Here is a 1,153,433-nt window from a genome sequence, read left to right on the forward strand (position 1 = left end):
ATGGGGAAAGTGAAAAAAATGCTAAAAACTAAGCTAAATAAACAAGAATGTGCAAGGCTATTTATAGAGAGTTATAAAGTTGTTTTTGCTTTTCTTTTACAAAGTCTTCTTTATTTATCACTTGCAGGCTTCTCTGAGTCATAGCTTAAAAAAATCACGAGTCAGGATTCGTGGTTTACTCTCAAGGATTGATTTGCTGTATTGATGTGTAACAAACAAACAACAAAATGTTTCTCTGTAAATGTATAGGTAATTCACTGGAGTTATTTTATTAAAGCACTTATGAAATGCCTTCTTATATATGCCAATTCAAGTGTTCTAAGACCAGTTCTTTGAAATGATTTTTGAAGTGTCTGCTCTTTCACATCCCTGAAGTCACTTTTTACTGGCCTTGGTGATAGCCTCGTAAAAGCCCACAGTTGTGAGAGGATGTGACTGTCGGCCTTGCTCACATACAGAAACTTGAAGACATTAAAATTGAATTTATAAATTAATCAGGTTTATTAGAAAAGCATGTTTATAACCAGCTTAAACATTTAAGATTTAGGCTTCAGTAAGAAGTGGTATTTACATTATTAACTTCTTATAAGAGATTTTTCTAGTACATTTTTGATCTCTCAAGATATATTAGGGAAAAAAAGTCATGTTAAAGATAAATAGGAATAAGAATTGAACTCTATATTTTTGTAAGGATTTGAAGTAAAAAAATACTATAGGGAAGATACATACAGTCAACAAAACTAAATGCCAGTTGATTTATCTTATCCATCAACAAGAATAATACCAAGAACAAAGTTTAAGAGATGGTGCCAGCAATTTCTTAGCTTATTGCTGGAAGATGACAAAGGAAGGGAAGGGTGGGGTTTAGTGGCCACCTGCTGCAGGAGGTTGGGGCACCTATTCACCAGGTCTTGCCCTCTATTCCTTGAGGGGGGGGTACATGGAAGAATTAACTCTTCTTTCTATTATTAGAAATGTTTTTTCCCTAATTCCCTTCTTCTTTCATGTAAAGTTAACAATGTGAATGGAGCAACTAGTCTTTTTTCCTTTAAGTGTATGCATTGTTAGATTTCTACTTCCCTAAATACTGACTAGCCTTAGTCTTTTGTATCTTTTACATCTATTTGAAAAGCCTTTTCTTGCTTCAAAATCAGTATTACATTTTAGAAGAATTTTTTCAAAGTATATCTTTTTACAATACCATTTAACAAAAATGACTATGCTATAGAGACAAAAACCAAAGAAAAACAAGAAGGAAAACAGAAGAGACACTCGGAGGATGAAAAACGAGTAGTGGAAATCACTAAGCCACTCACCTATCCTTCAAAGTTGATGTGGCAGCCGGAGAAGTTGCAACACAGGCTGACTCACTTCGCTGAAAAGAGAACGCATCTACCCGTTATCAAGGACAGAACTTTAATTTCCTTAGTTTCAATAATTCACCATTGTGAAAACTAAATATATTCCTTAGTATTACATTAAAAAATAATGAAGAAAAATGAGTATAGTTTTAAAAGCTTTTTTAATCTGGTTTCCATGCTTATTCCATTACTGCGTTCCAGTAAGTAGGCTTGAATATCTCATCTTCTATGACTATTTTTTTAATATAGAAACAGAAAAATAGATTTTATTAGATCATCCTCCAGAGAATGTTGCTTTTGATTGAGTTTTCTCTTTTTGGTATTGCTAGACAAAAGGATGATAGCAGTTAGAGGAATGTGGGCTAATCTAACTAAAATATATATATATTTTTTTAATTATATCATTTCTTTATGTTTTACTTTTATCTATGATAGAAAATCTTAGCATAATAGCCAAAGTGCCAAAGCATTGGTACTTTGTGTCAACTGACTATATCATTCCTGAGTTGAACTATAAGTTTGATTGAAAAGCCCAATTTTTAAAACATACAAGATGACATTAGGCCATATTATCCAGAAACTGCCAGAAATCATATCATCTGTTTCTGAATATCTTATTAAATTGTTATATGAAGTTGTACAATGTTAAGAAATAACGTATTTTTGTCTTGCTCTACTAATTCTGAAAAGAAATCTGAGGGTACTGGGAAGACTATAGAAAGAAGATTATTGGCCCAAATGCATGCACTGTCTTACTGGGGCCCCTGAAAACCCCGCATAACTACTCTATCAAATAGGAACAGACCACAAGATCAACATAGTTAATTCATCAAAGAAAAAATTTGGGAAGTGTGCTCTTTGTTATTAAAAACAAACAAAAGCAAGAGTTATAGCAAGAAACTGAGATGAGTAAAACTATAGGACTGATATCTACTTCTGTAGAATGTTTTGGGGAGATTGGAACAGGGAGACAAATGAAAAAAGTTCCTGTAGTATCATTTTACCTTAAATTCACAATCAGACACAACTGGTTACTGCTACCTATGTGTTATTTGTAAATATGAATTGCAAAATAGGTATGCTTCCTCTGAATGACAGTTTTTACATCCTATTTGTGGACATTTAAATAATCTACTAGTTCCCAGATAAGTAAAAAATTAACTTCTTGAAGGAAGAATAATTAAGGAATGTGAAATAGTAGTGATGGTAAAATAAAAATTATAGCAATTTAAATTGATCCTACACACTGTACTACCTAATATCAATTGTGACAGTCTTCATATTGGCATTGAGTTTCAGGGCTGGGGAGCTCAATAAATTTGGGCCAGAAACTAGGTTAGTTATCTAAGATATAGCAGAGTGCAAGTCCAAGATACAACGTTGTGCTGTTAAGAAACAACTAAGAGTGTCATCTGAGATGATAATTCTGTTCTCAGGGAATTAGAATCTATTGGAACAGAAAACTATTAACCTAATAAGATCATAGTAATAAATGTATACTTTTAACCTTAGAACAGTAATCAAATGTAATTCTTTAGAAATTGTAGTATGCACACAAATCTCCATGAAACTTATTAACACATAAATTCTGTCAGTAAGGCCTAAGTAAGGCACCAAATTCTTCATTTTTATCCAGGTCTTTGATAGTGCTGATGCTGGCAGTCCATTGACCACATTTTCAAAGTTCTCCAGAGAAACAAAACTAATAGAATAGATAGATAGATAGATTAGAATTTATGGAAATGGTTCATGCAGTTGTAGGGGCTGTCAAGTCTGAAATTAATAGGGTAGGCTGAAAACTCCAGCAGGAGTTAATGTTGCAATCTGGAGTCCAAAGGCAGTTTGGAGGCAGAATTTCTTCCTCTGTGGGGGACCTCGATCTTTCTTTTATGGCTTTCAACTGACTGAATGAGACCCACTCACACTATGGAGGGTTATTGACTAGACACAAAGTCTATTGATTTAAATATTAGTCACATCAAAAAAAAAACAAAACCTTCACAGCAGCATCTACATTTGTGCTTGACCAAACGAATGGGTGCCATGGCTTGACCAAGTAGACACATGAAACTGACCTTCCCAAATATCAAGATTTTAAAGCAGAGATGGGCAAACCTATGGTCTCTGGGCCAAATCTGGCCAGCCTCTTGTCTCTTTCTATATCTCCCACAAGTTAAGCACAATTTTTACATTTTAAAAGTGGCTGTGAAACCCAAAGAAGAATAGTATTTCATGTCACTTGAAATAATGTGAAGTTCAAATGTTGGTGTTACTAAATAAAGTTACATTGGAACACAGCCAAATGCATTCATTTACATATTGTGGACACAGTAGAGCAGTTGTGACAGAGATGGTATGATCCACAAAGCACAAAGGGTATCTCATCCTTTACAGAAAAAAATTGGTAGACTCCTGCTTTAAAGGAAAGAATATGGTTTTATGTGAGTAGCTTAGAGATGAGAATACAGAGGTGAGGAGAGATGATAATGGAGAGCAGTGTCTCTCAAGCTGTAGTGTGCATCAGGATAATTTGGATCACTTGTTAAAATACAGATTTCTGCCTTCCACTCTGAGTTTACAACTCAGCACGTCTGGGGTGGGACACCAGAATTTGTTTATCTAACAAGTTCCAAGTTGATGCCGATGCTGCAGTTCTGGAGAGCATACTTTGAGATCACAAAGATCTAGAATTGATTTGAGTAATGTCAACAATTCTTAACTGGATAGAAAAGAATGATCCTGTAAAGGAGTCAGGAAATAACTGAAAGAAGTAGGAGAAAAACCAGCATCACGTGAAAGACACACTTTCAAAAGAGAGGGAATATTCCAAGGTGTTACTAGTGTTAAACAATCATAAACTGGTGATTAAAAATATGATAGCCTTTGGATTTAAGGAAAGGAAGTCTCCATTTATCTCTTTTAGTGAGGCCTGTCCTTGGTATATCATAAGGATTCAATGTCTCTATGTCTAATTACTTGAAGTTGAATGCAAGAAAGATGAAGTTAATAAGTGATACATGCAAAATAAAGATTTTTTTCCATTAGGTTACTTGGTTATATTTGAGATGGATATATATTATCTCATTACATGACAAAATAAACGTATACTATTATAAGAGGTGAAACAACTTATTTGTTAGAGTTACTATTGCACATAGCAAGAGCTTTGTAAAATTGAGCCAAAATAAACATAACTTATGTTAAATCTGACCCAAACTTTCGCTGTTTCCTACCATTAGTGTATGGTATTTTAATTATCTTTGAAAATAAATAAATAAATAAGCAATAAAAAAAGAAATAAAAAATTAAAAGACAGAGCTGTATTTAAAGCTTAAATAAAAGTGATGTGCTTCTGAGATCCTCATAAATGCATTACTCCCAAGAACATGCCTTACTGAGTTGTTTGCTTTTCTTTTCTAATGGTGTGTTTGAATGAAAAAAAATATATAAATATTTCAACAATCCAAGAGAAAAGATAGCCTTCCCTTTTGCATCTTGATTCTTTTGTTTTTTAGCCATGTAAAATAAACATCCCATTATAGAAATAAATGGTCAACTTCCCTTTGTGAATACATTTTAGTTATAAAATATGAAAGAGACAAGCAGTCTTTACTGAAAAATAAAATCATCATAATTTTACTGGAATATTTTACCAAGTTTTCCCTCTTTCATCATTATCTCAAAGTGACAAAATTCCCTAAATCACAACCAAAACTTTATGCCTCAAATACACTAGAAGTCATATCCAAAAGTACATCTTATAATGCATTTTTATTTTCCTTCTACTTGAAAGTTTTCCATGAGTTTAGAGATTGAAGGGCCAGACAAACATGCAAGTCCACTGGTAAGGCATGACAGTGAAGAAGTCCACTGAAGTGAAAGACCCTGAAGAATTTTCATTTTCTTATTTTTTAATATATTTTTTTTCTTCTATGTGGTTGTTTGAACAGATAGCTGTGTGTACCAAGAATTATTAAATTCTTACAAACTATGCCTGGAGTCTATTGGAATTTTTTGCTATTTTGTCAATTTTAAAACAAAATTGGGCTCTGAATCATTGAAGATAAGGCAATGGACTAAATTTTACTCTTCAAATTTTTAATGAGTTTTCCATCTTCCAATTTAATCACCTTAAAGGTCTTAAAAATGAGAATAATATTAACTTCTTAGGTATGAATGTAATTACGGCCTATGAGTAATAGACCAACAGACTGAACTTTGCCATTTGGGGAAGTTTTCTTTTTCCTTTTCTTTCTTTTTTTACCATCAAGATAATATATTGAATTGAGTAATTATTTCATAATAACTTTATAGCAGTTGTGAAGATTTTGAAGAAATATTTATTCCATGTGATATAATTAAAATGCCCAAAATTGTTTTCTTAAAAAAAAAGGAAAATAAATGGGAAGATACCAGAGACAGCAGCTGTAAGTGTGACACTCACTCCTGCGCCAGCTATTTTGTATAGTTATTTGGTCCTTTTCAGAAGCTGAACCAAGTAAAGGGAAAGGTTATAGGAAGAGAAAACAAGTCTCCATCTAAACAGACAAAATAAGCTGTGGGAAAAAAAAAATAAACTAAGAGCAAGCAGGATTGGGTTTCATAAGGAGTGAGTAAAAAGATTGGTTTGGGAACCAGACCAAAGAGATCCAAATACTGGCTCCACCACTATGTGATTTGGGGCAAGTTGTTCAAGTTCTCTGTGCTTTTCTTCATACACGAAAAGTAACTGATTCAAAAGGTTGTCATGAATTCTAACATGAGGGCTTAATATAAGCACCTAATAATCACCACAATATATTTTATTTTTACTATTACTCTCTAAGGATTTAAAAAGCAGAATTAATGATAGAAAATGACTATCATACGTCCAGCTTAAGCATCTCTTACTTTGGATCGGTAACGTTAAAATTTACAATAATAATGGTATTTCCTTAGAAAGCTTTATAATTAGAATATCAACATTTAAGACTGTCTGGAAGAAACCTCTCCAAACACCCCTACTTAAACTAATTTCTGTTTCCAGTTGAAACAAAAAAAGTATAAATACATGTCATTACAAGCTATAGTAACCAACTATAGTGTAAATGTCCAAAGTCCTATAAAATGTACTCAGTTTTACTCACAAAAGATGAGCTTCATGTGCTACAAGGAAGAGAGAATGCATTTGTCATCAAGCCATGCAGACAACTCTCCTAGCGCTTAGTTCTTTGTCTTTCCTCTGCTCTTTGCAGCTCATCCTAGTTTAATTTCTCTGACTTGCATTTCTTGTTATTTATCACCCAACATCTGGATTTCTTCCCTGTGTAACAGGCAGAGACTAGAACTGTCTATGTTGCAAACATAATTATGAGGAAGCTCTTCATTATAGCAACATTTCCATTTCAGATTCCTTTTATAACATTTGTTATATTATCATCTCTGTGTGTGGGGAGAGGTAGATATAACGAATTCACAAGTTTTTCTTTTCACAAGTTTAGGCCCTTGGTATGGTATGGCAATATAGAATTGACTAGAATCATATTTTTTTCTAATGTAAAACTTAGATTACTTTTATTTTTTTAAATATGTAGGAATCATTGAAAAAGTTATTCACATTTTACTACAAATAACATTTCTTTCCAAAAATATTTCTTTATAAAAGCACAGAATGATGAAAAACACTATGCTCTTTGGTTTGTATTATTAAGGTCAAGTAGCTTATCAGTAAAGGAATAGTTCTAGTCTAGCAAAGTCAGGTTTGACAAACTTCATATAAGCAATTATTCTCCACTGACTTTTACTCTAAAAGCCAAAGGATATTTTATTATTAAAAAGTGTTTCCTAGATGAAATACACTTACAGGGCAGCAAATTTTCCAAAATAATATAAAAAAGACAATAACTTTCAAATAATAAAACAATTTCAAGGCAAAGGCAATAACTGTCTGATAAAATATTAACCATGTAATACTGAACACATTCAAACTATTAACAGCTTTGAACTATTATAAAAAATGATCAGATAAAACAATATATATATATAGTATGGTACACAAACTTTCGTTTTTGCTCCATGCATGATAGTTTTAATATGTAAGCAACTGCAATTTGAACAATGCTTTTTTTCCCCAGTTTTACAAAATACTGTTTTAAAATTAGCCAGAGTATTTTTATGGTTACTTGTTTTTAACAACACAAATAAAAAACACCAAACATGAGACAATTTAATATTACCTTTTCCAGTTAACATTACATGCTAATAATTACGTACAGGAGAGAAAGGAGACAAGAGAGGGAGGGGGAGTGAGAAAGAGACAGAGGATGCAGAGCAGAGAGGCGAAGGGAAGAGAATGGAAAGAAGCTACAAACAGCTAACGCTACAGAGAAAAAGAACATGAAGAAATGATGTGAATATTAAGCATCCTGTTGCAAACCCAGGGAGCTACAGAATAAATGATTAAAAGGTGTTGCTTTATTTGACTATGCACTGATTGCCCAGGTAGCAGATTTTGCTGGATTTTAGTCAGATCTGGAGGAGCATTATAGAGTTAGGGACATGATTATTCTGGTAGAGGGAGGCCAGAAAAACAAAGCTGTTTCAGATCTTTATATTCTATAAATATCTTTTCTCTCTCTTTTCTCCACCCCCCCCCCCCAATTCTCTTTCTTCCTATAATGGGCATGTAACTGCATTCTTAACTTCTGACTGAATTTCTGGAAACCGTTGATTCTAATAGAAAAGTCTGTTTCGTTTGCTCACAGACATGAATATCCAAAACAACACAGATCAATTTTTATCACTGCGCTAATCATGTACTTGAAGTATTGAGTAATGGAAAGAGCATTTATCTCAGTACATCAGTGGATGATGATGAAACAGATTTTAGCCTTGTGTCCATTATCATTTTTGTTGCAATAAAAGCATTTAAAAGTATGTTGATAGCATTTATCAGATCAGATTAATTCAAAATTCCTTACACCTCCCACGTTATTCAGTTTTTTCTTAGTTCTAGGTTGGACTTGCAAATAATTTCATCACCATTATTCTAACAGTTTATGGGAAATAATTTTCCCCAACCAAGTTTATTTCTCCAGAATCATTTATTTTCCTCAGACAAAATAAATGTTCTAAAGGAGACTTCTATGTAGTTAAACTACACTGACTTATTTCCCTGGGTTTACCCTAATGATGACACTCACCTCTTAAAATGGTTGAGTCCCAGAGCCATTTTTATAGAGCAGCTGGGTTTTCCTTTGGCACAGCAACTGAGATGCAATGTTAAGATCGAATATCATTTGGGGCCCTCTGGACATTACGATTCAGTCATATTGGTGGATAAATAAGTACAGGATTACAGTAAAGTCTGGCAAATGTAGTAAATACTGTCATTCCTCTTACCTAATTGCCTCCTCATACATTAATAAAGATTTGGTGTCTCATTTTTGTGTGTTATTCAACACCATCTAAATCATCTTTCTCCTTCCCAAATGATGTCTTATTAATCAAGTTGTTCTCTCATTGAACACTTGTGAGTCAGGTATTTACCTAGATATTGAGATAATAGCAATAAGCAAAGCAGATACAATCTTTGTTTGTTTGGGACTTTACATCCTAGTAGTTGAAACAGACAATAGACACACAAAAAAACCACATACATGAATTCAAGTAGTAATGAACTCTGTGTTGGTAAATAAAGTAGGGTAATACTATAGTCATGTGGAGAGAGGGGAGAAGATGTTTGAGCAGAAACCTGATGAAGGAGAACTATGGAATATCTGTGGGGAAAAGTAGTCCAAGAAGAGGGAATAGAGAGCAGTGAGGGGAACTTGGCACCCTTGAGCTACTGCAGGAGGACCAGGCTGATATGACGAGAATCATGTGAAGGAGATAAAAAACGAAACACACACACAAAGGTAGGAGATAGAATCAGAGAACTAGGACATACTCTAATTAGAGTTCTGTCAGACATATTTAAAAGTGGATTTTGGAACAGGAAGCTAGAGTTTGAACAGTAGGCTAACGGGATGCAATTTAACCTTGTAAAAAACAGTTCAGATCACTTTATGAAGAATTTACTTAGGGGAGTAAGAATAGAAGCAAGAAGGTCAGTTAGGTGGTATCTTGTGCAATAGAAATGGACGTGATGAGAAATGGTCAAATTTGGAATATATTTTGGATGTGGAGCAAGAAGAGAGAAGCAGGCTTTGGTGCACAAAGGTTCAAAGTTCTGTTTTAGAATTTAGAACTTAGTCAAAATTATGATGCTTTTTTAGTCATCTAAATAGAGCTGTCAGGAAGACAGTTGAATATATCTGTAACTGAAAGAGTGTAGGCAAATGCTTTGGAGCTGGTGGCATAGGTGATGCAGAAATTATTTACAGTTAGGAAACTGGGTGTGGATTGAGTTTAGATTGGGCATGGATAAAAAGTACAAAAGGAACCCTGGATACTTTAAGAACTATGAGTCTGTTCTGGAGGCTAAGGGAACAAGTGTTTCAGGAAAAAGATTTTAATATTTCAGAAGTTGAGTAAGAGGACGACTAAAAGTGACTATTGCATTTGTCAATATGGACGTCAATACTATTCATGAACTTGACAGAATAAACATGATTGGAGTGGGTGAAGGAAAGCTTGTCAATTGGTAAAATGCAACACTTATTGTAGAAAATCATTGTAAAAATTTTTGCTACGTAATGAAGAATAAGAATTGGAGCAGTAACTGGAGAGAGCTGAAAGATCGAAGGTCATTTATGGAGAATGTTACTGTATGTTTGTATCCTTATGAAAATGACATAATAGAGTGATAGCATTGTTGTAGAGACAGGAGTTTATCTTTGGGGAAAAAGATCCTTAACTGGGTGAGGGAATGAGAGTGAATCAACTGGACGAAGGCAATAAGATTGCGAGGCAATTCTATGAACCCACTTGAACTTTGTGATACTAAATATGAAGTGATTCCATTGACAGTGGCCCAATTTTCCTCACTCAGTTTCTACAGGCAATTAGAAGACACAGAGTAAAATTAAATGGGTTGCAGTTTTGCCAAATGGGTAAGATAGAGGGAGTTGGGGCAAATAATTTCAGGGTGTTTATAAGTGTGATTATATGATTATAGTGATGGATTATTGCATCTAAGTTGGAAGAGAAAATTTTGAGATGTTAATTGGAATTGAAAATGGGACCGTTAAAGAATGATGAATTAAAAATTTCTAATGATGACAGTGGGTAGGGAGACTGAGCTGGAAATAATAGAGACGGTGGCCAGAGAAGAGACTGATCTGATAACAGGTTGGTGGATATACCATTATACATGGTAGAAGTCGTGATATTAGTCTGGGAGTTGGTGGGAGAGGTAAGTTAGAGGTAAAGTCATTGACAATGATGAAAATTTTAAAAATTAGGGGAATCGTTTGCTTGGGACAGTCTGGTACCTCAGGAGGGCAGGCTGAACTCTAGTCTGTTCTGCCTCCAACTCTGGGCTCTGGACAGAGGCTGATCTCAATCTGAGAAAAAGACTCCTTTTTAAATTTATGTGCCCAAAGGGAGTGCCTCTGTTGAAATTCATACACACAAAAAAGCCTTTTAAAATAACTTGAACAAAAGTACTCTGTGTTACTGGGCCCTGGTTTGAAATCACCAAAGGTATAGTAAGCAGTAAGGTCTTAAAATTGTCAAGGAATAAGAAGAACTGATAGGAAGCCTTGCACATGACCACAACCAAACGGGAGTGGACAGTGTGCTCTGTTGGCATCGGCTTCAGACAGATTGGGATTTTAGCTTAAAGAGGAGAGAAAAGAAGTGGTCTGGAAGAGCTGTAAGATGCAAGGAAGACATCTCTCTGCCTACAGGCCCTGCAGGTGTAAAATCATCTACCATATGATAGGGCTGCCAGGAAAGCCATGTCTTGAGGTGAGAGCAGATTTCAATTAGATCAAGAAGACAAAGATTTGTTTCAGAGAACAGTTTGTACTGTGGCTTTACCATTAACGTGTGTCATTTCCTAGTAACTTAAATTCTTTGTGCCTCAGTTTTTCACCTGTAATATAAGAATGATATAAATTGTCAGATTGCTGTGAGGGTTTAAAAAGAGAATATGCACAAAGCACATAAAAGGTTTCCCAACACACAGCACACACTTAGACAGGGCTTGTTGTTATTCTTTAGTAAACAGTTCTGAGACCGTTGTTGTTGGTATGTGTACGTGAGAGAGATGACGGCGTTGTGATGTGTGGGAGGGCGTGGGTACTGACAGTCTCACCGTGAGAACACTCAGCTGGGAAGGTTCCTTCCTGGGTGGGATATTGATCGTTATTCTGCCCTTCGCTTGTAAAATGCCTCCTGTTTTATGAATGCATGGTTCAAATATAATAGTCATGATCCACCAAGCTTTTTCAACCTACTCTGCGATTTTTGAAGAAATTTTGCAGATTTTTTTTACCCCATCTCATTTTCTTCTTACTCAAGCTTGTTTATCATCCAGATATTAATAGTGTATCATGGTGGCCCAGCCAAAACCTGACTTCTTAATTCTTTTGTCTTTCATCCTTGAAATTATCCACTTTCAAAATCACAAAATCAAACATGTCCACTTATAATAATATTTATGCAGGTGGCTTGAGGGCACAGATGGAGATTAGAGGGGAAGTTACCCCACATCACTACCATATCACTACCACTTGGGAATAAAGTCTGGGAGACTGGGAAGTACAGCAGATTATTTTAACTCCCTGACCGATCTCTTATTTCAGCCACATGTGTTGGACAATTCCAACTGATTCTGATGGTCTCCCATCTCAAGGATTTAGCATATTTCTCTTCACTTTTCTGCAATGAGGGGCTAGTAGCTGTTCAACAAGCATTTGGCACTACATGGGGCAGGAATCAAGCCCTGATTTGTAGCATTTGCTCATTTCCCTGGTGTAAATATTCCCACCATGGACAGTTTCAAGCTACAGCCTGATGTACCGAATGCATTTCTGGGAAGAGAGATGCAGTAGCACTCCATTATATTAGTATTCCACCGTACAGATAAAAGACAAATAATCACAAGAGTGTTGGTAATAGAAAATAATTAGGACAAAATGGATTTTGAGTATTAATTACCTTCATTTTCCATATAATTTAATTATAAATTTATGGAATTTAATTTTTAATGATGGCTGAGTTTCCTGGAAGATTTCTGTCACAGGGCTATCAGAAGGCCATGGCCTTCTTCAGAGTCGTAATGGACTGCCCCACGTGCACACCCGTGCAGTGACACCCCCAGGGGCGAGCCTCAATGAATATGGACTCGACTCACTAAAGAGGTGCCCCAACATCCCATGCCTCATCCCCAGGCAATTTTTCACACTTCTCGGTGATTGCAGCTGAAACCTCAGTAATGCACCCACCTTGACGTTTGTCTTCTTTTCCTGTCTCACTTTCCTGGCTCATCCGCCTTTGATTTCTAGGAATCTTATAAATAAGTGAGCTGCAACCATGACTTTGACCCAAGCTATGTTTTGGAGAAAACCAAAAAAACGAAGAAGCTAAAACCGGAGATGTTCTTAGTCAGCAACCATTCAGAATGAGCTTTGGGAACTAGGTCACTGCCGTAAAATACAGTTGTCTGAAAGCTGAACTGCTTCTCTGTCTTATCTATAAGGATGCCTGGAAGTCTGATACTGACTCTAGGCCAAGATAAGGAGGAGATGGGCTAGCTAGTCATTGATAGTGACCTATTTAATGTTAGAAACTCCCCAGCAGACAAAGACACCTTTTTTATGTTATTTAGGGACATGTAGATGGACAGCTCATACCTGGTGAAGCCGGTTAGCAGCTAGCTTGAATATATGTCCAGTGGGGCAAAAAAGACCCTACTGGAAACATTTGCCCTAGCTCTCCTGAAGCCAAGTCTCCTCAAATATGTCTTGGCAATCCAGAGTTAAAGAGCACTCTGTGTGATTGAAAAGGACTTTGGAGAGCTGTGCCTGGAAGTTTCTTGGGTCCCATATACTTACCTGCATTTTATTTCTACTGGTCTGTTCACAATCTGTCAGCTTCATTAAAGCCTTTTGTTTAGTGAGTCATTACAGTTATCTGACCCAAGTTATTATGGCAGTCTCCAGTCATTGGAACATGACACGGATCCCTTTGCTGGTGGTACATGGCGTGCTGCATCATCACAATTACTCAGATTCTCCTCTGAGCTGATTTAAGGTAAGGTACAGACAAAATGGCAACACTGGACTACGCAGGCGTTCTGGCATCTGATTGGTGTGATGCACTACTGGGCAGTGATAGAGACTGATGACGGGTGACTTCATGACTTAACAGAGCTTCCTGGTGTTATCAGTTCTGTTAACTCATAAAGCCCAGTGGGTATAGCAGCAATCCATCATGCAACAGTAAAAGTACATTTTGGATCAAGTACCAGCATATCCAGTGGACCTTCATCAGTTTCATGAAGTGGTGGCATGGCCCCCCATGTTTATCCATGTGGTAGAATGAATGATATCTCTATCTCAGCTCACACTTATGATTCAAAGGGGTATGATTCCCATGACCAACTGGGGACTGAGGGAGACTAGGGGGTCTGTTTCACAAATTGTGTCACTGGTTGTGTTAGTGTTAGCTAAAACTGGAGCATTGCTGCTTCCACTATAGGTGCACTATACTACTAACGCACTGTGAGAGGTGCACTTGCCCGTAACCTTGGAAAAATGGAGAAAGCACCTGGAACCAATATACACAGGGTCTGGATAGTGGTGAAAGCTTGGTAGATCAGCTTAAGGGTGTGGACAGGCAAATTGGAGAGTTAGAGCCAGGGACATCTATAGAAGTGACATGCCGATTTTTTGGCTATATGAGAATGAGCACATGGTAAGAGAATTTTTGTATTTCACACTAATACCCACCACAGAGCATCCAATGCAGAAAAGACGCACAAAAGCCAGGTGTGCATGATGACCTACCAGGTAGAGGTCAGCTAACACTCTCTGGGGCTTCTCCAGTGCTTGTGCCGCGAGTTTATGAGCGGGGTAGTCATGGTGATGGGGATTTCAGTTACGCAGGGCCCAGCAGCATTGCCCCCTTTACAAGGCCAGTTGAGCCGCTGCTTTTCTGGCAGTTAGTGCTTGATGTCAGACTGACCACTTGATACCAAATTCATCCCTTCAGACACCTTTTCCGCTTTGACACCTATGTCAGATATGGGTTCACCTACCCTGATTATGGTGTCTCTGCCAGAACCATTAAGGGAGTGTCAATAGTACGTACGCCTGACTTACTGACATTGAATGCCACGTCACAGAATCTCAAGCCAAGGATGCATTTTGTAGTGAAGAATTTGTGACTGTGAGGGGACAGCCACAGACCCACTGATCCCACCATATGCTCATCACACTGAAGTAGTCAGTCAAATAGAACCTTGGAATGCCCTCATCTAAGGCAACAGTTGGGAAATGAAATGCTGCAAAGTTATGGTGCTGTCTTCTATTTGGTGCTGCAGTATTTGTGATAATTCAGGAACTAACCCATGCTGCTTTATAAACAATAGCTAGAATATCTGGGTCCAGGTTTAAAGTAAGGTTTGTCATCAGACTCAGTGACTGTTAAGGACTGAGCTGTTCCAGCCCCAAATTCATATGTCAAAGTCCTGACCCTGAGTATCTTAGAATGTGACTGTATTTGGAGACAGTGTCTTTAAAGAGGTAATTAAGTTAAAATGAGGTCTTAAAGTGGGCCTAATCCACTTATAATGAACTGATGTCCTTATAAGAAGAGAAGATTTGAGGACACACCCAGAGGGATGACCATGTGAAGACAAAGGGAGGAGAAGATGGCCATCTACAAGCTGAGGAGAGTGGCCTCGGAAGAAACCACCCCTGCAGACACCTTGATCTTGGACCTCTAGCCTCCAGAATCATGAAAACACAAATTCCTACTGCTTAAGCCACCCCGTCTGTGGTACTTTGTCATGGCAGTCCTCGCAAACCAATACAGTGACCAACTTACAGAATTTACATTTTCCATGTTTGCTTCTTGGTTTCTGCTGCATTGCACGTGCTGGTTTGGGAGTGGAAGGAAATGCATCCTCTACTGAATCTGAGTTTTGATTATTGAATCAACAGACAAATGAATTATTACGTTGACAGGCATAACAGACCCTCATTATCATAAGGAGCTAGGATTGTCCTTACATAATGGGAACAAAGGGAAATGTGTCAAACTTAAAGAAGTCACGAGGGATTTTCCCCAGGCTTCCGTCTTTTGAATAGGCAATTGCAGCAACCAGAGTGTGAAAAGACCAAGGCAATCAAGGGCTCAGAGCACTCAGAGTTGACAGTTGGCCCCCTAATCAGACAAGCAAACTTGACTGGCTGCAGTGCTTACAGAGAGTGAAGGAAATCTAGAATGGGTGGTGGAGGGTGAAAATGAGTGTCATTGATGTTTTCAGGTGTAGTTGCAGCAGCTTGTTTCTTCTGTGTTATATCTTGTTTTAGAGATTATTCCAGAAATTGACACAACACTAAACTGACTATACTTCAGTTAAAAAACATATATATATATATATATATATATATGAGAGATTAGAGTTTGCTGCTTCCCTCTAACAGAGCTGGTTACATGATATGTGGGGCCCATTGCAAAATGAAAATGCAAAACTCCTTGTTCGAAAAGCAGAAAGAAAATGCTGTTAAATATACTAAAATGTAGTTCAAAATTTTTTTCTTTCTTCCTTTTAATCTCCTTGACCAGTCAGGCTATTTTAAATTTGCTACTTAATGTCATGTTCCCTCCAGTAAGGAGGTACTCTAGGGAGAGTGCAGATCTTCACAGATGCCCAGGATATCCCCTCAACTCAGCATTTGCATGAGTGGCTGTTAGGTTGTCAGGCTGGCCCTTCTGCCAGCTGCATGACAGACGCATTATGCAGATCAGGTGGAGAATGTGAGTGGGGAGTCAATGTCCCTTTTCCAGGGGCTCACAGCTCCAACCCGTGATGACTGGGTGACTCCCACAGGATTGCAACCTCCATGTTGGGAAGCACTAGGTGTCTGGATTACTGATCGGCTTGAGGCTTGTCCTTGCCTAGTTGCCTGCCATGATGCTGGTGGCCAGGACCAGGACTGCAGTTGTCACAGTCCACTACAAGACCCTGTGGGGGATGTGGCCCATTGCCAACCCTTCCTCCCCAGGCTGCTGTGGGGGTCAAATGGGGATGGTGGAACGAGGACCCCTCGCCATGATGTGACCTGGTTGCTAAGGGAAAGGGAGGTCTGGTAGCCATAGTCTATGGCCAGGGTGGGTCTGGGAATTTAGGCACTTGTGGTGCTAATGGGAGGGAAGCAGGCAGTCTAGCGCCGCTCCCGGGGAGGTGCTGAGAGGTGGGGCAGTTCAGAAGCCAGGATCCAAGTACTCTCCTTCCCCATTGCCCCACCCTCACACACACACACACATGCTTCGTTGTTCCGTCAGATTTCACTTATAAAACACAGGATCCTGGGAAGAAATAAAGTCCTCGGTGTCTACAGGATTATCATTTTGGCTTTTCCTCCTTTTTCTTTCCTCACTCTGGCTTTGTGGAATCATCTCCCAAATGACTCATGTACCCAAGGCTTTGCCTCAGCCACTGCTTTCAGAGAATGCATATTAAAATGTTGTGGGGGGTGGGGGACAGAATGAGCAGCTAGTTCCTCTACGTCCTTTCCCATTGTACCTTCAATCATCCTCCAGTGCTTTAGCAATAATTCCCAGGAATTTGATTGTGTGAGTTGCAGAGCTTTGAATGAAACTCCCAAAACATTGGTGGGACTTTGAGAAACTGGGGAAATGAAAGTGTAATGTCACAGCTGCAATTTCCTGTCTTCCAAAAAGTGGAGCACATAAACCTTTATCCCCCACCTCCAACCTTCTTTGAATTTCCTTTTTATTCTTTATTCTGGTATTCTAGGAGAGTCTCACGAATGATCCCTTTAATTCCAGAGGTACACAGTAAATAAACAAACCATATTTGGGATGAAATCTTTGAGGTAATTGTGGAATTTTCACCTTTGAAGCCCAGTGTTCTCTTGATAATGTAGATTGATGGCCATGCCTTTTTGAGTCAGCGTTTTGTCAATAAAAATTGTGTTGATATTTTTCAGAGAAATGGTTCTTTTCCAGATATAGATTGGAACTGCGCTGTGTGGCAGGCTGTTGCTTATTTGTGTAGACATGAATGTTTTCATATTTGAACAGTCACTGAGACCAGAGCTGAGATCCAGGGTCCTGCAGATAAGCAGTGAAAGCTTGGTCTCTGTTTTGGGGCAGAGATATAACCAGGGAAAGAACTAGGCTAGATTTGTTGAAGCTCACTCTCATCCACAGGATAGAACATTTTATATTCATTTTAATCATGGGAAGCAGCCACTTAGCCACTCAAGTCAGGTATGGACTCATCCTTCTCTTTTCCTAAACAGATGGCATCAATCCATCCATGTGTCCTGTGGATTCTACCTCTTTAAGTTCTTTCTTATTAATTCCTTCCTTTCTATTAGCACCCCTCCCCCCAGAGTATGTCCTGGTTTAAGCATTTCTCATTTACCTCACTTACTGCATCTCTATGCTAATTGGTTCTCTTGACTTGATTTTTGCCATCTCTAAGACATCCTCCCACAGAATGACCTATAAGACTGTCAGTTCTCCAGATCAGTGTTGAATAGAATTTCTGCAATGATAGGCCTGTTGCATATCTGCAGTGTCTCTTAGGATGACGACTAGCCACATGTGAGCACTTGAAATATGGCTAATGAGATGGAAGAATTAAATTTTTAATTTTAATTAATTCAAATCTAAAATTAAATAGCCACATTTGGCTAGGGGCCACCATATTGGACAGTATACCTGTAGAATGTAAACTCCATGAAGAAGCCTTTCCTTAGCCATCTGAGATTGACTCTTCCTTCTTTCTTCTACCTAAAACCCCGTGTGCACATGATGCTTTAGTGTACTTAATTTCTTTATTGATCTGTCTCACTTGATAACTTACAGCTTCTTGAAGTCATGAGTCTTTTCCTGGAAATCACAATAAATCAACAGTAACCTCAATAGCAATAATTGGAAACAACACCACTTACCTCCTGTCTGATGTTCCTGCTTTAGTCTCCAAAAAGATTCTGGGGAAAGGTTATACAACCTATTGCAGAAAACCTAACATTCACTGGATCACATCATGTGTACTAATATGAGGGCTTACTTTGCCTCAAGAATTGGTGACAAAGAAACACATCTTGACCAGGCTTTGGGGCAGCCTTCTAGAAAAAGGATTGATGACTGTGCCTGTGCTGATCCAAGAATGGGGCTGGCTGATAGGGACACAGCACTTGGCAAAAGAGACCTGATTTCTGCTTTTATTGAGCTTATATTCCAGAGGGAAAGAAAAGAATAAACAAACAATGACATAGACAACCGAAACAACTATATATTTAGAAGTTTCTTTGAAGAAAGATGGGGCATGGTGTGATAATTTTAGACAAGCTGAGTGAGTAACCAGGCAGACATTTAATCAGAGACCTTAAGAATAATGAGCCCTATTGTAAAATGATTATAAATCAATAAAAAATGTTTGAAAAAAAAGAATAATGAGCCCTACAAAATGCAGGGGAAGGAGTGTTCCTGGTGTAGGAAAGAGCACATACAATGATCCTGAGGTAGACAGTAGCTTGCAGATCTATGTGACAAGAGCAAAAAGAGTACGAGGTGAGGGAAGTACTTATAGCAAATGTATTCTCGTCCATATTTATTACAGATGAAGAGGCTGAGGCTGGAGGTGTGCACCAGCTTTCCCAAAGTCACACACTAGTAAGTGACAGAGCCAGGTTTTGTGCTACGTCTATAGCCCAGGGGTCTGAATGTCTAACATGAAAAGTGCTTAAATGAATGAGAAGATGAATAAGTGAATGTTGGAAAAGGGATCTATATGAACTGTTAAAACTCATCTGATCAGCCAAAATATCAAAACTAGTTCTAGTAATAGGAACATTCCTTAAGGTAATAGTCATGTGAATGTGTGAATGCTAGCCACTAAAGTGATACAGGCATGTATTGCCACCAGCTGGGGATAAACTTTGAGTTTAGGTTTAAGAAATAAATTTGTGCTAAAAATCCTGTTGTGAAAGCAAACACATTAGATTTCACATCCATGTAATTTAGTAGTTAGATGACTCCTTACTATTTTTTAAAGCTGTCGTCTATGATAACACCATTGTTTTGGTTACGTAGTGGAATTTGTTTAGTGTTAGAATAGTTTTCCATTTAGGTCATGATAAATAGAAATCAGATTATGTTATCTCTAGATTCGACTATATTATGAAGCTATTACCATCAATATATTTTATCCACTGGCCAAAAGATACAAAAAAGTTAATCTTCTGAAAGTAATCTCTCAGAACTACTCCCTAGGACTTAACCTTTGGAAAAGTAAGTGAAAATATTAGGAAAGTCCTATTACAAATTGCTTGCTTACAAATACAAGATGTCACTGACTAAAGGATATTCAACAATTACTTTAAGTCATGATTTTTAATATTTTGTGGTCAGGTAACCCTTTGAGAATTTAATGATGCTGGTGAGTACTCTCTCCAGAATTCCAGGTTTTGCACTGTTCCCCAATTCTCCAAGGCTGTCATCCAGATGCATTAAATAATGTTCACAAGGTTAATAATGCCTGTTTTTGACTGTTGGTTCTAGGTCATTTCTTCAGAAATATCTATGTAAAATTGTTATATGTATTTCTTTTATTTCATTTATTCTCCAATTTTCTGAGTCCTACATATATGTACTTCTATTTTTATACCTCTTTTTTTCACACATTACACATAACATCCTTAATCTAAAGTTTAGCAGAATGTGTCTGTGTGTGTGTGTGCACAATGCTTTCTCGATTTTCAGTCTTATTTCCAGGACCCGGCGGACTCTTTTCCCTCAGTTCCTCAGGGGGATGCATTGTGCTGATGCACTCGTTTCTACTAAGATGCTCTCTCCATCAAAAGCTGCTTGTTACACACTTTGTTTTTTTCTCAGAAAAGCTCCATTTCCCCAGTCTGCTGCCTTCTTTGACTTAGAATATTCAAAGAGTAATTCTGTAACTTTTAATAGCAAATGACACATTCACCACGGTAATAATTTTTGTTTTACTGTTTTATTCAGTGAACCCTTATTTTAAGGCCATATCCTAAGCATCAGAAAATCATGAAATATAATGTGCAGTTCCAAGAGAGTGAATTTGAGTAATTTGTTTTTATTTGTCTTAGGGACCACTCAGCTCCGTCCAGCTGCATCGTAATTGTGCTAGTGCACTGGTCTCCAGGCAAAGCAGGCGTGAGTATGGATGAATCATTATTCAGATATAATACCACTGATACGACCCAGAGGGGATATATTCTTGTCACTGCTTTCCCACAGCAACACTGGTTGAGAAAATACAGCATTCTTATAGTTAACTTGAGGAGTGCTCACACAAATGACAATTCACTCTCAGAATTACCACGTGGTAGTAGTAATAACGCCTACCAGGTAAGAGAGTTCCATGGTCACACGTCTGGAGACTCATTGAACTAAACTTATTAGTTGAGGCTTCGTATTTCTAAAATGTTTTGTGATGCTCCAATAGAGAATAATATAAGCAGAGTTTTCAAAACCTATTTGAAATCGACCTTCGGACCACTTTTTTTTTTTTTTTCATCTAGAACAAGGAGCATTTATTTGTTGGAAACTTTCTTTTTGTGTTATGGACAATCAGGACCATGTGCTTTGATGGAACTGAAGGGACAGTTCATGAATAAACATGAGGGACATTCATCAAATCTTGAGAAAGATCTGTGCTTCCCCACAGACATTAGATCCTAATTTCTTGTCCCTTCTTCAGCATTAACAAAGCAAAGGACTGAGAAATCTGCCACATATCTGCCCTGAAAACACACTGAGGCTGCACATTTCTGAAATATTTTCTTTGATATTAATACTCATTATAACTGTATTTCACATATTTGTAGAGAAAAAAACAGATGATTGAAAAACATTTGTTCTTTGGTCTGACCGCCATACCTGATATGGTTAGAGCTGTTACCACTCCAGGGAGCACGCAGTAAATCAGTTTACTTTATCCTTATATCAGAGTGAAAACCCTTCAAGGTTTTATCCTTTCAAATGACTGTGACTAAATTTTTTATTATCTTGAAAAAATATTTTCAGTATAATCCAAATCAATTTGTTTGCTGACATGGTTTCAGAGCACCGTGGGGTATGTCTATTTATTGGGACAAAAGATCAGTTAATCTGATGCCTTCTAAGTTTTTCTTTCATGATTCAAATTATACTATGTTACAAAATTTTGGATAAAAATATGCTGTATGTTTATAATTGATTGCTCAACGGTGTAAGAGTCCTATTAAATCCCCACCATAAAAATCTATACAATAAAGTATCAAGCAAGAGTGTCTTTTTGGTTCTGGGTGATATATTTAATTTTCTAGGCTATGTTTCCTACTCAGTATGATCTTTGAATTTTTCTTATTTTTTCTACATTTGCTGATAATATATCCTGAGAAATATTCAATCTGAAACTAATAACATTTTACAAGTTTTAGATGGAGCTGAGGGCAAACAAAATTTAAAATATAAATTTTGGATATCTACTTTGTCAACTACATATAAGGTAGTATCTTCTATTGGGAGTATGGAATGAAATATAAATTGTGTTGCAGGTAAGGAAGTCAGTTTGGGATATGCTGATTTTAAAATGTATACATTATAGCCATTTGGAGAGTTTTAGTAAAAATGTATACACATGGAGCTATATTTTGGGAGAAAGATAGGCATTGAAGATTCAGTATGGAATTCCATTCCCACACATGTTAAAACTGAAGATTTGTGAGTTGATGCAACTTCCAAGGGAAAGTATACAGCATGGGATGGAAAGGGTAGTAAAGACACAATCCTGCAATTTCACTATTTAAAAGGAAGGCAGAATAATAAAAGATAGTGGAAATGACTGAAGATAAATGAGCAGAAATGTAGGCAAAGCAAGAAAGACTGAGTTCTTGGATGCCAAGAAAGGGGGGATATATGAGGTAGACATAAAATCAAAAGGAACTTTTTAATGTTATTAAGATGCTAGTCAAGATGAGAATAGAGGAACTGAGGAAAGAAAGTCAGTAAAATATGCCATCAGGTCCAAGGGCCACAGGAGGCACATTTAAACGCTTGTGTACTTTTAAATAATGACAGAAAAAAATAACACCAACACACTGTTCTGCTTTATCTATGTAAACTCTGTCTCAGAGTAACTAAATAGTTGATCAAGGGAAATTAATTTTTATAAAAGTAGTATAGCAATTAAATGGAGAAAGAATGATGAAAATCACCACTTGAAATTATTAAATGGATAACAATTTGGCCATGATCATCAGTTGCTGTTAACATCATAGAAAGATAGCTTGACTTTAAGTGTGTACTAATGCAAGTACCTATGATTTTTTAAAAAATCAAACCTGAATCTGACTCACCTAAATCTATAAGCCAAATTGTCAATTTACAGGAAATAAAAGGAATATTTGGATACTGATTCAAGGGAATTGTAAAATAATAATAATAATAATAATAATAATAATAATAATAATAATAAACAGGGAAATACTGGTTGGATATTTGAAAATATTTTAAAAGATTGTGAAATTTTAGGTAGTGCAGTAGTACTATGCTTATATTTTTAAAAATCTGTTTTGGAGATACACACTGAAATATTTATTTATGAAATGATACAGTAACTGGCATTTTTTTTTAAATCTGAGAGAGGAAGGAGTCTGTGGAATTACATACAAAGCAAGTTGGCATTGGTTTGATAATTTTCGAAGCTGGCTTATATGTACAAGGGAATTTATTAACATTTTATCAAATTTTATACGTTTGAAAGTTTGATAACATTAACTTAAAACGAATATAGAGTGAGAGGAATGAGTGTAGTGAAATTAATAAAAGGAAGAAATAAGAATGTTAAGGTAACTCATGTTTCAACAGTGAGGAAATGGTAGAGTAGGATGAATAAAGATACACAACATTTACTGAAGTTATTATGTGGTGGGTACTTTCACTCTCTAGTTCCATATTCTTACAGTCTTATAACAGTCGTATTATTTCCTCATTTAATAGATAAGGAACTGGAAGCAGGGATGTTAAATGGCTTGCCTGGGATCACACAAAAATTAAGTGACAGCAGGATAGGACACAGTGGCTCCAGGCAGCCACAGTGCTACGTGCTCCCTCACATAGATGTGCAGGGTAAGGTAAAGGGAGCCACGGAGACTGAAGCTGAGGATATTCAAGGGCAGATTCCACAACATGTGGGGAAAAGAGCATCACCTGGAACTCCGAGGCAAGAGTTAACGTTAAAAGAGAGAAGGGATAATGAGTTAGGGGATATGATGCAAATCACTTAACTTGCATGGGTTCCATTTCCTCCTTTGTTCAAAAGAAAAAGAGAATAAAAGTCTTACTCAAAGAACTCTTGTGAGGACTGAATGAAAATTTTTACTTTCTGGAAACTAAAGATCACTAAGAAACTTCAAGTTGACATTAATCCCAACATACTAGTATTTTTCACAGTCAACTATTAAGAAAACTAGAGGGATGATTTAAGAACTAATAACTCTTGCTGTGAAAAAAAATTTCATCCATATTTCAGTATTTCTGCCAACTTCATTCCAATTCATTATTTTTATCTGCTAAATTCAAGTAAAAATACATTTAGTATTTTATATAAAACTCTGCTTAATTTGAATGACTACTGTGGATTTTCATAAACATCAACTTATTTTACTTTGAATAATAATATTTGGCAGTGAATCACCTGTAGACTTCAAAGTTTCATAATTGAAGTTCAAAAATCACAGCTTGAATTAAGTAATACATATTTATGACAATTTTCTAACTCTGACATATACTAGAAAAATATACTGCATTAGATTGTGCTGTGACTCAGTGGTAGATCACAAATAAGAAAAAATATTTTCAACTCCCAAAGTCTGGCTTATTCTGAAAACTGAATATGTTAGGAATGTATCAGTCAGACCCTGGTTCCCACCCAAGGTTTACATTTTTTCTCATTAACCTTCAGTTCTTACATCAATTAAATTAGAAGATTGGCTGAAATAAATCCATTATCTAGATAGCATGGTGTGGAATCAGAATAGTGTGGTAAAAATGTCATGCTTTTGGTCTCAGATAACTGTGGATTTAATCCTACCTTTAATGAGAAGTCGGGCCTTGGGCAATTTCTTAACAGTTTTGAGTCATGGTTTCCTCCTCAGTAAAGCAGAGACAATAAAGTGTATCTCAAAAAATAAGTGTGAAAAATTCTAACACAAAATAGTGTGTTTTTGTTAAATGTGAACTTTTTACCACTACCTCATCCCTCCTACCTGGTCAAGAGCGCCTATCGGATTGGGCGACAGTCCTGTTTATCACAGTCTTTACTCTGTGGCAAAGCAAGAGCAAGAACAGTCTACTTGCTGAAAGAATTCCATCTTTACATGAGTAAAAAGCAAATACCCTTGTAATAGTGATTTTATACACAAAGGAGTTATAGATAATTTCCGTAGGCATAGTGATGTCACTTTTTATGAATATAAATACAAACAAAATACAAATACGATTCATTTCTGTGAATACAGCAGATTATTGATTGGCTATTCTCTTTACAAAAGGAGACCAATATGGCACCATACACAAAGGAGAGGGAGCGTTTGTGCTTAACGACACCCCTTCCTGTAAGAATGAAACTCTTCACCCCAGGCCACCAGCAGAGGCTTGTTGATGAGAAAGTCATAGGAAAGTCTTTTTGTAGACAGTAAAGTTTCTTGGTTATTTTTTTTCAAGTAATGTTGTATAACACTGTCACAAATAAACTTCTAATTAGGTTTCACATAATTATGCTAGTGTCCTACAATCTCAGTATAGAACTCCAGTTGCAAAACCATATATGAATGCAAAGATTCATGAATATGTTTTTGGGGAAACTGGATGTTAATTGCAGTTTAAATATTTTGCAAATTCCAATATTTTTATCAGAAGGAACCAAAATCATTATACAAAGATTCTAAGTTTAAAATCTTTAGGGAAGGGTCAAGTATGACAATTGGAATTAACTGTATTCAAAGTCTTTTTTTTATTTTCTGAAAAAATATAAAATTTCGTATCTTACACTACAAAAACATGTACACAAACCAAATGCACATAGCTTCAAATGGGGAAAAAATACAGAAACGCTGATTCTTCCTTGAATTAACACTGAGGCGGGGACTTGAGATGTCCCCATGCCTAACAGAGAATAAGATTCGTTATACAGCTGCTTCTGACCTGCCTGAAACTAAAACATTTCAATAAACAGATTAACAAATGACTGAGTCTAGCTTTTAATACTTTATAAATGAAATTTACACACTTTAGAATAAGTAATTGTAAAACTATAGCAGTCTAAAGATGCACAAACATTTTGACCACTGAAACTTCTACTGATAATATAGCCCAGCTTGAATAAACATGACATATTTTGCCACCTTCAATTTTTTTCATTTACATTTAGAAGAGACAAATGACGTTTGATTCTGATTATTATAAACGGACTCTTTTTTTTTTTTAAAGAATTGGTGTCTTCTCCTAAGCAATAATTATGTGGTCATTTTGAACAAGAACATTCAATCATTTATGTGTAAAAAGACTTTTTCATAAATGAACAAGAAATAAAAAGAAACTTCTTATCTATTTCTGCTTTGATACATTACTATATAATTAACAGCATAATAGAGAAAAATATTCAATGTAACCAGCTGTGCTACAGAGTTGAAAAAATGATGACTAGTTATTAATTTCAAATAAAACTAGCACTTTGTTTATTCATTATCATCATCATCATCTTATTGTACCTACTTTTTAATTTATTTTGAGGTTAAACATCTGGCAGGACATAAGCAAAGACAATTTACTATCATATTTAGCTTTCTTTTTTCTTATTTTTAGAAGGAACAAAATGAGAAAAGGATCTTATTCTACTATGCAACATCATACATCTAGTAAATTTCTAACATCTGACTCAAATGGCATTTGCCATTCAATGCACAATTACAGCCCAAAATTTCTTCCACAGGTAAATATCTCTGCTTGTGCTTCTGAAAACCCACTTTAAATGGGAGAAAGAATGGTGTTAAAAAAAATCTTTAACTTTCACGTGGAGGTTAGATAGCAGACATGCAAACACACTAAGTGCTCAACTGATATTAATTTTCCATTTTAAACTTGAGATAGGAAACTATTTCTTCATCATTGCACACTGGTTAAAACTCTTTTACATACTGAGTTAAGGACGTTCTGCATTGTTTTGGCAACTCTGAAACTACTAATGCTGGCCACATTTAAGTTTAGATAGAATATTGGAATATAATTTTTACAGTTATCCTACAACTTTGGAACACTGACTTAGTAAATCAACTACAAGAAATAAAAGACCATGCACATTCATCTTTTTAAATGGGAAAAATCAAAGTTTCTACATTTTTACATACAATTCATACATTTCAATGGCCAAGAAGAATAACTATACGTCATGAGCAAATGGCGAGATTAGGAAACAAATTACAATTGATAGAAGTAGTAATTGAGTGACTTCAACAGATGTCAGTAAGTTGAAAATTACTCCTTGCTTGTGCCTATTTTTCTAAGTTAAATGCCGAGAAAGACTTATGCCCTAAAGGTATTGCTACTAATAGTTAAAATAACATTGTTTAATTTGACAAATCCATCTTTTGTACTAAAATTACTGAATCTATATTTTATTTTTAGTTGTCTGGTAGGTGACAATATGAAGCAAGAGGATAAGAAATCACACAATCAAGATTTGTCAAACCTTGCCCCGGATCACTGACTCACTGCATGTCGTAAAAGCTGCCTGTCTCTTTGTTCCACTTCTCACATTCATAGATGAGATTGGCACTTCCCAATTGGTGACATATCCAGTGGTGAACACATGTTTTTGAAAGGAAATCTTTCCTCTTTTGGGGCGGAGGAATACCTCTTCTCAAATCATATGGACATTCCTTAGAAAATTCTCAACCAAAGTGAGATATGGATGAAAGCTATGTGTCTGTTTAACTTTCATCTCAATTTACTGTCCAAAATATACACCAAAGCTGCAAAGGAAGCAAATAAATTGAATCCAAATTAATTTATAATGTTCTTTTGTGAAAAAGAGGAAATCTATACTGTAACTTCAAATTTTAATCACTTCAACATACTCCATCCATCCTGACCTCCCAATCATCTTTGAACATGTAAGTCTGGAAAACAACTTAAATATATTTATGATGTATAAGTATTGTGGCCAGTCTGTCAGCTCTAAAATTTACGATAGCTTCTCTTAAATCAATAAATCTATTCTTAATTTGAAGTTTCTCAATTGTTACTTTATCATTTAGGTTTGATTGGTTTTTACAAAATTCAATAAATGCAACACAATCTCCAACTATTTTGTGCAAAAGAAATTAGTTTAGTTACTTTTATGCTTCCTGAAATGATCAAATGCATCTTTAATCATGGTGATGCCTGCTTACTTGTGATTTTATCAAGGCAAAGTTAAATCCATCTCTCTCTGTTTTCTCTGGAGATGTCAGTTAACAAGAGTATACTAGCATTTAGTTTGTGTGGATTCCTTGGTACACTATAGACCCAACAAGGAATTATACCCCTAACTGGACAAGACTGAATATAGCATTTGAAAATTGTTTTAAACATTTTCTTTTCCTTTTCCCCCCCATTCTTTAGTAAAGAGCTACTTAAGTAAAAAGTGGACAGAGTAGAAAGAAGTTATGTCCTCAAAGTTTCTTCTTGTATATGCTAACATTCAACTGAAACAGGTGCTTGGGAAAGAGAGAGGGAGTACCAACAATATAGTGCAGGCATATTCCCTATGGATGTCCCTGATGCAGGCTACTCCAATACACTACTGCCATTGGTAATCGTATGTAGGCTGTGTTTTGTTTACATGCTGTGCTCCTTGAATAATCATGTCAGTCATAATTTATACAGTGTAATAATACAAAAGACTTGGTTATTTCACCAAGGAGCTCAGTTTTGTTCAAGTTCTAATAAACTGTTTAATTTGTACCACAAATGTCAGTCTTCACCAAGGGTGGTATATAGAATGTTTGTAGGACATATATTTCTTAATAAGGCCAATTAAATAATACTTTGGATTGGCTCATCAAAACAGAGTCAATTTGATATAGCTGAACACAAGATGAAATTATCAAATGAATAAACAACAAATAAAAATTGTCAAGTCTTGATATAGAGACAATTCTAAAAGGAAAAAATATAATACATATTTGTCATCATTCCATTGCTGCTTTAGTATCAAAATTTCTAGAGCTGAGCAACAAGGGGAATGGTTACAAAGGATTAACACTTGGTGCCATGCGCTGGATTTAACAACATTAACAGAAGTCTGCACAGTTAAATCCTTCTACATCCTGCTGAAAATGTGCCCTTCGGTGTCAACTTTGCTTGACAAGATATTTTCTGGGACTCAGAAAGGTGAAATTTCTTACAGGGGTGCAAGATTAATGGCTAAAAGAACCGCATTGTCACAGATATCAGAAAGTGTTTTTAAAATGCTAAAAGGGATTTAGTCTTATAGAAATTTCCTGTTAGTGAATAAGGAGATTTAGTAGCTTTTGGACACATGAGAGAAAAAAAAGACATGAGCCTGTGTTGAATTTTGTTTGACCGCTTCCTTATTTCTCCTATTCCTATTATACTCGGGAACACTTGTTCCAGATGTTGCTAAATGAAAACACTATTAACGCTGCAAGCAGAATGGTAATACGCATATGTGCGCGCGTGCACTCACACACACAAAACTACAACTTAAATTGATTCCTGGGTATATAGCAAATTATACAGTATATATACATTGATTACCTAGTAGTTTCTAGAAGAGCAACTAAACGTAAATTTTATAACACAGAAAAATAAATATACACCCTGTATTGAACTTGTCCTTGATCAAGCAATGTTTATACACTGGTTTCTATAACTTAACGCTGTGTAACAGCATTTAAAATTACAAAAGAAGATCTCTATTTAGAAATTATCTAACCATATTGCTCTTCAATACACTTACATAGACAATTAAGACTTGAAGTAAACGTCAGTAAATTGCAGCTTGTGTTAGGCCACAAATGGCTATAAAATTTTCCTTTCAAGTAGATTCTTGGAAGTTTTGAAAGGGGCTGCCTTAATTCAGTCTATAAAGGTGCTATATATACTTATATATTTCCTGTATAAAATTTGTAGTAGTGAGAAGGACTTTGCTGTTGTAATATAAGATAAGATTTAACCTCATGTTCATATCTCACGCAGGTTACACTTGCTTCATGAAAAAATGAAGACACTGAGAGGAAGATAAAGAGATTTTAGTAAAACACTGATTACAAATTCTGTAGCTGAAACAAATGCTCTTTTAAGGTTTAGAAATCACTGAGTTTTCCCTTTTTCCCCCCTTTTTTGTTAAAATAAATCTCAGGGCTTGTTTACAAAGTGCAGAATCATTCACTTAACGAAGTGACAATAAAAGAAAGTTATAACGGCACCATCCCGTTGACCAGCTGCACCTTCATTTCTTGAAGGCTGTTCATAATCTTCTTCTGGTGACCGACAAGAGTCACTCCAAGTCGTCTCAAATCCCTGCATGAAGAAAGCACACATTGGATGTATGTATTGATTCAATTTGTAGCATACCTCAACATTTCACGCTGTCAAAGAAGCAAACATTTTGCAGAAACCAATTAGATTACAGTCCCAATTTAGACATACAGGGTCCAATTTTCAAAAGCAGGCTCTAAAATTGTACCTGAAAATCTGTTTGCAGTCACAGAAATATTTATCACAAGAGTGATATTTATTTGCCCCCCTTTCTGGACATGATGATTTTGCTGGTAGAGAGTGGTGAAAAACAAATTTGCATATGCTCACTGATAAATGTTTAAATTAAAGGGTACAATTTCATTGAACGGTTCTGAAAATGTGGACCTACAATATGAACAAGCACTTTTTCTTTTTGCTTAAAGAAGTAAGCATAAAATACACTTAAAAAAATTTCATATCTAAGCAGTTAGTTGAAGACCAAACTTTTCAAATGACTCAGTCAGCACAATCATTTTATATAACAGATATCTTTAGGGGATAATAACACTCCATTGCTCTTGTAACACTTACAAATATTTAGTTTTTACTTGGAATCCAAAGTAGCAGCGCTTTCTTCCTTTACCAAATACATCTAGGCTCCATCAGCATTTAGAGCATTCTGAAGATTACACACTATCAAGAAGTCTTTTTAACCAAGATGCTTTAATATTGCTTCTTTTAAACAATCCTATTATTCAAAAGGAAGTTACAAATGTTTAGTTTCCTCAACTCAAGGAGCTCAAGACCAGTGCTCATGGTTTTTAAATGTTATTTCACAGGATGCTCAGGAATCCTATTTTCCCAAAATATGCACTTGGCAAATATAATGATGCAGGAATGTTTGACAAATAATAACATTAATTATAAAAAAAGAGCAGGAGAAATTCAAGATTTTTAAATGACAAGGATGTTTACTATGTTAGATTTCTTTAGATAATTACTCTATTGAACACATTATGTGAAAAGTAGAATATCTTTGCACTTAGTAAATGTATTTATTTCAGGTAGTTTTGGAATTCTTTAGAATTGGATACAATGACACTAGGATCATAACATGTAAAATTGAATAGCTTTGGAAGTTCAAAGAAATCTTAATTATCAGAGTGTAAAAATTAAATAAATGGGTATTTAAGCTCCATATGTATTAGTATTGGAAATAATTGTCTATTTAAATAATATCTTAGGTGTCCTTTTCTTTTCATGCTCTCAATTTCTTATGAGAGTTTTAGCAAATGGCAAATCACTAAAAAAAAAAGCAATGGATACCAATGGTGGAAGCATATTTCTTTCTTAAAATGTAAATATTAAACATTAAATTTAGAAGTTATTAAACACCAGAGTACCAAATAAAAAATAATAATGGTAGGTTCAGAAGACAATCATCAGCAAAACTTAAAAACCACTAAAATTTCAGTTTGAAAACAAAATCAACATTGTTAGTTACGAATAGACTATAAAATAACTAATTACAAACTAACACAGGAATAAAAAAAGCTTGGGTTCAATCTTGTGTCTTTTCAATGAAATCAGGGCCTTGCCCTGTTAACATCACTGGCCGGATAATTTTTTGTTGTAGGGGCGACCCTGTGCATTGTAGGACATCTAGCAGCATCCCTGACCTCTTCCCACTAAATACCAAAAGTGCTGTGCAGCCCCTGGCCCTTTGTTGTGACAAGATGTCTCCAGACATTGCCAAATGTCCCGAGTGGAAAATTTTCCACTCATTGAGAACCACTGCAATAAATACAAAAATAGGTGATAAGATGTCTTCTTGGTATATGCTAGGAAAACCTTATGATACAGATATTTGTTAATCTCCTTTTATGGATGAGGACACAAGGTTTTAGAGAACTTAAATCCCTTGGCTAAATACCACAGCTAGTCTTAGCAAAGCCGGGACTAAAACCAGGAACCTGAGACAAAAGTCCATACTCTTAATTTCTCATTTCTCTGAGATACAATTTTGAGCAAAGAACTTTAAATTGCATACAATTATCTATTCATCTGCAAAATGAGAACTCTGTAGATAAAACATCAAATATCCAAAATTCTAAAAGAAAGAAGGTATCTAATGAAGGAAACCCAACACATACATCTTTGACTGAAGCTATGGTAACCTAATCTATACTTCAGGGCAATTTCAGTTATGGGCCAGCTAATACTCTCATGTTTCCACATGTAACTTTTGCATCATGAAGAACTATGAAGATATGGGCATTCATGGATGCTCACTACCAGACTTTGAACCTAAGTCAGGAGAAGAGAGACTAAAATTTCTTATCCTGAGAGAAATCTACTAGAGAATGTAAATAATTAGTACTTGAAATGAAGGTTAAAACTTACGCTTTATCGTATGCCTTATAAACCCACAAGTGACCCTGACAAATTCAAGTTTGAAAGTACTGATTTAACATATACGTACTTAAACTGCACAATTCAAATGGCTAATCCAATTATTAGGAATGAGTTTTTGGAAATAGCTATTATAGTTTATCCTGAAAGATCTGAAGAAATTTTATAGGTTTTTCTCGCTCACACAGCAATGATTCTGCATATACAATACAAAAACATGAAGTGTGTGCGTGTGTATGTGTGTGTGTGTCCCATATTCCAACTCTTGGTTGTTTTGTCCAACTCCTATTAGATCACTAGTTTGATTTATTTTTGTTTCCACTGTCTTGTTATTATATTACATGTAAACATAACTTCATTCTTTGAAAATAACTTGACCATAAGAGTCTGGTTCAGAGCTTTGAGAATTTAATTTTTTTGCGACATCTATATCATGCTAAAGAATGAATGTTTTAGATAAACAACAGGGTTCTCCTGGATAGCACAGGGAACTATATTCAATATCTTGTAATGGCCTATGAGAAAGAATATGAAAAGAAATATATATGCATATATATAACTGAATCACTATGCTGTGTACCAGAAATTAACAGAACATTGTAAATTGACTGAACTTTAATAAAACTTTTTTTTTAAAAAGAAGGAATGTTTTGAGGAATTGTATTTGATTAACAAACACAGTTATAGAGTTTGCATTTACAGACAAATAAAACCTGTCCTTCAGAACATTTCATATTTCTAGATTTTAAGTTAAATTTATTTAAATTTTCCCAAACGTAAAATTTTATTTCAGGGTCAGCTTATGATCTGATTGTCCTAAGATTCATATGGAAGGTCAGGTCTCTGGACTTCTCTGTCTTTCCAACCCCCTCTTCCTCCACCTCACTTCCCACCTCTACCTCTCTTTCTATGGGATAAACAGAATTATGAACATACAGCATTGAGTTTTACATACTGCCATAAATTATGTGTCTTTAATGGAATGCTGCTGTTTTTTAATTCTGACCTGTCATTTCAAAAGCTGTCAATTTAATATGAAGAGATTTAGAAAACAGCATGACCATAATGCATGAAATGTACATATACCTTTATACAATGTGATTATCAGTGAAGAAGTGGGAGAGAAATAAGATCATTTATGCAAGTTAAACTTGTTCTCAGCAGCAAAGTAGTTTCTTTAAGAATCCCATTTATATTTTTTTAATGAAATTATGAATGAGAATTAAAATGGTATTAGAAAAATGTTTCTAGTAAAGGTTAAATAACTTTATTCCAATATTGATAAATGCATTAAAGTATTTTCTTTTATGTTGTTGTCTAACTCTTTAGTGATTTCCAACAATGTCCACTTTATTCCTTAAAGTACATATCAAATGGTCAATTTAGCAGTAATAGTGTGAGAGAAATTTGATAAAAATTAAATATTTTACATTTCATGCTGAAGGTGCTGCTCTATTTACAATAATTTTTGAAAAGAAAACTGAAAATGTCTTAAGATGTGCTATTTTACTCATTTCATTTTTCTATATAGGAATTTTTATAGCTAGGCAAAATTTGAGGTGTGTCCCCTTTCCAAATATACTAATTTTACCATGACCACGTGTAATCTTAAGTAATACCCAAAGCCAATTCTAATGGTGATAAACTATTTTTCAGCATAGGCTTATGAATCTAAACATGATAAGAATCATATTGTTACATAAAAAGTAGTTTGAGTTTTGTCAACAAAGCACACTTTGTTTTAGAAAAGCTGCCAATATAATGAATTGCCATTGTTGTGATGACATTTCAGCATTTTTTCAAGTGCTATTCCATAATATTAAATAATGAAAAACACTGCTTTATGGTGTTAAAATGGCAGAATGAAAAGTAGGGTATAACAAGAGGTGTTTAATTGATGTTGCAGCCAACTCTTGATTATTCAGGATGCCATACATCCATTTGGAGGGGAACCGCTCCCTTACTCATCCTTCTCCCTTCTGCTTTACATGCTGTTTAGCCAGATCACTGGTATTTAGCTCCACCGACACTGGCTGGATAGAAGAAGGGAGAGTAGAGATTAATGAATATTCATTAAATTGCAGTGTTTATTCTTTTTGTCAGAGTTTTATCACGTAGTTATATGTTTAGAATTTTGGGGTTCACTTAGAAGAATCCTGATAATCATTATACATGTACTGTACAAGATAAATATATATACATACATTTATATACATCTACATTTGGCCAAAGAAGATTTAACTGTGACCTGGTCATGATTTTCAATGGATGAGAACTTGTGGGAATTAGACTACAAGCTTTAGCTTAACTATGCAGAACACAGAGTATACTAAGTTCTCCTGTGCGTATTTTAAGTGTACAATCAATTATGCATAATGACTTTATTAGTAATTTAGACTTTATTTAAATTAGTGGGCACAAAGTTTGGCTCTAGATATGTGACACTTTCCTTTTCATATTTTAAGACCCCATTTTAGTAAATGATTACTATTAGGAAACTCTTCAGCTTACACACAATTGGTATAACATTTAAATTCACTGGATTTGGCTCCCTTTGTGAATAATCAAAAGTTGACAGTACTAGTGTGACACAAGGTTTAAAAAGCAGCTGTAATACTGTTCTTTATTCAGATCTTTGGATTAAATTCACAACTCACCTCAAACTCACAGTTTCCCCTGTCCATAACTCACTGCACTTAAACCCCGTAGTACAGGTTGAGCCATTACTGCTACAATAATTGTTCTAATATGAGTACCGGACACAGAATAGCAATGCTTAGGCATAGAGAACGCAGACGGAAACATCTAAGACTGGAAGCCACTTTCACTGAACACATTTTTAACTCTAAGATCTCGAAATTCTTCATTTCTATTCCACATCAAGCCATATATATATGTGCTGGCAAAAAACCAGAAATAAAATTAAACTTTTCTGATGGAAATTTTTAACCAAGTATGGGGTTCTGAAAAATTTTAATTTTTTACTCTTCCTTATTTTAAACACACCACAAGAACAAATTTGATGGCACAAGTTATAACATGTTTTACGTATATAAGTATATAACAGTTTGATCTTTTGCTTTATATTAATTAATTTCAGTTTTTCTAAGCATTTATAAATATATTCTTCTGGTTCTCAGTTTCTGTTATACTCTGGCAATAACATTGGCACTAATATTTTATTTTATTATAGTATCACACATAAAATTAATAGATATGGGCAAAGACCATGTGTAAAGAAGTCATTATCTAAGTATTTAAGCATTTGTATTTCTTTACTGATATCTTAGTTCCTTTGCCATAATCTTTAATAATGACTGACTTTTTTCGTGAAGGGCAGGCAAAGTGCTCAGATAATTTTTTTCTTATATTCCTGACCAAACAAGTAACTGATTACCCACCATTTTGTGAGTTATTTAACATAAAATATTTTGATAAATATCTTCTTACTAACAGGGAAAAAATGTGGTCAGAAACCCAATGAACAAGAGGACATATACTTAAAAGGTGTTGGATTCTTCAAGAAATCAGCTTCACTGGAGTTAAGGTTGGCTGGCTCCATTCCTAGTAAGGAATATATGGTCCCAGGAAACTGAAGCAATTGACACATGGAGACCAACATTCTCTGAACAGGAAGATGTTGGGAAGTCTTTTAATTTTACCTTACTCTTTTGGTCAGAGTAAATAAATTAAAACAAAATATTTGAAAGGAGGCAATATAGCAGGAGACAGCAAGCTACCAAAGTAACAGAGACAGACAGAAGAAATTGAACCAAGTAGAGAAGAACTGACTGGACAAAAATTACTGGAGAATAGAGATAAGGTGCAGACCATCACGCAAAGATAGAAGAAGCTTTAAGGGCTTGAAAGAAAATACACAAGATGGGAGAGTTTGGAGGTAGAAGAGTAAATAGGAAAGTAAAGAGAAAAGAATTAAAAGAAATTAGGAAAACTGAAACCATAATTCTAAAATATTCAACATATTTATAGTATTTTGGGCCCCCAAAGAAAGTAAGACAGGTAGTTAATGCAAAACCATTATTGGTGATTATAACTATTCTGTGTAGGGAGAAGCAAAAAAGTAATGATACAAACATATATATGTATATGTGCTATTTTAATAAAAAAAGAGACATAGTTTAATGCAAATAATTTTATTATATATTTACAAGTAATCTGACATCGGGTAGAAGAAATACCTACAGTATCATTTTAATATAAAATGACAAATGACTTTAATAAATTAAAATGACCATTTTTTACTGAAAAATTAAATAGCAATCATGTAAAAATAGTTTTAAATTATCAGTAAAATTTTCTGTTTACTATTTTAAATAGAGCGCTAACGAGTTTTTGAGTGTCCAGAGAAATAATGGGCAAAGTATATGTGTCACCAAATAGATATGATTTAGTGATGATGGTGAAAATGATATTCAATAAATTAAGACAGCAAGCTGAGTGGTGATTTTAGATCTTTTTAGTTATAGAAAGAAAGAAGAGAAATGCTGAGAATGTGACATTATTTGGTGATAAATGATGGTACCCTGTTACCTTTTGTGTGGATGGACAGTGAATTCAAAGAACCAGAGAATGCCATGATGGAAATGGTGAGACCCACACATTCAAGTGTACATATGATGCGAAGTAATGGAAGAGGACTGTGGTTTAGTGCTTTAGAATGTTCTACCATGTTTTAAACCTTACAACAATATTTTAACCTTTGAATTGGTAGGTAATTTGAAGTAAGTTATCATTATAGTCACAGGTTAAAACATCATTCGTGTTAATGTAATCTAGATGTAACCACCATAATGACAGTTAATTTTCACAAATAACAAATATTAGTCTGAAATAATTACACATACAGATTATATAATAAAATACAAACAACTTACAACCTTAAAGAATTCATTTTTAACTCTAGTGATTTTTATTTAATAAGATTTAATAAATTTTATCTTAAGCGTGCAAACAGAAAAGGGCACAATTGGTTCCACTGAGATTGTACCAAATAAGAAATTAGAGGCAGGATTTAATATATCCTTGGACTGCAAGAATATAAGTTGCACCATTTAGAGAGTAAACAAGATTCCTGCCTGGGAAGCTTTATTTAAGCTGCTGTTGCCTGGGTATCCATCATTGCCACTATTTGAGAACGTGTTTTGTTGTAGGGCTAGCCACACCAATTGTGCTTACAGTTTTATTTTGTATTTACATTCATATAACATAGGTTCCAGTATAAAGACTTTGTCAAGAAAACATCTTTTCCACAACACAAAGTACCAGTATTTTGCCAAGGAGATGTTATTCCAATTATTTGAATACTCAAATGTGATTTGTTTGAAGCAAAGCAGCAAAGATACTGGCCACAAGTAGCATTAAACCATGCAGTTGTTAACAATACAGGCTAAAAATAAAGAGGCTTCTTTGAAAGCTGCCACAAGGTTAACCGATTTCCCTTGACCTCATCCAGATTGGTTTCTGAACAAGTTTTCTTGCCCCAGCAATTATGTAAAAATTATCAGAAAAAATTACTCACTCCAAGGTCACCTGAGCCACAGCGTCCATTGAACTGTATCCATTTTCCATGAAAATCTCTGTATATCGGCCCATTTTGATTGCTTCTAGCCATTCACCCACTGATCTGTAGGCCCCAGATCCCAGTGGGCCATGTTCTGCCAATAAAGTAGATACTCTAAAATACATAAAACACAAATATTAAAAGTAACATTTTAAATTTTTCCTAAAAGATTATATTGTAATATTACCTCATAACCAATAGATCTTTGAGCCTTTAAGCACAATTTTAGAAGAAAAATATACAAATGCTAACAGGGAAAAAATAATTCAAAATACAGAACACAAAATAAGTCTATTCAGATTTTTTTCTATCTATAGTTAATGAAGACATATAATAGGTCTTAATAAGTAAATTTCTGGTCATACAAAATATTAGCTAAAAACTCCATCTAGTGACTTAGATATATTTACATCCTCCTATTGTTTTCTTTATAAAAATAATATAGAAAATGCTACCAAATAGAGATATGTAGGATAATTTGTATAAAGTCAATCGTTTCTAGACTTCACTAGAGAAACTCATGCTCATTTAAGCTAATTTCCTAGGAGACCAGAAGTTAGTTATCCTTTATTTTGTGCTCTTACACAGAGGGGTGCTTGTTAATTCACCTAGGAGTAGTAGAACTGGAAAATAAAATGTAACTCCAAATATATAAGAAAATGGAATGGAATTTACCAAATCATGCAATGCTTTTAACTATACTAAATTTATACTCTTTGGTCAATTATATATGATATGATTGATGATGATGATTTCTGGAAATGTATCCTAAGGAAATAATCAGGAAAAATGGCAAAAAAGCACATGCACACTTTTTCATTAATGAAAGTAAACATCAAAAGTAATTTAAATGGCCATCGCTGCGAGTTTACCTAAGTACATTTCAACCACAAGATACAGGACAAAATACCTTTCTCTGCACTCATGTTCTCTGTACTTTCTCACATCCCACTTACACTTCAACCTACTCCAAGTGTATTGTCTTCCAAACCAATTCTATAAAAATTGCTCTGGTTAAGGTGAGCAATGACCTCTATTTTGTCAAAATCTGTGAAGAATTTTCCAATATGTAAGTTCACTGACCTCCCAGAGACATTGCACAACCACCCCTACCACCTCCCTCTTGACATCTTACCTTATCTCAGTCTTTTTTGAATCACTGTTCTCTCTTTCTTGGCCACCATAATATTGTATGCTTCTCTTCAATCTCCTTTGCTTGCTTCTTGGCCTGACTTTCAAATCTGGAGGTGGCCAGGATTTGGTCCTGCATCTTTTCTACTCAGGCTATAACTCCACTCTACTTTAGGCAGTTTTACACACTTTCATGTTTCAAATAGCATCTCTTTTTCTCCAGTTTCATCTTCTGCTTCGTTCTCTTGTATATTCATATGCTTACTTCATATTTCTCACAGGATTGGCATCACAACATGTCCAAAGTCAGAATACTCATTTCCTCCACATCCAGTTTCTCCTAAACTGCTCCTCTTCCTAGTCTATGATACAACAGTCAGCTCCTTCCTTGTCTTCAATCCCCTCACAATCCATCATTGTGAGTACTACCCATTCTGCCTCCAATATATTGCAAATCTGAGCACTTTTCTCCATTTAGTTTGTCATCACCTTAGTTCGAGACATCATCATGTCTTACCTGCACAACTACCCTAGCCCACAGTTATCCTCCTAAATTCTACTCTTACTCTCTACTCCAAAACTAAAGTTTGTTTTGTATTGCTTTTAGTTTGCTTCATCTCTCTCACCCCCAATTATGTGTTGCTCAATGCTATATACTCATCACCTAGCCCACAGCATGACACAGAGTAGACACATGAATATTTATTGGATGTATAAGTAGATATTGTGTGGTAATTTGTAGTCATTAAATAGTGGAGTTAAAGATTGGTTGAAGACAGAAATACAGGAGGAAATAGTGAATAGGATCTTGAAGTAGAGATTATAGAAGAGTTGCAGTTTCTTGGGTAATAGCCAAATCTAGAAAATGCTATGAAGAGGAGTCTAACTAAGGTAGGTTAGAGACCAAAATCATTGAAAGAAGAAAATTCAAGGTATTGAGAGATTTATGAATGTCATCTACATGGTTACTTAAAAAATCTAGTTTTGTGACATGGGTAGGGATAGGAAGAAAGAGACAATGAATCAGGAACTAATACCTAGAACCAGGATTTAGATGACTGAATAAAGATGGGTCAGTGAGTGGTACAGCCCTCCCTCAGTATCTGCAGAGGACTGGTTCCAGGAGCCCGCTCCCCTACCCCGTGGATACCAAAATCCATGGATGCTCAAGTCCATTATATAAAATGGTGTATGCAGTACAGTTGCTTTCCATCTCTGCAGATACAGAGGGGTGACTGTGGAGTCTTAAGCTAAATCTGTTTAAATGAATCCTAGCAAGCTGAATTCTATATAATGCAAACAAGGAAACATAAAAATTCTTTGGAGATTTTAAACTGCTTTCAAGCTATAATGATGATGCTGAGATAAATTAATATAATTTAGAACATAAAAGTATCTTTTTATGATTTCCCTTCCTTATGTCCATTTGTGACAACTTAACATAATTCAAACAAGTAGATGAGAGAAAAACAATATTTTACATGACAATAAACAATTTAAAAGCAGTTATTTCAGGAACAACATAAGGAATGATCTCTAAGATGCATTTGCCAGTTGCTACCACAGAAAGTTAATGACGCTTGAACAGAAATTGAAGATTCATTCCTCATTTGTATTTAAAAATGACTTTTTGCCTAGTGAACAAATGTTATACCAGAATCCTAGAACTTATGTAACTTTATAAACAGACTGTTTCTTATTTAGTTCATACTATGGGCAGCCAATTCAGTTACCAGCAGAATACCTTTTCTTGTAAAGATAGACAATTGCCTTGAATATAGTGAAAATAAAAATCGGTACAGAATCAAACTGATCTATTTTTTTGAGAGGATAGTTTTGTAATTTTTCAGGTAAAAAAAGGTAAGAATGCTTTACATAAAGCAAGATTATTTAAACACATTCATAAGCATTCAGAAAATTTTAAAAAATGCTCATTTGCTCATATAAATTTTTTCAACAAGATTACTCATTTATCAGTTTTAAGTATTGTTCAAACTACACGGTAAATGATTATCCAAATATCTGGACTCAGCTGAATAAGAAAAACGGATCCCTAAAGGAGTTGTCAGTGTTCACAAAATATGACAGGCAGTGAAATCTACTCTAAGAAAATCAGAGTAATTGTTGTTATATACCTCTGGTTTAAAATTGGATCAGTGCTTAATTGGCTTTCTCCCATGATCTTATAATCTTATTTTCCCCTAACCAAACTTACGTGGGGTCCAAAGCACTTGAAACTACACACATTTGAGGATATTTTTTTAGTGCTACCTGAATTTGTCTATAGTTAACTCGTCGGTTATACTATTAGATCAGGTATAGGTGCTTTTAAGTATTATTTAATCATTTCTATTTCACTCATTATAAAAGAATAATAGTATTATGCAAAAACTATTTTCATATAAATTAGTGTCATATAAGTTCCTAGGCTCACATGTATGTAAAAATAATTTCACTAATTTGATATTTGTGTCATCAATCTGAATTAGCAATATCCAGAAAAAATCTCTCAGGTCTGGCCTTGTACCTGCTCGATGCATTAACCAGTGTCTTCAAGCTACTTGGGTTACGAATCAGCTTGTCCAACATGTTGACGATTTCATCAAACTTGGGCCTGCTATTTCGGTCTTTCTGCCAGCAATCCAGCATTAATTGGTAGAGAGCAGCAGGACAGTCCATGGGGCTTGGCAGACGGTAGCCTTCCTCTACCGCTTTAATCACCTGCATAGAGTGAAACAGAACCAGTCCCCCAAACCACAAATTTAGTACAGAATTGCTGGAGAAATTTCCCAGTGTTCAACTTTCATTCTTTCTGATCCTTACTCTTGGAATAACAACCAGCATCACTATTTCTAACATCTTCAATTACTCCACTTGCTGTAAAATAAAATAGCATAGAGAAATAAATATGCTATCACACAATATAAAAAGATAGACTTTCCTCACATATTATAAAGAAAAATAAATGGTAATAATTTTTAACCTAAATTCTTGATGAAGGGTGATTTGGAAAATTAACTGACATCCAAATAAACAGTTCATGCTTTATTTATCCTTGCAATCTGGAATCAAATAGAGATGAACTTTTCTAGTGATTTCTCTGAAAAGGTAATGTCTTTTTAATGAAAAATTATGTGTAGAATCACATTTTTTAAAGTAAGACAATTATAATTTTACTTCAAAAGAGACTTCTGGATGGAAAATGATGGATAAGTCAAAGGCTAGATTAGCATGTCTGTCTCATGTATCATTTAATAATGTCAAGGTCTGGCTGTTTATAATCATCTACTGTTTTCTGTCAGGAATTTGGAATGACTGTTTAGTAGCACAGGCTTTACAAACGTCATTGATTTTAAACGTAACCACACATGTGAGTATCAGTCTAATTGTGAGATTGTTTTATCAAAAACATTTGTAATGTTGCTGCTGCCATAAAAATGCCTAACTCCAGAAGAGATTTGTTTATGCTACTGAACATAATCATACAGGGTTTATTCAACTATTAAAATTCAGATAGTTAAGTGATAACCAAAAACCAATAATAATGAGCACATTTCTCAAAATCCGATTGGAATTATTTTCTTAACGGTTAAATTTAATTATATTTTTCAACAAACACTTTAGATTTGATTTGAGAAATGGAAAAAAATATGATGATTAGAATAGAAATTTTATAAAGATAACTTTGAAAGACTGTAGGGAAACCAGTCTTTCAATGATAACGGAAATGGCATCTGAACAAAAGCTCTGGCAGATGGAGAGAAGACGAAATGGCAGATTTAAGAGACATTTATAACATCTGGGTAGAGGAGGGTATAGAGAAAGTATCTGAGATAAAACAAGTTCAAGCCTTTCACACTGGATGGCAATTGCTGTTAATTTTAGGTAAGCACATTTATGGGGGTAGGAAATGTTGACAGCTATAATTTGGGGCTTGTTTTATTTGAGGTGAATAAAGGGACTACAGATGGCCATTTGCAGGAATCTGGCTAGAGTACAGGAGGTTTTTGGGCTGATATTATAAATGTGAGGGTCATCAGCACTTGGTCACAGCTTGAAGTTGGGTGTAGTTTATATCTCCCCAGGAAGGGCATAAAATAAAGATTCCTGAGAAACACTAATAGTTAAATTTAGGCAGAGAAATACAAGATACTCAAGGACTCTAAAAATAAATAGTCAGGTTAAAAATCGAATAACTATGAGCAAAACACCTAAGAGTCATCTACCACCTTAGTTAACTCAAAAACATACAAAAAGTTAAAAGACAAACCCTAGTAGAAAATATTACAAAAACTGTAACTTATGGTTCACATGTCTAATATATTAAAATCTCATGCATATTGAGAAATAAAATAAGACAACAAATAAATAAGAAATAGATAGAAATAAAAATTTACCAAAAATGCTGAATCAATTTTGAGAAATTATTTATTATCACTGGTGCTCAAATAAATAAATGGTAAAAATAAAAAGTACCATTTGCACTCATATATAATTTGAAGTTCATTTATTTATTAATTTGCTTATTATAAGACTGTTCACTGTTGATAAAGGCAGTGGTTATTCTCTTTAGCAACATATATGTACCAAAATTAAATGTCTTAGTTTCTATCATCAAATATTTCCCTATGCAGTGAAAACAGTCATTCTTATTTACGTAAAGTCATTCTTATTTACTTATTATATTTCATACCGTGCTTTTCCTCAAAGCTGAAACCAATTAGTTCTACCTTTTTTCTTTAGCACCTAATTTTTAAAATATTATCTTTCTTTCCCTGAGCAGCTAGTCTTCATATGTGACTATGAAATGAATAAAGTAAACCAATTTCTTAGTTTTGAAGGAATTAATAAATTATTTGGTCTGAGAAATTATTTCCAGACTATATTACTTAACAGCTTTATTTTCAGCTAAATTTTTATATGTAAACATAATACTCGGTTTCTAAGTTAATTACAAACTTGGCCCAGTAATTAGGTCAATGAGTTTAATTCTAAATTCATCTTTAGAATTTATATTTAAAATAGATTCAGAGCTATCACTTCAAATTTTCTATTTAGACATTTTGAAGTGATTTTTTTTTTTTTCATTTTTACCTATTGTTCCTTTCATAGCTCTGGGGAGAAATGAATGGTGTTAGCACCCTGGTGGTTTGTGAAATACTGGAATTTTACTAAAGTGCAATTTAAACTGTTCATTTTACCATATAATTTTTAATATATGACCAAATGATTCATAATCTCAATTTACCTTACTATTACTATTACATTTATTAATCTAAGTGGTTGAGATGAACAAAGAGAAAAAAATAAAACCAGAATTCTTACAATCTGGCATTATTTCAGATTTCTACACCTGAAAGATCATAAGCTATGCATTTTCTTGGCATCGCATGTAAATCAATAGTCTGAACATAATTTAAAGGATGTTGCCTCTCCTTTCAACACCTGAAACCCAACACTGAGCACCTACTATGGCACTATTCACTGAGTAGTGACTCTGTTGGGTCCCTTCCATCATGTAAGGGTCGGTGAATTTTATCTTTCAGGTACATATACCTATTCTGGGTGTGGTTTGCTTTTGCCACCCAGGGAGCCCAGCCAGCATTACAAGGTTAGAATGTGTGAGACACGAACACATAATCCCACCTAGTTTATCACCCAACTAGAACATCCACTTCACAGTGAAGGATGGATGTATCACATACGTAGTGATGTGATGGTAAATATTTAACAATTGGCTCTTCTTGTGGGGAAAACAGATTTATAATATTTTCTCATTTATCTGATATAAATACTCCCTCCAGGTCAGCTCAATTTAGACATTATTACACTGAGATTAAGAATAATTTGCTCAATGTCAAATCGTGGAAATTGATAGTATTTGGATGAGAACTAAATTCCTCATACTTTAATTACAACATGTTATATGTTACCATATTTTTTTGTTTTACTATTAAAAATTCCAGCAATATTATATACACACACACACACACACACACACACACATTATCATTCTATCCCATCAGAAACTGAAACAAAGAATAGAAAGAGGAAGAAAGCACACCCAGTACAAAGTGGTCTGACATCCTTTTGGAGTCAAATATTTTTGCTGCTTTAAAGGTAAGATCAAGGCCAACATAAATGGTAATAGAAAACTGACTTCCTAAAAAAAAATTAAAAACGGATTACTTAGATAAGTTTTTAAAACGTTTTGCAATTTATGTGCTTAGTATACACTATGTATTCATACATTTCTGAATAAATACATGAGAAAGACTCACTAAATATAAAAATGTAATGCAATGAAAATCTCTTATTTTGTTTTTTAAGTTCTGAAAAATGTTGACATTTAAAATGTTTGCTGTCAACAAAGAAGTTTCTACTGACTATAGGATATTATCTTAGTTTTCCCAAGCCTGAATCAGAGTTCATGGTCTGATATTTACCTAAAATCATCTTAAGTCATTTTAGTTTATTTTCATTATGTGTTGTTATGGTTTTTCTCTGTGATGACAGAGGCAATTCTAAATCAAAAGAAACCTACTGCAGCATTCTGTCCCCTTTACACAGCGGAAGGTCTCCTCTGAGGGACTTTGATTATTCTGCATGTCTTAGCAATGTAACATTCTTTGTGGTGGCCAAGCCCTTTTAGATTCAGACAGTATCTGGCATGTAGAGATGATGCAATACGTCATTCAAAACTTCCAAATCAGTATTTCTGCTTTGCTGTCCGGGAATCTTTTTTCCAAAAGAGATATTCAGTAATCACGATTTTCAAATGCAGTAGATCTGTTATATTGTTGGATACGTATGTAGATAGAAATTGAGGCATATCAAACTTAACGGCGTATCTAGAAACTAAATGCCACAAGTGATAGTGAACTTGCTGAGAAAATGTAAAGCATGTATTAGACACTAATAAAAGCTGACATTTTAGAAAGACCTTTAATTGTATAATCATTTTCTGTAAACCTCATTTACATTTTTGGAAAACCCAGCCAAAGCCAAAATATTAGTTTTTATTTTTATAAGGTCTTGAAAATATTATATCAGCACTCCCTTGTATGTTTCTAAATAGCCTGAAATAAATTTATCTGAAAGAGTATCAAGACTCAAATGGCTGAAATCAGAAAAAAAAAAATTGTCCCCAAACAATTTTTTTTTTTCACACCTTGTTTCGCTGTCCTTTTCCCTGCAGCTTTATATTGTCTATTCATAACAAGCAGCGTGATTGGACTGCTTCTCTGATTAATGGATTGGACAGTGGAAAGCTGCCGGCTGAAGTGCAATTGGACTCATTCTCACCCTTCAGCCACGGGGTAAATGAGCTCATAGCTTGGCTAGCCTGCTGGTCTCTGAACAAAGATACGGGCCACTTGGAGCAGAGCCAAGGTGTACTGGCAAAGATCAGCCAATCCCCAGAAGCATGAGCAAGCGCAGTCAAGATAGCAGAGATACTTATGAGCATTCATTTACCTGGCATCATGTTCTACTTTGATCTGTTATTTTATTTGTGACAGATACAGCTGTATCAGGCAAAACTGTCAATAATGTGGATAACAACGCTATACGCATAGTTGGGAAGGACTAAGAATTCTGAGTGACAGAATCAGAATTCAAAATATCTCAAGTGTGAGAAGGAGTTATAACACCAGGCAAATAAGGGACAAATGCTATCCTTGAGTGAAGGGAGGAGGCTTGCTGGCATGACGGAATACAATACTTCTACAAACACTAGAGGAAAATATGACATTGGAAAGTGAGAAGCCAAACCATGTATCTCAAGTTAGCATTTGTCGTTTATCTGGAGCGCAGAAAGTAGCAAATAAGTCTGGTCTGTGTCTAGACTAGATCAATCCAGAGTAATCGTTATATATTGAATTGAATATTTTATATTCACTTAGAAGGCTGATCTAGGATCGCTGGTTGGAAATGAAAGGGAGGACAGAGACATTGATTCAACTGGAGACTGTGTCGTGGTTAGGTGTAAAAATTTTGGAGAACCAGTGTGAAATTCCTGGTATAACTTTGATTATTTTTTGGCCTTAAGAAAGTCACTTAACCTCTTAGGGCTCAGTTTCTTAACTGCAAAATGGGAATAACAGTATCTCTCTGACGGGTTGTTAAATCTATAACAAGAGTTCAATACTATAGCTATAGTCCTGTCCCTAAACTTGTAAAGTTGAAGACAATAGATCCTATATTCTCTCAAATTTAGAGAAACACAAGTCAGCATCCCTTCACTAAGCCAAGCGAGTGGGGCACAGGGAAAACCCATTTTCAATTTTAGGTAACTAAAAGAAGGGGAGGTTCACTGCCTTGCTGTATGCTTGTTGAGAGGCAGGAGTCCATCAGCCTACCTTGACTATCGCTATCCGAGAAGAAGGCTATGGAATATTTCTTGGGAAAGCCAGAGTGTGACCCTGGCTTCTCAACTGGGAAAATTTGAAGAAGGCGGGCTGGCTAAGGCACCCGCAACAGTCTCTAAGAGTGGGAACACTGGGAGAACGTCCAGCGGGACTGTGCTTTCCTTGAGGGGAAGCAGACACGTGTAAGGCACTGTGAGGTGGGGAGCAGGTGGCCAGTGAGAGGAGCTCTGAGACTTGGAGTACCTCCTCCTTTTTAACTTACAGAGAGGAGAGCAAAAATCTGACAATTCTTCCTTCCTGATCTTGCTACCTAGTGTCAGGCTGGCCCTGCAGTTGTGGAAACACTTTGAAGTGGATATAGGATTGAACCTTATTTAGACTGGATTTGAATCTTTATATCTGAAAGTGAGTCTTAATTAGTGGCATGGTACTGGTGATTCAACAAAGTGCAGTCAGAGAGCTGTATACCTGTCTAATAATCCCTGAAGGCATGGGAGAGGGAAATTTTACAGAGCATGGGTGAAAGAAGTAATTGGAGAAAAAAAGAAATGTTTTAAATCAGCATGATATTGAGATAAGACTGTTCAATATACTGGTCTTATAAAGAATTAATGAGCTACTAGGAGGTAAATCACTTAAAAGAGTGTATGGCATATAGTAAGGGATCAATAAATGTTAGCTTTCATAATTGTTTTTTTTTTGAAGAAAAAACATCAAATTTCAGTGTGATCCAAAATGAAAAGGGCTGTACTGAATAGTAACAATGGAAAAATTACAAAAGCAAAGCCCAAAGAGCCATGTAGTCAGGCATCATTCTGAACTTGAATAGAGGTTTCTTTCATGGTTCTTTTAATTCCAGGATTCTATTATTCTAGGCTTGAATTATTTATCCATGTGGGAAAAAAATCTGTTTTTTCCCTAAATGAAATAGGCAATGCAACTCTTCCTACATTTTTTAATGTAAAGAAACAGAGATTTTTTTTTATCCCCTAAGAGCATCCACTATTAAATCAATATCATTCATCCTTTTGGTTTGGAGGATTAGCTCCCTTTATCAAATGCATGTCATAAAAACTGGCCTGTCAGTATTCATTCTTTGAAGGCTCTTTCTTCATTTTTGAAAATGATACTGACATACAATGAGTGAAACATTACCGCAGTACAGCTAGATCTGTCTGGCAAGGGACAAAGCTTTTATATAACAGTAACTTGCTTTCCTTTGTACTAACTCATTTTGAGCTTCTGCGTGAAGGGTATTTTAACAACAACAAAATGGATCAGAGGGTAAGCAAAGAGTATTTCATCTTTTTAAGCAACTATCACTTTCAGAAATACATATATATATATATATATAAAATGTCTCCTGACTCAGAGAGCAAAGTATTTCATTTCAAACTTGAGGGGGAGTTGTTGCATACTTACATCTTGATTGGTCATCTCCCAGTAGGGTCTCTCTCCGTAAGACACAACCTCCCACATGACGATTCCATAGCTCCAGACATCACTAGCAGAGGTAAACTTTCGGAAAGCTATAGCTTCTGGGGCAGTCCATCTGATTGGAATTTTGCCTCCCTAAAATTGAAAAGAGAATAAAAAAAATTCTCACCCACACACTTCAAATGTATCTGGGGATACTGCTGCCTCGCTGAAAAGATCTAGAAAGAGATGTAGCATTTTTAAGTGAATCTGTGTGACAGCGTGCAGTCTCTTTTCACATATCTCAGCCCATAAGCACTTGTAGACTGACTACTAATTGGCTGTCTGGAAGGTTTCTGGTTTAAATTCTGTTTGACTACTGGAACACATACAAGACCCACATCTCAATTACAGTATCAGGATGGCAGCTCTAAGTGGGGAAAGCAGGCAGTCAAGCAAATCAAGAAGGTAAACTTTCATGACTTTCTTCAAAAGTAAAGGACTCAAATTCCCAGGGTGCTTTCTTTCCCCTTTAATATAAGGATTGTAAAGAGAAAGCTTTGATTGCTGGATGCAACCCTGAGAAGTTTAAAAGTTAATAAGATAAGCATGAAAACCAGATATATTGAATATTTAGTAATTTCTCCTGACATCGCACAATTTCTTTTAGACTTGATTTCCCTAATTTGCCATTGTTGTATCTTTGTGTTTGTTTGGTCAAACTGTTTTTTTTTTTTTAACCTAAGAGGTAGGTATCTCATTTATTTCAACCACATTGAAAATTATTAAAATTAAATTATGGGGAAAATTTACAACATTACCAAGTTTGGGGTTTTTACATGGTTAAAAAAAAAAGATTTGGTAAGTTTTTTCTTAGTTCACAAATTAAACACTTTTCTATCCTGGCCATTTCAGGGTTAACTTCTTTTTCCTAATTTTTAAAAGCAGGCAAATCCAGGCAACCAAACATTTCATTTATAAGTAAAATTCATTAAAGGAGAGAGAGACAGAAAGAGAGAGGGAGAGAGAAATGTGGGTTTTGAATATTTTTTATAAAAAGACTAACATATGCCTTCCTACTTTGTGGGAAGAGAACAATTTAATTCACGCATTAGAAAAAAATGGGACTTAAACTGCTCTATATAAGCCAAAGTTTCAAGACTTATGAAGAAACAGCAGTTTCATGTAATGCTTGAAATTGTTCTGTGACTTGAAGTTAATTTGAAATATTTATACTAAGTTTGAATTATTTGCTTCTTAGAAATATGGTAACATCACTTTAAGAAAACTTTTCTGAAACATACTTTTGTTAATTAAATATTCATAGGCAAGATCACATCATTAGGTTCAGCTATGTAGCAACATGATAGTCTATGACATATTATTACTATTCTGCTTGAAATGGTAATTTGTTGATTACTTTAAATTTCAGCCTAGAATTTTTCTCTTGGTCCTCTGACCATCATGTTGTGCATCAATATTACCTGAAGCTCCCTTATCATTTCATCTCTCAATAGAGAGATTTTCCACAAAGTGCCACCATGCCCCATTTCAAGGGAGTAAATCTTGAGGGTCTCAGGATCTCTGACTCCCCTCCACCTTTCTCTCCACTAGCAATGACACACTGACACAGACCCTGACAAATTTACTTTATGCATTTAACTAAGACACCAACCAATCATACTGGGAATGGCTTTTTCAGTAACCTCAGCCTTGCTTAGGCCAAGTTTATTAAGCATGACTCTATTACGAGGAGAATTCCTAATTGAGGTTTCATTTAATGCAAATAATGACAATAATTAGGTCCAGAAGAAGAGGGGCATCCCAACAATTAATTTATTGATTTATTAAGCTGACCCTTTGAAAGATTTGTTTGCTTAGGTAAGTCACTCTTGATCTTTAGCATAGTATAATCTTTAACTCTTCATGTGTCACACTGCAATAATGACAAAAAGACAGCCTTATAATCTATGAATAGAGTTTACTATTACAGTATGAGTAGGAGTAATTTTAAAATGTTGGATTAAATAAGAAAATATATACCATCTATCATAAGAATAAAAGAGGACTAAAGTATTCTGTATTGAAATAAAGTTAACCACATTGTACACTGAAAAGATACAATGACAAATTCTTGTCTTCACAGGGAGTTTAAGCATTGAGGATATCTTGAGGATATTGAAAAGATTTAGAATTAAACAAATCTAGTTTATAAAAAAGATTAAAACTCAAGAAGTACAATGCATAAACTTCCCAGAGAAATTCTGTTGCACCAATACCACAGTTTTCCACAGGAAAAAAAAAAACCCCAAAACTGTTGATTATATAACATCAATTACTTCGCTGGAAAAGGATGCTGATTTATGCCAATTATGACAGTATGGATTAGTGACCAAGTTTTCATAGATATGGGCTTAACAGTTTACATGGTATAAAAGAGAAGTAATTAGGCATTAAAATACCTCTAGTAAATCAAAACTTTTTGAAGGAATAGCTCTTTTATTCCCTACTGTGTGAATAGTTAAAAAAAAGGTAGATTTAGATATTTCCATATTTGTTTTACAAGTAAAGAAACTGTGGTGCCGAGTTTAAGCTATTCAAAAATGCTACACATGTTAATATATTCATATATAGTATGATTATATATTATATAGTCACATATAATATGAATAAATATATACTTATATACATTAATATATGTATATATTTGTTGCTTTTTTCCTACAAATACTTTTTATTTAAAAAATTTTTTTTATTGAAGTATAGTCAGTTTACAATATTGTGTCAATTTCTGGTGTACAGCATATTTCAGTCATACATAGACATACAAAATTCCTTTTCATACTCGTTTTCATTATAGTTGTACAAGATATTGAATATAGTTGCCTGTGCTCTACAGAAGAAAATTTTTATTTATCTATTTTATATATAGTAGTTAGTACCTGCAAATTTTGAACTCCCATTTTATCCCTTCCCACCCCGTTTAAGGTAGGAGAGTCTCGCTTTAATTTTTCCTTTTACATTTAATTCTTTATATGATTTTTACATGTTGTATCCATTCTAAACTCAGACCTTTTATTTTCAGTATCTGTAGGAAAAATATGAACTATTAAAACTCATAATGTGATTACTTGGCTTATCTGAGTTTAATATTTGAATTTTCTGATAAGGAAAGGAGAATTGGCTGGATTTTTTAATCCACCCTCCCCCTTCTCTCTTTCTTCCTATGTTGGAGGAATTTTGCTTTTTTTTTTTTTTTCGCTCTTTCCTTTAAAATCTTTAAATATTAAACGCCCCTAGTCTAGTAGTCTAGTATTTCAGAAATGCATTCTGTTAGATCTTACCCTTGTGGTGTAGGCTGCCTCGGGATCATCTTCCAGCACCCTGGAAAGCCCAAAGTCAGACACTTTACACACAAGGTTACTGTTGATTAAGATGTTTCTGGCAGCAAGGTCTCTATGCACGTAGCCCATGTCGGAGAGGTACTTCATTCCCGCAGCGATGCCTCTCAGCATGCCGACCAGCTGGATCACAGTGAACTGCCCATCGTTTTTCTGTGAAGATGACACAGAAATACTAGTTCTGCAACAGCAATCACTGGGGAAAAATACTTAAGGATCTTCCTTCAACCCCAAATTAATGCCCACTCTCACCAAATTCACATGCAATTTCTATCTGAAGGGAATGGGAAAAGTTCGGCAATATCTAGTTAACCTGGTAATGTGTATCAGTACCCTGCTTGGTCAAAGCAGATAACGGCTTTGAAAGCCCCATCCAAAATATTATTCAGTTGCTCTTTTCCACATTGCAATTCTTTTCTTCTCAGTCATCAGCATAGTGTGTTCATCACTCCAGCCTTATGCCTGCCTTGGGTTAACACTGTGCATTTTTGAAGTCATTTAAAAGAAGCTAGCTGGATAGGCATACTGGTGACAGACAAAGTCGCCGGATGAAAGGACGGAGATTCTGCAGCAGCAGGTGGAAGGTCAGGGGGAGGGGGACCAAGCAATGACCAGGACAATGTTAGCATTTCTTGGAAACCTGCTGTCTTTGTCAAGGGCACTGGACTTACTGCAGACACACAGAATTAGGCCCAAATGATGCTTATTTTGAAATAAAAGAATGATACGACGATAAGAGACTGAAGAATTTATCTGTAAGAAATTTGGCAGTAGAATCTGGTAGAGGATAGAGATTGGAAGGGAAGCTTGCCTTGCCAGTGGACACCTGTCATAGTCAACGCACAGGCCCCTCTTACAATCACCATTAAGCTGCCAACCATCACTTTTCTCATCCAGAGCAATAGATGCTACATTGAAGGAGAAAAGCCACCTGACTACAGTTTAATCAGGCCCAGGTTACATTGTCTAACACATGCTATTTACTAATAAAATGAGTTACCAACATTTAAAATTTGGAGACCTGCATATTAAAAACAAACTCTTCTAAAATCTGGAAGATCTGACATTGACTATTGTCTACTATCATATAATACCTAGTACAAGGCGTGGCTGGCCCTCAGGTGAGGTATGAATCTATTTGACACTTTCATGAATACAGATGATTTTCATGGACTCTCTAGACATTTTTCCTTGCTCTGCCTGATATTATATACTTTGAGAGAGTTAAGTACTTGTAAAATCTTCTCTTTTTTTCCTTTCCTTCCTCCTTTCCTTCTTTTATTTACTTTGGGCAAATTAACATACATGTAAATAAAATTGTAGAAACACGTAATTTGGATTTGTACAAGGTTTTTCAAGTGGACAACTTTCAAACCAAAGTTAATTTTTGCAGTATAATTATCCTGACTCTAGATATTTCTACTTAAAACTCTGTCTTTAAGGTAGCTGGATTTTAATTTCAATGTTATTGCCAATATATGAATAGCACTTTGAATACTTACATCTATTTCAAATCTTACCTTTAAAAATGTATCTAAAGAGCCATTTTCCATATACTCTGTCACTATCATCACCGGTTTACCTGAAAAGAAAACAGTAGTATAAACTGCTGCTTTTTGATAGAGCATTCTTGTCCAGGAAAAGTTTACCTGGAAGTTTTTATTATTGTCCAAATTACATATAGTCATTTAAAAAAATGTCCTCTTTGAGTTGCAAGTAAATTCCTGACATGATGATGTCTTAGTATCTTAGTATATACTGAGTGGAGTCAGTGAGAGGAAAGTATCATGAAAATGATAAAGATTGACACTTAAGATACAAAAAATACAGAATTTTCAACATCAAAATCAATTTATGTAGAAAATGAGTTTAGGATGAATTTTATTTTTATAGAGATAATGATATAAAGTGCCAAATAATATTTAGCAAAGCACTGCAAACATGCAAACACATTCCTCTTTCTCACAGTTCTAAATAAAAACTATCTAGTCTAAGTGCTCTGTTTAAGATCCTTTGAACAGATGTTGTATTTTCTCAACTTTACTTCTATGTTCTTATAACTCCTTTACTTACGGCTACCTCTCTTTTCCCTCTCTGCCACACACAGTCTCTATCAATCCAATTGTTTTCATTCTTCAAAATCCTGTTCTATTTTCTCTTGCTGTCTGGAAATTTCTCTTGCAATCATCATTTCTGATGGACGAGGCCCTATTCTTTTCACGTCTGAGACAGAAGTACAGCTGGACAAACTGGAGCCACACGGCTTGGCTTTGTATCCTAGATCAATCATTTACTATCATGTGATCATGGGCAAATCAATTCTTATCTCTGTATACTAATTTGTTGTGAGTATCTGCCAAGTCATAGAGTTACCCAGGTCACTTAGAATAATGCCTACCACTTAGAATTTGCTATGTATTATTATTCTATAAACCTTATTGACTTTGTATCTGTGGGTTAACTTCCTTGCTAGCTGTAAGAGGACCAAGAAAACAGATCATATTTTATCCCTTATGAAAAATATGAGACCAAAAATCTTTGTTATATGAGGAAATACTTAAAACATGATTGTTAGTTTTATCACTCCACATTAACTTCACTATATTTTAAAATGTGCCTTTTTATTCTAAAATAAAAGTATAGACTTCATAAAATTTTAGTGTCCATTTAAACTATTTTGAAGTAAAAAAAGACCTTATGATAGCAAAATTCTATGTTTTATATCTAGTAATTTTTTTATATTATAGAGGGAAAGAAGGCCTATACAATTATGAAATGTGCTGTAATTAACTTAATGGCATCCTCCAGAAGGGCATCTGTATTTCACTTGAAAAGTGATTCATTCAGGTCACAGAATTAGAACGTGCGTATTTATTCATACACCATTATCCCAAAATGTAAACAAAGATATAGAAAATTAGACAGTTACATGTTAAAAAGAAATAATAGGAAGAAAAAGGATTTTTCAACCCAAAAATCACTTAAAACTCACTATTTAGTATAATAAGGTAGGTCAGTCTAATTTCTCACTCAGATCATTATCTTCTTTTAAAATACTTTAGAACCATTATTCTTTTAATGGAATGTCACAAGTAATATTCCAAAGGCAGGTAACATTTCTCTCCTCTTTAAATTTTGTAAAAGTTAGAAAAAAAGTTTGTCTCAAATAATTCATTTGTCATCTATTTGCTACGCCTCCATTAGGTAAAACATCACATATGTAGGGAATATGTATTGGAGATGTCATTTGATTTGAACCTTGAAAGGGTCACTGGTATAATAAAAGGTGACAGATATTCCAGGAAGAAGAGGCAGCATGTGCCAAGGCATCTTGTCATGAAAGAGCTCATCAAGTTCAAACATGGCCAGAGGCCTGGATTTTGCTTTGTAATTCAGGGAGTGACAGGAGATGAGTTGAGGAATACTGATTTTGAAACTGACTGGAAATATAATACCTTAGTTTAAAAAAAAAAAAGAATGACTTATGGTTGTATTTGTATTTGTAAATGGCCATGACAGCACAAGAGAAAAAAAAAGATTATGAATGTTTTTTTTTCTCCTTTGTATGATTGTAATCTAAGTTCAAGAATTAAGATAGGTTTCTAATTTTATTTCATTTTAATGATATTGCTGCACTCCTTTCAATGAACCTCAGACAAATGCTAAATAGACAAAATTCTGCTTTGGGCCCATTTGGTTCCAGTCTCATATCTTGAAGCCTATTTCAGGGTTTTCTTACTGTTGAAGCCTATTTCAAGCTTTTCTTTTAAAAGTTTAGAACTAATATGCTTCCCCAAGGGTGACAGCCAAAATATTTGATACCTGCTTTGGACAGGGACCTACATGTCTAAAGTTACAGCACCATATTGCTGGAATACTGGACAATCCTGCTGTACCAGACATCACCTCTTTATCTGCCTGATTTCAGGAATTCAGAAATACTTCAGAGACAAAGCTGAGTTAGGCATATAAAAAGGCTATGTGGATAACCCTGGCTTCAGCTTTTTATCAAATAGGATAGAAGCATTTCATTAAATGTACATATAATAGAGCCAAAAAAGTACACACTTGCTGAACACCAGTCCTGATCAAACCAGGAAAAGGCCTATGCTTTCTGGAATCAGCCTGTGATTTCAGGAATCCTTCCTATAAAAGCTCTTTGTCTCTGATTTTCACTTACAGAAATCCACTGGGGAAGCTGTCACAGTGTCACTAGAAACAGAAGAACTGAATTCCAGCATATATACAGGGAATATGGTCTTAGCTTTCCCCCACTGGCACCTCTCAGCTCCTACCACATGAACAGAAGCCTTGTCCATCAAGGCGAAGGCCTAATCTCCCTCCATCATTATCTGCTCTACCCCAAGCCCATTATGATTACAGCACCTTCCCTACATTACTACTTACAAAGCCTTCAATTTCCTTCCACTCTTTTTTTCTAAAATTTCTTCTTTCTGTCTGTTTTCTAATTGTTTAGATCCTCTTCTTACAGTTATGGTGAGTGTTAACTATTTACTACTGTTCACCTAAGGTCTACTGAACAGGAGTTGGATAAAATTTCTCTGTTAAAATATTTCTTCCTTGGTTAAATTTGTTCTTAAATTCAACCTAAATTTACTAAACTTAGACAAAAAAGATTTATACTTTAAAAACAATGAATGGACCAGAAAACTTATTGACTTTGAATAACATATGTTTGGAAAGAAAAAAAAATGATGGCTTTTCAGGGCTATGGGCACCTGGTATTCGTCCTGTAAGATATTGTAGCTTTCATTGCCTACTTTTAAAAGTCAGATTCATTATTCATGACAGTGTAGGCTGTAATGTCAATAACAAAAAACATTTAAGAAATATGATAGGGACATAAACACCTCTCATATTTCAGAAAATGGGGGAAAAGCAATGAAAATGAATGTTTGCAAACAAGCATTATCTTCTTTTGTTTATAAAAATAAGACAATTCGTGACCCATTAGATGATTTCTCATACTTGAGCCATTTTAATGATAATTACATTTAGTTTGGCTTATGTTTTGTCTCAGTTCCTGCTAGTCTGCAAAAATGACATAGCAATAATTAACGTGGCTTACTCTAACCATTGTAAATTCAATAAAATGGTATAAATCATTTCCATTATCCAGCTTGAAGTACAAAGAGTAGATCTGCCAATAATTTTGAAAGCATATTATCAAAAATCAATACAAAAAGAGCTCATAAAGCATGTCAAAACATGATTTTAATCACAGAGTAGAGTTTTTCATATTACTTTATATTATGTTATGTTATGTTATGTTACTAGGTAGTAATAGAAACACATTATTTATGGCATTCACCAACCTCATATTTCATCATTTGGTATAGATAATCATAAAAGAGCAACAGTTTATTGATTTACTGACTGCCCACTTTTTACAGGGCATGGTGTTATTTTTAATTGTCATCAAAATTCTATAGTAGTGATGATACTACAAAAGTCTCTTTTCAGAGAAAGAAAAGTGAGGCTTAAAAAGATTCAATACATTACTTGAGTTGATTAGCTCAAGTTGTATAACAAATAAAGTCGGGAATCAAACTCATGTCCACCTGACTACAAAACTTCCCTCCAAACTATGATGCTTGTAATTTTGAAGTATTTACTTTAAATTATAAATTTTAGTTTAAAATATCACAAATATTTTATCTTTTTTGTGTTCATATAAGCTTGAAAAACATGACTATGCCATACCAAACCATTCAAGTATTAATAGCCAATCTGATAGGGATTTAGCTGCTTTCAATAAATAATATATTCTTACTTATGATGAGTACTTATATATCTGCCAAGCATTCTGAAGTGTTCTATAGTGAAGCAATCTTGTATTCTACTTATATGAGGCATCTAAAGTATTCAAACCCACAGAAACAGAAGTTGATGGTGGCTGCCAGCATTTAGGGGAGGGACAAAGGAGGAATTGCTATTCACTGGGTATAACATTTCAGTTATGCAAGACAAAAGTTCTAGAGATCAGCTACACAACACTGTGCTTACAGTGAACAAAACTGTACTGTGTATTTTACACTTAAAAATTTAAGAGGGCAGATTTAATGATGTGGATTTTTCTTATCACAATAAAACAAAATTGCGTTTGCTTCCTTACTAAGTGATTTTTTTTGGTGCTCATGTCCATCAAAATCTAAGAAAGGAGAGAACATGCCACTCCTGGTAAAGCTGTTCCTTCTCATAAGGTATCTCAAAGTTAGGTGAAACAAACTTTGGGGAATGTCAATCTAAGCCTTGCTTTTCAGAGCATAGCCCCTGACAAGTGGCCTCGCTATCATCTGGGAGCTTGTTAGAAATGCAAAATCTCAGTGCCCAGTCCAATCTATTGAAACAGATTCTGCATTTTAGCAATATCCTCAGAGGCACATTATATTTTGAGAAACACTGAGCTAGGCCACACCACAAGAGCTGCAGCTAAATCTGGCCTTATTATTTTATTTGCATGCATACCACCTGCTTTTCTGAAACTGTTTAGCACATCAATAAATACGTGGTACCACTTAAGGGTAAAAGGGAGCTTTTGATTTAGAAGCATCATAATTCACTGGGAAATAACTGTCTCTGGGTTTCTCTTAGAAACATTTTACAAAATTTGTAAATAATTAAAAGTAAGTCTGTGCTTATATTTATATATCCATAGTGTTATTTCACTCTGCCATTCTATCTGGGTTGTATTCCATTTAGTACATTAACACTTGCAGCTGTTTGAAATTACTTTCATTTCACTCCAAGGGAAACCTGGGATAACAAATATCATGAGTCAATTATTAATGGTTAATGGTCAACCAGAAAATGGGATCTTGTGCTTGTAATAGAAATAGATAATGCTTATTAAGATGGGGAGTGGGAAGGGTGGACCAAGTATGGGTCAGTTAGAACTCAGAAGGGTACTCAGATATTTTAATTCCATTATGGTCCTTATTTATTGGTTAACACTTTAAGGAAAACCAGTTATAAAATTATGTAATCTTAATTTCAGAAAAGACTATAAACAAAAGCCTCTATACCTTACCTTAGATGGGAGCATGGAAATGTTTCTATTAAGTAGAAATTCCAAACTTTCCGTATTCCTCTTTTATTTCACACTGTTTACACTGATATAAACTTTTTCATTAGATGTTCATTTCTCAAATTAAAAAAGAATTAGAATTGCTCTGACATTACCGAAGGTGGGTAATTACTTATGGAGTAAGAGACTGTTGACTTTGCAGAGGAACAGAGGAAACTAAGAATTACCAATGTGACAGCTTTGTTTTATTAATAATGAAAATGACTTTCAAAACGTAACGTTTAATTTACCAACAGTCCATCTTTGAGCCAGTAAATCTTTTTCAGATGCGTAGAATTTAGATTTTATCAGAATAAGCACTTGTAAATATCTAATAAATATTTTATGTTTATTTATTAAAGCTTGCTCTCTGCCCTAATAATGAAAAACAAGTATCAGATTAATGAGCTGGCTTCCATTTCTACTTCAGTTTTAAATTTGTTTATTTCCATCATGGTTTATCACTGATAATGGTTGATAGAATTGTTGCCTTTGTGAAAGGGCAGATGTAAAATTTAAGCATGCCCATAGTACAAACTTTTTCATTCATACTTCTCAGAATCCAATTTTATAGATAGCGTCTACAGTTGGATGCTTACAGGCTTACAGATGTAACTTGTCCCCAGCGGAACTACTGCTTACCAACTTGTCCCCAGAGGAACTACTGATTACCAACCAGTCTTGCTCCTCCTAATCTTTCCCCATAAATGGCAATTCCTTTCTTCAAGGTACTCAGGACAAATAATTTATAATTATCATTGACTCTTCTCTCTTTCTCACACTCCACAGCTAATCCACAAGAAGCCGTACTGTGATTGCCTCCAAAATATCTACAGAATTTAACTACTACTCTCCATCTTGTTAGATTACTACCCTGATCTAATCCACAATGAGGTGTGAACAGTGACAGTAGTCTTCTCACTGTCTTCCCATTTAAACACTGGCTCCTACCATCTGTACTCAACACAGAGGCCTTACTGATCCTGTTAACGCAGAAACAAGATGCTGTCACATCTTGGCTCCAAACCTCAGATTAAGAGGGGGACTTCACAGGGACCAGAGAGTTCACACTGTACCTAACCTTGTGCTACAGTTTCAAGTTAAACTCTCACCAGACTCCTCTCATTCATTCCATTGAAGCAACAATGATCTTCTTGCTGTTTCTTGAACGTTCTATGTAAGTTCTATTCGCGCCTTGCAGGTCTTTCTACAACACACTGCCCCCAGATGTCTGTAAGGCCCACACCTTCACTTTATTCAAGCCTTATCAGAGAGGTCTTTCTCTAAATAAAACAGAAACCACCAACCCTCAATGGAAGCAATCCCTAATCTCCTAACTTGACTTTACTTTTTTCATTTAATATATTGTAAATATATTTGTTCAACTAGTTTCTGCCTCTCCAACACAAAGGTAAGCTCCATAAAGGCACAAACTCAGTTTGTTTAACCTCTACTGTATCCCATTGATTAATAGGGATAGACATGTACTAGGTGATCAATTAATACCTTTTTAATAAATAAATGTTTCTTGTCAAGTATATACTGAATAGTGCAATATGAGGTTGGTAATGTATACTGCTTAAGAGACTTGGTTTTGGAATCATACAGAACTTTGTAAATCTGGCATTATTCTGTGCTAGTTTTATGATATTGGATAAGGTATTCAACCTCTTTAAGGTTCATTTTTCCCACCGGTAAAATAAGAACAAATACTAGTGTCTACAGGATTGCATTATTGTGCAGATTAAAGGAGAAAATATATAAAGTGCATTGACTTAGTATATCCTTAAAGTAATCTTAATGAGTAGTAGTAGTTATAACTGTTATATTTATATGCGAGATCCTGTGAAAAGATCCTCATGCAATTTCTTTCATATGAATTTTATTTTTTTTCTAATTCACCCATGGTTTTATAGAATAAAGTTGTTTAAATTAAAATATAAGCTATATATCACTCTAACTCTGTTTAAATGTTTACCTTCCCTGCAATTTAGTCATTGACCCATTTAATATCATTCATATCTTTTAACTGCAAAGTTGAGAATTGTTTTATTTTTCTTGAACCAAATTGCTATTTTTTGTTTTTATTTATTTATTTATTTAATTGAAGTGTAGTCAGTCCACAATGTTTTGTCAATTTCTGGTATACAGCATAATGGTTCAGTCATACATATACATACATATATTTGTTTCCATAGTCTTTTTCATTATAGGTTACTACAAGATACTGAATACAGTTCCCTGTGTTATACAGTATAAACTTGTTGTTTATCTATTTTATATATATTGTTAAGTTTTTGCAAATCTTGAACTCCCAATTTATCCCTTCCCACCTCCTTTCCCCCCTGGTAACTATAAGTTTGTTTTCTATGTCTGAGTCTGTTTCTGTTTTGTAAATAAGTTCATTTGTCTTTTTATTTTTAAGATTCCACATGGAATACTACTCAGCCATAAAAAAGTAAAATAATGCCATTTGCAGCAATACAGATGGACCTGGAGATTGTCATTCTAAGTGAAGTAAGCCAGAAAGAGAAAAAAAGTATCATTCATATCTTAAAAAAAAAATCTTTTTTAATTACCTAATGTGTCTGGCGCTGTGATAGACACTAGGGGCGCTATGAACAAATATCCATTTTAAGAAGCTCATCATGTAGTTAGGATGCTAAACCATGTAGAGAGATAACTGTGATACAATGGACCACATGACAAAGTGCAGAGAAATGCCACTAGAGTTTATAACGTTGTCTCTGGCTGAGAATTCATTCATTCAACAAATAATGAAACGCTACACATGCCGAGTACTGAACTAGAAACACACAGGTGGGCAGAACAAAACAGAAACCTCTGCTCTTTGAAGTTTGTATTCTAATGTATAATTAGGACCCTTTCTCTGACTCAGCTATTCAACACTACTGAGCAGTCTACTCTATGCCAGGCAGACACTGAGGACAGAAGGAAAAATGCAGATAAATGACACTGATCTCATGGACGAGGTCACATGTGAATTAAACTTGAAGGTCAAATGGAGCTGAGGAAAGTGGGGAGGACATTCTAGGGCTGAATGAAGTATCTCCAAGGGACAGCATAAGAACTAGGTAGAGCTTTCTGGAAAGGAAATAGTATAATATGGAGATATGGCCAAATTATATCAGGTAAAGTATCCAAGTGTATGTATTTTGCTTGATTTGTTTGTTTGTTTGATGATGAGGCAGGAGAGAAGAGTGACTGAGTAAAATATATGGAATGGACTAATGTGGGAAAATACCAAAACGCGTGGACTGGTTTGAAAATTGTTGGATTAGCCCTGGGTAATATATAATAAGAGCCTGTAAAATAAAATTTGACTTTGTAAGATAGGATGAAATACAATAGTTGAAAGATAATCACAAGTTTATATAAGAACTCAGAATTGTCTGACAATTTAAATAATCAGTTATCATTGAATGTGTTATCTCCTCAGACATAGAAAAATAGGGAGATATTCTTTTAATTTTTCTCTAATATTTTGTTTAAATTTATTAATTTTACAGGAGAACTAAGTTTCTTTATACATGATCCTAGATTAAGCAATATAACTACAAATAATTGTAAGACTCCATAGAAATATTCCTTCAGTCAATTTTGATAATATTTCCATGGGTGGGAAAAAAATAAATCTTAAAGAACTAAGGATGCTGCAATGGGAAAATAATAATTTTCCCCCCTTTTAAATTTTATTCCTGAATCTATTTAAATAGTTAAAGCTGGCACTGTGTATGTGACATTAAAGCATCTCGCATGGCGAATGAGTCAATGAAGCCAGGACCTGTGGGTCTTTTACATCATTTGTCACAAGGCCTCTCTAGAATATATACCTATTTATGATGTGTCCTGTTTAACAGCAAATCACAGAAGGAATCTGAATGAGGGCCCATGTTTTGGGCATGTAGGACGAGTGACACAGGAAAGAGAACGGTTCATCATGACACTGCCCATAGGAGTGCTACTTCAAACTCCCCACCTTAGCTTCAATCAGAAAAAAATCACAAGATTTAGTTGCACTTATGTCTCATTATCTGTGTGCTGCAGGTTGAGAATAATTGCTGAATAAATTAGCATCAGATCAGAGAGCATGAAATTAAGGACACAAATAAAGTGAGTTGCAACATGGTAAATTAAAAACAAGTTGAAGACTTCGTAGGTTGAACAGCAAGCGCTTCATTTATTAAGGGGAAATATAGTTTCAAGTCACATGGAACAAAAAAATAAGACAAAGAAATATTTTAAATATTTACATTTTGCTTTACATGTATGGGTAGCTTCATGGAGCAACATCAAACAGCATATGTGATTAGGAGATTGGAAATTTTAAATCTGTATTTCCAATCACAGGACTGGTTTTTCGACTATACTTTACAGAATTTAAATATGATCATTTGTTGCTAATGCATTTGCTTCTAAAAATAAAGATTTCAAGTGCATATAACATGGTATATGCCAAATTTAGTTGTCTTACGATGAGAAGTTCAGTTGTCTTATGCTGTCTCAGTCAGAACCCATGCACATAAAACAAGTTTTGTAATAAATTAGGGGCCTTAGGGGCCTATAAAAGTAGGTGAATAGTAGTTCTAATAATTTGGCAGTCTTGTCTACTAATATCTGATGCATTCACTTAAACAGATTAAAATAAATACTTATTCACCGCTCTAATTACCTGCAGTTTTGTTCACAAATACATCTTTATTTAGTCTGCATAAAAATTTTATAAGATACTTATGATTTTTTTTCTTTTTGTGTGACACTGAGCCTCAAAGTGTTTAACTAAAGTGACCATGGATTGGTTTAGGTTTAGGTGTAATGGGTTTGCATAAATATTTAGGACATTATCTGTTTCTTCAGGAGTAGACTATTTTGGCTAGGGAGCTAAAAAATACATTCAAAGGAGACAAAATTAAATGAAAGAGTTGAATAAAAATTTTGGACAAATGAAGGAACATTACAGGCAGTTGCAAAAATCCTTATACAGCCACAGTGTTCACAAGAAGCAGTGATTATTTCAGGGTTAAGTGATGGTGGATTGTTTCGTGGAGGTGATGAAATTTGAATAGGGTTCCGAAGGAAATGAAAAAGTAGTGAGTACAAAGATTTAAATTTCAAAGAAAGAGGCAACGTAGGCAGGGCACAATATCAATTAAAATAGATTAGGAATGAAATGGCTATGGAGGAGTTCAGAGCACAGGAAGAGAGAGACATGGAAAAGCAATAATCATGCATTTATTAAGTAGCTACTCTGTGTCATGCTCATCCTAAACTCGACCTGTGTTAATTCATATCACCTTCACATCACTATGAAGTATTCTTACCCCACGTCATTGATGAGCAAAGTAAGGGTTTGAATGTATAACTAACTTACACAGTCACATAGTAGTGTATTGCAGAAGCAAAATAAAAATCGGTGGCTAGATCCATAGCTCACTTATCTGACTATTCTGTAGGGACTGTCTTCTGTGATAGTAACAGTGATCTGGCGCTGTTCTACACATTACAGCTTAACTCATTACAGGGTAGACTGGCTGCATACGGGGTTTTACATATACTCTGGGTCATAGGAAGTCATGGTCAGAGTTTATTTGAAGAAGTTAAATTTAGCAGTCATATTAAGGATTAAATGAAGACATGAAATTTATCAAAATATTTTACATACTTCTATTACTATGACTATCGTGAAGAACTATGCTTTCTAGTAGATACTACCCTGCCCACATAGGAAATCATTTCACTCCATCGCTGTTGTTGTAACTCTTGTTCCTACAGTATCCAGCCCCGTGTACTACCACTGATGTCCTTTCAAGGTCCTTCCCCTCAGATGGACTATAGTCATGTTCAAATTTTGATTTCTTTTTTTAAATTCTTTAAAAAAAATTCTGATTTCATTTTATTTTACCTGTAATAATCCCCCTCACATCATCTTATTTAGAATATTCCACCTCATTCATCATAGGGCATGATTTTTGTAAAATATTTTAATTTATTTTATTCCTTCAAAAATACATATTTTTTCTTTGTCCCTCATCTGCCTTATGTCCCTGGCTTCCATCATTTTTTAGGAACTTATTTGTTCTGATTAGACCTCAGAATGCCCTTTTTGCTCCAACAATCCTGTCTTCAGGTAGCCTTCAAGGAGGAAATAATGCGTGGGCATGTACTCAGCTGAGGGAAAGAAGCACATTTAAGTTTTAAAGAAACCCACATGTCTGCAAGTAATTTTATTCCTATGTTACCTTCCTCTATGGGCATTCTTGCTGGAGACGTGTATCTCTTTGAGACATCGAGAAAAACAATCTCCCAGCAATAGAGGCTGATTCAAAAGTTCTGCCAATCATCAACATGGTATGTTTAGCCACTATCTTCTCTAGGACTTGTGAGAGGCTCTGTGTTCTCATCTGTGACCTACTGCGAATGAATCATGATTTTGGAATTGAGTGGTAATAAACCAGGTGAATTTTTTTGTTTGTTTCTTTTGCTCCTTTTTATTGTAGAAAAGGTTGTGTTTTTATTGTTGCTGTTGTTTGTGTTTAGTTTTCCACATTTAAAATCAGAAGGGCATAAATGGATAGCCAATGAACTGAAATTACTTGGTAGGTTGAGAACAGTTATTGAATATTACATTGCTCCTACACATATTTGGCATATATAATTTAAAACTTGATTAATAGCAAATGGAATCTGAACCAATGCTTGGAAGAAAGTCTAAACAGTGTTCCTTGCCAAATGTTTCAGATGGTTTTACAAAGTAGTGTGTAAGATATGAGGGATAAAGGAAGGGACCAGAACACATAGGAACGGCCAAGGTAAAAACGGATTAAAAGAAAATAAAAGCCTCAGTTATGTGTTGCATAAATACCTTACAGGATGACTGAAAAATTATTTGAAATCCTTATACTGGGAAGCTCAACACATAACCGCATTTACAAGACACTAACAAGAATTTAAAAGAGGCGTGAAATTCTAGATATTTCTGAGTAAAAATAGGATTTGCTTAACAAAATAACTAGTCTCAAGGAACTTTTCCCATCTTCTGAGGCTGTCACTTTCCCTAGAACTATTGAAATATCTCAATGAAAAAGGTGAATAAAAGAAATACATCTGGCTATAAAGAATGGCTTAAAAGGTGGCGGGCACCTACGGTGGCAGTAATCCTATTAAACGTTAAACTTCAATGCCTCAATCACAACTTTGAAGTTAATATTTCATTAGGGTAAAAAATGAAAGAGCCAGTACACTTTTACTGTTTCTTTTATCTGGGTACACTTTCTCTGGTGCTGAATTCATAGTAAGTGATTTAACACAAAGATTTAAAAAAAATAAATAGAAATTCAGGTTCATTGAAGATCAGCTTTGACAAGAGTCTGCTAAAACACGGGAAAATTATTATTAATATTAGAGAAATCATTAATGGAATTATTATGGCCAGTTTTCTCTATCTATATTCATTATGAAATTAATAATAACCTAATAGAAGAAATTCAGGTATTTATGATCACACACACATGCATAATTAGCCATTGTACTTACTTTTGGTCACAACACCTTCTAAGTGAATGATGTTAGGATGGTCAAACTGCCCCATGATACTTGCTTCACCCAGGAAATCTCTGCGTTGCTTTTCAGTATAGCCTACTTTAAGAGTTTTAATCGCCACAGGTAATTCTCTTTTTCCTGGAAGTTTCAAACGTCCACTGCAAACTTCACCAAATTCACCTTGTGATAAAGATGTTAAAAACACATAAACTCATCACGAACCTTTATTCTAATAACACTCTGAAGTTCTCTTAGAACACTAAGGTTTAGACAAAACAGAGTTAAAGGGGGGTCCAAACTTTCTTATCAGTGTTAGTAGAAATTAATGGTGCATTGGGAAAAATCATCTACAGGTGATCATAAAACACGTTGAGGGTTATTAGTTTCATCCATGTCACCTATGGAAATCTTAACGGAAACATCAGAAAGAAATTAAAAGCAACTGAAAACCACTTACTACCTTTTCTTTCTACTCTAGCAGTGACATTGAGAAGAGAAAAAAAAAAGTACAGAAAGAAAACAGTCTTAAGGGGAAGAGATGATTCATAAATAGAACTGGGAGCTTGAATTTCGTAAATACTTTTGGGCAATACAAATTATAAATGTATATATGAAATATAATAAACAATAGATGTGAAACACTATGTTTGAATATACATTTTTTTGGGTTTATTACTTCATAAACCAGACATTTGCTGGTTTAAGTATGAGCTACACAGAAGGTAGCATTAAAATATGATCAATTATATAACGCTTTGAAAGCAAGTCAGTTACAAAAGATTAAAAATATTCTGCATTAGGTTAGGACACTGACACATTATGTTCTATAATCTAAACTCAGGTTAAAAGTTGGAGTTAAACACACTGTCCTACCTGCTCCAATGACTCTTTCAATGGTGATGCATGAAGCTTCTATCTCCTTGGCAAATTCATGAACAGCTTGGTTGGGATCCTCATAGGTATGTGGATCAATATAAGTTCTTACTCCTGGCAGTTTAACTGTAAAAGTAAGTGGGCATTAAAATAGAAGTGCTTGTGATGGATGAGTGAAATTATAAACGTTTATTAATGCGCAACTGTGGCCTAAATCCCTAATTCCTAGAAGTGGTAGAGCTGCAAGGACAGACCCTCTTCTGAGTTACAGGAGTCATTTGTCCAGCTATCTCACTTTTATAATGTTAGAAATCTGGATTGTTGGCATGCACAAGAAGTGCATATGGGCCGACATATTTGAGTAAATACATCTTTCAACAATTATGTTCAAGGAGTCAGTCTCTGAGACAAACTAAGACAATTTTGTTTATTAAACTGGGCAATGAAATGATATTCATTCATATAGTTACTGGTTTGTTTCCCATGTTTTACTTAAAATATCACAGATGATTAATTTAGGTTTTACAAAAAATAGTCTTTTTAATCTTTGTTTGGTTTTTTTGGAAGGGTAGGTAATTACGTTTATTTATTTATTTAATGGACATACGGGGGATTGAACCCAGGACTTCATGCATGCTAAGCATGCATTCCACCACTGAGCTATATCCTACAACCCTTACAAAAAATAATTTGAAGTAACTTTTCTAGTGCTTTGTTCCTGTAAGACTGACATAGAACTCGAAAGGAAAGGAAAAGTTCTCTCTTCCTGTTGCTTCAGGGCCTTATACAAGACTCTTAGGTTCTATGAGCTTCAGTTTCATCACATTTTAAAGGCAACCGGTATTACCCTCACAGCATTTTTTGAGGATAAATAACATTAAATAAGATAGGGCTATGAAAATGAACTAAAAAATTCACTGCCACATGAATTATGGCTTTAATGATTTTGACTTTCATGGTCATGGCAAAGTGACAAAAAAAAAAACCTCTTTCTGTCATTTACTTGGCAAATCAACTCACACCATACTATTTATGAAAAAATGAACATGTTGAAATACCATTAATTAGAACCCATTTAAGCTAGTTTTTAAAGCTCATTATTAAAATTGATATTCTGCATTTCTTAAAAGTGTAGGTTTTTTTCAAGTCATTTGAACCAAGGTTGCTGCTACAGGATCTGCTCAGGGAAATTTCTGCCAAATGCTAGAAAAAGAAGAAACAATTGATTCACTTAATCTGGTGGTATTATTTAATGATATATTTCTACTGACTGTTGCTAAGAATTAGAACTGGTCTGGAAATTTGGTTTGAAATATTATAGCTTTTTATATTAAGCAAAAAGGTTTTATTTTAATGATTATAATGAAAGTATGCTTTTAAGAAGTGAACAAACCATCCAATCGTTGCCTAGGGTCAGTCGGCAATGCCCCAAGCCCATGTGCTTTAGAGAAATATAACAAAACATATTTTTGAACACAATATTTTCGGTCAGTTATTATAAATTTCTTGTCTGAAAAGAAGCCAAAACAACAATAAAGTCTCCCCTACTTGGTTTTAGTTTGATTTTTTACAGTTTGCTTACTGTGCCCATTATGAAAATGCATCTTTTCCTCTTCTGGATCTTGTTTTGCTTTGCTGTAACCACACCGCCTGGAACAGAGTAAGCTACAATTAGCCACAGCTCCAAGCGGTGAAGCACATGGAGCCCAGAAGCACGTAACACAACTGAAATGATGGCAGCCTTAAGTGATTTTCACACCAGTTGGATGAAATAACACCAGTACTCTTTTGGATGAATCCTATTTCCTCAGCCAGTATCCCTTACTCTTGCCCAGATTTCACTGAGAAGTCTGCAGCTATCCAACCCTATTTTTAAACTTTTCTTCCCCATAGACCACACAGACATTACTCTGTTCCCTTCCTCTTGGTCTTTTTTTTTTGTCACCTCAGAGGCCTCTGCCTTTTTTCAGGATGAACTGCCCCAATTAGGTCCCTGATTCAATAGTCTACTCCTTTCAGCCTGTCACGCTATCATTTCATTTTATTTTTCTTCTCTTGTTTTGGAGTCTTTAGTTTCTCCACTGGCTGTTTCCCACTCACATCCGCTCGGAGATCACTATCAAGTTCACCAAGACCTGCCACCCTCTTGCTCCACTCTCCAAATCTTCATCTCTCCTGTCTTCTTCAACTACTTCCTAATGTGCAAGTCCTTTTTACCTGCTCTTAATGATTTATAAACATCTGCCCCTCTAATATTCACTGATGACATACTCATTGCTAAATCCAATGACTTCCTGATTTTTAATCATTCACGAGGGACTGAAGTCCGTAACTACTTTCTGATGCTTCTTACTCCTCTTTTCATTTCTGTGAATGTTTTCATAGGTCCTCTGTACAAACTTCTCTGGTTCTCTCCTGTCAATCTATCCATTTCTATCAATTTAATTAATACCTCTGTCCTCTTGGTTTAATTCTTTTGAGAGTTATATTCTTATTCTTAATAGATTTACTTTATAGGGATATTCACTGGCATTCAGACTCAATAGATCTGAAAAAGAAAACAGTATCTTCCTTTTTACTTTCAATCTTGATCTGCTGCCTTCTTTTCCGTTAATAACACTTCCGTGGCTTTGGTACCTTAAGATCAAAGCCTACTCTTGTGTATCTCACAACAAATTAGTTGCCAAAGCACAAGCATTATATAACATAAATGTCTTTTGATCCATCTCTTTCATTTCATTGGCTCTACTTTTTCAATTAAGACTTCGCTATTTTTCATTTGGATTACTATCAGTGCCTCAAACGATGCCTCTGCATTCTGTAACTGCTTTCCTAAACTCTACTAGATGTGGCTGTTGCCAAATTACCATAAATTAGGTATTTTTATTGTGTTAGCACTTTCCTGCAAAATCTTCAATAAAATTAGAAGGTAAAGTTTCCTAAATGTGGCCCTAATGCACATTTTCTACATCATCTCTAAGGCAGTTCTCTGTGCTTCCATACCTTCGCATACACTGGTTCCTGACCTAGGATGCTCTTCCTAATAATTTCCAATGATCAAAGTCCAGCTCAATTTTTGCTTTCTTCACTTTTTTTTCCCCTAATACCCCAGCTTAATGCAATCTTCCCCTCTTTGGACCCAGTAGCTTTCTGTATCCCTCTCATGGAGTGATTCTCATCCTACAAAGCAACATAGTCATTTGAGAATGCCTTTTGGCTCTCTTACTATTATTGCCAGTTTCCTGAATGGCAGCAATTAGCATTCATCTATAAATGTCTGAAGTGACCTAGCGCCTGCCTCAGGGTTGGCACCAAAAATATTTGTCACATTGATGAATGAATAAATGAATGAGTGAATGATATTTTGATTGAGTCTACACAATGACAAGTGTTTCGAGGGGGAATACACTGATGAATACTAAAGCTCATGATTAACTGTATAACATTAACACAACACTAAAATAAAAATATTTAAATTTATAGTGAAACTCTAAGGAAGTGAATTTATTCTTCACAAACTCTTATAACAAAATTGAGTTTATTAAAAACAAAATTCCATTTATTTCTGCATAAAGAAAATACAGCCAAAATGTCAGAGGACTGCTCCTTGGTTTAATATTGTAGAATGTTTCTTAACTATGTGTATATTTTGATATAAAAATGAAGCTTATTTTATTCTCTATCTTTCCTACTGTATAATTACATATATAATACAAAACAGATAACATAACTTTTCCTTGTGCAATTAAAAAAATATATCATTATCTTAATTGCATCATGTTAAAGAACTGACAATTTATTAGTAAAGTACAACTAGTAAAACTTGAGTAAACTTGAAGTAATATACTTAATACATACAGCGTTTTGTGGTGAGGAAATTACACAATGGGGATCTGGTGGCTTTTCAAATTTTATCCATAACACATACATGCCTTTGTCATTTATGAGCCCTTAAGACATCTTGAATCACCTCACCACAGTGAAATGGAAAGAAAAAACAAATTCATAAAATGATACTGAAATAATAGTTGGTCTATTCAAGCTGACACTTCAGTTATTTTAATATATTGCTCATATTTTTTCAGGTGTTACATTATTCTTTCAATCTTTAATGTATGTGCCTCTAGAGAAAAGTTATTGATATTTTTTAAACCAATGTTCTAAATACAATTGTGTGAAATCATCCTGAGACTGATGTTATTTAAATAATACTGTCGAAAAATTTTGTTAGAGGAATTCTAAAGAGACATAAAAAGTATACACGTTCTTGCAGTTTACATTAGAAAACAAACATCCATTCCGCCTTCAACTCTCCTACCTTCAAAAAAAAAATTAAGCTTTCCAACTTTTATCCTCAGTCTTTATCATTAAATAAGCCTCATGGATATTTAAATTGCATGCAAATTCCTCATATGAAAATGGAAATAAACTTTGGTTCTCATCTAAAAAATGATTTGGGAACACCTTGGTGAGGAGCGATTAACATTTTAATACCCACGGTGAGAGTCAGGAGGGCAATAGAAAGGAGTTACTTTTGACTACGGGCATCTCTAGAGTTCTATAACATATACGGCTGCATGTCATATTAACATCTAAAATTAAGTTCTGGAAGCCCCCCAAGCATCATTAAAACAAGCCTTAACAAGATACAGCAGGTAAAAGTGCAGCTGGCAGAGACTGGCTCTCAAGCGGTGGTTCAGCCTCGCTAACAAAGCATTGTAGGAAGCCTGTTCATTCAGTACCATCTTCTGTACCTTGTCCAGTTGCATAATTTTAACCCATCAGACACAGTCATTAAATAAGCCATTTTGTACAGAAATTAAGACTCCCATCTTCTGGAACTGATTTCTTTCTGAACAAAAAGAACCCAGCTTCTTCATTTTGCTTCATATCATAATTTTAATGAGTTTTGATGTCATTGTACTAAAAATATCTGTACTGTAATTAGAGGAATCATCTTCTAGTCATTCCAGAAAACAGTGTTATTTTATTTTTTAGTAGTCGAGGTAGGTATGAGAAGTCATATTAAATGTAGGCATAATTCATATTCATGAATGATAGTTATTAAAAGGTACAATAGTGATGCTTCCTATATAATATATAAGCGATTTCATGGGAAATTTAGAAATCAATCTATTTTCTCTCATTTCCAGCCTAAGGATTTGTGTAACATAACCTTGCTAATATTAATGCTGATTTTAAAAACTTGGTCCAAGCCATAACATCTAAATTTGGATATTTAAAATTTCCATAATACATGAAATAGTAAACAGTAATCTTTATGAGTGGATGGATGTGCAATGAGTAATTTAGTTCTCAGATATAAATTAAGTATTTGATAATAAGTTAGAGGTATGAGTGTCAAACCCTCCACAGTACCAAGTGAAGCACAGAATCAGAAATTTACTAAATGGCACCGTTATGACCAATGAGGAAAGACGAGTAAATGGAAGCCAGAGGAGATTGTAGATCCTTGATCTGCAATAGTCTCCACAGAATCTGGTTTTTCTATTGCTTTAGCCTACAGAAATAAACACTGAATCAACACTTTCCCCTCTTAATTCTAAATAAGGTGGGCAGAGGTGCAATGGTCAAAGAAGGAAAGAATTTGCATTGTGATATTTTTGAAAGAGTGAGCATATGCAATACGTGGCTCAGAAATGGACACACCCTATACAGCTCCTATGTTTTCCAGATGAATTAAGAAATGCTTTACCTATATTTTAAAGCAAAAATATTCAAAAGGAAACGCTGCAGCAAACATGAGAGTCGATGTGTTTTGCTTATGGAAAAGAAAGGCTCCTTGTAATTTTAGCCTCTTTTAAAAACACATTTCTCCACCCATGCACTCCCTTGTTCTGACATAATAATGACCTCTACTACCGCATAATGCTGTATTTAGCAATTTTATTGCTGGAATCTTGAAAAGAATGTTACAATTTTGGGGGGAAATAGTTTGACTTTTTCACTTCAAGGTTCTCTCAAACTGAACAAAAGTAGTTTTAATAAAAGCTCAGCTAACTCAGCCTCATAAAAATAGGGAAGCATAAGAACATTAGCTTATTAATATAGCTAATAAATACTGGAAAATATTACATTTTATTTTACAGGACCACATTCTTCAATAACAATGTGGGTGCAAATGCAGTAAAATAGGACTTTGGATATATAGGCTGTCTTGCTAGCATCTGTATACTGGGGTACTGAATTTTGATTCCTTATTGATAGATGTAAGTTACACAGAACAATGTGACTGATTTATTATTGTTTACTGAAAATTCTCAAGTATACTTCTTGAAGAAAATGTACTCAGTTAGAAAACATGCTTGCCTTGGATCTGGGAATGGAGTGATGGTAACACCACATAAAGTGAGGGCAGAGCTTGCTATGGTCCCGTCTCACATTCTGCCAAGGATACTAACCACCCTATGATTAATGGCAATGTGAGAAGCTAACATTTCTTATTTTATGCCTTATATATCATTTTTATTTCCATATTCTGAAAGACAAAGAAAGAATAGAAAAGAACACTTCCAACACAGTGTAGTGCAAATGAATTTGTAGATTTTTCATAGATAAACTCTTCAAATCCTTTTAGACTTAACCATAACGGGAAGACACAAATAATTGGAAATACTTCAAAAAACTCAAAGATGAATTACAGATTTTTCATTATTGAGCTAAATTTTAATTACCTTAGAATTTTGATATAAAAATGCGTTTCATCAGATATGATATGTAAGAATCGTTATCTCCCTGTTTTCAACAAGTTTTGTTCTAATGCTAGAGTAGGAAATTTCTTACTCATTTTTAAACTGTTTCATGGATGTGACCATTAGATTTCTCAATTACAGTAGTCCCACTTAGTATCTCCTGTGGTCTGAGGTTCTACAGGTATTACTAAATGAGATTTTAGAGTAGTTCATAGTTATATTTTACATAACAAGCTTTAAATTGGAATTTAATATATTCTCACTCTATATTGCAGGCAAACCTCACATCTGCCTGCCACAAGCACTTTAAATGGGGGTCTAGAATTATAAGGGATGATTTTATTCTGTCTTTTCCCTAAATTTATAAAATGGAATAGTACTTCCATACACCTCCCTGGCAGAAACCTGCTGAAGATAGATGAAATAATCTGTTAAATGTATGTAAAAATAAAACTTTGCTTACTTCAAATTTCAAGAAGTTTTCAGCTAATTAAGATAAAGAAAAATAGTTCATTGAAAAATTGAGGTAATAGTTAATGTTTCAATGTAATTCATAATCCTTTTGGTCAGAGAAATATGTTTTGCTTTGTTTTTATTCTATTTTCTGAATTATGAGAGAAGTTAGCTTATCCTTTATGTTTCTGATTAAAAATATTTTTAAGAATAAAATATAATAATTTCTAAAAAAAGAGGTTGACTTCCTAAAAATCATAGAGTAGATAAATGACCAAAGTAAGAATTTAATAATATCTCTATTTCATAAAAGTAAACTCCATTTCCATGGCTGCTTGAACCCCTAAGAAGAAGTAGTAAGTGATATGAAAACACTGGAAAGCTTGAAAACTAATGAACAAAGAAAACAGTCTGACATATGTTTGTAAGAAATGCAAGAAAAAGCTACTTTGGAACTATGGGATGTTTCGGAAGAACATGTAATAAACATTATGTTGTAAATATATATTGATTTCTCTAGGCATAAACATAAATGAATATCAAGGGGTAAATAATAATGTTGTTTAAGAAGTTGCACACATTAAAATCTTATTTACATTGAAGACAGTCAATTCAACACTGGATGCTTGTGAAAATAGATTGCGGGAGGGTGGAAGGAATGAAACAATGATTAGAGTTCCAAGCCATTTGAAATGGTATAAAGTCAAAAATCACTGATAAAAAAAATATATATCTGCTAAAAATGTAGGCAGTCTTGGGGATAGGGTGCCCAAAATCTAGGCATCGAGTTTCATTCCAAAATGTTACAGAAATATCTTCCATCAATGGGGAAATTTCAGTCAAAGGAGGAAGAAAATTTTAAAAATTAATATTATGCATATGTGCACAGATTTCACAACGAAGTAGGCAACTAGAGTGATAAAAAATAATATGAAATCAAAGATGGCAACATGTAATTACCAAATTCATCTTATAAAAGGCACACCAGGCATTTGAAAAACAATGGAGCATGGCTTCCTGGTGGGAATCACAAGGGTAAAGCTCAGAGCTGCACTGTCTTGCAGAAGATTTAATATAGTTGAATTGCAGAGCCGATGATCTAGATAAATGGTTTTGCAATTATGTTTTTCAGACCCTGAGACTTCTACAAGGTATATTAAGATACTTCTAAAAGCCAGTATATTTACAATGGTCAGTTTTAATGTATCTGCATCGCATTGTATTAAGGTCAATACTATTCACACATATTCACAAGTGGTCTTTCAAGGAATGAAAAACCATGAGATTCCAAAATCTCAAAATGTCTAACCTCTGCTGTGTAACTGTAAATATGTCTGTTCACAAATGATGACAGAATGCTCCTCCGAAGTTATTTATGTGGTAGTTGACAAATGCTGATATGATTACACACACAAAATCAGGTGACAAGATTTTTCGTATTTTACCGATTCTACTGGGAAGCTTCTTCTTAGCCCTTAATTTCCATTATGTGAGGTTGTTTTCTCCCAATGCTTTCATCTAAGCAAACAGTATCTTTAACTGAAACCTCATAGTGACTAGAAATTATGACATGGAATTTGAGAAAGCAGTGCAATAAAAACATACTTAGCTTCCATTCTTCCCAACTAATAATTCTGAACAACTTTATTACTGTCTAATTTATGTAAGATCAATTAAAGTTTTTTTTTTGTTATATTTCGTTTTGTTTTACCAAGAATGCATTAAAAAATTCTAGCTCTCCCATAAATCTTTGCACACAAACTGTTAGCATTTTATTGGGCACTGAAGCACATTTGTAGCTAAATCATTTCTGTTTTTTGTGTACACATACACACACACACATACATGCACATACACAAGCACACTCACTGAATCCATGATTACTAACATTATTTGAAGAAAGATACTAGGCAAAAATTGTTATCTTAGGTTTCCTGGTGTGTTTTTTTAAAAGAAAGTGTTCCACCTTCCCACTTTTCTCGTTTCTTTTATTTGTTCATTTTATAAACCCCCTGAAGTCAACTACTCAGTAGAAAAATACACTATTTTTTAAAAATCAAGCAATTTAAATCCAGCTACAGTTAGTTTTTGCCAATATTTTCTAAGTCATGGCTTCATAAATTTTCATACTCCCATTAAGGTATCTTTGAGTGATCATTTTTTGGTTTTTCATGAAGCAGTAAAAAATACAAAGTCACAGTTTCAAGCCATTTATGTTATACTTCAGGCATTGCCAGATTTCAGAGTTTTTTTTTTTTTGTCTGTTTTTGATCTGTCACTGAAGCCCCAGGCTAATATAAGAATCCTGAGTCAGTTAAATAATTAGGAACAAATTTGTACCTTCATATTAACTTCAAATTTTTTTCAAATATAAGAATTTCAAAGGATTGAGAAAAAGACCTCTGAATTTATCAATCTACTTGTTTACTCTTGTTTTCAGAAGATCATTGGTACCCATTCCATCACTTTTCCCATCTATGCATGCATCACACTCATTCACACCACAGATTTTTGAATCAACAAAAATTAATTTACACCTAGAGATTACAAATTACAATTTTAAATGCCCCAAGGTAACCCTATAATTCTCCAAAATGCATTTCAGAATATCTTTCCTTGGCAAATTTTGACAACAAATAAGAGAGCTATAACATAGTAGTGAAGGGATTTAGACTCTTTAATCAAGAAAGAAATTATCTGGAGAATTTCATTTTTTACAAGCTCGCTATTGGGTAAGAGTTCCCCTAAATCTGTGAAGAGAGTTCTCTGGTCTTATGGTCTAGCCTACAGTTTTACAGCTATAACCCAAATGTGTACTTAGGATTTGCATTTGTTAATAATTAAAACTATCCCATTTGGACACTGATCCCAAAAATATACATACGTTTTACTTTACTGGTATTAAATTAGGAATATCACTTCTAGTATCTGAAATACTTCAAACTTCAAACTATGAAGAAAACCACTTAAAATTATATGTCTGTTCTCCAATGCCACATATGTCCACAATGGTTATGAAAATAGAAGATCCCATTATGTTATGGTCATTCCATGGTTCTGGGAGACAGGAAAGGTGATTTCACCTTGACAGAAGTAGCATTCTACTTGTAAGTATGATATGGTTTTAAATTTAATGGAACAACAAACCAGTGACATGTTAAATGTAAAACAGATGCCACAATCTTACAAATTCCTGGTTTAAATCAGGACCACAGTAAAAGCTTTGGAAGAGAAGTATGAATGCTTGGCATGGGGTGATACGCTCTATGTATATTTTATTTGAAAGTACCCATTGTGAAATCACTTGTTAAGATTCTTTTTGGGGACTCGGTTTCATTCTACTCATCTTTTAAGGCATAACTGGCGTGCTCGTAAAATGTACACAAATGGAAAAAAAAAAGGAATGCTGACAATAATACATATAGGTGGCACAGCACATAGGAGTGAAAGCAGGAGGGGAACACTAACCATATTAGGCTTGGATGGGCAACAGCGCACAGGGAAGAAGCCCTTCCACAGCCACAATCGCAGCAACTGAAAAGCAAACAAGAGAGCCCAAGATAAGGAAGAGATCCCACTCCCCTGATACAGCATAAAGACACTATGAATTTAGACAGGTGTCTGCTTTGCTTTTCAAAAATCAAAATTCCCTAAATGCATACAATTAATTTTTCCACAATGCCTTTTAAGTTAAGAAGCATTTTATGGAGTTAAATACAGAGCTGTAGTAGATAATTATTTTCATTTTACTTAAAATGCTTATTCAGTAGGAAATATAATGAGCCAATATATTTGATTATCCAATTAATACAGACATATGAATAAAGACATAAGCCCATTTAAATATATCTTTCCTCAGAAATTCCTGAAAAATTTATATTCCAAAGACATTCTAAATAGCCCTGTAAACAAATGTTTTGCAGAGAGCCTACAAATTCAGGCTGGAGAATAATACTGCGTTCATTTGACCCACTGATTTCTTACACCAGTGGCATTATTTATCACAGCCTACTGAAAACGTTATGCTTACATGACTTCTCCAATCACTTATGGAAAGCTACCAATTTAAATTTACATTTTCAGATTTAAAAAATGCATCTCCATAATATATTTGCAGAGCTATTGCTGTATTAAAAAAAAAACCCAAACTACGCAAAATACATGCACTTTTCTGGATATTGCAACATTCTAGATTCTTTTAATTTTCTACATAGTCATAGAAAAAGAAATCCAGAAAATACCAAGTAAACTGTTTAATAAAATGTACTTTGTTGTTATAAACCACATAAACTAATGGCAGAATATAACACAGAAGATATTTAGTGTTTCAATGCATTCACTTTCCAGTATAGTTATTAATTGCACTGATAGTGATTTCAAGAGAACTGTGGAGTGAGCTCAGTAGTGATACCACACACCAGCAGGCTGAGAGTTTTACTAAACTCTGTCTCTCTTGAACTCAGGTACTTCAATTCTATCTACTCTATTTTATATCAAATGAGAAGAAGAAAATACAATGCAAACATTCAATATATTTGGAAATGCTAACAAAGGTAGACAAATATTCCCAAATCAAATTCCAATGGACCTTTCTCAAAGGAATAGAAGGCAACATTCCCTATAGTTTCTCTGGAGCACTGATAATGCTTAGATTTTTCATATTACTAAGCATCTGAGAATTTGGCTGTCACTAAAATGGCAACTGTGACATTTATTTCCAGTTTGACTACATATATTTTAAAGAATATGCCAAATAATTATTTTCATTGTAGAGCTACTGAAAGTCTGAAAGTCAAAGCTACAGTATAACAAAATGTTAAAGTACTTAAAGAGTAGGTAAAGCAATCTGTAAAATACTTTGGCAAATCTTGATACATATTTAATAATTATATTTATTTCATTCATGTCATAATTACTGATATCTTAGGTATGTTAACTTTCCTGTTGCTTCTATTTGTATTGGCACTAAGATTTGAGGTTAACAACTATGGCCCATGGGCCAAATCTAGTCTCCCACTTATTTTTGTAAGTCCGGTGCTATGAAACAGAGCCACGCTCATTATGGTTATGGCTTCTTTCATGCTGTCATGGCGAATTTAAGTAGTTGTGACAGAGGATGTGTGGCCTGCAAAGCTGAAAACATTTACTATCTGGCACTTTAAAGAAAATCTGCCTTCCTCTTTTTTTAGACTATTAGTTTCGTGAGATGAGGATGATTTCTTGATCTTTCTTTCTTCACAATTTAAACAGGATGAATGACACAACAAGTAGCTTTACTGTAATTGGTATTACCTATTGGCACAATTATCTCAATTTACTGGTAGTTATTAATATGGAAAGTTTGCATATATGTGTAGATTTCAAACAGCACAGTTCCAACTCAATAAATAATAAATAATAACAGATTGCTGACAAATGTATACATTTGTTTTTCAGCAGTTAAAAAAAGATGACATCATCTCCTAACAAAGCACAAACATCCTAGTTGAATGTGCACAGTTTACAAACTCATGCAGAACTGCCTAGGAAAGTAAGAACTGCACTGTGATTGGCCATCACCTACAAAGATTTGTTTAATACTTGATCAGTGTTCTAAGACCCAAAAAAGTACACTACAGATTCTAAAAATGTTAACATTTTATGTAGTCCTTTTCATTTGAAAAATTATAATGCTTTTGTCTTACAAATTAGTACATACTCACACACATACACACATACACACAATTCACTGTAACACCAAATCTACAAATTTAAGTCCTCGAAAATTTGTCACCTTATATATCATTAGATTCCGAATTTATAATTCTGAAAAAAGTTCAATCAAAAATCTGAAATCATGTAAAATCAAACGCTTGTTCTTCTATTTTTTTCTAAGTCATTGTTTTAGATTTTGTACTGATACTTTGACTTGTTTCAAGATGGCATAAATTAATACCTTGGGTACTTAGTTAACTTTTCTGTGTTTTGGTTGACTGCTATAAAATATGGATAATAATGAATCCTATCTCGTAGTTTTTGTGAAAATAAAGTGAGAGGATACTTTTCCCTTAAATCAGATATCATATGCTTTGGGAGAAAAGTGGTAGCTACTACTCTTGGTATTATCATAATCAAAATGATAGAATGGACTCTCATTATCTCAGAGAAATTCATTTTTTCATGATCTATATAATATTACTACATAAGTATTTCTATTTATAATATAACTAAACTAATTACATTCAGACCAATTCACATAAATACAGATGGCTAATGTAATTAAAGAAAATCGTTTCCACAAAATACATTTTTTAAGGGTTTAGTGATCAGAGCATACTGTGCATTAATATGTCATTAAGAAAATTAAAACTGAAGCTCCTTCTCTATGAATATCTGAAGTGGAATAGTAATCCCCCAAATTACTCATTTTAAATAAACTCTGAGGATGCTCCCACAGTAACACCTCAGCACCAGATGGTATAAAAAACATGTTCTTTCCTTAATCAATAAATACTTGAAGTGTAGATTGAAAATGCTTACAAGCCTCAGAGATAATTTAGAAATAGAAACCAAAATGTGCTAGAAATAGCAGCCAATCTAATTTATGTGAGCTATGGTTCAACACAGAGTCCATTTGCATTCCCATCAGATTTTAGCACCTGGATGTCTGGAAGTAACTGTATGCAGTTATACCAAGATCATTATTATCCAAGTTTAAAACAGTTTAGCCCTTCTAGGCTTAAATAGCAAAACTGTTGATCCTTGTTTTAACAAGATATTTTGACTTGTCCTTTGGAAGGTTAAAACATGATAACAGAAGCTTTCTAGACCCCCAAAAGATTCGAATGAAATTACTTTGGCCAAGCTTTACACAGAGTTGATCAATAAATGTACCAAGTGTGTCAGTGTAAGTAAGATAACCTCCTTCCTACTGAAGCAAGGTGATTATAAGTCTTGGGAAGAAATTCTCAAAGATACTAGATCAGAGAAGCAAGACTACAGGCTGTGGATAAACGATGACTCAAATTTCAAAGCAAGAGATTGTACAAGTGGATAAGAAAAGCACTAAGATCCTAAAAGATAAATGAGAGAGGCAGGGAGAGTAATTTCACAAAAGAAGTATTTTAATTAGGTAGATAGTATTTTCAGTTTACTGGTTAAAAAAAGAAAGACAATGTAAAGGTTGTGTTATTGATCCATTTTAAATAAAACGACAGCAACAATAACAAAATGATGGTACTGAGTGCTGGAGAAAAGAGTGTAGTTTGAGCCCTCAAAGGTGGCAGGGCATACTAAGAAGTATCACCAGTGCTTTGGAGAATAATCCTCTAAAAGTTATTAAAGGGTGATAAAAATGTCCTTACCTTTTGACATCACTTGGGAGCAAAACAGATAAGATCATGGGTTTTGTAGTCAAATTAGGAGCAGTCCTGGATGTACCCACTACGAAATGTATAGTTTTTGGTAAACTAGTCATTAATGTAAATGAGATAAATAATAGAAACTATACCATGTAGGGCTACTCTGAAGAGCAAGTTTGATTATACATGTAAAGCTCTCTGAAATGTCCTGGGCTCATAGACAGCACTTAAAAATATTTTAACTGATATTATTATAATAACATGGTCTTACAGCAAAAAGTAAGGTAGAGATAATATGCATGAGACTGGCTAGAGATTTTAGAGGAACTAATGACCAACACATATTTTGCAGTTAACAAAACCTATTTGTGGAGTCTATGATGCAATGAAATTAATATGGTATAATATTACATTTTTTAAACATTAGGTAAAAATTAGTGTGCAGAGATATAAAATGATGGCAAAAAATACGTAAGGCCTTTAATATCTACTGTGTTGGCCTAGGGACAATTCTATGGAACATTTGCATTTCTATGGGACAATTTCAGTCTTCTCTGATTTCAAATTTTTTTGTGGTTATTTTACTTTATAATTGTAAGAAAATTAAACAAAGAATTCAAATAATTCCAATTATGATGCTTATCACAATATACTGTCATTTACACCCTATCAGTTTTGAAATGCTAAGAGTAATTTAAACAGGTAACAGATATTTACAACAAAAGAAGGTGAGGATATTGTTCAGTGGTAATTAACACTGACAATGTTATATTATACATTTCTTAAAATATCTCATAATGAAACACCTTTTGCATCTGTGTCTTAATTTACTGCCACTCTTCTTAGATTTAGTACTGATTTCCTGATGAAGCTAGGCAAAAACTGAAAAAAATTTTTTGCAAAAACTGAGAAAGGGATGAAATGCATAATGATAACCCAGGTGGTTCCCAAACTCTACTCCTCAGTCCCCATACTTCTGACAGAAAGGCATAAAATGATTCCACCCTCCAAGAGGTGGTAATGCAGAATGGCTGGAAAGAGTGTTTTTTTAAGTGCATTTTTGAGTAATTCTGAGGGGAATCCCATGTCTACAACACATGCTTTGATTGTATGTGCAAAATCCAATGACTGTTTCCAAGTTGTGGTCTCAACAAACTGGAATAGGATATAGTTATACACAGTAATTTTAAAGAACTTTTCCAATTGGCTGCTTCCTTCTTACTCAAGAGCTCCTTATCCCTCAACAATGATTGTAGGTATCTCTTTATAACTTCCTAGGACCCCTTATCAATATTGTCCTTTCTGAGCATTAGTCCCTGGCAGGTGAGTTTTGAACCATCAGTGGATCTCTTAGTCTTACTTAATCAAGTTCCAAAACTGATACTCTTGTATCTTGCTGTGAAATAGTAAGAAATACATACATTGGTCTCTGTCCCATTCCTGACACAGAACTCCTAAAACCCTTGTTAAATAGGGGTACTAGGAGAATCTTTTATTCTAACATTTAGTCTTTGATCCCAGTTTCTGACACGGAGCTCCTAAAATGATGTAATTTCCAAAGTGATAAGAGCACTAGGAGCATCTCTTATTCTAATATTTAGTCTTTGACTATGATTCCTGACACAAAGCTCCTAAATCTCTTGGAATTTCCTGGGTGATAGGAGTGTTTTTTGTTTTAATTTGGTGACCCTTGGTGGATTGGTCACCAGAAAAACCAAGTCATGATTAGAAGCTTGGAATTTTCAGTCTTATCTCTCATTCTCCAGAGAAGGGAGAGGGGCTGGAAATGGAGTTAATGATTCATTATGCCTACAAGATGAAGCCTCCATAAAAATCCTAAAAGTACATCCATGTACTGGAAGGGGGCGCACCTCAGCTCCGCAGAAATGAAGATCCTGCACTTGGGACCCATATGGACCTAGCCCTGTGTATCTCTTCATTTGTCTATCTGCATCCTTTATCAAATCCTTTCTTATATAATCAACTGATAAATGTACAGACTATTTCCCAAGGTTCTGTGAGCTGTTTTAGCAAATAATCAAATCCAAGGAGGGGGATCATGGGATGGGAAGGCCTCCTATTTGTGGCCAAGTCAGACAGAAGCTGTGGGGAACTTGGGGACCTACTTATTGTGATTGGTGTCTGAAGTAAGGGGCAGTCTGAGACTGAGCCCTTAACCTGTGAGGTCTGTGCCAACTCTGTTTAGTGTCAAGTTGAACCAAACTACAGGACACCAGGCTGATGTCAGAGTATATGGGACCCCAGAAAAATGCCCTGTTTGTTGTTGCCTTTCTGTTCTGCCCACCTTTTCGGTAAAACCTCAGGACCATAACCCCAAGAGGGGCTCCTGTCTCTAAGCACTAGCCTGCTGTGACTTCCCTTTGCCGGGCAAAGCAATAAATCAGTTCTTTTCTAATTCTCCCAAACTCTGTCCCCCCAAGTCTCAGTTTGGCTATCAGGGCCCAGAGGCCATCTTTTTGGCAACAGAAGCACAATTTCTTCTTCCATATCTTCCAGCTCTTTTCATTTCTACCCTCTCCCCTATTCCCATCTCCCCCTCCTCTGTTGAAAAATTTAAAACATTTGTATGGGGAGCCCTGTTACGAACCTTTCTTCCTTCATTAATAGCTTATTACCAGGGTAAAAAAAAATCTCATAAATTAACTCACAAAAAATCACATACAACAACTAAATTGCATTTATCTAAGTCTAGTCCTTATCATAGCAAAATCTATTACATTTTGCTTTAAAGTATTAAAAGATGAGTGTCATAAAAATACTGAATGATCAGATTATGCTATATTATTCAAACACATGTATAAAATAGATTAAGTCGTGTACGTGACTAAGCCAAACCTTAAATAAATTATACACATTCAAAGACTTCTAAAATAAAAATGAACCTCCAAATTCTGCAAACCTAAATGTTCCATGTATAGCCATCCTTTTGTCTTAAGGATAAAGTCACAAAAACAAACAAACGAACAAATTCACTTTAACTTTGGAATCAGGGACTCTCCTCCTTTCTTTCTCTGAAGACAGCTACTTCGATCCTGGCATATCAAACCACATGAAAGCAGAAAGAAAACTTGAGGTGAGTTATCTTTAAACTACACTTCAGTTGGTTTATTTCACAAGCTATACTTTAATGATGATTCATTGTACTTCTTTTAATCATTCTGATGGGCCAGAGGTCATTAAAAAACAAGTTATTCTTCCATAAATGCCACAGGTGAAAACAAAGATGCAACTCCCAAACGTTACTGAATATGTTAGATTCAGTTTCCTTATTCCGGTACATATGGCGGACTCAAAATGAATTTCACCAAATATTAACCACCTTTTGTAAACTTTTTGCTACAGCAGACAAAATCATTCTTGTTATCAGCAAATATTCATGAGGATCTATGTGCTGTGCTTTAAGAATAAGAAAGTACACGTAAAAAAGCTTTCTACTCACGTTATAGAATGATTCTAAACCAGGCTACTGATTAGAGTCAACCAGGAAGTTTTGGAAAAAAAGCAAAACAAAACAAACCACAGTGCCCAAGCCTCATCCCAGGACAATCAAATCGGAACACTTTGACCGTGGGACCCAAGCATTATTATTTTTCAAAAGCTGTTAGTTGATTTCTTTCAGGTTGACAACCACTGATCCAACAGGTACTCAACAAATACTTGTCCTGAATTATGTGTCTTATAATAGTCTTAGGGGAATTTACTTAATGAATACAAAGGAAAAGGTTTGTAATTAGCATAGTAATGGTCTGCATGCTAATAAAAACTTCTAAAGTGCCTGAAGGTGCTTAAATACAATTTGTTCTCTGGTAAGTACTTAAAATAATTCTCGTGCAATTTGTTTACAGTGTTAATTTATATGACCTACAAATGAAAACTGGTTTGTTAAGTAACTTTAAATTTCATCTTCTCCTCCATCTTTTTAAACCATAAGCTTTTTCCCCCCTAACATTTAACTTTACAGGTTTCTTTCAGTTAATGATTAATAACAGACTTTTTTGTACTTCTGCACTTCAATGCTAGGTACTTGCATTCTTTAGGAGTCACAATACCTCAAACAAAATAACAAATCTGTAAGGCTATCTTTATTCACTCTCCTCATTTTGCCCTTCTGACCAAGGACTAACATAAAGTTATGCAAAAAGCAAAGCTCAGTTTTCTCCAGGCTTGTCAGGAAAGCCTTCAAGAAGTGGTGGATATTGTGATGTATAAGATTTTCTTTTCAACTGTTACAGAGCTAGAGTAAACCAGAGCTACATATACATACCTTTAGTTATATATATACGTACTATGTGTATATTTATTTATTGCATTTATGTATGAAAATTCATGCCATTAATGAGGCAGGCAGGAATGAAGATGAGGCTGGCTGGGGAGGGTCTCAGGCAGAGGTTGTGGAAGGCCTTGTAGACAGGTCTAAAGAGACAATAAACTGGACACACCACGTGCATTCTTGTTGTCGTGCCTTCTCTATCACGCACTCTCTCTCGACAAACTCGCAAAATTTCTCTTTATCCTCTGCGTTCTGCTCAAATTTACAATTTCTGTAACAGTATTTCTGTACCCCTAAAGGTAAAGATAATTATACCCTCCATTCTATAATTGCACCAATTTTTTAAAAATACAACACTAACTGTAGAAATTATCTGATTGCATGTTTGTCTCCATATTAGACTGTTCATGTTATGAAAGCAAGAAGCATATCAAAGAATCAAATTTTATCAAAAAAGCAAGTTCTACAGGTCACCAAGGTCAGAAAAATCAAGTGAGCCCACAACAAGAGGTTACATGAACCAAGTACTTTTGCTAAAAGCTGCCCAGTGTGATATTTAGAAAAAGAAAATCCAATTGTTTCACCTTTTCATACATTTCATCATTTAATTTTTTATGTTATTCAAATTTAAATAATTGAACGTCAGTACTATATTATTATACACGTGTCTATATGTCTATTCGTACATATATAAATATAAATATATTTAAGTATACTTTAGATATGGCCAATAAAACACTAATTTAAAAAAATATTTGATCTATATGTTCTCATCAAGTATATATGATTTTTTGGATTAAACTTTCTAAAAACTCAACTTTCTCTTCAAGTAACAAATAGGAAACAGGACATCGTAAGCATTATATGGGTAGGGCAGACTACACATTTTCAAACTGATATCTAACTCAAAAACTGGCAAACAGTCTGGTAAAAGAATAAGTTTAAGAACCACTAAAAATGAATAAAAATATATTTTTTTCAAGTTTATCTCAATTTCACTTCCCCCTCCTTTTCTTTTTCCTCATCTCCCACTTTCCTTCTCTGGCATTGTAAGACATATAGTTTCTTTAGTTCTTTGTTAAATCAAAATCCTTCTTAAACAATTTCAACCCTCTACCTTCAAAATTACATGGTTTCTTTTATAAACTGATTAAGATTCAAGGTGATGCTGATTTGATCTAGTTATTTATCTGATCACCTAGAAGTAAAAGGAATTTACAGTATATTCATGGCTACAATCCTTCTAATTTTCTCTCCTCTTTAATTAAAAAAAAACTGAACATTAAGCTTATAAAAGGACTTGTAACACTATTTAGTGAAATTCATGAAGTGAGAGACTAAATATACAAATGGACAATGATCAGACTAAATAGAAAAAAAGAACTCTGATCCAAAATCTGCAGCAACCAGCTTAGGAAGCCAAATTGTAACCTCTGTAATAACTGACCCAAGTGATCAGAACTTTATCAGTAAATGCCAGCTTCCCGAATTTTTTGTCGCTAGTTAGGACTAGTGGAAGCCTAAGCAGTCACACAGGAGGCCCACCTCCAGCTTCCTCAGGCCAACAGCCTCCCAGCAGGGCGGGCCTGAAGCTTTCCCTTTCTTCGTAATAAAGTTTTTACACCACTGCCTGCCTTTGAGTCTCTGCCAAACTCAGGTGATGGTGGCTGATTCTCTTGCTATAGCAAGCTCTTAATAAATCGCCTTTGCTTGTTCTCATTTGGGTATTGTTTGTTTACTTCCACAGAAGAGATCATCTTTACCAGTCCAATAAAGAGAAATTACACAGATACAGCTTTGGAACCATCCACTATCTTGGTTCTGTTCTGGAACAATAATAGTGTTGATATACAAAATACTAAATCATGTGTTTCTCCTGCAGGATGACACCTCCACCGAGCAAACATCAATTACCTCCATTTCTAGAAGCCTAAACTTACAACAGGCTCCTTTCACTGAACTTTCCCTTCCCAGTCGTTTCCCAGCTGAATCAGGTCTGTCTGTAAGGTTTCTTTAAGAGGAATGTACGACTGTCATGACTAACTCGACAGTGCTTATCTACTTTAGGTTTTAATTTATTTCGAGAAAAGTAGACAGGAAAAAACAGGGGGAAATAAAGTTGCAAAAAATGATGCTAATTTTGCCAGCTTAAAAACATTAGAATATTCTAAGCACAGTTCTGATAGTAACATATGTTTTAAACACTACTTTTTCTTAATGAAAGTGTACTACTAATTAAACATATGAGTGGGTCAAAGAGGGAAGAGATTAGTCAAAGAAGTAAGCCAAATATTTAAGATCTGATTTATTTATCTCCCTTCATTGTGGCTCTTAAATATTTTTCCAAAGTTGAATCACATTTATTATACACACAACTTATAAAGTAGAAAAACCAGGACTAAAGTTTCAATTTAATTATATCACTCTCAAATAATTAAAGTAATTGTGGAAGTACACTAAAATGATCAAAACACAAGGAATGTGTGTGTTTTGTGATAAATAAATTATGAGAATTGAATTAATTATGAGAATAATTTAAAAGGAAGCTAGAGGTCCATTTTCATATTAAGCTATTCAAATTCTGTAAATACATTTTGTTTTCTATTAGTCAGTAGTATCAAAGTCATATATATGACAGTTGTAAGTGTTTAAAATTAAATATAATGGTGATAAATGTTAACTATTCTTATACATTATCACATATATAACACAACAGTGGTTAATTATGATTGCAATTGCTTTACATACATGGAAAAGTACTTATGTCAAAATTTGTAATTGTGAGCATATGTAATTCCCCAATAGAAATTTGCCTGGACAAAGACTGAAAAAATATTTTTAAATTATAATACTTAAACTAATATGATCCTGGTACACATTAGAAGAAGAGGTTTGATGGCCCAGAGGCAGTATAGACAAAGGAACAGCTATGTAGACACTTATTTACAATATGCTACTTGTAGAGACCTGTAACAGCATCATGAGAGGGTGATAAACAGTGTTGGCACTTACACAAATCTATAGAAAATATTAATTTAGATCCTCAACCATGTAAAACTAACATTTTTTGTATCCCATGAAAAATAAATATTACTAAAAAGCAAACAAATCTTGCCACTTCTAAAGATGTATCTCTACTATATGAAAAGCTAAGATCCTACTAGCCTAAATGGGTAAAGAGCATGTACACATAATTTACAAAATAGGTAATAAAATAGCTAATGACTATACTCATTACATATATATTAATGAGCCTATTAAATCTCAAAAATAAAAAGAAACACAATTAAAAACACAGAACTATTTTTCACCTATCAAATTAGGAGAGACTGACTAGTTTGTGTACCACCAAGCAATTTCATGCACTGTAGGGGGGAATTGTAATTGGTACAATGATTTAAAAGGGTCATTTGTCAACATGTATCAACAATCTTCAAAATATTCATATTCATTGACCCTTACTTTGAATTATACGAATGTATTCTAAGAACATTAGAGATAAAAATAGTAATCCCCCTCCCTTAAAAAAACGTAACAAAAGAAAACAAGCAAAACAAAAGGGAAAGCATATGGAAAAGGTTAGACCTTAGAATATCAAAGAGGTAATAAATGTTTGCTTTTAAAATATTTTCAATTACACAAGAAATTTTTACATTATAATGCTAATCAAAGGAAAACAGAAAACAACTATAAATTTTGAACTCAAATATGTATATAAAATATCTTAAATATATATGACTAAATATTAATACTGACTGCCTCTGGTGAATATACATGATTGATTTTCTGTCTATATTTTGTCTTGAATGTTCTAAATACTTTTTAATCAGAAATTTTAAAAATGCATAAATAAAATAGCAGCTAGTCAGAAATTAGGACAATGATTATAACTATGCCAACTATATAATAAGCAATGTAAAAAAATTGACTGAAATGTATAGGAAAGGTGGGCAGCAAGAGGTCTTGGTAATGTCATGGATTAAAATCAGGATTTTCATCTAAGGAAATGGCTATTAATCTAACCTCTGAAAATATTTTAGGATACAGCTGAAGCATTTCAGCAGACTGAATATTTGAGGTCTAAGGAGACAAAACGCAATGGGTGGGAAGATGGAAGCAGAATTTATAGTGAGTTTCACTTCATGACATATTAATGCACTGAGATGACTCCCTACTAGACTTCCAAGCTGGGCTATTTAAAAGTCCTCTTAGCGTGAGGGGCTTTTCAAAGAGCTGGAGAGACAAGAGCAGGAGCCCATCACCCTGACTTTGGGGAGCTGATAGGAACCAATGGGCCAAACTGCCCAAGCCCCAACCAGATATGTGATATGTACAGAAGGACTTCCCATTTCAGTTTCTTGGATGGGGATTTAGAAGCCTCAGGGCCTGGGTAGAAAAATACTGGGTGGGAAAATAGACATCTACTTGGAATTCAAAGTAGCTATTTCCCTCCTGGGGCCGGTGAGTGACAGTACACACTAGCACAGGTTTGGAATGATTAATTTTAAGCCTTTAAGACTCCTGGCCCTTTGCATTCCAAATGACTAGAGAAAGGTAAGTCTAGTTGACCATCATACGTACATTTGAAACAGGTGGAATAGAAGGAGGTCAGAAAAATTCAGATATGAATATCAAAATAAATCAAGAGGTCCTTATGTATTAGAAAACACACAAAGTCATGCAAATATAGAATTCTGGTTTAGCATATATCTTTCTCATCAAACTGTATATATAAACAATGCTCAATATCACTTATCACGTAAATGCTGTTTTGATGATAACTTAGGTTTTACATCATCTTTGGCATAATCAGATAGAGGTTAGTCATTTGGGTGACTAAATTCTTCTTAAAAATTTTCTGAGGAAGATTGGGCCTATAGATTGGCATTTTCCTGATAATCTTACCTGCAGTAAATTAAGAATAATTCTATAAATTTAATACCTATTGGTTAAATACTTATGCTAAACTTAGCATCCTTAAAAATGTAGCAATATTTTGCTGACACATATGAAAATCTCACAAACAACTTTAGCAGTGAGGGTTTGTGGTAAATTCCAGTATATCTAGGAAATAGTAATATTAACATGGAAAATATTTCAATTAATCTTATATACTTACATTTTTTAAAAGTAGCTTTTTAGGTTTTATTTATTATTATATTATTTAATTATTTTATTTTGGTGGTGGGAGGTAACTAGGTTTATTTATTTTTAGAGGAGGTACTGGGGATTGAACCCAGGACCTCATGCATGCTAAGCAAGTGCTCTACCACTTGAGCTATACCCTCCCCTGTATACTTACATATTTTCAAGATGTTTGTTCAACTCGTTGCTTTGTGACTATATGTTATGATTATCTTTTACATTTTTATGGGTACTATGTTCTCATATTTTAAAAAAGACATATCTCTTGGTATTAAACAGGGAAAGTGGAATTAAACAAAGTATTAACAAATTAAAGTATTAAACAATCAAAGCTATATGACCTCAAATGAACTCCATATGGATAGATTTTTTTTTTTAAATGTTGGCAAGATGTGTACATCATCAAGAATAGAATTAGTTCAAACCAATGTCTATTAAACTTGCTTCAGGAAAACCAAACAAAATAGACATAGGAGTGTGAAAGCTAGGATTTCCCACTGTCAATGTGTGGAGGGCCCTTGGAGGTGGAGAAGAGGTGTCTGTGAGATACCTGAGAATATTTGAATGCCATGGACTATCCAGTCTGGAGGGACACTGAAGAGGAATTACGTAGTTGGTCTAAGAACAGCCTACGAAAACCCAAGAAACAGAGAAGTTTTCCTCTACTAATCACCACATGGAGGTCTCAGTCTGTCAACCTGATGATATCTTCCCATTCAGGATGAAAATGGTGTGTGGAGAGGAAGCAAAAACAAAGAAATGAAAACCTACAATAGGCGCCCCAAAACCTTCTGTCTTGCCTTTCAATCAACCCTGACTCAAGAGAACTCATGACCATTACGGAGATGTACAACCAAGCACCAGACCATAAGATTAGGAAGAAAAAAATGAGTCTTCATAAATAATAATTAAAAAGATACAATTAAAACTAAAAGAACAATAAAAACTGACACTGCTTTCTGCAACACTGATGGCTCCAAGAGAGAGGACAACACCCACAGACTATTGACAGCAAGTGTATGTCAAAGATCTGATACAGAAAAGTATGTCGTTCTTATGTGAGGTTACAAACTCAGGGGAGTAAGAAATGAGAAAGAAGCAAGGAGTGAGAGATAGTAAAAGAATTTGGTAAGCAAGACAATTGGGCTATATTATGGTTTGTAGCATTATAACTATCTCAGCCATCAGCTAGATCTGAAGTCAACCCTTCTACACGGCATGATAAAGAATTCAGCTGTTTGAGACTGAGTTGCTAATCCATTAGAAACATTTATTTCTTTCCAGGTTCATGCCAGTTTTAAAAAAGAGCACAGGTCTTGAATAAATGGGGCTGCTATTATTTGGAACATTGTTCATTTGCTTCATTGCTCAGCAATAAGTTTATTCCTAGACATGGCTCAGGAAATTAACTGATTTTTTATTGTTGTTGACTAGATGGCCAACCCTTTGGCATAGGACCATGTTATTGATTTCCTCTGTAGAGCTGGCCATCAGGTTCCTATGAAAGCCTGTGCTATTGTGGTTCTGAGAGACGTGGTGAGATTCCCAGAAACCTAGCAGAGTTTTCTGCCAGAGCCCAGCATCTTCTGGTATGTCACACTATTGTCTCTTTCAGATGGGGATCATATTCAAACAGAAATGGAGCTTCAGACAAGAAGCAAATTTTGCTCTTGTGGTTAGCCTTCTGCCCTGCCCTGTGTTTCACAGTACTTGAAATCTGAAATGCTCTCGATTCTTTGCTAAAATAATTTTCATCTCTGTAAATCAATGACATTAAATTGCCTCCAGTACCATAAATAGAATTTTTCCTTCTAAACGTTTGCCTCCATATAACTTCCTGAGAGTTGCAATGATGTTTACGTGTTTGATCTGTGAGAAGTCGCAGGTGGGATATTCAATAATGTTGAGCAATTGAGCCAGTAGCCCTCATGGGTTCAGTTTCTTAGGACGATTTACTTCCCACAGTGGGCAATTAGTTGTTGCTATGCTCCTAGTCTTTCTGGCACTGCTCTGCCCTGATCCCCATTTGTCAGTTATTAATAAATTATGATCTGCTCTCTAATTATCTGTGATTCAGAGCCTTTGAAGGAAAAAGCATGTAATCATGAGAAAACAGAAGGCATAACAACTCTCAGATATTAAATCAATACACATGCCTGTATTTATTACAGTTTTATGAAGTCACGTCTATTGCTAATTCATAAACTACTGAGACTTCCTTTTAATGAGCTATTTTCTAAAATCAGTGATTGCATGTGTTCAGGACAAATATTTGCCTATTTAGCATTATTTTAAAATAAAATAGTATTTGATTAAGATATTTTATACAAAACTTACACTTATCAAGTTCCAACACTACATAATTTAGTTGTTAAAGATGTCAAATATAGCAACATATCCATGATGCCCCGAACTTGAAGAGAATCAAGAGAGAAATACAATTATGTTGATGTACATTATCATTTATAAAAAGCTAGTACTGCTTAATATTACCAGGTGGATCTTCCTGGCATTAGGATGTGCAGATGTCAAATAAACAACATAAACTGGTAAAGATTTCTTAACTCCTATGTAACAGTTCTTTGATATCACTGCATTTATTTTATTGATGGCACTAAAAGTTTCACTATTCAGTAAGAAAGTACATTTACAGGTTAGGTATTTTATTGTGCTCATGTCAGAGTTACTAACATTTTTCACTTTCCAAACTATCAACACCAATAGGGAAAAATGAGACAAAGCACTTCAAATAGAGATTGATGCCCAGTTTATCTTTAATTCAATAATTTATGAGGCATTCATTCAATCACGTTATGTGGGAGAGCCACAGAAGTCTTTATCCTCTAAATACTTACTGGCGGGCGGAAGAGAGCAGATATTTACTCAATGGACTATAATTTGTGGTTGAAAGTGTTAAATTCCTTGATAAATACTGATATATTGTTCTGAGACTTAAGTGGAAGGAGAGAATGCTTCGGCTAAAGGAATTGAGGAAGGTTTTGTGATAGAAAGAATGGCTGATGTGAGTCTTGATGTGTGGGTGAGGTATAAATATTGAGAAGAAATGGAAGATATGGAAAAAAGGCACAGGGTGAGACCCTCTTTCTTCACTCCCACCTCATGTGCTTTGTCTGAGCCGGACCCCACGTCGTGTTCAGGCCTGAGCTCTAACTGTACTGCTATGCAGCACACCTTCCTGGTCCTCTTTTTAGTTAAGGCCCCAGTGCTACTGACTGATTTACTCTGTGGGGCTGTGTATCAGATTCCTGTCAGAGCCTGTGCCATACGAGCTCTGACAGCAAAGGTCAAGAGCTCTGAAGTAGGGGCTGGACTCAGGATGGTGACCAATCCCACTTCAGTCATCCAACAATTGTCTGGTCTCCTGCTACCTCACTGACACTCCTCCTCAGTCTCCTTTGGCTGGATCTTCCTCCTTCACTCGACCTCTCAACACGACTCAGAGTGCCCCACTCTCCCCTCGGGCTCTACCCAAATAGCCTCATTTTGATCAGTGGCTTTAAATACCATATTTGTGCCAGAGCATTCTTGAATCAAGTGTCTCCAACTGCATAGTAGATAATATTTTAGCATTTGGATCTAAAAGGGCTTGTACTTTGGATTTTTAAAAAAAATCTCTGGAACTTTTCATCTGCATGATCTATAATTATCTTTTGAATTAAGCTGCTTTAAATTTGGCTTCTGTTATGTGCAACCAAAGGAATCCAGCTCAAAAACACATAGTGATAATGCTGGAAAGGTAGTCTGAAGCATATTTTCAAGAGAGCTGAACCCAGTTTCACTCCTCCAGTAATATGGTCACTGGACATTTCCTGAGAATGTACAGTAGAATCTGAGATGAACACATATCTATTAGGGGAGATACATAAAATGATGAACTAAAATTAGTCCAATTGGGAAAAAAAGTTTTGAGGGAAAACAAGAGTGAAATTAGCTAGCTTTCACAATATTAGGAAATGGTCATGGGGTAGGTGACATCTGATACATGTCATTCTAAAACAGATAACAGTTTACCAGGTGTAATTTTCAAGTGTAGAATGGAGGGAAAATTCACTTAATCCAGTGTATTTTTTATACTTTATTGCCAAGAAATCACTGACATAAACTTCTATTCATATTACCAATCCATTTAGAAAGTTTTTCAATGTTAATACCATTATTTTCAGTAGTAGAAAATCAATGACTTTACATACAAGAGTTCAGAGTTTCACCAAAACCATATAGTTGAATGACTGTATGTCATGGGAAAGTTATATAGTGAAGAGCAAGGGTATTAAGTTTAGAGCTGTATTCAAGACCCAGGCCCTCACTAACTAAATGTGTAATATAACTTATGTTCTAGATGTTGACCTAGGGGCAGGGGCCAGGGAGCCCAGAGATAGAAATCCCTGTCATTTTGGATCTTATATTCTAGTATGGGAGACAGACACAGAAATCAACCGAAGAAATATATGTGTGTGTGTGTGTGTATGTATTTGTAATGCATAATAAATATATATGTGTTTAATGACAAAGAGTGTTATGAAGAGACAGATTAGCGTTAGGGAGATCTGATGAGCAGAGAAAGGACTCATAGGACATCATTTCAGTAAGTGCAACTGAGAGAATGAGATTGAGCAAAGACAGAAGGAGGAAGCCATGCTGTTCTCTGGGGCAGGGGAGTTTCAGGCAGCAAGAAGAGCCAGTGCAAAAGCCTTAAGACTGGACTATTTTTGTAACAGTCAAGAAACAGAAAGAAGATACATTTTGTGAAGTATAAATTGGAAACAGAGCTAATAGTGAGACATAGTGTTGTGAGATATTACGTAACAGTGCCTAACAGTAGGTGGCATGTAATTCATGATAGACGCTGTTATATTTATTATTATCGGTAATTCTATTGTGTTTCTCCATTAGGCAAAGAGGATTCCTTGAAGGTTTTCGAATACCTCCAAGCCTTTAAAAATCATTCACTGAATAGGCTCTTATTCTTTGATATCAAAGTGGGCAGGGCTTGGGCACTTGTTTGAGTTAAATAATTGCATTCAAAATGCCTGTATAAATATTTTACTGGACTCCAAATGAGCCTGAAGAAAAGTTTCTAAATCCAGTGGATTTTACCACCAAACTATTGTTTTTCATAACATAAGAATTGTGGCAGGCATTTAATAAGAAGTCAAATGTTTCTTGAATTAATGAATCAGACAACTATTTTGGTCCAAAGGAAAAAGAGTTAACATGAAGGAAATGATTCTAATTTAAGTTCTTCTCTTTATCCCTAACTCTTAATTCTGTTTATGAAATTCTATCCATTTATCAGACTACTAATTTAAAATGGAACACTCTGAAAAAAGGACACTGCCTTTTTATTTCACATGCCTGGGGCTTTTCTTGGTGTTTGATGTGCAATAGACACTCAATATATGTCTGTAATGGTGTCATTTACAACCTGTTAGACTTTAAGAGATTTGAAAAAAATTACAAAAGCTAAATTTTAATATCATTTTTAAGTAACAAAAAATCTAAAGCAGTGTTTTCATAATCTACTTTTTTCTCTAAATTTCTGACATGATCTGAGTAACTTAAATTTGTTCCTGGCCTTCAAGTAGAATGGCCACTGACTCCTGAAAAATTTTTTGCCTCAGGAAATTATGAGATATTTCAAATGGATTGAGTTTCAATTGTTTAATGAAAGACAAAAGGAAATAGGATTTAGCATGTCCAGCCACAGGATTTGAACATGACCAGGACAAACAAGGGAAGTTTTTTGTTTTATTTTTTTGGCCAGGAAAATAGTTAATCCTTTTTACAGGAATTAAGCCACCCCTTAGACTAAATTTATCATCCCAGGACCATCAGAGCATTGAAGTGACACATGAATAGCTTTAGAATCATATCCAAAGCTAAGCAGCTTGAAGGATTCCTTCTGCCTCTTCAAGAGCTATAAGTTCTTGGTTTTGTTTTCCAATTTTAAAATTGGCAAACAGCTTTACCTTTTCTTGTGTTTATATACAAGAACACATGCACATAAGTGTGGGCATGCATGTGTGCAATGTGTGTGTCTTTAACCTCTGAGGGTACATGTGGAATTAATTGAATTAAAAAAGTAAGCTCTGAAATTTTCTTAAGATTTCATTAAATCCATAAACAACTAATAAAAGAAACAAAGTATTAAAATATATTCTTTAATCCCAGGGTGTCTATATGGAGTAAGGTTCAAAGAAGAAACAGTTTCTGTACACTGATGGAAAGATGTTTTTCTTTGTATTTTTTATACCTCTAAATCCTGTTAGTTTAAGCTTTATATCAGACAAAGAAGTGTCTAGTACTCAATTTTTAGAATTAGGCCCCACGTTTGAAACAGGGACACAGGAAAAAAAATCCAGTTTAATAGTATCAATGATTGTCTTCAAAGGAAGGAAAAAGAGGGGAAGGTCACAGTAGAAGCCTTTCTCAAATATGTAATTAGAAGAGTCTGGAGATGATAATCATTGGTTGAAAGATTGATCAGTTAAACAATTTATATCTATATCTATAAATTATATGTATATATCTATAAAGTCACATATAAAATAGAAAAGTCCACACAATTAGGGTATAATAAGAAAGTTATCAATGTGCAATGTCATTACCAATAAAAGAGAAAGATTAAAAAACAATTACAACATGCTGTGCATATCAGGGGGTTTAATTTATTTTCAGCCCAGGGTAATTAGCTCATAGTTTGCATAGTACAAGTCAATTGTTTTGTAGTCCCATGAAAACACTATTTAAAAGTAATTGGAAAGAAAGTAAAAAATAAAGTCTGAATTCTGCAGAAAATGCTCTATGGAAAATTTAGCACCTTTAAACAAGATGATCACATGAATTCTAGAACTGATAGACTCCTAAGATATTAGAATTCTTTGCCATTTTAAAAATAGAACTTTTTTCTTTCAGGATTGATACTTATCTATATTATTTTAACTGTATCTAGGTAAGAGACTCCAAGAGGTCTCTTTGTAATCAATTTTAGCCTAAAAAGATTAGAAAATCTCTATATTTGATTTATTTTTCATTTCCAAAATATTTTAGAATAAAATAGTTTTTTTTTCTTTGAAATAGATTATTCTCACAGTAGTCAATGTGTTGTATTCCTGATTTTTCCCTATAATCTGAATAAAAACTTAAATTGTCAGTGAATATGTGCCTTCAAGATATATTCTCTCCTGGCCCACATGATGTTATAAATTGTCAACAAATATTACATACAAATGATATTAATATTTTGGCAATACATCAAAATTAATTTTTTTATATCACCACTAAGCAGTCAAATTATTTTCAATTAAAAGACATGTTATCTAGGAACAAATATCTGGTTTACAATATATTCAGGAGGTTAAAAAGTGATAAAACAAAGTAAGTTCAAAGTGAGAGAAGAGTCTAAATATTATAATTTTGTGTTTATCAATCACGTTTTAGCACAGTGAAGAAGGAGAAATATACATAATTCTATGTCTTTAGACCATTCCTAAGACAGAATTGTTTCAATAATTTTCTAATGCTTAAAGATAACTCCCCAAATTTATGTTAGGTTTCATCCACATCTCTTCATTTAGTTTTTCTTTTATTTGCAAGACTTTACTGAGTTAATTCAGTATAGTCTAGGTACTATGAGGTAGATAAGATTTTCTTAGTCTCAACAAAAATTGTAAAGTTCATTGCCTTGAATGAGATAGGAAAAACCCTTCGAAAATTCCATCGTTTAGTTTTTGATAAGTATATTTATATAATAGAAACATAAAATAACCTGTCCATGAAAAGTAAAATAAAATGACATTTTATTTTAAACATTTCTATCATAAGACAAATGTCCCCTGAAATTCAAGAATGTGCTTTCAATAAAATGAAGTAACAAAAGTTGCATGCAAAAAATTTGCTGGTAAAAAAATATAAATCTCAGTGTAATGAAATTAAATTAAGAAAAAATTTAATATGAATGAAAAACACACACATTTATCAATATTGCTATTTTTAAAAAGTAATATACTTCTGGAAGACAGTATATCCAAAACTTATTTGACGAAGCCTTGGATTTAGTCATGCTGAAAATTAAGCTTTTTCTCTTGGGTATAGATTTTTTTTTGTATAACCGAGAAATACACTAAATATTTCTATTTACTAAAAACTAACATACTAAAATTTAGTTATTCTCATACAGTAGTTTCAGATACATATGGAATTCATGTGTATGCGTGTGTATGTGTGTGTACGTGTGTGCTAAAGCTGTACTATCCTTCAGGTCTCAAACAGTAGACAGATCGAACCTTCTCTGAAACACTTTGTCTAATGCTGCATATGTAACAAGTGCATTGCTTTTAAGTCAATTTTGTATATATATATTTTAGGGAAAAAATTGGGGGAGTAATTTCAGAGGTTGATTCGTATGCAGGTAAATGAGAATCCCTAGCTGAATATCATCAGTAAATTCACATTAACAATACTTTGGTTAACTAGATATAGTGTGCTAATTCTACAATAAAACACTTCCTGTATTTTACTTGTCCTTTAATAAACCCTCAAACACACTAATTTATTCGACTCTATACCTTGGCTCTTTCTTCCATTTTTATTCAGTGGATCCAACAAATAAAATATCTTCTTACGATCCCCATGTCCTATAAACTAACACTTCTGGATTTATTGGGAAGGAAGAAGCCAACCCATATCTCAGTCAGAAGTAAATAAATGATATTACAAACCAGCTCTGCAAATGTATCCTAGTTATTCACCCTGTTGAGGTAGAAAAGACACATTATCTCATGGTAGTTTTCTGAGTAGTTACAGTCCACTCAATTATCTTACTTGATCAAAATCTGAGCAAAGTTTTTATGACAAGACTGGTGGAATTAGCTTATCTTCCAGAAAGCATCTACTGTACAGAGGGAGAGCACTCTCCCCAGGTGACTTCAGAGAGAAGAGGTCAGTGTGGCACTAGACAGCCAGGCTTCTGGCTGGGGAGGGCCAATAAATACCAACTGCTTCCCAGCTAGAAATTCTGAGAATGTGTCACTGCTATTCTAACGCTAAAAGTACGCAATGGATTTCTATGTACATTCTTAAGAAAACTTTGAATACTTGTCAATGAACAAGAACTAGAAGAAAGGGAATTTTCAGAAAAGAGGAAGGATCTTCAAGGAAGTAACAGTGTTTTATGAAAATAAAATATCACTACTGTAATTTAAGGATGTAGTAATAAATCTTTCAGAACACAATATGCAACCTATTGAAAATGCCTAATTCTATGTATTTATGAGTTGAATAGGTGCTAAAGAATCAAAAGTAAATAAGTAAAACAGTAATAAAATCGATATGGATATTAATTTTCTGACTTTTCTTGGATCTTATAGTATATTTTCTGCATATTTGCATATTTGTGCAGGTTTAAATATTTCCATGAAGATTTTCATCAGGTTTTTGATAACAATCTAACACCAAAACATTTTCAAATGAACAGCTCTCATTACTAAGTAGCCATTCTAACAATGGCCTGGATGAAAAATGAAAATATGTTTGTTGTAGGAATAGAGCACACTCATGCTTTTATTTGTTTCTCTATTTTTTTTTAGGAAAGTTACTATGCTCAGCTCAATGTCAGTAAATATCTTTACACAACCTCTTGTCGGGGCGCTACCTCTTTTATTTTTGTTCAAAATGAAAAATGTAAATATGTAATACACATATTAATGTATCTACTGATAAAACATTGAATAAAATTCACTTCAAGTCAGTATATACTATGATTGATGCATTCAGGTTGACATTACTAAGAAGCTGAAAATAAATGCCGTCATAATAAAGGGTTGGTTATTTCTCAAAATGCTTGTTTGCCAGAGTTTCCACTTTGTATCCATCATCCTATTAGGATAGAATGCTGGGTAACTAGAATTATTATCCTATTCCTCTAAAATGCCAAGCACAGACACAGGCCCTCCAAAACACTAGAACTGAAGCTTTTGAGAGAATATTTCAATAAATAGTTTTGAGAGGAAAATGAAATTCAGATTAAAGTGAAAAAACTATATCAAAAAAATATACGGTTATATTAATGACATAATAAATACTAACAGTACTATTCTTGTGAAGCTAGCATAGCTGGAAAAGAGAAATCAGGTGCTTAGAAGTTAGTACTCGCATGGACAAGTAAAGCTTAAGAAATACATCAGACATTGAGGTTATCTACTGATATATGCTTGTCTGATTTGTTATGGGATGTGCTTAACAGCCAAATGGTCAGATCAAGGTAAGGAAGAGATCAGCTGCAAAAGTTCGGAATCACAGCTTTCTGTCTTACCTTCCACTGAGGAGGAAGCCGATAACCACCGCCAACAAAATGACTCCCACTGTCACAGACACAGCAATTATAGGAATCTGGCTTTGATCGCTGGATGCTGCAACTGCTGATAGGAGACACAGAAAATGGAGCTTGTGGTTAAAGTGATCATATGCATTCAAATAAGAGCTGCTTAATAGCCGGTAATCAATGCATGGTTTAAGCCATTCACCCACACTTGGCTGAGATTTCCCACTAATAATCTCTTCTCAGTGGTGTGTAATTGAAAAGACATCTTTAGGAGAAAATATTTATTCTCCAAATGGAAATTTGGAAGAACTGCTAAGTCACTGATCATTTCCTTGTCATCATAAACAATTAATGTAATTGTTTGCATGGTACTCATTTAGGGATCTTACATTTGCAAGATAAAATGAAGCTTAGTCCTTGATTTCAAACACCTCTTAAATAGGAGGTGCTAAGTATATGAGATTTGACATTTTTAGAGTTTGCATGAGGCTGTTCTCTAGGAAAAAAACAATCTCATTTTCTCTGATAGGGTTTTTTCTCATAGACAAGGTTGAAATGCCCAAAATGTCCAAAACAATGTAGCTACGACTTCACTAAAGTTAAATACGATATCACTATTCTGAATATAATTTTAAAAATCATAATTTCCAACAGAATATAATCACTAAATATACTTTATAAGAAGGACCACTTTTTCAAAACTATCAAGGCATACATACATTTAGAACTTTAAACCTGCAGTAAAATTAGATTTGTTTACATGATCTTTTTTAATACACGAATTTAGATGAAATATTTTATATTTTAATAACACCATTGCCATAATAAGAGGAATATAGACATAATTAGATAGTTGTACCTAAAAAAAAGCAAATGAATTTTTCTTTTGTCAAGATAACTAAGCCTGATTAAAATAAGAAACCTATAGAGAAAAATAAATTTTATTAATGTTCTTGCAAAATCTTCAATAGGATACCTAACATGCTTATTGTTTAATGACATTATCATTTTGATAAATTCAGAGTAGCATTAGTTCATTTCCATGACAACAAATTTTAAGTCATCCCAGCTAACAACAACAACCATACTTCTCGTGTTTTGTTTCTTATAATCTTCTTACAATCTGATCTTGGCCCTATCAATAGTTTGGGCATTCAAATGGTTCCCTTCCTAGTCTTATCACGTCTTCATTGATTTTTTCAATCAAAATTGACTGACTCTCTGACAACCTGTTTACACTGATCTACACTTTTAACCCTTTCAGATCAATCTTCAAGAACCCGATATCATCAACAACTGCTTTATGTACAAGAAAAACTATTATTTGCAATCCAAATCTATGCCCTCCCTCTTCTTGGATAATAATAGTTGCAATACAATGTCTCTTTACCCTGCTTTTTCCTATTCTCTGATGCTGAGGTGTGTGGTAGAGAATTTGTTACCGGTGAGCAGTATAATGGAGTAAGGCAAAGCTACCCCACTACCACTAGCAGCCTTTCCCAGGATTTGCCTTATTAAATTCTAAATTCAGGTTACTTATTTTCTCAGTTTTTAACTTTCTTTTTGGCAGGTGGCATTGTTTCTAGAGAAATCCATGAAGACTTGGCCCAAATAAGTTCAATGTTATTTTGTTTGGGCTCCAAAGCTTTTGATTCTCTCTTTTGATTTCCTAACAAAATCATCCCCATAATGAGTCTTCCTTGTTTTCTCAGTACACTAATCCATTCCCACTTCCCAAATTGTAGAAATGTTAAGCTTCATGGGGAAAGGTATAGCTCAAGTGGTAGAGTGCATGCTTAGCATGCATGAGCTCCTTAGGTTAAATCCCCAGCACCTCCTTTAAGAATAAACTACCTCCCCCCACCAAAAAACCCCCAAAACCTATAAATGTTAAACTTTATAGATAAAAGAGAGGGATCGAGTCTGAACTCCATGGTTAAAAATAACTCCATACCTTTCTTTGGCTTTACCTAACTCCACTGTTAAAATCCTTCTTGTCTCTTCCACGACCTTGATTCTTAAAAATCTCAACCTGGGAGAGATTTTCATTTTCTTAGAGGCAGCTTAGCTTCTCTGCTACTTACCAGCCCAAATAGATAAGTCTTCTTGAGGGGAACAGATCCTTATACCTAAACTTACTGATATTATTAGTGCTATTTTAATCATCAGTATGTATCTTCTTTAACTCCCTATTAGATTATAATCCTTGAGAAGAGAGGGATTGGGCTTTGAAGTCATTTGAGTCACTCATTGTACCTACAGTACCCAGTACCTAGAGTGAAAACTCTTGATGCGTAGGAAGTTAATAAGATAAATTTTAAAATAGTGAACAAAACTATTATCCCCAAAGAGTTCTTGACACAAATATTCCATTATTCAGAATTAAACAGACTGTATTCTTAGTCTCTGGAGGTAAGTTTCCATGTATTACTCATCTTAGTTTCTGCAGAGTCTAGCAAAGCCAAGCACATAATAGCACATTCTTGCTGAATTATATCCAGAAGGTTTCTACATGAAGATCAAAGGGAATGGGTATGTAATAGATACTTAGTGCAAAGAAAAAGTCATTCTTAAAATGCTTGGAAATACATGTACACCAACTCAAGTAAAAATAAAATTCCACACTAAATGTAGGAGGAAATACATCCCTAAGATGTTTAATTATCTATTAATCAAAAACCTGCTTTTGTACTAAAATATTCGTGTGATACTTCTTTCCCTCTAGAAATTATGTAGGAAAAAATTTAAAAGTAGACAATTCTCAGGTGAGATTTTGTAAAATATACAGAAAATGACTTCACAGTCATTTTCTTTGAGATCAGGCTGATGGATATTGGCATACTTAGAAATTACTATTTGATAAAAAAAAAGTAAGGGAAGGAATATCAAATAGTCTGAAAAAAAACTAGTCACTGAACATGCCAACATTCTAAAACTATGTGGAATTTTACTATCTTTTAAAATGAGATTTTTCATTTGTATAGTTATCCAAGCACTCAAGCATATTGTGAGATACTACTCTATGGCTTTTTTCCCAGAATTGGTGAACCACATAAGCATTATACATTACTAATGGTACATAAATAGCAGCAAAACCTATTACGGTGATCAATTTATATCATATGTGTTTTGTCATAAATCCAAATCAGGATTCAAGGTATGAAAGTAAATAATCCACTACCAATATTACATAACTTTTCTGACTAATTACATCTATTCTTATCAAATCTATTAAGAAACTCTTCTAAATAGCATTTAATGTTCAAATTACAATACTGTCAATCAAACATGGGACTTTCCTTGGAAAGAATTTATTATTTTTCAAAATGGCACCCTAATCTGTATAAAATCAAGTGAAGGTATACTTAGACAGCTATTTTTAAAGTAATAAAAATTATTTTCTACATAATTCAGTTAAACATGCTTTAAAAAGAAGTATAGCTTCATCTTCTAAAGACCTATATTATATAGGTTTATGGAAATTTTAATTTAATAATTCTTCTGTTCATTACAAAGTAAATCTACTAAGTTCTCATTTTTTATTGAGTTTCAAAGGGAGAAAATACATATTTTATTTTCATTTTAAAATCACTAATTCTTACATAACTTGAATATAAAAAGTACATATTATGTGTATATATGTATTGTATGTGTATAAACATATACATTTACACATATTTGACAGTTCACAGTACTTTTGTGTGTTATTTTCTTCATAACAAGACTTTAATAGTGTCAGTTCTTTCATCTATAAACAAGGCAAGTTATTGCCTTCTTCTAATCCTGCTTTCAATATATGCTTTAGGGCAAGTAAATAATCTAAATATTTTCTTTGACATTTAAGAAGAAAAAGTTTTAATGCCATTTTTACTATTTTATGAAAAAAAAGAAGGTACAAGAAGGGTCTTCCAGAAATATTTCCAGACCCTCCACTCAGAGATGCTGCTAGAGATTTAGATTTTTTAGAACAATCACACTGGTTCCTGAAAACACCATTTTCTTGCCAAGCTCAATATTAATGAAAGTCCCCTGTGGAGTTTTCATGGAAAGACTAAGCCTTGTAGCCTAGTTCAAGTAAAAATTAAATGGCAATAATTCAATGAAGTATGGCAGCAGTAGAAAGAAAGTCTTTAAAAGCAAGGTTTAAACATTTCTTAAGGGTCTCCTGATGCTTCATCTCCCAGTAGACTAAAAGCAATGAGGAGTGGGGACTGATGTATTGCCCGCTAACCCACCATAATAGCATGACAGATGCTTCCTACCTGAAGGGGTCATTCCTGGGAGAGAGTGAAGAAGCGGGAGACTGACAGAATGCCCAGGGAGAGTATTGATCCACTGACTCTTTTCTGGTAACCATTACAGAGACATGAGTTGACAGTAATTAAAATGACTTACACACTGGGATGGTTTCAAACTCAAATCTTCGACTGAAGACACCATATCCTGCTGCTGTGCGTGCTCGAATTTGGAAGACATATACTGAAGCTGGTTTCAAGCCCTCTGCAGTTATAGTTGTCTCTTTAGATTTGATAATTGTATAGCTGGTCTCTTGGTCCTTGGATTACACATGCACATAGAATAAAAAAGAAGTTAATATATGCATTACTAATGACAGCAAAACTTAGAATCAAAGATCAGAAAAAGAATGAGAAACTGATAGAACTGCTATTAGTACAAATAAGATGTTCTAGGAAACAAAAGAAACCTACACATCCTAGATGTATTATTTATATAGAACCTTAAAGTATTTTCTAGAACTCGAAGAGGGTGGATATCTTCTCCACTCATTCACCACACTTACTTTGGGCAGAAATAGATACGTACAATTTTTAAATTCAACTTCCAGGAGATAAGTTATTTTACAGACTTTATTTTAGCACTGCTAATTGTGTGTGCATTTTTCTAATAAACGTTTTATTGAAGCACATCTAATGTGTTACTGGTTCACAGACAAAGGTGAAAGTATATCACATACTTCCAGGTAAGACCTATGCCTTTTATCTTTAGTGAATTTGATTTCTAGTTATATTTAGGGCTTGGGAGAAGGAATGAGTATGTTACTAAAGAACTTTAATTTCACATCACTAAGTCTAAACAAGGAGCTGTAAAGAAAAAATACAAATAAGCAACAATATATTTTTCCTTTTTAAAATCTTTCTATTTTTTCATATTTATGTGTTTGGGTTGAGTTAGCAGTGAATGGAAATGAAGTGGGGGAAAATGCCACTGGAAAGATAATTTTGGAAAGTGAAATAAAGAGGAACTGTTCCTATTTTGACTGTTAACAAAAGTCTAGGCAAACCACCTATAATTCATCATTACCTCTGAAGTTACCATGCTGAACATAAAATCTTGGGTTAATAAAGATTTAAAACACACAAAGTCCTTGTTTTGAATTTTTTCTCTCCTTATATTTTTCTGTGTGAATTCTTGGTTAAACTTGTTTCTTCCTTAAGGTCTTTCTACATTTATTAAATTTCTGATAGATACTATAGGATGAATTAAAAATAGGTATGCTTAGAGATTTTTTCCCCCTTGTAAAGAATTGGTCTTATAATAACTTAATTGATCACTGTAAACCGTTGTTTTCAGGGAATTTTGCCTTGACAGGCAGAAAAATGTATTGATTTTTAAAAAAGATCTAAGGGGAATAACATGTAAAGTATTTCTTTTTCCTATATGAGAAGAAAATTGAAAGCAAGAATATAGTTTTTTTTTCAAGCACTCTAATAGGCAATAAGGTTATTATTTAATCTCCCTAATGCCATTAAAATGTAAAACAAATGCAAATCACATCCCTTGTCCCTTGAAATTTACAGCACACCATGCTGTGCCTTTAGTGTGGACACTGAAATCATGTGCTAAACTACAGCAAGCCCATTTGTACGTTTATCCTCAGTTTTTTTATCTGTACAATTAGGGTAGAAATTGGTGCCTGGATTTCCTCATAGAAATGTTATAAGAATGAAACAAGGCAATGTATGTGAAGATATTACCCTAAAAGGTAAAGACCCTGGTTCTTGTCATACCTTAAAGACAACTGTGCAGTTGGCAGACAGTGTGTTGTGTAGCAAAAGATTTTAAAAGATTTATTCCAAAAGAAAAGAAAAGTACATCCCCAAGAGCAGGAGGCAGGCTGACCCAAGGGAGGAAAAGCGGAGGGTTTTGTCTCCCCTTTCTCTTATAGCCTCACTCAGAGGTGGTCTCTTGATTGATTGACGGCTGTTGTCCCTGGAATGCTTAGTCACGTTTGGCCCCTTTGCCCATGTCCTTACCCATAGTGTCCACAGAAAATCCCACGTGGGTGAGAGCTAAACTGCAATGTTATTTATAAAACAATGAACATTGGGTCGTGTCAGGTTAAGTCCTTTCTGCTACCACACAGTCGTGGCTGTCATGTTTTAACCAGTTTCTTGCTGACACTCATTCAGAAGAAGTAATGTCCTTTTATGCTGGAGGCGGGCATAATGCCATCTTCTGAACCATCCTCCCTCTCCTCCAACTATCTGCCTGATGCTTCCCCTTATCTATCTAACAAAATACTTATTAAACTATAGAGTATGTTTTAATTGTCATAACTATTATTTTTTGTCTAATTTGACACATCAAAGTCAACATCTAACCACATTCTATGCAACCACCAATACAATCTAAAATAGACAATGCATAAATATGCTTCTTTTAAAGTGGTTTTCCCATTCCTCATTTAATATGTTCAAGCATATAAAATTTTCTTAGGGTTGAGTATATCCAAATTTCTCTCTAGAGAGGTATAGTTTAAATTTTAATCCAAATAGGTTTTTCTGATTCACTCTACGTAAACAACTGATCTTTGTTTTCTTTTATAGGTTATGTGCCTAATCTTTAAGATGTTGAGGAAATTTTATTAGAGTTTTGCAAAGAATTTAAAGTAGGTAATTAATTCTATAAAATTTTACCTAGTAACGTCAGTCATTTTCTTCACTCACAAATATTTATTGATCCTCTCTTATCTACTCTATTACCCCTTCTATGTGGTAGGGGTAGAACAGTGAAAAAGCAGATAATTTCTTGATGTGTTCCTTTTAAAAGGGGTAAGTAGCTTCCATAAACCACTGTAGTTATTGATGGTCTGAGTACACTCAACTTTATGACTGAATGTGCAAGAATTTTTCCATAATATTATACCTTCCAGTACAGCTGTGATTGAATCAGTAATTTTCAGTAAGAAATGTTAAAATATATGTTCACTATTATTTGCATTTTGTTTAAAGGGAATTTGAGTTGGTGAAAAAATCTAATCAAAATGAAAGATTTTGGTGTATTTGGTATTATTAGAATTTTTACATAAAATATTAATTAACATTTATATGTAAAGTAAGAATTTTTTTTTTTTTACCAAAAAAGCATAAGAATATCAGGGTTAGAATTCCAGCCATGTTATTAACCAAGTACATGTGTAAATGCAGGTATGTAGCTCAACTTCAGTTTTTTTTCTTCTTTAAAATGGGATGAAATTATTTATCAAGGGTTTTGTTAGGACACACAGATGGAAACTTAGACAATATACCTAGCACTCAGAATAATCTTCTGAGCAGTTCTAGGTAAATTTGATTTGACCCTACAGCATGGTGGCAAATTCTTCTACTGAAAAGAAAAAAAGAATTAAAAAGCTTACATGATTATAACTCCTAACTACTGACAAAAAAAAAAGAAATTGATAATTTGGCCAAAAAGGAAAAAAATATTGCAAGGAAACTGGATTGCTGCTCCTTGAAATAATGTATAATCTAATATCATTTGAACAAAATTATAAAACATTCTGTCCGATTTATCTACTAACATTATGTAGGTCTCAGTGGTTCCTTATGGCAGGTCTAATTGTACATTGTCTCTCTGAGTTTGCTGAATACAGCATTTTTGAAGGGACTTAGCATAGCTTATATCAAAAGGATCAAAACCCATACAGACACATTTTGAATTATCTAAGTATATTCTAAAATTTCCTTCTGATCCACTCCTTTACATCATCTCCATACTATAATTTCCTTATATTACAAGACTATCTACACATCTTCAACACCCACAACCAAACGCTGCCAAGTCCTTGGTCAGGGTAGTGGCTTTTGCTGCCTTCATGCCCCAGCTGAGCAAATGAGCTACATTCCCCAGCTGCTTAGCAAACACTGTTCACATGCAGCGAGGGGAGGGCCTGAGCAGAAGGAGCCAGCTGGCAAACACCCTGCCAAAGGGCAGCTTCCCTTTGCCTCTGTCTTTAATTAAGAGATGGCAATGGGCCCATCACCATGCAGGAGCAGAGAGGCCCAATGACCTCTATTAGAGCAGGGCAATCACAGGCAGAGATGCCAGCTGGCAAATGTGTGAGTCCTGGAAAGCTCTGCCACCTGTGTCTGGCCAAGAGCCATCCAATAAAATGGTAGTGTCATTCTGAAGATTCAAAATGAGCTCTGGAAACCTATCAGGACACCCACCTCAATACATGGTATAAAAGCTCATTATCCTTTATTTCTTCCCTTCTGAAAGTGTAAAAAGAAAAAAAAACCTTTTGTGTATTTCATCGGTATGCTCAATAATTTTGCTTGTCAAAAAAGTCTGGGAATTAGTATCTTCACTGTGAAAAGGAAAACACTGACCAAAAGAAGGTAATAACTTCCTCAAAATTATATCTAAGAGTTTTTCTGTTTTTATAGCATGTAAGTAGGCAACTTGTTATTCATTTATTGAGGTTATGGATAGAAATCTTTTTTCCCAAATCATTTATTCTTATTTCAAATTATGTAGGTAACAGAATGTATTAATGTAGCATGAACTATAAAATATTAAACATAAACCAAATCTTACTGAATAAATATAACTTATACAATGAACTATAAAGAAAATATTTCAACATGGATAAAATTAATTTGAAGGAATATTAATAGAAAAGGACTCTGCCCCATCACTTATGGAGTAACTGTTTTAACAGAAGTAGTAGCTCAAAGGAAAAAAAAAAGATAAATCCTTGATTCTAATGAATATTTTGTATATGAGACTCAAGCATATGCTGGGAAGTAAAAGTAAAAACAATTGAAGGTTACTCGTAAGAGGAAAAAATTAGAACAATTTCCTTACAGATCACAAAATAAAACAAAACAAAACAAAAAACACCTCAGACATTGGTCCACTTAGTTGCTTCAGGTAAAGAAAAACGATGCAGGGAAATAAGGACTTGTCAAACTTTTAGTCTTCCTGTAGTTGAGCTTTATTTCATCTAAGATATGTATGTTTCATCTAAGATATGTTTATGTATATATTCAAATATATAGTTTTTGGTGTATAGTTACTTTAAGATGCCATTATGAATTCCAATTTCTTTTAAAGTCAACTTTAATTACAATAAAATTCTGAGACTTAAAAGTGTTTATAAAAGAACTCATGTCTAGTTTTGCATTAGTATACAGTAATAAGGTTTACCAAAACTTGAAAAAGGAATGTAAACCTTGATTTAACAAATTTTTTTTTGGATACAGCATTTATTTAAATTGTAGACTTCCAGAACTTGCAATTCAGTTTGGACCACTACTCCCAGAGAAACAGGGATTGGCGGGGGAGGTGGATATTAATATCATAACATTTTACTTGATTTACTCTATTTTTGTACTCTATTTATGTAAACTTTATCCCAACATAACTTTGTCTCAGAGATATTTTCTTAGAACAATCTTGGTGAATAATCTATTTGATAATATATTTTTTGAAATACCTTATAAGTATCTTCATTTATGTTTCCTAATAATCCAGTGGTTACATATAATGCTACCAGCAAGTCATTCCTAGAAAGACAACTATTTCAAAAATAACTGCTTTTCTATTCATCTATTTATAAAACCAATATATGAGCATTGTACAGATACCCAAAACCTAGAAAGAATATGTAGACAGCCCCACCCTCCCTGACATAAACTCTACTGTTTTATTCTCTGTTGGGTCTTTACACTGGTAATTGTTGACTCAGTGAGGAAAGAAGCAATTTTTTAAAATGCTATGAATTACTTCAGTGTGTTTCACTGTATTTACATACACTCTTTTATCTATGCATATATACAGAATGTTGAATTTTTAAGTAATTTTCATCAATGGGATATCGGTATTTCTCATGATACGTTTGCATTAGTATAAGGGGAGCCATTTATTCCCTCTTTCATTTCCAATGTCCTAGCTTGGACAATTTCTTGGGTATTGCAAAGTAAGCTTTTGAACTTCCTCCACCCATCTTCACTTTTTCTTAAAAGAAAAGGAGGATGTCTCTGGGAGTTTGGGAGAAGCAACTGGATAAGTGTGGCTGAGCCCTTCCTTCCCTTCTCTTTTGGGATTTGCTTCTCTGCATTATGTCAGCAATCTTTACTACCCTTGCTTCCACAGGAAAACACTTCTGGGTCAAGGTCTTCTACTCACCTCTTAGAGACTGGTTTGGGCACTCCTCTGTCTTTACCTGGTCAATTAAAACTCAAGTTGTTCTAAGTAGTGTATGTCACTCAGATCTAGACTGTACAAAAATCACAGTAAAATGGGGGTGGGAGTTGGAGCAAGACTCATGGTGTCTATATATCTAAGCCAAATACTACAGTCCAGCTTTAGAAATTATAAATTCATCCTTAGCTTCCATCTGTGTTATTCCTTTACCGATAGCTCATCTGGTTGTGGATTCAGAAAAGAGGGAGAGGGATGATTTCTGCCTTTAGATTGCAACAACTGTTACGGCAAAACATGTTACAGTGGACCCGGGTGCCAACTCAGGGAAGACGACGAAATCAAGAAAGTAAAGACAATGTGAAGCACGCATTTCCAGGTTTATGCCCTCAAATTTTAAAATAAACTGTATGCTACAGTGTTAGATTTTGATTACAGACTTTTTAAACTTACACAGTATATGTATATACCTCATCTGCTTATACTTCCTTAACAGTATAGGTATTATGCAGGTACTGGCCATGAGAATGTGTTTTCCTTGTATTACACTGCAGTCACTACTGAACATTAACAACTTCAGTGTTTGGGACACACTGAAGATGTCCTATGATGTCATCTTTTAAGCTGTGAACCCTGGTTAAGCTGATGCTAGACTACAGGCAGTATTCTGGCAGTGTAAACTATCTGGCAGGAGCAGAACACAAATAAAGTGCTCCCTGTACATTTCTAGCTTCCATAATCATGACTGCAGATCAATTGTCATTGATCTACACAGAAAATTGCAACACGCTTTTATTCAAATTGGATAACTGTAGTTGCTAAAATTAAAAAAGAAAAAAGAAAGAGAGAAACGATATTCTTTATTCTGTTAGTCCCACCTTTTCAAAGTATTTGATTTCATACTCCAGGATGATTCCATTGGGGCGATCTGGCTCTTGCCAAGACAAAGAGATGCTGTTTTTTGCAATCTTCCCCTTTTTCACATTGGTGACTGGAGAGGGGGCTGCAAAATAGTAATGCACAGTAGCATGATTAACAGGGCCTTGAAACAACAACTGTGTGTAGCGTATATTAGCATTCTTGAAAAGTGGCATAATAAAAATCTCAAATAATTAAATTTTGTTTAAAATTGATAGCAATTTAATTTTATATAAGTTTTTACAGATTGCAAAAACTTTAAAATATGTCGACTAATATTCTGAGAATTTTCCATAATAAAATTGTAGTCACATAGACTCTTAAGCCCACATTTTCTCTATAAAGTTTTGCAACATAAACTATCTTACTTTTTATAGAATAAAGATGTTCTTGATGACCTTATATATCTTCTATGTTTCTAAAATTTGTGGACTCTGTATAATATGTCACATTATGCTTATACATACATAATTATCTATATTGCCACTTTTTTTCAACATTAAGGCTTTTGCTTATCATTTCTTAATTTTGAAATCATATGGGTCCTATAATCATTAACACATTCATATTTTAAATATAGTGAAGGTTTTCCTTCAAAAATATGCTACTAAATATGTGGCATATATTGAAAACCATAGTAAATAAAATAAACATTTCCCTTCATTTCCATTCCCCCAAATATTTCATTAGAAATCACAATCACTTGTAGTGTTCATTGCTGTTTGCCAGTATCTATTAAATGACTACTTTTATGATGAAAAAAGAAAAAATAGTCTATTTTGGATATTTCTGAATATTTTGAATTCCTACACATATGACTATTTGATTCAACATTCAGTTTTATCAATCTGCTGATTATTTGTATAGGCTCTGGGTTTGATACCATAAAGAGGCCTTGACTAATATTTTTCTTGATGTAGATGGCCTTCATTTTTGTAGTGTTCAGCTTTTATAGAAGACACAGGGGAAAAAACCATCATAGACTAATAAATGGTGTATATATATGTATGTACGTATATATGTGTGTATTTGTAGGAAATAGAGAAGTAATATATAATATATATGTATATTATATATAATGTACATATAATAAGATAGAAAAGATGTGAGCAACAGTGAGTGGTGTATAACCAGAGGCTGAGACCTACATGAACGGATGAGATATCTGGTGAGATTAAAATTTATATCTGTGTTATACATATGAACATATATATATAGTTTCTAACTATTTTAACTTTCAGCATTGTTCAGACAAAATAACACACTGTAATTTGTCATGTTTAATTGTTTTTCCACTCCTCAGAAAATCAAATCAGAGGCTACAGACAGTAGAAACAAAGTTCAGAACTGTTTGGTGGGTACAACACGAGTGTGAAAAGCAGGCTGGGGAAGAGGCTCATCGTTTAAAAACAGAAACGAGGTCATGTCACGTCTCTGCTTAAAACCCTCTGTGCCTCTGTCTCACTGCAGAGTGTAACCTACGTGTGGACTGCAGACCAGCATCTACACTCCAACTCCCCGCATCCTCTCTGACCTCACCGCCTCCTGCAACTGTTCCCCAGCAGCTCTGCCCAGATGTCTGTCCTTAGGCACTTCAGACGAACTCGTACTCGTACTCGTGCCTAAGGATCTTTGTATTTGCATCCTACTGTTTAGAGGGGCTTCTCACCCTGACTTCCCCAGGGCTGTCTTCACCTCTGGGTTTCTCCCTGAGAGCTTTCCTGCCTACTCTGTCCCTCAGCCCCCCTCACCTCGCCATGTCCTCGGTTCCTTTAGTATTCTATTTTTCTCTTTATCTCTTGCACTTGTACCATCTGATATGCATCTTAATTCTATATTTGCTTTTTTCAGTCCTTTCAAGTAGAATGTAGTTTTTATGAAGATAGGGATATTATTTATTTCATTCACTGCTGAATCCCTAGATCTAGAACAGCACCATAGCAGAGGAGGGTCCAATAAATATGTATAGAGTAAATGACGGGTGGTAAAAAATCAAATATAGAGAAAACTTTTATTTTTAATTATTTATTCTGTCAACAAACTCATCTATGAAACTCAAGGATGAAGTATCTTTTAATAAAATTAAAATAGAGATAGATATAATCTATTAAAGCAAAATTAGTTAACTGTCTATTATTTTATGTACCCATAATAGAGTGATAATGACTTTCATACTGTAATTTGTAGTTATATTCTTCTAATCATAGAGCTTTGAGGTATTCAGATTCAGAGGTTGTATAATTTCAGCTTTATCCTCTTTTCTTAAACATGTGCAGTTCCACAAGTTTTCTGGAATACTATAGAACAATATGTGTAATGTGAAGGCAAAATTGTCTGAAGGTAGTTTTATTTTTTTTTTTACTGAAGTGTTGTTGATTTACCATGTTAGTTTCAGGTGTACAGCAGAGCAAATTTTATACATACATACATACATATATATATATGTATATATACACACACACACATACACACACACACATTTCCAGATTCTTTTGGATTATAGCTTATTAGAAGAAACTGAATATAGTTCCCTGTGCTACACAGTAGGTCTCTGTTGTTTGTTTTATATATAGTATAAACATAGATCAACACAGTGTATATGTTGATCCCAAACTCCTAATTTATCCCTCCCCTTCCTTTCCCTTTGGTAACTGTAGTTTGTTTTCTATGTCTGTGAGACTATTTCTGGTTTGTAAATAAAATTGTATCCTTTTTAAAGTGATTTCATATGCTATTTATCTTTCTCTGTCTGACTTACTTCACTTAATATCATAATCTCTAGGTTCATCCATGTTGCTGCAAATGGCATTATTTCATTCTTTTTATGGCCAAGTAATATTCCAGTGTGTGTATGTGTATACATATGTATAAACAAACATATATTCCAATATATATATATATTCCATTGTGTGTGTGTGTGTGTGTGTGTACATACCATAACCATTGTGTGTACACACACACACACACACACACACACACACACACACACACACATACCATAACTTATTTATTCATTCATCTGTCAATGAACATTTAGGTTGTCTCCATGTCTTGGCTATAGTAACCAGTGCTGTTAAGAACACTGGGGTGCCGGTGTCTTTTCAAATTAGAGTTTTCTCTGGATATATGCCCGGGAGTAGGATAGCTGGATCATATGTTAAGTCTATTTTTAGTTTTTTAAGGACCCTCCATAGTGTCCTCCATAGTGGTTGCACCAATTTACATTTCCACCAACAGTGTAGGAGGGTTCTAAAGGTAGTTTTGAAATTGCAGTTTATTTACTTTCATGGAAATTGTACTTGACTGGTAGTTATTACAGTCACGCTTCGGCATAGGTTCAAAGTCCCTACTGATGTCCTTGGGAGGGAAAAGTCATGCCATATTCAGTATTGTGGACAAAGTATCCAGAAGGCATGGAAACAGGAAAGAGGAAGCTATGGGTCCCCCAGTTCACCACAGTGTTTGTAGCAAGATATCAAATTTACTGAATTAGAAACAGTACCAGAGAATTAAGGAAGACAGTGGAATTTTTAAATGTATTTTGTTCAATAGTGAAAATCTTTACGAATTATCTTAAATGATAAATTACAGTCGTTTTCCCATTACCACTATATATTTATTGTATGATTCTTTAGTAAAAGATCCAGACAAAGACTACCTTTAAAGTTCTTCACTCATTTGCTATATTGCAGACATCCTCATTTTGATTGATATATTTCTTATAGATAGCTGTCAGTTTTCACTTAATAAATTGATGGTGTTGTCAATTTTCTATTTATAATTGCATTTAACATATATGCTCCATGAAGGCAGAAGTTAATTTGGTTTAGTTCACTGCTATATCTCCAGTACTAGAAAATTACTTGGCACACAGTTATTTCATAAATATTTGTCAAATGGATGCATGCATGAATGAAGGAGTGGGAAATACACACATCATCAGGTATCATTCAAAACTGAGTTTGTCTCACCTTACATGCATTTACTAGGATCTTATTAGTTGGGGATTTATGCTTTATTTAAGAACAATTCTATAATAAAATAATCAAGCATTTCAGTGTGAAGCTATCAAATAAATATCAACTTAGACACAACCAACTTGAAGGAAAATTCTTTGCAATTTACGTACATTCATCAAAGTTAAACATAAATTGTGTAGTTTTCAAAGACTGTTCAATTTAATAAACACTAATGTTTTCCAAACTTAGTTTCTCAGAAAAGAAAATAGAACCCTTTAAAACATGGTTCAGAATGGAAGGAGACCACTTCTCAGCTCAGAGTAGGTCAAGGATTATTTGCTCTACAATGAGACCATCTCTGCATCATCTGATCAAAGTGGGGACACTGACAGCTCCTGGGGACAAAACTATGATGCCCAAATTATGACTGGCAACACTATTTTCTCACTGTAAAGTATTTTACAGATCACATTTTACAGCATCAGGACATGTTTAATTTATCTCATTTATCTCCCTCACTTATACCTTTTACTCATTCTTTATCTGCTCGACCTCTTACGAAGTAAGCCTGGAACAAAATGAGAATGATGACTTAGAGCTGCCTGTAAAATTGTGCTAGATGATGGTAAATCATAAAACTACTACTGTCCTCAGGTAAGAAGAACAGAAATACTAGAGAAATCAAGTTGTGAACAGAACAAAATAATTCACAGAACTTCTAAGTTTCACCTTCTGTATATGTGGAAACATTTCAAAATGTTTCTGTATTGTAGCTTCTATGTTGGAGGTGAACTTTGGGTACTTATATAAGAAGCAAGATATTTATCTTTTAGTAACATTTCCCATTATGGACTAATTTGTCTGATTGAATTAAAAAATCTTAAATTGAGAATAGTTTTATATTTATAGCAAGATTAGGAAGATAGTACAGAGAGACCCCATATATCCCACACCTAATGTTCTCTATTAGAAACATCTTACAACAGTACAGCACATTTTATTAGTTGGAGATTTCACAGTTAATGAAACAATACTGATACATTATTACTTAAGTAGATATTTTATTGAGATTTCCTTAGTCTTTACGTATTATCATCTTCCTAGCACAGGCATGTCATATTACATTTAGTTACCACATATCCTTAGGCTTCTCTTGGCTATTTCTCAAACTTCGCTTGGTTTGATGACTTTGACAGTTTTGAGGCACACTTATCAGGTATTTTGTAAACTGCATCTCAGTTGGGATTGACTGGATGTTTTTCTCATGATGAGACTTGAGTTATGAGTTTTTTGGAGGAAGACTCCAGAGGAAGACTGCCATTTTCATTCCATCATATCAAGGCTATATCAGATCAATATAACTCATCACTGTTGGGTTCACCTTGATCGTTTGACTGAGGCAGCCTGATCAGGTTTCTCCACTCTCAAGTTATTCTTATTCCAGTTTTCAATAGTGTACTCTTGGGAATAAAGTGACTATGTGTGGCCCACACTCAAGGAAGGAAGTGTTATGCTCTACCTCCATAAGGTCAGAGTATCTGCACAAATTAATGTTTATTCAACCTTATTTATTTATTTAATCACTTCTTTATATCCATATGGAATATGGACACATGGATTTTTTTATACTTTGGCTTACAATCTAATACATTAATTTTTACCCAAGTTGTTAGAACTTTGGCCATTGGTTACTCTTTCAGTTAGCTACTGGGGTATGGCTTCTAGACCCTCTCAGTTGACAAAGCCAGGAAGTAAGTATGTGCATGTTAACTTGTGTATATCTATAAACATTCCTACACACAGCTATAGTTATATGTGTGTATACATATGTGTATATTAAGCTAAACATGAGTATACACTGATATCACCAGTTATCACATGGATCATTCTAGCCTCTTCACTCTAACTGATCTGCAACCTCCCATTTCAACAGTGACTCCCACGATTTGCCATCTACTTACTTAATTGGCTAATTCCAGTATATATGTCTAGTGACTAAAGAATTGCCAATCTGTGTCTATTTGACTTATGGATAATTACATAACATAGAAATCTCTAACATTTCAATGGTACAAGCAATGATATACAAAAGTCTGCTATCTGTTATGTGAAACAGTATGTTGTCCAACTTTTCAAATATCGAACCTAGTTTAGGGCACAGTGTCACCAGATGGGAAGGCATGCATGCCATGGCACAGACAGCTTTGATGTTGAGTAGAAATGGCTTCAAGTCCTTTGGCAAAGAGCCATTTCCTAGCTGAGTGACCCTGTTTAGAATACTTAACCTCTATGAATGCACGCTTTATCTTTAAAACAGGAACAATGATGCAAACTTTTTGTAAGATTGAATTCTGATTCTGTACTGCAATACCAAGTATAGAGTAGGTACCAATTAAATGCTGTTTATAGTAATATTAGTTGTAAATATTGACAATTGTTTTAGAAGACTTCAATAATAGATTCTCCATAACTCATTAATCCTTTCAAATTTTCATCAATCAAAATTAACTTCTGAATGCTGGATGAGATCAAACGGCAAAGCACCTATATGGTAAGAATTTTTACTTTTCCATGTCCAGTGAATTTCACAACTCTACATAAATAAATAGTTATAGGTAAATTTCCTTGATTATCACAGATTTTTTTAAAAAGCTAAAGTGTTTAATTCTAAGTGTTAAGTAAATGACAATAATTCACTTAATATAGACTGATGTCTGCCTCATTATTCAAAAGAAAGCTATCATAATGAAAACATGAAACTTAATCATGTTAAATGGAATATGAAAGTACCATTCATCAGTCCCTGTACCCAATGCTATTTGTGTAGACAAAAATAAACTATAGACTCAAGTATTGGTTACTTGTATTAAAAAAAACAAATAATACACCTTTATGCTTTTGACTTAGCTATGTAAAATTTGAATCTTAAATAAAGCACTGAGAAAGATAAGATAATTTTGAAATCTTTTCAGTGTGTGAGTCCACGAATGTGTTAAAACTTCTCCCACGGGCACTTCTTTTACTTTCCTCCAAAAAGTCCCTCCACGTGAGTAATATATTACCTTATTTATATATAAGTTTTCAAAAATACATGCATCTTATATTTAATTCCAAAGGTCAAAATCTGGCCAAGTGGATGGTCGATATCTTCCAGCTGGAAGCTAACACTCATCTGTGCCACATCCAGTTCATCATATTTAGGTGTTTCTTGTTATCCAGACGGGTCTGGGCCAGTTTTTCTTAGAAGTAAAGATTAGTAGACTTCTCTCCAGGAAATTCTGACTCAGGAGGTCAGACTGTGGACAAGGATTCTGTGATCTTTAAAGACTCCACTTGAATCACTTTATCAGTCAGTCATTTTAGGAAGCACTGAAGGCAAATCATACTAGAATCAGTACTTCTTTTAACAAAGTCATATAAACTTAGAAACCTGAGGCTGGAAACTGGATCGGTGTGGTTTTGCGAACTGCTGCTGTCTTAAACTTCTGGCTCACTCTTATTGCCTGTTATCTTTATCTCTGATACCAAATTTTCCTTTCTTCATTTGGAGATTATTTTTCTTACAGTTCACATTTTCCTGATCCTTTAGTATTTTTTCTGTAAATTAATTTGTTTGTTCATTTATACCTAATTTGCTTTAGTTCAACCAGACTATAATCTCCATAAAATTAGAAAACTCATGTGCCTTTTTCACTATTGCATGCTGAGGTTTTAGAACAGTTTCTGGATGATACTAGACACATAAAAATTTTGATAAGTAAAGAAGTGAATAAACAATTATCTGCATTCTGCTACAATAGGTTTGTTTGCTTTTTCTAGCGTTTTACATAAATGAAGTCATATAGTATATCCTCCTTTTGATTGGGTTAATAAGGGACATGAGTAACTGTTGGGACAAATAGATATGATCATTATCTTATTTGTGGTGATATCTCACAGGTGTGTAGATATGTTAAAAACCTATCAAATTGCACTCTTAATATGCAGTTTACTGTATGTCAACAATAAAGACACTAAAGTATATGTGCACTTGTGTGTGTTTGAGATGATAACTTCTAAGAACTTATAACTGCTTGTACGTTTGTTGAAGACAACATGATCTTTCTCCTAATCGGACTACCTTTAGTAAATCTCCCATGCCTTTAGTGATTTCTCTAAAAATGGCCATAATTAAAAACCACAAGTAAAAATATATGTGCCCAATGCCCGCTTTGACTACTTATCAATATGTAAATTAGTTAGAAAAGTGTAATAAAACAATATTAAGTTTTAATTTTAGGAAAGACTTGAATTTATTCTTATAGGCTAGCCATGATCCAAATTTAGTGGCTTTAATAAAAATTCTGTATAGATAATTAGTTCTTTGTTGCTTATGTAGACTGAAACATTTATTATCAAAATTAATGACTATAATCTCTTGCTAGAGATGTTACCTTTGTCTTTGGGCAGGGACATGGAGAGAATATGTCTGTAGGACATATGTACAACTAGGGGATTTCCAGAGTTTTGGTAAACGTAGAATACCCTTTAGTTTTCCCTTGTTGCCTACTCTAATCATTGCTCAGCCAAAGGAGAGGAAGTTCTGGATGATGATACTTTGATGATACAATATAAATGAAAGTTGTAAAAGTAAGCAAGCTGTAACACATTCTTAACTTAAAATCAATTTTAAAGCAAATAAATGGTAAATGTTTAAATCAATCCATGAGAAGTAGCATGAAGGTAAAATAAAATAGACGTGTGATCAAAATTATGTAGCCAGTGTGTCTGAGACAGACACTATATTGTCATCTATCCTCATATTATGAGCAAGCATTGGGAATATTGTGTCTATTCAAGTTTTCCTTATAAGTGTATTTTCACTTATTTGTTGTAGCAGAAAACATCTTTTATTAATCTACTAGCAAAACTTCCAAACTTTTAAAAGGCAGAATCATCTGATTTTACATTATCGTAACACCTCTGCTTCTTTATATAATTTTAGACCACCTTTTGAAAAATTTCTACCCCAGGGTAAAAAGCAAAAAATGATAGATCTCATATTTTATTTATATGGTAGTGTGCTTAGTGGGAGCAGGGACAACTCCTTAATTGCATGGTCTCCTTCAGAGTGCTGACTGAAATGGACTGAACTGATGTGGAAGCAATCAATCACCAAAGGAATGGTTAAAAATGTTTATATATAAAAGAGCTATCTGTTGAGCTCAGTTCATCCTGGAAGATTTTTTAAAGATTGTGTCTTTTTAAAATCCAAGTTATTTAAAAATTGGATTCCAATCATGCATTGGTACCATATGTTGGACAGTGATTTCCTCATGGTTGGTCACTTTGTGCCATTTCTGTTTTTATAATTAGGTGGGGAAACCATAAACATATTTAGAGCTCTTCCCAAAAGTTCAGTTTTAGCTAATGTTACTATTATTATTATTAAAAATATGATCCATGGAAAGTAATTTTTCTACAGCTGCCTCATATTAAGCCAAAGTTTAGACAGAATTTTACCTGTGTGGACATATATATGTGTGTATGTGTGTGGGTTTTAAAGAAATGTAGTTGGAGATAAGCCCTTATTTTATTATATTTTAATATATGTATATATAAATATACATATACACATACCTATTTCTATATATATGTATATGTATACACATAGAGAAAGTCATGTGCATCTTTTACAGCTAGTTTAATGAATCTACATATAATGATTACTCTGCCATATTTGCTTTAGAGTACCTATCTATCATTTGAAGACAAGAAAATAAGTAACTAGAATTCCTAAGGTAAATGAGAAATGTAGTTACTGATTTAAATTATAAACATATCTGAAATTGTCAAAATGGAAAAGTGGGGCAGATATTTTAAAATATAGACATGTCTATTGAATAGTATATCATATTTTACATTTCATATATGTAGTATATAAATTATACATATATATACTTATTCTATACTTAATATGTATTTATCACTAGGTTTTCACTTGATATCATCAGACTAAGAGAAATAACTACAGTGCATTCCTGCCACACCTGGTATCCATGGTCTCTTCTAAAAGAAAAAGGCATTTTTAGAGGTTTCTTTCTCATATAAAAACTCAATCTGCTCATTCAGACAAAACCTACAATCACTCCATCTTAAAAGCCTGCAACTGGATGTTTTGATATATGATCTCAGTGAAGTTTTGAAAAGACCATTCCAAAAAAACATGGCTTTAAATGTCAGTAGCTCTAGAGAGATGATATTGTCTTTAATAAAAAGAACCTATGAACTGAAATGTCCCATTATGTACAGTTTGTTTTTTTCAAAGACTTGAAAGTCATAGAGATATTGAAAATTAATTGTTTTCAGTAGAAAATAAAAGAAACTTAATTGCAATGAAGTAATTTTTGATGTGATTAGACTTAATGGTATTAATCATGTGCTTCAAATATTGTCTTGAAGTCATATTGACTTTGATGCTAATTAGAAAGGAAAAATGGCAATAATAAAAATAGAAAACTATATCAGCAGCATTTATAGTCAACATTTTTCTGAAATAATCATGCAAACTATAAAACAAGTATTAAATGTAACAATGTGTAAAATGACACATGCCTCTTTTTGGATTAACCTCATACCAAATAAACTACCACAGAATTTTTTTCCATTTATACTTCTTATTACCTATAACAGAATTTTTGGTACACAAAGTGGCCTTACTATCAATGACTATTTAACCTTAATCACAGTATCCCTCCTATGAGAAATAGAATTTAAACAATTTTTACAGTATCCTTTTAGAATAAAATGAAGTTTCATATAGGAAATAACATGGCACAGTTGGAAAACTTTAATCAACACAATATTCTTCATATACATTATATCCAAGGGAATATAGTCCCATATATAATTTTCAATATTATTTATCAATATTAAACCTCAATTCTAGGGTATGGCAATTAATTTTATAGGTGGATAAATAGTAATTAGGTCAATAAACACACTCTCATAACTCATGAATCTCATAACTCATGATTCTCGTAAGAAGAAATTAATCTCTTACAAATTCACATTATGTAAAGTCTTGTTAACCACAGAATAAGCCACTAACAATAATAAAGCCATTAAGTGGAAATTTTAATTCAGTTCTTAATTACTTCAAGATTTTCACAATATAAACTAATTTGATCCAGCATTTTAAAAAGCAAAATAAACACATTATAAATATAAACAACCTTTTTTCCCCTTTCTCACTTCCTAGTAATCTTATATAGCTATATAGCTATATAAGCAATAGGAATTATTTAATTCAACAAAAATCATGTTAATAAGTTATTTATCTATTGACTCTTCAAAGAACCAGATTAGATTTCTATTATACCATTAAAGTTCAATGTCATCATATCTCCATTCCCTAAATATACTCTCTCTCAGGTCACCTGACAAGATTCTTTTAAAACGTGAAGTTGTGCCAGTAGAAACAAGAAATTAAACTTCATGGCTACAAAACAACTAAGGAGACCTGAGCAGTACTTACCAACTGATCTCATAAACACCCGAATTACAATATTTTTAAATAGTAGGATCCCAGCAGCAACATGACAAGCAGTAACTGGAGAAAATACAAGATTGCTGATTACATCTAGTCAATCTTCTAAAGCCCAGAAGAAAGCCAAATCAAGATATTCTGTTCCAAATTAGTAATGTTATCAGATATTTAATTCTTCACCTTTTACCATGGGACTGATTTTAGTAAATCCAACTTTAGCAAATCCAGTTCTCCAAGTGATGGGAAATCTCAGTCAATGCCCAAGTTGCATGTGAGGCCTTTTTTTTGTTAGAGTGATCACACAGAGAAATTTCTAAAGCTAACAAAATATAGCACTATGTATCTGTCATCAGAAGCTCAAATCGGATGAGGTTTGTATATTTTGTTCCACTGGAGCAGTAGTCTGTCTTCACATTTGCCAGAAAAGAAAAATAAAAGTACAAAATTCAAAAATAAAAGTACAAAATGCGGAAGATGATGCATTTTGTAAAATTTCAGTTATTACTCAGGAAAAACTAAGTTCAAATTTTTACTTTGAGAAATGTTTAACAAATGTTGGCTTAAAACAAGAGGACAAATACATTCATGGACGAATAGATGGATAAAGGAGCTACTGTAATTACCCGACAATACACTGCATTTATAGTAAACACTATGTGCTAGATACTTTGTAGTCTAAGTACTTTATACACATTAACTCATTAAATATTTCTAACATCCCTAGAAAGTCTCGACAATTATCCTCTTCTGAAGCACAGAAAAGTTAAGTAACTCGTCCAATCAACCCACCAGGGATTGGTATACCTAACCAGTCTTGCTTCAAAGTTTGTATTATTAAGCATTACACCCTAGAATAATAAAAGAATCCCTCAATAAGAGAGATGTTACACTTGAACATCAGATTATGTTTACGATTACTCAGATTACCTAATTTTTACTTTACATAAAAGATTAGGCAACTCTTTGCTGTCATATATACTGTATACATTCTGTGATGCATAATTGTGTCTACTCTGAGTTGTATTACTTAAAGCAATGGTTTTACAATCATTTAATCTACCATAACACACCTAAAACATAGTATTCGAAAGTATGAGAGCTCCCGACATACACTCCTGTACTGATGAAACCTCAAAATGGTCTTCTGGAAATAAAGCCTAAAGATAAATCACACTTTTCACAACCATTTAGTGTACAAGTAGTGACTGCTCTCCATGTGTTGCACCATAGATAAGATGAACTACAGATTTTGAACAATTCTGTACCACTCAGATAAGCATATGTAAATTATTTGAGGCAAATATACAGATAGCCATGAATATCTTCTATTTACGTAGATTGAAAAACACAAATTTCACAAACTGTGATACTTTATAGCTAATAAATAATAACCTGCAAGGAGCTTTAGACAATAGAACGTGCAGCATCTGCACTGCAGAGATGTGAAGGACTCCCGTAAATCTCCCCTTCAATTGTCCCCTCACATCCTTTTCCCTCAAACTCAAACCCTCTCTCCATATCTCAAAACTTTTCAAGAGGCTCCCAGAGCAACAGAAGAGTGGTATCAGAAACCCTCTTCATCCCTTCCCTCATTCCCTCCTTTCCTAGTATCATTGAAAAACTACTATGTCAGAGACTAGTGACTTAGCTGTGGCATAAAACAATTCCACATGTCCTGGCAAGTGATCATGAAACTGAAACTATTAAAAATATATTGTTTGGGAAAATATTAGATACCACAGATATAGAATATTAGACCATTTCTCTCAGACTCTATTTACATGCCTCCAGCCTATGTAACTGTTGAGTATAGGGAGTGGCCTCTTTTATTTTAGTATTCTCTGTAACTAGACAAAGAACCAACAAAAATGATCCAATCAATCAAGAAGCCAACAAAATCAGAAACTGCTACAAGATTATTTCTGACAAGAAGTGAAGATGCAATATCATCATGAAAAGCATAATGGAATCTTGGTTTTTCAAATCTATGAGTAAAAACTGACGAATGCCATTTTACTATATGGGAGTTTTTATTTAAAAGTCATAAGGGAGTAAACTTGAAATGAAACTTCATGACATTATATTAGAAATTTGACTCTCTCATAAAAATGAAACAAGGGATGGGAGGGAAGAGGGTGGGAAGGGATAGACTAGGATTTCAAAATTGTAGAATAGATAAACAAGATTACACTGTATAGCACAGGGAAATACACACAAAATGTTATGATAAATCACAGAGAAAAAAATGTGACAATGAGTGTGTATATGTCCATGAATGACTGAAAAATTGTGCTGAACACTGGAATTTGACACAACACTGTAAAATGAGTATGAATCAACAAAAAATGTAAAGAAAAAAAAAGAATAACCAATTCTTGTGAATACAAGGAGAAATTGGGGCAGGTGAAAATTACTAAATATTGTGATAAATATAATTTTAATGCACTTTTCAAAGACATGGTTCTACCTAATTGACCATTATAACATCATGTTTATAAATGTAGAAAATTATCAGAGATATAGAAGTAAAACATGTTTGTGATCCAACAAAACCATTCAAAAGTACAGGAAGCAAGGTTTATTTGTACCTCTTTATAATGAATGGCTATAGTTAATTAGTGGAAGCAAAGTCTGCATATTTTGCATACCCTAGTGGAGAATGATCTTAACTATCCCCAGTTTGCTGTGTTGAGTACTTGTTTCAATTAAACTCTTCATCATTTTCTTTTATTCATTTGCCATTAGTCCATTATTTATTACTTCCTACAACTGCTGTTGTACCTGCCTGGAACAGATCATATCTTATTTTTTGAGAAAGTAGGTAAAAATACTAAATAAATTCATGAACTTATATATGAGAAATATATTTATAATATATAAATACATATGTAAATATATTTAGTGCCTCTATGTTTCAAGTACAAATAGCTCATAAGTAATGGAGTTAGAATTTAAACCCAGAAGTAGTTGAGTTTAAAGATATGTCATCAGCTGCTTCTACATATAATGAAGTGTTTAGTAAAATTAATTTTAATAAGATGCAATATGTGTATATATATATATACATATATCAGTATATAATGATTTTTACCTTCTGATTTCAAAGCATCATATAAAATTAATTCAGTATTTAACCTACAGCAAAACAAAGAAATATTAGGTAAAATTTGTGACTGAAATAGTTTCTTCTTTGTTCACTAAAAAACTCCATGGTATTATTTATTTTTAACATTGTTTTCTATATTCGGGGGACTTTAAAAATGTCTTTAATAATATAAATATGCCCCTCAATCTGCAAAAATAAAATTCAAACGCTTAAAAAGCTTAACGTACTTCCATTTGTTTATTTTTGCTTTTGTTACTCTTGGTGGAAGAGATAGATCCAAGAAAATATTGCTGAGATCAATGTCCAAGAGTATACTGATTATGTTTTCTTCTATGAGTTTAATGGTTTCAGTTCTTACATTTAAGACTTTAACCCATTTTGAGTTTATTTTTCCATATTATGTGAGAAAGTGATTTAGTTTCATTCTTTTGCATGTAGCTGTCCAGTCTTCCCAACATCATTTATTGAAGAGACTACCTTTTATCCATTGCACATTCTTGCCTCCTTTGTTGTAGATTAATTGAACATATAAGGATGAGTTTATTTGTAGGGTCTCTATTCTGTTACATTGATTATGTGTTTGCCTGTATATCAGTACCATACTGTTTTGATTACTGTAGCTTTGTAGTATAGTATAAAACCAGCTTTGTTCTTTCTCAAGATTGTTTTGGCTATGAAGGGTTTTTTGGTGGCCAACAGGCATATGAAAAAATGTTCAACATCATGAATCAGGAAAATGCAAATTAAAACCACAATGAGATTTCACCTCACATCTGTTAGAATGGCTATTATCAAAAAGATAAGAAATAGGTGTTGGTGAGGATATGGAGAAAAGGGAACCCTCATGCACTCTGGATAGGGATGTAAACTGGTAGAATCAGTATAGAAAACAGTATGAAGTTTCCTCAAAAAATTAAGAGTAGAACTACCACATGATCCAGCAATTCTTCTACTGGGTATTTACCTGAAGAGAATGAAAACACTAATTAAAAAAGATATATGAACTCCAATGTTCACTACAGCATTATTTATAATAGCCAAGATATAGAAACAATGTAAGTGCACATCAATAAATCAAGGATAAAGACACTGTGATATATATATATATATCTCACAATCACAAAATTGTACCCCCGCATAATGTTGCAACCCCTCTCACTAAGTGCAAAGCTGAAACCAAAATCTTGACTACTTTTTATATGACCACAAAGTACTCAATCCAGGACATGCTCTCCAGGAAGAATCTATGTGATTTTCCCAACTTGTTTCAGAAAATGCTCCAACCAAACATAATGTTTTGTTAAGACACAGTGATTAAAATAAAGCATATAAATAAGATAACACAAAAAATATAGATTCCTATATTTTCTCCATTGCTCTCCTTGTGTGCAAACTGTGGTATATGCAGGGAAAGGAATTTACCATTAACAACCAATATTATATATAATAACCACATAAAAGATAGAGGAAATCACTTGCAATATCTAAATTGTGACTGACATTTGATCATAAACTAAGTGTACACTCCGGGTCAAATTCATGAATGTTTTATTACCACACATTAAAACACACTTACTGTCACTGACTATTTAAGATATGTATAATAGGTGTTTGGGATTAGTACACAATTTGTATCTACTCTTACAGGTTTCTTGGCACAGAATGGAAGCAGATGCATTGATGAGACTATATTGATATTGGCTAGGGATAATATTTGCAGCATTGAGATGAAGAAGTATCCTTAAAGGAATAATAAACACTCATAATAACAAGTTTCCTCTGTATATCACAGGGAACTATACTCAATATCTTGTAATAACCTATAAGGAAAAAGAATATGAAAACAAATATACGTGTGTATTTGTATGACTAAAACATTATGCTGTACGCCAGAAATTGATGCAACTTTGTAAACTGACTATACTTCAATTTAAAAAATAGTCATAGTAGCGCTTATGTGGCCTTCTCATTTTCAAAAGATTATTTTTTAAAGTTTCTTAGAAGAAACTAAGAAATCAAAATATTACAGAACTTGATGCTGACTCACAGCACCATAAGGAGAGATCTAGAGTGTCTAATTAGACTGACGTATTCTAAAAATATTCTCAAGGAATTAAATGTTTATAAACAAATAATTTATCTAGATGTGGGCTGATGTGCTACTTGTTCCCTGAAAAGTTCTTGTGGTTGCTGGAAACCTCAGATCTGGGTCTAAGAAGAGCTTCTGTTCTAACTCAGCCACTATCTTTATAGCATTAGGGGCAAATCATGGAGCCTTTCTGTGTATAAAATGAGGGTGCTAGAGAAGACTATTTCTATTATTACCTCTGACACTTAAAAAATATTCTATAAGCACAGAAATGAAGTACCATAAGGAAAAAAGTCCATCCTGAGTTAAGCAGAGAAGCCCTGACATGGTCAATTGTTTGAGCATCAGTCCAATTAAATGCCTGCATTAATAAAAACTACCTATTCTGTAAAACTTTAAGTATGATTCTTTTTCAATTTTGTGATTCTAAAAATTCATTATAAAGTTATAATTGAATTAAAACCTTTCCCTTTCCTGATGGTAGACATTATTAAATTATCAATGGACAAAGATAACAAGATTTACTGATGAAACAACTAGATATAAGATCAAATTATGTTTGGTGAGGTAAAATAAGGTGTTTTAGGTGAGAATTGCTTAACTCAACTGTTATTTATAGGAGGTGGGTTATTTTGGGCAGTTTCATCTTTTGAGACAGAATTGTTCTGATGAAGTAGAATATGGAAATTCTAAACCTCTATATAAATAACTTTAGCTAAATGATCTGTGTTCTTCAGACAGCATTTAATTGCTTTGGAAAAATGTTTCTGTTTTCTGACCAACTACTTCAAGGTCTATTAAAGTTGTGTTACAAACAAGCACCAAAAAGTATAATTAATTATTAGTGATACACAGCTCCTTGGGGTCACTTTCATGTTACATCTTGATCCTTTCCCTCATATTTTAAAACTCCTCTTTACTTAGAGGATCCAATGATTATATCTCATGATTAAATCATCGTCAGATAAGATAATGGAGGTACTGATGGAACAATCCAAAGAGGCTGATGGAACAAAGACAATCTGGCATTACATGTGTATTAAAAGTTGACTAATTTGAGACAACTGTTTTTCACTTCTAAATATGGACATAACTCAATGAGAAATTCTTAGATTCAGATGCACAGTACATATTTTGAAATGTACATATTTTAAGCAGCAAAATCAGCATGAGATCATACTAACACAAGAATTACTACAACCATAATTACCTGGCTATTTAGACATGAAATTATCTATCCATAAGTAGCTCACACCTACTGGGACTTGGAAAGTTTAATGACTTTGATATCAATTACATAATGCCAAAGGTTGTTTTTCCCCATAATTTAGTACTCATTTATTTTCTTTTTATCTGCTCATGAATAAACGGTACCAGGCTTTTGATCTGTATATTTCCATCACAATAACATGGTAGGGGAGGAAAGGAATCTCTTTTTTACAGTGTTCACTGCCAGGAATTTATGAATGATGTGCTAATTTCTGTCAGAGTGCCTAAATATAGTGACAGGGGCATTTCATGGGTATGTAAACAAGAACATAGTATGCAATATTTTATAATAATAAAAACTAAATACTACTACTGCCATAATTAATTTTGCTTTCACTTTCCCTCTTCACCCAGGCATTTTAAAGGCATTTTTTTCAACTTATCCCACAATCTCAGCACACAATACTGTTGCAAAGGAGGCAAGCAGAGCTGTCATACTGGGCTTAGAAGTCCTCAAAAAGAACCTCTGGCTTCCTTCCAATCAGAGCCTGTTTCTTATTATACTCAGGGGCCATCCTTCTTAACAAGTTAGGAGAAAACCTTTCCAAGTGAGCCTTAAGAATGTCTATCATCAAACATTAAGATTAGGTATTTGTTCTTTCAATCAAAAGATACATCAAATTTTGGATAATCCATAAATAATAATGGAAGTTCTTTCACTTTTATTAAAGACTAGAATAAAATTGATCATATTTTATTAGAAGAACCAAGAAAGAATACAATTTTTTGAAATCCATAGTAATTAGGGACTGGCCCAAATTTCTGATATAGAAGCAAAATTACCAATCCCACTAACTACAAAATCATTCATAGTATTTCAAACTGGTTATTTTCAATTATAAAATTTGATTTCATCTTGAATTCTAGAGTGAATCTGGAATCCAGCTCAAATTCTTACAAAATGTAGTAAAGTCAGAAATCCAACCAGTGCCTCAGTACACTCATTTGTAAAATTGGGATTGTAGGTCTCTCACCTGACTCACAAAGTCACAGGGAGTGGATGCCATGTTCAGTACAATCATAAAATCATAAAATCTCAATATCAAAAAAAATCATGAATTTACAGAGTTAAAATATAAGTATCCATTTCCTTTTTCCCTTCTGTGATGTCTTATCAAATCTCGAAGGCTTTACATGGAGTCTTTTAAAAATGTGTCAGAAATGAAGTTCTCTGGTTTCAGAATTGAAAACAGTATTTATCTGTTCAAAAAAAATCTTAGTAGGATCATTCTTTCATTTAATTAAATACTTGCAGAGAGACTACCATGAGGCAGGCACTAGTTTAATTGCCAGGAAAACCATAATGAACAATATAAGCAAGTCCATTCTTTTTTGAAGCTGACATTAAAAATGCTATCAATTTATCTCTAAATCTATTTATTTAATGAACAAGAGGCCATGAAGAATAATCATCCCAATACCTCAGAATGTTCCACTGAACTCAGGTTATTGCAAAAGTCTGACATTCATCTTTTTAATTTATTTTTCCCTATGTGAATTCCCCGAATCAATTAAATTAATCTGTCTAATCAAGCCCATTTACTGCCTGGAATTATATAGATAAACATGAATAGTAATGTAAATGTAAATGTGAATATATATATACACATATTGCATACATTCATATTTCCATCTTGTTTGGAATGCCCTCCCAAATCTGTCTCCTAAAACAGGAGCTGAAGTCTACAGAAACAGAAAGAAGACAGTGACTAACCACGTAGAGTTGAGGAGCATTATGAGAGGATTCAAATAAATACATGGGCTAAATCTTGAAATGGAAAAATTTCTATTGGCCAAAAACAGCAGGGACCATTTGGACTGAAGGAATATAAGCATAAAGACTAGGAGTTAAGAAAAAGTTCTATCATTCATAGTGATGTTTGATGTTATAAAGGATATGTGTGGTGGGTGAGAGCTGAAAAAGAAATTGGAGTAAGTGTTGAAAATCAGATTAATGCTGTATCACTGATTTTATAATTAGGATAGTTTGTATCATTGTTGTGATTATTATTAATATTTTATCTTAAGTATAAATTAAGTGCTTTTAAATAGATTCTGAGCTCTTCAAGACAGTGACCAGTCTTCTATAACTTCTCACCCCCAATCTCAATGCAAGCAATTGTACACAAGAATCACTCCAAAAACGTTTGTGATTGCTATTGCTAACACTGCTATGGTGGGTGCTGGTGCTGTTGGTGCTGGCAGTGCATGGTATGTGTGACAGTGTTTAATATTAATGAGAAAAGCTATAGGAATCACAGAAATAAAGATCATAATGGGCTGGTGGAGATTAGATTTTAGCTGGGACTTGAATGATAGGCTATGAATAGGTAGAAACTAAGAAAAAAGGAAATTTTACCAAAGAAAATGTCCAAAGGCTCAAATGTGCAAAAGAGCAAAGGCACTTTGTCATATGGGGACACTAAAGAGACTGTTCTCTTTGGATTAAAGTTTTTGGGTAGTAAACTTAAATAGTTATGCTAGGACTAAAGTACTAAGGACTTTGTAAGTCACACTGATATTCAATTGTATTGCAGGCAAGAAGACACACACACGCACATACACACTCATGCACACAGTCTATTTATTTATATATATAAAGGAGACACAGGAAATACCATCATGAAAGTGACATAGTAGGACAATGTCTCTGCCAAAGTGTATAGAAGGCCCGGGATGGGGAGAACACAGGGGGAGCATATGAGATGCTAAGAAATCATAAAATCATGGATTTTCAAAGGAAAAAAGGAAAGCAAAAATGATTGAATGATTCTTTTGCCATTTCCTAAATAACTTGTTTTCTTTTTCCAAGAGAACTATAATGCTGTAACTGCTTAAAGTCAAACCTGATAACTACTGCCTCATGATATCCCTCAAATGATGTCAGGAAAGTGAACACCTATCTTGTTGAAAATCTCAAGGATATCATGCCCCCTATATGGACATATTACATTGATTACAAACTAAATTAGTTAAAAATTAAATTAATCACAAATGTCCACTGATTCATTTCTAATAATTAAAAAAAAATCTTTCCTTATATCTATTTCAATGCTACCATGGATTAGGGTCTTGCCATCTTAGTGCACAATTTCACCAGCCTCCAAATGGCAAAGTGCTGCCACCACCTGAAAAGTACAAGCCCGTTAATCTGCACACAAAGATCTCGGCCCTTCCCCCGCCTGTGGTTCTACCATCATGCTCTTTCGCTATCCTATCAGATGCATTTCATGCCAGCCATCCACATTCTCCTGTGCAACACTGACTGGGAGCAACATTTAAAAAGTCTGGAGGTCTAACCTAAACAAGCAATTCTCCAATGAAGATACACAAATAGCACATGAAAAAATGCTCAATATTGCTAATCATCAGAGAAATGCAAATCAAAACTACAATGAGGCATCACCTCACATCAGTCAGAATGGCCATCATTTAAAAGTCCACAGGCAATAAATGCTGGAGAGGCTGAAGAGAAAAGGGAATCCTCTTACACTGTTGGTAGGAAAGTAGTTTGGTGCAGCCTGTTAAGGAAAATAGTATAGAGACTCCTTTAAAAACTAAAAATAGACTTACCATATGATTCAACAATCCCACTCCTGGACATATATCTGGAGGGAACTCTAATTCAAAAAGATATATGCACCTCAATGTTCATAGCAGCACTATGTACAATAGCCAAGACATGGAAGCAACCTAAATGTCCATTGACAGATGACTGGATAAAGAAGCTGCGGTATATTTATACAATAGAATACTACTCAGCCATAAAAAGAATAGAATAATGCCATTTGCAGCAACATGAATGGACTTGGGGATTATAATTCTAACTGAAGTACACCAGAAAGAGAAAGAAAAATACTGTATGATATTACTTACATATGGAATCTAAAAAAAAAAAAAAAGACACAAATGAACGTACTTACAAAACAGACTCACAGACACAGAAAACAAACTTATGGTTACCGGGGGGAAAAGGGGTGGGAAGGGATAAATTGAGAGTTCAAGATTTGCAGATACTAACTACTATATAAAAAACAGATAAACAACAAGTTTCTACTGTATAGTCTAAAGAACTATATTCAATATCTTGTAGTAACCTATAGTGAAAAAGAATATGAAAAGGAATATATGTATGTACATGTATGACTGAAACATTATGCTGTACACCAAACATTGACATAACATTGTAAACTGACTATACTTCAATTTAAAAAAAAGGTCTGGAGGCCAATGGCAGAGATGTATTCCACAGAGATATCGAGCAAGCAAGCAGGATGGGAACTGAAAACTAATTTTTGGAGTTAGCTACAAGATGGCTAGCAGTTTTACCAAAAAGAAAAAATAAATCAAAAATAAGAATAGCAGCAAAATGAGTAAAGAATAAAAAGGAAGAAAATTAAAGGTAAGTTATAACTACAAGAGTTTATATAATAACATGTAACTATGAAAACAGTGAAACTCAAAATTCTAGTTGAGGAGAAAAAGGGAAATAAAAGAGAAGAGTTGAGAAGGCTTCTATCTAAATATGGCTATAACAGCTAATGTTCATATACAGTTGTCCCCAGGTATCCGTAGAGGATTGATTCCAAGGAACCCCCTATGGATACCAAAATCCATGGATGCTCAAGTCTCTTATATAAAATGGTGTAGTATTTGTATATAACCTACAGACATCATCCCGTAAACTTTAAATCATCTCTAGAGTACTTGTAATACTTAATACAACGTAATGCTAAGTAAGTGGTTGTTAATACAATGCAAACACTAGTAAATATTTGTCAGCACAAGTTCTGCTCTTTGGAACTTTCTGGATCTTTTTCCAAATATTTTTTCATCTGCAGTTGATTGAATCCATGGCTGCGGAACCCACGGATATGGAGGGCCAACTGTACAGCTTGTATAACTCTGTATATTGAACTCATCAAAATATACTAAACCCTGACATATACTAATTTTTATAAATCTCACAACGACATGATGAGATAGACCCTGTCACCATCTGCTTTACAGACAGGAATACTAAGGCAGAGAGAGGTGACAAATAGTGCTGGCGTAGGTCAAACCCAGGTAATCTGGGTTCAGAGACCGCATGCTTAACCACTGGCAGTACTTATTACACCAGCTGTGTCCTAAGAAGAGGCAGGGACACTTCCAATACCTTAATACATTCGGCTATGTAAAAACTGCTTTACATTTTTAAGGGAGATCTAGATATTTAGCATTGTTTTATTGCTTAGATTTCTTGTACAAGAATTTAGGTTAGTCAATGAATGTTGTATTTGTGCCTAATTTCTAAGATAAATGGTACACAATCTTTGTTCAACATAGAAAAGTTTTTTTTTTTCCTAAAGGACATAATCGCTGTTTAAAGTTCTTGATAGTCGGAGAGTTCTTATCTTGCAAGGGCTGGTTGAAAATTCCTTCCTAAATCTAGGCAGAATTACAAGATGCTGACATTAAGTGACATAAAAGCATTTTAGATAGGAAGAAAATGTATACGAATCAATGATTAAGTAACCATAAAGTCAGGTAACAGGGTGTTTTAACTTGTCTTCTTAGCAGTTTGAACTGGTGATTCATGATCTTTTTCAAAAACGATCCTGATTTATTTTAGTACTTTCAGTAGCGTCGTTTATCCTGTATACAATATGGCTATACTCAGTCTATTTTCTTTTATGTTTGCATTTACCAAAGGGACAGCCAAATGTTTAGGATTAACTTTATTTAACTGATTCAGATAAAATAAATGCCCTTGATGTTTATAAAAAGAAAATATGCTTACATTATGAGAGTTTGTCATGTGTATAGCCATAGTATTAATTATACTTTATCTTTTTGCAATGCTAATAGGTTGTGCTAGTTGCTTATTTCCTAGATATCAAAAAGAATATTTCTTTTTGGAAATATCACTAATACCATGAGATGTTCTCTCATGAAGTCTTTGTGAGTGTTACTGTAATATTTATTTACACAGATATTTAAAACCAAAGAGTTCTTTGTTTCTTAGTAATTCTTTAAATAATTATCCAAAAATAATTATTTCTGATTTCTGAAACGTTACCATTAACATCATGAAGTGTTTGTACATAATCAATACAAATATTACTAAAATTTTGCAAAATGTTATCAAACAAAGATATTCTCTGGCTCTCATTAATTCATTAAAAAGTCTGTTTAATAAATATGAGTAATACACTAAGAGGGGATCCTTGTGATAAAAGAGGAGTTTCCAGAGGAGAGCCTGATATCTGGATAAATATTGAACTTTAGTACTATGTCTACAGAATATTAGTAATAATTATGCAGGAAAAATAATATTATGAAAATATATGAATTTACTGTTTTTATACAATTTATTAAAATTTTCCTAAATCTAAAAACAAACACAGGGTAGAATTCTCTATTCTTGTCAAAAGACATACAAATTTATTTTCCATTAATTTATAATATAAAAATGTACTTCAATTAAATGGACTCTTCTGTGGTAATTCAATATATATATATGTCCAATATTATTTTTTTGAGATTCATTAATGTTAAGGTCCAACTCTGACCAATGCTACGTCTGCAGAGCCCTCCCTTTTAAAGCTATTGGATGTCAAAACACATCACACCAAATCTAGTAATTACAATTCAAAGGCTTATTACTCACTCACACATGTGCAAAACAGGGGATGTCTTTGGGGGAGGGATGGGTATCACCTTGGGGAGGATTTTCATGTCTAGAGGGAAAGAGAGAGGGAGAGGAAGAGGAAGAGGTAAAGTCTGGTCTCAGGAGCCATTTCTGGTGGCCCATCTCTGTGGGTGTGTTTGGTGGGGCGGTAGTTTGGAAAGGAAGCTCAGAGGAATCAGGGGGGTGGCCTTGTGTATGAGTAGAAGCAGAGTAGAAATATGTAGGGCTGGTGCTTCTACCTTTGTCTGCCCAAGCCTGTATGAACTATTCAACCAAATGTCATTTTGCTGTGAGTGACTTATTGCTTCCAAACTTATTTCTCCACAATTTAACTATCAGAAATATATTCACTGTATGATTCACAGAAAGTTAATAACTTGGAAATTGATAATGCTTGTTAGTATGCCTGTTTATTGATTTTCTAATAATTCTAAGTTACCATATTATTTATAGTATCAGCACATTTAATACTCTATTATAAAAACAAGTGATATAGAATAATTCATTGAAGAAAAATGCAAGTGACCAATAAACATGAAGGAAGTGGTTAGCTTCATATTAAGCTAAAGCAACATTCATCTAACTGGCAAGACTAAAAATAATTTAAATACATCTTATCTTAGTAAAAGTGTGAAAAAAATCAATGATTCCATGACTTACTTATAAAGTCACAAGCTTTTGAAAAGTCAGCTTATGGCATAGCTTGAATTTCAAATGTACATACCTAGAGAAATCTATCTTTACCATCAGGTAAACATATGTATAAAGTAATGCTTACTCTAACATTATTTATGAGTGAAAAATAAACAGGAGAGAAGAAGGGAAAAAAGCAAGGGATGGAGGAAGGAAAGGAAAAAGGGAGGGACAGAGGAGGAGAAAAATATCTATTTGCAATTTGCATGACGTAGAAGAGTAACTATGGTATATCTATTTTGTGGAACACACTACAACTGTTAAAAAGAACAATGTAGATTGCTTATAAAGACTGACTTAGAAGGTTTTGCAAAAGATATTAAGAAAAAAAAGAAGTTTGGAACATCTGGAATAATCAAGCTACCATGGTAAAAAACTGTCTCCAATTCAGAAATATTGTCTAGGCTAAATAAAGTAATAATCAAGAAAACCTACTGGTTAGCCAACTCAGTTAAACTTATTGGTTACATCTCTTTGCAGTGTTAACTGCAGACATATGATCTTTTTGTTTTAACATTTATAGAGCTTTTGCTGGTGTGTCATTACTCTGGTAGGCATTTTACATGGATTATCTCATTTAATCTCCTGTATAACTGCATGAGTTAGAACACTATTATGATCCCATGTAATATATAGGTAAATAGATTAAGTAAAAATTCCCGAGTAAAATGTCTAATGTCATTCATCTCGTAAACATTTCCATGTAGCTTGACTACAGAGATGACTATACAAATCTTTAAATTAGCATTGCCCTGTGTACCAGTCAGCCTATCTGTGTGTAGGAACTGGGCATATCTTACGTATATATTCACACATACTCATCCATTCAAATAATAATAGTTATTATATACTACATATATAATATGTTGCATTTTTAAAAATTCTGAATTTCTAGAAGCAATAAAGCAGGTTAAAATTAAATTTGACTACTGCGATCATGTTTTTACTTAGAGATGGCAACAAGAAATGTTACATTCATCTTGTATTGCCTAGGAAATCATTGTTATTCGGCAATGCCCTGTAAGGTGAGAAGAACTGAGATGCAGAGGAGGGTAAGTGACTTGTCTGTAGTCACACAGTCACTGCCTAACACTAGGGTGACAACTCTCAAGTCTCAGATCTCTACTGAGTTCACCAGATCACGAACATTTATACAGTGAAGTTCAGAAGTTAGAAATGCTTTAAAGTCCCTATTGAACAAACTATATTTTCCAACAGTTCTTTTCAAAGAACAATGCTAGAAACTTCAAACACCTCAGTGACTTGCTTTTTAGAAGAGTAAATCCGAAATGTCAGGTATAGTGGATGAGAAGATTCTGCTGCAGTACCCTGGGGTCTGCCCTAGTTATTTTCAACTTGTCTAGACTGAGACGTTGTACTTCATAGTTGTGTCTGCCTTTCATTAGTTTTTAAAAGTGTATCCATGTATAGATCTTTTTATCTGAATTCTACAAATCTGATTAGGTTTTTCTAAAATGTAAGTGAATTTTATCTGCACAAATTATTGTAACTGTATTCACTGGGGTCCAATTAGAAAAACAGAAACCATACTAGATATTTCAACAGAGGGAATTTAACAAAGGGAGTTGTTTATATGGGTGTTGGGTGTTGTAATGCTGAAATAGATGAAAAGAAATATTAAGGTATTGCACTGGTAGGTGCTACCAAAGCAGCTATCATCCCTACATCAAAGAGACAGAAAATTGGGGGATATCAGAACGAAGAAGCCTGGCTGCTGCTCTCTCAGTGGTTTGGAGGAGGGTCTCTGAAAGGGTGTGATGAGGCTGGTCCGAAAATGCCTACAGAAGTTAGAGGTTGAGACCAACTGCTGCTGTGGAGACAAAGAACAAGTACTAGGGGAGCGATGCCTGGAACAGCAAGCAAATAGGAAGGCTAATTTCCCTTCTTCCAGTCTCTCTCTATTGCCTCTAGTTGGTATACTCTGTTAGGAAGCCATCTGGCAAAAGCAAAATATTCTGCTGGGTCTCAGCCCTAGCATGACAAATCTAACTATAACATAGTGGAATTCCATTTGAGAGACTAACATTTAATAGCCTATTTCCCTTAACAAAAGTTTATGTTTCTTGGGTTTTGGTGTGTGTGGGGGTGAGGTGGGTGATGAGGAGGACACGTGCATGCATGCAGGTTTTCTGAAGCTTTGGTTTATACTTGAACAGTACACAATACTTAGTAACTGTGTTGCTGACTCTTACTTGAAGCCTTTCATGGCTCACCGGAACGCTTAAATAATGATTTACTAATGTTGCTACCAAGTGATGGGGATGTATAACATAGTGAAAAGTGTTTTAGCTTTGGAAGAGCACCCCCAAGCCTAAATTTCAGTTCTGCCACTCAAGTGTGAACTGAGTAATTTAGGGAAAATTAGTTACCCAGTCGGAACCTCTTTTCATCTCTTTAAGATCAAGATAATATCTGTCTTTAAGTTGTTACAAAGACTAAGGATATCATATCATCTAATCTAGCCAATGCTTATTATATAGTAGTGCTAAATATAATATTATTACTGTAGATACTGGGAACTTCTGTTTGAATAATCTTATTTTGTTCCCATAAAATCTCAGTAGAAAAGAGGAAATCAAAGCTCTACTGAATGCTTACTGTGCACAGCACACTGACTAAAGACTTAGAGAGACAATCACTTTTATAGCCATATATATAGCTATACATATATATTGTCTTAGTTTTCCAAATGAGAGGAATTAATTTTAGACTGATGAAGTGATGGGTCAATTCTGCAGAGTTAGCATTCAAAGCCACTGTGTTTTTGTTGTTATTGTTGTCATTGCGTTTTTGCTTGTTTTCTGGTTATTTTTACCATAGGTCTAGAAATACTACACACACAGGTTTAATTCTTAAGAGTTTAGCTAAAATACTTAGTGCACAATAATCATATTTACTTTCTTATTCTGAATCAGGAACATACATTATTTGGTTTGTTTTTCTTGCCACTGTAGCCAGTATTTACCTTCTTTCTTGGTAGTTCTGCTATATTACTTCATTGGCCACCTCCTCATTATTTACTGAAAAAGAAAATAGCCACTCCAATTACTGATAACGTTTTGCTTGAGTACTTTTAGGAGTATTTGTATTGTTCCTCCCAAAGGCTTAAAATACAGAAAAACAAGCATCAAATAGCAATGGGTTTCAGAGAAGTTGTATACAGCTCTCAATCTTATTACGTTCTAGCATTTATTCTATACTTCTAATAAATAAAATACTTCCCTTGGATTCTCTTCCTACTTCACAAATGGTTTTATTTTCCTTGTCCATATCTTGGATATATATTTTTATAGACTATCGATAAATCAAAGATGTGGTAACTTTAAATCAATATTCTTAAACACTTCAGAGTTTAGTGTTTGGATTTATGATTTTAGTTGTGGTAAATATACATTTTAAATGTATATACACATTGTTCAGAATAGATTTTCTTCTTTTAATGCAGTATGTGGCTATAGAGTTTATAACTGAATAAGAAAATATATTAGATAACAGGAAATGTTATCTAATCAATTTACTTATCAATGTGGAAGAGTGTAGATAATCACAGATAGAAGTCAGCTTAAGACAAATAATGAATAGCAAGAGGCCTTCAAATATTGCTGCTTTATGAAGAAATTTAAATGATCATACAGCTTCCTGAGTAGTGATGATGCCAAAAAGACTGTGAACATTCTCAAGTAAATTTATTATCGAGAAAGTTAACTGTATCTGAAATTGCTGTTTTGCAGACCAAAATTTTGCTATTCCATAGAGAATTAGCCATAAAAATGAAACATTAATATATGGTAAGTAGAGGTTCATCATTTTTTATTACAAGCAGTTTTCACTTCACCACACTAAAAAGATCATCTGTGTAGTCTAGTCTTAACTTACAAGTTTAAAAGAAAGTTAGTTGTGCCATCTAAAATTTTAGCATTTTTTTCTCCATTGATTGGTGGGCTTTTCATGTACTCAGTGACCTTCTCCTTGCCAGACTACACTCACTGCATTCATCATTCAAACAAAAGGATTAATGTTCTTGGACAAAAATATTAATCTTAGTTCAAATAATTGTGCTTCAAACCCACTACCTTCAAATCCACATAGGGTAACAGCCACAGGAGCAAGACTGGCAATTTCTTCCATCAATTCAATTCCTCTAGTAGCTCAAAGAATGAAAATGTCTCAATCTTATATTGAATACTGACTCCATTTTAAAATTTAACATTCAAAACATGCCACCTTCTTTGCTACCACTGTCATCCAGCCCAGCAAAATCTCTTCCTGGATCCTATAATAACATCCTAACTGGTGTCTCCCTTCTTCCATGCTGGCCACAGAACTATTAGCTACCAAGCTGTCAAAGTGATCTTAATATCTTAGCATGAATTACTTTCTATAGCTTTTAGAAGCATAAGGCAAAAAAATATCTAATTGGAAAGAATTGACTTTGGTGATTATCGTGTGTCATTGTAGGTTCATCACTTGTAACAAAAGGATCACTATGGCGAGGGATGTTATAAGAGGGGCAGGTGCACATGCATGGGAGCAGGGGGCATATGAGCCATGGCTGTACATTCCTCTCAATTTTGCTGTGAATTTAAGACTGTTCTGAAATTTTTTACACCTTTTCTTGACAGAATGAAGTTATCTACATATTGATTTCCCCATTAAATTCTCAAATAATTTGTTCACTTTGTAATCTCAGAAAAGAGTGTAATATTCCTTAAGAACCTAAGACTAACTGTGGCAAAGAATTCATCAGTATAAATCCTGCATTGCATTTTCCTCTTCTGTCCTCTCTTAAAATTGAAATAAGAGCGGTGCTTTGCTTCTTTAAGTATAACTTTATACAATCTCAAAGGGTATTCATGCAAGAGAGAAAATTCCTCTCCCATTTTGACTAATGCCTGGAGCATGAACAGTGAAACCTCATTCCTCACCACATACCTTCTAATGATACTTCAAAGACTTACAAAGCACCCCAGAGGCTGTTCAGAAGTGCCCATCCTTCCCTGATGAAGTCTGGCTAACAGAACGGTGGCGTCAATCACTTTGGAATAAGAAATAGCTTCTTTCTTTGAGATATTTTGCATCATATACTTTGATTATCCAAAAGCAAATAGTAGCTTAAAAATTTTTTTAAGTATAATTGAAAATAAAAGGGAAAACTATATTTGTTTTTGCAATATAATCCCAAATATCTTAAAATCACCATCCTTTTCTTTCCATAAAGGAAAACAAAAAATTTTGGACAAAGTTCTGAAAAAATACCATTCTATTACATTTCAATCACAGTTACCACATGTTATAATCCCAAATATCTATCAAAGTAAGCATTTTCATTTTTGCTAGCCATCAATTATAACATATTCTAGGTACATTAACTCAAAGTTATGCAAAATGCATATTTAAGGACATCAATTGGCTCAAGATGGTGGAATAGAAGGAAGTGGAGCCTACCTCCTCCTACAAGTGCATCAAAAATATATCTACATAAATCATGAAATGTTTATACCAGACTCCAGCTTCTAGGGGCTATAATGCAAATTGCTTTTAGAAAATAAAATGTTTTCAATGATCAAAAAAAAAAAAAGCTACATGTGAAACACTTTTCACAGAATACCTGCTGAATGCTGACAGAGTATCTTGTAAAACCAAAATAGCAAGAAAAATCAACATGTAACCAGGTAGTACAAATTGGGAGGGGGGGGACTGGGATGGGACCTGTGCCCCTAGGAGGGAGATGTGGAAAAGGAAATATTCCCTCACCCTGGGAAGTTCTCCACCTGTAGGGAGATCAGCCGGGACAGAAAGGGAGACTCAGGCTCAGAGGAGAGTGCAGGAGCTGGCCTGCAGCAGGCAGAACAGAGAGAGACCAGCACAGGGGGTTTGTGCCACCTTCCTAAACTCCCCAGCCCCAGACGCATGTCTGCAGGAGCACGCAGCGGCGGGGTGCTGGGACTCTGGCTTCAGAGGATAGATCTACTAGGAGGACTGGGGTTGGTTGTGCGGAGACACCCCGAAGGAGCCCAGGTCTGCCACTGAAGCCCCGTTGTTAACCTATCCAGAAGAAAGTGGCAGGCCCGCTGCAGCGGACTTGTTCTCCGTGCGCTCACAGCGGGCGTGGCTCCACCTCTATAGCTCTGGGAGAGTGCAAGCACCTGTGGGCTGCCCACACGCAGAGATGGGGCTAAAATCTGAACCATTCCAGTGACTGCGATCCACGAATTTATTCAACTTTGTAAACTCGGTGCCTCTGGGACATCTGAGTGGATTATTAGTGCTCCCATAGCTGGGGCAGGTCCAGCAATAGCTCATGTGGAGGCTTGGTTGGGGTCTGGGCTGATTCAGTAGCTTCTATGACAGGTCCGGGTGCCTGACCTCAACAGTTCTGCACCAACAAATATGCAAAGCACCTGAGGGAAATCTGGGCCAGTTGCCTGCATTCCCATGGGTGAGGTGGGTCTGAGGGTGGTGCCAACAAGAGCATACTTTGTGTGCCACCACAGAGAGCACTTTCTGGTGGACAGTTCCTGCGGCGGTATACCTAGTGTCTCCTCTCCTGGCAGAAGCACTCCAATCCAGCATACCTGACACTACAGTTGAGAAATGGATCTAGGGGCTTCTATGCCAAGAACTGGGGAGCAGACCCTGCCCTCAACAAGTCCGTAACAACCATGGAGCAAAAAGGAGACCCTGTTCAACTTCCAGCGCACGCACCCAAACTCGTTCTATGAAGCTACCATCACCCTGACATGAAAACCAGAAAAATACAATACCAAAAAAGAAAATTACAGGTCAATATCTTTCATGAATATAAATGCAAAAATTCTCAACAAAATATTACCAAACTGAATCCGACAACACATAAAAAAGTTCGCACACCGCAATCAAGCTGCATTGATCCCAGCATCACGAGGATGGTTTAACATATGTAAATCAATCAATATGATACACCACATGAAAAGACAAGACAAAAACCACATAATCATCTCAATAAATGCAGAAAAAGCATTTGATAAAATTCAACATCCATTTATGATAAAAACTCTGATTACCAAAGTGGGTACAGAGAGAACATACCACAACATAATAAGAGTTATTTATGACAAACCCACAGCCAACATAATACTCAATGATGAAAAGCTGAAAGCTTTCTTGCTAAAATCTGGAACAAGACAAGGATGCCCACTCTCACCACTTATATTAAACATAGTATTAGGAGTCCTAGTCAAAGAGATTTACAAAAAGAAAAATAAATAAAAGGTGTGCAAAAGAAAAATAAATAAAAGGCATCCTAATACACCAGGAAAGGAAGAAGAAAAGTGTCACTATTTGCAGATGACATGATACTACATACAGAAAACCTTAAGCACTCCACACAAAAACTTCCAGAGCTGATAAACAAATTCAGCAAGGTAGCAGGATACAAGATTAACTTACAGAACTCTGTTGCATTTCTTCACACTAACAATGAAATGTCAGAAAAAGAAAGTCAAAAAAAACAAAGAAAAAAGTCCCTTTTAAATCACATAAAAAATACTTAGGAATAAACCTGACCAAGCTGATGAAAGACTTATATGCTGAGAACTATAAAACATTGATGCATTTATGATGGTGTGTGGAGAAAGCCTGAAGGAGCCCAGGTCTGCCATTGAAGCCCCATTGTTAACCTACCCAGAAGAAAGGGGCAGGCCCGCCATAGCAGCCTCATTCTCCATGGACTGGAAGAATTGGATCGGAAGAAATAATACTGTTAAAATGGCCATAGTATCCAAAGCAATCCACAGATTTAATGTGATCCCTATCAAGTCATTGATGGTATTTTTCACAGAACTAGAACAAATATTCTTAAATTTATATGGAATCACAAAAGACCCAAAACTGCCAAAGCAATACTGAAGAAAAAGAACAAAACTGGAGGCATAATCCTCCCAGATCTTAGACAATACTATAAAGCTACAGTAATCAAAAGAGCATGGCACAAAAACAGACATATGGATCAATGGAATAGACTAGAGAGCCCAGAGGTAAACCCACACCCCTATGGTCAATTAATATTCAACAAAGGAGGCAAGAATATGCAATGGAAAAGACAGTCTCTTCAGCAAGTGGTGTTGGGAAAGCTGGACAGCAGAATGTAAATCAGTGAAATTAGAACACTCCCTCACATCATACACAAAAATAGACTCAAAATGACTTAAAAACCTAAATATAAGACATGACACCATAAAACTCCTAGAAGTGAACAGAGGCAAAACATTTTCTGATATAAACTTGGCAATGTTTTCTTATGTCAGTCTCCCAAGGCGAAAGAAATGAGAGCAAAAATAAATGGGACCTAATCAAACTTATAACCTTTTGCACCGAACAATAAACAAAATGAAAAGACAACCTACAGAAAGGGAGAAAATATTTGCAAACAATGAGACCTACAAGGGATTAATTTCAAAAATATATAAACAGTTCATACAACTCAATAACAAAACAAACAAACCCAACCAAAAAAAATGGGCAGAAGACCTAAATAAACATTTCTCCAATGAAGACATACAGATGGCCAACAGGGACATGAAAAGATTCTCAACATCACTAAATTATTAGAGAAATGTAAATCAAATCTACAGTGAGCTACCACCTCACACAGGTCAGAATAGCCATCATTAAAATGCTACAAATAACAAATGCTGGAGAGGGTGTGGAGTAAAGGAAACCCTCCTACACTGTCATTGAGAATGTAAATTGATGCAGCCAACATGGAGAACAGTATAGAGGCTTCTTAAAACACTAAAAACAGATTTAACATATGATCCAGCAATCCCACTCCTGGCATATATCTGGAGGAAACTTTAATTCGAAAAGATGCATGCACACCTTTGTTCATAGCAGCACTATTTACAATAGTCAAGACATGGAAGCAACTTAAATGTCCATTGACAGATGACTCGATAAAGAAGCTGTGTTATATATATATATATATATATATGATGGAATATTACTCAGTCATAAAAAGAATCTAATAATGCCATTTGCAGATGGACCTAGAGATTATCATACTAAGTGAGGTAAGTCAGAAGGAGAAAGACAAATATCATATGATATCACTTACATGTGGAACCTCAAATATGATACAAATGAACTTTTTTATTAAACAAAGACAGACTCATAGACACAGAAATCAAACTTACTGTTACCAAAGGGAAAAAGGGTTGGGGAGGGATGCATTAGGAGTTTGGGATTAGCAGGCATAATCTACTATACACAAAACAGATAAAACAACAAGGTCCTGCTGTACAGTACTGGGAACTACTTTCAATATCCTGTAATAAACCATACTAGAAAAGAATCTTTAAAAGAATATATATATATATAATATACATATTACACATATATATATAGCTTTATAATGTAATCACTTTTCTGTACACCTGAAACTGACACAACATTGTAAATCAACTATACTTCAATTAAAAAAAAAGAAAAAATGAAACATAATTATGACACCTAAACATGACATTCAAAGGACAGAATGGCACTTTTATAACAACTGAATTCATAGTTAAGAAACAATTGAACAACAACATAGAATAAGAATCAAATAGAATATATCCCTGAGCATGGCAAAACTTTTTTATCAAAAGTATTATTAAAATTGTGTCAACTTTTCATAACTACATTCAAGAGCTCTTAACGTTAAATTTCTTTCCCCCTTATCTAATACCATCGATCTAGTAAGTTTCCTGGAATAATCAAAGGAGGCCTGACACTGTGGTCAGGTACATGTAAATCAGCTATGTTAGATGTTTATGACTGATTGTGTTTCGATGTGACCAGGAATGGGAGGAGTCTGCAGGAGAAAGCAGAAACAACATATTCAGCAGGCTGTCTGCCACAAGGAGGATTTTTTTTTTCCTTCTAGTTTAATTATTATCATTTTCTCTTGTAGATTTCCAACTTTTTTAAAATTTAATAGTATTTTCCCAGCTTTACAGAGGTATGACTGACAGATGAAAATTGTACATATTAAAAGTTTACAATGTGATAGTTTGATATATGTATTCTTTCTGAGACGATCACCACAATCAAGCTAAGTAACATATCTGTCACAAAGTTACACTCTTTTGATAGTTAAAGCTCATGTTTCATTCCTTCACAATTATTTTACAGGTAAAGGTGAAGTCTCAGTAGGTGGAGAAATCTATCCAGTGAAATATTTTGGAATCATTAGGAGAACGGGCTAGAGAGAAAAACTAAATTGCATTGAAAAGTTTAATTTACTTTCAGCTTTTATTCAAAATGCTGTTGATCCTATCTATGTATTTTATTGGTAGTTTTTTTTTTTAACCAATTCAGTTGTTGCTACTTAGTGTGGCAGGTGTTAACATTTATAATCTATTTCTATATAATTCTTCAAACAAAGAAAGACTAATACATATTTCTTTCCACATGAAATATTTAACTTTTGTTATCAATAGCAAATAAATTAACATGCCTATTCTTAAAGTTAGTAAGAATGTAAATCATATAAAAAATTTTAAGTGCCAAAGTATGTCAGAAAACTTATTCTGCAGTATTCCTCATTAATTTACACACACACACACACACAAACACACACACACTTACACAAAGGAGGGAAAGGGGTAGCTTGTCCAAGTAAACTTGTGATAGAGACAGATCACTGCTTAAAAAAAAGTACATTACCTTGCTCAGCTGAAATACAAAATAAAACAAAAGAGATAAGTACTCCATGACTGTGGGCACCTATAAACTAAAAATTAGACAGTGAAGTTTTAATGTTTACAAATTTACTTAAAACAAGTGTCGTTTTCCTTGAATGTAAGCAAAGAAACAAAAATGAGTGATGCTTGTCTTTGAATTTGAAAGCAGTAGAGCAGAAATGAAGAGGAAATACAGTGTTCAAATGATTCATAATTAAAAACAGCTGTTGAATTAATTCTGTATTCTATTTAGCATCTATATATTTTTGGTAAAATAATAAACATTTTTAAATAAGAAGGAAGAAAAATTCTCTCCAAAAAAGAGGCAAGTTTTGCTGAGCTGGTCATCAATATTTTTCATTTCTATGGTTTCCATTTTCACTGAGTAACAGTTTTTAGGAACTTTTCCCCTCAATCTTTGTGCATATAAACAATGGTTCTAGTAATTTAGAAAAATTTAAAAGAGAAAGTTTGTGGTAGTAAATAAGCATAATCTTTTGAACTGTAATGGGAAAAATAGTTTTTACTTTCAAATGCCTTTGCCTTCCATGCAACTGTTGTAAGTTAAATGAATACAGACTTGCAAAATTGTGTTTCATGGTTAATAATTTCTTAATACTCATAATGCAAGCTATTTTCTAATTTTACTACATCAGCACACATGAAAAATTACACTTATTTAAAAATCCTAATTTAGTGGAGAAAGATTCTTAAGTGGTTTATGTATAAAAATATGCATAATTAACAGACTGAAATTCTGTACAAATCACTAAATATCCCACTAAGTATGAGATTTTTAAACATATTTGTACAATCTGTCATCTACCTTTCTCTCCAAAATATGTGAAAATGAATTATTGTTAAGATTTTTTAATTCTCTATCAACTCTTTAGATCAATAAAACTGTTCTGGAAAAGTATAGAATTCTTTAAAAAAACAATAACCAATTACTTGAGAAGAATTTGTTATAGAATAAAACCTAAATTCAGATTACTGTGAACAGCATGCTTGCATCACAAAAACAGCATGGCTTTTCCTGGTTCCATTAAATCCTAAAACACTCTAGTCTACATTTTTAAAACAAATGAGTGTAAAGATGTATTTTTACAGCAAAACTTAGCCAAAGGGACTTGAATATTTTTCATAATTGAGAAACATTTTAACTAAAGCTTACATGTAGGAAAAGTGAGAGAGGCAGGTAGAATATAATGAGTTGATCAGCTATTAGGTAATCAAACATTGCTTTTCCTATCAAGCTAATTTTGGTCCTGTAACTGTGACTTAAGAACTTGATGTGAACAAAAAAGCTAAGTTTTCATAGTGACAGCAGTTGTGGGCAATCATTTAAGCTAAGTCATTGCGTTGCTAATTATTGCTCATGTTTTCTGGGTATTTGCTTAATTATGAAATATGTCAAGAACATTTGAAATCTCATGTATTTCATTGCAAAAGAAATGGCAGCAATGGGAAGTGTTGCAAAAAAAAAATTCATAATCTTATGGAAGGAGAAGAGATTTAAAAAATAAAGATGACCAAAAAGGAAAATATCATATATTCATATGAATTGAAATATTTGGATATTGGACAGTAACAAAAATTCTGAAAGACAAAGAACAGAATCTGCATCATGAAAAGTGCTGGTCCAATGCAATATTAAGCAGACCCTCTGCAAACATGGAAGAAAAGTAATTAATCAAATGTAAAATCTTTCCAGTGTGTGTTTAGAAGCTCAGATCAATGTAGTTACCCATCAGACAAATGTTAATGCAGGAAAAGGCTAGGATTTGTTCTATTTAAGGGCCAAGTATGTTAAAAGTCTACACATCTTTATTTACATGAACTGAAATTGGAAAGATTTCTTTCCCTCCTCGAAGATCAGATTTCAGGGCCATTCACAAGGACATTATTTTTCCTACTTAACTGGATAGTAAAGGCTGCCAAAAGGAAAGTTGGGAGGAGAAAAAAACTTGTTAAAAGGAAAACCATGAATCAGTATGAATAACTACTATGCAAATTTGCTTGAAAAATAGGGACAATCAAGAGTGAATGCCTGAACAGTGTTCTGCCAGTCTGGCACTGAAAGAAAGGAGACTCTCAGAAGACAGCAAAGGGGGTTTCTATCCCAGAGGCAGATCTCTACTGCCTGTGCTGGCTCTGGCAGATTTCAGAGCATTAATTTCTGTGGTTCTATTTCTGAACCCTGCGTTCCCCTGCTCTTCAATTTTGTTCTCCTTCATGGGAATGGAAAATGAGGGAATAGTATCACAAAATTCCCGAAGACTCTAAACGTGCTGTGGTAGCTGTTCTGTTTTCTCCAATTTGTTAAAGACAAATAAAAGGAAAAACACCTACTTTGTTTTAGAATTGTTGATGAAATGTTAATGCTGACTAGTGTGTCACAAGAAGACTGTAATTTTAACTAATCACGTGTGCTGCTTAATTTCTGACGGGAGAACTTGAAGGGAGCCAAGTAATTAATGGGTCTTGGGAAGGTTTAATTAAAATTTTAATCAACATAAAAGGTGTATAAAAACACAATTATTTTAGTCAAATATGATTCCACTGAAGTATATCAGCTATGAGAGGAAAAAACATGTAAAATAAACACACACACATTTTAGTTGATTTATAATATGTCACCTTCCCACATTCTCAAACTTGATTAGTAATAAATGAAAATTTTCTTTCCATTTCAAGCTATGAAAGCACACTGATATACATGAAGTATTACCTTCTTCCTTTCAATCTGATTAAACTGTTCAGTACATGAAAATGCATAATCCAAGAGTTTATTTGCTATCTCACTATAGCAATAAATATCATACACATTATAAATTTCATTGTTTTATTAGGGTATAATGTAAATCAGTATAACCAACAAAGAATAGATAGAAAGAAATGATAACCTGAGAACCCACCTTCAGAATACACCAACATTATTCTTCTTCTTAGAGGTAGGAAAATAGACATTTTGATAAGCTACATGTACTTTCATTTATGAACTGAAATAAACATACCACATTTGTTTCTCTATTGAGCGTGGGAGAGGGAGGAGCACACTGGATTTTACGTGAAGAAGCAGAATCTTGTTTTGGTTAATGGAATAGTGTCTGGTATCAGCCTGCCTGGCTTGTGTACTGGATTTAGCACTGTGACTTTAAGACAAGTTATCTAAACTCAGTGTTCTCATCTGTTAAATGAAGAAAATATTATGCTTACATCACAGGGTCATTATTAGGACAGAATGGTTTAATTTATGAAAACAATATAGTAAGCATTCTGTAATTTACATAATAAATAATGACATTTCCCTCCTATTTCTTCTTCTGTTGAAATAGATTTCTATTTGATTTGAGAATTATTCTATTTATGTGAACTAATATTTGCTAATAATCATTTTTAAATATATATCCCAGCCAGATGAGGAGTTAAGAACTCATAATTTCAAATGTATGTTTTTTTCTACAATGCATTATTCAGTTTTTCTGTACAATGAAGAGCCTCATGGCCTAAAACAGTGGTTTTCTAAGTATAGGTCAGCCCCTACCACATCAGAATTAGTAGGTATAATTATTAAAAATGTAGGTACTTTGACCTACACTATATCTACTACATCAGGGTCCTGGATGTTTTTGAAATGCCACTGTAACATACAAATGTATGCTTTTAAAATTCATTGTTAAGGAGAGTTGCTTAAGAACGAACTTCTTGAAGAAGGTTCCCATAGTATGATAAAGGACTCTATGTACTTCCACTGTAATAAATTTTTTCACATTAAAATTTTTTATTTTCTGTTACTTTATCTTTAAAATTTTGAAGCAATAAAGTTAATTTCATACAAGAAACTTTAATGGCTCTTCAATGAACAAAAAGTTAACTACTTTTATTTTGGTTTTAGAGACCTCCAAAATCTTGCACCAATATCCCTTTCCAAACTACCAGTCCCACTGTTTCACATGCAGCACAATCAAACTGGACCATCTGAAGTTCTTCCTTTGCATCCTTGACGATATTACTTCTATGCTTTTACTCAATATATTCCACAGCCCAGCGTGTTCTTGTTGGTCTCAACATGTCTGAATTCTACCTACATTTCATGGCCTTATTCAAACAGTATTTCCTTCATGAAATAAAGGAGATTTTTTATTCTCTTATCTGGAAATAATTACTATTTCTTTTGAATGTCCACATTGATTCATTAATCTCCTTAATAGATCTACTTTTAATTTTGTCATAGTTACTTGTGTACATACATAATTTTTCACATTATACTCACTGAAGGCAGGAATTATGATTTATTTTTGTATGTTGAATATTGCCTGGAATAGTGGCTTTCTAATAGAAGATGTGAAAATTATTATAGACTAAATGTATTAATAGAAATAAGGTTAACGTAAATATTTATACGTGAATGTGTTCAATCACGTATTTAATTAGCCATTCATTGATAAGATATATTTATGCCCATCTTACTCCATTTAGGATATGAGATTAATATCACCATCAAATAATTATATATTATTTAATATATATTAATATATTCATTAATATAAATTTGAATATGAATTTATTCTTCTAAACATCCCCCAAATTTTTTTCTTTCATTAATTTTAAGTGCCTAAGCCATACAATGAAAACGCATGTGAATGTTGACATCTCATTTTTCAAGATACCAGGAATCAGTTACATTTTTACATTTTAAAGCCTGCAAACAAGGTAGGCAAGGAGCATAATCAGAAATATGAATTATCGTAGTTCTTAACCTCTGGAGATTAAACAGGGGCCAACTATGTCCCATGAACATCCAAGGAATAAAATAATCATATTCAACACTTGGTTTAACTGCTAATTCAAATAGGCTCTAGAAACAAATTAAGAGAAATAAAACATTTTACCAGTGGCCTTCAATTCAAATTTTCTGCTCTAACCTTTGCAAATTACCATATCACATCATTACAATTAAAGCTAAAGGAAAAGCAAAACAGCAACTTAAAAAATTAAGCCTGATTTTATGGAAAACTACTTTTCCAACCTTCCTTGACTGTGATAGATCACAAATCACTGCTCTCTGGTGATCTGCATATTTCTTATAATATTTATAAATATTTCCATTTCACCAGTTGCACAATGGAAATATGAAAGATTACCTCTAGATAAGGTTTGCCCTTCTAATATGGTATCAAGTCACTGGTCTTAACTAGTCATGTACAGGAGATTTACTTACAACGCATGATTACCTACAAATCCTTTTGTAACTTCTCACATGCAGGATATTACAAAAGGAAAATATATAGCATAGTAATGTATATAGTTTATTAAGGTTATTTACCACTAAAAAATTTTCCCAACATAGGAAAAATAAAATAACCCCCCAAATTTATCGGCTTATGCATTTTCAGTCTGTCTTTTGTTAGAACAGGGATGAAACAAACACTAAAGACACTACAACCAATACTGAGGACTCTGTCATTTTTATGAAGGAAATCTAAGGAAGAAGTATTTCAAAACCAGCAAAATCAAAGAATAATCAATTAAAAATGTATTTACTGATTCTAAAATATTCTGTTACCCAATCCAACATAACCCCCTTGGTTGGCTAAAAAAAAGGGCTTTGTATCCAGAGCTAATGTTTTGAATAGAAAACCTTACCCAAATCATATTTTGAAATAATCTACCCTCTGTACAGAATTATATTTGAAATTCAGCCTGGGAAGTTTAAAAACAATCTATTTTTGATCTTTTCAGTTCTATTGTTTGCTGTAATGTTAATGCCTTGAAAATAAATAAATATACTATAATTTTTAAAATAACATATACACAAATATGTATAATGATTCTTATGATAAAACATACTTAGGAAAATTAAAAATATATGGGTACAGAATTATGTTCATCTATGTAGAATTTAGTCTTAAATTTCAAATGCATATTTTATAATACACTTACATTTCCAAATATGAACTTAACTATCTTACTGGAGATAGCCAGACATAATCTGAATCTCAGTTCCATCAATAACCACAATATTGTATAATCCTTAGTTTCCGTGTGCCTCAGTTTTCTTAGCTTCAGGTGAAGATTCCGTTTGGGAGAATTAAATGAATATTGAATGTTAATTACTTAGCCTTGTGCCTGGAATATACTAAATAGCTGTTAGTTATAAATAATGACTTTTCAAGGTCAACAGACATATAGATTAAATACACAATAAAAGTATATATATATACTTTATACAATATGCAGGCATTTGAAATACAATATTACTTGCCAGCTTCAAAGATAGGTAGATATAAAGACTGGGAATATTCTTCTAAGTAGTTACAGTAACTTTTTCAAACATTTTGTATTAATTTGCTATCCACTAGTTAGTTACTTAGTTACACTAAATGGAAGTTTCTCTCATCCTCTGTAATAATAATGGTGGATGTAGTTGTTCGTGTGTGAATTGTGCATGCAAGAGTGTGTGTGTGTTTGAGGTGAAAGAGGAGATGGAAAATTAGGTTATATCACAGAGCTTTTTATTATAAATAGTATTTTTCATGATTTTGTTCTCAGATTTCATATGTAATCATGTCACAAAAATTGTAATGTGAGAAATCATCAATTTGCTATCAGATGTCATATATTCTGTGTGTGATAAAATAGCCATAAACACTCAAAATAAACATAAACATTTACTATAAGTTTCTACATAATCACTATAATTTCATTTAAATTATAAATATTTCACAATGCTATACCACATTATTGAATTTCAACATTTTGAGAGTTATGTTCACCTATCAACACAGCAACAATTATGTGCAAATCCACGCCAAGCCACCAGGACTAAATAAAGAAGCCCAAAACTAGGATTGTTTGAGATGATGATTTTAAGTGGGGAATAAATTCAGTCACTATTTAACATTATATTTCTACTTTGCTATACAATTTTGTTGTTTTTGTCAGTATGTTTGTTAAATGTTTCTTTATGTTTGTTTTTACATAGTTTATTCATAGGTATGCAAACTGTGTCCTGTAAATCACAGATATTTACACAGAAAATATCACTGTGTTTATATCACTGTAAACCTAAATATGTAATACGGCCATTCGTTTAAAGGACTTCCAATTTGCACTCAGTACCAGATTTTTGATATTCAGGTTTACAGAACATATAGCAGATAAATTAATAGTGCTTCCTTGGCATTTTTTTTTTTTGCTGTTTTTAACAAGTATTGATTTTACTATATCCTTCAAACAAAAATTCAATTAAAATATATCACAAAATAGCAGGTTAATAGAGGAAACAGAAAAAAAATTTATCAAATGAGCTAGTCTATAAAGCTATAAGTCATGACTTTCATAAAAGATACATGAACTTTGCAACCTCAGACACAAAATGACACATTTAATGAGTACAACAGAACTTCACTGACAGCTAATAAAATGGAGCATATTTAAAAACATGATGTATCCAGACAGCCAAGTTTCTTAAGCTTTTAAATATGGATATAAAATATTATGAAACATAAGAGGAACAAAATGAGAACAAAAGCGAATAAGGATATGTTACCACAAGTCAGGTCTATAGAGATTCAGTGACAGAATATAATTGATACTGAATAATTATGCAGTTAACCATGTAGAACATGCCAGGAGGAAAGAAGTATATGCACACTTAAGATGATGGACGGATTGTTAGACAGACCAATAGACAGATAAACAGCACAATCCATACGTTTCTAGGCATTTGTAAGTGCACCACAGATGTTGGCTATTTTATGAATCTCCAGTTGCTGTAAGGAAGGAGCCCCCCAGATTTGGTGACATAGATCAACAATGATTTACTATTTCTCACAATTCTAAGCATTGGCTGGGTGATTCTTCAGCTAGTCTTGACTGAATTTACTCATAGGGCTGCGTTCACCTCACGGAATGGCTGGGCACTAGGCTTGTCTCAGACAGCTCATTCCCAAGTCTAGGGCTTCGTATGGGAGCTCTCCTCTCCAGGTGCTCTCTCATTCTTTCAAAGGCTACACCAGGCTTCCTGACAGTATGATGATCTCAGGGTTCCAAGAGGTAGGAGAGGAAGCTACAGGTCTTTAGAGGCCTTGGATAAAGATTTTATGCCTCACTTTAATACTCAGCGAAAGTCACAAGCCAGCCCAGATTGAAGAGTTGGAAAAATAGATTCCATCTCTTGATGGAAGGAGCTTTAATACCCTATCATAGCTATCATTTTTATTCCAGGATCTGGAAACTTTAACAGAAATCTTTATGTCTGCATATAGAAAGAATGAAACAAACTCTTTAGCCAGGTCTCCAAAAATGTATGCTAATATATGCAGTCTTGAGAATATAAGATTATACTGAATAGTTGTGATCTATAAGAAAATAATACTTTTAATATTTTCCCAGGAGGTCAGTGTATAGCACACAGAGGTATCAGTCTATATTTTTATTGTTGAGGTTGTAACTAATGTTTAATCTAGTACATGACACAAGCAGTCATATTATGACTGCAAACATACTCATATGATTTATATTTGCAGCTAAACTAAACAGTATTGGTAACAGTTTTTCTTTTTCAATGAGGCCAAGATCTCTCTGCCACTTACAATGTATGTGCTCTCCTGGCATGCACATTGGTTCATTCTGTATCCCAGGAGGCTTTCTATTTGGAAAGTCACTCAGCACAGTGGACTCTTTTCTTGGGCATTTAGTAGTAACACTCATAAGATGAAACCTTATGAAATCTATCTCTTATAATCTTATATTAGACATGAAATTCATGGTTTCAGTGATATCAGTGAAGTAAATCCTTTTATTTAAACAGGACTTTAGTTATTTAATATGTCACAGTCATGAGTTTGAAACAACTTTACCAAAGTTATGAGAAATATCACTGCTGCTAATAAAGGATCTTTGAAGTATGCTTAGCGTGCGTGAGGTCCTGGTACCTCCATCAAAATAAACAAACAAACAAACAAACAAACAAACCTAATTATCTCCCCACCACCCCCACAAAAAATAATCTTTGAAATAATAGGAAGCTCTTTACATCAGTATTTGTACTATGAGAAAGGAAGAACACTAAAGAATCAACAAGGTTAAACGTGAAAAGCACTGGATAAGGATTCCAGACATCTATATTGCAGAATCAGACTGTCCAATGCTAAGCAGCCCTTGACAATTACTTCACATTCTACTGTCCTCATTTAAATATAAATCCATTCAGATGTTGTCAAAAGTCATCGTCCACATTGTAAATCATATACAAGTCTTTGTAAAATTTTTCTTTTGGCATTTAGTTATTTAGTTTGTACAAATACATTTCTCTTGGCAGGGGGAGGAATGTATTTGGGATTAATATTGATGCTTATGTGTACAGAGATCCTAAGAAAGAATAAAAAAGCCATGGTCACAACTCTTAAATGTAGACATCAAAGATGATTCAGCGAATTAGTGAAAAACGTTTCCTGACTCTTAAATTTAAAAATTTATCCATAAATTTATTTCTCACTAATTAAGGTTAAGCAAACGATTCATTACTCTATTTGTTTTCTTATACTAAAAATACCCAGATCCACTAAGACTATAACAATATGAAATACAATTTTATTTAGAGACTCCATAAGCTTTGCCTTTCACTTATTCTAAGAAAAACAAAATTGCAATTGCAGAGTATCATGGAACATATGAAAGAAACTCCAGATATATGCTAAATAAAGTAATAACTTCTTATAAATGTACAGTGTAGGAGTCCCAAAAATGTGCACTGGTTGGGACTCAATTTTGTTCATTTTAAATAATTAAGTTTCAAAACTCATCAGTCTTACCATATGTAGATTATTTTCTACATTTTTTTTTCCTACTCCGAACCAATTTAAAATGACTGACACGCCTAGAAATTTTTTTAAAAAAAGGGTGGGGGGAAGATATGTGAAATCTGCCTCCAGGAACTGATAAAGCAACACAAAGGACAAGCTGGCACGCAATTAACCTAACCTAAATAGATAATAATTTACACAATCTTACAAAGAACTGAGAAACCAAAAACTGTGATAGTTTTACCTAACAATAATTTTGATGTAACAACTTATGAAATAATTAAATTGTATCAATGAATAATCTACAGATGATGAAGTACAACAATATTTTTAGTATTTTAAGAAGAAATCAGGCAAGACTACTTAAAACATAGAAATTACAACCAAATGGGCATGTTGACAAAATTAGGATAATTCCATCTGGAAAGCAAAATTGCTTTTGGGCTCTTGAGGAGTCAAGAACTGGTATCAGTATTTAGAGGAGATCAGTTTTTCTATTAATAAAATTACATTTTAAAAACTTCCTGATTTTGAAAATTAATAACATTTAAATTAATTATATTATTTATTTAATCATTTGCAAGCACTTATTATAAGTTAGAATCATCCAAGTCATTGAGAATTTAGTCACGAATAAAACATGCATAATCTCTGCCCTCAAGGAGCTTATAGCATGGTAGGGAAATAAATAAGAAAGCAAAAACATACTTGTATGAGTCTGATAAATGTTCCAGAGTACTGAAGTGAAGTACCTATCTCAGATTTGATGATTCAAAGAGAGCTTCTTGAAAGAAGTCACCTTAGCCAGGAAATAAAGATTGAGTAGGTGCTAACCAAACAAAAAGTGGAGGTAATGGGGGTCTGGGGGTGTCTCCCATGTGGGGCCCCATGCTAACAAACACTGTATGACATCTTTTAGTGTGAGATCTAAAAATGACTTGAGAATTAGGAATAGAAATAGTAACTACTTTGCTTGATAAAACAATAAAGTATGGAGTAAGACAAGTATCTATTTGTAAAAAGATACCTTTCAAGAATTTTGGTCATTTGTTCACTCACTCATTCTTCCAACAAATAATTATCAAGTTCTTTCTACTTGCAAGTGCATTTCTTGGCAAGAAATTGTAGTAAAGTTCCCGCATTTAATGGAACTTGTATTCTCAGGGTGAGACAAAAATACATACAAACTAAGTGAGTTACACAGTGTTAGAAAGTGCTCTGTTTTGTGAGGGGGTGGGGAACCCGATAAATGAGATACAAAAGGCCAGGATGAGGGACATGTGTACATAGGCCGGTGCATGTGCACAAGCATAAACACAATTATAAACAGGAGGGTCAGAAAACACTTCTGAAAATATATTTAAGCAAAAGACATTTATTATGTCAAGGCAGGGAGACAATGGAAATCTGGGGGAAGATGGTTTTAGGAAGAAGTAACAGCAAGTAGAAAAGACCTGAGACTGAAAAGTTCAATTATCAAGGAGGCAAGTGTACCTAGTAAAGTAAATGAGAAAGCATTGAGAGATGAGTTTAGCCAAAGAAGTGGAAAAGGTTCAGATCTTGTAGGTCAATGTTGTTTACTCTGAGTGAGATGAGGAGCAATGAGAACGTATTGAGCAGAGAAGTGATATCATTTAACGTATTTTAAAGCGATTCCTGTGGCCACTACGTGGAAAGTAAATTGTGGAAGTCCAAAGGGTAAATAAAGGGATTCATTAGACTATTATAATAATTTAATTATGAAACAACAGTGGTTTGGATCAAAGTGTTAGCAAGGGAATGGGTGGGAAATAACTGAATTATAGATTCATTTAGGTATAGAAGAGTTAGGATTTAGTGATGGTTGGATGTCGGATGTGAGGAGGGCAAAGCATCATAAAGTTGACATTATGTCAACTCTCAAACATTACTTGGTAATATCTGATTGTAAACACACTCTTCATCTGGGTTGCTTCTTTTCCTTAAAATTTTATGAGCCAGCAGTCCTGTTATTAAAGTCAGATGCTTAAGATGAAGGCATCTTTACTTGAAGCCACCTCAGTGCATTTGAGCCTACTGCTGTCCACATGGATTTCCCACATCCTTCCTGCATCTGGGAAGAGAAGGAAGAAACGATACACACAAAATCGATAGCTCCTTTATCACCAATGGGACAAGCAAGTTATTTAAAAAATACATAAAAGAGATGGCAATAAAGCTGAGTGAAATATGACACCCCCCATTTGTTTCCAATAGATCACACCCATGACAAACCAAAGTACGAAGAAATTATTACTTTGTCTTCTACTCAGTGGGATAAGCAAGAGAAAGATGGTAGAAAGGCAGCCAATCAGAACAACATATATGAAGATCAGGAAGCGAGACTTTGCATGCTTAGAGAATAAATTATGGTGATTACAGAGTCTTTTTGACTGGGCTGATCTTTTGCCTTGTTTCAGCCTGTAGAAATCAATGAATGTGATGATGTGTAATTTTTCTTGGAAACCTAACTTCAACAAAGAGATAAGCTGCAGCTTGAAAAATCACATGGAGAAAAGCCCAGTTATCCCAACCAAGGCCTTTCAAAATAAGCCAGTCTGCTGATCTTCAGATGTATGAGAGAGATCAGCAGAGTCACTGTGGTATGCAGAATAATGGTCCTCCAAAGACAGCCATGTCCTAATCCCCAGAACCTCTGAATATGTCACATTACAAGGCAAAGGGAAATTAAAGTTGCAAAGGGAATTAAGGTTGCTCATCAGCAGATAAGGAGATTACCCTGGGTTATCTGGGAGTGTCTAATATAATCAGAAGGGTATATATACGTGAGGAGGGATGCAGAAGAGGAAGTCAGGGTAAGGTAGTGCAAGAGGGACCTGAACTACCATTGCTGGGTTTGAAGTTGGAGGGAGGGGCTCACAAGCAGAAGAATGCAGGCATCCTCTAAAAGCTGGGAAGGCAAGGAGATTAGTTCTTTCCTAGAGCCCCCTAAAGACAATATAGCCTTGCAGACATCTTGATTTTAGCCTAATGAGACCCTTGTTGGACTCTGATATGAATGATAATTATCAGAGATAACTGTATTAAATAATAAAAAATCCATGTTGTTTAAGCCACTAACTTTGCTTTATTTGCTACAACAGGCATAGGAAACTAATACAGTCACTTATGCAATCTCCAGCTGACTATGGATGAGTAAAGCAAGCTGGGGCAAGATGAAATGCTTAGTAGATAGAGACAATTGAGCAAAAATAAATGGCTATTGTTTAGAATACTGAGTTTTGGGGGTGGTTTGTTACATAGCACATAGCCAAGCATGCTTGTGTAATAAAATGTCATAACTTTATTTTTTTTAAGTGAGAAGAGAAAAGGCTCTTGGGCAGAACTCTGAGGAATAAAAATGTACAAACTGATGGGAAGAATACAAAAATTTACAAAATAAATGGCAACCATAGCCAAAGATTTTTTTTAAAGGAGGGTTGAGTGTTCCAACAGCAAAAAGGTTTACTCATGCAGGTGCTTGAAATAGTAACAACCTTTCACAAAACATTTATGAATCAGAAAAAAGAACAGTGCACAAGGGCAACAAAATAAGCTGAGTCCTACTCTTCAATCATCTATCCACCCTCTATTGTGCCACAGCTGCTGAGTTTTGATGGGACTGACTCTGCTTGTGAGTCCTTGCAGAGGACCATGGGGAAGTCCCTGGGAAAACCCAGGGAGAATGAGCCAGCTGGTCTATTTCCAACCCCTCATCACAGTGATGGGCTCAGCAGTGTGCCTTCTCTCAATGTGGCCCTTGTGCTTGAGGCCTAGGACTTTCAATTAATAAACGGAGGAAGAGAAGTTTTCTTTCCTTCTGATATGATGAGCTATCCATATATAAGGTCTGGAATTGCTGTAGCTATTTTGCTAACATGGGAGAATTCCATCTTGTGTCAAAGCAGACCCAACGGAGGGTCCAGCTCTGAAAATCTCAGAGAAATAAAGCCAGATCCATGATCAAACTATTCCTGAAACTTGTAACTTGCAGTGATAAAATATGTTCCCTGCATTGCGAAAAGCACATTCAAGTTAAATGTGTGTTATGTGCAGCAGTTTGGCTGTTGCAGAGTCAAACAATTATGAATTTAAATCAGTAGACTATTCAAATAAGTAATACTGTGTAAAATAGGGATACAACTTAACATACTTCAATGAGTTGGTGTGAGGAGTAAATAAGACAATGGATGATACCTTTGGTTGTTTATATTTTAGAAAATATTATGTAAAAAAATAACTCATGAATAGGAGAACTAAAACACCAAAGTCATGGCTAGATTAGATGAAATCTGAGATACCCTGAGTTTCTCAGAACAAAAGGCCAGGGTTGGATGAAAGTGAGGACCTTAAAGGCTATTTAATAGCTATTTGGTAAAGAGGATCAGATTCAGGGACAAAATTCAAACTCTGTCTCTATTTCCAATTTCACCAAAAATATTTTAGATATTTTACTAAGAAACTTAGTTAACATATCATACAAAACTAGAACAACATGGAACATGGTGATATTTGCTATAATTATCATTGTCATTATTGTCAGCATCTTTAAAATTAGTTTAAGAAATATTAAAATCAGAATTTAAAATGAATTCTGATTAAATATGAGATTACTATACATATTACTAAGACAAAAACAAATTAAAAAATTAAGAGAGGGTGGATTGCTGTTAAACTAGAATCTAGCTGCACCATCCATGTGACTTTCTAACAAAATAATAGTTGTTTTTCAAGACAGGATCCTTTTAAAAGTTCAAACAATTTTGAGCCCAAGAACCTCATCTCACGTGAAAGTAACAGAAGCCTGTGAGGGATGTTCTAAACACAATTGTACAATATGTATTTTCTCTGCTGACTTGTAATAACCAAGTTTGTGAATACTATCTCTACTAAATGCCTCACAGTGACAGACAGTGTTATATTTTTTTTCTGTAAAGATAAAGTAATGGTAAGGCTAGAAATAACAGTAGTGGGTTTAAGAAAATAGAGGGAAAAAGTCAAGCTACGTGACATTCAGATCCCCTACCAATTACATAAGAGTGTGATTTCACAGTTTTAGGAGGCAAGCCACTATGTTTCCAGTCCTAATCCATAGAAAAATAGATGCAAATCCCATGAACACCTGAATGCTTAACCCCCTCTGAGAGTACGAATATTAGTATCATATTGGACAATGTTTAGAATTATTCCTTTATTCCTTGAATCCTTTGATCCTTACACATAAATTTTAATTGTCTAAACTGGACCAAAACAAAAACAGCCTTATCTACAGCTTCATTTCCACAGTTTCAGGTACCCCCAGTCAACTGTGGTTCAAAAATATTAATGGAAAATTCCAAAAATAAACAATTCATAAGCTTAAAATTGCCTGCTGTCCTGAGTAGTGTGATAAAAATCTTGCACCAACAAGTTCCATCCTGCCTGGAATTCCCAACCATCGACATCCTCTGCTCCTTACACTGCAAAATCCACATCGTCATGGCTCAGTGATCCAGGATCACCAGCAGCAGATGATCCTTCTTCTGACCAATCATCAGAAGGTCAACAGCAGCCTAACACTATGTCACAATTCCAAGGTCATTCATTTTAGCTCATAAAGTAGGCATTTTCCATCTCACATCATCATCGTCACAAGAAGAAGGGTGAGTATGGTATGGTAAGATATTATGAGAGAGAGAAAGAGAGAGACCACATTCACATAACTTTTATTACAGTGTATTCTTATAATTGTTCTATTTTATTACTAGTTACTATTGTTAATCTTTTACCATGCTTAATTTATAAATTAAAATTTATTAGAGGTATGTAAGTATAGGAAAAAAAACATCGTATATACATGTAGGGTTCCATACTATCCAAGGTTTCAGGCATCCATTGGGGGTCTTGGGATGTATCCCCTGCAGATAAGGAAGAAACTACTTCCTTAACCACTAACTACTACTACCACGCCCATCACTACCAATAATAACTTAAAAACACTACTAATTTACTCTTTAGAAACAAAGTTTTTTCCTGAAATAGAATTACTTCCTTCTATCTCTATAGCATATCAAGGGTTAATTAAGTTTAAGTAACAACAAATGAAGCCTTATGAATATGAGTAGACTGTTAATGGTAGAAATCATTATCTGAAAGGTTAATAATTTATAGAAGACTGGAAGTTTTCACCTTCAAATGGCTTTTACTGTTTCATTAGAAAAAAATAAAAATTGTTTCAAAAATAGACAGACACCATCTAAATTCACATACTTTAAATACATGGATATACCAAAGCAGAGAAACTTCACTGTTTGTAATAATACTGTATTTATATTTCGTTCAGACCACAAGTCTAAGAAGAATCATTGTTTGAGTTGTAGTTCAAGCACTGGTTTGCAATACAGGTCATATCCTCAGGCCTTCTAGACTTGAAGATTCAATAAACTAGCCTCTCTTTTCTTACTAATGGAAGAAAATTTGTAAAAAGTGAGATCAAAAAGCCAGCACTTAAAGTATATTTTGTTTAGTGGAAAACATTTCACATCTTCAAAGAAACTCCTCAAGTTAAATGCTTGTTTTGACAAAGGAGATACTGGTGTCTTTGCACCAAGCCACAAAATATGCAATTTGCTCTGATGGTATTCCAATAATGTATTAAATGGATTGTCAAATATTAACAAAATTAGGTATAACAGAATAAATTAAAATGCTCCCAATAGTCAAACAGTAGTAGGATATTTTTTCTCACTTTATTTTGTGTTAATATGTCATTCTATAATAGGTCATTATCAGTAAAGATTGATTATGCTGGTATTGATGCTCACCAGACAAAGCATGACTATTTAAATACATGTGAGGGCAGTTACAAAATGGTTAATCATCTATTTTTAATAAATGCAACTGTATATTCTGACTAAGTGGATCTGGATGAATGCCTCTACAGACATGTACATGTGATAAAGGAAGCAAAACAGAGAAAAATAATGTGAAGTTAACAAGTCAATCCAAGTTGGGAGGGGATAGCTCAGTGGTAGAGATGCATGCGTGAGATCCTGGGTTCAATCCAGTACCTCCATTAAAAAATAAAACAGATAAACCTAATTACTCCCCAACACACAACAAAATTTAAATAAAATAAAAATAAATAATTTTTTAAAAAGAAGTTAATCCAGATCATCTTTCAAAGCAGCTATTGCTGCTGAGTTTAATACCCAAACTGTCACTAATTCTTTTCTGTTTTACTTTATTAGGCTTTATTCTTCTATTCTTTAATTTTTTAGTAGGAAAATAAAATCTTCTACAGCTGCAGTAGGATGGAGTATGCCTTCAATCACTTTTGAATCTCTCAGAAGCTCAGTTACGTATAATGAATGCAGGAGGTGCTCAGTAAATACTTGGTGTTTGAATGAATGGCAGTCAATTTCAGGAAAATCACATGAAGAAGTCCTTTCAAAACACTGTGCAAAAAAAGTTGCAGTAGTCTAAGTAAACTTGGTTTAGAACCTAATAGTGGACTCATGGGTAAGCTTGATTTAAATATGATTTTGCATCTGTGGTTTCACTATTATGCTACATCTAAAGAGCACACCAGGAAGATTTACATGATGCCAGGTCATCGGGAATCCTTACAGAAGCTTGTTCTCAAGGACTAGTAATAAAGAGCAACAGCACTTCAGAGTGAGGTTTCAAACAAATTGATGTTCTATGCATATCAGTTTACAATATGCATCTTTATACAAACAAGTTCAAAGCATACATGCCAAAGGGACAAATGATTGAATAGTTCAAAATGCTGAGATGCTCTGATTCTGAACTGAACCACCAGAATGTTTGATGGTTCATATTGGAAATGGATTTCTGACCATGTTTCTGTTAAACAGGGAATGAGTTTGAAACCAGAATTACACAAAAAAGCTGAGTTTAAAACTAGCTTCCAGGTGAGCAGTAGGCAGAATCGAGTACCCACAGTGGAGAGAAAGAAAACAGTATTAACAGAATCATTGCTGGTGTAAAAACAGGATGTCAGCAGGTATATTGTAAAAGAGCTTTTGAGAAAAGCAACATCAGGTAAACCTGATTAAGGGTTGTCACCATTTTCCTAGAGATGAGGGACAAGAAACAAGTATCATAACCTCCTGCAAGTGTAATTTTTCTCAAAAATGTGGGTCAAACACACCCTGCAGCAGAATTACTGCCTGTGTTTGTGCATGTTAAAATATGCAGATTCTTGGGCCCTCCCTTGGGATCATAAATTCAGAATGTGCAGTCCACGAGGAAGTAATTCATAAACACACTATAGATTGAAAATACCATGCATTGCTCTCAAATAGCACAGTATTCATTACACAAAATTCTTCTGTGGAGCGAGTGCAGTTCTCAGTGAATCCTTCTGTCAACATTAAAGTGTCTAAAGAAAGACAGATTAAGAAAGTAGGCAGGCTAGTAGGCAGCAGCATTAAAGAATAATGTGTTATTTAAGGGTTCTGGAAAGTCTAAACCTAGGAATTACAGTTAGGGCTCTGTGTCTAGATCCTTAGTTTAAAAGAGAGGGGGCACCAAGCACAAACAAAAAACCACATCTTTGGCATGTAACTATTTGAAGAATTTCAAAAAACTTTAAAACACATTGCACATCACACCAGCAATTGAAGTTATAACACTAATTTGAAAAATAGAGAAACCATAGAACTCATTCTTTTATGAAATATTTTAAGAAGCATAGATTCTAGGCATTATTGTGATCCCCAGGGAGAAATTTCAGAAAAAACAGGTAAGAAAGCAAACAGACATAGTGCCTGTGCTCCAGGTTGTGTGCTTTCTCAAGGAAGCAGCAATTTAAGTGGATGGGAAGACTGAGCTACCTACAGCAACGTAAGAAATACAGCAATATTCACTAGTGATTCAGAGCATAATAGCTCTAGGGTAAGAATTTCTTGGTTCAGATTCCTATTCCCTCACTTACTAGATTTGTGACCATGGGCAAATCACTTCACATCTTTAAACTTCAGCTTCTTCACCCTAAAAATGGGAATAATGATAATATTATGTCATGAAGATATTGCCAGGATCAAATAAGAAAATCCAAATCAAGTTCTTCATGTAGCAATGTGTGCATAGTAAGTGCTGAAACATGCTACCATCATCACCTCTGTCACTGGTACCACAATAGGTAGAAGGGAGAAAGGGAAGGAACAGAAGTCCCAGAAGTGTCTCTTTAGAAACCAGAGAAGTCTCTAGAAAGATTCTAGTCAGGGAACCAAACAAGGACATTGATGGTTTCTAAAAATATTCCACCCTCTCTGCTAATCCTTATTAGATAAACCAGAGATGAACTATGGACACATTCATTAGAGTCTCATCTTGGAACTAATGACTGTTTAGAAAACAGTAAACAGGCATAGGAAAAGCAGAGAACTTACGCCTCACTTAAGCCAAGCTTCAATGTGGATGGGCAGCTTCAGTTGGCAAACCTAAAAGATTTTTGTAGGGAGCCGTAAATAGAACACTAATCTGGTCACAGAAGCATGAGTGTAAGGCCAATGTAGAGCTATTCATGATATGTCATTAAACAAAATAGTTGTCTCTAGGTACTTTCCCTTGGAAATTTTGACAACTGATTAATTAATAATTGACAATATTCATCCACAAACAGAAATAATAGAGTTAACAAAATCTGTATCTTTTCCAAATATATATTGATGAAAGTGAAAATTACTTGACTATTTTTTTATATACAAGTGTTTCCCCCCTTTTTTGCCCTTACTTTGATGCTGTTTTTCACTTGTCATTTCTTTATGATATTGCTCCGGATATTTTTATAAATTGAAAAACTTCAATGCTAATATAAAGCTTAGTGTCTTAAGAAATTATCAAAATAGAGACACCATTGGAAAATGGACTTTTGTGATTTACTCCCTCAAGAGTGAACTAGTTGCTTTTGTTACCTGTAGCATCACTGATTCTATACACTATCTTTTACTTTGGAATATTTTTCTTCTTTTCCATTTTACTTCACCAATGAGTTTGTTTATATAATACTCATAAAGTCTAAAGCCTATTTATCTCATAGTATCTTCTATGAACTCACACTACATAGAATATTATTGAAAAGTTCCCTAAATACTACTAAAGTAACATTTATTAGTATCTTTTCTGTGCCAGGCACTACTTTAATTGTTTTATAGATATTAACTCATTTAATCCTCACAAACATCCTATGTCATAGATACTATTATTCTTTCCATTTTACAAGTGGAAAACTGAAGTTCTGGGAGATCTGAGTAACTTTCCCATATCACACAGGTAGTCAGTGGCAGAGACAGTATAAAAACCAGAATGTCTGGCTCCACAGTTGAGATTTTTAACCAATTTAACACTAATTTGCTGCTTGGTGTAACAGATTAAACACACACACACACACACACACAGATTCTACTCTGTGCATTTTATTTTGAAGACAACAAAACTATATTAGGTACCTCATGTAGGGAAAGGGGAAAAGAACTGAAAATGTGATATACTAGCTTAATTATTTTTATCTTTTCCTTTTTTTGTAAAATAAAATTTGTGAATACTAAGTGAAAATAACATATTAGGGCTTTAAATTGAATAGAGATGCCCACAAATTGGGCAGAGGATCTGTGTCTCTGTTACTGGGTGAGTTGCTGTGTACAGTGCAGCAGATGTATGATGTTTATAAGCAGCACACTAGATGGCCAAAAGCAACATGAGTGGATCTATGAAATATTTTGATTATGGTGAAAAAGATTAGGAGTCCGAACGAGACATTTAATATAACCATTACATTAAACTTAAAGCATATGCATAAAATGCTAAATAAACATTTAATAAGAATACTTAGGAATAAAAATAAGCAATTAATCTATGAAAAGGCTGCTGTTTAGGAAAATGCAAATGGATTTGGGATAAACGCAGTACATAAGAAAATACATAAACCAGGAGAGGACCTTGCTTAGTTCAAAGATGTAATGTGCAATGAGTTGAGACATATTATTAACTCAACCCTCATTACCTGAAATAGAAAAAAATACAGAATGAAGGAAGGAAAGAACACAGGGAGGAAAGAAGGAAGGAGGAGGGGGAGAGAGAAAGATACAATGGACAAATCTTAATTTCTTGAAAAAACATATTTTTTTTCAAAATAATGAAGATAATTTGTTTAACAATTATATGTAGAAATTTTCATTCAAGTTTGACCAAATTCCCTGGATATCGTAGTTTAAATCCACTTTATATATTTATAAAACCCAAGTAATGAACTTTAGCTCTCCAACATAGAAATCAGAACTCAAAAACATCCAGATCCTTTTCCTGTTAGAACAAAGACATACACGGCTTGAGATTCATCAAACAGACTTGCCCGGGCAAGATACTGATTCAAATAGGCAACTTAAGAAATTAGGCTCTTCATGAAGTTTTCAGTTTTTTACCTTCTGCTGGTGAAGATGGCAGCAAAATATGAATATTTTGTTGGTGGCAATACTGAAGAGTTTTCAGCAGCCTCGAGTTTGAGATTCTGAAGTAGCAATGCTACTAGTGGCAGCAGCAATTGCAATAAAGTCAAGTGCTTGCTATTTATTGCTTGACAACTGGCTTCATCAGGCCAGATCTGTGGTACAGTACTGGGCATTTCTCCTGAAAACATAGCCTCTAATCTTTGAATTGATTCTTCTCAATGATTGTATAAGCCACTTAATATCCTTTATCAAAAGCCTCTTGTGTTTAAACTAGCCAGAGTAAATGTTGTTTGCAAATAAGAGAATAGACATTAAAACCAAAAAATGTTCCCAAAAGAGAAGTGCTGCAGGAAACAGTCTTTTGAAGGAATGGGAATTTGGACCAGTCATTTGACTGCCTGCATTTCAGTGCAGCAAGGACCTATGTAGTTTTAATCTGATGACACCTGGCAGATAGTGGCTTATGTCTCATCACCTCTGGTCATCTCAATAAAGTGATTCTTGATGGTAGTATTTTTGGTGACCAAATTCCATCTGTTTTGATACTATAAAAGCATGAGAAATACAAGAAATATAAAAGGACAGGCTGTGTCTAACTGCACAGCAGAATTTAAAGAAACAAAATAAGCTTTTTAAAGTTCAAATTCTCTGCTCAAGTCATATTGAGATAATCAGAGAGTCTTCATGTCAGAAGTATCTCATGTCCTCTGACAGTGGAAAGGATAACAGAACCGCACATCAAAAAGCAAGTCTCATCCCACAGAATTCCTAAACTGTGAAGATGATTGACTTTATTGCCTTGCCATATGAGAAAATGAGGCCATTGACTGAAAAACAAGTGAAATCCTGAGCACTGGAAAGCGAATATGTGGGAGAATTCAGGTGATTCAAAATACTCTCAACGTCAAAAACTTACCGAGTCTCTCTTGCTACCATTAAGTTGTTCCACAGCTGACTAAGGAAGCTGTTCCTTCATGTTTTCAATATCAAGTCCACATCTTATCTAAGATCATTAACTAAGAAAAGGAAGTAATTGTCTTCCTGCCCAAACCTATTACTTCATCTGAACTCAAGATCCCAACATCCTCTTGGGAGCCAATTATCTAGTCAACCCTGGGGACAAGAAGCTTCCTGAATATGAGTCTCACAAGATTCTATAACTTAAACTGAAGCACAGGGAGCATGTGTGAAAATAGGTTTTATGTGTTCCTTATGGAGGAGCGAGAAACAGTTTAATTTAAGCTGGTACGAATGCATGATTAGAGATTCTGGATTCAGTGTGCTTCTCCAAGTAGCTAGCACAAGTGCTAAGTGCTTCTTCAACCTATTTACCAAAATCTGGACTAAAAGGTGGACAAAGTATAAAGTTCAGATATTAGGAATTCCTTGTTTTAATGTAGAAGAAGAAACTGGGACCTACTGAAATGGGAATGTTAAAGTGGATTTATTTGCCAAGACTTATGAAACTATGCAATAATTGCATCTTCACAAAGGACCCAGAAGACACTTTATTTACAATAATGATGAGAAATAAATTGATGAGGACAGTGCCATCCTTATAAACAAAATCTCTATAATTTCTGTTCTCCAGACTTGAGAATACAGAGATTAGACCTACAGTGAAATGATTTCTTGATTTCTTTAGGGTTTAGGTGAGGCAAAGGCCAAGTAGTGGCACTTTACCACTAGAAGGAAAGTGAGCACAGACTTCATAATGGGTAGCAAATGTGACTGGAAAAAGTCAAGTACAACAGCATTTAGCGACTGAAGTAATGGGCCTTTTGATCTGTATCACCAATGATAGCAAAGTCTAAGAAATCCAAATCAAAATTTAGTGACCCAGTTAGTCACGGTCGCTTACCAATTCCCAGACCTAAGGGAGCTTACTTACCCCAGCCCCTTAAATGAAGAGGAAGGTGACTGTCCTTAAGAAGGACTGTGTAAAGCAGCATATGTCAATTCTATCCATCTTCCCTTTTAGCCATTCTGAGAGATGTTTCTGGCCATTTCTAAATAAGCAGGAGGGGAGTGTCACTGCCCAGATTATAAAATTTAGATTTCTAGATCTAAATTTAGATCTAGAAACTAGGATATAGAACACAGACCTCTCTGATTATTAAAATAACTGCCTCTGAGCCAACACTAATCCCCGTGGGTCCAGAATACCACTAAGAAACACTGATCTGAGGGGAGGCTATCGGGGTAATGTGATGACTGAGATTTTGTCCTGACCCCATATTACAATTGGTGCAGTGATGCCTCCATTCAATCCTTTGATTATTTCACCAGGTCATTGGTATATATTTGGAAGTTTTACTCTTCAACTGAAAGAAATCTCTGTCTCTGAAACCCATGTGGTAAGAAGCTGTAAAACTGTAGTAACGACCAAACTAAAGCATCTCCAGCCTACCAAAAGAGCAAGCACACATCTTTAGTGGATCCATAGAGAAATGCAGCAATTAGTGACATGATAAGAAAATGGAAGAGTCAAGAGTGGGGATTCCAAACACGCAGATTTAAATTTCCTGTTCAGTCTATATAAAAGACAAACTAATCTTGTCAAATAACAATACATTTAATCAAGTGGTGATTGCAAATACAACCTATAGGTTCTCTCCACTGAAGAAAATGAACAAGGACCCTCAGAATTATCACAGTAATAATGAATGGTCTAGCAAGCGACAATGAATTTTTTTTTTTTTTACATCTTGATAAACAGAGACCAACAGAAAATATCTGTTGCCCCCTTCTCAGGGACAACTGTATAATTTTACTTTACTGTTTCAGCATTCTCCTTAATTTCCAACTCTACAGTGTAATTTGGTCTCAGGAACCCTGGTCATCTCGACATCCTATGAGACATCATGCTGGACAACTACATGAATGACACCAAACTGAAAGTACTCCATTAAATGGAATTATCACATCCCCCAGAGACCTTTGCAAGATCCAAGAAATAAAACCCTTCAAAATATAGGAACCACATTTCTTAGTGATATTTCTAATAGCCTGGGACAGATTGGGACATCCCCTCCAAAACATTTGTTGTACTTTGCAACTCATATCATGTGAATCTAGCAATTAATGAAAAAGAATATGAAAATGAATATATGTATATATATGCATGACTGGAATATTATGCTGTACACCAGAAATTGACACATAATAACTAACTATACTTCTATTAAAAAGAAAAAAAAAACTTGGTCTATTTCAGCTCAGAATTAGGATTCTGTATCTTTGCATATTGAAGTACTAATACTTTTGTTTCTTCAGTTAGAATAAGCTAAATCTTTCTTAAGATAAGTTGTACATTTATACATATTAAAAGAGCTTTAAGATGTAACTCTGGATAAAGTATGTCTAGTGCAAAATTATTTTAAAATAAAAACTTTAAAAATCTCTTTATAGAAGAATATGATAAATGCACACTCATTTGTGAGCAAATAATGAAACATTTAAAGTAACTGCTTTCAATGGGATTTTTAATTTTCACACTATGTCGATATATCACTCTTCATCTACCTATCTATCCATCTATCTAGCAGGTACATATTTTAGATGCCCTAAAATAATAAAACAGAAGAACAATAGGAGTGAACAATAGAAGTGTTGTCATGTAAATAATCTAAATAATTCTTTTGTCATGTAAATAATCTAAATACTTCTTTGCAAAATAATTAGGTCAATTTTTTTTTAAAGAATGAATTGCATAAGAAAGACAAACTCACTAGAAAACTGGAGAAACTCAATGAATTTTATGCCTTTTCTAAGTTTGAGTTTGATAAAGGATGGTTTATATATCCATCATTTTATCCAATTTGCAATTTGACTATTTGTTGAGTTCCTTACATAATTAACGTATTCACATTTTATTTTCCTGTCGGTTTCCCCTTCTCACACACAGCATTCCTTTATCTTTTTGTAGGTAATTTCGTTTCTTGATCCTCCCCTTCATATGTGTTTGTTTGCTGACCACATCATGATAATTTCCACAACAATTTTCCCGTTCTTTCCTGTCAACCTCAGTACAATTTGCTGCACTTTAGAAGGACCATAAATTCCAACTAATTGTAGTATTTAGCTTTTCCTAAGACTTCACGTTTTACTAGACTATTAAATTATATGCAAAAAAGTATCATTTGAATTCAGACAACTTCTCACAAAAGCAAAATGCTAGACTCCATAATGATACAGTGGTTGGAAAACGTCTTAAATGCTGTATAGACATCCATAAATAAATCATTTAATCACTATCCTCGGCATGAAATCATCATTTTCTTTTAGAGACTGAGATCAGCCAGGGTTACCTAATCAATCTCAGTTTCTAGCTTAATACAAGATTCTCATCTTGAAAAAATTACTATTTTCTTCTTGTACTTTCTGGCTATAATTTTGAATCTGGACAGTTCATACATCACATTGATTTCACAAACATCAATCAATCAGAAAATGACAGAAAAAATATAAATTTGAAACAAATCAATTAAGAAAAATGCATTTCTCAAAAAAACACTCCTTAGAGGAGATGGAAATGGAAGTGAAAATGTACTGAAAGAAGTTTTATATAAAATCCAGTACAGATAACTTTCTTCAGTTTAATGCTGAAAAAATATTCAAACATTAAAACCAACTATTACACTTTCTACAATGTTGGTACTTGATAAATGTCCAGCACAGTGGAATTAAATATAAGATTTTTTAGGAGCTACTTAAAATGAACAGTTTGTGGAAACTGAGATTTGGTTAGTCTGGAATGTAAGATACTGATATTTTTATTTTTTAATTTTTATTTTTTTGGTAGATTTGCAAGAATTTTACAGTATGTGTATTCTGAGAAAGTAGGGAAAAAAGCTGCAACTAAAAGTCAACAAAATGTCTGCTCTGAATACAAATGTTTGCTTTACATGATAGACGTGCCTTGAACAGCTGGATGAAAATTATTCTTTCTTGGTATTTAAAGTATTTATAATTCAAAAAACACGCTTTGCATCCTAACAGGTCAGCAAGTCAAAGATAACTACAGCAAATACTTATTAATCTCATTATTTTAAATATAAACAGTCATTTCCTACATCTAGTTCATGAGAGAAATATCTTTCAAAGAAGTTAAGGTTATGCAAGCTAAACAATATTATCCCAAAGGAATACAACTCTTAATGCCTGCTCAATATGCTTTCAGTATGTTGATGGAAGATTCACATGCAGAAGCAAGTAAGCTTGAAAAATGTTGCATATGAAACCTGAAATTGTATGTTTAATGCTGATACTTTTCTGATGTGGGAAGATAGTTCACATTCACAGAATGCTTGTGGCATCTAGAAACTGTGATGGAAAAATGATATACACTAGTATTGCCAGCAGCTGAGTCTATAACTGAAGGAAAACTTATTTTTCACTATTTTTGTCTAGTTCTTAAGCACTTTTATTAGTTTGACCTTAGGTTAGGGAGTAAACAGAGAAAAATATACAGGACTCACTGAGGAAAGTGATAGATGTGTGTACAGTGTTTTTCTCATAGAATAAAAACAGTGCTGTGAACACATACTCAACATGGATGAGAACATCTAGAGTGCGTAGAATGACTCAGTGAATTACTCAAATATCTTTATATCATCTGGGCTATTTCTGAATGTTTCCCTCAGGTATAGCAATCAAAAATAACTATGAACTCAATGGCATGTGTTTTTCTTCTTTTCAAAAGATAATCACTTCATTTACCTGACACACCCAATAATTCACATTATTTCAGTGAAGACTTGATTACAACAGCATACTCTTGTCAACCAGATCATCTACCACCTACAAACTTAGACTAACATTATATGAATTAAGTCTAATTTGATTTGGTCAAACACATCCTATTCCACTGTGAGCTCTACTGGCAAGGATGTCCTCACTGACCAAAGTCCATCTGAGGCACTGTTAAGGTAACAAGCTTATGCCCCTGCACTGAGAGCTGTGGACAAGAAATAGAGGGTAAATTACATTTAATTCAGCCATAGTTTACCTTTGGCTTTTATTTTAGCAGAAGAGAAGCCCTCTATATTGATTTACTTAAAATGGAGTATTTGAGGGGAACCTTTAGGGGAATTAGCAGTTCAAGCAGAAATGTTTTCTTTGCTCCCTAATAATTACTCCCGAGTATTTCCAAGATCTGCCTATGGAGTAGAGATGTACTTTCACATCTATGGTAGTTGCACAATAGTTCATAGTTATTTTAATTTTGCTAAACAGATTTATCAAAGAAAAATTACTTCATGCATTTTTATAACAAGAGTGACAGAAATAATAAGAAAACCCTATTGCAATCTGCAAAAGAAATTCAGCTGTGGTGCCAAACAAACAAGCAAATAAAACCTGCTTGATTACAGCCAAATTAATGAATAAAACAAAAAAACTTAAAGTAAACAAAGCACCAAAAATGTAGATTTGAGCTACAATAATTGCCTTGTGTGAAATTTTGGGATAAAAAATAATTGCTAGCCAATGGATTTGAGCCAAAGATGTATTTTCTAATGAAAAAATTCAATTAAAATCTCTCTCTTTTTTTCTGTCCATGGCTGTCTCTGCTAAGAAAGCTTTAGCTTTTATTTGTTTAAAACTGAAAAAAAAAAAAAGCATTTCAAGATGTTTCGAATTTAAATCCTAACCCTCTGGATAACGGGAGTTCTCTAACAGGTCTCAGGCAACTTGGCCCTCAGCTGTGGAGATACAGCCTAAGGTACATGATTTGGTTGGACATCACACTTACCTGCTTGATTTGTGGTTACATTTACAGACACATACTGCCGGGCTCCAGGGCTCAAGTCGGACACTCCATTCACTGCCTCAATCTCAAAGGTATAGTTTGTGTGAGCGAGCAGATCCACCATCATGACAGAGGTGTTTTTCAGGCCGGTTTGCTGGGGGAGGTACCTGACATGACCGCCACACTCGTCACACACACCTGCATGGGAGTTGCACTTCTTGCATGCAATATAATATGACACATCTTTCCTTCCACCAGTGTCAGCAGGAGGAATCCATTCCAGAAAGACACTAGTTTCATTAACATTTGAGATGGCATTCCGAGGAGCTGAGGGGGGTCCTGGTTTGCAAAGTAAAGTGAAAAAAACAAATTTTGAGATGATAAAATTAGGCATTTGTTTACTACACAAATCTCTGGTCTGAGGGAAAAAACAGATTTGCAATCAATCTTTTAAGCAGGGAGAATGCAAGAGTCATCAATTCGTAATAATCTTTGAAAAATCTTGTTATAGTTTTGTAGGGACAATAGTGGGGTTTATATCCTATAGAAATGACTTATCTTGGCAATCTTATGAGTTAAATTAAAGAAGATGTTTTGTTTAGTGTATATGTAAAGAAATATGGAGTAAAAACAAAAAGTAATGTGAGATAAAATTATGTATTCAAATAGTGGCAAGTTCTTCAGCAAGTCCAAGGAAAAATTTTCCTTGGGGACTGAACTGATTACTTCCCTCACAGATACTTGTCCCTGAAACCTAGGAAGTAAATCTGAAGTATTTACTAAGCAAGGAGCACAGGTAGAAATAGGAATTTTCACTGTGGCTCTTGACTACAAATTCTGCAGGAAGTTAAAAAAAATAGCCTTAGTTTATTCAAAATACATTGCATATCTACTGATCAATCATTAACAAAATTTAGAACCTTCCTCATATACCAAGATAGAACTAGAATTTAAGTAGTTGATCAACACTACAATCTGCAATAAAATTTTGCTTACATTGATATCGTTTTAATATTACGGTTCTGCAAAATTGTGAATTTTACTTAACTGGAAATGTAAAACTGATTTTAAAAATAACTCTCAAAAATACAATGAAAGGAAGAATGAACATGCTCAGACCTTGAAAAGATCAGCAGGATAAATTTATATGTAAATAAGAAATAATATCCATGTGCACATTGCTTTATTTCTGAAACCAATACTTAGCAGACTAAAGAGAACTAACATCGGTTACAAATCAATTGTAGCAAATGTGTAACTCTGGTGGGGGATGTGGATAATGGGGAGGCTATACATGTGTGCCGGCAGGGGACGTATGGGAAATCTCTCTACTTTCCTCTCAGTTTTTTTATGAGCTTAAAACAGCTCTAAAAAAATAAAGTCTAAAATAATTGCATAATGTCTGGCTCTGTAGTAGATTTTCAGATATTTAGAGTTATAACCTCAGTCAGCTGTTAATATTATATGATCTGATGTACTCAAAGAGAAAATACACCTAAATTTGTTTCAAACTTAGTAAAGATTTCCCAACAGGGAATAAAATCGACTGTGATGGTAGCTGAATGGTTCATAAGCATAAATTAAGCTACTTAGGATGACATATCTTAGTTATCTTAATATACGCTGTCTGCTCTAGATACAGAAATTAGTATAAATTTCTACCTAACATTTATTAAGCCATGACTGCTGAGGACTAACTGTAAATGTAAAAAGAAAGCTACCTCGTATTTGTAAAATTTCACTTAAAGAACTCCATTAACCTAAGAGTTGCCATTTTTGACAAAACAGTCCCCACCTTGGCTATATTTGTGGTTGAGTCCTGTAAATTTCCCATACAACCTCACACACTTCAATATAAAACAGTCACTTTTAAGTGAAACAAATATTTAAGATGGAAATACAAGTATCATTTTTTATTATTACATTTAGCTTATTTAACAGTGGAACGTTACAGAAAAAATGCAATTTGAGATTAAAATGTTATAGGTCTATTTCTGTAAAAAGGTAAAATCTACTTGAAATATGTCTATTTCAGAAAGATATCAAACTTCTTGACTTTTTTCCCTGCCAATGGAAATATAACCACAGTTAACACCTTTCCTCTATCTAAATCTGTAATCCTGCATCAGAGTCTGCCCCTTCCTTTTCTTCAGACTCTGCTACTAACAACCCCTCAGCATGTGGGTGGGGACACATATGCCTCTCAAACTCAAAGTGAAACTCACATTCAAGGGAAGCTCCAAGACATAACCAGTAGAGGCTCAGACTGACATATACCTAAAAATAATGTAATGAAATTCCACTGTCCTATTAATAGATGCGATGTATGAACCAAAGCTGGGCTGTGAGGAATACCCTTAATGTAAGCAGATTTATTAGAATCTTAATTTTGTTTGATTTTCTTTCCCTAGAAGTTTACAACATTTTGTTTTCCAGAGTACTAGAAAAAATATTAGAAGGAGTTGAAATCATAAATTTAATTCCAGAGAGCCAAAGAGACATCAATCAAGCCATCTCCTCTGTTCAAGGGGCTCATCATATGCAGTACTTGTGGTACAATGAATGCAACTAGAAACAGAACACACACACTCACAGATTATATATTAGAAAGACCTCCTACAGGAGTCCCAATAGTTGTTTTTGAGAAATGCATACAAATTAGTGTTCTTTTGAGACACAGTATTGGAAATTCACACACCTGGAGACAGAGGAAAACATGAAGCCTCAGGTCCTAACAGAGAGCTAAGCAGTCCCTGCCACCAGACCACGGGCTCTCCCCCATTCCCAAACCTTGTAAATTTACAGAGAGGGAGGCTCACATTTATGCTGAGAAAGAGAAAGATCATGGCTGGACCACTTAAAATAAAATACTTAAAAACTTAACGAAATGCCAGTAATTCAAAACATGGTTTTCTCTTCCTAAATTACCACTCTATGGTCTAGCTAACTTTTCACCCCCACTATCTGGGCTTTCTTTGGCTCTGAATAATTGAAGCAATCTCCGCTGCAACCAAGATGCATTACATTCAATCAGAGTTTATACCTCCATTCAAATGTATTCTTTCAAAAAATGTATATAATAATGCTGCTTATTCATTTGAAGATGAATTGTTTGTAATTAGTGATCATCTAACCCATAAAATTATCAGAATGTGATAAAAGAATGATAGTTAGAAATGTAAACTCAGTATCAATGATTTGAGAAATAATGAAAATATGTTTCACTGAAACTATGAAATTCAGACACTGAAATTCAGATGAAATTTCAGTTTGTGATTAATTGATTAAAGAAGTTGTATGTCTTTATACATAATACTAGTGAATATTAAATTTCAAAAATTTTTGTTCATCTTTGAAAGCAACTACAACTTACTGGGATCTAAAATAGTAGAACATGGGATATCATGGAAATTTAATGTTATGGGGAAAGGGGATTCACTGTTCTTCCCTTTCATTTTCTGTTTTTGTTTGATCTGTTATGGAGACTATGATTGTGGAGAAAATAAAGAAATATTGTCATTAAGAAAACTAACATATAGATTTGTTTACTTCCCCAAAATAATCTGGAACATAAGAAAAACAAAGCACCAAAACATTGATAGATATGGATGCATCCACTACAAATGTTGGAATTAAATGTTTAATATTCATCTCTTCTAATTTTAAGATTACCTGATCTTATAATTAATAATAGTTAAAAGCACTCACTATTCATAAACACAACAAATACTTGAAAATTCTAGCTGACACCTGGTTTTGTATTTGACTCGTCTGATTTGCTAACCCCCAGTTCTCCATGTTCTTGTAGTGTTTCCTGTCTTCTTTTAAAAATGACCTTCTCATTGGCCTCTGAAGCTTAGTGGGGCAGGTTAGAACAAGGAGGTGGAAGTGCTATTTACTGCATATTTTTGTGATTAGAAAGCTGGCTTGGAAGAAGAAGAAGAGGAAGAAAAATAAAATAGGTTTACCAGGAACAAGGAAATGAATTTATCAAAGTCATGTGTAGCTATCATGAACACTAAAACAAATCATAAAACAAAAGGAAAAATGCTGTATTTGTGGCTCAGATGTTGAATTTGAAATTAGGGGAAAGGGATGCTTCTAATCGTAAGTGATAAAAGAGACTCAAATTTCTCAATGCTCATTCAAGAAGACTGAAATCTGGTGACATACTCTATTGGTAGATTAACCATTATGCCTGTTGCGGGGAAATGGGAATGGAATGTTAACAGGCTCCATCATGCTCTTTCTTCAAACTGGTGAAAGTCAGCATCACCAAATATCCGTGGGTTTCCTTACTTGTGCATGCCATTGTGGGTGGATCAGACTCCCTCCTGAAATAATCCTTTTCACAGACACAAGAGGTTGAAGCTTCCTCATGGGTGTAACTGTGAGGTGGACATTTGCTGCAGCTCTGGTTGTGAGGTGAGGCTTTGAAGAACCCAGGTCTGCACACTGTCAAAAGAAATAAGAGACTAAGCTTTTCCCCAGAACAGATGCAGTGTTTGCTTTGTGAATAATGTCATTATTTTGACTAGCATACATAGATTACATATAACACCATCTTTTCATAAGTTCAAAATTTTTTCATAGGCTTCTGAATCATAAATAACAAGCTATTCATTCAGATAATCAAATATTTATTTTAAGTATTTAAATGAAACATGTTGGGAATATATATATTTTTAATGATTTTTATGCCATAGGAGCTTCTATCAAATTATATTCTAAATAAATACTGAATATGTATTTAACACTGAAGTAGTGCTTTGAGTATAATTTTCATTTTCGCTTTTATTAATACAGCTTATGTTGAAGAAATGCAAAATTTTCCACTATGCTCAGAGAATGGCAGGGTACACAGTTGGGGCTAAAATTCTGTGGTTTAATTAATAAACTAATTAATAGGTGCCAATAGCTTCACAAATTCTGTTACAATGAAGAGAATTCATGATTGAGCTGGTATATCAATCACATTATATTGATTTCAGGAGTCGTCAGAGTTTAGGCATTTATTTATATTTTGCTCCATTTTAGAACTTTCCTTTTGAGGTTCTCACTGATTCAACATCTGTCTATTCTAGTATCAGCCAGGTTTGCACTATAAAAACAATAGTGCTCTACAAAGGGTAAAAAGTGTGCCTTATTCAATTCTGCACTGACAATGCTTATCACGGTGTTTGACCACAGAAAGTGTTCATATGGTGTTCTGCAGCTCATGCTTGAGTGGCATGGCATGAAGAATGTAACTGAACTGTTCAGACTCACTTGAAGAAAAGGTTCTTTGATATCTTTGTTAAGTTGATGGTAAGGTAAGTAAACGCTAACAAAGTAAATCTTTTTCTTCTGTAGATTCTCTGGACTCTTGTATTTTACTTTCTTCTTGATTGATAATAAAGTCAACCCTCAATATTCCAATTGCCTCCTATGGGCCGATTGAAGACCACTGAACTGATGATTTGATGACTTTTTAGAGCTTAGCTAAAATAAAGCAAATCAACCACCTATATTTTTTCCTTTTTTAAAAATTCACTATATAGATTTAAAAGCATTTATTTAAGCATCAATGAACATTTGCTAAAGCTTAAAGATAAACTTGTATTTCCATAGAATTTTTTGATAGACATAATGCAGTGGGGCTAATTTTCATGTGCTATAAATGATCTTGGGTTTTAGTAACCCATGCTAAGGCTTCCTGCCATCACCATGAATAATCAGGAATTGACAAAAATGAGAAGGTACTTTTTTCAGTAGATCTAATTATAGCGATAGTAAAGCCTTAATGCTCTTATAAATTCAGAGAGAATGTGAAGGTATTTGAAAGATAAGAAGAGCTTTTTTGATAGTATTAGGGACATTCTTGTAGTTAAATGATTAGGAGAAGATTTAAAATATTCTTTTTCTTATAATAGGATTGCTGTAGCAGCCAGTACCATTCTTAGCTAAGTTATCCAATTTTTCTTCTTTTATCCTTTTCAGTAAAACCATTCTCACTTTAAACACAATTTGCTTTCAAAGAAATGAACTGTCAATCCACACGTTCTGCATATTAGGAACTCATTTATCTTTCATGAAACAAAAGTCATTTCTTTTTAACGAGTGCCTTTTAGTTTAAAGACTTCATACGATAGTATATATAACACTGTTGATCAACTCCATGGGAACATTGGAAATAGGAAATAATAGAAATGTAAGTAAAAAGTAGATAAATGTATCTTTCTCTTCAGTTGCTTTCTGCAGGTGGTGGGCCATAAATTTTGCTTGGTACTGGGTTACAAAGGTGAAAAAGCCAGACACGGTCCAGCCTTTATGAGTCTTAAAGGTGCTGCACAAATAATTATAAATCTGATTATGCCAGGAAAGAGAAAGAGCATGGGAGTGAATACAGACACCAAATTTAGCCTGGCATGCCAAAGAAGACTTCCCTTAGGAAGCTGAGTCTCTGTTGAGGTGTCAAGATCAGGAAAATTATCCCATCTGAGGAGGAGTATTGCAGAGTCTTAGAGGGTGAAATCTTTTCAGAGAACCAAAAGAGGAGGAGAGCAAATCAGGAGATGGAGAAAACTAAAAAACGAAACAAAATAAAACCAATCAGGGAGAGTGTAGGAATAAAGAGACAGAGATGATGTGGGGGAAGATGATATCAAATCAGAAACACCTAACGTTTCTATTATTTGGCACTTTAAATTTATGGGTAAAAATAAGTCATTACAAAGTTTTAAGTAGGGAAATAATATGATCAAAGTGGTGTTTAAGAGATCATTTCACAGAAGCATGGGCAATGGACTGGAGAGGAACATGGATGGAGGCATTTGGCCCTTTTGTTTCTGTTGCACTGGTCTGGAAATGGGCAAGAGTGGTTCCAGCAGTGATAGATAAGAGTAGGTGAATTCAAGAGATAAGTGTGAAGTACAATCAGCAAGATTTCATGACACATTTAATAAATCAGACGCATGAGTGAGAAATCCTCAGAATGACTCTAAGGTGCCTGGCTTAAACTGCAATACTGGTGCCATTTTCTCAGATAGAGAACACTAGTTATGAAATGTGTTGGGGGAAGATAACGATTTCGTTTAAAGTATTATTTAATTTGAGGCGGCTAAAGAAATTCAAATAGAGGTATAGAAGGAAAACTGTAGGGTTAATGTTGTCCAAGAAAAATATCATAAAATCATAATCATCCACTGCCTTCAAACCACGGCCCTAAATCCAAGTGGGACATGCACTGCTGCTAGACAATCTTAGTATTATTTCCTTAGTTAATTCCAGTTCACAGCATCAAGGTGATTATTTTGTAGCATTTCCTATTTCTTCTAATTCCTTACAAGCTCTATTCCTTTGTGACTCTCCTGGTACATTTGTGTATGTGCTGAGAAAACAAGTCATCAGAAAGGAAATTTCTTATTTCCTTACCACCAAATCTCCAAGCCTATGTGCACTTGTACCTTTCTTCCTGTTAAAATGGAAACATATCTTTGCTCTTTATATAAAAAAAAAAATCTATTTGAATTAGGAATCCCATCTGTAACTCTGAGAGTCATCTTCCAAGTGTCTAAGATCCCTCTTACATGCTCAGGTTCTCTCTCTTTCTCTTCCTCCCTCATCTAGTCATTCACAGAAGTCTGATACAATTTTCCAGAACTTTTCAATGGAAATAACATGAAACAAACCAAAACAAACAACACAACTATCAATCTTGCTTGATTCCAATTCTCCCTATGGTTACCAGTTTTGTTTCCATGCAGAACAACAGTTTCTTAAATTATTTTCTTAAAATATTTTCTTAAAATATATTAAATGCATGTATCTTCAGTTCCTCATTTTAAATCACACGTTGACACGCTCCACCCCATTGCAACTGCTTTGGTTCAGAATGTAGTCGTCTTGTTAAAAAGCATTTAACAAGCATTTGACCATCTCTTCTTTCTGTAAACTCCAGTTAATTTTACTACAGAATGCCAGCATAGCCTATGAGTTTCCACATAATATTTAAGAAACCCTTTAAATATGGTCTCCTACCACACTCACTATCTCCATCCCTACTAATCTTGTAATTCCCAGCACTTGAGCAACTCCTTTGAATACTGCAGGAAAAGCATTCCAGGAAAAGACAAGAAGTGTAAATTAGGAAAAACAAAAAAGCTTATAATCAATGATAAGGGATTTGGATTTAATCTGAATGCATTTTGTGGGGGGAGAGGTAATCACGTTTTTATATATATATATATGTATATATATATATTTTAAATGGAGGTACTGAGGATTAAACCCATCAATGGATGTACTGGGGACATCGTGCATGCTAAGCACACAGTCTACCACTGAACTACACCCTCTGCCCAAATGCATTTAGAAGACACTGCATGTATTATTTTTTGAAGGCGCTCTTTCTGTTAAGCACTGTGGCAAGGAATATTTGTACTGTGGTGAGAAAGTAAAAATTCTACTCTATACCCTGAAGCCACAACATATTTGAGAAACAGAAAATAAATAATAGTAAAAAAAAAAAGGCAAAATTGACTTTTTACATTTTAATCAGGGCAATATTCAACAAATAATTATTTAGGTAAGCAGTAAAATTTCTGTAAATCCCAACTTGATAAGTTTGATTCAAAAATAAAGGAAGCTCTGGAGCAAAGTTGTTTCATATGACACTTGTACATTACCTAAATATTATTTGAAAATATTATGCAAATCCCTGTAAGCTGGACAAGGAATAGGAGACCAAACACTGCATCCTATGTTAACAGGTTTCAGGAGGCTATTTTAGCAGTCCTCTGGAGGGAAGGAAACTATTTTTAGTAATCCTATTCTGTTCATGCTTCAAGACTCATTTTATAAGCACTACCTTTTCCATGATGCTTGTGCTGAATTCCATGATTACATATTCTTCCTTTACACATCCTTTAGATCTTTGAACTATTTACTTAGCACCTCTTTTATGGAAGACAGAAAGTATTTTGTCATAGTTTCATGTGTATGAGTTCTCAACTACTCCCAGTTTGTATAAACATCTTGGACAATGGAAACTGCTCATTGATTTTCATTCTATGGAACATAGTTTTTTGTACTGAGTACATATTCATCAGTACTTATTGGTATGAATAATATATCTGTGTCTGTCTCAGGGTTTAAATGATATAACAGGAACTTAATAAAAGCTGGTTAACTGTAATTGTTTAAATATTAAGTTCTACAAGTGAAAAATAACCTTACATCTTCACACACTGCTTTACAAGTTTTGCACAAACTATCAACACTAGCTCTCATAATGATCGCTTTAAAAACAAGGATGTTATAGATGTCAATTAAAATACAGTTTTAAAAATCTAAACAGAAAAAAGCATGTCATCAATATTCAAATGAATAAAGGCTGTCATTTGTTAAAACTGCGAAAAGGTGCTGCCCACTCTGATTAGGATTTTTTAAAAAGTCCTCAAAGTTACGAAAAATGGTTAAGGTGACAAGTTAGAATTTTTTCAACTATTTATGGACAATTAAATTATTTTTAATGTTTCCAAAATATTTTAGCCTTAAAGGTCCATCACTCTTGGGATACCCAAGTGAATTCATTTTACAATTCAAAGTCAGTACTTCAGAAGCATGGTCACCAAGAAAAAAAATTTAGAAGTAATATAAAATATACTGTTTTTCATTCTTTACCTGTTTTATTTTTTACTGTTTATTTGTTACTATTTACCATTTACTTTTTAGTTGTTTACTGCTTTTTAATATATAATACCTAATTACCCCCACTAGAATTAAAATATACAGATCATTTAAAAACATATATAAAAGGAAATGGGAATAAAACTGCACACAGACTATTGTCAATAGAGTTCAAGACATAATTAACCTTCAAAAATGTTATTGGATTTATCTAATTATGCTTTATTAAGAATGACAGAAAATCACTATGAACAAGATTTTTACCATAGTTCTATCATATGTGAATTGTCAGAGGATATCAGCTGTGTTAAATTTGCTTTTTAAAGAGATTTTTCAAAATGAAGTGCCCACAAGACAGGCTAGTCGAAATTTAGAAGATGTGTTAATTGAGAAAAACTGCATAACACAACATGCAATCAGAAAATCACAACTCAAAAAATATGGAATAATATGTATACCAAAATTTAACAATAACAGCAGATTTCTCCTTATATTTAAAATATATGCTAAGTAGGAAAAATAGGCATTGTGTTAAAGCACTGATATATTAAAGTAGATTTTAAACTAGGTTAAGTTTTTAAAGCTTACAAACAGAAACAAGAGAAAGATTCTATTTTAGAATTTAGAATAAGCTAATTAGAATATAAGTTTACATAATTGAAAGCAATAAGGCTACTCTGAATATTAGAAAACAATATCAAAGAAGAACAAGAATACAATTGATAAATACATTAAATCTCTCTCCATGTCTCTATATAATTTAGGCTCAGCAAGTATTTATAGAAGCTCAAAGAATTATATAATGTTTATAAATAGAGAGTAAAATTAATTGCTACATATCCTTTATATATTCATTCACTCAATATCTGTGATGAACCAAACTTATGCGTCATGAACTGTACTGGACACTGGACATTAAAACATATTCATTGTCATTAAGCCATTAAATAACTCAGTCATGTGTGGCAATTGCTTGCATGTTGTCTGGCACATATTTAGACATTCATTAACTGTTTAATTTTGTTCAGTATTAACACAAACAATTTTAAAGACACTCAAAATGACGATTTAAAAATAGCATCCTGTGTGTGTGTGTGTGTGTGTGTGTGTGTAGAGACAAAAACTGTGGTCTTTCAGTAAAAGACATTATATATATATATATATATGTTATAAATTATAATTACAAATAAAATTATGAATTTTATACATTTATAAAATACATTTTATATTATAAATTATAAACAAACTATAGATGTATGACTTTAAAAATTGTTTAGAATTGTATTACTTTCACATTTTTTGTTTCTAAATCTGTCTTTTATAGAAGTGCTGTATTCTGTAGTGTCAATGATCAATTCTAATACTGAATTGAATTGAACTCCCTCTCATAGTCTAGGGTAAGACAGCTCCTGTAAGAGTTCATCAAACAGTAGAATATCCTTAAATTTATTAAAAAATATATTATGCACCAATATCACCTCCTACTTAAATTAGAACTTATATACTTCATAACTAATAGCTAGCAAAGTTAGAAGATACTTAAAATGTAAAATATACTGAAGAAAATATGTATAGGTAAAACCAGTTTACCAAATGAGCGAGGATGGAATGTCTTTCATGCTCAAGTAAAGCATGTTGATTGAATTATTACTTTGTTAACAATGGTATGTTTTCCCAAGATAAAACAGTTAAGCTAAACTAATTTCAATTTCACAAGTTTAAATACCAAGAGTTCTGCAGAGTACTCATGAAAAGACATTCTGCAGTGATATGATATGTTCCTCCACTTTGACAACACGGACATGCTTGAGATACAGTAACAAACACATAAAGCACTCTGTGGTTTGGAATGGACTGATACATGGCCTTTAAACTGTGTACAGCTGTAAATCACAATACTACCATTTTATATTTATCTAATTGAACCTCCATTAAAATAAAAACTACAAAATTTCAATAACTCTTCAAAGACTTCTATAATCAACCTATACAAGGATGAACATTTACTGAAAATAATAGAATTCATGGTCTCTCTCAAAGAAGAGGCTATAATTTTCCTTTAATTGTTGATTGACTGGATTCCTCTACAATAATAAATTGCTACAGATAATTTTAAAGTTGTATTTTAATTATTAATTTCCTGGATACTTTTTTATCCCTATAATTACAAAGATGCTGAGCAGTTTTCCTCCCCCAAACAAGTATCAGCATGCTTCAGTAATAATGTGTACAGGATGTGTATGAGAATGTGTGTGAGTGCACAAAACGCTTCAGATATTTGGTTACATACCTTCCACTTCACTAAAAAATTAATTAGGTAAAATTAATTTAAAATTTCAATTAAATATTCAAGAGTTTAAAAGAAGTATTTATGTTGTTATAATGCACAGACTTGAAAGGCATACTTTAAAAGGTTAGAAAAAGTTAATAGAAAATATGTTTGAATTACTCATCCTACCTTTTCTACTCTCAGACATTATCTTTACTTTTTCATAGACACACACAGCAGGTATCCATCTGAATAAGAATTAATCTTGACATCAGCAAATACTGTGTAGTTATGTTATGTCCCTTTTCTTATGAACAAGTGGTACTTTTGAACAGTCTTTCATAATTTAAATTCTTTTTAAGTAAGGAAGTATCAGCTATCAGATATGTTTGGTGAATCCATTTCTCAGTGAATATGGGCTACTTTCGAAAAACAAAATGGAAATTAAGTTTAATCAAATTAAATGACTTTTTAATTTTAAATGGTAAACCTTTATTTTATTATGCCTTCAACTGGTAAAAGCCCTAATTAGAGCCAAAAAATCCAGGGGATGGCTGAACTACAAAACATTGAGAAAACAGATTTTTACACATTCCTTTCAGAGTACCCAAAATTTAGCACTAAGCCCTGCAAGTATGTTCAACATATTTTCGTGGGTTAATTGGCTATCCAGAATGTATAATTCTTTTGTATCTTCACAAGCAAAATTAATGTCTATAATTATTTTATAAGCTTAGAGAAAAGTCAGAAACCTTTTTGAGAATGAATTTTAATGTGTATGAAAGGGGAATTCTATGGGTGAATGCTATTTCACTAAAGACGAAGACACAAAGTTTAGCATTTGTTTATTGATAATAAAACATACATTATCTTTCCTAAATTAAAAGGTATAAAAGAACCCCACTCTCTCACCATAGGCAAGGACAGCTGTTCTGTACAAATTAATTAAATCTGACAATATCGAGGCCTTTTCACTTCATTTCATATCGAAAATTAAACATTGATAAAATATCATGAAATAATCTTGTGTCAGCTTATAGTGTTTTTCTTCATTATTGAATGGTTTAATCCATGTGCTTTTCTGAACATTATTCGTGATAATATGAATGTGTATTGTCTTGCTAAGAGGGATGTACCATTTAAATATTAAGCTGGATGATGTCTTGTAATTGAAAGAAAAGTGTATATGGCTTATGTATTAGATTTGAAGTATCCATTATTATTAGAATCAGGTAATGAAAGCCAGTTTGTTTAACTCATGTCTGTATGGTCATAAAATAAGTCTAGTTATGAATCATGAAGTAAGTATGTTCCAGGTAATGCAATAAACCTTACATGAAGGGACAAAAGAATCCAACACAATATTTGTTATGCAAATGTAGGCAAGGTTAGGCTCAGGGTCTTGACCTAGACTGCTATGGTAAAAACAGTGCTTTGTTATGAACATTTCTCCTTGGACCACTCGGCATTACCTCTTACTTCACAAATTCAGAAGATGATACCACCTATGAAACAAAATTACATCTACTTTGATGTAATGAAAACATACAGATTAAGTATGTGCTGTTTTGGAATAAAGAATAAGCCATTATATGTAGTTTAAATGCATTAGTGATAATTTTCTCCTTAAAAATCAAACAATAACTACAACACAGGAAAACTTACTCCTCAGTCCAGAGAATTACTCCCTAGATTGATTATAATTTGAGTTTAACTAAAATGTTAACAATGCAGTTCTTTAAAAAGCATAGAAATAGAGAGATTAACTGTAATAAGCATTTAAAATCTATAATTTGCATTAAAACAAAAGAGATATTTAAAAATTGCCTTGATTATTTGTAAGAAAGTATACTTGAATATAGGTTATAGTTGGTTTATATGGATATAAATATAAATACAATGAAGGCAGTGTAGAGAACACATAAGACATGCAATTGTTCTAAACCAGTTTTCTCCAAATTGTACACTAAGAATTAAACTGAATCAAGCCATTTTGCAAATGTTCAATCCATATCTATGAAATGTTGTTGTTTTAAATTGAAAGTCTGCAAGTTAGCAAAAGCAAGTTGCTAGTGCAGTTAATTTGGCAAAAGCAGTCATCTATTTGCCCCTAATTTTCAGTGTGCAAGTGCCCTACTGGGCCTGAAATTAAACAATTTCAGATGTCAACATTAGGGGCAAAATTCTTTATTCACAGAATGGGAGATTCATCTCCAAAAAAACCTGGTAAAGACTGTCTTTTAATACTGTACCTTATTTCTAGAAATTTTGAGTCGGCAAAAAGCTCAAATATAGTTCATAGCATTATATAGTACATTATCTTTATTTGTCGAGGTTTAGCTCACATAATTTTTTCTTCTTAGTTTAATGTGATCAGTACTATGGAATTACTCAGTCATTCCCAGAGTTTATTTTTATGTCCTACCTATCGGGTGATCTCAATTTCAAAATCAGAATGGGGCTTGGCCTTTTTCAAAAGTCAGAGCAGGAAGAAAAAGGAAGCCAGAAAAACAACTCTATATGGCTGATCTCAGAGATGATTAGAAAGCAGGTTCTTTATTTTGTGAAATGGAAGATTAGACCTTAAAGTTATAATCTTAATCCAAATTAGATTATGTTTCAAAGTATATTCCTTTTCCACTGTCACTTTATGATTACCATTCTGCCATCATCTCACCAAAAATTCTCTTTTATAATTACATGACATAGAGATCACAATTACAGTAGCCATACTAAAAAACAAACTGACATATATTTAGCATGTCCACTAGTGCCAGTGAGTGACTGAAACTCTACACAGATCCAGAGCATTTAATTAGGACAATAATAATAATAAGTCAGTGCTATTAACAATTCCATTTTATAGGTACAAGGCTAAGCAATGTGCCTAAGTTTTTAAAACCAGCCAGTAAGTAAAGAAGCCGGCAGTTCAGCACAGGTGTGTCTGGTAAGCTTTCTCACCATTGCTCTGCTGAGAGAAGGCCTTGAGGCACTAGCTTTCTGGTTCCTGGATAATAGACATTCTCTGTTTAACCATCCTCAGCTTTGAGGATTGTGGAGAACATTTCAAGTGTATTCTATGCAATCTCAGGTAATGGAGACTGCTATTAGCAGAACCTTATTCACTACTTTTTTCTCCTTACTGTGTTCTCCACGGTGCCTGTTTTTAACTCTTTCAGTCTATGACCACATAATAGCTCCTCTTTGATTAGATAAGCATAGACTTATGATGTCACATAGACTTGAGTTCAAATCACAGCAATTTCACATTGTATCCATAAGACCCTTGAGTTGATACTTTACAACCCTGAGACTAAATTTCCTCATCTATAAAATAGTAGCTCCTTTATGGCTATTTGCAAGGGTTTAATTGGAATACGTAGATATAAATATAAATATCGATATGTATGGTGTATAACACACACACCCATCTATGTGTAGTGTGTGCTTGGCAGAGAACACACACTTAACAAATGACAGCTCTTTAAAACTAATATGATGAATACTGTAATTAATATGCCAATGGTCATCAAGGTTAGAGTTACCTCTGTCTATCCATTTCAATTCAGAATAGATTTATATCTCACAAGACTGTAGAATTGGAAATGACCTTACAAGTGACAGTCACATGCCAGACATAATCCATGCACATACTAGGTTTGTATAATCAGCAGTCATTCTTCTTACCTCTTTTTGTTTTTCCACTGAAGGATGAATGTCTTTCTTAATTTAGATTTTAGGTTAGTTTTAATGAAGCTTTGTCTTTTACTCTTACTCAAGTGTTAATATGAAGGAACCATATTCAGGACTTTTAACTATTTAACAAAGACAGAAAGATTAAATAACCTGCCTAAAATCACATAGAAATTTTGGACTCAAGTTTTGGCCCCTGATTCCAATGTTATACTTTTTCAAATATATTATTAAATTATTCTCAGAAGGATAAGAACTCACTTTTAAACAAAAATCAATCTCATAGAACCATATGCCACAGAAAGTGTTTTGTTGTGATGGTTGCTGTTAGACTTCACCTCTTTCACTTATGTTAGCTTGAATATCTCCCAATTATCTTGATTAATTTCACACACTCCATATTTAGGGCAAGTCTGAACTGAGATAAACAAATTCAAAATTTTCACTCCATTAGAACGCAAAACGTTAAGAGACTGTCAGTATTTATAAGGTTTATCCCTTTAGTACAATCAGGAATAAACTTTTATAAGGCTAAAATTTGGCCCATGATAATTTTTCCATCCTTAAATATATATAAAAAAATCTCAAAAGTTAGATAATCTTTGTATCTGTGAGATTCTAGACATGTAGGATATAATAATTTTCTTACAATTTTGTAGCATAACATCACAATTTAAGGGAAATTTCTTTAAGAAACTACAGTTTGAATAATATGAATGACTAATCTAAAAGTTACAGGTGATAAAGGCCTATGAAAGCATGTGGAGTATGTTATAGAACCTCACATTTTATGTTTCTTTTTTCTTTTCTAACATCATGAACCTACCAAATTGACATATTTTTCAGCATGAAATTTACAACACTGATATTGAAAGGAGAGCATTTGTTATGGATGATATGTTTGGGTCCCCTCAAAATTTCTATGCTTAAGTCCCAACTTTCAATGTGATAGTATGAGGGGGTGGGACCTATGGGAGGTAACTAAATGGGTAAGGTCATGAGGGTGGGGCCATCATGATGAGACTAGTGGCCTTATAAGAAAAGCCACAGTGGCTGGAGCAGAGTTAGTGAAAGTAAGTGCATTAGGGCATGTGATCAGATGGGTAGTGGGCAACAGATCACAGAGGGCTTTGAAAGCTGTTGCAAAAACTTTCACTTTTACTCAGAGAAATGACAATACAATTTTAATGGATCACTGTCGCTTCTGTCTTGAGAACTAACTAATGGATAAAGAGGGAAAACAAGGAGAACAGTTAAGAGATTAAATCATCCACCAGAAGGATGATGCTGGTTTGGTTCAGGGTGGTAGTAGTGGAAGTGGTGTGAAACCACTGGATGCTACATGTAACTGCAGGTAGATAAAACAGCATTTGCTGACTTATCTGATGTGGGATATCAGATGAAGACAGGAGTAAAGCATGATTTGAGGAACTAAAAGGGTGAAATTGTCCTTATCAGATATAGAGAAGTTTGCAGATGGTGCAGGTTTTCAGGGGAAGATGGAGAATTCAGTTTGGGACATATTACGTTTGAGAAGTATGAGACATTCAAGTGGAGATGTCAACCATACAGCTGGATAGATGAGTCCGGAGTTCGAGAGAGAAGTCTGGGCTGAAATTAAGGGTATTTAAGGCCATGGGACTTAAAATCTCCATGGGAAAGAGTGTGCATGGAGAAGAGAAGACTGTCCTCCACACTCAGCATCCAACACACAAGATTCCAGACATCTTTGTCGACTGACTTTGGCTGGGTTCTTAGGGTACCAAGATACTACCAAGAGACTCAAAGCATAACTTTCAGTTATTTATTTACTAATTATTGTGTCTTCAAAGTTCTGGGCAATTTAAGATACACTTTAATTAAATTTCATCAGTTAAAACTCTCAAGAAACCCATGAGGTTAAATAATATCATCTTCATTTTATACTTAAGTAAACTGTACTCCTGAAATATACCCAAGAACAAAGCTGAGATTCACACCCAGTTCTGCTCACTGACAAGTCTGTCTCCCAGCCTCCTATTATCTTTATCCTTGAAGGGATTCTGCCTCTTTATTCCTGAAAGGATTCTGGGTCTGCCAGCCTTCTTTCCCAAGAAGAAATTTGGCTCCACTCTCTCTCCAACCTTCCTTTTGGTTTCTCAAGGAAAACCCATACTGGGCTGAACTAAGTGCCACCTGGCTTTGTACCATCCCACTTTTTAATCAAAGATGGACAAAACTAAATAATAAATTGTCCATGGGAACATTTTCACTTTTTCCTCTGGGTGTGGAGAAATGGGAACCCTCCTACACTGTTGGTGGGAATGCAGTTTGGTGCAGCCATTATGGAAAACTGTATGAAGATTCTTCAAATAATGAAAGACAGAATCATTATATGATCCAGCAATCTCACTCCTGGGCATATATACAGAGGGAACTCAAATTTGAAAACACACAGGCATCCCAATGTTCATAGCAGCCCTATATACAATAATCAAGCCATGGAACCAACTTAAATGTCCATCGACAGATGACTGGATAAAGAACCTCTGGCATATTTCTACAATGGAATACTACTCAACCATAAAAAGAATAGAATAATGCCATTTGCAGCAACATGGATGATCTGGAGATTGTCATTCTAAGTGAATTAAGTCAGAAAGGGAAAGAAAAATACCATAAGATATCACTCATGTGGAATTAAAAAAAGAAGAAGAAAAAAGAAGACACTAATGAACTTATCTACAAAACAGAAACAGACTCACAGACATAGTAAACAAACTTACCATAACTGGGGGAAAGGAGGCGGGAAGCGATAAATTGGGCATTTGAGATTTGCAAATACTAACTACTATATATAAAACAGATAAAAAACAAATTTCTTCTGTATAGCACAGGGGACTATATTCAATATCTTGTAATGTATAATGAAAAAGAATATGAAAACAAATATATGTATTTATATGTATGACTGAAACATTATGCTGTACACCAGAAATTGACATATTATAACTGACCATACTTCCATTAAAATGAATAAATAAATCATTTTTTTCCTCTGTAAAATTCCTTCCAGCTCACGATGGCATTTTCATCAAAAATGACGGTAAAAATCAACAGGAGCAAAATTAAAAATCATCTTTGGGAAAGTAGTCATTATGTCCCTATACTTGAAGCTTCTTATTAAAAATACACCAAATCCATCATTAACAGTAGTTGCTATTAAGACTACTTACCATATCAGTAAGCATGGTATTGCCAGTGATAGGTGAACATACAGAGAAAATAAGTATAAGAAACAAATATGTCATGAACTATATCAATTTCAATAAACATTTTAAAAGACATCTTAAATATAAAGGCTATAGTTTTTTTATATAGATTTTATAATGAATCATTTAAACATCAACAGATACATCATAAACATGAGACATAAATGAATACACCTAACTTTTTCAGTATGTATCCTGTATGCAAAACTTCAAAATTAATCTACTGGTGAAATCTGGGGGGGAAAAAAATCTGACTTCTGAAAAGCCGGATGTGTGATGGTCTATTAGAACTAAGTCTTGAGTCCTGTGAGCAAGACTGCCATGCAGATTTGGCACTAAGCCTGCAGAGAAAGAGGGATTCTTAAATTATGATGAGGTTGAAACAATGGCAGTCATTTGTGGTGAGGAAATACGACGTTTGGGAGAGCTTATTCTGATGATTTATGTCATATGTGTTTGCCCTACCCACATTTTAGGGCTCTAGTCTAAAGCAATAAGAAGTTACAAATGCTGTTCTTAAGAAGCAACTAAATATTCTTGATAGGCTTTCATTTCTGTAAGCCCACAAACGGAAGGGAAATCTCTTTCTTTATAAACTATTCCCCAGACATATTAAGTATATAAATTGAAGTTGAAATGGAATCATTCCTAGTTCTGATAAATCATATTTTTAGTGGAGTCCTTTACATGAAGATTTTGAAGCATTTTTGAATCTTTCACATATCTTGCGTTTGTTTTCTTTAAGGTAACTGAAACTCTGCCTAGAAGCAAGCATCAACTGAATCAACTGTTACACCGTTTAAAATTTTTGGAAAGGAATCTCAATAATTAATCGTAGTCTCGTCTTTCAAATCATTTTGACATGTATTATAATTCTGTCATGAGAATCAAAAACTCAGTGGGAAATCACTTTTTTAATCTTATCAATATAATAAAAGTCAATCCTTTTATTGAGTGCCTACTACATGCCAGGTCCTGTCCTAAGTGTTTTACATATATTATCACACCTTACCTACATTTTATCCCTTACCTCATGAATTATCTTCTCTGTGTAAGTCTCTTCATCCCCTCTTTTATTGATCTCAAAACTTCGGTATCACCTGAAAACTTACTATTGTGATTCTTAGCCTACCTCAAGTTACCAGTAAAATCTCCAGCATCCTCAATCTTTTTTCATATTTCCCTTACCTTTTAGCTCTAGCAGACACACAGTTCTCTCCTGCAGATACTATCTGCCCAGGGGTCATGGTTATCTCCCAGGCCCTGCTACCAGTGAGCTTCTAAATGGGCTATGTGCCCCTCATGCTCTTCACTACGCTTTCCAGACCATTCTCCCTATGCTAGATTTTATTTTGCACAGTGGCTGCTGCAAGATCTCCAGTGATATCTTTTAAAATTTATTTTTGGTGAGAACGTTTAAGTTCTACTCTCTTAGCAAATTTCAATCACACAGTATCATGTTATCCACTAGAGTCAGCACATTATCTTTGAGAGTAAAAGCAAAAGATGAAACCTGAAATTCTAAGCTTTTGTTTCATATCCTACGGCCCACTATGTTTTCTTCCAACATTTATATTTACCTTTTTTTTAAGTGGCTAAGTTTCTACCATAATTAAAGAAAGCTGAGCTTGTGAAGTAAACTTTATGGAAATGCCAAACCTAAACTATTCTGGTCCTAATCATCTGAGAGTCACTGTTGCTTAGGTCTGCCCAAAAGGGAAGCATAAGTAAACATTTTCCTTCCGCTTCTTTATGTAACCTGGCTACCATTCCCACCCTGACGAATCCATTTCCCACTGCCTGTCGTCAGTATGTTATAAAGGACTAGCCTGCAGCAAGTTCAGGGGCAGCTCTTACCCCACTGTCTGTGCTTCTCAGATTTAGAGCTGCCAGAGCTCGATTTGTGAAGTTCTGATTCTGAAAACCATCATGTAACTTAACTTTTCCCTTCATTTTAAATTTCACAGTCCATCTGAAAATTCTTTGAACAAGTAGCTGTAACTCTCACATCACCCATCTTTGGAAATCAAACCAGCAGAGAAAGGCCAAAGATCTCACTAAATGATTTCCATTTGCTAGGGGTGCTGAAACTTCTGGGGTCTGTCCCGGCACTGTCGTTAATGTGTTCTCTATCTTCCAAGGAGCTCTGGTTCTTCTGTGTCCCCATCCTTGGAGAGTACTGCAGCATAGGGATTTTCTGCTTCGTCCCTGGTCTGCTGGGTTCTTCTAAGTAACTGATGATCATAGATGAACTAGATAAATATACAAATTTTCCATAACTGCACTTAACTTACTCAAAGTCAACACCCTCTTGTGCTTTCCTCATCATTTTCATCTATCTTTCATACCAGTAAGTGAAAGTATTTCTCTATCTTTAAATACAATTAAAAGAACAATCATGACCCTTCTCCATATCTACTTTGCCTTCAAAATTAGTTTCCAGAGTATTAAGACTTGCAAGCTGATTTTTAAATAACATACGATCTGAGCTCTATGGTTAGTAGAGAACAGATTTAAAGTGTCATCCAGTTTATACAATATGTACATTACAGAAACCTCTCAGCTTCCTTAATGTAAATGTATGAATGACATAAGAATTTGAGGTGTTGTAATGGAACCAGCAGAGGCCCTATTTAGCTCACTATTTCCTTATAACTGTTCATATCACACCACTGTCTTCTACCATCAATTTTTTTTGGTGGGGATGGTGGTAATTAGATTTATTTATTTATTTAAATGGAGGTACTGGGGTTTGAACCCAAGACCTCGTGCATGCTAAGCACAAACTCTACTACTAAGCTACACCCTCCCTTCATCAATGTTTTCTTTACACAGTGTGCGATCAGTCCTTCTTTAATTCTTCATTTCTATTTTCTATTCTTAGTATTCACTGCAATTGAAATGATTCAATATAACTCATACAACAGTCTGAATAAGGTGGTCTCACGTCACACATTTTATTTTAAATCTCTTACTATAAGCGATACCCTGGGAATTGAAAGTATATTAAGGGAGTGTAAAAAGCATGATTAACAGAAAGAGGCAAAGGATATAAAAGAAAAGCATTATCAGGTGGCTGCTATTTTAGGATCAGTGAGCGGATTTAATTTTTTTCATATTCTATCTTCTCCATTCTTAATATTTAATCACAGAATATCAGTACTTACACTAACACGATATATATTATTGAAATGTATATTTAATATGATATAAGATATAGTATAATATTTAATGTAACAGAACATCATAATATAACAGGCATTATATAATATGTATTATCTATTGCCAGGAGCCCACCAAAGTAATAAACATTACAGAAAACAACTATGAATATTTTTCTTTTGTCTCACAGTTCTTCATGGAAAATAAGTCGTAATCATACCTTGTCACAGTGACCTGGTGCTTGAGCTTTGAAGCAGCAAAGTATGAAAACAAAGGTTTGCAGTACATTTTCACTTGGCCTGATACATCATTTCTCTTTGCTCTTGTAATGATGGGGACTGGCTAATTTTCCTACAGTTCTTTGGCTGTCAGCCTTTGTACATAGTATGTGACAAGATGTCCAAGTAGCTGGGATAAAAAACTTTTTGAGAGAAAAAAGGTCGTTTTGCCATGTGATGAAAACCATGTTTTATAACCAAATGTGCAAATGGAAGAACAGTTTTAAACTGAGCTTACAAATCTGCTGCTGTACAATATTTTCCCTTATGAAATAGTTTAGATATTAGAGACCAGGAGCTATCACTGTGGAGCTGAGGCTTTACAAAGATAATAAAAAGGACGTTCCAAATAGCTTTGGTGAAATTTCAGATTCCTCTTGATTTTTTTCAGTTGCTTCCAGCTCCTCCTGAGAAAAAGAAGACTACCGAGTAAGAGGTTTAATGCACACGATGACTAGAGGCAAGTTTTCAAGTTCAAAGTCGTCTTTTTCCTAACCTAGAACAAAAGTGAGAGAAGGTGGATGCTCTGCTTCCCTATCACAAGAACGAAGGCGATTAAGCCGACACCACAAAACCTCTTTTGAAAGCTTCAGTGTTAATATCAAACTATGAAAAGCACAGAAATAATTAAAAATGACTGACTAGAGAAACAACTTTGTTTCATCTTCCGAGCAAAGTTATAAACATATGTAAAAAATTCTCCTGCTATCCACATTGTTTTCTCTGTATTTTTTTCTTTCATTATATATTTTTTTAATTGAAGTATAGCTGATATACAACGTTGTGTCTTTCACTGCGTTTGGCCACTGTACTCAAGGAAGTATATCAAACAATTGGAGTGGAATTGTCACAGAGAATTTAGAGTACTGCAATTGAAATAAGTATGGCTAAAATTTTTTAAAAGATAAAATATTTTTAAGTGACTGAGTCAAAGGAGAAAGAAGCCTGGAAACAAACTCTAGAGAGCAAAATACATATTGTGCTACACTTTGTCTACTGAGCCAAAGATGACCAGGTAGACCAAGATGTGATTCTTTCAAATGTTAACACATAATATCCTTTATTGTGGCCTTATCTTGTATTTCTATGCTATTTGTAGTGTGTGTATTTACATAAATTTAATTATCACCTTGCTCAACTTGGTAATTATAGCTATATCTATATTTTCTCTCCAAACTATAAGTTCCTAGAGGTCAAGGTTGTGTGTATTTCTGTATACCTGTTTGGAGCGTCAAACTTCGCTTGGATTAGCCAAACGGAGTATTGGAAAATGACCTCTAGGTAAAGGAAGTTAAATATTTGCAGATACCTATATAGCAAACTTTATGAAGCTGTGCAATTTCAATGTGTTTAATTTTGAATACCATCCTGGTAATTTTTCATATCAATAAAGTTTTTTGAGTACTCACACCAATATTTCCCCAAGAAAAAGAACAGATTGTATGGCAGCTGAAACATGGAGGATATAAGTAAATATAACAGATATATTAGCTGCTTCTACAAAGCAAAGGAGGGGCACCTGAATTTTGTGCTTAAAACTATTTAATCCTTCAAGGAAAGATCTATTTTGTTCCATAAGGATATACATCATACATATGTCACATATTTTTATAAGGCATTGTCTGCTACATTTTCCTTTCTTAAAAACATCTGCCACATCATGCTATCTCCTAAGTTCCATGTAGAGTCCTATAGTATGTATTCTATGCCTTAAGAAAAGTCCATATTTGAATGTAGAAGATTACTTTTAAAGCTTGTAACTATGCAATTTTCCATCTACTGAAAGACTATTAACTAGCTATCTCTTGGAACTGTTGTATTAATGGAGTGGCATTTGGCAAGCAATGCTATGATTTATTTTAAAATTCACCTTTATGACTGTGTCTCAAAAAGAGAAATAATTTAATATAATTTCATTCATTCATTCATTCACTCACAAGTTTTTGATTACTTTGTCCCAGGGATACGAAGTGATAATATAATTTAAAAAGACAGATGTAAAATTTATCATGAATCTAATACATAGCTTTTCATATTTTAAGCTTGGACATTTTTATGCAATGTATTCTTTCTCTTGTCTACCGCAGTTATCAATCTGTTTGCTACAAGTCTCTTCTTGCTCTTAAACTGTACAGATACACATTTGCAGCCCATTTAAGTAACCTACTACACCCTTTGGAACCACTGAAAAGCTATTTACTATACTCTAAAGAGCAGTGATCTGCCTTAAAGTGTTCACATTTAAAAGTACAGACTTCCTCAAAAGAAAAACATAAAGAAATAAAAACGCAATGGCCTTACTAAAACACACAGACTCATCATTTTCTCAAAGAGAAGCCCCCTGGCATGAATAAACCATGAATGTACCATTGAAGGAATAGTATAAGTATAATCAAAGTTATAGCATATCAAGTTTCTTTCTTTGCTTCAAACAAGCACCATGGGAGTTTTCTGAATCTGTTCTTCTATATCTTTCTCTCAGGCGCTGAGAGATGTTTGGAAAATTTCTCGGTAGCTGTCTGTATCTTAAGCACTGAGGTTATAGAGATGAGTAACACTTCCTTTAATTTGATGGCCAGTTACCGGACAAACTACCCTCTGAATTTCAGTTTCCTTATATAAAATAATGTATAATACCACTATCTAGATTATTGTATTGTTGTGATACATTGTCAATATTTAGCCCAACACTTGCCATATAGTATTTGATTGATGATTGGTATTGTAATTGTTCATTTATCAAAAGTTATTGGTGATCTGATAAACTGTCAGAATTGGGACAAGTTTGAGAGTGAAAAAGGACACTATTAATGTTACACAAAGGAGAGAACTGTAACTGTCTCAGACATAGTAGGACCCATGGTGACACTGTTCCACAGGCCAGGAACACAAAGAACAAGATGAAGCATCTATGCTCAAGTAGTTTAAGGTTTAGTGTCCCATTATACTGGCTATAATAAAGTGGCTAGAAGGGAAAGAATGTTAAAGCAACCTGGTTATTGTAATTCTAATTTAATTTCACAGCATTATAATGCTTTCAAAATAATTTTATTTTCTGTTTTATTAGAGATATATACCTTATAGATTTATGTCTTATAAAGATTAAAGAAGATAAGTTAATTGCAAAGTGAAATTCCATTGCTTGTTAGAAAAACATATCTACAATAGTTCAAAATCAGTTAGGAAAGTAAATCGACTACATTTCAAAAAAAAAAAAAGAATTAATAAAAGAAGAAAAAAATCAGGAAAAAAATTAGAGTGATCTCTGATATAAGTTTAATGAAACCAAAATGCCAAGAAAGCCACCTCGTGCATATTTGTAGATTGTATTACCTAAATGTCAACCTCATCATATGACAAAGTTCTACTACTTCACTTTCACCTTCTTAGAAAAATGCAGGAGCCCCCTCAATTTCTTTCTTTTTATCTTATTATTTATATTCAATAAGAAAAACGCAATTGATCCAGATGATAAATTTCCAAAATATATTTATAGAATTTTCAGAGGACAAAATCCTTGACTGCTACCAAACATAAAAAAAAAAAAGAAAATGCTCATTCTTACCCATACTTGGGAAAGTATACACTTTAGCTATCAACTCAACAGACATCAGACTGCAAACCATTTAAAATATTGATATTACTGACATCTGATGAGCAAGTAGTAAAAACAAAATTTGTATATATTATTAAGGACAAATGTTGGAAAGTAATTTGGCAGTATCTGCCTAAATTCCACCTCTATGTTTATCTCTGAGAGAAATACTCACATATGTGCCAAGAGCCATGTATTAAGACATTTATTGTGCTATTATTTGCAATAGTGAAAAAATGAGACACAACCTACAGTGAAATAATGAAATGAAATTCAATAAATTATACCTTTATTCATCTAAGGTATAGAATATAAAAAATTATGTTGGTAGGAAAAAATAGTTATAAAAGCATGCATAAAATATTTTTCAATTACCTAAATTTTGTGAAACTAAGAAAACATTATATGCTGGATTGGAGACACACACACACAAAAGACACCTATGCACAACATACACATGAAGAACAGAAAGACATAAATTCAGGATAGTGTTTAACTTTAGAGAGGTTCAAGACTCAGGAGAAGGAGCGAGGGCCTCAACTTTATTTTTTTAATGAAAGAATAATAAAAAAGAAACAATTTCTTTTAAAATCAGACTTATATTTTTAATCAATAACCTCATAGGGTTTGGTATGGAAATTGAGGGTGGTAACTCTCTGCTAGGACTAGAATGTGCTGGGAATTAAAGTTCTGGGCATCCTTATTTTTAAACATTTTAGTTAATTAAATAAATGTTCAAGGGTTTAGTATTACCACTCATTTATTTTATTATGCTTATGCAAATTTAAACTATGGTCAGCTTAAAGCCAATCATTTGACCAGTAAACGGCGGGACCAAAGTGTTTCCTAAGCCATTTCTCACATAATGAGAGAGAATCTTGCTATGGATGTTTGCGAATAGAATTATAAAAGAAGGACACAGTTAAGCTCTGCACATTGATAAAATATTAGGTGCTGTGAGCCAAAACACCACGGAATAAATGAACAGCTTCCAGATTTAGCCTAATTAATCCAAAACTGGATAAAGAAAAAAACGTAATGTGCTTTAATTTTGGCACTAATTTTTGCTAAGATAGAAAAATCATTATTTCTTACTTTCAAGAGTCTAATTATTCTCCGCAAGTGTGTTTAACGCAATCTTAAGAAATGTGGTTAAGCCACCTCCTCCTCTATCCTCCTTTTATTCTTAGGAGGAAGTAGAAAGTCTTCTGTTTCCCCTGTTGCTTAAAAAATCTGTAGAAAATTCCATCTGTACAGGCATTCATTCATTAAAATCCATCTTTTAATGTTTACTTCAAGAATTCCCAAGAGGAAAAGAACTAGTTCAGGATATCCAGCGATTTACATACTACATCCTTGTCAACAAATGTGCAGGGCAAGAATTACTTCCCTTTTGTTTCATGCTATTTTTTCCATCTTTGGTTGCATTCGAATTTTAATTCTGTTCACATTCTGCAGTTCATAGGAAAGTGGCCTGAAGCGGACAGCAAGAGGAGCACTAAATCGAGCACGTAAATCACTTCTTCCCCAGCTCCAGAGCCGATTTAAAGAGCATCCTGGCACTAATGCTTGGAAATAATATACTGTCAAGCCCGACACAGCAGAGAGACTCTACTTCAAATTACAGGATAGTCCAGGTGACCGTGCAATTACAATTAACCTCTTACCCACAATGTCAGTGATAAAAAGTCAAGCGAGTGATGGGTACTAAGAAAGTACTCAAGTAACAGTAAAAGCTATTTCTGAAGTTTTAGTGTTTAAAAAATATTTTAAATTACAACATCTCACAACTTCAAAAGTGGTTTCCTGGTGAGTGTAATAGTTTTTTTCCCCATTAAAGCAGCTATATCATATGATATAATAAAAGCAACTAGAAGAATATCTGGCTCATAATAGGCGCTCACAAAATGCTCATGAAAAGAAGGAAAGACTATAGATGCACATGTGCGGAAATTCAGTCTTTCTAATCCTCAAGCACTGGTCCAATGTTTGAAATAGTTTTCAAAGCATACTCTTCCCGATCAGGTTTACAGGAAATAATAACTATACTGGTATACTAACATCAATGTCAACAAATTGCTTCCTTTGAAGTTCATAAATATACACATTATGTATTCAGAGCATGCATACGCTCAGATACAGAATATCAGGTTATGTATACCCTTCAGGTAGAAAGCCAGAGAACAAGAGAGAAAGATTGTGTATAAGTATACCTGGTCTTTTCACTATAGATATTAATAATTTTCATTGTGTACATGAAACATACACACATAATGAATATATGTAACAGCTAACTGATAGATATTATGGCTTAACAGATCTCTGTTGAGGCAAGAATTTTCCAACCTTTGAATCACACAAGTGTGCTTGTCTGTGTAAAACTGGAACTATGACATGGACATATATTAGCCTTACTCATTAAAATATACTAGTTCAAATTCAGGAAATTAAATTAATATAATAATGATAATTATAATAACAATTTTCCAAGGAATTCAGTGACCCATTCTTACAAAGTTCTGGTAGGTGTTATTAATGAACTGAAGTCTACCATGAGAAAGCAATTTTTTCTATTTCAAAACTATAATCATACAAATTTAGAAGCATTGATACCCAAGGTTAACACAAATATATATAAATAAGGGAATTAAGAAAGCAATTTAAAGATCAACAATTAAAGACAATACTACGTATTCTTTATTGTGACAGGTGCCAGGTGAAAAAGAAATAGTAGAATAAAATGATTCTGTTTTCAAAGTTCTTACATTCTAGCTAGAGAAAAAAGTCGATCACAGAATTTTTAAAAGAGAATTAATACAATTAGTACAAACTGTTGCAAGGATGAAACCCAAGAATAATTGATCCAGTTAGAGAAAATAATGGAGCTGTTAGGATTAGAGCTATGCCTAGTAACAGAAAAAAAGCACAATGTTAAACAGGTAAAAGAAACAGACAAACAGATCAGAGATTTAGTGGTTGTTACTGTAAGGAGTTGATTCTAAACATGATGATGAAGGGCTCTGAAAACAAGACATAGTTAAAATTCAGTTGTAGGAAAATATGGAGCCATTGTGTGTGTGTAAACAGATGTGCATTTGTATTTGTGTATGTGTGTGTGTATTTGTGTAGGTGAGCAAAGGAATGATGTGGTCAACATAGAATTAAGGATTCCTTTAATGGATGGCCAGATGCAAATCCAGCATACATTGTAAAAATTGTTGAATATATTGTAGAAATCCAGCATAAATTGAGAGACTGTATTAGGATAATAGCTCATCTCAATGATGTGTTAAAATGGGTAGAAGGCAATTTCTAAATGACAGATACACAGTGATTTTCTTAAGTATTTGACTTTATATAAATAACTTAACCTCTAAGCTTCAGCCTCTTAAAGCATATGATTACCTGCAATGCACAATAATAGTATAGTGAAGGCAGCCAGCTCACTAAGCATTCCCTCCTTATATCTTAGCAACAGAATCTGTGTGTTGAGTGTGACAGTGTGCCCAGCTATAAAGCCACATGTATCAGGTCTTCTCATAGAATCAAGGTGGAGAGAATTCAATGAGATAAAAGCAGAACTTGTGTGTTGCTTCCACGAAAGTGCTTTAAAGAGTGCTGACTTAACTAGAAGACATGCCTTCTTTCCTTTCTGCCCTTTCCCTCTTCCTGCCTTAAATGTAGGTCTGATGGTTGGTAATCCAGAGGGCTTGGAATTCTAGGTCAGGAAATTCTTTAAGAATGAAAGCTATACATGCAGGATGGTTTTGCAGAATGACAAGGATCTGGGTACCCGATGATAAAGATATCACATCAGTCCTGGGCTAAGTACCCCCAGGATTCTTTTGCATGAGAGAAAAACAATTTCACTTGCTTAGGCAATAAAATACCTTTAGGCCTTTGCACTTTCACGTATATTCAGCAAAAGCTAATTCTAATGGATACTTAAGCCTGTTCTATACCACACTGCCTTAAATGAGGCTAAGTCTATAAAGAGCTCTGTATAAGGCAAATCAATCTCTGTTTCATATTTGAGGTCTGACCATAATTATCATGTCTTCCAAGAGGACTTCTTTGGTGGCTCAATGTGAAAGAATTCTTCCTGTTTTCCTTTTCCTTCATAGCACTTATCATAACTCACAGGCGCATATGTATAGATTTACTTTTCTAGTTTTTCTTCTCATTTTACTACTTGAAACAGGAGAAAAGTAAATAAAACTTGAATAATTGACAGAAAGTAGTGGTTAATAAAGATATGCTGGATAAACAAAAGAGTAGCTCTTTAAAACAAAGCTCCTGGTTTCTCTTAAAAATCCTACATAAATTAAATAACATTTTCTACAATGACTACATTTTTAAAAGTCGAAAAGCTTTCACTTATTTTCAATTGATTAATTAGCAATGAAGCTTAACGTGACTTTTTAAATCTCCCATGAAGTGATGAAAGCTCCGCAAAGACACTTAAACTATCATCATTCTCTATTGAAAGAACCTTATTTAAATATTTTCTTAAGTTAATGATATTTTAGTAATATTATCATCTCTAATTCAGTTAGGTAAAATTCAGTTACCATCTTTTCTTAAAAGTGAAAATTTCAATATTCTAGTCCAATCCTAGGTAGCTTTACACTATTTTAAAGTTTTATACTTTCAATGAACTCCATCATTTTGAAATTTCTTTCTCTTTTCTGTCTCCCGGATTTTGGGTTACTTCTTCGAGATTATCAATGAATTCTCCTAGTACCTCTTTTTCCTTTATACCTCCTATTTTTCTTTGAATCTGTCATTGGCCTTATTTCTTTCTCTCTTATACTCCCTACCTAGTTCATAAAACAAGTGTAACCTCTACCTACATGCTTTCCAAATTCATACTTTCAGATCTGAGCTCTTTTCCAGCTATGGGACTTCTGTAATGGACTCTTTAAGAATCACATTTATTTCCCTCACTGCCATCATCTAAATAGCCATTTGTCAGATATAGCTCATTTTTTTCGAAATCTCAGGTGCCCTGTCCTACCTTATTTTGGTCAATACTACAACCATGCCACCATTCCCCGAAGCTAAAAAAAAAAAGTGCATTTGGACTTTTCCTTATTTTGCTTCATACACTTAGCCAAGTTTCCCTTTAATACTTCTTGTGTTAGTAACATTGTCCTCTTCCCACTTCAATTTCAATTATTCTCATTCAGGTCCTCATTCTAAATACCAAATCAATACTGAGACAAAGGATTCTGTAAAAGTAACTAAGATCAGACAGTTCTTGAGCTCTCTATGCTTGGTAAATCTGCTGCCTGAGCCTTAACAAATGTTAGAAGTCAACTTATTTATGCTATTGCTTTTCCCATTTGAAAGAGTCTTTGCATTAGTTTTACGTATACATAGAATTTTACCATTTGTAAGACTGTTTCATTTTATCATAACTAAATAAGCTAGGTAGGATGAATATTCTTATTCTTATTTTAATTTTTGGAAACTCTGGGTTGCCAAGATTAAATGCACTGCTCCAAGCGACACACAAGAGGTAGAAGTGCATGATTTAGGACTCAGGTTTTTGTCATTTCTATACTATTGTCTGATAAGACAGCAGTATAATATCTAGTATTTATTATTATTCAATGAGTGGTGGAGTGTTATACTTAAAACTATGAATATCAACTCTGTAATTGAACTATCTGAGAGGTTTTCCATCAAGCAACAGAGTTTAGCTAAGAAAGAATGAGTGCTTCTCATCTGACACTCTGCTTTACTGTGTTTTAAAGGTGTCTCCAGAAGGATCAATGATGAAATTAAGACAACTTACACAAAGTTTATGTTAGCCACAAAGCAAATCATTCATGTTTTTAGTTATTCAGCAAAAAAAAAACTTTTTAACGTTGAACATGTTTCTGAAATCTGTAATACACTGCAAGCTATGTCCTAAGATTAGCCATGTAGTTTTAAACAGATAATGTTTATAATCTCATTCTTATGCTCACATTATTTTATTCTAATTTCACTGCTTTCATCATCAATTAGCTACAAAAACAAAAGCTTCTTAAAAATCAAAAGACAACCTTTGAATTAGTTTTTGCAATGTGTGTAATCAACCAGTAGATCTTGTGAACTGGAAGGGGAGACCTAACTTTTGCAGGTGATTTCACATGGATACAATTTATTTAGTAACAATTGTAACTAATATTATTATTTATCTGGTGGTTAAAGGAACCTATTTAGCTATTATGATTTTATAATAAAACATTTTTAAAGCGAAATCTCTTTTGTCTTGGTAAATTTTTAAAAAGTATACTGAAGGTTCGTTAAGAAACATGCTTTATGAGAACTTTTAAAAATATTAATCAGTATTATTTGTAATAGCAAAAATATCAAATCACTTCAGGGCTTCAACATACTTTATAGCTGAACAATGAATTAATATGTGAATTATTATTATTATCTTAATGGAAGTATTGTGGATGGAACCCCGGACCTCATGCATGCTAAGCATATACTCTACCACTGAGTTGTACCCTCCCCCTAATATATGAATTATTATTTGCACTTCTTGCCCCTATTGAGTAACATAGAACTTCCCATTACTCAGACAGGGTGAATGTATATATGTCCCACAATGTTTTGGGGCAAAAACTGCCCTCTCCTAATCTCTGTTGAAGCTAAAAGATAACAGTTTATCACTGTTATCTGACTTCTTCCAGTTCATTTAACTTTCCTGATGTGTGACAGGCATCAAAATCTCTTATAATTGACTCCTTGCTGACTGGCAAGGAAATCGCTGGGTCTGCCAAAGCCTTCAAGGAAAACAAATTCCCAATTCCATAATACAGAGACTCCATTCCTACTGAGCTACTATATGAGTGAAATCCTATATATTTTCCTAAGTGTCTGAAATTAAATGTAACTTGCTCACACTCACTGGAGAGATGAATCCAGCAGCCATTTGAGTAGTCAATTTCACTGTACTTTCTGAGACAGAAACATTACTTAAAATTTTGCAAGGTTGTTCAATTCCAGCTCCATGTTTTAACAATATTGTTGAAATAAATTAAATTTGGTTTTGAATCAAATTACAAGCAATTCCAAAAGGTACAAGCTTAATGCAACAATTTCATCCACGTGAGATGAGACACTTGTATCTTTCAATCTGAATAAAAGGAAATCTAAAATACAAAATATTTAAATTCTTTGTTCATACAGAAGAAGTTTTGGAAGGAGAAATCTATAAAAATCTTTACATTTACATCCTAGTTTAACAGCAATACATGGCACCCAAAGGAAAGTGAAAACTGAAATTAATGAAGTTTGGTTTCAACTATTCTATACTTGATTTATCATGATATGTAAAATTGGTGCATATCTTAGAATGGTGCTTCTGTGATGACAACCCAGTTTTACATCCTTTAAATGGTAAGTGAATTAATCATTTTCATATTTTAATTGGGTCAGACTATGACTTAAAGGGACACATTTTCCATAAAGCCCTTGGGATTCAAAAATTAGAGCATATTTCTCACATGAGAGAGAGAGAGTATGAAGAACTGTATTTTCCCTGTGGTGGAAATAAAGGAAGGTAGTGAACCAAAATTTATTTTCAGTTATAAGAAACTGGGATATGGACCACTTATTTTCCAATTGATTCTTTGTAACTCAACTGAGCATGTGCTTATATCTAAATTGGGACATTATCCTCTTAAATTTAAGGGATGAAATTAATGTGCATCATTAAGTCTTGTGGTTACTACTAAAGTATATGCTAAATAGGCTATATTTCGTGAAAATACACGACAGAGAAAAATCCAAGTTTTTCAGCTAGCAAAATTAAGTTGTACCTTGCTGTTGTGACATTAGCTCCCTGAATCTATACTAATGACAGGTGGAGAAAGTTTACCTACCCTATAGAACACGATCTCAAATTTTAAAAATGCCCAGAAATAAATACCTATAAAACAGGTTCAGGCTCACAGTCTTCATATGGGCTCAATTCTCCTTTTAGTTTAGAACCATTTCTTACTTGTATGTTATGAAACATGGGCTTTTCTACATATTTGGTATACTTCAGAACTCAAAGCGATTTCAGGCTCAAATCAGCAAGAGACAAGTTTGCATCCTAATGAAAGTGATGGGAATTTCTATATTGAGAGTTCTGAATTTAGTAAATTGATTTCTTCCTTAATAATTTATTTTTAATTTTTCATTAAATAGTTAAATTTCTGAGAGTTTACAGGTGGAGTTCAGGTGTTAAGAGAGGGAACAAACATGAAATACCCCAGAAAAACTGAAAATAAGTAGTCTAGCACAACTTCTGCTGCTAAATATACACACTGGGAATGGAAGATTCAGAGATTTCAAGATAACTTTCCCCACCCACCCTTTTATACCTGCAATAATACACATTTGGAAAATAAAAGTAATCCCAGTAAAAGAACCTTAAAAACAAGAGAGTCAATGCAGAGACAGACAAATATTATATGATATCACTTATATACAGAATCTAAAAAATAATACAAATGAATCTATTTACTAAACAGAAACAGACTCACAGACATAGAAAATGAACTTATGGTTATCAAAAGAGAAAAGGGCAGGGATAAGTTAGGAATATGGGATTAACAGATACACACCACTATATATATAATAGATAAGCAACAAGAATTTACTGTATAACACAGGGAACGATATTCAATATCCTATAATAACCCATAGTCAAAAATAATCTGAAAAAAATATTTATAACTGAATCACTTTGCTGTATGCCTGAAACTTGACACAATATTGTAGATCTATTATACTTCTATAAAAAAAGAAAATGAAACAGAGCGTCACACACAAAAAGAGCCCTGTACTCAAACACATACATTCAGCTATATTGAGATGGCTTATCGTGAACTGACTATATATATATATATATACACACACACACACACACACACGCACAAATGAAAAAAATACTGTTCTCATCTTATACTTTGCTCATTTTAAGAAAATAAAATAACATCTCCCAAAGAAGAGTTTTATTTGCCAGTACAACTTGAATTACTTGTTGCTCAACTGGCCATTAAGTTTCCTCACTTCTAAATGAACAAAAGTCTGTAAGGCACGAAGTGGAACAAAGAAGTAAATTACAAGGGAAGACTAGAGTGTATGTATCTAATGACAAGTAACTTAATTCTACTACTTCAAAAGTTTCAAAACTTCAGTCCAACCTTATAATGTTAAAAAAAAAGGGGGGATTTAAATATAAACCAACAAAAGTAGCTTTGGTAGCCCCAACTTAAGAGAAAAAATTTAGAGTGCTAATTGAGAATATCACTCTGCTTTGAGTCATTTCCATTTCAACTGTAGAAACTTAACTCATTAACAAAAGATTGATCATGTTAACAGAAAAGTTTGATCATAGGTGTATACTTAATAAGCAATCTCCCTATCTTACATTCTTTTCTTAATCCAACCCATAGTCCTGGACATGGAAATATTACTCATGACTGATTCCAACAACCTTCTGACCTGTCCCTTATCCCTTAGTCTATTACCAGAATATCTAGGAAAAGTTACTGATGTGGGGAAGCTCATCCAATGGTTAGTATGTAGAAACACTCTCTTGAATTTTAATGAAAAAAAAAAAAAAGGTGATTCATAGTTCGATTCAAGAGCAAAGATGAACAACTGACCCATGGATATAGACTCTTATCCATTCATCATGGGACTGCCAGAGTTTTAGCTGGGCATACAGCTACCCAGCTAGAGACAATATTTCTCAGTATGACTACCAGGTCGATGTGATCAAATGACCATATTCAGGCAGATTAGATCTGAAAGGAAATTATTGTTATAACTTCCTAGAATCTTCACAAAGTTGAAGACATTGCTCTAGACTTCTGCTTGTTTCCTTGTCTGTGACTGAAAGGACAGTGAGGAATGTTGCAACTACTTTACACCCAGCGATTAGCATCCTGTGTTAAGGATTGTAGAGACTTTCCTCCAGCCAAAATCCCTTTGTGATCTCATAAATTGTAGGCTGCCTCCCCACTCTGGACTGCTAACTGGGAGAGAAGCTTCTCTCTCATTTGAGCTGTTATGCATGTTTTTTTTTTGGTTTTAATCTTTTATTTTATTCTTTGTGTATATATATATATTTTATTGAAGTACAGTCAGTTTACAATGTTGTGTCAATTTCTGGTGTACAGCATAATGCTTCAGTCATGCATGAACATACATATATTTGTTTTAATATTCTTTTTCACAAGTTACTGCAAGATATTGACTATATTTCCATATGCTATACAGTATGAATTTGTTGTTTATCTATTTTATGTATAGTAGTTAGTATCTGCAAATCTCGAACACCCAATTTATCCCTTTCCACCCACTTTCCCCTGGTAACCATAAGATTGTTTTCTGTCTGTGAGTCTGTTTCTGTTTTGTAAATAAGTTCATTTGTCTTTTTTTAAATTCCACATATAAGTGATATCACATGGTATTTTTCTTTCTCTTTTGTATTTTATGTCTCTTTGTTATAAACGGTAACCTGTACCCTATGTCTAATACAGAGGCTCAATGGCATTAACTTAGTATTAGGATTAAAAAGTAAATCAACTAGAGGTAGAGAGGCATTATAATGTAGTGAGGAAAAAAGAAGTTCCAGTTTTAACACAAACTGACTAGATTGGAACTTGGTTGTCCAATTTACCAACTGGGAGAACTTGGACAAATTAATCTCTGCTTCTTGCAAATTCTCTAGCTCTAAATAAGGATAATAGTATTTTTCTCCCAAGAGTTGATAAGATTAAAAACTTGATGCAGAGGAAAACAGGTATGACCTGCAAGCAGTAGGCACTCAAAAGATGTTGGCAGTTGCTATGACTGGCAGGGAAAAATGAAGTTTCCTGAACACCTGCTGCTGGGGCCCACTCTCTCCCACTCTCCCTAAGGCCAGGTCCCTCCATTTTGGCTTGAATTCTAGTGGTTCAGATCCACATCCTCATTCCTCTTTGACTCTAGTAAACACAAGGCATTCTGTTCCTTGCAAATGTAAACCAGAAAAACCGACAGGCAAATTCTGCTTCTGGAATGATTTACTTTTTAAAATATTCAGACCTCAAAGAGATCTTTATCCCAAGAGAGAATATGGACTGAGCATACAGATAGTAATTTTTTTAAAGTTTAATTTAGTGTATTAATGACAGACAGTTTTATTAAGGGCAACCATAGGAACATGGAATAAAAATAATCTACCTTATACTGCTGAACAAATGGCATGAAGTGTGTAAATGGTTTCACCAAAAAGCATTTCCTGCCACTCCTACTAGAGGCTCAGGGTGTGCCTGAAGTGTCTGTGGATCTAGAGAAAGATGACAAACTTATTGTTTTTTCTTAGGAGAATAAATAAGACTCTAGCTTTGATAGGTATTAATTATGCATGATCTTACATAGTTCCTTTCACTCTATCATTAGTCTGTCCAGGAATGGGTCAAAGATGTTATGCTAAAAGAACTTCCTTAAAAATATAATTAAAATTCTTAAAAGATGAACAGAAAAATAGAAAAAGAAGAGGTAGGAGGAGCAGGAGGAAGAGAAACTAGAAGAAAGATGGAGAAAAGCATTTGTTCAAAAATAATTAATTAAGGGAATGAAGATAGGTCTTTTATGTGTCAGTTAGCATAAAAGAAGACAGAAATAAGCCTGGATATGACAAAAATGATCCTTCTTTAATTATTCTTAGGTGGATGTGAAACAGAAATATACTCATAATTCCATTTGCTTCTATAATCATGTACTGCAAGCAGGGGAAGGGAATGGTATGTTCTGATAGCTGTTCCAAGAGGTTAAAAACAGCTGCAATCCGATCAGTAGAGATGTTACAATCTCACAATATCACAGAGGAAGAATTTTGGAAGAAAGCAGGAGGCTTTAAATTAGGCTTTTCAACTTTTCAAGAAACTTTCTTGAAAACACACTGTTTTCAAAACCTGACTCATTCTGCTAATGCTTCACTCTGTCATTGTTCTTCTTGTTACTGTAAATCATGTTAGTGATGATTGCATCTTTTATTCCATGTTATAATCATATAATAAGCTAAATAATAAGCTAAGTATCTTTGCATCTATTGTACAAATAAAATTTGCACATGACTACTGTATTTTTTCCCAATAAGTGCCTTTGAAAAACCATTCTATTCTGAGACCATTTCTACAATGTAAAATTTACCAAAAAAAAAAAAAGCATTTACATAATGTGTTTGTTCTATAAGGATGTTCTACTGAAAGGAAGAAGATACTGACAAAGTTAGCACCATTCATGAAATTAATCACACTGAAACAAATGTCAGGAACACACAGACACTTACCGAATGTCATAAACAGGTGAGCAGCAACGAGGCATGTGTTAATACTATAGTTCATTGCATAGACCAAAGGGTATATTCTCAAAGCCTGAAATGTATTCTTAAAAGTTCTATTTTCCAAATGGAAGAAATATGATCATGAAAACTTATTTCTTCTCAAAAGAATCAAGTTGTCTCTTGTCTTGCACACCTCATGTGAATAATGGGATCTGACACCAGCCTAACTTTGTCACTGACAATTCTATAGTTCAATAAGCAATCATTTTTTTCCCCTCTCTGAATGGCTAGTCTCCCCTGAGTTTGGTGCCTAGAGGATGTCTTTTCACTGAGTGTTTAAAAAATAATTTATATGTTGACATTCTGAAAAATTACAGTAAAATAAAAAACACAGGACAACAGATTAATTTTTTTACAGATGAGAAACATTTCAAAAGACTCCTGCAAACATGAATTTCCATTCCCAGGTCACTCTTACACCACTAATAATGCAATAATTAGAATATAGCAGGAATTTATTTGACACCTGGTTGGTTTCACCTAGGCTCTTAGAATGCCACATTGCAGGACAGAAAGTCATGAGTACTTAACCCAGTTATTCCTCTTGAATGCCTTTTCTCTCCCTATTCTTTTTCTCTTTGTAATGGTATGACTTTCTAAGCTCCACCCCCATCCCATCCCCACCCCAGAATCAGACAGCAGTCACTTTTTAATGAAAAATCCTTTTAAAGTGTTAGTCACTAAACACATTGAAGTGTTAGGTCTGGTTGCTGACTTCTGTTCAATGGAAGGAAAGAAACACTTTCCAACAAAGGAAAGACTTTGATGATGACTTGATCCTGAGACAACTAAAGTACAACTCTATGCCTCTCTCTCTCTCTTTCTTTCTAATCCCCATCCCTCCCTCTCTCTCGCTCCTTTTTCTCCTTGTCCTTTTTCTTTCCCTTCCTCTCTCTCTCTCTTCCCTCTTTTTCTTTATCTTTTTTCTCTATTTTTAAGAAAAAATTCCATTCAGTTTTTTTTCCTAAGTCTCCAATCTGTGTTTTTCCTCTAAACTATGTTTAAATAGACAAGAAAAGAAAGTTCAATCATGATGGAAAAACTACTTTGTGCTCATAAAACTACTGCAGATACTATTATTATCATTAATATATTTATTATCAAAGAAGTACAGTTTTAACCAGGATCATTTTTTCCTGCCCTAGTAATGTTGGTATTGCTAATTGAAAGAAATATGATGTCAAAGAACCAGGCATCTGTGATTCTTTAGTAAGTGTATTCTTGCTACTTTCTTTTCATTTAATTGGTCTCTTTCTCTTCTCACTGTTTATACAGTTTAGATGGGATTTCACTTACTGAAGGCAGTACCCCAGGGATCTGGTAACCCCTAACAGATGGAATCTCCATTTTTCAAAGTTACCCATTACTTTTGGTCAGGTAACTACAAAGATTGTTGTCTCGACTAATATATCTCAAAGTAGAAAGATGGGATCAATACGTGATGCCAAGGCTTGAATAATGCTTATCCAAAATAAGACAAATTGTTATCAGTCACTACTTGCACCTACAAGTCTAGGAGGGAGACAAGATTTATAAAATTTAACTAGCAGCACAAAATTTTCATATAATGGGATATGAAAAAACTAGAAAACACAAAACAAAGAATTCGGAAGTTCAGAATGAGTGACTGCTGAGAGAGAATAAGGTGAAAATGGAAAGAGCAAACTATTTTCAACCCTAGGTGATTTTCCATGTGACAAAAGACATTATGTTGCAGCATACAAAAGCTACCGCTCTTTATAGATCCAACAGAAGCATTCATGTGAGGCCAATGATTTCATTTGCTAGGATCAACTCACATGGTCTGGAACAAAAACCTGCTGGCAACCGTAGACCAGTGGTCTAATGACAGGAGGTACAATTTGACACATCTGCTGCTGGAGTCAACTGTAGAGCAGGATTGGAAAGGTAGAGGGCTACTTAACACCACACTCAGTGGTACCCTAAAGCATGGGTCTGAAAGGGCCACATAGTAAATATTTACAGCTTCACAAGCCATAAGGTTTCTGTCCCAACCACTCAACTCTGAGTTGTACCTTGAAATTAGGAACTGACAATAGGTAAATAATATATCAGTGAGCTCAGGGTGGGATTTGGCCCATGTACCTGCATTTGAATGACCCCTGTCCCAAAGAATCACACTTCAGTGAACATTTTAAATTGTTTTACTATTTTTTAATGTGTATTTTATGAGTAAATGAAGATGCAGTGAGAATTTAGAAGTGCCGGGATGCTCACTTCTGACTGCCATACATTATACACAGCATTCATGATAGAGGCACGTAGAGAATTTAATAATTAATCAAGCTGCAGCTATATGGGACACTAAACAAATATGTATGTGTCCCATCATTAATATTTCCTTCTATTCTACACTAAGAAAAGGCGTCAAGAAAAGCTGTGCTGAAAATTGAGAATTATGGTTAAAGAGGAATGTGCTTGGTATTGCTTTTAAAGGAATACAGCTCTGCATATTTGCATACAATTTTTTTTCCTGAATTTAAATAAACATCTATTTTTCTAATGGTTCTTATTTGTTTTTGAACAAATATATTGCACTTACTCATTTTCTCTGTAGCACAGTATCTCCTGACTGAAACTTCCTTTCAGATACTTTAGCAATTATCCACTGATTTGCAAAAGTGATTTATAATGACAGGTTTCTGATTCTGTTCAAAGTTAGCAAGTGAGACTCTAATTCTATGACACTAAAGTACCCCCAAAGCATAGACTGTCTTAATCTCATTCGGATAGTAAGAAGAAATGATAATATCTATGAACTTCAAGATCCCTAAAGTCTAATTCTACAAAAAACAAATATCAGTATTATTGTAAGCAATTATTGTTTCTAGCAATCACCAAAAGGCATGTTATTTTTAGGAGGTAACACTTTGAAAAAACTTTACTAATTCAAGTCAACATTGCCCAACTTGCAAAGTAACTTGTCTGCGTAACACATTTATTGAAAAATTTCAACCTCTTCTCTAACAGAATAATCATTCATAAGCCCCCATGTGACTGGAAGCAAGAGTTCTGTAATGGAAATGTCACTGCAACCTTAAATATAGCATTCGCCACCGTGAAAACTGTAATAACAGATGCTCAAGAATGCCTGGTGTGATGAATCAATGCAGGGAAAGAAGGAGAGAACGAAGTCTGTGTAGGTGTTTGTGTGGAGTCGGTGGGGAGAGTGCCTTACAAACACAGGCATAAACAGATGGCAGTGGCAGAGGCATTCTGGGATAAATTTGACTTTTTACACCCTGGGACTTCTCTGCTACCTGCAGTTACCTATACATCAATTGGACAAAATAATGAAGATTCAAAGGCAAGTGGGGAAAAAAGAAAGAAACAAGAGTGACTTTACTGCTATCACTTTGGTGATGAGAACAAAAGAAAGCAGGTAATAAAAAAGGGCAAATGAGACAGGGAAGCTGTTTTGAAAAAGGTCAGTCAATATACATTGGCTGGGCTCCCTGACATATTTCATGGTCTAAAATAGTTCATAATCCATTAATTTTTATTTCTCCTACTGTTGTATTATACACAACGTTCTGGGTACAAGAAAAACAGATTTTAAAAACAGTCGTGGACTTACTTCCTCATTTTACATGATGAAATAGGTAATTTAGGCTAACTTTGCCTCTTAGAAAAAGTTTAAAAAGCAGAACAAAATACTTAAGAATATCTTTTTGATGTTTGGAGACACTTTCTGTAGCAGCATTTTGGATCCCCAAACTGAAAGGTTAAGTGGCCCTTTTGACAGTCACATAGGGTTAGGGAAAGAGAGACTGGAATCTAGGGCCCCCGGAAGACAGGGGCCGAGGGACCCCAGGTAAACTGTATTGCATTGAAACGTGATCCTGAAAGGCTGTAGTCTAGGCAAAACCAGAGGCAGTCTCCCACAGAATTCTGCCCAGCTCTAGGTTATCTCCTTCCCTGAAAACAGACCGAGAAGATCTCAGATTACGAGTACCACAAATCCTAGGTCAAAAACAGATATTCTCTGTAGAAGGAACTACTATCATCCTTCAAATCAAATAATCACACAGTTTTGCAAATAAAGTACACAACATATAATCAAAAATAAGAAGGACCACAAGATAGGGCAAAATGAATAAACGCCAGCCAGCCCAAAACAATCAGCAATATCAACAAATTTACAGGGACTATAGTTATTGATATCAGTAGACATGGATATGAAATAACTATAACTATTTTAAAACAGCTATATAATTATACATTTAATACAAAAAATACAAGAATAAGATTCTTTGTAGAAATTTGAAAATTTTATTTTAAAATGGTAGAGCGTAATAAAATTAGGAACTTAATGAATGGGGTAAGAGCAAATTAGAGAAAGTAGAAGAAAGAGTTAGTGGACTGGAACATAAGTAAGAGGGAAAAATTTCCAGATTGAAATTAAGAGAAAAGAATTGGAAAATGCAGAAGACAAGATATGAGACAAAGATAATATCCTGGGAAGTATGAACATATTTCTAACTGGAGTCAGAGAAAGGGGGAAGAAATAAGATGAGTCAGAAGTAATGTTTAATAGAGTAAGGGCTAATAAATTTGCAAACATGATGAAAAATGTGAAACCAACAACTTCAAGAAACTTTATAAATTCTAAGCAAGAAAATGTAAAGTAATACATTTGGGGAGATTATTGTCTACGTTTCATGGTTCTCCATGCCTTATAAGCAGAAGCACTGACTGGATAACAGAGTAAGTGCCTCACTCTAGAGCAAAGAAAGGTTATGTATGCTCCAGTGTAACAGAAGAACAGCTATGAAGTCTCATGTTTCCTCAACACAATACCTCTCACCTAAAATGCAACCCATGGAGTGTGCAGGTGTCACCTGGCACTCTGCTTCTCTATCTGGGAATTGAGGCTCAGGGAATTGGCACAATGAGCAGCATTTAGCCATTGGTAATGAGGTGAATGATAAAGTCCTTTTTCTCTGACCTAGGAGTATCCTGTCCTCTATCAGTATCCATGAGACTCTGGCAAGATAATTGTATTAGCTTGAAAATGAATTAAAAATAGCAGATCCTTCACAATTCTTGACAAATATGCCCAGTAAAAATGCAAAAACACAAGACAAAAATAAACCTGATTATCAGTCAAATAAAATGGCAGATTATTTTCAAATGAGAAAAAGTACACTAACAACTGAATTTTCAATAGAAATCATGAAAGCAAGAAGATAATGGAATGATGTCATCAAGTCTGGAGGAAAATTCTGACAACCTGGAATTCTATAATCAGCAAAAACTTCCTCAATATTCAAGATAATTTTCAGACAAACAAATTAAGAAAATTTATTACCGGTAGAACTAAGTCTTAAGGAATCCTAAAAGGTATTCTTCTGGCAGCAGGAATATGATTATATATGGAAGGACTTACATGCAAGAATGATGATAAATAGCAAAGTATGTAAGTATATGGCAAATTTTAAATTAATATTGATACAGCAATTATAGTGTGTGTTGTTTGAAGTAGAGACCCAATTAAAGTAAAAGATAGCAATGGCTTCAGTTTGGAAAAGAGTGGTGGTATTAAGTGTTCTAAGGTGCTCTTTTTTCTGGAAAGAAGGTTAAAGTAACAAATACTCTTCTTTAATATGAAAGGGATGCATGCTGTAATCTCCGGGACAGCCCTTATATTTTTATTTACTAATAAGAAAATAGAAAAGACAAAAAACTGAATTAAATTTCCTACATAAAATGTCTTGCTAATGAAGAGATTAATAGGCCAACTAGATCAAGGTTATAGTATATTTTTTATTTGTACATAAAAAGATTAATGTTAAAGTTTAAAAATATCTTGTATATGCCCAAACTAACTTTGATATACAGGAGTATTTCTTTTAGACAAATAAAAATTAAAATAAGTCCCTGTCATGTAAGGATTACTAATAATTCCCTAAGGTGTCTTTGAACTACACTGCCCAGAAGTCCCAAAAGCACACTTTACATTTATTTATAAAACTAAGTATATTACAGCATTAAAGACTGTATGTATGACTACATGATGGTATTATTACATAAGTATCATAAGCTTAAAACATTTGGCATTCAAAACATACATAAAAATTCTTAGATATTTTTCTCAAAGCACACCAAAGAATATTTCATATTTATTAATAATCATCACTATTAAAGTATTATTTTTACTTGCTTTACCAAACTGAATAAAATATAACATAAGGAAAGAAAAATAATTTTTAAAAAGTGAGATTATTTTAGAGACAAGTTGCCATTTCTTCAAGCCTTTTGTTTCGTGGGTGGTGAGTGGTGGGTGGTGGGTGGTGGGGGAGAGGTGTTCATTTTCCTCTTCACTCCAGTCATTAAATCAACATGAAAATAGGCTAAAGCATAAGAAATTGCTGATATTCATCTATTTTGACATGTGAAAAATGAATATTTCACTTGATTAATATATTAATAACATTTCAACATGTTTGAGGCCCTGAGTTCTGTGAACTATCATGATTGAAATAGATATTATTTTCTGACACTGGCAACCCAGTAGTTTTTAATTTCCTATTAAAAGGAATGACTAACTAAAAACTCTCCTGAGTTCAGCATTAACGAATCAATGCCACAAGTATCAGTTATTAAAAAAAAGCGAAGATTTGAAGATTCCTATTAAGTTACAGAACACATTATATTTACTCTCAGAAAAGGTAACTGCTATTTATGCATGAATGCATATATATATAGGTGTAGAGACAACATATAATTTATTATCCAAACCAATTCCATTTTAAAAGGAAAAAGAATCACTTTTCAACAAGTACCCAGAGGCAACAGTGTAATTCAGAACACTTTTGGGAAAATGGGATGTATGTTTACCCTATACAAATAGCAATTGGTTTTCCTTAATCAAAGGAGAATATGGTAGGAAAAAGAGCAAGGTTAGCCACATATTTCTTTTCTTCATGATTTACTGTTTATGAGAGTCTATACTGAATTAGCACCACTTTTCTTAACCACTAAACATGTGCATGTTCTATATAGCACTTAACATTTTTATTTTAGTTATGTCAAGGATGTGTCATGGCATATTTTGTAAATAGCAGCCTAAGATAAGTTCAAAAATTTTGTGACATATTGATTGCACAAACATTGTCAATAGTCAATGCTAAATAACCAAAGTAGACCTTCTCATTTTTACTCATATTGGTTATACCACTCAGTAATGTGTATAATGAGTAATGTTGATTGATACTGATCGTAATTTCAGAGTCTCAAGAATGTAGCTTTTCCCGTGCAGATAGTACAATATTTCTGAACATTAGAAGCTAGTGGTTAATAAATTAGATGTTAATAATTTTAGTAAAATATTTATCGTCTGTACTTGCAAGTATATTTTGGCAATTTCCTTCTCCTCCTACCAACTGGTGGAACTGCACCACAAAACACTGTAAATAATGCTCATCTTAAACAAGCTGAGCAATGATTTAGACCTCAGTACATTTCTACCTGTCTCCTTAGTGATGCTATGTTTTCATTCGGAGCAGGGGGCATAAAAACAGCAACATCACTAATGAAGCTGTTGGGCCCTGTGGCCTGATGTCGGAACAGCAGCCGCTGACTTCATCAGTATTTAAATTACAGGAGCAAAGAATGTTTTCTAGTTGAGCATTGTTCCACTTCTTTGAACTGACTGCCATGGATTCCTGGAGCTTGACCACATTACAATTTTCACACTTAGCAACTGTAAAATTGTTAAAGCGATATCTTTCCACATCGTTTATCCGTTATTATTGCTAAGTTTGGCATACCACCTTAGTTACGGACTTTAAATGCCACTTTCATCACTTCCCAGGGTAACCTTGGCCATGAAATCGGAAAATCAGATCATTTTCTGGTCCGTTTTCTTCTTTTTCTTTGGATGAGATTAGATTTTGCTACGCTTGACTGACAAATCCCATTTAGGATTCAAGGAGAGGCTGGGGCCCCGACCTCTTTAAGAAGTGGGAGGTGAGATGTCTTAGGACTGATGAGGAAGAAAAGACCAATTTCAACTCATCGCACAAAGGCAATTAGTGAGTCATTCATACTGTGAGACAAAAATAATCGTAAAAGTATAAAGAATCTTTTAAGTGTCAGATCACAACATTATTTAAGATTCTTTAAAAATATCAATTATGTTCAAGGGTTTTCCTCTGCATGTTTTGTTTTTCTTTCACATTATTTTTCTAGGCCTGTTATACCATAAAGCACAAGCCAAAATTATTTCTACCTGATTGAATATCTTCCACAATTAATAGGAAGAATCATATTTTATTTTAAGAAATAACCAATACAAATCTAAAACAGATATATTCTCCATGGCATATTAACATAAAGTCAATTGCTTTATTATTCAGGGATGTAATGCTTAGTTGCTTAGTTATTTAGGTTCCAGATGCTACCTCCTTTGAGGACATTTATCCATTGTTGATGTGGTGAAGAAGTGTGGTTGTAGAAAAGGTGAAAATAATATTTGGTTAAATGCCTCAAATTAATATTATATATTCTAGATTTTGTTTTTTGAGTATATGTAGTAAGTTTAAAATCTCAATGATGAGTATAGGGATGAGCTGGCATTTTAAAATCTTTGTCCTACCACACCACAAATTTACATTAAACTGATTGAAACATGAAAATCAACTGGATACACTGTCATGAGAATCTGAAAGAGTAAATGGATCAGTGGGACATCTGAGCCATCTTCTTGCCTTTAGAGACCTGTTCAATATTGAAACACCATTTGATTTAAACAAGCAAACTTCGAAGGGTGGTATCTTCAAAGATCAACTGGCTAAAAATGATTGTTACTTTACTTTGATTTTTACATCTACTCTTCTGTTTCTTTCTAAACTTCTTTTTCTCAGTAGCTGCATTTCCAGGAATTATTATTGCATTGTTACATCACTGAGATTCTAGTTGCTTCAAAAAGAACCTACTTGTCCTCAATTTTCTTTTCTTTTTTTCCTCAACTTTCTTTATTAGATGCATTTAGTTTCTAATTTGTTTCCAGTCGGTTTTGGGCTCTAGCCAAATACCTGGGAAAAGAATAAGCTGAAATTCATTTCTAAATGTTACATGGGAAGAAATGTGGATCACAATACCTTGCATAAAGTGCTAAATAAATATTTGTAAAAGTCTGGGCCATCTCCCTTAATCTCTCTAGCTGTATAAATATTGCAGTGCACGAATCAAATGTTCAGATGTAGGACCTCAAATGTTTTGAAATCATTTATAAGAGGAGATTTATAGCTGCCTAGAAATTTAAATAACTAATTTTTCCCCAAGTGGAAAATCTTTCAGTAATATGACAACATGCACTATTCTAATAAAAAACTCCAGGGAATTTTATTTTATATACTAGGTGCATTTCTGACAGGCTGTGCAAAGCAAGCATATATATAAAAAAGAAAATAATTCTCAGTGAATTTCATTACATTTTCAGTAAGAATATCTCTTAGCAAAAGATCATGAGAAAAATTATTATGTACCTAGGAATTTCAATGTTCATTTCAAAAGTATTCCTCTTTTATCCCTGTGCTTCTTCTAATATCATATACCCTTTGAGGATGCCAGGCAAAAAAGGGAAAAAAAATCTCTAAAATTTGCACTTTCGCAAATCTCAAAGATATACTCTCTCACTTGAAATCCCATTTGTGTACATATATCAAAATATAACATCCATATGATTTCTGTTTTATTATTTTCATTAATTTCATTAGATTTTACTACATAGTTGGCTGTCATTTTGATTATACTTTGATAGTAACAACATTCAGCTCTATTTCATTCGCCAAATAATGATTATTTATTAAGAATGTGAAAATTAATTTTAGTTAAAAGTTAATAACTTGCTTTAGGAAATACAGGTGAGAAGTAAGAGTCTTTGAACAAAATCGGATAGTCGGGCAAGGAAAAAGTGGGAAGACAAATTGTAGATAATTACAATAAAAATATGCAAAGGATTTCATCTCTTTTGAAGATCTATTCTAGTTTTTTTTCAGGTAATGCTAGTGCTTAGTCTGCATTTTATTAATAAATGATTCCTCTATGTGTGGTCAGTGTATTTCTCAGCCATTAAATATATATCCATGATGAATTTTGTTTTTACTTGATAAAAAATTCTGTCCTTCAAAAGACAACTCTATGAAGTATCTGATTATTTTTCACGTAGTCAATATTTAGTGAGAATTTTCCTTATGTCAACAATTGCTCTAAAGCTTGGTTATTAATTGAAGGGTAGGTATCCTGGGTCTCTGGACTCTCAGTATTAATGAATTGTAATGAAATTTATTTTAATTTAATAAATGTACCTGTGCTTCCACAGAGTGGTAACATTTCAGAAACGGGGAGAATTCACCTTTAGGTAATAAATGTCAGCACTTTCCCTTTATACCACAAATAGTGGTTTTTCACACCTCTTTTGTCCATTTCAAGGAAGTTATATTTTCTGTAAGTTTGTTTTTCTGCTTTGCCTATTTATATTTCAACATGAATTCACTCCCATTAACACAAAGGTGTCTATTTTTCTCAGTGTCCTTCTGTGTCCTCAAATGCTGAACACACTCTGACTCCACCGTTTAACCCCTGGGCACATCTGACATAGTAGTGGATGCATGTGTTGAGGTTTTGCAGACTTGGAATGAATAAGGAAAGGCTACGCAGCCTGAAATCCACTGGAAAGAAATGTCGAAAGGCTGCATTTGAATACATCACCATGATTAAAAACATTAATATGAAAATAGTGTTTTAAATATATATCTCTATTCCTAGATCCTAAATTCACTCTAAAAAAAAGTGCCCACTTATCTGTCTGTGGCTATCGGCTCAAAACAAAAAATTAAGTGAAACTTTATCACCTGTTTTTTAAAGCAAACAAAATTTGCTCTTTTGAAAAAGTTTCACATATTACAGTACTCTGACAGACTGTTCAAAGCTGGGCTACTTCATCAAGCTCTTAAGAAATCATTCAAATAGTCTGACAACTGACAGTAATTGATTATTTAGCGTAGATATTTTTACTCAAAACCATGAAATCAGACTAACACTACAGCGATACATGTTTTATTCAGACTACCAAATAGGAATACTACGTTAACATCCAGGAGATAATGGTTTTAATTTGGCATTTTTCAAATTGTATTTATTAGAATCTCTTTATTTTCACAAACTGTTATCAAATAATCTTAAAAAAAACACAGAAAATATAAAACAGCTTTCCAAATTTTCAGGATTGTATCTTTCAAATCACTACCGTTCTTAACCCAATTCCAACTACAGTTTTTTAGAAATGGACTTGAAAGAATACTCTGATGCTGATGAATGTGTGCAGATTTCACCAAATCCTATTGACATTTTATAATGTCAGAGAGACCTGTACCCTAGATAAGGTATCAGGAGCCATTTCTCGTACAGAAAACACATCTTTCTACTGACATATCAGTTTTGAAAAGGCATAAAGCCAATTTGATGGCAAGTGTGGATATGTGTTATTTCACCACCAGTCAGATTAAATGGAAAGGCCTCAAGAGATCCTGCAAGAACTATTATGATGTCAATAAAATGCTCAGTGAATGGCAGGGCTAAGCCAGGGACAATTCACCCTCTCACTAGTGGAAGTCCAGTTGCACGCTGAGAACACTTGGAGGAGTACTTGGCAGGATTAGAAATACCCTCAGCATGATATAATTTCTCCTCTCCACAAAAATAAACATGTAACAAGTGTGGGCCAAAGGGAAATACTGAATTAGAAGAATTAAGCTCTGTTTTTACCATTAACAATATATTTTTGTTTGGTAAAAATAATTTATCGAACTATATTTCATGCATGACTATCCAAGTCACAAGGGGAACAATTTTCTATAATTTAGAAGATTCTAAGGACTCCCAGTATTAATACAATAATATTAATTGATATCGCTTTTATCTCTAATTCTATTTTCAGAATATGGGTAAAATTTAGCAAATAAACCTTTAGCTTCAACACTTAGCTCAATTTCAACAATTGCCCTATGGTATGTTATAGCCAGGGAAGGAACTAGATCCATTTTCATTCCTTTGCATTTGGCTAAAACCTTAATAGATATTTACTAACAACTACTGCAGCTACTAAGGTTAGTAATAATAGAGCATTCTGTCATTTGAAAAACATTCAATTCTGTGTTCCAATTCCACATGGAATTTTCCTTCCTTTTCTCTGCCAAAAAACATGCACGAATAGAAATTCTATTTGTTTCCTTTATTTGGACAACTGTAGGTCTCATCTTCCTCTGGTTTCTTCTTTGGTGAGGCGTGATAAACCTTAGTAATAGATTTTGAAAATACAGCTAATATACAAATACATTAAAATTTACATAGGGTAATCTAGGCTTGACTACTGGGGGTAAAAATGAAAACACGTGGGGAAGGCTCACAGTAAAAGTGATTGTGGCAGACCATATCTCACATATCATTTATACTGGGGTATATATGTTTTCTCTCATTTTGCAATTATACACCTCAGTCTTACAAATTTTCTTATGAATATTTGAAGACAGATACATGGAATCACTATGAAGTACAAATGATGATTTATAACTAGTATCACAGAAAAATTAAAGTTGACTAAATACTTTTATCAACTCTGACCCATAATTATTGAATAAATATTACATTTACAATTATTATCACTATTTGTTCAGCAATTATTTTTGCATATTTATAATGTGCTAGCCTTTGATCCAGGCACTCAGATCACAACAGTAAAAAGAATTAAAAAAACAAAATCACAAAACTAAGTTCACAAAGATATGAAGATCATCAACCCAAGAGATGAGACAGAGCGACAGAGAAATGTGTATGTAGGTACAGGCCCAAAGCTAGGGTAACTGTAATAAACAAGAAGTCTGATGAGCAGGTGAAGGGCAGAGACAGCCAAGCACATTTCAAGGAGGAAGAAGTTATAGATGCAGCAACATTCTAACAACCATCTAGGGCTTCAGAAAGGGAAAAAGAGGGAAGGAGCTGTAAAGGGTTGGGTAACGTTGAGTTAAAAAAAAGAAAAAAAAAACTGTAGCAATGTTCTCATATCATTGACTGATTACTGAAATGATTCTAAAAATCCCAAGCCAAAATTCTTCTAAAACTGCACTACTCAGAAAATCTGTTTCTTTCTCCATTAGCTGTGTGTAAGTGCAGTTATACATGCATTTATTAATAATTCTAACAGATCACACCTGCATCAAGTTACTTTTGACATATATTTAAATTTCCCATGATTGATTGATAAAAATGGAACCTAATATACACACTGGAGTAGTTTAGGAAAAATGAAACACAGCATCATTAGAATATTTCATTTATGTCATATGTCCCAATTGATTTTTATTGGTCTTCATTTTAGATATGTATGTGTCTGTCTATGTATGTGCAGTATTTATTGAACATCTTTATATGCTGAGCACAGGAGAGCAGAATCCACTGCAAATGCTTTTAATCATTTTGGGAATCTATCCTTATATCCTTGTTACAAGAAAAGAAATAATTGTAGAGTGTCTATTGCTGGGATTTAAACCCAGGTTTTCTGCCCAGAGATATCACATTTTATTCAAGATGCCATAGCTTACCCAGAGCAAATTTCTCTTTTGAAAATTCTAAAAAACAAAAGATAAGGGTAGTGCTCCGTTGTCCCTCCACTGGGATGCATCATTCACAAGCACGAGCAGGCAGGGGCTAGACTGAGTGCAACGTGCTGAGGCAAGGCACGGCTTAGCTAGCAGGTGTGTTTCTGAATTCAGGCTGTTCGCAGTGGTCCATTGATCAAAAATGGTCAATTCCTAATTCCTCACAAGTATGTACATACATGCGCTGGGTAAAGCAGAAAGTGAGAGCAATGGGAGCATTAGACCACTGAAATTAAGACACATTGTATTGATTTAAACTCTTTCAATGCCTCAACTCATCATCAAGTCCATGCCATTATGTTAAAAGCCAAATACATGTATTGATCTGTGGAATATTTCTTGGAAACCATAGAGTAGAATGAACCACACAAAGGTTCTGGGGCTGGGGAGGGACCATTCTAGGAAACAGTTTTTAAGCAAGATTGATATACTAGCAAAGTGAAGATAAACAGAAGGGCCTAGGAAGAATTGCTTTGCTGCTCTCAATACAGTAGAATTTTCTCCTGACTCCCCCCTGGAGTGTAGTATCGTAAGATATTTCTGGTGACCATCTAGTTTGACAATACTCGAATTAACCAGATCAATATTTGTAATCTAGTTAACTGTGGCTATCACAAAGTCAGCACCTTCGATTGAATACAACAGAACTCTTGATTCTTTTGATTATTTAGAATTTTGATTCAAGTTTGAAGGTCACTGGCCATCATTTCTTGAAAGAATCAAACATGTTAGACATGGAAATTATGCTATAGACACAGTAGGACGGCATTTCTCAGCTGTGATCCAAGCAAGCTTGGAGGCTCACAACTTCAACTGAAAATTTTTGGTGGTTTTATTTCAATGATAATTTAGGAAAATTAATGTAATTCTTCTAAATTTCCTACTACCACTGAGGAGCACCACCTTTGTATTTGTGTTTCTGATTTTACTGGCACTAAATGACCAGAGTTTATATTTTAACTTTCAAGGCCATGTTTCTCAACTGTTTTTCTTGCACACTTTGGAGACCTTCCAGGTTCTCCAACATAACCTTGAATGTTTGTAAATGTTTGTAGACCTTTAGGATATACTTGAATTTCCTCAAGTGTAAGGGAAAAAATGCAATTAGCTCTTCTTGAAACTTGATTTCATATTAACATAAGGGGGAAAAAAACTAGATATTTTGGGTTGTTTTCACAGGCAGTTCATATCAAAAATTCATAAGGCAATTCTGTAGCTGCATATACATGCATGGGTAAGACATATGGTTCATTATGCATGAGAACCATAGAGAATATGCATACCAAACACTCTTGACCTACTGAAAGTAGTGATTTTTTTCCCCCACTATGTTACAACTGTCAAAAGCCAAGCTTATCATATAAAGTTCTTTCACACTTTTAAGGTATTTTTCTAAGAAAATGTCAAAAGTCTTCAAGACATTAACGATGCTGATTAATTACATATACTATACATAAAACTTTTGTTTTAGTTAGAACACTGTGATCATGGTCAAATATACTTTCAAGATGACTTAGTTTATATTCATTTCCTTTACTTTTTTCTCCCTTCCTCCTGTCCTCATTTACATGATTTGCATGAAGCTTTTTTGGCTGATCTTACTTTAAGTCTTCATTTGGCAGAGCTCTCCCTTGTACAGCACTCAGAGTTTTATTTCGTTGGTATCGCTAATGTGTTGATGGTTGATGAAAAGGAAACTGATTACTCTTATCAGATAATATTTACAACAGTGGTCTTTAAGGGTTGTCTTCAGTTCCTCCATCAAAGAAGTGAGAAATAGAGCATTTTGGAATTATTTGCAAGCACAAAAGTATTTCAGCATTTCTCAATCACAAAATAAAAGTAGCTTCTTTTTCTGACAGGGAGGAATATGGTTATTTTTCTAAAGAGCAGTTAACAATAAATTACATTATGGTTAAGTTTTTGAAAATAGAGCTACATTAAAAAATTTGCAGTTTTATTAGCAAATTTCTCAAGATATCACTTATGGGAAGATAAGAATTAGCCTAAAACCTCCAATATGTATTGCAGAAAATACCAAAATCAAATGTCCTGTTATTGATCAGGGTGAAAACTAAAGACTTAAGGTGAGTATTTTTTTTTTTGATGGAAATACTTAGAAATTAGTACACGAAGTCAGAGTTAGTTTGCAATTGGAAGAAAGTAAAGTGGTCTCCCCATTCCTGTCCTACTGAAAACTCTTATGTGACTAATAAGAGATTTTTTGTATACAAAGTTGTAGGAACTAAGTGATTTCAACAGCATGTCTTCAGAACTTATTCAACTGTTTAGAAAAATCTAAGTCTATTTAGCCAAAGCAAGTACTATAACATACTCCACAGTTATAGAAATTTTCCTCTCCAGCTATTTTTTGTCCTAGATCCCTTCTAAACCACCCAGCGCTAAGTGTTGAGCTAATTTGTCACCTGTTATTCTCCCCATCTACTATTTGCTATGCTTTGAAGTTTTAAATGAAAAGTAAAAGACTTCTTTAGGTCTTAACTTTACCTTTGCATACATACTTCAGCTTGTGATTTCATCATCTCAATAACTCAGGAGAAATGCTTTTCTTATGTATTAATTGAAGGTGCTATTAGAAGCATACCATAGACACCAAACAGCCTCAAAAATCAAAGTACCCAGGAGGGGAGGGTATAGCAAAGTGGTAGAGCACATGCTTAGCATTCACAAGGTTCTGGGTTTAATCCCCGGTAGCTCCATTAAGAAATAATAATAAATAAATCTAATTATCTCCTCCCCGCCAAACAAAAATCAAAATACCCAAAGTTCTTCAACCTAAGAGAGAAACTGTTTAAAATGTTACAACCACTTCAACTGACTTTTCTAAGACACCTCCTAATCAGCTGTGGGTAATTGTTGGAGTCCCAGTTGTTGGAAATTTAAATGTTACACCAAGAGATTATCAACAGTACTCATTCCTTCTCTCTCTCATTCTGATGTGATCCTGGACTTTGTGTGAATTCCACAAATAGCTCCTACACATTTTGCTTTCACTTTCTACAGACCTCTCTCTGTATACCAATAATAATCCATAATCATATCCTTTTAGAAGCATGTAGGAATAGCAGCTTACTTCACAGTTACTGTACTGCTGTGCACTTTCATCCTGAAACAAATCTTATGTTTTCTACAATTTCCTCTCATTCTTTACATAGAATCTACCATCAAATATTGTATAAGTGGTTTTTTATATTAGATGGAGGCCTGGCTGAAGTATACAGATATTTTGTAAAGGGCCACTTAACATTCTTCATATCCATTGCAATATACAAATTGACATCTCACGGGATTCCTTTAAAATTCACTCAAGAAACTAAGGTCTTTCCAAAGCACCTTTCCATAACAAACTTTTTCAGGAAGTAAACTGCCATGTCAGTGGTGACCCATTTCCCAAATGGATCAGAGTTAACAGAACTTTAGCCAGCCAAATTTTCTATCATTAAGCAATCTTGGGAAAAGAGCACTTTATATTTGGTGCCTAAGTACATTCAATGCAATTTCACAATAACTCTCTTTACAAAGTATTTAACTTCTAAATTCGCATTATTGTGTAAGAAAGAGACTCATGAACATACAATTATGTGTTCCAGAAAAATTTAATAGGGGATTTCTAATATGACCTTAAGTAATTTTCACTTTGCTCAGACTCCAATTTACTTCAATCTCAATGTATTTTGGTCAATGTTTATTTCTGAACATGTTGTGACCTATTAAGCTATGTTATTTTCATAACGAATACTTTAAATAATACTCTACTTTCAGCAAATTTAGAAAGCTTGCATATGTGTAGGCAAAAGAAATAGGCAGAAAACAATTACTTTTAAAATAACAAGATAATCTTTAAAGTTAAGAGAATTCTAAACTGTAGTTAATACACGTATATAGTAAATGTATATTTGATAGTAAAAAACAACCAAAGAATTCTAAGAGGACTCATTTATAATAGAAATAAAAATTGAACAGAATGTAAGTGAAATATTAATTGAAATTAAGAACAGTCTGTGAGTTTATAATTTCAAATAAATTACGAAAAAATTTTATTTCCTACTCTACTTTGGAGACAATAACCAGAAGGCTGTTTCCATCTCTCTCTTTTTTTTTTTTTCCTTAATGATCTTTACTTCAAATTTGGTATGTCAGAAGTGCTGTGATGTTCAATTTAGCCAATTCTTGGGTTATAACCTTGATTTCTCCACTTCCTTTAAAAATATCCTTTCAAACTTGTCTTTCATAATTTTACCACCCTATGCATTACAAAGAGACCTCTGTGGGGGCCCTACTTTTACAACGTGGAAATATGGTAATTAAGAGCTTTCTGCCCCTATTTTCTCATGACTGTGTAACATGGAAAACAATGGGGTGTCTTCTTTCTGTTTAGCAATGCCATTCATGCAACAAAGATGTTCAATGTAATAAGAATATAGAAACAGACTAAATGGATTAAATTGCAGTGTGTATTAAACACACAATTCTCCCTGACAGATGTATACAGATATTATGCAGGGCATCACTTAACACTTTTCATACCCTGTTGCAATACACAAAGTAACACACCTCACAGGGTTCTACAAAAACCTGCTCCAAGAAACTAAGACTCCTCTGAAACACCTTTCCATAACAAACTTTTTTAGGAATTAAGTCTGCCCTGTCAATGCTGTACCATTTGCTAAATCAATTTCATGCCCTTTCTTCAACTCCACCCTCCCACCTTCTTTTTTTTTTTTTTTTTTCCTGTCATTCCTTATTTTTTTGATGGAAATCCAGAGAGGCAGCAGAGTGCTACTCCAATTTAATTCACGGTAGCAGTGCTGAGTATATGGGCCCTAAAGCTCCGAAGTGGCTGGAAGTATCTGCCAGTTAGCAAGGCCTGTTCCTGTCATTTGCAGGGCTTGTCTCTACTGCACTGTTCACAGCTTTAACAGGAGTAAAATGCAACTGACAGCACACTAATTATTATGAATTGTTTTTCCTACCAAAAGAGTAACATACCTAGAGACCAGTTAAGATATACAGTAGTGGTTTTGGGAAATAGACTGTTTAAACATTTATTATATTTTATAATACAAGTTCATTTTTAATGGGAATTTCAGGAATGCATATTTATGCATGGTCATCCTCTTATAGGTCTCACACCCTTAAATATAAAATAATCACACACTGGTCACACCCACCCACTCACACTCACTCCACATTTCTATTCGTGCATTCATCAAACTCTGGCCAGTAACAAAAGCTTAGAAATACTTACTTCTAATGTGCTATGAAAGCATAAGAAGAACAGAATTTTGCTTTTTGTAGATAATTACAATAGAAGATTTTTGTGTTTCTTAAAAAGTTTTGGTTGTTAAAGTATTTTATTGTATGAGGCATAAATGGATGTACTTGGTATTTACTACCAAAACTGAAGTTCTTAGTAACCCCCTACTTCCATCAGTCAATAAGGTTGCAACAGAACACTGATGTTATTTTCTAAGTTTTAATACTTGGTCTTGAAATGGCCATATGTCAAACTGACACTTCTCGCCATAGCAAAACATGTATTTTAAACAGCTGACATATTGCCACATGTAGCTAATATCAATAACACCAGAGTTTAGGTTCTTTGAGTATCATATTTATTAAGGGGAAAAGACTAAAAGAACAGCTCTGACAAGAAGTAGATGTTCAAGTACAAATTGATGACAGTCAAACTTTCGTCAGCGTACAACAATTGCAACTGAAAACTGAACGAATTAAAATGCAACATTCTTTAAAATGATTCATACAAAACTGCAACATGTAATAGCTGAATGAATGCACATGTCTACAAGCATGTTTTGCAAGAAGCAGTAAATACAGACTATGGCTGTGCCTATTGTGCAAACAGTTGAGCACTCCACTTAACCTTAGTAAAACTCAATATATGGATTAGTGTAAGTTTCTACGTTGGAGTGGGTGGGACTCTTATAATTTCTGTTCTCATCATTGATGTACTATTCTTTCAGATTCACATTTGGACTTTGACCCTCTTTTTTTTAGATTCTGCCGACTGATAAACTAATTATCCTCTCTGATTATTTTTCACAAGTATATTGAGGTATTGACCAGTTTTCATACTCAAAGTCTTAGTATAGAAACAAAGGAAATTTACTTATAATTACAAATAATCAACATTGAAAATATATTTCTATTTTTATTCAAAACAAGTTTTACTTAGTGTAAAGACTCTCTCTTTTGTCATGGCAGAAATATGTGGTCCTGATTCTGTATCTTTTTATCTGCTCTACAGAAAATGTGACTTTTTATCAAGTGGCAAGTGTCTTTTCCAAATAACATTCAAATGTTGCTAGAGGTAGATCTTACTGGGGAAAATAGACTTATTTTGCTTGAATAATAAGTATGAGCATTAAACATACAGCATTTTTGATACACCTAATATAATTACTCTACCAAAATATTGTTACATTTGTTTAACAATCCCCAAAGCTGGAAAATTCTGTCTTGTGCTATGAAAAATTAGATTTACTCATAATTTGTCATAAAATATCAAATAATCACATATTATATTTGGACCACAATTCTATTTTGAATGCCAGCTAAATACCAAATGTGCAACAGAAAATTAAATATTTTTACTAATCATTAACAATAAATCTGCTTTTTTAATTTAATATCCAATCTTTATGCTTCAATATTGTGTTTTATTTCACCTTAAAAAAAAATACCAACAGAAGTTTTGAAATGACTATCATTCAACTTACAGAAGCACTTGTCTTGAAAAGCAGAAATATTATATCAAGAGGAATAACATACTCAAGACATTTATTTTTAAAAGAAATCAGGTCCTTATAAATAATGAAAGAATATGAATCTATCATCAGTGAATTTTTCAATTTTATGAATATTATATTACATTTATGATCATGAGAAGTGTTTCTCTGGTGACCTTCAGCTTTAATCTATTTTAATCATTAAGAATCAGCATATAGTCTCACACTAAATATGACTAATTTTTTCCCTTTATCATAATATACATTTAAAAATAACTTTGCTTAATTTTTCTAAGCATAAAAAAGAGCAAAAATGTTTAAATGTTTGGAAAGCAACATTCAACTCACCAATTTAATTTCAGAGAATGATGTACTTATCTATGTAAACATGAAACTATCAAAATGCATATCGTAAACATATACTTTGAAAAAGATTAATAGCAGTGAAGCCATTGCAAATATTATCACAATATTAAAGAAACTGAAACAAAAGTATTCAGATTAGGCTCATTATATTCAATTAAGTAATTTCTAAAAATTTTTAGCCCCTCCCAAAGTATTTATAAAGCTAAATGCATAAATATTTTGTAAAGGTAAAATTATTTGGTTTTCTATCTTGAATTTAAATGCCCACTTTTGTTTTATAGCAATTAGCCCAACTATTTTCCAAGTGTCCTTTTGAAAGAATGATTTAAAATGAAGAGGGGAAAATGTACCTTTGCAAGGTATGTAGTAAAATTAAGGATCATAAAAGAAAAAAATCAATGTGCTAATAGAATAAAACTTACTGAAATTTCTTCTCCTCTTAAGTTATTAAAACAATGTGGATGTTTCAAATTAAATTCCTTAGAGAATATGAGTATTTCTGGGAGAACTTTGCGATCTGGTAAATTCAGGTAAATAAAAAGTAAATAAAACAGGATGGTTTTGCCAGTTAAAGATATATACTATACTCTTATTCCAATATGCATGAAAAATGGGAATATAGTTCACACATGAAAGAGAAAAAAAAAACAAATGTGACCTTAAATAACTCACTTGTTATAGGAATGTGCAAGTAAATTTTTTAAAAGGTCTCTATATTTAATACACATAGAAGTTTCACTATTTCACCACAAAACTATCTGGAAGTTAATTGCATAGATAGTACTTAATACAATAATTTCCAATCCTGGTTTGGTACACCCTCACCTTCTAATCCCACAGATAAAATAATGAAGGGTTTAATTTTTAAAATTAATTTTTCTAATTAGAGTTTAATCAAATATTTCACAAAATTTCAAAATACTCAGCAAAATTTCAAAATATTCCTTGGTATAGAAAATGCCCTTTCTAACAAACACAAATATATACAGCCCAAAATTTCCAAGGCATCAAGAAAATATTTACTAAATGAATCTGTGTGTGTGCATGTGCGTGTGCGTGTGTGTGTGTGTGTGTGTGATCTCCATTCAGTATGAGGGTGGGTCTACGGAAAGGAAGGAAGCTAGACCATTGGGTGACAGTGTAAGCTTAAATGCTCCATGAGCTCAGAGTTCTTCCCCACATCAAGACGTGCTTCCTTCCCTAACAGAAGATGGTAAGACTGAAACTTTACCTGTATCCTTTATTTCAAACTGCATCAGGGTCAGTGCCTTAGGCAATTCATACAGTATTAAGATCCAAAAAACTTTAAAATCAGAAATATCTAACTATTTTATTCAACCTCAGTGTAGCACTAATGAAGTCACAGACTTATTGCAAGTCAAGAGGTAGCACCCAGCTTTCTGAATTTAGCCGTACAGTCAGATTTGCTATGTTTGGTTGCAGCTCTCCAGGGTGATGGCTGTGGGCTTTTTCAGAACTTCTCCCTCCAGTCTACATCTCATACACATACACAGATGAATATTCTTTTGATCCTACTTTCCTGAGCCTTGAAATAAACTGTATCTTAGCTCTCCTTTCCAGAGTAACTCTTATCAAACATCTAAGTTTCAGTGCTCTAAGATAAAAAGGTCATTGTTTAAACATGAAGATCAGTTAAAGAACAGATATCCTATCACCTTCTCAGGTGAAAGATACAGCTAATTATGCGTATTCCACAATATTCTATCTCTGAAATAAAATCATAATATTCCTAGACAACTTTTAATTGTCTGTGTATATTTTAAACCACCGTATGCTTTTTACTTTCAATCTGACACTGTACCATAGTTTTTTCAGTGAAAACCAATGAAAAGAAAATATCTTAGCATTCAGTTAATTGGTCTTATTTTAATACTAAATTTAAGTTATGATGCACATTTAGGAGACAGCAGTGGAGGTGAAAGGAATAAGCAGTGGCAGAATGTCATGGTTTCTGGAAAGTCTGTGTTTGGTACAACCAGGAGAGACAAGAAAGACGGTAACATTCCCTGGTTTCATCCTCTCCTCCCCTCCCCATTCTCCTGCCCACCCCTCCCTCCTCCTTCCTCCTTTACTCCACCTTTCTTCTTCCCTTCCTCCTCCACTCTTCCTCCTAACTTAGTAAAGAGAAAATATCTTTCTATAAACATTTCTTCATGAGAGAAAGTGATAAGGTAGAAACAGAATGAAATAGGAAGACTCACTGGAGTAGCTGAATGCGAAAAAAAAATGCATATAAGGAACTTTATCTTAAAGTACCTTGAAAATGATTCCTTAATGATTAAAATGCACAATGTAGCCCACTTGCAGGTAATACGTCCCATTTAACAAGTAAAATGCACAGTACGGCTCACTTACAAGTAAAATAATTCAAGACATTTATAGTCCCTAAATGCTCTAAATCAATAGGTTTAAAGTAGTTTCAATGGAGTATCATACAATTTAAAAGTCTATTATAGTATTGTTTTGGAGATTTCTCATGAAACTAACTGCTTGAGAAGGTAAATGAAACTGTCAATACATCAGTTCTTTAACTGTTTCTTATTAAGCACCAAGGTTTAAACAGGACTAAAAAATTTACAATTTCACGAGATTTGAAGGAGAGAAGTTTGTTTCTCAGAACAGCATTTGTTACTATTTGTATTCATGCTTTCCAATCTTTGCTTCCCTGTTTTTACCTATCACACTCACAAGAACTTACTTTTTAACTTCAGTTGATTTTTGAAGTTTTAAGTATATTTTACTTTTTAATACAAATGTGTATTTTACTTACAAGGGGTTTGTCTTAGTGTTTCGTTTGTTTCTTTTTTGTTTTTAGTTTACTTTTTTCTTTGAGTTTTGTTTCCCTATGCAGTCAGAATTCTGGTTTTACAGTTTCATAATACTACTTCAATATTTGTGTCCAAAGTCAGATTACATTTCCAAATATTATTTCTATTTTATAAAATCAACAAATTAGAACAGGCCTTTTAAAATCATGTTATATATATTCCATGTTAGAAATACAACTCTCCAAAATGATGAATATAATTTCTGCTTTTTATTTCAACTTCCTTCCTAACTCTGTTAAAGTAATTTTTGAATTAATAAAATCATTGCAATCGAAGCACATAGTGATATGAAAGGATCTGAATATGCTTATTTCTCTGTCCTTTTTTCTGGTACTGTAGCTGAACATATCTTTAGAAATAACCTGTGATTCCAGTGAAGATTTTAATGAATTCTATATTGCAAAACAACTATAAAGTGTGAATCATTTTTCATGAGTCAGATATGATCCCTTTATAGAGCTCTGAAGAAAATGATTTTAAGGAGTGAAGGAAGAAGATAACTTAATTATGCAATAAGGGTAACTATGAAGCTTAGTTCTATACCTTGAAATATGTTTTCTGTTTGATTTTACTGACTGGTGGTGAATTTCTCATGTTCCTCTTTAAATCTCATCCCTAAATAATGATGTTGCTTTCAGGGTCAAGTCAAGAGTACAAAGGATGGCTTTCATCTTCAGAAGGTTTTCTCCCAAAACCATTCTGCAATTAGTTTTCAAGAATATACTTACAGATACAATAATTTATTTATTTACAACAATGTCATTATATTTACTTGAGTTATTTCATCACTTTAATATATCACTCAACTTTCATTGCAGGCATTTTAGAGATAAACATACTCACTAGAAACAAAATTAAGTCTCAACATTTAAACCACATCAAATAGCTTCCAAGCACGAATCATCCCTGGCATATGTGAAATAAAGGGAAAAAATTTAGACAGTGCAAAAGTCATGCTTATCAATTTCTTTCACCTTTAATAATATAATGAAATATATACTAACTAAAAACCTAGTGGCTATAAACCTAGTTTTCTGACAGAGTTTCTCTCAGCTTATATACATGGAGGATGGCAAGCATGTGTGTGTAAGGAAATAGAAAGTAAAATAAAAAGAGTGTCTCTTTTATTCTCACTTATTATTTGAATACTAATAGTTATCACAACAATTCTGTAAAGTGGATTTAAATATATTTCAAAACCTTTGAAAATACCAAGACACACTCATACTCTTAAAGTTTTATAGTAAGAAAATAATTAGAAATACAGTTAAATATTTGTTCAAATGAAAATTTATCAAAACATTATTCCACAGAGAAGAGGTAGTAGTCTAAATGCCCAGGAATAGGTAAGTTGTTAAATATATTACTAACATATACAGACCCAGGAATATCATGTAGCCACTAAAAATCATTTTCTCAGAGCGTACTGAGAGCCACGGCAGGATGCTCCAGTAATGCTCCAGAGATACCAACTGTTTCTGGGAAAATCCATCACCAACTGCCATTTCCTATAAAGCCCTCGAAACTTCACATGGATTCCTTGGCATCTCACCTTCAGTTTAAGATCAGAGTTAGGAAAATTCTAATACTTACAATCCCAGGTTTTACTGAACAGTGTTTCCCTTCCAGAGACGAGGTGAAGAGGCTGATACAGGAGTGTAACTCGGGTAAACACTATCCCACAAAAAAGGAAGATCTAAATTGGGAAGCCATCATTGCTAGCTGTAGAATAGGATACATCCAGGAAAACAATATACAGAACTGGGCAACTTTAGGAGAGAAAAAACAACATAAAGCACATACAAACTGCAGCAAGTGAGATCAGAGCGAGAAGCTCAGCAGGAACCACCATAAAATGAATTCTTTCCCAGTGAAATTTAGCAGGCCCTATTTTACAGCATCTTTACTGTTCAACACCTTGGATGGTCAGAAATGTAAATGTCTGGACTCCTCCCAAACTGAGTATCCCTTCATGTGCCTCTTCCTCTTGCTGACCATACCCTAGCCCTCGGCAACTTTATGACACAGAAATCATCTAGTCTCTCCACGTATTACCTCCATAGCATGGAGAGCTTAGCTTATCTGAGTACCCTACAATGCAGCCAAACTATCTATTAGAAAGTATCTATTCAGGGTCTCAGAGTTCTTCCCCTAACACGCTCCGCAAAGGGATGGAATAATTATATCTAGCATGATAATGGTTTATTTTCTCACATAAATTATGCCACTTCTCCTTCCCTTCACCCTATAAAAGAAAACAATCAGTCTATCAGCAGACATAGTTCAAAATATCTGACACTATCAATAACCAGACAGCAACCTCACCACCACTATCCTCAGATAATGAGTACTCTATTAGAAATTATTATATAAAATTAATCAAGGGCATGACATTTTCCAATTTTGGTCTAAACTTCTGCTTTCTAGAAACACCCCCATGGCAGAGCTCTCCATCCAAGAGGAGAAAATGGTGAAGTATAAGAAGAAGACAAGCACAAAGTGTGTGGAATGTGGGATGTGTGATTATCATTCACCCGAAGAGATACAGTCTTTATCATCATCTCTCTCAATTCTGATCCACTCACTAGGCTAAGTGCCGTCCCTAAATTATGCACGCACTGAGTGTAAACCATAAAAATGAGTAATTAAAATGTCTTGTTACTTACCATAGACTTTGACATAATTCCTTTATTTTCTACTATCAATTGTCACTTATTCAGTAACTGTATTCACTTGGGAGATCTCTCACCCTGGACACTTAGGAAAAGTTCATGAAGTTAGGACAGGCAGGCATTTGGAGTAGCACCATTGGGAGTTCAGGCTTTGACTTCATACTTGATGCAAATGTTCAGTCCCTTGCCACCTCGCTCCAAGTCCATCAGTTTGAATGACATTCTTTCTCCACACTGAGACAGAGAAATTTATACACCACAGAAACAGGAAAAGAAATCCTGTTTTTCTTAAACACTTGTAAATCCTTCTACCACTGCTGCTAATAAAATGTTTGCATGTGCATTTTATTTCCAATCAAAGAAATATTTGCTAAAATCATATCTGAAGGTAAGGTTTATTTTTATAATTATTATTTTATTCACTGAACATAAACTTAGGTTTAATTTGCTATCACTATAGTTTTAATCTATTTCCTTAAGAGTAAATTTTATATTAACTGAATATATATGGCTTTTCAAAATTTATATGCGAATTCCTATTTTAAAAATACCATGCTTATCTATTGAACCTCAGTATTTGCAAGGTGTCTTTTTAAATTAATACATTTAGCTATGCTCATTCATGTGATAATTAGGCAGTTCACTTCAAAGGCTTTTATAAATCAGTGACAATTATGTCATTTTCATGAGATTAAAAAATCTGCTAGATCATGGGTATATGACAGTAGCATATGTAGTAAGGGAGTACGCATCTTGCGGCTCATAAGGGATTGATGTGGTGTTTAGAGACTACGTCAGAAAAAGTCTTTCCATGATCAGTTAACTTACATTATTATAATTTAAGCCTGGTTTATTTGTTACTCTTCTACTTGAAAGCTTTAAGCACATTCTGCATATATACCATTATTTATATTTTACTTTGAAATAGACCAGATTATTTACAAAGTAGGCTTCATTTTAGACAAACACATTATATTACACATGAAGAAATACAATTAACTACTGAGACTCTAAAGTATTAGTAGAAATTCAGCCACGACTTCTGAAAATCAGTTTGAAGAAAAAAGGTCAAAGGGAAAGTACGTACTTAGCATCAAAACTGAAGTTCCTTTACAAAATCCTGTCACATTTCTCTCACAGTAGATTGAAATGTTACCAATGACACTAAAAATGATCTCCAGGAACTCAGGAATCTTTCGTTCTTTGTTCACCTTGTATCTCTTGTAGTAGAATATCTAGTACTTAATTGCCCTCAGTTAATATTTATTGAATAATTAAATACATGTTAATTATAAATAATTCTATTATACAAAAATGGGTTATTTCTTGAGATATGGCTATATATCAGTCAACCTATATATATATTTAATTTCTAACTGTAAATCATCTCTTTATCTCTGTCTAACTCTACACCCTTCCCAAATGTGTAAATTTGGGGGGATTAACTAAGAGTTTCTCCTATAACACTCTTCTTAACATAACTCCACCCCCACATCCAGCTACTTTTTGTAATACAGACATACCTCATGTAACAAGCAGACTTCTTACTTTCAAACCTTTACACTCAGAAAAATGATGGCTGTGGTTATTTTCTCCTCCCTGTCTCCCATAGAAGGGTCAGTAACAGACACTACTGGTGGAGAAGACTGGAAAGGCACAGGTAAATCAGGTGACTCAGAGCTCAGCCTCTCACTGCTATCATCAGGGGCAGGAGCCGGGGTCAGGGGCAGTTCATCTTTGAAAAACCAGTAGGGTGGATCTAGATAGTCCCAGTTGGCAGAGAGAGACAGAAATGCAGGTCAGATGACTGTGCTACCCACACATGCTCTGCATGACTTGAGCCACTCATATATGGTCGGTGCAGAATGTTGACAGCAATTACGTAGCGCAAACTTGTAAAGACTTCCCTTATGTAAAGAATGTACATAAATTAAAGTTTTATTTAAATAAAGATTTTACTGTTTTCAATGACAAGTTTGTTATGTTGCTTGATTTTTTTTTTTTCAAAAAGAGAGACAGAAAGGACACATTAGAAAACAGGTCTTTGAGGTTTACCAAGAAATAAATACATGGCTAATATTTAGTGTCAAGACTCAGGCAATAATTTGGCAACAAAATAAAGAAAATATGAGAGAAGAAGTATAAAAGTGCCCTTAATGCTGGTTTTTACTCATTCTAGCATGTTTCCTGAGCCTATAATTATGGCTTTCTTATGTGGAGAATTCAATTGGTTTAAAACCAGTAAGAGTTTATTTTTGGAAATAATCAAATACTATACTAACTTGATCCTCCATCAGACCTTAAACTAGAAAATGCAGCTGAATGTAGGAAACTATTATTTTATTTGGTGTTTTGAAATGTTAACTTAAGATAGAAATTTCTATATAAAGCATACTTTCATCACTGGCAGGTACAGTATTTTCCTTAGACTTTAAAAAATTTTTCAAAGATCATTCAAAAATTCTTATGGGGATTCTTTAACTACAAAATAATTAAATAAGCAGTTTAGCATGGGAATGTAGAATTTCTACTGTTTCATCTCATTAGTTATGTTCTTAGTGTTCTTCCTAGGTATGACTGAATAATTAGAAGACAGAAAGGAAGTATTTGTATATAGAACTGTAGGTAATGGGGTGGACGACAGATACACAAGCCATTTCACGGCTGTGGCAGTGTATGTAGCTTAAGTAAAGTATCAATGTGAGATATATGAATGTTGGAACAAATGAGTTGGAATTACATTTAGAACTGTTTTGCTATATATTACTGATGCTTCATTATATTTTCAAAATATTTCCTAATTATAAAATTAGGAACATAGGTCCTCTTATTGTTCATTGACTTTGTTTTCCCCATATTTGATAAAAAGAATCTTCAGCTCTGTTGGATCAATATATCAGTGCCTAATAATTCCAGTCAGTGTGATTCAAATTCGACCATTTCCATTTTGTCAAGAGTTGATTTTCAGCCAACTTGTGTCAATTAAGAAAAGTAAAATGATAAATTCTGCTTTTTCTGAGCATATCAATTTCAAACTAATATGAGCAGTACTTACTATTATTGAGTTAGCCTATCAGTGCAGACACATACAGACCTCAAAGTGCTAAAAACAATTCTTCAGTGATTCTCATTTAAAGAGCAAGTAACTTAGGCAAGTGCCAAATACTGTTTGTACAACAAAGATTAGAAAATTCCTTTGCTCATTTAAACACTTAACCCCCCTCTATTAATATCTGAAAAAACATCCTGAAGAATATATAGTTGATGGTAAATGTGTATAAAGTACTAAGCCTGAAAATAATTCAATGATTTCATTTTCAAGAAGAGACAGAGATCATTTTAACAGTCCTAAAACTTGAATAAAGTTCAAAAGAAAAAAAACTAAGCCTCTTAGTATTTATTATTTTTTAAAATTTCTATTACCTTTATTTATACAAATATAAAGCTAAAAATAAAATTATCAGCTTATAATTGCTATACTGATAAAACTAAACACTTCCACAAAGTCAATATAAACAAAACTATAGAACCAATAAAATTGCTAATACTAATTAATGTGAGATTATGATATTTAGCTGCAAGTAAAATGCTGTTTGACTACACTTTGTCATTACAGGGGGAACTTACTGAGTTCAACACAAAGTGATGATTCAATCCTCTTGAAACTATCCTACATTTAAACTGCTATGAAACTTTTATTCATACAATGAGCATTATTTTCATTTGGATTTTGCTTGGACATGTTAACAAATTACCTGTTACTGAATAATTAATATTTAAGTAAATTAAATTGGAATGAAAGGTTACTTGGAAAAAAGGGCATGAGTAGAACTAAAGAAAATGAATATTCTGACAGTACTCAGATTTAGAACATACTTATATTACTTTTGGCTATGGTCTGAATATTTGTGCCCCTTCCCCCAATTCCTGTGTTGAAATCCTAATCCCTAAAGACGATAGTATTTGTAAGTGGAGCCTTTGGGAGGTACTTAAACCATGACAATGGAGCCCTCATTAATGGAATTAATGTCTTATAAAAAGAGAATCCTGAGGAATCCCTAGTCCTTTCAACCATGTGAGCACAGAGAGAAATCGGTAGTCTGCATCTGGAAGACTGCCAGTGTCATCATCCTGGACATCCCAGCTTCCAGAACTGTGAGAACTGTGTTGCTTATAAGCCACACACAGTCTCTGCTGTTTTCTTACAGCAGCCCAAAAGGACTAAGAGGCTTTAAAAAAAATTTTGCAGTAATCAAAAAATATATATAAACATCCTAAAAAAGATCTTTAGGGAGCAGAAGAATATTTCCAGGAAACCCATTCTGCAAAGTATCGTACTAAGCCAATCTGTCACATCAAAAAATTAACTATGGAGGCTGTAGCAAGTACAGTGACTTACCCACGGTCATCTATTCTTGTCAGAGAACATCTCTGAATACCATGAACTATCTTTGTCTTCACTGATCAATCTGGGATCTTTGAAACTTAAACTGGTAGCTTTCTTTTGATAGGTTCATAGAGATTATATAGACTAAAGGTTTAAAAATGTATCAGCCATAGGAATATCTTTAATTCTTTCCTAGCAGTAGGCTAAAAGTTTATACAGGATTTTGAGTTAGAAATCTCTTCAATGCATTTTGCTGCTTTAAATGAAATATATGCTAGAAATAGTTAATTTATTGACAGACTATTTCACAGCAATTAGTGTAAGGTTTCTAAATGTCAAAGTCATAAGATAAATGTTCATAAGATAAATGTTTCAGTTTTAACAAAGTATTTTTTGTAATTCCTTACACTTAGACATTTAATGTAGGCGTGTATATGGGTGTGAGTAGATGACAGTATTTTAAAACCAGGGCTTGGGCTGCACTAAACATCTCCAAATTCATTTAGGAAAAATAAATATAAAAAAAAAATCCTAGATGTGTTCTGAAAGACAGAATAGGTTAACAGATTGAAGCCAACATTGTTAATGTGGTAACTTAGGTATGTGTAGAAATTTCCATGAGACAAACAATCTATAATGAAGTTTCCGGACGCCACAATTCTATTGTTAGAGTAAGGCAGGGGAGTAGGTATTTTTAACTATACTTTGTATAACTTTCCATTGTAAATTTTAGACTCAAACTAAATTAGATGGAAGACTATGCATTAGATAAGCAAAACTGGACATTTCATATTCATAAAATATTTTCTCTTATTTTTCTCTTCGTCTGGAGGACAAAGACTAAATTATTATTGTTTGAATATCAGAAATGACTGGCAATTGGGAAAAAAAGAGAGGAAAACAGTCTCAAAGATTTTCCTAAGCATACCCTATGGGAGGAGAAAAGAGAATTTGTTTATGGATAAATTATCAAAAAGCAATAAACTGAGGTGTCTTACTGCAGCTGAAATTTTCTGATAACTAGTCTCCAGATCAGTGAAGTTTACAGAGATATCTTTGAAAGTAACTTGTGTAGTCCCTGGGGGAAGAGGAAAAGTTAAAACTGCATTCCAACATCTCTTGCAACTGGCCTGCAGCTGTGCTGTTTGTGGGTAATCTTAATAATCTGATTTCTGAAAAAAATAAGAAATGGAGAAATTTAACAATTTGCCTATATTTACTGAAAATTTAGTCTGAAATGGTGTCGAACGAGGGAAAACGATGACTGAGGCTTGTGCTAGATGACTTTATTTTGATTCTACAACTTTGAGTTACATAATAAATTATCATTTTTATGTCACCTTCACCACTACCTCCACTCCTTCCTTCTATCTTTATCTCCTTCATGTAAGAGGAGGGGAAATACAGGAACTAAAATTGAGACAAGATGTTCTTTTCCTTGTTTTTCATTCTACAATGAATGTTCTACGAAACTGTTAATCAACAGACATATATTCTTATATGTAAATGTTCACACACGTTCATTAAATTCATTTAAAAAATATGTTTCAGGTATAAGCCAGTTATTGTTCTATGTGCTGCTGATATACAAAGTTCCTGGTCTCAGGGAGTTTATATTCCACTGAGAGAGAGAAAATGAATTAATTTTACAAATATAAGGGAAAATATATTTTAAAGATCAATATTTAAGGAGAAACTATTGCCTCTAAATATATTATTAAAGCTTTCTCTATAAGATACAGAGAAAATGAATTAAAAGGAAAAAAAATCCTACAATAAGAAACAATAATTATGTTCCTTGTCTTGAAAGTTTATGTCCTCCTACAGAAGAGGACATTAATCTTTAATCTTACTGTTTTTCTAGATCAGAATGATATCTTCAGAATATTTAAAGTACATGAACTAATGTATGTATCACCAATATAATTCAGTGAAATTAAACATGACAATAGTTTATCAAGGTTTTGTTATAAGAACAACAATTTGCAGTCAATAAAGACCCAGCAGAATAAAAGCCTGATTACAGTGATGAATAATGCATATTGCCTATGGTACTAATTAACCTTGTACTCCAGCAAGATATTATAGAACAATAGGCTAATTTGAATGTGGTCCAGCACTTTTCCCTATGGCCTGTGGTTATCACCCTTCAGAACACATAAAATTTTATTTTGTAAAATGAGAAAGATATATGTTATTGTTTTTACATAAAATAATAAAAAATGAAATTATATTTTAATATCATGTATTTTCTAAAAAGGTTGGTTAAATATATATAACATATAATGTATATCATATATAAAATGCCAAGTAAAAATAAAATGTTCTATGTATAAATAACATAATGTTTACTTATGCAGTAAGTTACATACATAGTAATAATACATATTAATTTGGCAAAATATTCAGCTAAAATGTCAATATATGTTCAAGCCAACTGGATTCAGTAAGTCCCTATAGTTTATACCTGATCCTTCAATTAGTGTAGCTAGGAATTTTCCTCTTCCTCTTAAAATGATAAAATGAATTAAATGGACAAGGTATAACTAAAATCTGTAATGGGAATATTTTCTTCAAAAATATTTATTCAAAATATAACACTTCATTGTTTTGTGATTAAGTCACTGTTGAATGGGCAGTCATAATGATGCCTGAGAAGAGATAAATTATCTTCAACTGAAAATGACAATCTTTAATGTTTTAATCATATTATTTATATTATTATTTAGGTGTATTTTAAAATTAAAAGATAATATTTCAAATCCGTATTTCAAAAAATCTCTTGCAAAAGCATGATGATAGAGAAAAGATCTTTAGATTTTTGAGTGGCATGATACAGCTCCCCTACTCCCTCCAAAAATGCTCGAAAGTGGCATAGCAAACCTTAACACATACCTCTTCTCTGCTGCGCGTTTAAAAGGAGGGGAAACAAGAGAAACTAAGGGTGGGCAAAACCTGAATATCTAGTAGAAGAGAGTTTCTTCTTCCTTTTGTATCAATGTACTTTTGAATGAAAATACTGCTATCTTAGTTCATAACAATGTATGTTTATTTTTAGGCAGAGTTTGCATATATGCAAATGTTATTCTTGATGGAAATCCTTTGTATTTGAACTATTCTCTTTTTAGAAAAAGGTATCAAGTGTTGATGTGTTCTTGAGATTTTTAATCAAAAGAACATCCTATGAGAATATTGTTAGGAAGTCTATTCAAATATTTATGTATCATTCATACAATGATTACATATATGATCTTTTCTTTTTTTTAACTGGTATCCCTCGATGGAAAAAAATCAAGGAGAATTTCGAAGAGAGGATAAAATCAACGCTTGTGAAGCACACACAGTGTGCTGGTCTCTCCACCACCGGTGTGGTAAATGAAGGCAGGAGCAGAGACTCTAAAGCAAGCGGCCTGGGCTTTCGTCCAACTCTGCCCTAAATTGGCCGTTGTCCTCATTATGTAAACTCTCTGTGTTGGCTTGTTTTTCTGTAAAACTCAAAAATCACATATGATTCATAGGGTTTGTGTGTGTGTGTGTCTGCCTTTGAGGATCAAATTATTTAACAAATATACAGTGTTTAGCAGAGTGTGTGGCACACAGAACCTGCTACAGAAGTGCTGGCCACGGTATCATTATTATTACTTTAATATCATCATCAACATGCTTATCATCATCTCTAGTGACAGAACAAACAGGATGGATTTATTAGACAGAAAAATTCCCACACACACTTAACAAAATTTATGTCAGGCTATGTCTTTACATATCACAGTAATACCCTTCTCTGACCTTTGGTTCTAAGTTAACAGAACAAAGTGTCTTCTTTTGGAAGAGCATAAATTTTGGATAACAAAGCCAAAACAGCTTTCTCTTGAGGAGTTAACTGGAGGTTTTCTCAACAAGTAAAGGCATTTAAATGAAGAAAATAAATTCATAATAGAAAAATTTATAATAGAAGGAGTAAAAAAGGAAATTAAGAAAGGACATAAGTAGGAGTAATCAAAACAATACAAGACTGAAGCAGCTTGTATTAGAAAAAGAAACAATTAAGAATTAGAGGGAAAAAAACAATCTAGTTTTAGATCTTGTTTGGGAGCTGGGCTTCAGAGTTTTTCAAAGTCAGATAACACTTCAGTGAGGAAAAATATGTGCCAAGTGCATTTTAATTAACGGTAAGAGCTAAAGTAGTTAGTATTTTCCTTTCCTTTAAACAGGATATGTTCACTTTAGTAGTAGAGAGCTGAAATGACAGAATACAAATAAAGAGACAAATTCTTTTGTCTTTAGGACCAAAGAAAGTAAGACTCCTTCAGAAAGAACAGCGGTATGCGAGGATGACTGGAGATCAGAGTTACATTTAGTTGTTCATCTGATCTTTCTATGCGGAAAACCAGAAACATTTGTTGTGATTAGCAGTTGTAAATCAAAAGCTCTAAGAAGCCTTTACAAACTATGTTATAAATTAGCAACTAATCGGACAAAATAGGGAAAAGGAACATGTATTTTTCTCCAGTAGCCAGGGACATATATCTCCTCCTTTTTTCACCTTATTATGTAAAACTAGTAATATTTATAATACTAAAGCTGAAAAAAGGGCTTCCAGTGTTATATTTTTCATCTGAGATACACTGAAAACTCTGAAAATTATCATCTTTGGAATGATGAAAATACTGCCTGCCAAATAAAGAGGAAAATAAAGGAGAGAAGAAGGGAGACAAGGAGTAAGAATGAAGGAGAGAGACAAGACAGAGAGAAAGAGTACTCTTAGGGAATCTGAGTTTATAGTTATATTTTCATCAATATCTAGGTTATTTTCATGGCATAAGAAATGAGGAAGTATCACTGAATATAAATAGAGTTTGACTGCACATGTATCACTTTAGATCATATAGAACTACCATCTTTTGTATTTACAAAGTCATCACATATTAGCAATTTCTTATAATTGTTCCCAATTTAATATAACTTCTTCCTATTAAGTCAAATATTTAAGTTATATAATAATTATACAATCTTGATTTTAGTTATCATTCCTTTAGCATTACTGACTACATATAAATCTAAATAGAATTAGTTCTTTTTATACCTTCCCCTACAATTGTCATATGTTGATCTTTGAATCTGGTTTTTAAAAGCAAGTAGCAGTTATTATTTTTCTTTACATCAGGGCTGAAGTCTTCTCCATGCTTGTCCTTTGGCTATACATTTCTATCCCATATAACTCTAACAACTGAGCTTTATTGATTCTTTAAATTACAAAATAAAATGAGGTGCCTTCTGGGAACTTAGAAAGTCAGTATTTTTTTTCTTAAAGTTTATATATATTGAAGCCAAACAAAAGTGTATTTGAAGCTAACTATACACTCAGAGTTCTTGGAAATCATATCTAATCTACTTCAGCTTCAATTTCCTCAATTATAAAATAGAAACAACAGTATATTTCTGGCAGAGTTACTGTCAGAGTTAAATTGTTTCTATACACCTGGCATAGAGCTGGGTCTAAAAATGTATGAATATGTGCTGCTTTTTTTCCTGTTAACAGTTCTGTTTCACCCATTAGAACATAAGGACAATTGCCTTTATTACAAGGCTGATTGTTTAATTTAGATGAGCCAACAGAGAAGTGACAACTATTTTAATTGTCCTATTTTATTATGAAATGTTTCCTCATTTTTCATACTGTATTTGGTTTTTTTTTTTTGGAACCCATTTCTTTTGAACTTCTCACAATCAAGAATTACATGAAAATACTTTGAAATAGAAGTCTCTTCCAGTTAAAAAAAAGTTCTACCTGAAATCTGTGTAATCTCAGAATTGGTGGGGAGGTGAAGAATCATTTAATCATTTAATTTACTGTAGAGAGGAAATTTCAAAGGTCGCACCAGGTTCATGAGGTGCAGAGGCTGTTTCCAAGTCAGAATCCTTACACAATCTCTTCACTCACATTATACAGTCCAGTTTTGATTTTTTGCTTGCCTACCCCATCCCCAAATGAAACAAAAGCGACAAAACAAACAAAACTTGAATAAAATGGCACTTCAATACTCCAACAGCCAAACATTAAAAAAAAAAAAGTTTTCACGTACAGGAGTGGAGAAGTAAGGTAAAATAATTTATGTGCACAAGAGTGCAAAAAGCGAAAAAGTCAGAAATGAGAGTTCTTAATCTACAACCCAATCAATCTCTCTCACTCAAGCACAGCATGTATATTGGGTTTATTTCAAAAGTTTTTTTCTTCCCCCAATTTGAACATTCAGATAGAAAACATGCTGTAAATTCTTGATTTTTTTGTGTAGCCTAGTCATAGGGCCTCTATTGTCCAGGGTCAGAGCTTCATGCTCTTACAAGCTCCTCTCACTCACACTTTGCTTTGCTCACTGAGTCTTGCTTTGCTTTATTTGTTCCATTCCCCTGTCCCTGCACAATCCTTCTACCTTAAAATGCCTTTCCACTTCCTCAGTTTGGGATCTGAATATCAGCACAAAGATCTCCTCCAGAAGACCCTGGTGGCTCCTAGGTCATTCCGGGATGCCTCTGCCTCGGATGGACAGTGTAGTGCCGCTCACACAGATGTTAGATTCAGCCCACTAGGGATTTCAGTCAGGGTGACAAAATTAAGTGGAGCTCAAATGCATTTTAATGGAGAACGTATAATATAGTGGAAAGACACAGATTTGAAACAAACACACCTGGGTGAAAATGTCAGTTTGCCACTTTCGAGTTTTAGTTTGAGTGATTTTCACAAAATTAACCTCACTGAGCTTCAGTTACCCCAGAAACGATGGCTCACAGGATGCTGTCAAGCTTAAAAGAGAGAATGTGAATAAAACATTTAACAGTACCGGCACACGGCAGGTCTTCACACACGTGTCAACCCTTCTTCTTCCTTATCGTCCCATTTAAGATACCGTGACAAGTTCGGTGTTCAGAATTGTCATTTATTGTCAGTTTTTGTCATTTGCTGTCATTTATTGGCCTTATTTCTTGGGATCTCTATTATTTTTAGTATATTATTGCTTTTTACACTGACTTGAAAGTCAAACTATTCCCTTTGGCCCACTTTCGTATTTTCTAGGAACAAGACTTTTATTCTCTGCAGCTTTTATTCCATTCTCTACTAACTTCAGATGAAAATAATTTAAGTTCTCCTGAGATCTGATCATGGGAACACTCTGGCCAGTCTCTCCCTTGATGAGGCAGGTCGCCCTTGGTTAAGACTTCCACCATCATCAGATTTTTTCAAATCTCAGACTTTTTTTCCCCCAACACTGTGCCTCCTGAATGATTAATTTATTCTTCCTTCAGTCCTTGATCGAAGTTTGTTATTAATGGCATCTCCAGTCCTGTAACATATATTTAATTCCTTGCAGCATGCCTGGTTGGCTCAGTTTATTTCCCTCTTAAATTGAAATTAAAATTTTCACGCTTACTCTCATACACACTCACACTCAGAAACGTCCTTAGTTGTTAAAGACCCCGACATGAGGAGCTGAGCGGTTGCAGACTGGACTGGACAGAGAGGGCCCCACCTCCCAGGGTTCCACATGTCCCAGGAGGCTAGGTTACCACCCCAGGGTGGTGGCAGCAACACCAACAAACGTTGTTCACAAAACAAAAGCAAACCAACAAACTCCAGCACTTCACCTAGGGTTATTTTTTATTAAAATTGCTTTCAACTTTTAAAGCTAACTGGCATGTAGTGAGGATTTTCTCTGTGCCAAGTACTACACTTCATGAGCCTCCAATCTTTAAAATCTAATCCAGGTTTCAAAATCATCAACAATGCTTTTACTGTGGGAGGCAGTGGAAAATGTTTTTCCTATGGATTAGTTTCTAACGTTATGTGCTGAGAGCACTCACATCTCGGGGCCTGGCAATAAAGCATGGAAGAAATCAGACCATGTAAAGGTAAAGCGCTATCCTTGAGTATGATTCCGAGGCAACTGCTAACAGATGTTTTCCTCTCGTCCTCAGTGGGAAAAAAGTTCCTGCTTTGGGTTTACCTTCATTTTCACCTGAATGAAGAGTGAAGTTCCCCCAAGTTTAAGTGCATTATCTGTTGCTGCTTGCCTATGGGCCTGAAGAGGAGACCTGACTTTGTTGGCTTTATTATTACTGTGTAAATGCCCTCACCACCCACTCTTTCCAACCTCTGACTGTCTCAAAAAAAAAAAAGCTACTGCTGTCACAAAACAAGGAGTCCTCACTGTTGTGACATTTCATTTATCTGGGCAGCAACATGCTTGAAAAGAGACTGCCTAGTTCTAAGTAAAGGATGGAAGACAATCAAACCCAGTTAGGCAAACCAGTGTTGACATATTAAATCATGCTTGAACTGAGAGAGCAAAAACAGACACACACAAAACCTCCTGAAGAGAGTTTTAAATAAATAAATAATACAGGTCAGTCTGGTTCTAAAAAAAGAAGCTTTTAGCATTGGAAAATATTGGGACTAGATGGATATGGGGAAATCATTCACAGGGGCCTGTGATTATGTTGCTTTCTGACTATGAGGTGCAAAACCAGAGACAGTGTGGTAGAGGGAGCAGGAGGGACACTGGAAAACCTTGGCAAAATCATGTCACATTACTGTCCAATCCATAAAATGGAAAATAAAATTTTGATTGTCCCATCCTTTATGTAAAAAATGTCCTAATGGATTCCCTTCCAAGCGCTTTGAATTCATCAGAAGAAAAGCCTTTATGCATATGGAGGAGTGTATTATTAGTCTCCTGCACAATCACACAGCAGGAACTTTGGAGCGTTCATTCTCTAAGTCGGATTCCTGCTAACAATTCCATCAAAGAAATGGAGTTATCCATCAGTCAAATTATCATTTGCTCTAATTGTTACTTCCCTCAGACTGTGGCTCTTCTTTCTCTCCTTTCCTTTTCTTTTTTTAAACTATACCTTAACAGCACTCAAATGAGCAGGATATCTTCAAGCTCAGAAAAGATCAAAGCATATCAACAAATCACTTGAGTTCTTGTGGATGAATCCCTACTGATCAGCCTTAAATGCAGACAAAACACTTGAACATGGAAGAGAATCAAATAATAAAAGCTAAGATATGAACCACATCCATGACCAGAAATAATAAAGAATACAGAAGCATTTTCATGTAATGAAACCAGTTATGAGACCATGAATAGCTTAGAACTCATCTTTGTATTGTTACAGCTAATGAATGATACATTTTCTAGAAAAAACTATGCTGGGGCTAATGGCTCCATGCCTTCCTGCTTTATAATAATTGGCATGTCCTTCTGGAATAATGTACAAACTAAATTTAAAGGCAATAAATTATACTATTTAAGTAAACAGCATACTTAACCTTTTTTTCCTGTGAGTAGTATAAACTCAAGGTATAAATAAGTCAATTAGATAGATTGATACCTACAAATTCAGCTAAGCTTCTTATTAGTTGCTTAGATAGTTACTGTACTGTGCAACCCTCCGAAGTGGTTGAGTAGATTTTTCAAGGTGTGTGGGAGATAGACTACATAAATTGAAGCAGGTAGAGCACAAAACATTAACATATTAATTGTAATAGAAATATGGCCCTAAGAAGAATCAGAGTTTTTTATTCAGGATTATCATGGATGCTATATGTGATTATAAACACAAATCAATTTGTGATTAAGTGTGTTTGTATACTATTCAAAGAATAATAGTAGAACGAAGAATCAAGTTAAATATATGATTCTAATCCCAAGTCTAAAATGTGGTGGTGTGATACTGGGCAGGTGAATGCTCTCCCTACCTCCAAATCCTGTACCCCAATTTCTCTGTCAGTTTACTGCTCATCATAAAATTTACAAGTAATATGTTAAGTCCTGATTAGCTAAGGTAAGTCACAGAGTATGCTAAAACTGAAATATCTTACCCCCCCATTAAAGTTCTGTTTCTTCTGCAAAAAGGGATCATGTGTTTCACTTATTTTGCTGTAATGGAGAGCTGATGAAAGATTTCTGTCTGAATTACATCTCCATTTTTGGTACTATGAAAAATATGATTATTCTTATTGCAATAAATAGAATTGATACAGCACCTCTAAACTCGTGTCTTTTGTTCTCACTTTATTCAGGATGAAATTATTTATTATACTTACTAAGTTGGCTGATGACATAAAATGAAATTTTGTGGTATCATTTAGTATCCTTTATGTTAAAATTATTTTAAACAAAACAGTTTGCCTACTACTTTATATTTCCAAGGTTTATAAATGTTTCTTTTATAATTCTTTCTCAAAACTAAGTTGCCCTTTTCCCTAAATTAATTATTAGAAATATTATTGTTGGAGAAGTTTTAGAGATTTTGATAAAAGAATATGGAAAAAATGTAAGGAAATGGAGGAATTTTTTCCATATGTTCTGCAAATCATTTTAATTCTAACACTACCTGCAGAAGAAGAAAAGTAAAAGTTAACTTTTTCTATATTCATTACAATGTTAAGATGTCAATTGTCATTAAAAGAAAAAATTTACTTTATTTGACAAATATTTCACTTCAACTTTTTTTAGCTATTATCTTTAGTAAAATAACATGTTGACTAAAACATAAATGAAATGTACTTTGGAAAAATAAACTACTTTTTATTTATGATACAATGAATAACAATGAATTTTGCATTTGGTGAGTGGGGAGTGTTTCAGACAGGGATGTATATACCTTTCACTAATTCTACCTTCCCGTTGGCCAGCAACAGTTTTTCAAAATTAAAAAGTTTTATATTTGGACACCGTATACTTATCGACTCCTCACTAAAGTTTAAAGTTTACTAGTTCACCAAAGGCTTTTGATTCCAATAACATGAAGGCCTAATAAAACCTGAAAATGCTCCAGGTATGAACAGCTAGAAATGCTAAATTAAATAGAACAAAGTCTGGGCTGATAAAGTTAATTCATACATCGGGACTCACAAAATGGAGACCACCCCAGTGGCCCAGCACATGTCACAAATCTAAACCTAAATCAGCCTTCACTATGAGAAACGCCTGCCAAAGAGACCTAACATACACCATGACAATTCTCCAACTCAGTATTAGTTAGCGTACCTTACTCTAGAAAGTAGGAGGAAACCCCACTTGTAAGGAAACCCCACTTCCTAGCCAATCATGCCTGTTTCCGAGTTGCCTCTTCTAAAGCACTAAAAAGCTCACTCTTGCTCAAAATCCCTCAGGAAGAGGGTCCCAGCTGCTAGTGAGGCACTGTACTCCCCCAATCCACGAATTATTGTGTCTTGAATAAAGGACATCAAACTCGTTACTAAATTGTTTTAGTTTTGTCATTTGACCAGGCTCATTTGCTGTGTTTGGTCTTAATGCAGGAAAATTTTAAGAAAGTAATATATTGTGTAAGTCTGGGAAGAGAAATCCACAAGGGGCAGAAACAAAGAGGGAGCCAAAGCGTGGTGTGCTACCTGTTAGAGCTGGTTCCATCCTGCTGCTCTGCAGGCCTGGAGGGCTGAGGGCAGATGTGGGAGACTGGAAGACTTGGACTTCTATGCCCCAGGGTCCAGGAGAAAAGGCCAGAGCCTTAGGTCCTAATTGTGGAGCCCTTCAGAGAGTCTGAAACCTTGAAGAACTGGCTGTACCCTCAAGAATGCACTGCTAATCCCAAACTCCCTTACTACATGCAAAATAGATAAACATCTAGGTCCTCCTGTATAGCACACTATAAGGAACCATATTCAATAGCTTGTAATAACCTATAGTAAAAAACAATATGTGGAAGAATATGAATATATATGTTATATATATATATGTATATATATATATCTGAATCACTATACTGTACACCAGAAACTAGCACAACATTGTAACTGGGTAAAATGTGGCCCTTGTGCAAAAGGACAGCCAAAGAGACTCGAGTAAGGGCCTCTTCATGAGGGTAAGAAGTCACAGTCTTCAAGAATCAAAATATGTGGCCTTCCCTGGATAATTGGGGTGGAAATTTACAATAGACACCAAAAGCCACCAAACCTTAATCCTAACTACTATAATACTCCTTAATCTGAGCTACACATTACAGTCACCTAAGGAGCTTCAAAAAAATACCGATGACCCAGCCAGCACCACACAATGGATTCAGAATCTCTTATACTTGTGTCCAGCAATTTAAATTATTAAAATTACTGCATTGCACTAAAAAATATTGAGAAGAGCAGAATGAGATAAAAGTTGGTCTCAATAATGCCTCTTTAGTAAGAAGGAATGTTAACTCATGTGAGGAGCTCCTACAAGTCAATGATAAAAGACAAGAATTCCAAAAATGAATAGGTAATTCATAAATTTGTGATTAGGACATGAGTGTCATTTGTACTTTTTTCTCTACTTTGTTGTAGTGCAATCTTCCCCCTAATTTTCCAGTACTGTTTATTAATAACAGTAGAAAGAATTGACAGTAAATATGGGATTCCAAAGTCATGAAGCAATTAGTAAAAATAAAACATTTTCATTAGGTCCAATACTGTCAAAAGTTACATGATTATAATCTATATCAAAAACTGTATTAAGGAACATCTGGAGAGGAAGATAAATATGTAATTAACGCATAATAGTCATGAAATAACGTGGATAGTGCAATATTTCAACACATATTCAAAGGAATTAGGATAAATACATGTCTGTTCTTGCTCTTAGGTCTATATGGTCCTAAAATTTATCTGTATCTCAGTTTCCTCATCTGTAAAACAAAGAAGGAAAGAACATTCACTCCAAGAGTCCTTTATATTAGTGCTTCTCAAACTTAGATGCACGTAAATAACCCCAGGGATCTTGCTAAAATGCACATTCAGATTCAGCTTTTCTAATGGAGATGCTTGAGAGTCTGCATTTCAAAAGTTCTCAGGTCGTGCTGATGTTGCAGGTCTATGCACTACTCCTGAAGTAGGCCGACTTTAGATGCCTTAACAGGCTATCTCTGCAGGTGTATGTTGTATTATTTAACATTTCACACAGGAGGTAAGTTGGGCTCCGTCTGATTTTGTATTTGGCTACAGTCACACAGCTACCAAACGAAGAGTAAGAAACTAAGAGCTGCGTCACCTTAAAGCCCAAAGCCCTCCATTTACTGCATACAAAAATCTCCTGGTGATTCTACAGATCGATTTTGAGGTTTTAAGTCTACTTAATGATTTTATGCCAGTGTTGGCTACTTTGATTCTTATCATTTGCATTCTTTTTTTTTTTTAACTTTTTGCCCTTAAGAATCTGAGAACAGACATAGAGATGTATGCTGAATCACACTCAGTGAGTTTTCAACATTAAATGTTTTTGTATACACGACTTTTCCCTTGAGAGCTATGCTGATTTATTATCAGACTTTGTGAAAATCTTTCTGCTGCTAGCTGAAGCAAATGATAAAAGAAGCAAACAATAAAACAGAAGGACTACATTTTGATTTCCCAGCACATTTAAGTATCATGGATTTTACAACAGTTCTGAATATATCAATTCAGATATACGATGATATATAATGGCCTTTATCATTAAAAATTTTTTTCTGATAATTATTTTTCTATATTATTTCTAGGTTTCTATATTCTATATCAATGTATATGTTATATTTCTATATAAATTTACTATAATAAAAGTAGCTTATCCAGTGCATCACATTTTAATAAATATTTATTATTAAGAAGTGTTTTGTACAGTACGAACCACCTGAACATGAATATAATCATAAATTTTCCACCCATTTGATCATAATGGAGCTCAAGTTCATTAATGCTACAATTCCTTTGCATGGTAACAATATGCAATGTGCCATCATCATAATAAAACATCCTAGCGGGGGAAGGGTTAGCTCAGTGGTAGAGCGTGTGCTTAGCATGCATTGAGGTCCTGGGTTCAATCCCCAGTACCTCCCTTAAAGTATGTAAATAAGTAAATAAATAACCTTATTACCGCCTCCCCCCAAAATTTTTGAAATTAATTAATTAATTAATTAAAAAATAGTAATAAAACATCCTAGAGACCTACCCGAAGTAAAATGTACACAGTAGTCATTATGTGTTAAATATTGTTAATTAAATATTGTTAATATGAGGTACAATACTTATTTGTACAAACATATATGTATACATATAAGGGCAGGAAGGGGAGACTCAAGATTTTCACAAGTATACTTTCACGAATGAGAAAGTAGGAGTAAAAAATCAAGATCATAAACTTGTCCAGGAGGGATTATAGAGTGTTTGCTATTTCTATTTCCTTTCCTTTATTGCAAAATCTACTTTTTTCTTTTTTTTCACTATACATTTACAGCAGAAGATTTACAAGTTTCTAACAATTGCTGGACCGATGAAATGTTAAGTTCTTAAAAAAGAAAAGGCTTTTATTCTTTCAACGGGTATGATAACTTACAAGTCGCCATCCACCAATACTACTCATAAATAGAGTTGTTTCATGTTTGATATGCACGTATTTGACCCTAGGTATTATTAGGAATTCTCAATCCTTAAGATAGTATAACATGCATGTGAATAGCCTCTCTTAGCAGGTAATTTGAGAAGTAGCAGCTCTTTTATTTCTCAGATTTTAACATGCACATACATCTTTAAATACAATTTTAGAAAGAAAGTAATATACACAAATTGATTACTGTAATATAGATCCCTGCACTGAAAGCTCCCTCTGCTTGTTAAGCATACATATTCTGCATACTCTTGACATGACTTTTTTCCCACATCTATGTGAAACATCACCTTTTCAGAGAAATGTTTCCTTACCACCCTAACTAAATCTGTACACTCATACTGCCAATAACAACTCTCATAAATTGTAACTGTAGATATGTGTCCACTCATATGTTTGTATGCCTAGCTCTCTGCATTCTTAGGATACAGAAACTGTACAGACAGAATACGGTGCTTAGTACAATAAGAAATTAAAGAATGAGTGATAACACTGAACAAGAGAGCAAATCTTCTTTATAAAGAGGGTTCTAATACATTTACATAGCTTTGATCACTTGATAAATAAAAAGGGAAGATTATTCTTGGATAAATGATACTACTCAAGAATATACTCTCTAGTTTGAGCAAACTAGAGAATTTTCTAAGCTGAAGCTAACCTTTGTTTTCCAAAAGACAGACACAGACTCCTATAAATTTACTTTGAATGAGAGATACAAGATAGCTAATGTTTACTGAATAAGTACAGTTTGCTAGGCACTATTCCAAATAATTTTCATATAATGTGTCACTGGATTGCTGTGAGGTAGGTGGAGATGAGGAAAACAAGGAATAGAGAGATTCAATCACTTGGACAGGGAGGTAGAGCTGATAAATGCAGGGGGAGGATCTGACACCAGGCATTCTGGCTCAGAATCTATGTGCTTAAACCCCTAGAGTAAGCTACTTCTCACCAGCAGCATGTTTCCCTATATCCTGTATCTCTACATTGTTATATCCAAGTTAAATTAGTCACATTTCAAAACATACACTTCTTCGTTCTGCAGAATTTTAAGAAAAGTACACTTCCTTCGTTCTGCAGAAATCTAAGAAAAATGTTCACTTTTGCAAAAGGAATCAGTCTATAAACACATTTAGTTTTAGCAGTATACCTGCTCACGTAGGCAGATGAAATATAGATTAGTGGTCCCCAACTAAGAGAGATTTGGCCCCCAGGGGACATTTGGCAATGTACAGGGGCAATTTTTACTATCAAAATCAGGAGTGCAGTAGCCTATTGAATCCAGTGGGGTAGAGACCAAGGAAGTTGTTGAATATCCTACAGTGAATAGGACCAGACTTCCTACAACAAACAAGTGTCTGACCCAAAATACCAATAGCATTAGTGTTGAGAAACCTTGACTTAGAAAAAAAGAAAAGCAAAAAATTAACAAACAAACAAAAAAAGCAGAGCATGCTCTAACATTTTAATAGAATTAATCCAAAATTATTCAACGGAGAAGTTAAAAGGCAAAAAAAAAAATCTATTTCATTATTCTTATGTGTAATACCTGCATATGGATAAAATGACAAATACTTAATTGTCTAGTGGTGGTTTGCAGCAGTAGGACACACAAACACAAGAACACTCACACATCACTGATACACTGTGCTTCCATAATTTCTGTGTTTTGTTAAAATTTTGAAATTAAAATTAGTTTCCTTTTGTTGCATAAAAGAGCAGACCAAATAGGACCAAAAGTTCAACCCCTTTGATGTTTTTTGGTAATATGCCTAATTAAAAATAACTAGACTCTCCAATGTATAATCACATGAACATGTAATAAACAAAATTTCCAGCCAATTTTGTTTCAAACAGAAATATGCACCAGAAATTTGAATGATCAACGTACTGCTTCCTGCAGTATCTGTACTGTTTCTGAGTCAAGGCTCTTTCTTGAGCTCAGTATTTTCACTACATTTTCCTTGCTGGGCAATCATCTCCCAGTTGGATAATTAATAAGTGCTTTTTCTCCACAGTCCTTGGCATGTAACCCCCCTTACCCTGTATTTGAATATGCACTATATACCTTCTTTACTCTGACTGGTTTTGGCAGTGACCCACAATCTAAATCTCTTTCCTCCATTTGATATAAGTGAAACTATAATCATCTAGGGGTAATTTCAAATTACTACTTCATTCCACTAGCAACTGATGAAGATTAGTGGTCTTGCCTTGCATCTGAGTAAGTCAGCAACATAATCACAAGAGAACTCAGCAGGCAACATTTGATTCATGTGAACTCAATTACCTCTGTCAAACACATTCACTTCAATAAAAAGCAGAAACTTCCAAAGTGGTTTTATGCTAACAATTTTGTACTCAAAAAAAAAATTTCATATGACTCTGAAGGGGAAAAAATAGCATGAATTTCATCAGAAATAATAATAAATAGCAAGTATGGAAATATACTTCTATAAATGGATTCAATACATTATTAGTTCCTAAAAATAAAGAACATTTCAAGGAAATAAATTTGTATACTTAAAGCAGTTTATCATAGAAAATTCAGGCTTATATATAAGTAAGCCTTAGAAAAACAAAGGCACTCTATATTTTAAGTTAATACAATAGAAACCAGAGTATTTTGTTACCATATTAAAATCAGATTATTATGGAAAAGGTAGTCAAATTCCCTTAAAGGAAGTTTAAAAAGGGGGCATGAATGATAGATCATAAATTGCTAAACGGACAGGAACTCCTTAATCGCTTCTTAATTGTCTTCTGGGTTGAAGCTATATGTTAATGAGCTGCCTAGCATTCTGATTCCTGACGGTTTAGTTGCTAAAAGCCCTTGGATCAATTCTGTCATGCCCTGCATGTATATCAGGTCACATAGACATGATCTGACAGCAACTACCTGGTCACCTCCTAGAACAGACTCTGTAAATATTAACATAAGATAGTCATTACAACAGGTTTACTCAACCTTCAGCTGCTTCATATAGTTACAGCCTTAATTAAATCCCAACATATTTTGGCTATCAAAGACACTGAATAATCAAATGTAAATATGTAATAAGGCTATGTTATAAACACATTTCAGGATGTGATGTTTTGAGGTCTACAAAAATCACCAAGATGACCTCTGTCATAGTTAATATATCATATGACAATCACATATAATTTAATACCTAGAACTTGAAAATTTAGCCTGAAAATCTTAGGACTAAGTAAACATTAATTTAAAAGACGTATTTGTCAATTCTGTGACCAAAGATATTTTCTACACATAAATACAAAGGTAAAGATCAACCAATAATTTTAAAACACAGTACTCTTTTGTGTCTTTGCCCATTCTATTACCTCTTTTGATTCATTTTCCTTACCTCTTGCCTTTTGATTTCTCATTCCTTAACACAACATATACCACTACTGTCAAGGAGTATGTGGTCCAATGAGGGTGGGGAGTGAGTTATTAATCAAATAATAAATGAACAAACATGTACAAAATCATAACTCTACATAATTCTATGAAGGAAAAATATATGAATAAATAACAGAGGCCTGACCCAGTCTTCAAGGGTCAGGAACAGCTTTTTTGAGGAAGGCGTGTCAGAGCACAGATCTGAAGGATTAGTGTGAGTTAATCGGGCATAATGGAGATAAAAGAATGTTCCTGTGGAAAGGAACAGAATCATAGGTGGACGAGTAATGAAAGTGAGCAAATTGCCTTTGAGAAACTAAAAGAGAGCCAGGGTGGCTCATGCAGATGGGAGGAAAGGAAGCCTAGTTTAAGATGTGTCTAGAGAGAGAACAGGAGCAAAGCCATGCAGGATCTTAGGCTACTTTAAAATCTTTATTTAAAGGAAATCATTAAAGTGTTCAAAGTAAGTGTGTTGGGAATAGGTGGGGACTAAAGAGGACGGGTGTGTGGAACGACCAGATTTGCATGTTTGCAGAGGTGATATACTCACGTGGTTCAAAAAGTGAAACTATATACAAAGTCATTCATTATATTTAAAAATAAAGTTCCAATAAGATACACTTACAGACTGGAGGGAAAAGGAAACAGAGATATGGGTGGTTTTTATGAGATAGCTGGGTGGTCATTTCTATAAATACTTTGTGATGGATGAGAACTGAGTAGTGAGTAGGAAGGAGATGTCAAGAATGATTCCTATATTTTTGGCCTATCACAAATTCTCAGAACATCAAGATCCCTACTTAAAGTTTTGGGGACAGTAGGTTAAAATCAAAGAATGAGTCAGAGCTATGGTAGAATTTTATGTAATACACACACACATACATTTACATTTGCATGAACACATTATGTATGGGTTTAAACATTGTGGGGATATCTGTGATGCTTTAATTCTCCATAAAAAACCTTCTGCATTTATTTATTCATTCAATAAGTTAAGTTATTTATAGGCATTTGAAATTCCTCCTAGAACAGCCACATATCATCTGTACAGGGGACAACGCCAAGAGGCACTATTCACATAGACGACACTGTGCAGAATGCCCTCTGGAGCTCTGTAGTCTATATCCTTCATGACCCACAGCCTTTGTTTCTCCTACCAGAGCGGGTGACGGACGCATCAAGACAGAATCCAGTTACGTAAGTTTCCTACAAGGCAGCCTTTCCAGCTCACCTCTTCTGCTCGCAGGCCTCTACTTCTCAAGTAGTAAGGGTATGAGAAGAGAAAGATATGCAGAAAATGCTTGCACTAAAAAAACATTCTGTCAGAACACTACTTCCCCAAAATACTTTCATGATAAGCACCTGCAGAATATTTTAATCCCAGCAACAATCATAAAATATCCTCTAAATGCAGAGGTCCTCTATGCCATGAATCAATCTGGATGAAGATAAAGGTCATTGTATTCTGAGCTAAGTTACCACATATCATTCTCTAAAATGATGTAAACAAATACTCAAATAGAGCATGCTGTTTTACAATACTAGTAAGCAAATTCTTAGAAATACTAAGATTTATATAGTAAATATTTTAGAAAAACGAATGAAATATATTCAAGGGATTATATTTAATTTCTGCTTCTGATTCTATGATAACATATATCTTCACCTTACAGCAAGAAGACTGCTCAAAAAGAAGAGTTAAGGTAAAGTTAGTTAGAACTTTGCTTTAAATCCAATCCTAAATAAAATATGATTTATTTCCCTGACAAACTTAAAAGCATATCCAAAACACAATTTTGATTTAATAAAATGTTATGTATACATATAAAGGAATAGAGAGTTGTAGATTACAGGGAAAAACAACCATGTGCTTAATTGTAGATGGCAATCAAATATTAGGTGATGCTGAAAAGGAAATTTAAATATGGTACAATATGCTTCCAGAGAGAAATAACTAGGCAAAGTCAATGTGATTTGCAGGTAATTTCCCTAGTTTTGTTTCCCTGGATCTACAGTCAATCTACAGTTAAGCCTGAACAAACTTGAGCAAGTTTGATTCACATTATATACTGGATTTAGAAAAAAAAATGCACATAAAGCTACCAGTGGGATCAGGGGACTTCTTAGTATTTGGTTTTCTCCTCAGTTAATACACATTAACTCTTATTACCTATTTGGCACGTGCACATTATGCTGAAAACAAATTCAGGTTCATAAGGATGGTTTTCTTTTAAGGAAAACATTTTCTCTTCTTCATAAGCTGTTTCTCACTTTGTCATAAAGTATTATCCTGTTCCAAAAATCTATCAATAAATATCCAAGTTTAAAAGGGCAACTCACCACACTGGGGGCAAGATGAGGATATTTTCAAACGAAGAAGAAGCATGCATGATCAAATTTCAATTTAAAAGAAAAATTAAAAGAGAAAAAGAATCTCCAAAGTGCAAATTGCTTTAAAATGACCTTTCTGTATTGGCTTTATCTCTAAATGGTCATGTTCTTGGGCACTACTTATTATGCGTTTAAAATTGGCCTGTAAATTCTTAAAAGCAAGCATGTAATAGCAATTATATGTAAACAACATAGTAAACTAAGTTCTGTCAGCTTACAAACATTTTCCTATGAAGTTCATAAGGCTGAACTTACATCTGAAGAATTTTTAAAAAGCAGTTAAAAGCATGCCAAAACAAGTCTCATCTAAGGTTTGCATCTGAATTTCATATAGCAAGTAAAGGGTGCTGATTTTTCTTCATGGAGAGAAAATGGCAGCAGTGGACAATAATCACACAAAGAAAAGTGATACACAAGGAAATAATCCTTTGGCTTGAGTTGTTTGAAAATAAAACTTTCTGAAAGCCAAATGAATATGAAATATTACACTGCAAGTAAGACACTGAGTATTAATTATGTAAACCCACTAAAATATTACATTAAATCTTTCATCATTGCCAGAAGCTTTAAAATTCTGAGAAGAGAGAAATCAAACTTGAAGAGAAATAATCTCCATAAATTAGCAATGTAAAAGGTCATTTGCTCATAATCATTGGAAGAAATACGTATACATGATCCAACTGAAGCAGACCGCCCCTGCAGATGCACAGGCATACTCTTACCTTGACAGGTGCCGTTTTTCTCTTCATATCCTGCCTTGCACATACATTTCCCGATGGGCACCAGCCACTCCCCTTCTGCGCTGCAGTGCATTTTGGGTGGTTCATCAGTCACCGAATGGTTGACACAGGAGCCCGACACTTCAAGCAACTGAGAAGAATCAGCTCCAGTGATTGTGTCCGGGAAGACAGCCAAGTGTCGTACCACCGAAGGGCATTTTTTATAGTACACACGTACGGAAACCAGAGCAATGCAAGCACCCACATCTTGAAAAGCAAGGTAAAATCCCTTTTTGCTTAGAGGTCCTACATCTCTGACCTCTGTATTCAGTTTCATGACACGGTCACCAAGATCAAGTTCTGTAAAGCTTTCGTCGGCAGCAATGGTATCAATTTTGATGTACTGGTTTTCCTTGATGTTTCTCCCATTCTCCTCATCTGACTCAAAGTAATACATGTTGAAAGTTTCCTTACAGGTTCCCAGTCCTCCAGGAAGGCTATTGCAGTCCCGCAGAGTAAACTTGAGTTCTATGAAGATTCTGGAAGCACCTTCATTGGAGATCCAACTGGTCAAAAGCCAGTTATTCTGATTCTGTTCCATAACTTTGCATACTTGGTATGTGTGGATAGGGGCATAATTTTCATCAACTTCACCAATCTCTTCCCACTGTATAATACAAAATAGACAATTTTTTTTTTAAATTAGAAGATAACCGGTAAAAATTGTCAAAGAAAACTAATTCATGTGTAGAAATTTCTGTAGCCTCAATATACAGTATTAATAGAAGGAGCTATACAGTGAGAATAAAAAGTTATTTTCATTTTTAAAGTAAGTACATTAACAATGCATTAGCCATTGTTTCCAATGTAACTCAAAGGTGAAAACATATGAATGATATTCTCCAGAAAAAATCATGTATCTCAGAGTAAAAATAAAAGAAAATTGAATGCCAATGTAATTAACAAGGAGCAGTGAAAGAAAAGTATGTATATTTGGAATAAATTTAAGTACATAAACTAACAGGGTAGATAAAGTTTGAGAGAAAAAAGGAAGTGCATTTTTTAGAAGATACTGAGAAAAAAAACAGTAAATATTGAAAAGAAAGGAGAAAATTGTAACATGCGAATCCACATTTATTTAATTCTGTCATATCATAAATAACACATCAATGTAATAAAATGTGGAAGAAAACACATTAGCTTAAAACTAATAATAGATGTTTATTCCATTGAACCAATCTGTTTAGACTGGATAACAAAGTATTTTTATAAATTGGATAACACAGTATATTTATCCATGAATCTAGAGACAGAAAGAAAATAAAGATAAAAATTATAGATGAGCAATATAGAGAGGCTTGTCATTTCAAATATTAATTGATTTTTGTTACATATCCTGGGAATGCATCCATTCTTTGTTACTAATGCATTATTTTATGTACAATGACTGTAGAAGGTCTGAATATATATGGGGTGTAGAAAAATTAGTATGATTTATATAGCTTCTAAAGTATTATTCAGCCAAAGAATAGATCTAAACTTCTCTCTTTCCAAGTAAAATACTACAGTTTTGAGAATGTCAATGTCCCATAACCACTTCCTAAACAATGTAAAACCAGATTTTTATTCTTCATAAAGATGTTATTATAACTTAGGACTTTTTTTAAAATCTGTCTAGAATCTGTGTGTACAAAACTATGTAAAATTTTGTTTTAAATCTTTAAAAATTGTCCTGAAACACATAGAGCAATGAAACCACACATACTGACTTGCAGTAAATCCAGAATGTGATTTCAAACATTAACTATCAAAGACAATAAACTTCATAGAACCTCATTTCTTTAGACATGAAATTAAATGGAGCATTATTTCTTGATTCTGTTCAACTGACAAAGATGTGAAAAATATGGAGGCACGAGGGATGCACATAAATCGTACATCTCAGATGGCCCCTCTCAGAATTCCAGCTGCCATCAGACAGACAAAAGTAAAAGGTGCTAATGAAGGAAAACTGCTGAGCCCCCTAAAATCACGAGAGAGACATCAAGATTTTATCTTCCCTAACAACTCCCACATTAGGGTGCTATGTAAAGCCTTAGTTCACTCATTTAATCTCACTTTTGCTCTCTCAAAAAATGTATATAAACTGTACTTAGTCTCTGATTTTTTAAATCAGCTTTCAATGTCAGCACTCTCTCATTAAACGACTTACAGTTTCTTCCTAAAGCCATTCAGGTATCAATCTCTTTATTATAAATGGTTAATGAATGTCATGATTAATATTTCATGCAAAAAAAACAAATGAAAACAACAAAAATGATCAACTTACTGCAATAAGATTAATTAAATGTATTTTCTTTAAGTTAGTAAAATGGAAAAGAGCATTAAAAAAAAAGCTCTTCTCTGAAAAACAAAAACCAAAATGCTATGTTAGCTCTGATTTAGATTCTCTTATTTTATAATAGTCTTCCAATACAAAACACAAACATATTTCAAATCTTTGGCCTTAAATCATTTATAGAAGACCGATTTCTGCATCATATATTCCAATAGACATTCCAACAGGACCCTGCTAGCAAGTCAAAGGAATTGGACAAGTAAAAGAAATTGGAAATAGCAGCATCTTCCAAGATTATAAGGCAGGCAAATCACAGTCTTTGTACAAAGTCCAAGGTATCACAGATATTATTAAAAATGCAAGCCAAGCAGCACTTGACAAGACAACTTTATAGTTACTGCTTCGGGTGATAATTTCAAAGTCTGTGCATAAGCATCTTACTTCTCTGAATATTCTCAATTAAGAAAAGAAAAACTGTAATTTTCTTTGATGTTAGAATCTATCGTGGTGGGATTTTATTTATTTCTCTTTTCAAGTGTCCAAAATATAAATGAAGACTCACATTTTCTACCTCTAATGAATGAACAGAAAGACCTTAATTTAAATAATTATGGCCATAAGCCATTCAGAAAAATCGAATAGGCAATATATACATAGTTTTCATAAGTATCTGCTCCTATTTAGACAAATATGCTACTAAACAAACAAAAATATTTCATTTATTTCACATTGACTAGCCGAAATGAAACTTTGAATTCTTCCAACTTTTTCTTCCCTGTTAATACAAAGGAGCAAGGGAAACATCTTGCTGTCCTCAGCAAATGTCTTACCTACGAAGAAGAAACAAGGGAATAAAGAAAAACTAATACTCATCAAAACTTAAGATCATAGCAGGTATACTCCTAGGTACTTGTGCAAATGTCAAGATTAATGAAGGGTGCAGGCAGAAACCACAATATTTTCAGTTCAGTTTTGTTGGATTTCCTATGATCCTGTGGTTTGATAAAAGTATTAGCTGATCCTTTGATTACTGCAAGTGTGGTGCCTGGCCGTTCTGGAAATGTGGCCACTGAATGCAGTATGATGGGTGTAGCTCTGTTCTTAGGTCCAGCGCTTCCTCAAGAGCCACCCTCTGAGTCTAGGCTTTTTTCTAGTTTTGATTCCTCATTATTCCTATTTCTTTGCCTTGATATGCAAATATGAAAGAATTGGATACCCACTCAGCTTGGAGTGATTTGATTTCTCTCCCAAATACTTGGTCTTGCTCATTTTCCCACTGGGCACTGAAAATTCCAAGTCAACTGCATTCTAATCCCATGCCTGGCCAGGCTTTGCAAGTGGAAAAGAAAAAAGACTTATTTTCACATCCACGTATGTGCCATGGAGTTACCAACTTGTCCTAACTCAAGCCATTACGAACTATTTTCTCCCAGCCTGCTTCTCACTGCACTATTAGGTTCCTTGTCCCAAGCTCCTATTGTCTCTTACCTTGTCAGTATTGATCTCATTTCCAATCCCCTACCCTATACGGCACTTCATTTGCCTTCACAACTTGAAAACACTGATTCAGGGCACATAGCCTAGAGTAAAATCTCCCCTTATATCATGTCCCTCAATACACATAAGGAATCATCAAGTGAACAAAGTTGACTTTGACTTTTCAAGTTACGGGGGTGCCTATTATCTAGTTCTTTTTTCACTACTGTGTCTGTGTATGTTTCTACACAAAGATTGAACTACTGAGGCTAAAGTACAGAGGGAAGGAACTTTCTAGTAGAGGCCTGGGTAGAAATACTCAACTGGTCTTGTACAGAGGAAAGATTATCAGCCTGAAGCCCTAGAATTAGTCCCAGTTCTTACAGTATATAGATGTATAAGCTGAGATTTAACCCCTGGCACACTGGTTACCTGATCTAGAGTAAGAACTGGAGCTCTCTCTCCACCTCAGCCATCTCATATGCAATATAAAACATCAGAAGGGGACTTAAAAGACCTGGTTCTACTATTCATTTTAGAAATGAGAAAACTGAAGACCAGCCAAAAAAACGGATTTTCTCAAGCTCACAAAATACCACCCTGACCATATGAACATCCCCTCTGCCTGTGTGTACCTCTGCCTTCTTATTAGCATGACGCTGTCAGTGATGCGTGGATCTGTGGGTAGGACTCCTTGATTCACTGCATTGATTGCTATGTCACTCTGTCAAAACTAAATTCATGTTTTTTTTCAGATATGATCTAACCATGAATAATTAATTCACTCTTTCTTACTTCCCTCTTTCTCTCTCTCTTTCTCTATATACGTCTTAACACTCCAAAACACAGATATGAAGGTAAAGACACTACTGTCTTTTTCTCTTCTATATCTGAGTCTGACACCACAGGACACAGAGTAGGGCACTCAGTAAACATTTTATAATGAATTAACTAATATCAAGCTTATACATTTCCCTCTTTAGTCCAGATATCTGTTAACATGAAATTTAAAATAATTCAAACATGGTAAATAAATGATTATTTGATTTGCCTTTTGTTTTTGTTTAAACAAAAGTAAATTTTGTTCTCTGTAAATTGTCAAAATTTTATAAATTCAACTAAAAGGAAAGTTTATGAATTCATATTTTTGAAAATTAGTCTTCAGTAAAAAGCTCTAGGCATTTATTTTAAGACATTTTCTTTTCCAAACATATAATTATTTTTAGTTTAGTTTTGCATATAAACCTTAGAACTATTTTCCATTAGCATTACATTTCCCAATTAAAACTTACAGCTTGGTTTAAGGTACATAATTTTTAGCATAATATGTTTTAACATATTCAGCTTTTATTTTTCACTCACTAGCCTTCTTCACAATTCTATACAGATTAAAAGCCCAGGATACAGCATAGCAGTTAGTGGCAACATTTCTTTCCTATTTCAGTCAAACAATATTAGGACCGTCTTAATGACTTTCTTTGGCAGAATGATGTTAAAATATAGCTAGGAATCAATTGCCTTTAGCTTTACTTTGAAGTGTCCCAAGCGTAACTTCGCAAGAAGACCTTGTTTACTACATAAATGCTTCCTTGAATATAGAGATAATTGTCCATTACACTTTATTATCATAATATTTTGTATAATGCATTTTGAAATGCTCTAAGAAGAAATTAATTCTAGGCTTCTCATTTTATTCAAAATATTGCTATATATCATTTATTTTTTAATTTTCTATGTGTATACATAGTAAGTTTGCTAACTTTACTGAAGATATCCTCATCTCAAATTACTAATTAACTGTCATTTTTCAAAGACTAGTACCTCTCCACTATTGCAGAAAGTTCCTAGGAAATAATTTGACTATGTGCTCAAATCTGAAAGTCAGGCACTTTACCCATTTTAACCAGTGAGCAACACATAATATGTTTACCTAAGTCTAGAATTTCTGACTTTGCTTTTGCAAAAATCAGATGGAATACAATACAAAAAATCAGAAATTTAAACCCATCAAAGATCTTTCGTTTTTTTATCACAGCCTAGTTTTTTATAATAACATATTTTTTAATATCAGATTTTTTTGTTTCATTATTTTATGCTTTTTTTTCTGTCAATTTTGCTATACTGGTTAAAATTAGGTCAAATATACTCAAGTAAGAACCTAAATGAACTGCCTACTTTCTTGTTTTCCCAGGTGCATAATAAACAGTTACTAATATTCTTCTCCACATTTTATAAGAGTTGATATGTTTTTCATATCATTATGAAAAATCATTATGTTTTTCCTCCCTGTTGGATGTACAATTGAGCTCATTTATCTGTGTGTGCATGCAGAACTCTGCTGTTACTGAATACACTCAAACCAGGGCATTTCCCCTGAGAGAAAATGGGTCAGAAAATCCTCAGAGAATAAGTGATTTAGGAACATGATTAATGGCAAAAAGGTGAGGAATCCTACAATTGTTGGGATCGACTTTTTTGTCTGTTTGTTCTTACTACCTTTGATGTGCTACTGTCCACTAGAAGCCATGCCTCATTAGGAAGAAACATTGTATTATTAAGACCAATGCATGCTGGACAGAAATATGAGTCCCTGGTCTGCCTGCCTGTCCAGTGGCTGCCTAAATGCTTGAACAGTGAGAGTCAAATAGAGGACCAGACTTTAGCTTGGGTCATAATGCTTTGAAAGACCTTTTGTTATAATTCAAAAGTAATCCTGGAATGTGTGAAAACCTCAAAGCTATAATACAATAAAGAATTGCTTTGAGCTACAGCTAGTCAACCGACATTTGAGAAGATTAATTTTCTCATTTCACACTACATGCATGCCATAATCATACAGAGCACAACCACATCATCTTGCAGATGAGCAAACTGAGACCCAGAGAAACTGATGCACTAATTCATGCCAAATTAATGTTTCAGATCAGAACTCCCTGATATTAATGTTTTCTCATATTGAAGGGTTAAAATTCTAAAGCATAAAATATAGTGGCATATAAGTTCATTTTAACCAACAAAAGAGAAAATTTTTTTTTACCTAATAAACTAGGTATTTATGTTTTGTGTCAAAACATAAAAGTGTGCAGCTTTGTTGCAGAATTCTAGCACTCACCTTTCCCTGATCAGTTTACTGTCTTTTGGGTCAGGTCCACACAAGTCCATTGAGCAACTGAAGTATCTCAGTTTTTATGCAAAACCACAAGGACAAAATGGTTTAAAGGGGGAAAAATATGTAGCATTAGTTTCTGTTTGAGAAATTCAATCTCTCTAATAGCTATAGTTCTTTAGTAAAATAAATATGACAAAATATATCAACTTTCAGCAAAAATCAATGGAATCAATAATTCTGTTACATTTCCTCAATAATGTTAGGGGGGAAAAGATGGCATCAAATAGATGTCTGGGTTGTTTAAAACATCTTTAAAATTCATGACTCCAATGTAGCAATATTGCTAGAAATGACTCAATTTTCTGTGTGTGAAATAAAGCTGAAGTCAATTACTTTATTGCTCATGGAACAGTACAAACATTTACGGGCTCAAATCCGATTTGTGAAACAAATAAAATCACTTGAGAAAGATAGAGATTAAAACTTTCAAGTTTATATAAATATTTTCACAGGGAAATTTATAGACAATTGAGCATCTGTCTACAACACTAAATATGAATGGCAAAGAGGAGATTTCTTTTTAACCTGGAAAAACAATTCATAGTTGCTTTAAAGTGGGAAAAAAAAGCAACGATTCTTTCTCCATTTTTTCTTTTTTTTTCAGTGTTTCCTCAAATTCTTGTTTCTTTTTAAATTTTTTAAATCGAAGTATAGTTAATTTACAATGTTGTGTTAGTTTCAGGTGTATAGCAAAGTGACTCAGTTACACATATATGCATATATTTACATATATATACCTTTTCAGATTCTTTTCCATTGTATTTTAATAACTTGCAATAACCTACAATGGAAAATAATCTTCATTTATTCTCAAAAAGTTAGCCAGATGTATGAGAAATGACTTAGAGATTGGAAAAATCAAAAGCATCACATTAGATAAAATATGCACTGAGAAGTTTATGATTTAAACAAAGATATATCTTAGTAAAATAATGTAATTAAAATAATTTAAAAACAAAAATGTACATATCATGATTACTTATATATTTGTTGTTATTCCACTTTTAAGAAGGTAAACAATGTTATATTATATAAAAGGATGAACTATGTCACGAACAGTTCAAGTATTTTAATCAGCTTTTTTTCTTGAAAAATTTACTTAGGACAACAAATTCAAATGTATCAACTGGTCAATAATTTTAAAAGGTAGAATGAGCTAAGTGAGTTGGTATGCTTGAAATTAAGTTAATAAATTGAATTAAAATCTTAAATGATCTCATTAGTGTTTTATCAAAAAGCTTTCCCATTAAGTATGGTACATTATATCTAGTTTGTCAGTGATTTTGTTCCACAAGTTACACTTTTAAAAGCAGCTAAAAATAGATTTATAAACCACTGATCTATTTTAGTTCCACTTTACAATAAATAGGACATCTCCATACTTAAGTTGTAATAGCTGTATATTTTCTATTGTTTTATACCAAGAAAAGGTCCAACAAGTTTTAAACTGTGGTAACATAAATAATCTTTTGTGTATTATTACAAAAGTTTACATATTCTGTGAGTTTTTATGTTTCTAAAGAGATAACTGTGATCTCAGTTACTTTGCTTAAAAAGGAGTACACATTTAAGATCTAAGGAGTCGTATGTTTCTGCTGTTTCAGGATTTCACAGTAGAAACACACACAGATGTGCACGAACACACACACAACAATGAAGAATTCCCTCATGACAATCATGAGATGTTAGAGATGGTCCTATTAGCGTTATTTCAATGTACATGTTCTGAGTAACACTTAAAATTTTAGAGTAACGTTACCACTCTCTTTAATGTAAATACTGTCCTCTCATAAATAAGTATCAATTCTGTGGGGAAGCTTTCTTTTCAAAGCAATATGAAGTTTCAGTAAATGAGGGAAAAAAAACTATTTCACTTGGGATTCAATTTAATGAAAATAAAGTAGATTAACCTCTGGTGTGCTTAATGTTTCAGGCAAAATAGATACAATTATACCCTTACTATTCTACAAAGAAAAAAAAATGCAGGCAACCATTTGCAACTCTGGATTATTTATCCAGCCTATAAAATAGACCAGGAAATATAATATTGTTTGTGATCTGTGGTCATCATGCTACCCTCATTTGCAGTAGATACTATGCTTCTGGTGTAGGCCTTCACAACAGCACCCAGAAACCAATTCCATAGCTCACGTTAATCATATTCTTGTAATCAGTGGCTATTCAACATAAATCTCCATTTCATTTTTTTGTTGGGAAACAGCTACGTCAGGGCTTTGAGCTTATTCAAGTTTAAGTGATTATGTTGCCATAATATAGACTGAAGTCCATCGCACCCATTTGCCACAACCATACCAATGACACTGCAGAAATGGAGGCAGTCCACAGTTACTGTGTCGTCCCGGCAGGAGCTGGAGCTTCCACAGGGAAGAGCTTTATTCTTCAGAACCACAATGCTCCTCACTTTGAGGTCAAAGAAAAGGAAGGAACAGCCATGGATCCATTGCAGATTCCTCCTTCTGCATTTGTTGAGCGTTTTCTAACTGCTCTCAGCAAAAAATAGCTCCTTAAGTAAAAGTACACGTCTTTCCCAAAACTTGATATGAAAATTTCAAATGTTTAGTGATAGTTTTAAAATGACAATTCTCATTTTTTTGTGTTCATTTTCATATGTTGTTGATCATTAGTTTAATGCAAATTCAATTTTGACCTATGAATTTTTGTTATGAAACTGTAGAATTTTATAACAGGGCATGCTATCTGAAGATAGAGATTGAGTAATATTTATAGAAATTTTCTATCAACTCAATCCAAATATTTTATTGCATTTTATTAATGAATTTTTATTTGAGAATTACTGTGAAAATGGATTTTTCTAAGAATGCTATGAATTCTAGGCAAATATAAAATCTTTAGCATTCGTGGAGTTATAGCAGTAGGGAAGAGAACTCTTACATTTGTTCTTCCTACTTGGGTCTTCTGCCTGTATTTTTTCCTTATCTTCCTATGTTGTTCCTTAATTATTCTGAGGGCTTTTTTTCCTTAAGTTAGTAACCACAAGAGGGAATAGTGAAATTTATTTTGCGTGTGATTTTAATCTTAAAATTAAAACAAGTTATTAACTGCTCTTTTCTCTGCTTATCAACACAATCCGTTTCACCAATATGTTCTACTAATGGAAAACATAAATAAAGCAAACACAGATAACAGATAAGTCTAGTTATATTATAGAAATGTAGAATTTTTAGTCTAAAGCAGAATTTTCACTTGTGACTAGGAATACATATGCCAAGATGATACCTCCAACATTATAATGGCCAAATATTAGAAACCACTTCCATGACCATCAACAGGAACATATAAAATATGTTATATTCATAATATACATCATTATACAAGAGTTAACATTAATTCTTTTATATAAAAATTCCAAATACTTAAAGATGAGGGGAAATGCAAATTTCAAATACAGTCAAACATTTACCTATAGTTTAAAAATAAATAAAACTACTATAAATTATGTTTTATTGCATCCATAGAATCAAATAGTGATAAAAGTATAAATAAACGGGAAATATATACTAAATGCATGAGACTAGATCAACAAAAGGGATCCAATCTGAAGAATTTAGAGAAAGATGAAACAAAAAGTGGACAGAGCCTAAGAGACCTCTAGAACTAAATAAAGCATATCCACATATGTGTAATAAGAATTCAAAAGGAGAAGAAAAGAGAAAAAATGATAGGCACAATATTTGAATAAATATGAAAAATTTCCCAAATTTGATGAAAAGCATTGATGTACAAATCTGAAATGCCCACTGAATCCAATTAGTGTACACACCATAATCTAAGCCTAGACACATCACAGTAGCACTGCTGAATGCCAAGACACCAAAAATTGTTTTTGAAAGCAGTAAAAGGAAAAGCACTCAACAAGCAGAAAAGAACAAGAATTAATAATTAGCTGACTCCTCAGCAAAAGCAATGCAGGCCAGAAAAGAGTGATATATTCAACATGCTGAAAGAAAAAATGTCAACTGAGGATTCTATGTCTAGCAAAACTAACTTTCAAAAGTGAAGATGAGTCAAAATTCACCAGTAAAAGATGAATAATTCAATTTGGAAATGGGCAAAAGACACGAACAGACATACCACTGAAGAGGACATACAGATGTCAAGTAAACATGTGAAAAGATACTGAATGTCATTAGTCACTAGGGAAATTCAAATGAAAACCACAATGAGATATCCCTACAAACCCATCTGAGATTATTTAATTTTTTATAGTGACTACACCAAATGCTGATGAGTATGTGGAGAAACTGAATTGCTCGTATATTGTTGGTGGAAATGCGAAATGGTACAGTACTCAGGGAAAATTGGCTGTTTCTTACAAAACTCAACGTGCAATTATTATACAATGCAGCAACTTTACTCTTTGACATGAATCCCAAATATCTATATATGTCAGCGCCGCTGGTGTAGTGGTATCATGCAAGATTCCCAAATATCTATATATGCATATTCACAGCAGTTTTATTTTTAATAGCCTTGAAACTAAAATCAGCCCAGACGACCTTCAAGGGGTGAATGATTAAACAAACTGGTACAAATGTACCAGGGAACAGTACTCAGCAGTGCAAAGCAACACGCTACAAAGATACAAGCAACAATTCTAATCAACCCCAAGAAATTATGTTGAGGGAGAAAAATCATTCTCAGAATGTTAAATATTGCATTAGTCCATTTATATAATATTTGTAAAATGACAAAATTTTAGAAGTGGGGTAAAACTTAGTGGTTGCCAAAGGTTGGAGACAGGGAGATGGGGAAGCAGGAGAGATCTGAATGTGGCCATAAAAGGGCAATATGAGAGATCTTCATGCTGTTGTCTCTGGTCTTGCAGAGTGGATGAATACACAAACCTGCACAGGTGATGTACAGAACTTAATATATACATGTACACACACACACACACACACACACACACACACACACACACACAGGAGAGAAAAGGAGAGGAGAAAACTGAGAAAGACAGCGATGGAAGACCAGGAGAAGCTGTCACACAATTAACGAACAACATCAACAAAAACTGGAATTCAGATATATCTGACTTCAAAGCTCATATTTTAATTCACCACACCATGATTCCTCTTAAAGTAAGACAAAGAGTTCATGGAAAACTAGGCATTTGTAGGCAATCTAATGAATGAAGTAATGGAATTCAGTCTTTGACATTCTTTCCAAAAGCACAGCTTCATTTTTATCTCCTAAATTTTACCCTGTACTTTATTTTTGTTTTTCTTTAACTTTGAATTAAAGCTTAAGAAGTTATTAAAGTAATGGCACTCAAAGTACTTCCTATGCAACTAGAATCCCACTAAATATTTCATGGAAAACAAGTGATCTTTAGCAAGACAACTATGAAGCTCTTCCTAGTGTATCTCTTTTAAAGATATGAATATTGAAAACTTTGAAGACTGTGTAAATTTATATGGTAAACACATATGTATAGTAAAGCTATGTAGTAAATTATCCTATTTAGTTTTATATATTATAATATTTTCCATGCTTGTATTGCCAGAGAACTCTTATTCACAGCACATATGAGCATTCTGCTGAACATTCCATAGAACATATTTTGGGAAATTCCAGTCATAGTGTTGACTGATAACTTAAGAGTAGGTACTTACTGGGCTACCATATGATGATGGCTTCAATTCTGACTACTCCCTTGTGACACATTTTTCATAGTATCTAATTTATACTCCGTTGTCAGCTTACATATCTGTATTGTCCAATGGATTCATTCTATGACAAAGAAACCTGGTTTCAATTGTTTGTGTATCTCCAATGTTTAGGATTATTCCTGGAAAAGCGTACAAACTCAGTATATATTGATTATCTGTATTTAAGAATGAAAGAATAAAAAAAATGAACAAAAGAATGAATGAATGAGTGAAAGAAAATACTAAAAGCCATGTGATTGACTCTCACTGTTTTACTCAGTGGTGTGCTGGGATCTATAGCAATGGAACAGAAAGAACTTTTGAGTGAGTTATTTCTCCTTTTTTCTTCCAGAAGCAATTTAGTCAAGGAACATTTGGCATGTCAGCCCTGAAATGTTGCCAGCCTATTGCTCTGGCCACTATTTTTTTTCCTCTCAATAATAACTCCCACCAGAAGAATAGCAAGGAAAGAAAGAAAAGGTTAAGCTCAATTCTGTCAAATGTTGTTAAGACTTGGCAGGTCCAGGAAAGGTTTTATAGTGAAGAGAATTGAATCGAGCGACATAGGGGGCTACCTGAATCACTGTGAATTTCATTTATCTGTGTATCTCTGTTCCTAATTATCACAGATAAGTGACAGTTGGCAAGCCCATGGAGGCCTTAGAAGATTGTAAAATTGTATTTAATGGTCAAAACATAACATTTAAAAACTTTAGTGAGTCACATAAATAAAAGCACAATTTATTTCAGGTGATGTTGAGGTTTGCTCTAACCAGTTTCTTTTCACATAAAATAGGATGTTAAAGTTTTATAATGGTATCTGAAATTTCTGTCTTGACAAGATCTAATTAGTTGGGCTAACTGTAAAGTTCAAACACTGGACACAGAGTATCTTTCACTTATCCCCGAAAAAGAAGTATAACAGCCATAACGACTCCAGTTCACTTGGCACAAATGAGCGAGGTAAGTTACAAGACTAAATGGAAAAGTTTCCTTAATATATATCTGATAAGCAGAGTCTCAATAATTTTTGATCATACCGAGTTACATTCCTCATAAAAAGTACACCATAGCAAAAGAAAAATACTAGAAATGTAATTATTCCAAAATGTCACACAGCAAATACACACTGGAAATTTTTTAAAAAGCAAAGAGAAAAGCTTTATAGATCTCGATACTCATAATTAAATTTCTTGCTTTAATTGGAAATCTCAGTGTACTTTTAATTTATTAATTTTCAGAAAAATTTAGAGCCATATTTTAGAGCTGATCACCTTGTAGCATCATTAAGACAAAAACTTTCTTGATGATCTCTCTCTATTATTTATTTTATGGTTTCATATAGTCTTACTGCTGATACAGTTCATTTCTGCAGTGATATTTAGAGAGCAACTGATATGCCCTCAATTTGATAGCTTATGTTTTTCTCATATTCAGTGGTAAAGTATACACTTACATTCATGAGAAGATACATATGTTTATAATTCTGATACGTTCCCATATTGACATTCCATTCATAATGAGGTAGAGCTAATAAATTACCAAAATATATACTTGTCCTAGTCACAGAAGTTTGCCGCAAAGCGGCTCTGAAAAAAATAAACTGTTTACGCTGACAACCTGCCAGCTGCTTGCATAAGTACACCCACTGACAGCACCTAACTTCAGAGGCATTTTCACTAATTTATCATAAAAAGTTTAATGTTTTCTATATAACTGAAAAATGATGTGTACAGTGACTACAGATTATTTTGAGAGATTGATTCTTCTGACTTTTATAGATTAATACTAGATAAACACTCATACGTATATATAAGCATTTAAAAAAATCTGGGCTACCATTGTTAGAGAAAAGACATGAAAAGAAAAGTCTTGGTATTTATAATACAATATAAAATTCTGTCTAATTAGAAATAGTAACCATAAAATATAAAACTAGAAAAACTTATATTGACATTAAATAATTGAATTTGATTTATGCAACCTGGTTTTGAAAATGTACATCTAAATGAAAACTAAATAATGACTGAGGTAATTTTTTTTCTATTTAAACCATCTTAACTAATTTTTTTCTCAGAGAAAATACCTTAAAGCTGACAGAATTCAACATTCAGCAAGAGATGTACTGAGTGAGTCTCATATATATATGTATGTATATATATATATATACATATATATATGCATGCCAGGTTTTCCTAGGTAAGTATCTGTGTGCACAGAATTTTCATTCAACTTAATGGGGATCATGCTTACTTAAATATATATACCTTAGCTTATTATTTCTATATGTAAAACCTCTTCAATCTTTCTTTGTTCTTTTTATTTCCTTCTCAACTATTTACTTATACAATATCTCTTCATTTTTCCTGTTTTAATTGAAAATATTCTAAGCTTCCTACCTTCTTTTATTCTTTGACTCAATTTGAATGACCTACAAACAGAGATCTCCAAACACTGGTTTAATCATCAACAGCATCACTACCACCTCTGCTGGTTTATTAAAAATGCCAGTTCTTGCATAGTACACACAACGTACAGAGTCAAGGGACCCAGGGATATGTATTTTAATTAATATATAATAGTAATTGTTTACAATTTATTTAGAACTAAAAATGTGCCTAGATCTTTCCTAAATATTTTACATATTTTAACACAATTTATACTCCCCACAGTCCGACAATGAGTTTATTATTATTTAGATGGAAAAACTAGTAAAGTTAATGAATTATGGATCTTGGATTCTAGCAACATCAATTCAGAGTCCTTGCTTTTAACCTCTTACCACACACATGGCCTTTCCTGGGTGAGTCTAACTTCTCACCAGATTTCCATAAAAATGTCCAATAAATGTAGATGCATGTAGTACACTGAATTATAGATATTTATAGTGTGCCTGTTTCTCAAACTAAACCGAAAGTTCCTTGAGAAAAAGAACACTATGTATATTCATATTTTGGATCCTTCAGCAAAATACTTGGGCTCTCAGTACATATTTGTTGAATTGATTCTTCTTTTCAAATCTCCCAAGTAGAAATTCACCAAAACCATCTGCACTAAGGAAACAGACAGAAAACCTTCCTTTCATGATACAGCCTATTTTTCAATCATCTGACCTAAATACTTTCTCCCACATCCCAAGCCCATTTCTTAAGACTCTTAACTCAGTTTTTATGAGGAATAACTCTTACTACAATTAGCTACACTATTTTTTTTAACTTCAGGATTTTGAACACATTTTAGATCCTAAATTTCCTATCTGAGATTGCTTCTGGCTGACATCCTAGAAAGCTAAATAAAATGGCCAAAATTATACCTTGTCTTTGTATGAGGCTCAGGTGGTGCCCAGATTTCAGGTTTGACAGTACAGAGAAAAAACTGAGTTGGATTAAAAAGAATTTGTTCTTTTTCCCTCAATCTAAATGCACACCATCCTATTAAATACATTAAAAATCAAATTAATGTGATGTTCCTTCATGATACTTAAATCTCATTCAGTTTTTTTTTCTGTGAGCAAACTATCATTTTAGCAGAGATCTAAATAGCACTTTAAGTTTTTAAAAATATCTTCTTTACATTTTTTCCTATGACATTTACATAGAATGCACAATCATCCAAAATCTCTTATCTGCTGGTTTATGTAACCCTTTCTTTTTACAAAAATGAAAGTCAAAATGATATTTCAGTTCTTGAATGGTTATAAATATACTGCTGTGAAGTGAAAGCAGCCCATGATGTTGGCTGAAGTTTTGTTTGGCTAAAGATATGCTAAAACAGAAAGAATTTCTACAAATAAAATTTTAAAGAAATGCACTCACAAAATTATCCAGGAAACTTGAGGAATCAGGTAGCGGACCTGTATAAACTTACAAAGACCTCGATGCCTTCATCATATGTAGAAATGAAGTAGAAAAACACAAGATGATATGTTCTTTCCTCCTGGCACACAGGCAGGAGGAAGAGCAGTAAGTGAGGAATGAATATTCAGGATGTAGCATGCTTCAGTCCTTACACGGGTATCACTATGAACCGAGTCTCCATTTTTTCCATGATATACTGAAACTCATTAGGACAAACAATAGGGTAATTGCTAAACTCAGACACTGGCCTTAGAAAAAAGATTCTCCCCTTAATTAGGATATAGTCCACTTTGAATAATGAACACTGTCATTATGTTTAATGAGGTTAAACATGAAAAGATGAAATAAAACCAATGGGGAACATCCCTTGTTTACGCAAACTGCTTCCTTCTTCACTCGTGCTGGCTATGACAATATACCGCAATCTGAAAGACACCGAGACCCAGGAGTGGCAGATTCTACTGTGATCAGAAGTGGGAATGGAGCAAACGAACGTACTGAAATCTAGATTTTAAACCTCCTGAAAATGGAGATAAGATACCCATATTTGATTCTCTAATGCCATATACAGTCACGGGCACACAGTAAGTATGCTAATGCTTGTGAGTTAATGTTTACAGCCTGTTTCCTCCATTAAACTATGAGCCGCATGGAGTTTGTTTCTTATATCTCCATTTGTGATGTACACAGCACTAGTACAAAGTACACTTACAATAGATGGTATTTTGTTGAATAAATGAAGGAAGCCCTAAAATAGTGAGAAAAGTTCAGAAGTCACGATCCAGGAGAAAAATTAAAATCCAGAACCAGAAATAAAGTCAAGTGTCTAGGGATAAGAACGAGTTCAAATATCGGGTTAATTCCAGAAAACGCATCCACAGGATTCTAGCATGTGACGTTTTTATTAGGACTTCCAGCACACTGACATATTCAATCCTGGGCCTCTTCTGAGTGTTTTTCTGTATCTATTACTAGGTTGTGTGTATCTGAGTGTCTGTGGGTGGAAGTGTTTCTGAGCATGTTAGAGATTTGGGAAACCAAAGGGAGAGTGCATCGGGCATGAAAACTACCATCAGTCCTCTGAGATCAAAGGAGAGGTTACAGTCCATTAAGCTTTCAGATTAAAGTTTCACTTAGATTCTATTTTGCTGAAGCCTAAGGAGTATGGTTAAACTTTAGATGGGAGTCTTAACGTTAAAAATATTCAGTCAGGCCCAGCTTGCTCTAGGCATCCTCGTATTAGTCCTGTGTAATTGTATTGTGTTCAGATTGCTTTATTCTACAGAAAAGCAACTTTTTTGCTTAGAATCAACTCTGAACAGTATCTGGGATACTCTTCAAAGATGAATTGTAAACTTAGCACAGTTTCTGATTAAATTCCCAACTGGGGTCTGGGTGTATACACTGAGTTAGAAATAATGGTAAACAACACCGCGACATAAAGGTTTTTTAGAAACACTTACACTTTAATTTGTTTATTTGGTCACATGTGGACCTTGAATTTACATTCAAGTCAGAGGGAACACAGCTGAGTTTTAAAAAAAACCCTGCACAAGAAGTTAAGTGTTCCAGTCTGTAAATGAAGATACAAAGTTTACATCATTTCCAAATATTAGCCAATGGACCATAACAAAGTTTTCACTAATTCTTAAAGAAATAAGAAACAAGTAGGTATTTCATAAAACCCAATACATTCAATTTAATGGATTATTCTTTATTTTGGGATCATATGTTTTTTATTGTTTTAGTATTAGAATTCTCCCTTTTAATGAAAGAATAATGGTAATAGAGGGTAGTTTATGAGTTTTGATTTAGGGAGGGTTTTGAATTTAATTTTCACATCACTGGTTGATGACCAGCATAGTTACTCTATAATTCTAGGAGATGTTTGTTGGGTTTTGTGTATGAAAAAGAAGGAATGAATGATGCTTCCCAGAATGGACTTGGTCTGGCTGCTGAGGTAAACTGTGCACAGTTATTTGAACTTCAAGTTCATGTAACTTCAATTATTAATTAGAGCAGAATGGCCAGTGTGTCATATAGAGACGCAGCAAGGTGGAGAACTGTCAAGTAGTGTCTTAATATTTAATTTTAAGGGCATACATTCATTATATGGCAACTTATTATCAACTGATTTGGATAACATGGGTTTAGGCAGTTTAGCTTATGAAAAGGTAGCACTCCTATATCACTCGTAACTAACGTATCCAAATATTGGAAATCATATCCCAAAATAAAATGCATTTATGAAAAGAAGTTGGGTTCCTAGGTCGTAAGTTTCACAAAAGGCTATCCACACATATAATATATAATTAATACATATGATACTGTTTCCATGAGAAGCACATTTAAAGTTATAACTATGGAGGGCTTGTGTTCATTGCTCTTTTATAACAATCTCGAGGATCTGAATCCATATTCTTTTAAATCAGGAAATGTTTCTCTTCCAACCACAGATTTATTTATTTATTTATTCATTCATTCAACAATTATACTCATCACCTACATGCTCCAGAGACTCAACAGTGAGCAATTATATATTTCTTAAAGTATACCTATACTTAACATACTACCATAGAAGGCATACAATCATAAAAATTAAAATGATGTAATATAAAAATTTCATTAAAATGAAAATAACAATCATAAAAGTTAAAATGATATAATATAATAAATAAAATGTTATCATATAATAATTATCTTTCTTATAGCTTTCCAAGATAGCTATATGAGGCAGGAAGCTCCAGGATTTTGGAATTCTAGGTATATTCAGAATAGCCACTCCTTACAGACTGAGACATAAAAATTCTGAGGTCAGTAAAATAAAAAAAAAAAAGGGCCCTAATGAAACTTAAAAGCTTTTGCACAGCAAAGGAAACTATCAACAAAACAAAAAGACAACTTACAGAATGGGAGGAAATATTTGCAAGATATGTGACCTACAAGAGCTTAATTTCCAAAATATACAAACAGCTCACACAACTTAATAACAACAACAACAAAAACCCAATCAAAAAAAAATGGGCAGAAGACCTAAGCAGACATTTCTCTAAAGAAGACATCCAGATGGCCAACAGGCACATGAAAAGATGCTCACTATCACTAATTATTAGAGAAATGCAAATCAAAACCACAATGAGGTATCATCTCATACCAGTCAGAATGGCCATCATTAAAAACTCTACAAATAAATGCCAAAGAGGGAGTGGAGAAAAGGGAACCCTCCTATATCGTTGGTGGGAATGTAAAACTGGTACAGCAACCAGGGAAAATAGTTCCTCAAAATTTAAACAGAACTACCATATGATCCAGCAATCCCACTCCTGTGTATACATCCAGAATAAAATGAAAACTACTATTTGAAAAGACACATGCACCCCAGTGTTCATGGCACCACTATTTATAATAGCTGAGACATGGAAACAACCTGAGTGCCCATGAACAGACAATTGGATTACACACACACACACAAACACACACACACACACACAATGGAATATTATTCAGCTATAAAAAAAGAATGAAATATTGCCATGTGTAAGCAACATGGAGGGACCTAGGGAATATTATACTGAGTAAAGTAAGTCAGACACAGAAAGGCAAACAGTGTATGATATCCCTTATATGTGGAATCTAAAAATAATATAAATAAATCTATACAACAAAACAGAAACAGACTCAAAGACACAAAAACAAACTTATGGTTACCAAAGTGGAGGAGGAGAGAGGAAAAATTAGGAGTCTGGGGTTAACAGATACACACTACTATACATAAAACAGATAAGCAACCAGAATTTACTATATGGCGTAGGGAATTATGTTCAATATCTTATAAGAACCTGTAAGGGAATATAGTCTGAAAAAAATAACAATCACTTTGTTGTACACCTGAAACTAATACAATATTGTAAATCAACTATACTTCAATAAAAAGAAACACTTTGAGATCAATTTCTTCATAATGACTGCCTCATAGGTCTATGTCTGCCTTATCATAAAATGGATCATGTCTACAATCATGAATGTCATAGAACAATATAACAAAAGTTCTTAATGAAATCACTTTAAAGATTGTCATGAAGAGTGTCTTCCTCTTAGCAACAAATGAACTATGTGTTTTAACAACCATGTGCTTTGGCAGCACAATGGCAACAATTATATTATGAAATTTATGGTTTTATTTGACAAAATTGCTAACTTCCAAGTAAAGCTTTAGAAAGTGCTAACAATGCATATATTTACATCATCAGTAACTAATGACTAACGGACAAAAAATTGAAGTAAAAATCTATGATCTAACAGCTAACCTCACATTTCACTATTACCAATTATGACATAGATCAGAAACTAGGAAAACAGAATTTGGCAGAATAACCTGTAGAGATGTATTTCAAATAAAATGGAAATAATTGTGATGCTTCAGGAGAAGTTAAATAGAAAGAGAGAAAATAATTATAAGATAGTTAATTTTTATTGAATTATTTTAAATACAAAAACAATTTTGGTGACATTCCAAAACCAAAACTTGAACGTTTTTAGGTTTACATGTCATTATTCAATGCCTTTGAGATTAGCAATTAACAGATTCACTGCAGAGTGTAGTTGTCACCCACTGACAGATGCATGACTCGTTAACTGTAGATGGGGGCAAGAACTTTCATTTATTGCTACCACACAGTGCTTTTCTTTTTAAAATCATAACAACATAAAACCCACTGTTATCTCCCTCATAATATTCTAATAAATTTGAAGGTAGATGTCTTTAAGGACACAAACTACTGAAAATAATTTCATCTGTAAAGTAACAAGTTTAACAGACAAATATTTAAAAATTGCAAAAAAAACCAAAAACAAAAACAAACGTGTGGTTATCAAATGGGAAAGGGGAGTAGGGATAAACTGGAAATGTGGGAATAACAGATACATGCTGCTATATATAAAATAGACAAGCAATAAGGATCTACTGTATAGCATGGAGAACTGTATTCAGTATCTTGAAATAACCTATAATGGAAAAGAATATGAAAAAAGAACATATATATATATAACTACTTGAATCACTTTGCTGTAACACCTGAAACACTGTAAATCAGCTACCATAAAAGCAAATGATAATTGAAAAAAACAACTGTTGTGAAAAAGAGTCATCGGTATACATGAAATGACCACCTTGGAGTTCAGTGTTTATTGCACATGATTGTTTTTATCAACTACAGAACTAAAGATATTTAAGATTTAGATAACTAAGAAAGCAGGGTTTTCTGTTATGATATTAAGCTTTATACTATGCGATCGCCTACATAAATTATTGAATGTAAAAAAAAGACACAGAGATGTTCTGTAAAGAAAACTCTACTAAATGCAATAGGCTGAGATAATAGAAGAAAAAGCCATGTAAAGAGAAGTATTGAGCCTGTGGATCTATTTTTTTCTGATACTGCTAATTTATTGTATACAATATATAAGATGATTACTTGCCTTTTTATATGAATGTATAGAAAACACATCTATGAAGGATTGTCGTATGTTCCACATGCTCCTCTTATCAAGTGCAGAGGCAATCACACAGTATGTAATACAGGAGGTTAACTAACCTTCTCCAGTCATCAGATGATGCCAGCTATGACACTCAGAAATATTAGGATATCAAGCATTTAAACAGTGCGTATATTTCTCTCGCAGTTCTCCTATGAAGTAAGTCAACATTCTCATCTCTAGAAAGATTCAGTAATTGACCTACTTGACCTAATTCACAAAAGGAGGCCACTGCAAAATGAGCTAAATTTAAAAATCTGCTTACCTCTGTGGTTGTAGCTCCATGATAAGGAATGATCCACAGTATAATAACTGATTCAATTTATAGTTAAAAATAAGTCAATCTGATTTTGGTATCACCAACTGACCCAGACAACATCCAGATCCTAGTATGTGGGTTTGTTAGCAGTTATTTTAATTTTTATATAAGAAAGTGTTTCAATACATGTTAGCTGAGTATCACATACATCTAAGTCACACTTTGAGTAACAGTTTACATTCTGAACAGAGGCATTATGTAAAATATGGCTTGATATTTAAATCCGTCACTGGCAATGGAGAAAGGAGAAATAAAACATGAATTTATTGCAATAATGAAAAATACTTCTGAACTCCTGAGGTTTTATAAGGATTGCACTAGAAGCCTAACATATTGAATATACAGATTGCTTCTCAGGGTCCACTTAAAACATAATTATTAACTACTTCATTATTTTTATAGACTATTTAAATGTTGTGCATCTGAATTTGGAGTTCAAATTTCATTGTTAAAAACCTTTACAAGACTTGAACTTCTTAAAATATCAGTGAATGGTTATTGCATCTTTATATCTTGAGTGTCTAGCATAATTCTAGCACATAGTTTGATGGATAAATACTTGTTGGACAAAATGATGAACATATAAACTATTCAAGAAATTAAGTTCAAAAGCATGACTTCTAAGTTACATGCAAACTCATATAATTTCAAATCAAAGTGTTATTTAGAAAATCCACTTGTGCATGTGTGATCCATAGATATAGGGAAAAGTTACACCATTTTTTTTTAGAAAACATTCATTCAGTATAACTTTCTGGGATTTTAGATGGCTTCATTCTCTGTCCTACCATGTAGCAACAGATGATATTATACAGATGTGTAGTTAAAGCGTGAGCTAAGTAGATTATTTTGTGTCTCATTTATGTAAATGAAAAGGGATTTCTTTCATTGACCCCTGAGAAAGGTAGATCTGAAATCTTCTCCAACCATAGCTTGCATGTCTAGGTCACCTAGTCTCTTCAATAAGAGCTTGGAATAATCCTAATGTGGCCCATCCAACATATGAGAAACTATGTATAGGCTGTAATTTCCAGTGACAGACTAGCTAGTTTTTATTACGGTGCTTTAGACAAAATTTCCAGGCATGTGTAAGAAAACAATTCCTAGGCACTGTTCCTTATGTCATCATGATAAAGGGAAAAATATAGTCCTTTATTGTTATTTCTCTGTACCACTGCATCCAGACACATTTTAAAAGGAGAATAAGTTCTTTGAATAAAATGTTTCCTAAACTGTGTTCTACTCAATATTCTTCATGAAGGGGTTTATACATACAGTGGGTAAAATGTTTCTTGATCAAATAATTTGAGAGACCTCCATGGTCATTAATCTATACAGGCTGAGTATAATACAACAGGTAGAGAAATACATTGAATTCCATTTCATTTAATATTTTCGAAACTACTTCAGAATAGAACCCTTTGACTCAATACATTTCTTTTCTGTTTCAGACAATCTACTAAATCTACTGATCTACTAAAGTAAAACATCACTTTGGGAAATACTGGGCATCAATTCAGAAGTCTTAGCCCTCAAGTTATTTGCTAAAAGACTGTCTTGTTTACTAAATACATATTCATTTTATGGAATGTGTTGTTTGATCAGGAAAGAGACATCTTTCATATTCTTGTTCCCTTTTCTCTGCTGATCACATTATACTTTATTACTCTTTTACAAAAAATAGAAATTGGCACTTGTCTTCATTCAATCTGCTATAGACAAGGTGGCTGAAACAACAAATATTTATTTCTCACAGTTCTGGAGGGTGGGCAGGACAAGTTTAAGGCACCAGCAGATCTACTGTCTGGCGAGATCCTAATTCCTGGCTTGTAGGAAGATACTTTGCTGTATCCTCACATGGCAACAGAGAAAGAGAGGACGTGGACCTCCCCTGCCTCTTAGAAGGGCACTAACCCCATTCTGAGGGGTCTACTCCTTGACTTAATTACCTCCTGAAAGCACTTCCTAGTACCATTGCACCAGGTTTTTGACACATGAATTTGAGGACACAAACATTCAGTCCATAGCCAGCCATGCTCAATTCATACCTCAGTTCTCAGATTTGACCACCCTACCCAGAACCATAGAACTGATTTCTTCATAGATTTATACAAGTTCCAACAACCAGTGTTAACACTCCTGAACATATTACAGTCACTTATTCTGTCAGATTTCAAATCAAAGTCAGAACTATAAAAGCAGAAAATGGTCGGTATTACAAGAATCTTAATAATTACCAGCAATTCTTTTTCAATGGATGAGTAAACTGAGGTAATTAAGGTTTGGAACCAGCAAATTTAACTCAGCATGAACTCATGTTGTTATCATTATTGTTTGGTTTTTATTGTTACTGCTGTTGTTTTTGTGGTGATGGTTTTAATAGTTTTATAATATATGAATTCATTAAAAAAAAACTCTTTAAAGTACGTTGGAAATATAGACCATGTTTGTCTAATAATATGAAGAACTCCAACTATAAAATCCTGTGGTTTGTGTATTATTTCTCACTGTTTATGTCCTAAATTTTCCATCTGAAGATGCAAAGAGGGTGCATAAGAGAATCTTATAATATTTTACTGACTGCATATATGACATTGGAACTTCAGTCTCATTACCACTTTCAAAGAAGAACACAATATATATGTGCATGTCAGGAATGAGCTTCAGGATACTAATGAATAATGCTACCATGAAAATTACTGATGATTGGCAAGCTAGAAATCACTATCAACATCTGATGACATGACAGCTACCTTTCACCTACAAGATTAATGACATTCTAATATCACTTTTTGGAACTATTTAAATTTTCCTGATTTTAGCATTGAAATGATATGCTATTTTTATCATAATAAGCTTAATCTATATATTTTACAAATGTAAGAGAATTCCGAAATTATAAGATAATATAAACACAATATATGATCACTGTTAATTACCTTTAAAAATACCATTATTCAATCTGGCATCAAAAAAAAAAAGCAAACAGTGAAGCAGAGAAGCTTGTTTAATGAAATTACTTTATCTCTCAGGATTATACTCATCGTTATGCCTTTAATCATGCAGACTAGAAGAATTTGTGACACAAACTGAATAATCCTTCATTATTTAAATAATTCGTAATCACAGCACAGCCTGTGATTCTTTGGCTTATTACATATTTGCATGTTATAATCGACTAAAAGTTCATGCATGCCCAACTATACAAAATTCTGTTTAAAATGAAATTTCTCCAACAGCTTCGGCAGCTGTCCTGTCCGGACGTATACAGTGTGGAGTGGAATACATGAAGAATTAAGCCAGACGTTCATGAAGCATATGCACACTATTCACATTATCTATATTCTAGATCAAATGTTAAGAAATAAAGCTGAATTGGAATGTATTTTCTGAATAAATTTAGATTCATAACCTATGCCATTAAATACTCACAATAACATTCCGGAAGCATTGAAATCATGTAAGGAAATCTCAAATAATGAAAGCATTAATCGATATTAAAGACTGTAAAGACTATTAATCAATAGTAAAGACTGCCTTTCTCTTTTATTTCTATATCTTTGTATCTATAATTTGCTTCTAAGCAAGAGACGGCTTACAGTGCAGCGTAGGGACTTTCAGAACCAGGTCAGCAATCACAAGGGTGATTTTCTTGGCCTCTAAGGAAACAATGAGCTAACAGAATGCTATTAGTTTTCTGCTTACTCATGATAACTAAATGTACACAGGAACATGCAGTCAAAGTAGCACAGAGGTAAAGAAATACCTGTGTTACAGAACAGAAGGATAATAACCAAAGGATGTAGATCACTGACTATAAAGAAGTCTAAAATATAAGAATAGCTGGACATGTATGTAATACAGAATTTAAATAAATTTAAATAGAATTTGAATAAATCAAATAGATCACTCAAATAAAATTATTGAATGCTGAGTAAACTTCATATGCATTGGTAGAAATCAGGCTTCAGAGACAGGATAGAAATTATGCACTGAAACAACTCATTTCACTGCACATTTTTGGAATAAAACATTTCACATTAGTTACGCTAGTAATTATTTTTATATAACTAAGCCAATTTTATATGAGAAGGAAGACAACTTTATGTTTAGGGAAATGCTTCCTCATCAGAATCTCTAGAGACACTGATTGAAATGACGCCAGGCCATTTTTAAAAGGCTGCTCTCATAGCAGAAATGGCCACCAACAGCTACAGCTACACTTACACTGCACGGTTGTACCCTCCTTCCTCAGCCCAGCTAGAGATATGGAATCAGTGACAGACAGCAGAGCCAAGTGGAATTCATTAGACTCTGTGTGGTCTTTTAAGTACAGGCAATCAGATTTGGAGTTGTATGAAAGTGAAGGAAAGGAATAACATTTGCAGAGAGAAGAATGAAGAAATGACTAGTCAAGAGCAGGGTGACCACTGCCTAGCTCATGAAAGCTTGCCCAATTCTTTGGTTTCATTATTTTAAGAATTAAATTGATCTTGGGTTTTTTGAGTTAACCAGGCATTGCACTAAACATTGCATCATTATCTCATTCGAATGTTTATAAGAATGTTGTGCAGTAGGTGGTATTATACAAAACTTACGTATGAATGAGAAAATAGAGATACAGAGTGAATAACTTGCTACACATTAGGTAGTAAGGGGAAGAGCCAGATTCAGAGAGGGGGCCCCAGAGTTGTGCATATGTTTGTGCAGGTTGTATATTTCACAACTCTAGGGGACATTGTTCAAACTTAGAATCTACTTGAATAGTTGAGGCGAGGAATCGAGTCCTGCCTAGCAATGTAATCTCACTATTTGGCACATAATAGTCTTTTGGTGAAATAACTTGTATAATTAAAGTATTCTTGGTTCAAGTTTGCATGACACCAAGTAAGTAAGAACCCTTACATCCAAACTTTGATGTCTTTTTCTACTATTCTATTTTTTAGCCAAAAATGTACAGCCTTTTGGGTCCAAACAACCACCACTTCCTACAGACTCAGATGCCTAGTTATGTATCAAACAGTAGCAGATGTGGTTACTGTGAATTTATATTTGAGGCACAGGGCAACATGCTAGAGGTAAAAACAGAAAGATCTTTACACTAGAGAAGCTTACAGTAGTCAAACACTGGTAACACTATGGAATATCTAATTTTTAGTGTGTTCAATCCATAGGAAGTGCTATATTGATTTCAGCCTAGGAAGTGGTTATCCTTCTGGGTGGTAATAAGAAGTTTCATGCTATATAACGTAAGCTGGGCCTTGGAAAAGATAATTAGCTTACGATTAATAACATGGAGGGTGGAATATTTCAAGTAATCTATGCAAAACACTAGAGATAGAAATATTTATGAATCCTTTGGGGAGTTAAAAAGAGAGAAATCAGTTCATTTGAGGGGAAGTGTGGTGGAATGTAAGATCACAAAGATAAAAGCATGAGGCTCCAGAGGACAGAAATTCCAGGCTGAGCAGTTTGGACCATCATTTTCTGCATTAGTGCAAGCAGTGAACGGCACAAAAAAAAAAAAAAAAGAGAGAGAGAGAGAGAGAGAATAAGGCAATGAATAGGAAAAGCCTTAAAAAACTTCAAACGCGAGAGGAGTCTTGAGCATTCTCTCTCTCCCTGCTGCCTTTAATGGAAATAATCAACAGGAATGCTGGATGATTACAGTATATTTTTTCTCTGTGGGAGAGGGAGATTATGTACTCAGGACCATAAAGCATTTTGCCTGCAAAATTAATTCAAATTGACTTGCATGGGAGCACTGTCATATGAATTGAAAACAGCTGAAGAATGGTTTGGGAAAAAAAAAAAAAGATCGTGATAAACAGCAATCAAACCACTCAGAAAATACCTGGTGTTTGGGCCCTGGGGACCCCTGCAAAGCCCTGTTTTATTTAACATCTTCATTAATGAATGGGAAGATGGAAGTAAAAAAAAATCACTATAGTCACATACGGAAACTGGTGCAAGTATCAATAAGAGTAGAATGTTTTTCAGAAGGAAAAGGATTTTAGGCCCAGATTTTACATGGACTAAGTCTTTCACAGAGAAACCTCTAGACAGACACCCAGAAATCTCCATTTACATAATGGAGTAAAGGAAAATATGGGGACCCAATACGAAACAGGTGGGAATTATACTGGGAAATGACTGTTTGATGCACGTGTGTGCACAGGTGTCTCACATCACAGGCAAGGTGATAGTAGCTTGTATATGACTCTTTAGAAATGACCTGAAAGTCTGTTCACATTTAAGCTCCCTCCTTGTTATACAGACCAACGGAAAATGTCATCCAAAAGGAATCGGTCAGAAGAATTAAGCATCTGGGTAGAAAGCTAGACAAGGTGATGAGTCTGGATAACATAGCTGTACACACTGCGATGGAGAGAAAAAATAGATAGGGGTTGGGGTGGAGGGAAAAAGGATTTCACAGCATGATCTGCTAATGGGGGAACAGTCAGTCTTTGAAGCATACTTTCCTGAGGAAGTAGGGCTTAAAGTGCAGTCTGAAAGATGAAGCCTTTAGCTAGCTTATCACAGTTAGGTTAAGAAAAAAAGACTAACAAGAGGATATCATGGATATAGGCCATTTTCCACTTTATATTTGTGTTTCCCTGTAATGTGGGAGTGTTTTAAGAGCCTGTAAAGAAGAAAATATTGGCACTGTTTTACAGTGACTTTAAATATACAGAGAGTTACTTAGTAAACAAATAATACATGCATGTCTCAACCCTACTTTGCAGGAATACACTATGACTATTGCTAATTCATTCAATATAACTGCATATGTCAAAGACAAAATACAACATTTGCCTTGTATGCCAAAGAGGAGCTATACATTTTAAAGAACTTTCTTCATAATTGTTAAGTTTCCATGTGGGAACTCTAAATGCGAAACTGGGCTTCATCTAAACTTCAGTGTATGCTTAATGACTATCTTGAATTTCTTAAATTATTTATCTTAATTACCTTAGGGTTGGGTGTGCTTTCTGTTTTTCTAAAAAATAATGAATACAAAGCTACTTTGGAACAGGATTGTTCTTCACTATACAGGCATTTGTATTATATAGTATAATATCTATTCCCTTTGGAATTCTTTTCTATCACTGTCCAAATAAAGAGCTTTTCTATATCCAACAATGTGCTTGTTTTTACCCACTTCAGCATCACTTTATCCTTTATTTGCCTCTCCACGCTCAGTGCAGGCCTCGATGCTCATCATTATCTCTCCTCTCCTTTGGTAGAAAGCAAAGCCACAATAAGGTTCTGGCAAAACTCACCCTGATCATAACCAAAATATAAGAGATTAACAGTGTTCAATTAGTTCTCCTCATTTTTTGCCCTTAAGTTTGGGGAGAGGGAATCACATGCAAAACCCTCACATACAATTTTGCCGAAGTCTGTGTAAGAGAAAAGAAAATTCACTTTCAGTTTCTCTTGAATCAAGAGTATTCACATAAAACACTAACGATGTGTTCACAGTCCATCTTGGATAATCTAAACCTGTGTTATTTTCAACTTCAAAAGTAAATATGTAGGTTCTCTGTCTCAAAGAAATCAGAAAATAGAACAAAGTGACACCATAACAAGAAAAGCCATAAACTCCTGTTTTGAAGTGATGTCTGTGTAGGACTACGCTCATTCTTTCTCCCCCAGGCAGAGAGCAGGTTACTTGGTCTCCATTTTAGTACAAATACCATTTAAGTCAACATTCTGAAATCTCTCTCAAACGAATAAATTATTCTGGATGATCCTAATAGACCCTAAGATCAGCATAAGAAAATATTTCAAAAATAATGTTTATCCTCTTTGAATGGAAGAAGAAAAGAGAACAAAAATAAGAGCCTGCGATGCAATTCAGAAGTGACACCCAGGGGAACGTGATAGGCTTGCCCAGTGTGTGTTACAGGAAGTACACAGAACTCAGTGGGGAAAAGGCAGTTTCCACCAAAGCAAAGGAGGCAGGTGTATCTTGTGATCTTTCGTAACAACCACCTTCGGAAAGAGCAACAGTGGAATTTCTAAGATGTAAGAGCGTGATCTGCTCTAAACAAACATAACCATTCATTTTATTCTCATAAGAATAAGTTTTGAAAACACTTGCTAAAAAATTTCCAGGAAACAATGCTTTTACATGTATGCTTAGACTATATAGATTAATCAATATTAAATGTTCCAGAAGGTGACTGAAGTAACTCTAGTGTAATTAGAAGGAAGCAAAGTACATCTTCAGGGTGTGTACAGATAGGGCAATGAATGTTCTGTATGATTCTGTAATGGTAGACATACATCACTACGTATTTGTTAAAACCCACAGAATGGGGGGGGAGGGTATAGCTCAAGTGGTAAAGCACATGCCTAGAATGCCTGAGGTACTGGGTTCAATCCCTTGTACCACCACTGAAAAATCAAATAAATAAATAAACCTAATTACCTGCCCTCTGCAAAAAAAAAAAAAAAAAAAAGAAAGAAAAGGAAAGAAAGGAAAAGGGGAAAAAAAAGAAAAGAAAGCCCACAGAATGTACAATAGAAAGAGTGAACTCTAATATACTCCACAGCCTTTAGCTAATACGGTATCAATATCGGCTGATGGATTGCAGCAAATGTACCAGACTCTGCAATGTGCTAATAACAGTGGAAACAGGGTGAGGAGAATACTGAGGTTGTGTATAGGAACTTTCCATGCCTCCTGCTCATTTTTCTATATATCTAAAACTTCTCTAAAAATTAAAGTATATTAATTTAAAAATAAAACAAATGGTTAAAAAATTATTTTAAGACAAAATTTTATGAAAACATAAAAAATAGGGGAATGGCAATAGAGTCAATCATGAACTCAATTAATTCTCTAGGCCTCTTTATTATTCCTTAGTCCCATTCTTAAGAACTATTATTACTGTTAGAATTATGCCCTAATGTATTGAGGCTGAAAAATTTTGAGACTCTCAGTATAAAATATTAACAAAAGGTGCTCTGGGGGAAAAATATTTACTCAAATAAGCAGTGAAATTTAGAACTGAGGGTAACTATGCATATTTTACATCAATTAAACCAGAAGTTAGTCTTTGTTTTGCTTGTTTTTGTTTCTGTCCACAATTAAAGACCAGTTCTGGAGGGAAAGAAAGTTTAGAAAACCTCTTCTTAATTTTATTCAAAGTGAAATTAGAGTATTAAGTCCTTCATTTGGGAGTTGAGGTATAAAAATTCTTAAAAGTTTACTTATTTCTTTGACTATTCAAATGCCAAAGAGACAGCTGAGTGGTTGTTACTTTAAACTACCAAACTGTTGTTTTCTGGGTATGTTTGAAAATAGCAATATAGAAACATCTTTTTAATCAACTATCATCGTTTCTATTTCTTAAGTGGTTGACGGATGACATGATGCATTCAAATGCATTATCTTATTTTATCATAAAGCAATACTACAAGATGGATGATATAATAGCTACCCATCACCACTTAGCAAATAGGAAAGCTGAGAGTCATAGTGGTACCCAAAATAACAGAGTGAATTACAGATATGGCTGAGACTCAAGTTAATTCATCCTTTTCATTATCTATTGTTTCTTTATCTATTTAATTATCTAATTATATATAATATAGACACACAATATAACAAATGCAACTTATATATGTGAGCACTTCATGTGCTATATATTTTTTTCAAATATGTATTACAGTCTAGCTATTAAGTGTATGTGACTCATTCTTGCTCATTTCAAACTTTCTTTGAGGTGAATTTTCTCTTCAGTACCAACTCCTCTTCTGTATGAACTAGAAGCATGGGAACCATCAAGAACCTAGTCATGTCTCTGGAACTGTTTGGAGGAGTTCACCTCTGGTTTAAAATAATCAGTATCCTGGAAGGCCTGGGGTTGAAATAGATCCAGTCTCTTATCAACTGCATAACCTTGAGCAAGTCACTTACCCTTGCTGAACTTCATTTTCTTCATCTAAAAAAAAAAATACTAAGTGTCTTTTTTTCACCCTGTCATTGTTAGTATTAAATGAACTTATATACCTGAGAGAGTATATTTTTTTCATGGCAAGACAAAGATGGCACCACGTGTGCCAAATTTAATACACGTGTTCCTCCCCATTGCGTCATAAACTACTGGAATGACCTTCAGCAAACACTGTCACCTTTCTGCTACTTCTGTACATGCAGAGAAAGAAAAGATAGGAATAGAAAGCATTTCATTTATCACATCACTCCAACACTCTGATGACCGATTCTCAAAATAATAATGCCTCAGGCTCCAGGGTGTCAGAGACTTCTGCTTATTTTCTGCACTATTATAACTCTGATGCTGAGAAGAGTGACTGGCACAGACTATTGCCCAATACGTATGTGTTGAATGAATGAATGCAGCAAATTTGCTTAAAAGCAGACCTCACTGTAACATGGTACTTCTAGATGTGTACAGAAAAAAAAGAGTTAAAAGTTACTGTGAGGCAGACATACACAGTCTGTCTCATACACTGTGTCTAAAAAGCACATGCTGAAGCCCAAATTCAAATGATACCTCCCAATTAAGGAGAAGTACTCAAGCAAAATCTAGGAAGAAAGCATCTCAGCATGTAACAATCAAAGAAGTTTCTTGTTGCTTTTTTTTTTTTTAATAAAGTCCCTCCTGGAACAAAAGAAAACCCCAATGCTTGTGTAACATTGAAAAAAATGACCCCACGATAATGCCAACGTTGCAGACTGGCAGCTTCAGCTTCAATGAGTGAAGAGAATCAGGCAGAAACTGAGTCAAACGGGGCGATTGGCTTACTTTCTTCCAATAGCGGCCTTCACTCAGCGCTGGGCTGTCGGGATCATAGAAAGCGGCTAGCTCTGGCTTTCTGGAACTTCCAACTAAACAGAGAAGCTGGAAATTCAGATTTTATGTGAAATCTCCTCATCTTTAAGTGCTGACAATAAATTCATACAGATATAATTATGTTCAAAAACAAAGAAATAAACAAAAAACCCATGATGAACTGGTGAATCTCTTAGTATGAGGAGAATAGAAATGCAATAGAGGGTCAAGGAAAGGATGTTTACTGAGTACCAACCCTGTGCCCAGCTCTACTCTCAGTCCCACTTACTTAATCTTTATGCAGAATGATACCTCAGTAATGTATGCCCTATTTCATAAATTAAAAAAAAAGAAGTTATCCTTCTAATAAATATGTATTGAAGTTCAATTATACGCCAGGAACTGAGCCAAGTTTTAGAAACACTGGACAGTGGTAACTATGAGATAGCTTTAAGAAATCTAAAAGCTTACAAGCATAGAAAAAGTATTCCATGTGCCATGACTGCTTCTAAGAAGCGTATGGAACATGTATGTGCATGACGACAAGGGATGAACAAGTGTTTCTTTCTCCTAACTACGTGCCCAATTCTTAGGCCTAGACTTAAGGCAGTATTTTTTATCCAGTCTAAGAAATAAAATAAAATATTCATTCTTTAGGCCTGAAGTTCAGGAAAATGTTATGAAAACAGAATATTCTTTATTTATGGGAGAGCTCAGAGTCAGATCAAGTCAAGACAGCCTTACAAGAGCATTCTATCACAGAGTTATCAGGTTATATATAATAATAATTCTCTGAGGTCAAGTCTTGGAAGTATCTCCTACCCAACTCTGCCCACTCTAGTGCCTGCTGGTTTTCACCCTGATAACAGATTGCTATTTTTTTCAAGGCTACTTTAAAGAGCTGGAGAGGCAAGAAAGGACATAGAGCACCTTAAAATGCCACCAACTTGCTGTTCTAACAAGATCTGGTCATTTTTTTCTTGAATAAATGCTCCCTGGATTGCTCTAAGATTTTGATTATTTCTAAAGTTCTGAAAAGTTGATTCTTACAATATTTTCCAGTGTTTTCATGGCTTCTATGGAGAAGAAAATTTTCAGATGCCCTTCCTCCAAAATTTTTGCTGGCATCACTCTGCAGATCTGTATTTCACCTATGAGTTAGATTGCTAATCCAATCATAAATGACACAGCCTAATAATAACCTGTAAAAATATATATATATTTCTTATTGGAACTACTTGTACTTTGTATGCTTATTTTCTTTAAAATATAATTTTAAAAGTTTCTTCATTTTGTGTTTAGGGGACATAACACAAAATAGAACACCTGGACTCTGCACATATTCCTCATACTTGGGTAAGTGCACATTTACTAAATTTCTCTAATTTAACTTCTTTTTCTTCAACATTAACATCAGCCATTAGCTATGTCAAAAGGAACATGACTCAAAAAATTATAAGAATTTTGAAAAATTCTCATTGAAAAATCTGAACAAAATTAAGACTACACTAACAATTATAACAGAAAGAAAAACAAACCAGGAAATTGTTAAAATGACTGGAAATAGTCCATCCCTGATACAAAAGATTATGTTTCTATAAAGGACTTAATTGTGCTTCATACAGAAATCACATACAAAATTGAGTAACTTCCCCCAAAATGTCTAGTTGCAAGAACAAGTGCAACATCAGATTTACTCTCACAGTTACACTCAGTAAAACCCTTTCTAAATAACTTCTGAATAAAAACAGGAGAAACATAGAACTAAATGCAAAGAGATTTGCAGAGAATGACATATCTTCTCAGACTTTTAAAAAATTAATTTCAACCCAACATGTCAGCCATCTTCTCAGAAAGGGCAATTTAAAATATTTATGTAATAAATCATTTTGATATATGAAAAAATGCAGAGTACAAAACATTTTTACAGGTTCTCATAGGTGGATGGTAGTCAGTATTACCTGTGTAGGGGCAGTGAAAGATGAAATAAAAAAAGAAACTTAGGTAGCAAGTGAAGGGAAGGAGAAAGAAAGAATAGAGCAAGGAAGCTCATAAGAAAGATAAAAGAGAGACAGAATAAGAACATTTACCATTATGTCAGCATAAGCTATACCTGAGTAGGACAACTTTTTCTCATTTGGCCTTTCTTTATGTTCCAATAGCTTAAGAATCTACTTTTAATATTTTATTTATATCTCTAAATGGAACCATAAAAGTTAACAACCAAAAAGAAATACCAGCTTAATGAAAAAAAGAGGAAGCACACTGAGATAAGAATGTTAACATATAAATTATTATGAATTAGAACAAATAATACTACTCATTTTATTTCTATAAAAATAATAATATCATAAGTAAAGAGCTGATTAGTACATTTGGTTTACTCATCAACTGGAAAAAAAATTACATTTTTGCTATTTGGGTTGTTTTAACCACTTGTTAGAATATTCGATTACTTAATTAAATTGAAATTAACCTTCAAAGTCATATGAAATACTATTAGTCTGCATAGTTTTCTAAATTAATTGCACATATACACTATATTATCAAGTTTTAAGTATTCAAATTGTCTGACAATATTTTCTTAAGATGGAGGATTGAAAATATCATTTGCCTTTGCCATAAGGTGGTTCAAAAACGATGTTGGGTAGTTTTAACTTGAAAATTAAAAAAGATAAAAATTAAAGTTACTAAATAACAGAAATCTCTCAAAGTCTAGATTGTTTTTTAATATAATAGTCATGCATTATAGTTAATGTTTTCTGCGTAATACAGTGATTTTACATCACAATATTTTACTTATGCTTTCATTTTCATCTAATAATATGGATGTATTTTTAAGTAAGCAAAAAATAATAGAATACTTTGTGTATAATCTATGCATTAAGATTGGTAGTATTATAAAGACTTTAATATGCATATTGTTTAAAATGTCTTACCTAATTTTCACCCCAAAGGTCTTATTTTTAATGTATATCAGTAAAATAATTTACTAACAAAAACAATGGTTGATTATAAAAATCTTCCAATGATGCATATTTTTTGAAAGTTTTCAACAGAGAAAAATTCAAGAATTAAAAGAATACCTTTGCATGATGACTGAACTAATAAGGTGAGAAATTTTAATCTTAATGGAATTTAAAGGAACTTCTTATATTTTCATTCCCTAATGTAGTGAATGAAACATATAATAAATTGGTCCCAGTGTCGATTCAACACTGGTCATTGACATGTTAACTTTTATTTCCTATTCAGTATAAACAGGATAAGGGCAAATCAGCAGCAAATGTTTTTTTCTTTTAAGCTCTTTTTTTAAAGATAGACCAATTCCAAAAATGTGTTGGCTGCTTCAACTTGAATGCTAAAGGAAACTTCCCATTTCTTCACAGGGAAATATCCAGCAAGGAAAATAATACATTTGTTATTCAGTCATTAAAATCTCTTCCCTATTTGCCTGCTTTTCCTAGCCAGAGCTAATCTGAGGTCTCCTCTGGCCCTTCACACACACAGCCCTCATATCTTAACAACAAATATGTCCAGAGAGTTTTCAATTATGTGACATTTAAGATGATGTTTATTCATGAAGTTTCAGTTGCAGGGAAAATTACATAAGGCTTACCCCATTTTTTGGAAAAGCAATCCATCCCAGGTCCCCCATGACAGTCCGCGAATCCAACAAATTCACTAAAAGAGAAAGAACACAAAGCTTAGTCAAATATATAAATATACATCATTGTTTTCATAGTGTTATTAAAAGTACAAATTGCTCACATGACTGAAAGTAGATTAAGCACTCATATGATGAATGCAAGAGTTATAATTCAAAGAAAACATTATTAGGATGCAAGAGAACAAGTGATTTTTGAATAACCATTTGGAGAACAATTACAGCAAAAATATGTAAACAAGTCATTACCCTAAGTGCTTTTTTCTGTCAAACGAGAATAAAAGAAAATAATTAATAAGAAAAAGAAAAAAATGAAAGGTCCACAGATAACCATGAGGGCCATGCCATTGTTTTAAAAGGCTCTAGGTCTTAGGATTAAACTTCAGCCATAAAACTGTGGCTCAATAAAGTCCATTTTCTTTTGGAAAGCTGTTATGAAGCAGTTAACAAATAATTTACATTAAGCAGCAATAAACTATTCCCAAGCTTGTAACATTTTTTGTGACATTAACCAAAATCTGTAATCCAAATTGCAAATTTAATTAAGAAATAAGTCTACAGACCCTTAATAACCAAGCCTAGAAAACTGCAGCAGCTCTAAGGTTGTTGCTATAGTTAAGTGCCCACTGCACTCCCAAAGATATTTTCTACTTATTATGTAACTATAGTCCAAAATGAGATTCTTATAGGACTATTAGCTAAATTTCTGAAAGGCAGACCTCAATTATGGTTGGATATCCTAAAATATTTGTAATTCCCAGAATGTAAATCTACATCATCATTGCAAAAGGAAGCCATGGAAAAGTAGGTACATATACATACACCCACACTCACACACACATACACACACAAATACACACACACACACACACACTCATGGAATACGGAATTTACATTTCAACAGGTTCACCTACTGTCCCTGTGAAATTAAAGTAGTTTAAAGGGTGCTGTGTAGTCAAAATGCTTTACATATAGATCACAGATCATTATCTTTTAATGTATTATACCTAAACCAAATGGATCTACCTGGCATGCTGTAGAGCTGAGGCACTCTGAGCATTTGGACCCAAAAGGGAAACAACTGGATTAACTCTAGTCAGACCTACTGAAACTTCCTCTAACTGCATTCAAGAGCCAGTATCTTGAAATGTCAGCAGCTCTAAAAAAGATGGTTCTATCTGCAAGGGTATGCCTGGTGTACTAAAGGTTTAACAGTTGATAGGCTGAGAAATGTGTTATAAAACTTCAACAAGAGAACATAAAATTATTATGACCAAGGAAATCAAGATCACCACTGGAACAAATTTTCTACATGCTATGGAAATTATATGCATTTAACCCTATTTCATATCACATATGCAAACATACATATTTTATACACTAAGGTAACAGTCTGTATTAAAATTATTACTGTAAGAATAAATCAAAAACTTAAAAGTTAAAAAAAGATACATACTCAATACTATAACATATACACATACTTGTTTCTTTTCCTCATTAAGTTCTGAGCTCTTAATAAAAATGCATGCCAATAAAACATGTATCAACTTTAGCTTACACACACCATACTGGCTTTAGGGAACAAAATAATAAATAATTTGTGGAATTATTATTTTTTAGAGGAAACATATAAATGAGAAAGCTATCATTTAAAACAGCAAAAACCAAAAGCAAACAAACCCAAACTGTTTCACTACCCACTAACCTTGCAAATCTGCCAATCACGCTACTAAATCTAATTTTTCAGATAGATCTGTACTCTCATCTTTTTACTCTACTGTTGGCTTTTCTGGTTTCTATGGGAATAAGGCTACATTAAACTTAAATGTCCTTGTCCTCATTTTAGTTTTTTCTGGGGCACTAGGGCTGTGTCTAGACATGACTAAATATCAGGGGAATGCAGAACCTAAATCGTTCTGTTTATTCGTCTTTATGACTCATTTGACTCACCTTTGATATTGAGCGGCAGCCTCTCTGCGTAGACTAGATAAAGTAGCACAAATGAGCAAACTAAAGGTCTTCTACCGTGATGGCAGTCATACTGAACTGAATCCTGTGGTGGCGAACTGATGTGCATAGGAATTCTAGGAATTCATAACTAGCCTGCCATAAGAAACACAGCATTCCTAGGAGATCTCTTAATAATATGTGCATCTTGAAATATTCATTATTACCAACAGAATTCTAGAAGTCTTTCGAAAATTTAGTGACCCTCATTTGAATTAACTTTAAATGACCATTTTTACTCTTTTGGTTTAGAAAATATATATGTGTGAAAGTAAATGAATGACCTCAAAATACTAGCTTGGCTGTTAACACAATTTATTGGCAGTTTTCAATACTGGAATACATTACTAAACACATGAAAATAACAGTAGGAATGTATTATTATCTTCCTTTTGATGAACTTGTCAAAAGGTTTTCTTCAGATAAACGGATTAGGAGGTTTACAGGAAATACATGAATGTCACATTTCACTACTGTCTAAAATTGCTTTCCTCCTAAAATCAAATGATTTAAAAAAAATTCACAATGCAAAGCAGATATTTACATATACCATTACTGAGTTGGAAACTGAGAAAAAAGAGAAAAGTTAGGTGTTGTAGGTAATTACCGACAGAGTGCTATATTATAATTTTGTTCATATAATGCAGAGAAAATTGAGATTTGATGCCTCTGGGAAAACAACTATCTAAAATTAGAACCATCTAAAATTAAATAGGTAGATAGACAGATACAGATAGAGTGTTCTTTTACCTCCAAGCTTTGCATGTGCTGCTTTGGCTATCTCAAATACCCTTCTCCTGTTGTGAATGCTAACTCTTCATTTGTCCTTCAAAATGTATTTCAGGAATTGCCTTCTCCAGGAAGCTGTCTCTGATTCTCCTTTTCCTAAATCTAGGTAAGGTAGTATTATTGAACATTTTATTAACATCTGAGTTTAATCTCCAAAACAGGGAATACATAGAGTTGTACTGTTCCTTAAAAGAACACCATGTTTGACTCATGCCTATGAACGTAGCCTGCACTCAGAACAGCAGAATAGCCATTTGTCTTATGAATGAATCATTTGGTCAGTGGGCAGATCAGGAGGGTGTGGCTGAATCAACACACATCAGTGGTTCTCAACATGGGCATCTGATAATGTCTGGAGACATTTTTGATTGTCAAAACTGGAAGGTAGAGGGAGTATTTGCTACCGGTATCTCATGGGAGGAAACCAGGCTTGCAACTGACTAAACCTCCTTCATGCACAGCAAAAGTTCTCCCACTCCCCAGGAAAGAATTATTTGGCCCAAATTCCACTAGTGCCAAAGCTGAGAAAGCCTGGTATACATCCATGATGCTGCTAGAAAATCTCTACCTTCCTTGTAAAATGCACCTGTAGCACAATCTTCATTAATAGAAGTTCACATATTCAGAAGCATTCCTTATGAATCAAAATACTACTCCTATTTAAGGAAATGAAAGTAATAAAAATTGAAGTCTTATTTAGAGACAAAATAGAGTATTCTGATTACCTAACATCCCTAAATTATTTTTAGTAATTAATGTAACTATTATTACAAGTGTTCTTATTTATACTCTAATAATTTCTCAATATTCATGATGGTATGTATGAAAAAAAACACTATGCCACTGATGTTATTAATGCCTCCATTCCCTCCATTACTTAAGCTACTAACATCAAAACCAGTTTAGACATAGCTTATATATAAATGTGAATTTTCAGAATTTCCTTTTCCAATTTCATTACTGAATTTATTAAAAGGGGGTTTGGCAGTAATGAAGCACAGTCACTAAGTATCTTCTGTGCCACAATTACAGTAATTAAATTGTTCTGAACTGTATATGCTTGTTGTAAACTGCAATGAATACAAAATGAGTATTGATCATCGTTGTACAACTTAATTAAAACTTGTCCAGGAGAAGCCACTAATGAATATAATTAGAGGAAATGTTTGATACCACAGTTACTCTGAAAGACATTAATTAGATATCAGAAATTTTATGGAAAATATTTTTATTCTATTATTTATATTTTAAAATGAAACCACACCATTAAACTGAGAGACAGTCTTCAAGGTCATTTTCCTTTAGCCATTGTATAATTACAATGAAGATGGGCATATTGGTTTGTGTTCTAATCAGTAATTAAGAAGACTGATTCTCTGAGAGAAATAACTCTACAGAGGTCAATGAGTACTTAGTCTATTGCAAATTCCTAAAGTTAATGCAGGAAAAAGAAAGACTCCAGAATACAGGAACTTTTTAATAAGTAAAAATCAGTTAACTGCCCAACCAAATAACAGATTATAATAGGAAACAATCCAAACTAATGTTAAGTATGTTTTATTTTTATTACTATGCACTAATAATTTTAATGCTTTCTTAAAAAAACATAGAAAAGCTTTTAAAGAATTTACTTTCAGAAAAGCCAGAGGGTTGCTAACTACACTTTTTGCTGGGATTCAAGAGCACAAGGGGAAGGCAGAATGAGTAAGATGGAATATGCACCAAAAGACTTCTAAGGCCTCAACTTCACACATTCTAACAATTAAAGATTAATTGGAGTTAAGTATTCAAATATGCTCTTTAATGGTTATAATATTCAAATATTCATAACTTGCTGTGAATCACTCTGACTCCATTGCTTCCTCCTTAATATCTTGCCAACATTAGTCACAAAAAGCAAAAAAAAGGACAATGATGCACTGGGATGAATGTGTCTTGATGACAGCTCAAGGTTACTCAGTCCCATTGCCATCAGCGGGCAACGCCTTGAAAGAAAAGTGCGATCCTCGATGACATGAGGTGAAGAAGAGTCACAGGACATGGTCTTCATCTTATATTGCTTCTCTTCCCCTATGATCTTCATATCAACAAACAAACACAATTATAATGGTAGTCGGACCTCCACCACAGTGTAGAGAGAATAATCTGGATTCGCAGCAGATAGGATGGTACTCTTCTCCAAAGGCACTGAATACAGGAGAGTTTTGATGGATGCTTGCTTGTTGATTCCCATTTAACGATATCAGAAAAGCTATCGGATTCAATTATAGCACACATTTAACTAATCTGTGGGAATAAACCCCAGATATACAGCTGTCCAGCCTCTCTCCATGGTACCATTCAGCACAGATGTGATTTCTTGCTTCTAGGCTGAATTTTATAATTTGACAACTGCTGCAGGGAACAAAGAACAGTTGGCAAAAGGAGTGCAGAGAAAGAAGCCATGTGTTTCCCATTGGAAAAGTAAATTTGTAAATTTGGTAAAAACTATGTTTTAGGTTTAGGGTGTTACACAGATTTCTGGCATCTTTACTTGAAAACAAGAATCTATAACCAACTGTATTTCCACAGACAATGAATGGGAGAGTATTCATTTCTTTTGCAAATCTGAGCAACCTAATTGTATAACCTTTCTTAGAAAAAGAAGAAAGAATATGAGGAAAGGAATGTATTCAGTGTTTACTATGTGTCAAGTGCTCTACCAGGCAACCTATATATGTTCCTTCATTTAATAATCTCAAAAACCTAGAGGATCAACAGAATCCTGACAGTCTGCAGTCTCACTTGTAGCCCCAGCAGGGAAATCAAGGAAGGAAGAAAATATGAGGCAACAACCAGGGCCTTCATGACAGATCATGAGCCTTGCTTATAGCTTCCTGCAACCAAGTCCCTCACTTACAGCCTAGACACAGACTACCTTGATTACAGCCACCTATCTCCCCAGCACATCCAAAGGTCATGAAGTAAACCCTAATCATGAATGAACCTACTTTACTTATTTGTACATGAATCATGGCTGTCAAACACTGCTTGAGAAAAATCTAGAAGACTGGTTCTGAAAACTTGTGATAATCATGGAGCTCTGATTTGCTGGTTTTCCTTACGTTTTGCTAGCATATGGTCATGACCTCCACGAACACTCTCTCTCACCTTTCACCTTCAGTGGCAACATATTTCTATGGTTTTCTTTTATCTCTCTGGCTATATGTTTTCATTATAAGCTACTCTTCCTCTAACAACCATTCAAACCCTGGCTTCGATCAATACTCTATCTTTGTGGACTGTCTTTGCTTATCATTCTACACCAATGATTCTTGACTAGGACTTAAAACAGGAATAAAAAAAAAGAACCTTTTGGAAAGAACAAATGTCTTGGCACCAGTCCATACATAACTGAATAAGACTATTCAGGTTGGAGAATGACTAGGATATTTATTTTTTTGTTTGTTGGCTGCTGGGTTTTAAAGGTGAAATTACCATCTCTCTCATGTATCTTCTATGTAAGGACCCCTGTAGAGGAGCTCACAAACTTCCAAGTCTTCAGTTGTAATGTAAATGTTAATAACCCCTCAAATACATATATCTTATCCATTTCTCTCTCCTGAAATTCCTATCCACTTATAAAAGTGTCTGCTAGTTATTAACACATTCATGACATGCAGCCATTCCAAATTCAACTTGTCTCAAAATGAACAAATTATCTTCCCTGTTAAAAAAAAAAATCTTCCTCCTATGTTCCCTATTTCAGTGAATGCAATGCCATAGAACGAGTTGTTCCATCCAGAAATCTGAGTCACCTTTGTCTTCCTTCACCTTTATCTCCACATTGAATCAGTAACCAAATCCCAATTCTCACTCTATTCTGTATATAACTCTCTGAACTGCCTGCTGTTTCATTTCACAGCATAACCAATCCAGTCGTATCCTTGCCATAAATTTTCACTTGAAAAAAATCTCCTAACTGGTTTCTCAGTAGAGAGGCATAATTCCTGAAAATATCCACAAAATACTGCATCCAGAAAGACCTTTTGAAGCCACCAATGTGGTCATGTCACTTCCCTACTTCAAACCTTGTAGTTGTGTCTTACTGTTTTTAATATAAATTCTTCCAGAATACTGGTCTCTATTTTCTTCTCCAGTTTCATTCAGGTTTTTCCCTCTTTCTCTTTCCACAGTTTAGCAATGCTGAACTTATTATTTCAGTTTCAATTATGTGGCCTTACCACTGATTCAGTTCTGTCCAATGAGCTGTGAAGGTGATCCGCAAGGGAAAGGAGTTTTTGAGAAGAAAACATTAGAAAAGGAAACTCCTGGCTGCCTTGAAAGTTGCTGGGCACGAGTGTGTTTCCTGGAACTGATGCAGCCATCTAGAGCGAATAAGGAGAGTCAGCGGGCGAGCAAAGCCTACAGATCAGCGTTGGCAGGGTGAAGGGATGAAACGTATCCGGTTCCAAATTATATCACAGAGTCGCTAATCCATCTAAATTTGAAACTTGCCTCTCTTAGGACTTCCTGCTATACGGGAAATAATCACTTTTGTTGCTTAATCCAGTGGGGAAGTGACTTGCTGCTATTTGCAGAGGAAGACATCCTAACTGATACAACTGTGAAGTGGCAGAATCTGAAGGCAAACTCCAGTCTCTCTTATTCCCGAAGTCTATTCTCCTTCTATCGTGTCTTGATACTTCCCATATTCTACTTACAGAATTCCAATGACAATTCAAACTGAGTCACTTAAACTATCAGATTGTTTATCTTCAAAGTGATATCAAAGATAGATGATCGTTGTTTTCCCTTTCAATCTTAATATATTATACTCATTGTTGCCTCAGAGGAATAACCATTGCTTTTAATTATCTGTTTAAAAATAAATTCACCTCTGCTCATTTTTTTTTGCCTCTTTTTGTTCATTTTGTTTCAAAATAGTTTTCATCATCATAAACAAAGAAGTTTTAGCCACTTTCTTTGAAAACTGAGGAGTAGACTATTCATATTATGAAGCATACAACTTTAAGGGAAGCAAAAATCAATTAGAAATGCATACTAAAGATTTTGAATGGTCAATATACTCTAAAAGTAAAAACTCAGGGAAGTGGCAAAGGGGAACTGAGAATTAGTATCCACTGGTTAGTCCATACAAAGTGTTTAGGCAAAGGTAACACTGAAATCCACTGACAGCTAAATTGTGACTAATGAGCAGTCTGCTCCACTCACAGGACACATGGCATGAAAAGAGCGAAACCATATGGTTTTCAGTGGCTACTTTGTCAGGTATGGTAACCAAACTTGTTAAATCTTACATATTGTTTTTTATTTTAAAGAGAAAAGTCAACATTAGATGACATAATAGGCTTGAAAATCATCCTATCACAGAATACACTCACTCAACCCCCGCTCAGTTCCACGCCACAATGTATGTGGATAACATATGAAGCTATTCCTTACAAAGGAGTATAAATCCTAAATCTTGAAATAAATGTGCTTATTCACAACTCTCTGTGAGAATGGTTTGTTGCATCGAGAATATTCATTAGTCCTACGGTTCTGCTTTGCTACTGTGTCAGCTCGTGGAAGTGATTTTACTTTGAGGGTCCCAATTTTCATCTTTGTAATATCAGTGATGAAAACTAATAAAATTGTATGTATCTGTATTCAATAAACATTATACCCACTTAATCCTAACAACGATCCTTTAGTATGTTATTCTCCCCATTTTACAGATGAGGAAATTGAACTTGAGAAAAGTTAAATGGGACAGTCATCCAAGGTTACAGAGGTAATAAGCTCATAACTGGAATCCAAAACCATCTAACTCTAAAACTCTTTCTCTTGCTTCTATATCACACTTGCCCCAATATTGAACTGAATCCAAATGTTCTCTCCTTTGAAACTCTTAATTTCTACGTAGAAATGAGTTTTACTAAATCAATGAATTTTGAAAAACATGTTACAGAAGCCAGTATCTCCCTAATGCACTAATGTTACTGTATATAAGATGGAAATCTTCAGATCTTTTAATCTAAACATAGCAAATATTAGTTTTTCTGGGGAAATCACAATTTAGAGTCAAATTTCCAACAGTAAGTTACAAGATTTCAGAAAGCAAAACAGTAACAATGAACCTTTTTTCTTAATTTTTTATTTTGTTTTTCATTATGCTTTAAGCCATGCTATTTGGGGCAAAACAGGGTATATGTTTGTCTGAATATATTTTGTCCTTAGATGTCAAAAAGTACATAAAAACAGAATGGAAAAAGTATGCAAAGCTGATTCTTCATCTGGCGTGAATCCTTACCTCAGTCCCTGATTGCCCCTAACATTTGACTGAAATAGATCAAACTGCAAAACAATCTATATAATAATTAGTTTTCTAGCCTTCAGGGTCGGATAAATGATGATTAGATCTGAACATGCACTGAAACAGTGAAAAACTTGCACAAATTTAGTCTGAATTTAAGGTGATGGCATTTCCAAAAACAAGCAAACAACCAGGTGGTCCAGTAGCCCTTTTGTGAAATGAGAAATGACCCAAATTTTGCTGGCAAGTTGAATCATTATCCCCATGTCAGTCAGTCTTGTGGCTTAGTCAAAATTGAATTCTGATGTAAACACTACAGAAAGATTCTTTTACCTAAAATTTAAAAAAATTATATTATAAGAAATCTTTGGATAATGATTTATCATCAAGAATTAGTCAAAATACAAAGCAATATAGACAGAAGTACAAACAAATACTGTGCCCACTAATTTAAGGTGACTGAACATAAACACTTTAGTACCCAGCTCTAACTATCCATTTCAAAGTAGCTAGCAGGGAAGTAATTTTTAAGTCAGCCTTTTAAAATACAATAAATTATGTATCTTTACAGGGTACAAGACTGATGATCTAGTAGCAATCGTTTTTGCCTAGTTAACTTGGTGCCTAAAATCTGGTTTTGGTCAAAATATAACCTCAGTGGTTGACTATTTATCCTTTTACAACATGTGTAAAGGAAAAGAAAAAAAGGAAATAAAGTAAAATAAAATAAAAGTATTTTCACTTTTCAATGTTATTGTAGCAGGTGCTATCTTATGCCCATTAGTTACTCACATCCTTTCTCCCTCCTTAATATCAGAAACTCACTTGTGTTTGGAGTGGCAATGTGCCTAGCACCAGACAATGGGTCATGACTGGCCTTAGCAAATAATGATCATCATCTTTCTATAATCTTAGCCTCCACTGAATTGAAGGGCCTTGTTACATAGGTCTGGCCAGTGAGCTATAAAAAACAGAAATCTGCTTGTCAGTTTCTGGGAAAATCTTGTTGTCTTAGGAAGGAATAGTCTAGCTGACATAATTCTTGGCTCTTCTTTTTCCCTTCTTCTTCTTGTTCTGAACTGAATGTGATGCTTAAAGATGCATCAGCCTTCTTGCAACCAGGAGGCAATAAGATTGAGAGTGAGGCCAAAAAAGTCACAAGGACACCTGTCCTGACATCATTAAGCCACTGAACCCAAACCACCAGATATCTACCCTGAAACTTCTTTCTCAAAACTTTTTTAAGTCCTCTACTTTTTAAGTCAATGTAGGACAGTTTTTTATATTATCTTCAATGTAATATAATCCAGTGTAATACAAACAATATATAAATAACTGAGGAAAAACTCCAGCTCACTGTTTCAACTTCTATTCAAGTTCTATGGGCACCTGCAATGAATGAGGGTTCTTTCATTCAACAAGCATTTATTAAGCATCTACTTAAGTACCAAGAACTGTTCTAGGCCTTAGGGATACATCAATGAATAAAACAGGAAGTATCCGGCTGATTGTTCAAACTTCCAAATGGTTAGCCGTGAGAATAGACATTTGCTTGAATTTACATTACCTGTGAAATAATCCTTCTATATCTATAGAGTTTTGACAATTCTCTAAGATTTTGTATGTCCTTATTGTGCATAGTGTTGTCTAATAAAAATACAAGCCACCTTTAGCATTAGCACGTTTTCATATTCTCTTTTTTGAGATTAATAATAGAGAATATTTATATAGCATTTTCTGAGTGACATATAATGTATAATATACACACATACACTCAGTGTTTTTTTTAAAGTGTGGTGTTTCAATCACCTGTATCAGAATTATGCAGTGTTTTTAAAAAACATAAATCCATTGGTTCCTCCTAAAACTACAAAATTAGGATATTAGGTGGAGCCTAGGAGACTGCATCTTAGAAAGTCCCCACCACCAAGGGATTCTTATACTCACTTAATTTGAGTCAGACAGCATCAGAGCTGGGCCATGCCCTGTTCAATGAGGTGAATCTACCTATCACACAGCTGGATTATTGCAATGTCAAATTGCAGTAAGAGTCTGGAAAGGCTAACTCTTAATCTTTATATTAATACTGCTGCAGACTGGCACCAATCCCAGACCACAGATCCCATTTTGAGTAGCTCTGTTCTGAATAAGGGTTCTTTAACAAGGCCTGAAATCCGAATCATTTATAAATGTTCTAAAAGTACAGATTTGCAAGTTCTAAACTTACATATTTCCACAGGGCTTGCATTAATGAATTTCAATTCCATGAGAGTCCAGACATTGTATACTTAACAATGTTTTGAGGTTGGCTCTGACGAGCACCTCTGGATTAGGAACTCTTGGTTCAAAGTAAAGTTTACCAGATAGCATAATTTGTTTCTTAGCTAGATTGTTAGAAAGCCACAAGTCAGCATCATAGCACACTGATCTTCTATACACCATTCTTTTTATATTTCAACACAGTGGTTTTCACACTGAGCCCACAATGGCCTCTGTGGTTCCAAAAAGCTGTCTCAGAGGCATTAGCAGATGAAGGGAGTAAGGAGGTAAAAACACAGCCAGGAAACCCAATTATTCTGTTGTTATCTGCTTCACGTATTGGGCTTCCACAGTGATTTCTTTTGAATGAGAGTTTCTGCTGCTTAAAAAAAAAGAAATTTGAAAACCACTTCTAATATGTTGTCCTTGGCTTTCAACAATGACTCATATAAGAACCTATTAGATGAAAATCAGCTCTGCTTTTTTTGAAATTGTTAATCAAATTGTAAATCACGGCATTGTACAATACCCCAAACACAAACAACACTGTGGCCAGCTTTTCTCAAACCCCAGAGTAAGGACAAAAATGCTTTTTCCTGATGAACTGACAGGTTTTCTGCCAGGAAATGAGAACTGTGTAACTCAAAGCTCATACTTAAGTTTTCTATTCAATTGCTTTAGCATTGATGATAGTGATACTGTCTTGCTGGTATGTTTTTCATGTCCCAATATACTTTACTTATATTATTCTTATACTAATTGAGTTTCTTATAAAACATGTGATTTTTGTAGTAAAACACGATTCCTTCCTTGAAGGATGGTATGCATAAACAAAATACAAAGCACGATACTTAAATATACTTAAATAAATGTAATCTCTAGACAGTGGGTGTAGCCAAGTACTTCAAGCATCAAACACCTCTGTTCCTTTCCTGTCAGTCTTATTTGTGTACCCCAATGCAATTTACTTAATTCTCCCAAACCCAATCTCCCACCAGTATCTGAAATAATAATATCTAGCTCACAGGGTTGTTGTGAGGCTTAAAGATTATGTGGTAACAGTCTTCAGAGCTGTTATCATGATTATTATTCCTATCTAGAAGAAAGACTCAGTTCAAAGAATTCTCAGCTCAGTAGAATACAGTATTAACTCACTGGTACTTCTGATGTATTTATTAGAATTTTTAGAGTAAGTAAAAAACATGTTCAAGAGGGATAGTTGCTTAAATATACTTACCAGACACTGGTTAGAATTAAATACACTAATCAGACATTAACCAAACTATACTTAAAAAGCCATTCATCATTACATTATAAACTTTATCCTTTATAAATCTATTTTTAATGTTATTCTAGTCACACGGTTAATGGTATCCATTTTCCTGCTACTTTCCCTGAAATATTAAGAATTCCTACCAAGTTATAAATCTAAAGTGCTTCATAAAGTAAGTGACAGTCTACATAATCCAGGAAGTCTAGAACAAATGAAAGAGTAAATCCATCCCCTCCCAAGAAATTTAAACCATTAAGAAACAGATGTTTTATATTAATTGCTTTTCTAGAGGTAAAATTAAGTCATGCTTAAAGCAGAAAAAATTATTTTACATTGGCTGACAGTGCCTCAAGTCATATGAATTTTGAGAACTTATCATAAGAAAGAGGGGGAATAAATAGCAGTTGATAAAATCACAAAGAGATAGTAACTACAGGATATATACTATTTATTTCCTAGTAGTTTGCAAATCTCAGTAGAACTTTATTCTCATTGATATTTTTGGTAAATCTAAAATATTCTACTGCCAAACTTCTTGGTATTAATTTCTTTTGGTTGGAAAATCATACACTCTTTTAGTTGGCAACATCTCAGTTTAGAAGAGACTCCCTACTACCAGAGATTCTAAACTCTATTATAGTTATGAATTTAGGAAAAAAGCTACATTGGCTCTATCAGGAAAAAATAATGTGGTGAGGCTGGGCGTGTTTAAAGATAGAGTCTTTAAAGAAACAAAGAAGTTGCTTAATACCATTTATTCCTTAAGCATAAATTTATAGAGTAAAACATACTTCACTGGTACATACAGATTGTCAGGCATTGGGGTTGGCTCTCACTGCGTCTACAGACAGGCAAAACTTTCTTCATATTGATGCATTTAGTAAATGCAAAAAAAACCCCAAAAAAACCAAAACAAAAACCAACCTTGCCAGTTTTCTTGGAATTAATTTGCTTTGGTTTCCAAATCATACTATCTCTGTTAGTAGGGATGTCTCAGTTCAAAAGAGTGCCTTTTCTCTGGTTAAAGTTTACTTTTTACAGCGATTTCTATTCTCATCAAATAACATAAATGTACAAACAAGGGAAAACTCAATTCTAGCTCAGCATGAAATGCTAACACATGGAAAAAGAATGGGCACAGAATACTGTGGACATTGGGGAGGAGTCTTACCATGTATAAGGAGGCATAAAGATCAAGTTTACCAAGGTGCAGGAAAGAGCTGAGTATTTCCTACTGAGCACCTAGAATCCAGCTTCACTGAGAGCAGGGCTCCCCGCCCCACAGGAGCCTCGACTGCAGAGACTGTAGGGAAGGGGCAGGAGAGGTGGGCCAGAAGCATACAGAGCTTTGTACCTGGGCTCAAGGAGCTAAGATTTTACCCTGAGGGCACTGGGGAGTCACTGAAGTGTTTACCTAGGGAGTAAACAAGGGCTGCTTGAGCAACGGAAGTCAAGTGCTGTCTTGTGGTATTTCTATGTACAATAAATATTAGACAGCACTCACTAACTAATGTAGCAAATTAGACCCTGCTAAATGTCAGAGTGCCAACTCACACCACTTTTTAGCATATGTAATATTTAACACTTATAAAATGCTTACTGTGTACCAGAACCTTTACAAAACATTTTTTTGATGGGAACCTAATCTTTACACCTCTAAAATGTATTAATATTTCCATTTTACAGGAAAGAACGCATAGACACAGAGAGGTTTTCTGGCTTTTTAGGTTTTCAAGGTTACACAGCTCTAAGTGGTTCAGGCAGACTCCAGAGCCTGGAGTCTTATCACTCTGCCCACTGCCTCCTAAAGTGGCAAGCTATTCTGCAGTCATGAGACTTTGGCTTTGAAACTTCTTCTGATTTTTCACTAGATCAAATTTTCTTGTTTCAGTTTCTTTGTTCATAGTAATGATTTGTCTAATCTATCCTAGTTTTTTTTAATGAGATTCTCATGGAATAAGGTAAGTTAGCACATTTCATAAACTATAAAGCATTTTAATAGTATAAACTACATAAAAGTGATTATAAAATATTCAATATAACCATGTATGTAAAGGAAAAAGCACTCAAGAGGTTGCCTTGGATAGGAGACCAAGGGTGAATACATTTTCCACTGAATCCATGGAACATTTCAGTGTCCTCACTTTTTACAATAAAATAGTGTTGCCTAAAAAATACAATGTCATGATTTAAGGCAAAACTTTATTTTCAAAACTGTCCTCTAATCCCAACAGAGCAAGGGGTAGTAATGAGCAATGCATAGCACTTTATGGGGGAGAGTTTCTGAATGTGATTTTGGGTGTATACAGCTAGGCCTAGAGTGTAGCCTGGGTTAGGGATTGAGATCTGGGTTGCTTATATACTAGAACAACAGAAAACAATTTACAAACTAAAGAAAATATGGCCTGAAATAGAAGAGAGGTAATGTGTAGAAAGAAATCTTGCCTTGTGCTAGTGGAGTTCTGGGCAATGAAAAGGGGAGATGTCAACATGAGGGGTCCATCAATGTGTAAGAGCTGGATGACAAGCTGATCAAGTATTTAGTGAGAGGGAAAAAAATCAGAGATAAAGAGTGAACGTGAACATGAGAATATCCTCAGGACTCACTATGAATTTCTATATGCACTTTGTTCTTCTACTGTCTGTGGAATGAGCCATTATTTGGACGGGGAGGGCAGAGTGCCTGCGGAGATGTGAAGGCCTTTGGTCAACAGTCTTCCCCTGTGGACAGGAGCTGATAAGAGCAGTGCTGGAGTCAGACTGCCTCGGTTTGAGTACAGATTTCTACCACTCTCAGATCTGTAAACTTGGGCGAGTTATTTAATTGTTCCCTGCCTGTCTCCTCATGTGTAAAATAGGAATAATAATAATACTTATCTCCTAGGCTTGTTTTGAGGAAAATAAATCCATGTATATGTAGACCACTTAAAACACTGTATGGCACATAGTGTATCAATACTGAATGTTAGCTATGATTATTGCATCCAGGTGGGTGCACGCATGTGTGCAAATGCACACATACATTTCATAAGCAGATCTAAACACAGTACATTCTAAATTTCCTCATACCTGTTTATGTTACTTACATAAGAAAAGGTAAGCCTCACAGAATTGTATTAAGACCTTTTCAAAAATATAAAAGCTCAATTATATTTCCAAGTAATATTTTCAACTCTGAATATAACAGAACAGATCAGAAAATTTTATATTTCAAACTAAAATAGAGGTGTAAAATAAGTGTCAGACATGTTTCAGGAAACTTCTAAGAATTTAATTCTCCCAATTAATCGACTTTCAGTAGCATCGCATAGGTCATTTAAAGAATATATATTATATATTATGTTAAATATATATGTAAAACATACTATGTTAGTACTAAATAGCCAAAACATTTGACAATACCTCTCGATATGATTTGTGGCTAAGAAACACCTGACCTTTACTTGGGGAACGATGAGGTAAAAGGCAACATTTACAACCCATGATCCTTGCACTGATGATCTCCCCTTTGTTTCCTAATCAAATCCCAGTATTCACTATTAAATAATTAGGAAACCAGCTGAAAATTAGGACAACATTATGTGGTTGATTTTTCTCTTTGATAGCTCTATGGAAAATTTGCATATGCAATTCTTTTTGTTAGACTCTTTTTCTGTCCCAGATTCCCCTTAATCACCATCCAATGCAAAGAAGACAATAACCTGTGATTGTGAAAGCTTATCTCAAATACTCCATATTTAGTAGTGAGGGAATCACAGGGACTAACATTTGTTATACATTTGTTTTGCTCTAGGAATTTTACTAACCAACGTACACACTATATATTATTATTATTTTATCTTCACAATATCCCTCTGAGTGTGTGTTAACACTTTAACTATGAAGAATCCGAGGTGGATGGTTCAAGAACACATCTCTAATACCTGGCAGAGCTCGGTTCATGGCCTTTACAGGTCCCCAGTCTGCACTACCCAGTGAGAGGCAGTTATAGTGAAGTTAATTAAAATTAAGCCACAGAGTCCTCAAAGACCTAGGCCATTGCCATGCCACTGTGGCACTGGTAATGTGTGCACTAAGTCTGTATTTCTGCTACACTTGCAAAACTAAAATATTTTTGTATTCTTCTTCTTAAGGACGATTCCTCACACAACAAACTTAAATGCACAAAATGGCTGCACCTGATGCTTTGTTATAGCCAAGTCCTTACCGGCAAGTGAGGTGTTTACATACGTGGACTCTGCAGAACTTTAACCAGCTACACTGCCACAACTCACATTATAAGCAGTGCTCACCAATCAGAAAACTATCTCATTTTGTTAATTCTCCACAACAATTATATGAGGTAAGTAGTACCATACTACAGACAAATAAACTGAGGTTAAAAAAAAGTGACTGTCCACAGAATTCAGATGTAGTAAATAATGGAGATTAGCAAAACCCCTCACAAAACATGGAAAACAAAAACTTAAAATGAAACAAGACTAGTTCCTTTTTGAATTTCAAAGCCAGAGGTTTGATTTGGTTTTCTCTTGTTTCTTTTTCTGTAATTCCTTACCATTTAATCCTTTCCTTTCTGGCTTTTGTGGGCTTAAATCAAAAAGACAGTAATTCCAAATCTGAAAGGTTAAATGGTTCTGTTGTTGTTGCCCCCACCCCCACTTCCAGATAAATCAAATATGATGGTTTGAAACTAGACATGGTTAAAATCCTTCAGTTCCCAAGTATTTTTCTGCTTTCTTCAGAAGGTTGGTTGTGCCCCTTAGACAAGACACCTTGTAACAGCATCACGACACTGCCTAGGGTGTAGGAAGAAGAGAGTCCGTATCGGCAGGTCGGTCTCACCTGCCCGGGGAGCACACCAGGCCGGTCTGGGTGTGGACCACACGCGGCTCATAGGGCGCCTGCTGCCGCCGACCCGGGCTGAACCTCGCCAGCCCGGTCTACCTGCTGAGTTGTCTTTCCGGGGGTCGGGGGGTGGGGAGCCATTACCTAGCATCCTGAAACCGGAAAAGACAGCCAGTGCGAAGTACATAAGACAGCTATCTTTTAAGAAACGCAAAACTGACAGAGATACCTTAAACTTTTGTACTTCTGACTGAAGAATTAAGTAAAAAAAACTGACTTTGTTTGATACAAACTACTCTTTAACTTAAGGGTGTTGGAACTAACAGGCCTGGGTGCGCTTTTAACCTCTTATCTTGCTTGGACTTTGCATAAATGGAGTACCTGACCAGGAGGAGGGAGGAAGGAAAGAGGGGGGGAGAGAAAGGAAGGAGAAAAGGAAGGACGTAGGGAGAGAAGGAGGGGGAGAGGGGAAAAGGGAGACGGGACAAATGAAAATAAGAATGTGAAATTATTATAAAAGAAAAAAGACACTACCTATCTCTGAATAAAAGAACAGGCTGTATTTTCTCTAAATCTTCCAATACTTAGCCAGAACCAGGTTTCCAAATAGGAACATTTTCTCACAAAGCATATGCAAACTATTTCAACCCTTCAGTTTTGGCTCTTTGATTTTTTTTTTTAACCCGGATCATTTACTTAACAGAGTTATGGGCCCAGTTTAGTTAGAACCGAAGATGTGTGTGATGGATGGAGACAAGAGCCTGGGCAATAGTCCAGCAACTATAACAGAATTAGAATCATCACAGACACTTTAATCCTAATTATTTAATCTGTGGGGTGTCTAACACCACAAGCATTTGACATGACTCAACGAAACTGCAGAATTTACAGGGAAATAGAAGAAAAGAAGAACTAGATGGATGAAATAAAATGAACTAAAGAGTTATTTTCTTCCATTAGACTGGGATTTATATTTTCAGAGTCAGTAAAACAAATGTAAAATTAGAATGTGTGTGTGTGTGTGTGTGTGTGCATGCGCACGCATGCACAGTTATGGTATTTTTGTTAAATATAAAAAAACAAAACCCAAGCACTTTTATTAATATCAAGTTCATAGTGATATCATTTTGACATAACCCCCCTCCATTCTCTCTTCCAGCTTCACCACAACCTTTCCACACACTTCAAAACGTGTCTACATGCACACACACAGTCCTCAGTCCTGCATTCTGCTTATTAAATGCACAACAATTAAAGCCATGAATACTGAGTCACTGAGAGATACAGATACAGACTTTTGCATGACCTAGGGTTGACTTTTGATCCACAAAGTTTTGTATGTTCTTCAATAGTTTAAGAAATACCTTAAATGATATTAATAAAGTAACACATAGACTGATCAGCGATTGTAGCTGCGAAACCCACAGAAAACTACAGAAAAAAAAAAGAACTAGAATAAAGCTTTATGAACAGAGCTTACTAGGTTTTCTTTAACTGAATACACTGTTAATGGGATTCTAAAGACAAAACTCACATTTTTTTTAGAGGGTTTTCAAGCATTTTTTAAATGATAGAAATGACTCCTTATGGTTTCTTTAAATTGCTAAAAATAAAAAAAGTCATTAAGAGTATACTGGCATGAAATGGCAGCTAATAAATGTTATAATGCTAAACCACAGAGTTTTTAGAAACTCCAAGTGGTGTACCTACTAAATTACAGTTTTATTTTACGACTTTGTTAACACCTGAGATTCTCATTAGAGGTACTAGATGACAATTTTGAGCATTTAGAAGACAAAAAAAGAGCAGGACCATAATTTTCCACACATTTCACCAAACACAATTCAAATTCTCATATACTTTACAGCGTTCTTTCTTTTTATTTATTTATTTTTAGCTTTACACTAACACATTATATTGGCTAAGAATTGTTTAAGATGGTAATGAAAGAAGTTAAATGGGAATTTAAAAATCTCTACCTCTCATGAAGTTCATTGATTAGAATTACATTTTAAATCAATTAAGTGTTTTCTTCTGTTATTTTCATATAAAATTTTTAAATTGCAGCCATCTCTCATTTTATGTGATCAGAATAAATGAAATGAATAAATCCTACACATGTGAAATCTATAGTGTCAGAAGATGCAAATTTCAATTGTTTTAATTCTCAAGAATACTTGCACCACTATCTATTTGCAATCTGATTTATAAATAGCTATTTCATAGTACAATTTATGGCATCAGTAATCCTTATTTTTATGGAAAGTTCTTTAACACAATACCTTGCATATGTTACCAAATGTATTATAAAAAGTGAGCTGTTGTCCAAAATTTGGACATTCTTAAACATTTTTTTCTTGTTCAAAAGTAAATTTTTGTCTTGTTCAAACACTTTAAAATCTATTTTATTAACTCTGAATAAACAAATGTCTAGAAAGTCAGAAACTAAAAAGGGAAAAGTAAATATATGATAAAGGGAGACTTCCTAAGTACTGATGTTAATTGTTTTGAAAATTAAAAACCAAATACTTAAGAATGGATCATTTACATTTTCAATGAAACTGACAATTCAGATAAAATCTTCATAGTAAATAACGGTCAAATCTTCCAGTTTTCTAATTGTTATATAGTGCTTTGAAAAATGTTATGAATAGATCATGTTATTCATTTCCTAAATCAAATACACCTTACTGAATATACCTATTTTGTTTGCTATTTTAAAGTTATGTATTATTAAACTTTTTGTTTAAAATATGACTATTTTAATCTGCGTTTACAAAGCCTTTAGAATTCATTTTATATTTTAACTTCCTTTGTATACATTCATAGAAATAAGTACACCATTTACTCTGCAATAGAATATATGATACATTTTTAAATGTCATTTAAAAATATCACTAGGTGTGTTTATGTATACAACAGACTAGGATAACTTCTTTGAGGAAATCACTACCTAACTAACTGATTATATAAATTTTGATAAAATAACTAAACATGTATTTACCCAGCAGAGCACACCAGTAGGAACTATTCTGTTTTATAGATAAATAAATACTCATCAGAGATATGAGAACAGCAAGAATCATTCAGTCTCTAAGGTTTTAAGAACTTTATTTTCAGCTCTCTTATTGTTTTTATAGTTAAAAGTCACCCCTTCTGAAAATAAAACAAAAGGATGAATACTGCAATCAATTTTTAACGATTTATAAGCAAGGCTGAATGTTCAAACTTCAGTTAATTTTGATGTTTTATGAAAACTAATATGCCATAATCATCTTTGAACTATTAGATACCTCTGCTAACTGAAGTTCAAGCTATTCATTAGTAAAATGAAAAGTATTTGCTAATTTAAATTGAAAAAATTAAGTATAAAGTGTTATCAATACTTTTTCACAGTAGTTTTTCTTCAGGATATTAACAGCACATTTCTCTTTTTAAAAAAGAACATTAAGCTTGACTCAAAAGGAAAAAATGACTATAGTTAGTTAATATAATCATGCATATTATACTCTATTTTTACAGTCAAAGGTAGAAAGGTTTCTTCCAAATGAAAGAGAAGTTAATTGGCCACTGAAGCAAACAACAAAGGAGATTCAAGTGCTCAAGTCAAAAACAAAAATGCAGTGAAAATAACTAAAGCATAGTCATTTTCTCAACAGTAGCAATACTGAATAATGTTTAATATTTAGTTAAATAGTTTGGGGATGTTTGTCTATAAATAGCATGTCATCTCATTTTGATATTTCTTGTATAAATACTCTAAATGGTCACATTTTGTAGAGCAGAGTAGTAGTAATACAAATAGTGGCAAATAATACATTTCTTAAGCATAAAAAAATGAATCCATTTCCCATACCGGTTATTCCCTTTGTGGGCTTAAATAAAGAATTAACAATATTTAAAGTGACAATATTACAATAATGTTTTCAACTGATGGAGAAATACCCATTAGAAATGCAGGAATTGCCCAACCTCTTCTCTGCCTAATATGAGGAAATGAAATCCTCTTACAAGTTGCCCTGACACCCAAGAAGATCTTTGTCTACCTCAAAAAAGGCTTAAAATTTCAAGACCCAAGCCTCTGCTCTCCATTCATGGTTTATAAAGTAAAAAGCCAAAACTCTTCATGGTGCCTTCCTAGTTCCAACAATCTATGATTCAAATAGGGGTAATGGCTCTCTTTTTTTGCTCAGTAGCATCCTGGTGAGGGAATAATTTTACTGTCCTTTTTCTATAGGGTCCTGCTTCTTTATCTAAAAGGAAATGAATTACAACCGGATGACAAGACCACAAAACAAAGCCATTTAGTTTTACAAATCTATTATGTTGTCCAATCGTTTTATGGGCCTGGTTCTATTACAAACCATGAAAAACCCTTAAACAAACTTTCTTCCTTTTCTTTCTTCCCACTGAAAACAGTTACATTTTATGAATGTTTTTCAAACAGTTAAGCCCCTCACATTTTCCCCTTACGTGTGTGCTTCTTTCCCCCTAGAGCCCCATCCATCCCACTTTCTCAAACATACAAAACATTCAGAGACAAGGAACTGGACTTTTCAAATACAAACTGCTGACAACTGTCAGAAGCACTTTACTGGGACATTACTGACTGTAGCTTCAATGAATTAAGCTTGATTCACTGCGGGTGAATCATTTTCAATGCAGAGCTGTTCAGCAGTAATTGGCCAAGAATCCCTGCTGCGAAAAGCACTTGTCAAATAATGCTTGTTTACAAATATATCTCCAGACAGAAAAAGTGGCAGTTACTGAATAAGTCCAGGGCCACCTCCAATATTCATAACAGTGGACATGCTCCTCTTATTAAATCTATTAAAATTTTTACTTGTTGATACACTTGCTAATATTTGTCCTGCTTGATCATAGATAAGTTTTTTGTCTTATATATGCCTTGGATTATTTTACAGCGAAAGTCTTGTGTATTACACTGTAGTTCAAAGGTTTCTTCCACACGTTATTTTATGCCTAATGTGTGTAATAAGACAAAGATATATTTAGCTTATCTTAGAATTCAGTCTAAAGAGTAAGTTTTCCTCTTATTGTTTATTATCCAGTGTATTCCAACATTCATTTCATATCAGTCCAATATTCTAGATATATATTTTATTTCTTCTGTTCAATTCTGTTTATTTATGTCTACCAAACTTAAATTTTTAAAATGACTGGAATACCAATTATATATGTAAACTGATATTTATTTCTATCTGCCTCAAATTTTTTTCTCACATAATGGAAACATTCATTTCATACACATATATGATGTGTATATACACTACAGTCTGAGAAATATCTATAGGTATCAATAGGTTGCAGAAAGCAAAGTGTATGAGAGCAAGTTATTAATGGAGTCAGTGCACCCACCAAACCTTTCTGCCCCTGATCTTTCAAAGTCCCTCCAGAAACAGTCAAAAACAAACTTAAAAACTCGAGGCTGAATCTTTAAATAAACAAATCGATTACTGTTATAAATATCTTATTTTTTGTTCTTTGATTCAGAATAGCAGTATCATGAGGAAAAACAAAAAGGAGAAGAACATAAATATTGAAGGTCTGGGATGATACTAATGGAAAGATGGGAAACTGCATTGGGCAGAGGTGGGATGCGTGAGATGAAATATGTACACAGTAAAATTTTTTTCTAATTAGGTAAAATAAAGACTTACAAAATGTGCCTCAGATAGACATGCTTTTATATTTAGTGTCTTCAGAACACTGGGTGGTAAAGTACTGCTCAGCTCATTGTTGGTTAGAGCCCATCTCACTAAAGCCCAAGTTTTGCTGCGTGTTCCACTCACTGGGGAAGGAAAACACAAGTTGTGGTTGTTAAGTCTGTAATATCATCCAGTCTGCCTTCCACAAGACTCCAGCTTCGCTTACAACACCTTAGGAGACCAGTGCTATTTCCTTGCTTCCATTTCCTTTAGCCTCTTCCTCCCGGAATAGCCTCTACTTCTGCTCCCATTTAGCGCCACCCACCCAAAGACTTCATTTCTTCCCATTCTCTAACCAAGAGCTACTTACTCCCTTATACCTCTAGATAAGCCCCTTCCCCATCACACCTGGGGGCGGGGGGAAGGTGGGGAAACTGAAACCTAATGGGAACACGAAAGGATAAATTATATTACTATTACTATTACTCTTTAAATCCAAACCAGTACGCCCCTTTCAGTGGAGTAAATTGATAAAAGGACGCCTAACCGTCATAATCCTTCAGACTTCTAGCATAATTAATCTAACACGAGATGTTAATAAAAGGACTACGGCTTCAGAAAATACTTTTTTAACTTTATCGGGAAGGTAAAAAACGCAGATTGCTTGGGTTAAGCATGGGAGATGGTAGGTAGGTAGGTAGGTAGGTAGTAGGTAGATAGATGGATCTACGTATAATTCTTAAATCAGGTTTTTAAAAATAAATTTAAAGGTTAAACAGAGAAGTTCATGGGGTGGGGTGAGTTGTCTCGATCTGCCCTGCTTTTCACACGGTTGCTGGGGAGCTGGCAGCGTTCCGAAACCAGCTCAGCGCCTTCTCCTATAGCCAAGACACAACCCGTGCAAGTCACGAGGACACACACGACTCCGCCGCGGCTGCTTCATCTTTCCCGTCCAGTGTTCCCTGCCCCACGAGTGGAAGGAATTTTCGAAGTTGCTGTGCCTCACGCGGGGGATGTGGAGCCCCAAATCGAAACCCCAGTCTTCCAGCCGAGGGGGTAGGGTTTCCGATGTTTTCGTGGTGGAGCTGAGGGCTCCTCGCAGCCCTGACCCGGATCTGAGGTGCTGCCCCCCACCCTAGAGAGATGCGCCTTTGAGCGCTGTCCGGCCGTGTGAGAGGAGGGAGAGGGAACCCGCAGGCCGAGGGGCTGAGCGCAGCTCCGAGAGTCGAGAGCGCCGCGCAGGTGCTGCTCCCGCGCCGGCCCTACTCTCCCGGTGCAAGGCGGGGACAGTCATCTGGGTCCAGAGCGCAGGATTGGGGGTGGGGAGGAGAGCTGGGGACTCCAGGATCCGTAGCGGGGCTTTTCCCTCACGGAAACATGGGGAGACGTGACCAGAGGGTTTCCGCAGCACCCTCCTGGCGGCGACACCCCCCCACCCTCCTCCCCCTCCCGCGGCATCCCACCTTCTGCTTTCTTCCACTTTCGCCTCAGTGTGATTATGAACCCCCAAAGTGAAGGGCACCCCACAGTGTGGGGCGCCTTTCGTCCTACGCCATTCCCCTCCCTCGAGAAATAACGGCTCTCACCAGCCACCCCGGAATAGCAGCTGGTGATGCCCTAAATAACACCTCCCAGAAGGCACTTTCTCTCAAAATAAAAGCATTCAGCCACCTCCACAACGTTTCCCATCCCTGGCCTCAAATAACGGTTTCTAAAAGCCCCACCGCTCCCGAGATCCCTGTCACTGCGCTCCAAACAGTTCCCAATCCTTCAAGCCCCGAATATCACTTCCACACGCGCTCCAAGTGAGGCACAGCCGCACCCAACCACCCAGCGAGGGTCTCGGAGCCCTTTCACCCCCTGGCTTCCAACTTCCCAGCCCCCCAGCCAGCTTCGGTCCACTGGCAGGTTCGTCGCCGAGCACTCCGCAGCTAATGTCAAACAATGCAACCAGAGAAGGCGGAGAGCGAGGGGAAAAGCTAGCGAAAGCGGAAAACAAATGTTAGTTCGAGACGAAGGGTGCGATTTCATCCGCGGCAGCCGCGTCCAGAGCGCTCAGACCCGCGCTTCCAGGCCCCGCCTCGCCCCTCCGCCCGGGGTCACCGCGCTCCCCACCCCCACCGCTCTACCTTCGTTGCTGGGGCTGGCCAGGAGGGTCCGGAGTGCGGCGCACAGGAGAAGGCACGTCCAGAGGGGGGCCCTGCGAGGTGCGGAGGAGCAGCCGGCCAGAGACGCAGGGGTGCTGGGGGCGTCGCCGCCACCGCCCGGGGGCCGCCGGCGTCCCGCACCCCGGGGCCCCGAGCCCCGCATCTTCTCCTCGCCGCCTCCGCCGCCGCTGTCCCGCGCCGCTCAGTCCACGGCTCACGGCTCCCGCCTCGCGGAGGGGGCAACAGAGGCTCGCGGCTCCTCCTCGTTCCCCGTGAGCTCCTTCACCTTCTGGCACGCGGCTCGTACAAATGTGGGAACCACGGATCCTCCGAGAGGGCTGAAGTTTGCTCCCTGCTCCTCTCCCGTGGGGTTCAATGAAATACTAGTTACGGTTGATAGTGCAATTCGGGACTGGACTCAAGGGTGCCGAGAAGGTCCCGCGTCCTGTTCCTTGCCTCTTTAGACTTTTAAGGACTGGGGGCTTTGAAATGTCACTGGGAGGAAGATAAAGGCTCCTTTTCAGTCTTCAGGGCTTAAGTGGACGAAGGTGAGGAAGACAGGTCATCTGAAGTCAAGCAGAATTCCTCAATAAAAAAGAGGAGAAAAAAGCAGGGCGGCTAAGGAGAAGAGGAGAGGAGTTGGGAAAATACAGGGTGGGGAAAACACGGGAGAGGCGAGCAAAGGAAAAGATCCAGAGAGTTCAAAGAGGCAGGAGGAAATAGCTGCGGGCTGAGCGACGACGAGGGGAGGGACTGACGGCGGCGAGCGGACAGGAGCGCGGAGCCCGGCGGCGGCGGCCCGGAGCTGCTGCGGTTCCCGCTGCTCGGGGAGGAGGCGACGTGTGAGCGGCTGGGCCGGCGAGCTTGAAACTGCACCGCCACGACGCGCTCCTGCTGAGTCTGGAGCTCCGTCGTCTCCTCGGCCTCCCGGCTCTGCGCCTCCCACCCTCCTCCCTCCTCCTCTTCCCAGCTCCCCCGCCCTCTGCTGCTCGCAGCCTCGCCAGTGAGAATCTACTGTAAGTATGAGTTGCTTAGACGAAGTCACACACCCACGGGGGGAAGTAATGTGGAGGCTGCCGTGGTGAGTGTTGCCTAGCGGTCTCCGGGAAAGGCGCGTCTTCCTCCACGGATAATTAGGGCGAAGAATTCTCCTGACAACGCCTGCGAAGACCGGGGCTCCTGGGAGGCTAAAGGGAAATCGGCCCGAGTTAAGCAGCCAGCCCGTAGAGAAGCGGGTCCCTTGGTTTGGCATGTTGCCTGCTGCCCATCACAGGCTTGTGGCATCAACAACCTTGTCGTCACACAGCCAAGCATTCGCAGGCTGTTTTGGTCCGTGGCTAGTTTCTTAAACTATCCCTCACTGCTACTGACCCTTTCTATTCTTGCAATACTTTGGTAGCTGGAATGGGATAATTAGTCAATATTTTCTTCAAAGTAAATGGTAGAATTTCTAAATATAGAGACGGTAGCTATGATTGAGATTGCAGGAATCAATGAATTTGGCTATTGAGTATTGTGCTGTCCCAGATACTTTAGGATGTGATGATATAATTCATTAATTTCATTGATAGAATGTTTTATGTTTTAGAAATAATATGATATGCAGATATATGAGATTAATTCTGGTGAAATTAGCACGGGTCAATTAATTTCAAGATTTTTTAATTAATTACTTTAATTTCTTGTCTTCTGCTACATTGAGAGACTTATAAACAATTAAGAAAAAACGGTTTAAAACAATTAACTTTCCATGTTTCACCTCTATTATGTCTTCTCTTGCTTTATTATTTTTTCTTCAATTTTCTCATTCTTTTTTTTTTTTTTCCAAAGAGATACTGCCGAAGGGCAGTTTTAGTATACTGGCATTAAAAAACAGACTGCAAGCATCTACAAAAAAAGTGTGATTTTAGAAGAAAGGTATCTCGTTTAATTTGGTGTATAGTAATTACAGTGAAGATTAGGTTTGCACTCACATCTAATAAAGGCGAGTCTGCTCACCAACTTTGATATCTAGAGCCCTGTTTATCTTCACAATAAATTTATCATAATCTTTAGCTGATGACATTTGTTTTTTGTTTAAATATTTGCAATAAAGATGAAAGAATAAAACAGCAGTGATGCAATTTTGTAAAGAGGTGGAAGCTCATCTTTGATTTTTTTTCCCTGAAATGTTTTGGCACCAGAAATCTAAAAGCAGCTTCTTTTTATTATAATGTGCTCCAAATGCAAGAAGCGAATTTAGAGGAATGGCAGTGAATCAGTCTTGCAGTTTGGCAAAAAGCCTCACAGTGAGAGGCAAAGCTAAAATTTATGTTTCTATTTGAAGACCATTCAGAACGTTAGCCCCTCCTCCCAAATTTACAGTTGAGTTACTTAAAAATATCTAAACAGAATTATCTAGGAAGTTATCTAAAGCCAATGAATACATAATAATGCTATGTATGAAACAGGTCATTAAATGGGGTTTTGAGCTTGTTTTACTTCTATCAGCCTCAGTATTCTCATCAGTAAAATGAGGGATGTGGAGAAGAAGATGATCTTCAAGTCCCCTTTTCTTCCATATCCTTTGCATTTCTGTTACTACTCTGTTCATCTAACTCCAATTATTTACTATTGACTGCAAAATTACCAAATTTCTTCAGCCTATCATTGAAAGCCTTCTACTATAAAGCGCTCAAATTTTCAACTTTATTTTACACTAAAATTTTGAATTCCCTGTTTCCTAAATCATTTCATAGCTCTCTGCTTTTACATCTGGCACTCCACTCTACAGAAGTTCCACCCTCTAAACATGTTTAACATTCCCCTCATCCCATCCTGTTACACACATCTCTCATCTAAAACCCTACTCAGTGTCCAAGGAGAGTCAAGCATTCAAGACTGATGTTGTCTCTTCTAAGAAAGAAGTGATTTGTTGGTTCTCCTTCTCCAGGTACCCATAGCTTTTTGCTTTATGTCAGTCAACACACTGACACTATCTCCTGCATGAAAATCTGGAACAAATTATCTAACTGTATCTATGGAGATAAAGAGCCAAAATTTAAACTAGGTATGTCTAAGAAAACCTGGGACACTGTTCCCTATAGTGGGGAATTACACTATCTCTCCTTGTCATGGAACTGAGAATACAGAATGCAAAGTACTTTGTATTCTCCACCTTGAATAGCAGCCATCTTTCTCATGGTTGTTTAATAATATTTATTACATATCTTTGGAAGAATGAACAGCTGTCAAATGAAGCCCCAGGGATGTCAATGAAAGTCATATTTTGGTCTAATGGAGGTTAATCAGAGAAGACAGTGAGGGTGGTTTGGCTTGGGCCTCAATCTCAAAGGAAATCTTATATTTGGCCATGTGTTGATTTCTTGGCATAGAAGTATCCTTAGCATACTTACATTAGATGGTGGCCTTGCATGAAAACTAGGTTTGTCTTTTTACTTCATACTACTGGTTTGCACAAAGGCTACAATGTTTGCATTTCTCATTGTTTGGGATAACTACTATAGCTTCAGAGTGGAGAAAGTGGCTGGTATCTCTCTAAATCTCTGCTTGGATCTAGCCTTTTGTACTAAGCTTTCATGAAGAAAAGATATTCAGAATACCTTGATAAGACACCTTGAATGGTTACTATACTATAAAAGGTATTATAGTTAAATTCTGTATATTAATAGATCTAAATATATCTTCACGGCATTCAAGTAGAACAAAAGCAATTTTATAAACAGACTTGCTAGTATTTACTGAAGATTTGCTGTGTGTGAAGCATTATGTGATGTTTGACATTAATTATTTTGCTTAACGCTGACGTTTCAGCCATCATGTCTGTGTAATTATTAGCCCCGTGTTAATGATGAGAAGACTGAGGAAATGAGATTAGGCAACCTGAGTAGTCCAACAGCTGGTAAGATGTGGAAATCTTAACCCATGGCACTAACTCCATGTGGGAAAATTCGAATATAACAAAAGTAAAGAATAAATTTGATAACCAGTTGTTCAAGAAAAAAGAGGACTATCCAAAAGTTCTGCATAAATGGGAACAGTTAATAGATAAAAATATTACAATTTTCAGGTTTATTTAAATCTAAAAGGAATTAGCCAAATAACATAGTATGGGTCAGATAAATGAATAGAAGAAAACAAGAAAAGAAGGCTCCTAAATGAGCATTACATAGAGAAAAAGACTGTCTCATGTACACAAAACCATATACATGATATGTTTGTATACAAAGGAGACAATGGACCAAATCAAGAAAATAACAAGACTGAGGTATGTGGACAGATAATATTAGCACAAGCAGACGGCAGGAAGCTCACGTAAACCATGGTAGAAAACACAAGCAACAATCTTTATAAAAATAATCTAAGTAAAACTCCATAAACCAAAGAACATGTTTCCTAAAATATTTAATCTTAGCAGTTTTTTACATAATTGTTTTAAATGTCTTTGTCACTTTGCTACCTTCTTTCCTTGGGAGAATTTGGAGAAAAAAAACAAAAGCCAAGCAAAATTTAACCCATGGTAGATTTTAGATATGAAATGATAGGATCTCCTAATGAAACTATAAGATACTCTGATGAAGTTACTTCTTCAGATCCATGATTTCCTGAAATGGATACATATATGATGATGTTAATTATTTTGATCCCAAAGGTAAAGATTGATTAAAATATATTTAAGTAATCAACAGTAGCTCTTGAAGTTCACAACCAGGTTAATGCTGACACATTCATTATTTTATATGCTGCATTTTAATTTAATTAAGATTAAAAAAGTTTCATTATTATTTTGTTTTTTAAGAAAAGTTTTTAAAGTTCTAGAATCCCTTCTCTCTATTAATGGCCCATGTTTTTTACCTAACAAAGTTAGATTTAATATTATTTAAATTTAATTATCAGTTGGGTATTTAATTTTTAAAATAATGAATTAATAGCATTTTAATAAATTAATGAGGGTTTAAATATATAAATTCTTTCATTACTTAACAATACATTAAATCATTACTCATCAGAAACTTCACTTATTAAACAGGTTCATCATCATATTCTGGCACTCATTTTTTTCTCTTTTCTATGAATATTGAGAATAAGATAAAATCCTCCACTGTCTCTGAGTATTAGTAGAGAGTTCTGTAGTGAAGAATAAGAAACAAGATATTCAAATAAATTACAGTGATCTGAGAGCTACTGATTCTTATCATTGGTGGTGGCGGTTGGTTTATTCTCTACTCACCCCTACAGCACAGTGCTATGATCGCCCACGTCGTGCGGGACTAGGAGGCCAAGGCTGCTGACGTCGATGAGGAGCCACACTGACTTGCCAGGTAGTTCGTTGGTTACTCTTTGCCTCCAGCGTCTTGGACAACTGGCATCATATGAAGATGCAGATGCGGAAATAATAAGGACTCTCAGGGCTGAAGAAGGAGGAAAAGTATGCTCAGAAAAGTCACAAGACTGAAGTGATACATTGTGAAAGTGACTCACTTCACTTAAATCTCCAATTTTCTAACTGTCTTCTGAACTCCAGAAGTCTTTGCTGATATGTGAAAAACTAGCTGTATGATTTTTCATATTCAGAGAAAGGTTTTTTATTAAATTCAGCTCAAATACTGACTTGAAATTCATAAATAATCCACTCATATAAGAACATATTTTATAATGTAACTAGCTATAGTTTGCTAGAGGGGAAACTAATATATTTGCCCAATAACATAAACAAATAAGGGTTACATTTGCAACCCAGCTTTTGATAACACTGTTGATTGTCCATGGATCAGGCTTCTAGGCAAAAATTGGCAGTGATAATCTCAGGTACTCTCATACTTGGTGTGTGAGAAGTAAGTCCAGAACATTTTTTGTAGGGTGGTTTTACAGTATCATTGTGCCTTTAATATGTGGGTAGCTTTACATCCAATAATTACAATTATTAAATTTAAGCAAGTTAATTAAAATGGACTAAAAGATTAAACATAATATATTTTTAATGGCTTAAAATCACCAATACTCTAATATTCAAAAGAAGTGATAAATACATCTGTATAATAAAACATCATGGAGCCATTTAAATGCTTGGAAGAATGTGTACATAAAAAGGTAATTCTAAAATATCAAATTATAAAGGCATATACAAAGTGGTTTTTTTAATGTGTAAAGTTATGTGCCATTAATGACATTCGTATATGGTGAGATAATTTCTACTTTTTATTTTTGTGTTTTCTATTATTAACATTTATTATTTATTTAACAGTAGAAAATTATAAGTAAACAAATTTCAGAAGAAAATGTGCATGCACTTATGCACACACACAAAGAAAATAAAAGAAAGAAGGAGAAACAGAGGAATAGAAGAGAGTTGAGATGGTGATAATGAGTAACCTTATAATACCCTAAATTTCTAAAATAAAAAATTTTAAGTTAGCCCCTGCCCCTATTCTAAAAAGATCATGTGTTTGATTTAATCACTTTTGTGGCATGTCAACAATATTTCCAAGTATTCTGACAATTCTGGGAGGCATACTTTCTGTTATATACATCATGTTTCGATGCATTTCCTCCTGGAATCTCCATTGCCCCCAGTTGGTTGATGGCCGTTCTGCTCCTGTCTTTTTTCCACACTGGCTTCATAACTGGCAACATCCCTCTTCCTTTGCTACAAAATGTGTAGGCTTTGAACAGCAATTTTCTTAAAATACATGAAAAGAGAGGAGGATTTTATCACAGAATCAGTAAAAATTATTATTTGACTTGTGAAAATGTGAAAATGTGAAAATGTTAGCAGTGGTTTGTAGTAAAAGTAGATTCCATTAAAGATACTATCAGGTCTTTTGGGCTATAATTGAAAATAGATTTAACTGTCAGTGCTGATTGCCTCTGAGAAAGAACATGACCCACTAAAAGGGCTAAGCATGAACATACGTTACAAATCAAAACCTTGGTTTAGGTCCACCAATAATTGTTATTGTTAAGACTGAATTTGTTTATCAAGTAGAAATTAATAAAAATATGAAAATGGGTGTATATTTCATAAATACATATTTTAAATATTAAACACAATTCTTCTAGAGAGCACAATATCTAGGTTGAAATCAAAACTTCCTTTTCTTTACCTTTACAAAATATCTTCCCAGTATTACTGTGTCTTAGAATCAAATTCCATTCCATGTTTAGAAAAATTTAAAAAAAGAATGAAGACTGGATAAAGAAGATGTGGTATATTTATACAATGGAATACTACTCAGCCATAAAAACCGAAAACATAACGCCATTTGCAGCAACATGGATGCTCCTAGAGAATGTCATTCTAAGTGAAGTAAGCCAGAAAGAGAAAGAAAAATACCATATGAGATCGCTCATATGTGGAATCTAAAAAACAAAAACAAAAACAAGCAAACAAACAAAAACAAAGCATAAATACAGGACAGAAATAGACTCATGGACAGAGAATACAGACTTGTGGTTACCAGGTGGGTAGAGGGTGGGAAGGGATAGACTGGGATTTCAAAATTGTAGAATAGATAAACAAGATTACGCTGTATAGCACAGGGAAATATACACAAAATGTTATGATAAATCACAGAGAAAAAAATGTGACAATGAGTGTGTATATGTCCATGAATGACTGAAAAATTGTGCTGAACACTGGAATTTGACACAACATTGTAAAATGATTATAAATCAATAAAAAATGTTAAAAAAAAAAAGAATGATAAAAAATGCCCCCAAAGACAGAATAGTAATTTCCCCTTGGTACTTTAAAAAATCACTTTCAAGCTCTGGCTCATGTCTTGTGTGTGAAGCCTTCCTGCAGACTGACACGGTGGACGAGTCTAAGGACAGAGGTTTTTGTAAGCCCCCAATGGGAGGTGAATAGTAGTGAACACTAGTACCTTCAAAATGTGACAGAGTCCTAGAATGCAAATTTCTAAAACATTGCATTTTCTCTTAAGGTTTTGCCTGTCAAAACTATTTTACTAAAAGTGAGTTTTTGTAGAAATTTCATTTTGAAATAATTATAGATTCACAAGATATTGCAAAGGAAGGTATAAAAAAGTCATGTGGACCCTTTCCTATATCCCTAAATCTCCCCCAGTGCTAACGTGATAAACCTATAATACAAAATTAAAACCAAGAAATTGACATTGGTACAATTTATAGAGCTTATTCATGTTTCAACAGTCATACATACACTTTTGCACGCGTGTGTGTATGAGTGTATATGTCTATGAAACTTTATTACATGTGAATGTAGCCTTGTATGACCTCCAGGAAAATTAGGATACTCGTACCATCACTGAACTATTGCCTGATGTTATCTCTTTCTATCCACACATATCCTCTACCCTATCCCCTGGAAACCACTAATAAATTCTCCATTTACATTATGCTATTTCACAATGTTACATAAGTGGAATTGTGTCATATGTACTCTTTTGAGACTGGCTTTATTCATTCAGCATAATTTTCTTGGATTTAGCCAATTTGTTGGTATATCAATAGCTCATTCCCTTTGACTGCTGAGTACTATCCCATGGTATGGAGGTACCAGTTTGTTTAACCATTCACTCATCAAAGGACAGTTGAGTGGTTTCCAGCTTTGGGCTACTACAAATAAAGCTGCTATTTGTGTACAAATTCCTGTGTGAAAATAAGTTTCACATCTTTGGAGTAAATGCCCAAGAGTACAATCATTGAGCCCTGTGTTACGCCAATTTTCATTGTTAATTTTTTAATGATATGTAATTTATAGCCCCTCTCATTGTACCTCGAACTTATTTGACAAAAACAGGATGAATCAGATCCAATTATATAGTAAAGCTCTGTAAAAAGAAAATACTAGGACACAGAAAAATGTTCAACATGTACACAAAACAGCAAATGAAATAGCCAACAGAACATTAAATTAATAGAAAAGAATATTTGAAGGAAAAATTTCAGAAAATTAAATTCATATCTTGATATACAAATTCTATAACATTTCTATATTTAAACTTTAAGTATCATAATAATAGATAATTATCTTGATGAAATAAGTCATACACATTTTACTTCCTTGATTTATTCAAAATATATTCTTCAACATCATTCTTTCTCCCTAAAAAACTTGTTTTAGACTCTCAGCACATATTTCAGTACTGAATGAGTAACTCATATCACTTTGTCCCAAACTGACATTTCAAAGAATGAGTCCAAATACACTTGCAGAGATATTTTTGAGTTCATTCAAGCTGAGCAGTACTTCTTATCTTTTGAAATGTCAGGTGGCTGGTTTCAGGAAAATAGAAATACATCTCTTTTTAAATATCATCATACATGTGGGCATAGAATTATGGCTTGATTTCTCCAAGCACACTGTGGGAAAATTTTTTATTTGTGTGTAAAGGTTTTCTTTTCCAGAAAAAAAATATAAAAGCACTAGATAAGTAAACATCAGCTATCTTAATTATGTTCCATTAGCAGTTTTACTTGAAGTCAATTTTTATATCTTCCCATTTTGGATTTTCTAATTGCTTTTAGTGGATTAAAATTTTTATTATCATGTAGTAATGCAGTAATACAAAAATTCAAGAACTCAATGATGTAGACCAAGTATTTTTAATAGAATATTTGAAACCTAAATTTGACATTAAAATATTTTATAAAATTGCAAACAACTACATAAAATATTTTTGTACCTTTAACCACACATGAATACATTTTTATGGCTCCTATATTTGCTTAAAAGTATTAAAAAATACTGATGAATTTGTGCATTGTATAAAGATAGCAGATAGAACTCATGCATCTGCTGTAGATTACCTCTAAAACTCTACTAAAATTATTGACAAAAGGATTTAAAAAACAAACTAATTTATAATGAGCAAGAAAACAGAAGACAACACAAAAATATGTTGGGAGATAGACTGCAAATGGCTCAGTGATAATCAACGAGGCCCAAGAATGCTGAATCCTAAATTACCAGTTGGAAAAACTAATTTGTTACCTGATTTTTACCACAAGTTCCAAAAAGGCTCTTCAATTCACAGCATTAGATAATTCTGATAGTGGAATAATGGGATAAAAATATGAGTTTTGGTTGAAGGATATTTCAAAAAGAATATGGATTCCATGTCTGTGAGTCTGTTTCTGTTTTGAAAATAAGTTCTTTTGTCTTATTTTTAGATTCCACATTTAAGTGATATCATATGGTATTTTTCTTTCTCTTCCTGGCTTACTTCACTTAGAATGACAATCTTCAGGTCCATCCATATTGCTGCAAATGCCATTATTTTATTCTTTTTTATGGCTAAGTAGTATTCTATTGCATAAATATACCACAACTTCTTTATCCAGTCATCTGTCGATGGACATTTAGGTTGTTTCCATGTCTTGGCTACTGTAAATAGTGCTGCTATGAACACTGGGGTGCATGTGTCTTTTTGAATTAAGATTCCCTCTGGATATATGACCAGGAGTAGGGTTGCTGGATCATATAGTAAGTCTATTTTTAGTCTTTTAAACAATCTCCATATTGTTTTCCATAATGACTGCACCAAACTACATTCCCACCAAGAGTGTAGGAAGGTGCCCTTTTTTCTACACCCTCTCCAACATTTATCATTTGTGGACTTTTTAATGATGGCCATTCTGACTGGTGTGAGGTGATACCCCATTGTAGTTTGGATTTGCATTTCTCTGATAATTAACAATATTGAACATCTTTTCATGTGCCTTTTGGCCATCTGTATGTCTTCATTGGAGAATTGCTTATTTAGGTCAAACTTATGGTTACCAGGGTGGGGGAATGGGTGGAAAGGGATAAATTGGGAATTTGAGATTTGCAGATACTAATATACATATAATCGATAAACAATGGGGGCATACTGTATAGCACATGGAGCTATATTCAATATTTTGTGGCAACTTATGGTGGGGGGAATAAAAAATGAATATATGTATGATCATGTATGACTGAAGCATTATGTACACCAGAAATTGACACAACATTGTAAACTGACTATACTTCAATAAAAATATATACACACACACATACAAAAAAAACAAAAACTAAAAAAAAAAAAAAGAATTGGATTCCAAGATGCTCTTCCTAAACTATGCAGTTAGGTAAATTGCCCGCTTCCTTACACCACTCATACCAGGAATCTTATTCTCTGATTAAAAAGGTAAACAGAAGGCCTCTGATCTAGTTTATATCAGGTAGAATGAGATAAGAATAGTGTCCTGCATATTATGTTATATTAGTTGCCTATTGCTCTGAAATAAACTACACCAACATTCAGTTGTCTCAAACAACATTGATTACCTCACAGTTTCTATAGATCTGGGAACTGGGTAGCTGGATTTGGTGCTTCATGGTTCCTCAGAGGCTGAAATCAAACAGTTGAATGGAACTGTAGTCATTTCACTGCTTAACTGGCAAAAGATTTACTTCCGAGCTCACTCACTTTGTTGTTGGCAGGATTTGGTTATGTGCAGCCTCTTAGTCAGAGGCTATCCTCAGTTTCCCTCCATATGAGTCATTTCAACATTACATCTTGCTTCATAAAAGGAAGCAAGTCCAGAAGGTGAAAGTGTGCAAGCAACACAAGGGTTATAATCTTTTACAACCTAATTTCCAAAATTATATTCTATAGCTTTTGCCTATGCAATTCATTAGAAACAAGTCACTAGGTCAGCTCACACTCAAAGAGGAGAGGATTACACAAGGATGTGAATATCAGGAGGTGAGGTTATGGGAACATCTTGGGAAGTGTGATCACCACTCATGACTTGTGTTTATGGAACTCCAGGACTGCCAACCTTCCTTTCTCACTCAGCTAAGAATCCATGAAACAGGAACAAGACATAAAAATGAAACAGTATAATAAAAGAGCTTTTGAAAATTAAATATATATTATTGAAATTAAAAACTCAATAAAAGGGATGATTATACAGTGAAGAAAATGAAGCAACAAGACAAAAACCTGAGATACAGTGGAGTGAATATAAGAACTTTCAGAGGACTTGTCAGAAGGTCAAACATTCTAAAAGAATAATTCCAGAATAGAAAAGAGAATGAAAGAAAGAAAACTATCAATGAAATATTTAAAGTAAAAACACCTGAAAATGAGGGATTCAAGTTCGCATATTGAAAACCTATACCCCATACCAAGTGATTAGTAAAATGGATAAAAATAGAGTCATGCAAAGGTGCTTTGACATGACACTTCAGAACAACAATGAAAAAGAAGAGTCTGTTAGCTCCTAGAGAGAGAGAAAAATGTTACCAAAAATACACATAGAAAGAATCAGAAATCAATCATTTAAGTATGTGAAGAGCAACTCTGGATAATAGAACAGAATGGAATAACATCTTCAAATTTCAGAAAAAAAAATTTCCAACCTTAAATTTTATATCCAGCTGAATTATCAGTATGTGTGAAGACTGAATAAATTTATATTCCTTTGTACCTCTAATTCAGCTTTTCTTAGGAAGATACTGGATGATGTCCTCTACCAAAACAAGGGTATAAATCAAGATGTGTAGATTTAGAACATGTGTCTCCAGCACTAAGATAAAGTAAAATAAAATTCTCAGAATATGATCAAGGATGATCCCAAGATGAGATGTGTATTACAGCCATGGAGGCCAAACATTTCTGACTGGAGAAATCAGACTGTTCTTGGAAAGATTTCTTTCAGAGGATAAAACTGATAGAATGCCAGATGCATATTAATACAAGGAGAAGAGTAATATAATAAGCAGATTATCTGGAGTTATTTTATTGATAGATAGGAAAAACAGGACAGTTATTCAGGGAAAATATAGTTTTAAGGAAAAAAACAAGTAATCATATGATACTTCTTGATCTGTTGATAGCATTCACACAGTGGTAACAACATAAATAGTAAATGTAGATCTAATATTTCGATAAATAGGAGTGATGTAATGGTTATAGAGGGTGATGATGAAAGAGAATAAAATCCTTACTTTTATTATTGCAAAATCAATAGATAACATATAAACCTTAAAAAGTGAGATGCTGAAGTATGTATATGTTACTTAGAGATACAGTGTTACATACGAAAATAATCAGCTAAAAGTGTCAAAATTGTTGATTTTGGAGATAAAGATGTTAGGGACAGAGACATTGAACCACTGTTTCATCAATAAGCCTTATAGAACTGTGAGTCTTTAAATTATACCCATGTATAACATTCATTAAAATACAACTGAAAATATCATTTATGTGGTTTTAAATATTTCACAAATATTTAACATAAGTAGTATTCTTCAATTTGTATTTTTAATGTCAGCATTATATTTACAACTCTTATACATATCAATAAATATGCATCTCTTTCAGTTAGTCATATAGTTTCACAGTATTCTGATTATAGATTAATGCACAATTTGGTTATCCATTTTCTACCACTTTTGGTAATGAAATAGAAGCTCTTGCATGTGCTTTGTGTGAGTTTATTTAAATTTACATATTTAGAAATGGAATTGAAGGATTGTAATATTAAGATATTGCCAACTTGTTTTCTATAATGTCTGTAAAATTTTTCAATTGAAATATTGCAAATTTGGCAAGGGATGAATATTGTTACTTCTTCTCCAAAGACTGTTAAGTCATTCTCCTTTGACAACTGATTTCTGAGAAAACTGTTTATTGCTAAATTCTATAGTGACTTTATTATTATATTTCTATATTTCTTTATTATTATATTTTCTCTAAGGAGTTCATGGAGTTTTCTTCTTTTTTTCTATGCAACAATAAAGACACAATTTGAGGCAAACCACTTTAAATCTTTTTAGCTTAACCTTAATGAAATCACAAGAACGACTGCTATGAAGGATTAAATATCAATCAGTACTAGGACCTGGGTTTATGTTTGTTTGTTTGCTTGTTTGTTTGTTTTGAGTGGGACACGTTTTTCCTTTAGCTGAATGAAAAAATTTTTGATGGTATCCTGAGTATCAATTTAAATTAAAAGCAAAGAAACAATAAACTTTGTTTTAGTTATGAATAATTGAAATTATCTCACTATTTTATTTAAGCAAAAAGCAGTTAACTTTTAGTTAACAACATATTTTAGAAAGACCTGCATTGAAGTAAGCCACAAAAAGAAAGAAAAATACCATATGACATCACTTACATGTGGAGCCTAAACAAACAAAAAAAAGACAAATGAACTTATTTACAAAACAGAAACAGACTCACATAGAAAACAATCTTATGGTTACTAAGGGATAGAGTGTGGGAAGGGATAAATTAGGAGTTCGAGATTTGCAGATACTAATATATATAAAATAGGTAATAAGTTCATACTGTATAGCACAGGGAACTATATTCAATATCTTATAGTAACTTATGGTGAAAAAGAATAAGAAAATTAATATATGTATGTTCATCTATGACTGAAGCATTATGCGGTACACCAGAAATTGACACAACATTGTAAACTGACTATATACATCAATAAAATTATATATACAAAAATATTCTAATGAAATTGTGCATGTGTATAATTACTATTCACATCTGCATACAACTACTGGTAAAATTGTAATTGTGTTCGCAAGTGTGGGCTGAAAAAGCTCAATGCCTAATGAAGATCCATTTTCAAAATTTTTACAGTTCTTTCTTATAGCCATTTCTACTGAATTTTTCATTGCTTTTAAGTCAGTTTCAGCCTCAACCTTATAGTCCAGTCTGTTCACATATGCCCAAGATTGGGAATTGCTAATTAGTGCAGACAAGTTTGTTTATTCATTCTGGTTCTTCATCAGGTGTTTAGGTGTTCTAAGTTGTCAGAATTTTACTTGGAGTTGTAAAGCACTTTCTTTGCATTCCTTATGTCTGAATTCCAGTTTTCAGATCTGAAAGAAGGAATTCAATTAAAAGACATTTTAAGGTACCCAAAGCACAGTGGTATTTCAGGTCATGCGTCTTCCAGAAATGAAGTATCTGTAATTTGGGCAGCAGTGAAATGAAACTATTAACTGTTCCATGTTTGTTAACCTGAAGCATATAAATTAATGGTAACATTATCACCGAATGAAATACCTGCCCAGAGCTATAGGACACAGGCATAACAAATCTTAAATACAAACTGTGTATCTGTGAAAGAATTGATGATAGCTAAGTCCAACTTGTAAAGCTGGCAAAGATTTGTTTGTTTGTTTATGCAAAGTGCCCTGCCTGTCCGTGGAATGCCAGCTGGAGAAGAAGATGCATTCAGCTCATGACTCAAATATTTTGGAAGTTCTGTTGGAATTTACATTGACTAAGAATGTTGTGGGGAAATGACTCAGCCTAAAGGAAAATTGTGTCTAATTATGTACCTTCTCCCAATCTTTCCATTCTATTGTTCAAAACATCACTGTCTTTAATTATTTACATATGGATTACTTGAAAATCATAAAATTATTTACACTATTTGTAAATGTAAGGCAGCAGAATTATGTTATTATAAGCATTATTGGTAATAGATGGTCCCAAACCTCACTGCTTCTCCTATATTTGCTATTTAGTGCAAAATATACAGAGGAAATAATGCTGACAAAATTTCTAAATAGGCAGGTGCTGAGCACTGTTCTTTCCATCATATAGGAAAGTTAACCCTAGAGCTTTATCTAGACAAGTGGTCCCCAAAGTTTTCTGATAATACATCCCACCATTAAAATATTTTTGGACAAATATCCCCAAACATGTTTATTTATTTATAAACTGTTTATACCTACTTCTTTACTAATGCATTATCCTACATTGTAAACCATCACAAAACCCAGAGGTGTTATAAATGATTAAATTTATTTTAAAGATTTTTATTAATTACAGATGTACATTTATACTTCAAATTGTCTTTTTGATGATTTAGAAGTTTTCTGCAGATCTCTTCTTATGTCATTTAGACCATCATTGTTTTTGTCTTGCAGGGTAGCCTACCAGAAAGTTGAACTTGATTGATAAGCATCAATTTTGCCATTTTTGAATATTTGCTCTTGTTTGGATTATTAATCATATATTATCTTTAATATACATATACTTGGCAGAAATCTTTGTAGGCTACTTGTCCCTTTTAAGAGTATTGTATTCATTAAAACTATAAAACATATAGTGTGTAAGGCCACTTGCATAGCTGTGCACATGCAAACTTCAGTAAGTCAGAAAATGCTAAGCAACTAGTATGTGACTCTGTCAATCTCTCCAGGATGTGGAACTTCTACTCTTTACATAGGACACAATGCATGCCACCTGTGACAAGTGATCCCCTAAGGACTAAGCAAGGAATCAATGTCAGTTTATATATTCAAACTCTCCAAGGGACTGCCCTCAGTTTGTAGATAACCTCCTCAGACCAGTTGTTTTCAATCGTGGTGTACATAGCCTGGGGTTATACGATACAAGCACAGATGGTTTTAAAGAAATTAATTTCTCACTTCCCTATGGATTCCTTCCTAAGGCTGATAAGGTTCCCGAGTCAAGCAACTTCTTTTCTACATCTCCTTTCTCTAGTATATTTATCTCCGCCATATATAAAAAGGAACATTTCTCACCCATCCCAAGGCTAATTACAGTATATTGCTCCATAATGTAAAACTCCCCAGGGTTTTACACACACACACACACACACACACACAGACACACTCACACATACACAATTCACACTCACACATACATACACAGAGGATAAACTATATATATATATTGGTGTCCCAGCTAAGAAAAATGATTGACTAATGACTAGAAAACAAATACTTTTTCAGGTGTTTTCCAACTCAGATTTTTCAACAGAACTGACGGAGAACCAACTTTAGTTGTCAGATGACAGATTATTAAATAGTTTTAAATGAGAAATCAGCTTGGTGATTTTTGGTGCAAATCTCAGAAGGGGTTCAAAAAATTGAGTAATATGCTTATAACAAGTCTGTCTGAATCTATTTACTTATATGAACTTAATTTCTTTATACTCAAAACTATTTTTAATAAAAAATTAAAGAATGGAATGGATGTTGAACTCTGTATTATTCTCAAAATAAATAATATTCATCCACGGATATATGATAGGAGATCTTTGATCAATCTGTGTTACATTTAAATGTAGTAAAGATATGCCAATCTAAAATAATTTTTAACATTTATTGCCTTATCGTCATAGGAAATTATAAAATGATTTTCAATTTAAGCACACATATTATTTTAGAGAAATAATAAAAGACTTTCAACCAAAGACTTAAGTGTATTATATACTTTCTAATAAAATTCTGTGGAGGAATTGGGAGTGAACATTATCTAAAGAAGTAAAGACTACACAGTATTATGCTTGTCCATGTATTTCTTTTAAATTAGTAATATTGTGTTTCAAATCATTCTTACATTTAGATCTCACTGGATGTAATTAAAAGACTGACATAACCTGTCCATTTTAAAATGGCAATATAGTGAGGCAAATTTTCAAAATTTTAGCTATTTAACTGTCAAACTGAAACTTTCTTGAAAATACTTCTTTTAGTCTAAATTATTATAGGGGATATATGAGGAAAAAATACTTCTGAGAGACACTGCTTTAACCAAGCACTATCATTATACCATCAGCCTATATCAGAAGTTAATATTTTTGAATGGTAAGATTCAGTCAGATTTTAGCCGGTAGGTAACAATGTCCTGGTAGGAGAGAGGAGGAGCGATGGAGAGAAAGAGAAAGAGAGAGCGAGACAGGCAGAGACAGAGAGAGAGAGAGAGAATAAATATGAGAGAAATGACAAGAGGGTTTTTAGATTTGATGTTAAAACAATAGTTATTTATAGGCTTAATTACTCATATGCCCGAATGCAATCAAAAATAGTTCTGTATAGTGTCTACCTAATAGATTATGTGTTTGAGGATAGTCTTCTATGTCAAAGTGAACTTTTTAGGAACATAATTACTTCATTATAATTATTATTATTACTAATACTACTTTAAATGTTACTACATAGATGTTTAGGGCATAAGAAAACTGACCAATTTTTTATGGGTCATTATAGGCCGCAGACTATAGGTCAAATTTGTAAGGCTGTGTGTGATTTTCTTATCCCTTCTGGATATGCTGACAATGATTACACTATCTTTAAAAATCATTATTTTTTATTCATAAAATCTTGCTTTCATTGATGCTTCCAAATAGTCCTAGGTAGCAAATTGCTATTTTCATAACATATTTTCTCCACCTTAAATTAAGAGGAAAACTTCATTTTAAGCTCTCATTGTTTCTAATTAGTAAGAAAAAAAGTTTTTCAATAAATAAAATCACAGATGCATAACATATATTGCATTTTAGAATAAGGACATAATGAGCCAGCATTATTCACTTAGAGAATATGGAAAAAATGATTAAAAATAATTCCATTATCCAAATGCCATGATCTACATTGCTGTACTCTATGACTGGGTAGGAAATCAGAAAATAAGGAATTTAATTCAAAAGGTATTCTTTTAATAAAAGATAGAACATTTTGTTATGAAGACTTTGCCCCAATGATGTTTACTGAAAAACATTTTGATGAGACAATTTTTATATTTACTTTAATAGAAATATTAAAATAAGAACAATAGCATAGATGATATTGGATGTTTCATGTTTTCTTTGTGCTATCTACTTTATATATGCTATTATTTCTTCTAATATGTATATTCTTTTGACATTTCCTTTGTGCTTCCTACTTTTATCTAATATGCATGCATCTCTATGTTTTCTCTATTTTGTTTTTCTTCCTGGTCACACAACTTGACTGTATATTTCAGGCTGCTTTTAGGTGATGTGTGGCCACTTGACTTAGGTCTGAAAAGTGAATAGGAAATAATCAGCTCCCCTTTCTGTAATAGACAATAAACACATTTCCCTTCTCAAGATGCCCAGGCTAAGCTCTTGCCATCAGTTGGCTGAAAGGAGAGGAATTCAAGGACTTAGAGGCTATCAAGACCATGGTCTGGAAGGATCCTGGGAGTCCAGATGACTGTGGAGAGCAGGACCCCCATGATGGTCTGTCCCCTCTATGATGTAAGTGAGAAATAAACCAATTGTGTAAAACCAGTAAGATTTAGCAGTTTGCTTATGAAATCAGTTAGCCTACTCTGGCTGATATATCATGTTGTGGATGCCTCTGAGCCACTGGTTAAGTAATACAACCTTACCTTAGGTGCTCATCATATCAAACCATCCTTCTTCTCATTGCCAGGATAAATTTTATATCAAAGAGCTATGCTATTATAGTTCCCATTATGACCTTAACTCCCTCAATATTTTAATGTTTGTTTTCTTCACTTCCTTTTTCATGATTCCCTCATTTTGGAGTCCCTGCCTTTTCCTCTCTCTACACAAATCTCAACTTCTAGATTCTGGTCAAGTTCTGCACCCTCTCTAATTCTTTCTTGACTATCCCCATCCTTTTTTCGTGGTAGGCCCTCCTCCAAAAAAACCCCAGTCCCATCTCCTATCATAAGACCCCTACTCACATTGTTTTCCTCCCTGCTCTTTTTCTGATACACCAAGCTCATTTATCCTAGTGCTTCTACATTTATTTACCCTATTCCTGAAATTCTCTTAACCCTCAAAACCTTCATAGTTTTCACCCTTATTCCACTCAGATCCCTTACTTTGTGACATCTCTTAGAATGGATTTCCCTGATTGTCCGTTTAAAATAGTTCTCCCAAAGGCTGTCACTCTGCATCCTCCTTATTTTGCTATATTTTTCCTCATATTTGCAATGTTATCTGATATTTGATGTATGTGTTTATTTGTTCATTTTTTTGTTCCCATCCCTAGAATGTAAGCTTGCCTGGAGTAGGGGATTGGTCTATCCTACAATCTGTGTCTAGCACCTAGAACAGTGCCTGACATATAATTGGGGCTCAGTAAGTATCTGTTCAGTGAAGAGATGAATGAATCAATGAAGCACTCTTCTGAAATTTTTTATTAATGCTAGTTAAAACCTAAACCACTTTTGTATCTTTCATAAGCATTGCCTCATTTGAGCCTCTCTCTCCTTCGCTCATGATTTCTCTTTCACATATTTGATTATTTAGAGATGAACACAATGAAATTCAAAAGTACACTGTTATAAAACTGCAGTAGTAGAAGCAGAATCCATGTCTTTTTACTCTGGACCCGGAATGATTACCACAATGATATATATATACCATCAGATAGTATGGGGGTTGAATCTTAAATATAATATGTAATCATTACCTCTTTAGTATTTGCCCATTATGTTAATATGTACTTCCTATAACTACATTGTAACTTTGTTGAAAGAAAAGATCATATCTTAATATTATAGTAAGAGTTTGCATTTGCTCTTATATTTCCATTGATTTACTCATTTGTTTGTTCAGAGAATAAATTCCTTGTAGCTTAACATAGTATTATTTAAAATTTTTACTTTAAATATAACATGATTCCTTGATTACATGCCACATATGTTCTACATATTAAGAACTATTTCCTAGCCTTTGTTTAATTAAAATATACACATAATGAAACAATGGCAGTGTTTTAATGTTCAGTGGACAGCAATAAAAACTCAAAGCTCTTACTTGTTCTTTGGCATATTTACTTAGTCTGAAGTGAATACTGTTTAAATAAATTCATTGAATAAATACATGACTAAACAGAATTTTGTCATGTCTTTTCTTTTTTTGAGCGACACACCATGTGCCACAAAATGCTGCTACCTTTCACACATTGGGTGGCTTTCATTTATATTTAGACGTATTTTTTTCGTATGCAAAATGTTCTCAGATAGTTGTAAAGCAGTAAGAAGAATAATTTAACATCATGGTAACAATTTACGCTGCACTTCTTAAACAAAGAATATACAGTTTTTCCTCCATTAAGTCATGCAAGTTATGTATTAGGGTTTGCATCAAAATATGCTTGCATTGAAACATAATAAAAAGCTCTCCTAGGGATTGGCCTGTTTGAGATTTCTTACATATTTTTACACTCTGCTTTTGGATTGCAGAGTTACGTGCTTTTTGATTCTTAGGGATAGTTTCTCCAGCTTTTGCCAGGAGAGTGCTAAAACTTTTAACCATTCAAGATGTTTTCTAATCACCTTTTATAAAAGAAAAGGTGACTATACATTTCCTTAATCTTTGATTTCCATCATTAATTGCACTTGAGATATTTTCCACTGAATCAGAAACTTATTCTTAGATCAGTTTTTCTGAAGTAACACCCTCTGCTGCCACTTTTATACCTACATTCTCCTTTACTTCTCTTCATAGCACTTATGCCACCTGATCTATATTAACTGTTTTATTTTCTTTTTCTCTGCCTTCCTTTCCTAGGACAATAAACTGCATGTTACCAGGCACTTCTGTCACTGCTTTTTAAAAAAATTATTTCATGCTTGTGTCCCAGCACATGGTATGATCTATCAACATTTTTTGGAATGAATAGATGAATACATGACTGAATTCATGTTTCATTTCTAATTCATTGTGTTTCAGTAGAAGTATCTGGCACAAAATATTAACTATGTTGAATCTACTGAGTTTCAAAAAGATTCATCACACTTTTATGCTATTTCAATCCAAAATGAAAGCTAAGTTATACATATTTTTTTAAATGATACAAAGTATACCATAAACTTGTCCTCCAATTATTCAATTGTATAATCTTGAAATTTAACTATAAGTGAATCAATTAACTCATTTTTACTATTCTTTAAAGTCACATGTCATAGTTTATTCCTGTTTTATCACATACATTTCTGGCAAAGATGACTTGAATTCTCATTTAGAAACACTGGCAACTTATTTTAACATAGTCTATTAGTTCTTCTCTAGTTAGATGTGTGAGACACAGAAATAGAACATTGTGTGATGGAACAGATGCTGTGAGTTTATATGAGGATGCTGATGACAGATGCCACCTTACAGCATTAGCCAATAAATTTAATAGTGACTATTACACTACTTACAATTACTCAAATGAGCTAGGCTATGGGCAATCCCAACTGCACAATCTCACTCTTGTATTATGGATATAATAAATACTCAAAATTGATTTATAAGGAAATAATAAAAAATTATTTTAAGGCAGGTACCATGAATCATCTCAGGTTTTTATTTAGGGAAGTGCTTTATACTCTATAAATGAACTAAAAACTAAAAGAGAAACTAAGAACAAAATTTACTCAGTTCAGAATTCACTGGAGATAGTTAAGTAACTTTGAAGATTAAACCAAGGACACATTTTCCAATAGAGGAGATATTAGTTATAATAGAAGTACAGTCACTAGGATTATTGTCCCCCTTTTTTTGAACAACTAACAAATATGAATAGTTAAAATCCTATTACAATTAATTGGATGGAATGTTCAATTATTTCGTCAGTGAGGAATTATGTTTTATCTTACATCACTGAAAATAAATGTCTGTTTCACTTCAAGTAGTTTTGTTTATATAGTTTGAGTATAGTGGTATTTATCATAGGACACTTTTGAATCTGTGTATGTGAAATAATTAAAATGAAAATCAGTCAATATATTTTAGTCATCTTACAGTCCTGCCAGAATGTAATTTCACTAGGTTTTCTGTCTCCATCATTGATTATTTCAGCAACAGAGGTAACAGAAATGCACAAATTATATTTGCTTTGTTCCAGTATGTCAGGATTAAGTGGCTCTAAACATGATTCAGAGAGAAGAACCTGGATACAGAGAATGTATGTGAGAAGTGACCCCAGGAAGTGCAAACAAGAAAGTGTGAAGCAGGGAAAAGAAGCTTGGGTTAATGATATTACTGCTGTAGGCTATGGCCACTTAGCCTTCTAAGGACCCTCTAGGAAAACTATATGGAACAGGCTTCAGGACAATCCCTTGAGAAATGGGAAATCTTGCTATTATTCATTGACCATCCTGTTCCCCTTTGTTTCAATGTTAACCTTAACCAAGGGACATTAACTCCTTAAAACTTACAAGTTGCTCGTAATTGCGTCCAAGCAAGATCTTAGGTACAAATAAAACTCTTCAACAGTACTATATTGTATTCTTAAAATTTACCTAAAGGGTAGATCTTATGTTAAATGCTCTTATGATTATGCATATACAGAATCACCATCATCATCATCATCATCATCATCAAGGGGATGGGAGGAAACTTTGGGAAGTAAGGGATCCATCTATGGCATTAATAGTGGTCAGTAATGATTTCATAGGTATATACTTATCTTTAGACTCAAGGTGTTGTATACATTAAATACATACAGCATCTTATGTGACAACCATACCTCAATCAAGTGATTTAAAAAAAAATATATCCTCAGAAGACAAAAGGAAAGAAAGTCCTTAATGCAAAATGAAAGGCCAAAGGTAGGCTGGAAACTAAACTGCTGGTAAACTCAGTTGGGGCGAGAATATATGGGCATCTACTACAGAGATTTTTGTCTTTTGTGTCATGCATCAAAATTAATGACTGCATGTGTATGTGAATGTGTGTGTTGTGTAACCTGTGTGTTTGTGTATAATTTAATTTTGCTTTAATGCAAACACTTATTGAAGACTTAAAAATTATTGCTAGTAAGTTTCCAGAAATTAACGAGTTCAACACAAATGGTAGCATATAAGACTAGCTCTTGATATGCTGATTTTACTACTACTAATTTAACATTTTATTTTCATTATAGAAGTGCAATACTTGTATATAAAGGTCTCTTAAAAATTAAGTTATTGGAAACGTCATCACTGAATATAAAGGTAGTTTTTAACCATTTTGTGTTCCCTAAATTTTTCTCCCCAAAATTCCTCATGAAGAATTTCTTCTTTTAAAATAAGCAGGATTAAAATCAAATTAATTTAATAGCCTTGTATCTTAATATCCAAAACTAGATTTTTATCTACTAGTATAGAGTTTAGAATATATTTTTAGTTTCCTATATTTACCTCGAGACAGATCTCTTTTTCTCATCTTTTCATTTCTTTATTTTTTATTTTTTTGGTTATGTCAGGGGTCAGGGAGAAAAGAAAAAAAATAACTTGCTACATTTCTTTGGAGCAAAAAAGAATCAGTATAGCTTGAACTGTGTCCAGATCAGCTTTCTGCCATCTCTAGAATACTTGCAGTCTAAGCTCATATAAATGCCACTGAATGAAGGGAAAAGGTCAGGAGTAAGCTTGGGGCTGCCCCTTTGTTCAACTTTCAGTCATGCTAATCTGTATACAGGCCTATCCCTTGAGGCCTCAAGCTCTTCCTTGAAATTCTCTGCTTCTGTTTCATTCATTTTTAGTGAAAGAATATTCTCTGAAACTCTAGGATATATTGAAGGTCAGAGGCAAAGCTAAACAGGTAATGCCACAGGGTCCTTTCCAGTAATAGACACAAATTAACTTATGAGCCATAGGACTTTCCTCGTATCTCTTTCTTTTAAATCAAAAATACAAAGAAAAAAGTATCTATATTCTTTCTAGTTCCTCACAATCAACAGGATAATCACTTTCTCTAAACAATACCAAAGCTTCCAATCAAATGACCAAAACTTAATAGAATTTTTGAAAAATTATCAGTAGGGCCTAAAAACACACTAGAGATCTGAGTTTCTGTTATAGATGTGTACATGTCCAGATGATCCCTTTCTTATTGCTGTCAGTCCACATTGAGTGTTATATTATTTTTAAAACAAATCTTGTGTCCAAAGCGTATATGAAAAGGACTGAAAGAGATTCAAATATGATGTCAGCCAAGTAATCTGCAACTTGAAATTAAGTCTTCAAGAGCTAGACGTTCTGCCTAAAACAAGTAACAGTAAAAGCATGAGTCTGAGCCATAGTCTTTAGGGTCAGAGTTACAGAATTAAAGAACAAATACAAAATTGTCCAAGAAGTAGGAGGTGTGAAACAAGGATAAAATTAGCAAACAATTGGATAGGTAAAGATTAAATGAAGTGATACCTGGACTATAGGCAAGAAAGGACACACAGGGTTTACCACCTGCTTTTTTCAGTTATTGAACATTACTGATGCATCACCTTAAAATGGCAGCAAAATTGAGGTGGAAAATTTGGGAGATTCTGAATAATTCATGAAAGAATGTGGGGATTTTAGGAGTTTGAGATTATTTGGAATGAACTGAAATAACAGTTTGATTTATAACCAGGGAATCTTTATCTCAGGAAGATTATACTTTTCCTACTTTTCTGGATGCCAACATTGACTTTCCTAAAAACACATCTCTTTAAAGTATTAATTGGAAATGAAGACTGAGTGGGGTTCTGTGCCTTTCTGGTATTCAAAATTATAAGACCCGCTGTCTTTCCTTGAAGAATTGGGTTCAGTCAAGAATTTTTCTGCAGTACTGTGTTACTTTTACTCTCTTGGAAGAATACAATCCCTGCTCATAGCTTTTACTGCAAAATTGTTTTTAAACTCTTAACAGTGGGTGCATAAGATGAGCAAGAAGGACAGTCAATAAGGTCCTCTTTGGGTTAAAATTTGAAGCCATTAACCTGTGGCCATTTGAGTTGTCATAGCTTCTAGCTAAAAACTAACATATCATACTTCTTAATAAAGATTAAACATATCATTTGGAATGAGTAAATAGAAATAGTTTAACAAATTAATAAGCAACACAACCAATAAAGAACAAAAAAATTAATGAACTTAAATGTGAAGATATATTTCAATGAGAAAAAAAGTTAGACTTAGTGGGGATGCCAAATGTGTGAAGCACAGCACTATTACATGAACAAATAGTATCATAATAGTAAAATAAAGGTTACTAGAACTTCAGAGAGGCACTGTGATGTAGGGAAAGAACCAGTAGACCTGAGTTTAAATTCTACTCATCTTTTACTCATTAAGTAGTTTTAAGCAGTTTAATTAGCCTTTCAGAGTACAGATTTCCTGATCTGTAAAATGAGATTGTAGGTAAGGGGTGAGGAACAAGTTCTACAAGGGATAGTAATAATATGTTTTGAAGATTGACTGGAAAAAATATATGAAAATTCCTTGGAACAGTGATTTTATACAGTAGGTGATTAGATGTTATTCCTTTTTTCTATGCTAGAGAAGAATCGTAATACTTATACACTTTGGTTAAATTATTAATTTCAGTAAATCTCATGAGATCAAAACATCTTAGAATTGTAAAGGTGTTCTTAAATTACTGATAACAGTGACTTAAGTGACAAACTGTGTTAACTAGTGTCAGCAGTAAATTAATGTATTATCTTGATTGTAGCAAACTAAATTAAAAAATACATGAATTAATAGTAAAGGTAAAGATAAATATAATGAAAGTTCTTTGCAGAAGAATGAAAACTAATAAATGACAGAAAATGATAATCACCATTTTTACAACTTTCCATGTTATAATTCATTCAATCAGTATAATCAGTGGATGCTAAAACTACTGCATGAAACTATATTAGAAAACAAGATACGGACAGGGTGTCCATTATCACTCCACATATTAATTACAAATTGGAAATTTTAAAAATACATCTTCTAAAGTGAACAAACTCAAGATAATTCATAGAATTGCATCCTCATACCATGATATTCCTGGTTAGTGCAATATTAAGTACTCAATATGTCCTACAAAATATTCATCCCCAAAATGTTTCATCTGAATCCTTTCTGGCCTCAAAGTCTAATGTTCACTCATAGGGAATAAAAGAATAAGGCTAACACCACTACAGGAAACATATTCAGAATGTGGGATATTCTCTAAAGTAACTGGCCTGAAATAGTTAATGTCATTAAAAAATGAGAAGATTGTTTCATATTGGGACAAGACTGTAAAGGTAAGGGAGTATATGTATCTTTCCCAATATATAAAATTTTATACTATTAATAATAGAATCTTTAACAATTCTGGAGCAGAGAATTGACATAGTTGTGCTTTTTCAGAAATATCACTCTTACAGCTATATGGAAAAATGATAGATTCTATTGTAGTAGTGCTGTGAGAGAAGAGGCTTAGTTAAGTCTAAGTCACAAATAATTAAGATAATGAGATTCTAGATTTAGTCCTTGATTAAATGTGATTTGCAAAGAAATGGTGAGTCAAACATCCTGAAATTGTGCCAGTCACCAAGACATTAATGTAGAGGTTGGCACAGTCATAGTGAGAGATGACTTCCATTTGGGCATGGGATACCTCATGCCCAAGCGGAATTTGAGCATCGACAGCTTACAGATAATGGCTACAATTTCAGGTGGGAATTGAATCTTCTAGGGGTATATAGAGCTAGAAGAGGGCTAAAAATAAACCTTTTAGCATATTGTGTTAAATTTTACTTGTTGCTTCTATAACAAATTGTCATAAATCTAGTGGCTTGAAACAGCACAAGTTTATTCTCAGAGTTCTGGAAGTCAGATGTCTGCAGTGAGTTTTACAGGATTAAAATCAAGTTGCATGCAGGGCTGGTTCCTTCTGGAGGTTCCAAGGAAGAATCTCCTTGCCTCTTCCAGCTTCTAGGTGCCACATACATTCCTTGGCTTGTGGCTGCATCACTCCAATTTCTGCTTCCCTCATCACATTTTCTTTCTTTCTCTGACACTCTTCTTCTGTAGTCAAATTTCCCTCTCCCTCCTTCTTATGCAGACACTTGTGATTACATTTAGCCCACCCAGATAATCCAAAATAACATCTGCATCTCAAAGTCTTGAACTTTAATCATATCTGCAAAGTTCCTTTTACCCTGGAAGGTAACATTCACAGGTTCTGTGAATTCAGATGTTGACATCTTGGGGAGACCTTTAGCCTACAACACACATCAACACAAATTCATAGGCTAAGATATTTTCTTTTTGAAGACTGATAACGGGGAGCCAGAGAAGTAAAGAAAAAGGAAGAAGGGGATAAAAGGAGACATTTTGGCTATATTAACCAAAGGAGGTAACTATAACAGAGCACTTTCCACACAGCTGCTGTAAGTCATTGCATATATGCTTCCTGACAATACTGATCACATTTTTTTTTGCAAAATTCTTGGCAGATCTAAATTTAGTTAACTGAAAGTTTCTCTCATTTTTCACTAGCATTTCTAAGTAGAATTTATAGGCTGACCTTAATTTCCTCTGCTCATACTCAGCCTATACTCTTGAGATGCAGATCTTGGAACATGTTCCAGGATTTACTAGACTATTCAAGTATAGGCACTGACACTCCAATGAGACCACATGCATCCGCATATGTTAATCATTTTGCTAATGACTACTGAATGGTTAGTAAGTGCCAAGTATATTAGAGAGATAGTGTTCACTCTCATTAAAAAGTTTACATTCTACAGAGCTTGACCAAAAACCATGGGACACACATACACAGGTATTCAATTCTAAGATGCCATTGATTGTAAAATACACAATTATTTTATGTAACACTAGGAAATTAAATATTATATTATTGGACTATGCCACAACACCAAAATCATATTCCATTTATATTAAGATAAATCTCCAATTCCAGAGATATTATATGGTAGGAATTAATGTGTCCTGAAATTGATAAAATGTTGCAGTTTAATATCTTTTGTATTGCTGTGCCCATATTAATTGAAGAAAGGGGATTAATGAAGTTTAACAGTACAGGAGATTTTTTTGAGTTCTACTCAAAGGGAAAGAAGTTATTAGGCCATGACAAAAAAGGTTGTTTTTGTTTGTTTGATTACTTATCTGTTTTGTACTCTTGGCTATTGATTCAACGAGATATCAAACCAAAGAGAAGAGAGATTAAAAACTTAGATCTATACTTGATTTAGATCTAATCTCTAGAATTTAGACCTAGAGAATGAGAGAGTTGTAGCAATATACAACTGGACAAATGAGGACACTGAAGAATCAATATTACTTTTTATACTTGGCTTGGTTAGTTTCTTTGAGCTTTGAGTTGACTCTCATATAGGATGAGTTGGCTAGACAACATTATTTGAACACTGGCTTGAAGGGTGAGAAAGTAGAAGACAAAACTCAGAGAAAACCATTGACAAATACATGGAAGCATGAAAGAAAAGCCCTCTCTAGAAAATTTAAAGTATTTGATATTGTTGATACATACACTGTGTCAGGCCCTGTGGGGGTGCTCAATATTAATGACATTACTCATCATGGCAAGTGCATACTGATGATTCACAGCCTTTGAAATGTCATATATTTGAAATCTATATATGTATGTATACAAAATATAAAATCATGCTTTTCAAATAAGCTTTAGAAAATGTAAAATAAAAGTTGAATAGCCCCACTGCAGTCAGTGATGTTTAGCACATAGGAAACACCAAATTTACTTATTTATTTTGAAATTATCTTAGTAATTTACAATTTCAGAATGCAATATGATAATATATTTACAGGTAGCAGCAGGAGAGCTGGGAGCAAAACTTAGTCTGACTGGTTTCCAACATCTTAGCCCTTAAACTATGACTTCTCAGGTCCAAATCCTAGAATCATCAATTTCAAGTCAACTCTGTTTAGGTAAAATAGCAAAAAAGAAACCCAACTAAACAGAGTAATAAAAGACACAAGATTATTTCTGTTAGAGGATTTATTAACCTAACACAATAAATTAATTAGATTTGATAGTCTCTGTTTCACAGGAAAGAAATGAAAGAGACAGGGTTAGTTTCTATGAAAGAAGAATTTTCTCTTATGGATCTCACTATCATTATCATCAGCATGCTTGTGAGTACCTACCAAAAACAGTTACACAGCGAACAATCAGGAAATAATTTAATGTTATATGTCAGGTAAGCTTCTCTGGGAGATATACTGAAACTACAGGAAGACATTAGGCAGGAAAAACAAAGAAAATGTTTAGATTGGTAGTACAAATGCTAATCCATTGTCAGAAAGGTCATGTTCACAGTCAACAACTGTTCAAACAGAAGCTTTAAAGCAAGACTCAGCTAACTTTTCTGTAAAGAGCCAGACAAAAATATTTCCAGCTTTGTGGTCCATATGGTCTGCAATGAAACTACTCAAGTCCTCCATTGTAGCATGAAAACAGCCATAGACCATGTATGAATGGATGGGTGTGGCTTTGCTACAAAAAACTTCATTTATAAAAACAAGGAAGAATTCATACCTCAGTCTGACAATTTTTGCTTTCAATGATTAAGATGAAATGTGAGCCAAATCCAAAATAGAACTGAGAATCATAAAATTGAGCAAGCCATTTCAGTAAGTGGTCCAACTGCCTAGGCAGTAGTGATTCTCAGAATCAGATCGATTATGATTTTTGGTGAACTATCAGGTTTGGCCTGGAAGGTTTTCTGAATCCGGGATGACAAGAATAGGCTAAAATTAGGGTTAAACTCTAACCTCAGTTGGGGACAAAATCATCTAAATAAAAAATCCACATCAAGGATAAAGAAGACAATGAGCTCGCTAGAATACATTGACCACCATGGCTCATAGTGAGAAGAAAGGTACGCTGTACTAATTGCAGCCGTTTATTTCATATCCCATCTCCTGCTGGCACCATATACTAAGCAAACCTGCTTGCTTAGGAATTGTTTCAAGAAATAGGTGGAACTAAGCCCTAGTAATTTAAAGACAGCATATCATTGTTTGCTATTGAATCCTGAGACTATAACAGTGTGTGGCACACAATAGGCATTTAATCACTATTTGTTGAGTGTTTAGCACCTGGCAGCTATTAAAGGTCTTTCCAGTGGAAGATGGTAAATTAATACCATATTTTTCTTAGGATTTACTTTCTTTATAATATCAGACATGAAATTTTGCTGAAGAAGATATTCTGTAGTTACTATTGTATCCTTTGTCACTTTAATTCCAAAGCATATTACATTTCATATTTTTATATTTAAAATTTTAATTCTGAGTAAAGGACTACAGTAATAAATGTATTCTAGATGGAGGATATGGAGCAATTGGTCTACTGACTCACAATATAGAACAGTGATGAGCAATGGAATTTAATTTTTCATCTCATTGTCTCTTCCCTCTTAAGACAGTCTAGTGTCACCCTCATGAAGTAGCAGATTGATTCAGTTCTACTTTAAATAAGCCTTGACTCAGAGTGAAAATCAGCCTTGTTGAAGGAACTCCTGAGCAGGGAAAAAAAAAATCCCAGGACATTTGAGAGCAATTGAGTATTTAAAGAATCATTCAAAGGAGAACCCTCAGTAAGTATCAGAGTAAGCAATTTTATCCATATTAAAAAAAATGAAGAGCTGGGTCTACTCAGGCAAGAACTGAATATGTCATTTTATAGAATCTTAATATAACAAAAATGAAACATGTGTCACTAATCCACCTTGTCAGCTTATACAGCTTTTGAGAGTGAAAGGTTCTCAGTAATAACATTAATTATTATTAAATATTACTAGCTTAGTGTTGTAGAGAATATAAACACCAATGCTTACACAGCCTCTTAGTAAAATGTACTTTAATTTTTTTAGGACATTTTAGAGTTGGCTATCAATTTCAAACATAACATATTGTAGAACTGCCATTTAATAATTTTCAGAACTAGCAATTGCAAGCCATTTCTTCTTAAGTGGCACATGTTCCACTTTTTGTCTTCTCCTCATCTTTACCACCTGCTAGCAGTGTTTTAGGCAACAAAACAGCAGTGTTCTCAGCAGCCTCCTCCAAAATGGTAACTATTCAGATGTTCACAATAAGCCAAAACCTTTAAGACTATGACAAATGCTTTTTATTTTTAAATTTATTTTCATTGTCCCTTCACTCTTTAATTGTAATTAAAAATTGTAAAAGTGTTTTAAAACTCTACTTAGGGTGTATATGTGAACATATAGGTATATAGATTAAAAAAAATCAGAGTTGAATTAAATATCTGCATTTGTCTATCTATAATTATATATATTTGTTGAATCAGTTCTCTGACATCCAGAAATTAACTATCCTTCTTTGGCATTATTTTATAGTTCCTGGCTTTCTAATTATTTTTCCTCCTGTGAACAAATGTTTGGCTTTTTTTTCCCAGGTGGAAAGTGTCTTAGTCTGTTCAGTCTGCTCTCACAAAATACGACAGACTGGGTGGCTTACAGAAACCAGATACTTATCTCTCACAGTTCTGGAGGCTGTGAAGTCCAAGATCAAGATGCCAGCAGATTCAGTCTCTAGTAAGAACCCTCTTCCTGGTTCATAAACAGCTATCTTTTCACTGTGTCCTCACATGATATGAGGGGCAGCGATCCCTCTGGGGCCTCCTGTACAAAGGCACTGATACCATCCATGAGGGATCTGCTCTCATGATCTAATCAATTCTCAAAGGTTGTACCTCCTACTACCATCTTTTCGGGGGTTAAGATTTCAACATTTGACATTTTGGGGAGACAAACTTCCAGTCTCTAGAGAAAAGTGATGCTCAATATTCATCATGTTCTTTTTTAAATGAAAACTTTTTATTAGTCAAAAGAAAATTTGATAATATATAAGCAGTTTGAAAGGTGTAAAACCAACAAATATTGAACAATGACTCAATTTAACAATAATTTTGAATATTGAATAAGTCTGTTTAAACAGTGTATCTAGAATTAACTATTGGTAGAAAAATCCGTTTATGATATTGTAAATTATTGATGTCTTCTATGTACTGTTTATTTGGCATTTCAAACGAAGTTAAAACTTCTGATTAATTTTAAGAAAGAGCAAAAGGCAATGTTTTAATCAAAATATAAAATAAGATTGAATATTTTAAATTGATCCCTATACTAGTAAGAGAACAAATGAAACTAATGGTCACACAGTTTTAGAGATCTAAACAGTTATAAATGCCCAATTTTCTTCAAGGAAATAAACGTGACTATAGATTGGTCTGAGTAGGATGATACTCACAACTTTAAAAATAAAACTGTGTGGGTAGGTTTCATTATTTTATCCACATTTTACTAGAATGAAGTAAAGACTTGAATGAGCTAAGAATGTAAAAAATTACATTACAGTGCTTTTGTATTTGGGATGAAGAATAGTCAAAAGACAGACATTTACAAGGGCAACCTTGAAAGCATACAAATACTCATTTTTTCCCACTGAACTACAAAGTGCAAGGAGAAATTATAAAACAGATGATATTATTCTGCATACTAAAAGTTTAATTTAATTAAATAAATTTATTTAAGCACCTACTTTTGAAAAATAATATGCTAAGTGATCAGATTTAGACACAAATGACTCAATGCTTGACCTCAAGGAATTCAGTCTATTAGAAGGACAGACAAGTTAAACCAACCAAACAATACAGTGTGATAAATTCCTTAAAAAAGGGGAGGAAAGAGCCTAAAATTTGATAAAAAGAGGTGGCCTAAACTCAGCTTATGGTAGAAGTGGGACAGTCTGGGAAAACATTCCTAGAAAAAGTTAACTGAAAAAAGTGTTCAAGGGTAAACAGTCATTCAAGCAGACAGGTGGAGCAAAATTTTCCATTTCATGTTGCAAAATGTTTCACAACTAAATGAAAATATATTTACTCGGACCAAAAAATTGTATACATAGCATGTAAATTTTTTTAGGGAAAAAAGTTGACAGACATGTACATTTTCTTTCAATTGATTTTGGACATATTTTATGATAAATAGCACTGATTTGGGTCCTCACAAAATGACAGGTACTCAACAGATTTGGGAGGAAATGAAATGATAGAGATTAGTGACAAATTAGGATAGTTACTTATTTCTTATTTTTGCTTGGTTTACTTAAGAAAATTACATGAAGTAGTTTATATGCAAATAAATATTTTTAAAGCTTAAAGCTTTTTAACTTTAAAGTTCAAGCTTTTGCAGTTTAGTTCTACTAACCCTCTTGCAGATAGATATATGAGATAGAAAAACATCTAATTGAAGGCAATGTAGAATGATCAAATCTAGCAGCACCTGGAGAGAACTCTGTCCTTAAGTAGAAACTGAGACAAATGAGATTTACAAATTTTCAGATTTTACCTGAAGGCACCTTTCAATTGAATACCACTCATGCAGTAGATAATCATGACTTTACTAGATTAAGGTGTCAGAGGACAGAGTTTGGGGCAAGGAAAGCATTTGGTAATTTAAGGAGAAAACTCTGGAAAGAGTAAGTTTGTTAGGAGATGGAAAAAAGTGTTTCAAAACTGCACAAATCCTGATTAAACACTAGATTTTTTATGCATGGAAGAAAATGCTGAGCACTCCCCCACCAGCAGTAGCAGCTCAAATCTGAAAGATCTGAATGGCTATTTCAGTTGCTACCCATGCAAGGGAGACACAATTTGAGTTCAGCCAAGTAAATTTCATGCTTGAATAAAAATCAACCCTCTGAGGAGAATTATAACAGTATGTAGAGTCTCTACAATGTCTCATATTTAATAAATTTAATAAAATGACCAGTCAGAAATCATGAGAATGCAAATAAGCATTAAAATATAACATTTATACAGAAAAAAATGTCAATAGAAAACCTTCCTGAAATTATCAAGATACTGCAATTAACAATCTAGGAGTCTAAAGTAGCTATTAAAATATGCTCAATTAGTTAAAGAAAAATATAGTCACAATGAATAATCACATGAGAAATCATCAAAGAAAAAGAACTATATTAAAAAAAGAACTGAATCAATGCAGTGAAGGTAAGACGTACAATAACTGAAATGAAGATTTTACTGCATGAATTGATAAGAAGTAGGATGTAGCAAAAGAAAACATTGGTGAACTTTAAGATCAGTTGAAAATATCCAATCTGAATAATTGAGAGAGATATTAATCACTCTAAAATATAAGTAATTGATGTCTTAGAGGAGAAAACAGAGGAAATAGGGAAGAAAATTACTTGAATAAATATTATGGCACCAAATTCACAAATTTGGGAAAAAAGCATCAAACTACAGACACAGGTACTTCAAAAAATCACGTCATTGTCAAACTGTGGATATCAAAAGATAAAGACATATAAAGACAAAAGATAAATGATGCATTACAAACACAAGAACAGGAATTAAAATAACTGCTGATTTAACAGTATAAAAAATGGAGTTTAGATTACAACAGAATAACATGTTTAATGTGCTGAAAAAAGATACTGTCAATGCTGTTATTTAGAGAAACACCCCTTCAAAAATGAAGGGAAAAAGAGACATTTTATGTAACCAAAATAGAGAATTCTTTATATTCAAACTTGCATACAAAAAATGCTAAGGAAGTAATTCAGGCTGAAGGAAAAGAACACCAGATGATAACTTGAATATATATGAAGAAGTACAGATGCTAAATGTGCGTAAATTAAAAAAAAATTGTTTCCAGCCAAAATGGAGTAAATGGGACCAGATTTACTTTCCCACCCAAAACAACTAAAAATCTAGACAAAATAAATGAAACAATGAATCACAGCAGCAATGTAAAAGTGATCCTAAGAGACTGGAAAGAAATGAGATGTGCCATATAACTGCTTCAGCTTACTGTCTGGAAAGCTTAACTCAGGCAGAACTCAGCTGTCTCTCTGAGTAGAGATGGATCTGAGAGTTCAGGAATGTAAGGCAGTCAAAGTTCACAGTGCAGAGTACAAGAGAGGAGAAAGGAAGAGAGAGAATGAGAGAGAGGGATCCAGATTTCTCTAGTGTCAGCATAATAATGTTGATGAGTTCATATATGGAAAATACCTGACTTCAGAAAAAGAATCATCAAAAATGATTAGAAATAACAATCTGCAAAGTTCAAACAGAGTGAAGAATATTCCTTGTTCTCAAAAGCCAGAGTGGAAAATCTCATAATTCAAAAAGTAACAGATGGAATACAAAAGAGATTTTACTTAATGGTTTATAAAATTAACACTAGACTAAACACTGATCTGCTTCCATCTAGTGAAGTTCAAAGACAATATTCACAAAGATCAAATAATTTCTGTGTAAGTTAACTGTGTCCTGAAAGATAGCTCAATATCTACAGGAATAGAAAAAATACCCATCATCCAACAAGAACAAACTCACAATGTCTATCATCTTATCAAATATTATCATGCACCCCACAAGCAGAATAAACTGCCCATAAGAAAAAGAAAAAAAAAACCACTATCAAAATAATCTGAGATATGACACAGATGACAGAGTTAGTAGGTAGGGATATTGAATATATAGTGACAAAAAATATCCAAAAATGAAATACAGAATAAATAAAGCATCATTATTTGCAATGGCCAAAAACTTGGAACAACTCTAACTCCCATCAAAAATGGAATGGTTAAACAGTCAGTGAGATATTGATGCAACAAAATGTTACTCAGTATCACATAAGAATGGTAATACAGAACTCATATATAGAACTATGTGGATGAATAGTAAAATAATCTTTCAATGAGAAGCCAAAGAATATAGTAAATTCTGTATGAATCTATACAATTTTTCTTAAATGCACATTAATATTAATATAGTGTCAGCTGATCCTAGGTTCAATTCCCAGTACCTCCATTAAAAAAAAATGTGTGATATTATCTTAACAATACATTGTAAATACATGTAACAATACATAGTGATTTGAAAAACCTGAAATATACCCACACTTACATGAGTCTTTTTAACAACTGGTGCTGGTCTCACTGGATATACCTATATGGAAACAAAATCAATTATAACCCTTATCTTACACAATACACAGAAATTAATTCAAGGTGAATAACAGGTCTAACTGTAAAGACTAAAACAGTAAAACTTTTAGAATAAAAACCACAAGAATATCTTCATGACCTTGTATCATTAGTCATCAGAGAAATACTCCAAATTAAAACTACAATAAGATATTGCTAGACACTCACAAGAGAAGCTAAATTGATAATGGCTGATAACAGTCAAATGTCAGTGAAGTTTTGGAGCTATCAGAACTCTTATTCACTGCTGATGGGAATGTAAGTGGCATAATCACTTTAGAAATAAAGGTTTGGAAACTCTTACAAAATAAACATTTAATCCAGGTATCTAAACAAAAAAAATTTTGTCCAAATGTTTATAGAAGCTTCATTTATAACAGCCAAAAACTATGCATAACTCTAATGCCAATCATCAGATGGGTAAATATGTGGTAAATTCATATCATGCATCAATATTATACCAAAAACAAACAACAACAACCCAAACTATTGATACACACAACAACATGGATGACACTCACTGACATTATGGTGAGACAGAGAGTCTGGACAGAAAAGAGTACATACATATGATTCCACAAATATGAAGTTCTAGAAAGGGCAAAACTAATACATGGTTAAAAATCAGAACCGTGTTTATCTCTGGAGTTGAGAGCAACTGACTGGCAGGAACATGAGGAAACATCCGGACTGATGGGAATATTCTATATCATTTTAGGAAATGTGGACTATATGGGTATTCATTTATCAAAATTATATATTTAACATTTGTGCATCTTAATTTTTGCAAATTGTACCTGAAAAAAATGAGAGAGTGAGGAGTGGTAGGAAGCATAGATTAAACAAGAATGCTGATCACAAATACTGATGCTTTCTGGAACTAGGTGATGAATGTATCAGGATTCACTGTACTATATTTGAAATTCTCCACGTCAAAATGTTTAAAAGATAAAAGTGCATGAGCTCCACTATGAAGAGCATGTGTGTTTTTGTGGGGAATTGGGTGCCTGAAATAATTATTGCAAAAAATCAAGGCTAAAAAGGAACTTTATGGAGAATAAAACTGGAAACCGTAGAAAGAAGATCATGTAAATTACTGCCTCTTTTTTAACATAACACTCTAATCAGGAGGAGCATCAAGGTGTAAGAAGGCAGAGAGTTTATGTATTAGAGAGACTCAGGTTTACATTTTTGTTCTTCTTTATTAGCTTTGTTAATTTATGCAAAGCAATTAACCTTTCTGAGCTTCAGCTTATTCAACTCAAAAATGAGATTAATTATCCCTAACTCAAAAGTTGGTAATGAAGATTTGGCAACCTTACTATATTGTAAGCATTTACCACATTGCATGAAATTTACTATGTATTAAATGAAATTTTGTTTTTCTTATTCCACAGCCCACCCTTCATTATCACCTCAGCCTTCTTAAAGAAGCTGTAAGAAATTAGGGTTCATATTATTTGAATTAATTCATGTATGCTTCTTGTCTTGGAAAACAAAGGTCAAGGGTAGGAAGGAATAATATGGTAGAAAGAAAATCAGATTTACACTCAGACTAGAACTGTCTTAGTTACTATCAGCTGTGTAGCTTTAGGTAACACTTCTATTGTGAAATGGATATGCTAAATTACAGGATTAAATAAAATACAATAAACTTCCATGAACAGTGTTGTTTGTATATATTTAGCACTATACAAATTGAAGCTACTTTTATTATTAGCATCAAATAGCATCGAATAAGTATTACAGAAAGGCTTATTTTGTGATCTATCCAAAGTCTAGAGTAGAGGTGAAGTTTCAAAGACTAACTAGTTTGTGTGAAGAATTTTCAATCAAGAAACTGAGTCCTAGCGTTTTGTGAAAATGAAGGGTATATATTTGTGATTTTGAATAGAAGGAGGTTCCCTCACTGATACAAAGGACAAAATATCCTTTATATCCTTTCTTAATGCATTGAATCTGTGGACTTAGAATAATTTTGCATGTATAGTGGCTCACATAATTTAACTAGAGCATAAGCAGCAAAGCTATCTGTCATTTAAGAAGATTTATATGATAGTGCATATTTAGCAAAACTGGAGTCCAAGAGTGAATAAATTTGTTCTGATGCTGAAAGCTGTAATTCTGAAGAGTTGAGCAATGTTACAAAGGCAGCACATAAAAAAAGATGGCTTCTGAGCTATCATTTAGGATTAAGTTGGGAAGAAGTCTTAAATTTGTGAGAAAAATATTATTATAGCACATGTGTCACTTGTTGATATACCTTGCAACAGCTTAAATAATAAAGTTCATTTTCATCTTTTGTAGTAAGTATATAGAAGTACCAGATTTTTGATTTAGCCATAACTTTTAGGACCAAACAGAAACTCTAATGTCTAAAACATTTTTGCCTTATCCACCCCTAAAAATATATTACAGTGCTTACTTTTCATAACCTAACAAATAAGTATCATAGTATAAGGTTATGATGAATCAAGTGACCTATACTAAATTTCTTTGGGGATGTGTGTCATATATCTAGTGAAAATGGGACTCCATAAATAATAAATGAATAATTTAAAGAATTACCAAATATAAGAACACCATGATTGAGAAACAGAAGGCTTACATGAAGTATCTTGTAATATGGAAGAGAATCTCTGGGTTTTATATCTCTTCATGGTCATAAGGAAAAGAGACCATATAACTTGTATATAAAGCTTACATTTAGAAGCACATAAAAGTACCACATACAACACAATATGAGCAACAATACACAAACATTAAAAATGCATTTTTATTATTTCTATGTTGCACATTATCAGAACTAGAAGTGAATAGGGGTGATGTAATAGTTATTTTCTGTAAGTTTTAATTCAATTAAAATGAGCTTCTTAATAATTGCCTTCAATGTCACTGTAGATATTTACTTGTTAACTTATTCTTGGCTCTATGTAACTGGTTTATTCACTGTCCTAAAAATACCATGATCTTTTTTTTTAAAGGCCTTGATTCTTTTTGACAATGCTTCTGTTAATAATATAAGATATTAGGCAGTACGGAAAATTTAAATATAAAAATATATAGTCTCTGTAAGCTCAAACTGTTTGCAATTTATGGCAACTAATTAAAAACATCCCCACAAGGATAAAACCCCAGGCCCAGGTGGCTTGACTGGTGAATCCTACCAACCATTTAAGGAAGAAATAAAACTAATCCTTCACAACTATTGAGGAAGAGGGAATACTTTCTAATTTATTTGTGAGGCAGTTATATCCTAGTAAGAAAAAAAATGAAGGAAGGAAGGAAGGAAGGAAAGAAGGAAGGAAGGAAGGAAGGAAGGAAATCAGGCCAATATTTTCCTTGAATATAAATGTAAAAATTCTTAACAAAATAATATAAAATCAAAGCTAGTGATATGTACAAAATTATTATTAATCACTACTAAGTGGGATTTATTTTCAGAATTCAGTTGTTTTAATTCTGAATGTTATTTAACATAATACACCATGTTATTTCCTCAACAAACTTCAGGAAAAGCATTTGACAAAAATCCAATGTCCGTTCATAATGACCCTACAAATTAGGAATAGAAAGGAATTTCATCAACATCAAAAAGAGTATCTCTGTAAAACTTATAGCTAATGTCATAACTGAAAGTGAAACATTACTTTCCTTATAAGACCAGGAAAAAGAGTAAAATGTCTGCTTTTGATACTTTTCAACACTGTACAGGAATTTCCTATACTCACTGAGCTGTAGACATATCCAGTCAAATTTATGGCATATAACTTACATCTCAGAAAAACTCAAAATGTTTAAGAAGAGGAATGAAATTAATTACCTTTTCTCTTTTACTTTATGTTAATCTCCTGAAGAGTTACAGAGATACAGAGAATAATTTTTTTTCAATATTTGCTATGTTGGATCATGAGATCAATAAAAATGCAGGAATTTTAACTTCACGTAGAATTAAAACAGAAGTTCAAATTGTCTTACTCAGATGCAATAGATTTCAGGGTGTTAATTGGTCACCATTGTGAATATTCATTAAAATTTACCCTATTTTTTTGATCAAAAATTTTCATCTCTTTTAACAGCAGTAAGCTTACATCAGTAAGTCAATCCATTCAAACTGCAAACTAAGTTAATTTCTTAAATATAATTAAAGAATTTTCATTTTTAAATGCCATATTAAGTATTTAGATAAGTACACATAATCTTATATTCTGATAAAATCTATTTTAAACTGATGGTATACATTTCAGCATCATCCATTGTAGACATTTGTATGTAGCTAACTGTATCTATTTCTCATATCTTATTAGAATATCTGTAAGCTATTATTTAAAAAGGAGGGCATAAAAATGATATTTACAAACAAGAAATACAACATATGCACACAAATAGTTCACTCTCCAATATCCTTTAAAATGTAACTGTAATTTACATATATCAGTATTATTTGCAATATCTAGGCTTTGGGTGGGGAAAGATAAAGGGAAGAGTTTTTTATTGATGGTGGTGTTTTATTTCCATTGATAATCTTTCAGTATCAAATCAACAAGGAATACAAACAATTACTCCAACAAGGGAGTAAAAACAAAAAGGGCAGTGAATATAGTAATGAGTGCTATCAAATGCATTCAGGATGTTCTTTTATCCAACTGAAAAAGTCTAATTAATTTGTATCTCTTGCAAATCCCACCTAAAAACATATCTCAAAAATCAAAACTCTAAATTCACTGATAATTAATGTAATCTACTTGAAGGCAGGCTGTGATTCTTATACTATTTTCTACTAATAACTTATATCCTGGATTATTGAAGGATTTCAATGGATATTATTAGTGGAAAGGTATATGTTCAACATGTACATTGAAGGGATGAATGTAATTCAATTCTTAAAAGTATATCATTTGAAACTATACTTATTTTTAGCAAATCTTTTCTATGCCAAAAATTTTCTGTGAAACCATCTCTGAAACCTCTTTGTTAACCGTGGCTTCCAATAGAGAACATCAGCTCATTAACAAGCTATTCAGAAATGCAGCTGTAAGTGTAATTCTGAAAAGAAACACAGACATACACATACAGTGATTTTGTGTATATATGGTGGCATACTATTAAGTACTGTTGCCATGCAAATTATCCTTTCAACAGTGTAAGTATTAATAGAGACGTTGGAAAGTTTGTCTGTTGGTTAATGAGTGTCAGCAATTTTAGTACAAACTATGGCCAAAAAAACAATGTGAAACTTTGGTAAAGTGATTTAATTTCTCTGGATCATATGCAAGCTGACAGTAAAATAATGGAAAATAATATTAGCCACATGTTTTCAGAATGTGACTGGAAAGATGAGGATTTCAAGATATTTTAAAATCTTTGGGAAAAATGATGCAATAAAATCATGTATTTCTATTGTAATAAAATGAAAATTAAAGGCATAGATTATAATCTCATTCAAAAGAGATATTTTTAAGTTTGCTGTTATCTAACAAGAGTTGATATAGTTAAGCTATATCAAGAAATAATGTGGCAAGAATGCAAAGGATTAGGCTAGGAGTTTAATCTAAGAATTAATTAAATCCTATATCCAGTATAGACTCAGTATAACATGGAGTAAAACATTTCATTTTGGATCTGTTTCAGCAGTGCCTCCTGTAGCTCTACAACTTATGACTTCAAAACTGAATGCTAAAGGATTTTTTAAAAAGGATTTTTAGAGGTTTTTAAAAAAAATTTTAACACTTTTTACTGATTTATAATTATTTTACAATGTTGTGTCAAATTCCAGTGTAGAGTACAATTTTTCAGTCATACATGAACATATATATATATTCATTTACATTTTTTTCTCTGTGAGCTACCATAAGATCTTGTGTATATTTCCCTGTGCTGTACACTATAATCTTGTTTATCTATTCTACAATTTTGAAATCCCATCTATCCCTTCCCACCCTTTGCCCCCTTGGCAACCACAAGTTTGTATTCTATGTCTATGAGTCTATTTCTGTTTTGTATTTATGCTTTTTTTTTGTTTTTTTTTTAGATTCCACATATGAGCGATCTCATATGGTACTGTTCTTTCTCTTTCTGGCTTACTTCACTTAGAATGACATTCTCCAGGAGCATCCATGTTGCTGCAAATGGCGTTTATATTGTCGGGTTTTATGGCTGAGTAGTATTCCATTGTATAAATATACCACTTCTTCTTTATCCAGTCATTTGTTAATGGACATTTAGGCTGTCCCATGTCTTGGCTATTGTAAATAGTGCTGCTATGAACACTGGGGTGAAGGTGTCATCCTGAAGTAGGGTTCCTTCTGGATATATGCCCAGGAGTGGGATTCCTGGGTCATATGGTAAGTCTATTCCTAGTCTTATGAAGAATCTCCATACTGCTTTCCATAGTGGCTGCACCAAACTGCATTCCCCTCAGCAGTGTAGGAGGGTTCCCCTTTCTTCACAGCCTCTCCAGCATTTGTCATTTGTGGATTTTTGAATGATGGCCATTCTGACTGGTGTAAGGTGATACCTCATTGTAGTTTTGATTTGCATTTCTCTGATAATTAGTGATATTGAGCATTTTTTCATTTGCCTATTGATCATTTGTATGTCTTCTTTGGAGAATTGCTTTTTTAGGTCTTCTGCCCATTTTTAGATTGGGTTGTTTGGTTATTCTTATTAAGTCATATGAGCTGCTTATATATTCTGGAGATCAAGCCTTTGTTGGTTTCATTTGCAAAAATGTTCACCTGTTCCATAGGTTGTCTTTTTGTTTTACTTATGGTTTCCTTTGCTGTGCAGAAGCTTGTAAGTTTCATTAGGTCCCATTTGTTTATTCTTGCTTTTATTTCTATTGCTTGAGTAGACTGTTCTAGGAGAACATTTTTGAGATGTATGTCACATAATTTTTGCCTATATTTTCTTCTAGGAGGTTTATTGTATCTTGTCTTATGTTTAAGTCTTTGATCCATTTTGAGTTGATTTTTGTGTGTGGTGTAAGGGAGTGTTCTAGCTTCGTTGCTTTACATGCTGCTATCCAGTTTTCCCAACACCATTTGCTGAAAAGACTGTCTTTATTCCATTGTATACTCTTGCCTCCTTTGTCGAAGATTAGTTGACCAAAAGTTTGTGGGTTCATTTCTGGGCTCTCTATTCTGTTCCATTGGTCTGTATGCCTATTTTTGTACTAATGCCATGCTGTCTTGATGACTGTAGCTCTATAGTATTGTCTGAAGTCTGGGATTGTTATTCCTCCAGCCTCTTTCTTTCTCTTCAGTAATGCTTTGGTAATTCTAGGTCTTTGATGGTTCCATATAAATTTTACTATGATTTGTTCTAGTTCTGTGAAATACGTCCTGGGTAATTTCATAGGGATTGCATTAAATCTGTAGATTGCCTTGGGCAGCGTGACCATTTTAACAATATTGATTCTTCCAATCCAGGAGCATAGGATATCTTTCCATTTTTTAAAGTCGTCTTTAATTTCCTTCATCAGTGGTTTATAGTTTTCTGTGTATAATTCTTTCATCTCCTTGGTTAGATTTATTCCTAGGTATTTTATTACTTTGGGTGTTATTTTAAAGGGGATTGTTTCTTTACTTTCTTTTTCTGTTGATTCATCGTTAGTGTAAAGAAATGCAACTGATTTTTGAACGTTAATCTTGTAACCTGCTACCTTGCTGAATTCTTCGATCAGCTCTAGTAGTTTTTGTGTGGACCTTTTAGGGTTTCCTATATATAGTAACATGTCGTCAGCATATAGTGACTCTTTTGACTCTTCTTTTCCAATTTGGATCCCTTTTATTTCTTTCTCTTGCCTGACCGCTGTGGCTAGGACTTCCAGGACTATGTTGAATAGGAGTGGTGATAGTGGGCATCCTTGTCTTGTCCCAGATTTTAGTGGGAAGCTTTTGAGTTTTTCACCATTGAGTACTATGCTGGCTGTAGGTTTGTCATATATAGCTTTTATTATTTTGAGATACGTTCCCTCTATACCCACTTTGGTGAGAGTTTTTATCATAAATGGGTGTTGAATTTTATCAAATGCTTTTTCTGCATCTATTGAGATGATCATGTGGTTTTTGTCCTTTCTCTTGTTGATGTGATGTGTTACATTGATTGATTTACGTATGTAGACTTTTTAAGGCATAAAAAAATCAGGCTAGAAAATTGGATTACTACTAGAATGTGAAGGTTTTGGATAAAGCTACTAGGCTGTGATAAACAATTTTGGTTGTTTATGTCATTCATTAGGAACCTGCTATCTTGGGAAACTCATCCCCTTTCTGTGGGGTTACATGTGTCTGCCCAGCAATTGCTTTGTTAAACGACACAAATGACTCTATGCTCTGATCAAGAAGAACTGGATTTAGAATATCTACCTGGATTGAGTCAACAGATTTTCTTCTTGTGGATTTACTGGGCCTGAGAAACCTCTTTTGTGCAGATGAAGCTATAACATGTAAACCAGGGGAAATCCTGGACCATTGTATGCTACTACGTTGTCTAGACAGCAGAGCAGAGAGACGAACAGAAAGAGAGACAGCAGTGAGAGAGTAAGCGAGAGAGAAAGAGAAGGAGGAAGAGAAGAGGAAGAAGGGAGTAGGAGACAGTGAAGAATGTGGTAAACAAACAGGACATAAGAGGAAGAGGCAAGAGAAAAGGTATTGCGTGGTATCTCTTAGCTCTACAGTTTCTTTCTTTTTTTTTTTTTTTACATTTTTTTATTGAGTTATGGTCATTTTACAATTTTGTGTCAAATTCCAGTGCAGAGCACAATTTTTCAGTTATACATGAACATACATATATTCATTGTCACATTTATTTTTTGCTGTGAGCTACCACAAGATCTTGTATATATTAGCTTTACATTTTCACTTCCTGTTCCCAAGGACTGGCAGCATCCTTTTCTTTGTATTCAATGTTATATCCTTATGCCCTTAATAATAAATTCACTGCTTTTTTTGGCTTGATTTTTGTTTGTTGATTTGTTTGCTGTTGATGTTATTGTTATTGTTTTGATAAATTATATGGAAGAAAAGCAGGCAATGACAGACTATGACTAGGGAGTAAGGTGACTCATTTGAGAAATATTTTAAGGTAGAACTGACAAAATTAAACCTACTGAGGATATGTAAATGTTTCTAAATATTTGAGTAGAAAGAGACTACAAAGAAGTATGCAGCTTATCTCTCTGGCTAGTGCTACAACCTAGGTAACAAATATGAATTTTTTAACCTGAGTTTTGAAGTTTCCCAGTGTTAGAAATGAAAAAAAAAAAAACAGCCTTAATGGATACATTTAAAACTTAAGAAAAATTATATTGTTACAAATAAATTATATTATTTTATTATTATATATTTTTATATTATTATAAAATGATAGTCTTTACACTTGGGAAGGAACTTTGAGACTGTATATTTTGAAATGTTCACCTTAATTTTTAAGAATCCAGATTAATGTATGTCTTCTTTGTATCTTATTATATAGTTCTATGATTGAATTTCTTTTGAGAACTGAAGAAATTAATATGGTAAAAATTTCAAGTAGCATCACATTATTATGATAATAGAAAAAATATAAATATTAATATTTGAATTTTGTTATTTATTTCTGTATATATAATGATTGGTCTGGGGAAATACTGCAAGTATAAATTTTACTTTCTCTTTGAAAATGAGGAATGGTAGACAAGTACATAATGTTTCAAAAATCTGAATATCATTTTATTTTATAATTAAAATTGCATTTAGGACAAATACACATAATCTTCTTTGAAGTTATTCAATAACATGATTTTCTTTCTGAACTTTAATTTTTTCAAGCATGTCTAATGGATTTGATTTCAGAAAGCCACTGGGGCATTTCTGTGTGGTGACATTGTTTCCATTTCCATTTATTCCACAACTATTATGTGTCTATTATTTGTCAATAGTACCATATCATCTACCAAATATATACCAAATATATATAAATAGACATTTCACCTTGTTATATTTTTACTTTGTCTATCATTAAAACATTGCCAATAAATTAATACAAGCACTACTAATCTCAATGAACATTATCAAACACTTACAATGTTCTAGGTCCTCTATTAGAAGACTTTACATGTACTTTCACATTTGATGCTTGCAAGAACTCCCTGAGATAGTACTTGCCTCAGTTTTTTAAGAGAAGTAGAGACTAAGAGCTTTCAATAATTTGCTCAGGGTTGCACAGGTAGCAAATGACCAAAGTATCACCAAAATGCATGATTCTATTGTTACTGTAAGATCCTTCAGAGCAAATTAAATGTGAATATATAATACATTTCTCAATTTTTATATGAGAAATATCAGAAATTAACCTTATAGATCACAAAAGATATAGTATCCTGAAAAATCTACATTTTTCTAGGAAGCAAGTTTTCAAAAGCAAGGTCTGGAGTTGCCTGTCTGCCCATTAGACTGCTTTTCTATCTGTTTTTTTTTTTTTTTCCTGATCTGTACTGGTTTTGTGAGGGAGAAGTAAGCATAATTTAGTTAATACCAATAGCATGTTTGCCACAAATTTCACATGAAATTTTTATCCATTGACCTATAAAGAGTAATTATTAACTTGAAGTAGCAAGTTCTCTCAGTTCAAGTAATTGAAATGCATTCAATGAGATGATTAATAAATGCTTAATACATGTTATGCATTATCCTAAGGACTTTATAAATATCAGTTTATATAATCTTTACAACAGTCCTGTGAGATAGGTACCATCTTCTGTCTTATTTTTCCAATGAGGAAACTGAGTCACAGTCAGAGTAGGGAACTAACTTGCCCACAACCACCCAGAACTGAGCAGTGATATTTTCACAATGGCTATCTGATTCCAGAGTCTTTGATCTTAACTGTTATTCTACAATTAATCTCAAATGAAAGAATAACATCCCTCAATGACTACTTAGCCCAACCCCATTGCCTACAAGCTTTCTCAGGCACTATACAATATTCATTAACCCCTTGGTTTTCTTTGTCTGCCATTTTCCGCAGTTTACTGGATCCTTCCTCATGGCACTTAGATATGTTCAAGTTTCCCAAGTCTTAAAAATATATAGTTGCCTCCATCTCACTCATAACTAAGCAACTGCCACATTCTTTTCATTCTATTTAAAGCCAATTTCTTAAGAGAATTGTCTATACTAATTAACCTTACTCACTTAGAATTATTTATATACCACACACATTCCAATCTGTATGTGTTCAATCCAAAATGTAGCTACAACTCCTCTAGAAGATTTTGCTTCCAAGTTCATTAGTGCCCTTTTGTCACTGAACATGATGAGATTTTACAAAGTCCTTTCTATCTTAACATCTTAGTAGTTTTTAACACAGTAAAGCCTTTTGTTCTCTTGGCTTAAGTGGTTTACTTGTCTACTTCTTAACAACTACTTTTCTGTCACCTTTGCTGGCTTATCACTCTAAAATGAGCTTGTAAATTGTAAAGTTATGTGCATTTTTGGCATTACATTTGTGATGTTTAATTGCTATTTAGTTTTTTTAAATGGCACTTGTTTGGCAGTAAAGCAAACTGGACTTTGTGAGTGCAGAAATGCATGGGAATAGCAACGTGGCATGAATTTGATAGAGCAGCGAAGGTAAGTCAATGGGACAATCTCTGCATCTCCACATTTACTTGCAAAGCAGCAATGAATTTTTTATGGTACCTGAAAAAGAGATACCTATAGTAGATGAAGATGGGTTATATTTTGTTACTGAATTCTATGCACAAAGATTGCTTTTCACATGCTAAACTAGAAATTACTGGCACCAAAATTGCAGAATGGGGTTCAGTGGCTTAAAAGAAAATTTTAGAAGCAAAAATGGAGTTCATTTGTAAGAAATCCTATAGCGTTAACATTTCTGATAACACAGAGAATGATTGTGTGTGTGTGTGTGTGGTGACATTAATACTACTAAGGACTAAGGGGAGCTTGATTGTGAATAGAAAACATTTTTAAGAAAACATTATTCAGTTGATTTCACTTTTATGCACTTTCCTACATGACCAAGAGTAATATATGATGAAATATGGCCAAAAAACTTAAAAATATGAAATATAAAAATCTAACAGATTAAAAGTATTGCACCATATTTTAATTATCAGTTGTTGTTGTCTGCTTTCTTAGTAAAAATAGCACATCTTATAACTGATGGCATTTCAGATTTGATAAAATACAGTATCATACTACACATACAATATCATACTATATACACATACTATATATAATATGTGTAATTACTTGAGCACTCTTCATCTTTTCCTCTAGATTATAGACTCCATGAGGAGGACGTAGACTCTTGTTTATCATTCTATTCCAGAGTCTGCAACAATGTTTGACACATAAAATGAATGAACTTTCTATCATTCACAAACATAAACAAAGATGAGTTTCACTTATTTAATTATTTTAATGCTTAACTCTAAATTTCTTCAGGATTAAAAAACTCTTCTTCACCATGGAAGTGATTCCACCTTCTATAGCCAGTTGGTGTCTTGAGGTTCCAATTAATCAGAGGCCCACGTCTTGGGCATGGTATGGAGCTTTTGCTATTGTTATCTATGGACATTTCAAGTCTTACGCATAGTGACGTCAAAGGAGACTTCTAAATTTAAGAATTGGATTTAAATCACATCATCAGCCAATTCTTCTGATACTATTTATTCTCACAATCTTTCAAGCACATCTAAGTTTGCATATAACTGTTTTCATTACTCAGTTGGGTTTTACATTATTTCTGGCTTTACTGGGATATTTAAAATGTCTTCCCACCTACCTCTAGAGAACCATTAATGCCATTTTATTAGACTCTTTATATCCCTATTAATTCTGTTCTACCTCTTTGATCTCTTTGGCAGAACTCGGTCCTCTATTCATATGTATATATATTTTCTTTTCATTGTGCCATTTTCACAAGTATTATATACATAAAAATGGCATCTGATTGGATCTTGGATAGCTTTTATTAGATGGTTTTGTCTGGCTTTATAATTATAACCTTGAAATCTTGCTAATGATATAACACAAGCATAAACTTGTTAAGGTTAAAATCAGAAGTTGTGACCATCACATGCATAAGAATCAGTTAACCCTCAAATATCACAGAACTATTATATAGAAACCAGCAATGTTACCCTAGATCTACCTTTACGTTATCTCCCTAAGTTTCACCAGCCTGTGAGCCGATAAGGAATTCCACTGGCAACTTACCTCTGGTACAGATGGAAGAATGTTTGTGCTCAACAAAGACCCCTGCTTGCTATTTCAGAAAGTATCTCACGTTTTCTTGCAAACAAGTCTGCTCCCACCACCTGCCACCACCACTGCTGCTCTCTCCCTCTGAGCATTGGCACCAACCTACTCAACTTTACATTCTCCAAGTGGGCCTCTATGAAATGTACTGCTGCTTTACTGGGGACTGCAATCTCTTGCCATGAAGCTTTGCCAGTCTGCTAAATGACTTTGCTCATGTATAAAGTCTTGGTGCCAAATGAACAAGGTGGTTTGGAGGGAACTGGGAGAGAACAATGTGAGATCCTCTGAGCTACACTGTGTCAGAATGGAGAGAAAACCCTGCTATAAATCTTTTACTCAAATATCTTTGTCCTTTTAACTCATTATCCCTGTCTTCATAGAACTCTTAGCACCGGAATGGAGGACAGAGCAGAGGGTTAATATTCTAGATCACCAACCCCTTAATGACAAAGTTGGCTGTGTGTAAGTGAGTCTATCTCCCTGTGTCTGGCTCCTTTTTTGCTAAGGATTCCCAGGAGATTCCTCAGCCACTTCTCTAGACCTGCCCCCAACTGTTCCTATAATAGCTCTACTGCTTAGGCTTAAGCTTGACTCTTGTTCAGAACTTAAAATTATAACATGGAAAAAGCACAATGCTGGCTGATTGGGTCATACAAAAGAGTTTATCTCTTTTTTGTGACTTAATTCTAATTGGACCAAATTCTCTTAAAATCAATTCTGAAGGAATTTTTAAATGTCATCTTTGTACAGTATTTATACCTTCCTTTTTACTAGGAAACGTGGTTTTCCTTTGACTTGGATGTTGATATTAGGCTAGAAATCCCTTTAGTTAAAAGTGCTTTTTGTAGTTTATAGTGTTACTTCTTAGTGATTAAGACTGACACAGGGACTGACACAGACTCCTGTTTTGGGCGCAGGCTTGTCTGAAAGTGCTTTCAAGTTCTAATGACAGTCTGGTGCAGATTCTTAATATGGCCTTAGACCATTCAGTCTCCCTTTCTGTACTGAACTCTACCTATAAAACTCAGTTCAGAAGCAATACAGAAGAATGGATGTACACAATGCTATAATCTCCTTGTTCTATAAAATGGTAAGATTTTAGAGTTAAAACAATCAAGGCCAAGCTTGATCAGGAAAAAAAATGTCCCTTACCTATTTTGCCTGCAACAGCTTTGGCACTTATGTGCTAAGCAAATTCATGTAGCTAGGCAGTCAGACAGCTAGACCCAGAGGGGAAATAAGTCTTCATTTCTATATGGAAGAGATTCTTTATCATCATTTCCAGATAAATCATTCTCAGTAAGTGGACAAATTGTCTCTTCAGAACAATGTATTATTATTTTTTTTCTACTATTGCTTGACATAAAACAATGTTAAGGGTGTTATCTCTTCTGTGAGAAGTAGTACCTGAATGAAGTTAACAACTATTGTCAATTAACTCTATGTGCCTAAATACAGTACAAAGCAGCTTTGGTACATAAGAATGTTTAATACAAAATTTTCCAAGTTTGGCCCAGAAAAAACAATACTGAAGGACAGGAACAAAGTTGGAATACTGATACCACCTGAATTCAAGACTCACTATAAAGCTACAGTAATCAAAACGGTGTGCTATTATTGGTGAAAGAATAGACAAGTAAACCACAGGAACGAATAGAAAGCTCAAAAATAGACCCAGATAAACATAGTCAAATGATCTTTGACAAAGGAGCAAAGGTACTACAATGAAGCAAAGAGTCTTTTCAACAAATGGTGCTGGAACAACTGGGCATCCACAAGAAAAAAAAAAATCTAGACACAGAACTTCCACCCTTCACCAAAATTACTCCAAATGGATCATGGACCTAAATGTAAAATGCAAAATTATAAAATTCCTAGAAGATACCATAGGAGAAAACCTAGATAGGACTTAGGAATGGCAATGACTTTTTAGATAAGACACCAAAGTCCCAATCCGTAACAAAAATACCAAACTGAACTTCCTCAAAATTAAAAATTTCGGGTCTGTGAAAGACAATGCTAAGAGAGTGAGAAGAAAAGCCATAGGCTGGGAACAAATATTTGCAAAAGACACGTCTAATAAAGGACTGTTATTCAAAATATACCAAAAACTGTTAAAACTCAATAGTAATTAAACAAACAATCTGATTTAAAAATGGGCCAAAAATCTTAATAGATACCTTTCCAAAGAAGATATACACATGGCAAGTAAGAATATAAAAAGACATATCATAGGTCATCAAGGAAATAAATATTAAAACAACAATGGGATACTACCACATACCTATTGGAATGGCCAAAATCCAGAACACTGACATCATGGGAAGATGTGAAGCAACAGGAACTCTCATACATTGCTGGTGGGAATGGAAAAAATGGTACAGCCACTTTGGAAAACATTTTGGTGGCCTCTTTAACAATTAAACATACTCATACCATATGATCCAGCAGTAATAGCACTCTTTGCTGTTTACTCAAAGGAGTTAAAAACATGTCCACACAAAAAACTGGACACAAATGTTTATAGCAGCTTTATTCACAATTACCAAAACCTGGAAACCACAAAGATGTCCTTTAGTGGGTAAATGGATAAATAAACTTTGGTACATTTAGACAATGCAATATTTTTCAATGCTACAAAGAAATGAGCTATCAAGCCCTGAAAATATACATGGAGGAAACTTACATGAGTATGACTAAGTGAAAGAAGCCAATCAGAGAAGACTGCATACTGTATGATTCTAACTATATAATATTCTAGAAAAAGTAAAACTATGGAGATAGTAAATAGATCAGTGGTTGCCAGAGGTTGGGGGCAGGGGAGAATAGGTGAAGCACAGAGGATTTTTGAGACAATGAAAATAGTCTGTATGATCCTACAATGATGGATACATGTCATTACACATTTATCCAAACCCATAGAATGTGCGACACCAATAGTGTACCCTAATGGGAAGTATGGATTTGGGGTGATTATGATGTATCAATGTAAGTTCATCAGTTGTAACAAATTTACCACTCTGGTGGGAGATATTGATAATGGAGAAAGCCATGTATGTGTTGGTGCAGGGGCTAGATGGGGAATCTCTGTACCTTCTTCTCAATTTTGCTGTGACCTAAAACTTTTCCAAAAAATAAAGTCTTTTAAAAAGTTTAAAAAAATCCAGATTTTAAAAATAGATCTCCAGAAGTTCTTAAACTACATATAATAAATAATAATATCTCATCCTTCTTTTAAGTGGTTTATCATTTAGGAGAGAGAAGAGATATATAACACAAGTAGAAAACAATATAAAATCATATAATATGTAGTCATACATATAAATTTATGTTTACACATACATATATAAGATTCAAAGCTAAAAAACCAAAATATTACTTCTGCCAGATAATTCAGAAGGGGTGATTTTTAAATGAATTTTAAAACCTGGGATGACTGATCAGATTTTAAGAGGTGGTAGGATCAGCTTTCAAATACTGAAAATGGTTTTTGGTAAAGACAGGTAAAAGTGAAAATTATGTCTGGAGGATAGTTAAAGAATTTGAATAGAGTGGAGTGGCTCATGGAAAGGCTGGCTGTCTCAAAGCCTTGAAGAGGGCTGTTTCCTTGGGGAATTGACTTGGGTTCCTAATACGGATCTTAATATTGCAGATCCTGATACCTTGATGCATGTGAGAATCAAAATGTCTTTCCAGGTAGATTTACACTATCAGAGACTGATAAAAGACAGACTGATAACTGAATAATGAAAAATGAGAAATAAAAAAATCACATGAATGATAAAGTCACGTTAAGATGACCAGTATATTTGCTCCTTATAAGCCAACCCTATATCATAGTTCAAATTATGGTAAGAGAACAACTTAATTAGCATGGGGCCATTGGGGTAAGTAGGCACATTCATAACTGTTATTGGCAGCAACCAAAGGGAGTGATGGTCTTACCAGTGGACTCTAATACTGAAGTCTTTGGACAAAATTTCAGTCCCTTGGACAGTGGTTGACAGAGAATATGACAGATTACGGCATTTACTCCCTTGATTTTTTTTCCTATCTTTTATTCTGAAAGACATGTTCTTTATTTAGTTATGTTTATTAATTCTGTCAAAATGTGTATAGCCCTTGATCCCCTCTACTCCTTCTCACTGAGTTTGCCATTATCCATTTTACACTGCTTTTATAGCTTGCCTTTTGGGACAAAATTATTTCCTTTTCTCTCCCCCGACCCCCACCTACCTCAGGTGTTAGGAGTCACTTTGTACATTTAAGTATTTAACATACATCTTTTTAACTCAGGTAAACTTATTAATGCTCTATTTTGTAGGTACTAGAATTCCTTCAATCAATTTAACTTCATATTTTCTAATTTTTTTTGTTACTTCCTAATAGCTGCTAAGATTCTTTGTTCTAGAATAAATGCTTTAAAATATGACAAAAGAGAATCATGCAAGTATAGATAAAATGTTTATCTATTTAAACCTGTATAAAGTATTAACTCTACTTGCATTTTTAACATGCTTTACATACGCAAGATTTTCTTGAGAGGCTGGTCTAACAGAGTGGCGGAAACTGACTTAGGGAAGACATGATGGACTTAATTCTAAAATCCTCAAGGAAGCTGGACATTTTTACTCTTTTCATTTGGCAAAATAGTAAAATGACTAATTTTTATATTTGGACTTTCCTTGTTTTCTTTTTTAATAGCTTCTTCTTTCCTCCTGGTGCTTTTTTAAATTTCAAGGGTCTTTAGTGGTTTATTTACCAGAGAATTTCTCTCCCCAGATATTTCTAGTCCTCCCAAATAAATAGCTATATAGCCCATACTTAATCCATCATTTCATAATAGTAACTACCCGATGCTGAGTGTCTACTATGTGCCAGGTGTTACATGACAGCTTTTAGCCAAGTTGCTAGGTTAGTATTGTGAACAAACATGCCAAACATGATCGATCCATGGTCAGTTATCGCCCTGCCTTGTCTCCCTCATAGTCTCATGGCTTACTCTCTAATTTCATTTGGGTTGGAAGTCCTCTGACCACGCTATTTAAACTAATTTCTTTCCTCACTTTCCGACACTCTCCATATCCTTGTCCAGTTATATTTTCTGCATTATAACACTTATCACTGTCTAACATTATATATATGCATATGATATATAAAATATAATAAGCATTATATATATGTATATATACACATATATGTGTATATTTATAAAATATTTTTGTCTATCCACTCTTGCTTTCCAATAATAAAAGCTCTACCATGGCAGGCATTTAAACTGTTCTGGTCTCCACTGTATCTACAGGATCAGGCCAGGACTTAGCATTTAATAAATTTCAATAAGTATTTGCTGAGTGACCAAATGAATGACTAAATCCTACCTATAGCACTAAGAAGTTAGTTAGCCCAGGTTACAGAAAAATTACTGTTGTTTATTAATGTGTTTTTCCTATGAAAAATAAATGGATTTAAATTGGGCTTTCTGTATATAAAAAGGTGTTACTTTACAATGCTGGATCTGAAAGTCCATAAATTTTATCACATAACAATAATACAAACAACACCACCACCACCAATCACTGGGAGAAAAATAACAAAGATACTTGAGTGATTTCTTTGGACCAGGAATTAGAAGACATGATCTCTCTCTATCTCTATCCGTCTCTTTTGTCCTCTATCAATATTTCTTTCAATTGAATGTACCCAACATTCCTGTGAGTACCATTATATAGACAAGAAAACTGAGGGCAAAGGTGAAATTTCCCAAGGTCTGTGAGTGGTAACAGTGATTGAATGATGACAACCTGACCCAAGAGTCAGAGCTATGACAGTAATCCAAGGCAATTACTTATTTTGTCTGTACTTGAAGTGGTTCCTAGTTTTATGCAAATTTGTACTGTTTATATCTTAAGGGAGGAGAACTCTTTAATTTTCTAGTTACATGAAGCAATGAGAGAAAGAGAGTGAGAGGGAATGAATTTGATAGATTTTTCTCTACGTTAAAAAAATACTCTACTTATTATAGTCCAAATAGTATAATGTTTAATTATTTTCTTTAAAGAAGATATATCATTGTTTTTGACCTGTGGAGCCCAACCAATAGCTGTTTTGTATTAAAATCAAGTTTAATAATTTTGTGATTTAACTCCCTTTGATTGGGCCTAAAATGAACCCTGCTTATTTCAAAATTCCAGATTTCCAATATGATACAATTTTTGTCAAAACTTCTGTGAAATTTGTGTTATAATTTCTCTAAAATTATTCTGATGAAAAAATGCCTTTGATTTTATTTTTCTATATTTATGTCAGAGGATCCAGTTAGTCTTTAGATGGATAGATTTCCTGTAAAGCACTTCAGCATAGATCTTATTACTCTGTTGCAAACCTGACTGTATACTGATGCATTTTCTATAGGCAGGCATAAAATATTTTAATGATATATCTCCCTTATTTTATGGCAGATGTTCTATGAAGACTCAAACTGTAGAGATGGCATCCTTTATTTGGAGCCTGGTTAGCAACAGTGTAATTTCCTCCTAATAGCCTGTATTATTCTACTATAGGGCAAATGTAACAGACGGTTCATTTTTGGATATTGTTTTGCACATAGATTAACATTTAAAACTGTTTTTATAATTAATGTACTTAGAATTAACCTGCTCCTTTAGGAAGTTTATTTTTCCCTTAATAAAAGCTTATCATTTTGTTATTAGAAAGAAGCAGATAATGGCTTTCTTGGGAAACAAATATTTGCATGAGGGCTTGGAAGAACAAGATCACTGTATCTAAAAAATAACTTTGACGCTTTTCTGTAAGTATATTTTTCCTATTTTCTCTCCTTGTGTGAGAGAAAAACCAGATTAAAAATATTGTAGAATTTGGACTTTTAAAAACTTATTTATTTGAATATTATTTAGTTGATACAATTTGCAACATAAATCATGGGTTCTTGTGACTTTAGTTTCATGGTATTAATTTCTTTTGTATTCAGACTGAAAGATGTTTGGTTGCTAACTGATCAATTTAATTGAGAAAAAATACATTTTTGGTATCTAAATGTGGAAGACAGACAGAAAAATATAATTGGAGAAGACTGTTCTTTTTATAAGAAGGCATTAATGGGACTCCAGCACAACCAAGCATAAAGTGGCCCCCACAAAACGGTGATACAACACAAGGCCTGTGTACTCCCATGAAATTAATAACTGCTGTGGATGAGCTCATTAGTAAAAATTACAAAACAATAGAAGAAAAAAAATCACCATGTCATAAAGAGTTTATAGATACAATAAAACAGAGAAGAGACATTACAAAAAGCCTATTAAAATTAAAAAAATCAATTAAACAAAAATAAGATAGTCTCAGGGAAAAAACAAGTAGATTTGAAAGAAAAACATATCAAACTGAAATTCTAGAAATGAACAACATAGCTATTAAAAATTAGACAGATGAAAGAGTGAACTAGCTTTAAAAAAAACTTATTATTCAAAAAGATTTTTCTCAGGCAAATTACCAGAATATAACATAAGAAGATAAGAGATCTATTAAGAAAAGCTCCAACTTGCACATTATAGGAGTTCCAAAAAGGAAAAATAATGGGAAAGAGGCACATTTGAAAAAAAAAAAAAGTGGCTGAAATCATTTTAGAACAGAGAAAGACATAAATTGACTGAAAAATCCCCTCTTATCCTAATCAGGGGAAGTGATACCAAACACATGGCTGAATACACAGTAGTACATCTTCAGCATGCCCAAGCTAAATGTAATTTTTTCAGTTATATGGAGGAAACAGAATCCCTGAAACGGAAAGTTTCTGACTGGCTGCAGGCTTATCATGAGCGACAGGGGCCAGAAGTGTCTGAAGATAAGAGTCAACCCAGAATTCTTTAATGAATTAAGCTTTTATTGGAAGAAGGGTGAATTTTCAGATTTACAAAGACTAATAGAATTTATTACTCTTACATCTTCTCTGAATAAACCACTAGAGGATATCTGTCAAAAAGAAGAGAATCAAAGACAAAAAGAAGGACTGGTGTGCAAAAAACAAGAGTTAAAAAAAAAAAAGTAAAATATTTAGTAAATCTAACTTTCACTATATTTTTAGTAATGGTATTATTATTCAAATATTTTAGAACAAAAATTAGTAGATCTAAATTAATAATCAATAATGTCTGGGGAATATAGGAATGTCTGCAATATTCTTATTGTTCAGGGGAAGAGTAGAAAGGTTAGTTAATTTGGAATATTATACAGTTAAGTATGCATGCTAAAATTTTTATATTCAATAAAGTAATTAGAATAAAAGGCATGCAACTTTTTGAAACCAATGAAGGACACACACAAACATACACACCCCTACACACAGAAAAGAAAACAGAAATAAATAGAAGTTAAGAATTCTGTAAATAAATGCAAAAGAAAATTTTGCTAAGTAGAAGCTACAAAGTAAAATTGAAGTGTATCTTTAATAGAAATTTATTTAAATGGATTAATATACCTCCTTATATTAGAATCCACATTGACAAAAGAATGTGATATATGCCACATGTGATTTATATGCAGCATGCCAAGGACTAAGGAAGTCAATATGGCATAACTTCTTCTAGGAGATGGGAGTTTACCTTAGCTTTGAAAGAAAGGGCAGAATTTATTTGTCATATTTGGGATGTGTATGTGAAATGGACATCCTAGCCAGTATAAAAAAGTGTAGCAAAATCCTAGAGGGGAAAAGAGCAAAACTTATTTGCTTCATTGTAGGAGAGGTAATAAGCACATTAGTGTATTTGAAGCAAAACTGGATATGATGGAGAGATAAACAGGATTCTCTTACTGGAAGAATCTGCTCTTTCGAAGACTAGAATTGGTTGTGGCAACAAGCTGGAACCTGTAATAAAGTCGACGTAAGTTTGTGCACCGAATACATGTAGAACGTTGTATAAGTTACTGAAATAATTTAACCTACAGCCCATTCATATAGAAAATGAAGAAAATAATATAGATTTAATGTATGTATTTTGGTAATAATTTAGATAATTTTTGTTAAGCATTTTGTTTATTATCTGGTAAATGTTAAAATCATAGAAAATGCTAACACATTTTTATAATGTACTTTCTTCTGTGATGTAGTGGTTGAAACTCTCCATGTTTTTTTCTTTGGAAAGGAGTGGAATGATGTTTTCTCATGGTAGATAGAAAGGCTGGTTGAGAATGTGATCAACAGATCTGTGTGTTTGGTATGAACCCTAGACACTTCACAATAGATTGAACCACTATTCTGAGTGCACCGTAAGGAAACCTAGTTCACTTCTGTCTGCTGTTCACTATAATGCTATCTTATAGTAAGTGACTAATGAATAGTTTTTACTATAAACAAACATATATAAGGGTCGAAAGAGAGGATAGCCTCTAAGATGCAACAGTTGCCCTCAAAATGTTTAATACTAAACTACAGCATTATGATAGTGAATACATCATATTAAATGAATGTTACTACAAAGAGTTCACCAGTGGTAAGCACATAAACACATTCATGTATTGAAAAACCATAAATCCTTTCTAAGACTGTTATATAAAATGGAAAAACCTGTATCATGTTAATTTGTAACTATTCAGACTCCCAGAACCTCTAATTTTGGAAGCAGAGAAAGTAAAGAAAGATGGGCTATTACAGTAGTGGTCTTCAAACTGACACAAACCTCTGGTTTTCCAGGAAGTACATGGGCATAAATAATTTAAAGAGAATAATTGTCCAGATCCTCAATTGTTACATGTACCCTTTCCTAATATTAACTTATTTCTGGTCCTCATTTTCCTTTTCAAACTCTTCTTTTACAATAAACAATCAACTTTTTTGTGATAAAAAGAAATACCTTTCATCCGTCAATGAGGAATTGCCATAGAGGAGAAAAAGAGAAAAATTTCTGAAGACACAAACATAGAGATGACTGGGAAAAGTCTCAGCCACTGAAGAGAGCCCTGTGGTCATAAAGTACATGTAAGATATATTAAAGCGAGTATATTATAACAATATACTCCATGGTTTCAAATCTATGCATTATGTATACATACATATATTTATGCATCTATTTATCTTTATCATCTATTGTCTATCTTAATACTCCAAAATTAGAGAGTGTAATAAATAAGTAATATATATACTGGAATTGAATAGGGAAGAGAGATTTTTCTGACAGAAATTAAGTCTGACTTGCTGATCATTTTAATAACGAAAGCTTGCTTTCTCATTAAGTCAAATTGTGCATGTTTTCATGTGTTGGAAGACCTGGACTTGCAGCTCAAAATACTTTCATGAAAATACATGTAAAGTACATTCACAATAACAATATATATTAAGGCACAAATACATATTTGGAAAATATTAAATTTAGACATTTCAAGTATAGAATACATTTCATCAGGAAAACAGAAAACACTCCATATATTTTAAGCAGGAATGAAATTAAATAGCAAATTAAGTACTTAGAAAACCATAGAAAGGGATGATGAAATGCTCAGGAAAATCTCCATTAGCTTTCAGATTCACTCACAGCTTTCGGAGAATCAAAAAATTGCAAGAATCTGAGAAAAACTACACCAATGACTACAGCTGCCTAGAGAATTAAGGCTGTTGATTTGCCAGGAAATGTCTTGAGCTGATCACAAAGCCTGCGGCTACACAGCCTCAACCTCTGCCAGGGAAACAATAATACAACTCTGCCCTTCTTATGCTTTCTAACACTCTTTCAAATGAATCTCATTGATAGAATGTACCTCAGGATTCTGCTGCCAAGCACTTTTTAGAAAAGTGTAGTTTAAGGTTTCTAGCATCTTTGACAGAACAAAAAGGATAAAAGGGTGTTTACCTGCCAACAGGCAGTGTGGCACAAGTGTCAAATTAAAAAATGTATTTCTTTTCCAAAAACACTTTAAGGATTAAGCAAACAAGAATTTTGAAGGCTAGGGTTCTAGGGTGCCTTAATCAGCTCTGGCTATCATAATAAAGTCCCATAGACTGGGCGGCTTAAACAGTTCTGGAGGCTGGGAAGTTCAAGGTTAAGGTGCGAATTTGGTTTCTGATTAGAACTTTCTTCATGCCTTGCAGATGGCCACCTTCTCACTGTGTGTTCACCTGGAGGACGGAGACAGCTCTGGTCTCTCTTTCTCTTCCTGTAAAGACACTATTACATCATGGGGACCCTACCTCATGACTTCATCTAAACCTAATTACCAGCTTCCAATACTGTCACATTAGGAGTCAGGGCTTCATCATGAGTTCTGGAGGAACACAGATATTCAGTTCATAACATAAGAAAGAGTATTCTCTGTTTCCATCCTCTATCACATTTCCGGTTTCTGCTATGTCCTCTCAGTCACTATTTCAAGTTGACCATTTTCTGTTTAATACTTTTATTTCTGGCTCCCTGTTAATGACCTCCTGCTAAGACTTTTAACATCTAAAAAGTTGTCTCAGAATTCACACCTATCAAAGTTACATGTTTGACCCTGAGTTTGTTGAGTTGCTACTGTTTGTCAAGGCACACTTTCTTGCTATTTATGTCCAATGATTTCTGCCCAAAGAATTACCAATCATACTTTCTGATTTTTAAAAAAAATTTAGTTTTTTCATAACTAGTTAAAATTGACTTGTATATGTTCTAAGATTTTTTATTAAGGTGAAATATACATAACATAAAATTTTAAATTTTAGTGTACAATTCATGGGTATTCAGTACATGCAAAATATTGTGTAGCTATTTCCTCTCTCTACTTTCAAATCATGTCATCACCCCAAAAGGAAACCCCATACTCATTAAGCAGTCACCCCAATTCTCTTTTTCTCCAGCCCCTGGCAACCACTATCTGTGTTCTGTCTCTATGGATTTATCTATTCTGGATATTTACTGCAAATGGAATTACATATTATGTGACATTTTAGGTCTAGCTTCTTTCACTTAGCATCATATTTTCAACTTTTATTCACATTGATGCACAATATATCGATACTTCATTCCTTTTTATGTCTGAATATTTCCTTGCATGGCTATACACATTTTGTTAATTCATTCTGTTGATGGACACTGGGGTTGTTCCAACCTTTTGGCTAGGGGAATAGTGCTGCTATGAACATTCATGCATCTGTCATGTTATCATATTGAGAGAACTGTCTGCTGTGTCTGAACTCTTTATAATTCTTCACTGGATGCAGAAGCTGCTGAGAGGGCCCTGTTTTATAGGTTTTAAAACTAAATTTTTATTGGTGTGAATAAAGCTACAGATCAGAGTCAAATCTAATAGATAACATCAGCTATTGCTTTATATCTGATCACCTTGAAGTTATGACTAAATTGTCTTAAAATAGTATTTTGTAACAAAACTTTTAGTAAGTTAGTAAATAAGTAGTAACAGTGGTAACAAATAACATTAATGGAATGCTTAGTATATACTTAGCATAACATTAGATATTTTGAGTCATTTATTCTTCACAATAAATTATAGATGATGTCACTGAGATAGAATAACCTACCCCAATGTCACAGCTAATGAATAGTGAATTCAGAATACGAATCCAGAAAAGATGATCCTAGAGACCCATTTCTTACACATTACATTATTTTCCATTAAAGGCTTCAATCTCTCTCCCCTCATTTGATTAGGGATCAGACTCAGGGGTGCTGAGTAACCTGCTGTTTTCCTTTTGCCTTATCCTGTTGTGTAGTGGGGGCCAGAGGAAACATAGCTAGGTCTTAACTATGGCATCTTCGGGGTGTACTGGCATCAAGGTAAAGATCATGCTGCTTTGGGATCCAACTGGTAAGACTGGCCCTAAGAAGCCCCTGCCTGACCATGTGAGCATTGTGGAGCCCAAAGATGAAATACTGCCCACTACCCCCATCTCTGAACAAAAGGGAGGGAAGACAGAGCCACCAGCCATGCCCTAGCCAGTACTCATAGCAGAATAGGGTCTTCTTGGCAGCTGAATCTAGAGTCTGGATGTTGCTCTATAAAGACCTTTAAAAAATTTTTAAAAGGCATGTGGCCTGACTAGACTCTATATCCAGAATCCAGACTGAGGGTCTTGTCACCCATGGAAGCACTGCATTATGGAGTCCTAAAGCTATCTTGTTTGTAATGTTTCTCTGCTTCCCCTGGAATCCTCTTGGTTTTAACTGTACTTGGGAGAGGAGGGCCAGAACAGGAAGACCCAAGCAGAAGTAACCAGAGAAATATCCTGAGGGTGGGTAAATCTGGTGAAGGTAAAGGCTGATTGCTAACAGGACAGCACCTTGATTGATTCACTTGGAGTTCGGGGTTATAGGTTTAGAAGAGGGACATTTATGATGGTTTTCTGTATTACACAGAAAAATAAACACAATGGCTATTTAAAAAATAGTTTTTGTAGGAAAACTTTTAGTAAGTTAGTAAATAAGTAGTAAACAGTGGTAACAAATAATATTAATGGAATGCTTAATATATACTCAGCACAACACTAGATATTTTGAGTTACTTATTCTTTACAATAAACTATTATTATCCTAAAATTATAGATGAGGTCATTGAGGTAGAATAACCTACCCCAATGTCACAGCTAATGAATGGTGAATTCAGAATATGAACCCAGAAAAAATGGTCCTAGAGACCAATTTCTTAAACATTGCACTTTTTATTTTCCACTAACGGCCTCAATATTTCTACCCTCATTTAACCACATGTTTTAAAGCAGTACTGATTTGATATCACTTGGTCATTAGTTTTTGTCTTTTTCCACAGATTTTTGTCTCCTTATCTCACTAATATCAAACTCCAAATTGTCTGCAATGGCCTAAGAGCTCCTTTACGATCAGGCCCTTGGCTCCATCATTCACTCTTCTCCTTACACATTTTACTCCTTAAACCTTTGCATTTTCTGTTTTCTCTGCCTTGAGGAAATCAATTTAATTTAAGCCCTGTTAAATGGTCACTTCTTCACAAAGGCATTCCAGGTCAACCTTACCCTAATCACCAATCGCTAATCTATCCTCTCACCTTGATTTCTGTGTCTTTTATAGAAATTATTAGTACACACACACACACACACACGTACGTTTGTAATTGTATATGCCCCCCCATACTACCCACCCATGTAAGCTTATTCAAAGTAGGGATTTTTTTGTTTTCTGGTGCATTTCTAGTGTCTACTATGGTGTCTGGCAAACATATGATATGCAGTAAAGATATGGTGAATAGAGAGCTTCATTGAATGAATTCCATGGGTGCTCCCCTGAATATTGTCTGCCTCCACAATATGCTGAATGCACTTAGTAATTTAATGTATCTTCTCCAGCATTAAACTATTGTCTTGGTTCAAACTTCTAAGCCTTGACTGTCTCTTATCTTTGGATGAGTTTTTTCCATGGAAGACATAACATAAAGCAGCGGGGACGTGATTCACACTCCCTCTACTCATACTTAGACGTGTCTATTTACAGGATGAGCTGAGTTTATGCTCAAGTTAAGATTCCGAATTGGTCAAGCTGAGGTAGACCCAGAAAAGTTGATTCTGACGTTTTTACACCTTTTGAAAATTTTCTTCTGAAGTTGCTTCAGAGGATTTGTACCTTGCTAATTTGGTTCGCTGAGAACTGGCTTCAAGGAAAGTATGTTATCTGCTGCCTGGCTTTGAACTGGGAGCAGTGGTAATATTGATCAGGTGCATACAATCGTTCCTCCTTGCCACTAGTTCGTTTCTGGTCTTAATCACAAAAAAATTAAATTAATTTTTGTTGTTTTATTTTATTTTGATTATTTTTCCTATGTCTTTATTTGTATATATTCTGGTTTGTTTGTGGAAAGGAGGCACAAATGGCCATTTTCCTCTGTGTTACTTCTCTGTGTAACTTTTCTCCTTATCCTTTACGGTGATCATAGCTACTTGGTAGAGTAAGATGATAATCTTACTGAGTTTAACCTGAAAAGACCTTGAAAAGACCTAACAAAGACCTAACGAAGACTATATTGCTATTTCTCTGAAACAATAGAAGGAAAATGTAGGTTGAATATTAATAGCTAAGTTTATTTTTACTTACTCAAATAAATATTTTCCATGTAGATACATTATCAGTGACAGATTTTTTTCCAAAAGTTTGTTCTGGGATTTCTTGCATCAGAATAACTAGTGGTTCTTGTTGCTGAGTTTCATTACAGACTGAGCAAATCACTAACTCTGGATAATAGATCCAGAAATTTAACAAACATCCTAGGTATTTCCATATCACACTAAACTTGGGAATTGCTGCTAATCCATGGACATGCTACTATGACAGAAATTTTAACATATTTTTTGGCATCTTACAAATTTGCAACATGGTTTGCAAACACTCCATTACGTTCACTTGACATTATTTAAAACATGTATTAAGTTGGTATTTGAAGAAATCTACATACCAAAATGCAAGTTTAAAAAATTTTTGCTTTTTTAGTTTGAACTCAAAATGGTCTATTTATTTAGTTGGTATATTGGATTGAAGCTGCATAGAAATTTCATGGTATTTAACATTACTTATTAAACTGTTGCTATTTTCATCTTTACTATGTGGGAATGTGGAATATATTTATGGCATCATGTTGTTTTGTTTTAAGCTACCAAACACTCTTCTTGTGGAAAAGTAAATTGGCAGGCATCAATCATTATTCATTGTAGAAAATTCAATATCAATCAAGAAGGTGATGTTTTTGTTTGGATAGTACAGATTCCAAGAATAACCCTCCCTCATTCATCATCATCTTGAGAAAAATATTACAAACCTGTATCTCTTATTCCATCCATAATATGTAGCAGCATGTAAAAATCTATCTTCAGTTTCTTTGGATGCCTATATATGTCAAATGTTTTGATATATTGAATTAATATCCTCTTTTTTATTCATAAATCTATGGCTTGGGCCATTTTGGAAATATATTTGATTGTTCTAGTGAATGAATTTCATTCAGCCTTTCTTATTATGAGGGTAGCATTCTTTTTTTTTTAACATTCACTGATACCAATATTAAAATTAGCAAATGATGGACATAAAATTATAACAACAAAAGCCACTTCCTGTGATTGTATTGCCGATACAGACATAGCCAGCATTTTTAATATTAGTGGTCACGGGGTTATGGTTTACTGTAGAATTAGGAATATACTTACTAATATGGCTTCAGACAACTTCTGACTTGACAGTCTAATTCACTTAGAACTAATGTAGTATTACAGGGGCTCAGTTACCCAGGAGAGTATTGGGTATATCATGGTCTGGGAATGCCATATAGATAAAAACTGTAGAAATATAATTTACCTACCTGTGAGCTATAACAGAAACTAGTTTTTCTACCTAAAAATAAAGAAATTCTTGTTTTTTCTTTTTTAGCAGTTATTAAAATTGAGCACAAGCTGCCCCAAACTATCCAGCTGTTATTCTCCCTTCCTCTCACTGAGGCAGAGGAGTTATTCAGCAATCTGAGCTCTCAGGGAGAAATTTAAGGGCTTCATCGTGTACTCTGTGACATCCCCAACATCCCTACTTTCTGTGTAGTGAAAAGCTTTTCTTTCCCAGCTGTAGGAATACTATTCATCAAATAGTTTGAATTATTACATACTATTACTAAATTATATTATATTGCAATTGTTATATATTATTTATAAATTAACACTGTATCATACCAGATTTTAATAGAAATTTGATGTCTGAAAGAGAGCTCTATTGTAAAAGTCAGGAGTCTCTGATACTAATTCCATTTCTTTGGGAAAATATTTTAGCATCTCTGAATACCTGCCCTGTCTATCTATCATGATTTTTGTGAGTTACAAAATAGAGCATGCATTCTATAGAGCTACAGAGAATTAAAAAATAGATGCTTTATAATAATATTATGCTATATTTTATTAATTAAAATTTTGTATTTTATATTTTAAGTTATTCTGTAGTGTTGAAACATATTGAATTTTCTGGAAAACAAGCTTGAATTGCATTTGGTTACCAAGGACAGACCTAGTTAGCACAGATATGGGTTAGAGTTTTAATCCTTATAGATTTAACAGTCCACTGATGTTTTATGAACTGAGTTTCCACATATATTTATGATTCAATCAATCTCAAGGATTCTAAAAGTGCTTTTGTAATTTTACACGAAGCATTTCATACTGACCCTTGAGTAAGACACACAATTTAAGAGCCCTAGCTCACATGAATAAAATGTAGTCTATAAAGAACCATCTCTGAAATAAATTTCCTGTCTTCTTTATGCTAATTAGCCTATATAGGAAAAAAAGATGCATCCACATCATAGTAAAATATTGAAGAAACATCGAAAAATATTGAACTGAAATACTTAACTTAAATAGTAGTGGTATGATAACTATTTAAAAATGAGTCTTTAGGCTGTGATGATATAGGCAATGTTTACTTATGTCAATTGTAACCATGTTTGAAATTATGTGAAAAAAAGGATGTTTCTAAGGCTTTTTTTCTGTTATGGTACATGAAATAAAATGGTTAATTCACAACTGTGATTTTGAAATCCAAAGAAAAGAGAGAAGTTTTAACATAAGACATCAAAGTTAGATAGTCTGGTGTCAAGGCAAGTAGAAGTAGATATAGAAATCCCTGGAGAACACAAACAAATAAGCTAATTAGAGAGAAATTCTTACCTCTGTGATCAGAGTCGGGAAGGAAGGATGGAAAAATCCTCATTCAGTGAAACATAGCTCCAGATTAAAGCACCTGCTCAGCTGCTCTCATGAACCCTGTCTTGGACACTTTCCTCTTTTGTCTTTCCAGGAAAGCTACTGTAGGGAGCTCAGGACAGCCAGTTAACTCTAGGGGAAAAACAAAAAGTTTCAAAATATGTCTCGGGAAAATGAAGTCTTTGGCATTATTTAGTCAGACAAGCAGCAAGAACTCAAGAGCATGTCTCAAGAATATTTCTATTATGCATAAAACAAATAACTCTGTGCATCAAAGTAAAGAAAATTTTTAAATATTATAATTAACACTAGGAAGTTGTTGGTTCAGAACCTCTGGAATTCCCTGGGTGAAATTCAAAACCGGTCCCCATAAATGGAGGACAAAGAAAGACCAAAGAAAGAGGCAGAACATTCCAGATTGGCATAGTGACAAGTTTAATAAGCAAGGGCTCTTGCATAGGAATCTTGTCCTGGGCACCTGCAAGATGACAAGATCTCTGCACACACTCAAAAGGATTTATGTAGAGGCTTTAACAAGGTTCAGTATGTGTACAGTTCAGAAGGTTAATAACACATTACTCTCCCAAGGTGATGCCCTTGAAGCCATTCTTAGTACAGGAATGGTGGGCAGCATATACATTCCAAGGACAGGGATGGGGAGGAAGGAGCCTCCATTTGCCTGGGTTCAGTTCATGGGTCAACAGGCAGTTATGTCCTCTCAATGACTTCCTCCAATACTTCATCCCTTTGACTAGCTCTTAAATCATAGTCTCTTCTGTAATGTGTCCTGAGTGGTCATTGAGGGGTTTTATAAGTGTGGAAGTGGCTCATTTCCAGCTATCTGGCTGCTCTTAAGGTAGATACCACAGTAACAACATAGGCATATGCAAGGGAAAACACAGCTTAAGATAATGATTCGCAAAATAAGTAACAAATTTTTCCAAGAGTCCCATGATCCAAACCATTGATTTATTAAATCCCCTAAGCTGGGAATAGGACCACTCACCATGTTCACTTGTGTCCTCATGTGATTTAATAAAGATGATACATTCGCAGACTCATCAAGTATGAACACACAAGATTCTGCTTGGATTAACAGTATAGGTACCTACTTGCTAGGCAGGAATAATGACTAAGGCCATCTTATTTTGGAGGGTGATTTTTCTCATTAGAGACATTTCAGTGTTCAGTAAAGACAGACTTTGTTGGCATCATTTAAGCCGTGTTATGTGAATGTAGTAAGGGATTCTCTGTGTCCTATAATGTCCTCCAGGTCAGTGGAGGGAACAAATATGGTGGCCAAGTGATTGCACCAGAGAAAACAAAACATGTTCATCTGGCCTTGAGGAGAGGGAAGTTGGCAACTTTTTTTTTTTTTTAACCATGGGATGGATTCTCCCCTGTGCTCAGGAAAACCCAGGGTGCAGCGGTCCAGTCACCCAGATGGAAGCCACGGCCAAAGATAGTTATTTGATTCCATTTGGGGCTACCCAATAAATACATGCATGGCATGAGCAGCCAGTGCCAAACCAGCCTCTGTCAGAAAGACTGCACAGTTTTGGTGATATTCATCCCATATCCCTGGTATAATTCTGTTGGTTCCATTCTTCTGTGATTCTTCTGTTCCCAACATAGAAGTGCATGAGTGCACAAATTGTCCACAGGGGCTAAGGCATATGAACCTATCCCAGACCTGAGTATAGCCTCCAATGGCTCTGATGGTGGTATTTTTAGGACCCTTCAGGATAGCACTTTGATGGGTTGCTTGTATAGTTTGAGTGACAGATAAAGAATCCCATGCCCCATGTTACTGATGGTGTGTGCCATAGATCAGGTTTCCGGATCAGTGTTGGTAATGTAGGAGGATTTAAGAGTACTAATCCTAGATGTTCTTCCTTAATGTACTGCTCTAGTGTCTTCTAAGCCCCTCCCTGGAGTGGGGATACCCACCGTGGCAATCCTGATAATCTTGAGAGGGGCAGCTGCCCACATAACCTCAGCTCTTGAATTGATTCCTTGTCTGGCATATGAATGGGCCCACTGTAGAAAGATGTTTCCATCAGGTGCCCATCCCCTGACTAGACACCATGGGAGTAGCAGAAGTCCAAGGTCAAAAAGACAGAAATTTAGTAGAAACTCTTATGAGAAGCTCTTCCCCTTCTAAAAAAATTATACTTGTAGCCTGATCCTTAGACGTTAATGTGGCTGAGGCTTTAGGAATCTGACTAGGTTGTGGAAACCATACATGTTGGTCAGGGGAGGCAGCACTGTCAGGCATGAGAAGATGGAATAGGGGAAGAATATGGTAGACCAGGGCCCCCACCTTCTCTGTCTCAGATATTTCCCATGGCCTGTACCTGTTCCTGGGATTGGTCACTTTCCCCAGGTCAGCAGTGGATTTCCCAACAGCAAAAATATTTTGTCCTAAGACTAGGCTCAGCATGGATATCAGTGTCCCATATTATGCACAGAGGGGTAGGCTGGAGTATCTTGGCTTTCATGTCTTCAGTAAATGTGACCCGATCAGGGCCTTCAAAGATGGGTGAGGACTGCCTGTCTCACTCCCAGCTTCCTAAGAATTTGTTATACTTCCTCTATTGATTTCCAGGGTCTCGTATGCCCAGGGACAGCCTCCTCATTGAGCCAAGCCTCCCTGTAGGATACAGTAATCCAATCTGTAAGGGAGTGAAGTTTGTGAATCACTCGAGAACCATGCAGGAACTGCTGGAGGGAAGGGTATATGGTGATACTGCCCATTTTCTCTGCCTCCTGTCCAGTCAGAGAAATGGTGTTTCCTGTATCCCATAGCTGCACTAACCACGCCTGGATAACTTCCCTGGCCTTTTGTTAGAACTTGGCAGCTGCATCAATAAGCTCAGCAGGCACAGATTCTTTCACTATGAACGTTTCTTGAATTGGGAGCTGCCCTGCTGGCTGGGGTTGTCGTTGCTGTGCTTTTGCTTTTCTATTTACTAGGGGTCAAATGACAAAGGGCATTTCATGTTCCACTGTCAATCACAGCATCCTCCCCCTTTTTCTCTTTACTTTCCCAGGGATTCCTCCTGTTAGTGCCCCAATCAGGCTCTGTAATAAGTATTCAGATCTTAATCCCTGTCAGCTTGTGCCCTCTTAGCTTTGCAAAATGGCAAGCTAAGTTCTCCAACTTATTATCCTGCTGTCCTACCTTGTCTGCCAGCCCTGAAGCCAGCAGAGTAGTGGACAACTTCACATCCTTCTCTAACTTCAGCTCTTCTTCCAACTTCCTAACTCGAGCTTCAGCCTCTAGTTCAACATTGGTGGCCAGCTGAACTGCCTACAGTAGAGGCCAGCCTCCTGGGCACTCATTTATTTCCCTTCTTTGTTGCAGTACATTATGCACAGTTCCTCAAACAAATACATTAAATCTCTTATAATCACATGGATGTCTATAAGCATCTGACACATGGGTTACTTCTGCTTACACAGAGGTCGATGTCCAACTCATTATTTCCCCAGAAGATGCCTCTTTGCCAAGACCCATTTCTTTGGTGGTTTCCTGGCTGGCTCACTAATTGTTTGAAACCTCAGGAGTTCTCAGGTGAAATTCAAAACTGGCCCCTAAACAGGGAGGACAAAGAGAGATAAGAAAGACAGACCCCTCCAGATTGGTAGGTGGTAGGCTTAATAAACAGAGAACTCACATAAGAGGCTTGTCTTGGGTGGCTGCAAGATGGGTACATCTCTGTACCCACCAGCTACAATCTTGAGTTTATATAGAGGTCTAAATGGGGGTTTAGTCATATATACAGTCTAGATATTCTCCATAACACAATACTCTCAAGGCTGCATCCCTGAAGCAGTTCCCAGTAAGGGAATGGTGGGTAGAATGAACGTTCCAAAGACAGTGGAGTGGATAGAATGCATGCTTAGCATGCATAAGGTCCTGGGTTCAATCCCCAGTACCTCCATTTAAAAAAAAAGAGAGAAGAAAAGAAGACTTCAGTTGCCTCTATTCAGCTCATGAGTCAACCCAGTGGTCAAGTCCTCTCAAAGACCTCTTCCAACAAAAGTATAACTGTATCAATGCAAACAAAGTTGGATTAAGAGGTATAGACTGTTTCATTAAATTCTCTTTTTTGTTCCTGATTGTGTACTGCATAGCTGATTCTCCCCTTTTGTTCTTGATTTTGCACTGTGCTTATACAGTGTCTAGCTATTTGCTAAACAGTTAATAAATATTAGCTAAAAGGGTGAATCTATAAATATAACAGGTAAAATACATAGAACACCTCAAAAAACCACTATTTTCAATGTGATAATTATGAGTTGCCGATCACAGCACAAACTCAACACTTCCCAAGTACTTGCCCATAATAACTTCCCATCAAGCATTCTCTACCTCACTAGGGATGACCTCATACGTCACAGACAATAAAGATTCATTCATTTAATTATTCATTGTAGAAGGAATCACTCTGATCCCTTTTGAACTCCTTAGAGGTGATATTAGTGACAGTCTGAAATATCTTTTACTTATTTTCTTTTCCAGTTTGAAAATGTGACTTATTCCCTTGAATAAATGTGCAAACATATAAAGGATATGTGTTGTTTTAAGGATCATGACCTTGTTGAAAATGGTGAATTCAGACTATTAGTAATTACTTTCTGTTAACTTTGCTCCTAATTTTTCTACTTAACAGTAAGATATAAAGAGTTTTTTTTGCATAAATACACTCAAATTAATTAACAAAATTATTACAAAATTGGTACCTAATAAGAACTACTTTTAATGGAGGAACAATATATGGAACTAGTAGCATTTTTCAGTATTTGTAGACTGAATATTCCAAATACCTTCTGAGGGTTTTTGCCAATTTAAAATCAAAACAAAATATAATTTAATCATTTTGATCCCTTCAGAAATTCCCTAAGATCAATTTGCCTGTTTCCCATGGACAATGAGGGCCTTTATTTAAAAAAGTGAAATGTGTTAAATATTCTTATTTTCCATTATAATTATTACATATAGTTAAAAGCTACAGCATAGATTAGAAAACGTTTTCTATAAAGAGCAAAGTAGTAAATATTTTAGTTTTTTCGGGTCATTTGGCCTCTGTTAAAACTACTAAATTTTGTCACTGTAGCACAAGAGCAGTCATAGACAAAGTGTAAATAATTGAGAATGACTGTGTTCCCATGAAACTTTATTTACAAAAACAAGTGGAGAGCTGGATTTGGCTTGTAGGCATTGGTTTATTGATCTCAGATATGTAAAACTGAAAGACAGCTGTTTTTCTACCTATAAATTTTAAATTTATAAAAGAGTTCTTTGAGCCTTAGAATTACTGTCTGTTGTTAGACTGTTTTCTCCACTAGACTATGAATTCCTTGAGGGTAAGGACTCTGTCATATTCATTTCAACTCTCTCCATATATATATATATATATATATGACTTGAATGAAAATCTCTATTTCATTGACAAAACATTACCCATTTTAGAAGTTTTGTATCTATTTCCTCTTTTCAAATGGTATCTCAAAGATCAAAGACTCTTAACAATTTGAATAATGAAGCATAGGCTATATAAGTGGAGAAGTTATAATCTTATCTCATCATATAAAATAAATATTTTTACCAAACTTCTCTAGAAGATGTATTAAGCTTTGTCTAGCCTATCTTTCAACTCACCACTCTCAGTGTAGTTGGGGTCTTCTTCCCCTATAGACTCAAGACTTCTCGCCCCTGCCACGCAACATACAAACTTTAGGCTCCACAAGTTGCTTTGCTGTTGGCCACTCCTGTGATGTTGGAAATATCATTTCTAATATTAAGAATTGGGGAGCTATCTCTATGGGCTCTGATACTTACTAATTCTTATATTTAAATTTTGTTTTTTGGAGAACTGCCATCCTCAACCTGAACAACGACACCTTCCATTTATGAGTTATTCTCCAAAAGTATTAAGAATATATTTTACCTTTATCCATACTGTTAAATGGGACCTTACTATCCTTTTATGGGATGCCTAGTTTCTGAAATTTGAGTTGCCTTTTCAAGATGACTTAATGCTGAATTGTATGCTTATGTTGGAATTTGTGATATTTTATGTGGACTTTCTTATTACTAATTTATTTGCTCCTGTATTACCTGAAAATCCTTTTTATTGATTACATCTTCTCCCACTTCAAACACTAGCAGCCAATTCAGCTCTGGAGTATTTGTTTGATTCCACTGGATCAATCTAGTGATATGTTTTGATCTCTTGCTAAAATCTTTATTCAGTTATAATTCAGTAGTATTTCTCTGTGTGTCTCAAGGTATATCTAACATTTTTGATATTATAAGAGATAGAATTCTATGTTATTTTAATGTCCTACAACTTTATGGTTCAAATATTTTTTTCCTAGCTATGGAAAAGCTTGAATTATTGATATATTTGAAATAAATAAACTAGATTTTTCTTAACTTTTTTTCACAAATTCTAGTTGTTTTTCTACCACTTAATACCAATGAACAACATTTCACCACGTATAAAGGGCATGGATATATGTTCAAACTAAAGATGAAAGGATAAATGCATTATTATGTGGGAAGAAACAACACCAATATTCATCCTCACTTCCTATTCCCTTGTTCAAAAGAATATTTTTATTTGTTGCTATAAATCTAAAACAACTCACATTTTCTAATCTATTTCTGGTAATATTAATCTTATTCATATACACATTTATTTAACAGGGAATATTTAGACTTAATTGAGATCAAGTACAAAATATCAGTATGCTGAAACACACTGAATTAAAAGTATCAGAAGTGTAGCTAAAAGGGAACCCAGAATACAAAAATCTTGTTATCAGTAACCTAGGATGAATTAGCAGTATAGTCATCTTGGGATTGGAACAATGATTTGTGGGACAAGAGCCAATTAAATATATCTAGTCTTGAGTGGGAATTAGTCCTGGGTAATGTGGAAGTTTTGCATCTGCTGTTAGATTTAGAATATATTCTAATTTGAACATATTCTAAATATGTCAAATTTGGGGAAGTTTTGTTTTTTCTTTAATCTCCTCTATGCCTCGGTGCTTTCTACATAAGCGGGAAAAAATGACAGAACATATATTTTAGTCTCTGAAAGTTTACTGGACTCAGTATTGTCCTATGAAGATTTTGGTTGTTGGGTTATATACATGTGCTGAAATTTTTGCTATTTTATCTGAAATTACTTATTGGTAACATGAGATGTTAAGATTCCATAAGATGAGGAATGTATAGACTTTAGTAAAGTAACTGGATCACTATAAGTGTTACATAGTTTTAATTACTAAATATTATTACCAATCATTGCTCCTGTTGGGCTAGTTGACTAAGTAGAAAGATACATTTTTGTAATGAATATTTTGATGTTCCTTGCAAAAATCCTCTTTAAAGTTTTTTTCCCAGTTGTAAAAGTAATCTTGCATAAAGTTTTACTAAGATAATTAGTTACTTAATAAAATATTTATATTTTTAAGAAATGGCTTTAAGGTATGAATGTATGCCCAGACTTTGGAAAAGAAAATGTTTGATTGGTTTAGCCATCTATAGAAAAAATTCACTCTAATAAAGAGGATATTAATAGAATTAGGGGATTTCCCAAGTGATCATTAAGAATCCTAAAGTATCATAGTACTTCATCATCAAGAAGTACACTTTGTAATGTTATTCTTTTAAGCATTTATTTTCTAATTTGTTTTAATAGGTATAAAAGAACATGTCATAGCAGAAGGTTCATGCTCTACTTACTAAATTGAAAAAGAGAAGGAGGAGGAGGAGAAGAAGAGGAGCAAGAGAAGGAGAAGGAGGAAGAGAAGGCAAAGAGAAGGAGAACGAAGAGGAATGTAACACTACTGTCAATAAGGACAAGAAAGGAAAAGAACCTTGCCAGTGAGACTTCAGTATTGTTTTAAAGAGTCTCTCCTGAACTGTTATTATGAGTGGCCTTGTTCTTTCCAACAACATCCCTATGATTTTTTAACAAACTTTGAAACTGTCTTAATAGTGGAAATAACCTCCTGATATTTATTTATTTCCCCAATTATCCTACAGAGAAATTTCCTACAGAGAAAATATTGTCTTAAACAGTTAAAAATAATCTGACCTGCTGTGTTGGTCTTCTGATGTGTCAACTTGGCTGAACTACCATCCCTAGTTGTTGAATCAAAAATTAATCTATGGCATTGTCATGAAGGTATTTTGTATACATGATTAATGTCCATAAGAAGTACACTTTAAATAGGGAGAATATCCTAAATAATCTGGGCTAGCCTGATTCAGCTAGTTAAAAGGCCTTAAAAGCAGAGTTGAGGCTTCTCTCATGAAGGAGAAATTCTCCTGCCAGTCCTAGGAGTTTGCCTGCCTTTCCTCATGTATTGACCTATGGAGATTGGAGTTGCCTGGACAATTGTCACAATTGTATAAGACAATTCCTTGCAATAAATCTCTCAATCTGTATTTCCTACTGCTTTTCTTTCTCTGGTTGGACCCTAATTGATAACACATAAGTAGCATTTATGTTTTGATATTTAATAAATTAGTTGTGTGAATTAGAGCTCAGTTAGTTAAAAAAATGTATCTCAGAGAAACTGTTTGAACGCACAATCCTTGGAGCCAACATAAAACAGTGGCTCAAACTTAATATTTGTCTTCATTCCCTTTCTCTACTTCCTTATGTCTCGTTTGTCTAATTACTGAACAGTAATAAGGCAAAAGCAAATTACAACTCAAATATGCCCAAATGCATACAATTTGCAAACTTAGTATGTATTTCAAGTTCACTTCATGTAGTAAATCACTTAAAACCACAATATGTACACATGTGTGTGTCCCTCTCTCTATATAGAGGGAGAAAGAGGGAGAGAGAGATTTGACTCCACTCTTCTCCATATACTATCTTATTTATTTCTTTGTTCTTCTTTAGAGCAAAAGATCTTGAATTCTTGATTTTTCTATAATTATTCTCTTTCAGATTTTTTGGATAATTTCCATCACATTTTTGTTGATAGTATTCTACCAAAATCACTGTTAATTAAGCACATGAATAGCCTCCATTTTGATAAATATGACAGTTAATTCCCAGTCCTCATTTTACCTCAATAGTCAATGAAAAATATAATGTCTCAAAATAGAAGTAGCAAAGACTTAAAAAGTATGAAAACAAATAGCTGTCATGTATTTGAATAAATATTTTGATACACAAAGAATAAAAATAGCAATTATATACCCCAATAAGAATTTTTAATTTCTTATATTAGCAAAATTTTTATTATTTTCAATGATAACTCCCATTTTTCACAGAGGTACATAATGCGTGTGCAATAAATATCATAGTCTGATAAGATAAATGAATGAATTAACTTAATAGCAATGTATACTACAGGTGAGCATATACATGTTAAAGTCTTTATTAAAAGTAATTAAAATGCAGACATGAAACTTAAAGTTATTTAGAATTTGGAATTTGAACTTAAGAAAACTGCAGAAATGTAGAAATAACTATATACAAAATAACATTCATTGAAACATTTTAAGAAACAAAAAATAATAAAATCAAATTTCTAACATTCTCAGTTAAGGGTGCTATTAGATAAAAATTATGCCAATAAAAAGAACAGCAGTTCCAGGTAGAAATAAACCTGCTATGTTTCAGAAATTAAATGAAGGACAGAGTAGCTGGGAAACAGTATTCAATGGGAAGAGTGTTGTAAAATGAAAGCAATCATGCAAGGTTTATAATCCATTTTAAAGCATGGGAATATATCCAAAGAGCAGTGAGAAACCATTGAAGAAGCTTTAAGCTGGGGATTATGAAATAAAAGTTTTTTTTCAAGTATTATCCTGGTTCCTGTGAAGAGAACAGATTATAGAAGGGGGGAGGGAGGCTAGAAGGGGACCAGGAAGATGATGCAGTTTTCCAGGTGTGTAGGCATTATTTATCCATCAATATCTGTTTTGTAATCCTTAAACTCTTGCAGCTGACTATTTCTGGACAATGTATAAGTGCATATGTCCCTTCTAGGCAGATATATTTGAGTTCTCAGTTGAAATCCTCCAGAAATCTACTGATCGGGGAAGACTGTATTAGTCAGAGTTCTCCAGAGAAACAGAACCAATAAGATATATAGAGCATATATAGAAAGAGATTTATTATGAGGGATTTGCTCACACAGTTGTGGAAGTCCCATGATCTTCCTTCTGCAAACTGGAGGCCCAGGAAAACTGGAGATGCAGTTCTAATCCAAATCCGAAGGTATGAAAACCTAAAAAGCCAGTGACCTAAGTCCCAAGTCCTGAAGGCCTGTGAACTAGTACCTATGACGTTCAAAGGCAGAAGACAGATGTCCTAACTCAAGTAGCAAGAGCAGACCTGTCTGTCCTCTGCCTTTTGGTTCTATCTAGGCTCTCAAAGGATTGGGTGAGGTCTACCCACACTGGTAAAGGAGATCTTCTTTACTCAGTCTACCTATTCATATGAGAATCCTTCTAGAAGCACCCTCACAGACGGACCAGAAATGTTTTACCAGGCATCTGGGCATCCCTTAGCCCAGTCAAGTTGTCAAGTTGACACATAAAGTTAAGCACCACAAAGTCCGATTATTAAGATGGTGCAGCCACAAGACTAAACCATCCTGAATCAGTAATTTGTGGCATGGAGTTTCCTGGCAGTTATCTAAATCCAGAGCCTACTTTGCATGAGCAAGAAAGAAATATTTGCTGTGTCAAGCCACTGAGCTTTGGTTATTACTTGATAATTTAGCTCATCTTAGCTAATTCATCAGGTGGGAGAATATGGTTTCAATTTGGGTAGAAATGGAAAATCATAGGAGTAGATGTGACAGTTTAAGGAGAAATCTTAAAGGAAGAATAGAGCCTCGGACAGGCCCCAAGGAATTTCTGTGAGGGGTTGCAAAGGTAAATGACACAGATGCTAGGTAGATAATGGGAATGAATGAAGCATAAACTGGAAATCAAGATACTCATCTAAATTTGATGTTTATTTAACATGCTCACATTTTTGCTTTAAAGAACAATGGGCCCAAGTTTGAATTTTTTCGAGGATTCTGACTTTTCAAGGAAAGGTATAAATGCAGATTTTAAAATTTGAATTATTTTACTTTTTAAAAGCTGGCTATTCACTTTATTAAAAATTAGAAATAACAAAAAAGTCAACATATTGTGTCAGACAGACCTGGTGGCTCAATCACATAAAACCTCTGGACTACTGGTTCGTATCATCTCATCTCCTAAATATAGCCAAATTGTATTTCCCACAAACACACATTCACATTATATTATATATTTGTTGTCTTAAGCCTATTTTATTCTTTCGTATAACTTGGCACAAAAGAGGGTAAGTAGAGAGGATAAAAGAGAAAAAGAAAGAACATTAAAGCAGGCATTGTTTATGAACAAGTGGTCAGAAGAGCTAATTTTCTTAAGCGTTGGCTGCTCTTTTACACAGCCTACCCAGCAAGACAGACAAGCAGGGGACTTTTAATTTCTCAACATTAAAGATGTGATAATCTGACTTTTGGAATTGTTATGTGAATATAACTTATCTGCTTCAAGTAGTTTGTATGTTCAGATTACTCACACTTAGTGTGTATGCATATATATGCATGTATGCACATGTAACTGCTCCTTCATGAGTGTGTAGTCACTTCAGTGTACTATATGTGAGGCAGTCAGAGGTGAATTAAGAGACAGAACCTTACTCTCAAGGCATATATTTTTAACAGTATCTTTAATTGTTAAAAATGACTGAACTAATAATAGGGGTTGTTATGGCAATAAAGATTTTCTTTTAGATATGCTTACATCTACTCTTGAGTAGAGGATTGAAATAGTGGACAATAAAACAGAAGGAAACTGCTGGTCCAGCACAGAGAGACAAAACAGAATGTGAAAGAGAAATTAAGAGTCATGAAGGATAGACTAAAAGCTAAAAAAAAAAAAAAAAATTGAATAAGTTTTCCAGAAAGTAAGAATAAGGGAAAAGGAGAGGAAGTAAGATTCAAATTGAAAACTGTTGACAATTTTTCCAAAATAGATGATCCAATTCTCAAATTATCTCTCCCTACTGAGTGCCAAGCAAAATAGTAATAATTAAGAAATCCACAGATCAATACAAGTTAGTGGACGTAAAAAATCATTATTAAAAAAATGACAAAATCCTTAAAGGCCCCAAGAGGAAAAGCAAACTACCCTTACAAAGTATGGCAATAAGGTAAAGATTAAAAGAAAGAAAGAAGACCCACTCCTGGGCTTGTATCCAGAAGGAAATCTACTTCAGGATGATACCTGCACCCCAATGTTCATAGCAGCACTATTTATAATAGTCAAAACATGGAAACAGCCTAAATGTCCATCAACAGGTGACTGGATAAAGAAGATGTAGTATATTTATACAAAGGAATACTACTCAGCCATAAAAACCGACAACATAATGCCATTTGCAGCAACATGGATGCTCCTAGAGAATGTCATTCTAAGTGAAGTAAGCCAGAAAGAGAAAGAAAAATACCATATGAGATCGCTCATATGAGGAATCTAAAAAACAAAAACAAACAAACAAAAACAAAGTGTAAATACAGGACAGAAATAGACTCACAGACAGAGAATACAGACTTGTGGTTGCCAGGGGGGTAGAGGGTGGGAAGGGATAGACTGGGGTTTCAAAATTGTAGAATAGATAAACAAGATTACACTGTATAGCACAGGGAAATATACACAAAATGTTATGATAACTCACAGAGAAAAAAATGTGACAATGAGTGTGTATATGTCCATGAATGACTGAAAAATTGTGCTGAACACTGGAATTTGACACAACATTGTAAAATGATTATAAATCAATAAAAATATTAAAGAAAGAATGAAGAAAGAAAAATATATTTTAAATTGAGATAATCCAGTAAGAAGCACAATAATTTATGTCAAAGTCATAGAATATGTATATAGATCACTTGGTGTCATTTCTCACCATTGTTCAATGACTGCATTACTAATCAGTCATAGCTCCCTCTCCCTGAGCTGAAATCCTCAGCACTTTTTCCAACATTGTGCCTGGCACTGAGATGAACCATAGTTTCCATTCCAGAATGGCTGAAATAGAGTATGGAGGATGGTAGATTTTTCAGACAGTCACAATAAAAAGGTTTCACTTTTGTGCAAAAAGAATCTCTTCCCTTGTCTGGTTTGGCCACTGGTTTTCATGGCCCAATGATGTCTGTGCTCCCTCCTGGCAGGATTTTCCAGCCATGCGACAGCCTCCCACAACTGTGACTGTACACTCAGCCTCCTTCTTCTGTCTGAGTTACTAGGTATCTCTGCTCTTCTACTATATTCTAGTTCATAAGATGAGAAGTAAAATGCCTCACCTTAACATTTCTTTCAATAGTGTTTTTAGTAGAGTATGTCTAATAGGTTTTCCTAGTTTACATCACAGATGTAGTTTTATCCTAATTTTATGACATGCCTATTTTCACAAAAATGTAGGAAGTAGGAGAAATGGCACTATTTTCGTTAAAATTCTGCCACTGTCTACTTTGAATATTCCTATACCATGTGAGATTTTTCTATGATCAATGTTGGGAGAAAAGTTTTATTATAAATCCTAAGACTATTGGGATTCTGGGATTATTATAATACAGTGTTTCTCAAATACTTTCAGCAAAGTAGTTCTTATGATAGGAGAGAAAGAATGCTTGCTTCTAGTTGTCTGAAGGCATGTCCTAAGCATCCTTAATGAGCAAAACATTTTTTTTAAATTATAAGGTTTATCATACAAAGCATAAAAATATTTCCAAATATGCCATATCAATGTAGTTTTAATATAAAAATATTCCAAAATCACCACTGACTAAACACTCCAAAAAGAAATATTGTATTTATTCTGAGAAAAGATGTACTACTCTATTATGCACCACCAGTTAAGTCTCTTCTAGAAGGCACCATACATTAATTTGAAAAGGCCAGTTCTGTGACACTCATTAAATATAAAATACATATTTATTGTAATGTCAAATACGTTTTTCTGAAATGACAATAATAAAAATAATCTCAATTTTCTGGAACAACATGACAGTCCATTCAGAAAATCTTTGAAGCTGCAATTACTGGTATCAAGTCCTGATTAACTTAATATAATTTTTATTTGTCATGCATCACTACTTACAGTGTAGGATAAAAGTGATGGTAAAATATATCCAAGCACCTGGGCTTTACAGACAACAACAACAAAATCAACACATTCTATCAGTTGTACATCAGTTATTGTTTTCAGAATAGGTTTCTTAATTTGTGAATAATGCAAAATAATACCAGTATATACAAATGATACACAAACCTATGTAAAATAATTAAACTTCTACAGATCACCTCACAATTGTGTAAACTTTAGAGTATTGACACAAAGCAATTGGCACTGGGTGAAAAATGAGATTGCCAAATGCCATTTTCCAAGGTAGATAAATCTTTTTCCCAATAGAACATATTTTATGTGCTCTCTATTCTTAATTTTTATTTGGTAAGAGCATTTGGAAATATACCATCCATATGTATGATTTATTCACATGGGCTGTAAAACAAATCCTTAAATAATGTGCTTTTTAATTTGTAAGAAATATACTGTACATTTTACATGGTTTGTTTATTTTACTCTTTAATCTGTCTTTTTGAAATCAGAATTATTTCTGAAAAACAAAACAATGCAATCAGCTCAAAGTTGTAACTTTATTCTGCCTTTTTTTTGGGGGGGGGGTCAGTGATCCATATATATATTTTGGAGCTTTGAAAGAGAGTGGAGGTCTGGAAGTTAAATTCATGTTGTTGTTAAAATTGTAAGATTTGAAAAAAATTAAATCAGAGGCGGCAGTGTGAAAAAAATGAGAGAATGAGAGCTCTTCTAAGCTCTATCACTAAATGTACATTTTTACAAAATCACTTGAGCTAAATTTTAATACTTATCATGTGATTAGAGATGAGCTTTATTTCTCTTTTAGAACTAAAATTCTATTTGTTGATATAATCACACTCTGTAACAGTAACAATTTTTCAGCAGCCTGATGACTTAACAGTACATTGTTTCAAGAAATATAAATCATCAAAAGAATTTTAAAAAAACACAATTTTTTGGCATATTTTACTGCTCATGGGAAATTTTTTGATACTTGAGTTCATCAATAGTGACAACTAATGATTAATTTTGTTTTTCCTCACTACAGATTTGAAGAAAAATACTGACTACAACCAGCATTAAATGACCCCAGGAAACATCACTGTTTTTTCTTCAAAGAGCACAGACTTCGGATTTACCAAAGCAGCATAGGTTAATATCTTGATATGCACACTTAAAGGAATGTGTGAAGACATAAAGCCAGTCCACACAATAAGAAAGAATTAAATAGACGTTTCATGGTTGAAGTCTTCAACAATACTTTGAATTGCTTTTTTAATAGAATTGAATAGTATGAAAAAACTTAAGCCTATTCAGTATTATTACAACTTTATTTCATTTACTGTCCTTTGACAATTTAGAAATTTTAAGAAAACTTTTTTTCAAACTTAAAAAAGTAAATAATAATTTCTCACAGCACATGATAATAGCACATCGTTAGAATCTAGCCTGGGATTAGAATGTAATGATTTGATTTTGATGATACAGGCTGATCTAGCATGCTGAACTGGGTGTTCTCTACGTGAAGGTTACTACTGAAAGAACTAAAGATTTCAGATATTTGTTTTCAGGACGGGCTGTAGGCTTTTTATCAAACTATATGAACTGAAACTGAAATATCTGCTAATACGGAAGATTAGTAATACCAAACTTTACTTTGATTTAGAAGCTCATTTTAAAGGCAAAAGGAAATTTGGAAGTGATGCTACAAGTAAATTTCTACACAGTTCATCATAGTAAAAAGACGGAAATAGTAAGATCTTATAAAATCTACCTAGTAGCATTAATATTGTTGTCAGCTGCTATGGTCTATGGATGGGAGTGCAGAATGACAGATTAAAAAAAAATCTAGTTAAACCAAGTGTTGATTCATGTGTCCTAGGTAGTCCCTTCTTATAATTGTATTGAAAGACAGTGATCTATAAATGTAAATCTCCATTGTTTTCAAAGATCCTATGACAATGTCCTGATTTGTTTTGTCTTCTTTATCCCTCCCCTCTCTTTACAAGCACACACACATGAATACTCACTCACTCACACAAATATGGACACACTGAATCTTACAAACTAGCAGGTGTGCCACCAACATATCCATATCAACACAAATCCTTCATTTCTGCCTTTGTATCAGAAACGAAGCTTGACTCAGAACAGATGAGAAAACTCAGATTTAAAAAAAAAGAGAGACAAGACAACAAATAAAAAATACAAAGATTAATATTATAGAAAGTGGTTTAGCAAAATATATTTCTTTGTTTATCCTCTTTTTGAACTCTTACTTTTCTGCTGTTACTGTTTTTACTTCTATAAATATTCTATTAGATGTCAATTATAATAAAGATGGAATAAAAAGAAATAAACATTCTAGTTTCTTTTGCTCTCCTGAAAGTTTGAAAATGCAGCCTTTCTGAAATTATCTTTAGAAACTCAGTAGCTATTTCTCAGTAGCACCTAGAAGATTCAGCTCTCTAATTTTTATTTCTACAGTAATAATTAAATTCTAAAATTATAAAAGAAGTCACAGAAGAAAATGATACACAACTCAAATATACTTCAGGGGGTAAATCTATTGCTACTATTTGGTGAATATCATTACAGATATTTCTTTATGCATCTGTGCATAGAGAACTGTGGTTATGGAAGGGTAGATGCAGAACAAACAGATATCCTGATAGATTTTAAAATAAGATCATACTTTTAAAGGTATCTAAGATAAGAATCATTAAATGGAAGCAAAGAATCCTTCTTAGTGTGAAAGTATTAAGGCAGAGTGCTGTTTTTTAGTCAGTTTTCTTACATGTATGACGTATATTCCAAAACACATAGGTTGGTGAAAGGAAGAGCTTGGTTTGTGTGTAGCTTCTGAAAATTCCAGACAGATATTCGCATCATGTTCTATAGAACTGCCTAATTTCTGAGGTTAGGCAATGCTATACCCTTGCCTGCCTTTCTGTGCTATTTCTTTCTAGAGATCCTAAAACATACATACAAACAAACAAGTATATATATTACAGTTTATTTCATTCAGTCAGGGCTTATTTCAGTCTCATGAGTTTCTGCTCATGTTCCCAATTCCTAAGCATGCCTGAAAAATGACATAATCAGAAGCCATTCTCTGGTACCTTCCCTGGTACCATGATCATGCAGCGCTATATATACTTAATGTTTCTGCCACAGCAGTCTATTCATAACTCATCCATCTCCATCCTAATCAACTCTGAGGTGGGAAGGCACTGATAAGGATCCTTAGGATTAATTCCATTCACTAGCTTCTCTCAGTGTTGTTTGGCTGGAGGAAGCCAAGTAATCCTGATCTAGTCTTTTGTTTCTTTCCTTGATAGCTACATTTTCCCCTCTTAACAGTTTATTTATTTTTCTCTTGTTTATTTGATATTGGCACATATAAGAAATTTTTATTTCAATATTTTTTATTTCATTGTGTATTGGAAAAGAGAGCATCTATAGTTCTGTTTTATTCTGCCTCATCTACCCCAAATTCAGATTTTAATATCATATTACATTTGTGTGCATACACAGACACACACACAAACACCAATAGAAGATGTATGTAAGTTACAGATATAAAATACACTACTTGCTAAATCTTATTTCAGACATTCATTATACTAAATTTTCATTTTTTTCAAAAGGAAAAATGCCTACCAAATTATAATTTATGCTTCTTCACCATTTTATGAACTTGTGTTGTACATCATTTCAGCCAGGTGTTGGCAAGATAATCATAATCTCAGCATGCTTCACTAATTTTAACATCATTTTTAAAGTATTGTAAATTCTTCACCTAGTCCAGAGTCTCTACCCTAGCTCCATAAATAACATATAGTAAATCTTTGAGCATTCATTAACTAAATGTTATTCAATGAGTCATTTTTTTAAATATACAGTTTTATTATTGTAAATAATTGCTGGATTCACCAAGTAAACAGAGAACAATAAAAGTCTATAAAACATAATATTAAAATTAAATTAAAATCCCATAATGACTGACAGCTGAAGTATAATAGCGTATTATGTTACACTAAGGCTGCCAGCAGTCAAAGAAATCATTTTTCAGCTTTAATATTCAAATGACATAGCAAGAGTTACACGTGTCTTATACCTATAACTATTTTATATTGACATCATTAATCCACGTCAAACATTTTGGCATTATAAAACTCTTTATCATATAAAACGTTACTGTCATTTGATTGAATTGGTTTTTATTTTTGTCCTTCTCTTTCATCTTTTTTCCCCCTAAAAATATAATGGTCAAATACTTGTCTGATGTATATGACACTATATACTCTAAGCTCTTTACATCAAAATATTTGTGTTCCTCTAATGTTAAGCATGTAAAACATTAGTACATGTTCTATCACTAGTTAACTAGGTTGGAGAGATACTGCCTGTTGAAATCAATGCTTGACAACTGTTATTAGCATATTAAAAAGTCAGAGTAAGCCTACACTAAAGAAAAATAAATGTGTAACTTCATTAAGTCTAGTAGTTACCAAACTTTTTGGACTAGATGATTTTGCATCTTGCAGAGCTAACTAGGAAAGTGCACTTTGTTGTTTTAGAGAAGTGGTCACAGAGGGATTCTCTGAGGATATCTAAGGTGAAGGGTAAAGAAGAATTAGCTAAGCAAATAAGGGCTGAGATAAAAAAAATTGTATAGGTGTTTAAAATGTTTAACCAGCTGTCTACAAAACTACACTGGCACTGACCAGTCAGAGGATCCTCATGCTGTAAAACTGGACCCAGATCCTAGAAATTAATCCTAGAAACCCTTCTGTCCTGGCATTAACCTCTTTCTCTCTGCATCATGGGGCATTCTGAAGTCCCAGGGAAGATGTTAAAGTAGCTCAAGCAGCAGATAGTGGGAAGCTTAGGACCGCAGGAGATGGATGTTTAGCAATCAGCACAGAGATATTTGAACAGCAGTTTGTGGCTGAACTGCAATCCTGTATAAGATTGACCCCACCTAAAGGACAAATCAGAGAAAAGGAACAGAGATCATAGGAGATATGTCGTATTTTTTCAGAAAGTTTTTATTTTTAATTAAACAAGCTGAACTTTTTCATCTTGTGAAAGTTCAATAAGAAATTCCCTTTAAGGCAGATGTAGAGGACATACCCAGTCACTGCATTTGGATTATGATGTAACAAAATCATTTCCGATTCTATCAAGGTGTTACTCCTTGAGATTCTTTTCACAGTTGATAACTAAAGACTGTGTAGATGACATTTATCTGGGATAGAGAGTTAGAATTCTTAATTTGGGTTCCTCTGTAAGCTAATGCTGAGACACAGTATTTCAGCACTAGTAGTTTTGGGGAGAGGTACTGGGAATCTTGCAGAATGAGAAAGTGTTACAGGGAGGAGAAGGTAGTTAAAGTGTATATTAGTAAGTCAGTCACCACAATAAGAAACTGTATTGTATTTCCTCTTAACATCTGACTCAGAATTCTCTCTCTCAAGGGGTGAGGGCTCTGTGCTATTTATTTACAGATCAACTTCTTGGGGTCACTGATTGAGAACTACTTCAGGGGAAAAGAGTGATGTTAATTCACTGGTATACTTCTTCCCAGGTGAACACAGGCAGATCCTTTTTCCAGTGTTCTGGACAAAAAAAGTGCTCAGATCCAGAAATGCAGAAACTAGTACCTGAAAGATCATAGGCATATGGGTGACTACTGATGGCTTCTGTATTTAGGGCTACAAGTTGGACTGGCCTAGGGTGGCCTAACCTAAGTCTCAGTGGAAGAGGCAGATCATGCAACTTCTTTAATCAAACCACCTGAAAGAAATGTGGTGTAACCTAGCATAGGATAGTGATCTGAGCTCAAAACAAGGAACTCAAGATCATGGCAGGGAAATGTTTCAGTGTATCTTATGATTAATTCTGGTAGATCTTCCAAAGGCATTCTCCTAACCCAGGCTTTGTGTTCTGGACAACATGCCTGAGAATGGGAATAAAGGGAGAAGTCCTTGGTGGCCTGTGCATAGAACTGAGGCAGTAAGGAATCACTACATTATAAGAATGTTATTTGTGTGAACACAGAATGCCAGCTCTCGACAGCAACATCAGATATTAGTAGCAGAGAGGTGAGCTATGAGGTATGTTCTCTCCACTTGAGTATGATATTTGAAAGAAAAGTTGACACCATGGTCCTGGAATGTTTAATAATTCTGGGTATGTGAGACACCCATAGTGGTTAATGGATTTCCCACTTATCTGGAATGAATTTACTTGAACTAAATTTACTTTGAGTTGAAAAATGAAGGTGAGAAACTCAATAATCCAGAATCTTGAAATAACACTTACAAACCAATGACAAAAAGACAGCCCATTATAAGAATGGATAAGACTTGGATACACTGTCCTTGAAAAAGATAGCTCAATGATCAAAAACCATTAATATGTGGCATTAGTATGTAGAGGAATGCAACTAAAATCACAATGAGGTATCACTACTGAAAGACTTAAAGGGTAAACATTAAAACTAATCACTACAAGTCTTGCTGAGGATGCACAGAACTAGAAACTTCCATGCTTTGGGTAACAAGAATATCTCAGTTTGTCTAATAAAATCTTGGCTAAAGTTAATTTTTCCAGCATTTTTTTTCTAAAAGGGCTACATTTTTATTTTTCAAAGTATCTTATTTTAAATAATAAATTATATAGGTAAATCATCTGACCTGTTGGTTGAAGTGGAACAACTATGTTTAAAAAGTCTTGCATTTTCTATTAAAGTGTAAATTATGCATAGCCTACCATTTTTCTTCCCTTCCTTTTCCTTTCTTTTTATTCTTGAAATTTTCTGTCTATATGCCATTATGTGAGGACACAGAATCTGCTGCAGATGAGAGGACTTTGTGGCCTAACATGGGATTAAGAGCCCAAACAGGGAGAGGGGATGTATTTAGGCTGGAGTGCTCTGCCACAGGGTGCTGAAGCCTGAAGAGTGTGACCGTCAGGTGTTGCAATTTTGTTTCATGGGTTGCACTAGCATAGAGTACTGGAATCCGAGTGGGGCATGAAAGGCATTTGGATAGACAGAGAGTATTATTGGTGGTAGTAGACTGGTTATAAAGGAGAGGTGTACTCATAATAGCTAGCTTAGTAAGGATAATTGGAGCAAGATTTCTCACTGTCAGAAAAGGGAGTTAAAATATGGAAAAGGAAAAAAATCAGAATAAACCTCAGGGACTGGATTGGAATTGGAGTGAGCTCATGGTGTTTAAATTATGGAAAGAATTTAAATGGCCATCAACTGTTGAATGGATAAATTATATTATACTTACAGGATGGAATACTAAATTGCAATAAAATAACTAATTTTCAGCTATATGCAACAATATGTCAATCTCATAAATATCTTTGAACAAATTATGCCAGACACAAAAGAATACATACAGTATGATTCTATTCATGTCATGTTAAAAGTCAGGCAAAAATGGGGTTTAGGGGTGCATGTTCTGCTGGTAAAAATATTTTTAAAACTTGGAAAGAATTAAAATCAAGTTCCGAATAGTGGCTACCTTCAGAGGAATGAAATGGTGATCGGAGTAAGGGGCATGAGAGTGGTTTCTGGACTTCTGACAACTTCCTAACATGAGTGAAGGCTACCTAGGTATAGGTACTCTGGTAAATCACTGAATTGCATAATTTTGTTTTAGGTACTAGTTTTACATGTGGTATATTTTACTACCAAAATAAAGGTGATATGACTGTGAAATGGGGCAAATGCCTATGTTAAAAAATATAGTAATCTGGTGGGGAGAGTATAGCTCTGGGGCAGAGCATGTGCTTAGCATGTAGGAGGTCCTGGGTTCAATCCCCACTACCTCCATTTAAATAAATAAATAAATAAATATCTAATTACCCCCCTCAAATGAAAAAAAAATACATAATCATCTTATGCTTGACTAAGGTTTTACAGTTTTCATAGATTCTAACTCATTTATGATCTAAACTAATCTTCATGATAAACTTTAATTGGATATTATTATTCCTGTAGTACAGATAAAGAAAATAACTCTAAGAAAGATGAGATGACTTTTCATCTAGGAAGTAGTAGAGCCGGATATAAAACTTGGTTGTAAGATACAAGTTCAATACTCTTTTTACCATGAGCTCTAGTGCAGTGCCTGACATAGAGAGAGCAATCAATGAGAGTCATTGAGTTAAAACATAAGATATGGATGGATGTCTTCTTCTGTGCCCCACCAGGGCTCTGTTTATTCATCTATTTCTGTAACTATAGCGCTTTATTATAAATGAGTATTTATGTCTGTTTTCCCTCCTGCACTAAGTTCTTTGGGGCAAGGATAGCACCTTATTCATCTCTGCATTATTTCTGCCTAGCGTGTCTGCCACAAAATTAGTGTCCTATGAATAGAAGCTGAATTAATAAATAACCTACTTGGAAAACAAATGTTGACATACATCGAGAAAAATCAAGAGAAAATAACTGCTTAGCTTCATGGGGCTTACTATACATATAAAAGTATATGGATACACTGCAAAGTATTCATTCTTCCTAAAAGCACTTCTCAATTCCCTGCTCAAGTCTTGGTATAGAGATCTGAGGTTTAAACTTTATAAAGATAGTGATGCTATGCTAGCTGTATGCCAATAATTCCTCTTCCAGCAATTAAAATCCTATAATTGCTTTATTTCCTAAATTCTGTAATTAAAAATCCAATTTTTCTCATTTGAAAGAAGGAGCAAAAATGAATATAGAATTACATTTTAAAATAAAAGTTTTTGCAAATGTGCTCCAATTTTTACTTCAGCTTTGTACTTGTATACAATGGTATACAAATGCCTAATTGTATTAGAATAAACTTAACAATTTACCTTTGATATCATGTTTATTAAATGACTGTTTTACTTTTCCTAGACTACTTTTCTTTTCCTTTGCTTTTCATCTTTATACAGAATCTACCTGAAGTGAATATTAGGGGGAAAATCAAAGTAAGGAGATACGCTCTACAAACTATAGGTCAATATAATTTAACAGCAAAAAAAACCTTGATTGTACTCAAACAGTAAGAGATATAATTGATTTAAGTTTTCCCTCTGGCCCTCAAAGAATCAATAAGAAAATGTTAAAACATAATTATAAGTGTATTAAGACCAGTGACAGGGTTGATCAATATGACATTTATGTTGTATTACTTATTAGCAGAAAATTACAAGTTAAAGTAACAAGGATATGACTAAATAGTAACAAAATGTGTTTTGCATTAGAGATATAGCTTGAAAGTTTCTAAAAATTATTCATATTCCACCAAATTAACAATTTATTGTGGCCTGATTTATATAGAGACGAAATTTTGATTGCAAAAATGCCCATTGCAATGAACACAATCTTCTCACATTCAAAATTTTATCTTTTTACATATAAATGAAGATATAAGTTTATTCCAGATGTTTCAAGTATTAACTTGAGATTTCTGATTCTGACCATGTTGGATATTAAATGTAACCCCTTGCTGTAAACAAATATAAAAAGACAAAATACATTTTTGGCACTGGACAACATTAGATAGCATAGGACTGTGGTCCTTGGCTAAAGGGAAACATATGGGGTAAGCTCTGCAGTCATATGGGCGTTTTGCATGGGGGCACATTTGAAACCACAGTACAGGGAAGTGAAGCTTCGCAAGTAGTGACATTAACTAGGTAGAGGAACGAGACTGGAGTTCATGGCTGCTGAAGCTGATGGAATTTACTGGAGTGGCTAATGGAGAGGAGAGATCTGCATAGACAACGAGCCACATACATTTTTACAGAGACTCCTTTGAGCCTTTGGCCAAATAACAAGCTTCATATATTCCATACAAGATCCTGCTAATCCTGGTAGAAGGCACATACTTGGGAACTACAAGCTGAATGCAGATTTTGGAAGTCACATGTTATTGAAAGATGTTAGACTTCTGGCCTACTAGGATGGAGGAAACAGAAAGAAAACTCCAAGAATTTCATCAGAACCTCAGGAAACCCGCTCTTAGGAAATACGGCTATTTATGCTCAGAGTATGGCTTACTATAGATCCACCCAGTCAAAGCTTAAAAACTAAGCTTTGCCAGGATAAATATGAGCCTTATATGCTGACTGCCTCTCAGAAATAAATTTAGTATTACTAGTAGAAAACAACAAAATTTAAATATCCTCAAAACATGACAACTACAATATCTAGCAAACAGTAAAATATTACTAGATATAAAGAGGCAGGTAAATATGACTTAACCAGGAGATAAAAAAAGAGTCAACAGAAGCAGAATTAGCAAGAAAATATCAGTAATTCTTGAGACAGGTCAATAGAAACTATGTAACCGAAGAACAGAATATTTTAAAAAATACTAAAAAAAAAAACATGAGTAGAGTCTCAGTGTTGTTTTGGACAATATCCACAGTCTAACAAATGCAGTCTGAGGCAAAGAACAGAGAAGAGAGATGGGAGCACAAAAATATTTGAAGAAATAATGGCTAATTTCCCCCCAATTCTGATGAAAATATCAACACAGATTCCAGAAGAACAATGACTCTTAAGTGAGAAAAGCATAAAGATAACCACAGCTAAGCATATCACAATAAAATTTCCAAAACAAAGATTAAGAAATATTGAAGGCAACTAGAGGAGAAATTATATACAGGGTGGTAACAAAATGAAAGTTTGCTGACTTCTTTTCAGAAAAATGTAAGCAAGAAGGCAATATATAACATTTTAAAGGGCTAAAAAATGAATTGATCTAGAATCCTATGCCCAATGAGACTGTCGTTTGAAAATGGAATAAAATACTTTCAGATTAAAAAAAAAATCTTTGGAATTTGTCACCAGTAAAACTGCCTTACAAGAAATAGATGGTATCATAAGAAAACTTAGATCCTTTAGAGTGGTGAGTACTGAATGAGGTAAATATATGAGGAAATACGACAAAATTTTCCCCTCATTTCTTAATTTCGTTGAACTATAATTGATTGTTTGGTGTAAAAATATAAGTGAGGTCTGGGGCTGAGCTGGGGATGGAGAGCTGAATCAGTCTCCATAAAAAATGAAGGAGTCTGAATTTTGTTTTCTTTGCTTTGGGTGGGGAAAGAAAAAGGCAAGAAACTCAGGTGAGGGGGTTCTAGGTCCTGGACATAAAGGTGCTGGGAGCTGAGAAGAAGTCAAAGCTGGAAAAGGAGACCAGCAACCTGGATAAAGAATTTTTCCCTTAACCAAATGATGCTTTATGTACACATATTTCCCTTTTTTTTTACTGTTTTGTTCCTGTGCTTTTTGAAGTGTTTAATTTTAATCACGGAGATAGGATTGAGTTCCACATCTTGATTTGTGAAACAGAAGAAAAAAGACAGCCATAAAAAGGGCTGAGGAGCAAAAGGAATTGCGTCCTTGGCAAGAGCAGGAACTCAGAATCAAAAGTAGCTGTATTAACCAGAGGCCTTTACAAATTCATGGAAATGTTGAGAAGGTCATTGTAAGTCCCATAAGAAGCAGATGGATATATCCAATTGTGTTTAAAGTCCCAAGAACAGAGTAACACTGGCTAACATCTGGGTCACATTTCATTGACTGATTCAGTGTATCTCAGGAATCAATTTGACTCAACACTGTTAATTTCCTTCAGTTTAATAGATACATAATTTTACTAAATATCTTCTAATTTTTTGTTCATTTAGTACTTCAACATTTTTTGAGACACTAATGTGGGTAAATGCTTTCAGGTACAGATAAGTTAATCAGAATTCTTCTCATAATGAACACTCATAATAGAGAATATTCATAATCATTTCAAATAATAATATAAGGTAGAAGGAATTAAGGGGAATGAACAGGAATAAATAAAGCATTATTGATGTTCAGATGAGAGGGAAATTTCTTCCTTTTGTAAAAAAAGGGAGATTATCAATGGAAAAAACAGAATTTGCATTGGGCCCTGGGTAATAGGAAGGATTTGATCACATGGTGGTGGGATTCTATTCAGAGTAAGGAGGTGCAAAAGAATGGATGTAGAAGGTACATGGGGAATATGGAGGACATCAAGCTTTTTATGTTGTGGTGTGTGAAGAAGAGAAAAAGGTGAATGAATTATAAGGCTAGAATAGAGTCAGTTTTCAGGAACCATGATTGTCAGTCCTAGGAGCCCTGTTCTTGATCAAGAAGCATTCTTTGCAGGGTTATTTTAGGGGTGGGAAGTAGGGAGTGGGAGGGGGAGCTTCTGAAACTCTCCTTCAGCAATATAATTCTAACAGTGTCTTAGATATTTTGCATAATATTTGGGAAACCATTGCTAAAGTCCTTGAAGAACTCACTTGAATTAAGGAGACTGCTAAGAAATGGCTCATGGATCAGAAAGATTTCAGAAATAGGATGTGTAAAACTAGGCAATACCCAGTTTCTCCATCTGTTAATGTCACCAATAATTCCATGATTATTGAAGATGAATCATAGGCATCATCTCAGATATCACCCTTTCTTTTATCCACATAATTAATCCGATAATACATTCTTAATCTCTCTACCCTTTTCCACCTCCAACAATACCACCTGACGTTCTTGTTTTCCCTGATTCCACTACTGCCCCCTCCCAGCTCACCTCCACTAAACAGCCAGAAAGAACTTTTAAAAAAACTCAATTCAGATCATCTAATTCTCCAGTGTAAATACTTCATCAACCTGACATGATAGTAACAATAAAGTTCTAATTCCTTACTATGGTGCGCAAATCCAACTTGATCTGGCCCATTTAATTTTACAGCTCATTATATTCTGTCCATACTTGCTTTTTAAATGCTCTGGAATAGTCCAAGTTTTTTCCTACTTCTAGAACTTCGCATTTGTTTGTCTTTCTGGCTGAAAGTCAACTTTTAGCTTTGTTGCACAGCAGGCTCTGGCTCATTCTTCAGTAGTCAGTCAAATGTCATCTCTTTAGTGTCACCATCCCTGATGATTCTATCTGAAGTACCCATATCACCCCTAACATTTTATTTTCTATCATGAAAACATAAAAAATTCTTTATGGCAATTAACACAGTTGTTTCTTCCCCATCACTATTTTTTTTTTCTTTGCTTCCTAGCAATAGAGCAGTCTAGAACTATCTTGTTCCTGTGTTTATTTACTTGCTTATTCTTCTTGCAGGATATAGCTACTATACTTTGTCCTTATCTGTATCCAAGGACCTAGAAAATTGCCTGGTACTTGGAAATTGTTCAGTAAGCATTTTAAAAATTAGTGGATAAATGACTGCAATAAAACAGGGAAATTTATTAAAAGCTACTATAAAATATACTGTTTGACTAGGAGAAGGGTTTATTTTTAATAGAACTAATGAATTGGCAATGGAAAGGTTACTAAGAAAGGGAGAATAACAAACTAACTGTGAGATGCAGAGGTTAACACAACTGATTTTAGCACGTAAGTTCCAGAGGTACAAAACACTATGGGCATATAAAGTAAATAAAGCATGTCTCAGTTTCTAGAATTTTCCATATAGTAGCTTATAGTTCTGTGTGTGTAGGTAAGTGTAGAAAGGCAATAAAGCAGATGTCCTTAGTTACAGCTTTAGTTCCTCTGACCCACTAGGTCCTGCTTCCCAGAGTGCCTATAGTAAGTGCGATCTCATGGCCAATAAAAGTGTATACGTCAGTGGCTAATTTAAAAAGAGATGACACACTCAAATGGGTTATAGAAGGAACCACAGAAAGTGTGGGCATAGTTAATGAAAATCAATATAAGATGGTTAAGCACAGTGGGAACCTGTTATCATGCATACGCATGTAGGGATAACAGGAGAGAACAGCTGTCTGAATGCAGTTAACCTGCTGTTCAGTAAGGAGGAAGCTAACAGAATAAGAACCATTACTTCATTCCTCTACTGTCCATGATAAACTGATGATTTTGCTCATTGGCCAACCCAACCAAAAACCAGAGGTCAAGAGAAGCTCTTGCTTTATTCTACAAAATTCCACCTCCTAAGAGACAGAGAAGAATTGAGTGACATACAGTTCTAATGTTTTGTCCTTATCTAGAAAAAATGCCTCATACATTGTAATTCCTCATTAAATATTTTAAAAATGAGCAGATGAATGACTATAAATAGGATGTCATCAAACAAAGAAAAGTTATTTAGAGCTGCTATAAGATATTCTGCCATTGTGACTAGGAAAATGGTGATATCTGAAGGTATCTGAGAGGCAAACAGTAGCTGTAGCTAATTCAAACAATGTATTCCTGTATCTACCAGTTAAAGAGTGCCTGCTATGTGCAAAGCATTGTTCTAAACTCTTTACAACTCAGTGAGACAGAAACCTGAGGAACCACAAAAGTGACTGTTTTAGGTTGCACAAACACCAAGTTTTGGACTTGAGACTTGAACTCATGTCTTCCCAATTTCAAAGACAATCACTTTCAAAAAGGAATACTGCATACCAATATCTCTTTCTCCCTATGTTCATTAATTTCCAAAATTATTTTATTACTCTCATTCTCTTTTTCTTCTATAGATTTAAATTTTTAAAGATTTAAATAAAATGGTTTCTAAGACTATGCCAATTCTGGCATTCTGTTTATCTAGATAGGTTATAATTATTTGTGTAATATTATAAGAAAATGAAAAAGATTTGGAGGCAAAACATGTAAAATACTAAAGGAACACAAAAGCAGTAATAATTACTCCTCAATATAACCTGTGTTCCTAAATATTCAGAAAAGAAATGTCAAAAGATAAAGTCAATAGCATCTTTACTTCAGTGACAATAATTAAATTACAGTGTGGATACAGTGTTCTTTATGAGTTGAAACTCCTTTTTTACTGGGTGATTTATCACATATGCAATGAATCTACCTAATGAATAATGAAATAGATACTACCAAGTTTGAATCTCACTGAAGCTTGTCCTTTAATTATATGGGTTTTCTGAGCGTTGGTGTCATGTGATACCAGAGGGTCTATCTAAGAGACTCGTGGACCAAACAATGTTTGAGAGTTACTAAAAAACTGGAGTATGTCCATATTTTATCACACACTTTAATGTGAGTCATAGAAATTTTTCAGAATTGGATCAAAAGTAAAAGAGGCCTTTATTTGGAAGTAAGCTCTGCGGTTCCGGCCCAGTAATGTAGAACACTTTACTTAACCTTGTGACCATACTTTACTAGGCTTTTGTGAGGATTAGATTATACAGGTTATATAAAGTGCTTATCATTGGGTTTGACCTAGGGAAGACATTTAATAAGTCATGGCTACAATTATTAATATACAACTATATTAATATAGGATTATAACGGATAAATCCTTTCTTAACATTTAGCAGAAATTCTTAAATTTAGTCAATTTCCCATAGATCTGACTCAGTTAAACAGTTAAGTGCTATCATGTTAAAGGGATATAATTTGCTTAAATACAGTTAAATCATCACTCTAATGATCCTTTTATGATCTATTTATCAGTGCCTTCTTTCATAGGATTAAAAAAAAACAAGCAAACTCTACTTCCTTTAGAGTTCTTAAAATCTCTAAGTAGCTCCCTTTTAGTTCATTTTCCAAGATATGTAGGAATAGAGGCTAAAGTGAGGTACTAACAGTTCTGCATAGCATCGAAAGTTTGAGTTTTATCTCAGAAAATAATGGGGTAAAAATAGGAGTAGCAAGGTAAATATACCATACTCATATTCGGGGGGAGAGAGTGTTAAATGCAGAGAGTAAGGAACTGCTAAAGACTGTAATAGATGATTTAACACATATAACATAAACATGAAATATGATATATCATAAATATGAAATATGATCATTTTTATTATAAAATAACATATTCTCACTGAAAATATTCAAGTGATACTTAACTATATAAAGCAAAAGGTGGAAGTGAGACAGCCCATTCCCCCAAATGCCTTTTTCCCCATATATTTTGTTTGTGTGTGTGTATGTGTGTATATGTATATATATGTGTATATATATGTATGTATGTATGTATGTATAAAATTCCAGTCTTGCTTTAGATTCTGCCTCTCAAACATTTCTAGGAATCCAAGGATTATTTTTATGTGTCATCTGAATATAACCTAGACCTCTCTAGATTGCAGCAGAGTAGGTATTTTTCCTACTATAAGTCTCAGAGGTGATTTTATAGGTATGACTGTTTGAGGCTAGCAATGCCATCTCCAACATATGATAAAACACCTGGTTGGAGAACCTGCCTTCTTTACTATGTTGAATATTGTGGATGTCACTCCTAGTTATAGACACACTGTAAAGTGAACTCCAATGAGTCATGTCCTGTATAATCTCCATCCCCTGAGTGCTGCTCAACATGTGACCTGCTTCCCACCAACAGAAAATGACAAAGGTGATGAGACAGTCACTTACATGATTATGTCACCCTTTATATGACTCCATCTTAGTGGATGTGAGGGGGAGATTCTTCTCTTGGCCTTGAAAAAGTAAGTTGTCATGATATGAAAAGACCTATGACAGGGTCATATGGTAGGAGCTACAACTTGCCTTTATGAAGCTGAAAGTGGCTATACTGGACAGCAAGAAGATAGTCACCTTAATCTTGCAGCTGAAAGAAACTGTATTCTGTCAGCAGTCACATGAACTTGGAAGAATCTGAACTCCAGAAAGGAATGGAGGCTGGCCAATAACTTGATTAATTGAAGTCCTCTGCTGTGAGATAACAAATACACCTTGTTTTAAGCTGCTGTGGTGTGAACTGTACTGATGACCTCAAAAGATTCATGAATGGTAGCCTCTGGATAATCATACATATCTCCTGATTTTCATCAGTGAATTCCACATCATAGTGGTAATTTTTCTTCCTCCTCCACATAGACACTCACATGTGGTGATGGTGGGAGTAAAGGGAATAAATGAAAAGAGTATCCAGGTTGGCTAAATATTGCACTTGGAACCAATTCAAAGACAAAACTATGCAGTTTGATCCCACCAAATTCCTCTATAAAGGGTGATTTTCATTCAGAGGCCTAAATGAATGCACTTCCAGTGAATCACACAGATATGTTGGTGTAAATCTAACCCAACTGGAAAACAGATCAAGTTCTCAAAGAACTCCTGGGCTTTTTACAGATCAGGATATTGGGTTGTTCATTTTGAATTTAATTTATAATTGGAACTGATTAGAAATTAAGTTCCTATTATGAATTATATAAATTAAGATGTGAACTTTTTCTCTTACTCTATGCTTATAAAAATCTATACTTCTCCTCGATTATTTTTCCTAGTTTTTCCAAACTCTTCTGCTAAAATTTTACTATACACATGCATGCAATAAAGCACCTATATATTTTATATAAAAATAGGAAAATGCTATACACTTTCACCAGTTATAAATATATTATAGCATTTTTCTAGGTTAGTGTAAGTAAACATACACTGTATTTTTGACTGCACTGTAACACATTGAAAGTACTTACACACACATATGTACATATTTGTGTGTGTATATTATATATATATATATAATTTAGTTTATTTTTTGTGACTTATTTTTCCCTCTGAACAAAAGATCTCTTAAAATAGATTGGATTATGCATTTTTAAAGCAAAAATAATGTATTCTTCCAAAATTCAAATAATACACAAGCACGTGGAGCAAAGAGACACTTGTTTAAAAGAGAAATAACATGAGTGAGGTATTTTATACACTCTTAGTTAAACATCTTTTGATCCAGAAGTTGTTAGCTCTCAATTTAAAAGACAATGCTGTGGAATAATAATTATTTCTTTGTATAGATCTCCTTGGACAAATTCAATTTACCTCTTCATTATGCATTATTTTTCTTAGCTGATTTTTGAAATATTTTGTAAGAGACTTTTGGTAAATAACTATGCCATACACTGGCAATATCTGAATAGCCATTTCAGATTTACCTTGTCTATACTGAACTTAAGGGAGGTATATAATTCTAGCTTCAGTTACAACTCGTTGTCTATTAGAGACAGCTCTCAGGATTGTCCAATATTTGAATTCCAACAAGCAAATATGATATATTAATTCTCTTGCATTTGTAGAATGTACTTATGCATCATCCTGTTATATTTCTGGGAAGATAATAAAAGGCCCATATTGCTTCTTGGTTTATCCTGGATAAGCATAATTTCTGGCACCACTAGCTAAAAATTTCTCCTGGGCAGTCATTTCTCTTTCCATGCATGGAGAAGGAGTTTACCAGCATTAGAAAGAAACCTAATCTCCAGACCCTCTCCAAAATTTCAATTCTAATCAATTACTTCAACAATCATGAAAAGCTGCTGGGAGGCCTTAGAAAATCAGAACAGAAATCAATCTCAGAGTAGTGCTAGTAGAGAAAACTAATTTGTGTGTTGTAGTTGAGTGTAGAATGTGCATTGAGAATTGGGATGGCTTTGTAAGGTGTCAATCAAGCTAGGCTGAACTATATTTCCCAGAATTTCCTGTATTGTGTTTCCATCAGAGTGAGCAACAAGAGATTTGTCTTTTTTAAATTTGAAAGCCAGAAGACAAGAAGCACCTATTTGGTTGCTCACTTACTTATTGTGGATCTGCTGACTCACATCATTGGTGTGAAGTACCAGCTGGGCCTGTGATTGTTCTACTTTTCTTGAAATTCTTCTTCAGCTTTTCTGACGAGCTGTGCATGTTTAGCTTTGTGACAAAGGCTCCAGTTTCTGCAAATTTTCCTTGTCATGAAGGGCAGAGGCAACAAGAAAGTATGTGGATTTCAGTACGTCTTTGTGGGGTTCTAGCTCATGCTTGAGGGTTCCAGCCTGCTCATGACCTTCCCTTTCTCACTGCCTGCCTTGTGTACTTCAAGTTCCAGCACAGACAAGGAGGAGGTAGCAGCCTTACAGAGATAGCTTAATCAGCTTACAGAACTTAGTAAGGGAGTTGCAGGTAACACACACACACACACACACACACACACACACACTGGTTCTACTTCCCTGGTTGAACCCTCACTGATTGATACATGAAGTAAAGACAATAGACATGGACAAGTCTTTTATTAACTTTTCTTATGAAAGGGGATCAGAGATAATATCTGGAGATAGTATGAAGTTAAAGGATGATTATAACAAATAGAGAATTTCTGAGTCTGTGTTTCTGTTTCTATAAGAGAAGGAAAGCTGATGAAGCAGATGAAAAACAATATAATCAATACCAAAAAGAGAAAACACAGAGAATACAGGCACAGATTCAAATGGGTTAGTAGTTTTCTTATTCTTTTCCAGTGTTATTGAGGTAAAACTGACAAAACTGTATGTATATAAAGAGTACAACGGGATGACTTGATATATGTATACATTGTAAAATGATTAGTTAACACATCTATTTTTATTATCAGACATAGTTATCTTTTCTCCCCCTGCAGTGAGAAGCTTAAGGTCTACTCTTTTTGCCAACTTCAAGTATATGATAGGAAGTATATTCAACTATAATCATTATTTTGCATGTTATATTCCCAGAACTTTGACATCCTATAACTTTAATTGTGCACCCTTTGACCAACATCTCCCCAATTTCCCAGCTCTCATCCCCTGGCAACCAAATTCGACTCTGTTTCTCTAAGTTCAACTTTTTGTTTTTTTGTTTGTTTTAAATTCCATCTCTACATGAGATCATACAATACTTGTATTTCTGTGTCTGATTTATTTCACTTAGCGTAATGTTCTCCAGGTTCATTCATGCTGTTGCAGGATTTCTTTCCTTTTTTCAATGGTAGAATAATATTCCATTATACATATCACATCACATTTTCTTTATCCACTCATCCATAGTTGGACTTTTAGATTGTTTCCATATCTTGGCTATTGTAAATGATCCTGCAAGAAACATGGGGGTGCACTTATCTCTTCAAGAAACTTTGTTTTCTTCAGATACATAACCAGAAGTGGGGTTGTTGGATCATCTGGTAGTTCCATGTTTAAATTTTTTAAGGAACCTACATATATATTCCATGTGGCTGTACCAATTTATATTTCCACCAAGTATGCATAAAGATTCCCTTTTCTACACATTTTCAACAGCTTTTGTTATCTCTTGTCTTTTTGTTAATAGCCATTGTAATGGGTGTGAGGTGAGATCTTATTGTAGTTTGGATTCACATTTCCCTCATGATGAGTGACACTGAGTATCTCTTCATGTACCAGTTAGCTGTTTATATATATTCTCTAGAAAAATGTCTATTCAGGGCCTTGACCATTTATTTATTAGATTTTTTTGCTATTGAGTTTTATAAGTTCCTTATGTATTTTAAATATTTAATTCCATATCAGATATATGGTTTTCAAATATTCTTTTCCAATTCATAGGTTGCCTTTTCATTTGTTAGTGGTTTCCTTTCCTATGTAGAAGCTTCTTTGTTTGATGTAGTTCAATTATCAATTTTTGTTTTTGTTGCCTCACTTTTGGTGCCATATTCAAAAACCATTGCCAAGACCAATGTCAAAGAGCTTTTCCCCAATGTTTCTTCTTAGGATTTTTATGGTTTCAATCTTATATTTAAGTCTTTAATCCATTCTGAGTTAATTATTGTGGGTTGTGTAAGATAGGAGTCCATTTCATTCTTTTGCATATAAATATCCAGTTTTCCCAGTAACATTTGTTGAGTTCAGAGACTATCCTTTCTCAGTTGAGGGGGAATGATGAATACTTTATTATATAATATGTTGATAATATTTTATATATTTATTATATTAATATATTATGTAATAATATTATAAATTTATTAAATTAGATATACTCATTTACTTTGGTAATATTTCAGGAAATTGAGAAAATAGCTGCTCTTACTGTGATCTGGAAGCTTTCATGTCAGGTTGGTATTGACTAGTCACAATACTGTGTTTAGAGAATTTCTAAAAGAAATATTCCATAAAAAGACCTAAACTTTTTAATAAGGTCCTATGTGTGTGTGTGTATGTATATATATGAAAGTATGTATGCATACATATATATATAGACACATATGTATATATCACTTGGGTTATATATATTAAGTATATTATTATATATTAATATTGCATTGTTATATAATGTTATATATAATCAAAATAAACATATATGTATCTATATATGAGCAATTGCCCATGGCAGAACTATAGCAAATGTTAATTATTATACTTATGGTTTGTATGATAACTGATAATGTAAAAATAATGCAAATAAGGCCCTTCAAGTAAGGATTAATTATTCAGATTTCAGATTTCCTTCTCAAATTTTTCAAAAATTTATTTTGAAAGTAATAAAAAATAATTAAAATTGAAAAAAATATGTATCTATAATTGTAGACATAACCAACAGTTAAATATACATATGTACTGTATATATATGTGTGTTTAAGTGTGCATTTATTGTATTTTGTAGCTCATAAGATAATTTATAGCCATTAATTAAAACTATAGCTCTCTTGCTCCCTCACCTTTCAAGATGGCCTGCACTCTGTCTATGGAGTGTATATCAATCCTGCATCTCTTGGCCTTTCTCTTGCCTTGTGAGACAGCCTGCACTCTTGTCTATGGAGGGTATGTCTTTCTAAATCAACCAACTTTTACTCAAAAAAAATATGACTATGATCTTTGGCAGTAGGTATTATTATTTATCTTAGAGAAAAAGAAAAAAAATTACCAAATTTAAATGAGCTCAGTAAATATCAAAGGTAGAGTACAAACTCAGACATTTTAACTGATATTGCTTAGAAAATAGTGTGTTCAGCTTTCAAAAGGCAATGCCTAAAAATAACAAAATCAAACCAAACCAAACCAAACACTAGTGCCTTTGACACTATTATGTGACCGATGAGCTTCATTTTTTTTTTTTTGTTTTTGAGAAATCGTAACAACAGGTTATTCTCATTTGGTATAATTTTCAATTTTATTAAGCAGTCTGCTAAAAGATTATTCTGTCTTAATCATTACCACCATCATTATTACCAAGATTCCCCAAAATATTTAAAGTATTAGTCTCTATTAAACATAAAAGAATTGAGGCTAAATGAAATTTTTATGTTAAAGAATTTGGTTTTCTTCTATCTATTAATATTGGTTCCTCAGGCTTACATAAACATGGCCATTCTAAGAAATTGTTTCTACTAATGTGAGGTTGAATGGGTTAGGCAGAACAAAAAAAATTCTAGGAAGGACTCTAGCAAAGATCCTCCCACCCCCATTCTATTTGAATAAATAAACTCCTGCTTTTTACGATAGAAAGTATACCTTGTAAAGGTAACTAACACTTTATTTATGTACCTGAATAAAAGTCTATTGGCTAATTTAAATGTAGATAGTCAAAATCATTAAAACTGAAGAATTAACCAGGATATTGTTTTACAATTTAGGTTCTATAAAAAGACTCATAAGTGAACAGGCCATGTGATTACCAACACCCTCCTTCCAAAGCCCCATTTGAAATTGACAAGAGAATTAAAATTATTCTTTTTCTAATAGAATTTAGTAAGAAGAAGATTTATAATTATAGGAATAATCAGTAGTTATTTACTATACAAATATGAAAGATGATAGACTCAGGCATTGACTGACTGTTCTTTCATGATCCATATTAAACCATGAAACAGAGTCCTTGACACTAACTTACTAATTTCTTTTCAAGCTCTGAGTCTTTTCAACATTCTGTCCTATTTTTACCCAATCTAGAATAAACAAATCTGTATTTTAATTAAAAAACTGTAATAATGTATTTTTTCTACTTAACAGCTGAGTCAATTAAATATCCAGAAGTGTTAAGCCTAATTGTCTCAGAAGATCCAAGGATATTCTATGTAAAATATAAAGTGATAACCTGAGAATTAACTGACTGAACATGCTATTTCCTTATCAAGCCAAAATGTAGAATTTTTTTAAAATACCTTTTTGTTTTTTAATCTATATTCATTCTTTACATTAAACTACCTGTGGATTATAACTTCTTAAACTTTTATCAAGAAATATAGAGCCATTGTGATGCTGCAGTGCAGACCTCCTGGTTGAACAGGTATAATGCTTTCTGTTCCTATCTATCATTGTCAAATATCCACAGATCCATTATTGAGTTATAGTACTTCTTAAGGAGACTCCCTCTGAAATGGAGTACATGCCATAAACTTGTCCTATAAAGCAGTTTTAATATCAAAATGAGTAATGAAATAGAAAGTTTCCTACTGTCACAATAATTTGTGCTTACCTAATATGTTACTTGTTTAATGCAATGATCATGCTGAATAGTAAACAACCACAAAGTCTCAGTGGCATAGGATAATAAACACTGCTTTAGCTCACACATCTGCATAGTGCATCTGGTTCAGCTGGGTCACTTATGAATGTGCAGTCATCTGCTGAAGGTCTTGTAGGTAGCTCTGTAGAGCCTGGCTCACACACAATTCCTGGGTGGTCAGCTGGCTGACGGCTGATACAGGATGGTCTCAGCAGGGATGGCTTGAGGCACTTGGATCAATCACTCCTTTATCTCTAGCTTTAGCATGCAAGCCCAGGCATGTTCTCATATTAATCAGAGTAGGAGGAACAAGAGGACAAGCTAAATCACTCAAGTGCTTTCAAATTGATACTCTTTTCAGATTTACATAATATCCACTGGGCAAATCACATGGCTGAATCAAATCCACATCACATGGCTGAAACCAAATCGTATCTCATGGCCTCCCATCTGAGTGGGAGGGCACTGTGTAGTGAATGCTTTTACTCAGATCCCCCTTTAGGAATGAAAGAGAAGCTACGTCAGTTGATATGAGTGCTGCTTGAAGGCATTTTTCAAATTTCAGCTGGGTTTGAAGAGAGCCACCTCACCAAAGATCATGTCTTCTTCCTGGGGCAGCTTTATTCAGTGACGGGTTGACAGGAGAGTGTTAAAATCTGGCCCCTGCACCTCAGCTGTGAACAGTTCTGAATAGTAATTCCATGTTCTGTTCTCCTGGTAGGGTCAGTGAAGGCTTCCTCAGAGACTATACTGCAGTTCAATTTTTTCTGTCCAATCCTGCTCTCTTCCATTCCATTCCACCAGTGTAGAGCTCAAGGCCATTCCCTAATTCACTTCCTGCCATTAATCTCCACCCCAAAATCTACATCCCAGGGAATTTAACCCGTAACACACTGAAAAATTACATGAGAAAGGACACTACTCCAGGGAAAGGTGAATTGAAGTCAGGAACACCATCAACTTAGCACAACTTTCTAGCGTAATAATCTAACGGCGTGAGATTTGATCATCCTTAAAATAGTAATCACAGAAAGGATATTTTCTCCTAATTATCTTTCTTTTTCCTAATTCTCTTTTAAAAGTATTCACTAATGTTCTTGTCACCCAGTATGACAACTAACCTGTGTTCACATTTTCTTGCTTTTTCTTCTTGGTCATGTTACTGTGTTAGAATGTCTTGTTTATGTTGATTTTTCTGTCTAAGTTTAACTCTTTTTTCAAATTTGAATTCAAATTTTACTTTTTACTCAATACCTCTTCTGATTCCTCCTGCAAGCAGCTCTGTGCAGGAAACGCCCTCAGTAGGAAACTCCTTTTGCCTTGCCACTTTAGCAAAGCTATATTGTAACTAATTTTTTTTTAAATACTTAATTTTTTTAAAGCAGTTTCAGGTTCACAGCCGAATTGAGCAGAAAATACAGAGTTCACAAATAGCCCTCCCCACCTACACATATACACTCCCCTACCCTCAACACCCTCATCAGTGTGGCATATTTGGTACAATCGATGAACCAACACGGACAAATTATTATCAACCAAAGGCCATAGTTTACACTAGGGTTCACCTATGGGTTTTGACAAATGCATAATGACATGTAGCCACCACTATAGTATGATACAGAATTATTTCATTGCCCTAAAAATCCCTTGTGCTCCATCTGTTCATTCATCTCCTCCCTCCCTCTCCCCAACCCCCTGGAAACCACGATCCTTCATTGTAACTAACTTTTAAATCAGGTGCCCCCATGTTCTACTCACCTCCAGCCCAAGCACACCTTTCAGATTTTTGATCACAAAATACCTTACCTAACTTGTTAGTTCTTTCTGTAGATAAAAGAAGTAAAATTGAAGAAGTAATTAACAGATAATCAGATCTCTTCTTTAGCTTCTCCTTCAGTAAACTCATGGACAGACTGTGTGAACAAACTGTGTGAACAAGATAGCATCTAAAGAAAGATGACGAGAGTCGACAAGCCTGCATGCAATAGATGGCTATGAGCTTGATCCCCTATCTCAATGATTAACTGAGATTACTTCCTCTTTTCCCGTTATAAACTTTCGAAAACAACTTTGTAGTTTTATTTTGGGGTACATGAGTCTGCCTTCTCACCAGATTGCCAGCTGTTTGATTAAAGGCAACTTTTCATTTCTACCAACACTTGCCACTTGGATATTGAGCTTCGAGCAGAGAGCATCCTGACCTGAGTTTGGTAACACTCCCAGTTAGAGCTGATCTGATCCCTCCTAGCATATTATATCTCATTTTTTGAACTTACCATGTCATACCTGATAATTTACACTTATGCCTCACCTCAAGAATTGAGATCCTCAAGGGTAATAATTCTGTCATAGTCACTTTTTTTTCCCTGAGGTCATCTAGCAAGGTGACTTAGCATAGTTTCTTTTTTAATGTAAAAATATGAATGATTCAGGAAAAGCCTTGTGCTACTCATTGTCTTCCACTAAACTTCCTCATATGAAAATATGTATCAAAAACATCAAATTTAACAACCCTTTTCTACAAAGAATACACATGATTTTTCACAGGACAAACACGAAATGCACAAAGAAAATTTCAGCAGCACTCAGACTACACAAAGTGAACAGAAATTTTGATCTCTTATTTATTGACCTGTAGAGTTATATACAAGTAATTCACAACATATACATATATTTTTAAGGATACTCAGGTTTTGTTTTAATAGTAAACATATATACAGTAGACACACAGATATAAAAATGATTGTCATGAAACAAGAAGTTTTCACTTACAGGAGCAGAATACATTAGGATTTAGAGGGAGTGAGAGGAAAACATGAGCAAGTGCCTTTATTATGGTTTCTGTGGGAAGGGCTGGGTGAAGCAGGAAAAGTAGGCTAAAGGATTGGCTACTATGAATAATTTTAGTGGGCTAGGGGACATAGGGTCTGTCCCTACTTGACCTTGAAATGATTAGAGCAGGGGAACTGTGATCCAGAATGCAGAAACCCAATAAAGGAGGCAGTTGAGATCATGATCTCTAGATTGGTTAGTTTACATATAGGCACTGTCCTAGGTTAGTTATTTACTATTCTAGGAACTGGCTAGCCCTAGGAGAGGCAGTCCCTCCAGGGTCGGGAAAGCCCCCAAATGTCAAAGCATCAAAAAAACCCCAAAACCCCAAAAGAATACAAATAAATTGTTAATACACACAGAAACACACACATATGCATTTTTTGGTATTCTTCTTTTCTGGATCACATGGGCCATATTTTTATAATCCCACCATTGTGTTAATGCATAGTCTGTTCTCAAGAAAAAATTTTCATTATGTATTATTTATTCAAACTGATGCAAAAAAAAAATCTATGCAAGCTGTTTATGCAATCTATCTTCCACCTAGAAATCATTCTAGTTCCTCATTAATAGCTAATATACATAAATTTGTTGCCTTTTGGCTTATCTTGTTGATTTATTTTATAATCAACTGCAGCCCACAAAATAACTTACTTGACAAGCCAATAGTCATATAACAGTTTTTCCTTCACTACCCACATCTCACAAACTCTCCACACTCTTAACACAAGACCAAACAAATTTATTTCGCCTCTTTGAAATCCAAAGTATATTTCATTATTTTAGTTACTCATTTGTTTTCAATTCCTCAAGAGTTTCACCATATGAACAAGTCAATATTTCACCACTTCTTTTTATTAAGAAACAACATTATCATTGGGATTTAGCAACTATAAATCCTAATTGTTTTTGTTATTATATGGGATGTTTTAAATTGAAAAGTACATGATTTTTAGGTTGAGATGCTAGAATATATGTCAAACCCATCTTGGGGCATTTGATATCATAGGCACCTTAAAATCATTACCATAAAAAAGTAAAACTACACATTTCTGTATATACAGGGTATCAGTGAAAATGGTATAGTGAAAGCCTCCAAAAATTCTCTCCTCCCTAAAAGCATGGGGCACTTGCAAAAATCATCAGAATCAACATTTTCATAACTCTGAAAATTATTCTAAGCCTTGTAGCAATCTGAAGAGCATTAGTGCAACAAAAACAGCTGAATCTCAGCAAAAGGCGTGAGTTTTATGGTACTCTAACTTGCTGTATTCCCATTCCTCATCAGCTTCTCGACAGCCTTGAAAATCAACATTCCACAATTAAAGTAAAGATCAGCAGCCTTGCAGTCACTGGAGAAGGCAAAATAAAGTAGGAGCTCCCCAATAGCCCTATTCGTAGAGAACTGTCATTATATATGACCTGTGTAGTGTTTCCTTGGAAGATCCTACTTGCAAGAGTGTCTTTGGTTGACCTGACATGGAGATCATCCAGGCTTATCCATGAATAGCCTTTGACCCCAGGTTGTTTGTCAAAAACAAATAGAGGCAATTGTGTAACATCACAGCCGCTGAGGTAGTGGGTAATAGTTGGGGCAAACAACTGTTAAACCAGAAACCCTAAAAGGAAAAACTGGAGAATGAGGTAAACTCTGATAGATTCCTGGGAACCTAGAAAGCCACTCACATGGGCAGTGCACATGTCATAAGCTTTACTGAGCTCACCTCTGGCTGACCTTGAGACCCCACACATGTAAGAAATGAAGACGAAAGGCCTGTTTTCAACTGCCTACCTGTGTATTGAAAGTGTGCCTTAAGCTCAGAAACTCTCCTAGAGGACTGGGAGACTTATTGGTTCCAGGTGTTTCTGGAAATCTCTATTCAATCATTAGTGAACCACTAAACTAACTGAACAGAGATTTAAGTGGTTACATATGAAAAAGAATACAGACTTCATAGAATTAGTTCATAAAAGTTTTGAAACCAAAAAATAAAAAATAAAAAACCTCGCAGAGGGGGATAACTGAGTTTTCAAAGTTGAAGTTGATACATTGTATTATTCATCATGTCCAGTTTTCAAAAAAAATATTATAAGATATGCGAAGAAACAAGAAAGTATGGGAAAGTAAGGAAAAAAAATCAATAAATAGAAATTGTCCTGGGGAAGCCAACATGTTGAACTTACTAGACAAAGAATTTCAATCAGCTATTTGAAATAAGTTGAAAGAACTAAAGAAAATGATGCATAAAAAATAATGGAAGGTATGAGAGTAATGTTTTATCACATACAGAATATCAATAAAGATGTAAATTATATAAAGAAACAAGTATAATTATGCAGTTGAAAATTACAACATGTGAGATGAAAAATTCATTATGGAACTCACCAGCAGATCTGAACAAGCATAAGTAAGAATATACAAACTTAAAAATAGATCAATTGAGATTAATCAGTCTGAGAAACAGAACATAAAAAGAATGAAAATAAATGAACAGTATCTCAGGAAAATGTGGAGAACTATTATATATGCATAATTTCTCAAGGAGAGGAATGACAGAAAATGTCAGAAAAAATATTTGAGAAAATGATGGTCAAAAATTTGACAAATTTGATGAAAAACACTGATATGCACATCTAAACAGCTCAACAGAATCCAAGAAGGATACACTCAAAGAAATTCACACCTAGACGTACCTTAATCAAATCATTAAAAACCATTGCCAAAGAGAGAATCTTGAAAGTAGTAAGAAAGAAGTAACTCTTCATGTATGAGGGAGCTTCAATAAGATTAACAGATTTCTCAACAGAAAACATGAAGGCCATGAGGCTGTGGGTTAATATATTCAGTGCTGAAAGGGAAAGACTGACAACAAAGAATTCAATGTCCATCAATACTAACCTTTCAAATAAAAGGAGAAATGATGGCATTTCAGCATAAAAAATGGAAAAAAAAAAAAAGCTTTGCCTCTAGCAAACCTGCACTACAACAAATACTAAAGAGAATCTCTCAGGACAAAATGATGAAATGAAAGAACAACAAATAATAAATTCATATGGATATTTGTAAAAAAAATAAAGAGCACCAGTAATCATAACTACTTGGGTAAACATAAAATACAAGGTATGGATATTTTTCTCCTACCTAATATAAAAGACACCTGCATTAAACAGCAAATATTAATCTATGTTTTGGGGCATATAAAAGACAGCCAATATATAAAGATGTAATATATAAAGATGTAATTTGTATGACTATAATAGCCCAAAGGAGAAGGAATGAAATGTTGCTAAATAGGGGCAAAATTTTTGTAAACTATTGAAATTAATTTGGTATTAATCTAAACTCTAGATTGCTATAAATTAAGATGTTAATTGCAATAGAGCAATCACGATGAAAGTAACCATATAAAGCATATATTTATGTGTATATAAACATATAAATGACAATGAAATTAAAATGGTACATTAGAAAATATCTATTTAACACAAAAATAGGCAATAAAAGAGGAATACAGAAAAAAATAAGACATATAGAAATCAAATGGCAAAACAACAGAGGTACAAATTTTTACTGATTAATGGATTGGTTAAGAGGTCAGAAAACTTAGAAGAAATATAATCAGAAACTTTGTAACAAGGAGGTTCAGAGAAGAGATATGTAGATAGACCTCTTCAAATAGCTGTAGACTATGAAGATGTTTTTGTCTCATTTGAATGTTCCCTGAAAAGAAGCCTCTAGAGAGGAAGACTGTAATCATCAGATAGGCAAGAATAAAAAACAAAAACTCAACAGTAAAAGACAAGCCAATTTAAAAAATGATCAAAGGAATGAACAGACAATATTTCGAAAGAAAATATACAGATGGCTAATAAACACATGAAAATGTATTCAACATCATTAGTCATTAGGGAAATGCAAATCAAAATCTTAAGAGATACTACTTTACAAGCACTGTATTGGATATAATAAAAAGGCAGACAATAACAAGTGTTGACAAGAATATTGAAAGATTGGAATACTCATACATTGCTGATGGGAAAGTAAAATAATGCAGCCACTTTAGAAAACATTTTCTTCAATAAGTTAATAATATAATTATCATATTACCTAGAGATTCTGTCTCAGAGAACTAAAAAAAGTGTTCACACAAAAACTTGTACATAAGTGTGCATGCAAACATTATTCAGAATAGCTAAAAAGTAGAAACACCTCAAATGTCCATCAACCATTAAATGGATAAACAAAACACAGCACTTATACAGTGGAAATATTGTAGATATAGCCCTAGTCAAATTTATATACAAATCATCCCATTTATTTCTGTATAAAAGCTAGCTATTTCTCTTGAGTCAATGGTTGTACACAAGAACTCAATATCATGTTTTCTTACTAAGACTACAGGTCTTCACAGAGAGGTATATTATACAGTTAAGTGTGCTTATGCTCATAAACATACTTCTGTTTTATTTATCAGTGAATGTGCTTTTACGCTTGATGATTGAGCAAGTATGGGCATATGTTTTTTCTTTTTTGATTGGATTGAATGATGTGCTGAGCAAGATCATTATGGAAAGGTTTGGTGTCCATTTAATAAATGTATAGAGTTTTAAAAATAAAATACTACTCCAAGGTTTTAAACTAAAATGTCCTCCATGTCCATCTTGTCTCCCAGATTCAAACAGTTTTGAACTGTTTCTTAGATACCTACCATCAAATTCTTACTTTTTATACTATTTCTTGATATCTAATGCTAGGATTATTGAATGACTTTCAATTACGAACAATAAAGTTTTAGGTTTCTTTTTTCACAACCATGCTCATTCATACTTTCTCTGTTCACATCTTCGAATACATCACATTTTTGTTTACTATGTTTCACGTCATTATGATGTGTTAGTACTTTACAAGGATGAACCATGAGCTATACTATGATTTTTTTCTTCCTTTCTTACATAACTGTTCTTGGAGCTAACAATTGCCTTGTTTTCATTGACTTAGTATTCTTTCTCAGTACCCAAGTTCTCCCCTGTCCCTTCCCCCACATTATAAATCTCTTCTAATATGGTTAACTACATCAAGAAATCTATTATTTCTTTTTTTTCACTTTGAAGATATTCTTTCAGGACTCCTCTAACCTTCAGCTCTTATACATACTGATTATTTTATGGGCCTGCTAGAAATCTGCCAGCTGCACAACTAACATCCACAGACATTCTTTCAGCATCATTATAGAAATTTCTCTAAATTTTCACCTCTATTCCTATTTCTGTTTCATTAATTTATGTCTTTGTGTCTAAGAGTGTGTAAGAAACAAATATTTTGAGATCTTGTACCTGTGAAAGTATTCACATTCTATCTTACTTTTATTTGCTAATTTATCAGATTTTATTAATTTGTTAGGGCTGATCTAATAAAGTTTCACAAACTGAATAGTTAAAACAACAGAAATTTACTGTTGCATAGTTCTGGAGGCCAAAAGTCCAATAACAGGTGTTGGCTGAGTGGTTCCCTCTGAGTTTTGTGAGGAAGAATCCTTTCCATGTCTCTCCCTGAGTTTCTCGTGTTTTGTTGGCAATGTCTGATGTGTCTTGGCTTGTATAAGTATAACCTTGATCTCTGCCTTTATCTTCAGATAGTGTTTGTTTCTGTGCCCAAATTTCCCTCTTTTTATAAAGACATTAGTCATACTGGATTAGAGGTCCATCCTACTCATCACCCTACTCCAGTTATGACTTCATCTCAATTTAACTAATTACATCCTAAATAAAACTTTTTTACAAACAGGGTATTGGGGATTAGGACTTCAACATTTGAATTTTGGGGTGACCCAATTTAATCCAAAACATAGACTATGTAATTTTTGTTTGTACATAACTTTTCCTCAGATGATTGAAGGCATCTTTAAAAAATCATGTCATATATTTTAATATTGTTGTCAAAAGTTTAATGCTATTTTGGTTCCTGAGAACTTGTGTATATGCAATATTTTTTCTTTCCTGAATTTTCTTCCTTTCCTGGTGCTCTGAAATTTTCCAATAGCAGGTGTTAATGTAGGTATTCATTATTCTATTAATGAAGTTTCTAAATCAGTCTGTTCAATCTGTGTATCAGTCAAGTTTTATCCATAAAAAGCAGAACCAGTAGGAGAGGGATATATGCATATATATACACATATACATATGTACATATATACATAAGCATAATAAGAGATCTATTCAACTAAGAGAGGAGCCTGGATAAGTAAGTCAAAAATCCACAGGGAAGCCAGTTACAAAAGGAAGATCATAAAATGTTATCCAGGGGAGAAATTTCTTCTCTTTCTTACTGATTACGGTCGGTGCAACCTAGATTATTCAAAATAATCTCTTAGTTAAAGACATCTGCTCAAGGGCTTTCCTTACATTTCCAAAATACCTTCACAGCAACACCCAGATTAGTGTTTGATAACTAGGACTGAGCATAGCCTAGAAAAGCTGAATATCAAAAAAATATCTATCATAATGTGTAAATAGAACTTTCCTGGTTTTGAGGAATTTTTTGAAATATTTACTTCACAAAGTTCTCTTCAACATTTCTTTATTCGAATTTTTCTCTTTGTTTTGGAACTACTATGAGACAGCTATTTGGAACACTTTGTTTAACCTCTACATTTTATAAATTCCATTTTACATCTTTGACTTTTTTTATATTTCCTATGCTAGTCTTTTAATCTATCTTTTACAATCTTAGCAATAAAAGAGTCTACTTTACCCTTAATCCACAATATTTTAATACTTCTTCTTTAAATTTTCCTGTTTTATTTCCTCAGGTGCAATAGCTTGTCTAATCACTCTAAGATTATTCCCTCTATATATTACATATCAATATAAATACATACATATGTGATAATGTGTAGGGATACACATATATAAATTCATACATATATATAATTATACTCTTCTACTACTTGTGTGGTTTCTTTTCCCACTGATTTTTTTTTTTTTGGTAATATAAGTTTTGGTTCTCTGACTTCTCTATTGAAGGATTTTCTTAATAATTTTGGGTTTTTTTGGCTGATATTTAAGGAGATGAACAAAATACATTAAGAGATTTGTGTTTGTACATACAAAAAGTATCTACTATTTATTTTCATCACACCTAATAGCCAGGCATCCAGTTATTTCATGGGTAACTATCTCTCCCCATGCTGCCTTTATTTCTAGAGTTTTTTCCTTAGGCTAATTAATTTTCCTAGAAAAAGAATTCTTCAGTCTTCTTCCTGGAAGGGTATTAGCTTGGCTAACAATATGCTTGCAGTCCAGTGGGCAAGGAAACCAGGAGGTCTCCCTGTTCACTATGTAAACTTCCATTTTATCTCTGTTTTCATGATAGTGCTTTTCCTCTGACCTCTTATATCCCTGACCAAGTTTCTAATTTCTCTGTTTCAAGCTTTTTAGGAATAAACTCCCTATATTCCCTCAGAGTGCAGATGGAGCAATTAACTCAATATAGGGAGGTAAAGAGGACAGTAGTGCCTAACTTCTTATTGTGAAGGTATTTAATTCATTTTTGTCAGGTTTACCCCTTCAGTTCTACTTTAAGAAGTACTTGTTGATTGCCATTGCTAAACGTTCCCAAGACTCTGTGACTTGAATTCTTATAAGATTCTCACTACTCCCAAACCCACATCCTTAGACTTCAGCTTCTTTGTTTTTGAGAAGTAAAGTACTGATAATCGGCGGCTTCCTTCCTAAAAAATGTTGATATTACTGATACATTCCTTTTCTCTATTCTCTATGATGCTGCATGTTTAAATATTTTTTTCTTAATTATATTTTTTGTGGGTCTTTAAGAGCTGTTAGAAACTAACATTTGTGAAAAATTCTCCAAATTTACTCAGACAAGCATTTATTTGGGTTGTATTTACTAATCCAATTTCATGAGATTAGTATTTTAGCCAGATATTTATTTTCCTAATTGTGCTGCGTGTCATTAGCACATGACACGAAATCATCTGACAGAGACTGCATGAGCTGTTTACCATCTCTGTTGACTGTGTGTTCCCAGCTGATTTGGTTAAAGAGTAGTTTTAGGGCTACAGCAGAACATTTCTGAGAGGGTATACAGCATTGTCTTACTCTTTTGCAGATATTGATGTAACGTGGGTCATTGAATGGTGTAATTTCCACTGTACAGTTGCTATTGATCTCTTCCAGTGAGTCAATACGTGCTTGGTTTATTCTGAAGTCATTTAAACAATTGAGGATAACCAGAGATTTCACAGTCACATTCTGTCCTCTGGTCAAATAATGTGCAAAAAAACACTATTTAGTATTTTATACTCTCTTTATTTAACTGTCAAGACTAGGCAATGGGGTTCTCTGGTTAGAATCATAGGTCAAAATTAAGATTGTATGCCATGTGGTCCTCCCTAGTGCTGCTACTCATGCTCTCTGGTTAGAGACAGACTGTTGAGAATGAGGCTCTGAAGCAAGACTCCAAGTGTTTCAACTCTGATGCTTTCACCTACAGCATGAGGTATTGGTACTGGGCAAGTCTCCTTATCTCTCTAGCTTCAATTTCTTCATCTGTAGAATGCCAACGGTAATAACACTAATTAATAATAATAATAATAATAATACCCTTTTCCTGTTGCTATAAATGATTTTATTTTTTTATTAAATTATGTGCTTGGGACACGGTAAATCTCTTCATCATCATCATTATTATTAAATGGGAAATGAGTTCAAAAGCTGACAGACAGGTAGCTGAAGAAAATTTCAAGATTGTTATGTGGAGCAATCATTTTTCTGGAAGGACAATTATACTTCTGTCTCCTTTGCTATGGTCTTGTCAATCCTTTCAAATTTCTAAACATTTTGTCCAGTAATACTGGAAATTCGTCACGTAATATGGTGGAGATTGTTTTCAGAGGGATTCTTGAAAGGCAGTCAATGTTTTTTGTTTGTTTGGAGACAGTGAAGGAAGGGAGGAGAAATAAAAAGGAAAGAGGGGACTTCCAATAGCAACTCCATCATTTGTTACATCGCAGTCCTTTTAAAGTGCAGATGCAAAACTGAACCATGGGACACAGAGCCTGAAGTGCCGTGAGCCAGTACCCCTGTCTGTCTGCACCTTACGGGCCCGGCCGGGTCGGCCGCACTCACCGCGGAGTCCCGGAGCCAGGCCGCTGGAACGCTCCGGGTTTTCAGACAAGCAGCAAGGAGCTGCTGTCCTCCCCGACGTCGACGTCTGATGAAGGCAGGTTAAGAAAATCCGACAGCGCAGTGAGGAGCTGGGAAGTGCTCACGCAGCCTGCCCCGCTGGGCACCTGGGGCTGACTAAGCCTCTCAGGCCAGGACCTCGACGGTCCTGACGGGGGGCGGGGCTGCTCCGGGGCGCGCCCGGGCCGCACTTCCTGGGCCGCACTTCCGGTGACCCTGGGAGCCGCCAGTGCGCAGGTCTGACGCCTGAGTAGGAGTCAGCGGAACCCGCGAGAGCCCCCTGGGAGGGCTGTGCTGGAAGTCGTGAAGACAGGGGTGAGTGGCGGCCCCAGGCCGGTTGGCCAGGGGGTGGGCGGGGGTTTGTGGTTCTGAGGCTGGCAGGTTTCTGCTGCCCCGCGGAGCGTGGACCCTGGAGACGCAGCTCCTCAGAGGGCACGTGGTGGGCCTGCTCACTGGACGTGGGGGCGGGGGCGGTGAGGAGGGTGCTGTCCTTGCCCTGGGAAGGCACCTGCTGGCTGGCTTCAGGCTTAGCCAAACGTTGAGGCCACTTTTTGTGCCACCCACAGGCTTTCTGATGTCCTAGGCATCGGGGTTTGGAGAAGTTTGGGAAGCAGAATCTTAATTGTTTGGAAAAGTTGCGTTATAAAAGAAAGATAGATAGTCACTCAGAGTTTTACGGAGAAAAATACTACTCTGCACCCCCATCCCAGGCAAATAGTTTTATAGAATGACCAAGATCAGAAAGCTGATAGCCAAGAGGCAAATTACCCACACAATAATCCTGTTACTCAGCGTTTGTTTATGTTGCTTCTTTTAATCACATCGCATTTTTCTCTTCGTATGCAAGTTGGAATGCAGTAACAAGATATCATTTTACCATTTAAAACAATGCAACTATCACATATTTAAGACACTATCTCCTTACAAACAGGATAGACACAAAGTCCATCTGCCTCTGTATTATGCTCTGACTGATGTAAATTCCTCTTTGAGTTTGTTCACAATTACGTCTGAATATTTTGTAGCCCCAATTTGTAAAGATAACCAACACCAACACTGATTCTATGAAAATAAAAACTAGGGGAAAGGAGTGAAAGTTGGTAGTGTCTGCATACAGTTCCCATTTCTGAAAGGACCATGAAGCCACGGTTGCTGTTTGTTGCTTCCTTCTTCCATTTTCTGTTCATAATGCTTTTGCCCTCAGCTGGTATTTTAACTGGTTGGGGTTATTTACCTGTTTGGGTGACAAAACCTTTACTCCAGCAGGCTCTATATCCTTATTTATCTTTGCATAAGAGTACAAGCTTGTAAAAGTGACTACAAGCTGAATATTTTAAAATTTAAATTTAATTATTTTTAAATTTAAATTTAAAATATTTTAAAATTTTAAATGAAAAAATATAAAGGTCACAGAGTAATCATAGCTTTTCAAGCAGATGTGTCAGATTGAAATGTTTTAATTATCCTGTGACCTTTAAATTTTTGTCAGAACCTTGTAAAGTCTCTTACTGTTGGTTAGAAATGTACAGGCAACTAAAAAAGTAGTAAAACTAAAATTTAATTAGTACATTGTAGTTTAAAACATTAGAAACATTGAAAATTAAAGTGTTTTATTTCTTTGTAAAATCTCACCAAGAGTAGTTTGCATTTCTTCATGCTGTGTAACTTACAACATGAAGTGAGCATTTTTAGACTGGGGTGAATTGTCATACTTCTTTTTGAATTTGTATCAGCTTCCAAAATTGTATCCTATGTACTTTCAATGTCATGAAATATCTGAGAAAATCCCTTTATACGTGGAATTACCCCAGAGACATCATTTCCTTTTCATTACTTTTTTCCTTTATATCAGTGACTTCCCTTTCTCTAGGCTCCACATATGTAGAGTTTTCCAGTGGTGATGGTGTCAGTGTTAGCTTTTTCATCTTCAGCTCTGTTTATATCCCACTTAGATTTAATTTATAGCAATATTATTTTTCATTACTTTGTTGCACTTACATTTTTTTGAAAATTCCCTACTTTAATTACCAGCTTTTGGTTTTGATCACATTTGTAGGTTTATCAGTGGGACACAAAGTTGTAACATAACTACTTTCTTTTCTGTCTGAACATGAGCTGAATAATAGACACACAGTGACCAACCATCAAACTGAAAAAAATGACATGATTGGTCACTGATCATGATGTACATGTTATTTACCTAGTGATTTGTAGATTGCAGAGCTGGCAGTGAAGATGGTATTTCATACAATTACTCAAAACTAATATACCATAGTACTTGAAATTTGAGCTGTGTTGTTAGAAGACTGGTACTTAGCTAAACCAGAGCAACTAAAATCTGTGCATATTGGAACTGTGCAAAGTGAGGACTGTTTGTACATACTGCTTCCACTTGATGAAGGAATGTTGCTGCACATTCCGTATTTGTGCCTTTCTGGATCAGTTAATACCCAGTTCATAAAGAACAGAACAGTTTGCAGAATTTTAGATTCCTAGCCAGGGCTGAACAGCAAACGAAAATCTGTTTCTTAAAAGTAGAAGAGTTATTTGCAGAAGATTTACAGTTTTGTTCAAAACCCTTGAGCTCTGAGATATTGAGACTTGCCAGAGGCTCTGTACAGATCCCTAAATCCTTTCATTTTGCTTTCTCTTCTGCAACTCCACAGGCTGGCATTGTTTCTATATGCGGACGATCTTAGTTCTGAATTTCATGATTTCATATCTTGAGAGAAGAATCAGCTTCCTAAAGAAACTTCTTGCCTCCCATTTTCCCCACTGTCATGATTATGACATAGTGGTATTTGTGAAATGAAAATCTGAGCATGTAACTTCTATGCATAATTTTTTTTAAAAAGCCATGTTTACTTAAAACTATTAGGACAAAGCCAGAACACCTTAGCATCTAATAGAGGGTTGTTCATGATATGACTTTCATTTAATTTTCAGCCTCTTAGAGTCCATGATCCATTTGTTCTAACACTTGTAGGTTCCTCAACAAACTCTGATTTTCTTACTCCTTTTCTTTCTACGAGGTGTTCTCAGGGCTTAAACCTCCAGCTTTACTTGGATCACTGTCAGTTATCTAACACAGTAATCCTACTAATATATCTTTGCATATGGCTTTTATGACCCATCTAGTTGGAACAATTTGCCTTCTAAGTTTGTGGATATTGCCATTAAAAATTTATGACATCCTATTCTGCTTTATTCCTATTTTCTTGTGTCTTCCACTGTCTTTGGTAACAGAAAATATTTTTGTCCCTAAGGCTTAGTACAGCAAAACACGTATTCTTTTTTTTTAATTGAAATATGGTTGATACACATTGTTGTGTTAGTTTCAGGTGTATAGCAAAGTGATTTGGTTATACACATATATATATTCTTTAAAAATTGTGTTTCCATTATAGGTTATTAAAAGATACTGAATATATTTTCCTGTGCTATACAGTAAATCCTTGTTGTTTATCTGTTTTATATATGGTAGTCTTTTTCTGTTAATCACATACTCCTAATTTATCCCTCCCCACGTCCCCTTTGGAAACCATAAGTTTGTTTTCTGTGTCAGTGGGTCTATTTCTGTTTTGTAAATAAGTTCATTTGTACTATTTTTTAGATTCCATGTGTAAGTGATATTGTACAGTATTTGTCTTTCTCTGTCCTATTTACTTCACTTAGTATGATAATGCCTAGGTCCATCCATGGTGCTGCTTTTTTTTTTTTTGTGGGTACTTAGTATTCCATTTTCTGTGTGTATGTGTGTGTATAACTGTGTATATATATATATATATATATATATATATATATATATATATAACATCTTCTTTATCCATTCATCCATTGATGGACACTCTAGGTTGGTTCCATGTCTTGTCAATTGTAAATAGTGCTGTTATGAACATTGGGGTGCGTGTTTCACTTCAAATTAGAGTTTTCATCTTTTTCGGATACATGCCCAGAAATGGGATTGCTGATCCATATGGTAACTCTATTTTCAGTTTTTTTAAGGAACTTCCATACTATGTACAGCATACTGGCTACACCTATTTACATTCCCACCTTCAGTGTAGGAGGGTTCCCTCTTTGTACCCTCTTCAGCATTTATTATTGTAGACTTTTTGATGATGCCCACTCTGACCAGTGTGAGGTGATCCCTCATTGTGGTTCTGATTTGCACTTCTCTAATAATTAAAAAGGTTGAGCATCTTTTCATGTGCCTTTTGGCCATCTGTATGTCTTCTTTGGAGAAATGCCCATTTAGCTCTTCTGCCAATTTTTTGATTGGATTGTTTATTTTTTTGTTATTGAGTTGAATGACCTGATTGTATGTTTTGGAAATTAAGCCTTTGTCAGTCACCTTGTTTGCAATTGTTTTCTCCCAGTCTGTAGATTGTCTTTTCATTTTGTTTATGGTTTTCTTTGCTGTAGAAAAGCTTAAAAGTTTGATTAGGTCTCATTTATTTAATTTTGTTCTTATTTCTTTTGCCTTGGGAGACAGAACTAACAAAACATTGGTGGTACGATTTATGTCAGAGAATGTTTTGCCTATGTTCTCTTCTAGGAGTTTTATGGTATCATAAATTATATTTGTCTTTAAGCCGTTTAGAGTTTATTTTTGTGTATTGTGTGAGGGAGTGTTCTCACTTCATTAATTTACATATGGCTGTCTAGTTTTCACTATACCATTTACTAAAGAGACATCTCTTCATTGTATATTCTTCTCTCCTTTGTCAAAGATTAATTGCCCATGGTGTGTCAGTCTTATGTTCTTTTTTGAATTCATCATTCTGAGTCTCTGAATCCTTTCCTGTATCCATCTCATTGTATTGGTTTTGGTCAAGTTTCTACCAAAGCTCTCCTATTTTTGTTGATTTATGTGTTCTTCCTTAGTTATCCCATTTAACCATCATGGCTGTAAATAACTGTCTTTGAATTGCTGATTTCTAAATCTATATCTTCACTTTAAAATTTTTCAAATATCCTACATGATATTCACAACTATTTCTTTGAAGTATTTGTTTTAATGTTCCAAAATATTCATAACAGACAAAAATAAATACCTCTGTCTCCCACAACATATTTCTTCTCCTTATCTTTTAGGTAATAGCATCATCACCCATTCAATTTTTAGCCATTTATTCTTGAAATTTTTCATTTACTTAAATAAATTTTATTCATGACAAACAATTGAGTATGTTTTATTTTCTATGTAGCATACTAAATTCTAGGAATAATAAATTTAAAATCACAAAAATTACCTGCCTTTAAGTAGTCAGAAGAACAGTGGCAAAAGTGCTGTAATGGAGAAATGTTTCTTTGTAAAAGCAATGCCCAATTACTTAACTGGGGGCTAAGTGGTCATCAGTATCTTTAGAGAAGAGATAAAATTTGAAATGTTGAATTTCACAAGTGAATACAGTATATGCAAAAACAAAGAGTTGTGTAAAAATATTTTACATTGTCTCATGTCCCTAAACCCAGTAGATGTCTAAGTCCAAGTTGTACCTATGAAATTTCTGTAAAATTCATAATCTGCTTTCTATAAGGACCATTGTCCTCTATACAGCTGTCATCATCGTTATCTTTTAACTTTTGGTTTTGCTCCCTTCTCCTCTGTCCTAAATATTTATTGTAATAACTAAAAAGAAAAAACAGATTATGTCATTTTATTGCATAAAAATGACTATTAGCTCCTATATTCTACAAAATAAATGCAAATCATTTACATGATGTGGACCTTTATATCCAGCATCATACATTTTTCTTTTTTTATATCCCCACCAAAAACATATTCAAAAGGAGGAATCTAAAGTCTCAATGAGAAGTACATGGGCTTTGAAGTAAACAAAACCATTTAATGAGTAACCAATGAACTGGTCATACTGTGACCTTGGAGTTGCACACTGAGCTCCATGCTTGTGCTCTCTCCCTCTCCTCCCTCTCCCCCCCCCCTTTCTCTCTCTCTCTCTGTCCCTTTCTCTCTCTGTCTCTTTCTCTCTCTCTCTCTCTCACACACACACACATCTGTCTATCTCTCTACCTACCTCTCTTCTATCTATTTAGTCTGTTCACATTCCTTGTGATTGTTTTTCTTTGGGTTGTTTCTAGTCTTCTTAATGGGAATTGTTATTTAGTCTTTAAGATTTAATTGAATTCTTATGATCTGTGTGAGTGCATTCATTCAACAAACCATGACTGACTTTTTCTTATTTTCTTGAGACAGCTAGCTATACTTCCTTCTGCATAGTATTTTACTTTAAGGATAATATCTCTCATTATGTTGTATTATAATTGTGTGTTTATTTATTTTTTGTACAGTAATTTAACTTACAGGGGCAGAACACTTCTAAATTAGAGTAATGCCTGGTTCATTGTTTATGTTCAATAAATATTTGTTGACTAAGCAAATAAAGTTCTGCTCTGAGTTGCTTTTAGGAATCAGCAGTACATTTTTGTATAAAAATCCAAGGTTTTTAAACATATAGCATCTAACCTGCTTAAAGTAAAACACACTTTACAAAGTATGCCAAAAAAGAATATGCCTTAAGAAGATGGGCTAGAAACCAAGCTGGGGAGTGCTATCTAAAATACTTAATTTCTTTTACATTTCTGTTTGGCATAATGGAAAGTGATATATAAGGCACATTAAAAGAGAACAGAACAAACAGAGCAAATGAGGCTCTAGAGCTAAGAGTGTTTTAATTTACCATGGGTTATAATGGGTATAATAAGTTGGAAGGAGGAGTGATTCTTTCCGTACTCCCACAGGGAGCCAGAGTGGTCAGAAGATGCCAAAAATTCTATCCTGTTACTTTGAATTGTAGGTGAAAAGTGGTGCCTGCCTACAGATAAGTTAAAGCAAGTCCTTATCCCAGTTTTTTGTTCTTCCCCTAGGGTAAAGCTGTCCTAATTTGTTTCATGAGAACACTTGAAGAAGTACTAGGAAAGTTCTGTTACACACTCACTGCTAGTGTCTACTTACCCACTCATATCATGGTCTTTCCCTTCCACATGGTTGTATCAAAAACAAATTCTTTAGATGGTCTGAATTTTTTTCTGTAACTTTTTTTCCTGTCAGCAATCTTCACAAGCTGCTTCAGCTGAGAAAGATGAGAAAAGACCTCAATGTGAAAGCAATCACAGGATCATTTTCCTTGAAGACTTCCATTCTCTAATGTTTCTTTTGACATTGTAGGTCATTTCTCTGAAAAACCATCAATCTATACAAGTACAGATTTCCGTACCTACAATACTGATTTAACTGGGACAGGGTAATTGTATATGTTAGATTTGTAAATTTTAATTTAAAATTCTATGTATTACTTATTACGTCAATCAATTTCTTAGAATAATATACTTTGACACTTATCTTGCAAGAAACAGGGGCACTGAATTAAGTTGTACTCTATTATGCATCAGCTAGCTCAGAAATAAATCAGGGAACTAATTAACATCTTATCAGATTTGATTGTAAATAGAGCATTACATTCATACAGGAAGAGCCATTCATTCTTAAATTCAGTAACTTCTTTTGGCTTTAAGTTAGTTCTTTTACAGCTACAAAGGCTCTGTGAATAATTGTGTAGTAGAGTATCCATTTAAGCAGAATTGACTCATCAATTTAAAGAGGCAACTAATTTGACTGACATTTTCAGTGACCATTTGTTTTTTGGCAAGCTGATTAAGTCAGTAAAAATTCTATGACCATATTCTATGAACATGAATTGTAAAAAAAAGAATGCAATTATTAAGAGAAACTAACATATTTACTTCTATGAGCAATAATTCATTTCAATATATTACTTTTTTTACCCATTGTTACTAGCAATAAAATTTTAATCAGTCTTGGAATAGAATATTGAATTAGTCAAAGAGTAGGGAAAGACTACAAATGAATGAAAAGAACAGTAAAGCTATCCTGATTATTTAAAAATAGACAAAAATTGGTTTATCTTCCACAGATAATATATGATTTCTTGTGTTATTATTCATTTATTTCTTTTAGCCAATGCGTAAGTCAAAAGTATTTCATGAGTGCTAGTGCTTGCAAGTACTCTGTGGTGTATTATAGGATATACAGTTACTAATGAGAAATACAAAGCTATTTGGAAGAAGCTCTATTTTAGAGGATTATAAATGGTAATGTGGTTATGTCCTATAAACAAAGAAAAGAACTTTTTGCGTAGGGAATTGGGAGATGACCTTCCCCTTATTCTAGATTTTTTCTCTTCCAAAGCTTCATGAACACAAGAATAAAAATATGCTGATTATTCATGGTGGTCATAAACATACGTTCTCGGTATAAAAATTTGGTCTTAGTATGTGTATCAATATCTAGGAACAGTTGATAAAAGTTATAACATTAGCACAGGCAGTGACCTAGCATCTTTTATTTCTTACATTTTCCTCTTTGCATGTGGAGTTGACCCCAGTCCAGTTTGGTTTGGTAAGTGAATGGAGGTAAAGATGATTTGTGTGTGTGTGTGTGTGTCTGTGCACATGACAAAGAACGTCTTCAACAGAGTTATTCTTTGTGTGAGCATGGTCTCTCTCAAACAAGAATCTTGAGTAGATGCATAATGCTGTTAACACAGTATTGATAAACATTTTTCTTCTTTTATCTTCAGAAGTTCGTAGTTTATTTTAAAGTTCCCTCTTGGAGTTGTACATTCTATAGGTTTTGACAAATATTTAATGTGATGTATCTAACATTATAGTGTCACACAGAGTCATTTCACTGCCCTAAAAATCCTCTATGCTGCACCTACTCATCCTTCCTTCTTCTGTACCCCAATTCTGTGACAATCACTGATCCTTTTATTGTCTCTATAATTTTGGCCTTCCCATATAAAGTATTATACAGTACGTAGCTTCTTCAGATTGTCTTCTTGAACTTTGTTTTATGTATTGATGTTTCCTCCATGTTATCATGGCTTGACAGCTCATTTCTTTTTCAGTTAAAAAACTTTAATTGAAATACAGTTGATGTACAATATTATATTAGTTTCAGGTGTATTGCATAGTGATTTGACATTTGTATACATTATGAAATGATCACCATGATAAATTTAGTAACCATCTGTCCCTGTATAAAGTTATTACAATATTATTTACCATATTCTTTATGCTGTATATAATATCCTTATAGCTTATTTGTTTTATAACTGGAGGTTTGTACCCTGTAATCCCCTTTGCCCACTTGTGGCCCTTTTGGTAACCATCAGTTTATTCTTGGTATCTGTAAGTCTATTTTCCTTTTGTTTTGTGTGTTTATTTTGTTTTTAGATTCCATATGAGAGATCATGCAGTATTTGCCTTCCTTTGTCTGACTAATTTCACTTAGCATAATACCTTCTAGATCCATCCATGTTGTCACAAATGGCAAGATTTCATTTATTTCACAACTCAGTAATATTCTTTCCTTTTCTTTTCTTTCTTTCTTTCCTTCTTTCTTCCTCTCTTCCTTTCTTTCTCTTTCTTGCTTGCTTCTTTCTTTCTTTCTTTCTTTCTCTTTCTTTCTTTCTTTCTTTCTTTCCTTCTTTCTTTCTTTCTTTCTTTCTTTCTTTCTTTCTTTCTTTCTTTCTTTCTTTGTTTCTTTCTTTCTTTCTTTCTTTCTCTCTCTCTCTCTCTCTTCCTTCCATCCTTCCTTCTTTCCTTCCTTCCTTTCTTTCATTTATCCACCACATCTTCTTTATCCATTTGTCTCTCAGTGAACATTTAGGTTACTTCCATATTTTGGCTACTGTAAATTATGCTTCAATGAACATTGGACTACATTTGTCTTTTCAAATCACTGTGTTTATTTTCTTAAGGTAGATACCCAGAAGTGAAATTGATGGATCATATGGCAGTTCCATTTCTAACGGTCAGAAGCCTCCACACTGCTTTCCATAGTGGCTGCACCAAATCTCAGCAACAGTGCACAAGTGTTTCTTTTTATCCACATCCCTGCCAACACTTGTTATTTGTTGTGTTTTTTTTAAAACACTTTTTATTGATTTATAATAATTTTACAATTTTTTGTCAAATTCCAGTGTAGAGCCCAATTTTTCAATTATACATGAACATATATATATTCATTGTCACATTTTTTTCTCTGTGAGCTACCATAAGATCTTGTATATATTTCCCTGTGCTATACAGTATAATCTTGTTTATCTATTCTACATTCTGAAATCCCAGTCTATCCCTTCCCACCCCCCACACCCTTGGCAACGACAAGTTTGTATTCTGTGTCTATGAAATCTGTTTCTGTTTTGTATTTCTGTTTTGTTTGTTTGTTTATTTATTTATTTATTTTTAGACTCCACATATGAGTGATCTCATATATATTTTTCTTTCTCCTTCTGGCTTACTTCACTTAGAATGACATTCTCCACGAGCATCCATGTTGCTGCAAATGGCGTTATGTTGTTGGTTTTTATGGCTGAGTAGTATTCCATTGTATAAATATACCACTTCTTCTTTATCCAGTCATTCGTTGATGGACATTTAAGCTGTTTCCATGTCTTGGCTATTGTAAATAGTGCTGCTATGAACATTGGGGTGAAGGTGTCATCCTGAAGTAGGGTTCCTTCTGGATATATGCCCAGGAGCAGGATTCCTGGGTCATATGATAAGTCTATTCTTAGTCTTTTGAGGAATCGCCATACTGTTTTCCACAGTAGCTGCACCAAACTGCATTCCCACCAGCAGTGTAAGAGGGTTCCCTTTTCTCCGCAGCCTCTCCAGCATTTGTCATGTGTGGATTTATGAATGATGGCCATTCTAACTGGTGTGAGGTGATACCTCATTGTAGTTTTGATTTGCATTTCTCTGATAATTAGTGATATTGAGCATTTTTTCATGTGCCTATTAATCATTTGTATGTCTTCCTTGGAGAATTGCTTGTTTAGGTCTTCTGCCCATTTTTGGATTGGGTTGTTTGCTTTTTTCTTATAGAGTCGTATGAGCTGCTTATATATTCTGGAGATCAAGACTTTGTCGGTTTCATTTGCAAAAATGTTCTCCTATTCCATAGGTTGGCTTTTTGTTTTACTTGTGGTTTCCTTTGCTGTGCAGAAGCTTGTAAGTTTCATTAGGTCCCATTTGTTTATTCTTGCTTTTATTTCTATTGCTTGAGTAGACTGTTCTAGGAGAACATTTTTGAGATGTATGTCACATAATGTTTCGCCTATATTTTCTTTGAGGAGTTTTACTGTATCTTGTCTTATGTTTAAGTCTTAGATCCATTTTGAGTTTATTTTTGTGTATGGGAGATCCATTTTGAGTTTATTTTTGTGTATAAGGGAGTGTTCTAGCTTCATTGTTTTACATGCTGCTGTCCAGTTTTCCCAATACCATTTGCTGAAGAGACTGCCTTTATTCCATTGTATATTCTTGCCTCCTTTGTCGAAGATTAGTTGCTCAAAAGTTTGTGGGTTCATTTCTGGGCTCTCTATTCTGTTCCATTGGTCTGTATGTCTGTTTTGGTACCAATATCATGCTGTCTTGATGACTGTAGCTCCATAGTATTGTCTGAAGTCTGGGATTGTTATTCCTTCAGTCTCTTTCTTTCTCTTCAGTAATGCTTTGGTAATTCTAGGTCTTTGATGGTTCCATATAAATATTACTATGATTTGTTCTAGTTCTGTGAAATATGTCCTGGGTAATTGGATAGGGATTGCATTAAATCTGTAGATTGCCTTGGGCAGCGTGACCATTTTAACAATATTGATTCTTCCAATCCAAGAGCATGGAATATCTTTCCATTTTTTAAAGTCTTCTTTAATTTCCTTCATCAATGGTTTATAGTTTTCTGTGTATAATCCTTTCACCTCCTTCATTAGATTTATTCCTATGTATTTTATTGCTTTAGGTGTTATTTTAAAGGGGATTGTTTCTTTACTTTCTTTTTCTGTTGATTCATCATTAGTGTAAAGAAACGGAACTGATTTTTGAACGTTAATTTTGTAACCTGCTACCTTGCTGAATTCTTCAATCAGCTCTAGTAGTTTTTGTGTGGACCTTTTAGGATTTTCTATATATAGTAACGTCATTGGCATATAGTGACACTTTTAACTCTTCTTTTCCAATTTGGATCCCTTTTATTTCTCTCTCTTACCTGATTGCTGTGGCTAGGACTTCCAAGATGTTGTTGAATAGGAGTGGTGATAGTGGGCATCCTTGTCTTGTCCCAGATTTTAGTGGGAAGCTTTTGAGTTTTTCACCATTGAGTACTATGCTGGCTGTAGGTTTGTCATATATAGCTTTTATTATGTTGAGATATGTTCCCTCTATACCCACTTTGGCGAGAGTTTTTATCATAAATGGGTGTTGAATTTTATCAAATGCTTTTTCTGCATCGATTGAGATGATCATGTGATTTTTGTCCTTTCTCTTGTTGATGTGATGTATTACATTGATTCATTTGTGTATGTTGTACCACCCTTGTGTCCCTTGGATGAACCCCACTTGGTCATGATGTATAATCTTTTTTATGTGCTGTTGGATTTTATTTGCTAATATTTTGGTGAGGATTTTGGCATCTACGTTCATCAGTGATGTTGGCCTACAATTCTCTTTTTTGGTAGTATCTTTGCCTGATTTTGGTATCAGGGTGATGGTGGCTTCATAGAATGAGTTTAGGAGTATTCCCTCCTTTTCAGTCTTCTGGAAGAGTTTGAGAAGGACTGGTATGAGTTCTTCTTTGTATGTTTGGTAGAATTCCCCGGTGAAACCATCCAATCCTGGACTTTTATTTGTAGGGAGGTTTTTTATTGCTAATTCGATTTCATTTCTAGTGATTTGTTTGTTGAAGTGGTCAGTTTCTTCTTGGTTCAGTCTTGGTGGACTGTATGTTTCCAGAAATTTGTCCATCTCCTCTAGGTTATCCATTTTGTTTCCATATAGTTTTTCATAATATTCTCATATGATATTTTGTATTTCTATGTCATTTGTTGTGATTTCTCCATTTTCCTTTCTTACTTTGCTTATTTGTACTCTCTTTTCTTCTTTGTGAGTTTGACCAGAGTTTTGTTGATTTTATTTACTTTTTCAAAACACCAGCTTTTGGGTTTATTGATTTTTTTCTATGTTTTTTTAATCTCTATTTTGTTTATTTCCTCCCTGACCTTTATTATTTCCTTCCTTCTCCTGCCTCTTGGGGTTTTTTGCTCTTCTTTTTCTAATTCTTTTAGCTGGTGGATTAAATTATTTATTTGAAATTGTTCTTTTTTGAGGAAGGTCTGTATCGCTATAAACTTCCCTCTTAGCACTGTGTCCCATAAATTTTGTGTGGTTGTATTTTCATTTTCATTTGTCTGAAGGTTTTTTTTTAATTTCAACTTTGATTTCTTTGTTGACCCATTGTGCTTTTAATAGCATGTTCTTTAATCTCCATGCTTTCCTTTTTTTCTCCTTTGTTTCTCTGTAGTTGATTTCTAGTTTCATGGCATTGTGTTCAGTAAAGATGCTTGAGATTTGTTGTCTTTTTGATAATAGCCATTCTGACATTTGTGATGTGGTATCTCATTGTGGTTTTGATTTGCATTTCCCTGATTATTAGGGATATTAAAAATCATCTTACCTGTATGTTGTCCATCTGTATGTTTTCCTTGGGAAAATGTCTGTTAGGGTCCGCCATTTATTTTTTATTTAGGTTCTTTGTTTTTCTGAAGCTGAGTTGTATGATTTTTTGTATATTCTGAATAGTAACACCTTATCAAATATATTGTCTGTAAATATCTTCTCTCATTTAGTAGTCTGCCTTTTTTTTGTAAATAGTTTACTTCACTGTGCAAAACCTTTTTAGTTTGATGTGGTCCTGTTTGTTTATTTTTGCTTTTCTTTCCCTGGCCTGAGGAGACAAGTGCAAAAAAAATATTTCTAAGGCTGATGTCAAGGAGAACATAGCCTATGTTTTCTTCTAGGCATTTTATGATTTCAGGTCTTAGATTTAAGTCTTCAATCATTTTGTACTGATTTTTGTATATAGTGTGAGAAAATAGTTCAGTTTGATTTTTTTTTATGTAGCTGTTTAGTTTTCCCAATGCCATTTAGTTAAGAGACTGTCTTTTCCCTATTTTATATTCTTGCCTACCTTGTGATCGATTAATTGACCATATAAGAATGAGTTTGAGTGTCTTTATTCTGCTCCATTCATCTATATGTCTAGTTTGATTACTGCGTCTTTGTAGTATAGTTTGAAATAATGAAGTGTGGTATTTCCAGCTTTGTTCTTCATTCTTAAGATTGCTTTGACTTTGAGTTCTTTTGTGTCTCCATACAAATCTGACAGTTATTCTCGTTCTGTGAAAAATGCTGTAGGTATTTTAATAGGAATTGCGTTACAGCTGTAGATTGCCTTGAGATGTATGGTCATTTTGACTAATTCTTCAAGCCCATGAGCACAGTGTATCTTTCCATTTCTTTGTGTTTTCTTCAACTTATTTCATTAATGCCTTATAGTTTTAAGAATATAAGTTTTTTATTTCCTTGGTTAGATTTATTTCTAGATATTTTATTCTTTTTTTGATGTAAATGGGATTGTTTTCTCTATCTCTCTTTCTGATAGTTCACTATTAGTGAATAGAATACTACAGATTTTTGCGTATTAATTTTGTTTTCTGCAAATTTACTGAATTTATTTATTAGTTCTAATAATTTTTTGGTGGCATCTTTAGGATACTATATATAGTATCATGTCATCTATAAACAGTGACAATTTTACTTCTTTCTTTCCAATTTTGATTCCTTTTATTTCTTTTTCTTGTCTGCTGTGTGTGGAACTTCCAATACTATGTTTAATAAAAATGGCAAGAGTGGGCATCTTTGTCTTGTTACTTGTCTTAGAGGAGATACTTTCAGGTATTCACTGTTGAATATGATATTGGCTGTAGTTTTGTCATATACAGTCTTTATCATATTAAGTTATGTTCCCTCTATATCCACTTTTTTGAGAGTTTTTATTGTGATTATATGTTGAATTTGGTTAATTGCTTTTCCTTCATCTATTAAGTTGATCATATAATTTTTGTTCTTTAATTTGTTAATATGTTGTATCACATTGATTAATTTGTACATACTGAGCGATCCTTGCATCCCTGGAATAAATCCTGCTTGATCATTGTATACGTTCTTTTTAATGTATTTCTGAATTTGATTTGCTATTGTTTTTTGAGAATTTTTGTATCTATGTTCATCAGTGATATTGGCCTGTAATTGTGTGTGTGTGTGTGTGTGCATGTTCGTGTGCGTGTGTGTGTGTGTATGTGCTTGGTAAATTTCAATTTTCTTAAGTTTAATTTCCCATCTTCTTGCTTTGTGGCCTAGCATGTGATTTACTCTGGAAAGTGTTTCATGTGCACTTGAAAAGAATGTGCATGCCACTGATTTTGGATGAAATGTATTGTATATATCTGTTTGAACCAATGTGGTGTTTAATGTGGTTGCTTCCTTTTCTGATTTGCTGTCTGTATTATCTGTCCATTAATGTAAATAGGCTGTTAAAATCTCCTACTATTATTGCATTACTGTTAATTTCCCCTTTATTGTTGCTAATATTTGGTTTACATATTTAGTTGCTTCTATTTTGGGTACATCGATACTTAAAAATTGTTATATCTTCTTGTTAGATTGATCCCTTTATCATTATGTAATTTCCTTCTATGTCTCTTATCATAGTCTTTGTTTTGAAGTGTATTTTGCGAGTTTAAGTATTGCTACCTAGCTTTCTTTTTTGTGTATATTTACCTGGAATACGTTTTTTCCTCCCCTCCCTTTCAGTCTGTGTGTGTCTTTAGATCTGAAGTGAGTCTCTTATAGGCAGCATATATATGGGCCTTGATTTTTGTATCCATTCAGCCACTCTGTGTCTTTTGATTGAAGCATTTAGTCCATTTACATTTAAGGTGATGATTAATAGGTATGTACTGATTGCCATCTTGTTCATTGTTTTCTGTTTGTTTTTGTAGTTCTTTTTTGTTTTTTTGTTCCTTTTCTCTTTGCCATCTTTCCTTGTGATTTGATGACTATCTGTGGTGTTATACTTGGATTCCTTTCTCTTTTTTGTGTGTGTACTCTATTGTAAGTGTTTGGTTTGTGGTTACCGTTAGGTTCATATATAACAACCTGTATTTATATGTGATTATTTTAATTTGATGATCTTTTAAGTTTGAACATATTCTAACAACCCTGCATTTTCACTCCCTTCCAGATGTTTAATGTTTTTGACATATTTTACATGTTTTTGTTTTGTTCATCCCTTAACTACTTATCATGGATAGAGATAATTTTATTCCTTATGTTTTTCAACCTTCCTACTAGTTTCATAAGTGGTTGATATTCTACCTTCACTGTATATTTGCCTTTACCGATGAGATTTTTCCTTTCATTCTTTTCATAATTCTGTTTGTGGCCCTTTATTTTCCGTTTAGTGAAGTTCCTTTAACATATCTTGTAAAGCTAGCATAGTGGTGCTGAGTTCTTTCTTTGCATTTTTGCTTGTCTGTGAAACTCTTTATCTCTCCTTCAAATGTGAATGATGGCTTTGACAGGTAGAATATTCTTGGTTGTATATTTTTTTCCTTTCATCACATTGAATACATTGTGCCACTACTTTCTGGCCTGCATAGTTTTTGCTGAAAAGTCACCTGATCTGATTGTCTTATGGGAGTTGCTTGGTAAGTAACTAGTTGCTTTTAAGCTTCTTTCGTCATCTTTTATTTTTTGCCATTTTTAATTATCATGTATCTTTGTATGGAACTTTTTGCATTATCTTGTTTGGTACTCTGTGCTTTCTAAAGCCAGATCTATTTTCCTTTTCCAGGTTTTGGAAGTTTTCAGCTGTTGTTTCTTCATATAAATCCTCTACCTCTTTCTCTTTCTTTTCTCTGAAACCCCTGAAATGCAAGTGTTAATGTGCTTGATGTTGTCTCAGAGAAATCACTGATACATTTCTCTGTTTCATCTCATCTGCTGATTCCTTCTGGTGTATTTTTTTTTATTTCACTTATTGAATTAATTCAGCTCTGTTTGTTTATTCTTTGTATTTTCTGACTCTTTGTTGAAATTATCGTCTATTCTTCTGTGTTCATTGGGTACCTTTATGATCATTAGCTTGAACTGTTTATTGAGTAGATTGCTTATTTTCACTAGTTGTTATTTTCTGTGGTTCCAGCTTGCTTCTTCATTTGAAACTTATTCCTTGGTCTCCTCCTTTTGCTTAATTCTCTGGGCTTATTTGTTCACATTAGGTATGTCACTTGCATTTCCTGGTCTTGAAGATGTGGCCTTATTTAGGAGATGTCTTATGTAGTCCAACAACATGCTCCCATTTGGTCCCCAGAGCCGTATGTTCTAGAGGTGCCCCTTTGTGAGCTGTATGTGCCCTTCTCCTGTGGTGGGCCAACTACTGTGGGTGTGCTGATAAGTGGGGCTGGTCACAGGCCTGGGTGGCTGTGAGAACCTGCTTTGTACTGTGGCTGTAGGCCCTTAGTAGGGCAAGTAGACTCCCCATAGGTTGGCTGCATGGCTTAGTGCTGTGTGGCTGTTGTGGATCTGGTAGAATGTGAGTCTGGGTCACTACATGACTGGCTTTGTGGCATAGGGCTGCTGCCAGCCCTCTGGTAAATGGGGCTATGTCCTCATGTGGCTCAGACTTCTTAACCACACTTTCCTTTTAATTTTTGTTACTTATTTTACTCTCTTCTTCTTGAATTTCATGCATCATTTTGTTTCTAACTTTTTTGTGATATTTGATATGTTGTATGGTAGTTTATAATTAAATAAATAAAGTTTTTAGCTATGTGTTTGATAGAAAAATATTTCAACAGTATTCCTAGGTCTTAGATACCCAAAAGACTACCAGCCAACCTGCTGGACACTTGATGTGTATTTCTACCACTGAATTAAAATTTTTGCTGATTACTTACTGGAGCTTCGGCCCCAAATCACTATGTATTTCCATTATCTCGTAATTCTCACTGAGATTTGATTAAACCATGAGGAATATTATTGGCCCTTAGGACAAGACTGATATAAAACTAAACTTAAATAATATTTTCCTTGAGTTCTCATCTTTATAACTTACATTTCCACTTGGACATTCAATGTTTGAAAGGAAAAAGAGGAAGCACCAGGCTATCAGACTACACAGCCTCACTAGGAAAAGAACCTAAAAGAATAGCAACACAAAACATTGCAAAGAACTATCTCATTGCAAAACACCACCAAAGTCAAGCCAAAAACATACTGCTCTCTTTGAGGAGCCCAGATCTAGTAATGAAAAACAACCCTCATGCTGTGATCCATATGACAATTCTTTCTTTGTAAGTGGAGAGGAAGGGAAAGGACTTGCATTCTTCCTTGAGGGTAGAATACTTCACTCAAACTCTTCTACATGGAATTTCTTCCTTTTTACTTCAAACTCTGCATTTAGCACAAAAGCATAGCTTTCCCTTGAGACAGGATAGCACATCCTCAGAAATCTTTTGCCCACATCTTCACAACACTAATCCTTTGTACCGTTCCTATGTTTCAACATAGTATTAATAGGATGGGCAGCTCAACACCCCAAGATTGTACAGGCACATCATTTTATTATTATTTGCTTTATTGCACTTTACAGATATTATATTTTTTATAAATTAAAGGGTTTTGATTATCTTGCATTGTCAGATGAAGGTTAACAATTTTTAGGAATAAAATATTTTTAAAATTAATTAAAAAAATTTAGATGTGTTATTGCATACTTAATAGACTATAGTATAATATAAACACAAGTTATATTTTCACTAGGAAACAGCTTTATTGCTGCATTCACTTTATTGCAGTGGTCTGGAACTAAATTCACCATATCTCCAAGTTATGCCTGTATATGATTTCTTGTAGATGTTGCCCTATAAACATCTAAAATTTATCAGGACATTACTAAATTTAAGTATACCCCAGGGACACATTAAATATTTTTGCCAAGAATGTACACTGTGGCCCAGTTCCCTTCTCAAATTATGCATAGGTATAGCCAGATTTGCCTGATGGTACAATGCACATCTTAAAATAAATTGACCAATAATACACAGTTTCAGTAATACAAAATATGCAAAATTTATCTTCATTAACTTAAATTTTATCAATATTAAGACAACTTAGTCTTTTAGAGAAAGTAAACTTCCTAAGTTAAAAAAAATGCATTCCTTTTACCTTATTTCTTCTTTTTCTGCTTATCCTGGCCAAATGTCTTATTGGATGAATAATTCTTAACTCACTTTTTGAGACACATTTTTTAAAACTTATAGTCAGTTTACAATGTTGTGTCAATTTCTTGTGTACAGCACAACTTTTCAGTCACATATATTCATGTTCATATTCATATTCTTTTTTCACCATGAGCTACTACAAGATCTTGTATATTTTTCCCTGTGGTATACCATATAGAGACATGTATCTCTGACCCTCAACTATCAAAGTTATTGCAAAGAAGAGAAAATGAAGGCCAATAACTTCCATGAACCTTGATGCAAAAATCCTATAACAAATATTACCACTCCTAATCAAGAATGTAAAATTACCTTTTGTTAGACAGTGGTCAAGATAATTTACCATTTTAACAAAATAATAGCAAAAAGTTATAGGACTATTTTAATAGATGCAGAAAATAAATTAATAGAAGTTAACACTTTATAATAAAAAATATTAATAAAGCAGGAATAGGTGAGAACTTCCTTAACCTCATAAAGGATAACTAACAACAGTGACAAGAGGAAAACAAATACTACAGCAAACATCATGAGTTGAAGGATTTTCCTTGGAAATGGGCTTTTCTTTTGACTGTGGATTTTTGCTATCAACACGTATATTTAACATTTGATCATCATTTCCAGCCGTACAATAAGGTAAAATAAACAAATAAATGGTGTACATATCAGAAAGGGAGAAGTAATAGGTCATTGTTCATGATTGACATGACTTTTTAATGCAGTAAGCCCAAAAGAAAACACTGATTAACTACTGTAATTAAGTGAATTAGTAAGTTTTCTAGAAATAAATCTATGGTATTTACCTGTAAAAAAGAGTAGAATATGAAATTCATAAAAATGTACAACTTAAAAATCACAAAATTTAAGTACTCAAGGATAAAACTAAAAATTAATTTGTATATTCACATATATAAATACAAATCAATATAGAGACAGTTTCAAGACAAACCTAAATGAGCATTATATCAGATTTTTGAACTAAAATACTAGATACCATAACTACGTCAGTTCTGCCCAAATTTTTTGAATATGTGATGTAATTCCAATCAACATACTAACAGTTTTTTTATTAAAATTGATAGGGTTGTCCTAAAATTCATATGTTGTTACAGAGGACAATGACTAGCTCAGAAAATCTTGAAGAACAAATTGGGTGGACTTAAATTACGAGATATCAAGACTTAGAACAAGCTATATGAACTTTAACAGTATATTTCATTTTATCTCCATCTATGAATTATTATTTATACCTGTATTCCCTGTGGTTTAAGCTTTTATTAATCAGGTCCCACCTTCAAATAATATTATACTTCTTTATGCCTACTATAGGAAACTTGCAACCTTACACTTTTCAGTTCCTCTCTCTCATATTTTGTTTTATTGTTGTCACGTTTTACTGTTACATTTGTTTTACATACCAAAATATATTGTTAATATTTTTGCTTTATACACTAGTTTTAGAGTACTTAAAATAAGAAATATGTTTTAAAAATATTTTCCTCTATTTTCACCATTTACAGAGATCTTTATTTCTTTTCGTAAATCTATGCTTCTGTTCGGTATTATGTTTCTTTTTCCTAAACAAGAGTCTTTAAGATTTATTGTACTGGAAATGGTTTCTCTCAGATTTTCTTTGTCTCAAGAAAATCCTTATTTCATCATCTTAAATTTTGAAAGATATTTTTGCTGATAGTTTCTTATTTTTTTCAGTACTTAAAAAAAATCTCGCTCTACTGTCCTCTGTCTTCATCTGTACCTCAGGAACAATAATGTTTGCTGCCCCTCCCCAGCATGAGAAATCTTTTGTTCTATAGGAGTGATGACTGGGCAGAGGCTCATCCTTTCCTTTAGTCAGTGGCTCCATCCATCCTCTAGAACGGCATCACCAAGGGACGCCTTCTTCAGTCTTCTCCCTGTATTCAGTCTCTTTCATGACCTTGGTAGAAGTTTATGGAAAAGAGCTTGCAAATGAGTATTAACTCTTTTTATGTCTATGGTCCTCTATTTCTATATTTATATATTTTTCTATGTTCTCATTCTAGCCCACATGTAGCCTCTAGCAATATGTTCAAAAAAAAAAAAAAAAAGAAAAATTATCTGGTTTCTTTTCATCCTCTTACATAATTTCTGTTTTTTTCCTATATAGTGCCACAGGTCAGCCAGGATGTAGGCCCTGTCTCTTCTTGGAGGATCTTAGATTTTGGACTACTTGGTCTTGTGACCCCAGCCCTCTGTTGTCTTCAGAGAGCTTTTTATTATTGTTAGGTTTAGACTGTAGCTATTTCTAGCAATCTACATCTTAGGCAGAATGGGTCTTTCTCAATCATATCTTGTTTTCCATGAACAATACAAAGATCTTAGAATTTTATCTCTAAATGCTTTACACTCTTCTTAGTTTATTGCTATTATTTTGTAGTTTTTTGTGTCTATCTTTTCCTGAGTCCAAAAGTTAGAGGTTTTTATTGTTGCTATTGTAATTTTTGTGTATTTATATTCCCTGAAAAGAAAGTTTACTATTTCATTTGCTTACTATTTTTTCTTGCATAGCAAACCATCTTTAGGAAATGTACTCTTTTCATGAATTTGTTGGTAGTAAATACATACTATGTTTGAAATATTTTTAATTTATTCACTATTTTTGAAATATGACTTCACTAGTATACAATTCAAGATTTATAGTTATTTTCTCAGGGACTTCAAAGACATTCCACTGATTTCTGGCTTCCATTTTTGCATTAAGAGGTTGAATGACAGTCTAAATATTTTTATTTGTAAACAATCTATCTTTTATATCTGATACTTTTCATGTATTTTAGTTACTTTTTTCAGTTTTACTACTTTATATCTAGCTATGAATTTCTTTGTATTTATCCTGCTTGATATTACAACTTGCCTATAAGAAATCATACCTCTCACCAATTCTACAAATTGGTCTGTTATCTCTTTGACTATTGCTTTGATTGTGTTTTTATACCTAACTTTTTAAATTTGTCAGTTAGTTTTAGGACTGCATATATATGAGAGAGATGACATTCTTTGTAAATGTAGTTTTAATTTGTATCAGTTTTATGTATATAAAAAACAGGGAGGGGGAAATCATATATTACAAAATAAAAAGATACCCAAGGGAAGGAAAAAATGTACTTCTGTGTTTACCTTTCTCAGAATAATAGGTCACTTTTAGGCTATATTCCCCATGATTGTAAGTGATAGAGTCTCAGGAGTGGAGATAGATGAGATGGAAAGTTTTCCTTCCTCTGAAACAGTCTGGAAATACATTCTAAGCTAAACTGGGGAGAAGAGAACTCATTATTCATAGCACAGTGTTATACACCCTATAGGATTTTAACAACATGATTGATGATGATGATGTGACAGTGTTATGTATACTTCTCTTTAGTCCTTGACATTAGAGCTTTCATTTTTCTGCCTATGTGGAACAGAGTAAACTACAAAGTCAGTCAATACACACTGGAATTTCAGGATGTAAAAAGATGTCAGATTTCAAAATAATAATACTTTATTTCTTCTGGATTTCTCCTTTATTCAAAACCACTTTTGGTGACAGGTTTTCTCTTTATTATTCCTTTATAGAAATCATCCTTGATTGCAATAAACTGTGTCTCCAATTTTTGTGACAGGCATCTGAAAATTATGGCACTAGCGTTTACCCTCTTGTTCACGTCAAACTGTTCCTTCTGTTCTTGGAATAATTCAAAAGATATGATATTTGAGCAATGAAGGCTTAAAGGACACAGGCAATTTTTGTTGATGTCACTGATAGTGACCTCTTGTTTTTGAAAGAAAAGCCTGACCGTTTAGACCATCTCTAAAGCCAGTGTGGACCCTGCTTTAAAGGCTAAAAACAAGATCACTCATAGGATGGAGATATTTCAAAACTCACATGGACATTTTATTTCAGTTCTTCCATTTTATGTATTAGGAAACTAAGCGTACAAGAAATTCTAATTTGTTCAAAGGCTCATGTTTATTTAGTTGCTAATATTCTTATTCTACACATCATAATCAATTAATGCATCAATTTTACCAACATTCCTTTTTTAGCACAAATCAGTGTTCTATGAAGTTGTTCAATACAGAAAATATTATAATGTAGAGATTGACTTATAAAGACATAGAAATTTATGTTATCCAGCTTCTTGCTGCCAGAAGCCTAAGTTGGCCAACGATAAGTATGAAGCACTCTTTTTAAGACATCAGCTCCTACTCAAGCATTTCTCTCAATGTTTTTCATGGACCTTTCCCAGAGAAATGAAAACAGTAGATCACAGACTTTGGAAAATTGCTTCTCATTCTTGCCAGTTTGCCTGTATAGCCATTTTGAAATATGAAACAAATCCTTGAAAGAGTAATTTTTTTTTTTGCAATTTCAGGCTTTTCATTTAGCACCATTATCTCTATTTTTCTGTAACCTATATCTTACAAATGGTAATTTCCTACATTTCATGAAAAAAACTGATCAGGTAAACTCCTTCATGTTAAGAACTAATAATTCACAATGCCAATCTTACTTATATTTGTACTTTCCAAGAAGACTAGATGAAGAAAAACTTTTATTCAAATGGTACCACTTCAGATGTTAGTGTCAGGAGACTACTGGCTAATTTGTCAATCTAATACAGAGTCGTATGGAATGGAAGGTTATAATTTTTAGCTCTTATTCCTACTGAATAATCACCAACCTTCAAAAGTGATCATTGGTTGTAGCCTTAAAAATGTTACTTTGTTTCAACTTTTTGATATATTTCTTAAAAATTTAAGGTAAACACCCTTTGCTGGAGCAGTTGATAACATACCCATTGTTCCCTCTCACCTTTTAAATTTGGCACACACTAATTTAGACTTGACTATGTGCCTGACAGTTTTCCAAATACTTCACGAATATTAACTATGTAGTTCTCATTAAAAAGAAATTTTTAAGGTGGGTCCTGTTATTAACTCAATCACAAAAATGAAGAAACTGAAGTTAAGTAATGTGTCTGGTCAAATACATGGTTGATGAGGATTGTCTTTCAGTGCATTCTTCAAGGCAGTATGTTCAAAATTTAAATATTAAAACAACTTTACAAATGCCTTACCTATCATAGTTGGAAAGGAGATAAACATTTTTTCAATGTATAATCCTTAATGTTTTTGTTATTTATTATGCCAGAAAACTTGAAGTAAAAAGTGGGATGATTGGAGTATCAGATTTGATGAGATATTCTCTTTCCCAGTATACTTTATGAGTATAGAAATGGATTTTGAGACTAGAATTTTACTAGAGTCTTACTATACAGTCCTTGAATATATGAAGGTCTCATCATCTGGTGAATTTATGTAACTATTACTATCTCATAATACATGGGGACATAAAGCCCAATGTCTGTTGACCCTTTTTGAGGAATGAGATCACTCACTCTGCAATCTTGAAGCACCCAATTCCTTTCATAGTTACACCCACAAGCTTGTGCCTTATATTGTATTTTTAAGAATGAAACTTTTCTTATCAAAATACATATACTTTAAGATTGGAAAGATATAAAATTACCAAATAAAATAGAGACTACTGATTAGAAGTCTACCATTGGAAATGCCCAGACATTTATTGTAGTCACAAAGAAGTTATTTTACTAACTACCGTAGCCTTTTTGATATAATGGGGATAGTAATTACTCTTATCAGATTTAAAAAAATTTTTAAAATATGTACCTATTTCTCTGTGGTTAGGTATCTTAAGAAATAACTTCAGAGGTTAATTATAGCATGTAAGCAACATTCCTATCAATTGGGAAAAATAAAACATTGACATTTGGCAGTAGTTGGATTCATTACATACAGAGATAAAATTTTAAATTAAGCTTTTTAAATATTTAATTAATTATCAGTCTATAATTTTTTACTTACATTTTAGCATGATTTTTTTTGACTGGTTCTTCAGATTGTTTTTTTTTAAACTGCCGAAAATAGTTAATGATCTATAAAATGGACTTCTGATACACACACACACACATATATATAAGTAAGATTTCCCCATTCCTTTCTTCCTTCCCTCCTTTCTTCTTTTCCCAAAAATATCTCGGAGTCTGTTGTGTATTGGGCACTATTCTCAGAACAATCAACAATGCAAAGATTCTCTGACTTTGGCTGATGAATATATAAGATACATAAACATAGTGTGAACTCCTATTTTTACTTCTCAAGCCAGGAAGCTAGGACTCAGAAGCTAGAATTTGCCAAACTTATTTCCCACTATATGTCATTGCTTTTGGACATTTCAAGTTTCAAAAGCTTGGTGAGTGTGAAGTGTAGAGTGTGGGTGGTTCTGATGTTATGCTCTTAGGTTCATCTTCAGGGAATCTTTGTGCTGTTTCTTTTTTAAAATTATAGTTACAACATTGTAAAAAGACTGTAACTCGAATGAATGAATGAATGAATGAATAAAATATAGTTGATTTATAAAAAAAAAATGGAAAAAAACCAAAGCAAAACAATGCAAAGATCCCTGAACACCTGGATTTAAACTTAGCATTAATCTATGAGATTTACTTCTTCCTGGGGCTTCTGAGGTATGAAAAATGCTTTTATTTTTGCCTTCCAGCTCTGCTAGTTACTGTAACTGTACAACATTTTTACACCTTAAGAAATGTAGAAGCTTTATCTGTTTATCTATTTTTTTTGAATTTGCTTTGCCCTTTTATTTTTTTTCTTTGTTCATTTTTAATGGAGAATAGTTAATTTACAATGTGTTAGTTTCAACTGTACAGAAAAGTGATTCAATTATACATATATGTTTATTCTTTTTCAAATACTTTTCCATTATTGTTTGTTACAAGATACTGAATATAGTTCCCTGTGCTATACAGTAGGTTCTTATCTGTTTTATATATAGCAGTGTGTGATCTGTTAATCCCAAACTCCTAATTTATCCCTCATCCCTCTTTGGTAACCGTAAGTTTGTTTTTTATTTCTGAGTCTATTTTTATTTTGTAAATAAGTTCATTTTTACCCTTTTTTATATTCCACATATAAATTATATCATATGATATTTGTCTTTGACTTACTTCACTTACTCTGATACTCTCTAGGTCCATTCATGTTGCTGCAAACGGCATTATTTCATTCCTTTTTATGGCCGAGTAATATTCCATTCCATATATATACCACAGCTTTAGCCATTCATCTATTGATGGACATTTAGGTTGTTTCTATGTCTTGGATATTGTAAATGATGCTGTTGTGAACATTGAGGTGCACGTATCTTTTCAAATTAGAGTTTTTGTCTTTCCTGGATATATTTTTAATAATAAAAGGATAAATCTTGAAATGCCTTGAAACATAAAAATTATGCAGTACTGTCTAGTACATAGCAAAGAGGGGATTGTAGGTAGAGAAAATGGAGTGGTCTACATGGCAAACATTATTAAATGCGTGTTGTGTCCTGAAAACTGCAAGTACTCCAAGTTGGCTAAAGCACAAGAAGTATGTGTGGGGTTCTAATAGAGGTAATTCCGCAAAAGTAAATTGGGCCATAAGGTAGGCTGTTGCTTTGATGACCAGCCTTGAGATTGTCTACTAGTTAAGAACATTTCTTCTTTATGTGGGTTAAATAATTCTATTAATCAGGGTTGCTTAAATTTCACTTAATATACCTTTTCTATGAAAATTGTGCAAAGGCAAATGTTAGCCTTTCACTGTGGGAATTATTCAAGTTATGAATTTTTATAAAAAATATAATTCCTGTGTTCAGTTTATTCTAAAATGTACATTAAACCCATGAGTATTTATTTCACTGATTTTCACACTGATAAATTCCGAATGTTCCAGCCATTCTGTATGTAACTGTACTGAGATAATACCACAAACTTCATGTAGAAAATAAAACCTTGATGTTAGAATTTTCTTACCCAAACATTCTTATAATGTTGCTCTTTTCACAAAGGATGAGAAAAAAGAAACCAAAATATAATAATTATCATTTTAAAATTTAAAATTTCCAGAGATTGTTTATAGTAGAGAGGATTACAAACAGTGGCAAAACCATGAGTCCCTAAAGGAGAGAGTGGACATAGTAAAAATACATGTGATAGATCAGGCTAATTGGTAATGCAAGAATGGTTCAAATTACTAATACACATTAAGGGAGAGTCACAAATTTGAAACATAGTATATAGGCTAAAGTGAAACAGTCTGACCTCTTAAATAATTACACAGAGATTGTATTTCTCAACCTAATAAACAAAATTGTGTTTTGCTTTTGCTTTTGCTTTTGTTTGTTTTATTTGTCTTTTTTGGTTATTTTTTCATGAGCCTTCTATTTATATAAGAGATTCTGGTACACCTTTCTCTGCCATTCAAAAATAGCTTTATATAGAAGTTTTTCAGGGACATCTAGTCTCTCTCAAACAGGTAATTTTAATAACCTAATTAGGTTGTCTGAATGCTTCACTGTTACAATGATAGACAATATATAAACACCCAGGCTGTCACCTGAACACTCAGCATAGCCAAATTTGCATTTGAATAGTTGCCAGAATGCATTTTTTTGCTTTTGGATCCACTGCATCATGCATTCTTTTAGTCTTTTGTAAAAGAAAAATCTGCAGCGAAATTGCAGAAAGCCTTGTTAATTCATTTTTTAATGAATAATGCCCTTTGGCATTCTCTTTGATAGTCATGGTTTGCTGGAATGAACAGCGTACACTTCTCTTTTTGGATTACTACAGCCCTTTTCAAGCTTGAATATGCCTTGGGGGTAAAATAGAGGGTTATCCATTTGTACACAGGAGGGAAGGTACGTGGATGAATACCAAATTGAAGTATTGGGGTGCATAAGGAATTTACTTAGTGGAGATTGAGTTAAATGAGTTTGTCCATGGAATATTATTTTAATAGGATGTTTATATTAAGGTTATGCCTTAACATACAATGTGAATTAAATAATTCAGGAAGTTTCTCAGACAATACAGCAAGTTGTAATTTCTAAAGTATGTTTTCTTTGTTTTCGTATACTTTTATGGGCCAAAGTTTAAGTAATTTTAATAAATATTTATTGAGTGGGTACAAAGATTCAGTTAGTATGCAGAGAGCTCAGAATATAGGCAAGCATGAAAAGTAATCTCTAACTTTAGGATTTGTATTGTATCAGAGGAGACAGACAAGCATCTCGCTATCTATGATGAAATATGATAAGTGGCATAATAGAAACATAGCAGGAGCAATTATAACTGAATGGAAAAAACGATTAATTTTGTATAGAGGGACATCTGGACAGATTTTATAAAATATGTAACACTTAAATTGAGAATTTTGAAGGAAATCCCTGGATAATGGTGAAGATGAAGATAAGAAGGAAGTCTGGAGGAGTATTGGGAAATGGCAAGAGAGGAGGCTGGGAAAATAAGATGTCAGGATCAGTTTCTACTTTAATGTGCCTTTGTAGAAATAGCCTACTCCAAGATCTGATAATCTGGGGGCCATGATGATTCCTGGACAATTTATATGTGTTCATCAGTTGTTTTGAAACAATTGTCTTTGAATATTAGTGAATATTTTAATAATTTGGAGTCAGAACATGGTTTTAAATCAGTTACTGATCCTTGTATTTCCTTTCTGTATTATTAGCTGTGATCTGTCCCAAGAATAACACCAGTGAAGCAAGAAGATCAAAATTACATAAATTTAATAGGATTTATAGGTATACAGGTAAAGATTCTAATTTCATCAAAATGCTCAATCAAGGATGAAGGATTTCAAGATAAATTAAATTTGGGAGAGTAAATAATAAATTAACTTTTTACAAGAATCACATTCAGCATAAAGTTCTGACAATCCTGAAATAGACAATCTTATTTAACTTTGTTAAACTCACTTGTTTGAGTAAAATAAATTTTTTCTTAACAAGTGAATAACAGATACAAAAAGATGCACCATTTACCAAGCACATATGTGAACTATGAACCAGTCCTTTGTGGGTTTTTTTTTCCCTCAAATCCATTCTTTGCCTAAGTGATGCTGGGCTCAAAATAATAGGGAACTGACCATAAAGGCTACATTGTCCAAGTTCCTGTAGTAGCAGACTTGTGGCTGAGAAACCAATAGTAAGCAGTGTTTGAGGGATTAGAGTGGATCTAAGGGAGAAGCCAGGGTATTTTCTCCTCCTTTCTCTGGCAGATCCCATATTCCCCCTTGGCTTCAGCTCTGACTAAATAAGCTCCATGTGGTTCTAGCAGCTCGTGGCACACCCATTTTCTAGGTGCCAATGTTACTGCCTCTTGATTTTATAATAAACTTAGAATTTGTAGTGTCTCCTGCTGTTGATAATACTTCACCATCCCGTTTGACTTCATAGCTCTTGTATTACCAGTGTGACAAGCTCCTATTTCAAACATTTTGAGAGAAGTTTCTGTTTCCCTAGATGGACCCTAACTGATAAAACACCATAAAAATTTTTTTCACAGAAGTTAGATTTGCACAATTGCTTTAAGAGGTTATTACTATTATCCCTTTCTTACAAATGAAAGGAAATCAGAATAGTCTGTAATTCTACCAAGTTTTAGTGAATCCAAACCAATGTTACTCCACACTACAAAAAAATGTCATTTTGCAAAAGCCCTCTCAAAGGAAGCAAAGAGAAGAGGAATATGAAAAAAGGAGTTCTTGAACTCCCAACTGATTCCAGTCATCTTCCTCATTACCAAGATGCATAGTAAATCTCATTACAACTCAGGTTTGAGAATCTTGTCTTTAAGGTCTTCTTCAGTAGCATCCACAACCTCCTGATTCTACCATAATAGTCAGAATGGAAGAAAAGCATTTTCTCTTACTAGTCCAGATTTTTAAGAGGCCAGTCCTACCTATACTTTTGTTGAAAGTTACTTGAAGCTATATGCAAACATATTTAAAAACTCTAATGGATACAGTATTGGTACAAAACCCAATTTTTCTCTTTATATATAGCCAAGTCTTTGATGAGAAACAAAGCTGTTTTTGGTGTTTTATATATGTCATCTAGTTTTTTTTTTTTTAAAAGTATGGTCTGTTAGCACTTAGCTTGGTCTTTTATATAATGTTTTCTTTATCATTGTAGTTTTCCACCCGCTACTCAAAGACATAATTAAAACATCAAAATGACTTCTTTTAAAATAGACGGTATTCCTAGCAAGTTGAACTTAATAAAAGTAAGATCTTCAGAACTTAATACCAAGTCTTTATAATTCTTTATCTCTCTCTCTCCATGTCTAATAATAGTGATCTTATATTTTCTCTCTTTTTTTCTTAGTTTAACAATTTAATGACAATGATGGTGTATGTTTTGTTTGTTTCGGTGAATCAATAGACAAAATGCTTTCCACTGACATCAAATCTCAAGACAGTGACTTTAAGGATATGTTTTGAACAGGAGGCATTCACTGAAAAAATAGTGATGTTTTTGATAGCTGACTTTTCTACAAGCTTTGATAGATTTTTTTTTTAACATTCTTTTCAGGGAACAGTAAACTTTCAAAAATATGTCAGAAACCACTGATTTTTATTTGTAAGTTTCTTCAGCTTTGAACAAGGTGATATTTTATAAGATCAAAGTCCTTTAAGTTTCTTGATAATAATTAATTTTCTCAACATTTACTATATTCCACACTGTCTTGTAAGGTGTAGAAGATGCACATAAGAAGTTAATCAACCATGAAGCAGAAGTTTAGCATGCGTAGAGATCATTCAGGTTTCAGTTAAGGCAGCTTCAAACATTGGAAAAGATGGAGTGTCAGCAGAAAGGAGCATCTAATTAGAATTTGAAAATGGAAAATGTGTCTAAATTTGATAGAACTTCAACATTGTGTTTGAATCACCCTTTCAAATACTAATTCCAACAGACGGTCATATGCAGTGAGATAATACAGAATTGAAGTAAACAAGCCTCATGATTATACAGAACCAATCAAGCAATATTTGGAGGCGTCCTAATAACATGCACCTTAAGTTCACTAAAGTCTCATTTTAATTCCTTAAAATTATGCTCAAAAATCTATATACATATGTGTTTATGTTTTATAAAGTGATAGGGATGAATTAAAATCCAATAGACTACATTACTTTTGTCTTTAGGAAGGTATTAGACAAATTTTCTAATTTAGTGGAGCTAATAATTGTGACTCCAACTGTACGTTTATTTTTGTCCCTGTATTTTGTACGTACAACATGCTATTTAAGATTTTGCCCACAGTACATTTTGGGCAATAATTTATTCAATGTAATGAAATAAAAATGAAACATTTTTGTGTTTCAAAAAAAAGGAACATTAGTTCAGCATAGGGTAATGAAAAGACCTCAAGTGGCATAAGCTGAGTTCATGTCCAAACTCTAGCACTTACTGTATATGTTACTTTGATGTAGTTTACACTTCTTGAACATGTTTCCACTTTGGAGATCATCTAAAACAGCTTTCTTATAACATCTGCAGTTTTTTTTTTATCTAAAAATTTTTTTATTGAGTATAGTGAGTTACAGTGTATCAGTTTCTGGTATACAGCACAATGTCCCAGTCATGCATATACATGCATATATTTGTTTTCATAAAAGGTTATTATAAGATATTGAATATAGTTCCCTGTGTTATACAGAAGAAATTTGTTTTCTTAATTTATTTTTACATATAGGGGCTAACATTTGCAAATCTCAAACTCCCAAATTTATCCCTTCACACCCCCTTTCCTCCGGTAAGCATAAAAATGTTTACTATGTCTGTGAGTCTGTTTCTGTTTTGTGGATAAATTCATCTTTAGAACATTAAGAAAGTAATATAAGTCATAGGACTTAAAAGACTAAAAAATGACAAGTCAATTTTAATCCTTTTTTATTCAAATTCTACCGATTCAATGCACAGGGTTCTTCAATACACTAACACAAATGGGCTTTGTGGCTTTGACTGTTTAAACGTCTTACATGTTTCTGAAACACAACTAACATATTGTATTAATATTTATTTACAAGCTATATTAAATCTAAAATCAATAATTATATGAAAATTTATTGCCATAATTTTACTTTTCCAAATAGTATTCATTTTCTTCTTATAGTTTATCAAGTAGATATTTAATAATAAATACGTTCCTGGTATTGATGTGGATATGAGTATTTATTTTGCAAAATAAATTAAGAGTCATTTCAGATGACTGACTTACTTCTTTAGAGGTATGCATTTTACACATTTGTGTAAAAACAGAACCTGGGAAAATAATTGTTGATAGAGCTTGATGGATAAAGTGTTCTTTTATATAAGGGTTGTCTCTGTGGATGTTCTTTACACATAAACTGAACACAGTCAAGTCAACTCTTTCTAGGTCCATATGTAGATTGATTAATGATAGAGAAGAGTTAATGCTTATGGAGTACACTATAGACACTAACTTTAAACCACACACAGAACTAGGAGGTCTTTTGTTGTTGTTATTGCTTTGTTTTTTTTAACTCTGTAGATGACCAAATTAAGTCATGGGTATAAGAAACTTGCTGAAGCTCAGAAACCTCAAAAATAAGAGGAAGAATCTAAACTCAAGTTGTCTGTCACAAAAGCTTGTACAGTTAGCTACTCAAAGCTGTCTCTGTAGTCCATGGATTAAGTTTAGCCAAATACGTTTCTTATTGCTTGTTTTAATGTACGGAGAAAGAAGAAACTAATGGTATCTATTTGCTGAATGAATAGAAGAAAAGAGAAACAGTGGGCCTTGAAGATTCATTTTACTTTATGATGAAAACAAAAACTATGTCTAATTAAGTGCAAGGATTAAGTAGGAGGAATATAGATTTTACTATTTTCAAGAAAACCTAAAAAAAAATCAGATACCTTCTATGTGTGTAAAATTGTTCTAGACACACATGACCCAAGTTAAAGTTAGTTTGTGTGTCATTGTGGTAGGAAATATACATATGAGAAAAAAAAGTAACAATGCAGAGTATGTTCAAAAGACAGGATTAACTAAATATTGTAGATATTTGGAGGAAGGTAATATTACTACATGGTAGTAGAACAGGTATAAATAAAGTGACTACTAATTGAATACTGAATAGTGTGTGAGCTTCACAGTAATAAAGAGGATGTGGTTGCTTTTTCAAATTGAGATCGTTGTGAGAAGCAAGATTCTAAGACAGACTTTGGACTCATGAGTAGGTATAGAGAGGGAAACTGTAGACAGGTGAGTTACTGCACAGTACCTAGTACATAATAAAAGCTCAGTCAACATTTATTGAAGTAAAGCATGAAACAAGACCAGTAATTCGAAAAGATATGTGCACCCCAATGTTCATAATGTTATTTATAATCACCAATTGCCAGAAGCAACCTCAGTGTCCATCAACAGATGAATAGATAAAGAAGATGTGGTATACACACACACACACACACGCACACACACACACACAAATAGAATACTACTCAGCCATAAAAATACAAAAATTTGCCATTTGCAACAACATGGATGGACTTGGAGGGCATTATACTAAGTGAAATAAGTCATACAGAGAAAGGCAGATACTGTATGATGTCACTTATATATGGAATCTAAAAAATACAGCAAACTGGCAAATACAACAAAAAAGAAGCAGACTCATAGAGAACAAGCTAATGGTTACCATTGGGAAGAAGGGGCAATATAGGGGTTAGAGATACAAAATAGTGGGTGTATGAAGACTCAAGGATGTATTACACAACACAAGGAATATAGCCAATATTTTGTAATAATTGTAAATGGAAAATAACCTTTAAAATGTATAAAAATTGAATAAAATCTAAAGCTAATTTCATTTTATAGTTTAGCCAGTGTGTTTTTATTTTATTTACTGAGTAATCTTATGTTCATTAACAGATAGAGTTTTAGGAGTAAAAACAAATAGTTTTAGTAGTTTTTTTTTAAATAAAAGAAAACTGGAGCCTATATAAATTTGAGAAGAAAAATTGTGTGTTACATATTAAGTGTCCCCAACAAATAGCACAATACCTAGCAGATAAAAGTTACTCAACATGAAGTAATGGAAATTATACTTAATATAAATAATTTTGAAATATTTACAACGCTTATCCTTGCATCTTACTGTGGACAACCATCCTTTCCTGAGAAGGTGGTTTTAGGCAAAGTGTGAAAGTTAAGAATGCAGTAATTTACAAGAAACTTCCAAAGATATTTTTCATAGGAAGAAAACCAGGCTCTATACTCTGTATAGTCAGAAAGTGGCATTTTGTGCTTTAATTTTAGAATAGGTCTTTCTGACTAAGGAAACATTTGGGTATGTTTTTTAAAATGTCAACAGTACAAGAGAAAATGTCATGTCTGTTTTTAATCTTTCCCCCCCACACTTTTCTGATATCCAGAGAAGACCCACAAAAGCAGGTAAGAGATAAAAGGAAGAGGTGACTTTGAGCCATCTCCATTCTTTGCTCTAACATGGGTCTGTCACTGCCACAGCCTCACTGAACATGTGTAAAAGTGTTAATGTGTCAAGAGTTCTATCATTATTTGACTGTAATCTTTATCTTTCCTTTACTAAGAAAAGGGGGTGAACAAGTGAAAAATGTAGGGACATAAAAACCAATTCTTACTAATGTGTAGTTATTTATTCAAACAATCTGTTACTGTTTCCAAGTAAGTTACAAAGAGGCATAGATCATAATTTCTAAAGAGCTGTCTGAGCCATGCTGAAAACCAGGAAAACCAACTAATTTTTTTCTTACCTTCACATTACTTTTTTCTAATTTAATTTTTTAAAACATTTCTGAGTACAAATTAACAAAGGTCTTAATAAAAAAACCCTATATTGTGCAGATATTTTTTCTTCTTCCTAGCTAAAGGTTATTATTGCTTGTATTTTCACTCCTGGAAATACAAATTTGAATACAATCTAGGATCTACTCCAACTGCTGATATGAAATTTTACCTCCAACGCAAGTACAATCTTCAGTATTAATTCAATTTTGGGCTAGCCATGAGACACACTATTTCTTTTTCTTTCTTTTGGATTTACATTTTGTTTTCTAAATTTGCTACGAATTATAGAACTCTTGCTCAGGTAAGTTAAAATAAGTAAATCTAAGGCTTTAATTTGAATGTGAAAGAAATTCTACTGCTATTAAAACACTGAATTTCTGAGTGGAATCCAATATGCAGTTACTATGGAATAAATAATCTTTTGAAATTTTTGATCCAGATGTTTGATTATAAAAGTAAAAATGTTGTTTATTTTATCTACTTTATGTTTAATAGCACCTTTGCTCTGTAGGATGCAAAAGTCTATCTTCTTTATATTTTGGGTAAAGTTACAATACATTTTCGGATGAAGTCAGAGTGTTTACAAAAAGGGAATAGGATTGGGTTTCTCCAGAGATTAATGTAACTTTTATTTTGAAGTGGAGGAACATCACACTCTTTTTGCCATGAATAATTATGTCATATTAACAAGCCCATTTAAAAATAGATTAATTTGAAAATAGACACCTTTCTATGCATCGTGTATGGGAATAAACACTGTTGTTAATACATGCCTAAAACAAGGGAGATGATATTTGAAGAAGGTATATATAGCAACCTATCCAAAAAAAAATCTTTTTTCTTCACTTTCATTAACTTTGTTATACTCACACAGACTGACGCCTTCAAGTTCATCTACAGAGGCAGGAACTAAATGTCAAACCAGAAAAATGTTGAATCCCTTAGTAGGTCAAACTGTGTGTGTGGGTATGAAAGATGTTCCTAACTGTACAATAATTTCTAGCCTTTTAAAAGTTTATGGGTTGTAAATACATGGTACCCAGAGTGAGCCAAGAGATTAAAAACAAGACCCTGCACAAAGTGAATTCATTTTTATACTCAAATGCTTAATCCAGGTAGACGTTGTCACTTCATATTACTTCTGGCCTGACCTGAAATGACATAGGCATGCTATCAAACAGGCAAAATTTTATTTTTGTAATATTCCTAGTATACCTACTTTTCCTCACTGACAATTATTGGATGATAGAAGGAACCATTCTACAAAATATAACAAAGGACTTGGATAGATAAGCTCTTTTTAAAAAATGAAATCTTGGCTTATTTTTGTTGTTGTTATGACACTTAAAATATTTGTAGACCCCAGAGATCCATTCTTTATGCACTTACTTGCTTTTCACACACTTTCTGAGAAATGTTGCTAATTTTGCAACATTAAGATCAATTTTGTTGTGGTTACTCCCTATAAACATCTCTAATGTCCAGTATCTTTCCTGTATCATCCCACTTTCCTTTCTAAATGCTGTCTAATCTTTAGCATGTTGTTTTTCTGTATCCAAAACCTGTTGTCATTTTATTTGCAAATATGTTCTCTCCATCTGTAGGTTATCTTTTCATTTTGTTTATGGTTTGCTTTGCAAAAGCTTAGAAGTTTGATTAGGTCCCATTTATTTATTTTTGCTTTTATTTCTATTGCCTTGGTAGGCTGACCTAGGAAAACATTGCTCTGATTTACGTCAGAATGTTTTGCCTATGTTCTCTTCTAGTAGATTTATGGTGTCCTGTCTTAAGTTTAAGTCTTTAAGCCAATTTGAGTTTATTTTTATGTATGGTATGAGGGAGTGTTCTAAATGCATTAATTTACATGCCACTGTCCAGCTTTCCCTACACCGCTTGTAAAAGAGACTGTCTTTTCTCCATTGTATATTCTTGCCTCCTTTGTCAAAAATTAATTGACTGGGGGTATGTGGGTTTATTTCTGGGCTCTCCATTCTGTTTCATTGAACCATACGTATGTTTTTCTGCCAATACCATGCTATTTTGATTACTATAGCTCTATAGTATTGTCTGAAGTCTGAGAGGGTTATGATGCCTCAAGCTTTGTTCTTATTTTTCAGTATTACTTTAGCAATTCTGGTTATTTTGTGATTCCGTATACATTTTAGGATTATTTGTTCTAGTTCTGTGAAAAATGTCCTGGGTAATTTGATAAGGATCCCATTGAACCTGTAGATTGCTTTCAGTAGTATGGCCGTTTTAACAATATTAATTTTTCAATCCAAGAGCATGAGATATCTTTCCATTTCTTTAAGTCATCTTCAAATTATTTTGTAAATATTTTATAGTTCTCAGCATTTCACTTCTTTGGTCAGGTTAACTCCTAAGTATTTTATTTTTTTGATGTGATTTTAAAAGTTTTTTTTTTTTTTGCTTTCCCTTTCTGATATTTCATTGTTAGTGTAAAGGAATGCTACAGATTTATGTATGTTAATGTTGTATCCTGCTACCTTGCTGAATTTGTTTATCAGTTGTAGTGGTTTTTGTGTGGAGTCTTTAGGATTTTTTATATATTTTATCAGGTCTTATGCATATACTGGCAATTTTACCTCTTCCCTTCCAATTTGGATCTCTTTCATATTTTTCTTGTCTGATTGCTGTGGCTAGGACTTTCAATACTATGTTGAATAGAAGTGCTGAGTGTGGGCATCCTTGTCTTGATTCAGACTTTAGTGGGAAGTCTTTCAACTTCACCATTGAGTATTATGTTGGCTGTAGGTTTATCATAAATAGCTTTTATTATGTTGAGATATGTCTTCTTTATACCCACTTTGGTAGGAGTTTTTATCATGAATGGATGTTGAATTTTATCAAATGCTTTTTCTTTATCTATTGAGATGATTATGTGGCTTTGTCCTTTCTTTTATTCATGTGGCGTATCACATTAATTTGTGTATGTTGAACCATCCTTGTGATCCTAGGATGAATCCAGCTAGATGATTCTGTATGGTCTTTTTTATGTGTTGTTGGATTCAGTTTGCTAATGTTTTGTTGAGAATTTTTCCATGTATGTTCACCAAAGATACTGGTCTGTAATTTATTTTTTGGTAGTGTCTTTGTCTGGTTGTGGTATCAGGGTGAGGGTGGCTTCATAGAATGACTTTGGGAGTGTTCCCTCCTCTTCAGTCTTTTGGAAAAGTTTGAGAAAGATTGGCATAAGTTCTTTCTTTGTATGTTGGTAGAATTCCTCAGTGAAGCCATCTTGTCCTGTACTTTAGTTTGCAGTGAATTTTTTGTTTGTTCATTTGTTTGTTTGCTTTATAGATACTGTTTCACTTCTAATGATCAGTTTGTTCAAATTATCCATTTATTCTTGATTCAGTTTTGTTTGGCTGCATGTTTCTAGAAACTTGTCCATTTCTTTTGGTTTGTCCAGTTTGTACAAACATAGTTGTTCATAGTATTCTCTTATAGGTTTTTGTGTTTCTGTAGTGTTGGTTGTAATTTCTCCATTTTCCTTTCTTATTTTGTTTATTTGTATCCTCTCTCTTTTCTTCTTAGTGAGCCTGGCCAGAGGAGTTTGTTTATTTCATTTACTCTTTCAGTAAAACAGCTCTTGGTTTGATTTATTTTTAACCACTATTTTATTTATTTTCTCCCTGATTTTTATTATTTTGTAACTTCTACTGACTTTACATTTTGTTTGTTCTTTTTCTAATTCTTTTAGATAGTAGTTTAAGTTGTTTATTTGAGATTTTTCTTGCTTTTTTGAAGAAGGCTTTTATCACTGTGAACTTCAGTCTTAGGACTGCTTTTGCTACACCCCATGGATTTTATGTGGTTATATTTTCATTGCCATTTGTCTCAAGGTATTTTTTAATTCTTTTCTAATTTCATTATTGGCCCATTGGTTTTTTAGTAGCATGCTGTTTAGTCTCCATGCAATCTTTTTTTTCCCCCTTGTTTTTCTTTTTGTGGTTGATTTTTAATTTCATGCTGTTGTGGTCCGAAAAGATGCTTGAAATAATTTCTATCCTCTTAAATTTGTTAGGGTTTGTTTTATGTCCTAGTATGTGGTCCATTCTAGAGAATGTTCCATATGCACTTGAAAAGAATGTATATTCTGTTGTTTTGTTTTTAATTTAATGTCCTGAAGATATTGATGTCTAACTGGTCTGTTGTATCATTTGGAATCTCTGTTGCCTTAATGATTTTCTGTCTGGGAGATCTGCCCATTGATATTGGGCAGATTAGTGATTAAAATCTCCTATTATTACTGTATTCTCATAAATTTCTTCCCTTTATATCTGTTAATATTTGTTTTATGTATTTAGGTTCTCCTATATTGGGTGAATATATGTTAACAAGTGTAATATCCTCTTCTTGTACTGATCCTTTTATCATTATGTAGTGTCCTTCTCTATCTTTCTTTATGGCCTTTGTTTTAAAGTCTGTCTTGTTTGATATGAGTATTGCTACCCCTGTGTTCTTGTCATTTCCATTTGCATGAAATATCTTTTTCCATCCCCTCGCTTTCAACCTGTGTGTATTCTTTGTCCTAAAGTGGGTCTCTTGTAGGCAGCATTTTGTGAGATCTTGTTTTATTATCCAATCTACCACTTTATATCTTTTGATTGGAGCATTTGGTCCATTGACATTTATGGTAATTATTGATAGATGTATGTTTATTGCCATTTTAAAACTTGTTTTCCAGTTGATTTTGTATTTCTTCTTTGTTTCTTTCTTTTTCCTTTTATTATTTGTTTAGTGGTTTCATGATTTTCTTTAGTATTATGCTTGAGTTCTCTTCTTTTTGGTTTTTGTGAATCTATTGTATGTTTTTGATTTGTGGTTACCCTGTTTTTCCAGTATGTTAACCCATTACTGTATTTACTTGCTATAGACTTTTAGTCATACAGTCTCAAACACATTCTGTAAGAAAAAGAAAAAAAAAACTACATTGTCTTTACCCCACTCCACAATGTATGATTTTGATGTCTTCTTTTACATCTTCATGTTCATTCTTTTGATATTTATTGTAGTTACTATTGAATTTCGAATTGTGACTTTCTCGTTCCTGTAGATTTTTCTTTTCTGTTTAGAGATCTTCCAATAATTTTGTTTTAGGATAGATTTAGTATCATTGTATTCTTTTAATGTTTGCTTATCTGAGACATTCTTTATCTGTTTTCCTATTCTAAATGATAATCCTGCTGGGTAGAGTACCTTAGATTGCAAGTTTTTCCCTTTCTGGACTTTTAATATATCTTGCTTCTCCCCCCTGGCTTGGAACACTTCTGTAGAGAAATTAGCTGATAGCCTTATGGTGGTTTCCTTGTGCTTTTTTTTTTTTTTTTTTTTTGCTGCTTCTATAATCCTCTCTTTATCTTAAAGTTTTGCCATTTTAACTTTAATTTGTCTTGTTCGTGTCAGTCTGTTTGGGTTCATCTTGTTTGGGACTCTTTGCATCCTGTACTGGACATCTCTTCCCTTCTTTAAGTTTGGGAAGTTTTCAGTCATAATTTCTTCAGATACATTTTTGATCCCATTTTCTCTTTCTTCTTTTTCTGGGATCCTATTATGCATAGATTGGCAGGCTTTATAGTGTCCCATAGATCTCATTACTTTCTTTCTTTCTTTCTTGTTTTCATTTGTCTTTCTGTCTACTGTTCTGAATGGGTGATTTCCTTTATTCTATCTTCCAGATCACTTATTTGTTTCTCTGCATTTTTTATTGCTGTTTATTACATTACTATTTATTGCCTTTAGCTTGGCTTTTACTTTGGCAAATGAGTTTTCTAATTTTAATTGGCTCCTCTTTATAGTTTCTAGTTCCTTTTCACGGTATTCTGGATTTCTATTGATAGCTCTTCTTCTTTTCATCAATTCCTTCAGTGTTTTTATTACATCCTTTTTGAATTCAGGATCCAGTAGACTGGAGAGGTCTGTTTCACTGTTTGTTATTTCACAGGATTTCTCTTATTCTTTTAACTGGGAGTGGTTCCTATGGTTCTTTATTTTACTTATAGTTCTCTGACTCCAAGAGTTTGGAAATAAGTTATCTATTGTGGTCTTGAAGGGCTTTTTTAAAATCTGGGAGAGTCCTTATGTATCCTGTATGAGTGTAATATTTTTGTTGTGAGGACTGTTTTTAGTATGGATGCCTGCCATGTCTTTCTTCTGTGTGTGCTGGTTGTTATCCCCTTGATAGGGGGTGTGATTGGTGTTATGGGTACCAGGTCCTCCACTGGATGTTGAGTGGGGCCTCCTCTTTGTTCCGTGATTGTCCCAGCCCTTTTGGGGTATGAATATGCTCCCCAGTTGTTGGAGTAGAAGCCCTCTCATCTATTTATGATCTGCTGTATTAAGTAGGCCGGAGTGGAGCACTTCTGCTGAGAGAGGAGTCACAGAGTATTGCTCCGCAGGAGCTGTCCACTGAGAAGTGCCCTCTGTGGTGTCGCCTGTCACCCCTTGTGCGGGTTCACAAAGTACACTGTTGTTGGCGCTGCCTTTAGCCCCACCTCAGTCATGGGAATTTAGGCAATCTGCCCAGGTGTCCCTTAGGTGCTGTGCTCACAAGGGCAGATCCACTGAAATCAGCCACTGGGACCTGATGTGGGAACTATGGCGTCATCCCAGACCCCAGCTCTATCTCTGCATGCACACACCCCTAAAGTCTGTAGCTGCTAATGCTAGACCTACCCCAGGTGCACACCAGTAGTCTGCTTGGATGTCCCACAGGTGCTGACCTTACAAAGACAGCAGCAGCTTAACTCTGCCAAAGTCACCTGGGACAAGTCTGAGAATTCAGACTCGCCTTTGCTTGAGGGCAACCTACCAGCTCTGGCATTTCTCCAGAGTTTATAGAGGCAGAGAATTGCTGGCTGTGTGCCTCCCAAGAATTTCTCAGTGTGAGGTCCTGCCACTCCCTTCATGGGCATTAGCAATGGGTCTTTTTGATGGACCTGAGCCCTTTCGCATACATTGCCACTTGTGGCCCATGCCACACTACAACCCCTTTCAGGCTGTCTCTGCACAGCCAACCCAGTCCTCCTCCTAGGTCTGTCCTCTGAAGACTGAGTTTCAGCACCCAGCCCTTGCACTCACCAACAGACATGTGTGTCTTGGGCTGGGGAGTACAATGAGATGGCATGGATTGTCTATGCTTGTCTTTCTCTTCTGCCTGCTGCAAACAGGTTGCTGTGCTTTCCTTCAGGTCTCTGAAGCTCCCCTATCTGTCTTGGCTGGTCTCACCACTGGTGAAGGGGCTTCCCAGGGTGAGAGAACCTTTTCTCTTTCACAGCTCCCTCCCAAGGGGTACAGGTCTCATGCTAATTCTTTCTTTTTTTTTTTTAATCCTACCTGGTTACATGGTGATCTTTCTTGTAGTTTTGATTGTGTGAGATCTTCTGCCAGAGTTCAGTAGGTATTCTGTGAGAACTGTTCGCATGTAGAGGTATTCTTTATATATTTGTGGGAGGAGGCGAGCTTGTTTTCTTCTGCCATCTCGAACTCCCCTCCTAGTCCACAATTTATATCTTTGTTTCCCACTTGTTTTTTCAAATGGTAAATTATCCTGCTCCTACTGGATAAAAACTCTCAGGGAATGTTCATCTTCTCTGGTTATTCTTAGATAATAGAAAATCAAATAGTTATTTGAAGTGGAACAGCATGGTTTCAGTTCAAACCTTACAGCATCTATCTCAATATGTTAATTGACACTTCTATTTTCACTCCAAGGTAAACTTCTCTTCTCTTGCATATAGAGTCTTTTCCTCACAGCCTTCATCTTTGCATTTGGTGAAGAGGATGCATTTACTTCTTTCTTCATTTTAATTACCTCATATTTTGACTTCACTGTTCAAAACCATTAGGAAGAATAATTCAGGTAATAATAAAGCTCCTCCTCAAGTGGTATGGTTATTCCCAAGTAAGCTTTCCACTCTCTGGACCTGGCAGTGCTTGAAGCAGATTATTCATTCCCATAAATGTTTTGCTGGGTTCTTTAGAGGCTCCCCAGCTGGAATCTCTCAAATGAAATTTTCCAGAGGCTGCTGCTGGTTTTCAGCAGTTAACTTCACATAGAATCTCTCTGCTTAACTTTGGAAAAATGAACCCAGCCTGATAATTGTTTTGAACACTTACTTGGACACCTAAGTTTGGAATAGCATATCATGTGTGTCATGGTCTCACAGTGGAAGATTCTAATTAAACATTGAATGTTATATAATAAAGAAAATAAAAGTAGATTCCCAGTGTTAAATTCTCTACACAGAAATAAAAACTATTAATAGATTTGTGCATACTTTCCAAACATTTTTAGGTATATAGAAACATATTTGTGCACATTCACATGAACACACACAAAAACAACTATATTAGTGTATTGATATCCAGGTGCATGTGTGTCTGTATCTGTATATAGATACACATATAATCTATGCCTTTGAATACCATTTATGCACATATACTACATACGTATATATGCAATGTATACACACAAAAATGTTTATCTATAGAGAATGTTAGCATCGTGCTTTAGCCATGTTGAATTTGTGCACGTCTCTCTAAGTCTGCATATTAATTCACTTGGAGTGGTGCAATGTCTCTTTTAATTTTTTTTTCCCAACCCCTAAACAGGGAAAAATATTTGAGAGAGAACATCTGTTACTTGGGCAAGCCTTGAATGACCTGCTCAACTAGAAAGCACCAGAGTCCAGGTGGGCAGACCATGGCCGTTGTGTTAACAAGTACTAATGAATGAATTTGGCTGTAACTGTCCTCTGCATGGAAAGAACACAAAAATTAACACAATATGAATTGCTGCATCTTCTCTGTGGGCTCCATAGGTCAGAGAGGGTGCTGACAACCATATGCACCATTTTGTCTTTCTTTAAATTGCTTATTTTAGCACTACATAGACGTATCATCTTGTTACAGTGAGAATTGGGGGAATTTACGTGTGATATAAAATCTTATAAAAATCTCTGTCTTCTTCTGCATATGCACAAACACACACAGGCATATACACACATACATACACACATATACATGCAGAAATAATATCTTTTTGATTTTAAGATCTTTTTCTGATTACAGGATTTTCAGATAATACACAAATAGGTTAAATATAAGACATTTAAAAATCATTCTTTACACTACTTGAAATAATTTTATTAACATTTTGATATGTCTTCTTCCTTTGTTAATATGTCAATTTTATCTTAGTTAAAATTAAATAGAGTTCATACTGTTCATCACTATTTACAATTATAGTAATTTTAGTTTCTTAAAATAGCACCCCTCTGAGGTGGTCTTTTGGATTATTGTTGCAAATAATAATGTGGAAATCTTCCTTGTCCTTTTTTGAACTCTGATTTATTTTTCAGTATTTTAAAAATGTATAGCTACAAAGAAAAATTTTTTTGCTTTAATTTTGATGTATTTTGTTGCAGGGGAATTTGAAAAAGTAATTCCATAAACCTTTGCCTTTCCTTTTTTATTTTGTGAATGTTCTACTCTGTCTTCTATATAACTCATAGCTGTAGATCTTCTGTTTTCAGGTTTCCAAGGTTTGCTTTCATCTCAGACTGTTGCCTTTGTTTCTATTTGAATATTCTGTTTTTCTCTTGTACTGATGTTTCTTTGTGGAGTTGGCAGTTTCTCGGTCTACTATCACCCTGCCAAAGAAGAGAGCTTCTCTGACCATTAGGCACAATACCATCCCCTTCCATGAGACAAAATTCACCCTGTATTTCATCCATATTTTCAATAATTAGCACACACAAACACATACACACATTATCAGCCCTCTTCCACATCCAATGATCTAACCTCTTCGATTCCAGCATTCCTCACAATGTTCTGTATTCCTTTACTGCTAACATCACTTCTCTTTTAATATAAGGTTACTTTTCTCCCCTAAGCCCCCAGACATTTCAGTGCCTTTGCTATTGGTACTCTATAACCAGCAAAACTCCCCTTATTCTCGTCCTCTATTGTAAAAAAATAGTTCACTTCCTTGGCTTACACTGATCTACAATCTACTCTTAAGAGAGTAGTATTTATTTCCTCACAGTATGATTTTAGGTTAGAAGAGCTTGGAGTGGTGTTCTTTTTTGTTTCTCATTGTTGCTTACCATTGCATCTATTCATTGTAAATATTTTTTTTTTAATGGCCTCTCTTTTTGACCCCTCTGCCTGGATGTCCCACAGGTGCTGACCTTACAAAGGCAGCAGCAGCTTAACTCTGTTTCTTTATTGTTCATAATCTTTACTCTGGCTCCCTGTCTTCTTTTACACTACAGTGGGTGATTCCATCATGTATATGGACAATCCATTCAGTACAAAAGCTTCTCAATTTCTTGATTGACTCTTTTGCACCAAATTAATCATACTAGTTTCATCTCATTTACTCACTCCCAAAATACACACTGGAGTTTGTTGCAATCTGACAGCACTGAAATCACTGAAAGAAGTATTTTGTACTATAACCACAGGATTCTATTCCTACAGCTTGCTTCAACTATTCCCCAAATACCTTTTTTAAGCCATTGTTGACCTCTGTAAATTAAAGATGGAGTGAAGACCCCACTTTACTAAAGCTATTTATGTCTGAACTAATTCATGTGTCCTCTAACCCAGGTACATGTACTTTTGGACCCTATTCTATCCATGTGTTTTGGAAAGCTTACACTTTCATCTCCCTCCCTCTCCGGAATGATTCTTTCTCTCTCTCCTCCTCCCCTCTCCATGTCTTTCTTTTCTTCCCTCTTTTATATTTTCCTTTGTCAATCAGATACTTTCCATTGTTCTTGCAAAATCCTAAATCTCTATTATTGAATGATAAAATGAAAAGAACTAAACACACACACACACCACTCACTCACAAATACTCCTCTCTGTACCTTTTATTAGATATCCCTCATTTTCTCCCCAATTATTCTCTTTAAAATTTTTATCTAAGCTTGTTCTTTCTGTTCCTTGTCCTGTTTATTTCCTCATCACTACCCCCAAGTAACTCTTGCATAATTCTTCAGTAACTTCCATGTTGTTAAGTTAAAAAGCCATTTTTCAGTCTACAAATTTCATGTCCTTTTAGCAGCAATCAGTTTTGTTAACAAGTTCCTACTTTTGTAAACAATTCCTTTATGTTTTATGACCTTATACTCTTATAGACTTTTTCTGACTTTTCTGGTAAACATTTTCTTTCTTTCACTACTTTTCTCTACTCAGCCATTTAATTTTGGACATTCTCAACCCCTATTCTCTTTCTGTTCTCTTCCTTTCTCCTTCAATGTGTTTCTCTAGATTATATCATCCATTTCACAGTTTTAATGATCTCATATATGCTGACGATATGTAAATTTATACTTCTAGCCTAGATATTTTTCTCTGAGCTCTAGAACAGTATATTTAAAAACCCACTTGACATTTGCACTTGAATGTCTTAAAGATAGATCAGAATTATTATGTTCTGTAACAAACTAAAGATGCTTCCCTATTAAAATACAATTTCCAACTTGTTTTTTTCTACTGGTTCCTCTATCAGTAAAATGGTAACAACATTCATCCATTTATGCAAGCCATATACCTAAGATTCAGACCATATACTTTACTTTCATTTAACCAACATCTAATCCACTGTACATTCTGATGGATTTGGCATCCTGAGAATGTCTTATTCTTTCTGTTTATGACCAGCTTCACTACCAACATCCTCATGCAAACCATTGAAATGACCTTTCGCCTGATTTTATTTCCACTGTAGTCCAACATCCATCTACCCTTTCCACTTTTCTTCTTGTGGCATGATCATTTTCAAAATAAATCTCAGCATGCCTTTCTTATACTTAAGTTAAATGACATTCTTTGCTCATAGATAAATTAAAATCATTAATCTGTTATTTAATGTCTGTCATGATCTATTCTTAACTAGTTCTTTATGATCATCTCATACAACACCTTCTCCACTCTATCCCCAATTCTCTGCAGTCATCTCACTGGCTTTCTTTTAATTTCTTAAATACTTCCTACAAATTTTGCAGTAGTGTCTTTACATATGTTGTTTTTCTTAAACTTTACCTAGTTCATTCCCACTCTTACTTTAGACGCTTTCCTAACTCAGTTGTTACTTTCTCTGGGAAGCAATTCTATTTTACACACACATTTCACAACACCATATACTGATTAGAGTTTTCATTTAGTCTTCATTTATGACAATTTGGTCATCGTTATTCTTCCTGCATAAACTCCATGAAAGCAAGAGCCCCCTCTCTGCTTTTGTTTGCTTTTGAAGTCAGATGCCCACCAATCAAAGTTGAGTTTTAGGTGTATTGTATACACTCAATAAATGATTTTGTGAAAAAGTAGATGGCTCTTATCTCCTGCTTCATAGAGGATGCATTTATTTTATGTTATTGAGGATGCCAAGGTGTTTTCTTTGAAACTGATTTCAGTGAATAATTTTCTGAAAGTTCGTAAAATGGGTTCCTTTTCCCTTCTTTTGAGGGATTTGTTTTTCCAATAGACCTAAAGTTTGGGTGTCTTCTCTTTGCTCTTTCTAGAATGAGGAAGGATATATGTAAATACAGTATTCATCTGTAGTTTCATGTGTGTGTGTCCTAGATTCATCTTCTTGATTATTTTGGAATTTCTCATCAGTTCCACAACTGGAGGCAAACTGAAATGCAGAATTCTTAGACTAGTTTCTAGGTCCAGAAGATATTCATCAAGTATAATTCTGATTATTTAGGCTCTTTCACATCACTGTGTTTTCCTGAAGCTTTGTTAAAATTTAAAAAAAGAACTCCATTTCCCAGAATGTACAAGGGCTCTTGCTAATATTGTTCCTCCCAAGGGAAATTTACTTGTGGAACTCTCTCACTCAAAAAAGAAGTTTTGCTTCAAGTTTTCTTGCTAATTTCATTAGTTATTTCAGTCTCTGAATGAATCAATAGAAATAAATGAAAAAGTGGGACAGTTCTTTTCCTTGTGAAAGAACAATAAAATAATAAAATAGAATAAAGAGCAAATCTTAACTTTATTAATGTAAAATGAGTACTTATAAATCAAGGAGCAAATAGCAAATGAACCTAAAAGAAAACTAAGTAAAGTGTCTGAAGAACAATTTCACATACACACACACAAAAAAACCCCAGAATTATTACTATACACTTGAAAGGTTAATTGAAGATACACAAGTGATAGCAATATATGTGGCATTATTAAACTTGTCACTCTAGTAACAATTTAAATTTTAAACCACACAGGGTTACATCCTTTTCCCCTTGGCTCTGCTATCCATTACTCTTGTTTATGTCTTTCGTATACCAATCTGGTAATCTTGAGAAATAGAAACTATTATATCCTCTTTTTAGAGGTGGAATATTTTGTTTGTTTTGTGTTACTGGCACAGTAGTTATATAAGTCTAAGGGCGAGGGAGTGGAGGTTGGGGGACTTGAATAGAATAAGGTACTAGACTGACAGGGAGTCATCAGTCACCAGTTATAACTGTTAATTCTATTTTAGATAGAGAATATGAGTCTCAGATTTTTGTAATCAATTAACTATTTAATTGTTTGCCTTTTTATTATAAGTTTTTACTTCTTTGTTTGCTTTTATGGTATTTTACAAACATGCAGAAGTAAACAGTGTTGGCTGAGCTAACCTGATACCATTTTAAACAAAAGTCAATACATATATTAAGTTAAATACTCTACAACCGTAGGGTTTAGGTGGAATGCAGCTTAAGCTAGTTATTATAGGCGCCCCAGGACCTGCTATAGTTAGGTATATATTTAAGATCAGGAAGCACGAGGATGGTCTGTGTCACAGTCCTCACATTGCAGTTGCCTTGGATAGGGCACCTATATTCTTATCTTGGTTTCTAAATTTGTAAAGTAGAACAGTATTTTTAGTCCTACTAACTTCAATGACATGACATTTTTGAAAAAATGTAATGTACTCCACAGGCGCACAGAAGTTACCAAGAGTGGAAGCCAGTTTTCATCAGAAAGTGTAGCACTGGAAGGAGATGACCTTCAGTTGTCATGTGTATGTGGCAGCTCTTGGTTGGTATCTTTGACTCCAGTACTGCCTCCTTTGGGCAATTCTCCATACAATATTTAATAATATATTTATTTTTAAAATGAATTACTTCATGTTATTTTTATGCTTACATACCCCCAGTTGCTTCTTATCATATTACAATGAAATATAAACTCCACTGTATTTAAGGACCAGATTCAGTCCCCCAGTCTAACTCCTTAACTCCATCTCATTTTCTCTCCATTGCTGTCACTGCTCAAGGCAGCTTAATAAACTTTAAGTACACCAGTCTCTTTCTCCATGTTCTTCCTCTTTACACTTCCTGGAATATTTTTAACCTGGATGTTTGCATTGTGCTTCTTCTCACATTATTTACCTCTGCGTAGATATCATTTCTTCCATAACTGCTCTATCAAAATATTTCTGCCTATCATTTTCTCTTTACTCTGAAATGATGTTATATATTTAAGTATTTATTTGCTAATTGTCTGAATGACTCTACCAGCCTGTAAGTTCCTTTTGGGCAGAGACTCTATTTTCACTAATTTATCCCCTGAGACTAAAACATACAGGTAATAGGTTCACAGTACATATTTGTTGAAGGAATCGATCAATGAGTACTTGACTGAATAAAAGATATATGATATCAAAACTGCTTAGCAATCCTACTTTCACTATATTTTACATAGATTTTTCTTACTTTGCTTTTGACATCTAATTTGTAAAGTTAAGTTGCATCTCATTATAATAATCCATAACTCATCACTCTAAATATTGGCAGTTATTGATTCAGGCTTTAATTGAATTAGCAAAATGCAAAGCTACATTTGCCATCTGATCTGCCATCAGGACAGGTTGACACTTATTTACCTTTTCTGTAAAGTTTTAAAATACTGATTTGTTCAATTTGGAATCACTCTGCATTTCCCACTGATTATTTTTTTGCCAACAGCTCAGTCAAGTGGGATGATACATGTAAGCTTCCCACACCAACATAAGCATACAGGCACACACTCCCGCTCTGGCGTTTCCTGATGTTTCCATCTGTTGTGTTTTGTTAAGTTAGCAGACAGAGGGTACAGTGGTCCACCGGACCACTGAAGAATTTCTCTCATTTTCACTTAACAGCTTTATGTAGGAGCCTCAGTGTTGGCATCTGGACAGTATGTCTCCATATGAGCTCCGTACTGCTTTATGAACCTGACAGCAAGATATTTGAACTTGGTGATTTCTCATTTGTCCACTTGGTTTTAGTTTTGGGTTTATCTGGTTTTGAGTTTTATGCATACATGCATACGTGCCACTGTTTACCCTATATACAAAGTAAAACTTAAATCTGTTTATATAGTTAAGAAATATGGATCTGACTCTTAAAAATTGTAAAATATTGGTGAATTAATTAACAAATATTTAGTGAAGATAAATGAAATACATTAAACCAAATAGCTGTATGATTTGTTTTTCCTTTTATTAATGTGCTTGGAACTCTAGGTTAAGTGCTTATAGGCCTTATTTATTTAGTCATGAAGATAACCCTATGGAGTGGGTATGGATGCGCTTATTTTAGAGATGAAGTGAATGAGCCTAAGAGAATTAAAATAATTTTGCCAAGGGCTGAAAAATGATAATGTCAGGCTAAGAACTCAAGACTAACCCAAAGCTCATAGACTACTCACTACTACTACTGTATAACCTTGGAAAACTCACTTAGCACCTCTGAGCCCAGGGTTACACACCAATAAAATGCAATATTTATACCATTCTTATCCATTCCTGGATAAAGCTGGGGTATTAGAAGATTTTTGTCTAGCATAGGCTTCTTTCCTTGGCTCTGACAACCTAATGAGAGATTAGGTCTTAATCTTATGCAGTGTCGTTTTGCCTTTTTTTTTTTTAATGTGTTTGGGGACATAAAAATGTAACAATCCCAATACTTGTCATTTAGAAAGAAATTTGTTACATTTAACTAAAAGAATTCTGATAGAACTAAATAACTACAATGTATAACCACTTTAAGTGGTCTCAGCAGACCATGAGACTTCACCATTCACACCCTATTCAAACATTTTGCAGAGTCTTTGATGATCTGACTTTCTGAATATGGAGGGATAGGACCCAAGGACAAGGGCTCTGAAGATAAAGTGACAGCAGATGCATAGTCTCTAATCTGAGTGACTTCTGTAGATTTTGTTTGTTTCTGCCAGTTCCTGAGTCATTGGAAAGCCCTAGTCAGTTGCTCATTTGTCACGTTAATTATGTTGTATGATTGATGCTCCGATTGCTGGTAAGCAAGGAAGGGGCAAAAAAGTCAGCTATTGGCTCTATTTCAGGCATCAGCGTATGATTTCCATTGTTATGTTGATTGACAACTCAAATAGTCACCGGTGTTTAGATTAAAACTTCAGTTCAACTCAAAGGACTGAAATGTTAGGACAAAAACTCTCTTGTTTACCTGGAATAGGAAAGTAAACCAACATATTGAGGGAAATTTGAGTGTTAATATAGGAAATGGTAAGGACTGTGGTGAATTGAAGTGCAAATGACCTGCCTAGAGAGCAGCCACACATAATTTTCAACTGATTTTTGCTAGAAAGTAATGTAGATCCAGATTTGCCAGATCCTCTAACTTTTCAAGAGAAAACAAGATTTGGACATTGATCCAAATATATTGAGAGTTCTTTTAATTTTCAAATGCTGGGCACAAATGAAAAAATTGTAGAAGAATAAAAAAGAAATGAAGAAGGGAAAAGAAAGAAATGACATCTTTAGTGTAAATTCAGCCTTCTGACCACTACCCTGAAAATACTGGAATAGGGAACGATATCATCTTGTTCCTTATTTTTGCTAAGATGTTTTCTCAATATTTATTTGGATAAATTAACTGTAGCTGTTTATCAGATTCAAAGACCAATGCTATAGTATAAATTTGAACAGCACCCCAGGGGTTGGAATAATGTGCTTAGTTTTAGTTTGGATATGTGTGAGGGACCTGAACCTTTGCAACACATCTTGAGGACTCGCACATTAATACACAAGGATTTTGTGACAATTAAATGAGATAATGCTTGTGATTCAGTTATTACATTGTCTGATTATAGGAGATGCTTAATAAATAGTAGCTATCATAATATTTTTATTAGTCACTTTGTAAAATGCTATAATTGTTAACAAATTAGTAGTATTTTGGTACTTGAATAATATAATCCTAACTGTGAGGTAGGGAGAAGAGTTGTTATTTTTCATCTCCACTTTACCAGATGAAGAGAATGAGATTTGGGGTATGTGGAGGAAAGAGGGAAAGAGAGAGGGAGAGAGAAAAAAAAAAGAAGGAAAGTGAAAGGGTGGGGAGGAGAGGGAAAAGCTTGAACTTGAATCCAGATGATTTGACTCCAGAATCCAGACATTGTTGAAAATATCTGATGTCAGCTCCAATATGTAAAGAACTTGGAAGTTATCACTTCTATTCTTACAAAAAGAAAAAACTGAACAAAGTGAAAAATTAGCAACATTTCTTGGATCTGTCAGAGAACTAAAGTTACAGAGTGAATCATCAGCCTGAGTCAGATGAGCATTGAAACCAGAGTCATAGCTGAGACCTACTTACTAGCAACAGAACCCCCTGGAGCCAGAAACTGGTGGGAATACTTGAATGACAATTTTTTATTAATTTCTGGAGCCTGAGTATGTACTAGCATGAGAGTGAGAAACTCCTGGGGGCCTCAAATTTAAAGGGTCCACAGACATGGCTTTTACCTCTAAAAATCTCAAGTAGCAATCATAATGAAAATCCACGAACGCTTTCGTGACTCTCTGCAGGGAGGGGGATGAGTAATTGTTAAATATGTCCAGTGCATTCTACATAAAAAGACCTCTTCTTGAGGGAAAATAGACTTTAACAGAGAAAGGGCATTTCTCTGCTCTCCAGCCTTCTTTAGCCTTCCTGTCTCTTGCAAAGAATATTACAAATAAACAAGAAAACAATTTCTATGTTGAGAAAATGGATGGTTTTCCCCATGATCAGGAACAAGGCAAGGTCGTCCTTTCTTACCACTCCTATCCAACATTGTTGTGGCAGTCCTAGCAGAGACAGTGAGTCAAGGAAAGGAAATAAAATGCACTTTGTATGGAAAAGAATAAATAAAACTATATAGTTTTTTTCAGTTGACATATTGCTCATATAGAAGATCTCAAAGAATTGACAAAATAGAACATCTTACAACTAGTAAGCCTAGAAAAAGGTTATAGAATCCCATGTTAATGTAAAAATGTCTGTTGCCTCCTAATGCCAACAATGAAATATTGGACATTTGAAAACGATGTGATTTATAATAATAGCACCAGAATGTGAAACACTTTGGCGTAAATCCAATAAAATATGTGGAGGATTTATATGTAGAAACCTCAAATGGAAGAAACAAAAGATTTTTAAAAATGGAGAGATAATCCATGTTCGTGGATTGTAAGACTTAATACTGTTACGATGTCAGTTCTTCCTAATTTTTTCTTTTTGTCCATCACATTCCAGTCAAAATTCAAACAAACACTTTGTAGATATTTGCAATCTAATTTTGAAATGTATATAGAAAAGTATGTCTTAGAATAGCCAACACAATACTGAAAAAGAAGAACAAAGTTGAAGGATTCACACTATCTAACTTCAAGGCTTATTTACTCTTAAGCTTCAGTAATCAATATAGCATATTATATGTGAAAAAATGGACAAATAGATTATAGAAAAGATGAAAGAATAATAATTGAACCACACAATATAGTCAGCTGATTTTTGGCAAATGAGCAATGGGAATTCAATTGAGAAAGGATAGACTTTTCAACTAATGGTACTTGTAGGGTTGGACATCCAAATGCAAATTAACAAAAAAGCTAGACAAAGACATTTTACCTTTTATAGAAATTAACTAAAAATTAATCATAGATCTGAATCTAAACTTAAAAGTACAGAAGTTCTAGACAAATACCTAGAAGAAAACCTCTATGACATTGAGTTTGGTTATGAGTTTTTAGATACGACACCAAAACCACAATTCATAGAAGAAAGAAGTAGGTAAATATTAAGAAACTTCTGCTCTGTAAAGTCTCTTGTAAAGAGGATAATACTGTCCATAGACCTGGAGAAAATATTTGCAAAACATATATCTGATAAAAGATTGTCATTCAAAATATACAAAACTCCCTTAAATTCAACAACAAGAAAACAATCAATCCAATTTAAAAAATGGGCAAACGATCTGAACAGACTGTTCACCAAGAAAGATATATAGGTGGTAAATAAGCATATGAAACAATGCATTACATTATTTATCATTAGAAAATTGCAAAATTAAAACAACAAAAAGTTATACTGCGTATCTACTCTTATGTCTAAAATCCAAAAATGGACAATACCAATTGCTGGTGAGAATGCAAATCTGTAGGAACTGTGATTCATTGCTAGAATGAATCAAAATGGTAAGGCCACTTGGGAAGACAGTTTGACAGTTTCTCACAAAGCTAAACACTATAGTTTACTATATGATCTAGCTATCAAAATTGGGGACATCAGTATGAACTTATGTTTAGCTTATGAATGTAGATGGTTACATATAGAAATACTTGAAGATATGCATATATACACAGGTTAATATGTACACATATAATGCCTTGTTCTGTCAGCTGAGAGTGCCTAGAAGCGATGAAATCCTAGTGGCAACCAGTACACTAACCACCCTGGTCTTGGTTTCGAATACTACTAATAAAGGGAGGGATCCTTGGAGAAATGGCTGATCTAGGACTGGGTTAGGAAGTATACAAGATGGGCCCATGACATCATATAGTAACAGAAATTAAGGAAGTGCTCAAACAAAAAACAAAGAAAATACACCACAATGGTAAGAATATATCAGTGGGACATGGGATCCAATAGTCAAAGCTGTAAAAATTTGATAACAAAATAAATGAAGTAGATTTGGCTTATAATCCAAAATTTAAAAAATATGTATCTAGAAGTCCATGCTAAATGAATATATGATTGAATAAATAAATAACTGAAGAATAATAGAAAAAGATTTTGTGCAGAAAAATTTCAAATAATTTATTTTGATAATTAAGTGAAGCATAGATCCTTAGCCTATATGTAGCCTATAAGATCCTTAGCTACACATAGTGACTTCCTTCTATAACGTACAGTATGAAAAAGGGAGTGGTAGTGGTTATGGTAACTTTACAGTCAAGGGGCCTGATAAACACTCCCTTAACCAGGTGATCAAGGTTAACATCAACAGTGATAAGTTATTTTGGTACAAATCTACCTTTGATATTATGTGATTAAATGGCACTGTATCTCTTTGATCTTCCTCCCAAAATACATATCCTCAGTCTAATCATTAGAAAAACATCAGGCTAATCCAAATGTCCCAGAGGGACTAGTACTCCTTAAAATTTTTAAGTTCACCAAAACAAGGAAAGCCTGAGAGAGTATCACAGTCAAATAGGAGCCTAAGGAGACATGATGAGTAAAAAGGATGTGATATCCTGGGTGGAATCCCAGAAGAGATGAAGAATACTAGGCAAAAACTAAGAGAATCTGGATAAACTATGGACTTCAGTTAATAATAATGTATCAGTATTGGTTTATTAATTGTGACAACTGTACCATTCTAATGCAGGATGTTAATAACAGGGGAAACTGGGGGTGGATGTATGGGAACTCTGTGCACTATGTTTAAAATAAAACACTACTTAAAACAATCGATGGAGAATTCAATTTGATAGAATTATAGTCCCTTCAAAGTGTTTGTGAAAGATAGTCATTATCAGTAGCAGCAGCAGCAGAATCAATGTCAAAAATTAAATTCAAAATACAGCGTTCAACTCCTGAAACTAATATAATATTGTAAACTATACTTTAATAAAAACAAGCAAAATACAGTATTCCACAAATATAAATTACCTTAGTATGCAGAGACAAAACACAATCTGAGAAATATAAAAAAAATTAAGATTCAATATACATTTTTGACCTACTAATTTATCCTAAATTAGATCAATGTAGTAGAAACTACAAGGTTCCAAGCTGGCAAGAGTGTACTAAAATTGGTACTTGTATGAGTGAAGGTTTATTGTGAAGAGGTTCAATTTATTTGCAGTGATAAAACATGATAGTGATTGACCTCATTAATACCAATTCTAGAAATATTTTCTAACAAAATAAATCATATTTAAATAAAAATCATATTCATGACAGTGCTCTTTGCCATGATATTTTAAAAAGTGAAAATATCTTAAAAGCGCAATGTTAATAGAATGAGTAAATAAATGATGGTTTATTCAACTCAGTGGAACATTACAGACCCTGTAAGATAGGTATAACATATTCTGATCTGTATTTTAAAGAGACCACTCCAATTGATTTGTTGAAAATAGTCTGTAGGTGGGAAGCAGTGGGAATGTAAGCAGCTTTCCAGTTAAGAAAACTCCAGGGAGAAGATAGTGGGAGTTTCGAATAGGAAAGCGAAATTAAAGGTGCTGAGAAACGGTTATATTTTATATTTACTGGAAAGATTGGTTTGATAAAATTTTCTGAAATGGATGTGAGATGTGAAGTAAAGAATAGATCAAGTATTATTCCAAGGTTTTTGCTAAGAGCAACTGCAAGAAAGGAGTTAGCATTTGGACAAAGACGACACTACAGAAGAGCAGGTTTGGGAAAGAAATTCAAGAGTTTGGTTTGGGAAATTTTAAGGTCGAGATACTTAAAGTTTGTTTTGAAGAAGAGATATTGTACAGCAGGTATGAATTCTAGTTGGAATGATCCATAGTTGGGGGAAAAATCCTGAAGATTTAGGAAAAAATGGTAATAATTGCTGGAATTATTTGCTTGAGTAGGTCTGATGATTATGATACCATTTCCAAGTAGGGTAATTGATTTTAATAAGAACAAATACCGTAATTCAGACAAACATGAGGAAAGACAAGGTAGGTAGACACAGATGCAAGGATGTGGATGAAGCCTGATTGGAGCATGGGGGTGTTCTTTTCTCATTGTTTTATTATCAGTAAGTAGTAATGTCAGAAAGAAGACTGGTGCATATGTGGTGGAGGCTTGAAGAGGGAAACATGTTACAGATAATTATCTGGGAGAGTGGAAGAGCAAATGGAGTAAGGCTGGAAGACTAATAACTGATTTTAGTGGTGATAGATACAAGGAGAGAGCAGTAAACTTGCTTGTAGATTTTCAGCACTTTGTCAGCTCTTTGGGTACAGGCTTGAGTTACTGGAGAATTAGATTTGACAATGGTCAGCATTGTGAATGTACGATGTGAGAAGAGAAGATCAAAGAAATTTCCTGAGAGTGATTATATTCATGGGCCATGGCATTAGCAATAGGTTAAAAGTAAAATTAGGACATGATGGTAGTGAGTAATAGAAAAAAAAAAGTGGAAGGATAAATGGGTGATAAGACCTGTTCCAGTGAAGAATTACTGTAAAGAATGTATTTGAAAGATTGAAAATGAGAGTTTAAGAGCGAAACACTTGACATTGTAAGGAAAGTAGTGAAGCTATTGGCAATGTAAAGGTGTAAGCTATAATCACAGGGTGATTGAAATGGCATGCAGGGTATATTAATTGAAGGGGAGAGGTGGGAAAAAAGAGGTGGGGGGAAGAGTGAGAGAGAGAGAGAGAAATCAGACAATAGGAAGAATTATTTATGTGATATTAAAATTACCAAAATTTGTGGCAAAGGTAGTATTGGAGAGCAGAGCAGTATTTTGGAATCTAAATCTTAATGGAATGATGGGCAGCATTTGAGACTGCATGTCTTATAGCTGACTGCATGTCTTAAAAATAAAGGTAAAAATAAATGAGATAAACATTCAACATAAAAAGTACATGAGAAAATGACCAATCTCCAAAGAAATAATAGTAATGCAAATCTAAACTATTTCAGGGTATCCAATTCTCTCTCTCTGTCTCTGTCTCTGTCTGTCTCTCTCTCTCACTCACACACACACACACACACACAGAGTGATGCTGCCAAGATCTGGAGAATTGTGAACTCACATGCACTTTTTGTGGACCAATAACTGCACAACCACTTTGGAGGCAAATTTGATTTTACCTAATAAATGTGAAGATGACCATCTTGGCAGACAGTCCCTGTGTTGGAGGAGGTTATGGAGAGGACATGACCACAGGTTGACTCAAGAGCTAGACGAGGGCAATCATAAGGTCCTTACTCCCATCCCTGTCCTTGAAATGTACTTCTGCCCACTGTTCCCACAGTGGGAACTATATTTGAGGATGAAACTTGAGAGAACAGTGTGTTATTGAGACCATCTGGACAGTATATATGACTGAATCCATTAATACCTGTATATAAACTTTAAAGATTCTGGCCAGGGCTAGGGGGTCCAGAAATCTGTCTTGTGGCTGCCCAAGACAAGGCTCCTATGTAAGTTCCCTTGCTTATTAAACCTGCCACCTGCCTATCTATAGTAGTCTGCCTCTTTCTTGGGTCTCCCATTGTCCTCCATGTATAGAGGCCAGTTTGCAAACATACCTGTAATTCTACTTGTAGGAATATGTCCGTGAGCTGCATTTCCTTTGCTTCCTTGGACTTAAAAGACATCTGGGTAGCTCAAGTTAAAAAATGGTCCCAGACTCCTCTGGAGAGGATCCTAGAAAATTTTGCTGTGTATTTCCCAGTTAAGTAATAATAAAGTTGTTCTTACCACTTGGGAGCCACCACCCTAGGTAAACGCTAGCACATGGGAACAGTGGGAATATAGAGAACATTTACTGAAACTTAGTTTGTCACAAACAGAATGATTTAACTGAAATATCATAAATAGTGGTACATTCATATAATGGATTAAAGTTCTTAAAATGAATGAACAGGCAGACATAACTTATAGGAGTAAGTCTCAAAAACAGAGTGAAAATAAGAAAGATACTCTATTTTCATAAAACATGATAACAGAAAACATGCCAACTAATACTAAATTTTCTCTATAAATACATATATAGATAAAATATGAGAAATTGCTGAAAATGATGAACACCATATTCCAGGCAGTGGAGACCACCTCTAGAGTGCATTAATAAAGAAGAATGAGATGAATAGAATACATGGAGTTTCAAATCTATCAATATTTCCTTTTTTTAAAAAAAATTATGGCAAATACATTTCATGAAGATATACAATAGTTTTATATTTTAAAGTTTAATTTATGTACAACTACACTTTTATACCTACATATTTATATTTGGACTATTAACTTTTTCCATTCATTAAATATAACTTAAATTTCCCTGTATAAGCAATAGCCACAAATAAAGCCAATGTGGCTTGATACTGATGATTTTTATCTCCTGTTACTGGAAACACTTTCTGTATGACTTTACTATCTTGTTGCCCAAATGTAACAACTGTTAAATTAATAGCTAATCATGGTTAGCCTTAAAATACTTGTTAGTCTTGAACTAGAAAATAAGCATTATAGAAGTAGATCTATCTGTAAACCAATAAGTAATCAAAATCTCACTATGTATGTTTTCAGATGATCAAAAGGGGGTTTCAGGTTTTAGAGACAAACTGGCTACACAAGTAGCATCATGTTAAAAAAATAAAGGAACATAAAAGGAAATTATTCCCTCTCACCAAGTGTTACCAGAGGGAATTTTCTCATGATTTTGGTATTTTGGACACATTATGCATCTGTCTTTCCTGCTTCACTTTGAGGTCCTTGAAGGCCAAGCTTGGTTTCTTCATTTTTGTGCCCCGTAAACTAGACCCCTGTCTAACACATACCAGTGTCTCAATGTATGTGTGAATTGAATTCATGTCAGTTGCAGAAATGACAAAAAAAAGTTGAAAAAAAGAATAACAATTCACAGAAGATTTCATATTTTAATTCTTGAATATGGTAACAGATGACCAAGTGCTGGAAGTTTGAAATAGCAACAAAACAAAACACACAAGAAATCTCATTGGCTTCCTGGGGACTGTCTTTACACTGACATGTGCACAAGATCACAGCTGAACGTAAAGGATCCTTCTGTCATTTTAAAAATCCAGATTATCATTGTGCTTAAAAATGCACTCAGGCTATTTTTACTATATTTCAGTATATAGTTCACATGGCATGTGACATGGTTACTATTTTCAAAATATAGAAATTTGTGACTGGCACTGCAGGTGAAAATGTGAAGAAAAAATAATCTCTTGTTAAAAGAAGAAAAATGGAGGCTAAAAATGTCCATCCATAAATGGAAAAACACATGATGTCCTTGGGATTAAAGAGCTTTTTCTTTTTCTAATTAGAAACATCACATCTCCATCAGCATAAATTTTCTCATTGCATAGAGATGCATGTTCAATGACGTATTCAGAAAGTTTACCTGCAGAATACTTGATCAGAGACACTTTATTCAATGATATACATGGAACTGTAAGATAAGGCTGTTGAATGTCTACAGAATTTGCTATTAAGACTAAAATTTGATGTTCTCTTACTGCTGGTATTAGAGTACTGAATACCACTTACTCTTGAATGTTCTTTTGCTTTCTCTTGTTCACTAGGTAATGTGCTCTATTGAGAGATAATCTTTTTTATCATTTGCCTTCAAATACTTAGTTAACACTATCTGCAGTGCAGGTGTTTAACATTCTAAACCATTTCTAGCCGACAGAAATAAAAAATAATGAATGTCGTTTGACAAGCTTAAAAATTATCTTTTCAGAATGATTACCTGAAGGCATATCTTTGTGTAGTGTAAAAGCAAAATGTAAAAATATTTTTGATTAGTTGGCGTATTTTCTGCAAAAGTAGATTTATATTAAAGTTAATTCTTATTTTTCTTTAAAAATGCCTCAGCAATGTATATTTAAGTTTTGACCGATTTCCATATTGTAAATTGTGGAATAAATCTCAGGGCAGATCATGAGGAATAATAGCTGCATCTAAATGAAGGGTTACTGATGCATCACCTCATTTCTTTAACAAGCTGGAAAATAAAATGCCCCTTTTCCTAAAAGATACTAGGTTGATTAGGAATGTTTATATATGAAGAGTCTCCTGATCTAAGATACTTTGCTGATGTCCTTTTCTTTCACTCTGTGTATTTGGTCTCATTAGTAAGACTTCATTAACATGTCAACTTAGGTTCAAATTGAATAGCTTTCTACTAGTCCCAGGTATTAATATTTTTTTGTACAGATGCCAACACCAGGTGTATGTGTGTTTGTTCCATACATGGTCAACTACTGGTCTTTATAATTTCATTTTTTTCCTAGGAGAGAAAGATAGAAGAGACCCTGATTATAGCTAGTTCATTAGCATTTTGTGATACTATTGATTTGTTACATAGTAAAGACTAGATCTGCTAGGAAATCTCACTTCTGTTTAATCTAAATTACATAGTTGGGAGCAACTCAAGGGAAGTGTTTTATTCTGATATAGTAGTTTCTTTTTAAACTCCATAGTATTACAGTGACAATGACTCTTGTGACACTACTCCATGAATAGGGCATTGGACAATTTTAAATTTAGGTTACCTCAAAATGAAATAATCTTGGAACTTTAATATCTAGTCTTCTTTGGTTAGGTTCCACATCAGAATAATTTTCTTTCAAATGTAACTCAATACAGTATAGAATTATTACGTCTAACACACATACACAAACATGGGCATGTTAGGAGTAATTCTTTAAAAATGTTATATAATAAGGTAACTATGCTGTATGTTTTTAAATCAAGGAACCACTTAGGAATATGTTCCTGCTAGCAGAGATATATCAAATCTAAAAATAATTATCTAGGAGATAATTACATTTAATTTATTTGTAAATTTACCTGTTGAGTTTGTTATTAATATATGTATAGAAATGGAGAGCATCAGACGGACTATATCTGCATGATTAAATTGATTGCAACCATTAACAATCAAAATTTTTTATCTTACTTATAGCATTTTGAAGAGCCTTATGAGCAAATGGTATTCAAAAATATATGCATACTTTTCAAATGGAGAGCATTATAATAATTAAAAATTTTTTTTTCTGTTCAGAGTCTACAAATAATCAGCAAATTACTGGCAGGTCAAAAGTTGTTTGTAAGGGTAATTAGAATTTTCAAGCTGCTTATGGCTATAAAAGAAGTCACATCAACAACAGAACCCATCTTTGACTGATTTATTTCTTATGCTTGTTAATTCAAAAGACTCCCTCCATATTTGAGATCTGAAGGGATATTATGTATGCAGAAATCCCCATGATACCTGTGTTGATCATCCCAGCAGGAACAGTGTTCTGCTGTGCCGTACCCGTGACCCTCAATACTGCTCCACCAAGTATAAAGGATCCTGTCATTATTATATTAAAGAACATTATTCTGCTCTTCTGTGTAGAATAGTTTTCTTCCAAGATCTACAAAATGGAGGCTCTGAGCACTGGTCTGAAAAAGTCAGTAAATGGTCCTTCTCATGTTGTTAATGGCTTGCTTTTCAGGCCTTGTGGTTTGCCCACTTTAGGGCTGTTATAATAACTGCAACTTGCTTTAAAGTACTTGGGTAGAATATATGTGTCACATATTTTTCATCTATATATTTTTAGTAATTGGTTAACAATTTGAACTACCTTAAACTAGGCAGGAACTCACATTTCAGAAGGAGCTACAAAGGAGCTTCACTGATATTTATCTCTGACCAAGCAGTTTTACTAATTAGCATAATGGATGTTACAAATTATTTTTGTAGCTTTAAAGATGGGTATTTGAAATGTATAAATTGGCTGTAATTATTGTCCTTTGCATGAAAAGTAGATGGCTGAAGTTCTTTGGAATGAGTCTCTTAAATTAGGATTCAGCCCAGTTCTGTGTACGAATGCTGGTTGGTGAATGCTGCTGCCTGACTCTGGCTCTAAGTTCAGGTGTATTGTGCCTGGAGAATGTTAATGTATCTGCCTCTAGCAAAACTTTTATTCTAGGCACACTCAAAATACCTAAAAGGACAGAGAGTTTAGATTACAGAACAAGTTGTTCGGCTCTTTCTGTGCCTGTTCATATATGTAGCAGAACTCACTTCCATGACTTTGTTCCTTTCCACATAATTGAAGAAGGGGAGGGACTGAGGAAATATAGAGAGTACATATATGGTCCTTACTTACTTCTTAGTGTTCAAGGTTAACAGTATTTTTCAGCAAGAATTCTAATAATCCTCACTGTTGGAAATGGCTCAGGTCAGTTTGCACAAGGTAACAGCCAGCAAGCATTGCTAAAAAATCTCTTGAAAGCTACCTTGTTGGATTTCACTTGTCACACCTTTTTTCTTATGCTCCTAGGAAGAATCCTCTTGAAGGAGGTTTCATAGCACCCCTGTAAATTAAAGAGTTAGACCAATCCACAAATTCAGATCCCAGTGTGTACTCAGTTATATCTGCATCTCCAAAGGAACAAAGCTTTATCTCATTTCCCTAGTGCTTCTGTATGTGTTCAAATCACGTCTAAAAGGCCTTTCCCACGAGTTTTCCACATAGGCCCTGGCATGATTAAACCTCTAACAGACACAGCATAAGTGCCAGTTAATATTTTTACCATATAAGAAAAAATATAAGCACTATACTATGAGTTATATGTGATTTGTGGTTTAGTGTTTATACAGTGTGGTGTTGAGCTACACAGAACTTTGGGGAATCGTTAGTTTTTAAAGGGGAACCTGTGTTCAGTCAGACTCCTGAGAAATATTCCTAATTAGTTCTCAGATTTAATACCTGAGGATCTGAACTAATTTCAGTTAACAATTTAATTGGAAAAAAAAAAAGGCCCTTTTGGTATCTCTGCTTTTTAAGGACTGTTTATGTCAATTACAAATAAATAAAGCATCTTTTTTTCCCCCTGAAGTTTCTGTTTCTTTCTTTTTGAGTATTTGTGGACAATGAGAAGTACTCCTTACCAATGTTTGTGCCAATTGTCTATCTTGGAGTGTCAGATAATTCAGAATGCCAGTTAAATTTAAATTTCAGGTGGACAACAATGTCTTACTAAAAATATGCCTTATGCAATATTTGAGACATACTTGTACCAAAAAATATTTGTATATCAGAAATTCAAATATAAGTGGATGCCTCATACTCTTATTTGTTAAACCTGGCACCCCTAGTCCATATACAACCAATAATAATTATATGAGGAACAGGGTAATATTATGGACCTGATTTATTTCAGTAGCAAGCTACCACACATGTTCATACATATATATATGCACACACATATATATATTTAAACACATATCTTATCTATAGGTATGTATGTACGTACACACAATAGTAGTTTTAGGCAGTTTAGGCATAAAACCCACATCATCCGTTTTGAAGCAAGTGTCTTGTACATATTTTTCCAACCTGTGTAATTTGAAGACGTTTCTCTTCCTGAAAATGTTGACTACGGCCTCAAATCTGAAAATAAACAGCACACATTCCCCCTTACCTAGTCCCACTTTCCCTGAATCTGTTAGTTTAAGAATCCTTTCACTTCAAAAGTAGGTGTAAGCCAGAAAGAAATCCTTCTCCTGGGCACAACTGTGAACCACACTCTAAACTCACTGATTTGGAAGGCTCACATTCCCATCAGCTGGTAAGTCTTTGGTTTCAGTTTCTTTCTCCTTCACTTCCTGTATACTGTATTTTAGGTCCTCTCCTCTTAATCCTGTTAGCTGATTAGTTTACAGGAACTGATTTTCCTTTTTTTTTTTTAATGGAGTTTATCTCTGCAATTTCTGGGTCTGGCTGCAGATATACAGACTGTCCATAAGAGAAAAATGCTCTCTGTATTTGACTCCATTTTTCTTGTACCCTCTACTATCCTTCCTTTGCAAATGTGAGATATTCTGTATTCCCATCAATCGTGTTAGAGACCAAATGAGCCTCAGTGCACGTGTTTTTAACACATTGCATTCTGAAACCTTTCTCTAAGGAGCTCAGTAGTTATCTAATTACTACTCACAGCATCTGTAAGAAGTTTTGATATCCCGCTCTTGTAACTTCCAAATGGGTACTGGCCACAGGGCCACAGAGCAAGGTTTGAAAATTTCTCAGATTGCTTAAAAGAGCTCATAAGAGTTTCTGTCCTTCCCCACCCTCATTTCGCTATGAATCCAGACCTGCCTCCTTTCTCTTAGCTTCTCCCCTGGGCTTTCCCTTTCATCATCCTAGTTTAACCATCACATTACTTTTAAATATATATCTTTGTGGTATTAATAGGTCTGTATATAATTTATAGATTCAAATGCCAGCTCTATAGATAACTGTGCTACGATGGGCAAGTTATTCAAACTTTTGAGCCTGACTTTTCAAATGTAAAAGATACTTTTTTTTCAGAGTTATAAGAATAAAGAGTAGTGAACATGAAATATTTGGCACGTTGCCCAGCATTTAGCAGACGTTTAGTAGGCTTCCTTGTTATTATTAGAGTAAATGGATTGAGGCTGGGTAAATAGTTGCTGTATAGAAAGTCCTTACGGAATTTTTTATAGGATTCAACATTGGGGTCTCCTCAGTTATGCGTTAATAAGACAGCATGCTTAATTTATATTTCTGAGGCTTTGGAAGATAAAAATAATAACATCTAGACAAATGATCCTATATAGTGGCCCTTCCAAATTTTACCAAGACATTGAATTACTTCATGTACAGGAAAGAACATGGTAGACTCAAAGACTAATGGGTTGAATTTGCTGTATGATTTGGGGTTCATTATTTAATCTAATTAAATATTAGTTATCTATAAAATAATTGAGATAATCCATACTCTGGTTTGTAAGAATTAAAGGAAATAAAAGTTGAGGATGTACCCAGTATCCCAGTATGTTGTTGGTACCTGCAGGTAATAAACTATTAGTGAAAATATTAAGGGGAAGAATATCTTTGGGAAATTTTAATGACAAACTCTTAAAAGCTCTTATTTATCTGCAATTCGACTTGTAGATATTCTTGAGGTCACTAATAAGTAAACACTAATAATATTTTTGTTACTAAGACTTCTTAATTATATAATTAACGTATTTTTAAATGATAACTATTTATTACCCAAAATTCAGTTCTCTGGAAAATCTTAAGCTCCTTAAAAGATCTATCCTAATTCCAACATACAGAAGTGACAAAAAAAAAAAATGGGTTCATTCGTTCATCAAAGATTTTGCAAAGTGTTTTCCGTCTGTTTGGTCACTTGGAAATGAATCTGTGTGGTCACCTAACAAACTGTCTGGTGCTAAGTACTTCAGTAATATTAGTTCCTTATGCTGACTGTAAGGGTCATCTTAAAGATTTCATTCTTCCTGCTTATTTTAGTATTCACTACAACATTTAGAGTACTCCAGGCTGTGTATTTCATTTAAAGCCAATGGATATCACTTTAATTTTGACCTGTCACCTTAGAATTTCCATTTCAGTTTTAAAAATTAAATTGTTTTTATGAGTATTTCAAATTACACGTTTAATATCTTACTCTGAACTTACTCCAGGTTTCCATAATTCATATGAGGATGTGATGGTCAAACCACCATTTAAAGAAAAACAAAAAAGAATTCATCTTTAACCTCAGACAAAAATTAATAAATGGTATACTATATTTATTTCTACCCCATGAAGTTTCATTTATCAATTCTTTGTCTGTTAAAGTGACATATATAAACTAAATACTGAAATCAAAGTGAATAAACTTAAATATTATAGTGCAGTTTACTCCTTTACATGCTCTCCCAGTCGTTTCTAAACACTCTATCCTTCTTGGACTGTTTCAGTAGAATTTTTATGCCTAAGAAGTTTTTATTAAAGCTATACATTTTATATTTGAATAGCACCCATCAAGCATTAGGTTTAACCCAGTGGAGTGATTTTGCATCACAGGCATGAAAGATCAGAAAAAAAATTTACTCAATTTAAATATGCATAAGATATTTTTAATCACACTCTTCACTGAAGTTATCAGTAAACTTTAAACTCAACCATAATAGAGATGAGAAAAATGGGCTAAATTCTGCCCACAGATATTCATATAAAAACTCTTTAGAAATCAGTTACAGTTGTATTAGAGTTCTGTGTGATTTTCTGAGAGTAGAAAATAATTTAAACCTGTTTAAATACCTTCAGTCTAACATGGTTGTGATGGGGAAATTAGTGTTTTTACAGGGGAAAGATAAAATGGAAAACTAGTCACAAATGGAAAATATTCCTTTCACTCTCTTGCATCTTCTTGTTGACTACCTTGATGAATATATAAATGACTTTCTTCTGCACTAACTTAAATTAGTTGTAAGCATCTTTTTTTCTATTTTTTTTTAACTGAAGTATAGTCAGTTGCTATGTGTCAATTTCTGGTGTACAGCACAGTGTCCCTGTCATGCGTATACATACATATATTCATTTTCATGTTCTTTTTCATTAATGGTTATGAGTTACTGAATATAGTTCCCTGTGCTATACAGAAGAAATTTATTTTTTAATCTATTTTTATTTGTAGTGGCTAACATTTGCAAATCTCAAATTCACAAATTTATCTTTTCCTACCCACTTTCCCCCGGTAACCATAAGATTGTTTACTGTGTCTGCGAGTCTGTTTTTTAGATAAGTTCATTAGTGTCCTCTTTTTTTTTTTTCTTTTTTTGGATTCCACATATGAGTGATATCATATGGTATTTTTATTTTTGTTTCTGTCTTAAGTTAGAATGATGATCTCTAGGTCTATCCATGTTGCTACAAATGGCATTCTTTTATTATTTTTTTATGGCTGAGTACTCTTCCATTGTATAAATATACCACAACTTCTTTATGCAGTCATCTGTCTATGGACATTTAGGTTGCTTCCATGTCTTGGCTACTGTATATAGCTCTGCTATGGACATTGGGGTGCATGTATCTTTTTGAATTAGAGTTCCCTCCAGATATATGCCTCAGAGTTGGATTGCTGGATCATATGATAAGTCTATTTTTAGTTTTATGAGGAATCTCTATACCATTTTCCATAATGGTTGCACTACACTACATTCCTGCCAACAGTGTAGGAGGGTTCCCTTTTCTCCATACCCTCTCCAGCATTTATTGTTTGTGGACTTTTGCATGATTGCCATTCTGACTTATGTGAGGTGATACCTCATTGTAGTTTTGATTTGCGTTTCTCTGATAATTAGCAATATTGAGCTGTTTTTCACGTGCCTTTTGGCCATTTGTATGTCTTCATTGGAGAATTGCTTATTTAGGTCATATTACCCATGACATTTTTCACAGAACTAAGAACAAATAATCCTAAAATTTATATGTAATCACAAAAAACCCCCAGAATTGCCAAAGCAATACTGAAGAAAAAGAACAAAGCTGGAGGCATAACCCTCACAGACTTCAGACAATACTGCAGAGCTACAGTAATAAAAATCGTGTGGTATTGGCATAAAAACAGACATCTGGATCAATGGCATAGAATAGAGGGCCCAGAAATAAACCCTCAGACCTTAAGTCAATTAATCTTTGACAAAGGAGACAAGAATATACAATGGAGAAAAGACATTGTCTTCAGCAAGTGATGTTGGGAGAACTGGACAGCAGCATGTAAATCAATGAAGTTAGAACACTCCCTCACACAAAAATAAACTCAAAATGGCTTAAAGACCTAAATATAAGACAAAACATGATAATCATCTTGATCATACATTTTTTCTTCTGGTTTTGAACACATCCTAATAAAATATAATCTGCTGTAGGCTATAGACCTACAGAGATGCTCCATTAGATCTCTCCTACAGGACTGAGGCACATGTTCCCCTAGCTGCTGGTGGTGTCAGCTGCATAGCTGTACCACATTTATCTCTGGGTTGCCTTCATAGAAAAGGAGCTTCCTCCATGAAGTTCCATGACCCCTCCCTGAGGCAATTCATATCCAATGACTGGTTGATGAAGAAGGTACAAAGTCTGATCCCCTTAAATCATTTTGAGACAACTTTGTGAGCCACTTTATTTCCAGAGCTCACCATGAAATCATCTGAGCTATCTATTGAAACACTTCACATTTCAACTTCTCCTTCTACTTAATCTTGTTTCCCTTATTTTATTTTAGGTATAGATCCTGGATACACTCTAAATAATCTTCCTGCATGTAATTCAATAGACTTTCTGGCTTTTAGTCTTTAGGATACTACAGTTTCAGCATGGTAGGGAGTACTTCCATTGGAGAACTAGGGAGGAACCATGACTTGCATCCATTCTTTCACTGTGGTATTATCTGGAATATATTCTTTGAACTGCTTGATAGGTGATTTGGTAGCAAATCTGTGGAACCAGCATTGAATCCGTTCCAAATGATTATTCTCTCCAGTCTTCAAACCCAGACTGGGCCTAGATAGTGTAGCTTACTACACACTATTCATGACCTGGTAACATTTATCTTGTTCTTTAAGAGTTCTAAAAAGTAAAATACTCTGTGCCCTGTAGACAAAAGTAATCAGTAGGTTAATCTAGAAGCTATTCTAAATGTTCATGTGAATTAACTTATTTATTCATATCAGGTATATACTATTTTTATCCTCATTTAACAGATGAGGAAACTGAAGCAGACTACTTAATTTATTGAAGATCACACAGCTAGGAAGTAGAAGAGATGAAATTTAAACTCCAGAATTTTTGCCATGCAAGATTCAGGGAGGGAAAAGGAAAAAAAGAGATTTTTAGGATCACTAAGAGAGAAACTAAGGGTGTTGAATCATATAAAGTATATTCAAGCAACAACTTGTTCAGTGATTCTAATAGAGCATGTTTGGAAAAGTACAGTGGTGGCAAACCAACAAGCCTAGAGCATCTGTTTTTCACTCTGTGTGAATGTAGTCAACAACTAAATTGTTTTGAGAAGGAAACAGAGGATAACCAGGTTTTGTAAGGAAAGATTTTTTTTTCATAGCCATTATTTGAGAAATGGCTTCAGTTAGAAATCTATTGATATCTAATAAAACTTGTTGTAGCCAGCTTTAATTCTCTCGTCCCTCTATCTTTAAAGTTTTTGGGTTAATGACTCTTTTTTGAATAGGACAAAAGTGACACATTTGAACCTTTTACTTTTATGCACTAATTACTTTATCAAAGGCAAATATAAATTTTAGAGTCGGGCAGTTCTGAGTTAAATAGCTCATTTGGAGATTTATATATATTTTTAATGTAAGCATTGGGTGGATATTCTCTTGATGAAAGATGGAATGAGGATGGCATTCCTCCTGAACAAAGAACTACTTAAGAATGAATGTCCTCCTGAAAAAAATCAAGTACCAAGAAACTGAGTATTAAAAACAAATTAACAAAAATATCTTCAAAAAATGCACAGATTATTATTGAATTAGATCTTTTAATTTTCAATGACAAATTTTTATAAATAGCATAAAAAATTCACTTTTGTTATGAAAATCTGGATGCATGATTGGTCTAGCTTAAGGGAAACTCATGAATACCTTGTGAGGTATAAATTAAAATGGAATATAAATGATTTTTACTGAAATAGAAGCTGTCATATTGTCATTTTATCTGCTGTCCAACTCTGATGATTTCACTAAGAGTTTTTATTTTTATCTGAAAATGACAATTCAGTGCTCCAAAAATGATTGATTCTAAAAATTAAAGATACAAACTAATAATAAAAATCATAACAAACCACATTTGTGGTAAAAGATGGATAAGAATTGATAAATTCTGTCCTTAGGTGCACTTATCACCATTAATTATGGAGTACTGTACAACGGTGCAACTTTTCTTATAATTATAAACACATAAAATAATTCACCCTTAATTGTTTAAATATTATCCTGGAGCAAAGGATTTTAAAAGAAATAATAAATACTGACCTAAGTACTGCAGCTGGATACTTGGATTTACACTAAATTCTGTCTGTTTATACTTTATGTTAATTATGATAATAATTTTCTTTCAATAGAGCCAAGAGTTTTTGACATATGAAAATGCCTGACTCTATCCATTTCATCTCCTCCTGACTTTTCTAACTTTGTTTTATCCTTCACTATCTTTTGCTCACTTTTCATGTCTGTCACCACAGTGTTCTCACACCCATTTTTTTCTTAGAGCATTCAAAGTATATTTACAAAACATGTATCTCTTATTTTGTTATTTTATTCTCTGTAAGTCTTTTTATTGGCTCTATGTTTTCCAACTTGAAATACTCATCCTTAACCTCTTTCTACTAAAAATTTGTTTTCTGTGTTTCTTTTCCTCTTTACTCTTCAAGTTCAGTTAAATGTATTGCTTTATAGTCTTATTTGCTCCCATCCAATTTGCCATGCCACAGATTTTTTTCCTTAGTAATCTTAAACCAACTTCCTGATTCAGTTTCCTTATCAAGATTCATTAGGCATTCCTCAAAGAGAAAAATAAAGAAAGATGACACTCATAATGGGGGATTCTCCACGATTCAGAATGAATTTTTAAGATGGTTAGGTCATATTATTAAACTCAGCATTTACTAAACACCTATTATATGGAAAATATGAAATCAAAATAAATCCTGTCAAAAGTTGGAAAATTGTCTTTTCTTCTAATCTCTGTTTTAAAGCAGAATAGTTAGATTTAGCACAAGTATATTTTTATTTTGAAGACATTAAAACAGAGTGATTATCAGTAAGCAGCCTTAAATGTTCAGTTCTTCCTTTTTTCTTTTTTCTTGCATTTGCTTTTATGTTCACATGCCAAAAGCATGCATTTGGGAGAGATCTGACTTGAGATACTGCTTTTATCTTATTTCTTATACAAATTTAACAGGCTGAAGGAGGCCTTTGTCTCTTTGGCACAGGTATTCAGTGTTATCAAAAGTTGAATATCAATATAAAATTTAATAATTTCAAGTTGAGTTGAAATATTTTAAAGCATATTTTAGAAATGTGCTAATTTTTATTCAGTAAGGATGTCTTTATATTAATAGCTTTATTATTAATGCTATTATTAGTTTTATTATTATATACATTGTATATTATATATTTATTATTATTATTAATAGTGTTAACATTAGGCAACTGTGTAAGTTTGTTGTTTTTTCTTATTTAAAGTTTGTATGAACCTTTAAAGAATGTCAGATATTGTTTGGCACTTAACAATCTGATCAAATAAGAAAGATTTTTATTTTGGCCTTTCTTAAATTGCAAATAAAATACGTATTTTATTGCAAATTTGATATTAGGCCATCGTTTTGAAGTACTCTTATTAACTCAGGAAATTTCAATTATGAAAGAACAAAATCCAGACAATTTAAGATTTTCCAGCGTGAAAATTGAAACATCTTTTTTTATGCTTAACAATATCCATCTCTCTACTGTTTCAAATGTGGTATATATCTACCTAGTTAGTAACTATTATGACTACTAATATTATTAGTTATATATATATATAACTAATAGTATATAATTAGTCATTAATAATACTGTATTTTAATATAACATATGAAATTATTGTACTTATTTAGGTGTTTGACAAAGGTAAAGATGGCATTTAAGAACATGAAATGTTCTCATTTGAAATACTGAAATATGCATTTAAAACTAGAGATCTTCCCAAGTAGGATCATTCAGGTCAGCAGAGCCCATAATATGTTGATTTGAACCAGCCAATTAATGATACTTTTTATTTATGAGTATTTTATATCTTTGAGGAAGTTTTGTAAGGTTGTTTTACATAAATTAATCAATTCCATCCATACAGTAACTAAGTGACTTAGGTAAAATACTTACTCCATTTTATAGTTGAGGAAACTGAGACAAAGAAAGGTAATGTTAATGTGCTCAAAGTCACAGAGCTTTGTGAGAGACACGGAAGTTGACTAAGCATATATAGATATATAAATATATATGTTTCTGGATATTACCTTTGATTCTGGATATTGCCCATTTTACATATTAGTGGTCTCTTTCCTGCATGTGATTATACTATATTTGGAAGAATATAGCACCTTTTCATTTTAAGAGGGCCTTGTCCTATGTAGTCATGAACATTATACTCTATATTACTGAAGGTAGGGAACTGACATATATGCAAGTCATGTAAACAAATTAATGAACTTAAAGTATTATAATGGACACTATGCAATGAAAGGATTTCCAACTAAGAGTCCATTTATACAAGCAAAGAACAAAACCTTGTTTTACAATTCATAATTCTCAGTTAATCAGCTGTGAAAATAATTTTCTTCATAATTGGCCTAGCTGTAATAATCAGAGAATTTGAGAAATCATTGAGTAATCACTGAATATCACTATTTAGGGCAAATCACTGTTTCAAGTAATGGGCAAAATAAATAAACAAGATAGTTGTTTCACAAAAGAACCTCACTCTCTAGTTGGGGTCATGTATACTTGAACAATAAATTTATATCACCATATAGACATTTTCTTCAGTAGAAGAAGGCACTAGTGCTTTGAAAATACAAATATGATCTGTGTGATCTGCCCAGGTGACTCTGGAAGGTTTTATTCTTTCCTTCCAAAAAATAGGACTGAAGATCTACTTACATGACACACTGACCTTAGCTATTGGGGTACACAAATAAATAAAGCAGCTTTCCTGTGCTTTAATAGTTCATGGTCTAAAAAACAAGGGGAACAAGTATGTAGATAAACAAAGGGGTGCTATAATAGAAGGTTATATAAAGACTTTTGGAGATAAGCATCAGTATTAAAGTAGGAAATTACCAAAATAATGTTTGGGGTGATAGAAAAAGGACATGAGAAACTGGACAGCTGCATGTAAATCAATGAAGTTAGAATACTCCCTCACCCCATACACAAAAATAAACTCAAAATGGCTTAAAGACTTAAACATAAGACAAGACACAATGAATCTCCTAGAAGAAAACACAGGCAGAACATTATCTGACATACATCCCAGCAATGTTCTCCTAGGAGAGTCTACCCGGGCAATAGAAATAAAAGCAAAAATAAACAAATGGGACCTAACTAAACTTACAAGCTTTAGCACAGCAAAGGTAACAATAAGCAAAAACAAAAGACAACCTACAGAGTAGGAGATATTTGCAAAAAATAAGACTGACAAGGGTTTGATTCCAGAATATATAAACAGCTCATACAGCTAAATAACAAAAGAACAAACAACCCAATCCAAAAAGGGGGAGAAGACCTGAACAAGCAATTCTTCAATGAAAACATATGAATGGCCAATAGGCACATGAGAAAATGCTCAGTATCACTAATTATCAGAGAAATGCAAATCAAAACTACAGTGAGGTATCACCTCACACAGTCAGACTGGCCTTCATTCAAAAGTCCACAAACAATAAATGCTGGAGAGGGTGTGGAGAAAAGGGAACCCTCCTACACTATTAGTAGGAATGCAATTTGGTGCAGCCATTATGGAAAACAGTATGGAGATTCCTCATAAAACTAAAAATAGTCTTATCATATGATCCAGCAATCCGACTCCTGGGCATATACCCAGAGGAAACCTTAGTTCAAAAAGACACCTGCACCCCAGTGTTCATAGCAGCACTATTTACAATAGCCGAGACATGGAAACAACCTAAATGTCCATAGACAGATTGCTGGATAAAGAAGTTGTGGTATATTTATATAATGGAATATTACTCAGCTATACGAATAATAAAATAATGCCATTTTCAGCAACATGGATGGACCTGGCGAATGTCATTCTAAGTGAAATAAGCCAAAAACAGAAAGAAAAATCCATATGGTACCACTCATATGTGGAATCTTCAAAAAAAAAAAAAAAGACAAATGAACTAAAACAGAAACACACTCAGACATAGAAAACAAACTTATGGTTAGCAGGGGGGATGAGGGTGGGAAGGAATAAATTGGGAGTTCGAGATTTGCAGATACTGACTGGTCTATATAAAATAGATACACGAGTTTATACTGTATAGCACAGGGAATTATATTCAATATCTTGTAGCTTATGGTGAAAAAGAATATGAAAACAAATGTATGTATATTCATGTATGACTGAAGCATTGCGCTGTACACAAGAAATTGACACAATATTGTAAACTGACTATACTTCAATTTTAAAAAAAGTTAAAAAAGAAAAGGGACACGTGAAAAAACAAAAGTATAAGAGAATGGGATACACAAGGAATTGTTTCCACTAGAACTTGCCTGTATGGATTGATAAGGTAAAAACTGGAGATACAGGCAAAGCTAAATGAGGAAGGCTAGTAAACAATTACTAATAAATTTGGACTTTTTTCTTAGGTCATTGATTTTTCTTTATGTCACTGATTCTGCAACTTCTGTTTGCATGAGACACAAGTATTCTGGTTCTCTGAGTTCAAGTTACACCTTTAAGAAAATTTTCTAAGTAATGGGAGTAACTGAAACTAGATTGTTATTGGAGTCAAGATGGTAAATGATGAAAACCTGAGCCATGACAGGAGGCAGGAAGACCAAAAATGTGTATTCATTTGAAATAATCAATTTTATTAAAGTTTATTGTCTGATGGATGAGCTAATGAAGCAGAAAGGAAATAAAAATGAAAATATTATTTTTAATCACTTCTCCGTCATACTCTTGTACACTACATATGGTTGTGTTGATTTTTTTTTTTTACCGGTTTGTATACATAGATAGCCTAGGGGTAAATCACAGCTTCTAACCAACGGTGTGACCCATGTTAGAGAAAAATAGAATGCTTTGTGAAAAATAGATGCTTTATGACAATAGATAGATAGCTCAGGAAAAATAACACTTTTTCACCTACTGTATGACCTGTATTAAAGACTAGTTTGTGTGAAAAGATGAGCTTTGTGATATCTGATAAATGTTACTAAACTTTTGTTTTATGTGGAAGGAATAAAAGTTACTCCCTCCCTCCATATTCTTGGACTTCAAATTGGACAAAAAGTTTTGAACATATTTTGCCACATGGTAACAGTACAGAAGTCTACAACTGACTGCTGAATTTTGAGTACATCTTCAAGTGTTACTATGGAACACTGGGTGAGAATCACAATTGAATAGTATTTTTAACAATGCCATTAGTGTATATTAGACATACAACTGAATTTATAGTTTCTATTAAGAATGTTATGATATTCTGCCTTCCTTTTACACCCCCCTTGTGTTATTTTAAACTCTTTCCCATTTATCTTTTGATCAATCTGAAAAAACATCTGCTGGTCAAAAAAAAGTCCAAGATCAAGAGTATGGGAAAGATATGAATGAAAATAGAAACTACATTAATTGCTTTACTTAGTTCATTTAGTGTATCTGTCAAGCTGCTTATTCTTCAATAAAATTAAGAGTTTAAAATTCTCCAAATGAGTCCCTCTAGCAGTCAGATGTGATTTATGCAGTTCATATTTTCTATTGTTGTTGTTTCTGAGCATGTTATAGTTATCTATAAGTTAAACAATGAGAAAAAGCCCAAGGCTTCATGATTTAAAAAAAAAAGTTAAACTTGTGCCTTGGGGAAAAAGTTTGAACTGAAGGTCTAGGACTGAGCTTTTCAATTACGTTGGCTCTCGTTTTCTTTCTTTTCTTCCATGTGTTTGGATTACATTAAAATTTGACATTTTAATCATGCTGTGAGTGAACACCAAATAAAATCTGTACCCAGTGTATATAAGTGATAAGAGATGTGAAAAAATGTCACATTTTTTTCTTACCAAATTTCAAAAATTCATTAGGCACAATTTCCTGAATTTGTAACTACTTTAATGTGTTAGATTGGAATCATATATAATTTAAAATTATTTCAACACTTCTTTGTGAATGGTTTTTAAACAATACACTTGTTTGCATTTTTTATTTAATTTGTTATTGCAGTGCATTCTAGTTATGAAATAAATTGGATTATTATGTTACAGAGCTGAATGACACAAAGCAGTTTTCATTAGTCGACATTTAGTCTTCTCGGCCAGGGATTTAAGCATTCCTTATTACAACCCAAGTAAATGCCTGAGATTTTTTTTCTCTCACTGCTATATACTGGGTAGCCTATACAACAGCTAAATTTGACTCATTATTCTTTGTTATAGATGCCTGGAACTTGCCTTCATTTGTCCATTCATACTATTTTACTGATTGCCATGTCTTCCCCCACTTCAGTTTCTTATTTCTACCATGTTTCAGTATCTGACCCAGATTTTAAAATGGTTAATAGCTTCATTAATCAAAATTATCCTCTACCTCATGAACCACTATAATAAGATACATATGTAAATTATATAATATTATACAATAAGCAAGTTATTTGTAAGCATACCTATTTTGGATTATCTTATTGTCAGTTTCTTTTATAGACTGTATGCAATAACAAAAGCAATGTGTTATTCCTCTTTTGATCTAATTAGCACAATGAGAGAAAAAAAATCCATAAATAAATATTGGAATTGAACTATTCTTCCCTGAAAATTATATTCCTTGTTTTTTTTGTTTTTTTTCTGAGTCCCTTCTTCTCTTCTTGAATACATTATTTATCAATTGTTTAACTATTTTGATATGTTGTCAGCATTCTAAAATCTAAGAGTATATCTTATGTATTTTGATCCACTCAAGTGCATAGCATGAAATTGAACATATAGTAGATACTCAATAAAATACTGTGACTTGCTACCTTTAATTAATTTCTTTGATGATTGTGACTTTATTTAGAACGTAAGAAAGCCCATCTGATGAAGAATCAAATTTCTCTTGATATGTTTAAGCTAATGCAAAATTATTCAGATCATAGAACATCAAAAAACTTAAAAGTAGAATGGTTAAATATAAAATAAGACATAATGAAATTAAATTATGCAAATTATATAACCAGTTATTATGAATACAATGGGTTTATCATATTAGGGATTGAATGCTCATTTCTTGAATGATATGTTTATTTAAGTTATGTATGGTGAAATATTGTGTAGGGAAGAATCAGAGTAAAGTTTGCCCTGTCCAATCACCATAAAATGCTAAATAATTAACATTCTTCTGATTGATTTTGAGTTAAGCATGGCAAAATATAACTCAAATGATTGACCATTGACCACTTTTTTTTTACTTTGATAAAACAGAGTGAAAGAGACAATAGCTATTCAATTTTCCTGTGAAATCCAAAAAGCAGGCAAACTATCACTGTGAAGAGTTTCTCAAAGCATCAGGTTTACATCTTTTCTTTGTGTGTTGAACTGTTGATTTCTTTGTTTTTAAACAATGTGTTTATGACCTACAGCTTGCCAGCCTCATAGCAACAGCCCTTTTATTCTTTTTTAGCCTGCAATGGCCTCACTTTTACAGAATTATGACTTCATTCACCAGCAGGCTTGCTTTAAGACTACAGTGAGTCCAACTTCCTATGCAGGAAATGTGCTAAAGCTTCTGGCTGAGCCCTAAGACATTTTAGAAGTTCTATTTCACATGACAGAAAAGGCACCAAGCCACTACACATGCATAATTCTGTCAATTGTCTAAATCTGGCACAAAATTCATGTCACTTAAGGGGAAAATATGCCGAGAGATTGTAGTTTCAGGACAGAAATTGCTATATTTTTTTGTTTAGTATTATTTCCCATGTTTAAAGTTTGCAGTTGGTCCCTTAAAAATGGATGGCAAGACGGGCGATGGGAAAGAAACATATGCAAACATGAAAAGTATTCACAGAATATTAATGCTAAAGATAGCTTTTTGGGGACAGATTATTATCCCTTGAACAAACGAAAAATAGAAAAGTTAAATTTATGAAATCTGAATATCTACAAATTTTTACAGTGGATGATAGCAAACTGGTGAATTGAGCCTTCACTTAGTAGCTATTTTCTTCTTCGTGATGATTGTCATTTTGAATTGGCTTAGAGGTGCTTTCTCTCATTTATATAGAGAATGTATATGTAATGCAGAATTCCTTGAGTGAGATGAGGAAGGTAGAGCAGAGGAAATCAGAGTAGGTAGGTTCTACTAAGTGAAATGGTGGATGAGTGCAATTATTGGCACCTCTTGTAACTAAAATTGAAGGTGATCGCAACCTAATTTAGTCGCATGCTTATGGCACTTATCCTCACAGCTGACAAAGAGGAAGACCTATACTGTGATACCTCAGTACTTGCATACTATAGAATATTCCGGTTTGTTGTCTTTGTGCCCAATTGTGTAACTGCATTCCAAATTCAGCTCAGTTCTTTTATGAAAATGCAGCTCTTGTGAGTGCTGAAAAATGCAGCATCCCATGCTGCTCAAATGAGGAGAAAAAGAAGTGTTTCTAAGACAATTACACTAAGTATAGTTTGCATGTAATGATCAAGATAAGCTCTTCAGAGCTTTTAGGTATGAATCAAACCTCCTTAAAGAATAAGCTTGCAAATTATTCAGTATTATACTTGAAGGAATATATTCCTAAAGCTGAAATTTAAGACATTTTTCTGCAAATGTCTTCCCTGATTTTGTTCATTTTATCGAAGTTGCTAGACGGTTGATGATTCATCCTTCAGTGTTTGTTCTTCGCAAAGTTCCTAGCTTGATGGTAATTTCAAAAGTACGAATAGAAGCACTGCTTTAAAGGTAAATTCTCAAGTTCTTTACTTAAGCGCACTTCATTACAAATGGTCCAAAGTAAAATTTAGTTCAAAGTTAGATAAATTTTCCCATCCACCAGAATGAGGAGATTATACTTCATACTTCTACCTATGTTTTTATAAGCCATTCTAGAATCAAACATACTTTTAAAAAAATTCCATCTGCCTTTGGAGTTTATTAATGGTTTTGGTCATTTCAATTAATTTAAATAAGTGAGACAGATTATTACTGCACCACAAAAGGTTACATTTTTAAATAAAAGGAAATGATAAAAATAATTGAATTGATGTAATTTTTAAAGCTAATTGTTGTAAGAAATAATACAGAGATACTCATCTACTCTTTATCCAGTTTCCTTCAATGATAACACCTTACGATAGTACAACATCATAACCAGGATATTGCCTGTGATACTGTCAAGATATACATGATACCTGTTACCACAGAATCTCTCAATCTCATGTTGCCCTTTTATAGGTACACCCACCGGCCCATTTCCATATCATGAACAACCTCTAATCTGTTCTCCATTTCTATAATTTTGTCATTTCGAGAATGGAATATATAGTATATGTATGTATTGAATGGGTTCTTAATGCATTTTCTGCTGTTTGATGGAGGCGTTCAATAAATGTCAATTATATCCTGTAGATTGATGTCATGGCTGATTTTCTGTGTACTTGGTCAATCAATTGTTGAGGGAGAAACGTTGAAATCTCTAAATATGTTTGTGGATTTGTCTGTTTCTCCCTTTAATTCTATCAGTTTATGCTTCACACATTAGGCAGCTCTCTTGCTTCATACATATTTAGGATCGCTATGTCTTATAGGTGGATTGATGATTGCATTATTATGTAGTGTTCCTTTCTGTGGTAATTTTATTTGCTCTGAAGTCTACTTTATCTGACATTAATATAGCTAATTTTGCTTTCTTTTGATTAATGTTTCATGTTACACATTTTTTCATCCTTTTATACTCAATGTAGCTATGCCATTAAAATAAATTTGAAATGAGTTTCCTGTAAACTGTTTATAGTTAGGTGGTGTTTTTTAAATCTGCTCTGTCACTGTTTTCCTTTTCATTGATTTATTTAAACCATTTATATTGAATATAATTATTGGCGAGTTAGGGCTTGAGTCTCTCACTTTATTTTTTGTTTTCTGATTGGCCTTGTGTTTTTTGCTTCTCTCTTTTCTGATTCAAGCTTTTTTCATGCCATTTGAATGTTTTTAGTATTCAGTTTTACTCTGTGTACATTGTTTTGGAGCATACATCATTATGTAGATTTTATAGTTGTCACTCTAGATATTACATTATAAATACAAAACTTATCATGGTCTACTGGTGTTGACATTTTACGAGTTCAGATAAAGATTTGAAACCTTACTTCCTTTTATATCTCCATACTCTCTCATTCATAATATAAATATCTTAAATACTTCTTCCACATGCTTTTAGAATCATATCAGACGTTGTTATAATTCATTTTAACTATCAAATGTAATTTAGAATATTCAGGTAGAAAAGGTAAGTGTGTGTTTTTACCCATTGTTTTTTTCTTTTTCTTCTCTTCTTTTCTTCCTTCCTGGTGTCCCAAGACTCCTTGTTTTATTATTCCCTTTCCGTTTCAAGAAATTCCTTCAGCTGTTCTTTTAGGGTAGGTCTTCTAACAACAAACATTCTTGGTTTCCTTTTTCTGAGAACGTCTTTCTTTCTCCTTCACTCCTGAAGGAAAGTTTTGCTTGTTATAGATCTCCAGATTTACTAGACTATTTTTTCAGCACTTGAAAAATATTGTGCTTACTTTCTTCTGGTCTCCATGGTTTCTGGTAAAAAAAAAAATTCATTTGAATTGTTTTTTCCCTATAGGTAGTGTATCTTTTCTCACCCTGCTTTCAGTATTTTTTCTCTTTCTTCCATTTACAATATTTTTGCTGTAATGTGTCTTCTTATAGATATATTTGGTTTTATTTTTTTGGAATTGGTCATCTTCTTGAATCTCTAGATTTATGTATTTTGCTAAATTTAAGAAGTTTTTACCATTATTTTTTCAAGTACTTCTTCAGATTCACCCACTTTCTCCTTTACTCTGCAACTCTGATTTTAAAAAAAAAGTTGTATCTTTTGTCATAGTCTCTAGGTCCTTGAGAGTGTCTGTTTCTTCCTTCCTTCCTCCCTCCCTCCCTCCCTGCCTCATTTTCTCCCTCACTCCCTCTCTCCCTTTCTTTCTTTCCAATATACTTCTCTCTATTTTTCAAATTGGGAAGTTTCTATTATTCTATTTTCAAGTTTACTAATCCTTTCCTCTTTCTGCTTCATTCTGCTGTTGACACAATCCACTGAGTTTTGATTTGTTATTCTATTTTTTCAGTTCTGAAATATTCCATTTGGTTCTTCTTTGTATTGTAGGTAGAGGTAGAAATCTAAGTTCCCCGCTAAGCGTCTGTTATCACTTAAGGGGAGTAAGAGCTTTTCATTATTGCTGTTGGGGGTGGAATTTCTGAATGTCCACTAGGTGTCTGATGATAACACCCTGACTGTAAATAATAGAAATATCTAGCTAGAGCTCTCTAGGTCTCTATTGACATCCTCTATGGGGATGGGGGCAACTACATACACTCTGGATAGTGATGAAGTTCATGACTCTCCAATAGGCTTCCACTGACACTACTCCAGTGGGTATGGAATGGTGACTGTGTTGCTTCCTAATAAGCTTGCAAATTTAGGCTCCTATGCAGTTTCTATGGGTATGACAAGTTGGTGAGTTACCTCCTTTCTCTTCTTTAGTGTGAAAGTTTATGCTCCTCACTTAGCATCCACTGGTGTGGGTGGGAATGGAACCACATTATTTTTCTGGGGGGTTAGTTTCACATAGACCAGGTGTTATCTAAATGTTTTCTTTTTTACTAGGCTGCTGGTTCCTGGTCCTTTGGCATAGGCTGTGCTTGCTGGCATTTCAAGTTTGTTGACTTCTTCAGCTCCAAGTCCAGGATATATGGAATGTAAGTAAAAAGTAAAAAGAAAAAAGAAAATTTACTAATTTGTGTAGTCTAATTTAAGACATTCATGGAAGTTGATATTAAATAGTCAAGGGAGAATACTCTTTGTATTATGCCCCATGGATAAATGCCTGGATTTTGGTTATTATTTGCAATAATTAGGATACCACAAAGATTGTAGAGAGTCATATTTAAGACATTTCCACTCATTTTTTTTTTATTTTTTCAGAAAGGTCTGGAAAAAATAAAGAAGCACAAATACATGACTTAAAAGATATGTGCACACACAAAAGATATTCTTACTAAATACCCCTAGAGTGACAAGAGACATCCCTACTATATTCCAATTATAATATGCAATCATTATCCTACATTTTCAGACATTTAAATATTGTATAAATTCAAAAAAACCTACTATCACTTTAAAAAAGATGTATCTGTTTGTTCTGAAGGTCTTATTAATGATATAACACTTCCTCTTCTAACCAGTAGAATTGCTCTGTGTACTAGTTGAAAGCCTTTTGAACTGACAATCCTTTGTGCACTCAAATTCTCAATACTGAAACCAGTGGTAATACCCATGCTTAACTTCGTGGAGAACAAAGAGCAGATTATAACAAGATTTCCTTTGTATAATAATTGAAAAGTAGAGGAAAAAATACTGTATTGACAAGAGATTTAGGGCATATTTTATACTTTCATCTGTTTTAAGGCAAATCTGTTAAGGAATGCTTTGATATATTTGTGCAAACAAAGGGGTTTATAATTATATGCAAAGTGTTTTATTTGAAGATAATAATTTAAGAATGGCCAATATACCTTCTTATTTGTAGCAGAAGAGGTACTATTAAGTTAAATATTTCATCTAGTAGAAGTAGTAAATAGTGGTATTTCTTTACAAACCTTGAATTTCTAGGTGACTTTATATCTATATGCTGCACATGTTTTTTATTTTGTAAAGAAATGATATCACACTTACGTTTTCAAATATTATATTATTGAGGCATGTTTCACTACAATCTAAATTGTCATGAACAGCAACCAATTTTTTGATAACTGAAATAGATCTTATATAATGCAACTTACACTTTTCACATGATAGAAATAAAAATATATTTACATTCGCACAGGGTGTCAATATATAGTTAATCATTTTTGCCATACTATGCTCTTGAGTCTCAAAAACATGGGCCATCATTGTGCTGCATATGTAGCTATATATATATTTAAAACCTTACTGATGCTAAATCTAACATATAAGGGGAAATTCAACTCCTAGGTACTGTCAGAACTAGGAAAAATGTGTTCCTGAACAGTGACCATCTGTCAAATGAAACTGTACTAAAGTAGTGTGTGGTACTCACATGATAGGATCTCATTTACTGAAATTGAACTGGGAACACTGCATGCATTTCACATAAGGAAGGATTTCAGTTTGACCATGGAGAGACATATAAAACAAAAAAAAACTCACTCTCTTGTGGTTACATTGCTTGTATTGTCACCATTATCCTACTAAGACATTAAATGAGAAAAAAATTACAGGGATGCAGGGAATCATACAATTCTTCGTACATATTAACATATTTGTTTAATTTACATATAACTTCTACTGAATTATTTTGTGTGTGATAAGCTGGAAGAAACATCTTATAGTCAGATTCACTGTAACACACAGTAAATTCAGGAATGTAAGAAATTCTTTGAAACCAATAGAACCACACCGACTTTCTCCCATGTCAGTGGTGCAATATATAGCCTGATTTTTACCCCTTCAGCTTTATCTTCAGACTCTATCAGCTGAATTATTTAGATGAATTCTGTGCCCTCTGTATGCCAAATGTATTTTGGTCTCTCTGCTATTTAACATTGGCTTCCTGCAGAGAAAGTGTTTGTTGAAGTCTTAATGCTTTTTTCATTAGTATACATAAAACAGAACTTGTTTTGTTTCTCCTTTGTCCAAATATAGAGATACTTAAATAATTTTTTCGTCCTAAATTAATGTTATGTAAATGCAGTTATGACAATTGGTTATAGGCCAAGCCAACTAGAAGAAAATTAAGAACAAATTATTTGATATAGCTACTCTCTTATAAAATAGTTTTCAATGTATGCTTTATCTATGTGATGTAGTAGCCTGTATGTTTTGCCTTATGTGTTGGTTCTTACTTAGAATTCATGACCATTGTTTTATTACCAGAGGTTTTTTAGCAAAGGGATGAAATATTGTTTAATTTCATTCCTCTGACTTTATGTTTTGATACCCACACATACAAAGCCCACACATTCTTTGGTACTTTTGGTCTTATCACTGACATTTCCTTCAATTCCATTTTTCCAAGGCTTTTGTAGTAGCTCCAGTTTATTCAGACTATTAATTTGCGTCTGTAATTTTTTTTTGTTTGTGTGTATTTATTGAAGTATAGTCAGTTTACAGCATTGTGTCAATTTGTAGTGTACAGCACAATGCTGCAGTTGTTGATACTCATTCTAAAGAGTACACTAACACATTCTCCATTGGAAATATATTTTTTTTCTTCCACTAAAGTTCAACACTGGTTGTAAGTGACTTGCTACCACACTTAAAACCATAGTTCCTTCTTCAGTTAAAATTTAAAAGTCTTTGATTTGGCTCTTATCAACACATCTACCTGGTATCCAGTATCATGTCTGGCACAATGTGGACAGATATAATAAACTAACAAATAAATGAATGTTACCTCATCAAAAGACAAATTAGGTGAATTTTAATCTTTCACTTTTCTTTTAATAATCTGATGTAAAAACAATTCTTTAGTATTAACTGCTGATCATCTCAGCTTCACCAGCCTCTTGCTCCAGCTGGGAGGGAGTACTGACTGATCTCACCTGCACTCCTGGCTTCTGCATACAACTCTCATTTGCAAGCTGGGGACTGCACTGGTGATGCTGTCCATGATGCTCTGGTCTTTATGTATAGTAGGATAGCCCATGAATGTGTAGCCCAGACATGCACAACCCTGAAAGGTTAGGGAAATTAAAACCCCAGGAGGAGCTGAACTTTGACCAAAGTGATAAAAGACCAGTAGATAAATTATTCCCCTTTTCTATCCCTTACAGATAGTTGTAACACACAATTTATATGGTTCCTCAGGGGCATGGTCCCACAGAACAATCAGTCACAGAGTGGCAGAGGACAGCTCGTATATATCTTTTCAAGGACTGTGTCTCTTTTCTTTGTTTTCCTTATCCTGTAGTCATGAGACTGCACTATGTAATAAAACTGTGCACATAGCTCCACATCCATGGCTCTGCTTCTAGGGAATCCAGACTAAGTGAACTCACCTCAAACCAACCAACAATTTCTCTGTGCTTCTTACCTTTTTAGGGTTTTCACTGTTATTATAGAGACCTATTTAAGTTACAGATATACTCTTCATTACATCAAAATGGTAGTTAATTAATTCATTTATTAATCGAAATGTTTGTCCTTAACTATACTAAATCATAGAAAATGTAACATAAAGAGACATTCCTCAGATTAGGGAGAAGGGAAAAATAAGCAGACAAAACAAAGACAATGCCTTACAGAGCAACTACAATGACATAGAATGGCTGAGATAGTCAAAGTCCCACAACTGTTAAAAATAAGAACCAAAATTAAGTGCAAATAGGAGAACATGTATTTAGTATTTTTAAAGTACCAGATTAGTATTCCTGGTCTCTGTACCCTTTGCCTCAGTGACAGTTTTTTTAAGGTTTCTGTCCATGGGACAGTGGGAGAAGAAACTGGGCACACGTGACTCATTGTCTCCCTGAACTATCTGCTGTCAGAGTATTTATGTGGTAAGCATAGATGGGAAAATTACTTCCTAGGTAGGAGAGGCCATGGTTTCCCCTGAAGCCTGCTATTGTTGTGTAGACTGCATTAATGGGCCTATTCTTCATTTCTCCCCTCAAATAACACCCTCTGACATGTGACTTTGTAGTGCTTTCTACCAGTGAGGCAAAATATTTCATAGCCGTTTGATTCTGAGTTCGGACAAGTGATGTGCTTTGGCAAAAGGGATGTTAGCATATGTGGTCCACGTATACGCTTGAAAAAGCTTATGTTTCTACTCTCACTCTTCTCCTCTTGTCACCATTATGATCACAGGAATGAGTTAATGTGCAATAGGATGAGATCAGGTGGTCCAGTAACCCTTGTTATCCCAGTTGACAGTCTGCTAAAATCCAGAAACATAGGTGAGCACAATTAAAGCCAGAAGAGCCACCCAGCCTGAATGCTGAACCACAGTCTTGTGAGATAAATAGGTGCTCATTGGTTTAGGCCACTTTTTGTGGTGATTTGTTTTGCAGCATTATTGTGGCGGTAGATATCTGATGCAGAAATTGGTTCCAGGAGTGGAGTATTACCAAAAAGGACCCTAAAATGTGTGGCACTGGATTGAGGGCTGGATGATGGCAGAAAAGAAGTGTTAGTAGAGACTGGAAAAGTAGTGAGGAAATTGTTAGAGCAGCATGGAAAAAATGAAAAGGAAACCTCTAAAACGGTCTGAAAAAGTGGCCACCTGTACTGTATCTTTCTAATCATTTGATAAAAATGTTGCCTCAGGGGACCTGACTTTTTATTTCAATGATCCTAAAATTCTTTTGGATTTGGGAAGAATTGTCTAAGTAAAATATTGAAAGTATATATTTATTTATTTTAGCTGTTTGTGAAAAAAATGTATGAAACAAAAAATAACTAGACACTTAGGATTCTAAGAGAATGCCTAGATACTGGAATTTGCTTGGTTGGAAAATAAACCTATTTCTTTTATCTAGTGAGTCAGAGATTCTAAAAGTAAGACAATGTCAGGATAAAGATTGAATCAGTAGCATGATTATGAGATCCTTTAAGACCTCTCAGTGAATTAAGGTATTACCTAGTGGATATTCTTAGCTTGGTGAAAGTGTTTTTAGGGAATTCGAAGTCATGAATTAAAAAAGTCTGAACTATGAGCTAACCTGCTAGTGAGAGGCATTTATCAAAAACTGCTATTTGTGTGATTTTGAAGCATGGGTGAAATATAATCAAATACATAGAAAACCTATAAAGATATTAGAAGAGCTGTATTTATAAAATCTCTCCCAACATGTGACTGATTGTTCAAACTGCAAAATTTTACCTCTGAACCTTCAACTTCCTGTAGGATACTAGAATTAGAAAGTTGCTTTAGCTAGGTATTTTACTTATTAATTTGTTGCTCCACTTACGTATACTGGAATGAGGAATCTATCTAGTACCTAGAATCTATCTAGTATATAGTTTTCTTTCTTCAAACTCTGGATATGTAGCTTTTCCTTAGATTTAGTGATTCTTGGTGTTTCAATACAAGCTAAAATAATTAAGGCTAATATTCCCATATTTACGGAACAGATAAAGTGCAATGACATACCAGAATCAGCAAATTTTTCTGTTAAGAGTCAGATTGTAGATAGTTTAGGCTTTGAAGGGCATATGGTCCCTGTCACCACTACTCAACTCTGTCATTGTAGCTATACATGTCATAGACAATGTGTAGATTAAGAGCATGGTTATGTTCCCATAAAACTTTATCTATTGACTTATGAACTATGGTTTGCTGAATTCTGCTAAATCCAGAAATTGAGAATAAAAGCACATTTGTTACATAATAGCAGTCTATTACTTTTGCAATGAAGTGCTCATGTAACTTGAATCAAGTAAATATGAAATTCTGAGCAAACTTGTATTTTAGTATTTGTAGAATTCCTCCGTAAATTCTTGATCTGATATAGACTGAGATTTACAACACGGTTTATAAGACCTATGAGAATTTCATCTAGTGTGGCTGCTGAATACTGAGCTTAAATGCACTCTTATCAATATTGTTTTTGTAACATTTTACTTTGAAAATTTCTATCTTCTTAAATGAGATGTGTCATCAAGTGTACATCTATACACCACAAATTTAAATTTTGGGAACTGAAATCTCAAAGTGTATGTTATTGAACATATTGAGACAGAAAATCCTTTGTTCATTTTAAGAGATAATATATGTGGATTAGAGAAAGCTAATCAATTTCAAGTTGGTACTAATTTGAATTCTTCCAAACATAATGTATTTTGTTTCAAGTAAGAAAAAAAGCCATCTGTCAAATGTCTTTCTTGGTGTAATATCATTAATATTGTAATCAGAGATTTCATATCAGTATCACATATGTATGTATTGATGACTGACTTGATTTTTGGTATGAACATGAATTTCGTTTTTTCTGGATTTTCATTTTAGGAAAAGTTGGGGAAAATATAAGAAAAAGTGAATTATAAGCAGAATACTATTTTAGACTAAAAATTGTGTTTGTGTTTTAGATATAAGAATATATATTTTATAAAAAAATTGCTTTAAATTTTTGTATTCATGTATTTTAAAAACCTATTTAAAATGCTACTCTTTATTTGGGCAGAATTTTTTTTAAAAAATGGAAGTTTTCTTAACAATTATCAATCAATTATTTGCTCCCAGTCTGGATTAGAAGAAGAGAGTTAGATATTCAGAGATACATATCCTATGATCAACTGACAATTTCCCCCTTACTTAGTTTTTTCTGTCCATATTGATCAACTTAGTCACTCAATCATGTAACTTAATACTACTTGAGAACCTACCATGTGCTGTATGTTGTGCTACTGACAAGATAGATTGATTCTGTGAACTCACAGAGATTACAATCTACCAGCTGAGGCAAATTTTATACAAATCAATTTGATTTGGAATCAATATGGAATGAAGGAACATACCATATATAATAAAAACATAGCAATAGGAACTAGATTTTTTTTATGGCCAGCAAAGGAAAGCTCTTCTAAGTAAGTTCATTTCCTGCCTAGATCTGAAGAATGAGCAGGAATTAAGCAGTTAAGAGGTTGTCTGAATAGCATTTCTAGCAGAGGAAAGAACATAATGCAAAGGACCTATGGAAAAGAAAATCTGGTATAATTCAGATAATGAAAGAAATTCATTGTGGCCAAAACATGATAATACAAAGTGAGACTATTAGAAAGTAAGGCTAGAAAGTTAAATCACAGTTAATTATTGTGGATGTTGTCATGTTTTAATATTGGTCTTCAGCCTATGAAACTGGGTATGCATCAAAAGGATGTAATCAGTTTCTTATTAGCGCTGCATAATATTCCATTATCTTAATATACCACAGTTTATTTGTTTACCTACAGAAGGGCATCTTGGTTGCTTCCAGGTTTTGTCAATTTATAAATAGAGTTTCTGTAAATACTCATGTTGAAGTTTTCATGTAGAAGTAAATTTTCAGTTCCTTTGGGTAAATACCAAGGAGTATGATTGCCTGATTATATGATAAGCTTATATTTAGTTTGGTAAGAGTCACCAGGCTGTTTTCCAAAGTGGCTGTATCATTGCATTCCCATTAGCAGTTCATGAATTCTTTTTGATCCACAGTTTGCCAGCATTTAGTATTGTCAGTATTCCAGATTTTGTCCATTGTAATTGGCATTTAGTGGTGTCACACTGTTGTTTTTATTTGCAGTTCCCTCGATAACATGATGTGGAGCATCTTCTCATGTGATTTTTGCCATTTTTATATCTTGTTTGGCAAGGTGTCTGTTAGTCTTTTGCCCTTCTTAATTGTCTGTTCTCTTATTGTTAAGTTTTAAGAGTTCTTTGTACACAGTAAGTTTCTTTATTTAAAACTTTCTGTATGTGTTTTTTTTCCCCTAAAAACATATCAAAAGTGAATATTAAGAGATTATTATTTACTAGGGGAAATAACTAATGTCACATATTCTGTTAGTGCTAATGCAAGTGAAAGAATTATATATTTGAGAAATGTGTAAGTGATACAGTGAACAGAATTTGTGGTTTGAGTGAAGCAGTGGATGGTAAAAAACAGGAGATTGTTGATAGAAGCCACAGTCTAATGCTAGTTACTGAAAAAGGAAACTTTGAAATTCCTAACAGTGAAGCAAGAGCCGTTTCCTTTCTCTTAGTTATAAAACAAAGTGTCCTCACTCTTGGGATTCTTCCTTTCACATACACTTGCTGAACTTAAGAGAGAATATGGCACTGTTCTGTGGGTGTGTAGCGGAGTGTCACTGTAGTGTGGAGGATCATCTCTATTTCACCATCCAGGCACATCATCTTCACGAAGAATGGCATCCTCAGTTGGAATGGGATCTTCTGAGCCATGACAGATAGTGACAGAGGCATTCTTCTGTTTCTTCCTTTCTTCAGTCATTTTTTAATAGCACAGTCTCAAAAGTAGTGTAATTTCCTTTTCTTTTTTTCTTTTCTAAGCCAGATTGTGGAGTCAGCCAATGCATGACAGTGCTCTAGGATCACTACATATGTGTGAGATGGGAGGGAAGAAAGCCATGTAGCACTTTACAAATGCAGATTGGTTTATTTATGGCATAAATAAACTTTTTAAAAGGTACTTTGTAAGTAAGTGGGAATATTCAATGATCCATATTAGTGAATAAAGGGCTAAAAAAAGCCCTATGATAACATTTACCATGAATTCTAAGGTAACACTTTAAAAATCATTAACAATAATTATTTACAGATGCAAAATAAAATGACACTAGTTATTTTAGAAAGAAAAATTATATGTTTTTATGTATTTGAATAACTTAAGAGTGAACATTCCATTATAGAATTTTTTTAAGACTGAAACAATAATTTGTTTATTTCCAGTGCCTTCTGGGGAGATTATAAAAATCATTTAGTAAACCCTTACTAGGCCCTGGTTAAGCATTTTACATATATTAACTTACTTAATGTCCATAAATTATGAAGCTGGCATGATTGATCTCACTGTTGTGTATGTGGGAAGCTGATACACTGACAGTGAGTCTAAATTGCCAGAGGATACCCAGGCAGTAATTGGAGAAGCGTGAATCAGAGCCCAAGTAACCTGAGTTAAAGTCCTCACTTATCCATTAAGCCATACACAATGGAGAACTCAGGTTTCATATTCATGGTCAGAATAGATTTGATTTTTTTTAAATCCTAAATTTAATTGCATCAGGTTTTCTCTAACAATAGAGCAGGACTCAGACACACTGTAAGTATCGTCTCTAGAAATTACTCTAGGATGAGGGTTCTGTTTTACTGATTTTTTGAACTTACTTGCTTTGCCTGTCTCTGGATGCCTTCCCATTGTTTTCCACAAATTATTCTCCCTTTTGTATGGTCTCTTGGAATGATGCTTTTCTCAGGCTATGTGTGGCTGGTCCCAGTACCACTGTCAGTTTCAGTGATTTGGTGGAACTCAAAGAATTCAGAAAAGCTGTGATACACATGGCGATTGCTTATTACAGCAAATGAATACAGATTCAAATCAGCAAGGAAAAAAGATGCAGGGAGCCAAATCCATGAGAGGCCAAACACAAGTGTCCAGTTTTCTTCTCTCAGGGGAGTTGCATGGATGTCACTTAATTCTCCCAGAAGTGATGTGTGCATGTGGAGTACTGGCAACCAGGGAAGCTCACCTGAGAGTAGGTGTCCAGGGGTTTTATTGGTGGTTGGTCACAGACATGAATGAAGCACCTGTGTGACTGCCCCTGGTTACACAGTCTCCAACCACTTCAGAGATCAAGTGGATACCACATGGCTCAAGGCGATGAGTCATATATTTAGCCTAAACTCTTTTGTGTGGCCAAAGGCCCCAGGTGTAAAAATGCCTTTGTCAGGCAAGATATCAATAGAGCTTAAAGTTATCTCCCAGAAGCCAATCAAAGGTCAATTTGGAATGTGCACAATTAGGACACCCAAAACTTGATGAGTTAACATTGCACTGCACAGAATGTCTGCTTTGTTATTGTCTACAAAGTGGATCCCTGGATACCTACAGTCTCTTGTGGTTCAATATTATGTACTATTTATAAGCTATTCTCAACTCCACTCTTTTATAGTCCTTGCTCAAAGAACCCTTGGCTCTGTAGAAGGACAATTATACTGGTATAATCATTCCTCCTTAATTTTTATGTCTGTGAAATCAAGAAAAATAAGAATATGTTACTTTGCAGAAATGTTGAAAAACTATAAACAAGTGAATTTTTATAAATTGAATCACATTTGTAAAACTTCTGGATATTTATGCTCACCTCCACCATATTTTTTTTTTCAAATTTAGTTTTTACATGACTAGCTGCTGTTAATTTGCCTTGTAGTTTCCAAGATTGATCTATTTGGAAAAAAATTTGCTCATCTCATTCTCTATTTTTTTTTAAAGTTGAAGTATTCATAATAATGTTATTTGCATTTTTACTGCAGTAAAACATACATAACATAAAACTTACCATTTTATGCATAAACATGTTATGTTTAAGCATACAATTTAGTTGCATTAAGTACATTTATATTGTTGTTCAGCCATTACTATTATCCATGTCCAGAAATTTTTCATCTTCCCAAACTGAAATTCTGTACACATTGAGTAATAATTTCCCATTTTCCATGGTAACTGCTATTCTCCTTTCTGACTGTGAGTTTGACTACTGTAGGTGCCTATCTAAGTAAAATCAAGCAGTATCTGTCCTTTGTGTTTGCCTTATTTCACTTAACATGGTAATTTTAAGGTTCATACACATTGGAACTTGTATAAGAATTTCATTCTTTTTTAAGTCTGCAGATTATTCCATTGTGTATATATTCCACATATTTTTATCCATTTATTGTCATTGGGTATTTGGGTTTTTATGTTTTGGCTATTATAAGTAAAACTGCTGTAAACATTGGTGCAAGCCCCTGTTTTCAGTTCTTTTGGGTATATGCCTAGAGGTGGAATTGCCAAGTCATATAGTAATTTTGTGTCTAATTTTTTGAGAACCTACCATGTAATATTCTATAATAACTGCACCATTTTACATTCTCACCAGCAATGCACAAACATTCCAATTTTTCCTCATCCTTACCAACATTTTTATTTTTCTGTTTTCTTGGTAATAGTTATCCTAAAGAACATAAAATGTTATCTCATTGTGGTTTTGATTTGCATTTGCCAAAGATCAGTGGTGTTAAGCATCTTTTCATGTGTTTATTGGCCATTAGTAAATATTCCTTGGAAAAGTATCTATTCAAATCCCTTGTGCCCTTTTAAATTGGGCTTTGATGTTGTTGTGTTGTTGTTGTTGACTTGTAGGAGTTCTTTTTATATTCTGGATATAAATTTTTAACAGCTATATGATTTGCAGATATTTTCTCCTGTTCTGTGGGCTGCCTTTTTACTCTCTTGATAGTGTCCTTTGATGCACACTTTTTTTTTATTCTTACAAAGTACTATTTCTCTATTTTCTTTTTTGCCCATTCTTTTAGTGCCATAACCAAGAAACCATTGCCAAATCCAATGTCATGAAGATTTTCTATATATTTTCTTCTAAAAATTTTATAGTGTTAGTTTTATTGATAAATAATTTACATATTTCACTGTATAAGTTTAAGGCATACAGCACAATTGGTTGATTTACATATATTGTAAAATGATTATATTTCACAATAAGTTTAGCTAACACTCATCTTCTCATATGAATACAATAAATAGAAAAGAATGAAAAAAAGGAAGAAATTCTCTTTGTGATGAAAACTTAAAGGATTTACTCTCTTAACAATTTTACTGTATATCATTCAGCAGTGTTAGCTATAGTCATCATGCTGTACACTGCATCCCTGATAATTACTTATCTTATAACTGGAAGTTTGTATCTTTTGTCACCTTTCTCCAATTCTCTCTTCCCCTGCCCTCCACATCTGGTAACCACAAATCTATCTGACTTATTCCACTCAGCATAATGCCTTCAAGGTCCATCTACATTATCACAAATGGTAGGGCTTTCTCTTTTTTATGGCTGAATAATATTCCTTTGATATATGTATGTGTATATATATAGAGAGAGAGAGACATATAGATACATACATAAACATATAGATAGATATAGATATATAGATACATAGATATATATATATATCCATTCATCCATTGATAGGTTTTTTTCCATGTTTTGGCTATTGTAAATAGTACTGCTATGAACATGGAGGTGCAGATAACTCTTTTTTTTATTGAAGTATGGTCAGGTATAATGTGTCGATTTCTGGTGTACCTCATAATGTTTTAAGTTAGTATTTTTGTAACCTTTGGGTATCCTGGAGGTAGAATTGCTGAAATATATGGTAGTTTTATTTATAATTTTTTAAAGATCTTCCAAACTGTTGTCCATAGTTTCTGTACCAATTTACAATCCCACCAACAGTGCACAAGGGTTCCCTTTTCTCCATATCCACACCAGCATTTAACTCTTGGGTTTCTTGTTTGTTTGTTTGTTTCTGTTTTTGTTGTTGTTGTTGTTGTTGTTGGTGGTGGTGGTGGTGGTGGTGTTGGTAATGATGGGCGAGGTGATTATCTTATTGTGATTTTAACGTGGATATCCTTAATGACTAGTAACACTGAGCATTTTTTCATGTACCCATTGGCCTTTTGTGTATCTTCTTTGGGAAAATGTTTATTTGGGGAAATGTCTATTCAGGTCTTTTCCCCATCTTTTAATTGGGTTTTATGCATATATATTTTTTTCACTATTGAATTATATGAATTATTTATATTTCAAATATTAACCCCTTTCAGATATATGGTTTGCAAATATTTTTCCTTTTCCTTTTCACTTTGTTCATGGTTTCTTTTGCGGTGCAAAAGCATTTTAACTTGATATAGTCCGACTTGTGTTTTATTTTGTTGCCTTTAATTTAGAGGTCATATCCAAAAAATCATTACCAAGACCCATGTTAAGGAAAAACAAACCCTTGTTTTTTTTTAATATAAACATTTTTTATTGAGTTATAGTCATTTTACAATGTTGTCAAATTCCAGTGTAGAGCACAATTTTTCGGTTATACATGAAGGGAGCTTTATTCTTAAGTTTATTCTAAGACTTTCATGGTTTTAAGTTTCATATTTACTTATTTAATTTGTTTTGAGTTCACTTTTGTAAGTGGTATAAGATACTGGTTCAACTTCATTTTTTTACACATGAATATACAATTATCCCAGCACCATTTATTGAAGAGACTTTTTTCTCCATGGAGTGTTCTTGACTCCCTTGTCAGATACTGGCTACATATACTTGGGTTTAGTTTTGAGCTCTTGATTCTATTCCATTGGTCTATTTGTTTTTGTACCAGTACCATACTCTCTCAACCTACTGAACAATATGTTCCACTACATGATGAAAGAAAACAAGAAAGTGTAAGTCAGGGTACCCAGGAAAAAAGATTCATCATGGAAGATGTAAAGGGAATCTTTAGGATGGTGGCGAAGAACTTCCAGGATGAGAGCTAAGCAGTTGGCCTTCTGTGGTTGGAAGGGCAAAATAAGTGCTTTGAGAATGTTATCTACAAGCATATAAAAGGAACTGATCAAATAGCTGATGAGTTTAAATATTCTATAAAAAAGCCTGGGAGAAATTAATATAACTCTAGTAGCAATTAAGATAAAGACAATTAATAACCCAAGAGAAACAGGAATTGTTCAGGAAGGTAAATGTGAGAACAGTACCCTGTAAGGTGGCTATCCACACCTATTTATATAATCCAAAATTGTGACACTGAGTTTGGGGAACTAGGGATTTGAATCTGTGTTGTGATGAGGATGGTGACTGGGGATATGCTTTTGGTTGTGAGAAAAGTATAACAAAATCCTCAGCTTATATTATAGGAAATTAACAAATAATATCCAAAACTATAGAGGAAAAAAGAGAATAATATTTGTAATTTATACTTAGCATAAGGAGTTGAGTCCTAGAAGGAAAGATAAGTACAGTTAAAGGTAAAAACTCTTGAAAAATAGAAGTTAATAGTGGGCAATTTAGGAATAGAAATTGTTGTTTTTGATTAAGCCTTGTAGAATTATTTTACATTTTAAAATATGTGCATGCATTGCTTTGATAAAAGTAACAATTTAATTTAATTTGATATTAATATTCTGTCATATTTTTGTGATTTTTGAAATCTGGAAAGGTGGCTTCTTATTTGTTCTAGTGATCTTGCCTACAAAAACAGGTCTGTCTTGCCTCTTACTAATGACTTTTAACACCAATTAAAATCAGGGATGGTGGCAGTTGGAGTTGCAGTTAAATTCATTTACTATTACTTCAGCATATGTGCCTACATTTACAACTACTGGAATTAGGTGATACACTTTACTGAGCATTGTAGCTTTTCAAAATATTCTTCTTGAATTTTATCCAAGTTTATAAAGAATGTTACAGCTTTTAAACAGCCAATAATGGTCATTTTGCCATATTTAATATCATTTTGATATTTATACTCTATTTCATTTCTTCTTCAAATTTAGAAGTAAAGAAAAATCCTAAAATAGTGAGGATTGATGTAACCCAGAATAAAGCTACTGAATTTTCCAGAAACTTCTTACTTAATGAATTTACTTCCCCCCCCTTTTTTTTAAATTGAGTTATAGTCAGTTTATAGGGTTTACTTTTAATTTTGTAATGAGTACTGTATTTAATTTCATGGAATCTATTATATTTGTATAGTAGTAATTATTTTTCAAACCAATTCTAACTCTTTAAAGAGGCAGATTTTATGGTAATTTTTTTCTGATGTTAGAATTTGGAACAAAGTAAACAGTAAAGAAAAATCAGATATATTCCTTTGATTTTCTAAAATTTTTAGTACCTGATTATTTCAGAGTTCTTTGCATTACTTGCTGTACAAAGTAACATTAAAATAGTAAATCAATGACCTAATGATTTATTAGGCTGCCTAAATTAATACATGCAGTTGAAGGTCTAAATATTACTATTGGTTAAATTTTGAAGAAAAGCAAGAAATTATTGTGAAGATGTTGGAAACAGGGCTATTCTTGACTCTCCTATTTAGTGATTAAGATTTCTCATTTTGATTACCTTGATTCAGGAATTAAGGAAAAGAAGATGATTAATAAATTTGTTCTAAATACCAGAGTCCTCAAAGTAACAACTTTTTCTGTATTCTTGCTGAATAGACCATAGATAATTTAGTTTATATTTTTATTAAAACTTTTTCTTACAGAAAATAAATCATTGACACAGTTATAATCAAATGTTCCTTTCTAAGCGTTAGTTTATCAATGGAACATAATTCTTATTTCCACTATGACAATCTTAAAGGATATGAATCTGAGTAGTACAAGGTCCCTCTTTTCTAATCAGCAGTTGGGGAGGAACAAAATGAAGATACTGAGTATTGGTCAGCAGCATGTGGTTGCTATGGCACATATTCTACAGCTAAGGGAGGCATTTTTAGGCTTAACTTAATGCAGTAGATTTCTCCCTAAGAAAAACATTTTGGTAGGGATCCAGCATAATCACATCATGGTATAGGAAACTGCAAAATAGTATCTATGATCAGTAACACATATCTTAAAGGAGAAGAGTAGAAAGTAAGAGCTTCCTTTCCCTGAGAGACCTAGAAGGGATGATTGCTAACACTACTATTTCCTATTCTTTTAAAATAACAACTGGTCAATTCAAGCTTGAATGGATGGTTTGAGAACTGAAGTACGTTTTTGTTCTTTTTCCTTTGATTGTTCTAGTTAGCTCAGAGACTCACTGCCATGTTTCTTCATATCATGACACTTGAGCAGCTCAGTCTTTGAAAATTTGGTCATTGCTAATGCATTGTATTTCTTAAATGAGTATGAGAGAATTGAAAAAAGACTGAACTTTGATTGTAATTGAGCTGTCGATTTGTAACAAATTAGGGTCTAAAAATTCTGAAACTCAGAATAGTTCAGTGTGAGAACATTTGGATTACATATTGGCAAACAATTGTTTAGTTTTAGTAAAGATCATTAATACTGTCAGGAATCCCAAACTCTTTAAGAGTGAACCAAGGACAAAAATAAGATCTGGGGGCTGATGATCATAAAATTAAGGTGCTGCCCTTTCCAAAATAAATTACAGCACCTGTGTATGTCAATGGCTGAGAAATCAATACTTGTTAGCATTCTCAGTGGGAAACAAGGCTTTGCCACTATTCATCTGTGAACACATATTGTACAATCATCAGTCATGGGACTGCATCCTAATATATGCATGTGGGAGGTTCAACTCTGTATCAGAATTTTTGAATTAGTCCCAGCATGACATAAAGCAATCCCTGCAATTTTGGTGTAAGAAGCAAATAAATGCAGGTAGGATAAACATTATTGGAGGAAAAAACTATGTATTGCTTCTCTCTAATGATGCAAAAAACAACATCCAACATTTAATTACGCTCTGCACTTTCCTATCATTATTTTTCCTTTTAAGATCCATTGGATAGTGTGGATGAGTACCTGCAACTGCAGAGACATTCCAATCCTCACAGCTGTCAGTAAAGCCTACACTAATGTGTCCTGAAAGAATGATTAATAGGTTTTGACAATATCATCACATTGCATATTTAATCAGATTATACATCTGTTAGAAATGGTTTGCTTCTAACATCTGCAGTCAAAATCCACGATCGGTATTCAGATCATTGCTTTAGCAGAAGCATGAAACTACTATCTATGTCAGTCTTACTGTTGACAAGCTAAAACTGCATGCCAGAAACAGATGAATCGTGACATTTGCTTGATTCCTGTAATGAGTTTTTTCAAAATTTCCTAGAAATTTGTCTGTGCCTAAGTTAATGTTCGTTAACAAGAAAGGAGATGAATATATATAATTGTAAGTTATACTCTCAAGAAGGAGATGTACAGTGGCTTGATGCCATCCTAAAGTTGATACTTATTGGTTATAGTTTCAAATGATAATGCTAGTCTAAGGAGATAGATATTATGAGATAGATTTTCAGGTTACAAAATCCAATCTGGCAACTTGTATTTCCATGTTTTTAGGTATTATATAAAATGTTGCAGGAAGAAATGTATTCAAAGTCGCAAAACTAAGATTTAGAATCATGCCCTATTTTCTTCTCACTATTTATTCATTTCCCATAAGTAGTTGGAAAACATTCCTTTTAAGCAAGACACCATTTTAACACTAGTCTTTTTCATCTAAATCCCAACAGAAACCTTGCCATGAAAAAGTGTGCTCCTCTGTCTTTCCAACTCCTGTCTCCAGCATTCCATCAACAGCCAAGTCACATATGCTTTCTCTGTGTTGTTATTAACATTCAAAACCTGCTTTAAATTGACCAGTGTAATAAAACTTCTCTTGCCAAGGCTATCAATGACACCTACTTACAAACCCAAGTGATTGCTCCCTAGGCCTTGTTTTACTTAGTCTCTGTATGATATAGCAATGCTACTTACTCAATTATTGAAAACATTTTTCTTTTTTTCTCTCTATGATCTAGACATACCTCCTTTACTTTCAGATTCTCTGATACTTTCTTCTTGGTTTGTTCTGCATCATCTTTTCTTAAATATGGTATTCCAAGTACTTTCACTGATCATTTCTATAATGAATAAAGCTGCCATAAACATGTTTCTACAGTTTCATAAGAACATGTTACTTTGGTTGGACAAATGCAACTAAAGGATAGAAACTGATAGGTTCATGGTAATTGTATATATATTTTTAATTTTAAGAAACAATCAAACTGTTTTTTAAAAAATGTACAATTTTACTTTCCCACCAGTAAAATGCATTAGATACCCTGTAACTCCACAGTCTCCCCAAAATTAGTATTTTCAGTTTTTAAAAATTTAATTTCAGTCTTTCTAGTTGGTGTGTAATAGTAACTGATAGCTCATTTTTTTCTTTTCCAATATAAATATTTTAAGCTATAATTTTCTCTTTAAGCACCACTTTACTAAAAATTTGAATTAGTTGCTTTAATTTTTACTCAAATGAAATATGAATTTTTAAATTCATATTTTCTGAATTTTTAAACAATATGCTCTTCCAAATGTGTTTTAAAAAATTTTCTGTGAATTAATGGAGTTTACAATTTAATTTCATTTGTTAAGAGAAGATACTCTGTACTATTTCACTATTTAAGACATTTTAAATATATTGAGACATTTACTAGTCCAACAAATGATCCATCTTGTTGAATGCTCCATTTCAACTTGAAAAGAAAATGTTATTTTGAGGTAGCATGATATATAAATGTTGTTTAGCCCCAATTTATATCTTCTGTATCTCATCAATTTTTTTATCTACTTTCTATGATTAACAGAGAAAAGTACTGACATTGCCAATATAATTGTAGATTTGTCTATCTCCTTCTTCAGTTACCTCAGCTTAGACTTTGTCATAAGTGCATATGTTTAGGATTGTCATTTCTTTTTGATGAACTGTCACTCTATAAATATGAAATATTCCTTTTCATTCCAGAAAATATTCCTTAGTCTGAAATCTAAAAACCTTGATACTAATATAGTCATTCCAGTCATTTTGGACTTAATGTTTACATGGTATAGTATATCTTTCTTCATTTGTTTTAACTTCTACCTTTCTTGATATTTAAAGGAAGTTTCTATAGACAACATCCAGTTGTTTCTTGTTATTAATCCAATCTGTTAAGGCTTCTATTTTAATTGGAGTGTTTAGATAATTTCTATTTAATACTATTATTTGATTGGGTTTAAGTCTTCACCTTAGAATTTTGTCACATCTTTTCTTTTTTCTTATTTTCCTCCTTGCCTGCCGTATTCTGAGTTGAGTACTTCTAGCATGCCAATTTTTCTATTAGCTTATTTAGCTATACTTTTTAAATAAGTTTTTTTAATGGATGCTCTATAGTTTAAAAGGTACATCTCTCAGTTACCACTGTCTAACTTCAAATAATTTTAAGCAACCTCAAATGTAATTTAACAAATGTACCAGAGTATGCACAGTAAACCACTGTCTATTATTCTCATCCATCCTCATGTTGTCATACCTTTTCTTTTGTATATAAACATCACCATGCAATTAAGAAAATTTTCACAAACAGGAAATGCACTTTATTTACTCATATATTTTTCATCCATCGCTCTTTAATTTTCCTTGTAAATTTCAAGTTTCCACCTGATAATTTCTTACTGCATGAAAAAAATGCCATTAATACTGTTTGTACTGAAAGTTTGCCAATAATAGGTTATCTCATGTTTTACTTACTGAGAAATACTTATGCACCCTTCCATTTCTGAAAACATATTTTTGTTATGTTTAGATTCCAAGCTGGCAGTTTTTATCTGAGTTTAATATTTTAAGTTGGCCTGTTGCCTTCCTGCTTTCACTGGGTGTGACCAGAAGTACAGTTATTTCTTTTTGTTTGTTTTTCAGTATATATCCCCCGGCCAACCTCCCACCAAGTCAACTTTGAAAACTTTTTTTTTTAATCACTGTTTTTCAGCAAAATTTTACTAACTTACCTTGATGTAATTCTTTTTGTGTTTATCTGCTTGAGATTGGTTGAGATTCTTAGTTCAGTGAATGTATATTTTTTTGTAAAATTTAATACATTTTGAAAAGTATTCAATTTAGAAAATTTTCTCCCCTGCTCTCTTTCTTCTCTTCTTTTGACTCTAATTAAATATACATTAGAATTATATCTCAAGACCATTTAAGCTCTTTTCATTGGTTTCTTTCTCTCTTATTCTGTAACTTTCATTTTGATTTTTTTAAGTTTTATTTTTAAAATTTTTTAGAAACTTCCATACTGTTTCTATAGTGGGTCTACTACATTTTGATTAATTTCTATTGCTATATGTTCAGTGAGCCTTTTTCTTACAGTATCTAGTCAACGCTTAATCTCATCGAGTGAAATTTTCAAATACTATTTTTTTTTAAATTAAGATTTTATTTTTAGAGCAGTTTTAAATTCACAGCAAAATTGAGAGGGAGATACAGAGATTTTCTCTATATTCCTTATACCCTCACATGCATAATCTCACCCATTAGTAATATTCCCCACCAGAGTGGTACATTTGTTATAATTAATGAACTAACATTTACACAGTATTATCACTCCAAGTCCATAGTTACATTAAAGTTCATTTTGGGTGCTGTACATTCTGTTGCTTTAGACAAACATATAATTACATGTAGCTGTCATTTTAGTATCATGCAGAGTTTTTCACTACCCTAAATACTCTGTCCTCCACCTATTCATCTCTCTCTCTCCATAAGTTTGTTTTTCTCAATTTTGCTGTGAATCGAAAACTTACCATTCGTATATGTTCACTGGAGTATTGCCTGTTTAGGTCGTCTCCCCATTTTTGGATTAGGTGTTTGTTGTTGTTATTAAGCTGTATGTGCTGTTTATATATTTTGGAGATTAAGCCCTTGTCGGTCTCATCTTTTGAAAATATTTTCTCCCATTCTGTAGGTTGTCTTTTTGTTTTGCTTATGGTTTCCTTTGCTGTGCAAAAGTTTATAAGTTTTTTTTTTTTTTTTAGTTTTCATTGAATTAATTTTTTTTCTCTGTGATTTATCATAACATTTTGTGTATATTTCCCTGTGCTATACAGCGTAATCTTGTTTATCTATTCTACAATTTTGAAATCCCAGTCTATCCCTTCCCACCCTCTACCCCCCCCCCGGTAACCACAAGTCTGTATTCTCTGTCCATGAGTCTATTTCTGTCCTGTATTTATGCTTTGTTTTTGTTTGTTTTTGTTTTTTAGATTCCACATATGAGCGATCTCATATGGTATTTTTCTTTCTCTTTCTGGCTTACTTCACTTAGAATGACATTCTCTAGGATCATCCATGTTGCTGCAAATGGCATTATGTTGTCGGTTTTTATGGCTGAGTAGTATTCCATTGTATAAATATACCACCTCTTCTTTATCCAGTCACCTGTTGATGGACATTTAGGTTGTTTCCATGTTTTGGCTATTGTAAATAGTGCTGCTATGAACATTGGGGTGCAGGTGTCATCCTGAAGTAGGGTTCCTTCTGAATACAAGCCCAGGAGTGGGATTCCTGGGTCATATGGTAAGTCTATTCCTAGTCTTTTGAGGAATCTCCACACTGTTTTCCATAGTGGCTGCACCAAACTGCATTCCCACCAGCAGTGTAAGAGGGTTCCCTTTTCTCCACAGCCTCTCCAGCATTTGTCATTTTTCGATTTTTGAATGACGGCCATTCTGACTGCTGTGAGGTAATACCTCATTATAGTTTTGATCTGCATTGCTCTGACAACCAGTGATATTGAACATTTTTTCATGTGCTTTTTGATCATTTGTATGTCTTCCTTGGAGAGTTGCTTGTTTAGGTCTTCTGCCCATTCTTGGATTGGGTTGTTTATTTTTTCCTTATTGAGTCGTATGAGCTGCTTATATATTTTGGAGATCAAGCCTTTGTCGGTTTCACTTGCAAAAATTTTCTCCCACTCCGTAGGTTTTCTTCTTGTTTTATTTCTGGTTTCCTTTGCTCTGCAGAAGCCTGTAAGTTTCATTAGGTCCCATTTGTTTATTCTTGCTTTTATTTCTTCTAGGAGAAAATTCCCGAAATGTATGTCAGATAATGTTTTGCCTATGTTTTCCTCTAGGAGGCTTACTGTATCCTGTCTCATGTTTAAGTCTTTGATCCATTTTGAGTTGATTTTTGTATATGGTGTAAGGGAGTGTTCAAGCTTCATTGTTTTACATGCTGCTGTCCAGTTTTCCCAACACCATTTGCTGAAGAGACTGTCTTCACTCCACCGTACATTCCTGCCTCCTCTGTCAAAGACGAGCCAACCAAAAGTTTGTGGGTTCATCTCTGGGCTCTCCACTCTGTGCCATTGGTCCAAATGTCTGTTTTGGTACCAATACCATGCTGTCCTGATGACTGCAGCTCTATAGTATTGTCTGAAGTCTGGGAGAGTTATTCCTCCAGGCTCTTTCTCTTCAGTAATGCTTTAGCAATTCTAGGTCTTTGATGGTTCCATATAAATTCTATTATGATTTGTTCTAGTTCTGTGAAATATGTCCTGGGTAATTGGATAGGGATTGCATTAAATCTGTAGATTGCCTTGGGCAGTGTGACCATTCCAACAACATTGATTCTTCCAATCCAAGAGCATGAAATATCTTTCCATTTTTTAAAGTCCTCTTTAATTTCCTTCATCAGTGGTTTGTAGTTTTCTGTGCACAATTCTTTCGCCTCCTTGGTTAGATTTATTCCCAGATATTTTATTACTTTGGGTGCTATTTTAAAGGGGACTTTTTCTTTACTTTCTTTTTCTGTTGATTTATCGTTAGTGTAAAGAAAGGCAACTGATTTTTGAACATTAATTTTGTAACCTGCTACCTTGCTGAATTCTTCGATCAGCTCTAGTAGCTTTTTTGTGGACCTTTTAGGGTTTTCTATATATAGTAACATGTTGTCAGCATATAGTGACACTTTTACCTCTTCTTTTCCAATTTGGATCCCTTTTATTTCTTTCTCTTGCCTGATTGCTGTGGCTAGGACTTCAGGACTATGTTGAATAGGAGTGGTGATAGTGGGCATCCTTGTCTTGTCCCAGATTTTAGTGGGAAGCTTTTGAGTTTTTCACCGTTGAGAACTATGCTGGCTGTAGGTTTGTCATATATAGCTTTTATTATGTTGAGATATGTTCCCTCTATACCCACTTTGGCGAGAGTTTTTATCATAAATGGGTGTTGAATTTTATCAAATGCTTTTTCTGCATCGATTGAGATGATCATGTGGTTTTTGTCCTTTCTCTTGTTGATGTGATGTATTACGTTGATTGATTTGCGTATGTTGAACCAGCCTTGTGTCCCTGGGATGAGCCCCACTTGGTCATGATGTATAATCTTTTTTATGTGTTGTTGGATTCTATTTGCTAAAATTTTGGTGAGGATTTTGGCGTCTATGTTCTTCAGTGATATTGGCCTATAATTCTCTTTTTTTGTAGTGTCTTTGCCTGGTTTTGGTATCAGGGTGATGGTGGCTTCATAGAATGAGTTTGGGAGTATTCCCTCCTTTTCAATCGTCTGGAAGAGTTTGAGAAGGACTGGTATGAGTTCTTCTTTGTATGTTTGGTAGAATTCCCCGGTGAAGCCGTCCGGTCCTGGACTTTTATTTGTAGGGAGGTTTTTAATTGCTATTTCTATTTCCTTTCTAGTGATCGGATTGTTCAAGTGTTCAGTTTCTTCTTGATTCAGTTTTGGTGGACAGTATGTTTTCAGAAACTTGTCCATCTCCTCTAGGTTATCCAGTTTGGTTCCATATAGTTTTTCATAGTATTCTCGTATGATATTCTGTATTTCTATTTTGTTTGTTGTAATTTCTCCATTTTCCTAATTTGTGCTCTCTCTTTTTTCTTCTTTGTGAGTTTGGCCAGAGGTTTGTCGATTTTATTTACTTTTTCAAAAAACCCTAACAGAGAAATTAAATACTACAATAGAAAAACTAGATTTGGTGGATATTTTCAGAGCTTTACACCCCCCAAAAATAGAATATACATTCTTTTCAAGTGCACATGGAACATTTTCCAGGATCGATCATGTACCTGGACACAAAAGAAACCTCAACAAATTTAAGAAGATAGAAATTATCTCAAGCATCTTTACTGACCACAATGCCATGAAACTGGAAATCAACAACAGAGAAACAAAGGAGAAAAAAAGAAAAGCATGGAGATTAAACAATATGTTATTGAAAAAACAATGGATCAATGAGGAAATCAAAGCTGAAATTAAAAAATACCTTGAGACAAATGATAATGAAAGCACAACCACTCAAAACCTATGGGACACAGCAAAGGCAGTGCTAAGAGGGAAGTTTATAGCGATACAGGCCTTCCTCAAAAAAGAAGAACAATCTCAAATAAACAAGTTAACCCACCACCTGAATCAATTAGAAAAAGAAGAACAAAAAGCCCCAAAAAGCAGCAGAAGGAAGGAAATAATAAAGATCAGAGAGGAATTAAATACAATAGAGATTAACAAGACCATAGAAAAAAAGTTTATAAGTTTAATTAGGTTCTGTTTGTTTATTTTTGCTTTTATTTCTATTGCTTGGGTAGATTGCCCTAGGAGAACATTGCTGAGATTTATGTCGGATAATGTTTTGCCTATGGTTTCTTTTAAGAGGTTTGTAGTATTTTGTCTTATGTTTAAGTCTTTAAGCCATTTCAAGTTTATTTTTGTGTATGGTGTGAGGGAATGTTCTAACTTCATTGATTTGCATGCACCTGTCCAGTTTTCCCAATACCATTTGCTGAAGAGATTGTCTTTTTTTTTTTTAACATTTTTTATTAATTTATAATCATTTTACAATGTTGTGTCAAATTCCAGTGTTCGGCACAATTTTTCAGTCATACATGGACATATACACATTCATTGTCACATTTTTGTCTCTGTGAGATACCATAACATTTTGTGTATATTTCCCTGTGCTATACAGTATAATCTTGTTTATTTGTTCTACAACTTTGAAATCCCAGTCTATCCCTTCCCGCTCTCCGGCCCCCTGGCAACCACCAGTCTGTATTCTCTGTCTATGAGTCTATTTCTGTCCTGTATTTATGCTTTGTTCTTGTTTGTTTGTTTGTTTGTTTTTGGTTTTGATTTTTAGATTCCACATATGAGCAATCTCATATGGTATTTTTCTTTCTCTTTCTGGCTTACTTCACTTAGAATGACATTCTCCAGGAGCATCCATGTTGCTGCAAATGGCATTATGTTGTCAGTTTTTATGGCTGAGTAGTATTCCATTGTATAAATATACCACTCCTTCTTTATCCAATCATCTGTTGATGGATATTTAAGCTGTTTCCATGTCTTGGCTATTGTAGATAGTACTTCTATGAACATTGGGGTGCAGGTGTCATCCTGAAGTAGGGTTCCTTCTGAATACAAGCCCAGGAGTGGGATTCCTGGGTCATATGGTAAGTCTATTCCTAGTCTTTTGAGGAATCTCCACACTGTGTTCCATAGTGGCTGCATCAAACTGCATTCCCACCACCAGTATAGGAGGGTTCCCCTTTCTCCAAAGCCTCTCCAGCATTTGTCATTTTTGGATTTTTGAATGACGGCCATTCTGGTTGGTGTGAGGTGATACCTCATTGTAGTTTTGATTTGCATTTCTCTGATAATTAGTGATATTGAGCATTTTTTCATGTGCCTTTTGATCATTTGTATGTTTTCCTTGGAGAATTGCTTGTTTAGGTCTTCTGCCCATTTTTGGATTGGGTTGTTTATTTTTTTCTTATTGAGTCATATGAGCTGCTTATATATTCTGGAGATCAAGCCTTTGTTGGTTTCATTTGCAAAAGTTTTCTCCCATTCCGTAGGTTGTCTTCTTGTTTTACTTATGGTTTCCTTTGCTGTGCAGAAGCTTGTAAGTTTCATTAGGTCCCATTTGTTTATTCTTCCTTTTATTTCTTCTAGGAGAAAATTTTTGAAATGTTTGTCAGGTAATGTTTTGCCTATGTTTTCCTCTAGGAGGTTTATTGTATCTTGTTTTATGTTTAAGTCTTTGATCCATTTTGAGTTGATTTTTGTATATGGTGTAAGGGAGTGTTCTAGCTTCATTGTTTTACATGCTGCTGTCCAGTTTTCCCAACACCATTTGCTCATGAGACTGTCTTTATTCCATTGTATATTCTTGCCTCCTTTGTTGAAGATTAGTTGACCAAAAATTTGTCGGTTCATTTCTGGACTCTCTATTCTGTTCCATTGGTCTATATGTCTGTTTTGGTACCAATACCATGCTGTCTTGATGACTGTAGCTCTATAGTATTGTCTGAAGTCTGGGAGAGTTATTCATCCAGGCTCTTTCTCTTCAGTAATGCTTTGGCAATTCTAGGTCTTGAAGAGACTGTCTTTACTCTCTTCATATAAGGTTTTTAAAGAACATTTTTAGAATATCTTTTCCTATAGTTCTGGTTAACCCCACACCTAAGGTTTGACATCCTAGCAGTCTTCACTGAAGGCTTGAGTATTCCACAAGATCATTCCACTCTAGCTTGTTATTAGCCAAACATCTCCCAGTCCCGAGTGAGTACTGGGATTTGTCCAGCTTACAGTTTCTTAGTTTCTATTTTTTTGCCTCATGAAGTTTCACCCTATTCATGTGGATAAATGGGACTTTATGGACTTTTCTCTGCGCACCTATTTAATATTCTGCCCCACAAGTTTAATCCACTTCTTTATCAAATCCTTATCTCTGTTGCTTCAAGTCCCTAAGACCAGTCCTCTCTGCTTGAGATATCTTTCCTTGCACCAGAATTGGGAATATAAATCAGAAATTAATGTACGTTGAAAAGCTAGAAAATTAAAGAGTTCATATAATTTGTTTCTCCTCAGCTATCTAATAACTGAAAACCACTAGCTTACATATTTTGTATAGTTTTCTATTTTTTTCTAATTGAAAGTTAAATCAGTTCTCATTTAATCCATTGTGGCTATAGGCAGAATTTTATTTCATTGTGTTTTTATTTACATTCCTTAAATTAGTTACACAATTGCACTCTTTATAATATATTTGTTGGTTACTTGGGTATACTTTATTTGAAAGTTCCTATTCCTAGTCTTGTTTATTGTTAAGGGATGTCTGTCTTAAGAAAAAATGTGTATAATCTTATCTCTTGATATGTGTAAGAGCTCTGCTCTTTTTTGTTGTTATTGTTGACACATTGGTTTTGCTTTCATGTGATACTGTTTGCTGGAAGGAGATGCTTACTTTTAATGTAGTACAATTTACAGTAAGAGTTTTATTTCTTTTGTGCTTTAGTTCTTATTTTAAGAAATTATGTTCTGCAACAGGATAATCATGGAGTCATCCTATATAATCTTCTCAAAGTATTACTGCTTTGCTATTTGCATTCAGATCAGCAGTCCACCTGGAATTCATTTTTATGAATATTTTAGTTCAGTAAGATCATGAGTATTTCTATATCCTTCCACTGGCACCATTAATTAGGAAGACCAGTGCTTTGAAGTGCTAACTTTGCTATAAACAAAGGGTCCATAAGTGTTCAGACTTGTTTCTGGGCATTCTGTTTTGATCCAAGGATTCCTCTGTCTATCATTCTATGAAAACAAGACACTCTTATTACTACAATTTTGATAACTGGTAATGCGAGACCTCCCACATTGTCTTTTTTAAATATTATTTTACCAAGTTATATTTGACTCTATCTTTCCCTATATAGTTTATAATTCTTAATTATATATAAAGTAATATTTTGATTAATATTATATTGATATATAGACTAATAGATTTTTTAAGAGAATATATATGACATATACATATACATACTTAATTATTGAGCTTTACTGCTCCAGTAACTTGAGAACTCATATAACATATAGTCTCCTATAACACATGCATATAACATACAATCTCATGTAACATATACATAACATATACATACACATATTTAATTATTGAGCTTTCCAATCCATGGACCCATTTTACTGCTCCAGTAATTTGGGAACTCTAAATTCTCTCAGTATTTATTTGGTAGATATATTTCCAGAGAGCTTACATTTATGAGTTGCTCTTGGAAAAACATAAGATGAGCTATGTAAAGCCTACAGGAAATAGTTGCAACCAGTGTTTCCTAGTTAATGTTTGAGAGTCAGTGTTGAGTAGCACATTGTTCTTCAAACTGTGCTTCTAGGAGCTTCCTTTGAAGGGAGAGGGAAGTAATTTGTTGAAATGTCACTGTGAGTCTCCCTTCTTTTGCTGCAGTTAGGGCCATCTTGATTTTATTAGAGCAGTCTTTCACACCTCAGCTTCCACATAAGTCTTTTGAAATAAGACTATGTTTAAAATCCTCAGTAGCATAAACTTTATTAGCTTTGCAGTATAGTGAGCCTAAATTTGAATTCCAGTTCTTTTATTTATGAGTATTGTGTTGCTGAGCCATGTAGTTCCCCCTTTTAAACTTTAGTTTGCTCATATGTGAGATGGGGAGAATAAAAATTATCTACTTACAAGTGTATTATAAGTTTTAAATATGAAAGTATATACATATGGTAGACATTCAGTGTGAATGGTAGCAACTTTATTTTTATGATAGGGTATAAATAGAGAACTCTAGAAATCACCTATTGTAACAGATTCACTCTGTAGCTGAAAAACTGGAATTCCTTCATACACTTATTCATCAAATATTAATGGGTTACTTGCTACATGCTAATGGGGATAAAGAGTGACAGACAGCGAAGGTGCTATTAAAGAAATGGTGCTCAGGGAAAAGCTTTAAAAGGAAGAAATATATTAGCACTGACTCCAGTGAAATGATACAGTGAGTCATGCAAATGTCTGAACAAAGATTGGCGAAAGAAGAAACAATACGTGAAAATACCCTGGGGAAAAAATAGCTGGATAGGTAAGAGAGCAGGGAGCCAACAGTGGAGTAAGCTATGCCAAGTGGAGATTGATATGAAATGAATTTAGAGACATAAGCTGTGGCCATATACTGAAAGTGGTATAGGTTATATAGGGAAAACCCCTGGAGAGCTTTCAGCAAGGAAGTGAAATAATTTGTAGATGTTTTGTGTTTAGCTTAAAGAGTTCTGTAAGTTTCTACCTTTCCTTTCAATATAATATGTAAAATGTATCAAGTCTAAATATGTATATTGTAATAAATTTGAAGAATGTTATTCTTCAAAACAAACTTGAATATAATAATGTTCAGTGCTTTGAAATGACACTAAAACTACTTTCTTAACAAAGCACAGAATGTCTGTAAAATCTGTATGTTCTTTGCTGGAGTCACACTTGAAATTTGACCAATTTCTTATGATTTATCTGAAAAGGTTAAATTAAACTATACTTTCTATACATGTTTAATTTCTCATTTAATTAATATTTTACAGTATTGATCTATATTAGTCTTTCTGTATATGTGGATGCCTACTCAGATTTCAGTACTTTCCATCTATCTATTTTTATTTATTGTTGCTTGAAAATTATTATTACAAATGAAATGAAATTATTTTAATGAATTGACACTGATGATACGCAGTAATCAAATTGATAAAAATCCTATATCTGCCCCAACTAATCTCCTGGCTAGTCTAACAAAATATTACTTAACCTTTATCTCAGTCTCTACTCAATAGAATAGGGTAATGACAATATCTAGCTTCTGACATGCTTCATAACAGTAACGTATTAGAAGGTAAACTGGTAAAGTGTACTTTAAAAACAGTAATCTAAAATACTTATTAGAGTCCAAATATTGAAGTTAGAGACTATTCACAGCATGCCTTAATTTTGTAATTAACAATAAATCAAAAGAAGCTATTAAGCTTCTGTGACATGTCTGTTCTTAATAAACCTCATGCTGCTTAATGCTCAAAATTCTATTGTCCTCTTAATATGTTTATAGATTTTATAGGATCAAATATAATAATATGTTTGAGGGATAATTATTTTCATTAACATTTATAAAGATTATTTCAACATTTTCCTCTTTTCATTGCCATTATAGCTATTTAACTTTCTGAGTTCCCTGCATGTTTTTGTTGATGTGAAATATTATCCAGCAGCCATGGGACAATTTCTATGTGAATCGCCCTTCCCAATATGCTGATCTATTCAGCATATGTTCAAATTTCCCAGGTTTTTGTTTGCAGGCATGTCTGGTCAATGTTTAATTTTGGCAGATTTATTAGTTTTTCATTGTACTGACTTATTTTTTTCTGTAAAAACATCTACAGTTACAGGGTAAGCATTTTCAATCATGCAATGAAAATACTGCTCTATTAAATTCACTCTAAGCTATCATGTTATTTAAATGCAAATGCTGACAGCGTCATAATGCAGTAAAATTTTCTTGCTAAGAAAATGATAGATATTAGAATAGAGTATTTGGCTAAAGTAGGTATACTTTAAAAGATAAAAAAATGATTATGTCCATTTCTTTGTCTACTAAATCAGGGGAGAGAAAGTGATAACTCGAAATGTGTCAGGCTGTGCTTAAAGTGGTACATTCTTATACTGTTGATGACTTTTTGAAAACATTATAAAAACAGAAAGGTGATATATGAAACTCATAGATGTAACTGCATAGGTAGCCTTATCTTTGACCCAGAAATCCCATTCTCAGAAATGTAAGTTAAAAGATAATTGAACCAAATTAACCAAAAGTTAAAAGATAACTGAACCAAAGTCAAAACAAAAAGAAAAACAGAAACAAAAACCTCACTCATAAAAGTACACATGACATTTTTTCCTATTAATTATAAATTCATGAAGTAGTTTATTAAACTGTGATATATGTGTGATGCCACTGGTCAGCCATTAAAGTTTGTGGTTATTTAGACTATATTGTAATAATACTCCTTTAATATTATGATATTAAAGAAAAAGCAATCAAAAACATAAAGGCATGCATAAAATGAGCCCAAATACCTTTAACTGAGCATATATATAGAGTAAGATTGAATGGCAATCTATAAAACTAGAGATAAGGTTTAGATTGGAAGGTTATGAATGTTTTAAATTATTTTAAAATATTTATTAATATTTTATATAGTATTGATTTTAAGTGATCAAATAGGGTTTCAATGGAATATGTGCTGTATAATTTAACAAGATAATTGAATAATATGATTTTGATGTGGCAAATTAAATCATTATCATTATCAAAATATAAAACTTTACAAATATTTAACTCAAATTAATACAACATATGTTCCATTTTATACTTTTACAGTTCAGCAAAGATTTAAATAAAATTAAAGCAAATCAAAGTATAAAGTTCATTTAAAGTTTTTTAATAAATGAAAGTATAAGACTGTGGTTTTATAATATACATATATCTAATTTGTTTTTCACAAGTACATCCAACTCTTAAAGTTATTCTAACTCAAGGACTTTGTTTTTCCTAAAATCTTTCTATTTAAAAAATATTGTGATGTTTGCAACATCATTCACAATAGCCAAGATGTGGAAACAACCAAAATGTCTATTGATGGATGAGTGGATAAAGAAAATGTGACATATACAAAAAAAAATAGCATGCAACATTAAAAACAAAGGAAACTGTGTCTTATACTACAAAGTGGATGAATCTTGAAGGCTTTAGGGTTAACAAAATAAGCCAGTTATGGGACAAATACTACATGATGCCACTTATATGAAACATCTGATATAGTCAAACTCAGAGAGAAGTCTGGGAGGGAAATGAGGAGTTGCTGGTCAACAGATAAAAAGTTACGATTATAAAAGATGAGTAAGTTCTGGAGATCTACTATACAACATTGTGCCTATGGTTAATATTACTGTATTGTTCACTTAACAATTTGTTAAGAGGGTAGATTTCATGATAAGTGTCAACAATAAAAGATAAGAAAATATTATGTGTTAGATATTCCATATTGCCTTTATGTGTCTAGGTGTTTAATCTTTGTTCAGTATCAAAGCTTGCTTGAAATATTTCACATTACAATGAACTAATAAGAATTTCATTCATTCTCCACATTTTTGGTAATTAATGTTAATGTTCATTTTGAATATATAAAGATATTTATATCTGTGTTATAAATAATTACATATAACCCATATAATATTATGGGATTGAAATTTGTAGCAAAAGGCAATTTTCTGCAGTATTTGATTTCACTTAGAGACTCTTGCTCTATTTAGTATTTGTAAAAATTTCAACAACCACAGCTCGGAGAATCACAACCACCGTGATCAGTAGCACCAGCACCACCAAAACAAATATTTTACCAAGGTCAGCATGTGTAAAAGTTCCATAAACCCTGCCAATTACTATATGTCTATATGTCTTCAATACTGTTGTCTCTATTTTATAAATGGGAAAATAGAAGCTCAAGGAAATGCTAAATAACTGACTCAAAATAAACACTGAAAAATAGCATTGGGCACATTGAAAACTCACATTGATGGAGACCTTTGCCCTGCACAATGAGGTTAAGACTAAAACATGGATTCAGGTATTCTGTCCTGGCTGTGAGTCTGCTGGCTGTTTGGTATGGATTTATTTGTATCTAAAGATTTGACGAAGATGAGATGAGCTAATAAGCATCCTAAATAGATAGATTTTCTCTGTTATTCTCTGTGACCTCCTGAATCTAAAATAGTATAAGGGGTAAGAAATACCTGAATATTATATGTCATATTTATTATATGGCACACACAAGAATAGTGCATTAGTGGATACAATTACAGAGAATCCACTCTACTTTAAATAAAATGTGATTTATTATAATGGTATTACCAAGCTTGTAAAAACATATGAGTGAGCTGAAAAGACATACTTCAAACAGATCTTCCAAAAAGATGTCCAAGTCACACTGTAGTTCTGTGCTGCCAATATTTTTACTGCCTCTAGAACTGCCACGAAAGGGTAGAATCAGAAAGTTCTCAACATAGCAGCATGCTACTCCTGCCATTAGCAGGAAGGCTTGTGCTAAAATGGGAAAATACTGGTACAGTTTCCAGCTCCAGAACGATGCCTCTTCTGCTCCAACGTGCGGCAGCAAAATAAATGCTCACACAGTATCGCCTGTGCCCTTGAAAGCAGGGAATGGGCACTAAGACCTCTGAAATAACTGCTGGGCAGGACGGGGGAGGGGGAAAAAGGAGGGAAATGCTGTCAGAGATGCAATTGCCAGAGGAAACAGCAAAAGCAGCAGATGTTAGGCCAGGTTCTACCTCCCAGTGTTCTATTTCTGCTTTCCAAATATTTTGCAGATGAATTTGATGGGTGAAACTTCAAACATATCTATAAATGGAGTTATAAACTTTCTAGCATCTGGCCTCTGTAGTGTAAAATGTGAATTAGGAAGAGGTTGGAATGAACACTGAGTCAGCTGATTGACGATATCTGCCAAAATAACATTGCTGAGGAAGTTTGCCTATACTTGCTTTTGTGAGATGGCGTTCACTGAGAGGATTTGTTGGAAGATAATTGAAAATACTGTATTTGTACCAAGCATAAAAGATGCCTAACTGGTTTTATTACCTTAGAACTATTCCAGTATCTTGGTGAACTATGAATAATGGTAGTTTTGATCCTGCAGAGATGATGATGAAATATTAGTACATTTTGGAATATGAAACTTTGGAATATTAAAAATGAACATCAAATACCTGAAACGAAGCTATTTAAAACAATGCTAAGGCAATGAATCTATCCTTGGAGGGTTCATAGTTTATTCATTCATTATAAAAATATTGTGACATAATCTCAGAATGTCACAAATGATATGGGGAAGAGAAAAAAGAATTAATATACTTACATCAGATTTCATATTTTAAGAAGCACATCCGTACACTTTAACATCTCTGGAATTGATATACAACTTAAATACATTTCGTGCAGACAGCATTTATGATATAGATGTCTTTGTCTACATGTGTATAAGCTTAAAGATATTTATTGAAACTATTATTTTTACTTTATTTGAGTTCATTTTATTACTTATACTATTGAATTTTTAAATTTAATTGGCATTTAAAACATCCTTCCACACGATCTAGAAATTTGGTAACATTGGATTTACACTTTTGTTTCAGTTGTGATAATAGTATTGTGTATTAAATATCTCAAAGGTATATTTTAGAGATATACACTGAACTACACATATATATTGAACTGGCTATATGATCTACTTTAAATATTCTAGTAAGGAGGGGGGAATTGAATGAAGGTATGAGAAACTTCATAGATAATGAATCTGAGTGAAGGATGCGTCAAAATTCATTATAATTATCTCTCTACTCTTGTATATATTCAAAATATTCCATAGTAACAAATTTAAGGTCTTCAAAATTTAGAAGCATATTTTGACATTTAAAACAAAGTTTATTGTGTTTGTAGAATTGAACAAAATGATTAATCATATGGTGAAAATAGGTGTCTATGTAATTGTAAAAGAATTGTCTTAGTAAGATAAAAACAAACAAAAGCAAAAATTCTGAAGTGATAAGAAATAATGGGATTATATTTTAACTGGCAGCACTTTATTCTTTCTTAGTGGTACCTAAAATAATAACGTCTTACATTACATAAAACAAAATATATAGGCATGATTTCCATTTGTAATGTAGCTTTACAAAGAAGTGCAATACTTCTCTAGCTATGTAGATTTAAACTTACCATACTGGATTATAACAATAAAAATGTAATGTTAGTATGTCATATTTTTATGATATTAGACATACTTTATAGAATGTATCAACATCATATTATAGTCTGGAATTATTATCCTTATTTTTCATATATTGAGGGGAAGAATTGTAAGCCCAGTGAATTATAGGTTACAACATGAATTTGAGGTTGAACTGGGATCAAGACACTTGAACTCAGATTCTTACCAGAGTTTGGCTAAGCTTGAAGGATTTTACTTAACTATTTACAAGAGGCTTACTCTCTATTTGTATTTTCTGCATTTTCTTATAGTTATCTACTTCTATCTAGATTATAGTAGATAACCTACTATAATCTAGATAGAAGTAGATAACTTCTTATAGTAGATAACCTACTTTCTCACTGCTTCATGAATGTCAGTTGGAATGTCAGTCGTTTTAGACGAAGAAGCATTTGCCTTGTTTGATTCTTATGAATTAATTCAGCTTCTTAAAACAGCTGCCATCTTAATGTATTTATGTGATTGGCAGAATACACATATATACTAATACTTTTATTGTTTTTGAAAAATCCTATTAGAGAGTCTTGTTATTATTATGAGAAACAGAAGAACACATACACACATTTTGAAGATGATCGAGTTTGAAAGAAACTATTAAACTAGGGTAAAGTAGAAAAAAGGAATAAAGGATAACCAAGTTTTCAACTATACATGTTATATTTAAGCCATATTAATGTCCCCATAGGAAAATAGATCGATGTCCCATTTTCATTTTTAAAGTACTAACCTTGGGATTCTGAGTAAAGTCTTTTTGATTACATATTCATTGTCTATTACTAACATTCAGTACTAAACTATTGATAGTTTCATATTGTTTATATTATATCTGTAGCCTCATGTGCTTACTTTAACTTGAGGTCACTAACTGACCTTGACTATGTATGGGCATTTAGTTATGCTTTTATATTCTTTCATGTACTTTTAAGGAAATTATTTAAATTACTGATTATATAATTCCAAAATATTACAAAAACTACATGAGAGGAAAACTGAGTGAATAAATCCATACAGCATTCTTTGGCTTATTACTAGACTAGAAAAGCCACTAGAGATACGAAAATGCATGACTGAGAGAGATTCAGAAGATCATACTATTGTCCTTATTGTCCTCAAGTAATGTCACGTATGATCCATTAAAAGTAAATGAATTTAACATGAGACCTTTATCAAGCCTTCCAGAAACGAAATTGAGCCCTTGGTAAACAAATTCGAATTTCTGTGACCCTTACCTTTAAGGAAATTGCCTTCTCTCCTAACTAAACTGCCTTCTGTCATCTCTCAATTGTATTCTCTCTCTACTAGAATTTGAAAATCTTTTATTATTATCTGCTATAAAATAATCCTCCTTCATATATGAGAACTCTTTCTAACCTGATTTTTTTCTTCTCTTCAGCCTGAAATAATGTCAGTTATGTTCTCTTGGATATGTGTTTTCTGATATTTTAGTTTTACATTCTTATTTTCATCTTTTAAATTTTTACTCATAAAACATAAAGGTCAGAAAATTTGGAAAAACTAAAATTCTACCACAGTAATGGCATGGGTGCCTTAAAACTTCAGTGAACTTTCTAGCTAGATTTTCAAGGGAGGCTGTGCAGTTTATATGATAGTATTCTTCCTTCTAGAGTCAACATTACTTTTTCATTGTGTCCAGTTTTTCGGAATTTTGAATTTTTTTCTGCATGCTAAAATTACATGGGGGCTGAAGTGAAAACAGCTAAATAACACAGTACTATTAGAAATAAGATTAAAATCAGTCTTGAATTAGAAATTTATAATACAAAGAATTAGATTTTAGATTCATATATTACCTTTTCTTCCCAAAGAGACATGTATTACTGGCCACTAAGACTCAACTGTATCTCATTTAATGTGTTAATACAGGTAGAAGGGTTGTTCAATTTGACAATTTAAAAAGAAAGTACATTCGCCCAGAAAAATACTAATAATTTCCATCCAAGCATTATTCGAGAGAGCAGTGTTTCTTTTTCAAAGTGAATTTAATTCTTATCCTTGCTGGGAAGGGCATGACCATTGGGAAATACTGTGTGCCTTTAAACCTCTAGATTTTGGCATAAACAATGTTTTCTTTGGGGAAACGCTTCCTTCTTTCTTCACGTAGCTTGTCCCTACCAAAATCTATCTTTGAAAAAGCATCTCGAGCACTTTTCCTGACATCCCTTCTGGTTTAGATTCTCTCCTTATGCTATTCCATAATACCTCTTCTACTCTGATCAACACGTTTATTAAAAAATGTTAAGGTTGTATGCATATTTGTCTTTCTTCCCCCAAAATAGCTATTTCATAAAGTCAGTAACCTTGTCTGGCTTGATCATCATTTCTTCCTTGGTATGCCATATGCTATTCCTGACATTCACATAGTGTTGGCTGAATAACTGAATAATTGCAGAAAGAAAACTTCTTTTTTAACTTACACAGGAATTTTATGTGGCCTGCTCCTGACAAATAGTGACAAATGAAAGAAAAAGTAAATGAGGTAGGGATTTACCAGCTAGTAAGAAAGCAATCGAAACCTAAGTAAGAAGGCCATCTTGGGAGAGTATCTAGCCCTTTCCCTTGTTCAACACACTAACATTACTATCAAGTCATATGAATGAGGATTTTGAAGTTCTGCATAGAACAATGAATTCTTTGTTTTGTTTTCAAATATATGGGTTTTGAAACCAGTGTAATGAATTTTTCTCAGTTCAGAAATAGTTTAGGAAGTTATAACCAACTTTTAGAACTTGTTTAAAGCTGGAGGGACAGAGAATCACAAAAAGATTCAAATGACAATGATCTTGGCACAGATACATAACATTCTGAAATTCTAGTAAAACATTTTCTTGATGTGATGTATACTTATTATTTGGTATTTTTCCAAGATATTAACCTAACATCTTAAAAGAGAACTGTATAGATAAGCCAAAAAAAAAAAGAAAATTATAACAGTTTAAATTAAAGATGCTAACTGAAGTGAATACAGTTCCAAGGAAAACTATATTCTTAAAAGTTAAGGGCATTACTAGTTTTCTCTTAATGCTTAGTTTAAGATTTGAGATTTTTGGATGACTGTAGCCCCTGTTATCCTGTCTTCTTTCAATGTAATCATGCATAATGCTCGGTCTTACATGTATTTTACTATTACAAAAAGGATGACAATGACAGTTATGATTCAAGAGACTCAAATTCAGGATAACCACATCTGTTCTGAATTATATATATAATAGGCTTTCCAAAATGCTTTTATTTTAAAAATTGATTTCTTTTTGTTATTTAGCTGGTTACTGAGTTGGAAATTTTTGAAAAAAAATATAAAGTAGATTTGACCTTAGAGAGGAGAACAATGAATTGTATTTCTGTTTAAAAATCAAATTAATTTAACAGAATGGTGAAGTTTATATTGAGTCAAAAGGAACTGTTCGATAATCAGGGGGAAAAAAGGAGTAGGATATAAATGTGAGAGTTAAACATTGAAAACAGTTGAAAATATTTTCTGAGGAATATACATGTGTAATATTTTATACCTTTTTAAAAGTATGAGGTATACAAATGCATCAGTAAATTTGTTTCTGTTGTTACAGTGACAGAGATCTATATAGTGACCCTTGTTATATAATCGAAAGACATTTGGAGGAAAATATATGAAAGAATCCTTCTCACTTAAATTTAGAAGTATGTCATTTTTAAACAATTGCTACATAGGAAACTTTGTAAAGTGTTTTGTTTTTCATGGGATTCCCATAATCATGCAATGTTATTGGTGCAGAAATCCTGGTAAGAATCTGATTAGTCTATGACATTGTATTTTCCACCTGAAATATGTTTTTTTAGTTTTTTTTCCTGATCTGAAGCCCAAAAAATATGAAAATTAATATTTACATTAATATTTATATCTTCTTTGTTTACCCTACCAAGTCTCAAAATTCAAAGTTATATGCCTTCTCATCTGTAAAGTCTTATGGATATCTATCTATCTGTCTATCTGTCTATCCCTTCATCCATCCGTCTGTCCATCCATCCATCCATCCATCCATCTGTCTATCTTTCTATCTATCTGATATAAACTCTGAAGCCAGTTCTAACATGTAACTAAAGTTATGACCTTGGGGAAGGTATTAATACCTTTCTGTAGTTTAGTTTCTTCATTTGTGAATTCAAAATGTCAGCGGAAGTATCTACAAAATAGAGTTGTTAGAATTAAATCAGTCAGTAAATAATTGGAACAGAGTAAGTCTTCAGTAAGGATTAGCTCTTAGCTACTAGTAGTTGTTAAAACTCCACTATCTTCTCAGATCTACTATAACATTTTTCAGTCTATAAAGCTAAATTAGCAGTAGTATAATGTATTATACCATACATATATTGTGAATCTAACTTTAACAAATGTTTTGTTGATGATTATATTTATATTATTGTCCTTTCTTTTCTCAATAAATGTTAAGGTTTTTGAAGGCAGAGATGGAATGTTCTCTTTTCTCTACATAGATAGAATAAATTGGTGGCATACCTTAAAGGTACCAACAACTTAGCCTGTAAATATTTATTATATTTATTAAGGGAAGAACCCTGGAGTCTTGAAATTGGAATCAGAATTATTTTCACTAATTATGTGGAAATAAATCTGTAAAATTAGTAAATATAATTATTATATTAGTCCAATATTTAGAACATGTCAAAATAATCTCATCCATTTGAATTTAGGGAAACATCTAACCTAATGTATTTTGCTGTCCCTCAAATTATTTGCCTTTGTGCTGTCTTTGGCCTGGAGTCCACATCTCTCTGATCTTTCAGTGGCCTATTTCTTCTCATCTGACAGGTGGATATCAGCTCAAATGTCATCTTATTAAATGGGGCCTTTTGAAGACCTTCTCTAAAGCAGGACCACTCCCATCACACCCAATCCCAATATGCTTTTCTTTTACTCTGCATAATTTTAATCACTATCTGAAATTATTTTGTTTACTTTTTTTCATTTTTAGTTTTTCTTCTCCCACTAGAATACTAGCTCAATGATGTCAGAGACAAGATCTGTCTTACTCACATTTTTATACCCAGATTAGGATAGATTAGAACAGTAGCCAGAACATAATAGATGTTTAATACATATTTGCTAAAATGAATTAATGATTTATGTGAGTTTAAAATTTTTCTTTTGGTGATATAAACAAAAATCAAGAATATTATGATTCAGAGGGATTAAAGTGATCTTTCCTACTGCCTGTCAGAAATTCAGAGGAAAATAATATTATACAGATGTATAAGTTGCCCCCAAAGTTTTTATAGTAAAAAGTATTGATATAGATAAAAAAAAATTACCTGAAGTATTAAGATGAAACAAGTCACTTGAAAGAGATAAAATTTAGAGACGTATCCAAAGGAGATTAAAAATTATAGTTATCTGATATGAACTTTAAAATAATTATGATAAATATATTTTAAAATTGTAATATAGGTTTCTGGATGAAACACGTTAACAAGCACTAAATCTACTCTTCCATTCCCACAGTAAATGATTATAAAACTATCAAAAATATATGAGGTGACAGTTTTCAGGTTTTTAGACAATTGTCAGCACATGACTATGATTCTTAAAAACAGTTAAATACAGGGAGGGATAGCTAATTCTGCTCAGATCCCCCAACTATACCTAGGGAGTATGGGGTCATGTTGAACTGAGGAGGCTGAGAATGGATTTTGTGGCCTTGAAGCAGCTGGAATTTACGGGAATGGATTCTAGAAAGGAATAAAAGATGTGCTAAGCTGGATACTCAGACCCCCATGGGCTTTCAGGTGATTATTGAGCTGAACATATTCAAAGCAATACTCCATTAAGTAAGCCTAGCAGAAAGAGCCTTCTATAGGGGTTGCTCATAGCTGAGAGCTGTAGCAGTTTCACCTGGACTGAAAATGGAAGCATCCAGATAATGACTTAAGGCAATAAATTGAGACCTAAGAAAAGCCACAGTTTGGGAGTAAAGACTACAACCGAGATAAGAGACATAAAACCAAAAATTAATAAAAACCTATCAGGATAAAAAGTAATTCTTTCATAATTTAACTTCTGCCCACAACCAAATCAGACATTTTACAGGAACATAATGTAATCCAGAGCTTCTGTAATAAAGCATCCTCAATATTCAATATAGAAAAAAAGAATTACTAGACACATGAAGAAGAAGGAAAATAACCATAATCAAGAAGAATCTAGCCAATATAAGTAGTCAAAAGGTAACTAATATGTTGGCCATTAAGAAACAAGAAATTTAAAACTACTTAAAATACATTCAAAAGTTGAAAAAAAAAAGAAGGAAAGAAATAATTAATTTGCTAGGCTTATCATAACCAGTATTACAAATTAGATGGTTCAAACCACGTACATGTATTTGTCTCCCATTCTGGAGGGTAGAAAGTCAAAGATCAAGATGTTCACAGGATTAAAAAAAAAAAAAAGATGTTCACAGGATTGATTCCTCCTGAGAACTAGCTGTGAGAGGAAACTTTTCTGCTCCTCTCACCTAGCTGCTTGTGGTTTGCTACAGTATTTGGTACTCCTTTGTTTATTGAAGCAGCATATTTTCTAATTCTGCCTTAATTTTCATATAGCATCCTCCCCGTGTATGTGACTGTATCTAAACTTCCTCTTTTTATAAGGATAATAGTCATATTGGATTATGACTCACTCTAAGGACCTCATTTTAGCTTAACTAGTTGTATCTCCAAATAAGGTCACATTCTGAGATCCTAGGAGTTAGGACTTCAACATAGGAATTTTGGGGGAACACAATTTAACTCATAACAGTAAGTAAACAGATTTAGAACCTCAGCAAAAAAATAAAAATAAAAAATAAAATAAAAATTATATAAGTTACAGCAAAAAAGTGGAATGAAAATTAACTGGATGAGTTTAATAGTAGATTAGAGACCAGAAAAAAATTAGTTAATCTGAATACAAACCAATAGGGATTCAGTCTGAAGAATAGGGAAAAACAGCTAAAAAATAAGTAAACAAAACCTCAGTGACTTGTGGGGCAATATCAGTTAATCTAAATATTTATAAACAGACTTGCAGAAAGAGAAGAGAGAAGATATTGAGAAGAGAAAACTATTTGATGTGATAGTGTGAAAAATATCCCAAATAATGAAAAACCATAACCTACAGATCCAAGACTCTCAGTGAATCCTAAACTGGATGAATGAAAACTACACCTAAGTACATCATAGACAAAATGCCGAAAATCAAAAATGAAGAGAAATAATTAAAAATTGCCAAAAAATAGGACAGAGTACATACAATGGAACAGCAATGCAAATATCAGTTCCCTTTTTATCAAAAACAATAGGGGCCAGTTGAGTGGAATTATTTTTTAAATATTAAAAGAAAAAAGCCTATCAACTTATAATTTTACACCTAACAAACATATACTACAAAAATGAGTGTGAAATAAAAACAATTAGACATAAGTAAAAAATGGAATTTGCCTCCAGCAGACTATAGCATATTAAATGCTAAAGGAAGGTTTTAATCCTTAAAAGAAATGATGGTAGACAGAAGCTTGGATACTCAGGAAGGATTTAAGAGCACCTTATATGGTGCAAAGGAGTAAAGCAGTAAATATTAATTTTCCTTAAATAACTTTATATATAATAATTCAATGTAATAAAAAAGCTCCTCAAATTTTTACAAAATCTATAGTGTTTTGAGTTTTTCTTTAATTATGAAAAAATACATAGAAATAAGTCATACAATCTTAACACTTTAAGAAATGTGATAAATGTGGGGTATACTGTGTAATATTGCCTTTTTAAAAATTAAATCCTTGTACACATTCACTAAAGCAAAAGTTGATATGTAAATAGCAAAAATTTTTTTCAAGTTGATATTTGCGTAGTAAGTTAATTATTTGTTGGTCCCTTTTTGAAATCCAGTAGAATTTTAATATGCTTAGAACTGTAGAAAATGATAGTAACTTTATATACTTCAAAAGGGTAATAATTTATCAGAATTGAAATCTGAGTGCGACATCATTTATGATGCTGAAAGTTGAAATGAATGCTTTGCAAATATTTTCATACTTGAAACTAGTGCACTGGTTGTGCTTTGATAATTCTTAATGACTGTGTGTCTGCAAGGTAGATGCAAGCATCAGCGTTCGCCTGCTGCTACTAGTACATCAGTGGTTAGCAAAATAAAAAAAGATAAAATTGGCATAGAGAGACTAAAGACAAGTTTAAACACCTTAATCAAGGGTTTTGGGTTTTTTTGGTTTTTGTTCTTTGGGATTTTTGTGGTTTTTGCTGTCAGAGGGAGTGAAGATGGCAAATTGACAGTCAAAGGGAAGTCAGGAGGTGTAGGGAAAAGTGTCATCATGTGCACAGTCTTTCGACCCCCTCTTGGCCACTTAAGAATAGGCCTTAGGCCTGGAACACTTCTTCTTCTACAAAGAGATAAAAGGGCCCACACAGTCTGTATCAGGCTTCTTACCTTGTGTGGCAAAAGTTTTCCCTGTTGAAGGCTCAGTGAGTTTTCTTTTGTTTTGTTTAAGCTTATACATCACTGTGCACATCATCAACATTAGGTATTCCAGACTCCACAGAGAAGGAGTCAGAGTCTCCTGGAGCATGAGAAGAGTGTGCATAAGCCGTTTGCTTTGCACTGGCTTCAGGAGAGGGATTTGGTATCCACTGGCCATGAGGGAATGACACACACTATTGTAGATGATCTTTCTATTCTATGTGAGTAGAGTGTTGTTCCATCCAGTGCTTGATGCACTATGTTTTTCTTGGTGGCTTTGATACTAAGATGCAATGGGCAAAAGTGTTTGCAATCCCTGAAATTGGTAACCATTTTACAGTGTTCTCCCTTGGGATGGATAACAGATGCACGATGATCTACTGAACAGGAGATGGTTTTGGTTTTGAAAGAGAATGTATAATGTTAAATTGCATAGAGTGCTGGTAATTCTGGGTGTGTTGATATTAAGAGGTATTAACCTACTAAGGTGATTGCCAGGCACTCAGCTCATTTTATTTGAAACCGTCATGTTCCTTATTTTCTGCTAAGGGGAGCTACTTCTTGAGGAGAAGAGAAGAGTGTGATACCATCTTTCATTCTCAGACAGCAATGAAGGGAGATTATCTGGCTCTAGAGCCACCTATTTTTTAGTTTAACTAGTAGTTTATGATGAGACCTAATAAAATAATCTCTCATTTATTAGGATTATTATTTACTGGAATTATTTATCAGAGGTGAATTGCAACTGAGCCATTTTGATTCTCCCATTAAGAAATTTAAACTGAATAATAACAGTGTATCAGTTCAGAATTTGGAAGAAAGTTTTAGACCCATTAAATGAGGGATGGCTGTATTGTTGGTCTTATACATTACATGAGTTCTGGGTTTTCAGACTTCTTTTGTTTCATTTTTAGAATTCATCACAGTGTTAAGATACCTGAATCCTTGTTTTCTCCCCTAAAAAATGAGTCTAGAACATTAAAAAATTTATACCAATAATAATTCAATAAGGAATAGATCTTTAGCTGAAACATAGAGCATTTCAACATGGTTATGATGTAGTGAAAGAGTGAAGGCCATGAGGATTTTGTTCCAGTGAGAACTGAGTATCACATCACTGGGGCCCATTAGGAACACAGATCATGTACACTTAAAGTGAGGATATTCGGATACAAGATAATATGTGAGATAATCACAATGGGCTAGATCACTGCTTACTCGGCATTAAATGCAATGGAAATGACACACTCTGATACCATACTTTCTAGATCCAGACTCAAGCTGTGAAGCTATGACAACCCTACCAAAGAGGCCTTTCAGTGCCCTAAGACTGATAGAAACCAGATACCAAAACACGTTGTCCATGATCTTAAAACTCAACATCATATAAATTGTCAACTGGGCTTATTTCCATGGCAGATTGGAACTATGTCATCAGACAGGAGTATGTCTGGGATGTCTAAGCAATTCATCACCACAGTCAGTTTCTGTCTTATCACACGCTTCTGCTTCTGTTGTACTCACTGTGATTATTTTCTGAAATTATCAAAGAGATTATAGATAGATAAATTTTCTGCTCATTTTTACTGTATCCACAGTATCGACAGCAGTGCTGTGTCTTCTGTAGCAAGAACCGTGCCTAACACTTAGCAAAATCTGAAAGACCATGAATAAATACATGGTTGAAATACTAGAAAGAAACTAAGTTATTGCTGTAAAATGTACAAAACATATGTACCATTGGAAACACTTCTGATTGCTTTTTTTTTCTAATGAATTGAATCTTTAAGAAGCTTGCCTCATGACCTATGACTAGGGTCCAGACACACCAAGAGCCTGATGGAGCTAAGCAAAATCAATTTACATTCAAAATTTTAAGAATTACCTAGGTAATACTGACAGATTTCAGTAGGCATTATTTCAATATGAATTTGTAGATGGTTGCCCAGAGGACATGAGGTATAATTTTAATGATTGCCATATGGGATGCTTAGGTAACACCTCATAAGTAATAATATGTTTAAAGAAAATATGTAGGTAGCCCTCTGTTGCACTAATACTTTAAACTGAGTAGGCTAAGACAGTCTCGGATCCAGAATTCACCCATTCATGCTAATATGATAGAATATATATCAAGGCATTCAAAGATTAAAGGAAAAATAATTATTTATTAATAGTTAATAAGGATCTGTTTTGTATTAGTTAATCTATTTTGTATGTCCAAATTTTGCCTCTAATTACATTCCTGTCAGTACCCCCAAAACACCTTTACTTTGTTTAATGACTGTTGGTGAGGAAGGCCATACTTATGATGAAATGGACAATACTACACTCTCCCCAAAATGATAAGGACCCCAAGACCAGGGGAGAAGCCAAGGGTGGTCTCTTACAATTAGCACTTGCTTAGGGATTCAGGATCCTGACATATAACTCTACACAACTCATATTAATTGGCTCTACATTTCAATAATGTATTTAGATAAGACAAATAAAAATAATCCCTTCATTTTTTAGTTTATGACCAGAATATGAATGTTAAAGAATGTTCAAGAGATCAATATGAAATATGTCCTGGTGTCTTGGATCCACAATTTCTACAAACTATAGTAGACATGTTAATGTTCAATCTACATTATTTTTTAAAATGAGATAATTAAAGGTATTATATTGGTCATTGTTGAACCAAAGTACAACAAATGTGAAGACTTTTGTGTTTATGTGAAAAGAGATTAGTGATGTAACTTGATGGGCTTTGGGATAGATCATCCTCAAATGTATTTCTTTCACTAGTGCCTAGAATTCAATAAGTAGATATTTATTTCTAAATCCTCCATTGCCCCATATTATTGTTTTAACTAGTTTGGAATCTGTTATCAGACACGATTTTAAAGTACAGGTATCAATGTATATATTTAGCAGAGTGGGTAAGAAAGAAGTGAAATAAGAAATGGAAGTGTTAAAGATATCAGTTTAAAAGGTGTCATGAAGACCCTTCTGAAATTATTTTTACTGGAAAAATATTGCCAGGTGTTTTATTACAAATAGGACCCACAATTATTGGAGAAATCTCCATTTGGTGATCAATAAGGGAGGAAAAATGCCTCAAATATCACATGCTTTCTTTCATAAGGATCAAAAGACGTGAAATTTTTTTTTCTCCCAAACATAGTACTTTTAATTATTTGCATGATTATTTTATTCTTAGTTTCAGTTATAAGTCACAATGCTATTCATACTTGATTTGGAGAGCAGACTAAATATTTTGGTGGTGTCGCTAACAGCTAGTTGTACAATTGAGACATTTAGTTTTGGCACACAAAACTCATCTGATGTTTCATTACAATAAAAAAGGAACCAGGATTTGGCCCTGAGAAACTGAGGGAAAATTCTCAAATATCAATTTTACAGACAATTTTATATGAAAACTTTGGATGTGTTCATTGCTCCATTTAACATTTGGAAGATTATCATTACTGCAGCTTTTCTGTGATTTTTCTAATAAAGCAAACAAACCAAAATTAAATGTGTAGAAATTATAATGTGATGGGAATAACTTTTTTTCTGCTAAATGTTTTAAACTGATGTTGTCCTAGGTAGTATTCCCTGGAAACATGCTGTCAGTTTGTTATAAGATGAGTTGCATTTAGAATATTTTGGGTGAGTTCTCTCAGAAGACACACTTGTGAAAAGGTGGAAGTAGTATTGAAAGAGGGAGAAGCTGATCTGTAGTGTAGTGGGACTGAGCAATCAGCCAATTCTAGAATCTGGTGGATCCAGTTGTCAGCAGCTGGTATCCACTCTGAAGAATGCCAAGGAGGAATATGTTTGGTGGTAAGAAAAATCATCCTGGTGTCTCTTGGGGCTCTTGGTTTAAATAGTAAGTAGGGATATGAAGCAGCCACTGTCTGGCCCTTATTCAGAATTTAATATTTAGTGACTGTTTTGTAGAAACCCGAACATGTTAAATCAAAATCAAAATGCAAAGAAAAAGTTGCTTTTGTAATATGTTAAATTGTGAGACAGTACATGAAGAACCAAACACTTCCAATATTTTCTCAGCTCTGCATTCCCCACATTGTTAGACCTGCATAGTGATATTTTTATTTCTTTGCTCTCTTTAGAGCACATTATATGATTTCTGAAACTTTTGTGTGATCCCTGAAAACTGAGTTGCCACAAGCAGCAAAGGACACATTCACCCTGTTTTTTTTTCCTCTGCATCCAAACCTTTCTGTATGGTAGGCTGCCTTTCAGCTTATACAAGGTTTACAAAGTCACACCCTTTGCCATCACTTTATTTCAGTGCTGTGCTTTGCTTCTGGGTTTTAATAGGAAGCTGGCTAGTGATTTGTCACATTATGGATCAATGCCCTAATTAGAATTCAACACTAAAATATCTTTTGTTTTTACTTCCTATTATAAATACTCATTACAGAAGTGTTACTTGGTTAATTCTTTCCTCAGCTGGCTAAGAAAATTCCAAGGTAGTTGCATTCCAAGAAGAAAGTTCTTACTTAGGATTCCAGAGTCCCAAGTCACTAAATTCTCTCTTGCTTAAGAGATAAAAAAGGTGAAAAATTGAAAATAGAAATTCTGCACCTGGTTGTTTATTAACTAGCAAAATTGTAATTATATGTCAAGAGAAAGAGAGAGAGAGAAAGAGATAATTTGAAAGAGAAAAATATTTTTGCCACTTCGCAGTCACAGTAGGGAGAGCTTCAGATTTCCCTAAGTAATACCCAAATTGCATCATTTTTTGAGTATGTAATGCTGTTAAATCAATAATACAATGTGTATCTACTCTAAAAGTAAGTGCTCTGCCTATGCCTGTGCAGAAAAGATACTTTTCTCCTGAGATTTTTGCAAATAAAAATCTGTTTGTCAGCAAAGTAACAGCTTCAATCAATGTCTCTTTTAGCTTATGTGAGAGATACTGATTAAAATAAGGATGATTCACAGATGGAACATGAAGCACACTGTTCCCCTTGTATATTAAAGGACAAACAAACAAGGTCTCTTCAGACTTCAATTTTCTGTCAGAACGATCAGAGAACAGTAACTGAGTGGCATCCATTAGGGAGAATCAAGGCCAACTATGGCAATAGGTTTTGGTAACTGCCTGAGAGTATCTCATGGGAACTATGAGACTCTGACAAAACAGGGCACTCTTTCTGTCATGTAAGGCATCTGAATGCTGGCCTTTATTTAAGACTGACATTTGGGTGATTAACTACATTTTGAACTTTTGTACTCATTCTTTTTTGTCATATTCTCATTCTTAGTCAAAGAGTAGTCACACCTTGCCTCTCTGATGTGATGTATAGCATTTTAACATCTGTTCCAGATTTTTCTTCTTGATTACACCTGACTCCATGGGGTCTAACATATTGGAAATTTTATTCAAATTCTGACTGTAAGTGCTGATCAATTATTAAGACTTATCCCCACCACTTCTTTAAACTTCTCAAGTCTCTCTCCCTTTGCTTGCCCCCTCCCTTTCTCTCCCTTTCACTTCCATTGAATTGTTTTAATCCATAATCCCATGTGACTTGACTTATTTCAACAACTGCCTATCTGATCTCTCTTCCTCAGGCTGCCTACCCTTCAAGATGTTTCCACACTGTAGTCAGAGTGGTCACTCAATATTTCAGCTTCAGTTGTATGACCCTGATGCTCAGAAGTCTTCAGTGGCTTTACATTATTTTTAGTTTTAGATTTGACTCATTAAAATGATCTAGGAATTCTTTATTCTTTGACCTAGGCTTGCATCTCCAGCTCTAACTCTCTTCAGTCTCTCAGCTCTACCTCTTGCCCTGCTTAATGACTTCCAATTCCACAAGGCCCCCCTCTCTCACCAGCCCTCATTTACATATGACAGTCCCTCTACTTGAAATTCCTTTCTGCTTGGGCAACTCTTAACTTACTTCAGATTTATTTTCAAATATTATTTCCTTAGGGATATTTTTGTTTATCTTTCCAAGACTAGTTTGGTGGCTCTCCTATGGCTGCCCAAGCCTACGTGCTCTGTTTACCTCTATAGTACAACTTACCAAGCTGTATTATAATCACTTGCTTTCTTGCCATCTCATAGCCTATGTAACACATTCCTTCAGGACAGGAGCCTAGTATTGTTGGCTGTTACATACTTAACTTCTTGAACAGTTAGTGGATGTAAAATATTTATTAGATAAGTAGATGAAAAAACTAACATGGTTTTATTTATGTATGTGTTGAGATTATATTTTCTAGTACAAGCTTGCTTTTATTTTCTCAGAGTTTGACATTTGTGGGACTACATAAACTTAGATGCAACTTTGAGAAAAATTCCCTTTTGTTCAAGGGAGGTGGAGGATATTTGAAATTGATTAAAATTCTCAGAATACATTTTTGCAATCCTCAAAGAATGTGTAGCAATATGGAAACTATATAAAACTATAGAGGAAATTTAAGTTTCTTGCACACAAAAGGAGTAATCAAAAATAGATGACAACAAAATTCTACCAGATCTCTTTGGTTTATTTCTGACAGAGTTCTTAAATGAGTATTGATAAGACCTTGGACCATTTCATGGTGTAGCTTTCTCTGAAGGTATGAATGGGACATGTTAACAGTCAAGTGTTTGTATGGGACACGTTAACAGGTGTTTGAGGAACGCAGAAAGGTGTCCTTACCTGTATCACTAGATGCTGAGAATCACATAAACTGTAAATCTGAGAAATAATGGGGAACTTGTCACATATGTTTTTAGGGCTTCTTCGGTCAGGCATTTCTGGAATCCTTTTGTAAAGGATATACCTGGAATCAACTAGTTAACTCTTTAAGGAGAAACTATAGCTAGAGTAGATGCACTCTGGGAATCTACACTTCTACACATAGAACAACTTTTCTAGAACCACTGGGTTCCCATTTAGGGGAAAAGAAACATAACAAGAAAAGGAAAAGTTATTCCTCTGACTTATGTATTCTAGTAAACATCAAAAACTTCTGAAAGTATTGAAAGAAAACTGAACTTGGGTTGGAAAGGCTTGATTTCACGCAAGATTTACTATTTAGCTGTTACTCTTAAAGTTAAGTCACAGAAAAGAATTACCTGATAATTGTAGAAGCTAACATTTTGATCACAATTTTTTTAAAGAGTAACTTAGCAAAGTAAGCCGCAGAATGGGAAAGGCATAAGGGCAACTTAATAGTGAGCTAGCTCAGCTCCCAAAGCTGCCTCTTTGCTGAAATTCCAGAGAATAGAGATCATATGGGGTAGAGAATCACTCCAAACTAATAGTGTAGACTTTCTCCAGTGTAAATTAAACAGTATTGTTCTGAACTAAAAGCCAAGGAATATATATTGAATTTCTGCTCTTTGTCAGGAACTTAGGTCTATGATATATTTATGAATTGCAAAAGAAAACAAATGAAAAGAAAATGTTGCTGCCATTATGGAATTTACTTCATAGTAGAGGAAGAGACTAAAATAGAAATTAATAAACATTTAATCAATTATGTGATGATAAAAACTGTGAAGAAAATAAGGCACAGGAATGAGAATAATAAAAATGGGGATCCAGAAAGTCACATTTGAAAGAGAAGGGTTGCAGACGGTGTAAAACGTGCGATGCCCTAGGATAGAAAACTCGAGGAGGTTAGTGCACGAGAGCTGAGTCATCCAAGGGAGTATGGCAGGAACAAGGTCTGAGGGGCCCACTAGCAAAACTGGATTAACTTAATCCAAGTTGAGAACACAATCCAAATTCGGTCGCCCATTCAAACTGTGTTACTAAAATAAGAAAGGTAAAATATGTAGATACCTGCTAAACCAAAGCCAGATACATTGGTAAATATCAAACTTGCCAATACAATGCACAGTTTGACAATGTAACAGGAAAAATGTATAAACATATCATTTGATTGAAGTGCAAAAATCTTTCATGTCAGAGTTTTAAACATATTTCTCAGAGTTCTTTGTATTTGGACATACTCTTTTAAATTTTTATGTTTTTAAACATTTTTTAGTTGAGTTTTAGTCATTTTACAATGTTGTGTCAAATTCCAGTGTAGAGCTCAATTTTTCAGTTATACATGAACGTACATATATTCATTGTCACATTTTTTTTTTGCTGTAAGCTACCACAAGATCTTGTATGTATTTTCCTGTGCTATACAGTATAATCTTGTTTATCTATTCTACATATGCCTGTCAGTATCTACAAATTTTGAACTCCTAGTCTATCCCTTCCCACCCCTCTCCCCCTTGGCAACCACAAGTTTGTATTTGGACATTCTGTTGTTAGCAGTTCAAGATAGTATTTCAATATTTCTTTAATGCTTTAAAATTCTCATCTGACTTTTACTTACAATATCCCATTTTGATTTTTACAACAATCTTGGTAGATGGATTAGATGCAGATTATTACCCTAGGGCTATAGCAGAGGACACTTTCAATCAGATAATTAAATGACTTTAGCAAAGATCTTTAATCCCAGATATTAGACTGTATTATGCTCCCTCTTTAATAGGTTAATTCGACGGTATCAGACTGAATTTACACACACATGTATGTATATATTTCATCAAAAAATACTTGATAAATTGATTATATACTTTCTAATGACTTCACATTTCTAGCAAAGTATCTCAATTTTTAAATATTCTATTTGATTTTCCAAATTTGAAATGTCTATTTCAAAATAGTTTGAAACTGATATTTTAAACACTCTTTGTTTCAGCAGTTCCCATGAGGAAATTTTCCTAGTTCACACAGCTATCTTAGGCAGTATATCCAGAAGGGTATTGGCCAGAAACTGTAGCTTGAAAGCAGGCCAACAAGAGGCATTCCTCATCATCAGAGATCCTTGCAGCAGCCATTCAGCAGACAGTTCAGATACAATGAAATGGAATCCAGAATCTTCCCTGGTTTAAAACCTCTGTGCTTCATACCTATATGCAGGATCCTTGCAAAGGTCATGTCAGTCACAAGAGTCACTGCCCTTAGGGGAAGCTCGAAGTTCAGAGTTCCTCTCACAGCCCAGAAGCAATTCGTAAATCAGGAAACATTTTTCATGTAACTACTCTTGCTTAGTACTATAACTGGCATTTTGCATTTCTCGTGTCCCAGTGAACAATGGATGAGAGTTAACCAAATGTTGGATACTCTTGCAGCAGAGGCAAGGGCTCGTTACTCCTCATCTGCTCAGCGGGAATTGTGCTCGTATGGGACTAGCTCACATGGAACTACTGGCTCATGCTGTTTAGGTTTCAAACACCTGAAAGTAGTGAAAGAAGACTATCTTTTCCAGGGCTTTGGGATTTCTACTCACCTATTCATTCAAAAAACAGCAATACTGAGTGTTTGCTGTTTGCTAAAACCTCTTCCAGGCTAAGGGCATAGCCAAAGAGCAAAACGTCACATTCTTGTAGGAACACAAAATAAAGAATGTTGAGAGAAAAATTAGGTGGGCTGTCTGGAATAGATTATTTATACCTGCTGGTTAAACATAGGGTGTTATTTATGTAAATTCTAGAGGCAGAGATGTAAAAGCATGAGTTCACAGAAATTGCAAGATGAAAAAGTAATAGCAGATCCTATGAGGAAATGGGAGAATGGCCTGACTGAGTAGGCAGTGCTAGCAGGGGCTTGCTTATATTCTGGTTCCCACTGTGAGAATTATGGCAGACCAGTTCTGACTGAAGGGCCACAAACAAGATGACAGACATGCCAGCACCACTCGCAAAAGCCTAGACACAAGCCTGCTTCCTCAGCTGCCCAAATACGTATATGTGGGCTTGAAATAGTAAAGTTGTCACATTCCAGGTTAAAAAGTAATTTCACCCCCCGCCAAAATCGTTTCATTCTAGCCCCTAAAGATCTGAAGTGTCTGATTAAAGAAGATAATAAACAAATACACGGTCTTTTCTGAGGCAGCTTCTGAGCAATAGGGGAATCTTTCATAGAAAACTGAGGTTTAAAATACATATTATCATGTTCCTATAAAACCCACTGTCATTAAATATATAGAAATAATTCATAGGTGTTTGGATTCTTTCTAAGGCAGTCTTAAAAATTCTGCAGAGAAAATGTTTACATATCATTAAGACTGCATATTCTAAATTTGTTATATTTTCACAGATTAAAAGGAACAGACACTGAAACTATTAAAATGTCAAGGAAGTCTGTAAAATTGAAACATAAAGTCTCTCTATTCAAAAGATTCAGTGTTAAATCAATTTTATACACTGAGACTGAGTCCTGTTTTAGTCACAAGCTGAGTGACAGAGTTTGGAATGTGTACTAAGTACTAAAACACTTGCCCTTCATTCTGTAGGCCCTAGACAGCCACAGAATGTTATAAGCAGTGGACAACATGATCAGATTTGCATTTTGAAAGATCACTCTGTCAGCACTGTAGGAAAAGAATAGGAAGTGACAAGACTACAGACTGGGACACAATTCAGTGTATGAAACAATCCATTGCAGAATAAGTACAATGGGCTGGAATGATGATGCAACAGAAGTGAAGTAGTTCAAGTGTTGTACATTAGGGCTAAAAAACATTTAAAAAGAAAAGAGAAGAAAACTCAGAAGTGGGAAGGGATGTTGGCTGAAGGAAAAGTCTTATAATTCTTATCTCTCAGAGGTTGAAGAGAAAGATGTTGACTAAATGAAAAAAATGGAATATTTGGAAAGATGGAAGTAAGGATTACAAATTTAAGTGTTGACAGTGGCCATCCTAATAATATAGAGCAGGCTTTTTCTTATTTTAGTGGAAATAATGTCTTTACATCCATAAAGAAATTGTAGATAGATAGATATTGAAATATATCAGCTTTACATGTGTAAGTAGAAGTGCAAGCATACTTTTTTGACCCTCGTGAGAAGTGAGGAGTAGTGAGGGGAGTAATGGGGACTGCACTGAGCTACACAGGTTATGACATAGCGAAAGGAAGCAAGAAGTACTTAAATCCGGCCTGTCATTGTCATGAAGAAGTCATCTAGTGCAGGGATTGAGAGTATGAACTCTGCATCCAGATAACCTGCCTGGATGTCTATCTCTGTCCCTTACTGGGACAGTAACCTCTGGCAAATCACTAAACCTCTCTGCCTCAGTTTCTTTGTCTGTAAAATGGAGATTATAATATTTCTTACTCAGTGCTTTTATTACTATTAAATTTCTTAATTCTTTATAAGCACTTAGAAATAAACTTTACATACAGTGGGCACTCATTAAAGGAATACAGTTTCTTTTGGCAAATGAGTTTCTTCTTGCGAGCCAACTCTGAATTACTGTCAGTACTTGTTTGGATCACTTCATTGGGAAAGATTGGTTACTAACTCAGAAGATCCAGAAGGTTTTTGATTGTATACTACAATTACAACTTTCCAGAATCAAAATGTACAAAATGATTTTAATCTACGAAAATCATTGTGATTTCTTTTTAATTGAATATTTTAGATTGTTGAGGTAATATGTATTTTAAAGTATTATTTTTCTAACACGTTCTTGCAAAATGACTGAAGTATTAGAGGGATTTTGAAGCTTAGTGTTCTACATACCATTAATTGGCCGCATTTAGTGTGAAGTGCCGCGTAATGGAATACCTTTTTTTTTTTAAGTTAAATATGCAATTACTACTGGAGACTAGCTATTTTCAAAGCAATAATGTAATCACTGCTATTTGGTTTGATTTTCCTATACTTTAAATTTTAATATAGAAAATAGGAAAACTTGTTAGGTTACATTTTGAAAAATTATTTTGTAACTTTTTATTCCAGTAAATTAAATGCAGGACTATACCTTCAGAAATTCCCTTCTTTTTTGTAGAGAAAATTCAGCATCTCTATAAAACTAGTCTCTTCAGAAACTTGCAATGGCTTATTAGTTTAAAATCACCAATCTGTACAATTGAATAATACCCAGAGAGCAACATGAATATATGAAGAAAATCTAATGTAAAACTAATGTTTCTATCATAAAAGCTTCTGATATATGCTGAAATTATATCTACATATAATTTGATTAATATGGAATTGTTCTGTGCCTTTTGTCTGTGTGTTTCCAAATGCAAGAGTGAAAACTTAAATTCTATTATGAAGAAATTTGCTAAGATATGAAGCAAGTGCATATTTGTGGTAAAGGTAAAGGTTTCCACAAAGCAAATATACCTCCATGCAGCTAGGCATCAGGTGGGAACTCCAGTACCAAGAAGAAGCTGCTTACCTGCCAAGTGATGGTTCATAGACAGTGATCCTGACAAGCTCTGACTGCCACCTTGAGAAAGCCGTTGAAAAGGTCAGGAATTGGTTTTGTGTAAGGGAGCGCTGGGAGGTAGACACAGTGGCCATCTGAAGGGCAGTTGTTCATGACTACCAATTTTCATGAGACTTGTTCATGAGACAGTCCCATGAGTAACAGAAATACTGGGAAATATTTTGTTAAGGAGAGAGAGGTCAATTGGTATAGATACAGATATAGATAATTGATTTTTAAAATATTAGAATATATCTTTGAGTAGTTAATATGGCCCCATTTGGGCCTGGAGATATTGGTTAATGCATGATATAATTTTTTCAGAGTTGACATCTTATTCAGATAATGCTTTCAAATTCAGAATGCAGTTTGAACATTTCATTAATTGTTTTGCTAAGACATTATTTTACGGACTATATTATGTTCCACTGCATACCAAAAAAAAATTTCACTTAAGTAATTATTTCCTGTTAGAATTTAGATTGTTCTTCTTTCTTGCAACCATAAGTAGTTCACCACTAACCAATATCATGGAAAATGTCTTCAGAACATATTTCTGGAAGTGTGATTACTGATCTTAATGTAACTATGTATCTAATGATTTTCATAGATGTTGCCTTGCTGCTTTCTATAAATACTAAGAAAATTTATACTCTGACTCATAGTGTATCATAGTGACACTGTCACTATTCCCAAACTGATACTGGAATATTTTGTTTATGTGTGTAGGCATATTTTATCAATGTATTAAATGAAAAAATTTATCTCCTTTGTTTTCATTTGTAACTATAATTGGTGCTACCATTTTTAATATTGTTGGTCTTCAGAATTTCCTTTTGCATAGTTTTAGTTTTGTCTTTTTGTTATTTTTGAATTAGGTTGTAGAATCAGTTTATTAAGGGTATTAATAATTTGCATGATACATATTTTATGTTTATTTTTCTGATTGCTTTTTATGAAATTTGTGTAGAAAATTACTACTTTATATAATCACATATATATTTTTTCTTTTATCTTTCTGTATTTGTTTACTTTAAAATATCTAAATTACATTTTAAAGTATTTAATGCTTTATTTTAATCTTTAATATATCTAAAATTGAATTTTATATATGGTTTGAAATAGGCATTAATTTTAATTATACTTTTTCAAAGGGTATCCATTTTCTTTGAGTTAACTACACTGTTTTGAAGTGCTTTGTTATTATTCATTATTCATCATTCAGCATATATACGCACACACACATTACGTGTGTGTATACATGTATATAATACTTTGTTTTGGAACTTTCTACACTGTTTCATTCTCTGTTTATTAATGTTTCAGGAAGACAATTATTCAAGTATTTTAGACTTAATATGCTCTTTAATATCTGATAATACTAATCTGTCCTGTTTTCCCCCTTATGTTCTTATTCATATAGATGAAATTTAAAATCTGTCCATGTCCAGTTTTCACATACCCCTCCCCCATATCCCAATTTTAGGGGACTTTTATTGTGGTTTTATTAAACTTCAACAAAATTGGGGAAATTAATATCTCAATAGTGTTTGCTACACCCATGCATAATGCAGTGCTTCCTTTTGGTAAAATATTTTTCATGACTCTCCTTAACATTTTGAAGTTTTGGACTTGTAGTAAATTTGCATTTCTTTTTGAGGTGTTTTATGATTTTGCATTGTCAGTAGTACTCCACACTACTTGCCTATTCCAAGTTCATGAAGACTGTTTTTATTTATATTATAACCTGGAAATTATAAGAAGCTTTCAATTCTAGTTGTTTTTTTAAATGATAATTTTTTTTCAGTTAGACAATGTGCGTGGTATAAAGACTAATAATTTTCTTCACCTTTATAATTATAAATTCGTATTTATCATCTTATTTCATTTTGATATGATAAATTATAATACGGGAGACCCCTAGGCATCCTTTCCTTCCAGAATTAATGTTATTAGATCTGGATTGGTATTTCAGTATTTTCTTTGACACACCAGTCACTTTGAGTCCCTGCAGTTGAGAGTACCAGCTTCCCTGCGCATGTTCCAGGTATTAGCGTGGGATCCAGGTCTGGACAATCAGCACATCAAATCTGTCTCACACTGACTAGACCAAGGATGACCACATGAACAATTCTTCATTCGTCATATGATATTTTCTCTATGTCATCTTGTCAGCTTTGGTTTTTGACTTAGAATTTAGTATGTGAACAAAATAAATCTGAAAAATTCAATTATGAGACATTGACCTAAAGTGTTAGAAAGAGAGAATCTTTTCTCTGTCATAATTCAACATGAGAACATGAATGCTGGTAAATCTAGGTAAAGAAAAAGTTATGTAAATTAAAGGAATGCCAAAGGTAGAAGAGTGAAAATATAGAGAATGATTTTCTTGAACCCCAACTGCTTACAGGGAAATTTCTAAAACAGATGAGTTTTCCTCATGTATCTGTGGAATGGTTACATGATGGGGTGCAGTAGAATCTGTATGTGCAGGATATAGATAGACATTTGAGTTATATATGTCAAAACATGCTAGGATAAGCAGATGTAAAGATTTATTCTGCAGCTCCTAAGGCTCTCTCTTCTATGCAATGACATAAGGATCCAGGCCAATTCTATCTACAACTTTGTAACCTCAGCCCATTTTCCCTGTTGTCTCCTCACTGGCTCACAGTTCTCAACTTGAAGTGTCACATGTCATTTCTGTTTATATATAATTGACTAGAACTGTTAACATGATTCATCCTGCTTTGAGAAGACTAAGAAGTCTGCATTTCTTGTATGCCTGGAAAATGGAAGATAACAGAGTAAGGGTAAATGGTATTAATTTCCCTGACTGTAATTAATTAATAGTTTATGTGTTTTCTCACTCAGAGAGGAGGGAATGATTCCAAAGTTTGCTCTCTGTTAAAGCCACTATAATTCTCTTGTTATTTTGACATAGGAGCGCCATCCCCTCGACACACACACACACACACACAAAATTGGAATCAAGCCTGAAATTTGCAAGTTGGTGGTAAATACATAAAAAAGAAAAAATGCATGGAAATAAGGAATAGAAACATGCCTGTTTGGGAATTTAATGAATGAAAAAAGACATTTCATGTCAGTGGAGAAAAGGCCCATTTAGTATTTCTGAAACGCCTGTGGTATCGCAGAAACATGCATTGTGTATGATTATGTTACTTTTAGTCAGGAAAATAACAACAATTACTAAAAATATAAATAACATGTGGACAAATATTATCACTTTAGAAGAATTTCACATCTAAAATTATACCTCTTGTTTCTTACATCTTTTTTTTTCACTCCTGTGTTGATGAGTTTATTTATAAAAGGAAGTACATTTTTGAAGTACTAATAATTGTATGCTGTGATGGAAAACATCATTTTACTATTTGGACATGTTTTACAGTGTATGTAATCTGTAACAGGGCTGATGATTTCCTGGAGAAAATTGGACCACTAGAATTACTGTAATGTTTGTTTTAAAGTCTATGTAAAATGGATTGTGAAGCAAATATGTATGAGTGCGTGCACACATAAAGGCAAGTGCAAATATTTCAGTAACCCTGGCTGTGCAGCATTTTTCTATACTGGATAATGTGTTTATTTTAACTATACATCTAATATATATAATATATATACTTGTGTATTTTATATTGCATATGTATATGTTAATACCGACTTTAGGAAAAAATTACAACTAGTGGATTTTAACTATTCATTGAATATTTAGAGGCTCAAGAAGTGAAGTAAGTTTAATTGTTATTCCATTACCAAAAATGTACCTTATTACAGCTTGTTCAAGTGAGTTAAAATAGGGATAGAAAGAGGAAGGAGATGGGAAAAGCAAACACAAAAACAGATTGCACAAAATGAAGAGAACTGATGTGAGTGTCTTCATAGAACATTAAGATGTGGTATTTATATTTATAAAAACTGAATTAGATTTTATCTTTATTTCTGTTACTTCCTAATAATTCACATTCATTAATTTCTATGTATGTGAAAAGAGTTTTTAGCTTTAGAGGTACAAAAACAAACAAGCGGACTGAATGCAGGATGCCTAGTTTTAGGAATGGGTTTTAGAAAGCTGACTACTTCCAAGTCATTCTCAATATGCCCAAATATAAATGAGCTCTTATAGCTCATTACAGATTGTCCATCACAAGATTGAATACTAAGTCAAAATGCATTTGAAATAGTAAGAATTACAGGAAGGAAATACTGAAATTATGGATATAAAATAAGCCCTTCTTAGAATACTTAAGCCAATAAGTGGTATAGAGAGAATCTATAAATAAATCTTGGCCACAAATGTCCAGGAATTAGAATAATGCAAATAAATGGATATCAATAAGGTCATTTAATATTTTAACTAAACTTATTTATAGAAAAAATAGCACAAAGCTATGGTGTATTAGTAATTACATAGAATATATTAATATTAAACTAAAATAATTGAAAATCTCTTGCAGCACACTCTTATACATAGTGTTACATGATTTTTAAAAATACCGTATAAATATATATCATTTGTCCATTATGAGATTATATTCTACATTTTTTCACTTAAATCACTGTAAGAAAATGCATTCATGATGTAATATAATAGCACTGGAGATGTAGAAAACTACATGAATTAATGTTATTGTTTTATCTCTATTCATCATCAATTTAGTCTTTTATAAACTGAAGAAAAATAGGAAAATGGGGAAAAAAGCTCTTAGGCCTGTCGGGATTAATTGCACTGCCAGTGTTGTAAATCTCTCTCTATTCAAAAGAGTACAAAAAAGAGAGCCCCTAAACAAAATTAGATAAAAACCCAGTAAAGAGTCTCAAAAGTACTGGTAGAGTTACTGGTTAAACCTTAATATCTATTCTTCAGGGACAATTTTTCAACATTTAAACTTCAGAGTATCCCAAGAGGAGGCTTTTTTTGGAAACAAGCTGTAGACATCGGGAGTCAGGGTTTTGCATTAGCAGTGTTAGGTGAAATGTGGGTGGATGTTAGCATCTCTTTTCTTCAGAAATGTTTTGGAACGCTACTGTACAATACTCTGCAGAGCAGGCAGATTCCTGTAATTATGCCACACAAAACCCTCCCATTGCAGGCAATGGAGATTTTACACACAGAGCAAGTGAAAGGCTGTATTTTCAGGGACTGTTTCTTTAGTGAGTAACAAGAGTGGTGAAATAATAGGGTCTTTTATTTACAGAGTTCTTTAGTTCAAAGAGCTCAAAGGAAGTGGTAGTCATGATCTCATTAACGAGCAAAGCAGCTCTGTGAGAAAACATAGGGCCAATAACCATATTCTGCATATAGGGAAACTTGGACTTAGAAAGTTGTGTGTGAGACCCAATTATCTTTATGTCTGTATGTGATGGGCATAGTAATGGAAATACAATGCTGTGAGACCTCCACTGCACAAAGCCATAGCTTGGCTGCCTCCCAGGCAGCCTCCTGCAGGATGCTTGATTATACACGGTGGTTGTAGCTTGTCTTAGTTTTCTTCCTAGTCCATATAATAATCCCCACAAACCCATGGAAGTTCCTATATGTAAGACACAATCAGAGTCATAATAAATTTGCTAAAGGTGGTTTCCATACAGGCTTAAATATGATCTTTCCATCAAGGTAATTTTGTTTTATATATGTTGCCTTAGATGCATTGATGCCAAGATTTTGTTTGGGTCAACAAAACACTGGTAGAATTTTGCTGTGGTTATAGTAAATCTCAGGTTAGGGTAAAATCAAAGCTCTATGAGAAAGAATTAGAGGGACCTTTAGGAAAAGTTGTAGCATATGCTTTACTGAAAACCCAGATTCATTCACTTTCTGTGTATTTATGAAAATAATTGTAAAATTCCAAGTTAGTGATACTCACAAAGCACTAAAGATACAGATCAAAGGCAGTTACATTTCATTAGTCTTAGAGAAAAATTAAAAACTGCCTTCAGAGTAGATTAGCCCATGCTAAAATTTCCTATATTTTTATGTACATTCTCCTGAATCAGTTGTTACAAAGTAACAGTAATCAGTGATTTACCGAGTTTTCAATATCTCTTGCTGTGCTTGTTGGATAATCCTGAACTCCAAAACTATTAAACATTCCAAATGGCTAATTCTTTTTTTCTCTACTTTGTTTATTTATGTTTTATAGTCATTTTACAATGTTGTGTCGATTTCTGGTGTACAATATAATGCTTCAGTTATATATGTACATATATATATTCCTTTTCACATTCTTTTTCATTATAGATTACTGTAAGATATTGAATCTTACAGTTCCCTGTGCTATACAGAAGAAACTTGTTGTTTATCTATTTTATATATAGTAGTTAGTATTTGCAAATCTCGATCTCAGTTTATCTCTTCTCACCCCCTTTCCTCGCTGGTAACCTTAAGTTTGTTTTCTATGTCTGTGAGTCTGTTTCTATTTTGTTAATAAGCTCATGAGTGTCTTTTTTTTGGGGGGGGATTCCACATATGAGTAATATCATATGGTATGCTTCTTTCTCTTTCTGGCTTACTTCACTTAGAGTGAAGATCTCCAGGTCTATCCATGTTTCTGCAAATGGCTTTATTTTATTCTTTTTTATGGCTGAGTAGTATTCCATTGTATAAATATACCACAACTTCTTTATCTATTCATCTGTCTGTGAACATTTAGGTTGTTTCTATGTCTTGGCTATTGTAAATAGTGCTGCTGTGAACATTGGGGTGCATATATCTTTTTGAATTAAGGTTCCCTCTGGATATATGCCCAGGAGTAGGATTGCTAGATCATGTGGTAAGTCTATTGTTAGTCTTTTGAGGAGTCTCCATACTGTTTTCCATAATGGCTGCACCAAACTACATTCCCACCAGCAATGTAGGAGGATTCCTTTTTCTCTACACCCCCTCCAGCGTGTATCATTTGTGGACTTTTGAATGATGGCTATTCTGACTGGTGTGAGGTGATACCTCATTGTAGTTTTGATTTGCATTTCTATGATATTTAGAGATATTGAGCATTTTTTCATGTGCCTCTTTAGCCATTTGTATGTCTTCATTGGAGAATTACTTGTTTACATTTTATGCCCATTTTTGGATTGGGTTCTTTGTTTTGTTTTGTTTTGTTATGAAGTTGTATGAGCTGTTTATATATTCTAGAAATTAAGCCCTTGTCAGTTGCATCATTTGCAACTATTTTCACCCATTTCCTAGGCTGTCTTTTTTATTGTTTCTTTATGATTCCCTTTGCTGTGCAAAAGCTTATAAGTTTAATTAGGTCCCATTTGTATATTTTTTGCTTTTATTTCTTTTGCCTGGGTATGCTGCCTGAGGAGAACATTGCTAAGATTTGTCAGAAAATGTTTTGCCTATTTTTTTCTTCTAGGAAATTTATAATGTCTTTTCTTATGTTTAAGTTTTTAAGCCACTTGCTGAAGAGACTGTCTTTTCTCCATTGTATATTCTTGTCAACTCTGTCGAAGATTAATTGATTATAAGTCTATGGATTTATTTCTGGACTTTCTATTCTGTTCCATTGATCCAGATGACTGTTTTTGTGCCAATACTACACTATTTTGATTACTATAGCTCTGTAGTATTGCCTGAAGTCAAGGAGGGTTATTACTCCAGCTTCATTCTTTTTCTTCAGTATTGCTTTGGCAATTCTGAGCCTCTTGTGATTCCACATAAATTGTAGAATTATTTGTTCTAGTTCTGTGAAAATTGTCATGGATAATTTCATAGAGATCACATTACACGTATAGATTTCTCCGGGTAGTATGGTCATCTCAACAACATTAATTCTTTTTATCCAAGAGCATGGGATGTCTTTCCACCAAATGTCTAATTCTTATGTCTAAGAGTCAAATTTATAGAATTGAAAACATCTATATTTTAATAAGAACTATTTTTTATTACTTGAAGAACTTGAGAATAATTTCCATGTTCATGGTTTCATAGTCAGTATTCAAAATTTATGATTCAAGTATATTTTGCAAAGATGAGAGCATGTGAACTTAGAATAAATGCTTACGTGTCATCAACCATGATGCTGAGATGCTATAATTGAGTTTGAACACGAATATTAGGGTTCTTTCTCCCTGGAAATTTTTCAGCTTTTTCTGAGTTTTCCTAAGCTATAAAATGGAGATATTTAATACCGTTGTTTCATCAATAAGTCAAAGTTATTAGAGTGTTTGGTAAGTACTAGTATTCTATGCTTCAAAAATTTCTTTTTTTAACATTTTTTATTGATTTATAATCATTTTACAATGTTGTGTCAAATTCCAGTGTTCAGCACAATTTTTCAGTCATTCATGGACATATACACACTCATTGTCACATTTTTTTCTCTGTGAGTTATCATAACATTTTGTGTATATTTCCCTGTGCTATACAGTGTAATCTTGTTTATCTATTCTACAATAAAAATTTCTATTTTTTATGGAGAAAGCAAAGTAATGATTGGTTGACAAAATAAAAGTGAGAAGAAAAATATTTATGTAACTTTCCTCAGTGATGTGAATAAAATTCAGTTAATCAGTTGGGTGATTCTCAACTAAAATAACCAAAGTGGTGAATTTGTCTAGCCCTTTTCTCTTCTACGAAAAGCTATTAAATGGACACTGGAGAACCAGCACAGAAGTTAAATGATTCCTTCTTGATCACATGCTACCATACAATAGACTGAAGAGTCAGATTCCATCCTCTGTACTATCCAGACTCTATACTTAACATGCCATTTATGGGTTCAGAAAATTATTTACATCTATTGGAAATAAAATCTCAAGCATTGTCCAAAGGCTGGAATTACTTTCTGGAATTCTCTTTCTTCCCTTTGGGAGGTGCCAGAATTGTTCTTTCCTTTGCTTTTCACATAAAAGTGAAAATAATTTAAGATCTTTATCTGCACCATGTGATCTGTTTACAGATTACTCTCTGTGGTTAATGTCTGTAGTTACTCTTTTCCCAGATAATGAAAATCTTAATGAAATTGTTATTGAGAAGCTCCATTAGAGTTACTCCAGTATGTATGGCAGCCATGATTCTCCTCTCATTCTATTAAGCCAGAGAATGCAAATCTTAGGAAAAACTGGGTGATTTCAGTGTATCCTTTACATTTAAATTCACTTTTTCTCAAAGGATGTTGTTAATATTAAATAAAATTATATATATAAGGTGTCTAACACACAGCAGGTGCCAATAAGGTCCCATGTCTCTTTTCTTATTTATGGGAAATCCTGGCACAGTAAATAACAGCCTAACTAGGTTCATCTTGGATATAAAAACAAATAGATTATTGTAGTTTATTACAAGTGATGATCCCTATAAAACAGCAAGTTTTAACACTAAAATGTATTTGCATACATGACTTTAATGGAATATAAGTTAGTTATGCATATTTTAAAAATAAGAATGAAGATATATTCCATAATTTCATGTAAAAGAAACATCGATATTTGTATGGTATGATTTCAAGTGAAATGTACTTTAAAAGCTGTGCTACCCAACATTATTATCTTTTGGACCAAATTAAATTTAAGAGGCTCAATAACAAATGATGCACATATCTTTTTTATGAATGTTTCTACAGGCTGTGGCCTTGGATTTGAATAACCACACCAAATCCCTTCTAGTAATAATTTATATATATAGAATAAAATAGATATATATAATAATTAATATAAATAATAATATAATAACAATTATATATATATATATATATATAAACTTTGTGTGAGTACATCACACATTGGTTACCTACTGCTGTGTAAGCAGTTGCCACAAAACGTAACCATCTAGAGTAATGTGCATACACGTATTTGTTATCTCGTATTTTCTTTCTGTAGGTTAGAAATCTAGACAGTGCTTAAGGTCCTTTGCTTTATAGCCACTCACAAGGCAGCAGTAAAGTTGTGGGCCCAGGGTTTGTGGACTCATCCGAAATGTCAGCTGGAGGGGATTGTGCTTCCAAGTTCACTCAGTAGTTTTTGGCAGCATTCTTTTCCTCAGAGTTCCTTGTCCCATGGACCTCTCCAAAGTGAAGATTTAACTGCTTCATCAAAGCCAGTAAATGAGTCTTCCAGCAAGATGGAAGTCATAATCTTTTGTAACTTAATCACAGAAGAAGCATCCCATACTTTCACTACATTCTGTTGGGTAGTTGTCACTGTGTCCAGCCCACACACAAAGGCAAGAAATTTCACAAGGGCATAAATACCAGGAGGTAGGGATCATTGAGAAATCTCTTCAATTACTGTTTAAGGAACTTTAAAGTGATACTTTAAATATGTTTTAATATCCAAAAACTTAAATGAAAACTTAGGAATTTGTGTTAAGTCTAAGAAATAATGTACAAAATTGAAGCATATTCTAGAAAAAAAATACGTCACTGAGATAAATGAGTAGCTCAGATATTTATAACTTAATTCAGGCTCATATGATATAAGAATGATCTAGGTCTGGTAAATAGTATAAGATTTACTTGAAATGCTTTAGAATCTTGCAGTTTACACAATGAAGAACTATTTTTTAATTTCTAGGGAGTATATATGTTTTTAAAAATTGATTTTGGTTCTGTTTCTTTCTGAATTCTGTGCATAAACCCATGCATTTGTCCGTATCTGAGTGTGCATACTCTGATACCTTCTTCAGTTCATATTTTGGCTCAACTGTGTACTGATTATATGTCTTAGACGAGTGATTTAATTTTTTTGCCTCAGTTTCCTCATCCTTAAATTATAAGGATGTTTAAAACTTAATGTGCAAAATACATGTTCAGTTAATTAATAAATTAATTTAAGATATAATTTATATAATGATACTTTTTTTCTCACACCTCATGTAATTCTCATAGTTGATGAACTGATTCATTTGTATATTTATCCAATTAATAGCAAAGATTTCTTCCTTGTCAACATAGTGCATTAGTTGTTTATATGCTGTTATGTACTGAGGATATTGAATATGACATAACATTAACATTTTTAATATTATGGTGATTGGCATTTTACAGGCAGAAACAGGATGTTATAGGAACACAGAGAACGGCACCTGAATTAGAAAGGCAAGGGGCTTAGCAAAGGTATACCGAACTCTTGAATCATCTCTAAAATGTTGAGGAGTCCAGTGAATGAGGGGAAAATGGTATCTCTGGTAGAGAAATGGTACATGAAAAGGTTTCAATGTATGGGAGTCATTCAGGAATGGATAATGTCTGATCCATTCAGGAAAAATAAATTGCTTCTTTTTTCTTTTTTTTTTTCAGAGGAAGGAAGGATTTATTACTTGCAGCAAGTAGGGAGAACAACGGGGATCTTTTCCAAAGCAGTGTCTCCGAAAATTACTTCTTATAACTGATGAATGAATACTTGTGGAGACCCTGTAGCAGGTAAGTCTGGAAGGGTAGGAGGGATGGGACTCATGAAAGGCTTTATATGCTTCTCAAAGGGTTTAATATTTTAGTAAAAAAAAAAAAAGACAGGAAAATTTCGAATTTTCTTTAAGAAGCAAGGGAATACATTACTGTTTGCTTAATTTAAGATATTCCTCAAAATACTATACAGTGTGTGTCTAAGATAATTTTTTCCAATGTTCCAAGATATTAAATTTCTCTATATTGGACCTGGCCCTAGTTAGCCTGACTCTATATATCTCAATTAGAAGTTCTAGTCAAAGGAAGAGATGAGTTTACATAATTGGATATGGAGAATTATAAATATTGGGTACTCTCAACATTCTGCAATTTTTGAATATATGTTCAGTTTCTAATATTTAATTTATGGAGAAATGAAGAGTGATAAATTTAAAGAAGATATATGTGTTTAAAAGTTATTTTAAAGTATTAAGTGTCTTTATTGGAGAAAGTATGGCAAATGCCCATTTAAGATAGAGAATCCATTGTCAATTCCTGATATAAATAGCCAGCATTTTAAAATTATTAAGTGACCATATTAATGATTCATCATTTCCATAGAAGTCTGTAGATGTTTGGCTGTCATCAATACTGAAGTAATCACTAATTATCCATGAACAGTAGAGTTAAGACAATTAATGAAATGGGTTGTTGTCTTCATAAAATCGCCAACTGATGAGATGATTTCAGAGAGTTTCTGAGGAGAGTAAGAAAAGGGATGAAATTCAAATGTGAGCAGTTGACATTAATTCTTATGTTCTCTGAGTTGTATAGTTACATAAAAGGTAAAGGAACAGATGCAGAAGAAAGACTTTGGTTTGTATCCCACACATCCTCTTTTTTACATCTACGACTAATGGGCTCTATATCACGAACCACAAGCCTCTATTCAACTTGAATTCATTTACTGAAAAGTTAGGATAATGTTCCTATAACCTAACCTCAGCAGATTAATAGGAGAAGCAAAATAAAAGTGATTATACAGCAAATGCAAATGTTCCTGTCAAATATTAACCTAAATTTTGGTATATGTCATAAGAAAAATTCATTTCAAAGGAAAATTTCGCTTACATTCAACTTCCCTGAAGTAATAATGAGCTTTGAATTCAATGTTAGGTTCTAATTTCCTTAAATAGAAAGGTTTTATGTAAAATCAATGTAAGCTTTATAATAGGATGCTTTTATTATGTAGTCTGAGGCCAGCCAGGAGACAGAAGCTAATTTGCTAGTATATTTTACTGAATTTGCTAAGAATAATAAGTGCCCACCATGAGATTTTAAAAACCCACTTGGAGCCTCTTTGTCAAAGGCCAGAGGAGTAGAAATCAAGTATTCCCAGGCATAACTACCTCCTAAATAAACCTTGCAGTAATTAGGAACCCCTAATAAGAGGTTTTCATTGTGCAGTAAGATGGATAGAGGCAGGAAGTGTTTATAACCTTGTCTTGAATTTAACCAATACTTTGGGCAAGAAGAATCAAATGCTCATCAGAATGTATTTTCTCATTTACGTTAAATCCTTCGAGTCACATATTTAAAATGTAACACAATACATTTATATACTAACATCTAACAAAAATAATATAATTTATGATATGGTCAGTAAAACATTTGTGATAGATAAATAGATTTGTCCAACAGAAAGCAGCATTCTTTGACTGCTCCTAATTAGAGCAAAGGAAAAGATATTATACTTCTAAAATTTATTTGAAAGCCCTTTTTTGTTAGGTTTTGCATTTTCTCAAACTCAATACCTATATTAATCTTGTTGACATTATGTTGTTGCTTTTCATTCAAATTAAAATTTAAATAAGGTGATACTTTTAAAAAATATTTGACTTAGTATCATGAATACTTATATGGCAGACACTTATTTGGACCTCCAAGGGCCCCTTCCAGAAAGCATTCACTTCCCAGCTGCAGAAGAGTGATTAGCAGACAGACTCCAATTGTCTGCACCCTCAGGATCTGCCTTGGGGTCCTATGAGAGGTGCTTTTTTTTTTCTAGCAGGGCTCCTAGTCAATGACTGAGGTGCTGGTGGTACAAGAACCTAAGTATTTTTGTCCAACATGCCACTTCTCTGAGGAGTGATCTTTGCTTCAGAACTCCCCTTTGGGCTGGCATGTTTACATTCTTTTCCCAAGGATGGATTAAAAAAAGGAGGGCATTTAAGAGGCAAATAAAACTAAATATGTGAATCAGAGAGTCTCTTTAGTAATTTACAAGAAACCTCATGTTAGGCAGTAGGTAAAGATAAAATGCTAAACATCAACTCTAGGATTTAAATTCAGAATGCTGAACTTAAAGATAATTGAATTCTCAACCCAAGCAAACCAACTGTGCCAAGATCAGGTCTCTTACTCAGAAAACTTGAGCTGCTGATAGGGATAACTCAAAAGATTTTGGTTCCCCATTCTTTTCATACTTCTCTGTGTGGAAAGATTAAATAAAGTTTTCCTCAGCAAGGTAACAGGTGCTCCTTTCATGAAATATTCCCACCTCCTCTTAGGGACATTGGACTTACAAGCAGAGTTAATTTACGTTCTGAAGGACTCTGGATCCCCCAAACATCAGATCACATTGACCTACTGTGTTGAGGCATCATGCTGACTGTACAGGAAAAACAAAGGATTGCTACAGTACTGGGAGACCTGTGAGACCCACCTGATTCAAAGGGTGGAATTAAGCTCTACAGAAATTCAGAGACATAAACAATATAAAAACTGAAAATTAAAAAAAAATTTAGTAAAAATTTAAAAATTCAGGGACATGCCATTTCAATGAAGTATTTAGAGATCTGTTGGTCAGAGGCATGATGGATAATTCTTTCAAATAAACAGAAAAATTGTACCACCTTGTATTCTACTGCAAAGAAGTAGGCACAACATTTAATAGATCCTTACACATTATGAAAGTTAACATTTCACTCATGGGAATGCTGCTCTGGTCCATATACAAGGTAACAAGGAAGGCTCTGGGTGTATGCAGGTTGTGATACAAGCAGTCTTTCCCCATGGGCTAGATGCTCCAGCAACATGTAGTATTGTTCTGCATGAATCATTATTTAAGAAAAAAATGCTGTGTGGTGTTTATGGCAAACCCTGGAAAAGACTGAAAACACAGGTCACTAGAACAAGGCTCTGCAATCTATAGCAAAGAATTATTTGTCTATTGAAAACAGATACTGGCACGTGGCTGAGGATAGAGACAGAATACTTGACCATAGAACACCAAGTAGCCTTGGCTCTGAAGCTGACCACTGTGGTCTCAGTTCTTTTGAACCCATCAAGTCATATATCTGGGCTGATCCTGTAGAGTTTTAGCATATAGACCTTAGAAGTCATGAATGTGTATGGACAAGAAAACAAGACAAAAAAGAAAGAAGAGAAATAGTCTAAAAGTGATGTCCTGATCAACAACACTATTTAAGTAGTAAGTAAAGAAGAAAATTCTTGTAAATATTTTTCAGCTTTTGGCTTGGGGGCATCTGAAACCTTTTCTATCACTGAGGAATTTTTCAACATAATGAGTCTTGCAGGTAGTCAAACCCCATATCTCACTGTAGAAGTCAGAAAAGCTAGATACAGATTTTTTTTTTCCCATGATCCTTAAAGCAGGGGAGCTTGTACATGATCTAGATTCAACTGGTCAGATTCCTCCCCATTCTATCTTCAAACTGTGAATCAGGAGCTAGTTTTAAGAGAAAAGAGACAGAGAAAACATCCCAGTGGTGCTGACAGAAGTGGTAGCATCCAGATATCAGGTTCTGCAGTGGCAGCGGCAACTGCCGAAGTCTTCACTCTCCTGCAGCAGCAGCGAATGCAGCCCCAGCTGCAGCAGGACAGCTCTTTTCCACGTGGGTTCTGGAATCTGATTTCCATCAGTCCAGCAGCTGCCTCATGTCTCTTGTTTCTGACCGTTCTCAAATTTAGTTTAGCACCTTTTTAGTGACACCCTTAGCCACCAAACACTCAATAAAAGTGTGTTCTATGTAAATGGGAATGAGTTGTTTTGTTATTTGCTTCAAATAACAAACTGATATGGAGTGACAGTGCATGAACAGACTCAGATAAATGAGGAAAAGTAGAATAGGTGGCCTGAAGAAAAATTAAAAATGTATGTGGAACCCTGTATTCCTCTCTTGCTTTCAACCTGTGCATCCAAACTTCTAGCTAGACCCTGCTGTCTTATCTTCTAAACATATTCTCCAAATATACTTTATGTATTTTCCATCTCCATCGATATGGCTCAGTACAAGCCACATCTCTTATTTATTTTTATGAAATGTTTGTGTAAATGTCCTGTCTAGTTCCCAGATTAATTAAAAGCTTTTCATAAGAGAGTGGCTGAAAAATTTGGAAATCCAAGAGAGAGATTATAAAGTTTTTTCGAAAGCTTTATTTTCTACTTAAGAAAGCATAAAGTATTTAATCAGATATTAACAGCAGTCGATTTCCCAGCCCTCTTTTTTGAGGCCTTGAAGTTACAGGAGAATTGCAAAAGCCTCTTCATCCCCCGCTCTGTTTTGTCTATGAAAAGCAGAGATAAATTTCAACTGTTTTCAAATTACCTGGAAAGAATTGGGTTACTATTTTTTTCTCTCTTGTGGTGACCAGCCTCTTTCAGTTCAGTGATTGACAGAGATATCATATTATGCTTTTCCTTTTTCCTACTGAGCATGTAAAGACTGGCTTCCTATATTTCTTAGAAAAGAGATTACAGTGTGGCAAGTCTGGAAAATTCTCATAACACAGTTGATTTTATAAAGACTACAGAATGCTTCCTTTCCCAATTATTACTTCTGTAAGCACATAAAATAAACATCTTAAACTCTTTTCCCACTGCTCTGAGAAAATTTGGAAAGTTCATAGTTTGGAAGAAGCTGTAATTGAATCTATCTGTGCCTGTGAATTTCAGTTTCTTTGCTTCTGTTTTTTTATTTTTTACTTTTTGTGAAAGGTTTTTAACAGCAGATTTTATTTCTTTAATAGATAATCAGACTACCCTAAATGTCCATTTCTTCTGCTGTCATCTTTATTAAGATACATTTTTCCAAGAATTTGTCCATTTTTCCACATTGTCAAATTTTTGCCATGCATTTATATCCTCTTAAATATTTTTTTGATGTCTGCAGATTTGCAGTGATATTATAGTAAGATCATCACCAATATTAAGTAATTTATCTTTTCTCTTATTGTATCAATCTTGGTAGGCATTTATCAGTTTTAGTAATGTTATTTCAAACAAATTTTGGCATCTTTCTTCTGATATATGTCTTATTATTTTATGAATCTCTGCTTTTATATTTATTTTTAGATTTTCTACTTTTTTATAAAGACAAAATGCTTTTTTAGCATAATGAATATGATAATACCCAAACATTAATTTTTAATGCAGGTTTACAAGAAAATGAAAGGAGCAGAAGACTGAGTGTGTCTGTTCTCATTAAGAACACTTCTCTGAATTAGTTCATAAATTTCTGCTTGTATTTCAGGGACCCAAATTTTAATTAAATGAACTTTCCCATGCAAGACAAGTTACAAAATACAGTTTTTCTTCTTTTGGCAATAGGTGTAACTAAGGATAAGTGAAAAGATGGTGAGAACACATATTGGGATAAGCAGCAAGTAATCTCCACTGGACACTGAAATAACAGTAAAGAAAAATAATTAAAAAGGATTATCTCTGGGCTAGAGAGTGAATGTGTTGGAGGTAGTAGAAAACATTTACTTTTAATTACAACTTAGAGAAAATACTATAAGAAAACATTCAATAGCTATTAAAATTATGTAGAATAAGGACATGTAATAACATAGAATGAGACTTATAATACATATATTAATAGACTATATTTAACAAAATAATCAGCATGATACTGTTATTTTTGTTACATATATGTGTGCGAATATATATATATATATGTATGCATACAAATAAATAAACATACACTATTTTAGAAGGAAATATATCCTTTGTTTATTTAGTATTTTTATCCATTTGTCCTAAAACGTTGCACTATTTACATATGAATTAAAAATTGTGTGTGTACATATATATATAGTACAGAAGTATATGTAACATAAGGCAGTCACTGAAAATCAAATGTAAATCTGTATGATTCAAATTCAGGTGAAAGGATTCTAGGCTACTATCATTAAAGGAATTTTTCTCTTTTCAAAGGAATTCTCTTTTCTGCATAGAAGAACGTTACATACAATATTTCATGCAGAATATTACATCTGTGCATTGAAGGGATATTACAACTTCAAGAAATATTTTGAAGCAACAGTAGTAGTAAATCACAAAGTTTATTATTCAGAAGATCTTGTAAGTAGAAACAATTTTAGTCTCTTTTTGTTATTGCATCATTAGCTCCACCATATCCAAATGGTAATACATGCAAATATAAGAAAAATGATTAATTACCAGTGTTAGCTCTATATGAAACACTGGTTGAACTAGATAGACTAGTGAGGAATATAAAATGACCTAGTGAGAAGCCATCTGTATTTCTGTCCAACTCTTTAAAAGCATTTCTCCTGCTGTCATTATCACAGTGTTCAATAACAATGTAACAGAAGCTTTATCACCAGGAAATCATGGATGTATTTAATGCCTTCTTAATATGCTTCTGTTGCCTCTTGAAACATTTCTGGGATAATTGTCTTTACTAGGCATATTTCCATATCTTCTTGGAATCTACAACATGGATTTTTACAAATCTCTGTAAAGACATCAATATATCAGTCTAACACCAAGTCATATATACCAAAAGGCAAGAAATGGAAATTACTGAAATGAATGTTGCTCTCAGTATCAAACCAATGATTCATCTGATTGTGTTTATATAGTTTGTTACTTGACTGATAGGTGCTTTGTATAAAATTGATTAATCAATTTGCTATTTATGGTCAATCCCTATTTCACAAGATTTTTTTTAACATTTTTTATTGATTTATAATCATTTTACAATGTTGTGTCAAATTCCAGTGTCCAGCACAATTTTTCAGTCATTCATGGACATATACACACTCATTGTCACATTTTTTTCTCTGTGAGTTATCATAACATTTTGTGTATATTTCCCTGTGCTATACAGTATAATCTTGTTTATCTATTCTACAATTTTGAAATCCCAGTCTATCCCTTCCCACCCTCCACCCCCCTGGTAACCACAAGATTTTTTATGTATTTAAAGTTTAATATAACAAATCTTGTCAGGTATCTGCCTCTAGCTTTAGTAATAATTAGTATTTTGCCAATATATCTCCCTTATATAATTAATTGTGTAGTTTAGATCATTACATACTCATTTGTGATGTTATCCATTACTACAAAATGTGTGTCAAAATATCTTATGAAAGTGAAATTCTGTCAAGTTCAGTTCTCTATATTGTGGGTACTTTAGGAATAGTAGAGAATTGTAGAATTGCTCAAAACTCCTGGTGATGTTTTTCTTCTGTTACTATATAGAGATCATATTTTTTAAAATCACAAATAATCAACTATGTTATGGACAAAGAAATAGATAGATGATATTAATATTGCTATTCCTCAGCAATCCAGCATCTTCCCAATAGACTTTTGTTATTTTAGTGGAGTAGCTTTTCTCATTTTTACTTTAAAAGTTTCTAAGAGCTTACATTTTATTTGTGTCATTGTAAGCAGTTTATACTTATTCATTCTAATTTATCTCATCTACAAATCTATGTCTTTAATTTAGTGAAATTAGTTCCATTTTTATTTTATAGTCAAATGGTCTGCCCCTGATTCACATTGTTGGTATTATCGACAGTGTGTTAAGATTTGTTTTTAGCACATTTTTGTACTTTCCCTTTATTCAATTCAATCTGATTTTTCAATTTTCTTTTCTTTTCTTTCCTTCTTTTTTAGGAAGGGATAGGGAGGCAGGGGTAATCAAAGGTTTTAATTTTTATTCTTTCCTATTTACTGGTTTGCTAGTTATATATTTATGTATATTTTACATGATACACATATTTAACAGTTTTCAAGATAAAACAGAAATAATCAAACACTTTAATATTAGATGAAATTAAAATAATAAATGAATTAACCGAAGGATGAAATAATGGATATGGGACAGAATCATCTCATGGGTGCTCAGTATAGAAATGCTGTTTTTTGGAAGAAGATGTATATTCATTCCATCTTGTGTTTTCTTTAATCTGTGTAATATTCGAAATGTTTTGTCTTTCATCTCTTTGGTGTTGATTTCCTCAGAAAAATTGAAGAACAAGAAACAAAACTTGTATTAGCTTCATTAGTAAGCATGCCATTTAATTGACATTGAATTGACATTTGGGATAAAATAAAACAAATAGATATTTTTTTGATGTACTGATGCCAAAACAGATCTTCTCCTATGTGGTAAGAATAATAGGCAAAGTTGAAATGTAACAAAAGGGGACCACACATAAACCTAAGATAGGGCTCAGCTTCAAATTTTAGAACATAATATCATCAAGTTATTTTATGTATATATTTATAAATATTGGGGCTATTTACCTATTTATAATTTGCTTTCCAATAGTATATTTGAAATACATTATAAAGCTTAAAAAAGTAAGCTATTTATAAAAAAAATTCCCTTAAGAACAGGGTGGTTTTGAATTAAACTAAAGAGGTGGCCTCCCTAGTGGATATATATATGTGGCAGTCACTAAGACTGGATTTCTTAGGGTCCAAGAGGAAATTTCTGTATGATTTTGTCATGTAACCAGATGACATAATGTACAGACATTGAGACCCATCAATCATTTCAGGTACAAAACAGAATGAAGGAACACATATTCCATAATGTAACAAGTTTTCCCAATTAACTGAAGGATGACCTTATTACATCCTTATTTATCCCCCCCAAAAAATGATATTACAGATTACTTTCAGACAATTATTTTTAATTTAAAGTTTTGACCCACAAATATTTTTATGACTACTTATGTGGGGTAAAAGTGATGTATCCGGAATGCAAAAGTTTACCTAAAAATTGAGTTTTCCCACTAACATGTAGGGGAAATAATATTTACAACTTCCATTTATTAATTATCTAATTTGTGCCAAGTACTGTGCTAAGCATATTACATGCAGAACACACATCTAGTGTAAATAGGAGATAGAAGAAATTGGATCCTAAACCAAATGTCTCTCGATGCCAAAGGAAGTACATGCCAGAATACAAAAGCAAGAGTATAGGCAAGTTTAAATTGCACTTTACATTTTAAATATTGTTTTTCTGACCATTTATAAGTTCATATTATTGTTTTTATTTTCCTTTTCATTTTTTTTTAACTCACTGATTACCTGGTCCTAATTATCAGACAGACTTCCGTGTCTATATTCACCCAGACCAACTTGACTCACTCCTGCTCTGTTACACTTAAATTCGTCTTAATTATGATCTTGTTCCATGCTACCTTTACTTCTCTTTGGCTACTTGACTATGACTTTAGATTCATCTTATACATATGTTGCTCAATTCTAGTCTACCACAACTGGAATTTTTAACTATTGTTCAAGGTCATTACCCTTTGGAGGATGATTTTCTTTCTCAACTTTCAAATTTCAGATTTGTGGCCTGAAATATAATATAAATGAATCTTGTTCTTACATTCAATAACCTGTATATATTGTTCCTAATTTATACTTTCATGTTTATCATCTAGCTTTCCATATGACCACTTTGATCCATGGTTAATACAACATCTCGGTCTTTGCTCTTTTTTGTTTAAGCTTTTCATTTTATCATGTTGGGATTAAAGGGTTCATATTGAGGGGTGGTTGTGACACTTGCAAAGAATTTGAAGGTTTCCTATAAGCCAGGGTAGAATTTCAAGTGTGCAGAAGACAAAGTTTATTCCTGAGATAATGGAACTGCTACTAAGGCTTTTTAATTAAGGGAAGTAATACAAAATCATTTTGTGAAAACTGTCCTATTTTTTTTTTATTCATAATGCATTGACCAGGAAGAAAGAATAGGATAGGAGCATAAAGTTGGGATCTACTTCAATAAACTGAATGTATAAAGAGGCAGAATCCTGAGCTAAATTTGTAGTACTATGAATTAAAAGGCAGATATAATTGTGGGTGGCACTAAAAAGAGAACACTCTGGTTTATAATATCTTATTTGTTATGGGTGACAAAGAAAAGGTATTGACTAAGGACTATATAAAGTTTTCTTGTCTGAGTGACTGTGTTGAATGTGTTGAATTTGGAATATTAGAAGAATAGGCGTGTGTGGGAAAGTGGATTATGAGTTGCATTTTAGGTATGTTGTACTTAAACGGACTAAAAATTTTTGTTCGGAAATGCCTTGAAGCTAGTTGAAAATGAAGTGAAAATTTAAATGAGAAGTCAAATAAATATTGTAAGATTGTTACAATCTTTTGGATGGTAAGTGTTGTCAGAAATTTAAACCTGGAAAATGCTCACATCCAGAGAGTGAGAAGCAAGAAAGCGCAGAATGAAGGTGGTGCCTACCCAAAAGAGCTGTTTTGAGCTGTCTGTTAGTTCTATGTAGATACTTTGGTCACATTAGTTAGAATCTTAAATAATGTATATGGGCACGGGGTAGCACATTGTCATAGGTGTTTAAGACACTTAAAAAAAAGTAAAGGTGCCAAAAAAGAGTTAGAAACAAGATTGTGTGAATGCAGGGGAAGAGAATTTCCCTGAGTGGAAGCCAACATTGCAAATTCTGACAGGGAGGAAGGTAAGAAAATTAAGAGAGAAAATATTGAGTATGGTAATTATTATATCATTAGTGACCTTTGAGAGTAGAGTATAAACATATTCAACTTTAGCAAAGTATGAGGGAAATAGTATCTTTAGAATTTACATCTCTAGCTCCAAAAGATTCTTTTCTCTTTCTATGGTCACTTTTAATATTTTGATATAACATCAAAGTGTCATTAATCTTTTTAGCCCTGCTGGAATAATACAGATACTGTGACAGAGTCCAGATACATGTTTTACATTTGTTGGATTAAAGGCCAGAACTTTTAATTTGGTGAACTGTTCCTTGGATATCAAATTAAATGTTCTGTAATTGCCACTGTGGCAAGTACTTTTTCTTTATGATGTGATCAGCTCATGCATGTAGTTAAATGGCATATAAACAACAATCAATTCAAATTAAATCGTTCCATTTTTAGATGTAAAACCTACCAAGGCATCTCATATCACATAATTGTATAATTCACTTTAATTACATAATGCTCATATGGTGCTAAAAAATTGATAGGCTGACATTAAAGCAAAATGACTTAAACCTATCTTAATTTGAAATGCAATGATCATATTACTAATAATAAGATTAGTGCTAAATTTTGGAATTGAATCCCCTAGGAAATTTATGAGTTTTCCCTTAAACAACGTTAACAACATTCAGAGGAAACCCCAGGAGAAAATAAATTAGCAAAATGTCTATTTATTTGTCACATATTTTTAATATTTTAAAATTCCTTTATTTCCAGCCTGTTGAGATTGTAAATATATTTGGGCATAAATAGCAGCAATCTCTTTTATAATTAGCCTCCTCTTTAATGATTTATTCAGTAATAAAATAAGCCAGATTCTGGAACTTTGTTCAGTTCTTCAGGAGTGAAATCTGGCATTACCGAAGTCTTGAGACTAATTGAAAAAAGACAAAATTCCTGCTATCCTGATACTGCATATATTACAGCTAGAATCAGAAAGGATTTCCTAATTTAGTAATAACCCTAAGACTTCAAGGCAAGAGGACAATTTTTTCTGGCCTATGATATATTTTAAATAGGCTTTTAATGAAGAGTCAGAAAATACTGATTTTCAGTACTGAACATAAGATATTTATTCCAATAAAAATTGCCCACAAGACACATAACTGGAAACAAGACGTCCAACTTCTTTGCAAAGTAAAAGCTGGGCCAAAGCAGGTTTGTTCACTGAGGAAAGTATGTGTGGAGAATTAGGCAGAAAGACAAGATTATCATCTAAGGAATCTTCCAGAAGTTTCCAACAACCCTTAACTGCTACTTCTGTGAAAAGATTTTCATAAGTTTTTGTCAGAGGAAACAAAAATGTATTTTATTTTAACATTAAGTTTAAATACATGTTAAAAAAGCAGTTACCTTACTTGATTTGATTTTCTTTAAAGTATACTTCAAAACATTCATCATGTCTGGACTCACTATATTTTATCAGCAATAAATTTATCTGTGACACTCAAAATTTCTCATTTCCTGCCAATTATCTGAGTTCAGTCTGTGTCTCCAAATCTTACTTTTTAAATCTTTCTACCTTTCATTATGGAAAATTTCACACACATAACAAAGTAGACATACTAAGATAATGAATGCCGATGTATTCATTTTAATTTTGTATACTTTAACATCAAAACCCCCTAATATCTCCAACATCGCCAGATTCTTTTCTAAGTAAATTTTGGATAGCACAATATTTCATCTGCAAATATTTAAGCATTAATTGCTAAAAAAATGACTTTTTAAAATATAGCCACTACATTAATAATAATAGTTAATAAAATGTCCAACTTTTTAAAATATAGCCACTACATTAATAATAATAGTTAATAAAATGTCCAATTAGTTTTCATATTACCAGGATTGTCCTTTTTTTTTTTAACCATTTGTACAAATCAGGGACAAACTAAGTCCTATACATTATAATTTATCATGTTTCTTTTAATAATTTAATTATTTTTTAATCTGTAGATTCTATTTCCATTTCCCCCACCCCCAGAAATTATTTGCCTCTAACTAGCTGTTTGTCCAATGGGATTTCGTCAAACTTAGATTTACTGATTTCATAATTTAACATATTCCTTGGGCTTCTTTATTTTCTGTAAATTGGTTGTTAGACCTAGGAACTCAATCAGATATGAGTTTCATTTTGTGGAAAGTTTATTTTATAGGAGTTGTGTGTTTCTCTCAGTATGTACATTGGGTCTAGTTTTACTTTATTTGAGGATACGTTTGTTTATTTTGTTATGAGATGCATTTTCAAATATATGAACTATAGTCTTCTTCATCATAAAGGTAAAATATGTACGATTAGCTCTCAAACAATTTTGTCAGGAAATTTACCTGTATATTTGCCTTGTAATTTCCAAATACATGAAAAAAAAATGCTTTCAACCTGACTTCCCTCTAGGAACTGCTTTTATGGTTATTTCTCCTTTTCACTCCTGCAATCCTTGCTGAAAGTCTGCAAACCGTAATAAATCTAAGTGCTATGGAAGGAAAGCAGAATGAGTTGAAGGCATCAGGAGTCATGGGTATTCTTAGATTTTGAGTATATCTAAATAAACTAAGTTAATAAACTAAATTATAATTTACAAGTAAATAAATATATCTAAGTAAAATATATTTTTGTTCACAATATTTTATACAATTTTAAGACTCAAGCAACACACAGTGATTTTTTTCTTGGAAAAAGTCATGGGTAAAGAAATTTTGAGGACCATGACTTTATAACCTTTAGTTGGACTGAAATTTAGTACTGAATTCTATGAGAAAATATTTCCTGTGTATTAAAACCTCCCTATGTATAAAGTGACAAATATATTTCTAACTCACAGCATAATTCATTCACTGGTTAAGAGGAAGTTCAGTCAGTAGTTAAATAGCTCTCATTGACTTACCAGCAATTCTGGAGTTATGTTTAGAATTTATGGCACTGTTGGCATTCCTCCTAATATAGCTCAATAACAACACATACCAAAACAAACTTCCATTTTCATTGCACTTATTGACCAAAACATATTTTTGGAAGTTGCCATTCTATTTCATAAGTGTTTATTTTCCACTTACAAATTTTGACTAATGTCATTCATAATTGCTAAGCTGTTTATAATTCTTTAATATTTGTTAATGTGTAGCAGTGACCACTCAGTCTGTCATGGGAAATCTTTACATTTTACAAAAATAAAGTTCAAGATAACGTCAGGTTGTGCTTCTTAAACTTGGAGATGCAGCATTTTTTCAGGGAGTGTTCAAAGCCAAAGGATAAAAATGATGCATCTATCTGGAGTCCTGATTTACTCTATGATTCTGTTTGAAATATTTGAGCTTTCATCCTCTTAAAAATAATCACAAGAACGGACAAGTGAAATACAATATGTCAGATAATCTTATGTTTATGTGGATATAATGTAATTTTTTAAAAAAATGTACTAGACTCAAGTGATTGAAAATTTATATGTGTGTGGGGTGTGTTTATGTGTGTATGGTGTTGTTATTTGAAAATTCAAGATCTAGTTATCTAACTACAGAAATATATTTGAAGTGAGGAGAAATTAATTGGCAAGTCTCAAGGAAAAGTTATTCTGTTTTCACTGGTGTCCTTAACTGTTCACTCTTTGTCAAAACAGTCATCGCATCACGTTATGAACTTTAATATGTCAGATATCAAGTTTAAACAACCCATTGAGTAAATTTGTTTAAACTCTTTTTGAACCATATACTTCGACGAGAGCAAGTAGTCTAGCCATTTTATTGGTCTCAATTATCTCAATATTTAGAATAATACCTGTGAAGACAAGTAAATATCATAGTTTTTAACATCAAATTAACTGATGAGAATACTTTCAACCAGGTGTTGTGATTTTGTTTATTTATTTTTCTTTGAATGCAAACTGTTTTCCAGGTAGTATGTCTTCTATAACCAGATCACAAAAAAAGAAGGAAGAGTGTTAGTTTCTTTGAAATCTAAAAATGATAAAAAAATCTGTAGTTAAATTCATTCCACTAGCAGTTAGCTTTTCTTTTCAGAAAAAATCTTTTTGGAACTACTTCCTTAAGAGTCCAAGCTGTGAATGAAAGGCCCTTTGACCTCACAGCAAGAAAATACACTTTTTGAGATTTCCATCAAGAGGAACATAAAATTGTGCACCATGCCAACTCTTTGGCATCACTCTGTGCATCTTCTGTTTGAAATTCTCTAGATATGGATAAAAAAAATAGTAAGAAAAATATTTATCATTTGTGTCTACTTACTTAGAGAGTCTGTAATATTTCTGAAATATTATGATACCAATATTATGAAGTTTCCCTGTTGTTGAACCTGACAGAGTATTCATTTTTTTCCTCTACTATATTTATTTTTTATTGAATTATAGTCAGTTTACAATGTTGTGTCAATTTCCAGTGTAGAACACAATTTTTCAGTTATACATGGACATACATATATTCATTGCTGCATTCTTTTTTGCTGTGAGCTACCACAAGATCTTGTATATATTTCCCTGTGCTATACAGTATAATCTTGTTTATCTATTCTACATATGCCTGTCAGTATCTACAAATTTCAAACTCCCAGTCTGTCCCTTCCCACCCTTTTTCCCCCTGGAAACCACAAGTTTGTATTCTATGTCTGTAAGTCTGTTTCTGTTTTGTATTTCTGTTCTTTTTTTTTTTTTTTTTTTTTTTTAGATTCCACATATAAGCGATCTCATATGGTATTTTTCTTTCTCTTTCTGGCTTACTTCACTTAGAATGACATTCTCCAGAGACATCCATGTTGCTGCAAATGGTGTTATGTTGTCATTTTTTATGGCTGAATAGTATCCCATTGTATAAATATACCACACTGTCTTTATCCAGTCATCTGTTGGTGGACATTTAAGCTGTTTCCATGTCTTGGCTATTGTAAATAGTGCTGCTGTGAACTTTGCGGTGCAGGTGTCTTTTTGAAGTAGGGTTTCTTCTGGATATATGCCCAAGAGCAGGATTACTGGGTCATATGGTAAATCTATTCCTAGTCTTTTAAGGAATCTCCATATTGTTTTCCACAGTGGCTGCACCAAACTGCATTCCCACCAGCAGTGCAGGAGGATTCCCTTTTCTCCACAGCCTCTCCAGCATTTGTCATTTGTGGACTTTTGAATGATGGCCATTCTGACTGGTGTGAGGTGATACCTCATTGTAGTTTTGATTTGCATTTCTCTGATAATTAGTGATATTGAGTATTCTGTCCTATCCAAAAATGGATTGACCTAAACAAGCAATTCTCCAAGGAAGAAATACAAATGATCAATAGGCACATGAAAAAATGCTCAGTATCACTAATTATCACAGAGCATTCATTTTTAATTGAATCAAGCATCTAAAATTTGTAAACATAACACAGCAGCATTACATTTAAGCCTTAACAAAATGAGACTAATTTTAAATACATTTGGTTAGGTTATGCTATATATTATATTACCAGAGTTAATAGGATGAAAACTTCGCATTATTTTTAAGAGAAAAAGAGGAACTCTTTTAGGGTATTTCTCCAGAGTCCTAAAGAGTGTTGCTCTATCTACTCTCCATTTAGTGATCTCTCATGAAAATGTCTCTGAAACTATATTTAGCATGGTTCATATTTTTATTTAGGAAAAAATGTTTCCTGTGGGGAAAGCTTAACTCTGTGACATTGCATAGTATATTTGAGGTAATTAACTTTTGTGTCAACTTGACTGGGTTACGGGATGCCCAGATAACCAATAAAACATGATTTCTGTGTATGTCAGTGAGGGTGCTTGGAACGGGATTAGCATTTGAATTGGTGGACTGAGTAGAGATCTGCCCTCACCAATGTCAGCTGGTATCATCCAACCTCTTAAGAGTTTGACTGGAACAAAAAAGGGGATGAAGGGTGGATTACCTTTTTTCTTCTACAACTCTAATGTCCATCTTTTCCTGCCTTTGGACATCGGAGTTCCTGGCTCTCAAACTTTAGATTCAGACTGAATCACACTACTGGCTTTTCTAGTTCTCCAGCTTGCGTGAGCCAGTTTTTATAATAAATTTTTGTATTGGTTCTGTATCTCTGTGAAACCCTGGCTGATAAAATTTCTTTTCTCCCACGCTTTCACCATTCATTAGGATCTGTGAGGCTTATTCTGGAAAGTAAGGAATTATGTAATTCTAGAGCTCATGTACTTTTTATTCTTTAGGAATAAAGTTAATCAGGGATGCTGTTTGAATATTCATATTTTGGCTTAGATTTTTTTTCTCAAAGCCGTTGAATTATCTGTATTGTCACTTAAGTTATTAAATATAAATGGCCAATTATGTATTAGTAGCAACTGTTAGTCTTGTAATCATCAAAGGAATTTCTGCTATTATAGGTAAATATCTTTGGAAGTTATCACAGACTTGATAGCATATTAGCTAAGCACGGGGGTAAAAAGGCAACTGAGGGATAATATTCATGCCACCAGCATATGTTAGGGTCAACTTTCTCTCACTGTCTGTTTCTTGTACTGTCTCAGGAGTAGCAAGCCCAGGATTAAAAATTTAAAACTATTTTATGATCTAGATGATTCTGAACTTCTGTCATAAGGATTTAATAGATACAATGGTAGATTTATTATGCTTTACTCTGTGGTAATGATAGTTTAGACTACAAATACTATCTTAAAGCTGAAAAATACTTTTTTAAAAGACTAACTAAAGAATGGAAAATAAGAGGAATTGCTTGTCAATAATGTTTATAATTGAATCCAAATTATTAAAAATTGCTTTAGTAATCAACACTTTATTTCCTAGAATAATAATAAAAAAAGCTTTGATTTTATTATACAGTTTTTAAAGTTTATAATCAGAATAGGTTTAGAGTGGCATAATTTTTTAACATCCAAAGACTCTTAGTTAAACAAACATTGAAAGTAAACTTTAAAGAATATGAATATAAAGAAAACTGCAGACATTCAAGGATATTGCATTTTGATTTTTCTTACCTCCATTGTTAGTGAAAATAAAACTGAACCCTGGTCTGAGAAGCAGGCAAGGAAGATGTTACAAGAGGAATCAAAAGAAAATTACTCCACCTTCCAAACGTAGCCACTCACCAAGAAATATAGTTAGCTTCTCTCCTTGTTTTATGTGGTACCAGAATTTTGCAGAAAGTTCCCTACTTAGATAGAGCTTGTCCTAGTGATTTTCACAAGAAACAGCATTTTAGATAAATGTTTCTCATTGTTCCTCTGAAATTTGGAAGATCACAAAATAATGGTCACTTTTGGAAGAGAGTATTTTTATCTTGGTTTATAGACATTTTCTGATTGTTTTTGTTTTAAATGAATGGAGCCCTGCACCTAAGATTTATAGAGTCTAAAGATAGTGGGCATACTGTCAAATTAATCTGTGTGATTTATTACAAATCTGAGGATGCCCCCTGATCATGCAGGGTCTGCGAGCATGGTCCTAATGGTTAATGTGCCACTACTTGATCCACTGAACTTCCACCCTTAGAGCTTTAAAGTCATTTTGTGGAACTCTTGAGGACACCATTAACTCCAACCAGCACTGCAGTACTTGCTTTTGGCTTTTATCTTCAGCTGCCTTTTTTCAAAATAGCCACACAAATAATGATGTCTCATGAAAACAGCTGATTAATAAATAGGTTATCTGGGCTTTAGTCAAAGAGAATATTTTAAAAGAATATATTAGATCTTAATTATTGTTCAATGGGTATAAAGTTACAATTATACAAGATGAGTAAGTTCCAGAGATCACCTTCACAACATAGTGCACATAGTTAACAATGAGGTATTGTGTACTTAAAAATTTAAGAAGTCAAATTTCATGTTAAATGTTCTTGCCATGCACATAAACACCCCAAATTCCACCACCTGCAGAAAAAAAGAAAGTTCTCAGAGACACAAGGTTTTAAAGTTGATATATTTGTTTATTATGTTGTTTGTGATGATGGTATCATGGGTGTATGCATATATCCATTCTTACCAAATTGTATGCATTGATTTTGTGCAGTATTTTTGTACACCAATTATACCTCAATATAGCTGAGGGAGAGAGAAACTATTTATAGCAAACATGCAACTTTATTGCTTTTTCTGAAAAAAAAAGTAGGAAGAGGATAAGAAGAGGAGGAGGAGAAAGAGGAAAAGGAGGAAAAGAAAATACTTACTATTTAGGGTCAAAGAAACTGAACATTCATAAAACCAAACAAATTATTGGAAGTCAAATCCGAGCCAACTGAAACTGTAAAACCAGTTATTTAGTATCAGATGGATCATAAAAAAATGTATTGGGTTGAATTTTTACAGATGTCAATGACCAAAGACCACCAAGAACATACCTGTAGTTGAACAAGTTGGGCTTATTACTCATTGCAGAGGGAGAGAAGGAACATCATGGGGAATTGTGAGGCATCTCAGTAAGAGGGCATTCAAAATAACTTGTAGGAGTTGGGCTTGTATTACCAAGATTTGGGGGAGGATTTAAGGAAGCAAGGCTTTGCTTTGTATTGGATGTTGCCAGGAGTGGGAGCAATTCTGATTTGGGTATCTTAATAAGTCATATCATTCTTCAGTGGCACAAGAATGACTTTCAAGTGAATGAGTCCTGAAATTTTAGCTCTGCAATTTATGAAATTTTAGCTCTAAAATTAATTATTTCACTCACTATACTTCATTTCCTGGCCTATGAGATGACAACTTTAACATTTATCTTATTGATTTTTTAAAGAAATACATGAAATAATGTATGTACTATGTCTGACACATGGCACTTTTTCATAATAGCTATTATTTTACTAATAAATACTTTAAAATTAGCTTTTATATAAAGGAAGAGTGGTATAGGAAAAAAGATGGAGGGTAAGGTTGTGTTTTCTGTTTCTTGATGTGTAGAGATGACTCTTTTCCATGCACAGTGACCCTGACTTGATTGAAAGGAGGAATATGTTCTCAGAGTTTCACTCAAAGCCACATTAAATAAATGATGGCCCAGCATGTTAGATTTAAGTTGTTTCATGTTTCACCAGAATCAGAAATAGAATCATAGAAAGAGTAACTTGATAGATCTCATAGTGACTTTTAAGCTAAACAAATCATGTACATACATCAGCCTGGAAGAAATAATTCAGTAACAGGGCTTTAAGTGTATAATATTAATGATACATTTTCCACTTTAGTAGTAGAGTGGGAGAAGAACAAATACATAGTTATTTATTTATTGGCTTTAAATTAAAATCTAGAAAAACAGTTGGAAACACAATATAAACAAAACAATTCTCCCTTCCTCTGTTTTTTATTTTTAGTATGCATTCACTTATTCATGCATGCATTCTACAAATATATTTAAATACATATTATGTAAAAGGAAACAATCTAGGAGTTTTATTTGAACAAACAGGTAAGACCCTCTTAGAGCTTACATTTAGCAGCCTCAAACCTTTCTTGGCAACGCTGAGGGAGCGATTTTATGCCATTGTGGCTGATCCTAGTCACAAACTGAAAAAGAATGGAATATAGAAAAAAATCACAAAGATACAGTTTTTATTTTATATGCTCTTTTTTAAAACTATTTATTTTTTTAAATTACCAGCTTAATCACTTTGGGCTTTCTCTTTCTCTGTTATCATAGGTATGTATCATACAGAGTTGTAGATATAGACAATCAACACCAGCTGCATCTATTTAAACTTGTTATCAAAAGTTAACATCATTTTAAACACCTATAAGGGGTACATGAATTTGAAAAGTCTTTAAGGGAGGACAATTTCATAGAACACCATCTTAGATAAGGCCTTTGTCTATTGTGTGTATTACTACAATAGTCTACCAAACAGTATCCCTAGCACTTACTGGGTATATCCCCTTCCAATCAGTTATTTAGTGAAAAAAAATCCAATATTACTGGAGCAGTCATGGTTGTGTCATCTTGCAAGAAATCCTGCATGAGCTTCCTTGAATCTTCTGAATAAATTATCCACTTCTGCCCTTTGCTTATGCCTTGTCATTTTGCTTTCTTGCTCCCTATGTTCCAACCTGATTCATTTACTTGGGAGATCCTAGATCAAGTTTTGTTGGATTACCCTTATCTGAGCCTCAACACTTAATGTTTAGTCTGACTAAATCAATTAGTGCATCACCCCTGTGCCACAGGCAATGTTATGGGCTTTCCTGACCTTCCCATTTTATCCCTCTCTCTAGTAACTACTTAACATAGTTACATGTGTTTTTTGTTCCTATATCTTTTTTCCTTCACCATGTGAGTTACCTGAGGGCTATTTGTTTTTCCAGTGCCTAGATCATTCCTTGGAATATGTAGATGCAAAATATATATTTGTTGAATGAATGAATGAATGAATGAATGAATGAATTTGTTAAAGTACCACTGTACATAGTACCTAACACTCTACAGGTCCATAATCCTTTATATGAAACCCAAAGAACCAGAAGTGTTTCAGAATTCAGAACTGTTTAGACAGGTGTCTGCTCAGAAAAGTAAAATGATACAAATACTACATATTATCTAACAGTCTAGTCGATTTGGGGATAGCAGTAAGTAATGAAATAGGTTAATGTTTTTGGATGAACACATAGGAATAATCCTACTAAATGGAGTAAATAAATACTCATAAATAACCTCATACCAAAGAGGAATAAGTAAATACTAGTAAACAGATATGATGCTGGAAAAACAGATGTGGGGCATGAGAAGGGCTGTGTTCCAGGCTTCGGTTGAGCCCCTGGTATCTGCCCCACTAAGTGTGGGTCCTTGGCTTTGCACAGGAAAGAATTCAAGAGTGAGCCACAGTTGAGTAAAGGTAAATTTATTTAGAGAGATACTCGAAAGGCAAGAAAAAGGCCAGGAGGTGTGGGGGTTTGGTGCTCAGATTAGAGTAAAAGTAGGTACATACTCCATAGACAGAATGTGGGACATCTCTGAAGGTGGAGAGAGAGAGAGGGCGGCAGCCACAAGGTGCCATGTTGCCAGTTTTTATGGGCTCAGTGGCTTCATATAATAATAAGTGGAAGGACCAGTCTAAATAGCCTGGGGAAGGGGCTGGGATTCCCAGGAAGTTGGCCTCTTCCCACTCTTTGACCCATTATGGCTAGCCTTGGGACTGCCATGGTGCCTGTGGGCGTGTTATTTACCATGCTATTATATTCTAATGGGTGTATAATAAAGCTCAAGTTCTGCTAGAAGTCAAATCTCCCAAATCTTGAGCCTCAAGGCACGTAGGGGGTTGAATCTTTAGCCATCCTAATGTTAATTATTGTGTTATTCCTTGAATGGCTGTTCCCTGCCCTCTTCCTGTCTCAGATACATTCAGTTGAAGTCAGATTTTACTCTCAGGAGTTTATATTAAATCAATTTGGCTGTCAAAATTAAAAAATAAATAAATCCAAACAAAGAAAAATCTTTGATTTCTAGGCCTTTCTGGATTTTAGAATTACAGACTAGGAATAGTGGGTCTTTATGAGTGTATGCATTTTGCTACCACCTAGTAAATATTGGCTTTTGTATATTTTAAATATATTCACAATCTAGCTAAAAACGTTTCTTAAAGCTTCAGACTTTGTATATTTTGCTCACTAAGAGAGATATTTTTCTTACGACTCACAAGACTACCTGAATTTATTATTTTCCTGGTTATCTAGTGGTACATTTACATTTTTCTTCAAAATTAAAATAAGTTTCTGTATACGGTAGAAATATTGACAACTTTGAATATTTGACAAAAAATACTTTAAAATGTTTTTCCTCATTTTATTGTTAATTTTATATAGACATTCAATAATTATTTTATCTCAAAAATGTCATTCTCTCAATTATGTTATATGTCTGTGAGATATATATAAATATATATACACACACACACATATGTATACACATACACATAGGTTATTTTCCTTTTACTCTGTTGCCAATATGTCAAAACTCAGACCCTGAAATTTCTTTTAGAACAGATCCCAGTTTTCTCCAATACATGTTACTTATAATTTCTTCCTTTCATTCATTTATTCAATCATTGGATAAAATGAAGTGTAATTTTTCAGACACACCAGTGCTTCTGACACATGCCACTCACTGGAGCAATTCCTCTTATGTGGTACATTCACAGAGCAACTCTTAAACAACTTTCTCCATACTTATTAAAGTTGAATTTAGTCACTAGAACCAATGTGGTTAGCTTGTAGACAGGGCAGATTTTGTGTGTTTGTGATTTTTTCAAGTTACTTCACTGCCACTGTGACATGGTCTTGAAAATGTTCTACTATAAAGATATGAAAATTTTTATTAAAAAAAGATCATAGTCCATGTTAAACCACTTCTCTAAGAGACTAGAGGAAAGAAATTAAACTGATTCTGCTTGACCCCAATATGCGGTTGCAGACCACCAGTCTAATAGCTTGGCTTTGTACATATTGCAATTTGATATAGTAGTTGAAAAGTGGCCAGCTAACAGGGAATTGCAGTAATCAAGTTGTTGGGAGAAAAAAAATCAACCTACTGAACAGACTTTCAATCTTATTATAAGACCAACACAAGTAAAGACAGGCAATGGTCCTCTGCCAGCAGCAATGTGGAGAAGAGGACAGGGGGAAAAAAAGTGACTTCATAGCTCTAAAGTAAAAAATATAATGCAAAAAGGACTCTACGTGTCTACATGAATCCTAAAATCACAAAATTAAAATTTGCCGTTTCTGTCAAATGTAAGATGAAATGATTTAATTATAAAGTCACTTAAATCAGTTAATAAAATTTTATTCTTATTTGTGAGTTGAATTTTAATAAATTTGATTATGTTACAAAGTTACATAAAACTCAGAAACGGTAGCATAGTGTCTGAATGTTTAAATATAAGTAAATGCTAATGAGTTACTTTATGTGGGTCAGTTACATAAACCTTTTCAAATATGAGTATCAAGAGTAGTTTGGATATCGGAAATTAAAACAAACCAGATTTGAGATCTTTCTTTCAATCAGCAGGGTACTTTGTTTCTAGTAGGAAAAAAAAAAAAAGAGGAGGAATTAGGTGAAGGAAGATCAGAAGAAAGAGAAAAAGAAGAGAAAAGGAAAGCAGAAGTATGCACAAAACAGTGTTGACTGCACTCCTGAGGGCAGCTAAGGCCTAAATCAATCTGAGGCTGCTCTTGAAATGCAGGCATACGTTTCCAAGCATTATATTAAAATTTCATGATCAATAATGCTGAAAGCTGCAGAACATACAAGCCAAATAAGTGCTGACAATTCACCAGCATCTGAATTTAATAAAATGTCATCCTCCAGCCTCAGCAGTAGTGCCAGGAGGAGATAGCCGTCCTGATTAGAATCTGTCAAATGAATCTCCATTTGTCAGGTAATAATAAACTCAGGATTGTACCTTTTGTTCCAGGTTGCATTTACTCTCCAAAATACAGCAGTCAGTTCATATTCTAATAGAATTCTACTGTTTTCAACACCTAGTCAACAAATCAAAGGCTTTTTTTTTTTCCCTTGAGGGAAAAATCCAATATTATTTACAGACTTTGATACTGTATGTAGATAACATCCAGACTTGAGGATTATCCTCTCTCCATTAAGGAGGTTTGGTTCCAGGGGATCTGCTTATGTACTCACACACCACCCACCCTGTTTTCATGTGTGGTTTCGTCGTCTTTGGAATTATGCTCATTACTTGTTAAGAACATGGAAAATGTCGCCTTCCATACTTACTGAAAAAGTCAATAAATACTATTTTATTAAGATATTCTGCATAGAACCAGGCACTGAGGTTAATATTTAGAAAAATCATCAGTTTTGGCTTACAAAATCTTCCATTCATTTGAAGGATAATTCATAATGCCAGGTTAAACCTGAGGAAAGTGTGGTGATCTAGGAGATAACACATCTGAGTGGCCAGAAATATGATTTCTGTTGTCCTTTTTGTTATTGAATAAATGGCTTGAGAAAGAATGAAAAAGAATATGATGAATTTTTTAAAACATTTGCTTCACAAAAATGTGGTTACTATATTTTTTAATCTATTGTTAAATATTGCTATAATCTTATAATTACTATTACCAGAATAGTCCTAGCAAGTATATTAAAATGGGCAACTCATCATCCTGTCCATGATTATCATTCTATTCAATTTATTCTATTCTATCTATTCAAGGATTGATTTGGGTATCTATTTATTTATTTCATTCGGTCAATTAATATTCATTGATAACCTGTGTATCCAACTCTGTGCTCAGCACCTGAAAGCTCCCTTATCTAGAACAGATTCAAATAGTTGGTTGAAGATTACAGAGAAAGCTTTTAACTCTGAAAGCTATGATTTTTTGAGAAGAAACCAGTAAGTAATAATATGATTCTTTTTCTTAATTAAAATATGACTTAGTGTGATTTGTTTTCAGCCAATAGTATATGTTTTAACAATTGTGAATCCACCTCCAGGATGAAAATAAATGTTCTAATTTCTCAAAATCAACTAAGAAAATGTGACATTCACATAGGCTCTGGGTATGTAAAGCAGTGAAATGTGTTGCATGGAAAATTTACCAAGAATAGAAAAGTGAAAGGAGATAGAAGTGTGCCATAACTAATGAGGAACATGAAGATGAAAAACGACGTCACTAAAAATAAGCTCAAGTTGATTATTTTTTCTTTTACCAAGATATGCTCTGTTACATTCGAGAAGGTTTTAGATATGATGTTTTGATTCTTCTCCTCTGTACTGTAACCAAGTCATAATTAATTAAGCACACATATTAGAAAATGAGTATTTCAATTTTCCAGAGAGGTGCTTGATAGTATGCTGATTTGAGAAAGTCTTAATATGGATGTGAGTTAAGTTACTGATATTTTGCTAGGTCAATCAGTGAGTTGAAATGTTTTTGGTTGTTTTTGCAGCACGTAAGATATGTAATAAACCTCTTTATTTACGTTTTTCCTACATTTTTGTTTGTATAACAGTAAGCAGCAGGGCATAGGATTGAAACACTAACTCTGAAAGGTGTTCGTGCTGTCTGTTACTTTTCCTATTACTTATTGCAGGTGAAAGGAAAATCAAGTCAATAACTGTAAATTCATCATTTATCAACCCCTCTTCTTCACAAATGCTTTTATTTACTGCCTCTTTCAGCAGGGGTGGCTGTCATTAGTGACCAACAGGATGGAATCACGATACAAATTTTTCACCAGTACCGATTATAGATGAAAGTTTGTGGGCCACAAAGATGGAAGTCTTGATCCTTGAGTGTAAATTGTATCATTTCTTTATTTCAAAGAATTTACTGGGAATTAGTGTATTAAGCTAGGAAGAGTGGCCTAAAGCCCTAAAATTTATGAACATTAAGATTTTGGCAACATAGCTTATTTAGGTAAATATAAGTTTGCTTATATACTTAAATTGTAGTTATACATTTAAAATATATAATAAAATGTATTTAAATTGGACTTAATTTTCATGGTTGGACTATGGGGATAGAACAGCATGGACTAGTCATTTTTGTTCTTAATACATTTCTGTTCTGTTTCTCTTTCTCCTTCTCTTTCCAATCATTGTAAATTTGTGTGGATTCAGTTATTCTACATATTTGTTTTGTCCTTCTATCCATAGCAGTGTTTATCCATTTGCCAGCCACCTCTAACTTTCATACTGAGAGCAGCAGAACTATATTAATAGTGGAATCTGCAAACAAGGTGAAATTCAAACAGTTTTGTCGAATTCAGAGTAACTTTACAGTTATAATGACTATCTGCCCAGATGCATGTAACTTACTCTTCTGGATTTATATGGAAGTATACTTTCCTGATTGCCATGGATACCATTTAATTAATAACCTTCCTGCATCATGTGAATTATCTAGGTTAGAAATCTGTGCCTTGTTACACAGAAGGCTAAATTTTGAAGTTAAATTTTTAGTATACTCTCTATTCATAACATACAAGTTAGATTTGGCAAAGTGTGCACTACTTTTGCAAAACATGTAAATATATTTTAGTGTTGCCAAATTATATCAGTAGGTCCTGAAAGCAATACAGATTACTGTATAAATGACAAGGCAAAAATTTGATTTCATAGTCAGGTATGTGTGTGATGTCTCTGGAAATTGTGTTTCAAATTGGTGAGATCTTTTTCTGATTCCTTGCTGAGTCATTGAGCCCTAGTGTCTGACAGTGTGTCAGGGGAGGGTAATGACACTAGTGGGGTATCATTACTTAGAACACTATCTTCTATAGGGGATGGAAACTTAACATGGGGTCTTTTGTTCATCTCTTCCTTCCTGGATCATCACCTTGGAGATATTTGACTTGTTCTTTTCATTGTCTGGAACATCTGTAATTATTATTGGTCCATTCAAACTTTGTGTCCTCTCCTATCTTCCTTTCTGCCAGACAGTTTATAGTATGGGCCACTCATTTACTCTGAGTGTCGATAGTACATTTTTGCTTTTCATAATTTTTTTTCAGTTTTAAAAAAGCTAAGCTCTATATCTTTGCTTCTGTCTCTCTCTACTCCAAAACTGGGGGCTACAGTTTTCCCTGTGACCTCACATTTCTAGCAGATCCTTCAAAAGTTGTTGATCTTCAGTTTGTTCAGTCTTTTACTTGTTGTTAGGTTGGAGTGACAACCCCCAAGCTTCTTACATGCTGGACCACAAATTAGAAGTCTTGCTCATACTGTTAAACAGTCAGTGGTCAGTTAGAAACAATAATATCTTTGTCATCATCCTTGAGACAGTCCTTGGAATTCAGTTACAGTAAATGGTAACTGAGCAGACAAATTTATAATTGTCATTATTACACCAGCAGTGAACATGCAGCAGCTGAAATTAAAATAAATACTTACATATGACTTTAGTCATCCTTCACATCTCTTGGTAGTAGAAAGTCAGGAGCAGAAACCTCCACAGGACCCAGTGCCGAGGTAGGAAAACCAAAACTGCAATTGATGACTTGTTGGAGGCTCAGTGTGGACAAGTCTGAGAATTAAAACTCCTGGAGGGCTCAGTAATAGAGAGGCCTGTTGGATTTTTTATGGATTTTGCCTCCAGGAGCACCAGCATGTTTTCACAGTAAAGATCAGAGAGAAACCCCCTCGTGCTTCTCTGCAGGGCGAGGAGGAAAATAGCCATTTGAAATTTTCTCCGAGCATTCTGTTCTTCTTAACATGGCCTGTCCTTTAGGAGAAACTGTTTACCAGAGCCTAACCAAAGGGAATGGAAATACTCAACTCCAGTTTTGTCTAGTCTTACTGTTCCACTTAAGGGTAGCGAAAAACTCAGAAGCACTGGTGAAGGCCGCATCTTAGGGACACACGCTGTCCCTAAAATACTGGGAGCTAACCATAGGACTATAGAATATATTCCGTCCCTCACATCTTACACAATATTACTAAAGGCCTATTTACTGCATTTCCTTTTACCCTATTTATCATGGCTATCTTTCATCAGTACATTACAAGACATACTAAAGGCACGAAACACAGTTTGAAAAGAGAGCAAACATCAGAACTAGACTTAAATATGGTAGGAATGCTGAAAATATCAGACCAAATTTTTTTAAAACTATGATTAATATGCAAAGGACTCTAATGGAAAAAATAGACAATCTCCAAAAATAGATGGGTAATATAAACAGTGAAATGAAAATTCTAAATATCAAAAAGAGATGTTAGAAATCAAAAACACTGTAACAGAAATGAAGGGTACTCATTGGGCTCATTAGTAGAATGACCACAGCTGAGGAAATAATTTCTGAACTTGAGGATATGTCAGAAGAAACTTCAAAAACTGAAAAATAAAGAGGAAAAAAAAAATTGGAGAAAAGATGGGACTAAATATGCAAGAACTCTGGGACAACCACAAAGGTGTCATATAGGTGCACTGGGAATACTAGAAAGAGAAGGAAGAGAGAAAGAAACATAATAAGTATTTGAAATGATAATAAATTAGGATTTTCTTAAATTATTTTCAGACACAAAACCACATTTCCAGGAAGCCCAGAAAATACAAAGCAGGATAAATGGCCAAACAAGTACAATTAAACATATCAAATTCAAACTGCAGAAAATTAAAGAAAAGGTTTTTGAGCAGAGGCAGAGGAAAAGATACCTTAGTTATAGAGGAGAAAGGATAAGAATTACATCAAACTTTTCTTCAAAAACCATGTAAGTAACAAGAGAATGGAGTGAACTACTTAAAATGCTAAGAGAAAATTCCCAACAACCTAGAATTTTGTATACAGTATGTTTTCCTTCAAAAGCGAAGGAGAAATACTTTCTCACAGGAACAAAAATTGAGATTTGTTTGTAGTAGACCTTACTTCCAAGAAATGTTAAAAAAGTTTTTCAGAGATAAAGAAAATTATACAGGTCATAAATTCAGACCTACATAAAGAAAGAAAGAGGCTTAGAGTGGAATAAGCAAAGATAAAATAAAAGTATCACTTACGTGGCTATCAGTTTTGTTTTATAAATCACCCATGTCGAGGCAGATTCCAAGGGGAGAAATAGACTTGCAGTGTAAAAGACGATCTTGCTATAAGTCGTAAAAAGTAAAAATACAGATGAGGATTTAAGAAATTATATGATTAGTTTTGTGTATCAACTTGGCTAAGCTACTATACCCTTTGTTCAAACATTTTTCTAGATATTTCTGTAAAGGATTTTTAAAAATGAGATTAACACTTAAATCAGTAGACAATGAGTGAAGCCAGTTACCCTTCATAATATGAGGGACTCTCATCTGGTCAGCTGAAGGCGTTAATAGAAAAACACAGACCCCCCCTGTAAGAAGAAGGAGTTCTGCTAGGAGACCACCTTCAAGTTTAAAGTGCAACTCATCCTTCAGTCTTCAGCCTGCCAGCCTACCCAAGCCTATGGGATTTGCCAGCCATGCACAACTGTAAACAAATCTTTAAAGTTTTCTCTATGTATACATACATCCTGTTGGTTCTGGTCTTCTGAAGAACTTTGACTAATACACTAAGAGATCCTTTGGAACAATTTGTCATTATCAGTATGCATTTTCCTCTAAATGCATATCTTTAGGTTAAGAAAAGCAATGATGATCCAAAAATTCCAGAATTTGCCTGTAAACACAAAACATCATTGAAAACAAGAAGAGTAAATAGAAGATATGTTAATTTTAAAGCATCTCTGAATGTTATCTTTTAAACGTATTTTTCCTTCTTACTTAAAAGCCTTTTACAATCCTTTTCATTATTTGCCCTCTAGATATACGCATTTAATATTTTTCAAGTAATGGGATATAAATAAATATTCACTAATTTTTTATAAACAAAAATAAATTCTCAAATTTAATTTAAACTTAAAAAATCTTCAGCCTAGCAATCAGCATTTCTAGAAACACTGATTATGAAATTCCTTAGGAATATTGACAGATACTACAGATTTATTCAATTAAAGTGGTTAGTACTTAAAGTTTTCTAGCTGAATTTAAATTTAAAATTCTGGAATCTTAAGTAAAAATACAATGGGTCCAGTCTCCATTAATGGTTGAACATACATTAGTGCCTAAAACTAGTCAAAGTTTTCTGGATTTTATGAGGCAATATGAGCATTATTTTTTTAAACATTTTTAAACATTTTTTATTGAGTTATAGTCATTTTACAATGTGTCAAATTCCAATGTAGAGCACAATTTTTCAGTTATACATGAACATATATATATTCATTGTCACATTTTCTTTTGCTGTGAGCTACCACAAGATCTTGTATATATTTCCCTGTGCTTTACAGTATAATCTTGTTTATCTGTTCTGCATATGCCTGTCAATATTTACAAATTTTGAACAATATGAGCATTACTGTATTGATCTAAATGCATCAGTATTTTATTTATAAAAGTGTTTATTTAACAAGTATTTATTTAGATATAGTGCTTAACACAAGAAATCCCATGTAAATTAAGTAATTGCTCTGTCTTCACTTAGCTTATAGTATAAGAGGAAATACAGATGAAAAGACAATTATAGAATAGATGATGAGTAATATGAGTAATAAGTGCAGGGTTCTGTAGGAAGCTATGAGGGTAACTTGTCATAATCTTGGACAGGAGTCAGCAACTGTCTACATGTTGAAATATTCAGATATGCTACAAACGAGATATAGGAGAGGTAAGAAGAGACAGGACAGAAGCACTGTATTAAATTGAGAAATTATATATGCAAAAATTCAAAAATAAGAAAAATCATAGCAAGTTCATGTTTTCAAATAGTTCAGTAAAGCTGGATAATATAAGGAAGGGAATTTGTAAGGATGAAGTCTTTAGAGATGAGCTGAGAGATAGCATCAACCCAGAATCACGAGACATGGAATGGTTGAGAGGAATTTTTGATAACATGTGTTGAACACTTTATACAAGCGAAATATTATAAGTTATGTATTTAATTTGAATAAACTGAAGTTATGCAACATCATAGATAAAGGGAAAAGTCAAGATTTTCATCAAGGACTGTATGATTTAAGAAGCCTTTTATGAAATACCTGCAAATGTAGTACGTTAAACTCAAAGATACTTAGGCGTGCATATACTGGAAATATTTCAAAGAAATTTCCACTGACTATGCGTATTTCAGTATTATGGCATACAATAGATAGCAGTATTATTTATTATAGTCTTGTGGTTTAGTATAATTATATACATAGGAATCTAGGATTAGATTGGGTTACTACTGGCTAGCTGTGTGATTTTTGAACACTTTGTATAAATGTTCTGGTTCTCAGTATCCTTTCAGTAAATAACAGTGGTGATAATAATTTCACCTCATTAGGTTGTTCTAAGGATAAAAGTATTAAGACAGGAGACCAATTACTAACACATGTTAAACTTGCTAAGACAGTAAGTGTAACTTATTTTTATCTGTGCCAAGTACATAAGATCATTTACCTGTGGTCTTTTAATTTTCAGCGAGATTTTTTTGTCCCAATTTCCCTTGGCTAGTGAAGAATATTTTGATATGCATGCATACTAACCCACTAGAAGAACCAAGAATATTTTTCTTAAAATATGTTTTAATATAATGCATTAATTATTATTTATAGAATGCATTACTTATATATATGTATATATATGGCAGAATAATGATCCCTCCGAAACACTCACACTCTAAGCTAAACTGAAACCTGTGAATATGTCACTTTATATGGCAAAAGGGGCTATGCAAATCTAACTGAATTAATGATTTTGAGATAGAAAGATAACCCTGGGTTATCTGGCTGGGCCCAACACAGTCACAAGGGTCTGTAAAAGTGAAAAGGGAGTCAGAAGAAGAGGTCAGTATAAGGCAATGTTAGAAAAACAGTCATCATTGCTACTAGCTTTAAAGGTGGAGGGAGGGGACCACAAACCAGAGAATGCTGGCATTCTCTAGAAGCTGGAAGAAGGAAGGAAATGGATTTTTCCCTAGAGCCTTCAAGGGGGAAAACATCCCCTGTGGACACCTTGATTTTAGCCCAGTGGGACTCTTGGTGGAGTCTGATTTACAGAACTTTTAAGATTTATTAAATTTGTTTTATTTAAGCTGCTAAATTTGTGATCATTTGTTATAGCAACTATAGAATACTAATACCATATACACACACACACACACACACACACACACATTCTTTCATTGTTCTATAGCTCCAAGAAAGTGAAACTGATGGTTATATTGAATTTTATATCTTTTTCTGCTGGCAGCCTAACAAAGAAATGAGTCACAGATGAGTCTGATTAATTCATCTGAATATATTTGCTATGTTAATAGTATACAAATAATTCAAAAATACGTATTTGAGGGAACATATTTAGGATTACTGTTGGGCATAGCATGAGAGACCATTAGCTTAATTTTAATTGGGGAGAAAACATTATACAAGTAAATTCATAAATATTGTAACTATTAATAAAACTACATCAATGGAATTAAAAGAGTATCACTTGTTTGTCTCTCAATGATCAAATGTGCCTGAATGACTGTATTCAACCTACTAATATTATTTTCCAAATGAACGTATCTTTTAAAACCTATAAACCTTTTAAGTGCTTTGAAAAAGACATGGTGGGTTCCTTGGTAAGTGTGAAATAGTTACATTTGTGAAGCACTCCCTTTCTTCCTATCTCTCCTTTCTTGTCTCTTTTCATTTCAGTACGCACTGCAACCCCAGAGAGGAGGGACTTCCCTTGTGACAGCCCATCTGGTCAGTGGCTTCATCTGGACTTCTCTATTTTCCCACTATTAAAACTCCTTTCTTCTTCTTTAAAAATGACCTTTCCCAGCTTTCAAATTGTATGCAGACTTTAAGTGAAGAAGGCTTACCTGCTTATATTAAAGCACTGGCCTGAGTGAGAGACATCTAATTTAACACACACATCTAGGAGCCTGCTGGAACATTCTCCGAGGTCAGAGGCTGGCAGGCTCGTCTTTGCCATCTTGCTCTCCCTTTGTGTGCTTCAGGGCACCGGTATCTCCCAGAAAGAGCTTTTACACAAGTCAAAGACTGATAATTTCAATAATATACATTTTTATAAAACTATAACCTATTTTTAATGGTGAAAACGTAGACGAATCCTCCTTGCTCTTAGAGCTTATATTACAGATCTTTTGAAATCACATCATGAAAATAAATATATATTTTCCTTAATCCAGGCATGCAACTGGATTTTTTTTTAAATCAAAGTATAACCGGTTTACATTGTGTTAATATCTGGTGTGCAGCATACTGATTCAGCTATATATATATATTCCTTTTCATATTCTTTTTCATTATAGGTTATTACAAGGTATTGAATACAGTTCCCTGTGCTATACAGTAGGGCATTGTAGTTTATCTATTTTGTATATAGTATTTTGTATCTGCAAATCCCAAACTCCCAGTTATTGCTCCGTCCTCCTCTCTTTCCACTGGTAACCACAATTTTGTTTTCTATGTTTATGAGTCTGTTTTTGTTTTGTAAATAGGTTCAATTTTCTCATTTTTTTCAGATTCCACATTTAAGTGATGTCGTATGGTATTTTTCTTTCTCTTTCTGGCTTACTTAACTTAGTATGATGATTTCCAAGTCCATCCATGTTGCTACTAACGGCATTTTTATGGCTGAGTAGTATTCCATTGTATAAATCTGTCAATGGATATTTAGGTTGCTTCCATGTCTTAGCTATTGTAAATAGTGCTGCTATGAGCATTGGGGTGCAGGTATCTTTTTGAATTAGAGTTTCTTCCAGATATATGCTCAGGAGTGGGATTGCTGGGTCATAAGGTAAGTCTATTTTTAGTTTTATGAGGAATCTAAGAAACCATTTTCCATAATGGCAGTGCCAAGCTACATTCCCACCAGCAGTGTAGGAGGGTTCCCCTTTCTCCACAGCCTCTCCAGCATTTATCATTTGTGGGCTTTTTAATTATGGCCATTCTGTCTGTTGTGAGGTGATACCTTATTGCAGTTTTGATTTGCATTTCTCTAATAATTAATGATTTTGAGCATTTTTCATGTGCCTTTTGGCCATTTGTATATCTTCATTGGAGAAATGTTTATTTATGTGTTCTGCCCATTTTTGGATTGGGTTGTGTGTTTTTCTGTTATTGAGTTGTATGAACTGTTTGCATATTCTAGAAATTAAGTCCTTGCCAGTCACATTATTTGCAGATATTTTCTCCCATTCCTTAGGTTGTCTTTATGTTATGCTTATAGTTTCTTTGCTGTACAAAAGCTTGTAAGTTTAATTAGGTCCCATTTGTTTATTTTTGCTTAATTTCTATTACCTGGATAGACTGCCTAGAAGAATATTGCTAAGATTTATGTCAGAAAATATTTTGCTTATGTTTTCTTATAGGTTTATAGTGTCTTGTCTTATGTTTAAGTCTTTAAGCCATTTTGAGTTTATTCTTGTGTATAGTGTGAGGGAGTGTTCTTACTTCATTGATTTACATGCGGCTGTCCAGCTTTCCCAACATCATTTACCTAAGAGACTGTCTTTTCTCTGTTGTATATTCTTGCCTTCTTTGTCAAAGATTAATTGACTATAGGTGTGTGAGCTTATTTCTGGGCTCTCTATTCTGTTCCATTGATCCATATGTCTGTTTTTGTGCCAATACCATGCTATTTTGATTACTGTAGCTCTGTAATATTGTCTGAAGTCTGGGAGGATTATTTCTTCAGCTTTGTTCTTTTTCTTCAGTATTGCTTTGGCAATTCTGGGTCCTTTGTGATTCCATATAAATTTTAGGATTGTTTGTTCTAGTTCTGCAGAAAATATCCTGGGTAATTTGATAGGGATCACATTCAATCTATAGATTGCTTTGGGTAGTCTGGCCATTTCAGGCAATATTAATTCTTCCAATCCACGAGTATGGGGTATCATTTCATTTCTTTTAATTATGTTTAATTTCCATAATCAATGTTTTATAGTTCTCCATGTGTAAGTCTTTTACTTCCTTGGTCAGGTTTATTCCTAAATGCTTTGTTTTTGTTTTTGTTTTTGTTTTTTGATGCAATTTTAAAAGGGATTTTTTTTTTTACTTTTCTTTTCTGAAATTTCATTAGTTAGTGTAAAAAATGCAACAGATTTCTCTATGTTAATCTTGTATCCTGCTACCTTGCTGATTTCATTTCCTAGCTCTAGTAGATTTTTGTGAAGTCTTTAGGGTTTTTCTGTATATAGTATCATGCAGTGGGTTCTTAGTGAAATATCCATTTCTGTTTCAAAAATTAATTTATATATATTTTTCATATTAAATAATATTGAAGAAAAATAAACATTTCCAAGGCTAGCAAGAAAGCAACACCCTCTTCTACCTTATTAGCACAACTCTGCTTTTGCAGTATGACTGGTTCTAAGGGATGGATCTTAATGGAAGTCAAAGAGGAAAACTCTGTTTCACATTTCCCCAACTTCAGTTGCAGCTAAGGTTGGACATATGGTACAGATCAGGCTAATGTGACTAAACAGAAGCTCACTCTGGGGAACTTTGGGGAACTAGGAAAACATCTGGCTTCTGAAAAAACATTTTATTTTCTCTAAAAAATGTGTGGATACCAGTGGAGTCTACTTTCTTTCTTCCTGCTTTGAAGATAGGATAATGACTGGATATGCAGGAGCCATATTATGACCATATGGGAAAGGCCAGAGCATCAGTTAATGTTGGATGTGATATTAATTCTTTGCAGCCAAATACATTCTTAATCAGTACAAAGAAATATGGGCAACTTAGTTCTACTCTTCAAAAAGGCTAATGAATAAGAAAACAGAATCACCTTGAATCTATAATACAAGTTAAACTTAAAGAACAGAATCAATTTTGTGTGGACCTTTTAGGGTTTTCTATACATAGTATCATGTCATCTGCATATAGTGACACTTTTACCTCTTCTTTCCAATTTGGATCCCTTTTATTTCTCTCTCTTGCCTGATTGCTGTGGCTAGGACTTCCAAGACTGTTGAATAGGAGTGGTGATAGTGGGCAGCCTTGTCTTGTCCCAGATTTTAGTGGGAAGCTTTTGGGTTTTTCACCGTTGAGTACTATGCTGGCTGTAGGTTTGTCATATATAGCTTTTATTATGTTGAGATATGTTCCCTCTATACCCACTTTGGTGAGACAGAATCAATTTTGAATGTTTGACAAATAAAAATAGGTTATTATAAACTTAACTAAGTTGTTACAGCTTTTGTAATGGGAAGAAGAAAGTAAGCATTGTTTTTTGCCCTGTTAACCCTTGGAATTTGGTATTTCATAATAATTTTGAGGCTTTTTTCATTATGTGAAATCATAGTGGACTCTAGCTGCTCATACAAAAGAAAGCTTGATGTGAAAGAATAGAGAAAATGAGGGCAGTTACTGGCCATCTGCAGTTTGTATGTATTAGCAGCTACACATGCATTTATTGACATACAATAAATATTTATTGCATGTCAAATTTGTGCCAGATGCTGTGTAAGGTATCAGACATAAAAGATGGAAGAAAAATCATTCATCAATACCTTCAAGAAGTACTATCTGGAAAGAGAGGCAGTTATTCAGAGCAGAGAGGACATAGAAATCAAAACTTAGAAAAAACTGCAAAAGATCATGGGCTAGGGAAGGTACTTCAATTGTATAATTGTGTAAATCTTTCTAGTGAGTGATGTGTAAAGTAAAAAAAAAAGGGAAATAAGTAAACAAAGGAAAAACAAACAAATTTAGCTCTCTGAAGAGCTATGAAGAGGCTTAGAAATTTATGGTGCTATGTTTCCAAAAATCCTCATCATATGTACTTCATTATGCTAGCTCGCCATGATGCTAAGTGAAAGTGTACCATGATCAATTACGTTAGGGAAATGCTACGTGTTACATAACTCTTTTGGGGTAGCTATTATAAAAAAAAAATCTAAATCTCACCAGTTTTATGTATTTAGTCAGTATTTTTCAAATATTGAATCATAGAACAGTTTATTTTCTAATAACATCTATTTACATGGAACACTAGGTTACAAAAGGTAGTTGTATTTTATAAAGAGCATTTTGATGTCAATTTGAAGGAAATGTTGAAGAAAAGACCAGTAACAACAATTTCATTCATTAACAGTGCTCTAGCCAAAATGAGGAATGATGAAATTATCCATTAGAACAATGTTGGAAAAGATCAACAATTTGGGACATATTTAGTCCTTTATAATACAAACTATCCATATTTTTATTTTTCACTCTTTCTTCTAAGAAACTAAGATAACGTTAATTTTAGTGAGTAGAAGAACTATATTCAGATGTTTCCCACTCCATCTTCTTTTGTTCTTTTAATTTTATTTTTTATTGAAGTATAATTGATTTACAGTGTTACTTTCACGTATACAGCAAAGCAATGCAGTTATACATATACTCACACATATATATCTACTTTTCAGATTCTTTTCCATTGCATGTTATTGCAAAAACTGAATATAGTTCCCTGTGCTATACTGTAGGTCCTTGTCGTTTATCTGTTTTATATATAGTAGTGTGTATATGTTAATATCAAACTCATAATTTATCCCTCCCCTAGTCCCTTTTCCCTTTGGTAACCATAGTTTATTTTCTGTGTCCGTGAGTCTGTTTTGGGTTTGTAAGTAGGATTTGTATCATTTTTTTTTAGATTCCACATTTAAGTGATATTATATGATATTTATCTTTCTTTGTCTGACTTACTTCACTGAATATGATAATATCTAGGTCCATTCATGTTGCTGCAAATGGCATTATTTCTTCTTTTTTATGGCTGAGTAATATTCCATTGTATGTATATACCACATATTCTTTATCAAGTCATCTGTCAGTGAAAATTTAGGTTGTTTTCTTATCTTGGCTATTGTAAATAGTGCTGCTGTGAACACTATGGTGCATGTATCTTTTCAAATTATAGTTTCCCCTGATATATGCCCAGAATCCACTCCTTCTAAAGCCCAAATGAAGTTGAGGTAAAAACTACTTTGAAAAGATAGAAATAGACATATAAGACAAGAATATATTAAACTATTGAAATAGAAAACTTGATTTTTATTTTTTCTTCTGCCTGTTTTATTTCAGATTATGTTCACACAGACTGGTTTTCAGGTAAGGAAAAGCAATTTCAGTATAGTTTTGAAAACATAAGAGATTTGGGTGGAACAGATACTTGGGACTTATAAAGGAAGTATGATTTTTGGTAAAAACATAGCCAACAGATACTACAGATCAGTCTCGTTTTATAAATAGAAGGTCAAGTATACCAAAATTGAGTGCCAGAGAATAAATACTAATATTTGGATGATTAAAATAAGAAAATAATGTTCATTGAGCAAAATGAATATGGAAATATGTCCCAAAATAACTCTATGTGGTATCTACAAAAGTAAAATGAGAGAGATCTGAGAAAAGAGAGGAAACACAGGACCAATAGAATGGGTGGCATTATCTAGAAATCTCCAGAGGTCTTTCTGAGGATTGTATTGAAACAGGGTACATATGCACATCCAGTATTTATTTTTATTTCCAATAGAAAATTGAGATAAATGAGCATGGAGTTAAGATGCTCATACTCTCAACAAAATGAGTATAGTTTGCCAGCACAAATAACAGGAATGAGTTATGTCTATTTAACATTTAATAATATTCTTAAGTGGTTCAAAGTTGATTTAATTAAATCCCAGAAGAGGTGATGTATAAATATTGTTTTCATGTCAGGCAAAAGAAAAGATCACATAGTTTACCCAATCATTAACAGTGTAATAGAAAAATTTATGAAATGACTGAAAGAAAGTATTACGGGAATGAGAGTTTTTTAATTCATTTGAGGGAGAGTAATATGGGCATTATCAAATAAAATTAAGGCTGAATAAATATCAATAGTTGTGAATTGAGTGTGGGTAAATTGATCTTTCCAGAGCAATAGTTTGACATAAATCTAACTGAAAAAAAAATCTTATGACTGTGTCATAATTATGTACTATAGAACATTCCAAACTATTCCTAATATGGTTGATGACTTCACACTGTGGTTAGCAGAATGGGTTCTGGAATGTTTCTTTACTTTCAGACTAAGAGATTTCAAAGAGGACTACAGAATGCTTTAGGAAAGGCTTCCTTGTCTTCTGTTGTGCTGTCTTCTAAAGAGAACATTTCTCAGGGGCTCTTGGCGAGCTCAGCAACCACTGTCTACTATATTTACTCAGACCTCGTATCTTTTTTCCTCTTCAGTAGGTATGGTGGTAATCTGTACTGCAGCACTTCTATCTTTTGCTGTCTCTTGTAATGGAGGCTCAGTAGGAAATATCATAGCCAGTCTTCATTGGGCACTAGGGGTTGTATTTCTCACTCAAGGCCAATTATTCTGCTTTTCAGTTGTAGTTCGTAAAAGCCATGCTGGTAATTTAAATTTTGTTATTTTAGTTTTAGTGATTTATTTTTAAAGTTAAACCATAAGAAGATACAACTGAACATTTCTGTACAATTTCACATTGTTGTTGTTGTTGTTGTTATTATTGTTATTAAATATCATTTATCTGTGCTTCTGTTTTGTTCCTGATCGTATGCAATGTAACGTACCTGAAAGGCTTATTTAATCCCTCTATACTTCATGAAGTGAAAATTATTACTATTACCGTTTAGAATTACTAGCTATTATTACCAAAAGAAAAAAGAAGTCAAGACTTTTTATAGCATGCCATGTGTCAAAAGCATTGAGAGAACAAGAAATGAACCTAAGTCTGATTGATATGTCAAAATAAGAACAAAAACAACCTGTACTCTTAAAAAGATGTAAGGATCAAGGAAATGAGGAGAAAACAATCAGGATCAAGACTGCTTTTACACTGATTTGTGAAAAATAGCCTACCCAGTTTTTTTTAGAACAGATATCCTAGAACTCTCATGGCTTCCAGTACTTGCATTTGATTTTGACCATAGGTTTGAGATGAGTGAACAATATTCTTAATTTAAGCTTCTTCAAATGCAGTTAATCATCTATAATCTCCTCTATACATTTTCAAGTAAAATACTCATGCAGTAAAATAAAGCTGGTTTTATGTTTACTTTGGCCTTTTTACAATTTTGAATAAATATTGGGAAAAACACCTAAAATATATCTCAAAGCTTACTTAGATGCTTATAAGTAAAAATGCAGGCAGTATGCATCCCGTATTCTTGAAATGGACCAACTGGGCTCAAATCACATCCGTTACTTCTAGCTCTGTGACCTCAAGCAAGATATTTAAACCTCTCTAAAAGCCCATTTCCTAATTTTCAAAATGGTAAACTCTTGTAGCCACTGAGACTGTTATATAAATTAACATATGTATTGCACTGTAGCAGCACATGGCAAATAGGTAAGCCATCAAATGTATTAACTGTTACTATTATCATGTATGACACAGAAAGACACAATATAGAGATTTTAAAATAAAAATGCACTTAAACAATGTATCCATTCCACACATTAATGTTTTATCCTTCATTGCAATATAAACAATTTATGAAGACAAAAATTCTACAGAAGTGATAAATGAAATATCTAAAGCCACTTGGAAACTTAAGGGTAACATTTAGCCATCTTATGTGTAATATAAAGGCATTCATTTAATCTAAAACAGACACACACACATACATATATGACATTAAGGCAGAACTTTAAGAAACAGGTGTCCATCACGCCTGATCTGAATGTCAGAGACCACCACAAGGATCTATTAGCCGTTTCAGAACTGTATCTGTGTCCACCATCACTCAACAGGTAAATAACTCCAATTTGCTTACTTTCTGAATGGTTCATGAAAAAGTCTTTTACAATATGTTACTCCCTTTACACTGACTATTTGATAAATGAAGATTGAATAATAATAAATTATTAGCTTCTATGTGATAAAGTATCTCAAATGCTATTGAACAAGCAGTGCTGAGGTCTATATAATTACTTAATCAGATCTCAGGGGATCGTTGAGAACTACAATAAAATGAAATTATCTATGTTTTACATCTTAATATACAGTGGCTTTTTCCTAGTGTAGCCATTTCAAGCAGAGGTGATTTGCGGCCATTAATTAGATAATTGAGCATAAAGCAGGCCCTTTTCCCCCAAAGGAAAAGGCTTAATTTTCAGATATTCAGTAGCCGTTGTCCATTTGTTGTATTTGTGATTTGAGTTGAAATTCCTACCAATTAAATAGCTGTGTTACTCTGTGGTAAAACAATCATTGAGACAGGAGAAACAATCAGCTAATCACAGTTCTTCACAAAATCACAAAACTTTGAAGATTGAAGAGGTAAAGAATATAAAATCCTAAGTAGTCACAATTTATAAATCACCAATTTCCAAGAATCTCACAGATACTGCATTAGTTTGTATAGTTTAGGCTACAGGGTAGCAAATACAGACCAAAATTTCAGTGGCTTATTACAGAACATCTGTGCAGGTGGGCAGGGCACCGGGGTCTACTCACAAAATCTTTCAGGTACTCAATTTGTTAGACATTTTGCCATCTTTAGCATTGGTTTCCTCTATCAGCCTGTTCTTATCTGCATAATCAAGCATAAGTTGTCATGTCAGCTTTCAGTTGTGGAAAGAGGAAGGAGGGAGAGTGAGAATGCATGGGAGATTTTTTATGTTCCACTGTGGAAGCAGCACTTACTATTTCTTCTCAAATGCATTGGCTTGGATTCAGTCACAAAGCCACACCTGCAGTGCAACCTGGGAAATACAGCATGGCCGTGCACCTTGAAGAAAAGGACATGTATTTTATGAAGCACTAGAAATCATTGCTGGAGAATGTATTTATCTGAATACACCCATGAAAGGAAGGGACGTAAATAGCCTATTGATGTAAAGGATAAAATAACTTTAAGTACGAGAGTGAACAGAAGTAGGCCTAATTAGAGAAATATGCACTCACTGTCATCACCTGGGTTCACTTCAGCCTGGCAGGGTCGGTTTTATAAGTGTTTCCATATGCCTTAGCCTCTGCTGCTTCTCTTCTATCACCAGTTTTAGTAAAATGTGAAAACTAGTAAAGGGAGAATAGGGCCCTGACTTTCCATGGAGGCAACCACCCTCCCTTTGAAATTTTCCATATGCAAGGCATACATTCAGCTTAGAGCCTCAACTTTTTCCTCTGGTCAGTAGTCCCTAGATTATAAAATAATAAATATTTGATAAATGTACCAGAATTACTACTGATGAACACAGGTTTTGTGGAAAAAGTACTGACATTGAACTCTCACATAAAGATCAACCTAGATCATACATCCATGGAAGGGGTCAAGAGACCCCAAAAGGAAAATAACATTATTAGTTATTTTGGGAAGACCTTGATGTAGGATTGGAGGATGAAACTTTGGATGGATTCCTTAGACAAATAAGAGATTAATAATGGAAGCTTTGGAGAGCACTGCTCCAATTCTTTGAAGTCAGAGGGTAGGAGCAACTCTAGCCTGAGGTGGAGGATGCAGAGAATCAGCCAATGGCAGATGGTTATCATCAGCAGAGAGAGAAATAAAGTGGACATGAGGGATGTGATTCTGAGTGTTTATGGCGGAATCTCTCAGAAACAAAGGATACAGTTATGGAAAAGCAAATTTCTAAAAATAAACTTGAGAGAACTCGTACCATGATAATTTGTATCATAGGAAATTTCTCAAGTATTATAACACATAATTTAAGATTAAGTATTATAATCTCTAGTCATGGTCTCTATTTCCTAAAACATTCTTTCAAATAATAAAATATAGCACCCTCATATATTTTTTTTAAAGTTTTAATTTCAAAAGTGATTTTTGCTTAATATTTTGAGTTTTTTTTAATCTATTGTAAATTAATTGACCACTTAATTAACTTTTGTGCTAAGGATTATTTTTCTTTTTTGGAAGTGGATATATTTAGCCTATAAAAATTTTTTTAAAAGACAAACAGATTGTCCAGATTTTAAGATACAAAAGGGTTCTTAGAAATTAAATGGAATTCTGTGGAAAAAATAAAATAATTTTTATAAAGTGACACAGTAGTCTAGAAGACCTGTAATATGCAGAAAGAATGAACACTATGCTTTAGATTATTTTTAAGTAACACTGCTGAAGTATGCCAATTATGAATGTCTAAAAATAAAAATAAATCATTGAGGTCTAGTCTCATTAAATGTGGGGTTAAATCACCTAATGATAACTCCTTAGCTTTGTATAGAACTCTGCACCTTAATTTTGTGCAGGACTCTACAGATTCTTTGATGAGTTGATTATTACAATTACCTAATATAATGATGAAGCTGATATTACTATAAAAACAGCTTCTACATATAAAGAGCCTACATGACAAATAAAACCTGCTTAATATTAAAAACAAATACATGCAGAGAGAGACACACATCAAAAACAAAAAAAGAAAACAAATATGAGTAGAGAACAAAGGATAAGAACAACAACAAATAAGCAAGCGTCCTGATGTGCAGCTCAGCGTTCTTTTCATTGTGCGCTATTTCAGACACATGATCTGATGTGTCTAAGTCAGACCTAGAGCTTCCTGGATGCTCTACAGGATCCCAGAACTTAACAGTTCAAAACTGTACTTCTTATCTAAGCTTTTTAACTTCCTCTTCCTTTTGTATTTCTATATCAACACTGGTCCCACTCATTTACCTCTCCAAAATGCACGTTTTGACCTAGGCTTCTACTACATTCTATCAGCCTTAAAGTTATGTCATTTCTACCTCTGAAGATCTTCTCAAAAGGCAATTATTGTGATATTATTGCAATATTATTACAATACATGAAAGAAAATGAACTAAAGCAATGAACATAGTGAGGACAGAACAGAGTAATAGATGCTCTCACCCTCTGCATCTCCGCAGCAAGTAAACAAAAAACAAAAAACGAAAAAGAAAGAAAGAAGAAAAACAAGAGGAAAATGCTCTAAGTGCCAAAAACTGTAATGATAAAGATAACATGTAGTTATTGTGAATGAAATTAAGATCTTGTCCAGGGGTCCTGAGTCCTTTACCTGGAAAAAAAGCTGCAGCTAACCTATGCCTGGGGCTGCTGGAGGTAGAACTTGTAGGTAGAAATTGAGCTAAATTGCTTCATGATAAGGTGATTGGCCCTGTAATGTATGTATGTTCGATATCACTATGGGATGGGAGTAACAAGCCTTCATTTAAAAAAAAAATGAAAAATTCCACACAATCACAATGTGTTGATAGATCAAAGGGATCAACAAAAAAAAGTTTAAAAATGTACTAAATGAACTTGCAAACTAAAATTCTAATACATGTAAGGAAAGATAATAAACAAAATCAATAAGCATTCTTAGACAAAATGAAAGTAATGGACCAGTCTGAAAATGAGTAAATCAGAATCAATATACAATTAGTTTTTAGTCACCGTAACTATTTTTATTCCTGTATTCTGTAATACACTTTTGTGGACCAGATGAGTTTTGAAAACTTTTTTAGAGGATGGTATATGTTCATATAGAGGTATTATTTGTTTTTGTCACATTGAATATTTTCTTCATTATACTGTGGAATAAACCTTACTCTACTTTTTTCTTGTAACTTTCCTTTGTCTCAACTAAAGGATTAAGTATCACATGCAGCATCAGGAAATTTATTACTAAATATACAATTCATCTTATTTGGAAAGATTACCATAGTTGCTGCTGAATTTACTCAAGGAAAATTAATTTTTAGTGATATTAAATGAAAATTGAAATCAGAGAAGCAAACATATCAAATGCCAATTGTACTTGGATTTACAGTGTCAACCTACACGTTACTTTGAATAGAGGATAATATAGGTATTTGAGCATTCAGTAAACCTGATGTCCAATCATGGTTCTTGAACTCAAATCACATGACTGAATAAGTTGTTATAGCTTCCTGTATGTCACTTGAAAATGAATTTTCTCACGTATAAAGTAGATGTGGGGATTGCATCAGATAATGTGTGTAAGGTAGTTTTAAAATTGCCTGACACTTCCTGGCTGCTTTATAAATAGTAGTATTTATTGCAGCTATTTTACTATCTTTGTGATTATTATCTTATCTTGCTGCCTGCTGAAATATGCATATAATTTTTCTTTGATTTGTTTTCAATATTAAATACAAAATTTTAACTTTAAAAAATATGTTTAGTAACCTGTATTCTTCTGAGCATTGACAGAACATTAAGAGGTACTGTAGGTAAAGAGGTTGACTCCCCTACAATTCAGTCCAGCACTGTTGTTTGAGGAAAAAAAAAGTGTATGTGTTGATTTTCCACAAGAAATCAGGCATTGGCCTTAAAATACAGGGCTTACATTGCTTTGTCCACATGGTAGTACTGGATTTCTTAATATTGAACCAGCTAGATACAATGTATATGCTTTAGATCCATTGAAAGAGGATACAGATTCACGTAACATTTAATACTGGCTCATATTAAGAAATTGATTCATTATTAAGAAACATGTATAAAATTTGCAACTACCACTTCTAAACATTGTTTACTTATCTTTGAAATCCATTTACATCACAACATATCACATCATTTCAGAAATCTATGTCCTGGTTAATCAAATTTTAGGGAAAGTTTTTATTTACTTAAAAATGTGTCCAGGACCTGTTCTGTTTAGTAAACACTGTGTTTGGTAGCAAAATGTAGTGGTGACAACAGAGATTTAGTCCTTGCCCGCAGGGAGCTTATAGGCCAGAAAGACGACATGTGAACAAAATGGTACTGTGTTTTAAAGAAGTTCAGTGTGATATGGGACTAGAGCAGGAGAATCTAAATCAGATTATGCAATTGTTTATGTTTTAAAATAAAGTATTATTATTTTCATATTGCATTATTCTTCTAATACATTTCAATGTAATGTATATTTAATATTTTATTATTCTCAAGACATTCCTATATTACAGAGGCAAATGGAAAGAAATATTTTAGCTTTAAGTTTACTGCTAGTGATAATTACTCAATAAGTTTAAGGTACGTTAATGGATAATGCACCATCAGTTGGTTTGTACAAAAGCGTGCATATGCCTTATTGTTTCAGGTTTCCACACTGAGACAGTAGGCATGCCTCTGACAAAAGTCTGTATATAGTAATTCCATAGACAATTTTGTAGTTTGTATGAACATTATGTCTCAACTATTACAGCTTTACTTAAGTTCCTGATGATGTCATGACTTTTCCAGGTTAGAATACTGAAAGTCAGGTCCTCTGTAATTGTTGTCTGAAATCACTGACTTAGAAGAAGGCTATTTGATTCTAAATCATTGAGGCTAGGTCAATTGGCTCATCCTGAAATTTAAAAAAAATTTTCTAGGCTAGTATGGAGTTAAGAACACCTAGGGAGAATATACAATAGTTCTAGGAAATGAGAATAATCTGGTGAACTTTTAAAAGACTAGTTTATTCTAGGACTGCTCCTAAAAGACAGTTTTTCTGGAATGGATCTTATCTGAAAAGCTGCTGTCATTTAGTTCTCAATGTGGCACCTTTTTTGTTTAATTGTTTATAATCTTTTCCAATTTATTCTTGTCTTAAAAAAGCAGAAACTCCTTACTTAGTAGCTTTTATGTCTTTCTTCTGTTAAACTTGCTTCTTACAATCTGCAAAAAGCTAGTGCGTAAAGAGTGTTCACAGTTTGTATGCAAAATTGATTCTTTAAAATTATATTTGACCTGAATTGGAGAGTTTGAAAGACGGTGATTGGATATGTGAGTCTAAAATTTATGTGTTCATGTTAGTTTGGACTTTAAATTTTAACTATGACTGCTATATTCAGTGTAAAAGTCAACAATAACAAAAACAAACAAAAAAAGAAAAGTACTTTATTTATGGTTGGAAGTTATGAAGCAGATAGTGCTCTCTAAAATAGTAACATTTTACGAACACCCAAAATTCTTGTCATTTAATGTGAATGCCTTTATCCCATAGCTGTTTAGTTATGTGATAAATAGAATTAAATTCATATTAAATGGCTCAAGATTTCTGAGATTTCTGTGTTACAAATGTAGGAAAGACATAAGAAATATGTTTTAATAGGAATGGAATAAAGTTTAAATTTCCCCTGCCAGTTCTAAGTGAAAAACAAACACAAAACCTTAAACTACCACCTATACACATTTCTGAAACTATCCTGGTGTTCTCAACATATTCCATTCCTATCACAATAAATCCATTCTTGGTTAACTCCCATTCTTTTAGCAATTAACACAATTTATCAGGTCTTGAATATGCAATAAAAATAACCCTTGACAGATTTTTCTCCATCCTGGTTATGAAACCAGGCTTCATTTTTCCATATGGCATTCCAACTGCTGGCACAATTGTTTTATTTCAGTTGGCATTGACTGCCCTATTACTGTCTTCCCTTGCCTCTTCTTATCAGTGCATGTCCAAATTAACCACTTTTGCCACTTAAAGCAGAATTATTTAGTCATTACATTTTTAAAATGACAAGAACTTTTGAGCAATTGAGTAAGTTTTAAGCAAAGAACTGAAATTAGATGTAGGCTGAACGATAATCCTATTACATAAACACAGTATGAAAGTATCATTCTACATTTAGTGGCTAAAATGTATAAACCTTTTTTAATTGCCAGAGCCTCTATCTTGCATTGTTAACATAAAAAAGTTGAATGTAAAGAATAGGAGAATTGCAAAGGAGGTGTGAATTTCATCCAGTCCTGGTGAAAGCCAGCTGTCTAACCAATGGTAAACCACACAGCCCTTCTGTGTCTCAGTTTACTTAATGTACAATGAGTGTACTTCTTTTCATTTAGTTTACAGTTTGAATTTAAAAAAAAATTAGTACTACCTTAGGAAAAATATAATTTTCAGTAAAATTTTAATGTATTAAGAATCTCAAGTATATTCTCTATTGAAGTGTTTTAAAAGCAATGAATTAGAGGAAGTGTTTGCTATCTTGAGATGGTCAGACTTTCAAAATAATCATTTTATTAAGTTTTAAAATATTATTTGATAGTCTTGGGAACAAGTGACAAAAGAATATGTTATGAACAATATTTGTAAAAATTCAAACAAAAATTAATGTTTATCTGAAAGCTCCATATTGATGACAAAATATTGGCACAAAAGAAAAAGATACATTTAAGAGGAAATAGTATACAAGAAGACAGTATAAACCACTGTCTTTTTTAATACATCCTTGAAATGACTGCTAAAAATACCCACTCTTGTGATTAAAAGCCTTGGTATACGTGGATGGAATCTGCTCACTATAGCCTGTAGCCAGTGAAGATATGCAAGTATTATGTAAGAAGCTGTGTACAAAACTTAACTAATATTATAAAATCCTAATGACAGATCACCCCTACAAGTCACTGTCCCTTCTACAACGTTGTAGTATTCCACAGTTACTTTTTACCTGACTTGTAGGCAGCTAAGCATTCATGTTATCATAACATGTCTTAAACATGTAGTATTCAGTGCTTGACATCTGCCAGTTTTAGGGAATGTACAGTCTTCCTAAGTGCTTGCAAATGCCAGATTTTGTCTAGACTTAATATGAGTTTTTAGTTGATTCTTGAAGCCACACCAATAGTGTGCCCTCCTGAGTAAAGTTAGAATCTGAAAGTGAGGAAAATAGACAGGCTTATCCTTGAACAATTGGACAACTTTGTCTCCTAAGAAAATGTGGCCTGCACTGCTGGAATAACAAGTGCCTGGGAAGCAGTTAAGACTGTGAGAGAGTAAGTTCTTATTCTCTAGTTACACCCACTGATGGTCTCTGGTTTCTGCAAACCAAACTGGAAGCAGAATGTCCTCTCTAATTTAAATATTTTCTTCACATTCTGAAATGTACAAGTTCCACTAGCTGAGCACTAAATTGTATTATTTCTTATCTTGGCTTGGACTGCTAGTAGTAATAAAAATGAGAAAAAAGGGAAATACGGGAAACGCTAACTAGTTACTCAGTTGATTCAAGATAACAGTGCTTGAGCAAACTGACAGGACCTTAGTTTCCTAATCTGAAATATGAATGTGATAGTCTCTGCTAAGTTTAAGAATTAGAGTATTTTATTTATTTTTAGAAAGCAAATCTATCTTGTTAGGATCTAGCAGCTATCAAATATTCAAATGAAATTTAGTGAAACAAACCAACAAACTGCAATGACATAATAATAAATCATAAACACAAATTCAATATAGTTATAATCTAGAGCAGTGGAATCTTAGAGCAATGCTAGAGCAACCATGTGTCTAGTTGAAGATTGTGAGAATGAGGTCTCCAGGTGCATATGGGACAGAAGGTGAGGTGAGAGTTAATTGGAGCAAACTACAAGCATGTCCATGCTTCACCTTAATTGATGAATCTAATTTGAAACTTCAGCATAGTCCCAATAAAGAGAGAAAAGACCCTATTATCCCTTGAAAACATGGATTACATTACAACACGTTTCCTACCAAAGGGGAAATTTTTTCATTACTTAACACTAAAGTGCTGAAACCATTAGTATACCCTTTTAGACTTAAAATAAACATGTGTATTATGTGCATGTATTTCCCAATGGAAATCGCAAGTGGTGTCACATTGCACTGTGGATCCATTAGTAGCATAATGGCATCCAACCACAGGTCTTGCTAATGGTTTAAATTGGAAATCAGGGCTTTTTGTTGTTGTTGTTTCTTTAATTCAAAATGCAAGAAAGAAAGAAAAGAAAAGAGATTGAGGGAGGGATGGGGGAGGGAAAGGGAGGGAGTGGGGAGGAAAAGGAAAGTTTCTGTCTCTTTCTAAGTACACAGTGAAAAACTATGTTTCTGCTGAGTAACTCAAATATGACACTTCAAGAAAAAAATGAATCAGAAGATGCAGTACTTTGGAAAAGTTATCTAGCATGCAAGAATTAATAAAGGGCATAGCGCATGTAAACTTATTGAATAAGATGTTTTTTTCATGACACAGAGGAGAACTGTAACATTTTAAAATCGGGGCATGTGACCTAAATTGGGATAAATAACTCAGGACATACTAAAGCTTGTTTGTATAAATCATGTACAAAAAAAGCTAATTGGCTCTTCAGTGTGACTTATAATGTCATTCTTCTGGCAATATTGCTTTAATTACTAGAAAGAAAAGGGGAGTAGAAAATTTATAGCCATGAAAGAGATGAACCATACCATTACTGGAAAACTAGGAAAAATTCTACGGTCAAGTTTCAAGTATTGAAATAATTCATATTATGAACTCTCTATTTTTGTTAACTGTGTTTTGGGAAAATATGAAAAATAAGACACTTGATTAAAATGTATCTCACTGTAACTAAAGTGTGGACCTCTTGACTGCTAATTTGGCAGTCAGGATACTTAAAAGGGAATTTGTTGGGGTGATACCTAGCTTACAGATACTGTTCTTAAATGTAGGAGCCAGAGTTTTTCCAAGAAACCTAGCTGCATTCTTGGTTACTGTTAGTGTCTTGAGGCCACCAAGCTCCATTAAATCTCTCTCTTTTTTTAAAGAGCCCTGCTGAGAATAGTGATTCTGATCATTATTTTCTTAGGAAAATATAGGCATATGTTCACTCATTCTGCCATGTTGCACTTAAGTGATTAAAAATTCATGTTCCAAGTAAGAAGCTGTTAAGCAGCTAATTATTTATTCTGTTTACAAGATATGCCCCAACTGGTTAGGGAAAATGGATGCTGAGGGCTGAAGAAAGCATTAAATATATTTAGGGTGAGAAAGCCAACCTACCTCCTGGTGGCTATATTACCAAGTGATACAAATTGAAAGAGTGCCTTAAGCACACAAACCACCCATTAAATAAATGGAGTATTCATTTTAGGAAAATGTGGGATATCTCTTACCTCTTAATAATCCCACACACAAAATCTATTTGAAATTCATTGTCAGAGAAACTCAATTCATTATGTACCCCAGACTAGCTTATTGAACAGAAGTACATTTTAAATTAAATATATATCACAGAAATAGTTTTTCAAAAAAGAAGGATCAGGAAGAAAAAAAAGTGGACTTTAAAATTCTAAACCAAAGATATGCACACTAAACTGTTAAAGAATATACCTAGAATAAAATTGTAAATGGTCACTAAAAAACATTAATGAAAGACTTCTTTTAAAGCCCTCAAAATTAGTAATATGTTTATAATTGGATACTTGATGCAAGCCTCATGAAGAGACAAATTTATATTCTGTAAAATTAATTCAGTAACACTGTCAATTGTCATATTATTCTTATCATTTGCATAAAGGATGTACAAGCTGTGACAATAATGATAATAATGTGTGCTGTGGAGTACACATTAATATGTTGTCTAAAGTCAGTGGGCTGTCAGAAAGTGTTCTGAAGAGAAAAGAGCATGAATGAAAATATGAGTTTGAAAAGGTGACTGTAGAATGTAGAAACACGTAAATGATCATTTTATGAGTTTTTAATCTTTCTTAAAACTTATGTTAGGACTAAGGTTTTTGTCCCAATAGTGTGAGATATTTCTGAATAAATATATGATTAAGTGTTTATTGATAATTTTTAAGGAATAGGACATTCTCATTATTAAATAGACCTAGGTAATAAATAACATATAATTAAAAAGTTTCAGAGAGTTTTGTATAATATACTCAGAAACCATAATAATAGAATCTAATCTTGTATTATATTTTTGATAATTCAAGACATTGTCTCAGGTCATTATTATAGGTATTTATTAGCATTGCAACTACATTATTTTTTTCCAGTCAGAGGGATAATACAGAATAGACTTCATCACACCTGGTTTTCTTTTGGACCCTACAATTTAAGGCTGCCACTTCTGGTTATTTCTGATAATATAACAGATGACATAATAAGCCATAAAAAAAGTTAAAGTTATGACTAAAAGAAAAGCTGATCCACATCTTGTGACAACTATCTCAATATTCTGGTCATTGTGCAATTTATGGTTTTGTTTACGACTTTTATTTTCCAACAATGACCAGGCTAATACAACATAAAATGCAAATGTATTAGTTAAAATTAAAATTACTAATGTTCTGGGTGTAATTTTTTTTTTTGCATCTTGTTTGACATTGATCCATTTAGTTATTAGCTTTTCAGCACCATAGAAATAATTGTTTTATCCTTTGTCATTACATGTTTAGAACCTGAAAAACATTTTATTATATTGATTGAGTTGTTATCTCCCATTAATGTACATATTATACTGCCATTTGTAAGTTCAGCCTACCTGTAAGACTAATGTCATTGCTTAAGTAATTAGGTGAGATGTGGAACAAATAAAAATATCTAAATGATAGTTCCATTTTTCATAAAGCTTCATGCTATACTCTTTTCACCTGTAATCATCTAGAACAGGAGTTTGACTTCTGTTTTTTGGTTATAAAGTTTTATTGGAACATTATGATACATGGGCTTTAAGCAACACTTAGAGTGAACATTATGATACATGGGCTTTAAGCTACCTACAGGCATAAAGCCTGGGAGTACATAGCCATCTACTCAGAGGGATTTCAGAAGCATGCCAGGTCTGGCAATCACTTATGTAACCTGATCTTTTTAACTACATTTGTTGAGTTCTTAGTGGTTGCTGTAGGGAACACACCTTTTAACATCTTATTCTGCACCAAATTTATACTAATTTGATTCTAGTGAAGAGTGAAGAACCCTAGTTTTGTGCTATTATTCATGTATATGTAAATAGATTTGCATATGTATGTGCATATGCATACATGTTTATATACATGTATACATATATATAGCTTATAATTGCTTTGGTTTATGTTCATATAGAAATTATCTACATATACATATATACGTATACATACATAATTATGTAAACAAAATATTCATACATAGTTCTATATGAATATCCACTCATATTTAGATACTTTCAGTGCCATATGCTTTGGGACACAGTCATATAGAAAGTGTATATATGTATACATACACTCATGTATGCAAATATGTGAGTATACCTCAAAGTACCTGGCACTGGAATTATGTGAATACTGGAGGAAAATAAGAGTTAGAAGTTTACAGAGCTTGAAGCTAGTCTATGGAAACTTCTCCAGGATGCAGATATTCAAAGTTATGTGGAAAAAAAATTGGTTCTCATAATAGCTTGGTCCAAATGGAAATTCTTTCTAGTTAGAAATATACCTGATTATGCATCATATATAATTATAAATGCTTGATACACCATTTTATCAGTAGTGAATAATACACTTTGTCAATAGTGAATAATAATGCTACAGGAAATATTGATTTATCTTTCCCTTTTCTGTAAAACTTTCAATTTAAAATTTAAATTGTACTTTGTACAATTACAATCTGTAATTACACAGTTATATCAAATAAGGAAGCCATAAAGGAACACAAACTCAAAGTATAGAGGGAAAGTGTTATACAAATATTTCAGAAACTTAAATAAGTACTAGGTCATTTTTCTGGATTTTGAGTTGTTGGTAGCATTGCCAGATTTTTGGAAAATGGAAAAGATGTCACCTTTATGAGGTTAGCAGAATAGACAAATACATGTGTGGTGAGAATAGTTATTACTCTGTGCATCATGCGATATAGTTTTTCTCTTACCTGGGTACTTCTGTTACCAAAATTAAAGAATTATACATTCATTCTTTTGGGTAAACCTTTTTCCTGTGGTATAGCACATTTCCCTGGAATAAATGAAAAATTATCATTCATAACTAGGTGTCAATTATTTTATCAGATCTTTTTTTTTTTTTTGAGCAAGCAACTGTAATTTATTCCAACTATTAAATATAAACTGGTAAATGTATACTGTAATACCTGATTCATAGCTAATTTTTTTAACATTTTTATTGATTTACAATCATTTTACAATGTTGTGTCAAATTCCAGTGTTCAGCACAATTTTTCAGTCATTCATGGACATATACACACTCATTGTCACATTTTTTTCTTTGTGATTTATCATAACATTTTGTGTATATTTCCCTGTGCTATACAGTGTAATCTTGTTTATCTATTCTACAATTTTGAAATCCCAGTCTATCCCTTCCCACCCTCTACCCCCCTGGTAACCACAAGTCTGCATTCTCTGTCCATGAGTCTTTAGATTCCACATATGAGCGATCTCATATGGTATTTTTCTTTCTCTTTCTGGCTTACTTCACTTAGAATGACATTCTCTAGGAGCATTCATGTTGCTGCAAATGGCGTTATGTTGTCGGGTTTTATGGCTGAGTAGTATTCCATTGTATAAATATACCACTTCTTCTTTATCCAGTCACCTATTGATGGACATTTAGGCTGTTTCCATGTTTTGGCTATTGTAAATAGTGCTGCTATGAACATTGGAGTGCAGGTGTCATCCTGAAGTAGATTTTCTTCTGCATACAAGCCCAGGAGTGGGATTCCTGGGTCATATGGTAAGTCTATTCCTAGTCTTTTGAGGAATCTCCACACTGTTTTCCACAGTGGCTGCACCAAACTGCATTCCCACCAGCAGTGTAGGAGGGTTCCCCTTTCTCCACAGCCTCTCCAGCATTTGTCATTTTTGGATTTTGAATGACGGCCATTCTGACTGGTGTGAGGTGATATCTCATTGTAGTTTTGATTTGCATTTCTCTGATAATTAGTGATATTGAGCATTTTTTCTTGTGCCTATTGATCATTTGTATGTCTTCCTTGGAGAATTGCTTGTTTAGGTCTTCTGCCCATTTTTGGATTGGGTTGTTTGGTTGTTCCTTATTAAGTCGTATGAGCTGCTTATATATTCTGGAGATCAAGCCTTTGTCGGTTTCATTTGCAAAAGTTTTCTCCCATTCCGTAGGTTGTCTTCTTGTTTTACTTATGGTTTCCTTTGCTGTGCAGAAGCTTGTAAGTTTCATTAGGTCCCATTTGTTTATTCTTGCTTTTATTTCTTCTAGGAGAAAATTTTTGAAATGTATGTCAGATAAAGTTTTGCCTATGTTTTCCTCTAAGAGGTTTATTGTATCTTGTCTTATGTTTAAGTCTTTAATCCATTTTGAGTTGATTTTTGTATATGGTGTAAGGTAGTGTTCTAACTTCATTGTTTTACATGCTGCTGTCCAGTTTTCCCAACACCATTTGCTGAAGAGACTGTCTTTATTCCATTGTATATTCTTGCCTCCTTTGTCGAAGATTAGTTGACCAAAGGTTTGTGGGTTCATTTCTGGGCTCTCTATTCTGTTCCATTGGTCCATATGTCTGTTTTGGTACCAATACCATGCTGTCTTGATGACTGTAGCTCTATAGTATTGTCTGAAGTCTGGGAGAGTTATTCCTCCAGCCTCTTTCTTTCTCTTCAGTAATGCTTTGGCAATTCTAGGTCTTTGATGGTTCCACATAAATTTTATTATGATTTGTTCTAGTTCTGTGAAATATGTCCTAGGTAATTGGATAGGGATTGCATTAAATCTGTAGATTGCCTTGGGCAGTGTGACCATTTTAACAATATTGATTCTTCCAATCCAAGAGCATGGAATATCTTTCCATTTTTTAAAGTTTTCTTTAATTTCCTTCATCAATGGTTTATAGTTTTCTGTGTATAATTCTTTCACCTCCTTGGTTAGATTTATTCCCAGATATTTTATTACTTTGGGTGCTATTTTAAAGGGGATTGTTTCTTTACTTTCTTTTTCTGTTGATTTATCGTTAGTGTAAAGAAAGGCAACTGATTTTTGAACGTTAATTTTGTAACCTGCTACCTTGCTGAATTCTTCAATCAGCTCTAGTAGTTTTTGTGTGGACCTTTTAGGGTTTTCTATATATAGTAACATGTCATCAGCATATAATGACACTTTTACCTCTTCTTTTCCAATTTATATCTTTTATTCCCTTTTATTTCTTTCTCTTGCCTGATTGCTGTGGCTAGGACTTCCAGGACTATGTTGAATAGGAGTGGTGATAGTGGGCATCCTTGTCTTGTCCCAGATTTTAGTGGGAAGCTTTTGAGTTTTTCACCATTGAGAACTATGCTGGCTGTAGGTTTGTCATATATAGCTTTTATTATGTTGAGATATGTTCCCTCTATACCCACTTTGGCGAGAGTTTTTATCATAAATGGGTGTTGAATTTTATCAAATGCTTTTTCTGCATCAATTGAGATGATCATGTGGTTTTTGTCCTTTCTCTTGTTGATATGATGTATTACATTGATTGATTTGCGTATGTTGAACCAGCCTTGTGTCCCTGGGATGAACCCCACTTGGTCATGATGTATAATCTTTTTTATGTGTTGTTGGATTCTATTTGCTAAAATTTTGGTGAGGATTTTGGCGTCTATGTTCATCAGTGATATTGGCCTATAATTCTCTTTTTTTGTAGTGTCTTTGCCTGGTTTTGGTATCAGGGTGATGGTGACTTCATAGAATGAGTTTGGGAGTATTCCCTCCTTTTCAATCGTCTGGAAGAGTTTGAGAAGGACTGGTATGAGTTCGTCTTTATATGTTTGGTAGAATTCCCCAGTGAAGCCATCCAGTCCTGGACTTTTATTTGTAGGGAGGTTTTTAATTGCTATTTCTATTTCCTTTCTAGTGATCGGATTGTTCAAGTGTTCAGTTTCTTCTTGATTCAGTTTTGGTGGACAGTATGTTTCCAGAAACTTGTCCATGTCCTCTAGGTTATCCAGTTTGGTTCCATATAGTTTTTCATAATATTCTCGTATGATATTCTGTATTTCTGTTTTGTTTGTTGTAATTTCTCCATTTTCCTTTCTTATTTTGCTAATTTGTGCTCTCTCTTTTTTCTTCTTTGTGAGTTTGGCCAGAGGTTTGTCGATTTTATTTACTTTTTCAAAAAACCAGCTTTTGGTTTGGTTGATTTTCTATGGTCTTGTTGATCTCTATTGTATTTAATTACTCTCTGATCTTTATTATTTCCTTCCTTCTGCTGCTTTTTGGGGCTTTTTGTTCTTCTTTTTCTAATTCATTCAGGTGGTGGGTTAACTTGTTTATTTGAGATTGTTCTTCTTTTTTGAGGAAGGCCTGTATCGCTATCAACTTCCCTCTTAGCACTACCTTTGCTGTGTCCCATAGGTTTTGAGTGGTTGTGCTGTCATTATCATTTGTCTCAAGGTATTTTTTAATTTCAGCTTTGATTTCCTCATTGATCCATTGTTTTTTCAATAACATATTGTTTAATCTCCATGCTTTCCTTTTTTTCTCCTTTGTTTCTCTGTTGTTGATTTCCAGTTTCATGGCATTGTGGTCAGTAAAGATGCTTGAGATAATTTCTATCTTCTTAAATTTGTTGAGGTTTCTTTTGTGTCCAAGTACATGATCGATCCTGGAAAATGTTCCATGTGCACTTGAAAAGAATGTATATTCTATTTTTGGGGGGTGTAATGCTCTGAAAATATCCACCAAATCTAGTTTTTCTATTGTAGTATTTAATTTCTCTGTTGCCTTGTTTATTTTCTGTCTGGAAGATCTGTCTAGTGATGTTAATGCAGTGTTAAAATCTCGAACTATGATTGTATTCCCATCAATATCGCCCATTATCTCTGTTAGTAATTCTTGTATGTACTTAGGTGCTCCTATATTGGGTGCATATATATTAATGAGTGTAGTGTCTTCATCTTGTATCACTCCTTTAATCATTATATAATGTCCCTCTTTATCTTTCTTTATGGCCTTTGTTTTAAAGTCTATTTTGTCTGAAATCAGTCCTGGAACACCTGCTTTTTTGGCTTTTCCATTTGCATGGAATATCCTTTTCCATCCTTTCACTCTCAATCTATATGTGTCCTTCTCCCTAAAGTGGGTCTCTTGTATGCAGCATATTGAAGGTTCTTGCTTTATTATCCAGTCTGCCACCCTATGCCTTTTGACTGGAGCATTTAGTCCATTAACATTTACAGTAATTAATGATAGATGTGTGTTTATTGCCATTTTGAACTTATCTTTGCAGTTGAATTGGTATATCCTCTTTGTTCCTTTCTTCTTCCTTTTGTGGTTTGGTAATTTTCCTTTGTATTATCATGGATTTTATTTAATTTTTGTGACTCCCTTGTAAATTTTTGACTTGTGGTTATCCTTTTTTGTAAATCTATTAACCTATACCTGTTTTTATTAAACTGATAGTAACATGATCTCAAACCCATCCTACTGTTAAAAAAATTTAAAAAAGAAAGAAAAAAATATTCTACATTTCCCTGCCTCCCTCTCCCACTCTCAGTGATTTGTATGTCTTCTTTTATAATTTCGTGTTTTCTTTATTTGTAATTCATGAGTTACCGCCTTTCCAATTGTGAGTTTCTCATTTCTGTAGCATCCTGCTGCTTTTCTATTTAGAATAGCCCTTTCAATATTTCTTTTAGCATGGGTTTAGTGTTGCCAAACTCCTGCAGCTTTTTTTTGCCTGTGAAACTTTTTATTTCTCCTTCTATCCTAAAGGATAGCCTTGCTGGATAAAGTATCCTAGGCTGCATCTTTTTTTCATTCAGGACTTTGAATATATCTTGCCACTCCCTTCTGGCCTGTAGTGCTTGTGTAGAGAAATCAGCTGAGAGCCTTATGGGGGTTCCCTTGTAATTCACTCTTTGCTTTTCTCTTGCTGCCTTTAGAATCATTTCTTAATCCTTGACTCTGGCCATCTTGATTATGATAGGTCTTGGTGTGGGTCTATTTGGATTCTTCCTGTTTGGGACCCTCTGAGCTTCCTGTACTTGGATATCTGATTCCTTCTTTAAGTTTGGGAAGTTTTCAGTCATGATTTCTTCAAAAACCTTTTCAATCCCCTTTGATCCTTCTTCCCCTTCTGGGACCCCTATTATGCGAAGATTGGGACGCTTTATATTATCCCATAGGTCCCTTATGCTATTATCATTATTTTTTATTTGCTTATCTTGTAGTTCTTCTGAATGGGTGCTTTCTATTGCCCTGTCTTCTAGATCACTAATTCGTTCCTCTGCATTAACTAGTCGGCTTTGCACAGCTATTAGATCATTCCTCATCTCTGTCAATGAGTTTACCCATTCTGCTTGGCTCTTCTTTATAGCTTCAATTTCATTTTTGACATATTTTATCTCTCTAAGCACTATCTCTGTTAATTCCTTCAGCAATTTGATCACTCCTTTTTTGAAATCTTGATCTAGTAGGCTATCGATGTCTATTTCATTGATCTTTCTTTCAGGGGATTCCTCTTGTTCTTTTAATTGGGAAAGGTTTCTCTGCTTCTTCATCTTGCTCATACCTCTCTGGCACTGTGGTTTATGGAGTATCAGTTGTCTATTTTGGATCTTAAGGATTTTATCTATCTAATGCCTATTTATGAATAGAACTTAGGGAAAAAAAGAAAGAAATAATAAGAGAGAGAGAGAAAGATTTTTAAAAGAAGAGAGAAAGAGGGTTTGAAAACGGTGTATAATGAATAATAGAAGAGCGAGTTGAAGCAGAGTATTAATCGGATTGAGACGTCCTTTTAAAACCTTTAAAAAAAAAACGAAAAAGAAAAATAAACGGGTGGGGAGATGAATAGATGTATTTGAAGCCTGTGTCTAATCAATAACAGGACATCAAAACCCAAGAGAAATAGAAATGAATTAAGAAGTAAAAATTAAGAGAGTAATTGAAAATAGAACAGGTAAAAACAGATTTAAGAACAAAACAAAAAAGAAACAAAAAAACAAAAACAAAAACAAAAAACAAAACAAAACAAAAAAAGGGGTTGTCGGTGTTCTCCTGGAGTCTGTGTGCTTTTAATGTGAAGTCCTTCTGTCTTGTGTTGTTTTGGAAGCTCAGCTTGTTTTCATAGGCCCTCCGTTGGCGCCCTCTTCTGTGCTGCTCCCAGCACCTGTCGGCAAGCCGATCGCGCCTCCTCCTAACATGGGGTCAGATGCAGCTCTCCTCTGCTGTCGGAGGGCGGGTCACTGCCCCTCTGGATGCCGCAGTCAGATGTTGCAGACCAGCCAGGCAGGAGGGCGGGTCATGCCCCCTCCCAGCACCTCGGTCAGGGGCTGTGTTCCTGCCCGACAGACTGGGGGGGCCGCTCTCCCTCTGCCTGCGCAGCTGGTAGCTCCGCTGCTCTGTGCAGCTGCAAGCTCCGCCCTGGCCGAGCTCGGCGGGTGGGCTCGGGGAAGACCGAGGGGCAGCCTCGTCCCTGCTCTGAGCCAAGACCCAGCTCCTTGTTTGTCTTTGTGGAGCAAGTTCTCTGAGGGACCAAGATGGAAGGATCCCACCTGTCCTGGGCTGTAGGCCCGTCTCAGTCTGGCCCTTGACGCTGCTGAGCCCTTCGGTGCGGATGCAGGTTTCGCCCCTGCCCCTGCCTGGGTGCTCAGCGCCGGAGAATATGGCGGCTGTGCCTGGGCCCCGCCTCTCCTCCCCTGAAAAGTTTCCGCGGGTTTTCAGAGATGGGGGTATGCACCCTTTCCCCGAGAGCACATCAATGCTGTTTTATCCAGGGCCCAGGTTGTTCTGCCCTGTACACCCACAGCCACGGCGCCCAGCCCCTTGCAGTCCCCCGGAGCTGCCTCCGTGCAGCCGCCCCCGTCCTCCGCCCGGCTTGTGCAGCCTGGCCCTGCCCGCTGCTGCCGGCCCGCGTCTCAGGCTGGGTGTCGGGGGGACGCTCTGTGCCCGTTTAACTTAGTTCTGTCAGACAAGGGCTGCTCTGTACAGATCCGAGCCTCGTGGGCTCCCCTTCCGTCCCGCTGGCCTCTCAGTTGGAGAGGGGAGACCCAGCGAGCGAGCGCCAGTCCTCCTTTGCCGCTCCCTCCCCGCGGGACCCTTCCCGCGCTGCTTTGCCTTTTGTTCTTTCTTTTTTCCTTTTCTCCTACCAGATTTTTGGCGTCTTTATCTTTTGAAGAGGGAGATGTTCTGTCGGAGTTCCGCAGGTGCTCTGGTTGGCTGAGTGGGTCTGTAGATGTGGGTCTTGGTATATTTGTGGGAGAGGGCGGCTTACAAGCGTCCTTCTACTCCGCCATCTTGCCTCTTCTTCCCAGATCATTTGCTTTATTTATTCATTTACTGAAATTTGTTCCTTGTGGCAGGAAGAAGAGCAGGCCTATGAGCTCAGTAATGGAGAAAGGGATTGTTAGGAAATAGCAAAGAAAGTATAGGTAGAGGAGAAGTATCGACAAAGATAAATTTTACCAGCAGTAACAGTGCCTAAATCATCCTTCAGCTTTAGAAGGCTGACACCTCTCCACAGTCCTTTAAATTTGTGTAGCCTGATGAATGAAAAAAGTTTACCTTTTCTGTGCAAAATAATAATGTGCCTTGTATATTCCTAGAGTAGTTTCTAGGGAAGTCAAATTTTATTAGTAAAAACTCTATGAGTTTAATCGGTTCTCACTTTTACAGATGAAGAATTTGAGGCAAATTATTTTACTTAGGTTATCACAGCAAGCTTATGGCAAAACAAGGCTAAAAGCTGAACCCTTTTGGTTCTGGTGCAGGAGCTGAAACCCTTGGGCCTGGGGCAGGGGTACTCCTCTAGTACCTTCCCCGAAGGCTTAACCTCACTTACCTCATCCTTGCCCCTGTTTCTTCCGTTTACTAAACTGGTACAAATCTTCCTCTAAAAATTCCTTACTCCAGTTATTCCTTACTTGATAATAGTACCAAAAGTATTAGTTTATTCGCTTTAGACTCATTTTTAACTTTACAAATGTAGAAACAGGAATGCAGATGAAAAGTTGATGAGGGTTATTACTTTGGACATGGACTTTTTTAGGGTGAAAACTGCAGATTATCTAAGCTCTCTGGAGACATAATAAAAATAGACTAAATTACACTTTAGTATTTTTTCAGGCCCTCCAACTCTCCTTGGGAGAACACTTTGTTCGTTTTAAAAAGTCATATTTTTACTTCTTAGTCCTCAATCATTAAAGGAAAAGAATTGCTTATTAGGTGAAACCAGCACATAGAAAATATTAAGTGAAACTTACGATTTTGGGTGAAGAATAATTGACTACACACACATTTATATTTTTCTATTGCATATTATCAGGATGTCAAATACATCAATGTGGTATAAAAACAGAATACTAATCCAGTAATTTTAAGATTTTGAATCAGGGTACAAGGTGGGCAAAAATAAGCTATGAAACTAATTATTTGACATACATTCCAAAGTAAAACTATATAACACATTCTTATTTTTCAGAATGTTTGAAGACTATATGCTTATGCAAAACAATCTTCTCCCACTTAAAAATGTTTATAAAGTTCCCATGATACTTTCTTTTTCCATTTCAGAAATCATGACACATTCTTTTGACTATCCTTTGTGATGAAAACTCTACATTCATTGATAATGAATTAGTTTTGGAGCCATTACAGGTTTAGAGTCAAGTCCAATGAGTATTTGCTTATTAAGCTACCTAATATTATTTAGTTTCAAAACAAAGGATATTTATTTAATGGACTCTGAAAGTATTTTATTAAAGAACTTACTCTCCATGCCAAACTACAATAAATTAATAAGTTAAGAAAAACATTATTATTAAATTGAGCTGAAGGTTTGAAAATTTCTTACATTTCTAGATTCAAGATTCTAATGTCACTTTTGCTGAGAAACAGGACACACAAAACCTGATTTCATTACAGGCAAATTTATATAATAATGTACATGACTCTGTCATGAATCTTATTGTTTCCCTGATAGATTTTGTTGATACTGTTCACACTGTGTTTTGTGTTCATAATACATTCCTTTCTGAAAATGGAAGCATATTTGCATTTCATTTCAGTATTTACTAGTGTAAAATAGAAACAAAAATTCCTACATACCCTCTACGCTTTTACAGTATACCCACGAAATTTTAGGTGCCTCAAAATAGAGGAAAAATCTAAACAACAAAAATAAAACCAAAATGAAATAAATTAATCAAAAATACTACAAATACTGTTTTTCAAATAGCCTTTTGTCTGTTACTGTTAACCAACCAAAATTCAATATATGTATGATTATATATGTATATATGAATGCTATACATGTTTGCATGAAAATTATATATGTGTATATATATATATTTACTAGAGTTTTTATATATAAATTCCTTTAATGGGAGAAATTAAAAGATTATTAATAGCAGTAAGTCAGTGGTGTACAGCAAGAATTTGGATGATTTTAATCTGAAGGAGCAAATGCTTTATTACAGTCCCTTCTATTGTTTCTTCACACAATACATTTGCAGGCCTCTCTGAGTGTCTGCAATGGCTTTTGGCTGTAGATGTCTGTCATTTCTGATATATTGTGATTTCTCTCCAACTAGAGAATTTTATTCATTGCAGCGATTAAATGTTTTAAGCAAAGACAAATAATTCCCAAATTAAAGAGATGTTGTGAAAAGGATTAATAATGATGGCAAGTTATTCATATTTCAAATGATTGTAAAAATTCCAAGACTAATATTTGTGCTGAGATTTCTCAATTTTCTCTCCTCTAGGAGAAGACTCTGGGAATCTGTGTGCACATATGCATGCATATGTGTTTGTATATATGTGTGTGTGTACATTTTGCTTCCTCTTATAAATGGGCATTATTGAGGCACTAATTTATTTGTCCTTGACATTCACGTTCGATAAATGTCATTGCAAATGAGAGGTGCATGACTTTAATATTTCAGTTAAATCTCATAGGTCATGATACAGCTAAGAGACTTTGCATTTGAAAGTAGATACTCCCCTAGCATGAATGCAGATAGAAAGGAGACACATGCTTTAATAAAAAGGGAGAATTGGGAGGTGAAGTAAGGAGTCCTTTTCAGAAAAATGTATTATTTACATGGCTCTCACGGCTTTCGAAATTTATCGCACCCACTAAACACATAATGATTATTCAATATGACTAGACTTAAACATTCAAAATAACCTATTTAGATCTCCCATAATTCCCCATAAACCACATGACTAAACAACATTTAAAAAGTGAGAAAACAATAACTCAACCTTGTGAACATCACTAAAGAAACGAATAATAAATTTTCAAAGAGATTCTCTTGGGTTACTAGTACATACAGGTTTTAGTTTACCATCAGACTTTGCCTAGTTATTCCCAACTTGAAGAAGATAACAGTAGATACAGAATGAGTGCAGGAAGTCAGGAAAAAGAACTGCCAAGTACCTATGTTTTTTGATTTTGTTTCTTAGTTTTTTAACATAGCCAACAATTTCAGGATCACAACCACACATTAAGAATTGTTACAGGTTCTCTGATCCTGAGAAATATCACCTTAATAAACAATCTAACTGCATTTTTAATGTTTGTTCCTATTTTCCCCCTTCTTTAAGTTATTTCTTTAAATATTACTGAGAGTGTGTGTGTGTGCGCGCGTGCGCTTGTGTGTGTGAGTGAGAGAGAGAGAGAAATGTTGTTCTTAACTTTTTGTTTTTCTTAATTAAGCATCCATCCTAATGATGTGACTTCAGGATGATATATAGCATTTCCTCTCTAGCAACCTACTTACTACCTCTAGTCTTCCATCATTTTCTTGAGGAGCCCTAACACTGCCACAGGTAAACTTGTAGGTAGAGGCCATCTCCAGATGAAACTTTATTTTAAAAATTTAAATGATAAATTGAACTCTTTAACACAACTTGATTGCCAGTAGGAGTTAGCTAAATTTCAGCTGGATAAATTAATGCTTTTTAGAACAGAAAGACAGTTATAATGTATGCACTTTCTTTAATTCCTGATTATCACCCACCTGTTTTTATATAGCAGAAAGTAGAAAGAAGAGAGAGGTAAACAAAACAACAACAACAGCAAAAAACTTTAAAGTAAGATTATAATCTTGAATTGCTACTAAGAAAATAATATTCCACATGTTTAACATTACAGAATTAAAATTCAAATATATAGGACTGAGCATTTTGAATCAGTATACCATTTAGTTAAACTTGGTGAAAATATTTCTTTCATCTCAAATAATATATTGTATGACTTTTCTGAGCAACACACTGCCATTATTTATTTGTGTTTTACATGAATAGGAATAATTCAGTACATAATTTCTACTTTCAAGGGTGTTAACAATTTAACTAAATATGTACAGACAAAAAGTGGTTGAATAAAAATGTTCATAGGTACTTAACAATATGTGACAAACTACATCATTTAGAAAGAGGGAGAATACGTGTAAGAGGAGAACAAGATGATCACAAAAGACATGCAATTCACTGAACGATGAGCAATCACTATGAGACCACCAACCATGTCAATCTCATTCTCCTATAGCATTTTGTCAGTGTTTTTCCCATTACAGAAGATAAATTAATATGAAAAATCTGACTTCATTTCTTAGGGCTAATCTAACGATCAGAAGCTAAATTGTGTAATTATTTAAATAATTGCAGAGTTGAAGTTGGACTCATTTTCTATTTCATGGTGGCATCACCATCAGTGATATCAAAATACATAATCAGTTGTTAACAGATTACTTTGGAGGACTGCAAAGTAGTATTTATCCAAAAATTGTATACACGGCCCTTGACATTTATTGCCCAAATTGAGATTATAAAGGACTAATGATTGTTTATGTATCAACTTGACTGAACCAAGGGATGTCCAGATAGCTGGTTAAAGTTTATTTTGGAGTATATCTGTAAGGGTGTTTCAAGAAAAGATAAGCATTTAAACTGATGGACTAAAACAGATGGTCCTCCCCAATGTGGATGGTCATCATCCAGTCCATTTAGGAGCTGGATATTACAAAAAGATCAAGGAAAGTTGATTCACTCTGTGGCTGTCTGACTGAGCTGAAAGATGGTTCTTCTCCTTTCCTTAGCAATCCTGGTCCTCAGGCCTTTAGACCCAGACTGGGATCTATATCAGAAGCTTTCCAGCGTTAAAGCCTTCAGATTATACCACTGGCTTTCCTGGGTCCCCAGCTTGCAGATGGCAGATGGTGGCACTTTTCAGTCTCCATAATAAGTAAGCCAATACTTTATAATACATCTTTTCATATGTATATATCCTATCGGTTCTCTTTCTCTGGAAAACCTTAATACACGACACAAAATCGAATAGTTTGGAGGGGATTTTATGTTTATATTTTTGTTTTATTTTGTTTGGATAGAACTCTGTTTATTATCTGTTCAGGGGAGTTTCTACTGATGAACTTAATTATGGAGAAAAATGTTCTTTATCCATTCACTCCAAACTGAAAATACGGAGCTCAAAATGGGACTAGTCGTAGAATTTAACATGAGTTCTTTACAGTTGGAGAGGAACAGGAAGGGAAATTTAATGAACTTGTGTGTGGAAAACCTATAGAATAACAGAGAGATGACTGCTAGGGAGCTGGAATTCAAGTTTTTTAGGCCAAAAGGATAGGTGAAGTTTTCCTAATATTCAAACATGAACTACAGGGGGTAGAGGGACAACAAAACTGCAAGATACAATCTATGCGGAAGGCAGTACCTGAAAACAAGGTGCCAAGAAGGAAAATGGAAGTCAATATTTTTTTACTTTCTAGTAGGGAGTGGAAATTTCTTGTCAAGGAAACAATAGGTAAAACAATTCTTAAAATTGGAATGCTCTAGAAAAACATACACACAACAGCTCATGAGAGAAAATCAGTTGTGAATATATAAATAGACAATAGTGTGTGAGAACATGTCACGACAGTTATAACTTTCCTGATTCTCTCAAGACTAAATAGAGGAGAAGTGGAGATAGAAGTTTGGCAAAGAAAAATATAGAAAGATAGTCACTTTAACCAGCTATTGTAGATTTTTTGTCTACTGTAAGGTCCAAATGGAGCAGGAAGGAGAAATATAAATAACAATGGAAACTTTGGCTAAGTTTCAGGACTACATAATTGAAGTACAGTATTGAGGTTTTTAAATAAATCAGTCATAGAAATTGCATTACATACAAATGTGTTTAATACTGAAAATACGAATGTTTAAATGAGTACAATAATAAACAGTATATCACTGAGTATTACACAGCTTGTGTCACTTTGCCCCCAAAATTAAAAATAAAAACAAATTTCAACTGCATTTATCACTTTCAGTTACATTAATACATCAAAGTATAATTGTAATAAATATATCAGAGAATGCATTCCATTGTTTTCTTTTCTAGTAGGTGCACAGGTAACAGTTGCTTTTCAAACCAAAAATGGTGATGGGAGGGGAAGGGTAGGTTAATAAAGAGAATTTTTTGTTTTTAAGTATGGAGTTTCTCCATGCATTACTTTTTTAAAAAAGTGATTTCTCATTAAAAAAAATAGGCTCTAGACAATCACATAACACAAAATGTTTACAAATATATTTAGGTACACACAAACATTTTCAATGAAGTGTTCTGCATTGGGGTGAGAATGCACTGCTGTTTTGAATCTAAGAGTTAGTTTCCTGTAACAGTATTAGCACAGCTTTGCATTCTTTGAAGTCTGCTTTCTATGTCTTTATAGTAATTAAATTTTTACATTTTCTGTTTTTCCTATTTTGAATTTATTCAGGTTTTTGTCATATTATTTTAATGGTCAGATTTATGTCTCTAAAGTTCTCACCCATTGCTCTCAGCACTCTACCAAAACTGCCAAGCTTCTGACGAAGGTTTTTACAGCATACCAAATGCTGACTCTGAGATGCATGGCTTTTCCAGGTAAAATAAAAATAAATATAAGAAAACAGAATTTTTATTGGACTTGTTATAAAGAACACAGTTTCTTCTGGGAAAATTCCAGAATTAGCAAGTAATCTAATACTCAATTTTAAATAATGAACTTGGAAAGCAATGTTTTATTATTGTCTTTTAAATTATTCTAAGAATGGCTATGTTTGCCTCCATTCAGGTGGACTAAGATACTGACTATTACTAATATTCCTAGTTTTAAAAAATGTTTAATCATATATATATATATTTTTTTCCATATAGCCAGCCAATTAAATAGAACAAAATTACAATAGAATATTTTATTTTAGAGCACATCACTCCAATGAAATTTTTATATGTTGAGATGGCATTTTCGAATAGTTTCCAGTAAACAGCATTGTTAAAATCTCATAGAAAACAATTGACAATCAGCAATAAAATCAAGGTTTTATTATTTCTATAAAATTATCTGGTCCTTTTGTGACTTACCAGACGATAGCAACTTAAAAATTTCAATAGCCTAGGAAGGATAACAAACTTCCTTCGGACTCTCACATTCCATTGATCCTGCTGATAGAAGCACACACTGGTTCCTACACGGTGACATTAATCACTGTTTCACATTTTTGCTGACTTTCCTGCTGACCACGAGTGTCATAGACCAACATAATATCCACAACTGAAGGATATATCTTATATTTCTACACACTTTGCAAGCAGAAGCACTTAATGGCTTTGTTCCAGACTATCTTTTCAAGGACAATTATATAGCAAACATCCTTGGAAGACTGCAGTAACATCTTCTTTCAGTTCAAAGCACGGGGTTTCTTTAAGCTCTGTATAGGAAAGATAACATCTTCACTGGGGCAAAGATCAGGTAGGATTATTGAATGTTATATAAGATTTGGATTCTTTAAACTCAGGGTCTCTCTCCTGTTTATAACACACTGCTTGTGGGTTTTTTCTTTAGAAAAATGAACATGGTTTCTCTTACTTGCAACCAAAGTACTTCTGAATAGACTATTGATTTAGCTTCGTAAGATCTATGAAGTTATCAGGATTATTTAATCTATTTCACTGCTATGGACAGAGCCTTAGAAAGATTAAATGTTATTCTGTTTATAAAGTAAATGATCTAGGTCTTGAGCACAGATATTTTACTTTCAAAACCCAGTACTTAAAATAAATTTTGAATTTCATTGTAATAAGTAGCACATATATGAACTAGACAATTCCAAAAGTACAAAAATTAAAATCCTTTTTGTTCCTGTCACACAGCCACCTAATTTTTAACATCCAATCCAACATCTCTGCCAGTTCTTTTTTATTCAAGAGATAATTTAGATTCATTCAAGTATTTACAATTTAAATTATTTTATAATAATATTAGCACTTAATAACTCAGTTATTCACCTATCTTTTTTCACTTAATTATATATACTGATATTTGAAAAAGGGTTCATTTAGGAAGGCACTTTGGGTATTTTGAACAAAAAGGGGTTCAATAAAGAGAAGTTTGGGTTTAAAATATACAATTGCTCCACACTTTTGTTTTACCTTCTAAAGCTGGTCTCTTATAGTAAAAATTAGGCTCAAGACAACCAAATAACACAAAATTTTTTCCTTACTTTTCAGATAGATATGATTAGATTTATATGAACATTTACTGGAAAAAAAAGAAAAAAATACATATGAATTTAATGAGTACATGGCTCCCAACATTTCATGAGAGTTTCAGGTTGTTTTTAACATCAGTAGGGGATTGCCTCCCTGAGAAGTTTGAATACAAATTCTGCGCTATTGCCCTGTTACTGGGATAGATTACATCTTTATCTTAAATAAAAGTATCTGTGCCCCAGAAACGTCATATGACAAACACAAATGCATTGTGATAAATGACAACCACTTTATTAGGTCACTCAAACCATCTCTTTGTATCTTTTCAGGAAAATGAAGTTTCCTATAGTTAGAATTATAATCCATTAGTTATGAAAATAAGTTTCACATGTCTATTAAATAATTCACCATTATTGTTAGATATTGCTAGTAATGTAATGATAATATGATGCTTCTAATTTATACCATGGCCAGGTTTCCACAAATATTCAATTGTATCCTTCTAAGTAACCACTCATATTTAAAGTTTTCCACATGATCAATAAATAAAGAAATAATTAAATGAATAATTGTCAGATAAGTTACTTCTATCCCAGTCTTTCTAAGAAAACCTGGGTTTCAGTCACAGGGCTGAGGTTTAAACCTCCCTCTGTCCTGTGTGATGTAGTGTCTTACCAACTTCTGCTCAGAAGCATGGAGAAAGAGATAAGAGAGACTGGGGACTCCTGGACCTCAAGGGAAGTAGCAACACCCATTACCCATGAATTATTGGAAGAGAATGAGAAGTGAACCAGAGAAATGATGTCAATTTGATTTTTTTGCCTTTTAAGGCATGATGATGTGACCATTAGTATCTCTGGACAATTCAGCATCTAAGATTCTAAGAAAGCCGATAAATATGTTTGTGAGGAGAGGAAAAACATAATTTTTCCTGAAATGGACATATAGCAAATAAACACAGCTAACTTATGATTCATTCATGATTCAAACTTACTGCTGTTTGACTCTGAAGAATTGTATTTTTGACAATTCCATGGTGATGGTTAACCCCTGAACACTGTGATACTAATCTGTTATTCTTTGAGGAATGTAGTAAACTGTATAAGAATTTTTCCTTTGGGTCAACCGTCTTCAAAGAAAGTATACTTTATCTAGTATTGCTGCTCCTTCTTGACTGTACTTAGCCTTGGAGCATCAGGATTTATGTAGAATCTTCATTTGTTGTCCTAACCCTCTTTAGTTTTGAAACACACAAAAAAGATTGTATTTTTTCCTCACCAAAATAAGAATGAGATCTTTGATTAACTCTTCTTTGTAAGATGAAAATTGCATTGTAGTAGACACTGACCTTGAATATGGCATGAACTTCCTCTTTCAATTATAGAGACATTGCTGCAAAATAAAAATATGAAATAATGTGATTCATATTCAACCAACCTAAAACCGTAAGTTTAGGCCAAAATCAACTTACGACTCTACAAACTTTTTAATTAGTAAAAACTCTAACATTCTTTCACATTGCCTATTGACACAAAGATGTTCATTGGAGCATTTTTTAGATTAGCCTAACAAAATAGAAAAACAAAATAGAAGCTCATGGAAATGCATAACAATAGAAAATTGTTTAAATAGTATGATGTGTAGATTAATCATAAATAGAACCATAGAGGTATTTAAAATTTGTATAAATTTAATAATATTGGAAATGGCTGCATTCTCAGGTAAACTGAAAAGTTAGACTATCAAATTATGTATGAAGAATACTCTCAGTGATGTAAACTACTGTACAAAGAGGGAAATTTGCCAGAAGTCATTAACTGTGGTCACTGAGAGTTGTGGTTCTTTGGATGGATTTAATTTCTTTTACACATTTTTCTGTATTTTATAATGTGCATATTTTACTCATATAATTCGCTCTTTCAAAACTGCTTATTTTAGGCATATTTTTGAAAGCAATTCAACTGTAGGTTTTCATAAAAATTTACAAGTTAAATGATTAAGCACTTATCATTTAAAGAGGTTGTACCATGTAAAATCCTGATAATTTTATCAAGTTAAACTCCTTACTAGCAGAAGGGGGTGAACGTGCAACACCTTTTGAAAGGACAATTTAAATTTCTAAAAAATTTTGTACTATGTTCTGACATTTATTCCAGTTTTCCATTTTGATTAAGTACCCTGTTTTTCTCAGCTTTCCGACTAATCTAAAAAGAATTGATGAAAAACAGTATAGCCTTTTTTAAAAAATCACATTTAATGTATAGATTTGTCAGGTGAAGATTTGAATGAGCTTCAAATCTGCTCTTATTAACCATTCTGAAATCCACTGCATCTACAAATTAGGTTCAGTAATAACCTACTGACATCTAAGGTAAAATTCACAGTCACTGTATATGCATGTCAAAATCTATTAATACACATGAACAAAGAATTTACATAGCTTAATTAAACAAGTAGACTTTCACCAAGTTTATTTCAGATGAATGACTGTATCTAAATGGTGATAAAAGGGTTTCCATTAAAAAACTGTCATTCAAGTTATCCCCAGTATATGTCGTATTAGAGAATTTTCCTGTGGTCTGCAGTTACAACATTACATTTATACTTATGAAAGGGTTCTATACTTTTCCTACTATATTCTGCATGATTTGGGCCTAAATTCATGGTAAATTGAAACCCACAAATAACTATAAAAGACTACTTTTTACCAGATACTGAAGAAAAATGTATGTGGACACACACCTGAGGTTCATACTGATCAAATTCAAATTGGAAAGGTAGTTAAAGTAATTTAATTCATCAGTGTCTCATGACAACTGTTTTGACTATTCAACATAATTAAGCTCCTGTTGCTGAAAGTAGCCATAGAACAGCCAACAAAAACTGAAGTTAAATCTTTTGACAAGCACTTACTTTCATGTGCTAATCAGTTATTCAGTATTCATTTAGTTAATATTAACTGTGTGCATAATGTATACCATGCTAGATGCCGGAGGAGAAACAACGTAAAGCACACGATGGCCCTGCCCTCCCAGTACTTACTACTGAATGGCAGATACCTGTAACTAAAGCCATTCTCAAACTGAGCTAAATTTAGTGACAAAGGAACCATATATGTTTCTGTATGAGCAATAAGAGATTTTTGCATAGCCTTGTTGAAGTTGGTAAAACATCCTTAAGGAGGTGATGTCTTCTTTAAATCATACAGAATGTGTCAAATTGATAGTCAGGAATGGGACAATTAAGCAATTGCCAAAGCATCCCTGTCAGAGGAGAGAGCATATATTGAGATAGAGACAAATGTTTCAAGAAACTCAAAATAGGCAGAAATGGCTAAAATACAGGATGAAAGGGAAATAATAAGAAAGGAATCATCATTTTTCAATATCTACTACATTGTATAAATTTAAAGTTGTACTATGTTTGATAATTTAATATTTTAACATTTGCAAAATTAATCCTAAAAATTCACCATTTGACATTTCTTTTGTGTTTATATTCAAAACTAGACAGGATGCTGCATCACTTGCTTGTAAAAGAATTGAAGTGCAGGAAAGGTACACTGTTATACTCCTCACCCTTAGATAATTATGCTTAGAAGGTACCAAAACCAGAATTAGAAACCTGTTCATCTGACTAAACTTTGTGTTATTTCATTAAAATACCCTCTTCTGTCTCAAAAACAAAGCAAAACAAAATATAAAGTAAAGCACTCAAGCACTGGCAAGCACGCGCACACGCGCACGCACGTGCGCGCGCGCACACACACACACACACACACACACACACACACACACATTCAAATTCAAACTCAGTAGCTTTGCATTGGGTTTAAATGACACATAACTGTAACACTAGAATGTGCAGACTTCATTCCTTTCATTTCTGTAACTGAACTCGACATTTAAGCTTTCATTTCCTTGTGAAGTCATAAAGCTATTCTTGCCAATTCAAGGTCCTTAGACACTTCTGGTTTAAGTTACAGTGTACCTTGGTTAACATTGAAGTCCGAGTTCACAAACTTATCTTATACCTTCCCTTCTTCCATGGTGGACATCTAAGCCCACAGAGTTTGTACGTATCAACCTGATCTGGAGCAATATTTCTGTAACACTTAGCACTGCATTGGACTGGTGGCCTGCACCGTGGAGTGATGCCCTTCTATCTATCTAGTGTGTGTTTGACTCTGACTCTGCTTGCATCCTCAGTTGATAAGCAGATTTCCACTATGTGGTACCCCTTATCAGGGCTTGAATTCTTCTTTTGGTATGTTAAATGATAAACTGAGGCATGCTTAAAATTTTAAGAGTTTATTTGAATAAAAATCAGTTTCAGTTGGTCAATGGCAAACCAGAAGTGTTTAAGATAACTCCTCAGACAGGAGCTAGGGGAAAGATTTATACAGAGATGATTCAGAAGCAGAGAAAGGGCATTATTTGATTGGCTAAAGCTCAAAGCCCAGTTGGCTATTTGTGATTGGTTGTCCTTAGGTTTCTATTTCATAACCTTGAGGCATTTACAGAATTAGATTTTGGTTTGCTTATATCAGCCACCACAGCATTAGAGCCACCTCAGCCTGATTGCCTCCTTGTCTAATTAATTTAACATGTATGTGGCATTCCAGTGATTTTTCCTAAAAGTTTTGAAATTCCTCCACGTTTCTCAGACAGTGGGTCTCTGTAAAACTTTTCTCAATTCTGTATGTATATAATCCTCTCACTCATTCTCTATCGCTGTGGTATCATAAAGGACATGAAACTCTGCTATATGATTTGCTATTTCCCTTTTTTACAACCTTGAAAATTAGTTAACTTTGCCATGTACTTTGGGATCACTTTAAATTACCTGTGGCTTCTGTTGTTTCTGATTCACTTTGGAGATGACCTGAGTTATAGGGACTTGAAGTCTCTACAAAGTAAATAGATTTTCTTTCTTCCTCTTCTTTTGTTTAAATCCTAACCCCTAATACAGAAATGTATTTCCTCTCCATGTGGAGGTTATAAAAATAAGCTTTATGCAATCATGAACACATCTTCAATCTATATATTAACTGGTGCTCTAAAATTCCTAGGATGTGTGTGCTATTGTTCTTGCAAACCAAGGTTTTTCTATTTTAAAACACTATTTTCTCTTCTCAAGCGCCTAACTCTTAAAATTAAAATGGTAGCCTTTTTTAGTCTATGTCTCTGAGAGGCATTTGAAAAATATATTTATATGTTCAAGTGCCTTTGTTCTAAGTTGTGGCTAACAAGCTTCATAAAACAATGGACATCAATGGATTAATAATAAAGGTGAGGGCAACAGAAAAAAATTAGGAATAAAAATATTGATTATTAGCTAAAAAATTACTTTTATGTATATGCTTCATTAATATTGTTATATTTGTGATGATTGTATTACTATAGCATGTATGAGTTTATTATAACACTTTATGAAAGTTTAAGTAATCAATTAACTGTTATAATGATAATCAGATATTACCTAAAATATAAAGATACCCCTATATATGTGTATATTAATAAGACACTTTGTATAACATAACACTGTATAGTTTAAAAAAAAAACTTGGCCTTTTCCATATGCTGATGACTAATCTGATACATTATATTATACAATGCACAATTTTTAAAAATTTTGCATAGCAAAATAACTCAAATGAAGAGAAAAATTAGACCCACGTATGACCTAGAGAAAAATTGGTGCTAAATATGGATAGGCAATTTAGGTTACAGTGAATACATAATGAAATCTAAATTTATTGTCAAAAAAGCTGGAAGTAGAAATTGCTCTGGTTCATTTACTGATAAACTGAATTTTTTCCCTCTGTTTTATTTTGTTATCAATTGAAGACTTAGGAATTCTAGGAAGAGATGTGATATTCAAATAATAGGCTTGCATTTAAGCATTATTTAATTTAAATAGTAATTTAATTTAAAAAGTACATTTTTTCTTTGTTTTCTTTTAAATTTTCTAGGTGTTTTCAGGTACCATATTTTATAGCTAGTGTTGTACAGAGTTACAGCTAACTGAAACTCAAGAGGTCTGAAACAAACTATTACTGGCATGGATTTAGATGTCTATTGATGTCAGAGTCAGTATCTCTGCAATTCTTTAAGCCTGTCTTTATAAACTGTAACCTCATGGTTATGGAATATTCATTATTGTTCTAGAAGTCACATTTATATTAAAGGCAGGATAAAGTAGAAAAATATCATGTCCTAAGTATATAATCAGCAGGGCAAAAGTTTTCAGAGAACCTTTTTTCTCAGTAGATTTCTGCTTAAATCTGACAAAGTTTAGGCCAGAACTTCTAGCTCCAAAGGTGTTGGAAAAAATAGGGAAAGTGTTGTCATGATTGACTTAGTTCAATTATAATCTACTATTTGGGGACTAGAAACATTAATCAAGTTTCTATTAAAGCAAAGAATAAGGGAGAATGGATATCAAGCCAAAAACAGATTCTGCCATAAATTATCAGATTCTGCCTGCAATTAAAACAAAATTCCTCTCCTGATTTTCTAACTTGATGTGATATATCCCATTTCATGAGTGAAGAGTATGACATAAAGTTACATAATTTCTTTGATATTTTTAATTTAATGCCTTAGTGTCACTCATTCAATCCAAAGGGTTAGTCTTTGTTACACTTACATGAAAACTTAGAAACTTGATGGCCACATTTGCCACTGAAATGTCCATTGGCATGGTTAAATGATACCATCATCTAAAACAGGCTTTCCAGGAATCTGAAGACAGTGCTTACTGACCACAGGAAGCATCATGGTTTACAATGCCTCGTTTGTCATAGCAGTAGTAAGTGCAGTAGTAATGTGTGTTGTGGTACAGGAATATAAAATATTCTGTAAGTGTTATCATAAACCCATGGCATACTAAAACAAAAACTATCTGAGTTTCCAGAGCTAAAGTTCTAGTCTTTAGCTTTTTAAATTCTTAAACATATACCCATTTTCTCAATACCACCCAAATGCATGGCATTAGAGACTTCCATATACAAACAATCTTCAAAACAAATCCTTCTCTAAATTCTGGTATAAATCTTGCATCCAGACTTCTTTATATCTTTTGACACATTAGTGTTCAGTGAAATCCTCCATGTGGCATCATTAAGGGCCTCCTCAGTTTATTAAATGTAATTTCAAATCTCAGGAGTCTGGAATTGGTGTCATGATCATTTTCTTTTAAAGAGATAACTGTGTTCTTTATGCATATTGATTCACATTCTCTGTAAGATATCTATAGTTAAAACAAATTGATAAGAGGTAATAAGTAGGTGGGAGTGAACTGGCCCATCAAACTGACAAGAGCCAAGGGCAGAGTTCATTTTCAGCCAGAAAGATATGGAATATCCACACTAATTGTTAAAATATTTCTGCATTGCCTAGTGCTTTCACTATTGTATACTTGATCTCCTAGACATCTCACACTTTACCACTGCCAAGCATATAATACATTATCTCTAGATACAACATAGATTCTCCAAGACCTAACTCCACTGCTAATGGCTTATACCAACTCTGATTGGTCCTTGCTATTACCTCTGTGGTTCTAAAACATTTTGAATATTTCGCCTGGGTCCATCCCAAGCTAAAAACTGTGAAGTTATGTCTTTATTCCAGAAAAATGGAGCTAAACTTAGTCTTATGTGTGTGTAAATGAAAGGTGTTATTTTTTTCCAATAAAAAAGTGTATTTCCTGTTTTCCTTCCAGTTTTAGAAATGCTGCCAGAAATTTTAGAGTAATTACTACTATGCTCTATACTCCCTAACAGGCACCATGCTATATAGTTAAATATCCCATTGCTGAAATTATACCCAATTATTTCCCCCAAAGCAACATTTACCTAATCCAAGGGCCACAGATGGCATAATAATATGCTATTAGATGGCATCTTCCTAATAGAAAATATTTATGTATAGAAAAATATGAAAAATTAAATGCAAACAGTATGTCTCTTAAATCTCCCTATTATTTCAAAACTTAAAAAAGTGAAAGTCAACAATTATTTTCTTCATGAAAGCTAACTGGATTATGAACTCTATGTTCTAGTCTTATGAATTCTGTAAAACAGAATCTTCAAATTAACCTAGCAATTGAATTTTCCCCTACTATCTAACTTATTGTATTATTTTGCCTTCTGTATTAATCTCTGTATACTGAACTTAACATATTATTTTTGCTTAAATTTTTAAAGATGTTTATGAATTGATTTTCAAGTTCTCCCATTCTTTATTTCTGTCCTTATTGACCTGCTTTACTTCATTGATGAAATTAAAGTTATAATAGATGCCCTATGTAAACCACTGAACACTGTTAGGTTTCAATCATTGCAGTTCACACTCAAACCCCAACCTACGTTAGAAGATCTTTCTAAGGAATAGACCTCTATTTTGTTAATGTTTATTCACTGCAACAGCTAGTTCAGTGGTTTGTGCTTAGTAGAGCTTTTTACAAATTGTTAATAAATCACATATGTTTTATGCTTTTGTTTTTACTTTTTATTTTATGTTAGCAAAATAAGTGAAAAGTTTTATTATTCTAGTATAGTTACCATCAAATACAGAAATTATATGAAACACCACTTATAATTCATTATATTGCAGCAGGAACCAGACTTTAAGAGTTTATTTGAAGACTGTGATATAACATTAGTGACTATGTATAAATTTAGCATTGGCTGTTTTTTCTGTCTTCATTGAAAGAAGTGTCAAATAAGTTGATTTAGAATTTTTTTAATTCACATACTAATTTTCCACACTGGAGCTGATATGGGATTCCCTCTTTCATGTTCAATTAAAATTGAATTGAACCTATTAAATGTGGCAGCTTTTATAATTAATATAAAACATTTAATTTAGGGCTGCTCAAAGCTTTAAACAGAAATGCAGGTAGTGTAAGCTGAATCTATTCTTTTTCCTTAAGGATAAAGAAGCACTGTAGGATGCAAGCCAAGGAATATCTATTAGTCTACAAGAGGACTGGGAAGCAAAATTACTAAATTAAGATTGGGTAAATTAGACCCAAGAAGGGAAAAATCCAAGACTAAGTTCTGTTGAAAAGTAGTTTGTTACAGCAGTCCTAGGAAACTAATGCTTACATTAATATGTGCTATCTTGTGGACATTGGCTTTCAAGAGCAAGAAGAGAGCCTGCAGGTAATAAATGGTTAATGCCTAAATTAGCAACATCCTTGAAGGGTCTTTCATGAGATTGCCTGAGGCCTCTGTAGCAACTGCATCAGCATTCAACTTCCCCTCTTCCCATTCCTTCCACACTCCCATTTTAGTGCTGTTGTTCCTGAGAACAGTGCTAAATACACCTTGTGCATCCACATCTTAGAGCCTGTTTCCCAGGGAACCCAGCCTTTGGGTGTTGGTGGAAATCTTGTTTTCAGGAAGCAGAACTTAAAATGACATTTTGGAGCTGGATTACCTACAGGTGAGCTAGAAACAAGGAGCCTATCACTGATGGAAAGTAGAATATCATAGCCATTAATATGCTGTCGGACCACAATTGCTAAAATGTTCAATAGTGATAACTTTGAATAGAATTACTGTGAAGAGACTGCACCAGCTAGAATGTATTTCTTAGACTTTGAGAGGCAGGGGATATAATAATTATAAGGCTTTTTTTTTTTAATGCAGAATAGTAAATAGGCTTGCTTATTGGTCAGGGCCTGGGAGAAGAAAGATGAAAAATCTGGGACATAGACATGTGGCGAGGCCTACAGATGAAGTTATGGGAGAGGTATGATATGGTGCTGTGTTCCCAATAAGTAGAAATTGTATGCCTAGAGTATTAATTGCCCTTATTTGCCTCACTCCTAGTGACTCTCCTGGATTATTTGTGCTTCCTGACCCTGAAACTCTAATCTCTGCTGTTTTAGATGTTGCAGTTTTCAGAGGTTGAATACTTAAAGGAGTCTATGGTGCCACCTGGTCACTTTGGACTCTTCGTGCCAAAAGCTCTGTAGTCAATTAAAAGAGGGACTATGCTGGCAAGGATAAGGATAATTGATCTTGACCATCTGGAGTAGATAGAATTGCTTTGACAGAGTGGGGGCTGAGAAGATGGTATTCACCACCATATTAATCTCCTGAGACATCTATTTGACTTCCCTTGCCCAATTTTGAAAGTAAGCAAGCAAATACAACACCATTGATTTAAAAATACATGAAGTTCAGGAGACTTAGGAATCTCTGGTATGTAAATCTGGATCTTCTCAATAGGTAAGCCACCTAGACTAGCAGAGATTTTGGGCAATGGTAAAGGAAATCTAAAACATAAAGTCGAGTGAGAAAATAATGAATAAATATTTGCGGCCATGAGGTCAGTTGTGGTGATGGGGATATTTTTGTTCCCTAAACCTTCCTCTTATAGATTGTCCAGAAAAGAAACCAGCCAGAATCTTGGAGAATATATTCCCAGATCAAGTGAAGTTATTATGCAAAGCAAATAGATCCCAACTATTCAAAAGATAGACTGTATCAGATGTTATAAATTTGTGCTGGATCCACCTTCAAGACCAAAGTACTCAATACTCTATCTTCCAGGAATGATGGTTGCAGTGGTTGCAATCATAGATGAAACTCAAGAAATTTCCCATAGTCAAAGGTAACAGCTTCCCTACAGTTTCAGCCACTCTCAGGGGCAGCTGACTCCCCCAAAACTGGTCCATCAGATGTACAAGGACCCAATTTCCTTGCTCCTATTTGGGGTATCTCTGAAGTGCCATCAGCTAAGCCCTCTGTTGCAACTGCATTGCAGTTCGAATTGTTTCTCAGCCTAATCCGGCTTCCTTCGCTGATAAATGAGATGGATAAATGGCAGAATGGCAATTATGAAAGTGCACATTTTGATCACAGGCTAGTCTTCATTGAGGATATGTATATCCTTTAAAATCAATCTTTTCTTAAGTATTCCTTAGAAAAACCTTCACGTACTCTCAGGTGTACAGATACCCAGTTTGAAGAGACTGATCTATTTCACCCACTATTATGTGCTCTTTACATTTATAATCCTCATTATAAATAATTTTGTGAAAACAAATTAAAACAGTAGATAGAATTAGTCCTGGAATAAATAGTTTGTTTACATTTCTTTTAAATGTTTTATCAGATATGACGATATACTTACTTGCCTGGTCTTGCATTATGTCAGACATATGCATTTTATTTCAAAGTTTATATCAAACTATCGCAACACATGCCCTCTGATAGTCAGCCTATCATTTTGAAATGAACATATGAAGAATGCATGTATAAAAGATATGCATTCTATTGAACTAGATGTCATTTGAAATAAAATTATCAATGGAAGAACATAAAGGTAGTATGATTCAAGCAACCTATTTTTATAAACCAAATCCTTTGTTCTTGCTTTAGGGGAAAGACTAAGAGTGTTTCCAACTCAGGCAACAGGGTGATATTACGTATGACTAGAATCTCACTAGGCAGATGTGCAGTCACTGTAAATGCTGATAATGTTCTTGTTTAGTACAGAGTGTTTATAATTTCTCATGTAATAAATGACAGCCTGTGACAGATTTCTCCCAAATAAAGGTCAGATTTTGCACTAGCCTGTCATAATTGATCTTTGCACAAAAATAGAAACAGGAAAGTCCCAAGAATTTCTGCAAAAATATCTTTCAAGAGTCCCTTTCTTTTCTGTAGACTGTCTTCTACATATAGGTTAAGAATTTAAGCTTTTTTTAATTCTTCCTACTATATAATAACACATTTTCAAAACAAGTAATATTTTTAAATAAATTTTTCAGGGATATTTTATGATGTATATTCTTTTAATGAAGATGTCCGGTGCTTCTGGAGAATTAGCATATAATGAATTAAGTCAGTCAGCTCTGAAAATGAAAGTCATAGTCATCTTCAGAATTGTAATAAATAATTATAGGTCATCTGGTGCAGTTATTGTCAACTGGGGCAATCCTGTTAACATTATGGGATGCGTAGGAGAGGTCTCCACAATAACTGAGTGTCCTGACTGAGAAACCCAGATCTAGTGTAATCTTAGTGTTTTAGGTAATATTCAGACACATTTTCAAGAAAATCATTTTAGTTTTTAAATGATTCAGAGCCAAGGTCCTGCAACAACTTTAGAAAGCAAAGTTTCATTATATTAACATTTAATGATAAAGGATGTGGGAGGTATGTAAATTTTCCATAATAGTTTTAGAAAGGAATTTGAATTGGTCTAAGTTTATAATTTCTGAGTTATTTATCTTTGCTACTTAATTTGGAAACAAATAAATATAAATATAAATACTATAACTATATCTAAATGATCTAGCTAGTAATTTAGGGCAATCTTTTGTTTTGTAAACCCTTCATAATTTATGCAGATTTATGAAAGCTCGTCTGCCCAGATCTATTCAACCCATGAAAAGAGAAATACAGCATTCTTGTGACTTACATAATGTTAATACCAATTCTGTGTTTTAAAAATGTAATTATACTCTACTGTTTCTATTTTCTTTTCTCAACATCCATTACTCTTCTTTTTATGTTTTTAGTATTTACCACTTTTAATGAGAAGTGTACAGGTATGTGGTTCAATTTACATTCCTCATACTATTATCTGTTTTCTGTGGACCTACTTATTTTTTCTCATTTTGTCTACCTTTAGATTTTAAAAATAATTTATAACTTATAAAATTGTTTTCCCTTCTACTAACTTACTATATACATGTGTGTATGTATGTATATAATTTTACTATTATTCTAGAGATTAAAACATTTAACTTTTACCTGTTACAGATTCAACACAAATTGTTATTTTCACTGGTACTGCTAGAAACTCAGAATATTTAATTCCATTTACACCTCTATATTTTATGTTACTATTCTAAAAAGTTTTAAAGCCATAAAACCACCACTGTTATTTTGTACCTGAATTTACTTTATCATATTCATTCATATTTACTGTGTTTTTTGTTTTTTCATTGTGCTCTCCTTGAACATGTGACTTTCCATGTGGGGTCATTTTCTTCAGTGTGAACAAATCACTTTCAAGTTCATAGTCCAGGTTGTCTGGTAAGAAAATGCTATTAGGTTTTGTCTGAGCCATTTTATCTTACCTTTACTTTGAAAAAAAATTTTTTGAGTATAGAATTCTAGGTAAGTACTTACTTCTTTTCAGCACTTAAAGAATAGCATCCCATTATATTCAGATTTCCATAATTTCTGTCAAGAGAATATTTGCTGTCTTAATATCATTCCCTTGAAGATAATACACTTTTCTCTAGCTCCTTTTAAAATATTCAATTTGCTTGATTTTCAGCAGTCTTATTGTTGTGTGTCTCTAGGTGTAGTTTTCCTAGTATTTATTTTTGCTTGTAGTTTGCTGAGATTCTGGAGGCCTTCAGTCAGTTATGGAAACTTTTCAGCAATTTTTTTTCATTCCATATCATTTTTATCCCTATTCCTTTGTCCACCTGGCACCAAAATTGCAGTTATGTTAGACTTTGTTACATTATTGCATCAATATTTAATGTTGTTTTAGATAGTTTCCATTTTTTTCCTTGTGTTTTAGTATATATTCTATACTTTGCTGGTCTATTTTTCCATTTACAAATCCTGAACTCAGTTGTAGCTAATCGTTTATTAAACCCATTTAATAATTATTAATTTTAAATAAATATTTCAAAGTTTTAAAATGTCATTTCTAATGAATCTTAAAAATCTGATGTAATTCATCTTTTACATTATTTTTCTATGTCATTCTCTACTTGTTTATACAAATATCTGTGCCATATTCTTGTCTGTTTCTATTGTACATTTTTAATCTTGTTTTATAGTTACACAGCTCCATCTTTTGTTATATCTAATAATTGTTCTATTGAATGTCAGAGATACTGGGTATTAAAAATATAGATATTCTTGTTAATGGCATCTTCTTCCAGGGAGTAGGGCTATTGGCTGATTGTCTTAATTTACTAAGTTTGTGCTCATAGAAGCTGGATCTGGTAGAACTTGGTCTAACTTGTGTTAGCGTTGCCCATTCTTTATTTCCAGTAGAGAGTCTGATGTATTCCATGCAGTTCTTTTGCCTTGTGGGTAGGGGCCTACCTTCTTGATTCTTTGCCTCCTAAGACCTTCAAATCTATGCTCTGCTTTTAAAGAGATTTTATCTCAGGTTTATAGAATGTTATTTTCCTCCATAAGTGAAAATAATATAGTGGTAGCTGATTAATTAAATCAGAAACTGTACTCAGTAGAGTTAGGGTTTCAGCTCTTACAAGACTGTCTAGTATATAGCTGCTGGAAATGCGCAATGGTACAAAATTTCTGGTATAATGAAAGGAAACTTGACACTATGTAACAAAATGACACCAGCTGCAACCTTTTATTCAGCAATGCCATTTCTCAGAATTTACCCTGAAGATACACTTCGAACAACACAAAAAATATATATCCAGGTGATTAATTGCTGTATGTACATGAGTATTTTTTGTTATTGAAAAATATTAGAGGCTACTTACATTTTCCAACATGAGAAATTGATCAATTTATTTAGCTTATGTAGATATATGAAATGGACTGCTGTGAAGGTGTTAAAGAATGAGAAAGATGTTTATGAACAGATATGGTTTGATTTCAGGAAGTTTTTTGATGAAAAAATGTAAGGACCAAAATACATATACAGAATGTTACAGCTTATGTAGAAAAGAAGGAGCATAAGAAAACATACATATTTGTTTATCTTCACAAAAGAAACACAGGAAGAATTTACTTACATACAGTGGGTGGTGGGTAAATGAGTAGAAGCATGTATTAGAAAAACAGTCTTTTAAGTATATTTTTGTATAGTTTGTGGCTCTTATAAGCATGTTTATATACTCTAAAAATATAGACTAAGTCAATAATGATGGGAAGAAAAATATATATATTTTATATATAAAAATATAGACTAAGTCAATAATGATAGGAAGAAGGAAAAACATAAAATAGATATGAAACTGAAACAAATTAACCAAAATTAATTTCAAACAAGTAACATAAACACATTGAGAAAGAAAGAGGAAAAAAAACACTTCAGGAATACAAAATTTGACTATGTCTGATTCCTGGGTGGGACAGTTAAAATGGAGAAAAATGCAAATAAATTCTGAACTCTTTTTTAATGGGTTTATATTTCATAGTGGTATGATTGAAGTGATTCTTAAACAAATTTACTTGTATTGCAGACTGAGAAAATAAGTCAATGTGATGATACTTTGGGGAGCCACAGTCCTCAATTGTGGAGTATGCAATACACATATACAGAATGTGGGAGACAAGAAAAATCCATGAGGGCATGTGTTGGAATTGAGAATATCAGCTTGATTCCATTACTTCTAAAATATGTATATATGTATAGTGTGTATGTTTGTGTATGTGTGTACATATGTACATGCATATGTCTAAATTCATGTATTTGCCACCTTTGTCCACAAAATGGACTTAGAAATAAAAGATAACTCAATACCAATGAGTATAACTAGTTTCCAGATCTTAGTTTCTATAATATAACCTATCATTCTCCAGTTAAAGGAAACAGAGCTCATTATCAACATGGCTGATCTTAGGCCTGGGACAGGATAGATATAGAATGATTCTGGAACATCTCATTATTATAGGAAGTAAGGAAGTATGCTAAAGCATCATATAGTCACAGGGACACAGGAACTAGCCTGAAGGTGCTCTAAATGGCTCAAGATAGGATACTTTGAATATCAGAATGCTGAAGGAGGATGCTGGAGTGAGGACAATGTAAAAGTGGAAACCCATGATCCATACTAATACTAAGCAACAATGAAATAACCAATGGGGAGCAGAGAGAACTTTTGCTTACAGTAGAATTCCACAGTCTGTAGAGGGAGTTCTGGAGATGGAAAATCATCCACCATCATAGCAAAAATTGGCTCAGGCAAGAATCAATGGATTATAAATACAAAGAAGAGTTTGATGAGAGGCAGAATATCTGCATGGCACAAAAATTTATCCCTATATGTTGCTTATTTTCCACAGGAAAAATAGCACCTATATAGATGACACCTTGATTTGGTAATGAAAATTAACATCATCAATAATGGGCAGATGGATATTGTGAGTCTTCAGATGTGATACTCTGAGGACAATAATACCACATATATAAAATCCCTGCTAGGAATCTATAACCTTAATTTAATCATTAAGAAACATCAGACAAAACCAAAATGAAGAACATTCTATGAAAATAAAAAATGATGTGGAAGTTTACTTAAAACAAAATCAGTGAAGCAAAATACAGTGTGAAACTAGAAATAATCCAAATTGGAGAAGACTAAAGAGAAAGGGCAATGAAATGCAACACTTGACCTTAGATTGACCAAGTATATTGGTTTGAAAAAATACTATAAACAATGTATTGTGTCAGTTGGAATATGGATTACATATTGTAGAAAAGCATCATATTAATATTAAAATTACTGAAGTTGATAGGTATATGTAATTATGCTAAGATTATTATTCTATTTTAAAGTTAATACTAGTATCATTTTAATTGTGATATAATTGACATATAATATTGCTTAAGTTTAAAATGTATACATGTTGTAACATATTGATTTGATAGGTTAATATACTGCAATATGATTATTACTGTAGTATGATACTTTCATCATGGTCCCATAGTTATTATTTATTTTTTGTAGTGAGAATATTTAAGATCTAGTCTCAGAAATTCTGAAATATATACTACAATATTATTAGTTATAATTATGATGCTGTGCACTGTATCACCAAACCTTTTTCATCTTCTAACTATATAAGTTTGTACCCTTTCAATAACATATTCACAATTTCTACCTGCCTCCTTCACCCCTAATAGCCACTGTTCTACTCTCTTTTTCTGAGTTTGACTTTTATAGATTCCACATATAAGTGGTATCAATACGGTGTGTCTTTCTCTGTCTGACTTATTTCACTTAGCATAATTCCCTCAGGCTCCATCCATGTTGTCACAAATGGCAGGATTTATTTCCTTTTCATGGCTAAATAATATTCCATTGCATATATATCACATCTTTATCCAGTCATACATTGATTGGCACACAATTAGGTTATTTCCATATCTTGGCTACTGTGACTAATGCTGTAATAAACATGAGTTGCAGATATCCTGTCTATATCCTGTTTTCATTTACTTTGACTATATACCCAAGTGGGATTGCTGGATCGTATGGTAGTTCTATTTTTAATTTTTGGACGACTCTCCATACTGTTTTCCATAGTGGCTGCGCCAGTTGACAAACAGTGCGTGAAGGTTCACTTTACTCTGCATCTTTGCCAGTACTTGTTATTGTTTTGTCTTTTTGAAGATAGCCATCCTAACAGATGTGCAATGATATATCATTTTGGTTTTTATTAAATTACCCCAATGATTAGTGATGCTGACTAGCATTTCATGTACCTCTTGCTCTTATTCGTAGTAAATACACCTTGAAATATTAAGGAACAAAAGTCTATGATAATCTACAAGCTGAGATTATGCAGTTTACAAATGTATAGTAAACAGTACTCTCTAAACAACTTAACCAAGCTGAATTATTACACAGACTTCTTAGACACAAACGTTTTCAATTTAAAATTTAGAGATAAATTACTCCATTTAAAAATTATACATCCATAGCCTATTTGAACACTCTTGGAATTCCACACAATGTATAATATTGCCTCCATATAGTAGTGGGGTTTTCTTCCCCTTTAGGAATTTAGTCGGTTCCAAACTTTCCATATAGCAGAGGCATTTATTGATGCTCAGTTATCTTGAAAATAAAAATTTAAGTACTTTTAGCTCTGTACAAATTATTCTACCAGTAAATACTCATTTTCTCTTATCTTTTCAGCTTTTTCTCAAACACCATACATGTAGTCAGACTTTATCTATTCACCCACTATCAGTTTACAGAAATCCTCTATTTATGTCAAGTTGTATATATTCCCTCAGTTTCCATCCACTTAAAAAACAAACAAAACCAAACAAAACAAACAAAAAACCCTTAGTCTTCATAAATCAGGATATCATAGTACTGCAGAAATGATGAAAAATTACAACCTATGTTCAAGTGCTAGTAAAGCTATTCCCACAAAAACACTAGTAGGAGGCTGAATAATACAAATGTCGTAATGTCCATGGGAAGTGGGGACACAAGGAAACAAAACGATTTCAAGGGCTACCAGGGAATGCTAAGTGGTTGAGTTTTCTTTTAAACAAATCATGTGAATTTTAAAAATTTCCTGTATGTAAGGGCAGATTCCTTAGTTCATGAAACTCCTTTGATAGCTTAATTTACTTCATCTCCTAATTTAACTACTCATGGTTATTTACAACTTTCGGGTAACCCCTGTACTATTAGTGAACTGTTGTATGAATTTAGTTTTAATACGGCCTTTTGAGTGGGTGAAATATATATATATTTCAAAAACAAAGACTGTGTATTTGCATTACCAGATTCCTTTGTTTTTTCACATGATACTAGATAGCATAAATCTGTTGTTAAATAAACGATATTACTGCAATCAGCATTATGCAACTAGAATGGCAATGTATGGAATTCCTAAGTATTAATTCCTAAGTATTAATAATTGATACCTGAAATTTTCTTGAGAAAAAGTTTTCTAAGAAACTTCAGGGAAGGAAGTATACCAGCATTCTCAAAGTTGAAAGGAATATCAAGCATTGTAAACACACAGGAAAGGAGAGAAATAACAAGTAAACATACATAGCATGCATTGAGCCCGGTATCTGGTTAAACACTTTCTGTGCATGATTTCATTTCTGCCCCAGAAAAAAAGCTCTTTAATTCCTATTTTGATTCCATATTTAGTTTATGGAATAGTAACAATTAAATTTTATATCTAAATTACTTTACGTAATCTTGTTCAAATGCTTCTATAGATGGAGAAACTGAAAACCTGACAAAGCCCATGACTGAGGACATTCAGTGGTAGAGTGGTTTGCTGGATTTCACTACTCCTGGGTGATACAATTTTTTTTAACAGTATTGTTTGAAAGACCTTTAAATCAAGAATCATTTAATAACAAGAGAATTCTCCCATATCAGTAATGAAACAAAAGTTTTCTAAAGTAGACTCTTCCTAGATGTTTTCATTTATACAAGAGGACAAGCTTGTTTTCTGATTACTCCCAGGATCCCAATGCCTTATCCATTCCTGGGGACAAATCAAAGAAGAAAAATGGAAGGTCACCTTTGGGTCACTGCTATTCAGTTTGCTGTGCCAAGCTGAAAACCCAGGCCATTAAATATGAAAATCCACTCATTGTCTCAGGCCTGATTGTATCCTGTCTTTCAGATCAGACTCACCATAGTCATAGCAACCCTAATGGGCGGATGTGCATTGGACCACATCATTTGCACGGTGTCTTTAACTGAGAAAAGTTTTGTTGAAAATATGTGTGATTAATGCCTTCAACTATTATCTCTAATTGAACAGACATGAAAGGGGGTCACTTTGTCGGCCTAGATAAGCCTATTGCATGGCTATTAAAGGCATATTCAGCCCTTGCTGAATTAATCTATTATTGCTTCTTGTCTTTGGTAACCATAACATGTTGTTGGAAGGCTGTGCAAAATTTGAGTAACTGTTTGAAACACAGCTCCAGTAGTCCTCTAGACATGGGTATAAGAGAAGAGAGGAAAGCTGTTTAGTGCATAATTGAATGTGCTGTGCTGTTTGCATTGGTATTAAGCAGCAGTACTTTATTTTAATGTGTCTATATCAGAGTGATGCATCACCTTAACATCATTGGCTACTCAGCAAGTTTCACGGAGTTTCTCTGTCAGTAATATAACTAAAAGAGATCAGTAGAGAGACTCAAACTCTGTGTCAGGATGCATACATACATGTGTGAATGTGTGTCTGTGTGTGCGTGTGTGTGTGTGTGATAGAGAGAGAGAAAGATAGCATTCAAATTGTGCAAAACCAAGAAGTTTTTCATAAATATGCTGCTGAGAGTGGGTCAACATCTACCTATTTTGTGTAGAATATGACTAATGTGAAGTACAGATTTTGATAAATAAATCCTTATGTATTGACCCGTATTAATTGAAAAGAATAGTCTGTCTGGCAAAACGTTGAATCCTGGAGGAACTTGAGCTATGATCAGATGGGCAAAGAATGATTCTTATGGATACTTAAAATAAAGGCAGCTGTGTCTAAAACAGGTATAAACAAAAAAAAAAGTGATTAATATGTTCTGTTATTTGGAGTAAGAGCAAATTCTGCTCTGTTATGTGAACAATGGCATTTATGATAAGTCCATCTGTTGACCAATAGAAAATAGAGTGAAATTAAATATCACAAGTTTAAGTTGCAGGAGAAATAAGATAATTTTTTAAATAAATTTTAATGTATAATTTTTCATGTCAAATATGGTCTTTTAAAATCTATTAACATTTAATTGGCTATCCATTGATAATATAATAGAATTAAACCTACACATAACACATTAACACTTATGTGAAAATACATTTCAAAATTACCAAAGGGCCAAGATATAAATAACCAGATATAAATTTTTGGTAATAAATCTAGGAGAATTTAAAAAATAATCTTAGAGTGCTGGATGTCCAACATAAGTTTCAATTTTCTGAAATAAAATGTTGTCAGGAAGTACATAAAATTCAAAATTTCTGTATAAAAAAAGTTACATAACTAAAATTAATTTAAAAATATGAAAGCCTGCATGAAATACTTATAGAAAAATGTGTTCTGGGGTCACAGTATATGAAATATTCTAACATTAAAACATCATATTCAATTTAAAAGAATAAAAAGCTGTGAACATTTATTCTTAAAAATACTTAATTTTATTATCTAACTTTGCCTTTCTAACAAGCAGAAAAATGAAAAAAAAATCAATCACGTATTATTTTGCCCTAACAGAGCAGCAAAATTTTATATCTGTTATCAGCTAGATAAGGACATTTTTATATAATCCTGGTGCCAAATAAATTGACTAAAGCATTGGATGGGGACATTTTTGAGTATTCTATGTAAAATTTAAAATAAATATTTTCACTGAAGCATACATTCAACATGAGAAACCTGTTCCATAGAAATACAACTTCTATTTCTTTTTAAAAGTCACATGCAGTTATATTAATAGCAGTATTGCTTGTCATTATGACCAAATGGAAACAATCGATAGAAAGCTCCATCAATAAAAGTTAAATCACAGAAAAAAAGTTACCCTTTGTAAAATTATGCAGCCATTCAAAAGAACATACATTAAAATGAAAAGATTTCTAAGACATTATAAAGTAAAAAAAAAAAAACAAATGTGAACTGTTGCTCAGTTTATGTAAAGACAATCAGAAAGGTAGAAAATCTTTGTACATGGGCATACATATACATAGAAAGGGATCTGAAATATTCTAGAACAAATTATAAATAGTTATATATGCTTGTCATTATTTTTAAAACTCACTCTTCCACATACCTGAGTTACCATCAGATCCTGACTTTACAACTCCTTCCTCTGTAAACTTGAGGGAATTTCCTGCTTAAGTTCCCTATACATCAGTTACTTTATCTTTCATTGCTGATATGCATATATATACATATTATATATATATTTGCACTGCTCAAGATCAGTATACATAATATATATATGCAGCAACTCTTCTACATTAACTTATTACTTCAAAAAACTTTTGTAGATTTTTTAGTATTTTCTGTATACACTATTGTGTTTTCAGTGAACAAGAAGCTCTTTACTGTTTACTTTCCAAACTGTGAATTTTATTTATTTTCTCTCTCATTGAGCTGACAGGCCCTACAGTACAATATTGAAGAGAAGAGGTAAGAGTGGACTTGCATGTCTTCTTGCTGACCTTCAGTAGAAACATTCAGTTTTTACCATTAAGATATTAGCTGTAGATTTTTTATTTTCATGCTTATTGTCAGATTAAGCATGTTATTTTTGCTTTCTCATTTGCTAAAAATTGTAGTCAAAGATGGGTGTTGAATTTTGGCAGGTATTTCTCTGCATTTATTGAGAAGATAATATGCTATGTGTTATTTTTATTAATATAATAAATAATCATTAATCGATACTTGGAAGTTAAACCAATCTTAAATTATTGTGATTAGTGCTACTTGGCCAAGGTTTATTGTCCTTTATATACTACTGTATTTGATTTGCCAATATTCTGATAGAGCTTATGTAGCTATGTTCATAAGTGATATGGTTTCAGACTTCTTTCCTTGAAATCTTTTTTTCTCGGTTTGAAATGAAGTCACACTGGACTCATAAAATGAGTTAGGAAGTGTTCTTTTCTTCTCTATTTTCTGAAGATTTTGATCTATTCCATAATATTTCCTAATTATTCTTCAAATATGCTTACTGCCTCTAGTGATGTCCCTTTCCATTTCTGATATTGGTAATTTTTGCCTTCTCTCTTTTGTCTGCTTCATTAGGTTAGCTATTTTTCTTCCCATTTTATCAGTCTTTTCAAATGCTCAACCTTGGATTTTATTCATTATCTTTAATGTTTAACCATTTTTTGTTTTAATAACTTCTACCTGTATTTTTTGTTTCCTTTTTTCCACTTATCTTGGGTTTAATTTGATTTTTTTCTAACGTAAGGTAGAAACTTAGAAAATTTATTTATTCTAACATTAACATACAAAAAATATTTCCCTCTAAACAGGTCTTTAACTTCATTACGGGAATTTTGATATTTTAATGTCTTTCTGTTTAAATCTTTTCTAATATCCTGTGTTATTTCTTCTTGAATACAAAGGCAGTTAGTTCAGAAGCACGTGGTTTAACATTTGTGTATTATTCCACTGATTTTTTCCTGATTTTTGTATATAACTTAGTTCTGATATGATTAGAAAACAAGCACTGTAATTCTTTTAAATTACTGAGAATAATTTTATGCCCAGCATATATTCTGTTCTAGTAATTCTTCCATATACTATCTCAAAAAATGTGTATGGCTATAGTGTTTTATAGTTGTTGATTTGTCCAAGTTGGTTGATAATAGTTTTCAAGTCTTTTCTTTCATTACTGATTTTCTGTCTGGTTGCTCTGTCAATTCATACAAAAAGAATATTTAAATATCCAATTATTATTGTGTTTTTGTCTATTTTTGTTAACATGTATTGTAGAACTTTCTTAGTGCAACTACACATATTTTTTATATCTTCTTGCCCATCTAATTGTCTTGTCGTGATCTTTCTTTGTATGTAGTGATATTTATTTTTTGAAGTTTATTGTGTCTGCTGTTAGGATGGCCACTTTAGCTCTCTTACATTTACTTTTTGCATAGTCTACCTTTTCCATTTTATTTTACTTTCAGTCTATCGCATTTTTTGATTTAACATATTTCTCTTTGGACTACTTATAACTTTACCTTCAGAAAGATTAATTTTGTTTTTTGGAACACAGTGTTCAATCTGTTCACACTTTAAATAACTATGTATGTGTTTGGATTTATGTCTATCATTTGATTTTTTTCTATTTGTCTCATCTCCCTTTTGTTTCCTATTTCTACTTTACTGATACCTGTTCTGTTAAATATTTTACCATACTATTTTAATGGCCCTATTGCATTATAACTAAATTTTTGTGCTATTTTTAGTAGTTGTTGTAAGAACTTTAATATGCATATTTTACTTACCACAATTTACTTTGTTAATATGGACTTTATCCTAGTCATATCCTACCAATAATGGCTCTACCTCCTCCATTCTTGTCCTATTGCTGTCATACATATTAAAATCCATATATGTTGCACACTCAACAATACAGTTATATGTGTTCCTTTAGACAGTCATGTATCTTCTACAGAAATTAAAGAAATATATTCAACATATATAACATATATCTAATGGAACATTTTACATTTATAATCTTTATATCTATCCACATGTTTGCTTTTTACATTGCTCTAAATTGCTCCCTATGGATCTGAGTTACTGTTTGGTGTCATTTTCCTTCAGCCTAAAGGAATTCCTGTTGGTGTTTCTTATATAGTATGGGTCTGTTGGTTATAGATTCTTTCAGTTTTTTGTTTATGTAAACATGTCTTTATTTTGCCTTTAATTTGAGGGATAATTTGCGAAGTATAAAATTGACTCATTTTTATTGTCAGCACCTGCAGCATGCCATTCCATGTCTTTTGACATCAATATTTGTTGATAAGAAGATAACTATTAATTGTATCGTTGCGTCCCTGTGATGTGTTATTTTTCTCTTGGTGCTTTCAGCATTTTCTCTTCTTATGTTGCCTTTCAGCAGGGTGGTATAATGTGAATTTCTTTGTACTAATACTCCTTGGGTTCCTGTCTCCCTAGAGTTGGACTTTTTTAGCATTGAGGCATTGCAAAATCTGGGCAAAGATTATGCCCCAAACCTAAAGGCATGAAAGGTTCACCTTTGTTGTCTGAGTTGCATTCAGAGACAGAGCAAATTTGCACCTTTTTTCTGGTTTTACATTTTAACTCGACTCCCTACATCTGCTGTGTGCATGCATATCTTAGCAGTAAGCCAGGGTTGGGGATAGGTTAATATCACAGTGCTTCATGGCTCTCTCACGTCGAAAATCTCTGCATTAGATTTCTCACTGCTCTTCACCTGCCCTGAACAAAGTCCGTTACTCCTAGAAGAAAAAGCTGTGGGTTTGGGCACCCTTGGTAGGGGAATGAAAGCTCCATCAGGTAAGAGGATCACAAACCCATGGATCTTATACAACACAGTAGCAGTTATTTTAAGAGTAGACATAGTGAGTCTTCATTCTTCACTGATTCCATATTTGTAAATTTGCCCACTCACTAAAATTAATTCATAATAATACTCATGGTCTTTGGCGCTTACTCACAGTCACATGTGGAGTGAAAAACACTGAGTGGCACACATTCCCAGCTGAGATCAGACAAGGTAATGCTCTGCCTTCCTGTTTAAGTTTTTTTTGTGTGCTTTTTGTTGATGATTTCACTGTTCAAGTGCCCCTCAAACACAGTGCTGAAGGGCTCTCTAGTTTTCCTAAGCATGACAGGCTGGGATACACCTTACCAAGAAAGTATAATTTTAGTTAGACAGACTTCATTCAGCCATGAGTTATAGTGCTATTGAGCATGAGTTCAGTGTTAATGAATCAAGGTATCTTTAAACAGAAACCAACATAAAATAAAGTGATATACTTAACTGTTGATAAAAGTTGTGAACAGAGGCTAGCAGGACCTTAACCCTGTATTTCCCTTAAGGGCAGTGATTCAGTATCCACCTATTCAGTGTTCACAGCAACTTTCTGGAACATAATTAATGATAAATAACAAGACTCAGCTGTACTTCTCAAGTGATTGACATTTAAATTCACCTTTAATCACTTTCCAGTGTTCCAGTATTGTTATTTATGGTAACTTGGTTCAGTCATATTCTTTTCTGTTGAGTAGATTTCTTCAAACTTCTCATGTTGCCGTTTCTGGAATTAGAGCCTGCTGCTTATTTTTTTCAGTATTAACATATTAGATGTTATATGTTTCATAATTTAATTCTTACATGCTTTATTTACTTATATTGTTAGGTATGAAAATTATATTGAAAAGAATGATTTTTGAGAGATTTTGTATTCTCATTTGGTAATGTAGCATTCATATACAGATTTTTTTTCACTTTAGACATTTAAAAAAGAAGTCTAAATTGTTTGGAATAATTGCACAGCAAAATATTAACTTTTTATATAAATTTTTCTTTAAAATATATATAACTAGAACATATATTTCAAGTGTAAATAAACTAATAAAGTGAATAATCTTATTATGGTACATGGAAAAATAATAGAACATTATCAGAACTTCAGGAGCACCCCAGATTTCCTTCCTCAGTCATGAACTTGATCATTCCCCCAGAGTTAACAGTTCTGTGATATTAATCACTTTTTAATTTCTTTAGTTTAGATTGATGTATGCATTCTAAAACAATGTCTTTTAAATTTGTTTCTGAAATTTGTAACAATGGACTCAGAGAGTATATACTTTCATTGTATCTGGCTTCTTTTGTTCAAAATTATATTTGTAAAATTCATCCAAATTGTTGCATGTAGATTTAGCTTACTCATTTTTATTGTCATATGATATTCCATTGTATAACTATACCACATATTTATTTAATCCATTCTACTGTAGGTGATCTTTTGGGTTGTTTCTGTTTATTGTCTGTCCCAAACAATGCTGCTGTGGATGTACTGTGTGTATTTTTTGGTGCACTTGATGGTTTATCTAGAAACTATACATAGTGGTAGAATTGCTGGATCAGAGGATATGCAAATCTTAAAATTTAATAGATAATGTCAGAAGTGTTCCAAAGAATATGGTAGTTCATGATCCTCTGCATCCTTGTTGCCAGTTGATATTTTTAATAGTGATATGGTCTTAAAGTTTTAACTTGCTTTTCTTTGATTATGAATTTGATTACATATAATCTCTAATATTACTTACTTCAGCTTCCTTTTAGAAAACCCTCTTTAGAAGTCTTTGGAAATTTTTTTTTAAATTTGAGTTAACATCTTTTTTTTTAAACTGGTTGTAAAATGTTCTCATATTTTGGACCCTAGTTCTTTGTTAGCTTTTTTCATTTATAATATTATCTCCTATGTTGCCATTGGAATTTGTATTCTCTTTATGTTACCTTTTGGTGAATGTAATTCTTAGTTTTACTGTATAGTAATTTATTGGTCTTTTACTCTGTGGTTATTGTTTATGTTTCTTGTTTAATAATTCTTTCCTTGCAGCAGGTTATTGAAAATATTCACTCTATTATGTCCTAATTATTTTATACTTTTACCTTTTCTTTACTTGGAGTTGGTTTTTTAATATGGCAGGGTGAGAGGCTGTGATTTCATTGTATTTCTTATAAATACCCCTTGCCCTATTACCATTTATTTCACAGGGTAATCTGTTCCTATTGATCATTTTTAACATGTCATCTTGTTCATACATTAGTATATACATCTATCAATCATTTTTTTCTATTTCTTTGTTCCATTTACATGGGTAATTTTCTACAATTGAAAAAATACATCATCTTATCACAAGTTTAATATTGTCTTGCTGTTTTCAGATTAAATGTTTCCACCTTGTCCTTTTATTAGTAAGTGACTTGATTATTATTTTGCCTTTAGAGTCAGATCTTAATTTTATACTAAAAATAAAAAATCTGTGGATATTTCAAGTAAAATTTTATTTAACCTATTATGAATCTTGGGAAATTGCCATTTTCACAATATTGAGTTTTCCAGTCTAATAACATGATATATCTCCCCATTTGTTTAGTTCTTCTTCCATTTTTATCTATAAATTTATATATTTTATCTGAAAAGCTTGCACAACCTTGAAATTAACTCCTATGTCTTCCATATGTTCAGATCACTGTACTTTATTTCTGTTTAAGTATCATTATATTTGTATCTTATCACTTCCTACACTACACTGAAAGTATTTTTTTTATATGTGTTTGTCTCTCACACTAGATTTGTAGTCTACTCAAGGACAGGGAATATGTCTCATACATTTTTGAGCCTAACACAGTTTCTCATTTGGATTCTCAGGAAACATATGTTTATTAAAATGTGACAAATATTCAGCCATATGGAAATGGTTGTGACCATTTATAAACCATTTAGCATTATGTCATATGAGAAATGATTATACAGACGGTCATATCATGGAAACATATCCATGGCATTTTAAATAAACAACTTGGAGTTATCCTCATCTTCCCTGACTCACATCTCTCATTTACTCCATCAGTAGATCACGTTGGGCTTAGTTCTTAAACTACACTTAGAAATCATACTCTTTACCTCTACCCTCTGCCCTATACATTAGTCCAAATTTCTTTTATAGAGGTATCACAGTAATCATTTAAAAGTAAAATGAAATCAAAAGAATACTCTTTTTAAAATACTCTAAATCACTTTTCATCCACTCTGAGCAGAGTAAAAGTCTTTACAAGTCTACAAGACTATAGATGATCTGGCCTTGTCTTATCTCCAAATGCATCTATTATATTTAGCATCACATACTATTTTTCATCTGTATTGACCTCCCAGAGGTTCCTTGATCACACTTCTGTTTCAACTCTTTGTGCTTACTCTTCCTTCTAAATTGGACGCTTTCTAGATATTCAGATAGATTTATTCCTTGCCTCCATTAAGTTTTTGCTGAAATGCCATATTTTCAGTGAGGCTTTCCATGACAAATCTACCCAAAATAGCTCTGCTCCATCTTCCTCCACATAAACTTCAATCTTTATGCTCATTTCCTATTCTACTTTCCTTACAACTCTTATTACCACTAAACATCTAACATGTCTTTACCACCCAACATGTGTAAGGTTATATGAACACATTTTGTGTAATGTACTTATTTATATTATTTATTGCCTGTCTTCCCCTACTTTAGAATGTAAGCTCCCATGGTAGGGAGGTTTTGATTTTTGTTTGTCTTTTGTTCACTTCTGTGTCTGGTACTGAGAATAGTTACCTGGCACATGGTATGATTCAAAACTTATGTTTAAATAAAGTTATGTAAATGAACAATGTTTGAAAATTATTTTAACTGGTTTAATATGAAATTATAGAGAAGATTTTTGTGTGTGTTCCTAAATAATATGCTATGACAGTTTTTAGCCCTGTACTTATTATCTGAGCTGTTGCATGAATGTATTAAGTATCTCACAAAATATGGATTACAAATAAAATAATAGATATAATTGATACATAAAACATAACCAATAAAGTGAATAATGTGACTTCTCTATTTACATTTTAACAGATAGAGTCATCAAACTATACTCTTGAGGGAAAAAAGCAAATAGCTGAAGCATTTAGTATATCCCAGACATAAGTGTTATGTCAGTTTGCTATTTGGAAGTCATTTTTATAATGCCACATGTGCTTGAAAGGGATTTCTCTTTAATTGTCATCATATTTGAGATACACAGTGAGAAGCCCATTAACTATGACCTTGCCAAAGAAAAAAACAGAGGAATAGTAGTTAGAATGATAGAATCTTTCTTTGGAATTACATAGTTGGCAATGAGACCAGATTTTCCTAGATCATTAATAACATATGTTCTAGTGCTTGTCCTTCAATTACTTAAAAAAAAAGTTTTAACAAAATCAAATTTGAAAGTCTTCCTTTAAAATGTCTGATCAACGATTACTGGCATATAAACCAAAAATAAATTATAGAAAATTATTTTACAAGTTCAAAATATAACTAGTATTTTAAAATTTTAGATTACTGTTGATGCAACACCAACTGTCCCAAACATTTTGAGTTAAAGCTAATTTATTATTTCTCCCAATTCAGCTGTTTAGCCTGGCATTTCTTCTTTTGGTTGCACCTGGGCTCACTCACATGCCTACCTTCGGCAAGAGGATCCGCTGACCTGGGAGATTAAAGATGGCTTCACTCACACGTCTCAGAGCTGCTGCTGGCTGACTGTCCGTTTGGGTGCCTCGCTTCTTCTCTACAGAGCCTCTCAACTTACTGGAGGTAATAATGGGGTTATTTATATGTGGTTAGAACTGTTTCAAGAGGGGCAAGGTAGAAGTTGCAAAACCTTACAAGACCTGGGCTCCAGAACCCACACAATGTCTCTTCTACAACTGTTTATTGTTCAAAGCAGGTTATAAGGGCTGCCAGGATTTAAGGGATTGGGGAACAGGCTCCACTTCTAACGAGAAGAGCTATATGCAATCTATGGCTGTGTTTCATCTACCATAGTACCATAAGCCAGTTTCATCAAATTTTGCAGTAAGCTCTTGAGTCTCAGGTGGCGTTTAAGAGTTGTAACAGCTTGCAGATTTAGATAGAAGGTAACTAATTTAATGACAGATTGAAAAATAGTGAATATAAGAACTCAATGTGATGAACAATTACATAGTTCATTGTTCTACAGCCACTTGGTTTTATGATTTATTTTACCAGAAAATGAAGTAAAATAGAAACAAAACAGTTTGTCAAATCAAAGTGGAGGTAAAACCAAAGTTTTTTGCACAGTGAATATGTTATAGATTTGACTGAATTTCACTGTGGTGGTTAATGAGTAGAATACAAGTATATAAAGCATAATCTTTTCTCACACAGATTTTCCATTCACTAAGGGAGGATAATATACAAATATATCAAATGGCTCAGACTTCCTTTTCGGTGTGTAGTGCCTTGCTGTGCTAATAGTATAGCAACCAGAGGATTAGTTACTAGCATCAGCACCTGTGTCAAATCAGAGACAAGATACAAAGCGTAAGATGAAATCAGCAAATTTGAGCAGGATTAGATCAGTAGCGGCTAAGGTTTAAACAAAGTGGGGTAAGAACCCAGGAGAAATGATTCGTAGGCTAATCACATGCAGCTGGAAAACAAACTGGAAAAAAAAATCCTTTAGGATCAGATACTTTTGATGGTATTGGCAATGTCTGTGGCTATTAGTTTAACTATGCCAAGGTCAGTTAGGGTTGCTGACATTATGCAGACATAGGAACAGACATACAAACACACTCTCTCTCTCCTCTCTCTCTCACTTAAGGGCTAAATTTAGTCTTAAAGGCAGCCTGAAATAGTCTTGATCTTCAAATTTTAGTGTCCATTGGAATCACTTGGAGTGCTCGCTGAATGACAGACAGCTGGGTCCCACTCCCAGTTTCCTCTGGTTTACTAGGTCTGGGGTGGTGCCTGAGAATTTGCATCTCTGACAAGTCCCAGGTGATGCTGCTGGTGCAAGAAACTCACTTTGAGGAACATTACCCTGAATCAAACCAAATCACCACAACAGCCTTCAAATGTTATGCCCTAAATGTCAGGTTATCCACACCCAGGATACCAGAATCTCTGTTAGCTCTGACATCACTGCTGCTCATTAGAGAAGCGGTTGTTTTTTAAACTACCACAAAGGTCTCCTCTGCAACACCATCCCGGCCTTTATAGTCTCACTTCAGAAACCTTTATATAACATTCATATCCTTGAATTATAATTGGTTTGTATGTTTTTCACCTCTGTTATGAGATCATTAAAGGCAAGGAAACGTATTATTTGTCTGAATCCTCACATTTCAATGTTTCTGAAGGAATAAATTTGGAAAACTGTAGTACAGTGAAAAATTAAAGTGTCTATGATAATTTATCACGAGAAAGGAGAAGGAATAGTGCTACCCAGAGGGAAAGGATTTCAGGCAGAGAGAAATTTACTGAGTAAATTCATATAATTGGGGAAAGATAGTCTATTTTAGTTAGCTTGAAATAACTTTGCCAAAAATATCAGAATTTTAAAATTTATATTTAAAATAAGAAAGTATTTCAGACAATGAGATACTAGATAATCATCATGAACATCTGTTCTAATATATGGCCGGTGTTCAGCCACTTCCTTTGATAACAATTCTGAGTATGTCCTTGTGCATTAATAATGCAGTGGCTAGCACCATCCATTGTTACTTGTGCCTCTTTTTGGAGTGACTAAAAAGCAGAACGAAAATCTATGTCAATATTAAGTTTAAAAGTGCTCAGAATTAGAGGTTAGAGATTATAACAAAATAATCTAATTTATAAATGTTCAGAAATCAAATTTATTTAGAATTCATAATATAAGATAAAATCAATAAAGCTATTTAATATATTTCAAATACAAAATATATATACACTAAAAGCATAATATTGACCAAAATTAATAACCTAATAGTTGTTTAAAATTAATACTAACATAAAATATTCAAAATAAAAAACTAACATGAAAATTTATACATAAACTTAACTAATTTTATATTAGTAATATAGTAAATATATAGTAATATATTAAATATAATTATCTATACCAATATAATTTTATTTAAAAATGTGATGTTTAGATAAAGAACATCTATGCTTCTGGCATTAACTTGTAAGAATTTGTATTTGCTCACACATGCAAACATATTTCTGTCAAATTGAGAAATTAACTGTGACTTCAGTGTAGTTGAGGACTATTGAAGTAATAGATATCCATGAGCTAATTTCAGGTATTTTCATCAAGTTCTTTCATCCTCAGGTAAGCCCACATTTTCCCAGCTAATCTGGAAAAAGGTTTTCCTTCCTAATGGCATTAATATAAATATTTGTATTGAAAAATACCAAAAACTGCTGTTTTCAATTTTTTCCAGTCAACTTCATTTTCTTTTGTTTAGATCATCAACTTCATTACTGTCATCTTCATATTCTACTTGTCCCAAAAAATCTTATATTAGAGATACATTTATTCTTGCCTGATAATTCCTCCTTTGTCTTTATTTTTCTTATACTTTCATGTTCTTTTTCCTCCTCACTTTCCTCCTGCTCCTCCTACTTCTTTTTACTTCTTTTGGCAATTACCAAAAGGGTACAGAAAAATCTACACAAATGTACAGAAATAATACATTCCCCTTGCAATACTGTAAAAGTGCATTAAAATATATATGACTATCATCAGATAGAATTTTACACAATGATCCTACTTAGATAAACAATTTTAATCATTTAATCATTAATATCCCCTAAGCATTCAAGGATATGTCTGTAAAGAGAAGGCAATTCACTGGGAAAGAACTTTTATTTGCTTTTCTTATAATATGGTAAATAGAGTTTTAGCAGTATTTGAATATATAATCCCATGCATTTGTATTTTTAAGAAATATAATATTTATCTACTTAGCGTCTCCAGTCACTTATAAGTTATGCTTTACTCTTGAATAATTACTTTGGTTTCTCTTTTTGAATTCTTAATTAAAACTCCCATAATATAAATTCATTATGTTTTTTTAGTTAGCTCATTGTTTTGGCTTCTGCATTTATGTAAAACATGTACTATTTTGGAAAATTACTTCATTGTAATGGTCAGTATTGGAGACCATATTTGCATCTGTTATTTTTTCACATACATAATTTGGTGAACTTTTTCAACAATTGGAAGATTTACAACTCAATGTCAAAATCAGGAAATGAACTTTATAATGTATAATTACTTTATAAACTTTCAAATACTTGGGAGAATGTTCCAGTGGAAGAAGCTATCTTGTTCAGTACAATAATTTAGGAGTTTGAAAAGGTTTAGGGGGGTGGTGCAATGCATACAAGGGCAATGGAATTGGGTGACTGATCCTCAGTTGTATTGACATCCTACAGCAAATGAAAAGCAGAACTGTTAATACAAATATTGAAGACTAAGTATGAAGGTCAAGGGTCTTTTGGTAGCTTACAAAGAGGCACTTGTCTGTTGTAAGAGGAGAGCAGGAAAATGTAAAGACTAAACTCAGGATTGAGTATTTAGAGTCCGAGTTTTAAAGACCCATGGAATCAACAGCTGATGAAGGTCTGTTATGCTCAAGTTAGGGTCCTGGTTCAAAATTTCAGGCATTCAGGCATGGGGGCATCTGCATACATATACCCAAGATTTGGCTCCCCTGCCTTTTAAACCCTAAATTTGCAGAAGTGGTCCACCCTTAGCTAATAAAAACCTGTTGCTTTCCTTGAATAGAAAGCCACTGAAGAGGCCTCTTTCCCACAACATAGAAGATTCTGGTCTCTTAAGATCTTTTCCCAACTCTTTGGTTACTGCCAACTGTAGCATAATCCAGCCAGGCATATGCTAGACCTGATGAGGGAGAAAAGAGTCAGTGACCCAAAGGAGCTGAAAAGTTAGCCAGCACATCTCACCAGGAGCTAGGAGTGTCAGTGCAACTGGATTAAGAGGATGCTTGATAACCAAGGGGACCTGAAACGTAAGATTGGAAAAGAGAATTTATTGATTTGAGGATATTTCTGAGATACAGTATATAATACCTAGGTAAGAAACCCAGAAGTAGATGCTAATGAGCAGTTTGGATGATTTCTATAAACCTGGAGAGAATGTAGGCCTTGTTGAGTGATATGAAAATATTTGGATTTCTATAGCAGGTGCTAGTGAGAGGGATTAAAAGGCCCAGGGAAGTGGGCATGGCAAAGTGTTTATATTACCTTAGGGCAGAAGAACCACTACCCCATTCACTAAAGTCATAATGAGCTGGTGACAGATGCATCAGTTTCACTAAGACATTCAGTGTTGGTTGGCCCTTCTCTATAGCTAGGGCTAACGGCAGGAAAGGCTGTCACACTGCTTAGTTGGTTTCAGGATGATGGGCCTCAAAGAAATAGATACCAAATGGTCATGCTAAAATGCCAGACACCGGGTGGTCACAGTTACCATACCAGCATGGTGAGAATTGCTGTTACGCTAACTGTACCCATATAGGATTAGGCAAATAAAAACTAGACTTTGGCATCCCTGAGGGCAAAATAAGTGGGCAGCCAGTCAGGTTCTGCGTGATATACATAAAAGAAGGGAAAACTGGATAAGTAGGAGTCCAAGGGTGGTTACCTCAATAAAAGTTCAAGGCCCCTTACCTAATTCCTGGGAATAAGACACTTTTCAGAGCTTAAACTGTTGAATTAAATGCTGAGTGGTCCCCAAGAGGAAAGACTCTGCAACCACAGAGCAAGTATATGTGTCTTTCCTTCATATACCCTAAAGCCAGTCTTCACTCATGTGTACCCTATGCTGGGGAGAGGGGAATAACAGACATTTTAATAACTGCTGAAAACAGGGTCTCAGATGATATTAATACTCAGACTCTAAACATTATCATAGTTCTCGGAAAAATGCTGGCATATTAGAATCATGTACAACATGAAAGCCTGGCTAAAGTCTCACCTACAGTGAGCCTCCAAGTTACACATACTCATTTGTTGGTCAGTTCCCAAAACTCTGACTATGTAATTGAGACTGACATACTTGGCACTTTAAGCAGCCTTTGTATGTATATATTTTTTACTGAAGTATAGTCAGTTTACAATGTTGTGTCAATTTCTGGTATACAGCATAATGCTTGTCATACATGAACATAAATTTATTCTTTTTCATATTTTTCACCATGTTACTACAAGATATCAAATATAGTTCCCTGCACTATACAGCATGAAATTGTTTATCTATTCTATATATATCAGTTAGTATCTGCAAATCTCTCACAATTTATCCCCTCCAACCTTCCTCCCACCCTGGTAACCACAAATTTGTTTCTATTCTTAGAGTCTGTTTCTGCAAAGCATCCTTTATATTAGGCTCTTGGTCTGTGAAGTAAACCTATTATAGTGAGGAAGGTCAAATGGGACCTTCTGAAACCTCAACTTCCAAGGGAGTAAATGAAAAAAAAGTAACAGCCTTGTGTGTGGGCAGGGGCAGGTGAAATGATGTTTAGTCACTTCTAAGTATCTCAAGAATGCACAGTCATTGTCCTTTATAATACCTTCATTTACTTTGCCAGTCTAGAGAATTCTGGAGAATTCCTGTGGATAACTGCAAGCACAACCATGTGATAGCCCCAATTTCAATAGCCAGGATACATTTAGTATCTTTATTAGAGCAGCTTAATACAGTCTGAGTACATGGGATGTGGCCTTTGATTTGGGGGGGGGGTGTTTGTTTATGTTCAATTTCAGTGAAGAAGGGTGGACTGAAACACTTCTCATTCACGAGGCCCACAAATGGAGCATCAGTGGTGGCAGCAGCAGAGATTGCATGGGCCCATCAGCATGGGTTCCTACTTACCAAGGCTTATCTAGTTATTGCATCTTCTGAATGCCCAACATACCAGCAGCAGAAACAAATGATGAACCCTTGATATGACCATTCCTCAAAAAAACCAACTAGCTACCTGGTTGTAAGTTTGCTTTACTGGGTCCCTTTCATTTGAAAGGGCCTGCAGTTTGTTCTCGAAACAATAGGCGTCTTTTCTGGGAATGGGTTTGTATTTTCTGCTGAAGGTGCCTCAGCTGGTACCACTGCCTAAAGACTTAAAAGGGCCTCATTCCTGGGCACAGGATTTTACACAAGGGAATTGCATTCCTTTGGGAATGAAAATATGTGACACTCCACTAGGTAAGTCACCAAAACCAGCAAAAATATAGCTGAGGGGGAAGGAGCTTTGGAAGGAATATTGAAGGAAAAAGGTGGAGAGTAGTAATTAAGGCCTTCTAACTTCTAAGTCTCCCCTTAGGAAATGAGGGCCACTAGAAACCTATTGGAGTTTCTCTCCATATGCGTATGAAGAAGTGGGTCCATGCATCATAAACGTTGATCTGTGGCAGCCCCGGAAGTGCACCACTCAGTTATCCCTTCAAAAAAAGAACCTGCCTCCAGCTCCAGCAATTTGAGAATCTTCTGCTGCTTTCTGTCAAGGCCAGGCTCTTCAGAGGGAAGCCCAGGCAGTAGATGAGTGCAGCAGGAGTTCTGAGGCTTGGCCATTTCTTGGCAACACCAGGCTCCTTTAAGACCACCTTTGTTCTAGAGCTCCCTGTTTTGGGGCAGAAACCCTGTTAGATCTTCACCACAGCCTAAGGTTCTCTCTGCGTTCTCCACCTTAACCCCTTCTCTATCACAGGTGCCAGATCAGAGTTGCTACCTGAAGCCTTTCACTGAGAAACCCTGCTTCTTCCCCCTTAGTTATTCATAGGTATTACCCCAAGTGGACCTCTTGCACCCCTAACTCCAACTCAGTATATCCACCTGAATACTTTGAACTGATACAGTTGTATGTGCACAATATCTTTGCGTTGATTCAGTCTTATAAATGCATCTCATGTTCCAATAATGTCAGTTTCCTTACCATAAGTGTCAGTTCTTGAATCGCAAATACAATGATGTGCCTTGTTTTCTGAAATCCTTTCAATATCTTCTCTAAACTCAAAAGTTTTATGTGCTTTTCAATATAGGGTAAAATGAAGATAGTGTGTGTCCATAGTTAAAGCTCCCGAGTCATCATGGCACATCTTTTGCAAATCTGTTTTACTTTAAAGAAATTAAAACTAGAGTTACTATTTATGTACTAAGGAATAAATCCAAAATATGGAAAAATTCTAAGGGTAAAGCATGAGTTTTCAAAGAAGTGACATTTTTGTATCAACATGTTCTGAACTTTGGGCAATATCCCCAGAGCCAATGTGGTTTGTGTTAGCTCAGCTCAGTTTTAAGGGGTACCTTAGAGGAGATGTTTGAAAATATGGGGCCAAGAGAAAAAATCCAAACACTTTAGCTAGGTACACAAAAAAACTCAGCCTTACTCATGAAGGTACACACTTCCTACCATATGTAGCAATAACCCAAACCCATCAAATGTTTTCTCTTGTATCTTTGAATTTTCACTTGTGTGTATGTGTTTTTGTTTTTGTTTTTATTTTGCTTAGACAATTATTCCATCCAAGGTCTTGGTAGAAAAGTGCTTTTCATGCCTGTGACTTAATTCTCTGTGACTTGAACAAGTTCAAAGAATAATTTAGCAGTAGAAAATATGCATGTGTTAATTGGTCTGAGGCTAGGTAGGATCTCTAAGAACAATTAATGTCTCTGAAACTTATATAACCAATAGGCCTCTGGCTGGTCCCCAAGTTTGAAGATTTTAAGAGAAGAGGGATAATGGTTGAGTCCGCTTCCACTTAGTCACCAGATACTCTGAACAGTAGGTCATTCTCCCAAAACTTTATATTTTCTTTAATTTTCTTCATCTGTCTTCATGGTCTCTCAGTTGTAACCTCATCTGGTCTATTTACTGCAGAATTCACTGGGCCAATTTATTCTTCTTTGTTACCACAATTGGTAACTCATTTTCTTTTCTTTTCTTTCTTTTTTTTTTTTTTTTTTTTTGTGGGCTGTGAGGAGGAAGAAGGGAGAAACCGTTGGGACTTGACTGCAATAACTGGGTCAATACAGAGGAGAAGGCAGTGAAGGAAGTACTAAGATGCATACTTAGGTGTATTATCATTTCTTCTTCTCTTTTCCTAAGAATGTTCTCTCTTCCCTTCATCCTGTTATTGCTTCCTCTAATAAAACTTTGACTCCTTGTTAAACTCCAGTCTTGTTTCTTGGATATTCTCTGACAGCATTTGTAGCCTGCCTTCTTCAAAACCATTATTTATACTACATTGAAATTTTAGCTGTCCATCTTCCCAGCCAATCTTGCGGGTGTCCTATGGAAGACAGAGACTTGACTTCCTTCCTTATCCTCAGTGCTTCATACAGTGCTTGTCATTTCCTAGATGCAATAAATGAATGAGAGTGTATTTACTACTTGAAAAATACTAAATTGTTGCTACCATTTAAGAAAAGGAAAACATATATTTACCTTAAAATTAACTGCAGGCAAACCAGATAATAAAACTTGATACTGATACCTGTCTGAGAAAGCAGTTAACCTGTATTGAGTGAAGTGTTTTATGCTTTATGGTTACTTTCACCATAAGATTAATGGAACATTTAAAGTAGAGAACTAAAGGCATGTCTCAAGTGTTTTAGTGTGTTTTTATGTGTGAGAATTATTCAAAGGGAACACAAGGGGAAGAGAAGTTACCATTGAATAAGAGACATAAATTTTAGCCATAAAACAAAGAGACTAATTCAGTTGTGGCGAACTTCTTGTGACTTACTGCTTTGGGTAGAAAACCTGGATACATCTAAATGTTAAGTTTTATGTCAAAATCCATTACATTGTGTTTGGCTTTCTTTTTCCATAGGGTAATCAAAGTTTCTGTTATAAAATAGTGATAAAGGGATGTTGAGAAAAGCCTGTAATGTGTTCACAGTATAATGATGATTTTCAGAGCTGGGGCTGGCTTTAAGGTTTGTTCTCGTTTCTAGGATAAAGGGAAAAAAATACATATGTACAAATTAATATCAAAAGATGATGAAAGAGAATACTATTGACAAATGATTTGTAAAAAATACTTTTTAATGAATTCTGGGAAAATGTTCATTATTGTCATGGTCAGTTTGGAATTTCTGGTTATCCTACTTCTAAAATGTGTTATGTACACTTAGAAAAAAGGGGACATAATAATGACAGTTAACTGTAGTCTAGAGTAGTGTGTTGACTTTTGAAGGTATATTTGAACTCCTTTCTGGTGGAAACTTGAGAAAGAGACTGCAATTTATGCAAATAGACAGACTTGCTAAACGATAGCATAAATGAAATTTGAGTATATAAATCAAGGTTTTGAACTGAAGATCCTAAAATCACTGAGTACCAAAGAGGAATTCAGCTTCCTAGTTACACTTTTCTTTTAAACATTCAGTATGGTAATTGATTGATTTCTGGCTGTCTTATTTAAAACAATTTATCCACACAGAGGATATAAGAAGAGTTTCAACAGAATAGCATCTATGAAAGGTTAAGTTTCTTGCTGAAAGTTTTGAGGGATGTCAAGTGAAAACTCAGTAATTGACTTTATACATGTAGCAAATCTAGAGGTCTGAAAAGCAAATACTTAGTAAAAAAAAAAATACAGCTGTCAAAAATGGCATTTGTATAGGGTGTTGCCACATATTTTCTCCTCCATAAGACTTCAAGAATCTAGTAGCTATCCACCTTAAATTCCACACTTAAAATTTCATATATTAAACAAGTTTGCTGAGTCTATAAATATACCATTACAAATATAAGTATGTTCATCCATATTTAAGTAGATTTTTCATTTTTGTATTCTAGGGTGTTTATGAAAGGACTTTTATCCAGTAAACTTTCATATTATAGAATATATTTTGTTTCTGAAATCTGTCATTTTGATTTTGAGAGGGATAGTGTTCAGGATTCAAATCAGGAGATAAAATAAATCTTTGAAACACCTTTCTCATCATTCCATTCCCTTCAGTTCTGATCACTGTCACCTTAGCTCAGAACCCCTACCATCAATTAACTGTTGCAAATCTGCAGTATCTAGTCTCCTGACCCAGTTTACTAGAAGAAACTCAGGGACTTTAAATTCTTTACTGTGAGGTGGGAAACACTATTCATGAACAGGAAGCTGAAACAATAAATCAGTAACAGAACACAGTTGTGTAGAATGTCCTTTCAAAAGCCACTTACTGCACGACCAATTTTTGACTCTAAGTCTCCTTTTCATTCAGTTTTGTTAACCTCTGCACTCAACTTTCTCTGTGATGTAGCCTGTCATGTTTGTATTTTTTTAAACAATAATGTTCATTATTTTTTAAAAAGAACAGAAAACAAGACAGTGAAGAACAAACAATAGTTTCTACTAACAGTGTGCAGATCACTCTTGATTTGCCACTTGGTTTCATCTCCTTCCAACACTAGATCTGTGATCACCTACTAAGCCCAGTGCTGATTCTGGACCCCAAACAATAAAGCAACTAGCCTTACAATTTGACTCATGCCATTCAAAGTGCCCTGGAACTTGTAAGCATTCTCTTCCTTCTACTCAGCCCATAGCTAGCTGCTTATTTATATTTTTTTTCGTAGAGAGCAGTTGTGAGTATGTCACTATCAGTCACTCAGTGTTATCAACATCAAGAGCGGCAACAAAAACGTGAAAAAAAAAACACCCAAAACAGATGTTCTATGGCTTTCCATGTCTACTAGACTGTTAACTGGCAGGATAGATGTGGAATCTTGATGGAGTTAGAGGTGGCAATCCAAGTGTCTTCCCAATATGAGACTACTTGACTAGGATAATCTGATTTATACACTAAATCAACCTTCTTCTTATAATGTGTGAAGAATCAGAATGAAGTTGATATGAATTTAGGAATATTAACACAATATTATAAACTTTTTCTCAAGGTAAACTGCCCAGAAGTCTAAATAGAGTCATTTTAAAATCAGTATTTCAGTGATTCTTGTAACAACCTACAATTGCAGGTCATTGATTCACTAATAATAGTTTCTACATTTTTTTCCCTAGGATCCCTTTAGTAAAATGTTCTCATTGTGTACTCATGAATTATACTTTTTTTTGTGTCTGCAGTTCTTTTTCTCTCTATTCCCAATGCGAGTTATCCTGCCCCTACCTCTGATCCAAGGCTTCCAGTATCTGTTAAACTACATGAAGATGCCTTGATAAAATGTCTCTGATGAAAAGTGACTTCCACTTGACTTTATTAGGCTCTACTCCCCAGGTCTGCTGCCACCTATTCTGAGCATAGGTATTTCCCTCAGGCATCATTGCCTCTTCCGTCCATAGACCCACCTTCACTGGGCAGTGCATGCTCTGTCAAACATGAGCATTCCCTCCAACAGCTTTTACCACTTCATTCTATTTGATCCAGCTTGATCTCCAAGGTGTGTCCATCAGGGGATTTAAACCTCTGTAGCTAACATGCGGGGTAGAGCATCAAGGTATTCATTTCCAACAAGTGTTGAGGGGCAGCCCCTCCTTCAATACAATACTATGTGTCTTCTTGATGTCAGCTGAAAAGAAATGTACGACGTAGAAGTTGAGAGTTATGTTTTATTCCAGGAATATGCTGAGGACTGGAGCCTGGGAGACAGAATCTGATAGCTCTGAGCAACTGTTGCAAAGAAGTAAGGAAGGAGCCAGGATACATAGGAGTTTTTACTGGAAAACAACCACCTAGTCAAACATCAAAAGATTGCTGTTAACTACAAAAAATAGACACTTCCAGGTTAATGATTTTAATGTTTTGCTGTGTAAGGGAAGATGCAAGAGTCTGGACTTACTGAAATAATTACTGAGTTGATAGGCATCTTAACTATCTAGGGCCAGCATCCTGTTTTTCTCCATTCTGAATTCTCCTCAGGGCACACCATCGGGGATGGCTGCAGTGGCTGATGACTTGATGGCGGCAACATTCATTATTGCCTGAAATGGCAGGCAGCATTTTTTTAATCCACATAAATAAAGTACATTGCTTCTGTATCACATGTAAGCACAGCCTGATTACTCTGGCAGTAATGTTACTAAGCAGTCTTATTGCTAACACTGTTCCACTTGATTACTGTGTCAGTAATTCTCTTAGAATTAGATACCTGTATCAGATTAGATATGCCAAAGTTTTATTGGGGGAGATGTTGTGAAGGAAAAAGTAGGCAGTTGCTAGAGCAGGTACTGAGAGCTCCAGCCCACAAGGCATACTGACAATTATGAAATGAGAGAGGGGAAAAAAGGCCTGGCAGAGACAGTCTGACTGTAATACAGTTCTGAGAAGGCCCTGGCCAGGCCCATGTGGATTCCATGAACAAAGTTGCCCATGATAGGAGTCCTGAATCCGACTTGAGTGATTTCATACCCCTCCATCCAACCATAGTCATACACTGGCTGAGAGCTGCCTGGGTGGAAGTCTGGCCTCACTGGTACACTCCAGAGAGATAGGAGGTGGTGGGTATAAATGAGCTATTCTTATGTCAGTAGCTTCTCTTGAAGGGGATTTCAACAGGATTCCTTCATGGTCATGGCTATTAATGACCACAGTTCTATAGGATTCTAAGGCAAAGTAGAGAATGTACATAACAAATACATGATAACTTACCTCCCAATCTCATACTGAAGTGTTGTTCAAATCATTTTTTTCTATTTCTACCTACTGCCTTCTCTCCTCTCTGCAAAATCCAGTTATAAATCTGTGAGGACCTAAGGTGAGCACAAATCTGAGTCTCCGGCAATGTAGAATACTTACAATTTTTTCCTCCTTCTGATATCTGAAAGTGTTTGGGGGCTAATAGTGTCTGGCAAATCCCAGTTTAGTGGAGACTGGTGCTTTCCTAGGCTGCTCTTCCACACCTCCTGGAATAAACTCCTTGATCCTTTACCCCTGCACATTAGCCTTCCAGGTTAGGTTCCCCTGTTGCAAGTAGTTTGAGGATCAGGCTGGGTCTCCCACTACACGATTATAAAGTAGTATAGGACAGAAATAAAAGAAATAAGAAGCCACTTTTCTCCATGGATATTGAAGGCCACCAACCCCTTACATTACATTAAATGATTAGCTCTTTTTCAGATAGGAAATTGCTTTAATCTCTATCCTAATGACGGCTCTAATAGTTGAACTGATTATTCAGCATATATTGGGTTCCCCCCTCAGTTACACCTTCATGCTTCGTTAATTTTGGCCACAAAATTATTGTGCCTGACTGTATCCGAAACCATGGCTGGAAGTGATAGAGTGCCAGTTCCCAACCTTTATCTTACGGCATTTACTTATTTCTCTGAGATTTTACCTTGACTATGAGAAAAGCAAGCCCAAAGGATGCTGACCCTTCAACCTTGCCCCAGAATAAGATCTGTGGTGCCAACTCAGACCCACAGAAAGCCTGAAGCAGAGCCACAGAAGCTGACACACGGATGTGAGGTTGAGAAATAACTGCCTGCTTTGCATGCTATGGAAGTTTCATTATGCAGCGAAAGCTACTCAGGTAAATAGACTATTGTCCCCAGGGTCATTGGTAAAGAAGTCAAGTTTTTTTTGGTGACTTTCTTTTTAGCTCTGAGACCCAATACCTGAGCTTCTCTCATGACAGGTAGCCATCTATTTTTGCAGTTACATCCTTTCCCACTTGAGCTGCTTTGTCTCTCAGGCTCATTTTCTTTGTGATTAGAATGTGTCATGGGAAGTACACACATTAAATAAATTAAAAAACAGATAAAATCAACAAGGATAGCAGTCTTCATTTTCAATTTTCAGTAAGGAGATTTGGTGTGAAAGAGTGAACCTTTATCATATAAATAAATACATACCATCAAGGTAGAATGATTTCCTAAGGCGTGCATAGGGATGTGAAAGTTAACACATGGCAAACAGCAAACGTCTACTTCTGAATTCAGCATCACTCTCATTTATAGACTTCTATTGAACATTTTGTAGGGAATTCATGGAAATGAGGCAGATTGTTAATTTAGGGAATTGACCTACCAGAATTAGAGGAGCATAGGTACCTGAATAAAAATGGATACTGAACAACTGAATAGGGTTTTTTTAAAGTTTTTATTGGGAAAATTACACAAGCTTGAGCAAATATTGTCAGTTCTGCTGATGCTGCCCAGCAAAATGCAAATTATAGCAAGCTACGGTGATTTTTGAAGGTTGCTGAAATCAATACTGGAGAGAGGTTAGGAGCCTTAGACTAAATCCAATATGTTGATGAACAACAACAAATTTGTAGCTTCGATACGAAAATTTTTGAGGGCAATTTCGGAGCACCAACTTGTGATCCTCAAATCACGTATAAGTTTGTGTGTGTGTGTATTTTCATTTAGGTGGCAACATGGATCTGCCTTGAATATTCCTGTAGTAATGGTATTCTAGGACTTTATTCTATACATCTCATGTTTGTTAATTTTCAATTGCATTGGATCAGTAATAGGTTAAATTGTACCTTTTCGGTTAAAAGACATCTGCTTAGATTCTGTGTGTGTGTCTTTCTACCTTCATTCTTCTTCTCCAACATTTCCCAGACCCACACCTTCCCAATCACAAATCTTTCACTGTGTGAGTAGCACAGCAACCAAGTTCACAAAAGCAGCAGACATTTTAGTTGTCCCTTTGACTAGAATTCTGAGTAAATGTCAGAATAGATATAAAAAGAAGGAATTATTATGCTAAACACCAAAAGTAAGTAAATTCTTTGAATACATGCAAATAATTTTATTTCCTAGATGGGGAGAATGATCATAAATATATATTTGTAAAGGAAAATATCAATTGCTTATTATATGTTCTGTTTTTCTTTATTAAAAAAGTCAAAGCATAATATCATTTTAAAGCTCTACAGATAAAACTGATCTTTTGTTGAATTACCTCAAGCCTCCAATATTGGAATTCTTAAGATGTGCATAGATATTTGTTTGCAGTCCTTATGAAAGAGAAGCTTTGGTTTAGGGTTTTAATTTCAAACTGTGGCAATAGAAGATACCTTAAAACATCATCTAGTTTCACTCTTTTTAAAAACACTAAAATTAAAAAACCAAACAGGACAAACAATGCACATTTTTTTCTTTAGGATATATTATGTTTGATATTCTGAACTTAAATTAGAGGTATTGGAAATCACATCACATGCAAAAAGCACTGTCTGTTTCAGAAACCAAAAAGTCACAGGCAAGAATTGAGGTATTTTTCATTTATCATTAATAAATAAATGTGATCATTTTTTTAATAGAAGGATTACTTTTAAGACAATATCTTTCAGTGAAATCAAAAATGCAGTTTTTACACAGGTTAAGTATAAAGGCATCACTTTCATTCTGTTATTTATGTTAAATAATCCATCTTACGAATGGAAAACTTTAATATAAAGATAAATCCCTTATATCATTTTAAAAGAAATGTTAAAATTGACCTAAAAGATATTAATTGACATGACTATTAAATAGATGTTATAGTTCAGATTATTTTCCAAAGTTAATATTTTGTGTAATATATGCTGATTTAAATATGGCACATATGTTGTGACAAGTCAAGTTATAATTGTCTCCTACTTTTAAGAAATTCACTTGATTTTCTATTATCATTTGTAATAATAATAAAAGTAATATCATTCCAGACAGGTTATACTCACCATCACCTTGTCAACAATAAGGATTTTTAACGAAAAATCCATGTCAAGAGTGTAGGATTTTGTTCTCCTTCCCTCTCTTTTTTTTTTTTTTTCCTGCTTCTCCCTGCCCTCCCGTACTTGTTTCTGTGTCTCTCCTTCCTTTGTCCTTTATTCTCTTTCATTGTTTTCCCTTTGGAAATTTTTTTGGAAATTAAATGAATAAAGTATATGATTATATCACAGCAATCACAAGTCAGATCCACATTAAATATTGTGGTTTAACTCACCTTTATTTATACATTTATTTTAAAACAGTGTGATGAATGTAAACAGTAAAGAAAACACAAAATGTATGTAATTAAAAAAAAAAACAAAACCTTCCTGACTTCTCCAAACCCCCATCTGCCCTACTGTTACATGATTGCTATTACCAGTTTTGTGTGTGTTTTCCTACTATTTATGTGCATGCACCAGCATATAAGTGTATTTAGTTTATATACATGTCTTCATACTTTTCATACTCTTCAGCAACTTTCATTTTAATTTATCTTTGAATTCCTTACAAATCAACTTAGAATGATTTTATTTCCCAAGGAATAGAATTTGTTTTAGGATATGCCATGAATTATTGAAATACTTTTCCTATTGAGGAACATTTGGACTCTTTGTTATATTTTCTAAGGATATTTGTTCATTAATTACACATTTCTCAACTTATTGAAACATGGGTTGCCTCCATTTTTCTCTTAACTACAACTAATATTGAACTGAATATGCTCTCACATAGGTAGTCTGCCTAGACAAATTCTTATTCTGAAATTGCTTTGACATGGCAAGGGTCATGTATATTTGTAATACTGATAGATATATAACCCTTTACATTTTTGCATAATACTTTTCATCTCCCTACTCTATTAAAAGTATTAAAATTTCAGATTTTAAAATACATTTGCAGTTCTCACAAATTGAAAAATCTTTATCATTGTTTTGATTTGTTCCTTCTACTATGAGTAGGGATGAAGGTCACTAGCCATTTTTCATTATTTTTCTGTGAAATACCCCTCACAGCAACTTTGAATTTTTTTTAATAAAAATACACATTTGGACAAAATAAATGTACCAGTGGTGCAGGCAGCTAAATTGTGAGAAAATATGTTGGGATTAATGTTGCATTTTAGATACCCTGACAGGATAATACTTAGGAAATCTAAAACATCGTGAATTCTAAAAGTCTTACTTCTTCACAGCCTAAGAATGATCTAAATAATAATCAACAGCTTTTATTCCAACAGATATAGTTATAAAATTTATTTAAATTCTTGAATATGCACACATTTTAATTTAAAGGGAGCATGTCAAAATTAAATAGTTACTACCTTTTTGTAAATATATAATTGAATGCAGTTTTTTCTTTCATTTTAAATTATAAAATACATTCAAAGAAAGCTAGATCTCAACTAAAATGAATTCATTTTAGGGACTTTCACATTTTCATCTATTAAAGCTTATTTTACTTAATTTCATCACATATTCATTTTGGGAAGAAATTTAGATGAAATCTAGCGCAGCACGTGCAATGGAGGATTGGCTTCTTCAAACTGTCTCAGTAGTCGTGGAAGTTACTTCACCAAGGAAACAGCAATAGTGACAACCCCAAGAGCAAAACATATCAGCCATTATTTCCCCCACTCAGTCTTTTTGAAGTTTTTGTGAATTTTAGGAAATTTAAAAATGATAAAATTTAATTCTATATTGTATCTCTATATTACTCCAGTGTCTGATTTATACAAATGAAAATACATTCATTAAGAACATTAGGAAAAACATTAGATAGGATTCCAGGATGTTAGCAATGAGTTCCAGTGCCCACGCAAAGGAGTATCCTTAGTGGTATCAGTAATCATTGAAAAGGGTATGTCTAAAAGGAAGGTAAAAGAGGCTCTTTGCTCAACATCTTCCATTTTTCTCTGTGAGGCAAATACCTGCTGATGGTCATGTGACATACTTCCTTTAGAAAATAAATGTAGTTGTTTTCCTTCATTACATATTCTTTGGAACAATTTATCATTGGGACTGTCTGGTTTTCAAAGGTCCATTCTCCTGTGAAGGTAACTGGGGCTGATGGTTTTGGAGATAATTCCTTGGTAGCCTTCTCTATTCATTGTCAGGAATGAATGTATTTCAGTTTATGACTTCTATTGTGGTCAATGTGAAAAATTGCATTTTTCAAGTAAAATTTTCCTTTTACTGATGTTTCCATATGTGTTTGCTTAGAATTCTACAAAATAGACACTTGTAGAACTTTGTTTCTTCTCTTCTAATAGTATCTTCTCCTTGTCATTTCTTATTTTGCCTATTTGTGATTTCTCCCTTACTAACTGCAATGTTAGCTATCAGTTAAACTTGTTAATTTTTCCCAAGAATGAGGACTGTGGGTTATTATGAGACTTACTCTTTTTCTGTTTTCTGTCGATTTCTTCTTTATTACTTAAGTCTTTATGCTTCTTAGGCTAGAAACACTGAGGACAATATCCATAATGATTATCTATGTAGTAAAGTTATGGCACAAGCTGACCTCATCGAGGTTTTGAGGTTTTCGTGGCCAAGGTTATGGTTCTTACTGTCCTACATTTTAGACCCTGGACATTTGAAAACCATAACTAAAAAGCATTCAGGAAAGACTGTATTACTGGATTAATAATAACTAATAAATATTTAATATTAAAAATTCCCTGTTATATCCTATCCCTTGATTAAATATGTTTGCTTCCATTATTTGGGTTATTCTGCAAATAGAATCCAAAATATCATTGGCCATAAAGAAATCCTGATCTAGAAAATGAGAAATCTCAGGAGAAAATATTTATAAATTTGGATTCAGCATGATTAAGAAAGACAAAGTATAAAATATCAGATACATGTCAATAAATTAGTCATCTTTGAGGGAATAAATATAGTGCAAAAATGAGATACGCAATGATTTGCTTTAAAGTGTTAAAGTATCTTGAAATCTTGAGCTTCACTATTTTTATTGCAAGTTTTGAATGAAGACTACTGTTTCAATAATTTTCCTCACCTTCAAAAATTGCTATACATTCCCACTTCATTAGAAGCTTTAATTTGAATTTAACATCTTTCATCTTGCCATATCTAAGGATGTATCCTTAAAGCACTATAACTACAGAAAGTAAGAAAGCAATGTTTTGAGGATATTATCTATAGTGTGTAGTTTTTTTTATTATTTCAGTTTAAAATCCAATTACATTGTATTGTTCTCCTTGTAAAAAAAGATTCTAAAAGAGAATAAAAGAATAGGCTGGACACCCACCCCACAATCAAATCCACAGTGATCTTTACATGGCCTGTAGAGCAGGTTCATTGCAATCAATGTTACTCCTCCTTATACTGAACAAAAATCAAGTAAAATGAATTCAGAGAAAACAAAATGCAGGCTTATCCTTTTTTTTTTTTTTTGAACATTAGGCTTGTTTTTTCCTGCAGAAGTTAGAATCTCTGATTCATTTAATCTTTGTCTTTTCAGCAGAAAGATATGGATGAAAAAGAAACTCAATTTAGTAAAATAATGTCTTGAGATTCATTGCTATCCAGTACCAAAAAAAAAATGCTTGTACCTTTCCTCATCAAATGTTAATCTCTAAGAAGAGAGCGATTTCAGTGTTTTTCATAATGTTTCTAAATTAAAACAGGTATTCTCTATTGTCATATTGATAAATGTGTAAGTACAAATAATAGTTACAATTTAATATTTAATTATTATCTGCAAAACAGATCATAGTTTCTAATAGATCTCACCTAATACTAATCCTCAACTATAAATGTATATTTTTTAACTGGAAGTAGGTTTTAATTAACAGGGGAGTTAATTAGCCTGTCTTAAGTGGGACTTCTAAAAGACTGATATTTGGGATATTTATTTCAATTTGACAAACATTTTTGAGGAACTAACATATATGCCTTGCATTTTTGCCAAAGCTGGAGACTTAAGACTAATAAAATAGCTTATAATACATAATAATTTCCTTTGGTAACACGAAAAGCATAACTCCTTCTGGAGTTAGAAAAGATTTTATGACGTGACATTTTTAACTTGGTTCTGAAGGAAAAGTAGGAAATTACCAATGAACTATGAGGAATAAAGGCAGAGTCATTAGGCAGATGGGGAAAAAATATTAAGAAAATAAGTTACCAGAAAAGATTATGTAAATAACAATAATAATACTGATAAACTCGTCACATGATAATGAGAATTTCAAAGTATCAGAAAAACAAGGTACAGTGGCTTGACAAGAAATGGGGCTATCCGTGTAGTTTGAGACAAGATTAGAGGAGGGCTTATTTTTAAGATAGTCAGTAGTACCCTCCAGAATGTTCTGGTAAGTCTGTCAGAAGAAAGAGCAGCCCTCAAATAGGTTTTACCTTCTTAAGATTGCCTCTTGTGTTTGGGTATCAGGGGTAGTCACTATATATCTAGAAGGGTTAGAGATAATGTTCATATTCCTCCTACCTAAAACCATCTGTCTGGCTGCCCTACAGAATAACTTACATCCATTCACCTAAGGCTCCCTTTGACCTTCTAGCTCTGTTCATTTGCTGGAGGCATTAGTGAGCTTCCCCAGGCTCAGCTGAAGGCCCAGGATCTCACCAGATAATATATCCCGAGTGTTCAGAGAAAGGGACTGCTTACTAATGTTGGGTACCGCCCAGGAAACAGTCTGACTAAAGTGGAACTCATAACTGTAAGAGTAGCTGGGGTGTAACTTTAGTGTAGCTGTTCCAATGAGATACTCTGGTTAAGAAGAAAACCCCTACTATTAAAACAGCTGCTCCTCAGAGGACTAACTCTGCATTAGGATTTTATCAGTGATCATTCATCACGGACCTCTCTTTTCTGAGGACCTTCATAAGCATTCTCTGAGGAGGGAGTACAGAGTATGATTTTCTTAGGGCATAAGTCACAATGACTCTTTCTCAGGGACCTGCATGGGCTTCCTTCAAGCATGTTGAGTAGAGTGGTTGAGTAAGATTTCTCACTTAGTGCCTCATTATGAGGATCCCCTCCACCCAGCTTTCCTGTGCTCTTGGCATTTTACTCTTAGATATGGACCTCAGTAAAGCTGAACTGTAAATTAAAATGTTTATATTATGTGAAAGAAATGAAAACTTTTGTGTCTAATACTAAAACACAAAAACAAGCTAAAAACCCTGTATAGTTGAAAATTGCTAAGATTTTACACTGTTTGTGGGAATGTAGTTTGGTGCAGCCATTATGGAAAACAGTATGGAGATTCCTCAAAAAACTAAAATTAGACTTACCTTATCCAGCAATCCCCCTCCTGGGCATACATCTAGAGGAAACACTAATTCAAAAAGATACATGCACCCCACTTTTATAGCAGCATTGTTTACAATAGTAAACATGGAAGCAACCTAAATGTCCATCAACAGATGACTGGATAAAGAAGCTGTGGTATATTTATATAATGGAATACTACTCAGCCATGAAAAAGAACAAAATAATGCCATTTGTGACAACATGGATGGCCCTGGAGATTGTCATGCTAAGTGAAATAAGCCAGAAAGAGAAAGAAAAATTCCATGTGATATCACTCATAATCTAAAAAAGAAGATACAAAGGAACTTACTTACGAAACAGAAACAGATTCAGACATAGAAAACAAACTTATGGTTACCAGAGGGAAAAGAGGTGGGAAGGGATAACTTGGGAGTTTGAGATTTTTTTTTTTTCATGAGTTTAAAAACTTTATTTTATTTTATTTTTTAACTTTTTTTTATTGAGTTATAGTCATTTTACAATGTTGTGTCAAATTCCAGTGTAGAGCACAATTTTTCAGTTATTCATGAACATACATACATTCATTGTCACATTCTCTTTCGCTGTGAGCTGTAAGATCCTGTATATATTTCCCTGTGCAACACAGTACAATCTTGTTTATCTATTCTACATTTTGAAATCCCAGTCTGTCCCTTCCCACCCCCTGTCCCCCTGGCAACCACAAGTTTGCATTCTATGTCTATGAGTCTGTTTCTGTTTTGTATTTATGGTTTTTTGTTTTTGGGTTTTTTTTTAGATTCCACATATTAGCAATCTCATATGGTATTTTTCTTTCTCTTTCTGGCTTACTTCACTTAGAATGAAATTCTCCAGGAACATCCATGTTGCTGCAAATGGCATTATGTTATCGGTTTTTATGGCTGAATAGTATGGGAGTTTGAGATTTGCAGATACTAACTACTGTATATAAAAATAAACAAGTTTATACTGTATAGCACAGGGAACTATAATCAATATCTTATAGTAACCTATAATGGAAAAGAATGTGAAAAGGAATATATATATAAATATGTATGACTGAAATGTGCTTTACACTAGAAATTGGCACATTGTAAACTGACTATACTTAAAAAAAAAAAAAAGAGTAGATCTTAAAAGTTCTGATTCCAAGAAAAAAAAAATCATAGCAATGTGTAGTGATGGATGTCAACTAGACTTACTGTGGTGATCATTTCACAATACATACAAATACCAAATCAGTATGTTGAACACATGAAGCTAATATAATATGTCCACTGTATCTTAATAAAAAGTTGTTTTTAAAAGAGCCAGTAGAAAATTTTAATCTTAGGGTTGATAACATCATCTTTTTTTTTTTTTGGTTATATAAAAAGATACGTGTTTAATCAGTTTAACAGAAGAGGAAATTTTACCTAGTCTCAGGAAACATCATTTAGAGTCCTTTGTTACAATCTGAAGACACATGATGAGGGCCTGAACTGAGGCAATATCTCTGGAGGCAGAAACAAGAGTCAATAATTAAGATACATTTCTGAGGTAGAATCAGCATATTTTGTTTATTGACTGGAAATGGAAGTCAGGAAAAGAGAACCTAGTCTCTTGTTGGTCACGTCATTTGAAAATATTTTCTCCCATTCTGTAGGTTGTCTTTTCATTTTATTGATGGTATCCTTAGTTGTGCAAAAGCTTTTAAGTTTAATTAGATCCCATTTGTTTATTTTTGCTTTTATTTCCATTACTGCAGGAGCTGGTCCAAAAATAATACTGTGATTTATGTCCATGAGTGTTCTTGCCTATGTTTTCCTATAGGAGTTTTAAAGTATCTGGTCTTATATTTAAGCCGTCAACCTATTTTGAGTTTATTTTTGTATATGATGATGGAGAATTTTCTAATTTTAGTCTCTTACAGGTAGTTGTTCAGTTTTCCCAGCACCACTTATTGAAGAGACTGTCTTTTCTCTATTGTGTATTCTTCCCTCCATTGTCATAGATTAATTGACCGTAAGTGCATTGGTTTATTTCTGGACTTTCTATCCTGTTCCATTGATCTAGGTGTCTGTTTTTATGCCAGTACCATACTGTTTTGATTACTGTAGCTTTGTAGTACAGGTTGACATCAAGATTGTTTGTCTTCAGATTGGGCGCTTGGTGTTGTCACCATCCAAGGCTTGAAAGAACATGGCAGAAAATGTGATGGGAGGGAAAAATGGTTATTCTTCATATATTAAATTTAAAATACCTGGAGACAACCTAAAAGGATATATTGCAGAATTAAATACATGATTTGGCTTTGGGAAGACAGACATACCTAATGATAGATATATATTGTAGAGCAGCAGTTAAATTTATATGAACAACAAAAGAAAAAAAGAGTGGACCCTGTTGATTCTAGGATTTAAGAGCTATTCTGAGTGGAGAGAGTATTCTTAGACATAAGGTAACATCCATCAATTAAAGTGTGAGATATATAAGTTCACAGAATTCCATATCTACCTAGAAGTATCTTTTATTGTATATTTTTATCAGTTTGCACAAAATCTTAAATTGAGCCTGTTAGAAGTATTTCCTATACATGTATTTGATTCAGTTCATAATCTGTCTATATAAATATAGTTTGAATCAATTTAAATTGACAGTATCAAAACATTTTGACCTACACAAAGTGGCAATTTCATAGTTAATCTAATAACCTTAAAGTATGAGATCCTAATTTAATTTATTAGTCTTAAATGAGGATTATATATGATTAGGTCAGTTTTGGTACATGGCTTAATATCTAAAAAAGCCTTGATCAAAAGAAATTTTAAATTTCTTAAGACATATATGAAATAACATATTATTCAAATATTAGGTTTACTGACCATTCAAACATTTTGTTCACAATTTCTCTAGATGGTAAATTTAACTATTTTATACTAAAAGGCTTGAAACATAACTACTATTTTTTTATGCGTGTGAGCTTGATATGTTATATCTAGGAGTGTTAAAAGTAATACGCTGGGAAATATCAAATAAAATACCTTCATAGACATTTATTTCCTCATTAGATAAAAATAAATTGACAGAATACCACTGAGTGAATCATCTGGGCAAAACCACTACAGATAAATCCTAACATCTCACTTCATTTTCTGTAGGCTGTTGTTATCAGGAGGATTTAGAGTGCTTGACTCTAATGTAAAATAAGGATTAATTCCATATTTAGACTGAGTAGTATCACTCCAATGTCTGATTTTACCTTGGAGAAAACTTGAGATCCTACTTTAAATTGAATCTGTTGTATTCAAGGAAAGATTTAGAGACTGTAAAGAATTACATGAAATAAGAGATGCTGAGGAAATGGTTGCAAATAAAAGTACTCCACTGAGCTCTAAAGTAGAACAACTTTTGAAAAAATGCCTGAAAAACTAAAACATCCACAGGGAAACAATGGAAGAGTAAAGAAGGGTGAGTTTAAGACCCACTTACAATGGATTCTCTTCTCAGAAAGTAAGAAAAAATTATTTGTAAGACATTTAACGATTTGAAACTGAGGAAAGAAGACAGATTGGCAGAAAGAACAGTACCTGTGTCCTAGCCACGATCCTGTCTATGTCAGACTTCTGTGTTAGCATCCTAGCTTCTCTCTGCTTCCATTCTTACCCTCTACCCACTGTAGACTATTCTTGGTACACTTAAAGCCAAAGTTGATATTTTTAATATAAATCAAAGTGTGTATCTTTTCTGCTGAAAATCCTATAAAGATCTCCATCATGCTGAGAATAAAATTTTAACTCTGAACCATAGTTTGAAAGGCCTTTTGTAATCTGAGACTGACTAATGATTATAAGGTGGCTAACCCCCCGCCCCATTCCTAATATCTTTCTTCTGTGTTCTTTCTGAGCTAGCAAGGCTAAAATAAAAAAATAAATAAAATAAATTGCTCACTTTAAGGGAAGGTGTTCTAAGAAATTATCTTAATGTTTACATATAATTTGAAAAAAAAGTTCAAGTTCTCAGAGGAGAGAGAGATGGAGAGAAAGACACAGTTAAAGAAGAAACAGAAGAGAAAGAGAAAAGAGAAATACAGAAAGAGAGACTTGAATAAGGACAAATAGAAGAAAAGAGTGGGAGAGGAAGCTTTTTCCCATCTACTCAAAAAGTTTGTGCCTGCCAAAACCATTTAGTGGAGCTGCTAAACAGCTTTGTTAAGGTGTTTATCCCCTAGACACAGTTCTGAGCTGTGGGTATTCAGTGGTATAGAAATATATTCAGAGTATGCCAAGCACACAAGACAAGATTTCCTAGGCAGACACAGTGTTATGACTCATCTGCATAATCCCCTCACCCTGCTAAAGAAGGAGGAAGGAGGAGACCATGAATCTGGGGATGTCAGCCGTGACAGCTTTATTACAAAGGAGGAGCCACTCAACTACTATACATTTTGGCATTGCTACTTACAGACATGCTAGATCTACCCAATTAAGAGGATAAGCAGATTTATTGCTAATTTATTTCTCTCTAAAGCACAAAGGGGAGAAAAAAATGAAGATGATGAAACAGATCTGACTATATTAAGTGACAGGCTCAATTTCATGAGCTTCTTTTGGCTACCCAGGACTATGGGAGATAAGGAGGCGGAAAGAGAATGGATTCTTTTTTCACTCCTTACCCATCACTGCTACTTTTCAGTACATGCATTGTTACTGTCTGTGCTGTTGTCCTTCCTCTCCTTTTCTCCCCTCTCTCTCCTTCTGTGCACTTTCCTGTAAATGGGGGAAATGTTTGATCATTGTCACTTTCTTTTTAAAAAACTTTACATTGTAGTAATACATTCAGCTATACTTGTTTATCTATTTATCATATCCCCATATTAAAAAGTAGGTATACTGTTGTTTTGGTTAAAAAATTACTGAGGCATTTATTTATTCATTTGTTTGCTCATTCATTCATTCTGAGCCAGAAGTGGGATGAGGGAAAAGCAAAATGAGGACATTAAAAAATGCAACAAATTATTAATGTACAAACCTGAAAAACACATACATAAAAACTAGTGGAAGGATGTATCTATTTCCAAATATGTTTCAAGTATTTTATTTCCAGATTAGACCACTCTCTTAAGTGTTAGAACTAGATTAGATCTAATTAGGTCCAGATCCTGTTAATCAAAAAATAAGAATGTTGTGGGGAGGGTATAGCTCAAGTGGTAGAGCTCATGGTAAGCTAAGCATGCTAGTGCTTAGCATGCACGAGGTCATGGGTTCAATCCCCAGAACCTCCTCTAAAAAAAATAGATAAACCTAATTACCCTACCCCCTCCTCCAAAATAAAATAATTAAATAATATGAAAATAAGAATGTGATAAGAAAGGAAGCTGTAAGAATTAGAATTTTATTGAAAGAAGAATGGGAATATATTGTAGAATATTAACAGAGGAATAGTGTACTCTGATGTTTTTAAAATATTCCCAGTAAGTAAAATGATTGGATTAGAGTAATTCAGTAAAATGATGGTGATGGCTTAGCAGGAATACCACAGTGGAATCCTCTAAAGTGGTCAGATTCTGGTTATAGTTTGGGATAGAGTGCTTAAGACTTTCTGTTGAATTGATTTGAGACTACAGTAAAAGATAGAAAGAAGAATATTAGTCTTACATTTCAGTGGTAATGTAAATGATGTTGCTATTTCCTGATACAAACAAAAACAAAAACAAAAACAAAACCTGTTTGAAAAGTAGATTACAGAGTGCTGAATGTTAAGAGGTCTTTTATGGATTTGTTAAGCCTAGATATAGGAGACATTTTGTTTCACATTAGACAACTCAAGGAGTAATAATTTGCATGGTCTTCAGTGAAGGTGTTAAGAGGTAATCAGATGGATATATTAAGCTGGATAAACAAGTGTGAAGTTCAAGATGGGAGATAATTTTAAAAATTTGCTTAATGTGTGCATTTTAAGGCATGTAACCATATGATACCAACAATCAAAAGGATTAACAAGGAAAGAGAAGGGGGTGCAGGGGTTCAGTATTTAGTGGCAGAGCTGTGGGTGGGACCTACAAAAAGGAAGTCACTCAAATAAGAGAAAATCTGGAAAGCTAAAGAAAAAAAATCTTTCAATGAAGTAGCTGTGGTAACAGTCACTATTGTGGTTGAAGAAGTCAAATAAGATGAGGACTGGACAGCAAGGCAGCCGATGAAAAGTTTGAGGAGAAAATGTCTTGCAGTCGAGGGGAATGTAGCGAACCAAGGGTGGGTTGTGGAGACAATGGGAAGCGAGCGAGAGAGGAGTTCCACTAGAGAAAAGAGTTTCTAAAGAGTTTTGCTGTGAAGAGAAGCTAAAAATTCAGTTTATATGGAAGATAGACAGGCGGTCCAGAGATCTGGGGGGTTGTTGTTGGTTTTGTTTTTAATTATTTTAAATATGGGACCTACTGAGAGGATGATCCAGGAGAGTGAGAAAAACTGATAAGAAAAAGATAAGGAAGAAAATGGAGAAGAATATCTCTTTATAAGGCTTTAGGAGCAGGATCCATGATGCAGGTAGAGGTCTTGTGCTTTACATAAATGAGTCCTTCATTATAATAAGAAAGAAGGATATAATTGGAAAATTAGTAAATATTAAGATAAGAATATTAAATAATTCCTAAATGAAGGCTTACAATTTCTAACTTTGTGTAGGTCATCAGAGTTAGGTAAGAGGGGTTGCATTTTAAAGAGTAACAAGGGTATGAAATAGTTATTTTGCAGAATGAAGAATTATACATTTTAGAAAAGTGTAGCAGGGTTCCTGGGCAAAGTTAAGTGCCCATTTGTTATTTTTTGGCATAAATATTAAATGAAAAAAGTATTATCTTTTGGAGTTTTCTATTTTTCTATTTTCCCACGGCTTTCAGCTGTTACAGTGAAAATAAATAATAGGGAGCTACCTGGGTTTAACCCAGGCTGGATTTGGTCAGCTATGATAGTCATTAGGGCTCTTAGTAATACTCCAGTTTTCTCCCCTCTCAGATACTTAGTAAGGTTGTACTTTATCTCTTGAAAATAAGTGTAATTATGTGACTTTTTTCTGGATATGTAAGCAAATTTGACATATATTACTTCTGGATGAAGCTCTAAGAGCTATAGCATAATTTCACATTTTCTCTGCAATAGTTACTGGAGATTTTGACAGTTTGAGTTCTGGAATAAAGAGTGGTGCACCAAAGCAGTGGGGAACAAGATATGGGTAGGGGATCAAGAGGCATAAACTACTATGTATTAAATAAATAAATTACAAAGATAAATTATACATCACAGGGAATATAGCCAACATTTTTATAATAACTTCAAATGGAGTATAAGCTATAAAAATATTGAATAACTATGTTGTGCACCTGAAACTAATATAATATTGTAAATCAACTATACTTCAATAAAAAAGAGTTATGCATCAAAACCCTAAAGGCCCTGTGACAGAAATGTAATAATTGCAAGGAATAAATATTTATTTGACTTATTATTATTTGAACCAAGGACAGGAGCTAACAGAGACTGATTTAAACAGAGACTGATTGAATAGTATAAATTAAACTACCCTAATACCACAAGCTAATATGAAGAAATTGAGGGAGATAGGGCTATTTATCAGGGGATGATGGTAATACTGTACAAATGATCTAAGGTACATAAGAAAAAAGGTAAATTAACAGAAGAATAGCAAGGTCAATGGTTTGCATATCTGAAAAAAGTTGAGATGTATTTTTTTAATTGGGAGTAATAGAATAAGTGGCCTAAAAAGTGGGTGATAGGGTACAAAGCTTGAAATTGAATTTCAGATAATTCAGTTGGATATGACATAGTCTATGTTATCACTCTGGGAATATCTTGTTGAGGTTAGGTGAATGAAGAGATTATTAGAGTGAGGAGGTACAAGATCTGAGAAGCTAGGGTATGTATAGACATCTCACAGGCGTTGCAAATGTAACAAATCATATTTATGATAAAAGTATAAATTACCCATCAAACCAAATAAGATAATTTACAAGTTTGATGGCCTTATTTCCTACTAAGGCCCCCTAAAGAGAAGGAGGGGTTTACTCCTTCAGGTTCTACCTTCTAATCACAGAACTCTACTCTGAAGACACTGTGTTCTTCCTTGAACCTAGGCCTTAGTACATGCTTTGTCCAATACCAGGAACTCTCTCCTAACCTGACTTTTGCCTTGGTAAGTACTTTATACTTTTCTTTAAAATTTAACACCCACTGTGAAAAACATTTCTAGTGGAAATCTTTCTCATCATAAATATTACATATTCCCACCTCTAAAACTAAGAGGATTATTAAATTTCACAGTATTGTATTATTTTTCCTGTCATATTACTCTGAGTACCTATAACTTTTCTGTGAGAAAAAAAATAACATTTTTGCTAACCTGAGATCTTTCGATGGTAGAGGATGTATTTTGCTTGATGTATTCCACTTAGCAATGAAATTAAACAAGCTAATTGAAAAAGTTGGTTTCTCAAACATTATGGTTTTAAAAGTATAAATTAATGAAAAACAAAACAGAAAAATCTCAGACTCAGTAGTGAGATCCCCACCATTTTTGTCTAAATAAAAAACACTCTTTTTAAAGTAGAAACTCTTTATCTTGAAAATGAGAGACTAAGTTACAAAAAAAAAAAGTGTCTAGTTTTTTGGGTTTTTTTTTTTTTTTTTGATAGTTTTCATGAGGGAATGGCAAATCAGAGATTCAAACCCCTAAGCTAAATATCATGACTTTGGCTTTCCTTTATCAATCCAAAATAATTAATTTGTTCTTGTAACTATTATTCTCCTTGCCCCTCTTTTCATAAAAGCATATTTTTCTGTATATTTAGAAAGTTGATTGATAAGCACCTATATTTTTGATAAATTTTGGAAAGTACATTATGTCATAGAACAAAAGCTTTAATTAAAAATGGTAATACTTCAAGATACAAAGATACACTGGAAACCACAGGAAATATAGCCAATATTTTATAAAACTTTATATGAAGTATATCTATAAAAATATCAAATCACTGTGTTGGACACCATACTAAGTCAACCAAACGTCAAGTTTTTAAAAAGTAGTAATACTTTGAGATAATGAACATTGAATTGTATTCTTTTCATTCACTTTGAGCTTATTTTAGAGGACAAAGAGATCAGAATTGAGACTGCAGTGAAATGAGACCATTGGTCAAAAATGAAATTTAAGTGAAAAAGAATAATCAGAACATTTATCTCTAAGAAATAAAACAAAATAGATTGCTAAAATAATAGTCCAGGGTTATGTTCCCAGTATTCTTAGGTCTTGATGTCCAAGTTTTGGTTTGTTCTGTCTGTACATTCAGCCAAATTATATGGAGAAATAGATTAAAATTGTTCTGAGGATCAATAAGAAACACCTTAAATTGTTTTTCAATTCCTGCCAAAGGATTTTGAAATACACATTATCTTTAAGTTAATTTTAAGGAAATAAGAGAATTTGGAAAAGAGATATAAAGCAAAAGGTTCTACCTGTGTAAATATTAAGCTTATCTTTTTTAGATTTATAACAAATTCAGAAGTATAGAAAGTAGAACTCTTTTAAATTGCAATATTTTTGTTAGAGATAGAAGTTCTATAGAATAATAAAAGAAATTGTGTTCTACAGTGTTTCATTTCAAGACATTTAGGAAAATATCTTACAAACATATTCTATAGTGCTAACCCATAGGTTAAAGGTGATGATGAGACTAGAATATTCAATTTATTCTTTTTTTCTGAGTCATCTTTAAAAATCCGGCAGCAGTTATAATCCCTACTGTGACAGTCAGTTTTATGTGTCAATTTAGCTAGGCTACAGTTTCAGTTATCCAATCAAATACCAATCTAGGTGTTTCTATGAAGGTATTTTGTAGATGTGATGAAAGTTCGTAATCAGTTGACCTTTTTTTATTGAAGTATAGTTGATTTACAATGTCGTGTTTTGAATGTACAGCAAAATGATTCAATTATACATATACATGTATTTATTCTTTTTCAGATTCTTTTCCAGTATAGGTTATTACAAGATATCTAATACAGTTCCCTGTGCTATACAGTAGGTCCTTGTTTATCTATCTTACATATAGTAGTGTGTATATATTATCAGTTGACTTTAAGGAGATAATCCTAGATAATCTGGGTGGCCCTGATTCAATCAATTGAAAGGCCTTAAGAACAGAGGTAAGGTTTCTCTGAATGAGAAGAAATTATGATCATAAATAGCAGCTTCATTTTGTGCCAAAAAGTTTCCTTCTGCTCTTCCTGCTGTCCCATGCTTACAGATTTCAAACTTGGCTGGCCAGTTCCCAGGGTTATGTAAGTCAATTCTTTTCAATAAATCCCTTAACATGTATCTCCTACTGCTTTTGTTTCTCTGATTGCACCCACCTAGAGGTATCAAGATGATTCTTACTTTCTCCAGCATCTTATTTCCTCTCTGAGTATCTGGGTACTTTTAGAGCTGACATGTTTATTTCTGTCCAAGACTTTGCTTCTGACTAGGACTTTTATTAACCAAATAGTGAATTTTTATTATTTAAGAAACAGTAACTGAAGATAAGTTTTTAAATAGAAAAATACTGATTTCTCATGTAAGTTAGTGGCCATGTCCAATGAAGTGGAATACTTACAGGTGACCAGATGATAAGAGAGCTTTTATTGATAATTCAAGAAGTAAATATAAGTTTTTTTTCTGGGCATGTACAATGGGCATATAAAGATTAGTCAGTGCATATAACTTAAATACCTCCTTTGTAATGGATTATTTCATACAGTATATTTTTAAGACTTTTTCAGAGAAGTTTCAGGTTCACAGCAAACTTGAGGTGAATATAGGTATTTCCTACATACCTTCTGTCCTCACCCATGCAAAACCTCCCTCATTATCAACATGCCCTACCAGAGTGCTATATTTGCCACAATTTGATGAACCTATAATTAAACATCATAATCACCTCAAATCTATGCACTCTTGGTGTTACACATTTATGGGTTTGAACAAATGTATGATGTGTACCCATCCTTATGGTATCATATGGATATGTTCACAGTGCTCCACCTATCATCCCCTCTCCCACACCTGGCAACCATAGATCTTTTTGTTTCCTTGGTTTTACTTTTTCCAGAGTGTCATATAGTTAAACTAAGTCAATATCTAGCCTTTCAAGGGTGTCTTCTTTTACTTAGCAGTATGCATGTAAGTTTCCTTCATGCCTTTTAATGGCTTGATAGCTCTTTTCCTTTGTTGGTGTACCACAGTTTGTTTATCCATCAGGACATCTCAATTGCTTCCAAGTTTTTACAGTTATGAATAAGGATGCTATAAACCTGCATTCATGTGCAGGTTTTTGTGTAGACATAAGTTTTCAACTCATTTGGATCAATACCAAGGAGCATGATTGTCAGATTGTATGGTAAGAGTATATTTAGTTTTGTAAGAAACTACCAAACTGCCTTCCAAAGCAGCTGTACCATACTACATTCCCACCAGCAGTAAATGAGCATTCCTGTTGCTCCCCATCCTCATCAGCACTTGATGTTGTCAATGTTGTTGGTTTTAGTCATTCTAATATATGTGGAGTGGTACCTCATTATTATTTTAATTTGCATTTTCCTGATAACATATGATGTAGAGCATTTTTTTCATATGTTGTTTGGCCATCTGTATATATTTGGTGAGGTGCCTGTTAATGTCTTTGGCCCATTTTTTAATCAGGTTGTTTGTTTATTGTTGAATTTTAGGAGTTCTTTATATATTTTGGATAACAGTATTTTATTACATGTGTATTTTGCAAATATTTTCTCCCAGTCTGTGGCTTGTCTTCTCAATCTCTTGACACTGTCTTTCATAGAGCAAAGGTTTTTCATTTTAAGGAAGTCTAGCTAACCAATTATTTTATGGATTGATGCTTTTGGTATGTGTTTAAAGCCATTGCCCTACCCAAGGTCATCTAGATTCTCTCCTGTGTTATTTTGTAGGCATTTTTAGTTTTGCATGACACATTTAGGTCTCTGATCCATTTAACTCAATTTTTATGAAGGTTGTAAGGTCTGTGTCTTGATTTCTATTTTTTTCCCATGCAAATGTCCTGTTATTTCAAAACCATTGGTTGAGAATACTATTTCTTCTCCATTGTATTGTTTTTGCTCCTCCTTCAAAAATCAGTAGACTATATTTATATGGGTCTATTTCTGTGCCCTTTGTTCATTCCAATGATCCTTAGTCTATTTTTGCCACCAACACCTCACTGTCTTGATTACTGTAACTATGTAGTAAGCCTTGAAGTCAGGTAATATAGTCTTATAAACTGTAGTTCTCTTTCAGTATAGTATTGGCTCTTCTTGGTATTTTGCCTCTCTATTCAAAGTTCAGAATCAGTTTATTGATATACACAAAATAACTTTCTTGATTTTGATTGGGATTGCATTAAATCTATAGATCAACTCGTGCAATAGATGTTTTCCCTCAAATATTTGTAGATAGAGCTTTTAAAATGTGAGTCATACTTGAAATGTTCTAGATCTGTTCTTTCTAATAAAACTTTTTGCAGTGATGAAATGTCATGTAATTGCTTGCTAGAACTGTGCTATTTACTAGCCAGATGTGTCTACTGATGACTAGAAACATATTTAGTAGGATTCAGGAACTGAATTGTGTATCTAATTTCAATTAAGTAAAATTTAAGTATCAGCTATGGCTAGGTGTACTGTATTAATAGCACAATCTAGAGCATAAAATTTGAAAGAGAAAATGCACTGTAAATTAAACAGTAATTTCAGAAAAATAACTAATTCTTGACCTTATACCTACACCAATACAAAATGTTATAATTACTTCTTAAAGTTATGTGTGTGTGTGTGTGTGTGTGTATAGCATTTATCACAGTGGATTTGATATTTACATTTTTATCAAAATAAAGTAGCATAAAGTCACAATTCATAATTAATTTAGAATACATATTGCTTCTAAAAATTAGAAATGTGAAGGCCATACACAAATTTTGATAGACATTAAAAGTAATTTCTAACACACATATTTTCCTCTGTATTCTCTTCTTACCCTCTCTAAATTTGTATCACTACAATATTTACAATATCTGGGTAAACCAAGAGATGTCCCCATGAACTAAGAAAATTTTTTAAACATTTTAAATATTTTCAACTTAAATTTTCTCATCAACATTTAATCAATTATTTTTCATATACCCACATTAATGTAGAAGACATGCCAATATTGGTGTGCTCTGCTATGGCTACTCTTACCCTTCAGCTTATTGAAAAATTGACCTTACTTGTTCTGTCAATACCCAAATAGATTTTACAGATGTTTGTTTGTTCTTTCTTCCGTTCTTTTTTTTTTTAATTGACTATATTCCTCACACTGTACAGTGACTTATTTATTTTGCAACTGGATGTTTGTACCTCTCAATTTCCCTCAACTATTTCCACCTCCCTTCCCTCTGGCAACCACCTGTTTGTTCTCTGTATCTATAACTGCTTCTGTTTATGTTTGTTCATTTGTTTTGGCTCTTAGAATACACATATAAGTGAAATCACATAGTATTTGTCTTTATGTTTGAATTACTTCCCTTAGCATTATACCCTTCAGATCCATTCATAGTGTTGCAGATGGCAAGATTTCATTCTTTTTTATGTCTGAGTAATGTTACATTATACACACACACGTTATATATATACCACATTTTTTTAATCCATCTATTGATGGATACTTAGTTTGCTACCATATTTTGGCTATTGTAAATAATTCTGAATGCAGTGAATATAAGGATGCATATGTATTTTTAAATTAGTAATTTTGTGCTCTTTGGATAAATTTCCAGGAGTGGAATTGCTGAATCATATGGTAGTTCTGTCTTTAATTTTTAAGTGATCTCTATACTGTTTTCCATCATGGCTGCACCAAATTATATTCCTACCAACAGTGTATAAAGGTTCCCTTTTCTCTACATCCTCACCAGCACGTGTTCTTTATGTTCTTTTTGGTAATACCAATTATAAAAAGTATGAATTGATATCTCATTGTAGTTTTGGCTTGCATTTCCCTAATAATTAGTGATGTTGAACATCTTTTCTTGTGCCTATTGGTTATCTGTGTGTCTTCTTTGGAAAAATGTCTGTTCAGATCCTCTGTCCATTTTTTAATTGGTTTTTTTTTTCTCTTGAATTGTATAAGCTCTTTATATATTTGGATATTAACCTCTTATTGGCTATGTCTTTTGTGAATAGCTTCTCCCATTCAGTAAGTGGCCTTTTAATTTCGTTGATAGTTTCCTTTGCTGTGCAAAAGCTTTTTAATTTGATGTAGTCCCGTTTGTTTATTTTTGCATTTGTTTCCCTTATCTGAGAAGGCAGGTCCAAATATTACTAAGAACAGTGTCAAAGAATTTCCTGTGTTTTCTTCTAGAAAGTTTATGGTTTAAAGTCTTTAATTCAAAATGGATTAAAGACTGAAATATATTTTTGAGCATGGTGTAGGGAAGTGTTACAGTTTGATTCTTTTGTATGTAGCTGTCCAACTTTCCCAGCACCACTTGTTGAAGAGACTGTCTTTTACCCGTTGTTTTCTTGCCTTGTTCGGCCATATAAGTGTTGGGTGATTTCTGGATTCTCTATTCTATTCTAATAATTGATGTATCTGTTTTGATACCAGTACTATACTGTTTTGATAACTACAGTTTTTGTGGTATAGTTTGAAATCAAACTGGTACCTCCAGGTTTTTCTGCTTTATCAAGATTGTTTTGCTATTTGAGATCTTTGTATTTTTGTACAAATTTTAAAATTATTTCTTCTAGTTCTGTGAAAAATCCCATTGGTTTGAATTGCATTGTAATTTTTTTGTAATTTTAATTATAGTTGGTTTACAATGTTAATTTCTGGTGTACAGCATAGTGGTTCAAAAATATATGTGTATATATATGTGTGTGTGTGTATATATATATGCTTTTTCAAATTCTTTGTCATTATAGGCTTTTACAAGGTATTGAATATTGAATATAGCTATACAGTAGGACCTTGCTGTTTATTTTATATATAGTAGTTAGTATCTGCAAATCTTTAGATTACCTTGGTACTATGCTCATTTTAACAATATAAATTCTTCCAATCCATGAACATAGTATACCTTTACATCTGTTTGTGTCATCTTCAGTATCTTTCATCAGTGTCTTACGGTTTTCTGAGTACAGGTCTTTTACATCCTTAGTTAGATTTATTCCTAGGGTTTTTAAATTCTTTTTGATGTGGTTGTAAATTGTATTTTCTGATTTCTCTTTCTCTTAGTTCACTGTTGGTGTATAGAAGTGCAACAGCTTTCTTTAATTTTGTATCCTGCAACTTTGTGAAATTCATTGAGTTCTAGTAGTTTTTTTTGGTGTCTTCAGGATTTCCTGTCTATAGTATCATGTTATCTGCAGTGACAGTTTTACTTACGTTCCAGTATGGACTCCATTTACTTATTTTTCTTTCGTGATTGTTACAGCTAGGACATCTAACACTATGTTGAATAAAAGTGATGAGTGTGAACATCCTTGCCTTGATCTTACACAAAATGTTTTCATCTTTTCATCTTTTAGTATGATGTTAACTGTGGGTTTGTAATATATAGCCTTTATTATGTTGAGGTATGTTCCCTCCATGCCCACTTTATTGAGAGTGTTTAGCATCTATTGAGATGATCATATAATTTTTATTTTTCAAGTTGTTAATGTAGTGTGTCACATTGATTGGATTGTGGATGTTGAGCCATCTCTCCATCACTCACTGGGATAAATCTCACTTGATCATGGTAGATGATCCTTTTAATGTATTATTGAGTTAGGTTTGCTAGTATTTGTTGAAGATTTTTACATCTGTGTTCACCAATGATATTAGCCTGTAATTTTCTTTTGAGGTGATATCTTTTGTCTAGTTTGAAGTCGGGGATATTTGCTCCATAGAATGAGTGTGGAGGCATTCCTTTCTCTGTAAATGTTTTGGAATAGTTTCAGGAGTATAGGTATTAACTCTTCCTCAGTTTTTGGTAGAATTTACCTGTGAAGCCATCTGGTCATGTACTTTTTGTTTATTGGGAAATATTTTTATTACTAATTCAACTTCATTACTAGTAATTTGTCTTTTCATATTTTCTATTTCTTCCTGGTTCAGTCTTGGGAGATTGGTTTTCTATTTATTTGCATATAATTGTTCATAATAATCTCTTATGATTGTTTGTAGTATTGATTGTAAGTTCTTACTTTTCATTTCTGGTTTCATTGATTTGGGTCCTCTTTTTTTTTGATGAGGCTGGCTAAAGTTTGATTAATTGTATTATTTCAGAAAAGTAGTTCTTAGTTTTGTTTATATTTTCAATATATTTTTAGTCTCTAGTTTTCCTCTGATCCTTTTTAAAATTGAAGTATAGTTTTTTTAACATTTTTTATTGATTTATAATCATTTTACAATGTTGTGTCGAATTTGAGTGTTCAGCACAATTTTTCAGTCATTCATGGACATATACACACTCATTGTCACATTTTTTTCTCTTTTTAGTTATCATAACATTTTGTGTATATTTCCCTGTGCTATACAGTGCAATCTTGTTTATCTATTCTACAATTTTAAAATCCCAGTCTATCCCTTCCCACCCTCCACCCCCCTGGTAACCACAAGTCTGTATTCTCTGTCTGTGAGTCTATTTCTGTCCTGTATTTATGCTTTGTTTTTCTTTGTTTGTTTTTGTTTTTGTTTTTGTGATTTAGATTCCACCTATGAGCGATCTCATATGGTATTTTTCTTTCTCTTTCTGGCTTTCTTCACTTAGAATGACATTCTCCAGGAGCATCCATGTTGCTGCAAATGGCATTATGTTGTCGGTTTTTATGACTGAATAGAATTCCATTGTATAAATATACCACATATTCTTTATCCAGTCACCTGTTGATGGACATTTAGGCTGTTTCCATGTTTTGGCTATTGTAAATAGTGCTGCTATGAACATTGGGGTGCAGGTGTCATCCTGAAGTAGGGTTCCTTCTGGATACAAGCCCAGGAGTGGGATTCCTGGGTCATATGGTAAGTCTATTCCTCGTCTTTTGAGGAATCTCCACACTGTTTTCCATAGTGGCTGCACCAAACCGCATTCCCACCAGCAGTGTAGGAGGGTTCCCCTTTCTCCACAGCCTCTCCAGCATTTGTCATTTGTGGATTTTTGAATGACGGCCATTCTGACTGGTGTGAGGTGATACCTCATTGTAGTTTTGATTTGCGTTTCTCTGATAATTAGTGATATTGAGCATTTTTTCTTGTGCCTTTTGATCATTTGTATGTCTTCCTTGAAGAATTGCTTGTTTAGGTCTTCTGCCCATTTTTGGATTGGGTTGTTTATTTTTTTCTTAGTGAGTCGTATGAGCTGCTTATATATTCTGGAGATCAAGTCTTTGTCGGTTTCACTTGCAAAAATTTTCTCCCATTCCGTAGGTTTTCTTCTTGTTTTACTTCTGGTTTCCTTTGCTGTGCAGAAGCTTGTAAGTTTCATTAGGTCCTATTTGTTTATTCTTGCTTTTATTTCTTCTAGGAGAAAATTTTTGAAATGTATGTCAGATAATGTTTTGCCTATGTTTTCCTCTAGGAGGTTTATTGTATCTTGTCTTATGTTTAAGTCTTTAATCCATTTTGAGTTGATTTTTGTATACGGTGTAAGGGTGTGTTCTAGCTTCATTGTTTTACATGCTGCTGTCCAGTTTTCCCAACACCATTTGCTGAAGAGACTGTCTTTATTCCATTGTATACTCTTGCCTCCTTTGTCGAAGATGAGTTGACCAAAAGTTTGTGGATTCATTTCTGGGCTCTCTGTTCTGTTCCATTGGTCTATATGTCTGTTTTGGTACCAATACCATGCTGTCTTGATGACTGTAGCTCTATAGTATTGTCTGAAGTCTGGGAGAGTTATTCCTCCAGCCTCTTTCTTTCTCTTCAGTAATGCTTTAGCAATTCTAGGTCTTTGATGGTTCCATATAAATTTTATTATGATTTGTTCTAGTTCTGTGAAATATGTCCTGGGTAATTGGATAGGGATTGCATTAAATCTGTAGAGTGCCTTGGGCAGTGTGACCATTTTAACAATATTGATTCTTCCAATCCAAGAGCATGGAATATCTTTCCATTTTTTAAAGTCTTCTTTAATTTCCTTCATCAATGGTTTATAGTTTTCTGTGTATAATTCTTTCACCTCCTTGGTTAGATTTATTCCCAGATATTTTATTACTTTGGGTGCTATTTTAAAGGGGATTGTTTCTTTAATTTCTTTTTCTGTTGATTTATTGTTAGTGTAAAGAAAGGCAACTGATTTTTGAACATTAATTTTGTAACCTGCTACCTTGCTGAATTCTTCAATCAGCTCTAATAGCTTTTGTGTGGACCTTTTAGGGCTTTCTATATATAGTAACATGTCATCAGCATATAATGACACTTTTACCTCTTCTTTTCCAATTTGGATCCCTTTTATTTCTTTCTCTTGCCTGATTGCTGTGGCTAGGACTTCCAGGACTATGTTGAATAGGAGTGGTGATAGTGGGCATCCTTGTCTTGTCCCAGATTTTAGTGGGAAGCTTTTGAGTTTTTCACCGTTGAGTACTATGCTGGCTGTAGGTTTGTCATATATAGCTTTTATTATGTTGAGATATGTTCCCTCTGTACCCACTTTGGCGAGAGTTTTTATCATAAATGGGTGTTGAATTTTATCAAATGCTTTTTCTGCATCAATTGAGATGATCATGTGGTTTTTGTCCATTCTCTTGTTGATGTGATGTATTACATTGATTGATTTGCATATGTTGAACCAGCCTTGTGTCCCTGGGATGAACCCCACTTGGTCATGATGTATTATCTTTTTTATGTGTTGTTGGATTCTATTTGCTAAAATTTTGGTGAGGATTTTGGCGTCTATGTTCATCAGTGATATTGGCCTATAATTCTCTTTTTTTGTAGTGTCTTTGCCTGGTTTTGGTATCAGGGTGATGGTGACTTCATAGAATGAGTTTGGGAGTATTCCCTCCTTTTCAATCGTCTGGAAGAGTTTGAGAAGGACTGGTATGAGTTCTTCTTTGTATGTTTGGTAGAATTCCCCAGTGAAGCCATCCAGTCCTGGACTTTTATTTGTAGGGAGGTTTTTAATTGCTATTTCTATTTCCTTTCTAGTGATCGGATTGTTCAAGTGTTCAGTTTCTTCTTGATTCAGTTTTGGTGGACAGTATGTTTCCAGAAACTTGTCCATGTCCTCTAGGTTATCCAGTTTGGTTCCATATAGTTTTTCATAATATTCTCGTATGATATTCTGTATTTCTATTTTGTTTGTTGTAATTTCTCCATTTTCCTTTCTTATTTTGCTAATTTGTGCTCTCTCTTTTTTCTTCTTTGTGAGTTTGGCCAGAGGTTTGTCGATTTTATTTACTTTTTCAAAAAACCAGCTTTTGGTTTGGTTGATTTTCTATGGTCTTGTTGATCTCTATTGTATTTAATTACTCTCTGATCTTTATTATTTCCTTCCTTCTGCTGCTTTTTGGGGCTTTTTGTTCTTCTTTTTCTAATTCATTCAGGTGGTGGGTTAACTTGTTTATTTGAGATTGTTCTTTTTTGAGGAAGGCCTGTTTCGCTATAAACTTCCCTCTTAGCACTGCCTTTGCTGTGTCCCATAGGTTTTGAGTGGTTGTGCTTTCATTATCATTTGTCTCAAGGTATTTTTTAATTTCAGCTTTGATTTCCTCATTGATCCATTGTTTTTTCAATAACATATTGTTTAATCTCCATGCTTTTCTTTTTTTCTCCTTTGTTTCTCTGTTGTTGATTTCCAGTTTCATGGCATTGTGGTCAGTAAAGATGCTTGAGATAATTTCTATCTTCTTAAATTTGTTGAGGTTTCTTTTGTGTCCAAGTGCATGATCGATCCTGGAAAATGTTCCATGTGCACTTGAAAAGAATGTGTATCCTATTTTTGGGGGGTGTAATGCTCTGAAAATATCCCCCAAATCTAGTTTTTCTATTGTAGTATTTAATTTCTCTGTTGCCTTGTTTATTTTCTGTCTGGAAGATGTGTCTAGTGATGTTAATGCAGTGTTAAAATCTCCAACTATGATTGTATTCCCATCAATATCGCCCATTATCTCTGTTAGAATTCTTGTATGTACTTAGGTGCTCCTATATTGGGTGCATATATATTAACGAGTGTAATATCTTCATCTTGTATCACTCCTTTAATAATTATAAAATGTCCCTCTTTATCTTTCTTTATGGCCTTTGTTTTAAAGTCTATTTTGTCCGAAATCAGTCCTGGAACACCTGCTTTTTTGGCTTTTCCATTTGCATGGAATATCCTTTTCCATCCTTTCACTCTCAATCTATATGTGTCCTTCTCCCTAAAGTGGGTCTCTTGTATGCAGCATATTGAAGGTTCTTGCTTTATTATCCAGTTTGCCACCCTATGCCTTTTGATTGGAGCATTTAGTCCATTAACATTTACAGTAATTAATGATAGATGTGTGTTTATTGCCATTTTGAACTTATCTTTGCAGTTGAATTGGTATATCCTCTTTGTTCCTTTCTTCTTCCTTTTGTGGTTTGGTAATTTTCCTTTGTATTATCATGGATTTTATTTAATTTTTGTGACTCCCTTGTAAATTTTTGACTTGTGGTTACCCTTTTTTGTAAATCTATTAACCCATTACTATAACTGTTTTTATTAAACTGATAGTAACAAGATCTCAAATCGATCCTACTGTTAAAAAAATTTAAAAAAGAAAGAGAAAAAATTCTATATTTCCCTGCCTCCCTCTCCCACTCTCAGTGATTTGTATGTCTTCTTTTATAATTTCGTGTTTTCTTTATTTGTAATTCATGAGTTATCACCTTTCCAGTTGTGAGTTTCTCATTTCTGTAGCATCCTGCTGCTTTTCTATTTAGAATAGCCCTTTCAATATTTCTTTTAGCATGGGTTTAGTGTTGCCAAACTCCTGTAGCTTTTTTTTGTCTGTGAAACTCTTTATTTCTCCTTCTATCCTAAAGGATAGCCTTGCTGGATAAAGTATCCTAGGCTGCATCTTTTTTTCATTCAGGGCTTTGAATATATCTTTCCACTCCCTTCTGGCCTGTAATGTTTGTGTAGAGAAATCAGCTGAGAGCCTTATGGGGGTTCCCTTGTAACTTATTCTTTGCTTTTCTCTTGCTGCCTTTAGAATCATTTCTTAATCCTTGACTCTGGCCATCTTGATTATGATATGTCTTGGAGTGGGTCTATTTGGGTTCTTCCTGTTTGGGACCCTCTGAACTTCCTGTACTTGGATATCTGATTCCTTCTTTAAGTTTGGGAAGTTTTCAGTCGTGATTTCTTCAAAAACCTTTTCAATCCCCTTTGATCCTTCTTCCCCTTCTGGGACCCCTATTATGCGAAGATTGGGACGCTTTATATTATCCCATAGGTCCCTTATGCTATTTTCATTATTTTTTATTTGCTTATCTTGTAGTTCTTCTGAATGGGTGCTTTCTGTTGCCCTGTCTTCTAGATCACTAATTCGTTCCTCTGCATTAACTAGTCGGCTTTGCACAGCCATTAGACCATTCCTCATCTCTGTCAATGAGTTTACCCATTTTACTTGGCTCTTCTTTATAGCTTCAATTTCATTTTTGACATATTTTATATCTCTAAGCACTATCTCTTTTAATTCCTTCAGCAATTTGATCACTCCTTTTTTGAAATCTTGATCTAGTAGGCTATCGATGTCTATTTCATTGATCTTTCTTTCAGGGGATTTCTCTTCTTTTAATTGGGAAAGGTTTCTCTGCTTCTTCATCTTGCTCATACCTCTCTGGGACTGTGGTTTATGGAGTATCAGTTGTCTATTTTGGATCTTAAGGATTTTATCTATCTAATGCCTATTTAGGAATAGAACTTAGGAAAAAAAAGAAAAAAATAAGAGAGAGAGAAAGGATTTTAAAAGAGGGGAGAAAGAGCGTTTGAAAACAGTGTATAATGAATAATAGAAGAGCGAGTTGAAGCAGAGTATTAATCGGGTTGAGACGTCCTTTAAAAGCCTTTAAAAAAAAGGGGTGGGGAGATGAATAGATGTATTTGAAGCCTGTGTCTAATCAATAACAGGACATCAAAACCCAAGAGAAATAGAAATGAATTAAGAAGTAAAAATTAAGAGAGTAATAGAAAATAGAACAGGTAAAAACAGATTTAAAAAAAAAAAGGGGGGGGTTGTCGGTGTTCTCCTAGAGTCTGTGTGCTTTTACTGTGAAGTCTGTCTTCGTCCTGTTTTGGAAGCTCAGCTTGTTTTCAGAGGCCCTCCGTTGGCGCCCTCTTCTGTGCTGCTCCCTGCACCTGTGGGCAAGCAGATCGTGCCTCCTCCTAATACGGGGTCAGATGCAGCTCTCCTCTGTTGTGGGTGGGCGGGTCACTGCCCCTCCGGATGCCGCAGTCAGATGTTGCAGACTGGCCAGGCAGGAGGGCGGGTCGTGCCCCCTCTCAGCACCTCCGTCAGGGGCTGTGTTCCTGCCTGAAAGGCAGGGGGCCGCTCTCCCTCTACCTGCGCCGCCGGTAGCTCTGCTGCTCTGCATGGCTGCGCCCTGGTTGGCGCTCCGCCCTGGTTGGCGCTCCACAGGCGGGCTCAGGGAAGACTGAGGGACAGCCTTGTCCCTGCTCTGAGCCAAAACCCAGCTCCTTGTTTGTCTTTGCGGAGCAAGTTCTCTGAGGGACCAGGATGGAAGGATCCTATCTGCCCCGGGCTGTAGGCCTGTCTCAGTCTGGCCTTTGAGGCTGCTAAGCCCTTAGGTGCGGATGCAGGTTTCGCCCCCGCCCCCGCCTGGGTGCTCAGCCCGGAGGATATGGGGGCTGTGCCTGAGCCCCGCCTCTCTCCCCCCTGAAAAGTTTCCGCGGGTTTTCAGAGATGGGGGTATGCACCCTTCCCCTCGAGAGCACATCAACCTTGCTGTTTTATGGAGGGCCCAGGTTGTTCTGCCCTGTGACCAACAGCCACGGCGCGCAGCCCCTTGCAGTCCCCGGGGCTGCCTCCGTGCAGCCGCCCCCGTCCTCCGCCCGGCTTGTGCAGCCTGGCCCTGCCCGCCACTGCCAGCCTGCGTCTCAGGCTGGGTATCGGGGCGACGCTCTGTGCCCGTTTAACTAAGTTCTGTCAGACAAGGGCTGCTCTGTACAGATCCAAGCCTCGGAGGCTCCCCCTCCCTCCCGCTGGCCTCTCAGTTGGAGAGGGGAGACCCAGCAAGCGGGTGCCAGTCCTCCTTTGCCGCTCCCTCCCCGCGGGACCCGTCCCGCGCTGCTTTGCCTTTTGTTCTTCCTTTTTTCTTTTCTCCTACCAGATTTTTGGCGTCTTTTATCTTTTGAAGAGGGCGATGTTTTGTTGGAGTTCCGCAGGTGCTCTGGTTGGCTGAGCGGGTCTGTAGATGTGGGTCTTGGTGTATTTGCGGGAGAGGGTGACTTACGAGCGTCTTTCTACTGTGCCATCTTCTTTGTCCAAAATTGAAGTGTAGTTGATTTGCAATATTATGTTAGTTTCATGTAGACAACATAGTGATTTAATATGTTTCATAGCTTACTCTATTTGAAGTTATATAAAATAATGGCTATATTTTCCTGTGTAGCATAATGTATCATTTGTCTCATTTATTTTATAGGTAATAGTTTGTATCTCTTAATCTCCTACTCCTATCTTTCCCCTCCCCCTCAGCTCTGATCTTTGTGATTTATTTACTTCTACTAACTTTGGGTTCTGTTTGTTCTTTTTGCAGTTACTACAGATCTAAGTTTATATTGTTTAGATTTTTCTTATTTCCTGAAGTAGACTTATATTGCTATAAACTTCCTTCTTAGAAGTACTTTCAGTGCATCCCATAGATTTTTGGATTGTTATGTTTTTGTTTTCATCATCTCAAGGCATTTTTTCATTTCTTCTTATGTTTATTCAGTGCTTCATTGGTTGTTTAGTAGCATTTTATTTAGCCTGCACATAATAGTGCTTTGCAGTTTTTTTTCCTTGTAGTTGTTTTCAACTCTCATAGCATTGTGGTTAGAAGAGTTGTTTGATATTATTTCAAGTTTCCTTAATTTACGGAGACTTGTTTTATGGCCTGGCATGTGATCTGTCCTGGAGAATGTTTCATGTACACTTTAAGTCTGCAGTCTTCTGCTTTTGGATGGGATGGTCTACGTATATCTATTAAGTCTGTTTGTTCTAGTGCCTTGTTTAAGCCCAGTGTTCCCTACTGATTTTCTGTCTGAATGATCTGTCTGTAAGTGAGTGTTAAAGTTCTCTACTATTATTGTTACAGCCAGTTTCTACTTTTATGCTGGTTAATATTAGATTTATATATTGAGGTGCTTCTATGTTGGACGCATATATATTTGCAGCTGTTATATCTACTTCATGGATTGATCCCTTGGTCATTATGTAATATCCTTATCTCTTTTTACAGACTTTGTTTTAAAATCCATTTTTCTGATACAAGAGTTGTTACCCTAGCTTTCTTTTCTTTCCCATATGCATGAAATATCTTTTTCCGTACCCCTAACTTTCAGTCTTTCAACCTTTCTAGTAACTGTCATATGTGGTTGATTGACTACCTTTACTGTATATTTGCCTCTACCAATGAGATTTTTCCATCCATAATTTTCATATTTCTAGTTGTGGCACTTTTTTTCTGCTTAGAGAAGTCCCATTAAGATTTCTTGTAGACAGGTGCTTTTCTTTCAGCACAGTGAATATCAATATTTTTACAATAAATATGTTTATGATAAAAGTGAGATTAATGTTTTATACATACCAATTAAGTAGATACTGAATTGTTTTTATTTGACTTGAGAATTCATTAAAAAATCAAGACTTCCTGCCCATACTTTTGCTTGGTTAACATTAATTTTGGCTTGATTTTCTTAATTATAAATCAGTGGGTAAATGACAGCCAGGTAAGAAATACTATGAATAATTCACACATTGAAAACTGAAAGGTATAATTGATTTCTATTCATACAAAAGCATTTTAAGTCTTTCTTTGATCATAGTTTACTTTTTCCTTAGAATTTCCATAAATTATTACATTATTAAAAAGTGAAGAATGATTCAATTATTGATTGCTAAATAACACTAGATTGACAATTTCCAAGAATGGAATAATGGAGGTTTTCATCTTCTTTAACTTATATTCTGTATATTTATATATCTTAGAACTTAATGGCACAGTAAAATATTTTCATAAATTCTTAATGCTTTTATCATTATAAATCAGTATTTTAGCAATCATGAAGAAATATGTAAATAGCATCCTTTTGTATTGTGTGTGGCTGTATTTATTTCACAAATGAGAGATTTCAGGTAGAGATTTAGTTTAAATTTATGTAACAAAACAATATAAGATAAAATTTAAGCACCAAGTTTTAGATTTGAACAACCATGTAACAGTTCATTATAAACACTAGCAAATATTAAAGCTGTGGAGCTGATAAAATGTTATCCTCAGAATGAGTCATTCACCTCAACATTTAAGCATCTATTTCATAAATATTTCTTTTCCAAAAATTTATGGCTGATAGTACGAAAGACAAACCCTGTAATGAGGGATTTATAAGTCCAATCAGTCATGAAATATTAATTTACCCATGCTATGCTAATCACTGGGGAGTACACATCAGAAAATAAGATGTCCTTAGAGTCTAAAATCATACAGGGCTCATTAGTCAAATGTCTCTTGAATTCTGACAAGCACCATTCAAGCAGTGGTGGAGTATGTTGAGATGAACCACACTGAGCTCATTTATAATAAGTTTATTTTATTCTCAAAAGCACCTTTTGAGCAAAGGTTGTGTGCCAGAAATTGTTAATAAAAAGTTAAAGAGAACACAGAGGGTCCCTGATTTTGATCGTTAGACTTAACAGATTTTTGTCTTAGTGATGTTGAGAAAGGAATATGTACTCTGTGGAAGCCTTACTTCAAAGTTTGGATTTTGATCTTAGGCTAGCAAGATGCAGTATGATCCTTTCCCATGATGCTGGGCAGGGGCAGTGAGCCACAGCTCCCAGTCAGTCCACAATCACAAGAGTAAACAACTAACACTTCCAACTGTTCTGTACCCATAAAACCATTTTCAACTTTTGGCACAGTATTCAATAAATTACAGGAGATATTTAATCTTTTAGTATAAAAAAGGCTTCGTGTCAGATGCTTTTGCCCCACTGAAGGCTAATGTAAGTATTCTAAGCATGTAAAGATAGGCTAAGCTAGGCTATTATGTTTTGTATGTCAGGTCTATTAAAGACATTTTTAACTTAGAATATTTTCCACTTACCATAGGTTTATGGGGATATAACCCCATCATGAGTAAGAAAAATCTGTAATTTATTTCTAGAAAACAAGAGTTAGTTGGAAAGAACTTTAATTCTTTTTAGTTCTCTACAAAATGGCTACTTGGCTGGAAAAAATAAATCAAGGAAACATGTCATGTTATTAAAATGGCTCATTAAAAATGTTGCCATATGATCTATTGTTCAACTTTTTTCCTTACTGAATATCCATTATGAGTGTACAATTTGTGAATAAAAACAAAAGCTCTTTAACACATGAAAAGATGCTCAACATTGCTAATTATTAGAGAAATGCAAATTAAATCAACAAGGATGTATCTCTTTACACAAGTCAGAATGGTCATCGTCAAAAAGTTTACAAATAATAAATGCTGGAGAGGCTGTGGAGAAAATGAACTCTGCTACACTGTTGGTGGGAATGTAAATTGCTGCAGCCACCATGGGGAGCAGTATGAAGGTTCCTAAAAAAACAAAATACAGTTACTGTATGATCTAGCAATCCCACTTTTTGGCAGATATCCAGAAAATATGAAAACTCTAATTTGAAAAGATACATGAACCCCAGTGTTCATATCAGCACTATTTACAATAGCCAAGACTTAGAATTAATCTGTTTCCATCAACAAATGAATGGATAAAGATGTGGTGTGTATGTATGTATGTGTATGCATATATATAGGTATGTATGTGTGTATGTGGTGTGTGTGTGTATGTGTATATATATATTCACTATCTTATAGTACCTATAATGAAAATGAACCTGAAAAAGAATATATATGTGTGTATAACTGAGTAACTTTGGAGTACACCTGAAACTAAAGAAAAAATTGTAAATCAACTATACTTCAATTTAAAAAAAGCTCTTTTTATACCCTTTATGTATGTTGAGCTGGTTTAACTACTCATTTACATTATTGATTTGACATTTGATTAAGTATTTACTATGTGTATTTTCTGATAATAGCAATAAGAATATCAAATTACATTATATTGTTTATGAAACCCTGGGACCATATTACCTAACCCAATACTTTTAATCCCATTTGCAGTTAAGTAGGTTAAATTACTGCTCTTAGTCATTGGAGTTGTGGTTCAGGTTGGTTAATTGAATTTTTTAAGATCACAGAGCTTGTAATTGACATCTTCAGACATTTACTAATGTTCTGCATAAATGCTGGAAAAGAACCAGAAGGTAGGAATGGGAGTGGAAGTATAAGTAATTGTATGACAAAGAGCTTACACTCTTTTAAAGGCAATAACCCATGTATATACATAATGAAAATAGAAAACATAATATAGTAAGTGGAAGAATATGGAAGATTTTATGTGTTGTGCTGAATTATGTAACATTAACCGTTTATAAATATATTTTAGCTTTGATTTGTTTTTAATAAACATTTTGAGATTATTGAAGATGCACATGACTTTGTGAGACATGCAGAGAGATCACATAGACCATTTATCCAATATCTCCCAATGGTAACATCTTGCAGGACTGTAGTACAGTATCTAAACCAAGATACTGAAATTTATGCAAAGATAAAGATAATTTCCATTATTACAAAGATCTTTAAATTTGATATTGAAAAGCCACACCTACTTCTCTCCTGCTATCTCCTCTGGCAATCACTAATTTGTTCTCTATTTCTTTAATTCAGTCTTTTCTGGAATGTTACAGAAGTGGAAGCATAAATGGGATTGCCTTTTTCCACTCAGCATAATTCTCTGGAGATTCAGGTGCTTATTTGCTCTCTGTATATCCTGTTCAATGAAATGTCTCTTTATCTTTCCCCATTTTGAATTGGATTTTTTCATTGTTGAGTTTTGAGAGTTCATTATATATTTAAGATACTAGTATTTTGTTGGATATGTGGTTTGGAAATGTTTTCTCCCAGACTGTAGTTTGAACTTTATCTTTTCATCTTCTTACAAGGCCTTTTGCAGAGCAAAACTAATTTTGATAAAGTTCAGTTAATCAAATTCTTTGATATCAAATAACTCTTCACCTACCATAGATCTCAGTTTTTTCTATTTTTAAAAAGTTTTACACTTTTACTATTTAAATTTAAATAGATGACCGATATTGAGTGTGTTCCTTATAAAATGTAAGGATTTAAGTCAAGGTTCATTTTTTGGTCTTTGGATAGCCAATTTTTTTCCTGCATTGTTAAGCGGTGGGCTACACATTCTGCATTGAATTGCTTTTGCACCTCTATAAAAAATCACTTGGGCATTTTTGTGTGGTTCTGTTTCTGGATTCTCTATTTTGATTAATTGATTTATGTGTCTAGCCCTTTGCCAATACCACATAGGCTACCCACATAATAAATCTTGAAATTGCATAGATATATCTCTCTCCCACTTCAGGTATTTTATTTTCCTTTCCATATAAAATTTAGAATCTTATTTTTTGTCTACATAAAATATTACAAGGATTAATTTTAGGGATAATGTTAAACTCAGATAACAATTTGAAGAATTGACTTCATACCCTATATTTAGTCTCCTATACTATCAATACAATAGTTCTAGTTATTTAGATAGTCTTTGATTTTTTTCATAATTATTTTCTAATTTATGATATTAAATACTGACAATATTTTGTTAGATTTGCACCAAAGTGTTTCATTTTTGAATAATTGTACTTTTTTATTTTTAAGATATAAAAATGAATCTGAAATTTTATTTTTAAAATTATTATTTTAGTTTTAAATGTTCAAAGTCACTAAGTATGATATTATAGTACTAGAAAAAGTAATTCTCAGTATGGTGAGCTTTTAGAATACTCCTGCAATCACTCTGCCACACATTTGGCAAGATGCTGAACTAAAACCAGCATCTCTGAAAGAAAAAGCTTTTTGGGTCTCTCATTCTCTCTTGCCCCACCTTCACCTCTCTCCTCCTCTTTCTCCAGCTCCTTCCTTTCCCTCTCTTTCTGTTCTCAGAATTCTGTCTTTTTCCTATGTCTTCTTATTTCTTATTATGTCTGGAATTTCTTTTTCATCATACATGAATTTCAAATTATTTCAACATCATTTGTTGAATAGCACTTTCTGTCCTCATTGATAGATGGTAAAATCTCTGTCATGTATCAGCTGATCTAGTACAATCTCTATTTTTAAGACCACATGCTCAGATTTTATATGTAAAGTAGAATATTAAGTATTCTGAAAAATGAGCTTTTAGGTGTATTTACTCTTTAGTAATGAAAATAGTATAGTTTCACTTACCTTTTTTTATTGAAGTACAGTCAGTTACAGTGTGTCAATCTCTGATGTACAGCATAATGACCCAGTCATACATATACATACATATATTTGTTTTCATATTCTTTTTCATTAACAGTTATTATAAGATGTTGAATGTAGTACCCTGTGTATACAGAAAAAAATTGTTATGTATCTATTTTTTATATAATAGTAATATTTGCAAATCTCAAACTCCCAAATTTATGCCTTCCCACCCTCTTTTCCCCTGGTAACTATGATTGTTTTCTGTATCTGTGAGTCTGTTTCTGTTTTGTAAACAAGTTCATTTGTCTTTTCTTTAGATTCTACATATGACTGATATTATTATATGGTATACTTCTTTCTCTTTCTGGCTTACTTTATTTAGAATGAGAATCTCCAGGTCCATCCATGTTGCTGCAAATGGCATTATATTATTCCTTATTATGGCTGAGTAGTATCAGATAGTTTTAACTTGCACAAAAGTGTTCAAACATACTTTCAAACTCCCAGATTTATCCCTTCCTTCCCCCCCCCCGAGTAACCATAAGACTGTTTACTATGTCTGTGAGTCTGTTTCTCTTTTGTAGATGAGTTCATTAGTGTCCTCTTTTTTTCTTTTCTTTTAGATTCCACATCTGAGTGATATTATATGGTATTTTTCTTTCTCTTTCTGGCTTACTTCACTTAGAATGGCAATCTCCAGGTCCATCCATGTTGCAGCAAATGGCATTATTTTATTCTTTTTTATGACTGAGTAGTATTCCATTGTATAAATAAACCACAACTTTATCAGTCACCTGTTGATAGACATTTAGGTTGTTTCAGTGTCTTGGCTATTATATATAATGCTGCTACGAACATTGGGGTGCATGTATCTTTTCAAATTAGAGTTTTTCTGTATATATGCCCAGGAGTGGGATTGCTGGATCATATGGAAAGTCTATTTTTAGTTTTATGAGGAATCTCCATACTGTTTTCCAAAATGGCTGCACCAAACTGCATTCCCATCAGCAGTGTTAGAGGGTTCCCTTTTCTCCACAGCCTCTCCAGCATTTGTCATTTGTGGACTTTTGAATGATGGCCATTCTGACTGGTGTGAGGTGATACCTCATTGTAGTTTTCATTTGCATTTCTCTGATGATTAGTGATATTGACCATTTTTGCATGTGCCTATTGGGCATTAGTGTGTCTTCATTGGAGAATTGCTTGTTTAGGTCTTCTGCCCATTTTTGGGTTGGGTTTTGTTGTTGTTGTTGTTTTTGTTGTTAAGTTGTATGAGCTGTTTATATATTCTGGAAATTAAGCCTTTGTCAGTTGTATATCATTTGCAAATATTTTCTTCCATTCTGTAGGTTGTCAATTTGTTTAAATAGTGAGTTTTATTTCTTTCCAATCTTAGGCCATTTGTATCCTTTTCTTGTCTTATTGTGATGGATAGAACTGCTTAGTATGGTGGATTACATTTATTGAACCTGTCTTGCATCCTTGGAATAACCTCATTTCATCCATGTGTATAATTCTTGTTAAAAATTGCTAAATTCAAATTTCTAATATTTTGTTTAGAATTTTAAAATCTAAATTCATAATAGATATTGATTTATACTTTTATTTTGCTGTACTTTGTCAGATTTTTGTATCACAGTATTACTAGCTTCATAAAACAGAGAGAAATTTATCCTTCATAAAACAGAGAGAAAATGTTTCTTTATTCTGGACTGTATTGTGTAGAATTAGTGCTATTACTATTTTAAGATTTTGCACAATTCTCCAGTGACCCTATCTATACTTAGAGATTTCTTTTTTGGGAGTTTAAAAATTAAAGGAAGTTTTAAGTATTCTTTCTTAATGGATGTGTTGTGGTATAGGTTTCCCCCACTATCTGAAACTAGAACATTCCTATGAAACCTTTCCTAAGCCAATATAGTGTAAAGTAAAAAGGGAATTACTGTAGAACGTCTTGCTAGCTGATGCACAAAATCAATTGAGACAAAGCATAGATGCTCACAGACACAGTTCAGAGTTATGGTGGCTTGATGCTGAGATGGTCAGTGTAGTTCCTGGGAAAGGAGGTCACCACTCTTGTGGCTCAGGATGCACACTGGCACTGTAACAGCCTGTTACAGAACAAGCTCTGAACACTTTTCACCTTTTGCTTTTTTCCATAAAACTGAAAATAGTCTGGCTTTCTTTCAGTTAACATAAACAAGTACTAACGTAGGACTTTTGTAGAAGTTAAATGGCACAAAAGTGAACTTTTGAAAATCAAGAATTACCTGTATTGGTGTTTTTTGAGGAAGTATTTCATGTCATTTGTCAAAATTATTTTTATAGTAATGAGTGTTCATATTATTTCCTACTGTCTTTTTGATGTCTGCAGGGTCTATAGTGAAATCTATTATGTCATTCAGGATACTAGTAATTGGTATTTTCTTCTGTTTTTACTTTGTCAGTCGTACAAGGGGTTTCTTGATTTTATTTATCTTTTCAAAGAATTGGCCATTGTTTTTCTCATTACAATTTTATTTACTTCTGCTCTGTTTTTCCTTGTGAATATCTTTGGTTATTTTGTTCTTTTTCTAGGTTCTTCAGGTGAGAGAGTAAGTTATTATTTGAAATATACCTTTATTCTAAGGCATTTTATTCTTTAGCCTATTAATATAGTAGATTACATTAATTTTGAATATTAAACTTGACTTACATTTCTGGGTGAATAATTAAAGTTAGTGCAATAAATTCCCTCTCAGCACAGCTTTAGCTATTTTGCATGCATTTTGATATGCATTTTCATTTAATTTAATGTGTAATTTTTATTGATATTTCCTATTTTGCCAATGGATTATTGAGAATGGATTTTTAAATTTTCCACATATTTGGAGATTTTCTTATCTTTTTCTTTTATTGATTTCTAGGGTGATGCCATTGTTGAGGACATACTGTATGGTTTTTATTTTTAAATTACTAAGATTTGTTTTATGGTCCAGGCTATGGTATACATTGGTATATTTCCCGATGTCACTTGAAAAGAATTTGCATTCTGCTGTTGTTGGGTAGGGTGCTTTATAAATGATTGTCGGCTAATGTTTAGTTTTTCTGTACCCTTGTTTTTCTGTCTAGTTGTCTTATGAATCATTGAAAGAGTAGTATTGAAGTCAACAAATATAACCATGGTTTCATCTATTTCTTTTAATTCAATTGCTATTTGTTTCATATCATTGTCAGCCTTTTTTTTTTCTTTTTTTTTTTTTTTTTAGTGCACACATATTTAGGATTGGTATGGCCTCTGGGTAGGTTGGACCTTTTACTATTAGGCAATTTCCTTCCCTTTTCTGGTAATTTCCCATGATCTGAAATAGATTTTATCTGATATTAATGTAGCTATATCTGTTTCCTTTGGTTAATCTTTGCATGAAATATTTTTCCATCCCTTTAATTTCAGTGTATTTATTATCTTAATATTTGAAGTAAATTTCTAGCAGACAGCATATAGTTTATTATTTAAGCTTCTCAATCTTTTAGTTGATATTCAATTTACATTAAAAATATTTATTGACATGTTAATCCTAATTCTTCCATTTTATTTTTGTTTTCTATTTCTTCTCTGCTTTATCTTTGTTTTCTGTTCATTTGTGAGTTACTTGGTCACTTTTATAATTCTTTTTTGATTTATTTACAGTGTTTTTGAGTGTGTCTCTTTCTAGAGAATTTTTAGTGGTCATTATAAATGGGTATTACAATAAATATGTACAGATTAACCCAATCTACTGTTATCAGTATTCTACCATTTTGACTCAAATTTAGAAACCTTATCTACTTATGTCCCACCTTTGTCCTCCCCATTTATAATTGTCTTAAATATTATTTCTGCATACTTTTAGAACTGTATTAATCAGTGTTATAATTTTTGCTTCAACCATCAAACACAGTGTAAAAATCTCAAAAGGAGATAGAAAATTAATTTGCTCGTATTTTTATTTTTTCCATTGTACTTCTTTCCTTTTTGATGTTCCAAGATTCCTTCTTTGTTCATTTTCTTTCTATTTAAGGAATTCTCTTTATTTCTTAAAGGCATATCTGCTGATCACATCGTCTTAGTTTTCCTTCATCTAAGAATGTCTTGAATCCCCCTTCACTTCTAAGCATATTTTTGCTGGAAAGAAAATTCAATTTTGAGAGTCCTTTTCTTCCAACACTTGAAAAATGTTTTGCTATTTCTCTTTGGCCTCCACGATTGCTGAGAAAAAAAAAATCTTGTTGATTGAATTGTTTTCCCATTATAGGTAAGATGTTATTTCTCTCTTGCTGCTTTTAAGATGTTTTCTTTGGTTTCAGTTTTCAAAAGGTCTACTGTGATTTGTCTTGATAGGGATTACTTTGGGTTTATTAAATGTGGAGTTTTTTTCAGCTTCTTGTATCTGTAGGTTTTTTACTTTTGCCAAATATGGAAAGTTTTCATACATTATTTATTTGAATACTTTTCCAGCCCTGCCCATTTTCTCCTTTCCGTTTGGAACTCAGATTACATAAATATTAGATCTGACAGATCCCTGGAGCTCTGTTTATTTTTTTCAGTCTGTTTTCTCAGATTGCGTATTTCTGTCATTTTATCTTCAAGTTCACCAATTCTTCAAGTTCTCACTGGATGACACCATTTTGGTGGGGAGGTGTGCCTTGGTAGAGATAAGTGTCAGTTGAAGTCCAGGCTCTCCATGTGGTCTTTAGTGATACCACAAGCAGGGGAAGTAGGAATAGTTATCTCACTACTGGGGTAAAAATCCTAGCTCCTTACTCTGCCTTCTCTGACACCAACCTGGTTGGGGGATTGTAGTGTTTTGCTATACTTTAAAGAGAGTCTACATCCAGACTCCCCACTTGGTCTTTGCTGGCATGGATTGGGTGTTACCACTGTTTCTTCTGTGGTGTTTGGGTGGAATAGGGAAGTTATAGGAAGAAATAGTTACAAGTATGTCTATTCCTTCTTCCCAGGAGTGGAAGTTGAGCCTTTTTCAGCTTTTGTAAAGTTTGTATCTTGATATGTATTGGTGAAGATCATACCTTGAGAAGAGGTACATATATGTGAAAGAGGCTCATTATAATCAAGAAAAATAGTTCAGTTTGAATGAATATAAGAAAACTGAAAGGCATTTATTATATGATTTTTAAAAAAGGTTCCTAAGAATGTTTTTGTCCTTTTTCTGAGATGTAAAAGGACTAGATGAAGAAAGTCATTTAAAAGGGGGAGAATACACTGTAGTCACTAAGTGTAAGATGGTGGAGTTAGATTTATTTTGAAAAATGTATAGAAAAAATTTAAAACAATTGGGTTATAACTTTCAAATTTCACTATCTTTAAAAGTTATTGTAACCACAGTACAATAGCTGTAGCTACAAAATTTTGAGTGAATTCTTAAATCTCTCCAAATTTCACTCTTACAAGATTGTTTTAAAGATGATTAAAGATAACGTAACCTGCTGATTGTATGTCTAAACATGACAAATAGTGAGAATTTAAATAGAGGTTCTAGGGAATGTGGATAGTGACCACATCACTTCTATAGAATTTAACGGGTCTGAAAAAAAGAAGGCTGTAACTAAACTGGAGGTATAAGGGTAGAAATTTAGATTTCATGCAGAACCAAACAAGAACAAGAGTCATACTGGAGTGACTAAGCTTAGAAAAATGAGTGGAAGATATATAGTAGAATAGAAATCCTTAGAAAAATAGGTTAATATATTGCCCAAACTAAACATAACCCAAGGCCTGAAATTTTTAATAATTGTAATTGGAAAATCCTCTTTCTTTTGGAAGTTTTTATACTAGAAATAATATATTTTCTGACTCACTCACCTCTAATTTTAGAAGCCCAATCAAGTACTTTAGTTAAGAAACAGATAACTTGTTTGATGTAGCTTCTATTCTTTCTGTATTCTCTGCAATTATTTAAAATGTTCAATTTGTTGTGTCATTAAAAAAAGGTTTAACTATGCATAGTTTAGTGTTTAATTTTCTGTTCTCTGATAATAGAAACTTATTTTGCATTCTCTAGTTAACTGCTTTCTTAAAACAGTCAGAACTCTTGTTACTTCAACTCAATAAATTTTCTGGACTAAACTATTTCTCAGAAGTTATAAGAAACTGAATCTACCATAAATTAAAATTTACTTTCCTGTCAGAGAGAATAGTAGCCTATTATTGTACAACTTTGTGTGAGTGTGTTGGGGTTAAAATAAGTTTTGGAGAGATTGGGAAATTTGAAATTTATGGCCCAAACTAGGAGACACACAATTTTTAAAAAATAACTTAGTGTGCCCAGTGTGAAATAAAGGCATCTGGATAAAAGTCACTTTAGTTGTGTGATATTGGGCAAATTCTCACTTGTCTGTGCCTAAATTTCTTTAATTCTGCCTGGAGTTGCTTTTCATGTTAAATTTTTTTTTGTCTTAAATACATAGCATAATACCTGGCACACTTTAGGTATCTACTTATTTAGGTATCTACTAATTGTTATAACTATTCTCATGTTTTCATTGTGTTGACAAGATTAGAGTCATAAGAACACTTCTGGAATGGGAAGTATGTGAATGGCCAACAGGGATAGAGAAGTCTCATTTACTAGATTGTGGCAGCTGTGGGGATTTTATAGACTGATTGGAAACATACAATTCTTTGTTTTTTAATAGGTAGACCCCATTTTTGTTTAAATTACTGTCATCTTGTCACTAACCCACAATTAGCATATAGTGCCTCCCCATCTCCCACCCTGAAAAGATTTTTTTTTCCTGTACCCACCTTCCCCTCCTTCCCTAGAATTCTGAGGACAATGTCAGTCAAGATTAAGCTATATTATGCCTATGATGCACAGTTTAAATGCATCCAGCTGAACCAACAGAAAGGGTAAGATTATGATAGTCACTCATCTTATTAGCAGGTCACAAGCTGTGTTTTGGAACACTCAATGGTTTCATGTTAAAATTCTGAAAGGCATGTTGTAGAGGTTTTAAATTCTGTCAGATAAAGATAAAAAGAAGAAACCTCACGTGTGTTTACTAGGAGAGCTTTTCCCCTTGCCATTAAATCTTCCTTAGGGAAAAACCTTTTCCTGAGGAAACCAAGTAAAATGGCTTTGAGTTTATTCCCTCATTCCTTGCACATACGTGTTGAATAGTTTGAATCTGCACTAGTAGTTTCTATTTTGTCTTAGCTGGTAGATATCAATATAGACAAATATTTCAAAGTTAAATTACATGCATATATACAGAGAGAGAAAAACAGACAGAGACAGACAGAATCTAGTAAGTGCCTTGAAGGCTACAACAGAGTATTGGAGTTATAGAGGTAAAACAGAGTTCCTGCTCTCAAATTGATGGGCAAGTGGGTCAGTGTAAGCATTTCACACATTAAAAAAAAAACCCACAAATGTGACTTTTAAAAAATATATATATATAGTGAGCATATGTCAGAAATTTGTCTATGTCACTAAAGAGGCAAGCAGCAGAATGGTAAATCTGGTTTTATAAAGAATATGAGAGACCAGAGTCAGGGAAGAAAAGAAAGTTAAAAGTAGATTGGAGAATTGTAAATATAGTCACAAATTGATCATAAAAACTATTGAGGGTTATTTTTTCTAACAAATAGAAATTGTTAGCATTTCTACCAGATAAAAATTACTTGCAACTTACCAGTATTTTTCAAAGTAACATCTAACCTTTCAAACATTGGGTCATAATAAACAGCAAACAAACGAACAAAAAAAATCAAGTAACAGAGAAACTCCTTTGACTTTAGGCAGGATATTTGGACAATGCTCTAGGATAGCTTTGCAAAAACACAGTGATCACTTGCCGTATTTCTAACTTTAGATAATTTTTATGAACTTCTATGTGAGGAAAACAGATTTCAATATCTTAGAGTGACCTGACATTCAAGAAATACCCACAGTTTCCTTTACAAATGTTTAAAGAATGAACTGAATAAAATGATTGCCAAACATTATCTTTTATCATATAACTGATTTCTTAATATTGCCTTATTTTATGCTATAAAGTGTGTTCTTTTGACCTAATCTGTTACGGTGACTGCTTGTGATAATTTTATAGACTACCCTGGTGGCCCTCAGTAATTGGCTTTTATTTTCTTCATAGTCCATCATTTTAATCTTCCAAGATGTTATTTGGTAGGTTCGAGACACAGCTGCTGTATTTCAAAGTCTTCAAATCTTGATATGGCTACATACCCCTTTTCTAATCCATGTGGATAAGGAGATTTGAGCTTCCATGGTTATTATCTCAGCCCACCCTGCACAACCTAGAATCAAGTGGGAATCTCTGAAGTAAAATCCTCTTCTGGGCCATCTGTTAATATAGGACAGTTTAAAATATTATTTGCATTTACTATATCCCACAGGAAACCATAGTAAAATTCCCTCTTGGGCAAAACTGTGACACAGATATTAGCACTGAATTTTAAAGCCAACTTTTTTTAATAGGCTATCATATAACACAGATTAACTCAATCGGGAATATAGTTGAGCCTCCTATTCCCACACCAACTTGTCATCTCCAAGAACAGATGTTAATACAAAAATAAAAATCACAATATGAAAATCACAAATCAACACTTGAATTAGTGGCCAGGTGTCTCCACACTGAAACACACCATTATCCTTTTTTAATTATGAGGCTTTTTGTTGACAGATCCCAAAGAAAGATGGAAAGTTCACATAACCTCAAGGTAATAACTTGCTTTTTCAGTTCTAGCCTTTATTCCAGATTAGAACTTAAAAAAAGATATTGGTGAAAATAACTAACTTGTGGTTATAGATCATTTCAAGGTTTTAGTACTGGATCTATATTACTGCAAATAATATATTCAAAATTTATTCACTTTGCTAATAGAAAATCTATGCTAGTATTCAGAATGCTTAAACATTTCCAAGTTCCTGTTTCATGATCCATACACAAACCATGATGCTATTTTATTCTTTATAAACTGCTGATTCTGCATAAAATAGTGCACCCTAACCTCCCATAAAGATTATTTAACCAATAGCTTACGAACACATATAACAGCTGGTGCTCCTTTAAAAAAATATATGAGGAAATCAGATATGGAACCTTGTTACAGTTTTTTGTTGTTGTTGTTGTCCTGGTTATTTCACAACAATCTAATTTTATATTTACTTTTAGAATATTTTTAAAGATAATGAAATGCCTACTTTAATCTTCTCTTACAATTTTTTTTCTGTCCTTCAGTCCTTAAAGCAAGTCCCTGGCTGCTAATAATTATTATTCTCACAAAAAAAGCCAAAATATTATTTTTGGAAAACTGATCAATTTTTTTTAGCAAATTGAATATATGAAAAGAAAAAAAAGTTAAAATAATTGCTCTACTTTCCACTACCAAGAAATAGACATCATTATTAAAATTAGGTTAGTATCTTTCCAGACACCTTTTTTTGCTCATAAAAAATTAGGGTAGATTAAAATACTTCCATAAAAATTTGGCTATATCCTATGTAGTAATTTGAATATGGGTTATTAAACTGTACTTAAATTAGTTTAAGGAAAAGTAGTTAAATTGAAATTGAAGAAATGGCTAAAACTCAGTATCTGCAAGGCAAGGAATACTATTTCTGAAAAGACTTCTTTAACTATTAATAACAAAATATTATGACGAAATTAATGCAGTTGGAATCACTGTATTTCTTTCGAATGTATTTCTTTACTATAGGCAAATTTGTCTCTGCTGTGGTTAGGTTCTCAGCACCCACACATTTCCTCCCACTCAACTGTGGTTGTTAGTTCCACTATCATTTTTTTTTCATTTTCAACCTTTAAAATATTTGCTTTTCTTGATAATAATTTGGACTGTTATCTAGAAATTATTTCATATTTAAGTGTAATAATGCTTACACTGGTCTTTTATCTATGGCTTCTTCATTTTTATGTCCTTTTTTTGATTCATATCTTGAATGTCTAGATTCTTTGGTCAGATTTTTTCCTTTCTTCTGTCTTTCTTGTCACTTGTTAATATTTAGGTTGATGAGCAAGTTATTTTCCTTATTAGATTGTTCACAGAAAATCTTCTCCTCTTTCCTTCCTCCCTTCCTTTTATTCAGCATTCTCTCCTTCCATCCTTCTCTTCTTTCTTCAATTCATTCTCATTTGTTTTTATGAGATATTGAGAGAGCTTTCATTGACCATTTCCTCAACACCAACAACTACTTTCCTAAACTTTGAATATTTTTATATTTGCAAGTACTGTTTTTTTTAAATAAATAATAGCATACAATATAAAGTAGTGTTACTACCTAAACCACTTAACCTTTAATTTGGACTCTGAAAATAAGATCAGTTTTTCAAATAGATGCTTAACTATGAGTTCATAGTACACAAGGAACTTGAATGAATTACATATATGTTTCAGAGAAACAGATTCACATTAGTATGTGTATGTCATCCCTTGGGTAGGGATTGCAAATAAAATACAGGCCCCTAGTTAAATTTGAATGTCAGAAAATAAAAATAATTTATTTTTACTTTAAGTATATCCTGTGCAACATGCTTATACTGAAAAAAAGAGAAAATGTCTGTATATCTGACATTCAGATTTGGCTGGGGACCTGTACTTTTTATGGGCTAAACTGGACAACCTTATCTGTAGGAAGACAAGGGAAATATGAAATGGAATAAGATAAGAAAATGTGACGAAATTCAAAATCACTGAAATTGATAGTTGATCCTAAGTAGTTATGGACTGAATATTCATGTTCTTTCAAAAATGATATGTTGAAATCCTAACCCTCATGTGATAGAATATGATGGTATTAGGAAGTGAGGTCTTTGGGAGGTGATTAGGGATTAGGATTAGACTACATACATAGTCTTTCACTTTCCCTTTCTCTTCTTCCCTGTGGGGAAACAAGGAAGAGGGCTCTTACCAAAGCTCCACCAGCCTGGCACACTTAACTCAGATTTCTAGCCTATGAACTGGGAGAAACAAACTTCTGTTATTTAAGCCACTCAGTCTATGGTATCTTGTTACAACAGTCTGAACTAAGATAGGATCAGATTTTCTTGAACATTTTCTTTGATATTTTGACTTCTTTCTCTTTCATCACTGCCAGTTCTCACCTACTCTGCTGTGAAATTGAGAGTAAGTTTCGTATTACTGCATTCACTTTTGTATTAATTTAATACTTTGACAAATGACTAAAGCTGTCCATCTCTTATAGTATTAAACAAAATGGTGATGAAAAACTGTGGCTACCAAAGAAATGTGAATAAATATTACAATTAAAATTTGAGGGAAATTTGGGGAAAAACTGTAGTCAGGCACAAAGGAATATTAAATAATTCCAGACATACAATGTTCATATAATTATGAACATATTACATATAAATACATATATTTATATATATAATAGTAAAAATTTAGTATTAGATATCAAGAAAACTTTGGGGAAGAGAGTTGGGGTCGGGTATTTGGGAAAGGCATGAACAGGGTTTATGGAATACTGGCAGTATTCTGTATTTTAAGCTTCTGCATGGTTGTAGCATACGTATTCATCTTGTGACAGTTTTTCAAACAGTATGTATACTTTTCTCAGTGAACATGGTATTGCAAACTTTTTAAGTCAAAAAAAAAGAAATTGGAAAGAAATCAACGTGCGTGACATTGTTTAAGCACTTACTGCCATTTAAGAGACAAAACAAATAATCTGGATGGTCAGAAACTGTAATCTTTTTTTTTTAATTTTTATATGTTGAGATAATGGAAAATTAGAATTTATTTTTAGTCCTAATCAAATTTTATCCACCTGAAAACTAACTTATATAAATGTGAATTTTGAAGTAAGATATAGAAAGTAGTTTTAAATATACCATATTGTTTTTACTTGTTTTTATCCTCTCATATTATAAATATATATAAATATAAATACATTATATGCTCTCACAAACTATGTTGATAATTAATTGAATTTATTAGTATTCTGTTGTCCAGCCATTTTCAATGATTGCCCAAACCCATTAACACAAAATAAATATTATTTTACCCAAAGGGATATGTAGTGTATAACATGGCCTAACTTACCTTGACAGTTCATCTCCTAGTACTTGGTACAGTCTCTTCAGGAACCTGTCTAATCAAGGACTAAAAACATGTGTTGCCTTAGCATCATTGCCATCATCACTCTCACCATCGTGACCAGTCTTCTAAGAGCTTAACATATAATAAGTTATGTAATCCTACTCATAACTCTGTGAGAAAGGTACTATTCCTGTCTCTATCTTACAGTTAAGAAAACTAAGGCAGAGTGTTTAAATAATTTCATCAAGGTCACACAGCTAGTAAGTAGCTGTTTTATAATGAGAAGTTATGTACAATAAATTATTTGTAAAGATATTTAGGCTTAAAACTTCTCTGAGAGAAGAGCCAAAATAAAACATTTTCTATATTAATTATTCATCTTACAGTACAATTTAAATGTGCTTTTTGTATGTTATGTTTATTTTAGCGGAGATACGCAAGAATCTTAGCAATTTAACAATATATTTACAAAGAATCAAAGGAAAATGTAGACTTTAGTTACAAATATAATCATATATGATTCATTTTTTATTTTCAAAGATCATTGAAATATTGTGATAAATAATGTGATTTTCTACATTTGGGTCCCAATATTTATTATGATATGTTTCAAAATCGTACATATCATGCATGTACTGAAGGCTTGATGTGTGATGAATATGTCTATTTATTAATGTCTGGATAAACAATTAAAAACCTGTTTCTAAATTCTTATTAGCAATAACCAAAATAATTCCTTCAGACAAGAGGCAAAAGCAAACCTGTAACTTGTTCAGTTTATCATATTTTTATTTTACAGAATTATTAAACTTCAGGTTTTTTTAGAAAAGTATGGAAGCCACAAAAATGTACATTCTGACCCAAATGCACTTCATCTTGAAGACTTCCTAAGAATATTAAGAAAGCAGGCCATGCCACACATACATACATAGTCTTGAGCTAGCTAGCTTTATTCCAGAAATCCCATTTAGAGATTTTAGATCTGTGAGAGCTGAAAACCAACATTAAGTCCACTGAGATTGGTCAAGGAAGACTGCATGACAAAACATATGGCTGGGAACTTACTAGGTTCCTCCTGAAGTCTCTCATCTACCCATTTAGGTGAGGACCAGATAGTTTTTATGTGACAGTCTTTTGAAAGACTGGTGTTCTGGACCTGTAAGTTCTCATTTTGTACACACTGTTTGGCCATAGCAATGGCAGCATTCTCAGATGTGTCTAGGGGACTGCAGTTCTAACTACCACAGACGAACACAGCAAAGTCATCAGGGAGGAGGATGAGTCATAAGTTCTTGGGTGATGTTATTTCACAGAGTCTATGTCAGGGCCAGACCCAACTCTGAAGAGGGAAATTCTTGTCCTCTTTTTCTTTTCTTTCAGGACACATGTTTGAATGAAGTAACTTGAATATCCTGGGGAGGGGGAGACATTTTTCTCTCCCTGAGGCCTGGGCATTGAAATCATGAGATACTGATCAAAACTATAGAGATGAGAACTGTAGGCTGGCACAAGAAAGTCCTGGAGAAAATATTAAGAAGGAACAATATTACAGCCATTAGGTATAGAAAGCAGGAGACCCCAGTGCCTTTGATAAATAAGGAAAGATAATTTTCAAGAGAATTAAAATTAGTTTATTTGAGGATTGAGTCAAAAAGTCATGGCCTAAACTGGGGAATATTTTATACTTGATACCAAATTAATTGGACCTGAATCCATATAAACATCTTCCAATTCCTTTGGAATATCAGAGAGTAAAATAAAAAAGATCATTGTCCCATGAGAAGGCCAACAATAGAAACCTAAAGAACATCCTAAATGAATAGCCTTTATATTGGGGAAGACAAAAGCAGATCCAGAAGTAATATTGTGGATCTCTAGGCAGAGAAGTCCCAAAACACAGTTTATCAGGAGCAGGGCCTAGAGGAGAACATACAGGCTTCAGATGAGTATGTCCACTTATGCCTGTGGACTCTTCGCCCCTGTGGATATAGACAAAGAAGAGCCATTGCAAGTGTTCTACAGTCCGGGGCCCAGATCAGGGACCCCAGTTACCTGGGCCTAAGAGATATTGAAAAGATTCTGAGAAGTATTGTTAAATACATGGACATATTGTATAAAAAACACCTATCAAGATGTTTTTATTTACACTGTATAGCACAGGGAAATATACACAAAATGTTATGATAAATCACAGAGAAAAAAATGTTACAATGAGTGTGTATATGTCCATGAATGACTGAAAAATTGTGCTGAAGACTGGAATTTGACACAACATTGTAAAATGATTATAAATCAATAAAAAATGTTAAAAAAAAAGAGTAAAACAAAAAAAAGTTTTTATTTTACCATTTCACTATGTAATCTGTGCCACTTTCTAGGCAATGATCAAAATATCAGCAAGGTAGAACATAATCTGTTTTCTACTACTGTAAGTAGGTAACTTCTCAAATGTAAAAGAGTTCTGTAAGTCTATATATTAAGATACTTATTTGTTTTTTTCCATTAACAGTTACTCTGTTTCAAATGTTGAGCTAGATACTAGACAACAAAAATATACCATAGTTATTTCCTTCAAGAAATTTTAAGCCTGTGGGAGAGATATAAGAAGAAACAAATAAGTGCATTGAAGAGGTTTGCTTTAAAAACCAATGAGCACAAAGACCACCATTTGTAGTCTAATGACAGGGTGAGGGAAGATTTCTCTTTCTCTTGAGGAGTTCTGTTTTAACTCAAAGTACATGTTAGCCAAGTAGACTCTGGGAGAAGGAAAGACGAAAATTATTTTTGGCACCCAATGACCAACATGTAAAGACAGAAAATATAGTATTGCTAATCTAAGTTAATTTATTTCATATGAGAGATCACGTTGTTATATGAAATATATGGCTCTCTTCCATGCTCAGCCTTAATCATTTGATTTGTTTCACCACCTACCTGAAAGTTTTGAAATTCTTAGAGAAGCCTGGTTACCCACATCCTGTGTGTGTGTGAGTGAGAGAGAGAGAAAGAATATGTTTAATTTACCAGAGGTTTATAAGAACCACTTTTCAATGGATGGGTGAAACAAGGTGCAACACTGAAGGACAACCATTATGAATCTTTTAAATGGAAACAGGAGTAAAAATTTTTTTTAATAAAGTTCGCTTTAGTAAGGACCTAAAGGGATAATAATAGATTCACTACCCCAGCCCATTATTTGCTCTAGGATTTCTTCATTTCCAATAATATTTCACCTCTTACTAAAAGAATTCCACAAATGGAATCTGAAGAGAACTTAAAGTCCATTGTAAGTAAATGTATTCTATAGTTTCTCCTTTCTGACAGTTAAATGTTTGTCATAGATAACACTAAGCAGAGAGTAAGGCAGTTAGTGTGTGATAGGGAATTCTTTTTTCTATATATAACAAAAACTTTGAAGATGAACTGTTAGTACTAAATAATGGTCATTATGTCGTGTTTAACTTTTAGTAATGTGCTTTACATATGTTCTCCAAATAATGTATATCTGGAAAATCTCTTATTTTTATACTTTTATTGAGGTAAAATTGACATATAGCATTTTATTAGTTTCAGGTATACAACATAATGATTCAATATTTGTATATATTGCAAAATGATCACTGATAAATCTAGCTGATATCTGTCACCATACATGGTTATAAATTTTTTTCCTGTGATATGAACTTTTAAGATTTACTCTCTTACCAAGTTTCAGATATACAATACAGTATTACTAATTATAGTCACATGCTGTAATTATATCCTCATGACTTATTTTGTAACTAAGTTTGTACCTTTTGATCCCCTTCACCCACTTCACCTACAACCCGGCTCACACCTTTGGCAACCATAAATCTGTTCTTTGTATGATTCAGATTTTTTTTTAAGTTTCCATATAGAAGTAAGATTCTATGGTATTTGTCTTTCTCAGTCTGACTTATTTTACTTAGCATACTGCTCTCAAGGTCCATCCATGTCTTGCCACAATTTGCAAAATTTACTTCACTTTTATGGCTGAATGGTATTTCATTGTATAAATGTGTATATGTGTGTGTATATACATATACGTGTGTGTGTGTGTGTATTACACACACCACATTTTCTTTATTCTGTTCATTCATTGGTAGACAGTAAGGTTGTTTACATATCTTAACTACTGTAAACAATGCTGCAGTGAACATGGGGGTGCAAATATCAGAAAGAGTTAGTGTTTTCATTTTCTTCAGATAAGTAACCTGAAGTGGAATTGCTGGATTACATTGTAGTTCTCTTTTTAATTTTTTGAGGAATGTCTACACTGTTTTCTGTAGTGGCTGCACCAGTTTACATTCCCATTAACAGTACACAAGGGTTCAATTTACAACATCACCAACACTTGTCATTTCTTGTCTTTTTGATACAAACCATTATAAAAGGTATGAGTTGATACCTCATTGTGGTTTTGATTTGTGTTTTCCTAATGATTAGTAATGTGGAGCACCTTCTCATGTACCTTTTGGCCATCTGTATATCTTTGGAAATATATCTGTTTAGATCTTCTGCCCATTTTTTAAATTGGATTGTTTTTTGTGATGTTGAGTTGTGTGAGTTCTTCTATATTAATCCTTTATCTCATATGATTTACAAATGTTTTCTCCAGTCCACAGATTGCCTTTTCATTTTGTTGATGGTTTCCTTTGCTGTGAAGATTTTTCATTTAACATAGTTCCATGTATTTATTTTTGCTTTTGTTGCCTTTACTTTTGGTATCAGATCAAAAATATCATTGCCAAGACCAATGTCAAAGAGTTTACCACCTGTGTTTTCTTCAAGGCTTGCATTCAAGTATTTAATACATTTTGATCAAATGTATGTGTATGGTATAAAGATAGTGGTGGATTTCCTCCTTTTGCATGTGGCTGTCCAGTTTTCCTAGAATCATTTATTGAATAAACTATCATGTATCCATTGTATATTCTAAGCATCTTTGTCATAAACTAATTTACTGTGCATATGTGGGGTTATTTCTGGACTCTCTGTTCTGTTCCATTTATCTGTGTGTGTGTTTATATGCCAATATCACACTGCTTTGATGACTATAGCTTTGTAATATAGTTTGAAATCAGGGAGCGAGATACCTCCAGCTTTTTTCTTTTTTGGCAGAATTGCTTTTAATATTCAGATTTTTTTGTGGTTCCATACAGATTTTAATATTGATCTATTTTTGTGAAAGATGATATTGATATTTTTAGAGGGATTGTGTTGAATCTGTGTATTGCTTTAGATAGTATGGACATTTTAATAATATAAATTATTCCAATCTATGAGTACTAAATATCTTTGCATTTATTTGTATCTTTTTCAATTTCTCTTATCAATGTTGTATAGTTGACAGTGCACAGGTCTCTCACCTTTTTGATTAAGTTTATTCCTATCTATTTATTCTCTTTGATACAACTGTAAATTGTGTTTTTAAATTGATCTTTCTGATATGTGTTATTAGTGCATAGAAACCGAAAAATTACTGCATATTGATTTTTGTATTCTTCCAATTTACTGAATTTTTTAAATATAAGAATTTTTGGTGGCCTCTTTAGGGTTTTCTTTATAAAATATTATGTCATCTGCAGATAGTGACAATTTTATGTCTTTCTTTCCAATCTGGGTGACTTTAATTTCTTTATGTTGCCTAATTGCTCTGGTTAGGACTCTCACTACTATGTTGAATAAAACTGACAAGAGTAGGCATTCTTGTTGTCTTCCTGATCTTAGAGAAAATGCTTTCTTCACCATTGAGTGTGATGTTAGCTATGGCTAGTCATATATGGCTTTTCTTATGTTGAGATGCATTCTTTCTATACCCGCTTCGTTGAGTTTTTATCATGAATGAATGTTGAATTTTGTCAAATGCTTTTTCTGCATCTATCGAGATGATTATGTAATTATTATCCTTTGTTTTGTTAACATGGTGTTTCATATTGATTGTTTTGCAGATGTTGAACTATCTTTGTTTCCATGAAATAAATCCCATTTGATTCTCTTAATATATTGTTGAATTCAGTTTCCTAATACTTGAGGATTTTTTGCATCTATGTTTATCAGGGATATTGGTCTATAATTTTTTTTCTTGTGGCTTCTTTGTTAGATTTTAGTGTCAGTGTAATGCTGGACCTGGAAAATCTTGAAATAATCAATATTCATAGAATTTTGTAAAGAAGACAGGAAAAGGTGTTGTTTCTTGAGGAAAAGTAAACCTTTTGTCAAATTACAGGTAAACTGTATGGGCTTAACATCTTCTGCTGTTAATTTAGGATTAATTTAAAGTTACAGACTGGCATTCTTCTGTTTTACAGATATTAATATATTTGAAACTCACACCAGTACTCTATTAGCCTAATTTACAGGGAATTGTAGAACAGATAGATTCCATAATAAAAACACGTCCAGAGTCATACAATTAACGAGTAAAGGAACAAGCATTCTAACACATAGAATTCAGTTACCACTGTTGCCATCTATTTGAAGCATAAACCACAAATAAAGATCAGATAGTTTAAACCCATAGTTTTGGAGCTCAACCACAATGCTTTATGTCACCTCGTTAAATGATCTAAACACCTTGAGGTTCGTTGCAAATACATTAATTATATAATGAGCCTGTCCATAATCACTAGAAAGAATTAATTTTTCAGTATAACTGAATAGAGTGAAATGGGTCCTTTAATAGTGAAATGTGCCTTTGCACTTCCTTAGGTGATCTACTCCAAAGCATTGTGCTTGCCATGTGCTTTTTCTGATACATACCATTATTTTATTCATGATTATAAGGATTTTAGAAGTGATATCTATGTGCTGAAAAGGTGAAAGTCAAAAATTCTTACACATTTTGGATCCCTTATCCGATGGTAAATCTTTATAAATCATTATTTTTTGAGTGCCTGCTGTTGTAGACAGCGATATCAAAAACCCAAATGTATTTCTACCTACAAGGACTTGTGCTCTAACTAGAGAGCAGTCCTATGCTCCTGAAGAATTTTTTAAAAATATCTTGGTATCCCAACTGTTGGTCTCCTCCCTCTCCTCTCCCAGTATTGTGGCATGCATATGTTCTTTATTGCTTAAGAACTTTACTGCATGACTCTTTACTCTGTTTCCTATTTAATACTTTCTTCAGTCTTATCATTGTCAGTCCTTTAAGAGGATAAACAGATGCTTCATCTCCTAAAATGGATGGGGTCCAAACAAGTATATATCACTGAACACTGATAGGACAAATGACAATGTGTCAAGGAGCTCAAACATCTGTATCTCTGTCTACATCAGTATCTATGTCTATATTCCTCTATGTACATGTACATTTATATCCATATTATACAGGTGTTACAGGCTGAGTGAAAAACGGGCAGTGAGAAGAGATTGATATCACAAAAAATATTTTTATAAAAAAAGCTATTTATTGATTATACTTTTATGTCTTTTTTAAGATGTGTATGAAAAGCATTAAGTTGGTAATAGGAACAGTATTGAGATTTATTGTTTATACTAAACCTCAGCCAGTATAATGTCAGTCCTCTCCTACAGTTTCCTTGTTTCATAGCATGTGAACTTCTAGGCATATTATTTATTATTTTTTATTATTATGTGTCTGTATTTGCCAGAATGTAAATACCACTGTCAGATTATTGCTTTGTTTGGTAATATCCTAAGCATGTAAAAGAATACCTAGCCCATATTTAGCTCTCAGTAAATATATGTGGAAACAAATTGGACTTCTATGATGTGATTCCTCCTCTGAAGGATTTTGCACTGTAGTTGGAAATCCAGGAAAGCTTGTGAGGGATATTTCAAAAGAGTGAATCAGAATCATTTCAGGAAGGATAGGAAGGCCAATAATATGAAATGTAACTGAGGGATCAAAGCATATGTGGAGTAAAATATGTTTCTGGTTTTAGGATTAGACCATTTGGACACGTTTTAAAGCAGAACAGAATCAAAGTTTGTTTTTTTCATAATTTTTTAAAACATTGTTGCAAATTTGGTTGACTCAGGGTTTTAAAAAGCTGATGAGAAATACCCAGGTCCAATAGAGTAAGAATTAGTGTGTGATGAGTCATGTGAGAAATAGGATGTAACACTTGTTCAGGTGAAAAATAAAAGGGTTTATGAAGATAGGGAAAAAGGACAGAGAGCGGTGACACTGAGCAATGTATACTTGGGGGCCACTATGTTAACTGTTGAGAAGAATGCAGTGCATTCACCAAGGACAAAGATGGAGGTTCATGTCTTTCACCTAGGAGAAACAGTATATTCCTACATCTGTTTAGTGGGATTCTGTGTTCTTTAGGCTATACATAGTCAAAGAGAAAATTCAATGATAAAAAAAAGACATAAAAACTAATCAGTAATAATTTTAAAACTAGATAAACTTTACTGGGCTTCATTTCCCACTTCACAAAAGAAATTCTACACACTAGTGACTCTGCCAAGGTTTTAACATTCAGTAATATCCCACTAGTGCACACTAAAGAAAATGGAAAGCAAATGCCATGCCAAGATTAGACATTAGGAGTTCTGTCTGCTTTTCCAGCTCTCATCACACTCAGACACCAGGGACCGAAACAACATCATTTTAAACTTAAAAGTAAATTTTGTCATGTGAAAATTGCAGATGAAATAAATCCTAGATAAGCATGCCCTTTTCTCTCAGGGAAAAAAAAAAAGTAAACTGGATTATAAGGATCAAATTGCTCCACTGCTTTAAGACGTTTTCAAATATTCAGTTAACTCACTATGCATTTCAAACTTATGCATTCTTATTACACTCCTGTTTTTGTCGTGTGCTAATGCTAGATAAACAGATCCTCTGCAAAATAAACTCTACTTAAGAGATGTTAAGGTAAGGACACGTGCTTGTGAAAGCCAGCAAATGCAAATTAAAGATGCTTATTGTTGCTTTCACTACAAGAAAACACATTCTCAAATGCAGGGAAAGGGATCAAAATTGAAAGTTGGCATGCCTAGAAATTTTGTCTATTTTTCTCATTTTTGCAAAAATTAGGTATGTCAAGTTCAGATGTTTGAATTGTTTTAGTGAAAAAGTCTAGTTCTAAAAAGTATAAAAATCAGTAGCAGAGAAATGCAGGACAGTGTATATATTACATGTTTAAATTAAAAATCACCTAAGTAGCCACTATTTTTCTGCCCTTTGAAAATTATTTATACTTCAAAAAATTATAAGAGGACAGTAGTGACAAATATTTCTATTTTATGTTTATAGTTCCCTAAAAATTATGGAAGTGTGACTCAACCTATTGGGGGCCGGAGAACTGGTTACTGAGATTTAATCCATTGACCATTAAATTTATCCATTTGAAATCTATAACTCGGTGTATTTAGTATTAATTTAGTATTCAGTTTAATATTAGAATTTAGTTTATTCATAGAGTTATGCAAATGTCATCATTCAAAATATTTTCATTTAATTCAAAATATTTTTGTCACCCCAACACCAAACACTGTATCCTTTTAACTATCACCTCCCAGCCCTTGGTGACCAACAACTAGTCTAATTTTCATCTTCACAGTTTTCCTACTTCTGGACATTCATTATCAATAAAATCATATAATATGTGGTATTTGGGACTGGTTTATTTCTTTTAGTGTGTTTTCAAGGTTATTTATGTTGTAGCATGTATCAGTACTTTACTTTTATGGCTGAATGGCAATCTAGTATGTGGATAAACCACATTTTGTTTATCCATTTATCAGTTGATGGGTATTGGGCTTTTTTCACCTTTTGTGTATTCTGAATAATGTTGCTATGAACATTGGCATACAAATTTTTGTGGAGGCATGTTTTTATTTCTCCTATGTATATACTGGGCCAAACGATGATTCTGTATTTAACACTGTTTTACTAAGTGTCTTTTTTTTATACCGTTCTTAAAAATTGTCTTTTAAAATGTTTACATTCCCACCAGCAGTGTATGAGAGGACCAATCTCTCCACATGCTTCTTACTATCTTGTGTAGATTAATAGTTTCCATCAAACTTCAAAAGAAATAAGCCATTTTCTTAAATACTTTTTTCTCACTCTCTTTCTGGCACTCCCATTAAGTGCATGTTGGTCCCACACTTAATGGGGTCCCATGTTTCTCTGAGGCTTCATTCTTTTTTCTTCAATCCTTTCTCTCTGTTCTTCAAATTGCATAATCTCCATCAATCTATCTTCAGGTTCACTAACTCTTTCTCTGTACAGTTCAAATCTACTATTGAGCCCCTCTGGTGACTTTTGGGTTTTGGGGGTTTTTTTCCCACTTTATTTACCTTTGAATTCCAGTATTTCCATTTGGTGGTTCTTTTTTTCTTTCAATAATTTCCATCTCTTTTGAATTGATATTCTCTATTCAGTAAGACTTTATCATCATTTCTTCTTTTGCTTTTAACAATTTCCTGTACTTCTTTGAAAATATTTACGATGGGGGGTAAGTCTTTGTTAAATCTGACTTCTGGTTACTCTCACAGGCAGGGCTTTTGTTTTTGTTTTTGTTTCTTCCTGTCAGAAATTCCTGTTTCTTTGCATGCCTTATAAATACTTGTTGTTGAAAACTAGATATTTTGGAAAATATATTTTAGCAAACCTAAGTATGAGTCCCCTTCCACCCAGGGCTTGCTGTTGTTGTTTGCTTGCTTTTTTGTTTAGTGACTGGCTGGATTAATTAGTGCAGTCTATTTCCGCAACAGTGTGGAGACTCTAATGTTGTTCCCTAGGGGTGTAGACTTGAACATGCACAGTCACCATGGGATAACAATGATTTTCTCTTAGACTAACCCTGCCTCTTGGCTGTGAATTTAGGTCTGTAACAGGTAACTAGGAGACATAATGTGAAATGTTGATGCCCCACTCTTGACTGGGAACTGGGGATAGAGGAAGCCCTGTGTTTCTGGCTTTTCCTACCTAGGGTGGAGTTTCCATCAAAATGAGCTGAGGGAAAAGAGGGAGAGAGAAGGCTGTGGTTCAGATGCCCAGTAAAACTGCAGTGTTAGTAGATCTTCTTGAATAAGTATTTCCTTATTTATTGTCTATTATTAGGACCATTTCAAGAGATTACTTCTTTAAAATAATTTCACCAGTTTTTATGGAGAGTGGATCCACAGAGCTCCTCATGTAGACATTCTGAGAGTGGAAACCTCAACCTTTCTTTTTAGGAATGCAAATCTTTTCACACTTTAGTGTGTCAAATTGTTAGAGATTTCCAATGACCTTTCTAAGGCTCAAAAAGACTAATCCCTATTTTGGAGTCTAACTGATTATTACAGGTAGGTAACATATCCAAAGCTATAAGGTAACCAAAAGGAAGAACACTTAAGCCCTGGAATTGCTGTATTCTTTCTAGTAATAATAGTAACAACTTTCACAAGCATGTTGCTTTTCAAAGCCCCGCATAGTGTTTTAAATGAATCTTGACAGTAAACTTTTGAGATGGTTATTATAATTCTTGTTTAACAGGTGGGGAAACATTGGAGATAACTGACTGAGTTTCTCCCTCACATCCGTTCTTGCCTCCCCCTGTCCTCTCCTGCATTGCTAAGGCTGACCTAAAGAACACATTCCTACACTCCACTGTCGCCTGGATTCTGGATGGGATCAGGCAATGGGGCAATGCTGGGAGGGTAGAGGAGAGAGACAATCCAAGTTATTTCTGCCCCCCTCCTTCTTTGCCACTCCTTTCTCTCCTTCCATTTCCACCATCTGCTACATCTTGTATTTCCAACTGCCACTGAACAGGACGGCTCTATTGTTACATTACCTGAGTGATCTGTACTCTGCACTCTAGTAGCACTACTCCCTCCCTTGGACCTTCTGGTCTTGGATTTCTGGTAATTTTATGTTCAGATTCATTGCAGGGTACCTTACTTTCCCCTTTTTGGCTTCATGTCTCCCTCATCATGCATGTAGCCACATTTGCAGATTTAAAACCTCGTTGTTTTAAATATTCAAGTGGTTTCTGCTGTGTGTTAAGTTCTCATTGAAACAATTAGATGTTAGGTGTTAAAAATTAAACTTGAACCCAGAGGATCTGAATCTAATCCAAGGCTGTTTCTATTTCTATACCAGAGTAGCCATTCAGACTCAGTTCAACCTTGATCATGATCAGGAAAGGGGCTTTCTGTTTAATATATAGAGATATAAAAAATTCCACTTTGTGGAATGACAATTAGAAGTTTGTATGCTATAAGTATAATGAATGTTACTCATTGTTCTGTGATTTTATAGAGATATTACTAAATCTTGTCAAACATTTTCTTTATAGTTATCAACTAAAAATAATCATGATATGTCTGTGAGGTCTTTCTACATTTTGTAGATAAGTTCATTTGTGTCTTTTTTTTTTTAGATTCCACAAGTAAGCCATATCATGTGGTATTTTTCTTTCTCTTTCTGACTTACTTGACTTAGAATGACAGGTAAAAGAGGTGGGAAGGGATAGATTGGAAATTTGAAATTTGCACCTCTTGGGGAGTGATGGAATTGTTAGCTATCTTGTGGTGGTGGTTTCACTGGTGTATACGTCTATCAAAATTCATCAAATTATACATCTGAAATATGTATAGTTTACTGTACAAGAATCATACCACAATAAAGGTGTTAAACATAATTAATGAGATATTCTATCCAATATTATTTATATCTGATAGAACATTACTTAGTAAAATGTCAGATCAAAAGTATTTAGACGCCTTGTTGCTATGTAACTTCTGATTTGTTTCAAACAGGTTGGTAAGTGACTGTTTTTAAAACTCATTATGACAATTCATACATAGGATATGGAATATCATAGCTCATAAGGAAAACAACTATTTAGAATCACTAAATGCCAGTGTTCTCTATTCAACGTGAAATATATATTTAGTATGCACTAATAGTACTTATATAAAAGTTTAAAGTATCAGATTTTATTTACTCACTTAAAATGTACATCTTATTTTTTACCATGTTAACTTTTAAGAAATAAATTACTCTTTATATTTGGTAATACATTATTTCCCTTTGTCTTTTCTGATTAACATTTGATAGAGGACTGTCAAGAAACAGTAGAAAGTCTGGAGATACATAGATAAATATGCTTATATATCTACATAGTTTTACATATGTGTATCTCCAGCCTTTCTACTGTTAATATATATATATATAATATATTTATTTCTACTCTTCATATATTTATATGCACACTTTCAGCCAATTCCTGAATATTATGTCATTTTAAAAAAAGATTATAGTGCAGATGACTACTTTAAGCTAATTTTACCTTTTGTTTTCTATTTTTTTGTAGCTTGAATGGTATGCATTTTATTTTTCTGTTCTACTTGTACCTTTCTCTTAAATGGAGTATCAGTTGGGTTCTAATAGGACAAGAAGCCAATACCCTAGTTGCCCATAATCTGTCTTTCTTTTCCGTATTGAGTAGTATATAATTTATGTTGTTTAAAGCTTATTCTTTTTCCTTCTCATTATTATTATCATACTATCAGCAAACATATATCAATGCCTACATACACACAAACTCTAGTTACCAGAAATGTACTTAATTTAAAAGGGCAGTTAATGTCCTTTCCCAGCTAACAAAATCAAATTAAAATCTATACTGACAAAATAGACGAAATTGGGAGATAGCAGATATAACACATATGTCCAATAAACACATCAGTGTGAATGCGCGCGCACTCACACACACACTCACTCACCCACCCACACTAGTCACAAGCATACATGATCGCAAAAGTCCTAGAATTTTAAACCAAATTTGTATGCTAAGTATCCCAGAAAAGCAGGTTAAATAAGTGGTGACTTCTTGTTACAGATTCCCCAATTTAAATAGCTACGATACAGCCATCTGGGCATATCCACAGATGCACAGCTTGGCAGCAAGCACAGCAGTTTACAGAAGGTCATATGCTAAGTTTGGACATCCCATCATTTCCTTTGCACTAACATTTCAAAGCCAGATTATGAAGAAAAGAGTTGTGAATTTAATGCACATGTATAGTTAGCAGTATTTTTGCATTTGGCATATTTGAAATCGACTGAAGTTAAAAGATGTGGCTAGGTGCTTTCTAATCCCATACTGAATGCATCATGGAAGTCATTTTGAAGTAATTGCTTCACAAGACATAGTTCTATAAGTCAAGTTAGTTGCTTAAATGTGTAATTCAAACTTGTGCCTTGACTTTGTTATACACCACATGATTAGATTTAATTTTTCTTATTTTTGAAAATCAAATATTTCCTCAATGAATATACAGTTATGAGTAGAAATAAGAAAAAAAATTACCATTTAGTGGTGCTCAACTGAAGGTGGTGTTCTCTGAGAGACCATTTGGAACCATCTGGATACATTTTTGACTGTCACAACAGAGGGAGGGGTTGGTACAGGCGCCTAGCACATAAAGGCCAAGTGGGCTGCTGTACTTTCTACAGTACACAGGATAGTCCCTTGTTATCCAGCCAGACATATCAGTAATTCTGAGGCTGAAAATTCTGTTGTAGTGTAACATTTGGTGGTGGCATTGTCATGTCACTACTTCATAAATACATGTATAGCCAGTTTAGTGTTATGTGTAAGAAGAAGGAGGCTTCCCTGGGCAGGTCTAAAAGCAGATTGAAGACTGTAGAATAAAGAAACTGAACCTGGAGTCTGATTGCCAGAAATTATTAAATCTGAAGAAATGACACAAAAAGAGATGGATTAATAATAATAAAGAGCACCTCCATGGCATGTGCGACAATATAAGATCTCACAAACGTATCATTGGAATCCCAGAAGGAAAGAGTAGGTCAGAAAAAAATAAGGACCATGGTGGCGGAACATTTTCCAAATTTCATTATCAGCCAAATATCAGCCAAAAATCTAAGAAGTTCAGTGAATCTCAAAAAAGTTAAAAGCAAAGGAAAGACATATTAGGAACAGCATATTCAAATCTTTAAAAGTAAAAGACAAAGAGAAAAATCTTGAGGACAGAAAAAAATAAAGATGAATAATATACACAAAAAGAAACTATAGAGATCAGAAGAAAAAAGAAAATAAAGACAAAGTTTTTTTCTGTTAGTCCTTCTTCCATAGCCAGGAAAAAAATCCTTCAAAAATACAGGTGAAATTAAAACATTTTCATATACATGAAGGCTGAGAGAATTTGTTGCTAAATAAGGAACTTAATCAGGCTGAAGGTAAATTATACCAAAATACGTGGAGAAAAACTAGATCTAAAAGAAGGAATTAAGACCAAAACTGGCAAATAAGTGATAAATATAAAGGACTACTTTTTCTGTTAGGTAATATAAAAATAACTGTTTAAAACAGGAAATAATGCCATTGTAATTGGGGTTTATAGTGTTTGTGGAACTAAAATACATGACAGTAATAGCCAATGCCTGTGGGGATGATGAATGTAATACTTACATTCATGTTCAAATATTTAAAAACTGAGTAGGAAGTGATAGGTGAAGTTCAATGGGATAAATTAAAGATGCATTTATAATTCCTAGAGCAACCACTAAAATATAATAATTATACATTTGGCTAAAAATCTAATATAAAGAATAATCCAAAAGAAAGCAAGAAGAACTGAGGAACAAAATAGAGATGGGGTAAAAACACAAACAGCAGTTATTTCGACTTAAATACAAGATATCAATAGCTATGCTATATGCTAGTCTTCACGTTTCAATTAAAAGACATAGATTATCATGCAAAATTATAATTTAAAAAAAGACCCGACCATAGGTTGTCTGAAACAGTTGCACTTTAAAGACACACATTAAAGGTAAAAGTGTGGGAGAAAATGTATCTCACCAGTAATAACCGTAAAATAGGGTGGCAATAGTACTGTAAGAGAAATTAGTCTTCAAGATAGAGTGTCATCAGAAATAAAAGGGACATATTTATAAAAGGCTTGATTCAACAGTAAGACATAAAATCCCAAATACATCTACACCTAATGACAGAACTTCAAAATGAATAAAGAAATAGTAGCAGCTGTAAAGGGAGAAATAGACATCAAATTTTCAGAAATTTTTATTTTGTCTATATTAAATCATGAACATATTGTACCAAGTAACAGAAATAATACAGGCTCAGTGGATATACCTCATTTTTTTAATGTACACATATAAATAGAAAAACAGATCATCAATAGGCAATAATCTCAAAACTGACATATTTCTGCTTAGAGTTTTAATTCAGCAAGTGCATATATGTTAACCAGGAAATTAATCCAGCTAGTATTATTTGGATCATGTTAAGCATATAAACATATCAAATGGAATAAAATTCTCTGAGCCACAGTGAACGACAAAGGGTAAGGAGAATTTGTCCCGGAAATTGATAACCAGAAGCCAGCTTGCAATTAACCAGTTTCCTGGGGGCAAATCAGAATTCTTTAGGATAACACGTAGAGATCATAGTTAACTGAATTAGACTGGTCACAAAGACTTAAAGCAAAATGGTCCGTGGCTTGCTAAATTTTTAATCTCAGTAGCAGTTCTTTGTTTTCAACTCCAGCTGGCATAACACATTAATACTGTATTCCATAAAAAATGTTAAAAAAAAAAGTTTAAAAAAAGTTAAAAAAAAATACTGTATTCCTGATCTATTATTTTTACAAGGCTAGCAACAATGTGTATCTTTGTCTTCCAAAAAGTTTTGAACTCTGCCCCACAGTGAGTAATACGTTTTACATTGATACCCAAAAAACACACATACAAACACATACACACTCACTCATACACTCACTGGAATTAAAAATTGTTTCATAAAGTTAATATACCCCCTTAAATGCATAATGGCAGTCTACTCTTTTCCTCTGTCTTCTGTTCTATTCAATTATATTCTATTCAATTCTATTTATTAATGCTGGGCTTAAGCCATTAAATTGATTTCAAGATCTACAATGAGTCATTAATCACAATTTGAAAATTAACGTTTAGATGATAGTGAGCATATTTGGTTAGATTAAGTCACCAAAATGTAATATATTTTAAAAGGTAGTCTGCAATCAGTGTGTTAAATTAAGCTATTGAGGAATCATGTTATTAATATAAATATTTAACTAGATTCTATTTGATTAGAAAAAATTAATAACCTGATTCTTAATACTGTTCATCTGTGAGGTAGGCATGATTTGCCTTGTGCTACTCAATATCTGTGACCTCCTTTCCTCTTCAGTTAAATGGGTTGTGTTTATAAAGAGGGTTTCTTCAGTGAGACTTGAGAAGTCAATATGTAATGACATATATAATAGGGGAGGAGAATTAGAAATATTGATGAAAAGAATTCGAGTAGAATAAGATCAAGAGAACACAATTGCACAGAAGAATCCAAGACAGAAAAGAGACTATAACACAAATAAAAATATTTGATAAATCAATAAATACAAAAGATAAGAAATATGATGCTACCACTGTGAAAGGAAAGAAATGTCAGTATCAAGAGCCTTTCAAGAGCAGCATTTACAAAATTGACAGCATAACTGTAGGACATTTCTTACTCGTCAGGTGCTTTCCAAGAGGCTGAACATGTGCTAAATGGTTTATAGTCTTATAACAACCCTAGGAGGTAGGTACAGTTCTTATCCCCATTTCGTATGGGAGCAAGCCAAAGTAAGGCTTTCAGGGTCGCACAGCTTATAAGCGTTAGAACCACAACAGGAGCACAGTTGTCTAGCCCCAAAGAACACACTCTTAACTACTACTCCCACTCCACAGTTACTACAGTGTGAGCTTGACATTAGGTTTGTGCTGTGAATAAAAATCTCTTTTGGAGTCAAACCCAACCAGTAAATGACAGAGCCATGCTTCACACCCATATGGCTCTAAGTATAAAGCTTTTTCTCTTAAGAACTGTGCTCTGCAGAGACTTACTGTGAACGTCGACTGTGCCCCTTGACACATGTATCCACTTTGCAGCATAGTCTTTAAATCTCACAAAGACCTTATGGAAAGCGCGTATTACCCTCTCTGTGTTGTGTATATATGAAGATAACTCAGATACAGATGGTTTAATAACTTAAATAACAACACAAAGGTAGTAAATAGGAGAGCCTGGATTCAAACCCAGGCCATCTGACTCTAGTGCACTTACTCAATATGATGTAAAGCAATGTTCCACAGGATATATTTACAGAACAGTGTTTAAAATCATAGGTATTACACAGTTTATGAAGACATTTTCAAATGGAGATGATTAAGGAACATGACGGAAAAAAAGGGACTATGCTTGTTGGAGAGTCATTGTACCTATTACATGTAACAGTGAAATAAAGAACTGTAGGATATTATCGGTGCCAGGAAAAGTTGTATGTGCATAGGTCTGCTGTTCTCAGATGACTCTAAGTACAATGCACAACTGTGGGCGTACTTAGTGGAAGTAAGTCTTCACACACATGAACAAGAGGAGTCATAACTGGTTATTGGAGACCTTGAAAACCCTCTAAGTTTCTCACTTCATACCAAAGACCAAGATCAGTTCCTGATACATTAAATAGTTAACAAAGAAAATAAACAAAACCCAAAATAATAAAATAGGGCTGAATTTATATTATGTCTAAGGTATTTTAGAGGCAAAGAAGAAAGTAAAAAAAAATTAGATCAATTAAAATGTAAGTTAAAAAAGAACATCTTAATATGATCAAATGCAATCAAGCAGGAAACCTGGAAAAAAGTAAAGTATTTGCAAATACATGTCTAAGCAAGTGTTCTCAAGCTTAATCAACAAAATGCTCATAAAATCAATATGAAGTACACCCTTAATCCCACTGGGAAACTAGACTCCAAAAAGAAAAAGGAGAGATGATGGTACTTTGTGACACACATATTGACCTTTGATTATGCATGGACATGAGTTGTAAAAGAATGGGGTCCTTTATGTGGCTTCAAAGTCACTAAGAGTTTGGGCTTTGAAGTCTGATGTACCTGGTTTTGAATCTGTTTTCAATCAACCTCACAGCAGTTATGTGGCCCTGGTCTAGTTAGCTTCAGATTTCCTTCAGAAATATGTCTGCTTTCAACATTGACTCATTTATTGAATTGTGTATTGTTTCTATATCTAAGGTAATTTTTTTTTTACAATTTATGCATGGTTTTCTCATGTTCTTATCATGTGGAACTAACTCATGTATATATTTTTTTAAATTTTTTAATTGAAATATAGTCAATTACAAAGTGTCAGTTTCTGGTGTACAGCACAATGTCCTAGTCATGCATATACATACATATATTTATCTTCATATTCTTTTTCATTAAAGATTATTATAAGATATTGAATATAGTCCCCTGTGCTGTACAGAAGAAACTTGTTTTTTTTTAATCAATTTTATATAGTGGCTAACATTTGCAAATATCAAACTCCAAAATTTATCCCTTCCACCCCTTTCTCTGGTAACCATAAGATTGTTTACTATGTCTGCGAGACTCTGTTTTGTAGATGAGTTTATAGTGTCCTTTTTTTCTTTTTTTTTTTTTTTTTAAGATTCCACATATGAGTGATATCACATGGTATTTTTCTTTCTTTTTCTGGCTTCACTGTTTCTGGCTTAGTATGACAATGTCTAGGTCCATCCATGTTGCTGCAAATGGCATTATTTTATTCTTTTTTATGGCTGAGTAGTATTCCATTGTATAAATATACCACTTCTTCTTTATCCAGTCACCTGTTGATGGTCATTTAGGCTGTTTCCATGTTTTGGCTAATGTAAATAGTGCTGCTATGAACATTGGGGTGCAGGTGTCATCCTGAAGTAGGGTTCCTTCTGGATACAAGCCCAGGAGTGGGATTCCTGGGTCATATAGTAAGTCTGTTTTTAGTTTTTTGAGTAATCTCCATAATGTTTTCTGTAATAGTTGCACCAAACTACATTCCTACCAACAGTGTAAGAGGGTTCCCTTTTCTCCACAGTCTCTCCAGCATTTATCGTTCATGGATTTTGAATGATGGCCATTCTGACTGATGTGAGGTGATACCTCAATATAGTTTTGATTTGCACCTCTCTGATAATTAGTATATTGAGAATTTTTTTACATGCCTGCTGGCCGTTTATGTCTTCATTGGAGAATTGCTTGCTTAGGTCTTCTGCCCATTTTTGGATTGAGTTGTTTGGTTTTTTGTTATTAAGTTGTATGGACTGTTTGTTTATATATTCTGGAAATTAAGCCTTTGTCAGTTGTATCATTTGCAAATATACTCCCATTCTTTAGGGTGTCATTTTGTTTTGCTTATGGTTTCCTTTGTTATGCAAAAGATTATAAGTTTAATTAGGTCCCATTTGTGGGTTTTTTTTTTTTTGCTCTTATTTCTATTACCTGGGTAGACTGTTGTATGAGAACTAAATTGCTAAAATGTATGTCAGAAAATGTCATGTATGTTTCTTTTAAGTACCTTGCATTCCCTTCTTTCATCCTTCAGTTTTCTTGACACCTCTTCCTTTTTAAGTGGCCTGTTCCTATGTGTTGAAGATTATTTAATGGAGGAACCACAGAAAATTAACATTATTAACACATATACAGAAACATAGACCATTAGGGGAAGTCAACTTCAGAAATTTTCAGAGAGATTTCTGAGGAAGATAGATTTGCCATATATAGTATCAACACCAGTTAAATTTCAATTCAGATTAAGAACGGATATTGGGGACATACTTATACCAAAAATGTTTTTAGTAAATAGGACAGTCATAAAGAGGGTATGTACCAAATACAACAATCTTAACATTGAAAAATTCAATTTAAAACTGATCCATTTTTTTTGAAATTGATGAAAATGATAGTCTTGACACTTAAGGAGAAATGAAACTGAAAAAATGTTAAAATACATAAAACTACAGAAAGAAGAATGTGGTATAAAGCATGGAACTGGATTTAGAACTATTCGTGGGTCAGAAGCTGTGGAAGAGTCATACAAAGCAGGAAGTTTTATTTGGCACAAAGAAGATGGCTGACCCTAAGACAGATCAGATATGACTTGGAAGATTTATTGCAAGGATGAGTCACCAAGGGAAAAAAAAAGATTAGATTTATGTTTATATATAATCCAAGGAGACAGAAGTCTAGAAAAATATTTATTTATGAATGGAACCAGAAACATAATGCAATATGTCAAGTCAAAAGTATGTCAAACGTATTAGATGAAATGGATGTAAGTACCCTGAAATTCTGTTAGAAGGACAATGTCAACCATGCGGAAGAGTAGTTTTATCAACTTTTATTAAAGCCAATGGTTGTACCAACCTTTTTTTGATAGGCATAAGACTATTTTTTCCTAGAAAATTTTATGTACAAGATCAACATGTAAAATAGACAATGAAAGTGCAGTGGTGGAAGCAGTTGAGAAGCTCATTGTCTCAGTGAAAATCCGGTGAACGGTGTAGCAGCCTCAAACACCAAAGTAGTGGTGGCTTCCCTTACCATGTGATAAACTCACACACACACATTCAAAACTCAAATAACTTGAAGTCTCAAAGTGTCAATTCCTAATTGATTCTTATTTTTAAATATAATTTAATTTTTTCCACCTTTTGGACGACTTGCCTTACTGGTAATTTATACAGAGACATAGTACACATCCTGTTAAGTCAGCAGTGATAAAGACTGACTTCTCTCCTGCTTCCTCCAAATAGGGTTCTAAAGGACAAGGAGAGACTTGATCAGGAATATATTTGAGGCAAAGGTGTGTATGTTCAGTAAAAATGACAGGAACTATGAGCAAGAAGGAATGAAGGTTATGAAGTATAGGTCAAAGATACTGTTTTTCCTGATTATTGTATCAACTAAAAATTTGTTTTTAAAAACTAATAATGATACATGGCAATTATCTAATTCTTGTGATAAGAGGGAGTTATTACAGGGGAGATAAGAAGTAAAAGGAACAGAAGCCCCATTTTTATTTCAAAGTGGCAAAGTATGGGTATAATTTAGAATGGAATATAGACTCCTCTCCTATAAAGAAAGTATAAAGCCTGGGATTTAAAGAGCATACATAGGTATTTCCAATTGCAGAATCATTTAATGGTGTTTCAAAGACAGAGAGTAGAACTTGAAAAAAATAGCAGGCAATAGAAATGCTTCATCTTCACCTACACTGTGTAAGCCTTTCTAGAGATTCTGGTCACGGGCTTTTATTTATTACAGTCTCTCCCTAGACATTTCCACTTGTTCCCAAGAAGCAGGGAAGTCCTGCTCTTAGGATTTTGATATCACCTCTCTTGTTAGTATCCATAAGTAAAACAAGTATTTTGATGTTTCACAGGAGATGTACAGAGTGGAGTTGGTGGATGAAAGAGAGGGAAGGAGGGAAGGGAGGAAGGATGGGGGAGGGATGAAGGAGGGGGCTGGGTGGGGTGGACGTGGGGAGACCCAAAACACTAGGGATTTGCATTACAACTCACAGCCAGCCACCTAGTTCTGAAATATCATCATTCTCACCTTTGGTCTTTTCTTTTGGAGGTAGATATGCTGAAATACCATTTCAGTGGAAGCCCATACTCAGAGATGGGGCTGTACTATTCACCTTGGGTGTGATCAGCTTTGGCAGAGAGAAGTTTAGTGGTTTATCTTTCATTCAAGGCCCTTCATTTTCATGTAGCAGTTGTCCTGATTCCATGCTGAGTTGAGAGGTAGCAGATATACTGTGAAGTCTGCAGTGGCAGGAAGAAAACCACTCTTCTCTCCCCAGCCAGCGGGACACTGAGGGGGACTGCCCACCTTTGTGTGTGTGTGTTTTGTTTTTTGTTTTGATTTGTTTTTTTCTTGTTGGCCGATGTAGCAGAAACCCGGAGCCAGGTAGCTTCCTAGAGTCTAATGGCATCTGTGTTGGCTTGAGAGTGATAATGGGTTCTGTCCAATCCAAGAGAGAGATTAACTCACTAGCTATACCAGCTTTAGATTCCAGCACTAAAAATTGAGCTGAGAACCAGTGACCAGAGGATGCTGAGGACAGGGCCTAAACCCAAAGATGACATCTCAGTATAGCTGCCCACCTTGCCCCGTCTCTGCCCATCTTGCTCAGCCATGCCATAGGATGAAAAAGCTAGACTCCTTAAGACCCCCTATCCGTGAAACACATTTTCTAATTGAAATGAGACTGAACATCATTCAAGTAGACTCTTTATATTGTTACACAGGAGTATGTTTATTATTTGTAACTAAAGTTTATCATTTTTCACATTAAAACATAAGTGAATTCTCATGAGGAAGTAATAAAATGAGTAAATAAGATTAAAATGCAGTGCTTTCTCAGCACTTAAAACTTATGGTACAGGTGGACTTTGTCAACTCACTTCTAATAATTCTCTTCATTTTAATGCATTTCCTAACACCCAGTGTATCTCACAGACATTCCTTGGCAAATATGCCTCCAGAATTTTGGTAATGGCGGAAACTGAAGGAGGCAGTATTGTTGAAAGGAGTGCTGAGGTCCTGTCGTGAAACCCTCTTTGCTCTGAAAACATTGTTTCTACTAAGTGAATCCTTATTTAGTGTGGCTTTGATGGAATTGAATAAAACCTATTCAGTGCTTTTCCCAGTGTCTTAAGAAATGCCTATCTGAAACTTTATTATAGTTTTAGAGTAGATAAATACAGAAATTATGACTGGCAGTTATATGTGAAATTGTATTTATCTAGGCAATATGCAAGTTCAATCTCTGTAAATTTAAATGTGTGGGTGTGCATTGCCGACTCTCTTAAGATTCAGATTCAAATAATAGCTACTGATTGCCAGTGATAGACCAGAGCTAGTGCAAAGCTCATTACCAACATTTTATCATTGAAATGCCCTGAAAATTCTGTAAGGTCAGTATTACTATACCCAGTTCATAGATGAGAAAACTGATATTGAATGTGGTGAATTAACTTCCCAAGAATAAATAGCTATAAAGACTATAGATCCAATTTTGAATCTTGTTGTTCCTGTGATTTAAACGCTAATGCTTTGATTGTTGATGCTGCTGCTGTTTTTCTTCTTGTTGTATTTAGTCTGCCTTTCTTAGGCTCTGTTAGAAAATCAACCTGTGTTCCCCAGACTCTGATATTCAGCCATCTTCCCCTGTTCCCAAATCCCCTGCAAATTAAACAGATTGGAGCTCTTTAAATAATGTTTCAAAATAAAAGCCAAAACAAACCCAATTTAGCTTCATGGCAGATGTTTAGTTCTAGGCTGAATTAGTCATCAAATCTGCCTCTCTTTGTATGTTTTTATTGTTGTTGATTTTGGAGAATGATACCAAATTAATGAATTGCCTTTCAAATCCCCTTTGAAAATATGCTTATAGCCAAAAGACGGTAGGCCCAGGTGTGGTAGCAGAGTTAATTAGAATGTGCACATTAGATGCATCTCAGACGGCTGCATATCCAATGCAAATTTTCGAGTGCTTAATGTCCATTCAGATGTGTGTAGTGATTGCAGCATTACAGGGGACAGAGCTAGAATCTGTGAGCTTATGAGCTTGGACAGAGCTTTCTTGTGCACTGAGTAGAAAACTGAATGAGGCAAGATGGCAAAATCTTTTACTGATTCCTTTGAAATTAATTCTTATTGCATCAGCCACTAAGATGCACATCTTGCATAATAATAATTACATTGCTGTAACAGGACTTTCATTTTGGCTTGATTCAGTGCATAATATTCAGTATATGTTTATGTGTGTCCTGGACCCTTTTAAAGTACCCACCGTCAAATAAAATGCTAGTGTCACATGACAAACATCTCTAATACTCTTATTTACTATCTAGTGAGTATATTTTATCTTTAAAAAAATTCTATAATTTCTGTTAGATTTTTACGAGTTAGTAAATCACACAGTTTTGGCATAAATTTGCAACAAATTGAGAGACAGATATGAGTCTCTCTCAGACAGGTGGAAATCAAAATAGCATTATTCTTACTGAGTAAGCCAGTGGGAAAATGGTGCTTTAGATTTATGACAAAAAGGACTCACCACTGATGTCAGAATTGGGTTTGAATTAGGTAGTCTCAAGCAGTACTGGACAACCTCAGACCTCCTCTGTCAGAAAAAGCCTCTTAGCACATAGCAAAGAAAGTGTGGAATGAATGCATTTTACAGATTAGAGTTTCCAAAAAGAGAATCAAAGCAGAGCTTAGCCACACTTTAGTTCTCCCAAATTCACCAATCAAGTAAATTTGTTACCATTTGAAAATACCAAGTGCTCTATCCCACAGTAGAATAACGTCTTGTTTGTTAAAACAAAACAAAAACAGGAACAAAAACAAACCACCCAAAATGTTAAGGTACGCTAATTTGAAAATTGGAAGAGTTATTAAAAAAATAATTTAGACAAGAGATACAACCCCTCTGAGAGTCTGTCTCCATCTCTGTCTCTGTTTTAAAGAATGTCAAACTGCCTGTCTCTGTAGGCTAGTCCCACACACTGAAGGATTTTAAGGAATTAACGATGTTGGCTGTAAGAAACCACCACAGTTCTCACTAGAGAAGGCCCAAAAGACTTAGAAATTGCAGGCTTGCACATTTTTGATGAGGTAACCCAATCTGTATTAGGTTCTAATGTATTTGTTTCCTATTCCTGCTCTAGGAAATTACCACAGATTTATTGGCTTAAAACAATACATATTTGTTATCTTACAGCTCTGGAGGTTAGAATACAAAGTGAGTTTCACTGGGCCAAAATCGAAGTGCGGCTGTAGGGGAGAATCCAGCCCCCTTTTGCTTCTAGCATCTACCTTCATTCTTTGGCTCATGGCCCTTCCTTCCATCAAAGCCAGCAGTGTAGCATCTTCCAATATATCTCTCTAAGGACATTAGAGAGAAATTCTACTATAAATTTCTTTTGGAAGAGTTTCTGAGAAGACTTTATGATTACTTTGGACTCACCCGAATAATCTCCTCTTCTGAAGGTCCTTAATTTAATCACATCTGCAAAATCACATTTGCAATGATTAAGGTAACATATTCACAGGTGACAGGGACATTGATGCTTTCGGGGGTGCTATTTTTCTATCTGTCTCACCTAAGCATGTCATGTAGCCTATTGGGTGAGACTTCTGCTCATGTCAGTACCCACATCCTTGACTGTAAGAACTCAGAAGTAAAACACACCCTATTTAATTGTAAATTATAAATGTAATTTTTAGTTTAGAATAAAGACAAAATGTCCACGATCATATCAATCAATGCAGAAAAAGTAATACCCATCCATGATAGAAAAAAAAATAACAAACTAGAAATAGAATTGAGAGCCCAGAAATAAATCCTTACATTTATATTCAACTGATTTTTAACATGGATGTCAAGATAATTCAATAGGAAAAAATAGTCTTTGTAATAAATGGCATTTGGATACTGGAATATCTACATGCAAAATATGAAGTACTGTACACTAGTTACAGAAATTAACAAAAAATGAACCATAGACCTAACTGTATGAGCTGACACTATTAAACTCTTAAACAAAAGCAAAGGAATAAATGTCTATGTCCTTGGGCTAGGTGATGATTAAATTATAATATTTTGTTCTTTAAATGACAACTATAAAGAAGGTGAAAAGAAAACCTACAGAAGGAACAAAACATTTTCAAATGATACATCTGGTATTTAAAATACATCAAGAATTCTTAAAATTCAGTAAGAGTATAGCCATTTCTGGAAGGTCTTTAGATGAACTAAGAATGGGACAAGACTGAAAATATTTTACACAATTTTATAAAGTTATGATGGATTGATTTAACCTGTCTTGAAATAAAATTATATAAAGGGAATCAGAACTTTTCCCCTCCATCCCATTACATAATGTAAATAACAAGAATGGTTATTGATATTTTCATTAAGACCAATAACTGAACTGAAAATGTCAAGGGATTTTGATTCAGACAAATTCTGCTTAATAACCTGTGTGACTCTTGACAGGTCATCTTACTCTGGAATACTTTTTTTGCCATTAAGTTAAACTTAATTATATTATTTGCTTAACTAATTCTAAAAATAATTATCAAACACTTGCTAGAAACTTGTCACTGTTTTAAGCCCAGGGGAAACAGTGCTAAATATGTAATATTTAATATATTTCATACGCAATCATAGTTATAGGAAGGATTACACAAGATGATTTAATTGTCTTACAGTGTCAAAATTGGCCTAAATAATAAGTACGTATCATTCATTTTTCTTTATGTGCTAGGACTGACTCACTTCACATTTGAAATCTGGTGTGATGCCTAGATCAGTTCAGCTGCATTTTGATCCCATGAGACATTAGTTAGGTAGTACTTAGCGACTGTACTCATTGTACCTTGAACAGGTCATTAGTGGAATTAGTGAATATAATTGCCTCTTTAATTGTTAGAAATGTTTGGAACTTGAATCTGGCTTTGGGAGTTATTAACAAATGTGTTGATCTCACTCACAATTTCATTATCTAAATTATTCGTTAAAAGGTACCTATTTCTGCCCACTGAGCTAAATTCTCTTTGGTTAATCCTTTCAGTAGTTCTCATACCAGTTTTATAAAATGATTTGTAATTTTCTAGTTTTTTTTCTTGGAGATACAATAAAATAATGATGAGTAGAAAACAATGACAAGAGTGGAAATCAATCTTTAAAATATCTAAGTTTTTTTTTTCCTCCTGGAAAAACACTAGAAAATTTTAGGCTAAAATGAGATGTGTCATGAACTGGCTAGTAGAGAATGTTGAACAATTCATTTTTGTTGTTGTTGTTGTTCCACATGATACTTTCTGAGTTTTAGAGTGTTTTGTCTAGAAGCTTTCCAAACCAGAAAAAGAGGAAAAATCATATCGGTAACAAGCAGTTCTTTCAGTTAGCAAGTCAGTTTGAAGCATAAAGTTCTCTCTTAATTTTGTTTCTTCAGATGGCTGAATTGAATCCCACAACTTTTGCTGACATTCAAACCAGAACACTGCTAGTAAGGCAACAGAGTAGGAGCAAAGTTGGAAACCATTTTGTAACTTTTCTGTAAAGTAAGCTGGGGAAATGCATTCTCAATTCTGCTGCAGTTAAAAAAAAAATTTTAAGTACAGTATTGCTCAATTAATAGTTGATGGCTTAAGAAAAGAATAAGATAGAAGTGTTATAATATCCCTAATATTTACACTATTTATCATTTTACATAATTTCAAATGGAAACATACTGATAAGGTTTTCTCTTGGCATTTCTGTTCATTTTATAAAAAGTAATTTTTAATTTTTTAAGCTGAAGTAAAGATTATTTTACTGAAAAACCAGTGCAAATTATGTATACAGTGGCAGAGAATTGAACAGTGTGGATCTACCATTGCAACCAGGACTACCAGCTCCCTGGAAACCTGCCCCTAAATCTACTATATCTACCTCTCCCAAAATAACCACTAACCTATTTCTAATACCTTCAATTACTCAGAGCTGTTTTGAAATTTTTGTAAAACGAATCATATAATATATATTCCTTGTCTGACATCTTTTGCAGAATGCTTTGTTTGTGAGATCCATTTGTTTTAAGTATTTCTATTTGTTGATTTCATTGTTGCACAGCATTTTACTGTATGCATATGCAGTGAAGTATACCAGTTCTTCTCTGGATAGACTTTTCTGCTGTTTGTTGTTGGAGGCAATTCAAAATATAACTTCCCCGAATGTTCTTATTCGTATTTATATGTGCCTTATACATGCCACTAAACAAAAATGAAGAACTAAGTTGGATAACTTACACAACCAGATTTTAAGAATTACTATAAAGGTATAATATTTAAGACAATATAGAACTGGCATAAATTTAGACAAATAATTGAATGAGATAGAATAGAATCCAGGAACAAACACACCAGTATGCTCACTTGACTTATGACATAGGCACCACTGTGAATTCAATGTGTGTATAGTGAGCTTTTCAATGAGTGGTGCTGCAGCAATTTGATGTACATAAGAAAACACAAAAATTCATGCTCACCAAGTGATATGACTGAGAAATAACTGAGAAAGTATTTTAAAAAGTCAGACTTGGGGAAGATGCATTATCTCTATGTAGCCAAGGATCCTATGTATACACACACACACACACACACATACACAATACACACAAATATATTCATTTATGCATATAATTATTATATACTCATTGCATATATATATATATGTATGTGTGTGTGTGTGTATATATATATATACATATTATAAAATGAGTGCAAACAAGTGAAAAAATGAACAATCCAAACTTTTCTAAATGGGGAAAGAACTGAACAGACTTCACAAGAGAATACTGAAAGAGCTCATAATTTTTTTTAAAAAAACTACTGGACATCATTCATTATCTAAGACACACAAATTAAAACTATGATGATATAGTGCTATACAGGCATTAGAATGACAAAAATTAAAAATATGTCAAATACCCACTATTGATAAGGACAAGGAGCAACTGGGACTCTCCCACATTGTTCATAAGTAGGTAAAATGGTACAAACACTTTGGAAAGCTAGTTGTTCCTACGTTTGACATGTGATCAGCAATTCTACTCAAAGTTATAGGCCCAAGAAAAACAAGAGCATGAGTCCACAAAAATACTTGCACAAGATATACATTGAAGATGTATTTATACTAACTAAAAAGCTAGAAACAAAGTAAACAGCAAAAGAGAAAGGATAGTTTAGTAAATAAATTACGGCCTGCATAAAAATAACAGAATAAGAGTACACAGCAACATGAAGAAATAAGTGAATGTTACATAGGATAAGATGGATGAAGCTCACAAACATAATAAGGGACAATAAAGACAGAAACAAAAGCATACATAGTTTTTTGTTGTTTTGGGGACTCTTGGCTTAGTGCTTTATTCTAATATTCCAACAATTATCATTATCATTTTGTTTAATTTTTATTGAAGTATAGTTGATTTATAATATATTAGTTTCAGATATGCAGCATAGTGATTCAGTATTTTTACAGTTTATACTCTATTATAAGAAAGGGACTATAATTCACTATGCTATACAACATATCTTTGTTGCTTACCTATTTTATAAGTAGTAGTTTGTATCTCTTAATCCCACACCCCTTACATGCCCCTCCCTCCCTGCCCTCTCTCCACTGGTAACCACTAGTTTGTTTTCTATATCTGTGTGTCTATTTCTGTTTTGCTACGTAACCTCATTAGTATTATTTTAGATTTCACATATAAGTGATACCATGCAGTATCCATCTTTCTACGTCTGACTTATTTCACTAAGCATGATATTCTCTGGGTCTAACCATGTTTCTACAAATGGCAGAATTTCATTCCTTTTGTGACTGGGTAATATTCCATCACACACACACACACACACACACACACACACACACACACTCCATCTTCTTAATCCATTTGTCTGTTGTTGGACACTAGGGTTGCTTCCATATCTTGGCTATTGTAAATAGTGTTGGAATGAGCATCATGGTGTATGTTTCTTTTCAAATTAATGTATTCATTTTTTTCTGGGTATATACCTGAGAGTGAAATCATGGGCCATATGGTGGTTCTATCTTTAGTTTTTTGAGGAGCCTCCACATTGTTTTCCATAGTTTTCCAGTTGACACTCTCATGAATAGCATACAGGGGTTCCCATTTATCCACATCCTCTCCAACATTTGTTATTGGCAAACTTATTGATGATAGCCATTCTGACAGGTGTGGGGTGGTATCTCATTGTTTTGACTTGCATTTCTCTAATAATTAATGATGTTGAGGATCTTTTCATTTGCCTGTTAGCCCACTGAATTTCTTCTTTGGAAGAATGTCTATTCATGTCTTCTGCTTATTTTCTGATTGGGTTGTTTATTTTTTGACATTGAATTATATGAGTTACTTATATATTTTGGATATTAGTCCCTTGTCAGTTGTATCATTTGCAAATAGTTTCTCCCATTCTGTTGCTATGCAAAAGCTTATAAGTTTAATTATGTCCCAGTTGCTTATTTTTTCATGTATTTCTTTTGACTTATGAGATTGATCCAAAAAACATTGCTATGATTTATGTCAAAGAGTGTTCTGCTATGTTCTCTCCAAGAGTTTTATGGTTTCAGGTCTTATATTTAGATTTTTAATTCAGTTGAGTTTAATTTTATGTATGATGTGAGGAAATATTCTAATCTCATTCTTTTACTTGGAGCTGTCCAGTTTCCCCAGCACCACTTATTGAAGAGACTGTCATTTCTCCATTGTATGTTCATGTGTCTTTTGTCACAGATCAGTTGACTATAGTTGTGTGGGTTTATTTCTGGGCTCTCTGTTATCTTCCATTGATCTATATGTCTGGGGTTTTTAGGGTTTTTTTTTTTTGCCAGTACCATGCTGCTTTGATTACTGTAGCTTTGTAGAATAGTCTGAAGTCAAGGAGCATGATACCTCCAGCTTTGTTCTTTTTTCTCAAGATTGATTTGGCAATTTGGGGTCTTTTCTGGTTGGTTGCTTTTAAATTAAGTATTTGTTCTCATTCTGTGAAAAATATCATGGGCACTGATAGAGACTACATTAAATCTGTAGATAGGTTTTGGTGTATGGCCACTTTAACAATATTAATTCCTCCAATCCAAGAATGTGGAATAGCTCTTAATTTCTTTGTATTATCTTCAATTTCCTTCATCATTGTTTTATAGTTTTCAGGGTATAGTTCTTTTACCTCCTTGGTTAAGTTTATTTCTAGGTTTTTTATTCTTTTTGATCTGATTTTAAATGATTTTTTTTAACTTTTTCTCTTCCTGATAGTTTCTTATTAGTGTATAGAAAAGTAGCAGATTTCTATATATTATTCTTATATCTTGCAATGTTGCTGAGTTCATTTATTCTAGTAGTTTTGGGGTAGAGATTTTAGGGTTTTTTACATAAAGTATCATGTTATCTGCAAGTAGTGACAGTTTTACTTCTCTTCCAGTTTGGATACCTTTCAGTTCTTTTTCTTGATTGCTTGGTTAGGACTTCAAATCCTTTGTTAAATAGAAATGGCAAGTGTGGGCATCTTTCTCATGTTCCTAAATTTAGAGGATCCATTGCATATGATGTTAGCTGTGTATTTGTTATAAATGACCTTTATTATGTTGAGACATGTTCCCTCTATACCCACTTAGAGTGTTTTTATCATGAGTGGGTATTGAATTTTTTCAGATGCTTTTGCTATATCTATTGAGATGATCATGTGGCTTTTATCCTTCCTTTTGTTAATGTGGCGTATCATATTGATTTATTTGCAAATACTGGATCATGCTTATGTCCTGGGAGTATATCCCACTATCCCCTGGAATATATAAAATGACTTATGATTTGTTTTCCATATTGTTGGAGTCAGTTCGCTAGTAATTTCAGGATTTTTGTATCTATATTAAAAGATATTGGACTGTAGTTTTCTTTTTTTATAGTATCTTTGCCTGCTTTTGTCATCAGGGTGATGGTGGCCTTGTAGAATGAAATTGGGAGTTTTCCCTTCTGTTCAATATTTTGAAATAGTTTGAAAAGGATAGGTATTAGTTCCTCTTTGTATTTTTGGTAGAATTCCCCTGTGAAGCAATCTGATCTTGGGCTTTTGTTTGCTGAGGGATTTTTATTACAAATTCAATTTTATTAATATTTATTTATTATGCCTAAGATCTCTTAAATAATTTTCATTTTCTTAAAATTTTGTTTTTCTTTTTGTTGCTCTCATTGGGTAATTTCCATTGTTCTACCTTCCAGATCACTTATGCAGCCTTGAGTGCAAGTCCACTTTGTTCCTTAATGTTGATCAGTGCCTCCAGCCTCTGTTGCCCCTGCCCTGCTGTGAAATCACTCTGTGGGGCAGGCAGGATCTGTGTGACATCTTGGTTTATATTGGCGGTGGCAGGGTGAGCTGTGGTGGAGTGTCTGCCATGAGGGATCTGGGCTGCTTCTGAGGTACTGCTTGAGTAAGCACCAATAGTGGCCACTGCCATCCTACCCAGGCACAGCTCTGGGATTGGGTCACTTCTGTATCCAGAGGTCAAGTCTTTACCCTGATCTTAACCACCCTAGATCCAGTGCTGCATGGTGACTTGGAGTGAGCAAGGCTGGAGCACTCACTCAGCTTGGGTTGGGTGCATGGCAAGGCAGTCATAGGAAACCATCAGCCACTGGAGCAGACTTCTTTTTGTCCTGCCTTGGGGACAGTCTTGTAAGTGTGCACTCTTCATAAGTGGTCCAGACTTCCCACAGCCCTTCTGTTAGTCTTAGCTGCCCTCCAGCTGCCCAAGGGGCTTTTCTTTCCCATGTAAGACCCCAGGACTGCAGTGTCCAATCTTTGGGTTGAACTTCTCACTCCCCAGGATGGGTGTCTACCTGTGTAATCTCCCTTTTCCTCTGAGCCCTCTCTTTTGGGACAGGTCCTGACCCAATCGCTTTTCTTCCCTTCCTACCCAGTTATGTGTGTATCTTTCTTACAACCTTGGTTGTACAGGAGTCCTTCTGCAGTTTCCAGTGAGAACTATTCCACATGTAGATGTATTTTTGATTTGTTTGTTGAGGGAGGTGAGTTGTATGTCCTCTTACTCTGCCATCTTGATCTGAGTCTTAGCATGTGTAGTTTTATTCCTGTGAAGTTCAAACACAGTTTGAAGTCAGAATGGATTTACTATTGGTGAGTGCTATAGACTGGGAATGTATAAGAGAAAAATACATACAGTGCTGAAAACATTCTAAATCTGGATCTAAGTGGCGATTAAATAGGTGTTATATATAAAAATATTTGTTATATATGTGAGATTAGTGAACTTAATGGGTTTTATGAACATTATTTATCAACTTAAAATAAATAACCGTTTTGTCTATGTACAAGAAAGGAGAAAAGATTATGTTCTCAGTGGGATTGTGTCTTCCAGTCCAGGTACATAGCCCACCCATTCATTTGTTTAGGTGCTCTTTACTTTCAATACTTTGTAATTGTTTTCAGATTTGAAAAAAATTGTACAATTTACTAGAATTGCCCTAAGTTTTCAGTTTGGATTACTTTTATGATATGTTTAAAATTTCTGTAAATGATAGAAAATGGTATTTTTAAAATTTCTGCACATAATGATAGTTTTAGATTTTTCCTTTTCAATTTGTCTTTATTTTGCCTGTTTACTTTAGCTAGTAACTTCAAAATGCATCACGCAGAAATGATTATATTGGATATTCTCTAGTCTACAGAGAAGAGCTTTTAGCAATTGACCATTAAGTATAATTGTTGATATTCTTTGTAGATTTTTTTTTTACATGTGAAGGATGTTCTCTTCCAATTTGCTGAGATTCATATTTTTATCATGAATATGTATTTAATATTTTTTTCAATATTTCATTATTTTTTTCATGTACTGTGAGGAGAATATATTGTTTCCTTATTTTAATATAGTGACTTATTTATCAGTTTCAATATGATAGATTAGCTGTGGTTTTCTTTTTATTTACCTTACCTGGTATTTTTAGGGCTTCTTTATCTTGATCTGTACCTATAAACAGATTTAGAAAAGTCTCTTATATTATCTGTTGTGATACTGTGTCTTCCCCATTCTCACATTTTGTCCTCTTAGGAATCTAATTACAAGTATGCTACTAATTTAATTCATTCATATGTCTTATCTACACTTGTCCATATTTAGTAAAATTTTGTGCTTTAAATCTTTTATTTCACTCATTTTTTTCTGGTAATATGACTGAGGGGACAACGAAAGGGACTGAGTTCACTAGAAGCTGGTTTACAGTTTTGAGTAAAGTACATACATTCTTACTGCTATAGCCCATCTCTACTTCCAACTGAAATCTGGGATATATTCTAGGCCCCCTTTTTAAAAAAATTCTTTTGGAAACATCTAACATTTTTTTTCTACCTCAGCACTATGAGACTGTGGAAATCTCAGCTCTCTCAATCAGTGGTTCTTGATTAACTTCTTATCCTACTGCCCTGTACACCTCAAGGATTTGGCATGCTTCAAGTGGAAACTGGCAGAGTATCAGTATCACTTTGCTGGCTTTCCTTCTTATAAGGTAAACACCCATCCCAAGCAATTTCCTGACTACTTTGGCAGCCAGAACTTAAATTTATATCACTCTGCTCTTGAAATTGTCAACATTCTGCTTCTTAGCTGAAAGCCCTCTGCCTTAACTCACTCTCTAGATTCTTGGCCTTTTCAAGCAAGAGGAAGTAATAGCAGTGGTACTAAGGGGGAAAGTGGCTACAGAATATTGCATCATCTCTTGCCATGTCCCTTCTCTCTGTGATTTTGCTCCTTTAAATGTTAACTCCAGACTTCTCTGCTTCCACCAAAAAGACTTTTTTTAAAAAATGGTATCTAGCTTTTTAAATTATTTGTAATAATATTGTTGCTCTATTGTCATCAGGGGAGAAGAAATCATTTTACATGATTTTATTTAAATTTTAAATTATTCAACAACTATCCTTAGGATAAATGTCAGATCCAAAGTTGTAGATACACTTAGAAAATTGATATGAATATGCTAAAATTCTTCACCATTTTTCTTGTTACTGAGTGGTAAGTATTTTAGAGAATGTAATATGGTAGCCTCTGTATCAATATCATGATGGAAATAATCAGTCTGATCCAGGTCTGACACTACTCCATTTGCTTCTCCACATTTGTATAGAACAAGCACTATATTTTAATTTTTATTATATTACCCCTAAAACATGAATTTGGGTAAATTCCAGTCCTTTGGAGACTTTTTTTTAACACTATTGATTTATAATCATTTTACAATGTTGTGTCAAATTCCAGTGTTCAGCACAATTTTTCAGTCATTCATAGACATATACACACTCATTGTCACATTTTTTTCTCTGTGAGTTATCATAACATTTTGTGTATATTTCCCTGTGCTATACAGTATAATCTTGTTTATCTATTCTACAATTTTGAAATCCCAATCTATCCCTTCCCACCCTCCACCCCCCTAGCAACCACAAGTCTGTATTCTCTGTCTATGAGTCTATTTCTGTCCTGTATTTACACTTTGTTTTTGTTTGTTTGTTTGTTTTTGTTTTTGTTTTTTAGATTCCACATATGAGTGATCTCATATGGTATTTTTCTTTCTCCTTCTGGCTTACTTCACTTAGAATGACATTCTCCAGGAGCATCCATGTTGCTGCAAATGGCATTATGTTGTCGGGTTTTATGGCTGAGTAGTATTCCATTGTATAAATATACCACTTCTCCTTTATCCAGTCAACTGTTGATGGACATTTAGGCTGTTTCCATGTTTTGGCTATTGTAAATAGTGCTTCTATGAACCTTGGGGTGCAGGTGTCATCCTGAAGTAGGGTTCCTTCTGGATATATGCCCAGGAGAGGGATTCCTGGGTCATATGGTAAGTCTATTCCTAGTCTTTTGAGGAATCTCCACACTGTTTTCCATAGTGGTTGCACCAAACTGCATTCCCACCAGCAGTGTAGGAGGGTTCCCCTTTCTCCACAGCCTCTCCAGCATTTGTCATTTGTGGATTTTTGAATGACAGCCATTCTGACTGGTGTGAGGTGATATCTCATTGTAGTTTTGATTTGCATTTCTCTGATAATTAGTGATATTGAGCATTTTTTCATGTGCCTATTGATCATTTGTATGTCTTCCTTGGAGAATTGCTTGTTTAGGTCTTCTGCCCATTTTTGGATTGGGTTGTTTATTTTTTTCTTACTGAGTCGTATGAGATGCTTATATATTCTGGAGATCAAGCCTTTGTCGGTTTCATTTGCAAAAGTTTTCTCCCATTCCGTAGGTTGTCTTCTTGTTTTCCTTATGGTTTCCTTTGCTGTGCAGAAGCTTGTAAGTTTCATTAGGTCCCATTTGTTTATTCTTGCTTTTATTTCTACTAGGAGAAAATTTTTGAAATGTATGTCAGATAATGTTTTGCCTGTGTTTTCCTCTAGGAGGTTTATTGTATCTTGTCTTATGTTTAAGTCTTTGATTCATTTTGAGTTGATTTTTGTATATGGTGTAAGGGAGTGTTCTAGCTTCATTGTTTTACATGCTGCTGTCCAGTTTTCCCAACACCATTTGCTCATGAGACTGTCTTTATTCCAGTGTATATTCTTGCCTCCTTTGTCGAAGTTTAGTTGACCAAAAATTTGTGGATTCATTTCTAGGCTCTCTATTCTGTTCCATTGGTCTATATGTCTGTTTTTGTACCAATACCATGGTGTCTTGATGACTGTAGTTCTATAGTATTGTCTGAAGTCTGGGAGAGTTATTCCTCCAGCCTCTTTCTTTCTCTTCATTAATGCTTTGTCAATTATAGGTCTTTAATGGTTCCATATAAATTTTATTATGATTTGTTTGGAGACATTTTAAATATGAGGAGACTTACTGGTCAAGCTAGGATGGGAAAATTAAAGTAGTAAACCTTTCTAATGAATTTCTTAACAGTTGACCCCATAACCCTTAAAGTTGTAACACTCAATCACCATCACATAATCAGAACAGCATAAAACTCTTAAATTTTTCTCTGAAAAAAATCACAGAAATTAGCAAGTTCTAGTATAGAAGATACAAGCAGAATTGTGAGAACAGAGAAGCAAATGCCCTGATTAAGATAAGAAACATTTGCATCACTGTTCTGTGTATTTAGAAGAATTCTGTTTCCTGGAACAGAACTACAAACATTTAAAAATCTTAATATTAGCCAAAGCATTTCTTCAGCCAGGAAGGTTTTCCTGTGCATTTATAAGATAAGCGTCAGTGTTCTTAAGTACACAGTACACAAAGATGATGTCATGATAAGCATAAAAAGTAAAATATTGCCAAGTCATTAATTATGAAAGAAATATCTCTTAGAAACTGCTTGGATGACATCAGCAAAAAGAAGAAGGGAAAAAGCCAAGATGCATTGGTATAGAAGAGTTCCAGTCCTAAAGAAAAGCTAAGAGAAAATTTTAGGTAGAATTACAATCAGTAGGAAAAGAGGAATTTGAATATATTTCCCAGGAGGAAGAGGGAGAGCAGGCAGAGGAGTACAGGTGAAATGGAAAGCAAGGATTGTGTTAAAATTGGAGGAAATGTAATAGATTGTGTCAATGCCAGACAGCTTCTCATAATCAAGCCCAAAATCATGTTTCTTGTTTGAAGTTTACCAACTCGATCTGAAGTTTTACACTTTTCAGAAAATTTTCTGTATTTGTATGTGTGGAATTTAATGTAATTATCAAGTCAGAAGAAGAGTTGGAAATCTTACAAAGTAGTACCATGTCTCCAGAAGTAAAAATTTTCAGTTTTTTAGTGTTAAGTCTTTTCACTTCTAACATGTTCTTACCTTTATGACTTATTGATCAAAAATTGAGAAAAATAGAAACTAAGAAAGAATAGTATGCTTAGTGACTTCAGTCCCTGTTTTATTTTTGACCTCTAACTTTAATCAGGGCAATGGGTTATAGAGTTTTAGCAAGGATAAGAGGCTCATGAATCCTCAAGTGTATGAAATACCTGTCTTTAATACTGCCCCTGGAGTTACTGACTTCTAGATGTAAGGTTGTTTTATTTGTAAGCCTTGCTACTAGGAAAAAAGACATGATTCTAGCAATCTTGTCAGAAAGCATGTACTTAGGAAATTTTCAGCTCAATTTTGTAGCTGTAGCATATCATGTCTGTATAAGGTCAAAGAGTTTATCTGAAACGAGCTTCTTGAACCTTTCAAGGTTTCTAACATAGTTTTAATACAAAACAAATTTTCTTTTTCATGGTCTAGAATGTGGAAATACCTTCTTAGTGAACCAATATCAAACATTACAGTCAGTCTAGTATTAGCAAAACATTTATTTTATTTTTTCTAAAAACCCATCAATCAAAGAAATGAAAGTTAGGAGATTTTATGGACTCCCGTCGGGTCCGGGAGTTGAGTTCCGTCGGGTCCGGGAGTTCAGCTGCGTTTCTTCTGTATTCGCTGCGTCCACCGCCGCTTGACAATGCAGATCTTCGTGAAGACCTTGACGGGTAAGACCATCACCCTGGAGGTGGAGCCCAGTGACACCATCGAAAATGTCAAGGGGACGATCCAAGAAAAAGAGGGCATCCCCCCAGACCAGCAGAGGTTGATCTTTGCCGGGAAACAGCTGGAAGATGGGTGCACCCTGTCTGACTACAACATCCAGAAGGAGTCCACCCTGCACCTGGTCCTGCGTCTCATTGGGGGCATGCAGATCTTCGTGAAGACCTTGACGGGTAAGACCATCACCCTGGAGGTGGAGCCCAGTGACACCATCGAGAACGTCAAGGCGAAGATCCAAGAAAAAGAGGGCATCCTTCCAGACCAGCAGAGGTTGATCTTTGCTGGGAAACAGCTGGAAGATGGGCGCACCCTGTCTGACTACAACATCCAGAAGGAATCCACTCTGCACTTGGTCCTGCGCTTAAGGGGAGGTGTCTAAGTTCTCCCGTCTAAGCTTTTGGCAAATTTCATTGCACTTTTCTTTCAATAAAGTTGTTGCATTCCTCCCCCCAAAAAATGCCAGTGTGCTAATGGATTTTTGTCAATACTGAATACAGTTATGAGTCACTGTATGGCATATATATGTGTTCTCTTTGTAAAGCAAAATTATTTTACTCTTAAATAAAGACAACCTTTTTTGTTAATTCCACATTGCCTCCCATATCAATTCAGAGTATCACTGCCCTTAGAGTGAAATAAAGATCATTAGTTTTTGTAAATTCAGTTTAATGCTCAGATTACATGTTATATTGGAAGATGTGGGTAAAGATATCAAATTATGAGAAAAAATGATGATTGGAAAAATAGTCCTTATAAATTCATTTATTTTAACTGATTAATAAGCATTTTGAAGTGATCCTAGATTTGCAGAATAAAGTCAAAGATAATATATGCAGTTCCTATATTCCCTCCATTCAGCTTCTTCTAATTTTATTTTACATAATCACAGTGCATTTATCAAAACTAAGAAGTTAATATTATTGCAGCATTAAACTACAAATTTTCTTTGAATCCCAACAGTTTCTCCACCAACATCCTTTTTCTGTTACTGCAGCCAATCCAGGATACGATGTTGCAATTTGTTATTATGTCTCCTTAATCTCTCTAACCTGAGATAGTTCCTTAATTTTTAAAATTTTTTTATGACCTGGACAGCTTTGAAGAGTGTTGGTCAGGTATTTTGTGGAAAATCCTAAAAATCCTTTGTCTGATGTTTTCTCATGATTAGACAAGGGGTATGGGTTTGAGGATAAACACCACAAAAGTAAAGTGCCATGCTCATCACATCATGTTGGGGAACTCATGATATCAACATGACTTTACTGGTGATACTAAACTTGACTGGTTAAGGTAGGGTTTGCCTATACTCTCCACTGTAAAAAAGTTACTATTTTTTTTTTCCATACTCTGTTCTACAGAGGTGAGTCACTAAGTTTATCTGTCCCATACTGATGGAGGAATGTGGGGGAGGGAAGGTATTAAATGCCACTTCCTAGAGGAGACAGCATCAGAATATACTATTTTATATTCTGTAAGGCTGAGTTGTCCCTTCTCCCCATTTTATTCCTTCATTCATTCATTCATTCATTCATATTTTGTGTGTATGTTTGTACCAGTTTTCTTTTTTTTAATTTAATTATAGTCAGTTTATAATTTTGTGTCAGTTTCTGGTGTACAGCGTAATGTTTCAGTCATACATTTATTTTTAATTATAAAAAGTCCCCATTTACTTTTAGTCATTATTTTGTATCAGTATGGTATCACATATGTTTATTCTATTTGAGTTCTATAACACTGTTGTTATTTATATTTTTGCTCAAATTTCTCCAAGTTTGACCAGTAAGAGGTCTCTCGTGTTGGCCCTTATGTCCATTTGACCTATCCCATAGCATTTACTTGTTTGTTTTCTTTCTTTTGTTTTATTGGAGCATATTTCACATAACATTGTATAGGTTTAAGATAGACAACATGTTGATTATGATATATTTATATATTAGAGTAGGATTGTCATTGTAGTGTTAACTAGTCCCTCTATCACATCATATAATTATCATTTCTCTTTTTCTGCACAATTTTTCGGAATAATTAAGTTATAGGCTGTTAGCAAGTTTGATATTTACAGTACAGTATTACTACCTATAATCATAGTGTGCATTAGATCTCCAGGACTGAATTTGTCTACTAGTTGCAAGTTTGTAACCTTAAACAATATCTCTCCTATTCCCCCATCCCCAAGTCACTGCATATTAGTGGAAATTCAGTACCTGTCTGCCTGACTTATCTTACTTAGAATAATGTCCTAATGACCTATCATTGTTGTCACCGACAAGATTTCTTTCTTGAGTAATATTCAACTGTAGTATGTGTGTCTACATGTCTTATTTTTTATCTATTCAACTATTGGTGTGCACTTAGTGTGTTTCTATATCATAAACATGGAGATGCACAAACCTCTTCAATTTCCTGTTTTTATTTCCTTTGACTATATACCCAGAAATGGAATTGTAGGGACATATGATAGTGCTGCTTTTAGTTTTTTAGAAACTGCCATACTGTTTTCCATATGACCGAACCAATTTATGTTCCCACCGACAGTGTTCAGGGTTCCCTTTTTCCACATTCTCACTAATACTTATTATCATCTTCTCAATGATAGCCATCTTAACAGGTGTGAGATGATATCACATTGTGGTGTTGATTTGCATTTTCCTGATAATTAGGAATTTTGAGCTTCTTTGCATGTACATGTTGGACATTTGGATGTCTTCTTTGGTTTTCCAAGTCTGTTGAATTCCTTTGCCCATTTTTTCAATCAGGTTGTTTGTTTTTTGTTATCGAGTTGTATGAGTTTTAAAATACTTTTTGGATATTAACCCCTTAGCTAATACATGGCTTGTAAATGTTATTTTTCTTATTACGTAGGTTGCTTTTTCATTTTGTTGATTGTTTCTAATGTTGTATGGAAGCTTTTCAGTTTAATGTAGTCCCATGTATTGATTTTTTTGCTTTTGTTTTTTGTGCTTTTGGTGTCATATTCAAAAAATTAATGCCAAGACCAGTGTCAAAGAGCTTTTTCTTACTTAAAATCTTGTATTTTCCTTGCCCCATGTCCGAGTTTATTGTAATGCATAATAGTACTGGGAGAGTTAAGATCTAGGAATGGGTATACTCATTGTTACTTGAGTGTCATCACTTCTGTATCCTCTCACTGACAGAGCAAGCAAATATAACTGTATATGCTAATGTGCACACACACACAAAGCCATCTGTATCACACGTATCTATATTGCCTTTCTCCATCTGTCATCTGTCACTCTGTTAACCTTTCATGATCTGTCATCTCTCTGTACTAAAATAAACGTGAGTTCATACAGATCCTCAATTCTAATCCAGCACCAAGAGGTTCATCCCCTTCCTCCCATTCCTTCTCTGATGGTGAAAAACCTGGCTCCCATTATCTATAATTTCTAAAAATTATGTACTTATTTTTTCAGTCTTGGATATAATATGAAATAATTTCAGAGTTGGTAACCCATATCTCTATGTGTAAAAGTAAAAAATTATAAGCTAGGATAGGGGTTGGTTAACTTTTTCTGGAAGGAGCTAGATTTACATTTTACATTGTAAACTGTAAAACCATTCTTAGCTTGCTGGCCATATAAACAAAGGTAGTGGCTAGATTTAGTTCACAAGACAGTTTGCTAACACCTGAAATAGAGTTACAGTATTTATGTATAATTCTTTTTTATCCATTAATAACACCATTTTACATAGTTACCTAGGCCATTTTTTTACCCCACCCTTTCAGTGAGTTTATATCAGATATTTCTGTTAATTTCTTTTTAAGAGAGCCAGTTAGTCTCTAGTTTAACTTTGTACTTTAGACATAATCAACATCATAAAATCAATCTCTTTTATATTTCATGTTATTTTATAACTCCTTCAATTCTGTGAAATGTGTAATTCACTAATTCAAAAAAAGGTAAAAAAAAAAATAAAACATATCCCTGTATGATGCAAGATGAGTTGATAATTAGATAAATGAAAATGGTTATCTCAATCAGAGATTTGGTGAAGAAATTGAAAAGACTAGTAGCCACTCTATTCTATAATAATCTGTTTTTCTTTCAACCAAGCCTTAAGGGAAACTAGATTAAAGATGTGATTTAAGAACTCTGAAGTGTAGAATCTTCACCCTAAATCTTGACTCTAAAGTTAACTTTAGAGGTATTTGTTCAGATAAGAATCTATCTGGTAGTAAATCCATTTTATAGTAAAGTAAACATTTAAGAGAAACTTTTGCTAAAATGTTTGTTTCTCGCTACTAATACAAAAGCAATAAAAGGATCACCTCTCAGTAGAGATGTCATTATAGTGGTATAAATGATCATTTCAGGGAAAAAAATGTGTGCCTTATTTAGTCTTCATATCTGGATCAGGAAAAGCAGCAAGAGCCATTTTGAGATTGAGAAATTGTTATCTTCGTAAGTTGAGATACTTCAACATATAACATTGTGTAAGTTTAAAGTGTACAGTATGTGGTTTCTAGGGGCCGGGGGTAGAGGAATTGGGGGAAGTTTAGGAACACAAACTTATAAGTAGTAGAGAAATTATCATTTTTCACTGTGGTAGGAAGAATATTAAGGTGTCCTTGAAGATTTTCCATCCCTGGTATACAATCCATTGTGTAATCTCCAGGAAAGTGAGTGTGTATAATCGATCTCACTACCATGATTAAGTTGTGTTATATGGCCCAGTTGGCCTTTTAGATTGTGTGGGGAGGACTGACCTAATCTCAAAAGGCCTTTAAAAATAGAGAGCTTCCTCCAGCTAGCAGCAGCAGAAGTCAGAGATTTGAAACATGTGAAAGATCTGATTGACCATTAGTGTTTAGATGGTGAAGTACCATGTAGCAAGGACCTAGGGGACCTCACTCAGTTTTATAATCACAAGGAACTGAATTCTGCCAACAACAAAAATAAACATGGAAGTGGATTTTTTTTCCCCATAACCTGCACCTAAGAACATAGCCCAGTTGACTCTAATATTTCACCCTTGTGAGACTCACAGCAGAGAATTCCACCATACCATGCTGGAATTCTCACCTACAGTCTTCTGAGCTAATAGAGGGGTGTTATTTTTAGTCCTTATGTTTTTGTAATTTGTTATGCAGAAATGTAAGTCTAATACATACATAGTATGAAAACAAATACCCAAGGTAATTTTAACATCTGAGATAATTTTATAACCATGCTGGAAATCTCAGAATACCACACAAATTAAAAATCTGTTGTTTTCTCTTTTAAAAACTGATAAACCTTAAAATCTGAATGTAGATGGATTTATCCAAGAATATGCAATTAATCATATTAGGTCAAAGAAGATTACATGATTGGACTACTCTTAAAGTGCACTCTAACCAATGTAACATATCATGATACATATCACATTGCAGGGAATATATTTATCTTATATATATTCACTTTTCCCACTTCTATAATCACATTGCTAAAATTTAGAGAACATGATTTCAAATAATTCATGATTTCTCCAAAATTAGTTCTAGAACTAATACATTGACAGGTTTTATTTAAGTTATTTTTCTATAAAGTCATTGGCTTTCAATAATTAAAATCATTTATTCTGTAGCTGGAAGCCAATGCACTATAAAGTGCTTTGAAATAAAAATAAATATTTGAGCACCGACTTTACAATGAAAATAATCTAGAATGATTATTTTTATCACATATTAAATTTGGAGTCATAAGAAGTTACAGCTTAAACTTGTTTTAAAAATTTTACCATTTGTGTCACAACTCAATTCTGTTTCTCTTAAATAAAAGTAAATCTCCAACCTAAAAAGGGGAATTTTTAGTACTGAGTATAATGGCGAAATAAATGTTATGCCATAAAATAGTAACATGAAAATTCCATTTTGATTTTGTTGGGTATTTTTATCTAATTACCAAGTACTGTCACTATACTTAAATGATTTTGAATGCTTAATATAGCATTATAAGTTTTTATGGTGGTTCATGTTTTCATATGTGGTCACAACAAAATTTTCTATTTCACATATTATGTTACAATGTAATTTTGCCATTTCTCTGTCCAGAGTTATGATCTGTTTTTCAGCCCCTTGAATCTGGGCTGGCCCTGTGACTGCTTTGACCAGTAGAATGTGGCATAAGTGATGTTCTTGGTGCCTGGTAGATTCTGCTTCTGTGCTCTGGGGGAATTCAGCCACTATGTCACAATTTCAACTTTCTTTGAGACCACCATATTTTAAGGAAGGCCAACTAGCAATGAATGGAACTGTGTGGAAATAAGAGATTCATGACCAGCCTCCAGTTACATTAGCCGTCTGATCAGAGATGTTGAACACAAGAATCAAAAAGCCATTTTGGACAGTCCAGCACTCACAGAAGCCTTGTGGAGCAGCCATTCTCATGGATATGTGTCATTTCCTCCAATCTTTTCCTCCATTGCAGAATTGTGCACAATAACTTACTGTCCTGGCTTTGAGTCACTAAATTTTGATGCATAAAAGCATCAGTAGCTGCAAACTCTGCCTTACTCCTTCTGTTCTCTTGATGAAATCCTCATGCTCTTATTTAAGCAAACTTCCTGCTTGTAACTATTAGCCATCTCCACTTACCAGATGAGGGATTTATCTCCATTTTCTCCACCTTTATTACACCATCACAAATTTTCCTACTCTATTAGATAATTCTTAATAGCATATAAATATACTACTTATGTTTATCTCATTATCTTAAAACAGTAAAATAAATTCTCTTGATACCATATTTTTCTCCAGCTACTACTCCTTTTTTTTTGTCCCATCTATAGAACGACCATTTAAAAGAGTTATCTGTACATGAGATAACATTCATATCCTACCATGTTCCAGTCCCATCAAACCAGACTTTCAAATGTTTGTCCCTAAAAATGCCCTTGGGAAGATCACCAGTGATCTTCATGTTGCTAAATCAAGTGAACAATTTTTAGTCCTCATCTTACTTGACTAACCTTAGCACTTACACACTTGACTACTCCCTCTTCCTTTGTTTTCAGGGTAGTACATCCTTCTAGTTTTCCTCACCCCAGCATCCTTATCTTCCCCCTTGTCTTATCTCTAACTTTTCAAGTTGACATATTCAGGACTGAGACTTTGAACCTACTATTCTATATCTACATCTATTTCCTTGGAGATGTGAAGACTCATATGTTTAAATCACTAGATCAGACCTGTTCTTTGAATCCTAAACCTGATTATTCATCTTCCTACTTGACATACATTATTAGTATTCAATAGATGTCTGAAACTCAACATGTCCAAACACAAAGACTTTTCTCTGCAAATCTGCTGCTCTCATGGTTTTCCAGTTTGAGTTAATGGCAATTCCATTTTTTTTTTGACAAAACTTTTTTTTTCATTATCCTTTACTTCTCTCTTTCTTTTTTTTTTAATACGTCAGTCCATCAGAAGAGCCTATTAGCTCTACTTCTCACCACCTTCAATGGTCCAAGCCACTCATCTCTTCTCTAGACTGAATTAGTTCATCTTTCTCCTAACTAGTCTTGGTTTCTCTACGTGGATCCCTAATGGCTATTCTACACCCAACACTTAGCATGAATATTAAAAAGTCACTTTATATTCCTTTTTTTCAAAACTCTCCAATATTTTCCCCTTTTCACTCATAAATAAAACCAAAGAGCTTATAATGGCTTCTGAGGCCCTGCAGGTTTTGTCCCCACATTACTTTGATGACAAATCCTACGACCTCCTCCCTGGCTTACACTGCTGTAGCCGTACTGGCTCCTTGCTGGTCCTCAACAAGCCATATTCTCTCTCCATCTTGGAACCCTTGATCTTATTATTTCTTTGGCCTAGATTGATTTTCCTCTTGTTTTCCGTAGTGAAAAAAATGTTAAGGGTGGTGTGAGTCATCCAAGGTAGGGGGTGAAGAAAAGGACTCTCCCTCAGGCCCAGACTAGAGGTGCAAGCCCATTCATCCTTCTCTGGGCACGTGGCTGGTCTTCTGTGGACAGGCTCCCTTTCAGTCTACATCTCCTTCAACTCTCTTCCTTTTAGAGAGGCAAACCCAGTTGCTTTATCAACACTGGGTTTCTTTCTCTTCCTGGAACTCACAAAATATGTTCTAGGTTTAAGGTTTTACCACTTGCTGAAATCTTCTGCCAGAATCCCTCTTCAACCATTATTATTCTATAATTCATTCCTTCTTGGTATTGAATTATTAATGTAAGTGCCATGTTCTCCAAAGGACTTCTTGCTGCCTGATATTTTTAAAATTTATTTATTAGTCTATTTGTGTGTGGCTGCCACCACTAGAATACAAGCTCTAAGAGAGCAGTGGACTTCCTCTTGTTCTTCCTATTGTATCTGCAAAGGATTTAAGAGTATTGGACACACACTAGGCACTCACTAAATAGTTCCTGAGTAGTGCAATAGATGAGGGAGTGCCTCAATTAATGTAGAAAACCCTGGACACCTCTTTATAGGAGAGACACTTCTAGAATTTCAAGTTAGAAAAAAAATGTGCCCAAGTGTCCTCCTTGTGGACATCTTAGGAACTGAAAAAAAGTTCCTCTGACAAGAATAACACAGTGTGTGGGAAAGGTCACATTATGTGGGGAAAAAGGAGCTTGATGGGCTTGATGACCCCAGATGCATCACAAGAACCTGAATGTGTACGAGGTAGTTTCTTTGTAAGGCCTGTGTTAAGACTGGAAGCCCCTCTAGCTAGTGCTCCAGCAATCTTCCTTCAAAAATGGTTCTGCATATAAGATCATGAAGGAAAATTAGATGTAATCCTTAGGCTGAAGGGTGGAGTCATCTGGTGTCTAACTGTGGATGTCAGCCAGCCAGGGAATGCTTCCTACACTGGACGAGCATCTGCTGCCGTATACGCAATCAATGCCCATTGGCAACTCCTTGTGACAATGACCAATGTTGAGACTGACTGTAGTTATCACTCTGCCTGATACATTGAAAACATCACTGAATATTTTGGATTGACTAAGCCATGGACTTATAGTTATTAAATGATTCCAGGCAAGGGTAGTCACAAGAGAAAAATAATGGATTTCCTGCTAATACAGTCAGAACAAGGGCAATGTGATTAAGTGGAATAATAAGGCCGTTTTTGCATCCTTAACTACTTAGGTTTTTCTAGTTACATATAAGATAGAATACTATACAGGTATTACAAAGTTTATAAAAAGTATTTCATAAAATTGGAAAATATTTAAATATAATGCTAAGCAAAAATATTCAGATTTCAGTCATAAAAACGTTCTGATCACACAGATACACTGTTAACACTCATTAAAATTGTATTTTTTGGTTGATGATATGTGATATTGAAGGTGTGTTTTTTTTTAATATGTTTCTATATTTTCCAGTTCAGGCAATACAAATACATTACTCATAATCAGGTGAATACTTTCAAAATGAAAAAAAGTGTATTTTAGAAACTGTACTATTTTTATACTTTATAACAGCCCAGCCTTCCAACTACACAGACTCAGTTTTCCTGAGAATTCAAAGAAATAAACACAGATCACATTTTTTAAATTACATATTCTTAGTGATTTCTCAGATCTTACTTTCTTGATGATTTTTATTTAAATTCATGTGATCAGTCCTTCGGAATTTATCTCACGGTATATTTTAAATTTTATTCCATAATCACATGAAATTTGGAAATAAAGCATTCTTCAAGTTTGTTTGCTATCCTATCATCTCACGAGGACAGCCATTCATAGATTAGCAGGCATAATATGCAAGAAAATTTCTGAATTACTGACGTGACAGACTCATGCAATAGTAGCTTTTATAGTGTGAGGTTTTTTTTAAATTTTTTACTCTGATGGATCTGATTTTGTTAATACACTCATAATTTTGGTGAGGGGGGAGGTTTAGAACTTAAAAAATATTTATTTGTACCCAGCTTTTCTCCATGCTACCATCCTGTGGTTTTGAAGTTAAAAAGAGTTGTATTAATCCCTCCCCTCATTTTAACCCATTTACTTTCGGTTTAAACTCAAGGCTAAATTTTGGCTTAAGATTCATTGAATCATTGCCTATAAATAGGTTTGATATTACAACATTTACCATTTTAGGTATTAATAATGACCAGTAAACCTATTTCATTTATGTGTTCTCAAACTTGATAGTAAACCCAATTAACAACAGTATTCTTCTCAGAACACAATAGAAGTCACCACTGTGGAAGGCAGTCAGCACTGTGAAAGGAATTCTGGGATAACACTTAGAGTACCAGGAGGAGAGTCTGGTTTTCTTGCCAAGCGTTGCTGTGCAATATGCAGACAGAGCATGATACAGTGTGTCTCAAACTTGTTTTGAAAAAAGGAAAATATTCCAGAATGGAAGAATAGTGGGAAACAATATCACAAGAACTTCTTATAATGTAGATTCCACTTTTGTTTTAAATGTTTATTCAAGTTTTTGGTGTTCCAATGTTCATAAAAATTTAAGTATTTACATTTTGATATATAAAAGAAAGAAAAATGTAATACCTGTCTTATTGTTTAGTGAGCATACATCATGCTCATCTTAAGGGAAAAATGAGAAAATTAAAGAGAACTGACTCAACAGTGGTTTCATTATTTTATAAGTTTGTTTTCTGACTTGGTGAAATAATAATTGAGGATGACAAGTACACATTAATATATGTGAATACCAATCAGGGAAGGGTCTTTATGAATTATGAAAGGCAAGTAATTATGTTATCTAGAATGATGGTAAAAGTAAAGTTTGATTCAACATTTTAAAACAAATTGAACATTTTGACAAGCATATTTTCTTGAGAGTTTGTCAGTCTCTCAACAAGTTTGCATTTGATTTGACCACAAACATAAAAATCAAATATCACCATAATAAATTTTATACAACTACTATTTCTATTGCAGCAAAAATGTCATGAGACAGGAAAAGAAGCAAATCAACCAAACAAAAGTCAAAATCTTTGAAGAGTTTGCCTTTCCTTTCGATGCTGAAAATATATTTATTTATATAATCAGTACATGCCAAGTATGTTTTAGGGCACTTTGCTAAGCACTGGCAACTTACCAGGAACAAAACAGATACTTCCTCTGCTGCTCTGAAGCTACATTCCAATAGAGGAACAAGATATTAAGTAAATACTCATACAAATAATGTATAATTAAAATTCTGCTGATAGTTCCATGATAAACATAGAAAACTATGAAACTGTGTTGCAGGAGCCCTAGCCCTGAAAGGGGCAAGAGTGAGGAAAACATCCCTGGGAAAGTGAAGTCTTACGGAGGATGAAATAACAAGTGGGATTAACTCAGGTAAGTGAGTTACTTTTGAAAAGTGGAGGGAGTGGGTAGATAGCATTTAAGGCATGATGTCTTTTCCTAGAAGAGTGTGCCTTCTGAGCCACTCTTCAACATTACAATTAGGGATGAATCAGTTTGCCTTCTTGAAGTTTTCTGTCATTGATTGTATTGTGTGTGTTGTTTCTGTGAAGACAAGTCCCAAGTGAACACTGTTATGAAAAACGTCTAGCAGCATTTCCAGATAAATCAGTACTTATCTATAAAGGAAAGCAAACCTTCAAGGTCACTTTACCTTAATTATGAATTTCTACCAAATAAAAAGTACTTAGTTTTGTTTTGATACTGTGATATTGTAATTTATAATAAAAAATATATATTTGGTCTTATTCCCATTCCTTGCACAGAGCTCCTAAAACTTGAAATTTCCTAGGTGATAAGTGAGATAAAGGGAAAGGAGTGATTTTTGTTATTCATAACAAGCCCCTTTCAGTCAAGACCTGAGTTGATGTTGTTGAGGTGACTTCTGGAAAGCCCCTAAGTATGAGGAGCTGGTCGCCAGGGGAACTAGCTGTGTAGTTAGTAGGTTGGAACTTACAGCCTCCACCCCCAACCAGCCTGGGGAAGGGAGAGGTGCTGGAGGTGGAGTTAAACCACCAGTGACCACTGATTTGATCATCATGCCTATGGAGGCATGAAGCCTCCATAACTTCCCTAAATGGCAGGGTTTGGATTGCTTCTGCATTGGTGAACACACAGCGGTGCTGGCACACCAAGAAAGGGCATGGAAGCGCCACACCTCTTTCCAGATACCTTGTTCTATTCCACCTGACTGTTACCGAGTTGTGTCATCTTATAATAAACAAATAATCCAGTAAAAAAAAAAGTATTTAATTCTGTCTTGGTACAAGATTGTTACTCTCTATGTACTACACTAAGAAAATAAGAGGGGAAACATTTGATGTAAGGTGTTCTCAGTGTACACGTCAATGGTTGCTGAAGCAAGTAGGATTCACAGTGACCCTAACGTGGCATGATGTCATTCTACTGACTTATTTAGAACACTTCAGGGCAGTGAATTTTACCTTGGATAATGACCAGAAATTTTAATTTGGTCTATAAGGCTCATTTCAGTCTGATAATGCCTTTCATGCTCCCTCTCATTCCACTCTACACCTTGCTCCTTAACGTTCAAGTATATTTTACTTTTTTAGTCCCTGAAACATGTCAAGCTTCCTTCATTTGCACTGCTGTACCTGGAAGAGAATCTGGAACACAGTAGATAATAAGTATTTACTGAATCAATGAAGGAGTACATGAATGATATGTATTTTTGGTTAACACTCAGGTCTCTTTAGACTCATTTTCATGGCTCAGATTCTTTCTATATATCCCTATCTCTTACATCAATACTGATGGAGACCAGTCTGTAGTCTCAGTTCATCTATTTGAACCAGGTCACTCCTCATAGGTCTAGGGAATGCTTTTCTTTGAGGCAGTTATCGAATGCTGGTCTCTCAGCTCTGGCCCTGGTGAAGGGATCACATAATTAAAATTTTGAATCTTCTGTTTAGAAAGAGAAATTACATGACCCCCCTAGATTTTACAGAATGTTATAAAAATAAAATTACATATTGTGTTGCCTCTTCAGGCTGGCTCCTTTTACTTTGAAATATGCATTTAAGATTCACCTGTGTTTTTTGTGGCTTGATAGCTCATTTCTTTTTGTTGATGAATAATATTCCACTGTATGGATGTACCACATTTTTAAAGCATTTTCCTCCTGGAGAACTTTTTGACTGTTTGTAGTGTGTGGAAATTATGAATAAAACTGTTACTCTCATACAGGTTTATGTGTAGACGTAAGTTTTTTAATCAGTTTAGCAAATTATACTTTCTTTTCTTGTAATGTCTTTATCCAGTTTTGGTATCAGAGTAATACTTGCCTCGTAAAGTGATTTGGGAATTATCTCTTTTCTATCCTCTGAAAGAAATTATATAGAATTGGTAAAACGTTTGGTAGAATTCACCAGTGAAACCATCTGGTTATATTTCCTCCTTTGTGAGATTTACATCTACTAATTCATTTTATTTAATAGATAGAGGGTTATTCAGGTTATCTATTTCTCCTTGAGTGAGTTTTGATAGACTGTATCTTCTAATTAAATGGTCTGTTTCAAATTACTGTACAAAGTTGTTAATAATACCCCCTAAGTTGAGGGGATGAATAGTTATATTCCCTTTTTTCATGGCTGATATTGATAATTTGTGTCTTCACTCTCTTAAGGCTGGGTAAAAGTTTGTCAGTTCTGTTTACCTAATTTAAATATTTCCCTTTGTCTGCTGCTGTAGGTTTAATTTACCTATTTTATATGCTTTCTTAAGGTGGAAGTTTAGGTTATTGATTTTTACCTTCTTTTCTGATGTGTACATTCAAATATAAATTTATCTAAGCACTGCTTTCACTAGATCCCAAACACTTTGATAAGTTATATTTTTAATTTAAATATTTCAAATGATCTTTAATTTTATTTAATTTCTCTCTTCTTTGTTCTGTGATTTATTTTGTAGTGTGTTTAGTTTCCAAGTATTTGGAATTTCCAAACTATTTTTTGTTATGGATTTATACTTGAATTCTGCTCTGGTCTAATAACATATTTTGTATTATTTCTGTATGTTTACATTTACATAAGAAGTGTTTTATGGCATTGAGTAAGTTGTATTTTGGCTAATAGTCGTGTGAACTTTTAAAAAAATGTGGATTCTGCTGTTGTTGGATAGAGTATTCTATAATGTCAGTTAGATCAAGCTGATTGATAGTATTCATTAGATCATCTCTATTATTCTATCCCACATGATCTATCAGTTACTCTAAGGGAATATTGAAGACCAACTCTAAACTGGATTTTTCTATTCTTCCTCTCAGTTACATCAATTTTGCCTCATGTATTTTTCACTCTGTTAAGTACATAAACATGTAGTAGTACTTTGACTTTTTTGATAACTGACCTTTTTTTAAAAAAACTATGTAATGCCCTTTTTTATCCCTGATAACGTGAATGAAGCCTCCTTTGTCTGAAATTGATACAACTAGCCCAGCTCTCCTTCACTATTCCTTTATTTTAACCTACGTGAGTCTTTATAGTTACCGTGGATTTCTTGTAGTTTATAATGGAGTCTTATTTTTTTTAATCCAGTCTGTCAATTTTTCTTTTACCTGTTGTGTTTAGACCCTTAACATTTGAAATGGTTGTTATAAGTCTGCTGTTTTTGTCCCCTTTTTAGTTGTTGCTTTTGTTTCCTCCTATTTTCTGCATTCTCTGGTTTTAGTGGAGCATTTTATATGATCTAGTTGTCTCTCCTCTGTTGGAATATCTTTAGTGATTCTTAAACACTTCAGTGATTCTCTGTAGTTTATAATATACATTTTTAAATAATTTAAATTCATCTTGAAATAACACTGGTATTTAATATGTAGTGCAGTTATCTTATAATAGAGTATTCCCTGTTCCTTCCTGTTGTTTCTTATGACATTGTTGTCATTAATTTCACATCTCCAGATGCTATAATCACCCCATACATTGATCATTTAGATCAATTATGAACAAAATATTTACCTTTATTTATTCCTTTGTTGATACTAATTTATTTATTTATATCTTATTTATGACCTATGCACCTATATGATAAGTTTTCTTTTTCCTGAGGACTTTTTTTTTTTTTTTTTTACTCTGTGTGTGTGTGTGTGTTGGGAGGTTCTACTGGTGATGAATTCTCTTAGGTTTTGTTTTTCTAAGGAAGACTTTACTCTTCATTTTTGAAAGATAATTTCACTGGATATAAACTCTAGGTTGGTCGGTTTTAAAATTTTTCCTTTCAACATTTAAAGACTTCACTTAACTCCCTTATTGTATATATTATTTTTGATAAGAACACTGCTGTTATTCATATTCTTGATCTTGTATTGGTAAAATAACCAATCCACTGGCTTCTTCAAGATTTCTACTTTGTCTTTAGTTTGTATATGATTTACCTGAGTGTCTGTGTGTGTATTTTATATTTGTCCTAATCCTTTTCCTAGCTACAATATGCTTAATCTGTTTTCTTGCACTCTTGTGCTGTGTTGACTCTTGGTTTTCTTTAGGTGATACAATAAGACTGAAACAGCCTGAAGTAGGGAAAAATTCCTTTCTCCAGGTTGGAAAAGGTTTCATAATTGTCATCTAGCAAATTTCTTGACTCTAGAGATTAAGGCTTTGTTAGAGAGGAGTCTGCGAGGGCTTCACTATTATAAAGCCATGGTCAAGAGAGGGTATTTCTCAGATCCTCAGATTGAGTGTGGAGATCCCTCAATGACCATAACCTCTCTGGGAATTTCTCAATCTCATACTATTCTGCACTCAGCTTCCAGTAATTCAACATAAATACTAAGTGTTCCCAACAGATAAAGGCTGCCAATGTCTTCTGTACCTGGTAAAAAATTCTTGGGAACTACATATGTCTCTAGATTTCTAGTCTCTCCAAATTTCAGAGTGACAGTTTTCCCCCACTGCCTCAGTTCTCTGAGGGATCCAAGAAGAGTTATAGACGTTCAGTTTATACAGCATTTTCTTGATGTGCAATTGGAGTGGAGAGTTTTGTGCCCTCTACATGTTGGAGCTAAAACCAAAATTCTTCATGCATTCATTCTGGGCAAAATGTGTGTGTGGATATAAGCTGACAACACCTGTGTTATAGAAGAATTATAACTAGTCATTACCCTGGTCTTCACGAATTATTGCAGGAAGATACCACAATGGGGGCAATCAGTGAACAGAACAGAGGCGGCCATAATCTAAGCACTGAGCCTAGTCATCAGGATAGAGCAATGCTATGGGAGGCTTAAAAAAATCAGAAGGCAGAGTTGTCTGCGATCAGCAGTTTAGAAGATAATACTGAGAAATTCAACAAGAAGTAGTGTAGAAGCTAAAAATTCAGGTTAATGCCCAATACTTTTTAAAGAGTTAAAAAATATACAGTTATAGGTTTGAAGCTTTTTATTTAAATAGACATAGACCACAAAAAATACACCATTTGGAGACAGGTCATTGTAGATGTTTTTTCTTATTTCATAGCAAAATGCATAATGCTATAGATAGCAGTATTTTATTTATTAAAAGTGTTAATTTTATGGTATATATTTAAAATACAAACTTCTAGAAGTTTCTAAGCTCTTTATAAGAGATTGTTACCTATCAAAATGAAATAATTCAGGAATATTGATTCTCACACACTAAAATGCATGTTAACATCTTCAGGTCTTCAAATTTTCCTGTGTGGGTTACTTATCGTAATTCTATAAATTACCCAATTAACTTGATTAAAAATAGAAGATGTTTGTGACTATAGTTCACCTATGTCCTGCTTATCTCTTTCCCCAAATTTGTGGTTTAAATTGCTCTCAGCTAAATAGTCACTAATATTGAATTGTAACAGTATTATTGAAGCAAACCATTTTTAATGAATCTTCTGGAAGAATGCACTTTGATAATCCTTTTAAAAAATATTTGATTTTCAAAGGAAACAATTGTCAGTGACTAGGAAATAATTTACAAAATACACACACACACACACACACACACACACATCCAGAATAAGCAAGAAAGTATGACTAGAAATATAAGTAGGTATATATTATGTATCACATTTCAACAAAACGTAAAAGAGAAAAAAAATGACTAATCAAGATAAACCTGATATGAAGAATATCAGATTTGAAAAGTATTTTAGGACTTTCTTCTGAATCCTATTTCTACCAGATAAAGTAATTTCACAGAATCACAGAAAAATCTTGTAGAGAAAATATAACTGGATGGTGGCATATATTTTGTATTTGCCCTCCACCAATCTTTTGTTACAGAAAAATTGGTTTTGCATTACTCCTTAATCAACATCTACCATAGCAATCTTAATTGACATACCTTCTCTTATTCAGGTTGAAATCTCAATGTTCCTTTGAAACCAACATAATTGCACCGTTTTTATAAATTCTAATGGTTTTACACAACCTGTAGCTATTGCCTACTCCTCTCAACCATATAACCCTCAGAATATGCTGCTTTTTAATGATTTCTTCTTTTCGTGATCATTCTATGCTCCTCAAGTAGGTGTCCTTCAAAAATTAAGATTTATTGTGTTTCTGGGGCTGTTAGATACCTTTCTGCATATACACTAAAAGACTTGGAAAGACTGGCAATTCAATTTTCATTGAGAGATGAAAATTTTTATTTTACTTTGTTTTTATTAAATTGTATTCCTTTGGATTGTGGCAGTCATAATTTCAGAACTATTTTTTATAGGGATATCAAATAAATGAGTTCTACCATGGAGCTTCTAAAATGGAAGCAACAGGAACTTCTAGATGGGAGAAACAATCACAGAAGACAGAACAATGTATCCAGCTGTGAATGCAAAATAACTATATTGGCTACTACTTTAATTTCCATACTTCATTCCACTTCCAGTGTTAGTTATACAATATTAGCATTATTGTGATAAGGTTTTATTCTTTCTGTTACATATATCCAGAAATAAAGTCTTAAGAATTACAAAATTATATGAGTTAGTATATATTAATATAATATATAATTATATTACACTTAATATAATTTAATATATAATATAATTATATATAACTATAGTAGATACTAATATAACAGATCTTATATGAATACATAATAAATATATAATAATACAAAATATATATGATACAGAAATATGAGAATTCTTATAAGAAATAATAATCCAATAAAAATAACAAATGATGTTCTTCCATTTTTGTTTCATTTTGAATTAAGCCCTAGTTTCATTCTTCTTTGCCTTTCGTCAGGATATGAATCACCCTCAAGTTGTTACCACTTGAGAAATTAGGAAAATACTTTTAAATCAGATTTTGGAGAGAACATTTTTCTCAGACTTTTGCATAGGATTCTGAATGAATCCATATATATCATTTCTTTATCCACAGGGACAAATTATAGAGCAGTGAGATCATTCCACTCTTATCACCCTAAGTTTTTAGAATAAACCTGGAAGTCCAAATTTATGAAAGAGCATTTTATTCATGAAACTCAAAAGCTTTAAGTCTACATGTAAAGTGGAAAGTAAGCTGAATAAACAGAGAAGGTTGAACTTTCACCCAGCCTGTCCAGTCTACTGTTTTAAATACAGCCTTTAGTTATGGGCCTTGTTCACATAGTGGAATGTGTTTTCATTGGACATTGATTACTGTTATTGTGGGGCTAGTTTGGATCAAATTTCACTTCTCACAACCCATTTCCTATCAGAGCTAATGGGTTTGCAGTTCATTTATAATGATCATATTGGCAGGGATTTAGCTGATGTTTTCACATCCTCAATAGGAGAGGTTTTTCCACTCTCCTGCGTGCCTCTCAGCTGCAGGTAAAGAATGTTACAGCTGGATGAGAGAGCTAATTAGAGCCAATTATAGCCTGAGTGACCAGCAGTGGCATTAAATGTCTGGCAAAATCTACCTTGTCCTTGCAACACACAGGTTTTGAATCTCTACAAATACCTGTCTTGGAACATTAAACATTTTATGGAATTGCAGGTAATAAGCACTTAAATTTAATAATCAAAACAGGTATTGCCAAATGAATCCTGAAAGTAGGAATTCACTAGACATGATTTTACACTGGCTGCTGAAGGCATCTCACAATTAATAGTAAATTTCAGATACTTGATGAGAAGCGTCAAGGTTCTACAACCAATTTGGACTTAATAAATCTTGTGACCTGAATTTAATTCAACACTCATATTTTCTCATATGTGGTCATTGGTTCAGCGTTTTGAAGGAACTATTTGCAGACTGTCTCCATATTGTTTTTATTTTATTCACTTTGTCCAGTGGAAGACGTACATCCTGTAGTGAGTGAAACTTTTTCAAACATCTTCATTCCTAACCATTCTAAAGGATGTAGGACTTCATCTTGCCCTTGCAAAGTAGGAAAGAGTTTGTATAGACAGAAATAGAGAAATAGAAGTGTAGAATCTCTTCATGTTTACTTTCTTTTTATAGTTGTTGTTTGACAAACAAAATAGTATGATTGAGGAATTGCATGGAAGCAGAATACTTAGGACTAAATATTGAATTAAAGTTTGGAAGAGACATTAAAGAAGTATACATTATTTTCAAAATGCAGTTGTGAAAAATTATAATTTTTTTCTATCTAATCTACCTATATCACCAACATCATCTATCTGTCTGCCATGAATATAGCTATTTATCTCAGTAACTATAGTACCATGTTCTAAAGTACTCAAATGCTCCAAACAATGTGTAGAGGTAAATATAATGAATAATTTTTTGAAATATTTTTAAAAGAGCTAAGGATTGAAAATATCATAAATAGGAAATTTATAAAAACATTTCATATGCTTTATGCTTGAAAGTTAAATATTGGATGTAGAAAACTATATGAGAAGTTTCCACTGCTTAATCAGTTTTTAATTTAAAACACAGAGCTTACATTTATTATAATTGTGTATATTTATAACCGCCATTTTATGAAATTCACAGCTATAGTATGTAGCCATAATTTATGAAGGAGTGATCAATAATTTCTGATACGTTGAACACAACGAAATCAATTAGCATCTATCTAAAAACAAGGATTGTTTTTCTGGTATGCATTTCTAAACAGCTTTAAAAACTACATGATGAAAATGCACTTCATGAAATTGTTTGTCCTTACTCAAATTCAATTCCAGTTATGACCCTGAGAGATGATTAGTAAATTTGACTTTTTAATTAGCATTTTGCATAATTCATTGAAATTATAATGCACTCATGCATTTGATTGTCAAGGTGCAGATGTGCTAATATGAAGCTATAATTTTCTCATCCAAATAACTCTTTCAGTAAAACCTTTAATTTCTTACAGTTCTATTGTTTAGGACCTATTATTGTTCATTCTTAAAAAATGAGTTCAGAAGTAGATTTTGAAGTCAGCTTGTGTTATGGTAAATTGTTTAGAATAGTAGTAATCAAAGGAAACTAACATTATTTAAAAGATTGTTTATTTTAGTGAAAACTACTTGATCACAGTTAATGTACTTTTAAATGTGAAAAGTGGCTCTCTATTTCACGTCAACACAAAATTAGAGCGTGACAGAGCCAAATAGAAATTATAAAATCAAAAAATAAAGGGAGGGTTGTTTTTTGTTTCACTGCACAGGAGTAACACAGACACAAAAATCACAGTGTTCACTACAAGATATTCATGACACTGGTTCTAAACCAAAAATATGAGTATGTATTTCATATTTGGTTTCATGAGATGATCCCCAGTATTTGAAAAAATACAAAAAAAGAATCTTATTGATATCTGTTAAACAGCTTTCCAAGGTGTATCTGTTTATATTGAAGTCTAGTGTTTGTTTTTATGTAAATGGCAAACTCCTATCAACTGAGCAGCTCAGCTTCAACTCTGAAAAAATGAAGAAAAAGAGCAAAGTAGGGAGTGTGGTTGCTCCAAGGAAGTGGCAGCATGCACCATGTTCTTACTTAAAAATTAACTATGATTTCTTTTTCTGCACACTGGAGGGACTTTTAAAATGAAATAAATGTTTCTAAATGAGGTGAGAGAACTTGCAAGCTAGGATTCTTGGCTATAGGTCCTATTCATAAGTGAGGTAAACTGCCGGGAATCAAGCACCCACACACGTGGATAGTTGCTACCTGCTTTGCCAACATAGATTTTTGAGCTCTTGGTGCTGAGAAATTGGCCAGCACAACTATTATTGCAAACATGTGTGGCAATACTGAATGAGATTTCTAGGGAATGGTGTGGTAGACTGAGTATTAGAATTTGGGGCAAATGCTTCCTTAGGACATCATATAAAAAGTAATTCCTGTATTTCCAAACTCTGCTGTGTGGAATTCTTATTATATGGATAATAGTATGAAAAGACCTCTGTGTTGCTCCTGGCATGGTCTACATGGGTCCCTAGTAGGTAATCCCTCACAGCAATTTTATAGCATCTGGCTCTCGGTACTCATAAAACAAGGTGAAGCATTGCATTCGTGGTAGTGCTGATGAGCTGAGATTGGCTCCTGTTGAGTTCCACTGCTATACTTCTAGGTAGCATTATACTGTGTCTTATGAATCTTTCATGTTAAGATTTTTTTTGCCCTTTACTTAAAAATGTTAGTATAAAAAAATTGAAATAACAGGTTGCTTTGATAATACGTAAATTAGCTTGAAATTTATGAGAATGAAGGTTCTAAAGGTCCCAGAAATTGGCAAACATTAGGAAGTCTTTGTATTAGAAATGGTAATGTGGAATTTTACTTGCTGAAGCAAAGATGATAGCATCCAAACAAGAAAGAAGTTGATTTAAAAAAAAAAAAAGTATGTCCCACTAAGGTCTTAAGTGTAAAGTTACAATTCTAAGTTGTATGTTAAGTGGTCTTTCTATTGAATTCTTTGTGTGATTTTCATGCACATATTGCTTTTATCTTCATTCAGTGGTTTTTATTTTTAATAACATATGAAAGTCATAAACCCTCACCAGTAAAATTTCAAAAGATGAAGCTCTTGGAATTTCAAATATATTTAAAGGAAGGCTTTCTGAATACCATTCAACTGATGACAGAGAGCTAACCATTTTTAAGGCTACTTGGAAATGAGGCCCAACTTCATGGGACATCAGAGTAATCTTTTTCTAATACTAGTGCTCCAAGAAAGCTTTCAGTTAGGAAAGAGGTGATTTAATTTTTAAGGAAAGCTGGCAAAGAGGAGACACTGAGAAGAACTTAAAACACACTTGTGGAATATTGTCTTCTTGTATAAAAATCATATTCTTGTACATTTTCTTGTTTGGTAACATATTCCATGTTCTCAACTTTACCATTAACCTGAAAAGTTGGTATCATTTTGGTTGCTTTACTGTAATATTTCAAAGAAAGTTCAACTGCTTCTCAGTTAAAACCTCACTAATCTATGCACAGCTGTCAGAGAAAGGTATATATATATATGCATTAGATTCCACCGTGGGTGGATGGCTAGCCTGGGACATGAGGAAGTGAATTACATAGCAGAATCTCAGCTGTGATGCTTTTGTGAGGTGGTGCCGAGCAAAGTGGCAATCAGATTGACTATTGTGCAACATACCTGGATTATAAAGATAATTGTGTCAGTCCTGTTCTTAAATTTGGCTTCAGATTTTCTTAGTTAAAAGAGTCAGTTGATAGCCTGATGTTACTCACTTCTGTACTTTGTTTTTTTTTTATCCATATTGAATTGAAATAGATCTTTTTTTAGCTCAATGAAGAGCAATTTAAAATGATATATGAAGAAAGACAAAAATGCACAAAAAAGATGCAAAATCATTTACAAAAAGAAATACTTATTTCATAGAGAGAACAGTGCCCAGAAGTCAATGAAGCACCTCAAATGAAAAAAAGTATTTAGAAGTTATTCATGAATAGTTAGAATCTCAGAAGTCTCATAGCATTGCTTACTAAGCTGGTAATAGATCTAATCAATAGGTGCTCTGTTAATCATCATCAGCATTGCCCTCATCATCAATCATAAGACAATGTGTTTTTTCTCCTTGAAAATAGCCAATTTAGACACTTCTGCCAGAAAATCAGATATTAGGGTGACACAGCATATGAAATACATATTTAATGTTTAAATAAAATTTGAAGAGAAAATTAGACACAGACCAGAAAATAATTCAGCATAAGAGAAATGAAAATGGAAAGCTTGAAAAAAAATTGACACAAAAAATAAATAACTGACTGTATAAGACACATCCAATTAGTCTCAGAAGGCAAGAGGATATAGTAGAGGCAACCTTTTGAGAATGACTAAATTTTCTAGAAATATTGAAATATATGAATTGACAGTTACGTTAGCGGATGGAAGGACCCCTAAATTAGGAAGCCCACCAAAGTGTGGGTCCTAGTTGCCAGCTGTGAAGGAATTCACTCAGCAGAGGCAAAGGGTCAAAGGGAACAGCAGCTTCATTTCTCAGAAGGGGAAAAAGAAGGAAGGTGCTTGATCAGGGAGAAGGAAAGAAAAGTACTCAAACGGGGAAAGGAAGCGCTTGAGTGGGGAGCCGTCAGCCAGGGTGGCAGGTAGAGATAGTTCTGGCCTGGGCTGAGCCATGTAGACTTTTATGAGAGGCTTCTGCCATTATGTCCTCCTTCCAGGTGTGGTGAGGCCAATCAGCCCTTATACTGGCTTTTCAGTCCTTGTATGGGCTTTTCTGGCTGTTGTCATGCCAACTGTCATGGTGCTGTGGGTATGTCACTTAGCAGGCTAATGCTTTACAATGAGTGTATAATGAGGCTCAAGGTCCACTGGAAGTCATACCCTCCACCATCTTGGACTTTATCAGTTCTAACCAGTTCTTGTTTCTTCTCATTGTAACTGCGTCCTGCGACTTAGATAAGAGTAATGGGTTTCTAGTTGAGAGAGGGGCAGGAGTATGATCCTGGGGCAATAGCCTTGGTAACAAAAAGGGAAATCGCTTTTAATCAGAATGCCCCAATCTGGTGGACCCAGTGTTCCCCGAGAAAACCATCTCTGAACATCTGCTCAGCCATAAACAAGAGGCACGGATTGAGGAGCCTTAGTTTCTGCAGAAGAACTTAAAGTGATTATTATGTATATTGCTTCAAGAGGAACCAGACCCTTCCCAGGGCTGCACTACAGTCTCTTGACTGTTCCTCCCTTCTTTCTGCATTCCCTCCCTTTCCTGATTAGCAACTGTTTGAATTTGCCCTTTGGAACTCAGGGAAGGTCAAGGAGGCTGAAGGAAGCCTATTTCCTACAAAAGAGAAATGAGGGACTGAAAGGATTTGTATCAGGGAGTGCTCAGAGGGTTCTGCTCCCTTTCAGATATAGGAAGTATGTTATATACCAAGCATGATAAGGCAAAAATAAATAAATAAATAAATAAGAAAGAAAGAGAGAGAGAGAGAGAAAGAAAGAAAGAAAGAAAGAAATTCATATATGTGGAATTACCAGGATATAAAGCCATTTTCAATACATTTCTCAAAAGTTAACATCATACAAATCATGTTATCTGACTAAAGTGAAAAAGTCTTTTGCTTCCTGTGGGTTTTTGAAATGATTACCCTTTACTACATTTAATTTTTAAAAAATAAATGTTAAACTACATTTTTCCTAATAAATGTATTTATCTTTTTAGACCATAACCTTAGAATAGTTCTTGCACACTGTCCATCTCAATAATTTTATCATTGTTCTGCATTTCCAAACACAATTCAGAATAATATTACTTTATATTCAACAATTAATCAAATTCATTGACAAAATAGATCAACTTCTACACTGAGCAGTGTTTCTATCCTACCCTTTCTACCATTGTTACTGCTGAAATAAATTCTTTAGTAGTTTATTATTATTACTGAAGCCATTACACTGTATACTCATTATTGTACACATAAAAACATATTTCTTGTATGCTCAATTGTAAATGAAAGCATGGCTAGATATTAAATATAGGTTAGAGTCATTTATTTAACATTTTGATGGTAATATATTTTGTCCTCCCTTCTGCTATTTTTGTTGATGAAGGCTGACAGTAACTGTTCACTTGTAAAATTTGTTTTCTCCTCCGGTAGTTTTAAGATTATTTCTTTGTTATTTTGAAATATCACTGACATATGTGTGTGTTATTTTTATTTAACTTACCCTGTACTTGGAGTGTACATTATCTAAGTTCTCCTGTTTTTCCTTATTTTTTAAATTTCTCAGTAATGATCTTTGTAAATATGGATTCACAGTAATTCCTCTGTTCTATCGGGAACTGTAAGATTAGTATTGGGACTTTTTGATTTATCCTTGATGTTTCAAATGTTGCTTCCTATTTTTTCCTCATTGTCTTTCTGTTCTGATACAGGTGTGGTCCTTTTTCTAGCTTCCAGCTTATTTTTCTCTCTTTGTTCTCCTATTTATGTCTTTTTATTACACTATTTTTAAAGTTTATCAGTTCAATTTTATAGATATCTTATTTTAATTTTTGATTATTTTTGATTCATAATATGTTCTTTTTAAAGATAGTTATGCTTAATTTTGTTTCATAAATATAATCAAACATTTAAAGTATATCTTGTTTTAAAATCTTTGTCAGAGCTATTAAATGACTTTCATATGGAGTGAATTTCCATTCTGATTATAGATTATGTTGACTGTCTTGGTGTTAGATTTCTTCATGTGTTTCTTTTAATAGTTTGCAGGCTTAGATTCGCAAAATTTTTTGTGTTTCTTCTCTTGTTTTTTTTTTTCTCTCTCATTTACAACTTCTGTGTTAATCTGTCACTGGTTATTTTGTGATTACATACATCTGAACTCAAGGGTCACATCTTGTGTTGAACTATTGATTAAACAGCAGATCAAGTTAGCAAGTGGGTGACTTAAGTCTGTTTTTGATAGTAAAGCTACATTCTTGGCTGTTGCATATATTACCATTCATTTGAAATTGTGTCAGTCTGATAGGTTAAAAACAATAGCTCAGTATTGTTTTATCTTATTCTGGTGAAGGTAAGCAATTTTCATATGTCTATTATTAGCTTGCTCCTATGTTGATTTCACGTTAAGCTTGTTTGTCTCAAACATTCCTCTCTAAGCTTTTGCCTTAAGCAACAGTTACCACTACCCCTTTTGCCTTAAGCAACCATGTGTTTTAGGCCAGCCATCACCATATTGTTGCAGAAGATTCCCAATTCCAAGGTCAACTAACACTTTCCCAATACCAATGCTAAAAATAATCCTGTTTTTAAATGAAGACTAATGCACAGAAATTAACAGTATCAAATGTTAAATACTGTGAACATCTACAGTAATTAAACAGTGTGATACTGGTACAGTATAGCCAGAAAGATAAATGGAAGGCAATAAAAAGTCCCATAGAGTCTATAGACACATAATTACATACATACACATATAAACATACACACACTCACACCACAGTGGAGCATTACAAATTAGTGAGGAAAGAAGAGTATTTCCATAAATTAAAATTAAAAATTATGATCCCTACCTCCGTTTCTGTAACAAAATATATTTCATATATATTTTTTAAATTCAATGTAAAAATCTTACAATAAATAGGAAAAATATATTTGTAAATATACATATAAACTTAGGGCGAGGAAGTCTTTTTTAGTAACACTCAAGAAACCCATAATAAAAGCTGTTAAAAGTTTTAAATAAATAAAAACAAAATATCACTGGTCATCAAAATTCACTGTTGTTTCTATTTAATATGGCATCTGGCAAACATTCTTATTTCAGTCTCTTCCAATTTTATGGAAAAATTAGTCATAAATTTTTAGAAATGGAAAACTATACATCAGAAAAATTAATTTTTTTTTTACAGTGAGAAACCCACAAATAGCTAGAAATAGTCTTAGAAATGGTAATATTCTACACTGAGCCTGTCAGGTAAAGGATTAGTTTAAGTAAATATGTACACAAATACATAAATTAATATATAAATGCAAATATATGTAAATATACAGTGTACATAAATATATAAACAAGAAGATTTCATATACCTCTAATTAGCATCACTGAAGAAATAACAAAATTTATATATAATTTATGTTTTACACAAATATATAAAACAAATATATAATACATGTGAGCTGTTCAAACCTTTATTCCTAAAACTATTAAATATCACATCACTAAAACTGTGAAAGTTTATTCAGTGACATAAAAGAAATCTTGACTAAATTCAGTGATTTTTTTCCATGCCTCTAATGGAAAGATACACAATTAAAAATCATTTCTCCTCAAATTATTGTATACATTTAATGTAACTGAAATCCATTCTTTTGTTGTTGTTACTCTTGTTGAGCAGTCAAAACAAATATTCTGGTTTATTTGAAAGAATATAAACAAGAATAGCTATGATAAATTCCTTACAAGGGATAATTCATTGAATATTTATGTGTTAGTTAATTTAAGCACTTAAATGTCTCTAAATATGACACAAATGGTACAAAACACAAAAGAGAGTAATTATAGATGTGGCCATGCAAATAATAAAAACTTCTGTATGTAAAAATTACCATGAACAAAATAAAATTGGTTTTCCACCATAAGGTGAGAATGTAATAGAATTGTTATGCTATTTTTAGATTTCATATTAACGGAACTGGTTTGAAGGTAACTGTTATGGGGAAATGGGCATTTTCCTGCATTGCTGGCCATAGGCAAATTGGTATCAGCTGTTGGAGAATTTGCTAATACTGATATGGTACTCAGCAATTTCATTGTCAGGAATTTATCCTAAACAATTTGAAAAAAAAAATAAATGCAAAGTTTGAGATAATTTTACCCTCTTATTATCATTTAAAAATTAAAGTGAAAAGAATATTTATAAAATAAGAAAGTTTTAATAATAATATAAAACCATTATTATCATGTGAACAATTTTTCATAGTATTGTTTAATGATACCACCAGTTTTCAGGATATGTAACGAATAATATGATCCCATTTTTGTTTTTTGAAAAAATATTTCATAATAGAAAATACAAAATTACTGTGAAATGTTTAAAGGTAGTCATTTTTGGAGAAGGGATTACAAGTGTTTTTCTTTGTTTAATAAATTGTAATTATTTTCTTAATTTTTATTTGAAATATAATATTGAAACTGGAAAGTTCATAAATCATAAGAATATATTTAGATAAATTTTCACAATTAGTAACCTCATACAAAACCAGTAAACAAAGTCAGGTAACAACATTATTAGCAGCACAGAAGCCAGGACTGTGCTGTCTTCCAGTCTAGTCTTTGCATTGTTCAAAGCAAAGGAGCATCCTCAATCCTGACTTCTAATACCAGAAATTAATACTGTGTGTTATTGACCTTGATACAAATTTAAAAAGAGAGTAATGAATTTATTTTTCTGTTCTTTTTCAATGTTGTATTTTTAGATTCCTACATGTTGTGGTTTCATTTGTTGTCCCTTCATTCTCAGTGCTCCCTAGTGTTCAATGCACAATATAATGAGAAATATTCATCCATTCTACAATTAATTAACATTTTGACTGAATTCCCTTTGAGGCTATTATGAATGACACTGCAATGAAGTATCCTGTAAATGAATTTTGTCAAATATGTACATATATATTCTATTTTAAATTTATATTTGTATACATGCACATAAATACAATCATTGCTGTGCATTTATATATATTCATATTCATACATAAACACATACTTATGCAATTCTAGGAATAAAGCTTCCAGGACAAAGGTATGTATGTATTCAACTCTATTAAACAAAATCAAGTCATTTTTTACTGTAATTATTAGCTTTCACTTTCAGTAGCAGAATAGAAGAGTTCTTGTTCCCTATACTCACTAACACTCATTTTCTTTTTTATGTTAGTGATTCTAGTGTCTTTTATTTTGTCTTGGGTTTTTTGTTTTGTTTCTATTTTTTGCTGTTCATATAGTTCTAATTTACATCTCATTTGTGTTTAAAATGTTTAATATATTTTTATAGTTTATTGGCCATTAGGGTATTCTAAGTGTTTAATTATCTTGCCCAGTTTTTATTGGTTTTTCTAGAAATTACTTGTATAGTATGTGTTTGAATCCTTTGCTTAATGCATTGCAAATATCTACTGTTCTAAGACATGCATATTTACTCTCTTTCTAGATTTTTTTGTGTTCAGATATTGAAGTCCATGTAGTAACCTTTTCTTTTAATTAATGCTTTTTGTGTCCTTTTATGAAATTCATGTTTCCCAGTTGTCATGAACTATATATGTATATATTTAAAGCCCAACTTAGATTTACAATCCATGTGGAATTAATTTTTGTGGAAAGTGTAAGGTGGTAAGTCAAGATTAATTATTATATTTTCATATGTATATATAATTAAATATTTATTAAAAAGATCATATCTAATACAAGAGTGCAGTATATCTTTCCATCTGTTTGTTTCATATTCAGTTTTTTTCATCAGTGTCTTACAGTTTTCATAATGCAGATACTTTGCCTCCTTAGGTAGGTTTATTCCTAGGAATTTTATGCTTTTTGTTATGATGGTAAATGGGACTGTTTCCTTAAATTTTCTTTCTGATATTTTGTTGTTAGTGTATACAAATACAACTGATTTCTGTGTATTAATTCTGTATCCTGCAACTTTACCGAATTCATTGATGGGCTCTAGTGGTTTTCTGTTGGCATCTATATATAGTATCACATCATCTGCAGACAGTGATAGTTTTACTCCTTCCTTTCCAATTTGGATTCCTTTTATTTATTTTTCTTCTCTGATTGCTGTGGCTAGGACTTCCCAAAACTATGTTGAATAAAATTGGCAAGTGTGGGCATCCAATCCTGTTCGTGATCTTAGAAGAAATGTTTCAGCTTTTCACCACTGAGTATGATGTTCGCTGTGGGTCTGTTACAAATGGCCTTTATTATATTGTGATATGCTACCTCAGTGCCTGCTTTCTAGACAGTTTTTATCATAAATGAATTCTGAATTTTATCAAAAGTTCTTTCTTCATCTAGTAAGATTATCATATGGTTTTGATGGTGTATCATATTGATTTGCTGCTATTGAAAATTCCTTGCATCCCTGGGATAGATTTCACTTCATCAGCATGTATGATCCTTTTAATGTATTGCTGGGTTGGATTTGTTATCATTTTGTTGAGGAAGGTACCTATTTCTTTTCTACCACCTTATATAGAATATAAAAACCTTACATTAATATAGTTCCACATCTTCCATCCCAGCTTTTTTTCTATTGACATTATATATTTTATTTGGACATACATTATAAGCCATCCACAACATTGATACTCTTTTTGTTAAATGATTGTCTTTTAAAGAGATTTATATAAGAAGGAATATATTGTATGTACTTACTCAGGAATTAACATTTCTGGTGCTATGCATTATTTTGTGTTGATTCATATTTCCATCTGATATAATTTTCCTTCTGCCTAGAGAAACTTCTCTAACATTTCTTATAATATGTGTCTTATGTAGTGAATTATTTCAGCTTTTATGACTGAAAACTATTACCTATGATTTTTAAACATATTTTTACTGGAATAGACTTTTAGGTATTTACATTATTCTTTCTATACTTGAGAAATATTGCTCCACTCTCATCTTACACCATTTCTGGCAAAAAAAAAAATCTGCTATTATCCTTATTTTTGCCCTCTTTGTAAAATGTGTTTTACTCTGGTTGTAGGACAGTCTCATCATCACTGGTTTTGAGCAATTAGATTAAATTTTATTTTTTTAATTTCTTGTGAGGGGTTTATATGTGCGTGGGTTATTGGATATGTAAGTTTATAATTCTTAACAAATTTTAAAATAATTATTTTTCCTTCAAATATTTTTCCTGCCCTTTTATTCTTTCAGGACTCTAATTATATGTATATTAGATAGCTTGATATTGTACCATAGCTTATTAGTATTCTTTTTACTTTTTAAAATTTTGTTTTCAATCTTTTCTTAGTATTGGATGAATTCTATTTCTATTAAGGTTCCACAATATTTACTTCTGCAGTGTTTAAGTTGCTGTTAATGTTATTCAGTGTATAATGTTGAATTTTGAAATTCACCCTTTAAAAAATAGAAATTAATAGGAGTATTGTCAAAGGAGGTCAAACAGCTTAATGAAGGATCAACAAATCATATCTTATTAAGGGCAGTTGAAGCAAATGGAGATCTTTATCTAAAAACTGGATGTTGTGGGGAGGATACTGGTGGTAGAGTGCATGCCTTGCATGCACAAGGTCCTAGGTTCAATCCTCAGTACCTCCATCAAAATAAACAGGTAAAGCTAATTACCCCCCCACACACACAAAGATGTTAATTAGAGGAGAATTTTTAGAGTATTTTGTGTATTTTTAGATATTAGAATAAGATCTGTAGAATAATGCTGCAAAAAGGAAACAGTGACTCATAGACTTAATACATAATAAACTATTTTGTAAGGTAATGTGTCCTATCATTGGAAATGTTAGTTTAGTCTGTTAAGAAGATATAAAGTAGAAATTTATATTAAATTTATCTTTATAGTTTTTAATCCAAAATTATCTATATATTTTTTACTAAAGAATGTATAAATAATTTCTTAACTTTTCAACTTTGAGATCATTGTAGATTCACCTGAAATTATAATAAATGAGAAAGATACTTACATTGCAAGTATCAACACTGTAAATCAACTGTACTTCAATAAAAAAATAGATTTGCAAAAATGTTAAAAAAAGAAAAAAGATATTATATACTCTTTAACCAGTCTTCTTCAAATGTATCATCTTGCAAAATTACAGCATAATATCACAATCAAGATACTGACATTGAACAATCCACATGTATGAGATTTCTTCAGTTTTTGCTTGTACCCATTTGTATGTGAGTACAACTATGCGTTTATGTCCATACAATTTTATTTCACGGGTATGTGTATCTACCTGCACAGTGAAGATAAAGAATAATTCTATCACCATAAAAATCCCTTCTGTCACCCACTACATCCTCCTACTTCTCACTTGCTTACCTTGAAAACCACTAAGTTGTCATTCATTTCTATAGTTTTATCTTTTCAAAAATGTTATATAAATGGAATCATAGTAATATAACATCTTAGCTGCCTTCTGGCAATTCCTAATTGGAGATTTCTGGAGCTCCTGTCCACAATATATGGGAGGCAGCAGGAACCCAGAGGACTGACCACTCTGCCTCCCTCAAGTCTTAAGGTACCTAGGTAGTTCACCTTCCTTGTTCCACCTTTGAGAGAGTTTCTGTGCTTGGTTGCTGTGTTTTTGTGCAGGATGTTTTAGCTATAAGGAGGAGGACCTGGGAGGAATGGGGCTATTCCATATAAGGCAGAATCCATGATCCCCATTTTTTAATTTCTAAAAATTACAAAGAGCCATTTAGTGTCTGTAAGGTAATGACATTCAGGTTATCTAATTTGCTTCCCCTGAATATGAAACATCAGTTGCCATTATTAGAGTACTTTGTGGAGCCTATAACTGTCTTTCAACCATAAATCATAAAATTTAAAGGCATAGAATATTAGTTTTATCAAGTCTCACCCCATCTTCATTTTCTAGGTGGTCATTTTTTTTACATTTCTTTATTAACCAAGGAAAAAAAATACGATTTTAATTAAATCAGAAACATACATTTTATTATTAATTATGGCTCTCTTCATAAGATTTCACAAGATTGTTTTTTCATATATTAAAAAAATAGAATTTAATAGAATTCTAATACTTAGACTTCATTATTTTATTACATATATAACACTTTTACATCATATATGTTATGTTTATATTTAATGGTACAATTTGAATTGTCCTCACACTGCTTTACCATAAGAGACAAAGTCATTTAGTTTTTTTTTTTATAATTTAGTAGCAACAAAGAATGGGATATGTTTTCCAAAGTTCAAATGAGGCAACATTTCAGGATCTGGAATAAACTGTTAGTTGGCAAGAATGAATAGTCAGACTATCATAGTCTAAATACTACGCCAGGGAAAGTTCCTGGCCCAAATTTAGTTTTACCATGCACCTTCAAAATTTGAGCAGTTTGGACCTCACCTCTAAGTGTCAATGTTCGATTGTGTCTGGAACTAGTTCTATAACAGTGGAAAAAAAAAGTCATGGTGCATGTGTCAATTGAAATAAAATCAGTTCCTGTGGTTTGTTTTCCTAAATTTTGTTTACTACCAGGAATGAGAAAGTCCTGAGGAAAATAGTCAACAGATGGCTTTATCTACAAGTTTGTTTGTTTTTCTGCCGACAATCAAAATGGTGTAGCTAGAGTATGCTAACAAGATCAAGAGGAAGTATTTCAAATGAAAATAAATGTCTATATGCCTTGAGAAGAGCGGGAGCTATTCTGTGCTGGAATGGCACTTCATTTTTGCCACCCTCCATCTTTAAAGACAGATCATGAAAAAGCAATCAGAGTTTGAGTAACATTGTTTACTGGAACTTTTGTTTAAACATTTATAAGATACATTAAATAATAAAAAATATAAGCAATATTAAATAATACATACATGATATATAATATTGTACATATGTAATACATATTCAATACATATACATGTTTATACATATTGTATGTGTTTATACACACACACATACAGTTGATCCTAGAACATGAGGGTTGATCTAACTATAATTTCTAGTCAGGCCCTCCATATCAAAGATTCTTCTGCATTGTGAATTCAAGCAATCACAGACTGTCTAGTATTGTAACATTTACTATTGAAAAAATTTGCATAAAAGTGGATACGCACAATTCAAAACCATGTTTTTGAAGGCTCGGCTGTAATATATAATTCTGTTTGAAAGAAATCTTGGTTTTCCTTGAGTAGTTTTTCTTCTTTTTTTCCATGAGATAAATTATATAAACTTTGTTCTACTTAGTTTTTAAATTAACTTCATGTACTTACCTGTCAAGAAAAAAAATAAGCAATTTTCCAATGAGTTTCAGTAGTAAGATATCAATAGTTTTACTGAAGATATAAAACTTTTCTAGCATTGTATTTGTTTGTTTTATGGTAAAAATTAATTACATAACTTATACCCTAAAACAAATTAACAAAAGTAGACTAGTAAAAGCCGTTGTAGATCATGTAGTATGTTGCCTAGATTCTGCTCCCACCTCCTTTAAGATGGAAGCACTTATTCTCCCAGTTGCTGGTATTGGCAGCTGAATGTTCTTAGATGAGATCGTTTGGAGAAACTGCCCTTGCACAGAAAAGTCATCTCACTAAGATCTCCCTTACCAGGGAGGGTTCATGTAAAATGGCCAGTTAATCAGGATATTAACATCTGCCCTATTCAGATTCAGTGCAAGCAACTTTATAAAGCCATCCCAAATCCAGAGCTCACTATGGGATCTACCAAGAGCCTTTTTGTTTTTCTTTTTTGACTATCCAATCTTACGTTCTTTATTCCACTATAGGTACTGAGCTGATCTTGAGAATAGAGCACTGCTTGAAAAACTTCTCCATTTCAGCCATTTCTCAGTGCTTCCCACAGCTCTGGAGAAGGTTGAATTCTAGATCCTGGCAATTCTGCCCAGCAGGGTCAAGGTCTAGATTGGGAGGAAATGGGGTCTTAAAGCATAGTATGAAAAGATGAGGCCTAAAATAATTTAGAATCCCTGTATTGTCTTCAGCTCTCCGAGTCTGAGAAATTGTCCACATCTTCCTTTTAAAAGCTGATGCTTCTCACCTTAATTGGAGACATTGTGATGACTGTCTTGTAAATATATATATATATATATGTGTGTATATGTGTGTGTATATATACGTGTGTGTGTGTGTGTGTGTATATATATATATATATATATATATATATATATATATTCCAAATTTAAAAATCTTCCTTTCCCCTCTTGATCACCAGAACAATAATTAAGGCTAAAGTCACAACATACTTGATCCAGAAATGTCTGGATCTATTAAAAGAGCTGCAAGACCTGGCAATATTCACCAGCTAGAATTGTGATAATATTCATGAAACTTAATCTTGAGGTTCTAGATCAAGGACACTGAAACATAATATGGATTATTTTAAGGTGAATGGTATTTCATCTATGTCATATTATGGATGAGGAAAAGGGAGAATGTACTGACATGGAAACACCTTGCTGGTAAGACATCTGGATGATGGTTCTAGTATGACTCTTGGAAGCTTGGAGAAAGAAGTGGGCCACAATAATTAAGATATAATTAAGGTATTAAGGTGACAGAGTTACTTTGACAGATGTTGCAAAAAGTGATCAAGACTTACAGAAATGTTCAAGGGGTTACATTCTGTAATACTGAAAAACTTATGAATATGTTCTCCAAGAGGATTTCAGTAACACTCCACTTAGCAAAGACTGAGGAATCTGTTGATGAGAGGGGCAGAAACATCACTAAGAAGCTGAATGTTAAGCATCTTGTGTAGACCAAGTTGGGCAAAAGGTGCAAAGGCTTGCATTTACCATGGCTGGTCAAGCTACACTCACTGTTAAATTGGGCCCTTCTCATCCTGGATGGGGCAACAATTCATCTTAACTGGAATCAATGCATAGTCTAAGCATATGTGTTCATATCCTGCCCACATATCTTCCATCAACATTACTATCTAAAGGCTTAGTGTATGTTTGATCCTAAGGAATATTATATCAGACAAAAGTTTTCTTAAACAGGAAAACATGTGGCAATTAGTAAATGACAATTGGATCTTGTGGTTTTATTACATATTATACTGCCCAGAAAACTATCAGCCTGATAGAATGAGAGAAACACGCTTTGAAGCTGTGTTGAGGAATCTGCCTGGAGATATTGTTACCAAGTCCAAACTGGTTCTGCTCACTACATGACAGGCCAATAAATCGGGAGATGAGGCGTTGGGGCAAGGAATAATGACTTTATTTGAAAAACCAGCAGACCGAGAAGATGGCAGACTAATGTCCTGGAGAAACATCTTACCCAAGTCAGAATTCAGGCTTCTTTTATACTTAAAGGGGGAGGGGATGTGGTTGGTTGTTGCAAACTTCATAGTGTCAGAATCCTTTGTAATTGCAAATGTCCATGTAGGTCAGTTCTGATGTTCCTGTAAATCTCGAAGACAATGTTATTCTCTGTTCTACAACTTTTTATCTTTCTATGAATGAGAAAGTGTTAATACCCTTAAAGTTCAGAGCCTTGAGAATGGGCTATCCTGTATATTTTAGGCTATATGCAACATTATTTTGCAAAAGGTACAGAACCTGCATGATTAAGCACAGGAGACAGAGCACACGGTTAGAGCTAAAGGAATAGATCTAATAAGGAGTCAGATTTGTTCTTCCCTATTACAATATTAGCCTGCAAGGATGACATGCTATCCTTAAAGATAGAGTACAGACCTCCGAATTAATTACCAGTATGTGTGTTGGGTTTGGGTGTAGAAATAGGAATGACCCTATTTACTATTCCTCTCAATGACTCACTTTGAGAAATCATGATTTCTATGCCTGCTTCTCTGATTCTGAGTGGGAAAACTCTTTAGGGGAATACATTAAGAATCCCATTAAACTTTAAGTTTCAATATTTCTCAGATATAATGGGTTTACTGTGCTAATAGAGCAGTGGGCAAAGAGGGGGTGCAGCATTTTGGCAGAGGAACTATGATTATCAAGTTGAGATAGAGCAGCTTTTAGACAGTGGCACAGTGAAGAACTTCTTTGACACCTAAATAATTCACTTGAGCATCTTTTTGTATTTCCTTGCTCAGTTTGTGTGGGAAAGGAAATAGCACGGTGACTAATGGTTCAAATGTTGAAATGAGAATCCGCGTAACCCCGAAAGAAAAGCCATGCAGGCCAGCAGAGGAGCTAGCTGAGGGTCTAGGGACTCTATTAATGAGTAGTAGAGGGAGGGAAATGGCATGCATCATTTGTGGCCTTAAGACCAGCTATAATGACATATACTTTATTCATAAACCTTGTAAATTCTCCTAATGAAGAGACCCACCAGAATCTTGGATTAGCTCTGTCTGGTACTTATGATACAAAACAATGTAGATCCAGTGGTATGGGGTGGATTGGACTGGATCACCCTACAGCTTTTGTCTTCACCTTTGCCTCAGAATTGAAGCATTCATTTCCTTAACTCCTGGGTGTGCTGGTAGCTGGCAGTTGTCAGCCAATCCCTCTTTGGGAACTGATTTACTTAATTGTCAGTCTAATCCCCAGAGGCAACTCATATGCAATGACTGTTAAATCAGCATAAAAAAAGATGTGGTCTCTTAGTACAATGTGGGATAATTCTGTAGGATCATTCTCTTCCAGAGTTTCACAGCTGACTATTACCCCAAAGGTAAAGACCCTGATCTTGTCATACCCGAAAGACAAGTTTACAGTTGGGAGATGGTGCGTTGTGTAGCAAGAGATTTTTTTTTTCAATTTATTTAAAAAGAAAGGAAAAGTACACCCCCAAGAATAGGAGGCAGGCTGATCCAAGGGAGAATCCCCTTTCTCTGATACCCTTGCTTAGAGGTGGTCTTTTGGTTGATTGATGGCTCTTGTCCCTGGAATGCTTAGTCATGTTTGGCCTCTTTGTATATATCCTTACCCTTGGTATACATAGAAAAACCCATGGGAGGGGGGCTAAAATGCAGTGTTAATTATAATACAATGAGCATTGGTTGTGTCCTATTAAGTCCTTTCTGCTACCTCACAGTCATGGCTGTCAGATTTTAACCAGGTTTTTTTTTTTTTTTTCTTTTTTTTTGCTGGCACTAGTTTAGAAGTCCCTTTATGCTGGAGGCAGGCATAACATGATCTTCTAGACCATCCTCCCTCTCCTCCACCTGTCTGCCCATTTATCTAACTACCTAGCATAACCACTGTTTTAACTGCATCACAGTTCAAATTCTCTCCCTCCCTAGTCTTGAGTCATTCATTCACTCCACATCACTTTTGATTGAAAGAGTACTCTCCATTAAACATTCTACCTGTGTCTCAGTCTTTTTCTGGGAAACTCCACCTGCAGGCAGTGTGTTGAATTGTGTTCCCCCAAAAGATATGTTCAAGTCCTAAGTTCTGGTAGCTGTGAATGTGACATTATTTGGATGGGGGTCTTTGCAGATATAATTAAGATTTAAGGATTAAGGTGAGTTCTAAATCCAGTGATTTTGTACTGATAAAGGGGGTGATAGAGACATAAGCAAGAAGAAGGACTTGTGACAATAGAGCAGTTACTGGAGTGATACAGACACAAGCCAAGGAACTCCTGGGGCCACCAGAAGCTTGAGGAGGCAAAAAAACCCAAAAAATAAAAAACAAAAACCAAAACTTACTAGAGCTTTCAGAGGGAGCCTGGCCCTGCCAACACCTTAGTTTAGATATTCTGGCCTCTAGCATATATGGAGAATAGCTTTCCATTGTGCCAAGCCATCCAGTTTTTGGTAATTTTCTTAGTGTAGTCTTAGATAACTAACAAAAACGTCAACAAAAGCCAAAGGCAAAAAATGGGTATAAATTTTACTGACATTTTGAGAATCAGGTGAGGTTAATTAAATAGGCTTCCTGAAGAAGTTAGATCTTACTCTCAGTAGAGCAAAGGGAGAAATAATGTCAGACTTAAGAGGTCAAGAAACGTAAGTTAGAATGTATAATAAAAATGCTGAACAAGAATTGTTACCAACAAATATTTACTTGAAATTAACTACATTGGACCCTGATCTTTAAGGCTTGAAAGAGAGAATGAGAATGTGATGGATACTTTTCTTTGCGCCACAGGATACAATTTAAGTGCGCCACAGGATACCTACACATCTGGTTAAACGTTATTTCTAGGTGTGACTATTGGGTGTTTCTGAGAGAGCATCTTTTAGCATCTGAATTGGTGAACTGTAAAAGGAGATGGCCCTTCTCGCCGTGAGTGGGCATCATCCAATCCTTTGAGGGCCTGAACAGAGCGAAAAAGGCCAAGGAAGCATTCACTCTCTACCTGACTATTTGAACTTGCACCAGAAATCTTATACTGTCCTTGATTCTGCTAGTTCTCAGGCTTCAGACCAGGACTGGAATCTGCATTATCAGCTCTCTGACTCTCAGATCTTTAAACCATACCACTGGCTTTTCAGGGTCTTCAGCTTGCAGAAGACAAATTATGGGACTTCTGAGCCTCCATAATCATGTGAGCCAATAACCTTATAATCCATCTGTACTTCTTAAGTCTTGTTGTATCTCCTATTGGTTCTGTTTCTCAGTAGAACTTTGCCTAATCCACTAAGATCGGGCATTAGAAAATATAATGTTGGGGCTCTTAAGATTATTTTTAAAATGCAGAAAACTGAGACTGCAGAGAAAAAAAGGATATTGAATATGCCTACAGTAGTATTCTGGGAGAATTTAAGAAGTAGAAACAAAAAAATCTGGTCCTTAAAAGTAGAGTTTTAAGTGTACTTTTGAAGGAAGTGAAAAAAATATAAGGAGAAATGAGAATCAGTTCAAAGCATTCTGATATGTTTTGATAGAGTTATTATGGGTATAAATAAAGGGTCTAAATTCCTTGAGATTCTTTACTAAATAGATTAATATAGTTAAATAACATTTTTCAGATATCCAGATAGCTGTTACTTTTGGTATATTGGATAAATCCATTTCTGTCATGTAGCTGATGGGATATTCCATATTAATCATATTTTAGAGCTCTCCTCCTCAGTAGAGTAGTCCAAGAAGCAGAGGCTTGTATAACATTGTCCTCATGAAGGGACAATACAATTTGAATTTATTTTGGATTTACTCAGTCCAATCCAAATAGACCATAAAGGCTATACATCTTGCTGTTCAGTCTCTCAGACATTCATGTACATCTTCATTTGTCCCCTTCAGTATGCTACTCTGGATAGAGCCCTATCTCCTGGACCCTTTTGCAATCATGTTCCACAATCTCAGTTTATGAAAGGATAACTTTCACCATCTATGAGATAAGCTATCCTCAACAAGTATCTCTCTCACAAGGCTTATGATCCAAAACAAAAGCATCTGTGAGTTAGTACCATATTTTGGGCATCTTAACTCTCAGTTTTAACTTTGTAACTTGAAATCTATCTACAATCCCCAATGCTAGAAACCCCAATTTTTAAATATGAAGGATTCTTAGAATGAATGACTAGAAGACAGTGTGTCTGGTTTTTTCTCACAGGAAAAGATACATGATCTTGACATACATAGAACTTATTTAGAGACTAGTGTAAGAAAAGTGAATGGATGTTTGTAAGTAACATATTTGTTGAAGTGGAGGAAGAGAATTTGGTTAATTTAATTTTCTTACAACAGGGCACACAGTGTGGGGAGGTGGACAGAAATGGAGATGAAGAATTTTTTTTTCTATGATAGTCCTTACTTTATTGGATAGTGAATATAATAAAATTGGAGAAAAGGATTTGGGAGCTTTAAAAATATATATATTTGACCACCTTCACTAGTTTTGCTCATCCCCATACCCTGCCTCTGGCAACTCTATCAATCTGTTCCCTATATCTATGACCTCATTTTTTTGTTTTGTTTTGTCTTTTTAATTATTTTTAGATTCCACAGGTAAGTGAGATTACATGGTGTTTGTCTTTCTTTCTCTGACTTATTTCACTTAGCATAGTGCCCTAAGGAGGTCATTCCATGTTGTCACAAATGGCAACATTTCCTTCATTTATGGTTGAATATATATCACATTTTCTTTATCCATCCATCCATCATTGAACACTTAGGTTGCTTCCATGTTTTTCTATTGTAAATAATAATGCTGAAGTAAATATGGAGATATGTATCTTTTTGAGTTAGTTTTTTCATTTTCTTCAGATAAACACCCAGAAGTAGAATTGTTAGATCATTTGGTAGTTCTATTTTTAATGTTTGAAGAACCCCCATACGGTTTTCCACATTGGCTGCACCAATTTACATTCCTAGCAACAGTGAACAAGGGTTCCCTTTTTCTACATCCTTGCCAACACTTGTTATTTCTTCTTGTTGATAAAAGCCAGTATAAAAGGTATGAATTGTTATCTCATTGTGGTTTTGATTTGCATTTCATTCCTAATGATTAGTGATGTTGAACACCTTTCACCTGTATATCTTCTTTGAAAAATGTCTATTTGGATCCATTTTTTAATGGGATTGGTTTCTTTGCTACTGAGTTGTATGAGTTCTTTGTATATTTATCATATTAGCTCCTTACAGATACATGATTTGTAAATATTTTTCCCATTAGGTTATCTTTTCATTTTATTGATGATTTTCTTTGCTGTGTGAAAACTTTTTAGCTTAATGTAGTCCTACTTGTTCATTTTTGCTTTTGTTACCTTTGCTTTTTGGTGTCAAATCCAAAAAAATCATCAGCAAAACCAGTCAAAGAGTTTAATGCCTGTGTTTTCTTCTAGTAGTTTTAAAGTTTCAGGTTTTATGTTCAAGTCTTTAATCTATTTTGAGTTTGTTTTTGTGTATGGCATAAGATTATCATTCAGTTTTATTCTTTCACATGTGGCTGTCCAGTTTTCCCAGCATCATTTATTGAAGAGAATATCCTTTCCCTATTGCATACTCTTGGCTCTTTTCTTGTGACTTGATTGGCCATATATGTGTAGGTTGGTTTCTGGGCTTTCAGTGCAGTTTCATTGATCTGTGTGCCTGTTTTTTATGCCAATACCATACTGTTTTGATTACTGTAGCTGTATAATATAGTTTGAAATCAGATAGCTGGTGCCTCCACCTAGGTTCTTCTTTCTCAAGACTTTTTTTTTTTTTTTTGGCTATTCAGGGTCTTTTGTTTTTCCATTGAAATTTTAAAATTACTTGTTCTAGTTCTGTGAAAAATGCCCTTGGTATTTTAATAGAGATTGTATTGAATCTGTAGATTTCTTTGGGTAGTATGGATATTTGAACAATATTCTTTCAATCCGTGGTGAGCACAGAATCTCTTTCCATTTACTCCTCTTCAATTTCCTTTACTAATGTCTTACAGTTTTCAGTGTATAGGTTATATCTACTTTCACCTTCTTGGTTAAATTTATTCCTATGTATTTTAGTATTTTTGATGCAATTGTAAGTGGGACTGTTTTCTTATATTTTCTTTCTGATACTTTGTTATTAATGTAGAGAAATACAAAAGACTTTGGTATATTGATTTTTATGTTATGGAACTTTACTGAATTTGATTAGTTCCAACAATTTTTTGGTGGCGTTTATAGGGTTTTCTACATGTAATATCATGTCATCTGCCAATAATAGTTTTATTTCTTCCTTTCCAGTTGGATGACTTTTATTTCTTTTCTTGTCTAATTGCCCTGGCTAGGAGTTCCAATACTATGTTGAATAAAACTGGTGAGAGTGAGCATCCTTGTCTTGTTCCTGATCTTAGAAGAAAAGCTTTCAGCTTTTCACCATTGAGTATGATGTTTGCTGTGAGCTTATCATAGTTGGTATTTATTATGTTGAGGTATACTGCCTCTATACCAATTTCACTGAGAGTTTTTATCATGAGTGAATTTTTTTGTCAAATGCTTTTTATGCATCTATTGAGATGATTATATAATTTTTATCCTTCATTTATTAACGTGATTTCCCACATTAATTTTCAGATTTTGAACCATCCTTTCATCTCTAAAATAAATCCTTCTTGATCAAACTATATAACAGTTTTGATGTACCATTGCATTTCATTTGCTAGTATTCTGTTGAGGCTGTTTATGTCTATGTTCATCAGGGATACTGGCCAGTATTTTTTTTTTTTCTTGTGGCATCCTTCTCTGGTTTTGGTATCAAAGTAATTCTGCCCTTCTGACTTGAGTTGGAAGTATTTTCTTTTCTTTTTGGAAAAGTTTGAGAAGGATTTTTCTTAATACTTCTTTAAGTGTTTTGTAGAATTCACCAGTGAAGACTTCTGGTCCTGTACTTTTGTTTGTTGGGAGGTTTTTGTGAATAAACTTTAAGACAAGTAGCTATTCTTCTATATGTTATAATCAACTAGAGATTGTGAAATGATGCTAGGCAAGGATGGAAATAATTGAACCTAAAAAATGTGAACTTTTACTAAGTGTCATGGTTACAGTAATTTATTTTGCTAGTGCCACATAACATGAAAAAGGAAGCAAATATTGATCTGATTTATTATTATCATCATCATCATGATTATTATTAAAATTAGGAATCAGTAAGGTAGATTGTCAGGAGTGGAAGACACCGAGAATGCTAGCAAGAAATTAGTTGATACTGTCTTTCATGGATTCCTGTGTGTAAAAATATTGAAGTGAATTCAGATGATGAGGAGCATGTCAGGGGAAAAGTGTTGGGATTAGAAGAAATGAGAGAAATCAGTGACTTGGGAGTTTCTATTAGAAAGAAATTAATGTGGGGAAAAAAAAGGTAAAATAAAAATAGGCGAAGCACAATGCAAAGGAGTCATTGGTGATAATTTACATTACTGGCAGAAGTTTGTGATTTATAGACATAATTGGGGAATTGCCTATAGTGAATATTAGAATATGGTGGAAGAAAAATCATGTAACTTAGATTAAGTACAGATTATCGGTAACTAAATACAGAGATGGGATTTTATAGAGCATAAATCTAATAAAATATGCATACTGAGATAGGATTAGAAACAGATAAGCATTTATGAATTATGAGAAAAGGAATATGAAGCTTATAAACTGAATGGGAAGGGGCACCATGTCTTTAAATGTCTTCCTTCCTGGAAGAGTCTTGGTATGTGCCTGATTTTTAATAGCATTCCTCTTCCCTCTCAAAATTGGTTTGGTTTAGGTGATAAGTTTTCCAGTCACACTACACATGGGTAGTATCAGCTACTTTAATGAAAATTCTAATTAGACAAAAGGTAATGATTATTGTCATAAAATATTGACTGTTAATGCTCTTTTAACTATCTCATTTCTTACAAAAAGGAGACTGCTCTGCTTGATATGGGAAGAACTCAGAGTAAAATTCCCAGACTAAAACCTAGAGTCTCTAAAACCAGGTTAATATCTTTTTCACTATCCTATAATAACTGTAGAATTGAAAAATGATTGAGTGTTTTGGGTAATCAAATGTCTTTTGACATTTTTGAGAACTGTATAAAGTTACCAATCATTGTTTTAAATCATGAATATTTCCGTAGGAAGTCTTAACATTAACTATACACATAAAGTATAATACTTAAAACATAATTTTTGATAAATTCATAAATTAATCAAAACCCCTATATTGTTTCCCTTTGGTTGTGTGATAGATATAAAACTTTTATATGTAAAGGGAAGCACATTGATATATTTGTGGCAAGAATCCAGATATAAGGTGGCAGAGATTCAGAAGTTGTTTAACTTCCATCCTTCACCTGAAGGTACCTGGAGATTTCCTCCAGTAATCTCATTGTCTCTTCATCTTGGCCAACAATAAGTTTCATTCAATCTACAGTCACCTGGGAGAAGAAGTAAGCTGGGTTTGATACTGATTGACTATACAGAATCTCTATATGGAGCAACTGGACAGAAGTTTGTATGATGTATGTTCATGGTCTGTTTAAAAGAGGACTGAATTAACAAATGGAGACGTAGTAATGCATGTTCAAGGGCTGTCTTAAAGCAGAAGTTACAGAGGTTAACCTGGCATAAAATAGACCCTCTAAAGAATGGTACAAAAAATGGAGAATGATCAATTGAAAAGGTGTATATGAATGTATATGCTTTTCTACTGCTATTTTACTATAGGAATTGAGAAATAGTTTAGGAATTGTAAAAGATCTGTATATTATTATTTCCTTTCCTTGATTGAAACCTTAGCCAGCAGTAAATTTTTCTTTTTTCCATGGGTTTTATGAGACTCTGAAACAAAAGCACTTTACATAATATGTATATATATGACTGTTTGTGTGTGTATGTATGTACCCAAACTTATGTAGATTATATATATACATTTATTTAATTATACATATATTTTATATATTTATACATTTATTCATTTAAACTATTCTTAGTATATACTGATGAACAAATATTGCTTAACAAAAATGTAGTAAGATAATTCATGGGAGAGCAAGTTCTAAAATATTTAAAACTATAGTTAAAGTATATTTTTATAATGTGCTGTTAATAAATGCATATAGCCTTTAGGATGACTCTTAGATATCCTGTAAGCATTTGGATAAAGAAAAGGAAAGTGAAGTTATTGGAACAAGATGAATTTGGAGATAATGAAAGATAGATAGGTAATTAGATAAATAGACATATCTTAAATAAGTAGACATAATGGACATTTCTTAAACAAGGCATATTTTTAAGGAAACATTTTTAAAGGTAGAACAGGAAAACAGTTCACATAAATATTGTTTTAAGAATCCACAGTTAATCTTTCTTCTTGTCCTCTGGTGTTAGGGACCTTATATAGACCACAGGTAGGTGTGGTGGTGAGTCTTTCTTGGCAAAAGTAGAGCAAATCAGGATGTAAATTCTCCAGAAATCCTCTAGGGGAACAAGTCAGGTTTCTTCTGCATGCATGTGGAATTACCTCTTAGAGAATAAAAGAAAATAGGAAGAAGAAGGACAAGATCTTACATATAATATTTGCTAAAACCTCATTACATAAACTTTGAGTTTTCAGTTTTCCCAGAAGAAGCTATTATTCATTTCAAGTTCAAATATATTGCTCAAAATTGTAAGATTTTTCTGGCACTTTTTATTAAAAATTCAGGTGTCTAGCTGTTGAAACCAGACACTGCAGCATATTAAAGTCTGCATATTCCTGGGATTCCAAATATGCCTAAAAGTATATATATATACTAAACACTTTCTTGGGATTTAACATATTTTAAACATCACTACAGGAAAGAATGGCTTTATTCCTGTTTCATAAATTTCATACAACTATTTGCATATTGACTCATCAATTTTCTCTGATGTACTAAAAATGTTTTCTAATTTGTCAAATATCTAGAGTTGGTAGGGTAGGTTCTTGACTAACCCAAGTTTTGTTTCTGTGTACAAGTAACCAGCATTATTAATTGAGTTTCACTGGATGAGGATTCATTTTGTTCACTTTTATGAAGTCTGCTTTAGCATACTTTGATTTACTAGAACATGTGGAGAAAGGTTGCTTAGAGGAAATCGAGGAATATAATTATTTAGAAGTACAGTTTTCATAATTTGTCAATAGTAAATCTCTGGAGCCTAACAAATAATAGCCCTTAATGGACCGCTGAAATGAATGCAAACTTATTTGGAGCAAATTATTTTGGAGAGTATGAGGCCTCAAATTGTAATTTAATGTGCATGGTGCATTCAGGATGCAAGGAACCATCATTTGCACAATCTTGAAAAAGATAAAAAGAAGTCTTACAGCACAGGAAATAGCACATTACAAAGCTGTGTATAGCCTAGTTATGTCAGGAAGTCAGTATAATGTGTGTGTTAGCAGACCACCTGAGTGGATGAGATGTATTATAATCACGATGTTTATCATACATAATTACTGAACACAAGCTGTATTATATGGCACTGACAAGCATGGATCTGTAGTTCTAGATTTATGTCCTTTTAGGTTCCTAAGCAGAGCTTGTTATGTATAAACCAGCAGAAGCAGATGGACTGCTCTCCAGAGTGCAATAGAATAACACAGGATTATAGAGAGGAAAAAGTTTGCTCTAGCAAAACCACAGAAATACAGGCAGCTAGAGAGAAAAATCCCACAACTGAGCAGAAAGAACTACTGGTCACACTTAAAATCTAATTGATATATATCAATTCTGACAAGCAGGACACTTAGAAAACAAAAAAAGAGAGATAGAAAGAGAGAAAATTTCTCTTCCTGTTTAAAGATTGGCACAAACCTGGCTGTAGTGAATAAAAATTGAAAGCACAAACTGAAAAGCCACTTTTTTTATACAGAAGAAATCTGTTTTTTATCTATTTTTATATATAGTGGTTAAAACTTTCTTACCTCAAACTCCCCTTTGGACACATTTGTTCACCTCTGTTCCATTTCTTCTTCCAAGACATGGAGATGATAACTGTTCTGCCCAGAATGTTGTCATAAGGTTTAAACGTGATGAGGTTTAAATAGTAACCTCTATGCAATTGCTGGCTATAGCTATTATCCTGATTTTACTGATGAAGAAAAATCTGAGTCACGGAGCTTTGCCCAACATAACCCAGCTAGTGGGTATCAAAGTGAAAGACCGTAGAACTACCTTAGTTATCCGTTGCTATATAACAAATCACCCTAACATTTACTGGCTTAAAACAAGAACAGTGTGTTGTTACCTCTGATTCTGTTAGTTGACCAGGTGGTCCTTTTGCTGGTTTAACTTGGGTTCACTTTGCAGACGCATTTCCCTGACGCTAGGCTCAGCTAGACACCTCAGGTGGAAGGGGTTTTCATTCCAGTATTTTTGTCCAGGTATTCCTCAGGATTTCAAGATGCAAGCTGCCACTCTACAAAGACATTAGCACACTTGTGCTTGACTCAGCTTTGCTGATGTCACATGGACCAAATCAAGTCTCTAGGCAAGCCCACAGTCAGTATGGGAGAGGACTTCCCAAGGTGTAGACACTGAAAGTTGTGATTTATTGGAGGCCATCAAGAAGATATTTATCCACATCTATGGACTTGAAAATCCTTTGATTTTTTATGTGCTATTGTATTTATCAACTTCAGATAAGAAAGTTGACAAAATATAGATTAATCATCTATAAGCATTGTTAGAATGAAGAACCTCCGGGTATTTGTGTGTGTGCATGTGCATGTACATGAATGCTTTCATTGGCGATATTGCTGGAAATTCTTGAAATTGACTGACTCAGTGATGTACAACTTAACTGAAAAAATCTGGATGATGTTCCAAAAGTTTGTGGCAAACCAAGTAATAAGAATAATAAAACTGTTAAAGTAGGAATTTATTCAGAAAACAGGTACGTGGATATTGAATCTTGCCTGTGCCCCTCACCTGCTGATTGATTACCTCTGATGGGTCTTTGGTAACATGAGTATGTAAGGCAATGAATGTTAGGTATCATTGTGAGTGCCTTACACATCTGGAAATATCGTTATGAAGTAACATAACTATTTTTAGTAAAATATGCCTGTGATAAATCATGTACATCTGTGTCCAGTGAATTCACTTTTGTGTAATACTTCACTTGCACCACATTGTTTCGATAAACTAAGTTTTTGTTCTTTTCTCTCTAAAATGCAGGTAATACCTATAATACCACTTTTTTTTTTTTTTAGTTTTTAGAATAAGAGTTGGTGTATATTAGGAATCTATCATAGTGCTTGGCACTTTTTTTTAATTGAAGTGCAGTCAGTTACAATGTGTCAATTTCTGGTGTACAGCACAACTTCCCAGTCATGCATATAAATACATATATTCATTTTCATATTCTTTTTCATTAAAAGTTATTACAAGATACTGAGGATAGTTACCTGTGCTACACAGAAGAAATTAGTTTTTTTTTAATCTATTTATACACATAGTGGCTAACATTTGGAAATCCCAAACTCTCAAATTTATCCCTTCCCATGGTAACCATAAGATTGTTTACTATGTCTGTGAGTCTGCTTCTGTTTTGTAGATGAGTTCATTAGTGTCTTCTTTTTTTTCTTTTTTTTTTTAGATTCTACCTATGAGTGATATCATATGGTATTTTTCTTTGTCTTTCTGGCTTACTTCACTTAGAATGGTAAACTCTAGGTCCATTCATGTTGCTGCAAATGGCATTGTATTATTCTTTTTATGGCTGAGTAGTATTCCATGGTATAAATATACCACAACTTCTTTATCCAGTCTTCTGTCAATGGACACTTAGGTTGTTTCCATGTCTTGGCTATTGTATATAGTGCTGCTGTGAACTTTGGGGTGCATGCATTTTTTTGAATTCGAATTTTCTCCAGGTATATGTCCAAGAGTGGGATTGCTGGGTCATATGGTGAGTCTATTTTTAGTTTTTTGAGGAAAATCCATACTGTTTTCCATAATGGCTGCACAAAACTACATTCCCACCAACAGTGTAGGCGGGTTCCCTTTTTTCCACACCCTCTCCAGCATTTATTGTTTGGGGACTTTTGAATGATGGCCATTCTGAGTGGCGTGAGGTGATACCTCATTGTAGTTTTGATCTGCATTTCTCTGATAATTAGTGATACTGAGCATTTTTTTATGTGCCTGTTGGCCATTCATATGTCTTCATTGGAGAATTGCTTGTTTGGGTCTTGTGCCAATTTTTGCAAATGATGTGACTGACTAAAGTTTTAATTTCAAGAATATAAAAACAGCTCATACAACTTAACAACACGGCCCAATCCAAAAATGTGCTTGGCACTTAATGGCATTAAATAAACCTAGAAATACTCCTCCTTTATTTTGCTGCTCCTCTACCTCTCCCCCCTTCCTTCCTTCCTTTCTTGCTTCCATCCTTTTCTTTCTCTTTCCTCCTTCCTTTCCTCAGTCCTTCTTAAATTACATTTCTGGTGTTTTTTGCTATGTACCATTTAAAATATTCCTTTAGTAAATATTTGCCTTAATGGCTTCTGGGTTATAACATGCTTATAAGTTTACAACCAGAAACTATTTTTTAATTTTCTATATTTTCTTCCAATTGTGTATAGATCTTAAAAATCTGTGTATTTTAAGTCCCCCATGCATTTTTAGGCATACAGTTGGGCATATGCTTGTTGTAAAGTCAGGGTATATATTTTTGTTATATAAATATATAGCCAATTATCATAAATCATTAATTTAATGTCATCTTTACCAATGCTACTTTAACATTTATACATGTTTTTCTATCTATACCTAATCTATTCCATTAATGCATTTTTCTATTCTTACACCAAAAGCACACATTTTTAATTACTGTAACTTTACTGCATTATGACATCTGGTCAGACATGTTTACTTTGCCTCACTGAAAGAGCTTTTTTTTTTTTTTAATGTTCTTGGATATTCTTGTGCCTTTTGTTTTACACAGGACGTTTAAAATCTTTTATTTTTCTGTTGATTTTCTTAGCTTCTAGAATTGTTCTCACCTTCTAGAATTCCAATTAGATAAATGTTGGATTTTCTCTCAGTTTTATGTAACCTTTGTATGGTTTTTCTCTGCTTTGTACTTTGTGCTTTACATTTGGACTATTTCCTTAATTATACCTTTGGTATCATATATTCAGCTTCTAGGGTTGTTTATAGTATTAAATGAGTTTACATTTGTGAAATGCCTTATGTGTAGTGAAAGCAATACAAATATTATGAATATAACTATATATATATAATACATATATCATATTATACAAATATCAATAATAATAATTAGAAATTAGATAAGCAGATTGGAATTCCCAAAACTGTATCCTATGAAAAGTCAGGAGGTGAAGTGGTCTTGTCTATTTCTCTACTGGAATTAGTTGTTTTTAAATTTTTTTTCTTATGTACAAATTCTTTCTTTAAATCCAATAAAATGGTTTCAGTTATTTTGACTAGGGTCTGTTTTAGTGTTTGTCTTCATTAACTAATCTCCCTAGCAGAGCTCACCTTAGAAAAGTATTATACCTTACAAATTCTTGGGGCTTTGTTATCTTGAAGGCAAACATTTAAGCACTTGCACCAAATATTCACAAGTCAAATCTGCCTAGCTATTCCACATGCAGTCATTTATCTGAATATCATAATAACTCTTAAAGGACTTTGAAGAGGTAATATACTTCATGTGATATCAAAGCTATTAAGATATAATAATACTAAATAATATTATTGTATTTCATATAAACCTTCACCCACATTAAATCTCCCTGTTTTGTTACTATTATTACATGTTGAAAAGGTTTTAAATAACATTTACATACATCAAAATACAGAATTTTTGTTTTTCTACAATCCAGTGGTTTTTAGTATATTCACTGTTGTGCAGCCATTACCAATGATCTGATTTTAGAATATCTTCATACCCCCAAACATCCCATTAATCAATTGAAGTCACACTTCATTTCCCTCCAAACTCTCCCTTCCCCAGTCATGGGCAACCACCAATATACTTTCTGTCTCTATTGTTAAAAGATAAACTGAGGTACATTAAAATTTTCAAGAATTTATTTTATCATACATCAGTTAGAATTGGACATCACCAAAAGTTGTTAGGATCACTCTACCAACAGGAGCTAACAGAAAGGTTTTTAGAGAGAAGATGCGGAAGCAAAGCAAGGAGATGATTTTATTGCTATAGCTCAACAGTTTAGGAAGCCACGTTGGCTGTTTATGATTGGTTGCTCTTAAACTTCATTTTCTTGGGTTCCAGTGCATGGACTCTGGCTTAGGTTTTGGTTTGCTTACGTAGGCTGTCAAGGCATTAGAGTCACCCTCTGTCTAATGGCCTCCTTGCTTAATTGCTTTAACACTATGGATTTGCCTACTTTGGACATATATAAATAGAATCATTAATTTGTGGTGTTTTGTGAGTGGCTTTTTTCACTTAGCATAATGTTTCTGGCTAATCCGTATTGTCTTATGTATCAAAATTTCATTCCTTTTATTGCTGAATAATATTCCATTGCAAAAAAATGCCCATTTTATTTATCCGTTCATCAGTTGATGGACATTTTGATTGCCAGAACTTTTAAAGTTATGGATTGATTATGGCATGTGCATGTTTCCATTTCTGTTGAATGTATACCTAGGAGTGAAATTGCTTGGACTTATAATAACTCTATGTTTAACATTTTGACTAAAAGTCAGACTGTTTTCCAAAGTAGCTGTACCATTTTACATTCCCACCAGTGGTGTATTAAGTTTCCAGTTTCTCCACATCCTCACCAACATTTGTGCTTATCTATCCTTTTGTTTATAGCCATCCCATTTTACTGATGACTAAGGCCATTGATCATCTTTTCATGTGCTTACTGACCATTTGCATATCTTCTTTAAAAAATGACTATTTAAATTCTTTGCCCATAAAAATGAGGTTTTGTCTTTTTATTTTTTGAGTAGTAAGACTTCTTAATATTTTCAAGAGACTAGGCTCTCATATTTTCTCTAATTATCTGAGTTGTTTATGTGCAGTTTTCTGTGTTCAGTTGTTTATGTTCAGTGGGTTGTTTATGTTAAGTTTTGAAATAGAGGATTATGAGTTCTCCCACTTTGCTTTTCCTTTTCAAGGTAGTTTTTGCTATTCTGAGTCCCTAATATTTCCATCAAAACTTTAGGAACAGTTTATCAAATTCTGTTAAAAAAAAACTGGTATTTTTATAAAAGTGCATTGAATTTGTAGACCAATTAGAAAAGTATTGTCATGTTAACGATATTAGTCATATGATTTATGCACATTAGGATATCTTTCCATTTATCTAGATTTTCTGAAATACTTTTCAACAATGTCTTGTGGATTTGTGTATTGGTCTTACACTTCATTGAATTTATTACCAGACATTTTGTTCTTTCTGATGCTATTATAAATAGGTTTGTTTTCTTAATTTTATTTTTTAAATTGTTCATTGCTGTGGTATAAAACTACAGCTGAATTTTTTATATTAATCTTGTGTACTATAACCTTGCTGAAATTGTTCATTACTCCTAATGGTTTCATTGTGATCAGATTTTGTATGTTGTAAGGTCACATCATTTACAAATAGAGTTTCACTTTTGTACAAGTCTTTATTTTTCTGTCCTAATTTCTATGGCTAAAACCTCCAGTACAATGTTGAATAGAAGTGGACATCCACGTCTGGTTCTTGGTGTAGGGAAAAAGCATTCAATCTTTATCCATTTTATATCTCTAATGTTAGGGGAGGTATTTAATTAGATGTATTAACAGGCTGAGGAAGTTTCCATCTATTCTCAATTTGTTGAGTTTTTTTTTTAAATCACACAAGAGTGTTGGAATTTGTCTTTTGCGTCTTTTGATATGATCATAAAATTTTGTCTTTTATTCTACTAACATGTTGCATTACATTAATTGACTTTCAAATGTTAAATCAGGCTTGCATTCCTGGAGTAGATTCTACTTTGTCATTGACTGTAATCTTTTTTTTTTTTTAAGGCCTGTATTGGGTTTGCTAGAATTTTGTTGAAGAATGAAGAATTTGGCCTATAGTCAAAAGGATATCAGTCTGTAGTTTTCTTCTTGTGAATGTCTGTCTTGTTTTGGTCACAGGGTAATACCATCCTTATAGAGTGAGTTGTGAAATATTCCCTACTATTTTATGTAAAGAGTGAGTTTCTAAAGAATCGGTATTAATTCTTCTTAAACATTTGTTAGAATTCACCATTGAAGGCATTGGCCTGGGCTTTTCTTTGTGGGATTTTTTTTAAAATCACAAATTGAATGTCTTGTTACAGGTCTAATCAGATCATCTATTTCTTGAGTCAATTTTGCTAGTTTGTGTCTTTCTAGGAATTTGTTCATTTCATCTAAGTTATCTAATTTTTTTTAGCACATAGATGTTAATGTATAATACTTATAATATTTTCATTTCTGTAAAGTTGGTTTTCTTTCTTTTATTCCTGTTAGTAGTAATTTCTCTATTTTTTCTGTGATCTAGTGATAGGTTTGTCAATTTTTCAAATATTTTCTGAAAACTAACATTTTGTTACTTTTCTCCAATGGTTTTCTATTCCCCATTTTCTTTCTTTATAATCTAATTTTTATTATTTCCATTATCCTTGTTTTGTATTATTTTGATCTCTTTTTATACTCACTAAGTTGGTAAGTTATATTATTAGAGATCTTTCCTCTTAATAATATAGGGGTGTATAATTACACGTTTTTCCCTAAAGACTGCTTTAGAAGCATCCCATTAGTTTCAGTATCTTTTGTTTTTACTTATCTTAGTGGATTTTCTAATTTCCTTTTCATCCCTTCCTTGTTCTATTGTTTATATAGGAATGAATTCTTTAATTTCTAGATACTGAGTTTTCCTAATTTCAGTTACTGGTTTCTAAGTCTAATTCCATTGCAGTCAGAGAATATACTTTGTACTATTTTAATATTTTAAATTATATTGCGTTCTGTTTTATGGCCTAACATAACATTATCCTAAAGAATGTTACACATTTGAGAAGAATAGGAATTATGCTGGGTTTTTTTTGGAGTGCCATATGTTTGTTAGAATTAGTAGATTTATGATGCTACTGAAGTTTTCTACTTTTTATTGATATTCTGCCTAGTTTTTCTATTCATTTTTTTAAGCGGATAATATACAACTAGTGTCATTGAATTGTCTTTTTCTACCTTCCATTCTGTCATTTGCCTCATTTTGGGACTATGACAGATTAACTGTTTTATTATTATAACATGTCTCTTTAAATAATTTTTGTCTTAAATTCTATTTTTTCTTAATATAGCCATTCCAGCTTTTTTTTTTTTCTGTTTGTATGGTAAATCTTCCACTGCTTTACTTAGATCTAAAGTATGTATACCATAGACAGTATAGGGTTGGGTTCTATATTGTTTTGGTATTAAAAAACCTATGATGACAATATTTATATTTTAATTAGAATGTTTAGCCTATTTGCATTTTACTTGGTTATTGATAAGATAGGATTTACATGTGTCATCTTGGCAAATTTGGGGGTTTTTATGTGTTAAAAAGATACTTCCTAGTGTACTATATTGACTTTTTCCTTTTTTTAACATTTTTTATTGATTTATAATCATTTTACAATGTTGTGTCAAATTCTAGTGTAGAGCACAATTTTTCAGTCATACATGAACATATATATATTCATTGTCACATTTTTTTCTCTGTGAGCTACCATAAGATCTTGTGTATATTTCCCTGTGCTATACAGTATAATCTTGTTTATCTATTCTACAGTTTTGAAATCCTGTCTATCCCTTCCTACCCTCCTCCCCCTTGGCAACCACAAGTTTGTATTCTATGTCTTTGAGTCTGTTTCTGTTTTGTATTTATGCTTTGTTTGTTTGTTTTTGTTTTTGTTTCTGTTAGAGTCCACATATGAGTGATCTCATATGGTATTTTTCTTTCTCTTTCTGGCTTACTTCACTTAGAATGACATTCTCCAGGAGCATTCTTGTTGCTCCAAATGGCGTTATGTTGCCGGTTTTTATGGCTGAGTAGTATTCCATTGTATAAATATACCAGTTCTTCTTTATCCAGTCATCCGTTGATGGACACTTAGGCTGTCTCCATGTCTTGGCTATTGTTAAACAGTGCTGCTATGAACATTGGGGTGCAGGTGTCATCCTGAAGTAGGGTTCCTTCTGGATATATGCCCAGTAGAGGGATTCCTGGGTCATACAGTAAGTCTATTCTTAGTCTTTTGGGGAATCGCCATACTGTTTCCCACAGTGGTGGCACCAAACTGCATTCCCATCAGCAATGTAGGAGGGTTTCCCTTTCTCCACAGCCTCTCCAGCATTTGTCATTTGTGGATTTTTGAATGACGGCCATTCTGACTGGTGTGAGGTGATACCTCATTGTAGTTTTGATTTGCATTTCTCTGATAATTAGTGATATTGAGCATTCTTTCATGTGCCTATTGATCATTTGTATGTCTTCCTTGGAGAATTACTTGTTTAGGTCTTCTGCCCATTTTTGGATTGGGTTGTTTGGTTGTTCCTTATTAAGTCGTATGAGCTGCTTATATATTCTGGAGATCAAGCCTTTGTCGGTTTCATTTGCAAAAATTTTCTCCCATTCCATAGGTTGTCTTCTTGTTTTCCTTCTGGTTTCCTTTGCTGTGCAGAAGCTTGTAAGTTTCATTAGGTCCCATTTGTTTATTCTTGCTTTTATTTCTATTGCTTGAGTAGACTGTTCTAGGAGAACATTTTTGAGATGTATGTCACATGTTTTGCCTATATTTTCTTCTAGGAGGTTTACTGTATCTTGTTTTATGTTTAAGTCTTTGATCCATTTTGAGTTGATTTTTGTGTATGGTGTAAGGGAGTGTTCTAGCTTCACTGCTTTACATGCTGCTGTCCAGTTTTCCCAACACCATTTGTCTTTACTCCATTGTATATTCTTGCCTCCTTTGTCAAAGATTAGTTGGCCAAAAGTTTCTGGGTTCATTTCTGGGCTCTCTATTCTGTTCCATTGGTCTATATGTCTGTTTTGGTACCAATACCATGCTGTCTTGATGACTGTAGCTCTATAGTATTGTCTGAAGTCTGGGAGAGTTATTCCTCCAGCCTCTTTCTTTCTCTTCAGTAATGCTTTGGCAATTCTAGATCTTTGATGGTTCCATATTAATTTTATTATGATTTGTTCTAGTTCTGTGAAATATGTCCTGGGTAATTGGATAGGGATTGCATTAAATCTGTAGATTGCCTTGGGCAGTGTGTCCATTTTAACAATATTGATTCTTCCAATCCAAGAGCATGAGATATCTTTCCATTTTTTAAAGTCTTGTTTAATTTCCTTCATCAGTGGTTTATAGTTTTCTGTGTATAATCCTTTCACCTCCTTGGTTAGATTTATTCCTAGGTATTTTATTACTTTGGGTGCTATTTAAAGGGGATTGTTTCTTTACTTTCTTTTTCTGTTGCTTCATCGTTAGTGTAAAGAAATGCAACTGATTTTTGAACGTTAATCTTGTAACCTGCTACCTTGCTGAATTCTTCGATCAGCTCTAGTAGTTTTTGTGTGGACCTTTTAGGGTTTTCTATATATAGAGTAACATGTCGTCGGCATATAGTGACTCTTTTACCCCTTCTTTTCCAATTTGGATCCCTTTTATTTCTCTCTCTTGCCCGATTGCTGTGGCTTGGACTTCCAGGACTATGTTGAATAGGAGTGGTGATAGTGGGCAGCATTGTCTTGTCCCAGATTTGACTTTTTCCTTTTATTATGCATTTTGAGTTATTTGCTTAGGCTGATCTGGGGATTACAATTGGTATTGCACCCTAAAACAATAAAGTTCACACTTAAACTGATTTAATTTTAATGGTACAAAGAAATTTGTTGCAGAATAGCTTTATTACCTCCCCCTTTCTTTGTGCTATTGTTGCCACTTCATCTTTATATAGTATAACCCCAAAAAGACAATAAATTGTTGCTTTATGCAGTTGTTTCAATTCACATAGGAAAAGAAAAAACATTTAAAAAATACTAAATAAAGCCAAACAAGCTTAAATAACAATAGGTCTTTAATCTGTCAGAGAAACAAGGTCATAGGGAAGACTGCTGCTCCCATAATTGAAGAAATAATCAGATACAAAAAGCATGTTTACTGGAACAGAAACCCACCAGAAGAAATGTCCATGGGAACCAGTGTCAGGTTAAGAAAACCTGAAATGTGATGAATTGCTGGAGACTCAGTGTATAGTCCTGAGAGATAAAAACTCTAAAATGACCCAGTCTTAGGGCAGCCTTCAGATTTGCTAGTTTTACCTCCAGAAACTTCATCAGGTCCCCTCAGTGAATTCCCTTGTGATTTTGGTAGTGGGAGGGGAAAGGAACCACCTTGAAATACGCCAGAGCATTCTGTTCCTAACAAGCCCTGCCCTCGGGAGAAACTATTTTACCATAGCTTAACCTGCTGTGGTTATATCATAACCCAACTTGAGGGAAGGGAAATAGCCAACTCCAGCTATCTCTTGTTTTTTGTATGGGAGAAGCAAAATACACAGCTCTATATCTTTCCAGGAATCCTGAACCATCTGGGGTGGGTGAAAATCGAGAAGCATTAATAAAGTTCACAGGCAAGGGGTATAGGCTCCCCAAAAGGCTGAGCCCTAATCACAAGACTATCAAACACTTTCTTTTCCCTACACCTTACAACTGTTTATTGCAGTTTCTTTTACCCAGTATATTGTGTTGACCTTTCAAGAAAGAAAAAAAAAAATTGCAAGTCATACTTACTGCCAAAAACACAATTTGATGGGACTCAATAAGCATCAGAACCAGAATCAAAAATGTCAGGAATATGGAAATTATGACCAGGAATTTTTTAAACTGCTATTGATATGCTAAAGGCTTTGGCAAAAGTTTATACAACATGTAAAAAAAGATGGATACATTAGGCAGAAAGATAAAAATTTAAAGAAAGACTCAAAAGGAAATGTTAGAGATAAATATACTGTAACAAATGAAAATGGCTTTATGAACTCATAAGTAGACTGGACATGAATGAGGAAAGAATCTCTGAACTTGAGGATAAGACAACAGAAACTTCCAAAACTTAAAAGCAAATCCAAAAAAAAAAAAAGACTGTAAAAAACACTGACTAGAATATCCAAGGACAGTAGGTTAACTACAAATGGTATAAAGTATGCATAACAGGAACACCAGAAGGAAAAGAGGGAAAGGCACATATTTGCAATATTTGAAGTGACCACAACTGAGAGTTTCCCACAAATTAATGTCAGACCCCAAACCACAGATCCACCAAACTCAGAGAACACTAAGGAAGATAAATGCAAAAAAAGAAAAATAAAAGCCACAAAAATAAAACTCTTCCCAAAGGCATAAACTTCAGAAATCAAAGATAAAGAAAAAATTGTGAAAGGATCCAGAGGGGAAAACATGTTACCAACAGGGGGGGAAGAGAAGAATAGGAATAATATGACTTTGCAGAAACATTGCTACCAAGACGACAGTGGAGTGAAATATTTAGTGTTAACAGAACAAAACCATCAACCTAAAATTCTGAATTATATAAAATTACCCTTCCAAAGTGAAGGAGAAATAAAGACTTTGTCAGACAAAAATTGAGAATTTGTTCTTAGTTCCTATTTTGCAAGAGATGTCAAAGGAAGTTTATCAGAAAAAGGTGATGATATAGGTCAAAAACTCAGATTTAAATAAAGGAAAAACATCAGGAAAATAATAAGTGAAGATAAAATTAAACTTTTATTTTTCTTAATCCTAACTGATCTAATAGATAACTGTTTTTCAAAATGATAGCAACAATTTATTCAATTTTGTATGCTTATCTATATATAATATGCATCATAAATGTTTATGTATAAATGCAGAAACACATAATATGTAAATGTTTGTGTATAAGTGAAATGTATGACAGCAGCGGCCCTAGGTACTATCCGTGAAGGGTTATAGTGTTATTTGAAAGTAGACTTAGATTAGCTGTAAATGTATATTGCAAACTCCAAAGAAACTAAAAAGTCAAAAAGTATAATTGATACACTAAAAAAGAAGAGAAAGTGAAATTATATAAAAGGATAAATTAAGACCAGAAATAACAGAAGAGATGACTGAAGATAGTAGCTTAGAAAGATCCTGAGCTCACCTCCTTCCACAGGTACAACAAATCTTTAACTACCTATGGAATAATTCCCTCTGCAAGGAACATGAGACTGGGCAAAAGTCTCTGTAACATAGGGCAAAAGGACAGCATCAAGAGGGGTAGCAGGAATAAAAACACAGTCTCGCAAGGAACAAGCCACATCCCAGTTACAGTGATCCACAGTTGGGAAGGCTCACAAAGGTATGCTTATTTTTCGTTGATCTTCATATCAGGCATCCCAAACCTTAGATCCTGCACAGAAAAGATAAGCCCTTAAACATCTGCTTTGAAAAGCAATGGGAATATATCTAGAAACCTATAGAACTACAGGGAATGGAAAACCTACTCTTAAAGGGCTCATGTGCAAGCTCACTTTCATCCCTAAAATTGCAAAAACATCAGTTTGAAAAGTGTATGGGTCATAGGTGAAGGAGACCCATGTACCAATCTTGAAGTATTTACCAGAGAGGCAGGAACAAGTTGGGATGCTCCCTGGGAACTGAGACACTGATGAGAGCCATTTTTTTCAATCTCAGTCTGCATTGCTAAAGCCAGTACTGGCAGGAGCCATTTTGGAGATCTCCATCTAACTTGTTAATATCAATGGGACTGCCTCACCAAGAGGTCCATACAATGCCTGTACTTCTGCTGGACCTCACAGCCATTGGGGTGATGACCCCACCAACCATGCCTTATAGCTTCTGGTGGCTGGGCCTCCCAGCCATTCCAGGGGCTAGCCCTAAACACCAGAACCAAGCAGCAGAGGCAGCCAGGTCCTGCAGCCATTTGGTCAGCCCTGCCCACCAGGATGCCACAGTAGCACTCATGGCCACATTACAAGAATGTGTATGAAGCCCACAGAGAGGATACCCATGGAGTGCCTGACTCTGGTGACCAGGTATAATGTACTTCTGAGCCCCACAGAACATCTCCTACATCAGGTCAGTCCTTTAAGACTTGGTAAGGTAGCTGATTTACATAAAACATAAACAAACACAGAAAATTAGTCAAGATGAGAACACAAAGGAACATGTTTCAGTTGGTTGAAGAAAAAAAAAAAGACTAAACCTCAGAAAAAGAGCTAAATGAAACAGACATAAGCAGACTAATTGAAAAAGAGTTCAAAATAATGATCATAAAGATGGACAGACACGGTGAACTTAAAGAGATAGAAAATGTAAGAAAATATAAAACAGAAGTTATAAACGAACTTAAAAATACACTAGAGTGGTTCAAAAGCATTTTGGATGACGTGGAAGAACAAATCAGCAAGCTAGAAGAAAAAGCATGGAACTCAGCCAGAGAGAAGAGAAAGATGAAGAAAGTATTAACAAAAGTGAAGATAATTTAAGTGACCTTTGAGACAACATCAAGTGGAAAATATTTGTGCAACATGAGTCTCAGAAGAAGAAGAGAAAGGAAAAGGGTCAGAAAAATAATTTGAAGAAATAGCAGCTAAAAACTTCCATAATCTGTGAAAGGAAACAGATATCCAGGTCCAGGAAGCCCAGAAAATTCTGAAAGATAAACCCAAAGGGCAAACTTTAAGAACAGAGAATCCTAAAAACAGCAAGAGAAAAACAACTTGGTCCATATAAGGGAAACCCAATAAGGTTAGTGTATTTTTCAGCAGAAACTCTACAGGCCAGAAGGGAGTAGCAAGACATATTCCAAGTGCTGAAAGGAAAAAAATTCAACCAAGAATTCTCTACTCAGCAAGGTTATCATTCATAATTTAAGAGTTTTCCAGGTAAGCAAAAGAGAAGAGAGATTACTACTACTAAACTGGCCCTAAAAGAAATGTTAAAGGGACTTAACTGAAAATAAATGGCACTAATTAATAATAAGAAAATATATAAAAATAAAATTCTCACTGGAAAAAAGTAAGTACATAGTAAAGGTAGTGGATCAACCTCTTATAAGGCAAGAATGAAGATCAGAAGTCAAAAGAAGTAAAATTAACTAAAATTACAATAGCTGGTTAAGGGATATATAAAATAAAAATTTATAAAATGTGTCATCCAAAGTATCAAATATGGGGGCAGGAATAAAAAGATAAAGCTTTGGAATGTGTTCAAATTTAAGTTACTATCTACTTAATACAGACTGCTATTTACCTAGGATATTATATGTGAACCTCACAAAAACTGCAAGAACAAAACATAGTACACAAAATGAGAAAATCTGAACACTAAAGAAAACCGTCAAAATGCAAGGGAAGAAAGAAAAACAGAATTAGCCAAAAAATAACAGAAAACAATCAACAAAATGGCAATAATTACATATTTATCAATAATTACTTTAAATGTATTTAGACTAAATTCACCAGCCAAAAGACAGAGTGGCTAGATTTAAAAACAAAACAAAACAAAACAAACAAACCAAAAACCCACCAAGACTCACAAGAGACTCACTTCAGAAATAAAGGCACACAGAGACTGAAGGTAAAGGGATAGAAAAAGATGTTTCATGAAAATGTAAATAAAAATAAAGCTGGATTAATTATACTCATATCAGGCAAAATGGGCTTTAAAATAAAAATTAATGCAAGACAAAGAAGAGCATTATATAATGATAAAGGGGTCAATTCAGCAAGACTATTAAACATTTATAAATGTATATGCACCCAACATAGTGGTACCAAGATATATAAAGCATACAGAATTAAAAGGAGAAATTGAAGGCATATAATGATACTAGGGAAATTTAACACCCCACTTATGTCAATGGATAGATCCTCGGACACAAAATCAGTAAGAAAACATCTAACTTTATAACACATTAGACAAGATGAACTAAATAGACATATATAGAACTAAATATATATATAAAGAAAGAGATCATTCTATTCAAAAGCAACAGAATACACATTATTCTGAAGGGCACATAGAACACACCCCAGGAGAGATTACATGTTAGGTCACAAGTCTCAATAAATTCAAGAAGATTGAAATCATATCAGGCATCCTCTTCAAGCACAATGGTACAAAACTAAGATTCAGTTACAAGAAAAAAAAATGGGCAAAACCGCAAAAACATGGAGATTAAAAAACATGCTATCGAATAACCAATGGTTCATCAAAAAATCAAAGAAGAGAGAAAAAAATACCCAGAGATAAATGACACCAGGTATACAACATAATCAAAATCAGTGGGAGGCAGCAAAAGTGATTCTGAAAGGAAAGTTCATAGCAATGCAGGCTACCTCTAGGAACAGAAAAAAGGTCAAACAAGCAATCTAACTTTATATCTAAAGTAACTAGAAAAATAAAAGCAAATGAAGCCCAAAATTAGTAGAAGGAAAGAAATAATATACAATAGAGCAGAAATAAATAGAGACTTTAAAAAATATAGGAAAAGATCAATGAAACTGAGTTGGTTTGTGGTAGAAATAAAAATTGTAACATCATTAGGTAGCTTATCCAAGAAAAAAAGGCTTAAATAAAATCAGAAATGAAAATGGGGATTTAAAAACTGCTATCACAGAAATACAAAGGATCATTAATAAAACACTATCAACAATTATATGCTAACAAATTAGACAACCTAGAAGAAATGGATAAGTTGTCAGAAACATGCAATGTTCCAAGACTGAAACTTAAAGAAATAGAAAATTTGAATAGACCAATTGAATCAGGAATCAATAACCTCCCAACAAACAAAAGCCTAGGACAAGACAGTTTCACAGGTAAAGTCCACAAAACATACAAAGAAGATTTAATACCTGTCCTTCTCCAATTCTTTCAAACAATTAAAGTGGAGGGAAATCTTCCAAACACATTTTATGAAGACAGCATTACCCTAACAGCAGAACCAGACAAGGACACCATAAAAAAGACAGTTACAGATAAGTATCATTGATGAACATGGATCCCAAAATTCTCAACAAAATATCAGCAAACCAAATCCAATAATACATTTAAAGGATTATACACGATGATTAAGTGGGATTCATTCCAGGGATGCAAGGATGTTTCAACATCTGCAAATCAACTGTGGTTCATTCCATAAAAAAAAATTGAAGGATAAAAATCACATGATCATCCCAAGCAATGCAGAAAAGCATTCAGCAGAATTCAATATCCAATATTTATGGAAACTCTCAACAAAATGGGTATAGAGAACATACCCAAATATATTAAAGGCCATATATGTCAAATGCACAGCTAACATCTCAATGACAAAAAACCTGAAAGCTTTTCCTCTAAGATCAGGAACAAGAAAAGTATGCCCATTCTTGCCACTTTTATTCAACACAGTATTGGAAATTTCAGCCAGAGCAGTTAGGCAAGAATAAAAGAAGGCATCCAAATCTGAAACGAAGTAAAACTACTACTATTTGCAGATAAAATAATAATATATAGATAGGTAGATAGACAGAATTCTAAAGATGCCACAAAAAAATTTGTAACTAATAAATACAATAAAGTTGCAGGATACAAACTCAATATACAGAAATCTGTGTCAATTCTATACATTAATAATGGATTATCAGAAAGATAAGATGAATAGTAATGAGTTGTGGTAATCACTCTGCACTGTATACAGATGTTGAACTATAATGCTGCATAACTAAAACATATTAAAGTAAAAACTACTTTGAGTCAATTAATTATTTAAAAAATCCAAAAGACAGAAAAAGTATGAAAGACAAAAATAGGGACAAAGACAAAAGGCAACAAATAGAAAATGGTAACAAATACAGTAGATTATAATCCAACTATATTATTAATCACCTTAAATGTTAATTCTCTAAATACATCAATTAAAAGATAGAGATTGTGAAAGTGGATCAAAAAACATGGATCAGTTACAAATTGTCTGCAAGAACACTTTAATATAAAGACAAAGATTAAAAATAAAAGGATAAAGATATGACATGCTAACACTAGTTAAGAGCATGTGTGAGTAGCTATATTAATTTCAGACAGAGCAGACCTCAAAGAAAGGAAAATGATTATTAGATATAAAGAGAGATACTACATTAAATGATAAGGAAAGCAGTACATCAAGAAGACAGTTATTCTTCATGTGTATGTGCTAATAACAGAATATAAATATGTAAGGCAAAACTGATAGAAAAGCAAAGAGAAATAGATAAACCCACTTTATAGTTGGACACTTTAAGAACTCTCTATCAAAATGGGAAGATCCAACTGACATATATCAATAATGAGATTTACAAGAGCCAAAATATAGAAACAGCCTTAATGTCCATCAACAGGTGACTGGATAAAGAAGATGTGGTATATTTATACAATGGAATACTACTCAGCCATAAAAACCGACAACATAACGCCATTTGGAGCAACAAGAATGCTCCTGGAGAATGTCATTCTAAGTGAAGTAAGCCAGAAGAGAAAGAAAAATACCATATGAGATCTCTCATATGTGGAATCTAAAACAAAGAAAGAATCAAACAAACAAAGCATAAATACAAAACAGAAACAGACTCATAGACATAGAATACAAACTTGTGGTTGCCAAGGGGGTGGAGGGTGGGAAGGGATAGACGGGATTTCAAAATTGTAGAATAGATAAACAAGATTATACTGTATAGCACAGGGAAATATACACAAAATCTTATGGTAGCTCACAGAGAAAAAATTGTGACAATGAATATATATGTGTTCATGTATGACTGAAAAATTGTGCTCTACACTAGAATTTTACACAACATTGTAAAATGAGTATAAATCAATAAAAAATACTTTAAAAAAAATAATGAGATTAATCACCTGGAAGTAATTGGCATCTGTCAACTACTTCATTCCACATCAGCAGAATTCACATTTTTCTCAAGCCTTCATAAAGCATTCACCTAAGATAGACCACATTCTGGGCCATAAAACACATCTTAACAAATTTTTAAAAATAGAAATCGTACAGGGTCCCCTCTTAACCACAGTGGAATTAAACTAGAAATCAGTAACAGAAAGACAGCCAGGGAATCACAAAATGTGTTGAGATTAAACAGTGCACTTCTAAGTGAAACATAGGTCAAAGGAGATCTCAAGAGAAATTTCATAATGTTTTGAACTAAATGAAAACACACAACTTATCAAATTTGTGGAATGCAGATAAAACAGTGTTCAAAGGGAAATTACAGCATTGAATCTAAGCTTCTAAGGAAACTAGAAAAATAAGAAGTTAAATCTAAAGTAAGCAGAAGAAAAGTCATAACAAACATTAGAACATAAATCAATGAAATTAAAAACAGGAAATCCATAAAGGACATCAATGAAATCAAAAGCTTTTTCTTTGAAAAAAACCCAATCAATAAGACTCTAACCAGAAAAACTAAGAAAAAAGATAAAAGATATAAATCATCCTCACTATTACTATATAGGGGAGACATCACAATAAATCCCATGCACAATAAAATGATAATACATGAATATTATAAATGACTCTCTGCTCACAAATTTTTAACCTAGATGAAATGGACCAATTGCTTGAAAGCCACAAGCTGCCAAAACTCACATAAGAAGAAACAGACAATTTGAATAGACAATACTTTCTAACTCACTGTATGCAATTAGCACTACTTTAATACCAAAAAATGACAAAGGTATTAGATGAAAACTCCAGACCATATCTCTCATGAACTTAAATACCCTCAACAAAATATTAACAAATTGAATTCAACAAGTTATAAAAAGAATTTTACACCACAACCAAATGGGATTTATCTCAGAAATTCAAGGCTAGTTCAACACTTGAAAATCAATTAACATAAATCATAATATCAACAGGATACAGAAGAGGAGTCTCATGATTATATCAAAATGTAGAAAAATTATTTGGTAAAACCTAACACGCATTTGTGATTAAAAACTCTCAGCAAACTAGGAATAAAGAGGAACAATGTCAAGTTGATAAAGAATATCTACAAAAATGTACAGTTAATATTATACTTGAGTTAAAAATGTGAAGCTTTTACAGTAAAATCACAAATAAGCAGATGTCTCTCTCATACTGTTTTACAACATTGAACTAGAAGGCGTAGCTAATGCAATAAGCCAAAAAAAGAAAGAAAGTATAAGGTAAATTTTTTTTTGTTTTCAGATCACATGATTGTCTGCATAGAAAGTCCAAAATAACAGACCAGGAAAAAAAAAAAAAAAAACAACCTCTGCTGAAACTAGTAAGTAATTATAGCAAGTTTTCAGGATAGAAGGCTAACAAAAGTCAATCACTTTTCTATGTACCAATGATGAACAAGTGGACTTTGAAATCAAAACCAATTCCATTTACATTAGCACCCACCAAATTGAAATACTTGGGTATAAATCTAACATATATGTATATATTGACCCATATGAGGAAAACTATAAAACTTTGATAAGTGAAATTAAAGAACTAAATAAACGGCAAGATATTCCATGTTCATGCAGAGGAAGATCAGTATTGGCAAGATGTCAGTTCTTTCCCATCTTTATCTACAAATTCAGTGCACTCACAATCAAAATCTCAGCAAGTTATTTGGTGGATATGAACAGATTCTGAAGTTTACAAGGAGAGCAAAAAAACCAATACTGAGGTAGAATAAAGTCACATGACTGACACTGCTGAACAGCAAGACATACTGTAAGGCTCCAGTAATCAAGACAGTGTGGTATTGGTGGAAATATAGACAAAAGATCAGTGGAACATAATACAGAGCACAGAAATAGACCCATGTAAGTATAATCAACTGATTTTGACAAAGGAGAGATACTATAATGGAGAAAAAATACTCTTCAACAAATGGTGCTGAAACAATTGGACATCCACATGCAAAAATATGAATCTTGGCACAAACCTTATGTTCTTCACAAAATTAACTCAGAATGGATCACAGACCTAAATGAAAAATTCAAAGCTATAAAACTCATAGAAGATACCATAGGAGAAAACCTAGATGACTTTGTGACTTTGGATAGGGTGATGACTCTAGATACAATACCAAAGTGTCAGTCCATAAAAGAAAGAGTCAGTGAGCTGGACTTTATTATTAAAAACTTTTGTCTATAAAGACAACATCAAGAGAATGATAAAATAAGCCATAGTCTAAAAATAGTAAAACACATATATGATAAAAAATGTTAATCTGAAATATACAAAGAAATCTTAAAACTTAACCATAAGAAAATGAAAAACTTAAAATAAAATAATGGGCAAATGATCTGATCAGATATGTCACCAAAGAGCCACAGATGACAAATAAGCCTATGAAAAGTGTTCAACGTGGTATGTCATTAGCGAATTGTAAGTCAAAACATTACTATCATACACATCTATTTTAAAACCCAAAATCCAAAACACGGAAAACACCAAATGCTATTAAGTATATGGAGCCACAGGAACTCTGTTGCTGGTGGGAAAGCAAAATAGTACAGCCACCTTGGAAAACAGTTTGGTGGTTTCTTAACAAAACTAAATATACTCTCATCATGTGATTTAGCAATAATTGTCCTTGGTATTTGCACAAATAAGTTAAAAGCTATGTCCACACACAAAAAAAGTCTGCACATGGATGTTTATAGAGTTTTAATCACAAGTGATAAAACTTGGAAGTTTAGAAACAAGGCAGTGAATGATATATATATATATATATACACACACACACATACACACTGTGGTACATACAGACAATGGAATATTATTCAGCAGCAAAAAGAAATGATCAAGCTATGAAAATAAACATGAATAAACTAGCAGTATATATTACTAAGTGATAGGAGCCAATCTGAACAGGCTACATACAGTATGACTTCAACCATATGATATTCTAAAAAAAAAAGGTTTAGTGGTTGTCAGGGACTAGGATGTATGAATAGGTAGACACAAAGTATTTTAAGGCAGTGAAACTCCTCTGTATACTACAATTGTGGATCCATGTCATTATATACTTGTTAAAACCCACAGAGTACGCAACTCCAAGGGTGAATCTTAATGTAAACTATGGACTTGGGTCACAATGATGTGTCGATGTAGGTTCATCAGTTGTAACAAAAATTTCACTCTGATGTGGGATATTGACAGTGGGGGAGGTTGTACATGTATGGAGACTGGGTAAATGGGACCTCTCTCTACATTGCAGTCAAAATGCTGTGTACCTAAAATGATGTAAAAATAAATTAATGAAAACAATGGGGTTTAGGGTAGGGACTGGTTCTAACTATATAAGGTAGTACTTGGGAGTGTCAAAGTGATAATACAGTGGCATATCTTGATTGTGGTGGTAGTGTCATAAAGCTACTCCTGGGATAAAATTTTATTGAATTATATATGCACAAAAAAATTAGTGTATATACAACAGTAAATCTGAAGAGTCTCACTGGATTGTATAAAAATACGTTTATAATATTATATTTACCTATCCAACTTCACCAGTATTCTTTATTTTTTCATGTGCATTCAAGTTACTGTCTAGTGTACTTTAATTTCAGTCATTTCACATTGATTAGCAGGTATTGAATCTTCTTTGTGTTCCTAGAATAAATCCTTCTTGATTACAGTATATTATTTTTTAATGTACTGTTGAATTTGGGTTGCTAATATATTATTCAGGCTTTTTTTCTTGTAGGTTCATCAGAGAGATTGGCCTATAATTTGTGTCTGTATGTGTGTTCCTTATCTGCTTTTAGTATCAGAGTAATGCTGGCCTCATAAAATAAGTTTAGAGGTGTTTCCTCTTCTATTTTTTGGAAGTTTGAAAAGGATTGTTATTAACTCCTTTTTGAATATTTGGTAGAATTCACCAATGAAGCCATTTGGTCCTGGACATTTGTTCTTTGAGAGATTTTTGATTAGCGATTTAATTGCCTTACTAGTAATCAGTCTATTCATGCATTCTAATTCTTCATGATTCGGTCTTTGTGATTGTTTATTTCTGTAAATGTATCCATTTCTTCTAGGTTATCAAATTTGTTGGCATATAGTTATTCATAGTAGTCTCTATCATCCTTTGTATATTCTTCATTTTGAAGAATAATTTTGTTGGGTATAGATTTTTTGTTGACTTTTTTCTTTCAGCCTTTTGATTAGATCATATAGCTTTTTTCTGGTATCTTCAATTACTTATGAGAAGTCAATTGATGGACTTATTGAGGACTTCTTGTACACGATGAATAATTTTTTCTTCAGCTGCTATCAAGATTCTCCCTTTGTTCTGGTCTTTGACAATTTGACTATAATGTATCTAGTGGTAGCTTGCCTTACATTTAACCTACTTAGAGCTTGTTGAGTCTCCTGGATATGAATATTAAAGCTGTTTTTTTCTTTTTATCAGATTTGTTGAATATTGGTCCATTAATTGTTCCAGTATTCTTTGTGCCCCTTCTGTCTCTCCTCTCCTTCTTGGACTCCCATTTTGTGTATGTTCTTATGCTTGATGATCTCTGTGTTGGGCTGAAAATATGGTACCCCCTCGAAGAAAGCCATGTCAAATCATTGAAGCCAGTGAATGTTACCTTATTTGGACAAAAAGGTCTTTGCAGATCAAATTAAGTTGAAGATTTTAGAGATGACATCATCCTGAGCTATATAAGTGGACCATATATCCAATTACAAGTGTTCTTTAAGAAATACAGGAGTAGAACAGATAGAAGAGAAGGAGGCAATACGATGGTAGGCACAGATATCAGAGCAGTGCAGCTTAAGGAATGCCAGTAGATACCAGCAGCTTGAAGAGACAAACAATGGATTCTGTCTTACACTCTGAAGGGAATATAATCTTGATAATACCTTGATTTGGACTTTGGCCTCCAGATATGTGAGAATAATTTTCTGTCATATTAAGCCATCAAGTTTGTCATTTTTTTATGGCAGTTTAAAGAAACTAATAACATGTCTCATAGGTCTCTGAGGTACTGTTTATTTTTCTTCATTCCTATTTCTCCTACTGGGTAATCTCAATTGCCCATCTTCAGGTTAGCTAATTTTTGTTTTTCTACCTCAGATTTGCTACTGAGTCCTCTAATAATTTTTTTTTCATTTCAGTATTTTACTTTTTAACTTTGGAAAACTTTTTGATTCATTTTTCATTGTCTGTCTTTATTGATATTTTCTATTTGGTGAATTCATTGCCATATTTTCCTTTAATTCTTTAGATATGGTACTTTTTGTTCTTTGAACGTGTTCATAATACTTTTTAAAAATCCTGTTTAGTAAGTTCAGCATCTGGGCCCACTAGAGACCATTTCTATTGAATTTTTTTCTTCTCATGTATGGACCAAACATTTTTGTTTATTTCTATGTCTCATAATTTTTTGTTGAATACTAGTTATTTTAAATAATGTAATGTGGTTCTCCAAAATCAGATTCCATTCTCCCCAGGGTTTTTTCATGTTGTTGACATTATTGTTAATTTGTATAGTGACTCTCCTGGAATAATTCTGTATTATTTTGTTATGGGCAAGCATAGAAGTCCATACTCAGCTAGTTTAGTGGTCAACCAATAGATTTTGTTATATTTCTTGAATCAGTAAGACTCCCAAATTTTGCTGAGGTTTCCTGCATGTGTGCTGTTGTGTTAGAGATTTGGCATGAACTTTACAACTCCACTTTAGGTTTCACTTTATATGCATACAGAGCCCCATGGTCAGTCAGGGACTAGAGGTTAGGACCTTCTAAGGACTTTCCTAGGCATGCACATAGACCTGCTTATAAGCATAAACCTCTACGTTCCCAGGAATATGTCAGTACTTTCAAAGCTCCCCATGGATATCTCATTCTTCAGATTTTCCTTTTAAGATTTTTGGCCAGCTTCTTGTCTGCATCACATAATATAGCCACTTTAAAACAACTAGTGTTGATTGTTTTTGACATATACACTAGGGATCAGGATTTCCTCACTGAGTAAGGTCTGAGTCAAGTCAAATAAAGACAAGTGCTGTGGAAGTGGCTTTTGTAGGGATATTTCAGAAAGGCCAAACAGTGATATTTCTCTGAGTATGTTTTGTTTGTTTGTTTTTTAAAAGACTACAACCCCATCTTCTCCCACTAGTGGCTGTTAGCCTGTTGATCTTCACAACCACAAATGTTTCAAGATTGCTGGTTTTTAAGGCTATCATGATGCTAAGAAGAGGGCAATTGGAATAGGACAATTTATTTACCAAAATTCAGCCATTTTTCTTGAAAAGAACACTCCTCACATTGTTGTAAACTGGTTATTTGCAGAGTTCTGAAACATTAGATTTTGACAATGTTTGCCAGTTTGCAAACTTTCATGGTGGAGGTGGGGAGTAGATTTAAAGAACCCTTTCTGATTTTCTGGAAGTTCCCCCCAAAAAGCACCTTTGTGGTTTTTGTAATACTTGATTCCAACTTTGTTTCCTAGTCTCTGTTTAGAAGTATATGATTCCCCTTAAGAGAAGGTCTCAATTGTTTTTTGCTTTCTTCCTGATTTATCTATCCCCCTGATTTTTCACTTTCTACTTTACAGAAAAAATATACAACCCCTTCAATTGATATTATCTCTTTGTTTTGGCAATTCTTCTTTTGCTTACAGACAGACACACACACCCCTTTATTTAAACTGTTTTCTCTCATTTCAATGAGGTTATGAGGAATTTTAAATTACATTTTTTTATCTACTTGAAGTAGACCTTACATTATTTATACTTAATTTACAAGCTCCATATATGCACAGATTGATAATGAACATGCGCCTATAATTTAATAAATATCTAACTGAATGCTATATTAAAAAAAACCCTCTTTGTTATTTTTGAGTTTTCTTATTGTTGATGGGCACTTCAATCAAGAAAAATATACTTATGTTTAGTTTTCTCTAGTTTGAACAGTTTAAACACTGGAAAAACAGATAATAGACGGAGAGAAAGATTCTGGATTTAGGAGTAACTTGCTATGCTACATAAGAAAAAGTCTTGAGTCTATATGTCATTAATAGGAATGCCAGTGTAAGCCACTGGGCATTACTCTGGTGAAATTAATGAGTATTTAAGATATAAGTTATATTCCTGTATTTGTTAAAGTACATGTAAACTAAAAGATATGCACACTCATTTGTAAAAATAATAGTATTAATCTGGTTAAAAATACCAGCTAGCCAAATAGTTTCTAACTATGAAGGTTGAGATATTTTGAGCAGGGAGAACAATGTTTCTGAAAAAAATCTACCATCTCTGATGTAAGGTTTCTACCTGTGTAAAAATATAAATTTTCTTAATGAACTTCAAATGCCTTTCAGTTGTAATTATATAACATAACCACTGCTTTTGTGCCTCTTTGTCTACTTCTGAGGCCTATATTGCATTCAAGAGAAAAACTGGGAGATAAAATGGTTATTGAGATTAGAGCTAACTCTGTCATTTTGATCTCTTTCCATAAAATGCAGACAAAAGCTTTTATTTATTTATTGTTTTGGTTTCCAGTGGTGCTCATGCAGTTTGGAGTTGTGAAGCTCTGAATTATGCAAGGATAAGTGGCTCATACTTTACCCATAACCAGAGTGTGTGCTTTAATCATGAGTGTGAAGCAATCTTCATTTTTAGGAGTCACTTCTCTTGAAGGGATAAGTAATCAGCAGCATTACTGTAAGCTCCTAGTAAAGTATGGTTCCACATGTTACCACAATGTTTCTCTTCATAAACCTTTCTCAAAGAAGTTATCAAGCTGAATTTGCTAAGCTTTCTATTCCATTTTTTTCTAGAGTTAAGTATATCTATTTGAATTCTGATACCTATGGAAAGCAGCCCACAGGTGAACAAAATTTTGCCTTGCTATATTACTGAGAAAATTCTCACCATCTTTTGGAAATCCTGCTAGTGAACCACCAGTAGTTATTAATTTAACCGAGCAGAGAAGTCAAGGCTTACTAAACCATCGTATTCAACTAATTATCCTGTAGCCTGCAGGAGAGCCCAATTAAGCCCATATCAGATATCTCTAAGAATATTGAATTTGTTACAGATATTCATTTATTCAAAACAATAACTATCTCCTCATTTAGAAGAATAGTGAAATAATTTTAAGGAGAAAACATCCCCTAAGGTTATAAAAAAAGACCTGGAACTTAGCCTAGGTGTATTCTGAGGATAAAGATGAAGACAGGGCACCTTAGATTGTAAAGGGGATTCCCGATTGGCATATAGAGTAACATAGCATACTGGCAAACAAATTTGCTAAACATAACCATTAAGCAATTCAATAAACATTTTCACTTTCTCTCAAACACATATGACAGTAGAAACCGTGAAATAAATTGACCCCAATATGCAGTTGAGTGTGAAGCCCGTGGGACAAGTCCAGCCATGGAGGTGGAGACATTTATGCCTGGCAACAGCTGGCCTAGAATATACTTTTCAAAGAAAGGATTCAGTATAAATTTGAAAAAAAAAAAAAAAGGATTCAGTATAAATTTGAAAAAAAAAATAGAGGGGAAGAGAGGTTCAAGAAAGAAAAAAGCATGTCTAACAATCTCATATTCAATTGTTTTTCTTTCTACAAGGCTTCATTTTTAAAGATTTTTAACAAGAAAAATAAAAATAGAATATAGTACAAATGGTACTCTGTGGATATCAGTAAAGGCTTTTTTGATTGCAGCTTCTCATGAGATACTTAACTTGTAAGACAAGGAAGCTTCTTTTGTTGATTTACTTTGAAATAAGATAAAGGAGAGTAAATAGTATGTTGAAAAAATAATTTTCTCTCCTTTCTCCATATCATTTACTAATTACTTTATTATTCCTTCAAAAATATTGTGTATGCTCCTAAATTAAAGCCTTCAGAACATTTTTAGTCTATGTCTAGATTTAAAAAATCTTCACCTCTCATTTGTTCACTTGCTCATTTTATGCTTCCTCCTTCTATGGAATTCAAGCTCCATGAGTGCCAAGACCTGTCTGTTCTATGTATTCCTCTATCTCCAATCTCCATACTAATATTGAGCTCAGCAATTTTAATAGGTACATTTTTATGACTTCACTTACAAATATATTATGCAAGTATTAGTGTAGTGCCAATAAGCTGCATAATGCTCATACTGGAAAAACAAAGGAAATTCTCCAAGTTTGTTATACATTCAAGCAATAACAAAAATATATAAAAATAAAGGGATTTTATTTTCAAGTTTTATCTGGTTGTCAAAAACATCTATTTAATGTTTGCATTCTGTAAGTTTTGTCTCTGAGTAATATTGTTTTCTTAATAAATTGTCATGTTACCAAGATAAAGTGGAGATTTAAATATCAGACATATGGTTAAATTAGATGTTGCTTAGGGTCTCTTCTAACTCAGATTTCAAGATGACTTTGATTCTTAACAAATGAGAGACTTCAGAGAAGCTGGGCCAATCTCTAATTGCTTAGAACCCTAGATACTTCATAATTTATTTTACAAACTAGGCTACTTCAAAAGTGAAATGAGATGTTTTAATAATTATACTAGGACAACTGGCATAAAGGATACTGTCTAGAGAAAACTGGGATTTTATTCCCCACTGTCTAGAGTGATAGTATTTAAGATAGTCAACTACTGTCAACTCTAAGAAAGAGGTGAAAAAATCCTGAAGAGTCTGAAGATAAATTTCTTATGCACACACTGACACACAGAGAGAGAAATGCTGAAAAAATCTTGGGATTCTACTGTATCTAGAAGGTCTGAGCAGGACACAGTGTTCTTTATTAGACAAAAAATAGGCTAGTCAGAAACGCAGGGAGGAGAGTTACTATCTTACTGATCATCTTACTCCTGGCATCTGTTTCATTTAAATCCTTTCATCTATCTCCTTTTTTGCCAAAGAATTCAGTATATACATTTTGGGAAAATAACCCAGTGGAACTGGACGTTATCATCACAGAGGCAAGTTCACAGTGTACAGAAAGATTTTACAAATGAAAATTCTCCATTCAAAAAACACTGATAAACTTACAAAACGCTGGAGAGATTAATACAACTTGCAATCTATCCAGACTAAACAACAGGAAATGATAATGATAACTGCTTTATAAACTTGTGACCAAGGGAGGATTATCTGGCTGTTTGGTTTTTTGTGTCTGGGCTTACTCTTCTAATCCCAAAAGAGTTGGCTTAAATTATGCTTAGTAAAGTAGATCTGCTCATTGTGGTCTGCATCTGGCCACTATTTATACATCACATATTCACTGTAATACTCTTAAGTCTGACGACTGTTTCTAACAAAGAGTTGCAGTACTCTGGCTCACATTCCTGTGGTACTATTCCTGAAGTATTTTGGAGTGCTTTTTTTTTTTTTTTTTTTGAGAACAGAAACAACAGATAAACTATTCTTTGAATGATAGGAGTCATGTAAATAACTTCAAAATCAGAATAAGGGAAAGCATATTTCTGAAGGTTGAGAATTTGGGCTACTTTCTGGGTACGCTCAGTATGAAAAACTAAATTGCCACTGACTCTCACACAGTTTAAGCAGTTATGAAGAAACTGAGGCTGATAGCCTGTTCTGGCATGAACTGTTGATGCACCAAGGAGTGCAGAGCTTAGCTGAAAGATGGATCATAGTGACTGATTACATTTGTATGCATCTGCAAGTGTTCTTAGGGGAATAAACAATTTCAGAACAGTAAGGGTGAAATGTTTACAGATGTTTTCATGTATAATCTTTTACCATCTTCTTACGTTTACTTTTGCTTTATATATATTTCTGGTTTAAGATATCCTACATTCAGTATTTAAAATAGTTGTTTTTTTAATATAGCTTTTGATTTTATGAACATAGTGTCTATATGGAAACAAAAACTTCAAGCTTATTTTGGAAAAAAATATTTTACACGAAGAGAAAAATAATAGAAAATAATACTGTGAGAAAACATCCAAAATGGTATCTTTGTTTGTTACTAGAAAAGGTAACTACAGCTCATTTTTTCTTGCTCCTTGCCACATTATGTAGTATAGTATATCTAAGCCATTTAACTGAGGAATATAAAATTTATAATCTGAAAAAAGTAATAAAACTTTTAGGCCTAAAAAGTTTAGAAAATTAATTTAGCCTAATATTGACTTGGGTATACCTTTCAAGTTCTTTTAGGGTATTTTTTTTTATTTTTAAAATTCAAAATTAAAAAGTATAGAATTGACATATTTCATAATGATATCAAAATTAACTTGTAATAATGAAATTATATTTTATAAAATGTGTTTTTAAACAAGGAATAATTCCCATATTCATATTTGTAGTTGTAGTAAATAGGCAAAAAAAAGTAGATATGGTCACAGGAACATATTTTACATACCAAGAAGTCATAAAAAATAACTATGGAAATCACAAAGGCCAAAAAAATACAAATTACCCAAATAAAAACAAGAAAATATAAGAATGATTCACTGACTATCATTTTGTTTAGACAATATTTAATAGTAACTCATCATAATGACTTAATCATTCATCTCAAAATTTATAAAGTTAGTTAATTGAATGTGGAATAGCTGAGATTCAAACCCAGGTATTTTAAATCTACTGCAATATCAGATTTGTTCTTTCACAATTACATGTATTAGAAATGGGCCATGTATTATATACTATGGAGGATAATGAAGTCCAGTTATAAAAACAGGTCAGCTTAAAGTATTAATAAATATTTATACATTTATATATATATATATATATACAGCTACATTCTACCTTATGAGAATTTATCTTTATATCCACATAGCAACATTGATTTATAGCTATCTTTAGTTATTCATCTGCAATATGAATAGTTAGAGCTTTTATAAAGAATTCAACATAGTCAATCCATTTCCTAATATTTTGATTAATTTTCTCATGGGTTCTAGAAAATGTTTCCCCTTTAATTATATACTAGGCCCTATGACTACAGGGATTTAGTCTTCAGTGATTTTCTTACTGAGGTATAACTGACATACAACATATATTGCTTTATGTATACAACAGTGATTTGATATTTGTATATATTGTGAAATAATCACCACAATAAGTCTAGTTAACATCTATCACCAAACATAGTTACAATAGTATTTTTTATGATGAGGACTTTTTAAAATATATTTTTTATTGAAGTATAGTCAGTTTATAATGTATCGATTTCTGGTGTATAGCACAGTACTTCAGTCATATAGGAACATACATTTATTTGTTTTCTTATTCTTTTTCACCATAAGTTACTACAAGATATTGAATATAGTTCCCTGTACTATACAGTATAAACTTGTTGCTTATCTATTTTATATATAGTAGTTAGTATCTTCAAATCTAGAAGACCCAATTTATCCCTTGCTACCCCCCTTCCCCCGCTGGTAACCATAAGTTTGTTTTCTATGTCTGTGAGTCTGTTTCTGTTTCATAAATATATTTGTCCTTTTTTTAAATTCCACATATAAGTGCTATCATATGGTATTTTTCTTTCTCTTTCTGGCTTACTTCACTCAGAATGACATTCTCCAGGTCCATCCATGTTGCTGCAAATGGCATTATTTTATTATTTTTTATGGTTGAGTAGTATTCCATTGTATAAATATACCACAGCTTCTTCATCCAGTCATCTGTTGATGGACATTTAGGTTGTTTCCATCTCTTGGCTATTGTAAATAGTGGTGCTGTGAACATTGGGGTGCAGGTGTCTTTTTGAATTAAGGTTCCATCCAGATATATACCCAAGAGTGGGATTGCTGGATTATATGGTAAATCTATCTTTAATCTTTTGAGGATCTCCGTACTGTTTTCCATAATGGCTGCACCAGAGTACATTCCCACCAACAGTGTAGGAGGGCTCCCTTTTCCCCACACCCTCTCCTTTTATTGTTTGAGGACTTCTGAATGATGGCCACTCTGGTGTGAGGTGATGTCTCATGGTAGTTTTGATTTGCATTTCTCTGATAATTAGCAATATTGAGCATTTTTTACATGTGCCTATTGGCCATTTGTAAGTCTTCATTAGAGAATTGTTTGTTTAGGTCTTCTGCCCATTTGTGGATTGGGTTGTTTGATTTTTTTTCTTATTAAGTTGTATGGAGCTGTTTATATATTCTGGAAATTAAGCCCTTGTCAGTCTCATACTTTGCAAATATTTTCTCCCATTCTGTAGGTGTCTTTTTGTTTTGCTTATGGTTTCCTTTGCTGTGCAAAAGCTTTTAAGTTTAATTAGGTCCCATTTTAAGATTTACTCTCTTAGCAACTTCCAAAAATGCAGTACAGTATTATTAGCTATAGTTATTATGCTTTGTTACATCCCAGTGACTTATTTTATAATTAAGTTTGTACCTTTGACTTCCTTCACACTTACCTCCCCTCTCCCCCTCAAAACAATTATCCAACTATTCTCAGTATCTATGAGCTTTTTTTTTTAGAGTTCATTTATAAGTGGGATCATATGGTGTTTGTCTTTCTCTAATTTATTTTACTTAGCATAATACCCTCAAGCTTCAAGGTCCATCTATGTTGTTGACATGGCAGGATTTCATTTCTTATTATTAAGATATATTTGAAATACAAAATTATGTTAGTTTTATTTCATAAGAACAACATAATGATTCAATATTTGTATATATTGTGAAATGATCATCATAGTTTAGGTAGTATTCATCACCATACATGTAGATTTCTTTTTTCATTGTAGTCCCACTTATTTGCTTTTGTTGCCTTTGCTTTATGTGTCAAATCTATAAAAAAAAAAAAAAAAACTCATTACCAAGACCAATGTCAAGAAGTGCTCATGTATATTTTCTTCTAGAAGTTTCCTGGTTTCAGATCTTATGTTCGAATCTTCAGTGCATTTTGAGGTTTTGTTTATGGTGTGAAATAGTGATCCATATGGCTGTCCAGTTTTCCCAGCACCATTTATTAAAGAGACCATCCTTTCTCCATTGTGTATTCTTGGCTCTTTTATTGTAAATTAATTTACCACATATGTGTGGTTTATTTCTGGGTTCCCTATTTGTTCCATGGATCCTTTTTAATGTTATTATGACCATACCATACTATTTTGATTAATGTACATTTATAAAATGGTTTAAAATCAAGGTACATGAGGCCTCCAACTTTTTTTTTTTTAATTTTTCCTGAAACTTTCTTTGGCTATTCAGAGTCTTTTGTGGTTTTGTATACATTTTATGATTGTTTGTCCTACTTCTGAGAAAAATGCCATTGGAATTTTGATAGGGATTACACTGAGTATGTAGATTACTGTGTGTAGTAGGAACATTTTAAGTGTATTAATTCTTCCAATATACGAGCACAGGATATCTTTGCATTTATTTGTGAACAGCATTCTTGTCTTTTTCCTGATCTTAGAGGAAAAGCTTTCAGTTTTGGCTACTGAGATGATGTTAGTTTTAGATTTTGACACATATGCCCTTTATTATATTGAAGTACACTCCCCCTATACCCACTTTGTTGAGAGTTTTTTATCATAAATGTATGTTGAATTTTGTCATATGCTTTGTCTGAATCTTTTGAGATGATCATGTATTTTTTATCCTTGACTTTGTTAATGTCTTTTGAATCAGTGCTTTAGAAATATTGGTGACAATTATCTATATCACTTAGATGAAGTTTAAAATCTATTTCAGTCAAATGTTTAGCAATTTTTATCACACATGATTGGTACTAACAAAATAATTAAGATGGTAACCAATCTAAAGCAGAGCCAAAGAGTAAAATCTGACTTTTCTCATTGCTGTGGTTCCAACATGATATAATATAAGGTCCTTAAACTTATGAAGGTTGTATGGTAACAGTATAAGAAAACTTTCCTTTGCCTTGAGATACATATATCTCACATTAAATTCTATTTTATTTGTTTTTATAGTAAATTACATCTAGCTGTGTTAATATAAATTCTGGGGGGAAAAAGGTGAGTTTCTCAAGTTTTTCCTCTTTTTCAATCCCAATAACTGCAGTCATAGAAGGGTGTGATTCTGTTTGTGTGTGAGCATTATAGAGAAACATTCAATACAGTATAATTAGAAGTTTAATCAGGTCAGTGGAGTGTGAGCCATTACAAAGGAAGTACAGTTCCTGAGGCAATAGAAATCTTATGTAGAAATGTACACTTACTACCTTATTGAAAGTGTTTGGGCTTGCAGTTTACCAAAGGGAGATAGTCAATAGTTTCTATAGCTGCATGTAACTTGATTAGCCAATAAACCATATTAAAGTGCATAATAAGCCGTTTTACCATATCCAGTTACCCATTCAAGCCTGCCATCCATAGAGCTGTGCTTAAAAGGACATTTGCAGAATACTGCAACCATTTCTTTATTGCAGAGTTTCTTTGTTTATGTATCAGTACACAAAAGTTAGTAATTAGCAATGGGTCTCAGTTCATTTAACATGAATGAGCAAGATCTCAATTCTACTACATTCTATTAGGGTGTAATAGTTCTCTTGACCTCTACCTAGGAATAAGGTATTTTATCCACCACAGTGAAAATGAAAATAACAGTGGCTTCCTTCCTGTTCACAGAAATGCAAAGTAACTTTTACATCAATTTGTATTTATGAATGAAAAAAAGTGAGATTACTTTTATTTATCAGACCCAAACTATAGTAAATCATTGCATGAATGTGCACTTTTGGTGGTTTGAGCCACAAATTGAAGTCAACAATAGTATTTTTGCCTTTTCTTTATGAATAGAAACTTCAAACATAAAATAAACATTTCAAATTGCTTTTTCTTTCAACATGCAGGAGGAGAAACAATTTTCTGAAGTTAATAACATTTCTGCAAAGGCTGTGGGGAAATCATGCACAGCTAAACTGCATAGGACCGAAGCCTGCTAAACAAAAAACTTTCTGGAACTTCTTTTACAGTTTTTCCTTATTGTTCTATGAGATTTAAAATACTTTCAAAGAGTAACCAGTTCTTAGAAACTGTATGTCTTATCCATCTTAGAGGAGATACTTAAACCATAATTCACCTTTACATCAATCACAGTCAAGAAGTAAAGAGTTTCTCAGGTATATTTTCTTTGACTCTTTTAGAAACATATGAAAGCTCTGTTATTTTTAATGCGAGTCTTAGTTGATGAGGAAAATCAAAAAAGTTATAACCCACTAAAATATTAAGACATTCATTTTCTCAATTGTGATGATATTATTGTGATTTTACATAATGGAATTGATTTTTTTTCATATTTAGGACTCTTTAAACAAGGAAAAAGTCTTTAGAAAAAATATGATGTGGAATTTTAATATCTTAGAAACAAAAGAACCGTATGTCTGAAATCGCTTTGCTCTCTAATTTCACTCTAGCCAGAAGTCACATGGTAGCTGACAGCCACCTTGCTAAGTCTAGCATCTTGTAGTGGGAGAACTAAACATAAAAACTCTCACTTTGGCATCACTGGCTTAGGACAGATGTCAGCAAATGTTTTCTTAAAGGGCCAGAGTACATACTTCAGGCTTTGTGGGCCATATTGTCTTGGGAGCAACTACTCAAATCTGTTCTTAGAGTGTAAAAACAGCTCTACATGATACATAAACAAGTGAGTAGGGGTGTTTCCCAATAAAATATTACTTTTATGGACCTGGAAATTTAAACCTCATTATGTTCACATATCATGAAGTAGACTTCTTTGTTTCATTGTTTCCAACCATTTAAAGATGTAAAAACCACTGTAACTTGCTGGCCATAAGCAATGGTCCACTTTGAATTGTGGGTCATAGCTTGCTGATCTCTGGTGTAAGTTATGCCTCTTGTTGTGGCTGGCTAAAATACTTGCTTATATTTCATTTCCCATGTGGTACAAGCTTCTTGCTTTAATTTTTGATCAATGCTTCCAGTCTCAATCGGACTTTCAACATTTTCACACATTATTCTTGCTGGATCATTTAAGCTTTCCTAACTTCTAAATCTACTTTTTTTCTTTCCTCTTCCTCCTAGCATCTTTTCCTTTGTACTGTTGCCTTTCATAAATGTACAAATACAAAGCTAACATAATTTTATAGGCTCCTGCTAAGGTCTGGTCAATTCTCCAGACAATTTTTTTTTCCAATTCTACCTACTTCATTTTGTTCTCCAAGATACAATTTATTATGAATACAGTGATGGAAATGATGAGTGAAAAGAAACATACAAGGTCTTCACTCGCAGAGTAAAGTGAAAAAAAAAAAAGTCATTTATCACAAATAATAAGCAGTTTGCACATTCCCCATTTCAAGTAATAGAACAGTGGTTGTGGGTCCCAGTGTCAATGCATATAGACTGAGGTGTTTATTATAACACATGTGTAACAAAATTTCTGAATATATTCTACCTGATATACATACTCAGTCTTCCATGTTCAGAGTGGCTGCTTCATTTTTCTATGTGTGTGTAGTGTTTTGTATCATTTCAATTTGTTCCATTCAAACTCTCTAAGCTTTATATCAGTTGCTAGATCATTTCATGTTATATTTATATGTTAAGGATCAAAGACAAAAATAAATACTTAAGGCTTTAGTTTTCCCATTAAATTATTACTATGCTCTTAGCTTTCTTAGGAATTAAGTGATAAGGTACAATAGAGACTGCTATAGCCCATGGCAATAACAGTTATGCATTTCTCTCCCTAGAAAATTAGAACAAATGAACACTTTTGTCACATAATATTCTGACTGGCAGAATTATGTAGACTTAGCTACAGCTGAAACATATCTTCTAAAACTATATCCAGATCCATGTTAACATCTTATTGGCAATTACTTAAACATTCAGTTTCCTCATTCATTGCATGTCAGACGGAATCAAATTGCTAAGTGAAATTTAATGGCGCAAAACAACAAATAGGTGCTGAGGAAAATGTATTAAACATGGCTGGTAATATATGAAAGTCTAACTGCAACCTATTTGATCACAAGTAATTATGACATAAATTGAACATGATTGAGAAGTATAGAATTTATTTAAAATTCTAATTTATTATAGAAATTTAATAGTGCAAGTGTGTCACAGAAAATCAAGAATAAATGTTTCTTTAATGTTCAACTCTTTGTGGAGTATTATCTCTAACTGCCTGAAAGGATGCATAACACTGTTGCGTTTCAAGAGAACAGAAGCAGCGTTCTCTTGAAGAGGTGTAAAGGAATTGTTCAAGAAAAAGAAAATAAACATTGATCAGAAAATTTGGATTTTTTTTTTTTTAAAGAGCATGCTAGCAAGAGAAGTCTGAACCAAAAATAGGTAGAAAAATAAATTCTGGGGAAAATGCTGCTGATAAAAAGGATAACATACTTACCATTCTGTCTATACATTGAGAGTTGTTAGGTAATCTTTATTTCTGTAATTTTTACAGAATAATGATAATACCCTCTATCCGTATGTGGTTTGGCTACCCTGCAGAGGCAGGATGGAGGCCCTTCCCAAATTTGCTCCAGATGTTGAGATTCAAAATGCCATATGCACACATATACAGCAAGAAAGTACCAAAAGGTGTATTATTTACATAACAAGGGTTTTCTGGGGAGAGAAGGAGTGAGCCTCTCAAGCTGAGGTGAGTATTACTTGAGAAAGTGGTATAAGGAGACTAGACTTGGGGTTTTTTATTGCGCTTAGGCCATGTGCCCACAGTTAGCATTTCTGCTCTCAGCCAGGGTTTTGTATGGTTTGAATCTCCTATCCACACCAAAGAGGGTAACACAGAAGCTTTTTCTTAGGTTTCCCAATGTGCAGAAAAGGTAAGGGGTGGACTCTTCATTACAACTGGCATACTTAAATGTGAAAAGTAAAATTTGATTATTTTGGAAATATTTTCACTGCTGTTACTACTGTGAGATCTGTTAGTTTCTGAAGTAACTATTTTCTGAGAAGTCAAATGAACAGCAGACAATTATGTAGTGACTACTATGTCTTAGGCACTGTACTTAGGAAAGTTAATTATTTAACATATTTAAAATACTAATAACCTGTGAGGAACTATTATTATCTGTATTTTTTTTCTAAGAGAAAACAAGTATATAAAACTTAGTAACATGTTCAATGACATGTGCCCAATGGCACATGCCCCTAAAGAAATTGATGAGGAAAAGATTTATACCCAGATAGACTAATGCCACAATGTGGGCTTTAATCCACTTACTTACACAGTCTCATTATCTAGAGACAGGGTAATTTTTTTTTTTTTGCTTTTGTCTGATAAATGGGAAAAAAAACCTCAAGAACTCTCAATGTATTCATTTAACAAATATTTACTCTACTACGTGCTTGGTCTTTAGCCAGAGTAATTGTAAGTTAGGATTTTTGTAGCAATTTAAAATTTTTAAAAATCCCAAATATACTTATACATAATCCTTCTCATGCAGAAACAAAAATATTAATAATAAAACTACTATTTTTTGTTATTTCATTCATTTAAAAATTTGACAGCCAATGAAGCAGTTGGCCTCAAGCAAGGGTTATGAAAACATTTAATCCATTTGACATTACAACTTTACCATTGCATCTGAAGATAAAACTTACCATATATATAAAGATAAGGAATAAAAATATGGTAGAGAAAAATAATGCATTACATGCAGTGAAATAGTTATAAATAAGAAAATTTCTAATATGGTAAACAGTAGCAATTAGACTTACTAGAGAATAAGAATTCAGAATGTTTCAAAGGATGTTCATTGAGGGGAATGTGTGAAAACAGAAAATAAATCACTTAAAATCTTGTTAATATGTCTCTCTATTAATTAATATGGAGATTAAACAACATGCTATTGAAAAATCAGTTGGTCAAAGAAGAATAAATCGGCTTAAAGGGAAATAAAAAAATACTTGAGACAAATGAAATAACACCATACCAAATCTTATGGGATGCAGCAAAAAAAAGTTCTACAAGGGAAGATCAGAGCAATAAATGCCTACCTCAAGAAACAAGAAAAGTCTCAAGGAACAAGGAAAAGAAGAACAAATTAAGCCAAAACTTATTTCAGAACAGAAACAGAGACTAAAAAGACAACTGAGACTATCAACGAAACTAAGAACTGGTTCTTTGAAAAGAAACAAAATTGACTAACCTTATGCAGATTCATCAACAAGAGAAAAGAAAACTCAAGTAAAATCAAATGAAAGAAAACATTACAACTGACACAATGGAAATACAAAGAATTATAAGGGACTGCTATGAACAATTATACACCAATAAATTGGGCAACCAATCTGAAAGAAGAAGAAATGGATAAATTCCCAGAAACACAGAACCTACCAAGACTGAATCGTGAAGAAACAGAAAATATTAACAGACTGATTACTAGTAAGGAGATTGATAGTAATCAAAAACATCTCAACAAACAAAATTCCAGGATATGACAACTTTAATGCTGAACTCTAGCAAATATTCAAATACAAAGAACAGATCTCATGGACCTCATGTATTTTTATTGAGTTTAGACATGGTCTTCACGGCAGACTTATGTATGATCAGCACAAGAAGATAAAGCCTTAAAAACAAACAAAATTTCATGTATTTTTAATTCTAAAAACCTATTATAGGTTCTAACAGAGAGAGGTGATTAATATTAGAGTATGCATAATAAGATGTAAAAGACTTATGTCTAAAATTATATACAGTTAATCAATAAACATTAAGTACCTACCATGTACGGGGTTGTTGGGTTAGGCAGACAGATTAAGATTTGAACAAAAGTTTACAAAAGTAAACTAGTTCTTGTTCTCAAGGAGACATACTTAAGAAAAAAGATATTAAAATAATAACCAATAATTAAGCATTATAAATTATATCATTTTAAAAAGGCATAAAATGTACCATGAAACATACAAAAATACCACCTAAGTTAGTCTTGATGGTCATTGAAGAATTTTATGAAGATGTTAACTTAATATCTATTAAATTATTTGGTTGTTATTAAATCATTTCCCTAGCCTAACAAAATAAAGATGAATCATAGCTGTTTTACTCCATGAATTCTATACTTCTGCCAGCTCTGGGAGAGCCAATAATTCATACACACTTCTTTATTAATATGATTTGTACAAATGTTGCATATTATCAATTGAAAGCATGCCTAAAATTTCCCTCAGATTGATACTGATCCAGGCAAAATTATTGAAATTACATATTTACTTAATTATAAATACATATAGCCTGTTTTTGTGTTTTGTCTACAAGGCTGCCAGGAAAGATATGTAAAACACTCATGCTGAAATCTTCATGGCAATTACATATAGCATTTCTGTGATCTCCCAGTCTGAAAAAATATGCATGAAGAGTACAAAAATTGCTTGGGTTGGGTTAATCTTATTGAACTTAAAATGGCTTTTAGTGATGACATCTAATGCCACTTGGAATTTACAAATTATCCGTGTGGTAATTGGTCCAAAAAATTCCCTCAGTGTTCATATGACACCTGTTGGTAGATAGCTTTTAACCAAATAGGCACTAGCTTATCTTCATTTGTGTTGCACCTAGTATTGCACTTTAGGCACTGTTACATTAAAATAAGCCTCAGTAACTTCTTTGAAGGAGTTGAGGTTTAATGTTTTCTTATCTTTGTGGTAAAACCCAATTTTTTTTAATATGGCGGTGAATCATTAGATTTTAGAAATGTAGGTTTCAGTATTTTAGTAGTCTCTAATGGAGTTCATCAGCAAGCAGTACCCACCAAGTTGCCTTTGCATTTTAGTACATTTCTTCATTGCTCAGCAATCAATAATACATTAGCAAATTATAAGAAAAACCAAACTGCCTCAAAAATAGGACAATAAAGAATTTTAAAACTTCTGTAAAATTTTCTTCACATAGTTAAACCATTTATTAAGTGCCTGCTATGCAAGGCATGTGGGTATTATCTAATTCTAATAGTAACTTTATAAGGATGTTAACAAATAGAGAGGAAGGTTCAGAAACGTTAACTGGCACGATTTCACACAGCTGCTAATTGACACCATCATGATATGTTTAACTCTACTGTCTCTTTTCCTCCTGTACTTGAATATCTCTAAAACTACTTTTTCTTCTGTTTCAGAGAACAGTCTATGTGGTGTTTAGACAAACTATTTTTTAGAAGCAACAGAATGTTTTGGAACAAGTAATATAATGTGGTTTTAAGTGTTTGCTTGCACCAAAGAATGCCTGGCAAGAAGTTGTATTTAATGAAACAGGCACCATCTCTATATAGCTTAGCTCACTGAAGTTGAAAACCTTAAATTATATCACAGTGGCCTGAAACAGCTAATATAGTTTCAAATTTTTCTACATGACTTTCATTGAATCATTTATCTATTGCAGAAATACACTGATGTCCAGATGGGTTTATTGGAACAGCTGTTGTTTTCTTTTTCCAGATTTCAGCTTTCCTATCACTGCAATTTACAAATTTGGGGTCCTATTACTTGGACCATACTAACAAGCAGCAGAAAACTGAAACAAATGACTATTGATTGTTTGACTCAGTTCTCTGAGTATTTAATAGTGATGATCTATTAGATTTTTAAAATTATCAAATTGAACTTGTGCTCTCAATAGAAATTCGCTAAATTTTTATCTTTAGATGCTCCCTTTGTGGTGCCCTTCCTCCATTTCAATAAGAAATTATATTACATCAGCAACTTTCTATTTTGTAAAATTATCCATCAGTTTTCATTTATAATCCAGTCAGTACCTGCCACATTCTATGATTTGTTTTTTCTAATGTCCTTAGTGGTTACTTTAATCTCTATAATTTTAAATTCCCACAGTTATTCTTTCTTTCTTGTATAAATGTTGATAAATCTGTGTACAGATTTCAGATTTTTATTAAGCTTTTTTCTAATATACTAAGTATGGCATATGTGGATATTCTGCTTGTTTCAACAAATACATACTACTGTTTGGTATGTTAGATATTCTGCTGGATGATGAGAGGAGACTGTTTTATTAAACAAGTGAGAGGAGACATTTGTCTATACATAGCTTATATTCCAGTAAGGCTGACAGAAAAGAAAAGTCCATTATAATGTATGTTACTGAAATAAACAGGGGTTTGTGAATGAGCAAAAAAGAACAGGGTGTTCTCCTGTATTTAGGACCTCACAGCATCCAGTAAATGAAACCGATGCTTCTTTGTTAAATGCAGAGAAGACCATGCCTTGTTGCTCCATGGAAATCTTACTGTCAAGTTGTTGAGCTATCTTTTGTTTTTAATCAGAAATTATACTGGAAAGTTTTTTTAATCAGTATGGAAGAAAAGCAAAAATATAGAACAAGACAAAACAAAACAAAAAACATAGCCAAAAAACAACAAAAAACGATCACTCTTTTTCCTACCTTAGTACATATTGCTCACAATTTAAGAGATAAGAGTTCTTTTTTGAGTGAATGCTTATCTAGAAGTCCAGAATACTATATACTGTTTTGGGATCTCGTGTCTAGAATCAGTTCCTTGAAGCTCTTGGATTCCCTCCAAGTTTATCCTTGATATTTCTAAAAGATTCAATAGTTTCTTTCCTTTCCTTTGTATTTAATGAGAATTGTATCATGTTGTACATTGTATTTTAACTGTGAAACATGCCAACATCAGTGCTAGAAATTGGACTTGGAGAGTTGAAGTTAACTTTAAAGCATGCACAGCGTCTCTTGTAAGGTTTATTTCTTCTAGGTTATTCTAGTCTCACTTGCTCTTTATAAAGTTTGGCTTATGTTGCTTCCTGACTAACAGTAAGCAGTCCTTGCAAGCCTGGTCCATAAGAAATGTTAGTGAGGCAGTAATCTTGTGATCAATGGATAGACTTTCATTGTGGCTGTTGATTATATCTTGTAACATACAAATATCCTCTGTGCCCCTTCAATTTTTCTGCCCCTTCAATTTTGCCAACTTTCTTCTTACTGACATGACTGTGTACTGGTGTCCATGATTGGATTTTAGTTCTGAATCTACACTCTGCAGAGTTGCTGGGTCTAGAATTCTAGAAACTGCATTTCTTAGAGATCTGTGTCAGCTAGTTTACTGTTAATTTCTGCCAAGGGAAGCTTGGGAGACTGAAACTAAATGCAGGAAGGGAGTCATTTATTCCAGACAGTGAGTGTCATCAAAAGAGAGCAGCCAGCTTGTCTTTTGGATCTTATCTCACTAGCCACAAAGAGGTCCCTCAGAGGGACCAGCAGCATTGTGACCTTGGCAGCTGGAACTACAGTTGTGGGTGCCCCTTCGTCATAGGCCTACATGTCAGACACATGATACTCCTCTCCATAGGTTTAAGCACTGCCTTACAGGATCCATTCTTTAAGCTCCTAGGTTCTGGCAAGTCCCCCTCTTCGCTTTGGCTTCCCAGTCCTAAGGGTGGTAGCCTCTTCCTGCAGTTAATAATCTCTGGGTAAACTCAGCATCCCCTTTATGCCCTTTGGACTTCCTACTATGTAAACAATATCCTGTATTACATCATTCCCTTTAAAAAACTAATTAATTTAGCCTTGGCCTGATTTGTACATGTCGCCCTTAATGTATCCCCCAGCATGAGATCTTTGGTAACATTGACTCAGTTCAAGGTACACTGAAACAAAAGTGACCTCATTTTTAATGAAAGCTTTTCACTATGTGTTTAAATTTAAAGACTTATTTTTAACATTTTTATTGATTTATAATCATTTTACAATGTGTCAAATTCCAGTGTAGAGCACAATTTTTCAGTTATAAATAAACATATATATTCATTGTCACATTTTTTTCTCTGTGAGCTACCATAAGATCATATATATTTCCCTGTGCTATACAGTATAATCTTGTTTATCTATTCTACATTTTGAAATCCCAGTCTATCCCTTCCCACCACCTGCCCTCTTGGCAACCACAAGTTTGTATTCTATGTCTATGAGTCTGTTTCTGATGCTTAGTTTGTTTGTTTGTTTCTTTTTAGATTCCACATATGAGCGATCTCATATGGTATTTTTCTTTCTCTTTCTGGCTTACTTCACTTAGAATGACATTCTCTAGGAGCATCCATGTTGCTGCAAATGGCGTTATGTTGTCGGTATTTATGGCTGAGTAGTATTCCATTGTATAAATATACCACTTCTTCTTTATCCAGTCATCCATTGATGGACATTTAGGCTGTCTCCGTGTTTTGGCTATTGTAAATAGTGCTGCTATGAACCTTGGGGTGCAGGTGTCATCCTGAAGTAGGGTTCCTTCTGGATATATGACCAGGAGAGGGATTCCTGGGTCATACAGTAAGTCTATTCTTAGTCTTTTGAGGAATCTCCATACTGTTTTCCACAGGGGCTGCACCAAACTGGATTCCCACCAGCAGTGAAGGAGGGTTCCCTTTTCTCCACAGCCTCTCCAGCACTTGTCATTTGTGGATTTATGAATGATGGCCATTCTGACTGGTGTGAGGTGATACCTCATTGTAGTTTTGATTTGCATTTCTCTGATAATTAGTGATATTGAGCATTCTTTCATGTGCCTATTGATCATTTGTATGTGTTCCTTGGAGAATTGCTTGTTTAGGTCTTCTGCCCATTTTTGGATTGGGTTGTTTGGTTGTTCCTTATTAAGTCGTATGAGCTGCTTATGTATTCTGGAGATCAAGCCTTTGTCGGTTTCATTTGTAAAAATTTTTTCCCATTCTGTAGGTTGGTTTTGTTTTCCTTCTGGTTTCCTTTGCTGTGCAGAAGCTTGTAAGTTTCATTAGGTCCCATTTGTTTATTCTTGCTTTTATTTCTATTGCTTGAGTAGACTGTTCTAGGAGAACATTTATGAGATGTATGTCACACGTTTTGCCTATATTTTTTTCTAGGAGGTTTATTGTATCTTGTCTTATGTCTTATGTCTTTGATCCATTTTGAGTTGATATTTGTATATGGTGTAAGGGAGTGTTCTAGCTTCACTGCTTTACATGCTGCTGCCCAGTTTTCCCAGCACCATTTGTTGAAGAGACTGTCTTTACTCCATTGTATATTCTTGCCTCCTTTGTCGAAGATTAGTTGGCCAAAAGTTTCTGGGTTCATTTCTGGGCTCACTATTCTGTTCCATTGGTCTATATGTCTGTTTTTGTACCAATACCATGCTGTCTTGATGACTGTAGCTCTATAGTATTGTCTGAAGTCTGGGAGAGTTATTCCTCCAGCCTCTTTCTTTCTCTTCAGTAATGCTTTGGCAATTCTAGGTCTTTGAAGGTTCCATATTAATTTTATTATGATGTGTTCTAGTTCTGTGAAATATGTCCTGGGTAATTGGATAGGGATTGCATTAAAGCTGTAGAGTGCCTTGGGCAGTGTGACCATTTTAACAATATTGATTCTTCCAATCCAGGAGCATGGGATATCTTTCCATTTTTTAAAGTCTTATTTAATTTCCTTCATCAGTGGTTTATAGTTTTCTGTGTATAATCCTTTCACCTCCTTGGTTAGATTTATTCCTAGGTATTTTATTACTTTGGGTGCTATTTAAAGGGGATTGTTTCTTTACTTTCTTTTTCTGTTGATTCATCGTTAGTGTAAAGAAATGCAACTGATTTTTGAACGTTAATCTTGTAACCTGCTACCTTGCTGAATTCTTCGATCAGCTCTAGTAGTTTTTGTGTGGACCTTTTAGGGTTTTCTATATATAGTAACATGTCGTTGGCATATAGTGACTTTTTACCTCTTCTTTTCCAATTTGGATCCCTTTTATTTCTCTCTCTTGCCTGATTGCTGTGGCTAGGACTTCCAAGACTATGTTAAATAGGAGTGGTGAGAGTGGCCTTGTCTTGTCCCAGATTTTAGTGGGAAGCTTTTGAGTTTTTCACTGTTGAGCACTGTGCTGGCTGTAGGTTTGCCATATATAGCTTTTATTATGTTGAGATACATTCCCTCTATACCCACTTTGGTGAGAGTTTTTATCATAAATGGGTGTTGAATTTTATCAAATGTTTTTCTGCATCTATTGAGATGATCATGTGTTTTTTGTCCTTTCTCTTGTTGATGTGATGTATTGCATTGATTGATTTGCATATGTTGAACCACCCTTGTGTCTCTGGGATGAACTGCACTTGGTCATGATGTATAATCTTTTTTATGTGCTGTTGGATTCTGTTTGCTAATATTTTGGTGAGGATTTTTGCATGTATGTTCATCAGTGATGTTGGCCTATAATTCTCTTTTTTGGTAGTGTCTTTGCCTGGTTTTGGTATCAGGGTGATGGTGGTTTCATAGAATGAGTTTGGGAGTATTCCCTCCTTTTCAATCGTCTGGAAGAGTTTGAGAAGGACTGGAATGAGTTCTTCTTTGTATGTTTGGATAGAATTCCCCGGTGAAGCCATCGGCCCTTGAGTTTTATTTGTAGGGAGGTTTTTTATTGCTAATTTGATTTAATTTCTAGTGATCGGTTTGTTCAAGTGGTCAGTTTCTTCTCTGGTGGACAATTATTTTTCCAGAAATTTGTCCATCTCCTCTAGGTTATCCATTTTGGTTCCATATAGTTTTTCATAATACTCTCGTGTGATATTCTGTATTTCTATTTTATTTGTTGTAATTTCTCCATTTTCCCTTCTTATTTTGCTTATTTGTGCTCTCTCTTTTTTTCTTCTTTGTGAGTTTGGCCAGAGGTTTGTTGATTTCATTTACTTTTTCAAAAAATCAGCTTTTGATTTGATTGATATTTTCTATGGTTTTTCACTCTCTATTTTGTTTATTTCCTCCCTGATCTTTATTATTTCCTTCCTTCTGCTGCCTTTTGGGTTTTTTTGCTCTTCTTTTTCTAATTCTTTAAGCTGGTGGGTTAGATTGTTTGAGATTGTTCTTCTTTTTTGAGGAAGGCCTGTATCGCTATAAACTTCCCTCTTAGCACTGCCTTTGTTGTGTCCCATAAATTTTGTGTGGTAGTGGTTTCATTTTCTTTTGTCTTAAGGTATTTTTTTTTCATTTCAACTTTGATTTCATATTGACCACTATTTTTTAATAGCATGTTGTTTAATCTACATGCTTTCCTTTTTTTCTCCTTTGTTTCTCTGTAGTTGATTTCTAGTTTCATGGCATTGTGGTCACTAAAGATGCTTGAGATAATTTCTCTTCTAAAAATTGTTGAGGCTTCTTTTGTGCCCAAGTATATGATCAATCTTAGAAAATGTTCCATCTGCACTTGAAACCAATGTATATCCTATTTTGGGGGGGGTGTAATGCTCTGAAAATATCTGCCAAATCTAATTTTTCTATTGTATTATTTAATTTCTCTGTTGCCTTATTTATTTTCTGTCTGGAAGATCTCTCTAGTGATGTTAACGCAGTGTTAAAAGCTCTTGACTATGATTGTATTCCCATCAATATCCTCCTTTATCTCTGTTAGTAGTTGTTTTATATACTTAAGTGCTCCTATATTAGGTGCATATATATTAATGAGTGTAATATCCTCATCTTGTATTACTCCTTTAATCCTTATAAAATGAAGAAAGACTTACTTTTGAGCAATATTAGAAGGAGGGTACATATGGTAGCTGAAGTGAGGCCTATATAGGGGACAGATAGATATTTTGTAGGATCATCTCTTTTCACATTAAAACATAATTATATTATCAAAACTCAAAAGGGCACCACCTTCAGGCCAGAATCATCAGATTCTTATCTGAGCCAGATAGAGCCTGAAAAAAAAGTGCAACACTGATCTTACCACTGTCCATGCTTGTGCAGGTGCTTGGAGGGAACTGGAGCCTAGAGATAACCAGGCTACTCTCCTGGTTATCTAGCTTCATTAGCCAGTTCCTTTCCAATACACTACACAGAGTTTATAGCAGCCCACTGGCAACCAAAGCAGCTCACTTAGGCCAAGGGAGGCTTTTTTGAAAGATCCACATCTAAATAATCTGTTTATATTTCTGAAATTTCTGAATTTAAGAATACAGTGAGCATTTTATAAGCTTGTAAACAGAAAAAAAATAGCTAAAGGAAAAGAGTCTGCCATTTCCTTCCCACAATATAAGCTATTGAAGATACAAGAATAAGTGTGGTAAACCCTATTTATATGTTTCACGTGTAAAGATGAAAGAAAGACATTTCTAAACTTGCCACATCACAGAATATATGACACCCATACAACTTCTCTAAAACAGACTACTTCAGGAAGCATTCCAACTTTAAGAAAACTGAACCAGAATAAAACTGATATAGGTAGCCACAAAGACTGTGGTCAGTTTGAGGATGACCACAATATAAGTTTGGTAACATGCTGCATTAAAGTTAGTTTACTTTCAAAGTAGCTAATAGTCATAGATGTAAGGTATATAGCTGGATAAGGGTGCAAGTGGGTAAATACCTGTCTCCTCACTGACTTCTTTAAGGCACATCCAAGTTGAAGGGTATTTAGCCACATTTTGGAGAGAAATATTTACCAGTTCAGAGAAAGACTATTAAATGGAAGCTTGTTATTTTTTCTCTCTCAATTAGCATACAAAGACATTTTATAATGGCACTAAGCAGAAATCTGCCTTTCAGCAGACCAGGACAAACAAGCCCGATATCTAGGGTTTGGAACTGAATTTGTAAATACTTAGCAATCTCCCTTTTTCTGCATCTGTGTCTCAATGTAAAATTTTTTAGTTTATGCCTTTTTAGAAGCTATGGTCAAACGTGCATTTCTTGATAGATTTAATATACAGGAAAAATAAGTGAGCAAACAAGACCTTTAGAATCTATATGAAAATACTAAGCTGTGATACACGGTAGCAAGATGTGTAACAGGACTTTTGGTAAAGAGGTATCCCCACCCACTCAAATTCCAGTTCTATCTCATACCAACTGTGTTACCCTGGCCATTTACTGTACTTCTCTTTTCCTTACTTCTTTATATTTAAAGAAAGGAGTTAATAGTATTTGGCTTATAGGTTTGTCATAAAGGTTGAATAGGTTATTGTATTCTAAGCAGGCAAGGGTGTAAACAATATTTTAAATTATAATAAATACTATAGCTTTTGACAATATTTTTATACCTATATAATGTTTGATAAGTAATCTGTGATATACAATATAATTCTCAAAGAAAGCAAAATCAAAATGGCACAATGTTAACAATAATACCAGAAATAACTTTCCTATGGTGGCAGGAAAGTTAAAATACAGTAAAGATGTTTTCTTTTTGTATAGGAGTAGATGTAAGCACATCTATAGTTGAATCTTTATATATTAATATTGAAATAGAAATGGTGTTCATTCTTACAACCAGCAGTGGAATGAAAATAAAGAAATAAAACTTCCAGTTCACTAGACAGACACAAAACAAGAAATATGATATGAATGGCAACATATACTTACCCTGTAAAGATGAATATTTCTCTCAAACACATATATTATCAAAATTGATTAGCTGCCTCCCCCTTCCCCATGCTTACGTACACACCTTTACTTACGTAAGTACAAATCTAATTCACTGGATTCATCTAACACCAGTGTGATAAAACTTGTTATTAGCAAAACTAATTTTAAAATAAACAGATTTTTCCAAAGAACAAAATAACCATTAGATCACAGAAGTGGAAGTATCAATTTCCAGTTATTTACAGACTTAAATTTTTTTAAAATGCAGATTAAGCAGTATTCTGAGAAATTTTCATAGTCTTCAGTTACACTGACTACAAATAAACTAAACCTTCCACTCAAGTATTTTGGAAAAAGATATTTTTAAATAATGACAACAGGAAAAATAAACTAGCTTGGAAAACACCAATAGAATTATCAGATATTGGATTTATACATTTTCTTTGAAAATATAAGGATAACCCCACAATCCAATTTTGGCAGATGAAGAACACAAAGGAAAAACATACATATATGACACTGCAAATGATAAAGGTAATAAGCCACAAATTCAAAGAGAATACATCATCTAAAGTAGATTACTATAACTTTGGATAAATGCTTTTGATAATAGTTACAAAATAGTTTTTACCCCCTTGGAAGCAACTGGAAATTAATACAACTCTCTCAGCAAGAGGTAAGAATAGAGACTGATTGCCCTGAAGAAATGAAAAACTTTATCAATAATAAACATCAAAAAAAAATCCTAGTGGTCTTACAGGTAAATTATAGCAAAAGTCATTCCAAATGCAATTAATGAGGTCAGCATTCAATTCATTGGGTTAGGGATAGGTTGAAACTAAGCTTAAATCAACCAAATAGATAAAGAATACTAAGAGGAAACAAAATATTAAAAAAACAAAATTTAGACCTATATTACAAATACAAATGGAAAAATTCCACAAAAGACCACTGTTAAACAAATCAAACAGTGATGAACACAGACCATGGTCAATTAGGTTTGTTTCAACCTAGAAAGAGAAGGACGATTCAATATTCAAGTTTTATTTACATAGCTCAATCTATTCATGAATTATGGGAAAAGTATAATAATATCAGTAAGCACTAGAAAGCATTCAATAATGCGTAATTACCTATTACAGCCACTTATGCTTTGAAAAAAAAACTTGTTAAATGATGCCTGGAAGGGATTAAGTATATCAAAATAAAAGATAAAATTTCTGTACAAACTGCAAATGCCATATTAAACTCCACACAATTCTCAGTGAAGTTAAAACAAATTTCTCCGACTGTTTAAATCGTTTTAAAGATTTTATCCAATACAATAATTTTTTTTAAAAAATGAATAGCATTTCTGGAGAAAAAAAAATCACGTAGGCATTTGGATGGAGTAGTGCTAGTAAAAAGCACAGAATACTCACATCCAGTTTGGTCTAGAGTTCATCTTGAAAATTGTTCCATATAACGCAGTAATCTTTTGTCACGTTCTGCTCAGAAAATGCTGCAAATCTTTAGTGTTTTTCTAAACCTCCCTCTCTTCACTTTCAGGGATAAACTTGACTACATTCCATCGGAGAAGAAAAGATAATGTAGAAACTGTCGCAACTCACTTCCTTTCCACACAATTTACTTTTATGTAAGATCATTCCTTTCATCTTTCCTCCCATCCCAGTGGAAGAGATCTTACTTTTATATCCAAATTAAGTAAGTTTCGGAGTGGTGCTTGGGATAGTTGTTTTAAGATGAGAAAGAAAATGAATATGTTTATGTGCCAGAGACAATCTGACGGATACAGCAAGGATGTATGAGGTAGCTGGAGAGGATGGAATATGTTCAAGACAGGTTTTCTATTCAAAGCCTTTTCTAGAAGTCACCAAACTGAGTTCTGAATTTCACTACTGTTTTCCCGTAACAGCATGTGCTTATTTTTTTCATTGTGTATTGAATTATGTTTACATTAGTGTTTTACCTTTTTCCCCACTATGATATAAGCTTCCTGAGAAGCAATGTTAATAAATTCACTATTTTAGTTAATAAATCTATATATTTATTGAATCCTTACCATATATCATGCATTCTACTAAAAAGTGAGGGAAAACAGAAGAAATAGCTTCTTCATTCAATTGGACAGAGGTATAGACTAATGTTATTTTTTTTTTTACTTAGGTAAGCAATTAACTATCAAAGTTCTAGGCAGTGGAAATGACCAAAGGTGCCTAAGTTTAGATATAAAAATCTCATTGAACTGTTATCTTAAGAATGAGTAGGATTTAACTGGACATACTAAGAAGTACTATGGGTGACAGCTGAGTATTTGTTAAACTTTTCATTGCAGTTGGAAAATCACACAGCAGCCTATGGTTCTCTGTTGCTTAGTTGCAACACTAAAGATATGATACAAATCATGTCATTAGATGATGCAAAAACAACTACTAAGCACCTAATTCTCAGTCAGTGTATCATTTAAGTAATAAGTACCACCTTTTCCATTGAGCAACCATGTTATGGGATCAAAATTGTTACAAAAAGAATCCAGCATCCACAAGGAACAATTTCATAAACACTAAATGAATGTGTGCATTAATAAAAATAGTACATTTCAAAAGAAATAGAATTTCTTCAACTAAAATAAAGGGAGCCAATTCCAGCTGGAACCCTGACTAACCTTTCAATCCTGATGTATACTTGCTTCTTTGTTGATCATCTCCAAACCACAGGCCAGGCCCTGAGGGCACCACCCCTCATACTGATACAAGGCCAATCTCTTCTCTCACTTATCTGCTTGGCTCACACAGTTCCTGGAGTTAGGAGACCAGTGTGGCCTTGGCAGAAGAAAACTTCCCTCCTTGGCACAAAGATTACGTAAAGGAATCAAATTAAATCTCAACCAAAAAAAAGAAAAAAATTGAGTGATTTGTTAAAAATACATACATATTTAATTTCATCAAAAACTTGAAGAAACATCTGCCTGATGAAAACTATGAGAGAGAGGGGAGAGCTTGCTGCTTACAACCATACATTAACTTTATGCTTAAATTCAGCATATATATAGTGGTGTGGTGAATAACGGATTGTCACAGCAGATCCAATTTAGATGATATAAAGGCTCTCTGTTAGTCATAGTGGTAAGTCCTTCCCCCCTCCCCCAGCAACAATTATTCAGTTATTCTTGAGAGTAAAAGCATGCTCTGATCAGGTGGAAGCCAATATAGACAGACAGAACAAACTCATTCACACTTGACTATCCCATTAGGTCTTCAAACCTAGCTGATGAGGTATTTGGTGATTTCCACTTACAGTGACAAATAAAAGCAACAGCTGCACTTCTAATCTTGCTAGCAACAGTATTCTCTGAACATAGCCACTGAAAAAGCCTCTTGTTAACTTCAAACTCATATTTTGTCAGTTAAAATTCATGCCTCTAATCCCCTCACTGGATCACTGCTTTGTTGAAAAGTAGCATCGTTTACAATCCTGACAGCAGGGGATTGGGGTGCCAGGAACTGCAAATGGTTGTCATCTGACTTCAGCAGCAGTTTCAGGATCCAAAGAACAGTGTAACATATTTCAACAAGGAAAATTCCCTTACAGAGATAAAAAAGAAAACCAAATATGTAAATAGGATAGAAGTAAAACATGTAAGGCCTTCACTAAAGAGCTTTTCATCTATTCTTTTACCTTCTTTTCTTTCTGATTATTTCACCAAATCAGGTTTTAAGTGCATGCTCCCTTTCCATTCCAGCAAATATTTCTGCCAAATATGTAATCACAATAGAAGGCTTCAAAGAAAAACTTATTATGCATTTTTAAATTTAGTACTGTCATGTGCTTATTACATTAAGGATTTTTTTTAATGTCAAATAGTGATTATCTAAGAGGAAGGGTAAGAGAGTCAGCAATCCAAACCTGCTATATATTCTGCAAAACTACACACAAAGTCAGTGTATTAATTCATAGATTCTAAAATGGTATAGATGGAACTATGAATTCTAGACCTTATTCCATATGTGCTTAAGGGTGAGAAAAGGCCCCAACTTTTCTCCTTTAACTTCTGGATCACTCTCCTCTGTTCACACCAGTTAGACAAGGAGGAGTAACTGTTCAGCTTCCTAGGTGCATGATAGGCTCCTGTTACTGAGCAGGTGTGGGCATTGTGGCCCCAGCTGACTCTGCAGACCCTGGTCTCTGCACATGTTTGAGTGCACTGTGACAAAATTCAGGTTTGTCTTGGTGGGGAGAAACAGGCCCCATGCTCCAAACTTCCAGAGGCTTCTACAGTGGAGGGCTTGGCTTGGCTTCCATTTGACATTATCTTTTAATTTTATAATTCTGTGAGGAACAGTAGCAGTAGTACAGAGCAGGATTCAGGTATGTCTGTTTTGCAGAAGGGGATGTGGGACCCAGCTGGTCCTTGGCTATCCATTGAGACATAGTTTTAGTCGTCCACCCAAATTACCACTGGCATGATTTGGTCAAGTCTTTCTTGTCCAATAATCTCGTAGGTATTTCTTTGCTACCCATTAAGACTTAATTTCAGGACATATTGGTTATATCCTGAATTGCCTTTGATTCCCTAAAAGCTTAGGTATTTGTAAACCTCTTCCATTTGTGTGTGTGTGTGTGTGTGTAAAGATGACTCAGAAATTCTTATTCCTTGAAATAAAGGTAGATGGCTATGAGAGAAAACAGAAGAACCAAGAGAGAAGGAAAGTAGTTGATGTTTAAAACATGTCTTTCCATGTTCTGTCCATCCATATCGCCATCTAAACATGAGCAAAAGCTATTGAAGTTGGGAGAAACTACAATTCTACTTATTTTGTAAAAATGAAACACTTTGCCTTTTTACACTTATTCTTTTCTACCTAATTTTTGTGGCATGACTAGTTGTCACTAAACCCAGAATGTTACATCTTTGATATTCTCACCTGATGAGTTTTCTGTTAGAGGGGTTTAACCCAGAATCTATGAATAGAAGTCAGGCAGTCCATGAATCAGGATGGGAAAATACTGCTTATATTTATGTTTTCACTAACCTTTAACTGAAAATTAACATTGCCCTGCATTATAAACATGGATAATAGACTATAGTAGTATTAATGCTTATGAATTTGTAATCAATATAAATTACAGACTATTCATGAAAGTGTATTTGCATTTATCATTAAAAAATTTCAGTTGCTATTGAAACCACCACTAGATCTTGTTGGTTAATACACTCATAAAAAAGCAGATATATTACTCTGTTTTGATTTTTAAATTTTTATAGCTAATTTTCAATATAACTACTTTCCTTTATAATTGCATGCATTTTGTTATTTTCAATTAAAAACATTATTTTAAAAGGGGCATGCAATCTTTACCTGACAGCAAAGGGATACACGGTACACACAAAAGTTTAGGAATCCCACATGTGACTGTAGTTTCTGATAGAACCAGAGATTTCTATATCACCCATGTCACTAGCAGAACAATGAGGGCTTTTAGTTAGTGACTAAATGTTTTCTGATCCTTGATTTGAAATCTTCTTGTGTGGAAATATGATTAAATGAGAAAAAGAAATAATGTAATACCTACTTATATTTGACCAAAAATAAGAAAGTAATTATGCTTTACTAACAGTCAATGAATGGAGTGACACTGATGCCCTCCCCAGGTCCACATTTCTGTCAGTCACTTCTCACTTCTGATGGGAAAGGATTCCTAAAGGAAGGCTGTGTAATTATAAAGGTTTGATAATGATGGACTCAGTCTTTCCATAGCAGAAATTTACAATATATTGCACTCTTTATGTGTAAGATGCCTCTAATATGGTTAAATATTTTTTGGAAACAGTATTTTTAAATAGTAAATTCTAAGGTCATCTGTAATGTAATGGATTGAGTTTAAAGAGGACTCACAGTTTCCATTCTCCCACTCATTTTTTTTTCCATTTTACAAAGAGATAAGTAAGTATTTCAAATTTGCTGACCTTTTCTGTTATAAGTCAGCAGTTTGCTACCAAGCAGTTATATTCAAAAAGAATAGACAGTTAATCTGTCATTTCAATATAAAGGTGGCATTTTAATATTAGGGGAGAAGGTAACTACTATCCAAAGGAAAGTTTTTCTATGGAGAGACTAATTTTAAAAATAGATGCTTACAAATTTTTTCATCTTTAGATGATTCTGTTACCAAAAATGATTATGTGCCACCTATATGTGATAATTTCAAAACACTGAAATAAGATTTAGAAGCTACAAAGCTTCTAAAGTAAAAATTTCAGTGCTTTTAAATTTATTTGGTAAAAATATAAAAATAATGCAATATCTTAGTTTGTAAGAACTCCAGGGTCAGGGAAAATAGACATTTTCTATGTGTATTTCAGCAAAAATCTGTATATAATTGGACAATGAGATTGAAAAATCATCATAATGATTTAATAAGTGCATTTAATTTAAGGTGCCTCTTTTTCCATGTCATTTTTGTAAGGTAATTTTCTTTCTTAAACTATGATTATCAGTAAAAATATTATATTAAAAAATGGACTTTGCAAAAGATCCCTAAAAGGATAAATCCAAATTTTCAAAAATCATGAAACAATCATTTGCTCACAACAGAAATATTATAATAAAAGTATCATTAAATATTTTATGTACATAGGCCTCACCTCATTAACTTAACTATGTTTAATGTATTTTTACAATATAAGTATTTATTAGTTTGGTGTTGTATGTATACAGCTAATTGAAGTTAATAAACATATATTGGAATAGAATATTTAAAACTTTTCACTAATAAGGCATATAATCCAAAAGTTGGCAATTCACTGGGATAAATATGTAAGAATTTCCATGAATAAATAGTATTGATTTAATCGTTTTTCAAAAGATATTTTTAAAAATTAATTTACTGTTATATTGACTGTTTAACCTTTTAATATACCAAATGGTCATTTGAAAACCATTTCCTCTTGAAGATCACTTGAAATGGCTTTTAAGAGCAAGGCTGTCTGTTCCATGTTTCAATTATTTCATGAGTTCTTATAATTATGAGCATATTTGAGCATTATAATTATGAATGTGGATATTCTCTCTTGCATTAATGCAGTCTCCTAACTTTTTTCAGTGACACATGAGTTTTTGTTAACTTTTCTTGCTCTGTTATATCCTCTCTCACTCTAAATGCCTTACATCTGGCTATCAGATCTTGTGCCCAGATTATTTCAAGAGTCTCCTAACCAGTATCCTTATTCCTTGTAGCATTTTCAAGGTTGTTGCCAGAATGCTATTTCCAGAAAGTAACCCATACTCGAAATTCTTAGAGTGGCTTTCTTTCAGCCATAAAATAGTATCCCAATTCCTGATCCTTGTGACAGAGTTCCACGGGATTGTGCCCTCATAACCTCAGGCTCTTTTAGACTACTTGCATGACCAAAAGTGAGCCAACCTGTCATCCCACTATTGCACAGTTTCCTTTGCTGAAAATCCCATTTCTGAAACCTAACACCTTCCTCCTCAATTCTGGAATCTTTTCTTACACATCTGATGTTCATCCTTCCTCTGTTCCATTTCATTTGGTTAAACATCCCTGGTCTGTACTTCCATATCAGTGTTTATCAATCCATTTATCTTATTTTAAAATAAGTTGGCAAGAATACCTAGACAAAGTTTTTGACCAAATTCTGAGTTGCAGCCATTTCCTGAATTTACCCACAGAGATAGAATGTTGAAAGATTCTATGGAATTATATCAAAAAATGGTTTTACTTTCACTCTGAATTATAGTATTCATTGAAGTTAGAGGAGAGGGAAAACGTACCTAAAAACAGAGAAAAAAGATATTCTATACATATTGAGACTAATTGAAGACTGTGTGCCTTTTTAATATCAAAAGACTTTACCTTTAATAGTTTTAAAAATAAAGATAATTGACTATTCTGTGTTTACGTGACAATCAAATATTCTCTTTTTTTAACTTTTACATTATATTTATTCACACATTCAAGCATTTGCAAGCACATGAAGTATTTCCTGTGTGCCATGCACTGTTCCAGACCTGGGCATACGGTAGTGAACACAAGAGATAAGACATGGGCCCTGACTCTTCCTCACGCACTAATGTACAAAATATATAAGGTAATGGTTCTCATGAGGATGTTGAAAAAGCCCACAACCAGTATCGTTCTTTCTACTTATTTATCTATTTATTGATTTACTTCTATTGATAATGCTATGATGATTTAGCCCTTCACCCAGACTAGGTACCTCAGAATCTTTTTTTTTATTATCATAAGTTAAGGGTATACAGCATTATAGTTCAACATCTGCATATACTGTAAAGTGATCACCAGAAGTCTATAGAGTTGGTGCCATTCACTCATTTCACATCTACCTCCCTTCTTCCCCTCTGTATCTATGACTTTGTTTTGTTTGTTCTGTTTTGGTTTTTTTAGATTTCATATATGAAAAATCATATGGTGTTTGTCTTCCTATATCTATTTTTTCACATAGCATAATAAATTCAAGTTCCATCCACATTGTTGCAAATGTGGATGCATTGTTGCAAATGTTGCAAGATTTCATTCTTTTTTATGGCTGAGTAATATTTCATGGTATATGTATGCAACATCTTCTTTATCCATTCATCTATCTGTAGACACTTCACTTCATTTTCGTAACATGGATATCGTAAATAATGCTGCAGTGAACACAGGGGTGCATATATCTTTTTGAATTAGTGTTTTCATATTTTTTAGAAATATGCCTGGAAGTAAAATGCTGGGTAATAGTTCTATTTTAATTGTTTGAGGAATCTCCGTATTGTTTTCTATAGTAGCTATACTGATTTACAGTCCCCATTTACAAACAGTGTACAACAGTTCTCTTTTCTCCGTATCTTCTTGAACATTTGTTTTTTTTAATCTTTTCAACATTTGCCATTCTGACAAGTGTGAGGTAATATTTCATTGTGGTTTTCTTTGCCTTTTCCTAATAATTAGTGATGTTGAACATCTTTCCATGTGCCTGTTGGCTATCTGTATATTTTCTTTGGGAAAATGCTTATTCATATTCTCTAATCATTTTTAATTGAGTTGTTTTGTTGTTGAGTTGTAAGAGTTCATTATATATTTTGGATCCTCACTCCTTATTGGATACATGATTTGCAAATATCTTTTCTCATTCAGTAGGTTGTTTTTTTGTTTTTATGATGGTTTTCTTCACTGTGCAGAAGCTTTTTAGTTTGATTTAGTCCCATTTCTTTTTGCTTTTGTTTCTCTTGCCTTTGCAGGCAGATCTGCAAGAACATCACTAAGACTGATGTCAAGGAGCTCACTGCCTATGTTTTCTTCTAGGAATTTTATGGTGTCAGATCTTACATTCAAGTCTTTAACCCATTTTGAGTTGAGTTAAATTTTGTGTACACAGTAGTCTAGTTTCTCAAATATTCCTATTTTTAACTATGAGGAAAAACATTAATCACTCTTATTAAACTGAATAAAAGCTCCATAAATTAGATAAAGCAGTTTCAGAGGTAACATTAAAAATCAACAGAAAAAGAAGAAAACACCCTTCATTTAAAAAGATAAATTCAAACTCTCCATAAAGAATAATTTAACAAGTGCAAAATATCATGATGGCTTTTAAATATGAACATACTGAGGGAACAAGATTAATAAATTCATTCAGATGCTAATTTAAAAATTAAAATTATTCTTAAATATATATTCTAGTTAAAGCTCTCAGAGTCAAACTAGAAGTATCTTCAAAAGTTATATTGACAAGTGATCCTGCTGAAGTAGCTCTACTTCTGGCTGATTTCAACTTTTAAGTATTCATTTTCAGAATAGATTGCAAGTGGAAACACCATATTTTTTTTTCCACAAAACTTTTCAACTATCATTACACAAAAAATGATTCTTCCAGAAGTAAGTATTTATGTCCAATGATAACTTTTGCTATGTGTGTAAGTGTCTGTTTTAAAATAGTACTCATTTACTAAAGTAAAGATTCAATTGCTTAATAAAAATAAAGCACTTATATTGTATTTTCAACTTTACTTTTTGTTCTTGTTTGGAACCAGGGGTGTGTACATGTATTTCTTATTCAGAACATTTACTGCCCTTTCTTAGCCCTATCTGACTGGCCCCCTTTGACCAGTTCCCTTGCTAGTCGTTCTAATCTACTGATATAGGATACCTGACTTGCATGGATCCATGAAATGTGAATGGAAGTGATGTGTGTTAGATCCTAGTAAAGCTTTAAAGCCATCGCATGGTTCCTACCTCAGCAGCTCGCCCCTCAATATGAGGCCAGCATGTCTCAGGAAGTCTTCAACCTCACATTCATGTTAGAATAAAGATCTGCAACCACTCTGTGCGGGGAGCCAGGACCTAATGAACTTCAAGCTCTGGTTCCATTCCCTTTGAGGTCCCAGAACTCAGGGTTCAAGGAAAATGCCTTGTACCAAAAAATCTACTTTTTAATTTCACCTTTTGAACCTCAATTTCCTCAGCTTTAAAGTAGCTGGTACTAGTACCAAATTTGTAGAATTGTTAGAAAATTTAAATGTTTGTGGTACACAGTAAACTCTCTAAATGACCAAATTATATATATGACTAAAAATATAACTAAGGTTTAGGAGAAACTCATTTATTTATTCTAACTAAGCAATAATTAAACATTTCTTGTCTGAACAACTTATGGATTCCTCTTTAATATTTTCTGAAAATACTGAAAGCATTGTAAGGAAGCACTTAAAATTCATTAGAGAGATTTTTGTAAGTATTGTCACAAACCAGGTAGTAGCAGTTTAGAGAAAAGACCCTTTTACCTGTACTTTAGAAAACAGTATTCAGACAAATTACTTTATATATTTGGAAAAATAGGTATTTTGGAATTTTCTTCACATTGTTATTTTTAAGAGACACAAAGTTTCATTTAGTTTTAAAGATCAGTACCCAAGCCTATCAAAGGTAGTTTGAAAAGTTTTGCACTGTCTAATGACATACAAAATCAAAGATAACTGGTGTTGAAAGAATAGAGATACAATTTCTATTTTATCTACTTTAATGTTCATTTTAATTTAACTAGTTTATTTTCTTTTAAAGTTATGGATTCATGGCAAGTGTTAAAGGTTTTCAGTTAGGACATAATTAAAATATGTTTAAGTCAGTTGACAAAAATATATCAATAAATACAATACAGGTAATACAAGGATATGTCAGAAACACAGTATTAACTATAAATTAGATAATATTGCCATCTAAAATAGGAGTAATGATTAATATAGTTTCTTGATTTACAAAATCTATCTTTAATACCTCTCCTCTATCCCAGCTAATCTAATTCACTCTTTTTAGAACATATTTTATAATTATTTTCCTTACCCTCTATTCTATACTTACCCTCATAAAACAAAAGTTATTAGGTTTATTTATATTTGGAGGAGGTACTGGGGATTGAACCCAGGAACTCATGCATGCTAAGCATGCGCTCTACCACTTGAGCTATACCCTCCCCTCTATTCTAAACTTTTATCATGATTTTCTCTCATCTCTTCTTTTTCACCATGGAATAAATATAAATATATACATTGTATATATAAATATACAAATCACTTTAACTTCCAGAAAGCAGTATTTTAAAATACAGTGGTATCTGGGTAATAGAGTTATAAATACTCTTTGAAATATAATTATAACTTGTTCTTTAATATGCTCCACTTTTCACTTATTTGTCTTCTATCAAGTAGAAAGTACAGTTTTTGGTAAGTAAAGTGTGTATTTCCATAATGCACAGAACACTGGACTAGAGTCTATGACCTTCAATTTCTAGTTTTGGTTTAGCTATTACCTCATGAATATATTAACCACATACAGAATTGAATTTGCTTGTCTCTATTACTCTTCTCAGATCTCTACTGAAAGATGTCTCTTTAAAATATTGGCATTACCTGCCTTTATACAAATTCATTGTACAGCTATGGGTATTTTTACTTTCAGACCTCCTAGTTTGTTTGCATCTGCCATTTTTGACCCACACTATTTTTATCAAAAATTAGGAAAATCATTAATAATCATGATATATCTCTAAATCTTAAGGCTCACATATTAGAATCCACACTTAAGTTTTATAAATTGGTCTGTCTTCCCTACTACAGTGGGAATACCTTTAAGGGCATCATCTCTGACTAATTCATCTTTGTATTTTCATAGCACATAAAACAAACTGCCTTGCATGTTAGGGTCTTTAAAAATGTTCATTGAATGAAAGAAATAAAACAAATAATTATATTTCTAGCACTATCCACATTGAATAGGCCAAATTTTCTGGACTCCCAATTTGGAAACACAATTTAGCTTCATGGTAGATACTAAAACTAGAACTGGAAAAATAATTTTATATGATCAAGTTTTGGGCTGATTTTCATCTGGAAAAACAAGAATTTAAGAAAAGGAGATAATAACATAGAAGAATGGAGAAATGCAGTTATTAGAAGTGGGAGATGATATTGTTGCCATGTGGAAGATATCAAATATTTCACTTAACCACTCGCGCCCCCCAAAAGAATATTTAAAAGATTTCACTTTTTACATTATCTTAGGAGTTTCTCTTTCCTGTTTCTATAGCAAGTTATTGTTCATGTAGGCAGTAGTTTTAAGTACCCTTAAAAAATCATAGTCGGAGGGTTTACTATTTAGTATTGAGCCCCTTTCCCTTTGCTGCTTCCATCTGTTTTGCGTGTGACTGATGATATTGGGAGCCTTTGTGGCATCATTGCCTCATGTAGTTTGTATGCATGAAGCAGATATAATCTCAGATGATCAGGCATCTATTACTCCTATGAGGAAATATCTACAATAGGCAATTAATTGTGTTTCAAATCCTCCAGTTAGTCATTTACAGAAGATTTAACAATACTCTTCAGTGGACATTCTATTGATCTGAATTTGTGACTAATTTATCTTTCCTTTCCTATGACTGAAGATAATGTAGAGCATATTTTTTTCTTTTTCTTTTCTTTCAGCAAATTATCAAGTACTAGATTTGCTTTGTTCCCCCTCCTTAAAATGTTATTGAATTTATAAAGTTCAGCATTTATATGTATAGAAAGGACTTGATTCTTGTTACCACATAAAGGCATTTACAGAAATACAGAAGCATGAGCCTAATGTAATAAATAAATTAAAGTGACGCCCTTGAAGTTCTCTCTCTAACTGCTTAGAGTTGCCCCTAGTAACATAGAGCACAAAGGCTTCAAAGAAATGCGTCTTTCCCTTCTCATTCATTTTTCCCCAACACACAGAAACACACATAGAGGTACCACAGAGGCTTTAGACTGTCCAGTGCTGCAGAAAACACTGCCTTTCTAGGATCTATCATAGTCTAGATTATTTTGTGACAAGAAAAGTAGTTCCACCAGAACAGGCATAGAGAAGGGGACTTAAACAATTTATTATCTTTATGAAAATAAAGATAATTGTACACACTGCAGAAAATTGCAGAGGGAGCCATGAATTTGCACTTTTTCCTCCAATGGTGGCAGAGTATTTGGAAAGAAGCAGGGAGGGAAGACCCAGAAAAGAACGTGATCTTTACTATTTTAACTAGGATTCCTAAACTTTAGCCACTTTTTGGAAGCATTTTCCAAAACACATTTTTCTAGTTTTCCTGGGGGATTTTTTTCCCACTGAATATCTATCATACCAAGTTTTTAAAAATGAATGCTAATTTATACATATTCTGTTAAGAGCAGAAAAAGAAAAAATATTTCACAGCCACTTCCCAGTTATATAGCAACTTGAGTTTTTGGAGTTTCATTTCTTATTCCTCTCTGATCTCTCATCTCAAAGTACATCTCTTAGTATTCCAGAAGAAGTCCAAGATTTGCATATAAATCTAATTGTGTGTATTCATGCAAAACTTTTCAATTCATGACAAACTATCCATAGATATTAAAATTAATTTGTGAGGGAAGAGCCATTGTATTCAAAGGTAGAAAGTGTCAAGTGTCTTGCTCCTTCACATTTTACTACCACTTAGCTGTACACAAAGTGGACTTTATGAAAAGTGCTAAACATTTAAGAAAAGAGCTGTATGTCTGAGAGAGGTGTATACATGAACTTGGTCTTGCATATCTGTGTACGTTTGCATATGTACTTGATGCTTTCGTTATTATTGAAAGGAAGTGTAAGGCTTTACATATTTAGAGTAGGTTGAGCCAAATAAGAAATCACAAACTTGTGACAATTGAAAGTTATTTTTATCACTTGGATCATATAGTAATCCACAAAGCTATTTAACAATGGACTAGCTATTTGTATATTTACTTTGTATAAATCAGTATTTCTAGCTAAAATCAAGAACATTAAATTCTGAGATTTTAAAATTACTTTTTTAACCAGGTACCAATGTAAATTCAGTACATGTTTATTTATGTATTCCATTATGTCTTATTCTAGATGTAGTGCTTATTTTTCTGATGATGTAAGCCATAGGGTTTTCTATAAATTGTGTACATTAAGGGAGAGAGAATGGGATATTTCTGATAAGTATAAGGTACATTAGTACTTTGACAGTGACTTCTCCATTCCCCACTAGCTCTCTTTGTGAAGTTCCAAAGCTCAGCGTTTACTTCTTAGAAATTGATCACTATTTCTATAGTTGAACCAGGGGAAAAAACCAAATTTGACACATTATCTACTGCTGTGGATGGAGCAATAACATCAAAATTGGAAAAGAGAATTTTACAGTTGAACACATATGATAAAAAAAAATTCAAGGTCACCAGTTCTTATATTTATAGCTTTCTCAAAGCTGCTGTTTAGGCCCATACCAATTATCATGGGGGAAGGAGAGATAAGTTTAAGACCACAATCCTGTTTGTTTACTTTTGCTTTTATTTCTGTTGCCTGGGTAGACTGCCCTAGCATTTGCACAGTAAAGGAAACCATAAGCAAAACAAAAGTCAACCTACAGACTGGGAGAAAATATTTGCAAGAGATGAGATTGACAGGGGCTTAATTTCAGACTATACAGACAGCTCATACAACTTAATAATAAAAAACAAACAAACCAATCCAAAACTGGGCAGAAGACCTAAACAAGCAATTCTCCAATGAAGACATGCAAATGGCCAACAGGCACATGAAAAAAAATGTTCAATATTACTAATGATCAGAGAAATGCAAATCAAAACTACAAGGAGGTGTCATCTCACACCACTCAGAATGGCCATCATTAAAAAGTCCACAAATGATAAATGCTGGAGAGGGTGTGGAGAAATGGGAACCCTCCTGCACTGTTGGTGGAATGTAGTTTTGTGCAGCCATTACGGAAAACAGTATGGAGATTCCTCAAAAGACTAAAAATAGACTACCCATATGATCAAGCAATTCCACTCCTGGGCATATATCCAGATGGAATTTTAATTCAAAAAGATACATGCACCCCCATGTTCAAAGCAGCACTATTTATAATAACCAAGACATAGAAACAACCTAAATGTCCATTGACAGATGACTGGATGAAGAAGTTGTGGTACATTTATACAATGGAATACTACTCAGCCATAAAAAGAATAAAATAATGCCATTTGTAGCAACATGGATAGACCCGAGACTGTCATTCTAAGTGAAGTAAGCCCAAAAGAGAAAGAAAACTACCATATGACATTGCTTATGTGCTGAATCTGAAAAAAAAAAGACAACTGAACTTATTTACAAAACAGAAACAGACTCACAGACATAGAAGACAAACTTATGGGGGAGGGGGAAGGGGCTGAAAAGGGATAAATTTCTGAGAGTCCGAGATTTGCAGATACTAACTACTATATATAAAATAAAGAACAAGTTTATATTGCATAGCACAGGGAACTATATTCAATATGTTGTAGTAACCTATAATGAAAAAGAATATGAAGATGAATATATGTATGACTGAACTATTATGCTGTACACCAGAAACTGACACACCATTGTAAACTGATTCTACTTCAATAAAAATAAGTAAATAAATAAATAGTATTCAATTCCAAAACAAAAAAACAAAAAAACAAAACAAAACTACACTCCCATCCACAGCTTAATAGCAGAAGTGGAACCACAAAGCTGAATTTAAAATAATTATCTGTTAGCAAATAAAATTTGAATAATGTTTGAAAGGACCCAAAGGAGCTATAACATTTTATACCTCTATAACTAGAATTGCCTTTCAAACTTAAATATGTGTATCTCAGTATCTTGTTTGTTTATAAGTTACTAAAATGTAGAGAAAATTTAATTAATGAATGTATATAATACACACACAGGCAATTAAGCTTACTCTGCTTATTTCATTCAAACATCCTATTTTTTCCAGCTGGTAATGACAGAAATATCAACTTTTCTTAAAAAAAAAAAAAAATCAGGCGATGGCCTGAAATCAATAGAGTTTGCATATGTCCATTCAAGGATAGAATTTAGTTTTTGAAATTTAGGATGGTGGCCACTTCTTAAATACTGCTTGTGCAGATAACCTCTTACCTATGACAGTTGCATTACAACTAAATTTTCTACCCTTGAAGTCAACGTGAATTCTGTTCCCAGAAATGTGACCACAAATTGACTTACTCTGATACTGCAGATTTTATTATTTAGTTATGAGGCCTCTCTCATGGGCATTAGGAGTTGATGAGAGCTTGTGGATGGCAGAATAATTATTTACTAAATGTAACACACTAGTTTCAAAAGGTTTGCTTTTTAATTGATAATCTCATGAAGAACAAGTCATCAAGGTACCAAGATAATTTATCTTTCAGAGATTCTTAATCTGGAAACCATTAAGTCTATATACAATCTAAATTCAGATTGTTTAACAGTGATTCTATAATATCTGATAGAAACTTTATGCCTACACTAATGAGATTTGTATATCAAGTCATATTTTTATTTCAAGAGGAGTAGCATGAGGATTTTAATATCTAGGTCTGTGAAAGTAAATGTACTTCAACACATATTGTGCCACTTTTTTCATAGCTCTTTAAAAATAATCAACCAGGAGAGGTTAAAGGAATGTGTAACATGATATTCATCCAATAAATAAATCTAAATAGTCATTAGAATGACAGTCCCTAGACTATATTCCCCTTGAAAATTCTCATGATAATCAGAAACATCAGTTGACTAATCAGAATTTCAAAAGGTATTAAAATTTACTTAAATCGACTTGGATTTTTATTTATTTTTCAAACCAGCCAAATGTTCAGTGAATCAGACTTTTTTGTTTTATATGCATTTTCCAAAAAAGACAAAGAAAGTGCTTTATGACATAATTTAGCCATATTAAAAAAAAAAAGCTTATCTGTTTGCTTTATTCTGAACAGGAAAAAACATACACTCACATATGCAGAAAGAGAAAACCAAAAAGACATTAAATATGCCAATGCTAAGAACTGAACCCATAAATTAAAACCAACAGAATAATTTTACTTTACTTCAACTTAGCTAAATTAACAAGAGTTTATATAATTTCATTAAAGAAAGATATTTATAGACTATTGCTATGCATAAAAACAACTATAATAAAGCTTGCCAAATCTGAGTGAATAGTATAATGACTAATACTCAAGTTCTGCCCTTGAGGAATTTACAGTCTACAAGGTAAGAAAGACATACATAACAAGGGAAGGATGTGCAGCATTGGAAGGAATTACGTGGCACTAAAAGTAGAAAGAGGAAGAAGTAATTAATGTAGGAAGAAGTCCTGTGAAACTCAGGAGTCTCTCATCCCTAGAAATTGAACTGGTCATAAAAACCTAGACATTACAAATGAATGAACATTTGCAAAAGAAATCACCTAAAAGTCCTATTTTAGAATCACAACTTCTATTTTGCTCTTGACAAAGCTATCTTCCCCAAGAAAGTAAAGAAAAAGTCTGCCATGCTAAAAATGGAGATGAGTCTGAAAGCACAGAATGTGATACATACTGGAATGACTAGAGTACACTGAAAGTATCGAGACGTGGTTTGACATAGGTGTTTTGCCTTTGAGGTAGGGAGACTGAATTAAATTCCTAGACTTAAGAAATGAGACTTAACCTAAGGAAACTTCTGTGAAATAAACAAGACTTGTAAAAGAAATAAGAATTGTTAAAAGGATTGTTACAAGGATTGAATCCCACATTTTTATTGAAACATATCAATATATAATGAAATGGGATAATGTATATTATCTCATTAAAAAGGTTTTTCTTACCTAAAAATTATTTGTGGTAGACAATAAGACATTAGAAGAGACAATTTAATGGTCTTAAATGTTCAACTCTGACACAAAATTAGCAAAAAATTTAAAAATTATAATAAATTCAATAAAAGGAAGGGATGAAATATTATATTACCATTTCTAACTGAATTGTTTATTGCCCTATTGATATAACCATGGAGTAAATAAATCCATAGTTTTTAATCATTAAAAAAATAACCATTATTTGACCTATTCCTTTTAATAGAAATATGTATTCAAGAACCAGCCAGGAAGCATTTTCCCTTCTAAGAAGCAAAACGAAACATAAAGAAACAAAGCATTTTACATGTAAGGGACTTTGCAATAAATAAATATTTATTATTAACATGTTCTTGTGTCTCTGGACTTTTTACCTATTTAGAATGAAAAATAATAGAACATTTCTAAACATTTGGCAAATTCATCCAAAAAAGCTCTGCCAGATTCAGTTTTGTTGTTTTTGTTTGTTTAAATCTGCTGCCTGAACTGTAAGAAGCATGGGACACTAAAATATACTTAGGACAAATGTAAATCATCTTAATATGTATAAATGGGTAAGTGCTCTTGTGAATATGTTGGTATGCTTACATATGAATATGTTGTTTAACTTAAAGATTACTGAGATTTCACTTTAATTTTTAAGACACTTTTCCTATATTGTAACCCAAACATAATTTTTCAAAATGTTTCTCTTAAGGGGACCAAAGTCAAAGAAGTAGAAATCAAGATAGCCACGCCTTTGTCTTTTGCTCCAGTTAACTCGCTCTGCTCCAATAAAATCCTAGCAACTCTACCTGTTAGAGTGGCTTTAATGAATGATTGTTTGCATTACTTCATCCATTCTGCACATAATCACAATAAAAGTATTATTCATATAACTTATTTGGCTCATTAGCTAGCTATAATTTCCCAATGTGGAGCTTTGTGGGATTAGAATGTTAATATTTTGAGTCACTATTATGCCAGTAACCTTCAATACTTAACTCTACGGCAATTAGTTTAAGCAGAGTCTACCTTGCAGATACATGTTCCCATGTAGTGCAAAACAGTATTATTTGTAGATATATATACTCCTGTCTAGTGAAAACAGTATTTTTCAAAATTACCTATTTAATAATTATCGCCTGAATATTTTAGATTGTATAGAAAACAAGTATTTTCATACATCTTCTGACATATGAGATGACTAGCTCTTTGGCTGCTAAAATATAACTCTTATTATGTTTTCTTTGAAATGTTTGGTCATTTTTCAAATATGCCAAGTTTAATTTCTTTCTTTTTAGATGTATTATAATGCAGTTTGAGAAATTATACTCAAGTGGTCATTGTAATAATTTTGTGTGTGTATTTAAAAGAAAAAGTTAAAATAAAATATAAAAATAATAACTTTATAATGGTTAAATGCTTTTCTGAATGAATTTTGATTAATTCATTTGTTCCATTATGACAGAATTGATACTATAAGGCAATTAAGGGGAGACTATGTCTGTATTAACATAAGTTGTATTATTTCCTGCCATTGCCCATTGTATGGTATGTCCATCATGTGTACAATTAAGTATTAATAAAGTAATTCAGAGTCCTAGAAGAACTGTTTCTATTATACTATCATACTACATGTTACCAGATAATTTTTGTTGGTCTTTTTAATCTGAAAGGCCCTTTTCAGGATATGTTTCAGAATTTGTTACTCAAATCTTTGAATCTCAAACAGAACATGCAGAGAAAAGGTATCTTGTTTTCTTTAACTTTGATTTTGAATCTCTTTACCCTGGACTTATTAAGAGATATTATTTGCTATATTTTATTTCCCAAGAAATATGGGTAATTCTCTATTTTCCTTTCCCTTCTATTAGACAGTATGATAAAAATCAGTAGGAACTTCTTCCTTTCCAACTCTTGAGGGTAGAATTTTCAAAGACATGATTATTTTTGACTGACAGAAAGTTGATACACATAAATGGCCAAAGAAAGCCATTTTTTTACGTTTAGTGCAAGGAAGACATTTCCCTTGTGAGAAATACCAACTATTCAATAACTTACAGCTGAAATTTATTTTATAATTTAGCTCCTTTAAGCATTTTTGCTCCCCTGAGTAACTGGTAAAATTTTCTCTCTCCCTACCCTTCTGATTTCCCTGTCTCTCTCTCCTTTTCTATATATTATATATATATTATAAAATATGTTATATAAAACTTACATACATAAAATATTGTATATTTACCCATTTTATATTTAAAGTTAACAATTTGTTTCTACTGGAAAAGTGCAATGTCACTTTTAACATATGTATTCTTTTTGTGAAACATAATTTTAAAATAAAGCTACATGTATACTCGAACTGCTAGTCCATGGTTTTGTTGTACCTAAGATTCAAAAAAAGCATCAAAGTAAATAGTTCTTTCAAAAACTCAAGATAAATTTTATCACATCAAAATCAAAGGCAATATAAGCAAACTATTGGTAACCATTTTCATTTCACTACCCTTCATTCTTCCTATAAAATCTGGAGTCACATTTTTCTATTTTTTTAATCATTATGTTGATTAGAGTTCCCTCTCTCCCATAAGTGTATATAGTTGAAAGGCACTTCTTGGTAAATATTTGACTGAAAGAGCTCAATTTTCTTGAATATGTTTGAACTCTCCTAGAGTAAATAATGGTAATCTCTTTAATGAGTTTGAGATGAGTAAAAACTTAACTACTACAGAATAGCATTTAGCTACTTTATAAAAATAACTTTTATAAAAAGTGTAGAGGGCAGGATTTAAAATAATCAAATAATATTGAAGTTTGCCATTTTTTTTAAATTGGTCTTTCACTGAGTTTCATGTCTACTGTTAGCCAAGACTGAATAGAATTTTTTTGAATAGAATTAAGTAAAAAGTAAGACTTATTAAGTGATATATGTAGAAGCTAAAAAAAAAAAACACATATGCACTTATTTACAAAACAGAAACAGGCTCATAGACATAGAAAACAAACTTATGGGTACCAGGGAGAAAGGAGGGTGGGGAAAGTTAAATGAGGAGCTTGAGATTTGCAGATACTAACTACTATATTTGAAATAGATAAACAGCAAGGTCCTGCTGTATAGCATAGGGAAGTATATTCACCTTTTAATAGCCTATAATGACAAAATATGAAAAGGAATTTACATGATAACTGAATCACTATGCTGTACACCAAAAATTAACAACATTGTAAATCAGCTATACTTCAATTAAAAAAATTAAGACTTCTGAAGTGAGAACAAAGTTAGGATTTAGATGGGGAAAGGGGAACTCTTATTTGAAAGATAAATATTAATAATGGTAGTTTAACATTCCTACTGGGAACCACTCTAAGTGCTTTATATATATTAACTCATTCAGACTTCTCAATGATGTACCTTCAAATGAGCAGGTACAATTTTATGTCCATTTTATGATTCAGGTAACTGAGGCACAAGTAGATTAACTAAATTGCTTAAAGTAACCGTTAGAAGTGGTAGAACTATGATAGATATTTAGCTAGTTCTACTTCATCGCCCACAAACTTACACTGAACCATACTGTCCATAAGGAAGAAATAGGATTTAATTATTTTATGAGATTAGTTTTACTAATCTCATAAAATGGGAATGAGCCAGCTATGGGAAGCCAAGCACGCACTTACACTGCGAAAAGACAGAAATAAAGAGTAAAAAGTTTAAGAAGTGGAAAGTATAAGACTGGAACAAGACTGTGGATTGAGTACACATACTGATCTATCTCCATTGCCTTCCCAATCCCATATGAGTGAAAAACAAATACATGCTACATAGAGTAAAACCCTAATAAAGCAAGAGTGTGCCCATTAGAATTTTTGATGAAATGTTGGGATACAGAGAGCATATGGAGTGCAATAATTGATGAAGTAGAGAACAACAGGCAAAACTGATACAAGCCAAGGCTGTAATAAAATGTGGTGTTTTCTACCAAATAAGTATCTGGTAGGGATTCCAAACTCAGGCCCAGTCTATAAAAAGGAAGAGTGGAATATAAGGAAGTGCTCTAGGTTTTTAATTTAAAGAACATCAGTGGATACTCAGTCATACGCATACTCCTCATATAGAGAACAGTTGTCAGTGGAGACATTTACTATCATATCTAGAATGAATCTATTGGCTCCATATGAAATATGTGTAATGTGCCAGTGAGTTACTAACATTTGGATGTCAGGGTTAGCACACCAAATTAGAAACCCTCCAATTTCTCTCATATATAATAAGTAGTTTGGTTTGTCTGCCAACATTTTGACCACTAATTCTAAAATGAAAAGTGTCAGTAGACATGCTTATATATTTAAAGCTCATAATTAGTTCAAGAAAACACACAGAAAAAGAAATCCTTACAGAAACTAAACTGTTCAAATATTAATAAAAAATAAAAACCCAGTGATCAACTTATACTTAGGGAAAAAACTGCACAAGAGGGAAGCATCACACTAAAAATAGACAAATTACACTAGAGGAAAGAGATAATTCAAGGAACATAAGGGCTTTTCAAAATAAGCTACTAACAACTTTGGAGAGTATAAGAAATACTGTTCAATAAATCAGCTTAGGATTTTATAGGAAAACTGAATTGAGAGAACTAGAAAACACTTCTAAAATTATAAATGTATGAAAAAATAAAGATTTTGAACAAAAATAGGATAATTTGTAGATGACTGAATAAAATGTCAAAATAAGAGACCAAAATAGGATATAGGAATATTTGTAGATAAAATAGGAAAATTTGTAGGTGATTGAATAAAATGTCAAAATAAGAGATCAAATTTAACCAGCATAAATATCTAAAGATATGTTTAATATCAGAAAAAAGAAAAGTGAAGTGGGTAGAAAATGAACAATTATTGGGAAAAAAATCACAGATTTAAAGGGCAGGAATATGCAAATCAAAAAAATTCACAGTAAAACACTGATACACGGTTGGTGGGAATGTAAATTACTACAGTCATTATGGAAAATAGTATGGAGGATCCTCAAGAACTACCATATGATCCTGCACTTCCACTCCTGGGTATTTATCCGAAGAAAATGAAATCACTAATTTGAAAAGATACAAACACCCCAGTGTTCATGGCAGATTATTTACGATTTCCAAGATATGGAAGCTATCTATGTGTCCATCAACAAATAAATGGATAAAGAAAATGTAATATGTGTATATGTGTGTGTGTGTGTTTGTGTGTATATACACAGACCACAATGGAATGTTACTCAGCCATAAAAAAGAATGAAAATTTGCCATTTGTGACAACATGGGTGGACCTAAAGGGAATAAGGTGTAGTGAAATAAGTCAGAAAAAGAGAAAATACTGTGTTTTCACTTGTATGTGGAATCTAAAGAATAAAGCAAATGAATGAATATAACAAAAAAGAAACAGACACAGAGGTACAGAGGACAAGCTAGTAGTTACCAGAGGGGGGGCAAAATAGGTGAAGGGAATAAAGAGGTACAGACTACAATGTACAAAATAAATAAGTCACAAGGATGTAATCTACAGCACAGGATATATAGTCAATAATTTATAATGGCTTTATATAAAATATACTCTATAAAAATACTGAATCAGTATATTGTACACCTGAAACTAATATAATATTGTATTATAATATTCTAAGTCAGCTATACTTGAATAAAAAAATTTACAGTAATGGCTAGTTTTTAATTTTCTCTCTTTTTGTAATATTGACCCAGTTCATTCATTTCCTATAATAAAAACTATACTGATACATTTGTATAAATTCCTTCATGAAGTGTGACCAGAAGAGTGGACCAGACACTTTAAATGTCAAGAATCATAATATCTATTGTAATTTCTTTGAACTAAAATGGTACTAATTAAAATATATTAAATATCTACAATAAGTGTTAAAGTTTGGCTTTATATCTGTGTGGTGTTATTTAATAAATCTTTTTCTAAATCATATACTTAGCATATTGAATTTTTCATTGTTTATGCTTGAAGCTAATTAAAGTGTACCTTTCAGAGAAACTGGCAGGTTCTGGAATTTTTAAAGTTTTTGAAAAAATTGTATGTTTCTGAGAAATATTAAAATAATTGACTTAGTCAACAAGGTAGATGGTAGGTATGCAAGGGCAGCCATGGATACAAGAAAGTTTCCATGTTAAGAGCAAAAATCTGCCCTCATCATATAACATCAACACATTTTTATTTGTAACGCACAATACATTTCCTGATCTTCACCAGATACCTTGATTTGTTATAAACATTCTGTCTTAACGAAGCTTACTAATGTCATAGGCCACCAGAGAACACCATAGACGTGTATTTTAGTATTAATTTATATTAATTTCACTTGTGATAAAGCATGATGAGACAGTTTGGGGCAAATGGGCTCTATAATAAAATCAAATTTAGAGAAAGGTAGCTAGGTACTACTGTTGCACTATTCTGATATATGATACATATTTTTTATTGTATTGTTAATCTTAGTCTTACGATATTTTTATGTCTAAATACAGTATATCCAGGGCATATATTTCAGCTCAAAAGAGAAACTTAATTCAGTAAGAAATATCTTAAAAAACCTGATATATTTTACAAGTGAGTTCTTGTAGAAAATAAGATTTCATTAGTTAGGAAGAAAAATTGGCAGAATGGTACCACTCTAAGACCATTTTGGCAGTAGCTGCATCAGTAATGCATTCATTATTTGTTTTACAGGAAGTGCTATAAAAATATAGAGGTAAAAGGCACAGTCATTCATTATCTTGCCCTTTAGCAAGGTGGACTAAGTATCTTTCAACATATTTCAATCCTTTGGCATTTTTTAGTTAATTTATTCACCTAGCACATTTCAGTTCAAAAGCAACATCTGCTTTCTTGTTTGCTTTTTACTATATTGAGAGGTGAAGTGAAATAGTTATTATAATGTTATCTACTCATAGTTTCTGTATAGCATATGAGATATAAAATTTACCTAAAACTTGTATAGCTAAAATTAATAGAAAAGGTACAGAAGTGTATAGATATACAATCTATGCATATATTCATTGACTAAAACAAAAGATTATTCAGTAGCCAATCCAGGAATAAGATTTCTGCAATCTTTAGTTGTGAAAAGGAAGAAACTAGGGATAGAAAATTGATTTAGCATTCTGAGCTCTTTGATGCTGAAATGTAATAAGAAAATTGAACATATCTAGAATATGCATATAAAAGAGATACTTCTGAAGACAGACATTCATTTATTCATGACAAATATGGAAAGAATATATGCTTGATTCCGGACAATGTTCTAGGAAAAACAGACAAAAATACTGCTATGGAACTTATCTTCTAATTGAGGGTAACAGATTGTGTAGTTGATCAGAAGATGATAAATGTTTGAGGAAACAGGAAGAAAAGAAGGGGAGTAGGGAGCACAGGTTAAAGCTGATATGTGGGAAGACTGAAAAATTGTGGATGTTATTTGAGAAAGACTTTAAAAAGATCTTTAATAATTCTATCAAAGGCATTTTTTTATGGCTGAGAAGTATTCCATTATATAAACATACCATAGCTTCTTTATCCAGACATCTGTCAGTGGACACTTAGGTTGTTTCCATGTCTTGGCTACTGTAAATAGTGCTGCTGTGAACATGGATGGACCTGGAGATGGTCATTCGAAGTGAAGTAAGCCAGAAAAAGAAAGAAAAACACCATATGATATCACTCATATCTGGAATCTAACAAAAAAAGACACAAATGAACTTATTTACAAGACACAGATTCACAGACATAGAAGACAAGCTTATGGTTACCAGGGGGAAGGGAGGGGTGATAAACTGGAAGTTCAAGATTTGCAGATATTAACTACTATATATGAAATAGATAAACAACAAGGTCCTACTGTATAGCACAAGGAACTATAGTAATATCTTGTAGTAACCTATAATGAAAAAGAATATGGAAAGGAATATGTTTATGTATATGTATGACTGAAACATTATGCTGTACAACAGAAATTGATAAAACATTGTAAACTGACTATACTTCAGTTTTAAAAAATTCTACCAAAGGAATCTGACATAAATACTCTTATGCCAACTATCCTCAAGCCTGCCTTCTTTATCCCCTTTGGATATTTCCAAAAATGTCATTCTCTTGGTATTCTCTTTGGATTTCTGTCTTCCTTCCACTCTTTGTTCAAATGTCACCTTCTCAGAGTGGGTTTCTCATATTTGAAATTATTTTGCACTCCTTTAACCTTTAACTCCACCCTCCCCATACCTTTTCTTGACTTTATTTTTCTGCATTTCTTCACCATATGAACAACTATATATTTTACTTACTAGTTTACTTAGTTGATTGTCTCCTCCAACTAGGATATAAATTCTATGAAGGCAGGAATTTGTTTTTTTTTGTTTTCACTGCTATTGCTCTAGCCCTTGAATTGAATGTAGCCATTTAGATTTAATAGGCATTCAACAAATCTTTATTGAATAGATACTTAATTAATCAAGCTGTCATCTTTGATACATCCATTCTGTTCCCTTTCTATACCCAATCAATGATTACATCTCATTTACTTTTTCTCCTAAATTATCTCTTTAATCTACATATATCACTCTAATTCTTCCAGCATCAAGACTCCCTTTATCTCTACTGCTCCATCTCCTACTCTTCTCAGGCTCCACCTGTAGCCTTTTCAAACCCATCCTCTTCACTTTAGCTAGAAGGAATGTGCTGAAGTGAGTGTCTGATAAACTCTTATTTTAAAAATTTCTCAACAGACTCCTCAAAAATTTAAAATGGAGTCCCAAATCCAACAGAATATGGTTGGGCCAACATCTTTAGCCTCATGTTTTGCCATTTGCCAATCTTCCCTGGTATCAGGGTCATACTGCTCTCTTCCAGTTGATGGAACAAATTTTTTGCTTTTCCCTAGAATTTTACACATAACAAGCCTACTTCTAGAATATACGCTCAAGTCTACTCCTCCCTTCATCCATTCTTTGCTGCTGGAAGAATTACTTTCTTAGGGACGCCTTTTCTTCAAACCCCTAGAACTTAGGTTTATAATATTAAACAGATCTCTAAACTTTTCTTTCATAGTCTTTAACTCAGCCTGTAAATATATATTTGAGGGTTTTTTTTTTTTAATTTGTCTCCTCCAGTAGGTTGTATGCTCTGTGAGAATGGACATCATTTCTGCTGTGTTCACCATGATGTCCCTGGAACCTTGTACACAATAGGTGCTCAAAAATAAAATCAGAAATACAAACCAAAAAAATAAATAAATGAAGACAAGCTATCTTGGATTTCTCCTAAATATACAGATCTATAATAAAGGGAACATTGAGAGTGGCAAACAAGAATGAATATTCAGTTGAGTCAGTACCTTTTGATGCTGGTTCAATGTGTTGATTCAGATAGGCTAGCCAAATAATGCTAAAATACTAAGGCCATTTAAAATAAACAAGTAATAAAGTGGGTGAAACATATAAGTCTAAACACAAAGAATAGTTAAATCCAATTGAGGACCTGTGTATTTCTGTTATTTTTTTCCTTTTCTCATTATGTTTGACATTTTTGAAACTGAGTTTTGTTACAGTTCATTAGCCTATTGCAACGTGCTAGTATGATGAGATTGCACTGAGATGCATAACATAACATTTTAGCGTGAACAATCGAAATTACAAGGTTTTACAGATAGTGTGTCGTGATTGTTTCAGCTTGGCCTGGATGCTGAATTTGCGAGCAGGTAGCTTGTTATGATGGAGTGAGATGAAATTGGTGCCCAATCATTGGAGAAAGCTGTAATGATGTATGAAATGAAAAATCCCTGCCCACTCCTTGCAAAGAGAATACAACCCTCCTTTGCAATCACTGCTTGCTTGCTATTTTCTCCAAAATATCTTGCAACTCCAGAGAATGGAAAGTCCATGGCAGAGCCAAAGCTTGCAGTTTATCAGAGAAAGTGAGAAATAAGATTTGTTGGAGGAGTTGGGAAAATGAATTATATAGCCTCCTGTTGTAAGCAACATTTTTTTTAATCATATAGATACTACCACTTACACACATAAGCTCCAGTGTCCTTAACCCAGTGTGCATGCGCACACACAGAGAAAACAACCTATCAAGGAAAAATATGATTCCATTAAGTATTTTAAGTAATTTTTACCTTATCTCCCTTTGAAAGTTCTAGAAGAGTCTATGAAAAGAAGATTCATTCACTCATTCAACAAGTATCTATTAAAATACATTGCATCATTCACAGTACTCAACACTGGGGATACAAAGAAAGCAAAAGACCAGCACTTTGCTTTACTGGAATTTACATTTTAATTCAGAAAATAAGGGGAATAAATGAGGAGAGTATATAACACATTTGCAGTAACTTCTGTAGAGAAGAATAAAGTAGAGAGGGGAATCAAAATAGTATAGTGAAGCTTTTTATTATATGTAAATTGGTCAAGGAAAGTCACACTAAGAAGTCCTTGAGAACAGTTCTTTCAGAAGTTAAGGAATCAACGAACCAAGCCATTCCAGAATTAGGGAAAGGGGCATTTCAAGCACAGGGAAAACAAGAACAGGCAGGAGGATGCCTAGAATATTTGAGAAAAAGCAACAGATCAAATGAGAGTAGTCAAATAAAATTAGAGAGACATTGAAAGAGAAAGCATCTCACATAAAGACTTGTAGGCTATTGTAAACTCTTTGCTTTATTTATTCTGAGTGAAGTAGGACACCATTGGTAAGGGGTGGGGTGGGTTGAGAGCCAACGAATGACACAGTCAGGGGTATGTGAAAGCACTATTGAAAGCATTTTGGCTGCTTTATGGAAGGATGGAGATCAGTCAAGAATCACTGCATTAATCCAGGGGAGATGGAAAGGATACCTTGCACTAGGATGGTAACAGAAGTTGAGATTAGAAAACCAAAAATGGAAGACATAAGCATAAAGCTCCTTCAAATGTGTAACAACCACACTGAAATAGGAGGAGTAAGAGGAGGAGTGGGTGCACGGCGAGAGGAGGAGAAAAAAAGGGCTAATCCGGATAACCCTTAAACATGGGATTTTTATAACATACTCTCATTCTGATGACAAAAGAGCTTACAATTGTGAAACTCAAGTTACTACTAGGTTTAGCATCCTATTCTCTACAATGCTTTGAATTAGGGATCCTGAGACCACATTCTGTGAATCCTAGGAATAATACAATAAATATATGTATTGAAGAAAATATAGTAAGGGCCAACCCTCCTTTTTGGAGAAAAGTATTAGAAATAAAAAGGAGAAGGTCTAAAATAAACCTTAGTGTACTGGATTAGAGTTGGAGGTATCAATATAGACTCAAAAATAGATATAGAAATAGATACATATAAACACAGACATCTATTTCCTAGTTTTTGGTTTCTTTTTCTCCTCTAAGAGGACATAAAAAACAATTGTATCTCAGTTGCAATGAACACCCCTTGTGCCTGGTGTCCATATTAAATGTCACTCTGAATTAAAAGGAACAAAGACTCTGAAGAGAAATGATTCTAGGGCTGGACAATAAAAAGGCAATGCTGAAAGACTTATGGGAACATGCTGAAGAGGCTCCTAGTGACCAAACTGATTTAAACATCAGAATAAATAATCATAGTACTGCATTATAACCCACAGAAGAAAACATGAATCTATTAGTACACAATAATATAAATATAAAATTAGTTTATTGATGTAGGAAAAGGAAAAGGTGTTCCTTTACTGTAGACTTTCAATAAATAAAAATGGGATGCAATTAATTAATTACCATTTGGCAACCATCAGAGTTATAATTGACTCAATCAGGAATCATGAATGGGTAATAAAAATAGTTAAGTGAAAGTTTGATGAGGAACAGGATGTTTACATAGGCTCAAAATATTTCCCCATCAATTACTCACTGATTGTGAAGGGGAAAGTAGTAACTTTACCATGGAGAAAACTGAAGGCACCATCTTAAACCAGTGATCAACAATATCACCAATAACAGGACAAATTTACATTACGTATCTCCTTCTATTATGCATTGGTAATAAGTTCACAGCATCACTTGCATAGAATCTGTGAGTGAAATGGACAAACTGAATCTGAGGAAATATCAACAGAAATTCTACAAAGTAACTGCCCTATACTCTGAAAATCAAAACCATGAAAGACCAAAAAAAAAGGACAAAGGAAGTGTTGTGGATTAAAGGAAACGCAATGCTGTATTTTCTGATTTTAAGATTTTGTTATCTTATGGTTATAGCAAAGAATGTTGCTATCCTTAGGAAATACACACTGAAGTATTTAAGATAAAAGGCATGATGTCTGTAATTTACTCTCAAATGGTTAATGGTTCATTAAAATTAACAGAATAAATCAACTGTGGTAAATTATTTTAAATGGTTGAATCTGTTAAAAGGAGCTTATAAAAGTTCTCTGTAGTATTCTTACAACTTCTTTGAAGTTTAAAATTAAATAAAAAGTTATGAAAACTTTATTCATTTGTTACTCTTTTAAGAAGAAATAACATATTTGTAATACTTAATCTTCCAATGTAGTAACAGTCTACTTATTGCCTTTAAAAAAAATGTATTTCTTTGTCACTCAGTAAAGGTTATAGTTTTCCAGAAAGAGACTTTTGTTTGTATCTTACAAAATTATTTGCTAGTAGTTTTTAGTTGTTGATGCCTTTGTAAATGGATTTTGTCTTTACGAAAACCTGTTTGGATATTTATATATTTTCTGTATAGCTATGCAACCAGAATCTTCTTAGTTCTAATAGTTTATCATTTAACATATATATTTGTAGATTTTATGGGTATATAATGATATTATCTGAATACAAAAAGCAATGCTGTCATATTTTTCTTCTCTTCCTAATACATTAGCAAAAAACATCCGTAACAGTCTATCATAGGGGAGCTAGGGAACACTCACTCTACTGGTGATTCTAACTGTGGAAAGTCTAATACTTATGACTACATATTCACAGGTATCTAGGTTTTTAAGAAATGGGAGATGTAGATAATAAGAATTAGAATGTCGTGAATGTTGACAAAATTATTGTTATGTTCCTTAGAAGAAAAAAGTATGCTAAATATTCTAGTTTTGATATTTATTATAGTTTGTTATAGAATATACATACATTTTTTAACTTAAAATTTTTTCAGCACTACTTAGCTATGAAAACTTCTAAATTCATAACCATTATAAATCCTTGTTATTTTATGTAAGATAAAGCAGTGGAGCTAATAACTATGAAATCCTCTGCTGCCTTCAATGGGCCTTACAACTAAATAAACCAATGATTATGTAACCAGTGTTTCTGTTGAAACAGCCATGGTGGAAATGATCCAGAGTGTAACAGCTCTTGTTCTGACAGAAGGGAACAGGCCGGAGAATCACAGTGAAAGGGCTGACATTTAATCCAGGTGTGAGACTGTGGGGGTTGGCACACCCTCCGTTTGGAAAGATAACCCTGAAGTCCAAACTGTCCCTGTGACAAACATGCTTGGAGTTTCTTGGCAAGATTTTTCTCCCTGATGAAAACATGGAAAAAGAAAACTGTTTAAACCCTTGACATCCTTCTTTACTGCTTAGGACTCCAGTTGTGAGGATGAAAGCTGCTGCAGCCATCTTGGGTCCCTGAAGGGAAAGACAAGCCAACTTAGCACCCTGACTTTTTTGAACTACTGTATAACCACCTCCAGATTCTCAAGTGCTATAACTAAGCCATCATGAGCCAGATATTCTCCTGCCAGAAGCAGAACACAGTCTACCTGATGTCTACTTTTAACAGTAAAGGTGGCAGAGGCCCAGAGCAGTGAAATCACAGAAAGACAGAGTCAAACAGAGAGGGCTCCTACCCTCAAGCTGCATACATCCTGAGTGGGAGAATGCACAGAACGTAAGAATACCCTTTGCTGGTACCAGGGAAAGATATGGGAGATGAGATAGGAGAAAACTGATAGATCTTTTTTTATTAATAAGTTTGTTTTGTCTTTTGTATACTCAATGAATGTATCATTTTGACTTTAATTTTTTAAGTGCCTGAAGTTCAAGTCTATTGATACAAGAGACTAAACAACAATGATGTTTTTTATTAATTGCTTTAGCCACGTTGTGATTTACCTGCCACAGGAATTCGACCCATTTACAGTTACAGGGAGTTTCTGACATCTCAGCAGAAAGATACAAGAACACAGATATTTGTTGACTGCAACACCGTTGTAGCAATGCAAACTTAGATTGAGGAGAGGGAGGAGAAAGATTTTAGATTATGCTTTTAAGCAATGCTTATCTAATTTAATACTTAAGCCACTTCTAATATAGACATTACTAGTGTCTTCTTACAGATGGGAGAAATCAAGGATTAGAGAAGTGATGAATTTCTCAAGGTCACACAACAAACACACGCTGAACTCAAGGCCCAGTATATAATTTCCACAGCATCACAGTCTGTACTCTTTAATTGTCATACTACAAACATATTACATTTCTTTCTTATACCTGGTGAGTCCACACAAAATGCCCTCCTTGATTCTCTTTTATGTTGCAGAATTGTCAAATTGAAGAATGGGTTGACAGTATCTTTGTGCTGGTTTATTAAATAAGCCTATGCGAAGTTTTCAGAACTCTACTAATTCTCAGTTACTTTTAGACTTAATGTCTGTGATCCAATAACAAAACCAGTTTATTAGGGCTATAATTTGTCATTATTCTTTGGAAGAAGCAGACAGACAGTTCTTACTCTGATAAATGATTTTGTCTCCAGGCTTAAAACAATTATATGCATATGTAGAGAAAGCTACCAGGAGGCCAGGTCAGAAGATGGAAGTTGTCTTTAGACGAAAATATACAAACTACTCAAACAAGGTGCAAAGATAAGTTTTAGAAAATATAAATCCATAGATGATATGTTGATAAATGGATTTTTTTTTTTTTTGCCAAGGCTAATTGATGAGATTAAATTCATTTAGGAAAAGAAACAGCTGACCTTTTAGGCTGGCGTGGGTTCAATATGAATACGTATAACAGAGCTATACCATTAGATTAGAAGAATGTGTGTATACAGTATTTCATTGCATTTCTAAAAACACTGTATAAAAATTATCATAGTACACAAAGTACAGGAAACCAGATTGGGTTATATACATACTTGGTTCTGGATCAATGGATCTAAAGGCTCTCAATCACCTGACTTTGGATATAATAGATTCAAAATAGAAATCAAGCATAGAATTCTAAGAGGAAGAGATACTACAATCTGTTGAGTAATTTGAGCCAAGCAGGTAAAAGTGTTTAATGAAACTTTGTATTAATTTAAGAAGTCAGTATTTGGGGGAAAAGATAGTCTAGAATTATGGTGGGTTACAACCACCACCACCAAAAAAAAAAGCAGTAATAAAAATAATTTATGTAATTCCGATACAATTTGAGTCACATACAAAATAGAGGATTGGTAACACTGAGTTAATACAATTTATGTGAAAGAGGAGAAGGGACTTCAGAAAAATGTAATACCAAAGTACATCAAATTAATATCAAGGACACCATAAATTTTCTCTGCTGTCTATCCAGGTGATTAGGCTCTTCCATGTCGATAGTACCCCCCTATTTCTCAAACTGGTGGGCCCTTTCCTTCCACTGTACAATCCCAGGCAAGTGTGGGCCAGATGAAACATTTCACATGAGAGGCAGAGAAACAAGAACTGTATTCTCTGTATGCTGTATATATATATTTAACATCTATGATTTGAATCACTCTGCTCTTATCTGTATGGCCTGCAACTGTCAAGGTAACAGCCCCTTTCCTGCTCCATCTCTTTAAACTCCTTAATAATTGAAAAAAAAAACAAAGAACATAAATAAAGAAATGCATCCCCAGAACTTTTCATTATTAATGTTCTATGACTAAATTGGAAATCTGCTACTCTACCCCAAGGGGGTGATTAATTTAGCAGACTAGGAGTTTTGATTAAAAAGGAATGAATTGTCTGACATGTAGTCTATTTATCAGTTATTATGATATTAAAACACTCTAATCATTGTGATACCTAAATTAAGACTTCACAGCCTAAATGTCACTTCATTTTGCTTATTTTGATTTGGTGGTGTTTTATAGGCTTATTATCTGTGGGAGTGTATGTGGGGGGGCACACATTCTCACTGATATCTGAAGAAAAATAATGCAGCAAGAAAGCTTTTTGCCACAAGCTGTGTTCTCTATTTCTCCATGTTTTAGAAGATACAGAGAATACCTAAAGAAACATATACTTTTTGAACTAGCTGGTCATTCCAAAAATTCAGATATGATTATAAAATTATTCTATTGGTATTAAACAGCCAAAAATTCAGTTATTAGAATTTATAATGTAAGTTTTTGTTTTATCAATCAATTGAATCCTCTGGACCCCAATATTAAAATTAAGAAGTTATACCATATTATTGATTTAAATATTATATAAACAATATGAGAAAAAAGGAACATACATTTTTCAGTGAGTATAGCTTTATTTTAATCCTACAGAATATATGAGAGATTTTAAGTGTAGTGAATGCATAAAATAGTAAAATATAATTCTAAGTGTGGATTTTTCTATTTATGAAAATGTTCACCATAGTTTAACCTCTTTCTCTCAGATAGTTTCATCACCCATTACCATTTGGGAAATTAAGTCAAGAATATTTCCTTCTCATAGTTCTATGTCTCTGTTTTTCTCTCTGTGTCTGTGTTGCTGTCTCTGTTCCTCTCTCTCATTGTCACTGTCTCTCTTTCTCACTTCTTTCTCTCCCTCTCCTCCATCCCTCCCTCATCACAGAACCACAACCAGTCTTTTTTTTCCATTGATTCCTAAGTAACTTTTAAAACCTAACCTCAATAAGAGTGTTAGACTGAATTTCTCTTCGTCAGTCTTATTTCTAACTCTTTTTTTCAAGTCTCAAAAGGCTCAGATCTGAGGCAGAACAGGCTACATTTAGAGAAATTACTGAGTTTTTTCCCCTTCTTTTCCACTCTCCAATCTATGTTCAAATGTGATTCCATATCTTGGGCTGGAAAAAGCAAGAAAGCAGTGAGACAACAGAATAGAAATAAAGTCAGCAGGAAAAGACCACTTATTTAACCTGAAACCCTACTGACTCTACTGACTCCAATTTCCAAGGCTGAAGTCATTCAAAATCCCCAAATGAAAGATAGGGCTAGGATGCCCAACCAGATCTTGAGGATGTAAAAGAGAAGATGCTTCAAACCTTAGAATTTCCAAAAGGTGCTCTACAGAATGAACACAAGATCTACCAACAAACCAGGGCAGAGATGGAAACCCTCTTCTAACCCCAACCCTAACTCCTTCCACCCTTACACCGTAAAAGTCACTTGAATTTCCTTCTTTTTTAAGGTTGAATATTTCATTGTATGTATGTACCACATTGTAAAAATCTGTTCATCTGCTGATGAACATTTAGATTGTTTCTATATCTTGGCTATTGTAAATAATGCTGCAGTGAGCATAGGAGTGAAGCTATCTCTTAGAGCCTCTGATTTCAGTTCTTTGGGTTATATATCCAGAAGTGGGGTTGCCAGATCATACGGTAGTTTCATGTGTAAGTTTCTGAGGAACCTACATGATGCTTTCCACAGTCGCTATGCCATTTTACATTCCCACCAAGAGTATACAAGTGTGCCAATTATTCTACAACCTTGCCAACAATTGTTTATCTTTTGTTTTTTGAGGATAGCCTTCCAAACAGGTGTGAGGTGATAATTTCATTGTGGTTTTGATTTGCATTTCCCTGATGATTAGTGATGCTGAGCATCTTTTCATGTACCTGTTGGTAATTTGTATATCTTCTTTGGAGAGATATTTATTCAAGTCCTTTTCCTTGCGATATGCAACAATGTGGATACACTTGGAGGACATTATGCTAAGCAAAATAAAACAATCACAGATGGACAAATACCGTAGAAGTCCACTTATGAGATATTTTAAGTATTTGAACTCATAAAAATGGAGAGTAGAATAGTGGTTGCCAGGGGCTAGGGAGATAGGGAAATGTGGAGTTGTTGATCAATGGGTATAAAATTTCAGTTGTGTAAGACCTATAAGTGATAGAGATCTGTTTCATAACATCATGATTATAGTTAACAATTCAGAATTGTACACTTAAAAACTTAAGAGGGTAGAGCTCATGCTACATGTTCTTAGCATGCATACAAAGTAGGGGGCAGTACTTTTGGGTCTGATAGATCTGCTTATTACCTTGATTGTGGTGGCGTTTTCATAGGTGTATGCATATCTCATATTATATACATTAAACATGTCCAGTTTTTTTAGTATATCGGTAATACCTCAATATTTATTTAAACATATTTAAGTAAGTCATATTTATTTTTAAAAGTCACTTAAATATTTTAAAGTCATTTGTGACTTGAGGAAGATGTTAATAATTACACTACTGTAAACAATTTGCATTCATCAATGTCTCACTATATTGTATCAGGCATGATGATAAGTATTTTCTATATTTTTTATTATCAGTTTTTAATAGGCATCCTATAAAGTAGGTATTATCATTGTTTTTATTTTATAGATTTTATTGCTCTTGCTAAATTAGGTTATTTAGGATCAGATAACTAGTTAGTGGAAAACATCGGGCTCTTACCACCAAAACCCAGGCTCATTATTGTCACAAAAAGTGATACACTGAGTACTGGCAGCTGCTAAATGACTCTGCACATAGACTACTCTCAAATATTTGCTCAAACCGAATGACTCATCTGGGATTGATTTATAACACAAAAATCGTGTATCAGATACTGGGATTCCTTCCTTGTAACAGATGTGTCACATCTGCCTTACTTGCTTCCTCCATCCATTCAGTTTTTAGAGATGGACCCTAGAAGAATGGAGCATAAGGATGGTGAGAACACAAAGGTCAGAGTTCTAAAAACCTGAAAGTGACCCACTTCTATTCCACACACGTGCTATGTGAGACTTCTGCCAGCCACTAACCTGCCTTTGAATTTACTTTCCTCTTATATAAAATGAATACATATGGTAATTGTCTTCTAAGTTGATCTATGAACATATAAGAACATGAATGTAAGATGTCTAGGGCTATGATGGACACAGGTAATGTAATAAAAATAGTAGATGCATAACTAAGAACTCCAGTGTCTAAGTGATGAGAATATCAGCCACTTCACTTGCTCTGCTTCTTTAACTCTGATTCTAGCAGCATTATAATCTAGCTACACTTCTGTATGTTTTCTCTTTTCATATTCACAAGAGGATGAGCATGATATTGGATAAGAAGGAAGTCGAGGCTCACAGGGTGTTTAAGATTAAGTTGAAAATGAAGAGCCTCCTGAGCCACTTCTTGCTGCCCACGTTGTACTTCACAGCACCTTCCGATGCTCTCTGACTCTGCGCCACTCCTGTCCAAAAATACTCACCAGCTTTCCAAATCAGTCCTAGCTAGGGGCTAGGGAGATAGGGAAATGTGCAGTTGTTGGTCAAAGGGTATAAAAAGCTCACTCCAAAGCTGCTGAGTTGCTGAAGACAGAAGTTTAAAAACTGCAGACCTGGACCCAGAGTATCCTAAAAGTTATGCCAGTCATTCGCTCTAGTTTCAACCTCACACCTCTCCCTGACAGAAAGATGAAAAAGTCTGTGGTGGCCCAAGATAAGCCATTCACCCTTTATCTAGCCTGTATTAGATTTGGATTTAGTTCTTGCTTCTGGATAACTTAAATGTGGTTATATAGGAGGAACTGCCACACCAAGAGGAATTTGCTGGGAATTAGGTATTTCTATTTTTTTAAAATATTTTCTCCCTATTTTTCTTTCCTTTTTAACCTGAGATAATTTCAAACAAAGTAAATAACACTAAGTAATTTAAGCACACACATACACAGACACATTAGAAGTAGTGTTCAGAGACATTCTGTGTGTTACACACATAACCAGAACAAATAAAAAGAAGCCATTTTGAGACAATCAAAGGAAAGAGAAGCAGCTACATTGTACATTATTGCCAGATGCTGGGCTTGGGAAATGAGCTGAAATGTCTGGATCTTGGGAGCTACTTTTTTAGGCAAAGCTGCAGAGAGCTGGTTAAAAGTAAAGCAGACCCAGTAGGCTCTCCCGACCTTGGGAGGAAGCAGGTAAAGCACGCAGACTGGGGAGAGGTGGTCTGTAAAGACAGCTACTTCTGAAAGAAGACAGCACCACCGACAACCTCCCTGCCACGGACAGGCGGGGGCTGACTGTAATCCCAGCGTGGGCTTTCTGTTTTAACACTGTAATAACTATTTTCAGGAAACTGAAAAAATATATCTTCTTTCTCTTCTCACCTCAAGGGTTCTCTGTGTTTCCTTCCATCATTAGCTGAAATTGTAAAGCTCAACCAATGATTCCATGTGTCCTTTATTTTCAGAGGAGCCAAAAAAAAAAAAAAAAAACAGGGTCAGTTACCCTCTTTGCTCTTCTCCAATCACCTGTTTGGGGTCTGCAGTGCAAGCAGGGGCTGCCGATGGTCTCCTTGCTTGCCTTGGCTTGCTAGATCAAAACCTGGGATGATGCCAAGAATGACAACAGCTTTGCATTGAAACTGAACAGGAATTTAAATTCTCTAAGTGTGTTGTTATGTTGTTATTTTATGTTTATTTAATTCACAGGAAGTTTGGCATTCGAAGGTCAGATCGGAATAGTGTAATAAGACTCGTGCTAACAAACACCAGTTCTTTCATGTATTTTTATTCAAATGACACACAAAACTGTACCTATAGCTTTTGTGGATTTTATGCTTAGGCTCTCTCTGAGTTTCTATTCCATCTTCTTTTTTTCCGTTGCTAAGACAGGGTTTCAGGGAATAGGGACATGGATATCCTCAAAACAAGTTAGAGGATATTTAACTGGAGATACAGTAGGAATAAAATGAAAGCTAAGTGACTTATTGTGTGTGATTGGAAACAAATAGGCAAGTGTGAGACACAAAAGTAAGCATGATAGTCCTAATGGAAAAGAGGGGGAAAGATGTCAGGATTAATCAGGAAAATAAAGTTGTTTCTGGCTAAACATTGAATTATGATTATTTGAGTATGCAAAGATAGAAAAGATATTGAATTGGACAGCACTAATATTGTGGCTCCTGTTCTAAATCCACAGATAACAGCTTGTACTGTTTGGTAAACATGGTTTTTAGTTCCCCATGGAATGGGCACAAGGAGATGATGGTGCTATTGTGTCAGTTTTATTTTTACCATCATCATATTACTTTATACGAAGCATCATTTCTCTCCTCTGGGATACTGTAGAGGAAAGGAGTGAGAGATTATAGTAATCTCTGTTCACAGGGGCAGCAGAAGACACCTGCAACTGTTTGTCTTTCTCTTACCTATTTAAATTTGATGTTACCAAATGAAAAACCTAGAGAATTGACAGTACATATTCCCTTACATAATGATCACCTGACTCTTATAAGTTATGTTAAAGATACTTTTCAGCATTTTCCAGACTTTGTGCATCTTTCATATATCCTAACGTGTAAATCACAGAACCGAAATCCAATATGTTGTGCCTTCACTCAGAGGATGACAGAGCTTTCATTTTCACCACTATTTTGATCCCAGAATTCTAATGCCAGATGTGTCTGTACATTTTTTTTTCAGGATATTGAAAAAAGCCTTTCACTGATTTAGGACATAAAATAGAAAAGACTAAGGCAGCGGCAGTCAGGTTAAGTGTCAGTAATAAATTTAAGTTTTGTTGCAAACTTTTCCACTGCCTCCTCAAACCTGGCAACCTACTTGGTTATATCTCCATTGGATATCACATTCATTACAAGCTTCTTAGTAAATATGGGTAAGTTTATTCAAGGGTTTGTTCCATTTTTCCCCAGAATCATTTTATTTGTACTTTGCTTCAATGTAATCAACAGAATAAATATGCTGGCAGTGTGGATGAGACATTGAGTTCTTATGTTGAAAACAGTATTGTAGTAAGCAATAACAGCTCTGTCTCTGGCATATGAGTTAGAAATAGACTCACAAAGCTTAGGGAGATGTACATCTGTGGCAAGTTTTATAAGAAATAAATGTTTCCCTTTACCATGATTCACAATGATGCTGCTAAACAGAAATATGAATTTCGCCTAACTGCCAATACAGCTGCAACTCTCTATGTGGGATTCTGACTTCAAGTGGAGATGTAATGAGTATTCCAGACGGACTCCAAATACACAACTACAGTACAGCCTTCATCCAATTATTCCAAAAGCTTCTTAAGTGACCCTGAGAGCAATTTAAAATCTACATGAATCTGTGCTTACTGCCCCATGGATCCAAGTGGGTACTTCTTTATCAGAACCAGGCTCTCAAATTTAAAAGGGAGCTCTAGAGACACATAAAAATAATATCTGGGTTTTCATCATACTCCAAAAAAGGGGAATAATTACTAAAAGTAGTGTTACATGATGTCTTTTACATACACTTCACAACTTAGATCTGATTGGAAGATCAGGAAAGATCTTCATAATTTTTGTATCCAACATACAACCTATACCTACGAGGTGTTTAACAAATAAGTGGTGAGTATCAGCATCTGTTGATAGAAGGACTGGCATCAGAATTTGACAGAGGGAGTTTTTTTTTCTGAGTCTTGGGGATGTACATATGAACTTTCTCACATACTTATTGCTTCTAATGTCAAGGTAACATAGACAGACAGACACAAAGATACTTAGATGACAGACTGCAGAACATACATACAGAGATACCTAGACACATAGATAGATGATAGATACAGATATGTATTTATACCTATGACATGACATTACACGACAGTTAGATGGATACATTTACAGACAGACACACAGATGATAGACAAACAGGCACAATGATCCAAACATTTTTTGCAGCCTATTCCAAACCTTAGTGAAAATATACCTGTGCTTAAGACTGCTCAACAGTCACACATTGGAATAATTACCAGTCAAAAGAGACAACATCATTTTCTTTTAGACCAATAAAGATCTGTCTTTAAAATTTTCCCATCAGATCCTTATACTAGTCCTTTCATTCTTCACTCAGATAATTAATTCACTGTGCTTGTGTTTGAGTGATGCGGTGCTCTCACCTGGCCAGCTAATACGTTGTTTTAAATGAGCTACTTTAGTGGCCTTAGATTGCCCTTTAATGGTTTTTTCATTCATTTGGAACTTTATACTGTATGCTTTTGGTACAGTGTGCCCTTGTCTCTTTACTTTCTACTAATCAAAGACAGTTTGTGTCTTCTCCTTGTTACGGAAACCACAGGCCAGTCAAGAAACAAACACCACTCGGAGGGTTGGAGTACTCAGATGTATTGCGCCGGCAGGCTCAGAGGGGCTTCTGCTCCGAAGCTCTGAGCACCTCCAAGACGTGCTGCGCATGAGGTTTTATTGGGTAAAGTACAAGCTTGGGGTATTCGGCCAATAGGCATGGAACAGCTTTAGCAGCATTATCATCACAAAAGTGAAGGTGGGGAGGCAGCAAACCAACATTCCAAAGCCAGATATGTATCTTTGAAAACCCAGCTGGCTAGCAAAAAACATGAACAGCAAAACAACACTAATTAACCTAGATTTACAAGTTAGTCTAGCAGAACTCAGATCAGTATTCCAATACTTAGATTTGTGAGTTATCTTGTTAGCCCAGCCCAGCCTCTCCTTCAAATTCCTAGACTTGTGAGTTATCTTGTTAGACCAGCCTGGTTTTTCCTTCACATCCTTACTTGATACACACTCACGTTAAGTTGCAGAGGCCAACTCAAACCAGATTTTAAGACCAGACCCTGTTTCAACAAGGAAACTGGTCTCTGATACTCTCTGTACTTTCAACTTGTCTTTTACCACCAGCTGTTCTATACTCTTGAATTTTGCTCTCAAAGAATGGACTGTATTCAAATGCCATAAATTTCTGTCCAAGTATACCCTAGGACAAGTAGGTATGGGAACTGCAAATCACTTGTCTTGTTCTGTTCTTTTTTTGATCACCTACATTACATACTGAAACTGGAAGCCAAGACTGAATAATTGAAATATTAATTGACAAGGGCTTAGCAATACCTTTCACCATGCCCTCCTAACACCTATATTCCTATAGCTTAAAAAAAAAAAGCCAAAAGTAGACAATATAGATTTGAATAGCATTAAGGACATTTTAAATATTAAGCTTCATATGATTTTCTGTAGTACTTATGAAAAATATCTTCTCCACCATATTTCCTTATAGTAAATGCTATGCTGTAATAGAACTTTTTTTTTTAGACAGTAGAGATTTGCTTGCATTCATCTGGGAAAGTCAGCAGTATACTTGGACTATAATGTCTCAGAGGTTTACGCCATATTTAAAAAAATTTTTTTTACACCATGGTTAGTCAACAACAAAATTCCCACAGAAATCCCACAGAAATGATGTGTTAGAGCAGGCAGATAGCTAGATATGAGCAGAGAACGGGGGACACAGACCAAATGGCAGGAATTGGGCAGAAAGGAGGGGCACAGGCCAAATGCAGGAAACCACACATCATGTAAGCAGCAGGGGTCCTTGGGCAGAGAAAGAAAAGCAGGAACCTTGGGGCTGATAAGGGATCATGCCTTTTGGGATGACAAGTGGCCTGGAGAAGAACAAAGAAAGGTGAGAAAAGGCAGGAATTCCTAGTGTCCGAATGTAACCTTTTGCTCATTATGCCCTCATTTCAATAAAATTAGCCTTGCAGATCAGAAGTACCCATCATGCACCGACACCATGACACTTCTGATCCAGACTGAATAAGGACAAAAATCCCTCCTCCCTTTGGGAAGGTGGAGTTGGGATGATAATCAGGGAATACGACCCCAAACCCTTCCCTCCCCAATGAATATGTCGCCCATTCATTTTTACACCCTATGTAGCTAACTTGCCAAAGAAACTCAGGGCAACTGCTCACCTGAGCCTGCCCGCCCTCCCCTGAGAGTGTACTATCCATCCTTTAATAAATCCTCACTTTACCTTTTTTTAACCTCTAAGTCTTGTCTCTGAATTCTTTCTGGGACGGGGCAAGAACCTGGAACACCGGTTGCATCTATTGGCAACAGATGTACTTTGATATAGTATGCACATGAACTTCTTTTTCTCCTAGCCAAAAAGCATTTGCTAATGTATTTACTTTGTTTATTATGAACAGGTTCATAAGAACTTTACTGAACACAAAGTATCTTATTGTCAAATTAGACTAATATGAATTAGTCATCTTGCCCAGTATCAAGCTCTAAAAATAAGGTCAATCAGAAGTTTCAGATGATGTAGAGAGAGATCCATGGTATTGAGGCAGCTCTCAAGGTCCTTTCTTTCTATATTGGACATGAACTTCCCAGCCCAGAATAGGTGAGGTCTTAAGTTATAGTTTATTGGGCTCTTCACAGAATATGAACATTTAAAGTATGAAAAAGCTGAATTTAATAAAATAATGAGTTGTATAGCTTTTGTGACATTCTTCACAAAGCCAAGCCTTTTAGGATTCTATTTGCTGTAAATAATTCTTCGTCGGGTATAGAAATGTAAGTGATTCTTAGCCAGGGACATCCTGTTGAGGACATTATGGAAATAAAGCTTATTCCTCCTAGAAAGTATTATTAGTTTATTAATTCCAAGGTCCAGTTGATGAGAAAATTAAACCTGATAACTTGGCATCTTGTTTTCCCCTTTGTTGGGGGTGATGTTTTCTATAGGTAAAGGGGTAAATGGATCTCAGGCAAATTAGTTTAACTCCTCAAGCTTCTATGGGAAAGCTCTAGCTTTACCAACTGCCAGTACCCTACCCATGGATATGATTAGCAAAAGTTTGAGCATTGTATGATGAAAGAATGAAAGCTAACAAAAACCTCTGCAGAGGCATCAGTTAAGATTTCTAGAATTAATCAGTTATTATAGGCAACAGGCGCCAGAATTTTCAGTCCTTTCTAAATCCCTTTATGACCACATCAAATTGATTATTCTTATATATAATCATGAAATTCAGAAGTGAAAGAAGCTTTTATATCCCATAAGTTAAATTCAGCATCAATACTAATAAATTATTTGATTTATATGCACACAGAAAGAGGTACCAGATGTTAGCAGTACTTATTGCAGTAACATGGTCACATCCATATCAGAAAGCTTTAGATTTCAAAACCTTTGTTTGAACCTGTTACTTACAGTATGCTTTCCTCTTTGAAACATGTTACTAAAAAAGCAGCAGTCTCACGGTAAGTAATTTGAGGTAAACCTCTCTTCACTTGATTGTTCCACATATGGCATAATCTTGATAGTAATATGTCTGTCATTTCTTTACTCATCATCTAAACAACCATGGAATTTTGCATCTCACTTATAATTATACACTCTTGCACCACCATTCACTACATGGGCTTACTACTCTGACTGGAAAAAAGTCTCAAGTTACTCAATAATTATTGATACCACTAACCAATGTTTGAGTTTCAGCACTTGACAATCAGTGTTAATTCTGTTTGTTGATGGGTCATGTTTAAAGACTGAGCTAGGAGTCTTTCATACTGTATAAATGTTTTCTCACCAAAGTTCTTGATAGAATCCAATTTCTATGTCAAATCATTCCAAGTAGCCAGGGACATGCCATAAAGTTCAAAATACCAGAGCAAATAACCATATAACTAGTAGATATGCCTATTAAGAATTATAGGGAGTTTGAAATACTAAGAAAGAAAGCATGTGAGGAAATTTCCTTATAAAAATATTAACTATTCCTCCCATTTGCCCTTCTGTTTCATCTCATTTTAGTCCCATGCTGTCCAAAAGAAATACAGTGCAAGCCACAAATGGGAGTCTCTTTTGTGATTTTAAAGTTTCTAGTAGCCATATTTTATAAAAAGAGATAAAATACAGCCATGTATTCTATTTAACCCAATTACCCAACATTTTATATTTTTGATATGTAATCAATATAAAATGAAATTATTTTACATTATTTTCTTCTTAATAAGCTTTCAAAACTCTAGTATGCATATCATACTTACTGAACATCTGAATTGGGACTAGCCACATTTCAAGTACTTAGTACACACTGTGGCTCGCAGCTACTGTACTCAATATTGCATAATTGCTCAATTTTCCCAGGTCATTTCCTTAGACTATCAACTAAGAATGAAAATAGCTGCTATACTAATAAAGAAGAATAAATGTCCCATAATAGTATTTGGAAACTTCCCTACCAAAAAAAAAAAAAAAAAAGAGAGAGAGAGAGAGACTGCCAGAACTATCCTCTGAAAACATATAATGTGATTAAAAACTTCTTGGTGGCATGATTAATATTAGGAAAATTGCAATTTAATTGAGCAAGTACTCATTGAATTCTCATGGGGTGCAAAATATTAATTAAGAAAATATTCATCAAAGGTTTATTAAGTAGAACATTTCAGTTTTCAGCATTTAAGCAAAGAACAAGACAGACAAAATTCACCCCTGTAAGGAATTTTCGTAACATGGATGTAGTTATGCCATGGAAATTGCAAAAGAAATGAGACATTGCCAAGAACTCAATGAGTTTACTTTCTATTTAAAAAAAAGTAGAACTATACGAAAGTGCAAAAATGTCATTATAAGAGCACAAATGAATAAACAGATTCAAAATAAAATGTCAGCTAGATAATAAAAAGTACAATGAAGGGAAGATTTTAAAAAGTGGATGATTTGTTAGCTAATGATGTGGTGAGAGTGTATGATCTATTTTATACAGAGTGATCAGGAGAGGTAATTTTGATAAAATTTTATAAATGAAGTGAAGGATGAGTCATGTGAATGTTTGAAAAAAGGACTTTGCAAACCCAGGGAAATGAAAATATAAATTAATTCCCTGAGTAGAGAAAATGACATCCCATCCTTTTTTTGATAAAAATTAAAGATAGTGGAGATTATTAGTGAATTTGAAAAAGTGACTAGGGGGCTAGATCATTCAAGTTTACCATGGTAACAAATTTGGAATTGGGTGTTTTTGTTATTCATTTTCTGAGTGTGATGGAAGCTACTGGGGCATTTAGATAAAGAAGTGATGCAATCCTATACTTACTTGTGAGAAACAGAAAATGGAGGATAACACTGAATACAGGGATAGTTTACAGTCTGCTGTGGTTGTCCACAAAAATGTGATCGCTGCTTTTCTAAAGTTACTGAAGTGATATAATGATACAGAATTGGGATACATTTAAAAGGTAGAGAAAATAGGGGTTTTTTTTTTTTATAATGGCTTCATATGGATTGTTCAATAAACAGGAAAGTAAAAGTTTGAAAAGCAATGAGTACAAAGAAAACATCAGGGAAGCAAATCCCAGAGAGAAGAAGCACTTCAAAACTGAGCACGGAGCCAAAGTAACATCCATCCCTAGACTCTGGTTCAAACAGCAGAGGGTTAGTTGGCCTGACGTAGACTTTACAGGGTCAGGAGAAATTGAAAAACCTTTAATTGGAAAGACAGACTATAACTAAGAATAGCCTGAAATGCAAAATTACTTAGTTTCATAAAATACCCTTTCCCTACCCCAGAATTTTACTGATTTAGCAGAAATACATCATTAAAAGTAGAGAATTTATGTAATCTGAAAATTGGCCTAGTGATTTGATTTTGATTCTCCAAGAACAGATGACAACGTAGGAATGTAAACTCCCTCCTTGCTCAACCAGTACCTGGGTAAGAACCTCAGCAATCTGTAATGGTAGTACAAGAACTGGGAGCTGAATTATCTAAAAATTATCTCAATTTCATTAAATTCTAAAGTCCCTCGACTCAAGCTTCTACACAAAAGGAAGGATGTGTACCCTCTGGGAAAAAACAAACAAAGCAAAGCAAAATACAGTTTCCTGTCCATTGAGATTATATATACCTATATGTTTTACCTATTTATATGTATTATTTGTATATAATATGTATTATAATTATATTATTTCATATATTTATAATATTACATAATATTAGGAGCCATACAAATAACCAGAAAATGTAATACATAATCAAAAGATAAATAAATGGAGGCATAAATCAATGGAAGCATACTCACTGGTGACTCAAATATTATACTTAGCAAAAGTGACCAGAAAACAAAAGTGTTTTCATTATAAACATGGAGTTAGTGGATGTAATTATAGGAATTATTAGACACAGAAGGATAAATAGGCAATAATATAAATAACTTTAAGCCAACCAATAAATTCAACAACTTAAATGAATGTACAAATTCTATGATGCCAGCATAATTCTGAGTTTATAAGTCCAAAGTACTATTATTCAAAGTTCTTTTGTTATTCAGATAGTTGCTTTGACTATTATAGATCATTTGAAATTTTATTAAAATATAAAATCATCTTGGGATTTTACAAAATGTTGAAATTTAATTGCAATTTCACTGAATTTTCAGATTATTTTGAAAATTTGTTTTAGTAATATTGAGTTCTCCAATCTATACACATGATAAATCTCTCCATCTATTTAAGTATTCTTTAATTTTTCTCTGCTCACATTTTGAAATTTTAGTATGCTGGTATTACATAGTTTTATAAAATATATTCCTATTTTTGTTCTTAGATTGCATATTGTAATTGTATATTTAATTTTCTAATTATTCCTCAAACAATAATAAAATTGATTATACATGTGTATTTATATATATATATCTACTTTCTCAATATAATGCTTGTTTTCCAAACTTCATGCCTTTTATTTCTCTTCTTTCGTTATTACAGTGGCTGACACTTTCAATGAAGTGTTGAATAGAAGTGGTTACAGAAGACATTATTGTCTTACTGACTTCCAATCCTAGAAAGATAATGTTTCATATTTCAGTAAATATGGTTTTAGCTGTAGAATTTTATAGATAATTTTCATATTGAGGAAAGCCTGTTATTCTTAGTCTTTTGAATTTTTATGTTATGAATATTTAATTCCATCAATATTTTTTCACCTATTGTGATGATCGTTTTTCTTCTTTATCCTATTAATGAGTTACAATAATTGATTTTTGAAAGTTAGGCCAACTGTGCATTTCTGGGATAAGTCCCTCTTTGTCATAATATGTCATGTTTTTAATAAATTTCTGGATTCCAATTACTAACATCTTCCAAAAGGTTTGTAAAACTATATTCATAAGCTCCTACAACAAATTCAGGCCGCTATAAAAATTAGTCTGACATTTGAGTCCTATGATCTAGCATATAAAATGTTATTTGAAGTACCTGTAGTAGATAAGGATGCTGTGGAGAACTCTGACAGACTTCCAAAAGAGAATGACAGAACAGACCCTTAGGATAGTGCAGCAAAGTCATGTCATCTATTACAGGTAACTATTCTCCATTGAAAACAGTTTCTGGTTTGCTAATGGGCTCTAGTAGAGACTGAAGATTTAAACATAATCTACTACATTATCATGTACTGTGACCCATCTACTATGAATATGATGTTATGTTACCCACTAAGCCACAAATTTGAGTATTTGCAGCAATACTCATCAAGTGAAATTGAATCTGGAGATTGAATCAGGATCGAGCAGGTCTTGAAGGCACAAGTGGCATGAAAAAATGGCTCAGTCTCATGAGCCTCTATTCCCTCTTTTATAGTCATTTCTCACTTAACCCAACCATAAAGTCACTTGAGGATATTGTGTATAATGAGCTGACTGAGGAAGGAGCAAAGAAGGGAGTGGTTTGAGGAAGACTGCATATAGCTATGTCACACAACCTGAAATGACTGATCATGATCATCAAGAGCATCACAGTCGTTATGCTGCAATGCGAGGAAGTTCTGATTTGCCTATTAGTGCTCCTTTGTCCCGTGACATAACTTGAAAGAAAACTTCAGGAACAAAAGACCACTTAGACCACTTAGCGTATACACCCTTTGGGAATAAGGGTTTGGGTCAGACTGAAGTAAAAAGTCATGACCATTTGAGTATTCTTTGTTTCTTTAAGATAATTCTGTTCTCTAAATCTGATAATAAGCACTCTTAGAAACATTTATCAAATCACTTTGTATGCTGGTGACTTTTTCATGTACCTTCTTGGAAATGAGTTTTCTTTTGATTCAGATTAATTATTAAAACACTTTTGGGTAGATAAAGACCAAATTCAATAAATATGAAAATAATTGTTTAAAAGAAAAAGTAAAAATTTCCTGTAGGACCATGTTGTGGAGCTTAGGCTTAATGTAGGCACTGACAAGGAGAAAACTCATTTTTGGAGACTGAGTACTACTTCAGTAGGTATCAGGTCACATTCTCCATCAGTCTCCTTGGCATGCAGGGCAGAGTACACCATAATATCAAAAAAAAAAAATCTGAATATCCCCCTTGTTATTAGTAGTAACTATGTTACCTATTATTAGAAAAATTATTCCTTTGAACATTCCTTAAACTAAGAATTCTGCAAAACAGAGAGAAAGAATTCCATGTACTTAATGTTATTTCTCTTGAACTAATTTTCCAGTTTTCTTTTTCTTTTCAATTAGATGTGGTTAAGTGGATTTTTATTTTCTAGTTTCACACTGTTTTGATGGGAAATTTATCTTATGTTTTCATATGTTCATAATTCTAAAATCCATGAAAGCAAAACAAATGAAACTGAGTGGGAAGAGTCTATCATTACTTATAGAAATATCTACTATTCAGGCAGCCATCTGTTTTCAGTGATTCAACTTTGAGAAATAATAAAACATGGAATCTTGATGTTAGAAAGTGTGCATTGCTCCTGTAAGGATAACTCTTGTTGAATTTTGTTTTTGAGCTTAAATACATCATTTTGTTTTCTTTTTGAATTTGTATATAACATTTGATAGATTTAGTGAAGACACATTAGATTTCTTAGAATATTTTTAGTAAAATTTATACATTTGCTTATTTTCAGCCTGTTTATTATCCATCATTTTTATTTGTTCAGATTTCTCTTCCAATTAGTATATTTTTAACATTGGGAAGCAAGAGTAAATAAAATTATTCTAAACTTCAAAAGTAGAACTTTCTAATATATATGACCTTTAAATGTATCCTTATTTCCTGCTTTCAGATGAGCAATTCTGTTGCTTTCTAATACTCAAGATTAGAAGTAGAAAAATCCAGAGAATCCTAGTGTTTAAGAGGAAAGGTAAGGTGGTGAGAAACAGATTAGTGAAGAATTAGGAGATCTAGGTTGTAGGATTGGCTGTTATTTTTCAATAAATTCTATGTACTTCAATTGCTTCATAGTAAAGTTGAAGAAATTGGGATCTTCTTAATCCTTAGTCTTTTTCGATTCTGAATTAAATTTATTTATTGTTTATTCTGTTTCATAGAGTAGAGATAATCCGGGAAGGCGGATATCCAGAGAGGCATTTCAGAGCAGCATTAAGTAAAGCTGGCACAGAAAAGCACACCTAGGGTGACTGGCTTGAATTTCTAGCTACTTTAGTTGTTAGACCTTCAAGTAAATTATAGATATTTCAAATAAAACCAGTTATTTTCCTGAAAGCCACAGCTAAAGGAATATGGGTCGCCTGTTTTGCTTTTTGCTTTGTTTTGCTTTGTTTTTTTGGTTACACAAATCAAAAAATATTAACAAGACCTTCCCTATTTAAAAGGTCTGCCATGTTATATTTTCTCTAAATTTATATCCTAGGAGAGTAAAATGAAAGTTCGCCCTGTAAAGATACTGAATTCAGTTTATATTTAAAAATTAAAACCAAGCATTGTAAAAGAAAGAAGAAATCTCTTGATGTTTGGGATTTTTTTTAATACTGAACAGGCCTAGTTCATATATTTGTCCCTATGCATATACACACTCACTGTACACCTCCACATAGCCAATGTAGAGGGGACATTGTGTGAATGAAATGAAAATCATGTATGTAACAATACCAGTGGAAAATCAACATATCAACAGAAACTGAGTATGACGAGAGAGAGCTTGACTTAGCAAAAGCAAAAAGTAAATACACCAGGCCAAGTATCTAGGCCAAGGATAGGAAAAGAGAATGTGTTCCATACAGAACTGTTATTATTTTAATACCATAAATTGTTTTTATTTCCACCCCACTTTCAAAAATAAAATATGATGTTTCACGGCAGGGCACTTGGACATTCAGCTGCTAGCTTTCTCCTTTAAACGTGGTGTGGGCTTTCTCTACTGTTAATATACAAAACAAGGCTCCCATGAATCTGCAGCCAGCTGAAGGGGACTATCTTGGAAACTGTTTCTAATAACTAAATGTAACCTACCGATTCATTCAGAAGACGTCATCCCTTCGTGTAAGTATGTGTACTTAAGAATATTCTGGAAGAAGGGAGGCAGAGAAGTGGGATAACTGGCATCACCCTGCCCACCCTTTACGTTCCATCTAAGTACAACTTTCAGGAGATTCTGACACCTATGTGTGAGGAAAAGTGGCATCCCAAAAAATGGTTCCCTTGGCAGACTTTTCCCATTTTGTTCTAGGGTCGAATCGGTGGAGATGAGATTCTTGGCAGTGGATTAGTTTTTTGGGAAATACTACAAGATAAGCCATCTGTCATAGGAATTTGATGTGTATTTTTAAATTACATGTATTATATACATAGTGTCAATAATAGTAATCCTGGTTATGATTACTTTGGAAGAATCATAGAAACACAAACTATATGAATATGCAAAGACCTTAAATATTATACAATATCCTAAATAACAATACATCTGAAGCTGAACATATAGAAATTTCTGGCACTGGTTGGACTGGGAAATACGTGCTGGCAAAGTGTCATCTAAAATGGTGTTATTACGATTCAATCTTACTGCTTTCCTGTAACTTTAGAGTTCTTTCCAGGTTCTTATCTTTTGCCTTCTTAACAACTCTAAGCTATAAAAAGTGGATATTGAGTTTTACAGTATTCTAACTATCCTAGAGTATTGCCAAAATCTGTTATCTGACCATTTTTTGCATCGCCCAAATATCATGCAAATATATCCAAATAAATCAGAGAAATTTTAGGTAACTATTGAGAAGAAATCATATAACTTTATTAATAGGAAATATAGTTGAAGTAAAGTGAAAATAAATATTCTCATGTGCATAATGACTCATACCAATTTTTGACAAAACTGGTATTTCTTTTGTTTTTCTAATTTTTTGTCATGTACTTATTAAATTTGATTTTATCTCTTGAATGAGGTTGGTCTTTTGTCATAATAAAGTATCTTTAGTCCTCTCTTTATATCATTTGTATCTTTAATGCCTGAATGTAGGTCTTGTTAATGATTATTACTCTGGTTGTCACTAATATCTGTGAAAATTTAGGAGCACATTTTGCAGAACACTGTAAACACTGGTGTATTGTCTTATGGAAAGTTTTTTTTCTTTTATAAAACAGTATTTGCTGATAAACATCAGGCTGCTTTGAAGGCATCCATTAATTATGGTAAAGGGCCAGCTGGTATGGAAACTAATCAACTCAAATAATTATGACCATTAAAATAATCTGCTTTCTAGGGAATTAATTAAAATGAAAATAACATTATTAAAATTTTTTCATAAGAATTAAAACCCTACCTGTACAAACCTATCATACAAGTATCATGTTTTTCATTTTTCACTGTCATTCTAATACTTATCAATGTGGATCATTTATAGTCCAAATATCTCAACTTCTTAGTAATTTTTTTAGAAGGAATCCAAGAGATATTCTAATAACATTCACTTCCCTAATTCTTCCCTTCTTCACAATATTAGAAAACAAAGTATATTTTAACAGTAAAGTATATATAGGCTTTCCTATATAACACTTACAGGTGAAAATGCTGGGAAAGTTGAGAATAGAAATGTACATAGAAGGAAATGAGGAAGAGGGATAAGAAAGGGATTTCACTGGGATATAAAAAAGGCATTTTATCGTGAAAATTGTGTGTCCAATTTTTCAAGTGTCTATGACAACTGTGTAAAATTAATAAATAGAAGCCTCAATTAAAGAGAGGTGGAACACCAGAAGGGGAAGCTCTCATGCCCTGCTAAAATAGCAGAGCCCAACACCAAGAAGACATCTTTCCTGGCAAGAACTCAGCCAATGGAAAGCCATGGTCTCTTGGGTTACTACAGACATCCCAGCTTCCTTTTCCTGTCTATGAAAGTATTCTCCTTCCTTTGCTGTGTATGTCCAAGTCCTGTGCGGAGACTTGCATGTGGCACGCCTTGCCACAGTGACCAAGCCCAGTCATTCTCTCCTGACCCTGAATAAACCCATCTTTGCTGGGAAAATATCAGGCATTCTGTGTTAGATCAACAAACAAAGGGTGTATTTTCAGGGATTATATCTAAAATTAAAATACAGTTTTCTCATAGATAAGCCTTTTTCATTAACAAAGTTTTAGTGCCTACTCTCAGGCTTTTTTTTTTTTTTTTTTAAAGGGCACTGAGTGTTATCAGTGAAGAAAATAGACACATTTGCTCTCTAAAAGCTTTTGTTTCCAGTATAACGAGGATGATAATAAAAAGCAAAATTAGTTATCACTATTAGAAGGAAAATATTAGATAAGGATAAGAACTTTACAGAGACTAAAACAGATTACTGTATTTTGACCAGAAAACCACATTAAAGAGTTGTATAATGGAAGTTTCTCTAAGAAGGCAGCATATAATCTGAGACCTGAATGACAAGAAGGAGCCAAAAAATGTGACTATAGGGGAAAGAATTTCCAGGTAGAAGGAATAGGGTGGGAAAAGGCTTGTCAAGTTCAGGAAGAGAGAGGCTACAGTGGCTAGTGGGGAGAAAGCAAAGAAGAAAGAACCTGGAGATGTAGGCAGGGCTAGATCACAAAAGACTTTTTTGGGAAAACATAAGAATTTTACTGAAGTTTGCAAAATAAATTCTGAATAAATGAAAAGATAAGTCATGTTTATGGAGGAGAAAAAATACATAATTTTAAGTATCTATTCTGTCTATATCCATATTAACAAGTTCAACAAAATCTCAATTTAGAATCTCACACAGTATTTAGGGGACTTGTCCAACAAACTGAAAGTTAATATGAGATTATTTATGTACAAAGATGGCCAAGACAATATTTAAAAATAAGGAGATGAACAATAAGAAGAACAAAGAGGGAATCTGCCTCTTTTGATCAAATATATTACAAAGCTGTGTATTTTAAAACAAGTGTTATTGGCAAGGAATAAACAAATTATTCAGTGGAGTAAAATAAAATATTTGGAAATGGTTTGAAGCATATGTGGAAATGACAGAGACTACTAAGGGGAAAAAATAACCTCTTCTATCATAGAGATTATAACACTAGCTAGTTACACAGAAAGTGAGTCAAGTTATATTTTTGCTTGGTGGAGTTCACAAAATTGAATTCAACAGGATTACTAGCTTAACATCTCAATTAAAGTATGAAGCCTTATAAGAATGAAAACATATATAATAACTTCCACAGAAGCCAAAACTCTTTTTAATAAAATGTAAGACCCATTCATCATAAGAACACTTGATAAAATTGGGTATGACCATATGTATGTGTGATTAAGAGATGGAAAGATGTTTTATATGTATATATGCAGGTGATATATTTGGGTATTATGTATCTAGAAAATCAAAAAGAGCCAACTGAAAGTCCTATTACAAACAAGCTAATTTAATAAATCAAAATTTGCATACTGTAATTTATAAAACTAGGTAAAATCATATGGCTTCATATGTAAAAATAATTGTTTAGATCATAAAATAAATGAAGATCCCATTTGTAATAAAAACAAAACTGTTATAATATCTAGGCATAAATTTAACAAGAAGTAGACAAAAACTGACTATATGAATTTAAACTAATACACTGCTAAAGCACACAAGAGAGAAAGAAATGAAAAATACCATATTCTTGAACAAAAAACCTCACATCCTTAGGATTTTCTACTTTTAGTTTATAAATGTATTATGTTTACATTAAGAAGAGTCATTTTTATTTCTTCCTCTATAACAAAATAGCATAAATTTTGATTAAAATTTACAGAATGTGCATTAAATAGAAAAACTATGGGAAAAAGCAATAATGAAGGAGTAGGTATATCAGAAATTGAAACAGTTTATAAAGCCTATATTTTAAGACCATATGAAATTTATTTATTGATAGATGGAAAACTAATGAAATAGAAATAGAAACTCCAAAAAAGGTATCCAAGATTTATAGAAACTTAGTATTTAATAAAGATGGTTATCTCAAAGCATTAGCAAAAATACAGATGATGTGGCAATAATTAATTAGCCTTTGAAGGAAAAGATCTATTGGCCATTTTTTGCAAGGCAAAGCAAAATAAAACAAAATGTAAATGCCACAAATTAAATAAAAATGACATGAAAAATAGGAAGAAATTAATGAGTTTATACTTAAAATAGGATATGAATTATACAAAAGTCTATGACAAATTGAAGTTAAAATGCCCAAAAAATCAAATGAAGTGAATAAATTATATGAACAATCAAGCCAAAAGAATGAAAATTCAGATTAGCATAAATACATAATTAGAAACTCAAAATTCCTTAAAGAATGAGAGCTTTATAGAAAGAGAAAATTTAAAAATACATTCAAATATCATCCTTCACCTATTAGATTTGCAAAAATTCAGTATTTTGATAGCACGGCTGTTAGTGAGGCTGTGGAGATAGAGACTCTAATATGTTTCAGTGGAATGTAAAATGGTTGTAACCTATATGGAGGGGCAAATGGCAAAATATAGCATAATTACATATTCATTAATTTACAAAAAAGACCAAATTGCTAGGAATCCATATCAAATGTAAAGTTGATAAAAACTGAAATGGTGTATCTGCAATATTGTTAGTTATGATAATAATTATAAATAAAAATGAGAAGCAATCAGATTCCGATGCATATAGTCTGCATAATTAACAATGTATCAGCACAGCCTAGTATTGTGGAAATTTACACAGAAATTATTTCAATTCACAGAGTGTAAAATGTTACTGAAAAACAAACTGAAAAAGTGAAGAGATGTACTATGTTCATAGATGGGGAAATGAGAATCACACATATCAATTTTTCAAACTAAATCTATAAATTCTGTTCATGTCAATTTTAATAAAATCTTCCATACACTGTGTTAGAATAGTAATTCTAAATTTCATCTTACTGAATAAAGTTATAATACAGATGATGCCATTTTGAAAAACAGAACATGGAGAGGTTAACTGCCTAACCAGAAATCAGGGTTAATTATAAAGCTATAAATTTATGATCCACAAGGAAACACAGTGATCAATGCAAACATAGCATGAAGATAGATCCATCCTAATATTTTATATGGCACTAAAATAAAATTAATGTTATTGGGGTAATTGATTTTCCATATAAAAATACCTAAAACAACTACATCATATCATAGATAATAACCATTTCTTGATAAAGAACAGACCTGAATGTTAAAAACTTTAGAAGAAAATCTATGAGATGAATCTTTATAATGCTGTAATGAATTAGATAGTTTCTTCTTTAGCAATTGTAAAAATATAAAATATAGATTAAAGTGCAAGGAAATTGGACTTTTGTTAAAAAAAAAAAAAAGACCTTTGGAGGGAGATCAAGATGGCTGAATAGAATGACACTGAGCTCACCTTCCCTCACAAACATAAAAATCACAACTACAAACTAGGAAAATGATCCCTGAGTTTAAAATTTGCAGGTAATAACTACTGTATATAAAATAGATAAGTTTGTACTGTATAGCACAGGAAACCATATTCAGTATCTTGTAGTAACCTATAATGAAAAAGAATATGAAAACAAATATATGTATGTATTATGTATGACTGAACTATTATGCTATACACCAGAAACTGACACAACATTGTAAACTGACTATACTTCAATAAAGTAAATAAACAAACAAATAAGTACAGCTACAAGAGAAACCTTCACTAAAAATGGAGACTGGCAGAATGGCTTTTCTACAACAAAGGCTGTGAAAAATGATTCACATAGAATCTGGTAGAAAGGGAAGAGAAGTGACCAGTTTGGGATCTGAACCCCTGGCCAAGGACCCAGAAGAGGAGGGCTTGGGTATCACCCCTTGGGTGTGATGGATTCCAGCTCCATATTAGACACCCCAACTCCAGGGTCTGACTACAAGAAGATGACCCTCCTTAGCTGGCTTGAAAATCAGTGGGGAGGCCTACAAGAAATCAAGACTTCTCTCTTGAAGAGCATGCACATACTTGCTTTCTCTGGGTCACAGAGAGAAGGAAGCAGATTGAAAACTGCCTGGGACTCTGGCTAGGTTGACAGGACCACCCCAGTGCACACCCCAGCCTACACTAGGCTCCTACTCCAGCCTCTTTTGCTCCAGTGCTGCTCTCCACTAGGGCAGAGTCTGCCACTGCCAACAAGACTGCACACACTTCGAGAGAATGGAGCCAGCTCATACCCCTGACTCTGACAAAAGCAGAAGAAGTCATTAACAATGTGTCTATCCCTGTCCAATTTGGGAGGAGTGAAACTAGCTCCAGGGTGCAGACTGCCATCACTGGTGGGAGCAATCCCAGCTCAACAGTGTGGCGCCAACCCCTCTGGCCCTGACCCAACCTCTAACCAAGTCACACACACACTGGAAAAATGTGAAACTAGCACAGAAGTGAAGCCCCAAGTCCTCAGGCCCCTGCCATGACCTCAACCAAGGCAGAGACTACCATCACACTTGGAAGAAAACTCAGGGCTCCTACTCCAGCCCTTCATGCCCCACTCCCACTCATGATAGAGCAGGAATGGCCATTGAGTACAGAAGAATCCACAGCTTACATCTGGTTCTGGCTCTAGCCCCTCCAACTCCAGCCATACCTCCCACTAAAGTGATGCCTGCTAGTACACCCTGGGAGAAAGATGTGGCCCATGCTCACTTCAGATCCAGTTCTCCGATCAAAGCAGTGGGTACACACAGACTGCATAATAATGCTCCCACACAAGGACACAACTTCAAGGTAACTACATCACCTAATTTCACAGACATAGAGAAAGTTTAACAAAATGAGAAGACAGAAGAATGTTTCAAATGAAAAAAACAAGAAAAATCTCCTTGAAAATATCCCTAATGAAACAGAGGCAAATAATTTACCTGATAAAGAGTTCAAAGCAATAGTAATAAGAATGCTAACTGGAATTGGAGAAAATAATAGATGAACATAGTAAGATTTTTTAACAAGAACTAGAAAATATGTCAAGGAACCAATTAGAGCTAAATAATACAATAAGTGAAGTGGAAAAAACACGGAAAAAAATTAACAGCAGATTAAGTGATTCAGAACATATAAGTGATGCAGAAGACTGAATAATGGAAATTACCCAATCAGAATAGCCAAAATAAAAACAAATTTTTAAAAATGAGAATAGTTTAAAGGACCTCTTAAACAATATCACATATACTAATATTTGCATTAAAGTGGTCCCAGAAGGAGAAAAGAGACAGAAAAGGGTAGAAAATGTATTAGATAAAATTATGGCAGTAAATTTACCGATCATGAAGAAAAAAAAAATATATAGTTACAGGAATAACAGAGAATCCCAAATAAGATGAACCCAAAGAGACCCACACCATAATGTATCATAATTAAAGTGGCAAAACATAAAAAAAAACAAACCTAGAAATAAACTTAACCAAGGAAGTGAAAAACTTATACCCTGAAAACTATAAAATAATGATGAAGCAAATTGAAGATGATACAAAGACATAAAAACATACCCTATGTTCTTGGATTGGAAGAATTAATATTGTTAAGATGGCCATACTAACCAAAGCAATCTATAGAGTATGCATGATATTATTCACAAAACTAGACAAAAAATTCCACAACTCATAGGGAACCACAAAAGACCCCAAATTGCCAAGGTAACTCTGAGGAAAAAGAACAATGCTGGAGTCATAACCCTTCCAGACTTCAGACTATACTACAAAGCTACAATCATCAAAACAGTGTGGTATTGGTACAAAAACAGACATACAGGTCAATGGAACAGAACAGAGAGCCCAGAAATTGGTCGATTAATCTACACAAAGGAGGCAAGAATATACCATGGAAAAAAGACACTCTCTTCATAGGGTGTTGGGAAAATTGGACAGCTACATGTAAATCAATGAATTCAGAAGATAAGATAAGCAGTACACTCTTTGACGTAAGTCATGACAATAATTTCTTGGCTATGTCTCCTTATGCAAGGGAAACAAGAACAAAAATAAACAAATGGGATTAAAATGAATTAATTAAAATGAAAACTTTTTGTACAGTCAATTAAACCATCAACAAAACAAAAAGACAACCTCTGAATGGGTGAAAATACTTGCAAATATGTCTAATAAGGGGTTACACCCAAAATATAAAAGGAGCTTATACAATTCAATATCAAAAAAGACAACCCGATTTTTAAAATGGGAAGATGTGAATACATCCTTTCCCAAGAGGACATACAGACAGCCTATAGGCAAATGAAAAGATGCTCAATATTACTAATCATCAGCGACCTGCAAATCGAAACCACAGTGAGATATCACCTCACATCTGTTAGAATGGCTATCATCAGAAAGATCACAAACAACAAATGTTGGCAAGGATGTGGAGAAAAGGGAGCTCTTTTACAGTATTGGTGGGAATGTAAATTAATGCAGCTACTGTGGAAAACAGTATGGAGGTTCCTCAAAAAACAAAAATAGAGCTACCATATGATCCAGGAATTCCACTCCTGGGTGCATATCTGAAGAAAATGAAAACACTAATTCAAAAAGATACATGCACCCCAATATATAGCAGCATTGTTTACAACAGTGAGGATATGAAGGCAGCCCAGGTGCCCATCAACAGATGAACGGATAAAGAAGGTGAGATATACACACACACAAACATATGCATACAGTAGAATACTACTCAGCTATAAAAAAAGAATGAAATTTTGCCATTCACAACAATATGGATGATATGGAGGTTATTATGCTTAGTGAAGTAAGTTGAACAGAGAAGGATAAACCCCATATTTTTGCTTATATGTGGAACCTAAAAAATAAGGCAAATAAATGAATATAACAAAACAGCAACAGACTCACAGATACAGAGAACAAACGAGTAGTTACCAGTGGGGAAAGGGCTGAGGAGAGGGGCAAGATAGGAGAAGGGGATTAAGAGGTACAAACTATCAGGTATAAAATAAATAAGGTACAGGAATGTATTGTGCCACACAGGGAATATTAGCAACATTTCATAATAACTTTATATGGAGTATTACCTATAAAATATTGAATTGTGTTGTTTACCTGAAACTAATACAATATTGTAAATCAACTATACCTCAATTTTAAAAAATTAACTTTTTGCAAATAAAGACATTATAAATCAAGTCAGAAGATACCAGAAGAGTGGAAGAAGTCATTTTCTATAGAAGTAAAACAAAGGATTTGTACCAGACTATAAAAAGATGAATATGGATGGAGAAAAAAATAGTGACAGTTTAATAGAATAGATGGACAAACAGGCAATACATAGAAAAAAAATAATCCAGATAACCAAACAACAAAGAAAAAACTATGTCAGAAAATTCTATTAGCTCAATCTTCAAAATATTTATACAATAGAAGGACTTCACACCATTTCTATTAGTGTAGCTATGGACCAAACCACATCATCCTTCACCTAGATTATAGTATTAGCATTCTGTTATTCCTGCTTCTCCTTTGCTTGCCTTCTTCATTCTGTTCTGAACACAGTAGCTAGAGCTGGGGCTGTTTATGCTGTTGTTACTTTTTCTGCCATCGTCCCTTTGGCACTCAAGTGATGCCCATAGATCCCTTTGCAGGGGAATATTTTTAATGCAATAAAATAAAACACATGGGATTTCAAAGTAAACCCATTATATTTAGATATGGTTAAACAATTTTTAAAAATTATGTTCTAGTAATACTAACAAGATATTTCAAACAGAAAGGCAGGTTACATTTCATTTTTATAGAAACATTAGGAAGGCTGTTTTTGTTTGTTTTGAATAAAAACATTAGATTTTAATCTTTAATGAGAGAAAAATAAATATTATGTATTTATATAATTTTGATTGATTTGTTTGTTTGTTTTGGTAGTTGTTAGTATTGAAAAACCCTGATTTGTAAAGATATGGTTTGAAAATGGAATTAAAATATCCTTAGTTCATTTTTTTTCCCAGATTCAGTCAGGCTTCTCTCAATACCTACCCCCATTTTCCAAGGTTCTGATTTAATTTCTAATTCTAGTGAATTATTCTAGTTTCTAAGCTTGATGAGTTTACCTTTGATAAGGTCAACATTTCTGAAAAAAATTTTAATCAGAAAACAATGGTGATTCAAGTCGTTGCCATCAAGATAAATATATATTTTTAAAGAATTATGAAATGTTCCCAAGTATTTGCACATTTGTATTTTCAAAAATATTGAACAAATCCATATCTTAACTCCATTTTAGTAAAGCACTTGTTTCAGCTTTGGAAAGAACTCAAGGCTACCAGACCCTTCTCTTTTATCAGTATCAGTAATTTAGCTAAGACACCTTACAACTATTTAGTAACTTTCATGATTGTGACTTTGGAACCTTGAACACAAAGATTGACCTCGTTTTTGTGATCAAAAAATCTCACAGGTACCCAATTCATGAATAAAATCCTTTTCTTTCAAAATGCCCCAATAGCATTTGTTTTCCTTTTCTTTCAGAGTAAAAGTTGAATTTTGGTTGTCCTTAGTAGAAACAAATGCTTTAGGACTGTCCTCTTGAAAGTCTACTACTTTCCATGTGGTATAAAAAAAAGTCATATTCTGTAAGTATATCTTGAAAAATGTTTTAAAAATATATTTCACAGATTTGTTGATGATTTTTATAGCTGTTAAATTTTCTTACAGTGCTACTGTAAAGTAAAAAAGCATTGAGTGACAACTGATTGAAGCAAAGCAAGATGCATCACCAAGTACCAAACATCAACACTATGTGCAAAACGAAGAAAATGAAACTTTTCTTTCCAGCTGTATCATTTTCCTATAGCTACTCTAACAAATTATAACAAATTTGGCAGCTTAAAGTCACAGAAACTCATTCTCTCACAGTTCTAAAAGCCAGAAATGTGAAATCAGTATCATTGAGCCAAAAATCAAAGTGTTGGCAGGGCCACACTTCCTCCAGAGACTCTAGGGGAGAATCCATACCTTCTGGCTTCTAGATTCTGATGCTGGCCACAGTATGCCTTGAACTGCGACTGCATTATCCCAAACTCCAAGCAAGGCCAGGCACTTCTAATCTCTCTGTTCCATCTTCACATTGCCTTCTCTGTATGTGCATCAAATCTCCCTCTTCTTCTCTCTTATAAGGACACTTGTGATTTCATGTAGGACCCATCCAGACAATCCAAGATAATTTCTCCATCTGATAATCCTTAATTTAATCATATCCCAAAGACCATTTTCCTTAGAGATTAGACACTAATATCTGTGGTGAGAGTGGGAGTGGTGGTAGGGGGCTATATAATGGAATATATATAATAATATATAATATATAACAATGGAATATATAGTAATAATGTTCCATTATTCTGCCTACCACACCAGCCACAATTTTATTCAGGAGGAACAAACCCAATTTTTCTATTTCTTAAATAGTAACTATTTTTGTTAGTTTAGCTTTCAAAAGTGATTCACAATCAAAACGGAATAAAATCTTTGATGGCCACAACAGGAGGAGAGGTAGGTATTTATTCCTTCCTCAGCTTAAATCAAGCAAGGAATTTAAGGAGGGGTTAATTAGCATCTCTTAAAATTGTTGGGGCTCAGTGGACTGGTATATGAGCCTCTCTGAAAAATCTAAAGGATGAGCAACTCAAAGAGGAAGATGGAGGAATTAAGCTATCAAGTAGAATCACCCAGCACACATACAGTTTGTAAGGCAGAAAATGAAGGAAGGATTTTTCCATAGACAAAATGGGGACCTTATATACAGGAGAGCTAACTGATGGGACCCTAAGAATAAGAGAGACAGCTTTTCTAATTAGACCCCAAGAACCGGAAAACAAAAGACAAGTTTTAAGGACCCATGAAGGAGAATGCATCACTTATCCCAAGCAGTGGTGGTAAGGGAGTTGTCTTACAAGAATTTACAACAATTTCCTTCCAGAGAAAGAGTCAAAGTTCAACAACTATCAAGACCACCACGTGCAGCTCCAGCTCCTAAAGCACAAGACAGGAAGGAAATTCTATGTCTCTTTAGTTGCTTCCCTCTTCAAACTTCAACCCTAGAAAGGTCAGAAATTGAGAGAAAGTAGGAATAAGAGAAGGAGGAAAAAAAGAACCCAAATCACAAAAGATGAACTAATTGAGTAATTAATTTGGCTGGATTTTATGACACTTAAGGAGAAAACAAAGCAATTAGATTTAATGGATTGTTTCCAATTTCTAGTAGGAAAAAAACTTACACATTTGTATGCATAGATGATAATTTTTAAGACAAACAGAACCTTGTTCATACTTAAAATCATGAATAAAAAGTAAGACTGGAGTTTGCTAAAAAGCAGTCTTTTTTTAGTGTCTAATATATTATTTGTTCATATTCATGACATGTAATCACTTAAAAATCACCGTTTTCTTAACATGCATTATGTTCCTTATGCCACTTTCACACTCTCCTAGCATCCCATTAATAAAAAGTATCACTGCTTATATTTTTGTCCAGCCATTTTTAATCAGGTAAGAAAATCATAATTGTACAGTTTAGAGGTCATGGACTAAATTTAAACACTGATGCAGTTGAAATTTCCATAAAACTACTGCTTATGCCATTCAGGATGAGAAGTTTGTTAATTTTACCATCTAGATTTCAAATAGAGTTGTTGCAGTTATTTTACAAATAAGATCACAGACAAACATAATCAAGTGCTTTCTATTCATATGCCATCTCAAGGACATAATTTATTTCCACAAATAACCATGTGAAAATAATATGCACAACATATCCTGTTAACCATCACAAGCCCAGAGGCTCAGGCTCTTAAATTGAGTTGCTGCCCAGTTGCTCACTTGAAAGTTCATTATATATATTTATATATATATAAAATCAGAGATCTCAAAATATGGTTACCTCCTAATGGTAATTTTTCTTTTTGGCATTGTATTATACAGTATAGCTCGTGTTTAGCATTTAAGAAGTTGCAGCTACATTCCATTATCAAAGACGTATTTGTTAAAACATGCATATAAAAGGATTTGTAATTGAAGCACAGCTTTGATATATTTAATAGGATGTAAAACTGCCATCCTATTTTAATAGGCAATGTTTTATGTGCATTAGCAGTAATATAATAATGCCTCTTCCGTGTGCTCTTGCCATTAGCACTTTTTCCCTCCCTTTCTTTTAGTTAATCTTAAAAGTTTAATGTAATCCAAACACATTAACATCTTTTTTTCCCCCTTACTGTTCTTGAACAGAGGGAGCTTTGAAATGAACTTTCCTTAATTGAAGGATAGTTACTGTACAACTTGATCATCAGTACTTCCCCTCCACTTCTGCCTGCCTGTTGATTCATGTACACTCTTTCCTGCTTTGGAAATACTTATGGTTTCTGAAAGTGTTAGACTGGAGCAATGAAGGAAATCAAAGTGAGTCAGAATGCAGAAAATCAACAGGGAATGAATTTCACGCATTTAAGAGCATCTGTATTCTCTTATGTGCTATTAGGCCAAGCCACTTCTGATAGCACTGAATGAAAATGAGAAAACAGTGGGTGCACCACTTTATGACTTAATAATGGCAGAGTCATTGGCATTATCACAAAAACTCATGAGTAGTAGCTTACAGGATTTTTTTTAAAATTTTTAAATTTTCCCTGATTTGGGACTGTATTATTTTTTCTTATGATATATTAGTATGATTTGTAACATTGTCCTTGAAGAGTGTGGCATGTAGGAGTATGTCAAGAAAAGTTAATCAAATGGATGGGAATTATCTGATTGAGTTGTGCAAAAGTAGTCTTTCTGGATTGCAGCTAAATAACATGCACACAGCTGTGGTAGCAAGACAGAGGGACAACCTTGCCTTCAAACAGCAGGAGAAAACTGTATGGTTTAATGGTCTGAGATTCTGAGCTGTAATAAACTGCATCTCAAATTTAATAGTTTCTTATTCTCTCAGGAGTAATTTTTCATATTTATTTAATTGTTTCTATGATATATAAACTGGAGATGCTGAACTCAAAGGCAATTGGGTGGGTTCTCCTCTTCAACTTCATCAAAGCTTGGGAGTTCGAAGCTTCTGGGACAAGGTAAGTTAATCTAGAATTCTTTCAGAAATTAGACAAAATCCTAGACTTTAGTATTGAGGCTGCATTAAGGGGACTCAACGTAATTGAAAATACCCCAGGGCACTTGAACGTATTTGCTACTCTAGAAGTTTTCTGTTATCTGGAGTTTATTAAAGGGTAAAGGCTTCATTTCAACAGAGGTGTTTACCTCTGGAAATTTCTATTAACTAAGTTGCAGTTGTTTATATTAAGCTATATTACTAATCAGTATCAACAGAAAATTTTCTTTATGTAAAATTGAAAGCTGAAAGTTACTTCATCTAGATATTACCATGCAAAAGCTTTAGAGAATCAATGTCTCATTTCACTGATTCATTACACAGAATGTATGTATTTCCCACTTTCACATTTTAAACAAATATGTCTTTAAATGTTGCCTTAGTAAAGAGGATGTTGCAGTCTTATTTCATTTAAAATGTACATATCACAAACTCTTTCATAAGACTAATATTGGCATTTAATTAGAAGATACCTCTCAATGCAATGATCTCATTTCAGAGCATAATCACTTAATGTACTTACTCAGTATCTTAAGCACAAATGATATGTGGTATATTTTCCATCCTATAGTCCCTTGTTCAATAATTTGTGGATGCCTTTTCTATTTGTTAATGTTTGAGTGATAAGGGAATTACATACATAAATTCTAGTTCTGTTACTTTCAGGATACGTATTATTTTTAGGTAGATGATACACAGATAGAGGACCGAGAGAGAGAAAGAGAGAGCAACTGATTTCCTGAAAACATTTGGAAAGGTAGTATTAGATGTTATATAAAAGTTCTGACTCTATCCGTGGAAAGTGTTTTAAAAAAGGAAACAAAACCTTGTTTCAAAGAGTGAAAATATCGTCCCTGTCTTGGCTCTAATAACTCAAGTATAAGATAAAAGATTATCTGAACTACTGATTCCTAAAATTTTGAATTCATGTGTAAATAAATTACAAAAAAAGAGAATGTTCAAAACAATGCATAGGTAGAAAAATCAGAAAATATATAATCTACAAATTTAAAAATTGTCATTTACATTAAACAGACTTACCCATATGAGACACTGCCTTGTCCAAGTTTTTTAAATGGTTTAAGGTCATTGAACCATTGAAAGGTCATTGAGCATTAAACCATAATCAGATCCAATTCAGTAAAATGAACCCATCAATATAACAGTATGACAAATATACAAAATATACAAATTCCAAAAATATACAAAAATTACAGTACATCATGACCAAGAAGTGTTATTTCAGCAATGCAGATTTGGATTAATAATTAATTTATTATTAACTAATAGAATAATTAAGGTATTTCACTATATTGAAAGACTGAAAAAGAAAAAAAAAACCCTTATGGTCATTTTCACAGATGCAGAACATGTTTGATGAAATTCATACACATTATTATCATATATCTCACCAAACTAAGTATAGAAGTAAACTTCCTCAGTCTGATGAGGAAGATATAATAAATGCCTCCAGCTAACAACATAACCCATGATAAAAAAAACTAGATGCTTTCTTCCTCATTTAAAGTATTGTGTGTGTGCTTACCTTAAATATTACAATTAATATTATGCAGGAGATCAAAGTCAGTGTAATAAGGTAAGCAAGATAAAAAGCCTACCGACTGGAAAGCAAGATGCAATACTGACTTTATTTTTATGACACATGCTTACATTCATAACAAAATTTAAAATCCACCAAAACAGCTATGGAATTAAAATCTGAGTAAAGTCACAGAATATAAGATCATTATATAAAAAGTCAATTGTATTTCAGTATGTTGGCAGTGAACAATTAGAAATTTAAAATATAATACTTTTAATAGTATCAAAATAAAATAATAAATGATTTGTAAAGACCATATAAGGATATATCAAACATGTATTCTACAAAACATCATGGAGAGAAGATAAGAAAGAGCTAAATGAAAGAGGCGATACTATGTTCACGATCAGAAGAAACCATAAAAAAAGACAAATTCTTATTTAAATTCTTATTAAACTGATCTATAAAGTCAACCAATCCCAATCAAAATCCAGTAAGGTTGTTATAAAAACTGACAAACTATTTCCAAAAGTATTTGGAAATGAAACATTATACAAAATAAACAATGGAATGTTTTAAAAGAAGAACAATTTGGAGGAGTAACACAACCTGATTCTAAGACGTAGGACACAGCTACAGTAATCAAGTAAGTATTGGCATTAACATAAACCTGTTGATCAATAGAACAGAAGGGAGTATCTAGAAATAGAACTACACATATATGATCAATTAACTTTTGACAAACATGCCAAAGTAATTCTGTAAATTATTAAGAAAGTTGGCTAATTCTATTGTAAAAGGGATCTAAATCTTTACCCTGTACATAAAAATTAACATGAAATTCATCATAGACTGAAAAAATAACTGCTTAAATTATAAATTTTATAGAAGAAATCATTAAAAAATTTTGTATTACCTTGGATTAGGTGAATAGTTCTTCAGCCACCAAAAGCACAAACTAAAAAAAAAAAAAGGTAAATTAGACTCCATCAAAATTGTAAATTTTTTCTCTTCAAAAATACTCTTAAGAAAATAAAAATACAAGACACAAACTTGTAGGAAATATTTGGGAAACATTTATTGCATAAAAGATTTTCATCCAAAATATGTTAAGAAATTTATAACTCAAAAAATAAGAAAATGGACAATCCAATTTAAATACATGCAATAGACTTGAACAGATCCTTTATCAGAGAAGCACTTTTAAAAGATGTTCATGATCATTCATCATTATGAAAATGCAAATTAAAATGCCAGAGAGATACCACTGTATGCCCACTGGAATGACTAAAATTAGTAAGGCTGGGGATATCAAGTGTTGGCAAAGTTGTGGAGTGAAAGGAACTCTTAAATACTACTGATGGAAATGCCATGTAGTATAGCTACTTTGAAAAACAGTTTGGCAGATTTTTATAAAGTTAACATACTCATAATCTAACAATTCCAACCCTACATATTTAATCATAAGAAATGAAAACATACACTTATTCAAAGACTTGTAAAATTAAGAGCAAATTATTCATTGTAACTCAAACCTGAAAACAACCCAAATGTCTATCAGCTGGTAGATGGATAAACAAAATGTGGTAATATTTGTACAATGAAATACTACTCAGAAATGAAAAAGAACAAACCAGTAATAGATTCAAAAATATGGACGAATTTCAAGAACATTAGGCTAAGTGAAAAAAATCAGACCCCAAAGGCTATGTATTGTGATTCCTTTTTTATTTATCCCTCCCACAGCCCTTTCCTTCCCCCAATTTGTTTTCTATGTCCATGAGTCTATTTCTGGTTTGTATATAAAATTTGTATTTTTTTTGGTATGATTCCTTTTATATGACAGTCTGGGAAAGGCAAAACTATAGTGACAGAAAGCAGATCAATGATTGCCAGAGGCAGGGGATAGTGGGAGAGGACTGACTGCAAAAAGGTACAAAGGACCTATTTTGGGGTATGAAAACATTCTATGTCATAATTGTGGTGATGGGCACACTACTAAAAAGAATTGTAGGAATTCATCAAAGTGTACAATTAAAATGGGTGAATTTTATTGAATCTAAATTACAACATAATAAAACAGCTAAAACAAAAATTCACAGTGATAGAAAACAATATATAGGAGAGGGTAATAGCTCAGTGGTAGAGTGTTAGCATACACGAGGTTCTGAGTTCAATCCCCAAGTACCTCCATTAAAAAAAGAAAGAAAGAAACAATAGGTAATACTACCCCCTTGCAGAGCAGAAAGCACATAATCTCCAAAGAAAGCATTTTACTTTAAATAGAGTTTCATTAAACACTCACTGTATTTTTTTTAAATAACATTTTACAAGAACCACTAAAAGCTTGTTCACCAATATGTTTTTAGGAAAACTGCACTAAAGTCTTTTTCCATGAGTATCTTTTGAATATTGTGCTTCTCTCTGGCACTAGCTCTCTCCTGTGACCTTGGTGGCCAACATTCTCTTTGGAACTCTGAAATCAGTTTCCCTAGGTAGCAGCCCGGGTCCTATTAATGCCGGTCTCCTCAAGTCAGTTCTTCTTAACATTCTACAAACATGAACCAGATTCACACTAAGATACTAATAACTCTTAATAGACAAATGTGTCTCCAAGGGCTATATACATTCACAAATTTTATATTAAGTTACGTTTATATAATACATTAAGGTTTACAAAATACTTTTGATCCTTAGAGCCCTGTGAAATAAATAGCAGGCAGTATCATTATCTTCACTTTACAAATGACATGGCAGAGACTCATAAAGTACTGGAAGACACTTTTTGCTATGGAAATATTGTAGTTTACCTGAACTGATAATATTCCAGTGATTGTCTGGGGCCCTTGCTGAGAAGAGATATTTAGGGGCAACCTGTCAAATGGCTTTAAATCCCATTTTGTGGACAAACATGCATATTCTCTTCTTATATTTAAGCTAGCCTTATACTCTTATAATTAAGCCAGCCTAAGTATTAGATACATATTACTTGGTCTTTATGTCAAAAGTCTTACTTGCAATATTATTAAAAGTCTTACAGATAAATAATATATTTGTATCACAAATTATTAGATTATTAGGCTATGTATGATTTTTCCCATTTCTCATACACTCACTAAAACAACAGCAAGAACTCATGTACTATCTGTAAGCTTTAGAAGTTTAGAGAGTTTCCTGATATCTTTCAAGTCATCTGACTGCTAATTTTATGACTGTGTTAATTTCCTAAGTGACAGACATTATGAAAGTGCTGAACAGAATAGATCGTGATTAGGACAACAATGATTTTAATGGAAAAAAGGTCAGCAGCTGCATAAAGAGCAAAATGCAAGTGGAGAGAGTGATGCCAAAAGTGATACAGCCTCTGACATGAGGATGGATCATCTAATGGCGAGGCGACGCAACGGAAAGCAGGGTGTTTCGAGCCAGACCCTCCACTGACCTTTGTTATTACCACTCTGAAGAAGGCAATGCCACTTTGGTGCTCAATTATAAAAATCAAGTAGTTTATCTGACTACAGTACCAGCTTATGCTTGTATCATTCTACAAACTCTAGAGTCATTCTCCTCCTCCAGAGACTTAACACCCTCTAAGGCAGTGTTTAGATTTCACTCAGTTTGTAAATATGCAAAACAGGTTTTAAAAGATTCCTTCTCAATAACCTCTAGCACTTTTTTTTTTTTTTGGTTCTTGTTATTTCCTACACACAACATATAACGTGGTCCCTGTTTTACTGGACTGATGTTCAAATAGTCAAAGAAAGCAATTCTGTCCAGCCTTTGTTCATCTTTATCATATATTGCCAGAGGTTAATTGACTCTTGGTAATGAAATTCAATGACCTTCTCTTTAAACTTATTCTTCTGTGGTTGCCCCTACAGTTATTTGATCACTATTGCCTTTGATTCTTGAAACTCTCTCTGCCTTTGACCTCCAGGACAAAATTACCTCCCAGACCTTCTCTTGCCTCTTAGGAAGCTGCTGCCTCTGAAGCTTCTGTCTTTTTCAGCTCCCCAAATAAAGTTAAACTCAGTGAGTCTCTTGCTCTTCTTTTATATTTTGTTCTCACTTCTTACTGTATATGCTACCTTGGAAGTATTTTTATTTCTAAAAGCATTGATTATACATGTTTTATAGATATTTTATAATATGTATCAATTGCCCAGTCATATTTTAAAAATTCCATTCATACATTTCACCTATAGCTTGCTATATGTCTCAACAAATGTGTATATATATATATCCTTCCAAATTTATAAAAGTAACATATCAAAAATAGAATATATTACTTTTCTTCTCATACCCATTGGTAAAATGCTTCACCAAATTCCTAGACATCCTGGCTCAAAACTTTAATTGGTTTCTCTCTTTACTTGCTACATTCAGTGACTTGATATGTTCTGTCAACCTGATTTCCTGAATATGTTTCAGTTGTACCATCAATCCATTCTTAAAGTAGCTACTCTCTCTTCATTATGTAAAAACTTCTCTAATTTGTTCAGTGTTCCTAAAATAATCTCCCTAAAGCACAAATCTTATTTTGTCACTTCATTTCATACATTCAATACTCAATCTATTGCTTATAGGGTTCAGAATAAATCACACATTCTATGCTATGGTCACAGCCTATGATTTTTTTTTTGCCATTTGCTTACATACGCCTTTTGCTCTAATTAAACTTCACTATCCACAATCTCCTTGAGTATTTTCTACTTCCCAACTTCTCCGACTTCTTTATGGTTCTCCTTTTTTGTTTTCCAGAAAACTCTCCATTTCCTTTCCCTCCTTTACATGCCAAATCGTGCTTCTCCCTCACAAATGCTGCCTTCACATTAATGCCTTTTTATATTGTCCTTCGGTGGAAGTAATCTCTTTGAATGCTAAAATTCTAAAACATTTTATCAATGGAATCTCTTTCAGTGCGGTTGCCAATTTTTAATTCTTATATAAAACTCTTCTACCAGTCAAAGGATAGTTCATCTTTCAGTTAATTTTAGGAGAACATAGTCGTTTTTCAACTATGTAAAAAATCTGCTGTATCTCAATAGATATTTTATGCCCTTAGCAAAAAAGAGAAAAAAAGGGGAAGGAAAAAGAAAGAAAAAGGAAAGAAAAGGAAAGAGAAAAGAAAAGGAAGAGGAAAAGAAAGAAAAAAAAAGTCACTCCCATGTCAAATCATTTAAAGCAGCTGCTTTGAGAAGCACCTATATTTCTTCTGTGATAAGTTTTCAGTCTTCTGTTATTATGAATATCTGCTCCCTATTGAGATAGAATAAATAAGCAAGTATAACAACTGGTTTAGCTCTGTTAGAACAGGTGGACAGCTAGATATGAATAGAGAAAGAGGGGTATGGGCCATGTGGCAGGAGACCATACATCTTGTAAAGAGTGGGGGGTCCTTGGACAGACAAAGGAAAGCAGGAATCACTAGACTGACAGGAAACCACACATTTTGTGGTGACAAGGGTCCTAGAGGCAGACAAAGAAACATGGGAAAAGGTGAGAATGTTTGCCATCTGAATGAAACCTTTTGCTCATTATGTCCTCATTACAATGAAATTAACCTTGCAGATAAGAAGTACCCATCATGCACTAACACCATGACACTTCCAATTAAGACTAAATGAGGACAAAAATCCCTCCTCCCCTCAGGAAGGTGGAGCTGGGATAAAAATCAGGAAATATGACCTAAAACTCCTCCCTCCTCAATGAATATTCTGCCCTTTCATTTCTACACCCCATATAACCAGTTTACCAAAGAAACCTGGGCAGCTTACTCACCTGAGTCGGCCTACTCTTCCCTTGAGAGTATACTGTTGCTTAACAAATCCTCACATTGTCTTCTAGACCTTCATGTCTCCTCTCTGAATTCTTTCTGCCATGAGACAAGAACCTATTCTCTAGTAGGCTCCTTGCCTAGGAGGGAGGACAGAACACAGGCGCTGCCTTGGCTTTCCTATGTGAACCTTCTTGATGCCCTTTTAGAGTGCCAAGGACATGAAGAAATAAAGATGTCACTAGATAATGCACTTTGAAAAATTGTGAAATGTATGACATTGTTTTGATAGATAATCGGAAAAGGAAAAAACAAAATCAAAAAACCAAAGAATACATGGAGGAGAAAGCAGTGGTAAAAGCCAGCATCATTTTTCTGACAGTTTTGGAAAGAATTCTAATGCGAATCTGCAAGATCACAAGGTTGAAAAGGGAAGTGACACAGATCCATGTGAATAATTGACGGAAAGCTAAAGAGAGAATGTTTTCATCTTTGCTCTGCAGTTTTCACATCCCATACATGCAAAAAACTGGCAACTGTGATGTTTTCCTTACAATAAACTTAAAATAATTCAGACACTACATTTTAAAAAAGATTTTATAATTAAGGAATGAAAAGGATTTTTAGGTATTACAAAGAGAGCACAAGCTTCCTATCTTATTAGGGCTCTATCAAAGGCTATTTGAAATTCCAGAAAAATAAAAATCTGCCCTAGAAAACCCATTTACACTGTGTAGTAGATGCTTTTACTTTAATTAGCTAACCTTACATATAAAAACACTGCCGCAGTACATACATTTTTCTTTTTTTTAAAAGAGGAAAGTGCAAAGAATACAAAGGAAAAAGAACATTTGGAAATTAAAATTGAGAACACATTTCAGAAAGTTGATGTAAAAGCAAGAAAAGTAAAGAAAGCCAGAGGATTAATCTAAGCAGCCCAACATTTTAATAATAGGAATTCCTCAAAGAGAAAACAAATAAAATTGTGGGAGAGAAATTACCCAAGAAGTTCAACATTAGTCCACAGAACTGGGAAAAATATGTTTTCAAGATTAACAGTATCTGCTGAGTGCTCAGTTTAATGAATCAAAAAGTCTCTTGCTGAGACAGACTATGATGCAATTTTGCAGCCCTGAGGATATAAAGAAAAGATTCTAAAATCTTCCAGAGGAGGAAAAAAACCATTTCAGCAAAATATTGAGAATCAGGTGGCATCAGACTCCTGAACTGCAATACTAACGGCTATCGGAGAGCAAAGCACTGGAATACCGACTGCCAAGAGGTAATTTTGAAGAAACAACCCTAAGCCTGGTCAAAAAGCATGGCCCCAAGGTAAAATAATTACAGATCTAGTATGAAAGGTCTTAATACTTTAACCAATCATACACCCATTATTAAAAAGGTAAAACTATATCCATGTTTCAGAAAGTACAATCATATAGAAGATTGTGGCAGAGTATTAGCGAAGCTAAAACAACCATTATATTAGGTTCATAGATTTTGGGAGCCATTAATTTGAACAAGGTACAGTGAGGGTGCCTTGTCTCTGATCTATGCAATCAGGGGCCTTAGCTAGGAAGACCTGATAGTTGGAGGGTGTTATTATTTAGAAGAGTTTCATGCACATGCTTAATGCTGGCTTTCACCTGAGATAACCAGAAGAGCTATTGCAAGAGTACCCACACATGGCCTTTCAGTGCAGCCTGGGCTTCCTCACAGCATGATAACTAGGTTACAAGAGCAAATGTACCAAAGGAACCAGAAGATCATGGTAGTGCCTTTTCTGAACTAGGTTTGGAACTTGTACAGTGTCAATTCTGCTGTAATCACAAGCCTGCCCAGATTCAAGGGGAGGAAACATCTATGCTGTTTATTGATAGTGGGAATGACCAATAATATGAAAGTCGATGTTTTTCTGTGAAATTTTGGAAATGTTCCTTTACAAAGTTATTGGGCAAATGTCTTTGTCATTTTTTCTTCTTCAAGCCCAGAAGTGAATATGGTGGTTATAGTAATAACAGTTATTTTAGACCACGAGGCAACTTGAAAATGCTCGTGACATCTGCATTTAACAACAACAAAAATGTAAATACCTAGTATGCGCAAGATACTATTCTTGCCACTCAAGAGACCTAGAGAATTGAGGAAAGGATTGACATGAGATGTGTATAATCTGGAAATACCTAGACATACATGTATAAATGTAAATAATTTTATTAGCCTGTGTGTTGAGAACAAACTGTAGGATGCAAACAAATTGTGGAAGGAGTAAAAACAGTAGGGAACTTGTAGGTGATGATGATGTTTTTGAATTGGAGTTGATAGTTATAGAGGTAGCAAGTAGTGTTATAATTCTGTATGTAATTTTGAAAGCAAAGCAGAGAGGATTTGTCAAAAAAAATGAATGTGGAAGTGAGAAAGCATAGAAAGAATTAAGGATTACTTCAATATTTTTTTATTTAAGCAACTAGGAATAAATAACAGTGTTGCCATATTCTGTGATGGAGAAAATTGCCAGAATAGCTTTCAGAAGGGAAATTTTCAAACAAGTTTTATATTCAACCTCTTAACTTTGAAATGTTTATTAGAGTTTTACAAGAGATAACAAATTTGTACTTGGGCATATTAATCAGGGTTTCACAGGTGGAGTTATAAATAAGGAATCCATCAATTACAAGGGTTATTTAAATATTATAAATAGAATAAGTTATTAAGGGAGTTAATGTGAGCTAATGTAAATAGAGAAGAGAGGATTCCAGTACCTCCATTTAAATAAATAAACAAACCTAATTACCTCCCCATCCAAAAAGAAAAAGAAAAAAAAAATTAGAGACATTTACAAAAGTAGTTCCAATGAAGTGATAAGGGCAAAAGCTTGATTAGGAAACAAGTATAGAAAAACATTTCAAGAGTTTTGCTGTGAAAATTAACAGAAAAAGATGATGTCATGAAGATTTTTCTATAATGGGTAATTATAAACTGTTTATATGTTAATAGGAAAGAGTCAATAGAAAAATAAAAAGTAATTATGTAGGAGATAATGTAACTGTTAACACGATATACATAAGTGTGTTAGAAATGATGGGATTAATACAAAAAGAAAGGGTTCAGCCTTAAGAGCATGAAAAGTTCATGTTTAGTAACAGGAGGGAGGCAGGGTGTGTGGTGAGGTAGGAATGTTGGTGAGCGGGTGGTAGTATATGTTGTGGAACTTCTCTTTGATTCTTATAATTCAAAGAAATAAAAAGTAAGGTCATTAACTGAGAGTGAGGGAGGAGTAGAGAGCAGGGGATGAATGAGAACAGCAAATGCAGTTTGCATTATTCAGGAGAATGAACCAGTGCATGGAACAGCAAAATACGGTAGAATGGGCGCAGCATGACTCTCCAACTTGTTTCATGGTCATGATTTTTAAGTTAGAAAAGTCAGAGTGAGTGCTTCTCCAACCTTGTACAGTAGCACAGGTGATGTCAAAGAGTTGAATTTAACCAGAACTGGAGGTCTGTGTGTGAATGGGACAGAGTGAGGAGAACAACAGTGAGTGGAACACTGCAGGTGGTATGGTAGATGGGGTTGGCCAGTGTTTTTATCAGCTTCCTTCACGGAGCCCTCTGATACTGATGGAGCCGAAAAGTTAAAACCTGCATTTCCCAGATGCCCTTGGATCTCAGTTCCAGATGCAAAACTGGATCTAGAGTAAATCTATTCCTGAGAGAGACAGAAGCTTTCTTCCTGCTACTTTTGTCTTTTTGTTGTTGTTGTTTTTGTTTTTTTGTTTTGTTTTGTCTTTTCCTCTACCAAGTAAGGTTGTAGAGTCCGGGAATTTTCAGCAGCAACAGTTAGTGCTGGGAGGAAATTTCAGCAGAGACGGTGGCCAAATTGTGTGTTAATGCATCCATTTAACAAATTTGTATGTGCGTTCAGAGACATTTGGAATAGCAGGTTTCCTGATCACAGACACCTAAACTTTTGTTCACAACTACAGATCACAGTTTATGGTCTTGAAATACATGGTTCAATATTGCCTCCTAATTCCCTTCTCTCTTGATGGTGAAAGAGTTTGTAGTTGATCTGTAGCTGATCAGTCACTTGTGACTTTCTAGTACATACCCCTAGAGAATGTCCCTGGACACTTACAGTGATCTTATATACCAGCTGTCCACAACAGTCCTGATTGCAGACTACTGTCTATTGCACTTCATTTTACTCTCCAAAGTGTTCTGATAAAAATGGTAAAATGTAGTCACTGTAACCCTTTTGAAGCCCAGCCTAGAGAATGTGAATAATGTTTTAATAAGTGCTACAAGTTAAGAATTCAAAGATCCATTTTAGATATGAATGCTTCAGTAAATGTAAGATTGAAACCATTTTTCCTAAATTTTATAGGTCTTCCCATTGAATTTAATTTGTAAATCTTGAGTAAAAAAGATAACAAATTTATGTTCTATATAATTTCATGATGTAGAAGATAATATTGGCAATTGTTTGCCTACATAGCACACTGAAATCCTATTGTACATATAGAGATTACTTCATTTAGGAATCTTAGTGGAATATAGAAATACTATCAGAAGCCAGATACATTTTCTATCCTCTAGTTGCTAGAAAGAACCAGGCTCCGCTAATCGGCTGCATCTACCAAAGATCTCTGAACCTTAGGTGAGCCAAGTAAAGAAAAAAAATAACTCATGAAATCCATTCTAGGAGAATGGTAGCTCCTTCAAAGATTTCCAGAAGCATTGGTTGGATTAGACTAGCTTTGGGGGTTTATTTTTAGCTCTATGACACATAAGTTTGTTTATCTGTCCATTTTAGAGATATTTAAAATGTTTCCATTAGCTTAGTCAGAATTGGTTTTTGTTTCAGCAATAATGATATTAATTTTATGATAACTATAATAAATATCTTTGGTGATTTTTCTTATTTGTGTTTCCTAAAAAAAATAAATAAGTTGCAAAATGGACAGACAGGAAAGGGAGAAGAAAATGCAGTCAAGGTCAGATTTGAAATTTTTAAAGCAAATTTTTAAAGAAAATAACAAATCATGCAACCAGGATCATATTCAGACAGTAAGTTGTAGCTTAGACTGGTATGTTACTTACTACTTCTTAATATCATTATTTATCAGATAATCTTTCCCAAATCCAGACACCTGAAAAATAGCATTTGTTTATGCCTTGATTAATTAGAACATCTTATAGGACAAAGGAGATGTTTCAAAATCACATTTCCATTTGAAATTTGAAACTCTTCCATGAACTGGGTTTTTCCAAAGGATCTACCTCTCTGAACTTGTTTCCTTTTCTATTAAGTTTGAGTAATACTCACAGCAAAGAATTAATGAGATTAATTGAGGCATCTTTAAATAATCAAATATAGTACCTCATTTGTTAACTTCCCTTCCTCTTGCTTTTTTTCAAAAGCAAATTTGAAGTAATTTTAATTTAACAGCAAATTGAAGACTTACTCTGATTTCATTTAAAATGCTAATTAGATAACATTTTGTACACACTATTAGCATTATATTAATATTTTATTTTTATGGTATTAGAGTCAGGATGAGTCACTACCTTCATGTTTCAACTTGTCAGAGTAAAGGTTAAATTTTTGAAATATGTGTAATATTTCAATTCTATCATTTGCTTATTTGTTCATTTATCCTTAATCAAATAATATTTCTTGTTGCTACACTTCTTGAATAACTTCATATGTTCTACCAACTTCAGTAATATTTAAACATTCCAGTGTTTGCTTTCTCCAAATCAACTTCCCTTTTCTGTTATTTAATTTTATTTTTTTTTAAATTTGATTGACTCATTTGTGAAACCCAGCTCTTTGTCATGTCCCAAATCATAAGACGGTTATTTTTTAAACCAGAAATGTTTAATTATTTTATTATGAGGCTCTTTCTTTGGAAATAACTATACTTTGCTTCTTCTAAGTTGGAAGAATTTATTCCATTTGCCATTTGAATAAAGGAAAACATATCATAATAATAACTGAGATATGTTTAGGAGCTGTATTTCAAAGTTTTGCCTATTTCCATTCTAAATGAAAGGCACTATAAATATCACGCTTACCAGTGAGTAAACAGAGTCAAATCAAATGGTTAGAATTTTTCTGGCTGAAATTTATATTTATTTCAGGAATGTGAAATAAAATCCATTTTTTATCCATGCTTACAGTTTAAGATATTTGTTTTTTTTAATTTCATATAATTTTATTTTACGTAAATAATCTCCATTAAACTAAAATATCCATGATAATCAGAATTCCTTATATGAAAAGACAAGAAATATTTAAATTGAAAAGATGAGCATTGTTTTAAAACCACCATGTTCAGAGGGCATAAGGATGACTGGAGGGGTAAATCACATGCTCTGGTTTTGAGAGATGTAAATGATTGATTTCAGTCACATCACTGTAGATGGAGTCAATAGTGATAGGACTGCGTCTGCATAGGAGGGTCATAAGCGGGACTCTGGCAGTGTATTCCAAAAGGCCTTCAGGAAACAAGCCCCAAAGGAGCTATCCATCTGGAGAATGATGGAAGCTTTGTTTTAAAAAACTATTCAGTGACTGCATGAATTGAATACGACACTAAAAACACAGTATATGGACTGATCCATCCTTGTGAAACAATTTGCATTATTGCCCTTGTCCATACTTGCCTCAAGGACCTTTTGGGAGTGATCTACTTTCTCAGCTGTGGTCACAGATTTGCATATTCATACCTTGGGAATTAACATGCTGTGGACTAGCTTTCCGCAAACATCAAGACTCTTTTAAGTTATCTCAGGATCTTGTAAAACATAGTTCCTACTTCAGGTGAGTCTGGGGTGAGGTTTAAGTACTTTAAGCAAGCTCCAGGGTGACACTGGCATTTCTAATCCATAGGTCACTTGGTTCAAAGCTTGTCTGAGTAGCAAGCAAGGTTGAAAGGAATCAAGAAACATAATATAAAAGAAAACTGAAATAAAAGAGATACTTTATCATTACACTGAACCACAGAGACCAAAATGTGGAGCCAACATGAAAATACTCTCCTTCTCCCTTTCCAGGTTCCCTTTTCCCTCTTCTGGCTTAACTTGTTTTATTTACTTCTTACATGGGAATAGCTATTGATTTACCAGTTTAGATAACTAATAATCTCTTACTTACAGGTACATGATAAATCATTAATTAAGATCAATAGGAAATTAAAAGTTCTTCTTATGTAAGATTTATCCATCTTCTGCATGTAGTAAAATCATCAAGTGAGAAACCTGGAACAATTATTTCAAAATCTATCCCATTATTTACCATTTAGGTGATGTTAAGGAAGTGAGTTATTTTTTGGTTTTGCTTCTGTTTCTCTAAATACAAAATGTTAAAGATGCTGTGTGCACTAAGTGACATCATGCAGGTAGTGTCTGCTGCAAATCTGATACTTAGTCCATGTCTCTGTCCAATATTTCTTAAACTATCTTTAAATATTGTGTTCTTTGATAATCCTGAAAGTATTGTGACACAGATCATAAGAATATTTTTTCCTTAACTTCATTTTAAATCAGTGCAGTTTTGGAAAAAAAATTATTTCTGATTAATTACTACTTTATTTAGCCAAGTGGTTTTTAAGAAATGTCTAGGTATCTAAGAAGAATTAGTCATCTTTAAGCTTTAAAGATCTCATTGTAGCCACTATATCCCTCTCAAAACAGAAAACAGTTTCAGGACAAACCTCACCTCTAATCTTTAAATGATTCACTGTTTAAAAAAATTACAGAGAAGAGAACACCTTTGCAACATGTCGATGACTAACATACTTGGTATTTTTTGGGTGCTCATTCAACATCTCTATGTGAAATAATTATGAGGTGCTTAACCTGGTACCTGACAGTAATATTTTCAGAGCCAGTATTTACCAACTATATGAATTACATACACATGGAAAGTTACTTCTTGTTGTCAGTGGACTCTGGCAAGTAAACCCGGACCTGGCTACTCGTTCATACTCAGGAAATCAGGGGAAAGAATTCTTTGTAGATCGATTTTTACATTTTGAATATTTTCTCTCTTTCCCCTCAACATAATATTATAAATTGAACAAAATACACTAAAGACCTAACAAAATAAAATTGTGGATTTCTTTCGTGAAGAACAAGGGAAATACTGCCTTATCAACTCATAATGCTATCATCTCAACGCATAACAGCCATGGACTCTGGCTAAATTTATCAAATGCACATATGTGGATTCCAAATACAAATGTGTCCATAATGTAATTTTGAACTAAATTTGTTCAGTTTAATTATAATTAAATAAGCACTTTAAGGGCTTTTGTTATAATATATGTAGAGGATTTTAAATACGAGACCATCTGAATTTATGGCATTATTGTTGGAAAATTTATTCTCTATTTACAATATTAAATAAGTCAAAACATTTCAAGGGTAAATAAATAAAGGAGGCAATCAGAATTTTGTAGAGTAAATTTGAGGAAAGCAATTCTTCTCATAGAAATTGATTTTATATGCCAATACTTAAAGGTTGATCTTTGGATAATTTGAAAAACAAAACAAAACAAAGCAAACAAAACAAAAACAATGGCCAAAATCTCCAGTATAAGAACCCTGATGCAAGGAGTAGGTACCTAGGCAAATTTCCAGTGTTAACAAAATTGAGGTTCAGAAACACAAAATAAGAAAGGACTCCACTTCCAAAGACCTCAGAAACTAGAGGAAAATGAACCCAGAAAGTCCCCCTTAGTCTTACTGGTTAAGATTTATAACCCATGTCTGAGTAACAAGCAAGTAGAACTTATGTTAGGATTCCTGTATATCTTTTGATGTTCATTTTATATAATTATGCATAGCAAACTGTGTGAGGCTCTAGTGAGAGTACAGGTTCATTTATTCTCAACAGGTTCACTAAGGACTTTACAAAGTCATCATAAGAGACATCTCCACTTTCTAAGGAGATATGGAACCAGGTGGAAACCTTATCTAGAGACTTCTTGATGCATGTTGTCTGTCATTCCAAGCTGTGCTATCATTCCAAGTTTGCTACAGACTCATTGTTTGCAGATCCATTTGGTATTGGCATAGGCCCATATTTAAAGTCCATTTAATTGCAGAAGAGTTATTATTTGAATATTATGAAAATTTGCTTCTCTCTAGTAGTCAAATAAATGATTTTCTCCTGATTCATGTCCTATTAGGGTATTTCAGTTGGATCTTATCTCCTGTAACTTGATATCCTTTGCAATATTCTGCATCTAAATACTCTGTCCAAATGGTACATATCTCCATAAGAAAGGACTATTGTATCTCTTTTGTTGACAAAAAAGGCAATTTCCCAAATAGGGACAAATCTAGGCATGGAACTCTCTTATTCTACTGGGAAGAAACAGAGCTCTTCGACTCTTCTTCTGTAAAACTACCAAGCATTCTGTGGGGATTAACATTTCTTTTCTCTCTTATTTCATTATCTTACGACTTATGTAATTCGTAGAATAGAAAGAATGCATCCATTTAATACCTTTCTCTGTATGCTTCCTCATCAACAAATTGAGGACAATACTGTATTTCAATGAATTGAATATACTGTTACTGTAATGCACATCATTATGTACCACAGAGAAAGACAAAAGCAATCGATTAAATTATTACACTACACATCACGAACAGTATTGGACATGTTGATCATTTCCATAAATCTACTGCTACTTTGAAATGTCTTTCAAATATTCAAGGTGTTTGGCAATTTCTCTTGCCTTTAGTAGCACTGCTCTGTCCGTGATAGGAATCCTTCTGTGTTTCAGGAATAAAGAATTATACAGCCTCAAAGCTGTGATTCTCAAATTTTAAGCATCCAAATCACCTGAGGAGCCTACTAAAAAGTAGATTCTAGTTTACCAGGTCTGAATGAAGCCTAAGGCTCTGCCTTTAAAACAAGCTCCCAGCTATCTGGGACCACACTTCGAGTAGAAAAGGTGTAACACACTTGGATGAGTCTTCCAAGGAAATAAGGAATTGTGTCATTTTTCAAATGGCAAATATTTGCTTCACTATTTCTTTTTCACAGATTGTTCTGTTTCTGTGTCCTTCTGGATATAAAGTAACTTTCTATTTCAATGTTAACCCAGAGGTTATTGTTTATGAAGTACTCTAAACAAATAGCATACCAAGAGCCTACCTAGTTCAACTGAAATGACAGCGGCTGGAAAAGCTTTAGCCAAAGTTGTGCCATGGAGCGACAGTGGTGAACTGCCCCTGAGACATGCTTCTTGAGAGCAAGGGCAGTTGAGAAATCCCCGTACCATCTTGTGTTCCGAGGAACAGGCTCACCCTGCCCTCTCATATTCCAGCGTGGAAATCACCTCCCTTCTTCCCCAGGATGCCCTGGCTTCCCTGCCTCAGTAAGACACCAGGTCTTCTTCCTCTACTCCGAGGCCATCCTCAGTAATGACCACACTCCCTACTGCAGCAGCCGGGATGCAGTCTGCGTAATTGTTCAGCTCATACTGTCACTCACAGCAGGCAGTTTCTATTTTCAGACTATCGCACAGTGGATAAATACACGGACCCTAGAGTCAGATTAATTAGTTTTTCATCCTGGCTTTCCTGCTCATTAGCTGTGTAACCTTACACAAGACATTAAAGCTTCCCAAACCTCCAAATCTCCATTTCAATATGACTAAAAGCAGGAGTGTAAAGTATTTTTATCCGACTACATCACTTTCCTACTCAAAAACCTGGGAGCTTCCAATCACTCCACTTAGTGAAAATCGCAAACCCATTCCTAGGGCTTGGCTGCCCCTTGAAATGGTCCTGCCTCCTCTCCCCTCCCCTCCATAACAATCTGCTTCTGCTCACTCTGCTCACACCACAATGGCCTTTTCTTCCATCTGGGGGACTCCTGAAGCCACTTCCCATATATCTAGGCTTTTCCCTATGCTGTTCCCTCCTTCCTAGTTGTTCCACACGTACTGCCATGCTTGGCTTCTCCTCACCACTCTAGTCTCTGCTATAATGTCACGTTCTCAAAAAGGTCGAATCCTTTCCCTGAAATCCCTACCTGAAATACCCTTTTCCCCTCACCACTATCTATTCCCTTCCTACGTGATAACACTTCCATATCTGTAACTCTGATGGTTTCTTTACTGCTTGTTTCCTCTTAAGAATGTAAGCTCTAAGTGAAGCAACTTACAAAATTGATGGGGCCCAGTGAAAAGTGAAAATTTGAGGCTTCTTGATCAAAAACAAGCACTAAGCAAAGTTTTCTTCTTTTTTCTGTGATCTCTCTCTTTCAAATTGTCATGTTTTTTATCTGGTATCTAATGTAATTCTAAGTAAATATTTGTAATGTATTAGCATCAATTTTACAGTTCTTTTTATTGTGCAATGACATTTTAAATGAAAACGTGGGAACATTTAACTCATGCAAAAAGAAAAAAAAAAACACACACACACAGAGAAATTAAATAGTTCATACATATCACTCTACCCAGAAGAGTGGAAACATTACACGACCCCACTCTTTTTATTTGACTTTTGATACAGGCACATTCTACCAATACACTCCAGCTTTGGCTTACTGAAGGTAAGGAAGCACTGAAGGAAAAGGAACTATGGGTTACAGTATCTTCCCCTTTCCTTCTCTGCCAACATTTTCTGCATAAGTGGTTGGTGGCCTCCATAAGTTATTTATCTTGCTTTGAGTCCCACTGAATCTTTGTACATCAATGGTCCACCAGAATTCTGGGGTCAAGAAGCTTCATGAATGCTATACATTAATGGTATAGAAAGGAAACATGCAGACTACATGTACCATTCTGAGCATGTTTTCTTATTGCAGTTTCACATCAGCCTTCAAATACAAAATAGAAGCTCAGTAATAACATTACGTATTTCAAGATGGCAAAGTCAGAGATTTAAAACCAAGAGAGGGGTTCTTCTGAACATGGGGGGACAGCAACCTGGCTCCATTAGCTCAGGAACCCTCAGACTGGTTCATTTCTGTACTACTAATGACCAAATAATGCTTGGGCATGCAGAAAATGAAGAACTATTACAAATTTTTTTTAATTGAATTATAGTCAGTTTACAATGTTGTGTCAATTCCTGGTATACTGCATAATATTTCAATCATACATATACATATATATTCCTTTTCGTACTATTTTTATTATAGGCTACTACAAGATATTGAATATAGTTCTCTGTGCTATACAGAAGAAATTGTTGTTTATTTTATATATAGTAGTTAGTATCTGCAAATCTCAAACTCCCAATTTATCCTTTCCAACCTCCTTTCCCTCTGGTAACCATAAATTTGTACTCTATGTCTGTGAGTGTTTGTATTGTAAATAAGTTCATTTGTGGTATTTTTCTTTCTCTTTCGGCTTATTTCACTTAGAATGACAATTTCTACATCCATTCATGTTGCTGCATATGACACTACTTTATTCCTTTTTATGCCTGAGTAGTAATCTATTATATATATATATATATTCCATTATATATATTTTTAGATATATATCTGTATACACACACACACCACATCCTCTTTATCCATTCATCTATCGATGGACATTTAGGTTGTTTCTATGTCTTTGCTATTGTAAATAGTGCTACTATGAACATTGGGGTGCATGTGTCTTTTTGGATAAGAGTGTTCTCCAAATATATGCCCAAGAGTGGGATTGTTGGATCATATGATACCTATTTTTAGTTTTTTAAGGAACCTCCATACTGTTCTCCATAATGGCTGCACCTATTTACATTCCCCCCAAAAGTGCAGAAGAGTTTCTTTTTCTCCACACCCTTTTCGACATTTATTATTTGTAGACTTTTTATTGATGGCCATTATGACTGGTGTGAGGTGATAACTCATTGTAAATTGGATTTGCACTTCTCTAATAATTAGTGAAATTGAGCATCTTTTCATATACTTATTTACCATCTGGATGTCTTCTTTGGAGAAATGTCTATTTAGATCTACCCATTTTTTAAAATAAATACATGAATATTTGTGGTGAGGTTTATAACCCACATGAATTCTTTGCAAGGTACTGGGTAAGTAGTAAGTTAGCTATTAATAATGCTGTTATTAGTAGTTGTTACATCATTATTACATATTAGATAATTTCTAAATTACTTCTGGAAAATGAACAGTATGTCTTGAATTAAAAATCTTCTTGTGCATTCACTCTAATTATAGGATTACTTGATGTGGATTGAAGGTGGGAAAATACAAATGAATTAATTAGACTTCTACTAGCCTCTCAAGTAGAAGTTTTGGTGAAATAGTAGATTCACTTACAATTTTAGTGGTAAAAAGAATACTTCTGGGTTAGATACAGTTTAATTACCAACATATACATTGTACTCAATGACACAAAGCAAATATCATAACATGTATATTTGATTTCTGAAAAACATTAGCACTTCAATTTTACTTCATAATTTGAGACTTAGAAGAAGCAGTGGTAAATTATTTTTGAGATTCTCCTCCAACTCTGTTCCCAGGTGCTTTGTTATGAAGAGATATCTAAAATCTTCTTTTATGGAAAATTTTCAAGGCTCAAAGCACTACTACAGTTCATATTAGCATTAGATGGGGAGCAGTTATGCTGACATCTTCCATTTTTAAATAATTGAAAGCCTAGATTCCCTTTATAAGCTTATTTCACAGAAGGTGGAATTAAATATTTCAATCTTGCTGCTCACACATTTTTTTTAGAATAATGTCAAATTAGGTTCTAAATAATCAATCTACTAATATTTGTAGAATATCTCTATGGTGAGTCAAAATAATTGGAATGAGAGGGAGTCAAGAAAGTATAAGACATTTTACCCTCACTCACATGATTTTTTAAAAAGACTATAATGAGATATTTCATGATAATGTACATTTAATAACCAGTGAATCATATTTAGCTTAAGGTCTGGCCACTGTATCAAAGGGTAAATATGTAACAAACAAAACATACAGCTGCTTAAAAATATGTAAGTTTACATTCCTCTCATATAACTGCCTAAGCATCCCAAGAATGATGTGGCAGCTGAACAAAGTTGGGGGCTGTAAGGAAAAAGAGGGGGGAAAAGTACTCAAGGGAAAACTATGCATTGTCTACAGTGTACCCTTCAGAGTGATTTGATAACTGATTCTGTAGGAGCTATTTTACAGCTCTTTTAATTGTAGATAATTGACAACAGTATAAAATGATGCTTCTCTATACATATACAGATGTATTTGGTGTGAAGAGATAAACTATCCTCTCTTACTTTTGCCCCTATTTTCACATTAACTATAATACTCCGGATTTATAAATGTTCTGTTGTTCAGATTCTCCTTTTGTAATAGGGAAGAACAATCTGACTCCATATTGCAACTATTTCTTTTACTTTAACCTGTGTATTCTATTGTTTTTACTACAAGTTAAAAATGTTGCCTGTAGCCTGAAATATACAGGATAGCCCATTCTCAAGGCTCTAACCTTTAAAATTATAACACTTTTCCATTGTTATAAAAACAAAAAGCTGCAGAACAGAGAATAAGCTTTGTCTTGTTGGAGATATACAGGAACATGATGACCTGACCTATGTGGATAGCTGTAAGAACAAAGGATTCTGACACCAAGAAGTTTGTAACAACTAACCACACTGCCTTACCCCTTTTAGTATAAAAAAAGCCTGAATTCTAACTCAGAGAAGACAGTTCTTTGGGATATTAGCCCTCCATCTTTTTGGTCTGCTGGCTTTCCGAATAAAGTAGCTATTCCTTGCCCAACAACTTGTCTTTCAATTCACTGATCTGTAGTGTGGCGAGCAGTATGAGTTTGGACTGTGTAATACTTTGAACTATTAACACTTTACCAGTTTCCTCATTAATGATTTAAATAAAATCATAAGTACATGTTGATTTGTATATCTGTAGAAGGGTCATGATTTTACCTTCAAAGCGTTATATTTTAACAGGACTCAGTATCCTTCTATCATCTCAATCTGTCATCCACAACACGTAACTTTTGTGTCGTAAACTACAATGTCTGTTCCAACTTCTACTCTCCTGTCCACATTCCATACAGCAGGGCTTGGAGAAGGCAAAAGAGACGGCGAGCCTTTTTCCTTTCTGGAGGTAGCACACCTTATGTCCACTCACTTCTCATTGTCCAGAATTAGGTTTTTCTTACTTACTGGCAACAGGGCTGGGATATGTTGTCGTTACCAGCTCAGTCCTGGCCTAGCATCAAACTGAATTCTAATTACTAAAGGAAAAAAAGGGAGCAGCAGACATTGACCAATCATTGTCAGTCACTGCCACAAGTAGTTATATGGGGTGAACAAGACTGCCTTAATGTTCTCTTCAGCTTGACTAATCTTTAAAGTCTTCTCTCTAACTCTATGCATTTGATCTCCCTTTTCTTAGAGTATTTAACTTAGAAAATGTATAACAGTAAGTTCCTTTTTTACCCCTTTGAGATACAAACCTCTTTAAAAGTCTCTTGTCTGATCTACAACCCAACTATATCTTTCTCAAGGACCTAGGAACCATCTCTTTGAAATATAATCACCAAAGAAGATAGACCCCCTATCTCCCAATCTCTGTGAAATAGTAGAGATCTTCAATGCATGGGCCAGTGCCATGAACAAACACAGACAGCATAATCAGAGAGGAAAGCATTTGCAAAACCAGAACTAACCCAATGGTATCCACACGTCCCAATGGTCTTTCTCTCTCCTACTATTCTCCAGTACTTTTGCAGTAGCTCAACCTCTGTCTTTTGTCTAGTGGAGTTGAGCTCAGACTGTGTTCTCGTCTCTTTCTCCTATTGCAGCCTTGAATAAAGTCTCCCTTCCCCATTTAACACTTTCCAGTGTAATTTTGGCTGTAATGGGGGGTTTGGATCAAGCAGGCATTACAACGTGCTAAAATTATCTGTGAAGACATCTTCATGGAGAAGGGCCCAACTTGTGTCTTAAGAGTTTAGTAGGACTTTCATAAATGGAAGGGTACAGAGATTCATGTTCCAAATTTAAAAATAGTGTACAATCTGGTAGAGAGAAAGTTTCTTCTGACACAATGATTCAACTATATAAGATTCAAATAAACTCAGATGCAGGTAAGTTAGTAAGTGCAGTAGCCCAGTGTTCATGACTGTGAACGCAACAGCTCATGTCCCTTCTGAGGAGGCAGCCCTGTTCAGTCCCATCTGGTTGCTATTATGTGGTCAGATTTCTTAATTTTTAGGAATAAACTGGACCACAGTCTTTCATTCTGAACCTCAATTTTACCTGTGTATAATCAGTCCGAAGTTAGAAAAACGTGTGGCACTCAATCAATCACTAGGTTACACAAAATTTGCTTTACTTTGTGTCTTTTCAAATAAAAACTAATATTTGAGGCATTAAATAATAGAAAGAGAGGTGTGTTTATTTGAGAAGTGAATTACTTCCTAATTTTGTCATTGTAGCAACTTAATTAATTTTTCTGAGTCTGGGTTCCCTCATCTGAAATCCAGATTATAACTGTTACACAGGATTTATTTGTTGATGTTGAGACAATGCACATAAAAGTATTTGGAACATGTCAAACATAATAAAAAGTATGAGTGACAGAAGAGTTCCTAATAGAAATTATACATGTTGACATAGCCATCTGTCTGATGCCGTTAGAAAAGACATACAAAATCCTGTTTGCAAAATGAATATAAAAACACTATTTATTTCATAGGACTATGCTGAAGACTGAACAAGATAATCCACAGAAGGTGTTCAGCATGGATTATGTTAAGTAGATAATAAAAGCCTGTGGCTATTAGTAGGAGTAGGAGTAGAACATAGCAAAAACCGTGTTCCCTCCCAGTCAGCCAGGAATAACAGCACCTTCCTGAGAATAGCTAAAGTGCGGAAAAGAAGCAAACAAACAAAAACATCATACTACCAAGTTTGCCAATTACACCGTGGAATATTGATGCTCATTTTATGCTGATGCTGCTTTAATGTTAATTGGGAACCCAGAGCTTCCTTTATGCACATAATGAATATTTTTCCCATGCTCTACTTATTCATCCCTGACAATTACTAAATTAATTACTTCAAATCGGAGCTCATACTTTTTAACCCTTTCAGACTGCACTCACTGTGGAATTTAAATTTGGTTCTCAAAGTATTTTCATTATTGATATAAGTATGTAAATAAAATGCCTATAAAATATGATCAAAGTTCTTTTGAACATAATAATGTAGCAGATATAGGAAGATTTGAAAATGCAGGTCCTACAAAAAGCTTAGTTTGATCAAAAACTGTCGATGCCATTTACTTGATATTGACATTCCTTGGCCTCTGTACTCACACAACATGCAAACTTAAAATATAACTTGGAGGAACATGAAATCTATTTACTTGGCTAAAAACTAGTAAAGATCCACTAAATTAATAAGAATATATAAAACTTAATATGCAGACAATATTTGGGCCTTTCTTAGGGACTTTCATCTTGGGTGTCAACTGAGCAGAAAGAGAGATACATATAGGAGCAAGAAAATGTCTGTTAAAACTCCAGAACTTTTGATGATTGATAATAAAGTCAGCAGGAAATTTTAATAACCTTGTAAAAATAAAAGTCAAATATCATCTCTAAAATAGTTTGGTTATTAAACTGAATTGTTAATTCCCAACTAAATATTTTGACCTACCCCATAAATAGTAAATCGTTATTTTGTTTTTATCTGTGGTTAACACTTAATGATTTCATTTATGTGTGGATCACGTCACTTTCTGGTTTTATGCTTTGGTGTTGGTTTAGAATAGGATGGATGTATCTCGCCAGGTCAAGAGGAAATACTGTCATTGATTTTCATGACCTTGAGAGCACAAGCACATGCACTAACAATACTGCACCATAAAAGGCTACTGTACCACCACAAGCACTAAACAAAAACATAGAGGCAGATTATTTACATAAAAGGCATACTTTATATAATGGAATATTATTTTGTCTTAAAAAGGAATAAAAGTCTGACATACACTACAATACAGATTAATCTTTAAGACAGTATGTTAAGTGATGGTAAAGTAGGCACAAAAGGACAAAAATTGTATGATTCTATCTTCGTGATGGACCTAGAGTAGTCAAATTCATAGACACTGAATGTGGAATGATGGCTGCCAGGAGCTGGGATGAGAACGTGATAGGAAGTTATTGTTTAAGGGATGCAGACACTCAGTTTGGGTAGATGAAAAAAATCTGATAATGGATGGTGGTGACAGACACACAGCAATGGCAAATGTGCTTAAGGTCACAGATAAAACTCTCCCCAAATAGTTAAATGATAAATTTTGCAAAAGAAAAGACATATTCTCAAATTCTTTTAGAGTAAGTGTAGGCTGTCAATGACCATGAAAGAAGATACACACTTTGAAATGAGGTTATTAAGCTAAAATACGAAAGTAGATAAAAGCACAACAAACCAAGTTTGCTTATTCTAGAGTTTCTTCAAACTTGACTTTGGTTTTAGTTATTTTTATTCTGAAGAAATGATTTTTTAATTGTCTCTCTTTCTCATTCTTCAATATTGACCAAAGTGACTATTCTATCAATACAATAGTTTCCATATTTTCTGGGCAAAGAAATAAACTCCCCAGGTTTAATGGAAAGACTAAAAAAGTGTAAAGGCCAATCTAAAACTCCTGAGGAAATTTAGTACTGACACAGATTCTATTTAAATGTGGTGGGATTAGAAAAGCAAGATAATAATTTCTTGCAAATTATCCATTTTATTTCCTTTAGATTTTATTAAAAATTTCTTAGTCAAGATCATAGTTTTCAAAGAGTCAACATTATCATCAAAGTTTGCCTGTCATGTGATAGAAACACAATACATTTTCAGAATTACCAGATCTATAATATTTATATGTACAATATCTAGAACAGAAATATGCCAAAATCTGTTATTTCCCATCTCATTGTCAAAATTATATTAATTCAAAGCCCAAATAAATATGACCTGTCAATACCCAGAGGAATTTAGTAACAGACATAAGACTAGAAGAAAAAAAATCTTCCAACTTCAAGTCCTGTGTTTCCTCATTATAATACTAAAAATGTTCTTAATTAGTTCCCATCCCAGATGCATTTGGCAAACATCTATTAATCTATTATGAGATGCATGCTAAACTAAATACAGATTTTTAATTCCAAGTCACAATCCCATTCTCAAAATCTCTCTGAAAATGGAAAGATTTTTTTCCTATGTTTACAATAAACATTTTGATGACAAATGCTGATCTGAAGTGAAAAGAGGCTATTTATAGTCCCACATATTGCAAATATTCATATCTTTCACTGCATAAATATGAATCATTATGGGGTGCTGCCCCAGATTCTGATGGGAGTGTTACACAATAAACTTATCCAATATCTTATCTTTGCTAAAAAAAAAAAAGAAATTCTGAAGTACATCTCATTTTTGTTTTGAAAGGATTTCAGACCTGTACTAAAACCAATTTCTAAATATTAGTGGTTATAAAAAAAAATATATTTACAGAGGTGTCACACAAGTTGTGGCTTGTATTATGTAAAATCATTTCTTTTAGCTTAGAGATTAAATTACGAATTCTGTTTCATTTATTGCATAAACAATACATTATTTCTTGTTCTTGTAATTTGTAGGTAAGTATTTATTTTGTTGGTTTATCATTGTTTTTGGTTTAACAACAGAAAGGAATTCCAGTTCTTAGTTCATTTCTATTCTCAAATTGCCAACAAATCTAATCCTGTATATACACATAAATGCCAGAAGTACAGCCTGTTATACATGAAGGAAAAAGATGACTTTTTTTTCAACTACAATAGATTAATGGCAATAGATTAAAATAAACTGTTATAAAATGTGGCATGATATTAACAAAGTCCCTAATAGTCCCTGTTTCCCAATTGCTTGAGTAAGAAAGCAGGTATAACTAAAGTTAATTGGGCCATTAACCTAGAACAACAAAAACCTCTTAAAGCACTTTCTCATGTTTTACATCTTCCCAAACAAAACCATCTTTAATATGTACCATGAGGAAATTGAAAATGTAAATTAATGGAATAATGTGCTCAGCTTCACAGAATCACCCTGAGACCTCCTGGGAAAATGTGCCTTGTGATAGATATCCCTCTTTCCATGTACAGACAGATCATCAAGTCCCTAAAATTGATTAAATTAAAGAATGTTCTCCCATGATGATGAGTAGTCTTATTTGACTACTATACTATAATCAAGTAAAACTCAGTTGGATATATTTATTATAAATTTTTCCCACAATAAATAAATAATAAAACGAACAACATACTAGTGACAATCTATTCAGGTCTGAGGAAAGCTTTTGTCTTACACAAAGCTACTGATTTACAAGGACAGCACAGGTAGAAGGAGCAGAGAACTACTGAAATGGATGGGAAATAGGTTCAAGTGTGGATACAGACAGCGCCAATAAAAGAATTAACAAACAGCAAACAGCCTTCACCCCTCCAAAAAAAATCTGGATAGATCAGATAGCAGAGGACATTCAAGGAGAGGAGGCAATTTTAGGTAGGATCATCTTTGCTATTATTCGACTTTGAGAAAAACCTTCCAAAAATAATCAGATTAAGTATAAGAATGGTTCATATATATATATATAGTTTGATACATATATAATTTTATATACACTTTATATATATTTTAATTTAGGTATTTATCCCAATTGTCTTTATAAGTAAGGAATTAGTTGGCTGACTTTCAAATTTAAAATTTACTTTTATACATTATGATGCTTTAAATAGGAATACCCAGAATCACAATTCAAAATAGCTAAAACATCAAAAAATTCTATTTTCTCAAAGTTCCCAAATTTAGCATAGACCCCCCCCTACAAGATATAATTTGATCAGCAATTCAGTAATATCATCAAAGACCTAGTTCCTTTTCATCTTTCTATTATAATGTTCTCATCATTACCTTCTATTTTCCCTTGTGGTTGCCCAATGCCTGCCATTATTTTGGGGGGTAAGGGCCAAATATAAGCATCTGATATCCTAATGATCAAGAAGTCATCCATCTCTGTGTTTTTCTATGAGGAATGAGAAAATCTTTCTGGGAACATCTAACATTATTTTAATTTATGATTCCATGGACAGAACTAGAATACATGTCCATTCCTATCACAGTCACTGACAAGAAAAAAAGACATGTATTTGGCTGGCTACAGACAGCCTTCTGAGATTACATGGAAGCTGGGAGGTATACCACTGTGACCCCTAAGTAAATGCTTTATACTTTAACACAATTTTAGATAGTTTTAAAATATTTTATAGTAAACTCCAGATTGTTTTCTGTGTTGTTAGAAATAGAAAATATCTGGTGATAAATTTGGTGACATGTTTAGTGACATGTAAATCTGCAAAAATTTCAGAGTAAAAGCTTAAGACAGCTAAAAGGACTTAGGCATTTCTGAATTACATGTAGTTTGAATTATTTTATGCATGTAGAATTGTCGTTTCCTTTTTCACTTGTCATGGGAAAACCAAAATACTCCAGGATCCCCATTTATTTATATCTTCAGTATGTTCAGTCTTACTTTCCTGAATCACTTACTTATTTTTTGTTTGTTGCAGCTTTTAACCATCATTTAACACTATGATAATCATTGTGCTGGCCCACCAAGTATTCCTCAGCCTTTTGTTTTCCTTTGCAAGTCTACACTCCAACTTGACATTTTCTTTATGTAATTCTAATTCTTGCCACTTTTCCTATTTTGTGAAATCATTTCTAAAGGGATATCTTTAAAACTTATACCCCCAAAATAAAGCATTAGGTCTGAAAACTACATTTCTTTAAAATACATCATGTATGTAGACCAAGAATAATGTACTTCAAAATGGAGCAATAAAGAAATTCAGAAAGCACAGGTGTAGTAGTATGTTATTTACCCTAATTATTCTTAGTTAGATTTACTATTTCTGATCTTTTGGAGAAATAAAATGCATTCTATCTGTATACTTAGTGGTTATCAATGATTACCAAGAGAAATTCCCTTTCATTTGCAATTACCTTTTTTTTTCTATGCACCTTTAGGAGAATCCCCTGATTTTGCATTTGTTTTTAAAAAGTAAAGCATACAACACATTATGTACTTTACACATTATTTATTAAAAATCCACTAACATTTGCTTCAGAAAAGTAAGGGTTCTTTGATAAAAATAAAGAATCTGAAATTAGCACTCAAACCCCCCAGATATCTAGATATATGCTCCTGGGTTTGGTATTTCAGTATTATTGTGAAGCCACTAAGGCTGCTATCCAATCTTGTCGTGTCCTTATTTAATGCAAGGCTGATGTAGGAAGAGCTGCTATTAAATTGTAAAGCAGTGTCTCAGTAAGGCATATGAATCTCACTGAGGCCTGTCAAAATCAAGCAGCTAATAATCCTATAGACAGCCTAGAAAGCACAGTGCGTGTGAGCCCAGGGTGAAGAGTTTATCTTTGTTACCCCCTTTAAAGTATCTCTCTATCTTGTTGAATTGAACACGTCAGATGACTCTATGGCCACATGATCTATGCTCAGGATAGAGAAAAATAAGTAGAACTTGTAAGACTATCTGTTGCTGTTGACGAAGCTAAACTTCTGAACAAGGCATCACTTATTTTAGTGTAAAGAGCAGAGAAATAGGCATCAGAATATCTGAGTTTTGAGAACTCTTTCCCACTTACTCGCTTTTTGATAGCAGTATGCATACCTGTCAGATATGAACTACCGAGTACATGGAATAAAACCCAGGCTGAGAAGCCTAGGTTGAAAGGATGAGAATATGTAATTAGTGTAAACCAGAAGTAGACAAGTCTCCAGAACTATTGGGATTATTCTTTCTCTTAATACTAAATAGCATAGTTCCAGTTTCCTTTCCAAGTCCTATGGGAAGCTCAACACTGGGGCCACTCTTAGGACAAAGGGGCTTCTTGACAAAAGTTTTGTGTGTGTATGTGTGTTTTAATATTCTTTATTGTCAAATATGCTATTGCTCAATAATTTCACATCTCCCATCACAATAAAAAGTTTATATTATTATTCACAGTGGCATGGCTGTTTGGAACTTGCTCGTAACAATACACATCTTCCTGCCTCTGAAGTATCCTAATTTCATATACTTCATGTTAGTTACAGCACTACCTGACACTGCTCCCTCCACCATGCCTGCCATGCAAACTGACTTCCACTGGTGGCTTCAATGGCTGTTACTGGGCCTCCCAGATGATGACCACAAATGCAAGTCTTCCACAGAGCATGCAAAAATGTCAATAGTAATTTATTTTCTGGTCATCTTAAATTTTCAGTTTCAAATTTTATGCTGCAAACACAGAATAATGCATCTTGAAACCATATTTCTCTTGAACTTGGAAAACGTGATATATTTCCTCAGAAGTTTAAGCTCTTCTCTTACTACTGGTTGCTTGGGGGAAGCATCTTGGTGTGCTGTAGACCAAGATGGCTTAAATTCAAACTAACATGTAATTTAATCAGCAGAAAAATCTTTTCTGTGTTTAATATGTTCATTACTTGTTAAGAACCTCTTTCAATTTGTCTTAAGAGATAATATTCTATGATACAGGCATCTTATTCCCATTTCATAAGTGAAAAACTGAGGCTTAGAGATGATTAAGAAAACTAATGTGACGAAAATGGAATAACTTTAATTTGTCTGATAATAATTTACATTTGAATAATTTAAAGTATATGATAGAGAATTTAAAACTTGTCTTGCACTCCTATACCAAATATCAGATGTCAATATCTGTGATTAATTAATTTAGCATATTTCATCAAATTTATGACACTGAAGACTATTGAAAAGAAAAAGGTTGTATGTGACAATGTTATAGACTGAACTGTTGCTCCCCAAAATTCATATGTTGAAGCTTTGACTCCTTTTGTGATTGTATTTGGAGATAGGTCCTTCAAGAAAGTCATCAAAGTTAAATGAGGTCATAAGAGCGAGGCCCTAATCCAGTAGGACTTGTGTTCATATAATGAGAGATAAGGGCACGTGAGGACACAGTGAAAAGGTAATCATCCCTAAACCAGGAAGAGAGGTCTCACCAGAAACCAAACTCACCAACACATTGATCTTGGATTTCTAGGCCTCAGAACTGTGAGACAACAAATTTGTTCTTTAAGTCACCCCATCTGTGGTATTCTGTTATGAGAGCCTGAGCTAATACAGACAATAAAATGATCTTGCACTATTTCACATAATTTGACATTTTTACTGTTAAAAGTTTTTAAAGACTCTATGAAAAGAAAATTAAAATTGCAGATTTTAGTGAAACAATGCAGATTCTGTCCTTAATGAGTTTGATACTCATGATATTTATGAGCTGTATCTTGAGAATAAAAATAGTATGAAAAAAAGATGAAAACAATATTCTTAGAGTACTTTTAATGTTTTACCATGCCTTGGTAAAAGTGTGTTTTCTCTAATTTTACATTATGTGATAGTAATGGATTTCAAATAGAATAGAGGCATCCAGTCAATCTGGCCAATATTTTTTTTATAAGAGGACACCAAGGTCCACAGAAGTTAAGTGATTTGTTAAAGGTCAGAATTAAGTCCTGGCAAATATAGGATTATAACCAGTCTACTATATTCAGTTAGTGTCCCTATCTGCTGCTTTCTTAAATACCTGCTCTCAGATAGAATGTATTTTATATATGAACTGGGAAAGTGACGTAAGTTTTATATAGATTCAAAAAGATGAGAAAAAAACATAATGGCCTCTAGGAGGTTTCATAGTGAAACTAATTTGGGAATATCAATGCTACGTTTTTCTCTTACAATCTGCTCTACTGTATATGACACCTACCCATTCCTCTCCTGCAACTTGGAACTACATCGTTTGAACTATATGGTTCCTGAGGTTCCTGAGCAGGATAGGAGAGAGATGAAGCAATGGGTCCCAGTTACCTTAGCCTACACATCATTTTTGCTCTTAGTTTATTGAAAAGGACCAGTCAAATGACTCCAACTTAAATATAAAGCTGTCTGTGAAGATGCCCATGGTGGGTGCCATGGATTGAATTGTATCCCCCCAGCATTCATGTGTTGAAGGCATAACCCCCAGTGTAAGAGTGTTTGGAGACAGAACTTATAAGGAGGTAATTAAGGTTAAATGGAGTCACAAGAATGGAGCCCTCATCCAATAGGACTTGTAGCTTTATAAGAAGAGACAGCATGGTTCTCACTGTATCCATCTCTAGATGCAAAAAGAAGAGTACATGTAGGCACACCATGAGATGATGGATGACTACACACCAAGAGAACAGGCTTCAGAATGAAACCTACCTTGCCAGCACCTTAGTCTTGGACTTCCCAGCCTCTAGAATCATGTGAAATAAATTTCTGTCGTTTAGGCCACTCTGTCTGGGCTATTTAGTTATGGCAGCCCAAGCTGGCTAATACAGAGGGATGATGAAAACTTTTTGGTCTCTCTCCTTTTCCTTTTTGGTTATTACTGTTGTTTTTGTTATTAGTTTAGTTTACAGTCTCCTTTGCCATATTGGAAATTAGATGCAAGCAGACCATATTCTTTGATTAGAAGTTTTCCTTGTCAATAGCAGATGCATCATAGATAAGTATCCTTTTCCATTTAGAAAACTTTCACATTGTATGGATACAGCTTTGGGTCAGGAGAGCCAGTGCAATTTATAGGTTAAGAACACAGACTCTGAAAGTAATCTGTCTGGATTTGCATTCTAGCTCTACCACTTTCTAGTGAAGGACTTTGGAAAAATCACCTTCCTGCCTAAAGTGAATATAAGCCCTAGTAAAGGGACTAAGATGATACATCACAGCCTCAAGTCCTTACCCATTAGCACTGTGAGTAACTTACCCATCAGCACTGTGGCAAACTTCCTTGAAGTCAGATAAGAAGCGTTCTTGGTTCTGTGGCCATAGAGCTTTTATCACAAGTAACCATCCAACACCACCATTACAGCAGTGAGTGCAGCCACAGATAATACATAAATGAATGATCATGATGGTGATCAAGCAGAACTTTATCATCATGGAAGGTTGAATTTCATTTAATTTTCACATGTCACAATGTGTTATTCCACTTTTGATTTTCTTCCCAAAGGACTGTAAATATAAAGGCCATTCTTAGCTCATGGAGTATGTAAAAACAAAAGAGTGGGCAGGATTTATCCTATAGTTTGCCATCCCCTCCTTATAAAATACAAAAGTTGAGTTATGACATCTAATAAGTCTTATATCAGAAACTAATTTTAATATTTTTTAAGACTACTCTGGAATGAACAGTGAAACCGGCTTCAGATAAGGTACTGACCATTAACATCAGAGCACAACAACCAAATATGATGCAATTATTTTTTTTTAAATAGGAAGAAACCCTGTGATTGATGAATATATTCATACTCATACACGTAATGGCTAACTCAAAAATAAATTTAAGAGGAGAATGTAGTGAATGTGATATTATTTGGAAAGGACATACTAATTCCTGCATGTGCAAATTTTACTGGAATTTTCAGAGTACAGTGTGCCAACTGGGAGAAACTTATCCCTTAAGAAGAGTTGTTTATGACATGAAAAGTGCTCTTTAAATATCACTTGGGACCACCAAAACACTTGCTTGAAATACACATGGTTACTGTGCATCTTAATGGGCTTAACTGAAGAGTTTAATAAATTAAGATACGGCAGAAGTAATTGAAAAAGTGATTGATAATGCTAATAATATGTTGAAAGCATTAAAGATCTAGAAGTAGCTAATTCTATGGATATCTTGGGAGGTTGTAGGTAATTATCACAGTGGTTATGTCAGCTCAAAGCCAAACGTCTGGCTGCAGAGTGAAACATTCACTCAATTATTCCAAAGCTTTCATGTTCAGGACAAACATCTGAATGATTAAGTGGAATATTCACCTTTTATTTAAATTGGTAGTACCTATGAATTACATTACAGTGGAGGCTCTAATATAGGAATGAAAATGAGTCAGATGCTCTGAGCTGCCTTTTGTAATAGATACAAATCCTTTTATGCTGAAATTTAGTAGCTTGCATATTAGAAGGTAACAATGATGACTATAATATGTAATAGAAGTAGCAACATTAATAGAATAAATCAACACTCTGTGATCTGCATTCTTCAGTTATTTTCTCCAACTCTCAACACTGATCTAGGTGAGAAAATGATGCCAGTTGAAAACTAAGCCATAAAGTAACTTCCTCAATGTTACCTAAATAAGGGGCAGAGGAAGATTAGTCTTCAATATTATGATTCCTAAAAAGACCAAATTCTTCAATATTTGCACATGTTGCATGGCTTACAAATGGATGGACTCTTTACATTTGCACATAGCGTTCTGCAGGCTTTTTCATAACAAATTACACTTAAAGGAAATTAGAGATATAGAGTGACTTGGGTTTACAGAGTTAGTAAATAACAGGTGCTAGATGCAAACACAGGCTTTTGTGACCCTGATTTAAAGTGTCATTTTGTGTAAAATACATGAAGAAATCATGTGACAAAATCCATGTGATTAATTTATATTCAAATTAAGTTCTAAATGGAAAAATAAAACTACTCATAAGAGTTGATATATTAGTAAGACACCAGAAATGACTTAGTATAAATTGTATGACCTATATTTAGGGACAGTGAAAACACTAAAACATGATCATTGTAAGTAGTTTCCAATCAAATATATCAATTTCCAATCAATTAATTATACTAGCATTTATAGTTTCAAAACTGTAACCTTCAAAAGTGTTTTGTTATTTTACTCATCCAAATATATGCAGAAACTCTTTTGAGTTCTGAATCAGCATTCAATAAAGCATCCAGTAGAGTGTAGGCCTTTAATACATGCTTATTGAAGTCAACCAGTAACAAATCATACAGGAAGACCTGCCATTTACTAGGGAGTATTGTTCTTTCTAACTATAAAGTTACCACTTTTGGAGAGCAAATGTTTTCAGCTAAACTCACCAATCTTAACCTTATTTAATTCAAAACGTTACCAAGTTGGATTAAACAGTGTATTAATCAGAAGAGACTCAAATTTTATCAGTTCTCTCAAATCAATTCCATTTTCACAAAACAAGTATCTGTCATCATCAAAGGAATGTGGCTCTGGTAGCCCAAAATAGAATACATCACTCATGACAATTATTTTGAAGTGGAGGGAAGAAAAAAAAAACTGTCACTTACAGGCAGAAGGTTAAAAAAGGTTGTAAAAATATCTGTATCATTACATTTTATTCCTGCACCAGGCATAGATGCACAATTAAAGGAGAAGAGAAGGGTATCCTTATAAAGGATGTATCAATTGTACAAACTAGTTGTAAAAAGTGGTATAAAAGAAGTCTTCATTTAGGATTTGTTTATTGATTTGTATTTAGTTCTAACCAACAGACTAATATGTAAAGGTTACTGTTATTTGTGTATTTTTTTTAAAAAATTGCAGGTACAGATTTACTTAAATGTGTGTTTTAAAGAAAAGCATGAAATTAAAATAAAAAATAAGGACTATATGTTAAATGTATTTTGCACAATCTGCTATAATGTTAATAGTCCATTTAATTTAGTTCTCAGTCCTCAACTTAATTGACCTTTCAGCATCATTTGAGACTGCTGATTGCTTGCTCTTCACAGATGTACTGTTTTCAATTGGCTTCCAGGACATGACTTTCTTTGGTTTATGTTTTCCCTTTTATATAGCACTGATAATAAGCATCCTCTGCAGCTTCCTTGTTTCTCCTAGGCCTTTTAATGTTAAAGTAAGTACCCCTGATTCAGTTCTTTAGGGCTTCTTTTTAACTTCTGCACTCATTCTCTTAGTAATCTGATCCAATCCCATCTCTTTAAATACCATTAATATGGGGATGCTCCCAGTTTTATTTCTCCAGCAGATTTCCTTTCCAAATTCTTACTTTTATATACCCAACTTCATCTATAATGATTATAATTTCCATATTCCAAATTTGGACCATTAGTATTGCCTCCAAACTTGCCCTTCCAAGAGTCTACCACACTTCAATCGATAGCCGTTGTAGTCTTCGGGTTGCCAAGTCTAAATTTCTTGCAGTCATGCTTGGTTTCTTTCATTATCTCACATGCTACATCTAATTCATCAGTAAACCCTGTGGGATCTATTTCCAAAGCAGGATCAAACCATTTTTCATCAAATCTAAAGTCACAAGTTGTCTGAACTATATTTATTCCTCATGGAAGTAAAGGCTTTAGCTTTATAAAAGTTCTTTTACTTCTATTTTATACCACTACAGTCTAATTTCAACACAGCAGCCAAAGTAATTTATCAGGCAAAAGGAGTAAATCATAACAAAGAATTTCTTGGAATGGCCAAACAAAAATGTATATCTAGGTATTTCAGTTTAATTTTATTATATTCCATTACCTGAGGTTAATGATGAATAATAAGACATTATATTATTGAATGTTATGGAAAAACACTTACAGATAAGAGAAAATATGATAAAAACAGGATATCTAAATCAGATTATGTGTAAAATAAAAACGGACAACTTTGGAAGAGTCCCATTGGTCTCTCTCATTGAGCTCCCTAATACTAACTTGCTGATATGGCAAGTTAGCTAATTTCAGTATTACCTATGATTTTTAATACCCATAGAACAGAAAAATTAGAAGGAATGGGGCTATTTCTTCCTTTTCTCCACCTTCCACCCATAGGAAAGTGAAATTTGAGTCAAGCAGGGCTTTGGGTCCTAAAGAATTGGAGTTTCAATTGCCCCCAGGGTAGAAATGATGGGTTTTCTTTTTTAAAAGAGAAGAATAAGTCCAAGAGAAAAGTTTTATAATATGAAACTTGAAAGTTAGGGGGTTTAATACTATCTGACTTGGGAAATTTCTGAGGGAGAGGTGATGCCTGCAGATTCCTGGAATAGTGAGGAATGATTCTTTCTTCTACTAAAGAATACAGGGCAGGTGACAAAAACTCAGAAGATTAATTGCAAGCTTAATATAAGTAGGAAAAGACCTCTTTGGGGAAAGACTGTGCAGCCTCCTTGACACAGAAGCAGTGGAAGCTTCTTGTCCCTCCCTTTTTGGGGAACTCTACAAACTTGGATGAAAAGGAAATTAAGTGGCCCAATGAATACTGAAATTTAAATTCCCATCCACATGTGAAATGGAGACTCAGGATAACTTAGATTTGTTTAAAAAGAGTAAAATAAATGTAACTTTCCCTGCTTCTCAATATTGTAGTAGAATAACCATCATAACCACCACAGCAGATCCACTCCATGAAGAGCAGATTAATATGCAGAGGACTGACCACATTTGGACATGTAACATGGGATTCATCAAAAACAGACAATTAAAAATTCTGCCCTGGATATAAGAATATGCTTTCTCAGTGAACATCTCTGCAATCACAGCATCAACAGTGATACTTGAGCATAAGCTCAAGAAGGAAAAGACAAGAAATCAAAGTAAGCATATATTACAGAAAAACGACACTCATCTTTCATTAAAAAATTGTCATTGGAAGAAAAAGCCTGGAATTTTACTTCTTGAATATCCAATCATTTTTTAAAAGTGCATTTCAGGGAGAATTCCATTCTAATATAGAAAGAAATATTCCAAATGATATAAGGTCCAAGTTAAATAAAGCTAAATATCCATTTGCAACATAATTGACAGCATTCCTGACAAAAAGGTGTTATTTATCTGAACAGTTAAATGGCCTTCAAACTACTGCTTCAATCATAAAGAAATTAATTTAAAAATTTAAGATTGCACAGCATCCTATGTGGCATTCATGCATGCTGGTCATTACGAAGCTTTTGTTTGTGTATTTTACAAAATGTTCAGTAGAATATCATCATGCAGAGCTTTGTTAAAACACTGGTAAATATTTATTCCTCTTTTTTCCTTATTGAAGATTGAGTTGCATGCCATGAATCGAAAAGAAAAATAAATCTAATCTTATATAACACTGCTTTCCAATTAGCTCAAAACTGGTATAAATGTAATAAAGAGTACCAAAGGGCAACACTGTTAATTAATTTGTTATTAATAAAAATAATTTTGGTGACATCAGCAATATTCATGGCTGAACAGGAAGCCCTAGCCCTCCTTCTCCCACAAAGATAGCAAAATTAACAAGATACAGTCCAAAAAAAAAGACTTTAGGAGAACTCCAGAAAACAGCTAAAAAGTTACAGTACTTCAGGCAAACTCAAATCAAGGAACAGATGCATTTCAACAGGTAAGAAAAGTGATTCATAACAACTGTAATAGATAAACCTTTCCACACGACAGCATAGATTGGTTCAAGTGGAAGGAAAAGCCCCAATCACAGCTTCTTTGACAGGGAACAAAGATGAGTGAAATGTATGTCTGATGTTCCACCTTTGGGAGGACTGCCTTTGACAGACTGATTTTGTGCCTTCTGATTTTTAGTGCTGATGAGGAAATGGCATTCTTTTAATTCCTGGGGGCCACTAAGAACACACGAGAGCTCAGCAGCTTGTTCAGTGCCAGAGAATCTCTGCAGTACTATGGAAAGACACCAGAAGGAGCAAGAGATAGTTATTAAAAAAGACACAAGCAGACCTCTCTACTTAGGAAATTACATGCACAGGCCCCCAAAAGACACATCCCTGGAAAAGGTTTGAGAATCCCTGAGAGTCTTTAGCTGGACTGACTGGTGAAGGTCTTCCTCTATCCAAAGATAGTCAGGAGGAGTGCTGTTTTTCAAATGTATATACCCCAGAAAAACATAACAAGGCACATGAAGAGATAGGAAAATGTGGCTCAAGCAAAGAATCAAAATAAATCTGTAGAAACTGTTCCTAAATAAAAGAAGATCTATGAATTAACTGCCAAAGAATTTGGAACAATAGTGGTTAATTTGCTCAGTGTACTACAAGGGAACACAGACAACTAAATCAAATCAGGAAAATAATGCATAAACAAAGGGAGAATAACAAGTGATAATAATAATATAAAATAAAATAAAAAGCAAGAAATTCTAGAGCTGAAGAATGCAATAAATGAATTGAAAATTTCACTAGTGGGGTTCAATAGCAGAAACTTGATCTCAATCAAAACAAAGAATGAGCAAACTTGAATATACGTCATTTGAAGTTATCCATCAGAGGAACAGAAAGAAAACAAAAATAAAGAAAGCCAAAGGGACTAATGGTATACTATCAAGCAGGCAAATAGCCACATTACGAGAGTCCTAGAAGGAAAAGAAAGAGAAAAGAACAGTGAGTTTGTCTGAAGAAATAATAGTCAAAAAATCTCAAATATGAGAAGAAAACAGACCTCCAAATGCCAGTTCAAAGGATTCCAACTAAGATAACCCAAAGAGGTAACTGACCGTACTTCAAAAAAAAAAGTTTCACACAGATATTTTATATAATCTCAAAATAATCCTTTTTTCCTCCTACCCTTATATCAAAACATATATTAAAACATATTAAAATTGCCTTAAAATTTAAAAAATAGTTTGAAATAAATAAAAATGGAAACATAACACACAAGAACTTATGGGATACAGCAACCCAGCTCTAACAGGAAAGTTTATAGTGAAAAATGCCTACCTATATCAAAGAAAGAAAGATCTGAAATAAAAAACCTAATCTCACACCTCAAGGCACTAGATAATGAACAAATGAAGCCCAAAGTTAGTAGAAGGAGAGAAATAACAAAGATCAGAGTGGAAATGAAATAGAAATTAAAGAGACAATAGAAAAGATCTATGCAACTATCTTCTATAAAAGATAAAAAGAGACAAAGTTTTAGCTAGTCTACCAAGAAAAAAAGAGAGAAGTCTCAAATAAAATTACGAATAAGAGGGGAACCATTACAAGTGAAACTACAGGAATATAAAGGATTATAAGATTACCCTAAACAATTATATGCCAACAAATTGGATAACCTAGAAGAAATGGATAAACTCTTAGAAACATACAACAATGCTGAATCATGAGTAAATGTAAAATATGAACAGAATAATAAAGAGATTGAACTAGTAAATGAAATCTCCCAATAATGTCCAGGACTAGATGGCTTCATTGGTGAATTATACCAAATATTTAAAGAATACCAACCTTGCTCAAGAACTTCCAAAAAAAAGAATAAATGGAAATTATTTTAAACTAATTTGTAAGGCCCAAAGCCAGATAAGAACACTACAAGAAAACTATAGACTAACATTCCCCACGGATATTGATCCTAAAATCTGCAACAAAATATTAGCAAATTGAATTTAGCAACACATTACAATGATTACACACCATGACTGAGTGGAATTTATGTCTGGAATGCAAGGGTGATTCAACATATAAAAATATCAATCAGTGTGATACACTACAGTAACAGAATAAAAGAAACAAAAACCACAAGATTATTTCATTTGATTCAGAAAAAGCCTTTGACAAAATTCTACACCCTGTCATAATAAAAACACTCTTCAAATGAGAATAAACTTACTTCAACTTAATATAAGCCATATATGAAAAGCTCATAGCTAACATTGTTGAAAAGCTTTCTTTCTAAAATTAAGAAGGCAATACTGACCTCTCTCACATTTCTATTCAACATCATAGTGAACGTCCTACCCAAAGGATTTGGGCAAGAAAAAGATACAAAAAGCATGCAGATTGGAAAGGAAGAAGTAAGATTTCTCATCACAGTTGATATGCTCTTATATGTAGAAAACCCTAAATATTCCACAAAAAATTATTAGAAGTAGTAAACAAATTCAGCAAAGTAGCAGACTCTAAAATCAACACACAAAGTAAGTTGTGATTCTATACATTAACAATGGGCAATCTGAAAAGGAAGTAAAGACCACAATCTGACCTACAATAGCATCCAAAAAATAAAATACTTAGGACTAAACTTAATGAAGAGCCATGCTGACAGTTTAAACTATTCCGTAATATTGCATTCATTTTGTGTGGCTAACTAGCCTGCAGTGGGATTGAACTGTCATTATTCCCTCACTCTAGTCCATGCCTTAAATAACACCTCATAGAGTTAAAAATAAATATAAGTTCCTGATATGATTCCATCAATGTCCCTTATAATAAAGTCTGTTCTGTCTCCCAGCTCCTTCCCTGTGTACACCTTAAATAAGACGCCCGTGGAACTTACTAAAATTTGCTCTTTTATTTTGAATTGACCAATCCAAGCTCAGCCCAGGAATCCCAAAGCACTCTACTTGCAAACCCTATAAATGTGCCCTAGATCCTGCTGCTTACTCTGCCTGCACCTCGCCTTGACCTCCCCACATGGTTCCTCAAGGCATGCTGTGTACCTCCTTTAGGACCTGTGAGTAATAAACTTATTTATTTCATTTCACTTTCCCTTGCGGTCTTTTCTGAACCCAGATTCACTACCTGAGACTATAAGGCTCTACTTAACAAATGTTAATTTAACCAAAAAGTCAAGACAAAAACTTGTACACTGATAATACAAAATGTTGCTGAAAGAAATCAAAGACACCAATAAATACACACCTAGTGTTCATGGATTAGAAAAAATACTATTAAAATATCCATACTACCCAAAGTGATCTACAGATTCAGTGGAATCCCTATCAATATCACAATGAAATTTTTTTTCAGAAATAGAATAAAATTCTAGAATTGATGTGGAATCTTAAAGAATCTAGAATAACAAAAACAATCCTGGGAAAGAAAACAAAGATTCAATCATTGTATTTTCTGATTTCAAACTCTATTACAAATCTACAGTAATTTAAACATTGATGCACCGGTATACAGATAGACATACAGACCAATGAAATCAAATAGAAAGCATAGAAATAAATCATCACTTATATGGTCAAATGATATTTGACAAGATTGCCAATAATGGGCAAAGAATATTCTCTTGAACAAATGGTGTTGAGAAAACTGGATATCCACATGCACTGAAATTGGATCCTGTGTTACACCATACACAAAAAGTAACGAATAGATTAAAGACTAAATATAAGACTTAAAACTATAAAACTCCTAAAAAAAATAGGGGAAATTCTTCATGACATTGGATCTGGCAAAGATTTCTTGGCTATTACACCAAAAATGCAAGCAACAAAAGCAGTAATACACTAGCGGGGCTACATCAATCTTAACAACTTCTGTGAAGCAAAGAAAACAATCAACTTAGTGAAAAGGCAACCTATGGAATGGGAGAAATTATTTCCAAACTGTGTATCTGATAAGTAGTTAATATCCAAAATAGAAAGTTCTATAACTCAGAAACAACATAGTCTCATTAAATGAGCAAAGGACTTGAACAGACATTTCTCCAGGTTAGATATATAAGTGCCCCAGAAGCACACGAAAGAACTTCAACATGACCAAATATCTGGGGAATGCAAATTGAAACCACAATGGGCTGTCACCTCACACCTGTTAGATGGCCACTATCACAAAAATAGAAAATACAAGTGTTGGCAACAATGTGGAAGAATTAGAACCCTTGTTTTCTGCTGGTGGGCATGTAAGATGGTACAGCCATTATGGAAAACAATATGGAAGTTTCTCAAAATATTAAAATTAAAACTACTGTATGATCAACCAATCCCACTTCTGGGATATATTCAAAGGAACAGAAATCAAGAACTTGAAGAGAAATTTGCACTTCCATGTTTATTTCAGCAATATTCACAATATTCACAACAGCTAAATGTCAGCTGACAGAGGAATGGATAAAGAAAATGTGGTATATACATATATACAGTGGAATATTATTTAACCTTAAAAAAGAAGGAGATCCTGTCATATGATACAACATAGATGAGCACTGACTATACAGCGTTAAGTGAAATAAACCAGTCACAAAAAGACAAATACTGCATGATTTCATTTGCATGAGGTATCTAAAATAGTCCACCTCTTAGAAACAGAAAGTAGAATAATGGTTGCCATGGGCTGGGAAGAGGGGAGTTGTTGTTCAACAGGTATAAAGTTTCAGTTTTGAGGGAGGAAAAAGTTCTAGAGAACTACTGCACACATAAAAATGGTTAAGATGAAAAAATTTATTTTATGTGTTTCCTACCACAAGAAAACAAAGAATGAGAGAGCACTCTGTGTAGCTATATGGAAAATTTTCCAACTTGTATATTTTATATAAATGTGACAAGGAATAGAACTTGCTTCCATTTGAATTAAACATGGGAGAAAGACTATATATGCCGTGTGTATGTATATGCATTTTAAAAAAATCTCTGGAAGGATAAAAATAATTCCCCTAGGTATTAAACAAAATTGCTACCTATTATATTGGAGCTAAAAGGTTTCAATGATATCAGACTGTAGCTCTTAAATACTGTGTCTGAGAAAGTACAAAGAAATACAACAAAAGCTTTAGGTATGGTTTACATTTGGTAAACAGGAACAAATACTTAAATACAAGCTATCAAGCTCCTTATGCATGGAAAATAGACAATACTTCTTTCTTTTCCAAAGAAACTGAGAAAAAAGTAAGAGCTGAATTTAGAGTTCAATCAGAAATAATGAGAATAATCTCATAAAATAACAAAAATAATCTCATAACAAAGGAGCATCAAAAACACTTGAGATGAATTATTTTTGTCTTTTCTAAACTTAATTCTTTATTCAGTCTACTTTTTAGTCACATTTCCTGAAACCATCTATAATACAGATGGCAGCCATGACATTTTGGGGACAAAAGTGTATGAAAGGGCACATCAAGCATACTTGAGATTCTTTCCTCTTTCACTTTTTTCTCTGAATGTATCCTTCAAATATTGCTTTAGATACAGCACTGAAAGCATCACAAAAATCTAATTCAGCAAAATCTCTGGTCTTAGTTCTAGGTAAAAATGGAAAGATCCGGTGGTCATAAATCTGTGAATACAATTTATTGAACACATTTTTCAAGTCATTGCGGTGAGACAGACCAAATTGAAGTAAGTCTATGTGCATGTCTGTTTTATTCTGTCTTATATGAAAAGGGCCCACCCTGGATTGGGTCCAAATTGACAGAAGAGCTTTAGAAGAGTGATAAATTTTAATATATCTGTTAGCTGATGATGATTAATGGCCATACCTCAAACTCTTTAAGAAGTTTGAGATTTAAAGTGGCTCACTACTTCTAGGCAGATTTATCAGAGACAGTTAACTGATGTCTTTCTACAATGAAAATTATCCAAACTAAAAAGACTCCCTGTTGGAAGCTGATTGGAGATATAACTAATATAATAAGGTTCTTTCACATTATCCAGACAATTTGCTTTGGAAAATGCTAGTTTACATGAAATATAATTTTATTAGTTTAACCTAATGACCAAGGTAATGGAAATTAATTAAATTTGATTTACAAGATCATTAAAATTGTGTAATTCAGATTTCTTTTATCTAGTGAGGTTACAACAAAAGTATTTTCTTTTTGAAAGTCATCATTGTGGGAGTTTGAGATTTGCAGATACTAACTAATATTTATAAAATATATCAGTAGTAACTTACGGTGAAAGGGAATGTGAAAATGAACATGTGTATGTTCATTTATAACTGAAGCATTATGCTGCACACCAGAAATTGACATAACATTGTAAACTGACTATACTTCAATAAAAATATATATATAACAAAAAAAAGTCATCACTGTATTTATAAAAAAAAAGTATAAATTAGCCCAATCTTCTCTAAAGCAACCATATATTTGTAGAATAAACTCTCCAACAGGAAAGAAGGGTCTCCATATTAATGTTACTTTCACAGAATAACTGATGTTATCACAGCTCATGCTACAGGCTTTTCCTTGAGCTGTCTTTGTAGTAGCTGACAGCTACTAAGTTTTTGTTAAAACAGTTTATAAATACACAAAAGATTCACTTGAACTCTACTGGAAATACTAGCAAACTTAAAATAACAACTTTAAAAATGCAAGCATTATTTAACCTATGATGTTATATGCCCATAGATAAAATTACAGTAGGTTCACCTGAGTATGAAAACTTCCCTACACACCAGTTATGATCTTGATCAATCAGTATTTTCAACTTGGAGGGCTTGTTAAGTATTTTAGAATTCACTGATTACATTATGTTGATTTTTTTCACTTGCAATTATACTTAGAACAATAAGGTTAATTTTTTTTTCCTGAAGGTGTTACATTAACACAATGGCAAATAAAGTTCTGTCTTTAAAAGAAGGAAGACCTTGATTCTAACAAAATCCAATGCTGAGGCAGGTCATTAAGAAGACATGACTGTCAACAAGCCTTGACCTGGACTCTGGCAGTTGGAGGCTTCAAACCCCCTCCCCTGTCCTTGGAATGTGTGTTCTGTTTGCCTTCTCTGTTTCCAAAAGCTGCCCCAAGGGTATATAGCCTTGAGATAGAAATATGTTGTTGAGATTATTCAGATAGTATACATGACTGAATCCAATTATGAACTCTATATAAACTTTCAAGGTTCGGTAGGCAGGTGCAGAAATCTACTCTTCTTGAGGGTAACCAAGACAAGCCTTGTAAGTTAGTTCTCTTGCTTATTAAACCTGACATCTACTAATTCGGAGTGATCTGCCTATTTCTTTGGTCCCTTTCTGCCTTTCACATATGGGGGCCAATTTCAGGTAATACCTAGGAAGCTCCTGGGACACATTGTTTACTTGCATATAAAACTACTGAAAGTCATATCAAAATCCATATCAGTATATTCTTGTTAATACAATAGATTGACAATATTTCTCTTCCTTCGGTTTACTAAAGACACTGAGCTACTATGGTTCCCCTCATTTTTCTCTTATTTTTTTCTAGTTTCCTTTTTCTACTTCTACTTTTCAAAGCCTCAACTTTCTCTTTTTCTGTGTTGACTTGCTCCCTCAAAAGATTCACTCTCTTCCACAGTTTTCATTATCTCCTCTCTCCTGATAAATGTGAAGCAAATATTTCATGCCAGTATTGATCATTTTTACCAATTCAGGCAAAACCTTGAAGGGAGTTATTTTAGAATATTAAATATTACTAAAAGTTTAAACGGCCATCTAATGTATATGTGTATGTACTGAATCAATCATTTGATTTAACAATACTATGCAAATAGGTGGCAAATTACATTAGGCTTGTCCTAAAGGATTATCTCTAATTATATACCATATTGGAAGATATCTACATTGTTATTAACACGCTCAATACAGCAATACACTATTGTGAAAAAGATTTCAAGCAATTTTAGGAAAGGAGTGAAATTTGGTTATTATTGAATCAGTATGGTTGTCTTAAGATGCAGTCCAACTTTGGGAAATGCTATTATCATAATGATAGATCTAACAACACAAGATTGAATTTTAAAATTTCTCTGCATGTTTATAATTATAAGGCTTTTTTAGAAGTGAACAAAAAGAGTGAAGTAAATTGAGGTTGGAAATAATTTTAGACAATCATTCTCAAAGCATAATCAAAATTTCTTACTTTGTTCAAATGTTTGTCTAGCTCTATTTGTAACTGAAAATAATGTATTAATCACAACATGAGCATGCTTAATTTACCCCATGCATAGGAAGTAAAGTAAAATAAAGTCTTAATTATTCCTATGTTGAGAAAATCATGAATTTAAAGCTCTTAATCTCTAAGGTAGAAAATAAGTGGTTATTGCATTTACCTATATGAAGTCTAAGAGTGTAATACAGATTTTTGTAAATTAGAGCAGTAATACTGGAAGTATTACGTGGTACAGAATATCGGGTATACAAAAAGAAGAAAGAAGAGTCTAGAAATTCCAAAAATTGCATGTTTGATATTAAAAAAAATCTCTCACTTTCATGTATTTCACTTTTTATTCCATACATAAATGCCAAAAAATTAGTTGTAAGAATTTAAAGACAAATTTTACATTTTGATACTGAGTAAAATATGGCAAATTACGAGCTAGCATGTTGAAGAGAAAATAGTGTCCATTATTTGGGGGGTCGTTGTGTATGTGTAGCCAGATTAAGATAAGTTAACAGTGTGGGAAAAGTGTGAAAGAAGTTGAGCCCCAACGATTCAGTATTTTTCTATGGTTGTTAGAGAAAAACAGAATAGAAAATTGAGCTGGACCTATGACTCAAAAAATCAAATAAAGTATTAGATAAAAATCAGAGATCTTAGGTTAGCAATTAGTTTTCATGTTCATTCACAACGAATCTTCTGCAGATGTAAAATTCATCTGTTGCATAGTGTTCTAGTTCTCCTTCTATTTTTCAGCTTAAGGTACTAATGAGATATGAACTGAATAGTTGGTACCAGAGAGAAATGAAGCTCATAAAATATCCCAAATTGGCATAATAAGCTATTAAAATCATTGAGATTTTACATAATAAAGAGTCAGGATAACCTCATGTTAAGAAGACAAGCTTTAGAAACAGAATGAAAGGGGTTCAAATCTTGGCTTTAAAATATTATGTTACAGATATTAATATTTATATATAATAATCCTTTGGTAACTTTTTCTTCTGCATTTCAGAGGAGAAAAAGAAGTTCAGAAAGGAATACTAATGTAGGTTTCTTTTTAATTAAATGGAATAATCTATGCAATGTTTCTAGCATGGGTCTGGTATATTCTAGTATGTATTCAAGAAAAGGAAATTCTTTATTAGACATGTACATTATTGTTACTTTTGAAATTCAGAATCATTAAGCTATTTATAATACAGTGTCATTTTACCACTATATAAAAATCTCAAAACTTACTTAACTTTCCAATATTTTCTTTATCTTATTTTTATTGTCTTTCATCTAACAGTATCTTACTGAGGAAGAGGAATCAATAGTGGAGAGAGGATGAGTCATATTAACAAAATAATATACTTTCCACCGGATATTTTGATCTAGTGGATATTACGGTGCTATTAATCATTATGGGGCTTCATAACACTCGACAGACTGATAGCCTTAGCTTAGAGATCAAAAAGTTTGTCATTAAATTTTGAAATTTGCATTATTAAAACAGATCAGTGAAGACTATCACCTCACAATAGCTCTATATAGATGTTTTTTAAGTTTACTATTGGAAGGAAATAGTTCGAGGAGTACCATGTTGACTTTTAACATCCCAGCTTGCTCAGTCTTTCTCTTATCACACTTAGGTAAAAATGTTTTTGTGTTCACCTACCAAGTGATTTCAAATATAAAGTAAAAATAATTAGTGCCATGAACAATAACAAGGACAAAAAAGATAGGGAAAACATAGTGTAAATAGGTAGTAAAAATAATTTAGTAAAAAGAAAAATCAGTAAAAACTGTATTTTAAAAATACATATGTCAGGGACATTGGTTAGCATCATTATTTTAAGAGTAAATGTTTTGTGCTATTTATTTTTGAATTGGCATCATTAATCTTAGTGTTATAACTCTGAATCATAAAGGTAATTCAATCATAAGACATAAAATGTAATTTCACCAAATTTGAATAAAAATTCCTTTTTACTATGAATTTCCTAGGGGGAAAAAAATCAAAGTCCAAAGGAAATAAAGACCAGATAATATATTTTAAATTCTGTCTATTAAAGTTTTAAAAAAAAAAAGCCTGGAATTTATCTTCCTCGCATCTTACTCTGTTTATTCACTGTTAGTTGTACGAGTCTCTTGACTCTGTAATAGGTCTAGCCAGTAAAATAAATAGATTTTAAGGTCACTCTGTAGTTTTTCAGTCCCACTAGCTTTCCAGTCAGTTTTTGCCAAACATTTGTTTAAAAAAAAAAAAACAAAAACAACAATCTGTTGATAAGCCATTTCTCCCATTTGATTAAAGATCATCATAAGCTATTTGTGATACTTTTCTTTCCCTTCTAGTATATTGGAAATCTTGCCTTTCATTTGAAAGTAAGCACGTGTCTTTTTTGGCTGAACCCCACAACTGGACACTTGGCTCACTGTTTTAGTTTCCTAGGACTACCATAACAAAGTGCCACAGTGGAGTAGCTTAAAACCGAAGTCAAGGTGGCCAGAACTATGTGTGGGTGGAGCCATGGTCCCTCTGAAAGCTCTAGGGAATCATCTGTTCTGTGCCTCTCTCCTAGCTTCTGTAGTCCCAGGTATTCTTGCCTGCAGGTGTATCCCTCCAACTTTCCATCTCCACTTGGTATTCTTCCTGTGTGTCTTTATACCAATTTATACCATCTTGTTGTGTGTGTCTGTCCCAGTTCCCAAGTTTCTACTTTTGTAAGGACACTAGTCATGTGGTAGTAGATCCCACCCTACTATGTAATCATCTATAAAGACCTCATTTCTGAATAAGGTCACATTCTGAGGTACTGAGGTGGGGACTTTAAACATATTTAAAGGGATACAATTCAAGTCAAAACACTCACTTATCACAAGTAGTACTGAAATATCACATGGAAAACTTGAGTGACCTAGAAAAGAATATAATGCATATACCATGAAGTAGGTTAGTTCCTAAAGCAGAAAAGAGTAAGAAGTTGGGATACTCTCTACCTCCCTGTGGAGTAGTGACAATGCAAGATGCCGAAAATGTTTATTTAAATAAAACTTTTTCTATGAAAATCAATAGAGTGGGGCAGAAACAGTATCTGTCAATATCCTTATTACTATTCGAAATGTTACTGAATTCTTATGTCTTTCTAACCCACAAATTATTGCATGTTGGTTATCTGTCTTGTTTGTTGCTGTATCTCTAGTTTTTACCACATAACATACACTCAATAAACACTTGTTATTGAATGAGTCTTTATATCCAGATGATGAGGTGTTGACTACTTTAAAAATTATTTTATAGATTTTAGTATTTTTTATCTTTTCAATGAAGAGATAACACACAGTTAAATTATGGACTTTTGCATGTAGAAAGATATGCTCAAAACATTAAGCCATTAATCCCTTCAACATGACATGTTTTATATTAAATATTTATTATTCAAATGGAAACAAACCCATTCATGTAATTGTGGTTTTCTATCAAGTGTAGTCTTAAATAAGGATATCTCAGGATATTTTATGTTCCCAAAGAATTCATAAGTATCAAATGCAAGGAGAAATTTGCTTCCATATTTTTTTAGCAGGATGATGTCAAAATGTGCTGATAAAAGCATCAATTTTGAAGTTAAAAAGCTTCTATTATGTACTATTTTTATAAACTTCAATAAACCATTTAATCTTACTAATCTTGTTCTGTGCTTATGAAAACAGTGAAGGTAAGAGTAATAGACAGCACAGTTTTGCTGGAAGGATCAAATGAAAATATTTCACCAGCACTACACAAATAGTTAATATTTCATCAGACAGCTCTTTGTGAAGATTGTTGAAGTTCATGCATTTTTTAAAAAAATTACAATGTTGACAATTGATATTTCAGGAAATTGGAAAATGACTATGAATTATACTTCATTAACAGAAAAATAATCACCTTTTCATCACAAAGAGGTAAAACAAATCTTATTTGTAACATAAAAGTTAGATTTTGAAAATCCAGTCCTCAAACCATTCATACACTTGAAATATTCCAAATATAAAAAAAAAGCCAAAGATTTCCCCATTATTTGGGAAAGAGCTTAGAAGAAAGAGTTAATGTCATTCTTTGGATCTATCACGTGAAATAATTCACATGAGTTCTAAAACATCCTACCTTTTAAAATTAGAGGTTTTAGCCTTCAAATTACAAAAATTCTACTACAGCATTCTTTAGTTATTCAAGTTTGTCTCATAAAAAATAACTGAGTGTAGGTTGTCAGGGTTGGTATGATGGTTCATCAGAGTATCTGTGACCGTAAGGTGATTTTGAATTAACTAGACAGAAAATGTAGATTATTTTTAAAAGACCAACCATTATTCAATACCTGACTTCCCAATAATTGCTCAGTAGCAACAAGGAAAACTGAGGATGGTGGGAAATATCCCCATCCTATTGAGAAAAGTCTAATGTGTCCCATAAATTACACAACTGAGAAAATATTTCAAGAATTAGAGTAACTTAAAAAAGCACTTTCAGACTTACAAAGCAGTGTGTAACTAATAAACCCTCCCTGGGAAAATTTCTAAGGAAGGTGGAAGGTTAACTATCGCATATGGAAGTTCAGTGGTGCAGGAGGAAATAATGAAAGCAGTAAGTATGAAAAAGAATTAGTTGAGGGAAAAAATGAAATGAAAAATAAGTAGCTATTCAAAAGTAGAAAAACAGAGGGGAGAGGAAAGGATGGGATAAACATAACCAAATAAGGTCTTAGAAATTAATCCAACTATATCAGTAGTAATGGTAAATGAAATGATAATATATATACATACATACATAAATACATATATACATACATACATACTTCGGTCAAAGGAAATGTTACATTGGATAGAATATGAAATCCAGCTTGATATTGCTTACAAGAAACAGAATTAAAATGTAAGTAAACTGAAGTAGTAAAAAAGTAGGAAAAATACCAAGTAACTATAATAGAAAGAATGCAGGAATAGTTACATGAATTTCAGACAAAATAAATGTTATAAAACATTACTAGAGATAGAGGGTCATTACCTAATGATAATGGCTTATTCATCAGAAGATGCAATAATTCCTACAACATACACCCTCAGTAACAAATTTTATATATACACACACACACACAACCTCACAATTATAAGGACAAATAGTAAAATCCACATAATACTGGGAAATTTAAAAAGAAATCATTCTTAAAATATGATGGATTAGCAGGTAAAAATTTCAATAAGCATGAAGAATATTTGAACAAGCCAATGAATAAGCTTCATCTATTACACATACTACACATAACTGTACTGGTTATCAGTCGCTGTGGGTAAGGATTTCAGACAAGGGTAAAATGGAGACCGTTTATCTCTGCTTCAAAGTGTCTGAGGTCTCGTGTGAAAGATCTCAAGGCTCGGGAATAAAATGATCTTGTTGATCATTGACACAAAAATCTTAAAGGTGATTTCTCCAGGGGTCTAGCTTCAGCTGTCAGAGGGGAAATCTACACATCGTTTCCATGTGGTCAGACTTTTCTCAAAACACTGTGACTGGGTTAAAGGTCAATTGCGCAGAGATGAAGGGACAAAGAGATGCTGGGAGTGAGAGAGGCAGGAGCTGTCATGTCTGTTATCGTGTAGCCTTAGCATGATTTCTGCCACATACCACTGGTCAAGGAAGTTACGTCTGCCCAGATTCAAGGAGATGGAACATAGACCCACCTTTGATGGAGGAATGTCAATATTGCATTATAAGATCATGTGGGATATTCTCTCTCTTTCCCTCTTTCTCTCTCTATAGATAGATATAGATCGATAGATCAGCGTGGTTGATAGAAAAAAACAAAATAAACCAAAAAGCTAGCAAAACCACGTATGTTTTGATACTAAGTAAAATAATTCTAAAGATATCTTTATGTATTGAACAAGTAATCATTTTGAATATAAGACAATTGTTAGACTTAATTAATAAGATATTGTTATGCCTTGGCAATAACCATTGGATAACCACAGATATAACCTCCCTAGACAGACCTCTTTTCATGGTACTCTGATTCATTCTTTAATGGTTTCCATGTCTAAAAATGTGAAACCCTATTTCTCATCAAAATCAAGTCTTCTATAATTTTAGCTTAAACTTTTATATGTGTGTGTGTGTGTATATATATATATATATATATACATATATATATGTATGAAATTTAATTTCTACTCCTCCTTTCTGTGTGCATCTTATTTTGTACAGACTTTAGAGAGATCTACAGACACAGGCAAGGTTTTGTCTTTCTATTTTCAATCACACATTTCTCTATATGGAGTATTTCTCTCCACCATATCCACCAACTAAATTCTACCCATTTTACAAGATCTATCTCTAATTCTGCCTCCTCAAAGAAATTCTCTGTGGTCCCTCCAACCCCAGGTAAAATTAGTTTTCTTCTTTCTTTTACAAGACAAGAATTCATGTTTTAAAAAACCTGTTCAATAGCAGATTTCACTTACTGCTCTGTTTATTATTTTCATTTGTTTGTTTTTGACTCCAGTGTTTCAAGATCAGACCGCATGTACTATTCAACTTATATTCACATAAAGCATCCACTGGAAGTTCAGGTATGTAAGACAGGATCAATTAGTATTTGTTAAGTTAAATTTATTTAACTTTTATATTCAACATATACTCTCAGTACTTGGAAATAAAATCGGTGTTCTTCACAAGGTACAGTTCTAACTTCCCCAACATCACTATATATAGAGTACTCTTCAGTTTGAAGCTTTATTATTCTCTCCTCTCCCTTTTTCCCTCCATCATAAAGCAATTTAAAAAATAGCAATTTACTCTTTGTCTTTTGACCAGCCACAAAAAGTCTCATGTAACACCACAAGAAGAGAAAGTAACATACTCTAACCTGAGTGTATATAACCTCATTACCAGTTTGTAGAAATAAATGGTAAATTTGATAGGTAAATTTGATATACACAACTTACAAGAACAGTAAAACCAAAAGGGTTCAAGTTTGACCTGTTTAATTCCTAACTGGCATCTATCTTACCCACACTTGCACACCTTTTGAAACACTTTACCTGTTGCTGCTAGATTACTTCTTCCAATGGCATAAGAAATACATAGAATAAGTGATGACGATTACTGAACAATGCAAAAATTTCAGCTATTTTCTTAAGCTATATTTTTTTTTTTGTAAAATGTCCTCTGATATTCAAGTTTCTTCTAGGAAGGAAAGCTTCATTTAGCTACACAGTCATCACAGTGTTTTGCTCTTTGCCCAGTGTGGTCCTTCTTGGCAGACAGAAGAGACTGTGCATTGTCTAGTAGGGGGTTTAATTTCAGAAGTTTTCAGTAGATTTACCACAGCAACTGGAAGAAAGAAACCCATTTGATTCCTGGAGGCATGATCTAGTCCCAGAGCTCTGTGATGTGAGGCATCAGAGGATGGTCTAGTAGGCCAAATGGACTTTAGCACTTCATCTCTTTTCCTACAAATGCAGAGGACAATTATTCCCTCAGGTTATAAACTCTTTTATTTTCACCTTCACTGATTCACTATTAGTTGCACAAATCAAAAGCAGGGTATCTGTCTGCCTCTGTTTTTGAAGCTGTGCATCCTGTTTTCATTATGCTGTTTTAAAAAAGTTATTCTCCATAGAGCTGTTTGTCTTTGAGGACATGTAAAAAAATTAACTTAATACCCCATATTGGTATTGAACCAGTTAGTGCAATTATATTATAAATTTCCTGCTGAATTTGATAGATTCATTATTATTATTATTATTACTAATTCACAACATAAAATAATACACTGCACAAATAATTGCCACGTATTTTTTCAGTATCAGTTATTAACTAGTAAATGAAACACGGGAAGAAAGTGGTGGCTAGGTCCTTAAATTCAGATGACAGAAATATTCCATGTTTCTTCTGATTGTAACTTTCGGTTTAAACAACTATTAATTTATGAACAAGGATGTAAATATAGGCTGTACATATAAATTGAAATGCAAAGGATGACCTAAAACTTATGGTCTATCAAGTCTTCATTCTAAGCAATTTTTACATATTAATTCATTAATAGAAACATTAGAAAGTAGAGATTATCATCTATGTTGCCATTATCATTTACAGATGACGAAATGAAACTACAAATTGTTAACTAATTTGCCTAAATCATACACATAAGAAATCACAGCACGTGAGGTGCAGATCCCGTCAGTCTGCCTCTAAACCTGTGCTCCTGACCATTGCATCCTACCAAGTCCTTCCATCTCTCTCTCTCATGCTGCCACGTAGCTACATTAGGTAAGCCCTTCTCTATCATTTTCAGAGATGCTTCCCTGTGAAAAATCAGAAACTGATCAGTTTCACTGACTTGCAAGTGGGAATTCTGTACCTTGAATTCATGGAGCAAAGAACTGTTAGAATAGGAATCTGTTATCTTTGTAAATGTATATAATTAGGATTGAAACTTTGTAGATTGATTTTCTGAATAAAGCTATCATAATATCTCAAACTATTTATTAACCAGTAATAAAAATCAAAAGCTTTTTTGTTAAATAGAAATATATACATAATAAAATATATTTTAGAGTACTTGAATCTGATTTTGGAGCAGTTTTTTTCTTTCATCTATTCTGAGATGAAATTCAGCTATTATTCACGATTACTCTAGTACATATCCATGCATATTTGTATGGCATGTATTTGTTTGACAATGTTTTTATTGAAATAGGTTCCCTTCCATACATTCTTAATTGATGATACACTAACAGAAATGGCAAAAAATGGAAATGATAAACCAAACTATTAGGGTTTATCTCCATTGATTCTTTTCAAATTGTTGTTAGGAAGAACTTAGGAAATTTCTGTGCAGCAGGAGGCTCTCCTCCTCGTTGCTGGGAAACAGTCATCTGTGATTATTTCAAGGCATTGCCACCTGGAGTAGAAAATGCCTTTCTAAGCCAAGGTGCCAGATTAGACAGATCACTTCACTTCAAGTCCAAACATCTGCTGAGACAAGGTTGTGTGTGCTGTGAAGTTCTATTGGCTGCATTTCTAAGAACGTGCTTTTCAAACTTTCATGTGCCAATTAGTCCATAAAGTATTTATTGAGTCTCTAATATATTCAGAACACTGCAATAGTCACTGTGGGGAAACAAAAGGTAGTACAGAGTTTATAGTCTTTCTACCTTTCTAAAGAGTTATTTCTAATCTAAGGTTAGAAATAGTTTCAAGCAGAAAACAGATGTGACCTTGTCCCTAAGGAACTTACACAGAATAGGCACTTCTGATTCAGAAGCTGAATGAAGTACAGAATCAGAAACTGTCTCGTTAAGAGTCTGCACAGTGCAGTTGTTCCTTCTGCAGTATAATACTATCTAAATTATGCTTGAATAAATCTCATAATATCTGTATCTACCTAACAGGAAACTAACTCATTCTTTTGAGGAGGCCTAATTATTAAGAATCTGTTACATCACTTGTACTTATTGGTCCTTTGATAACAAAAATAGGAGAGACAGCATCTCTTCAAATATCTGAAGCTCCCTCCTCCCTAAAAATATGCCCTTTACTTATTCTCTGAGCCCTGCTCTCTCATGCCTCCGCTCAAACCTCTGAAGTGACTTTTCAGCACAGGTTTATTTTCTTTTCATTTAACTCTCTTCCATGCTTTAGGCTAATTAAAGGTCAACCCACCTAACACATAACATACTTACTTTCAAACAATTACCTATCCGGATTCTTCATTTTTAGTGAGACAAAATGTAAAATTCATGAGTCAACTAGGGTTCACTTTGCATTTTTTTTCTTCCTGAGATACATTTTCTGAATGAGGATAGTTTATACAGAAAACCTAGAGGCACACGAAAGATTTTGTTCAATTCTCACAAGAGGGAATAAGAACCCCTAAGACTCTTAAAATAATTCGAAGCCAAATAATCCTTTGTCATGGCAAAACTAGGAGGGTAGAGTTGGGCTTGAAAAAAAAGTTGAATTAATGATACATGATCAGTTTTCTTTGCATGGTTTTGGTGATAGCAGCTGCGGTTTCAGAAGCTGCTTTCAAGAAGGGTCAGGGTGTAGAGTGTGCTGGGTAAGATATGGTGAAGTTAACAAAAATAATTCAAATAATGTAATTCAGGCTCTTTACTGCACCCTGCCTTATCTATTAAACCAGAGTATAATAGGATTGGATGACCAGCACAAATACTGGCCAAGAACAGTCTCAAAGAATTAGCCAGTTTGCCTAGACAGGGTAGGAGGCTGTTCCTTTCTAAACTGCAACAAACAAGTCCAAACAACTCCAGGTTCCTGACAAGCCATTGTCTTAATGGTCAATTGCTTTCTAAGGCAGTTTGTCATTGTCCTGCAGAGACATGGTGGCAAGAGGAAAAAAAGGAAAAAAATGAGAACTAGATCTTAACTTCAGTTTCTCTCAGAAGAAATGTTTAACATCTACTACTGTGAGTTTTCAGAAACCTATGTATTTAACAAATTTCCAAGTTATTTCTTGTTATTTTATTGAACTCCATAGCTTCCTACCTTCATATTTAAATGTTATATTTTAGGTTCTGAGACTGCAACATAAATTTTGTGAAAATCATTACTTCATCACTGAATCCTAACTTCAAGTATGTGTTTCCTAGTTTCAGCATAGCTTATTTTCAAGGAAGTTTTAAGTTGTAGTTTTCCACTTTTAAAAAGAAGAAAATATTCCATCTTTGTAGAAATTCATTGAGTTTCTTAATTTCATTGTGCTTAAGAATAACAGAGAAACATCTCATGATACAGGAAACAAAGAATATAATATTTTGGTCTGAATCCCTATCTGGATGTCTGATTCTGTTTCTGTTCTCTCTGAATACCATGCTTTCTTTCTGAGAAGAGACTGACAGGTCTATTTAATCTTTTATATTGGCCACAGTGATAACTTCCTATTCAATATTTCATACCGTTGTCCTGATAATGAACATAAGACATTATGCAAAACTTGGCACAAATTTGATTCAGGAGAGCATCTGCTGAAAAATAAACACTCGAGAGCCCGGAACTTAGCACACAGCAGTGCTCTGGAGAAGACAACTTATGTCATTCAATGATATTACTGTGGGCTCCTGTAATGAACTTCTACTCTTATCCTGACAGTGAACCTCTGTGTCCCAGATGCTGGGTGATCTTGGAGTGACATGGCAAATCTTCCACAGAGTTTTCCTAAGGACATTGCTCCATTTATAACTGTTTAATAAAGAAAGAATTTCTTAGGGAGAGAGGGTATAGCTCAGTGGTAGATCGCATGCCTAGCAGGAGTGAGGTCCTGGGTTCAACCCCCAGAACCTCAATCAATCAATCAATAAACCTAATTACCTCTCCCCCCTCAAAAAAGGTATAAATGATTGTATGTATGTACATAGGTACATATTAAAAAATAAAATAAAATAACATCTTTTAAAAAGTTTCTTTTACTCAGTTTCAGGACATTACAGCAAAGTCAGCCTTTAAATGTTTATCAGTCTCATAACACGTCTAACACATCATAATGATGTTAGAGTGAACAGTACTTAATTGGGGGAAATAATCTTGCTTTAAAAATGTGATTTTTCAAAAAACCCTAAATTATAATCCTTGAAATAACTTAGATACCTCTAAGAGCATCACTTCTACCTGGAGACAGAAACAATACTCTATGGTGATTCTACATTATTTGGAGATGACAAAAGGTAATGGTTTAAGTCATTGTCTTAAATTGTAAAAAATACACTGCAAATCTCCTGTGGTAACTGTGATGATCTTCTAAGAATTCTTTCTTAGAACCTTCTACTGGTTCTCTTTTCTGAAGAAACCATTCACTATCATTAAGGTGAAATGAACTCACTCTTCCAGTACGGTATCCTCCTACCTATAAAATTATGATATTGAAGTTAACTTTCCCATTAAAGATACTGGGGTAAGAATAATCTAAATATTTACTTTGGCCAGTATTCTCATGAAATTAAGAAATCTTCTAATAATGGGTCCAAAAAAATATTGAACACAAGAATATGATATCAGAAAGAGTATTGCAAAAAAAAAAAAGTATGGAAAAAAGCCATTACCAGAATCAGAATGAAAAAGGATGCTGTGTTGAAATTTAAAATTTAAAAAAATGGATGGAACAATCTTGATACTTGTTAAATTTGAGACAGATTTCTAGAGGGAGTGCCTATGTAAGAGGATTATACTTATTCAGGGATATGCTCAAAATGGTAGGTAAGAGACAGCTCCAATGTTTTAAAAATCCACTTAGTGATCACATACACATGGAAGTTAAAGACACAATTAAGGCTAATTTCATAACCAAAAATAATGAACAGTTAATAAAACAGTGTTTCTGTTATATTCAATAAGCTTAGACTTTAGGACACTGCATATACTGTTAGCTTCTCCAATGAATTCAAAATTACATCAGAGTATGTGCTGTGCAATCAAACAAAGCTAGGTTCAAATTCAAGCCCTACTTTTTACTGAGAGTGCAATTTTACCGACTGGAAATTCAATTATCTTATGTGCAAAGAAGAAAAATACTATAAAGAAAGTAACATACTTGACAGATTTTTTTCCCAAACATACTATTTGGTGCAGAAGTAGGTGGCTATAAATCATAATCACTAAGCAATCATGAACTTTGTAGTGTTTTACATATTTCAACATGTTCTTCTGGTTATTGGCTTAGTTTCATATATAAAAATGATGAAATTATAGAATATGACGTATATGTTCAGCATTCTTTGTATTTCTATTTAAATATATAAAGATGTAATACATATTTTCTATACCAAAGGTTGAAGTAGTCATTCTTAGTATTTCAGCAGAATTTAAAAATGTATTAACTCCTCAGAGATTTTCACAAAATGCATTTCACAGCTTAGAATTGTTAGAAATAGAAAAACCTGGTTTTAATAATAAGAAAACATGTGTACTATAATTAACAGCAGTTTTCTTCTAGAGTCAGGTGAATTAAAATTAGCAACCCCAAGATTTACTAAACCACATCAACTAAACCCAGCATTGGTCTTTAATGAATATTGGGGCTGAGTAAACCTTGACTGTACAAATCCTAACATATAAGGTATACCTATACACACATATTTATACATTAATAGATCCCTATTTCAATACATCTTGAGTTCATTATAAATTTTAATAAAGCTTATCTATATTAATCACTCAAATTGTAGTTTAACTCCAAAAGTGTGGTTGATTTTTATCTATAAAGAGGTTAAAGAGGACTAAGACCTTATTATGTGAAGGACAAATTGTGTTGTTAGTTTAGATTGAGGAAATACTCAATGAAATTATCAGGAATCCAGAGGCTAAGAAAGAAATTAATGAGGCTTGTGCATATAACACTCTGTTCTAGGAGTTAGTTTTGTGTAAATAATCAAGCATCAGTTCATAGGTAGAAAAAATTTATATGATCAGAAAACAAGAGAGGAATGGATGCTAATAATGCTGGAGAATAAGAAAGCTTTTTCCATAGTTGTGAACTCTGCCGGCTGAGAGATGTGAAAGACATGAAGACATAACCTGCCCAACTGCGTTTTAAATGGGGCCAGGTAATGAGAAAATATTTCTGGGTTAGTGAGGAGGACTAGAGCTAAACTAAATCTAAGCAGAGGTCTCAGAAACAAAAGAAATTTCCAGGAAAAAACCCAGATATAAGAAACAAGTGAGAGCCTGTCTCTTAAAATCATGGCAGGCAGTCAATAAGAACTGTTGTAAATAAGTTTATTTGTATCATTTTTTAAGATTCCGCATTTGAGTGGTTATCATATGATATGCGTCTTTCTTCTTCACTCAGTATGATAATCTCTAGGTCCATCCATGTTGCTGCAAATGGCGTTATTTCTTTTTTGTTGTTGTTGTTACAAAACAGAAACAGACTCACAAAGAAAACGAACTAATGGTTATCAAAGGGGAAAGGGGGTAAGAGAGGGATAAACTAAAAGTTTAGGACTAGCAGAGAAACACTACTACGTTTAAAATAGATAACAACAAGGTCCTACTGTATAGGACAGGGAACTATATTCAACATGCTGTTAAAAACTATAATGGAAAATAACCTGAAAAAGAATCTGTGTGTGTGTATATATACACACACACACACACATATATATAAATATATATAATAACTGAATCATTTTGCCGTACACAAGAAACTAACGCAACATTGTAAATCAACTATACTTCAATAACAAAAAAAAAAGAAAGAAATTTTGGAACTACTTCTTAAAGACTAGGATAGCTCTATTTCATTAATGTGTAGTCAAGTTTGAGGTCATGGGATGAGGAAACTGAGTATAGCAGCATAGTTTAATCTGAGGATTAGCAGAAGAGTCTGAATATGACAGTTGAAGTTGGGGCGTTGCTGGTTATTGTCTATGAAGTAAATGTTCGTGTTATGCAATATTGTGAATCTCTATCTCTGAGGGAATGTTCAAAGAAAGCGAGATCCACTAAATGGTTCCAGACAGGAGAACAACACAGCTAACCCTTGAACAAAGTGGGGATTGGGGCAGTAATCCTTAGTCACCGTTTCTCTCTATTCATGGTTCCACTTCTGCAGATTTAGTCAATCACTAAATGTGTAGTACTATAGCATTTACAGTTGAAAACTATTCGCCTATAAGTGATCCTAAACAGTTCACAGCTGTGTTGAAGAGTTAACTGTATATAAATGAAGTCCAAGGAGGGATAGGTATTGGACCCATCAAAAGTTGTGTACCAGGTGGCAGTACCCAACACTGGGTGAGCTGGGATGGCAAATGTTTGCCTGCTGACAAAGAAGGAACTGGCTCTGTATCACTCCCTATAAGGAACCCTGCAAGACAGTATCCAAACCATATGTTAGGAGATAAAATGTCCAGTCCAAAAAGTAAAGGAGAAGGAAAAGAAATACTGGATCTCTGAAACTGCAAATATTGGTAGCCCAAGATATATTCGAACTGGAAAGGAGCTAACATCCAAAGCAGCTTAATTTTATACTTGTCTGAACTTGACTGGAAGGCTAAAGGAAACAACAAAGAAAAATGAAGCGCCCTTCTGAAGAAAAAATATAACAGGAAGAAATATTTCTGTTCTCATTAAAGTAACTGAAGTCCCTCAAGCGCTAGGACATTCAAATTTCTGAAAGGTAAGAATGAGGTTGGGGGAGACCCACACTGCAAAGATATTGCTTAGATACCAGGCATTGTGAATGTCAAAGCTCAAAGCATTTTCAGGTCAGATTTATACAATTGAACACTACTCAGCCATAAAAAAGAATAAAATAATGTCATTTGCAGCAACATAGATGGACCTAGAGATTGCCATTCTAAGTGAAGTAAGCCAGAAAGAGAAAGAAAAATACCATATGATATCACTCATATGTGGGATCTAAAAGAAAAAAAGAAGACACTAATGAACTCGTCTACAAAATAGAAACAGACTCATAGACAAAGTAAATAATCTTATGGTTACCAAGGGGAAGGCGGTGGGAAGGGATAAATTTGGGAGTTTGAGATTTGCAAATGTTAGCCACTATATATAAAAATAGATTAAAAATGTATTTCTTACATACAGCATAGGGAACTATACTGAATATCTTATAATAACCTTTAATGAAAAAGAATATGAAAATGAATATATGTATGTATATGTATGACTGGGACATTGTGCTGTACATCAGAAATTGACACACTGTAACTGACTGTACTTCAATAATAAATAAATTTTTAAAAAAGCATCTTCAGGTCAGGTCAGAAAACTACTAATAATGAATCTCCACTTGAGATAAATTTAGGGCCAAAAAAATTCCTTCCACTGGATACAGAATCTTTAGAGTGAAAGGATATAGTCCCAGTCTTTGTGGTGCAGTGCTAAAAGGCCAGGAGATTTGACTAAGAACTGGAAAAGTCACAGAGACTAGCAAAAAAAATAAGGATGGGTCTGTGAATGAACACATTTAATTTGAGGGGTAACTGCTTTAATTGAGGATTGACTGTTAACAGAAGATCACGGCTGTATCATCATTTAGGAAGGAAATGCTCATAAGCAAAATAAATTAAAAGTGAGATGGATATTAAAATATTAGAAGAAGAAAGCCTTCAGAAAGCACTGTGGCTGGAGTGACAGTACAATTATCTAGTCATGTATTTATTCAATTTTACTCTTTCAGAAATATCTGTCTTGACCTTTTGTGAGAAGGCAATATGATGAGGGGATTCAACTCTGACTATCTCTATTTCAACATGGTACCTGTGGTGTCATCCTAAACTTATTCAGAGATTTCTCCCAATTAAATTTAAGTGCATAGGTTGTCAATTCCGGAAAACTGGTTCAGACTGGCATCCTGGTGACAGACCCCCACCACGTCCTCCACCTGCCTTCTGTCTGTAGAAAAACTTTAGTCAAGGAATAAACTTCATCAAAGAAGTGAGAAAATGTAGAAGCAAAAGAAAGCAAATTGTTGGGCAATTAGATAGAAATGAGCACCAGGCAGCAAGGGGAGAAAGGGAGTGGGAGCAACCCAGAAAATAACAGTACGCCTGTGCTCAGGGTAAGGGGATTCAAAATCTTTTATGTTCTATAAACGATGGCCAGCAAAGAAGCTGGCCAAAATCAAATGCTGCGGCTGCACAGTAGAGAGAAGGACCTGGCTTAACTTGACCAATGCTCATTATAATGTAATTAACACTGCAGTCTGAGCCCCCTCCCATAGGTTTCTCTGTGTGCAACATGGGTAAGAACATGCATAAAAGAGATGGGTGTACCTGAGCCTGAGCACAAGGAATGTGAACTGTCAACCAATCAGCCTGAGCACAAGAAACACGAGCTGTCAGAGAGCTTGAGCACTGAAAGGACATGAGCTGTGAATCAATCAATCAATCAATCACGAAAATGCCCCCTTAGCCAAGATATAAGAACAGGAAAAACAAAGGAGCAGTGCCATTTCTCCTCTCTTGGGTTGGCCCACACCCAATTAATTCTCTGGGGTGTACTATATTTTACTATCTTTTTACTTTACTGACAAAATCTTCTGTTTATATCACTCTTTCTGTCTCTTGCTAAAAATTCTTTTTTTTTCAGGTGAAAAAGAACTGGGGTATCTTTTTTCCCCTCCTCTGGTAACGAAACAAGACCAAATAGTGACATTTAGTTCCTCCTCAAGGGCTATTGATAATATTCTGAGTCATATCCTTTGTGCTGTTTTATAGATACTAAAACCCCCACCAGGTGGAAGAAGTTAACTACATGATGACCAGGCTGTAGCCATGACATAAGTTGCCACAATTATGAGAACTGGCCTAAAAGAAATAGGAACAAATCGACTCTGGAACTGTGCTTAAAACAATCAATATGATACTGATCAGACCACTGCATTACTAATTTCAAGATTATCATCAGAGCTGACCATGTTATGCTGCATGTAGCCCCCTCCCTTCACACATACACTCCTGAAACTCCCCTTTAAAAGCTCTTGCCTACTGATTGTCAGTGGGGAGTCAGCCTTTGGACATGAGTCTACCCTCTCCCCTAGTTGCTAGCCTCTGGAATAAGGCAAATTTTCCTTTTTACCAAAATTTGCCTCTGGAGTATTGACTTTCATGTGGTGAGTAGGAAGACCTTACTTTGGTAACAGTGAGACTGATGGTGCTTATTCAATAAATATTTGCTGATGTCTTTTTAACCACTTGCACATTCAGTGAATGAGTATTGAATGGCTCCTATTTGCTAGTTCTGTTTAGGCATTAAGGAGTCACCTATGAGCAAGATGGTATTAGATTTCATAATGCACACAATGGAGCATGCGAGGTAGATAAATTATTCTTTTTGTGAGCAGTTGAGGAAGGACAGAGGACAAGATCTTCATAGGAGAGGACCTGGTCATGAAATTGATGAGACAGACTATTGGACAGATCACACAAATATCAAAATCAGTAAAATTGGGTCATGAGTAGTATTAGAATAGGTGACAGAGATCCACATGCTAAATCTCTCATGGAAGGAAGAAGAGTGCCTCGAGAGTTGGATGCAGCAAGGAAAGAGAGTAGGTGGTAGAGCTTGATGACATGCTATTTGGAACTAATGCTTTTACAGTGGAATAAAAGAGACTAATCTAGAAACAATATGGAAGGAAAGGGATGTTATACCCCAACTCCAGGCCCAGTGGTTCTGAAGGATGGGGAGAGAAAGCCACCAGCTCTTGAAAGAACTGTCAGAAAAGCAGGAAAGAACCAGATTTTAGTTAAAGGAAGAAAGTGAAGGGAACCTCAAAATGGATGAGAACAGAGAGGTATTTGCTGATGACTATGTATTCCAGAGGGCAAACTGGAAGAGTTTAGAAAATGGGAAGGAGTCTGTAAGTTACCATTACTAATTCTGGCATAGAGTGTGTCTAAAGATTAGAGTGTGTGGAATGAGAAGTGGCCTGGGAGACCCCTATATTTGTGATGACCAACATAACCAAGAGGGGCACAGCCAGGCTAGTCCTGATGCCAGCAATGACTATGACACTGAGAGGTTAGAAGGAAGGAGTAGTGTGGCAGGTACTCCAAACAACATGCAGCATTCTGGCTGCCCACTTGCCCCTTGCCAAAGGAAGTCTGAAGACAGGTATCTGACCATACAGACACTCTCTTAATCTTTGCCAATATAATTATACATGTAAATAATTAGGAATCTTTGATAAATTATATTTGATATAAAAAGAGAAGTAGAGAATAAATTTTTGGCCGAAGGTGAAGTGTAATCCTGGAGTTAATTACTGTTTACTTTTTCAGATGCATTTCAGTCTTCTTCAGCAAAAGGTGAGGCTTCCCCTAGTTTTTCCAAGAGGAAATACAAAGAATACAAATAACATATTGTAAGGATCCTTGAAAGTGGAAAACAGTACTGTTTTTATAACTACCGTCTGTTCCCTGAACGGCAGCCACCAGCTTGAGTCCAACGGGATACAAAGACAAAATCAGCAACTCTAAGGAGAAACCTTATTTTCCCTTTACTTATATCCTTGCCTCAAGTCAGTAAACTAGGAACTTGAGCACTTTTACTGGTAATGACGAAAAAGGGCATTACCCTCTAGGTCTCAGTCACTCCCCTCCAAAAGAGAATTTTCTCGTCTTATTGGTAAGAGAAAAGAGAGTCCTGCATATTCGTGGTCTTTGATCTTTCTTGGCATTGACTGTATGTTGCATGCTTTCTTCTCATTTCTTTGTGATGTCAACAATGTACATCACGTTTGGTGCCCTATCTGGTTATCCATCTCTCAGTTGCTTCAAATATTGAGAAGAGGAATTGGCTTTCTATCTACCTCACATCCCAATTTAAGGGATCATACTCACTTTTTAGATAGGAAAACAGAGAAAGTACATTGTAGAACTTAAAATTTGAATCAATGCCTTTTATTTCAAATCCATTGCTCTCTCTTCTACATTGTTGTACTTTCAGCAGTGAAAAAGAATCAACTATACAAGTATATATTGCATTAAGTAATTGTCAACATACTCAAAGTGATACTTCTGAATCATCCCAGGAGTACAGCAGATATAGAAATAGTTTCTAGACTTCTGCTGTCATCAAAACACACACAATTTCTTCTAAAGATATTTAAATAATTGTTCAAGTGACCACTTTTCCTTGGGAACAGTTTCTTCCATGAGATGAGATCCAAAATTATAAACTACCACTAAGGTTTTTACTTGCACCCCTGCCAGGATTCATTTTCCTCTATATGAAGCCTTGAAGAACTTTATTTGTATCCTATTGGTTAAGAGCAGACTCTGAAACCAAACTGGATTCAAATCCCAGATTGGCCAAGAGTTAGCTGGATCAGCTTGGGCTACTTTCTTAATCTCTCTATCCTTCAGTTTTTCATCTAAAATAAAATGAATAATGCTATTATCCATGTCAGAGGGTTGCTGTGAAGACTGAATGAGCTGAATATACGTAAAATGCTTAGAAGGCTCCTGGGCACATAAAAATCACTATGGAAATATTGCTATTATCACTATCTTTCTCTCTTGTTGATTTTACCTTAAGTTTCTTTGGATATCTACATGTATTTCTCTTTCCAGTTTACACAAAAGAACTTTGCTATCTGTGGTTTTAGCACTCCTGGTTGAGACTAACTTTATCATCTTGTTTAGGTATCATTAACATTAATAAATGTATTTACTCAACAATTATTTGTTGAGTGCCTCTTATGTGCCATGATTTGTTACATTACTGCTGAATACAACCATGCCTACCCTCAAGGATTTTACGTTCAAGTAAGGAAGATGGTTAGTAATCTGCAAGTTTTAGGAAATAGAAATTTGAATACCACCGAGTATGAGATAGATGCAGAAAGGCTTAATTAGAATTCAAATGTCTGGCATCTCTGTTTAAATTTCACCTTTTCAAATTTGGCATTCAATACTGCCTAGATTTTATTTTAAAAAATATTAGCTATGGTGACCATTCTTAATTTGGATTTTCCTGAAATTTCACATTATTTGATTTAACGAGGATCTACCCTATTAAATTCTCTCCCTGTCCTTTGATCCTTTCTTTGGTTCTAAAATCGTCTCTGGTCAGTAGACACATGTTGAATGAATAAACGGCTATTTTGCTTGTCTTATTAGCATTGAGTCGCCTACACTGAAAACAGCAATTAGCTTGATTTACAGTGTTACAATGAATCTAACTAAACCCATTTTCTCCATTGCAATTATAGGTCCTAGAGCACACAGGACACGTGTAAGGCACTTTCCATATTCTGAAGAGTAAACAGTAGTCACTGTTTCCTTGCTACTCAGATAGTGATAAATAACAAGTAAGAGAGAAAAGCAAAGCAAAACAAAGCGACAGCAACTGTCTGAAATGGTCACTGTGTGATGAACCCAGAGGAATTCTCTTTAGTTGCAAAAGTATCTACTATATTTACACTATTACCATAAAATAGTAAAACTACAGTTAAGGAGTAACACATTATGTAGTTTAATATCACTAGAATATACATAAATCTATAATGCATGTCATATCTTTTACTGGAAAATCCCACTGACATTCTAAAGAAGAATTTTTGAAAATCTTTGAGGAAACATCAAGTGAAAGAAGAGCTCTGAATGTGCAAAATTAATAACATTAAGTTCAGTGAGGGCTGCTGGTTCAGGAGCTGAAGTTGGAGAGCTTTTGAAGTCTACATGATAAATGTAACAGCTAAGAGTTAATTCAGCCACCTGGGGGCTGAGCTGGAGGTTTCTTGGACTTCACGACTTCTGTGAGGAAGGTGATCTCTTTCAGCTATGACTCAAAATGGACACTGATTACCAAACCCCACCCCATCCAGATATTCAGAGATGGAAAACCATTCAGCAACCATAGCACAAGTCAGAGAGAGAACAAGAAGTGTCAAGATATGAGCAGCAGAGGAGAAGTTAATGTCACATAAAGAATATGGACATTCGGTAGAAGCTGCACTGGAAAAAATAAATAAAAAGTTCTCTTTACAGATGCCACTAACGCAGACAGAATGTATCATGAGAACTTCAATTAGTTGTAAACTGACTAAACATTCCCCAAACTTGATGTACCAGCCCAGAGAAGACAAGGAGTTTCTTCTGATACAGCAATTATGGGTGAGTCAGACAGGGGACATACTGAAGAGATGTGGAAAGGTCTAGAACCATAAGAAAGGATTCAATTTATAGAATGTTTGTATATTTCAATCACTTACTCTATAGCCACCATCATTAAAAACTGAGTTATAAATACGTATGTTTTCACAAGTATAAGACAAACATTCATTAAAATTCATTTTTAAAGTTTTATAATGTTCTACAAATAATACTCTTAAAGACTTCAATTATGAAGATGCCAACATTTTATCATTTCTAAATGAATACTTATTGTTTCCTAAGTTTTCTTTTTGTTGAATCACAAAACCTTTGCATTGTGTTTCCAATTTCCTTCATTGTTATTCAAAACATACATAGAAGTCATAAAATCACTGGAGAAAAGGGCCTTTATCAAAAGGCCTTTATGACTTCTATTAATAGGAATAAATAGCAATGCTATACTTTATACTTTACCTAGTTAATAGCTTCTTGGATATTTACTCTTTTATATCTTTATGTACTATGCCAAGGTTTATTCCAGGCTTTGTGGCTAAGAAGTGTAATTTACTCTATATATCTAATATATAATTTTGTACATCTTATATATAGTTTATAAAAGCCATTCTTGTGAATGTATGCTTAGAAATTGTTCAAAGATGGCAGTTACATATCACTATGAATACTTTTTGAACTAAAAAATCCTTTTGTAACCAGAATTTCTTTTTTCTTTGCAAGTTAAATATTCTTCAGTCATAAAATCTAATATTTTTATTTTTGACTGGAATAGATTGAAATATTGATCTCAGTTCATACTCCTCACTCCTATGCTGTGACCTCATCATGGGAAAAGTCCACTCCCCTATCCCTTGATTTGGGCTTAGCCATGTGACCTGTTTTGATCAACAGGTTGTTAGTAGACAGGATGTGAACAGCGGTTTGAATTGAGACTGAGTGGTGGAGCGTGACTTCTTCAACTCCAGGAATCCCATGTACATACCAAAGAAGCAGAGAGAGGTTTACCAAGGACAGGGTACCCCCCTGTCACAACATACAAATCTTTCATAGGGCTAAGCTTCCAAATAATTACTGCATTTATATTCAGCCATCAGCATAGCAGACTAAGCTCTACGGATTCATTTTGAATAAATTCATCATTTGTCACGATCACTTAGCCTTCAAACTTCAGAGGGAGTTTGAGCCTCCAGCCCCTCAAGCATTACATACCCCTGCTTCTAACCAGTAGATTTTTTTAAATGATAGTTTCACAGTGATCATAATGATAATAGAAACACAACTTGAGTTGCTTTATTTCTGCTGTTGTAAGTGACCACTTAGAGTTTGTATTTGTGTTAATTTTTTTTAGTTTAAAAAGCAAATATTAAGGAGTAATTGTTTTTTGCTTTAAGGCAAATTTTAGTTTCAATATAAAATGTCTTACTAAATTTGAATATTATTCAATTTATTTTTTTAGAAAAAATACAGATTATTACTGATAGGTATATGATTATCTCATGGTTATTACTCATTTATTTTTTTAATTTTAGGGAAGAAGAGTGTTAATAAAGAATCCTTTGGGGATGTCAAACATGGTGATAGTTAAATTGCTGAGGGAAGGAGTTCCCTACAGAGACCTCCTTCAACCTGGAGGATGCACCTGTAGAACTGATCATAGCTGCAGCCAATCTGGACCAAAAAATAGCCTGAAGTTCAAGGACAGTCAATTCACACCCTATTGAGTGTGAAAAGACGCTTGCCTTTAGAAGCCCTGAGTGTTGTGATGGTATGTTATTTAGGATTATTGTGGCATTAGTACACCAAGACACGTACTGTCTTTGCAGACTTTCATTTATTTACTGCTCAAATTGTTTTATCTACCATTTCACCTTACACAATGTCTCAATCACAGAGAGTCTGTTGATTGATTGATACTCAGCTTTAGACTAAGGGGATTCACAATCTGACTGAAAATAGAAAAGCCCACATGGAAAGTTATAACAATGCAGGCACAGTGTGATTGGACAAGTTGTGTGCATGTGATGAATGCTACAGAGGTTAAAAGGAGAAAAGAAAACAGTGGATTGATGACCTCTGTGGAAGAAAATATAGAGGAATTGGTGAAGTCTGTTGAAGAAACACATTTTGGGCTGTATTTAAAGAATTCACTGAATTCAGGATACTGAGAGAATGAGGAAAGGTATGTGCGAAAATAAAGCACATAAGACAGGCATAACTGAGCACAGCATTCTTATGAGTACATGGGTCATGGAGAGGATATTTTTGAAATAGGTTCAGGTTTTGCCTTTTGCCTACTGGAGTAAATGAAGGAACATTATCTAACATTTTAGGGCCTTTGTTCTCTGTAAGTGAGTTACTTTTTTAGTGAGATTATTCTGAGGATCAAGTGGGGTAGGATTACAAACTGAGGTATGGTATGTTATATACATTAACTAAAATAAAAAAGAAAAAAAACTATTACTTCACACCCCTCATTTGACTTCTTTTTTCATGTCCCATATTTATTTTTTGCTTTATTGTCTTGTTCATGTTTCTGTGCTCAAAATATACCTACATATCTAATATTCAGCTTAAGTTTAAGTCTGGAGTATGCAATAGAGAGAAATAGAGCCATAAAACTGGGAGATCAGTAAACAGAATGAGAATCTAGTATTCTTTTGTTAAATTTGACCAATGTCACCAATAACTATCTTCTAAACAGTGATAATAAGAGAGTCAGAGTCTATGAGTTTCCATGTTTTCTGGGCTATGAATGAATCAGGGTGAGTGATCACTAGCAAGAGATGAAAAAGCCCTCTGTGTTTCAAAATGTTTCTTTTTGAGAATTTCAATAAACTAAAATAGGAGCAAGCAAAGGGCACCCATAGAGAGAGATGAGGCAACAGATGTGCGCGTGCACACGCACCCTCACACTCACACACTGCATCTCAGCACAAGATTTTCTGAGGTTTAAAGTACAAATGCTGAGATATGTTCAAGGTTGCACTGAAGAAAATTCTATTACACAGAATGTGTCCTTAGAGACAAACACACTTACTGCACAATTTCTGGGTCAAGAACAAATGCTTTGAAAGAAGATGCTTTCTGCTTTCACACTTATATTTTCTGTCTGTTCTTGTTGTGTTGCATCTGTACAAAAAATTATATTTACAAAGTTCTGTATAAATAAAAATAATTTTCAAAAGAGAAAATTAATTAACTTTGTCTGACAGAGCATTAATTTTCTTTGGAGGACTCTCAATTCAGAAATAAGTTTGTTAATCAACACAGTTCAAAATGTAAACACATGCACATATTTATAGCATATTAAATAAAACTAAAAAATACCTAATAAAAATAACTTTATTGAGATTAAGCTTCCCCATTTTTAAGGCAGGCTGTGGTAGAATTGGGGAAATTCAGCTCTGAGATGCAGTGGAGATAGAAAAGTCAAAAAGCCCACTGGTGACAGAAGAGGCCAGACAGAACAAGGTTTGGGGAGAGTACCTGGCTACAGGGTGTCCTCCCTCAGAGTTACAGCCATCAGTGAGGGCTAAGGTTTCAAAGGCAAAGAGCAACTTGGGCTTAAACTAGTCATCATAGCAAGAGAACTCAGAGACATTATTTGATGTGACAGGACAGACATGCATCCAGATAGCAAGAAATAGTAAAGCCAAACACCGAATTATTGTATTTTCAGAACAGGAAATAATACTCAATTTCTACTGGGAAGCTGGAATGAATTAGGTAAAGTATAAGCATCTGGTTGGAAGGGGGATACTAGAGGACTTTTTACACAATATTTTTTGTATTGGGAAAATCGTTGTGATTTAGTGAGAGCCAAGGTTGATGGAGGTTTTTGCTGGGAAGCAAAGTTGCACCTCAGCATCACTTCTGTGATGCCAGTCAAGCAACCTAAGATTGAAGCCAGAGTTTCAGTTCTAGCAGATTATAGCTTGGATTAGAGAAAAAGCTTAGTGAACACAGTGGGGACTAGAAGACGCCTCGAGCACAACGCGCACACACACAACCAGGGCTTGCCCCAGGGACACTGGGTCCTCCAGGCTACGTTGATTCAGAAGGTGGGGGCCTATAATAAACGACAGGGTTGGTTCCCTTATTGGTCCAAACTGAGCCCATGGATGAAAGGATGAGCATAGCTGTGCAAAGACTATGTTGGGTAAACACTAAGTATCCTCATACCACATGTGATTTTGGGTCATCTGAAAAATTAAGGCAAAAAGCACAATAAAATTTAAAACTGTAAGCAGAAATCAGTTCATTTATTGTATTTTATTTCTGTTAACTTTACTGAAGTAATAAAAACATTCTTAATGCTAAATTGTTTTTAGGCTTTGATTCTTTTATCTAAAAAGATAATGAATAGACAGTTAAATTTGCCTCAAAGATTCACCCATTATATAGATGAGACATTATGTATTCACCTGAGCCTACTTGGTGCCCTTCAAAAGTCTCTCCACATCTACTGGTGAGGTTGCAAGCATATGACAAGGCTCCAGTGCTCCATTCTAACTCCTTACAAGATTTTTTCTAGGCTTAGCCTCCTACCCCATACCCAGAATCCAATCTGTCTTGTCCTAATGTCTCTATTTTTTTTCCTGCTGCTTTGTTTCCATGTTTTCTTCTCACATGTGACTACACTTAGATTATTTGTCTGGCTTATGTTTTATATGACCTTGTCTTTGGGTTTTTCTTGATAATACCCAAATTGAGGATTTCTGCCCAAGTTCCAGACCTACTGTCTTCAGACCCCCATCCCCATCAAGATCTTTGGCCTCCAGGCACCCATTTATCTAGGAAGCAGTTTAAACACCAAAACCATCATATGATGAAGATCCTAACTATAAAAGATACACCTTAAACTTTTTCAAACACTCTGAAGTCAATTGTTGAAGTTAAAATAGAAACTTTTCACTACACTAGTTATAGGGCTTTCTTAAGACAGGGACTTATTTTTTCACCAGCACCTAATAGAAAGCCCAGCATGTAGTAAACTCTGCCCATGTGTAGCTAAGTAGTTGACTCATCGACTGACCTACTGACATAATGAATAAATGGAACCAAATACCCTCTGTGGTGCCTTAAACAAAATATATGAAACATCTAGTTTAGGGTGAGATGGGGGTCATAGAAGTTTGGTGACAGTACGCCACTATACTTCTCTAGAGAAAGTCTGAAAATCCAACTCTATTGAACTTTGACTACATTTAAATTACTGAGTCTAATTAACATACATTATATTGGTTTCAGGTGTACAATATAGTGATTTGATATATTTATATATTATGAAATGATCACCACAGTAAGTCCAGTTACCATCGGTTACCATACAAGGTTGTTACAGTATCACTGAGTATATTCCCTATGTGTATGTTATACCCCCGGGACTTACTTATTTTATAGCTGGAATTCTGTTTCCCTTAGTCCCCTTCTTGCTTTCATCCATCACCACCCCCTCAAGCCCTGCCCATCCTAATTGTCTTCAATATACCTTTCTTCTGACCATCAACCTCCACAGGTATGTGAAGAATAATTGAAAACAGATATTAATCTATATTCTCTGGTATCACCTAAAATTTAACTTTGAATTTCTCATGGAGCATTCCATTTTAAAACTCAGCACCCTGAAAACTAGTTTCTAGGAGTTGAGAGTGCTAAGTTTTCCTATCTGTTTTCCTTCCTGGAATGCTAGCCATGGCATAAGTAACCTTAATTTATCACTGACATCATCATTTATTACAAGCCTTCCTCCTAACAATCCACTGCCTTTCAGTGTCCTTTCTTTTACTTATTTATTTTGACGGCCTGCCCAGCTCTCAGTTTGCCTTGCATTCCCTATTTGCCTTCCAGCCAAGTGGCTAGTGCTGACTGAGAGGCCATCACCATCCATCACCATCAGTGGGCTGCTCATTATTCATCGCATTTCAAATGGATGGTGCATTTCAGTTCTCACATCTCCAATGCCTTTGGCCTCTCTTCCAATAATTCCTCACTTTAATATTTAAGAGGCACCCAAAAGTTTCAATATTTGAATGTCTGGCTTCACAAGTAAGCAGGGTGCAGCCAGACAACAAATTCTCTCTAACTTTGTGTCTCTTCTTTTGGTAAATGAGTGCAGAGATGGGCTGGAAGTTGTTTGTACTTTAGTGGTAAATCATCAACTCTGTACTGCTATTAATGTCTTTAGTGTGGAAAATAGTGTTGTGTTTTGTTTATAAAGATGCACTTTAAAATCTTGAGTGAAAAAAATTTCAGAGTCCAATTAATTACTTTGTTGGTTTGTATACAACACTTCAAATAGCTGAAGTGCAAGTTATTCTCACAGTGTGGTCGTATTTTGCATCTAGAATAGAGTTCAGATTATAAAGTAAGCATTCATTATTTTAAACATATGGCACTTTCCTCTATTTTTATTTACGCTCCAAAGATCACTGCTGCAATCCTAGTTGATATACACAAATTCGAAGACAAGACAGTAGTGGCTTTTATATTTGTTTACCTAGAATGCTTACAAAGAAAAGTGTATTACGCTGGAGATGTGCCCTGAACACTTGGAGGCGTAATTTTAATTGACAAAGATGACCATGTAATCTGTGATTCCTAACTGTTTATATGCCTAAATATTAGAGTCCAAAAAGTGATTTTCAAATACATTTTAGATGCCACTTTTTAGACTTTTAAAAATATAACAGGGTAACTGCATAATTAATTGTACAAACACTTTAGACAGTGGTATTACAATCAAACACAAATGGAGACCAGACTTGAAAATTCCCTGAACAGACAAAACTAGTTTAGTCATACAAGCAAAGCTTATTTTACCTTATTTTGCAAGACAAGTGAGGCTAACTTGACCAGAAACTTCTCACTCATGACTCTGAAAATCTTAAGTAAAACTTAAATTGTTCCCCACACTTGAAATAATATAATCACTAAATAATTCCCTTTCATTTAAGGAAATTCTGACATTGCAGCCCACCACTGTGAAGAAGGAACACTCACTGCCTCCACACTGTATAAGCTGCCTTATGATAACGCACCTCCGAGCCTCATGCCATGTTTTGGTTTGAGTGCCTGGTTTACAAAACGGTCTTGTTGGTGTATGCACAACTTTCCTAATTACTATTTCAAGGATTCATTGGTTTTACTGATGTTTTTTCCCTGAACTGTTGACAGTAGGAAGAGCACCACAAATAGTAAAAATTACATGTATTTTCTAAACATTTATTTACTTGGTTAATTGATTATATTGGTAATCTATGAAATAGTGCTATTCAAAATCTAAAGCTTCAAAAGTAAAATTTTTTCTAAAGGTAAGTTCATGTACATTAAAGAAACATGTTTAAAATCTTTATATGAATTATCAGAACATTAAAATAATCTAGGCCAAAAATATTGTAATTACATATTCACATACTTTAATTTCTTAGTCACAGTTGTCTCTAATTCTCTGTCAGTTTTAGAAATAGGAGGGTTTTTGGTAAATAAGTTTTTATGTTCTTTTTTGCAAAATATGTCTACAATCTTCTCAAAGTTGCAATTTAATGGGTAACCCAAAGAGTACATCTTCAATTAACACTTCTCCATAGATCATAACATTTTTAATTGAAAAAAATATTGCTTATCTAGGAGGTACTGTTAGAGCAGGCAGATAGCTAGATATGAGCAGGGAAAGGGGGACACAGACCAAACGGCAGGAATTGGGCAGAAAGGAGGGGCACAAGCCAAATGCAGGAAACCACACGTCATGTAAGCAGCAGGGCTCCCTGGGCAGAGAAAGAAAAGCAGGAACATTGAGGCAGATAAAGGATCATGCTTTTTGGGATGGCAAGTGGCCTGGAGAAGAACAAAGAAAGGTGAGAAAAGGCAAGAATTTCCAGTGTCTGAATGTAACCTTTTGCTCATTTTGCCCTCATTTCAATAAAATTAGCCTTGCAGATCAGAAGTACCCATCATACACCGACGCCATGACACTTCCAATCCAGACTGAATACGGACAAAAATCCCTCCTCCCTTTGGGAAGGTGGAGTTGGGATGATAATCAGGGAATACGACCCCAAACCCTTCCCTCCCCAATGAATATGCCGCCCATTCATTTTTACACCCTATGTAGCTAACTTGCCAAAGAAACTCAGGGCGACTGCTCACCTGAGCCTGCCTGCCCTCCCCTGAGAGTGTACTATCCATCCTTTAATAAATCCTCACTTTACCTTTTTTTAACCTCTAAGTCTTGTCTCTGAATTCTTTCTGGGATGGGACAAGATCCTGAAACACCAGTTGCATCTATCGGCAACAGTACCACATTGGATAAGCTAAAAGCAAATGAAGCTAAATGGAGGATTTGTCTAAAGTCTAATTTATTTCAAATAAATATATTTAAATATTTCATCTCAAACATTTATACATTTAATGTATTCTATCCCCAAAGTAAATTCATCTCTTTGATAAATAATTTTACTAATGGAAGTCTCAAAAAATGTATCCTTACTTATGATACATTTAATGTTACATCAACTTTACATGCTGCCAAATCATAGGGCTTCTTAATTTATTAATTTTGGTTTAGTAAAGGTTAGTTAATTGTGCCTCTGCAAAAACGTGTATTTTTATATCACGGGGTAAAGAAAGACATTTAGTTTAGATTATAAGATGTCCTCCTAATTAATTTCACATATTTTCATTCCAAATAAGATAGTAACTGTTAATTCAATAGCTCCATTAGCAAGAATAAAACTAACAACAACAACAAAAAAACCCCAAAGTTTTAAATGATGCCATTTTACATCAGTTGATCAGAGCCTTAAAACAGAAATTTTAGTTATTATAATGATGATTTGGTTTTACCCCTCAACTAATTTATGAACTCAAAGTAAAGCATTGGAAGTTTGTTCCACCTCTGTCTTGTCCTTTTATCCCACCAAAGGAGTGGAGGGAGAGGTAGGAAACACTGGTGAGGGTCACAGCCCAGGAACATGAGCCCACTAAAAGACTGAGACTTAAACACAAGAATGTGAGACACTGTGTCCTCTCTTGATGTTACCACCACACCAGTAAGACTAATACAACAGGAGACTACAGGTGAAAGAGCAGCAAGACACAAATGTTACCTGATATTTAACAAAGTCTACATCTATTTTAAAAATTGAATCGATGATAAATAACTTGGAAAAAATTTAAAAATTGAGCCAAAATAATTTTGGTGAATTCTACTAAACTTTCAAGAAGAAATGATATTAATTCTGTATAGTTTAAGAAGAGACTTAGAAATAGAAGCAGAACATTCCTTAACTTTTTTTTTTCATGAAGCATTACCCTGTCAAAATCAGATAAATATATTACAGGAAAGAAAAACTACGGATCAGTATTTCTCATGAACATAGAAGCAACAATCCTCAACAAAATATTAGCAAAGCAAACCAACAATGTGTAAAAGGAATGATACACTATGACCAAGCACCCAGTGGGATTTGTTTCAGGTAAACAAGTCTAGTTCAACAACCAAAAACCAATCCAATTAATGAAATACAGTCTTGCCAACAGGGTAAAGAATAAAAACAAACAAAGAGATATAATCATCATATCAATTGATAGAGGAAAAAGCATTTAACAAAACCCAGCACCCATTTATGACAAAAATTTATCAAACTAGAAATTAAAGGGTACTTTCTCAACTTGCTAAGGAACATGACCAAAAAAACTACAGCTAATATCACACTTAATAATGAGAGGCTCACTTTTTCTCGAGGATTCGGAACAAGTCAAGGACGTCCTCTCTCACCACTTCTGTTCAGCATCACATCAGAAGTCCTTTCTTACTGCAACAAAATAAGTAAAGAAAATAAATGCTATATAAATTGAAGAGAAAAAATAACACCATCTTTATTTGTAGATGACATGATTATATATGTAAAAAATACTCACAAAATCTACAAAAGAACTCATTGAACTAATGAGGGAGTATAACGTGGTTGTAGGATACAAAGTTAATATAGAAAAGTCAATCACTTTCTATATACCAGCAATAAACAATTAGAGTTGGAAATTTTAAATAACATACACAAAAGCAACAGTAAAATGAAATATTTGAGTAAATCTAACAAAATATCTATAGCATCTTTATGCAGAAAACTATAAAACACTGATTAAAAAAAAATCAAAGGTCTAGACAAAAGGGGAGATGTTCTGTGTTTATGGCTTGAAAAACTTGATATTATTAAGATATCCAAATTGGAAGAACTACATCTAGAGATTCAATCCAAACCACAGTAAGCTATTTCATACATACAAACTCATCTGGAAATTTATATGAAAGGCAAAAATCAAGAATAGCCAACAAAATACTGAATAAAAAGCACAAAGTTCTTCACTCTATCAGATTTCAAGACTTACTATTAATTAAGTTAAAGTAATCAAGATAGTGTGGTGGTATTAGCAAAAGAATAGACATGTATCAATGGAATGGATTAAAAGCCTACAGATCGACTAAGAAAAATATAATCAACTGATTTTTGACAAAAGTGCAAAGGCAATTCAATGGAATAGAGATAGTCTTTTCATTAAATAGTGATGGAATAATTATATGTCTATGAACAAAAAACCTGATCCAAACAAAACACAGACTTTACACCTTACAGTAAAAATTAAAAATGGATGATACACATATATGTAAAATGCAAAACTATAAAACTTTGAGAATAAAATATAGGAGAAAATCTAAGTTATCTTGAGTTTGGTGATGAGTTTTTAGATATGACACCAAAAACATGATCACTAAAAGAAAAAAAAAATCAATGGGTTGGACTTTATTAAAGTTAAACATTCTTCTCTGTGTAAGATACTGTTAGCATATGAAAAGAAAAGCCACAGATTGGAAGAAAATATTTGCAAAACATATACCTAATAAAAGAGTTATATCCAGAATATGCAAAGAACACTTCAAATTCAACAATAAAAAATCTAATTAAAAATGAACAAAAGATCTGAATAGATAATCTCAATAAAAATATTCACAGATGGGAAATAAGCATATAAAAACCTACTCAACATCATTCCTTATTAGGAAAATGCAAATTAAAACAACGAGATATCACTACACACCTATTAGAAAGACTAAAATTTAAAAACCTTGATAATTCCACTTGCTAGAGAGAATGCAGGGCAGTAGAAATTCTCATTCATTGCTGATAGCACTACAAAATTGTATATACTTTGGAAGAGTTTGACGATTTCTTATACAGTGAAAAGAAGCATTACCTTTATCATATGATTCAGCAATCATGCTGCTACATATTCAGCCAGTTGATTTTATTTATTTATTTTTTAAGTGGGGGAGGTAATTCGGTTTGTTTAATTATTTATTAATTTTTTTAATAGAGGTACTGGGGATTGAACCCAGGATCTCATGCATGCTAAGCAGGCACTCTACCACTGAGGTATCCCCTCCCCTCATCCAGTTGATTTTAAAACTTAAGCTCATACCAAAAAAAAAAAAAAAGTGAGTATTTATAACAACTTCATTCATAGTCTCTAAAAATTGGAAGCAACCAAGGTATTCTTTAATACATGAATGAGAAAATAAACTATTGTTCCTCTATACAATAGAAGATCATTCAGTGATAAAAAGGAATTGAGCTATCAAGCCATACAAAGATGTGGATACATCTTAAATGCATATTGCTGTGAAGAACCCAGTTTGGAAAGGCTACATAGTGACAAAGGTAATTGAAACAATAAATAGGAGATGAGTGTTTGCCAGGTGGTGGGAAGTGGGTTGAACTGGTGAAGCACAGGGGATGTTTTAGGTCAATGAAGCTATCCTATATGATATGAGGGTGGACACATGACACTATGCATGGGTCAAAACCCATAGTACTTTACACAGAAAGAATGAGCCTCAATATACACAAATTTTAAAAGTCAGAGTATCCTAAGAGATCAGGGTATGCTAGGATTGAATACAGACTGTGACAAAAGAATATGACTATCAGCAATGTGTGAAACAGCCTTACTGAAGTGGGGAGCAAAAGTGCCTACCCATGTAACTCTGGAAATGAGTCTATAAGACTAAAGGCAAACACAACTTCATATACGAAATACACTCTGGTTGATAAAGTTTTTCCCATGTGAGTGTGAACTAATAATTTGAAAGCCACTTTATCTGTATCCTGGAATTGAAAACTCAGTCATGGTGAACGGTGGTGGGAGCCAGATTTTGTACTGCTGAAGTGGGAAGTTACAGACAATCAGAATGTTCTAAGTGGTTTATGGATTAGAGTTGAAGATATCATTTGAACTTATGTTTAGATTAACACAGTTACAAATGGATATGTAAACATATATACACACGTACATATATGCTATATAAAATATATAAATATTTATAGATATGTATATGTACACACATAGTAAGTTAGTATACACACATATATTTCCTTGCTCTGTCCTCTAAGAAGGTGTATAAGCAATAAACACACCTAGCAACTAGATCTTGGTTTCTAATACCATTTTTCAACATGAGGAATCAGACCTTTTTTGGGAAACACCTGATTCCACTACTGAGCTAGGAAATACATAGAATAAATCTGTACTATCTTATAGTGCCAGAAAGTTAAGGAAACATTCAAGAATAAGCACAATAATGGAAGTCTGCCATAAGAAAAACTGAGCTCTTAATTGCCAAAGACAGAAGAATTTGAGCAACTAAGTAAACAGAGTAGTGTTGAATTATAACCCAACATATAAATTGAATTTGCATTAGCCCATACTGATATAAATAAATGATTCATTAAATACACAAATAGGGGAGAACAGACAAATCTCTTATAGAGAAGAACTCCCCAAATTGATATATTCTGTTCTCAGAGTGGTAGAATATAACTTTCCACTCTTAAGTGTGAGCTATGCATAATGATTCCCTTCCAAAGAGAACAATATGGAAAGAAGAAAAGCTTGTTAGAGGAAAAACTTGACATAAACTATCTCATGTTCATGAGTAGCTTTAGAGAAGTGATGTCGATAGCATGTCTTTTTGATATGTTATGAACATTACACTTTATAATCTTCCTCTCATAAATCCATATTCCCAATTTAACCACAAAGGAAAAAATTTATATAAGTTCTAAATAAGGAACATTCTACAGAATATTAGCATTCCTGTAAAACTCTCAAGATCATCAAGAGAAAAAGAGTCTGAGAAATTGTCCCAGCTAAGAGAAGTCTAAGGAGACATCATGATGAAATGTATTATGGGATCCCTGATGGGATATTAGAATAGAAAAAGGATATTATTAAAAAATTAAGAAAATCTGGAAGTATGGATATTAGTCAAAAATAATGTTCCAATATTGGTTCATTATTTGTGACAAATGTCTCACTGTAATATAAGATGTTGATAATAGGGGAAACTGGGTTTCTCTATCTGCAGACCTTCTAAAGTAACTTTACAACTTTTCTGTAAACCTGTATCTACCCTAAAACAATTAAATTAAAAAGTAAAATAAAACAAAGCCAAAAAAAACAGTATACTGTCATCAAACAAGAAAATGAATCGAGTTGTGGTTTTCACCATGTAAAATTCGGTAAAAGCACTGTAACAAAAGCATTCAGACCATACATTCTGAGGCAAGACTGCTTAGCCTCTATCTAACTCGCACATTTTATTCACCTAACATAATAGTCTGTTTCCACTGACCCTGACAAGTAGTAGCCCCCAGGGCTTGTGCATTGTGCAGGTCTTAGCAGAGAGCACAGCCAGCTTGTACTTCAGGTGGCTGGCAGAGGCTATGGTTCCTACTGCTTGCTAGCCAAGACTGGTCACATGACGCAGAAAGCACTTCTTTTAAAGGTGAGCTCTTGTGCTACTGATCTTGAAAGAGAGGTTTCTATGGGCTCTTGGGAAAAGAGAGAAAGATCATTGTTGGTCTACTTTCATATTTATTCATGTGATAAAAGGAAAAATTCTCCAGAGCACAGGCATCATACACACTACAGATGAGACCATGGCCGACGCTTTAACAGAGATCTACCACATCCATTCTGACTCATCTCTTACTAATAACATTTCATTTCATTAAAACAAATCCAGGTAAAATGCTAAACAAGATGAAACACCAGGATAGAGGCATAAATGAGGACTTACAAAAAAACAGGATATGTGGTCATTTAATTTCATAATTTTCCCCTGAATTCTCAGTTGGTAGGGTTTCTGTTACCATAGCTTTATTCATATATTGTAGGTTTAAAATTCAAGTGTTTTTTGGTTCCTTTTATTCATATTCAAAATTGTAATGGAGACAGAGCAAGACTTTGGCAGGTAGTCACATACACTGTCATAATTTTACAAAAAAAAGACACACAAACCAAGGCAGGGTAAGTGACCTGGGGAAGTTCACAAGGATCACTTACATCAGAGCCATCATCACAAGCTAAGTTTTCAGATCCCAGCTTGCTTTTTCATTTTATTACCCTGAAAGTTCATGGTAAAATTCTGTTTCTCTTTATCTTAATACTGAAGTCCTTTTGGTGCTCTGTTTCAGAGCAGCCTGGATGACATTTATGGAAATACAGATGTTTATGGAGTGACTGTGAATATTTTTTTTGAAATATTTAAGCTGTGATTTTACAAAACTAACAAACTGACAAGAAATCAAAGGTACTCTTCAATCTGGTCAAACTCCTTCTTACTTAAGAGACGATTCTACTGAAATACTGATTTAATCCACATCTCTTTAGGGAACATCTACTATTTCTAAACCATCATGCTAGGTACAAGAATAAGGGGACAGGAATGGGACAGAGTATAAAATGCCCAATCAGCCCATCTGGCATAGAATATTCACAAGTGAATATAATTCAAGGCAACATATACCATAGTACAGTATAAGTTTAGGGGGAAACCTATTGGAATAATATTAATTCTGACGGAGAGATTGGGTAAAGAATCATGAAGAATGTGATAGTTGTATATTCAAGTTAAGCTATAAATAGGAAAAATGAAAGATTTTAGAATGTAATAGTGACTGCAGAATGGCAGGTGCCCTTATTGTTTATTGTTTAGATTTTTTAGAGACAATTAGTGAGGGTTTTATAGAAAGGTATGTTAGAGCCTTTTGGAAGAACAAATCACACAGTCCTTCCAAAGTCCTGTAAGAGGGGAGACATACTTACCGAACACTATTTAAATACTCTAACACATACTACCTGGTTGCAGAAATACCATCTTAGAAGTGAGAAATATGTATCAACTTTGATCCATGATGCTCTATATCAAAGCATCATAGGTCAATACTATAAAAGCCTAAAAGGAAACAAATGCAGCATGATCATCAAAGGTTGAAAGTAAGTGAGCAATGGTGAGCACTGGAACGGTTCCACCTGGTAGAATAGCGCGTTAAAGGCAGCAGCGGTATGGGATGTGAAAGGCATGAATATCGACGGTAGGACTGCTCTGGCTACTTAGTTTTGTCACTAGGGTCTTTGCTGAGATTGTGGGGTCCAGCCTTCCAGAGGCCAACAAATCGTATCTTACAGAATAGGCTTTTGATTAAACCAACTTACTTGGTATACTCTAAGAGTAATACGTGTCACAGAAACTAAACTTATTTTTAATATCTGTAACATACATGAGAACTTTAGTTCAATAATAAGAACTTGTTATATTACAAATCTGCAATAAAGCCTTAGGGCTTAGGTGACAGGGAAGAGGATTATAAAATCATTTGCACATAACCCTGCAAAGATCTGGTCAATGTATATTGTCTTATTTTTATGAAGGTAATACCAATGTACACACAGATTTCTAAGCCTTGCTAATTTTCTAGACATTGCAAAAAATATTGATTTTATTCACCCAGCTATGCTATTCACTATACTGTGTTAAGGAGAAAAATTGTACAGAAGATAATTTCATTTCTTTAAAATGCAAATAACAAATAATGTAAAATTTTATTATTCAGTGATGGTAGTAAATTCTCAGAGTAAATCAGCCAAAGAAAATTGGAACTTAAAAGTAATTATAAGGCATGTAAACGTAATATAATTGTTTATAGTGTAGAAAAATATATTAAACACTTGAATTATTTCTATAAATTAAATATAAACTTTCATAAATATTTACCTTAAAGTTTATTAATCTCCCTACATACATTATATGTAAACAAGAAATAACAAGTTCTATGCCATTCAATGTAATATTATACAGTATATAATTTATAAATATACTATAAATGGAGTATTCCACATGTACCAATTCTGGGAGTGTTTGTGACAGGATATAAATACTGTTTTATTATACTTAGAAAATATAACTAGCAGCAGAGGAAATTTTTAGTTGCAACTAAATCTTGACTAGGATTGTCTCAGTAAAACTTGTATTTTCAGACAACTTTCAGACAAGCCACAAGAATTAATTGTAATATTGACATGTGTGAAGTTTTTGAAATTTTGGATTTTTGCATATAGAAAGCAACTCAAGCTGCAGTGAATAAATAAGAAACTTGTATTCTAGCATCAGGGCAGAAATTGCTCCTTAACATCTGTGTGGTTCATTGATCGTGGACCAGATGAAAATTTAAGAAAATATATACATGTATCTTAATGCTACTATGGCTTTACAAAATAAAGACAAACAAATCCAGGAAAACGAACAAAAATAATAGTATAAAGTATGTGCACATGCAGTACGCCCAGGAAAAAAATAACCCCACAATGGAGGCTTCCATGATGACAAAGCAATCACTCTCAGTTAAAAAGCCCGTCTCACCTCACCAACATTCCCAACATACAAACAGGCACACGCACACCACTCGGCAAACTCTCAGCTTCCTACACACCTCAGTGCTTCAGAACTCGTGAGCAGAGCTCTTCAGACTGATTGCTGCACCACCAGGAAAATGACCAGTCTGCTCCGGAAGTTCCCAAGTAGCAGAGCCTTCAGCGCTTTGGAATTGCAAGAGGGAGTCAATCAGAAGGCAAAAACCCGGGAACAGATGTTCTGCCTTCAACTTTCTCCTGACTTAATCCTGAAATTGTTGACATTGCAATGTTTGGCAACAAAGGTGGCCTTCTATATAGTCAAGAAAAAAAGAGAAATGTTCTAGCTTTTTAGCTGAATTATTAATTAGCTAAGTTTCTGCAGTTTTTTTTTCTTTCTGCAAATAAAAACTGTTGCTTTCGAGTGACTGAATCTATAAAATGAAATTTTTTGTTTTGCTTTTTTCCTTCCCTAAAAAAACATTTTTTAAAGGGAGTAATGAATTTAAATTCAGACGTTTGTTCTGGGGGAGTCAATCTCCTTCTAAATAATTTTACTTCTCTTATTTTGTTTTCTACTATAATTAGGAAATGATATGTATACATTTGCCAGGACAATGTAAAATAAGTATAGTCACAGATACACGGGGCCAGAAGCTTCTCTCACCAGAAATGTAGATGATTTTTTTCAGTTTCCATAAATAGATTCCCTTTTCTGCTAATTTCCTGTTGTCACTGGACTTACTATCCCTCACTCTCTTCTCATCTATTTAGTCTAATTTACTTGTAAATTTTCAAGATTCTTAAATTTATTATTTCTAGAAATGTAGTTCTCAGCAAGCAGAAAGTCACTTGTATCTTTCTATGGACAGTTAGAATAAGTTATTTCCAATAGATGTATAATTTCTAAGCCATAAGCATTTGCCATGATCAATTAAACTTTCCTGGATTCTGTTTTGTTTTGCTAAAAGAAATATAAAATAAAAAGTACACATATATGTGTATGTATAATCTGCTATGTATATTTTCTACCTATTTAAACTATAATGTTATATTTATCATATATTATTTTTGTTAAATATAAGATTTATATAGCAATGTGGAAAAATATGTAAATTAATTTTTAACAATAGAAATGTGAAAAGTGGTATATTTATAATGTAAGAATCTATATTTTTGTTAATAAATAAAAAAGATCATAAACAGGGAAACAAATTTAGGTGCTATTAGAATTTGGCCACTTTATCTCTATTTTAAAATTTTGTCATCAATATATTACAAAAATAAAATATTTAGGCAATCACTTCTTGATAAGCTGTTCTTAAAAGAACTTTCTTCAATTTTTAAAAATTTAAAGTGGTAAACTAAAGTTTAATTTATAGTAATAGACATAATGCTAATTTGTTAAATTTTTAAAGCAGATAAGTATTAGTAAAAAGTCTCAATTCTAATTTCAACTCTATATCAAAATTGACAATTTCTGTCACAAACATGCTAAACATGCTAAAAATAATTTCTAAGCCCTTTTCCAGTTCTGAGATGATAATTTTATTACATTTTACTTATGCTTTATTATAAAAATATAAATATATAGATCTCAATATAATAAAAGGCGAAAAAATGCAAATGACACTAAAACTTCCTTGGCTACTGAAATCTCCTCCTGAGATTTACTGTCTCTAGCTTTTTAGCTGAATTGTTACTTAGCTAAATTTCTGCAGTTTTTTTCTTTCTCCAAGAATTGTTCCTTTCAAGTGGCTGATGTTTTGAAGTGACTGAATACGTAAAATTAAGTTTTAGATTCATTCCTCCAAACATTTTGTATTTTATATATATAAACACATCAATATGGAGATTTATAGTTTATGTCTTAATATTCAAATTTTGTTTTACTTTGTAGGAAAGATAAAAGTATGCATTTGGAAAATTAAAAAGGATTTAAATATCAAAACAGAACAGTGATAATCATTTTATGTTGAACGTCAATAGAAGTTGGGGAAACAGCATTAATGCCTTTACAATATATATTTTAAATTCACTTTAACCTCGGGTCAGTCCTGGGCTCTGGCAGTTTCTCTGGGAATTGGCCTCTTGGAGGAAGTTACCTTGCTGTTAGCATTGATATTGTCACAGTTGATGTCATCCAATCCAGTACAATATTCTTCATTTTGTGAGTGACTCAGTCTTATGTGATGGATATAATTTTAAACCTCCTTAAATACATATATCTTATATGCTTTCAAGCATAAATGCAGAAATGAACCTGTAACCTGGGGCTAGACTCTAGAATATTATTAAGCCAAAGGCTGATACTTGAAATAATTTTTTTTTTTTAATTCCAGAGCCTCCCCTTGAACACTACTTTTAGTTGTATCTTTCAAGGATAAACTAAGGTCAGGTTCTAACCTGAATCTCAGCAATGTTTGTATGAGCAAAGATTTCCAGTGAATCCAGAGAACAGAAAGTCTTTTATTCCCCAATCTGGGCAGTACTTCTATCTAAGACACACTAACAAGTACAGTATAAAATTATAAAAAAAACTCTAATTCAGTACTTTATCTGGCTGACCAGAGACAGAGTCAAGGGTCAATATGATATCAAGCTCAAGATCAAGCTAAAGATATGAAGAGTAGTAGTTAAAATTTATCTAGAATCAGTGAACTTTGTCAATTTTTCTGACTTTTTAAAAAAACAGGCTGCTATACCTGTTTTTTTGGTGAGACATGCAATTTAATATTTGGAGGCTATAGTAAAATCACTTTCTATCTCTACATGTTGTTATGTTTTCAGTGGGTTTAAAATGTAATATTCTAGTAAGAGAAGATATTTTGATTCTACCTCGAAGCTTGTATGAGGGCTAGGCCACGTAAACTAATCAGTACAAGTTTTATTCTGCTTACACAGGAAAGAAAACCAGGGTTAAGAGATAAAGAAAAAGGCATCTATTATTGGAAAACAATTCAGTGGATTTATTTTCCTCATGAAAAGAAGCAGTACACATACGTGTTCACTCCTGATATCTCCAGGGTTCAAGAAGTCAGATTCTTGATTACAGAGGGTTGTTGAACAGATAGAGACAAGGAGCACTAAGCAAATAGGTGAGTAAGAGACAACAAAGTAAAAAGGAAGAAAAAAGGAGAAAGAAGAAAGGGGAAAGGTGGGGATATGGGCAGAGTGGGTAACAGAGGGAAGAGAGAGGAAGGGAGTAAGAAGGGGGAAAAACAGAAAAAGGAAGATACCTCAGAAAACAAAAGTCTTTTTCTTAAAGATTAAGAATTGCAGGACACTACATGTTGAACCTATTCAAAAACAGAAATCATGAATCAACATCATTTAAATCAAAGAAAATTGATTCACATTTTATTTGTTTTGTTCATCCTTTCATTAATTTGCTCATCTATTTCAAACTATTTATTTAGAATCCCCTGTGTTTTAAATTATTTGATAGGCCCTGAGGATATTTTGGACAAGATAAAAATGCTTCCTCCTTTTCTGGAATTGTACCATCTGTCAGGGTTAGTAATCTAGGATTTGATTAAACGCAAAATGATGATAGCATTTAAAGCATAATGTTTTTCTGTATTACTATATACTTTTGATAAGGTCACCTAAGTAAATTCCTGTATCATAAAACCTGAAATTCCAACTTAGATCTTTCAATTTCTGTAGATATGCACTGTATTCTTTCAGAGTACTTCTTAAAATATGTATCTCTTAGGAAAATGTAAGTTAAGGGTCATATTTCACTATGATATTCCTAAAAGGGACTGACTCCAACAAAATTAATGAGGAATCTGTCACTTAGTGATAAATCTGGAAATAGCCTAGGGCTGGTAAAGTTTTCAAAATTCCAGTAACACCCCAACATCCTTCTGTCTTTCTGCTCTGCCATTCTCAGGAAAAACCATGCAATCACAGGAAGATAGCTGCAAACATGGCAGCTGTATTTCTTGCATGCAGAAGCAGAAATATGAGTGGCCAATAGTCAGTGCTGGTCGTGTGTGTGTGTGTGTGTGTGTATGTGTGTGTTTAAGTCCTTCCTCAGAAGCCCCAAGCCCTTTACTATAAAGGAAGATAACAGATGTATTTTATGTTTTGAGCTGAGCAGATTTCCTTTTTTCCCCAATAATATGCGATTTCTCTTAGCAAAGAATGGATAAGTAATAGGTAAGAAATGAGCAGTCTCTGCATCACATAGAGGAATATCTTGATAGCCGAAAGAAAAAAGTCAACTACTTCCAAACCAGTATTATTTAAGGCTTTAAGCTCTACTTGGCTGATTTTTGTTACCAACTCAAGCAGCAAAATGAGAATGAGGTAAAAGGATAGAAAAATATATATATCAAATGTGATTACTGACAGGGTTGGAAATGATGAAGATTCATTATAGCTAATGCTTTGAGCATCTTTACTGAGCAACAGATTACTCATAAATAATCCAACACTTAGTGCAATATAGGTTACCATCATTTTAGTTAAAAGATGTTAAAGGCTTATTAGATAACAGTCTATTTCTTGGCTTTTACAGGCTAGAGTCTCTTAAGACAACACATACTACTTGATCTCAGCCAAAAGGCCAAGAAGAAAGCGTCATGATACATTTTAAAACATACAGATTTATGGCACATACTCAATTACCAGGAGATAGAACATCAAAAACCCTAAATACATACTACTGTAATTTATTTTAATATCTATAGAAGAACAAAGACCCTATGCTTATACTTCATTTTTGAACTTTATTTTTTACATTCTTCAGTGACCTCATTGTTTACTACACCATGCAATAAATAAGATCTCATTTCTCTCACATATTATCATTGCAATGAATAAACTTAGATGTTTCTAGTAAAATCTGATTTATAAGTCATCATTAATCTAACTTTTAAAGATCATCATTAATCTAACTTTTAAAGATCTACAATATTCAAAAGGTCTTCTGAAGGGAACATAGCAATAGGGTGTTTTTTTCTTTCTAGAAACAAAGGTTCATGAATCTTAAAAATATCAGTAGCAAAACCCTGAGGAAGAAATCTGAATTTTCTGAGTACAACAAAGGCTGATTTTAGTCATTATGATTTATACACTACAATTTGTATTTGCTATACTTTACAGTTTTAGCTGTGATTTTCCATGTGACTTCTTTCTCATTTATAAATGTACGTGGACATGCCTTTATTTTGCTGGAGATAATTGTGCTATATAAAAATGCTACCCTTAAGGAGCTGTGAGAACAAATACAACATTAGAGCTGGAGCTGAATGTCTCATGAAGAACATATCATCTTCTCCAGCTTCTCCACGTAGTGGGCATTTGCTCTGATTTGATTCATTAAAAGTACAACTGGTTCCTTAGTATAAGTTTTTCCTTTCACTTTTATAATTCCCATCCAAAGGAGAAAACAGTATTATTCCTACTCATCATACAAGTCTGGTATGCATGTTTAGCAACATTTGGCTTCTGTCAATACTCAATAAAAACAATTATAATCATAGAGAGATTAAGGAGCAATTTAATGTGATAGGTACTGTTCTAAGCAATTTACAACTATTCTCTCATCTAAATCCTTCATAAGCATATTTGTTGCTAATTATTATCACATCACAGATAGGAAACTTGGGCATTAAGACATTAAATGATTTTCTGTAGTAACATAAGAGATGTCGTAAAGCACTGAAACCTATAAATGTGACTACAGGACCTGTGTTCTTAGCTAATGTGCAATATGCTCTCCTTAAAAAGCAAATCCAGTCCAATTTAGTAAATATTGAGCATAAAATTTCATGTGCAAAATATTGCTGTAAAGCATGCTGAAGTTTCAATACTGAGTTAGACAAAGCAGTCCACAATGAAACTAATAATACAAGGTATAAGAAGGTAAAACTAATAATGGAAGGTTAAAAGGTAAGATTTAAAAGGAGCTATGAGGTAAGCAATCAAGTATTTGCAGCCATATGTAGGAGGAAGGTCATTAAGGATGAAGAGGTATGCTAAATTTACCAGAAGCAAATTGTGAGTAATGGAATTCGTTTTTGACAGACTTTTAAAGACATGAGTTCAAATCCTACCTCTGCCACCCATTTCTAATTTTAGGATTATTATTTATCCTCCCTGAATTTCAGTTTCTTGTGAGATTTAGAAAGTGAACATATAATATTTTAGAGAATATAATAAGGATTACATGTTTAATACATAAATATTTTATGCTGGGAAAGGTTATTAAAATATACTAAAATTATTAACTTTCAGGGTTTTTTAATGTGTTATTTCATTCCCCACAGTAATGTATGAATTAAGAATTATCCCTATTTTACATGTGATAAAGTTGAATCTGAAAGTAGTGAGTAATAAGCACAGACAGGACTCAAATAAATGGCTTCTTGATGCCAAATTTCAAAATATATCTATTATCCAGAAAAGTCACAACAGGCATTTGCTGTATCACCCTCTATTTTCACATTGGAAAACCATTCTATTTTCTCTAGTTTCAAGGAGATAATTTTTCTACATAACCATATAAACTATGACTTTTTTCTATCTAAATTTATCTCAATGAAATAGCCACTCATATGACATATAAACCAATGTATTTCCCTCTCCTTTTTAAAAAATGGTCTATTCACTAAAATACAATGCCTTATTTGAGAATACAAAAGTTTGGTTCTGCTATCATTTTTATGAATATTTTCTTTATAAATTACAGTGTAAAAAAAGAGCTTTTATGAACCAAAGATCCAAATCTTTCCTCCTGAACAAAATTATAACATTCTACCAATTACAAAATTTTGGAGTGTGGAATGATCACATTAGACAGCCGCAGCTCATAAATCAGCCAAGTTTTCTACTACTGCTATATAAAGCAGCTTGATTGAACTACCATAAACACTGATTCATCCCTTTCCTCACAGGGGAATTCAGGTCTTATATTTCCCAGTTGATGAGACTGGAAAGGCATTACAAGGAAGCTTAAACAAGCTTTTTTTTTTGAAAAATTTGAAAATTTGTCAGGATCACTGGCTAATTAAGCCACATTGAAACATCAGATGTATTAGCACTTCAAGAGACAGTATTTAAGTGCGGGATCATGATAGTGGGTGATCTCCCTTAATGTGGATTTGCCAATCTGATTATTTCCACAGTCACGCCAGTTTAACTGCCTCAAATAACAAATACAGTTTTCTATTTGATTTACATGTTCATGATCACCATGACGAACAACCTTCCGGTTCCTAAAACTAAGTAAAACAGAAGACAACATATTTTTCCAATTTGGTAAGAAAAGTAAGAACACGAAATATATTTTGTATTATTGGCTCTAACTCTGACAACTAGACATAAATTTCTTCTGTTAGCTAAGATTTAGGCCCTGTTACATAATACATAATAGGTTTCGGATAGAAGATATGGCATTTAAAAGGATCTCAGAACTGCCTTTATTGATTTAAATTGGAGACAGCAAAGTGTCAGTGAAGGGATGGAAGGAAGGAGGAGGAAGGTGAGAGCTGGCAGAGACTAAGTGGTAGGTTAGAGAAGAGAGATGCTATGGGTGAGGCTTTGACAAGAAAAATGGATAAGAAATATACATGAAAAGTATTGCTCAGTGTTATGAATGAGAATATCCCTTTCCAGTTTCTTAAGACATATCAGTTAAAATCTATACCATTTGTGAGTTCATGAAAGCTTTTGGTATGCAAGACAATGAGAGACCTACCTCAATATACTGAAATAAAAGTCTCTAACTTCTTCCAAAAAAGAAAAAACAAAAAAAGGTTTTTGAAAGTTTCTATTCAGTATCAATACAGTATTGTTAAAATGACAAGAAAATATTTGTATCAGGGTTCAATAGTCTGAAAGCTGTAACACATTTTCTTTTCTCAAGAGTCCTTACCTCCCCTCTTGCTCCATAGCATTATCTTCTACAAACACGTTGAATGCAAAATATGTTTTTTTGTAGTTATCTATATTATAATCTCACTTTTATTTTGAAGAAAGCCTAGGTATAATATGATAGGTATGATGTATCTTCAGTTCATTCAAATTAAATTCTGTCTCTACAGTCAGACTCAATTTCCTTCTCTTTATATTCAGTGTTCCTGAGAATCTGAGTGTTTAGAAGTATTGGCATCTTGGTCTATACCTCAAGGAAAAGACGGTATAGCAATGAAATTTGTCTTTTGTATCTCCTATTCCTCATTCCACTTTCTTTCCCATTTGTAATTCCTCTTCCAGCATTTTAAGCACACAGACTACAGATTCTATTTCCTCAATCCAGGTAAATTCAATTTGCAGTGTTTTTTGTTTTGTTTTGTTTTTCCCCATTCCCGTAAGTTACAAGCCCATTCTACTGATACATATTAAAAACATATTCTGGTTCACCAACATGCAAAAACTCCATTCCTTCCAGTCCTCATGCTTACAACCAAAAATTCCTGGATATAACAAAAAGAAGCACAGGAAAACTCTGGAAGGTGGCAAGAAGAAGGAAGATTGCCTAGAGACCTCAGGGCTTGAGGGAGACAGGGTGGTGAGTTCCCCAGGTTTCCTCAGTGTTTACATATCCCTGTAAACACTGCCACTGGGGGCAGCCAATATACACAGACCAAAAAAAGCACCAAGAAAAGCCTATTCCCCACAGCAGCAACAATGAAAACGACCCCCCGACACACCAATCAAAAAACAGAACAGGATGGTCTAATAACAGAACATCTGTTTGTCAATACTTGCCTGATTCCAGCCAAACAGCAACAGAAAAACCATTCTATAGTATCACAAGATGTTACAACTGGGATAAACTAGGCAAAAGATACTTGGGATCTCTCTGTGTTATGTATGAGAACTGCATGTGAGTCTGTAATTTTCTCCATGTAAAATCTGAATTAAAATATATTTTGTTTCAAGTTCTGTACCATCTGCAGATTAACATACCTAAGTGTCTTTGTATTCCAGCACATATCTAGGTTTTAGAACAGAAATTTAAAGTGCTCATAGAAGTTCAACCAACAACCAATAGGCTGGTGGGGTGGGAGGTTTTTTACACAGAGCCAAGTTACTACTGAAATCCTCTAATTTGCTTGCTCAGTGAGTTTTTTATGATTTTATATTATGCGCAAGGCTCCAAGAACATCGAGGTAACTATATGATGGTTCTTATCCGTTAATCACTCATAACCTTTTGGTGAATCCACACAGAAACCACAATTAGATTGTACAGTGATAAATACAAGTGTGTGTGAAGAGAACACACCCGGGAGAACAGAGCACAGGGAAGTGATGACATAGGTCGCAGCCGGTTCCACAGAGAAGTAGTTCAATCTACTTTGGCCAGAAAACATGTACAGGAACAACAGTTGATCCTATGATAAACGTACAGCCATCCTGCTAAGTTTATGCCACACTCTATTTTATCCATTCAACAAGACTGTATCAGTGCCTGGTGTCATCTTTAAATGGTACACACATACTGATGGCATGCATTAGCAGTTTATAGTCATGTTCTGGCTCCACCTTATGAACATTTTGTCAAAGTGTCCCTGGAAGTCTTTACACTAAATCCTGTTAATAGTCTCATTTTAAAATGTAGAAGTAACTTGGAAAATACTAATATGGAAGATAAATACAGGAAAATTAAAGTATATTTTGCACATAAACAAAACACCAATGAGCTTAATATCTGGAAAATATTTGAGTCATAGGTATCTGAATAAAGAATTATAAGTTAGAAAACCATTATAAAAGGCATTCTTTCAAACTTTTGTAGCATTCAGTTATTTGCAGTTTTCATTAGCTTTATACAGCTACTTGCGTTCAATTGAGGTTTCCTCACTTTATTAACCTTTAGGTATTCTATACACTTTGTCCATATTATCCTGTTCTTTACATCTTTAGCGCTTTTTACTGGATGCTAGATATTGTGAATAATATACTACAGAGTATCTAGATTTTTTTGTTTTCCTTAAAGGGGCGTTGACTACTCTTGACTAGCACATTTTTTTAATCTGAGAACCATCTGGATCCATAGTTAGTGATGGTTTTAGCTTCATTTTGGCAGCTCTGGTTTAAAAAAGAGCAAAACAGCCTAATTCCAGAGCTATTTTAGCATTCTATGTAAGGCGGGAACTTTCTGGGTCTCATCTGACTGCCTTGAGTATTCATTGGGGTCTCTCCATACTGGCTAGTTGGAATTCTAACATCTTTCAATCCTTTTTGAGCTCTGCAAGTTTTTGAGATTGTATTTCTAAAGTAGTTGCTGTTTGCCTGTCCTTCTAGGTTATACACATATACAGCCAAGGACTCCGGGCACTCTCTAAGTGGCTCCCTCATCAGTACTAATTCCTGACCATGTTACCTTCCTCAGCCTTCTCAGACTTCTGTTTCTCCACCTCAGTAAAACTCATATATCCTGCTTGTATTTCTCCATAGTGCTGTGTTCCAGAAGTTTCCCCCAGGCCAAGACCCTGTGCAAACATAAGGCTCATTTAATGGGTTTCTTTTTTCATATGAGACACATTCCTATGATTCCTATTTTCCCATGTATAAAAAAGCTGTATCATTTTTTCCAGTTTCCCAGTGTTTTATACAAGGAGGTTTAATCCTAGACCAGTGTCTCTTTCATGGTCAGAGGCAGGAGTCTCTGGATTCACTCTGAAGGGAGAGCTGACATGATCTGTTAATGGATTGAATGGGAGAGATAAAGAGGAGGCAAAAATAACTACAGGACTTTTACCTTGTTGACTGAGGATAAAGTTGCCACGTAGTGAATAGAGATATCTGAGGGAGAAGCATTTGTTTGTCTCTTTTTTGCTATGGGGATGAGTATAAATACCCAATGAACTTTCAGCCATTTTAGGTTTGAGATATCTATTAAAATCCATATAGATATTCTATCTAGGTAGCTAGATATGTCTAAATTTATGGGAAAAGAAACAGGATAGTGATTTAATTCTCAGTCTGTAGAAGATATAAAATTTTTCAGGATTAGGTAATATTTTCCTAAGGATTAAATATATATAGAAAAAACAGATGACAAATAGACCTCAGACATTAGACCTTCCTGGGCCCTCTTTAATAAAAAATGAGTTATTAGTTGAATCCTTTTAATTGAAAATCATTTTATTTCACTCTTGCTTTCTGCTGTTTTTGACTACACCTAGTGGTAGAACTTCCCTTGGTGTTTCCCTTTGAACATGGTGTCTAAAAGCACAGCAAAGTGGTGACAGAAATTAAGAGAGGAAAGATTAGAGAAGATCGAAAGGTTTAAATCGATGTTACTGAGAAAGTGAGATCAAATGTATTATTTTTCTTCTGCTATACTAGATTATAAGCTCCTCAGGGGCATGATCATTTTGCTTTTACTTTATTTTTTTTTTCTTGCCCTGTGGTTAGTCCAGTACAGCCAATAAAAGCTAACTTTTACATGTAAGCAGCTAGGTGCTTATTCTAAGCACTTTGCTATACCGTATTTCATCACACTAAGAGGATACTTATTATGAGATACACCATTATTAGCGAACTGCTATGAAAGAAACATTACCAATTAAAATGACATATTAAATCTATAGTGCATCTCAATTAAAAAATGTTAGTGTTAACCTTAGCATTTATGCACAATTACTTTATTTTTTAAACCCCTGCTTACTCTATGGAAGAAGAGGAGGAAAAGATGGAAGAGAACGAGAAATGTACAAGGCAAAACAGACATATGTTTGGAAGAGTGCAAGCCACATAGGAGATGCTCAACAAGGTTTAATTGAATAAATAAATGTTTCATCCTTCCATTTCTCTCTGAAACAAGAGCTTACGAAGAGATTGCCTGGAAAAGTCCCAGGTGGGACTAGTTTAGTTTTAAATTTGGTAAAATACAACTCTTGAAATACATCAAGAAAAATAAAGTTGTTCAAGTTCATTGCGTTTGGCTCCATACTGGTTTCAAGTTACTTCATACTATGGATAATGTTACTTTTAAGCCATGAACAAAAGTGATTTTCTCTTTGGTTCCCTACCAAACTGATGTTAGCATTTTAAGAATTGAATTTGAAATTGCTTTCTTTTGTTTACTGAAGCAGTAGTTACGTCACAAGACTGTAAATCATTTAGGCAGTAATAAAGATGCTTCTATAGTGCTATACAAGACCTACAGTATTATCTGTACATTTCATGAAAACAAAAGCCATTTAAATTTTGATTCATAATAACTTATATGTAATTTTTGGAAGAATCATATTTTGAGTACAATTCCTAGTAGTTAATGACCAAATGTTTGTGTTCCACCAAAATTCATGTGTTGAAGCTATAACTCCCAGTGTGATGGTTTTTAGAGCTGGGGCTTTTGGAAAATAATTAGGGTTAGATGGGGTCATGAGGGTATGATCCTCATGATGGAATTAATGCCCTTATAAGAATAGACTAGAGAGCCTGTTGTCCCCACCTGCCCCTACCCCCACCTCTCTCTACCACGTGAGGATAAAACAAGAAAGCAGTCATCTGTAAGGCAGGAAGAGTCGTAGCCATAATCTGATCATACTGGCATCCTGATTTCAGACTGTTATCCATATTTCTCATAAGAAATAAACATGTTTTTTAAGCCACTCATTGTTTGGCATTTTGTTATAGCAGCCTGAGGTAAGACACTGATAATAAATTTGTATACATTATTTTTAGTTAGATTTTTAAGTACAGTAGATTTCTAAAGGCCTAGACTTTTAAATAAATTAAACAATTTTAAATCCCCTCCCAATAGATGTGAGATCTGAGAGTTGGGAAACAGATTTTGACTTGATATCTAAAGTTATTCTGTGTTTTCCTGCTTTGTAAAATTTGTATCATTTGTGCTTGAGATCAAGTACTTATCCCTCTAAAACAGTAAAGGTCATTCATCAATTACTGCTTTCTGAGTTCAATGTAAGTAAGAAATAAAATTAGAAAAAAAGTGATCAACAAATAAATAAATTCTTTTAGCTGTATCAATATGCATGTTTCAATATGCATTTTTCACTAGGCAATAAAACGGGTCACTGTGACATATGAAAAGTGCCTGAACACATAGCATTAAGATTCAAAGGCACTGTCAAGGAAACTGATACTCACTCTGTCTTTCCTCCTCTGACAAGTTTCAGGCTACCATATATGGTGGTCAGCTTGAGCCCTGACCATCTACACAGGAAGGATGAGGTATTGCGGAGTATTATCTTTTCACTTATAGTCTCAAGTAAGTTAGCCATTAGATAATAATTTTAAAAAATACAGTTAGTTTCTCTTTGATTTATGAATATACAATCTAGTGTAGAGACTTTTAAGTAAAATTCCTATATAAATGTGATCACAGCAGGGTCTTATAAAAACAACTCAGTCAGTTAGCTCCATTTCAACAAGTTATTTAATCCAAACCTCCAAGGCAAAGTAAAGATACCTTTAAATACTAGATAGTGCACAACTGCTACAATGACTGAATTCCTATGTCACTTCTATTAAAAATCCTTTACAAAAATTTTCTATCCATCTGTAAAAAACACTCAGAAATAACAGACAATTTAGTTTTCTACGTGACAAGATGAGGTGATGATTGGTATGCATTTTTTTTAAACTGGGGTAATGTGCATATTTTTCTTCCTAGTCATTCACATGTATTATTTTATAACAAAAACCCCACATTTTTATGAAAAAAATGTTAATATGGATGAAAGTGTCAATAATCTTGAAATGAGAAGTAATATTTGGCCAAAAAGAAAATTAAAAAGACTCTCAAACTCCTCAAAAAAGTAAATATAGAACTACCATACAATCTAGCAATTACGCTTCTGGGAATACCGTCATCCCTTGGATCCACGGGGACTGGTTCCAAGGTCTCCTCAGGACAACAAAATTCTAGGATGCTCAAGTCCCACAATTGCCCTTCTGTGCCTGCAGTTCTACATCTGTAGATTCAACTAACCCTAGACCTACAGTTCTGTATGTATTTATTGAAAAAAAAATCCATATATAAGTAGACGCCCCCAACAGTTTACACCTGTGTTGTTCAAGGTTCAACTATATCTGCCCCCTCTCCATGTTCACAGTAGCATTGTTTACAGTATCCAAGACACGAAATAACCTAAGTATCTGCTGATAAAAGTTGCTATATACATATACACAATAGAGTATTTTTTAGCCAATGAACCTCGAGGGCATGATACTAAGTGAAGTAATTCAGAAAGAGAAAGATAATACTGTACAACCTCACTTACACGGGAAAATAAAAAAGAAAAGAAAAGAAACATAGAAAAAGATCAGTTTTGTGGTTATCAGAGGTGAGGGGTAAAGGGAGGGGCAACTGGATGAAGGTGGTCAAATTGTACAAACTTCCACTTATAAGATAAGTAAGTATTAGAGATGTAATATACAACATGATCACTGTAGTTATTTAACACTGCTGTGTGGCATATATAAAAACTGTTAAAAAGAAAGTAAATCCTAAGAGTGCGCATCAGAAGGAATGTCTTTCTTTCTACATAAGATGATAGATATTAACTAGATTTATTGTGGTAATCATTTCACAGTGAATTTAAGTCAAATCATTGCCCTATATACCTTAACTTATTCAGTGTTGCAAGTCAATTATATCTCAATAAAACTGAGGGATGAAGGAAAAAAGACCCTCAAAAAACAGTATTACTAATGGCTTTAACTACTGGAAACCAAAACCTTTTAAAGTTCAAAATATCTCAGAAAAGCAGTAAGATAAAAAATAAGCAAGAAGCAGAGTTCAAATTAGGAAAAGTTTTAAATATATATAATTAATGAAGCATTAATATCCATAATACATATGAAATCCATATACATTAGGAACATATATGAATTCATATGTAGTAGGAAACATTAAATTCCACATAAAATGGGAAGATGCATGAAGACACAGTGTGGAGAACAGACACAAATGGCCAATTAATTTAGAAATATATAATAATTAAAAATGAAACTAATGTACATTTAAAAAAGAATTTTGTCCGTCACAATTTCAAAGATTTTTAAGTATATCCTGGAATATATCATAGTTTTCAAGCATAAGTTATATTTAAACATAAACTAGTACTGGTTTTATAAAATATATTTAGGTCCTATTTCATTTTTTCCATTTGTTTGATATACTGATTTACCATAATTTACATTTTCAAAATTCTATCTTAAGATACCAACAAACCTGTGGATAGATTAGTGTATTTATATGTTTATTTCAGCATTAATCACATTAATTAGAAATTAATATTAAAGATCTCAGGGAGATTATAGATACTTTAATGGTTACCTATGCCAATATCCTTTCTCTTTTTCTTTCGTTTAATAATAGAGCATTGATAGTTTTGGCTGAGCACACTACCACCCAATTAGAGACTATATTAGCAAGACTCCTCTGCAATTAAAAACTGTCATACGTCTAATTTCTGCCCAACAAGATGGGAACAGAAATGATGACTGCAACTTTATTAATTATTCCTGTAAAAAAAAATGTACACCACTCAAGTCTGCTTTCAGGCATTCAATCTGATTCAGGTGCAACATGGTTAAGGTCAACACCCTAGGGAAGGGTAAAGCAACAATATAGACGATACCTCTTTCCCTCCAGGTTGCCTGGCAGCATTTTGAATTTTTGAAGCAGAAGAGTATTATATTATCTTGTTTAAGTCACTGCTATCTGTTTTCAGTTAAAGAACTTAGCCAACATCTTCTCCAATAAAATAGGTTTTTATATTTTCCAAATAATATACATATAGGTAACACAAGTTAAAATTTTAGAAGAGAAAGAAACTAAATGTAAAAATGGACAGAATTAACTGAAATAGTGTCTTACTGCTAAAAGCTGATGGTCTTAACTTTTAGATATTTGGTGCCTAAGAATTTCTTAAGGCTTATCACTACAGAATATTATTCTATGTATAAATAACATGCATAGTATATTGATTTTAAGTGAATGGTTGCCTCATCTACTCAGATACATGTAAATATCTTAGAGTTGGGGAAAAGGTAAGATAGTGGCCTTACTGAATTAGCAAAAGATACCCTAAAATTATTTTTTTTAAAAAACAATATAGTATTAGCATCATTTCTCTGAGAGAAACCCTGGATTTTAGCATCTTTTTGAATAGACTTAGACATAGTCATATAGCACAGTTATAAAAATAAATTTGGATTAACTTCTCAGTAACAATCCCTAAGAAGGGACTTGTCAAGGTTCAGGATCTAGAGTGAGATTACCCGAGGTTATAGCTAATTAAAATTATTTGGATACATTTCCTAATCTGTGCAGGCTTCACTTCCATCATATAAAGAGTGAGTATGATAATAAAACCGAACTCATCAGGTTGGATGTGGATTAAAAAATAATTTACTGCTGTAACTGGCACACAGTTAAAGCCCCTTAAAGACTGGTTTTTATTATGATAGTGCCAGTTTAGAGATGGATACTGAGATTAAATGACCAAATAGAAAATGTATACCTGGGTTCCTCTCAGTGGGCTTTAAGATTAGAAAGTCAATGTGGAGTAATTGAACAGGACTAGATGGTAGTTAATAAATTTTCACTTATTCAGTTTGTCAGTAACTCAAAGTTGGAGAAGTGCCTTGGAATAAAGATATAATGAAATGCATACTTTAAAATATTGAGCCATGTCAAATTATACTTAACATGTGTAGTTAAAATTTATTGTGCTATGACATTTTTATTAGTACATTTAACCAATCTCCTGTAATGATGCTATGATGCAAAATGTTATCATAGACAGAATATTTTATAGGCAGTATTTGGATTCAATAAAGAATAATTCTTTTATTTCTAGTATCATTCAGTATGAAAAGGCTTATTCATAACAAATCACTGATTTAAATGTAACAGCAGTCTTAAGTGTCACTCACCGCATACTTACAGAATGCCTTCCAGAGTAAGAGGATGCAAAACATGTCTGAGTTCCTCTTCCATACTATTGTATGGAAATTTATCAACTATGTTTTATAGGTGGGGGGAAGGATAGACGTGGGATTAGGTAGAATGGATGACTAAATCTAATAGGGATACATTTAAGCTGTGTTTTAATTTTATGTTACCCTAAGACCAAAGTGTTTAGGAAGCTGAACATAATGTAACACTATTACTGAAAATCATAGATCCATGTAAAATGCCCATTTTCTCTTTTTCACTAAGCATGAGTTTGATGTCTTTTGATATTAATTGCCCCATCATTAATTTTTCCTAATTTTCATTACTAAACTTCTCATTAGAATGGAAGCTTCTTAGAGGAATCCAGGTCTGTTTTTTTGTTTGTTTTTTATTGAAATATAGTTGACCTACAATATTATGGTAGCTTAGATCTGTTTTATTCAGTTAATCCTCAACGTATAGTAAACAGCCTTGTCATATTATTTCTTATAAAATTTTTAATATTTTCAATGCAACAACAGAATCAGAAGTGTTAGAAAAGAAACTTAGGGATCATCTAGCCTAGCCATCTCAGTTTATTAAAAAAAACAAAAAAACAAAAAACCTGAGGCCAAGAGAGGACAGATAGAATGCTGATAATAAAACAAGCCTATGGTAAATATTAATCATGAGAGTACTGATAATTTTAGAGTTTTTTTATAAGTGTTAATTAGTCCAATGACTATTTTCTCTTTCTTCTTTTTAGTAATAGAACATTGCACAATATTTCAAGGCACTTTCCCCTTTGATAATAGTCATCTCTATGATGAAAATGAGTTGTTGGTAAAATGAATGAGTACAAGATACAGAGCCACTTTTCTTATCAGCATGTGTGATACTCCTGAAATATGCAATGGAAAACACTTCAAATTAACTCAATATATATACTGATTGCATTTTCACAAATTCTAGTTTCAGCCTGAAAAGTGAAGTTCAGAAAATGTCATGTCCAAAATCCAAAGTTTTAATGACTGTAGAGAACTCAATCTCAGGACTCTGGTTCAAGTGTAAAATTTCCTACTAAATAACTGGATAATTATATGTTAAATTAGCATGGTTCCAGAATAAGACATAAGCATAGCAAACACTACTGATTATCATTTAGTTTCTATTCTATTTCTCCCTTTCAAAAACTCTACTTAGTGACTAGATTTCACAATGCCTTTTGCAGTTTGGTAAGGTCATATGACTGTGTCCACACTAATGGGATATCAACAGAAGTGGTATATGCAACTTTTGACATACTATTGCACTGCATGCTGATACCCCCAGACAAAAGTTTAGAACACAGACCTAGCAGTACTTTATCTTTGACCAAGCAGACCAGGACAGCCCTGGCAATGGCAGATCTTGGTTCCTGAATAACCTCCTAGAATTCAGCCAACATAGCCTGAGATGTATATGAAAGACAAGCAAGCATCTACCTTACTTCAGCCATTGAATATCCCGATCTCACTGTTACTATATACATAATCATATTGCTAACTAATATAGTAATAAAGAAATTGAGAGGGGGGGGAATGTTACTCTAACTCAAAACAACAGATCAAAACTCAGACCCTGGAAGCCAAGAGAAGTAGGTGGCAAATAGAAGACCAGACATTTTGTAGGAAAATTAATTGAAAACGTCTATGATAAATAGAAACTAGGAGACACACATTGCTTATGGACACAAAATCCATCTTGCATATGGTTAAGAATAGGAAATAGAGAGCTTTAGAAGGTCTACCTCTTTTCAAGTCAGCTCAGAGAAATTAGTGTGGAAATAAGGTAAAACATTATAATAAAGAATGTCTTTTTAGATCAACAGGGAGATAAGCAAATAGATGGGAAGAAGCAGGGCTAAATGAACAAAGTACAGTGAGCAGAATTGATGCACATCTAAGTAGGAAAGAATTCTTTACAAATCTACTCATTCAGAGACTCATTCATTCAGAGAGAAAAGGCCTGATTAAGTAGTAGGGCCTCAGTTTATATTATCTTGACTGAATTAAGTAATATTTCAGAACCTCAGCTTTATTACCTGGAAAGAGTGGTTTTAAGAATTTGATAAAATCATGATGGGAAGTAAATAGCACATAGAAGTCTGTGATTATTCTTGTTGATATCGTTGTTAGAGAAAATAAGGCAACTAAGTCTCTGCAGAATCTGACATTATCAAAGTGAAATATGACAATTTATCTATGCTTTGAAAAATAAATAGGCATCTTTCAGGCAGAGAGCAAGATGGGTTTTTTTAGGTAGTGTATACTGAGAGGTGAAGAAACATGTACGAACACCATGTGTAAAGGAAATTAATAGAGATTTACCAAGCTTGCAACATAAGTCACAAAATAGAAGATAACTGAACAGGTAGATAGGGAAAAGTTCAGAAGGATTGTTAGTTTCAAGTTAGAGATGTTACACATAAACCTATATGTTAAAAAAGCATATTTTAAATGAAAGCGTAATATGAAAGATATGTTTTATTCAAAGAAATTCAAACTTTTCTATGGAAGACAGAGAGTAAAATGAGAGGCCAGCTATAGAAGCTTAGAAGGCTGTTGAAGTGACCAGGTAAGAAAAAATTGATGCCTCAGTTAAGTCAGGGGAAGCAGGTGTACATAAAATAACGGTTGATTTGAAGAACTAATCCTGAAATAGGATCAGCATCACTTTGTAAACAACTAGAAGTGGGAACCTATGTTTGTAGCTGGAGAAATTAGTGATTCTAGTAACTAAAATTTCAAAAACTGGGGAAGGAATAGGTTTGTAGAAGAGAAATGAGTTATCTAATGATGCATTGAGTATATAAGATAAAATGCTGCATTCCTAAGTAACACAGTTTCTCTTGTATTGTTGCTGTAAAGGTTACCTTGTCAATCTGCATACCTCTTGATAAGGAGTTAGTATATGAAACACCTTCTCACTCCCAAGAAAGCAGTTGAATTTCAGTGGGAAGGAGCTCACTGTATGAAAAAGAGTGACTCTGGCAGTGTGCTAGGTGCTTGGGATAGAACTAGGAACACTGAATAAGGTCCTGCATTTACGAGGCTGTTTTTAGTAGGGAAACAGATACATTGTGATGGTTAATTTTACATGTCAACTTAACTAGATAAATGGGTGTCCAGATTAATTGCTATTTTGGGGTATGTCTGAGAGGGTGTTTCTGGGTAAGGTTAGCATTTAAATGAGTGGACTCAGTAAAATAGATTACCCTTTCCACTGTGTGTGGACATCATCCAATCCTGGAGGGCCTGAATGGAACAAAAAGCTGGATGAAAGACAAATTCACCATTTGTTGTTGTCCTCCTGCCTGTTTGAGCTAGGATATCCATCTTCTCTTGCCCTTGGACTGAGATTTACACCATCAGCCCCACTGGTTTTTAGGCCTTTGGAACTGGATTGGAATTATACCACTGGCTTCTCTGGGTCTCTGTCTTGCAGATGACAGATCATGGGACTTCTTGAACTTCATAAATGGAATAGCCAATTCCTCATACTAAATGTCTTCATATCTCTCTATTAGTTCTATTTCTCTGGAGAACCATGACTAACACACAAAGAGGAATTTGTCTATAAGGTACTATCAGGATCAATGGTGAGGAACACAGAAAGGTGAAGTCCAACTCCAGGGGCTGCCCTCACACAGTAAATGGGATCACAAAGCTATTTTGTTCAGTCAGACTCCCTGTCAAAGGGATACAACTTTCTCTACAACATCCATGCTTCAAATGATTTCAGTTATATTTTACTTGGGAGAATTAAAACTCAAGAAATGTAAAAGTTACAAATCGATAGTCTGAAGGTCAAATCTCAGATTTTTCACTAGAATAATACAAGATCAGGAAGTTGTTGACATCAGTATGAAAAAAAAAATGTGTTCAAAGTATCAATCTGCCCCTTCTTATGAATGTCATCTATAACAGAAACAGAGTAAGCACACTCCAGGAGAATCAACTAGGACTCACAAAGAAGAAAAGAAGCAAAAAGCCACTCAACCAATTGAGAACAAACTGGTGGCAAAGCAGCCAGAGGATAAAGGAAAAAAAAAAAAAAAACATTCTGGCCAATATGGAGGCCATTTCATCTAAGACTTTATATCTTGAATCTACAGGGGCCTCATTCTGACCATTTCTGCACCAACTTGGGCTAATACCAAACTGATATCTCATATTAAATCCCAAGCTAACCATGCCTTAATCAAATGGGAACTATGAAATAAAGAAGTAAAAGCAAAAAACGTTACTCAACTTTCAAATTAACAAAAATGGCTATCTATAGGGGAAGGGAAAGAACAGGGGTGAAGAAGCAATAATGGAGGGGTGTCTCCTCAGAATGTATCTTGTTACATAGCTTTGGTTTAGAAAATAAAATTATTTTACATATTCACAAGGAAATTTAGTCTTAAAGAAGCAAGTCCTTCCACCAAATTAAAAGGAAACAAAGAAACCCAACCATATATCTAGGCAGTGACATAGCCACATAGAGAAATACATTACTTGAAATGACTTTAAAATAAATTAGAAGTGAAAGGAAATGTAAATATTGTTTAGTAGTCTAAGTGTTAGAGTATGATTAGCATTACTATTTTAAACTAATTATGTAGAATAATCCAAATAAGTAATTGTTAATGCTGTCATGAACCAAATTTTTCAGTAAAAAGAAACAAGATGAAGACCAAATAAATGTACTTTAATTTTTGAAATATTAAATTTGATTTATAAGTACTATTATAAACTTACAATTTTCTTTTCAAAAATATGTATTTCTATATAAAGAAAGGTCTGGATCTTAAAAACATCCATGTCATAAATGACAAGAAAGAGTAAGGGACTAATCCAGATGAATTAAGAATTAAGAGAAATAACAAAAGCATTCACTAAAATCCAGAGTATCTACTTCAAATCCAATATTCAGATTTGCTTAAGTAACTTTAAATTGTAATGCTAAAAATGGAAAAGTAGCAACAAAATAAATCAACAAAATAAATTTTTATAATATAAATCAATAAAATATTATTGAAATCGTGAATTTAACATACACTTTGAAGTCAAATTAGATTTATGCAAAAATAAAGCATTCTATGACTATCTTAAAAGTTAATTCTTTTAAAATTCCCAAATAAAGTTTATTCAACATTTTCAGGAGATTTGAATGACCAGAACTATTTCACAAAAAGGGATGAAATGGAGTTAATTACTTAAGACTTACTTTCAATTGCTTTTTAGATTTCTAGTTTGTTATTGCTTTAAGAAATAAATTACATTAATTTTTTTTTTACTTAATCTTTTCCTGAAAGGTGGGCTTTGAGAAATCTACCTATTCATATGGTGTCATTTTGTATGTTGTTGTAATATATAGATAATAAACATACTGTTAGATTTATTTATCTTTAGAAAGAAACTGTGGATTTTACTCTTAAAACATTCTTTTCTTTATGACTTAAAAAATGTTAAGGTTACAGGCACAAAAGCTGAATGGTTAAAGAAATGAAGTATTTCTATTAATGTGCTGCTTATACAATAACTGAACATCTCAGATATAGAGAGTGATATTTAAACGCAGCAGGAGGATTGTGAATATCAGAGTTCCACGCCGAGTCAAGCATTCTTGACAGGTTTTTATTTATTTTTAATATACTAGCAAAAAACATTTAACAGATCTCAGGGTGATTTTCAGTATGTCTCTCACACAGTCTTGGTACTTCATGTGAACTGCAAGCATCTGTGAAGCAATCATTTTGCCTTCTCTTTTTTCCTGGTACACTTTGTCTAAAATGACTTGACACAACATAAATTTACTTTATTTCACCTCTAAATATAAAAAAAAAGCCTTTGTTTTATGAAGTAGCTTCTCTTCTTCCATATGTCTTTCCAAATGGAGACAAATAGTGCATACTAGAGTTGGTGTTCATCTCACCTTACTCTAGACTTTTAGTCAGGTAAATTATAAAAATCTGCATATGATAATTACTATACATCTTTAAAGGTTAATTTGGACATAATTTTTCAATGTATCATCTGCTAGATTTGGGAAACAATGATTAATTTGGCATTGTCTCATGCTCTCTCTCTAAAGTTCTTTTACCAAACCTTTTCCAAGTTCTGCCTCACAGAAATCAGGCAATTTCAAATTATACCAACCTACTTAATACATCTATTTAAAACTAATCCATTTTATATGACAAATGAGGCTTACTCTTAATATTGTTGGAGATTTGGTTTTGTTTGTGTATGATTTGGGGTATTTCTATTTTTGTCTCCCTCTGTCATTTCCATGAATATACTATATTGCAATGCTACCCACCCATTTTTCTTATTTTATAGAAAGGGCTTATAAAACCTCCCTGAGGATTTAAATTAACTAAAAAGATATTACATTATTTTTAACTGTTTATTTTTATAGCTATATTTATATTATTACTATGAAAATTTTATGAGGTACACTGCTATGTTTTCAGTCTAAAGCAGTAGTGGCTCTTTATGGTTAAAATATTTTGAACAGTTTGTGTTTTTATATTCCTAATCACTAATAAATTATTAATGAATTTTAGTCTTTTTGATAAGCTTTTCTAAAAATCCTAATTGCACATTCCAGAATTTCCCCTTAAGTATGTTTACTTTTTTAAATGTCAATTTTTATATTGAGTTTTGAGAAACATGTTTCAATCTGACATTTTTTATGAAAAATACTGAGATAATAAATAATCTATGGTCTTTCAAATAAATAATAATGATCTTTCTTGTGTAGTTTTTTAAAAATAATTTTCATGAGATAATTAAAAAAATAAAATTGAGCGTTAAAATACCAAGTTTTTAGCACAGTGCCAAAAATTGATTTTGATATAAAAGTCAATTTCTCAGGGTTTCAGTTCCCACAAATAAAAAACGAGAGTCTAACTAAATATTTTCTAAGTTTTTTGGAGTGTTAAAATTCTAGAAAACTATCATTTTGTTGATCTGAACTCTCTATTTTATGCTCAGTGAATATTATAAAACTGGTTATCAACTTAAATATTATAAGAATTCTATATTACTTATTACCTACTTTTCAGGCTTTTGCTGTGGTTATTCTACAAAGGACTGAAAACAAAATGCTTCTGTTTTTTGACTCAGGTATCAAAGTGCTGGGATTTTTTTTGTTATTTTTTTAATGGAAAATTGGGTATTACTGTGCCTTTTCTCTTCTTATTTGAAACTGATGTTGGAGAATACGGTTAGACTGGTCTGTATGTTCTTAAATTCTGACTGTTAGGGAAATATTTAAAATATTAATAGCACTCAGAGAAAAACAGACAAAATTTAAGTAATAGTTTGCTAACAATATGTTCTTTTTAGCATTAAAGCTACTTATGTTCAAACTTTATCTTCTCTAATAAAGTGTAAGTGTCTGATTCATGTCTTTGGGTTGCACAGCAGTTGTGGCAGTCATTAAATGCATGCTTAATAAATGAAGTAATTAATTTGGAATTGCTTTCATCTTTTGCAGGGTACTTTTTTCTAAAAAGAAAGAAAAAACCTCTCTCGAGTATCTTCAAACTCTCACTCTCTCTTTGCCATGAATTCAATTATTTCTGAACTGAGAAAACAAAACCAAACAGGGAGGTTTTTGAGATATCCTCCCTCTCAATACTGCTCTCTGTTCTGGCTCCTCCTGTCTCCTCTTTATCCAGCACTAACCCTGGTCTCACCAAGGCTCAGGACTTGAAAAGAAAGCAAGCCATGGTCCAAGAGTCCTAACTGCACACCATCCACCTAACTGCATCTCCACCACATCCATCCTAAAGGAGACTACCCGGACAGCTGCATCACTCCTCTCTATTATACCTCTCTCTCTCAAGGACTTAGACTGCAAAGTTAGTTCTATCATCCTGTTTGGAAGGGATAGTTAGAGACTGAGGAAACTAATGCTCTCCATTAGAGCTCTAACTCAGTGGTTCTCCACCCTGGTTTCACACTGTAATCACCTAGGGAACTTTAAACAAATACCACCCCTAAAGCCCTGCACACAGAAAAACATGATAAAACTAATTTTGTAAGGGACATGAGTATCCTCACATGATGACATTTTGACAATCCCTTTCTAGCAGTGGCTCAAAAGAAAAATGGCAAAATAATCTGAAGATAACAAAAAAGAGCCATATCTAAATCTCATTACCTGTCCTAGCCTCATTCCAGTAAAGAGGGGCATAGTTTTTATCTTTTCTTAATGGCCATTTTAAAGGTTTTGCAATTGTTATCTAATCATGTTTAAGGTTACAATTTAAACAGCACTAACCCCCTGAACTATTACAACAAGAAGGTGGCTGCTTGAGGGATGCTACCCAGGGTTATACAAACACTGTATCACAAGCATGTTTTATCCAGTAAGAATCTGTTTTCACCTCAGAAATTCCTTTTATCAAAAAGAACATACTATATTCTTCCCCATTATTGCTTTATGATTAAGGTCCCATATTGTTGAGTGGCTATTCTAATACATAATCCAAAGGGGAAGAAAAGTTTTTCAAAGTCATATTTAGCTGTGTTTCCAAATTTACATGCATTATTAGCCATGATCGCTAAGCTAAAAACTTTCTTAAGTATGATATACAAGTGTTTTATTAAAAAATAATAGAACCTGGTATTTTTCTGTGCAGCATCCAGTAGAGAATTTTCATAAAGAACTCTTACTGCCACTGTTTATTGTCTATAATCCTCTGTTTGCTTAAGTTAACCTATATACTCTATCACCATGGTTTTATTAGAAAAATTTCCTGTTCAAAAAGTCGGTACAAAATATTATATATGAATCAATTTATCACTGAATTCTAATGAAATAATAGAGCTCAAATTTGCCTTCTAAGTGCACCAAGTCTGTGCATTAAGTCAGTCAGTCAGTCAGTCAGTCAGTCAGTCAATAAATGTTAATTGAGAAATAGCCTCTGTATATGAGTAGGTTCAGGGCCAGAGAAACTAACACTGACAATACATTCAAGAAGACAAATTAAGTAGTGGAATTTCTACGTCTGTTCTTTTTGTAAACTGTTAAACTTAAGGATTAATTCATCAAACATTTAAAATTAGTAAATAATTCAACTCTACCTTATAGTACTAAAAGTTAAGTAAACAAAACCCATATTTTTCACAGCCTGCCATTAAACAATATTTGGTCACAACTACAAATCTGTCTGGTCATAAATATCCCTTTTGAGTCATGTGGAGAAATAAGAGAGCAACACAGGTAATGGTCAAAATCAGCTTTGGCATGAAAATCTTCCAAAATTATTTTCTATGAGAGTATATTGTGTAAACCACATATAACAAACTTTCAAAATGTCAAAACACACACACATAATCACATATATCAAAAATATGCTTTGAAATACAAGAATGATCATATCCAAATTACGGGAGTGGGTGAAACATTTCAATATGTCAGGTAACTCACTCCCTCACGCCATACACAAAAATAAACTCAAAATGGCTTTGAAGACTTAAATGATAAGACACTATAAACCTCCTAGGAGAAAACATAAGCAAAACATTATCTGACATAGGTTTCAGCAATGTTCTCCTAAGGCAGTCTACCCAGGCAATAGAAATAAAAGCAAAAATAAACAAATGGGACCTAATTAAACTTACAAGCTTTTGCACAGCAAAGGAAATCAAAAGCCAAAAGACAACCTATGGAATGGGAGAAAATATTTGCAAAAGATGAGACTGACAAGGGCTTAATTTCCAGAATATGTAAACAGCTCATACAACTGAGTAACAAAAGAACAAACAATCCAAAAATGGGCAGAAGACCTAAACAAGCAAATCTCCAGTGAAGACATACAAATGGCCAATGGGCACATGAAAAAATGCTCAGTATCACTAATTATCAGAGATATGCAAATCAAAACTACAATGAGGTATCACCTCACACCAGTCAGAAGGGCCACCTTAAAAAGTCCACAAATGATAAATGCTAGAGAGGGTGTAGCGAAAAGGGAACCCTCCTACACTGTTGGTGGGAATGTAGTTTGGTGCAGCTGTTGTGGAAAACAGTATGGAGATTCCTCAAAAAGCTAAAAATAGACTTACCATATGATCCAGCAATCCCAGTCCTGGGCATATATCCAGAGGGAATTTCAATTGAAAAATAAACATGCACCCCAGAGTTCACAGCAGCACTATTTACAATAGCCAAGGCATGGAAACAATCTAAATGTCCATTGACAGAGGACTGGATAAAGAAGGTGTGGTATATTTATACAATGGAATACAATTCAGCCATAAAAAACAAAGTAATGCCATTTACAACATGGATGGACTTGGAGACTGTCATTCTGAGGTAAGCCAGAAAGAGAAAGAAAAATACCATGTGATATCACTTATATGTGGAATTAAAAAAAAAAAGAGAGAGAGGAGAGAAAAAAACTTATTTACAAAACAGAAACAAACTCACAGACACAGATTACAAACTTATGGTTACCAGTGGGGAAGGGGGTGGAAAGGGGTAAACTGAGAGTTCAAGATTTGCAGATCTAACTACTATATATAAAATAGATAAATAACAAGTTTATACTGCATAGCACAAGGAATTATATTCAGTATCTCGTAGTAACCTATAATGAAAAACAATATTTGTATGTACATGTATGACTGGAGCATTATGCCAGAAATTGACACAGCATTGTTAACTGACTATACTTCAATTGAAAAAACAAAAAGAAAGAAAGAATTGATTCCTACAGTACTACCTGATCAGTGTGGTAAAAGTCTCCTCACTTCCAATTATGGAAATAAAGAGTTGAAACCCTAAGCAAGAGAGATTTTATTTCTAGAAATCAGTGTTTTATAAATACATTTTGGCCAAGGACAAAGGACAGTTAGTAGGTTATGTAGAGCTTTTACATTCAATTTCCTGTTCTAGTTTAATTCAAGGAGATGCCATTCAGAGAGTTGGCTTCAGATCAAAGTGACCATCTAATTTATCACCAAAATCAGACAATTTTGAGAACAAAAGAGGAACTATTGATCATTAGGCTGGCAATACACAAAAACTAGAACTCTCCTGTGACCCCCAGAACACATGGTCATGCATACTGTAGACATAACGGAAGCTCTAATCCTTATTGCATCACTTCATTAGCTATAAAAAATGTGGAAATTGTCTAATACATCTCACACCCATTTTCTCCTTTATGAAAGATGAATTGAAGTGCCTAGAATTAAACAAAAGATACATTCAAGGTGTCTGTCACATATTAATCATTCAAAAAATGATAGCTATTTTAGGAGATGATGATTTTGGGAGGCACCTTTGATACGAACTCTGTCAGGCGTAAGTTATTTCAAATTTTCTCATTGCCAAAATTTTCCGTCTATGTGCATCCCAGAATTTCTTCACTCCATATGTACATATTCCCCTCTCTCCCTCTTGCTAGTCATCATTCCAGTGAGAGAAACATGCCCACTAACTTCAAGGGAAGGATGAGAGACGTGTGGAGTTGAGCCATTCCAGGCAAGCTCAAGCTAAATGGACTAACGTTTTAGTTCAGGGTCTAGAGAACTTTGTTTCATATAAAGGAAAAGACTACAAATAGGTTCATCTTTAGGGCCACACAATCTCTATACCAGCTATCAACTCTGCCACCGTATCACAAAAGTAGCTGTAGATAACATAAACCAATAGCTATGGCTTATTCTAATGAAACTTTACTCCTGGAGACTGAAATTTGAATTTCATGTTGTTTTGTTGCGCCACAAAATTTTTCTTAAAATTTTTTCAAACAATTCAAACCACAGAAACCATCCTTAACTCATGAGATGCACAAAAATAGGTTGCAAGCCTCACCTGGCCATCAAGCTCTAGTTTACCAACCCCTGTATTAGCTTGTTGTTTATTTTTAAATGTCATTAAGGCTGGTAAATTTTTGTAGTTAAGTGTTATTTTAGTACCAGCAAACTGATACAGCCTCACTACATAACAATCTATGATTGCCACTATATAAACATATGTATAATTTACTGTGTATCCAATTTTGGCAGCCCTTATGTTTGCATTTAATAGCACAATGCCAATTTTAATTTATTTAAAAATTGTGATAAGAAAAAAAACATAAAATAAAGTAGCATTCTGAAAATTTTCACCTGCTTTCTGGAAACTGAAAACAAAGGAAACCAGCTACTTTGTTAAAGTGAATATAACATGTATTACCTTTGGACGAGAACAGCCATAGCTTACTTTCCTTCTGAAACAATGACGAACTTTTTTTTTTATTTAAGTACAGTCTAGTTATAAGGTTGTGTTACCAGGTGTACAGCATAGTGATTCAGTTATACATATATATTATTTTTCATTATAGGTTATTACAAGATATTGAATATAGTTCCCTGTGCTATACAGTAGGACCTTGTTGTTTGTCTATTTTATATATAGTAGTTTGTATCTGCTAATCCCTAACTCTTAATTTATCCTTTCCCCCACCTTCTAGAAAGGAGGCAAGAGTATACAGTAGAGGAAATAACCAACTTTTAAGGTGGTGGTTACCCAATCAGCCTCGGTCCTTAAGTGATCGTGTTTGAATTCCCTAGCTGCTGTCTATTAATGGACAAGTAGCATGAAGGACAATTGTTACATTAACTAAATACAGAGGACATTAGACTGAGGTGGCTTTAGAGCCTTGGCAATCTACATAAGTAAACCAAAGCCTAAGCCTATAAAATTATACAATGGGATACTATTCAGCCATAAAAACCAACAACATAACGCCATTTGCAGCAACATGGATGTTCCTGGACAATGTCATTCTAAGTGAAGTAAGCCAGAAAGAGAAAGAAAAATATCATATGAGATCACTCACATGCGGAATCAAAAAAAAAAAAAAAAAACAAACCATAAATACAAAACAGAAACAGACTCATAGACATAGAATACAAACTTGTGGTTGCCAGGGGGTCCGGGGGTGGGAAGGGACAGACTGGGATTTCAAAATGTAGAATAGATAAACAAGATTGTACTGTGTAGCACAGGGAAATATATACAGGATCTTGTGGCAGCTCACAGCAAAAGAGAATGTGACAATGAATGTATGTATGTTCATGTATAATTGAAAAATTGTGCTCTATGCTGGAATTTGACACAACATTGTAAAATGACTATAACTCAGTAAAAAAATGTTTAAAAAAAAAAAGAAATCAAAACCTAAGAACAACCAATCACAGACAGCCAACTAGGCTTTTCTAAATAAGGCAAATGCTTAAGCTATTGCCAGTCAAATAATTTCCTGGTTTTACTTCCACATTGTATTTATAAAAGTCTTTCCCCTGGTTCCTGTCAGTGGAGTGCTCTTAACTACTTCCAGTTTGGTGCTGCTGGATTAGAATCAATTTTTGCTCAAACTCTTAAAAATTGTAATAAGCCTCAGTTTATCTTTTAACAGATGTTTAACAAGAATGAAACTTGTTTAGTGGCATAGATGTGGGGTTGCTCGCTATTACCACATAACTTGACACGATACATGTATAATATATAAATGATCAGATTTGGCTTCCTAAGCTGTATTTAATTTTAAAGATGAATACAGGCATACTTCAGAGATACTGCAGGTTTCATTACAAATCACCATAATAAAATGAATAACACAGTAAAGCAAGGCATGTGAATTTTCTGGTTTCCCAGTGGATGTAAAAGCTACATTTACACTATACTGTAGTCTATTAAGTGTGCGATAGCATTATGTCTACACAATGTACGTACTTTAATTAAAAAAATTATTTATTGCTAAGAATTCTAACCATCGTCTTATAAGGCAGGGTTGTCACAATACTTCAATTTGTAAAAAAAAAAAAAAGAATGCAGTATCTGCAAAGTGCCATAAAACAAACTGTAATAAAATGACATATGCCTATAAAGATGACAAAATAAAATATAACAATTTTAAAATTTAATACTGTGCCCTTCCTATTTAAAAGGCAAATACTGTATATCATTGATCTACAAACTTCACAGATAAATATAAAATTCCAAAAAAAAAATATAAATGTCAAAGATCATATTTAAGGAGATAGGTGTGGCTGTCACCATCAAATTTAAAAATTGCTAATGTAGACCAAAGCAATTCCATTACATACACTAAGCTTCTATCAGAGAGTCTAAAGCAAGTCAATTATGGTCTGTAAAGAAATACCGTAAATTGTTCCTCCATACAAACAAAAGCAAATAAATGACACTTTGGATGAATTTTTCTTATCTGCAAGTAATTCTTCTATTGCTCAAAAGAAGTTGAGGTCTGGTGCCTTGAAATAATGCAATTGTTAACCTATGAGTTGTTGTGTCTTTTCTGTGCCCTAAGTTGTTGCTCAAAGCACATTAATATAAATTCTGCACTGGAAGTATCCTCTCTTGATTTAGGGAAATGAAAGGGCAAACAAGGAACTGACACATGCTTTACTTACCTTTTACCACACAATCAATTGCATTCAATCTGCTGCTAGAAATCCTCTAGTTCCGCTTAGCCCTAAATCACTGGTATTCAGAGGTTTATTGCACATTCACACTCATTTGTCATTTGCAGGAAATCTAACTGAGAGAATTTACAGTTGGTTGAGTGCTTCATTTAGATTGTACACGTTTAATAAAAGCTTTTTAAGTTACTAATCTCCGCCTGGGAAACAACAAAAGTGCTTGAGGGTTAAAGAATAAAACATAGCAGGTAAATGTTATGGTGTGACATTTCCTTATAATGTTTCCCGAGTAACTGCATTTATTGGCTTTGAATTGTTTTTACACATCTAACATGCTTTGCTGGAAAAATTTAGCCTATCAGTTATACCATGTGACGGAAAAGTAATGGTAGAATTACTCAGTCAAAATGCTGTGGTTAGCTGAAAATAGTGTCAATAAGTATTGCACTGTAGGAGAAAGTCTAAAATAATATCTCAAGTGAAGTAATCTTGAGATCTCATACAAATAAATCTAATTAAATACTAGGAACTGGCTTTAGTCTGTGTTATTCTGCAGTCATTTTAAAATGCAATTCTGATTTTCAACTTGCATTACTGAACCCTATGCATTGTTTATGGGATGGTCCTGTACAGTGGGAACTCATTTTACACAAATAATCCTTGTTGCCATTTAGATTTATATTTCAAAGAAAATGTGACATCATGTAGAAAACAAGACTGAAATTAAGGTTCAAAAACGTGCCAGGAATAAACTTTGAAGAACCTAGATACATCAGCATTTGAATTCTTTCTGGCTTGGTGTGGTGGGATTGTTTGGCTACACAGCAATAAGAAAAATTCAAAGATGCTAATGAACAGTGCTACAGAACAAAAATGGAATCCAGCTCTTTTAGGAGAAAATTCATGAGACTCTGCTTGTCTTCTCATTATTTAGCAAATGTTAGTGCCTTGCTTTTTTTCTCAGCGTGGTAGACTAAATGCTGGCCGTACTACATGATGCTGAACAGGTTTTAAACTCTACTGTTTCTACTCAACTCTTCTCTTAAATGAAAGTTTTAATCCACTGTTACCACATACCTCAAACTGGATTAGAATCTGAGTGAAAAACCAAAACATATGAACTCTTTGGAATCATGTTGATGATAAAGCGAGGCTTGAAACACTTCATCATTTGTCCTTTTCTCAGAATTCAGTTTACAGTTGACTAAATAAAGAAAAGCATTCGCTAAACAGATGGCCATAAATGCTACATCAAGAAGATTGATGAAACAATTCTCACTGATTAGACTGTTAGACAAAATTTCTCTAAATAAAAATATTTTAATTGGGTTTTGATTTGAACTGGTCTGATTCAGATTCACTTGTCCCACATAAATTTTGGAAAGCCTGAAGAGGAATGATGGAAGGAAGTACTCTGGTAACATGAAAGGAGAGTATTACCAACAGGGAACAAATGTTTGGATTTCCCCTTCATCCATTTAGCAAACAATTATTGAGCATCTTATCTAATTGTTTAGATGTTGGAAACAGCAGTGAACAAACATGCTTCCTGTATTCATGAAGCAAGTGGGAGAAAGAGCTAATTATAAAAAAGCAACTAAATGATTTCTTCATGAGTTTTATAGAGAAAAATAAAACTTACAAAGAGGTTAGAAATGGGCTATGGGAGATATTTTGCCACTTTTAGAGTATCAGAGAAGTCCAACTGATAATGTGACATTTCAACAGAAACTAAGGGAAGGTGACAGAGTGAACAATATGGATCACCAGGGAGAAAAATCAGCAACATCTTAAGTCTAGTTTTACATGAAGCAACATCAGCTAAAGCAACATAAATAGCAACATACAGTGGAATTGTTTTTTGAGTCATTAATTCCTTGAAAGTTGTATTCAACACAGCACAAGAGTTTCAATCTCCATCTCCGTTTACCATTCCCTTCACTTCTTTTCTGAGCTGGCTTTCTCACCTTGGCTTTCCTAACACTATACCCTCAATGCAGTCTGCTTCAATGCATCAAATAGCCTGCACAATGGCACTGTCATCCCCGTCCCTCAAATTTTGTTTGTGTAACCATTGCAGGTTTAAGAGAGGTAAGAACTACATATCATTTGTTTGTTCTAGAAATTGATTGTAAATCAATCAAGACAATGAATGAGGAATCTCAGTGATAAGGATTCCCAAAGTACAAATTTTAAAAGGGAGCATTTGGTGTATGCAGTTAATTAACACTGATAGTCAAACTACAAAATTTGCAGACATATATGCAGATGCAGCCAAACTAAGTAATTTCAGATAAAAAAAAATTTAAAACATTAATAGTGTTTTCTTTGTCTACTATTCAATGAATATATTGATATACTGGTTATTGAGAAAGTATCCCCTGACTTGTATTATGGATTATGAATGTATATTCATATTTATTGTATTATAACCTCAAAAAAGCAGTGATACTGGTTTGTTCATTTTTTCAAGAGTAAAAAAAAAACCTAATTAGATTAAATTAATATACAGAATCCATTGATTAGGATGTCATTTTTCAGTATCTACAGTACAGAATTTGTATCTCTGATCTTTTAAACTGTAGGTCTTGTCAAATTCAAAAGAAGAAAATTTTCAATTACAGCAAATAATTTTTTAAAATGAGATGGATGTTTATGTTAACAGAGATTAAACACATTAAGGACTCTCTTCTTTACTGTAACATACTTAATTTTTCATTTCTGTTACATTACAAGAAAGATATTCTTTGTATTTAATGCTGTATTGGGTACAGAGTGCAGAATAAAATTTGAAGGTTTTTCTAGCACATTAGAAACTTAAAGAGCTTAACTTTTAACACCTATTATAACTTTAAATATAGAAAATGCCAAATCCTTAAAAAAAAATCCACCACAAGAAAATCGGCCAGGCAAAGGTAAACTTGAGTAGGGGTCAGGACCTCTCTACTCTAGCTGAGTGTGATTTTTTTTAACTTATATCCAGGCCACCCATCTGGTTTTCTGGGTTGTGAGATTTCTTTTCACCAGGCTGAAGGCAGAGGAAGCATCCAAAGACCTTCATTCTGGGATTCCGCCTGGCATGCACAGGGTTACCCAGAGGAGCCCACAGCAGAGTTTTCATAGCACAGAAATGGAGGTTTGCGTGTATCAAATCCTTGACAAATGTTTCAGCAGTTAAGTAAAACTTTGTTTATATTGCGTGCCTCTCAACAGAAATTAAGAACTGTGGAAACAATTCGCGCAAGTGGTTGGCAATCTTCTCTCGTTCTCTTTTAGTGAATATGACAAGCTCACCTGCTGTGGGAGGCTGAAAAGAAAGGACAATCTCACCACATTAATAAAACATGAGCCACAACTGAATCTGAGGCCAACTAAGCCACCAGAGACTTACTGTGACGCTTAATTTTGTCGATGATGGAAGTACTTTAGCCCGAGGTAACTTTCATGGAGGCCATATTTGCGTGCAAACTTTCACTTAAGGCACTGCAACCGGGCAGAGTTAATGTTCATGGGAGTGTAAACTTACAGTAAAAGGCAGGAACCACATAAGATGTTACATCACTCAAGGCAGTCAACTTGGGTAGTGGCCTAATGTTTTATTGAAGCTCATTCCTCCTCACAGGAGATCTGAAAACCCACTTAGTGCCCTCAGAAGATTGTCTGTTTTGGCTTCATGGACTGGTTCCCAATCACACAAAGATAAAAACATCAAAATAAGCTAATAGGGTTTTGCCATGAAATGCAGCCTCAGGAGAGCTAGAAGTAAAAGGGGGAGGTTGCTGGGGGATCTATTAAGTTCAAGGGTTTACTGAAGTTAAGGGGACATGCTCCAGTAAAAAGAAGGGAGGGGACGGGGAGAACACACAAGAGAAAGGTGAATAAGAAGGGAAAAATTGTCTAGGAAATAGAATAGAAATAACCAAGACCCAGCAAAATTGAGTAACATCATGCTTAAATTTTGTAGCAGTCCAACTGTTTGAAAATGATGCTGAAGCACTGAAACAGAATTAGTATGACTCATATAACTAATTCCTTAGAAAATCATTTTAAACAATAAGAACTCATAATGGTTTGCCACTAGAGAACACATTTTATAAAAGAGAATTTTTCCTTCTGTCAATTACATATTCTCAGGCAACGATTTCAAATTGTGTTTTCATTTATTTCCACACTTCTTCCTTGAGACAAAGAAAATCTAATTTCTATAATAGGAATAATTTATATTTTAACCCGAGAGTGTTTGAAAATAATACGAAGAGAAAACATCAACCATTGTTTATGGAGCACCCCCTGGGATTTACTGTTGATCTGATCTTCAGTTATTTGTGGGATTTTAAGCAAAGGCTTATGGAGAGCAGTCTATGAAGGGCATAGCATGTCTTACAGTGGAGTTAATACTTCTTAGTCAGTGTGCTTCAGTTTGTCGTAAGTAAATTAAACCATGATTTTAGAAGTGTTTTACCACCTTTTGTGCAACTGTAGTATTTGCTATCTAATAACTCATAGAAGTCCTTTCTGGGAGACAATGGTACCCACTTACTGGTTCATAAAATTTGTTACAGAGGGCACTGATGTTTTTGGTAAAAGCATTAGAGAACAAATTTAGAATTGCATATTTTCACATTTGCAAGAGCATCTATGTCACTCTCCACTTGTTCTGATTTCCATAGCAAGAAAGGGCTTAAAGGAAGGTATAGGTTATATAAATGTGTGTCACCTTGATAATACAACATAAGACAAGAACTAACTGTGAACCAAAGCTGAATATAAACGTTTAGAAACGATCGTCATTGAGGTAAAAATTTCTCCTGTACTTTCAAACCATAACAAAACATTACCTTAGGGAGCAGCTGCAAATCGTTTCCTCCTCTAGTTGAATTCAACCAGCAAATGCATTTTGTGTGTGTGTGTGGCCCAGACACATTTTTAAACATTTCTCATAACTTGGTCCAACTATTGAAAATGGGTATGTTTTACATTCACTGCCTAAGTTGCAAATTCTCTCAAAAATCAACAGATCTGGCATTGCTGGGTGCACATTATCAGTTGGCACCTGTCGGGTGGGCACTGGCATGACTGGACCCTGTGGCCAGCCTTCTCCCATCCACTACTAGCTCCAACTCCCCACAGTCTCAGTAACATTAATACACATTTTCTTTGCCACTTGTTTTTAAATTAAAATTTTCTATATCCTTTTTGCTACTAAAAGCTGAAAAATGTGTATAAAATAAGAGAGCCTTATAGTTCAAGAAAATAGAAGAACGTATGTCTTTTGGGCATGAAGAACGTGCCTGTGATTTCAGGATCAAGGACTCCAGGTGGTTTGCTGTGGCTCAGGCACAGGGGACATACAGGAAGAAGCGATGGCAAGATCTGGAGCTCAGATTTTTGAACACCCTTGTGTGTATTCTATGCCAAAGAGCTTAGATTATTCCATCGGTGATGAGGGAACCACTGAAGCAAGAAGGTGACTTTATCAGATACAAGGTTTAGAGTGATGAAATTTTTATTTGGTGTGGAGGCAAATGAAGGCAGGAAGAATACTTAAGAAGCTTTTACAACAATCTATGGGGGAAAATAAGGGTTTGAAATCGGGTTATGCTTCCTAAACTCGAATGATTTATACAGATCAAATACTAGCATTTACTGAACATTTTTCTTTCTTTTCAGTGACTCATTTTAAAAGGAAATTTTAGATTACTAGCACTATAGATGGCATGATAGTATCATGTGCCAGAAGCAGAAGACAGGTAAAAAATAAATTCAAGAAGACAAAAATCACTCTTGATTCCTAGGTTGGCATCCTTGCCATCTAAGGCTCTGAGCCTGAGGCTGCTCCATCTTGGTTGAACAGGACAGTTTTAGCTGAGACTAGGATCTAGATTGAGACTGTTTTTAATAGAAGAAGGATTGAAAGAGAATTGAATTCAAAATTGTAGAACAGATAAACAAGATTACACTGTATAGCACAGGGAAATATACACAAAATGTTATGATAAATCACAGAGAAAAAAATGTGACAATGAGTGTGTATATGTCCATGTATGACTGAAAAATTGTACTGAACACTGGAATTTGACACAACACTGTAAAATGATTATGAATCAATAAAAATGTAAAAAAAAAAAAAAAAAAAGAAAAGTAACTTTTTGTTCATGGGTCAACAGCACTTAAAACCATGTCAGACAAGTGCCTAAAATGACCTTACTCCACTGCTGTCCGTTTCTTTTCAAGGAAAACCTTGAATGAGGGCTATGGCCATGCCATTGAGGAGGTGGACCCAAAAGTCATTTAGGAAGCCAAAATCATAAAATCAGGAGCCTAATTAGAATGGCTGCTCACTTCTAATATTAAGCTCCTTTCCTTTTTTTGGATGTTGGAGTCAATCTAGTAAAAAGAAAATTTCAGTGGAACAATATAAGAAGTAAAAGATATGAGAATTATAGTCATTATTGTAGGCAGTGAGAAATGAGTACCAAGCAAGGGGAGAGGAAGCAGGAGGGAGCAAGCCAGAAAATAACAGTACCCTGGCACTCAGGATAAGGGGCTCCAAAAACTTTTACTTTCTCTAAATGAAGGCCAGCAAAGAAGCCAGCTAGGATTGCAATGCTGCAGCTGCACAGCAGAGAGAAGGACTCGGTTTAACCTAACCCAATGCTCATTATAATGTAATTAACAATGCAGTTTGAGCCCCTCCCACACGTTTCTCTGTGTGCTTCATGGGTAAGAACATGCACAAAATGGATGGGCGTGCCTGATCACAAGGAAGGTGAGCTATGAATCAATCAATCACAAAAATGCCGTCTAAGCAGGATATAAGAACAGGAAAAACAAGGAGTGGTGCCATTTTTTCCTCTCTTGGGTTGGCCTACTCCCAGTTCTCGGGGTGTATTATATTTTACTACATTTTTACTTCACTAATAAAATCTTCTGTTTATATCACACTTTCTGTCTCTCTTTGAACATTCTTTTTTTTCGGTGCCTAAGAACTGAAGTAACATTTTTCCCTTCCTCCTGGTAATAATTATATATAAATATATTATATATAATACTTTATATATGTGTATGGATATATGTTACTTAGATGTAAATACATGATATGAAAGAGTAGTCATTTATAATACACAAAACATATATACAATATCTTTATATATAATACTTCTATATATTTTTTCTAAAACTTACCACAGAAATGGCAGAAAAACACTTATTTTAAATAAATATATTGTAATGGTTAACGATTTAAAAGAAGGTGATAACAATGATGATTAAGGGCCCCCAAATCTGACTCAACCCTCATTTAAACCACTGTTGAAACTAAAAATCACTAGTTTCATACTAGTGAAAGGGAGAAAACTTTGACAAATGTGCTTTTAGCAATACAGAGCGATAGACTTATTTTTTTCCTTAGAAAGGAAAGAAAAAAGATGGTTGAATATTTACCCATTATTATAAAAAACATAAGTTACATATCTGGTTATTCTGAGAAAAAGGAAAAGAATGTGCCTGTGTTTAATGTACAGTGTGTGTGCCCTTCTTTCCAGCTGAACTACTTTACTCACTTATTTCCCCTGTCTTCCTAGTAGGCATTTACATCTCAACTCTTATTTTACTTGTTTGAATGTTCAGCATTTTAATCCCTCTCCTGTGGGCCTCTAAAGCATTTCTTCACTCCACCTACTTTGTATTTAACAATGTATGTGCTTCTTCTGTCTTAACAGACTCAAGGATCTCTGAGAATAAACCTCATACACACTTCAGTTTTGCAGTCCCAAGACAGGGCATACCACTGTCAGATAACCCTCAACAATTTTTTTTTTAGAATTAATAACTACATGAAAATGAAACTAGTGAATAAGCACTGTTTTTTGTAATGGAAAATTGCATTAATGGGTTACTATCCAAAAATATTCTAAAACCAGGAAGAGACTGATTTACCTACCAGTGGAGTAAGAGGTAGAATGGCATTATCTATGCTCTCTCCACCTGGGGTGAGGCAAACATTTTATGACTATTGCATTTTTTTTATAAGTAGCTTTACCTCTACCTATGTTTCAATTAGAGACATATTTGTTAATTGACTGAAAGAGATATTTGCTGGAGTCATTTAACAGTTAATGGATTATATGTAAGAATGATGTTCTATTAATTAACTTAATTAACTAACATATTAAATGCCTAGACTTCCCAAAATGCAGAGAGACACCTCAGCAGCTAAAGCAGACTATGGCTATCAATGCAGCCCAATAGAGACAGCTCCCTCGGGAATACTTTTTATTCTGTCATATCAATGTGTTAATGTCCTAAAATTTTTCTTTATTGGACCCTCTTTAACATGTTCCTCAGCTCACTCAGTAGAAACCAGAGCCCTGACACAGCCTATCATGACCCTAAGGATCTGTTCTTCAGTTACCTCTGACAATTTTCCTACTTCACTCCCTCCTCCCTTTCTCCACTCCAAACACACGGTCTGCTCATTGTTCCTTCAAACAGTGGACATACTCACACATTAGGACTATTGCATGGCCTGATCCCCTCTGTCTATACTGTTCTTCTTTCAGGTATTCACATGGAGAACTCCCTCATCTTCTTCAGGTCCATGCTAAACTGTCAGCTCAGGGAGGACCACTCAGGCTACATATGTAAATTGCAGCTCAGTCCCCACAAATTCTCAATAGCCTTTTCCTGCTCTACTTTTTTCCCCCCATGGAATGTATCACTTTCTAACATATTTCAATGGATTACATTCCTGTCAAGCAAGTATTTACTTCCCTCCCGCTTACACTTTAAGGTGGAATATATCTTCCTTCACCACAGGACTTGATCGGGCCAGTGAAAGGTGCATGGATGTGATGTAAGCAATGGCTTGTGAAGTAGAATTAATCAAATGGCCACACTTAGGCTAACAGATCGCTTATTCTTATGCTTGCCCTTAAAACAGTCAACTAAACTGACTGACTGGTTGCTACTCCCAGCTCCAGGTCCATTATTAAAATAAAGCTATTAATTTTACTGTTTCTACTTTATTCCAGTAATTGAAAGTAATAATAATGCTTGGTCTCTGAGTTCAATCACCAGGAAGAAGGTGACAGGACTGTAACCTTACAAAATAGCCTGAATTACCAAGAAGACCATGCCTTGGGCACTTATAAGATAAAGAGATCGAAAGAGCGACAACCACTAGCCTCTATAGACTCACCTGGAGACACCATGACATCACTCTGAGTCTTATGAGAAGAAAATAATTCTGTTGATTGTTATCGATGCTTTATTGTTTAAGCTATGGCTATGTATTCACCCTGCCCCATCCCCAAGACGGGTTCACAGTTTTGAAAGCTCTAACCTGCTGTGAGTCCCCTTTGCCTGGCAAAGCAATAAAGATGCCTCTTTTCTTCTAAGCTCCAAGACCCTGTCTCTGAGTTATTTGGCTCGTCAGGGACAGGGGCTGATCTTTTGGCAACACTTGTGCCAGCCTGTGAAGTTTGGTTTGTTCCTGGGACTTTCGGGTTCTGCTGTGAGGACTCGACTGTGGAGCTGCTGGCTGATAGAGAACAAGGAAACCTATGGGAGAGAAGCCAGTCTGCAGCCTTGAGCCAAGCCCAGACTCCCCACAACCTAAAGCAGAGTGATCTGAGCCCACCCAGAGACCCAGGAGCAAGAAAAATCAATGTTGATTGTTCTAAGCCACAAAATCTTGTAGAAACTTGTTAGGCCTCATTATTATGGAAACAGCTGACTAATGTACACAGACTGTAATAGATTTGGCTGTTTTATTTCCTATCTTTCTCCTTCCACTAAAACATAGGTTCCGTGAAAGCAAGGGATTTGGTTTATTTTGAATTCCAAATGCTTAGAACAGAAAGTGGCATGTGGTAGGGACATAATTAGTAACTGCTGAATGAATTAATATATATTAGCTAATTTCTAAAGTCACAGGGTACAATTAGGATGAGCCCTCATTCATACATATAAGATACTTTTTTGTATTTGAAGAGTATCTAAAATCCCAAGAGGAATTTTTTTTATTTGAAAATGCCAAAAAGATTCTAAAATGTATTTTGAAGACTAACATACAAGAATAACTAGAAAACCCAGAAGAGCTGAATAATGGTTAAGTCACTTACTTTACTAAATATTAAACCATATTATAATAGTACTATATTTGAAACACTGGCAGTAGCACATGAATGAACAAACATCTCATGAAAGGACAAAACATAACCGCAGAGCACGGCATCACCGAGACAGCAAAGTAGGAGACCACAGCTCTGTTGCCCCACCAGTATCAACAGACTGCTAGCTGTGGACAGAAACAGCTCTGTGAGATCTCAGGATTCCACTTCAGACACTTCACCAACACAGTAGAATAAAATTCCTGAGAATAACCACACAAACAAGGAAGGAGGAATAGTTTCATTTTGGCTGTATCATTCCATTCCCCAGGTTGGCACTGCTCAGCACCAGGGAGGAACTACCCAGCTCAGAAGAGTTCCCCTCTTTAGGAAAGAGCACAGTGTGAGCTACCAGCTTCCCCAGCTTTTCAGGGCACTGCAGGAAGGACCTGCTTAGGTCTCAACCATCCAGCAGCCAGCAAAGCTGTGATGTACAGAGATGGCTGGAAACAAGAAGGAAGAGAGAGGGGCAACCAGTATCAGCCACTCAGTGGGAGTGACACAGTTCCCAGTGACTTGCTATACAGAGGACCACAGCACTGAAAAAAATAGCAGCAGTACAGCCACCACAAAGCCCCTACAGGTTTCACCAGTTTTAGCCTCACCAGTATTCACATTTGCAGAAATTACCATCTAAGTCTTTTTTCTGTCTCTTCCCCAAACCCTGCAGGAGGCGGGATCCATACTGGAGGCGAGTTCAGGCCTCTGCCATTGCACAAGTGCAAGACACCAACCTAGAACCCCAGGGGCTGAGCCCCATTAGCCAGGTGCACACGTGGCACTGGCCCTCCCACTGTGCACTTGCATGCTGCTGCCCTGAATTCTGTCACTAGCTTTTACTGCCATCTGCACACCAATGGTGACATCCTGCAGCCATGGAAGGGCATGCAGACAGACAAGGCACCCACAGCTGCCCATAGGCCTGAACTTGACCCTACAGTCAGTCACTGGCCTGCACCACTAGGCTCACATGCAGCTAGCCCCTCCAGCTGTACACCTGCATGAACCATCACAAAGCTATCAGTAGATTTCTCAGAAACCTGGCAGGTCAAGTGAGTGGGATGATATAGTCAAAGTAGCATAAAGACAGAAAAAAATTCCAACCAAGAGTAATTTACCCTGCAATGCTGTCCTTCAGAAATGAAGGTGATATAAAGACTTTTCCAAACATATAGTTCATCACTACTAGACCTGCAGTACAAGAAATTTCTTCAAGCTGAAATAAAAAGACACAAATTTGTAACAAGAAAACATAAAAATATACAATACACTAGAAAAAGGAAGCATGTCATCAAATTCAGAAGACTCTAATAGTGAAGTATGGTGGTGTGCTAACCACTTCACTCTAATATAAAGTTTAAAGTACAGAAACATTAAAAATATTTATAGCTATACAAATTTGTTAATGGATATACAATATAAAAAGATGTAATTTTTGACATCAATAACATAAAATATAGGAGGAGTAAAAAGGTGGAGTTTTTCAATGTGATTGAAGTTGTTACCAGCTTAAAACAGACTGTTATATCTATAAGAGGTTTTAAAGTAAGCCTTAGTGTAACAACAACAAGAACAAAGCCTATAGTAAACGCACACAAGATAAGGAAAAAGGAATCAAAGTATACCACTGCAAAAATAATAAATTCACAAAGGAAAACACTAAGGGAAAAAGAAAGGAATCAAGGAATTACAAATTGGCTAGAAAACAATGAACAAAATGCCAAGAGTAAGTCTTAACATACCAATAATTACTTGAAATGTAAATGGATTAAATTTCCCAATAAAAAGCCATAGAATGTTAAATGGATTTAGAAAACAAACGAACAAAAACCCACCAAGATCCAACTATAGGCTCCATGTAAGAGACTCACTTCAGCTTAAGAAAGAACATACATAGGCTCAATGCAAAGGGCTGGAAAAAGATATCACCAGAAGAGGAAACCATAAAAGAGCAAGGGTAGCTGTATTTTATCAGACAAAATAGACTTTAAGTCAAAAACTATAATTAGAGACAAAGAAGATTATTATATAAAGATAAAGGGGTCAATTCATCAAGAGAATATAACAATTATAAACATATACATACCCAATATCAGAGAACCTAAATATATTAAGCAAGTACTAACAGATACGGAGGGAGTAATCAGCAACAATACAGTAATAGTAGAACACTTTAATACCCCAAGTTTCGATGATGGATAGGTCATCCAGACAGATCAATAAGGAAACATGACCTGTGCCATCCTTTACACCAAAAAACCTATCAGACATATACAGAACATTCCATCCAATAGCAGCAAAATACACGTTTTTCTCAAGTGTGCATGGACCATTCTTCAAGAGAGATCATATGTTAGGTAACAAAATAAGTCTTAGCAAATTTAAGAACATTGAAATCATATCATCTTTTCTGATCACAATGGTATAAAACTGAAAATTAATAGAAGGAAGAAGCGGTGCTAAGAGGGAAGTTCATAGCAGTAAATGCCTAAATTGGAAACAAATGAAGGACCTCAAATAAACTACCTAATGTTAAACAACAACAAAAAAACAACCTAACTTAAACACATGCGTACACACACACACACACAGCCCAAATTTAGCATAAGGACAAAGATAACAAAGAGAGCAGAAATAAATGAAATTTTAAAAACACTAGAGCAGATCAATGAAAATAAGATTTTTTTCAAAAGATAAACAAAGTTGACATTTAGCTAGACTTACCAGGAAAAAGAAAGAGTAATCAAACAAATAAAGTCAGAAATGAAAGAGAAGATACTGCAACTGAAACCACAGAAATACAAAGAATCAATACGGTAAAGAATTATATGACAACAAAGGGGATGACCTAGAAGAAATGGGTAAATTCTTAGAAACATGCAACCTACTACATCTGAATTTCTTCATAAAATATTGAAATCTGAATAGACCAACAACAACTAAGGAGACTAAATCAGCAATCAAAACTCTCCCAACAAAGAAAAATCTAGGCCCATACAGCTTTACTAGTGAAGCCTACCAAACATTTAAAGTAGAATTAATGCCAGTCCTCAAAGCCTTCCAGAAACCTGAAGAGGAGGAAACACAAATTAATTTATGAGTCTAACATTACCGTGTTACCAAAGGCAGATAAGAACACTATAAGAAAACTATGAACCAATATCCCTGATAAATATGATGCAAAAATTCTCAGTGAAATACCAACAAACCAAATTCAATAGCACATTAAAAAGTTCATACACCATGATCAAGTGAAATTTATCCCTGAAATGCAAGAATGGTTCAATATGCACAAATCGATAAATTTGATAATCTACATTAATAGAATGGAAGACAAAAATCATATGATCATCTCAATAGATGCAGAAAAACACTTGACAAAATTCAGCATTCTTTCATGATAAACACTCTCAAACTGTATACAGAAAGAACATAGAACTCAATATAACAAAAGGACAAGCCAACAATTAACATCATACTCAACTGTGATAGGTTAAATAAAGGCTTTCTCTCTAAGACAGGAACAAAACAAGAGTGCCTTCCTTTTCTTGCCACTTTTATGCAACACAATACTGGGAGTTCTAGCCAGACCAACTGGGCAAGAAATAAAAGGTATCCAAATGAGAAAATAAGAAGGAAAATTGTCTGTTTGTTGATGATATGATCTTACACATAGAAAATTAGAAAGACTCCACCAAAAATCTGATAGAATAATAAACTCAGTAAAATCTCAGGATACAGAATTGACACACAAAAATCAGCTGCATCTCTATACACTAACAATGAAACATCTGGAAAAGATATAAACAAAAGAATCCCACTTACAATAGCCTCAGAAACAAACAAAAATAATTTGGAATAAATTTAACCAAGGAGGTAAAAGATCCCCTTTCTGAAAACTACAAGATGTTGACAAAAGATAACAAAGAAAACACAGATAAATGGAAAGATATTCTGTGTTCACGGATCAGAAGTGTTAATATTGTTTAAAAGTGCCCATACTCCCCAAAGCCATTTATAGATTTAATGCAATTTCTATCAAAATCTCAATGGCATTTGTCACAGAAATAAAAAAAATCCTAAAATTCACATGGAATAAAAAAAAAAAAGGATCCCAATTTCCAAAGCAATCTTAAGAACAAAGCTAAAAGCATCACACTTGTTAATTTCAAATTATATCATGAAGCTATAGTAATTAAAACAGTATGACACTGAAGTAAAAAACAGACACAGAGGTCTATGGAACAGATTCAAGGGCCCAGAAATAAACCCACACATATATGGTCAATTAATATATGAAAGGGAGCCAAGAATCCTAACTTGGAAAGTGATAGTCTGTTCAATAAATGGTATTGGGGAAACTGGAATTTCAAATGCAAAGGAATAAAATTGGAACTTTACCTTACAACTCTCACAAGAATTAACTCAAAAGGGATTAATAACTTGAACATAAGACCTAAGCCATATAACACCTAGAAGAAAACATAGGGTAAAAAACTCCTTGTCTCCATCTTGGGCATGATTTTTTTGGTTATGACACCAAAAGCAAAAATTCAACAAGTGAGACTGTATCAAACTAAAAAGCTTCTGCACAGCAAAGGAAACACAGATAAAAGACAACCCTTACATCATGAATAGGAGAAATATTTACAAACCATATAAGGGTTAATATCCAAAATTTATAAGAAACTCATATAACTCAGCAGCAAAAATATAAACAATCCAATTAAAAAATGGGCAGAGGACTTGAATCCATCCTTCTCCAAAGATGACATACAAATGGCCAACAAGCACATGAAAAGGTGCTCAGCACCACTAATCATCAAGGAAATGCAAATCAAAACCAAATTATCAAAAAAAACCCCTAAATTATCACACTTATTAGAATGGTTATCATAAAAAAGGTAAGAGGTAAGTGTTGAAGAGGATATGGAGAAAAGGGAACCCTCATGCACTGTTGATGGGGATGTCAATTGGTGTAGCCACTATGGGAAACAATATGGAGGTTCCTCAAAAAATTAAAAATAGAGCTACCAAATGGTCTAGTAACCTCACTTCCACTTATATTTCCGAAGGAAATGAAATCACTATCTTGAAGAGGTATTTATACTCCAATGTTTATTGCAGCACTATTTATAATAGCCAAGACATGGAAACAACTTAAGTGTCTACTGATGGATGAATGATAAAGAAATGAGGTGTAAGTATACAATACAGTATTATCTGGCCACAAAAAAAGGAAATCTTGTAATCTGCAACAACATGGATGGACCCTGGGGGCACTATGCTAAGTGAAATACGTCAAACAGAGAGAAAAATACTGTGTGCTCCCATTCATATGTGGATCCTAAATTCTCTGAACTCAGTAGAATTGTGGTTGCCAGGGGCTAAGGAGTGGGGACTGGGGGGATAGCAGTGAAAGGTACAGGCTTTTAGTTATAAAATGAATCAGTTTTGAGTAATGTTCTTATAACAACAAAATGATAATTTTGTGAGGTAAAGGATATGTTAACTAACCTTACTGTGGTAAACATTTTGCCATATATACATGTATCAAATCATCACACTGTACACCTTAAACTTACACAATATTATGTGTCAATTATATCTCAATAAAGCTGAAAAACAAAAGAAAAAACATAACCAAATATTTCCTGATTTCTCTATCCTCTTTCCTTTGTGATACACACTCATCACTGGCAGCAAAGAGTTTGAAAAACTCAGGGCAAGTGTCTCCCAAGTGCTGAAAGCCCAATCCAACCTAAAATAACCAAAATCACAAGCCCCAATGCCTCCTTCCCAGGTTCCTTTTAATTGGACTAATGGACACAGTTTATTGTCACTGTTTTTAAGAGTATCACAGAGAAAAAAGCAGATTGGTACCTTACTTTCATTTTTTTCACATTCTATGCATCTTCTTTTATTACACAAGATTCTTCCCCTCAATCCTTTTTCCCCAAGTTGAGGTTATAAAATCTCTGTCCTGTTAGGAGCATCCTTTGTGTAGAAGTGATAATGTTCATTTAAAAAACATTATCAAGCAGTGGATTCCTCATAATGAACTCAATGGCATGTTCTGTTTGTGCAGTTGATTCTCAGAGTTCTCCTCCTGTTTCACCCTTGTTCTTCATCTTCATGATTACATCATGCACCTTCACAGGTATCTTCTTATAATTTATGTCTCATATAAATTATTCACTGTATTGGTTTTCTACTGCTGTCATAACAAACCACCACAAATTCAGCAACTTAAACAAATTTATTATCTTGCATTTCTCAGGGTATCTGCAGGACCAGGTTCTTCCCTGAATGCTCTATGGGATATTGTCTACATTCCTTAATTGTCTTCCCCTTTCTTTGTTTCCCAGTCAGCAGCATCACATTTCATGGACTCTCCTTCCATTGTCAAATCTCTCTGAAGTTAGCCAGGGAGGAATTTTGCTTTAAAGGGCTCATGTGATTAGATTCGGCCAACTGGATAATCTGGGATAATTTCCCATTGCAAAATCTGTATCCCTATTGCAAAGACCCTTTGACACTTTTGCCATCTAACATAACAGTACATTTTCCAGGAATTGTGCTTGGACATTTTTAGGGGTTTATTATTCTGCCTATCAGATTCACCATGACCTTTTTCTCCCAAATATGGAAATTTACTACATGAAATCTCAAATAGTGTAAAACCCAGATGCAGAATTCCACGCATACATTAAAAAAACTTTAATCATATTCAACTTATTAACAATGTCATATATACCACTATGTCAAATTTCCTTCTGATCAATATGCACTCATTATAACTTAATACTTGATTTGAAATAAAGCATTAATATTTTATAAGAAAGATAGAAGTTATTCAACTGGTGTTATTAAAATGGATTATTTGGAAACAAGTACATTTATATCCTTGTTTGAGAAATCATTAGAATAAATGAAGATGTAAATTATAATAAAATGATCAAAGGGAAGGCTGGCTGCATCTGGCTCTCTGCTTTGGAAGCTCAGGGATGCCCTTCTTTCCATTTTCAGGGATAATCAGTCCCTGAGGGACTGTCTTATGCTAACTAAACAGTGGAGACTGAACGAAAAAAACAGATTGCAATTTTATTAATTAAAGTGAGAAATAAAGTTGTCATAGGACCTGAAATTCAGAACTTATGTCAGATCAAGCAGCAGATCTTCGTAGTCTAGTTATGCTACCTGGAAGTTATGTTATTATCAGTTGTCACTTTATTGTAGTAACAAATAATTTTCCCAGCGGCATAATGCTCATAGACTCTATAAGCAGCCCTGTTTAGTTTTATTGTAGGATATACACCCGGGATTCCCAACACCAACACAAGGTGAGTTTAAAATGCATAAGAGAGGCTTGAAAATAATTCAAATCATTGGCTCCAAAGTGGCACATTTCTCTTCAATTCAAATGTCACTGAATATGAAATATTCAAAAGGATTCGCAACATATAGGAAAGGAGGATTGAGCAAAGCAGTCCTTGGCTGGGCACAGCATGTTAAAGACAACGAGGACAAGGAGAAACATGGAAACAAGGTGTGGAAATTAACCAAATATGAGTATCTCTTTAATCACACTTATAATGTATAGCCTTGACTACTGTTTTTTCTTTTTAAAAACCTGCCTTGTTGTCAATTACACTGAGGACTTTAAGACCTCTGTCATAACACATCCCACATAAAACTCCCTCGAGGTTTGCAGTGACATTTCAATGCCCAATATCTGAAAGTAAAATAGATGGCTGAGATGCAATTTTAATTTTTCATCTTCTGATTTTTCTTAAGAAATAGACTTATACAAAGTCAGTAAGGAAATGCAATGACTTAGCCACTCACCTACCTCTTTTCTTTAGACTATGCTTAATTAGTCCAATACTAGTCTGTAGTAAAAGAAATTAAGAAATTTTGAAATACCCACAGATATTAGCATTTTTTAAAAAATTTTAATGGTATGCCGCTCCCCTTAGTTTTTAAAACCTTAAAGGTTTCTTTTTCCTAGAGGGATTTCAGCCTATGTCTTTGAAGGCCTTTTTCTGCATCTCTCTTCTTTGGGTTAGTGATAGTTAAATTAGTGTTACTTTCCTAGACTTTACTCCTATCTTGGCAAAAGTTCTTTCACTAAACCCTTACAACTCCAGAAACAAAATTTCCCAACAATATAAGGGGCTTCTTCCTTTTTACAGACTCTCAAACTTATTAGAAATTACATTTTAAAATATGTCTATCCAAGTATTTTTGGTATGTATGACGCTACTATTGGCAAAACTTTTAATACAGGTCTAAGTAGGCTTCTAATTTTTTGCCAAGTATTATGCTCTTGTGAGATAATAAAAATGCCCAGTTTTTTATTTTTAATAAATGAATTTTTCCTAATTAGTTTGTGCACTCTTTTGGAATAAAATCTGGCAATGTGAGAGGTACTGAGGAAATTTAGCATTTATACCAAAAACAAACTGGAATAGTGCAGGACACAGAAATGTTTTTATAAAATTGTTTTTAATCTTTGGGGAATACGAGCATACACTGGGGAAGCTCAGTAGAAGAGGTACATGTTTCAGATGACAGGTTGCTTTTCTATTCAGCATGACGGCTTGGGGGAACAAGTTATTCTGAAGTACATCAAGGCATCATTAGAGCTAATACTAGATAATTTCTAAAAATAAATGACTACTATTTGTGGTTCAGATGTTCATCCTAAGCAATAAAATTGGGCTTGAAAACTTCTATTGTGTTGAAATAAATGAGCATTTTTAAAAAAGTTTTCCTTTATTGTCCCATTCTCCATGGCCAAGTGTCTTTCTTCTGGAATCTCACTGATTCTTGTTATCCAAACAAGAAATTATCTTATCTTTATTTCTAGTATCTCCAGCTTTCTACATATTCTGTTTCTTCAGCATTACCTAAGGTCAGTTTTAGAAACTAGGTAGAAAAGAGGAAGAAACATGAATCAAACAGTAAAAGTTACAGGGTCAGAGGAAATTAGATGATTTTGTACTTCCTGAAATTTAAAGGGGTTTATAGCTTTTTCTATCGTAGCAGCCTGAATTTGATCACTTAATTACAATACAATGTTCTTATAAAAGGTACATTAACCAAAACAGAAAAACCAAAAGAGTTTGTATAGTGTTTATTCAAAACTTAGAAGGATAATTAAAATGTATGAATCACCATAAATCATTCTAACCCTGAAGTTGCTCAGACCCTTCTCTTGACATAGTAACAGAGTGGCAGGAAAATAGCCTGTTTCTGAAGAGGTTTTTCCTCTTCCCTTCAGGTTTTCTATTTGCATTCTCACATTTAGCTTGTCAAACTGAATGGATTAGAATTAAATTGTAAATGAGACTTCTTTATTTTCCTCCTAGAGAAGGATGAGAGTGGTTTAAAACCTGTTCACTGCTTTAGCACATGATGTAATAAACCTGGTTTAAAAGTTACATGACACGTATTCTTTAAATAATCTTTTTAGACTAGAAAAATTGTTCTCTTCTTCCTCTAATAAAATCCTCTTAATTTTTCAATATATTTCTTCCAATTTACGTTCTTCAGCTTAGTTATACTATGAGGAATACAGCTGCACATGCTCAGAAAACATCTATAATTAATAATTTATTAATTTCCTTTGGAGACATAGATCTAATGCTGAATAGGCAACAAAACCTTGTCATATTATCTGACCTAAGCTCTTCATTAACACAACTATTTTAAACTTAGGATTTTTATTGACACTTCTCATAAACAAAAAGGATTTAATTTTTTTTATAATGAACCCAGAAAACTTTGACCGATACCCTAAAAAACTAAACACTTCTTTCCTACAATTGAACAGTAAGAGAAATTTTTGTATCTCCTAATTCCTCTATGTAGTTTGGAATATTAAAATAACTATAAAACATTTAGAATATTTCATGCTTCATTTTTTTAACTTGACATAAGGGCTGTCTATATAAAGACTGACAAATAATAGTTCTGGTGGTGACTCCACAACTACTGTAGTGAATTGCAAAAGATGATATTCTCTTGGGTATACTCAGATACTAACTTTTTAGTGCTAAATGGTACCTTACTAAACAACCATTTTCATTTACAAGATAATAACATAATGGCGCAGAGAATTTAATAAGTGTATCAAAATCATAAAACTATATTACATCTCAAGTCTCTTAATTCTTACCAAAGATGAAAATGCCCATTGGGAAACTGGAAATAGCATTTATATCCCGTATGTTTTCTCAGCCTTCTATAACTTAGGCAAACTGTACATTGGTCAATCATTTCTCACAGATCCTCTAGTTTATAAACAGCATTGCCACCTGTGAAGTGATGTCGAAGATGTACGACACATTTTCTAGGGCCTGAGGGATAAAAATAGCTATTGACAATAGAAAATACCAAAGAGGGGAGAAACATATCTGAGTGGCAAAGCAATATAGTCTTAAAAATTCTCATGCTTACTTTTCTACTGCAAAGAATGCCTCCCTGACAAAGATAAAGGTCGATGCCTATCAAAGTAATATTATTTCAAATAAAGATATCCTAGCCCCTGGTAAATATCTATCTTTTTCCCTCAAATAGTATCTAGTAAACTAATAGAGTCTGGCCAGAATGCCAGAGTTTGGTATAACAGGATTTAACCAGACTTGATCTCTTTAATCATACAAAAAATGTTAGCACACTGGCTATAATTCAACACAAACTCAGTGTTTAGTAAGTGGCAGACATTTTTCTATGAACTTTGTGTTCGCTCATTACATCTTCCTAACAACATTGTTAAATAGGACTATTACTGTTTCTATGTTAATGAGAGGAAACTGAGACACAATTAGCTGAACTTCACATACCACACAATACAAACTGTCTTGGACACAGCTTAAACTCTGAATATTTGCTGAATGAGTAAATTAATGAAATAACCCAATACCAATTACACACATTTAGCCACCATTTACAATGCGCAACAGTTAATTAATTAATTAATGAGCATGCTCTAAATGCTTATTGATTGCTATTGCTTGGGGAACAACACATAATTTTCTTTCTTAATACAAATGAAAAGAGAAGGGGAAGGGAAGAGAAGGGGAAGGAAAGAAAAGGAAAAAAGAAAAAGTGTATTTAGCTTAGTGAGTTCTTTTTAGGACATCTCAACTTTTGAAGAAGGCATATAGAAATATAGAGATATCTATGTCTATATAGATATTTCCATATAGATGTAGATACATACAGATATATCTGTATATATAGATAGATATTTCCATACACCCACAGAGCAAAAGAGACTGAGACCAAATAATCTATATCGCCGCCCTAGGAGTAAGTAACTTGCAATACTGTACTCTTTTCCTCTGTGTCTGAATCATCTTGTGCTATTGGATAAGAGATTGATTTCGCTGGAGTTGGACAAGCCCAGGTGGCTCCCTGATGCTTATCGTGTACACACATTGCCTCGCACCTGCTGAATATTACTTCATTCTGTTCTTTTCTGTAATAACCCTTTAATCACAGAATTAATAGGATACTCAGAGATGGGCAAATGGAAACTAAGCACACATTATTCCAAACTGTTATTTCTCTCAGACTGTCTTGAAGGCATTTCACCTTCTTGGGATCTAGAACTGGTACATTTGTCTAGGAACACATGGTCAAGCAGAGACATGATTTTCTCTGATGTCTGATGAGGTTACAATTTCCTTATGAAATATGCATGCCTTTGAGTAGAGAGAGTCTAAACAGTAAATATAAATGACTTTTTGTCTGGTTTATTCTTTCTTTTTATGAATCTTTAAACATGCTCTATTAATATAGATTCATTATTATGGGTGTGAATATATGTTGGATCCACAGAAATAACACATGAATGCACTTCAGAATAAAGAGAAAAATATTATAGAAAATGTAATTACTATTTAGAGTTTGTGCGATTCTCTGAAAATCCACAGAAATACAGAATTTATAGAATATACAAGAGATTCTGTGTAAGGAATAAAGATGTGTTTGGAAGCCCTTCAGGCAACTGATTGAGAAACAAAACGAAATTAGTGTGTTTCAAATTTGATTTATGTAATCTGTTATCATTTATAAATTACAATATAAATAAAATTATAAATTGAGGTATGCAATCTGTAATTAATGTATGTCATCTGTTACTAATTTTCTTTAAATATTTAATGAGTTTCCTTTATAATTATTCTGATTCTACTTTCCACTGTTAGACATAGACATAAAAGATAGCAATCCTCAAGATCTTAGTCCAGTGGAAAGCTGCGACTGTAGAAGCAGATGACAATGAAAAAATTAACAGATTAGAATTTGACCCAGTCAATGCAAGTCAGTGACTACCAGGGAATTACAGAAGTTCCTAGAATTCTGAGACACTAGTATAAACATGATTTTAACCCAGATTACTCAATCCATCAAAAGAAAAAAAAACAAACAAGGAATTAATGATATTCAGACAAAGCTAACCACAGGATATATGAGCCCTTTAACCACATCAATGGAAGTTTAGTAAATCATGGTCTCTTAGATTACTTTTGGTTACTTCTTGTGAGAGATTTTTGTAATTATGTTCCCACTATGTGCTACTTCTGCACATTTAACTAAAATTTGGAAAAAAAACAAACACAGTGCTTGTGTAGGTTAATACTAACTTCATTAATAAATATTTGCATGCTACTCTAGTGTTATCTCATGCTAATTTTCCTAAACACTGAATACCAAATTATTCAGGTAAATTAATAACCAATCAGCCAGCATGATACTAATTAGTTTGTGAACTTACCTACAACTGAGATATAACACTTGGGATGGAAGCACCTGCTGAACCCTGTGATGAGGAGGTATCTGTGTTTTGGCGCATCTCCAATATTTAATTAACCTGTCATCTTTTATTATGCCTCTGCAAAGCATCTAAATCTTATACAAGTTAGACATGCTAAAAATATTTCGAAGCCAAACCTATGATTAAAGTTAGTCAAATATGGATGTCATATAATTTTTGTAATTTAGAAAATTTTCCAGCTTGTGAGGATGTTTTGTCATTGTTATGGTTAAAGTTTGGGCAAGTCCAACTGTTAGTAATTTTAAATAGATGAAGCAAAACTCACAAGGATGTTTTTCTACTTCACCTATGAGTTACATTTGTAATTATTCTTTTTAGTTGGGCCCAAAACTCTTAAGTAGTTTTAAGTACTTTTAACAATGTTCTATCTAAAAGAGCCAGAACTAAAATGCAAGGATATTCAGTGTGATGACACAACATACCATAATTATATAATCTGAGGTCCTGTAAAATGGATCTATTTCACTAGAATCACTATTACACATGTGTGTGTGTTTGTGTGTGTAATTACCAGCTGAAATAAATACTCCACTCTAGGAGCTGTGCATGAATACAGAACACTAAGGTAAGCTTGGAATCAGGGTTCTCTACTCCAAATGACAAGATGCTTAACTCAGATATGAAACTGTTGACTAAAGATTCACAAAGCATGCCTATAGGTAAGTTTTATTAATATCTTTTAATTTGTGTATGTGTCCACGAATATGTTTTATATATTATACATAATATTTAGAGTAAAATAACATAGTATTTTCTTATCCACTGTATTTTCTTAAGCAATGGTCCTTTTTATTCATTGAAATTTCTATCAATTGTTTTATGGTAATCGTCCCTCGAAAAAATATGGATTTCCATTTGCTCTTCCAGACCTGGTGGTGACAAGGAGAGTTAACTGGTTGCAGCCTTTTCTGGAAGATGAGACAGGCAGTCTCAACATTTCATAGGCGACTTGTGCATAACTCATGAATGTGCAAATTTTCCCCCTGCACAATATACTGGTGTTAAGTAGAGCACTTGTAGATGACATTTGTGGCAGGTGGAAAGCTCATAATGTCTTTTAAAATGTAAGATATCCTACTATGATCTGATTTTTTAAAATATATAGTCTGCTTTTCCTTTCCTTAAAGCTAAATAATGAGTGCTGTATAATTAAAAATTCACTTAAATCTATGGTATCATTGGAGTTGATATTATATATAAAAATAAAGAATGGATAAATCTGTAGAAATTGTATGAGAATATAAAATTTCCTAAATCCCATAAATGCCAGTGCCAACATATTGTAGATGTAAAACACAAATGCATTTCTTACATGGAAGGAGCCAGGTTTTTTCAGTGATAAGAGGTAACTCAGGAGAACTGACTCTGAGAAGTTATGCTTCAGTATTCAGCGGTAAATTGCTAGACTACTGTTTCAGACTCTAACACTGAAATAGCTTTCCCCAGTTTTGTTTTAAACATTTCTCATGTAGTAAACAATTATTTCTGCTCTTTAAATATAATATTTATAATTTAACTGTAATTAATATTCAGATTATATGCAATATTTGAAATTTTCTTTTCTTAGATTTTATATTTATTATGTATCAAGTCAAAGAAACACAATAAAATGAATTTTAATATCATATTTAGTTGATCTAGATAATATTTAAGCACAAAAAATCTATAATTTTAAAAATCTTTTTTTTGTACATGATTCAATTTAGTACTGAATGGTTATTTGCTATAATCTGAATTTTGGAATTCCTTTTAAAATGTCAACATTAAGTTCATAAAAATATGTCCACATTTGTTCTATCCCTACCTATACACTTGCATACTAGTTTGAAACTAGTTGGTTGAAACTAGTTTATTAAACACTTAAAAGAAACTAGTTTATTAAACACTTAAAGAACCATTTTTTATCTCAAAAGATTTTGATGGTTAAAAAAAATGGTACTGTCTTTACACAGAAAGTTACATCATGGCAATTAGTTAAATTAAAGACAAGCAAATCTTCCTGACTCACTCTAGTCAACAGAGTCAACAGAATACTTCGGGGCATCCACCATACACTGATGTTTGGGACCAAGGCATTTATGCCTACATTACCAGGAATATTGGCTATCGGCACCTTACAATTTAATGTTTTCGAGGAAACTTTCTCGGAGGGTGAAAGGGAGTTGCCTTGCCCAAGGTCATATGCCTCCCTTGGGATAGCACTCATCCAATGACCTCAATCTGAGACATTTCTGATGGGTCATCCCAAGTCCAGAGATCCCTGCGGGATATACTGATGCCACTGTTGGAACTGTATTGCCATTTTCTTCCCTTCTTACAGCCCTGCTTCCTTCCCCCACTCCTCTCAGACGTTATTCCTGAGGTATCCCCATAAACTTTCTGCACAGAAATCTCTGCCTTAGTCTGTTCCCAGAGAACCCAAACCAAGATGCCTTCCGTGTTGAAAGAGGAAAATAGGAGCAGATGTGGAGGCAGGTATCTGATCCTCACAGTTCTCCTTACTGGAGAAATGAGTGCGAGGAGAAATGCTGACATTTTTTCCTTAGGCGGAACAGTTAAGTCAGAATCTGCCCTAGAAACAATAGGTAGAGTCACTTCATTTCAACCCATCACAGCAGGAGTGTAAATCAGTATTCAGGAGACAAGAAGATGCCAGTCAAGTGCAGAGATGAGGGAGTATCAAATTAAAAGCTTAGCGCCAACATTCTCTGTGCATTTTTTCCTGAACACTAGGAAATAATTGACATATTGGATTTTATCAAAGTAAAAATCATTTTTACCAGCAGAAAGTGCCTATATTACATTAAAGCAAAGAGAAGTCACATTTGGTTTAACAAAATGCTCTATAGTTCTAAACACACCCAGTTTTTCTGTCAGCATTTGTTACCCTGTCACTCATTACATAGGTGCAGGTTCTCACAGCAGATGGCAAAGGGTTAAGAACAAATCATAGAACTTAAAAAATCAGGAAATATTAGCTATTATTTTCTTCTTAGGGAATTTAGAAAAACACTCCCTATACAAATTTAACAGCAGAACATCTATGTGCAGCACAAGTATCATTTGAGAGCCCCTGGTTTAGTGTACACAAGCTTCCAATGAGGAAAAGTAGTGAGAAGCGTTAGATAAGCCTGGATGTTTGGTTTATGTTTTATGAAGAGAGAGCCTTCAACCTCATGGAGTCCATCCCACTTACTGACAGGGTAGATACTGTATCTACACATACACACACCACACACAAACATATATTTAAAAACATATATTAACACTGATGACTGATTTTTTCAGACCTCTAAATTTATGTGTATTTGTACTGTTGAGTTGTACAATCAACCCTTATAAATATGAAAAAGGGCTTTTTGCCAAATAATTAGCCATATCAAGAAATGTCCTCACAGAAAATGCTGATGAGAAACCAAACAAGAAGGAAAAATAGTTCCAAAAAATGATCATGTTATTCTTGCACTTGGCAGAAAGCTCTGGAAACTATTGTTGCCATCACATATGTGCTTAGTCTTTTCTTACTGTATAAAGATTTAAATATATTAGAATGAGGATAATTCTTCTCTGAATTACATCCTTACTGATCAGGTGAATGCACTGGTAATTTATAGTTTTAATGGTAGTAACAGATCCTTTTTGGTAGGTTTAAACCTGACTTTAAAAAATATTTTCTCTCTGTGATACTGTCATTCCTTAAATATATCTTTTAAAACACTGTAAATTCTTTAGCAATAACTATCTTAGCTGGTCTGCTTCTAATGAATTACTTCTGCTATTGACACGATCAATATATTCAGTGGCAGTGCTATTTAATAGATGCTTTCCAGTGAGACTATAATGGTATCTATTTCTATTTTGTTTTATCTTAATCCATCTCATTTAGAGGTTATTTTTTTCTGGCTTTTAACCCAATTTATTTTTACCTTCAGTGAGAGTGAAGAGTGAATAACTAGACCACAAAAGCAAAAACCTCAGAATTAAATGAGAAATATTTTGTGGATTTTGACCCAAGTGATCTATTAATTGCAACACAGTCTTATTTCAGTATATGAAGTATTACAAACTTCTCTTAGAAAAAAAATCTTATTTCTTTTAGGTAAAGCAAATGAAAATACTCAAAGAATTTAAATGGAGAAAATATGTATATGAGTCAAAAGCTACTAAAAAAATAGCTTTCTAAAGGCAACATTTTCAGAGATGATCTGTTTAACCTGCTTATCAAAGACTCAGAATTTAGCAAAAGCCGTAAATATACATAACAAACAGCAGAGCAGACAATATTTTTCTCTAACCACATACTCAGTATTCAAGTACTTGGATTTACTGCTGCCTTTCTATCCCTTTTCCATTAGTTCTCATTTTAGAATGCACAACGACCATTTACTTGAACCAGCCACGTTACATCACCAACCTAACATGGTGGAGCTTTGGGGCCTCTTTTTATGTTGCACCAAGGTGCTCTATAGGCAGATTCACATCTAGTGAAAAAATAGAACTATTTTGAAACTATTAAGAATATAAACTATATATTTTCTATTAAATCCTATCTTAAATGTATAGGCCTATTGTTAGGAAGCAGGAGGGCTCTGGATTTCCTGACAAAGTTGGGATTGTCCTGTGAAAGTTCTACAGAAACATTTCTCAAATCATGATGTGTAGGGGACAGTACTGAGGGGCATATATAGGGTAAACTAGGGGCACAAAAATTAACTAATTGTGGTGGCTGTAGAGAAGGACAAGTCCTATGAAGGGAGGAACTATCTGAATTATTTCTCTTCCTGAAAAGATGCATTGGAAATATATCAGGGATCACCATAATGTTAAAAAGCCATGTAGAGCATAGTTAGATTATTCTTTGGCAGTTATTTAAAACATTATACACAATTAATTTGCCAGTGCTATTCTGTTTTATGCTCATTAAATGCCTAGACACTTATTCTTGCATGAGATTAGACTATCAGAGTTAGTTCAACTCCATTCCTGAAGACTGCAATACAGTGTTTATTACTTATGTAAATTTGGTTAATTACACACCAACTCAGTTATCTTATTTATTGCATTTCAATTAGTATCCCTTTAATAGTCACTAACCCTTTAATTAACTCACAAGAATAAGAGGTGTCTTGTTAAATGTAAATTAAATAGATTTAAATAGACAATAGATTGCAAATGGTAGATTTACTGCTAATGCTATAGAAAACTGTTGCTGGAAGAACTAAACATCTTCAATACCATCTGCCTGTCTCTCTAGGCAAGAAGAAAATTGTATTTTCCTTAGAACTTTTTTAGCCTAAAGATAAGACCAAGGCAAAAGCAAAGGATAGCAGATATGTGTTTTGTTCTGTTTTCACAAAAGTGAATTAAACATAATTTTGCATTTTGTCTTATCGTCAGGGGAAAAATCCCAGCAATAGAGAAGTATAAAATAAAATCTCTCTTCACTCTTCACTATGGAATTCTTCCTGAAATGAATGTTAAAAGGTTTGAAAATAATCCATGATCACTAATTTATCCGTCCAGGGGAGAAGGGAGCAAATTATTACAGCTCTTCCCTAAGTACTCCCTTGTGACCTTACAAGGAAATTAATTAGCAGGGCACCACTATGTGGCCACAACCATGACTATAGGGAAGGCTGAATGTCAATGGGTTGACACTGTAACCCAGTTTGGTTAGCATAAATGTTTCTGCTTTCACCAGTTTATTTCTCAGGAGTGAAATAAAGACTCAGCTAAGATGTAGAGAGCAACTACTTTCATTTAATAGCAAGTTTCACTCCTTGCAAAGAGAGTCCCAGAGCATTTCTGGTTTGTTATTTTTGACTGGAGACTGGCAGTTTGTCACTATAAACACTAGAAATAGATGGAATGGGGATTCCTACATATATTCTTTGTTATATTCTCCACACTTTGGATGTGGCAGGGTCTAGCCTTGTAGAGGAACATTTTAAAATACATTGGGCTAAGGTTTGGGGGTACTTCTTATTTTAACAGAATAACAATGTAAAGGTATATTGCCATAAATCCCTGAAATTTTAAAACTAAGTATTATCTTTTTTCTTTCAAGATTATAGTATTTCAGAATTCATCATAAAAATAAAGCTTTTTAAAGCAACAAAGTATCATCAAAATGTTAAACTTCTAGAAAAAAAAGATTATATACATCATAGTAACTTTGGCAGTCCCTAAACTATTTAATTTATCACAGTCAACGTGGCACCCTCAGATATCCTCCCGTGTCTTCTTTCAACTTCCAAGATATTCTGGTTTCTCTCCAGACTGCAGTAAATGCTTGCTATCCATAGTAGAAAAATCTGATTGCAAGGCAATGTATTACTATGAATACCATGTGAGATTACTTAATGCATTGTACCTTTTCCTTTTCATCATCATGTTTACTTCCTTTCATTTCAGAACTTCCATGCTAAAGTTTTCTATTGTGTGTTCATTCAAAGTTCTTCTTTAAAAAATGTTTTTCTGTTCAAATTCCTTTGAAGAGCTCAGAGTGTCTGTAGGCAATCTCTGAATATTTCCTAGGGTACATAGTCTTGGCAGTATCATGGACAGAATATCCCTGTTGCTTTTCCTATCAATTTCTTTTCTAAAGAAGCAACCTGAGGGTCTATTCTTAGCAGAACTCTTCTCACCAGCATAACAGATATTCTTAGTTGACAGATCTAAGTCCAGGTCTTGGCTCCAACATCCAGCAGCTATTACTTGAGTAAATGTCTTAACCACTCCCAATTCATATTCCTCATTTTTCAATGGGAATAATACTTATTAACCTATGAAGCTTTATATGAGGATTGATTTTTTATGAAGATTATTTGTAAGATGTTTAATACAATGTCTAATACTTAGTGACTGCTAAATAAGTAGTAGTTGTAGCTATTAAAATATTAAAAGGTGACATCAGCGTCAGGGACAGAAACATTTTGCTTACTACAAATGAAAAAAATACATGCTATTAGATTTGGTTAATTAAGAATCAGTGCCCAGGTGGAAAGTAAAATTATCTGAAAAGCTGTTTTTCTTTAGATCATGGAGCAGAACAAAACAAAAATCTTAAGTGCTTGTAGGAACTCTACCTATAAGCGATACAATCAAATATATTTACTAACTGTTCTTATTAGCATAGATGACTTCACCAACTATATTAAGCAGTTTAATTTCACTAACTTAAAAATTATTTTACTTCACTGATATCATAACTATATGTACACATTCCATTTTAGCAAACCAATCCACAGTAGTACCCTGGCCCAATCTAGAAAGGCTTTCCCTCTGGAATCCTAAAATCTATTCCTACAGGACATACTCTGGACCTTCACCACTCTTCCCAAAGCACCTGCCAAGCCACTGTCCCTTTTTTTAAACAGTGAAGTTTATCTCTGGATTTTCAGAGACAGTTGCATATATAAGGCATGGAATCTCTCACCCTCCCACCTCCCGAACCCAAATATTTCTTAATTTCTTCTCACCTTCACTTGCTTTTCTTCCCCACTCCCAGTTTCAAAGGAAAAGAAGTACTTTAGCTTGTTCATGTACAGTTCCACCACTTGATCTCTGATTCCATTTCCTCCCATCTTTTCTGGGACCTTGTCCCATTTCTTATACCTAAACAAACCAACCAACCCATTATCTATCTAGGCCCTAAGTTCCCCATCAGATTCCATTATCTCTCTCATTTCCAGTAAAGGTCACAAACGAAAATGATACGAAGGGTAATATCCACCTTGTTATCTCATTTCTTTCAAATAAGCAGTCATGTCCTCACCTTGTCTCTGAATCATCTGGTAAAGCTCACCAGTATCATCTTTGTTACTTACTCCAATGATCGATGCTTAAACATATTTGGCTTCTCCACCTCAGTTAAGACTGTGACTGTTTCTCTTTCTTAGAAACATCCCTTCTTATCCCCCATAACAGCATTTTTCTCTCCTTCCTATCTGAATCCCCTTTCTACTCCTAACTCAAGACCATTTGCTAGCTCTATTTTTTTTTTAGCTAAACCCTTAATTTTGATGTTTCCAAGGGTGCAATTCTTAGTTTACTTTGACTTTTCTATATCCATATCATCTCACCCATTCTCTTGATTCAGCTACAAGCCATGCTAATTTTTAAAAGGATGTCTCAATCAGAGTTTTCCTAAAATCTTTAACATGTACCACCACACAGAGGAACTGTACTCCAGATGTCCAACTGCAAGCATGACTTAGAAAGTACAAAATTAAAATTTCCACCTTTTCCAAAATACTTATTTCAGCAAACAGTAAGTCTAAAAGTAGAAAAATCAATACATCATAGGAACATCACTGAAAATGCGTCCACAGGAATTTGCAATACACTTCACTGGCATTTGACAAACCATGTTAAAGGTGACAATTTTTATTTAATAATATAGTTTGAATTCAAATGCCTCAAGCAAAACACAAAAATGGAAGTTTTAGCCTTTACTTCTGATAGGGGATCCACACAAGAAGGCCCTACACTTGAACTTCTTCAGTACAGTCATTGAGTAGATGGTTGAAATGAAATGATTTTATTATTAATAATCTCTGTGCTAAAAGTACATTTTAAAACATCTTAATGTATTAATTACACTGAAGTTAGGTTATCAAATTACAAGAAAAAAAAAAAACCAAGTGTTATTTTTTCCCCTACTTAGAATGAACCACTTACTTTAAAGAGGGTTCTCTAATGAGAGGTTGATACACAACTGGAGACAGATTTTCCCTAATAATTCATTTTTTAATCATTTTTTTAACTTGTAACTTTTAGAACACAAGTAGAATAATGGTTCTGGAAAGGGTCCCAGTGTGTATCATTCTATACTAAGCAGATATTTTAAAGAAAATGTTTATGATGGATTACTTTTCTAACACTTTTTTGACCTAAATTGAATCTCTGAATTTCGACTAGCATGGCTGTTAGTAGAACAGAAGAGTGACTTCTGTAACTTCTGTAGCCATGATGTCCTCTAAAGAAGAAGAAAGTAAGTTGTAGTGCATTGCTCAGCTCTGTGTGGGATGAAGAATAGAAGATTAATGATCAGAAAAAGTCAACTTTTGATACTTCTTTAAGTAACCTGTTTAAGAAAAGAGGGAACAACTTTCTTCTGCATTTGTCATAACTACACAGCAACTGGTCAAGTTATCTTGGCAGGGTATCGGAAAACAAAGGAGCACAGAAAGTTACAAAAATGCAGATCTCGCTCACGTTGCTACATATGCATAGATGCTTGCTTCATGTAAGCTGCCTCAATTCGTAAAGTGATGAACACTAAATACTTGCTAAATAGCTCTTTACCAGCTTTGGAAAGTTGACTGGTCAAATGAGAATGAAATGGTGGATTTCATAAGAAGTTTAATCAGCCATCTTTCCCTTCCATTCTTCCTCTACTGGAAATTCAGTTTTTGGTTGGTTTGTGGGTTTTGTTTGTTTGTTTATTTTTGAGGGTAACTCTTGCTTTCTTAATTTAGCAATTCTGAGAATAGAAATAAGACAGAAATCTGGCTGAATACTTGTCATCTTATTGATCATCACCTGTTGATTCAGCTGCTTTGGTGAATGCAGAGGAGGGTTCTTTTTCCTTCTAAATGCATCCCTTCTAAAGCTGGGGACTCCACATGTTGATGTGGATAAACTTTTTAATGCAACAAAAAAGAGTATGCTGGACACGCACATGTATATAATGGAGATGATTAGTGTGGTAAAGGAGACATCTTGTAAAAATGATTTCATTAAAACTTATTTTATAGACCTAATTTTTGATATATCCATCCCTAGTAATTAGGGAAATAAAATCCATTGGACAGATCATTTCAGTAAATTCAAAATATCTGGTATTTTCTTAGTTTGCATTTGATTCCATCAAGAGGACCTGATAGGGGCCTCAATTTTCCTAACTACAAAATAGGTAACTACCAAAGCTTTACAGGTAAGGCTTAGAAAAAAATTATTGATACATTTATCGTGGTTGCCCTTTTCTGCCCTTAATATTTATCAACATTTATTTAGCTAGTATACATGACTAATTTTTCTGTTAGTCTCCATGGAGATGACAGGGAACAAAGGTCATGGCTCCAAAAGCATCTCCTCAGGTAACTGCTCTCAAGCTGTTACTAGTGAACAGTTAGGCTACGTCCCCTTGGGCTAGCTACCATAGATGTTTGCTAACTCATCCATTTCAAAATGACCTTAGAGAAGCTTTAGAAATTAGAGGCTATCTGAACTTCTGCAGTCTCACAGGTTCATATGTGAGGGAAACAGAACAAGGGAATTTCTTTAGCATGCTGTTCAGACATAAATAAAACTCATAGTCTGAACGACGAGGTTTATTAACTGTGTATTCCAGTAAAGAGTCAGCTGTGTTCTCCTAATACAGGGTCGCATAAGTCACACATGGATTTCTTTTAGTGGGAGATGTGTGAAGAAGTTCATTTTAACAAAGAAAGCGATCCTAAAAAATTCCTTTCCTCACCTCCGCAGGGGCTTATTGTGACACATTCACGTGGTTCCCGTAACTTTCCTATACCAACATACAGGCCATAATCCCTAATACACCATCATGAATGTGAATGCTCTAGACTTTAAATGGGGCTTTGTTTATGAAGAATTAACTATGAAAGCTTTCTGTTCAGCCTAGCATATGCCTGGACTTACTTTACCCTAACTTGAAATTAAGAAATATTCACTACTACTTCTCAGGATTGGTAAGGTCTTTCATTGGTAGTTAAATCAATTAATGACATACTGACAGTGACTTAATGAAGGAGTTCAATAGAAAAATAATATATAGACTCACCTCTTTCTTGAAAATAAACTTGTGCTAGAAAAAAAAATTTTATGAGGAGGACACTGGAACATTTTTTTCACACTATGAGATTCACAACAAAATGACTAGGCCTTAGCTATGAGCCAAAATAATGATTTTTTTGTATGTGGATACCATCATTTGTCCTTAAAAATTTAGCTGGCTTAAGGAAACAGTACTTTTTAATTGAGAAATGTAAAGCCATACTTTTTAACGTCACATAAATCGACTTCCACTTTTCCCCTTACTGACATATAGTTGATTTACAAGGTTTCAGGTGTATAGCAAAGTGACTGTGACTCAGTTAAACATATATATGTACATATATACATATATATATTTCCCATTTTAGGTTATTACAAGATATTGAATATAGTTCCCGATGTTATACAGTGGGTCCTTGTTGTTTATCTATTTTATATATAGTAGTGTGTATCTGTTAATGCCAAACTCCTAATTTATCTGTCCCTCCTTAACCTCTTTGGTAAAAATAAGTTTGTTTTCTTAACACCTGACAAACCAAACTTCTTCTTTGACTATTGCCCATCAAACTTACATTAACATTATGAAATATACTGTAAGTTCAGTGTCTGAATAAAATTATTTTTAACATTTGGATAAAGTCTTTTCCAATAAATTGCGATACACTCTGATGCAATTGCTTTACACTTAGTGTGGCTAACTGGACCAGTAAATGAGATATTGTTAAAGAGCTAATTATTCATTTGTGTTACTATTCCTAATTCTTTTAACTAGAGGCTTATCTACAATCTTGTGGCATTTTTCTTTAAAATTAGCAATATAAACCATTTATCTTTAAATAAACTTAATAAATTAAAACAAAGAAGTTATAAAAAACTGAAAATGAAGATCAGAATTATATTTATCTCAGAAAGGAAACTGTAATATTTCTATTATTTATTCCTAAAATTTCAGTTAAATGTTTCAGGATGCAGGCCCTGTGATATCACTTTCCTTTGCTTTTTGACAATTTAAAAATTCCATTCTAATTTTATTCTAAATTCTCTCCAATTTTAAGGTAAAAGAAAAACCAGTGTTTTTTTTTTCCCTCCACAGTTGATAAATTATTAGACAGAAGTTATACTGGTGAATCTGCACGACACAAAAAAGCTACCAATTAGCATTAGCTTTCCCATGACAGCAAAGTCTGTCAGGAGTCCATTCACCTTCAATGTCCATAATCCTGGCAAGGGAAAATCACCTACTTTCAAATTAAATTTAACCTTTCAGAGCATAAATTATTTATGCAACAATTTCCTTTTGGAATGTTCAAGTACAGTATTACTCACATGCCTTGACTTTCATGACAATGAATAATTACAAAATGGGGGCTATAAGAATAAAATCCTCTTGATTCAATCGGTTTTAGGGAATTTCTACTTTAGTTCTTTCAACTACGTGGTACTAAAAAAAGTCACATTTTTTCAGCATTCAAAATTTTGAATCAAATAGCTTTTCCATGAAAATTATAATAATTTAGAATGATAATGATATCTGAAATGTTCATTTGTATGACACACAGGGTAATCAAATTAAAACTTCGTAAGCATAAAGCTCAAATGTGAAGAAAAGTAGAATAGCTTTTATGAAGTCAACCATTACTGTTGTTTTTAGCATCTTTGTAGTTTACTCAGTTTACTGAGCCTATTTTTCTTATGGTCCCAGAGTGAAAGCACTTCAGTGAAAATGAATGAGACACGGTAATTTAGCATCTAAATTACAAAGTCTTGGATCTCAGCTAATCTCTATTCCGGATCCTTATCCCAGGAGATTCTGAATTGATTAGTTTGGAGGGGGAAGCAGGCATTAGTAGGCCAAATCTCCCAGGTGATTCTCACACACAATCAGTTTTGTACATCCTTTTAAGACAGGGTTCTCAACCTGGCTGCACTTTGGAAAGATCTGGGAAACTTTAAAAAATAAGGATGTTTGGGTCCTACAGATATTCTAATTTAATTGTTCTGAGCTGTGGCCTAAGCATCATGGTATTAAAGATCTCCTAGATGATGCTGTGGTCTGAAAAGTCCACCTGCATCAGTCACCAGCAAATTCTAGCACACTTACTATGTTTGTGGTCCAGATGTGAGCCAACCATTTCAATCTACAGTTACTATTGCATCTGGACCTTGTTTTTTAATCTCTTATTGGCAACACCTCATGCACTCTGTTTTAACCATCTTCATTTTGGCACCTCTCCAGTGTGATTTATGTTCTCCCCTTGAAATCTCAGGAAATATCCTCTCCTTTTAACTTAACCTGGGGCTCCCCTTCATGTGATGCTTGCCTCCCACATGGCTGCCTAAGTAGTACTCCAGTCAGATTCTATAGGTTCCTCCCATACCCCACCAACCCTGAAATATGAACAAGGACAAACAGACAGAGGCTGGTCCTCAATCATGAAAACTCAAGTGTGGCAGACTTGGGACTACTCCAGGGAACTCCTATTGTAATTCAGTTCCTGAGGAATCCCTGAACCAAAGTCTTGAATCAGTTCCTCAACAAAACTGAACCAATACATCCATGCATCCCTGTAGACACAGTCCTTCACTTCCCAGTTCTATAGCCTCCACTGCCCTATAGAAACAAAAAATACTTAATTTGGTAAATTGCACTTATATTGCCCAGTCTCCTTAGGTGTATCCTTCTACTCTTCATCAATTTCCTCTATGAACCCCAGGACCTATAACTGACATTCTGTTCCTTTTATCCCAGATATATATTTCACCAACTAGCTGGAATAACTTGTTTTAGTTTCAGTTTCATTTTACTTAAACAATACATTACTAAGTTGCTTTTAGTTTGTGTTGTTGTCAACCTTTTCTCTTCATACATTCTGCAGCTACAGTTGAGAATACTGAAATTTACTTTCATTAAAGCTTCAAAATCTAATTTCTGAACTACACTATAGAATAGCATACTCACAATGGGACTGTGAGGGAGTCATTCAACAACTGAAATACTCATCATGTAGGCTTTGTAGCTTCACGCTGAATGTAAAATTCTTTGAAATGCTGAATTACACAGCTCTAGATTATAGTCTGTCTCAGTCAATTTCTTTCAATGAATGTGAAATTATTGACTCCACCTGGAGTCCTAACAGTTGAGGAAGTAATTCAGTCTTTATAGTGAAAAACTATTAATGAGGTGATTTTTCCTATTTTGTGAAAAATGAAAAGAATAAATCCTTGCTTCTTGATTGTGGAGAAAGCCAGTTTTCCATTTTTTGTTTTTTTACATAAGACAATACACTAAACAGTGATGTCCAAGCTGTTTATATCTTTCATGTTACCCATTAGTGATTGAATAACGGGGAAAAAGGTGTTGGATAATTCTTTTGAAAAAAAGCAGTCTAAAATGGCTGCCTTTCTATTAACAGTTGGACCAATATATTGACAGCTATATAAAATTAGGAATATGATTTTTTCTATAAAGTTGCAATGAGTGTAATAGCTTCTTGACAGTATAATGATCAAACTATTTCTGCGTATAAATTTGGCCAATATTTCAGTTCCACATTCTTCAGTTCTTCAAATAATTTCAATCTGAAAGAGACTAAACTCATGTAAAGCCAATTTATAAATTATTTGGTGAATAACACAGACAAAAGTAAGTGATACATAAAACTACATATTATATTAGGTATTTGTATAGTACTTATTATGTAATTGTATAATAATTAATACAATTAGATACCTCTGTAATAGTTTTAAGGGAGGTAAAGTCATAGATTTAGGCAATAGTGTGCTGATAAATGGATAAAGCTGGCTGTCCATAAAAAATATGTATGCATGTGCATATACATATTATAAATTTTACACCCAAAAAGTCTGTGCAGCACACAATATACAGATAAAATATACAGTACTCTTCATTCTTAATTGCATATAACAGATTGATTTTCCCAATATGTTTTTTTTATCGGTTTTTGCTAAATTCTTGTATCCATAGCCACTATACTTGTGAGGGATTAATGAATCTAATTCTGACAAATGTTGGAGGATATTTTTATTTACCTTAATGAGCAAGATGAAAGCCAAACAAAGAAGACATGCATTGGAATGTCACTTTTATCAATGATGTTAAACACTTTGCTGAATTGGATACTATTTTTTCAAATAATGGAAGAACAGTATCTTATTCTTTAACAGCCAAAGTCACAACACACTTTTAAATTTCAACATCATTAACAGTTTTTCTATGGCTTTCGCAAGTCTATACCAGGGATTTTGCCAACTTCTTAAAGGACAGAATTTTATATAATTGAGGCTTGCTGGCCATATGATTTTTGTTGACTACTCAACTCTGCCACTGGAGCACAAGAGCAGCCAGCATGCCTAGGTTCCAACTACACCGTATTTATAAGAACGGGCAGCTGGCCCGCAGGTGATAGTCTACTGGCCCCAGTTTAGACAATGAATAAAACAGTAAATCAAGTCCTGATTTGTAGAATTGCTAATTTCAGTGGTGTAAATACTCCCACCATGGCGAATTTCAAACTACCAAAGTGATTTCACTGATAAGAGTTGAAAAGAGAGTTTCAGTGGCAGAATGTCGTATGATGTTTCAAACATACAGACACAGAAGGTGATGAAAAAGAATATGAAAATGAATATATGTATATATATGCAAGACTGGGACATGATGCTACACACCAGAAACTGACATATTGTAACTGACTATAGTTCAATGAAAAAAAATCCTTTCATCAAAAAAAAAAAAGTATAGAGCATGGATGGAAAATAGTAAAGTCTAGTAACATAGTTGTGAAATATGTTTTCAGTATTTATTATCTTTGTTTTTATTTTAGATATATATATAGATATTCATATCTATATAGATATACATATATAACAAGCTTGTACTTGTAAAGTTCCTGAAAATTTAATAATCTGTTCTGAAAGCCAAGATGAGCCAGCTCCAGAAAACACTGGTTTTCATACTTTATAATATATAATATAAAAAGCAAATGTTTAAGTAGTCCAATACCTATAAACATTCCTTAGACACTGTTCTTAAAAATTTTGACAAATCCTATGTTCACTAGTTGATTTTCACCAGCTTATAAAAAATTATTAGTGTTAGTTGCACTGATAATATCAGTAGATATAGATATTATTCTGAAGACAAACAAAAACTGGGTATGTGCAAATTAAGTCAAACTTTAAACATTATCAGTTATGATCTTTATGTCCTTCCAAAGTGAAAGACAACTGTAGGGAAAAAGCACTGACCATTAATGAATAGTCTCATTAATTCTACTTTTGGTTTTGCAACTGATAAAATAATTTCACCTTTTGACATCTCCCCCATTCACAAGGTAAAGATAATGAGCCTTGCCATTTGCCTTCTTGACAAGAATTTTATAAGAATAAGTGAAATAATATCCAAACAGTGTGCTAACCTATTTAGTAAAAAGCCATTTTCCTACAAACAAAAAGACTTTTAAACTCCACGCACAAAATGACGTAGTATTACAGTTAAATTGTGGCACTGAATAGGTTTATTCAATTGGTTTACTGTGAATACACAACAGGTAAGTCAGATGCTGATCTGTGCTGGCAATTCTGCTGACTCTATTCTAGTCTCTTCATGCCATCCCTTTGAGAGGAGACAGTAAGCATGATTTGACAGAGGGATCAGCATGGAAGTTGCATTATCTTTGACTCCTATACGTTAAACTTTGCTTTAGATGATCCTTCATGGACTGATCTTTCAGATTAAGTGCTGTAATTTGACTTTACAGGGCAAACATAAATGCGCCAACAATAGTCTGAGGTAGGATAATATTCGGTCTACATGCATGGGGAAATGAATGGATCAAAGCCCTATGTTTGCTGGCTGAAGAAAACACACAATCCAATGTAAGTGTTTGTAAAATGATCTCCAGCTTATGTGAAAATGAATATATGAAAATCTATAAGGCAAGGGATATTCAATTTTCAGAAGTGAAGTGTAAAGAAGACTTTACTAAGAAAACAGAATGAAACATTTTGGTTTCTAAATCATTTCTTTGCCAGCTTCTATGTTTAGGGATTTATGGAACAATTCCTTCAATTCCAAATTCTATTAAGTTTCTTTGCAGAAAATGAAAAAAGCAAAGCAAAGACCCTGAAAGGAATTAAGAGAACTCAAGAAGGAAACGTGCATGGAATCAACTTTTTTTTAACGTTTTTTCTCTTGTTTTAGTTTTTAGGCCTCTGCTAGAAAAGCCTCAAGGCAATCTGTTTTATAATAAATTTCTAATATCAGTACTGCCAAAGTAAATTTTTTTGAAGTAGAGTTTAATATATTAATACCATCAATAAAGTAGTCCCATTTAAAAAAAATTCTATAATATGCAGGTGAATGGGTGGATATACTCTCAAAAAGTCTTCTGAGAAGCTCAAATTCAATCTAATGTGATCCACGTGATATCCTGAAATAGATTAACTTTTTCATATCTTTGCAAAAAGCAAAGTAAATTCTGATTAGAAGAAAATTGGATTAATCCAATTCATTTAGGAAATCTGAGATGATCTGATAATACATCTTGTTTTTGTGCCCTTAGGAGAGAATTTGTGTGTAAATATGTATTGTCTATCTCTAAAATAATAAGGCTATAGGTTTATATAATATTATTTCATCTAAAAAGGCAAAATAATTTATTTGTATTGCTATTCTGACTATTGCCTTTATATTTTAAATTGCAAAGTATCATTTTAACTAATTTCTGGTAGGCAATTATTTGATATCTCTTAATAGAGCTAAATAGTATCACAGTGATAATGAGGCTTTATTTGGTCAGTTTGTATCTGGCACAAGTAACTTTGTTTTTCATTCATGTCAACAAGCTCTAGTCATCCCCTCAGATCCACACAGTAATGGTAAGAGTAATGATAAACAGCACAAATTTTCACAAAATGCTCAACTTTTAAATTCCATTACTCTCTAGCCTACTGTATTTTGATATTTTCTTGGATATAAAAAATAACCAATGCCAAACCATAGCCCAGGTCAACTGAAAGAAAATCTCTGATGGAGGAGTCCATATATGATTCCTTTTTAATCTTCTAGAAATGATTACAATATGCAACCAGTGATGAAAACTACTGTATTGGCCCTACCAATAGTTGGTTCACATATGTGTAATAAACGGCATGCAACAAAATATGGATATTCTCAGAAATGAACTGATTAAGACTTCAGCATTAAGTGCCTAACATGTTTGTATTTCTGCCAAAAATGATGATGATATGCTGTTTTTCTGAAATTATTTCTTAAGTATATCATGGGGAATACAAAAGTGCAAATGTTTTCCCAGTTTCACAAATCAGTTTGGTTCCTGAGGCAGAAATGGCTCTTTCCACCAAATATGTGTGTTAATCAATTTGGTTCCTGAGGCAGAAATGGGTCTTTCCACCAAATATGTATGTACAACTATATATTGCAGAGTCATTGCTAGGAAATGCCCAATCAGAAACCACACTTCCTAACTCCTCTTCCTTCCCTTACCATCTTAAATCTAGAATGAGCCAGATGACCCACTTCTACCAATGGAAAGGAAGTGCAAGTAATATATGCCTCTGATCCAAAGGTGGTAACCTAGGGGTTTGTTTTGTATACTTCCTCTTCCCCTATCTGTGGCCAGATGCAGTGGTCCTAGATAATTGAAGCCCAATAGGTTCGAAAAAAAGGGAGTCCCCAAATAACCAGAGACAGCCACTCAGAGAATAGAAGAGTCACTTGGATTTTTAACAAGAAATGAACATACCTACTTATGTTATTGAGATTTGGGGCTTTTTGTAAAAGCAGTTCATAGTCCCTTAATGAAGAGTCCCTAAATGATGGTTATAGAGCTATTATCTATCCAACCTTGGATTTCCTTTGTCAACAAGCAATTTTATTAAATATTGTCAAGAAGTTTATAAAATCTAAACCTCAACTTGACTGAAAAGGCAATTAAAGTTATATACACAAAGTAATTAACTTTTCCTAATTTTCTTTAGAGTAATGAAGTGATTTATATTAGATAACTTAAAACCCTATATATGTAACAAAACTCCATTACAACTTTTATATATATATTCATGTTCTACCTGATAATCTTAGATATACATATGTAATATTATGCATATTATGCTGCTCATGAGTTTCTTGGAGTTTTTTAATTTTTAAAAATTTAAGTATTTTTTAATTTATAAAAGAAATGTGTTTATTTTAGAAAACAAAATAAACAGATAAATTTACAAATAATTTTAGACTTTGATAGGTGAAGAATGCCAAATTTTTTAAAGCACCAAGAGAAAAAACAAGTTGTTATGTACAAGGGAATCCCCATAAGACTATCAGATTTTTCAGCAAAAAGTTCACATACCAGAAGGGAGTATCATGATACATTCAAAGAGCTGAAAGAAAAAAAAATTACCAAGAATACTCTGCCCAACAAAACTGTCCCCCAGTGAGAAAAGAAGAGTTTTCCAGACAAGCAAAGTTCTGAAGGAGTTCAGAAGTTCAGAACCACTAGACTGGCCTTAGACAAGAAAAATTAGAAAGACTTCATTAAGCTGAAATGCACAGGGAATTATATTCAGTATCATGTAGTAACTTAAGGTGAAAAAGAATATGAAAACAAATATTTGTATGTTCAGGTATGACTGAAGCATTATGCTGTACACTAGAAATTGACACATTGTAAACTGACTATATATATTTTTTTTTCAAAAAATAAATAAAAGTATAACTCATGGGGGGAAAACTGAAATGTAAGGATACTAATTACTAATAGGAAAACTTATGAAAGTATAAATCTTGGTGGTAAAGGAAAATATATAGTTAATTTCAGAATAATCTAAAGTTGTAATGGTGGCAGGTTAGTCACTTACAAATCTAGTATAAAGGCTGAAAGATGAAAACAGTAAAATTAACTAACTACAAAAATTTGTTAAAAGATGCACAAGATAAAAATATATAAATTGGGACTCCAGAAACAAATGTGAGGGGATGGTGAAAATGTAGAGCTTTAGAATGCATTCAAACTTAAATTGATATCAAGTTAAAATAGACTGTTATATCTTATTTAAGCCTCATGGGACTCACAAAGCAAAAACATACACTTGATAAACAAAAGAGAAAGATAAAGAAATCAAAGACTACCAGTGCAGAAAAGCATCAAATCACAAGGGAAGAAAGCAAGAGAAGAAGAAAGGAATTACCAAACACTAACAAAATAGTTAAAATGCAATAAGGCCATAGCTATCAATAATTACTTAACATTTAAATAACTATGTTTTCCAATCAAAATACATAGAAGAGATTCAATTAAGCTTTAAGGACACACATAGATTGAAAAATCAAGAAGTGGAAAAAGATATTCTATGCAAATGGAAACCAAAGGAAAGTGGGGATATTTAACACTTATATCAGACAAATAGATATTAAGACAAAGACTGAAATAAAAGACAAAGATAAGTAATAAATAGCATCAATATAACAAGATAATAGAACATTTGTAAATTTTTATGTACCCAACATGAAAGCATCTAAATACATTAACCAAATATTAATCACCAAAAGTGAGAAATAGACTGCAGTGCAATAATAGTAGAAGACTTCAATACTCCATTTTTATCAATGGATAGATCATCTAGACATAAAATCAACAAGGAAACACTGGACTTGTACCATACTTTTGATCAATAAACTTAGCAGACATACACAGAACATTCCATCCAATAGCAGCAGAATATACATTCTTAAGTACACATGGAACGTTCTCCAAGATAGAGCATATGTCAATCCACAAAACAAGTCTCAATAAATTTAAGAAGACTGAAATCATATCAAGCATCTTTTCTGACCATAATGGTATGAAACTAGAAATCAATGACAAGAAGAAAACTGGAAAATTTGCAAATACGTGGAGAGTAAACACCATGATACTGAACAAAAATGGGAAAAAAGAATCAAAATTGAGTGATTCAAATACATCTGAAGAAAAATATAAACGAAAATATACAAAAACTTATGGAATGCAGCAAAAGCAGTTCTAGGAGGGAAGCTCATAGTAATAAATTCCTACGTTAAGAACAAGAAAGATCTCAAATAAACAACCTAGCTTTACACTCCAAGGAACAGAAAAAAAAATCTCAGCCCAAAATTAGAAGAAAGAAAATAACAAAGATCAGGGTAGAAAAAAATGAAATAGATACTAAAGACAATAGAAAAGATTAAAAAAAAACTAAGACCTACTTTTTTCAAACAATAGAAAAGAATAAACAGATCGTAAGCCAGATTCAACATGAAAAAAAGAGAAAAGACTCAAATGAAAATCAGAAATGACAGAGGCATTACAACTAATATGACAGAAATACAATGGCTCTTAAGAATCTACTATGAACAACTGTACACCAACAAATTGTACAACCAAGAAGGTGCATATAAATTTCTAGAAATATACAACCGACAAATGTTGAATTAGGGGGAAATAGAAAGTCTGAACAGACTGATTACTAATAAAGAGATTGAATCACTAATCAAAAATCTCCAAACAAATAAAATTCCAGGACCAAATGGCTTTACTAGAGAAGTCCAACAAACATGTAAAGAAGAATAAATATCAACCTTTATCGAATTCTTCCAAAGCAGGAAAAAAAAAAGTAGAAAAAGGCCAAATTTATTTTACAACATGTATTATGCTGATATCAAAACCAGACAGGAATAGCACAAGAAAATTGCAGGCCAATATCCCTAATGAACACAGATGCAAATATTTTTAGCAAAATCTAGCACATCAAAGTAAGATTCCTCTGCACAGCTAAAGAAACCATCAACAACATAAAAGGCAACCTTCTGCACAGAAGATATTTGCAAATAATATATCAGATAAGGGGGTAATATCAAAAATGTATAAAGAACTCATATGATTCAATAGCAAAAAACCCAAATAAGTGGTTACCTGAGGTATGGTAGGGGTAATGGGGATTGGTGAAATGGGTACAGTTGGTCAAACGGTTTAAAAGTGCCCCCCCCCAAAAATACCGAATTTATTTGCGAGTGTAATCAAAGTAGAAAACAAGTATATAAGTTCTAAACTTATTGAAACTTAAACATGTATAGTAAGGAAAATCATTGAATTAATATGAAAGATGTTGGAATGGTAAAAAAAAAAATGTAAGATATGGGACAAATTATTATACTTATATAGTGCTTATTTTGGGCCAGGAACTTATCTAGAATCTTTATAAATATTAAAATTCAAGATAGGGTAGTAGATACAGATCCAAATATACCAAAAATTTCAGTAAGTGTTCATGAAATAAATGCTTCCATTAAGAAACTATGTATGTTTAGAAATTAAGACTCACATCTAAATAAAACACAAAGAAAACATAGAAAATACTAAACAATGAATTATAAAGATACAATACACCACTGTGTGGGAAGATGACTAAATCACTTGATAAAAGGTATTTTATACTCTCAAATAATTTTTCTGAAATAAACAGAGGTTAAAGCTTAATGAAAATATAAAAAGTTAGGGAAAAAAATGGCTGAACAGTCTCAAAGAACATAAAATGTGAGAAATAATGAGGATAGTAGCAGAAATTAATCATTTTTAAATGCAAATTTACACTACAGATGTATAATAGTATCAAAATTTGAAAAAGACAAATAAGAGGGACAAACCTTAAAGCTGATAATACAGAAAAGAAAGGATGCATAATAACCAAAATGAGGATTGAAGAGGGAGACAGCATTGCAGATACAACAAAAACTGGAAGCAATAAAATCATTTACAGTCTCATGACCAAAAGTTGACAATTTACATAATGAAAAAAATCCTTGATGAGTAAAATTAACAAAATTAACTCAAAAATATGTCACCTGAAAATTTCAAGCATTCAGTGCTTTGACTCAGTAGTCAAATATCTTCCCTAAAAAAAAAAAAAAAAAAAAAAAAAAAAAAAAAAAAAAAAAAAGACAGACCCTTCCTTCCCCTTCCCTTCACATGTTGTAGTATCCCTGGTGGTCAAATACTCAAAGAATGTTCTAAAAGATGAGATGGTGTCAGAGTAGTAGACTTTGAGAATGAGAAATACACTTTTATTTTATTACATTTCTAAGATTTGGCGTTCATTTATTAGAGAAAAATCTGTGTCTTGCTTAACTTAATTCTGGTTCCTGTAGAATTCATTCTCTAGGTGATACAAAAGTAGTACAGGTATGCATACTGTGTCAAAGAAGCCCAATATTATTTTCAGGAAAATCACATTCTCTTATAGATTTCTGATCTTCCATTTTTAGAATGGTTTCTCATTCTCATGTTTGTGAGATGATAGCTGGTATTCCAGCTGTCATAACTGCATCTTAGATAAAGGAAACTACATATAAAACTGGAAAAGGCCATAGGGAAAGGCCATAAATCTTTAAAGAGATTTTAAGAAAATTCCACCCAATGATTTTCTTTTAAGTTTCAACAGCCCAAACATTGCGTGGCCACATTTATCTGTTTGGGAGACACAAAAATGCTATATTCCAGCTAGGCACATTTTTCCATCCAAAGAAAATTGTGACTTACTATGAAAAAGAGGGGAATGAATTCTGGATAGGCCAATGAACAGTCTGGCCCAATGGCACTTTCTAACATGTGTTGAAATGCATCCTTCAAGAAAGACTATTAATCATCTATGCATCATCAGTGATTTGGCAGATGGCATACATTAAAAATTAAACAGAATGTGGCCAAGATGGAAGACCTTGAGCTCACCTCCTCTCAAGGGCACATCAAAATTACAACTATCTACAGAGCAACTATCTATGATAAAGATCTGAAAACTATCAGAAAAGATATTCCACAACTAAAAATATGAAGAAGGAACCACAAGTCAAACAGAAGAGGGAGAGACACAATATAGTCACAACCCACATCCTCAGGTAGGCAACCTACAAATGTCAGATAATCACAACTGCAAAGGTCCTTCCCAAGGAGTGAGAGGTCTGACCCCGCCACATCAGGCTCCCCAGCTTTAGAGTCCAGCACAGGGAAGATGAGATAGCAGAACATCTGGCTTTGAAGGTCGGTAGAGCTTGCTTACGGGAGCACTGAAGGCTATAGGTGCACACAAAGTCTCACATGTTACAAGTTCAAACAGAGACAGTAATTTGAAAGAAGTCAGCGTTAGACTCACGTGCTGGTCTTAAAGAGCCTCCTGGCGAGGCGAGAGGCAACTGGAGTTCTCCCTGGGGACAGAGACTTTGGAGGCAGCCATTTTTGCTACATCCACCAGCAAACCTGCACAAGTCTTCACCCCGGCCAAGACCTGGCCCTGGCCACCAGTAGGATGTCACCAGTCATGGGACCCCTGTGTCACATAGCCAGCTGCCCTGGGACCTGGCCCTGCCTATCAGCAAATCGGCAGCAACCGCATAAGGAAGAATGTAGCAAAAAACTGAACTGGGGGTCAGTCCTGGCTACAAGCACACCCATAATATTTAATAGGTCAATTTAATAACAACTGAGATAATAAGGTTTATTGCATAATAGTGTCTACTATGAGGAAATTTTTATTTATTTCTAATTTATAGCCACATGCTCCAACTTGTGACACAAATTTATTTGTTCTTTGTATATTCTCAGTGGAGTAAGTAAACAAGTGCTCTCACTGTTAGAAAAAGCAAAACCATCATTCATTCAAATAAAACAGTAAATATTCATACAATAGCGACCTTACTTTTGTATACACAAAGTGAACAACATCAGTAGGAAGACAATAGTTACCTTCCCATTACACTTGTTTTTCAAAAACTAACTCCATAAAAAGTCTAAAGTTGCTAAATAAACACAAATAAAAATAGGCTCATGGAGTGGAAAGGGTAGACACAACCATTTCTAATAGGGGAGAAGAGTCAGCAATCTCTAAAAACTTAACCATCCTCTTGGACCCAGGGGATGTTCAGGTAATTGAAAAAGAACACAATAATACTGGGTTTCTAATGGCTCAGCAATGCTGCATACATGAAAACACTGAAACTCTTGTTAAATAATTATGGTACATTGCTTAGTGAGCATAAACATAATGGCAGGTCTTCACAGCTTCTAAAGATTTTATGTCATGCTTTTACATAGAATGAAGGAGAATTTTATGTATAGTTTTAGAATTGTAATTCACCATTTAATTTATATATTTGCCTCCCGCAATAAAAATAAAGCTAATCAATTTAGCTTCTGACAATGTAATCTATTTTCCACATTCATGCATAATCCTCTTTTTTTTTCCAGAATCCATTTTAATATAGGTTACATTAATTGAAATCCATGGGATTAATCACAAGAAATCCCTGGACATTTGCTAGCTTTGGTGACATTCTCCAGAAACAACAAGCTCATGCTTGGATGGTTGTTAACTATTTTGAGTATATTCATTCCAAATGTTTTTTTTAACAGAATTACTGAAAAAATCACTAGTGTCTAATTAAAGATGAGACAAAAATTGGAGATTTTTTTCAGATTAATACCTACACAAAAAAAATGAAGAACCAGGTGGAGGAAGAGGTGAAATCATGAAATGAGAAGATGCAAAAGCATGGAAGCAGAAAATAAATGACAAAATATCTGGGAAAGGTCTGTGCCTAAAGGATATGAAGCAGCAGAAGCATTAAAGTAAATGAATGAAGAGAAAACCTTAAGAGTTTTCTATGGCTTAAGACTACAGAGAATAAAGGTAGTCACCATGGGCAAAGTCTAGAGAGTTTAGAATGGACCAGAACACAGAACTGAACTTGAGTAAGTTACTGGTGAACTTTTTGAAGGTACTTTGGGTATAGCAGAGTATACAGGTCAGTGAAGTTCAAAGAAAACAATATAGAAACTGTTGGCAGAGCCTTAGAGGTGATGGTCATATACAAGTGGAGGCTTGAAAGTTGAAGACACAGTGATGATGACAACTACAGGCACTGAAAAGCAATTTACTCTGAAGAAAAAAGAGTTAGGAAAGTTTCTGCTCAGAGTGCTTATGTCCTTTTTGACACTCAGTGGTTAAAATATGTAACAATCTATAGAATATGTACTAATAAAAATATTACAAAAACACACTTTATCAAAACTTTATTCTAAGTATAAAAAAAGAATCTTCTTATACCTGTCATTTAGGCAAGAAGTTATGTTTGACATGTGATTCGGAATAGAATGCATATAGCTAAATGAATGTTTCTTTATATGTGCATCTATGTTTGTATATGTACACACATATGCATACACACATACGTACATATATATGTGTATATTCTCATTTGGACCATTGCTGGAAGTGCTCAGTCATTTCATCTGTTGAAATGTTTAACCGTAAGTTTCAAAGGTGATAATCTGGAGAAAGCAGACTTGCCTGAGACATTAGTTCTGGTTCTGTTGCCAGTTAACTATAACCTTAATTAATCTATATAACTAAAGAAGTTTTAGATTTCTACCTATGAAACTTAATTAATGATAGTTTTTAAGATCCATTTTATCTATTACATCGTATTCTCCTCTCAGAGTTTTACTTTAAGTAGTATCAAAAAATTGATGTCTACATTCAAAGCTGCCTCATACTTAGAAGCACAATCAGTATATATGAATGTTTTTAAACTTACGGTCACCCTTCTTAATCATCCATTTTAAGGAAGCCTTCAGAAGTGATGACAGATGATACTGCCTTTTATATTTATTGGATATAAAGTTGGAGCCTACATTAAATGCACTTAATGGCATTAATGCATGCGTAGCATTTTTTCCATGTGTCACATATAATTTTTCTGCAGTGGATGATATATACAGCAACTAAAAATATAAACCACCTGTTGTTCCAATTTTCACTGCTGAGTGTACTGCATTGTTTAGCTTTTTCTACAGTGTGCTGCGTGTGTCAATATTGATTTCAGAAAAAGTAATAAAGGATCCTGTCAAAATAAAATTAAAACCTAAGGCAATTTACGTTGCTGAAGGGGGTCAGCTTTAATAACCATCACCATCTTACCAGAACCGCTGTGAAATTTCATTAACACTGTATTCTAGTCACATATCAGCTAGGTTTACAATTACCACTTGATTATATGTCTGTATAGAACGTTAAGCACAAGTCTCCTTTCTGTGCCCTATATCGTTTGGTGCATAGGGTTTCTTTTCAATTCAGTGGAAACTCTAATCAAAGAGAGAAAATGATAATAAAGAAAAGGCTGGTATTGAAACTATTCCTCAATTCTGCACAGAAGTAGTGAACACATTGCAATTTTAGGGCATTTGGCACTTTAATCTATTCACCCTTTTTGAGTTAGATATTTATTTTGATATCAAAACAGAGTGACTGTATGTGTAAATGTAAAAAAAAAAAAAAAAAGCAAGACTTTCGGAGACTCAGGGCTATGTACCAGAAGAACATGTAACTGCCTTTTTTCCTAGCTCTGAGATGAAGAATATTCTCATCTCCACCTTTCATTTATCAATACATAAGGACCCATCCAATGCATTAGAAAATAAACCTAGAATGGGCATAAAACTACAAAGGCACTGAAATGGTGAGAAATTTAAACATAGCTACCCTCTCACTCAATAGGTTGATATTTCTATGTACAACTGACACTTGGAAAACTTGAAGACTGGGGCACTGACCCTCTATGAAGTTTTAAATCCACATATAGTCAGCCTTCCATATCTAAGTTTCTCCCACATTTGTGGATTCAACCAAGGGTTGTGTAGTATCATAGTATTTTCCATAAAAAAAACACACATATATGTAAGTGGACCCACTTTAAATCCATGTTGTTCAAGGGTCAACTGTAATTCTTTTCACCTATAGAATGGAGACTTTTAATGTTAAATTTTGAGTGAAACTGGTTTATAAGTTGTTTAATGCTTCAGTTAGTATCTTCTTCTATGATATCCAACACAACATTGAATGCATCTCAGTAACAAATGATGTATTGAGGTGAGGTTCCAGTATATTTACATGTTCATGTATTTGAAAGACAAGCCACAGATTATCTTATAAATTATGTAGTCCATAGTTCCCTGGGCTACAGGGACACTGAGAGGTAAATTTAAAAGTAAGAGTAGACATCTATCAATCACTAAGGCCTGTGACCCACAGGCTTTGGATACAGACCAGTACTGTATCCAATCCTGACCAATCCTGACCAAGTGGGCAGTATGTTAGAAGGCCATAATTCACCAATGGGTAATTTGGGTAATCATGTAGTATTAAACCAATGCCTAGTGTCCATCAGACCTCACAAAATCTCTGAGGAACAATGTTTCTCATTAATCCTGTCTTAAATCTCATTCAGTTGTTCATTTATACTCCAGTATTTTCTTCATGTCTGGGATCCTGCATTGAAACCACATGCTCAGGTTTAAGCCCTTCTCAGCCCTGGTCTGGCAGGTTGAGACCTAACCCTACTTAATCTCTTCTGCTTCCATTGCAGGTCAGTTACAAGCAATTAAATCACCTTCCTTTGGTCCTAGAACCATTTGGCTCCATCTGCCTTGTAATTACTACCTTTGCTACATACATATTATTCTTTCAGTATATTGACTAAAAGCTGTATATTCTAAGTAAAATAGATCTTGTTTCATATCTAGGCCCTGTCTTCTGTTACCTGTAGATAAGTATATTTATCAGATTCCCTGTTTTCTTATTTAAAAAGGGATAATAATCATTTCTATTAAAAAAGGGATAATAATCATTTCTATCTCATAGGAGTTTTGCAACAATTTGAATAATATTCCTAAATACTTAGAATCTCATACTACATGGTAAATGTTTCATAAATGAAAGAAATATTAACTATGTTCTCTTATCGAATCAGACTTGTAGCCTATTAGAACTATTTCAGATTAATGTAGAAGTTTAGTATCTCCTTGAATATTGTAAAGTAAATGAGCACACCTTCTTTGCAGTGCTGGCTCTACAGCTGGACCCAACTGTCTTCCTTCATCCATTAGAGCTGACAGTCACAAGAATTAGGGTACTCTCTTTTCCTAAGACTCTTAACTCAAACATTTTCGTGGTGGCTCCACTGAGGAAATATCTATTCCATGGCTTAACATCTGCAGTCACCAAGAGCTCCCTCTGTCACTTCTACCATTTTAAAATGGAAACATAAGTGGAAGCATAAATACTGATCTTTTACTTCACCCAACCACCAATGCTGTGTACAGCAGAGCTCAACATGAACACAGATCTCCAAATAATTAAAATTATTGGATTAAGTTTTCTAAAGGATAAATTTATCTTTTCAGTTTTGTTATCTTTCAGTTTCAGTATCTTCTCAACAAATAGCAGGCTGGGCAGTGGGCTGGCTTCAATTTGAACAGTACTATTTTGGTGTCACAAACACAGAACTCTCACATTGGCCTTCTCTAGTGTGAGGCAGCCAGCGCCCAAATCAGAGTCTGAGTACTGCTACAGTCTTGTTTCAAGTGGATCCCTCATCTAGCAATAAGGCCAGCAGGTCCTTCTGAAAAAATAAGGTTCTTGGTGGTCCATCCAAAGTATTACAGAAATTATGAGTTGGACATAAATTAAGGAATACCCTGGACCTTCATTAACAGTTCTACTTTTGGAATGAAATCTCTGTATTCCCAATATTTGAATTACCTGGTTCTCTTTCCAATCTGTCTCAGAATAAGAGATGCTATTTCTTTACAAGAAATGGAAAGTATGAAAATAAACTGCACGTGATAAAATCTTGGATCTATTATTTATTAGTTGGGTCAACTTGGGTGAGCTGCTTAGCCTGTCTGAGCCTAAATCACCTAATTATCAAAATAGGGATAAAATGCTGTGGCCATTATATGATATAATGGTGTAAATTACTTGGTCCAAAACCTGAAATATAGGAAGTAACCAATAAATACAGAGTAGTAGTATAATTTTCATGATTATTATTACTGTTATTACTACCTATGGCTTTGTTCAGGGTATGTCCCAAGAAACTTGATTCATTGCTAAGCAAAATCCTGCACTAAAAGTTAATACCCTAAACTTTTTCTTGTTTATGAGAAAATAAAGAGTTGTTGACACATTATCTCCAATTTTATTTCCCACCTATATTTCAACACAAATACCCTATCTTCTACTCCTAAATTGTTCCAAGTTAAATTAATTTGTTTAGTCCTTATCCCATTTGAGCTACCTTACCCTGTACAAACCGTTTTTAATATAAATGAGTGACTGTGGGTCCCATCCTTGGAATGGGTGGCTCAGAACTCACTTTGAAATGTGTTACTGACCAGCTAATTCCTCTGGTTTTAAGACTGCGAAGATATTATACATAAAGTAGTTCTCTTTTGTAACGTCTCATTAACCAAGCCAGGGTTTTGTCACAAATAATTTCTCTATACTTAAGTGTCACATAAACTGATTGGGCCACATAAAAATCTATTGACGCCTTTAAGAACAAGTTCAGAGGCTGCCTTGGCAATCTTTTCCTTGCCTTACACCCATGTCCCAGACTGGCTTCCAACAGTATTAAAAAGAAAGGCAACTTATACCCTTTTGAATACACCAGACTTTTAGGAAGGAAGATGTGGAAGGGAATATTCAAAACAGATTACTCACTTGTAAGAAAGCACTGCCTGTTTATTCCAGCTATACTTTACAAAGCCATCCTGCTAACACAGTGAGAGCTCTCATTTATCTAAGTCTTTGTTTGCACAGCTTTGGGGAATTGCTTCCTCTACTGTTTTAACTGTCTGGAGATACACTACTCATTCTTCAGGACTCAGAAAAATATATGTCTATATTTTTCTTAAAAGAAACAACTCTTTTCCTAAAATGTAACCCAACAGTATGTCATGTATATTTATTTTGCCATACTTATTATATTCTTGTATTATAGTTGTTTAACCATCTTTTCCTTATAGACAGATTCTTGAGACTGCAGATTGTATATAGTACCTCTTTGTTTCCCCATTTCCCATCACACTGTCTAGCATGTCACAAGTTTTTACTGCAAAATTTGGATATTTCTATCATTTCTTGAATATATAATAGAATATTGAGTGATTTTATTGTTTTACTCTAAAATGTAATGATCATTGAATATAGTGAGATAACTTGAATGTAAGTTGGTTTATTATACTTTAAATAGGCTCTTTTAACTTTTACTAGTCTTTTTAGTTCAACACATGACTACATGCTGACCATTCATGATGCTCATTCTGAGTCATTAAAGTTTAACAGAGAAAAATCCATTGCTTTTCATTGGTTTTACACTAGAGAAACCAGTTCCTTAAGTAGATGGACAGTGGCTAAGGCATAATACCAATATTGGCAGTTCACTATGCTCTGGAGACTTTGAGTCAGCAGACAAGTACTCCCAAATGCCCTCATTCTTATTGCATAAGAAATAAGCTGTAGGGGACTCCTGATTGTGAACAGTTCTAGTGTACTAGAGAAAGACTGTGGTTGTTAGTGAGCATATTTTATTGAAAACAATCATTATGTTGAATGAGGCATTCTTCTTCAGAAAGCTGAATCAGATGTTAGTGTTTGGTAAAGACTTTTTCGAAGTCAAATAAAAAGCAATCTATAAAAATAATCCATTTTTGTTTATGATTTATAAAATCATCTATTTCTGAAAGAATCCCCAAAATTGATTTAATCCTTTGCTTCAGATACCTTCTGCAACACTCCTGTAGTTCTCAAACACTTTATCTTAGACTCATTTACTTCCACCATGTAGTATTTATTACATTCCTACTATATGATAAACAAATTTGTAATGCATTATAGAGGCAGTAGGATGAAGTATAAAATAAAATTACTGCTTCTGAGATTTCTCAATAGTGGAAAAATATATAAATGTGCAAAATAAAGTAAATGCAATGTGATTAAGTGCTTAATAATGGGGAAAATTATAGGTGTAAAGAGATTGAACCTCAAGTAAACAAAGACTTCAATAATAAAGTCAAAATTTAGCTGGAAACGGAAAGAATAACTTAAATAAACTAGGGAAGTATGAGGAATACCTTGCATATAACCATAAAATATTTTAATCATCTAGTGAACACAGTATATTCAAAGAAAAATTAATTTATCTTGCCACTAGAAAAGTAGAATACATTATAATATAGGTAACTAGTAGAATTTTAATTTTTGGCAATGTAAAATTTGTTTCAATTAACTTTGTTTCAATAAACTTAAGAAAAATCTCACATGATCTCCATATGACAGAGATCTTCTATATCCTTTATTATAAAATTTCTACCATCATCCACTTCCTTGTCATGCCAACAATCCCTCTTAAAGAAAACTGCTTCTCCCAGAGCCCTGCTGCAGGATGCAGCCTTAAGCAGCTAGACTCTGAATAATATCCAGTGAATCTTCTTTATACCACCTACTTTTTTCCTAATTATAATTTATGTCAGCAAAGAAGAACATTTGATCCAAGGGCAGCTAACACAAATTTATGGCTTGGATTGCTATAATAAGGTGCAACAAGGATTTTCGTTACACTGAAAAAATCATGTTTCACCTCTACAAAGTCTAAGAAGAAGAATCTGCCAGTATTTATAAATAAAAGAATTAAACAGATAAAGACAACTAGGAAATGTAGTTGGGTTGAATTATTGCACAGCATCTAATTGAATCACCACGTATTTCTGGTGCTGGGTCTCTGGAACTGACTTGGTTTGTAAATGATGTTTCTTATTCCACAATGAGTTCTTCCCATATGAGAGTTTCTATACTTGGATTTCCTTGAGCTTGCACTTTGTTTACTCCCAAGTGTATATATATACACCCTCACCCCTTAACCTAACCTGGCTTTATGATGTCTGTTTACTACATTCCAAGAGTTTACTAAAGCATGCACTAGGGGTCCCTGAAGGCATCTGCAAGGGCATTTGTATATGGTTTTCCCTCTGCTTGAAATACTTTCTACTTCCCTCATCTTACCTCCAATTAGCTAATAGGCATGTATCTTTATAGAATTAGTTCAGAGGCACATTTCATGCCTTCAAGCATTTAAAGATATGAAAGCTGAGAAGTTTTAACACATGAAATACAATTTTCTATGACTGTCTGGAAAGAATTACTTTGATCCAGAAGATTTTGAGTGAAAGGAATAATTAATATCAATATAAATAAACATTAGAATACTTTATATCATGGAGTTATTAAATAAGTATAGATGGATTACATACATTGTTGAAAAAACTAGAATAAATTCAGTGATAAGAGTTAGTGTCAAGATCATATATGATGAAGCTATTTTGAGTTGTGCTTTGAAAACGTTATTTTGAGTTAACTGAGTGCTCACTAAGTTATCACTACACATTAACATTCTGTTAGAATGTATAAAGATGTAAACTAGATTTATGACAGTAGAAGTGTAGATGAAATTCACTGGATTCTCTCAGATTATGTAAATATCTTTCACTCATTTCTAAATGGTTCTGAAAATAGTATATTTCTGAATTATAGTCTTAAACTATGCATCTGTAAGAATTTTATGAAAATATCAATGGGAGTTAAGCTGTTTTGTGGCTAAAGTATTCATTTTATACAGTAAAAGAAATTATTTTAGATTTTAATAAAAAATGCCTTTAAAGTCAATTTTTTTATGCTCCATATGGGGAATTTTGTGGTGTCTGGAGTTTTTTCTCTAAAGTTAAAAAAAAACTAAAGTGCTGAACAGTGAAGTTAATATGTGTTTAAAATTCCTTAACTGTTCAGCCTCTACAAATTTTCTCCAAAGCCTCCTTCATCTAACCCTGTCTCATATTTCATTGCGATGCTTGCCAATCAGTTACAGTCTTTGGCCCCATGTCACTTTCATCCCATTGGATGACTGTCATGGGAGCTGCCCAATGGTGCGCCTCTAATGAGGCAGCTTAAAGAGCAGCTGGGGATGTGCAATTGCTGGATTAGGGTCAAGGCCAAGAGAGAAAATGGATGAGAGAGATAGAGTCTGAATGACTGCCAATAAGCAGGGGTTCTATTATCCTGCTAAAGCAGGACATTCATTACCATCTATTGTAACATAATTTGGGTTTAGTCAAGCTGTCTCTCCCTCTCGTTCGATTTACAATTCATAAACCACAAATGGTCCAAAGGGTGCATTGTCCCTTGTGGCCATGTAACCCTGGGTGAGGGAGAAGCATGGCAGAGATGAATGAGCTATGAAATCCCTAATGTAAGCATCATCAGGGCTGACACCTTGCTCCTTGGAGCTCTGACATAAGTTGTAGGCACATTGCCAAAATAGTTTTGCATCTCTCTGGAGCCAGTTTGCTCATTAAGCAAAGATAAAATTAGAAGTCCTCATTTATCCTTTACAGAAATCAAATCCTAATGCTAACAGCTGATATTTCCATACTAATTTCCTCTAGTAAGATTACTGCACAGGAACAGAAGTTTGTTTTTCCATAAAGATACAAACCCTTAGTTTTTTTCAGACTGAGTTCTTCCAGGTGCCAAGTGTTCTATTTTTCAGTTGGCTTGTGTTGTTTCTACACATGAAAAATGACATGCATAAAACTCTCATATTTTTTTCCTTTAATCACAAAGCTTCCCTTTAAAGGGAATAAATGTTCCTCTCCCTCTTCTTTATCCTCTCTTCTTGGGCCCCTACTGATCTATTTCAATTATACTACTTACTACCATTTGGATTCAACGCTAAAGCCCACCTGCCATCTGAACTAATGGGACCACAGTGTTATTGTCTATGTGCTGTCCTCAGTCAGGAAGGCAAATGAACTTGATAAAAAGAGAGCAAGTACAGTAATTCAGAGCAAATTAGCCAAGGCATAGCGAATATAATCAATTATTGCAGTAAAGTAAGGAAAATGAAGTTCTTTGCCTGATTGATACTGAGATGCTGGTTACCACAGTCAGTAGCAGGTGGACCCCACAGATCATCCTCTACCCCTACCAGAAGGTCGCTTCTGTAACTCAGATTCATATACTTGAAATACAACTGTAGTCCTTATGGATCTTTTAAATATGGCTTTAACATAAGGGATTTTTCAATTGTTCTTGCATTTTCTGGAATGTGTAAGATTCAGTCAACCCTGGCTTTCTTTCCTCAGGAGCTGAAGTTTCATCTTGTATGTATGATGGTTTCATATGCCACTGTGTCATGTAGATTTGCTATAACTTATTATTTCCATGTATGCTTCATAGAAAGATTGTCTTACTATGTTTAAAATTTTGGTGTTTTGACGTTAAATGCTCACCAGCACAGGTATTTCAAAGTGCCTACACAAAGAGTAGTAAACACCCATAAGCAAAATCTGCTGCTGATTCTTCCAGAGAATCACTTTATAAATGTGTTTATACATTCCAAAATACATACTGTTTTTGTAATTCTTAGAAACAGAATTGTCTCTTAATAGATTCAGGTCATTTAATGTTATAGTTCAACATATTATCATAATGATAATTCTGATACCTAGCAATAAAAAAGCCACATTCTGATCAACAGTATCTGCAAACTCTTAACATAGCCATTTTTCCTGAAGGCATAAAGTGCTAAAAACTGATTTTTTTGTGTGTGTGGAAACACATTAATGTTTGTGGTAATTTAAGACAATTGATTAGTTGTAGCTATTTTCTTTTACTGAAGATAATGTGGTTTATCTGTGGAGACTGGTCTAAGTTATTTCTGATGCTAATACAGCCTATAAGAATGGATGTGTTAGGTAGATTTTTTGAGGATGTGAATGTCAGGTACTCAGACCTATGAAATCTAATCTTTAACATATTGAATGATACACATGACCTTAAATAGTAATGGGCCTATATTTTTAAAATTATATCACATTCATAAAGATTGCTTCACTGAGTTAAAGTTTCCATTCCCGCCCTGATTCGTGTTTAGTTATTTAACAAATGTGAAGCCTATGAGTTAAAGGCTAGAGATATTCTCAGGAAATACTTGCCAAAATAATTGAATATAAATAAAAAGAAATGGAGGAAGTGAGGGCAGGAAGAAGAATTTTCTTTATATATATATATATAGCTGTCAGTAAATTTTAAGAATTCTGCCACTGCAAGATTTTTTGGGGGAGAGGAAATTATTGGTAAAGAGTACAGAAATTTAAAGATACATGATAGATCTAGTCTTAATTACTCGGTGTAATGAAGATGGTGAGGAAATTCTGGTTCCCTGGGGTTAAGGTCTTTGGGAAGGACAAAAGTGCCAATGTTGGATTGTATAAACCTTTCTTAGAGCAAAGATTGAGATGGGCTTGGGTAAGAGGTAAGCAGAATTTTTAAATATGATTCTTCCATAGGACGTTTTAAGGTTTTCACTACAGTTACAAAAATCATGATATGCCTAGTAAATATATAGACTGAGTGATGGGGATTCATCAAAGGGCAAAAAACAATATCAGCTTCTAGATGAGAAGACAAATGAGCTACAACCATAGCTCTCAGCACAGTAACTGGCTCAAAGACATGACGTGTCCTTAAAATGGCACCAAGACACTTAATGCTTGGTCCGTGGCTGCTCACAGGCTGGCCGCATACCATTACATTTTTGTAATAATAACAGCTCTTATTTAGTTTTTACTGTAGACAGGTTGTGAACTAAGTGAAGAAAGTATTTTCTATTTTTTTCCCCCAAAGAGAAAATGAATGCTTAGAGTTTAAGTAATTTGCTTTAAATCACCCAGCTATTATGTTGTGAAGTTGAAATTCAAATTCAGGCCAATCTGGCTCCACAGCCCATGCTCTTTACCACTGAACTAGTTTAGTAAGGATGGAAATGTTAATGTGCTCCCCTAAGCATTGCACTTCTGCCAGAGAATGACTTTAATAGCAAGAGAGAACTGGTCTTTTGGAATGAAGCCCTAAGGGGTAAAGAACAAATAGAAACTTTGAAATAAACAGAATGATGACCATGTCTATAGAAGAATGTTTTAATATTCTTATTCTTTCACCTAATATGTTTATCCACTTAAGTTTCTAGAAAAGTTACAGTACTACTCAGTGGGCTTCTGGAAAATAAGTTTATTAATTTAACATGTTTAAAATGACCTAACATCCCATTTTCCATCCCTTCCCTTCACTTATTTCTAGTGGTGAAGGAATAAATAAATGGGAAAAATACTTTCTAAAACAGTATAGAATCTTCTAGAAGTTAATGGTAAAGTTTCACCAGCCTCTGTGATTATTTATCAAGCATCTCATTTGAAACTTACTAGAATAGGCAGATATAGGTATGAATCAAATTTTTTTTCTTAAAATGTTTAATTTAATATTAGGGTTTAGAGGATACTTAATGGTTTAGGAAAGTATGTATGTCAACCCACATACCCTTATCTCTACCACCATTCCACCTCCACACTCAGGCATAAAATGATCATTTTTGTAGGTAAATGCAAATGTTTGTATTCTTAAGATAGCTATATGTGAGTAGAAAATTGCTATTAACCCCCAACAGCTTAAAAACCATATGTCTCTTAATTCTGTCAGTGAAAAAGAAAACATTTTGTTATTTTAATAACATTTTCTCCCTTAACTCATTTAAACATATTCCTGGAGGATTCCAGAACTCACTGCCTATCTGCAAGCCTCCCCAAAATCACCACAAACGGTGACATCCTGGCACTGGCGGTCGGAGCTGGAGCCGAGCGCGTAGATGAGAAGTGCCATGCAAATCAGCCTCGACAGCTCTCTGCCGCTTTTATTTGTCCACTGTGGGTTGGGTTCATTGCTGCAGCAGCTCATCCTGCCTGGATAAAAACCACAATCCAGCAGCAAACCAAAACAAACAGCTCTCCTAGGAATGCGGACAAAAACGGGAACTATGAGAACTTCCGCAGATTACCTGCTTGCATAAATCCGTAATCTACAGTCACATTCTTGATAGCACGTACGTTTTCATTTTGGTAAACGCTAGGTCTGTACTGCAGTTCAGTGTTGTCCTGAAATAACTAGCACTCAACACAATAATGCTGATACCCACTCTGGTTGGCTGGGTTCTACTGTAATCTACTCACTTGTTTTTACTTTTTAGCTACAATGGCTCATTTATTTTCTTTTGTTCTTGGCAAGTTTCTCAGGGGTAAGAATGTGGAAAGATATCAGAACTGTGAATGGAAAAGCACTGAGAAACATGAGTGAAATAATTTGTATATAAAAAAGACCGTGTTAAAAAGCTTATTTTGCTTTTGAGTTTCCAAAGTTAGTGTTTTGGGGTTTTGGGTTTTGTTTTTAATTTTTAAAGCAATTAAGTAAACATATTTCTTAGGGATTATTTTTTTCTTTGCAGGATATATCAAGATAATATATATATAGTTTACATATGTAATATGTATTTTATATCTCGATTTTGCTCTGTCAACAAGTTTTACTTTGGAGAAACAAGAATTTAAAATATCATTTGGTTCTCTATTTGTGTATAATAAAGTGTTTATATTTATATATTGTATCCTGATATAATAGCTCAATGACATATATATATAATTCTTTGGAAGTAGAAAAAGATTAAAATACATAGGCCTGGGAAAAAAGTTACTATTATCCTATTTTTTTTACGAGTTAAAAATGTTAGTAAAATCACTTAGGGTCCCACAATAATTTCACATCTGTCTGAATCTAGAATTTGTGCTCTCCTCCCCATGCTAAAGTAAAGTCTGTGTCACAAAAGTCTGCTTGACTGAGGCATCTCATTCATATTAGAACAGTCGGGAAAAGACTGTGACTTAAAAAGCCATTACACTGGTTGTTTTACTTAATGGATTGCTTACACCAAATTAGCCAACAAACTGAGACCTAACCGTCAGTCTTACAGCTCCAAGCACTAACAAAGCAAATTATTGCTTCTTTCAAAATGGAGTTAAACCAAGAATGAAATGCCAAGTCAAACAAAAATGGAGAATATACCAGCATTTATAACAAATTCTTAATTTTCATGGCTTTTTGGGTCTTAGTCATCAGCTGAGATATTTTATTAATGTGAAATGGAGGAATTTTCTGAACTGATCTAACAAAAAGTACTTGTTGAGCATCTGTTATGTCATCAGCTGACTCAAATACAGAAACATTAAAATGTGAGTGAATGACAACCCCATCAACCTCCAAGTGAGGAATACAAGATAGGGATTTTATAAAACAGATGAGAGGATTCTAGAAATTGTAAAGGTACAAGACAGGCTAGTCAGGTTGAAATTGTACCTAATAGGCGGAATCTTAAAATCTGACAGGGGAATTGCAGAAGAGAAAGTGGCAAAGCAAGCAGCCATGATGCTACTGCTATCATTTGGGTGGGAGATAGTAAGGACTTTGTTAGAATAGTGACCTGCGCTGATCTTCCTACTTGATTATTAGTTTTGCTTTATTGTGCTTTTAAAAATTTTTAGGCTTTTTGCTACTTCCACTTTGTTATGTAAACAGTTGCAGTGGAATGCAAAATAGGACATATGATTATAAATTACCCAATCTAATTCTGATCAAAGCTTTGGTACTGACTTGTGTGACTTTAGGAGAAACACTCTGCTCCTTAAGTCAGGTTTCTCCGTTTTCTAGCAGAGGTGAGGAATTTCCTGACATGCTGCAAAGATTTCTCAGGCAATAAAATCGAATGACGCTATACACCTAAATCCCACATTTACCATCCTGCTCTTCCAACATAGTCAAGAAAACATCTCTACTTTTAATTATTATTTGCCTCTTAATAATTGTTAACATTATTCAGATGTGCGTGGTAGGACAGAAGGCTTTTTACATAGAGTTCTTTACAAAATCCTCACAAGCATACTGTGGCGACAAATTTGTTTCCTCCACTTTCTAGATGACTCTTAATTCCCTCACTTTTTAGCATATGTTGCTCTCTCACTAGTTTCTAAGAATGTGGATTCAGTGTGTCATGTAACTGATACACCTACTCCAGAATTCCAAGTGTCCTGCAGACTTCCAAAGCAGTTAATGAGAAATATGATACAGTTTTCAGGAACAAATTGCAACAGAGAAAAAAAGGGAGTAAGAGATATAGAAGCAATTTAATACAAAAATGCTTAAATAAAGCATAAGAATATTCATCTTTGATTTCTTCCTCTTTCTCACTGTACATACCTCAAGTTACTTTTTCCTGCATATTACCTTTTTAAATGACTTTTATACCTACATACTTTTCCAGGCCACTCACATAGTCACAACTCAAAACCGGACCACTATTCAAATAGTCATAGAGTTTACCTGCTCTTAAATTTCAATGCATTTCTCCTAAGTGAAGAACAGAGTTCAGCCTACCAAGTAGCAAAATTTAAGCATGTCCACAATCTTATCCCAGGATTCAGTTTGGTGGAATCCTGGAAACAACAGCACAAACATGAGAGCTAATTATATTCATCTCTTTCTTCCTCCATGTTCAGTGATATGTGCCATGGTAGAAGTATTTACACCAAAGAAATTGGAAAACACTGTTAGGCAGTTAGATAGCTAGGGGCATCAGCAAGGAGAGTAGAAAGGGGAGAGAACAATCCAGAAAATAACGGTACACCCACCCTCAGAATAAGGGGCTTCAAAGAGTTTTATTTTCTCTAAATGAGTGCCAGCAAGAAACCAGATAGAACCAGACAGCTGCAGCTGTACAGTAGAGAGTAGGGCCTAACCTGACATGACCGAGTGCTCATTATAATATAATTAGCATTGTAGTTTAGGCACTGCTCCCCATGGGCTTTTCTGTATGCACTGTGGGCAAGGACATGCACAATAAGGAAAAGGTTATATAAACTACAAATGCCACTCACATGATACCAACTATCAAATTAGCTTAACATAGCCCCTAGGTAACCTCACAAAAGAAAAAGGGGTTGGGGGAAACAGAGCCTTTGCTCTCTTGGATCAGCCTGCCTTGAGCCCTTGGATGTGTACTTTCACTTTGCTAATAAACTCTTTGTTTATACAACACTTTCATCTCCCTTCTGAATTCTTATCTTTTGGGTAAGACAAGAACTGGAGCTTTTCCCCTCCTTGGGGTAACAACACTACAAACAGATTTTCCTTTACCAAAGAGATGGTTGTTAAACATGCATCTGCATACCACTGATTCTGCTCCAAATCCCACTTTCACTATATTTTCTTATGTATAGTTGATACTTCCTAAATCTGTCCTAAGCATGGCCTCTTCCATCATTCTGTGATGCCCTTACTCCCGATTTTGACTACGTGAAAACCATAATTTTGAAGGGTGGCAGTATTTTTTTTTTTGGGTGGATCATTTTTGGTTCTAGAGGTTTTTTTGAGGAGCCTGTCTTAAAACTTAAAAAAAAAAAAAAAAAAGTAATACCTTCCCTTCCAGGCCAGTCTAATCTCACCTCCTCCCAAGCATGTCTTACTTTTTAGAAAATTTAGACCAGTTTTAGGCTCACAGTAAAATTGAAAAGCAAATATAGAGATTTCCAATATACTTCCTGCCTCCACATATACATAGCCTTTCCAATCATCCATATCTCCCACCAGGATGGGATATTTGTTACAAATGATGAACCTACATTGACACATTATAGTCAGCCAAAGTCCATAGCCACCTACCTTAAGAAAAATACAATGGCAAGAGTGATACCCTAAGTTTGCATAAGTTTATGATGATGTGTACCACCATCATACTATCACAGAGAGTGTTTTCACTGCCCTAAAATTCTCTGTACTTATTCATCCCTCCACCTCCAACCTTTGGCAACCACTGATCATTTTACCCTTTCTATAGTTTTGCCTTTTTCATAATGTCATTTAGTTGGAATCATACAGTATGCAGCCTTTTCAAATTGGCTTCCTTATGCCTTTATAATGCTTCTATATTCCTTTATAATTCTTTCCTGTCTTTTCATGGCTTGGCAGCTCATTCCTTTTTAGTGCTGAATAGTATTTCATTGCCTGGATGTATCATAGTGTATCCATTCACCTACAGAAAGACATATGCCTTATTTTTCACAGCTGAGAAATAATTCCTCCCTTCTCTGTGCTCTCGTAAGATTTTATTTGTATCTTCTTTATGACACTTAATGTCTTACTTAATGTCATCATTATTCACTTTTAATTGTTCCTACTATACTATAAAATTTGAGGGCAAAATTTGCATCTTGTTCATGTTTATTCCCATATTGCCTACTTTAATTTGTTTCAATAAATAAACGTTAAATGGAAAAATACCACTGGACATTTTACTGGCCTCATATTTCCAGAGTTCTTCCATTTTTTCCCACTAAATCTGGTAACTTTAAAAAACTACTGAAAAGACCTTTGAAAGAAAACAAAAATCCACCCCCACTTATTGTTGCTTCATAATCAGACATGAGTATACTAAATGCCAAATAAGTCACAGGCACTGCTTTTGAAGGACACTTAAGAAAGCAATAAATTGAGAGCACAATGCTAAAATAGCTATTGAATCTCATTTTCTTTTCTAAAGAAAATAATGCAAAATAGCATGGTTTTTTTTATTTTATTTTTTTACAAGTACCCTGAAAGGTCAGTGGGAGAGAAAACACCAGTTGGGAAAAATGTGTTCTGTAGAAATGTTTACTTAAATGTTTGGTGAAGGGGAAGTAGTTGCATAATAAAATGGCTTTATTAACAACATAGCAGGTCTCACTTTCTTGATTTGTAAAGAAGCTAACGGGTCTCAACACTATTTTAGTTTTGTTTTCCATCAGAATAAATGTAGACAATTTTAGAATGTAATGAAAAATTATATTATTCTCCCAAATGCTTACACATATTTGCTCAGATTTGGAAAGCTACCTGAGATCACTCAAACCCAGTAGTTCTAAAGTTAGAAAACAGCTACTCTTATTCACTGTTTTCTTATGAAGATTTCTGTCACTTCCAACATTTTAATCTTCAAAACAAACAAACAAAAAAACTCAGTATTCTATCAGTAGCTAATTGAAAGAGCTGATTTACTGGGCAGACAAGCAGGTGGTGCTGACTTCCCATTTGGAAGTAGCTGGCTGAGTAGAATGATCTTGGTGAACTCCAGTGTTAAGAAGTTTGTCAGGGGTACAGTGGTCAAGGATTTGATCTCTCCCACCCTTATCCTTTTCCCTGACCATCCTTAACCTTCTTAAGCTATGTATATCATGTAGTCCCTGCTGACCAAGGAAACGAACAGAGGGAGGTTCCAGCTGGATCAGCACAAAACCATCAGTGAAACTGGGAGAAAGTCATCTGAAATGCACACACAGCAGTGATGATGTTTTGTAACACCACTGTTGCATTGGAAAGTCAGTAGTTAACACTTATGATTTCCCATAATTAACATTAATAGACAAAGAAACTCCAGTGGGTTGCTTTTAGGGGAGGGAGGGGTAGACTTTTAAATTTAGGATAAAAGTGTTGATGATATTTGGTTGACATGATTTTATAAGGAAAAACAATTTCTAGAGGTCTGTTCTTTCATTAGAAACTCTCCTTAGTACCATCTCAGATTCTAAGAGTTAGCAGATGTTAGCTCCATGTCAGGGAAAACCTTCCTGGGAAAAGGTCACTTCCCTCTAACAAAACAAAGCTGGGAGGAATTTGTAGAACTGCGCACAGCGAAAACAGTTGAGGGAATTGATATTCTGTGTTCTGCCCATAAAATAATGTTGGTAATTCTACCAAATAGACCACTTAGCTTAAATGTTCATACACAATGTATGAGTTATATACATATATAATTTATATAAAAATATATATTACATATATAATAGGAAGTGATAATACTATAAATTGTGAAAGTATCAATACCTTGAATAGGTCATGTCGAACTCTAAAAGTAGTTATTGAAACACTGATGAAATCTCTAATAACAGTAACAGCTAAAGTTTTTCAAGAACTTTTGTGTCTGGCATTATACGATATATACTTTATCTATTGCCTCATTCATCTCCAGAACCACTACACATCAGTATGTATCATTTCTCTTCAATTGTACACCGGAAGAAACCAGGGCTCAGAGAGAATAAGTACTTTTCTCAAAATCCCACAACTAGTAGCCAGTGTCATCAGCACTCAAACCCAAGGTTTTCTGCCACCAAGTCTTTATCATATTGAACTCAATGCTCAAGAAACAAAGTATCAAGTTATGTTTAAAATATCTTAACAAGATATTTATAAAAATCATAAACATCTCCACATTATGCAATATGGATGTTCACTTTTTTCATTTTACCTTCAGACATTTGAATGTCATTTAGATCAGCATTTCCCAAAATGTGTTCTGTTAGGTAATAACTGCATGTTATTAATAAATATTACATGAAAAATTTGTACCATAGTTCAATGAGTCTGGGTTACACAAGTTTAAGTAGAGTTACGTTTCTACAGGATTCACTTCTCCGATTACAATGTGCATTTTGAGTCTCCAAAAAGAGAAACGAAATAACAAAGGTTTGCTAATGTTTACTGCCCATTTATCATGCTTCAGGCACAAGCATTACTTTATCTAATTACAGCTCAGTTCAGTTTATTACCATCACTTAACAGATAGGGAAGCTGAGGCTTATAAACATGAAAAAAATTGTCCAAGTTACCCAAACTAAATTGAAACTACAGAACCTAGCTATCCTAACTACTAAGATACACTACATTGCTGTCTTGTCCATTAAAAAAATTTTCAAAGGGCTCTTAATCTAGAACATACTTGAATCATATCGTTAAGACATGAAATAACAAATACAAACAGCATGTCAGGAGTTGCAAGACTATCTACTTCCTCTCCTGAGGTCTGGGAGCTCCTTGGTGACAATGCCTGAGAATACAAATATGATGGCTCCTCAGAAGAATGCCAGATACACAAGCACTCACTAGATATTCAAGAAATAATTACTGAATGAATTAATACTGTGTGGAGATTGACTGAACTGCCAAATTTAGATGGACAATGTTATGGCTAATCCCCAGAGTCAATCAAAATTTCGCGTTGGAAGTGAAAGCAGGTAAAGGCAAAAGGGAATCACAGTTCTATCCTATCCAGACTCTTGAGAACAAAATATATTTAACAGAATACAAATTATTAGATTACATGTTATCAGGGACTGGATTATAGAAGCAGAAATATGTATTATAATTCCCACCAGTAACTATTATTTCAAAATTATATTCATGGTCAAAGGAAACATTGTTACTTATTTTAAAAACTGTGGGGTAGTCAGGAGGGTATATTAAGCACAGAATTAGTTATGACATAGAAGATTCTACCTCTTCACTTTTACATCTTTTGGCAACTAAGCACGCAGCACTGAACCTCACTTCCCTGATTTCCAAGTGGTTTTTGTTATCTTTCTTTCAGGAGGTTGCAAAAATTATGTGAGATAAACCACCCAGAGCAGTCTCTAGAACATAATAACCACCAAATAAAATAATAACAATTACTTTTACTCCAGCTAAATAAATTCAGATTGTTGATTTTTGAATAACCCATTTACTTATAAGGGATTTAGATCCATGTAAGTAGCCTGGTCATAATCTGCTACTTCTGAACCTGTCCATTTCTAAGAGGTTCATTTCTCATTTTTAAAGCATATTAATGGTAGAAAAAAGAAGAATGCATTTTAGACAGTGCTATAGTGTCCTGACCATTAACTCACCAACTTCTCGAACAATCTGAATATTGACTTCAGATGTTCCCTTCATCTAGAAATAAACTTGAACATGCTGAGAAGCATTAAATTGTTATATACAGTACCAAAGAGATTAGCAATTCTGCATAAGCCAGATAAATGCTGGAATAAATCTGCTATTTCTAATAGAGCATAGCCCTTTCTAACATGCCACTGCTAAATGTTCTACTTCACAAGATTGAAGTTGTCCAAAGTCAGTCACCATTCTAAAAATGATCAATACTTAAAGGGATTTTCTAGTCACCTCAGTGCATAAATCTACTACGATTAAAGCCAGTTCTAGAGGATATAGTACTGACACTGGAAACTTTCCCTTCCTTGTTCAGAAGAGGTAATGAAATAACTCATTTATACAGTGATACAGATCATTTGTTTTCATCAGAACTATGTTATTCAGTTACTCATTTTTGCATTATGATTTATTTCTCAAACACGTACTGAGTACTTACTAAGTTACTGGCACGTGAAGAGCTACAAGGTTAGATTACACATAGACTGTAAGCTCCTTAAGGGAAGGATCTATCAGAGAAAGATCAATATGAACCTAAGTAAATCAGTTTCAGTGTTGACATAGGTAGGTATCACAAGTACATTAAGATAGTTTTAGAGAAGGAGCATTTGCACTTGGTTTGGAACTCATAAAAGGCTTTATAAACTTTTGTGCATTAGAGTTGGGCCTGAAGAATGGATACACTTGGCTATATAGAGAGAGTGGAAACTGCATTTTTAAACTTTTTACAGCAGACTGAAAGCTCTTACAATAGATTAAGTAGTAGGAGACATCAAATGTGGGCATTCAATCATTCAATTAGACTTTTCTAGCAAAGTATAATTTGAATGCCTTATACATGATTGGTGTGTATTTCCCAAACACTTCAATTACTCCCAAGTTTAAGTATTTTGAGAAATGAGTTGATCCTTCTGGTCTGCAGGGTAACATTCTATGCATCTTCTGTCAAAGAGTCACCGCATATTCAGGCGGTCACAGCATTGTAGCTGTTTTACTCTTAAATGTCTCTCTCCTGCTTATTCAGTACAGATTAATAATAAAATTCTGACAACTTCTATGTGACATCTGGTTAAAGTACGAAAACAATTATTCGAAAGAGCATAATCAATATTTATATATTTAAAAACAAATATATAAATAACCAATAGAGTCAGGAAATGGGTTTTTAATGCATTTAAACCATTTCCCATTCGTAAATAGTGTCTGTGATGAAAACTGAGAGAAATACTTCCACTTCGGTCATTTTAACATTTGTTTTGTGTTCTGGAAAACTTTGCTTCTGTAGGAAATTAAGAGGTTTCACTGTCTTCCCCTAAGTTTTATACGGTAAAATAGGTTTGTGTTAAAACAAAGTTAAGCTTCTTCATTGCAAGAATTAGCTCTCAAAGTCTTTATATAAATTAAAAAGCAGTGTGAATTTCCCACATGGTACCTAGAATACAGCACGTCATAGGTACATGATAATGAACACTTTTATATAAAAAACTAATAAAAATAAATGAGCAAACCAAAGCAAACAATAAACATGTGGATACACAGAACAGATTAGAGGAAGAGTGGCAAGAGGGAGGGTGAAATGGGTAATGGGGGTCGACTGTATGGTGATGAATGGAAACTAAACTTTTGCTGGTGAGCATTCTGTAGGGTGTACAGAAGCAGAAATATAACGTTGTTCACATGAAACTGATATGTTATGAATCAATGTTAGCTCAATAAAATATTTTCCAAAGATCACACAATGTTAACTTTAAGAAATTATAGTGAATCATCATTCTTCCATTCTTAATTCTAAAATCTGAAATAGATTATTCAACTACAGATGAAAGCTTAATGGATATTAAAAAGATTGATTTCTGCCTTTATTCAGTCCAATTAAAAAACCTGTGCCCAGGAAGAAGGTGTTATGCTTGATGCCCAAGAGGCAACAGAACATAGTGTTGAAAAACAAGGTCCAGAGTGAGATGGTTTGCATCTATGTTCCAGGGCAGTTACTTATAATTAGGTCAGTTATCATCTCTGTGCTGCAGTTTCCTCATCAGTAATGGAGATGACAATATAATAGAACCTATACCCCACAGTGTTATGAGGACTAAATAATTGAATTCATGTGAAATTCTTAGCATACTCTTAGCCACATGTATTATATATGAATTAGCTAATACAATAGCCACTTTAATAATTTAAAAACATTAGCTTCTTATAATCTAAATATTTAAGAATCCTCTCTAAGATTGTAATCTTGGTTTAATTATTTTCCAGCTGTGCTTCTTTGGGCAAGTTATTTAATTTCTCTGAGTTTTAGTTTTCCCATCTGTCCTAAGGGGGAAGGGTGAAAATGACTTCATCATGCTGGTAACTCTACCTCTGCTTTTCCCACTGATCTCCCTTTAGAACAGAATCAATTGTCTCAGGAAAACTAGAACTTTGATCCTCCCAAGTCAATTCAGCCTTCAGTAGAATTTGTGCCAGTGTCATCAAACCAGACATATGACTGCCTCATGCCCAACCTCAGAATCAAGATCAGATGGCCCCACAAAAGAATGACAAACTTTTTTTGCCTTTTTAAATAGGACAAATTAAGTCAAAAAACTTTGTGTTATAATTATCATCTAATTCACCCTTTTAAAATGTGTAATTTGGTGGGTTTTGGCTCAGAGTTGTGCAACCACAAATAACTGAAGGACATTTTCATCCCTTCAAAAAGAAACTCTATAGGTTTGGGGGCTTGTCTGGAACCAGAAGCACGTGGGCTGCCAGGCTGGCCCTTCTTAGGCTTTTCAGGAAACATGGAAGCAGAATGGACAGTTGCAGTCTAAGCATGCTTGTGACAGTTCCATAGTTCCTTGTGAGAGGAAATGCTCCTGGGAATCATCTTCCTCTTCAATTATCCTTTCCTTCTCCCTTACCCTAGGTACAATACAATGTTTGCGACTTCCCATGTCCAGAAGGAAAAAAAAAACTCTCTTATCAGCCACTAATCATTCCACTCCACTTCAATCCCTGGCAACCACTAACCCACTTTCTGTCTCTATGGATTTGCCTGTTCTGGACTTGCCATACAAATGGAATCATACAGTATGTGGTCTTTTGGGACTGGCTCCTTCATTTGACATAATATATCCAGTTTCAAACATGTTGATACATGCTACAACACTTTTTTCCTTTCTAGTGCCAAATAATATTTCACTGTATGGATATAACACATTTTACCTATCTACTCACTAGTTGATAGGCATTTCAGTTGTTTCTAGATCATGACTATTATAAATAATGCTGCTATGATCATTTGTATACAGATTTTTGTGTGGATGTATGTTTTCAATTATCTTGGTTACATACCTAAAAGTGGAATCACTGTGTCGGTACAATAACTCTGTTTAACATTTTGAGTAACAGCTAAAATATTTTCCAATATGGCTAAAGTATTTTACAGTTCCACCAATAATACATGAAGGTTTCAATTTCTCCAAGTCTCTCCAACATTTGTTGGTCTTTTAATCATCCCAGGGGGTGTAAAATGCTGTCTTAATGTGGTTTCAGACCACTCATACAGGACTGAGATTACAAACAAATTTTAGAGGAATACCATCAGATAATGTAACAATAACGCACAATGAGAAAACAAAGGAATTATAAGTCTTGTTAGTCACTCGCCATGAATACACTGCCCTTTTGATGAATGATCAAGAATATATTCAGTTCCATGAAGACACACTTCTAAACTGCAGGAACTACAAAAAGCTCTGAAATGGTACTATTTTCCTCATTTTAAAAACTCCAAGAAAACTATGGTCTATTTGGGTAAAACCAAGCTTTTCAATGCTCTTAAAACTATGAACTTTTCAATAGAATCTACAATTTTACATTGGAGGCAGCTTCAGAAACAAAGTTACTTCAATTACACTTAGGAGATTTAATTTTTTTTAAAAAGTGTAACCGAGCAAGCTGTAAGTTACCATTTCTTAAACACTTTGTAGGGTATACAGAATTTTATTTATCCTTATTGCTGTTAGTATCTTATGGCTGCTATAACATTATCAAATTTGGTAACTTAAAACACACATTTATTCTCTTACAGTTTGTTAGCCCAGAGTCTGAGATCACTTTCACTGGGTGGAAATCAAGATGTCAGCAGGGCTTCATTCCCTCTAGAGATTCTAAAGGAGAATTTGTTCCCTACCTCATCCGCCATCTGGTGGCTGCCAACATTCCTTACCTTGTGGCCCCATCACTCTAATCTCTGCCCCTGGGGTTACATCTAACTACCTGCATGGCTGTAGATCCAGATATACTATTTTGTAACTAGAGATGCACATGTTATATTTTAAACTTCATTAAATGGTAATGAGAAATCATTTCATATTTCTGTGACCTGGTTTTCTTAGTCTCAATCAACTTCCTACTAGAATTAATGTATATTACTGTCTTTGGAAGTTATCATAAAACCTTTGTGGATAGCAGGACAAAACTATAATAATTATATCATTTCAAGAAAAATTTATGACCTCTTTATTAACCCTGTGCCAAGTATTATGGTCAGTGATGATGTAAAGATCACTAGTGAATTAGTGTCCAATGGAGAGATAGACGTGGAAACAGGTCTGCAGACTAGAATGCAACGAGGAACATCTGGGTAAGGCTGAAAGAGGCTCACATAAGCTTAACAGAGTGTTACCAGCTGACCCAGGCCTGACAGATTGTAGACAAGAAATAAATATCTATTGGGTGAGTGAGTGGACAATTCATACAAAGAGATTTTTGAAATTTTTTTTTAAAGGAAAACTTCCATTGACTTTGCCAGTATCCAATTAAATGTAAAATTTCTAAGAAATGGAATAATACTGGCAAAGTCAATAATAGTTTGTTGATTCAAATAGGAGATATATTTCCACCAATTAAATTATTTGATATAATTAGGACACTGTAAGACCCTTAAATATTATTCAGAGCCCAGAAGAGTTTTTGTAGGATGTAATTCTTAATATTTACCCTATTAGAAATCAAACTAAAAACTCCAATTTATTTACTTAATGATTTTATTAAACAACAGCAAAAACATTGCATATTAACATAAGAAACATTTTTTATAGAAAATGATACTTTCCAAAACAAAGTAAGTTAATGTGTAGAGGAAATATCTTTAATGTACAAATTCAGATAGTAGAATTTTCCTATCTGCTTCTGTACCTAATGTGCTGAAGGTTTTTTGGTATTGTTTAAGTATATAAAGAAAATTCATGCAGATATTTAGTTGGAAAACAATTATACTATTTCAGATAATTGTGGGAATATTTGATAATACACTAAAATGTGCAAGTAATAGTTTCTTAAAGATTAGTTGCCAGGACAATGACTAGTTTAGCCTACACATCACAGAACTGCACAAGAGCTTTTCTTCCAGACGCTTGCCCCTGCTGTTCAGCAGAGCACATTGCTGTGTCCTTACCTTTTCATTCTGCAGAATATCAGGAAGAAGCATATTTACAGGTTGAGCTTTAATTAAATAATTTTTCTAGTACTTCAAAGATACTAAGTGAAGTGGCTTTTCTTTTCCCTGCAAGCGTGTGGCAATGAAGAACATAATGACTGTAAAGATAGTGTGGTGCCACTGAAATGGTTTTGGAAGTCCCCTCGAATTAGAAACCTGCTGGATTAGTACTTGAGTTATTAATTGAATTATCAAAGTCTAGCAATATCACTCAAGAGACTACTGAAATACCTTTATGTAAAAAGTAACTATGTGGCTACTTCTCTATCAAGAAAATAAAGGGCCATGTTTTCTCATCCCACCAAACTGACATTACCAAAGTAAGCCCTATACTCACAGAAGAGCCCTCAGACACTTGCAACCCACTGCAGACAGTGAACAGTATCTTCCACGTAGAGTCAATAAATACTAGTCGAATGAATAAAATTTTTTAAATGTCAATTAGAATTCAAAAATGAACGGCTAGAAAAGGAAACTGACAAAATTGTAAAATGATACTGAAATCTAAAAACAGGAAAGAGAATTTTAAGAGATATTTAGAAGACTTCAAAAGTATAGCTAGTAGTCTATTAGACTTAGTGCTACCTAATCACTTGGGGAAATGCGTTTTATTACAACAGTAGAATCTTATTCTTACTTTGGATAACTTGTCAAAAATACTGAAACATTGTTTATTCTACTGAAAATATTTTTACTCAAAGTCTTTGAAATTGAAGAAAATAGAAAAGATTAGTACTCAAAAAAAGGTATTCAATCAACAGAAAAACTCTTTTTGAGTATTCCAGGTAACTGAAGATTAATTTGAAATCTCATTTCCCAATCTATTCATTCCCTGCATAGCCTGTTAACTGTGTAAGGAATCTCTTTGAAATCTGAACACAGCTGTCAGTGCTATTTCACTTTTTTAGGGGAGTTTTGAGAAAGGAAAGATCTTCAAAAGTTAATGTTTCGCTTGGTATGGATTTAAATATACAGAACACAGAACTGAACTCTACAGAAGTTAGACTATTTCTCAGCTCTTTATTATAGAGTTGTTTCAGTTCTTTGAAGTGAATTATAAGTACATATTAAATTGTAAATTACAAAAATACATTTAAAACCTGTTATAAACACTTTATGATCACTTGCTATTTAAAATACGTATGTCCTTTCCCAAATCAATTTAATAAAAATAGTTGAAAGCTGATGATAGATTAAGAATCTGAGCGTTGATATCAAGAAAGATCAGTGAAATTACCTACCATCACATGTCAAAATTAGAGAACATACTGAATTTACAACTCCTGAGCTCCAGATCTAAGTGCAAATTATTAAATAAAGTGTTTCCATTTAGTTGAGAGCTCAATGGTCTCTCATATTATCTTAAGTGAATATACCTTGTCTGAATTATCATTAGATTTTTATGTAGCCTCCAGTTTCTGTAAAGAAAATTAAAATGCTAAGTGATTGTACATATAATATAAATCCAAATATGACAAAGTATTACTAAAATATAGGATGTCAGTACAAACCATTTTGAATTTGTATTTTAATGTCCTTATGATAGCTCAAATACCAAAAATATTAATATCCTCTAGTAAAGAAAAATACATTTTATAATTATTTTGTGAAACCAGTCCTACAAACAGGATCGACTGGTATAACTGCAAATGTAATATGAACTTACAAAGATCACAAGTACTGTACACCAGAAAATAGAAACTATTACTAAATGTACCACCTGAATATTTTCTATATTATTTCACATTTCTATATATCATTTCCCAGCTAAATTTAATTGGCCATTTGCCACAAACATTTCTTTAAAACCGCACTTTTACTATTATAAATCTTCATTTCTTATAATGTGAAGACACCAATAACAGCACGAGATTTCTTTCTTTCTCGTGTGTTGTAAAGTGAATCTTTTGCATGTTGAAGACTACCTGGAGCAGATGTTACCCAAACTGAAAACTGCTATTTCCCAAGTCAGCATTAAAATTTAGCCTCACACATATCCCTGTGGAAAACACACCCAAACATTCTCCTCAGAGGACACCGAAGCCAAGGCTTAGTTTTACTTTAACCACATCAGCAGCAGTAAGTAAAATATGTGGTCACAAGGAGTTATCAGCAGCAAAAACTGGCTCAAAAGCCTTCTACACAATTCTCTGCACACAGCAATTTGTAGATTATCGCTAAGAACACTCAAGGTGACTTTTCCTGAAGAGCTTTCTTGGAACATGAGAAGTGGCATGAGAATCTCAGCAAGAGTGTCCCGCCTGAGGTATTTAATCTCTTGAAGCACTTTAGAAAAGGCAGATACAACCATTCCATTGTGGCCGGTGCTTTTTCAGTCTTCGTGTGACTAAAATGCCATGTTATGCCCTATTCTGACACTCTCAGGCATAATTGTTAGACAATCCATAGTCATATAAAAGTGTCTTCTGTAGCCAGCAGGAACCCAATAATAACAAATTGGAGACTAGTTTAAAGTACCGTAATCTTGAACATTAAGAATCCTAAAATTAAGGGCCAGGTTCCTTTGTATTCTAAAATGCCATTGTTGATGATAATTGGCATCTGTTAATGCTTAAAAGGTACCAGGCATTTTGATAGGTTTTCTTAAATAGAAATTTCCTTATCTAATTCCTGGCATAAACAATGATAGAAGTAAAATTAGGATCACCTTCTTAAGTAAAACACTGGAGGCTTAGAGCTTAAACTATATGTATAAGTTCTCATAACAAGGATATTCTAATGCCTAAGAATTCACACTGAACCAGTATATTCTTTAATGGATCAGTAAGAATTCAGTTCTTAAGCTCCATCATGAAATGAGAAAGGCAAGGATATGTTATAAAAGTGATCATTCAACTGTCTATGCTATAGGGTTAAGTTATAAGAATCCTCTATTAGAGAATTAATAAAGCTACAGTTATGGTTATGGATCAGGGTGTATTAAATAGAAAATATTTATTTTATGCCAGGCATAGTGTTATTTGCTGAGAATACACTGCTAAGTAAAATAGGGAGGTACTTTGCATTCATGATATTTGCTATCCAGACAAGTCCTCTGTGTGACATAAGCTGTGATAAAAAGAATTTAAAAACAGGGTATCAGTGGATTAGTGGAAAAGGCAAGTTTCCACATTCTTTAGTTTTGCAGTCTCCTAGAACCATTTGTACATTTGTATGTGTGGCTATTCTTGGTCACTAGCTACTCAAGTTTCAGTGAATTCCCTGGGATTGCAAGGGCCAATTTTCCAATTTATAAATCATGAGGACCACTCTGCAACCACCTGTCTGCAGGCCATTTTCCTGATCATATTTATCTACAACAAAAATGAAATTGAAGGTCAATCAACAAAGTCATCTTCCTTTTTTTTTTTTTTTGACACTTCTGGTCAAACAGGGAAAGAGAATTAAGAATACTAGTTGAAAGAGCTTGAGAATTGTTAATGTTTTTGTAGATTGGATTTATCGTTGTTTCTCTTGCCACTGTTGAACTATTAGATAAAGAGAGGGCCATTCCCTGTTAAAGATAAAAGATAGTGTGTTCAATTCCACAATATTCAATAGATCAAATGAAGATTAGAATCTAATTTTCAGCTATATAACTACTATTTTAATAAAAGGAGACCTCAGAAGAATGTCAACTAGTATAGTATAAACAGACCAAGCTTGAATCACCGGACAACACTATGTCTTGTGCTCATTTAAAAAAATTCTAGTCACAGAGACAGATAGGTGTTTAGCAGGTACCCAGAGAACTAAGGGGAAAAAAACATCCACATTTGCTGAAAAGATTAAATTTATGGTCATGACATACAAAAGTGAAAGAAATACCGAATGAGATACAGGTGTCACAATTTCTATGGCTTTCGCTGATGGTGTCATACTGGGATGGGTAGTGTTTAGCACTGCGTTGGTGATAAACGTAGTTTATACACTTCCCTGTATTTAACTTGCAATTTCTTCTGTAATAGCTATAATTTTCAGTGCATTGAGTGCTATTCAAGTGACAAGGGGATTGTGAGTGGAAGCATGCACTCTTCTAAAATGCTGCAAGATTTTTTTTTAACCTTTACAGTTTTCAAGTACTTAGGAGCACGTAATGTTTATAAACCTACTGAAATAAGTTAAATACCTTAATTGCTCCTGCAAACACTCCTAATCTGAAGCACCAACTTTGTCTGTTACATGTTCTTCCCACCAGTCTCCTCAGCAACAATACCAAGTTCTTCACAAGGTCTTTCGTATCAGAATGTGATGCCATTTTGGAAAACGCATCTGAAGCCAGTAATGTCTAAAATTTTTCCAAAAAACCATTATGGAAACATACAGGGATAATAAAAAATGAACATTCAATCTCAAGAATCTTTTAAATGGAAAGCTATTATTCTCTTTAGATTTCTAGAGAAACAGTATACATCTCAGTGGATCTTCCTTTACTATCAGCAATAATTTGGCACTTATGTAGTTATTCCATTTTTTAACATATACAAACTGCTGTGTGTATGTTTCATTCTACTAAAAGTTAACATTATTTAGTCAAATTACACCTTCAGGGACACTCAGCTACTAGAAGGCATTTTTTGACTCCTCTGTCTCTCCTACACTACAATCAGCCGATCAAGTCCTTGTCTGTTCCACCTCCACCTGATCTCTCTAATCTCATCTACTTCTCTCACTCTTAATGCCACCTACCTCGTCTAAGCCATCATCACATCTAGATGTCTGGGTAACTCCTAAGTCTTTGCCATCTTTTTATTCTTAGTCTGTTCCTACCCAGTTATCAGTGAGGGATAACATAAATAAAATCACATTATGCAAACTGCTTAAAGCCTTTAATTTTTCACTATTATGTCTAGAATCAATACAAATTCTTTCCATAACTTACAAATCTCTGAATGATGTTGTTTGAGCCTTTCTTACAAAACTCCTGTCATGCCAGTCCTCCAACCCATTATAGTCCAAAATAACAACCTTCTGAAATGCCTTCGAACAAATCATCTCTCGTAAATTAAGGTATTTGCCCTTGTTGCTCAAGAACTTTCTTCCTTTATCTATTAGTATAACATTTCTTCTCATCCTTTATGTACAAGGTTAATTGGCAATTTCTTAGAAATTTTGTTTCAGAATAAAATAATGCCTTATAATCTGATCTAAAATAATCAGATCTAAAATAAGAACATATTTTAAATACTAAGAAGAGATTATTTGTCAGTATCCCTTGCTAGATTAAACATTTCCATGAAAGCATAAAAGCATATCTATGTTTTTCCTCTGTTACAAAACTGTCTGGCCAAGTGCTTAACACCACAGGCACTTCATTAAGTATGTTAATTCAATAAAAGAGCAAGTAAACCAATACCCATAGCCTTTAAGTACTGTATGGGTTTTCTTTAAACAGGGAAAATGATCATCCACATGATAAAGAACACTAAAAGAAAACACACAAGTTTCAAAAAAGCTTGTTGATTATTTTGTTAAACACCATAAGAAAAACTGGAAGAGTAAGAATAATAGTTAACATAGTTCAGGTATTCTACATGTTACTATTTGGATTCTAAAAATCCAAAGAGCAAAATTAAAAATTAATGTTAAAAGATCTCATCATCATTCACATTTTTTTTCATCTTAAGGTCCCCAAAAGATTTCATAACTTGCCCAAAGTCATAGGGCCAATAAATGTTAGAATCAGTCCTTATGCCTGGATAATCTAATATTGGCACCTTCAATCTTGCTGTTTTTAACCAAAGTGAACACCTTCATTTTGATTACAATGGCACTTCTTTCATGAATTCTTAAAATTGTTTTAAAGGTCTCCTGAATATTTAAAAGTCAGTAATGCCTACCGATATACAT

The 1,153,433-nt window shown here is 33.9% G+C and overlaps 2 protein-coding genes and 2 long non-coding RNA genes across 18 annotated transcripts; 3 read left to right on the forward strand and 1 right to left on the reverse strand.

The window, feature by feature from the left end:
• Positions 1-29,004: 29,004 nt before the first annotated feature.
• Positions 29,005-446,844, reverse strand: EPHA5 (EPH receptor A5). 11 transcript variants are annotated; one of them, XM_072940771.1, is made up of 21 exons: positions 446,648-446,844; positions 397,216-397,383; positions 366,197-366,238; positions 334,947-335,127; positions 307,187-307,327; positions 304,382-304,446; positions 267,571-268,234; positions 181,897-182,052; positions 177,601-177,936; positions 113,480-113,604; positions 106,548-106,707; positions 102,144-102,249; positions 69,451-69,518; positions 67,869-67,994; positions 66,990-67,175; positions 53,869-53,930; positions 52,292-52,501; positions 48,954-49,103; positions 41,690-41,883; positions 37,990-38,145; positions 29,005-30,098 (listed from the first exon to the last, which is right to left on the reverse strand). In XM_072940771.1, exons 6-21 carry the CDS (start codon positions 304,418-304,420, stop codon positions 29,993-29,995), a joined length of 2,844 nt encoding a protein of 947 aa, XP_072796872.1. In that variant the 5' UTR covers positions 304,421-304,446; positions 307,187-307,327; positions 334,947-335,127; positions 366,197-366,238; positions 397,216-397,383; positions 446,648-446,844; the 3' UTR covers positions 29,005-29,992. The 11 variants fall into 11 exon arrangements, with proteins under 11 accessions (XP_072796872.1, XP_072796870.1, XP_072796871.1 ...); XM_072940769.1 differs by lacking the exon at positions 307,187-307,327; XM_072940770.1 differs by lacking the exons at positions 307,187-307,327; positions 366,197-366,238.
• A 76-nt stretch (positions 446,845-446,920) lies between these two features.
• LOC140686569 (uncharacterized) lies at positions 446,921-910,995 on the forward strand. Of its 5 annotated transcripts, none has more exons than XR_012060402.1 (7): positions 446,921-447,019; positions 529,200-529,291; positions 595,382-595,504; positions 661,450-661,595; positions 694,288-694,473; positions 807,537-807,629; positions 909,986-910,995. It is a non-coding gene; the product is annotated as an uncharacterized lncRNA (long non-coding RNA). The 5 variants fall into 5 exon arrangements; XR_012060398.1 differs by lacking the exon at positions 909,986-910,995 and adding an exon at positions 893,070-893,496; XR_012060406.1 differs by lacking the exon at positions 909,986-910,995 and adding an exon at positions 877,024-877,345.
• LOC140700164 (polyubiquitin) lies at positions 796,176-796,769 on the forward strand. Its single transcript, XM_072973042.1, has one exon. It carries the CDS (start codon positions 796,243-796,245, stop codon positions 796,702-796,704), a length of 462 nt encoding a protein of 153 aa, XP_072829143.1. The 5' UTR covers positions 796,176-796,242; the 3' UTR covers positions 796,705-796,769.
• A 104,793-nt stretch (positions 910,996-1,015,788) lies between the features above and the next one.
• On the forward strand, positions 1,015,789-1,027,182 carry LOC140700167 (uncharacterized). The gene is made up of 4 exons (XR_012078444.1): positions 1,015,789-1,015,867; positions 1,022,721-1,022,747; positions 1,024,655-1,025,558; positions 1,027,082-1,027,182. It is a non-coding gene; the product is annotated as an uncharacterized lncRNA (long non-coding RNA).
• Positions 1,027,183-1,153,433: the final 126,251 nt, after the last annotated feature.

This window comes from Vicugna pacos, chromosome 2, assembly GCF_048564905.1.
Source record: "Vicugna pacos chromosome 2, VicPac4, whole genome shotgun sequence".
Lineage (NCBI taxonomy): Eukaryota > Metazoa > Chordata > Mammalia > Artiodactyla > Camelidae > Vicugna > Vicugna pacos.

What these genes read in the sequence shown, in the direction of transcription:
- EPHA5 (XM_006217522.4), bottom strand. Translation starts at nt 329,879, where the DNA reads ATGCGGGGCTCGGGGCCCCGGGGTGCGGGACGCCGGCGGCCCCCGGGC. An exon ending in GTTTGAAACCATCCCAGTGT is followed by an intron (nt 102,250 to 106,547) that starts GTAAGTCATTTT and finishes GTCTCCTATCAG; the next exon opens with CAGTTGCAGCATCCAGCGAT. An exon ending in AGAAGGTGTTGTGACCAAAA is followed by an intron (nt 53,931 to 66,989) that starts GTAAGTACAATG and finishes TTTTCTTTTCAG; the next exon opens with GTAAACCGGTGATGATAGTG.
- LOC140700164 (XM_072973042.1), top strand. Translation starts at nt 796,243, where the DNA reads ATGCAGATCTTCGTGAAGACCTTGACGGGTAAGACCATCACCCTGGAG.